This window comes from Schistocerca cancellata, chromosome 3 (genome assembly GCF_023864275.1).
Source record: "Schistocerca cancellata isolate TAMUIC-IGC-003103 chromosome 3, iqSchCanc2.1, whole genome shotgun sequence".
NCBI classification, from domain to species: Eukaryota; Metazoa; Arthropoda; class Insecta; order Orthoptera; family Acrididae; genus Schistocerca; species Schistocerca cancellata.
In genome coordinates, this window is record NC_064628.1 from 13,807,221 (window position 1) to 14,811,836 (window position 1,004,616).

Here is a 1,004,616-nt window from a genome sequence, read left to right on the forward strand (position 1 = left end):
CTGCCGGCGCGGACAGCGAAGAGAGCGGCCTGCGGGGGAAGGGGATTTAAATTGGCCGCCTGCCCTCAGGAGCTTGTCAGCACACCTGATGATGGCAGCATGTCTGATTGCCGAAATACTGTGCCCGTTGGACACTATGAACCGGCAGTATACCCGTGGACTGTTCGAGCAAGTCTCAAATTGTTCATTTTATGTCTCTTTCCAGAATGTTCAAACCAGGAAACATCGCAGGTATTGGAAATTTTTTTAGTATTTTTGATACAGCGTTCATGTAGGACATAACAGGAGCATGTCAAACACCAAAATATGTGGTGTGCCATATTTTAGATTTTACTATTCTGAGATAATTGTCAGTGTTGAACATCAGACTGTTACAGTGGCCATTATCTTATGTTGTGGAAATGAGATTACACCCATGAAAACAGGTATTATTAGTTCCTTAAGATTCTGTTTTTTACTGAAACTATACAATGTGTCCCTGGAGAAATGGTCAATATGCAGGGATGTAACAGGAATGACCATTTGAAGCAAACAAATCTAGTAAATGTGGGCTCTAAAATGCATACTTTCAGATCTATGAGCACTTCTTTACCTTTGATATTGTGAAACAGATCTCTTCTACTGCAATCTCTTTGCTTTCCATATTTTGGGAAGAGGTGGTATGGACCAAAATGAGAACAAAATTGTCTAGTAAACAGGGGCTCTAAAATGTATATCTTAAGAGCTATGAGCACTTGTTCAACAGACGATATGTGTTTCACAGTAGTGATAATAAACAAAGGCTCATAGCTTTTACGGTATGCACTTCAAAGCCCATGTTTATGGGACTTTTTTTCTTGTTTTCATCCATACTATCACATTTCAAAATATCGAAAGCAGAGAGCTTAGAGTAGAAGAGATTTGTATTACAGTATCAAAGATGAAGAAGTGTTCACAGCTCTTAAGGTACATGTATGTATTTTAGATCTCATGTTTACTAGACATTTTTGCGACAAATGATCATTGCTGACATATTCCTGAATAATGATCACCCCTCCTGGGACACTATGTACAGCTGACTCAATCAAAGACACAGAAAGAACAAACAAGATATTTCTCATTCCTTTTTGCTCTGTCTTGGTTTGATAGGTAATGCTTTGTAAAATACATACCAGGAAGCTGTTAGCCCACATTTCTCGAAAACTGTTTGCATTCTATTTCATGTATATATATTTTTTAAATCTATGGATTGAATAAAATGGATTTGTTTTGTCCCTAGGATACAAGATACAAATTCTACATTAAAGAAAGCAAACTGTCTTTAATGGTTGCACTGTTCAACATGACAACTCAAGTTGTAAAAGCTACCATAAGTAAGTGTTCAGCTCAAGGCAGGAAACTGAGGACTGTTCAAAAAGTAACCAACTTTTATTTATGAAATCAATCTTTATTCAGATACAATTGTTTGACACTAGTCCCCTTCAGCTTCTACACAGCTCTCCCAATGCTGCTACCACTGCTGGAAGCTTCAATGAAAAGTCTATTTCGGTATGGTATGCAGCTGCTCCATGAATTCTTTCCTGTTCTTTTTTAGTTTGGGCAAAAACCTGAAGTCACTTGGTGCTAGGTCAGGGTAAAAGGGAGACTGACATACTACACCTGTGTTGTGTTTGGCAAAAAAATTCTGAATTAATTAAGAATGATGAGTGGATGCATTATCTTGATGAAGGTGCCAACTGCCTGCAAATCTGGCCATTTGTGTCTCACCACTTCACAAAGGCGATGCAGAACCTCTTGGTAATACTCCATACTGACACTGGTGCCTTTTGGGGTGTACTCATATGGAAAACACTACTGAAGTCAAAAAAGATGGTCAGCGTGATTTTAACATTGCTGCAGACCTGCCTTGCTTTTTTGGGTCTCAGGGATGATGGTTGCTTCAATTGCAATGACTGAAACTTTGTTTCTGTGATAACCTTAAACCCAGGATTCATTACCAGTGATCACTGTGTTATGAAAGTTGGGATTACTGTTTGCAGCACCCAGCATGTCCTGTAAGAACTCTGAACAGAGTCGCTCCTGCTCAGTTGTTAACAACTTTGACTCAATTCCCAGGTGGTACTTGTTTTTTTGTTACTTCTTTCATTTCTGCCAATGATTTATTACTGTAAAAAAATATTATGAAGCACCATGGTAGAGAGTCCACACTAAACTGGATATGTCAGTTCCAAGGACAGAAAAAGGCAAAGGCAGACCACAGACAACGTAACCATGTCTAGTGATTTGCCACAGAGTTCAGTCTAGCCTCCAGGATAAAGTCATCTTTACTTTCTTTTATGTCCAAACAAAGATCTGATATGTAGCAATTTTGGAAATGATGATTATTATCAAATCACTGCAAGTTTAATGCCAATAATTTTTTCTATTAATGGAATTGGCCATGGGTATAATTTCTTTTTTTCTTATTGTAGTGAAACACATGTACATCACTGCTCTCAATAACTTTTTTCTGCTTGCCACATCAAAACTAGCAACATTCCCATTACTTTAAATTCAGTTGGAGTCTCCAAACCTTTCCCTATCCTTATAACATTTCCTCCTCTTAGAAAATAAAATCTGGTTATACTGTACTCCACAAAAAGCCAGTTTCACACATAATACACAATTACAAATTTCTACTTTTATACTGAGGATTCAAAAGATAGCTGTACATTTTTGACAGTTTTATTTCTTTATTTATAATACCTCCAAATAACACAGAAATATGTTAAGTTCTGGAAATTTTTGTATCAAAATGCATCAAAAACTTCTGTGAAAAACAGAAAGCAGTCAGTGCAATCCACCTACATGAAATTTCCTCACTTCCAGTCCTACTGGAGCATGTCAAAGTGTCCAAGCAAAATGGCTCAAAACCCCTGGCTCCGGGAAATCTGCACCATGACCACCACTAGATAACCAATTCATTTCACGCCTAAAAAGAATATTCCCTGTGGTTTACATTCTAGCTACTATCAACAGCTGAATGTTCTACACACATCAAAAAAGTTTTGCATCACTTCAGTTCCGAAAATTCCGGAACCTATACAGAAAACTGGAATAGAGATCAACATAAATATCATTTCCGCCCATTTTACTGCTCATGAAAACTACACATTGCATGTTGTACCACCATACAGTGAGACCTTCAGAGGTGGTGGTCCAGATTGCTGCACACACTGGCACCTCTAATACCCAGTAGCACGTCCTCCTACACTGATGCATGCCTGTATTCGTCGTGGCATACTATCCTTAAGTTCATCAAGGCACTGTTGGTCCAGATTGTCCCACTCCTCAATGGTGACTCAGCTTTGATCCCTCAGAGTGGTTGATGGGTCACATCATCCATAAACAACCCTTTTCAATCTATCCCAGGCATGTTCGATAGAGTTCATGTCTGGAGAACATGCTGGCCACTCTAGTTGAGTGATGTCGTTATGCTGAAGGAAGTCATTCACAAGATGTGCACAATGGAGGCACGAATTGTCATTCATGAAAACGAATGCCTTGCCAGTATGCTGCTCATATGTTTGCACTATCGGTTGGAGAATGGCATTCACATATCGTACAACTGTTACGGCACCTTCCTTGACTACCAGAGGCATACGTCGGCCCCACATAATGCCACCCCAAAACAGCAGGGAACCTCCACCTTGCTGCACTTGCTGGAGAGAGTGCCTAAGGTGTTCAGCCTGACTGGGTTGCCTCCAAACACGTTTCCGACGATTGTCTGGTTGAAGGCATATGCGACACTCATGGGTGAAGAGAATGTGATGCCAATCCTGAGCAGTCCATTTGGCATGTTGCTGGGCCCATCTGTACTGCACTGCATGGTGTTGTGGTTGCAAAGATGGACCTCGCCATGAATCTCAGGAGTGAAGTTGTGCATCATGCAGCCCATTGCGCACAGTTTGAGTCATAACACAATGTCCTGTGGCTGCACGTAAAGCATTATTCAACATGGTGGCATTGCTGTCACAGTTCCTTCGAGCCATAATCCGTAGGTAGTAGTCGTCCACTGCAGCATTAGCCCTTGAGCAGCCTGAGCAAGGCATGTCATCGACAGTTCCTGTCTCTCTGTATCTCCTCCATGTCCAAACATTGCTTTGGTTCACTCCAAGATGCCTGGACACTTCGCTTGTTGAGAGCCCTTCCTGGCACAAAATAACAATGCGGACGTGATCGAACCGCGGTATTGCCTAGGCATGGTTGAACTACAGACAACACGAGCCATGTACCTCCTACCTGGTGGAATGACTGGAACTGATCGGCTGACGGACTTCCTCCATCTAATAGGTATTGCTCATGCATGGTTGTTTACATCTTTGGGTGGGTTTACTGACATCTCTGGACAGTCAAAGGGACTGTGTCTGTGATACAATATCCACAGTCAATGTCTATCTTCAGGAGTTCTGGGAACCGGGCTGATGCAAACCTGTTTTTCATGTGTTTACTAAACATAAAAACATTCAGTTCTACTTAGGTTATGAGAAGTTTTGGTTTTGTCTTACTGCATCTTAATCAGCAATGCAGGAGCAGGTTAATTTGTGAAAGAATTGTACAGCAGGTGATCCCTGTGGTAATGACATAGTTACAGATAAATGAAAACTATTCAACACATTCAATATATTCCTTTAAAAACTGTGGAAAAGGTGTAGCAATTAAAACTAAACAAATACATATGGATTATTTTTACAAAGGTAAGTATTGTATAAGCTTCCAAAAGTCAATGAACATCTAAGAAAATTGTAAAGGACATTAGATACAAGCAACTGAAAAGTGCTATCTTACTTGGAAATACTAGTAAATATGTATACAATAAATTTTTTGTTGGATTGGTACCATAAATCGCTGATCTCCTTGTCAACTGGTTAATGATTTAAACTATATTTTCAGGAGGTTGGAAGGTAATATATCAGTCACATTATTATGTGTGCATCTTATTCTTCTCAGCTGTCCTTCAAGCCCATCATTCATCTATTCCATCAACCACATTATCAAATGCTTATCTTGTGACTTGAAGAGTCACACAATCTTCACATTCCAAGTGATGTAGCTAATGTGGTCTTGTTTTGGCATTAGCCTATACCTACGCGGAACTATTATCTATGGGTAGTCACAAGATCTCATCTTCTTAATCCTTCTCTTTCTGGCCTTTGCTTACTTCTTGTACCATGTACTGGCATACTGCTTTTAATTCCATTTGATAGTCTATAAAGTTTCAGCTTCTGATCATATGGAACTAAAGTGAGCAAAAAAATATGGATAAAATTTTAATGGAAGCTGCAGGGCAGAACAGCATAGCTGTGGTTCTGATTCCTAGTTGAACTTTGGAACCCACAAAACGCTCTGAAAATGTTCTCAGGTCAGAGAAGGAAAGAACTTACCTACTAGGTTTACCTACAAAATGACATTGCTTATAATAGTAGGTCATTGTGGTGCTCAGACTGATGATATGTTTTGACTGTTCATGCTAAGGGAATTACAGGAAAAGTTATTGATTGGCGACTCCATGGTGTCCTGTGCACCACGACCAGATAATGGATATACTTGGAAGGAGAGACAGCATTGGTCGTATTTTTGTTTTATTAACCGCGGTTAATAAAACAAAAATACGACCAATGCTGTCTCTCCTTCCAAGTACAGGAAAAGTGTTACATAATTTTCTTTATACCTGTGTCAGCAGAACACCACTGCCCTCTTTTTTCATTGCTTGGGCCTGCTTCTCTCACTCTCCTTCCTGACCATATCTCCGTCCGCATTTGCAGCTGCCAACTTTTCCCATAAGACAATACTTCAGTGCAACAGTAGCTCCAAAACCATTGTTGAACCTGTCGTGAACTTGCAAATGCCGCCTATGGCCACTATTTGGTGATTAATTGATTCCTCATTCACAAAAGTGGCAAGAAATAATTGTAAACCCTTTATGATTGATTTTGTGCACAGGATAGCTTTGCTGCCAAATTGAATTCATCATAAAATCCCCTTATTTCCTTCTCTTAGTTTTGTTCAAAATAACTTAAATTGCACTTCAACTGCTGATACAAGTGTTTGGCTCCACTTCAATGTGCACAGTTATTGGACATGTTTACTTGGGTCTAAGAATGTATTTATATTGTAGTTTATATCATTATTAGTATCTGCAGAGTTATGTGGCACGTTCATTTCTGATTACACGTAATACTAAAGCTTCCTTGACTCCATATGGTACTCTTAATGTGTAATCTGTCTGCCCCCACGAAATGGGAGTCCACAAAGCATTTAGGGCACTGCGACTGCACAGTCAGAACTTCACCAGCTGCGTTCCACGATTTGAGAGCTATTTTTCAGTTATGTATCTGTTCATTCCTGCTCATATTTTGTCACACAGGGGAAAAGGGAGGCCTCCTCAGAAGTGAAAATGCAACAAACATTTGTTGTTGTTGTGGTCTTCAATCTGAAGACTGGTTTGATGCAGCTGTCCATGCTACTCTGTCCTATGCAAGCCTATTCACCTTCAAGTAACTACTGCAGCACATGTACATTTGAACCTGTTTACTGTATTTGTGAATTGGTTCAAATGGCTCTGAACACTATGGGACTTAACATCTGAGGTCATCGGTCCCCTAGAACTTAGAACTACTTAAACCTAACTAACCTAAGGACGTCACACACATCCATGCCCGAGGCAGGATTTGAACCTGCAAACGTAGCCGTCGCGTGGTTCCAGACTGAAGCGCCTAGAACCGCTCGGCCACACCAACCACCTGCGTCTTGGTCTCCTCCTGTAATTTTTACCACAAACAATTACATCTAATAGTAAAGTTACAATTCCTTGATGTCTCAGAATGTGTTCTATCAACCAACAACGTCTTTTAGTCAAGTTATGCAATGAAATACTTTTCTCTCAAATTCTGTTCAATACCTTCTCATAAGTTACACGATCTACCCATCTAATCTTCAGCAGTCTTTTGTAGCACTACATTTCAAAAGCTTTTAGTCTCTTCTTGTCTGAACCACTTATCATCCACGTTTCACTTCCATACAAGGCTACACTTCAGACAAATGCCATCAGAACAGAATTCCTAACATATAAATTTTATATTTCATGTTAAAAAATCTCTCTTCTCCATAAATGCTTTTTTTTGCCATTGCCATTATACATTTTATATCCTTTCTACTTCAGGCATCATGTTATTTTACTGCCCAAACAGCAAAAATCATGTACTACCTTTAGAGTTTCATTTCCTGATCTAATTCCCTCTGCTTTTCTTGCTTTAATTCAACAACATCCCATTACCATACCCTTGTTATGATTCTGTCAATGTTCATTTTATATCCTCCTTTCAAGACCTGTCCATTCTGTTCAACTGCACATCCTAGTCATTTGCTGTCTTTGATTTAATTACAATGTCATTGGCAAACTATAGGGTTTTTATTCTTCTTCCTGAACTTTCATTCCCTTTCTGAATTTCTCCTCGCTCTCCTTCACATCCTGCTCAATATATAGGTAGAATAACATTGGGGATAGGCTACAACACTGTCTCACACCCTTCTAAGCCACTTCCTCCCTTGCATGTTCTTCATGTCCTATAACTGCTGTTTGGTTTATCTACAAGTTGTAAATAGCCTTTTTCTCCCTTTTTCCCCCTACTACCTACAGAAGTGTAAAGAGTATATTACAGTCAACATTGTCAAAAGCTTTCTCCAAATCTACAACTGCTATAAAAATAGGTCTGCCTGATGATTATGATGACCTGGAAACATTTTGGACAGCGGTGGGATAACAGCCTGACTATTGCCCACCATACAGCCTCATAGCCTGGAGTGACAGTCTACAATACCATTTCATTTCACAGCTAGGCCCCTTTGGTTGTCATCTGTGGCACTCTTACAGCAGAGCGGTATGTTGACGATATTCTACAGGTTATTTTGTTACCCTTCATGGCAACCCATTCTACGCTTACGTTTCAGCATGGTATTGCCCGCCCGTGCAGGACAATAATTTCTACTGCTTGTCTTGGTGCTTGCCAAACCTACCTTTGGCCAGCAGGGTCGTTGGATCTCTCTCCACCTGAGAACATCTGGAGCTTATGGAGAGGGCCATCCAACCTGCTAGGGGGTTTAGATGGTCTAAGCACTAATTGGATGGAATTTGGCATGGAATTCCTCAGGAGCACATCCAACAACACTGTCAATCAGTGTCAAGCCATATAACTGCTTGCACAAGGGTCGGATGTGAATCGATGCATTACTGACTTCCTCAGTTTGTTAAACTCCTGAAACTCCAAACATTTGTTTGTACATGTACATCACACCTACCAGTTTCTATCTCATTCAGATAGTACGTGTGGAGTGCACATGGGGGTTTTTTAGGTTAGAGAATCCCCTCCCTAGGCCCGACAAGACGCCTCCTGAGACGTGGCAAGATAGGAGTAGGCAAAATGCAACAGGGAATAACATTATTAATGTGCTAATAGTAAACTGCAGGAGCGTCTATAGAAAGGTCCCAGAACTGCTCTCATTAATAAACGATCACAACGCCCATATAGTACTAGGGACAGAAAGTTGGCTGAAACCAGACGTAAACAGTAACGAAATCCTAAACTCAGGTTGGGATGTATACCGCAGAGACAGGCTGAACAGTGAAGGGGGAGGCGTGTTTATAGCGGTAAGAAGTGCAATAGTATCGAAGGAAATTGACGGAGATCCGAAATGTGAAATGATTTGGGTGAAGGTCGCGGTTAAAGCAGGCTCAGACATGGTAATTGGATGTCTCTATAGGCCCCCTGGCTCAGCAGCTGTTGTGGCTGAGCACCTGAAGGATAATTTGGAAAATATTTCGAGTAGATTTCCCCACCATGTTATAGTTCTGGGTGGAGATTTTAATTTGCCGGATATAGACTGGGAGACTCAGATGTTCATAACGGGTGGCAGGGACAAAGAATCCAGTGAATTTTTTTTAAGTGCTTTATCTGAAAACTACCTTGAGCAGTTAAACAGAGAACCGACTCGTGGCAATAACATATTACACCTTCTGGTGACAAACAGACCCGAACTATTTGAAAAAGTTAACGCAGAACAGGGAATCAGTGATCATAAAGCGGTTACGGCATCGATGATTTCAGCCGTAAATAGGAATATTAAAAAGGGTAGGAAGATTTTTCTGTTTAGAAAAAGTGACAAAAAGCAGATTTCAGAGTACCTGTTGGCTCAACACAAAAGTTTTGTCTCAAGTACTGATAGTGTTGAGGATCAGTGGACAAAGTTCAAAACCATCGTACAATATGCGTTAGATGAGTATGTGCCAAGCAAGATCGTAAGGTTCCTTCTCTAGATTGTCGCACAGATGACAAAATGGTAGATATCGAAATAGACGACAGAGGGATAGAGAAACAATTAAAATCGCTCAAAAGAGGAAAGGTCTCTGGACCTGATGGGATACCAGTTCAATTTTACACAGAGTACGCGAAGGAACTTGCCCCCCTTCTTGCAGCGGTGTACCGTAGGTCTCTAGAAGAGCGTAGCGTTCCAAAGGATTGGAAAAGGGCACAGGTCATCCCCGTTTTCAAGAAGGGACGTCGAACAGATGTGCAGAACTATAGACCTATGTCTCTAACACTGGACTCGCATTCGGGAGGACGACGGTTCAATCCCGTCTCCGGCCATCCTGATTTAGGTTTTCCGTGATTTCCCTAAATCGCTTCAGGCAAATGCCGGGATGGTTCCTTTGAAAGGGCACGGCCGATTTCCTTCCCCATCCTTCCCTCACCCGAGCTTGCGCTCCGTCTCTAATGACCTCGTTGTCGACGGGACGTTAAACTCTAATCTCCTCCTCCTCCTATATCTCTAACGTCGATCAGTTGTAGAATTTTGGAACACGTATTGTGTTCGAGTATAATGACTTTTCTGGAGACTAGAAATCTACTCTGTAGGAATCAGCATGGGTTTCGAAAAAGACGGTCATGTGAAACCCAGCTCACGCTATTCGTCCACGAGACTCAGAGGGCCATAGACATGGGTTCACAGGTAGATGCTGTGTTTCTTGACTTCCGCAAGGCGTTCGATACAGTTCCCCACAGTCGTTTATTGAACAAAGTAAGAGCATATGGACTATCAGACCAATTGTGTGATTGGATTGAGGAGTTCCTAGATAACAGGATGCAGCATGTTATTCTCAATGGAGAGAAGTCTTCCGAAGTAAGAGTAATTTCAGGTGTGCCGCAGGGGAGTGTCATAGGACCGTTGCTATTCACAATATACATAAATGACCTGGTGGATGACATCAGAAGTTCACTGAGGCTTTTTGCAGATGATGCTGTGGTGTATCGAGAGGTTGTAACAATGGAAAATTGTACTGAAATGCAGGAGGATCTGCAGCGAATTGACGCATGGTGCAGGGAATGGCAACTGAATCTCAATGTAGACAAGTGTAATGTGCTGCGAATACACAGAAAGATAGATCCTTTATCATTTAGCTACAAAATAGCAGGTCAGCAACTGGAAGCAGTTAATACCATAAATTATCTGGGAGTACGCATTAGGAGTGATTTAAAATGGAATGATCATATAATGTTGATTGTCGGTAAAGCAGATGCCAGACTGAGATTCATTGGAAGAATCCTAAGGAAATGCAATCCGAAAACAAAGGAAGTAGGTTACAGTACGCTTGTTCGCCCACTGCTTGAATACTGCTCAGCAGTGTGGGATCCGTACCAGATAGGGTTGATACAAGACATAGAGAAGATCCAACGGAGAGCAGCGCGCTTCGTTACAGGATCATTTAGTAATCGCGAAAGCGTTACGGAGATGAGAGATAAACTCCAGTGGAAGACTCTGCAGGAGAGACGCTCAGTAGCTCGGTACGGGCTTTTGTCAAAGTTTTGAGAACATACCTTCACCGAAGAGTCAAGCAGTATATTGCTCCCTCCTACGTATATCTCACGAAGAGACCATGAGGATAAAATCAGAGAGATTAGAGCCCACACAGAGGCATACCGACAATCCTTCTTTCCACGAACAATACGAGACTGGAATAGAAGGGATAACCGATAGAGGTACTGAAGGTACCCTCCGCCACACACCGTCAGGTGGCTTGCGGAGTATGGATGTAGATGTAGATAATTCCTTCCTGGTTGTTCTTTGTTTAGTCTTAGACTGTATATCGTTTCATTAACAGTTTGTGTGTCTATGACACTGATTGGCTACATAAATGCTAATCACTTCAAACACTAAGTAAGTAAAAATGTATTTCGTTTTACACTAAGATGTAAGTGCCATTCCACATGTTAATATCAGTTTGTATTTAATAAGTGTGTGCTTTGTTTATGCATAATATCTGCTAGAAATGACATGCCTGAGCAAACCCTATCAACTTTGTTAACGAGGTGTTTGCATTGCTTTTATTAATTACACATATTTAAATGTGTGTTGTGGCTAATGTGGTACCTATGTTATTGATTTCTGTTGCAGGAGTTTTCTGTATGATAATGCAGTGTATGAGCAAAACATAAGTAAAACAACACAGAATCAATTTCATGATCATTCTGCTAATTTCCAGATCACAGCAGATTTTTGAAGTGACAGAGCAGAATTATCACTTTTTTTTTTTCTACTAGTTTTGAAGCAGTCTGTCTTGTTTTTCATACATCTGGAACATGGGATGTAATAGATTCACGAGAGCACAGAATCAGAAAATTTTTTTTGCACTCTAGTGTAAGTTCGTGAACGCCATATAGTAGTTGGCACAGAACACCAAAAATATAAGAATTACAAGACTCATATTAAGGCTAGTTCACTCAACAACATTAGGTTGCACAACTCGTATCATGAAAGAAGTTTTGTGTGGGTGGTTTCATATATGACTGCAGACACAGCAACACCTGCGTGCACTTCAGTTTTGTGTTTTTTCGAGTGTTGGAGTTGTCTCTGAAATAAAAGTTTTGCAGCTGTACGAGTGGGGGATTTAATGCATTTTTTGATTAAATCGCTGAAAAAGAAAAGAAATACAAGACATGATTGGGTTCTTGATTGGAGACCTCATTCAGTCATCTGAGAATGTCCACAGAACAGTTCATATTGATTCTAAGTGGGTTAATAATGCAATAAGGAAGAAAGGTGCTAAACTGCATTAAGCGTTGTCACCTCAACTGAAACTACACATCAAGTTGTGCTTCTGGATTGTGGGGATTCATGTTCATGTCTACAGTAGTATACCATGTTCCAAAATCAACTACTGCCAAATTTAGCATTTTTCTCTTCGCAGTTCCGAACAGTAATTACTGTTTTACTTACATTGATATGGATGCAGCAGGAAGGTAATCTGATGGTGGTATCTCTGCGAACAGTGCTCTAAAATCGACAGCAAGTCTGGGACTCTCGGCCTGCCAGAAGATGCAATTTTATTGGGTGATGAGGCATTTCCACTATAACCATTGTTAATGAAGTCTTTTCAGTTCACTGAGCTTCAGCTTGAGAGTTTGCTGCATTGTGGAAAATGTATTTGGAATTTTGGTTTCCAAATTTCCTTTACATGATTTTTCTTAAAGAAGAATCGGCCAACTTGAACCATGGGTTTTCAGTCTTGTAGACATGGGCTGTTCCAGAGTCTGATTTTTGCTTGCCTGTATTTTTTAACTGCTCTGTATTTGTACTCCTAACTGAGTGAATTTCAAGAATCAAGAATTTTATTCACGGTAAATCATTTTACAATGATATTGCCTTCATCATACAGGATGTCAATACATTATAGTATACATTTTAAGCATTGCAGTGTACCAAATTACACCAGCAATAAGCTATACTATAACATACCATAGTATAGTATACCATGTACATAGTGTATTGTGTATTGCATACACTATGTACATACACACGACTTAACCACAACACATAATAATATGTTTAACTACAGAGAGCTTTTAAATGCTAATATCCTCCTCAGGCATCTCAAAGTCTTCTTTACTGTCACAAAATAGGTGATCTGGCAACCAGCTGTACCATTTAATTTTAAAAATTTTTATCACAAATTATTGAACATTTTGAGTGGGTTTACTTTGTGGCAATTTCCTGTTCTTTCTATCTGTGGCGTGGTACATCTAAATTACCCTTACCTCTGGTGTTGCGTTCATGTATTTCCCCTCTGGCAATACATTCTGAAATATTATTTTTAATATAGAGTACAGACACATAAATTTATAATTGTGAGTATTTTGTGTCTGGAAAAAAGATGACGACAGTGCTCCCTATGACTTCTTTTACATATTATGCCTAAGACTTTTTTTTTTTTTTTTTTTTTTTTTTTTTTTTTTTTTTTTTTTTTTTGTAATTTCAAAATGTTGTTGATGTGAGGGGTGTACCCCCATATAATCAGACCATATGAAACATGTGACTAGAATAGTCCAAAGTATGTCATCCTACAGTACTCCAAACTCACTATCTCACTTAGTGTCAAGATAAGGTGGTTGCCGTGATCCTCCCATTAGAGTTTTAAGTCAATGTAAATACCTAAGAGTTTTACTGGCTTATCACCTACTTCATTTGATATTCTCATTAAAAGTTGTTGGTTTTCATCAGGATTGCGTATGAGCTTAAAGGCCATTCACATCTGAAATGTTGTGATGTGTGGTAAGTAGTGTTGTATTGTCGCATAACATAAGACAGGGTGGGCTATGTAATTAGATAAATCATTGACAGCTGCAATGAAGAAGAGTCCAAGGACAGACCCGTGTCGTACACATATGCCGAATTCCATTACGGAAGAATTTACAATTCTGACTGACACAAATTGTTTTCTGTTACTTAAATACGAACTTGTCACAGCTAAAGTGTTCTGGAGCTCAGATATGATCAATCCCTCGATGTTTAGGTCCTGTAGGGCAGCCGCAAGTGCAGCTACATATTACTTCATGTTTTTGTAGTTAGCATAATTGAATTCAAACAAATATATAACATTTTCTTCCATTCTCCACTTCATATCTCAGTTTTCCGATCTGTTGACAGGACACCTAATCCCAAAACATATGCAACCAGAGCCGCCAAAGTTGGAACGAACCCAAACTACTTAGTACCACCATCGAGTTGCGCTGTACATTATTCTGCACTTCCACACGACCTAGCTTCTTCGTGTAATACACAGAAGCAGAGAATGACGGCACCACTCATAGTAGCCTGGCAAAGAACTTAGAATATGAGAAAATGTGGCGCGAAAATCCAAACTTTTAATTAGAAAGACGCGATTTATTACGATAATGCTCGAACAGTCCACGGCTATACTGCCGGTTCATAGTGCCCGTTGGACACTATGAACCGCCAGTATACCCGTGGACTGTTCGAGCAACAAATACGCCGGGAGAAACTGAAGAATCATACTAAGACAATGTTTTTCATTCATACTTTATGGATAAGCCTAGTAACCCAGTAACAACGTGCGCGCCTGGAAACTGAAAAGTTTTTGTAAGTTTGCAAAGTAATATATTCGAAAAATCACAATCAAAAACAAAGATTAACTCACATACTTACATAAATACATTAATACTTGTTCCATAGATCATCCTAGCTGAGCCTCGCAGTCATCTTTTATTTTGTAAATGACGCTGTGGTCGCCTTCTGCCAGTAAAATTATTTACTTGTAAAACCCATTATTGCAATTTCGACCATATTTCTATTACTGGGTGGAAAAAACTGAGCCTTAGCACACACCAAAACCTCAAAAATCATCTGACATGTCATGACACAGAATGTGGTTTCACTGCATTATGTTCATAATTACGACTTCTTGTGTGTATTGCACTCTTTGAATTGATTGTGAACATGTTGCTATAATCTGCATTATTTTTGCTCACGTCTGTAATACTGGATAGAGAGTAAATGGTCCTGTATTCGTTTTTGTTTCATATAAAAAGGAAGCTGTTTCTGTTACATGGTGCTCTGAGGAAATTTGTGCCCACCTACGAATCTGTGTGTGAACAGTTCAATTTAAATGTGTTTTAGGTATACTGATCATGTGGCACAAAAGTACAAAAAACAGATGTCAACTAAAATAAAATAGAATACGATCAGCATATTTGTAATGTGTTTAAATCGAGCAGCTCACGTGCGAATTTGTAGGCAGGAAGAAATAATGTCCACAGAACACTGTGACGAAACCAACTTCTATTTTATGTGAAAGAAAAACAAATGCGAAATAATTTACTTTCCATCCAATATTACAGATGTGAGCAAAAATCAAGCAGTATATGAGCAACATATTTACAATGCAATTCGAAGAGCGCATTACACATGTGGGAACTCGGGATATGGATGGACGTAGAATATCGAATACAGGATCCCTACGCAGAGTATCCCTACACTCTCAAAGATAAAATACATGAGACATCTGCACACGACCAGAGCACAGTGTTTGCTAAACAGTCAGAGAGAGTCCAAACAGTCACTCATTCTGGTCAGCAATGTTGTTGTGCTCGATTGGCACTATAGAGGCGCCCCTCCCCTACAGTGTGAAGCATGGGAGAGGAAATGAAGGAGCGGCCCCAAAGTCAGCGAGGCGACGTGGCAGTTGGTCGGCGTCAGGCGTACTGTGTACTAACTTTGTCTGACCAGCTGCGTCGTGCCTGGCCCAAAGGACGGGCGGGGGGGGGGGGGGAGAGGGAGGGGCTGGACTGTTTCTCATAAGGGATGAGGTGCAGATGCACTTGACCCATCATGCAGTGGCAGACACTTTCACAAGACATGCCCTCCGCCACACACTGTTGGGTGGCTTGCGGAGTATAAATGTAGACTGGACCGTTTCTTGAAGTTGTGGTGGCTGTCGTACGAATTCTGTACAGGCGGTATATATGTGATTGATAGGGGAAATGTCTAATGTGCCCACATGGGACGCCGATGGTGTTAACAAAGAGAAGAGAGGTGGGTAAGGAGGCCACATGTACCAAAGGGTCTCTTAGCTGATCAAAGTGACAGGGTATTTTGAGAGGATGATGTGACTGATGTGAGTCGCTAATTTATTAGCCAGAGTGAACTTTAATGGGTGTGGTCTGCATGGTGATTGTCCATGATGGACTGGAGGTCGAGATGAGGCAGGAATGCTGATGCTGAGTCCCAATACGTTTTGGGTTGTGCTTGAACTCGGTGTAGGCAGAGATGCAGTCACAGAGTCTGGCACTGTTGTGTTGAACTCATCTAAAGAAGAGACGCTGAAGTAGTCAGTGACACTTTGAGGTGAACAGTCCAACTGACAGTGGTTGCACTTTCATTGTGTTGTCTTCGATTCCCCTGATGTGTCAAATGTGATGATGTAGAGCATCGTCAGCCTGTGGTAAGTATGTGGTAATAGAATGTGGAAACAGATGAATGTAGTCAGTGGAGTCAGTGATGTTGTTGAAAACTGGCAGCAGACGGTGATTGAGCTGTGTTCTGGTCAATCATGTGGAAAGAGATGTGGTGATAGTGTGCTGTCCAGTTGAAGGGGTATGCTCAAAGATGCCAGCAGCAGAGCAGCCAGTGGTGAGGAGAAACATGGTGTGCTGGCATGTGTTTTGTTGCATGTCTGGGATCAGTATCAGCGCAGAAGCTAGATGGAGTGAGGAATGAGTGTGATCGCACATTTGGTAGGCATGACTGGTTGGCAGGACCGGGATCATGAGCGTGCTGCCACAATCATCATGATGGGATGTGTTGAGACGATGAGCTGCTCATATGTGGATGCAGAAGCAACACGGTCTCAATATGGAGTATGTATGATGATGCACAGCAGTCGACATAGTGTTGATGAGCTGCTAAGAACTTGTCAGATGAGGAGGCACACGGCCTGAGTGTGCGTTAGATGTACAGTTATCTTCTTGCTGCATTTTCTGAATGGGTAATGTAACAGGTAGGGGCGGAGATGCCAGGGTGAAAGATTTTGGGATGCAGAGGCCCATGTGGAAGTACAGGGGCACAGGGTGGTGAGTGAATAGCGACAAAGATGGCGCCGCACGGTAAAACAGTAAATGAGGACGGTTCCGATCAATGTGACTATAAAAGTGTTAACAATTGTAAGATGTACGACAAAAAAGTGATTAAAGGTATTCGGTGTAAAGGCTGTCACCGCTGGTTCCACGAAAAGTGCGCTAAATTAAGCATAAAATTTGTAAACGAGGACTACATATGGACTTGTTTCACGTATGTTAGTCATGCTGTGAAAAACAAATTTAGAAACACCATCATGGAAAAAGACGAAAAATTTAGAATACTTCAAAGTGATTTACTTACTCTAAACAACAAATACGCTACTCTGAAGAATAAGTGTACGTCGTGTAAAAACGATTCTACGAAGAAGATACAACAGAAAAAGACGGTGAAGATATTCGGCGACAGTCACGGCCGCAACATTCGGGAACTCTTGACAAACAGTGTAAATAACGATGTTCATATCTCAGGCATTATAAAGCCTGGTGCCAGTTTTGACAATGTGGTTAAAAGTGTTAACGAAGATTGCTCAACACTCACAAAAAAAAGACAGTATGGTGATAATAGGAGGTGCAAACAATGTTTACAGAAATGAAGCCATGGCCTTTATTAAGAAGCTGATCACAGTGCTGCGCTTCGTGTATTTTACAAACGTAATTGTAACAACACTCCCACAAAGGTATGATCTTCCGGACTGGTCGTGTGTTAACAAAGAAATTCGATGAACGAACTATAAGTTATAAAGTTTTTGTGCCAAATTTGTAAATGTAAAGCTCATAGATACTGATACTTACAAAAGAAACTGTTTTACACGCCATGGAATCCATCACAACAAACATGGTAGGAAAAGATTAGCTGCGAGCATTAACGATGTACTTGAACAGACATCTCATGATAACAAAAACAGACTGTTATTGCTATGGAAGCCCCTTCACAGGGAAACTAATATGGCGGACGAATTCCTATGGAAGTAGGTCCAAAAGAACTAACAAAGCGAGGGACCGTAAATTTGCAATAAAAACTCACATAGGTGTAAACTTTGCCAACAGTTTAATAGATACTGTAAATTCTTTAGTCAGTAAAAATAGGTTCATAATGCACTTAAACATAGGTGGTGTGTCGGGAGAAATGATGAACAAACTATATGACTTAGAAATACTCTTAGGGCAAATTAACTCTGTAAAAGTCATATGTTTGAATGAAAATTGGCTTAAATGGGACAATGTCAAGCTACTAAATTCACTCTCAGGATACAAGTTAGCTTCAAGTTTTTGTAGAAAAAAGGGGTATGGGGGATCATGTATATTAGTTGAACAGACACAAAACTTCGAAGCCAAAACTACTTTCGATTGTTTAAATGAGGAACAGGTATTCGAAAGCTGTTGCATTGAGCTGTCTGAATACGGTTAACTAATCATAAGCATATGTCATGTCCCGGAATATTGGGCTACTAGGACATTTCTGGGGAAATCTGAAACTCTGCTAAGTAGGTTGCAGGTAGGGAAACCACATAAAAAGATTGCAATTTGTTCTGATTTTAATATAGATATAAGAGACAAAAACAGATTTGTTACCACCCTGAAAGATTGGTTGGCTACAAATGGCTTAACACTAAATTTTACTGAGTACACCAGGGTAACAGCCACTTCTGCCACAAGCATTTATAAAATAGTGAGCAGCAAAAATTATGGGAATACAGAAAAACATGTATTAGACTTAGGAATATCTGATCACTCAGCACTTTTTATGTCATTGCCATATGTAGACAAAACATATAGGCCCACAGTGAAATTGGTCAGAAATTTCAGCCAGCCAAATATAAACACATTTATCTTCAAATTAAAGGCAACCTACTGGACCTTCAGCAACCAGTGTTCAGTAAGCAATAATTACAACACTTTCATATCTGAATTCAAGAACATTTTCAATGATTGCTTTCCCCTCGTATCAGCACATGATAAATACAATAAAAGTAAGACATGGATTATGGAAGGTATCAGGATCTCTAGTATTAGAAAGAGGGAAACACATAAAGAAGCGAAAACCAACCATGATGCTGAATTTATTAGGTACAAAATCAAATACAAAAAAATATTTGATCGGGTAGTTAAACAAGCAAAACAATTGGCAAACAGTAAATATATAGCTAATGCCTCAAATAAATCAAAAGCAGTATGGCAGGTTGTCAAGAAAGAAACAGGTACTGAAGAAACAAAACGTTTTAATTACAAACTAGAAATTGGTGGGAATATTGTTACTAACACTTGGCACATCTGTGAAGAACTTAATAAGTACTCCATAACCACAAACAAAATTCATAACTTCTTACTTCCATAAATAAGACCTGATGCAGTACTGCAGGAATCAAGAGAGTTTAAATTTACTGCAGTATCATGTCATGAAGTAGCTAACATCATACAATCCCTAAAAAATCTTAAATCTGGGGTTGGGATGAAATTCCAACAAATATCATAAAGGCAGGAAGTGACAGCGTTGCACCTCAACTCTGTATAATAATAAACCAATCATTTGATGAGGGCTGCTTTCCAGACGGACTGAAATATGCGGAAGTCTGTCCAATCTACAAAAAGGGAAAACAAGATGATTTAGTAAATTTCCGTGCAGTGTCTATACTCCCAGTTTTCTCTAAAATAGTTGAACGAATAGTATGTAATCGATTAGAAAAGTACAATAAGGAAGGTAATATTATTCTCAATAACCAATATGGGTTTAGGAAGGGACGAAACACCTTACAAGCTGTAAATGAACTAACCTCTAAAGTAAGTAAAGGCCTTGACAACAAACAAAGTGTATCTGGTATTTTTTGTGACCTCTCACAGGGTTTGACACAGTAAACCATAAGCTACTGCTCCAAAAATTGGGTACCTATGGCTTCCATGGAAAATCTATAAGATGGTTTTCATCTTATCTCAAAAACAGATATCAAAGGGTGGTGATACATCAAAAGGGAGAGAAAACTTGCTCTAGCTGGAAAGAAATTCAAGCAGGCGTGCCCCAGGGCTCGATATTAGGACCACTTCTGTTCTTATATTACATAACTGACATGCCTAGCAAAGTAAATAAAGATACAATACTTTATGCAGATGACTCAACTGCTGTAGTCTGCTGCAAAAACACTGATGAATTAGTAAGGACAACGAAACAAACTCTACAAGAACTTGAACAATGGATAAAAGATAATGCTATGAATTTAAATCTTGAAAAAACCCAAATCATACACTTCAGGACCAAAAAACTACTGAATGTATATCACAATTAGAATATGCAGGTAAAGAATTGACCACAGTTGATTCTGTAAAATTTCTTGGGATAACTTTAAATAAAAACTTGCAATGGACTGACCATGTGGACAGTTTACTGAAGAGATTAAATAGTTTAGTTTATGCAATGAGGGTACTACACAAAGTAACGGATTTAACGGTGAAGAAAACTGATACCACGCGTATTTCACAACACTTATAAGATATGGAACAATATTTTAGGGTGATGAAAAGACAAACCTCCTTCGAATCTTCAAACTACAAAAAATAAATAAATAAATAAATAATCAGAGCAATGACAGGAACCAATAGCAGACATTCATGCAAACCACTATTCGAAAGCCAGGACTTCATGACAATCCCTTCCATCTTCATATATGAAATACTTCTCTTTGAAGGAAATACATTCACACATGCCTATGAAACTAGACATAAATTGAAATACATGCTACCTTGTCATCGTCTCACAGTATATGAAAATACTCCATATTACATGGCTCTGAAGATCAGAAATAAGACAAGGTCAATATTTGGGGAATCCACATTGGAGACCATTGGCACATACCTAAAAAGCAAATGTTATTATACTCTAGAAGAATTTCTAAATGAATAAAAAGCAATGTTACAGTTTAGAAGAATTTATAAATAGGAATAGATGGTATTCTTTCGAAGCCATATAGATACAAAGTATACACGTTCACTGTATATTCATGTTTATATATAGAATTATAGTTTGAATGGCGGTTTGTATCCCGTTCAGTACATCCATACTTCATATAGGTAGTGAGGGCTATGGTAATGATTCGATGAGTTATGAAAAGATTTAAAATATAATGTTCTATTTTTATTATAATAAGCAATGTACATATTACGTATTTCCTGTAGTATATAAAATACTGTAACAACTTAGGTTAAAGACTGATGAGTCACCAATGTTCTCAATCAAATGATTGTATAAAAACATGTTATGTGACAATTAAATATCTAATCTTATCCTATCAGGTGGAATTTGTGTAGAAAGTCCATCGCTAGGTCTGACTTTATGATATCCTTATGAGAGAATGTCCACGTGAGGAAATGAGATAATGACAGTCGCAGAGTCTGGGTGACAAATACGTGAACTGTGATCAATGAGCTGGCAGCTTCATGTGGTTGCAATGCCACAGGTTCATCCATTGTCGATGACTCTTCAAGTTGTAGTAAGTTGATGTCAGAGCTTATGACTGCTGGGAAATGGTTCGTCAGAAGTAGGACAGCTGGAAACGGAAGCCTCACAGAACAATCACCAGACTATGAGTCAACGAAAAGATCATGTTCATGGGCAGACTGGGAGATGTGATACCGTTAGCAGTCATTGTCAGTGGCGTGAGAGAAGATTCACTGCCCTGCAGACTGGTGAGGCGTCAAGGATAGTATTCTCAAATAGATAAACTTGTTGCAAGCACTATTGAGTAGCGAAAAGCCGGGTGACAGCCGCTCATGGACATGTCATAGCATGGGTTGTGGTCAAATGACGCGAAGTCGTTTGTTTTGACAGGTTGCAGGTCACTATGCTGGGCTGTGATGACGACGTTCATTGTATGATAAGGAGTGCAGTGGAATCGTCCATGTTTAGGAGCTATGCAGGTGTGGCACTGTTGACGATGCTCGCACAAGCGAGAGTTTAGCATGCTCGATGGTGTTCTGCCCAAGCCTGGGTGCAATGCAGATGGGAATGTTCTGTGCGGGCACAGAATTGGCGTGCTAGGCAGAATTCTGCACAGGCCTCAGCACAATGTGGATGGCAATGTTCCGAGCAGGTGTGGAGCATGTCACAGGGAGATGGGGGTTAGTTGATGTGCGAAGGCCATCGCTGCAGCTAGGTTAGAAGAAAGCATACGGAGGCTGATTCTGTGGTGCATGGCAGGCAGCATTGTCATCAACAATGGAAATAGGTTGTGAATGTTTGATGAAATTCTCTTGATGTGAATGTTCATTAGCAACTCTACTAATCAGAAATAAACTATTGAGGATGGTTCAGATGAAACTAGGTATGTCTCATGTCCATGTTAGAAATCCAGGCAACTGGTACCATGTAGGATGGATCGAAAGAATTTTCACATGGTGTGGAAGATGTGCATGGCGAATGAAAGTGAATCCGTGCAGACATAATGGTGAAATCCATTGGTGTCATAAGTAGAACCACATTAACACAGCTCCCTGCCGCCGTTGGATAAGCAGCTGCCAGCAGCAAGTCGTATATTCTTAGCTCACTTATTTGTTACATAGTTTAATTCTTTATTTCTTTGCGTGTTTTTGGGTACTTGAATTCATAAATTTCGGACGTATTATAGTATTTGAGAGTTGTAGCATCGCGTTTTAGTACCTGAATAGTGTAAAATCGCGTAGTCTCCTTCCGCCGCCTAGCAGTGCGTCAGCAGTGCGCAAGTAGCAGCATTACTGCATTTACTAGGCAATCTTGTATTTTAATAACCGTTTAAATTTTGTTTCGAATTTTTTGTGCTCTCTGTAGATTAGTTCAGACGTTTTTGCACAACAGTTTTTAGCATGGATAGGGACTGCAACTGCTGTGTTCGGATGCGGGCTGAGTTGGCATCCCTTCGCTCCCAGCTTCAGGCAGTGTTGGCTTCGGTCACACTGCTTGAGGCTGTTGCCAATGGGCATCACTGTGGGAGTCCGGATGGGGGTTTGCTGGGGACTATGGCTGTGGCTGCCCGGGATACTGGCCACATTGAGGCTGACGCCTCACCCGTGGTAGAGTGGGAGGTCATCTCAAGGTGTGGCAGGGGGCGAAAGACATTCCGGAGGGCTGAACGGAAGGCCTCTCCAGTTTGTCTGACGAACCGGTTTCAGGCTCTGTCACCGGCCTGACATGGCTGCTTGTCCTGTTCCAGAGGTTGCCCCTCAGTCTGCAAGATCCGGGCGGTCGCAGAGGGTGGGCTTACTGCTAGTTGGGAGCTCCAACGTCAGGTGTGTAATGGGGCCCCTTAGGGATATGGCAGCAAGAGAGGGGAACAAAACCAATGTGCACTCCGTGTGCATACCGGGGGGAGTCATTCCAGATGTGGAAAGGGTCCTTCCGGATGCCATGAAGGGTACAGGGTGCACCCATCTGCCGGTGGTCGCTCATGTCAGCACCAATGATGTTTGTCGCTATGGATTGGAGGAAATCCTCTCTGGCTTCCGGCAGCTATCTGATTTGGTGAAGACTGCCAGTCTCGCTAGCGGGATGAAAGCAGAGCTCACCATCTGCAGCATCGTCGACAGGACTGACTGCGGACCTTTGGTACAGAGCCGAGTGGACGGTCTGAATCAGAGGCTGAGACGGTTCTGCGACTGTGTGGGCTGCAGATTCCTCGACTTGCGCCATAGGGTGGTGGGGTTTCGGGTTCCGCTGGATAGGTCAGGAGTTCAGGAGTCCACTACATGCAGCAGGCGACTACACGGGTAGCAGGCATTGTGTGTCATGGACTGGTCGGTTTTTTAGATTAGATGGCTTCGGGCAAGTACAGAAAGGGCAACAGCCTCAAAGGGTGCGGGGGAAAGTCAGGAAATGCGGGGACCAAGCAGCAATCGGTATTGTAATTGTAAACTGTCGAAGCTGCATTGGTAAAGTACTGGAACTTCAAGCGCTGATAGAAAGCACCGAAGCTGAAATCGTTATAGTTACGGAATGCTGGCTGACGCCAGAGATAAATTCTGCCGAAATTTTTACAAAGGCACAGACGGTGTTTAGAAAGCATAGGTTGTCGCTGTTAGTAGTAGTTTATCCTGTAGTGAAGTAGAAATGAATAGTTCCTATGAATTATTATGGATGGAGGTTACACTCAACAACCAAGCTAGGTTAATAATTGGCTCCTTTTACCGACCTCCCGACTCAGCAGAATTAGTGGCAGAACAACTGAGAGAAAATATGGAATTCATTTCCAATAATTTTCTCAGCATGTTATAGTCTTAGGTGGAGATTTCATAGTAAACAGAGGCTGCCTTCAGTACACTGTGCTTCTTATTAAGAATTCTTGCGTGTGTGTAGTGGCTATGGACCACAACAATAACATTTTTTCTGAGTTTGCAAAATGTTATTGTTGTGGTCCATAGCCACTACACACACGCAAGAATCAGAAGCACAGTGTACTGAAGGCAGCCTCATGGTTACTATGTTACTATGAAACGAAAACAAATTGAAGGCTTTAAATCACCGAATACGAAAATGATACGCTGGACTGATAAACTTGTTGCAAGTGGCCTGGAAGTGAACTAAGGTGTGTTACCAGAAGTCACAGCTGACTTTACACAAGCCAGAGTCACGAAAAGTGGCAATGCTGTGAAGACGGCCTACTATCAGTGAAGTAGGTACTGTATTTGGGGAAGTACGAATTGTGATAGTTTTGACTTCATTTGTTGTAAAATGTGCAACGTTTGGTAAAATATTTTCGCCAGACATCGAAAGACCACTGATCTGACTGTTTACTGATTTGTTATTATAGAAACAATATCAAAAGATAGTGTGCGGGACACAGAATAAACTGCATAGATGTAACATGTAAGTAAAAAAAGCTGTGTGTTACTTCTACACAGTGGCGCTAAAAGAATGCATGAGCCCCATACTACTATGATTAGATTTATTTTGATCATATATAAAATGTATTTACATCAATATAACCTGTAAGTAACCTGGTTTAAGAACTCCAATTATTTTTTCAAAATAACGTCGGAAAGATGGCGTCTTTCTTCGTGCACAAACATTAAAAGTCGTTCTTTAAGGTTCTGCATAACTTATTTCAAAGTGTCCTTAGAAACAGCAGCAATTTCCTCACATACGCAACTGTCAGATCGCTAAGTGAATGAGGTCTGTGGCAGTAAGTTTGCATTTCAAATAGCTCCACAAGAAGAAGTCATGAACTGACAGATCTGGCGAGCATGCAGACCAGTGGAAATCGCTGAAACGTGAGATCAAGTGTAAAGAAAATGTTTCTCAAACACGTGCCATGGATGCATTAGCTGTGTGGGGTGTGGCTCCATCTTTTTGGAACCACATTTCTGCCTTGTTGATCCCCAAAGCCTCAAGTGGTCGTCGCAAAAAAATTACACAACGTCCAGAGTTTACTGTTACACTAGCACCGCATTCTCAATAAATAAATAAATAAATAAATAAACAAGGCCCAGTAATTTCCACATTGAAAACTCCACACCATGTGGTCATTTTAGCTCTGTACAGTAGTTTACAGTGTAATTCTTTTGTGTTGTCTGCTGACACTTTTTCTTATTTACAAAACTGGCCAAGTGAAAGTGAGCTTCATTGCTTTTCATTAACAAAATATTATCTGTAGCAAGAACCTCAAGCAGTCTTTCACAAAACACCCTCCGTCTGTCAAAATCACGTTCGTGAAGCTTCTGTACGATCATATTTTAGTAAGGATGCAATTGTAACTCACGGTTGAGGATGCAGTGTAGTGAGTGACGAGACATCGAAACTTTTTAAAACGCTTCTTAGTGGAGCAGCGAGGACTTTGATGTAAAGATGCTCTTACTCTGTCGACGTCGTCTGTAGTTCGCGCTGTACGAGGATGACCAGTCAACTTTTTCGTCATAACTGTTCCAGTTGTGAGAAAAGAGAACCAAACGACGTATTGTGTTGCGATTAGATACTGAACCATTATGCTCAACATTGTACTCTGTACGGAAAAACAATTAAATGGTGATAAGCGACCCATTAGTTTTGAAATAACGTTCAACAGTCACAACACGTTGCTGAACAGTCCATGTCATTTTTACTGATACTGGAAACTCTAACCGACAACCGTGATCAGGGCTGATTGACTACTCCACCCATGGAATTATTCTACCTCCGTGGCTCCACCCACTTCTACTACGTAACTCAAATCCATGCACACTTCATTTAGTTTCTAGAAAACAACAAAAACGGTTATTGGAGTAATGCCTATTGCAGCTGTCGAAACTGAATCATACGAAACAATTTAATTGACCATACCTTCCAACCAACAACTAAGTTTTCAGTCACTAAAAAAGCTTAAGATATTATGCCCCTGACGTTTTGGAAATGTTACAAACTGTGATTCAGGCCTTTGTTACATTTTCCGTCGTCACAAAATTATCGGACTGTCGTGTGCTTAGAAGAACTTAAATGAAATGAGCTTTATTACATAAGTAAAAAAATGCATCACTATACAAAAAACAGAGCACAGTTACAGAACACAATATGTAAAACTATTTACACCGATCTTCATTATTTCTTCTAGATATGTGGGAACATTTGTACTCTGAGCATACAGCTGGCACGATTCCGAAACGAAACTTAGCAACTACGGCTTACAAAGCCATACACGAACTGTCTATCTTTCAAAACAACGGCAGAATGACTTACCAAAACATGACACGTAATAGTAAGGCGCGACACCTCAAGGAACGTGCCAACAAAGAAGGCGACGAATGCTGGTGATGATTGTGTTGAGTCCAGACAAAAGTGTAAAAACAATGTTGAAAAGTGTTCAGCTTGCAATGTAATCGATGTATATTGCGATAGTTTGTGCTTGTCGTCCTATATTATATAAAAAAACAGAATGAGCAACAAAAGCAAAGAATCAGGAAAAAGACGTGACGAGAATTACACATGTGGAACATCTACGTAATAGTACGATGATTCTAGCGAAATACTCTGTCTGAGGCTCGGATTCCTGCCACTGTAAGAAACATGCAGCTAAAGGTATAACGTTCGATATGTAAAATTATGTATTATTAAATATGTGTTAATGCAGATACGAAATGTAAAGTATGGTTCTGCAAAAAACGTAGCAGAGATGATCTTGATCAAAAGCTAACCGAGGAGGACTGTTGTGCAAGCAAAATTATTGTACTGTTACTACATGCAGTAAGGGTTTTAAAACACGAGTGTAACAATTCAAACAGCAGAACGCGAAGATGCATGTGAATCACACAGTGAACTGCACCTAGATACTACTAATTTTAGTACGAAAACTTCAAGTTATAGCACGTGCAACAAGTACCGGAGAGTAGGCGGAAATGAGGACATACCAACTGTGTGCGGAACTAATTACCATTTTCTCTGTAGCAAAGTTAATCCGTCGCCGAAAACAGACGAAAACACAATAACAAAGTGGACATGTAGTCACTGCAACACCTGAACCACTAAAAACAGAGGCGAAGTTCTAAACGAAATAAATGATGAAAGTGCCCCAGAGAATGTTATTGATTCACAGATATGTGATTCGTCTGTTGCTGTTCCCCAAGAATACTCTAAAACTGCGTCGAAATATGCCACACCACAGCAAAAACAATTCGTAATCGCTTTCAGAAGCTCCATATCCTAGTTGATAGCCACGAACTCGGGATCGCTTCACGTGTTAATGAAGAATCAACAGTGAAATCCATTCGTTTCGTCAAGCATGGGTCATCGCTCTCTGAGATAACCACAAATGTCAACACTGAAGAAATTATAAAATTGTCTTCGAACGATTTTATAGCCCTGTTTGGCGACTCAGATTATTTATAAAAGAATGAAACATCCACAACTTGACGCGAATTAGAGAAGCGCCTGGCTCATGTGTCGCACACAAACATTGTCTTTGTGGACATTCCACAGTGCTATGATTTGCCACGTTGGTCTTGTGTAAACAAGGAGATTAGTGCTGTTAACGAACGTTTTTCGAATATATGCAAACAGTTCAAAAATGTCTGCGTTGTTGATATTAATGGCTTTTGGCGCAGATTCCATCCTACACATAGACAGAAAAAGTAAATACTTTTATTCAGATGTTAGCAAAGGAAACCTAGGAGAATTGAGATTCAAAAACGACAACTGATGACACATACAATGCTTTTTCTAGTACTTTCATGTCCCTATTTGAGATGTGTTTTCCCAAAAATATTACAAAAGTCAATGTCATGCCAATTAACAATAGCCAGCGAAATCACCTGCTATCAGAGTATCTAGTCAAGTTCTAAAACAGTTCAGTCAAATGAAAAAAGACAGCAAAGATAAACACTTTGCAGGCTATGTTAAGAGATATAAGAACATTTCCAGGAAGGTGATTAAAAACGCTAAAAAAATGCGCAATGGCAAAGTAATTTTAGGGTCAGTAAACATATAAAAATGGTTAGCAGAGTAATTTAAGGGTGGTTTCTGATTGGAACAATTTATTAATACATTAAGCAAGCTGCATGAATTACACACATAAAGCTCAATACACGGAATGTTGCCCATCCCATAGTAACACAAAAGATATTCCCACACCAGGGAGGCATAGATTCTAAAATTCCACACACCCACTAGAATTATGCCTGCAAAAAAGATACACAGACACACAACAAAAAACTACTTTCTCAGTCCAAAATCTTGCAGTAGCAAATGATGGCGTGCCTTCATCAGAGATTTTGTCATCTTATATGCCAGAATTTGGTCTGAAGGTATGTGCTCCACAGTAATTTGTGCTGACTTTATTTTTTCCCTTATGAAGTGGTGTCTTGTATCTATATGTTTGGTTTGACTCTTATAGCCACTAGTATTAGGCAGGTCAATTGCTGCCTTGTTGTGACATAATACTTTGACAGGGTCTTTTTTGAGGTTTGGTGATATTTCATTGCATAGCTTTTGAAGCCATAGAGCCTTCTGACATGATGAGGCCAGAGCCATACATTCTGCCTCAGTTGTAGATAAGATCACTGTTGGCTGGTTCTTACTCTGCCAAGATATCACTGCTCCTTGTGATTTAAACAGATATCCAGTTATTGACTTTCTGTCTTCAGAATCTCCAGCCGAGTCTACATCACGGTAACCTACTATGTGACAGTCCTCTGATTTGGAAAACAAAAGTTTCATATCCTTATTACCTTTTAGATATCTGAAGATTCTTTTGACCGCTTGCCACTGCAGTATGCCTGGATTATTACAAAAACGGCTAACAATTCCTATCGTAAAAACTAGGTCCGGCCTTATTGTAAGAGGTCCATGACTAAGGAATTTATTGCTAGCACACTCGAGCAGATGTAATTTCGATGGATTGCTCATGCGCTGCCTGCAATATGTAAACTATAAGAGAATCTCAGACCAAAGAGCAATGTTGGCTGCAGTAGGAACTGTGTGGCAGTAGGAGTAAGTAGTAGCTAGCAATCTGGCGTATCGAGTTGGGTGGGCCAGTCATGGGGAGCGATGGCAGTGCCTGAGCGATGTAGTATAAGGTAAAAGCAGCCTCGTGCATATGTACTATTGTTATATCAAGTCCCATGTAAAAAATATTTTAATAATAATCTTTCTTATAAAAAATTAACTGTTGACAATCATTCATCTCAATTTAAAGAATTTACTAATCTCTCTAATCCATGGTCATCCCAATTATTGTAAAGAAAAAATCAGTTGTTCTTTTTATATATGACAAATCTATTGGACAGCATTTCACTGGGCTGTGCCAGAAAAATTTCTTATAGGACCAGATATATATGCGTTATCCGGCGACTTCATTGAGGTAAGATTTTTCAATTTATTAAGAATAATCTTTCAGGGTCATGATGCAGCACTGCTGACGTCCAAAATTTACCAGTTTAAATTCACAGTCAATTATTGAAAGGTTATATATGAGTCACATTTTTTGTTGGGAAGTTACGCTGAATGTGAATGATATACAATTATATTTTTACTGTGGAGAGATTACACTTGTCGACTACTGGCCAGGATCGTATTTTTTTGTGAATTTCTGGGAAGTAGTCAGTTATATATGTGCTCTTATTTACTGAATGTTAAATGTAGTTCGCATCTGGAGCAATACATTTATTAATTTGTTACTCTTTCTTTCACAGATCATCGGCAATTTATTGCTATTTGTTGTTATTGTATTTGTTCAATTTTGCTTCGTCTTTGATTTTGTGCCTACCTTAGAGTTGTGAAAATGCCGCGAAAAACTGCTAACAGTACATTGCGATGTGTAATGAGTGACAAAGCCGACTTGAAAAATTTAACTGATAATACTAGCGACACTCAGTGCCATAATGATAATCCTCCAATTATAGATAATCAGTGCATGCCGACCACAAGTAATGATTTTATTTCAAATGATGAACAGACAAGTTCAATTATGTCCACACTTATTTAACACTTGATGACGTGGCATGCTCCGTTACAATGAATGCTGCCCAGTTTGATACATCTGATTTGCAAAATTTGCACGGTAAACAGATAAATGTTTCTAACGAAAATGAACAATGTAGTCAAAATACGTCAGATTTATTTGATTCCAATGTAGTGACCAACAGTGCACATCCGATTGGCAAACCTTTTCATGAATCAGACAATGACGAAATAGTTACATAAGACGTGACACATGCAGATACATCATCAAAGAAATAAACTGATAAATCAAGGTTACATTATTTTCGCATGTGTTCAATGTGTTGCTGTAGTATTTTTTTTTTTTTTTTTGCAGAGAAACTTTCAAGATTTATTGTTTAACTATCTGACCGTATCCAAGATGGCTTTGGTTGGACAATCACTGTTTAATTTTGAAAAGTTGACCGGTATGACAAACTACAACGACTGGAAATTCACGATGGAAATGTACCTGAAACATGAGGGACTATGGGATACAATTGCTGGCACTGACGAAGATGAGTAGAATGTACAGAAAGCATTATCGAAATTATGTTTATCTGTAAATTCATTTGTGTATCCAAAACTTTGTGGAGCAATGACTGCTAAAAAAGCATGGCAAAATTTACAATCTGCATTTGAAGATAAGAGTTTATCTAATTATATTGGGCTGTTACAATGCATAATGAATGTACGATTGGTTTCTGAGAAAAACATGGAGGCGTATTTATCGAAAATTATGTCACTTGCTCAACAAATTCGAAGCATTGGTAAGAAAATGGACGATGATTTCGTAGCTGCAATTATGCTAAGTGGACTTTCGGCAGATTTCCAACCGTTAATGATGCCAATTGAGAATTCGGGTGTCAAGATTACTAGTGATTTAGTAAGTTAGCGATTAATTCAAGAATCGACGAAACGTCAGTTTGCATTCACAAATGAGACCACAGATTCGGCGCTGACAGCTAGTAACCAGAACAGTAAACACCAGAAGACGAATATCCAACGTGATGTGCGAAATATCAAGCCTTTTAAGTGTTGTAAATGTCAGAAACCTAGTCACAAGGCGAATGAGTGTACAACAAAGAAGATACCAAATAAATTTTCAAATTCTGTGAATGCAGTGAGAACTGAAAATGAAACTGTGTTAATGGCTGTAACTGCATCTTCGTATCATAGTGATGGCTGGTATGTGGATTCCGGCTGTTCACGACACATGACGAATCAAAGAGACTCGTTCAACACTTTCCAATTGACCACAGCTGCTAAAGTGACAGTAGCAGATAATAGCAACCTTCAGGTTATTGGAGAAGGTGATGTTCATCTTCGAGTTATTTGTGACGACAAGAATAAACAGATAACTGCTAATGATGTTGTGTATGTTCCAAACCTTGCTTACAACCTACTGTCAGTCAGTCAGATAACAAGACGTGGATTGTGTGTATTGTTTGACAATGTGCAGTGCGGTGTATACAATAAAAGTGATGTAATTGTTTCTGGAACACCAGTAGCAACTGCAACTCAAATAAATGGTATGTATCGGTTAGATTACGCAGATGTTGTAGAAATTGACAGTTATGAATTGTGGCATCGAACATTGGGACATTTGAATCGTGTAAGTATGCATTTATTAAAAGAAAAAATGGATGATGGACTGAACTGGACGAATGTCATTTTAGATCCGTGTATTCCCTGCATAAAAGGTATTCAGTTTCGACAACCGTTTCCTAAAACATCAAGTAGAAGAGCAAAAGATCTACTTGACATTGTGCATTCTGATGTTTGTGGATCAATGAGCATGTCTTCATGGGGAGGATCACGATATCTTCTCACTTTTACGGATGATCTGTAAAGAAAATCTTTTGGTTATGTGCTAAAATCAACAACAGAAGTCTGTAACACATTCATCGAATTCAAAGCATGAGTAGAAAATGAAACTAGTCGAAAAATCAAAATACTTCGAACAGACAATGGAAAAGAGTTCGTCAATCGGCACATGAAGTTATTTTTAAAGACGAATGGAATTCAACATGAAACCACAACTCCTTACACGCCAGAACAGAATGGTGTTGCAGAACGCTTAAATCGGACAATCATTGAAAAAGCAAGATCAATGTTAACAGATGCAGTTCTAAGTAGACAATTTTGGGCTGAAGCTGTAAATACAGCAATTTATTTAAAGAATCGATCTCCAACAAAAGCTCTTAAGAATGTCATTCCTGAGGAGTTATGGAGTGGTCATCAGATAAATCTGAGTCATTTGCGAATCTTTGGATGTCGAGCATTTGTACATATACCAAAAGAAAAAAAGGACGAAATTAGAAGACAAATCTAAGGATCTTATCTTTCATGGATATTGCGAAGATTCTAATGCATATCGTCTGATTGATCCAAATTCACCAAAGACAATTGTGAAAGCCCGTGATGTGCAATTCATCGAAAACTCAAAGTGCACTTGTGGAAACAGTATTCCAAACAGTAACCCAATTGACAATAATCGTATAGACAGTCGTCAACTAACGCCAGCACCTAACATCATTGAAGAGGCAAATGAACTGACACAACATGCTGAAGTTGACAGAAATCCAGTTTATCTTGAATTAGTACAAAGTGACACGAAGAAAACAGTAGATAGCAATGTATATAGTCACACGGAAGTTACGCAGCCAGAAATGTAACCAGAAATTAGAAAATCATCACGTGAAAGAAAACCAAATACTAAATATTTTAATGATGACTTTGCTTGTCTTGCTTGTATTTCTGAACCAAATTCGTATGAAGAGGCAATGAATTGTGACGACTGTGGAAAATGGAAGGAAACCTTAGATAATGAATATAAATCATTACTTGAAAATGAAACATGGATTTTGACTGGTTTACCACCAGGCAGGAAGGTAATTAATTCGAAATGGGTGTTCAAGGTGAAAGAAACGTCAAATAGTAAAATTGAACGTTATATGGCTCGTTTTGCAGCGAAAGGTTATTCCCAAATACCGGGAATAGACTTCGATGAAACGTTGTCGCCTGTTGTTCGTCATTCTTCACTTCACAACCTATTAGCTTTATCAGCTGAATTTGATCTTGACATTGAACATATGTATGTCCAAACTGCATTGCTATATGGTGACATCGATGAGGAAGTTTATATTCGTCAACCTGGAGGCTACGGGAAGGAAGGGGGAGGGGATGAAGGTTTGCAAACTGAAGAGGGCAATTTATGGTCTAAAACAGGCGTCACGCATTTGGAATATGAAATTAGATATGACATTACACAAAATGAACCTAAAGAAGTCAGAATATGATTCTTGCATTTACTTCAGAACCGAAAAACGAAATATACTCATTACATCTGTTTCTGTAGACGACTTGATCATTTTCTCTAATATAAGTAATAGGTGGAAGAAAGAACTGAAGAAAGGATTAATGAGTCAGTTTAAGATGAGAGATCTTGGTGAACTTAGTTGTTGTCTTGGCACGAGAATAAAACGAAACAGGAAACAAGGGACGATTAGTATTGATTAAAGCAAATATGCACCAAACATACTCAAGAAATTTGGTATGGAACATTGTAATCCGGTTGCATAGCCATTTGAACGTGGTTCGAAGCTGCAAAAGTGTGAAAATAAATTGACAGATGAAGAAAACCTTGTGTAACATCGTATTCCTTATCAGCAAGCTGTAGGACCACTACCGTATTTAGCTCAAAGCACAAGACCGGACATTGCATATGCTGTGGGGGTTCTAAGTTGATTCAGTTCTAATTATCGAAAAATCCACTGGGAAGCGACCAAACGAATTATGCGATACATTAAAGGCACAGTCAATGTATGACTAACTTTCCGAAAAAGTGGAACAACTGAAATTGAAGGTTTCTGTGATGCTGATTATGCATCAGCGGCTATCAACGACTGGCTATATCTACAAGTTAGCTGGGACAGCAGTTTCCTGGACTTCAAAACGACAACAAACCGTCGCTCTATCAACTACAGAAGCTGAGTATATGGCTTTATCAGCAGCAGCGCAAGAAGCGGTATACCTTCAAGGATTGCTTCGTGAATTGTGTGTTATGCATAGTGAAAAACCAGTAAGTGTATGCTGTGATAATAGAGGTGCCATTGTACTGAGTCACAATGGTGTGCATCACACACGAACAAAACACATTGATGTGAGGCACCACTATATTCGTGATTTATCTAAAACAGGAAAATTCAGTGTGAAACCTGTAAATACCGATAAGCAGCAAGCTGATTTTTGACAAAGGCACTGCCTAAAGGTAAACATCTGTGGTGCTGTCAAGCTGTGGGACTTTCAGAGTTCACGAATTGACATCTGGAGAACTTGTGGGGGTGTTGGGAACATTCACATTTTACTCTTTGATGTGATGTATGTGTGGTAGTTTATGTTTTCTCCTTGATCTTCGTTATGTACATCGCTGAATAAATGGTCTCTAAAAATGTGTGTTCCTGGCAATACGGTGTATTGTGTATTTGATTAAAAGGTCAACTTTATATTCTCACAGAGGACTAATTAGAGTCAATATCTAATAGTAACACTACAAATGTCTGACAACATACAAATAAATTCAACCTGCTAATCAGTCTGATTCTACCCAAAGTACTTTTTTCACTTCAAGTTGCAGCCATATTGTTATCCATTTCATTGTAAGTTGTTGAATACAGTACAAAATCTATATAAAAAAAAACACTTTATAAATGTGGTAGAGTGCAAGTAATTTAGTATGCTCTGTCATACAATATAGTCTGCTGGCTCACTGCTTCAATTAATCTGGCGTCATAGTAACGAAGTGAAACAATTTACAGCAAACAACGAAAGAACAACAAACAACTGACATCACCCACGAAAACCATGGCGAAACGAAATATGGAGATCAGCGCTGACCGCAGGGCCGTGTATCAGGGGGAAATGAGCTTGAGCGTTACGTTATCAACAACAGAGGGGTGACTGCAGCTGTCAACACTTTCTTCCAGAGAAATCTTGACGGTGCCGTGTCGTGACGGCCTGTGTGAATTGGCCTCAAGTTGTAGCATATGTCACTGAATCAGGGATATTCGGCTGCTTTTACATGTATTTAATGATCATTCACGTTAATCAACTGGTAAAATAATTAAAAACACACTTTAATTCTTATGGCTACTTTCTCGCCGCTTGGGGCGCTAGCGTTGCACCAACTGTCGGACAGTAACATTTTTCACATCAGAGAGTGTCCCGACTGTATATGTCAGACAGTGATACACCTGGTAAGGTATATGCAAATAAAGGCACGTCCGCAGGGAAGGCAGCATAACGTGCCACGAGTTCTCTATGTACACTCTATCTGTTCAGTTCACCCACACATTAAAAACTCGATTAAGAACTGCATTTGCAGATATACTTGAAGTACCTTCAGTAGAAAAATGTGGTTAGCGTACGGAAACAGCCTGTTCCGACAGCAAAGTGGCAAGTAGGTTCTGCCGTCACCCTTTGGGTCAGTTTGAAATGAATGTGACTTTTGACTGCTTTGTTGAAATGCTTTGGCGATTGCGCATCGAGTTGATCGACAATCTATACTGTATCGATACTCCACATCCAACACTTCACTACTAATCGCACGTGTTTTTGTTTACATGTTTGGTAGAGTTTTTGTATCCGTGTAGGCTTACCAAGTGATTGGAGTAATGAGTGTTACTAGTTTGGAAATAATAGTAGGAACTTATGAAGAATTTCTACTGGGTTATCGAGTGATCAAGACTGAGATTAAGGTATTCTAAACAGTTGTCATATTTTATTCAGAGAAAAATTGTTGGAAGCCAGGTTTCTTGCTCTGATTATGACATGTCACACTTTCAACGGCAATGAGTGTATGTCCATCCAATTACTTGCGTTCTGTTTGCGCTATTTGTTTGCTCTCTTCCTGTATAACAGTCACAGTTTGCTCACATAAACCCCGCAAAGAGAAGTGCATCTCGAAGAATGTATTTTTATGAGCAGATTATGTGGTTTTCCATTACAGCGACCAAACGGCGTTTGCAATTTTCTCTTAACAACTTGAAGCTCCTCATTCACAGTATCTACAAGTGAACTAACGTCGTGTTCCACTCCATATTTTCACCTAGTTATGCTCTCATTGACTAACTGCAGTGTTACTCGTATAACGACATACAACTAGTTTTTTTTTCATGAAGAACTTAAGTTAAAATTTATATACTTTAAATGCTGCTTGCTAGTCTTTTACGCACTTTGTTATTTTATCTCTGGAATAATTTATTAGTAGTCTGTCTGTATAATATGTACAATTCTACAGTACTTGTAGAATCACAATTCCCTGTACACATGCTGATTTGTTTACTTAGTCAACCTGGGAACATTTTACAGTGATATTGGATTTGTCATCACTGTACAATGAAAACAGGTAACTCATAATGTACAAACAAGTTTCTTATAAAGTTGGGACAGTTGGTAATCTGTGGCCTTGCTGAAGGAACCATCCCAGCATTTATCTGAAATTATTTAGGAAAACTATAGAAAATCTAAGTTAGGATGGCCAGACTCCATCCTTTCAAATATGAGCACATTCTCCTTAACAGTTGCACTGTTTTGTATGATTGGCCCCTTTTGTACAATGTTCATTTGATCATACACAGTTTACACCAGATAACATACACTGTAAAGGGGATTACAGAAGTATCTGGTTCCACCCATCTGCTTTGACCCAGCCCCCAGGGGCTCAGCATTCATTTGCTGGGTACGGGCTTGGCGACCCCGGGGTTCCTGAGCTGGGGACTGGTAAGCGCCACCTGTCCCCCGTCACCGTAAGCTCTGAGTACACTTCAGCGACCACCGTGCGGCGCGGCGGTGGAACGTTGTGTGTCTCAGGGAATGGGGATCTTGGCTTGACCGCCCGGATCGCGAGGATGGAACAAACCTCTATAAAAAAAAAACCTCAATCTTCCGGTGTGCTCCACGCCTATGAGATGCATGGCTGTTGAGGTGGAACAGTCGCAAGCGGGCAACCTCTGGGGCACCTGCCACACCCCAGTTGTATAGGGCTTACTCAGGCATGCGGGGCTCTGTCTGAGCGGACCTTTAGTTCCCTAGCTGCTCGTGGGATCGAGATGGAACCCTCGAACTTTTCTTCTTTTCCTCCCAGCGGAAAGGGTGGGCCGCTGGTAGGTTCTAACACCCAATCTAACAAGAGGGCTCGTGTAGCCAGTCCTCCTAATTCAGGTACTAGTAACAGAACGCATTCTGCTTCTCAGAATGTGTTTCTCATAATTAAAAGAAAAGATGGGAGTTTTGAAAAAGTTTCGCCATTTTATATACAGAAGGGCTTAGAGGGTATTGCTGGCACGTTAAAGTCTGTAAAGCGCTTGCGCAATGGCACCTTGCTGGTTGAAACATCTAGCTTCCAGCAAGTCTAGAACCTTCAGAAGGCACAATTTCTTGGGGAGTTTGCGATAGAGACTGAATTTCACAACACCTTGAACTACAGCAAGGGTGTTGTGACTTGCAGAGATCTTGTCGACATCCCCCAAGACGAACTGAAGTCTGAATGGTCCCGGGAAGGAATTGTCGACGTGCAACACATTATGAAACGGGTGGATGGTGCTCTCATAAAAACTGACTCATTTATTCTTACGTTTAACAGCACCAAATTGCCAGAGCATGTGAAGGCAGGTTTCCTACGTCTCAGTGTACGGCCTTATTACCCCAATCCCATGCGGTGTTTTAAATGCCAACACTTTGGCCACACTACTCTCGGCTGTAAAGGGGAAGCCACTTGCGGGAAATGTGGTAAAGCCGCTCATGAGGGAGTTGATTGCTCCTCTCCTCCCAAGTGTGTCAACTGCTCTGGGGATCATCCTGTGTGGAGTAGGGAATGTAGAGTTTTCCTTGAGGAACGGAAGATCCAGGAACTTAAAACCACCAAACGCATCCCGTACGGTGAGGCAAAGAAAATTTACCAGTCCCTGCAGCCGCCCACGTTCGCTGCTTCCTTTTCTTCCGTTCTGAAACAGCCAGTCTTGAAAACTGATGCCGCTACACAAACGGAGGTTGCTACTGTCAGCACTAGCACCTGTGTTTGTCAATGTACGTGTGCTGCTGCTGTTCCTGTGCAGCCTGCTGCTCCTCCCCGGCCTTCTGACCAGGCCGTGGTAGCTGACGTCATGGAACTTCCTGCCCCTTCCCAGGTCCAGTCTTGTGCCATGCCTAGCGCTTCTACACCCCCTACTGCTTCTGAGGTTTTGGCTCCAATGCCACCTCAGGCCAGAAAATCGAAGCACAAGACAAAGGTGAAGACTCGCCCGCTAAAGGAGACTGAAGTTGTACAGTCTGCTGATGTGGATGTCATTCTCTCTGACGTCTCTCTCGACTCCTCTTCTGAGGCGATGGAGGTAGATGCCAGACTGGGGCAATCGTCTCGCCCCAAAACTGAGCCTCCACCTGTTGTGGGTTCTCCTCCCCGACAGAAAGTGCGACTGAAGGTACTCCCGCCCCGATAGATGGCTCCCATTATTCAGTGGAACATGAATGGATTCCGGGCACATGTGGAGGAACTGCACCTCCTAGCACGGCAACGCCCCCTGTGCTTGTGTTTACAGGAAACACATCTAAAACAATCTGATGCTCCTGTACTCAGGGGCTATAGGTTGTATCGCAAAGATGACCTGACTGGAGACAGGGCCAAAGGCGGAGTCGCCGTGTTTGTCGATAATGACCACCACTCCTCTGCTCTCCCCCTGGATACTGACCTGCAAGCAGTTGCAGTTGCAATTTATTCCGGTCGGAGGCTTACCGTTTGCTCCCTTTATTTACCCCCTCTGGATGCAGTGAACTTAGAGGCTCTCACAAATCTTATCGACCAACTCCCCCGCCCGTTTCTCCTCCTGGGAGACTTCAATGCCCATCATGTCCTGTGGGGCTCCACTTCTATTTGCGCTCGAGGTCGAATTTTCGAGAGCCTCCTCACATCTCAAGTGTTGTGCATCCTCAACACAGGTACTCCGACTCATTTCTCTAGTGCTACAGGGTCATTCTCAGCCATTGACCTATCTTTCTGCTCTCCAACCCTCACTGACTCCGTTCACTTGGAGGTCATTGACGACCTACATTCCAGCGATCACTTCCCTATCCGCATTCATCTCCTGGATGGTGTATTGCTGGAGCAGCGGCCACCATCGTGGATGATTGGCAGGGCTAACTGGCCACTGTTCACTCGGTTGGCTGTCTTTGACCGCCACAACAGCGTACAGGAATGGGTGGGTCACATCACGCTTGTGATCCACCATGCTGCTGACCTGTCCATACCACAGTCTTCTGGCACTCTTAAGCGGCGCCTTGTGCCTTGGTGGACAGAAGAGTGCCGTTCAGCCATCTGTGACAGGCGTGCGGCTCTTTGCCGATTTAAATGCCGCCCAGCAGCGGTCAATCTTACCGCTTTTCGTATCGCGAGAGCCAGGGCACGCCGTGTCATTAAAGAGAGCAAGAAAAGGTCATGGCATAAGTTTCTGGACTCCATCAACCGTTCCACTTGTTCCACAAAGGTATGGGAAGCCATCCGGAGGATTTCCGGTAAACACAGCCGTTTACCAATAGCTGCAGTCCTGAACCAGGGATGCCTCCAAATGACACCCAGCGCCATAGCCCAGTCGCTGGCAGAGCATTTTGCACAAAGTACTGCCACTGCAACCCAGGATCCAGCGTTTCGTCGCTACCGTGCGACTGTCGAAAGAGCGAATTTGAACTTTCGGTCTACATCTACATCTACATCTATACTCCGCGAGCCACCTTACGGTGTGTGGCGGAGGGTACTTATTGTACCACTATCTGATCCCCCCTTCCCTGTTCCATTCACGAATTGTGCGTGGGAAGAACGACTGCTTGTAAGTCTCCGTATTTGCTCTAATTTCTCGGATCTTTTCGTTGTGATCATTACGCGAGATATATGTGGGCGGTAGTAATATGTTGCCCATCTCTTCCCGGAATGTGCTCTCTCGTAATTTCGATAATAAACCTCTCCGTATTGCGTAACGCCTTTCTTGAAGTGTCCGCCACTGGAGCTTGTTCAGCATCTCCGTAACGCTCTCGCGCTGACTAAATGTCCCCATGACGAATCGCGCTGCTTTTCGCTGGATCATGTCTATCTCTTCTATTAATCCAACCTGGTAAGGGTCCCATACTGATGAGCAATACTCAAGAATCGGACGAACAAGCGTTTTGTAAGCTACTTCTTTCGTCGATGAGTCACATTTTCTTAGAATTCTTCCTATGAATCTCAACCTGGCGCCTGCTTTTCCCACTATTTGTTTTATGTGATCATTCCACTTCAGATCGCTCCGGATAGTAACTCCTAAGTATTTTACGGTCGTTACCGCTTCCAATGATTTACCACCTATGGCATAATCGTACTGGAATGGATTTCTGCCCCTATGTATGCGCATTATATTACATTTATCTACGTTTAGGGAAAGCTGCCAGCTGTCGCACCATGCATTAATCCTCTGCAGGTCTTCCTGGAGTACGTACGAGTCTTCTGATGTTGCTACTTTCTGAGGTTCTGAGGCCTACAACTCCCCTTTCTCCATGTGGGAACTTGAGTCGGCTCTTATTGAGACTTCTGACACTGCACCAGGTTACGACCGCATCCGGTACTCCATGCTTAGACATCTGCCAGCGGTGTCAAAGGAAATCCTCCTTGAATGTTTTAATCTCATATGGCACACAGGAGTGTTCCCAACCTCGTGGAGGGAGGCAATCCTCATCCCTCTCCTCAAACCAGGTAAGGACCGCACATGTCCCAGTAGTTATCGTAGTATCGCCTTGACAAGCTGTGTCGGAAAGACTCTGGAACGGATGGTTAACCGTCGTCTCGTCTGGCTGCTAGAGACCAGACAGCTCCTTAGCCGCTTTCAGTGTGGACTCCGAAAATTTCGATCCACAGTCGACAACCTGACCCTCCTCGAGGCGGCTATTCAGCAGGCTTTCCTCCATCAGCATCACTGTATCGGTATCTTCTTTGATATCAGTAAGGCATATGATACTACTTGGAGACACTGTATTCTTGCACAACTGCATCAATGGGGCTTTCGTGGCCGCCTCCCTATTTTCATTCGGTCTTTCCTGTCTCAGCGGTTTTTTCGGACCCGTGTTGGTAACACACTGTCTGATCGCTTTGAGCAAGAGAACGGTGTCCCCCAGGGCAGTGTTTTAAGCGTTACCCTCTTTGCCATAGCAATCAACAGTATAACGTCTACAGTGAGGAGTCCAGTACAGTGCTCCTTGTTTGTGGACGACTTTGCTGTTTTCTGTTCCTCCTCTAGTGTTGCATCCGCGAGCCGTCAATTGCAACTAACGGTGCGGCGGTTAGAGGAGTGGGCTGCAAAGACGGGTTTTAGGTTTTCTGCCGATAAGTGTGTTTGTGTTCATTTTAATCGTTCTCGTCGTCTTTTTATGTTGCCTGCCTTGCATATGGGGGATACTGTCCTACAGTTTGGAGACACAGTGCGGTTTCTGGGCCTCATTTTTGACTCCCGGTTGTCATGGTTGCCACACCTACGTGACTTGAAAGTCAGAACGCTGAAGGCACTGAACATCCTCAAGTGCCTCAGCCACAGGTCTTGGGGAGCGGACAGGGCGCGTCTCCTTCAGTTTTATCGAGCTTTCGTGCGCTCACGGCCGGACTATGGCTGCACAGTATATGGGTCAGCGAGGCCGTCTTATTTGCGGATCCTTGACGCTGTTCACCATGCTGGGATTCGACTGGCTACGGGTGCTTATCGGACCAGTCCCGTACCCAGCCTCTGTGCTGAGGCTGGCGAACCACCACTTACCATCCGGCGGCAGCTCCTGCTGGTGCGCCAAGCTTGTAAGTTTCTTGCAGCTCCCAGCTCGCCTGCTCACCATCTTGTTGCCCTTCCACCTCTGGATCGCCTTTTTTCCCGCCGTCCCTGGGCTACGTTGCCGTTTGGGATCAGAGTGCACCGTGTGCTTGAGTCCCTCGGTGTGGAGTCTGTCCAACCCCAAATCCTGGGTTTTAACTGCCTGCCACCCTGGTTACTAATGAGGCCACGTGTGATTTTAGATTTATTGCAGTACAAGAGAGATTGCACTCCTGCCACCGTTTTTACTGCAGCATTTTCTGCTATTTTATCTGAGCACCACGACTATGTAGCTGTTTTTACGGATGGGTCGAAACAAGGGGATTCCGTGGGTTGCTCAGTTGTTTTTCCGGATCGTGTCCTCAAGGTCCGCCTGCCTCAGACTTTTACTGTCTTTGATGCAGAATTGTCTGCGATCTTGCGGGCACTGGAGCCGATGAGACTTTCTTCCTCTCTTAAATTTCTTGTCTGTTCCGATTCACTCAGTGCCCTTCAATCATTGCACCATTTGTATCCGGCGGATAAAGTAGTCCAGACCATCCAGGATGCCCTCCTCCGGCTACAGCGACTGGGGAAGGTTGTAGCTTTCTACTGGGTTCCGGGGCATGTCGGCATTGCTGGGAATGAAAGGGCAGATCTCGCAGCCAAGGAGGCGTGTCTTGATCCACACGTATCTCAGTGTGCTATCCCGTTGCACGCACTCACCTCGCTGTTGAGCTCCCGAGTCATGTGTCGGTGGGAGGATGAGTGGCTGGAAGTGACTGACAATAAGCTCCGTCTAGTCAAGCCAACAACGCGTGTGTGGTGTACTTCCTTTCAGCCCCGTCGACGGGACGAGGTTCTCCTCACTCGGCTTCGAATAGGCCACAGCCCTTTGACGCATGGCTTCCTGCTCCGGCGAGAAGACCCTCCATTGTGTGGTGCTTGCGGCGTCCAGGTCACTGTGAGCCACATTTTACTGGATTGTGTTTTATTTTCTGACCAGCGGTCCTCGGCTGATTTGCCAGCGGACCTGCCAACTCTTTTAGGCAACACTCGGACGAATGTGGTTAAAGTTTTACAGTTCTGTGCCTTGTCAAATGTTTTTACAAAGATTTTAGGGAGAGGATATTAATTTGCTCACTGTGTGACAAGCTCGCCCATCTTTTATGTAAGTGGCCAGCCAATGACACTTTCCTGTGTCATTCTTGTTGCTATGTTTTCCCTTCCCTTAGCTTTTACTTTCTTATGTAGTAATTTCTCTCTTTTCCTGCTTTCTTTGAATGTGTTTTTCAGTTTTATTAGGTCTCTCCACATTCGTTCCTTTTAATGTGTGTCAGGGCGCTGATGACCTCGATGTTGAGCGCCCACACACACACACACACACACACACACACACACACACACACGCTTTGACCCATGACATCATCAGTATGCTGGAAATGGCTATTCCAAGTGTCTCCAGTATAGCGCCTATGATGTCACTACATACACAATGGCAACAAACACGAAAATACGCATAAATAAGACTGTAACATCTCCGTCCAAAAATATAATCAAACTGTGGGACAGCCGCAGGAAATTGGGGATTTAGGTCGGGGACAGGCTATATATACATATATTTAAAAAAATAAATAAAAAAACTAAAAATAAAAAACCACAATCCCAAAACATGGAAAAAAATTTTTTTCACCATTCTGTTACACCAGCAAAAATTTACAAGAATTGGAAACTTCCCTTGAGCTATATAGGTGAACCACAGCTGACAATACCAAAACACCAACTCCTACAACAAAAACTGTGAAAATTGGAGTAGGACATTTCCCTTGACCTGTACAGTTCAACCACAGCTGACAATATCAAAACACCAACACCTACAACTAACACTACAAAAATTGGAATAGGGCATCTCCTGTGATTTGTATAGGTCAACCACAGCTGATGATACCAAAACACAACAACTAAACCCACAAAAAATAAAACCAAAACCACAACCCCTCAAAACTCAAACATCCCAACATAAATTAAAACACATTCAAACTTCCTGGCAGATTAAAACTGTGTGCCCGACCGAGACTCGAACTCGGGACCTTTGCCTTTCGCGGGCAAGTGCTCTACCAACTGAGCTACCGAAGCACGACTCACGCCCGGTACTCACAGCTTTACTTCTGCCAGTACCTCGTCTCCTACCTTCCAAACTTTACAGAAGCTCTCCTGCGAACCTTGCAGAACTAGCACTCCTGAAAGAAAGGATATTGCGGAGACATGGCTTAGCCACAGCCTGGGGGATGTTTCCAGAATGAGATTTTCACTCTGCAGCGGAGTGTGCGCTGATATGAAACTTCCTGGCAGATTAAAACTGTGTGCCCGACCGAGACTCGAACTCGGGACCTTTGCCTTTCGCGGGCAAGTGCTCTACCAACTGAGCTACTGAAGCACGACTCACGCCCGGTACTCACAGCTTTACTTCTGCCAGTACCTCGTCTCCTACCTTCCAAACTTTACAGAATCTCTCCTGCGAACCTGCCAGGAAGTTTCATATCAGCACACACTCCGCTGCAGAGTGAAAATCTCATTCTTAAAACACATTCAGTCCATAAAAACACAAAACATCACAACTTGAGAAGAATAGATGCAAAAAAAATTGCGTACTACCACCAACTCTGGCACTGCAAACTAAGTCCGCCACCTAAATGTCGCCCCCACCCCCCCTCACAGTATTCAAGCAGTGGGTGAACAAGTGTACTGTAACCTACTTCCTTTGTTTTCTGACTGCATTTCCTTAGGATTCTTCCAATGAATCTCAGTCTGGCATGTGCTTTACCGACGATCAACTTTACATGATCATTCCATTGTAAATCACTCCTAATGCCTACTCCCAGATAATTTATGGAATTAACTGCTTCCAGTTGCTGACCTGCTATATTGTAGCTAAATGATAGGGATCTTTCTTTCTATGTATTCGCAGCACATTACACTTGTCTACATTGAGATTCAATTGCCATTCCCTGCACCATCCGTCAATTCGCTGCAGATCTCCCTGCATTTTAGTACAATTTTCCATTGTTACAACCTCTCGATATACCACAACATCATCCGCAAAAAGCCTCAGTGAACTTCCGATGTCATCCACAAGGTCATTTATGTATATTGTGATAGCAACGGTCCTACGATACTCCCCTGCAGCACACCTGAACTCACTCTTACTTCGGAAGACTTCTGTCCATTGAGAATGACATGCTGCGTTCTGTTATCTAGGAACTCTTCAATACAATCACACAATTGGTCTTATAGTCCGTATGCTCTTGCTTTGTTCATTAAATGACTGTGGGGAACTGTATCAATCGCCTTGTGGAAGTCAAGAGACACGGCATCTACCTGTGAACCCGTGTCTATGGCTCTATGAGTCTCGTGGACGAATAGCACGAACTGGGTTTCACATGATCGTTTTTTATGAAACCCATGCTGAATCCTACAGAGTAGATTTCTAGTCTCCAGAAAAGTCATTATACTCGAACATAATATGTGTTCCAATAATCTACAACTGATCGACGTTAGAGATATAGGTCTATCGTTATGCACATCTGTTCGACGTCCCTTCTTGAAAACGGGGATGACTTGTGGCCTTTTCCAATCCTTTGGAATGCTACGCTCTTCTAGAGACCTACGGTACATCGCTGCAAGAAGGGGGGCAAGTTCCTTTGCATACTCTGTGTAAAGTCGAACTGCTATCCCATCAGGTCCAGCGGCTTTTCCTCTTTTGAGCGATTTTAATTGTTTCTCTATCCCTCTGTCGTCTATTTCGATATCTACCATTTTGTCATCTGTGCGACAATCTAGAGAAGGAACTACAGTGCAGTCTTCCTCTGTGAAACAGCTTTGGAAAAAGACATTTAGTATTTCGGCCTTTAGTCTGTCAAACTCTGTTTCAGTACCATTTTGGTCACAGAGTGTCTGGACATTTTGTTTTGATCCACCTACCGCTTTGACATAAGACCAATATTTCTTAGGATTTTCTGCCAAGTCAGTACATAGAGCTTTACTTTCGAATTCATTGAACGCCTTTTGCATAGCCCTCCTCACACTACATTTCGCTTCGCGTAATTTTTGTTTGCCTGCAAGGCTTTCGCTATATTTATGTGTGCTGTGAAGTTCCCTTTGCTTCTGCAGCAGTTTTCTATCTCGGTGGTTGTACCACGGTGGCTCTTTTCCATCTCTTACGATCTTGCTTTGCACATACTCATCTAATGCATATTGTACAATGGTTTTGAACTTTGTCCACTGATCCTCAACACTATCTGTACTTGAGACCAAACTTTTGTGTTGAGCTGTCAGGTACTCTGAAATCTGCTTTTTGTCACTTTTGCTAAACAGAAAAATCTTCCTACCTTTTTTAATGTTTCTATTTACGGCTGAAATCATCGATGCAGTAACCGCTTTATTATCGCAGATTCCCTGTTCTGCATTAACTGTTTCAAATAGTTCGGGTCTGTTTGTCACCAGAAGGTGTAATATGTTATTGCCACGAGTCGGTTCTCTGTTTAACTGCTCAAGGTAGTTTTCAGATAAAGCACTAAAAAAAATTTCACTGGATTCTTTGTCCCTGCCACCCATTATAAACATTTGAATCTCCCAGTCTATATCCGGCAAATTAAAATCTCCACCCAGAACTATAACATGGTGGGGAAATCTACTCGAAATATTTTCCAAATTTTCCTTCAGTTGCTTTGCCACAACAGCTGCTGAGCCAGGGGGCCTATAGAGACATCCAATTACCATGTCTGAGCCTGCTTTAACAGTGACCTTCGCCCAAATTATTTCACATTTCGGATCTCCGTCAATTTCCTTCGATATTATTGCACTTCTTATTGCTATAAACACGCCTCCCACTTCACTGTCCAGCCTGTCTCTGCGGTATACATTCTAATCTGAGTTAAGAATTTCATTACTGTTTACGTCTGGTTTCAGCCAACTTTCTGTCCCTAGTACTATGTGGATATTGTGACCATTTATTAATGAGAGCAGTTCTGGGACCTTTCTATAGACGCTCCTGTAGTTTACTATTACCACATTAATATTGTTATTCCCTGTTGCGTTTTGCCTACTACTACCTTGCTGCATCTCAGTAGGTGTCTTGTCAGGCCTAGGGAGGGAATTCTCTAACCAAAAAGCCCACATGTGCACTCCACGCGTACTCCGCTACCCTTGTAGCCACTTCCTGCGTGTAGTGCACGCCTGACCTATTCAAGGGGACCCTACACTTCTCCACCCGATAGCGGAGGTCGAGAAATTTGCACCCCAGATCTTCGCAGAATTGTCTGAGCCTCTGGTTTAAGCCTTCCACTCGGCTCCAAACCAGAGGACCGCAATCAGTTCTGGGAATGATACTACAAATAGTTAGCTCAGATTCCACCCCGTGAGTGAGGCTTTCCACCTTCACCAACTCAGCCAACCGCCTGTACGAACTGAGGATGACCTCTGAACCCAGACGGCAGGAGTCATCGGTGCTGACATGAGCAACAATTTGCAGTCAGGTGCACCCAGTGCTCTCTAGAGCCGCCCGTAGGGTCTGCTCCACATCTTGGGTGAGACCACCTGGCAAGCAGACAGAGTGAACACTGGCCTCCTTCTCTGCCCTTTCCACTATTTCCCTAAGGGGCTCCATAACCCGCCTAACGTTGGAGCTCCCATTCACTAATAAACCCCTCCCCCCCGTCTGCCTTCTGCCTTCTCGGACCTTGCTGAAGGAGCGGCCACGTGTCCACTCACAGGCAGAGCGGCCGATGCCACGCGGCCAGCCTCCACATTCACCCTCCGCCTCACGCGCCGCGAACGCCGCTGAACCTGCCACTCCCCTTGGGGAGAGGGTGGCCCAACCACACCCGGTACCCGCGTAGATATCTCGACAGCAGGGACAGTGGGTGAAGCATGTAACACCTGGGGTGTACCATGCGACGCACCAGACTCCCCACTGCCGCTACACTCAGAGGCAGCAGCCTGAAGACGACTGACCGCGGCCATCAACACATTCAGCTGTTAGCAAACAGTGCCCAGCTCCTCCCTCGTCCGTACACAGCAGTCACACATCCTATCCATCCAAAGAAATCAATTTACTGTAGAGAGTTAATCAACTTTTAACTAGACTGCTAATCCACTAAAGGTGGCTGATAGCTGACTAAACTGTTGTTACTAGACACTTCTTGTTGAAAACAATGGAAATAGCACTACCTGTCTCTGGACTGTATTGAAAACAAACACTAGCACTACTGGCACTACAACTGACTTAAGGGACTCTCTCTGACTGTATTCAAAACAAACACGAAATCTATGGAACACTATTACTAGCACTCGAAAATTAAAGCTTCGTAAAAGCAAAAACACACGGGAGAAGAAGTGACAAGTAAGAAAAATGCAGTTAATACTTAAATTAACGTAGCTCGCTTCACAGCAGACGTGACGCAGACGGTAGTTATGATGACACTGACACTACTAGTGACCATAACATCACTAAATTCACTGGCAAACAAAGATATAAACAACATGAACTATTTCACTGCAGCAATGAAATGAAACTAATGGGACAATTGTGGGAAGTTGGGGGCTTAGAGTGGAGACATGCTAAATATGCAGCAATAAGAATAATGCCACTGTTCCAAAACAAACAAAACTGAAAAATGAGAAACACGAAATTCTCAGGAATAGGTAGGGGAAAAAAGGAAATTGAATATTTAATTTGTTTTGTATAGCTCAAAGGAAAACAGCAATACAGTGCCCCCCCCCCCCCCCCCACACACACACACCTTAGAGACCTGTATCATGAATTTCACATGACATATAGCTCAAACGAAGACAACTATACCAAGAACCTACAACTAGAAGAACTATTATTAAAACCTGCTTACTTTTATTTTACATGTGGCAAGAGCTTTATCGACCAAACGCCTGCTCTATGAGCCTCTTCCACTTCTGTCTGTCCAATGTGCTCTTTTGTCCTGTTGCTGTTCGTCCTATTTATGTCCTCCCGAATGTTATCCCTCCATCTGATTCTGGGTCTTCCTCTAACTCTCATTCCATCTATTGTTCTCCTGAATGCTATTGTAGGTAGTCTATTCTCTGTCATTCTTGCCATATGGCCTGATCAATTCAATCTTCTCCTCATGAGCAGTTCGACGATGTTACGGTGTTTGTACAGCCCTCGTAATTCTTCATTTCTTCTTATTCTCCATTCCATGTTATTTTCGTCGTATACAGGTCCAGAAATTTTCCTTAGTACTTTTCTTTTGAATATTACAGTTTTTCTTCATCTTTCTTTCTAAATTCACATCCATATAACATCACAGGTATAATGGTCGATTGATATAAGCGGATTTTGAAGTTACTGCTAAGTGATCTTTTTCTTAGAATTTTGATGAAACTAAAAAAATGTCTTGTTTGCTGTTCCTAAATGGGCATCTATTTCTATATCTGTTCTGTTGTTATTACTAAAAATACTTCCTAGGTATTTGAAGTGGTCAACAGTCTTGAAATTGAATCCATCCATAGTCAAAGGTGCATCTTTTCTGGTTTTCCTGCTTACGGGCAGGTATTCTGTCTTTTCTTCATTAACATCTAATCCTGCTTTCTCAGCAATTTTCTAGTAATTTTGCATCATTCTGATTAATTCTGTTTTGGAACTACTTATTAGTGCTACATCATCTGCATAGGCAAGTTTTGTATTGTTCACATCCTGTAGCTGGATCTCCTGTGGACTTGTTTTAGAAAATTCTCTATCGAACTTCTGTAGGACAAGGTTAAATAAAATAGGTGAATGGCATCCCCTTATCTAAGTCCAGTGTACACCTTAAAGTCTTCAGTTTCTCCTACCGATGTCTTTATGCAACGTAAAGTTTTGCTTGCCTCTACACATTTTAACTAATGTGATCAATTTTGATGGTATTTTGAATTCCTTCATTATATTTAGGAGTGTCTATCAGTATATGCTATCATAGGCCTCTTTAAAATCTACGAATAATATGTGGACATCTACATTGAATTCCCACTTCTTCTGTTACTTGTCTTAGGGTGAATAAGTGATCTAATTGTTTGTATTAACGCCTGTATTCCAGTTGTGGGCCTCCATTCCTTAATAACTCAGCATATATCTGGTCTTCACCACAAGCTTTGTTATTCTTTAATTTCTTTATTGATTGCTGTATTTCATTTACTGATGGGGTAGTAACTGTATCAGCTGTATCAATTGTACCAGGTTCTTCCAGTTTAAAGTAAGAGTGTAGGTCATTTCAGTTGAGAAGTTGTGAAAAGTATGTCTTCCATCTTTTTTGTACGTCACTTTTGCTGGTCAGTATTTTCCCATACTGATCCTGTATAAACTGCTCCCTTTTGTTGAATTTAATAAAGGATTTTTTTTAAAAAATATTTTAATACATCTGCCTTGTCCTGTGATGTTGGAAATCGTCCTCTTCCTCTCTGACCATATTGTTATAGTATTCCCTTTTCTCTTGTCATAGGGTTCTTTGTGTTTCTTGGCGGATTTAATAGTACCTTTCCTTCAATGTCATGTTGTCCCTTTCTTTAATCCATGCATTCCTTGAGTTTCTGCTTTCCAGCACTTTTTCACGACACTTTGTGTTAAACCAAATTTTATTAGGTTGTTTTCTTTTACCTATGATTTTGGAAGCTGCTTCTTGAATACAGCCCTTAAGGTGTCTCCCTCTGCTTTCGACATCCTGCGGTTCTGAATTGCTCAGTCTCGGTTTTGTTACATTGCTCTCTATTTCTTTTGTAAAATTTTCTTTTATATTTACTTTCGCCAGGTTTCCTATGTTATATCTTGCAATTTCTTCTCTATTTCTATTTACTTTCCTTTTGAGTTTCACTTTCATTTTTGATATGATTAACATGTGGCCTGTGTCACAATCCGCTCTCCTAAAGGTTCTGACATCTTTAATACTGTTTTGGAATCATTTATGGATAGCTACATGATCAATTTGATTGACTACCTTTCCATCTGGTGATAGCTATGCTCCTAAAGGAATGCGTTTATGTTGAAATTACATGCTGTTTATTGTGAGACCATTTGTCATTGCAAAGTTTGTAAGTCAAACACCCATTATCTGAACTTTCCTCATGTAAGCTAAAATTACCGATGATTGGTTTGTAGATTTCTTCCTTTTCTACTTTGGCATTAAAATCTGCTAACACTGTTTTCACATTGTGCCTACTTAATGAGTTGTATGTTTGTTCCAGTTGGCTGTAGAATTCTTCCTTTGTGTTGTCATCCTTATCTTCTGTGGGTGCATGTGCATTTAGAAATGTAATGTCTAACCACTGCCTCTGAATAGTTATGTATGATGTACAGTTATTAACAAGTTTGAACTCCCTTATTGAGTCAGCTATTGATTTATGAATGTAGAAACCAGTTCCAAATTCATGGCGCTGACCGCAGTCTCCATACATTATTGTCCCATCTGCTATTTTCAGTGAATCTCTTCCCTGCCATCTTACTTCTTGGAGAGCTACCAGTTGCACTCCATATTTTCATAATTTGTTTGCTAGTATTTGGGCAGGTCCGGGGTGATACAGGCTTCTAATATTCCATGATCCAAAAGAGAATTCCTTGTGGCTTTGCCAGTTTTTGCTCAAGTAAATCCTGTCCTTTTTTTCTGAGGCTCGCGTTGAGTATCCTGACCATTTCATAATTTTACATGAGTGGGTTGGTAGACCTCTGCACAACCCCCAACCTGGAGGACCAGGAGTCTTGATTTTGGGGTACTCTACCCCTAGGAGGGTTGCCTTCACTGCAGCTGAGCAAGCCTCTCCTGCCCCTGCTAGTTTTGGTCCACCCCGGGTATTTTATTACCCCTATCCGCCACCTGGGGAGGCGACCGATGGGGGACTAGCAAACCCCATTAAAACCTAATAAGAGCAAAATTAGTACAACACACTGCATGATACCTACCACTATGAACTACTGAATATGAGCTTCAGTTACCAGTACAAACCACAAAAATCATGAAAAACTAGTTCATCATAAATTTTGATATCCATACACATCTCAAAGAGAATTACAAACATAAAGAAGCACATTGCACTTCTTACAGTAAAGATAAAAAAAATACTTAAGAGTGTGATTACCACCAAAAGTCAGCTGACACATCTAGGCTGGCACATAACACACACACACACACACACACACACACACACACACACACACACACACACCAACATAAATATTACTGAAACCAACAGAAACATTGCCACATACACCCATCCCTGGTTCAAGAAGCAGAGACTTTGCCCGAATTAATAATTTCCGCACACTGCTGACACTTTGCACACATTCTTCCAAGAGGCTATATAACTGGAGAAATTTAACTGAATGGATCATGTTGTCATCTATAGCAGCACCCAAGGAATGGCTAGTAAATTTCATTGTAACATCCTTTCAAACCACTGATGATGTGATGAAGTAAAAGTTTCAAAACTGAGATCAAATCAGTAACCAATAACTAATGGCATTGAAATAACACACTGTCAATGCAACAAAAACAAAATCCCACAACATCGAGTAAAACACAGCACTAAGTCTAGTGCTGTACTGACATCTCTCTCAAATAGTTTGGAAACATGAACATCTCAGGCTAGAATGTGCCACAATTTACTCCAACAGGCCCTCTGCAAGCACAATCCATTTCCAAGTCACACTGCAATGACATCACATAACACTGTTATATCACGGGTACATGCAGATGAGTGGAATCGGACCCTTCTGTTGACCCTTTCCTGTAAGATTTCATTTGCTTTGTGCAATAGGAATTCTGCTGTTTTATCAGTGGCTATAGTGTTGTTGTAATAACCAAAGATAAAATTTTCTCCATGTCTTATATTGTCTGGAAAATAATTGATATATAGTAGAATGGAATTGGATCCAATGCACTACACTGAGGCATACCTGTGTTTATATGTACGTCTGTGACAGTTGGTTTATTAAAAATTTACATGTGTTTCTTCAGAAGCACCTCCACAGTGTTAAGATAATATAATCTGCCTTTCAAGTTGTTCTCAGTATGGTCTCAAATACACTCTAAGACAAAAAACAATATACCATGAAGAAATTAACCAAATGGGGTGAAAATCAACAGCTGTGATGTGCATGTATGAACAAACAAGTGATTACAATATCAGAAAAATTGTATGATTTATTCAAGAGAAAGAGTTCCACAAATTAAGCAAGTCAATAACACATTGATCTACATGTGGCACTTATACAAGCAATTACTCAGGTTAGCACTGACTGACAGACTTGTTTGACGTCCTCTTAAGGAATAGCATGCAAAATTCTGTCCAATTTGTGTGTTAGAGTGTCAAAGCCCTGAGCTGGTTGCAGGGCCCTGCCCATATTGCTCCAGACATTCTCAATTGGGGAGAGATCCAGCAATTTGACCAGGGTAGGGCATGGCAAGCACGAATACAAGCAGTAGAAACTTTCACCATTGGTGGGCAGGTATTATCTTGCTGATATGTAAACCTAGGATGTGTTGCCATGAAGGGCAACAAAATGGGGTGTAGAATATTTGTCAGCATACCTTTATTTTGTAAAGGTGCTGTCAATGACAACTAAGGGGTCCTGCTGTGAAAGGAAGTGATACCCCAAACCATCACTGCTGGCTTGCCTTTCTGGGTCAACTCCAAACACTTCTCCACTTTCCATTGGGGCTCAGTTCGAAGTGGGTCTCATCACTGAAGACAATTCTACTCCAGTGAGTGAGATTCCAGGCCAAATGTGCCCAACACTAAAGGCATTTGCCCTTTTTGGTGTACAGAGGACAAAGGTAGTCGGTGCAAGGGGCACTGTGAGCTCAGCCCCCTTTCTGTGAGCTGCATATTAATGGTCCTCGCAGTCACTGAAGCACCAGTTGCATGTCGGATCGGTCATAATGATGAGTTGGGCTCTGAGTGCCTCTCTGATGGTTGCTCAGTCCTCACATTCTGTTGTCTCTCTAGGCCATCTGATTTCTCCTTGACGTGTTCAGCCGTGGTTCACCCATTCCTGCCAGTGTTGTTGTATAGTGTCAGTGCTCTTGTATTCAATTAGAGTGATTCACTGGTAACTCCAACTGGCTTCTTTGAACTCAATAACACATCGTCCCTCAAATTCTGACATCTGTGTATATTGTTTATGGGTGTGTCCATGAGGCACAGTTACTGTTCAACTAAGTTCATGGAATAAAATTCACAAAGACTTTATGTCCTGGTATCAACATGTTCCCTCTTTACTATCCATGTCAGCTGTGCAGTGACAATTCACTGCAGCATCACACAGTCATCCTTTGCTTGCCAAAGTTTACAATTTTGCAGTTTCTGTTGTATGTGTATGAATATCAGTTTGTGACCAATCTGTTTAACTGCTTCGTGGTATGTTTTTTAAGTGTCTATATCCTGTATGTATGTGCTTTTCTTAGTAAGTGTGCTACTAAATGTAAAACTCTTCAAAAGGCTAGAAGCACAGACTAAAGTGTAACTTACTTATTGCGTTGATGGTTCTTGTATGTGTACCAATGTTGATAATTCATTGACATTGGTCATAGCCATTTGGGTGATAGTATAGTCAGCGAGAATTGCTGAATCTAATGATTTATTTTGGAAGAAGATGTGAGTTGATTATTATAACAGTTTCTAATCTGGTTATTATGAACTTTAAGTTTGGTTTCTGATTTTCCTATTTCTTTGATGATTGGAAAAAAGTAGATGTGCTGACAGACTGATGTATAGTGCAACGTTAGGCCTAGGTTATGTTGGAATGTGACAACCTGGACATGAGGTGGCGAAGTAATGAATGTGAACAGAACAGAACTAGGTGTGCTAACAGACTGACCTGTAGCATAGCCCAAGGCCTGGGTTACATTGGAACATGATAATTTGTGTGAGAGTTTGTGAAGCCAATGAATGTCAGTGCTACAAATACGAGTGCCATAATAGATTTATTTTTAGTGTAACCTGAAATAAACATTCATCATTCCTTTGTCTCATCACCGATTTTTTCCAAAAATTCCTATGATGTGACTAAATTGTAGCCTAATAGATTAAAATACCAACTAACTTTATTTACAAACCGTAGGAAATTACGAATTAATATTCTGATTGGCTACTAACTACCGAATCTCGATCTCTCATATTCAGTTCCCATTGTTCAACATGCAAGTTGTTATTGATATTGGCCTTAAGTGCAACAACTGTGGACACTGCCGCATTCCCCCCCTCCCTCCCCCCCTCCTCCCATCCCCTCTCCCCACTCCCATGGCCATATTGTGTTTGATCATTGGGGTGCTCTTTGAAGTGTGGTGGTGTGTGTTCCATGTATGGAATTTGTGATGATTTTGTTTACATTTATGGAAAGGATAGACTGCTACTCGCAGTGAAGATGGCGTGTTGATTTGCAGACAGGCTTAAAAAAAAGACTTACACATTAAACTTTCACCCAAAGCCTTTTGATGGAGGCTTTGGAAAAGGGCTTAATGTGTAACAGTCTTTTCATCGTGCCTGTCTGCAACTCAGCATCTTATCTTTACAGTGCCTAGCCATCTGTCCTTTCCAAAATTGTTGCTATTCTAACCCAGATTTTCCATTGTTTGACATTTTTGTTTTTAAGTTTCAGTTGTGGATGTTGTTCATATTTTTGGTATATATGTGGTATAGTTGTTGGAGGTGGTTACTTAGGTCATGCTCTTTTTTAGACTTATATAGGGCTAGCAAGGGTATTGGTATTCAAGATTGCGGAAATGAACATGATGCAACAAAAAGCTAGTTTTTCATTTCTTTCTTTGTTTAATGTACGTTGCACTGATTGGCAAGTTCGTAGTGGAGCCCATGGCCTAACTTTGATTCTAAGATTACTTTTTGGTTGCAAGTTTCAATGCCAGTGAATACGTCATTACAATCTTTTTATTTATTTGGATTGTTCTGTAACTATATGTACATGCTGATGAAAATGTGTCTTCCTACTGTGTGCTGATATTTTCTAATTTTTCGTATGTTTGGTAGCATTAATAACAAGAATACTCTACCCAAAATCCAACAATGAAAAGAATTTTTGATGAAATTATTTAACTGGATGGATAAAATATCTACTTACCAAGTGGCGGCAGAACACACACATAAAAGACTATTGTGACTGGAAAGCTTTCAGAGCCAGTGGCTCATTCTCCAGGCAGAAGGGTTGAAGGGGAAGGAAGAAGGGTGAAGGGAAAGGACTGGAGAGGTATAGGAAAAGGGGTAGATTTTGGGAAAGTCACCCAGAACTGTGGGTCAGGGGAGACCTACCGTACGGGATGAGAAGGAAGGAGTGATTGTTTGGGCTGCATTGGACGAGATTTGAAAAACTGAGAGCTTAAAGGTGGAAGACAGGGTAATATGCAAGACAGAGATTACTACTACAACATTAATAACATTAGTAAGCTATAAGCGCATTGTATGTAACGGAAGTGGGGAGGGGATGGTGAAAAATAGACAGGAAACACAATGAAAGATGTAGAAAACTAAAACAGAGTGAAGCAAAGAGTAGTTACAATAAAGAAAACTTGAGATGGAAGGAATTTATGTAAATCAAGGCCAGATGGGTGGCTCAAACCAAGGACATGTTGTGCTAGTTCCCACCTATGGAGTTCTGAGAACCTGGTGTCTGGGGGCAGAATCCAGATGGCACGTGTGGTGAAACAGGCACCAAGGTGACAAATGTCATGTTGTAGAGCATACTTTGCAACAGATTATTGTGAGTTGCCAGTATATACCCTCTGCCTAGGCCCATTTTTCTTCCAGACACCATTTTCTCAGAATTCCACAGGTGGGAACTAACACTACAACATGTCCTTGGTTCTTGCCACCCACTGGGCCTTAATTTACGTAAATTACCTCCATTTCAGCTTTTCTTCACTGTAATTACTCTTTGCTTCACTCTGTTTTAGTTTTCTACATCTTTCATTGTCTTTCGTGTCAATTTTTCACTACACCCTTCCACTTCCGTTACGTACAGAGCATTTAGCTTACTCACTCTTATTAACTCATGCATGATGTTTTAGTAGTAATCTCTGTCTTGCATATTACCCTGTCTTCCACCTTTAAGCTCTGTTTTTCAAATCTTGTCCAATGCAGCCCCAACAATCAGTCTTTCCTTCTCATCCCGTACAGTATGTCTCCCCTGACTTGCAGTTCTGGGTGACTTTCCCAAAATCTACCATTTTCCTACAACTCTCCAGTCCTTTTCCTTCACCCTTCTTCCTTCCCCTTCAACCCGTGTGCCTGAAGAAGGAGCATCTGGCTCTGAAAGCTTGCCAGTCACACCAGTCTTTTGTGTGTGTGTTCTGCTGCAGCTTGGTGAGTAGATTTTTTTATCTATCCAATTACATAATTCCACCTAAAATTCAGCTAGAGATTGATAGTGCCCTCTCAGCCCCCCTCCCCCCGAATGTGATGGATTCGTTTAATAGGCTGATGTGTGATGCAGCTCGAGGTCTAGGTTACACAGAAAGATAACAATTTGGTTGTGAGTTTGCAAAGTCAACTTCTGTGAATATGCAATAAAACTTCTGCTAAGATTAACCTGTCACATAGCCTCATGTCTACATTTTTGCCATATTTCATGAATGTTAGATTAGATAAAATAAAACTGTGAAGTAAATTCAGAAAACTTTTATTAGATAACAAACAAGTATCTGGGGAGTTTGTTGCATTGTACATAAACACAAAAAATGCTGGTGGTGCACTGTGTACCTTTTACTGGAATTCCTCTTCTCCCCCTCCCCAATCCCAGTAGGGGTGTTGTTAGTTTTTGTTTTGATGGAGTTTTCTTGTTTTACTATTGTCATCCACAGATCATTTCAAGAGGCTTGATCCCCACCATGTGAATGATGTCATATAGAGATCAGTTCTGCTGCCTGTTTTGGGGAAAAATGTGATAGACCCCAAGTAATTTACGTGTAGTATATTGACTGTATTTTAATGAACTTCCATAAAAACATACATTAAAGCCATTCAATGTAACATTCATTATTCTTTTTCATAAATGTTACATTCAAGAAACAAAAAGTAATTTAGGTTTGGGGCTTATTGACTCCAGTGGTACTCACTGAAGAAAAAAAATAAAAAAAATAATGTTTTGTAAATACAAAACATCATTGGATACAATTGACTCAGAGGGAGAAAGTGTTATATTTTCAAAGTAATAGCTTTGGAAACAAGGGAGGTACATATTTTCAATGTGCTTGTGAGGTCATATTGACCCCAGTGGTATTAGGAGGATTAAGGAGAACATTGTGCTGTTATTCAGGCATGTTACTGTCAATGTTCCTTCTCATTTTTGAACATATGTGGACCTCCAACTTACATTTTGTTTTTTTAGTTTTAGCATGTAGTCAGAAATACCAGGCGTAGTTTTCTGTATCACATGGCAACCAACTATTGTACAAAAGTCTTTGAAGAAAGAAATACTTAAGTTGATGGTTTTGATGCCACTTTTGTTTTGAGCATGGTACATTTCAAAGTGTGGCCTCATAAAGATATCACGCATGCTTCTTCAGCAGTTAATTTGCTACATCTTTATATTCAGTTATCAATGCAGATGGACATGTTCATATAAGCCCTGGTTCATATCTTTATTTTGTACTGCATGTCTATTCACACTAATCTCTATTTGCAGGCTATGAGCTATCATCATTTTGCACACAAGGGGATTCATTGCACACCCTGATTTATAGAATGCACACAACTTCCAACCCGTAAAATGTACTTGGGAACACAAATGATCGTCCTTCAGCAGAGCTGAGGCGCTAGTTGGGCCATGTCAGAGACAATTTTATTCTTCGCACACCTATTAGGTTGTCCTAGGGCATTGCTGAGCCAGGTAACTCTGGACTGGCCAATATTGCAGTAGCAAGGTGCATGGCTTGTTGTTTGAGAAGACCAGGATTACATCTTCAGTTTCTTCCATCTGGTTTTGCAATCTAAATTGAACACTATAATATACATGGCGTACAATCTCATCAATTGGGCTTCCAGATTCCAACTCAAAGCACCTACTGTAATAGTCTAGACTCTAGAGGAAAGGTCGGGGATTTCTACTGGTAGACCTGTCACAGCATGGTGGTAAACTCATATAGCAATGACTGACTGCTTGGGGCCCACACACAGTACTAGTGAACATTCACAAATGTGGAAGTTCTCGTATTTTAGAGTTTTATATAAAAGGGCGAATTCAGTTGACAAAATTGTTAAAATACAGAAAGGGTCACTGGCACTTGACCTTGCAATTTCTAACATTGCCGAAAGATACACTTAACATCAGAAATACTAATCCTAGCTTTTGGAACTATGCACTCCTTCTTAGTGGAGGAAAGAGATATTAGCTGAGAAGGATCAGGAGGGGGGGGGGGGGGGGCAAATCCCCTTAGGCCCGATGTTGAGAGGGACAAATCAGTTGTGAGGCCGATACAAGACAAAGATGCTAGGATTAATATTTTGGGAGGGGAGGTTCTGTTCTTTTAAATACTGTGGATTTAGCCTTGGTTGAAAAGCTGACATTATATTCCATAGCTATCAAGCTAAGTTCATGAGGGACTTTTTGTACAGATTTGTAGTTGTTGGCAGATCTACCTATGTATCAGCAGTCCACAGCCCATAGGCTAGTGGCTGACGTTGCTGCCTCTGGATCATGGTGTCAGGGGTTCGATTCCCGGCTGGGTTGGGGATTTTCTCTGCCCGGGAAGTGGCTGTTTGTGCTGTCCTCATCATTTCATCATCATTCAGGAATGTGGCGAGACTGGACTGTGAAAAGATTGGGAATTCGTATGTGCACTGATAACCATGTCATTGAGCACCAATCATCAACAACAACATCATATGTATCAGGATGTTGTTGTAGATGATTCGGAACAACACACACAATGTATGCAATACTTGATATATTATTAGTGATTTATTATTTTATTTTTCAGAAGTACAAATTAGTGCAGAGCTTTGCTAACCATTCTCATCGTGCTAGTATAAGATGTGTGACTACCTGTGGGAAGTTATTGGCATCTGGAGGTGCTGATGAAACTATCTACCTGTATGATCTACATACAAGAAGAGAGACGGGCATGTTGATGCATCACAATGGTAAGCTAAAAGCGAATTTTGTATTTGAGAGCCTGTGTTACATATGAGGTAATATTTGTTCAGAAAAAGAGCTAATGAAGCCCTTATGTAGTATGTGTTTGTATAATTGTGTTAGTTCAGAAGTTTTCTAACATATGCTCACTCTATATGTATATTTTGCACTATGTTGTATTGAGCAGTTAATGCTGTAACTGAAATCTTTGCAAAATTCTACTGTACTTTTGTTAAATTATAGAAACTTCGGATCTTGATCTCGTATGGGGCTAAGACTTGTGTGGTGCTACACTTACAGTCAGTCTGTTTGTGGACCCTGCAAACTTATCAAATAATAGTTTCTCTTGATTATTGTTGTTAATCACAGGATGTATCAGCGAACTGTGCTACGTGGTATTTGATAAAATGACATCATGAATTTTTTTTCATTATTTTAAACAATTCACAGCTAACATTTCTTTAAGAAGATGAAATACTGAAGACTGACAAAAACAAAATAAAAAATCTTAACACTGAACCTGTATAATACTGTGTGGGGATGTAATGGAAGAAGAACCTAACCTAAGGATTCCTGCCAACAGCCCATTGTTATGCCAATCCTGGCCTACTCCCATTGTTACTGACAGTGGCTACATCTATTGTTAGTAAGATCTATGCCGGGTAATACTGGTATATTCTACAGAATTTGCAAGATTCCTGCATGATTTCTATAGCAAACTAAAATTTGTATGATTCACACTTCTCATATTTTCTAATTAATTAAAGGTGGCTCTCTCTCAACATGCAGTCTCAATGACCTGCATCTCCTTTCCAGGCTTCCAAAATGTATCCCGTTTTCCTCTCTAAGGAAGTAACTAACAATATTGAAGCTAGGAGTAGTATTCTCTACTTTTAATGTGGCTTGTGGCAGTGCTGGAATTTCGTCTCCATTTTGTCTTCTTGTAATGTTACAAACTTCACAAGTAGATGAACCATTTGATACAATTAAAATTGTTATGGCACATTTTAAAAAAATTACAATGTAATTCACTGCCAGGCATTAAGTTGTATGTTCAGGTGCTATCTGTTACAGTGCATGTGACTATTTACACCTCAACAGAATGTGACAGTGGTCCAAGGAGAGTCAACAATGAGGGCAGTCCTGGCAGTGGCAACACTGTTCTGTAATGCATTGCTTCAGCCGGCATTGCTGCAAGTAGTACTTCACTAATTACGCCATTACTCACATTTTCACTACCACTTGAATAGTGTTTTGTGCTTGCTTGGAGCTTGTTGTGTGGATTGCCCCGATGTCTAGAGAAATGTTTGCTGTACAGTTGGTAGAAAATAGCATTTGCTATACTGTTTACAATTTCCCACCACTCTTAAAGTGTTTGTTATTTATAGTCAATATTCTTTATCTCCTCTGGCCTGCACAGGTTGTAGAATAGATTGTCAGAGGTCTGGGGAACCGACTATTCTGCATTTATATACTCCTCCACACTTTTGATTCTGTATAGGTGCTAATGATGAGGGGCATGCCAGGTTTACAGATAAACAACGTCTCAACTTGGTGAGACATAGTGTGGAACATTTCAGAAAATTTTGGAAACCCACTAACACTTATTAGTTGAGTCTAAGTAGAAAAACTCAAGCGAAAGCAGCCAGAGGTGCACATCCCTCCTTTTCAAGACAGAAATGCAATGGCAGAGCATGGTGCAATGAAATTTTAAAAACTTGGTATGTGGGGCATACACAGAAAGACCACACACACCGACACAGACAGCAGGCACTAGCAGTATCAATACTCCTGAGATTGGTTGTTGAGATGGCAACTTACAAATTCCAGTACTGATTACGAGATGTATCTTGTACAGTTCACTATTATGATGCAGCCACATATCTTGCTGTAAATCTTTTGAAAATCACAAGCAGTGATTACTTTGGCAGGCAAGGTTACATCAGGCCATATCTAGAAGCTGATGTTTTGTGACACTGGTGTTGACTATAGATGAACTAACAAAGTACATTATGTGCCCAGCTACACACATTGCTGAAGTTTTGGCCAGAGCTGCAGCCAGTGGACTTACTTTGACTGAATAATGGGACTTCAGCAAAGATTAAATTTTAAGCAATCATTTAGTATTTGTTTCTAGAAAATCCATGGCTGTATGTATGCAGTGCAGTCCATTCTCCTTCCTTACTGAGTGCTCATTTGGCAAGAGAATAAATAACCAAATATAACCGACACATTTGTTCCCTGTTAAACACATATGATGAGCCCACGAAAATAACTGGATAAGTCACATTTTGTACACTTTTCCGGAGCGGAAATTTAAACTTTCAAGACTAAAAAAAAAAAAACCATTCCAACTGAGCATAACCTATATAATTTTAATGCCAAATTTAGCAACTGTAGGCAAAGTACATTGGAAAACTACTGAAATTATATAATGAAAGAGACTAACCATGCAAAGAAAGTGTGTCTGCCACAAAAAGAATGTGATAAGTCCATCACTTTTTGGTAGGCTTTCATCCCTTTTGTGTTGTTTAGCTCTGAAGTTTCTTTTAGTTGGCCTAGGATTTTTCTTCGTTATGTAGTAGATTGTAGTAGAAATTTCTTGCATCTTGATCACAAAACTATTTTAAGTTCTTGAAGATCTGCATGTTTTTCATATGGTACTGGCAGGATCCCTGAAGATGTACCTTTAGAATTGGTTATATGCAAAAAAAATCTTGATTTTCATTACAAAAAGTTTTGTATTACAAAAGTTTTGTATTACAAAACGCTTATTATTATGCACTCGATGAGAGATTAAGAATATGTTAGGTCCCTGGGGTTGAGACACAGAATGTTTCAGATCGACTTGTGTCCAGGATCCATTTTAAGTAATCCTGTATTTGAACAGCTTATATTAATTCACAATAGAGTGTCACTGAGTGGCCATGTCTTGAATAACACTCTATTCTGTAAAATGCATTTAAAAAGGTTGCTCAATCTCTATAACTTCTTGTTGAACAGTAATGACTTTGTAAGGCCTTGGATTCACTCTTGTGGTGTCAAAAGCATTAACCCAGTCTTTTGGTAACCCTGCAATAGTTTTCTTTGTCATCAAACCAAAGTTGAATTTTCTGTTAATTATTTTCTGGTATGTCTCATCACAACAGGAAGTTCAGGTTATTATTCTCTGTATAACTAATGGGATTTTGTTGCTGTTATTTCTTCTGGAAGATAAATTCTGTCTGTCTTCCCCTTGCCATAGTTGCTCTTTCTCTCCACAAATGGAGCCATGTTGTTTATAGGGGCAGCCACCTTTTCTTTGGATAGTTTCCGAGGCCCCTTAGCATGCATGTCTCTTTTGTCTTTGGGAGATCTTCCAGTATCCCTCAGAAGGCCTCTTGGTAAACAGCAATTTCACTAATGGTATCATTTCATTTGATTCTTACAATATATCAGAAATACCAATCTCTGACATGGAATTGTCTTGCCTAGGCTTTCTAAGAGCAATTAATGTCACAGAAATTAAGATGGTTACATAGGAAGATTGATCATTCTAGTTACCTAACAAATTAAAATTCTTGATAAGCTGTTCTCTTGAGGGGTCTGCAATGAGTATTTGCAGTCACTACCTAACTCATGCTGCTCTAAGATCTGTACAAACATTACTCATTATGCCATAATATTTTCTCTTACTAGTTGATTAACAGATGACTCCTCACCTTAATTTTGTGATGTGATCCACACATTTTAAAGATGCTAAGAGGACAACACTATTACCACATTTCAAACTAAGTGCTATTACTATAAGAAAACACCAAAAAGTAAGAAACTCAACCAATCATGCTTCTATTCACAACCCAAGTGACCTAACAGGGGTAATATGAACAGCGGAAGAAAGTCCTGGACATGCCTTGTTCTTTCCATGAGAAGACCAGCTTACATTCTTTCCGTTACCACTAAAAGTGGAACCCTTTGTATCTTGGTGACTTCCCACATTATTTGAAAGTCATTTTAACTATCTTGCAGTACCGGCAGCTGGCCATCAGAATATGCTATAAACTAATTTCCTAATTAAATGGACTTACCCCGTTTTTTTCCATGGGCTCTTCATATAAGGTATGCTAACTAGTATCTGGTCAAGTTTTATTACTTGCAACATCAGTTGACCAGTTGTGACAACAGGTGTATTCTGTGTGGAACACTAGCATCTAAGATGGCATCCACCACCTCTGCGATTATATCCCTGCACAGTTGCAGGTTTACATGATAGATCAGACTATAAAAGATACATGTCTAGGACAATCTGCTTCTTGATGTATTAACATGTGATTCTGATTATTTGGACGCAACTTAATTTAGGTAGGCCATTGTTTCGGGAAGCTCAATTATCAGTATCCAGTAGTTTATGCTGAGATATTAACTCCATAATTTAATAGTCTTACTGTATACCTAGATATTTTTCGTAAAGATTTATGTGGACAAACACATGATGTTGTTTCTGAACCATTGTACAGAGAAATAGATTTATATTTCCACTTGTCAAATTAATTACTGTTACAGCACATATGAATAAGATTGGGACTATGGAATGATACTGAAAATGCTGTGGAATGATTATTTATGTATGTAAAGCGCTTTAAATTTCTAATATCTACATAATTTTCTTTTACATTTAATAGGTACTGTACATTGCCTCGAATTTACTCGAAATGGCTCACATTTGCTTAGTGGCAGTGAGGATGGCAATTTGGCTGTCTGTAGGACAGGGAACTGGCAGCTGGAAAAAGTGTGGGGTGCTGCACACAAAGGATCAGGTAAGGAGAAGTTTAGTTTAGTGTTTATTTAGTTCATGACAAGTCGGCAAGATGAGGTAAAAGTTTGTTATCTTTTTAAATATAAGTATTGTAATATACAGTACAGTTGAAAACTTTTATTTAGATGTTTTATTATATCCTTCCTTTCTCTTGGAATGCATACTTCCATTGTGATATTTTCTTATATTCATTTTTGTATGGAGGCCTTGTTGATGGCATTTCATAAATTTCTCATTCTGCTTGTGAGTGATATAGTAAACCAAAATGTGGCTCTCTATTAACCCAAGTATCTCTCCTATTTGTGATTTGAGTCATTACTGCAAGTGTCTGACATAACTCATAGCATATTTTCGCCTTCTTAGAAACTGGATTCTTAGACTTTTGAAAGAGATCCTTCCAATGATGCGCGTCATTGTTGTTTTAGCATTTCACACTGGTGTTTCGTGGTGTAACTTTGATGTTGCTACTCTTACTGAATAAATGTGTTATAAATTATGCAACTATTCTTCAGCTCATCTCTCTCTTTTGTTAACTATGTTTCGCAAGGATCCCAGAAAGAGAAAACATTCTGAAAGAATTTGACTATATTTTTGTAAATGAGTCTCAACTTTCCTGCAGTGTCATTTATGGACTTGAATTCACAGCAGATAGTAACACTCAAATATTTGATTTATCGTCTGTAGTTTTGTTAAGTAATATGGGATCTTGTTTGTTCTTGCAATTTATGCTTCTTTTTATAGTATGGTGCTTATATTTTTTGGTAACAAGTGTGGAGAAACTGTAAGACAGCCACATTAAGCTCATGACAGTGCTACCATCATTAGCATAATAGTATTTTCTGTGAAATATATGAGACCTTTGAAGACATTTATATACATCATAAATTGTGGTGGTTGCGTGACAGTTTCTTGAGACACCCTCAACATTACTTCACTTCATACCTCTCCACATTTAGAAAGATATACTGTGTTCTGTTTGTTGTTGTTGTTGTTGTTGTTGTTGTTGCTGTGGTCTTCAGTCCTGAGATTGGTTTGATGCAGCTCTCCATGCTACTCTATCCTGTGCAAGCTTCTTCATCTCCCAGTGCCTACTGCAGCCTAAATCCTTCTGAATCTGCTTAGTGTATTCATCTCTTGGTCTACCTCTACGATTTTTACCCTCCACGCTGCCCTCCAATACTAAATTGGTGATCCCTCGATGTCTCAGAACATGTCCTACCAACCGATCCCTGTTTGTTAGGGGAATCTGTGTCCTGCCATGTACATCTTCTAATATTCTATGTAACTGAAGTGACACAGTAGTTAGGACAATTGATTCAGACTAGGGACAACCATGGTACTATACCCCAGACAGCCATCGAGGATTAAGTATTATTCTGAATTGTTTACAGCAAATGGTGGAGTTGTTCCTTTGAAAAGGGCGCAGCTGATTTCCTTTCTATCCTCCTTAAACTGGAGCTTGTGCTCCATGTTTAATTATTGTATTGTCAATGAGATAGAAAACTCTAATCTTCCTTCCTTCATTTCCTGAGAATCCTTGTGTTCCAGAATTTATGAAAGATATCTGCAACCATATCATCAATCCTTCTGGATACTGTGATCAAAGTCTCCAAATTATCACTGGGTGCTAGCACAAAATGTATTTAGTAACATTATAATAAGCTCTGTGGCAATTGCCTGCAGTGTTTCTCTGAAACTGGAACAACTGGTGACATTGCAGTTACTTCAGTGACCTTTAAGGGAAGAGTTTGTCGCATTGACATTGAGATCATTAGTGGTAGTCATTAATTGCTCTTTCTGTTATTTGAATTAACTGGATACTTCCATGAAACATTACTCAATAGAATTATGTTGCAGTATGAGGATCCAGACACAGTCCACAACCTACTTTAGTTGGTTTTGAGACTTCTCCATAATTGCATCCAACCATTGAGTTTGTCATAGCTATTAGTCTGTCACCATCAAAAAATGTTTGCACTACAAAAAGAAAAGTAGTGAATAGTTTTGCAGTTCAGTTTTCCCGGAAGTTTGAAACTGAACCATTGATTCATAGAAATGGCTCCATTGTGTTGTGAAGGCTGTCTATTTCAAGTGTTTTAAGGGTGAAACACAGAAATGAGGACAGATCCTGGTCAGCTCAACCTTTTCTTTGCTCGGAAGTTTCCACTGAGTGTGAGATTTGTGATAAATGCAAGCTAAGTATGGGGCCAATGCTGAAGAGTGCACTTTGTAAAACCAAATTGGGGTTCCATCTGGACCTGGTGACTATTTATTTTCAATTCTTTCAGGTGCCTTTCAATGTTAGGGTCACCTATAATAGTGTACTCCATGTGGGAGATCATGTGGCAGTCAAGTGGTGGTACATCTGCACAGTCCTCCTCAAATGTTTGTTGTTGTTGTTGTTGTTACTATTGTTTTTTTTCCTCACTAGATTGTCCTGTGAGTGACCGGTGACCGAATGGAAGCCTTTAGCCAGCTCAGAAATCTTACATGTGATCAGAATTATTTTATAGCATTCGTGGCAAGATATTTTGGTAATGTATGACAGTGAAAGTAGTATTCTTTACGCATCAGTCTTCTTATAGACACACAAATTTCTACTAACTTTTGACTGTTGACATTTCTGTGTTCTTTTTTGAACTCAGAGTGTAACAGTCTGTTTTCTCAGCATTTTCTGAATTTTGTTGTTAAATCATGATAGGTCTTTTCCATACGTAGTCCACTTACTCAGCATATATTTCTCTAGAATCTAATTTCCAATCAGTTTAGACTTTGCCCATAATTCTTCTACAGCCATTATATTTGAACTAAATGTCAATTTATTGTGTAAGTAGAATGTTAATAACTGGATATATGCTGTTTCCGGCATAAATACTTGCCTAGTCTTCTTGATGGGTTTTTTGACCGTAGGTGGCAACATTCTGTTCCCATACTAACACAGTTGATAAGGTCAGGCCTATTTGTAGCTGTTGTTGTTGTTGTTGTTGTTGTTGTGGTCAACAGTCTAAAGATTGGTTTGGGCCAGCTTTCCATGCTAGTCTATCCTTTGCAAGCTTCTTTATCTGTGCACAACTACTGCAATCTCCATCCATTTCAACTTGCTTATTGTAATCTTGAGGTTTCAGTGTAACACATGTGGGTGTTCTGCTGAGTTACAGTTTCCTTTTATGCACAATATTTTGCCAGACAACCCATCTGGCTTCTTCACGTTCTGCGAGTTTTGCTGTTATGTGTATTCGCTGCCAGGAGTCCAGCGTGTACATACAGCAGCAAAAATCGCAGCACCTGAAAAAGACAGCTATTCAAGCCTTTGTCTTCCTCTACAGGTGTTGCCCTCTCACACTTCCTTCCTTTATCAAATTGAAAATTCTTTGATATCTCAGGACGTTTCATATCAGCCAGTCCATTCTTATTGCATAGTTCTGTCGTAAATTAAATTATTTCCTCAATTTTTATTCGATATCTTCTAATTTGTTATTTGATCTACCCACTTAATCTTTAGTATTGTTGTACAGCACCACATTTCTAAAGTTCCTATTCCCTTCTTGTATGAGCTGCTTTTCATCTCAGCCGCGGTGGTCTCGTGGTTCTAGGCGCGCAGCCTGGAACCGCGCGACTGCTACGGTCGCAGGTTCGAATCCTGCCTTGGGCATGGATGTGGGTGATGTCCTTAGGTTGGTTAGGTTTAAGTAGTTCTAAGTTCTAGGGGACTGATGACCACAGCTGTTAAGTCCCATAGTGCTCAGAGCCATTTGCTTTTCATCTATGTTTCAATTTCCATTCAAGTCTGCACTGTTAATAAATTCCTCTTTTTCAGAAATGGTTTTCTTGCTTTTGCTATTCTTTATTTTATATCCTCCTCCCACTTTGTTTGTTATTGATTATTTTTCTACCCAAATAGCAAAACACACTACTACTTTAGTGTGTCATTTCCTAATCTAATTCCCTCAAGATTGCCAGACTTGACGTTTCATGACCCTAGTTTTACTTTTGTTGATGTTCTTTTTATAATCATCTTTCAAGACACTATCCATTTTTATGATGTCTTTTCAAGACTCTATCCATTCTTTTCAACTGGTCTCTGAAGTCCTTTGCTATTTCTGACAGAAATGTCATCGGCAAACATCAAAGCTTTTATTTATTCTCCCTGAACTTTAATTCCCTTTCCAAATTTCCTGTGATATCTTAATCAGCTTGATCCGTGTACAGACTAAAGAACACTGGGGATAGGTTACAACCCTGTCTTGCTCCCATCTCAACCACTGCTTCCCTTCCATACCTCTCGACTCTTATAGTTGCATTCTGGTTTGTGTGCAAGTTGTAGATAACCTTTTGCTCCCTGTTTTTTTATCCCAGCTACCTTCAATATTCCAGCCTAGTCCAGTCACCATTCTCAAAAGCTTTCTTTATATCTACAAAAGCTGCAAATGTTAAGTTCGTTATTCTCCAACCTATCTTCTAGCGTAAGCTATAGGGTCATATTGCCTTGTATGTACCTACATTTCTCCAGAATCCAAGCTGCTCTTGCCTAAGGTCAATATCTACCAGTTTTCCATTCTTTTTCATATCAGTATTTTGCAACCATGACTTACTAAACTGATGGTTTGGTTATGTTCACACTGGATAGCACCTGTCTTCTTTGGGATTGGAATGAAGTTGCAGCATTAGAAAATTGCAGCGAAATGCAGGAAGATCTGCAGCGGATAGGCACTTGGTGCAGGGGTGGCAACTGACCCTTAACATAGACAAATGTAATGTATTGTGAATACATAGAAAGAAGGATCCTTTACTGTATGATTATATGATAGCGGAACAAACACTGGTAGCAGTTACTTCTGTAAAATATCTGGGACTATGCATGCGGAACAATTTGAAGTGGAATGATCATATAAAATTAATTGTTGGTAAGGCGGCTGCCAGGTTGAGATTCATTGGGCGAGTCCTTAGAAAATGTAGTCCACCAACAAAGGAGGTGGCTTACAAAATGCTCGTTCGACCTATACTTGAGTATTGCTCATCAGTGTGGGATCCGTACCAGGTTGGTTTGACAGAGGAGATAGAGAAGATCCAAAGAAGAGCGGCGCGTTTCGTAACAGGGTTATTTGGTAAGCGCGATAGCGTTACGGAGATGTTTAGCAAACTCAAGTGGCAGACTGTGCAAGAGAGGCGCTCTGCATCGTGGTGTAGCTTGCTATCCAGGTTTCGAGAGGGTGCGTTTCTGGATGAAGTATCAAATATATTGCTTCCCCCTACTTATACCTCCTGAGGAGATCACGAATGTAAAGTTACAGAGATTCGAGCGCGCACGGAGGCCTTCTGGCAGTCGTTCTTCCAATGAACCGTACACAACTGGAACAGGAAAGGGAGGTAATGACAGTGGCATGTAAAGTGCCATCCGCTACACACCGTTGGGTGGCTTGCGGAGTATAAATGTAGATGTAGATTACATTCTTCTTGAACTTTGTGGGTTTTTCACCTTCTTTCCAGTTGGGTCTTTCAGTGCTGTTTCAAATTCTTAACCGAATTAGCAGCCGAATCAAAGGAAAGTTCTTCCCTCAATAAGCTGGTTTTTGGCCAGGAAAATTATGCTGCAGACAACACTATCAACGAAAACACTACAAACTCTGCTGTCAACTACAACATTGTTAAGCTAAAAAACTGAAGAAAATTTACCAGTACACCAATTATTATCAACAAACATTCCTCATAGCCACTCTCGTGCACAATAGCCAAGTCCACATCTTTCTCCAGTGTAAACAGAGTAAATGGTGCATACAAAAGAATGGCTTAACTCAAGGCAGTATGGTCATTCCAGAGCTTTTTTATCCTTATGCAAAAGATCAGCCCATTACAAACCAGTCCAGTCATTTCATCTTTACTAATATTACAGCAAGGCTTCCAAAGGAAAGACATTTGAAGAGAGTTGACTTCATCATTGGATGTGCTTGACCTTCACTATGAGATCAGTCATCTAAAGCCAAAACTGACGAAGATTCAGGTGTGTGGATTTCACTTACAGAACAGAGAAGCTCAGTGCAAATAGGATGTCACATGGCAAGGCAAATAACTTCAACTTTGCTGTGCATCTGTATGTCTGGGTGTTACTCTTGACCGTACACTTTCCTTCAAGAAACAAGGTCATAACACCAGGCTGAAGACCAGCACAAGGTACAGTGTTTTGAGTAAACTCACAACCACCACCTGGTGAGATAGTCCTCGCATTATGAGATCTTCTGCTCTTGCTTTCTGTGTGTCAGCTGCAGAGTATGCCTCACCTGTGTGGAGTACGTTTACTCACAACAAGCAGGTTCACGATGAGACTGTGAAGAACCTGTCAGGATGTATGAAGCCAGCTCCAGTTGACAAACTGTACCTGATTGTTAGAATAGTCCTCTTCCCCCTTGAGCTCCTCCCCCCCTCCCCCAGCTCTCCCCTCCCCTCCCTGTCAGAAGGGCCATTGCTGCTGATGTGGAGGAGGGGATGGGATGAAGCAGATCAGTGGTCCCTGCTGGCACTCAGTGCATGATCATCAGTGTGTAGTTTATAAATTGAAATCTAGAAAGAGCTTCATCACTGGGACTCAGCTTCTAGAAAAAACACCATATTCTAACCACGTCGTTAGATGGAAGAGTAAGCTGCTGCCGGATATCCTAGCAAGGGAAGAGTTACCCCAAGAAAATGATCTGCTGTACCCATTTGAAGATCACTTGGTTATCTTAGGGTGGATGTTCCCTCTTGCAAGACCAAAATACTGTCATTCTGATGGAGGTGTATCCTGCAATCCCAGAATAACATTATAAGATCAGTTGCTCACGTTGTTGTTGTGGTCTTCAGTCCAGAGACTGGTTTGATGCAGCTCTCCATGCTACTCTATCCTGTGCAAGCTTCTTCATCTCCCAGTACGTACTGCAACCTACATCTTTCTGAATCTGCTTAGCGTTTTCATCTCTTGGTCTCCCTCTACGATTTTTACTCTCCACGCCACCCTCCAGTACTAAATTGGTGATCCCATGATGCCTCAGAACATGTCCTACCAAGCGATCCCTTCTTCTAATTAAGTTGTGCCACAAATTCCTCTTCTCTCCAATTCTATTCAATACCTCGTCTTTAGTTATGTGATCTATCCACCTAATCTTCAGCATTCTTCTGTAGCACCACATTTTGAAAGCTTCTACTCTCTTCTTGTCTAAACTATTTATCGTCCACGTTTCACTTCCATACGTGGCTACACTCCATACAAATACTTTCAGAAACAACTTCCTGATACTTAACTCTATACTCGATGTTAACAAACTTCTCTTCTTCAGAAACGCTTTCCTTGCCATTGCCAGTCTACATTTTATATCCTCTCTACTTTGACCATTATCAGTTATTTTGCTTCCTAAGTGGCAAAACTCATTTACTACTTTAAGTGTCTCATTTCCTATTCTAATTCCTGTAGCGTCACCCGATTTAATTCGACTACATTCCAGTATTGTCATTTTGCTTTTGTTGATGTTCATCTTATATCCTTCTTTCAAGATACTGTCCATTCTGTTCTACTGCTCTTCCAGGTCCTTTGCTGTCTCTGACAGAAATACAATATCATTGGTGAACCTCCAAGTTTTTATTTCTTCTCTGTAGCTTTTAATTACTACTCTGAATTTTTCTTTTGTTTCCTTTACTGGTTGCTCAATATACAGATTGAATAACGCTGGGGATAGGCTACAACTCTGTCTCACTCCCTTCCCAACCACTGCTTCCCTTTCATGTCCCTCGACTCTTACAACTGCCGTCTGGTTTCTGTACAAATTGTAAATAGCCTTTCGCTCCCTGTATTTGACCCCTGCCACCTTCAGAATTTGAAAGAGAGTATTCCAGTCAACATTGTCAAAAGCTTTCTCTAAGTCTACAAATGCTAGAAACGTAGGTTTGCCTTTCCTCAATCTGTCTTCTAAGATAAGTCGTAGGGTCAATATTGCCTCGCGTGCTCCCACATTTCTACGGAAGCCAAACTGATCTTTCCTGAGGTCAACGTCTACAAGTTTTTCCATTCGTCTGTAAAGAATTGGTGTTAGTATTTTACAGCCGTAACTTATTAAAGTGATAGTTCGGTAATTTTCACATCTGGCAACACCTGCTTTCTTTGGGATTAGAATTATTTTATTCTTCTTGATGTCTGCGGGTATTTTCCCAGTCTCATACATCTTGCTCACCAGATGGTAGAGTTTTGTCAGGGCTGGCTCTCCCAAGACTATCAGTAGTTCTAATGGAATGTTGTCTACTCCTGGGGCTTTGTTTCAACTTAGGTCTCTCAGTGCTCTGTCAAACTGCTCACACAGTATCATATCTCCCATTTCATCTTCATCTACATCCTCGTCCATTTCCATAATATAACATTGCCCTTGTATAGACCCTCTATATACTCCCTTCCACCTTTCTGCTTTCCCTTCTTTGTTTAGAACTGGGTTTCCATCTGAGATCTTGATATTCATACAAGTGGTTCTCTTTTCTCCAAAGGTCTCTTTAATTTTCCTAAAGGCAGTATCTATCTTACCCCTAGTGATATATGCCTCTACATCCTTACATTTGTCCTCTAGTCATCCCTGCTTAGCCACTTTGCACTTCCTGCCGATCTCATTTTTGAGACGTTTTTATTCCTTTTTGCCTGCTTCATTTACTGCATTTGTATATTTTCTCCTTACATCAATTAAATTCAATATACCCAAGGATTTCTACCAGCCCCCATCTTTTTACCTACTTGATCCTCTGCTGCCTTCACTATTTCATCTCTCAAAGCTACCCATTCTTCTTCTGTTGTATTTCTTTCCCCTATTCTTGTCTGCCGTGCCCTAATGCTCTGCCTGAAACTCTGTACAACCTCTGGTTTAGTCAGTTCATCCAGGTCCCATCTCTTTAAATTCCACCTTTTTGCAGTTTCTTCAGTTTTAATCTATAGTTCATAACTAATAGATTGCGGTCAGAGTCCACATCTGCCCCTGGAAATGTCTTACAATTTAAAACCTGGTTCCTAAATCTCTGTCTTACCATTATATAATGTATCTGAAACCTTCTAGTATCTCCAGGGTTCTTCCATGTATACAACCTTCTTTCATGATTCTTGATTCTTGAACCAAGTGTTAGCTATGATTAAGTTATGCTCTGTGCAAAATTCTACCAGACGACTTCCTCTTTCATTTCTCAGCCCCAATCCATATTCACCTACTATGTTTCCTTCTCTTCCTTTTCCTACTGTCGAATTCCATTCACCCGTAACTATTAAATTTTTGTCTCCTTTCACTATTTGAATAATTTATTTTATCTCATCATACATTTAATCAATCTCTTCATCATCTGCAGAGCTAGTTGGCATATAAACTTGTACTACTGTGGTAGGCGTGGGCTTCGTATCTATCTTGGCCACAATAATGCGTTCACTATTCCTATTTTTTTATTCATTATTAAACATACTCCTGCATTACCCCTATTTGATTTTGTATTTATAACCCTGTATTCACCTGACCAGAAGTCTTGTTTCTCCTGCCACTGAACTTCGCTAATTCCCAGTATATCTATCTTTAACCTATCCATTTCCGGTGTTAAATTTTCTAACCTACCTGCCCAATTATGGGATCTGACATTCCACACTCTGATCCGTAGAATGCCAGTTTTCTTTCTCCTGATAATGATGTCGTCCTGAGTAGTCCCCGCCCAGAGATCTGAATGGGGGACTATTTTTCCTCTGGAATATTTTACCCAAGAGGACGCCATTATCATTTAACCATACAGTAAAGCTGCATGCGCTCGGGAATAATTACGGCTGTAGTTTCCCCTTGCTTTCAGCCGTTCGCAGTACCAGCACAGCAAGACCATTTTGGTTAGTGTTAAAATGCCAGACCAGTCAATCATCCAGACCGTTGCCCCTGCAACTACTGAAAAGGCTGCTGCCCCTCTTCAGGAACCACACGTTTGTCTGGCCCCTCAACAGATACCCCTCCATTGTGGTTGCACCCACGGTATGGCTATCTGTATCGCTGAGGCATGCAAGCCTCCCCACCGATGGCAAGGTCCATGGTTCATTGGGGGGGGGGGGCAGTTGCTGATATTGTGCTCAAGTTTGTTTACCTTATATAGGCTGTTCGTATATTTCTCCCACCTTTCACATCTCCCTTCTTTGCTTAGTAGCTTTCCATTTGAGCTCTTGATATGCATACAGCTGCTTCTTTTTTCCAAAAGTATCTTCAGTTTTCCTGTAGGTGGCATCTATTGTTCCTCTAGTTATTCATGCTGCTACAACATTGCTTTTATCATCTAACCAATCCTGCTTAGCCATTTTGCACTTTCTGCCAATGTCATTTTTTTAAAGAGTCTTTCTCTTGCCTTGTTTGTTGCATTTTGTATTTTCTTAATTTTTCAATTAAATTCAATATCTCTTGCATTTTCCAAGGACTTTACTAGGCCTTGTCCTTTTGCCTATGTGATACACTGCTGCTCTCCATATTTTGTCTCTCAAAGATACCCATTCATCTTCAACTGTATGTCCTTCCTTTGTTTCTGTCCAGTGTTGCCTAAAGCTCCTTTTGAAACTCTTACCTGCCTCTAGTTCTTTCAGTTGTTGGAGAGCCCATATTCTTAATTTTCTACATTTTTGCAGTCTTTTGTGTTTTAATCTGCAGTTTGTGAGTAATAAGTTATGGTCGGAATTCACATCTGGGTGTGGAAATGTCTTATTGTATAATTTGGTTTCAAAATCTTTGTATTAACATTATATAATCTCACTGAAACATTCCAGTGTGCCCAGGTCTCTTCCACATATACAATCTTCTTTCATTATTCTTCAGCTAAATTTTATTGATGATTAAATTATGCTCTGTGCAGTCAGTTGGCTCCCCATTTCATTCATTTCCTCCTGTCTGTGTTGTTCTACTATTTTTCTGTGTCTTCCGTTTCCTGCTGCCTAATCCCAATCACCAATCACAATTAAATTTACATATCATTTAACGATCTGAATAATTTCCTTAATATCATCATGATTTCTGTCAATCTCTTCATCATCTGCAGAGCTTGTTGGCATATAAGTTCTGCTATTGTGAAGGGTGTTAGCTATGTGTCTGTCATGACTGCAGTAATGAATTCACAGTGCTGTCAATACTAGCTTACCTGCATTCCAGTTTTTATATTCATTGTTTGTACTACTACTGCATTACTCTGCACTAGATTTTGTATTGATAGCTTTGTCATGACCTGACCAGAAGTCCTGCTATTCATGCTGCACTTTACTAATTTCCACCATATCTAATTTTTTGTAATACATGGCATGTAAAGGTAAGATCACATTATGGTGGTGGGAACAGTTTCCTCTGCCATGTTAACACCTTGATTTTCTGCTGTTATCGTAGTTGCACCTACTTAGAATCAGCTTGGCAGAGAACAATAAACACAAAGTGCAAGAAATAATCTTGCAACTGATCATAATTGTGTATTGTGTTCCTTGAATAATGAGCACTACATGTAAATATTTCCACCAGTTTTTTTTTTTTTTTTTACAAATAAACTTCACCTCTAGGAGATCTAGTTACCCAGAGATGCCTCCTCAATTCATGGAATAACACACTCAGAAGTTCCATTGAACCATGTGATCTGTAATGTTTTGTGCTTCCATTACATTCAGCTAGAATGAGCTGTTGGATATCTTGGATACCTTACAAGGTCTTAGAATTGCCTTAATGGATCTCCTTACCTGTCCTGATCTCCACAACGTTAAGTTCTGCCTGCTACCTAATACACCCAAATAAGGGGACCTCACGGACTGCTCGGTCCTCATCGGTTTTTTTTTTCATGCTTATGGGATTTGAAGATAAGTGCGCAGGTATTGATTTCCTAAAGCAATATGACACAATTTCCAAAAGCACATGAGAAATTGCCTTTGAAGATTAGAAGATTTTTGAGCACTTCTGAATTGATTTCAATGAAGTCATTGGTAGCTGAATTAGTAGTGTAAAAGTCTAGGAATTGAGAATGTTAATATATCTTTCAGGAATTAGTAATTAAAAATAAAAGGATAATTTAAAAAAAAAATGATTCAGTATTTTTTAATTAATATTTCATTTGAAAATAAATGCAAAATTGAAATACAAGAAAAAGAACAAATAGCTATTAATGTGAAGTGAACCAGTTCTGTAGTGGTTACTAAACTCATATGCTATTGACTCAGCGCACAGCATTTCACTAACTATTTTTGCAATATTATATGCTTTTGTCATCACAAAAAAAGACACTACACCAGGTGTACCTCTCTGAGGGAACCTATCACTCTGAGGAGTACAGTGAGGCCTATGGATTCTGGGGAGCCTGAACCTAGACACCTTAAAGACACGACCATGCATACAAAATTCAAACAAAACAGAATTACTATTTTGGGACTTTGAATGTCAATTCTCTGTTGAACGTTGGGAAACACAAAAGGTTGACGAAGATGATAGACAAACATAACATAACCATCTTGGCCAGTCAAGAAACCAGATACCTAGATGAAGAGACAATTGACATTCAATATTACAGGATTTATAAAGGCAAAAGGGCAGTAAAAATAGGTAAGAACATGTCTGTACTTAGCACAGCTATTGTTGTTCATAAGGAGGCTGTCAGTTCAATCGTGGAGTTCTTCAGCCCTTCTGAAAGACTTGCTGTCCTAACTCTCAGCTGTGGTAACAAAGGATACACACTGATCAATGCACATGGACCAATCAGTGAAGAAAATAGATGTAATCCTGAGAAAGTTGAACAGTTCTGAGAACAGTTAGAGAAAATACCATCTAAGAACATAAAGATCCTCCTAGGTGACTTTAACGCTCAGCTGGGAATAGAATCACAATTCAGATCAACAATTTGGAAAGTATCCTGCTCACAAGATGAATAACAGAAATGGTATAAGACTCCTCAATCTGTGTCGATCCTTCAATCTTCAGATAATGTCAACATTTTACAGACACAATCCAAGTAAAGAGAAGACTTGGCGATCACCAGGCAGTGTGTCTGGAGAGAAACAGATTGATCATGTAGTAATCTGTAGGAGAGCAATTAAAGAAATTATGAATGTTAAAGTACAGAGAGGTGCGTAGTTTGACTCAGATCATTACCTCTCCAAGATCAAAAGGAATTTCATCCTTCTCAATAAGGCCGTGAGAACCAGAAATAAAATTCATAAATATGATGTTGCGAAGCTCAAAATCAATCAAAACATATTGGAACAATACCACCAGCAACTTACATTTGAATCTCATAAATGGATGACCATCGCCTTCAAGATCCAACAAGCAACTAATACTGCAATCCTGACAGCTAAAAATAGAAAGCATAGATGGTGGAATGAGGTTTGTGATGAAGTGATGGTCCAAAGAACAAATGCCCGTAAAAAGTGGAACTCGACCAGGCGACCTGAAGATTTTGATATATTCCATGAAGTTCGAAAATATGCAGCCAGAACTTTATGAAGGGCTAAGCGATAATATGAGAAACAGCAGTTAGAACAGATTGATCAGGATTTCCAGAAAAAAAGATGCCAGAGACTTCTATCAGAAGTTCAAGTCGAATTTGATAGGATACCAAGCCCTTACTCTTTGTTTTTAGAGACGAAAATGGAAAGCTCGGCCTGACCACCAAAGAAAACTGCATGATCATGTGTTGTTATTTTTGAAAACCTACTTAATTGTGATGAAGCAAAAGAAAGATTCCCTGTATGTGCCCAGATCCACAAACTACCCATACCGTCTCCACCTGGTAAAGAGGAGATCAAAGAGATCATCAACAGCGTTAAGAGTAATAAGGCAGCTGGAGAGGATTCAATAATGGGGGAACTACTGCAGCTGCAAATAATGAAACTCTGATGTACTAGTCCAACTTTTTGAGGAGATCTGGAGAACTGGTATGATACCAGCTAAATGGCAGTCAGCTTTAAGCCATCCTATACACACAAAAGAAGGTGATAAAAAGAATGTCAATAACTATAGGGGCATCTCATTAGTATCTGTACCATATTAGATTCTCTCCAAAGCAATACAGTGCAGAATAGAAGGTCATTTTGACCAACTGATTGGGGAATATCAAGCTGGTTTCCAAAATGGCATTTCCTGCCCAGAACAGATCTTTAACCTGAAGAAAATCATCAGGGGGGGGGGGGGGGAACTGGAGGAAATAACTATGTGGTCATGTTTGTTGATTTTTCAGAAGACATATGACTCCATTGACTGAGAGGAATTAATGAATATTTTGGAAGAGTTTGGGGTGAATGATACAGCAAGAAAGCTAATCTAACAAACTCTCACTACCACAGTGTCAGAAATAAAATTTATGGGTGAGATTTCAGAAACCTGTACAATCTGAACGGGCATAAGAGAAGGAGATGGACTATCCCCACTCCTTTTCAACTGCATCTTGGAAAAGGTCATTTGAGAGAGGAGAAAGTTGTTAGCCCAAGAAGAAACAAATGAAGAGTGGTTCAGACTTGGTCCTAAGAACAAAACAAGTTAAGGTATCTTGGATACCTTATGAGGTCTCACAATTGCCTTCATGGATCTCCTTACCCGTCCTGATCTCTACAACATTAAATTCTGCCTGCTACCTAATACACCCAAATAAGTGGATCTCGTGGACTATTCGGTCCTCATCATCTTTTTTTTTTTTTTGTGCTTATGGGATTTGAAGATAAGTGCATTGGTATTGATTTCCTAAAGCAATATGACACAATTTCCAAAAGCACTTTAGAAATTGCCTTTGAAGAGATTTCTGAGCACTTCTAAATTGATTTCAATGAAGTCATTGGTAGCTGAATTATTGGTATAAAAGTCTAGGAATTGAGAAGTTGTTGGTTTGATTCTTGCTTGTAGAGAATATATTTTTTTACTTTTAGTTAGTTTCTTTATCTGCCATCAATTTGAAATGCTAATTAACAACGTTCAAAACCTATTTTTAATAAGAACATTCTTTAATTTTTAATTAGTAAATATTTGAAATGCAACACAGTAAATTAAAATCTGGTTAAAATAATGTGAAACATGAGGTGAAAAATATAATACTCTTTTATTCCTAGAGATTGAACAGTATTGTTCATGTATGTAGTTTTTCATTCAACAATAAGGCATTTCCATATGACTGTATCAAATGTTAATATATCTTTTTTGAATTAGTAATTAAAAATAGAAAGGATAATTTTTTGAAAAATATGATCAATTAATTTTTAATTAATATTTCATTTGAAAATAAATGCAGAATTGAAATACATCGACTGCTTGGCCATTGCAGATGACCTGTCCATTTTTGCTAACAACATAGAGTCAGTAGTCAGCAAGATCAATAGGCTGTCAGAAATTGCTGAAAAAGTTGGACCCCAGATCTCTATTCAAAAGACAAAATATATCATGAACATCTGTGATGGACCTGAATGGATGATCACTAATCTGGGAAAAATCGGACGAATTAAGAATTTCTGCTATCTTGGTGAAGTCATCCAGGAGAATGGATTAGAAGAAGAAGCAATTAATGTGAGGGTGAGGAAGTTAAACCAGGCATACCAACTGACAAAGAATACCTATAACAGAGTAAAGGGGCCAAGTCTTGACATTATAAAGCATATGTAAAACCTGAGGGCTTATATGCATCTGAAACTTTGACCATGAATAGACAAGGTCAAGCTGAGCAGCTGCAAAAGTGAGAGTGTAGGATATTATGGAAAATCTTAGGTAATAGATGGGTTGATGGACAATGGTGAATGAGAGCAAATGAGGACTTGTACAGATAGACAGAACCTATCACAGCATCCATTAAGATGAGACGATTGTTATTTTATGCTCATCTCATGAGGATGGATGGTGACCGACTAACAAAAAGAATACGGAGTTTCGTCCAATCTTAGAAAACAAGGCCGAGATGGTGTGAAGAATGTGAAAAAAGGTCTTAGGCAGATTGGTATCTCAGAGAGAAATTCCTGACAGGAACAAATTTAGAAGATTGGTTAACAACTACCAAGATTTTAAAATGGCATAAACATCCAAAAGATGGAGAGGACCTTTGTCCAAAGAGCATAAACAGGCACTTCTGGGTTGGCTCAGAAGATACAGGCGGGAAATCAAGGCTGGAACAAGAACAAGACCTAGACACTAAAATGAAATTGGTTGTTTCGATGCAGCCCATAGAGGCTCCTCTAAATAAATAAAATAAACTCTTTAACAACACTCAGAAATCTCCTACTCTTCAAAGAAAATTTCATAGGTTTTTGTTTTATGTAAGTTTTAGAATTACATCATACTTATTTAGGATGTTGATGTCCAGACAGTAAGTTTCAAATCCTCTCTATACGAAGAAAATCTTAGATAGGCATCTCAGTTGTCCCATTGTGACAGATTTCAAAACCCCAACAGAATGCACCTTAGCTCTTGAGGACCAGAACCTCCAAGTTACCAGGAGGTATATGTGATACATGAAATGAAATGTTGTGTGGCGAGGGCCTCCTGTCAGGTAGACCGGTCGTTTGAGGTGACGCCACTTCGGTGACTTGTGTGTTGGTGAGAATGAGATGATGATGAAAACAACACAACACCTAGTACCTGAGCAGAGATAATCTCTGACCCAGCCAGGAATCGAACCTGGCCCCCTTTGCATGGCATTCTGCCGCGCTCACCACTCGGCTATCAAGGTGGACACATGATACATAAAAGATTCTGACCATTTCCTATAGATCTCATATCCATGCCTTGGCCCCTTTCATGTTATTGTTGTTCCCTAGACTAACATTCTAGACACACACACACACACACACACACACACACACACACACACACACACACACGGACTCTCTGTCTCCGAACTCTGCCTCTTCCAGTGCCCATCAAAAGCTCTTCAAAAATGTCATTCATTTTCACACTAGCTGTCATCATCCTTACCCATACCTTTTCAGGTGTTTGAGTGCCAGATATACAAACAAATCAGGGGAAATAGCTGTAGGTGCCAGAGTGGCTCCATCCTATGCCAGCTTTATTATGAACTGCATGAAAGAGGCATTCCTCAGTTCCCAGCAACTGTGCCACATGGCAGTATACAAATTCATGAATTGTATGTTTGTGGTATAGACTTGGAATAAAGAGCCTCACATATCCTTTCTTCTAAAGTCCTTTTTTCCAATTGAAATTCGTCTGGTCCTTCTCTAAATCACATTGAACTTTCCAAGATGTTTGTCTCCATCTCATCATAGTTCGCATTCAGACTTTGATAAACATCAGAGCAACAATATATGAAGTTTGCTATTGTCTCCCTTTTCACACCAAACTTACTTATCCATAATGCTGAAGTAATTGTGGCAAATGTGTGTGCTTCAGCACCAAGTCCCTCAGCATGTACGGCTGATGACTGTAGCCTTTTCCAGGCTTACCTCTTGATGCATCTAACACGCTGACCTAAAGAAGGGGGGATGAACGGGGCGGGGGTGACGGGGGAGACAGGGACTCTTATCTGTTCACACTATCAAAAGCATATTCTAAGTTACAAAATATTTCCAGTGGTAAAACTGTAATTTCTTACGTATCGTTTTTGGTGGGCTATATCATTTGGCGAGGTAAACATAACCTGATCAGTTACCAGTCCTCTTTTAAATCGAAACTATTTCCTACTGAGAATGTTTTGTGTATTAAGTATTTAAAAATGATTTTGTACATGATATTGGAAAAAAATGCTACTGCTAATAGTTAGATGGATTGGTAATTCTTTGCTGTTTTAGCTCCTTCATTGTGAACTGATTTGAAACTGTGCAGTTTATCGTATTTACTCGAATCTAAGCCGCACTTTTTTTCCGGTTTTTCTGATCCAAAAAACCGCCTGCGGCTTAGAATTGAGTGCAAAGTAAGCGGAAGTTCTTAAAAATGTTGGTAGGTGCCGCCACAACTAACTGCTGCTGTCGAATATATGTAGCGCTACACAGGCATGCTTTGCAGGCACAAATATAAATACTGGCGCCAAAACCTCTGCGTCAGTAAATAAATTTAAAAAAATGTGGCAGACGAGCTGTGGCTGTCCGGTATAATGAGTTAACGAAAAAATATTTCTTCGCCAAAACTCACAATGAGAAGAAACTAAAAAAAAACAACAGAGAAGTAACAAAAATTAGGAGACTCTATAGTCTTACGGCAAAGATAAAAAACAACACATGACCAAAAAAAAACCTCTCGCGCACTTTTGATATCACTTTGCACCAGACATGAAAAATTTCACTGCCACACAGCTTTTTTCTCTGCCCCGAGTTTCGACCACTGCATTTTCATACATTATCCTACTAAGTAAATGCAAATTCCGCATTGTTCATCTTTGACTGTAGCAGCATTTCAATGTACTATGAAAATCCGACTGACAAGACTGTTTGGGATGTTTGTCAATATGGCCAGCTCTACATTCTGAATTCTTTCCTACCTGTGAGAAGAGATGGTTACTAATAGGAACGTTTATGAATTGTTAACCACATGCAGTATTCACTTCACCATAAGAATAATATGAATATAAACATTTTGCCATGTATTCTTTCGTGTTTGCTGCTCTCTCATCTAAATCCTGTCTGCCTAATAAACTACGAAACTAGAGCGAGACAACAGCAAACGCGGAAGAATATACATATCGTGTCATCTTTATATTCATATTATTCTTATGCCTAATAGTGATACAGTCAGAAATGAAGCACGGCAATTGACTAGATTTTTAAATACAAGATGACTCTAATTTCTGTGCAGAATGTAATGTACTAAAGAGGTGTCTGCAAAGATTTTCAAACAGAGGAAAAGTTTTCGCTAAACTCTCGTTCAGAACATCTTCTATGATACGCAGTCTATTATTTGGTTCTTGTTGATCATTATCAAAGAAAGCAGCGGTGTAAGTAATAACAAATAGCAGTCTCTTGCCATTCTTTTGCTAATGAGACAATTCCTCTCTCTCTCTCTCTCTCTCTCTCTCTCTCTGAGAAGTGGCGGTAGCGTGCACAAAAGAAAACCATGCGGTGAGCGGCAACAGGCCGTAAACACTCATTATCAGAATGCGACAAACAATGCATGACACAGTACAGTAATGCATTTTCAACTTAGAGTGACGTAAACACCTATAACAAAGAGAACGGCACTTATCAGATCAAAGAAAAATAAGCAATCAATTCAAGCCAGATGAAGCACGTGAAAAAGGAAGGGTACCTGTATAAATACAGATGGAGCGCCTGACGCATAGCAGTGGCTACCTGGTAAAGCTTAACTGCTAAGCTTACGACTCGAACCAAACTACTGTAGCTGTATCGTCATTCATTCGACCTAATTGTGTCTCATATTACAATGGACCAACTTTTTTTCGATTTGGAGGTGCGGCCTAAAACTTTTCTCTCCACCTGAATTTCGAGTCTCAAATTTCAGGTGTGGCTTAGATTTGGGAAATTCTTTTTTCCTTGATTTCAAGTCTCATTTTTCAGGTGCGACTTAGATTCGAGTGCGGCTAAGTTTCAAGTAAATATGGTAGTATATTGGGGGAAAATACTGCCATGAAATGATTTATTACATAAGTAACTTAGTAATTTTCAAAGCTGAACTGAACAATTTTTTTATAATTTTGCTATTGATTTCTTCATAACGACTTGGAAATCTATTTTTAAGAGAGTTGATAACAATGAAAACATCATTTGGAGATGTAGTACGTAGTTGTAATTTACCAAAAATGCTCTAAATATTTTTCTTAGAAACTGAAATCTATCTATTAAGGAAATGATTGTACATAAATCATATACCACTGACAGAACAAAAGTTATTTAATGTGTGCAATTTTGAGGCTATATTTGATCAGTTTATTATTTACTTTTAAAGAATGTTCCTAATTTTCCTCTCCAGTATCATCTTGGTGGAGGACTATTTTTTTCTTGAAAATACATAAATTTTATTGCTGGGATGACTCCACTAAGACCTTTACAATACAATTATTAAAGTGATTTAACCCTGCCAATTCAGGTTAATTTTTGTAATAATACTTTTCAAAGTACCCTATGACTACATTGTTGTTGTTGTGGTCTTCAGTCCTGAGACTGGTTTGATGCAGCTCTCCATGCTACTCTATCCTGTGCAAGCTTCTTCATCTCCCAGTACCTACTGCAACCTACATCCTTCAGAATCTGCTTAGTGTATTCATCTCTTGGTCTCCCCCTACGATTTTTACCCTCCACGCTGCCCTCCAATACTAAATTGGTGATCCCTTGATGCCTCAGAACATGTCCTACCAACCGATCCCTTCTTCTGGTCAAGTTGTGCCACAAACTTCTCTTCTCCCCAATCCTATTCAATACTTCCTCATTAGTTATGTGATCTACCCATCTAATCTTCAGCATTCTTCTGTAGCACCACATTTCGAAAGCTTCTATTCTCTTCTTGTTCAAACCATCTATCGTCCATGTTTCACTTCCATACATGGCTACACTCCATACAAATACTTTCAGAAATGACTTCCTGACACTTAAATTTATACTCGATGTTAACAAATTTCTCTTCTTGAGAAACGCTTTCCTTGCCATTGCCAGTCTACATTTTATATCCTCTCTACTTCAACCATCATCAGTTATTTTGCTCCCCAAATAGCAAAACTCCTTTACTACTTTAAGTGTCTCATTTCCTAATCTGATACCCTCAACATCACCCGACTTAATTCGACTACATTCCATTATACTCGTTTTGCTTTTGTTGATGTTCATCTTATATCCTCCCTTCAAGACACCATCCATTCCGTTCAACTGCTCTTCCAAGTCCTTTGCTGTCTCTGAAAGAGTTACAATGTCATTGGCGAACCTCAAAGTTTTTATTTCTTCTCCATGGATTTTAATACCTACCCCGAATTTTTCTTTTGTTTCCTTTACTGGTTGCTTAATATACAGATTGAATAACATCGGGGAGAGGCTACAACCCTGTCTCACTCCCTTCCCAACCACTGCTTCCCTTTCATGTCCCTCGACTCTTATAACTGCCATCTGGTTTCTGTACAAATTGTAAATAGCCTTTCGCTCCCTGTATTTTACCCCTGCCACCTTCATAATTTGAAAGAGATATTCCAGTCAACATTGTCAAAAGCTTTCTCTAAGTCTACAAATGAAGGAAACGTAGGTTTGCCTTTCCTTAATTTTTCTTCTAAGATAAGTCGTAAGGTCAGTATTGCCTCACGTGTTGCAGTATTTCTACGGAATCCAAACTGATCTTCCCCGAGGTCGGCTTCTACTAGTTTTTCCATTCGTCTGTAAAGAATTCGTGTTAGTATTTTGCAGCTGTGGCTTATTAAACTGATTGTTCGGTAATTTTCACATCTGTCAACACATGCTTTCTTTGGGATTCGAATTATTATATTCTTCTTGAAGTCTGAGTGTATTTCGCCTGTTTCATACATCTTGCTCACCAGATGGTAGAGTTTTGTCAGGACTGGCTCTCCCAAGGCCGTCAGTAGTTCCAATGGAATGTTGTCTACTCCGGGGGCCATGTTTCGACTCAGGGCTTTCAGTGCTCTGTCAAACTCTTCACGCAGTATTGTATCTCCCATTTCATCTTCATCTACATCCTCTTCCATTTCCATAATATTGTCCTCAAGTGCATCGCCCTTGTATAGACCCTCTATATACTCCTTCCACCTTTCTGCTTTCCCTTCTTTGCTTAGAACTGGGTTTCCATCTGAGCTCTTGATGTTCATACAAGTGGTTCTCTTATCTCCAAAAGTCTCTTTAATTTTCCTATAGGCAGTATCTATCTTACCCCTAGTGATATATGCCTCTACATCCTTACATTTGTCCTCTAGCCATCCCTGCTTAGCCATTTTGCACTTCCTGTCGATCTCATTTTTGAGACGTTTGTATTCCTTTTTGCCTGCTTCATTTACTGCATTTTTATATTTTCTCCTTTCATCAATTAAATTCAATATTTCTTCTGTTACCCAAGGATTTCTACTAGCCCTCGTCTTTTTACCTACTTGATCCTCTGCTGCCTTCACTACTTCATCCCTCAAAGCTACCCATTCTTCTTCTACTGTATTTCTTTCCCCCATTCCTGTCAATTGTTCCCTTATGCTCTCCCTGAAGCTCTGTACAACCTCTGGTTCTTTCAGTTTATCCAGGTCCGATCTCCTTAAGTTCCCACCTTTTTGCAGTTTCTTCAGTTTTAATCTACAGGTCATAACCAATAGATTGTGGTCAGAGTCCACATCTGCCCCTGGAAATGTCTTACAATTTAAAACCTGGTTCCTAAATCTCTGTCTTACCATTATATAATCTATCTGATACCTTTTAGTGTCTCCAGGGTTTTTCCATGTATACAACCTTCTATCATGATTCTTAAACCAAGTGTTAGCTATGATTAAGTTGTGCTCTGTGCAAAATTCTACCAGGTGGCTTCCTCTTTCATTTCTTAGCCCCAATCCATATTCACCTACTACGTTTCCTTCTCTCCCTTTTCCTGCACTCGAATTCCAGTCACCAATGACTATTAAATTTTCGTCTCCCTTCACTGTCTGAATAATTTCTTTTATTTCATCATACATTTCTTCTATGACTACATCATAGAATAAATTATACTTTTCGTTAACACCAGTTCTCCTGTGGCCATCTTTCCAGTATGTATTTCATGCATACTTCTTGAATTCTATTCCTTGCTCATTTATTACCCTGTAAGTTCTGCAATTCTTACACCTTGATATTAAATGTCAGTCATTTCCTCCACTATGATGTTTTATGTTTTACTTTATTCATCTCCTCCATCCCCCAGGAAACCTGTAAGTTCCTCTGATATATATATATATTTAAAAAGAAAGATGATGAGACTTACCAAACAAAAGCGCTGGCAGGTCGATAGACACACAAACGAACATACACACAAAAACTCTAGCTTTCGCAACCAACGGTTGCCTCGTCAGGAAAGAGGGAAGGAGAAGGAAAGACAAAAGGATATGGGTTTTAAAGGAGAGGGTAAGGAGTCATTCCAATCCCGGGAGCGGAAAGACTTACCTTAGGGGGAAAAAAGGACAGGTATACACTTGCACACACACACATATCCATCCACACATACACAGACACAAGCAGACATTTGTAAAGGCAAAGAGTTACATTCATATATATATATATATATATATATATATATATATATATATATATATATACACCTAAAAACAAAGATGATGTGACTTACCAAATGAAAGTGCTGGCAGGTCGACAGACACACAATATATATATAATATACACAATAAATATATATATATATATATATATATATATATATATATATATATATATATATATATATATATATATATATATATATATATATATATATATATATATATACTTTTATACTTTATTGGTGTAATTTTATTCACTTTGCATCTTATAATATTTTTTTTCCTCTGTATCCATCTTCACATCACAGTCTGTTTATTCCTTCCATCATTAATGCTTATACTTGCTAATTTACTATATTTGGCCCTCTCCCCTCCCTGCTCCTGCTGACACATTTTTCATAATATTTGTCTCCTTTCAACTTATACAGGGTGAGCAACTTAAAACCAAACCTATAACATAACATCTGCAGAATCAGTAGGTTTTGTTGGAATGAAGTTTTTTGAATGATACACAATTTAAGTGTTGTATTTATTAACATTATTGTTACAAAAGATGTTCTAAATGATAGCTCTGGGCATCAATGCACTTTTGTGCTCTGCAGGTTCTATTGGAAGTCATCAGACAAAAAGGTTCTGTTATCAATTGTATTGGTTCTCATTGAATGTTCACATTCAGTTCATCAGTATTGTGCGAGTTAGATGTATGCATTTTTTCCTGTAAGTAGCCCCAAGGAAAAAAAAAAATAACAAGTAGACAACCCAGGCAAATGTGGAGTCCGCTATACGCTGCTCTCAACTTGTTCATTTGTGAAAAGTGCATAAATGTGATCCACTGAAATGTTTGATGTGTGAAATGCTGCTCCATGTTGTTGGAAGAAGCAGTATCTTTTTCATTGTCAGCCAGTTGTGCACAGAGTTCTTCAAAAATTGTCTATTGACAGTCCAGTCAAAAAATATTGATCACACTGTTACATAGCATGGTTAATTCTTTCCATCTATTATGTTTTTTTTTTCTACTCCCAAAAATAGCTTTTTGTTTAGTTATTTTGGCCAAGTTTTATCTTACTTTCAATACAGTTATCTATTGGCGTGAAACACTTACACAAGTTCTTATTTAGACTTGATTTAATTTGAATTTGCTGTTCAAGTTATCATTTTCATTGTTCTATTTACATTGATGTAATTAACTTTTATTAGGGCACTCGCAAAAAGAAAATGCAATAAACTGCTGTGAGTGCCACAGTTCACAAACATGCATATCCTTATGGAGTTATCAGTATATTTCAGAAAAGTGACACACACCATTTGTAGCTAAGCATTCTGACTTTCCAGTAACATACTTTAAATTATCTAAAACTAATTAGCTTCCAAATTAATTGAACTTGAAGTTCTAAGTCACTAACAAGTTTCATTGCAGATTTTGCCTCTATTCCTGTTAGATTCTGACTTTCAGCTGCTTACTTTTGTTACCTGAACTTTTCTGTATAAAATGACTTACAGCATTGAATAATAACTTGCTAATTAGTACTTTTGTGTAATTTACACTAATTTGGGATATGGTGCATGCATGTAAACAAGGGGATCTACAGCCCTGTGAATAACAATTCCATGTATTTTTCTAAATTTCTGACCAACAACATTTTCTGTAATCCAAAATCACAATATTTCTTGTAGTTTACCCTAAAAAAATCCGGCCTAACTGGTTTTCAAAGCATAACATGGTTCGCAGAATAAAAAATGGAGACCTCCAGGTTGGAATGTCAGCAATTGAGGAATAGATAGATTGCTACTTACCGTGAAGATGACACGTTAAGTTGCAGACAGGCACAACTAAAACACAGTTACACATTAGCTTTCACTCACAGGCTTCATCAAAAAAGTAAAAACACACACACACACGCACACACACACACACACACACACACACACACACACATTCATTTATGCAAGCAAGCACACCTCACGCATAGATGACTGCCATTTCCGGCAGCTTGGACCAGCGTTGACAATCTAACACCAGTACATTCTGCCAGACAGTGCTCCTCTCTCTCTCTCTCTCTCTCTCTCTCTCTCTCTCTCTCCCACTCCCACTTCCTCTCCCACTCCCACTCCCTCTCCCACTCCCTCTCCCACTCCCTCTCCCACTCCCTCTCCCACTCCCCCACCCTCTCCCTTGCCCCCTCCCACCTCCCCCTCCCCCTCCTCTCCCTCTCCCTCTCCCTCCCCCCTCCACCTCCCCCCTCTCCCTCCCCCCTCCACCTCTCCCCCCTCCACCTCTCCCCCCTCTCCCTTCCCCCTCCACCTCTCCCCCCTCTCCCTTCCCTCTCCCCTCCCTACCTGTATACTGCTGCCATTTCCCCTTCCCTGCCTCCTCCAGATTTCTGCTTCCATTCAGCGTGACAGGTGAATTCTGGCTTGAGCTGCTGGGGATGGTGGTTGTGTGTGCATGATATGTGCTTACTTGCGTGAATGAATGTGTGTGTGTTTACTTTTCTGACGAAGGCTGTGGACAAAAGCTGATGTGTAAGGGTCTTTTGGTTATGCCTGTCTGCAACTTCAGTTGTCTTCTTTACAGTAAGCAGCAATCTGTCTTCTCCTTAGATTGCTCATAGTTTACAGAATAATAGTTTATTCTTACGCCTGTTTATAAGTTGTTGGATATGACCGAAAATTGGCAGTTTGCTGTTGAAAAGCCCACAAGTAAGACCTATGTCAGGTGCATTCTTAATGTTCACTCAATCCACAGTCATGCACATTTTGTACATGAAAACATGTGCACAAACATCTACGAAACTCAAGAACTTTAGTGACATTTGAGTGATTACTGTAACTTAAATTAATGAACATTTTATAAGAGACAGTCAAAAAGTTTCCATTTGAGAGCATTACTACAGTGTATATGCAACATAGGATGACTACAATGTGGGTATATAAGCACCATCATGTAGGCAAGGGACTAGGTGTCGCCTTTCTGATGTGTGAGCAGGAAATGCTGTAGTGTGAACCATGCTGATATTATTGACAAATGCACCCAAACGAGATCAGTGTGCTCTTATTCTTTTCCTGGCTGCTGAAGGACAAACACTGGTAGACATCCATCGGAAGGCAAAGCATGTCTGCTGAAAACCACCATTGTGGAACAGTGCACCAAGTTCCATGTTGCTTCGTGCTAACACATGTCCCCATGTCTTAAATGGTGTCAGAAGTTAAAACAACTCAAGTGGGAGACATTCGAGCACCCGCCCTATGGGCCTGACCTCTCCCTATGCAGTTATAATGTGTTTGGTCCCTTAAAAAAGACCTTTACAGGTTGATGATTTATGTCTGGAGTGGATGTGCAGCAGACAGTTACAGACCTCTTAATACATGGTGATATGATGATTTACCAAAGAGTATCTTCAACCTGGTACATCAGTGGGATGATTGCCTCAATACTAATGGTGATTTTGTCTGATTGGCATACCAATTCTAGACAGTATGGCCTTTGAAGGGAAATTTTTTGATCACCCTTATAACTTAACTGTGTTGTGATTAATGAGTAGCATGGAAAGTCACTGTCAACAAAACAAGTGATTGTTGGGCAAGGTGATACTATAGACTGAATTAGTGGAACTACTGCATCGTATTCTTTTTTGATAAATTATTTCAAAACAATGTTGGTTAAGAACTACAAAGTTTTTGTGTGAACATGATCTGTGTTTTGTACCACAATAGAACAATTAACTTCGTTACTGGACTGTGAATGTTAGGTATTGTAGGTGCCGATCTGGTTCAGTGCACTAACAAATTTTCATAGTGGCAAGCTGGTGACCATTCTTAATAACTTAGTGAAGAATAAATGTATGTTGAATACACATTTCTGACAAGGGAACCTCCCCATCGCACCCCCCTCAGATTTAGTTATAAGTTGGCACAGTGGATAGGCCTTGAAAAACTGAACACAGGTCAATCGAGAAGACAGGAAGAAGTTGTGTGGAACTATAAAAAAAATAAGCAAAATATACAAACTGAGTAGTCCGTGCGCAAGATAGGCAACATCGAGGATAGTGTGAGCTCATGAGAGCCGTGGTCCCGTGGTTAGCGTGAGCAGCTGCGGAACGAGAGGTCCGTGGTTCAAGTCTTCTATTGAGTGAAAAGTTTAATTTTTTATTTTCAGACAATTATTATCTGTCCATCCGTCCGTCCGATGCGAGGTAACTGCGCCGTGGTATGGGGACGCTACACCTAAACGAAAAAAATTTGAAAACATTAAAATCTATTGTTTTGACAGAGCACAGGGAAAACTGTGTGACTGTGAAACTGTGCATTCATTTGTTGCATTAATGTGACAAACTCTTATGTTTTCATCACTTTTTTGGGAGTGATTATCACATCCACAAGAAAACCTAAATCGGGCAAGGTAGAAGAATCTTTTTACCCATTTGCCAAGTGTACGAGTTAGGTAGGTCAACAACATATTCCTGTCATGTGACGCACATGCCGTCACCAGTGCCATGTAGAATATGTCAGACGTGTTTTCCTCTGGAGGAATCGGTTGACCTATGACCTTGTGATCAAATGTTCTCGGTTCCCATTGGAGAGGCACGTCCTTTCGTCTACTAATCGCACGGTTTTGCGGTGCGGTCGCAAAACACAGACACTAAACCTATTACAGTGAGCAGAGATGTCAATGAACGAACTGACAGATCATAACTTTGCGAAAATAAAAAAAAAAAGTGAACTTTTCACTTGAGGGAAAACTTGAACCAAGGACCTCTCATTCTGCAGCTGCTCACGCTAACCACGGGACCACGGCACTCCTGAGCTCACACTGTCCTCGATGTTGCCTATCTTGCGCATGGACTACTCAGTTTGTATATTTTGCTTATTTTTTTATAGTTCCACACAACTTCTTCCTGTTTTCTCGATTGATCTGTGTTCAGTTTTTCAAGGCCTATCCACTGTGCCAACTTATAACTAAATCTGAGGGGGGTGCGATGGGGAGGTTCCCTTGTGAGTAAATACCATCTCATACTTATTTAGACCTTCAGATCATGGTGATCAGGAGTTGTCCTACTGAGGAGATACTATGAGAACCAGGTAAGAATCATTACACCACACCACAGTTACCAGACATGGCACACCAAATAATAATTTTCTCAATTTTCTTTTTGTGAAGTGGATGGACAAATATCTTTTGAGGATTCCTCGCCATCCAGTACATCGTGTTCTGTGGATTAACATAGCTTGATAAGTGATATGATGCCTCATCTGACATTAAATAAGGTATTGGGTCTGCACACTGGAAACTGAACCAGTTGCATGCCAGTTTTTAACTAAATCTTTTATGGTGCTCTTCACTGGGCTACTGAATTTCAGAAATTTTTCTATGAATTCTTTGTGTTTCATCTAATGATTGAGAACAAGTGTAGGTCTCAGCTTCAGCTATCCTCTCCTGGATGGAACGTGGCATTTTACACAAGCACAACTGCACTCACAAAACTGCACTGCAATGAAATGTATACTGTGCTGACTTGTAACATCTGTTGAACATCAGCAACAGTTAGTAGTAACAAACACATCTGCTAGTCACGTTAGTTGTGAGAGTCTTTCATAAATAGCGTCTGGTAGTGGTTTCACTATGGGTTTGGTTTGATGATGATCACTCTGTAGCAGGCTCTGTTAGTTTGTGTTGTGGGTGACTTGTCCCCCCCCCCCCCCCCCCTCCCCCCTCGTCCACCAAGCTCTCCCTTAACGATTAACCAATTGTTCTCACTTCTTTGAAGAAAGAACCTGTACTTTGTTACCTGTTTTGTGTGTTCCCTTCAGCATAGTACTGATCAACCCGTATGTCTCATTACAAGTTTAATAAGCATCTGAATGAAATTTCCCTTGTTAAGAGATGATGATTATAACTTGTGATGTTGTAACTGCCCGATGTTGTGTTTCACTGCTTTATAATATTGAGATTAATTTTAAAACTTTTATTGTAATGTGATTGTTTTCAGCTGTAACATCAATGAGTGTACATCCAACAGGAAAGTTGCTTTTGTCACTGGGTACAGATGGTACACTTAGGACATGGAATCTCATAAAAGGCCGTAAAGCATATGTCACCAACTTGGGGAAGTAAGTTACAACAAATAATTTCAAACTCAATAAAAATTTTAATCTTTTAGCATCAGCAAGTCATTGTCAATTGAACTACATAGAATGCTTATTTAAGCTTTATTTTTGAGTCTCATGTGTCATTGTTTCCATTAAGTTGTACTGGAATTTGGTATACCATATTTATTTTTTTTTACTGCATGTTCCAATATTACCTGAAACAGAAATCAATTTTCGCAAAATGTATCAGCCCCTCTAGTTAAAAACTGTATTTTCTGTTTTAAAGTAATAAGCTTGATTGTTCTGAATAGTGGGAAATTCTATTTCAGCAAATATTTGTGTGCACAAACTTTCTTATGAAGGTTTTGCCCCTTTACAATCTTGCTATTCAGTTTACGGGAGACAATCACAATTACATTTCATTTAGTGATGAATAGTGTAGACAATTCAGCCGTTAGGGAAGAGTGTCGTGTAATTCTCATTGGGAACCAGTAAAACTCTGTCATCTGAATTGTTAATGTGTATAACTGCTATATCCCTTACTTTTGTTTAATTGTATTATTTGTCAAGACTTGTTTTTTAAAAGAGATGTGGAGGCATCCGGCTCATGACTTTCTCTTGAGTAACATGGTGCCCCAAGCTGTTACAGTTCTCCTTCCTTTTTGTGCATTGGAATAGCCACCTCTATCTATCGTATTCTCTCATTTACATTCTCCATGATAGCAATCTTGATGTCAACCAGATGTCTACCCAGATCCTAATTTGGTTCATTATTGTTTTCTTTTATCTTATTTTACACTTCATGTTCACAGTTCCCCATTAGGATTTAGCCTCTTTCTTGTGAATTATTCAGAAATGCAAGGTTTACAGGAAAGAATATCCAATGTACCATCTTCTCTCAATATGATGATCCTGGACCTCTTTTCTTCTCAAATAACACAGCATATGTGAAACCCAACATGGTAGCGAGTCCGTTGTCAGGAGTTTGATATGTACCTGCACCCTTGTACCCTCCTGGACAATTTGGGGAACAGAATGCTGGTTTATGTCTTGAGAACTCTCCACACAAGTCAAAGAGTATGTGCCCATCTTTGGGTCCTCTGTCACTCCAAGCAACACTCATTCTCAGGTGACCATTGCTGTGGTCTGGTGACATCCATAATAGGGGACCTTTGTTGGATTTTATGTCACCAGTACAGAAAATCCATAATGAAATGGATTATGTTCACAAGCTGGTGGCTTTGAGGCTACAGCAGCCCCATCAACTAGGCATAGTACGAGAATGTAATGCCTCCGAATATTTTATGTGAAAACTCTTAAAGATTTTAAAATAAAAATAAAATGTACTTTAAAATTTTTTAAATAAAACAAACTCTATTAGTACTATGTATTTTTGTTTTTCATGTCTACATATTTATTTCCCAACATAGTCATCCTGGCAATAACAAAAATTTCTGTAATTTTTTAGAACATTTCTTGTGGACAACAAAGCAGTCTGGCTAAAATACTTTAAAAGTGGATTAAAATCAGTTGAACAGTTGATGTTTGTGAATGCACAGCACCTGCTTCATTTACTGTCACCACCTACCATCATGGCCGGACGGAGTGGTCGTGCGGTTCTAGGCGCTACAGTTTGGAACCGCGAGACCGCTACAGTCGCAGGTTCGAATCCTGCCTCGGGCATGGATGTGTGTGATGTCCTTAGGTTAGTTAGGTTTAAGTAGTTCTAAGTTCTAGGGGACTGATGACCTCAGAAGTTGAGTCCCATAGGGCTCAGAGCCATTTGAACCATCATGGTATAAACGGTATGAAAATGATCACATAATGACCGAAACTAGTATCTAATGCAACTAAATATTTTATTGCGGCCAAGACTGTTTTTAATCCATTTTTAGAACATATTTCTCCCAATGAGAGACCAGTTTGTTGATACTGTCACTGCAGAATGTATGACTTTGTTGACATAGCCACAACCTCACTTCGGACTGCATTGCTTCATCACTGTCAAAGTGAAGACCTTGAAGGTGTATTTTAAGTTTTGGAAACAAATGAAAATCGGATGGGACAGAGTTGGGATAATGTGGATGACAGCAAACCCAAGGTGTCGGATTGTTCCAGATGTCACAGTGCTTGTGTGTGATCTGGCATTGTTACGTTGAAGGAAAGGGGTGCTTCATGTGTGGCTGTGTGACTGAACTCTTCAAATTGGTGCTTTCAGTTTTCAGAGGGTCTTCCAGTACCTTGCAGAGTTTTTATTGGAGCCTTTAGGCATGAGCTGTAAATGCACCACACCTTGAACATCCCAGAAGACTGTGAACATGATCTTTGCCACCTGATGACATGGTCTTGAACTTTTTTGGCATCACTGATCTGTTGTGGTGAAACTCCACTGATGCACTCTTGTTTTTGGGGTCAAAATGGTGAACCCAGCTTTCATCACCTGTCACAGTGTTGTTAAGGAAATCATCACTCTTATGCTGAAACCACAAAACAAATTGCTGATAGATGTCCAGTCTCCTCTGTTTCATCTCAGGAGTAAGCATTTGAGGCACCCAGCGTGTAAACGGCTGTCAGTACCACAGTTTTGCAGGCATGGCCTGTACACACACTGATGATATGCAACACGTACCTGAGTGCTGTGTCTGTGTTATCCGACGATTTTCTCTGATGAGTTCATTAGATCGATTCTGATGAGTCTTGTCGGTTGCCGTGCGCAGTTGTCCACTCCAAGCTCTGTCATACATGTTGAGATAAGTGCCACCATTTCCTTCATTATGAGCATGAACAACACAATGCTGCACATTACTGATGTTGATACAATTATCACTGTGCTTAGCTTTCATTCTTCTATGGATTTCAGTTGAGGGTGCGTTTTCTCCAGTTGGAAACTCAATTACAAAATGCTGTTTCTCATACCCCGACATAGTTACATTACATATCACCGTGTTACACGCTACAGTTTGGAGCCCTCTAGCAGCAGAGGTTTGCAATTTGCTTTAGCGAAGTGAGAAAGTCAATTGAGTAATATGCATGACATGAAATACCTCAACTGATACTGAGAACAGATTAAAAAATTCAGTGCCAATACTTTTCAGCACTGCTTCATAATTATGAAGCTAACAATTAAAATCGTTTGGCATTCCTGCTCTTGGCTACGTTATGAGAGGAGGAAAAGTGGTGTCAAAATGTGGGACAGTATTCCCTGAATACCTTGTTTTTACAAGGATGGATGAGAATACCTTCTTAACGACTGAACTACTGTTATTCATAGAATATATTGAGGACAAGTTTGGAGAGATGCCATTATTGGTAAAGATGTGGAACATTTCTTGCCTGATTAAGGCAACTCATTTTGCCCAGTCATAAATCTTTACTCCAGTTGCTATCGTCCCCCACATAAATCTTAACATGATTCAGGGCACTATTTTCTGCTGTGACTTGACCCTACAATAAGATGAGAAATTGTACAAGATTGATAGCCTTTCAGTGTTTGTTGTTGAGTGGTTTCTGCAGCTGTCACATATGACAAGTGCTGTAGCACCACTAAAGTGTGCCAGGGTGCAGTAAATTTGTTGGTTGTTGACCAAAAAGTCCAGCTGTAGCTCATAGTCGGGTGACATGGCATCATTGGGTTGTGGCGAGCAGTGGACTTACAACAGTGAGCTCTTGTGTTGGCTCATGCCATTACAACAGTTCTAAGATAATGTGTTTGGAACTACTTAGCAAGATTGTGTGTATCACCTGCAGTGCCGGACGCTGTGGCCAAGCGGTTCTAGGCGCTTCAGTCCGGAACCGCCCTGCTGCTGAAGGCACTGGTTCGAATCCTGCCTCGGGCATGGATGTGTGTGATGTCCTTAGGTTAGTTAGGTTTAAGTAGTTCTAAGTTCTAAGGGACTGATGACCTCAGATGTTAAGTCCCATAGTGCTTAGAGCCATTTGAACCATCACCTGCAGTGAAATCATAGACAACCCAGTCTATACTCAGTAGGTTAAAGTCATCTCCCGCTAATACTGGATAATTGGGTACTGCTGCATTACAGAGCGTAGAATTTCTCTGAATGATTTCATGACTGGTATGACGGGTTCAGGTGGCTGTTAAAAAGTCCAGTGATTAACTTGACTTCACCTCACTTGCAAATAACTTCGCAATCAGACTCAATTTTGAACCTCAGTAGACATGCGTGTCTACAGTGTGACAGCTTTCGTGGAAAGTGATATATTCAGAGATTTTGTTACAAATATGTTAGTAGTTTACTGTTAAAATCTAGAAGTTTGAAGTGTCTTTATCAATGCAGTCTGATTTTGCTCACTGTGTGTTGACCAGTGAGCAATCATCAGAGGACCTCAAACTATTACACAGCTGTAAAAAAAGCCATTTACACTTCATAAGAATTCTGATACACGAGTAGCTGCTTCTTAGGGGTAGTGAAACTCTCACCTATCAAGAGGAATACTACAATTCTACATCCCATAATGCAGTCCATAAATCTGCAGCCAAGGCCATCTTGGAATTGTCTGGCCTCTTTCTGAGACTGTCCGCTTGGCCCCAAATCAAAGAATGCTGATCAGTTGTGGGTATGGTACTGAATTGTAAGATGTGCTTGCACCCTAAGAGCATGGCCATCAGTTTCTACTGCTTATGCCAGCTGTCCATACAAATTGAGGATAGCCTCAGAACCCAACTGACAGACACCATTATTACAGGTGACGGACATTGCGTCCCTGACAGCCACAGGCAGGCTTTCCTTCATGTCTTGGATGTGGTTGCCCCAGCAGACATACCGAGTGCACGTTAAACTTCTTTCCAGCCCTGGATACTAATTCCATAAGGGGCCCCATAACAATGGAGCTCCTGGTAACTAGCAACTGCTCCTATGTGCCTGCAGGGACCATGTTGAAGCAGCATCCACTATTATCCGCTCATAGGTGAATGAACGAGAGTAGATGGCCACTCGCCACACTCACTCTCCACCTCAAGCGACCTGAACAGGTTGCAGCCTGACATTAGCCCAGCGGTGAGTGTGGCTTCTCTCTGTCAGATATGCTGAAAGGTGTCTCAGCAGCAGAACTCATGGTTGGAACAATTGGGCTATTCAGTGCCAAGTGGTCTAATTCCGGAAAAAAGTTCCCACATAACCACCATGGATTTCATTGAAATTTTATGTGAACATTCAGAAATGTTCCTAATGAACATTGGTAAAGTTTTGCTGTCATCAGTTTAATACTTCCAGAGATATAGTCATTTGTTTAAACCCATGGCACAGCTATCAACAGCGCATCCATGAGTTTCCTGCTATTTTGAGGCATAATGTCTCTGGTAGTATTTTCTTGAAAGAAACAAAACTTTGCCATCTGATACAACTTTCCGTGCTCACTTAAGTGAAATAAAAAAAAAAAAAAAAAAAAAAAAAGATTTCCTGAGTGATTTGCATAGTGATAATTTGAAGCAAAGTTGGCAGAAAAAATAGACTCTTGAAGAAAGTGTGAAGTTTATCTTTTTATATCTTCATAAGTAATTGGGGTACACACCTGAAACTTTTTATGTAATAACTTAGCAATACAGTGTCTTACAGTGTAAAATTTCATTCTCCTACTACTTTCCAATAGTTATGCAGATTGAAGGCAAAGTTCATAATTTTGCGGAAGACAAGAAAAGCCACTTGGCAGTGGCTTTTCTTGTCTTCCGCAAACTATTTTAAACCATTTTCATTAGAAAGACCATGGTCTAAAGCACTTAAAAAACTATATTTGGTTTTGCAATGCGAGCAAATAAAGTGCTAAAAAACAACAACAATGTGAAGAAATGTGGCTGAAAAAAATACGTTCTTGGAAAAAATGTGAAGTTTTAACTTTTATTAGGTCTGACAGTAACTGCAGCATAAGCCTGAAACACTTTGCACATAATAACATACCATTATGAGGTCCAGAATATAAAATTTCATTCTCCTGCTGGTTTCCAGTAATTTAGAAATTGAGGGCAAAGATGACAATTTTTCTAATTATGTCAAAAATGGGTATTTTTGGTCACTTTTACAAAAAACAGTCTCCTGCAAACTCATTTAAACTATATTCATAAGGATATTTGTGTTCTAAACCACCTAAAAAACTGTATTTGGTTTCGCAATGTGAGCATATGAGGTCCTAAAAAGGAATGACACAGTGGAGGTGCATTGACAATGGGTCATTTTCTGCTGGTACTCAAATTAAATTTGACATCTTTTATTATGTTCTACAATTGTTTAGTACTGTCTGAGGAAGATAATATCATACGTCCTGATGACTAGGAAATGAGCTTGAGTCCGAAAAACTGCAAGTAAGTAGTCTTTTTTTTTTTTCTTTTTAGAGACCTCTACATCGTTCATGTTTACAGAATTCTTTTTGAAAAAACGAAATGGAAGAAGGAATGCAATAAAAAGAATATGTGGCAGTGCGCCTGCACAATCTGCCACAACAGCATTTGTATCTGGCGGCAGCGACAGTTGGGCAAAGCACAAAGCAAGCGTGTCACCATCACCCACAGCTAGCACCCTGGCTGACAAATATGAACATGTCAGGTCACTGCCAGCATTTCCTCATCCACTTGCACCTTCTCTGGCAGATGCAAGTCAGACACCTTCATGCTGTGTGCATTCAGGTTTAAGTGGTAGGACTCTGCACTTTGATAGTTAAAAGTTGTGTTAACGTTTCTCTGACTATATCATTATTCGGCGTGCAGCTGACATAATTTTTGTTTATGTAATGGTTGTCAATAAAGGTTGTAGATTAAGCAAAATAGTATTCTCTTTTGTGTGGCTCTAATAATGTGAGGTAATCACATTTGAAAAGTGTAAGTTTTTGGCTTCTGTCTTATCAGATTTGTTCCCAAACAATCCCATCAATGACAGCATCTAGTTGACAGTACAATTTTCCTCATGACATTGTACAGCAATTTAATGAAACCTGTAAAAAAGTTCAAGTAACTTGAAGTAAACATAAGCTTGGGATTCTAAAAGAGACCACTACTAGCTTTGGCTGCAGACACTTGTAAAAATGTATCATCAGCTTGGGATCCTGTGTAAAGAAACCCTTATCAGATTTGGGAGCCTACCTGGTGTGGCCCCTGTGGTTATGGGTATGCTGGTTTTCTCACTTTAAAGGGAACCAGCTATGGTTAAGCCACCATGGACCATACCAACAAATGTATAGAATTTTTTATATGTGCACTAATGTTCCACATTAACCACAAACTATGCGAACACAAAAGTGCGCTACAGCTTAAACCAGAATTAAACTAGCACATCAGTAGAATTACACAACAGAAATACATACAAATTCTCTATATAATGAGTGTGTTCAAAAAAATGTCAGGATAACTGTTGTGAAATTCAAAAAAATTTACATAATGTAAGAATGGTGTAAAAGCTGCCAGCTATTTACACAATGTGTGCTGCAGCTGTAATACAACATTTGTACTGCCATGATCTCCACTGCCTTGGTAATGCACAGTTAAGTTGTGAAGTTTATAACCAGTTTGATGCTGCAATTATAGCAGGAAAAAAAAGACTGAAATATGTCACAATAAGTCACGACAAAAGACAGCCCTTTTTTTAAAAAAAAGTTTAGTGAGTTATTCAGAATTTTCTCAATTCGTAGTCATCAATATTTTTGATATGCCTCTCCCAGAGAGTGCTAAACAATTGTAGAACCTAGAAAAAGATGTCGGCTTTAATTTGAGTATCAGCAGCATTTGAGCCCATTTTCAAAATGCAGACCTTGCTAAATTTTCTTTTAGCTCTTTATAAGATCGCATTTCAAAACCAAATATAGTTTTCTTAGATGGTTTTGAAAGAGCTTGCGTAAGACTCCTTTTTGTAAAAGTGGACCAAAAATAGCCATTTTTTTAGCATTTTCAGAAAAATCATCAACTTTTCCCTCATTTGTAAACTGTTTAAAAGCACTAGGCGAATGATATTTCATTTCATAATGAAATTTTATATTTTAATACCAAGTATTGCAAAGTTATTATGTACAAGGTTTCAGGTGTACCCCACAATTATTTCCGGAGTTACAGAAAGCTGAACTTCGCATTATTTTCAAGTGTCAAGGTTTTTGGTGGACTTTTCTTCAAATTATCCATATGCAAATCACTTAGGAAATGTTTTTTCTTATTTTTTTGAAAAGAGCACAGAAAATTGTACAAGATCGTGTAATTTTATTTCAAGAAAATATTACCAGATATATTATCTCTCAAAGTTGCCGAAAAATCGTAGGCGCACTGTTGATATTTGCGCTATGGGGTCAAACACATAATTATATCTTCAGAACTGTTGAATTAATGATTGTGAAACTTTACCAATGTTCTTTGGGAAACTGTGTTATTGTTGATACAGAATCTCATCAAAATCAGTGATTTTCGTATGGGATCCTCTAGATCACTTGGTTTGCAATGTCCCAATTACTTGAGGTGGCCCATGCTACTCCCTGAGGCAGCACCGCGGATGGCAGACAGTGGCCAACAGTGTCTTCAACTGATGCAGTCAGCTCCTCCTCTGTGTGCACACAGCATCCATATTCCCTCCACAAAAGATTGAATGAAAGCAATAGGTAAAAATAAATAAAAATTAGCCCTGTTATTATTTGGAGCGAGATTTTCACTATCAAATGTAAGCTACTACTGTGAAACTGTCACTGACACCAATTCGCTACACTCAGGAGGTGCCAGTTATGTTTTTTTTGAAATGATGCTTAACAGTAACAATCTCTGTAAACATAAGGGTTTGTAAGACTGTCTCATAAATCTTGTCTTAACTTGGCTTTAATCTTATTTACTTGAAGGATTCTTAAGCAATAAATACAGGGTGTTTCAAAAAGAATATACATATTACAAAGTATTATTTTGACCAAACTATCGATCACTGTCTCTCAGCTCGGCTATTGGAGAAACGAATACATAGTGTAGTTTATATTAATAGACATTAGATGTCAGTTGTCTTTTGTTTTGCTTGGTAACCATCTTATGTTTAAAATGGCTACTCTAAAGCAGAAATCATTTCGTGTTCTTGAGTTTGCGAAGTGCAGTTCCGTGATTACAGTGCAAAGATGTTTGAGGTTGAAGTACCAAATTGATCCTCTGAGTGGGTGGAACATTCTCAGTTGGTATCGACAGTTTCTAGATACAGGATGTGTATGTGAAGGAAAGAGTCCTGGCTATCCTCGTGTTCCTGAAGAAAATGTTGCACGAATTCAAGTTGCTTTCCAACTTAGTCCTTCAAAATCAACTTGTTGTGCCAGTCAGGAGTTACAACTGTTTACAACAACAATTGGACATGTTTTGAGATGTTGGTTGGTTATGAAGCCGTACAAGTTACAGCTGTTACAAGCTCTGTGTCCTGATGATAAACACAAACGTGTGACATTTTGTAACGAGATTCTTGATGCTGTTGGCAATGGTAACACTTTCGCACAGCGCAGTGATGAAGCGACTTTCCACGTTAGAGGTGAAGTAAACAAACACAGTGTTCAAATTTGGGGCCTACAGAAGCCACATGCAGCCATTGAACGTATACAAGATTCGCCCAAAGTCAGTGTGTTTTGTGTGATATCCCAATCATCTGTTCTTCTTCTTTTATGGAAATACAGTTAATGCTCATCAGTATGTCGCTATGTTACAAAACTGGTTGTTTCCGAGGCTGCAGGAAGACAACTTCATTTTCAACTGGAGTTGCCAAGTGCGTGAATATCTGAATGAAACGCTACTGAACCGTTGGATTGCTCGTCAAGGAGCTGGTGACTTAGCATGTCTCAGCTGGGCTCCCAGGTCACCGGATTTGACACCCTCTTGACTTCTTCCTGTGGGGTTTCGTTAAAGACAACATTTATGTACTAGCACTCCCACAGAACATGAAAGAGTTGAAAACTGGATCCTTACTGCCATAACATCAGTGATGAAGGACATGCTTGCCTGAGTATGGGATGAATTTGAGTACTGATGTGACATTGTTCGTGTCCCTGATGGAGGACATATTGAACATCTGTAATCTGAACTTGATAGGTTCATAAATATGTGTGTAAAGTTTCATATTTGAATGTCTTAAAGTTTAATAAATATATGCATTTGAAGTACGTATATTCTTTTTGAAAAACCCTGTATATTATGAGCAAATAACTTTCAAATTCTATACTTGACGTAGGTGTATTATTTATAGCTTTTGAGTAACTAATGGATCAGCTTAACATTATTGAGTGGTTATGTGCAGACTTTACATAGTAGACTTACATTTTATGTAAAATAATTACTTATTTATTTCCATTCTCTATTTTTTCCATTTATACTCAATTAATACAGTTCTTATGAGATGTTTATACCATTGCTTTATTTTCAGTTTTTATGTTTTTGTATCACACACAATGGAAAATCCAGGATGGATGTAACAATATTATGAGAAGGATAGTTGCTACTCGCCGTGTAGCGGAGATGCTGAGTCACAGATAGGCACAACAAAAATGCTGTCACAAAATAAGCTTTCGGCCAACAAGACCTTTGTCAAAAGTAGACGAGACACACACACACACACACACACACACACACACACACACACACACAGTACCACAGTCTCTGGCAGCTGAAGTCGGACTATGGTAGTCTGGTAGTTCGGCTTCAGCTTCTAGAGACTGTGGTCATGTGTGTGTGAGTTGTGTTTGCGCGCGCACACATGCGCGCTTATTTTTTGTGTGTGTGTGTGTGTGTGTGTGTGTGTGTGTGTGTGTGTGTGTGTGTGTGTGTGTGTTTTTGACAAAGGCCTTGTTGGCCAAAAGCTTATTTTGTGACAGTCTTTTTGATGTGCCTATGTACGACTCAGCATCTTTGCTATATGGTGAGTAGCAACTATCCCTTTCATAATATTGTATCATATGTCTCTCACATAGGCCTCTCTCATCTTTGTTCTCATCACATTTACATACTGCTTAAGTTATATTTACTGTAATAATTTGTGACATCGTTATTTAAAACCAGTTGTACTTTGATAACACTGAGGAAAATTTCATGTATTCTTAAAAGTGGTGTCCAATTTCTGGCACAGGAAATAAAAATAATGTGTATATTTTTAAAATTTATTCAAATGTGGAAACACACAGTACTCTGCAACTCTTCCGATTCTGCAAAATAACAATCTTTTGCTACATCCACAATGTGAACACTGTGTATGTTGACTGCTTGTGTAAGCAGTTTAATGATTTCAAATTTTTTTTGCCTCAGTCACTTATTCGTACATTAATTTTGAAGTAGTTCACTTTGTTTGAGTGGTGTTATCTTTTGTACATCTTGCAGTATTTTTAAATTTTTGTGGCGTTATGGAGGTAAATGTCATTGTGCATGTTATTTGTTGCCACAGATTTTGAATTTTTGGTTGTGTATTTAGTTGGCAATAATTGCTCACTGGGATATCTGCTACTTTTCTGTGAACAAAATTAATTCCTGTTTCACTGTGTTTACTAAAATAAATCTTATACTCCATTGGACAGGGAAAGCCGCTGGTCGTCAGGTGTAATTTGGTCTCCTGACGGTACTCATTACATTGTGCTGCCTGGTGGGAAACGAGCTGATGTGTACTCAGTGGAAACTGCTGGTATCAAGTGCTCGTTAAAGTTGCAGTGGGGAGTATGCTGTGCTTGTTTTCTCACTCCAGACATATTTTCCCTGGCTGGTGAGGGAGGGAATATAGCACTCTATTCACTGAACGAGAAGAGTGGGGAACCCACAAAACAAGTGAAGGCTCATGAGGACAGGGTGAAAGCAACCGGTGCTATTACTCTGGCTGATAGTTCCACATGGCTTGCAAGTGCTTCTAGTGGAGGTCAAATAAAGCTGTGGCAATTTAAGGTAGGGAATAGTGTAGCCATTATGTATAGTTAAATACCGTATTTACATGATCATTGTTTGTTTTTACTCAAGTGTAAGACAAGTCTGAATATAAGATGACATCCCTTTTTTCAAGAGGCTCCTTGAGGGGCAAAAAAAAAAAAAAAAAAAAAAAAAAAAAAAAAATCATATTCTCACTAATCAAAATTACAGACCGCTTTACTGACAGAAGTATCAGCCAAAAATCTAACGTTATACCTATACCAAGCATATGCCATTTTTAGATTGTCTGCATTTTGATAATACTGTACTAGGAGAAATAAAATAAACAAAAAGAGATGGTTACATTAATTTTCAGACCATTTTCTTTTCTATGTTTTTTGCTTGTTAACGCTTTAGTCTGTGATATCAATATTTTTAATCATCATCGGGTGTAATAGCACAGCTGTGAAATTTGTGTCTTCTGTGTCACAAATATTTCTCTATTTCTTCTGACTTTGTTGCTATTTCTGAGGTTGTCATTGTGGTGGGACCTGTGAACACAGCAATTCTGGTTCCCCCCCTCCAATTCCATTTGTCCATGTAGGCTGATTGATTTCCAATCACTGAGTACAAATAGAGGAACCATTAACAGCACCTGAAATTGGTGGATAGGTTAGTCATCAAAATATTGTGTGCAAAAAAGAATTGTCAACCTCACTGGACAACTTAAAGCATACCATCTATCAATGAGTTTGTGAGAGACTTAGAAATCTCATTATACATGAAGCTTCAAAGAAACTGGTATAGGCATACAGAGATATGTAAACAGGCAGACTACAGTGCTGTGCTCGGCAACACCTGTATAAGACAACAAGTATCTGGCGCAGTGGTCAGATCGGTTACTGCTGCTGCGTTGGCGGGTTATCAAGATGTGAGTGAGTTTGAACGCGATGGTATAGTCAGCACATGAGCAATGGGACACACCGTCTCCGAGGTGTGATGTAGTGGGGATTTTTCCTGTACGACCATTTCACGAGTGTACCGTGAATATCAGGAATCCAGTGAAACATCTAATCTCCTACATCACTGCGACTGGGAAAAGATCCTGCAGGAATAGGACCAACGACGACAGAAGAGCCTCATGAATCTGTGGACCCTGCATGTCAGCAGGGCACTGTTCAAGCTGTTAAAGGCTCTGTAATGTTGTGGATTGATGTGGGACCATGTCTAGAAATGACTCTGATAGGTGACACGTACGTAAGCATCCTGTCTGATCACCTGCATCCATTCATGTCCATTGTGCATTCTGATGGACTTGGGCAATTCCAGCAGGACAGTGTGGCACCCCACACATCCAGAATTGCTACACAGTGGCTCCAGGAACACTCTTCTGGGTTCAAACACTTCTGCTGGCCACCAGACTCCTCAGACATGAACATTATTCAAGATATCTGGGAAGCCTTGCAATGTGCTGTTCAGATGAGATCCCCACCCCCCTTGTACTCTTATAGATTTATGGACAGCCATACATGATTCAGGGTGTCAATTCCCTCAAGCACTGGTCAGACATTAGTAGAGTCCATGCCACATCGTGTTGCAACACTTCCGCATGTTCGCGGGGTCCCTACACGATATTAGGCAGGTGTACCAGTTTATTTGGCTCTTCAGTGTACATTTATTTTATGGCTTAAATTGTCAGCATATCTGCCAGAATGATTTGACACATCATATCTGGATGCCTGGATCAGGTAACAATCCTTTACACTTATTATGAGATCAATATTTAATTCATTTTAGAAAGCTGCAATGACTAAAGTATTTTTGTAGCTTTTAACAGAGAAGGCCACAACGTGATGATCAAAATGTTCTTCCAGTAGCCAGCTGAAAATGTGTGTTCTGAAGTAATGAGCAAAAAGAGTGTGTTTCATTTCAAAAGACTGAAGTTGAGGGCAATGTTATTTGAAACTAACTTCCACAATTGTAAAAGGTATCCATAGAGGAAGACAATTCCTCAGAATACTGTAATTATTGTACTTCACACAATAGGAAGAGGGGAAAAGCTAGTAACCCATGAGCCATCTCTCCATAATGTACAAGAAATTCTATAACACGAACACCAATTACATGGGCAAAAATAATTAGATTTTAGTTAAGTAGGTAAACAAGTTGGCTTTAGAATTGGATGTAGCACAGTGGGCCAGTTGCAACTCAAGAATGAAATTATAGAATGTAGCAATGAATGTGAATTACTACTTTGTCTACAGTTCATAGATTCTGAGAAAGCTTTTGAGCCAGTTTCACTGAAATCTGTACTAATAGCACTTGATTCAATCCATGTTATTGTTCTTCAGAAAATATGCATGAATACTACAGCTTCTGCTGGATTTTTAAAGTAGTGAGAAATAAAGAATTAAAAATAGAATAAGGTAAAGAGATTTCATATCACTAAAACTATCCTTGTCATACCTGGAGGAAATTATGGAGGAGTTCATGTTAATGGAAAGTATCTAAACCACTTTTGTTTTGAGGACAACATTTTTTTTTTTTTTTTGCCTCTAGTGCAGATTATGTTCAACAGTGGATGTAAAACTTAACAGAGCAAGTTTGAAAGTATGCCTGATATCATATAAATAATGTGTGACCGTTGTATCAAAGAAAAAATTGTACAAAGTAACAACAAAGTTGTAGAATCAGTTGGTGCAATTTTTTATTTTAAGGCAGATGAAAACAACCACTGGGTGAACATCAAAAGCATTAATGGAATAATACAAATGGTAAACTACACAGAGTAGTTAAAATATAGCTCCCACTTTGTCTGAAAAAAGTGTGCAGTCAGTATGTATTACTGATTTCGCTTTACATCTGTTTGGACCAAAAATAAATTGGAGGTAGTAAAGATTTGTAGCCACTTTCATGGGTGGTTGATGGACCAAGCAAGTTCTTTGCTGGATTTCTAGACACAAGGAAAAAAAAAGAGTTGACAGTTTAGTGAAAGGTCTGTAGATGACATTAAAAAATGTGCAGGAACAGCATGGATGTTTATCCCTGAAGATCCTAAAGCAGGAAAAGTTGGATGAGACCTTTATTCAGCTGTGTACTTAAAATGTTGTTAGTGATGATGGTAATTTTGTCTTGGAGTCAACCTACAAATTTCATTGTATTGTCTCTGGAGAAGTAGGTAACAACAAGTTATTTAAAAAATGAAGTCTCCTGTAAAATGTTGTACAGCCACATGTATGGCAGCAGCAAAGATAACTTAATGAGTCTCTGTACGACTGCAGTGTTCAACAACAAATAGCTTGCTGTTGTGTGTGCAGTCATTTACTGTCAAGAAAAAGGCACTAAATGAAATTTTTGCACCTGACAACAACATTGTGCCCCCACCCCCTCCCTCTGTGACAAAAGGCAAAATTATGCATCTTGGTTATGGTTATGAAACAAAGGAAATACAGTAATACTGGAAATTAATTACTTTGTAATGGCGTAAAGTGGAAGAATAAAAAGTGCACGCTGTGCATTTCAAATTTAACACACAGTGGTTCTCTGTTTCCCATTTTGTCTGTTTAAAAGTTTCTATTTTCTTTGTACCTGACACTAGAGATGGAAGACATGTTTCATTCAGTGAATAAAGTTCAAGATAATGTCATAGAATGTGGGTCATAGTGGGTGGAAATGTAATTATCCATACTATCACATTTTAACTGAATGTTTACAGTGTTTATCCTTTTACGTTATAAGTTGATAAAATTAAACACCGCGCGAAGCTACTTTGTTTTTAAATCTGTTTATTTTATTGCAGGATGGAAAACTGAAAGAAAAATGCTGTACAGATGCTGGTTGCAGGATAACTTGTCTCGTTCTTGTACTTTTGGACCCATCTGTTGAGAATATAAAGGAACCAGAGGTAGACATCAAGCCAGAATCTAATTCTGACTCAGAGCCAGAGTTTATAGCCACTGGCACTTCCAACAAACACACTCCAGAAATTGGTGAAGTTATTGTGGAAGTTGATCGCACAACAAGAAAAAGAAAGAGACGCAAATCAAAAAAGAAAAACAGTGTTGGTGAGGGAGTTGACATAGAATGTGTTGAAAATGGAAATAAAAGTATGGAAAAGCAAAATGTGAAGCAGGAAAGAACTAAGAAGAAAATGAAAGAATTAACTAGTTCAGGGGGACAGTGGTCAGTGCAAGATATTTAACAAGTGGTGTTTTGTTATTTGTTGAAATGACTCGTGTAATATTTTTTAGTAAAACAATGTTATGGGACAATGTACCTATTAAATATGGATACATTTCATATTCAATCACTTTGTTTATATTAACTTAACAAATCATACTCTCTTGAGATTTGGTATATTCTTCTAGTCCTTAAAGAGATAAGAAATTGAGAAGGTTTTGTGGAGAAAAGTATGAAGGATGTGTATGGCTACATTAGGGACAGGGGTGGGCTTAGGATGTTATAGGGAGGCCGTAGTGGACAAGACAGTTGGTTCTCAGCAGCAGTACCAAATGTGAGTTAATGCTTGTAACAATCCCTTTTCTTTGGGTGGTGTGCTATGTTCAGTCACAAGTCGTGGGGTGGAGCCATGAAAACCAGATTGGCTTTTTCTTGCATCCCAGACTTTTTGTGTCACGTTCTTGGAGTGTAGATGTTGTAAACTGAGTTCATAGCTGCCATTTATTAATGAAATTTTGACTATCATAACCTGTTCTCCCAATGATTTGATAAATTTACTAAAATATTCACTTCAGCTATATACAAATGAGATCACCTCTACACAATCTTCTTGTCACAACCTTGAAAAACTAGTTTTAGCTAGAGCTCCTTTGCTCCACGATATTCATACGATACACAGTGATTCTGCTGCAGATGATTTCTGTGCGCTGTATGGTTGATACTTTTCTGGTTAATGCTTGGTTGTCTTTGTGGCCTGCAGCATGGACAGAGATCATTATCTCAAAATGGCAGGGACAAAGAGTAGGACTGGGCAGGGGACAAGATGAGCATTGGTATGTGGCTGCTCAGGGATCAGTGTGTCTTGTGTTTTGTTCTTGGTGTCATGATCAGAGCTGACGCTGGTGCAGACCGGTTGCTCTTGACTGTACACAAAATAGTAGGAACTTGACTACAGCCTCCTGGCTCACTGGGCTTGGTGCAGCAGGTCAAGCAATATATGGTGTTTGCACCATTGTAGAAACTTGATGGGGAGAACTAAATCCTGTGAGTAAACTTACAAACCTCGATAGAGACCACTGTATGCGAGGAACTGGATTTTGTGTTTATAAGAGTCCTACTGCCTGTCTTTCAATTGCATCGTGATGCAGTATATTGAAAACTTCATTATCACTGTGTACCCTTACCTTTTCTAAGACATTAATTATTGCCATACCTTTCGGAGCTGAGTGTTCAAACAGCCATATCTTATTGTTATCATCAATTGAAAAATCAAAGAATTTTTCTGTATAATTCCAGAAAAGACACTAAGACTGCGCCTGACATGCTGGATTTTTAGTTCATTTATTAAGTGACCAAGAATTATTGGAATCATCAAAGCGAGAGAATCTATTTACCAAGAGAGTAAAGTATTTCCCTTATCACCTAACATGGTAAACGTCTTTTCAGTGCCAGCCCGACCACAGGCAAATACATTACAGTTGTAGCCAAACAACACTCCAACAGTCATTGGACAGACAACACAGTCCTTAAAATCAATGTCTTTTGAAATGGGTCCAGGAACACTGTCAAAGGGAAATGTTTTTAACAGTTTTGTGTCCTTGGTACAGTAAGTAAACAGCGGTTTCCAGTGACGTCTGCAGTGGTTTATTGTACAAGGTTAACAATAACTTTACACTTGGTATTACAATATGGTAGGCTTTTCAGAAACTGGTGTGGACCAGGCATGATTGTGTGGCATGGGCATGGCTGGCCACTGGTGATGACACAGCTGGCACCTGGTGATACAGGGGCAGGGCACAGGCACCACTCAGCCAGCAGTGACCATCCGAGAAGCAATGATACATACAAGCCTGTGAGAAGAGGCTGCTCTGTGTGATGGTGGAATCTGGCAGCTGGGTGGAAGCGCTCGACCGACAGGGTTGCCCAGGATGCGATGATACCGAAAGGAGCCAGTGAGCTGGCGTTGGAGGCCGATGGGTGTGAAGGCTCGACCATCAGCGGCACACGAGGACACAGCAGTGCACCTCGGCTGGTGATATGAACGACTGGTGGGCCATGAGCAGCAGCCGGCATTACTGCCCAGAGCAGTAAAATCATCTACCTGCAGGTGGTCTCGTCAGGCCTATAAAGGCAGGCAGATGGATATGCACGGAATCACGACTATGATCGCAACACCACTATGAAAGATATGTGCGGATATGTGTAGTCAAGTGACTGCAGGTGAAGAAAATAGTTCTGTAATTGTGGTGCTGCTATCAGCAGTGCACACATGGCTTAGCAAAAAACTGGCACCTCTGGTGAGGAAGTAACTGTGACCCAGTCACTAGACAACCCACAGGACAAGGATATAATGTTGGTGGTTGTTGTGAATCAGTTAGGGGCTGGCTACAATAGACAGCTTGTCAAATGTCCTCAGTGATTTTCACGTCTTTCGATCCATAAATGTGAACATCAATATTTTTCTATTTTTTCTCAGTTTTATTCATTGATCTCGTTCTAATATGGGTTTGCACTACAGTAAGAGCAGTCTGCTTTGTTATTCAGCAGACTCCGTAAGTATAACATTGTCTAGGAAGAACATTGTTTAGTCAGGATACAGCACCAGCTGACTCGCAGAGAATGACATTGAGCTTGTGACTGCCTGGGCTTATATTGGCTGGCTAGATGGTGTTGTCTGATCAGTTGGCTGGAGATAGTGTGTTTTCATTACCAACAGCACCCTCGCCTGATGTAGATGTACTGACACTTGTTGACTGTGCTTGTCTGCTGCGTTTTCCACGAATACGTCCAGCTGGGTTATAAGTATGTGGAGCTCTTCAGGCCTTAGAATTTCATATTGTCAGGTTGAGATTCATTGGGAGAGACCTTAGAAAATGTAGTCCATCAACAAAGGAGGTGGCTTACAAAACAACTCGTTCGACCTATACTTGAGTATTGCTCGTCAGTGTGGGATCCTTACCAGGTGGAGTTGACAGAAGAGATAGAGAAGGTCCAAAGAAGAGCAGTGCGTTTTGTCCCACGGTTATTTGGTAAGCGTGATAGCATTACGGAGATGTTTAGCAAACTCAAGTGGCAGACTCTGCAAGAGAGGCGCTCTGCATCGCGGTGTAGCTTGCTGTCCAGTTTTCGAGAGGGTGCATTTCTGGATGAGGTATTGAATATATTGCTTCCCCCTAGTTATATCTCCTGAGGAGATCACGAATGTAAAATTAGATAGATTCGAGCGCGCAAGGAGGCTTTCCGGCAGTCGTTCTTCCCGCGAACCATATGCGACTGGAACAGGAAAGGGAGGTAATGACAGTGGCACGTAAAGTGCCCTCCACCACACACTGTTTGGTGGCTTGCAGAGTATAAATGTAGATGTAGATGTAGATATGCTGTCTCGTATTCATTTGCACTGAGTCGTTCCATTTCCATCACTGCATTTAGTTGTTTAATGGTTTTTATATCTCAAAATATTTTTGTCGTATCTGCTTTGGTGCATCCAAAGCAGTTGCATTTTAAAGTGGAACATATGTGCAACCCAAAGCCAAATATCTATAAGTGAAAAACTTTGCATGAGCTTACACTATAATTCTCTAATTTTGTTCCTTTTCTAGATCCTAGGAGTGAGGCCATGTTTTGCCTGTTTTCAAATAAAAATGGAACTGCTTACGAACTGTGTTTGAACATGAAAACTGTACTTTCTCAAAGGATTCCAAACTTCTGACACCAAAGTAGATTTGTCTGTCTTGGGTGTTAGTGACCTTTTTTCCTCGATATCAACGTGAAAAAATTTGTAAAGTCTCTAAATTTGTCTCTTGACATTGTACTGTGAAAGAACTTTAGTTCCCTGTCGTTTCACTACAAGCTATCAACTTTTATTCATGTGTTGCAAAAAAGCCATTGCCATCCAGGCCTGCAATAAACACATCTGGCTCAGAAAGACCAATGTGCCAACTATTGCTTTTAGGTTGCCCAGGGCATTCTTTCTCTGTGTACAGTTTTAGTATTTTATCATCTATGAACAGCCACCCAGAACTAGTATTGCTTCAAATTTTGGTTTCTGTTCATAAGTGGAATCTGCCCAGCTCTTTGCCATTTTACCATAAAGTATTTTTCTTTTGTGGTCTTCCAGGTGATTTCAAGACATGATCAAAAGTCGCACAGCCTGTCCCATATTTTCTGATTTCCAGATGGCCCACAAAAACTGGTGTAGTTACCTGACACCTACCTCTTTTTACCTGTGTTTCCCTGTTTTATCATATTACACCTCTTCCCAAGTGATATGCTAGTTTTGATGGTAGAGTTCATTTTGCAGCTTTAACAGTCATTGCTGTAACTTCTCAGGACACATAATAACTATTTTCACTTGATGATATAATCGCCACAGATAGTTTCTACTCGTGTTTCAATTGCACTACTGTTTGACTCTTGCTTTGAAACTTGCTGCAGATGTTCTAAGTATTCCATTACTTCCTTGTCTAGCAACTTGAGAGCCATTTTTAATTTTTATATCACAAATAAACATACCCAAGCATTTTGGGTAGATCAAGACAATAATGAGCTCAGAAGTTCAACATACATTATAGCACCGTGAAGTAAGATACCCAAGCAATGAGTATAATTACAAGTCTAATTACTACATTACAGTCTCTTTTGAAAACAAATACCATTAAGTCACAAATTTTCAAATGAAAAAAATTGTTATTATTATTATTATTATTATTATTATTATTATTATTATTATGGATGGAAGCAACCTTGAAACACTCTAATGTTGAATGGCCCAGCGTAATCTTTGTGCACCCCTTCCGAATAGTGCTACAGATTAGCATTGTGCCAGGGCTGCCTGTTTTCAGCTATATGTGTTGCAGGGCTGGACCATACTCTCAATATCTCAGTGTCTTATCTGTCTGTGTGATCTAAAGCTGCACCAGTGCACCAGAGCCTTCAACCTAATGGGCCTCCCAGAACAGTCAATCCTGCAAGACAATGCAGTGAAAGAGATTTCCAACTGCAAAGCAGAGAGAACAGACTTTTTTTGGTTATCTCGTCCACATATTGGTGCCACCTCAGTTCGTTATCGAACTAGATGCTTAGAAATCTGACACAATTTCATATAGTGTGTGCCTATCCATCTACATCTACATCTATGGTTATAATAGAAGGAAACATTCCACGAAGGAAAAATATACCTAAAAACAAAGATGATGTGACTTACCAAATGAAAGTGCTGGCAGGTCGACAGACACACAAACGAACACAAACATACACACAAAATTCAAGCTTTCGCAACAAACTGTTGCCTCATCAGGAAAGAGGGAAGGAGAGGGAAAGACGAAAGGATGTGGGTTTTAAGGGAGAGGGTAAGGAGTCATTCCAGTCCCGGGAGCGGAAAGACTTAACTTAGGGGGAAAAAAGGACGGGTATACACTCGCACACACACACATATCCATCCACACATATACAGACACAAGCAGACATATATATTTAGTCTTTAAATATGTCTGCTTGTGTCTGTATATGTGTGGATGGATATGTGTGTGTGTGCGAGTGTATACCCGTCCTTTTTTCCCCCTAAGGTAAGTCTTTCCGCTCCCGGGACTGGAATGACTCCTTACCCTCTCCCTTAAAACCCACATCCTTTTGTCTTTCCCTCTCCTTCCCTCTTTCCTGATGAGGCAACAGTTTGTTGCGAAAGCTTGAATTTTGTGTGTATGTTTGTGTTCGTTTGTGTGTCTGCCGACCTGCCAGCACTTTCATTTGGTAAGTCACATCATCTTTGTTTTTAGGTACATCTACATCTACATTTATACTCCGCAAGCCACCCAACGGTGTGTGGCGGAGGGCACTTGCCACTGTCATTACCTCCCTTTTCTGTTCCAGTCGCGTACGGTTCACGGGAAGAACGACTGTCTGAAAGCCTCCGTGTGCGCTCGAATCTCTCTAATTTTACATTCATGATCTCCTTGGGAGGTATAAGCAGGGGGAAGCAATATATCCGATACCTCACCCAGAAACGCACCCTCTCGAAACCTTGCGAGCAAGCTACACCGCGATGCCGATCGCCTCTCTTGCAGAGTCTGCCTCTTGAGTTTGCTAAACATATGCGTAATCTCTGTTTCTGGAACCAGAAAGTCATTACTATTTCTTTGGAATTACATACAGGTAGTACGATTCTTTTTTAAGCTTAAGAGTTAATCTGTATGTTGTGAATCAGTTGTAAGTCTGTTCCATTATTTATACTGACTTTGGCTGTTATAGGTGTATATGGGCCCTTTACTGTTATACTTTCATCATCCATAAATATCACAGTTTTTGAAGAGTCCCCCTGTGTTTAGTAAATCATGTATTTAGGTCAAGAACTGGCTTGCACCAAATACTGAACATTTAGAACACCACATTTAATGTTTTCTCACTTTGAATTTAGTTTTATTCATATGGTATGATTTCTTAATGTGCCCCTCTGTAAGGTCATAGAAATGGCCAACAGTATAATTTTTCATGTTTAATTTACTGGAACTGAATTAATGAGATAAAAGTCTTGCTTTGTGTGCAGAGAATTGTTTATGGAAGGCAAACAGTGCAATTGTTGAAAGGTTATTGTTAGAGAAAGCTGTAGGGTTGTCAACACAATCAAATAGTAGTAGTCCCTATAATGAAGAAGAAACTAGCAAAGGAGGGGAGCTATTATCAACAGCATAGTGTACTGATTATTATAGCTAAGCTACACAGAAAGCTATCACCTACAAACGTAGAAGTCACACACTAAATTTTGTACAGAGTGTAATTTAATCATTCCTTACAATTGGTTTCCCCCCCATGAACCATGGACCTTGCCGTTGGTGGGGAGGCTTGCGCGCCTAAACGACACAGATAGCTGTACCGTAGGTGCAACCACAACGGAGAGGTACCTGTTATGAGGCCAGACAAATGTGTGGTTCCTGAAGAGGGCAGCAGCCTTTTCAGTAGTTGCAGGTGCAACAGTCTGGATGATTGACTGATCTGGCCCTGAAACACTAACCAAAACGGCCTTGCTGTTGTCGTACTGCGAACAGCTGAAAGCAAGGGGAAACTACAGCCGTACTTTTTCCCAAGGGCATGCAGCTTTACTGTATGATTAAATGATGATGGTGTCCTCTTGAGTAAAATAATCTGGAGGTAAAATAGTCCCCCATTCGGATCCCCGGGCGGGGACTACTCAGGAGGACGTCGTTATCAGGAGAAAGAAAACTGGCTTTCTACGGATCGGAGCGTGGAATGTCAGATTCCTTAATCAGGCAGGTAGGTTAGAAAATTTAAAAAGGGAAATGGATAGGTTAAAGTTAGATATAGTGGGAATTAGTGAAGTTAGGTGGCAGGAGGAACAAGACTTTTGGTCAGGTGGATACAGAGTTATAAATACAAAATCAAATAGCGGTAATGCAGGAGTAGGTTTAATAATGAATAAAAAATAGGAGTGCGGGTAAGCTACTAGAAACAGCATAGTGAACGCATTATTGAGGCCAAGATAGACACGAAGCCCACACCTACTACAGTACCACAAGTTTATAAGCTAACTAGCTCCGCAGATGATGAAGAAATTGATGAAATGTATGATGAGATAAAAGAAATTATTCAGGTAGTGAAGGGAGATGAAAATTTAATAGTCATGGGTGACTGGAATTCAACAGTAGGAAAAGGAAGAGAAGGAAACGTAGTAGGTGAATATGGATTGGGGCTAAGAAATGGAAGAGGAAGTGGTCTGGTAGAATTTTGCACAGAGCATAACTTAATCATAGCTAACACTTGGTTCAAGAATTATGAAAGAAGGTGAAAGAAGGAAGAAGGTGGAAGAAGCCTGGAGGTACTGACAGGTTTCAGATAGATTATATAATGGTAAGACAGAGATTTAGGAAGCAGGTTTTAAATTGTATGACATTTCCAGGGACAGATGTGGACTCTGACCACAATCTATTGGTTATGAACTGTAGATTAAAACTGAAGAAACTGCAAAAAGGTGGGAATTCAAGGAGATGGGACCTGGATAATCTGACTAAACCAGAGGTTGTACAGAGTTTCATGGAGAGCATAAGGGAACAATTGACAGGAATGGGGGAAAGAAATAAAGGAGAAGAAGAATGGGTAGCTTTGAGGAATGAAGTAGTGAAGGCAGCAGAGGATCAAGTAGGCAAAAACACGAGGACTAGTAGAAATCCTTGGGTAACAGAAGAGATACTGAATTTAATAGATGAAAGGAGAAAAGAGGTAAGTGAAGCAGCAAAAAGGAATACAAACGTCTCAAAAATGAGATCGACATGAAATGCAAAATGGCTAAGCAGGGATGGGTAGAGGATAAATGTAAGGATGTAGAGGCTTATCTCACTAGGGGTAAGATAGATACTGCATTTAGGAAAATTAAAGAGACCTTTGGAGAAAAGAGAACCACTTGTATGAATATCAAGATCTCAGAAGGAAACCCAGGTCTAAGCAAAGAAGGGAAAGCAGAAAGGTGGAAGGAGTATATAGAGGGTCTATACAGGGACGATGTCCTTGAGGACAATATTATGGAAATGGAAGAGGATGTAGATGAAGATGAAATGGGAGATATGGTACTGCGTGAAGAGTTTGACAGAGCACTGAAAGACTTAAGTTGAATCAAGGCCCCGGGAGTAGTCAACATTTCATTAGAACTACTGACAGCCTTGGGAGAGCCAGTCCTGACAAAACTCTACCATCTGGTGAGCAAGATGTATGAGACAGGCGAAAGCCCCTCAGACTTCAAGAAGAAGATAATAATTCCAATCCCAAAGAAAGCAGGTGTTGACAGATGTGGAAATTACCGAACTATTAGTTTAATAAGTCACAGCTGCAAAATACTAATGCGAATTCTTTACAGACGAATGGAAAAACTGATAGAAGCCGACCTTGGGGAAGATCAGTTTGGATTCCGTAGAAATGTTGGAACACGTGAGGCAATACCAACCCTACGACTTATCTTAGAAGAAAGATTAAGAAAAGGCAAACCTACGTTTCTAGCATTTGTAGACTTAGAGAAAGCTTTTGACAATGTTGACTGGAATACTCTCTTTCAAATTCTGAAGGTGGCAGGGGTAAAATACAGGGAGAGAGAGGCTATTTACAATTTGTACAGAAACCAGATGGCAGTTATTAGAGTTGAGGGACATGAAAGGGAAGCAGTGGTTGGGAAGGGAGTGAGACAGGGTTGTAGCCTCTCCCCGATGCTATTTAATCTGTATATTGAGCAAGCAGTAAAGGAAACAAAAGAAAACTTCGGAGTAGGTATAAAAATCCATGGAGAAGAAATAAAAATTTTGAGGTTCGCCGATGACATTGTAATTCTGTCAGAGACAGCAAAGGACTTGGAAGAGCAGTTGAACGGAATGGATGGTGCCTTGAAGGGAGGATATAAGATGAACATCAACAAAAGCAAAACGAGGAGAATGGAATGTAGTCGAATTAAGTCGGGTGATGTTGAGGGTATTAGATTAGGACATGAGACACTTAAAGTAGTAAAGGAGTTCTGCTATTTGGGGAGCAAAATAACTGATGAAAGTCGAATTAGAGAAGATATAAAATGTAGACTGGCAATGGGAAGGAAAGCATTTCTGAAGAAGGGAAAGTTGTTAACATCGAGTATAGATATAAGTGTCAGGAAGTCATGTCTGAACGTATTTGTATGGAGTGTAGCCATGTATGGAAGTGAAACATGGACGATAAATAGTTTGAACAAGAAGAGAATAGAAGCTTTCTAAATGTGGTGCTACAGAAGGATGCTGAAGATTAGATGGGTAGATCACATAACTAATGAGGAGGTATTGAATAGAATTGGGGAGAAGAGGAGTTTGTGGCACAACTTGACTAGAAGAAGGGATTGGTAGGTAGGACATGTCCTGAGGCATCAAGGGATCACAAATTTAGTACTGGAGGGCAGCGTGGAGGGTAAAAATCGTAGAGGGAGACCAAGAGATGAATACACTAAGCAGATTCAGAAGGATGTAGGCGTAGGTTGCAGTAGGTACTGGGAGATGAAGAAGCTTGCACAGGTTAGAGTAGCATGGAGAGCTGCATCAAACCAGTCTGAGGACTGAAGACCACAACAACAACAACAATTTGTTTAAGAATTTTTCAAGATTATACTCATGGAAGAGACCTGGAGATACCAAAAGGTTTCAGATTGATTTTATAATGGTAAGATATTTCAAAACCAGATTTTAAATTGGAAAACATATCCAGGGCCTGATGTGGACTTAAACTGTGATTTATTGGTTATGAAATGCAAATTAAAACTGAATTTAAAAAACAGAAAGGTACAAAATTAAAGATATGGGACCTGGCTAAATTGAAAGAATCACTGGTTGTTGATAGTTTGAGGGAGTTAACTGAAACATTGGTAAGGTATTCAGTAAAAGACAAATGGATAGTCTTGAGAGATGAAATAGTAAAGTCAGCAGATTTTGAAAAAGTCAGCAGATTTTCAAAAAGTCATCAGTGGTTGTCTGCCTTGTGGCAGCATAAGACTTCACAACCCTCCAATACTTTGTTTTCCTCTTCATTATTTGGTACCCTTCTTGTGGTCTACTAATGTCATTCAGCATGTTGCATCTTCTTCTGTCCTTCTCTCTTCCTTGGAATAAAACCTTCATTTGCCTGTACTAGAAAGCATTCTCATCTCATTTCATGTTGTATCCAGTTTAGCTTCCTGATATTCACTGTCAGCAACATTTTATGATATCCAACTCTTCTCAGCACCTCTTCATTCTTGACTTTATCATACCAGCTGATCTTTATTCTGCAAGATATCCACAATTTACAAGCTTCAATTCTCCTCTTGTCCTACTTTCCCGATGTCCAAATTTATGTTCTGTACAAGGCCATGGTCCATATCAAGCATTTCACTAGCTGCTTCATTAATGCTGTGTTCAAACTACTAGCTAAGAGTCTCTTCTGCTGTGGATATGCCACTTTCCCAGTGTAGAAAGAGCAGAATGGTAAAGGAGGAATGGTTAAATGAGAACTGCAAGGCTGTAGAAGCATGCATTACTGTGGAATGGATAGATATGACCTATAAGAAAATTAGACACCTTTGGATGAAAGAGAAGCTCCTGTATACATATTAACATCACAGATCACATTCCAGTACTAAGTCAAGACGTGAGGGCTGGAACATTTAGAGTGTTTTGTCCAAGGACAATGTATTGAATAACACAGAAAATAAATAACAATGCACATTAAATGTGTTCTACCTAGGCAATCATTCAGAATAGGGCGTATGTGGATATGAAGTTTTTTTATTCAAATAATCAATCCTGTCATATATCCCGTGAGACACTTGATATAAATTTGGCTGTGCAATGTTAGCAGACTCGTAGACATTAATAAGGAAAGAGAAGACAAAATATACGACAGTGAGATGCAAGATATAAAAGTGCTAGGATTTGTCATAGCACTTAAAGATCTGAACTGAAAAAAAGTGCTCGAAGTAAACAATATTCCCTCAGAAGTACTGAGACTGTTGGAAGAACCAACCTAGAGAAACCATGCAAAATATGACACACAGGTGAAATACCCTTGGACTTAAAGAAGAAAGAAGGGAGGTGCTGACAGGTGTAAATATCAGTTTATCAGGTTGAGACCGAAGAAAGGCATATCTACATTTGTAGTATTTGTTGATTTAGAGAAAGCCGTTGACAGGACCACACTCTTTGAAATTCTGAGTGTAAGGACAAAATATAGGGAGTGGATGGTTACCTACAACTTGTACAGAAACCAGACTGCAGTTGTAAGAGTCAAAGGGTGTGGAAGGAAAAGTAGTTGAGAAGGGAGTGAGACAGGGTTGTAGTCTGTCCTGATTTTATTCACTTTATACACTGGACAAGCAGTAGAGGAAGCCAATGCGATTTGTGGAACAAATTAAAAGTTCTGGTGGAATAAAAACACTCCAGGCTCAGAAGTGCCACAACGGGAAATTTTCTCTGTTTGTACTTCCTGTGAGACCTTATTCACTTTTTTTTTACTCATTACAATACGGATAGGGACTGTGCATTTTGTGAGGAGACAAAAGGAGAGTTGATTGTTGTCCATAAATGTCTGGAGAATGTGTTGACACGTTTCTGGCTACTGCCTGAAGTTACAATGACATCAGGGCACCAGTGATGAAACATGAAACACCCTTTGTGCTGTTGAAGTCCCCTGGTGGCCTGATTGTCACTGTGTTGTCTAATGTACAACATTCTTCACACGAGAGTGAGTGGCAGACAGTGGTGGGTTCACATTCACTGATCAGATAGTAAAAGAGGGAACAGGCTACACAGCTGGCTTCTCACACCTTAGCGTCAGGTACAAGGTGATACCCAATTTTGGTAATACTTGTGAGCCAGCACAAAATGCCTCTCTTGTTGGACCAGCAGCTGATTTTCCTGCACAGTCCGGACAAGTGCAAGTGCAGAGAGCAGGTATGCTAGTTGTTGGGAGCTCCACTGTTAGGTGTGTAATCAGCCCCTCTGGTAAGTAGCACACAGGGCAGGAAAGAATGCCAGTACGCCACTCATTACGTTTGGTGGTGCTCTCGATCGTGATGTGGAAGAGGATCTGCTGGCAGCTATCACGCATGCTGGGTGCAAACAGCAGCACATGTTGGCACAAATGATGCCTGCCACTTTTGTTCTGAGGCCTTTCTCAGTTCCTGTCAGGTGCACGGTTGATTTAGTGAAGGCAACTAGCAGTGCATGCTGGCTGAAGGCTAAGCTATTTGTATCACCCAGGGTCGATTACGGCCCTCTGGTTTGCAGCAGAGTGGAAGGTCTAAACCAGAGGCTCAGACATCTTTGCGATGGTATTTGATGCAAATCTCTTGACCTCCACAATGAGGTAGGGTTCCTTGTATTAGATCAGGCATGTTCTAGATGCAGGAAGCAGCTAATATGATAGTGGAGTATGTGTGGTGTGCACATGGGTTTTTTTTTAGGTTAGAGAAACCACTTCTTGGGTTCAGAGACAAATTGCCTGCCAAAATCAAAGTTACATCACCACACATGCTCACCCTCACAGATCGGATATAGAAAAGGTTGATATGATATTAGTAAAATGCAGTTTTAGTATTGCTTATTGAAGGTTATAATGCCCTGATTGCATTAGGAACAGAAAGTTGGTTGAAACCAGAAGTGAACAACTGTGAAATCCTAAGTTCAGAGTGCAATATAGGATAGGTTAGTCACCAGTGGTAGTGGTGTGTTTACTGCAGTAAAGAATTCAACAATACCTATCAAGGTTATCACAGATTCTGAGCATGAATTAATCTGGGTGAAGTTAAGGATTAAAAGTTGATCAGAAATTGTAATGAGACGCTTTTATATACTGTGTCAAGAAATGGAGAGGCAGAGTACTTCAGAGGGAACTTGCAGAATATTGTTAATAATTTTCCTGATCATGCCATTGTAAAAGGGAGTAAATTCAACTTGCCAGGTACAGACTGGGAGAGTCATGCCATCAAAATTGGTGCCAGAGACAGGGATTCCTGTGAAATTATTCTGAATTTCTTGCTGAAAAGTTATTTGAAGCAGGTAATTAGAAAACCAACTTGTTAAAGTAAGCTCTTACATATCCTCGCAACAAACAGACACAAACTTATCGAATCAGTTAACGTAGATGAAGGTATCAGTGATCATAAGGCTGTGATAGCAACTATGACAATGGGATTTACAAGGTATGTTAAGAAACATAGGAAAATATTTTTGCTTAGCAATTGAGACAGGATAAAAATAGCAGATAATCTGAGTAGTCAGCATCAAATATTCGGTACTGAGGACTAAGATGTGCAGCACAAATGTAAAAAATTCAAAGGATCGTTCAATATATCTTACACCAGTGTGTTCCCAACAAAGTCTTAAGCGATGGGAAAGATCCACTGTGGTTTAACAGCTGTGTTAGGAAATTGCTTTGTAAAGAGAGAGAGCTTCATCACAGATTCAAGAGGAGCTAAAACTTGACTGACAAACAGAAGCTGAATGAAGCAAAAATGAGTGTAAGAAGAGGAATGAGAGAAACATTCAGTAACTTTGAAAGTGAAATTTTGCGGCCGATCTAAGTAAAAATCCCTGTGAGGTTTTGGTCTTACATGAAATCAGTAAGAGGTACAGAATCCTCTGTTCATTCACTCAGTGACTGTACTGGTATTGAAACGGAAGATAGCAGTGGAGAAGACCAAAACACTGAATTCGGTATTTCAAAATTGCTTCACTGTGGAAGATTGTAACAGGGTCCCTCCTTTCAGTCATGAACGTGAAATTGGTGGGTAAAGATGTAACTGATCACGGAATAGAAAAGCAACTACAGTCGCTTATTAGTGGAAAGACATCAGGACCAAATGAGATACCTGTAAGTTCTACAAAGATTTGTGAAAGAAGTTGCTCCCCTTCTAGCAGCGATTTAGATCACTGGAGCAATGAAGGGTGTCTAGCAACTGGAAAAAGTGCAGGTCATTGTCATTTTCAAGTCATAGAACAGATGCACATAATTATAGGCCTATATCATTGACGTCAGTCTGTGGTAGAATTATGGAATGTGTTTTACGCTCAAGAATTGTGACCTTTTCGTGAGAATGAAAATATCCTCCGTAAAAATTGACATGGATTCTCCCAACAGAGATCTCATGAAACTCAACTCATTCTGTTCCTCCATGAGATCCTTAGTGCTGTAGACAATTACAGATAGAACTCAATGTGTTGCTCTTAATGGGACAAAATCAACAGATGTAAAGCTAATTTCAGGAGTAACCCAAGGAAGTGTGATGGCAATGTTGCTGTTCACAATTTATACAAATGATCTACACTCCTGGAAATTGAAATAAGAACACCGTGAATTCATTGTCCCAGGAAGGGGAAACTTTATTGACACATTCCTGGGGTCAGATACATCACATGATCACACTGACAGAACCACAGGCACATAGACACAGGCAACAGAGCATGCACAATGTCGGCACTAGTACAGTGTATATCCACCTTTCGCAGCAATGCAGGCTGCTATTCTCCCATGGAGACGATCGTAGAGATGCTGGATGTAGTCCTGTGGAACGGCTTGCCATGCCATTTCCACCTGGCGCCTCAGTTGGACCAGCGTTCGTGCTGGACGTGCAGACCGCGTGAGACGACGCTTCATCCAGTCCCAAACATGCTCAATGGGGGACAGATCCAGAGATCTTGCTGCCCAGGGTAGTTGACTTACACCTTCTAGAGCACGTTGGGTGGCACATGATACATGCGGACGTGCATTGTCATGTTGGAACAGCAAGTTCCCTTGCCGGTCTAGGAATGGTAGAATGATGGGTTCGATGACGGTTTGGATGTACCGTGCACTATTCAGTGTCCCCTCGACGATCACCAGTGGTGTACAGCCAGTGTAGGAGATCGCTCCCCACACCATGATGCCGGGTGTTGGCCCTGTGTGTCTCGGTTGTATGCAGTCCTGATTGTGGCGCTCACCTGCACGGCGCCAAACACGCATACGACCATCATTGGCACCAAGGCAGAAGCGACTCTCATCGCTGAAGATGACACGTCTCCATTCGTCCCTCCTTCACGCCTGTCGCGACACCACTGGAGGCGGGCTGACCGATTTTGGGGCGTGCGCGGAAGATGGCCTAACGGTGTGCGGGACCGTAGCCCAGCTTCATGGAGACGGTTGCGAATGGTCCTCGCCGATACCCCAGGAGCAACAGTGTCCCTAATTTGCTGGGAAGTGGCGGTGCGGTCCCCTACGGCACTGCGTAGGATCCTACGGTCTTGGCGTGCATCCGTGCGTCACTGCGGTCCGGTCCCAGGTCGACGGGCACGTGCACCTTCCGCCGACCACTGGCGACAACATCGATGTACTGTGGAGACCTCACGCCCCACGTGTTGAGCAATTCGGCGGTACGTCCACCCGGCCTCCCGCATGCCCACTATACGCCCTCGCTCAAAGTCCGTCAACTGCACATACGGTTCACGTCCACGCTGTCGCGGCATGCTACCAGTGTTAAAGACTGCGATGGAGCTCCGTATGCCACGGCAAACTGCTGACACTGACGGCGGCGGTGCACAAATGCTGCGCAAGTAAGCGCCATTTGACGGCCAACACCGCGGTTCCTGGTGTGTCCGCTGTGCCGTGCGTGTGATCATTGCTTGTACAGCCCTCTCGCAGTGTCCGGAGTAAGTATGGTGGGTCTGACACACCGGTGTCAATGTGTTCTTTTTTCCATTTCCAGGAGTGTAGAAGAAGCCATAGGAAGCTCTTTAAGACTTGTCTGCAGATGGCACAATTGGTTATAAGAGTGTAGCAACGCCAGAGGACAATATCAGTTTGCAGTTTGTCCTGTAGGGGATTATTGAATGGTGGAGGTTCTGGCAATTGATGTTGAACATAAATAAATGTAAAGTATTGTTCATACATAGGAAAAGAAATCTACTACTTTACAATACACTATTTATGACAAATTGCTGGGAACAATAACTACCAAATGTAACTCACACATAAAGGAAGTGGTTACAAGGTGCTTGTTCAACTGATTCTCGAGTATTGTATATCAATCTGGGATCCTTACCAGGAATTACTGATAAAAGAGAGAGACTCGACTCAATGAAGAGTGGCTCCTTCTGTCACAAAATTGTTTGGTTGGCGTGAGAGTGTTACAAATATGTTTGAGGAACTCCAGTGGCAGATCGTACAAGAGAGACATTGTGCATCATGGAGAGGTTTCTAGGAAGAGTCAGAGAACATATTACTTCCTTCCACATACATATCATGAAATAACCATGATGATAAAATTCAAGAAATTAGAGCTTACCAACAATCATTCTCGACACATGCCATTTGCGAGTGGAACAGGGAAAGGGGGTTCAGTTAGTGGTACCAGAAGTATCCTTCACTACACACTGTTATGTGGCTTGCAGTGTGTGATGTAGATGTAGATAGATGTTTTGACATCAGTGGCTTTCTAGGAGCAGTGCACCTGGGCTAAATGCTGGATCTGCCATCTGATAATGGAGCTGACTCTGAAATGCTTCATAAACAAAAAAACTTAAAAATTTGTTAATGGTTACATTGTGATTTTATTATATTTAGAAGAAATAAAATTCTGAAGTTCGAAACTTCTTGGCAGATTAAAACTGTGTGCCAGACCAAGACTTGAACTCAGGGCCTTTGCCTTTTGTGGGCAAGTGCTCTACCAACTGAGCTACCCTAACATAATTCATGACCCATCCTCATAGCTTTGCTTTCGCCACTATCTCATCTCCTATCTTCCAGAATTCACAGATGCTCTCCTGCAAAGCTTATGGGACTAACACTTCTGGAAGAAAGGATGTAGAGGCGTGGTTTAGCTGCAGCCTGGGTTATGTTTCCAGAACGAAATTTTTCACTCTTCAGCAGAGTGTGTGCTGATATGAAACTTCCTGCCAGATTAAAACTTTGTGCCGGACCTAGATTCAAACTCGAGACTTTTGCCTTTCACAGGAAAAGTACTCTACCATCTGAGATACCCTAGAATGATTTGTGACCCATCCTCACAGCTTCACTTCCATCTGTTCCTCCTCTCCTACCTTCCAAAGCGAAGCTACGGGGACAGGTTGTGAGTCGTGCTTGGGTAGCTCAGTTGGTAGAGCACTTGTCTACAAGTGGTAAAGGTCCCAGGTTTGTATTGGTATGACACACAGTTTTTATGTGCCAGGAAGTTTCATACCAGTGCAAACTCTGCTACAGACAGACAAAATTTATTCTGGATTTTGAAGTTTGTTGATGACATTGTAATCCTGTCAGAATAGCAAAGGACTGGGTTCAAATGGTTCAAATGGCTCTGAGCCCTATGGGACCTAACATCTGTGGTCATCAGTCCCCTAGAACTTAGAACTACTTAAACCTAACTAACCTAAGGACATCACACACATCCATGCCCGAGGCAGGATTCGAACCTGCGGCCGTAGCAGTCCCGCGGTTCTGGACTGAGCGCCTAGAACCGAAAGGACTGGGAAGATCCATTGAATGGGGTGGATGATATCTTGAAGAAAAGTTACAAGATGATTATCAACAGAAATGAAATGAGTAATGGAATGTAATTGATTTAAATCAGGCAGTGCTGAAAATTTGGTTAAGAAATGAGACACTAAAAGCAGTAGATGAGCTTTGCTACTTGGGCATTAACAAACCCTGACAGTGACCAATGTAGAGGAGATACAAAATGTAAACTGACAACAGCAGGAGAAGCATTTCTGAAAAAGAGGAATTTAATAACAATGACTATAAATTTAAGTGTTAGGAATTCCTTCCTGAAGATAATTGTGTGTAGTGTAGCTTCGTATGGAAGTGAAATGAAGATGGTAAACAGTTCAGTCAAGAAGTGAAATGTGATGCTACAGTAGAATGCAAAAGATTGGATGGATTACTTCAGATTACTATTGAGGATATACTGAATTGAACTTGGGGGGGGGGGGGGGGGAGGAAGTAGTTTATGAAACAACTGGATTGAAAGATGGATATGTTGAGGCATTTAGTACTGTAAAGAATGGAAGAATGAGGTGGAGTGGGGGGGATTGTAGGGGAAAACAGTGCTTGACTATGGTAAGCAGATTCAAATGCATGTAGGGCACTGTAGTTACGCAGAGATGAAGAGGCGTGCATAGGAGCTCTGTGGACATATTGGTTTCACTGACTCACTTTTGGTGCATGCTCAGCATTAATATAAATTTCCCAAATGTTCAATAAGCATTTTTGTTAGCATTATTATATGCATGTCATTTATTGTGGTTTAATCATCCACAAGTGGTGAGCCCAAGAAGAAAATGAACAACATACAGGAAGTTAAGACTGGGGTGACAATGCCTGCAGCACAGGACATTGTTCTACCGCGACAGCAAAATGTTGCTATAGTCAGTGGAAACAGGACCTCCATACTCAAATGACTTCACCCTGTGGAGTACTAACAGCGTTACTGGATTCTGAACCTTCTATTCCGGTCACAAACATTTCGCCTTTTCAAACATCTCCTAGACCACGCATAGAAAGAAAGTAGAGGTTCTTCAGTATTTACTAGTGCAACTGGACTTATGGTTTAATATGCTGGGACTTTGCTTCAAACAATGGAAAGTCCAGGTAGGAATATCAACAATATAGGAAAAGACAGATCGCTACTTACCGTAAGTAAGACACGTCAAGTTGCAGACAGGCTCAATTAGATACTTACATATCGCTTTTGGCCACAGCCTCCATCAGTAAAAGAGAGAGAGAGACACCATTCACACACGCAAGCAAGCACACCTCATGCATACACCACTGCCAACCCCAGCATCTTGTATGATGTTTTAAGAGACAATATGTGGTTCATACTAACTGCCAACACTTTTGACTTTCTTACATTGGTTTCAGTTTCTATTCAAATAACACCTAAACAAAATAAATAGCAGCATCTTAAAGACAGTGTTTTGCATATAATGTGCAAATCTTAGGATCAGATGATGACACCATGAAGCCTTCATCCTCTGCTATAAGAGGGCTGCAACTTTCCGAGCAAGTACAGAAATTACAGGATGCTATGGACCCAATCACCAGAAGACAAAACATGGGCTCTCGTTGGAGCAGTTCCACTGCTCTGATGGCAGCAACACAAACAAACAGCAGTGGAAGTAGAATCCATCCATGTTTCAGTATCATAGCCTTCCAGCATCCAGACAGAAAGCGCATTGCACCATGTGCACACCCAAATGGGGTCATCAACAAGCTCAAGGTACAACAATTCGCAGGAACAGCAAATGCATATGTCGGTACCCGGCACATTGGCAAAAGTGACGACAAAAACGATTTCAAAGCAACTGTCACTATTACCTCCCAGCCAAACAACAGTTACAACTTCAGCAGCCCACATCTAAGCACACCAGTCATTGGAAATGTGAGCACTAATCAATTTTCTATATGAGTAATGCTAGTGTCTTCCATGGATCGCAACATTTGCTGGTAATGCAGCAAAAGCACTGATGAGCATGACTCGGAGCGACCAACAGTTCACCTATTTCTGTGTACGGAGAATATGCATCAGTAATTGACTCGGGTTTCTCCCAACCATTACAATGGACTTTCGTGTTAGCAGATGTTACTGAATCTCTATTGGGTGTTGATTTCTTACATTATCAGGTGTTAAAATACAGTTATGCACAGCACAAATCTCGATGGGGACTGAAATAATTAAAGGGCAGTTAGTCAGAGACACAAGAACTACCAACAGAACCTTCACTCCACCTTGACACAAGTCATAGTTCAGCACCAATGATTCTAATATCATGACCCCTTTCTATACATTATGTACAAAGACAGAGGAAGTAGACTCACTCAGGTTAGCATTTTGTGTTTCGAAAAGTGTTTTTCATGATCCTGAATTTCTGAAACACGCCTTCCATGTTATGTAATTTGAACTAATAGAATTATGGGAAGAGAAGACAAACTTATTTGTTGAAAACCAGGAGCTATTATCCAAATGGAATTCACTGAAAAGGAATTTGATGCGCTGAAATGGAACTTCGAAGGTTACAAAAGGATTGGACCCACCCTCAGCTATTATCAGTGGATCACATGATACAGACTGTGGCTGATTCCTGGCTACCAACACAAAGTGCATCATCATATCACATCAATCTAAAATGCTCCTGGCCTACTGGTAGCCAAGAAATCTCTCCATTTGGCTCCTGTTCAATACACTGCAGCAGAAAAGGGAATAGATGAACTGTTGCAGACGGGGGAATAATCCACAGTTTTGGCAGATCCTGCCACTGCATCTAGTTAAAAAGAAAAACAGAACATGGGATCATACAGTTATGTTCAACAAAATAGATGGAAAAAGCGGCAGTGTCGTATCTCAGTGAGGAACCTGAAACTTAGCACAGGAGAGGAGCGTGCAGAGGAACTACAGATCAAGTTTAAGAGAATAGTTGACTGTGCAGTAGATAGATATGTACCCAGTAGAACAGTTGATAATGGGAGGGACTTTCCATAGTATACAGTCACTGTAAAGAAACAGGCTACTGCATAACAGATGTAAAACAAAGCATAGAGTTGCAGATATAGAGATGCTGACGAAACATGTTTGGCAGTCAAGAGAGCAATGCACGAAGTATTCAGTGACTACCATAACAGAATATTGCCAAATGAGATTGCTGGTTGTATGTAAAAGCTGTTACAGTACAGTCACTCATAAAGACAGGAAACAAAACTGAGTGCGTCAAAGAAAAAGCAGAAGTGCGTAACACTGTTTTCAAATGTTGCTTTGCAAAAAACAACCCAGAAGTATTGCCCTGATTTAATTCTCATACCACTGAAAAATGGTGGCATTGAGAATAATTGGGCAAAGCTCCAGGGCCTGATGGAAGCCTATCAGATTCTCTACTGAATTTGTGGCTAAGTTAGCCCCATTGTTCAGTGTTATCTTTCACAGATCCTTCAAACAGAAAACTGTGCCCAGTTGTTGGCAGAAAGCACAGGTCACTCCCATTTACAAGAAGGGTGGTCGAAGTGATCCACAAAGCTATCCTCCAGTATCCGTGATGTCAATGTGTTGCAGAATCCTAGAAAATATTCAGAGCTGGCACATAATGAGGTATCTTGAACAGAATGACCACCTCCATGCCAACCAGCATGGATTCTGAAAACATCAATCATATGGAACCCAACTCCACACTTTTCTCACACAACATGCTGAAAGCTTTGGATCAATGTAGTCAGGTAGAAAAAAAAATTTCTTGATTTCTGAAAAGCATTTGACTTGGAACCACATCTGCACTTTTGATAAGTATGATCACATGGGGTATCAAGCAAAACCTTTTCAGTAGATTGAGGATTTTTTGGTAGGTAGGATTCAGCAAGTTATCGTGGCTGGAGAGTCATAAAGAGATGCAGTGGTAACTTCAGGTCTGCCCCACAAAAGTGTGCTGGGACCCTTGCTGTTTATATTGTACACTAGTACGTTGCGAACAATATTAATAGTAACCTTAGACTTTTTGCAAAAATGGTTCAAATGGCTTTGAGCATTATGGGACTTAACATCTAGACTTTTTGCAGATGGTGCAGTTACTTATAGTGAAGAACTGTCTTAAAGAAACTGCGTAAATACTGTCAGATCATGATAAGATTTCAAAGACTGGCAACTTGTTTTAAATGTTCAGAAATGTAAAATTGTGCACTTCACAAAATGGGGGAAAAAAGCAAATACCTGAGTATAGCACTTTGTAGAGATATGAAATGGAATGATAACATAGGCTGTTGTGTGTAAAGCAGGTGGCAGACTTTGGTTTATTGGTAGACCACTGAGGAAATGCTGTAAGTCTACAAATGAGACTGCTTACAAATTAGTCATGCAATCCATTCTAGAATATTGACCAAATGTGTGATACCCATTAAATACAAACTGTAAAGGGAAAAAACTAAGCAGTATGAAGGGGTCACGCAAATTGGTTACAGATTGATATTCATACTGTTAGTGATGGAAAATGCAAAACTGTAGACTTGGGCTGCCAATGGATGAATGTATGACACTGCAGTACAATTTCAACGCACAGGTGGCAAGGGTGGTGAAGAGGTGACATGATGCCAGGGCATAAAATCTTTGCAAATTTCATTCCACATATCAGTTGGACAGTACCTACACCTGGCACCTGGCAGACAGGCATGTGTAAAAAGGACATGCAGTTCTCTGCTTTTGAGAGATGACATGTAATTGGGCTTAAGCTGGTTGGAGTAATTGGTGAATTGCTTGACATTCGAATAGGAGCGATGCCACTGTTTGATGATGTTGGCAGGAATGGGTGAACCATACCCAAACACAGTGTCAAGAAGAAAGCAGTCAACCTAACGAGACAACAGCACGAGGATCGAGAAATTGTCAGTTAGGCACTCAGAGCCCCAGATTTATCATCATCATCATCATCATCATCATCATCGATCTCACATGCCGCTGGTGCTTCAGTGACCACAAAGACAAAAAAAAATTGGCAGCTCACAAAGAGGCCAGATCAGGGTGCCCCTTAGGCAAACTACCCCTGACCTCTGTACCCTTAAGAAGCCCTTTTGCAGTGTTGATGAGTCTCACTTTGAACTGAGCATTGGTAAACAGTGAAGACAAGTCTGGAGACACCCTGAGAAATGGTGGGACACCAACCTGCCAGTTGCCTGCCACATGGTCGGACATCCTGGAGTGGTGGTCTATGGTGTCATTTCATAGCCAAGCCAGGCTTGCATTCCAGCAAGATAATACCAACTTGCACACAGTGAGAATTTCTACTGCTTGTCTTCATGCTTGCCAAACCCTACCTTGACCAGCAAGGTCACCAGATCCCTCCACAACTGAGAAAGTTTGGGCCCTTCAACTAGCTCGAGATTCTGATGACCTAATGCACAAACTGGGCAGAATTTGGCACAATATCAGGAGGACAGGGAACAACTCAGTCAATCAATGTCGAGCTGAATATCTGCTGACATAAGGGCCAGAGTTGGACCAATGTGTTACTGACCTGCTGAATTTGTGAAGCATTTTCTCTTGAATAAATTATCCAGTTTTTCTGAAATTGTGCCCATTTATTTGTCTCTATATGTATGTCACCTCTACCATTTTCCATCCCATTTGGATAAATCCTCTATGAAGCCTTCTTTTTAGAGAGAGAGAGAGAGAGAGAGAGAGAGAGAGAGAGAGAGAGAGAGATTTAGGGTGTGGATAAATCCTCTATGAAGCCTTCTTTTTAGAGAGAGAGAGAGAGAGAGAGAGAGAGAGAGAGAGATTTAGGGTGTGTGTGTGTGTGTGTGTGTGTGTGTGTGTGTGTGTGTGTGTGTGTGTGTGTGTGTGTGTGTGTGTGTGTGTGGGCGCGTGCGCGCGCTAATGTGGGTGAGTGTTGAGTTCTTTGTATGTGACAACAACAGATTGGATTTGTGAGCGCGCCCGTGTGTTGCACTAGGATATGGGAGTGCGAGTGTGTGTCGGTATGCACGGACTGGTTGGGCATGTCCATAGAATAATACATTCATGTTTTATGTGTGTGGTACTGGTACAGGGTTATGCAAGATGCAGTAACTGTTGTTATGTTTCTGTTGTGTGGAATGGAGGAATAAATGCTTACTTTGTTCCACACTGGTCAACATTTTTGTTCACCTGCATATTTCTGAAATAATAGAGGGTAATACGGAGGGCCAAATAGGATGAACATGAACAGGGGATACTGAATGTGTACAGAGAAGTGCAGTATGAACAGTTACAGCTTTCTTTGATCCGAGGGAGAGTGTCAGAAAGAAACTGAATTGGCAAACTTTTGAAGCTAGATGTAAACTATACCAAGAAAGCCTGCATAAAAATTTTCAAAAACAGACTTAAAATGATGACTTTAGAAATGTACTACAAACCCCTACATATCACTCCTGTAGGTGTTGTCAGGATAAGATTCGATTAATTACAGCACACACAGAGGTGTTCAAATAATCATTCTTCCTATGCTCCATACACGAATCAAACAGGTACAATAACAAGTGAATAACTGGTACAATGGGACATACCATCTGCCACGTGCTTCACAGCTGTTTGCAGAGTGTAGATATAGATGTAGATTTAAATGTAGTTGTAGATAGTTGGGGTGTCTGTCTTTATATGAAAATGAGACAAAGTAGAGGATATAATTTTGCAGTGAAATTTTCAATCAATTTTGTTCCCACCAAGTCAGTCAGTATAATGAATTACAATTTGGATTTATATTCATGAGAGGTATGATTCAAACCTTCATTGGACCTGCTAAGTTCAGATTTTTTAATCGTTTAAGGTATACTAGGCTGATTCCAAGAATATGCTGAGCCGTACTCTCCTTCCTCTGGTGCATCGCCAGAGGGGGTCACGGTGCTTAGCGTGCGATCGCTGGCAGCTTTTGGAGAGAGATGACATACTAGCGTACCGGCAGTTGGTGGTAGGTGGCCCACGTGAACAGCCACATTTCACAAGCGGCATTGTACCATACGGTGAGCTGTTTCCAGGTGGGATGCCACGCCTCATCGCGGTTTTGTGTTGCGACTCATCCAGAAGGGTGGTGAGGCAATGTGCCTGGAGGCATGATGTTCTGCTGTTTGTATTGAGTTCCTGGCTTCTTTTGGTAAGATTGATCTTTACTTATGTGTTGTAACCCCCACCCGCCTCCTCCCTTAAAGAGGACATGGTGGTTTAAACTGTGGCCGTTGGTCTGTGAAACTGTGGCCGTTGGTATTGGAAGCTGCCTCACACAGACTAGACTCTTGGTTGCTAGTAAGTGCCGCTTGTTTACTATTTATTTTGTTGCCCGCAAGGTTGCACTGGCGAGATTGCCTCGTGGTAGAGCAACGCTCACCATTTGACTGTTTGAATATGCCTGTGGTCGCACGTGTGTGTTCACTGTTAAATGGTATATTGTCAACTTGATCTACAAGTTCGAATCTTGCGGATTTGTGTTGTGGCTTTCTTGTAGTGTTCCCCAAATTTTCCTGTTGTTGTTAACATGCAATGTTGAATGACAATTTGTTTATTGGCAAGCAACAAGAGGAGTCTTTTGACAGAGCGATGTCGAGTGTTCAATGAGCATACAGTTGAAATTACTGTTCTAACCAAATACGTCGTCACTGTGTGATTATTAAATACTGTTGGCAAGATTACTACCTTTCGACAGAGCGCCATTGATATTCCTGTTGTTGTTAATGTGCACCGTTGAACGACAATTTGTTTAATGACAAGTAACAAGAAGAGCCTTTCGACAGAACGCCGTTGAGTATTCAATGAGCTTACAGTTGAAATTACTGTTATAACCAAATACGTCATTGCTCTGTGATCATTAATAACTTTGCAAGATTACTACCTTTTGACAGAGTGCCATTGATATTTCCTGTTATTAACGTGCACCGTTGAATCAAAATTTTTTTAATGGCAAGCCACAAGAGCCTTTCGGCAAAGCACCGTTGAGTGCTCAATCAGCGTACAGTTGAAAATACTGTTACTACCAAATGTTTTATAGCCACTAGCAGTTGTACTCTGGACTTGTGACTTTGTTGATTACATAGTTTTAGTTTAAAATATATATATATATCTAAAAACAAAGATGATGTGACTTACCAAACTAAAGCGCTGGCACGTCGATAGACACACAAACAAACACAAACATACACACAAAATTCTAGCTTTCGCAACCAACGGTTCCCTCGTAAGGAAAGAGGGAAGGAGAGGGAAAGACGAAAGGATTTGGGTTTTAAGGGAGAGGGTGAGGAATCATTCCAATCCCGGGAGCGGAAAGACTTACCTTAGGGGGAAAAAAGGATGGGTATACACTCGCACACACACACATATCCATCCACACATATACAGACACTAGCAGACATATGTCTTTCCTTATATATATATATATATATATATATATATATATATATATATATATATATATATATATACCTAAAAACAAAGATGATGTGACTTACCAAATGAAAGTGCTGGCAGGTCGACAGACACACATACGAACACAAACATACACACAAAATTCAAGCTTTCGCAACAAACTGTTGCCTCATCAGGAAAGAGGGAAGGAGAGGGAAAGACGAAAGGATGTGGGTTTTAAGGGAGAGGGTAAGGAGTCATTCCAGTCCCGGGAGCGGAAAGACTTACCTTAGGAGGAAAAAAGGACGGGTATACACTCGCACACACACACATATCCATCCACACATATACAGACACAAGCAGACATATTTAAAGACTAAATATATATGTCTGCTTGTGTCTGTATATGTGTGGATGGATATGTGTGTGTGTGCGAGTGTATACCCGTCCTTTTTTCCCCCTAAGGTAAGTCTTTCCGCTCCCGGGACTGGAATGACTCCTTACCCTCTCCCTTAAAACCCACATCCTTTCGTCTTTCCCTCTCCTTCCCTCTTTCCTGATGAGGCAACAGTTTGTTGCGAAAGCTTGAATTTTGTGTGTATGTTTGTGTTGGTATGTGTGTCTGTCGACCTACCAGCACTTTCATTTGGTAAGTCACATCATCTTTGTTTTTAGGTATATTTTTCCCTCATGGAATGTTTTCTTCTATTAGGCTTTACAAATGTCTGCTTGTGTCTGTGTATATGCGGATGGATATGTGTGTGTGTGTGTGCGCGAGTGTATACCCGTCCTTTTTTCCCCCTAAGGTAAGTCTTTCTGCTCCCGGGATTGGAATGACTCCTTACCCTCTCCCTTAAAACCCAAATCCTTTCGTCTTTCCCTCTCCTTCCCTCTTTCCTGATGAGGCAACCGTTGGTTGCGAAAGCTAGAATTTTGTGTGTATGTTTGTGTGTCTATCGACCTGCCAGTGCTTTTGTTTGGTAAGTCTCATCATCTTTCTTTTTATATAAGCCCCATTTATGTATGTATATGTTGAGTCGCAGCAGGTCTAGCGACTGATTATTAGCATTGTCAGCAAAATAACATAGTTCTAATTTTATATGTATATTGCTGTTTAAATTCCCTTTTTTTAAATGTATGTATATGCTTGGTCGCAGCGGGTCTGGTGACTAAGTATTACTGTTGTCAGTAACACGTGCTACTTGCTGCTTCAATGATTATCTTGTTGTAGACCTTTATCTATGTCTGTTAATATTCAAAAGGTAAAATAATTCTGGGCATTTAATAGTCTTACCCACAGCAGGTTTACCTGGTAGCTTACGGCCATCATCTATAGTATTCTGGGCTTGTTGCTTGGTTGATTACATTTTTCTGGTTTTATGTACATACATACTGTTTAAATCTGGTCACAACAGGTCTGAGAATTGTTGTTGTTGTGGTCTTCAGTCCTGAGACTGGTTTGATGCAGCTCTCCATGCTACTCTATCCTGTGCAAGCTTCTTCATCTCCCAGTACCTACTGCAGCCTACACCTACATCCTTCTGAATCTGCTTAGTGTATTCATCCTTTGGTCTCCCTCTACAATTTTTACCCTCCACGCTGCCCTCCAATACTAAATTGGTGATCCCTCGATGTCTCAGAACATGTCCTACCAACCGATCCCTTCTTCTAGTCAAGTTGTGGCACAAGCTCCTCTTCTCCCCAATTCTATTCAATACCTCCTCATTAGTTATGTAATCTACCCATCTAATCTTCAGCATTCTTCTGTAGCACCACATTTCGAAAGCTTCTTTTCTCTTCTTGTCTAAACTATTTATTGTCCACGTTTCACTTCCATACATGGCTACACTCCATACAAATACTTTCAGAAACGACTTCCTGACATTCAAATCTATACTCGAAGTTAACAAATTTTTCTTCTTCAGAAACGCTTTCCTTGCCATTGCCAGTCTACATTTTATATCCTCTCTACTTCGACCATCATCAGTTATTTTGCTCCCCAAATAGCAAAACTCCTTTACTACTTTAAGTGTCTCATTTCCTAATCTAATACCCTCAACATCGCCCGACTTAATTCGACTACATTCCATTATTCTCGTTTTGTTTTTGTTGATGTTCATCTTATATCCTCCCTTCAAGACACCATCCATTCTGTTCAACTGCTCTTCCAAGTCCTTTGCTGTCTCTGACAGAATTACAATGTCATCAGCAAACCTCAAAGTTTTTATTTCTTCTCCATGGATTTTAATACCTACTCCGAACTTTTCTTTTGTTTCCTTTACTGCTTGCTCAATATACAGATTGAATAACATGGGGGATAGGCTACAACCCTGTCTCACTCCCTTCCCAACCACTGCTTCCCTTTCATGTCCCTCGACTCTTATAACTGCCATCTGCTTTCTGTACAAATAGTAAATAGCCTTTCGCTCCCTGTATTTTACCCCTGCCACCTTCAGAATTCGATAGAGAGTATTCCAGTCAACATTGTCAAAAGCTTTCTCCAAGTCTACAAATGCTAGAAATGTAGGTTTGCCTTTCCTTAATCTTTCTTCTAAGATAAGTCGTAGGGTCAGTATTGCCTCACGTGTTCCAACATTTCTATGGAATCCAAACTGATCTTCCCCGAGGTCGGTTTCTATCAGTTTTTCCATTCGTCTGCAAAGAATTCGCGTTAGTATTTTGTTAGCTGTGGCTTCTTAAACTGATAGTTTGGTAATTTTCACATCTGTCAACACCTGCTTTCTTTGGGATTGGAATTATTATATTCTTCTTGAAGTCTGAGGGTATTTCGCCTGTCTCATACATCTTGCTCACCAGACGGTAGTTTTGTCAGGACTGGCTCTCCCAAGGCTGTCAGTAGTTCTGATGGAATCTTGTCTACTCCAGGGGCCTTGTTTCGACTCAGGTCTTTCAGTGCTCTGTCAAACTCTTCACGCAGTATCATATCTCCCATTGCATCTTCATCTACCTCGTCTTCCATTTCCATAATATTGTCCTCAAGTAAGTCGCCCTTGTATAAACCCTCTATATACTCCTTCCACCTTTCTGCCTTCCCTTCTTTGCTTAGAATTGGGTTTCCATCAAAGCTCTTGATATTCATGCAAGTGGTTCTCCTTTCTCTAAAGGTCTCTTTAATTTTCCTGTAAGCAGTATCTATCCTACCCCTATTGAGATAAGCCTCTACATCCTTACATTTGTCCTCTAGCCATCCCTGCTTAGACATTTTGCACTTCCTGTCGATCTCATTTTTGAGTCATTTGTATTCCTTTTTGCCTGCTTCATTTACTGCATATTTGTATTTTCTCCTTTCGTCAATTAAATTCAATATGTCTTCTGTTACCCAAGGATTTCTACTAGCCCTCGTCTTTTTACCTACTCTGCTGCCTTCACTACTTCATTCCTCAAAGCTACCGATTATTCATCTACTGTATTTCTTTCGCCCATTCTTGTCAATTGTTCCCTTATGCTCTTCCTGAAACTCTGTACAACCTCTTTTTGTTTCAGTTTATCCAGGTCCCATCTCCTTAAATTCCCACCTTTTTGCAGTTTGTTCAGTTTTAATCTGCAGTTCATAACCAATAGATTGTGGTCAGAGTCCACATCTGCCCCTGGAAATGTCTTACAATTTAAAACCTGGTTCCTAAATCTCTGTCTTACCATTATATAATCTATCTGATACCTTTTAGTATCTCCAGGGTTCTTCCACGTAGACAACCTTCTTTCATGATTCTTGAACCAAGTGTTGGCTATGATTAAGTTATGCTCTGCACAAAATTCTACCAGGCGGCTTCCTCTTTTATTTGTTAGCCCCAATCCATATTCACCTACTACGTTTCCTTCTCTCCCTTTTCCTACTGAGGAATTCCAACACCCATGACTATTAAATTTTCGTCTCCCTTCACTACCTGAGTAATTTCTTTTATCTCATCATACATTTCATCAATTTCTTCGTCATCTGCAGAGCTAGTTGGCATATGAACTTGTACTACTGTAGTAGGCATGGGCTTCGTGTCTATCTTGTCCACAATAATGCATTCACTATGCTGTTTGTAGTAGCTTACCCATACTCCTATTTTTTTATTCATTATTAAACCTACACCTGCTTTATCCCTATTTGATTTTGTATTTATAACCCTGTATCCACCTGACCAAAAGTCTTGTTCGTCCTGCCACCGAACTTCACTAATTCCCACTATATCTAACTTTAACCTATCCATTTCCCTTTTTAAATTTGCTAACCTACCTGCCCGATTAAGGGATCTGACATTCCACGCTCCGATCCGTAGAACGCCAGTTTTCTTTCTCCTGATAACGACGTCCTCATTAGTCCCCGCCCGGAGATCCGAATGGGGGACTATTTTACCTCCGGAATATTTTACCCAAGAGGACGCCATCATCATTTAATAATACAGTAAGGCTGCATGCCCTCGGGAAAAATTACGGCTGTAGTTTCCCCTTGCTTTCAGCCGTTCACAGTACCAGAATAGCAAGGCCATTTTGGTTAGTGTTTCAGGGCCAGATCAGTCAATCATCCAGACTGTTGTCCCTGCAACTACTGAAAAGGCTGCTGCCCCTCTTCAGGAACCACACGTTTGTCTGGCCTGTCAACAGATACCCCTCCGTTGTGGTCGCACCTACGGTACGGCTATCTGTATCGTTGAGGCACTCAAGCCTCCCCACCAACGGCAAGGTCCATGGTTCATGGGGAGAATTAAACTATCATTATTGAGAATTGTGCCCCGGTTGTTGGTTTGATTGCATAGTGACCATAATTTTGGTATATACTTTTATATACCTTTTTCCGGCTTACGGTTTGGGAAGACAAGAAACGTCTGTACTTATGATCATTGCGAGGCCGACATTGGTTTCTGATGTTCCGCACCCTCCCGTGATCCTGTACCCCGTACCTTGGGCGCGTATTTGGGTTGAGGGCGTTGCCTATTCTGAGGCGTGCCACTCGCTACCTCTGTCGGAGGCTGTATTGCTCGATCCCTTGGAACTTGGCCTAGCCCTCCCACTCCCACTCCTACTTAACGATAAATCCAGACTTGAGTAAGACCGTATCATATGCCAAAGCCTATTCCTATACTCCATCTCCTCAGATTACATTAATGATGTTTGTTGGTGAAGCACTGAAACATTAATATTCTTTCCCATTTTTACACACTTTGTTTCAACAGCTGCTGATATTTGGATGCAGAAATGATAAACACACACAAACTGTTACTGATTTGGGAAAAGGAATTGTGGCATTATGTTAATGGAAGATATACAAATAAATGAAAGAACTTTTTTTTTTCTTTTTATAGTTACATATGAAATGTATTTCACAATTTGTTCACATACATCATGATGTGATGATAACTTTAAAAATAAATAATGATTGTGATACTCTAGAGATCTATGGTATTTACTTATTCATTTGTGATGAACACTTGTAGTTACCATGAGATCAAAAGGAAAAATAACAGCATTTAGTTTTTAATCAGGCTAAACCAATAGCTCATGAGTGTTCTGTTTCATTTTGTACTTATGTTATAATCCAACAGGTTGAAAGTTGCAGGGAAAAAACCCATGCATTGTCACAGAAACATTTGTAGTACAAAAAGTATACGTCTATGTTGCTGTCAAGTATTTCATATGTTTCGTTTCTAAGATGGTATGTACAGACTGTTGAGGTTTTCTTATAATTCTCTTGTAGACCTTCATAGTTGCCTGTTACATTTGTGGCTTGGAACAGCAAGAGAAACTTACACAACAGTCATATCAGTGCTCCATAGACTGCCTTGTAAGTACATATAGTTAAGTCATTGCAGCAGATAGTCATGGAGTATTTTTGAAAATGGCACTGAGAAGAAACTTTTGGAAATGATCTTTTTTGTTAACAATAATCTGAAATAAAATATTTTCAAAATTGGCAGATAAATGTATGTCCTGTTCTTGAAATCAAAATCCGTATTTGTAACTACTGCACATCGAGAGCTGAATCGAAGCTTGCTTTTGAATGTTTCCTTAAGGGTGGCCAGTATTATAATGCATTGCACATTCCATATCCCCCCCCCCCTCCCCCAATTGATTAGTTGCTCACAAATTTCAGATTAACAGGGGTTTAACATTGAAAAATTCTTTCAGTTAGCAGAGGGGAATATATGAAAAGTAATCACTAATTATGTATAATTAAGCAAGGTTAAAGAACCTCTCATAGCTCAAGAAAAAGAAAACAGTGCTGTTGGAACTAATGACTTAAATATTGTAATGAATGAGAACTTTTGTCTCTCCTGATGCAGGAAGTTGGTTCTAAATGGGTGCAAAAGAAAATTGATGAAACAATCCATCTATCGCGTGTCCCCAGTTCTGGTTGCATAATGCATTTAACTGAAATTTATTGAATTGGGATTGTAGTAACATTTGTATCTTTCTTACTAAAATTGACCAACATCTGTTTATACATTTTCCAAACCAAAGATTTTTGATAAGACATTGAATGTCAGAAGTTGTACTATGGATGCACTTGTCAAGGGCACAGATACTGATTTGAGTGATGAATTTCGGAATAGGGTTTTACAAATATCTGCGACAATTTGCTGCAATGTAATTTTCAGTACTTCTTTGAGAACAAATGCAGTCATAGTTTTTAATTTACGGCACAGAACTGATGACTTACAAAAGAAGTGGAATAAAATATTCAATCTTTGGATGATTATTATCTCATTTGTTACATCCTTGTTAGTGGAAATGATGTGATCTCCTCTGTTGTTGTTGGGTGATACACATCATGTTGCTCTGAAAATACATACAATAATCATAATTTCATGGGTAATGACTTAATTTATAACTGCCATTTAATTCAGACACTGCCTGATATTCTTTACACATCATACTTCTGTATATTACATTAGCAAGATTTCTTGTGCACCCACTTCTTTATCAGTAAAGTATTTTTTTTCCCCAGTATGCCACAACTCCGTTTGAAAATAATTGTGCATTCAGTTTTTCATCCGTCTTTTCTCTTTTTCAGCTGCCTTTGAGTCTGTTACACAATAGTACGAGATTGCTCAAAATATTTTTTCATGATTACATATTCACTCTTTGTTGTTACCAACCATACATTTTTTACAGTTACTCACACACTCATCACAATTACTGCTTCCAAACTGCAGATCAACTTTTTATGTTCTACCTCTGTCACATTCAACAATCTTGAAAGCTTCTAAATCTGGGTTTGCACATCAGTTTCAATCTCACTTGATTGGAGTAAGAATACAAAAATCAAACAATTTTAGAAAATCTGTGCTTGATTTCACGTAAGCCTTATGACACCATAATTGTGACTTGATAGTGATATATTTTGTTTCATTTGAACCACTGAAACTGAATAATGTTCTTCAGTAGAACCTGAGATATGCTTCCTGATGTTCTCTCAGAACTGCAGTTTTAATTTCTCCATGCAGCACTGGTTGTTTGTACCAGTACCATGAAGCATACATATATCTGAGCACATTTATAGATGCACATATTGTCACATACACTAAACACAACATTACATCACTGTCACTGGTATCAGAGGCTCCTTTTTGGCAGCAACTTTTAGTAAGACACAATTGAACTGATTCACCATAAAACACACTTTTTCTCAGGGTTCATTGGGCTTCCTGGCTTACAGTTCCAGGCCTTTGAAAAATCTTCAGAATTTGACAGTGTGCCAATCACTCGATACCTGTTTGGACTGTGCACTCCTTCAACTACCCGTGACTTGAGTGCTCCTTTAGTTGAATTTCCACACCACATCTGCAAAAAGAAAGATTATTAAGTACTAAGAGTATAAAAATAAGTATGTGTCATAATGTACTTCACTCAATGTTGCTTCAGTGTATGGGCTTAATGTAGGAGGTGTAAAAAGATCCTGTTCCTCTTTATTATATGAAAAAGTCCATGTTTTTTAAAAGACAGTTAAATAGCAGCCCACTTCTTATACCTGCTGCTTACCTTGGAAGATAAAACCAGAGCCAACGTAATGCCTTTAGTGAACAAAAAAACTATCAAAATTGAAAGGTCTAAAACTGATTTAGGAGCTTTGGTATGGTATTTTCATAATGAAAGTCTATATGGTTGTGTAGTAATCACAAGAGGAGGAGGTATACTTGGAAAGGGCCGGGAGATACGGAAAGATTTCAATTAGATTACATCATGGTCAGACAGAGATTCTGAAATCAGATACTGGATTGTAAGGCATACCCAGGAGCAGATATAGACTCAGGTCACAATATAGTAGTGATGAAGAGTAGGCTGAAGTTCAAGACATTAGTCAGGAAGAAACAATACGCAAAGAAGTGGGATACGGAAGTACTAAGGAATGACGAGATACGTTTGAAGTTCTCTAACGCTATAGATACAGCAATAAGGAATAGCGCAGTAGGCAGTACAGTTGAAGAGGAATGGACATCTCTAAAAAGGGCCATCACAGAAGTTGGGAAGGAAAACATAGGTACAAAGAAGGTAGCTGCGAAGAAACCATGGGTAACAGAAGAAATACTTCAGTTGACTGATGAAAGGAGGAAGTACAAACACGTTCCGGGAAAATCATGAATACAGAAATAAAAGTCGCTGAGGAATGAAATAAATAGGAAGTGCAGGGAAGCTAAGACGAAATGGCTGTAGGAAAAATGTGAAGACATCAAAAAAGATATGATTGTCGGAAGGACAGACTCAGCATACAGGAAAGTCAAAACAACCTTTGGTGACATTAAAAGCAATGGTGGTAACATTAAGAGTGCAATGGGAATTCCACTGTTAAATGCAGAGGAGAGAGTATATAGCTGGAAAGAATACATTGAAAGCCTCTATGAGGGTGAAGATTTGTCTGATGTGATAGAAGAAGAAACAGGAGTTGATTTAGAAGAGATAGGGGATCCAGTATTAGAATCGGAATTTAAAAGAGCTCTGAAGGACTTACGGTCAAATTAGGCAGAAGGGATAGATAACATTCCATCAGAATTTCTAAAATCATTCGGGGAAGTGGCAACAAAACGACTATTCACATTGGTGTGTAGAATATATGAGTCTGGCGATATACCATCTGACTTTCGGAAAAGCATCATCCACAGAATTCCGAAGACGGCAAGAGCTGACAAGTGCGAGAATTATCGCACAATCAGCTTAACAGCTCATGCATCGAAGCTGCTTACAAGTATAATATACAGAAGAATGGAAAAGAAAATTGAGAATGCGCTAGGTGACAATCAGTTTGGCTTTAGGAAAAGTAAAGGGACGAGAGAGGCAATTCTGACGTTATGGCTAATAATGGAAGCAAGGCTAAAGAAAAATCAAGACACTTTCATAGGATTTGTCGACCTGGAAAAAGCGTTTGACAATATAAAATGGTGCAAGCTGTTCGAGATTCTGAAAAAAGTAGGAGTAAGCTATAGGGAGAGACGGGTCATATACAATATGTACAACAACCAAGAGGGAATAATAAGAGTGGACGATCAAGAACGTAGTGCTCGTATTAAGAAGGGTGTAAGACAAGGCTGTAGCCTTTCGCCCCTACTCTTCAATCTGTACATCGAGGAAACAATGATGGAAATAAAAGAAAGGTTCAGGAGTGGAATGAAAATACAAGATGAAAGGATATCAATGATACGAATCGCTGATGACATTTCTATCCTGAGTGAAAGTGAAGAAGAATTAAATGATCTGCTGAACGGAATGAAGTCTAATGAGTACACAGTATGGTTTGAGAGTAAATGGAGAAAGACGAAGGTAATGAGAAGTAGTAGAAATGAGAACAGCGAGAAACTTAGCATCAGGATTGATGGTCACGAAGTCAATGAAGGTAAGGAATTCTGCTACCTAGGCAGTAAAATAACCAATGACGGTCGGAGAAAGGAGGACATCAAAAGCAGACTCACTATGGCAAAAAAGGCATTTCTGCCCAAGAGAAGTCTACTAATATCAAATACCGGCCTTAATTTGAGGAAGAAATTTCTGAGGATGTACGTCTGGTGTACAGCATTGTATGGTAGTGAAACATGGACTGTGGGAAAACCGGAACAGAAGAGAATCGAAGCATTTGAGATGTGGTGCTATAGACGAATGTTGAAAATTAGGTGGACTGATAAGGTAAGGAATGAGGAAGTTCTACGCAGAATCGGAGAGGAAAGGAATATGTGGAAAACACTGATAAGGAGAAGGGACGGGATGTTAGGACATCTGCTAAGACATGAGGGAATGACTTCCATGGTACTAGAGGGAGCTGTAGAGGGCAAAAACTGTAGAGGAAGACAGTGATTGGAATACGTCAAGCAAATAACTGAGGACGTAGGTTGCAAGTGCTACTCTGAGATGAAGAGGTTAGCACAGGAAAGGAATTCGTGGTGGGCCGCATCAATCCAGTCAGTAGACTGATGACAAAAAAAAAAAGTAAGTAAGTATCTGATAAGAGCGTTGCAATATTTCCTTCAGAATTTATGTGAGTATGCTAGAACATAGGAACACCTCTTAAGAATATCCCAGAATGTACTGACTTCAAGGGCAGGGGGAGGAACCTCCAAAATGCCGCCGGCAACTTCCCTGGGCACGGACCTACGAGGGAACACCCAGACGCTGGGCCACAAGCCGGGTATTGAACCTCGGCGCGGATGGCCGAGAGAGCGCCCGCATCGCAGACGGCGGAAGGTGCGCTCGGGGGAGGGGGAATCTGATATATACCTCACACCTGCTGCCTAGTACAGAAGTAATACAAATCACATGTGTATGATAATGGCAGATGAAATATAAATGAGATCTTTCATTCTGAGGATGTATGTTTGAAGAGAGGGCACAAGAACAAAGAGAGAAAAAATGCTGCGAGATAAACATGTCTGTATAATACTTTGATTGCCACTGATGAATTAAAAAGAAAAAAATCGCCAGCTCTGGGTGCTGAAAATCTGCTCAGAAGAGAAAGAATCATTGTCAACAAATGACTTATTACTGAAAATTCTTGCAGTGTTGGTAGCTCTCATTGGGTGAACTGGAAATTAGTGCAAGACCTAGCAGCTGTTATTTCCAAATGAGCCTTCTTAATTTGACACTATAACTGGGTCATTCATGTAACTAAAATTTCACATGATGGCAGCATGCTTCAGTGAAATCACACCATTTAGTTGCATGGATATTCAAAACTCCTCGACTTTTATGTCTACAACTTGGTCACATAACATTACATTATACAGAGTTTTGTCAGACTCTGAGGAACTGCTTACAGTCACATAGCTTTTGTATTGTGAGAATTACATCTATGTTCTTAAAATCTACCAGATGAAAAAAAAATAGTAGTTTAAATTATTGCACCAGGGTAATTCACTTTTGTTTCAAACCAGGCATGTTTTTAATCATCACATACATAATATTTTGACTGGAAAGGGAATTTGCCAGTAAGATCTTCCATGTGATCATGATACATGTTACTACAAGAAAATTGTCTGTCTATTCATCCTACCCTGCAGGGGAAAATAAAATTTATTATGTTGTATTTTCAAAGGAACCTGGATTATTTATCATTGTATCCTAATCTTTTAAACAATGTAATCCCCATATATACAATAATACTTACATGTGCAAAACCGATGTAGAACAGCTGCTCTGGTGAATACTGTGACAAGCCAGGAAGCAATAATTCAGTTTGATTACCATGCCTTGCTTGAAACTTTTGATACGCTCTTAATGCTTCTCTGATGCCTCCATTGTCAGCAATGTTTTCACCTTGAGTATTGATACCATTAACCTACAAAAGACACCATTTATCACTTACAACAAAGTGCATATGATATAGCTTAGGAACTTGTTTTACACTGTAATAAGTGATACATGTACTGAGCTCTAACTACAATGACATTCTTATTAGTAATAATTTAATTTAATCTGTTCAGTATGATGGTAACTTTTGTCATTTCTCATGTTAGGATTAGTTATTTTTATGCCTGTGCTCTTTCTGCATTGCTATGTCAGCTGTTGAGTGCCAATGTATACGACAGCATAAGATAAATCTTATGAAGAACAAGTAATTACTTATTTGTGTTGTATATATCACAAATGTAAATGAAATGAATACTCAAAGATTGAAATATTTGCTGTCTACCAAGTAGCATCAGCAGTAGCAGGTGGCACATACTTAAATGAAGGAGAACGTTAGCTTTTGGAGCCAGAGGTTCCCTCTTCTATAAGAAGAGAGAAAGGAGTTGGAGGAAACAAGACTATAAGTAGAAAAGTCACTGAAGGTCCTATGCCAATTAAAACACAGCAGGACACTATGAGAGCATAAACTGTCGATGAAATATATGGGACAATCAAAAAGTTTCCATTTGAAGGCCATACAGTCCAGAATCAGTATGACAATCAGGCAAAATCACTTTGAGAATTTAAGCAATCATCCCACCAACGCACTAGGCTGAAGATAGCCATTTGGGAAAACACCGTGCCCTGCGGCATAAAGAAGTGTGTAACTACCTACTGCACATCCTCACCTAACAAAAACTGTAGACCTTTCAAAATCTTTTTTAACCCTCGAGCGGGTGCGCCGTTTTTCACAACACGAGCGGGCCTGTGGCACACTTTGTACACATGAAAACAATAGGTTTCCTTACGTTACCAAGGCAAGTCAAATATGCTCAAAATCACAGTTTAATCTTAGTTTATTTAAACAAGGAGAAAATAAACTTACATAATATGAGTCAATCTGCTGTTTTATTAAACAATAATGAAATAAATTTTCACTATAACTCTCTTTTGCCAAAGACAGGTGTTAAAGAGACAGTAATGACGCATTTGGAGCATTAAGCAGTGCAGTTGCACCAGATCTCGGGCATCTGCTTATTGGATCACTTAATTATCTCATAGACAACTGCTTCAATGTGGGATTATGTTGCTGGTTTGTAACTGGGGTCATTTTTTTGAACTGATCGTAATTTTTTTCTCGCCTAGCTTGCTTTGTGTTTTATATTACTACCGCTCACTCGGACGTATGACAACACAATTTATCGCTGTGTTACCTGAAGCAATACTGAAGGAATAGGTATAGGCTTGAAGTTGTGAAACAAAAATGGAACCACACAAAATCATTTTACTTTTGGTCGGTGGACTTGATACACAGGCACGCCCACTCGAGGGTTAAGGGACCAAAGATGTGATAATCACGTGGGGAGAGATCAGGACTATAGGGTGAGTGCTCGAGTGTCTCCCACTGGAGTTAGTGTAACTTTTGAGTTACTACATTTGTGATACGGGGCACGCATTAACATGTAGCAGCAAAACATCTTGCCAAGCGTCATTCCACAATTGTGGTTTTTGATGACATGCTGCCCTATAACTGCTCCCTGATTGACATATCTATTGGTGTTTGTCCTTTGGTATCCAAGAAAAGAATAACAGCATCTTGGTCCCATTTGGATGTGTATGGTAAAAATTTTGTCATAACTCATGTTTTCACATTTACTGCACGCACATTAGAAAGACACAAATGCCACACTAATCCCTTGCCTACCTGTTGGTGCTCATATACCCACATTGGAGTCATGGTACACTTATACAGGGTGTTACAAAAAGGTACGGCCAAACTTTCAGGAAACATTCCTCACACACAAAGAAAGAAAATATGTTATGTGGACATGTGTCCGGAAACACTTACTCTCCATGTTAGAGCTCATTTTATTACTTCTCTTCAAATCACATTAATCATGGAGTGGAAACACACAGCAACAGAGCGTACCAGCGTGACTTCAAACACTTTGTTCCAGGAAATGTTCAAAATGTCCTCCGTTAGCGAGGATACATGCATCCACCCTCCGTCGCATGGAATCTCTGATGCGCTGATACAGCCCTGGAGAATGGCGTATTGTATCACAGCCGTCCACAATGAGTCTCTACATTTGGTACCGGGGTTGCGTAGACAAGAGCTTTCAAATGCCCCCATAAATGCAAGTCAAGAGGGTTGACGTCAGGAGAGCGTGGAGGCCATGGAATTGGTCCGCCTCTACCAATCCATCGGTCACCGAATCTGTTGTGGAGAAGCATACGAACACTTCGACAGAAATGTGCAGGAGCTCCATCGTGCATGAATCACATGTTGTGTCGTACTTGTAAAGGCACATGTTCTAGCAGCACAGGTAGAGTATTCCGTATGAAATCATGATAACGTGCTCCATTGAGCGTAGGTGGAAGAACATGGGGCCCAATCAAGACATCACCAACAATGCCTGCCCAAACATTCACAGAAAATCTATGTTGACGACGTGATTGCACAATTATGTGCGGATTCTCGTCAGCCCACACATGTTGATTGTGAAAATTTACAATTTGATCATGTTGGAATGAAGCCTCATCCGCAAAGAGAACATTTGCACTGAAATGGGGATTGACACATTGTTGGATGAACCATTCGCAGAAGTGTACCCGTGGAGGCCAGTCAGCTGCTGATAGTGCCTGCACACGCTGTACATGGTACAGAAACAACTGGTTCTCCCGTAGCACTCTCCATACAGTGACGTGGTCAACATTACCTTGTACAGCAGCAACTTCTCTGATGCTGACATTAGGGTTATTGTCAACTGCATGAAGAATTGCCTCGTCCATTGCAGGTGTCCTCATCATTCTAGGTCTTCCCCAGTCACGAGTCATAGAATGGAATGTTCCGTGCTCCCTAAGATGCCGATCAATTGCTTCGAACGTCTTCCTGTCGGACACCTTCGTTCTGGAAATCTGTCTCGATACAAACATACCGCGCCACGGCTATTGCCCCGTGCTAATCCATACATCAAATGGGCATCTGCCAACTCCGCATTTGTAAACATTGCACTGACTGCAAAACCACGTTCGTGATGAACACTAACCTGTTGATGCTACGTACTGATGTGCTTGATGCTAGTACTGTAGAGCAATGAGTCGCATGTCAACACAAGCACTGAAGTCAACATTACCTTCCTTCAATTGGGCCAACTGGTGGTGAATAGAGGAAGTACAGTACATACTGACGAAACTAAAATGAGCTCTAACATGGAAATTAAGCGCTTCCAGACACATGTCCACATAACATCTTTTCTTTATTTGTGTGTGAGGATTGTTTCCTGAAAGTTTGGCTGTACCTTTTTGTAACACCCTGTATATGCTACAGCAGCACCCTCAAAAGGAAGCTTAAGCAACAGTTAAAATTAGAAAACCTGAAATCAGAATCAGTAGCAACAGAAAGGGCAGCTGTAAGTCAGATATAAGGGGAGATCAGACAGAAACTAGAAGTGTGGAAGGTACTGGTTTATGTGTATGTGTGTGTGTGTGTGTGTGAGGCAATTCCTGAAAGCACTTTGATGAAGAAAATGTGAGCCAGTAACGTCAGGATCCCACATTACCATGTTCATTATGATTACATAAAACGAGAATATGAAAGTAACTAGCTGTGTAACTATATACACTTACCGTGAAATTATCTCCAATCTCATTAACTTGATAATGGCTGTACTGGTCTACAATGCACTTGACACGCTTCTCATATTCCGTTAGAGTTGTGTCTGTCCACCATTGTTTCAAATTTCCATGCTTGTCGTAACGACGCCCTGTAAAGATATTTTGGAATTTGTCAAAATAAGTCAGAATAGCTTTTATATTGACAACTAAAAATACAAGTAGATCAAATGCACAGGTTTATAGCTGTATGAAATGAACAGCACTTAAAATAAACATCAAAGGCAGGCAACCATTCTGTTGAATGATGGTTGAAAACAAAGATGTATTTGAAAGGTGAGGCGGTTACATTTATTTCCTCAGCCATGACAGTAGCTACAGTCTGTCAGTTGTAATTCAGAAGTGAGATGACTGGATACAGAGGGTAAATGATTGTAGAATGGGTTGGTGGCTGGGAGAGGGGGGGTTGAGGCCTATGTGGACAAGGAGGGGTAAGGAACTGGTGGGGGGGGGGGGGGGGGGCAGGAGAGAAGGTGATGGGTAGCTGTCATGACAGAGGCAAAAATTTGAATTAATACCCATATCGGTAGAAAGCAGTAGAGGGAGAGGGAGTGATACTGTTGCTTTTAAAGGTGAGGCTCCTTTCATGAAAAACTCATCATCAAAATCTCCACTAGTTCTCATTCTCAAAACACACTCTTCTCTCTCCTTTACTTCTCATTTTACTGTCTTCATCTTTTCCTCTCTTGTCCTACTCCATCATGATTCTCTCCCATTCCAACTTTTAACTCCACTAGTCCCTCCTCCTCCTCCTCCCCCCCCCCCCCCCCCCCCTCTCTCCATCCTCTTTGTTCTACTAATAAACAGCAGTAATCCACATTTTGCTACTACTACAGAGAGCTTTCTTTCTTTCCATCTGTTGATCTTCTGCTTCCTACCACGTTCCTTCTATCTCTCCTTAATACCCTTCTTGCATACCCACTGCCACAATCCTCCCACCTGTCTCTCAAACCAATTTGACTGGACAATCACTCACAAACAATAAGAGTTTCCAAGGTCACAGAGGTGAACTTTGAGATGACTGTGTGTGTGTGTGTGTGTGTGTGTGTGAAAAGTAAAAGTTTGTATCTAGATTGTCTGTCTGATCTTTTAAGTGCACGTACGTAACACCTATAATTTATGATGGAATGGATGATTATTATTACGCTACTGTTTATTATTTTCTCCCTGGGATTTATGTTATTGTAATTTATAACAGTGGAATATACATTTTGAGAAAATTATTTGTGAAAATAATGATCTAGAGTGTGTTGATCTTGATGCTTACCTTGATCATCAAAGCCATGAGTTAATTCATGCCCCATAATTGCTCCAATAGCTCCATAATTTAGTGACCTGCAAAGAAAAATAGCAGAAACTGAATTGCAGCATATTGTAAAGATAATTGATAAATTAGTAATGATAAAACTACACGGCTTGTTTCTGCGATGTGGCATAACATTAGAATCTTAACTTTTGACATAATCATTTTCTCACGGCTGGATATTTAAATTATTGTGTTTTTTTACCATTCACACAGCATTCTAAAGAGTCAATATAATCTTAATTTAAAAACTACATGCAGCGAGTGAAGCAAAAGCATTACCATATCAGTTGTTTCTGGAAAAAATCTTTCGCTCATCAGCTGAGTGTACAATTTTGCAAAACTTTTTGGCAGATTAAAATTGTGTGCATGGACTCCAGTTTGGAAAGTAAAAAAGAAGTACTGACACCACTGAAGATGTGAAAGCATGTTATGCACTGTGTGTGGATCACGTAAATGGAAACCACTATCTGCAAAGTTTGGTTCAGTACACACTTTTAATGTGTCATGCGCGCAATCGCAACTTGCTCACATATCTGCAGCCTCAGAGAGCTGAAACCACACTGCACACAGCAGCACGAGTGCATGATGGGAGTGGCTGGGCGGGGAGGGGGAGGGATAGTATGGTGGGAGTGGCAAACACTGAAGTGTTGCAGTTTAGACAGAGGGCAGGAGAGAAGGTGCGGAAGGGAGAGGAGATAAGTAGTGGAAAGGAGAGAAATAAAAAGAAATTAAAAGACTGGGTGTGGTGGTGAAATGATGGCTGTGTAGTGCTGGAATGGGAACAGGGAGGAGGCTGGATGGGTGAGGTCAGTGACTAATGAAGGTCGAGGCCAGGAGGGTTACGGGAACGTAGGATGTATTGCAGGGAAAGTTCCCACCTGCGCAATTCAGAAAAGCTGGTGTTGGTGGGAAGGATCCATATGCACAGGCTGTGAAGCAGTCATTGAGATGAGGGATATCATGTTTGGCAGCATGTTCAGCAACAGGGTGCTCCACTTATTTTTTGGTCACAGTTTGTCGGTGGCCGTTCATGCGGACAGACAGCTTGTTGGTTGTCATGCCTACATAGAATGCAGCACAGAGGTTGCAGCTTAGCTTGTAAATCACATGACTGGTTTCACAGGCAGCCCTGCCTTTGATGGGATAGGTGATCTTAGTGACTGGACTGGAGTAGGTGGCGGTAGGAGGATGTATGGGACAGGTCTTGCATCTAGGTCTATTACAGGGGTATGAGCCATGAGGTAAGGGATTGGGAGCAGGGGTTGTGTAAGGATGGATGAGTATATTGTGTAGGTTCGGTGGACGGCAGAATACCACGGTAGGAGGGGTGGGAAGGATAGTGGGCAGGACATTTCTCATTTCATGGCATGAGGAGAGGTAATCAAAACCCTGGCGGAGAATATAATTAAGTTGCTCCAGTCCCGGATGGTACTGAGTTATGAGGCGAATGCTCCATTGTGGCTGGACTGTGGGACTTTGGGAGGTGGTGGGAGACTGGGAAGATAAGGCAAGGGAGATTTGTTTTTGTACAAGGATGGGATGATAATTATGGTCAGTAAAGACTTCAATGAGATCCTTGGTATATTTTGAAAGAGACTGCTGGTTACTGCAGATGCGACGACCTTGGATGGCTAGGCTGTACGGAAGGGACTTCTTGGTATGGAATGGGTGGCAGCTGGGGAAGTGGAGGTATTGCTGGTGGTTAGTAGGTTTGATATGGATGGAGGTACTGATGTAGCCATCTCTGAGGTGAAGGTCAACACCTAGGAAGGTGGCTTGTTGGGCTGAGTAGGACCAGGTGAAGCAAATGGGGGAGAAGTTGTTGAGGTTCTGGAGGAATGCGAATAAGGTGTCCTCACCTTCAATCCAGATGTCATCAATGGATCTGAACCAGATGAGGGGTTTAGGATTCTGGGTTTTTAGGAAGGATTTCTCTAGATGGCCCATGAATAGGTTAGCAAAGGATGGTGCCATGCCGGTGCCCATAGCCATACCATGGATTTGTTTGTAGGTAATGCCTTCAAAGGATAAGTAATTGTGGGTGAGGATATAGTTGGTCATGGAGACTAGGAAGGAGATTGGTGGTTTGGAATCAATAGGGCATCTGGAAAGGTAGTGTTCGATAGCAGTAATGCCATGGGCATTAGGAATGTTGGTGGACAGGGAGGTGGCATCAATAGTGACGAGCAGGGCATCGTGTGGTACAGGGACAGGAACTTATAGGAGGATAGGTTCCGGGTAATAGGTTGAAAGTGTTGGTCTACGAGAGCAAAGATTCTCTCAGTGGGGGCACAGTAACTGGCCACAATGGGGCTTCCAGGGTGGTTGGGTTTATAGACTTTAGGAAACATGTAGAAGGTGGGAGTGTGGGGAGTGGTAGGGGTAAGTAAAGAGATGGACTCTGGAGAGAGGTTCTGGGATGGGCCTAAGGATTTGAGTAGTGACTGGAGATCCTGCTGGATTACTGGAATGGGATCACTGTGGAATGGTTTGTAGGTGTAAGTATCTGACAGCTGATGGAGTCCTTCTGCCACATAATCCTTGCGGTTCAAAACAGCGGTGGTGGAGCCTTTGTCAGCAAAAATGGCTCTGAGCACTATGGGACTCAACTGCTGTGGTCATAAGTCCCCTAGAACTTAGAACTACTTAAACCTAACTAACCTAAGGACAGCACACAACACCCAGCCATCACGAGGCAGAGAAAATCTCTGACCCCGCCGGGAATCGAACCCGGGAACCCGGGCGTGGGAAGCGAGAACGCTACCGCACGACCACGAGATGCGGGCCTTTGTCAGCAGGTAGGATCTCTGGTATTTTTACATTCCATCCTGGATTTTCCATTGTTTGACTTAAAAGGAAGCATTCCAACACTTGTCTTCAGTGATTTGGATAAACAACACAAAACGTAACCCTTTATAGCCAAATGGGAATTTGAACCAAAGTCTTCGAAAGTCACAACCACTGCATCTGTGCTAATGCAACATTTTCAGTCTTGTACCCTTTCCCCTAACTTTTTGAAGATTTATTTTCACTTATCACTATACAGAGTGATCTCAAGTGGAATGACTACACAAAATAAGTAGTGGGATAAACAGATGCCAAAATTCATAAGAAGAATCTTAAGGAAGTGTAGATCACCCATGAGAGAAGCGGCATACAAGACACTTGTTTGACAGATTTCTGAGTACTTTTCATCAATCTGCGACCCTTACCAAGTAGGGCTGAGGGAAGAGAGAGATAAGACCCAACAAAGAGTAGCATGTTTTCTCATGGGATCATTTAGTTGGTGTGAGAGTATTACAGAGATGCTCAAAATGTTCTAGTGGCAGACACTAAAAAAGCAACACTGTTCATCACAGAGAGGTTTACTACTGAAATTTTGAAAGAGCACTTTTCAGGAAGAGCCAGACAACATATTACTTCCTCTCACATACATCTCATGGAATGACCATGATGCTAAAATTTGAGAAATTGGAGATAATACAGAGGCCTTCCAACAATCATTCTTCCCACATGCCATTCACGAATAGAACGGGGAAGGGGGATCAGTTAGTAGTACCAGAAGTACACTTGTGGTGTATTGCTGTAGATACAGACAGTTTAAAATTTGGTTCCCATGTATTTTTGGGTATTAACTTACAAAATTTACATGTCATGTTACATTATGTGAAACTTAAATTTTTATCAGATACATTATTATTCAAATTCAGATAAGACTGAAAGTTATAGTTCATTACATTTACCATATTTTTGCAACAGGATGTAAGAAAATTCCTTGCGCATGTTTATACTTACTCAAGACCAAGACCATAGAAAGGAGGCTGCAATATTCCAGCAGGAAATGCTGCAAAAAGAATACAATACTTTAGATTTTTGATGATAATACTTATTGTACGGAACTTGTTCAAGGCTCAGCATGTTAAAAAAGTGAGTTGCAATTTATTCATTAGTAGCTGCCTGATGTTTACCATGGAGCATTGCACAAGCAAAGAAACGAAATTGTATATAACTTGTGGTGATTTGAGAATTTCTGTGTAAATTCTAGAACCACTCAGCCTTCTACTGTCTCGAACACACGATATTCTGGATATGAGTGTGGAATGGTAGAATCCCACCTACTGTGCATCACATGTTTGTGTGTGCAGGTTTAAAATCAGTTGCGGGAAGAAAGTATACGCCACGGACAAACGGCACCGACAAGTACCTGTTGGGCAATCCAAAGATGATTTAGTGAGTGTGTAAGGAAGAAGCATGGAGTTTATATGCAGCTCTGTGCTTGTTGGGTCATTGACTATTGTTATTAAAACAAAGACAATCGAAAAAGAACTCCTGAAAACTCTTGACGTAACCTTGCTATGGGCAAGACTTATTTTCTGATTTATGCTAAGAAAAGTTATGGTATCAAAGCCAACTTTCTTGTAACTGTAATTTAATTTGTTTCTGATGTTCAACTGTACGAGGGACTTACCAGAAGTTATATATTTATGTTGAAAGTGATAGTTTTATTGTGTATGAAAGTCAAATACATCATTAATAGATGAAAAGCAAAGTTTGTATGTCTACTCTGTCTGAAAATTACTGTACCTAGCATTATTCGATGGAGAAGAAGTGAAGAGGGTTTCCAGCAGCCAGCTATCCAGTGAAGAAGAGTGGCTGCAAATTCCAAGGAAGCCACCTCATAAAGAAGTGGAAGGTGGTTTGGGGGAATAAACTGAAATAACCCAGATTCACACTCACACTTTAAGTCGGAAACATTAGAAACTCTGAATGAGTATTGAGAGCTTTCTGTATACTGAATAACATATGTACTGGTCACTGAAGACTGTGCTTGCAACAAGATCCATAATCACCATAAGATGTCAGGGAAAGTAGTTTCGTTTTAAGTCAGATTCTATAAGTAATGTAATCACCAAAATGAGAATTCATTTTTACTTACCAGGAGGCAGAAACTGTTACAGAAATTTCAAAAATGTTAACTTTCAGGACTATACCTACTTTTGTTTTATGAGATGGGGGGAACTGTTAAAAGTCATTAGACTTAAAAGATATTAACTGCAAAAGTTACCCAGGATATTTGATCAAGGGAGAAACAGAAGATAATGAAGTGCAAATAAACACTGAAATGCTAGCAATAGATAATACTTCAAAAGTCTGTTGAGAGTAGTTGTTGATTTACAGGTATGGATGAGACAGATTAAAAAATGGAAGCATTGATGAAATAAATATGAACAGCATAACTGTGGATTTGCTTCTTAGCAGGAGTGAAGATGGATTTGGTAAAGGTGGTGTTATTATCCATTATCACTGTCTCTTTTAACTGTTTTTCTTTATTTTAGTGAAAGACAAATAATATTTCTCATGCAAATTGTTTACATTACTGTTCATATTATTTTCATTCTTCCTCCCATCACTAGCATATCATAGCTTCATTGACAAGCATAATAAATTATCTGAACAATCATACTAATCACTTCTGTCATTCTCTGCTGATTTTTGTATCCTCAGGGCTCTATTTTCAGTCACTCCTTTCATATTGTGTGTGTTTGATTCCTTGTTGTTCATGATGACAGTATAAATAGTAGCTTCTGACTTATGCAGAAGATACAGTTATCTATAATGAAATACTGTTTGAGCTGCAGAAATATACAGTAAAATTTGGCAAGATTTTAAAGTTGTGCAAAGATTGATAACTCACTTTAAATGTTCAGAAATGGGAATTTGTGGATTTCACAGACTGGTAAGAGCATAGTATACTATGACCACAATTCAGTGAATTACAAATTGAATTGGTAACTCATACAAATACCTGGATGCACCAGACAGCAAGGATATGAAATGGAGTGATGACATAGGTCCAGTTGTAGGTAAAACAGGTACTGACTTCAGTTCATTGGTAGGACAAAGGCTACATGCAAGCCACCTTACAATACTCATGCATGTGGGACTCCCTTCAAACAGGATTGACAGGGAATGTTTAACAAAGAAGGGCAAAATGGGGCAACATGAAAGGTCACAAATTATTGGACTCATCAGAGAGCATCATAGAGATGCTGAAAAACTTAAGCCAGGAGGCACTTGAAGATAGTTGCAAACTACTGGATCCCTGAAAAGTCTGCTTACTAAATTAAAAAAAACCAGCATTAAATGAGAAATGTAGGAATACCAGGTGTAGAAATATGAAACTGGAATTTGGTTGTCTGTTCTTTTTATACATATTTCCCACCTCTCTGGCAGGCTATGTATGCCATGCCAAAAAGACAGTTCTTCTTTTAAAGCAAACCAGTCAGCGAGCCATTTTTGTACAATGTAATGTGAATTGAAGCATGGTTCAGTAAGAACGTGTCCCATTGATGCAAAGAGATGTTAATCAAATGGAACTAAGTCTGGAGAATAAGCCACATGCCCTGGTATTTCCCAACTGAACGCCTTGATCATTTCCCTGACTCGTTTTTCTGTGTGTGATGGGGTGTTATCATGGAGCAATATGACTTTATGTTGCCTTTTCCCATATTCTGGTCATTTCTCACATAATGCTTGATTTAAATCAAACATTTGCTGTTGGTAGCAATCAGTGTTAATGGTTTCATAAGGTTTTAGCAGCTGATCCTACCAAACGCAGAGCATGGTCTTCTTTCCAAAGCAGTTTGGTCTTGCAGTGAATGTGGATGGATTGCCAGGATTCACGCTTGATTTGCAATGTTTAGGATTCTCAAAATATAAGCATTTTTCATCACCTGTCACTATTCGATGGAGGAGCGACTTTCTTTTGTATCTGGCCAGCGGCATTTCACAAGTGGTCTTTTGATTTGCTTGCTGTCTTTCATTCAGTTCTTATGGGCCCCATTTTCCCCAGTTTCTGCACCTTCTCCATAGCTTTCAACTGAATAGAAACAGCTTTCTGTGTCACCTTTAATTGTTCAACAAGTTGCTGCTGAATTTGAGTATCATCCTCATCCAATAAGGCCTGCAATTCGTTGTCTTTGAACTTTTTTGTTGGTTTCCTGCACTCATTGTTTCTCACTTCAAAATCACCACTTTTGAGTTTTTTGAACTACTTGAAACACTATGTTTTCCCAAGAGCATGTTTGCCAAAAGCTTCGACAAGCAATTGATGTGATTTTGCAGCAGTTTTCTTCGAATGATAACAGAAAACCAATGCTGTTCACAAACTGTAGTCCATAGACACAAAACTAGTCATGTTTATGAGTTGAAACAGATACCAATGTCTGCAACTTGGGTTCCTGTGTGTTGACATTCATCGTCAGCCATTACAGGAAGCAGATAGCACCACAGATGCAGTCTGGCCCCTACACTGATGGCTAGCACCGTCTGTAAGGAAATTTTGCTTTCATACTTCTACACCTTGTATGCTACACCCGTTACATATTGCTCCTTTAGGGACTATGAAGACAAGACCTGATTAATTACAGTCTAACATACACATTTAATCAATCATTCATCCCGTGCTCCATACACAATAGGAATGGGAAGAAGCCCTAATACGTATATAATGGGGAGGATCTGCTGCCATTCATTTCACAGTGGTCTGAAGAACTGAGATGTAGATGTTGACATATGATTACAGATTAATTTCTTGCAGCATCTTGTGTCAGACGTTATCTGGCTTACAGAGTGACTTCCCCAATCAAACTCAACTTAGCCTTGTTTCGTTTAATTTTTAGCTCTATTTTTGCTATGTTAAGAAAACTTTAGTTCTTGAAGCAAGGTTTTTGAGACATCTTGATGATGATGGTATGTGCACCTGGTAAGTACAAATATTACCACATTTATGTTTGATTACAATTTTAAGAACTTTTCCTTGTTGCTCACAGCTTCAGTTTTTAGGGATTCTCATAATATTACGGTCTTTTAAATCATGGAGCATAATCACACAGTGCATCTGACCTCTCTTTTCACCATTTTCATAGTTCCTGAGCTAGTAAATTACTTCACACCAATGAATGAGTGAATGAATGAAGAAACACATGAAATGATGAATGAATGTATGTGTAAACCATCCAGTTGGTGATGGAAGAAATCAAAATACAATTTTAACTATCTTTACTTACTCAGAACTTTACAGTTATTTTGTTTCTATATTTTTCCTCCTTACTTATCCTCTTTCATCACTCCTTTTCTGATAGGCTCTGTTAAGCTATAGGTAATTTGTGTTCATATAGTAAGTAATGACACTAAGTTACACAATATCATTATTAATTTCTTTAAAGTGACCTTGTCTTCTGTATCTTAGATATATCAGAAATGTTTTAAAATGTTAGCTTTTGGATATAAATGAAAAAGAAATTACGAATAACAACACTCTAAATAGAAGAGAATACTTACTGACAGAGTTGAGGATTGGTGAGTAGAAAGCATTCACAGTTGTTGCTGGTGTCACCCACCTTGAAAATGAAATAACATTCCATGTTAACAGAACTGTTGATTAATTTTCAATATGAAATGCACACGCACAGAGTTACAAGTAATCACTCTTTTGTGTTGCATTTAGAGATTTACCAGCATACTTATTTTCCAGTTTTATCTGTGTTCCAATATTCTCTATGTCCTTAGCACATACAAATGAGAAATTTTGTGCCAAGTCTGTCTGTAAGGAATAAACTAACAGTTTGGTTCCTACAATCACACAGAGGACTGAGATCAAGAGCTGCAGTCACAACATATTGCAGTTGCAAGAAGTTTTTTATGTTTGGCAATTTCAGAGTGTTAAAAGTACAACTGGAAATAATTACAGAATCAAATGAAATTTAAAACACTAACCTGTTATAGTCAGGTGATCTGCGGATATCTTCAAGTGTCCTTTTGATGGAAGTTTGTGACAACTTCAGGTAAGTCTCAAACAGCTGTCCCTCTACGACTTCAGTCTGTAAATTAAATAAAAGCATTTCGCATGTATGTGAATAACAACACTGACCAATGGGTATACTTTATAGACAAATGCTTGTATGGAATATTTCATAAATTCACGAACTGATCCACATTCCCAACACTTAAGTACATACTGAACAAGTCACAACACACACAAACATCATTGATGTGACAGGTGTGCTCCATTCGCAAAAAAAAAAAGAAAAAATGCAAAAGGGAGCAAAATTTTGAAACTGCCATTATTGTAATGTCTTATTTTTGAGTTTGAAGACATCACGTCCCAACAACTAAATATTACAGGAAATACACAAAATGTATTATATGTAAAAGTAGTTATAGCCTAAGTGCCCACTCAGTATTTTTTTCTGAAGCTGGATCACTTTGATATTTAATAGGTAAGCATATGTCAGCAGACTGTACAAAGCATTCATCCACCTTTCTTTATTATTAAATAAGGTAATAGGATAGATAAAAAAAAGTCTACTCACGAAGCAGTGGCAGAACACACACATAAATGATGATAATTGGGCAAGCTTTTGGAGCCAGTGGTTCCTCCTTCAGGCAGAAGGGTTGATGGGGAAGGAAGAGTGGTGAAGGAAGAGTGGTGAAGGAAAAGGACTGGAGAGGTCTAGGAAAAGGGGTAGATTTCTGGAAAGTCACCCAGAACTGTGTGTCAATGGAGACTTGCTGGATGGGATGAGAAGAAAAGACTGATTGTTGGGGCTGTGCCGGATGAGATTTGAAAACCTGCGAGTTTAAAGGTGGAAGACAGGGTAATACGCAAGACAATATGCTGTTACCACCATCTGCACAACGCTTTCTGGAACGCTTGCCACCCGAACACTTCTGTATCGTCGGGTAGGTTTGTGTGTAGCATGCTCTGGGGGAAATAACGGCAACTGCCTTGCTCCACTCTGGCCATGTTACCCTTATCACTGTGGCATCAGGAAGGCCATCCAGCGATAAAGTTAAATAATGAAACGAAATTTGCCAAATACTGAAAAAGCAGACCCTGTACTGGCTGGGATAAATGCTTGCCCCAGAATGCGGTCGCCTATGGCTCTAAAATAAGTCTAAATCCTCGACTGCTAGGTGAATTATGGAAGTGGAATCCTCTCTCACATATTCCCTATTGGAATTCCTTTGCATTGTTGCAAACTTGCTAGGATCTAATTGAAAAGCCAGGAATTGTACGATCAAAAACCCTTTGTCTTTTGCCTCTTAACTGCAGTCTTGACAAAGTTCCAAGTGAACAAGAGAAAGAAATGAGGTGTGTGAACTTACGCTTTATCCAAACGAATTATTCTGGGGAAATCAGCTGAATAATATTTTCATCTCAGAGCATTTTCAGGACAAGAATTTATCGAGAAAATAAGGCCTTTTGAGGCAACAGGGTAAAGACAAACCTCGTTGTAGTGTTTCTCCAGCTCTCCAGGCGTGAGCAGCCAGCCTGGGAAGCCAATGAAGGGTCGCATGGCGTGCGCCTTTTCCAGCGTCCGCGCCTTTGTCACGTCGTCCATCCACTGCAGCTCACCCACCATTTCGGTGAACGCGTTCCTGATGTCGTTCACCATCTCCAGAGCCTGGAAAGCCGTTCAGCTGTCTTTGAATCTTGAGAGACAAACAGTGTATCCCAAACACAGAGAGACATGAATATGGGATGATAGTTTATATAAGCATTCTTGAGCTCAAGTTATTCTATGCGTGTTTAGTAGAGTAGTTTTACCTTTCAAGTCTGACTTAAAGAGTTGGAATCCATAAGCTATGTGGCGGAAACAAGAGCTTAGTTACACATGTAAACAAGCAGATTCTGAAATTAATCAACTATCCTATTTAGATGGGATTGATTTTTCTGAATTAACTAGCGCCCCTATACCAATATGTAATAATAATATTTTTTGCAAGTCAATTGAGGCGTAGAAAAACTATGAGAAAAACTCGTGTGGCTATGATATGCGTAAACACACTGATTTATGCGAACAGTTCTCCCTGTGGCTGTCTTCCGAAGCGTTATTGCGTATGCTGCTTATCCAGGTATGTAATGTAATGTAATTTAGTTTACTGAGCTGATCTCAAATAGAGAACAGGTTAAAGTGCGACTTGAGTTTTATTTGTAGAAGAGTTAAACCTACGTCAAATAATCCCAGCTTTCAGAATTATAGCATTTTCTGCAGCGGAGAGATAACAGCTATGCCGGAGCGCTACAGTCTGCCGCCATTACACATTCAAAATTTACATTGTTGCTTTACAGACACTGTACTATCAGCGTAGATTATTTAATATTTTTTCTTCAAACAAAGCTGGAGACCTGGACCAGGCAGTTTAATGGCGAATTTACCAGTTATTTTAAGGTATTGTGTCTAAAGGAGAACGACTTTCATTACAAAAAGTGAACATTATATTTGAACTAGCACAACGAAAAACAAAGTGAGAGCTAAAAGTATATTTATTTTCACGTACAATTATCAAGTTGCATTTTGTTGTGTTTTAATGTGTTCGTAAGATATCGATCTTATGTGGCTTAGAATTCGTATAGCTTTGCTAGATTGTTTCTCCTGCTTTATCAGTTCTAACAATACTACTCCACACATTAACAGTCACCGAAATAACAATCTTTAATTAATATCATACTAACAAACTGAAATATTAACACATTTTTAAAGAACATATAAAACATAATTTAATCAAAGTATTTGTACATTAAATGGTGGTGATGGTTGTGGTGGTGCGTTAGTGTCAGTATGGCTCTGCAACCTGTCTCTCTTATCTTATTGTGACTAAGTGAGAAATAGACCTACCAAAGAGGCAGCATAATTTTTAAACCGTCCATCACAAATTCTGGTTTTCTAAATTTACCCAACCGCGTTCCACGAGAAAATAGTCTTTCTTCCAACAGTCTCAGAGCATGTGTGTTACACTTCACAAGTTCCTTTCAATGCGCCTTTGACATCTTCCGTCAAACCCATTTGGTGAGCACCTGCCAAACTGGCTCAGTGCTCTGAACTTTTTTCCTTTTCCTTTTAATCGTGGTAGCTGGAGGGTGGGGGGGGGGGGGGGTGGGGGGGGGGGGGGAGATGGCGCATTGCAGTTTGTAAGTCTAGCGGTGAACAGGGAAATATTTTGAGATTTCACGACAAATGCTTCCGGGTACATTTGTTACTAGTCAGTATCTCTTACATGCTCCGCCTTTCTGTAAACTGAGATGTCTCTTTGATGTGGTAGGGCAGGATGCGAATCTGGTTTAGGAAAAGATTATATATATATATATATATATATATATATATATATATTTTTTTTTTTTTTCTTCTAGGGGTGCAATGCATTCCCCTGTCCCGCTGTGTTCGTCCATAGTTTCGTATACAGTTCCCTCAGCGGATACATTACAATTATTTTTGGTAAAAATTAAATGTAATATCGGTACATTTTTAACAAGTTCAAATCGACCTTGAAAAGGAGTGCGTGTCAACGATGACACGGTAATGTCACAGTCTATCGTAATGTCTTAGTGTTTGCAGTTGTGAAAAGACGCTGAGAGGAATTTTATATTGGGATTGGTACATCATTACCGTTTCTCATGAACAAATTTAGAACAGCAGTGTAATTAAACAGCGAGAGAAGCAAATATAAATCGGGCCTATTCTGAGATATTTCTCTAACAAAATGGACCCCGAGATTTTTCAGGGAATTCGGCAACTGTAACTGCGTATGAGGGCTACATGTATCTCGAGGGCGCTTTTAGCTTTCGGGCAATTACGTACTATGGCACAGCTGGCTGGAGAGATTCAAGAGATGAGAAATTTTTGGTGCGAATTCGAAGTTGGCGCCGGATCGGTTACGAGGGGAGTCGGTAATTCGTGTAGTTGAGAGAAACCGTGCGGTAAATGCTGTATTCTACCATTATGTTGATTTGCAGATCTCTTGCGGCTATCGCTAAAACAAGACTCGTTTCCACGGAGACGACAAGAACCTGACATACATTATTGTGGAAATATCAGTGAAGCCATACTGCCAGGTAACTGCTCTGTTTTTAATAATAATAAAAAAAAACCGCCACAATTTAACAACACTAGGAGGATGAATCTACAAAGCCAACACTCTTGAACAAGCAATTCCTGCAATTAAATCTACATTGAGTAAGAATGGGTAAATAATTACAAAAATAGGCTTGAATGTGAGGACTCACCTTCACCCGCGATTCGTTGTTGAAATGCTTCTGCACATACAAGTAGCTGACCGCCATTCCGAAGTTGGAGTTGACGTTTCCTGTGCAGCCTTTCCATCTGAAAAAGAGACGCCATTTCATTATCTGTCGATACAAATCGCATGATTCAGCAGCAGTATCAGTATCTAGACCGTGTCTTACGTGTAGAAAGAAAAACGACTAATACAAGACATGTCACATTAGAGTGCTTCTTACTAAACCTATGTGGATGGAAGTGCCCTCTGAAATCAGATATGAGATTCTCCAGTTACGTTTCTGTATCGATACGTGCATCTGTACACCGCAAGCGGCGGTACAGAGCGGGTGCGAAAGATACAAGGTGTACCAGGATCATATTCCCTGTATCGATTTCCATTTGGAGGTAAGATCTAGGAACGTTCAACAAGTAACGCAACAAATTTTTTTTGTAGCCCAGTTTCAGTTCAAAAAACGCGGAGTTTGTTGTAGGTCATAGTGGAATATTACCGTTTCAACCCATATAGTTCCATGAAGTTCCGATAGGTGGCAGCGCTGTACGTAACCTTCAAAATGGCGTCTGTAAAGGAGGTGTGTTTCAAGCGGAGAGCTGTCACTGAACCGCTTTTGGCGGAAATCTGCAACATCGCAGATATTCATATGCGCTTGCTGAGTATCCACAAAGACCGTACTGTGAACAAAAGCATGGTGAGTCATTGGGCGAGGCGTCTGTCATCATCGCAACAAGGCCGTGCAAACCTGACTAATCTCCCACGTGCCCAGCAGGCCCACACAGTTGTGACTCCTGCAATGTTGGAACATGCAGACACTCTCATTCGAGGTGATCGACGTATGACAAATACCTTGCTGCACAACTGGACGTTTCTCTCGGTAGTGCTGACACACCTGCCCACCCGTTTTTTTCCTTCAATTTGTTGGCTTTTGGGACGTGCCCATTCAGCCATCTCAGTAGAGGAATTTCAGTTATCATGATACGAATGTAAGGACAACACAACACTCAGTTGCCGAGTGGCGAAAATCTTTTTTGCCACATAATCTCAGTTCAATGCGTTGTAGGTAGAAGTAGTGAGACCCGTGGCCTAGGGATGCCGGCACGATAGCTCAGCGTGTTCGGTCAGAGGGTTTAGCTACCCTCTGTAATAAAACAACTGAGTGAACGAATTAACGAACACCTGAACGAGTGTCATCGGACGTCCGCCACGAACAAATTCAACGAACAATATAGAACAAAATGAGATCAAAAACAAAAAAAGGGGGGGCAGTGTCTTTGATTAGTAATCAAAAGGCCCTCCATCCCAGGTTAAATTTTTAATAAAAATCGTCAGCTTTGGCGCCAGAAGGCCTTCGGCGCTATAAGTCAGCCTCAATCCTCCAACGCCTTGTCAAAGAAGGTGGAAGAGTGGACAGAGGTTCAGAGCACTCTCTTGCCTTTGGGGCGGTAAACTGCCCCTAAAGACGGAAGAATCAGCAATGAACAATGACTCGAGGATGCAGAAGGCAATGGAGACCACTGCATTAAAGACACGTAATGTGCATCCACAGTTCATGTGGCTTGTAATTCAAATAGTGTCATGATGATCTCTGCCCTGGCAAAAGAGTCCGGAATAGTCCCCCATTCACATCTCTGGGAGAGGAGTGCCAAGGGGGAGGTGACCATGAGAAAAAGATTGAATAACCAATGAAAGGATAACGCTCCACCAGTCGGGGCGTGGAATGTCAGAATTTTGAACGTGGTAGGGAAGCTAGAAAATCTGAGAAGGGAAATATAAAGTTTCAATCTAGATATATTGAGGTCAGTGAAGTGAAATGGAAAGAAGACAACTATTTCTGGTCAGATGAGTATACGGTAATATCAGCAACAGCAGAAGATGGTATAAAGGGAGTAGGGTTCCTTATGAACAGAAAGGTAGGGCAAGTGTGTGTTACTGTTAACAGTCCAGTGATAGGGTTGTTCTCATCAGAATCGCAGCAAGCCAAAACCCACAACGACAGTTCAGGTATACATGCCGACGTCACAAGCTGAAGAGGGAGAGAAAAAGTATTTGAGGATACTGAACGGGTAATTCATAACGTAAAGGAAGATGAAAATCTAATAGTCACGGGGGACTGGAATACAGTTGTAGGGGAAAGAGTAGAAGAAAGGGCTACAGGAGAATATGGGCTTGGTACTAGGAATGAGGGAGAAGAAAGACAAATCGCGTTCTGCAATAAATTTCAGCCAGTAATAGCGAATACTCTGTTCAAGAACCACAACAGGAGAAGGAATACTTGGAAAAAGCCAGGTGATAACGGGATGATTTCAATTAGATTACATGATGCTTAGACAGAAATTCCGAAATCAGGTACTGGATTGTAAGGCTTTCCCAGGAGCAGATACAGACTCAGATCACAGTTTAGTAGTGATGAAGAGTACGCTAAAGTTTAAGAGACTTTTCAGGAGGAATCAATATGCAGTGAAGTGCGATACAAAAATACTAAAGAACGAAGAGATGTGCTTGAAGTTTTCTACAGCTATAGATACTGCGATAAGGAATAGCTTAGTAAGCAGTTTGGTTTAAAAGGAATAGACGTCTCTAAAAAAGGCAATCACAGACGATGGAAAGAAAAACATAGGTACAAAGAAGGTAACTACGAAGAAACCGTGGATAACTGAAGAAATACTCCAGTTGATCAATGAAAGAAGGAAGTACAAAAATGTTCACGGAAATTCAGGAATTCAGCCATACATGTCATTGAGAAATGAAATAAATAAGAAGTGCAGGGAACCTAAGGCAAAATGGCTGCAAGAAATATATGAAGAAACTGAAAAAGAAATGACTATCCGAAGGACTAACTCAGAATACAGAAAAGACAAAACAACGTTCGGTGAAATTAAAAGCGAGGGTGGTAACATTCAGAGTGCAATGGGAATTCCACTGTCAAATGCAGAGGAGAGAGTGGATAGGTGGAAAGATGTTATAGGAGAAGAACAGGAGTCGACAGGGAAGAGGTAGGGGATCCAGTATTAGAAACAGAATTTAAAAGGGCTTCAGAAGATTTAAGATCTAATGAGGCAGAAGAGATAGATAACATTCCATCAGAATTTCTAAAATCATTGGAGGAAGTGGCAACAAAATGACTAATCTCGTTGATGTATAGAAAGTATACCTGGCGATATACCATCTGACATTCGAAAAAATATCATCCACACAATTCCAAAGACTGCACGAGCCGACAAGTGCGAGAGTTATCGCACAATCAGCTTAACACCTCATGCATGTAAGTTGCTGACAAGAATAATACACAGAAGAAAGGAAAAGAGAACTGACTATATTCTTGATGACGATCAGTTCGGCTTCAGGAAAGGTAAAGGCACCAAAGGGAAGTTCTGACGCTGCGATTGATAATTTAAGCAAGACTAGAAAAAATCAAGACATATTCGTAGGATTTATCGATTTGGAAAAAGCGTTCGACAATGTGCAAGATATTTTAACTGCTGAGGAAAATAGTGCTTAGCTACAAGATAGACGGGTAATATACAACATGTACAAGAGCCAAGAGGGAACAATAAGAATGGAAGACCAAGAACGAAGCGCTCCATTACAAAGGGTGTAAGGCAGGGATGTAGTCTTTCGGCTCTGCTGTTCAATCTATACATCAAAGAAGCTATGATGGAAGTCAAAGGTTAAGAGCGGAATTAAAATTCAAAATGAAAGGATATCGGTGTTAAGATTCGATGATAACATTGCTATCCTCAATGAAAGTGAAGAAGAATTACAGGATCTGGTGAAATGAATTAAGTCTACTGAACTCAGAATATGGACTGAGAGTAAATCGAAGAAAGACGAAACTAATCAGAAGCAGCAGAGATGAGAACGTCAAGAAACTTAACATCATGAAGTAGATGAAGTTACGGAATTTTGCTACCTACGCTGCAAAATAACCCATGACTGACGGAGCAAGGATAACATCAAAAGCAGACCAGCACCGGCAAAAAGGGCATTACTGGCCAAGAGGAGTCTATTACTATCAAATATAGAGGCCTTAATTTGAGGAAGAAATTTCTGAGAATGTATGTTTGGAGCACAGCATTGTATGTTGGTGTAAAATGGACTGTGGGAAAACTGGAACAGAAGAGAATCGAAGCATTCGAGATGTGGTGCTACAGACGAATGTTGAAAATTATGTGGACCGATAAGGTAAGGAATGAGGAGATTCTGCGCAGAATCGGAGAGGGAAGGTATATATGGAAAATACTGGCAAAGAGAAGGGACAGGATGATAAGACGTCTGTTACGACGTCGAGGAACAACTTCCGTGGTACCAGGGGAAGCTGTAGAAGGTAAGAAGTGTAGAGGAAGACAGAGATTGGAATACATCTAGCAAATAACTAAGGATGCAGGTTGCAAGTGCTACTCTGAGATGAAGAGGTTGGCACAGGAGGGGAATTTGGGGCTGGCCACATCAAACCAATCAGGAGACTGATGGCTCAAACAGAAAAGGGGACAAGAGTGGGAGTAATATGTTTTATTGGAATCCTGAATAAAACCAGCCCGCTCTCAGAAAAATGGCACTCCAGACCACTACTCGTGGTTGTTGAGCCGTATGGTGGGCGACGATCATGTTGTATCCCACAGCTTTCTGGAGGGGGGGGGGGGTCTCGAAACACGTCTTCACTGGTAATCCACTGGACTCGCATTCGGAAGGACGACGGTTCAATCCCGCTTCCGGCCATCCTGATTTAGGTTTTCCTTGATTTCCCTAAATCGCTCCAGGCAAATGACGGGATGGTTCCTTTGAAAGGGCACGGCCGACTTACTTCCCCATCCTTCTCTAATCCTATGAGACCGATAACCTCGCTGTTTGGTCTCTTCCCACAAACAACCAACCAACCACTGGTAACTGGGGCTCAGTTCGAAGCCGGACTCATCACTGAAGACAATTCTACTCCACTCAAAGAGATGACAGGCTGTAGACGTCTCTGGAGGCGATCCCGACAGTGGTGGGATGTCAACATGACTATTGCCAACCATACTGCTCAACAATTGGGTACCTTTTCATTTCATAGCAGGACCCCTTTGGCTGTCATCCGCTGCACAGCGGTACGTCGACGATATTGTACGCTCCATTTTGTTTTTCTTCAAGGCAAGGCAATCTGGGTTTACTTTTCAGCAAGATAATGCCCGCCCGTACACGGCGAGAGTTTATACTGCTAGTCTTTGTGCTTGCCAAACCATAATTTGGCCAACAATGTCGCCGGGTCCCTCCCCAGTTGAGAACGTTTGGTGCATTATGGGTAGGGGCGTCCAACGAGCTCAGGTTTTTTACGATCTAACGCGCCAATTGGACAGACTTTGGCACGGTATCTCTCAGGAGGTCATCCAACAAGTTCAGCAGCCAGTCCCAACCCGAACAACTGCTTACATAAGGGTTATTGACGTGATCAGTTTGTCAAGCTCTCTCTCTTGAATAAACCACCCAATGTTTCTGAAATTGTAATCAGTTGTTTGTCTGTACATGGACATCGCATCTACCCCTTCCGTCAAATTCCGTTAATTCCATCGTGGTGCGTCGTTTTTTTTTGTCTTAGAGTGTGTAATTACGTGTTCTTCAAAAGACAACTGTGCTGAGAACTCCTATATTTGTGGCTGTGATGTAGCAACAATCGCCGAGTTGGTTTGAGTCGGGAAAAAGTCTTATTGTTTTTGTTGTTTTATCGTCATGGCTGTGTGGTAATTTTCGCTTCAGATGCGACTATGATGACTTACCTGGCTCGTTAAATAATGTAGGCACTGTAGTCCATACCAGTTCCCTCTTTCACAAATTTATAAATTGGTTTAGTTTGAAGTATAGTGAACTAAACCTCACGTATTTCTGCATTGATCATATCTTTTGGTTTTACTATCTGCTTTTTTTTCTTTTTTAACGAAACGTTATTCTATAGCAAATTTCTATGGGTTGGAAGAAAATCGTAACGAAGCAGTACTGTAATGTGATGTTTCATACCCCTTTAATCCTTAGGAACCCGTAGAATGACAAATTTTGCGTCATCTTTTAGTTACTGCTACAATTTATTCCTCTGCGTCGCTCCATTGTCTACAGATAGTGTTATAAATCAATGTAAACGATAATATTTCCATTCCCCTATTGGATGTCGTAATGACTAGTGTAGCGTACTGTCCGCTTTCGCGTTGCTGTCACAGTTTGTAACAAAAATGAGTAGAAGTGTCGCGATTGTGTTGTTACAGAACTGTGTCCATACTCCGTACGCCTACAAACGTGGAGACTGGCAACCCGCCCGACCGAATGGCACCGCTGTTAACAGCTACGGAGCGAGTAAAGGCCGTAAAATACGAACGCCAAACGATATTTCCGATATCTCAGTAAATCAGAGCTCCGTGATAAAGTCACCATCTGTGTAACTCGTCGTCAAGTGCCTCGGGCTTTCTTACGAGATAAGAAGGTGAGAGGAAACTGATTTGTAGGTTTTCCTTCATCACTGTTTAATGGAGCTTTTCATCAGAGTAGTGCATACATTTAATGTCTTAGATTGTTTGATGGATACATTCTAATTTCTATCTTCCTCTTTACTTTTCGCACTTCACAGCTCCATCCAATACAAAGGAAATTGTTTTCCTGAAAATCTCTTAACAAATTATCAATTATCGTTTCCTTCTCTTAGTGTTTTCCACATGTTCCGTTTCTCAGCTGTTCTTCGGCCAATCTCTTGACTTCTCATCTTATCACTGCACTTAAATCTTAGCATCCTTCTGTAACACATCAAAGCTTAAACATGTCACTGTCCTTGATTCACTTCCATACAATGTTATGCTCCAGATGTACATTATCAGAAGTTTCTTCCTCCAGTTCAAGCAGCTGTTTGGTAATAGTTGGCTTCCACTAAGGAGGGATGCCTTCTCTGCCTGTGCTGGCCAGTTTCTTATTTCCTCCTTATTTCGTCCATCAAATGCTTTTTTGCGTCCATTGAATAATAATTCCTTCATTTCATCTACTAAATGGTTCCCAATTTTGACGTTAAATTTATCGCTAATATCATTTCTGCTACTCCTCACTGCTCACGGTTTCCTTTGGTTTACTCTCGGTCCATCTGACGTGTTCAGTAGACAGCTCATTACATTTAACAGGTCCTGTAATGCTTCCTTATATTCACTGAGCGTAGCGATGTCATCAGCGAATTTTATCATTCATACATATTTTTTATATCCTTTCACCATGTATTTTACCTCCCCCCCTGCACAACCTTATTTTTATTTCCGCCATCGCTTCTTCGGCGTACGGATTGAAGAGTAGCGGAGAAAGACTGTATTACTGGTTGACGCCCTTTTATAATCCGAGCACTTACGTCCATTGGTTTTCCATTGATATTGCAGGCTCTTGATTATTCAACATATTGTTCATCACTCATCTTTCACTGCACTTTGTACTTATTTTTCTGATAATTTCAAACATTGTACACCATCTTAGTTTGTAGAGTGCATTTCCTAAGCTGATAAATCCTCTTAAGTTTTGCCCTTCTTATCTAAGGCAACGTCTGAACTGTTTCTCTTGTCCGTTTTCCTTTCCTAAGGCCAGTCTTCTGTTCCATTATTCTACAGGTTATTCTGGATAGCAACTTTGATGTATGAGGTATTATGCTGATTGTATGATAGAATACCATATGCTTTTTATAGCAGAATAAGGGCTGCAACTTTGATTATATAATAGAATTATATATGCTGATTGTATAATAGAATACCATATGCTTTTTATAGCAGAATAAGGGCTGCAGTCACTGCAAGATATCTGAACAGAGACTACTGTAGTATCGGATAATGAGATGGTATATGCATGAGGCAAATAGTCCGTATTTCACGTATAGGGATTTGCAGTTGACCAATCGAGTCCCGTGACTTTTTAAGTTATGTTAAACGGAAGAGGCCCACAGGCAATGGGTAGTGACCCGAAACGTATCCAGCAAGTGGATGTAATAACGATGTATGTACACCAGTTGGATTCAGAAGAACGGAATACGAAGTGCGATAATAGCTGCTAAGTTACGTGGCTTACGTATGTACCAGCACCTTGTGTGTGCACTGTTTCCGCTAATCATACTAAAGTCTGGCCAGGGAAAGCGTGCGCCTGCCGACGATCGAGAGGGGATGGTGCAGCAGTCGAGCCACTGGACTGGTTGTGCGGGCTTCACAGCCGCGCCTCGCCGTCCAGATTTAGATTATCCTTTATTTCCGCAAGTCCCTTATGGAAAATGCTGGGATGGTTTGCTTGAAAATGGAAGGCCGGTTTCTTGCCCAATCCTTGTCTACTGCAAGCTGTAGCTCCAACCGAGCCAGGTGGCGCAGTGGTTAGTACACGGAACTGGCATCCGGGACGACGACGGTTCAAACCTGCGTCCGGCCATCCTGATTTAGGCTTCCCGTGCATATTGCGACTAGGCTGGTACCACCCCAGACTATAGTTATCCAAGATGGCGGCGATGGCGTCATCCAAGATGGTGGATGTTGGCGGAAAGTTTGAATATTGGTGGCAAGAAGGTGAATTGGGCTATCTCCACTAATCTCTCCCCCCCCCCCCCCCAGGAAATGGTGGGAAGTTCAAATTCCAACTTGATAATGTGTCACACCCCAGTTATCTCCACTAAGCAAAGAAAATGACGGGAAAAAAGGACTGCCTTTGTTATTTAACTAGTTTTAAGCAGATGTATTCGCCACCAGGCCTGGATTCCAACTGACTTAGTTCCTATCGCCGCCACCAGAGAGCGCCATCGTGACGCCATCTTGGATGACGTGACGGTGGCACTCTCTGGTGGCGATGATATGAACTAAGTCAGTTGGAGTCCAGACCTGGTGGCGAATACAGCTGCTTGAAACTGGTTGAATAATAAAGACAAGTCCTTTCTTCCTGCCATTTTCCTAGGTGTGATGCATTATCATGTTGGAATTTGAACTTGCTGCCATTTTTCTGATGGAGTGTTCGAGGCACTTCCCCACCAAAATTCAAACTTCCCACCAAAATCCGCCACCTTGGATGACTTCATCGCCGCCCATCTTGGATGAAGTCATCGCCGCCATCTGGGATAACGGTACTTTGGGGTGGTACCGGCCTAGCCCCAATACTCCCGTGATTTCCCTAGACATGTTCAGGCAAATGTCGAGATGGTTCCTATGACGAAGGACACTGCCGATTTCCTTCCCAAACCTTCGCTAATCCGAGCCTTTGCTCCGTCCCTAATGACTTCGTTGTCGACGGGACGTTAAACCCTGATCTCCTTCTCATCCTCCTCTTCCTTCTGTAGCTCCGTCTCTAATTAATTCGCCCTCGACGGGATATTAAATTTACTTTCAGAGACGAAGCTGACAAGACGCCATCTTACGATTTAGAGGTAGACGGCGTGCCTTTCGTGTACCCCGAACAAATGAAGAAAAGTATACTCTCTTCCAGTACGTACCAGTAAACTCACCATCCTAGATTCTTGAAAGAATAAAACTCTTGTACGTAAAACAGTTTCAAATCTCTGATTATTTTACAAATGAGTTAATGTTTTAAATACGTGACGTTAAGCATGTAAGAGAGAAAAGTTTAAAAAAGGTTTGAAATTATGTATAAAATTTGTTGGACGTCTCTAAGTGCATTCATTGTCAAACACTGGATGAGTCATTCTGGGTAATTTGCGCTCCGTCTTAAAGGGGGGTTTACTATCTTTTTGTTCAAAAAATTGATTTTTTAAAAACTGCATTTTTGGATCCATAAAAAGTGTTTAGAATCCACCTGTGAAACGGTTTTTCCGAATACGGAACGGAAATGTTTGTTATTAGTGGTTGAACAAAAAAATGCACCTGCCTGAAATCGGCCTTTTCACGCACCAGTTTTTTTCTTTCGGAGGACGAGTTATTGTACGGGTGCTTGGTATGAAACACACCAAATTCAAATGAAACTTTGAACGCGTGTGTTTGGAAGTTAGCCCCAAAGCATTTGCATTCTGGTGTGAAGACTGTGGAGATTGCGACTTTCCTGGCAGCGAGCAGCTTCAGCGAAGGGTATTCATCAATTCTGAAGACCGTGACAACGATGGACGTCACCCTGGGACTCTATTCGACGCAGTTCGCCAAGCACTCGGTCGACCGCCGGATTCGAGTGGCCGAAAACCGCTTTGTCACCGGCCGTACGAGCGGCAGGATGGCCCAGATCGAGCAGAACGCCGTCTGTGAGGAAGACGAAGGACTAGTTTATGGACCCGGAATAGTAGATTGAACGTATGTTGCATAATATTGCATTTATATGTAGTCAAAAAACTTCAAAGGCGTTTTTCTCGAAATTACCTTTTTCATTGCGTGATACGGTAACTTCAAATCTACTGAACCGAGTGGCATGATTCCCTTTTTCTGACGAAGCTAATTAAATTGTCTAGGAGTTGCACTACTTTTATTCCGATCCATCTACTATAAACATTTTTACTTGACCGACGAAGTCGAAAAATCGATGAAAAAAAAACCCTATTTTTTTTTTCAAATAGCCGCCACTTCGTTTCCTATGGTGCAATTAACTTAAGTGAGGTACAAGTCCTACAGAATCTTATATACTTCGCTAACGTTAACCCAATTTTGATTTGAGACGAGCCGGGTGACCTGTGACATACCGCACGTGGAGGTCCACATCGAAATTTTGTTTCGTTCCGACGGCACATCCGCCTTTGCTCTTCGACATTTCCGATCGAAAAAATTCCAGTTTGTAGAGTAAATATCAATAACGATTTTGACCAGATTTGACATTGATATCTGTAACACATCCCGAGAAAAAATTCCTCCAAGAACATGCCTTTTTCGGGCCAAAGATAGTAAACCTCCCCTTAAGCAAAAGCAAATTCTTGAAGCATCTCAGTGTTTAGGATGCCATATCTGCTGAACTCTGTCTCGTACAATGATATAATTGTGGATGTACTTTCAGTGGTATATGTGGATACTGTCTGCAAAATGTGCTGCCAATACAGATTGTAATAAAAAGGTTTAATTAATTTCTTTTTTGTTTTGTTGTGGTCGTCACTCGTGAGACTGGTTTGATGCAGCTCTCCATGCTACTCTATCCTGTGCAACCTTCTTCATCTCCCAGTACCTACTGCAGCCTACATCCTTCTGAATCTGCTTAGTGTATTCATCTCTTGGTCTCCCTCTACGATTTTTACCCTCCACGCTGCCCTCCAACGCTAAATTTGTGAACCCTTGATGCCTCAGAACATGTCCTACCAACCGATCCCTTCTTATTGTCAAGTTGCGCCACAAACTTCTCTTCTCCCCAATCCTATTCAATACTTCCTCATTAGTTATGTGATCTACCCATCTAATCTTCAGCATTCTTCTGTAGCACCACATTTCGAAAGCTTCTATTCTCTTCTTGTCTAAACTATTTATCGTCCATGTTTCACTTCCATACATGGCTACACTCCATACAAATACTTTGAGAAACGACTTCCTGACACTTAAATCAATACTCGATGCCATTGACAGCCTACATTTTACATCCTCTCTTCTTCGACCATCATCAGTTATTTTGCTCCCCAAATAACAAAACTCTTTTACTACTTTAAGTGTCTCATTTCCTAATCTAATTCCCTCAGCATCACCCGACTTAATTCGACTACATTCCATTATCCTCGTTTTGCTTTTGTTGATGTTCGTCTTATACCCTCCTTTCAAGACACTGTCCATTCCGTTCAACTGCTCTTCCAAATCCTTTGCTGTCTCTGACAGTATTACAATGTCATCGGCGAACCTCAAAGTTTTTATTTCTTCTCTATGGATTTTAATACCTACTACGAATTTTTCTTTTGTTTCCTTTACTGCTTGCTCAATATACAGATTGAATAAGATCGGGGATTGGCTACAAACCTTTATCACTCCCTTCCCAACCACTGCTTCCCTTTCAAACTCTTATAGCTGCCATATGGTTTCTGTACAAATTGTAAATAGCCTTTCGCTCCCTGTATTTTACTCCTGCCACCTTCAGAATTTGAAAGAGAGCATTCCAGCCAAGATTGTCAAAAGCTTTCTCTAAGTCTACAAATACTAGAAACGTAGGTTTGCCTTTCCTTAGTCTTTCTTTTAAGATAAGTCGTAGGGTCAGTATTGCCTCACGTGTTCCAACATTTCTACGGAATCCAAACTGATGTTCCCCGAGGTGAGCTTCTACCAGTTTTTCCATTCGTCTGTAAAGAATTCGCGTTAGTATTTTGCAGCTGTGACTTATTAAGTCATTCGGTAATTTTCACATCTGTCAACACCTGCTTGCTTTGGGATTGGAATTATTATATTCTTCTTGAAGTCTGAGGGTATTTCGCCTGTCTCATACATCTTGCTCACCAGATGGTAGAGTTTTGTCAGGACTGGCTCTCCGAAGGCTGTCAGTAGTTCTAATGGAATGTTGTCTACTCCCGGGGCTTTGTTTCGACTTGCGTCTTTGATTGCTCTGTCAAACTCTTCATTGAAACGTCATGCCTGATATTCAAGTTTTACTGCATGAACAGCGAAAGTGTAGTAAGCGATAAACATTCTTTTTTCCTTTCATTATATTGTACAGGGTTACAACGAGAAAAAGTTTCGTAAAGATTTGAAATAATGAGTAAAGTTCGTCGGAAGTCGGTCACGGCTGTCATTCTCAATTACTGGATGAATGTAATCTGGGTGATTTTTGTGCGACGAGTTACGCTACCTCAAAACATGTAAACAATTTCTATTGTAATACCTGTCTTACCGTATTCGATGTTTAATATATGACTATGAGTGCATTATGACAGCATTTTAAATTTTTAAATTCGGTCAACTACACTGGCGGGCAAACAAATCGCGACACCAAGAAGCTGATGTGTGACACAAACAGAATTTGGTAGGTGTTTTTCTACATCTGAAAGGTGATGTGTGTTCAGATTTTTTTGCCAGTCACACAAGAGTGGCACTAGTAGCGCCAACATGAGAATGCAAACCAGGTTTGCTTTAAATGCACGCCGTAACTCTCGTGAGTGTTAGTAACTTTTGAGACTGGGCGTGGTGAGTTGATGTTAGGAAAGAGTGCCTTTAAGGCGACAAAGGCGCCATTATTAACCACTCACTAAGTTTGAACGATGTTTTGTAATAGGGCTACGAGTAGCTGGATGTGCCTTCTGCGGTATTGCAGAAAGACGTGGCAGGAATGTAGCCACTGTATATGGCTGCTGGCAGCGAGCATGAATGCGCGGTCGCAAGAAGACCGGGTACTGGACGGCCACGTGGAACTGCCGAGAGGGAAGTAGAGAGCCGCGAGCTGTATTACTGCGTGAGCTGAGACCGCAGAGACCAGAGTGACACCTGAGTCACTTTGCTCAACGCTCTGGCTAGAGTCGAGACGGTGAGGTGAGCGTTGAGCGGGCGAGTTCCGAGGGTGGGGGGAGCGGTGAACTCACCTGCTCCGAGGCAAATCATCCGTTCCCTTGCGAGCAGGTTGTTGCAAGTAGTTCCTATGTTATCCGCTAGGTGGCTCTCTGTCGTGTTGCTCGCATCAACTGCCCAGAGGGCAGGATGTGCGACTGAAACGATCGCCGACAGAGTGCGATGCGAAGTTAAGCTGCGCCAGACACTGCGTGCGGCAGACGACGTACAGAGACGGCACGGCATATGTGAAACACAAAATCCAATGGGGCACTGCACAATGCAGGCAGCCAAGGTAGAAGCAGGGTAGAGGCCGACGCTGGCTGTGTTGTGTGGCGTGCACTGTGCTCTGACCAGCAGAGGCGCTGCTGATATGCTCCATCTCTCTCTCTCTCTCTCTCTCTCTCTCTCTCTCTCTCTCTCTCTCTCTGCCGTGGGAAACGTTTGGAGCTACCGTTCTTTTTTTCTGAATCACTGATTGTTCACTCCTTTGAAAGATTCAACTCTATGAATTAGTTCAAGAGCGGATCCCCCATCTCTAGAGGGAAGACCACTGTGTTCGCCGTGACGGCTCTCGCGCATCGTACTGCATCTGCAGCAGCAATCTGAGCAGCAGTTGACACCACAGTGGCACAACGAACTGTTAACGAATCGGCTACATCCAGGACAGCTACGAGCCAGACCCGCTGTACTGTGCATTCCTTTGAACCCAAGCCACCGCTATTGGCGGCTCCAGTTGTGTCTAGCGAGAGCTCGCTGGAGGGCTGGCTGGAGGTCTGTCGTGTTTTCTGACGACGCTGGCTGCGCCTCGGTGCCAGTGACTGCCGTGTATTAGTTAGGAGGGAGGCTAGTTGAGGATCTGCAACCAGTCTGTCTGTGCGCTAGACGCCCTCCACCCATACCTAGAGCTAACGGTGTCGTGTATGATTCCGTATGATAGCAGGGCCACTCTTCGCGTTTGTCCCGCGCACCCTGACTACAAATTTGTACGTCGATCTGGTGATTCGACCTGTTGTGCTGCCATTCACGGACAGCATTTGAGAGGGTATTTTCCAACAGGATAACGGTCGCCCACATACCGCTGTTTTAACCCAAACACGCTCTAGAACGCCGGTGTGTTACTCTGGCCTGCTTGTTCACCATATCGGTCTCCAATCGAGTACATATCGGATATTATCGGACGGCAACTCTAGCGTCATCCACAAACGGCATTAATAGTCCCTGTACTGACCGACCACGTGCAACAGACATGGAATTCCATCCCACAATATGACGTCCTGCACCCGTGAAACACAACGTATGCGCGTTTGTATGCTTGCGTTCAACATTCTGGCGGTTACACCGGTTGTTTATGCACCAACATTTCACATTTTCTATGGCTTATCTCGCACTCATTAGACAAATGTACCCCGTAAATTTCATTAATCTACATTTTTATTTTTTGGTGTTGCGATTTTTTGGCGTCATTGTATAGGAAATACTGAAAATCAAATTTTTGTTTCTGCTGCAAGCCTTTAAATAGGCAGCCTGCAACTGGAGCCGTGCGCCATGAATCGCTTTAGCAGTTTGTTAGCACTGGAGAGTATTCTCCTGTCCAGAGAGGTAGATTACGAATAAAAAGTAAGAGGCAAACAAGTCGTGGGCAGGCGGCGCCTCAAGTACTTCGAAAATCCGCTGCGGTTCTATCAGAGAGTTGTGGCGGAAATGGTTCAAATGGCTCTGAGCACTATGGGACTCAACTGCTGTGGTCATCAGTCCCCTAGAACTTAGAACTACTTAAACCTAACTAACCTAAGGACATCACACACACCCATGCCCGAGGCAGGATTCGAACCTGCGACCGTAGCAGCAGCGCGGCTCCGGACTGGAGCGCCGAGGACCGCACGGCCACCGCGGCCGGCAGTTGTGGCGGAGTTCCTCCATTGAAAGGAAGCAGGTCTATTCATCTTGACAAGCACTCACTTGTTACAGGTGCCTCTTTGATATCGCTAACAGGGTCTTAGCGGAAATAATATGCTGTTGCCATCTTTCGTAGCGCAATGCCCACACAACTCGAATGACCGGCTGTTTAAAGGGAAACTGTGCACTTGACAATAGAACATATCCTACTAGAGGAGGTGATAGTTTGTATCGTGGTTTTTGCTGTTGAATCAAACTTATATCACGATGCGGTAAACTCTGTTTTCAGCTGGCTTTGCGGAGTCGAAATTTTGTCAACCAATAGAGACAACGTGGGTGTAGTTTAAATTTACCCGAGCAACACTTAGCGGGCAATGCTAGGCCTGAACGAAAATCTTAAGAGGCAGCTTTGAAAATTGTTCATATGGCGTAAATTAAATTAGAGAAAATAAATAACATCGTTGACTGTAATATTAGATTATGAAGTGTATCCGTGTTTGTTGTATTAAGAGTCTGACATGTCCCTGTATGGCAGGTAAGACTGGTGATGTCGGTAGCATCTGTCAGTTACCAGCCTTAGCTTCCTCATCTTGATAAGTGGTGCAGCATTTTCTCTGCAGCAGATGTTATTGTCAGACAGACAGTATTCGGTTTTCAGAGCCTCTTCAGCTAGGCAGAGTACCCACTACACAAATACAAATCAACAGCACGAATAAATAAACGTGTAGCGTCACAGCCGACGTTTACAAATATTTACTCTGAACTTTATTAATGTAAGTATGTGGAACCAAACACTGTTAACTGCGCAAACGAAACCTATAAAACTTTAGGAATGTATGAACAGTATCAGAGATACTAGAGCTATAACCATAAATGTAATCTCTGAATGGGCAAAAAATGGTCGACATAATTGATTTGTATAAACCAATGTACGAAGGTCCTCGATCTCACTTTTTGATCTCATTTTTTGCTTGTTTTTCTCGCTCACTTTCTTATCTCGCTCGATTGTGAATTGCGCTAGCTTTGATCTGACTGGATGTTTACCTTTAATTATTATCTGGAGAATAAGTGTCTGATCATATTCCGGGTGTAATTAAATGTATAGGAACCATATAAAAGTATTATGTTCACAAACAACATACATATTTTTGTTTTTCCGTCATAACTATCGATCAGTTGCTGTGACGACAAAATTTAAGTTCTGTGTGTCAGTTACTTTGATAATATATTGTTAAATTCATTTTTATTTCATTTAAAATACTATTCCTTTCCTTATTAGATTAATAATTGCGGAATAACTAAATACCGAAGCTTTTCCTTTGGTCCGCGTTATTTTCGAGCGCCATTTCAATCGCAGCAATTCCGATAGAGCCTGCAACCATTTTTACCTAACGAAGTCCGATTATAAATTATGTATTTCATTCCGGAAGGAAATAGCATTACATTTTACAGTCAGTTTATAGATTACCAAAAGTGCTGCCGTCCAAACTAACTGTGGACCGTAGCCTTCCTAAAATTCCTACTGAAAATGTTTAATAATTTAGGTAAAAGCATTAACAAAAGAATGGAAGAAATTATGTTTCATGAAAAGAGGCCCCAGTTTTCTTTAATGTTGCTGTCATTGCTAATCGTATCAAAGGCAGAATTTACCGAAAGTTAATATTTTCATTTCTCAGTTATTTTACGTGACTTCAAGTCATTTAAAGAAAAAAGGTGGTGGCGTTAAAAACGAAGAATCAAAACTATATGGAACGACTTGGACTAATCGCTATGAGTAACAGGCAGAGTTTAATTGTTGGATGATGATGATGGTGATGAAGATGTGATGTATATGAATGTCATGAATAGTAGGACGTAAGTTGACCTGCCTCGATGGCCGCGCGCGTGGCACTTATTTTCGGAGATTCAAGGAGGGCTCTGGGCGCGTATCGAATCCGCCTGGCGGATTAACGACGACGGCTGGTGAGCCGGCCAGCCTAGATGTGGTTTTTAGGCGGTTTCCCACATATGACTCGGTGACGTGGACTATTTTAAAAGTATGAAACGCAAATTGGGTTGTTTAGTGCGTCGACCAGTTCGCGAGACTGCGCACTGCGGCGAACCCATAATTCTGGCATCGTGTTTCGGGGCCACGTGACTGAGTATCACAGTCATACTTAACGCCCTCTGTGGAGTTGCATGGAGTAAAACAGCGGAGAGCATCACAGTGTCCTCAGTATTCAGATGAAACTGCAGGGTGAAATTCACTACAGATACGTATGAAATGTGTGAACAAATATGTCTGAAATACGTTACATACATGTGAAATTCATATATGTGTGAATTATAAATGACGTACTCTTATATGTATGTGAGCGAAGCCACGGGCGAAAATCTAGTCTCTCTAGGTAGTATTAATAATTTTCATTATCTGCAGACATACTTGATCAATACTCATACAAGACAACATAGATAAAGGTATGCAATTCAAATCTGCTTTTTATGCAGATCATAGTGGTGCGCGAAGCTACCAAGACGATGAGTCACATAGATGTTCACTGATGAGCCAAAACATTACGGCCAGCTGCTTAACAGCTTGTTTGTCCGTCTTTGGACTGAAATACATCACTGATTTTGCATATCAGGGATCCGACAAGGTCTTGGTATATTTCTGGACATATGTAGTATTAGATGTGCACACACAGGTCATGTGTAAGTAACGGGCCGCTGGTTTCCTTACACGGCGACGACGCCCGATAGAGACACATATGGGTTCCAGAGGATTTATTGTACAACAGACGAAATTGGTCACCGAGACATCAACGTGAGTTCACTATAATGCTTCTCAGACCACTGTAGCACGATTCTGTCTCCGAGACACGGACAATTATAATTTTGAAAGATGACATCGCCGCCTGGGAAGAGATCAAGCGTGAAGGGATGCAGGTTGTTCGCAGCTGTGGGCATGTCTCCGATTGCTACCACAGGTCCCGTGCAAGCGCAGGAGAGTGTCTCCCACAGCACAATACTCCTCCCACCAGCCTGCGTCCGCGGCGCGCTGCACGTTTCGAGCCGCCGTTTACCTCGACGACGGCGTTTGTGGAGACGACCATCGACCTACTTTAGCAACAATGTGATTGATCCGAAGAGCCGACACGTTTCCATTGATAGACTGTCGAATGTTGATGGTCCCGTGCCCACTGCAAAAGTACATTGTGTGATCAAAGAATTCAAAAACCCTCAAAAACACACGTTTTCCACATTAGGTGCATTGTGCTCCCACCTACTGCCAGGTACTACATATCAGCGACCTCAGTAGTCATTAGACATCGTGAGAGAGCAGAATGGGGCGCTCCGCGGAACTCACGGACTTCGAACGCGGTTAGATGATTGGGTGTCACTTGTGTCATACGTCTGTACGCGAGATTTCCACACTCCTAACTATCCCTAGGTCCACTCTTTCCGGTGTGATAGCCAAGTGGAAACGTGAAGGGACACGTTCAGCGCAAAAGCGTACAAGCCGACCTCGTCTGTTGACCGACAGAGACCGCAGACAGTTGAAGAGGGTCGTAACGTGTAACAGGCAGACATCTATCCAGACCATCACACAGGAATTCCAAACTGCATCAGGATCCGCTGCAAGTACTATGACAGTTAGGCGGGAGGTGAGAAAGCTTGGATTTCATGGTCGAGCGGCTGCTCAAAAGCCAAACATCACGCCGGTAAATGCCAAACGACGCCTCGCATGGTGTAAGCAGCGTAACAATTGGACGATTGAACAGTGGAAAAACGTTGTGTGGAGTGACGAATCACGGTACACAATGTGACAATCCGATTGCAGGGTGTGGGTATAGCGAATCCCCGGTGAAGGTCATCTGCCAGCGCGGGTAGCGCCAACAGTAAAATTCGGAGGCGGTGGTGTTGTGGTGGGGTATTGTTTTTCATGGGGGGGGGGGGGGAGGGAGGGAGGCTTGTATCCCTTGTTATTTTGCGTGGAACTATCACAGCACAGGCCTACATTGATGTTTTTAGCACATTCTTGCTTCCCACTGTTGAAGAGCAATTCGAGGATGGTGATTGCATATTTCAACACGATCGAGTAGCTGTTCATAATACACGGCCTGTAGCGGAGTGTTTACACGACAATAACATCCCTGTAATGGACTGGCCTGCACAGAGTCCTGACCTGAATCATACAGAACGCCTTTGGGATGTTTTGCAACGCCGACTTGGTCCCAGGCCTCACCGACCGACATCGATACCTCTCCTCAGTGCATCATCCCGTGAAGAATGGGCTGACACTCCCCAAGAAACCTTCTAGCACCTGATTGAACGTGTGCCTGCGAGAGTGGGACAACACGATACTGAATTACAGCATTACCGATGAAGGGCGCCACGAACCTGTAAGTCAGCCAGGTGTCCAGATGCTTAGGATCACATAGCGTAATTGACGATGTCGTTGGGTCAATATGTGAACACGTAGGGATGGTCTGCTGCGGAGCTTGTAACGCCGGAAATGCATATCCTCCTATTTCCATCTATTGTACTATAATTTTTTTTCCTTATTTTGTCACCTGAAGATATGATATTTCTGTCTCTGTATTGTAATTGTTTTACTATTTGTATATACATGCATTTATGTCGATGTATAATTGGTTTGTTTTGTAAATACTATTTGTATTTTTACGCTGGGTCTTGCCTAGGGAAAACTATGCTATCGAACGAATACATCGATAGGTCGTGTGGAGAACCAAAGTGTCTAGGATCTTTGGTAGTGTTAACTCTGTCGCGTGGAGCGCGGGCAGTCTGGCTGGGGTGGTGCAGTGGAGCAGGTGTGTTTGTGTAGCTCCCACAAGTTACCACGCTTTCGGGGTTTGGCAGCATGTAATTGCGCTCGACTTGCGATGATAGTTTCTGACATGGTGTCGCGGACGGGAAGCATTAGCTGGCGCACATCAAGAGCCCGTTTCGTCTGGTGACCACGTCGAGAAGAAGGCGCGCCAACATCCAGCTTCTGCAACAGCGACGGCCGACAATGAGTGACTGTCGCCACATCCTCGATCGACGGCTTCAAACCTTCAATCAACCAACAAGGAAGACTGGAAGCATGTAAAGTTTCAGAACTGTATGGGAGACCTCAGCTTTTCAAACTTTTAAAATTGTTGCATCACAAAATTACAGCAACTTAGCATGAACGTTTGTTGCTCATTGTCCCAATTGCATTACCAAGCAGGGTCCCTTCCTTTTCCGGAATGAACCCGAGTGTCGTTGAAATTAAAACGCCAGCATCATTCGATTTTACTGCTTTAATTTCAAAGTTCAGTTAAGGTATTCATAGCTGGCTACAATATTTAGATTACACAAGCACAAATTAAGAGTGCGAGTTTTTTTATCGTATTTTAGCTTACCTGTGACTGCAGCTCAGCTTGGTACATACTAAATTTTACTATTGTTAATTGTTCAGAATCATTTAATTCAAGTTCAAAGTTAAATCTCTTATTTCTAAATTGTGTAGATTCAAGTAGCTTTTGAAATGATTGTTGAGGTAGTCCAAGACTAGCCGTATTTTACTGAATTTCGATGTGCTTCAGAAAGAAAGCTCACTATTAATTTCAGTCACTACATTAACTTTCAATTTTCCGGTTTTATTAATTCTTTTGCTAAATTAAGTCAGAGTGTAGCGAAATTTAGTACTTCTGACAAACTTTCAGTTTTCACACTACACGTGTCAACCTTCAGTTGCCACGCTTCTAGTGCTAATTATATGTGTAATAACCTTTCTTTTTGAGTTACTATAGTAATTGTCCTTAGGACTGGCGACCGTAATTTTCCTCAAATCTCAAATATCTAATTACCACAACAACAACAACAATTGTTAACGTAACGGCCGCACATTTACTTTCTTTATTAACTTTACCCCTTTTCAAAATTAATTTCCACCAGTTTCATTTGCATTTTTCCTTTCATTTAGATGTAACCCTTTCCTTCCTCTTTACCGACAAATTAACTTCGGTGACGATTGCTTTTCCCAAATTTCCATTAGGTACACGTGGTTTAATCATTCACTGTCATTAAGGTCGGTAAGTGAGGGGGAGGTTACAAGCTCCATGTTAAAAAATGTGCTATGAACGGTGTGCCCCGAAACACTTAATGTGCTCTTTAGGCAGAGGTGCCACAGATGCCCATTTATCCTACTTTACAGAGCAGACAAACCTTGGAACCCCACCTTTTGTGAAGAGTCGTCGAGGTGCAACCATTTAGCGCCTAGTAGTAGTATCAATGTCCTTCTACTTCTTTCTGTAGATGCTCACGACAGTAGCACGTGGACATTCGACCAACTTTGCCGTTTTCGAGACGCTCATTGACAGGCTCTGCGTAGTAATAATCTGCCCTTTGTGACAGTCGCTTATCTCTATGGATTTTCCCACTTGCATCCCATGTCTTCGCCAGGGTGAGCCTCCACCCGTGTCTGCTCCGCTTACATACTTCTGTGGTCGTAATGTTTTGTCTTACCAGTGTACGTTTCCCGGGCAGTTGTTAGTGAGACAGTAGCACTGGGGTCTGTGCAGCTAGCACAGTGGCTGGGTACTCACCGGGCCGTCTTCTGCGTCAGGCCGTACACCTGCTGGCTGAAGCGGAAGGCCAGGTCTCGGAACTCCTGCAGCGTGAGCGGCGCCAGCGTCGAGAACACGTTCCACCACACGAAGCGCTCTGCAAAAGGCGAGGCGGGCGAGCGTCAGGCGAGCCGCTGCAGTCCAGTATAAAGTGGGGGGCGTGGCGACGGCACAGGGGGCGAATGCGCGCGCTACGCTCCAAGCCGCGCGGGATTAGCCGAGCAGTCTTGGGCGCTGCAGCCGTGGACTGCGCGGCTGGTCCCGGCGGAGGTTCGAGTCCTCCCTCGGGCGTGGGTGTGTGTGTTTGTCCTTAGGATAACTTAGGTTGAGTAGTGTGTAAGCTTAGGGACTGATGACCTTAGCACTTAAGTCCCGTAAGGTTTCACACACATTTGAACATTTTTGCAACGAAAAGTTCTGTAAGGTATTTTTGTGACCGCAGGTAAGGACTGAACACGAACGCTTTCTAAAGTGATTACTCCATCAAAAAAAGAAAGGCACGTTTCTTGTAGGACTCGTAGCAGAGATAGATAGATAGATAGATAGATAGATAGATAGAGAGAGAGAGAGAGAGAGAGAGAGAGAGAGGGAGGGAGGGAGGGGGGGAGGGGGTAAGAATGGGGGGGACTGTAGATTTAGCCAACGATTATGTGGGGGCTGTGCTTCCTCACGCAACAAAAAATGGTTCAAATGGCTCTGAGCACTATGAGACTTAACATCTGTGGTCATCAGTCCCCTAGAACTTAGAAGTACTTAAACCTAACTAACATAAGGACATCACACACATCCATGCCCGAGGTAGGATTCGAACCTGCGACCGTAGCAGTCGTGCGGTTCCGGACTGCGCGCCTAGAACCGCTAGACCACCGCGGCCGGCCCTCACGCAACAAATTCCGTTCATATACTGTAGAGTGACCAATACATCTGTTTTCTTTTGCTGAAAATTATGTAAAGAGCGTTTATAAAGTTGCTTATCGCTTCTATCTTAATGTAAAAAATTTTGACTTTCTTGCAGATAATCTAAAAGAATGAAATGACACACTTCCAGCGGCTTTAGTGGTCTCATACAGATATGATTTCATGTATACAGACTGAAGCGGCGAGTGAAAATTTCTACCAAGACGGTGAATCGAACCTGGGTCTCCTACTTACTACGCAGGTTCGTAGAGTGGGGAGGCAGTGAGAATTTGGACCGACGAGGGAGGCGTGCCCGGGTAGTCCGTGCAGTTGTGCGGACCGCTGTGCCAGGGTGGTGTGGTGGCTAAGGCTGCTGCCAGGAAGCAGCAGACCCGGCATCGATTCCCGGACTTGGTACAAATTTTCATTCGCCGCTTCAGTTTATATATGTATAAAATTTAAAAGAAGGCATGACTGACTGCACGGAATTTCGTATGAGGTGGTTTCACCTACCAAACGAAATTATGGCCTCTGCCGTGGAACTGCACGCCACCCTCAAGTCTCACGGTCAGGTGAGGCCTGAGAGAAGGAAGGACCTTCTCACCTGCTCCTTTTGCCTCAGCGACCTACAGGCGAATCCACAGATGTCGCAAGGAGATAGAATGCTTCAACTGAGTGAGGACACCCTCCACGATGCTACTCCAGGCGGGTGTAAAAATGAAAAAACGGAAAATACTGAACGTGAAAATGAAGATTTGGCCCTGTCTGACTACTCCCTGAAGCAGATCTTAGGATCTCTTAATGGTGATATTATCTCCTCCTTCTTGCTCTTTAACATATAAATTACAACATAAACATAAATGAATGATTAACGGAACTAGTAACTACAAAATGATAAATGCTCTTTCTGCTTATACATTTATTGTAGATTAAAACCCCTTTACATATTACAAATGTTTATATATCACTGTCCAAGGGGCATAAAGAGATACAAATGAATTTCCTAACTAATATCAGTTGCCCAAATTTGCCCCTTTTTATGGCTAGGCCATCTAACATAAATAACGCGTGATGACTGATATCATCTACGTACTAAACACTAGAAGACACTACTTTGAAAGACAATCTACAGTAGTGGTGTGGTGTCACCGCCAGACACCACACTTGCTAGGTGGTAGCTTTTAAATCGGCCGCGGTCCGCTAGTATACGACGGACCCGCGTGTCGCCACTGTCAGTAATTGCAGACCGAGCGCCACCACACGGCAGGTCTAGAGAGACGTACTAGCACTCGCCCCAGTTGTACAGCCGACGTTGCTAGCCATGGTTCACTGACAAATACGCTCTCATTTGCCGAGACGATAGTTAGCATAGCCTTCAGCTACAATTGCTACGACCTAGCAAGGCGCCGTATTCCATTTATATTGAGAGTCTATTATTGTATCATCAAGAGAGATGTTGTACAAATGTGGATTAAAGTTAAGTATTCCAGAAGCTACGTACTTTTCTTTATAGCATTCATTACGTATCCTGTTTCAGACCTCACGCCCGCCTGCTTGAGTTTAACGCGTGCATTTCGGCCTTCTCTAGCTATACACCAAGTGGAAATAAAACTTACGTGATCACAGCTGTTTAGCTTTATAGTCCTAATATTCCGAAGCAATTAGCCATATCACTGTATGTACTGTGTCCGGTGCGTGGGAGTGATGGTTCTTGTACATGCCTGCGACGATGGAAGAACTCTAGCCACAAATAAAAACTCTTTCAAACACTAGAACGGCAAAAGGCGGTCCCCTGACTAGTATAATCTAATACTGTCTTCTCTTCTCTGTGTTCTACAGACGAGAAACGCGAACTCCCAGCCACAAGGACGGAGTTCAGATAACATCTCAAAGTGAGTATAGGCAGAAGAAGTGCTCTCAATCACTGAACGCTACATACTCAACGTGGACTCCCTATACGGAGGCGAAGTTCAGAATCGTATAAGTCCGCAACAGTACAGAGCCTAACCGTTCTAACTATAAAATCTCCTGAGAGCAAAGACAGCAAGTCCGTCTGTACCGACAAAAGCAGATATCAAGCGACCGTCACACATGGGCGCACACAAAACAAGACCCCCTTCTCTCCACCGCTGGCTTTCCAGCAAAGCTCGGCTCCCCTCCCTTGTAACTCCAGAAGGCGAGTCATATTCTCGAAACCACGGAATATTATCCCTCTCTGCAGATTCTTCCGAACGCCGACCAACGATATTTTAGTCTTTTGTCGTCCAGCACGGAAAGTTTGCGAGGGAATACTTATCCCCGTTAGTTAGGAATTCACACAATGGCACGCTTCTCAGAGTAAATCCTCGGAAGTAACCCAGCCTGCGTGATTTCCGAAGTAACGCTTCCTCGTTGATCTCTGCTGCGTCCAAGATGTTCTGAGTTTCCAGTTATTCTTCCGGCCTAGCTACAATACTAACCAGCTGCCATTCTATTGTGCTTCAGCGCCCAGGTGCCGCGACTGTCCGTCTTGGGCTACTTGCTGTTTTCAGCAGGACCAGCACACCTGTGCCGGCTTTTCCACCCAGGGCCTGGGCTATGCCTGCCTTTTCATTTCCACTGGCGTTCCAACCTCTGCTAGTATAGGCAATCATTCATTGCGCCGTTTTCATAGTGAAGACAATCCATCACCGTTCACACAGTAAGCGTTAGCATCGGGAAGTTCACCGAGGCTTTTTGCAGATGATGCTGTGGTGTATCGAGAGGTTGTAACAATGGAAAATTGTACTGAAATGCAGGAGGATCTGCAGCGAATTGACGCACGGTGCAGGGAATGGCAATTGAATCTCAATGTAGACAAGTGTAATGTGCTGCGAATACACAGAAAGATAGATCCATTATCATTTAGCTACAATGTAGCAAGTCAGAAACTGGAAGCAGTTAATTCCGTAAATTATCTGGGAGTACGCATTAGGAGTGATTTAAAATGGAATGATCATATAAAGTTGATCGTCGGTAAAGCAGATGCCAGACTGAGATTCACTGGAAGAATCCTAAGGAAATGCAATCCGAAAACAAAGGAAGTAGGTTACAGTACGCTTGTTCGCCCACTGCTTGAATACTGCTCAGCAGTGTGGGATCCGTACCAGATAGGGTTGATAGAAGAGATAGAGAAGATCCAAAGGAGAGCAGCGCGCTTCGTTACAGGATCATTTAGTAATCGCGAAAGTGTTACGGAGATGATAGATAAACTCCAGTGGAAGACTCTGCAGGAGAGACGCTCAGTAGCTCGGTACGGGCTTTTGTTAAAGTTTCGAGAACATACCTTCACCGAAGAGTCAAGCAGTATATTGCTCCCTCATACGTATATCTCGCGAAGAGACCATGAGGATAAAACCAGAGAGATTAGAGCCCACACAGAGGCATACCGACAATCCTTCTTTCCACGAACAATACGATACTGGAATAGAAGGGAGAACCGATAGAGGTACTCAAGGTACCCTCCGCCACACACCGTTAGGTGGCTTGCGGAGTATGGATGTAGATGTAGATGTAGATATTTACAAGGTGAACGTGACAATGTCAGTCTTCTTTAAATATTCATATATATGATGTACAACCTATCATACTATACCTAATTCCGGTTTTGAAGCACGGCGAGGTATGTAGATGAGTGCTTTTAAGGTGCGAAATTATAGCCACCTTACAACCTTCAACTATATCCATGACTGGGGAAACGAAGTGGCATTCAGCTGGGAACCAGGGCACTCCGGAATCCAGGGAAATGAGAAGACGTACATTGCAGCCCAGGAAGCATTGTGGGAACACGTGCTGTCCCATTGCGAGCCATTTGCCCACTGTTAAGCCACGAAGTCATAAGCCATTGAAGGCAGAGTGACTGGGAGTGCTGGAAAGTTAGTTGCGGTCTGTGAGACAGTGTCCGGCTGTGGCGATCCGACTTCCCGTCGCAGGGAGGGCATAAAGTGGCACTGACCCGTCTTCGTAAAGGGCATAGTGCTCCGAACCGTGGCCTCTTGCTCCAACTCCTGCGAGAGGACTCACCAGTTAGTGGGGATAGTGGAGTGCGTGTTTCACCTTTTAACAGAGTGTACTTTATATTCTAACGAGACGGCAGCGGTAAATTTGAATGGGAACCTGCCCTCCATGTTAGCCGATGACGAGACGAGTGTGATAGGCTATTGAAAATGCTGTGACTTGTCTAGACTCCAACCTAAACCACTGTGTTCCACGTTTTACTGTGTTGCATGATGGCTGGCACGTGCTCTTTTGTTTAGCGATCAGCAAGACGCACAGCCAAATAATGCTTTCATGATCAACGCCACCATCATAACCAACTGTTTGGGTGTCAAAAATGATTATTTATTTCGGTTTTACATCAGAAACCGTTGGTTTTAGCATTTGTAGGTTTGGAGAAAAGTTTTGACAATGTTGACTGGAAGGCAGGGATAAAATACAGGTAGTCAAAGGTTATCTACGTCATGTACTAAAACCGGACTGTATTTATAGGAAGGATATGAAATGAAAGCAGTAGTCGAGTAGGGAGTGAGATAAGTTTGCACCGTATCCTCGATGTTATTCAGTCTGTACGTTGAGGAAGCAGCGATGAAACAAGGAGAAATTTGGGAATGGAGTTAAAGTTAAGGAAGAAGAAATAAAACCTTTTATGTTTACCAATGACATTGTAATTGAAAATGAGCTCTTCTCGGTTTACAAGCCTCTTCATTTCAAATAAAACGCTCGAGTTTTCGATTACTATCTTCGCCAGCGTCGTGAGAAGTAAGAAATAGTGACTGCCGGGGCTGCAACGATTTTCCGTGTAATCGTAATTCTGTCAGAGACGGCATACGACTTGGAAGAGCAGCGACATAGATAGAATCTCGGAAAGAGGCTATAAGATGAATACAAAAGTGAAACAAGGGTATGAATGTAGACTGACAACTACGAAGAAAGCATTTATGGAACACAAGAATTTTTTAACATCTAACATCAATTTAAGTGTTAGTAAGCCTTTCGTGAAGGTATTTGTCTGGAGTACAGCATTGTGCGGAAGTGAAATATGGCTAATGAACAGCAGTTCATGCTAGACGAGATTAGAAACTTTTGAAATGTGGTGCTACAGACGAACGCTCGAGATTAGATGGATAGATCATGTAACTGATGAAGTGTTACTGAAAGAAACTGTTGAAAAATGAAATTTATGGCACAACTTGATTAAAAGAAGGGATCGGTTGATATGACGCACCCCGGAGCATCAAGGAATCGTCTGTTTGGTGATGGTATGTGTGTGTGAGGACTAAAATGGCAGAGGGAGGCCAATGCTTGATTGCAGTATCCCCGCATTCAGCTGGATGTAGGTTGTAGTGGTTATGCACAGATGCAGAGGCTTGGATAGGATAGACTAGGATGGTGAGAGCATCAAACCAATCTTAGGACTGAAGACCACAACAATAACGACTACAAGAACACAGCATTTTCTGCTGATGTGTGTTCTCATAGAACCACCAAGAGTTTTGCACGCCCTCATTCCATGAGAGACAATGTAAAGGTCTGGCTTTTATGCAGGAAACTGACGCAAAGTTTGGTTATGAGATTTACGCACGAAATTCTCCACTTAATGAAAAAAACTGAGAGTGTAATTTTTTTCTGTCACCAGATTTCGTACTGGGTATCAGCGGGTTGTGTGCCACAGTATTCAGCGAAGGAGGTGGGTTCATATGTTGGATTAAAAGGAAAAAAATACTCAAAGGAAAACGAAGCAGCGAAACGTTACCACTCTGAATCAAAGATGACTAACACTCTTTGTTGACGTAACACTGAAAGCTGAAAGCGTTTTAACACCGTAAAACTCTACTGTGTCTACGACCGTTATCCTTAGTGGCAATCAGTTGGTACCGGATAAATATTTAAAATGTTTGTATGCGTTTGGACCATGGCGCCTATTAATCGAAGAGAAACCCTGAGATTCAAAACGATGATGGTAAAGGCACAAACAAAGTTCATCTCTCACTATGCTTCGAAGCGACAAAGCTTGCTTGCCTTTCTGCCCGGAATTTTCGGGAGACGAAAGCCTCCCTTTAATGGATGTGCAATCTTCGTCGTAGCACTCGTGTAGTAGTCTATTACTCCAATTATGGAATTAGGTGGCGGGAACAATTTCGACGACCAATATTTGCAGTAATGCTCCTCCGCAACCCTCAGTTAATACCCTAAATTGCCCTTAAAATCGACTCCACAGACTCTATTAGCGGCTACCGCAGTTTCCCAACGACCATAGTTCACGCGAGCCGCTTCATGCAAATGTCGGCTGCTGCTTCCGATGACGCATGCGCTGCGCTTTATAATTATTAAGGCGGGCCTGGGCGCCAGAGAGCACATTTGCGCCTCGCACGCTACGCTAATATCTCTGACCCGCTGCCGCCCATGATGTATCGCTGCCCTCGGCCAGCTGGTGTCTGCGCATTTCCGGCCTTGGAATGGAGGGGGGAAAATGGCGCGTGAAGTTTCGCTAAATAACACATGCAATTACTGTGCGACTTTGAAGTACTAACATACGATTGTCGTGACTTTTTTTATTTTATTTTATTTTTTTATTTTTTTTTACAGAAGATTGATGTCAAAGATTACATTTATATCACACTCAGTGATAATTCTGACGTGCAATACTGTAGGCCATGGTAACTATGAAGGAAGAAGACTGCAGATATTATCAACATGGAAGAATTTTGTTGTACTTGGAAGTAAGCATGAAAATGGTAGGTGGCTCTCTGTCATACACTAGATTGCCATTAATGACTCCTTCTCCATTACAAAGCTTCTAACTGATTATCAAGACTTTCTACTAAGTTACTGTAGATTATTGCAGGTACAGACTTTCACAGACTTTCCATTCTTCCTGCAATAGTCCATCAGGATGATATGATGGTTGCTCCAAGTTAGGTTAATAGAGTCTCTTGATTTATAATAATAACTTTATCCCAGCCAAATAGCCATACAAGTTCAAAGTACAATGATAATAATAAAAGAGGTTATAAATTTCACATATTGTGATTTGCATAGTTACTTATTGGCCGTGTGCTTTTGGTAACGTTTGCATATTCTATGAGACAGTTTACGCTCACACATTTTGTTTGGTTCATAATATGACTGGTTGTTGCAAATAGGATGGTAGAAACCATGGACTACCATTCTGGTGACCACGTGTCTCATTTCGAAGTTTTCCTTTGTCCATGTTCGGTAAATCATGGTGCCTGTGTTGTAAAATTCTGGAGGTATGTCATCCCTTTTTTCTTTCAAAGTTTTAAGTAGACTTTTCAAAGCGCTGCTGTTGGGTAGCATCAGGTTTGTCCATTGGACTTCAATGAGGAAGCGTTCCCTCTCCAGCAGGTATACAAGTCAGGATCGTGTTGTTTTGGACACTCCTATTGCTTTCTTTTATATAGGTCACCTTCATTCTTTCTAGTGTTGTTAGATTTTTCACTGTAAGATGTGATCCGATAATTTCTATGCCGTGCGTCAGTATTGGGAAGATTTTGGCTCTGAATAGTGCCATTGCTGTTACTGTGCTAAGGGATCTCATGTATCACATTTCACGGATTGACATTATTACTTGCACTGCTTTCTCTGTTACATGTTTTGTGAAACATTTTGCAGTTGTTTGTATTGTGACCCCTAAGTACTTGAAGTCTAGTACAATCTTCAGTATTCTCTCTCTTATGAAGATCCCAGTCGATGCAGGTGCTCTTCCTCCATGTCTGAGTACCATCATTCCTGTTTTCGCCACATTTATTTCGAAGACAATCTTCCATATCGTTTAGCGCTTCTTGTAACTTTGCAATGTCCTTTGCGCCTATTACAACATCGTCTGCATATGCATATGAGATTACACCACACTGCTAAACATCCCTAGCTCCACTGTTTCCGATGTGACAGGGAAGTGGAAATGCGAAGGGACAGGTACAGCACAAAAGCGTACAGGCCGACCTTGTCTGCTGAGACGCCGACAGTTGAAGAGGGTCGTAATGTTTAATAGGCAGACATCTATGCAGACCATCACACAGGAATTCCAAACTGCATCAGGGTCCACTGCAAGTGGTATGACAGTTCTACATCTACATCTACATTTATACTCCGCAAGCCGCCCAACGGTGTTTGGCGGAGGGCACTTTACGTGCGACTGTCATTACCTCCCTTTCCTGTTCCAGTCGCGTATGGTTCGCGGGAAGAACGACTGCCGGAAAGCCTCCGTGCGCGCTCTAATCTCTCTAATTTTACATTCGTGATCTCCTCGGGAGGTATAAGTAGGGGGAAGAAATATATTCGATACCTCATCCAGAAACGCACCCTCTCGAAACCTGGCGAGCAAGCTACACCGCGATGCAGAGCGCCTCTCATGCAGAGTCTGCCACTTGAGTTTGTTAAACATGTCCGTAACGCTATCACGGTTACCAAATAACCCTATGACGAAACGCGCCGCTCTTCTTTGGATCTTCTCTATCTCCTCCGTCAACCCGATCTGGTACGAATCCCACACTGATGAGCAATACTCAAGTATAGGTCGAACGAGTGTTTTGTAAGCCACCTCCTTTGTTGATGGACTACATTTTCTAAGGACTCTCCCAATGAATCTCAACCTGGTACCCGCCTTACCAACAATTAATTTTATATGATCATTCCACTTCAAATCGTTCCGCACGCATACTGCCAGATATTTTACAGAAGTAACTGCTACCAGTGTTTGTTCCGCTATCATATAATCATACAATAAAGGATCCTTCTTTCTATGTATTCGCAATACATTACATTTGTGTATGTTAAGGGTCAGTTGCGACTCCCTGCACCAAGTGCCTATCCGCTGCAGATCTTCTTGCATTTCGCTACAATTTTCTAATGCTGCAACTTCTCTGTATACTACAGCATCATCCGCGAAAAGCCGCACGGAACTTCCGACACTATCTACTAGGTCATTTATATACATTGTGAAAAGCAATGGTCCCATAACACTCCCCTGTGGCACGCCAGAGGTTACCTTAACGTCTGAAGACGTCTCTCCATTGGTAACAACATGCTGTGTTCTGTTTGCTAAAAACTCTTCAATCCAGTCACACAGCTGGTCTGATATTCCGTAGGCTCTTACTTTGTTTATCAGGCGACAGTGCGGAACTGTATCGAACGCCTTCCGGAAGTCAAGAAAAATAGCATGTACCTGGGAGCCTGTATTTAATATTTTCTGGGTCTCATGAACAAATAAAGCGAGTTGGGTTTCACACGATCGCTGTTTCCGGAATCGATGTTGATTCCTACATAGTAGATTCTGGGTTTCCAAAAACGGCATGATACTCGAGCAAAAAACATGTTCTAAAATTCTACAACAGGTCGACGTCAGAGATATAGGTCTATAGTTTTGCGCATCTGCTCGACGACCCTTCTTGAAGACTGGGAGATGAAAAAACTTGGATTTCATGGTCGAGCGGCTGCTTATAAGCCACACATCATGCTGGTAAACGCCTCGCTTGGTGTGAGAAGCGTAAACGTTGGACGATTGAACAGTGGAGAAACGTGTGGTGTGACGAATCGCGGTACACAATGTGGCGATGCGATGGCAGGGTGTGGGTATGGCGAATGCTCGGCGAACGTCATCCGGCAGCGTGTGTATCGCCAACAGCACAATTCGGAGGCGATGGTGTTATGGTGTGGTCGTGTTTTTCATGGAGGGGGCTTGCACCCTTTGTTATTTTGCGTAGCACTATTACAGCGCAGGCCTATATTGAGGTTTTAAGCACCTTCTTGCTTCCCACTGTTAAAGAGGCAATTCGGGGATAGCGATTGCATCTTTCAACACGATCGAGCACTTGTTCATAATGCACGGCCTGTGACGGAGTGGTTACACGACAATAACATCATTATAATGTACTGGAATGTACAGAGTCCTGGCCTGAATCCTCTAGAACGCCTTTGGGATGTCTCGAAACGCCGACCTCGTACCAGACCTCACCGACCGACAAGGATACCTCTCCCCAGTGCAGCACTCCGTGAAGAACGGCCTGCCATTCCCCAAGAAACCTCCCAGCACCTGCTTGAACGTATGCCTGCGAGAGTCGAAGCTGGCTAAGGGTGGGCCAACACCATACTGAATTCCAGTATTCGTGATGGAGGCCGCCACGAACTTGTAAGTCATTTTCAGCCAGGTGTCCGGATACTTTTGATCGCATAGTTCGCCTTAACGCCCCCTCAATCGAATTAGAAACACCACAGACCACAATTCCAGGTGTAGGTACAACGTGTCTAGCGTGCAGACAAGTTGGTTGCAGGCCCTCAGCGGTCTCCTCCTAACCAACACACAGCCATCACTGGCACCTAGGCAGAACCAGCTTTCATCAGAAAACACAACGGTCGTCCACCCTGTCCTGCAATGAGCTATTGTTTGACACCAGTGAAGTTGTAAAAGGCGGTGGTTTCAGGTCAGTAGAACGCACGGTACAGGGCTTTCGACTCAGAGCTGTCCTGTCACTGTGGTGTCGACTGCTGATCAAATTGCTGCTACAGATGCAGCTTGATGTGCCAGAGGCACACGCCGAACACACTGCGGTCTTTCCTCTGGGCAGTGCCACGTGCCGTCCGTAGCCCCATCTTCTTGCGACCGGAAATTCATGTCTCCAACGACGTCAACATTCATGTACTGTGGCTGCACTCCTGCCAAGTCTTTGCAGTATCGCAGAGGGAACGTTCAACTTCTCGTAGCCATATTACATAACGTCGTTCAAGTTGAGTGGGGTATTGGTAATGGCGTCATTGTCGCCTTAATGACATTATTGACTAACATCAAATGGTTCAAATGGCTCTGAGCACTATGGGACTCAACTGCTGAGGTCATTAGTCCCATAGAACTTAGAACTAGTTAAACCTAACTAACCTAAGGACATCACAAACATCCATGCCCGAGGCAGGATTCGAACCTGCGACCGTAGCGGTCTTGCGGTTCCAGACTGCAGCGCCTTTAACCGCACGGCCACTTCGGCCGTGACTAACATCAACTCACCACGTCCAGTTTCAGTGGTAACCACCACTAACGACTGTTAGAGCGTGTATTTAAAGCAAATCTGTTTTGGACCTTCATAATGGCGCTACTAGTGCCTGTGTTATGTGGCTGGTGCGCAATTTGGGTAGACATCTCCTTTCAGCTGTAGAAGTACGCGTACCAACTTTTATTTATGTCACACAGCTCCTTAGTATTGCGATTTTATTTCCGTCAATGTATATTCTTACCTAGTTCTGCCCTGTTTTTTCTGTTGTTACCACTGAGACGAAAAACAACTTTAAAGTAATTTTAGTTCCTGGGACATCAGTAGGTATGCTTGCAAATTGTTCTAAATAAACTAGAGGTGAGGAGTCTATGTATTTCGTGTCCGTTATTTCAGTATCTAATATTTGAATTTAAACGTTAAATTGAGCACACTCATGTTCCGTGACTCCAAATACAAGTAGTTTAAATGAACCAGGTAAAACTACACTCGAAAGTAAAGCAAGATACGGTATATGTCGGAGTTTAAATTGTGAACAATTATATTTTCATCCCATATTCTGTTAGAACCAGGTGTACTGGTAGAACGACTGTTGATATCTCTCTGTTGGAGAGAGAATTTTTCCAATTTCACCGTCGTTATCATTGTCTGACATGTACACGTCATGAAATAATATGTTTGGCGACTGGTTTCTTCCTGGAATTTCAAGAGTACACCATTATATCAAATACAGCGACAGTGTCGTTTTCACAGAAAATACACAAAGCTGTGGCAAATCACGCAACTGTTCTTTAGTTTTTTCCTATCCAACATGAAAAGGGGTAACTTCCAGGAATGACTGCTTATGGAACGCCCAGACTGCTAACGATATATATCGAACGTGTGATTCGATGTCGACCACACAACTCTGGTGGCACGAATTGTGGTAAATGTTTAGTGCGTTGCTGCTGGAACATATTTTATCGTTTTCGATAGTTAACAGCAGTGAGTGAAACCGTTGCAGTTTCGAGTGCCGATAGTTTCACATGGCAAAATATAATTACTGGATTATATAGTGTGGAAAACTGTTGGAAATTTTGTTGGGACTCCGGATTGCTTCCAAATGAAGATAGCAGGATCTGTGTAGAATGTCGAGGTTCCCCTCCGTGAACTTCGCAAGGAAGGTGCGAAAGTTGATTTTCCTTTGCAATTGTACTGCGCCAAGTATTGCAAGAGAACATCTATAAGAAAGAACACATGATATGAAAGTTCCATGTTATCCATCGAGAAGAACATTATTTAAGTTTCTTGTTGGGTAAGAAACTGTGCGCTACACGTGACAGCTTCTGGAACACAATTGTCCACGAACACCGTTCTGCCCAGAAGTGTAGCATATAACTACTTAGAAATACCAGAGAGTACGACCGTTGAAAAATGAAGTTGAATATATTCGGGTATTTGCCACATGTGGCAGAGAGCGAGAGTGAAAGAACTACGAACTGGCCTGGACGGATTACCTCGAACTGTCGCCCTCGTTACCCCGGATGGAACGGATATTACCAGGATATTCCAGCTGGTCGTCCCTCTGGAAGTCGACCACGGTGGGGAGGAAGTAGAAGATCGGCCACATCGTACGTCACTGTCCTGAGCGCTTTGTCTTCCTATCTGCATATTGTAAAATATCATTGAGTGTCTTGGTGAATATCGTTGCCTGTTTCTTGTTATAGTTACGTGAATAAATACTCTGTAAAAGTGATTCTCTTGCACTTCCTTGCTTTCGGAACTCAACGGTGACAACTAATGGATCCTGTCGGGTGTTGTTCCTGTCACAGAGAGGTGCAACTCTAAATCATTTACAGACTCGCCGAAAGTGTGTACGTGTACTATAAGGAACGTTCAAAGAGAAACGAGCCGGAGGGATAATTACAGAAACCAGTACCTGCGTGTTAGAAGTACTGATCCTGGCTGTTGAGACACTTGGCCCACTGTGACACAAGGTGCGAATGGCTCATCATCATCATCATCATCATCATTTACGACTGATTATGCCTTTCAGCGTTCAGTCTGCAGCATAGCCCCCCTTATACAGTTCCTCCATGATCCCCTATTCAGTGCTAACATTGGTGCCTCTTCTGATGTTAAACCTATTACTTCAAAATCATTCTTAACCGAATCCAGGTACCTTCTCCTCGGTCTGCCCCGGCTCCTCCTACCCTCTACTGCTGAATCCATGAGTCTCTTGGGTAACCTTGCTTCTCCCATGCGTGTAACATGACCCCACCATCTAAGCCTGTTCGCCCTGACTGCTACATCTATAGAGTTCATTCCCAGTTTTTCTTTGATTTCCTCATTGTGGACACCCTCCTGCCATTGTTCCCATCTACTAGTACCTGCAATCATCCTAGCTATTTTCATATCCGTAACCTCAACCTTGTTGATAAGGTAACCTGAATCCACCCAGCTTTCGCTCCCATACAACAAAGTTGGTCGAAAGATTGAACGGTGCACAGATAACTTAGTCTTGGTACTGACTTCCTTCTTGCAGAAGAGAGTATATCGTAGCTGAGCGCTCACTGCATTAGCTTTGCTACACCTCGCTTCCAGTTCTTTCACTATGTTGCCATCCTGTGAGAATATGCATCCTAAGTACTTGAAACCGTCCACCTGTTCTAACTTTGTTCCTCCTATCTGGCACTCAATCCGTTTACATTTCTTTCCCACTGACATTACTTTCGTTTTGGAGATGCTAATCTTCATACCATAGTCCTTACATTTCTGATCTAGCTCTGAAATATTACTTTGAAAACTTTCAATCGAATCTGCCATCACAACTAAGTCATCCGCATATGCAAGACTGCTTATTTTGTGTTCACATATCTTAATCTCACACAGCCAGTCTATTGTTTTCAACATGTGATCCATAAATAATGTCTCATAAAATTCCCGGGCCTGCGATGCTAACCAGTTCCGCACGTACAGTTGGACCTCGTCGTCCGAGGTGAATCGTTTGCCCCCTCAGAGCCTTTTTCAGGGGACCAAAAATGGCGTAACCACAGGGAGAGAGGTCCGGACTGTATGGAGGGCGGCCGAGAACCTCCCATTTGAATTTCTGCAGGAGTGTCGCGACTGTGTTGGCCGTACGACGCTTGGGATTGTCGTGGAGCAGAATGACCCCGCGGGTGACATTGCCTGGTCGTTTTGATTTGATCGCTTGGCGAAGGGTGGTCAAGGTTTGAGAGGGGCCATCTTGGTCAAAGAAGAACGTCAGCATAACCTGTCCTGCACTCGTCTGGATGGCCTTGGCTGTGTTTGGTGGTGGTGACCCTGGATGCCTACATTGGAGACTTCGTCGTTTTGATTCGGGTTCGATGTGATGACTCCATGACACATCTCCAGCCACCACTCGTGCCAGGGACGCATTCCCTTCGCGAACATAGCGCTGCGGATGAGCAAGACAGTGGGCCAATCGACATGCTTGCTATGGGTCACCCACTGGGCACACACTCTGCGGATGTGCTGTCGTTCCTTCATGAAGGTGTGAACACTTCACATGCTCAATCCCACCACGGCGGCTATGGCTTTCACTGTCACTCGGTGGTCCTGTATAATGAGTGAATCCTCCAGCTGGACGATGTCATCGGTAATGCAGTGCGGTGCTCCAGAGCGTGCATCATCGGCTAACGACACCCGTCCTTCCCTGAAGCGCTTGTGCCACGCCTTGACCCTTGCAAGGGACACGCAGTGTTCGCCGTACACTTGCGACACTCGTCGATGAATGTCCGTTCCTTCTGCTCCTTCCGCTGTCAGGAAACGAACAACACCTGCTGCTGACGCCTCCATGTCACTATTTGCAATGCGACTGCCAGCATTGGACGATTGATGCACGCTGCTGCTAGCTCTGTACAGTCACGTGACGTGCACGCGTGCTCTCCAGCGACGGGCTGTGAATTTCCACGCTGTGGTCGGAACCACACCTTGTTACACACGCCACGGTATTACCCTCGCGTCACCGGTTTGCGCATTCCAGACTCCGGCTCGTTTCTTTTTGAACTCTCCATATACGAGGGCATTTCGAAAAGTAAAGATACAATGGCTCGCAGTCGTTAAATAGAATATTTATTTAGAAAACGTCGGTTACATCTTATTAACTGGATTGTTTGTTATATTTCGACATAATCACCCCCGTTATCCAAACATTTGTTAAGTCGGTGCTCAAACTTTTGTAAACCACAGACATAGAAGGTTGTCGCCTGTTGTCGGAACCACATTTAAGCTTCATCTTTGATCTCTTCATCATCGTGGAATGATTTTCCACCGAGATGTGACTTCAGGTAACGGAAGACGTTGAACTCGGTGGGCGCAAGGTCCGGGCTGTATGGCGTATGGTCCAATATGTCCCATTGGAATTGTTTGAGTAGTGCTTTGGCTACGAGCGCTGTGTGAGGCCGAGCGTTGTCATGAAGCAAGCGGACTCCACTTGTCAGCATTCCCCTGCGTTTGTTTTGAACTGCCCTTCGAAGACGTTTCAAAGGGTGGCAATATGTAGCAGCATTAATTGTCGTTCCAGGAGGCATAAATTCCAACAGAAAAACGCCTTGTCTGTCCCAACAAACAGAACCCACGATTTTCTTCGCTGAAATCGACGTTTTCCATTTCTTGGCTTTTGGTGAATTCGAATGGCGCCATTGCATTGATTGTTGCTCGGATTCAGGTGTATGGTGATAAACCCACATCTCGTCACCTGTCACAGTGTGGTCAAGGACCTCATCACCTGCTGCAGCATAGCGTGTGAGGAAGTCGAGTGCAAAACCCATCCTGTTCTTTTTGTGTTCGTCCGTTAACAGTTTTGGAACCCAGCGCGAACACAATTTCCTGTACCCTAACTTGACAGTCTCAATGTCATAAAGAGTTGTCATTGACACATCCGGTACGATCTGAAGCAATTCTTTCAATGTGAGACGTCTATTCGCACGAATTGCTTCCTCCGTTCTCCGAAGAAGGGCATCACAGATCGCAGATAGCCGACCTGTTCTTTGTTCGTCACGAACATTGGTCCTACCTTCAGAGAAACGACGACACCATTTCGTTACATTTTGTCGATTCATAATGTTCCCATAAACAGAAACAATTTCTTTGTGATTATCCGCTGGTCACTGACCTTTTGCGTGAAGAAAAAGTATGACGGAGCCCACTTCGCATTCGGCGAGATTCTGAATCGGCGCAGCCATTTTAAACACGACCTACTGCAACCAGTAGTGAAGGCAGCAGAGGATCTAGTAGGTAAAAAGACGAGGGCTACTAGAAATCCTTGGGTAACAGAAGAAATATTGAATTTAATTGATGAAAGGAGAAAATATAAAAATGCAGTAAATGAAGCAGGCAAAAAGGAATACAAACGTCTCAAAAATGAGATCGACAGGAAGTGCAAAATGGCTAAGCAGGGATGGCTAGAGGACAAATGTAAGGATGTAGAGGCTTATCTCACTAGGGGTAAGATAGATACAGCCTACAGAAAATTAAAGAGACCTTTGGAGAAAAGAGAACCACTTGCATGAATATCAAGAGCTCAGATGGAAACCCCGTTCTAAGCAAAGAAGGGAAAGCAGAAAGGTGGAAGGAGTATATAGAGGTCTATACAAGACGATCTTCTTGAGGGCAGTATTAAGGAAATGGAAGAGGATGAAGATGAAGATGAAATGGGAGATACGATACTGCATGAAGAGTTTGACAGAGCACTGAAAGACCTGAGTCGAAACAAGGCCCTGGAAATAGAGAGCATTCCATTAGAACTACTGACAGCCTTGGGAGAGCCAGTCCTGACAAAACTCTACCATCTGGTGAGCAAGATGTATGAGGCAGGCGAAATACCCTCAGACTTCAAGAAGAATATAATAATTCCAATCCCAAAGAAAGCAGGTGCTGACAGATGTGAAAATTACCGAACTATCAGTTTAATAAGTCACGGCTGCAAAATACTAACGCGAATTCTTGACAGACGAATGGAAAAACTAGTAGAGGCCGACCTCGGCGGAGATCAGTTTGGATTCCGCAGAAATGTTGGAACACGTGAGGCAATACTGACCCTACAACTTATCTTAGAAGATAGACTAAGGAAAGGCAAACCTACGTTTCTAGCATTTGTAGACTTAGAGAAAGCTTTTGACAATGTTCACTGGAATACTCTCTTTCAAATTATGAAGGTGGCAGGGGTAAAATACAGGGAGGCAAAGGCTATTTACAATTTGTACAGAAACCAGATGGCAGTTATTAGAGTCGAGGGACATGAAAGGGAAGCAGCGGTTGGGAAGGGAGGGAGGCAGGGTTGTAGTCTCTCCCCGATGTTATTCAATCTGTATATTGAGCAAGCAGTGAAGGAAACAAAAGAAAAATTCGGAGTAGGTATTAAAATCCATGGAGAAGAAATAGAAACTTTGAGGTTTGCCGATGACATTGTAATTCTGTCGGAGACAGCAAAGGACTTGGAAGAGCAGTTGAACGGAATGGACAGCGTCTTGAAAGGAGGGTATAAGATGAACACCAGCAAAAGCAAAACGAGGATAATGGAATGTAGTCGAATTAAGTCGGGTGATGCTGAGGGAATTAGATTAGGAAATGAGACACTTAAAGTAGTAAAGGAGTTTTGCTATTTAGGGAGTAAAATAACTGATGATGGTCGAAGTAGAGAGGATATCGAATGTAGGTTGGCAATGGCAAGGAAAGCGTTTCTGAAGAAGAGAAATTTGTTAACATGGAGTATAGATTTAAGAGTCAGGAAGTCGTTTCTGAAAGTATTTGTATGGAGTGTAGCCATGTATGGAAGTGAAACATGGACGATAACTAGTTTAGAGAAGAAGAGGATAGAAGCTTTCGAAATGTGGTGCTACAGAAGAATGCTGAAGATTAGATGGGTAGATCACATAACTAATGAGGAAGTATTGAATAGGATTGGGGAGAAGAGAAGTTTTTGGCACAACTTGACCAGAAGAAGGGATCGGTTGGTAGGACATGTTCTGAGACATCGAAGGATCACCAATTTAGTATTGGAGGGCAGCGTGGAGTGTAAAAATCGTAGAGGGAGACCAAGAGATGAATACACTAAGCAGATTCAGAAGGATGTAGGTTGCAGTAGGTACTGGGAGATGAAGAAGCTTGCACAGGATAGAGTAGCATGGAGAGCTGCATCAAGCCAGTCTCGGGACTGAAGACCACAACAACAACAACTCCGACCAGAAGCAACGTTCAACTGCCGAACGACCGCGAGGAGAAAGCTAACGGTTCGAGGTTAACACCAGTGTTGCCAACTTGGTCGCCAAACCTCTTCTGTTCCTCTGGCGTATGGTGTATCTTTACTTTCCGAAGTACCCTCGTACATCTCCATCCGGCCGTGACTTCTGTGTTCTTCACTTTTTTGTTTTGACAGGCAGTGCACCTTCCGACAAATGCCGAGATTAAGAGTAGAGCGCATCCAGCAGAATGCGCCGCTGGGCGTCACCACGCAAGCGCTCGCCTCAGTGCGGGCGCTCTGCCTGCCGAGAGAGGAGGTCAGAGCTGTGCGCAGGGAGCAACACGAGCAGCGTGGCGTGCAGCCCGCCAAGTCGTCGCCGGGGGAGGGCGGCGCGAGCCAGAGAGTGCTTCTGGCCGCAGCTGGCCACAAAGGGAGCGGACGCCTTCCTGCGAGTCTGCCCGTCAGCTGCCACGCCGCGGTATTGATCACTGCTCCTACTTCCCACTGCACTTGTCCACTTTACGAACCTCGCTTGACGTTTACTCAGGAGTCTCGGAAAAGGAAAAGAAAGAGAGAAGAAGCAGGCTGTCGTTCTGCTACTGTAATGTTGTTGAATCACAACTGTCAGCTGTAGCTGTGTAACTTCAGACAGCAGCAACTCAGTGCAAAAGTCACTTTAAGGGGAGGTTCACTATCTTTGGCCCGAAAAAAGCTTGTCTTTCAAGAATTTTTTCCTCGCTATCTGTTACAGATATCAATGTCAAATTTGGTCCAAATGTTTATTGATATTTCCTCTACAAACTTGAATTTTTTCGACCGGAAATGCCGAAGAGCAAATGTGGAAGTGCAGCAGGGCCAGTGTCTGAAACTGAGGAACGACATAGAGACGGAGAGAGACAGATTATAGAAATTAAAATGTGGAATATATTTGAAACCACTGATGTGACCATGGATCCGCTTGTTAAACACTAACATGCTCGCTGAAAAGGATGTAGTGCGTTATAAGCGTATTTGGATACATGCGTTTCCACAAGGACAGGCCTCATCTGTACAGTGCAGGGTGGTAACAGGAAGAGCTTTTATGGGGTTTCCGCGGTGCGTGAGGATCAGTGGCCTGGGAAATTAGGACGGAAAGTTTTCCGGTCAATTGGTTATCGGTTGCGCTGACCGAGCGAACGGCTCCCATTGTTCAGCCACAGTGCAGTTATGGTGGAGCTTGCGTGTGATGGAGTCTGGTAGACAAGAGCAGCTACGCAGCCGTTCGAAACTAAACCGCCTTCAGTGTCGTTACGCTGGTATGTAGCTGTTATTCCTACGATAACGGCAGTGTTAAGGCCGATACATTATCACAGGTATATATTATAAGAAACAGAAATGGTATTGAGTAAATAAAGGTCATTCTTCGCTAGAAACGGGCCAATTCGGTGAAAATGTACACAGAACAATGTTTTTGCATAGCAAAAATAATTTCCCGGTAGGAATCTGTTCGAATTACGCAAGGACCGCCGCTGAAACCTCAACAGCGCAATTTTTTTCAGATAACCAGTTTGGCTGTCAAGAAAGCAGTGCGTGAAGCCACCACTAACTATCGTAGCACAATATTGCCGAAATGTTTGGCTGTCAAGAAAGCATTGCGTGAAGCCAGCAATGACTGTTGTAGCACAGTATGGCCGAAAGATCTTTCGCAAAACCCAATGAAATTCTAACCGTATATAAGGCTATTAGTGGAACCAAAATTAGTGTTCAGTCACTCGCGTACGAGGCAAGAACTTAAACTGAATCTAGCAAAACAAAAGCAGACATGCTTAACTCCGTTTTCAGATGTTTCTGTACAAGGCAAATCCAGGGTTGTTGCCCTAATTTAAGGGGAGGTTTACTATCTTTGGCGCGAAAAAAGCACGTTCTTTGAGAATTTTTTTCTCCCGATGTGTTATAGATATCAATCTCAAATTTGGTCAAAATGTTTATTGATATTTACTCTACAAACTGGATTTTTTCGACAAGACATGTCGAAGAGCAAAGGCGGAAGTGCCGCCGGAATCAAACAAAATTCGGATGTAGACCTCCACGCGCGGTATGTCACAGGTCAGCCGCTCGTCTGACGTTAGCGAAGTATATAAGGTTCTTTAGGAATTGTACCTCGCTTAAGTTATTTAGACCATAGGAAACAAAATGGCGGCCATTTGAAAAAATAGGATTTTTTCATCGATTTTTCGATTTCCTCGGCCAAGTAAAAATATTTATAGTTGATGGATCGGAATAAAAGTGATACAACTCCTAGACAATTTAGTTAGCTTCGTCGGAAACAAAAAATCATGCCAATCGGTACAGTAGGTTTGAAGTTACCATACCGCACGATAAAAAAAGTCATTTCGAGAAAAACGCGTTTGAAGTTTTGACTACATACAAATGCAATATTACGCAACTTACGTTCAATCTGCTATTCCAGGTCCACAAACTAGTCCCTCCTCTTCCTCACAGAGGGCGTTCTGCTCGATCTGGGCCATCCTGCGCTGCTCCGGAGGCGCTCGTACGGCCGGTGACAGGCGGTTTTCGGCCGCTCGAATCCGGTGGTCGTCCGAATGCTTGCCTAACTGCGTCGAATAGAGTCCCAGGGTGACCTCCGTCGCTTTCATGGTCTTCAGAATCGCTGAATACCCTTCGTTGAAGCTGCTCACTGCCAGGAAAGTCGCAATCTCTATAGTCTTCGCATCAGAACGCAAATGCTTGGGGGCTAACTTCCAAACACACGCGTTCAAACTTTCATTTGAATTTTGTGTGTTTCCTCCCAATCACCGGTACAATAACTCGTCTTCCGAAAGGGCCTCGTAGATCGGATGAATCACTTTTTGAGCTCCTTTGGAGAGCGGCTGGTCGTGTTGATATTCGTCCAGATGTCCGGTAGCCTCTGCAATGCGCCACTTGCGCCAACTAGTTTCCCCAGCCGGACAATTTTCGTGTTGTGGGTGGTCATTCGTCGAACACTTGTGGAAATACGTTGCCCAAACTGCCGTCTTCATCTGTTCCACCTAAATGGAATGCCGTCGGATTGCCAAGCCGTAGTACGCCGTAAGTTCCTTGATCACTTTATCAGTTTTAGTCATGGGCAAGCACAAAGAATAATTTTTCACGCCTACAAAGTCGAAAGTCCAGAAAAAAAAACTGGTGCCTGAAAAGGGCCGATTTCAGGCAGGTGCATTTTTTTGTTCAACTGTGAATAACAAAGATTTCCGTTCCGTATTCGGAAAAACCGTTTCAGTGGTGGTTTGTAAACACTTTTATGGACCCAAAAATGCTACTTAAAAAAATATCGATTTTTTGAACCAAAAGATAGTAAACCTCCCCTTAAGTAGTTCTATATAGTGCAGTGGTTCCCAACATTTCAGAGACCATAACCCAAGAAGAAGATCACGTGTCAACTTATCCCTCAACAAAGTTTCGCTCTTAACTAAAATTTAACTTTCGGCAATGTAAACTGGTATGATATGTGAGATTATCAGAAATATAAAAGTAATTTGTAGAGAAATACGGATAATACACAATACATACAAGTTGCAAGAGGGAGCAAGAAGAATACGAGGCTAAAGAAAAGTGTTTGGATTTAAAATGACGTACAACCTGAAGATCTAAGAAGAAATGACAGAAATACAAGATGGGTTCAGGAATGGAGCTAATATTCAGGGTGAAAGGATACGAATGATAAAATTCACTGATGACAATGCTATCCTCTCTGAAAGTCAGGAAGAATGACGAGATCTTATGAACAGAATGCACAGTCTAATGAGTACAGAATATGGACTGAAAGTAAACCAAAAAAAGACTAAAGTAATGAGGAGTAGCAGAAATGAATTAACGATAAACTTCAATATTAAACTTATGGACCATGAAACAGACGAAGTGAAGGGGTTGTCTACCTTGGAAGCAAAATAATACGTCACGAACGAAGTAGGGAGGACATAAAAGGCAAATTAACACAGCCGATGTCGCATTCCTGGCCAGGAGAAGTCTATCAGTGTCAAACACCGGCTTTAATCCGAGGAAGAAATTTCTGAGAATGTACGTGTAGAGCGTCATTGGCTGTGAGAGAGCCAGAAAAGATGAGAAGGGGAGCGGCTGAGATGATCTCAGGACATGCTTTAAGAAGTCCAGCAGTAACTTCCGTGGTACTGGCGTTACTCGAAGAGAGCAAAAACTACAGGGCAAAGACAAAGCTGGGAATATCTCCAACAAATAATCGAAGATCCTGGATGGGAATGCTACTATGAGATGAAGAGGCAGACACAGGGGAGGGAATCGTAATGGGCTGCATTAAACCACTCAGAAGGCCGATGACATACAACGTGAGATTTAAAAAAAAATTAACATCTGAACGAGGCATTCTCGAAGAGCAATAGCGATTTTCTTATAGTTTAGATGGCAGCTCATATCAAATTTATACTAATGTAACGGTATCTACATCTACATTTATACTCCGTAAGCCACCCAACGGTGTGTGGCGGAGGGCTTTTTACGTGCCACTGTCATTACCTCCATTTCCTGTTCCAGTCGCGTATGGTTCGCGGGAAGAACGACTGTCTGAAAGCCTCCGTGCGCGCTCGAATCTCTCTACTTTTACATTCGTGATCTCCTCGGGAGGTATAAGTAGGGGGAAGCAATATATTCGATACCTCATCCAGAAACGCACCCTCTCGAAACCTGGACAGCAAGCTACACCGCGATGCAGAGCGCCTCTCTTGAAGAGTCTGCCACTTGAGTTTGCTAAACATCTCCGTAACGCTATCACGGTTACCAAATAACCCTGTGACGAAACGCGCCGCTCTTCTTTGGATCTTCTCTATCTCCTCTGTCAACCGCACCTGGTACGGATCCCACACTGATGAGCAGTACTTAAGTATAGGCCGAAAGCGTGTAAGCCACCTCCTTTGGTGATGGACTACATTTTCTAAGGACTCTCCCAATGAATCTCAACCTGGCACCCGCCTTACCAACAATTAATTTTGTATGATCATTCCACTTCAAATCGTTCCATACGCATACTCCCAGATATTTGACAGAAGTAACTGCTACCAGTGTTTGTTCCGCTATCATGTAATCCTACAATAAATGATCCTTCTTTCTATGTATTCGCAAGACATTACATTTGTGTATGTTAAGGGTCAGTTGCCACTCCCTGCACCAAGTGCCTATCCGCTGCAGATCTTCCTGCATTTCGCTGCAATTTTCTAATGCTGCAACTTCTCTTTATACTACAGCATCATCCGCGAAAAGCCGCATGGATCTTCCGACACTATCTACTGGGTCATTTATATATATTGTGAAAAGCAATGGTCACATAACACTCCCCTGTGGCACGCTAGAGGTCACTTTAACGTCTGTAGACGTCTCTCCATTGAGAACAACATGCTGTGTTCTGTTTGCTAAAAACTCTTCAATCCAGCCACACAGCTGGTCTGATATTCCGTAGGCTCTTACTTTGTTTATCAGGCGACAGTGCGGAACTGTATCGAACGCCTTCCGGATGTCAAGGAAAATAGCATCTACCTGGGAGCCTGTATCTATTATTTTCTGGGAGAGTATCTGATGACTGTTTACGAAACTACAGACGTCATTGCTTTTATTCAGCAGTTGTTGCTAGACGCAGACGACAATGGCTATGACAATCGTTGCTGCCAATTTCTATGTGAAAAAGGATGTACAGTTGCTGCTCAGTTTCATGAAGAGCTATGCCTAGTTTATTGGCCTGTAACTATAAACGAAGAAAAATCTGTGAACTATGAGAGACCGGCTAATTAATGTAAATTACGCTTCTAGTCTATACAACTGTTTCTAGAACTATTGGTAAGTTCTCACAAACAAATTAGATTAGGCGTAATTATATGAAATCATCTAACAAACATATGTAGATGTAATAGGACCATAGGAAATTCCTACGTAAAAACAGTAACTAAATATATGTAAGAGTGCTATTGATAGTTTAACCTCCAATTGACTGTTAAAAATAAAACAAATGCTTGTAGTTTCATGGCGGATGCGTGGTTGGGAAAGGAGACTTGGAAGGCCACGTCGCGTGAGTTAGTTCTGGGTTGCATTTGTAGTGTGTGAGCAGCGAGCTATCGAAATGGACTGTGCTACTGCGTCTCTCACCAGCTGCGAGAAACGTTCCATCAGTCGAGTCCTGGAAGCAAAAGATTCATCAGTAATTCTGTCGTGTGGATGGGGATGGGATTGCGAGTGATGGTTTTCTGAGGAAATGGTGCAGAAAATTCAAGGCTAGACACACAGATGTGCATGATAAAAGTGCTCGAGGGAGGTTTTCAGATGTGACTGATGAGTTTTGCAACATATTGCCGAAATTATGTGAGCGAAACGTCGGTTCACAGTTTACGAAGATTCTGAAGACATCGCTAAATTTCAAGGACATTTAACATAGTCTAAGAGTGGTTAGGTTGCTGAATTCTTCACTGGTTATCAGCCGAGTGGTGGCGTCGTCTTGTCGCAACGTTTCGATGAGTTTCGTACCCGTCATCTTCTGGTTAGGTTACCATAAGTTTTACACGTGGTGGGTACTGAAATGTCTAACAGATGTTCATAAAACTGAAAGAATGAGCACGGCCTTGACATTTCTTCAGGGTAATCACGAAAAAGCGAAGACATTTCTCGAAAGGATTGTGAGTAAGTGCGAGACGTGATTGGAGGAACTAATAGAATATTGAGAGTTTATTTTTCTTCAATATTATTTTTGCAGTGAAGGGTGTGGTGATAGGTGTAAGTTAGTTTGAAAGGTGACAGATTGGTTGTAGGTTGGCAGTGCTAACGAATGTCAGTACGGAACTTAGTTGTGATAACAGACTGAAATAAGGTGTATCCCGAGGCCTACGTTAGGTTGAAAAGTGACATTCACGTTTGGAATTGGCGGAGCCAACGAATGTGATATCATGAGAATAACTGCAATTCTTGTTATGAAGCGCATTTTGAACAGACTGGATTCCAATGGATGGTTTGTGGCCTCTATTTTGATGACGTCTTGGGTGAAAACTGACGGATGGTATTGACAGTTCAATGTTTCAGGTTTGTTCATATGTTACTTGCTTGCTACGTGACGGTTTTCTTAGCCTAATGACGCATGTCCTCAAATTTGAACTTTTACTTGTTGGCCCTTATTTATTTTTCATGTGTTACTTTAATGGCAGTGCGCTTAGCATTCATTTTTCTTGCGATTTCGCTCACTAGCAACTAGAGAATGCTAGTGCTGTACCGTAACGACGATATTGGTTGAACTTCTCATCAAAATTCGTGCCGAAATTATAAATCACCTCTTAGAGTGCGAAAGGGCATTACGACAATACATTTTACCGCCTGGACGAGGTGGAGCATTGAAATATCTACTTGGAAAACTATAGAAAGTCTTTAGCGAATATTCTACCGGGAGAGTTAACTCAAGTACAATACTCTAAGGACCGTCGTATCTTTTCGAAATGTTGTGTTAATTATGACAGATGGCTTTAGATTTCATACACGTCCCCCTAACGTAAGTTTAATTAGTTTTGACGGTTAGTTATGCGCAGCATAAACGGAGTTAATAGTCCCCACGTTGTATTAATTTAGCTCTTATCGGTGTCGTTTCTCATTTCAGGTACGTAATATCCCCAGTTTACCTTATCAGGCCGTTGCAGTATTTAATGATAATGTCGGTTACTTCGTGTTATGTTCTGTAAACCCTCGTCGCCAGTTTTATAGAGGCCTAGTCGCTACTGCCGTGGGGGCACTTTGAGAGTTCGCGAAACGGCTCCTCGTGCAGTACACCGCTAAGGCAATTTCTCCCTGCGACTACTACACACCTTTGCCCCAGGGTCAGGTTACAGGATAGCTGAACGAAGCTTCTGCAACATTCCAACAAATTAGTAACAAAGTCACACAAATGAGTTAAAAAGGTTTACTTATCTTTGTGACTTGTTGAATGATTAAGTGTGCAATAGAACACAAAAAAGACCCCCAATGGCAAAGTGCAAATAATCGTAGGTAAACTTCACAATACGTAGCCAATGCAATTTACAATAACTGTCTGTTCGCCTCTCAGAGTTCGCTAAATGACGTTCCCTGTCCAAGTCAGCGCTGGACGATGATCCATAACCAAGTCGGCGAGACCTGCTCTTCCATCTTCCTAGTACGCTTCTGTCCGCTGCTGTCCGGTCATTGGCGGACTGTACACGGCCGGCAACTGGTCGAGGCGTAGTCGATATCTTCGTCCTCAGCGCTGCCCGTAGCGCTGGTGGAACTCGTGCAGGTGATCAGTCTCTATGTCGTCGACACCAGCTCGCGTATTTGCGCCTGTGGTGCTTTTGCCCTGGCTGTGTGTTGTTCGGACGACACAGTATTATGCTGCGTTCTTTCAACCAATTAAGAAATGAAATCAATATTTCGGTGCTGTCGATATGGGTTGAGACACTGTGAGTTTTTATTTATAAAAGGAGGGGCTTGATCTACAAACGTTTTTGTTCATAGCGTTTGATATATACAGGGCTATTAGAAATGATTGAAGCGATTTCATAAATTCACTGTAGCTCCATTCATTGACATATGGTCACGACACACTACAGATACGTAGAAAAACTCATCAAGTTTTGTTCGGCTGAAGCCGCACTTCAGGTTTCTGCCGCCAGAGCGCTCGAGAGCGCAGTGAGACAAAATGGCGACAGGAGCCGAGAAAGCGTATGTCGTGCTTGAAATGCACTCACATCAGTCAGCCATAACAGTGCAACGACACTTCAGGACGAAGTTCAACGAAGATCCACCAACTGCTAACTCCATTCGGCGATGGTATGCGCAGTTTAAAGCTTCTGGATGCCTCTGTAAGGGGAAATCAACGGGTCGGCCTGCAGTGAGCGAAGAAACGGTTGAACGCGTGCGGGCAAGTTTCACGCGTAGCCCGCGGAAGTCGACGAATAAAGCAAGCAGGGAGCGAAACGTACCACAGCCGACGGTTTGGAAAATCTTACGGAAAAGGCTAAAGCAGAAGCCTTACCGTTTCGAACTCATTGATGGGGACATTCTGCGCCGAGTGTGGGAGGAACTTGATTATCGGCTTGATATCTGCCGAATCACTAAAGGGACACATATAGAACATTTGTGAATGCCTAAAAAAACTTTTTGAGTTTTTGTATGTGTGTGCAAAGCATTGTGAAAATATCTCAAATAATAAAGTTATTGTAGAGCTGTGAAATCGCTTCAATCATTTGTAATAACCCTGTATTTTTTTTAATTTTTGGTCTTTCGTGTTTACTGAAAATTTCCCTGATGTTCTGCAACCGACGGAACAAATTTATTTGGTTTTCACATTTCTTGCGATTTCGCTCAACTGAAACAAGTGAATGTTGCTGCTGTGCCATTACGATGAGTTTGGTTTAATGTTCTTACATCACGTCAAAATACTTGCAGACATGAGCTGACAAATGCCCCTCCCTAGGTGCGAAAAGGCATAAGGACACGACAAGAAGACAACTGCTGCATGGCTAACATTGTACAAGGTTGCAAAAGGTTAAATTTTTCAAACATCCAGAGCGAAGCTATCTCGATTACATTACGGCGGCGTCGACGCGAGGTGGGCGCAAAGAATAATACGAGGGCTGTTCGGAAAGTAAGGAACGACAGGTCGCGAAATGGAAACCACAGTGAAAATAAAAACTCTTTTATTTGCAACAGTTAACTACAACTTAAAGCTTCTTATCTCCATAGTCGCCGACCCGACTTAGACGGTTGTCGTAGCGTTGTACCAACTTTCGAATACCCTCGTTATAGAAGGCAGCCGCCAGTGCTTTCCGCCAATGCTCTACGCTGGCCTAAAGCTCGTTGTCTGTGCCAAAATATTGTCTTCATAGCCAGCAGTTCATAGGCAGTGGTTCATGTGATCAGAGATGAAATTCAGAGGGACACAATTAGGGGCTGTATTGTGGGTATTCAAACATTTCCAGTTGAAAACGATGCAGGAGCATTTTCATTGCCCCTGCAGCATGTGGCTGGGAATCGTCTTGAAGAAGAAAACGCACGACAGTTATGTAATGTTGGCTGCATAGCTTCAGGCGAAATTTCTCGCCAGGCCCTCGTACTTGGCGGGAGACACTACTGTTCTAGGTATCTTTACGTGCTCGCTGTGTGCTCAGAACTAAAAGGAACGACGTAACGCGATCGACGGGCATACTAGAGACACTGCCCAACACACCTGGGCAAAATTTTTTGAAAAAGTTAACGCAGAACAGGGAATCAGCGATCATAAAGCGGTTACGGCATCGATGATTTCAGCCGTAAACAGGAATATTAAAAAGGGTAGGAAGATTTTTCTGTTTAGAAAAAGTGAGAAAAAGCAGATTTCAGAGTACCTGTTGGCTCAACACAAAAGTTTTGTCTCAAGTACAGATAGTGTTGAGGATCAGTGGATAAAGTTCAAAACCGTCGTACATAATGCGTTAGATGAGTATGTGCCAAGCAAGATCGTACGAGATGGAAAAGAGCCACCGTGGTACAACAACCGAGTTAGAAAAATGCTGCGGAGGCAAAGGGAACTTCACAGCAAACATAAACATAGCCAAAGCCTTGCAGACAAACAAAAATTACGCGAAGCGAAATGTAGTGTGAGGAGGGCTATGCGAGAGGCGTTCAATGAATTCGGAAGTAAAGTTCTATGTACTGACTTGGCAGAAAATCCTAAGAAATTTTGGTCTTATGTCAAAGCGGTAGGTGGATCAAAACAAAATGTCCAGACACTCTGTGACCAAAATGGTACTGAAACAGAGGATGACAGACTAAAGGCAGAAATGCTAAATGTCTTTTTCCAAAGTTGTTTCACAGAGGAAGATTGCACTGTAGTTCCTTCTCTAGATTGTCGCACAGATGACAAAATGGTAGATATCGAAATAGACGACAGAGGGATAGAGAAACAATTAAAATCGCTCAAAAGAGGAAAGGCCTCTGGACCTGATGGGATACCAGTTCAATTTTACACAGAGTACGCGAAGGAAATTGCCCCCCTTCTTGCAGCGATGTACCGTAGGTCTCTAGAAGAGCTAGCGTTCCAAAGCATTGGAAAAGGGCACAGGTCATCCCCGTTTTCAAGAAGGGACGTCGAACAGATGTGCAGAACTATAGACCTATATCTCTAACGTCGATCAGTTGTAGAATTTTGGAACACGTATTGTGTTCGAGTACAATGACTTTTCTGGAGACTAGAAATCTGCTCTGTAGGAATCAGCACGGGTTTCGAAAAAGACGGTCGTGTGAAACCCAGCTCGCGCTATTCGTGCACGAGACTCAGAGGGCCATAGACACGGGTTCACAGGTAGATGCCGTGTTTCTTGACTTCCGCAAGGCGTTCGATACAGTTCCCCACAGTCGTTTAATGAACAAAGTAAGAGCATATGGACTATCAGACCAATTGTGTGATTGGATTGAGGAGTTCCTAAATAAGAGGACGCAGCATGTCATTCTCAATGGAGAGAAGTCTTCCGAAGTAAGAGTGATTTCAGGTGTGCTGCAGGGGAGTGTCATAGGACCGTTGCTATTCACAATATACATAAATGACCTGGTGGATGACATCGGAAGTTCACTGAGGCTTTTTGCAGATGATGCTGTGGTGTATCGAGAGGTTGTAACAATGGAAAATTGTACTGAAATGCAGGAGGATCTGCAGCGAATTGACGCATGGTGCAGGGAATGGCAATTGAATCTCAATGTAGACAAGTGTAATGTGCTGCGAATACACAGAAAGATAGATCCTTTATCATTTAGCTACAAAATAGCAGGTCAGCAACTGGAAGCAGTTAATACCATAAATTATCTGGGAGTACGCATTAGGAGTGATTTAAAATGGAATGATCATATAATGTTGATCGTCGGTAAAGCATATGCCAGACTGAGATTCATTGGAAGAATCCTAAGGAAATGCAATCCGAAAACAAAGGAAGTAGGTTACAGTACGCTTGTTCGCCCACTGCTTGAATACTGCTCAGCAGTGTGGGATCCGTACCAGATAGTGTTGATAGAAGAGATAGTGAAGATCCAACGGAGAGCAGCGCGCTTCGTTACAGGATCATTTAGTAATCGCGAAAGCGTTACGGACATGATAGATAAACTCCAGTGGAAGACTCTGCAGGAGAGACGCTCAGTAGCTCGGTACGGGCTTTTGTCAAAGTTTCGAGAACATACCTTCACCGAAGAGTCAAGCAGTATATTGCTCCCTCCTACGTATATCTCGCGAAGAGACCATGAGGATAAAATCAGAGAGATTAGAGCCCACACAGAGGCATACCGACAATCCTTCTTTCCACGAACAATACGAGACTGGAATAGAAGGGAGAACCGATAGAGGTAGTCAAGGTACCCTCCGCCACACACTGTCAGGTGGCTTGCGGAGTATGGATGTAGATGTAGATGTAGAAAACTTCATCGGATTTTCACTGTCGTTCCCAATTCGCTACCGATCGTTCCTTACTTTCCGAATAACCTTCTTATTTCACCACCGAGAGTGCGTCAGGGGAAAACACAACACCGGCGCTTCTGAGGAGCCAAACGACGGACCTGAGCAGAAACGTAGTGGGTCAGCGGAGCTAGACAGGATCACGTCACCTTCGTTACTTGATGAAAGAAACGCTATCGCTAACGCAGCAACGCATGCCAAGAGCTTTTACTAACGAGTCCTGTACTATAACAAACTCGAGCAGTCATAGCAGAAAGAGAACCGCTGATTCCTTCGTAACAGCAAGACCAGTGCGGTCTTGACAAGTGACGTTGGGTGAACAGTACCCACCACTTCGCTGCACAAATACCCCATCATTTTAGCTCGGAAGGCAGTCGGTCAGACAGATCGATGGCGTACATAATGTTTGCACTCGATTTCCTGGTTATGCTAAAGTCACATCTAGCGCGGGTCTGTTGCAGACTTCGTGCACGCCAGTGAGCAACGCCACCCTACTGGGAGAGGTGGCTGTCTCGCCGTGATCGCGAGTCGCAGAGGTGAACACCACAGCTTTCCGGTGTCACAGGCGTGTTGTAACGGAACATATTAAAGGATTTACTGTACCGAAGTATGCGATACCCTCCAAATTCAACCAGTTTAACGAGTATTTATGATTATAGAAATGTTATTGTGTATGTTAACAATGATTGCATAACATGTCTGCATAAACAGTCAACCCATTAAATTATACTGAGTAACTGACCCACACAAAAGTTAATATCACTTGATCACTGATACAGCAAATGTCATCATGTAAAAACACTAAGTTCATCTTAAATAATTAATATGAAGTACGAAAAATAGTGGCCAACTTAGGTATTTTGCATCTCCTTAAATAAAAATCACCCAGTGAAACCTATTTGTTCACTAGGAGCGTTTTCACTCAGTATTCACGAAATCAATCCTATTTTAGACGAAAAGCAATGTAATTCTTAATAATTCATGTTATTTACTTATTTATGCAAATTAGAGAAGTCAATTGACAAACTTCTAAAAAACGGCCTTTTTGTAACAAAGAATTATTCTGTCAAGTCAACAAATCTGTCTGTCATTTTAATAACATGTTAAATTATGTCACTCGATGCAAATTAATAACTTTTCTGCACAAATTATGATAACAGATGTACATGTGACTTGTAAACTATATCTCTTTTTAGTAGTTCTTTGATAATGTTATAAATACAAGCAGCAAGAACGGTCGAAAGGCAGTCGGAATGTCACTTTGGTACAGTGTGTTCGTGTGTTATTGTTTGAGGTGGATAAACAATGCAAAGAACATGTAAAGGAAGTTGTGTTGTGTCATGGTCTTTGGTGGACAGTGGAATTAAGATGGCCACCAGAGTAATAAATATTTGAAGTTTACATATTTGTTGGTTTCGCTCGTTCTTTATTATCAAAAGCACATAAAACAAAACACGGGACCTCATGTTTTTAACCCTAGACAACCAGATTGAGAGCCAGCATCAACATCGAGACACAGCAGCGATCCAGCAAGCAGCAGTGATTACTACAATGCATTTTAATAGCGCCAACCTAACATCAAAGTGCTAACAAGCTCCGTAAATGGGAGTGAAATAGTGCGATTATAGCAATTAGCAATATCTACGGCCAGGCGACCATTACAGTGTGGACCCGGAGGTCTTCCGTACAGTCCCGGTCAGGACACCAGCGTTCCCGCTACTTCGGAGGACTGACCAGGGCCTACCCGAAAGGCAGACCGAGATCGTTGTACTACACTGCTACACGGCAACCGTCATCGCAGTTCAACAGATGAAGAACGGCGGTGAGTGCGAGGGGATAGCGCATCTCCCATAAAGATCAGCGTGTGGTAAGTCCAACACACGCGCCCCCTTCACTCACTGCCGCTGTGTCGCATAGAAGCAGACTGCGATGAACGAAGATGCTGTGTCAGCCATCTTGAGCGGACAGAAGGCGCAAATCCACGACGGGCATCGACAGCCGCTGTCAATAGCTACTCAAAACATTGATTGTAAATTTCGGAAATAAATAATTTTCTGTCTTCTTTCGCTGCGCCTACCGACAACAACAGGTCCCACCATCGTTCCGAGCATAGCTGGTAAGGAGCGAACTGGGAGTGTGTTTCCTGAGACAGAACCATCTCTACTACCCCCCCCCCCCCCTCCCCAACTGTCGCCCTCTTGCATGATAGAAGCTTTCGAAATGTCCTGATGTAGAAGGTTTTTGATGATTAGATGAGTAGATCGTTTAACTGATGAAGAGCTGGTGAATGGGATCGGAGTGAAAAGAAATTTGTGTTACAACTTGACGAAAAGAAGGGATTAGTCGACAGGTCCCATCCTGAGGCTATGAAATAGTCGTTTTGGCTATGGAGGGAAGTGTGAGGCTAAGTTGCAGGCAGAGACAGCAGTAAGCAGGTTCAAAGGGGAGGTATTGTAACATAATTTCCTGATCGAGCCCGTGTGGTCTTTCTGTGGCGATTTTCTGCGCCACAGTCGGTCTCTGGAGGAAGGAATTTTCTCCAGCCTGAAGTTAATACGCAGACCTTTCCCTAATCCTCCTAAACGGGTTGTGGAGGGCATCTAAAAGTGTGGTTCAAAGGCGAGTGATTTTCAGAGAATGGCAAACTTTTCTGAGCACCTGGTGGGAAATAAACGTTTGGCAAGCTCTGGAATTAGGAAGTGTTTCGCAATGGACTGAGTGATTACCGCGCTCAGGGAACATCCGATAAAATTGCCCGCACGCGGTTTCTGAGTACAACTGGTGGAACGGCCTGAATATTGAGTAGTTTTGTGGAGCGGTCTGGAGCTCACGGAATCGAGTCGGCTGGCAGCCCTCTTGACGTGCAGGAGTTGTGTTCTCGCTGGGCCGGGGGTGGAGTTTCCGTAGGGCACCTCAGAAATCTGAAGGTGATCGCTTGTGGTCGACCCAGCTGTTTCTTGCAGTAAGGAAAATTGAGAGATTGTGAAAGTGCGTTCCCATGAGCGGGCGTGGATCTTGGGTTGGTCCACACTGCGTCTATAGGTGGGAGTTGGGGTCAAGCGAGTTGCAGACGCTCAATAGGCAGAGACCTCACTCATGATTTTGGAGCCAAGTACCTAGCTGGACGACGGTGTTTAGAGGAAGGGTTCATTAAATTTCGTTTGTTCGTTGAAGTTTGGGTGTGGTAGTTTTATTTCATTCTTCTCCTATTGACTCTGAACTATATTCTTGTGTTTGTTGCTGTGTTATGTTGGATAGTTTCGATTTGTTGACTACTATGGTCATAATCTCCTCTTCGGTATCCCACAGCGGGACGCAGGTTGTAAGCCATCCTGAAATATCCAATAAACAATAGACTCTTGCCAACATTTGCCACCTAAAATGTAAACAAAATTCATAACGACATTTACAATGCCAATGCTTCTTTTCGTCAGATAACTTGTGCACAAGCCTGTACTTGGTTTTACCCTGAATAGGAGACCTCACTACCCGTGAGGCCATTTTCTAGGATGGCCTTCGGCTGTGTGTCTGAGGTATGACTTGTGAGGTTTTACTTATTGAGGGTCTAATAATTGTACCACAAAGGCCTATAACGGCCCTGTCTAAAATCAAAGTACCGATTGGCACACCTTATACCATTAGGCATAAACACATATTCTCTGTATGCGTCCCTGATTTGAAGAATTAAATCATTCAAATTTGGCTTATAATACCACAATTCTTCTAAAACTCTAACAGCTGCAGAATAATTTATTTTGTTTCCATAAAATGTAATAGCTAATTCATCAATCCTCTGTTGATTGTTGGGAACTAGGAAAGCCACGCGTAGGTCGTCCGGGTAATTTCTGATATGGTCCCAGTTGGCATAAAAAAATTCCAAAGGACACATTAGCTGTAAACAATAACCTTTATTCAGAATGTTACAGTACCTTTCCTCTTACAAAAAGTCATGTAAACTCTATTTCTTACAACATATGTTACATATTTAACCTCACTCTGAACATTATCATTTTTTGCAGGTTCATCACCAGCAATTTGAAGACCAATATAAAATGGATTAACACCTTGAAACAAACGATTTTTAGCTCTACACTGAGTTTCCAAATCAGTCCGTGATTTAACTTTAGATATATCAGCACTTGTCTCAGGCTTTGAATAAGTTACAAACTTAAATCTATTCCTTCTACTATATTTACGCCATGGAACGCCTGCAGAACGTTCCGGATTAAGATCAAAAGCACCATAACATTCAGATATCTCTGTGCGATAAGTTATTGTTTTTCTGTTTATTTCTCGGCTATTTCTGAGGAGAGAACACGGATTGCTAATTCAGGAAGAAGGCTTCACATTTTATTGGTAGAAACTACTGTGCGCAGATGCTCGTCCCGTGGTATGTGTTGACAGCAGAAGGTCAGTGACAGAGGCGGAGAGACGGGATGTAGGTCTGCAGGACACTGTAGCTTGCCGGCCGATGTGGCCGTGCGGTTCTAGGCGCTTCAGTCTGGAACCGCGTGACCACTACGGTCGCAGGTTCGAATCCAGCCTCGGGCACGGTTGTGTGTGACGTCCTTAGGTTAGTTAGGTTTAAGTAGTTCTAAGTTCTAGGGGACTGATGACCACAGACGTTTAGTCCCATAGTGCTCAGAGCCATTTTGAACACTGTAGCTTCTACATCTACATCTACATTTATACTTCGCAAGCCACCCAACGGTGTGTGGCGGAGGGCACTTTACGTGCCACTGTCATTACCTCCCTTTCCTGTTCCACTCGCGTATGGTTCGCGGGAAGAACGACTGTCTGAAAGCCTCCGTGCGCGCTCTAATCTCTCTAATTTTACATTCGTGATCTCCTCGGGAGGTATAAGTAGGGGGAAGCAATATATTCGATACCTCATCCAGAAACGCACCCTCTCGAAACCTGGCGAGCAAGCTACACCGCGATGCAGAGCGCCTCTCATGCAGAGTCTGCCACTTGAGTTTGTTAAACATGTCCGTAACGCTATCACGGTTACCAAATAACCCTATGACGAAACGCGCCGCTCTTCTTTGGATCTTCTCTATCTCCTCCGTCAACCCGATCTGGTACGGATCCCACACTAATGAGCAATACTCAAGTATAGGTCGAACGCGTGTTTTGTAAGCCACATCCTTTGGTGATGGACAACATTTTCTAAGGACTCTTCCAATGAATCTCAACCTGGTACCCGCCTTACCAAAAATTAATTTTATATGATCATTCCACTTCAAATCGTTCCGCACGCATACTCCCAGATATTTTACAGAAGTAACTGCTACCAGTGTTTGTTCCGCTATCATATAATCATACAATAAAGGATCCTTCTTTCTATGTATTCGCAATACATTACATTTGTCTATGTTAAGGGTCAGTTGCCACTCCCTGCACCAAGTGCCTATCCGCTGCAGATCTTCCTGCATTTCGGTACAATTTTCTAATGCTGGATCTTCTCTGAATACTACAGGATCATCCGCGAAAAGCCGCATGGAACTTCCGACACTATCTACTAGGTCATTTATATATATTGTGAAAAGCAATGGTCTCATAACACTCCCCTGTGGCACGCCAGAGGTTACTTTAACGTCTTTAGACATCTCTCCGTTGATAACAACATGCCGTGTTCTGTTTGCTAAAAACTCATCAATCCAGCCACACAGCTGGTCTGATATTCCGTTTATCAGGCGACAGTGCGGAACTGTATCGAACGCCTTCCGGAACTCAAGAAAAATAGCATCTACCTGTGAGCCTGTATCTAATATTTTCTGGGTCTCATGAACAAATAAAGCGAGTTGGGTCTCACACGATCGCTGTTTCCGGAATCCATGTTGATTCCTACAGAGTAGATTCTGGGTTTCCAAAAACGACATGATACTCGAGCAAAAAACATGTTCTAAAATTCTACAACAGATCGACGTCAGAGATATAGGTCTATAGTTTTGCGCATCTGCTCGACGACCCTTCTTGAAGACTGGGACTACCTGTGCTCCTTTCCAATCATTTGGAAACTTCCGTTCCTCTAGAGACTTGCGGTACACGGCTGTTAGAAGGGGGGCAAGTTCTTTCGCGTACTCTGTGTAGGATGGAATTGGTATCCCGTCAGGTCCAGTGGACTTTCCTCTGTTGAGTGATTCCAGTTGCTTTTCTATTCCTTGGACACTTATTTCGATGTCAGCCATTTTTTCGTTTGTGCGAGGATTTAGAGAAGGAACTGCAGTGCGGTCTTCCTCTGTGAAACAGCTTTGGAAAAAGGTGTTTAGTATTTCAGCTTCACGCGTGTCGTCCTATGTTGCGGAAGTCGGTTGTCGTAGGCGCTGCTCCAAGCTTTGGCGGGAAATACGGCTTCGTCCTTGGAAGCCAGTCTGCCGCTAAGCCGTTGCATGTCCGTAGCGTATCACTGAGTGTGACGAATTCACCTCCCCGTATACGCAGATGTAAGGAAGGGCCGCCGCAGCTCGCAGCCTTACCCTCCAGATTTTGTTGTCCAGTCAGATGCATCTTACCCGCCACTGAGCCCCGGCGCGAAGGGATTGACCAAACAAGTGGAACAAGGCTAGTAGCCGATACCGAACCCTTGCACGTTAAGATGCATTCTGGAAGCCGAGAATGGTAAATTTTCCCGGGGTTCCCCTGTATGCATGATAACAAAGCAACATTGCGGTGGTCACGATGGCAGTGGCTTTAAGTTATCCCTTACCCGCTGAGTTTTCTAAAAAGCGGGGAGTCGAGTTTAGAGGAGAATATTTTGGGACAGTTAGCGGTCCTGCCGTGGACGGAGAGAGGCTTCTCGTCTTGGCACCGACTGAGGTGCACTCCGTTTGGGGGCGATCTTTTATCCGGAGGCGATCTGCGCGGTCTGGCGCACGTTTGCCGAGTTTGACGTGAGTGTCGCGTTTCGCATTAACGCTATCCACTTCCTGAACAGCTCACAATTTGCGACATTTTCCGCGCAGCTTGTGTTACTTGATAATCGTATCCTCTCGTGGGTCGTGGACTCATTTACTTTGCATCTGCGAGCTGAACAGATTAGAGACGCTTGTAGAGTTTCTCAAGCAGTCTCGAACGTAAATGAGGTTCCTTCCCGCAGTGTTAGCAGCACATTTTTGATTAAATTGAACTGCTGAACAGTATCGTGTTCCAGTTATTTACACGACGTGGTGTTCGTTGTATTGGAGCGGTTTTCAGTCACATTTACGACACTTTAGGTTCATTTCGCTGGAAGCTCATTCTCTGGCATTTTAATGCGATATTTATCGAGATTTTATAGTAAATAAATGACTTGAATCTCAGAGCGAATCTATTCCCTCACAACTGATGTTGGTTAGGCGTGTAAGTAAGCTGTTTAGGTTTTTATGTTGGTAACGCCACGTAGTGCTCTGTATGAAAATCACAGACTGTGCTGTGTGCAGTCTGTGGCTGGCTGGACTCATTGTTGGAATATTCGCCATTGTAGTGTTGGCCAGTTGGATGTGAACAGCGCGTAGCGTTGTGCAGTTGGAGGTGAGCCGCCAGCAGTGGTGGATGTGGGGAGAGAGATGCCAGAGTTTTGAGAGGTTGCTATAAGCGGACGACCTGGAATGTGTCCGCCAGAAAAAGGAAATTTTTAAAGACGGGGGTCATGATTTATATATATATATATATATATATATATATATATATATATATATATATATATGATGACTTTTGAACACTATTAAGGTAAATACATTGTTTGTTCTCTATCAAAATCTTTCATTTGCTAACTATACCTATCAGTAGTTAGTGCCTTCAGTAGTTAGAATCTTTTATTTAGCTGGCAGTATTGGCGCTCGCTGTATTGCAGTACTTCGAGTAACGAAGATTTCTGTGAGGTAAGTGATTCATGAAAGGTATAGGTTATTGTTAGTCAGGGCCATCCTTTTGCAAGGATTTTTGAAAGTGAGATTGCATTGCGCTAAAAATATTGTGTGACTGTTTAGTGATGATCAGAGTAAGTAAAGAGAGAAATATCTGACTACGTTCAGTTTTGCTCAGCTGTTTGAAAATCAAATAACGTAAGAGGTTTATCAGCACAGTCATTTATAATTTTTCAGAGGGGACGTTTAAGGCGGCCCCTCTCAAAATAAATATAGTCAGTTTATCTGCAATTATAAGTTGTTTGTCTCATTGTAATGGTGTTCCATTGCAGTACAGTGTCTCATTGTCTGAACTGAAGATACTGATCAAGATTTAGAATTTTAAAAGTGAACTGTCAGTTTTTAAGTTCCTGGAGATATGGTCATAACAAGTTTTAAATTTTGTTAGTTAACCGATGTTACACAGTTAAGATCACAGTTCTAAATGGCTCTGAGCACTATGGGACTCAACTTCTGAGGTCATTAGTCCCCTAGAACTTAGAACTAGTTAAACCTAACTAACCTAAGGACATCACACACATCCATGCCCGAGGCAGGATTCGAACCTGCGACCGTAGCGGTCTTGCGGTTCCAGACTGCAGCGCCTTTAACCGCACGGCCACTTCGGCCGGCCACAGTTCTAATATTTAGTTGAAATATTATTTATTCGTCAAGAAAGGAATATGTTTGATTCGAGGAAAGGTGAGTATTTTCGCCTCCGCCATCTAGACCAAACTTCGAAGGTGAACACATTTTGAAAAATGTGAATTCATGGACAAGCTAATTATTGTAAAGTGAACTATTTTTGCGTGTGTTACGCTAGAAACATCAGTGTAACGTAAATTTGCGTTTACAGGATGCGAAATTGTCTAAGTGAGCTGTAAAATAGAAATAAATTTTAGCATGTCGTTACCGGCCACCTTACTTTCCGTAAATAAGTAGAGTGTAGTAACTGTTCATCCAGAGAAGTACTCTGGAAATTAAAGCGAACAGTAGGTTAGGAGATGATGTGCTTACAGGCTAAATGATGCACAGGAGCGGAATCATCAGTCTTCTGGGAGATACGAGTTTGCGCAAATAGCGTAATCACTTGCGCCGCGGTCGGGAGTTCATCAGCGGGCGTAATGGGCGCTATGATTACGCAGCGATGCGGGCGATTACTTCAATTATCGCCGCTGTGGCCCACTAAGCCGGCGCGCGTGTTCCCCGTAGTTGGCCGGAGGGCCGGCGGGACAGACCGCCCCTTGCAGACTGCCAGCCGGCGTAGCTTCCCTGGTCATGACTGACGATATTCCAGGGCAGCGGCCAATTATTCACCATCGTAGCCGCTGAAACAACGGTATCGAGCTCCGCGCTAATCTCATACTACTGTCCGTCTGTTTTGCTCGACTGGACGAAGAGTCCTACAGAATACAGTCTGCCTGCTTCTGTTTCAATCTTTCTCTCTCCAGTTCATCTTTGTCAGTTTATTTAACATCAGTTAAGAGCAAGATTGTTAAAGAATAGTTGACACCGAATGTTCATGGTTACGACACAAAGCAGAGTAAATTAGTTTCATGTCAATCACATATCAAAACTTGGAACAATAAGAGAGGTACGTCAATGATCGTCCGCTTGGATTGTCAAATATGTGTTAATTTTCGATTTTGCATGTTATACTCGTACAAGTGCAGGATGAAATGTTTCAAAACAGCAACAGCTGCTTGAAGGCAAATTGATTATCATTAAATTCTGATAAGACTCAGTATGTACAGTTTAGGGCTTTTCATAGACCTCCACAAGCTATAAAAATGGTCTACTCAGACAGCGAAATATGAGAAGTAAGTAATGTTATGTTTTTGGTATTAAGAAGGAATCGCAATCATAATAATAAAACATCCTAGAATTAATTAAGCATCACAGTTCAACTGCATTTGCGATACGTATGATTAAAGCGTTAAGTGATTTAAAAATGAAGAAACTAGCTTAACCTGTATATTCACATTCACTAATGAGCTATGTGATCATCTCTGGGGAACTTACAGACATAGTATTTTCACCATACGGAAGTATGTTATAGGAATGATATCTCGTACAGGTAACGGTATCTCTTACAGAGAATTCATCACAGAAATCGGTATTTTGAGAAATGTTTTTCAATACATATATTTACTGATGATCTTTGTTGTTACTAACATTTCTTTTTCCTTAAAAGAATAAAATAATACGAAGCATGAATATAATTCTGGAACCAAAGACATCTTCAAATACTGAAACGTCCCCTTTGAACAATTATACATGACTGTGCTTAAACTGACATACAATATTTTTTAGCGCAACGCAATTTAAACAAAGGCTGCACTAATTGCACAAACTACAAGAAAAAAAATCAGAAGATTCCAGTGAGGTATCCTGGCAGGGTCGCCATATGAAACGTCCGCTTTGAACAATTATACATGACTGTGCTTAAACTGACATACAATATTTTTTAGCGCAACGCAATCTGACTTTCAATAATCCCTACAAAGGACTGGCCCTGACTAACATTAACCTATACCTTTCACAAATCACTTACCTCACCAAAAATTTTCGTTACTCGAACTACTGCAATACAATGAGCGCCACTACTGCCAGCTAAATAAAAGATTCAAACTACTGAAGGCACTAACTACTAATAGGCATAGTTAGCAAATGAAAGATTTTGATAGAGAACAAACAATGTATTTACCTCAATAGTGTTCAAAAATCATAATGTATATAGCAGTTCATGACATCCAGTCTTACAAATTTCAAAACTCCGCCATCTCTCTCCCCACATCCACCACTGCTGGCGGCTCACCTCCAACTGCGGAACGCTACGCGCTGTTAACAGCCAACTGCCCAACACTACAATAGCCAACAACAATGCAAACCAGCCACAGACTGCACACAGCACAGCCAGTGATTTTCCATAGAGAGTGCTACGTGGCATTACCAATAAGAAAACCTAAACAGCCTACTTACAATACTATTCCTTTTTCCATCTTAAGCTTACTGCAATCGATTAAAGGGTATTTTACACCATCTTTAATTAACATTAGTAAGCTTAACATAAAAATCAATAATAACTGATTATAACAGCTGTTATATAAGATGGCCATGCAAATAAACATATCAAAGACAGCTTCTACAGTGACATCAAGGTCTTAACATTACTACATGGGTACACGTATGTACAACAATCTTTCAGAAGATCATAAAGAATCGTGAGTAATGGTGTGGTGTTAAGAAAAAAATTAAAAACAAATCTGTTTGGAAACTCCTTCTCCATTGACATGAAAACTTCATAGAAACTCTAAAAATGAATGTCTTAGGTTATCTCGCAGTTCATGTTGGCACAGTAATATAATAGTATGTCATAATGCTAAGTCTTGGATTTAAATATGATATACATTCTCTATTCCTTTCCACAACCTACACAACCATCAATGCGGTATACATAAAAGCTGATTCATGTGATGCAATATAACGTAAAATGAAGGCTAAAGTTTTAAGTCTAATCAATATAATGATTACTGCAGCAACGTCGATTCTACTACTATCTTATCAAAGATTCTAGAGACCATTTTAGATAAATCACAAACAACCTAAATTAGGACGATTAGATTTTATTTTAACCCACTATTAGAACTGGATCGCTGATAGGAAGCGGAAAGTTGCCGTGCTTTACTATGGAATCAGTTCAGACATTGTCGCGACTTAAAAAGTGTATTAGTGACTATGTACATTGTGTTTTGATCTGGAGCCAGTTTACACCCGTGTCCGTTATTTCTGTGTACTACCTAGAGGCTAAAATAGATGTCCATCAGTGCAATCATAAAGATGAAAAGTCACGACTGAAACTCTAAATACTTCAGTTATTTGTGTTAATGACGTGACATCCAACCGATTTTTACTGCCACAAAATGAAACGTTTGTGAATATTTGTTGGGTTAGAGTTTTACGAAGAATGTGGATGGACGGGATAACTGTTAGCCCTCTGTTCTATCTCATATGAAGCAAAACAGGAGAGAAAATAGCACAGAAAATTGGGGTGGAAAAACTTACGAGAGTTTACGGTAAAATTTACAGCATCTGCAGTAACAAATGTATACCCACACACATGCAAACCAGGCATTATAACACAGTTATCAATCCTGAAATCTTGTAAGCTATGAAAATCATTAAAATCCACAGAAAAGACTGTCTAGGAGATATCCTAAACGAAGAAAGCAAAATTCGAAGAAATATAGTCGGCCTTAAAAGAACAGAAGACTGATACAGAATACAATCCCGGAAAACAATCCAAAAACTGTGGAATCTCGCGGAAGACACCAGAAGAAGAAGACTGAAATTTTATGGGCATATCCACAGGCTGCCAACAACTCGCAACAGTGCGACGTACATATCCAAAACCATATTCAGGATACAGCAGGTCAAAAATGATCTATTAAAGGCTTGTGTATGTCCATAATACGTTTTCAACAGAAAATTACACAGGCAAAAATTAACAAATGTGAATTACTGCCAGAGGACTAAGTCAACACCAGACTAGGGGCAAAGTGGACTGAAGAAAGAAAAGGAATTCATAGAGAAAAGATGAGAGCTGCTTGGAAACTCTGAAGATTGAGACATTAACGACTTTGCTTAGTTTGATATGGTCCAATCGCACCTAACGATAATAATAGTATTACTAATAACAAAAATAATAAAATAAAAAATCAGAAAACCTGAAAAAAGAGCTTTCTATACCATGATTAGAGTCAAATTTATCGTGATAATCCCAAGCATTTTTAGTGATTCTGAGTTTAAATATAAGGTTTCCTATTGGAAAGAGAAAAAAGCGTGATATCAAGGTGAAAATAGTTCCAAGTTTCCAATCATGGCCAACGTTTATGAAACAGTGTCGGATAAATGTCTAAACAATATGACCCGAACCGCCTTCCATCTGACATTGTTCCTGCTGCGTATGCGGCGAAACGCCTACAAGATGGCAACCATTCGTACATTCGTGTCTCGCAGGTGGCCAAGCATCATGCTTCATTCTCTGCAGCCAGCTTACACACCGACAAGACTGACACTCACCAGCGCTTGCCTCGTGTATAAACAAAAATCCTGGACAGCAACCAAACAGATTCATTTGTGTCCACAGAATTTTTAGCAGCCACCACGAGAAGCACCAGGCTTGCCGACAGCAGCACCAAAATCACGAGTACGGAATTGCTATCGCTGGTACTGCTTCATCTCCGCATAACATGTACCCGCGTGTGGGTAGCACCGCTGCAACCTTATTTACGCTGGTGGACGACCGTGCAATGCCAATCCACATCGAACTCTCCACGGCCGATGTTCCTGGGCATTACATCAACCGCTGCCACCTCCAGGACTTGGGTATTATGGCACATCATAGTGTTTCGTGCAATCAGAGACAAGTGAGTGAAACTTAAAACTGTGACTCTACTATTTATGCTTCAGCATTCCTTGATGGACAGAACGTAATCGAAAGCATTGTTCAAGAAAGAGACTTGACTGAGAACTATTTCTTGTATTTGTGTAATTAAGCTACGAAGTAGGAGAAGCTTTCATGTTGTCGTCAGTAAACTTGTCTTTCAGTCTACTTGGGCATCAAATTTTCCCACGTCAAGCGCAATGTGGGCCATGACAGTTGGCTATAAGGATAAAATGTCTTCACAAGCTCTAGCAGCACTACTGGCTCCAGTGCCTCCATTCCAGCCTTACATCAGTTAGTGACCAGGATAAAATGTTTGCTAGGTTTCTTCTCAGTCTATGGAAATGTCTTAGACCTAACAATTTGCGACGAGGAAAACATTTGTCCGGTTTTACCCCAGTCCTCGCCAACGGCTGTCAGTGTCGCATCCTATAAACTGGAGACGAATATAAACATTTTTCACCGGCTCCAGCGCTTTCACTGGCTCCTGTGCCACCACTCAAAGTTTAGTTCCACCAGCTGGCGCTGAGGATAAACATCTTTCACTGGTTTCAGCGCCACCACTCCGGTTTCGTCCCAGTTCGTAGCGACGGCTTCAACATTTTTCGACCCATATCTGTTGACGATGGCCTGCAAGTTTCATCCTACAGTTGACAACGACATAAAGAATTTAAAGTTTCTTACCAACACTGGCGACTGATTTCTGGATTTCACAGTTTCGCCCCTGTCTTTCCACGGGTCTCGCCACATTTCAGTTCGTGCTGACGCCTTTGTGTGAACTTTGTATGCAACTTCCCAGGTAGACAGGATCTACTTTTCTCCGCAGCGTGGTGTGCAAGCTTCCTGTTTTATTTGCAGTATGTTCATCATTGACTCTGTTGTCGCTCCCTATATTCTATCTCTATCACGCGACATGCAGCAAACGTAGCGCTGTATGCAGTAAGCGCTGTGGTTGGAGGCGATATCTGGAATCAAGGTAGCTTCAAAGGGACCCAGCCGCCTTCCCTGAAGCACCTCTGTGCTCTGGATCACACATCAGCAAGCTCAGCACCAAGGTAATGAGACCTCTCCCACTCCAGGCTTGAACCTGCACTTCAGCATGTATAGACCTTCTGATGACACCCCACCGCTGTTCCTTGCCAACGTTTTTCAGCGACGTCAGCAGTCAGATCTCTTACTGGTCCCATCGGCCAGCCTCATGCCTCTTTTCCCCGCACTTTTTCGTGCTACGCTGCATGCACTGTCACTGGAAGCGTCTCTGGAGTAATGTCAGGACTCCTTTCTAGTCCTCACTCCACGTCACATTCCCTATCTCAAGTATTCCTGCGCACATATATACCCTCCAGGCGCAATATTCCTATTTCTCAAGTGCTTCTGCGCTCTCTATGTCATCCACGCCCAACAATCTTACTGCTCTGGTGCCCTCGTATTCTTATTCCGCACTATGAGCGCAATGTTTTTACCAGTCTTGGCAGTCTGCTGTAACACCACTCTGTGCTTTCTGGGCATTCCATGCATACTTTCCAGATGCTCTCGCAACAGTATCAGCGTTCTGGACAATTATTACATTTGTTATCCTTACAGGTATGCTCCAGACAGTTCGCTCCTCAGTCGCCGCCAGCCATTCTGGGTCCACCCACACCAACCTCAGGAGGGGTCCAATACCCCATTCTACAGAATCTACCTCTGGTGACATCTCTGACACACTGACTGCTGATTCTGGGCAGATGCCACGATGGCTCCTCACCTATGCCTCCTGATAGCACCACCATCGTTTTCTGGGGGAGGACGGATGCTGGATCGTCTCTCTCCATCAAGGTGACTTTGCCATCTCTACGGGTGAGCAGGTGGCAGGTACGAGGGTTGTTTTTTTAAGTAAGGGCCGTTTTTATTTTTTAAAGAAGATACAAATACTTTTGTAAAAAAACTTTTATTTTCTGATTCTACACACTTTTACCTATTTGTCTACATAGTTGCCTTGTTTATTTAAGCACTTGTCACACCGTACAACTAAGTTTTTAATTCCCTCTTCAAAGAATTCGGCCGCTTGCTCCGACAGCCGAGAGTTCACGGCCGCTTTCACTTCATCGTGGTCATTGAAGCGCTGGCCGCCAAGATGGTGTTTCAGGTACCGGAAAAGGTGAAAATCGCTAGGAGCAAGGTCGGGGCTGTATGGTGCATGGTCCTAAACTTTCCAGCCAAAAGAATCAATCAAATCCCGAGTCTTTTGAGAGGTGTGAGGCCTAGCGTTATCGTGCAGGAGCAAAACTCCTTTTGTCAGCATGGCGCGCCTTTTGTTTTGGATTGCTCTGCGGAGCTTCTTTAGAGTTGCACAGTAGGCATCTGAGTTGATTGTCGTTCCTCGTGGCATAAAGTCCACTAGCAAAACCCTGCGCCGGTCGCAGAACACAGTTGCCATAAGATTGCGCTTTGACAGCGTGTGTTTGGCTTTGACCTTGACGGTTGAGGTTGTGTGTCGCCATTCCATCGATTGTCGCTTGCTTTCGGGAGTGATATGGGATACCCATGTTTCACCTCCAGTGACAATTTGACTCCTCATCCCCTTCTTCCTCGTAAGGAATCAAAAAGTCCAATGAAGTGGCAAATCTCTTCCCTTTGTGGTCCTCTGTGAGGAGTCTGGCTACCCACCGAGAACACAGTTTCTTAAAGTTTTGGTTTTCAGACACAATTTTGTACAAAACCGATCTTGAAACTTGTGGAAATTCCAAAGAAAGAGTGGAAAGTGTGAATCTTCTGTCCTCACGAATCTTTGTCTCGACTGCAGCCACCAAGTCATCAGTGATCACAGAGGGCCGGCCTGAGCGTTCTTCGTCATGGACGTTTTGACGGCCATTTTTAAACTCTCTAACCCATTGACGTACTTTACCTTCACTCATTGCATTCGAGCCATAAACTTCTGTTAACTGACGATGAATTTCTGCAGCTGATAGGCTTCTCGCGGTCAAAAAACGTATCACTGACCGTATCTCACACGGGGCGGGCGATTCAACAATCGTAAACATTATAAAGTAGCACAGCGATGCGTACACGTCAGCTACAGAGCTGCAACTTGCATCAGTGTGAACGGGAAGGATGCCGGCAAGTGGCGCGGTGGCTTGTTGCGGCGTCCGCGCGAACTACGGGACTATACGCGCGAACGGCCCTTACTTAAAAAACAACCCTCGTATTATTTTATGGTTTCGACTTTCCCACCACCATCTCCATCACCGACCAGTGCTTGCCTCGCATGTTAGTAAATATCATGAACACCAACCAAACAGGCTGGTTTGTTGAAATCTACACTCCTGGAAATGGAGAAAAGAACACATTGACACCGGTGTGTCAGACCCACCATACTTGCTCCGGACACTGCGAGAGGGCTGTACAAGCAATGATCACACGCACGGCACAGCGGACACACCAGGAACCGCGGTGTTGGCCGTCGAATGGCGCTAGCTGCGCAGCATTTGTGCACCGCCGCCGTCAGTGTCAGCCAGTTTGCCGTGGCATACGGAGCTCCATCGCAGTCTTTAACACTGGTAGCATGCCGCGACAGCGTGGACGTGAACCGTATGTGCAGTTGACGGACTTTGAGCGAGGGCGTATAGTGGGCATGCGGGAGGCCGGGTGGACGTACCGCCGAATTGCTCAACACGTGGGGCGTGAGGTCTCCACAGTACATCGATGTTGTCGCCAGTGGTCGGCGGAAGGTGCACGTGCCCGTCGACCTGGGACCGGACCGCAGCGACGCACGGATGCACGCCAAGACCGTAGGATCCTACGCAGTGCCGTAGGGGACCGCACCGCCACTTCCCAGCAAATTAGGGACACTGTTGCTCCTGGGGTATCGGCGAGGACCATTCGCAACCGTCTCCATGAAGCTGGGCTACGGTCCCGCACACCGTTAGGCCGTCTTCCGCTCACGCCCCAACATCGTGCAGCCCGCCTCCAGTGGTGTCGCGACAGGCGTGAATGGAGGGACGAATGGAGACGTGTCGTCTTCAGCGATGAGAGTCGCTTCTGCCTTGGTGCCAATGATGATCGTATGCGTGTTTGGCGCCGTGCAGGTGAGCGCCACAATCAGGACTGCATACGACCGAGGCACACAGGGCCAACACCCGGCATCATGGTGTGGGGAGCGATCTCCTACACTGGCCGTACACCACTGGTGATCGTCGAGGGGACACTGAATAGTGCACGGTACATCCAAACCGTCATCGAAGCAATCGTTCTACCATTCCTAGACCGGCAAGGGAACTTGCTGTTCCAACAGGACAATGCACGTCCGCATGTATCCCGTGCCACCCAACGTGCTCTAGAAGGTGTACGTCAACTACCCTGGCCAGCAAGATCTCCGAATCTGTCCCCCATTGAGCATGTTTGGGACTGGATGAAGCGTCGTCTCACGCGGTCTGCACGTTCAGCACGAACGCTGGTCCAACTGAGGCGCCAGGTGGAAATGGCATGGCAAGGCGTTCCACAGGACTACATCCAGCATCTCTACGATCGTCTCCATGGGAGAATAGCAGACTGCATTGCTGCGAAAGGTGGATATACACTGTACTAGTGCCGACATTGTGCATGCTCTGTTGCCTGTGTCTATGTGCCTGTGGTTCTGTCAGTGTGATCATGTGATGTATCTGACCCCAGGAATGTGTCAATAAAGTTTCCCCTTCCTGGGACAATGAATTCACGGTGTTCTTATTTCAATTTCCAGGAGTGTATATCCTTTCTTTCAGGAGTGCTAGTTCTGCAAGGTTCGCAGGAGAGCTTCTGTTAAGTTTGGAAGGTAGGAGACGAGATACTGGCAGAAGTAAAGCTGTGAGTACCGGGCGTGAGTCGTGCTTCGGTAGCTCAGATGGTAGAGCGCTTGCCCGCGAAAGGCAAAGGTCCAGAGTTTGAGTCTCGGTCGGGCACACAGTTTTAATCTGCCAGGAAGTTTCAGGCTGGTTTGTTGTTCACAGAATCTTCGGCAGCCGCCATGAGAGGAGCCAGGCTAGCTGACTGTAGCGCCTGCATCCATGACTGGCACTGCTATCGTGGCACTGCATGACGTCCCCACGAGTGGGTCACACCATATTCAAGCGTCGACAGTTCACATCGAGCTCTCCACGGACGAGTTCCCTGGGCTTTACACCAACCACTGCCCCACTCCATCTATCAGAATCCTTCTTGGAACCTGCAGTGGTCTGCTTTCTGAAGTCAGCCACACTTAGTATCTTCACCTCCGACCTTATGTGCAGCTACCAGCAATCGTTTTCATGCTACACAGAGACTTGGAATGTGCCGCGTCAGACCTCCAGTACTTTGGTTCTATGACACGTCGTATTGTGCGTGTAATTAGAGACAATAAATGCATCACGTGATACTTTGACTCTATTATTTGCACTTTAGCATTCTTGGATGGACACAACTTAAAGAATCGGAATCATTGTTCAAGACAGAGATATGGTTGATAAGTATTTCTTGTGACTGTATAATTAAGCTCCAAAGAAGGTGAAGAGAAGCTTTTAAGTAATCACCAATAAACTTTTTGTTCACAGTATACGTGAGCATTAAATATTGCCACGTCGAACACGACCTGGGTCATAACAGTTCCCATGTAAATTTCCCTTAATTGCAATTACTGGCTTTGCGTGAATCGGTATTAATATGGAAATAAAGTTTCAATGGGCAGGTAATGCGTGGAACGAATAGAAATTGGACAGAATTTTTAGGAAGTGTGTAGTTAAGTGTTAGCTGGAGAAAGAATGGGTCAGTGTGACTGGTGTTGATGTAAGAAATGTATTTAATTCGAAATTGGAAGGAGCGTTTCATAGGAAAAGAGTAAGTACAGGTAAAGATGCGAGTATGAAGAATGTTGAATGCAATCAATATGAAAAAATAAAATTCACACAATAAACAAATATGGAATACGCTGACAAATCAGTTATGGGACCAATTTATTTCTTTATAAGAAACTAATTAATGAATGTTAAAATGTAGGTTCAACCTCAATTCACACTGCAAAAGCAACAGAGTTGATTTCTTGTTTACGCATACAAAGCGGTAAGTCGTGCTACATACGTGTTCCTATCCGGGTGTGTCTTTCCTGGAGGAATGCAGGCCTTCTACGCGAGTAAATTTTGCTTGCTGTGACACTGTCTACGTTCACGAACTGCATAAGCCATTTCATTTTATTCCCATATTGACCATGTAAGATCACGTAACAACTTCAATTCCTTTTCTTTCTTTGTTGTTACTTTCTATTTCCCAGTACTCCCTCATTGTCTCCCCACGTTGTCTTTCCCTTCCCTCTGTGAATGTTGTTCCCAATTTCTTATTTCTTCTGTACTGAAAGATTTTTAAATTCAGTATAGTTTTGCCGACTGGACGCATGATGTTGAAGCAAGTTTTTGAAGAACGTGGTTAGAAGTGAAGTGATCACGATTTTTTAAATAGTATTATTTATATTATTATTTTAATTAATTTCATTAGACTATGAAGGTTTCCTCCAAAAAAAAAAAAAAAAAAAAAAACGCGTCAATTATACCACTTTTCCATTGCGAAAGGTGCTTGAGTCTGTGTTTTAACACTGATTTTAACATCTACAAGCCGTTATCTATCGCCGGCCGTTGTGAACGAGCGGTTCTAGGCGCTTCAGTCCGGAACCGCGCTGCTGCTACGGTCGCGGGTTCGAATTCTGCCTCGGGCATGGATGTGTGTGATGTCCTTAGGTTAGTTAGGTTTAAGTAGTTCTAAGTCTAGGGGAGTGATGAGCTCAGATGTTAAGTCCCATAGTGCTTAGAGCCATTTGAACCATTTGAAACTTATCTATCACGGATAAAAAAATGGTTCGAATGGTTCTGAGCACTATGGGACTTAACATCTGAGGTCATCAGCCCCCTAGAACTTAGAACTACTTAAACCTAACTAACCTAAGGACATCACACACATCCATGCCCGACGCAGGATTCGAACCTGCAACCGTAGCAGAAGCGCCGTTCCGGACTGTAGCGCCTCGAACCGCTCGGCCACCCCGAAAAAATAAATAATTGTAGCTCCTGGGTTACTAGCACTTACATTCCATCCAGAAAAGCACGTAGTAATGAGGTAACAGGTATTGACCTGCGTTTAGCATAAATATGTTCTGTCAACAACTGTTCACACTAATGTAGCAAAAAGCTGGGCTGCTAATACAAGTTCTGCCATATTTATTGTTTTCATAAAGGCTATGTTTTGAAATGGTAAACTGACGGCTAATTATTAAAGAATTTTACAGAGAACCGATGATTTGCGACGTCGGGTGGAAGGAAGGATTCACGTAATTCCGGGACACCAGGTCCACGGTTGACTGCCGCACTCGCGCTGTTCCCTAATTACTGCAGGCAGTAGCCACCTAGCGTCTGGAATACAGACGGTGACGTGGTAATCGAAGCCGGAAAGGTGGTATGCTGGCAGGCGGTTACTCACCCAGCCGCAGCGGATCGGTGACGGCGATGAGGGAGGCCAGCTTCTGCAGGTAGGTGACGTCCATCACGACGACCACGTCGGAGCTGAGGTTCAGCGTCACGTTGGTGTCCTGCAGGACCGCGTCCAGGTAGCGCGTCCAGTTCATCTGCAGCCACCGACACCACATGCCATCACATCTCAGCAGACAGTATCTTAATTATTACGTGTGTAAAAAATGAAACTTTTAAATCTGACTAAAATACCCAAACTGTATCCACTAGGAACTTCTCATTTATCAAACTGGCACGAGCCAGAAGCAAGGTCTGGTTCTCATCTTAACTTACTGTTGCAAAAATGTATTATGGATGCTGACCCAAAAATTTAGGATCAGAATTATACAGTTGCACCGGCTGAAACGAAAAGTGTTACTGCATTAAGCGAGAGTCCGTTTTTTAACAAACTTTGGGGAGATAACAATTACTGAATTTCAGATTCGCCTGTTTTGCAGACTACTGTTTTTTTTTGCTCTTCTTTATAAATGCTCAAATATGCTTCAGTGCCTTTGTCCCGTTAACAGCAGTTACTTGTATTCATTTGTATAATATTTAGACATGTTTTAAGTAATAAGTATCTTCTGGCTGCTTTCAGGGGTGCACTTGTAACATAGACGTCAGTAACATTGTTGCATAATAATGTCGGGATATTTACTCGTAATAAGGACTTGATAGCAGTTTCCCTTATTTTAAAGACAACAAAACCACTTAAAGGAAATTTTAGACTTTTTTTCAAACGACTCATGCAACAATCCTTAACGTTCGATAGTTTAACTTTCAGATGCTACCCTTGGACTGGAGTTTCCTGGCCTTTCCGTGGTAGTTATTTAGTCGAATTTTCGTCAACCCTGCTTTTTTCGGCTAAATCAGTATCTACCATCGCAGAGTGAAGGGGCGGACATCCTGACACCTATCCAGGTAGGTGGACTGATTGTTTAAAGGATAGTGAGAGACCGATCCGCCCCGCCGCGCCTCCACCAGGTCTTCTGTGGACATTTGGCGCCGAGCTGACCGCCACAAACAGAAACGAGACTCATCAGCGAACACGGCAGCACGCCGCTCAGTGTCCCAGTTGTCTCAGGCTGTCTGATTTCTGTGTTGCGGTGTCAGCAATAAACGACGTACGGCAACCCGAGGTCTAAAAACCGTCTTCCAGTAATCTGTTCCGGATCGTTCGCGGTGGCTTTTTTGTCTAGGCCCACAGCCTACATTTCTGCTGTTGTCACCGCCTATTCACAAGCATACGGTATTCTCGTGGTATAGCTCTTCTGTAAGGACACTTGCCAGCTCTTCTTGCCACATTGTCAGACTGAGTCTGTGAGATATGCAGTATATGCTCCCATATCATTCATGGCACTTATTCGACCTATCTCAAAGCCCGAAAGATGGCGACAAGCTTCATGTGAGTGTCTTCCGCGCACGCTGTGTTCTGGTGTGTACGTGGAAGTTCCAGTAACAACCAATAGCCACCATATACTAAGCCGATAACTGAGTCGCCAGCTGGTTACAGACTCTGATCAAGAGCTTCCATCCAGTCCTGGAGCTATGTTCAGTGTCGACTCTTCAGTTTTTTTCTCATCGCCACTGGCACTTACATCTTCACTCATCTTCTCAGTGCTACGATAATTAAGGGGAGGTTTACTATCTTTTGGTTAAAAAATCGGGTTTTTAAAAATTGCATTTTTGAATCCATCCAAGTGTTTAGAATCCACCACTGAAGAGGTTTTTCCCAATACGGAACGGAAACGTTTGTTATTCGCGGTTGAACAAAAAAGTGCACCTGCCTGAAATCGGCCTTATTCACGCACCAGTTTTTTTTCTTTCGGAGGACGAGTTACTGCACCGGTGCTTGGTATGAAACACACCAAATTGAAATGAAAGTTTGAACGCGTGTGTTTGGAAGTTAGCCCCCAAGCATTTGCATTCTGGTGCGAAGACTGTCGAGATTGCGACTTTCCTGGCAGTGAGCAGCTTCAACGAAGCGTATTCAGAAATTCTGATGACCATGACAACGATGGACGTCACCCTGGGACTCTATTCGAATCAGTTCGCCAAGCATTCGGCCGAAAACCGCTTTGTCACCGACCGTACGGGCTACTCTGGAGCGGCGCAGGATGGCCCAGATCGAGCAGAACGCCCTCTGTGAGGAAGAGGAGGGAGTAGTTCATGGACCCGGAATAGCAGATTGAACGTAAGTTGCATAATATTGCATTTATATATAGTACAAACTTCAAACGCGTTTTTCTCGAAATGACGTTTTCTTTATCGCGCGGTATGGTAACTTCAAATTGCCATGATTCTTTGTTTCCGACGAAGCTAACTAAATTTTCTAGGAGTTGTACCACTTTTATTCTGATCCATCAACTATAAATATTTTTACTTGGCCGACGAATTCTAAAAATTGATGAAAAAACCCTATTTTTCTTCAAATGGCCGCCATTTTGTTTCCTATGGTCCAAATAACTTAAGCGAGGTGTAACTCTTACAGAATCGTATTATACTTCGCTGACGTCAACTCAGTTTTGATTTCAGGCGAGCCGGCTGACCTGTGACATACCGCACGTGGAGGTCTGCATCGAAATTTTGTTTCGTTCCGACGGCACTTCCGCCTTTGCTCTTCGACATTTCCGGTCGAAAAAATCTACTTTGCAGAGTAAATATCAATAAACATTTTGACCAAATTTGACACTGATATCTATAAAACATACAGAAAAAAAAATTCTCAAAGAACATGCTTTTTTCGCGCCAAAGATAGTAAACCTCCCCTTAAATTAGGGCAACAACCCTGGATTTTCGTTGTACAGAAACATTTGAAAACGGGGTTAAGCATGTCCGCTTTTGTTTTGCTGGATTCAGTTTAAGTTCCTGCCTCGTACGCGAGTGACTGGACACTAATTTTGGTTCCACTAATAGCCTTATATACGGTTAGAATCTCTTTGGGTTTTGCGAAAGATCTTTCGGCCATACTGTGCTACAACAATCATTGATGGCTTGACGCATTGCCTTCTTGACAGCCAAACATTTCGGCGATATTGTGCTACGATAGTTACTGATGGCTTCACGCACTGCTTTCTTGACAGACAAACTGGTCATCTCAAAAAATTTGCGCTGTTCGCGTTTCAACGGCGGTCCTTGCGGTATTCGAGCAGATTCCTACCGAGAAATTGTTCGATCTGCAAAAATTTTGTCCTATGTACATTTTCACTGAAGTGGCCAGTTTCTACCGAAGAATGACCTTTATTTACTCAATATCATTTCTCCTTCTTATAATATATATCTGTGATAATGTATCGCCCTTAACACTGCCGTTATCGTAGGAATAACAGATACATAGCAGCGTAACGACATTGAAGGCGGTTTAGTTTCGTACGGCTGCCTAGCTGTTCTTGTCTACTGGACTCCATCACACGCAAGCTCCACCATGACTGCACTGAGGCTGAACAATGGGAGCTGTAAGCGCGGTCAGCGCACCCGATAACCAATTGACCGGAAAACTGTCCGTCCTAATTTCCCAGGCCACTGATCCTCACGCACCGCGGAAACACCATAAAAGCTCTTCCTGTTACCACCCTGCACTGTACAGATGTGGTGGTCTGTTGTTGTGGAAACGCATGTGTCTAAATGCGCTTATAACGCACTACATCCTTTTCAGCGAATGTTTTACTGTTTAACAAACGGATCCATGGTCACATTAGCAATTTGAAATATTTTACACTTTTTTAATTTCTATTCTCTCCCTCTGTCTCTACATCGTTCCTCAGTTTCAGACACTGGCCCTGTTGCAACCCACGTGGAGGTCCTCTCTTCGTCCTTACAGTACAAGATGTCTCATAAACTTGACAATGAAATAACATGAGCGCTAATAAACTTGTATCAAATGGATCAAATAAAAAATGATTTCATCTTGTAATCTGTTGCAATCAGGACGACACATTGGACCGTAATTTAAACATTTGATCTGGTCATCTGTTTTATTCTACAGCGATATCAAGTGAATAAGTCATCTAATGCCACAAAATTAGCGTATTACACAAATTTTCTGTCATCTTAATTTGACGAAATTAGTTTATGTAACGGAAGACGCATGTTTCGACGATGACTTGTGTTCTGCTCGAATCTAATGAGTTATGATTCTTGTAACACTTGAAAATGTCGGAAGGCCGAATTCTGGATTGTGGAATAAGAAATGTTGTACAATCAAATGGCGATTATATCTTTAAAAAGGTATTAATATATCTTTCCTTCTCCTAGTTGGCAAAATGATGTATAAGTATTTGAGATCTCAGCCCATTTATGCAGCTCAGATATTTTCAAAGTGACGAATATTCATCCTTCAAAATATTTCGAGAAATAAACTATGTGATCAAAATTATCCGGACACCTGGCTGAAAATGCGTTGCAAGTTCGTGGCGCTCTCCATCGGTATTGCTGGAATTCAATATGGTGTTGGCCCACCCTTGACCATGATGACTGCTTCCACTCTCGCAGGCAGACGTTCAGCCAGCTGCTGGAAGGTTTCTTGGGGAATGGCATCCGATTCTTCATGGAGTGCTGCTCTGAGGAGATGTGTCGATGTCGGTCGGTAAGGCCTGGCACGAAGTCGGAGTTCCAAAACATCCCAAAGGTGTTCCGTAGGATTCAGGTCAGGACTCTGTGCAGGCCAGTCCATTACAGGGATGTTATTGTCGTGTAAGCACTCCGCCACAAGCCGTGCATTATGAACAGGCGCTCGATCGTGTTGAAAGATGCAATCGCCATCCCCGAATTGCTCTTCAGCAGTGGGTAGTAAGAAGATGCTTAAAACATCATTGTAGGCCTGTGCTGTGATAGTGCCACGCAAAACAACAAGGGGTGCAAGCCCCCTCCATGAAAAACACGACCTCCTCCGAATTTTACTGTTGGCACTAAACATGCTGGCAGATGACATTTACCGGGAATTCGCCATACCCACACCCTGCCATCGGATTGCCCCATTGTGTACCGTGATTCGTCACTCCTCACATCGTTTTTCCACTGTTCAATCGTCCAATGTTTACGCTCTTTACACCAACGGATGCGTCGTTTGGCATTTACCGGCGTGATGTGCGGCTTACGCGCAGCCGCTCCATCATGAAATCCAATTTTTCTCTCCTCCCGCCTAACTGTCACAATACTTGCAGTGGATCGTGATGTAGTTTGGAATTCCTGTGTGATGATCTGGATAGATATCTACCTATTACACATTACGACCTTCTTCAATTGTCGGCGATGTCTGTCAGTCAACAGACGAGGTTGGCCTATATGCTTTCGTGTTGTTACGTGTCCCTTCAGGTTTCCAATTCATTATCATATTGGAAGCAGTGGACCTAGGGATAAAACTTTGAACATAGCTGCTAAGGTTCAGTGACGGTGTCAGAAGTATATGAGAACAAATAAGCCCTCGGTCACAAATGTTAAGTCTAAATTGACCAGGTTTCGACGCTACTATGAGCGTCGTCTTCGGAATTAAACTGTTTAAAACATATTAGGTATATAATACATTAATCAAATTAAAGTTTGTACTGACTGGAAAGAGATGCAACCCTTGTTCACTCAAGTACGAGCAGCCCTTATCGGCTCGCCATCTTATTTACAACTATTCATGGCGTCGCCTTTCCGGCTTAGATTTTTTAAAATGTGACTTGTAACTACTGCATCTCTTTCCAGTATTTTCAGTACCAGCATTCATCTGGTGATTAAGGGAAAGCAAGGACGGGAATCGAAGAATTAGAATTAATTTTAATTTATAACTGGGGCAATACTGTACATTTTTTTACTTGCGCAGCTTTCAGTTAAGATCTAAGTACCATTCAAATCAACTTTACACGCGGAAACAACGTAAAAGGGGAACGAAAAGCAGCGAGAGGAAAAATAAACAGTTTTAACGGTGAAAATCACGAGTGTGCCGGACTCGGTTGCCGACAGCGGTACAGCCAGCAGCAGGAGTTTGTTTGGAGAGAGGTAATTGCTGCGTGTGTGACGCGCGGCTGTTCCAGCAGCCTCCAGCGGCCACCTGGCCATCGGCAGCACCTGTTTAACTCGTGGCCGTAATCCCAGTTTAGCGGGCGCGCCTCTGAAAGCGCCGCCAGAAAGCTCATTTCCGCGGCGGACGCAGCCGCCGCCCCGGCCAGAATATTTGATTAACAGTACCGCGCTGCGTACCTGCGGGCCGCGCCGACAGACTCCTCTGTAGGTGCGGCGGCCGTACTGGGGCAGCAGCGGCCGCGCCAGGTTCACCACAACGACTTGACGAACAAGCGCACGTACAGAAATTTTTATTTAGGTTAATTGGAAGTGCTATATTCGTTGAAGTAGGCACCACACTCAACCCCAAGATGTGACCGATAACTTGAGATAAAACATCAGAACGCTGTGTTATCGGATCACAACGATCCTTCCAACTCCACCTTAATCAGTTCACCTCCTGGTGCAACCAGCGGCTCCACAAAATCAACCCTGCCAAAACCCAGGAAATAATTATAGGCCGAATCACCCGCAGCTTCCGTCCCCACCACTTTTACCTTAGCATTTGCAACAGTCCTATACAGGTAACTAAAATACCTCGTAGTAACACTTGATCGCTGATTAGTAAGAAAGCCACATAACAAATCACATCTGTGTTTACTTCATTTGCAGCCTAATAATTACGAGTGGTGCTACTACAAGTCATATACACTACTGGCCATTAAAATTGCTACACCAAGAAAAAATGCAGATGATAAACTGGTATTCATTGGACAAATATATTATACTAGAACTGACATGTGATTACATTTTCACGCAATTTGGGTGCATAGATCCTGAGAAATCAGTACCCAGAACAACCACCTCTGGCCGTAATAACGGCCTTGATACGACTGGGCATTGAGTCAACCAGAACTTGGATGCCGTGTACAGGTACAGCTGCCCGTGCAGCTTCAACACGATACCACAGTTCAACAAGGGTAGTGACTGGCATATTGTGACGAGCCAGTTGCTCGGCCACCATTGACTAGACGTTCTCAGTTGGTGAGAGATCTGGAGAATGTGCTGGCCAGGGCAGCAGTCGAACATTTTCTGTATCCAGAAACGCCCGTACAGGACCTGCAACATGGGGTCGTGCATTATCCTGGTGAAATGTGCGTTTACGCAGGGATCGAATGAAGGGTAGAGGCCGGCCGGAGTGGCCGAGCGGTTCTAGGCGCTACTGTCTGGAACCGCGAGACCGCTACGGTCGCAGGTTCGAATCCTGCCCCGGGCATGGACGTGTGTGATGTCCTTAGGTTAGTTAGGTTTAAGTAGTTCTGAGTTCTACCGGACTGATGACCTCAGATGTTACGTCCCATAGTGCTCGGAGCCATTTTTTTGAAGGGTAGAGCCACGGGTCGTAACACATCTGAAATGTAACGTCCACTGTTCAAAGTGCGGTCAATGCGAACAAGAGGTGGCCGAGACGTGTAACCGACGGCACCCCATACCATCACGCCGGGTGATACGCCAGTATGGCGATGACGAATACACCCTTCCAGTGTGCGTTCACCGCGATGTCGCCAAACACGTATGCGGCCATCGTGATGCTGTAAACAGAACCTGGATTCATCCGAAAAAACGACGTTTTGCCATTCGTGCACCCAGGTTCGTCGTTGAGTACACCATCGCAGGCGCTCCTGTCTGTGATACAGCGTCAAGGGTAACCGCAGCCACGGTCTCCGAGCTGATAGTCCATGCTGCTGCAAACGTCGTTGAACTGTTCGTGCAGATCGTTGTTTTATTGTAAACGTCCCCATCTGTTGACTCAGGGACCGAGACGTGGCTGCACGATCCGTTACAGCCATGCGGATAAGATGCCTGTCATCTCGACTGCTAGTGATACGAGGCTGTTGGGAACCAACACGGCGTTCCGTATTACCCTTCTGAACCCACCGATTCCATATTCTACTAACAGTCATTGAATCTCGACCAACGCGAGTAGCAATGTCGCGATACGATAAACCGCAATCGCGATAGGCTACAATCCGACCTTTATTAACTCGGAAACGTGATGGTACGCATTTCTCCTCCTTACACGAGGCATCACAAGAACGTTTCAGCAGGCAACGCCGGTCACCTGCTGTTTGTGTATGAGAATTCGGTTGGAAACGTTCCTCATGTCAGCACGTTGTAGGTGTCGCCACCGGCGCCAACCTTGTGTGAATGCTCTGAAAATCTAATCATTTGCATATCACAGCATCTTCTTCCTGTCGGTTAAATTTCGCGTCTGTAGCACGTCATCTTCGTGGTGTAGCAATTTTAATGGCCAGTAGTGTACAAACGATTCAACAGAACGGCCACAATAGGGGAAAATTACTGAAACTACCAACTGGCCAAACATTGGGACTGCATCCTTCCACACTCCTTCACACTTACAAAGTGCTAATCCGACCCATCCTCTGCTACGATAACGTGGCACGGACTTCGGCTCCTCCCCCCCCCCCCTTTTATCAAGCTCTGCAGATCCTCGAACGCCACGCACTCCGCCCAGTCTTTAGGATCCGCTTACCCTCCCCCACCCGCATCCCCTACCAACTTACAAAAGTCCCCGTCCTACTCTTTCGTCTTCAGCACCTACCAATATCCTACGTTACCCGTAAACTTGAGACACTAACAACCTCCTAGTTTGTGCCCTGATCTCTGATCCTGGTACTCTGCCGCGCCTCTACAACCACAAACATCCAACGCTACACCCAACACCCTCCACATCCTCTCCCAAAAAAAAAAAAACTTTACTCGCCCTCCCTACCCGACCATAAAATCTGCCTTGATGCATACCCACCCTACCAGGTCTAGGAGGACCTTATGACCCTCCCTTGTCAGGGCTCCCTTCCCCTCCAATCATCTGTACCCACGTGGTACAGAACCGCATCTTTCCACTCTTCCCCAGTCTCTCCTGTAAACATCCAACTACACAAATTCCCTCCTATGTACTATCTTTAAGTGCTACCTTTCCAGGATAGCTTTATCCCTGGCAGTCTACACCCACACATCTATGTACACTCCTGGAAATTGAAATAAGAACACCGTGAATTCATTGTCCCAGGAAGGGGAAACTTTATTGACACATTCCTGGGGTCAGATACATCACATGATCACACTGACAGAACCACAGGCACATAGACACAGGCAACAGAGCATGCACAATGTCGGCACTAGTACAGTGTATATCCACATTTCGCAGCAATGCAGGCTGCTATTCTCCCATGGAGACGATCGTAGAGATGCTGGATGTAGTCCTGTGGAACGGCTTGCCATGCCATTTCCACCTGGCGCCTCAGTTGGACCAGCGTTCGTGCTGGACGTGCAGACCGCGTGAGACGACGCTTCATCCAGTCCCAGACATGCTCAATGGGGGACAGATCCGGAGATCTTGCTGGCCAGGGTAGTTGACGTACACCTTCTAGAGCACGTTGGGTGGCACGGGATACATGCGGACGTGCATTGTCCTGTTGGAACAGCAAGTTCCCTTGCCGGTCTAGGAATGGTAGAACGATGGGTTCGATGACGGTTTGGATGTACCGTGCACTATTCAGTGTCCCCTCGACGATCACCAGTGGTGTACGGCCAGTGTAGGAGATCGCTCCCCACACCATGATGCCGGGTGTTGGCCCTGTGTGCCTCGGTCGTATGCGGTCCTGATTGTGGCGCTCACCTGCACAGCGCCAAACACGCATACGACCATCATTGGCACCAAGGCAGAAGCGACTCTCATCGCTGAAGACGACACGTCTCCATTCGTCCCTCCATTCACGCCTGTCGCGACACCACTAGAGGCGGGCTGCACGATGTTGGGGCGTGAGCGGAAGACGGCCTAACGGTGTGCGGGACCGTAGCCCAGCTTCATGGAGACGGTTGCGAATGGTCCTCGCCAATACCCCAGGAGCAACAGTGTCCCTAATTTGTTGGGAAGTGGCGGTGCGGTCCCCTACGGCACTGCGTAGGATCCTACGGTCATGGCGTGCATCCGTGCGTCGCTGCGGTCCGGTCCCAGGTCGACGGGCACGTGCACCTTCCGCCGACCACTGGCGACAACATCGATGTACTGTGGAGACCTCACGCCCCACGTGTTGAGCAATTCGGCGGTACGTCCACCCGGCCTCCCGCATGCCCACTATACGCCCTCGCTCAAAGTCCGTCAACTGCACATACGGTTCACGTCCACGCTGTCGCGGCATGCTACCAGTGTTAAAGACTGCGATGGAGCTCCGTATGCCACGGCAAACTGGCTGACACTGACGGCGGCGGTGCACAAATGCTGCGCAGCTAGCGCCATTCGACGGCCAACACCGCGGTTCCTGGTGTGTCCGCTGTGCCGTGCGTGTGATCATTGCTTGTACAGCCCTCTCGCAGTGTCCGGAGCAAGTATGGTGGGTCTGACACACCGGTGTCAATGTGTTCTTTTTTCCATTTCCAGGAGTGTATCTACACTACTTGATCAGAAGTATCCGGACACCCCCTAAAACATACGCTTGTCGTATTAGGCGCATTGTGCTGCCACCTACTGCCGGCTACTACATATCAGCGACCTCAGTACTCATTAGACATGGTGAGAGAGCAGAAAGGGGGCGCTCCGCGTAACTCGTCACTTCAAATGCTTCAAATGGCTCTGAGCACTATGGGACTTGACATCTGAGGTCATCAGTCCCCTAGACTTAGAACTACTTAAACCTAACTACCCTAAGGACATCACACACATCCATGCCCGAGGCAGGATTCGAACCTGCGACCGTAGCGGTCTCGCGGTTCCAGACTGAAGCGCCTAGAAACGCTCGGTCACACCGGCCGGCTCGTGGACTTCCAACGTGGTCTTACTTACTGGTAATTCCAAAACAACTCCATAGCCTTGCAGTGACTTCATTTTCTTCTCTTAAACGAGTGTCGCTATGACAGATATTCACGTGAGTCACCTGAGTTTCGGTTAGGAGGCCACTTCGGCACTTTCTTATACTGACTTTTATCCCTTACTCTGTTTAGGCTACGGCAGTGGCGAGTGCATCATGATAATTCCATTCTCTTGTCAAAAATGGTAGCGTAAATATTTAGTAACAATGATCAGACCCCTTATTGTTCTTCCCGCCACTGCTTTTGTTTTTTTGCCATCGTGGAGAGGGCAGACTGCTGAATCAATATTTCCTTCTCCCCCCCCCCCCCTTTCTCAGAGTTATATTCAGTAGTACGTCAATGAGCGGAAATAACTGCCTTATTTTCTTTGTATTGATGCCATATCTCGTAATAAAGATGTCCTGAAGTCTGTCTGCATTCATTCGTGCAATGAAATTCCCCTTCTACATAAGGGACAGGTTGAACCCCCCCCTCCCCCACTCCCGTTATCCTCATTAATTCTTATAATCACCAAATTAACTGATGAGTAAATGCGTTGCTTAATCGGTCTCCGTAAGGTAGTGCGGATCTCGCGCTTTTCTTTGTCGGAGGAAGTTTGTTCTAAATGGTTCAAAGTCCTCTAAGCTCTATGGGACTTAACATCTGAGGTCATCAGTCCCCTAGAACTTAGAACTACTTAAACCTAACTAACCTAAGGATATCACACACATCCATGCCCGAGGCAAGATTCAAACCTGCGGCTGTAGCAGCAGCGCGGTTCCGGACTGAAGCGCCTAGAACCGCTCGGCCACAGCCGCTGGCAAGTTTGTTCTCGCAGACTCGTTATGATCTTCGCAATTACGGACCCGCTTGTAATTAAATCAAATTCTTCCCTTCCGAATAAGGCAAAAGCCATAGCTCACTGCGAGTCATGAACAAAATTCCACTTCATGTCGTGAAAGTTGGTTGCCCTATCCTGATTAAGTGTTAGAGAGTTTGGATTAAATAACTGTCGTCTATCAACTAAATTTATTTGTTGGAGAATCTTTCCACAATTCCCATAGAACAGCACTTAAAATAAACAAGGTTCGGCTTTTACGATACTTCGAGCAAAGAAATTCAGTGGTGCTCGGTGTGCATAACGCATGGGCACACCGTACGGCCTAGGCCAAACCGAAGACGTTCATGAACGTTCTGTGGCGTGTACCTTGTTCTCCCCTGTCTCCACACTAACTGGTGGCCAAAATCACTTGTCACAGCGAAGTTCGTCGAAGAAAGGCATTCTGGAGTACTACTGCTGCCCCTAGCTAACATGCTAGCTACACCAACAAACTCTTTCCTTGCGATGTGCTTAAAATGGGATACATTCAACAGGCTTCCGAGCATACGAACCAGCCTGATTTAATCGCCGTGAAATGGTTCTGGCAGAGACACGTGGACCGATAGTGGTTGTAAGGTTTGCAGCCATCTTCGTAGGAGTGAGACGTCTGTTCCTTTTCGCCACTAAGACTGCGTATCGATCCCCTTGCGATGTGGTGGTCTGTCTGCTTTCGCACAGCTTTTCCACCTTCAGCGGCCTTTTTTAAATGCAAGGTGACACGTCTGGAGACCACAATTACTGTGGCCACAGTATCGACGCTCTGACAGCCTTAAATCCACCCAACTCCTCCCTCACTATCGAAAGAACTCAAATGGCGTCTTGCAGACATGTCACCGTACTGTGGTGTCACCGCCAGACACCACACTTGCTAGGTGGTAGCCTTTAAATCGGCCGCGGTCCGTTAGTATACGTCGGACCCGCGTGTCGCCACTATCAGTGATTGCAGACCGAGCGCCGCCACACGGCAGGTCTTGAGACACTTCCTGGCACTCGCCCCAGTTGTACAACCGACTTTGCTAGCGATGGTTCACTGACAAATTACGCTCTCATTTGCCGAGACGATAGTTAGCATAGCCTTCAGCTACGTCATTTGCTACGACCTAGCAAGGCGACATTACCAGTTACTACTGATGCTGTAAAACATGTACCGTCAAGAGCGATGTTCACCAATTATGGATTAAAGTTAAGTATTCCAGCAGCTACGTATTATTTTTGCTAGTCTCATATTCCTGACCCGTTCCAGACCTCACGCCAGCCTGCGTGAGCTTAAACGCGTGCCTTTCGGCTTCCTCCTAGTGGATTGGCTGTCTTGCCAGTCCACAACACGTACCACACGGAATGTCGCACTTCTCGGTTCCACAACAACCTTAGTCAAACATCGTACTGCAAGCATACACAGCGTTCACTCACGGGTTTCGCTGCAATTAACACGTCCCGCCCTCTACATTTCCGTTTACAATCACCGGTCAGGTATTCCGTAGCAAATGTCTGTTGTTCAATAGCAATTGGCAGCTGTTCTTTACAAAGTGTCAGTTCTTCCTTTGCAACTGTCAGAAAGTGTCTTATAGCTACGAATACTGTCAGCAGAGGCCAAAATAGACGAAGATGAGTTGAGGTGACACGCCGATCCCTCGGTACACGCTGTACTGACAGAGAGACTCATTGTAAGATGAAGTTATTTATGAAGGACTTCCCCAAAATATGAGTTTTGAAGTTAAAAGTGCTGCGGAAGGCTTTTTGATTTACAATTAATGTCGATTTCCGATGCTCCGAACAATGTGTATAGACTATCCGTGTATAATGCGTACATTATGAATTTAGTGTTTCCTGTTCCTGAAAGTGATAAAACCACCCTCGTGATTTGACGCTCGGTGGTATAGGTACGCTATTACGAAATTTCACGTGGTTTGCTACCTGCCAAACTTGACAACAATGGCAGATGAACAAGAAACTGGGATACCACTAACGTAAGACAACAGGTGAAAGGTATTTCTCGCAATTCCGGCAACAGAGGTTAAGAAATGGAATGATCTCACAGACTGGATCACATGTAAAGTAGGTGACAGACTTCAGTTTATCTGTTGAATACTGACAAAAATGCAACGGATCAAGAAAGGAGACTGATTAAAAAACACTCGTGCGACTGATAATAGAGTGCTTAGGAATTATGCACCCATACCAAATAGTATTAACAGGGATATTGAACTTATGCATTAAAGGGCAGTTGGAAAGATATTTGGCCCACGGAGAGAGTCACGGAAATGCTGAGAAATTTTAATTGGCATACGTTTGAAGACTGTCGCGGTAGAACCTATTTGAAAACTTTCAAGGACATTAAGCGAGGTACGAGAGGGCGTTCAATAAGTAAGGCAACACATTTTTTTCTCGGCCAGTTTCGGTCGAAAAAATGCGGAATTTGTTGTGGGACATGGTGGAATATTCCCACTTCAGCCGCTATAGTTCCATGATCTTCCTATAGGTGGCGGAGCTATACGTGGGCTTCAAAATGGCGTCTGTAGCGGAGGTGCGTTCCAGACAGGGGGAAAGTTATTGGGGCAAAACCAATGCATCGCAGATAATCAAAGGAGCTTTCAGAATGTGAACAAAAGGACGGTGAGTCGTAGGGCAAGCAGTGTGTCATCATCGCATGAGGTCGCGCAAACCTGCCCGGCCACAGGCAGCTGTGAATCCTGCAATGTCGGAATGTCGGAAAGTGCGGAAACTCTCATTCGAGGTGATCCGCGGATAACAATCAGACATCTCGCATCTCAACTGGACGTCTGCGTTGGCTGTGCTGACATACTCGCCTACCAGTTGGGATACTCAAAAGTATGTGTCCGCTGGGTTCCTAGCCGCCTAATAGGAGACCATAAGCAGCAACGAAGGACCATCTGTATGGAAGTGCTTGCGTGTTACGAGGCTGGTCGCAACAATTTCTTGTCGAACATCGTCACAGGCGATGAAAGACGAATTCGTCTCTTCGGACCGGAAACAAAACGCAATCCACGGAGTGCCGTCACAGCGCCTGACCACTGAAGAAAATGTTGAAAGCCACCGCCCCAGCCGCTGAAGTAATGGCGACGGACTTCGGGGACTTTAAAGTGGTTATTCTATTTGATGTCCTCCCTCGTGGTGCAGCGGTCGACACTAAAGCGTACTGTGCTACCTTGAGGAAACTGAGAAACGTCTTCAGCGTGTTAGGGCCACAAAAATACAAATGAGCTTGTAAGTAGGCTGTTTATGTTTTCTTTATGTAAGTAGGCTGTTTATGTTTTCTTTATGTAAGTAGGCTGTTTATGTTTTCTTATTGGCAACGTTACGTAGCGCTCTATATGAAAATCACTGGCTGTGCTGTGTGCAGTCTGTGGCTAGTTTGCATTGTTGTCTGCCATTGTAGTGTTGGGCAGCGGCAGCTGGATGTGAACAGCGCGTAGCGTTGCGCAGTTGGAGGTGAGCCGCCAGCAGTGGTGGATGTGGGGAGAGAAATGGCGGAGATTTGAAATTTGTTATACTGGATATTATGAACTGCTATATATTATGACTATTAAGGTAAATACATTGTTTGTTCTCTATTAAAATCTTTCATTTGCTAACTATCCCTATCAGTAGTTAGTGCCTTCCGTAGTTTGAATCTTTTATTTAGCTGGCAGTAGTGGCGCTCGCTGTATTGCAGTAGTTCGAGTAACGAAGATTTTTGGTGAGGTAAATGATTTGTGAAAGGTACAGGTTAATGTTAGTCAGGGCCATTCCTTTGTAGGGATTTCTGAAAGTCAGATTGCGTTGCGCTAAAAATATTGTGTGTCAGTTTAAGCACAGTCATGTACAATTTTTCTAAGGGGACGTTTCAAGCTTCTCCTTGTCCGTGACAAAGCAATGCCTCGCACATATCTGCGCATCCAGGTGGAGGTCACAAAACTTCATTGGAGTGTTCTTCCTGCAGCGAGGGGATTAGCCGAGCGGTCTGAGGCGCTGCAGTCATGGACTGTGCGGCTGGTCCCGGCGGAGGTTCGAGTCCTCCCTCGGGCATGGGTGTGTGTGTTTGTCCTTAGGATAATTTAGGTTAAGTAGTGTGTAAGCTTAGGGACTGATGACCTTACCAGTTAAGTCGTATAAGATTTCACACACATTTGAACGTTTGAACTGTTCTTCCTCACCCATCCTACAGCCCTGATTTCGCACTTTTCCGGCTTCCATCTGATTGGCCGAATGGAGCACGCACGCCTTGGGAAGCAGTACGTGGGTGATGGGAAGGTTTCTGATGCACCAAGCCTCTGGCTTCGATGACGACTAGTAGAGTGGTACCGTGCGGGCATACAGGCGGACTTAAGGCCGTCGCATTGAACGGAGGTTATGTTGAAGTACAGGTCTTTGCAGCCGGTAGAGCGGGAAATAATATGATGCACTGGAGCCCTGAATAAAACCAACCTGCCGTCAGAAAAAAATGTGTTGCATTACTTACTGAACGCCGCTCGTTTTTAGGAACGTGCGACAGCCGCCTACGTATGGTTCCGGCAGGGGCAGCGGAGACATGAGTGAACCGCGTACCGCACGCACAGAACCATTTAAGGAGTCCCTCTTCCCACGTCCCGTACGCAGTTGGAACGGTAAATAACCATAACATGTGCTACAATGGGAAGTACGCCTCGTCACAGTGGTTTGCAGTGTGTGCACGTACAAGCATACTAGAAGTATGGAAATTTTAATATCGAGGGCTTTATACATCCGATTAAAAAAAACATCTTGTTGGTACACATGTTTCTGATGTAGATCTACGTTTAGATGTGCATGGAAACTTTGCAAATCACTTTCAAGTGCCTGGCAGAGGGTTCATCGAATCACCTTCACAGTTTTCTGTTATTCCAATCTCGTATAGCGCGCGGAAAGAACGAACAGCTACATGTTTCCGTACGAGCTCTGATTTCCCTTATTTTATTGTGGTGATCGTTTCTCCCTATGTAGGTCGGTCTCAGCAAAATATTTTCGCATTCGGAGGAGAAAGTTGGTGATTGGAATTTCGAGAGAAGATTGCGTCGCAGCGAAAAACGCCTTTCTTTTAATGATTTCCAGCCCAAATCCTGTATCATTTCTGTGACACTCTGTCCCATATTTCGCAATAATACAAAACGTGGTGCCTTTCTTTGAACTTTTTCGATGTACTCCATGAGTCCTATCTGGTAAGGATCCGACACCGCGCAGCAGTATCCTAAAAGAGGACGGACAAGCGTAGTGTAGGCAGTCTCCTCAGTAGGTCTGTTACATTTTCTAAGTGTCCTGCCAATGAAACGCAACCTTTGGTTAGCCTTAAGTTGTTCGTAATTGTAATATCTAGGTATTTAGATGAATTTACGGGTTTCAGACTAGACTGATTGATCACGTAATCGAAGTTTAACGAGTTCCTTTTAGCACTCATGTAGATCACTTCACACGTTTCGTTATTTAGGGTCAACTGCCACTTTTCGCACCATTCAGATATCTTTTCTAAATCGTTTTCCAGTTTGTTTTGATCTTCTGATGACTTTATTAGTCGATAAACGACAGCGTCATCTGCAAACAACCGAAGACGGCTGCTCAGATTGTCTCCCAAATCGTTTATATAGATATGGAACAGAAAAGGATTTATAACACTATCTTGGGGAACGCCAGAAATCACTTGTGTTTTGCTCGATGACTTTCCGTCAGTTACTACGAACTGTGACCTCTCTCACAGGAAATCACAAATCCAGTCACATAACTCAGTCGATATTCCATAAGTACGCAATTTCCCTATCAGCCGCTTGTGTCGTACAGTGTCAAAAGCCTTCCGGAAATCCAGAAATACGGAATCGATCTCAAATCGCTTGTCAATAGAATTCAATACTTCATGCGAGTAAAGCGCTAGTTGTGTTTCACAGGAACGATGTTTTCTAAACCCATATTGTCGTGTGTCAATAGACCGTTTTCATCGAGGTACGTTTGCATTTTCAGCTGTTTCGCATATTTAATTTATTGTTGAGAGTCGAGAAGGTTGCACGTGACTTCGAGAGCTCGCGGAATTTTTTCTTTCGAAAATGGCGGATCAAAGTGTAAGGTGGCGATAATTTCGCACCTTACAGGCACTCATCTAAATACAGGGTGATTCAAAAAGAATACCAGAACTTTAGGAATTTAAAACTCTGCAACGACAAAAGGCAGAGCTAAGCACTATCTGTCGGCGAATTAAGGGAGCTATAAAGTTTCATTTAGTTGTACATTTGTTCGCTTGAGGCGCTGTTGACTAGGCGTCAGCGTCAGTTGATGCTAAGATGGCGACCGCTCAACAGAAAGCAGAGAGCTGCAAATTCCACAATCAACTGTATGGAGAGTCCTACGAAAAAGGTTAGTTATGAAACCTTATCGTCGGAAATTGGTTCAAGCACTGTCTGCAGCTGCTAAGATTAAAAGAATCGATTTCTGTGATTTTATCCTTGCTCAAATGGAAACAGATAAACAGATGAATCTTTCGTTTCAAAGATTGTGTTTAGTGATGAAGCAACTTTCCACACTAACGGGAAGGTCAAGCGTCACAATGTATGTATATGGGGCACTGAGAATCCGCGGGAAACAACTCAGTATGAACGTGACTCGCCTAAGGTGAACGTTTTTTGTGGCATTTCAGCCAACAAAGTTTTTGGTCCCTTTTTCTTCGAAGGTGCTACTGTAACTGGACTACAGTATCTGGAGATGTTAGAGAATTGGCTGTTTCCTCAGCTCGAACAAGAAGCACAATAATTCATATTTCAGCAGGATGGAGCACCACCACATTGGCACTTATCTGTCCGTAACTACCTGAACGTCAACTACCCGAGGCGATGGATCGGCCGCCAGGCAGCCTGTGACAGAGCACTTCATCACTGGCCTCCAAGAAGCCCTGATCTTATCCCCTGCGATTTTTTCTTATGGGGGTATGTTAAGGATATGGTGTTTCGGCCACCTCTCCCAGCCACCATTGATGATTTGAAACGAGAAATAACAGCAGCTATCCAAACTGTTACGCCTGATATGCTACAGAGAGTGTGGAACGAGTTGGAGTATCGGGTTGATATTGCTCGAGTGTCTGGAGGGGGCCATATTGAACATCTCTGAACTTGTTTTTGAGTGAAAAAAAAACCTTTTTAAATACTCTTTGTAATGATGTATAAGAGAAGGTTATATTATGTTTCTTTCATTAAATACACATTTTTAAAGTTGTGGTATTCTTTTTGAGTCACCCTGTACTTTGCCGTGATTTACAACCGGAATTACGTATCATTTGATAGGTTGTACATCTTATATATGCATATTTAAAGAAGACTGACATTGTCACGTTCACCTTGTAAATAGTTGCAAACGCCTATTCCATGAAAGGTGACGGAGTGTCTTTATTATCAAAACGGCGTAATGAATGACTGCCTATACTAGTAGAGGTTGGAACGCCAGTGGAAATGAAACGGAAGGCGTAACTCAGGCCCTGGGTGGAAAAGCCCGCACAGGTGTGTTGGTCCTGCTTCACATAGGAAGTAGCCATAGGTGGACGGTCGGAGCACCTGAGCACTGAAGCACAATACCGATTGTAGTTAAGCCTGAAGGATAACCGGAAACTCTGAAGATCTTGGACGCAGCAGAGAGGAACAAGGAAGCGTTACTTCGGAAATCACTCAAGCTGCGGTATTTCCGAGGATTTTTACTCTGAGAAGCGTGCCATTGTATGAATTCCTAATTAATGAGGATAGATATTTCCTCGCAAATTTTCCGCGCTGTGTGACAAAAGACTAAAATGTAGTTGATCAGCGTTCGGAAGAATTGTAGAGAGGGGGAATATTGCGTGGTTTCGAGAACATGGTTCGCCTTCTGCAGTTACGAAGGAGGGGAGCCGAGCTTTGCTGGGAAGCCAGCGCTGGAGAGAAGAGGGTCTTCCGTTTTGAGCGCCCGGGTTTGATGGTCACTCAGTATCAGATTTTGTCGGTACAGACGGACTTGCTGTCTTTGCTCTCAGGAGATTTTATAGTTAGAACGGTTAGGCACTGTACTGTTGCGAACTTACACGATACTAGACTTTGTCTCTGGGTTGGGAGTCCACGTTGAGTATGTAGCGTTCAGTGATTGAGAGCACTTCTTCTGCCTATACTCACGTTGGGACGTTATCTGAACTCCGTCCTTATGGCTCCGAGTTCGAGTTTCTCGTCTGTAGAAAACAGAGAGGAGAAGACAGTATTAGATTATACTAGTCAGAGGACCGTCTTCTGTGTCCTAGTGTTTGAACGAGGTTTTTTTTTTATATTTTGTGGCTGCAGTTCTTCCGTCGTCGCAGAACCATCACTCCGACGCACCGGACGCAGTACATACGGTGATATTGCTAATTATTTTGACTTCTTAGGACTATAAAGCTGAATAGCTGTGATCACGTAAAAATTTATTTCCACAGAGGTTGCATACCACTGTAGATCATCTTTGGAAGTAGTGTCTTCTAGTGTTTGGTACGTAGATGATGTCACTCATCTCGCGTTATTTATATTACATCGCATAGCCATAAAAAGGGGCAGATTTGGGCAATTGATCAATCATATTAGTCAGAAAATCCATTTGTATCTCTTTATGTCCATTGGACATTGATATATAAACATTTGTAATATATAAAGGGATTGTAATCTACAATAAATGTATAAGCAGAAACAACATTTATCATTTAGTTACTAGTTTCCTTAATCATCCATTTATGTTTAGATTGTAATTTATATGTTACAGAGCAAGAAGGAGCTAATGATATCACAACTAAGAGAGCCTAAGAACTGCTTAGGGGGTAGTCAGACAGGGCCAAATCTTGATTTTCGCGTTCAGTATTTTCCGTTGCGCACATTCATTTTAGATCCGTCTGCAGTACTATCTTGGGAAAGAATTTGCATTTAATTTTGTTTCACAAATGGAATAAAGTGCAACATCGCATTTGATATGTTCGTTGCTTTGGGAGAATCTACCGTGAGTAAGACAAGAGTTTAATAGTGTCACAAACGTTCCAAAGAGGATACAGAAGGCGTTGTAGACAGCGACTGCCGTGGTCGCCCTAGCACTTCAATTACTGACACAAAGTGGAAGAAGTAAAGAAAATGGTTTTGAAAAGTCATCGAATCACCATGAGAGAGATCGCTGATAATCTCGGAATATCCATTGGCCTGTGCCAACGAATTTTGTCGGATGTTTTGGGCACGAAACGTGTAGCAGCAGAGTTTTTTCCGAAGTTGTTGAATTTCGACCAAAAACAAAGTCGCCGAGACATCGCTCAGGAATTGCTGAATGAAGTCGACAACGATCCATAACTTCTAAAGAAGGTTATAACAGGTAACGGAATGTGGGTACAAGGGTATGTCGTCGTAACTAAGGCTCATACCCTCTAATAGGAACTGCCGGACGAGTCAAGACCGGAAAAAATTCCACAATTTAGATCATATGTGAAAGTTCTTCTCACTGTTTTATTCGATTGAAATGGAGTAGGACATCACGAGTTGCTGCCTTATGGTGGTACGGTGAATAAGGAATACCATCTGGACAATAGGCGCCGTTTGCGTGTAGGAATCCGATGAATACTACCAGAGTTATGGGAAAATCCTTCGTGGAAATTGCATAGCGATATTGCTCCCGCTCACACTTTTAAATCTACATATACCTAGATCTACGTAGATACTCTGCAAGCCCCCGTACGTTGCGTGGCGGAGTGTGTCCTGTACCACTAACTGTCATTATCTTTCCTGTTCGACTAGCAAACAGAGGGAGTGAAAAATGACTTTCTGTATGCCTCCGTATGAGCCCTAATTTGTCGTACCTTATCTTCGCGGCTCTTATGCGCATTGTATGTTGGCGGCTGCAGAATCGTTCGGCAGTCAGCTTCAACTGCCGGTTCTCTAAATTTTCTCAGTAGTGTTTCTCGAAAAGAAAGTCTCCTTCCCTCCAAGGATTCTCATTTGAGTTCCCGAAGCATCTACGCAACACTTACGTGCTGTTCGAACCTGTCGGTAACAAATCTAGCAGCCCTTCTATGAATTGCTTCTGTCTTCCTTCAATCCGACCTGGTACGGGTCACCAACACTCGAACAGTAGCGAAGAATAGGTCACAAGAGCGTCCTATTTGCGGTCTCCTTTACAGGCGATTCACTCTTTCTTAGATTTCTCCCAACAAAGAGAAGTCGACCAATCGCCTTCCCTACGTCATGCTCGTTACGTCTCAAATCGCTTTTCAACGTTATGCCCAGACATATAAACGACTTGACTGTATCAAGGAGGACACTAGTACGAGGTGCATTCAAGTTCTAAGGCCTCCGATTTTTTTTCTAATTAACTACTCACCCGAAACCGATGAATCTGGCGTTACTTCTCGACGTAATCGCCCTGCAGACGTACACATTTTTCACAACGCTGACGCCATGATTCCATGGCAGCGGCGAAGGCTTCTTTAGGAGTCTGTTTTGACCACTGGAAAATCGCTGAGGCAATAGCAGCACGGCTGGTGAATGTGTGGCCACGGAGGGTGTCTTTCATTGTCGGAAAAAGCCAAAAGTCACTAGGAGCCAGGTCAGGTGAGTAGGGAGCATGAGGAATCACTTCAAAGTTGTTATCACGGAGAAACTGTTGCGTAACGTTAGCTCGACGTGCGGGTGCGTTGTCTTGGTGAAACAGCACACGCGCAGCCCTTCCCGGACGTTTTTGTTGCAGTGCAGGAAGGAATTTGTTCTTCAAAACATTTTCGTAGGATGCACCTGTTACCGTAGTGCCCTTTGGAACGCAATGGGTATGGATTACGCCCTCACTGTCCGAGAACATGGACACCATTTTTTCAGCACTGGCGGGTACCCAAAATTTTTTTGGTGGCGGTGAATCTGTGTACTTCCATTGAGCTGACTGCCGCTTTGTTTCTGGATTGAAAAATGGCATCCACGTCTCATCCATCGTCACAACCGACGAAAAGAAAGTCCCATTCGTGCTGTCGTTGTGCGTCAACATTCCTTGGCAACATGCCACACGGGTAGCCGTGTGGTCGTCCGTCAGCATTCGTGGCACCCACCTGGATAACACTTTTCGTATTTTCAGGTCGTCATGCAGGATTGTGTGCACAGAACCCACAGAAATGCCAACTCTGGAGGCGATCTGTTCAACAGTCATTCGGCGATCCCCCAAAACAATTCTCTCCACTTTCTCGATCATGTCGTCAGACCGGCTTGTGCGAGCCCGAGGTTGTTTCGGTTTGTTGTCACAAGATGTTTTGCCTTCATTAAACTGTCGCACCCACGAACGCACTTTCGACACATCCGTAACTCCATCACCTCATGTCTCCTTCAACTGTCGATGAATTTCAATTGGTTTCACACCACGCAAATTCAGAAAACAAATGATTGCACGCTGTTCAAGTAAGGAAAACGTCGCCATTTTAAGTATTTAAAACAGTTCTCATTCTCGCCGCTGGTGGTAAAATTCCATCTGCCATACGATGCTGCCATCTCTGGGACGTTTTGACAATGAACACGGCCTCATTTTAAAACAATGCGCATATTTCTATCTCTTTCCAGTCCGGAGAAAAAAAATCGGAGGCCTTAGAACTTGAATGCACCTCGTAATACTGTATCCGAACATTACAGGTTTGTTCTTCCTACTCATCTGCATTAACTTACATTTGACCACATTTAGGGCTAGCTGCCATTCATCACAATAAATGGAAATTTTGTCTTGTATCCTCCTACAGTTACTGAACTTTGACACCTTTCCATACAGCACGGCTTCATCAGCAAACAACCACAGATCGCTGCCGAGGCGGTCCTCCATATAATATACGTATGTAGAGATCAACAGCGGTCCTATCACACTTCCCTGGGGCACTCCTGATCATACCCCTGTCTCCGCTGAACACTTGTCGTCGAGGACAATATATTGGGTTCTATTATGTGAGAAGTCTTCGAGCCACTCACATACCTGTGAATTTATTCCATGTGACCGCACCATCGTTAACAGCCTGCAATGGGGCACCGTGCCAAACGCTTTCCGGAAATCTGCAAGTACGGGATCTGCCTGTTGCCCTTCATCCTCAATTCTTGGTCGTGATTTTTTGGCAAAAAACAAAACTGTTATGTTGCCTCAGCCACCGCATTAGCCGGGCATTGCCCGCTTCGACTTCTTTCTATGCCTGAGGCTGAAGAGAACCACGAAAGGGAGTCGCATTGCCGCTATTAGTGAGCTAAGAACGGAATCGGCCGAGGAGCTGAACGCCATAACGAAAAGTGAGTTCCAGAAATGCTTGCAAGACTGGAAACCGCGTTAACAGAAGTGTATTATATTTTATGGGGAATTATTTCGAAGGCGAAGAAGTTGATGAATTAATAGAGATTCTGTGTGTAAAACAAAACTCCCCATTATTTTTTGACCACACCTCGTCAGAAGAAATGAGCGGCGACGCACGACAAGTCCCGCCACGGCGTGAGCTCCCGTGCAGAAATCCCCGCTGCCGCGCCGTTGCGTCGCGTCGCAGCACTTTGCGCGTGCGAGCGGCGAGCAGGTGCGTGCAGCAGCGGCGGCGGCGGCGGCGGCGGCGGCGGTAGAGCCCGCCCCCCGCGGCGGCCGTAAAGCCGTCTCCGTCTCCGCCGCCGTGCTGCGCCCTCTTCTGCTGGCCCCGGCACACACAGCCACCCCGCTGCCGTACGTGCAGCCGCTGGCGCGTCTACTTGCCGGCAGCACCGAGAACACCGAGTCTCACCGTTCCTTTGATTAAACTACTCTTTTTGTTCAAATCTTTAACCTGATAATTCTTGCCCTCTTCTACATCTGGCACTGCTAGTCTTTAAAATAACGGCATTATAAAAGCAACAGCAAAGCACGTCAATTTCGCATCCTCGATGTACTACATGCTTGCATATGAAAATTACTGTTAGTAGCAGTAACGCTATCTACATCCATATATACCGGGTGATCAAAAAGTCAGTATAAATCTGAAAACTTAATAAACCACGGAATAATATAGATAGAGAGGTTCAAATTGAAATACACTCCAGGAAATTGAAATAAGAACACCGTGAATTCATTGTCCCAGGAAGGGGAAACTTTATTGACACATTCCTGGGGTCAGATACATCACATGATCACACTGACAGAACCACAGGCACATAGACACAGGCAACAGAGCATGCACAATGTCGGCACTAGTACAGTGTATATCCACCTTTCGCAGCAATGCAGGCTGCTATTCTCCCATGGAGACGATCGTAGAGATGCTGGATGTAGTCCTGTGGAACGGCTTGCCATGCCATTTCCACCTGGCGCCTCAGTTGGACCAGCGTTCGTGCTGGACGTGCAGACCGCGTGAGACGATGCTTCATCCAGTCCCAAACATGCTCCATGGGGGACAGATCCGGAGATCTTGCTGGCCAGGGTAGTTGACTTACACCTTCTAGAGCACGTTGGGTGGCACGGGATACATGCGGACGTGCATTGTCCTGTTGGAACAGCAAGTTCCCTTACCGGTCTAGGAATGGTAGAACGATGGGTTCGATGACGGTTTGGATGTACCGTGCACTATTCAGTGTCCCCTCGACGATCACCAGTGGTGTACGGCCAGTGTAGGACATCGCTCCCCACACCATGATGCCGGGTGTTGGCCCTGTGTGCCTCGGTCGTATGCAGTCCTGATTGTGGCGCTCACCTGCACGGCGCCAAACACGCATACGACCATCATTGGCACCAAGGCAGAAGCGACTCTCATCGCTGAAGACGACACGTCTCCATTCGTCCCTCCATTCACGCCTGTCGCGACACCACTGGAGGCGGGCTGCACGATGTTGGGGCGTGAGCGGAAGACGGCCTAACGGTGTGCGGGACCGTAGCCCAGCTTCATGGAGACGGTTGCGAATGGTCCTCGCCGATACCCCAGGAGCAACAGTGTCCCTAATTTGCTGGGAAGTGGCGGTGCGGTCCCCTACGGCACTGCGTAGGATCCTACGGTCTTGGCGTGCATCCGTGCGTCGCTGCGATCCGGTCCCAGGTCGACGGGCACGTGCACCTTCCGCCGACCACTGGCGACAACATCGATGTACTGTGGAGACCTCACGCCCCACGTGTTGAGCAATTCGGCGGTACGTCCACCCGGCCTCCCGCATGCCCACTGTACGCCCTCGCTCAAAGTCCGTCAACTGCACATACGGTTCACGTCCACGCTGTCGCGGCATGCTACCCGTGTTAAAGACTGCGATGGAGCTCCGTATGCCACGGCAAACTGGCTGACACTGACGGCGGCGGTGCACAAATGCTGCGCAGCTAGCGCCATTCGACGGCCAACACCGCGGTTCCTGGTGTGTCCTCTGTGCCGTGCGTGTGATCATTGCTTGTACAGCCCTCTCGCAGTGTCCGGAGCAAGTATGGTGGGTCTGGCACACTGGTGTCAATGTGTTCTTTTTTCCATTTCCAGGAGTGTACATGCTTGGAATGACATGGGGTATTATTAGAACCAGCCCATATTGCTAGACGCGTGAAAGATCTCTTGCGCGCGTCGTTTGGTGATGATCGCGTGCTCAGCCGCCACTTTCGTCATGCTTGGCCTCCCAGTTCCCCAGACCTCAGTCCGTGCGATTATTGACTTTGGGGTTACCTGAAGTCGCAAGTGTATCGTGATCGACCGACATCTCTAGTGATGCTGAAAGACAACATCCGACGCCAACGCCTCACCATAACTCCGGACATGCTTTACACTGCCGTTCAAAACGTTATTCCTCGACTACAGCTATTGTTGAGGAATGATGGTGGACATATTGAGCGTTTCCTGTAAAGAACATCATTTTTGCTTTGTCTTACTTTGTTATGCTAATTATTGCTATTCTGATCAGATAAAGTGCCATCTCTCGGACATTTTTGAACTTTTGTACTTTTGTGCTTCCAATAAAACCCCATGCCATTCCAAGCATGTGTGCCAATTTGTACCTCTCTATCTACATTATTCCGTGATTTATTCAGTTTTCAAACATATTGACTTTTTGATCACCCAGTATATATATGGTATCTCTCGTAAGAGTCCTCAGGCGCAGTTTCTCTGAGGAACTATGTATAGAAATACCCATGAAATATCTCAAATATTTTTTTAGAAAGTACATCCCAAAGCCATGGGTAAAGCTCCTCCTACAGTTTTGTATTTATTTTAAGAAACATGGTGTACATACTATTTACTGTCTGCAAAGAAATATTGAGGGAAAAGAACAAGAATCCTGCTGTGCGGGTACGTATGGTAACGTGGAGAGAGAAGGAGGTAGGAGGAGATGAACACAGTTATGGGATAGGAGGCGATGGACAGAAAGAGGGGGGAATAAATGGACAGAGTGAGGGAGAGAAGAACAAGGATAGATAGAGGAAGAGGAGGAGAAGGAGCAAATGGACAGACAATGGAAAGAGGAGAAGATGGACAGAGATAGGGGAAAGGAGGAGATTGAAAGACAGAGGGGTGGTGAGGAGGTGGATAGAAGTAGGGGTGAGGAGGAAACCGACAGAGAAAGGAAAGAGGAGTAGATGGACACAGAGAGGGGACACAAGGAGATGGGTGGAGAGATGGCAGGGGAGGAGATGGACAGAGAGGAAAGAGGAGGAAATTAACACATGGCACAGGAGGACGAGATGGACAGAGAAAGGGGGAGGAGGAGATGAGTAGAGGGAGTGGACACAGAGAGAGGGAAGGACGAGTTGGATAAAGAGAGGGGCGCAGGATATGGACTTAGAGGTGCGAGGAGGAGAAGGAAAGAGGGGAAAGGAGCTCATGGACAGAGGGAGGAGGGATGGATAGGGAAAGGAAAGAAGAGATGGACAGAGAGAGAGAGAGAGAGAGAGAGAGAGAGAGAGAGAGAGAGAGAGGGAACAGAAAGAGAGAGAAAGGAAAAAGGAGGAGATGGAAAACAGGAGGAGATGGGCAGATATAGGAGGTGGAGGTGATGGACGCAGAAGGAAGGAGGAGATGAAGAGAGAGAGAGAGAGAGAGAGAGAGAGAGAGAGAGAGAGAGAGAGAGAGTGGAGGGGGGGAGAGAAAGAGAGGGGAAGGAAAAAGGAGGAGATGGAGAAACGAGAAGAAGGTCATGGGCAGATATAGGAGGAGGAGGTGATGGACACAGAGGGAAGGAGGAGATGGGTAGAGAGAGGGGGATGAGGATACAGATAAACAAAGGGAGAAGGAGTAGAGGGGGAGGAGGTGATTGGGTTAGAGGTGACTTATAGGAGGGAGGAGAAACTGGAGAGAGGGAGAAGGAGTAGGTCGGAGGTGGGAGGAACAGATGAACAGGAAGAGGGGAATGTAGAAGTGGACTAATAGAAGATTAGAATAAATAATACTGGGGCGAGGCCGGGTATTTAGCTAGTTATCTATATAAAAAAGTATTACGCAGCTGGTTTCTCATTCAGAAATCGCATCTTCTTGTGAGCGGCAGAAATGTCTCCTGGCAAGTGTCAGAATCCGACTGTGGCAGGATAGTGGCCTACAGAAATCACAGTTTGTCGTTCCGTGCTATATTGCTGGTGCGAATTTACACCGTCCGTCGAAAAAGTCGAAACATTGATCGTATTCCTGGCGTACGAGACAAGCGACGTCAGCGCAGTAACTAAGGCGGCACCTTCAACCAACAACTGTAAACAACGGATGTGCTTTCCACCAGTCATTTGCGAGCAGGCAGTTTCATTAAGTGGTGGATGCGTGGCCGTAGCGTGGCATCGGTGTTGCGTCACAAATCGCGAGGGAGCAACGAACTGAACCTCTCTAGATCAAGTGTTTAAGACATTCGTCTCAGTATTTTGAAGAAGAAAAAGGTCCCGCATATTTTGACTCCCGAGCAATGAACAACGATGAGCGGACGCCTGCCGCGACTTGACTGACAAAATCCAGACAGCTCTTTTCTGGAAGAAATCATCGAGGATGACGAGATTTGGCATTGTCCATAGGGACCTGCAACAAAACGATGAAGCCCAGAATGGGTCTCTGACGGTTCGACAAGACCGAAGAAGGTGTGACTTCGCGCGAGTTGAGCAACATCCCAAAGAAGCTCTTTTCTGAAGGTTTCACATTGTAACGCCGGAAATGCATATCCTCCTATTTCCATCTATTGTACTATAATATTTTCCTATTTTTGTTACCTGAATATATGACATTTCTGTGTCTTTACATATTGTAATTGTTTTACTATTTGTATATATATATTTATGCAATTATGTCGATGTATAATTGGTTTGTTTCGTAAATATTATTTGTATTTTTACGCTGGATGTTGCCTAGGGAAAACTGCTATCGAACGATTACATCGATAGGTCGTGTGAAGAATCAAAGTGTGTAGGATCTTTGGTAGTGTTAACTCTGCCGCGTGGAGCGCGGGCAGAGAGAGTCTGGCTGGAGTAGAGAGTGGAGCAGGTGTGTTGTGTGAAGCTCCCGCGAGTTGCCGCGCTTTCGGGGTTTGGCAGCATGTAATTGCGCTCGACTTGCGATGATAGTTTCTGACACAGTGTCGCGGACGGGAAGCATTAGCTGGCGCACATCAAGAGCCCGTTTCGCCTGGTGACCGTGTCGAGAAGAAGGCGCGCCAACATCCAGCTTCAGCAATAGCGACGGCCGACAATGAGTGACTGTCGCCACCTCCTCGATCGACGAGTTCAAACCTTCAATCAACCAAGAAGGAAGACTGGAAGCACGTAAAGTTTTAGAACTGTATGGAAGACCTCAGCTTTTCAAACTGTACCATTTTCGTAACTATAATTACAGCAACTTAGCATGAACCTTTGTTGCTCATTGTCCCAATTGCATTACCAAGCAGGGTCCCTTCCTTTTCCGGAATGAACCCGAGTGTCGTTGAAATTCAAACGCCAGCATTAAATTAATATTATAGCATTTCACTGCTTTAATTTCAAAGTTCAGTTAAAGTATTCATAGCTGGCTACAATACTTAGATTACACAAGCACAAATTATGAGTGCTAGTTTTGTTACCATATTTTAGCTTACCTGTGACTGCAGCTCAGCTTGGTACGGACTAAATTTTACTATTGTTCAGAATCATTTAATTCAAGTTCAAAGTTAAATCTCTTATTTCTAAATTGCGTAGATTCAAGTAGCTTTTGAAATGATTGTTGAGGTAGTCCAAGAGTAACCGCATTTTACTGAATTTCGTTGTGCTTCAGAAACAAAGCTCACTGTTAATTTCAGTCACTAAATCAACTTTCGATTTTCCTGTTTTATTAATTCTTTTGCTAAATTAAGTCAGAGTGTAGCGAAATGTATTACTTCTGACAAACTTTCAGTTTTCACACTACACGTGTCAACCTTCAGTTGCCACGCTTCTAGTGCTAATTATATGTGTAATAACCTTTCTTTTTCAGTTACTGTAGTAATTGTCCTTAGGACTGGCGACCGTAATTTCCCACAAATCTCAAATACCTAATTACCGCTAATTAATTGTTAACGTAACGGCCGCACATTTACTTTCTTTATTAACTTTACCCTTTTTTGAAAATTAATTTCCAGCAGTTTCATTTGCATTTTTCCTTTCATTTTAGATGTAACCCTTTCCTCCCTCTTTACCGACAGATTAACTTCGGTGACGATTGCTTTTCCCAAATTTCCATTAGGTACACGCGGTTTAATTTTTCACTGTCATTAAGGTCGATAAGTGAGGGGGAGGTTACAACATGCTGTGATAAAAGTTCTCTGAGTTGTACTCAAGTGGAGGGAGACCTGAAGCATTCGAACTACCATCTCAATTTTTCATTTTTTTTATTAACGCAATCTCGAAACTTTTTGGAGCGACGCGATACGTCAGAGGCTTTAGGAGGGCCACAGGCCGTGCAGGGTCTCCACGGCCGCTCGCGGCTGGCGTCCGAAAAGAAAACGCAAAGTTCTGCCGGCCGTGCACGATTGCACAGCTGCGATCCGCATCTCGAGTGAGGAGTGGGCTGGACGGCATCAGGGCGAGTGTGCTGACGGACAGCTCGACGGTACCCGCAGACTGCGCCCACTGCCGCGGCTTCCCTTGACGAGGGAGAGACAGAGCGGCTCCACAGGGGTCAGCGTCCACAGCGCTGCGCCCGGCTGCAGCACCGGACACTGGCTTGGGTGGTGCCACTTCCTCTTTTCAGCCGAGTCCCAGCCTTTCAGCCTCGTCATTTTTCATTTCCTGGCCATCTCATTGTTATGGACTTCCATAGCATCTTTTTCCTGCTTCATTTGCAACACCTTTGCGGTTTCTCCTCTCGTCATTGAAATTCAGTCTCTCGTGTGTTATTGAAGACTTTCTACGTGTCTTTGTTCTTTTTCCGATTTTATCCTCTGCATTCGGTCTTCCGAACTTGTTTCCCCGCGGAAGATCGTAACACGATCCCTTTTTTCAATCATCGTACGAACGTCGAAATGGCAGATATTGAGATAGCCCGTCGCGCAATAGAAAGGCAACTACAATCAGTCAGTAATGGAAAGGTATCAGGAGCAGATGAGATACCATCAGATTCTACAAAGATTACGCGAAAGAATTTGCTCCCCTTCTAGCAGTAGTTCATCATTGATGGCTTGACCAACGAAGGGTACCTGGCAACTGGAAAAAACCGCAGGTTATTCCTGTTTTCAAGAAAGGTCGTAGAACAGATGCACATACATATAGGCCTATATCGTTCACGCCAATCTGTTGCATAATTATGGAACATGTTTTATATTAACGAATTATGACGTTTTCGGAGAACGAAAATCTCTTTAAAAATTTTGCTAAAATAGATCTTCCGAAACTCAGCTCGCTCTGTTGCTCGATGAGATCCATGTTGGTGTAGACGACTGCGCTAAGGCTGCTGCCGTCGTGCTTGGCTTCAAGAAGGCACTAGACCCGGTCCGCAGTGCAGTTTAATGGAAAAACAAGCTTACTGTGTATCAGACCAGATTTGCGACTGGATTCAAGGCATCCTTGTAGATACAACTCAACGCTTCACTCTTAATTGAACAAAATCGACAGATGTAAAGATAATTTACGGCGTAACCCAAGGAAGTGTGATGGTAGTATAGCACCGTTATGGTTCAAATGGCTCTGAGCACTATGGGACTTAACTGCTGAGGTCATCAGTCCTCTAGAACTTAGAACTACTTAAACGTAGCTAACCTAAGAACATCACACACATCCATGCCCGGGGCAGGATTCGAACCTGCGACTGTAGTGGTCGCGCGGTTCCAGACTGTAGCGCCTAGAACCACTCGGCCACTTCGGCCGGCACCGTTATGGTTTACAGTGTTTATAAATGATCTAGTACAAAGCGTCATAAACTCCTTAAGACCGTTCGCAGATGATGTGGTTGCTTGTAAGAAAGTAGCAATGTTAGAAGACAGTATAGATCTGCACAACGACCTGCAAAGGTTGATGAGTGGTGCAGGCTCTGACAACTGACCTTCAATGTAAACAAATCAAACATATTGTGCGTACACAGCAAAAGAAATCCAACACTGTAGAACTATACGATTGACGGCGAATTGCACGAAACAGTACCTACAGTAACAATCCAGAGCGACGTTAAGTGGAATGAAAACATAAAACAAACAACAGGAAAAGCACATGCAAAATTGAGATTCATAGGAAGAGCGTTAAGCAAATGAAACTGGTCCACGAAGGAAGTGCCTAACAAGGCGCATGTTCGACCGATTCTTGAGTATTGTTCATCAATTTGCGATCCTTACCAGGTAGGACTGATAGAAGAGATAGAGAAGATACAACGAAGAGCGCCGCGTTTCGTCACGACGCCTTTAGATCGGCGCAAGAGCGTTACGTATGTGCTCAACAAACTACAGTGGCAGACATTACAAGAGAGGCGTTTTGCATCAGGGAGAGGTTTACTATTGAAATTTCGAGAGAGCACTTTTACCAGTCGGACAACATGTTGCTTCGTCCTACATACATCTCGCGAAATTACCTTAACAGGAAAATTCGAGGAATCGGAACCAATAGAGAAACTTACCGATAGTTCGCGAGTGCAATAGGGAAGGGAGAAATAGCTAACGCTACTAGAACTACTCTCCACCACACGCCGTTAGGTGGCTTGCGGAGTATGATGTAAATGCATATGTGGATGACAGTATCGTATTACTAGATATACTTGCGACAGTAGCCTTATGTGCTCTCCTGCACGCTCTTTTCCGTCCTTCTGAACTGAGCAGGAGCCCTTCGTCTTTGCATTAGCTCGCGCCATATTTTTCGTCGAGTCAGAGGTTTTCAAAGCCCCGGACGAGATTTCCCTCTCTCTTTCTTTCTCCTTTCCAGAGCGCCTCTTACAGATCGTTCTACATGGAAGACATAAATCACAGAGCAGCGCTGCACGGAATGTATTAAACGCGGAGGAGGTGAGTCTCAATGGGTGCAAAGAGTTTCCGAGGAATTCACTCCCTCTTTTTCTTACTTTTACAACAGGCTAAGAACGTCTCAAGAAAACCGCTTAATGCGTCATTTTGACCATTTCTCCATAACAAAGAAAAATTAATGAATTCTGCGACAAGATGCAAGTATCTCCGTAAAATTATTACCGCTCTGCGCTCGGTCCCCCTGGCATGACACCAAATCCATTTAAATTATCCGGAAGAACAAGCACCGAGGACGACAGGGAATATGAATATTAAAACCCATTAAATCAGAGTCTTTTCGGTTTCAATTCAGAGCTGTCCTTAGGGATGAAGAAGAACGCCGTTAAAGACGCAGATATCTTGGTTGGGATTAGGGATGGATAAGATGAAAGAAATAAGTTGTGATCAGAAGTGAATACAGAATTACACTCATTTAGCGAGTAGCAGAAGGAGTATGCGGTGTAGCTTGCACTTGTTGTTAGTACTGAAGACTGCAACAACTTTGTCAGGCGGCGTTCCAACAACCGTCAAAATCACGAGACAATAGTGTCCTAAATGCAAAATTAGTAACAGGCGAAGGCGCTTTTGTAATGGCATAATTTAACATGAATAGTTGTATTAGTGAAATGAGTGTTTGACACTGTGCGATGTTGGAATGTTAATTATTCTGACTATTGTTCTTCTGACTATTGTTCTCGTTAAGGTTATCTTGAAACAACTGCCGGACGCTGTGGCCGAGCGGTTCTAGGCGCTCAGTCCGGAACCGCGCTGCTGCTACGGTCGTAGGTTCGAATCCTGCATCGGGCATGGATGTGTTTCATGTCCTTAGGTTAGTTAGGTTTAACTAGTTTTAAGTCTAGGGGACTGATGACCGCAGATGTTAAGTCCCATAGTCATTACAGACATTTGAAACGTTTGACACTACTACAGCTCTATAGATAGACAGTATTGTATTGTATCAAAAGAAATAGAAGAGCTCATCTCAACTCATTAATAGGTGAGACTCGAAATTAATTATTCGTCTACCATTACATTCTCATGAATATCTAGAGAGTTGCAGACATCTACGCTGACGTGCGTTTGGAGAGACACTGAAGACGTGGCGAACGAACCTGAGGTCACACGAGCATTTTTTACATACTCAAGAACTCTCAATTAAAGAGCTTCAACAACGGTGTACCAAGATTCCGTCACTCAAAATATTAAGCAAATGGTGAGTTTAGTTAACAGTGCATCACTTGAAAGCGCAACAGTACAGACAAAAATCTCGTCCAAATAATATTACAGTACAGACAAAAATCTCGTCCAAATAATATTGAAACACAACATAAAACACCACAACAAATAACATGATATAAGAGAGAGTGTTGTATTTAGGAAACACCGACGAAACTGAAGCGTTGGTTAGGCACACAGCTCGTACCTCCAAAGAGCAGCTTTGAAAATCCTCATTTATAGGTTTTCTTATATGGTGGTTCAGCAGCCTCGACAGACATATTAAAAGTTGTCATTTTTCCGCTTGTAACAGCCAGTTTTTATTCACATTCGTTTACAATAGGCCAGTTTGTCTTTCGCTTCGCCGGCCGGAGTGGCCGTGCGGTTCTGGGCGCTATAGTCTGGAGCCGAGCGACCGCTACGGTCGCAGGTTCGAATCCTGCCTCGGGCATGGATGTGTGTGACGTCCTTAGGTTGGTTAGGTTTAATTAGTTCTAAGTTCTAGGCGACTGATGACCTCAGAAGTTGAGTCGCATAGTGCTCAGAGCCATTTGAACCATCTTTCGCTTCATTCTTAAGTAAAAGCTATAATTTTACATTCTCAATACTTTTGTTGTGTTTAGATTATTTTAGTTATTACAGTTCACTTCAATTAACTCTTTCGGAATAGTTTTTTTTTAATTTAAGTTGTTGCAGAACGCACTTTTTAGGCAATATACACTCCTAGAAATTGATATAAAAACACCGTGAATTCATTGTCCCAGGAAGGGAAAACTTTATTGACACATTCCTGGGGTCAGATACATCACATGATCACACTGACAGAACCACAGGCACATAGACACAGGCAACAGAGCATGCACAATGTCGGCACTAGTACAGTGTATATCCACCTTTCGCAGCAATGCAGGCTGCTATTCTCCCATGGAGACGATCGTAGAGATGCTGGATGTTGTCCTGTGGAACGGCTTGCCATGCCATTTCCACCTGGCGCCTCAGTTGGACCAGCGTTCGTGCTGGACGTGCAGACCGCGTGAGACGACGCTTCATCCAGTCCCAAACATGCTCAATGGGGGACAGATCCGGAGATCTTGCTGGCCAGGGTAGTTGACTTACACCTTCTAGAGCACGTTGGGTGGCACGGGATACATGCGGACGTGCATTGTCCTGTTGGAACAGCAAGTTCCCTTGCCGGTCTAGGAATGGTAGAACGATGGGTTCGATGACGGTTTGGATGTACCGTGCACTATTCAGTGTCCCCTCGACGATCACCAGTGGTGTACGGCCAGTGTAGGAGATCGCTCCCCACACCATGATGCCGGGTGTTGGCCCTGTGTGCCTCGGTCGTATGCAGTCCTGATTGTGGCGCTCACCTGCACGGCGCCAAACACGCATACGACCATCATTGGCACCAAGGCAGAAGCGACTCTCATCGCTGAAGACGACACGTCTCCATTCGTCCCTCCATTCACGCCTGTCGCGACACCACTGGAGGCGGGCTGCACGATGTTGGGGCGTGAGCGGAAGACGGCCTAACGGTGTGCGGGACCGTAGCCCAGCTTCATGGAGACGGTTGCGAATGGTCCTCGCCGATACCCCAGGAGCAACAGTGTTCCTAATTTGCTGGGAAGTGGCGGTGCGGTCCCCTACGGCACTGCGTAGGATCCTACGGTCTTGGAGTGCATCCGTGCGTCGCTGCGGTCCGGTCCCAGGTCGACGGGCACGTGCACCTTCCGCCGACCACTGGCGACAACATCGATGTACTGTGGAGACCTCACGCCCCACGTGTTGAGCAGTTCGGCGGTACGTCCACCCGGCCTCCCGCATGCCCACTATACGCCCTCGCTCAAAGTCCGTCAACTGCACATACGGTTCACGTCCACGCTGTCGCGGCATGCTACCAGTGTTAAAGACTGCGATGGAGCTCCGTATGCCACGGCAAACTGGCTGACACTGACGGCGGCGGTGCACAAATGCTGCGCAGCTAGCGCCATTCGACGGCCAACACCGCGGTTCCTGGTGTGTCCGCTGTGCCGTGCGTGTGATCATTGCTTGTACAGCCCACTCGCAGTGTCCGGAGCAAGTATGGTGGGTCTGACACACCGGTGTCAATGTGTTCTTTTTTACATTTCCAGGAGTGTATCATCGGCTTAATTTGTCGAAAACAGTAGGACAAGAAATCGTCATCGAAGTCACATTCCGGAACCTCTCATAAACCACTAATACGCCATGTCATTGACTTGATAACGAGAGTAGAAAGACAGGTTATTCTCAGCTGTATTAAGTCTCACCATGGACGTCAGGTGAGACTTTTTTTTCCTCTTCAACAATAGTCACAATTAATTACAATTGACAAGATGGTGTTCTCAAACCATAATCTTTGCAGTCTGTACACTATGTCTACATCTACATCTACATCTACATCCATACTCCGCAAGCCACCTGACGGTGTGTGGCGGAGGGTACATTGAGTACCTCTATCGGTTCTCCCTTCTACTCCAGTCTAGAATTGTTCGTGGAATGAAAGATTGTCGGTATGCCTCTGTGTGGGCTATAATCTCTCTGATTTTATCCTCATGGTCTCTTCGCTAGATATACGTAGGAGGGAGCAATATACTTCTTGACTCCTCGGTGGCCGCGCGGGATTAGCCGAGCGGTCTGGGACGCTGCAGTCATGGACTGTGTGGCTGGTCCCAGCGGAGGTTCGAGTCCTCCCTCGGGCATGGGTGTGTGTGTTTGTCCTTAGGATAATTTAGGTTAAGTAGTGTGCAAGCTTAGGGACTGATGACCTTAGCAGTTAAATCCCATAAGATTTCACACACATTTAAACATTCGAACTCCTTGGTGAAGGTATGTTCTCGAAACTTCAACAAAAGCCCGTACCGAGCTACTGAGCGTCTCTCTTGCAGAGTATTCCACTGGAGTTTGTCTATCATCTCCGTAACGCTTTCGCAATTACTAAATTATCCTGTAACGAAGCGCGCTGCTCTCCGTTGGATCTTCTCTATCTCTTCTATCAACCCTATCTGGTACGGATCCCATACTGGTAAGCAGTATTCAAGCAGTGGGCGAACAAGTGTACTGTAACCTACTTCCTTTGTTTTCGGACTGCATTTCCTTAGGATTCTTCCAATGAATCTCATTCTGGCATTTGCTTTACCGACAATTAGTTTTATAAGGTCGTTGTTGTTGTCGTCTTCAGTCCTGAGACTGGTTTGTTGCAGCTCTCCATGCTACTCTATCCTGTGCAAGCTTCATCTCCCAGTAGTTACTGCAACCTACATCCTTCTGAATCTGCTTAGTGTATTCATCTCTTGGTCTCCCTCTACGAATTTTACCCTCCACGCTGCCCTCCAATGCTAAATTTGTGATCCCTTGATGCCTCAGAACATGTCCTACCAACCGTTCCCTTCTTCTTGTCAAGTTGTGGCACAAACTACTCTTCTCCCCAATTCTATTCAATACCTCCTCATTAGTTATGTGATCTACCCATCTAATCTTCAGCATTCTTCTGTAGCACCACATTTCGAAAGGTTCTATTCTCTTCTTGTCCAAACTATTTATCGACCATGTTTAATTCCCACTATATCTAACTTTAACCTATCCATTTCCCTTTTTAAATTTTCTAATCTACCTGCCCGGTTAAGGGATCTGACATTCCACGCTCCGATCCGTAGAACGCCAGTTTTCTTTTTCCTGATAACGACGTCCTCTTGAGTAGCCCCCGCCCGGAGATCCGAATGGGCGACTATTTTACCTCGGGAATATTTTACCCAAGAGGACGTCATCATCATTTATCCAGTTCCATTTTAAATCACTCCTAATGCCTATTCCCAGATAATTTATGGAATTAACTGCTTCCAGTTGCTGACCTGCTATATTGTAGCTAAATGATTAAGGATCTTTCTATGTATTCGCAGCACATTACACTTGTCTACATTGAGATTCAATTGCCATTCCCTGCACCATGCGTCAATTCGTTGCAGATCCTTCTGCATTTCAGTACAATTTTCCATTGTTACAACCTCTCGATATACTACAGCATCATCAGCAAAAAGCCTCAATGAACTTCCGATGTTATCCACAAGGTCATTTATATATATTGTGAATAGCAATGGTCCTACGACACTCTCCTGTGGCACACTTGAAATCACTCTTACTTCGAAAACTTCTCTCCATTGAGAATGACATGTCGCTCTTTTACAGAGCCCCCACGTAATCTTCTTTTCAGTCGTGACAATGCAATACCAACCAACGATGGTAGCCACGCGAAGAATTCCACTCAGCGCAAAAGCTCGACACCGCACCAACACTAATAACTCCGGTTGACGAAACATTACGAACAGAAAACCTGGTATGCTACACAATACACAGTATTACGATGTAGCACGTAGTTGCCACTTGATAAACAATATTTTTGAGCATCGTTGATGGCTGTATGCATAACATCAGGTACACAAATGAATTTGAATAAAAATTAGCAGCCACAAGGTAAAGATGATGATGACGATGATGATATTTGCTTTGCGTGACGCTGAACTGCATTGTTATCAGCGTCCGTACAAATTCCGACTCGTTTCACTGTCCAGTCTCGCCACTTTTCCCGAATGACGATGAAACGATGAGGACGACACAAACAGCCAGTCCCCAGACGGAGAAAATCCCAGGCCCGGCCGTGAATCGAAACCGACACAACGCAAAGAGTGACGGCTTTTAAGAAGTACCTGTTTACAATCGCGAAGTTTTTCGCGACGAATTTTGTTGTATTGAACTTTATCGCGTTAAGTCACTATGAAATACCCAGCTATTGGCAGTATCAGTCACACAAATCTAACTGGAGCAGCAGTGGCGACTGTGGGCAGAGATTACATTGGCGCCAACAATGATATCTCTCAGTGCATTTCTAATTCCGAACTCAAGGCGTACGATACAGGATGTATTCCTATGCAGTGTTTTAGTATTACAGTCACCCTCCCGTCCCCCCCCCCCCCCCTCTCCCGCCTTCAGTCTTCCACAACCATTGACCACCTGAGTCAGTGTTCAACCCCTGTTGTCCTAAACGTCGATAGAGCGTTTAATTCCAGTGTACTCAACATAGTACTGAAAAAAATTGCCGTTGTTTTCCCAATCTACTGTCTAAATTTTCCATCCCGTGTTGTTAGTAGCTTATACGGTAGCTACCAGCTTGTTCATCGACACTGAAATCTGAGATCTTGTGCATTAAAACTGCGTTATTACTATTAAAATGTGGTCAATGTATATGGGAAGGACCAGAGGTACATCTACATCTACATCTACATGATTACTCTGCAATTCACATTTAAGTGCTTGGCAGAGGGTTCATCGAACCACAATCATACTGTCACCCTACTATTCCACTCCCGAACAGCGCGTGGGAAAAACGAACACCTACGCCTTTGTGTTCGAGCTCTGATTTCTCTTATTTTATTTTGATGATCATTCCTACCTATGTAGGTTGGGCTCAAAAAATTATTTTCGCATTCGGAAGAGAAAGTTGGTGACTGAAATTTCGTAAATAGATCTCGCCGCGACGAAAAACGTCTTTGCTTTAATGACTTCCATTCCAACTCGCCTATCATATCTGCCACACTCTCTCCCCTATTACGTGATAATACAAAACGAGCTGCCTTTTTTTGCACCCTTTCGATGTCCTCCGTCAATCCCACCTGGTAAGGATCCCACACGGCGCAGCTATATTCTAACAGAGGGCGAACGAGTGTAGTGTAAGCTGCCTCTTTAGTGGACTTGTTGCATCTTCTAAGTGTCCTGCCAATGAAACGCAACCTTTGGCTCGCCTTCCCCACAATATTATCTATGTGGTCTTACCAACTGAAGTTGTTCGTAATTTTTACACCCAGGTACTTAGTTGAACTGACAGCCTTGAGAATTGTACTATTTATCGAGTAATCGAATTCCAACGGATTTCTTCTGGAACTCATGTGGATCACCTCACACTGATCGTTATTTAGCGTCAACTGCCACCTGCCACACCATAAAGCAATCTTTTCTAAATCGCTTTGCAACTGATACTGGTCTTCGGATGACCTTACTAGACGGTAAATTACAGCATCATCTGCGAACAACCTAAGAGAACTGCTCAGATTGTCACCCACGTCATTTATATAGATCAGGAACAGCAGAGGTCCCAGGACGCTTCCCTGGGGAACAGCTGATATCATTTCAGTTTTACTCGATGATTTGCCGTCTATTACTACGAACTGCGACCTTCCTGACAGGAAATCACGAATCCAGTCGCACAACTGAGACGATACCCCATAGGTCCGCAGCTTGATTAGAAGTCGCTTGTGAGGAACGGTGTCAAAAGCTTTCCGGAAATCTAGAAATACGGAATCAACTTGAGATCCCCTGTCGATAGCGGCCATTACTTCGTGCGAATAAATAGCTAGCTGCGTTGCACAAGAACGATGTTTCCTGAAACCATGCTGATTACGTATCAATAGATCGTTCCCCTCGAGGTGATTCATTATGTTTGAATACAGAATATGCTCCAAAACCCTACTGCAAACGGACGTCAATGATATAGGTCTGTAGTTCGATGGATTACTCCTACTACCCTTCTTAAACACTGGTGCGACCTGCGCAATTTTCCAATCTGTAGGTACAGATCTATCGGTGAGCGAGCGGTTGTATATGATTGCTAAGTAGGGAGCTATTGTATCAGCGTAATCTGAAAGGAACCTAATCGGTATACGATCTGGACCTGAAGACTTGCCCGTATCAAGCGATTTGAGTTGCTTCGCAACCCCTAAGGTATCTACTTCTAAGAAACTCATGCTTGCAGCTGTTCGTGTTTCAAATTCTGGAATATTCCATTCGTCTTACCTGGTGAAGGAATTCCGGAAAACTGCGTTCAATAACTCCGCTTTAGCGGCACAATCGTCGGTAACAGTACCATCGGCACTGCGCAGCGAAGGTATTGACTGCGTCTTGCCGCTTGTGTACTTTACATACGACCAGAATTTCTTCGGATTTTCTACCAAATTTCGAGACAATGTTTCGTTGTGGAACCTATTACAGGCATCTCGCATTGAAGTCCGTGCCAAATTTCGTGCGTCTGTAAATTTTAGCCAATCTTCTGGATTTCGCGTTCTTCTGAACTTCGCATGCTTTTTCCGTTGCCTCTGCAACTGCGTTCGGACCTGTTTGTGTACCACGGGGGATCAGTTCCATCTCTTACCAATTTATGAGGTATAAATCTCTCAATTGCTGTTGCTACTATATCGTTGAATTTGAGCCACATCTCGTCTACATTTGCATATTTTGGAAGCAATGGAGATTCTCTCTTAGGAAAGCTTCTAGTGACACTTTATCCACTTTTTTAAATAAAATTATTTTGCGTTTGTTTCTGGTGGATTTGGAAGAAACGGTATTGAGCCTAGCTACAACGACCTTGTGATCACTAATCCCTGTATCAGTCATGATGCTCTCTATTAGCTCTGGATTGTTTGTGGCTAAGATGTCAAGTGTGTTTTCGCAACCATTTACAATTCGCGTGGGTTCGTGGACTGACTGCTCGAAATAATTTTCGGAAAAAGCATTTAGGACAATCTCGGAAGATGTTTTCTGCCTACCACCGGTTTTGAACAAGTATTTTTGCCAACATATCGAGGGAAGGTTGAAGTCCCCACCAACTATAACCGTATGAGTAGAGTATTTATTTGTTACGAGACTCAAATTTTCTCTGAACTGTTCAGCAACTATATCATCGGAGTCTGGGAGTCGGTAGAAGGAGCCAATTACTAACTTAGTTCGGCTGTTAAGTATAACCTCCACCCATACCAATTCGCACGGAGTATCTGCTTCGACTTCACTACAAGATAAACCACTACTGACAGACACAAACACTCCACCACCAATCCTGCCTAATCTATCTTTCCTGAACACCGTCTGAGACTTTGTAAAAATTTCTGCAGAACTTATTTCAGGCTTTAGCCAGCTTTCTGTACCTATAACGATTTCAGCTTCTGTGCTTTCTATTAGCGCTTGAAGCTCAGGGACTTTCCCAACACAACTACAACAATTTACAACTACAATTCCGACTGTTCCTTGATCCAAGCACGTCCTGTATTAGCCAAGCACCCTTTGAGATTGCAGCCCACCCCGTACTTTCCCGAGGCCTCCTAACGTAAAGAACCGCCCAGTCCACGCCACACAGCCTCCGCTACCCGTGTAGCCGCCAGCTGAGTGTAGTGAACTCCTGACCTATTCAGCGGAACCCGAAACCCCACCACCCTATGGCGCAAGTCGAGGAATCTGCAGCCAACACGGTCGCAAAACCGTCTGAGCCTCTGATTCAGACCCTCCACCCGGCTCTGCACCAAAGGTCCGCAGTCGGTTCTGTCAACGATGCTGCAGATGGTGAGCTTTGCCTTCATCTCGTAAGCAAGACCGGCAGCCTTCACCAAATCAGATAGTCGCTGGAATCCAGAGAGAATTTGCTCAGATCCAAAGCGACACACGTCATTAGTGCCGACATGTGCCACCACCTGCAGCTGGCTGCATCCTGTGCTCTTCATGGCATCCGGAAGGACCCTTTCCACATCAGGAATGACTCCGCCCGGAATGCACACGGAGTGCACACTGGATTTCTTCCCCTCCTCAGCCGCCATATCCCTAAGGGGCCCCATTACGCGCCAAACATTGGAGCTCCCAACTACCAATAAGCGCACCCTCTGCGATTGCCCGGACCTTGAAGGCTGAGAATCATCCTCTGAAACAGGGCAGGCAGCTGCATCTGGCTCAGCCAGAGACAGTGCCTGAAACCTGTTTGTCACACGCACCGGGGAGGCTTTCTGATCAGCCTACGGGGACGTCTTTCGCTGCCTGCCACGACTTGGAGCGACCTCCCAATCAACCACAGGCGAGGGCTCAGCTTCACTGGGGGCAGCAACCGGGGCAACCACAGCGGCAGACCGATCTGGGGACTGACGGGACGAGGTTGACATCCCCGTGATACCCAAGTCCGGCTCCCCACAGCGGTGCCCATTGGCAACAGCCTCAAGCTGCGCGACCGAAGTCAGCGCCGCCTGCAACTGTGAGCGAAGGGATGCCAACTCAGCCCTCATCCGAACATAGCAATCACAGTCCCTGTCCATTCTAATCGATGTTGAACAACAGTTACTGAAACACGAGTCCGTGCCTAGATAACGCAAGGGCAAAGTATTTTTTCTTGTTGTTTTTGTTTGATGGGTGTAGTGGCTCCCGCAATGCCTGTGCATGCCAAGTGACTTTATGCAGCAGCGACAGATGGAAAACCAGATGAAACTTTTTCTTTATGTTTTGAGTATCCCCTGTAGGTATATTGTTTCGCTACAGTTCCGTTCGGTGAGCGGAAAGTAATGATACAACTGCTTCAGTTGTTCGGAGAAAACTCTTCCCTGATTTCAGTCTGGGAAAGTGCTTTTATACCCAATGCAATCTGAGCACTTCATTCTTGGACTTCAGTTCTTGTTTTCCTCTCTTGTTTCTTGCACATCTTATGTACCATCGTTGTTTCCCCGTTGCTTAATTTCCTCAGAATTCCAACATCTTTACGAACAGTAAGAATAGAGCACCCATCTGAATTTTTTCGAGCAAAAATCGGGTTGCAGTGTTCAGGTCAACCAAGTTCCGTAATAGAGAGGACTGTGGATAGTTAGCTTTCTTTTTTGGAGAAGGAATTCTGGGTAGAACTTGCGACGCACCATAAATTCATTCGTCATTAATTATAACACACACACACACACACACACACACACACACACACACACACACACACACACACAAAGAGGCGGGCGCGCGCACGCAAAACTAAATATTATTCATCTTTCATCATTTCAAAAATAAAAGCGTTCCAAGAAAAGTCTTTCATTCTACAGTTTAGTTTGGTGCTAAGGTGGTGATAATGTGGGGGAGGGGCAACTAGATTACACGCCCATATCATTAACGTCGATATGCAGTAGGATTTTGGAAGATATATTTCGTCACAACATTATGAATTACCTCGAAGAAATCCGTCTATTGACACTCAGTCAGCATGGCTTTCGAAAACATCGTTCTTGTGAAATACAACTAGCTCTTTACTCGTATGATGTGTTGAGTGCTTCTGACAACGGATTTCAAATGGATTCCGTATTTCTGTCAGAGACAGCAAATGACCTGGAAAAGCAGTTGTACGGAATGAACAGTGTCTTGAAAGGAGGATATAAGGTGAACATCACCAAAAGCAAAACGAGGGTAATGGAATGTAGTCAAATTAAGTCGGGTGATGCTGAGGGAATTAGATTAGGAAATGAGATACTTAAAGTAGTAAAGGAGATTTGCTATTTGGGGAGCAAAATAACTGATGATGTTCGAAGTAGAGATGATGTAAAATGTAGACTGGCAATGGCAAGGAAGCATTTCTGAAGAAGAGAAATTTGTTAACATCGAGTACAGATTTAAGAGTCAGGAAGTCGTTTCTGAAAGTATTTGTATGGAGTGTAGTCATGTATGGAAGTGAAACATGGACGATAAATAGTTTGGACAAGAAGCGAATAGAAGCTTTTAAATGTGGTGCTACAGAAGAATGTTGAAGATTAGATGGGTAGAAGAGAAATTTGTGGCACAACTTGACTAGAAGAAGGTATCGGTTGGTAGGACATTTCTGAAGCATCAAGGGATCACCAATTTAGTATGGAGGGCAGCGTGGAGGGTAAAAATCGTAGAGGGAGACCAAGAGATGAACACACTAAGCAGATTCAGAAGGATGTAGGTTGCAGTAGGTACTGGGAGATGAAGAAGTTTGCACAGGATAGAGTAGCATGGAGAGCTGCATCAAACCAGTCTCTGGACTGAAGACCACAACAACAACATGGAATAGCGTCTCAGATATGTGACTAGATTCATGATTTCCTGTCAGAGAGGTCACAGTTCGCAGTAGTTGACGGAAAATCATCGAGTAAAACAGAAGTGATTTCTGGCGTTCCCCAATGCTGTGTTATAGGCCATCTGCTTTTGCTGATCTATATAAACAATTTCGGACACAATCTGACCAACCGTCTTAGGTTGTTTACAGATGACGCTGTCGTTTATCGACTTTTAAAGTAATCAGGAGATCAAAACAAACTGCAAAGCGATTTGGAAAAGATATCTGTATGGTGCGAAAAATGGCGAATGAGCCTAAACAACGAAAAGTGTGAGGTCATCAACATGAGTGCTAAAAGAAATCCGTTAAACTTCTGTTACACGATAAATCAGTAAAGTGTAAGCGCTGTAAATTCAACTAAATACCTAGGAAGTACGATTCGAACAACTTAATTTGGAAGGAACACACAGAAAATGTTGTGACGAAGGCTAATCAAAGACTGCGTTTTATTGGGAGGACACGCAGAAAAATGTAACAGATCTACTAAGGAGACTGCCTACACTACGCTTGTCCGTCCTCTTTTAGAATACTGCTGTGCGCTGTGGGATCATTAACCAGATAGGATTGACGGAGTATGAAGTTCAAAGAAGGGCAGCACGTTTTGTATTATCGCGAAATATGGGAGAGGGTGTCACTGAAATGATACTGGATTTGGGATGGACTTCATTAAAACAAAGGTGTTTTTCGTTGTGGGGGAATCTTCTCACGAAATTCCGATTGCCAACATTGTCCTCCGAATGCGAAAATATTTTGTTGACGCCGACCTACATAGCGAGAAACGATGACCACCTTAAAGTAAGGGAAATCAGAGCTCACTCGGAAAGATATAGATGTTCATTTTTTGCGCGCGCTATACGAGATTGGAGTAATAGAGAATTGTGAAGGAGGTTCGATGAACCCTCTGCTAGGCACTTAAATGTGATTTAGAGAGTATCCATGTAGATTTAGATAGACGTACGAGTAGAAAAGACGGCAGAGTGTGGGGGGTGTGGGTACCAGCTAATGTCTGATTGTACTCAGTGGTGATGGTCCAAGGAAGATTGGGATGCACTGGACTAGAGTAATTTATGCTCGACCATGGCATCCCCCTCTTTTAAACTACGTGAGCACTGGCATTGTGCTAGCTGGATAGCTGGCACCATTTTTTACTTCTCGAGTGATTACTTTCGACGATTTTATGGGATGTTTCTAAAACCACACTCCGTAGTGCTCCGTTGTCCCTGTTCGTTAATACATGAGGTTTCGCCTGACCTTGCTTTAGTTGCAATTGTTCCTTCGTGTTTCCGCTTCATAATCACTTCACGAACTGTCGACTTGTGCAGTTTTAGATGGGTTGATATGTCCCTGATAGATTTGTTGGCCAGGTGACATTCAATGACTAGCCCCCTTTCTTTCAGCTCTCCCGAGCGAAACATTGTACTGTTAATTCCCTACTGACAACACAATCCTCCCTGCATCCTTTTATACTGTCAGGTCCGACTCACGTGACACATAGTAGTCAATTCCGCATTACATACGGGTCTCAGGATGCTTTTGATCAAATGTTGTACCCTGCTGTATTCCTGTCTTCTCCTAACCTTACAACGAACTTACTTAGCCAGTTGTAGGGAAACTACAGTTTATTGTGGATTCGAAAAATTCGATGCCACTCCGTTAATTCTTACAACCAGTCACTTTCAATGATACCATTTATTATCTACGTCTACATTTATACTCCGCAAGCCATCCAACGGTGTGTGGCGGAGGGCACGCTACGTGCCACTGTCATTATGAACGAATTGTGCCGTTACTCGTTTCGAGCCGGCAGGCACATTGTCAGACGGGTTTTGACGTTGAAAACTACACTCAGCTTAGAGTGTACATACGATGTTTGCTGTATTTCGTTGGAGTGATGCTTCCAAGAGGGGTGGGGATAACTTTGTCACAATGAAGAATAGCCGTCATTTTCGTAATAATCAAAGTAAGCTAAATCGATTTTTAAACGTGGACAGCCACCTGAAGATAAAACTGTAGGTTCGAAGCCGATAATGACGCTATTTGTTCTTAATAAAAAGCGTTATTATTAAAAATGACTGATTTCTGTTTTTAATGAATTGTAATAATTAAACCATATTTTTATACAACCACAATCTCACCGCGTCACTTTTCGACAGAATAGCATAAAGTTGACATCACAGTGCTTCAGTAGCGTGAAGTCTATAGATTTCAAGAAAGCGGTCGTTTCAGGAAACTGGAAATTTGTCGTAACTTCTATGGGACAAAACTGCTGAGGTCTTCGGTCGCTAAGCTTACACACTACTTAATCTAACTTAAACTAACACACCCTAAGGACAACACACACACACCCATGCCCGAGGGAGGACTCAAACCTCCGACGCGGGGAGCCGCGCGAACCGTGACAAGGCGCCCCAAACCGCTCGGCTACCCCGCGCGGCGCGGTCGTTTTAATTACGTTACTGAAATCACAGTTATTACAATCGATTGCTGACGAGTTTCACTGTGGCCCTCGTTCAGCCTTACTTTGCTATAACGACCCACCTGGCTCTATATATTAGGTTGCCTTCTCAGGAACTGCGCCTGGTAGGGACTGGGATACATCCATATCGAAAACATTCATTTGTGGTTCGACTGTCCTGCTGCATTTTTGTACTCGTTTTTTGAGTTAATGTGCTCTGCAACTGAACATTGGAACATACTTACGACAGTGTGGATGATCGGGACTTATTTCTAACGGGGATTTTTAAATTAATAATATACTACCAGCAGAGCAATAGTCTTTTCTGAAATGCAGAATTTACGAAACACAGAAACACAAAAAAAGTAGTTATTGGTTGCTCTGCTTCCAGTACCAAAGCCATCAGCGCCAAATAATAAAATCACCTGCAGGCGAAAACCTCAGAGCGTAATTAGTTGCTGCGTTGTGTCTATGTGCGAAACGGGAACACTGCACTGGCACCTTTAGCTAATGGAACAGCTGCCGTCTGATACAGGCCGTAATTAATATCGCCCCTTCCAGCTGTATGGCCTCTGCACTCCCCTCCGACCCCTACCCCTTGCCACCCTCACACCCCTCTGTCTCCAACAGCTGGCAAAGACGGTATAGAATCTTTTTCATAACGTATTTATTTTATTATTGTTCAGTTAATTTAACCTTTACGTGGCTCAATTTAAGTCTCTATTTTCTTTCTCCTGCCGTCCTCTGCCAACTGAAGCACGTGACTTTCATCATTTCTTATGCCAACAGCTTTGTGGTCTTCGTCTTTCTCTGGGACTTCACTTTGAGGCTTTCTCCGTCTTCAGTCATTTCTTCGTGCCTGCCCATCTCTATTTCCCGAACATCCTGGACTATTGTTATTGCCCTTTTGTTTTTACTTCTTTTCTGATCTATTTTTAGCGAGACCTATCTCTCTGGGCTGTTCGAAGTTTTATTTTGAAAACCTCGTGTAAAATCCAGGTTTCTTAATGTCTTATATCTTAATCCAGGAAAAACAAACATTTGTAAGTTTAGTGACATATTAGATTTAAAAATGGTTGCGTTTCTTCGATAAGCCCTGCAACATAGCTAGAATAGGCGTGAAGCATCAGGTTTCAAGTGTTCTTAGATGTCAATTAACTCTTCCATTTAAACATACTCGTCAACATTTTTTAAACGGTTGTTGTTCACTATTACTGATCTTGTTGCGCATAGTAGTTGTTTCGGACAGATATATCTTAAGGCCCACTTTCTCGCAACTGTTTGATCAATCTTGTATAGAAGATTGCAGTTCTGTCATATTGTTGGCTAGGATTACTATATCATCAGCAATTCTGAAGTTAGTCAGTCTTTTCCCACTTTTTCTAATTCCTCATTATTTTCAAATAATAATCTTAAACAAAGCATTCTCGACGACTGCCTTGGATGGTTTCGCAGATTAGTGTAACCTTGCTTCATTTTCCTACGCTGACGGAAACCATCGAGGTATCGTAGATGTTTTATAACATGTTTACGTACCTTGCTTTTAGGGTCACTGCCTATATGACTGCAATGTGGCTGACAGAATCAAAAGCCTTTTTAAAATCAACGCCCAGTGACATTTCGTATTCCTTGGCTCTAGTAACTGCTTGATGCACGGTGTGTACAGCATCAATTGTCGTATAGCCATTGGGGAATACGCCTTGTTCTGTGGGCTGCGTGTCTTCCACAGCAGAGTAGATACGAGTGATGTTCTGTACCAGAGTGCTGTAGTTATGCTCTGTATACACTTACAGTAGCTCAGAAACTGGAATGCAGGTTTTTTTGAATGAATATCCTTATTTGCTGTAGACGGTCAATAGTAAAAAGTTTGATCTGGTGTTATTATGCTGTGTGAAGGTATTCGCGTGTCCTGCTGGTACAGTCTGGATATTGTTTGTACTTACCTTTGGGTTTTTGCCGTCGCCTGGAGCGTCCATAAGCAGCTGGAGGTCTGGAATGTGCATCTCGTGGAACAGGCTGCGGGTGTCCCTCCGTGCCTCCGCCGATGTCATTATCTGTCGGCAAACAGACCTCAGTTGTACGTTGAAATCACCCATTTTCTTTTTTGCCTGCTTACAAAAGAATGGGCTCCTTTTTCCACTTATAATGTGAGTGTGTGTGTGTGTGTGTGTGTGTGTGTGTGTGTGTGTGTGTGTGTGTGCGTTTGTCTGTGTCTATTGTCTAGAGAGAGAGAGAGAGAGAGAGAGGGGGGGGGGAACTATTATCAAAAATGATGTCCTTTTTTCACGAATAACGTGTATGTGTGTGTTCTATGTAGAGAGAGACAGAGAGAGAGAGAGAGAACCGGTGGTTGGGCGGCAATGATCGACAATAATAGTAATAATGTACGTAGGAAGCTGGTATCAACTTAAAGCAAGAGGAAAAGGCAAGGAACAAAACAGCGGTTCTTGATAATATTGCATTTTACAGTGTGGAGCGACTGAACATGGCACCTATCGTGAATTACGATGGTAAGGACATGCCATAGTAAGCCATAGTAAAACACGGGGGTGCTAAGGAACTGCTTGTAAAACGTCTGGGACATAACTTACGTAATACTGATTTCTGTAAACTTTTTTGTTTTGAGTTCTTCAGAGAACTAACGAGCGTCTAGTGCATTCAAAGTGGTCAGTCAGGAATATTATATTTCAAAATTCCCGTCTCTTAATGAATTTTTGAGTTTAACTTTTGAGTCAAAAGGCTTAAATTCTTCTTTAGGACGAGAGGTTCTGAGAATACTCAAATTTTCTGAGACACGAATTGGTTAAGATATGAAATTTTCGTTAAAGACTTTTTCCATCGACCAGCTGCATATATAAAAGGCACTTAACAACGAAGTTAAGGTGTGGTAAATTTACAAAGAATGTGAAGCAATTTCAAATTTCGATATATGCAATATGTATATGTCAAGTTTTTGTAAACGTTGATACACAATTATCGACTTTTTATCTTTTTTCTCATATTATAGTTAGTGGATTGGACGTCCTGGCTTTTAAATTTGAGGGTGTTTTAATACGCATATGTTGTTGTTGTTGTTGTTGTGGTCTTCAGTCCTGAGACTGATTTGATGCAGCTCTCCATGCTACTCTATCCTGTGCAAGCTTCTTCATCTCCCAGTACTTACTGCAACCTACATCCTTCTGAATCTGCTTAGTTTATTTCTCTTGGTCTCCCTCTACAATTTTTACCCTCCACGCTGTCCTCCAATGCTAAATTTGTGATCCCTTCATGCCTCAGAACGTGTCCTACCAACCGGTCCCTTCTTCTTGTCAAGTTGTGCCACAAACTCCTCTTCTCCCCTATTCTATTCAATACCTCCTCATTAGTTACGTGATCTACCCATCTAATCTTCAGCATTCTTCTGTAGCACCACATTTCGGAAGCTTCTATTCTCTTCTTGTCCAAACTAGTTATCGTCCATGTTTCACTTCAATACATGGCTACACTCCATACAAATACTTTGAGAAACGACTTCCTGACACATAAATCTTTACTCGATGTTAACAAATTCCTCTTCTTCAGAAACGCTTTCCTTGCCATTGCCAGTCTACATTTTGTATCCTCTCTACTTCGACCATCATCAGTTATTTTGCTCCCCAAATAGCAAAACTCCTTTACTACATAAAGTCTCTCATTTCCTAATCTAATTCCCTCAGCATCACCCGACTTAATTCGACTACATTCCATTATCCTCGTTCTGCTTTTGTTGATGTTCATCTTAAATCCTCCTTTCAAGACACTGTCCATTCCGTTCAACTGCTCTTCCAAGTCCTTTGCTGTCTCTGACAGAATTACAATGTCATCAGCGAAGCTCAAAGTTTTTATTTCTTCTCGATGGATTTTAATACCTACTCCGAACTTTACTTTTGTTTGCTTCATTGTTTGCTCAATATACAGATTGAATAACATCAGGGATAGGCTACAAACCTGTCTCACTCCCTTCCCAACCACTGCTTCCCTTTCATACCCCTCGACTCTTATAACTGCCATCTGCTTTCTGTACAAATTGTAAATAGCCTTTCGCTCCCTGTAGCTTACCCCTGCCACCTTCAGAATTTGAGAGTATTCCAATCAACATTGTCAAAAGCTTTCTCTAAGTCTACAAATGCTAGAAACGTAGGTTTGCCTTTCCTTAATCTTTCTTCTAAGATGAGTCGTAGGGTCAGTATTGCCTCACGTCTTCCAAGGTTTCTACAGAATCCAAACTGATCTTCCCCGAGGTCGGCTTCTACCAGTTTTTCCATTCGTCTGTAAAGAATTCGCGTTAGTACAGGGTGATTCAAAAACAATACCACAACTTTAGGAATTTAAAACTCTGCAACGACAAAAGGCAGAGCTAAGCACTATCTGTCGGCGAATTAAGGGAGCTATAAAGTTTCATTTAGTTGTACATTTGTTCGCTTGAGGCGCTGTTGACTAGGCGTCAGCGTCAGTTGATGCTAAGATGGCGACCGCTCAACAGAAAGCTTTTTGTGTTATTGAGTACGGCAGAAGTGAATCGACGACAGTTGTTCAGCGTGCATTTCGATCGAAGTATGGTGTTAAACCTCCTGATAGGTGGTCTATTAAACGTTGGTATAAACAGTTTACAGAGAATGGGTGTTTGTGCAAAGGGAAAAGTTCTGGACGGCCGAGAACGAGTGATGAAAATGTAGCACGCATCCAGCAAGCATTTGTTCGCAGCCCAGGAAAATCGACTCGCAGAGCTAGCAGAGAGCTGCAAATTCCACAGTCAACTGTATGGAGAGTCCTACGAAAAAGGTTAGTTATGAAACCTTATCGTCTGAAATTGGTTCAAGCACTGTCTGCAGCTGATAAGACTAAAATAATCGATTTCTGTGATTTTATCCTTGCTCAAATGGAAACAGATGAATCTTTCGTTTCAAAGATTGTGCTTAGTGATGAAGCAACTTTCCACACTAACAGGAAAGTCAACCATTACAATGTCTGTATATGGGGCACTGAGAATCCGTGGGAAACAACTCAGTACGAACGTGACTCGCCTAAGGTGAACGTTTTCTGTGCCATTTCAGCCAATAAAGTTTTTGGTCCCTTTTTCTTCGAAGGTGCTACTGTAACTGGACTACAGTATCTGGAGATGTTAGAGAATTGGCTGTTCCCTCAGCTCGAACAAGAAGCAAGGAGCGCCACCACATTGGCACTTATCTGTCTGTAACTACCTGAACGTCAACTACCCGAGGCGATGGATCGGCCGCCAGGCAGCCCGTGACAGAGCACTTCATCACTGGCCTCCAAGAAGCCCTGATCTTACCCCCTGCGATTTTTTCTTATGGGGGTATGTTAAGGATATGGTGTTTCGGCCACCTCTCCCAGCCACCATTGATGATTTGAAATAAGAAATAACAGCAGCTATCCAAACTGTTACGCCTGATATGCTACAGAGAGTGTGGAACGAGTTGGAGTATCGGGTTGATATTGCTCGAGTGTCTGGAGGGGGCCATATTGAACATCTCTGAACTTGTTTTTGAGTGAAAAAAACCTTTTTAAATACTCTTTGTAATGATGTATAACAGAAGGTTATATTATGTTTCTTTAATTAAATACACATTTTTAAAGTTGTGGTATTCTTTTTGAATCACCCTGTATTTTGTAGCACTGACTTATTAAACTGATAGTTCGGTAATTTTCAAATCTGTCAACACCTGCTTTTTTGGGATTGTATGTTCGATGAAAGAAAAATAATTGAAGAGAAGGTTTATATTTAAAATGTTTGTTGCGTAAAATCACTACCACTGCAGAAAACATTCGTAAGTCTCGAATCACTTATTAATATCATTTCCTTAGTATGCTTTAAAAGTTACATAATCCTTTACTCATTCCTGTCAATTTGTTTTATTTTTTCCATCGCATTCGCTAACCATGACTTGTTATTGCTTGCTCGGCACCTGAACAGTCAACTTCTTCAGATTTGATTCCTTCTGCGCAGTTGCTACACATCACTGTAAGGTATCATCACGTGCGAGTAAAACTTAACGAAGAAACTGCTGGACACAGCCTTAATTAGATTGGTATTTCTGAAGTGCCCTATATTCATCACCGTACCTACTATTACTTGCACTTACATATGTAGTACTGAAACATACGTACGCGGGTGGCAGAACGGTGCTTACAGGATATTGAAACAGCTCAACAGACAGGTGAGGGACAATGAAATAATCCAGATAACGCAATAAGAGCAGTGATTAGCATACTAGGAGGATCTTTGGAAAACTGTGAAGGAAGAAGTAGAACGTGCACAGAATATACTGTAGCGCGTAACAAAGAGCCGGCGGAATTAGTACTAGCTTTAAAACAGATAAAAGATAAAAATACCTACAGAGTGCTATAATACTACTCCATTTGATTCCAGATTAAGACCGAAAGATTTACAACGTTTATGAAGATGTCTTGTAGAAGCAGATACATTCCATTGCAGTGGAAGCACGCAATGACGGCCCTGTATTCAAGAAAGCCGACCAGTGAATAGGACTGTGTTGGCTGCAGTGCATCGATTTTCTTGTATCACTTGTTAGAGAGAGGGAGAGAGAGAGAGAGAGAGAGAGAGAGAGAGAGAGAGAGAGAGAGAGAATCTGGAAAATTTATTTCTTTTGCTGCAATCTGCGGCTTTAAAAATTTGTTGTTTTCAGACTTATGACAGACTGGAGTAAAAGAAACGTGCAAAATGATGATATGGGTACTTCCTGATGAGGGCGGAGACCTTTGTATTGCGTTGGATTATAAAAGTCAATGTTTTGGTCATATTTTATTAAAACTTATTACTGGTTTGGGCTTTTCAGCCATAATCAGATCTAAAAATATACCAGCGACATGTAGGCAGATAGCTCACGCGTCTACATGTCGCTTCTACGTTTCAAGAGGTGATGATGACTGCAAAGTCGAAACCGGTAATCAATGTTACACTACTGGCCATTAAAATTGCTGCACCACGAAGATGACGTGCTGCAGACGTGAAATTTAACCGACAGGGAGAAGATGCTGTGATATGCAAATGATTAGCTTTTCAGAGCATTCACACAAGGTTGGCGCCGGTGGCGACACCTACAACGTGCTGACATGAGGAAAGTTTCCAACCGATTTCTCATACACAAACAGCAGTTGACCGGCGTTTCCTGGTGAAACGTTGTTGTGATGCCTCGTGTAAGGAGGAGAAATGCGTACCATCACGTTTCAGACTTTGATAAAGGTCGGATTGTAGCCTATCGCGATTGCAGTTTATCGTATCGCGACATTTTTGCTCGCGTTGTTCGAGATCCACTGACTGTTAGCAGAATATGGAATCGGTGGGTTCAGGAGGGCAATACGGAACGCCGTGCTGAATCCCAACGGCCTCGTATCACTAGCAGTCGAGATGACAGGCATCTTATGCGCATGGCTGTAACGGATCGTGCAGCCACGTCTCGATCCCTGTGTCAACAGATGTGGACGTTTGCAAGACAACAATGAACTGCACGAACAGTTCGACGCCGTTTGCAGCAGCATGGACTATCAGCTCGGAGGCCATGGCTGCGGTTACCGTTGACGCTGCATCACAGACAGGAGAGCCAGCGATGGTGTACTCAACGACGAACCTGGGTGCACGAATGGCAAAACGTCATTTTTTCGGCTGAATCCAGGTTCTGTTTACAGCATCGTGATTGTCGCAACCGTGTTTGGCGACATCGCGGTGAACGCACATTGGGAGCATGTATTCGTCATCGCCATACTGGCGTATCACTCGGCCTGATGGCGTGGGGTGGCATTGGTTCCACGTCTCGGTCACCTTCTGTTCGCATTGACGTCTCTTTGAACAGTGGACGTTACATTTCAGATGCGTTACGACCCGTAGCTGTACCCTTCATTGGATCCCTTCGAAACCCTACATTTCAGTAGGATAATGCACGACCGCATGTTGCAGGTCCTGTACGGCCCTTTCTGGATACAGAAAATGTTCGACTGCAGCCCTGGCCAGCACATCCTCCAGATCTCTCACCAACTGAAAAAGTCTGGTCAATGGTGGCCGAGCAACCGGCTCGTCACAATACGGCAGTCACTACTCTTCAGGAACTGTGGTATCTTGTTGAAGCTGCATTGGCAGCTGTACCTGTACACACCATCCAAGCTCTGTTTGACTCAACGCCCAGGCGTATCAAGGCCGTTATTACGGCGAGAGGTGGTTGTTCTGGGTACGGATTTCTCAGGATCTATGCACCCAAACTGCGTGAAAATGTATTCACATGTCATTTCTGGTATAACATATTTGTCCAATGAATACCCGTTTATCATCTGCATTTCTTCTTGGTGTAGCGATTTTAATGGCCAGTAGTGTGGAGGGTAAAAATCGTAGGGGGAGACCAAGAGATGAATACACTAAGCAGATTCTGAAGGATGTAGGTTGCAGTAGGTACTGGGAGATGAAGAAGCTTGCACAGGATAGAGTAGCATGGAGAGCTGCATCAAACCAGTCTCAGGACTGAAGACCAAAACAACAACAGTATAATAATATGTTATGTGATCAAAGCACATACTTACGTAATAAAAGAAACAAATTCTGCATTTTATGGGTGAGTGTTTTTATTCGCGACTGTGAGATTTGGAGACTATGTTGGCGCGGCAGGCAGCGGCTCACCTTGGCTAGTTCGGTGCTGAAGGTGAGGATCTCGTCGGCGAAGCCCTCGGCGAAGGCCTCCATGTCGTCCTCGGGCTCGACCCTGTTGTCGAGCCGCCTCTCGAACGCGTGCACCATGTCGCGCACGTAGCGCCGGTACTCGGACAGCTCGGTGGCGAAGCGCGCCGGCTCCAGCAGGTAGCGCTCGCTGATGCCCGGCGCCACCTGGTCCACCTGGGGGCAGGCAGGGTGCACACTCTGGCAGTCCGCGGGCCACGTGGCTGTGCAGCGCACTTCCGAACCTGGTAGACGCAGGCATCCCTACCCTCTGGTCAGCACAGTCGTCGACACAGAATGTTGTAAGGAGGATGCGCACCCAGCTTGCACCATTTTGCTTCAGTGGTGGTGCTGAGCAGAGATTTCAAACTTTAACGAGTTGCCATCAGGGTAACGAGTATTTGAAGGTGTATCTGAAGACGCTCTCATTGGGGGAGTGAAACTAGTAGAGTCTGGTAGTGTAGCATTTGAAGGGAAAGAATGTGTAACAGAGAAACTGGGAGTCGAAGCACAGCACATCACATCATTAACACAGAACAGCACATCATTAGCTTTTACTCCGCTATGCATTTTTATATCCTTACGCAATATAAATTGCATTTTATAACTAATAAAAATTAGTCGATCGCGTAACTTCTGCGCTTTTATGTAAACGAAGCAATTACTTTTGGTGCAAGTACACGAAAAAATGGTTCAAATGGCTCTGAGCACTATGGGACTTAACATCTGAAGTCATGAGTCCCCTAGACTTAGAACTACTTAAACCTAACAAAACTTAGTACATCACACACATCTATGCCCGAGGCAGGATTTCGAACCTACGGCCGTAGCAGCCGCGTGCTTCCGGACTGAAGCGCCTAGAACCACTCGGCCACATCGGCCGGCTAAACGCTAAATTTAGTTATGAGTATCAGAAACATGTTTGATATAAGTTCGACAAAGTATTGATGCGATGTTTGATATATTTTTGTCATGCGGTTCTTGTTGAGGAAATTGCGTTTTCTAGCGTTGCGAGATAAAGCCGTATTGTTTTCTTTACTTTTACTACAACATCCCCCTATTTCACTTTACAAATCGACTATTTTCGAACAAAAACCTGAAGTAAAAATTGACAGTTTCAATTTTGCTATAAATAATATTTACTTTTAACCGACAGACAAGAGGATAACTATGTAGAAAGAAAATATCCTGGAAATTACCTGGCCCTTTATATATCCTCACTCGATATCCAGACGGCTGAGAGTTTCCGTTTTTTAGAAAAATCTAGTAAGTCGTTGATTGCAAACGTAATGAAAGCGATCGTTATGAGACAACACCGGATGGGTATGTGACATACCTAATGTACAGATAAAGCGCGTACGACCTTAACTGGCCAAAGCTACTAAAAAAATTAACGTAGTCTGCGCTTACGTAATGATACTCCATGGTAGCCTGTGGTATTTTACAACTCTAGAAACGTATGGCAGTTTTCCTGAACATTTATTTCCAAACCTTTTACATCTGATACGTAGGCACTTCAGAAAGTAAGTTACACTTGTGATACCACACTGAGATAGTAGCCCAACAAGAAAAATGGCACATTGTCAGAAGATAGTACATGTTTGGAGTTTCCAGCACACACGGTTCTGCTATTATACGGATAACAGGTGCAACACAGTGCGGGAGTGAGGTGGCGCAGCGTCTGAAAACTCATTCCAAAGTTGAATAAGCGGGACAACGTGATTCCTGTGGACAAAACGAAAAGTGCACCGAGATGCACCGGGTCACTCTGGCGACAGGTGAATAAAATGCTATGCCACGTGCAGCCATAGTGAAACGATGCCATCAGTTCAACACACGCAGCACAGATGTGGGTGATGCTGATTGGGAAGTCAGGTTCCGCACCAAGCCATGTCCGTCTTTTCGGAAAGCTGAAAGATATTTGGAGAGAAAGATATTTCCCAACGATGAGGACGTTCACAACGTGGTTTTCGATTGGCTCTATGCCAAAGGATTGTTCTCGATTTGCTCTATGGCCAAGGCGGGGATTTCTACCGTCGAGGCATTGAACAATTGTACAACATTCTGACCCTTATTTACAGAGACCTGGTGGCTATGGTGAGAAACATTGTCATGTGTCTGTGTCGCTTTAAAGAACAGCGCAGCACTTGATGATACGTTGTTGCCGTGCCATAATACGGCGTAACTTAATTTATGAATTATCTTTGTACACATTCAACATACCACTGAAAAGAAAATGGCGAGTGAAACAACCAAGGCTATTCGGAAATGGATCGGTCATGTGAGAACGGCAGTAGAAAATGCAAGTGGCCGACTTCGGTTTATTAGGATAATTTTAGGAAAGTGTCGTTCGTTCACCTCTAAGGGAGACAACTTGTACAACACTGGTGAAACCCATACTTGAGTCCTGCTCGAGTGTTTGTGATCCCCACCAGGTCGTATTAAAAGGTATTAAAAGGTTCGATAGATCACTAAATGGAAACGACAGTGAAAATTCGATGACCAGGTGTGTTGGGCAGTGTCTCTAGAACTCCCGTAGAGCACGTCAGATCGCTCTTTTCTGTACTGAATACGCAGTGAGCGCTTAAAGATGAGCAGTAGTGTCTCCCACCAAGTATGGGTGTCCGCTGAGACGTTTCGCCTAATTTCATGCAACCCCACCTAACATACCTGTCGCGCATTTCCTTCCTCATGGCAATTCTTGGCTGCACGCCCCTGCCGCGTTTTTGACATCAGACGTGGCTCCTTCTGATGTTGATATGTGCTCACATGAACCTTTGGTGTGAAGACAACATTTGGCACAAACGAGCTGCAGTCCAGTATCACGATTGTATTGGGAAGTTGGTACATCGCTACGACAGGTGTCTGAGTCGGAGTGGTGACTATGTAGAGAGCTAGGTGGAACGTGTAACAAATGGTTGCAAACAAAACATTTTTGATTTTCACTGTGGTTTCCATTTCGCGACCGATTTGTGCTTACTTTCCTAATAGCCCTCGTAAATTTGATAACCTGAAACATTACCGGTTGTCACGATACCTTCCTCTGAAACATATACGTTCGTTTCCCTCGCCATATTTTTTTCAGTGGTATGCAATGTACATTGGTAATTCAAAAATTAATTTACTCAGTATTATTTCAGGCCAAGGAGATTTCATCTAGTGCTTCATTGTTCTTTAAAATGACACAAAAATCGACAATGGTCCTCACCATAGCAACCAAGTAAAAAAAATCACCAATTGTAATATTGTACAATCTATGGTAGGTGGACATTAATGAATAGTTAAAATATATGGAGCAGGAAATCGTGTAATCTTCAAATCTGTTCGATCAGTGGTTTACATACGTTAAGCACTATGCGATCTCTGAAAGCAAATTTTTTAAAATAGGTTATTGAAAGTATTTGTTGGGCAATGCAAGTACGTTCTTAACAACGTAGGATTAGTTAGATAATAACGAAGAGAAGATTGGTAAAAAAATTGAGGCAACTTAACAATAGTAAAACACTTCTGCCCTTTGTAAAGATAACATTACAGTACAATATAGATTATTTTTCTTTTTCCTCTGCTTCCTTTTTCCTTGTTTTCTGCTTTATTTTCTTGGTACATTGGAAGATTTTTTTTAGGATGAGTTTTGCAACTTTATTTCTTTGTGCAACTATTACGTTTTTCTTCCTGTCAAAGACTGCGCACACCTTTCACAACACGTTTTCGCACTTTTATGTTTTCCTTCCTGTTAAAAATCTGAGCAAAAACTCTGCAATGGATAATAATATCTTCTTTCAGCTCAAAATATCACTCACTATGGAGAGATGCTGAGTCAGTTTTAAAGGCAAGAAAATGGAAACTCTGGTGCACAAAATGGAAACTAGACAACATTGACTTGCTGCTGATGTAATGTGAAGTATACATATAGTGTGTTTTGTGTGTGTGTGTGTGTCGTATTCTGCGCCTACGTCTACAGCCAGATGCATACTCCGCAAGCCACCGTCCAGTTGTGACGGTACGTCACATAAATATTGACATTTTTAGTGGTTGTAAATCGTAGTTTACGTATTTTATGAATATAATTAGTGTAAAAAATATAGTTAATGTTCTTGAAACAACTGATATGCAACGATAGAATATTTATTTAATGTCTATGAAAATAAAAAAGGATCGAGAGAGACGCGATTGTACGGCCGAGGAGGAAGGACGTATTTTGTGGCAGACACACTGTTTTGTTTCGCTACACGGAAGGCAGCCATTGAGCGGCTATACATATTTTATGTAAGTTATTCGCGTTTATTTCTAAAATAAACTTGTTATTATTATTACAAAATGAATTTCTTTGTAATAGTTGTCATCTCAAATGCTCGTAGTGGCTAATTATGTTTAATAAGCATTTTTTCAGTAATTGCGCTGCGAGAAGGTCATCTTCCGATGCAGGCTCTGGTCAGCCATTACGCGCCGAAGTATTAATTTATTGTTCAGTGTTAACAGTACGTGTAAATACGAGAGATTTCGTTATAAGAACCTTTTTAAATTGCAACAGATAATTAATTTACGTTAAAGTTCATGTTTTTAAACTGTACAGATTCCATGAGTTCAGTAAGTTTTATCTTGGCCGCTCCAGGGCAACAATCGAAATTCTGTCAAGCCTTGCTTTGCAATCAGTAAATAGAAATTAACAAAATTACATTCAATTCAGTTAACGGCAACTATATTTTAGTCATTACGTTCAAAATCTAAAGTTGGTACATGAATAACTGAGGCCCTTCAAGAACCCGTCTCATATTTACTTATGCACGTAAGTAAAAGTGATAAGAAAAGACAATATCCCTGAGAGAAAGAAGCATGCTGATAAATTAAAAATAGAAATATATAAAATATATATATATGTAATTTCCTTTGTATACGACGTCACGAATGACATCGACGTCACACAGTGTGTGGCACCATTGCTGGTCATTTCCTTTCTTGTTCCACTCTCAAATAGAGCGAGCAAAAAGTGACTATCTGTGTGCCTCCACACGGGGCCTATTCCCTCTACTATTATCTTCGTGGTTCTCACACGAAATATACATTGTCGTCAGAGTAGAATCGTTCAGCAGTCGGCCTCAAATGCCGGTTCTCTTGATTTTCTCAAAACTTTTCGTCGAGTGATTCTTTTCCCTCCATTTGAGTTCCCGAACCGTTGCCGTAATAGTTGATTGTTGTTCGAACGTGCGGGCAACAAATCTAGCAGTCCATCTTGAATTACTTCGATGTATTCCTTTAATACGACCTGGTGGGGATCACAAACACTCGAGCAGAACTCAAGTATGGGTCGCACCAGTGTTGTACAATCTCTCTCCCTTAGAGGTGAACCACACTTTCCTAAAATTCTCCTAATAAACCGAAGTCGGCCACTAGCATTTTCTACTGCCGTTCTCACATGGCCGATCCATTTCATATCGCCTATACAGCTTCACGCCTAGATATTTAATCGAACATTGTGGTTTTGTTTTTCCTGCTCATTTGCATTAAGTTAGACTTTTCTACATTTGAGCTAGCTGCCATTCATCACACCAACTACAAATTTTGTCTCAGTCATCTTGTATCCTCCTACAGTCACACAGTGACGTCACCTTCCCATACATCACAGCACGATCAGCGAACAGCCGCAGGCAGCTGCTTATCCTGTCCTGCAGATCATTTATGTATACAGAAAATAACAGCGAGCCAGTCACACTTCCCTGGGGCACTCCCAACGATACCCTTGTCTCTGATGGACACTGATCGTCGTGGACAGCATTCTGAGTTCTGTTACTTAAGAATTTTTCGAGCCACTCATATAAAAATGGTTCAAATGTCTCTGAGCACTATGGGACTTAACAGCTATGGCCATCAGTCCCCTAGAACTTAGAACTACTTAAACCTAACTAACCTAAGGACATCACACAACACCCAGTCATCACGAGGCAGAGAAAATCCGTGACCTTGCCGGGAATCGAACCCGGGAACCCGGGCGTGGGAAGCGAGAACGCTACCGCACGACCACGAGCTGCGCACTCACTCACATACCTGGGAACCTAATGCATATGGTTGTACCTTCGTTAACAGCTCGCATTGTGGTACCGTGTCCAACGCTTTACGGTAATCTAAGAATATGTAATCACCTATTAGTGACTTCTGTGGTTTACTGAATCTGCAGTGACTGGAGCAAATGCCAGGTCCTGTGAAGGCAAAGGATTTGGTAAAACACTCTAACCAAGGCTTGCAGACTGAAAGGTGACTGCTTATGATAACTTACGGTAACACATGGCATACATACATTCGCATTAGTGTTTCTGCCACCCACTATAGTAATATAAGGAGCAGCCAAACGATAACGAGACAGAAGGAAAAAAAGCAAGCAAACAGTTTATTATTTGAAAAGTAATTGTCATAACAGTTAATACACTTATTCAACTGCGAGGCAAGACGGTAAATGATTCTGAGGAAAACTATTTGCTGTTGCCTACGGAACCATGATTGCACCCAGATGTGCAGCTATTCGTTCAGAGCAAATCGACTTCGGGTGCACTTGTTGCCGAGATTGTTTCGTCTACGCTGCAGAAGTTTGGTCAGGAAGTTCTTACACAACCTACATACATTCGCGATCCCTCCCCATGCGATTCCCATATTTTTTGAACCCTGAAGAAAGACAATCGTTATCATCGATTTGCTTTTCCGAGTGCTCGCCTGGGTAGAATCATGGTTCCGCAGGCAAGCGCAAACGTTTTTCCATGTAGGAATTGGCCGTCTTGTCTCACAGTGGAATACATGTAACGAGAGTTATGGCGATTACATGTGGAATAATAAGCAGTTTACTTACTTTTTTTCCATCTGCCTCATTTTGATTTGACTGCCTCTTATACATTTCACTAAATCAGATTACTGTAATTTATCGTACAAACATAAGAAAGAAAGGAACCTTAGTGTGTAATTTCCCATCAGTGATAAGAACACTGAAAACTGATACTGGACCAAGGATGGTAAAAAAAAGGTCTTTTCGTGTAGAGAGTACCATCTCGGTAGTCGCTTCTAGAAGTTTATAGAGAAAACGCAAAACAATGAGGGTAGGACTTGGTCCTTGCGAGTCTAGCGCTATAACCATTCTGTCATACCATGTGGTATTCTTTGAATGTAGTTTTTAGTTTGACCACTGATAGTTCGCTAAAGGGTCCAGTTTGATGCCGTTGCTCTCGTGGAAGACGGGAACAGGGACTCTAACAAAGGGCTGTCGGTTGTTTGGAGTGCAGTGTAGGGCCTGTGAGGGGGTTCTAGGGGAGCGTGCAGCAGTTTCATGTGCAGTGTATGAGAAGTAACCCTGCACGTAGAGTGCAAAAACCGTATGGCCGATTAGAGAGGAGAGGACGCCACAAGCAGCGACTGTGTTAAGCAGTAGCTTGTGGGGCTGCAGTCTGTCTGAAAGTGCTCAGTTTTAAATTTAAGAGGAGTGGTTCTCAGTGGGTGGTGTGAGCTACTCGAACCGCCGTATAGGTGCCTCGGTGTGGAAAGTTCCTGTAATAAGAGTGCGTTATGTGTGGCTCTCATTACCACTTTTATTACAAAAGTCTTTACGAGTGTTACTTTAGTGTCCCTCATCTAATATGGAACTTCCATTGTATGCAAGGAAGGCTGCATCGAGCTCGTAATCCGGAGTTGCTAACCTAGTTATCACATGCGAGTACAGGGCGACGAAAAAAAAGATTACATAAATAAAACCCGGACCGGGCGTAGACGAACGATGGAGAAGAGGACGCTGCAGCTGAACTTTTGTTTCTCTTTACGCCCCTTCTCCCTCTCCCGCTCTCTGTTTTCTCTCTTTCTCTGTCTCTTTCTCTCCCTCCCCGCCACCCTGGGACACTTCTCTGCGACGTTAATGACGTCACCAGGTAGTTAACCTCTACTAAGCCTCCGTCAAAGAAAGTTTGAACACAACAGATCTACTGGTGTCAAGCCTGTATCAGCGGTGTGGGTCACAGTACCAAATAAATCCTTTCTTTAGCATGAGCAGCTGTGTAATCTGTGGGCTCCTGCCCACTCGTCGCTTATAGGGGGCCTAAAGGAAGCTGCTTTCTCGGATAGCTATACAACAATTAATGCAAATCACATTAATGGTTTTTATTAGAATAAAGAAGACTGACAATCTTTTTTTTTTGTCATGAGTCTACTGACTGGTTTGATGCGGCCCGACACGAATTCCTTTCCTGTGCTAACCTCTTCATCTCAGAGTAGCACTTGCAACCTACGTCCTCAATTATTTGCTCGACGTATTCCAATCTCTGTCTTCCTCTACAGTTTTTGCCCTCTACAGCTCTCTCTAGTACCATGGAAGTCATTCCCTCGTGTCTTAGCAGATGTCCTATCATCCTGTCCCTTCTCCTTATCAGTATAAGGAGTATAAGTATCTCCTTATCTCCTACATATTCCTTTCCTCTCCGATTCTGCGTAGAACCTCCTCATTCCTTACCTTATCAGTCAACCTAATTTTCAACATTCGTCTATAGCGCCACATCTTAAATGATTCGATTCTCTTCTGTTCCGGTTTTCTCACAGTCCGTGTTTCACTACCATACAATGCTGTAGTCCAGACGTACATCCTCAGAAATTTCTTCCTCAAATTAAGGCCGGTATTTGATATTAGTAGACTTCTCTTGGCCAGAAATGCCTTTTTTGCCATAGCGAGTCTGCTTTTGATGTCCTCCTTGCTCCGTCCGTCATTGGTTATTTTACTGCCTAGGTAGCAAAATTCCTTAACTTCATTGACTTCGTGACCATCAATCCTGATGTTAAGTTTCTCGCTGTTCTCATTTCTGCTACTTCTCATTACCTTCGTCTTTCTCCGATTTACACTCAAACCATACTGTGTACTCATTAGACTGTTCATTCCGTTCAGCAGATCATTTAATTCTTCTTCACTTTCACTCAGGATAGCAATGTTCAAATGGTTCAAATGGCTCTGAGCACTATGGGACGTAACAGCTGTGGTCATCAGTCCCCTAGAACTTAGAACTACTTAAACCTAAGTAACCTAAGGACATCACACACATCCATGCCCGAGGCAGAATTCGAATCTGCGACCGTAGCAGTCGCACGGTTCCGGACTGCGCGCCTAGAACCGCGAGACCACCGCGGCCGGTAGGATAGCAATGTCATCAGCGAATCGTATCATTGATATCCTTTCACCTTGTATTTTAATTCCACTCCTGAACCTTTCTTTTATTTCCAATCATTGCTTCCTCGATGTACAGATTGAAGAGTAGGGGCGAAAGTCTACAGCCTTGTCTTACACCCTTCTTAATACCAACACTTCGTTCTTGATCGTCCACTCTTATTATTCCGTCTTGGTTGTTGTACATATTGTATATGACCCGTCTCTCCCTATAGCTTACCCCTACTTTTTTCAGAATGCCGAACAGCTTGCACCATTTTATATTGTCGAACGCTTTTTCCAAGTCGACAAATCCTATGAAAGTGTCTTGATTTTTCTTTAGCCTTGCTTCCATTATTAGCCGTAACGTTAGAATTGCCTCTCTCGTCCCTTTACTTTTCCTAAAGCCAAACTGATCGTCACCTAGCGCATTCTCAATTTTCTTTTCCATTCCTGTGTATATTATTCTTGTAAGCAGCTTCGATGCATGAGCTGTTAAGCTGATTGTGCGATAATTCTCGCATTTGTCAGCTCTTGCCGTCTTCGGAATTGTGTGGATGATGCTTTTCCGAAAGTCAGACGGTATATCGCCAGACTCATACATTCTACACACCAACGTGAATAGTCGTTTTGTTGCCACTTCCCCCAATGATTTTAGAAATTCTGATGGAATGTTATCTATCCCTTCTGCCTTATTTGACTGTAAGTCCTCCAAAGCTCTTTTAAATTCCGATTCTAATACTGGATCCCCTATCTCTTCTAAATCGACTCCTGTTTCTTCTTCTATCACATCAGACAAATCTTCACCCTCATAGAGGCTTTCAATGTATTCTTTCCAGCTATCTGCTCTCTCCTCTGCATTTAACAGTGGAATTCCCGTTGCACTCTTGATGTTACCACCGTTGCTTTTAATGTCATCAAACGTAGTTTTGACTTTCCTGTATGCTGAGTCTGTCGTTCCGACAATCATATCTTTTTCGATGTCTTCACATTTTTCCTGCTTTTCTACATCTACATATATACTCCGCTACCCACCAAGCGGTGTGCGGCGGAGGGCACAATTCGCGCCAAAGTTATATCCGCCCCCCCCCTCCCCTCTGTTCCACTCGCGCATCGCGTGAGTGAGAAACGACTGTCTGAACGCCTCAGTACCAGCTCTTATTTCCCTTATCTTTGAGTGGGGATCACAGCGCGATTTGAAAGTTGGTGGTTATAATATATGCTCTACATCCTCGGTGAAGATCGGATTTCGGAATTTAGTGAGCAGCCCCTTCAGTTTAGCGCGCCGTCTATCTGCAAGTGTGCCCCACTTCAAACTTTCTATGAGATTTGTAACGCTCTCGCGATGGCTAAATGTACCAGTCACGAATATTGCCGCTCTTCTTTGGACCTTCTCAATGTCTTGAATCAGATCCAACTGGTAAGGGTCCCATACAGATGAACAATAAGACTGGACGAACTAACGTATTGTAAACTATTTTCTTTGTTGAAGGCTTGCATCGCTTCAGGATTCTACCAATAAATCGCAATCTACGGTTCGCCTTACCCGTTACTTGTGTAATCTGATCATTCCATTTGAGATCATTTCGAATAGTCACATCCAGATACTTGACGTACGTTACCACTTTCAAAGACTGGGCATTTATTTTGTACTCATACATTATGGGGATTTTCGCCTTGTTATACGCAGTAGGTTACACTTAAATTGACAGATAACTGCCAGTCATTACACCACGCATTAATTTTCTGCAAATACTCATTGATTTCTTCACAACTTCCGTGTGATGCTACTTTGCTGTAGACTACAGCATCATGACGAACAGTCTAATGCCGCTGTTAATACCATCAACCAGATCGTTAATGTAAATCATAAAAAGCAGAGGACCTATTACGCTGCCCTGGGGAACGCCTGAAGTTACCCTTGTTTCTGTTGAAGTCACCCCGCTCAGGACGACATACAGCTCCCAGTCTGTCAGAAAACTATCTATCCAATCGCACATGTCATCGGATAGACCGTAAGCTCGCATTTTTTGGAGCAAGCGACAGTGTATAACAGAGTCGAACGCCTTTCGAATGTCGAGAAATATGGCATCAATCTGGGAGCCGGTATCTAGAGCCTGTTGTATGTCATGCACAAAGAGGGCCAGTTGTGTCTCGCATGACGGCTGTTTCCTAAAACCGTGTTGGTTTCTGCAAGTGAGCTTCTCAGAGTCTAGAAAGGTCATTATGTCTGAAAACAAAATATGTTCCATGATTCTACAACAATTCGATGTCAGTGAAGTTGGCCGGTAATTTTGTGCATCTGATTTTCAACCCTTTTTATAGATTGCTATGATCTGGGCCTTCTTCTAGTCCTGTGGAAGTTTCCGCTGCTCCAATGATCTCTGATAGATGATGGATAAGAATGGTGCTATATTTGTAGCAATGTTGTTGTTGTTGTTGTGGTCTTCAGTCCTGAGACTGGTTTGATGCAGCTCTCCATGCTAATCTATCCTGTGCAAGCTCCTTCATCTCCTAGTACCTACTGCAACCTACATCCTTCTGAATCTGCTTAGTGTATTCATCTCTTGGTCTTCCTCTACGATTTTTACCCTCCACGCTGCCCTCCAATGCTAAATTTGTGATCCCTTGATGCCTCAGGACATGACCTACCAACTGATCCCTTCTTCTAGTCAAGTTGTGCCACAGACTTCTCTTCTCCTCAATCCTATTCAACACCTGCTCATTAGTTACGTGATCTACCCACCTAATCTTCAACATTATTCTGTAGCACCACATTTCGAAAGCTTCTATTCTCTTCTTGTCCAAACTATTTATCGTCCATGTCTATCTTGGCCACTATAATACGTTGACTATGCTGTTTGTAATAGCTTACCCGCACTCCTATTTTTTTTATTCATTATTAAACCTACTCCTGCAGTACCCCTATTTGATTTTGTATTTATAGCCATAGTCAACATATAATCTTATGGGGATTCCGTCTGGGCCCCTATGGCTTCCTGGCGTCTAAGGATCTTAACTGTTTTACAATCCCAGGTACACTAAACACTATGTCAGCCGTACTTGCGTTTGTTCTATAACTGAAAGGGGGAATGGTGCTGCAGTACTTAACTTTGGTTTACAATTAGTTGTCGCAAGCAATGGGCGACAAGCAAATAACCAATGTCCTTCGCTACAGACAATGTCCGTTCAAGCAATTAATGTAAGGCACAGGTGTCAGTATAAGAGTTAGGATCACGGCTCTGCTACTGTGCGTCTTGTGCTGTCCTGGTCTGCTATTGACGCTCTACTCCTGTCCGGCCGAGGCTGGCAGCGGCGGCTCTTGTGTTCTCTTCCTGTAGAGGCCGCTGCTGTTGTGGTGACGTCACAGTCAGCGGGCTACTGGCTGACGTCGCCTCACAGCCTTCTCTGCTCTTGCGTTCTCCACCTTCGTGCCGGCGTTTGTCGTTACTCCGGAAGATAATCGATAATTTTTAAATGTGTGTTATCACATGTTTATCTGAGACAAAGGAATGCGTTCAGCACTCAAACATACGTCGTTGGCCGTCTCCCGTTTGGAATCTGTCCCATTCACCTATCAATACTGCATTAATTAAATCAGGAAATCTGCCACTTGATCATCATATTCAACCTGTGACATTAAAACTGTTAACAGTAACTTACAATTGACGTCATGCCGAACCGTTGTTTCTTACGGAAGAGATGGTTACATTTCGCTTTAGCAAAGCTGACGGTCTATTTGACAATGAATTGACACTGAAGCCCAGTGTAACTACTGTGTGAACATGAAGGGTCCTACACTGATTAAAATGGCAGTGTTGTACTCAGCCATTCATTCGCCGTGCATATTTGATAGCGTCTGTCTTTATAGAACAGTTTTTGTCACCAGATGACTCCCATAAAGAGGACTGCAAGATCTACCAGACCACACCATGAAAGGCGCGTATTTCATCTGCCCTACTTCCATCGTCGCCCACATTCAAGCGGCTGCTAATCAAATTGCGGGCCTATGGAGCATCGTCTCAGTTGTGGGAATGGATTCGTGATTTACTGTCAGAGTGGTCGCATTTATTAGTATCTGACGCAAAATCTAAAATTGTTAAGGCTTTCGTGGCCACTTGTTGACAAACTGCCTTGTCTTTCGGCTTCTTCGGCCGACGTTCATCTGATGATTTTACTGACGTTTCGCCAGCACGAGTGGCTGGCATTGTCAAAGCTTCACCCTCCATTGCCGGTGGTGAACTGGAGCCGAGCTCGCGTCCGCAGGCTATATGTACCTGGCGCGCCAGCGTCCGAGGGCTTCTCTGCGGTCATTTCCTGTGCGGTTCTCCCTTTGCTACACAGTAGAGGTCCTTTAACACTTCCTTGGCGAACGCCAGGTATCACTTTTGCTTTCATCGACGATTTTCCGTCACTGCCTGTTGGCTTCTGTCTCGGGTGCTTGGGCTCGCTTGTTCAGCGAAGCTACAAAAATACAAAAGTGCGGGAATAGCTTCAACAAGAAAGAAGACAGCCTCAAGGTAAACAGATCCTGGCTTCCCGTGCTCCAGCGAACAGCCATCGCAGGTAGCAAGAGGAGAACCGCACTGGAAATGACCGCGGAGTCATTTCCGGTGCGGCTCTCCTCTTGATCTTCCAGTTTTATTATTCCCTCTTGGTTCTTGTACATACGTATATTATCCGCCGCTCTCTATAGCTTGCCCCTATTTTTCTCATAATTTCGAACATTTACATTGCCGAAGGCTTTTTCCAAGTTGACAAATGCAATGAGCGTGTCTGAACCTTTCTTCAGCCTTGCTTCCGTTATCAGTCGCAACGTCAGAACTCTCTCTCTCGTGCCTTTACCTTTCCTGATCGTCGTCTTATAGATCCTCAATTTTCCTTTCCATTCTTCTGTACATTATTCTTGTCAGTAATTTGAATGCATGAACTACTAAGCTCGCTGTGCGATAATTCCCGCACTTGTCAGCTTTTGCAGTCTTCGGAATTGTGCGGATGATGTTTTCCGAAAATTTGATGCTATATCATCAGTCTCATACATTCGACACATCAACGTGAATAGCCGTTTTGTTGCCAGTGCCCTCAACGATTTTAGAAATTCCGATGGAATGTTATCTATTACTTCTGTCTTATTGATCCTAAGTCTTCCAAAGCTCTTTTAACATCTGATTCTAAAACTGGAGCTCCTAACTCTTCCCTGTAGACTCCTATTTCTTCTTCTATCAAGTCATCAGCTAAGTCTTCACCCTCATATAGGCATTCAATGTGCGCTTTCCGTCCATCCGATCTCACCTCTGCATTTAACAGTGGAATTCTCACTGAACCCTTAATGTTACTATCCTTGCTTTTGAGGACGTATGTGGTCATAAACAACGATATGCGTGAAAAAATTGATTTAGCTTAATACGGATCATAAATTATCCACAGTATATTATTGCAAAATGAGAGCACTTAGTTCCTTACAACAAACCTTGAACATAATTTCAAGTCTTTTTATAAACTTTTCTTTGGATGAATAACGCAAAACTAAAAGAAAACCCAACATAATTAGAGCTCTGTGTCCTCAGCCGTAAAGGTTTTACGGGCTTAACGTCAAATATTTAACCTACTAACTCATTTGTAAAGTTATAAGATGTATGCAGGTCTTTTATACCTGGCATCGGAAGGGGTGATTACTGGTTTATGTAGTAAACAGGAATGGTGCTATACCATTCATTGGGGTACTCCAGAAATCTATAGATTTCGTGACGCTTTAAACAACGGCACGACACGAACAGTAGTTCATAGACTGGTTGGAAAGCAGGCGGAACGAGTGAGCATGCGAACAATGGTCGTAGCATCTGTGTGAGACGTGCATTTTGTGCATAAAGTGCAATCAAGAACTCATCTGACTATTCGGAAACGTAATGGGTAGTAGGTTTTTGTAAGGGGACTACACTTTAGCACTCTCCACTGGATTCGCATTTGGGATGACGAAGGTTCAAACCTGGGTCCAACCGTTCTTAATTTAGTTTTTGTCTGTCCATCCTTTTGACTGGAGGTCTGTGGAACCACGACCTTTCGCTATTGTAAGAAAATGAAACGCCTATACCTGTCCTTATGATTTTATTTATAGTGTAGCTGCCTGTTTCGGCACTTCAGTGCGCCATCTTCAAGGGTTAGTTGATGCTGAACGGGTTATCACGATCCATATATATACGATGCATCAGTGGCCAACATAACTGGTTTACGCAGACTGTAACTGTAATGTCGTCTGTCTAACAGTTGATTGTTGGATAGGCGACATCACAGTTAAAGATAGTCTGCGTAAACCAGTTATGTTGGCCACTCTGTAGGAATGAACATGGATTCCGGAAACAGCGATTGTGTGAGACCCAACTCGCTTTATCTGTTCATGAGACGCAGAAAATATTAGATACAGGGTCCCAGGTAGATGCCATTTTCCTTGACCTCCGGAAGGCGTTCGATACAGTTCCGCACTGTCGCCTGATAAACAAAGTAAGAGCCTACAGAATATCAGACCAGCTGTGTGGCTGGATTGAAGAGTTTTTAGCCAACAGAACACAGCATGTTGTTCTCAATGGAGAGACGTCTACAGACGTTAAAGTAACCTATGGTGTGCCACAAGGGAGTGTTATGGAACCATTTCTTTTCACAATATATATAAATGACCTAGTAGATAGTGTCGGGAGATCCATGCGGCTTTTCGCGGATGATGCTGTAATATACAGAGAAGTTGCAGCATTAGAAAATTGCAGCGAAATGCAGGAAGATCTGCAGCAGATAGGCACTTGCTGCAGGGAGTGGCAACTGACCCTTAACATAGACAAATGTAATGTATTGCGAATACATAGAAAGGAGTATCCTTCATTGTAGGATTATATCATAGCGGAACAAACATTGGTAGCAGTTACTTCTGTCAAATATCTGGGAGTATGCGTACGGAACGATTTGAAGTGGAATGATCATATAAAATTAATTGTTGGTAAGGCGGCTGCCAGCTTGAGATTCATTGGGAGAGTCCTTAGAAAATGTAGTCCATCAACAAAGGAGGTGACTTACAAAACACTCGTTCGACCTATACTTGAGTATTGCTCATCAGTGTGGGATCCGTACGAGGTCGGGTTGACAGAGGAGATGGAGATGATCCAAAGAAGAGCGGCGCGTTTCGTCACAGGGTTATTTGGTAAGCGTGATAGCGTTACGGAGCTGTTTAACAAACTCAAGTGGCAGACTCTGCAAGAGAGGCGCTCTGCATCGCGGTGTAGCTTGCTGTCCAGGTTTCGAGAAGGCGCGTTTCTGGATGAGGTATCGCATATATTGCTTCCCCCTACTTATACCTCCCGAGGAGGTCACGAATGTAAAATTAGAGAGATTCGAGCGCGCACGGAGGCTTTCTGGCAGCCGTTCCTCCCGCGAACCATACGCGACTGCACCAGGAAAGGGAGGTAATGACAGTGACACGTAAAGTGCCCTCCGCCACACGCCGTTGGGTGGCTTGCGGAGTATAAATGTAGATGTAGATGTATATATGGATCCTGAACACCTTCAGAATCAACTGAGGCCTGAAGATGGCGCATTGAAGGGCGGAAACTTGTAGCTAAACAATGAATAAGATGATAAGAACAGCTGTAGGCGTTTTATTTTCTTGCACTCCTGATTTAGGTTTCCCGTGATTTCCCTAATTCGCCTCAGGCAAATGCTGGGATGGTTCCTTTGAAAGGGCACTTCCTTCCCCATCGTTCTCTAATCCGAGGAGACCGACGGCCTCGCTGTTCGTACTCTTCCGCAAATCAACCAGCCATCCCCACTGGAGATGCGGGTTAGCACCGTAAAGCCCGTCTCACACGGAGCAAGATTCGCTGCGAGTTTCCTTGCCGGCTCGCGCGACGGCTACCTTGCGGGCTCCGTCGTCTGCTAGCGCGCTACCTTGCTGGGAACCTTGTAAGATTTCCAGGATAGGTCCGGTGCTATTTTTCTTACAAGGTTCCCTGCGTGCTACCTGCGTTGGCCAATCATGAGGCGTTTAGTTTGTGACGTCAGGCGCGGAAAACTTGGGCGGGAAGCCTTTGTTGATAGTCGCTTTTCTGCTGTTGTGAGGTGCGGTAGGAAGTTCTTATAATTAATAAATAATGGCACCGCGGTGGTCCATGGAAGCGATTGAAGCACGCCGGCCGGTGTGGCCGTTCGGTTCTAAGCGCTTCAGTTTGGGATCGTGTGACTGCTACGGTCGCAGGCTCGAATCCTGCCTCGGGCATGGATGTGTGTGATGTCCTTAGGTTAGTTAGGTTTAAGTAGTTCTAAGTTCTAGGGGACTGATGACCTCAGAAGTTCCATAGTGCTCAGAGCCATTTGAACCATTTTTTTGATTGAAGCACTGATATGTACTTATAGGGAAGAACAGTGTCTGTACGTCGTGAAAAGCGCAAACTATTTTGGTAAACACTTGCGTGCGGAAGCACTCGAAAGAGTTGCAAATAACAATACATCCATTCGTATAAAATTTGCAAAGGATGTACGATCTTCTATCTTATAAAATAAAGTCGTATATAACAGACATAATTGGTATATTTATAAAATCATATAGTAATTAAATGGTGATACTTTTCAAACAAAAGTAGGTGTTATGTGAACTAACCTCAACTCTTTAAGAAGCATGGAGAGCAAACCTTTTCCAGCGTTTCTCCTCTTAATCCAGCTTTTCGTCCATTGTTTCTTTCTCCTTCTCTCATTAGGATGGTTCAAATGGCTCTGAGCACTATGGGACTTAACATCTATGGTCATCAGTCCCCTAGAACTTAGAACTACTTAAACCTAACTAACCTAAGGACATCACACAACACCCAGTCATCACGAGGCAGAGAAAATCCCTGACCCCGCCGGGAATCGAACCCGGGAACCCGGGCGTGGGAAGCGAGAACGCTACCGCACGACCACGAGCTGCGGACCTCATTAGCATGCATTTCTACATCGGTTAGCACCAAAACAGCTAGTAACGCCAGTTTGCTCTGAACATCTGTACCTGAAGCAGCCATCTTCGTTCGATACAACACGCAGTCGATCTCAACACAACTAGCTGCCGATCTTGCACCGTGGGAGAGCTTCGGCACGGGAGACAGCCGGCTCCTTTCCCTGCAAGCCGGCAGGCATGCGCGCCATCTCGCAAACTTGCGGCGAACCTGCGAACCTTGCTCCGTGTGAGGCGGGCTTTAAGGATTGTGCCGCGACACCTTTGTCGCCGAGTCTGCCGCACAGAGGCGAGAGCTCTCCAGGGAGTCGCGGGATTGGAGGCTAGGCCGGGCTGGGGGCGGTAGGGTGTGTCGCGGTATTCACTTACCGGTGCGCAGTCGTTGCGCGGTGCCGGGCCGGCCGATATATGGCGCCGATAATGGGGCGCAGAATAGCTTCCGGGAAATGGGCGCAGGCGGGGTGTGTGGCGTGGGGTGGTGTGGCGGGCGAGAGGCCGGCCCGTGCATCCGGCGCCCAGCCAGACAAACGGCGACAAGTTTCATTAACACGAGTGCAGCCGCCCGCCACGGCGGCGCAGCGTCCCGCGCCCTACTTACGCATTCTGCGGCTCTCGCGGAGCGACTGTTGCAGCGATTTCTTCGCGGCGCCGCTCTCAGCTTGATTAATTAGTGCGACATTTGCGCGTGCCGCTGGAAGTGGCCCAGTACCGTCTGCAAGCACGCCCACACTACGGAAACGAGCGAGTGCACAGTGGAACAGCATTACTTCTCTTCCTTTCTAGAACATTTGTGGATGGTACGGGGGAGGCAGGGCCGTCTGTACCCCTCCGTGTCGCGGCCGTGAAGCCAACTGTATGTTGCAAGAAGTACTACACAGCCGGAAAGACGACCTCGATTTTCGATCCAATGTCGGCATACAGCACCAGAGGGACAGCAGGTGCACTGGTAACACTCAAAGACGTGCACTTCATTCACCTTTCAGTGCTCGTATTTCAGCATTCTGGTACTCGGTAAAATAATAATTCAGGTTGTAACGCCGGAAATGCATATCCTCCTATCTCCATCTATTGCACTGCAAATTTTTTTCCTTATTTTTTTACCTGAAGATATAACATTTCTGTGTGTTTGTATATTGTAATGGTTTTACTATTTGTATATATATATGCATTTATGTCGATGTGGTCGTGTGGAGAACGAAAGTGTTTAGGATGTCTGGTAGTGTTAACTGTGCCGCGTGGAGCGCGGAGAGTCTGGCAGCGGTGGTGCAGTGGAGCAGGTGTGTTGTGTGAAGCTCCCGCGAGTTGCCTCGCTTTCGCGGTTTGGCAGAATGTAATTGCGCTCGACTTGCGATGATAGTTTCTGACATGATGTTGCGGAGGGGAAGCATTAGCTGGCGCACATCAAGAGACCGTTTCGTCTGGTGACCGTGTCGAGAAGAAGGCGCGCCAACATCCAGCTTCTGCAACAGCGACGGCCGACAATGAGTGACTGTCGCCACCTCCTCGATCGACAGCTTCAAACCTTCAATCAACCAACAAGGAAGACTGGAAGCACGTAAAGTTTTAAAACTGTATGGCAGACCTCAGCTTTTAAAATTGTTGCATCACAAAATTACAGCAACTTAGCATGAACCTTTGTTGCTCATTGTCCCAATTGCATTACCAAGCAGGGTCCCTTCCTTTTCCGGAATGAACCCGAGTGTCGTTCAAATTCAGACGCCAGCATCATTCGATTTCACTGCTTTAATTTCAAAGCTCAGTTAAGGTATTAATAGCTGACTACAATATTCGGATTACACAAGCACAAATTAAGAGTGCGAGTTTTATTACCGTATTTTAGCTTACCTGTGACTGCAGCTCAGCTTGGTACGTACTAAATTTTAGTACTGTTAATTGTTCAGAATCATTTAATTCAAGTTCAAAGTTAAATCCCTTATTTCTAAATTGCGTAGATTCAAGTAGCTTTTGAAATGATTGTTGAGGTAGTCCAAGACTAACCGTATTATACTGAATTTCGATGTGCTTCAGAAAGAAAGCTCACTATTAACTTCAGTCACTAAATTAACTTTCGATTTTCCTGTTTTATTAATTGTTTTGCTAAATTAAGTAAGAGTGTAGCGAAATTTATTACTTCTGACAAACTTTCAGTTTTCACACTACACGTGTCAACCTTCAGTTACCACGCTTCTAGTGCTAATTATATGTGTAATAACCTTTCTTTTTCAGTTACTATAGTAATTGTCCTTAGGACTGGCGACCGTAATTTCCCCCAAATCTCAAACATCTAATTACCGCTAGTTAATTGTTAACGTAACGGCCGCACATTTACTTTATTAACTTCACCCCTTTTCAAAATTAATTTCCACCTGTTTCATAAGCATTTTTCCTTTCATTTAGATGTAACCCTTTCCTCCCTCTTTACCGACAGATTAACTTCGGTGACGATTGCTTTTCCCAAATTTCCATTAGGTACACGTGGTTTAATTTTTCACTGTCATCAAGGTCGATAAGTGAGGGGGAGGTTACAAGGTAATATTAACAATTTCTATGGGTTGCCTGATTTATTTGACGATTTTTACAGTTTGTCTCACACTGATCTGTGAGAGGAGCTTGGCGCTAGAAATTTTCTTTGTTTATGGGCGAGGGCAGCAGTCTTCTTAGCAGCCATGATGGCTTCCCGTTTCCTATCCCTTTTCCGATCGCCAGGGTAGCACGTGGTGTCGTTCGAACGTTCAGTAGTGGCCAAAGTTTCTCCTGTTCTCAGTTCCCCAACCTGCCTTACCAACCTTGTAAACGCTATTTCTGCTCAATTTTAACGTCGCGAGGTCGCCTCCCTGTGAAATTCCGGCCCTGTGATTGGCCAGTTCAGGTGCGCCCGTTTTTCGCGGGCGGGCGCCAACCGCCCTCCGCGGATGGGTGGTGGACAAAGGGGCAGTAGGGCAGTTCTAGTGTGACCGGAGGTGCCGCTTCCAGGAGATGAAGTTCGGTAATCATGAGCGCCGACGTGCACTGTAGATTCGCGCCCTGTGGCCCAGAGGGAACCCGACAGGTCGTTGTGAATAGTTCCGCGTCTTGCGGGTTTTATTGCTTCATTACGGGAGGCTACCTAGCGATTCACACACAGTAGTATGTTTTTTGGTCTTTGGCTGTTTCATGGTGGTGATCGTGGCACGCGTGCAACCCCTTCCTTTACTAAATGCGATTCTATTTGATAATACGGCGATCGTTACTAAAATTCCTTTCCTCCTGCTATCGTGGCTGGTTATGAATGTACATTGGGGCAGGCTGCTGGACTCGAATCATTGTTCCCCCCACCCCCATTTGATTGCATTATTGTTCGATTATCAACTGTTTAATAAATGAGTCCGTAAATCTTACATTCTCTCTCTTTCCTTACGTGAAATCGCCCCTGGTGTGACAGAATAATGCGGAACTACGTATAACGGTTGCTGTAAGGTCGTGCAGGTCTCGCGCCATTAACGATAGTATAAAGATTCCATTTCGCGCGCCTGGCACGACCATTGCACGCATGGCACCCATTAAGAGTAGTAATAATTTTCAATTATCCCCCATTGATAAACTGGGAAGTGTTCACGGCTCAGTGTGAGTACGTGAGCACTAAATCCACTTGATGTGGTGGAAGTAGCGGCCTCTGTTTTACCTTGCTGGTTTACACAAAAAATATCAAAAATCACAGCCCCTACAGCAAGGAATAGTAACCTGTAAGAAAAATAAAAAAAACGAGCCACCGCTTTTAATAGTTTCAACGTCACCTGCCGAAAGATAGCGTAGTGGTGTAGGCTACCCGAACGCGATCTGTGTGTACCCTTTAATGGGGGACGCTCGCGGCCGGAAGGCTCCGCGTGGCGCAAAAGTGTGGAGCAGGCAAGAAACCGTGCCACGGAGACACATTCGTGGTTCCTGTAGCCAAATGAGCGAGTTTGAAAGGCGTCAAATTAAGGCTTTCCGAGTGGCGGGATGGTCCTTTCGGGGAATTGCCTCACAGGTCGGGAATGCTGCGTCAGTTGATACTGGTATCACTGGCCACATCAACATTATCACGTTCATAGACGAGATTTTGGACGTCCATGCATCACAGACGCCCGCCATGATCTTCGTATCGTAAAGGCAGCGGTGTCACGCCGTACAGCTACCACGGCACAGGGCCCAGGCGTGTTCCGAACCGGTTATTATCAGTGAGACTACGGGCACGCACCCCTCTAGCCCCTCTTCCACTCACGCCGCAGCATCGACGCGCACGGCTCGACTGTTGCCGTCAGAGGGCCATTTGGAAGATGGAGCGGTGCGCCGTCGTCTTCAGCGATGAAAGCACGTTATGGCTGCATGCAAGTGGTGGTCGCCTGCGCATACGACGTAGACCTGGTCGGTGCTGTCTCATAAGAGTGCGTTTGTCCAGGACACACTGGGCTCACCTCAGCTATCATTGTCTAGGATGCTACAACTCTCATTCATCTTTGGTGTTTATGGAGGGGACGCTAACCAGCGCTCGGTACGGTGCAGAATGTTGTTAGGCCCGTTCCTTTGCCATTCTTGCAGCAGGAAGGTAATGTGTTTTTCCAACAGGATAATGTCCACCCACACACTGCCCATGAAATTCAACGTGTTCTGCAAGCCACGCAGCAGTTTCCCTGGCCAGCACGATCTCCGGACTTGCCTCAGATCGAGCACTTGTGGGACACGATGGGACGAGAAGGACTCGTGCGAGTCGCCAGCCAACAACTCTTACAGAACTACGTGGGCAGATCGAGCAGCCGTAGCATGAAGTACACAGTGTTCACCGCCTGTACGGTCGACTGGAAGCCAGAGTCAGTGGCTGCATTGCCGTCCGTGGAGGCTTCACGTCGTATTAGTACAGGTGTTTCAGCATTAGTCGATACAGGTATTTCAGATCAGCTTGTGCTATTGATCTGTATATGTAATCATTTCACGTACACCTTATGCATTGTTGCCATGATAAATTTTGACTGATTTGGAGACCACTAAATGGCTGTAATAATTTTTTTTCCTGCAACATATTTATCCTTATGAAATAAACAACAACCGCCTTCAGTCACAATCGTGATTTTATTTCAAGACAATGATGCATTTCGACTCCAGGAGGCTCATCTTCAGCTGCTTTAATCTTATTCCGATTTAGGTTAATTCTGGTCCCGACTTCTGCGTGCTCGCGTAGGCGCTACACGATACTAGGCAGGTCGACTGTTTTCTTTGGCTCTCTGTGAGTATTTGTGTCTACACCAGCTAGGGACAGTATGGGGACGGATTTTCTTCAGATACCACGATGCAGTCCACTGTAAATATACGAAATGAAACAACATTTCCGCTCTATAAACGTTTCGTTAGCGACTACTAAAATTTCGTCATTTTCGGCAGCCCAGTCATCACAGCATCTAGCTAGCCTTACTCGACGATATAATTTTCCTGCAACACCCCCATCTGCAGAGGCCCGAAATCTAGTTAATGGTATAAGAAATCGTATCAAAAATCCAAAAAAAAAGCAACTGGTTCCTATTTATAGCCAGATAAATCAACAACTTATTTCGTGGATGATATACACTTCTTTTATCTCCCAGTGAATCACAGCCTGGTATCTGCTTTGCCTAGAATTAATTTCATTTGAACTGTTACTTTAGGTGTCTGGAGATGATTACGCGTAGATATCTTACTGTTGTCACTGTTTTCAGTGCTTTATAACCAATACCCTCAATGGTCTCGTCAGCTAATTAGGCACAGTGCGTTACATTTACTTGCCGCCAACCGTCGATCCTTTGCTGGTCATTCTAGTATTTCCCTGCTGTCTTCTACCGTTTCAGCCCTCCTACAGCCCCGTGGAGCTTCCGACGTCAATCGAGATTATGATTTTCCTTCCGTGGAAGCAGACGGCCTGATTTTTAGAGATATCTGAAATACACGGTATAGCGGGCGGTCCAAATTCACGACCGCAGAGGCTCACAGCGTGACCGGCAGCCACTCGTGTCGTGGGAGGGCGACGGCGCTGCGGCCCGCGGGCCGTAAAACCCGGGCCGGGCTACAATAACTCCGGCCTGAGAGGCTCGTAACAGCTGGATGGCCGCCGCGCTGCCGTGGGCTATCTGCGGGAGCGGTCCGGCGGCGGGCAGTTTGCGTGAGCTGCGGGCCTGCCGCACCGCCAGGGGCTGCGCCGCCCGATTTACGACGCTTGTTCGATAACAAACAGTAACCGCCGCCCAGCAGATGTGTGCAGGGGATAGCCGGGTCAGCCTGCTGCTGCTGATAGGTCGATCCGTTTAGCGCAGTTGTTTTCCAATGAATTTCTATGCCCTTCAAGCAGGAGACGTGGCCAACGACTTGTAGAGTTGTAAGACGCCACATTCGTATTCGGATGGACAGAGGTTCAAATCGGCGATCATCCGTATATAAGTTTTCTTTCATTTCCTCAAGAGATTTAAGGATAATGCTGTCCCATATTTCCCCAGTCCGAGCGTTCGTTCTATCGCTCATGGCATCGTCATTGATGGGCTGGTCATCGGTGGGACGTTTAACTCGAATATTCCCTCCTTTTTATAAACTTGAATTAGCCCGTCAGTGCAGAGGCACACGGTCGGATTCATCATCAGGAGGTCGCGATGTTTTTGTTCATTTACACGAAACAGGTCTCTGAGCCAGGGAGAGCTGGCGCCAGTCTTATTTTGTTTATGTATCATTGAGATCGATTGTGGTTGAGGAAAGCTATCTTTGCTTTGCGCGTGTCTTATCTTGCGGCTTGGCAGGCGAAGCGACTTGGTTGTTAGCCTTCGTCGGGTAACCCTCGAGAACTCGTGACATTCGCGGGGAGACGAGTGTCAACGGACTCCGAAAAAACATGATGACCGTTACACGTTGTGGTGTGAAACTGGTTGGGCAGCTTGGAGACACAAGTTCTGTGACTTCGCTGAGAACAAAATTTGAAGGGAAGCGGTGAGGCTGTGGAACCCGCTCCCTCGTACTGTGTACCTGATATGGAGTAAGTCGTCGTAATCGTTTGTTCATCGACGCGCTCAGAGGTTTTAAACATTATTGTTATGGTGAGACTTTCATAGTAGAACCTCAAGACGGTGTGGAAGAGTTCAGTTGACCTAGTTAAATGGTGGCCGTTATTTGAAAATTTTCTCAGTTTCATGAGTGCTTTGTGTCTGCTGGAATCAAATAATTTTATGTTGCCGTTTTTAAAGCCTGCACTCTATTAATACAGTTTTCCATGTGTACGTGAGTCAAAGGTTCTGCCGAGTGTTCTATGTTTCAGAGTTATTGCAATGTCTTTGTGATTCGGGCAGAAACTTTTGGTTGTGCCAGCGCCTTGGCGAAAAAAGTGGTTCAACTAAAACATTCATATTTCTATACATACTACACGAATATGTAGTAAAAAATGGGGGGTTCTATTGAAAAAAACGCAGTTGATATCCGTTTGACCCATGGCAGCGCCATCTAGCGGGCCAACCATAGCACCATCTGGTTTCCCCCTGCAAGCTAGACAAGTTTCGTTCTTTATAGTTTTTTCGTTTGACGCTTATTTCGTCAGATATTTAGCCCGGTCACGATCAATGGACCACCCTGCATATTGTATGTACCGTGTTTGTATATGATCTTGTTTTCTTAAATATTAGGGACTGGCAACTGGCTAAACCTTAAACTGCATAGCATCTGCTGAGTTCCTTGTGCAGCTTTTCTAGTATTTTTTAACATGTCTGAGCACGTGAACATTTATTTTTAAAGATCAGTGTTTCTGTTGTAGTTTTTTTTATTTAAGTGGTTCTATCATGTTACGTAATGACATCTTAGCTTAGCACTAATGTTAAAGTGTTATTAAGTCACCCTTTACCTGTAATTGTTTTCATTATATCTATTTTGAGGGAAGTCCTATAAGGGAGTTTGAATTTATCAAGTTTGTTAGTAACCTTGTTTTTTTTTTTTTAAATTTGTAACTGTTTGTTAAGGTATAGAGTACCTTTTGTTCCTAGTTGTATTTGAAAAGCTTTATGTAGTGGATCGTCCACAATTTGTAATTGTCAATTTTTAAAGGGGTAATGTCAATAAAGTGTCTTCATTTCAAACTGTGACTACCAACCATGATTCCATCCCGATTCCTGTTTTATGGTATTTAAGATATGGTGTGTAAGTGTGGTACGATTAAGAAATCACGTATCAGGCTCATTGGTTTCAGTAACTCATTTCGCAGATAATCGCTCCTTGGTTATATTGTTGGCGCGTGCTTTGTTCGCGTACTCAGTCTTTCAACTGATTCCTCTGACATCATTGTCTGAAGCTATCTATCACAGAGGTGGGTATTGCATGTAAAGGATAGTATACCTAGAAACACACCATGTTTCTTTGTTGGTACTTTACTCTGATTTTAGGATCACATGACGCAGTTTCGGCCATTTTCTACAGCTCTTATTGTTACGCATGAGATTGTGTTTTGCATCGCATTTGTAAATACACTGACGGAAAAATCGCAACACCAAAAAATTAATTTTTATTAAAAATGAAACTCCTCAAGATTTCATATTTATTTGGCTACTAGTTTCGACCTTGCGTGAACGTTATCTTCAGGCCCGTACACTTTGATGATACCAGTTGTGTTTGGCTGAGTGTTAGAAGTCCACGGTGAGACCAATACGTGCTCCACACGGATGGCTGGCAGTAACTAGTTTCGACGCAACGTTGAAACTAGTAGCCAAATAAATATGAAATCACAAGTACATCTAGAAGAGTTCCATTTTTAATAAAAATTATACCAGGTGATGTCCCACCATCATCCAATTTAAATATGGATGTATGAAGAAAAAAAATTAACGTCGAATAGTGAAGTTTTGGGAACTCCTTTGTGTAGGTAACATACTTATGTGCATGACATTGCTACATCACAGGTTAGCGTAAGCACGAGATTCCCCGTCCGTTGAAAATGTGAAATGCTGGTGCATTAATAACCGGTGCAACCGCCAGAATGTTAAATGCAAGCGTGCAAAAGTGAATGCATTGTATTGTTTTACTGGTGCCAGATGTCAGTTTGTGGGATGAAGTTCCATGCCTGTTGCACTTCGTCGGTCAATACAGGCATCGTTAATGCTGTTGCTTCTGGATGGCGCTGGTGTTATCGTCCTATGATGTTCCGTATGTGCTCGGTTGGAGGCAGATCTGGTGATCGAGCGAGCTAAGGCAACATGTCCATACTCTGCAGAGCATGCTGGGCTACAACAGTGGGATCTGAACGAATGGTATGCTTTTGGAAATCACCCCCTGATGATGATGTTTGGTTTGTGGGGCGCTCAACTACGTGGTTATCAGCCCCCGTGTAGATTCCCAACCTTTCCTCAGTGCAATCTCGCCACTTTCATGAACGATCACGAAATGATGAGGACAAACACAAACACCCAGTCATCTCGAGGCAGGTGAAAATCCCTGACCCTGTCGGGAATCGAACCCGGAAATCACCCCCTGGTATGCTGTTCATGAATGACAGCGCAACAGGTCGAATAAGCAGACTGACGTAAAAATTTGCAATGAGGGAGCGTGGGATAACCACGAGAGAGCTCCTACTGTCGTACGAAATCGCACCTGGGAACATAACGCAGGGTGTAGGGCCACTGTCTGTAGCACGAAGACACTTCTGTTGCAGGCACTCAGCCGGCCTTATTCTAGCCAACACACAGCCATCAGTGGCACCGAGGCAGAATCAGTGTTCCCAGAATGAGATTTTCACTCTGCAGCGGAGTGTGCGCTGATATGAAACTTCCTGTCAGATCAAAACTGTGTGCCCGACCGAGGAGTGCTAGTTCTGCAAGGTTCGCAGAAGAGTTTCTGTCAAGTTTGGAAGGTAGGAGACGAGGTACTGGCAGAAGCTGTGAGTACCGGGCGTGAGTCGTGCTTGGGTAGCTGAGTTGGTAGAGCACTGGCCCGCGAAAGGCAAAGGTCCCGAGTTCGAGTCTCGGTCGGGCACACAGTTTCAATCTGCCAGGAAGTTTCATATCAGCGCACACTCCGCTGCAGAGTGAAAATATCATTCTGGAAACATCCCCCAGGCTGTGGCTAAGCCATGTCTCCGCAATATCCTTTCTTTCAGGAGTGCTAGTTCTGCAAGGTTCGCAGGAGAGCTTCTGTAAAGTTTGGAAGGTAGGAGACGAGGTACTGGCAGAAGTAAAGCTGTGAGTACCGGGCGTGAGTCGTGATTGGGTAGCTCAGTTGGTAGAGCACTTGCCCGCGAAAGGCAAAGGTCCCGAGTTCGAGTCTCGGTCGGGCACACAGTTTTAATCTGCCAGGGAGTTTCATATCAGCGCACACTCCGCTGCAGAGTGAAAATCTCATTCTGGAAACATCCCCCCGGCTGTGGCTAAGCCATGTCTCCGCAATATCCTTTCTTTCAGGAGTGCTAGTTCTGCAAGGTTCGCAGGAGAGCTTCTGTAAAGTTTGGAAGGTAGGAGACGAGGTACTGGCAGAAGTAAAGCTGTGAGTACCGGGCGTGAGTCGTGCTTGGGTAGCTGAGTTGGTAGAGCACTTGCCCGCGAAAGGCAAAGGTCCCGAGTTCGAGTCTCGGTCGGGCACACAGTTTCAATCTGCCAGGAAGTTTCATATCAGCGCACACTCCGCTGCAGAGTGAAAATCTCATTCTGGAAACATCCCCCCGGCTGTGGCTAAGCCATGTCTCCGCAATATCCTTTCTTTCAGGAGTGCTAGTTCTGCAAGGTTCGCAGGAGAGCTTCTGTAAAGTTTGGAAGGTAGGAGACGAGGTACTGGCAGAAGTAAAGCTGTGAGTACCGGGCGTGAGTCGTGCTTCGGTAGCTCAGTTGGTAGAGCACTTGCCCGCGAAAGGCAAAGGTCCCGAGTTCGAGTCTCGGTCGGGCAGACAGTTTTAATCTGCCAGGAAGTTTCAGAATCAGTGTTCATCAGAAAACACAACAGACCCTCACCCTGCTCTTCAATCTCCAACGAGTTCTAGCTGGACACCATTGAAGTCGCAAATGGCGGTGGTTTGGGATCAGTGTAATGCGCGCTACGGGACGTTTCACTCGGAGCTGCTCTTGAATGTAACAGATTTGTGACAGTTCGTCGTATTACTGTAGTGCCAACTGCTGCTGAAATTGTTCAAATTCCTGCTGCGGATGCTGTGCGATGCGCCACAGTCACGCCCAGCACGGCGCCCCTCCCTCTCGGCAGCGCCACGTGGCTCTCTCCTCTGGGCAGTGCCTCGTTGCCGTCCGGGACCCGGTATTCTTGCCAACGTACATTCACGTCACGACCACTGCCAGTAATCATGTACAGTCGCCGTATTCCTCCAGTCTTTCTGCGATCTCCAGAGTCTTTCTGCAATATCGCAGAAGCAACGCCCAGCTTCTCGTAGCTCTATTACACGACCTCGTTCAAAATCAGTAAGGTGTTGATAACAGCGTCTTTGACCCCTTAGAGGCATTTTTGATTAACATCAACTCACCACACCCAGTCTCACAGGAGAGCAACGTCCACGACCGTTACAGCCTGTTTAAAGCGAACCTGATTTGCATCCTCATAACGGCGCTACTAACGCCTTGCGATTGGCGCGAAATTTGATTAGACATCATCTTTCAGATGTACAAACATGCCTACCAACTTTTCTTTATGTCGCACAACTCCTTCTTGGTGCTGCGACTTTTTTTGCACCATTGTATATTAAAGCTGTTTGGAATTTATCCTTAATTTTCCACGTACAGTATTTTATGGTGAGTAAAATGCTATGTATTTTTAGAACTGTTAATATAATATGGGGACAGCTAAGCAATACTTCATCGATCGTGCGCAATCTTCTACCTCGAAATAGGAAGTCTTTTACCATTGAATATAATGGAATACTTGCAAGTGAGCTGACTTTCTTTAATGTCCTCACAATTTTAACTGTCTTGAAAATGGAACTTTGTGTCAGTTTCCAATAGTTTCTATTTCAAAATATTTTAATTTGCAACGGGCGTTTGGTAATACTTTAGCTTAATTCGATTTCACTTAATGATTGTTGGTGTATAGTAGAGTAATAACGTAACTATTAAAAGTACTGAAAAGATTTTATCGATTGTTTTGCTTTTGTATAAATAATTCAAAAGCCAAGATCGCTTAAAAACTGTTTACTAGATGACCGGTTTCAACACGCTAAAGGTGCCATCATCGGATCTGAATGTAGCTTAACATGCATAAATCATTCGGATATAACGATACATGAGGCAGACCAGCTAATATAAAATTATGGCATTTTGGCAGTGTGATGCCGACCGTTGTTAGTCGAGCTGCGGTCATATGTCAAATAGTTTTATCTTCTGACTTCCGTTTTATATATCTGATGGAATAGAATGACCACGAGCGCAGCTGTTTTTTTGATTTTTATTTCTGCGACAATGATTTTATATCAGCTGGTCTGCCTCATGTACCGTCATATCCAAAAGGTTTATAAATGTTAATCTACATTCAGATCCGATGATGGCTCCTTTAGTGTTTTGAAACAGGTCATCTAGTAAACAGTGTTTAAGCGATCTTGGCTTTTGAATTATTTACTCAACGGAGTGATCGCCCCACAACACACTACGTGTCGACTGTTACGCTTTTAAATTTCAGTCGAATATTTGCTCCCAGGTGCATGATAGGTCGCACATTGCAAGATGCTTCCACATTTGGAAAAACCTTAATTTTATGGGGTAATTTTGTAATTTCGGAAAAAGACTGCAGCACATAAAAAGTGAATGCCATCATTTAGAAATACAATAAGAAAACATATACTGATCAGTCAGAATATTATGACTACCAATCTACTATCGATATAAACCCGTCGAAGCGATAGCAGCATCACCTGGCGAGGAACGGCTGCTAGCCGGCCCGTGTGGCCGAGCGGTTCTAGCCGCTACAGTGTGGAACCGCGCGACCGCTACGGTCGCAGGTTCGAATCCTACCTCGGGCATGGATGTGTGTGATGTCCTTAGGTTAGTTAGGTTTAAGTAGTTCTAAGTTCTAGGGGACTGATGACCTCAGCAGTTAAGTCCCATAGTGCTCAGATCTATTTGAACCATTTGAACGGCTGCTATTGAGACATACAGTATGCACGGTGGATGCGGTATCAGTGAAAGTGATGTCCAGGAGATGGGGAAGGCGCGCGATTTATCTGAGTTTGAGTGGGTGCAGATTGTGATAGCCTGGAGGCCAGGCACGAGCATTTCGGAATCTGCGCGATTCGTCGGGTGTTCGAGGAATGCTGTGGTGAGAGTCTTCAACACGTGGTGAAAGCACAGTGAGACGTGGTGGGGTTGGGCGGCTACAGGGTGAGTCACCTAACGTTACCGCTGGATGTATTTCGTAAACCACATCAAATACTGACGAATCGATTCCACAGACCGAAAGTGAGGAGAGGGGCTAGTGTAACTGGTTAATACAAACCATAAAAAAATGCACGGAAGTATGTTTTTCAACACAAACCTACGTTTTTTAAATGGAACCCCGTTAGTTTTGTTAGCACATCTGAACATATAAACAAATACGTAATCAGTGCCGTTTGTTGCATCGTTAAATGTTAATTACATCCGGAGATATTGTAACCTAAAGTTGTCGCTTGAGTACCACTTTTCCGGTGTTCGATCGTGTGTATCGGAGAGCACCGAATTACGTAGGGATCCAAAGGGAACGGTGATGGACCTTATGTACAGAAGAGACTGGAACAGCACATTACGTCCACATGCTAACACCTTTTTATTGGTCATTTTCACTGATGCACATGTACATTACCATGAGGGGTGAGGTACACGTACACACGTGGTTTCCGTTTTCAATTACGGAGTGGAATAGAGTGTGTCCCGACATGTCAGGCCAATAGACGTTTAATGTGGTGGCCATCATTTGCTGCACACAATTGAAATCTCTGGCTTAATCAATGTCGTACACGCCGCTGTACATCTGGTGTAATGTCGCCGCAGGCTGCCACAATACGTTGTTTCATATCCTCTGGGGTTGTAGGCACATCACGGTACACATTCTCCTTTAACGTACCCCACAGAAAGAAGTCCAGAGGTGTAAGATCAGGAGAACGGGCTGGCCAATTTATGCGTCCTCCACGTCCTATGAAACGCCCGTCGAACATCCTGTCAAGGGTCAGCCTAGTGTTAATTGCGGAATGTGCAGGTGCACCATCATGCTGATACCACATACGTCGACGCGTTTCCAGTGGGACATTTTCGAGCAACGTTGGCAGATCATTCTGTAGTAACTCGATGTATGTTGCAGCTGTTTGGGCCCCTGCAATGAAGTGAGGACAATGTTTCAAGCGTCAACTTTAGGTTACAATATCTGCAGATGTAATTAACGTTTTATAATGCAACAAACGGCACTGATTAGGTATTTGTTGATATGTTCAGATGTGCTAACAAAACTAACGGGGTTCGATTTAAAAAAACGTAGGTTTGTGTTAAAAAACATACTTCCGTGCATTTTTTTTATGCTTTGTAGTAACCAGTTACACTAGCCCCTCTCCTCACTTTCCGTCTGTGGAATCGATTCGTCAGTATTTGATGTGGTTTACGGAATATATCCAGCGGTAACGTTAGGTGACTCACCCTGTAGATGGCAGACGTCGTAGGCTGGGCAGACTTGTGAAACAGGACACGCGGCGAACTGTGGCGGAACTGACGTCAGACTTCGATGCTGTGCAGAGCACAACTGTGTCTGAACACACAGTGCGCCGAAAAGTCATAACGACGGGCCTCTGCAGGAGCAGACCCATGCGCGTGCCGATGTTAACACCACGACATGGCAACTACGACTGAAATGGGCACGTGATCATCGGTACTCGACGTTGGTGCGGTGGCAGAGCGTCGCTCGATCCGACGAATTCCGATACCTTCTTCACCATGCCGAAGCGAGGGCGCGAATCTGTCGACTTCCAGAGCAACTGCTCCTTGAAGCGCGTACTACAAGACGGAAACAAGTTGTCGGCGGCTCCGTTATGTCCTGGGGAACATTCGTGTGGGCATCCAGGGGTCCAATGGAGTTTGTGCGAAGCAACATGAAGGCCGAGGAGTGTCGTACACTGGTTGCAGATCACGTACACCACTTGACGATGATCACGTTTCTCGAGGGCAGTGGCACTTCTCAACAAGATAATGCGCCATGTCACGAGGCTAGGAGTGTGAGGGAGTGACTCGAGGAACACAGTGGCGAGTTCCAGATGACGTGCTGGTCCCGCAACTCACTACATCTGAACCCGATCGGAACACATCTGGATGTCATTGAACATGACGTCAGTGGTCGCCGCCTGCCTCCCCGGAATTTACGGGAATCAGGTGACTTGCGGATGCGGCGCCACTTCCCTCCAGCGACTTACCGACGCCTCTCTGCTTCCGAGCCACGACGCGCCGCCGCCAGTGTGGACATAGCTGGTATCAGGTCTGTGGTCATAATGATCTGGATGATCAGTGTATTAAGCTTCTATTAGGTGGCGGCCGTCGGAAAAGCGCAGTAAGACCACAACACTCTCACCTAGTAACAGTCGTGGTTTCAAATGTTGGCCCAATTACGTTATGGAGACATGAGGAACTCATGGAACTTGTATGCACTACTACAGATCGTGAAACGGAAACCTATCCAAAACGTATACCTACTACAACTGTCTCATCAAAGAAGTAATTAAGATCAGAATGTGGAACTTTAATTGCGACAGCGACTGAGTGGGTAAGCGTGCTGTAGTATCACTGCTTACCTCAGAGTCGATAGTTGCCTCCCTAGAGAGCACATATGAGAACTTTATCGCCTCATTATTATATAATACGCGATGTGACGTCCCAAATTACACTTTGCGAGATATTTTTTAACTATTCGCCAACCCTCTCGAAAGAATTATAATTTTTCACTTGCCATGGTTGCGAGGAATGATGATTTCAAAATAAAATTTCCTACCACAAGCCGTTTTCCGAGAGTAGAGGTTTTATTGTTTACTAGCTGATCTGTAGCTGTGGCTCAGTCTGGTTAAATGGAAAAGAAAGAAAAGAGGAAGCACTCCCTAATCTACTTCTCCATCCTGTATCTGTCCATCCCCTCCTCCATCCCCTTCTCTCTATCCATCATCTCTTCCCCTTCTCTCTGTCTGTCTTCTCCTCCTTCCCCTCTCTCTCCTTGTGCCCACAGTGTCCACTACTTCTTTCCACTGTCTATGTCAATTTCCTCCTACTCCTCTGTTCATCTCCTTCCTTCTCTCTTACCTTGAGTCTTTCTTACTGCTATTGCGAATTCAGGTTCTGTAATCTGTTTGTTTAACAGGGTATCGTTTAAAGTTTGAAGCAAGCTGATCAAGAATGTTTCGAGATTTTTGCTAACAACATTTCACTGCTTATTCGTCCAAACGTTCATTAGGGTAAAGTCTAAAAATTTGAAGTAACAACATTTCACTGCTTATTCGTCCAAACGTTCATTAGGGTAAAGTCTAAAAATTTGAAGTAAATCTCTAAAGTACTTTTTTAGATTTTTGGTAACAGTGTTTCCTCTCTATATATTTCAAATGTATTTATATATTATATTTATTAAAATATGTAGTCAACTGTCCGTCCGAATGTCCATTAGAACAATGAGTAAATATTTGAAGTAAATCTGTCAAGAACGTATCGAAATTTTTGGTAATAAGGTTTCCCCTTTATGCATTTCATGGAAAAACATGTGTATTCGAACGCAACGTTGTGTCAAAATTTCATTCGATCAATGGAGTACTTTTCGAGTTTTGCCAGCACAAACACACGTAGACTGAATTTCTTTTTATAAAGATGAACAATACACAATGTTGAAACCTAGCAAAGACATATTTCACCCAGGGATAATTTTCAAAGGACATTTTGGTCTTTTTATATTAGATTCATGTCACACCGTGTCTCTAAGGACCAACAATATTCTGCCAACAAAGTGCTGTTCCACCTCCTTACAAACTGCTCTTTCGTCACTGCCCTATCCTGACGAAAACGTTCGCAGAGCTGATCATATGTATCCCTGAAGTTCTGATGGAAAAAGTCAAAATTACAATCAGGGAAATGTAACTTTGGTGACATATGACATTTCATATGTTGAAACCTGTCATCACAAGATTTCCAACCCATTCATAGTCATCAAATTTGTGATACCCAAGAAAGTGTGTACACACTTGCTTGAATGCATTCCACGCATGTTTTTCGCTCTCAGTCAACTACATGGTAAAATCTGTATCTTTCATAGACTATCGTATTTGGCGTCGAATAAATACAACACGTACGCCTTCTTAAATAAGGAGTAAACGCTTTTGGCTTTTCACTGTACATTCCTCACGAATGTAAGGAAACAAAATTAGGTTGTTTACACATTTAGACATTTTACACTGAAGGTTCTGAAAGAATACACTCGTATATCACAAACTTCTCATAATCAGTACCTAGAATAATTGCAGTAATTCCCGTTACACCGTTTACCAATAGTCCTTCTTCGAAATGGCACGAAAACTCACCAAATGTATATAATGGCTAACACTAAATGTATGCTGAGAAAAAAATGGCAACAGAAAAAAGCACAGAAAATAAGTTGCAAACAACGACAATAATTCTTAAAAACATGCCATAACATACAACAAATAAGGTAGAATGAAGGTTCCATAGAAAACTACACTTCAGAAAACGAATGGTAAAAGATTATTAATGTGTTACTGTGTTTGTATAACTAAGCTATTTTCTGCATGTGTCGCCGAAACTAGTTTGGGAAATAAATAATTAAACAAATAACAAGATGTTTTGCATCAAGGCGGACTCAATTCCGATATTGTTGTAACAATAAACGGATAAACACAGAGATCACAATAAACAGAAAGAAGAAAGTTTCCCTGTTACTCGTGAAATGAAACTTGTTTCAGTTAAATTAAAGCATTTTTCCGTAACAGAGAAAAAAACTGGTATCCACAAGAAAGTGTACGTGATTGAGAAAAACTAAAATTTTATCTCAACGCAGCATACGAAAGTTGGTCATAATCGTCTATTTTCATGCAGTGATCTGTTATACAAGATTTTTTCAAAGTCTTTGCATCAAACGTCTAGGGATGATAGGTCACGTCATGGGCAGCAACTTTCGTTACATACAAAATGTTCGCTAACGCTTCCCGACGACGCTAGACGTCTTTTAGTACCATACGGTTGTAATTAAAGTGCAAGCACTGGTTACGCCCCTGAAAAGCAGCAGGGCGCAGGCACTCTGTGGCGTGCGTATGCCGTGCGTGTTGCCTGTGATACAGTCGTCTGGTTCACATCAAAGGGCCCAGCAAAATTAAAGTTCCTGATTCGCTTCTAAAATGTCTTTGGCTGCTTAGAGACTTTCATTCTCAAGGTTTTATTGTTGAAAATCCATCAGTTTCTGTGCTAAGCCTTATGCAACACACCTGTTTAGTAGTCGCTGTTAGTTAGGTGAAATCTCGTTGTCCCAGGGCCGGCGAACACCAGGTGGTTACAGTTAAACTGCACCTACTCACAGAGGTCCAGTGTGGTCTGTAATTATCGTATGGCAGCGAAACTTGGTAGATATATCAATGTGGAACTGATTTACGCTGGGAAAAAAAAAATAGTTCCAGTTTTCGCCACAAGGTACAAATCTGGCGCTGTACTGCAACTGGTCGACGTCTCTGATGCTTATACTGAACAAATTGCGTAAATAGCGGTTAATAATAAAACCATCATCAAGCCTTTCTCATTTGTTTGGCCTTATCTGCAGATGTCCTGTTCCAGATCCATTACATATGGGAACATTTCTGCACGTCTGTCTTGCGCTCACAGTGCCAGATTTGCATCCGGTGGCTAAAATTGGAACTATTTTTTTTTTGCAGCGTAAATCAGTTCCACACTGAGGTATCTACCAACTTTCGCTACCATACGATAATTACAGCCGAAACTGGACCTCTGTGTGTAGCTGCGCTTTAATTGTAACCATCCAGTACACTTTCCATTCTTAAGGATTTAATGTCGAAAATTATCAGTTTACTGGGGTAAGCAGTACGCAGCACACCTGATTAGTAGTCGCTGCTAGTTGCACTATGTAGTCAAAAGTATCCGGACACCTGGCTGCAAATGACTCACAAGTTCGTGGCGCTCTCCATCGGTAATGCCGGAATTCAATATGGTGTTGGCCCACCCTTAGCCTTGATCACAGATTCCACTCTCACTACCATAGGTTCAATCAGCTGCTGGAAGCTTTCTTGGGGAATGGCAGCCCATTCTTCACGGAGTGCTGCGCTGAGAAGAGGTATCGACGTCAGTCAGTGAGACCTGGAACGAAGTCGGCGATGGGACGACGAGATTTCACCTACACTATGTGATCAAAAGTATCCGGACACCCTCCAAAACGTGAGTTTTTCATATTATGTGCATTGTGCTGTCACCTACTGCCAGGTACTGCATATCAGCGACCTCAGTAGTCATTAACACATCGTGAGAGATTAGAATGGGGCGCTCTGTGGAACTCATGGACTTCGAATGTGGTCAAGTGTTTGGGTGACACTTGTGTCATACGACTGTACGCGAGATTTCCACACGTCTAAACATCCCTAGGTCTACTGTTTTCGATGTGATAGTGAAGTGCTAACGTGAAGGGACACGTACAGCACAAAAGCGTACAGGCCGACCTCGTCTGTTGACTTATTAGGCGGAAGTTGAGAAAACTTGGATTTCATGGTCGAGCAGCTGCTCATAAGCCACACACCACGCCGATAAATGCGAAACGACTCCTCGCTTGATGTAAGGAGCGTAAACATTCGACGATTGAACAGTGGTAAAACGTTGTGCGGAGTGAGGAATCTCGGTAGACAACGTGACGATACGATGGCAGGGTGTGGGTATGGCAAATGCCCGGTGAACGTCATCTGTCAGCGTGTGTAGTGCCAACAGTAAAATTCGGAGGCGGTGTGTTATGGTGTGGTAGTGTTTTTCATGGAGAGGGCTTGCATCCCTTGTTGTTTTGCGTGGGAATATCACAGCACAGGCCTTCATCGATGTTTTAAGTATCTTCTTGCTTCCCACTGTTGAAGAGCAATTCGGCGATGGCGATTGCATCTTTCAAAACGATCGAGCACCTGTTCATAATGCACAACCTGTGGCACAGTGGTTACACAAGAATAACATCCATGTAATAGACTGGCCTGCACAGAGTCCTGACCTTTGGGATGTTTTGGAACGCCGACTTCGTTCCAGATCTCACTGACCGACATCGATACCTCTCCTCAGTGCAGCACTCCGTGAAGAATGGGCTGCCATTCCCCAAGAAAGCTTACAGCAGCTGATTGAACGTATGGCAGTGTGAGTGGAAGCTGTCATCAAGGCTAAGAGTGGGCCAACACCATATTGAATTCCAGCATTACCGATGAAGGGACCCAGGTATTCTGATACTTTTGATCACATAGTAGAACTAGCAGCGACTACTAATCAGGTGTGCTGCATACTGCTTACCCCAATAAACTGGTAGATTTTTAACAAGAAATCCTTAAGAGTGAAAGTCCGTAAGTGGCGAAAGATATTTCAGAACCGAATCAGGAACTTTAAATTTGCTGGGCCCTTTCATACGAAGCAGGTGGCTGTATTATAGGCAACACTCTTGACATACGCATGGCACACAGTGTCTGCACCACGCTGCCTGTCAGTGACATAACGAGTACAACAGGACGCCAGAAAGCGTCAGCGAACGCTTTGTCCCTACCAAAAGTTATTACTCGATCTGTCACCCCTAGACGTCAGATGCAAAGACGTAACAAACTCTATAGAAATTCTAAATTTTATTTTTATTTGAAGATGGCCGTTTGAGATGGCCGAAAGCAGTCATCTGCAAAGGTGATATTATGACTGTTCTGGATTTTTTTTTTTTGACAATCACCAAATTTCGTAGCCGCAGCCGTACTTTCTCGAGGCTACAGTGAGAACTGCACGAGTACACTTTGTAGGAGTAAGGCAGAGCGCGCACTGACCACCATGAGGTTGCGCGACGTGTTGCGCATGTCCTGGCTGACCCAGAAGCCGACGAGCGCGCTGAGGCCCAGCATGCGCTGCGCGCGGCCCAGCGTGAGCACCCAGTCGAAGGGCGCGCCCCGCTGCCCCGCCACGCCCCCCGGGGGTCCGGCGCTCACCCGCAGCTGCCGCATCACCGCCAGCATCGGCTCCACCCCCAGCCGCTCCAGCGTCTCTGCCAACACACCGGCCGCGCCGCAACGTCAGCCACCTGGCAACTCTGCACTGCACTGCTGCCAACAGGACGAGGCTTCACTGAGGGCTTGTGCTCGCAGGGGAGAAACAGACCCTCAACCAGAACCTGACGTCACGAATGAATCCACACATATGAGGTGCGACAGTAAAGTAATGAGACTGATTCCCTTTGCAAGATGTGGCAACACTGCAGGCTTGCGTAGGCACAATATCTTTGACCTCGTGTGGGGCGGCGGGTGGAATAATTGGACTGCTGCCAACAGGACGAGGCTTCACTGAGGGCTTGTGCTCGCAGGGGAGAAATAATCCTCAACCAGAACCTGACGTGACGAATGAGTCCACACATATGAGGTGCGACAGTAAAGTAATGAGACTGATTCCCTTTGCAAGATGTGGCAACACTGCAGGATTGCGTAGGCACAGTATCTTTGACCTCTTGTGGGGCGGCGGGTGGAATAATGGAATACGTGTTTTGTATTTATGCTGTTTGCCGTTCTCAACACTGCCTCTCTAACTACAATATTGGCAACCAGAAAGTGATTAGCAAAACGTGAAGCCTGTAATTAGAATTACTAGTGCCCACTTCATCTGAGAAATACATTTATAGCTACAGCTTATAGCTCTGAGGAATTAGTAGATTGTCTGGGATTCATAATCAAAAACCATTCTCTCTAAAATGTTCACTATATTCTGAAAGTCACAGACCAAAAAGAATCCACACAATCCAACTACCAGAGCAGTTCAGGGTCTAATGCGCTGATGCAACTATAACTGTCCTAATTAAATGTTTAAGTGAATGCTCGCCATAATTTGATGATAATGTTCACCAAACGTCACGCTATATATTGGTAGAATATCTGTCCTGCGGCGGCACGTAAAAATACGACATACGCACTTCACTCGATAACGATTTCATGGTTACACATATCCCGAGTAACTTATTACGGCATCTGAGGCCATTTATAGCAATGATACCGACGCGACGCGACTCCCGGCACAGGTGGTGCGCTAATCAGCGTCTCGAGAGAACTGGGGCCTTTTTTTTCTCGCGCAACGTTCTTACATATAAAGCCGCAGTGCAGACGGCTAAGGGAACGCCTGATAAAATCAACTCTCCCGACTAGCCGCTGGGCTAGTAATGCACCACTTTAAGTTATTGAATAAATCATTGCATCCTTTGCTGTTGGCCGATGAAGCTCTCAATTTAATTGTGCAATGAGAACACAGGTAAGTAATCATAATAAAAGTCTGACGTGGCTAAGTCAAATATTTTGGGTGAGAGAATTAATTTAATTACACTACACGCAGTAGATGAGCTCTGAACTTGCTCTTTGGAGATACGCTATAGCTATAGTTTTATAGTTATTCTGTTGAAACTTCTCATATTTTTATGATTATAGCGGATCTCCATTCTACTTAAATTTAAACATCCTAGCTTTATTTATTCGCCTACTTAATCTATCTTGCTTCCTTAATTTCTAAGACAAAAACCAGAAAATCATGAATTTCAACTAAAATTTTAATTTGTGAGTCCAGAATACTGTTTCTACTAAATTATTATGCAAAAGGAATCTAAATATAAATTTTTTAGTTTCTAGCTCTTTTCTGTTGCACCAATGATTTTTACAGAAAAACATACAAATTTCTAAAATGGTTAAAGTTACTGAACTGATATCCAACACATACTGATTTTGTATTACTCCTGACAAGCTAGAAACGTTTCAGGTTATTTACTTCATTTTAAAGTATTGCGCAATATTTATGACGTCAGAGCTAGTTACAGCGGACTGGCTGGCACACAATGGAAAGACTGATGTGAATTTTATAAGGTGTGAGTCCAAGTGGCACATCGATGCAACTGCGCGGTCGTGAGTTGTGCTGTAATAAGTTAACATGTGGTTGTGTCTTTCGTCACGGAAATGGAACCGCGTAATACTGCGCAACGGTATGCCAAAAGGTTCAAATGGCTGTGAGCACTATGGGACTTAACGTCTATGGTCATCAGTCGCCTAGAACCTAGAACTGCTTAAACCTAACTAACCTAAGGACATCACACAACACCCAGTCATCACGAGGCAGAGAAAATCCCTGACCCCGCCGGGAATCGAACCCGGGAACCCGGGCGCGGGGAGCGAGAACGCTACCGCACGACCACGAGCTGCGGACACGGTATGCCATTTCTTTTTGCATTAAATTGGGTGAAAACGCGACGACAGCTTATGTTAATCTTCAGAAGGTTTTTTGAGAGGAGGTTATGTCAAGAGCGCAAGTTTTTCGTTGGCATAAAATGTTTAATGAAGGCAGAACGAATGTTGAAGATGAAGACCGCAATGGACGACCATCAACATCATGGATGGATGTCAACTTGGCCAGGGTGCGTGAACTCGTACGAACTGATCGAAGATTATCCGTGAAAATGATTGCAGAAGAACTGCGCGAAAGAACTTGCCCCCCTTCTAACAGCCGTGTACCGCAAGTCTCTAGAGGAACGGAAGGTTCCAAACGATTGGAAAAGAGCACAGGTAGTCCCAGTCTTCAAGAAGGGTCGTCGAGCAGATGCGCAAAACTATAGACCTATATCTCTGACGTCGATCTGTTGTAGAATTTTAGAACATGTTTTTTGCTCGAATATCATGTCGTTCTTGGAAACTCAGAATCTACTATGTAGGAATCAACATGGATTCCGGAAACAGCGATCGTGTGAGACCCAACTCGCTTTATTTGTTCATGAGACCCAGAAAATATTAGATACAGGCTCCCAGGTAGATGCTATTTTTCTTGACTTCCGGAAGGCGTTCGATACAGTTCCGCACTGTCGCCTGATAAACAAAGTAAGAGCCTACGGAATATCAGACCAGCTGTGTGGCTGGATTGAAGAGTTTTTAGCAAACAGAACACAGCATGTTGTTATCAACGGAGAGACGTCTACAGACGTTAAAGTAACCTCTGGTGTGCCACAGGGGAGTGTTATGGGGCCATTGCTTTTCACAATATATATAAATGACCTAGTAGATAGTGTCGGAAGTTCCATGCGGCTTTTCGCGGATGATGCTGTAGTATACAGAGAAGTTGCAGCATTAGAAAATTGTAGCGAAATGCAGGAAGATCTGCAGCGGATAGTCACTTGGTGCAGGGAGTGGCAACTGACCCTTAACATAGACAAATGTAATGTATTGCGAATACATAGAAAGAAGGATCCTTTATTGTATGATTATATGATAGCGGAACAAACACTGGTAGCAGTTACTTCTGTAAAATATCTGGGAGTATGCGTGCGGAACGATTTGAAGTGGAATGATCATATAAAATTAATTGTTGGTAAGGCGGGTACCAGGTTGAGATTCATTGGGAGAGTCCTTAGAAAATGTAGTCCATCAACAAAGGAGGTGGCTTACAAAACACTCGTTCGACCTATACTTGAGTATTGCTCATCAGTGTGGGATCCGTACCAGATCGGGTTGACGGAGGAGATAGAGAAGATTCAAAGAAGAGCGGCGCGTTTCGTCACAGGGTTATTTGGTAACCGTGATAGCGTTACGGAGATGTTTAACAAACTCAAGTGGCGGACTCTGCAAGAGAGGCGCTCTGCATCGCGGTGTAGCTTGCTCGCCAGGTTTCGAGAGGGTGCGTTTCTGGATGAGGTATCGAATATATTGCTTCCCCCTACTTATACCTCCCGAGGAGATCACGAATGTAAAATTAGAGAGATTAGAGCGCGCACAGAGGCTTTCAGACAGTCGTTCTTCCCGCGAACCATACGCGACTGGAACAGGAAAGGGAGGTAATGACAGTGGCACGTAAAGTGCCCTCCGCCACACACCGTTGGGTGGCTTGCGGAGTATAAATGTAGATGTAGATGTAGATGTAGAACATCAATCGAGATACTGCTCGTCTGACAATAATTGAAGGTCTTGGTATGAGAAAGATTTTTGCAAAAATTGTCCCCAAAAATCGCACACCACAACAGCGAGAAATACGGAAAAATGTGACAGCCGATCTGTTAGACCAAATAGAAATCAATCCAGAGTTGTTGAGCCATGTTATCACTGGTTATGAAAGTTGGTTTTCTCGGTACGATCCAGAGACAAAACCCGGAAGTTCGCAATGGTGCTCAAAGGGATCACCCAGACCAAAAAACTCGCATGTCAAAGTCCAAAGTGAAATTCATGCCTGTGTGCTTCTTTGATTCCAAGGGAACTGTTCACAAAGAGTAGGTGCTACCTGGACAAACAGTTAACCAGTATTACTACAAAGAAATTTTAGAAAGACTTTGTAAAAGAGTTTTTCGTGTCCATGCCAACATTGCTGGTAATTGTATTCTGCATCACGATAACGTGCCATCCCTTACTGCTCCGTCAGTACAGCAATTTTTAACCTGAAAACAAATTTCAGTACTCCCACAGCCACCTTATTCACCAGATATCACTCAGTGCGACTTTTTTCTATTTCCAAGAGTCAAAACGACGGTCACTGGACACCATTTTCAAACAACACAAGCCGCCCAAAAAGCTGTGACGAGGGTCTCGGAGGATATTACAGAAGATGAGTTCCAGAAATGTTACCATCAATGGCAGAAGAGCTGAAAAAAGTGCGTGCAATCAGACGAGAACTACTTTGGAGGAGACAACACTAAACTTGACTAAAACGGTAAGCAATTTTTTTTACATCAGTCTCATTACTTTATGGTCGCAATGTTTTGTTTCAGAAACATTAGGAGCAGCTTCTTTTCTGCATTTCAGGGACGAAGAACGTATTTCCACTTCCGTAAAAGTTATGAGCTAGAACCAGTAACCGTTGACAACCAGGTTTCATTATAGGGAATTTCGCATTGCAAAGTCTTAACTGTCTAAAGGCAAGTTGTAGATTAACGAGTATCACAGATAATAACTTCTAATGCTGGAGCCGTTAAATATTAACGGCAATAAACAGATAGTAAATTTCAGATTTTAGTTTCATATAGCAAAATAGCAAAATAACTGATGATGGTCGAAGTAGAGAGGATACAAAATGTAGACTGGCAATGGCAAGGAAAGCGTTTCTGAAGAAGAGAAATTTGTTAACATCGAGTATAGATGTAAGTGTCAGGAAGTCATTTCTGAAAGTATTTGTATGGAGTGTAGCCATGTATGGAAGTGAAACATGGACGATAAATAGTTTGGACAAGAAGAGAATAGAAGCTTTCGAAATGTGGTGCTACAGAAGAATGCTGAAGATTAGATGGGTAGATCACATAACTAATGAGGAAGTATTGAATAGGATTGGGGGGAAGAGAAGTTTGTGGCACAAGTTGACCAGAAGAAGGGATCGGTTGGTAGGACATGTTCTGAGACATCAAGGGATCATCAATTTAGTATTGGAGCGCAGCGTGGAGGGTAAAAATCGTAGAGGGAGACCAAGAGATGAATACACTAAGCAGATTCAGAAGGATGTAGGTTGCAGTAGGTACTGGGAGATGAAGAAGCTTGCACAGGATAGAGTAGCATGGAGAGCTGCATCAAACCAGTCTCAGGACTGAAGACCACAACAACAACGGTTTCATATAATAAGTTTTCACAAAATATGTATTCAGTCACTAAGTCACACAGTACTAATCTCAGCATGGGATTTTCAGACGTTGCAGTCAAAGAATAACAATCATTAACAAGGTTTCACATGAACAGGTTACTTGGTTACATTTAAAAAATTTCGAACTTCATTATGAGTCACACATAATTTTTCTTAGTCCAAGCCAAGGCCGACTTCCGGCATTTCAGCACTAGAACTCGATAGGCTTTGCGACGTTAAGCTGTTTCCGGCTTGACAGTTCGCTGGCAATCGTTACATAAGTGTTCCACTTCTCAGTTAATTAAAAACAAAATTAACGCAGGGAATTTATGAAGAGATATATATCATGTGGTCCATTTTCGTGGCCATTGCCTATTTTGTTCAATATTTATTATCGGAATATTGCGTTGTGGTGCTGAAGCAGCGAGAGTGGTGTGACTTCTTGTTATTTGCTACAGCTGATCTTCTCATGCAGAACACCCTCCCAACTCCACTTTGATCCGTGGTCTTTACGTCAGAAGCATCGGACGAATGCTATTTGTCGTTTCTGATCGCGTTGCTTTCTCCTCGACATTTTGTAACCCTTGTCAAAATGTAATGTTATCTGTAGTAAAAGAATGGAAATAAAAAAGTTCTGTGGCAACAGGCGACGCCCTCTAAAGTCCCGAAACAATTCAGAGCTGCCGCATTGTCAGCGACGTTCAGTAGTGAGTGTCGAACTGGCTGACGTTTTGTACCGTCACTCAGCGACACTGACACAGGATCGTGTTTTAGCAGAGAGTCCGTCCTCTGTGGCGTGCACGTCCGACAGCTTCCAAAGGGAAGGTTAATTTGGTGTCACAGTAATTAACGCTGCGTTCTGCGACACTTGTCCTGATTGGTCGTAAATATGAAAGAGCGCCCAGATTGATTTTCATTTGCTTTTTTTTTTCCCCATGCATACGCTTACAAACATACCCTGGTCACACGTACAACAGCGACAGCGTTTTTGCTGCGAGTAAAACTGTGTCACACATAACGTCTCTCTTTATTGAACACTCTGTCTCAGTGTATGAGATGGCGCCGATGATCCAGCAGTTTACAACCACGAAACCTTAATAATAATAACGACAATTGTAATAATCAACATCATCATCAATTGATGAGGGGCAGATGGGTCCTTCTGCCACACAGAAGGCCGGAGTTGGAGCCCTGTCACCAGGAAGGATATTTCGTTATTTAATTATCAGTTCTCACTTTCCTGTTGGCGTCGCAAACGATGTGCAGGGGAATGATTATTGGTAAGCCCCTGTGCTATGTCGGACCTCTCTGATTTAACCTTCATGGTCTTCTAACGAGATACGCGTACGAGGAAGCAGTATACTGATTAAGTCTTATAAGACCGTACTCTCTCGGTAATCTAACAGTAAATCACTCTATAACGTTCAACGACTTTCTAGCAGCATTTGTCACTGGGATTGTATGTGCATCTCCTTGACGGTTTCCCGCTTCCTTAACCAACACGTGATGAACCGCACTGGTCTTCTTTGGAACTTCTTTATTACCTCTGTCGATCCTATCTGGTATGGATACCAGAATGGCGAGAGTTTTGTAAGCTGCCTCCTTCGCGAGTGGACCACACTTCCCGAGGATTCTTCCAATGAATCTCAGTCTGGTATGGCCTTCCCTATGATTGGTTTTAAATGGAATTCTTCTTCAACTCTCTCTTAGCCAGAACCGTATTTAATGGTTGTGGCTAGTTCAAGGATTGTTCATAAATCAGGTATTCCTACAGTAAAGGGTCTTTCCGCCTATGTAGGAAAACTAGAACTCAGTGTCGCAGAGAGATAATCGACCAGGGAGGTGAGGGAGTGCTTTCTAAACCAGAAGCTACCGCCATAATATAGACTGCAGTAGGAGGATCCTGCCCTCATACTGCGCAGTCCTCAAATTACACTCGAATAACTGGCGTACTGTACGTGGTACCAGTCCAAAACATGACTGACCTACCTCCCTACCGAACGCATGAGACAGCGTACTTCAGACGACTATTGGTACAAGCTCGTCTGCACACTATCACGTGATGATCGTCAGCCGTCGGACAAATCAGACCCCACTGGCCAAGGCTCCATTAGAGGAGTCCCTTGTACGATTTTTTTGGTTCTCATCTGTTGATATTTGCCCCGGGCGGCCACCATAGATCAGTGTTCATTGTTATGTGTCTCACCATAGCGGCTGAATATTCGAAAGAGGTAGTTGTGTTGATTGTCAATTCGGTGAGCAACCAGCAGTACTCTTCTTGCTGTGAAGTGGAAAAGCGCGCAGGACCCAAGACTGAAATGACCCTCCCATGTATGCTGACATACTGACAGACAAGCCGCATTGTTTACCTCACGACAGGAGACAATGGGCGCTGACACCCAAACTTCCAGATGTCTGATCGGTACCAAACGTTGTCTATCAACAGACTATCAAACAAAACTTAAAACTGCTAAACGCTGTCGCCCAAAGGAATTTGCGTAAACGGTAAGTAATAAGTAACACCCGACCTGTGGACACAGGAAGAGAGAAACTGTAGGCGTTTGTCCTGTACAGAACCTGTGAGGGAGTCGGTAGACTATTAGTTTGCCTTACTGGGGTACATGGTTCGAGCCCTGATGATGCCATTGTTGTACTGTAGTAAGCGTGAAACCTTTATATGGGACAAGATGTTCCTGACATGTAAAAGGAATGTTCGGAGATTATAGCAATCTTCTATTGGCAGTCCGCTTTCGCTTCCTTTATTTGAACGTGGCAAACCTAAAGATTACATTTGTAGTTTCATAGAATAAATATAAACAATCGGAACGGAACAATAAAGAAATAAGTCAATCAAACGTGAGAAAGCGTGCAGCATTCCTACAGCCAAAGTCTGCATGACCCGCTGAAGTGTCGGAACATAGAGGCTGTCGATGACCTCCTGAACGGCTGTTTTCAACTCAGCAATGGTTTTGGTGTTATTGCTGGACACCTTGTCTATAATACAACCCCACAAAAAGGAGTCGCATTTGTTCAGATCTGGAGAGTATAGCGGTCAATCGAGGCCCATACCAGTGGCCTCTGGACACCGCAGAGCCAGAACCCGGTCCCCAAAGTGCTCCTCCATGACCTCAAACGCTCTCCTGGTTCGATGTGGTCGTTCTGCGTCTTGTATGAATCACATCTTGTCGAAATCGGGGTCACTTTGGAGAATGCGGATGAAATGATCTTTCAAAACCGTCACGTACCGTTCGGTAGTCACCGTGCCGTCGAGGAATATCGCACCGATTATTCCGTGACTGGACACTGGACACCACACAGTCACCCGTTGAGGGTGGGGAGACTTATCGATCGCGAAATGCGCATTCTCAGTCGCATGAATGCGCCAATTTCGCTTGTTGACGAACCCATCCAAATGAACGTGGTCTTCGTCACTAAACCAAACCATACTACGCATACTAAGACCCATCATGCCCAGCGGCCAACCGTGTAGTCTGAACGTCCTAATTCAAACCGTTCAGAAGTTATGACGGTTTTATTTCATACAATTCAATAATTGTCACCCTGTAAATGTCTACGTAAACGAATGGGTAGCGACGCCGCCTTCGGTGTGGAAGGACGTGGGTTCTATTCCCGGTACCTCCTTAGACTTTTTTGTGATGTAGGGAGGTTTGAAACGGGATCCACTCAGCCTCTTGAGCCCAAATGAGGAACTGCCTGAATTAAGAAGCAGCAGCTGGTTTCACCACGATTCATCTACTGTCCGTAAGGGCTGGAGGTGTTTGCGACAGGCTGATCACACGTCCCTCAATCACAAGTCGCTGGTCGCACTGCTTTGTAAGCGGCAGACGGCCCGGTGGAACTCACCTAAGGACCCAGACACTGCGTGGTGACGGTTTATAAGTGTATGCTGGTCCGAAACATTAAACGGAAGCAAAACTGTTTGAATTTGGTTCGAAATGTCTGTAATTTCTGTTTGAGAGAATATTATTTTATCCATCCCCAGCAACTGTAGTCGTATGTGATGAATTAGTAAGCAACCGGTTGTACAGAAGAAATTTAATTTCTGTACCTGTTTCGGACACTTAGTGATCTTCTTCAGAGGCTTATACCTGTCGCATTATTTGACACTTGGAAAAAAAATGCGATAGGTATAAGCCTCTGAAGAAGATAACTAAGTGTCCGAAACTGATAAAGAAATTAAATTTCTTTTATGCAACTGGTTGCTTATTGTTTCAGTATACACTACTGTCCATTAAAATTGCTACACCACGAAGATGACGTGCTACAGACGCGAAATTTAAGCGACAGGAAGAAGATGCTGTGATATGCAAATGATTAGCTTTTCAGAGCATTCGCACAAGGTTGGCGCCGGTGGCAACACCTACAACGTGCTGACATCAGGAAAGTTTCCAACCAATTTCGCATACTCAAACAGCAGTTCACCGGCGTTGCCTGGTGAAGCGTTGTTGTGATTCCTCGTGTAAGGAGGAGAAATGCGTACCATCACTTTTACGACTTTGATAAAGGTCGGATTGTAGCCTATCGCGATTGCGGTTTATAGCATTGCGACATTGCTGCTCGCGTTGGTCGAGATCCAAAGACTGTTAGCAGAATATGGAATCGTTGGGTTCAGGAGGGTAATACGGAACGCTGTGCTGGATCCCAACGGCCTCGTATCACTACCAGTCGAGATAATAGGCATCTTATGCGCTTGGCTGTAACGGATCGTGCAGCCACGTCTCGATCCCTGAGTCCACAGATGGGGACGTTTGGAAGACAACGACCATCTGCACGAACAGTTCGACGACGTTTGCAGCAGCGTGGACTATCAGCTCGGAGACCATGGCTGCGGTTACCCTCGACGCTGCATCACAGACAGGAGCGCCTGCGATGGTGTACTCAACGACGAACCTGGGTGCACGAATGGCAAAACGTCATTTTTTCGGATGAATCCAGCTTCTGTTTACACCATCATGATGGTCGCATCCGTGTTTGGCGACATCGCGGTGAACGCACATTGGAAGCGTGTGTTCGTCATCGCCATACTGGCGTATCACCCGGCGTGATGGTATGGGGTGCCATTGGTTACACGCCTCGGTCACCTCTTGTTCGCATTGACGGCACTTTGAACAGTGGACGCTACATTTCAGATGTGTTACGACCCGTGGCTCTACCCTTCATTCGATCTCTGCCAAACCCTACATTTCAGGAGGATAATGCACGACCGCATGTTGCAGGTCCTGTACGGGCCTTTCTGGATACAGCACATTCTCCAGATCTCTCACCAATTGAAAATGTCTGGTCGAGCAACTGACTCGTCACAATACGCCAGTCACTACTCTTGATAAACTGTGGTATCGTGTTGAAGCTGCATGGGCATCTGTACCTGTACACGCCATCCAAGCTCTGTTTGACTCAATGCCCAGGCGTACCAAAGCCAATTTACGGCCAGAGGTGGTTGTTCTGGGCACTGATTTCTGAGGATCTATGCACCCAAATTGCGTAAAAATGTAATCACATGTCAGTTCTAGTATAATATACAGGGTGTTTCAAAAATGACCGGTATATTTGAAACGGCAATAAAAACTAAACGAGCAGCGATAGAAATACACCGTTTGTTGCAATATGCTTGGGACAACAGTACATTTTCAGGCAGACAAACTTTCGAAATTACAGTAGTTACAATTTTCAACAACAGATGGCGCTGCGGTCTGGGAAACTCTATAGTACGATATTTTCCACATATCCACCACGCGTAGCAATAATATGGCGTAGTCTCTAAATGAAATTACCCGAAACCTTTGACAACATGTCTGGCGGAATGGCTTCACATGCAGATGAGATGTACTGCTTCAGCTGTTCAATTGTTTCTGGATTCTGGCGGTACACCTGGTCTTTCAAGTGTCTCCACAGAAAGAAGTCACAGGGGTTCATGTATGGCGAATAGGGAGGCCAATCCACGCCGCCTCCTGTATGTTTCGGATAGCCCAAAACAATCACACGATCATGGAAATATTCATTCAGGAAATTAAAGACGTCGGCCGTGCGATGTGGCCGGGCACCATCTTGCATAAACCACGAGGTGTTCGCAGTGTCGTCTAAGGCAGTTTGTACCGCCACAAATTCACGAAGAATGTCCAGATAGCGTGATGCAGTAATCGTTTCGGATGTGAAAAATGGGCCAATGATTCCTTTGGAAGAAATGGCGGCCCAGACCAGTACTTTTTGAGGATGCAGGGACGATGGGACTGCAACGTGGGGCTTTTCGGTTCCCCATATGCGCCAGTTCTGTTTATTGACGAAGCCGTCCAGGTAAAAATAAGCTTCGTCAGTAAACCAAATGCTGCCCACATGCATATCGCCGTCATCAATCCAATGCACTATATCGTTAGCGAATGTTTCTCGTGCATAAATGGTAGCGGCGCTGAGGGGTTGCCACGTTTGAATTTTGTATGGATAGAGGTGTAAACTCTGGCGCATGAGACGATACGTGGACGTTGGCGTAATTTGGACCGCAGCGGCAACACGGCGAACGGAAACCCGAGGCCGCTGTTGGATCACCTGCTGCACTAGCTGCGCGTTGCCCTCTGTGGTTGCCGTACGCGGTCGCCCTACCTTTCCAGCACGTTCATCAGTCACGTTCCCAGTCCGTTGAAATTTTTCAAACAGATCCTTTATTGTATCGCTTTTCGGTCCTTTGGTTACATTAAACCTCTGTTGAAAACTTCGTCTTGTTGCAACAACACTGTGTTCTAGGCGGTGGAATTCCAACACCAGAAAAATCCTCTGTTCTAAGGAATAAACCATGTTGTCTACAGCACACTTGCACGTTGTGAACAGCACACGCTTACAGCAGAAAGACGACGTACAGAATGGCGCACCCACAGACTGCGTTGTCTTCTATATCTTTCACATCACTTGCAGCGCCATCTGTTGTTGAAAATTGTAACTACTGTAATTTCGAAAGTTTGTCCGTCTGAAAATGTACTGTTGTCCCAAGCATATTGCAACAAACGGTGTATTTCTATCGCTGCTCGTTTAGTTTTTATTGCCGTTTCAAATATACCGGTCATTTTTGAAACACCCTGTATTTGTCCAATGAATAGCCGTTTATCATCTGCATTTCTTCTTGGTGTAGCAATTTTAATGGCCAGTAGTGTATATTTGAGAGTGTTCAGATTTCAGAGTTAGATATTGCTGAAACAATTCTCGCGCTTGCGGACCGGCCGTAAGTACTAGTCTAGCAGCGTTTACCAAGGGACGTCGTCTGTGTTGGCGGCTGGGCTCGCTCTTAGCCATGCGAGGTAGTCACGCAGTATATTCAATCGAGGATGAATGTAGAGATTTCTCACGGAAAGGCTAGCTGACTCCACTTGGTGAGAAGTCACAATAAAACAGACGCGATCTGGCCTGTATCAGCGAGGGGTGAGCTGCGTCCACTCTTTTCCAGTGATACAGAACACTGATATCGACATCTGCAGTGTTGGAAGGCGAGGACACTGGCCGAGTTGCAGCAACTGCATTTGGCTACAGCCGTTTCATATTGTAGGTTCTTGTTACTTGCTCAGATTACCTGGAGTTACGAAATTACAGTGGTCCAAAACTAAAGTCTTGTTTATTGGCCTTGCAACGTATCCAGTTCCTGTGTTGATTGTCCACGGTCCTTTGTAAGATTGCCATAATTTCTTTCCTACAAATAATAAATGCTATTACTTTAAAAGAATAATTGCGTTTACCATATTTGTAATACTGGTCCTCTTAAACCTGATCGTATTAAAAGTGGCGCGTTCGGGAAGAGCAAGGTTCCGTCTCCAACAGACACACATCCTGGAAAGAATCAGAATATTCTCCCGAATAAAAACACAAAAGCTTCGAGGAGGTGCTATAAATCGTAACTCTAGCTACAGTGCATATTTGCACAACCGTGAGACGCATAGACACTATCGTTGAATATAGCATTTCTTCAGATGGTATGCATATATTCTTTCAAGTACAGTTAACGCCGCAATCAAAGGAGGGACACAATTACCAGGACAGAAAATTATCAAAATATGCGAAATGTATTGCCGACAGTGCTACGTGTATTAGGTATATAGAACTGCGAAGGCTATTGCAAGACAAAAAGGCTTGGAAGTCAGCATAAAAAGACAAAAAAGTAGGTAAAACATCTGACACGAAGCAGGAGAAAGCGCAGGACAGCCAAACGCATAGACTCACAACTCGAATTCATTATGAACAGTTCGATTAAGTGACTTTATAGAATGTATTACAAAAATCAACAACAAACAGTTCTGTAGTTTATGATGGGCAAATAAAAGTCTCCGTTAAACAATGAGTTTCGGGATGGGCGTGTTATACATGCAAAGAACAACATCTGAAATGAAATGGGATAAAAGTAAAAGAACACATATAAGCGGTAAAGACAGTTTAAATACATTTAGTGAATAAGCGGATAAGCGAAATATCATCATTCCCAGTTTTCCATTTACACAGTTTTATTTTTAATGTAAGGCAAAAATGTCGGTAGCAAGAAACTAGAGACTGAAAATAAGCCAGTTTATTTACATCATCTTTAGTAAACATGGAGAGACAAGCATTTATTTGACGAATTAAGCGAAATCTCTCTCCGCCGCTTGTGTCTGTCCATCCAATGCTCTTCTGAAGCGCTGCAGAATTCGCCGTTTTTAAAAAGCGGCGCTTTGAAACACGCGAAGAGGAGAAAAATGAAATTAATTCCTGTCAAAAGATTACGTTTGACTGAGTTAGCGAACGGTGTTTTATATCAGCATTGTTCTCGCTTTAAATCCTCGCTCGAAAAGAATTAATCTTCATTTAAACGGTTTATTTCGGAGAAAACGCCGTGGGGAAGTTACAGATCTTTATCTCTGTCGACAGGACTGTAAATCACGAGGTAAATGTAAAAAAAAGAGGCGAAAATACATACTGGTTAAAAAGAATGTTCCACCCTAGGTGAACATTTCTGGCGTGATTTGTGCCGGAGACAAACGATGCGAATTGAACGATCTTCGGAGTTACAGAACTGTAATTCGTTTCCGAAGATATATATAGTTTATGAATTAGTAGCTGGCGTGGACCACGAACTTATGCTGTTGCTACAAACTGGTTCAATAAACGGAGCGGAAAATCGAAGATCGTTGATTTCAATAGAAGTTTAATAATAAATATCTCTACGAAGACGATTTATATTTTGTAGGGCACTTTTCTGAATATATTTGGAAGTTGTAAGATAACAAAATCGTTTTTGTTCGAGGAAATTGTATTGCCATAAGTTTGTCGCGGTCTAAATATTCACCACGAACATAATTTTAGTAAAAAAAAAAAGCTCATTATCTGTGTTTAACTTTTCTGCAAGTTAAGAAAATGTGTATCTGTTCACGAATGAACCTCAAAGAAATTGAGTTTGTATGGTATAGAAAACAAAAAAAATTTTATTGAAAATACTCATACAGCGATACATTTTGCCAATATAATAAAACAAATTTTTATGAATATCTTTTCACATGACCCATTACCAAAGAGCATATAAACAAAAAAATGTGTTGTTATTTTACATATCAGTCATTAGACTGCTTTTATTTCTTTGTCTTTTGAACTCATCTTTCCTTTTCCGTATATCTGCTACTGCACTGAACATCCTCGGTTTTTTAGATACTCGAATCTTAGCGTGTCGCTACATTTTCTCATTCCAGTGTCCCTTCAAGAAGCAAGTTACCTAATCATGGAGGACCTTGGAAATATTCCATCAATCTTTTCCTTTCTTCCATTCACAGTTTTACATCTGTTGTTTCTAGTACCTACTGCTTCCGAATTTTATCTCTTTCGTTAAGTTTGATAAAATCTTGTTCTCTAACACTGATACTCATTCCTTAATCTTTCACGTTTATTTTCGTAGTGAACTCATCCAATTTTCGTGCGAATAGAACCAAATATCTTTCCTTTTCATCTCAATATCCGCTATCGTTAACAGCTGTCTGTCAGAGAGTGACAACATAATTTTATTTTACTTTCATTAAGTCGTTAGCCACTTCTTCTATTGCTAACTTCTGTTTAACACGTCATACGGGACTTTTAAAGCCTTCAAAATTAAACTGTGAAGACTAAACAAAACCATTCGAGTGATTCTGGCAGAGACACGAGCGGGATTCACACGCAGTTACTCAAATTTAATGACATCTTTTGCTTCTTTCGTAGCCGTTTTCATTGAAGATAAAATCTTCTGGGTGCGTGATGATATTCTTGAAACGTCTCCAAAACCTGACGTTTGATCCCTTTCTCAGGAATTTTCTGGTATTGTCGTAAGGCTGAATATAATTGAGGAGGAGCTCAACGGATGGAGAGAAACGCCAGTTTTTGGATAAGAAATTTGGAGAGGAATGTGACGCAGCCTAATCATTCAGAAGTTAAGACTTCTAATTGTAACTTGTTGTGGCAAGAGGGCTCGTTAGCACCCAAGCTCAATAGCTTCTTTTCTCCTCTAAAATAAAATTAATCCAAAAGAGAAATTAAAATATAGAGATAAATAATCGAAAATGTCGAAAATAAAAATGTACGACAATTTTAGTAAATTATAAATGTGTCTAAACAGGGAAAATTTTGATAAGAATAAGCTGCATGGCCCCCCATGAACCATGGACCTTGCCGCTGGTGGGGAGGCTTGCGTGCCTCAGCGATACAGATAGCCGTACCGTAGGTACAACCACAACGGAGGGGTATCTGTTGAGAGGCCAGACAAACGTGTGGCTCCTGAAGAGGGGCAGCAGCCTTTTCAGTAGTTGCAAGGGCAACAGTCTGGATGTTTGACTGATCTGGCCTTCTAACAATAACCAAAACGGCCTTGCTGTGCTGGTACTGCGAACGGCTGAAAGCAAGGGGAAACTACGGCCGTTATTTTTCCCGAGGGCATGCAGCTTTACTGTATGATTAAATGATGATGGCGTCCTCTTGGGTAAAATATTCCGGAGGTAAAATAGTCCCCCATTCGGATCTCCGGGCGGGGACTACTCAAGAGGATGTCGTTATCAGGAGAAAGAAAACTGGCGTTCTACGGATCGGAGCGTGGAATGTCAGATCCCTTAATCGGGCAGGTAGGTTAGAAAATTTAAAAAGGGAAATGGATAGATTAAAGTTAGATATAGTGGGAATTAGTGAAGTTCGGTGGCAGGAGGAACAAGACTTCTGGTCAGGTGACTACAGGGTTATAAACACAAAGTCAAATAGGGGTAATGCAGGAGTAGGTTTAATAATGAATAGGAAAATAGGAATGCGGGTAAGCTACTACAAACAGCATAGTGAACGCATTATTGTGGCCAAGATAGATACGAAGCCCACACCTACTACAGTAGTACATGTTTATATGCCAACTAGCTCTGCAGATGACGAAGAAATTGAAGAAATGTATGATGAAATAAAAGAAATTATTCAGATTGTGAAGGGAGACGAAAATTTAATAGTCATGGGTGACTGGAATTCGAGTGTAGGAAAAGGAAGAGAAGGAAACGTAGTAGGTGAATATGGATTGGGGCTAAGAAATGAAAGAGGAAGCCGCCTGGTAGAATTCTGCACAGAGCACAACTTAATCATAGCTAACACTTGGTTCAAGAATCATGATAGAAGGTTGTATACATGGAAGAACCCTGGAGATACTAAAAGGTATCAGATAGATTATATAATGGTAAGACAGGGATTTAGGAACCAGGTTTTAAATTGTAAGACATTTCCAGGGGCAGATGTGGACTCTGACCACAATCTATTGGTTATGACATGTAGATTAAAACTGAAGAAACTGCAAAAAGGTGGGAATTTAAGGAGATGGGACCTGGATAAACTGAAAGAACCAGAGGTTGTACGGAGTTTTAGGGAGAGCATAAGGGAACAATTGACAGGAATGGGGGAAAGAAATACAGTAGAAGAGGAATGGGTAGCTTTGAGGGATGAAGTAGTGAAGGCAGCAGAGGATCAAGTAGGTAAAAAGACGAGGGCTAGTAGAAATCCTTGGGTAACAGAAGAAATATTGAATTTAATTGATGAAAGGAGAAAATATAAAAATGCAGTAAATGAAGCAGGCAAAAAGGAATACAAACGTCTCAAAAATGAGATCGACAGGAAGTGCAAAATGGCTAAGCAGGGATGGCTAGAGGACAAATGTAAGGATGTAGAGGCTTATCTCTCTAGGGGTAAGATAGATACTGCCTACAGGAAAATTAAAGAGACCTTTGGAGATAAGAGAACCACTTGTATGAACATCAAGAGCTCAGATGGAAACCCAGTTCTAAGCAAAGAAGGGAAAGCAGAAAGGTGGAAGGAGTATATAGAGGGTCTATACAAGGGCGATGTACTTGAGGACAATATTATGGAAATGGAAGAGGATGTAGATGAAGATGAAATGGGAGATACGATACTGCGTGAAGAGTTTGACAGAGCACTGAAAGACCTGAGTCGAAACAAGGCCCCCGGAGTAGACAACATTCCATTGGAACTACTGACGGCCTTGGGAGAGCCAGTCCTGACAAAACTCTACCATCTGGTGAGCAAGATGTATGAGACAGGTGAAATACCCTCAGACTTCAAGAAGAATATAATAATTCCAATCCCAAAGAAAGCAGGTGTTGACAGATGTGAAAATTACCGAACTATCAGTTTAATAAGCCACAGCTGCAAAATACTAACACGAATTCTTTACAGACGAATGGAAAAACTAGTAGAAGCCAACCTTGGGGAAGATCAGTTTGGATTCCGTAGAAATACTGGAACACGTGAGGCAATACTGACCTTACGACTTATCTTAGAAGAAAGATTAAGGAAAGGCAAACCTACGTTTCTAGCATTTGTAGACTTAGAGAAAGCTTTTGACAATGTTGACTGGAATACTCTCTTTTAAATTCTATAGGTGGCAGGGGTAAAATACAGGGAGCGAAAGGCTATTTACAATTTGTACAGAAACCAGATGGCAGTTATAAGAGTCGAGGGACATGAAAAGGAAGCAGTGGTTCGGAAGGGAGTAAGACAGGGTTGTAGCCTTTCCCCGATGTTATTCAATCTGTATATTGAGCAAGCAGTAAAGGTAACAAAAGAAAATTTCGGAGTAGGTATTAAAATCCATGGAGAAGAAATAAAAACTTTGAGGTTTGCCGATGACATTGTAATTCTGTCAAAGACAGCAAAGGACTTGGAAGAGCAGTTGAACGGAATGGATGGTATCTTGAAGGGAGGATATAAGATGAACATAAACAAAAGCAAAACGAGGATAATGGAATGTAGTAGAATTAAGTCGGGTGATGCTGAGGGAATTAGATTAGGAAATGAGACACTTAAAGTAATAAAGGAGTTTTGCTATTTGGGGAGCAAAATAACTGATGATGGTCGAAGTAGAGAGGATATAAAATGTAGACTGGCAATGGCAAGGAAAGCGTTTCTGAAGAACAGAAATTTGTTAACATCGAGTATAGATTTAAGTGTCTGGAAGTCATTTCTGAAAGTATTTGTATGGAGTGTAGCCATGTATGGAAGTGAAACATGGACGGTAAATAGTTTGGACAAGAAGAGAATAGAAGCTTTCGAAATGTGGTGCTACAGAAGAATGCTGAAGATTAGATGGGTAGATCACTTAACTAATGAGGAAGTATTGAATAGGATTGGGGAGAAGAGAAGTTTGTGGCACAACTTGACCAGAAGAAGGGATCGGTTGGTAGGACATGTTCTGAGGCATCAAGGGATCACCAATTTAGTATTGGAGGGCAGTGTGGAGGGTAAAAATCGTAGGGGGAGACCAAGAGATGAATACACTAAGCAGATTCTGAAGGATGTAAGTTGCAGTAGGTACTGGGAGATGAAGAAGCTTGCACAGGATAGAGTAGCATGGAGAGCTGCATCAAACCAGTCTCAGAACTGAAGACCACAACAACAACAACAAGCTGCATGGTCAGGCTGTGCGTATTTTCCTGAGACAAGGAACAGAAATTTACATTTCTGATCATACAAGTATATCGTGACAAAACAAGAGTGCAAAACTGTGGCCTGCCTTTTCGTTAGTTAATTTCACGAACTCATTCAAGATAAGATATACTTAGAGTCGTACTCCAAAGTTACCGGGTACTGGCGAATCCTTTCGATGGAGGATGGAACCGTGATTCAAAAAGGAGAAAGCCTTCTGGAGGGGCGTTAAAGGGCCTTCGTTCCTTATCAGTTGCTGCAAAGAGCTACGCCAGTGTGAGGTAGTTTCAGATCGGTTTCCCTAACTTCTAATCATCCCTCCTCATAATGACGCATGAGGCCTCTCTCCAACAGCGATATTACGGACTGAATGTGTAGTATATGTTTTGATAGTGTAGGTGCATCCTGCTGCATCCTCTAGTTCGTTGCTCCAAAATATCAACTTGCTCTGATGTCGAGAAGTGTATCGTCTGCTTCCGCACATTACTGTAGGCGAACGGGAGAAGCCAGGGACTGATTGGTTGGTTCATCTGTTGGGTACGTGGAAGGTACGTAATGCACACAGAGGGATGCACCAGACAAGGAATTTAGTGACAGGAGGACGTTTCGTGCACTCCATTTTTCTCAAAATTTCATGTGTCTCTATATCATCTACTGCGGTCACAATAAGCGGATACTGAGAACACACCATTATCGTCATACTGTGTTTTGCCCATTGGCAGATCCACATCTGATCTTGCTCCAGGTCAACTGCTACGCAGTCTGCTACCTCCCTCTTTTGATTTCATCCAATTTTTTTATTCTTGTGCTTGCTGTTTTGTTCTGTCCTTTCACTGCTCCTTCGATAGCTGGCGTTAGAATTCTTTTTTCTCTCAGTATACGTCCATCCAGTCTACTTTTCTTTTCTGGACTTTAGTTTGTTCCTTTACTCTTTCCAGTACGTCTCTGTTGGTGACTATATACGGCCATCTTGTTTTATCCATTCTCCTCCCAACCCACACCACGAATACTCTTTTCTCTTCTTCAGTGTTCAGACTTCACAAATATACAGAAAGGAACTCCACAAGAAGACACAATCGGAGCAAATTACTGGATATACAAGGTTGTCTCTACCTGCTAAGCAAATTTGGCAAATAATCGCGGTAATGGTTTAAGATATTTATAAAATAAATATGAACTTGTTTCATTGTTGTATTCTAGGGGGTTAAAACAGTTCTGAGTCTCTTGAAAGTCCAGAAGAATTTGACCTATCCTATATGACTAAAAGGGTCTCGCGGATCACCAGTCTTCTGATTGGTTTGATGCGGCTCGCCAGGAATTCCTCTCCTGAGCCAATCTCTCCATCTAAGAGTAGCTCTCGCAACCTACGCTGTCAATTATTTGCTGGATGTGTTCCAATTTGTATTTTCCTCTCTACAGTTTTTACTCTCTGCAGCTCCGTCTAGTACCATGGGAATAATTGCCTGATGTCTTAACATACGTTCTACCATTCTGTCGCTTCTTCTAGTCAGTGTTTTCCATATATTCTTTCCTCGCCGATTCTCCGAAGAACATCCCCATTCCATACCTTATCAAGCCACCTAATTTTCAATTTTCTTCTGTAGGACCACATCTCAAATGGATTCTCTTCTTTTCTGATTTTTTCGATAATCCACATTTCACTACTACGCAATGCTGTACTCCAAACGTGCATTGTCAGAATTTTATTCCTGAAATTAAGGCCTAAGTTTGATATTGGTAGGAGTCTCTTGGCGGGGAATGCCAGTTTTGCCAGTGGTAGTCTGCTTTCGATGTCCTACTTGCTCCGTCCGTCATAAGCTACTCTGCTTAAAAAAAAAAAAAAAAAAAAAAAAAATGTTCAAATGGCTGTAACCACTATGGGACTTAACATATGAGGTCATCAGTCCTAAATAACCTAAGGACATCTAACTAACCTAAGGACATCATTCACAGCCATGCCCCAGGCAGGATTCGAACCTGCGACCTTAGCAGCAGCGCGGTTCCGGAGTGAAGCGCCTAGAACCACTCGGCCATCGGCCACAGCGGCCGGCTCCTAGGTATCACAAAATGTTAACTTCATCTATTTCGTGATCACCAATTCTGATGCTAAGTGACTCGCTGTCCTCATTTCCACTACACCTCATTCTCTTTCTGACCACGATGTTATCTGAAATCTTCCCCTATCTCTGGATCTTTTTCAAGTATACCTTCCACTCTTGTGATTCTTGAACATAGTATTCGGTATTACTAGCAGAAATTTATTGCAGAATTCAAGTAGTCTTTCTCCGCTCTCATTCGTAGTACCAGGCCCGTATTCTTCCGTAACCGTTTCCTCTACTCCATTCCCTACGACCGCTTTCCAGTCCCCCATGAATATTAGAATTTTCACCCTGCTTTACGAACTGAATTACCCGTTCAATAACCTCATATACTTCCTCTTCAGTTTCGGCTTGCGACGTCGACATGTATACCTGAACTATCTTCGTCGGTGTTGGTTTGCTGTCTGTTTTTGTCGGAACAACCCTATCACTGAACTACTTACAGTAGCTCACCCTCCGCCATGCCTACCTATTCATAACGAATTCTACTCCCATCGTACTATTTTTTGCTGTTGTTGATATTACCCTACACTCATCTGACCAAAATCCGTTATCTTCTTTCCATTTCACTTCACTGTCCCCTACATTGAGCCTCAGCATTTCTCTTTTCAGATTTCCTAGCTCCCCTGCCACCCCGCTGAGTTAACGAGCCGCCCATCGCTGGTCGACCCAGTTCCGTCGCAGACTTTGAGAGCATCAGTACTGAGTAATGGGAAGATACTTAGCCTGCGTTCTGCGAGTAGTAATAGTGTCTAAAAGTAATTGCATGTAGGCACGGTAAGCACATCTAGCTAGCTTATAAAATGAAGTTATGTTCCTTTCCTTTTTAGAAATAATGTTTATACAGTATTAATCGGTAAGTGTTACGTACAGATCATTTTGGATTCCTGCTGCGGCGGCGCGATTCTTTCCGTCCCTTTACGACTAACCTGCACCTACCTGTGAACATTGTCTCAGCAGATCATCAGTAGGGAAGCCGAGCAAAACCTACTGTACTTCGACGTGAACCAGGCTGCAATTAAAGTCACTAATCTACGTTTCGGGAGAAAGTTTTCACACGAAATTAAAGGTTGGAAATTTTGTCCTCAATTAATATATTCTGAAACTTACGTGAACAAGTATCACTGCCAAGCTCGTGTTAGTCTTAACCCTTTCAAGGATAAAATTCATTTCTTACAGTGTTTTAATATATTATGGTGGCAATGGTTTCTTTTCAATTTCATTACTACACTTTCACCACCAAAATATTTTTTAGTTCTCCATTTTCTTCACAATACAAAGTGGGGCAAGTATGTCCCACAAACCAATACGAGATACCTTATCTGTTGACTGAGTGATTTTGTAATTATCCTTTTTAGACATAAACAGGATTTTGCAAGGAATAAAATAACTACAAATTATACATGCATGCAATCAGAGGTAGGACGTCAATATGTAAGTGATTCTGACAGTGATTGGGGTCTGACAGTGACTGGGGTCTGACAGTGACTGGGATCTGACAGTGACTGGGATCTGACAGTGACTGGAGTCTGACAGTGACTGGGGTCTGACAGTGACTGGGGTCTGACAGTGACTGGGGTCTGACAGTGACTGGGGTCTGACAGTGACTGGAGTCTGACAGTGACTGGGGTCTGGCAGTGACTGGGGTCTGACAGTGACTGGGGTCTGACAGTGACTGGGGTCTGACAGTGACTGGGGTCTGACAGTGACTGGGGTCTGACAGTGACTGGGGTCTGGCAGTGACTGGGGTCTGACAGTGACTGCGGTCTGACAGTGACTGCGGTCTGACAGTGACTGGGGTCTGACAGTGACTGGGGTCTGACAGTGACTGGGGTCTGACAGTGACTGGGGTCTGACAGTGACTGGGGTCTGACAGTGACTGGGGTCTGGCAGTGACTGGGGTCTGGCAGTGACTGCGGTCTGACAGTGACTGGGGTCTGACAGTGACTGGGGTCTGACAGTGACTGGGGTCTGACAGTGACTGGGGTCTGACAGTGACTGGGGTCTGACAGTGACTGGGGTCTGACAGAGACTGGGGTCACTGTCAGAATCACTTACGTATTGATCTCCTACCTCTTCAATGTTTATAACAGATGCATTATGTTCAGCCTTTTCATCAGAGTCCTCAGCAGCGAAAATATCAAGAAAAACATTCGCAAATCTACTGTTACTGTTATTTGCTATTTGTGAAACGTCTGAACTATCACCTGCTCTTGTATCTGCGAAATGGGAATGATAATTCATTAATAGCAAGCTGTAACTGTATTATTTTCAGTGCAAATTAATGAAAAGGAATTAAACAGCATCACGTTATATTTCAAACCGATAAATAATCTTACAAATAGGGTCTGCTGGGACACATGTGTCCCACTAATTTTATTTCGAGTGTAAAATAATACAGTCACTGATAAGTACATACGACAGTGTATTTGTACTAAAAATGAATATTACGTTAGTAATAAGACGAATTACTTACTTCAGACATCTCTATAAACTGAGAAATGATGAAAACTGTGGTATGACACAAATCAGTGAAGTTGCAGTGCCCATATGCACGCGCCAATCAACGAAAGTAGTCATAGCCTCCTCTGGTGCCTGCGCAGTGCAGTCCAGATTTTTTCTTAGGTTCATTACAGTCCTCCCTAGATGGCAGCAACTTGCAGAGCAGGATAATATATATCCCGACACTCTAATTTGTGCTCAAAGTTAGTGGGACATATATGACCCATCAACCACGAAAGGGTTAACACAGTCACTCACAATCCCTTTCATTCACGTTAGCAAGTTTATGGTGTTGCATTTCCCGAAAACGTAATAGCTACAAAAATACTGATTGTTTTTGACTGATAATGCTCGCCAAATATTATGTCTGTCGGCACCAAACACAGTCACAGTTTGTAGCCACCGACCTACTCACTACGCCACGCGGAATACAGGGCTATTACAAATGATTGAAGCGATTTCATAAATTCACTGTAGCTCCATTCATTGACATATGGTCACGACACACTACAGATACGTAGAAAAACTCATAAAGTTTTGTTTGGCTGAAGCCGCACTTCAGGTTTCTCCTGTCAGAGCGCTCGAGAGCGCAGTGAGACAAAATGGCGACAGGAGCCGAGAAAGCATATGTCGTGCTTGAAATGCACTCACATTAGTCAGTCATAACAGTGCAACGACACTTCAGGATGAAGTTCAACAAAGATCCACCAACTGCTAACTCCATTCGGCGATGGTATGCGTAGTTTAAAGCTTCTGGATGCCTCTGTAAGGGCAACGGGTCGGCCTGCAGTGAGCGAAGAAACGGTTGAACGCGTGCGGGCAAGTTTCACGCATAGCCCGCGGAAAATTGGCTCATGCCACAACTGGTGACCGACAGCGCCGACTTCATCTTTCAACAGAATGGTGCTCCACCGCACTTCCATCATGATGTTCGGCATTTCTTAAACAGGAGATTGGAAAACCGATGGATCGGTCGTGGTGGAGATCATGATCGGCAATTCATGTCATGGCCTCCACGCTCTCCCGACTTAACCCCATGCGATTTCTTTCTGTGGGGTTATGTGAAAGATTCAGTGTTTAAACCTCCTCTACCAAGAAACGTGCCATAACTGCGAGCTCGCATCAACGATGCTTTCGAACTCATTGATGGGGACATGCTGCGCCGAGTGTGGGAGGAACTTGATTATCGGCTTGATGTCTGCCGAATCACTAAAGGGGCACATATCGAACATTTGTGAATGCCTAAAAAAACTTTTTGAGTTTTTGTATGTGTGTGAAAAGCATTTTGATATCTCAAATAATAAAGTTATTGTAGAGCTGTGAAATCGCTTCAATCATTTGTAATAACCCTGTATATGTCTTTTCTCGTCACAAAATTCACTTAAAAATTCCGAAATTTCTACACGCCCATCGGAATAATTATGCCGTCACTTTACCACACTTTTGATGCATGAAACACTGCTAGATCCGGCAACTTATCGTTTCCATGGGAACTACTACTACACACGCCCGAACTGTCTCATGGCTAGGCTCCGACTCCTCTCTAGAATACTCTCAGTCTTCTCTACCAGCAGAGAAAGGCGCGCGAAGAATATTGCTTTACCATTGGTCAGTTTACTCAACAGCCAATAGTAAAACAACATTCTCCCACGTCAGTCCGCGCTTTTCACCAATAACCAATCGCAAAATAGTAAACCTCACGACTGCACTTTTTACCGACGTAATTATCTAATATGCTGAAGTTTTGCTTATGCATAAAGTTATTTACTGTTGTTATTTATACCTGAATTAACTTTCCCTTTACCATAAACTTACTTAACAAATCTATTCTACAAAAATCCCCTTTGTCCATATCCATAGTTCTTCGAAATGTTCCCACACTAAATCCTACTACATAACTCGTTAAACAATTATCTTCATATTAAGCTTAAACCACACTCACGCATCATTCATACTGCTAAAACACATTTATAAGATTTTACATACACAAAAAGACATGATAACACTTTATGAAAATACTAGAACAGTGTATGAAAAATATTCTATTACTTTAGTGCACTGTAGTGAGCACAATCGAAACTAAAATCACAGTCCCCCTATCTAATATTGTCCTCTATCGGCTGATACATAAACTACGTGCGCGTCCAGTCTCGCGTCACCATCTGTCACTATCGAGCTCTGAGACACATCTCCCACTTAACCGCCTCCAAGGCAGGATCGGTATACGGCGCTACGCCTCACTGCCGATGGCTATCGAAACTTCGAAACTCCTCAGCTGCCTTGTCTGTGTCGGTGCTGGCTCCCACAGTAGGCGACACAACACCACGACCCGTCCAAGGCTATCGTTTCGTTGTTTATTCAGTCTTTTTCTCACGGTCACCTCCCACTTGGCTGTCCCTTCCCAGAGATCCGGATGGGAGACTATTCCGGAAACTCTTGCCAATGGGGAGATAATCGTGACACCTTTTCAATTACGGACCATACGTCCTCTGGATACATGTTGTGTGTCTTTAATGTAGTGGTTTCCTACCGCGTCCTCATGCCGTTTATCATTGATAATTCTTCCACTTTTAAAGGGCGTATCTTAGCCCAAGAGCAAGAGAGTGCCATGAAACTCTGTCCGCTGCTCCACCTTCTTTGACAAGGCAAGGGTGACTTCTTATGCTAGAAGTCTTCGTCCGCCACTGCTGACCATTTTTATTAAGCGGAGGCGGGGTTCGACCCCGGGTCGGAGGACTGTTTGATTACCAACCAGAGGCGCCACGCCGCGACCGCGGCTGGAGACTCACCCACGTCCAGACAGGTCTTGTAGAGCGCCCTCGCCTGCTTCACCGGCCGCAGGTCGTCGTCCTTGTTGTCGGCCTCCAGCAGCTCTGCAACAAGTCATGCGATAAATACGTAAACAAAGAAACTCGTCAGAGGTGAAAAACATTGAAGATTAAAAACAGGACAAATAGTATTGAGAGTGGTAGTGATGTTCAGTCCCAATGGGGCACTGTTAAGTGGGGCGTTCCCCAAGGGTCGGTGCTGGGGCCACTGCTGTTTCTTATTTATATGAATGATATGCCTTCTAGTATTACAGGTGATTCAAAAATATTTCTGTTTGCTGATGACACCAGCTTGATAGTGAAGGATCTTGTGTGTAATATTGAAACAGTAACAAATAATGTAGTTCATGAAATAAGTTCGTGGATTTTGGAAAATAATTTGATGCTAAATCACAGTAAGACTCAGTTTTTACAGTTTCTAAGTCACAATTCAACAAGAACCGATATTTTGATCAGACAGAATGGGCATATTATAAGCGAGACGGAACAGTTCAAATTCCTAGGCGTTCGGATAGATAGTAAGCTGTTGTGGAGAGCCCATGTCCAGGATCTTGTTCAGAAGCTAAATGCTGCTTTATTTACCATTAGAACAGTATCTGAAATAAGTGACACTTCAACACGAAAAGTAGTCTACTTCGCATATTTTCATACGCTTATGTCGTATGGTATTATTTTTTGGGGTAATTCTTCTGATTCAAAAAGGGTATTTTTGGCTCAAAAACGGGCTGTTCGAGCAATATGTGGTGTAAGTTCGAGAACCTCTTGTCGACCCCTATTCAATAGTCTGGGAATTCTGACATTGCCCTCACAGTATATATTTTCTTTAATGTCGTTTGTTGTTAGCAATATTAGCCTATTCCCAAGAGTTAGCAGCTTTCACTCAGTTAATACTAGGCAGAAATCAAATCTGCATGTAGAATGCACTTCCTTGACTCTTGTGCAGAAAGGAGTGCAGTATTCTGCTGCATCCATTTTCAATAAGCTACCACAAGAACTCAAAAATCTTAGCAGTAGCCCAAACTCTTTTAAGTCTAAACTGAAGAGTTTCCTCATGGCTCACTCCTTCTATTCTGTCGAGGAGCTCCTGGAAGAGCTAAAAAATTAAGCAAATTCCAGTGTTACATTGTTGATTGTCTTCATTTAAACTTACGACTTGTCACTTGAATATGTTTTTTTATATTTCATTTGATCTGTTTCTAATATCGTGTTATAATTTCATGTATTGACTCGTTCCATGACCATGGAGACTTCTCCTTAATTTGGTCCCACGGAACAATAAATAAATAAATAAATTAAAAAATAAATAAAAATAGCTACTACCGAGAAGCGAACGACGAGTTATGCCAGCTTGTTGGGATGAGCTATTGCCACAGGCGGACAGACGCCCAGTGTGCCTCACATTCGGCGCATGTAGCCACGGCATGAATTACGGACCAGTCATTGTTGAACTACAGCAACCAGAGGAATTGGACAACGTCAAACGAACAGCATCTGCCCGCCTTACTACACTACTGGCCATTAACATTGCTACACCACGAAGATGACGTGCTACAGACGCGAAATTTAACCGACAGGAAGAAGACGCAGTGGCATGCAAATGATTAGCTTTTCAGAGCATTCACACAAGGTTGGCGCCGGTGGTGACACCTACAACGTACTGACATGTGGAAAGTTTGCAACCGGTTTCTCATACACAAACAGGAGTTAACCGGCGTTGCCTGGTGAAACGTTGTTGTGATGCTTCGTGTAAGGAGGAGAAATGCGTACCATTACGTCTCCGACTATGATAAAGGTCGGATTGTAGCCTCTCGCGATTGCGGTTTATCCTATCGGGACATTGCTGCTCGCGTTGGTCGAGATCCAATGACTGTTAGTAGAATATGGAATCGGTGGGTTCAGGAGGGTAATACGGAACGCCGTGCTGGATCCCAAAGGCCTCGTATCACTAGCAGTCGAGATCACAGGCATCTTATCCGGATGGCTGTAACGGATCGTGCAGCCACGTCTCGATCCCTGAGTCAACAGATGGGGACGTTTGCAAGACAACAACCATCTGCACCAACAGTTCGACGACGTTTGCAGCAGCATGGACTATCACCTCTGAGACCACGGCTGCCGTTACCCTTGACACTGCATCACAGACAGGAGCGCCTGCGATGGTGTACTCAACGACGAATCTGGGTGCACGAATGGCAAAACGTCATTTTTCCGGATAAATCCAGGTTATGTTTACAGCATCATGATGATCGCGTCCGTATTTGGCGACATCCCGGTAAACGCACATTGGAAGCGTGTATTCGTAATGGCCATACTGGCGTATCACCCTGCTTGATGGTATGGGGTGCCATTGGTTACTCGTCTCGGTCACCTCTTGTTCGCATTGACGGCACTTTGAACAGTGGACGTTACATTTCAGATGTGTTACGACCCGTGGCTCTACCCTTCATTCGATCCCTACGAGACCCTACATTTCAGCAGCATAATGCACGACCGCATGTTGCAGGTCCAGTAAGGGCCTTTCTGGATACAGAAAATATTCGACTGCTGCTCTGGCCAGCACATTCTACAGATCTCTCACCAATTGAAAACGTCTGGTCAATGGTGGCCGAGCAACTGGCTCGTCACAATACGCCAGTCACTACTCTTGATGAACTGTGGTATCGTGTTGAAGCTGCATGGGCAGCTGTACCTGTACACGCCATCCAAGCTCTGTTTGACTCATTGCCTAGGCGTATCAAGGCTGTTATTACGGCCAGAGGTGGTTGTTCTGGGTACTGATTTCTCACGATCTATGCACCCAAATTGCGTGAAAATGTAATCACATGTCAGTTCTAGTATAATATATGTGGTGTCACCGCCAGACACCACACTTCCTAGGTGGTAGCCTTTAAATCGGCCGCGGTCCATTAGTATACGTCGGACCCGCGTGTCGCCACTGTCAGTGATTGCAGACCGAGCGCCGCCACACGGCAGGTCTAGAGAGACGTCTTAGCACTCGCCCTAGTTGTACAGCCTACTTTGCCAGAGATGGATCACTGACAAATACGCTCTCATTTGCCGAGACGATAGTTAGCATAGCCTTCAGCGACGTCATTTGCTACGACCTAGCAAGGCGCCATTACCAGTTTATATTGAGATTATAATTCATGTATCAACAAGAGCGATGTTCTCCAATTATGGATTAAAGTTAAGTATTACATCAACTACGTACTTTATTTGCTACTATAATTCCCTTAACAGTTCCAGACCTCACGCCAGGCTGCGTGAGCTTTAACGCGTGCATTTCGGCCTCCTGTAGCAAAACGGTGTTGGCTCTTCTGCCAACACATCAATATATTTGTCCAATGAATAGCCGTTTATCATCTGCATTTCTTCTCGGCGTAGCAATTTTAATGGCCAGTAGTGTAGCTTTTCTGGAGAATTTGTGGTGTGCCACATTTCACGCTAAGAAGAGGTACGGAAGTAACAGTCTTCCATTTTACGAGAGATATAAGGGTGACGCAAAAGTTCGTTAAAATACACTAATTAGCGCAATAATGTGGGTGCACAGATAAAACTTGAAATGATATGGAGTTTTATTGAAACCAGAAACGAGTGCAAAAACTGTCCAACAAATGGCACTCGACGGAAGCACGTCACTGAAGAAGCATGAGAATCGTGTACAAAATGTGCTATGGTAAGAGAGAGACTCAGCTCGTCCCTAGCCTGGCTGATAAACACCTGTTGGGTTGTACGACTTCCATGCAGCACAGCGCTCCCCCCACGTTGTACTGAGCCGCCACGTCCGTCAGCTTTTCGTCCAAGGTCCCCAGGCCTCAATCCGCGTGATTGTTGGTTGTGGGGTCACCTGAAGGCACGAGTCTCCCGCGACCCTCCAACCTCTTTACGGCTGCTAAAAGACAACGTAACTCAGAAGTGGCTATCCTCGGAGTAGCGAATCGACTTAAATCACTTAGTAAAAGCAAGTCTTCCGGTCCAAACTGTATACCAAGTAGGTTCCTTTCAGAGGATACTAATGCAACAGCCCCATACTAAATAATCATATAGAAACGCTCTTTCGACGAGAGATCCGTACTCAAAAACTATAAAGTTGTGCAGGTCACACAAATATTCAGGAATTAGGAGTAATCCACGTAGTTACAGGCACATATCATAGGCAGCAAGATTTTGGAACATATATTGTGTTTGAACATTATGAATTACCTCGAAGAAAACAGTCTGTTGACACACATTCAACGTGGGTTTAGAAAATATCGTTCCTGCGAAACGCAAATAGCTCTTTACTCACGCGAAGTGTTGAATGCTACTGAAAAGGGATTTCAAATTGATTCCGTGTTTCTACAGTTACAGAAGGATTTCCACACTATACCTCACAAGCTGCTTGTAGTTAAATCGCGTGCTTGTGGAATATCATCTGAGCTATGTGACTGGATTCGTTATTTACTGTCACAGAGGTCACAGTTTGTAGTAATTGACGAAACGTTATCGACAACAGAAGTGATTCCTGGCTTTCCCCAAGGTAGTGTTATGGGCCCTCTGCTGTTCCTTAGGTATATAAACGATTCAGGAGACAATCTGAGTAGCCGTCTTAGGTTGTTTGGAGATGATACTGTCGTATATCGTCTTGTAAACTCATCAGAAGATTGAAGCAAATTGCAAAACGATTTAGATAAGATATCTGAATGGTGCGAAAATTGCCAATTAGTCCTAAATAATGAAAACTGTCAGGTCATCAACATGAGTGCTAAAAGGAATCCGCTAAACTTTCATTACACGGTAAATCAGTCTAATCGAAAGGCCATAAATTCAACTAAATACCTGAGAATTGCAATTAAGAACAACTTAAATTGGAGAGAACATAAAGAAAATGTTGTGGGGAAGGCGTTTTATTGGCAGAACACTTAGAAGATGCAACATCTACTAAAGAGGCTGCTTATACAACGTTTGTCTGTCCTCTTTTGGAGTACTGCTGCGCGGTGTGGGATCCTTACCACAGGTAAGGTACTAATCTCGTCGTTTTATGAACATTAGCGGCCAAAGAATATGGTTTGCATTGATTTCCACCTGTGAACAACGTGTCGACGGAACACCAACTTTATTACACCAACGTTTAAGTACGGTTTCTTTCTTCGTGAGACAGGAGATGTAAGAGCACTGACTCTTCGGTAGAAGAGAAACGAGACTCGCACGGAACCTGCCGATACGTTGTTGACAGTGGGCACAGCGACTGCTGTATTCTGAGTCGCCCGTTTATTCGGATTTATCCGTCGATGGGCCTGAATGAAATGCCTCTTACTTAACACAGAACTGTCAACTTATTTTGACTAATAGCGACATATTAAACCTGTACGTTAGTTAGGACTGTGAAAACTGATTTATGACGTGCGTCTGTTAAAAGGACTGGTCACTCAGTGACAAATAAAAATATATTTTAATCGACCACGTTAAAATACCCTGCAGGCTTTGATGAGCATTTTCTGGGTCCTCGATAACATATTTTTGGGAATTAATATAAATTTTGGCACGTCATTTAATCATGGACCTTGCCGTTGGTGGGGAGGCTTGCGTGCCTCAGCGATACAGATGGCCGTACCGTAGGTACAACCACAACGGAGGGGTATCTGTTGAGAGGCCAGACAAACATGTGGTTCCTGAAGAGGGGCAGCAGCCTTTCCAGTAGTTGCAGGGGCAACAGTCTGGATGATCGACTGATCTGGCCTTGTGACATTAACCAAAACGGCCTTGCTGTGCTGGTACTGCGAACGGCTGAAAGCAAGGGGAAACTACAGCCGTAATTTTTCCCGAGGACATGCAGCTCAACTGTATGATTAAATGATGATGGCGTCCTCTTGGGTAAAATATTCCGGAGGTAAAATAGTCCCCCATTCGGATCTCCGGGCGGGGACTACTCAAGAGGACGTCGTTATCAGGAGAAAGAAAACTGGCGTTCTACGGATCGGAGCGTGGAATGTCAGATCACTTAATCGGGCAGGTAGGTTAGAAAATTTAAAAAGGGAGATGGATAGGTTAAAGTTACATATAGTGGGAATTAGTGAAGTTCGGTGGCAGGAAGAACAAGACTTTTGGTCAGGTGATTACAGGGTTATAAATACAAAATCAAATAGGGGTAATGCAGGAGTAGGTTTAATAATGAATAAAAAAATAGGAGTGCGGGTTAGCTACTACAAACAGCATAGTGAACGCATTATTGTGGCCAAGATAGACACAAACCCATGCCTACTACAGTAGTACAAGTTTATATGCCAACTATCTCTGCAGATGATGAAGAAATAGATGAAATGTATGACGAGATAAAAGAAATTATTCAGGTTGTGAAAGGAGACGAAAATTTAATAGTGATGGGTGACTGGAATTCGTCAGTAGGAAAAGGGAGAGAAGGAAACATAGTAGGTGAATATGGATTGGGGGGAAGGAATGAAAGAGGAAGCCGCCTTGTAGAATTTTGCACAGAGCATAACTTAACCATAGCTAACACTTGGTTCAAGAATCATGAAAGGAGGCTGTATACATGGAAGAAGCCTGGAGATACTAGAAGGTTTCAGATAGATTATATAATGGTAAGACAGAGATTTAGGAACCAGGTTTTAAATTGTAAGACATTTCCTGGGGCAGATGTAGATTCTGACCACAATCTATTGGTTATGAACTGCAGATTGAAACTGAAGAAACTGCAAAAAGGTGGGAATTTAAGGAGATGGGACCTGGATAAACTGAAAGAACCAGAGGTTGTAGAGAGTTTCAGGGAGAGCATTAGGGAACAATTGACAGGAATGGGGGAAAGAAATACAGTAGAAGAAGAATGGGTAGCTCTGAGGGATGAAGTGGTGAAGGCAGCAGACGATCAAGTAGGTAAAAAGACGCGGGCTAATAGAAATCCTTGGGTAACTGAAGAAATATTGAATTTAATTGATGAAAGGAGAAAATATAAAAATGCAGTAAATGAAGCAGGCAAAAAGGAATACAAACGTCTCAAAAATGAAATCGACAGGAAGTGCAAAATGGCTAAGCAGGGATGGCTAGAGGACAAATGTAAGGATGTAGAGGCTTGTCTCACTAGGGGTAAGATAGATACTGCCTACAGGAAAATTAAAGAGACCTTTGGAGAGAAGAGAACCACTTGTATGAATATCAAGAGTTCAGATGGCAACCAAGTTCTAAGCAATGAAGGGAAAGCAGAAAGGTGGAAGGAGTATATAGAGGGTTTATACAAGGGCGATGTACTTGAGGACAATATTATGGAAATGGAAGAGGATGTAGATGAATATGAAATGGGAGATAAGATACTGCGTGAAGAGTTTGACAGAGCACTGAAAGACCTGAGTCAAAACAAGGCCCCGGGAGTAGACAACATTCCATTAGAACTACTGATGGCCTCAGGAGAGCCAGTCATGACAAAACTCTACCATCTGGTGAGCACGATGTATGAGACAGGCGAAATACCCTCAGACTTTAAGAAGAATATAATAATTCCAATCCCAAAGAAAGCAGGTGTTGACAGATGTGAAAGTTACCGAACTATCAGTTTAATAAGACACAGCTGCAAAATACTAACGCGAATTCTTTACAGACGAATGGAAAAACTGGTAGAAGCCGACCTCGGGGAAGATCAGTTTGGATTCCGTAGAAATGTTGGAACACGTGAGGCAATACTGACCTTACGATTTATCTTGGAAGAAAGATTAAGAAAAGGCAAACCTACGTTTCTTTCATTTGTAGACTTAGAGAAAGCTTTTGACAATGTTGACTGGAATACTCTCTTTCAAATTCTGAAGGTGGCAGGGGTAAAATACAGGGAGCGAAAGGCTATTTACAATTTGTACAGAAGCCAGATGGCAGTTATAAGAGTCGAGGGGCATGAAAGGGAAGCAGTGGTTGGGAAAGGAGTGAGACAGGGTTGTAGCCTCTCCCCGATGTTATTCAATCTGTATATTGAGCAAGCAGTAAAGGAAACAAAAGAAAAATTCGGAGTAGGTATTAAAATTCATGGAGAAGAAGTAAAAACTTTGAGGTTCGCCGATGACATTGTAATTCTGTCAGAGACAGCAAAGGACTTGGAAGAGCAGTTGAACGGAATGGATAGTGTCTTGAAAGGAGGATATAAGATGAACATCAACAAAAGCAAAACGAGGATAATGGAATGTAGTCAAATTAAGTCGGGTGATGCTGAGGGAATTAGATTAGGAAATGAGACACTTAAAGTAGTAAAGGAGTTTTGCTATTTAGGGAGTAAAATAACCGATGATGGTCGAAGTTGAGAGGATATAAAATGTAGACTGGCAATGTCAAGGAAAGCGTTTCTCAAGAAGAGAAATTTGTTAACATCGAATATAGATTTAGGTGTCAGGAAGTCGTTTCTGAAAGTATTTGTATGGAGTGTAGCCATGTATGGAAGTGAGACATGGACGATAACTAGTTTGGACAAGAAGAGAATAGAAGCTTTCGAAATGTTGTGCTACAGAAGAATGCTGAAGATAAGGTGGGTAGATCACGTAACTAATGAGGAGGTATTGAATAGGATTGGGGAGAAGAGAAGTTTGTGGCACAACTTGACTAGAAGAAGGGATCGGTTGGTAGGACATGTTCTGAGGCATCGAGGGATCACAAATTTAGCATTGGAGGGCAGCGTGGAGGGTAAAAATCGTAGAGGGAGACCAAGAGGTCAATACACTAAGCAGATTCAGAAGGATGTAGGTTGCAGTAGGTACTCGGAGATGAAGAAGCTTGCACAGGATAGAGTAGCATGGAGAGCTGCATCAGACCAGTCTCAGGACTGAAGACCACAACAACAACAACAACTCATTACAACTTCAGCTGTGCTGGACATTTTTCTCAGTAAAGTGTCCGATACATTCAGTTTTGATTGAAATAAGCGTAACATATTTTAAACAAGTTTGTTAATAGGCTCTGTCATTCTGTTCAGAACAGAAACCGAAAGTGAATACACTACTAGCACGAGATAATTGGAGGCTGAATGGCCCACAAAACCCATGTCATTTGGAAACACTTAGTATTTTCCGTTTCATGGAATCTGTTATTGGAATATAAGCACAAATAAATGCAACGTCTTAAGAAAGAGCACTAGACGTAAATCAAGTAGTGCAATATTTAATCTTACGCAATTATATAACAAACTTCCTGGCAGATTAAAACTGTGTGCCAGACCAAGACTCGAACTCGGGACCTTTGCCTTAAGCGGGCAAGTGGTTTGAAGAAGAGCTTCTGTGAAGTTTGGAAGGAAGGAGACGAGATACTGGCAGACGTAAAGATGTGAGGACGGGGTGTGAGTCGTGCTTGGGTAGCTCAGACGGTGGAGCACTTGCCCGCGAAAGGCAAAGGTCCCGAGCTCGAGTCTCGGTATGGCACACAGTTCTAATCTTCCAGGAAGTTTCATATCAGCGCACACTCCGCTGCAGAGTGAAAATCACATTCTGGAGTTATATAACACATTGTATTTCAAGTAGCGGTTTAGATATTTTTCTTATTGTACTGTAAATACAAGAAAATTATGGTGGTGTGAGTAGCCACCATACATTCTGAAAGTTCTATTCCAACGTTACACTTAACGAACATGCTGCTGAATAAGTCGACTACATACAATTCAAGACACAGATTTGGCGCCTGAAGGGGCATGCAACTATGCTAACATTATGGCGTTGCAGGTTGCCAGCCTCCATTTTCATAAGGCGCAAACCGGGAGCTTTGTTAAAGGGGAACGGAATGTAGTGCGCACAGTAATCAGCTTCCTGTGGGCGTCATCAGATGTTGGGACATTCGCTGATTCGCTCCGATGCACAACAGGCTATTCTCGTTCACACTAGCTATCCAAGGCATGCGGCCCAGTCACTTTTGGTGTGAAGCCGCAGTTTTACATCATGCACTCTCTCCCTGTATACTCCCGCATGTGCCTTCGTGAGTGAGTGAGAGAGAGGACAGTTTTTTATCTCAAGCCAATTTATAGCATTTATTGACCTTATATGTAACATTTATTCTCGTGAAACGTTTCATATCACAATAAAAACCTGTATTGAATAGCCTACAGAAAAAACTGTTTCAAATTGTTTGTAAGGTACTCTCTATACTGTATACGTTTTATTCCTACACAGATAAGAGGAATGAACAAAATATTGAAACTGATGACTAAGAAACTGGTACAAAAAAAAAAAAAAAATCTGATGAGACTCCGAAAATCAGAAACATTTTATAGCTTGTAGAAACAGTTTCATTAACTATCCAGTTTAGTTAACCGTACACATATAGTTTCTTCGGCAGTGATAGTTCGACGTAATTTTATTTACGCTTTGGCTACCAAGTTAGATCATCGGTATTATGGCTCATAGTCCACACCATTGAGTCCTAGAAAGGATAATAATGCAACAAAATCAGTTTATTTTAAAGATGAACTATTCTCATAAACATGTTTCCGTGACGACAAAACCGAGTATCCATATTGCTACCTTCGGTGAGCTTCTGAGTGTTGGCGACTTCTGTGTTGATATAATTTGACATTTATTTATCTGCAACTTTCACCTTTTTTTATATTTTCGCTGCCAAGTGTACATGTTGCACGTTTGCCAACACGTAATACTCAAACAAAGGTTTGTTTGTAGACAGCACTTCATTACGGATACAAATATTTGCTACCAACTGTATTCTAGCTGCTAACATCGGGATGAAAATTAAAATTACGTTCTGCTGCTTGGTACTGAAGAGTATTACATAATAAAAAGAACCAAAAGAGACTGAAATATTAATTGCGGTATAACATAATTGTTCTTTTGCCGGTGTATTCTAGCAGAAAGAGTGTGGTCTACAGGAAAGGGGGAGAAAATATTATTTTCTTTTATTACGGGATTGTAATTTTATTATTAGAGACACAAGACTGCTGTCAACGTACAGTATTCAAGTACTTAGCTAGTCCGTGTGTTTAACACCACATTAACACAACTGTTAATACAAATTTTCTTCTTTTCTGTATCCGGAGGAATATAGGGGGTTGTTCAAGATCCGATCAACTGTACAGTTTTTTTTGGGAACATTTGCTTTACAACCAAGGGAAAGCTCTCTAAAATCTTCGTCGGAATCGTGGAACTGAGGTTATTTTAGTTCCTGAGACAAAAATACGAAGACGTAATCTGTGTATGTTTGCGTACTGTTTATATGTGTAGATAGTTGTGCGACATGTTTAGTATCTGGCGCGTCATGCAACAAGAGTTTTATCTAAATATTTGTTTCAGTTACAGCTACGACAACTTGCAATTGATTATGAGCGGTACCGTGAACCCACGTGTCGATATTAAAATCGGAAGACACTAAGTTTGTCTGTAAGCGTCAGAAGAAACACTTAACGGCTTGTTTGGCAGCCATAGTCTAATAAGCTCTTGTAGCTGAGACAAGGAATTAGTTTAGAAAAAATTGGAACTGTGATGTAATTTCTCCAGATATATTCAAAATGAACAAAACCTTGCTCCAATTATCCCTTGCTGATAGAGCATCTATTTGTACCTCTGCAGACACGAAGATAAAATAAGTTTCTCTACAAAATTTTTATTATTTGTTACACAACAGTACAACATTTACAACGACATCGTTTTGCAACACAGTCACTCTGGTTTTAAGCGCACTTGGACCATCGTTGCAAGCATAAAAAACATTTTCTCTTTGGAGTAGCAAACCACGTATTCCTTACTTCCTTGACCTATTCGTCGGACCTGAATCGACTACCTCCTAAATCATCTTTAAGCGGAGCAAAGAGATGGAAATCCGACTGTATGTAGGGTGTCCAATACTTCTAGACACATATTCTGGAGTGTTTGAACGGTGTAGATTGCAGTATGTGGACGCGCGTTGACATGCAAACAGAGAACGTTCTTTGGCAACACTTCGGCGTTTGTTTCAAATTACAGGCTTAAATCTGTTACATGTCTTCGTAATGGCAGCTTTTTACTTCTGACCTCTTTTCCAGGTAGTGTTCCTGTGAATCACAACAAACTGTGAGAATCGTTTTTCCTGTTCACGGCTGACTCTTGGAATTTCTTTTTGGCTGCTTCCTTTCCCTGCTCTGGCTTTTGCTCCCTAGTTCGAAGAGATGACACTATGTTTCATCTATAGCGATGATTGATTTCAAAAACATTTTATGTTCCTTAATGTGAGGGAATCTGATAATAGATTCTCACACGTTCGCGAGTGTTCTCTTCATTGAGTTATCTTTAGATTCATCTTGCACAAACTTCACGAAAGTTGAGCCAGTTTAGATTTATGTCACATACAGATGACTAACGTGCATTTGGTCTGCCATTTCTTCGTCAGTCACTTATCGATTATTCTAAATCAGACCAGAAACTTGCTCTGTATTGGAGTCCGTAGTGGGTATCATTGGACGTCCTGATATTTTCTCGTTGTTAGCTCTTACCTGTGGTAAAGCATTGCCTCTAGAAAATGTTCTATGGATTTCACCTCTTGTGACACTTCCAGAGCACAAAATACGGATCAGAGAACGCTGGCCCTCATCGGTGCAAATGTAGACTGGCGCAACCATGTTTTCTCCTCGACAATTCAAAACGAACTCTTGTTGCACGAGAAGAGAACGGTGCCATCTAGGTGCTGGCGTTTGCACTAAGCTGTAATGCCAGCTTAGAGACGATAACAACGAAAGTGCAGATAGTTACTGATTTTCCGTTGTAAATAGAAAGCAAGGTCGATTGCTCTTGCTCTCTTGATGGTCACTTAGTATAGCGTGTTGATCTCATAGGGCTCCGTCAGCTAAATGTAGCTCCAGTATTCACAATAGGTAAGCTAGAAACAAACTTGGTTTGTGCTTATTCTCGTTGTCGGACGAGCCCTTTCAACTACCAACGCTACCCACTGCCATCAGTAGTAAGGGGTCCACGGTTCCTTATTCAGAGATAAACATGGTTTGCTCACACAGGCTGGGGATGAGCCAGCAATCGACTGTCAAGAGGTAGAGCGTGGTAGCAGTGACGTAGCAGGAAGAGAAGTACCGAAGTGTACCGGATGAGCGCGCCCTCGTCGCTGTTGGTTGACCCTCAGTAAAACGGAAGAATTACATGGTGACACAGTGTTTGTAGCAAATAGTGATTTTCAACAAGGAATGCCGATAGTACTGCTTTTTATAACAGCATGTGATAATATTTTGATATACTGGACCAATGTTGACGTGAGACATGAGTAGATTTGTACGAAAGAGCTGGTGGCTGACTTCTGTTGTGTTTGGCGACTGAACTGTGTGTACCGAGAAAAACACCAACAATTTTTAGTGGCAGGTTCCTTACACCCAAACAAAAGAAAAAAAGTCAACTAAACATGGTCTCTGAAATGCATAGCGTAAGAGCTATGAGCACTTGTTTGTCTTCGATACTATGAAATACATCTCTTCTAGTTCAAACTCTTTGCTTTCCATATTTTCGGTGGAGGTAAAAAGGACCAAAACAAGAAAAAAAATGCCTATTAAACATAGGTCGAAAGAGGCATACCTGAAGAGCTATGAACTCTTGTTCAGTAGAAGAGACGTGTGTCGGACTAGGGCGATCTACAAGTGTTCATAGCGCTTCAGGTGTGCCATTTCCGCCCGTGTTTAATAGGTATTTTTTTCTTGCTCTGATGTACGGAACCTCACCCTAAAGCGTGTCGGTGTTTCTTTGGACCTTACTAATTGGTTCAAATGGTTCAAAGGGCTCTTAGCACTATGGGACTTAACATCTGAGGTCACCAGTCCCCTAGAACTTAGAACTACTTAAACCTAACCAACCTAAGGACATCACACACATCCATGCCCGAGGCAGGTTCAAGTGGTTCAAATGGCTCTTAGCACTATGGTACTTAACATCTGAGGTCATCAGTCCCCTAGAACTTAGAACTACTTAAACCTAACCAACCTAAGGACATCACACACATCCATGCCCGAGGCAGGATTCGAACCTGCGACCGTAGCGGTCGCGCGGTTCCAGACTGAAGCGCCTAGAACCGCACGGCCACATCGGCCGGCCCTTACTTATTGCAAACTTACTTTACCCTAATTACTGCAAAAACTATATTCCTTGATCAGTAAACACTTCCGGGCTAAGTTGCCGTGGTCGATCTGTAGAACTTCTTCTCTCTGACGTTTCGTTCTCAACTACGGAGAACATCTTCCGAGGTGAGTCGACGAAACGTCAGGGAGAAGAAGTTCTACAGATCGACCACGGCAACCTAGCCCGGAAGTGTTTACTGATGAAGACGCCGGCCGTGAAAGCCTACATGGGATACATCCCTTGAATTTAGTATTACTGAGCAGCAAAAATCCGACTGAAACAGCTCCCGTAGCTCTTAACGCCGATGAGCTCTTATTTATATGATAACGTCATTAAAATAAAAAATAAAAACATATCTGGGGTGTTTCAAAGTACTGGGTGTGGAATCGGGCCCTCAGTTTGATGGAGCACGCTTAGCCACGGACTGCGGACTCGCACCTGCGGAACAGTTCCCCGAGGAACCACATCTCACTCGCTTACTATATCGGATATGCGCCACCCAGCCTAGTTCCGAGTCCCGTAGGTTGCAAGTGAGTGCTAGAAGCGGCGACGCGCTCACCCCTGAGGTCGATGAGCAGGTCCTCGCGCAGCAGCCGGAACTGGTCCCACGAGGACTGCGACTCGGGCACGGGGTGGCGCCGGATCCAGCCGCCGCACGCGAACTGGTAGAAGTCCTCGCACGGCTCCGCCGTCGTGTCCAGCGACTCCAGGATCCGCGACGCTGCAACATCCAGTCACAGATTTGCGTCGTCGAAAGGAAATGGGAACGCCGTGTGGCTATAATATAATAAATTCAACTGGGAGGAGCACACCACAGAACTGCTGAAGCGTCTTAACAAATCTCTGTTTGCAATGCGAATTTTGTCAGACATAGGGGATATAAAAATGAAAAAGCTGGCATACTATGCTTACTTTCATTCTATAATGTCATATGGGATTATTTTTTGGGGTAATTCATCAAGCCAAGCTAAAGTTTTCCGGGCACAAAAACGTGCAGTAAGAGTTATATGTGGTGTGAACTCAAGAACATCCTGCAGAAGCCTGTTTAGGGAACTAGGGATACTAACTACTGCTTCCCAATATATTTATTCCTTAATGAAATTTGTCATTAAAAATATATCACTTTTTCAAACCAACAGCTCAATTCATGTAATCAATACTAGAAATAAAAATAATCTTCACAAGGATTTAAAGTCACTTAGTCTTGTACAAAAAAGTGTGCATTATTCAGGAACACACATCACACATTTTCAATAACTTGCCAGCAGCCATAAAAAGCTTAACAACCAATGAAATTCAGTTTAAGAGGAGCCTAAAGGATTTATTGGTGGCCAACTCCTTCTACTCCATTGATGAATTTCTTAGTAAAACCAACTGATTTGTATATAAGTACAACATAACTTCAGCACAATTTCAGTGCAGTAATGTGTTCACTGAAAATGTGTGTGTGTGTGTGTGTGTGTGTGTGTGTGTGTGTGTGTGTGTAAGTATAATTAACTTCTGCACCATTTCAGTGCAGTAATGTGTTTATTGTAAATAAGTATTACAGTAGTTGTATTACATGTTTATTACCTTATAAATAAATAAAAAACTTTTTTATTTTAAATTCAGTGCATTAGTATTTGTAAAATGACTCTTAGTGTTCATTAAAAAACGACGATCATTCCACTTGGGACCTGTGGAATGGTACATTAGCTTATTTGTTTTAGTTGTAAATATTTGTCATGTATTGTTGTTTTTCTGACATGTTCCACATCCTGGAGGACCTCCTCACTACGGATCAATTGGAATGAAAGTAAATCTAATCTAATCTAATCTCTAGGGCCGCCATTCGGGTACGGTCTGTCGGTAAGCTGAAAAGCGAGCGAGCGAGTCCCCACTCTGGCAACCCGGATACGTCACGAGGCGCTTCCACAGGCTGTTTCACAACACACTGTGGTACCGGCTCTGCCGCGGCGCGCTTCAAATCTGTGGCGAAGCCGTGTACAGATACATCTCGGCTGCGTTTATATTTAGACAAATGCATTAAGACCATAAGGAACACAAAAAAACGTTAGCTTCTTCCGTAACACAACATTATAGAGTAAATAATATTAACACAACAACGGAAGTCAGGATTCTACTACAAACATAGAACCAAATGCCTGTTCATGTGAATGTATGTTCCCCTACTGAATTTCGTAAAACGAACCCCATATAATGCATTCAGTCTGTAGAATTTAAGGCTTGTTCTTACTTTGTGTTTCTACTAAAAGGTAGAAGTTTTCTTTGAAGGACTGCATTGAAACTTAACAATCCTTGCAACACGAAGAGTGTTTAAAAAGTAAACAGAAATTTATAATTTTGTGTGTTGTATTAGTCCGATTTGCACAACTTTTTTGTCATGCCTCGTTCAGTGTTATGCATATTGGGTATTCGAAATACATCGGTAAGTATACAAAGTTAATTCACTGGCACTGGCAACTAAGATCCCACGAATAGAAACGACGTGTTGTAAATCACTGAACGCCGATCTACACTGCTAGACAGGTAACGGGCAACAGATTATGGATGCACCTGTAGTTCGGTGGGATCGTTCTTCCGGGAAAGGCCACTTCCCCCACCAAAAGCGCTGCTCGCTCTTGAGTTTGCTGACTATAGACCGTTCGCCGGGTGCAAGTCTTTTGAGTTGAGGCCACTGCGGCGAATTGCGTGTCGATGGGGATGAAATGATGATGATAAGGACAACACAACACTAAGCCCCTGAACGGAGAAAAATCTCCGACCCAGCCGGGAATCGAACCAGGGCCATTAGGTATGACATTCCGTCGCGCTGACCACTTTATTTTTTTATTGAACGAACTAACAGTATATATATATATATATATATATATATATATATATATATATATATATATGAATCGAACCAGGGCCATTAGGTATGACATTCCGTCGCGCTGACCACTTTCTTTTTTTATTGAACAAACTAACAGTATATATGCAACAGTTCTTCAAGGTACCATTTAAACATATACAAATGATTGTTAGTTAGTTAAACAAAAATATTAGAATAACATTAAATACAACAAAATGTAACATATTCTGTCTTTTTCCTTTTTTTGTCAATGCATGAGAACGCGGATAAGGGTGTTGTATTATGTGACGTGTAGGCGTGGTACACCCCAACTTCGAGGGGGGTCAAGGAAGACGCTGCGGAGATAACCGGCAAAAGTTTGTCGGTAAGACGGTTTTCGGGCGAGGGTGCTATCAACACCAACTCAAAGGAAGGCCTCGGTGCTTGTTCGTGACGTCACGTCAGCTGGGCACGGCGAACGCCAGGTCTGTTGCAGGCATACTCATAATGGTGGTGTCTCCCTCTCTGACACGGGAAAATGTGAAACTATTGGCGGTAGTTGACCAACACTCATTGTTCTGAGAGGTTTCTGCAATCAAGTAATTGTACAATTCATTACACTTCTTAACAAATAGTGTATTCCTGAACTTAAATTTCCACCTGTTTTAAGGATTGATATACAAAAACAACTTCATGGTCCAGCAGCAACAGAATTCGTGCTTCTTTACCTTATTTGTAAATCTGAGGAAGTTACGTTTGTACTGGGTTGCTTTTACAAGAAACTGTGAACATATTGGTGCTCTTCTTTAGGTATGTTGATTGACTATCGGATGAGGAGCACTGAATGTTAATGAAATATCTTGCGATTGTACACGTTGGGGGAGGGGGTGGGGGACAGAAGAAACGGCAAAAGAGAGATACTTGTTTTATCAAATAAAATTTTTTTATCTTATAAAGTTTCTCCTTTCAGTTGCAAGAGGGGAATATTTATCTTTTCTAATATGCATGTTTAAAAACGTTTAAGCTCAGCAGTATTTTCGATGTATGAAGCTATTTTGTTTCCTGTTTAGAATTCCTTTCGTTGAAAACGACTGTAATCTAATGACTGGCAACAGTTGCACATTTACATATGTAAATTAGTTCACATTTCCAGTGACGATGTCAATCGAAAATAAATAAATAAATAAAAGAAACGAGTTCATTGTAAAGGGGTTGGGGTCAGTTTCGATAGCAAAATGGATCAAGTAAATATAGTTAGTTACTTGAATGTAAAATTTCAGAAGCTTGCAATGGGGCAAAGCATCTTCTCATGTTGATCTACGTTTCTTTCGACGGGATTCAGTAATACAGAACTATGATCTTCATTTGTAGCTTTACGATAGTAAGAAAATCTTTCATCTAAATAAAACTGCAGAATCCAAAACAATACCAAACATTTTGTCCAAAAATAAGAGATTTATAGTGATAAGCACGCCCAGGCGTTTCTGCCTGCAACAGACCTGGCGTTCGCTGTGCCTAGCTGACGTGACGTCACCAACAAGCGCCGAGGCCTTCCTTTGAGTCGGTGTTGGTGCTATGCGCAGTCACAACTTTGTACCAGAAGTGAAGGGCTGTATGCGGACCAGTCTGAAAGAGGTATTCTAAAGCCAATCCTCGAAGCCAGATGAGTGTATGGTGCTTAGCAAGAGGGTTGTGTCTAGGGCAACAACAAGAAATCTGGGGTTACCGTCGTTGGCGGGGCACGGAGGTAAAAGCCCACGATTCGTCGGATGAGGAGCCATACGTTTCGTTTGAGGGGGACGTAAGACGGTGCTCGTTGGTGTCTTCGAGCTGACAGTCAGGGCAGAGTGGGGAGGTGGCCAGTCCTATTCGATAAAGTCGACTATTAGTCGGGAATTCGCCATAGACTAAAACATACCAGAGAGCAGACACAAACGACGGTAAAAAGGGTGCGTGCACACACCCTCAAACCGTTCGCCAGTTAATGTCAGGGTGCTGTAGCACAATGGGGTCGCAACGGTTGGACAGCAGAAACAAACGATAATAATCTTTTGTACGGGGAGGACGGGTGACTGGAAGATCAGCCCGAACGTAGCTGAGTTCTATGAAACAACTGGCGACGTGGTACAGTAATGGAGAAATAGGCGCCACATTGATCGGTGGATCGAGAGAAGCTGGTCGGAGGGTATCTAACAGACTGCGTGTTAGGGACGGGACCGGCCGCTGCCAGTGCGGCAACAGAGTGTGGACAAAGAGTGCAGAAGAGCGTGCCCGCACGTTGACGAGTCCGAGGCCACCTTTAGCAGGAGGCAGTGTTAGAGTGTTGTAGCGGGCTTTGAAAAGTGCCCCTGCAGACACGGAATATCCAAAGGCTGATCGGATGCGGCGGCCAAGGAGTAACGGCATTGGGAGGATCTGGGCGACGTGTACCAGTTCAGGGGCGACATACATGTTGACATAGGACAGACGTTGGAGTTGGTTTAAGTTACGATGCACTTGACCGCGGACACGGTGCCGAATCGACTGCAAAAGCCGCCGGTAAGCGAGGTCCACTGTGCGGTGTGTGGAGCTCGTGAATTCGATACCCAAGTGACGAAGGGTGGAACTGACTGGGAGTGGGGTCGACACCATAGCCGGGAGGCCGCGCCCAAAGTACATCGTAGTCGATTTACGGACATTAAGAATGCTACCAGAAAGACGTCCATACTGGTGGATCCATTGGCTGGCGTCATTGAGTTCCGTGGAGGAGCACGTGAGAAAGAGGAGGTCGTCCGCATAAGCCCTGCACCGCTACCAGGGGCGGACAGGTCATCGAAAGTGAACGACATATACGAGGACTCGCATTTTCTCGGTTAGTTTCACTGATGTTTACGTAAAAGGGCTATACAGGGTGAGTCAACAACTATTGACACCTAGAATAACTCTGAAACTATGATAGGAGCTGAAAAGTTTGTGGGTCAAAAGTTGCATGGGACAACGGGGGCTGGATTTTTTGTTGCTAGGTGGGGTCGCTTCAGAGATATGTAGGTCGACTTTGTATTTTAAAATGGGATGCTATAGTCTGGTACTTATTTTCTGACAGCGCCTATCGAGACGAATCGAATGTTGTGTAACAGTAACGTCTTTGAAGGTCAACGAAGGTCATAATGGTGACATGAACGTCCATTTACAGAAGGTGTTCGAAGTGGTGACCGTTGGTACCAGTGCAGTGCTGCAATCTTCTTATCATGGATTGAATGGTATTCCTTATCACTTCGGCACTTGTCGAAGCACATGCTCTGATAATTCTCTCTTATATATCGTACAAATAGTAAATATCCGACGAATACAGCGTATCCATCTAGCGTGCCATTGACATGTAAACACCATTCGGCGGTTTCGCAACACAACACTAATAGGAACGGTAAGACTAATATCGTCGAATCAGGCGTACGTGAATGGTATATTCCTTCGAAGAACAAGTCGATATGTTTCTCATTTACGGAGCATGTCAACGAAATTCAGTGAGAGCTAGAGATTTTTAAGCTGAAAGAGATCCTCAACGTACTCACCGTACACGTACTACATTTAAATATGTGTATGACAAATTCAGAACAACTGGATCTTAACCGCGTCGAAAACATATCCGGCAAAGGGAAGTTACTATCGAGGAAACGGAAATTCGTACTCTTGCCACTGTGGTTCGAGATCCTCGTGTTAGTTCCCGTCAAATCGCACGGGAATCTGGCATCAGGCAGAGTAGTGTTGTTCGTGTTCTGCATCGCCATAAATATCATCGTTACCATACAAGTCTCCACCAAGAATTAACTGGTACAGATTGCATGCGCCCCACTGAATTCTGCCGATGGGTCAATTCAGATTCAGAGGGATGACACATTTATTAATTTGATTTTATTTACTGACGGGGCTGCATTCACGAACCATGGAAATGGTAATTTGCATAACATGCATTATTGGGCAACTGAAAATCGTGTTGGCTGCAGCAAATTACACACCAAAAACTGTGGTCGGTGAATGTATGGTGTGGGATTCTGGGATAGAATTATAGGTCCCTATTTCATCGAAAAAAATTTTAATGGTAGGAAGTACACCACATTCCTGCAAAGAAACATTAGGTCTGTTATTGGAAGAGATACCTTTAGGAACAAGGAACAGAATGTGGTATCAACACGATGGGTGTCCGGCACATTTTTCGCTGATGGCTAGAATTTCCCCAACCGTTGGATTGGACGCAGAGGAGATGTGTCGTGGCCGGCTCGTTCGCCAGTATTGACGCCTCTGGAGTTTTTATTCTGGGGTTTCGTAAAAGAAATTGTTTATAAAGACGTTCCAACTACACCTGAAGATATGCGAGAGAGAATTGTCAGAGCATGTGCTTCGTTAAGTGCCAAAGTGATAAGGAAATTAACTCAATCCATGATAAGAAGACTGCAGCACTGCATTGATACCAATGGTCATCACTTCGAACACCTTCTGTAAAAGGACATTCATGCCACGATTGTGACCTTCGTTGACCTTCAAAGACCTTACTGTTACACATGATTGGATTTGTGTTCCAATGTGTCCGTAAAGGGAAGTTTAGATTCAGCATGAATTACGAGTTTTGACTTTTGGTTGTGATATATGCACGTTTTATTAGAAAACCAATCGAGACATGCGTGTTGGGAGTTGCTTGAAAAGAAAGGGAATGTAACATGGATCAGCGGACAAATTGCAAGGAAACAATTACAGCTGTAATAAAAAATTTAAAAGGAAATGGGCTGGATATGTATCCAGGAGTGTGGTTGGTGTATGGACTAAGACAATTCTTTCCATGAATGGATTGAGACGACATCGTTACCAGAAGTGGGAAGACGACATGAGAAGTTATGCAAGAGCAGCGTCGGTATGTAGGGCTGAATACAGTGAACCATGGAGAAGTTTGGAGGAAGCCTTAATCCAGTAGCCAATGTTGAATGGGTCATGGTAAAGACAGTCATTGCAATAATGACTCAGCTGTTTACAAAATACTGGTAGCACTTGAAAATACTTGTATATTTCTCGAAACTGGTGGAAATCTCAGTTTAGGACTTTTTGGTTTCGTTTTCGTTAGATCCGATAATACCCAAAATGCGTTTGGAGAGAAAGACAGTTTATTCACTGATTGGAATTTTTTTGACGTTTTAAATAAAATGGTAAGTAAGTACCTCCTCCGGTGAGTAAATTATCAGAAAAACCATAGATTGTCTTTGCAATATTACAACGCTCTGACATTAGTGCAGACAGATTATGTCATGACATTACTCAGCCTGTATCAACGCTGTAACAAGTGGGAGTGACACGATGTTAAAATTCCTTAGCGAGAAAAGTCTAACGGCAAGAAAAAAGACAACTGAAAGCGTGTCCTCCAGGCGTGAGCTGCGGTAACTCTTGCGAACGCCTCGTTCCACTTTCCGTAATGAGCACACAGAAAAGAGCCGGGAGGCCGCTGAGAGAAGACGGCTGAACATTACGTAGATCAGCAGTCGACCACAGGCTGTGGCATTACGCGTCACTGCTTGGTTCATTTACCGAAATCCTACTGTGGTGCCAGGAATTTGTGTTACCCATTTCCCACGCTGTTGTCGATATTATGAAAGATAACGATGGTGAAAATTTGCGCTGGTCTTGGGTACAACAACAATACGACGTTTAGTGTTGCCAATGAGCTTATTTAGAGATCTGTGCTGAATCGTAAATGATCAGAAGTTTTCGTGGCAACATGAATCGAAAGAAGATTGTGTTTTGGTGAGGAATCAGCCTCATATTGCGATGCAAGTCGTGGTGTCGTGTATCAGTTGTGTTTTATAGTTTTTGCGTTTATCTCATTTGATTTATAGACTTGCCAAAAAGTGTGCTCGTCAAGCAGAAAGCAGCGGATGTAGCAGGCCTAAGAGGAAATTAAAAGCTTTTTACAGAGGGTTGTGTACTGTGTGTTTAGTGAACTGCGGACCTAGAAACGACGGAAAGGTTATGTCCCGTCGTAGCCCTCAATGATTCACAACCCCACAACAGGTCACAGTAGTCAACTCACCCCACCGCCGCACCACACCAAACCCAGGGTTATTGTGCTGTTCGGTCCCCCTGTGGACGCTCCAGAACAAATACACCTTAAAACTGCTTTAAGAGATGAAGCACACATGACAAAGAATAAAAGCTGCAAGGGAGAGGCCTGAGAGGATGGAAAAAGAGGGGAGAGCAAGGTGCAGCGTGGGAGAGGGCGGGATGTAAGGAATAGGGGGGTCAGGGGGTGTATCTAGAAGCAGGTGGGGTGGGAGATGAAGAGGGGAGACAAGGCAGGAGGGAGTGCAGAGACACTGAACGAGAGCACGGGAGAGGGAGGGGGTGTAGGAGGGGGAAGGGAGGGGGAGGAGAGGGAGCCCTGAGGAGGTGGGGTTAGAGTTGGTAGGAGAGTTAGACGTCAGGGCAAAGTTGATCATCCTTGAGGGGTAGGTGCTTGATGTCGCATTGGGAAAAAAGGTAGAGGGTGTGGACACAACGGTAAAGGCGCGGCAACGGGTTGGGGGTGGAGAGGAAGGGGGACATCAGGCGTTGGGGGAGAATCGAGTCGGCGGACAATATACAGGGTGCGGATGTGTTCAAGGAGAGGGTGGGGGAAGGGGTTGAGGTCATAGAGGATGTGTGTAGGGGACGGAAGGCGCATACAGAAGGCGATGCAGAGTGCATGGCGCTCGAGAATTTGGAGGGTGGTATAGAACCTGCTAGGGGCAGAAATCCAAGCAATGCTGGCATAACAAAGGACGGGCAGGATCAAGGATTTGTAGGTGTGAAGGATGGTGGAAGCCATGATCGTTGAGGACGTGGTGCTAAATATCCGTATGGTGGAGGTACATTTCCTCCGGGTTGGCTGCACGTGACATTGGCTAAGGAGCAGAAGATTCGTGGCAGAAGCGACCTCTCTTGTCAATTTACACACCCTCTGTGTTTTGGTCCGGTGCACGCGAAGGCTCTCTGCAAGTCCCGCTGCAAATGACAGAACCGGAACGTCGTGTAATCGCAGGGGCAGAGCAGGCAACCAGCCAGACGGCGGTGTGTTGCAGTGTGGCGTCGGCGTCTGACTGCTTTCGGGACGCGTCAGGTTCTTTTTGGGACCGATGTTATTTTTGACCTGGCAACTTCGGCTCCCTGCTAGTCGCTTCCCACCTTTTGTATATGATTGTTATAGGTCTCAGATGCATCTACTTATCAGGAAATTGAGTGCACCCAACTCAAGAATGAAGCACCAGAGATTGAGATGCCAATCCCTTGATCAAGTAGTCATTCAGTCAAACTGCTCTGTAATTGCAGGACTGTATTAGCATCAAATTCATGAGATGTTCAGTTCACTCTTTTATTAGCGCATGTTACCCGTTTCGGGATTACACCCATCTTCAGACATCACAAACTTCTGTTCCTTCCTAACCAACCACACGTACAGCCTTGACAACTCAAAGAAAGTGTCGAATAACATATGACTGCGACACAAGCAGTCTTGAAGCAGAGAGATAACTGGTTTAGGTTAGAGTCACGCAAATCGGAAAAGTGGCGCCCAATTAAATGGCACTGACCACACGAAATCATCACAAGGATGTTCCATAAAGAATTCAACCTTTGACCCATAACAGCACCCAAATTTACTGATGAAATTAAATAATTTCCATATTATTACAGTGTATGCTAAACTGTATTTATTAATGAAAGGATCTTAAAGTACAAATTAGATTCAGAAAAGGGGGGAAAGGCTGTGAAAATACATATAAAAAGATGCAAAAATTTACAGAGTTCTGTTATACTGGACTACACAAATCATTTCAATGTTTTTTACACAAGACGCTAGTGCTTCGAGCTGAGTCAAAATTGCGAAGGCTTCCACATCTGGATTGTTCTTCGAATTTGTCTTTAGCAAATCCAAAAAGGATGTCTCTAACACTGATCAATCTCTTCCACTGTTCCTCCTTCTCCGTGCCTTCTTCTTCCAAACTCTCAATCACATCAGGCAAATATTTGTAGCCATATACTCCAAAAAGTTGCAACTATAGGTCTTTGTTGTTGACTACTTGTTGGCCCTACTTGATGGGTGTTGCGTCCGATGAAATATATGAAGTCTTTGATTGATATTATCAAAGTTTTTGCACAAGAAAACAGCTCATCTTATCTAAGTAGCCAACCTTATTGTGATAGGAAACTGTGGACGGTGAAGCCCTGTCATTTCTTGGTACAAAACTTGACGATAGGGAGCCTTTACGAGAATCTTCTTCAGAGCAGCGTTGAAGTCCTTTTCGATGCAGTAATTTTCCCTGGTACTTTCGCAAACACGGTGTAGACCATGTATAATACACGTCCCATAGTTGGGGTTGGGGTGTATGCCAGTGAGTTACTAGTAAGGCGAAAGGATGCAGCGTCTCGGAATTTTAAGGTGATTATCAGAGACACATTAAAATTAGGTGGAAAAATTTTTGAGGAAACGTGAACAAAACTTACAATTGTACACTCTAAGACAAAAGGAAAAAAAAAGAGACACACCCCGAAGGAATCATCGAAATGAGACGGAACTCGATAAATGTTAAGTCCGTGTGCAGACAAACAAATGATTACAATTTGAGAAGAATTGGATGATTGATTCAAGAGAAACAGCTTCAAAAATCGAGCAACTCAATAACGTGTTGGTCCCTATGTAAGCACTTATTCAGATTTTCATTGATTGATAGAGTTCTTGAATGTGCTCCTAAATATTTTGTCAAGACGAAACATAAAGTTGGATGACAGTTGATCCTTTGATTAGTGGCAAAATTTCATAAAGTTTATGCAAAAAAAGAGGCTTGGTTTCAGAAAGCTTTTGGTATTTGAAACGTGGGCAGCTCATTTCATATAACAGTATGATGAAGAATTTTAACCTTGAAATTCGAAGCCATAATGCCAGCGTGAAAAGAGAGTTCTCTTTCATAAGCGCTTAGTGGAGAAAGGAAATGATTTCCTAGGAAAATTAGGTCCTTGATAAAGTGGATTCAGATGAATAATATTAATGATTAACCACATATTATTGTTGTTTCTTTATGAGTCTCAATGAAATGACGAGATATATTGAATATCTTTTCGCTTTCCTTTTCAGAAGAATGGATAATTGTTTATTTTGTTTGCTGAAGAAATTTTAGTTTATTGTGACGTGAGATTATCTTAGAATACCGAGCAATTGAGAAGACTAAGCACTTAGTTTCTGATATAATTGCAAAAATATAAGGCTGTCTAATGATTTGTTTTAGTTCAGGCACATTTAATGTTGATCTCGCAAGGGACAGACAGTGACTGGTTATTAGCAAACGACCAACTGACTATTTCTATTTAAAATAGGTAGTCTGGCATTTGGGACAATATGTCCGGCTAAATATGATTTCGAGTCGGGCTTTTCCATCTTTGTTCCTCATGCTCCGAACGCTTAACGTCCACAACCGAACCGGTCTTCTCAGATTTAGCAGCCAGTCTCATCTCAGTCGATTTATTCAGTGCATTGCCTTGGCCAAACATTCCAGAAAGTTTGCGAATAGTGCAACATTCACCACACTTGAAGCAGTGAGCACGTTAGACATGCGGACTGACATTTTATAGCGGTGCTGGCAATCTGATTTTATGCACAGCCAGGAGAACGTTGAGGAACATAACCGCTGAGGTGTCTGGGTCTCAGAACATGGAGGAAGAGAACTAGTTTCTGACTCCCCCGCTTCCCCCCCTCTACACACACACACACACACACACACACACACACACACACAGACCAGACGGACGAAGTTTGAACTCTGCGCGAGGCTTGGACTGCCGTGCGTGCGCCCGGGGAATCCCCGCCGGAAGTGACGAGCTGCCAGGCAGGCGACGGTGGCGCCGCGCCGCGGCACTCACCGGACTTGGCGCACGCCTCGGAGACGCAGGTGCGGGCCTCGGGGCGCCGCAGCATCAGCGCCATCTTCTCGCCCGACTTGGAATCTGTGGCAGAGAAAAAAAGAACAACCCTTAGGACTTATCGTGAGCACGTACAGGAGAATCGCGGTGTAGTGCCGTTCATTGATTACAGCACCGTAGCTATGTGGCGTCTTGACGTAGTCACACACACACACACACACAGAGAGAGAGAGAGAGAGAGAGAGACAGAAGGATTCACTTACACACGTTATTACACAACCAGAAACCATCAGCTTATTTCTAGGTTCAATGGAACTGCTCGGTGATAAACTTTCACTTTCTAATTTACAACACGCTAAATACATTAAATTCTCTTTATAATTCTTCTAATAATTTCCGGGTATGCAGCCGGATCCCGTCGACATTCTGCCACGATATTTCGGCCCAGAGACGTCCGGCCATCATCAGGTGAGTACACAACTACTGAAGAGCCCAGGTGCAGTCGCGGTATTTATGCCGAATCTCGCGCATATGAAATGTACTGGCATCCTACAGCGCATGCGTCAGGTGTTGACATGCGCAGCATAGCCGAGTTGTACGTGCTGCCCTCGGTGGTGGAAATAAAGGTTCATCTAGTCATTGAGTATCGAATGACACTGTCGATTCCGCTGTGATTGTATAATTTTAATAACAGGATTCCAATTTTTATCCAGCTGAAAGCCGTTGTCACGATTTATAAGATTATTGGCAAGACGTATTTCCACTGATTCCTTGATTACGGAATCCCAAAAACCGGAAACCGGGGATAAAATTTTTGTTACATTGTATTCCATTGAATGTCCCAAGGAAACACAGTGCTCTGCTACTGCCGATTTTGACGGTTGCCGCAGACGGGTGTATCTTTCATGTTCTATACATCGTTCATGGACAGTTCTTGTCGTCTGGCCAATATATGCAGCGCCACATTCACAGGGAATTTTGTAGACGCCTGCCTTCTTCAGTTGTAAATCGTCTTTAACGGATCCAACCAGGGCCCGGTTCTTTGCTGGTGGACGAAAGATAACCTTGATTTTATTTTTCTTCAGTAATCGGCCTATTTTCGACGACACATTCCCGGCGTATGGAAGGAACGCAGTTGATTTAAAGTCATCATCTGCGTCCTCAGTGCGTTGCTTCTTGTTATGATAGTTGCGCATGGCCTTCCTTATTTGGCGAGAAGTGTAGCCATTTTCTTTGAAAACCTTCTCCAAGTGTTCTAATTCTGCGTGGAGGTTTTCATCATCCGATATTATATGCGCTCGATGTATTAAGGTACTGAGAACACCGGCTGTTTGTGCTGGGTGATGGCAGCTTGACGCCTGGAGATACAGATCTGTGTGAGTCGCTTTCCTGTACACAGAATGTCCTAATGACCCATCATTTTTACGGCGTACTAGCACGTCTAGAAATGGTAAAGTGCCCTCTTTTTCAATCTCCATCGTAAATTTGATGTTCTCATGTAATGAGTTTAAGTGATGAAGGAATTTCTCCAGTTCCTGTCTGCCATGAGGCCATACAGCAAAAGTATCATCTACGTACCGCCAGAAGACCGTAGGCTTTAAAACAGCAGACTCAAGTGCTTTCTCCTCAAAGTCCTCCATAAAGAGATTAGCTACCACAGGCGACAAAGGGCTCCCCATGGCGACGCCGTCTGTTTGTTCAAAGAATTCGTCATTGAATAAAAAGTACGTTGAGGAGAGTATATGTTCAAACAAGGCCGTCATTTCTGCACTGAATAAGTTACCAATAAGATGTAATGATTCCATTAAAGGCACTTTGGTAAAAAGTGAGACCACATCAAAGCTGACTAATAAATCCGAGCTGCTAAGCTTAACTTCCTTCAAGCGACTGACAAAATCCTCGGAATTACGTATATGGTGGCAACACTTACCCACATACGGCTTTAGTAACGAGGCCAGATATTTTGCTGTAGAATAGGTCGCAGCACCAATATTACTCACTATTAATCGTAGTGGGGCACCATCCTTGTGTATCTTCGGAAGACCGTAGAGTCTTGGTGGTACTGCATTGTGTGGTCCCAATCTCTTGATAACTTCTTCAGGTAGAGAACAGTCGTTCAAAAGGGTAGTAGTTTTCCTTGATATTCGGCTTGTTGGGTCCTTTTCAATTCTACGGTACGTAGAATCATTTAGCTGACAATATATCTTCTCGTTGTAGGCTTCTCTTGTCAGAAGAACTGTGGCGTTACCCTTATCCGCAGGCAGTACGACTGTGCTAGTATCTTCTCTCAGGCTGCGGAGAGCAGCTCTTTCAGCCGGCGAGATGTTACTCCGTTGTGGCGCACATTTCAACAACGTTCGGCAAGATTCACGTCGAATTTCGTCTGCAGAATCCACAGGGAGACGTCTAATGGCTTCCTCAATGGAACTGATGAAATCCGTTAAAGGCAGTGAGGCAGGTGTAGGAGCGAAGTTTAAACCTTTCGCAAGCACTGACATCGTCGCATCGTCAAAAGATTTCTCCGTGAGGTTCACCACGGATCGTCCAGAGATAGCTTCTTGCGGTTTTCGTGTTACGAGTTGGCTAAACTTCGCACTTTGTCTGTTCGTACTGTCCCTGTGAGCCCAGTCTGCCTTGGCCCAGGATACGCCGTCAATCCAGTCCCAACTAAGGGAAGAACATCTTGCTGAAATCTTCAGATGTAAATAATATAAATTCCTGGCGACAGCGTCTAACTCACGTCGCGTAAAACGGATTCGTTCTCTTACTAAAGCCAGACTCGCCTTGCGTTTTATATTGTTGGCAGCCACACTATTGATAAAATGAACAACTCTGGCGAAAGTTGGAATCAAGTTATTGTCTCTACATTTCAGTAAAAAATTTAGTGAACACAGCAACCTGGCTCTTTTCTCACGTAATTTATCCAATACGTGGATATCCTGAACCATCTCCTCCCCGTAAAGGTATTTGATGTGACTTCTGAAATTTTCCCGGCGTATTTCTTCTTCTAATAATTTCCGGGTATGCAGCCGGATCCCGTCGACATTCTGCCACGATATTTCGGCCCAGAGACGTCCGGCCATCATCAGGTGAGTACACAACTACTGAAGAGCCCAGGTGCAGTCGCGGTATTTATGCCGAATCTCGCGCATGTGAAATGTACTGGCATCCTACAGCGCATGCGTCAGGTGTTGACATGCGCAGCATAGCCGAGTTGTACGTGCTGCCCTCGGTGGTGGAAATAAAGGTTCATCTAGTCATTGAGTATCGAATGACACTGTCGATTCCGCTGTGATTGTATAATTTTAATAACAGGATTCCAATTTTTATCCAGCTGAAAGCCGTTGTCACGATTTATAAGATTATTGGCAAGACGTATTTCCACTGATTCCTTGATTACGGAATCCCAAAAACCGGAAACCGGGGATAAAATTTTTGTTACATTGTATTCCATTGAATGTCCCAAGGAAATACAGTGCTCTGCTACTGCCGATTTTGACGGTTGCCGCAGACGGGTGTATCTTTCATGTTCTATACATCGTTCATGGACAGTTCTTGTCGTCTGGCCAATATATGCAGCGCCACATTCACAGGGAATTTTGTAGACGCCTGCCTTCTTCAGTTGTAAATCGTCTTTAACGGATCCAACCAGGGCCCGGTTCTTTGCTGGTGGACGAAAGATAACCTTGATTTTATTTTTCTTCAGTAATTATACAATCACAGCGGAATCGACAGTGTCATTCGATAGTCAATGACTAGATGAACCTTTATTTCCACCACCGAGGGCAGCACGTACAACTCGGCTATGCTGCGCATGTCAACACCTGACGCATGCGCTGTAGGATGCCAGTACATTTCATATGCGCGAGATTCGGCATAAATACCGCGACTGCACCTGGGCTCTTCAGTAGTTGTGTACTCACCTGATGATGGCCGGACGTCTCTGGGCCGAAATATCGTGGCAGAATGTCGACGGGATCCGGCTGCATACCCGGAAATTATTAGAAGAAGAAATACGCCGGGAAAATTTCAGAACTCTTTATAATTATTCACTTTTATTTGCGTTAATAATTGTTAGGATGTTGCTTGTTTGTGTACTAGTGAAAAAAACTGTTTTTCTTTCAGACATTGTAGTTCCAGAATTATCAAATATATTTCGTATTTTTGAAAAACAGGAACATTAACATTAATTATGTTACTATTGTTATTACTAACTACACAATCATTAACAATTTAAATAATGTGTACTATACTAACCAAATAAAACTCTTAAAGTACACATTAAGTTGTTTTTATCTGTAACCGTCAATATGAACATCAGACAGTATCTTTGTACAGATTAGTGAATTTTTGGCCATTTTGTTGAAAATGTGTTTTAGAAAGAGACAGATGTAATCTGATGTTATTAGGGGACGGACATGCTTATTGAAACGATTGACGCTGAGAAGTGTTAACCAAAACGTGGAAGAAAGAAAATAAATTCCTTTTGTCGCGTCTGTACTTTCGTGCGAGCGGATCAGGATGGGAGCTAGACGCTAAATCCAATCATGAGGTAGCTCGTCCAACTCGACGTCCTGGTGCTGAAAAACAAACTGGAAATTCTTTGCAGATAAGGGAATTCGGCGGCATAAAGGACGTATACTTTTGATGAAATAACTGAGACGGAACACGAGGTAGGATAAGAGCACTGTCGAATCCTAAGAGGCACCAACACATTGAATGTAAGTTGAGCAATCCTGCATGTACCCTGTGCAGCTAAGTTCCACGAGAAACTAAGTCCCGAAGGGCAGAGTAACTCGGTCCAGCGTCTGAGGCAACTGTCGAAGGAATCCCCCAGCAGCACCAACGGCCCAGCTTATATAGCCTCGTCCGATGTAGTCCCCCCCGATCACTCGCGCCTCCCGTGTCCTGTTGTCCTTCCGGAACATTCTGTCGTAGCTGGTCTCGTACTCCAGCGTCCCTTGCCACAAAAACGCAACCTCTCCTGCTTCGCAGCGCCCTGGCTGACGCTAGGTTGCTTTCCTACAAGTTCATCTTATACATTTCTACTCACATCAGCGACCCATTCGCGACACTGTACCATCTCATTTGTAGTTGTACATAAAACCTAATTAAACCGCGATTCTTATACATACATTTTAACAACGCGTTTCAAGAGACAATGCTCTCATCATCAGGTTGTAAAGTCTATGTCATGAAATTAAACGGACTAAAAGGCAAAATACCGTCACAAATAGTTGGGAAGTCCATAGAGTAAAACAGAATTACAAGTATATTGGACTGCCGGTCCTCGTCTTACATTGAAGTTGTTGACACAAGTCGATGGCCGTCCCATAGCTACCAAATATGCTGTCGCACTGTGCCGGCTCGGCAGCTGTTGTGGACTGACGTGCCTAGGTGCTGTGGCGTGGTTACAGCCGTGTGCTTGACGGTAACGCTATGCTGTTGGACGCCTGATTTCCTTATTGCACTGGTCTGCCATCGTTAGCCTCTCGCAGCTCCGTCGGTGACATGCTACGAGTTTAAAGTCGCATACCTACCCTAAAATAATTCTAAAAACCCGCTAAAAAATCTCATTTCTTTAAAATTATCTTGTGCATTTAGAATATTGCTTTGTTTCTTTTCATGGATAGCTATCTCGAATTCCTCTAGTAAATCAAGTTTCCTCCCTTTCTTTTCTACATGCGATATTTCTACGTTGTCTTCTATGCTATTAAGGGGATGGTCTGTTTCATATATATGGTTCGCAACAGCTGATTTGTCATAATTTCCTAACCTGAACGCATCTTTATACCGGATCGCGAATGATCTTCCTGTCTGCCCTATATATTTTGCATCACAAGTTCTGCACTGAATCTTATAAACTCCCGATCTTTCAAACTTATTTCTCTTCTCGCCAGTATCGTGCTTAAGGCTATACCTCACTAGGTTAATTAGTCTGAAAAGCTATTTTGACATCGTATGGCTTAAAATATTTGCTATCTTTTGTGAGACTGTTCCGTAGTATGGCATCGTGATAATTTTCACTTTCTCTCCATCGGGTTCTTTCTTTTTGCGCTTATTACTTTTCCGTAACAGTTTTTTAACCATATCTATTCTGCAACCGTTATTCATCGCTATCCTCTTAACGGTATTAATTTCAGTCTCCCTATCTTTTTCGCTCATAGGTATATTGACTGCCCTATGCACGAGACTACGAAAGCAGCTTCTTTATAAGCCTGCGGATGGCATGAATCATTCGGGATCACGGCATCAGTCGTATTTTGTTTTCTATAAACGGACAAAACATGTTTGTTGCCCGGATTTTTTGTATTCAGGTCCAGGAACTGTAAACAATTGTCAGTTTCATACTCCACGGTAAATTCTATTTTATTATGTGCGTCGTTGAACTTTTTTACTATTTCCTCAATGTCCTCACGGGAACCATCGACAAGTAACAGAGTGTCGTCAACATAACGTTTGTAATAAACAATTTTACCCATAATGTTATCGTCAGAATTTAAAACTTTATCTTCCGCCATAGTTCCTGAAATACTGGACTCCATGGCTAACCCATCGTCCTGAATATAAAATTTGTTATTAAACGTAAAATATTTAAAACTTTTAATGAGCTGTAGGAGTTCAATAAATTCAATTGTCTCTTGCGTTGAAATTTTGCCGTATTTAAGGAAATTTCTCTTAATGATTTCTATAGTTTCGTTAAAGGGAACACTGGAGTATAAGTTCTTAACATCCAACGAAACCAAACGGGAAGTGTCAGTGACTGGCGTATCTTTAATTTCTGAAAAAGACTTCCGTGTATAAAAATAACTATTCGGTATGTGGTAGTATGACCATGATAGGTGAAGCACGATATTGACGAGAAGAGAAATAAGTTTGAAAGATCGGGAGTTTATAAGATTCAGTGCAGAACTTGTGATGCAAAATATATAGGGCAGACAGGAAGATCATTCGCGATCCGGTATAAAGATGCGTTCAGGTTAGGAAATTATGACAAATCAGCTGTTGCGAACCATATATATGAAACAGGCCATCCCCTTAATAGCATAGAAGACAACGTAGAAATATCGCATGTAGAAAAGAAAGGGAGGAAACTTGATTTACTAGAGGAATTCGAGATAGCTATCCATGAAAAGAAACAAAGCAATATTCTAAATGCACAAGATAATTTTAAAGAAATGAGATTTTTTAGCGGGTTTTTAGAATTATTTTAGGGTAGGTATGCGACTTTAAACTTGTAGCATGTCACCGACGGAGCTGCGAGAGGCTAACGATGGCAGACCAGTGCAATAAGGAAATCAGGCGCCCAACAGCATAGCGTTACCGTCCAGCACACGGCTGTAGCCACGCCACAACCCCTAGGCACGTCAGTCCACAACAGCTCCCGAGCCGGCACAGTGCGACAGCATATTTGGTAGCTATGGGACGGCCATCGACTTGTGTCAACAACTTCAATGTAAGACGAGGACCCACAGTCCAATATACTTTTAATTCTGTTTTACTCTACGGACTTCCCAACTATTTGTGATGGTATTTTGCCTTTGAGTCCGTTTAATTTCGTGACATAGACTTTACAACCTGATGATGAGAGCATTGTCTCTTGAAACGTGTTGTTAAAATATAGGTATAAGAATCGCGGTTGAATGTTAACAGTCATAACCAGTATAACGACAACTGCTACCTCGATTCCATAATGGGTTATATTAAAACCTAATTAATCTTGAAGCATTTCGCTGTAACAGTGAAGTTTATTGAGCATTATTTTAATTTTGACTCTGTTATTATTGATAGATATTACATCAGACAGGGAAGTTAATGAGGTTCAAATGCTTCAAATGGCTCTGAGCACTATGGGACTTAGCATCTGAGGTCATCAGTCCCCTAGACTTAGAACTACTTAAACCTAACTAACCTAAGAACAGCACAAACATCCATGCCCCAGGCAGGATTCGAACCTGCGACCGTAGCAGCGGCACGGTTCCGGACTGAAGCAGCTAGAACCGCTCGGCCACAGCGGCCGGCATGCTAATGAGGGTTAGGAACAGTTGATATGGGACTTCTCTGTACTGCATATAGTAACAAGGCTGCAGAACGAGGTATGACATGAAACCTACTGGCAGATTAAGACAGTGTGTCAGATCCACGTTTGACCTCGGGACCTCTGTCTGCCACGGGAATCTGCTCTACCAACTGAGCTACCCAAGCACGAATCACGACGTGCCCTCACTGCTGTACTTACACCGGAACATCGTCAACTGTCTTCCAAACGGTTACTGAGTCGTGCTCGGGTAGCTCAGTTGAAAGAGGGCTTGCCCGCGCGAAGGCAAAGGTCCCGAGTTCATGTCTCGGTCCGGCTTATTTGTCAGAGCACGTGCCCGCGAATGCCGAAGGTACCGAGTGTGTGTCCGTCTGGCACAAAATTGTAATCTGTCAGGATGTTTTACATCAGCACACATTCCGCTGCAGAGCGAAAAATTTGTTCTGCAACTACATCACTTATGTACTGTTCTCTTATATTCCGTCCCAGTGGCCGGCCGCTGTGGCCGAGCGGTTCCAGGTGCTTCAGTCCGGAACCACGCTGCTGTTCCGGTCGCAGGTTCGAATCCTTTCTCGGGCATGGATGTGTGTGATGTCCTTAGGTTAGTTAGGTTTAAGTAGTTCTAAGTCTAGGGGACTGATGACCACAGATGTTAAGTTCCATAGTGCTTAGAGCCATTTGAACCGTCCTAGTGAACCACTGCCAACCATCACAGATGCACTTTGGAATCAGGTGAATGTAGCATGGATGGCTATACCACAGGAAGCCATTCGCGCCTTTTAGGCGTCGATGGCATCACGCATGGAACAATTTACCAGCGCACATGGCGGACCCTTTGCCTACTGGACAACAGGACACATTCTCAAGCGGGGTCACTGAAATGCTAATCATTTTTGCAGAACATACTATCGTACATGCTCTCTGAATATGAACGTCCTATCTCTAATCGTTCAAGGTGTTCTGTTTTCTCTGAACATGTGCGTAGTTAGTCATATATATACACTACCAACGATATTTGGGTTTAGAAAAAAAAGGCAGTTTTTAACATCTTCAATACAAAGCCACACTTTTCAATTTTTTTTTTTTTTGGACTGGTTTGATGCGGCCCGCCACGAATTCCTTTCCTGTGCTAACCTCTTCATCTCACAGTAGCACTTGCAACCTACGTCCACAATTATTTGCTTGACGTATTCCAATCTCTGCCTTCCTCTACAGTTTTTGCCCTTTACAGCTCCCTCTAGTATCATGGAAGTCATTCCCTCATGTCTTAGGAGATGTCCTATCATCCTGTCCCTTCTCCTTATCAGTGTTTTCCACATATTCCTTTCCTCTCCGATTCTGCGTAGAACCTCCTCATTCCTTACGTTATCAGTCCACCTAATTTTCAACATTCGTCTGTAGCACCACATCTCAAATGCTTCGATTCTCTTCTGTTCCGGTTTTCCCACAGTCCATGTTTCACTACCATACAGTGCTGTACTCCAGACGTACATCCTCAGAGATTTCTTCCTCAAATTAAGGCCGCTATTTGATATTAGTAGACTTCTCTTGGCCAGGAATGCCTTTTTTGCCATAGCGAGTCTTCTTCTGATGTCCTCCTTGCTCCGTCCGTCATTGGTTATTTTACTGCCTAGGTAGCACTGATCATTATTTAATCTGCAGTGAAATTGGGATTGTGAGCCCGAAAGTGCAGGAGGTCAGGTCCATATGTAGGAGGATAAGAGTGGAGAAACTTCAGGATAAGGAAATCAGGCACAGGTACATAACAGCGATCTCGGAAAGGTACCAGTTAGTTGAATGTAGTCAATTACAGTCATTGGAAAAGGAATGGACAAGGTACAGGGACACAGTACTAGAAGTGGCTAAAGAATGTCTTGAAACAGTAGTGTGTAAAAGTAGGATGAAGCAAACAGCTTGGTGGAATGATACAGTCAAGGCAGCCTGTAAAAGGAAAAAGAAGGCGTATCAAAAATGGCTACATACCAGAACCCAGGTAGACAGAGAAAGTTATGTTGAAGAAAGAAACAAAGCCAAACAGATAATTGCAGCATCGAAGAAGAAATCGTGGCAAGACTTTGGAAACAGGTTGGAGACTATGGGTCAAGCTGCTGGAAACCAGCAGTCTTCGAAAGAGAGATAAGAAGGAAATGACAAGTATTTTGGACAGGTCAGGAAAACTGCTGGTGAATCCTGTGGATGCCTTGGGCAGATGGAGGGAATATTTTGAAGAGTTGCTCAATGTAGGTGAAAATGCGATCAGTAATGTTTCAGATTTCGAGGTAGAATGGGATAGGAATGATGATGGAAATAGGATCACATTTGAGGAAGTGGAAAAAATGGTCAATAGATTGCAGTGCAATAAAGCGGCTGGGGTGGATGAAATTAAGTCGGAACTCATCAAATACAGTGGAATGTCAGGTCTTAAATGGCTACGCAGGATAATTGAAATGGCCTGGGAGTCGGGACAGGTTCCATCAGACTGAACAAAAGCAGTAATCACACCAATCTTTAAACATGGAAACAGAAAAGATTGTAACAACTACAGAGGTATCTCTTTAATCAGCGTTGTGGGTAAAATCTTCTCAGGTATTGTTGAAAGGAAAGTGCGAGTATTGGATGAAAATCAGTGTGGGTTTAGGCCTCTTAGAGGTTGTCAGGACCAGATCTTTAGCTTACGGCAAATAATGGAGAAGTATTATGAGTGGAACAGGGAATTGTATCTATGCTTTATAGATCTAGAAAAGGCATATGACCGGGTTCCTAGGAGGAAGTTATTGTCTGTTCTACAAGATTATGGGATAGGAGGCAAACTTTTGCAAGCAATTAAAGGTCTTTACATGGATAGTCAGGCAGCAGTTACAGTTGACGGTAAATTGAGTTCATGGTTCAGAGTAGTTTCAGGGGTAAGACAAGGCTGCAACCTGTCTCCACTGTTGTTCATATTATTTATGGATCATATGTTGAAAACAATAGACTGGCTGTGTGAGATTAACATATGTAAACACAAAATAAGCAGTCTTGCATATGCGGATGACTTAGTTGTGATGGCAGATTCGATTGAAAGTTTGCAAAGTAATATTTCAGAGCTAAATCAGAAATGTAAGGACTATGGTATGAAGATTAGCATCTCCAAAACGAAAGTAATGTCAGTGGGAAAGAAATATAAACGGATTGAGTGCCAAATAGGAGGAACAAAGTTAGAACCGGTGGACGGTTTCAAGTACTTAGGATGCATATTCTCACAGGATGGCAACATAGTGAAAGAACTGGAAGCGAGGTGTAGCAAAGCTAATGCAGTGAGCGCTCAGCTACGATGTACTCTCTTCTGCAAGAAGGAAGTCAGTACCAAGACTAAGTTATCTGTGCACCGTTCAATCTTTCGAGCAACTTTGTTGTATGGGAGCGAAAGCTGGGTGGATTCAGGTTACCTTATCAACAAGGTTGAGGTTACGGATATGAAAGTAGCTAGGATGATTGCAGGTACTAGTAGATGGGAACAATGGCAGGAGGGTGTCCACAATGAGGAAATCAAAGAAAAACTGGGAATGAACTCTGTAGATGTAGCAGTCAGGGCGAACAGGCTTAGATGGTGGGGTCATGTTACACGCATGGGAGAAGCAAGGTTACCCAAGAGACTCATGGATTCAGCAGTAGAGGGTGGGAGGAGTCGGGGCAGACCGAGGAGAAAATACCTGGATTCAGTTAAGAATGATTTTGAAGTAATAGGTTTAACATCAGAAGAGGCACCAATGTTAGCACTGAATAGGGGATCATGGAGGAACTGTATAAGGGGGGCTATGCTCCAGACTGAATGCTGAAAGGCATAATCAGTCTTAAATGATGATGATGATGATGATGATGATGATGATGGTAGCAGAATTCCTTAACTTCATTGACTTCGTGACCATCAATCCTGATGTTAAGTTTCTCGCTGTTCTCATTTCTACTACTTCTCATTACCTTCGTCTTTCTCCGATTTACTCTCAAACCATACTGTGTACTCATTAGACTGTTCATTCCGTTCAGCAGATCATTTAATTCTTCTTCACTTTCACTCAGGATAGCAATGTCATCAGCGAATCGTGTCATTGATATCCTTTCACCTTGTATTTTAATTCCACTCCTGAACCTTTCTTTTATTTCCATCATTGCTTCCTCGATGTACAGATTGAAGAGTAGGGGCGAAAGGCTACAGCCTTGTCTTACACCCTTCTTAATACGAACACTTCGTTCTTGATCGTCCACTCTTATTATTCCCTCTTGGTTGTTGTACATATTGTATATGACCCGTCTCTCCCTATAGCTTACCCCTACTTTTTTCAGAATCTCGAACAGCTTGAACCATTTTATGTTGTCGGACGCTTTTTCCAGGTCGACAAATCCTTTGAAAGTGTCTTGATTTTTCTTTAGCCTTGCTTCCATTATTAGCCGTAACGTCATAATTGCCTCTCTCGTCCCTTTACTTTTCCTAAAGCCAAACTGATCGTCACCTAGCGCATTCTCAATTTTCTTTTCCATTCTTCTGTATATTATTCTTGTAAGCAGCTTCGATGCATGAGCTGTTAAGCTGATTGTGCGATAATTCTCGCACTTGTCAGCTCTTGCCGTCTTCGGAATTGTGTGGATGATGCTTTTCCGAAAGTCAGATGGTATATCGCCAGACTCATATATTTTACACACCAACGTGAACAGTCGTTTTGTTGCCACTTCCCCCAATAGTTATAGAAATTCTGATGGAATGTTATCTATCCCTTCTGCCTTATTTGACCGTAAGTCCTCCAAAGCTCTTATAAATTCCGATTCTAATACTGGATCCCCTATCTCTTCTAAATCACATCAGACAAATCTTCACCCTCATAGAGGCTTTCAATGTATTCTTTCCACCTATCTGCTCTCTCCTCTGCATTTAACAGTGGAATTCCCGCTGCACTCTTAATGTTACCACCGTTGCTTTTAATGTCACCAAAGGTTGTTTTGACTTTCCCGTGTGTTGAGTCTGTCCTTCCGACAATCATATCTTTTTCGATGTCTTCACATTTTTGCTGCAGCCATTTCGTCTTAGCTTCCCTGCACTTCCTATTCATTTCATTCCTCAGCGACTTGTATTTCTGTATTCCTGATTTTCCCGGAACATGTTTGTACTTCCTCCTTTCATCAATCACCTGAAGTATTTCTTCTGTTACCCATGGTTTCTTCGCAGCTACCTTCTTTGTACCTATGTTTTCCCTCCCAACTTCTGTGATGGCCCTTTTTAGAGATGTCCATTCCTCTTCAACTGTACTGCCTATTGCGCCATTCCTAATTCAATAATTAAAAACACGTAAATATTTTATCTTCTTACTATGTATTTTATCTTCTTACTATACATTTATTTATAAATGCTCTTGGTCGCAGTGCGGCAATTGTACCACTGTCAGTCCACCCTCACGCAGCCAGACGAAAGAGTGAAACTGCAATAAAGGAAAAAGTGTACACTAGTGGATTCGTTCAGACACATTGTTCTTTTGTAAATTTTCATGTGCATAAGTTAGTTTAAAAAATGTTATTGCACTTGAACCAGATTCTATGGCGTGCACATGCAAATACCTTTTATTACTTTTTTGATGAGTTAAAAATGAAACTATCATAAAGCATCGATAGCGGAATGTCGACAGCGAGACTAATATTGAATTAATCATGATAATAGCGTTTGGATTGGCGGTACTGCGTATGAAAAGAATGAACAAGTGGAAATGATGTGACATACGGCTGCAGCTGTATCGAACCCCACGAAACCAGTGGGCTTTATGCAGAGCTAAAAATTACACTGTTACGAAGCTTCTCACAATAGCATATTTGGACTGGCGGTATTATGTATGAAAACATGAATGAATGGAAGCTCATACACGAAGTGGTGACTTTAGTTTTATCTGGTTCGTGAAAACCACTGGGCTACATGCAGTCTGTAGAAAATGTTATGAGGAACTAGAATTCTCAAGCGCAGTGGAGTCGCTGAAGCTTTTTTCACAATCGGTACAGAACCGTCTGGCAGTAGTGTTGGTATATACAGCTACCTGAATCTAGCTGAAGATTAGTACTGTGTTTAATTGTGATTTATGTGATCCTCTTTTCTGCAGGTGTGCTACGTTAAGTAAATTCTAAGAATTATCCTGAAAGTGTCAAATGTTGTGTTGCAGTTGCATCACGAATCTAAAAGTGAAGTATACGAAACAGGACAATTAATTAGAGAGTTCATACACATTAATTTCACTGAAATGAAATGAGTGAATTCAGCGCAGATGAAATCAATGAAATGCAATAACGTGAAATGAAATAATTACAACCGGTACATATATATATTGGAGCTGGAATGTAGGAATGTATAATATGCTGTGATAAATGATAGTTTCTGCCGAAGCCGGTTTAAAATTTCGATCTCTGGTTTGCCGAGGCCAGAGCGTTAGACAGTTGCCGTAAAAAGTTATTCCACATTGAGAGGTACGATTCCGGTTTGCCACACACATTCAGCTAGAGAGTAATTTAACAGCATCAGTCTTCCGAAACTCAACGTACAAACGGTTTTTCTTAGTTTTTATCTATGTCATATAATGCTTATTACAAGCGATGGGACACAGTAATTTGTTTTTAAAAGTGGAGATTTGAGAACTTAGGTTGTAATCTGTACTCAGGTGACTTCCATTTGTACCTTTTTCTAGTTAAAACTACGTATTATTAAATGCACACGGAAGTTAATAAGGTCACACCATTTTTTTCAAAAGGTACGTGTTCCCTGAGATTTCAATCAACAAATGACCATAGGGAACTACAGGAAACGATAAAGGTTTTCTGAAATTTCGCATAGATTGTTAACTCCATCGACACACGGTTTCCAGTTTATCAGTTTCTAGGTGAGATTAAAAGATTGGAAAATTGTATTATTGTTTTACAAGTTAAAACAAAGAATTTTTGAACTTGTGTTTGTGCTATGTGTGTTATTACAATATTATAAAGGATGAAATTACTTTTTAAAATATTACCTTGTATAATTTCCATTCGGCAACGGAAAGTATGAAATTACTGCTACATCACTGGGAAAGAATTTGTCATCCATTCTTTGTACACGCTGGTACACAGCAGTTGTCTTGTGACAGCCAGAGCGAGAGCACCAGCAGCAGCGAGTACTGTTTGTATAAAGCGTTTTTGTACTTATTTGCTGCGCTTAGCTTTTAAATAGTTTTTCTGGGAAAACCTAGCGTAGTTTTCGCGTCTCGTATTTCAGTGAGTGTTTCTTGATTATCAGAGTAGCTCATCAGAAGATTATCTTGGGAATTTGTCACCGTATAGGGTAGGGTAAACATAGTCATGTGTAGGGACTGTGGTTGTTGTGAGCGGACGCAAGGAGAATTGGCCACTCTTCGGGGGCAGGTGGAAGCTTTGTCTGTTAGGCTCATCGAGCTCGAGGCGCAGGCGTCGGCTCGTAGTGGCGTTGGGGCAACTGTGGTGAGACCTATGCCTACTTCGGTGGCCTTGGAATCACATGGAACCCCTGATGTCGCTGCGTCTTCCGGCAGTGAGCATCTTACCGGTCAGCCATCACTCCAGGGTGAATGGCGGACAGTGGTGGGCTCTCGCGTGCCTGGCCGAAAGGCGAAGGTGGGATCTGGCCGCGTGGCAGCTGCCTTACCCCTTTCCAACAGGTACGGGGTGCTTCCTAGTGGTGATGACATCGTTTCCGAGCCACCACAGGATGCCTCGCCTGTTGGGCCAGTGGCCGATTCTCCGGCAAGGTCCCGACAGTCACAGAGGGCGGGCCTATTAGTTATAGGGAGCTCCAACGTTAGGCGGGTTATGGAGCCCCTCAGGAAAATAGCGGGTAGGTCGGGGAAGAATGCCAGTGTACACTCGGTGTGCTTGCCGGGGGGTCTCGTCCGTAATGTGGAGGAGGCCCTTCCGGCAGCTATTGAACGCACTGGGTGTGACCGGCTGCAGATAGTAGCACATGTCGGAACGAATGACGCCTGCCGCTTGGGTTCTGAGGCCATCCTTGGTTCCTTCCGGCGGCTGGCTGATTTGGTGAAGACAACCAGCATCGCACGCGGAGTGCAAGCTGAGCTTAATATCTGCAGCATAGTGCCCAGAGTCGATCGCGGTCCTCTGGTTTGGAGCCGTGTGGAGGGTCTAAACCAGAGGCTCAGACGACTCTGCGACTATAATGGTTGCAAATTCATCGACCTCCGTTATTGGGTGGAGAACTGTAGGGCCCCCCTAGACAGTCAGGCGTGCACTACACACCGGAAGCAGCTACTAGGGTAGCAGAGTACGTGTGGCGTGCACACGGGGGTTTTTTAGGTTAGAGGGACCCCCCCTTGGGCGAAACGATAAAATACCTGACGGCTTACCAGAGAGGACATTATCATCGTTGATAAAGAACGTCCGTCCTCAGAGACCAAAAACAGGAAAAGTTAACGTAATATTGGTAAACTGCAGGAGTATCCAGGGCAAGGTTCCTGAATTAGTATCTCTTATTGAAGGAAATAGTGCGCATATAGTATTAGGAACGGAAAGTTGGTTAAAACCGGAAGTGAACAGTAACGAAATCCTAGATACAGAATGGAATATATACCGCAAGGATAGGATAAACGCCAATGGTGGAGGAGTATTTATAGCAGTAAAGAATTCAATAATATCCAGTGAAGTTATTACCGAATGCGAATGTGAAATAATCTGGGTTAAGCTAAGTATCAAAGGTGGGTCAGATATGATAGTCGGATGCTTCTATAGACCACCTGCATCAGCAACCGTAGTAGTTGAGCGCCTCAGAGAGAACCTGCAGAACGTCGTGAAGAAGTTTCGTGATCATACTATTGTAATAGGGGGAGACTTCAATCTACCAGGTATAGAATGGGATAGTCACACAATCAGAACTGGAGCCAGGGACAGAGACTCTTGTGACATTATCCTGACTGCCTTGTCCGAGAATTACTTCGAGTAGATAGTTAGAGAACCAACTCGTGAAGCTAACGTTTTAGACCTCATAGCAACAAATAGACCGGAACTTTTCGACTCCGTGAATGTAGAAGAGGGTATCAGTGATCATAAGTCAGTGGTTGCATCAATGACTACAAGTGTAATAAGAAATGCCAAGAAAGGAAGGAAAATATATTTGCTTAACAAGAGTGATAGGGCACAAATCGCAGAATATCTGAGTGACCACCATCAAACGTTCATTTCTGAGGAAGAGGATGTGGAACAAAAATGGAAAAAATTCAGAAACATCGTCCAGTACGCCTTAGATAAGTTCGTACCGACTAAGGTCCAAAGCGAGGGGAAAGATCCACCGTGGTATAACAATCATGTACGAAAGGTACTACGGAAACAAAGAAAGCTTCATCATAGGTTTAAGAGTAGTCGAATCATAGCTGATAAGGAAAAGCTGAACGAAGCGAAAAAGAGCGTAAAGAGAGCAATGAGAGAAGCATTCAACGAATTCGAACATAAAACATTGGCAAACAATCTAAACAAGAACCCTAAAAAGTTTTGGTCATATGTAAAATCGGTAAGCGGATCTAAATCCCCTATTCAGTCACTCGTTGACCACGATGGCACCGAAACAGAGGACGACCGAAGAAAGGCAGAAATACTGAATTCAGTGTTCCGAAACTGTTTCACTGCGGAAAATCGTAACACGGTCCCTGACTTCAGCCGTCGCACGGACGCCAAAATGGAAAATATTGAAATAAACGATATCGGAATTGAAAAACAACTGCTATCACTTAGTAGCGGAAAAGCATCCGGACCAGACGAGATACCCTTAAGATTCTACAGTGATTATGCTAAAGAACTTGCCCCCTTTCTATCAGCAATTTATCGTAGATCGCTGGAAGAACGTAAAGTACCTAGCGACTGGAAGAAAGCGCAGGTCGTTCCCATTTTCAAGAAGGGTCATAAATCAGATGCGAATAATTATAGGCCTATTTCGCTTACGTCAATCTGTTGTAGAATAATGGAACATGTTTTGTGTTCTCGTATTAAGACGTTCTTAGATAATACAAATCTCCTTCATCATAACCAACATGGATTCCGCAAACAGAGATCATGTGAAACTCAGCTCGCCCTATTTGCCCAAGAAATTCACAGTGCCGTAGACACTGGCGAGCAGATTGATGCCGTATTCCTGGACTTCAGGAAGGCATTTGATACGGTTCCGCACTTACGTTTAATGAAAAAAATACGAGCTTACGGAATATCGGACCAGGTTTGTGATTGGATTCAGGATTTCCTAGAAGAAAGAACACAACACGTCATTCTTAACGGTTCAAAATCTGCAGATGTAGAGGTAATTTCGGGAGTACCGCAAGGAAGCGTGATAGGACCTTTATTGTTTACAATATACATAAATGACTTAGTTGACAACATCGGTAGCTCCGTGAGGCTATTTGCAGATGACACGGTTGTCTACAAGAAAGTAGCAACATCAGAAGACTCGTACGTACTCCAGGAAGACCTGCAGAGGATTAATGCATGGTGCGACAGCTGGCAGCTTTCCCTAAACGTAGATAAATGTAATATAATGCGCATACATAGGGGCAGAAATCCATTCCAGTACGATTATGCCATAGGTGGTAAATCATTGGAAGCGGTAACGACCGTAAAATACTTAGGAGTTACTATCCGGAGCGATCTGAAGTGGAATGATCACATAAAACAAATAGTGGGAAAAGCAGGCGCCAGGTTGAGATTCATAGGAAGAATTCTAAGAAAATGTGACTCATCGACGAAAGAAGTAGCTTACAAAACGCTTGTTCGTCCGATTCTTGAGTATTGCTCATCAGTATGGGACCCTTACCAGGTTGGATTAATAGAAGAGATAGACATGATCCAGCGAAAAGCAGCGCGATTCGTCATGGGGACATTTAGTCAGCGCGAGAGCGTTACGGAGATGCTGAACAAGCTCCAGTGGCGGACACTTCAAGAAAGGCGTTACGCAATACGGAGAGGTTTATTATCGAAATTACGAGAGAGCACATTCCGGGAAGAGATGGGCAACATATTACTACCGCCCACATATATCTCGCGTAATGATCACAACGAAAAGATCCGAGAAATTAGAGCAAATACGGAGACTTACAAGCAGTCGTTCTTCCCACGCACAATTCGTGAATGGAACAGGGAAGGGGGGATCAGATAGTGGTACAATAAGTACCATCCGCCACACACCGTAAGGTGGCTCGCGGAGTATAGATGTAGATGTAGATGTAGATACTCTCAATGTCTAATAAATACAATCTCCAGCGAATGTCAATTGGTAAATATATTATCTATTATTTGTTAGTGCCGCTCACGGTCTTTGTTAAACATTGACTCTACAGGATTTGACAACCCTTTCTCTACCACTGTTATCCCACGATTTATCCAAAGAGATCGTCGCACACATAAAACGTAAGTATTTGTATGTCTGAAAGAACAGACCATGTTTGACGATCCACAGCTACACAAAATAAGTCGATGTGCGAGTATATTCCCTGAGCGCTAATTCATTGATATCAGCTCTATTCGGTACAGATGCACTAGCTATTAGTGACATTATGACAATTGGTGCTGGCTGGGACTCGAACCCAGACTTTCTCCTTATTGCGAGCAGCTGTCTGAACCACTTCGGCCATCCGTGCACGCTCGCTGGACCGACTTAAACCTCAGTATCTCAAGTTGTCCACACCCTAATGCCACACCTCATTCTATTCATCACCTTATGCTTGCCAAAATTATTAAGGGGCTCCGGAACGCCCTATACTTGCAATGTTAAAATAACGCTTATAAATTACGTCTTTCCTCACAAAGTATTTGAGGTAGGAAGTTGAACTTTTTACAGATTATTTATTGGAATATGGGCTACAACTTAACACAGGGATTTTACAAAATTTTAGTTCAGTTATTAAAGATGATTTTTTTTCAATTGTAATGAAAATTCACAACATTTTTTTGCAATTTTTTATTTATATATTCAAAAATATACAGTTTTTTGGAAAAAGGCTGTGTTAAATTATGCAGAAGGTACTGTGTAACATTTACGGAAAGTTTGAAACAAATATGTTTGGAAGATCCTTAGAAAACATCTAATTAGTATGAGAAAATAAAAGTTTTGGGAATCGAGCGACAAAGATTGGATTAACCTTTTAGTGCATTCCAGGTCCATAGGATGGATTATCTTCATCCTCTGCAAACTCCTCCTCCAGCTTCCTCTTGTTCCTCCTCCTGTTTACTCTTGCTTGTATTTCTAGACTCTTTACAGCCCTGTCTGCAGCCCGAAGGCGTTCCTTGTCTAAAGCAAGCATCGCTCGTACCATGTCAGAACCTATCTTCATTCCCATATTTCTAAATACCTTGCACCTTACAATGTTGCCATCATTGAAAGTCGCAACAGCAACTTTACTTTTACTCATTATTATACTTCAACAAAACAGAGACTCAAGAAACAGAATTAATTACGAATATTTTAGAGATAACGACAGAGTAAATAAACACGAAACAATCGACAATCACACCAGCGATATATATTGAACCATCACAGGTTAGCCACAACACATACTTTATCTCACATCACTAAAATGTACCTGATGAACACGGACGTTAATAATAACACCATTTGACAGCAGTTTAACAGCGCCACAGTGGGTCACGCCCATGTAGAACACATTTCAAAAAAATGTAAAAATATTTGTAGTCTTCGGAATTGAATAAATTATATATCTATTAAAAGGTAATAGTCTGCAGATTCAGAAAACGCAAAAAAAGTAAAAATTGAACTTTTCATGATTTTGAGCCTTTCCGGAGCCCCTTAAGTGGATTCTTGCAGAAGGATGTAGACATTGTAACATACGGAGGTTTGGGTTGGTCGAGAGTGTGTGAACGGATAGCCGAAGTGGTTTAGTCTGCCTTCGGCAGTGGCGAAGTGAGCACGCCCTGATTGCGTCCCGCCTGTTGTGCTGCTTGCGAGTGAGAGCGCGTTTGTTTACATCATCGTAGCGGCTTGTCTTCATGTCCGAATTTATAGACCGTCAATCGCCAATCCACGACGCTCAGGACTCGATTTCGCAAGTGATCTGCGGCGCACCATTGTCCTCAAGTGGAGGGACCTACTGTCACAGTTACGAGCTGGGCTCCGAGGTGATCGTTTACGAGCCCTCCAAGGGACACAATATGTAAATGTGCAACTGGTGTCACGTATTCCCCACCTGGCACACACAGACACTTCCCCCTCCGCCGTTCACGGCCCGCCGCATGCTAACGGCATTGGGTTCACATGTTTGCCACGGCTTGCTGTCTCCCTCCCGCAGTGCAGGCCTGTATACGTCGCTGACAGAGTGATGGCCTTTCTTGTCACCTCTCAGACGGTGCTATGGTGCCGTTGTGCTACGTGCCTTAGGCCGGTATTACACTATCAAATTTCTTTGTCAAAGATTTGATCAAAGATGTGATCCAATATTCCGTCCAATATATTTGACAAAGATCTTTGACGTAGCGCTAGAGGGGGTATTACACTGTCATCAAATTTTTCGTCAAAGTTCAAGATGGCTGACAACAACTTGTTACTAACCGCAGCAGTTCTACGTACTCCAATTGCATTGTGTGCACATGCGGAAAAGAAGTGGGGGAAAAATGGAACCATACATACGAGGTTGACAGTCTTAAAAGTCCTGGGATTACAACTTGGGAGGAGCACACCACAGAACTGCAGAAAGGCCTTAACAAATCTGTATTTGCAATTCGAGTGTTAGCAGACATAGGAAACATAAAAATGAAAAAGCTTGCATACTTTCATTCCATAATGTCATATGGGATAATATTTTGGGGTAAATCTTGAAGTCAAACAAGTTTTCAAGGTCCAAAAGCGTGTAATATGTATTATTTGTGGCGTAAATTCACTGACCTCCTGCAGAAACCTCTTCAAAGAACTGGGTATACTAACTACTGCCTCTCAGTATATTTACTTCTTAATGAAATTTGTCGTAAATAATATATCTGTTTTTCCAACACACAACTCAGTTCATACATACAATACCAGGAAGAAAAATGATCTGCACAAGGACTTAAAAGGGTCTGTGATCTATTCTGTTACTCGTTTTTATTCTCTGTGGGTGTTTTTAGTATTTGGAAAAAGGGACCGATGACCATCCCACAAACCAACCAACTTACTTTAGTTCAAAAAGGGGTCCACTACTCAGGAACACTCACCTTCAATAATTTGCCAGGAAACATAAAATATTTAGTTAGAAATAAAGATCAGTTTAAAAGGAGCCTGAAAGACTTACTACTGGCCAACTCCTTCTACTCCATTGGCGAAATTTTTAATAGAAACAAATGATGTATTGTATTTATTCATACTATTAGTATTGTTATTTCAGCAAAAAAAAAAATCGACGTGTTCCACATCCACGAGGCTCTCCTCAGCACGGATCTATGGAACGAAAAACTAATCTAATCTGGGTGAAGCCGTGGGTTTTACGACACGATAAAAGCATTCAACAAAACTTGTTACGTGAGCTTACAGTGGAAGACGTCAAGACGTACATCAATTACTTAAGAATGGATGAGCATACATTTCTGTATGTGCTCAATGAAGTGTATTCTCATATCACAAAGCACAATATTCACTTAAGAACTGCTACATCTTCTGAAGACAGGCTCCCATTCCTTGCTACAGGAGAGGGTTATGTTAGGTTAGGTTAGGATCAGGTTAGGTCTCCAATCTTCTTAATCTATTTTTGTATTCGTGGTGCCTCACGTTGTAAAGCGCCTCATCAGCTTCAGACATCTCTATTGATTTTGTAGTTGTCTGCACACACCAATTGTATTTACCGGCAATGGTTATAAAAACACTACAGACGACAGTACGCTGCAGCGATGCTAGCGCTCCATGTGGTAACATGTCACATTGCAGTGAACAGAAGACAAGCGGTTTCTTTGATCAGATATACAGCGAGGCCCTAGATTTGATCAAATATTGGACGACATTTGACAAAGTCCCTATTACACTATCAAATATCTTTGACAAAGATATTGGACAAAGATATTGGACAAAGAAATTTGATACTGTAATACCGGCCTTACCGGCCTGTTGCTGGAGGCCCTCACACCACGATCTCTCTCGGCCCCTATCCAGCGGTCAAACGTCCCACCGCCCTTCTTTTATTTCCTCTATTCTTTCCTCAGACTGAGTTATGCCTATACTGCCGTAGTGAACAGTTCACGGAATGTGGTTTGGGGAAAGGGGAGGAGGGGGGGGGGGAAGAATCCACGCGTGACTTGTGGCGATTGGTGTGCGCTCCTTATCTTTTTACTGACGTCCATTCTGTAAGTACGCCGGCCACGCCGTCACGTGATTCACCTCTCAGTCAGCCCGTTGTGTGTCGCCTGTGATGCTCTGGACACAGACAGGCAACGCTGTTGTTAGGATCGGTGATAGGTGTCTGATTCATGGTGCGACAGATGCTGACCTTTATTACCTGTACGACTCCTCAACAGATAACTTCCTCATCCCTCTTTCTGGGCCCGGGATACTTCCCGGGATACTTCCCGTAAACTCCGTGAGGTGGATTTTGTGGACCCACTGTTCACTACTTGTTTGCTGACGGCGAGAAAAATGTCTTTTATTTGTGGCACTTCCTCAATGAACGACATTGTGCAGCTGTTCGCAGTCACAAAAACAGACAATTTTTCTGCGGTTTTCTTTGTAGCGTCTGTCTTAAACCACCACCGAATAGGGGTGTTACTGCAGTGAGGAGTCGATCCACGCCTTTACCTCTCTTAGTAACAGATATTCTCTGGTCATTGGAATATTCTCTGAAAATCAATGCGTCGATAGTCCCGCAGAGGGTGGTGGCTTGCCTCTCGGTCACCTCACGAACTCGGTTTCCTGCTACGCTCGGTGGTATTGAAATAAAAAATAAAAGAAAAAAAAAATAAATGCTTTGACCGACTCCAGGTTCCCCAAGCTTTCCTTGGTTCCTGGTGGATGGGACGGCCTCTGGCTGTGACGTCTGCCCACCTTGGCTCCGCCTCTCTCTCCCCCCTCCCCACCCATTTTGACACCAGGAAGGTTCCTTTCGACAAACACGTGTTTAAAGCAACCGCTTGTGACAAACGGGAAATCTGGGTGTGGGTCCTGGTACGGCGCAGATTTTCATATGTAACTAACAGCTAGTACATCTATGCCTATTATAGCTGATGCCAAAGAATTCGCAGTCAACGAATATACAGGGTGTCCCTAAATAATGTATGCACTTTTTGAAATTGAATATCTTTTTAATTAAAGAAAATAAAAATGCTGTTTTTGTGGGTAATTATTCAGAACGCAATGAAAAACATTACAACACTTCCTCTTGTTCCAGGAATGTAAACACGGTGTTATTATTGGCTCAACGGAAATGAGTGCTAAAGTGATACTGGAAAACAGAGAATGTGAGTGAGGTATGATGTTGGAGAGCTGAATTTGGAACACCATGACTGCCAGGGGTAACGATTGCAAGAATCTGAGATAAGTTTGACATCAGAGGAACAGTACGAGATTTAAAGAACGGATATTGTTGAACAAAGAGATGTTCAGCAGACAATGAAAGGGTTGATGCAGTGACACAGGCATACACACAATCCCGGATAACCTGCAAGGCAATGCTCTCGTGAGATTGGTACCTGCAAATGCAGTGTTCATAGAATTCAGTGGGCTCACAAACTGAAGCCTTACATTAAAAGAGTTTTCCATGCTCTTAATGAGGATGCTTCCAATAGGTGAAATGAATTTTGCGAGTGGTTCGTTAACTAATTTCTCTGTTCTAAGTCATTGTCGATGGTGTATTTACCACCTTTAGTTGGACCTTAAGGTACACCACACACATTGTATTGTATTTCTATCTCCTTTAATTAAAGAGATATTCAGTTTCAAAAAGTGTATACATTATTTTGGGACAACCTGCATTTCTAATTAATTCGTACAGTTCTGGATCGTCAGACAAAGTCTGTTCTTTGAAACGTAAAAGTAAGTTTTACAAGCCTAGACGGGCATACGATGATAACAACTTTGTTCTCGATTCCTCGTAGACTCGTTCTCCCCAGCGATGTGGAAGTTGTAGGATACTCTTAGCAGTGCCAGATGTTTTGACAGTTCGAGCGGCGAGGTCTATTGCCCGACGAATTTGTATCAGTTCTGAAGCGAATACCGTGCAGCGTTTCCTTCAGTTTAGAAATCGAGTTGAACTTACGAGGGCTTAAGTCAGGGGAGTGCCGTAGGTGGTATAGCACTTAGCAGCCCCATTAGTCTAACAAATCATTAACAGCTTGCGGTGTACGTGCTTCAGCACTGTCCTGCAAAATGATGGTCAGGTCCTGCAGAAAGCGTCATCACTTCTGTTGTGTCTAGACAAGACAGTCTAGACACAGGGCGAGGAAGCCGAAAGGGCACGCGCTTAATTCACGCAGGCTTGCTTACGTCTGAAACAGGATACGTAATGAATGCTATAAAGAAAAGTACGTAGCTGCTGGAATACTTAACTTTAATCCATCATTTGTATACAGCATTCGTGATGATACAAGTGAGACTCTCTCTAGAAATGGTTAATAGCGCCTTGCTAGGTCGTAGCCATGGACTTAGCTGAAGGCTATTCTAACTGTCTCTCGGCAAATGAGAGAAAGGCTTCGTCAGTGTAGTCGCTAGCAAAGTCGTCGTACAACTGGGGCGAGTGCTAGTACGTCTCTCTAGACCTGCCGTGTGGTGGCGCTCGGTCTGCGATTACTGACAGTGGCGACACGCGGGTCCGACATGTACTAATGGACCGCGGCCGATTTAAAGCTACCACCTAGCAAGTGTGGTGTCTGGCGGTGACACCACAACTTCTGTCTCTGAGCTGGTGATAGGGTGTCTTCCAAAAACGAACTGCTTCCAAAAATGAAATGTTTCAGGTTTAAAACTAATATATTGTAATTAAAAATAACAATGTATGTTTGGCAGACACAAGATAAGAGAAAGGAAGTAATAACCAAGCACAATTATATATTGAATCAAACACTATACTTCCCCAACAAACAGCCTTAAAACGAATGTTTTCAATGATATGACTGGCTACTTTTAACCGCCTCAGTCTCTATGTAACGTATATGCTACATCCAGTTTTTTTGTTGGCTTAGGGAACAAACGAAACTCTTTGTGGCTGATTTTACCGCGTACTTTTCACCACATGCTTTCAGTGCATCACTTGTTCCCGTTTCTACATGTTCCCAGTAGGTAGCAGCATCTGTTTGATGAAAGCTGTTTATCACAGATTATTTACCTTTGTTTCCATTAATTTTGGATTATAATGTATTTAAAACATGCTATAATATGCTGACAAACCTTATGCTATCGACTAAGTGCTTGTTTATTTCATCACAACAATATAGCGATATATTTTTTTCTATGTAGTACTGGAAGCACATACGTTCGGCGACTACCTATAGTTTTTCATTCCAGTATCGCTGTTTTTATCATTTTTAGGCATTTAATACTGATGTTTCTGAGTTTTATGCATATTTCAGCTATTTAACTTGCAATCTGCATCTACATACATATTTCGTAAGCCACCGTATGGTGTGTGGCGGAGAGAACCTTGTACTACTACTAGTCTTTTGCTTTCTTGTTCCACTCGCAAACGAAGTGAGGGAAAAACGACAGTCTATGCGCCACTATGTGAGTCCTAATTTCTCGTATCTAATCTTTGTAGTTCTTACGCGAAATGTACGTTAACGGCAGTGGGAGCGTTGAACAGTCAGCTTCAAACGTCGGTTCTCTAAATTTTCTCAATAATTTTCCTCAAAAAGAACTTCGCCTTCCCTCCAGGGATTCCCATTTGAGTTCCCGAAGCATCTCCATAGTACTTGCGCGTCGTTCGAACGTACCTCTCACAAGTCTGTCTCGGAACTGCTTCGATGCCTTCTCTTAATTCGACCAGGTACGGATCCCTAATTTTCGAGCAGTACTCAAAAACAGGTCGCTCTATTTTCCTATATGCGGTCTCCTTTACAGATGAACCGCTCTTTCTCGAGATTCTCCCAATAAACCGAACTCGACCACTCACTCCCCTCCACAACCCTGACACGCTCGATCCATTTCAATCGCTTCGCAGTGTTACTTTCAGAGATTTAAACGACGTGACCGTGTCAAACAGGACACTACGAGGGCAGTTCAATAAGTAATGCAACACATTTTTTTCTGAAACAGGGGTTGTTTTATTCAGCACTGAAATACACCAGGTTATTCCCCAATCTTTTAGCTACACAACACTATTTTTCAACGTAATCTCCATTCAATGCTACGGCCTTACGCCACCTTGAGATGAGGGCCTGTATGCCTGCACGATACCATTCCACTGGTCGATGTCGGAGCCAACGTCGTACTGCATCAATAACTTCTTCATCATCCGCGTAGTGCCTCCCACGGATTGCGTCCTTCATTGGGCCAAACATATGGAAAACCGACAGTGCGAGATCGGGGCTGTAGGGTGCATGAGGAAGAACAGTCCACTGAAGTTTTGTGAGCTCCTCTCGGGTGCGAAGACTTGTGTGAGGTCTTGCGTTGTCATGAAGAAGGAGAAGTTCGTTCAGATTTTTGTGCCTACGAACACGCTGAAGTCGTTTCTTCAATTTCTGAAGAGTAGCACAATACACTTCAGAGTTGATCGTTTGACCGTGGGGAAGGACATCGAACAGAATAACCCCTTCAGCGTCCCAGAAAACTGTAACCGTGACTTTACCGGCTGAGGGTATGGCTTTAAACTTTTTCTTGGTAGGGGAGTGGGTGTGGCGCCACTCCATTGATTGCCGTTTTGTTTCAGGTTCGAAGTGATGAACCCATGTTTCATCGCCTGTAACAATCTTTGACAAGAAATTGTTCACCCTCAGCCACACGACGAGCAAGCAATTCCGCACAGATGGTTCTCCTTTGCTCTTTATGGTGTTCGGTTAGACAACGAGGGACCCAGCGGGAACAAACCTTTGAATATCCCAACTGGTGAACAATTGTGACAGCACTACCAACAGAGATGTCAAGTTGAGCACTGAGTTGTTTGATGGTGATCCGTCGATCATCTCGAACGAGTGTGTTCGCACGCTCCGCCATTGCAGGAGTCACAGCTGTGCACGGCCGGCCCGCACGCGGGAGATCAGTCAGTCTTGCTCGACCTTGCGGCGATGATGACACACGCTTTGCCCAACGACTCACCGTGCTTTTGTCCACTGCCAGATCACCGTAGACATTCTGCAAGCGCCTATGAATATCTGAGATGCCCTGGTTTTCCGCCAAAAGAAACTCGATCACTGCCCGTTGTTTGCAACGCACATCCGTTACAGACGCCATTTTAACAGCTCCGTACAGCGCTGCCACCTGTCGGAAGTCAATGAAACTATGCGAGATGAAGCGGGAATGTTTGAAAATATTCCACAAGAAATTTCCGGTTTTTTTAACCAAAATTGGCCGAGAAAAAAAAAGTGTTGCATTACTTATTGAACTGCCCTCGTACTAATGACATATACGAACATTACCGTTTAGTTTTTCGTACTCATCAGCATTAACTAGCATTTTTCTACATTTAGAGCTAGCTGCCACTCATTACACCAGCTAGAAATTTTGTCTAAGTCGTCACGTATCCTCATAAAGTCACTCTTCTTCGACACCTTCTCGTACTCCAAAGTATCATCAACAGACAACCACAGACTGCCAAATCATTTACGTACAAAGAAAACAATAACGATCACACCTCCCTCGGCCACTGCTGATTGTACCCTTGTCTCTGACGTAGACTGGCCTGCTGGGGGAACATGTGGGCTCTTTTACTTAACAAGTCCTGGAACCACTCACACATCAGGGAGTCTATTCCACAGGCTTATACAACATTCACGCTGAACATGTTCTAAAATCTTGGTGTATACCCCGGTTTTTTAAATTTAGTATTTCAAAATTATCTGGTCCCACGACAAGGTATTCACCACCAATACAAATTTTTCGTTCATAAAATCTAAGCACTGGGCTGCAGAGGATAACAGCTTCACGTGCTAGTTGTCTTGAAAGCCTCCGTGGCTGTGTGATCAGCGCGGCTGCCATGTCGAGGACTCGGCTTCAGTTCCTGGCACTGACAGACACCTCTGCTTTGGTGGGAAGGCTGCAACGTGGCCCTACAGCCCCGTGCAGCTACTTGACTGACAAGTAGCGGCTCCAATATGCGGGAAGCCGAAAACCGCCGGGTGTGCTGACCGCGCGCCCCTGCATACCGCCTTAGAGTAATGCCGTATGGCAAGGACGACACGGCGGTCGGCCGAAACCGCGCTGTCCTGTACTACTGATCGCTGGGTGTAGTTTATAAACGTATAATACGAACGTTACTTTTCGCAGAAAAGTGAAAGATTTGTATGAAGACCTATGTTTCGTGTAGACTACGAAGCCAACACCTTCAACAATTCCCTTTTGTGGTCCATGGTACCTGAGTCTGTAGTTCTTTTTTGCGAGGAAAAAAGCGTGTTCTTTCATGAGCGTACTTTTCCTCTGAGCGTAACGTCGTTTGGTTCAACATGTAGCTGGAAGCAGTCGTGTCCATTCTGCCGTTAATTAAACACCTCTTTCTGAGTGGAAAAAGCTTGTTAAAACAAAACTCTCCGTTAGCGCTTGTGTTTCTGCAGTACGGCGCCTGTAATTAAACAACCCTGTCTTTGCACCAACATCGACACCTTTCTTAGTAGAAGGTCTGTCTCGAAGTATGGAAAGCTTTATAGAGGAATACACGATATACAAGCAGTCGACGAAACCACAGCAATTTATATGTACTCTGCCGTTAATGTGTTACTGAAGTGGGAATTATGACATTCAGTGTGTGTTATTTCTCTTCTTACCTTGGTTCATAGACGACTCCCAAGTCACGCCTGGCAACAATTTGCGTCCACTTAACGCAAAGCATGACACATTTACTTGGGAAAGTGAATTTAACGACTACGCGTCAAGAGTAAGGAGCAAGTTATAGCGCAATGTTACATTTGCTACAATAGAACAGCTATTATATAAAATCAGATTTCATAAGTTTGTTCTAAAGTGTATTTATTTCTTCACTATGATTTTTGCGATCGCAGATTGGTCTGATATTATGTAACGAAAACGGTCATCATTGAACAAAATGAAAGTGCGACTGTAGCAAATAATTCTTTTTTTCTACAGGAAGCCTGTGGCTGAAGTACATAGACCACATTCTGTAAGATATAGTCTGTGGCTAACCGCTGGTTTCTAATCTCAATATAGTCAGTTTAGGATCCTTTACCGTAAATTTGTGAAGGTTTGGCACACTCTGTTTAGACAAAGAGCAATTTAATGTTAAGAAATGAATCGTATTGATGATGTTTTCCAAACAAATGAAATTAATTCCAAAAGCTTCTTTTCAGTCGGACCCGCAGCATGCATTAAGTGAAATTAACTGCTGCATGGAAACAGTGTACCCTATGTGGCATTTGCGCGTGGATCGCTTCATTTATTTACAGACTAGTTTTCATTACTCAGATAACATGAAAGCTTCTAGTTATGTGGTAAATAACTACCACTGATGAAACAAACGTCTTGGCAAAGGTTAGAATGGCCTTCTTCTGGAAAGACAGGAAACCCACAGGAAGGCCAGTGCAGACCCAAAAGACTCAGAAGAAGGCAACCGTAACCGTGGCTTAATCATTAGTTTCATCAGTGAAAATTTTTTACAACATGTGTAACACCATATCTCTAATGCTATACTGATTTATTTTGCTTTTGTTTCATTTAATGTTACATCATTGAGCTTCTGTAAATGTGTTTGATTGAATAGATAACACAGAATTGTATACTCCTTTCTTTGTACAAACTTTGATATCATGGTTTGGTTCAATGCAAAGTAGTGTATCTGTCATTTAAATGCTTTGTCCCATCTGGAGGGAACGAAACTTAAGGTATGTAATTGTAATTTCTGTATGAATAATTTTTTTTAGAAATATCAATATGTGCAAATGTTCTGTTTTATTTAATGTATTTGGTTACTGTTATGTAAACTGCTGATCCTCACTTAGGGTTGTTAGTTAATTTGTATGTAAAAGGTGTAGTGGTTCCCCTCGGGAACGGAACTGTGTAGCGCGCGCAAATTGTGGTTGGCCTATGTAGAAGAGGTGGAACTGATAGTCAGTCGGGGACGAGCTACGAGTCGGAGACGAGCTACCAGTCCGTGCACTGCCATGTAACAGATGCATATTGTGCTGGTTCCGAGAGAGGCTTTTCCTGCCGCTTTCCAAAGCCTCGGAAGAATGGATAAATAGCTGGAAATATTCTGGAATTTGTATCAATCATCGCCACCAAGAAATGACACAGTCCAGCAATTCTACCTGCAATTCCACCTAACAACATGCAGTGGCCACCACATTGCGCAATCATTACATCGGAATACTACAATGATGTACAGTGAAGGATCAGCTTAATGGATGTGTTAGTGTGCTCAAATATTAGGTAATTTATATCTGAATTTATGTACCTACCCTGATTTTTCTCCTCATCATAACACCTCTCAGGTTCCTCTCCGTTTGAGCTAAAGTGATATCCGAGTGTCCTTACTAAAAGAACATTAAAGCTCAGTATTTTTCTCATTAATGCCTCTTCAACATAGTAAAAAGAAAGTTAAAGTTAATGTGGCAAGAGAGTGAGTTAAAGTAAATGTTGTTTGCTGAAAATATTCCTATTAAAACTGCTTATTAATGTGCTGTTGCCAACTTCAAAATTAAAAGTTCTTAAGACTGAGGCTTATAAAGTAAATGATCACATGGTTGTCTGTAGTAAATTCTAAAAGGTGAGTTAGTTCCTTGCAATTTTGTCAACATTGTGTTTCGCTGTAGTAAAAGTGGGAGACTACAATAGTAGAAAACTATATGTTCATGATTGCTAAGTGTTTGTCTCTCTTGTGTATTAGAAGTGCATATTAATAGTAATGTTATAAAGACCATTCACTTTGTGTAAGCCCTGAAAGTAACAGTGTGTTTCGGTATCTCTTATAATTTTGCAAATAGTTTGTGCTGCTCTAACTGTTAACTTCAATCTTAAAACATAGGTGTGTGTCAGAGTTCATTGCACTCGCGTGTGGCTAAGTCTAGGTTGTGTTTGTCCGTTATAGTTACTTATACCTACTTTCTTAAACGAGAACGTTAATCTTTCTCTTGCCTAATTAGGCTGGCGACCGTTTCCCTTATTCTATAAACAGTATAGCTAGGCAAAATTTTGTTTGATACTATTCAAATATTTACGTAATTCTGACTTTCATTTCCGACAAGCCACTTCGGTTAGGTACAACACGGTCAACTTAACAAAATTCCTCTCAGAGGGTAACAGTGCTCTGTTGCTTTGTGCCATAGTTGCTTTTACAAAATAGTTTTATGTCACAACCTGTTTCTAGCATTGAGGTTATGGTATGGTACAGTAGTAGCAGACGGGAGTGTTATACATGGCGCGGTACGAAAACAAGAAAGCTTCCATGGTAACTGACTGGCCGTGGAAGCCTACGCCATTATGTTTTCGTCACTCGCTATTATCTATTGCTGGCATCGCAGTCCAGCGTTTATTACTTTTTGTAATTGTTGTTTCAGCGAGGGTTCTCTAGTCGAGCCCACGAAAAACCGCCGAAGAACTTTATGTGACTTGTTGTTTAACCAAGATGACTGATGCCCAAAAAAATCCTTACACTTCATCTGTTTGCAATTCTATGAGTACTCAATTTTACAGGTGTTTTCTGATGGTTTTTTCTTGAGTTGTGTTGAAGAAATTATTCACTACTTTGCAGCAGCTAAATTTATGTTCTTCGAAGTCACGCACAAATACATGCCATGGTTTTAGAAACCTTTTGGTGCTACGGGTTCACGTACTATTACTCTTATGACCACTTTTACTAGAACGCTTATTTAGGAACAATTGTCAGGTTCTATGCCTTAGTAAAAAATTTTGTATTTTGGTGTTACCAACAACGTGTACTGCGTTATTTACTATGTAAATCATTTTAAGTGTATCAAACAGTCTACGCCACTAATAAGAATAAATGCATTTAATGGGCTAAGCAATAAGAACGTTCCGTGGCAAAAACGAACTCTGCAATCCAACTAGATTCCAGGGTCTTTATTTCACACACACACATTTTGTACTGTACAATCCCTCACGGCAGGAGTGGAACAAGCTGAGCTCCATTTCAGTTCAATGAATTGATCATAACGTGCACTTGACCCAAGGAATAGCAATCAAACGATAAAAATAATGATGTAGGCTGAAGCAATCAACCTAAATTTACACCATCACTGCGATTCAAACCCGGATCTCCTGTTTTATAGGCAGATGCATTAGCCTTTACGCCACAATGGGACTTTAGAGGTGCTTCAGGTGTACGGATTACCCCAGTATGTCTCCCTCCCCGATACAAATTCCAACTCGCTCCTGAACCCATTGCTATTTCCCTTCTAAGCAAGCATCGGTGTTGCTAAGATTCTCCAATACTGGAATAGCAGCTTAGCAAGCGGTGAAATGGTGTTAATCCTGCCTGTACCTCAGTCGTAGTTGATATATGTCTCAGGAACATCAACTGTATGCGAGTAAGATAAAAATAATGTTTAGATGTGTAAGCTGCAAGCCAGGTACCACCATCTGTTATTTTCATACTGAGTTTAGACACTGATGTTATGGCTAAACGTATTTGACATTTTATTACGAGCACTAGATATATCAGTACATGACATCTACAACTTTTAGGATCATCCTAAGACAAAGAAAATTACATTTAAAATTAATCTTTCATTAAATTGCTTACACTACTAAAGGTTTCTTAGTGTAATTTACTTAAACGCCTTAGTTCCCTTCATCTCTGAGACGTATTTTCAAAACATGCAACACTAGTTACTCATGTCTGCAGGAAATTGATGTTGGAGATGACGTGTGTTGGGATGCCTGTCTTAATGTGCATTAAATATTTTCTGGGCCAGTATACTTGGACCGCCATGCCTATATTCAGCCGTGGCTGCAGGAGCAGCATGCATGCGGTGGTGATGATTTGCGAATGTCGTGTCTTGTAGTGTCTGAAGACAATAACGGAAGTATTCGGAGTGGAATACTGAAATCCACAGAAGAATCCTTGAGGTCTGTCACTCTGGCGATACTCTCGTTAACAACAATGAAATTTGAGTCTAATTAGATGGGAAGTTATGGTTTACATTTCAAATGCATTTCTACTAACAATGACCGTATTTCGTAATGGAGTCAGTGGCGGCTGGGACCCACATATTCGCAGTTATCTCGCCTATGGCTCTTTTGGGGTCTCACGTTTACTGGCACGCTTTGGTTGCCATTATCGAGTTCTTTCAGCCGTGTTAGATTTCGCTAATAACTAGATGTAAAGCCGGAAATGCATATCCTCCTATTTCCATCTATTGTACTATAAATTTTTTCCTTATTTTGCTACCTGAAGATATGACATTTCTGTGTCTTTATATGTTGTAATTGTTTTACTATTTGTGTATATATATATATATATATATATATATATATATATATATATATATATATATATATATATATATATATATATATATATGCATTTATGTCGATGTATAATTGATTTTGGTTTGTAAATATTATTTGTATTTTTACACTGGGTCTTGCCTAGGGAAAACTATGCTATCGAACGATTACATCGATAGGTCGTGTGGAGAACCAAAGTGTTTAGGACCTTTGGTAGTGTTAACTCTGCCGTGTGGAGCGCGGGCAGAGCGGAGTCTGGGTGGAGTAGGGCGGTGAAGCAGGTGTGTTGTGTGACGCTCCCGCGAGTTGCCGCGCTTTCGGGGTTTGGCAGCATGTAATTGCGCTCGACTTGCTATGATAGTTTCTGGCTCGGTGTCGCGGACGGGAAACATTAGCTGGCGCACATCAAGAGCCCGTTTCGCCTGCTGACCGTGTCGAGAAGAAGGCGCGCCAACATCCAGTTTCTGCAACAGCGACGGCCGACAATGAGTGACTGTCGCCACTTCCTCGATCGACGACTTCAAAGCTTCAATCAACCAACAAGGAAGACTGGAAGCACGTAAAGTTTTAGAACTGTATGGCAGACCTCAGCTCTTCAAACTATTCCATTTGCATCACTAAAATACAGCAACTTAGCATGAACCTTTGTTGCTCATTGTCCCAATTGGATTACCAAGCAGGGTCCCTTTCTTTTCCGAAATCAACCCGAGTGTCATTGAAATTCAAACGCCAGCATTAAAGTGATATCATTCCATTTCATTGTTTTAATTTCAAAGTTCAGTTAAAGTATTCGTAGCTCGCTACAATAACCAAACAGAACTATATTTAGATTACACAAGCACAAATTAAGAGTGCGAGTTTTGTTACCATATTTTAGCTTACCTGTGACTGCAGCTCAGCTTGGTACATACTAAATTTTACTATTGTTAATTGTTCAGAATCATTTAATTCAAGTTCAAAGTTAAATCTCTTATTTCTAAATTGCGTAGATTCAAGTTGCTTTTGAGATGATTGTTGAGGTAGGGCAAGACTAACCTTATTTTATTTAATTTCGTAGTGCTTCAGAAACAAAGTTCACTATTAATTTCAGTCACTAAATTAACTTTCAATTTCCCGATTTTATTAATTATTTTGCTAAATTAAGTCAGAGTGTAGCGAAATTTATTACTTCTGACAAACATTCAGTTTTCACACAACACTTGTCAACCTTCAGTTACCACGCTTTTAGTGCTAATTGTATGTGCATTAACCTTTCTTTTTCAGCTATTATAGTAGTTGTCCATAGGACTGGCGACTGTAATTTTCCGCAAATCTCAAATATCTAATTAACGCCAGTTAACTGTTAACGTAACGACCGCACATTTACTTTCTTTATTAATTTTACCCTTTTTCAAAATTAATTTCCACCATTTTCATTTGCATTTTTGTTTTCATTTAGATGTAACCCTTCCTGCCTCTTTACCGACAGATTAACTTCGGTGACGATTGCTTTTCCCAAATTTACGTTAGGTACACGCGGTTTAATTTTTCGCTGTCATTAAGGTCGATAAGTGAGGGGGAGGTTACATAGATACTCCTTGAACATGTGCAGGTTTCTCCGGCGTGTGTGTTGGCAGCACTGCGGCCGTACTCACTGATGGTGGCGAGCACGGCGACGGCGGCTGCCAGCGACACGACGGCGGTCGCCAGGGCTGCCACCACCACCACCAGCTTCCCCGGAGTCCGAGTCCTGCAACACAGCGAGGCCGCCTCCGTCAGTGACACGCCACAGCACGCGGCCTGCTCGCAGTGAAACACGGCCTGCACTGCACTCAGCACATCTCCCAGTAATAACTTACAGTTACGTTAGCAGTTACGTGTTCAGTGGCCTTTTATACCGCAGATCAGACAGCGCATGACAGCATTAGCTGGCGATCAACATTATGAACAGCTTACGGATGGACGTCAGTTGCAAGTGGATTATGTACTAATCCTTAATAGAGGGTGAGTCAAAAGTCCTTGGACACCTTCATAACCTGGAAGATTAAAGGGACAATTGAAATGTGATGATGGGAACATAGGTTTGACGTGTGGCCAAAACTTTTGGAGTGAATGTCATTCATGGCCGCCATCTTGAAATCCGCCATTTTGGATTCAACTCGTACAATTTAGAAGTTATTAATGTCCAAAGTTATCTTGATACCGGCTCACCTCTCTCTTTGTTCCAGGCGATCTAAAGTGGGTGTGACACGTGAACAGGAGATCGAAATCACCCTTATACGAGGGCTATCCACAAAGTACATTACGTTTTGGAATTAAAAATAAATAAAGTATTGGAAATTTTTTTTATTATATACAGATGAAAGGCACACATAAATACTACTTTTCTACATAATTTCCATTTAAATTAAGGCACTTATCGTAGCGATGGACGAGCTTGGAAATTCCTTCGTCGTAAAATTCGGCCGCCTGCGCCTTCAACCACGCGGTTACCTCTTCTTGAAGCTGTGCATCGTCATCAAAACGCTGCATAGCCAACCACTTCTTCATTGCTGGGAATAAGTGGAAGTCGCTCGGTGCCAGGTCGGGACTGTACGGCGGATGAGGAAACAACTCCCACTTAAAAGATTCGAGAACTTCACGAGTGGCATTTGCCGTGTGGGCCCGTGCGTTGTCGTGAATCAGCAAGATCTTTGAGCCCAACTTTCCCTTGCGCTTGTTTTGTATTGCTCTTCTAAGGTTGTGCAGAGTTTGGCAATACCTTTGAGAGTTTATTGTAGTGCCTCTTTCCAGAAAATCCACAAAAATCACACCTTTTCTGTCCCAAAAGACAGTCATTACGTGGTTGAAGGCGCAGGAGGCCGAATTTTACGACGAAGGAATTTCCAAGCTCGTCCATCGCTACGATAACTGCCTTAATTTAAATGGCAAGTATGTAGAAAAGTAGTACACTCCTGGAAATGGAAAAAAGAACACATTGACACCGGTGTGTCAGACCCACCATACTTGCTCCGGACACTGCGAGAGGGCTGTACAAGCAATGATCACACGCACGGCACAGCGGACACACCAGGAACCGCGGTGTTGGTCGTCGAATGGCGCTAGCTGCGCAGCATTTGTGCACCGCCGCCGTCAGTGTCAGCCAGTTTGCCGTGGCATACGGAGCTCCATCACAGTCTTTAACACTGGTAGCATGCCGCGACAGCGTGGGCGTGAACCGTATGTCAGTTGACGGACTTTGAGCGAGGGCGTATAGTGGGCATGCGGGAGGCCGCGTGGACGTACCGCCGAATTGCTCAACACGTGGGGCGTGAGGTCTCCACAGTACATCGATGTTGTCGCCAGTGGTCGGCGGAAGGTGCACGTGCCCGTCGACCTGGGACCGGACCGCAGCGACGCACAGATGCACGCCAAGACCGTAGGATCCTACGCAGTGCCGTAGGGGACCGCACCGCCACTTCCCAGCAAATTAGGGACACTGTTGCTCCTGGGGTATCGGCGAGGACCATTCGCAACCGTCTCCATGAAGCTGGGCTACGGTCCCGCACACCGTTAGGCCGTCTTCCGCTCACGCCCCAACATCGTGCAGCCCGCCTCCAGTGGTGTCGCGACAGGCGTGAATGGAGGGACGAATGGAGACGTGTCGTCTTCAGCGATGAGAGTCGCTTCTGCCTTGGTGCCAATGATGGTCGTATGCGTGTTTGGCGCCGTGCAGGTGAGCGCCACAATCAGGACTGCATACGACCGAGGCACACAGGGCCAACACCCGGCATCATGGTGTGGGGAGCGATCTCCTACACTGGCCGTACACCACTGGTGATCGTCGAGGGGACACTGAATAGTGCACGGTACATCCAAACCGTCATCGAACCCATCGTTCTACCATTCCTAGACCGGCAAGGGAACTTGCTGTTCCAACAGGACAATGCACGTCCGCATGAATCCCGTGCCACCCAACGTGCTCTAGAAGGTGTAAGTCAACTACCCTGGCCAGCAAGATCTCCGGATCTGTCCCGCATTGAGCATGTTTGGGACTGGATGAAGCGTCGTCTCACGCGGTCTGCACGTCCAGCACGAACGCTGGTCCAACTGAGGCGCCAGGTGGAAATGGCATGGCAAGCCGTTCCACAGGACTACATCCAGCATCTCTACGATCGTCTCCATGGGAGAATAGCAGCCTGCATTGCTGCGAAAGGTGGATATACACTGTACTAGTACCGACATTGTGCATGCTCTGTTGCCTGTGTCTATGTGCCTGTGGTTCTGTCAGTGTGATCATGTGATGTATCTGACCCCAGGAATGTGTCAATGAAGTATCCCCTTCCTGAGACAATGAATTCACGGTGTTCTTATTTCAATTTCCAGGAGTGTATTTAAGTGTGGCTTTCATCTGCATATAATAAAAAAATTTCCAATACTTTATTTATTTTTAATTCCAATACGTAATGTACTTTGTGGATAGCCCTCGTATCAGGGGAACGCAGCTACCGAACAACAGCAGCTGACTACAACAGGCGGCACCCAGGCAGAGAACAGGTATCGCACAACACGGTGGCTCACGTGATCACCAAACTCCGGGAGACGGGCTCTGTTCACGATAGGGCACGTAGTGGGCGACCAAGGACTGCCACCAATGAGGAAACTGCAACTGCGGTTGTTGCGTCGTTTGTGAAAAGTCCTAAACGAAGTACCCGTCTTTTGGCCCTAGCATGTGGAATAAGCCAAACCTCCGTTGTCCGGATATTGCGTACCAATAAGCGGCATCCTTACAAGCTGCAGATGGAACATCGACTTAACGAGGATGATCCTGATCGCCGGTTGGAGTTCTGCCTGTGGGCTACTGAACAACACGAACTGGATCCTCCGTTTGCCAAGGGCATACTCTTCAGCGACGAGGCGTATTTATCCTTGAACGGGGAGGTTAATCGACATAATTGTCGATACTGGAGTGACGCAAATCCGAACTGGGTTGCCCCAGTCCGAGAACAAAGTCCAGCGAAGATGATGGTGTGGTGTGGCATATGGGACACCCGCATGATTGGGCGGTTTTTCATTTACAACACCTTAACTGCACCACAGTATGTGATGCTGCCGCAGGACCTTGTGTTCCCTTCCACACTGAACGCTGACGGCATTTTACCATCTTATTTTCGGCACGATGGAGCCCCTCCACACTACAGCACTGGTGCCCGTGAATGGTTGTGACCAAACTGCAGGAGACACACTCCTCCGTGTACAGTCAGAGTGGTTGCGGCGACTACAGTTGTGCATTGCACGGGATGGACAACACGTAAAACATGTGTTGTAACAGTCGGTATGAAGGTAATTTCCCAACTCTGAACGTTAACAACCTCTAAACTGTACAAGGTAGACAAAAACAAATTACACCACTAAATTCCAGAACTCAAGCGAGTGTTATTTGATGTGTCATACACTCCCATCCCATTAAAGAAAAAAAAAAAAAGACTTGAATCCAAAATGGCGGATTTCAAGATGGCGGCGATGAATGACATTCATCCCAATGGTTGCGGCCCCGCATCAAACCTATGTTCCCATCATCACATTTCAATTTTCCCTTTAATCTTCCAACTTATGAAGGTGTCCAAGGACTTTTGACTCGCCCTGTATTTTTGTTTTATGGTAGTGTTTTAAGTCACAATTTCGTGATTGTGGAACATTTGGTCACACAGAATAATTCAACCCTTTCAGCCCCACTGCCTATAATAGTGTACATTAACTTTTACTGTGTCTTGTACTGTAGGCGTCATTCGAGAAAGGATTTTACGATACTCTACGCTTAAGAGGATGGAATTTTAATATGTCGCTATTAAGGCAATTTTGAAGCTAGAACTACGAAAATAGTTATTTGGTTTTTCATTCAGAAATTAAAAAATTACGTGTTTCAACTTTTTTGCAAATTTAACCCTATGGGGGTGAAATAGTGGGTGAACGTTTTTCTTAAATTATTATTCAAAAACTACTAAAGTATTTATGTTATGTCTCTGAAAACTGGTATTTGACTTCCTGTTTACAAATAAATAAAAAAAAATGCTTGTTCCGGTGATTTTGGAAATTCAACCCTTAAGGGGATAAAGTAGAGGGTGATATGTTTTTTTTGAAAATATGTCATTACGAAATGAATTATCAATAATAAATCTATGAAAATTTGAATCTGGTTTCTCGCTTAGAAATCTGTTTCACTATTTTTTGGAAATTTAAATCCTGTGGGGGTGAAATAGGGGATGAAAATTTTTATAGAAATATTTCACTATGAAATCATTTTTGAAGCTAGATCTATGAAAATTTATATTGGACTCCTCTTTTGGAAATAAAAAAATACTCACTTTACTATTTTTGGAAAGTGACCCCCTAAGCGGGTCAAAGAGGGAGTGAAATGTTTTATGAAAATACTTCACTGTGAAAGCATTTTTAAAGCTAAATCTTTGAAAACTGGTATTTGGCTTATCAGTTAGCGATAGGTAAAATACGTGTTTCACTGTTTCTGGAAATTCAACCCCTAATGGAGTGATATAGGACAAGACTGGTTTACTGACTCATCATCGTCCAGCCTAAACTGCTAAGGATGGAAACTTGAAATTTGGAGAGGACGTGGATCTTATACTGTAGGCAGCGTTTAAGAAGGTATTGTTCAAAATTCCACTCCTAAGGTGGTGAAATTGGGGATGAGAGTCTTTTTGAAAATATGTCACTCTTAAGACAATTTTGAAATTAGAACTGCAAACATTGTTATTTATCGTATCAGTAAAAAATAAAAAAAATACGTGTTTTGGCATTTTTCGAAATTGTGCTACTAAGTGGGTAAAGAGTGGGTGAAAGTTTTTTGGAAATAAATCATTATTGTAGAACATCTAAAACATTTTAAGGATACTTCTGTGTAAACTGGTATTTGATTTTTCGGTTAGAAGTAAATACGACTCTGAATGTTTTTGGAAATTCAGTACCCTAAGGGACTGAAATAAGGGATGAAAAGTTTTATGAAATTATTTTATTACAAAAGCATTTTCAAAAATAAATCGTTGAAAATTTGTGTTTGGTTTGTTTGTCAGATTTAATAAAAATACGTGTTTCATTGTTTTTGGAAATTCAACCCCTACGGGGGCGAAATAGGAGATGAAAATTTGTAGGGAAATATTTCGTTGTGTTAAAAAAATTTAAGATAAGTCTATGAAAACTGATATTTCACTCTTCGGTTAGATATTAAGAAATATATGTTAGGGAATGAAAGTTTCTATGGAACTGTCACCATGAGAATTCAAAAGGCATGATAACAGAAGCCTTAGACTCCAGCTACCAGAATCGTTGTATGGTCAGAAGCACATTTAGAAAAGGCCATCCTCCTATTGCTTTATTTAGAGTAAAAAGTTTAGGTGTTGCAATTTGTGAACAACGTAAAAATCGATCAAGACAAACCAAAGACGTCTGTGCTGACGATACTAGGTAGTTAATATACATCTACTGTTTGAGTTTCACTTGATTCATTAATTTTCACATTTTATAATGACTAATATCCAACTAGAGTCCAGGAACTCTGACTACACGATACCGCACGTGGCATCGAATCGGTTCACTGTCATTGCTTCAGTGCCCAACGAATGTCCATCTGGCTGTTGGAGAACTTGGAACCAGCAGATGTCGTGCGTTTACAAGTGTTTGCTACTAAAACTGTCAGAGAAGAGGAACAACCTTTGTGCCCCCTTACGAACGGCCAACACAGGAGAAATGGAATTAAAGGGCTTTTGTTGCGGGTAAAGCTTAACCTCAGATGTTTACTTTGGGATTTTACGGGCGATACTTCTAATGGAAGGGAGACGAGTTTTACTGCAACATTAGCGTTTTATGGCGCAAATTTTAATTTTATGCATTATTCGCGCAGATTGTGCCGCAGTAACACCTCTTGATGATAATGTAGCTTGTCTTTGATGCAATCAGAGGACGGATTCTTAACGCCGTTCTGTGGAATTTATTGTTTGTAATTTCTCTCCAATCTGTTTCAGACTACATTAAAAATAATTGAACTTTGCACCGCCAAACAACAACACGTACGTTTGCATCGTGGATAAAGTACGTAACGATGATCGTAGAAAATGTCATCTCACGAACGTGTTCTGCTGCTAAATTAAACGAATGCCCTGACGTTGCAAATCCCCGCAGAAAGATGAATTGTCGTGGAAATTATGACCGAATAAATCTTACTTTGGAAGGGTCATTAACACCATAACTGTTGATTAAACTCGACGCTTTTAATTAAACTCTTTCGAAATGTACATTTACTTCATATTTTGGAAATATGCCCGTCAGTTTGTCAAACCGAGAAACGAAGTAGTATCACACTGAGTTCAATATTTCCTGGACGTGATTTACTGACCTAGAACTAAGATTGGAGAAAATTGCCGCAGCGCGTTTTTCATTCACTAACTCACCAATTATTTAATAATAGGGTAAATAGGTAAATTGATAAATGGGTTCCATGAACGTTTTACAAGCACTGCCATTTTCAGACTGACTGAATTTTGCCAGGTACACATCAAAATGAAGTCTACCACCTGCTGGTCCAATGACTGAGCCATGTGATTAGTCTGACAAATCGTTGCACACAGGTATTTGTATGGGTTGAATGATTGTGACTGTGAGACATTGATATTATAATCATTACACACTAGATTTCGGCTTTCTGTGAAGTTTCATTTCTGAACATTTAAAGCAAGTGGTCAGTTTGGTACCACTTTGAAATACAGGGTGATTCAAGAAGAATACCACAACTTTAAAAATGTGTATTTAATGAAAGAAACGTAATATAACCTTCTGTTATACATCATTACAAAGAGTATTTAAAAAGGTTTTTGTCACTCAAAAACAAGTTCAGAGATGTTCAATATGGCCCCCTCCAGATACTCGAGCAATATCAACCTGATACTCCAACTCGTTCCACACTCTCTGTAGCATATCAGGCGTAACAGTTTGGATAGCTGCTGTTATTTCTCGTTTCAAATCGTCAATGGTGGCTGGGAGAGGTGGCCGAAACACCATATCGTTAACATACCCCCATAAGAAAAAATCGCAGGGGGTAAGATCAGGGCTTCTTGGAGGCCAGTGATGAAGTGCTATGTCACGGGCTGCCTGGCGGCCGATCCATCGCCTCGGGTAGTTGACGTTCAGGTAGTTACGGACAGATAAGTGCCAATGTGGTGGCGCTCCATCCTGCTGAAATATGAATTGTTGTGCTTCTTGTTCGAGCTGAGGGAACAGCCAATTCTCTAACATCTCCAGATACTGTAGTTCAGTTACAGTAGCACCTTCGAAGAAAAAGAGACCAAAAACTTTATTGGCTGAAATGGCACAGAAAACGTTCACCTTAGGCGAGTCACGTTCATACTGAGTTGTTTCCCGCGGATTCTCAGTGCCCCATATACAGACATTGTGACGGTTGACTTTCCCGTTAGTGTGGAAAGTTGCTTCATCACTAAACACAATCTTTGAAACGAAAGATTCATCTGTTTCCATTTGAGCAACGATAAAATCACAGAAATCGATTCTTTTAATCTTAGCAGCTGCAGACAGTGCTTGAACCAATTTCAGACGATAAGGTTTCATAACTAACCTTTTTCGTAGGACTCTCCATACAGTTGATTGTGGAATTTGCAGCTCTCTGCTAGCTCTGCGAGTCGATTTTCCTAGGCTGCGAACAAATGCTTGCTGGATGCGTGCTACATTTTCATCACTCGTTCTCGGCCGTCCAGAACTTTTCCCTTTGCACAAACACCCATTCTCTGTAAACTGTTTATACCAACGTTTAATACACCACCTATCAGGAAGTTTAACACCATACTTCGTTCGAAATGCACGCTGAACAACTGTCGTCGATTCACTTCTGCCGTACTCAATAACACAAAAAGCTTTCTGTTGAGCGGTCCCCATCTTAGGATCAACTGACGCTGACGCCTAGTCAACAGCGCCTCAAGCGAACAAATGTACAACTAAATGAAACTTTATAGCTCCCTTAATTCGCCGACAGATAGTGCTTAGCTCTGCCTTTTGTCGTTGCAGAGTTTTAAATTCCTAAAGTTGTGGTATTCTTTTTGAATCACCCTGTACTATCAGGACATGACTGCTTCTTGTGGTGTTGTGTGAAGAGTTTCCATACAGCATTCGGTAAGCTTCTGCTATCATTCTTGAATCTATCGCAATTAACAATTTTAGATAACTACCTTAGCCAATTATTCGGATACTTCGATGAATTTTATTTGGAAGAAACGGGAATGGGTCTTCGTATTGTGACGAGTGCTTTGATTGTTTCCTGGCTTTGTATCAGTTTTGTCACGAACATAGTTCCAAGTGTTTCCCATTGATATATCAAATATTTTCCGATCGAAGCAGACTTCACAACCATTTTAACGACGCCTCTATTCTGGTCGCAATGAGGGAAACTACAACAGTTTAGTTGCCTGACCTTCCGATAGAAGAAATTGTTTGGAAATAGCTGTGCTATTTCCATTCCATTAACAGGCCCAAAGAAGCAGGTACTACGACCTCTCCATTTCCTTGAGCACTGCATACTGGATTTGTGCTGCTTATCATCATCATCATCATCATCATCATTTAAGACTGATTATGCCTTTCAGCGTTCAGTCTGGAGCATAGCCCCCCTTATACAGTTCCTCCATGATCCCCTATTCAGTGCTAACATTGGTGCCTCTTCTGATGTTAAACCTATTACTTCAAAATCATTCTTAACCGAATCCAGGTACCTTCTCCTCGGTCTGCCCCGACTCCTCCTACCCTCTACTGCTGAATCCATGAGTCTCTTGGGTAACCTTGCTTCTCCCATGCGTGTAACATGACCCCACCATCTAAGCCTGTTCGCCCTGACTGCTACATCTATAGAGTTCATTCCCAGTTTTTCTTTGATTTCCTCATTGTGGACACCCTCCTGCCATTGTTCCCATCCACTAGTACCTGCAATCATCCTAGCTACTTTCATATCCGTAACCTCAACCTTGTTGATAAGGTAACCTGAATCCACCCAGCTTTCGCTCCCATACGACAAAGTTGGTCGAAAGATTGAACGGTTCACAGATAACTTGTTCTTGGGACTGACTTCCTTCTTGCAGAAGAGAGTAGATCGTAGCTGAGCGCTCACTGCATTAGCTTTGCTACACCTCGCTTCCAGTTCTTTCACTATGTTGCCATCCTGTGAGAATATGCATCCTAAGTACTTGAAACCGTCCACCTGTTCTAACTTTGTTCCTCCTATTTGGCACTCAATCCGTTTATATTTCTTTCCCACTGACATTCCTTTCATTTTGGAGATGCTAATCTTCATACCATAGTCCTTACATTTCTGATCTAGCTCTGAAATATTACTTTGCAAACTTTCGCTCGAATCTGCCATCACAACTAAGTCATTCGCATATGCAAGACTGCTTATTTTGTGTTCACATATCTTAATCTCACCCAGCAAGTCTATTGTTTTCAACATATGATCCATAAATAATATGAACAACAGTGGAGACAGGTTGCAGCCTTGTCTTACCCCTGAAACTACTCTGAACCATGAACTCAATTTACCGTCAACTCTAACTGCTGCCTGACTATCCATGTAAAGACCTTTAATTGCTTGCAAAAGTTTGCCTCCTATTCCATAATCTTGTAGAACAGACAATAACTTCCTCCTAGGAACCCGGTCATATGCCTTTTCTAGATCTATAAAGCATAGATACAATTCCCTGTTCCACTCATAACACTTCTCCATTATTTGCCGTAAGCTAAAGATCTGGTCCTGACAACCTCTAAGAGGCCTAAACCCACACTGATTTTCATCCAATTGGTCCTCAACTAATACTCGCACTTTCCTTTCAACAATACCTGCGAAGATTTTACCCACAACGCTGATTAAAGAGATACCTCTGTAGTTGTTACAATCTTTTCTGTTTCCATATTTAAAGATAGGTGTGATTACTGCTTTTGTCCAGTCTGATGGAACCTGTCCCGACTCCCAGGCCATTTCAATTATCCTGTGTAGCCATTTAAGACCTGACATTCCACTGTATTTAATGAGTTCCGACTTAATTTCATCCACCCCAGCCGCTTTATTGCACTGCAATCTATTGACCATTTTTTCCACTTCCTCAAATGTGATCCTATTTCCATCATCATTCCTATCCCATTCTACCTCGAAATCTGAAACATTACTGATCGCATTTTCACCTACATTGAGCAACTCTTCAAAATATTCCCTCCATCTGCCCAAGGCATCCACAGGATTCACCAGCAATTTTCCTGACCTGTCCAAAATACTTGTCATTTCCTTCTTACCTTCCTTTCGAAGACTGCTAATTACACTCCAGAATGATTTTCCAGCAGCTTGACCCATAGTCTCCAACCTGTTTCCAAAGTCTTCCCACGATTTCTTCTTGGATGCTGCAATTATCTGTTTGGCTTTGTTTCTTTCTTCAACATAACTTTCTCTGTCTACCTGGGTTCTGGTATGTAGCCATTTTTGATACGCCTTCTTTTTCCTTTTACAGGCTGCCTTGACTGTATCATTCCACCAAGCTGTTTGCTTCATCCTACTTTTACACACTACTGTTTCAAGACATTCTTTAGTCACTTCTAGTACTGTGTCCCTGTACCTTGTCCATTCCTTTTCCAATGACTGTAATTGACTACATTCAACTAACTGGTACCTTTCTGAGATCATTGTTATGTACTTGTGCCTGATTTCCTTATCCTGAAGTTTCTCCACTCTTATCCTCCTACATACGGACCTGACCTCCTGAACTTTCGGCCTCACAATCCCAATTTCACTGCAGATTAAATAATGATCAGTGTCATCAAAGAATCCCCTGAATACACGTGTGTCCCTCACAGCCTTCCTGAATTCCTGATCTGTTATTATATAGTCAATGACAGATCTGGTTCCCCTGCCCTCCCAAGTATACCGGTGAATGTTCTTATGTTTAAAAAAGGAGTTTGTGATTACTAAGCCCATACTGGCACAGAAATCCAAGAGTTGTTTCCCATTCCTGTTGGCCTCCATATCCTCTCCAAATTTACCCATAACCTTTTCATACCCTTCTGTTCGATTTCCAATCCTGGCGTTAAAATCACCCATGAGCAGAACACTGTCCTTGTCCTTTACTCTAACAACTACATCACTGAGTGCCTCATAAAAACTATCCATCTTATCTTGATCTGTCCCTTCACAATGCGAATATACTGACACAATCCTAATTTTCTTGCTAGACACTGTCAAATCTATCCACATCAGTCGTTCGTTTACATACCTTATTGCAACTACGCTGGGTTCCATTTCTTTCCTGATGTAAAGCCCTACACCCCATTGTGCTACTCCTGCTTTGACTCCTGACAGGTAGACCTTGTATTCTCCCACTTCCTCTTCTTTCTCACCCCTTACCCGAATGTCACTAACAACTAAAACGTCCAGCCCCATCTTACTTGCAGCCTCTGCCAGCTCTACCTTCTTCCCAGAGTAGCCCCCATTGATATTAACAGCTCCCCATCTCATTACCATTTGTTTGCCAAGTCGTATCTTAGGAGTCCCTGGTTTGTCAGTTAGAGGTGGGACTCCGTCACCTCCAAAGGTCCGAGGCATTTTGCTCTGATTGTTGCCAGCATCATATTTAGAGTACCAGGGAAGCAGGTTGCTAGCCTTACTTGCCCCAAGTCCCATTGGGTTTTACCCCTAACGACTGAGGGACTAACCGGTGGATTTGGTAGTCTTCGCCGTATAAGCACAAAGGTGACCACGACTCAGAATATGTCCGAGATGCCCAGCCTTATTCCGAAGTAACTGGTATCCCGACTGTCGGGACCACTTACTTGGCCACTCATACGTTGTCCGTGGTTCATGAACTAGGACATGACTACAGAAACCCACACCATGAACCATCATGTGCCGCTTATTTGATCAACAAACCTCCGCAGAACGTGCACCGTCGCACCAGAGGCGTCGTCTCGGTCTCGACGAAAGTACGTTCGTTGCAGCTAATTCCAAGACTCAACATCAAACAATTATGTGAAAAAAACTAAAACATGTGGCCATAACAGGCAGTTCACAGCCACGGCATCGATCGTTTCACAGTACATCCCAACGTACACAAAGTACATCGTAGTTAAAGTGCTAGGAAATAATTATTTACTAGAAAGTTGTGACTTCGTAGATAAGGAGTTTGTGGTGATAATAACTTCAGAAAAATCGTCTTAGTGCGCTTAATGAAATAAACGATCATCTAAGAATTCATAACAGGGCTATCAAAAGTTTGATGTCAGAAATTAAGTTTCGTATTTTACTATTCTCTATGATGGGGATACTACTTTCTCGCGGAATGACATCCTTATGTATTTTAGACCCTCTATACAACGGGGCGGCTCGTCATCTCGTAACAATAGAATTTTAAATACGTCGTTAGGGGACCATGAAGTTTTTACAGTTCATCTTTCTCCCTGCTGATTGTTGAATCAGAATCTCGTCTGAGGTGTGTGCAGGTATACTCCCCTACTCCGAACCATATTTCCTGGTGATAATCAACGTAACAAAGAATAGCAACGCAAGTTTCTTTATTTGTCGATAGCAAATATCTTCATTCCATCCTAAGATATGACTTCCATATCTTTTTGTTCAGATAATAATTGAAACAGAGCGTTTATCAATTGTTAAAATACGGCTAGTAGCTAACCTTAGTACTCCTGGAAAACTGATTCTTTCTTTATTTGCTGAAATATGAGTGCGAGCATCCTTATAGTATCTTGTATACTGTTAAATTTAATGGTGTAATATCTCGTGCGTACAAAGTATATAACGAATTTTATTAAAATATCAAGTAGTAATGCAGCGAGTAAACCTGATATTAGGTGAAGTCACACATAAGGAATAATCGTACATCTCTGGCTATCTTCTTATGTTTTTCCTTCCGTGGAGGAAGAGGAGGTGTGTCGTTTATAGAGAGTTCGCTTCCACCTTAGATACTACCGCACGCAAATGGTATGTAGTCGCCATTGTATCGAAATGCACTATTAAACTAGTCTGCCTGAACTCAATACGATTGATTAAATCAACTATGTGAAGATCTGGAGTTGTGATAGATTACAACTGTTATTTAACTGTCCGGCGTAGTGTACTCAAACGTTGCTGTGCGACACTTGAAGAACAATAGAAGGAAAAATGTAAACAAAATTGCTATTATAATTTTACAAATGGTACTAGCTTAATTTAAAGCTGTATTCCCAGATTCTGTCTCTACTCCTTGGTCCACATTATTTTTATAAGTTCTGCCTCACGTTTAATATAAAGAATGAAAAAAAATGCAGTGAAACTCAAACAATGCAGGATATTGGAAGATTACTTACTGGTGAGGAATCACAAATCGAAAGCGGCCTGAATGCTTTTGGTAGACTGTAGAGGCCACTCAAAACGAAACATCCAATTTATCCGTGAGGACCACCAGTCAGGGACATTTAATGCAACATACTTTCGAAAACAGATGTTGCTTGGCGAATAATGTACAGGTTTGAATGGTAATTATTAGGAGACACAATACACAACTATTTAAAGAAGCGTCGTCTTTGAATATATTCTTCATAAGGTTCACAGTCTTAATATCGATAACAAATTCATCTGACAGGTTAAAAAGTGTTGTGCGAACGCTTGAATCACATGGTTTTTTGAAGTCCATGCAGGGTACACCTATGGTCTGCAGGTAATTTGTCTGTGCCTGAGTAGAAGTTTCTGGCTCAGGATCAACTCTGGTCCTGAACGTCCTGAGCAGAATCTAGTTGGTATTTGCCTATGGTGTTTTCGGCTATGTCTTGTATAATTTTTAACAACATGCTAGAGAGAAAGTTATAGATTAATGGCAGAAGAGCCATCCCTTCATAATTACTAACATCTGTGTTTTCACTCTTTTTATACAGTAGATTGGTAAGCACAACTTACCATTCTTGTGGGATAGACTCTGTGTGCCATATCTGGGCGAACAAGGTTTGTACTTCTGCGAGGGAGTTATCATCTACGCCTGTCAACAGCTCAGCCACTACGTCATCTTTACCTGCAGCCTTTTTATTCTTTGTTATTAACAAGCTGCTTTCAGCTCTGCCTTGGTGTGTGGTGCTGGGGCTGTGGTTAGACATGTGTTAGGTCTACTACGGGAAGTCTCTCTGTTCGCTCTGGACAGCTTAATAATGTGTTCAAATACTGTACTACTAGTGCGAGAGCTCTTTTTTCATCTCAGACCGGTCGCGATATTAAACCCACAGTGAAAATACGACATAGCTTCTCGCAGACGGGTTGGCCAGTGCCCGTCGATAGCGTCACGTCGCACGTTTCAGTTCTGAGCACGCGTAAAGACAGTTCCGCCGAGTGTGAAGTGTACACTGAGGAGTTGCGCCTGATTTCATGCATTCCACATAACTCAACTGTCATGCGTTTACTTCTGCATGGCAATAGCTCAGCTGCACACTGCAGGTGCAACAACGATTCTGCTGCAGAGTTTTCAATGGGAAGCGTCTGATCACCAGCCATACAGCTAGGACTTGGCTCCCTCTGATTTTCGTCTCTACTCTCACATGAATCGCTAGCTATGATGACAGCATTTTGGCACAAGAGAGTAAGCTGCAGTCCAGAGCAGGAAATTGGCGGAAAGCATAGGTGGCTGTCTTCTGGACGAGGGTATCGGAAAGTTGGTACCACACTACGACAGATGTCTGAGTCGGAGCCACCATTTTGAAGAGAAGTAGTTGGAATGCGCAGCTAAATATTGCAAATAAAATATTTTTGATTTTCACTGAGGTTTCCATTTCGTGCTGAAAAAAATAGCCCACGTAATATGCAGTTATCATGATTGCCCACAGCCATTTCACCCATGAAATATTAGGTTAGTGTTTTTTTTAACGTCCCGTCGACAGCGAGGTCATTAGAGACGGAGCACAAGCTCGGGTTAGGGAAGGATGGGGAAGGAAATCGGCCGTGCCCTTTCAAAGGAACCATCCTGGCATTTGCCTGAAACGATTTAGGGAAATCACGGAAAACCTAAATCAGGATGACCGGACGCGGGATTGAACCGTCGTCCTCCCGAATGCGAGTCCAGTGTCTAACCACTGCGCCACCTCGCTCGGTGAAATACAAACATGTTCCGTGAATCTTTGAGTGTTGAGTATGAACAGTCTTTAGTATTTCTTAGGAAAATTCTCCCGAAAATTGCTCTAATTTTTTTTTCATGATGGTCGCCTCTGACATGTCTGACACTTTCTGTTCTAAATTCCTCCTTGCCATTCGTCCTTCTAGCGTTTGAAGTGCCGATTTGTGAAAAGTACGAGGGTAAGACAATTATTATCCACAATTCAGATATATTTTTGTTTATTTTGTCAGTACTGTCGTTTTACGTTGATGACGCATACTTTGTTTATTTGTTGTTATATCTTTGCAGTTTTCAAGCTGCTAGGTTAGTTTCGTTGTCGCTGCCGTGCTGTTAATCATGGCTGCTCCGCTGTCAATTTGCACCAAAGAAGAGCAACGTTCAGTGATCCGTTTTTTTGTGGTCGGAAGACGTATCAGGGGACGAAATTCATCGAAGACTTCCGGCACAGTACGGGAAAACTGTTTTGCCACAACGGAATTTTACGAATGGATTGAAAAATTCCGAAATGCTCGCACAAGTGTTACGCACGATGAAGGAGCCAGACGACCGTTTACCGCCACAAATGAAGAAACCATTAAGCGTTTACGTGAAATGATTCTCTTAGACGATTAACTATTGACGAAGTGGCACATCGTCTGCAAATTAGTCACGGTTCTGCCTACGAAATCATCCACAACAGACTTGGGTTTCATAAAGTTTGTGCAACATGGGTCCCTAAACAACTCACACAGTTGCATAAACAAACGCGCTTGGACTACTGCAAGAAACCTATGGACCGCTATAGTAACGAAGGGTACAACTTTTTTTTAGAACAGGATCATTACTGGTGACGAAACATGGATCTATCATTACGAGCCGGAGAGTAAACGGCAGAGTAAGGAATCGAAACGTCGAAATTCGCCGTGCAAGAAAAAGTTCATGATCCAACCGTCCGCAGGAAAACTGATGCTTACGGGTTTTTGGGACGCACAAGGTCCAGTACTGGAACATTATGGGGAAAGAGGCACAACAATAAACAGTGTACCTTACAGTGAGATGCTTACTGCCAGGCTAAAGCCTGCAATACGAAGCAAACGCCGAGGATTGCTGTCAAAAGGTGTTGTGTTGTTGCACGACAATGCCCGTCCGCATACCGCTGCCCACACTGATGAATCGCTCCAGAAACTCAAATCTGAAGTTCTGGATCGTTGTCCACATAGTCCCGATCTTGCCCCTTCTGGCTATCAGTTGTCTGGTCCACTCAAACAGGCATTAAGGGGCCGTCGATTTGCCTCGGACGAAGCAGTGAAAGAAGCGGTGCATTCCTGGCTCGCAGCTCAACAGAGAACCTTCTTTTATGAGGGCATGGGGAAGCCTGTACAACTATGGACCAAGTGCGTCGAAATGCAAGGAGACTATGTCGAAAAATGATGTTCTTGTAAGTTTCCTATTTGATTACAATAAAATTTTATAACTACTTTGCGGATAATAATTGACTCACCCTCGTACTTTCTCCTGTAGAGCTCGCTGGATTCAATCGCCTCTCCGCATTCAACCGTCTACTACGAGTGTTTCTTCATATTTGTGCTCGTCATGGTTCCCTGCGCTGTCTGTTTGAGCTTTCCTTCGAGGACCCTTCAGCTGTTCGCCCGTTGTGTGTCAGCTTTTGAGTGAACGTGCGTGTGGCGCTTGGTAATTCCGTTGTGTCAGAATGTACATTAGTTCGCTTGGATCTTGATATGTGTTTGGTTTTGAGTGGATTCACTTTACGAGGGTGAGCTAGTGGTCTGTATCTAGCCCTTGTTTGATCGATACAAATATTTTCTAAGATCTTGTCAAGTTTTCGAAATAGTATGCAGATTGTCAACTTGTTTTCAATGTTCGTAAATCAAAAATTGTGGATTCTGCAAAACGCAGAAAAGTTGTGTCCGATGAACGCAACATAGGTGAGTAACAGCTGGAATTGGTCAACTTATACAGAAACCTGAGTGTAATAATTTGTAGGGATGTGAAATATAATGGTCATATAGGCTCACTCGTGGGTAAAACAAGTGGCAAACTTGGATTCGTTGCTAGGATACTTTGAAAAAAGTGATTAGCCTTCAGAGGACATTGGTCACAAGACACTAGTCTGACCCATGTAGAGTACTGCTCAAGTGTGTGGGACGCATACCAATAAGAGTTTCAAGAAAGACTGTGAAGTAAGGAATTTAGGAATACATTCAAGCTCCATACATATCGCATCCGTAGGGGCCCCGAGGACACAATTACACTAGATGTAGATTGCACAGAGAAATTTAATCATTCTTGCATATCTCCATATGGGAATAGATGAGGAAGAAATTGTTATGCGTGGTGTAATGGGACGTAACTCCTCGCAAGCTTTTCATATTGATTTGGCAGAGTTTGGATGTGGATGTGGAGGTAGACGGAGAACTAATGGGAGATGAGTGTGTAATCTCCCCACGGAAAATTACCCTCTACCACGCACCAATTAATCATTGTCAATCAAATCATCCACATTTATTTACTTTGGAAAAGTATCTGATCTGATTTTCTAGTAACATATGCGGCGACAGCTCGTCGACGCCAAAGTATTTTCTAGTACGTTTATTCTTTGGAATAACAGAGATACATGTATGTATTCTCCATGATTGTTAGACTGGTAACTGGGACAGCTTCGGAAGTATCTGTTGAAAGATTGACGGGTTTCTAAAAGAGACATAATTGCTTTTCTTCTCGCTAAAGCGAGCTATTAACATTTGTACCACTAGCGGGTTGTTTGAAGAGAAAGAAATTGTAACGGAAAATAATTAAGACTTGGAACCAACAGAGATATGGACATGTAATGGAGATGGATTGAATATACAATTTCCTTCATAAAAAAGTTTGTGACCCCTTTTATTCTGGAGTGAATGAACGAATGAGTTCTTTGTCTGAATCATTGATGATCGCGTTGGCCCTGTAATTAGTGGGGAAGTTTCAGCTGTGTCGAAGAGAGCCTGCAATCACCGAGTCTTTGTTAAATCGTCCAAAAAAGGCCTCGTACACATCTGGAATTCAAAATCTTTCGTAAAAGGAACGAATTGTTCAAACGATTGATTTTTCCCAACTGAATACAGCGCTTAACAATAATAATAAATGTAAAGATCTCTTACAGCAAGCCAGCCGCTGAATACTAAGAAGAAGGGCTCCACCAGAGATTCTATTTGGCTGATTTCACGTAATGAAATATTATATTTAAAACTGTACATAGACAAAGGAGAGAGAGAGAGAGAGAGAGCGAATGAAAATTAGAGAAAATACTAATAATCCTCCATTAGTCTAATTTTTCGCCTGTCTTATCACGGATCAGCCTAAAGACAAAACGGGAGGCCCTTACTTTACTGTATAGATTTATGTGTGTAAGTGAAGGGATCTTAAAGGCAACAGATACACGTCTATACAGACAAGACATTACACAAAGTTAGCGGCAAGCTGCATGCATGCGTCATTCAGCATCTATTCGTCTTACATTAATACATTATAAGTGGATTGTATTAGAAAACATGGAGATTCAAGACAGAAGTGTGTTCCGCTAAAGACCGTAATATTTGTAAAACCTGTAGGACAACATCAGCCAGCAATGGGTGTCAAATGTCTTAAAACGGTGCTGCTGGTGCTCATGATAATGACAGAAGGTCTGTATTACTAAGAGACTAACTTCGAGCACGTAAGTCTGGCCCAGTTGCCTATCAAACGCCTTCGAGAGACGACAAAAATCTAATTTTAAATATTTCTTATAGATAGGGACCGAATTTTAAAAATTTAAAATGCTGGCATAAGCTACTCATTAGCAGGCATAATATTACGTGAAACGTTCAACACTGTAAGGCAATTGTTACCGTTATAAACTGCACACATCAAAAAAAGTTTTGCATGAGCTCGGTTCCGAGATTTCAGGAACCTGTACAAAAAATTGGAATAGAGATGAATATAAACATCATTTCCACCCTTTTTATTGCTCATGTTTTCATGCAACATTGCATAAAGCGAGACCTTCAGAGATGGTGGTCCAGATTGCTGTACACACCGATACCTCTAATACCCAGTAGCACAACCTCTTGCACTGATGCATGCCTGTACTCGTAGTGGCATACTATCCACAAGTACATCAATGCACTGTTGGTCCAGTTTCTCCCACTCCTCAACGGAGATTCGGCGTAGATCCATCAGAGTGGTTGGTGGATCACGTCGTCCATAAACAGACATACGCGACACTCGTCGGTGAAGAGAAAGTGATGTCAATCCTGAGCGGTCCATTCGGCATCTTGTTGGGCCCATCTGTACCGCATGTATAGTGTCATGGTTGCAAAGACGGACTTCGCCATGGACGTCGGGAGTGAAGCTGCGCATCATGCAGCCTGTTGCGCACAGTTTGAGCCGTAAACACGACGTCCTGTCGCTGCATGAAAAGCATTATTCAACATGGTGACGTTGCTGTCAGGGTTCCTTCGAGCCATAATCCGTAGGTAGCGGTCAACCACTGCAGTAGTAGCCCTTGGCCGGCCTGAGCGAGGAATGTGATGGACAGTTCCTGTCTCTCTGTATCTCCTCCATGTCGAACAACATCGCTTTGGTTCACTCCGAGACACCTGGTCACTTTCCTTGTTGAGAGCCCTTCCTGGCACAAAGTAACAATACGGACGCGATCGAACCACGGTATTGACCGTTTAGGCATGGTTGAACTACAGACAACACGAGCCGTGTACCTCCTTCCTGGTGGAATGACTGGAACTGATCGGCTGTCGGACCCCCTCCGTGTGATAGGCGCTGCCCATGCATGGTTGTTTACATCTTTGGGAGGGTTCAGATGGTTCAAATGGCTCTGAGCAATATGGGACTTAACATCTACAACTTAGAACTACTTAAACCTAACTAACCTAAGGACATCCATGCCCGAGGCAGGATTCGAACCTGCGACCGTAGTGGTTGCGCAGTTCCAGACTGAAGCGCCTAGAACCGCTCAGCCACACCGGCCGGCTGGGCGGGTTCAGTGACATCTTCGAACAGTCAAAGGAACTGTGTCTGTGATACAGTATCCACATTCAACGTCTATCTTCAAGAATTCTGGGAACCGGGGTGATGTAAAACTTTTTTTGATGTTTGTACATACCTCTATACGTCCTGGGGCAGCGAAATATACCGCGCGCAAGTATCCTCACTATATTCATCCAATATTTGAGACTGATAGCATTTAGTGACTTGCAACAAACTTTAAACAGAATTTCAACACTTTATGAAAGTTTTTCTCCACAAGATGACGAAAGGAAAAAAAAGTTATCGTTTACTACATTTCCGCTGTCCGTGAAGTAAAACTAAAGCATCAGGCATGATGTTTTTGTTTACTTCTTCTTTATCACTAGCTGCATTCGCAACACATATTTCAGACAGCGTTTACGTATTGGACTCGTTCAAAATGGTTCAAATGGCTCTGAGGACTATGGGACTTAACTTCTGAGGTCATCAGTCCCCTAGAACTTAGAACTACTTAAACCTAAGTAACCTAAGGACATCACACACATCCATGCCCGAGGCAGGATTCGAAGCTGCGACCGTAGCGGTCGCGCGGTTCCAGACTGTAGCACCTAGAACCACTCGGCCACTCAGACCGGCCGTATAGGAGTAAATGTGCCTGCAAAGTTATACACATCTTTCAGAAGATAGGTCTTCATAAACGTAGAGGCGGGTGAAAACTTATATTTTGTTGAAAAAGGAACGCAAATTACCCAGAATATACTCATCGAGTGATTGATAATGAGAGCAGCTAGACAAACTTTGAACGTAGTTTCAGATCTTTTCTAAACTTTTTCTCGCTTACATGCTGAACAGCATACACATAGGGTGTCCCAGTTCTGTTAGCACTGCTTGTGTAAAATTCCAAACTGTAATGCTCTGTCGTGGCGTATTGTGGCATTACGATCCTTGAAATTTCAGAAACAACTGTGTAGAAAGTCAAAGCGCTAGCATTGCTGCAGCAGACATTCTGGCTGCGAATGTAACCGCATGTGTCTGTCACTCTTCGGGAAAATTCCAGAGGAGCAGTGAGGCAACATCAAGTTTTTTTTGAGTCCTCCAGTGTTTGTGGGCGAGAATTTGTCGAGTTCGACCCAAATACCAAGAGGCAGGTAACTGCTCCTCCATGACGACACCACAGCAAACAAAGCGAAGGCAGCTCGAACTTTTGGCCAGCAAATGAATCACAGTCCTGAATCACCCATCGTATTCACCACGTTTGGCCCCAGCCGACTTCCGGTTGTTCTCCAAATTGAAGTTAGCAATGAAAGGGCACAATTATGAGGCACTCGAGAACATCCAGGAAAACTGTACTGCGGTACTGAAGCAACTCCACAGAATTACGGCAGTGACTGTTTCTAAACACTTTTAAAACGAATTCAGTCGAGTTTTAACTCAGGGGGAGACTACTTCGAATAAATACGGTGATTTATGTACTGAACTGGGACACACTCTGTATATTAACACTTTAACTTATCTGTAAAGTAATCAGAAACTTGAGGCTGTTTTGTTTCATTAAAGACTCGGGTTTTCACTAGTTACAAACTGAATGAATAGGAAAAAGCAATTTTCATTTTGTGGCTCACATTCGCGGGGGCGCACGGTATACTGGTATTGTCAGACCTCTTAACTCTGACCACAGTATGAGTCTATTTCCGTTCCCCGGCTGTGGAAGCCACACTGATATCTTCCAGAAAACAACCACTGCAGCGGAAGTGACTCTATCTCTCGGCGCAAATACTCGTAAAAAAAAAATTAATCTGCGTTTCCATTTATAGACTGTCGTTGTTAAAATGACAAACTTGCATATTTTAGTCTTGCTGGAATAAGAAATACTGGCGAGTCCGTTGTACTGCACGAACAGAATCGTTGCAAAAAAGTTTACCTGGAAGGAAGCCAAGCGCGCGAAGAAACGACTATTTCCTGTTCGCCACGAGCGGGCTATGCGTCATCTGAGGGGCAGCCGACATTAAACTTTAAGGGATAACCCCACTCCGGAATTGCTCCGCTTCTTATTCGTTTATCTGGAACTCCCGAACCGATCATCCATCACGATGCTATAAAGACGCAGTGCGGACTTAATGCATTACACGGCCGGCGCCCTCCGTCCCTGCCATCCGTGATTTATCACCGGGAAATGAGGTTCACAAAGTATTTTCTGTCTGTGGGGACGGCGGAAATATTTCGCAGTAAGTTGCGTGTGAAATAACGGCCCACAGCAAATATTGTGCGGGGCCCGTCGCACATCGCAGTAGATCTCCGTGCGGCGTGTCTTCCGCCCGTTCCCCACCGCACCCGATACATTCGTGTGCGCACAGACGACCTCTGACTTCTGTTCAGTGTTTTGAAGAGGGCAGTCACGATATATCTGTCTACCTTGGCAATACGCGTGTAAAAGAACAAGCGTGAAGGTTTAACATCTTGTCGATATCTGATTGGAGACGTATACACCACGAAGAGTAATAAGTGATTTTGGGAAATCGCAGGAAACCGTATCCGGGAACCAATGACGAACTGTTGGATACGTCTCCACCACAGTCCATACTCTTAACCACAGTATCTAAACCCTCAGAAATGTATTTCTCATTGTTTGTTGTTGTTGTTGTTGTGATCTTTAGTCCTGAGACTGATTTGATGCAGCTCTCCATGTGACTCTATCCTGTGCAAGCTTCTTCATCTCCCAGTACCTACTGCAACCTACAACCTTCTGAACCTGCTTAGTGTATTCATCTCTTGGTCTCCTCCTACGATTTTCACCCTCCACGCTGACCTCTTATACCAAATTGGTGATCCCTTGATGCCTCAGAACATGTCCTACCAACCGAACCCTTCTACTAGTCAAGTTGTGCCACAAACTTCTCTTCTACCCAATTCTATTCAATACCTCCTCATTAGTTATGTGATCTACCCATCTAATCTTCAGTATCCTTCTGTAGCACCACATTCCGAAAGCTTCTATTCTCTTCTTGTCCAAACTATTTATCGTCCATGTTTCACTTCCACACATGGCTACACTCCATACAAGTACTTTCAGAAACTGCTTCCTGACACTTAAATCTATACTCGATGTTAACAAATTGCCTTCTTCAGAAACGCTTTCCTTGCCATTGCCAGCCTACATTTTATATCCTCCCTACTTCGACTATCATCAGTTATTTTTCTTCCCAAATAGCAAAACCCATTTACTACTTTAAGTGGCTCATTTCCTAATCTAATTCCCTCAGCATCACCCGATTTAATTCGACTACATTCCATTATCCTCGTTTTGCTTTTGTTGTTGTTCATCTTATATCCTCCTTTCAAGACACTGTCCATTCCGTTCAGCTGCTCTTCCAACTCCTTTGCCGTATCTGACAGAATCACAATGTCATCGGCGAACCTCAAAGTTTTTATTTCATCTCCCTAGATTTTAATACCTACTCCGAATTTTTCTTTTGTTTCCTTTATTGCTTGCTCAATATACAGATTGAATAACATTGGGGAGAGGCTACAACCCTGTCTCACTCCCTTCCCAACCACTGCTTCCCTTTCATGTCCCTCGACTCTTATAACTGCCATCTGGTTTCTGTACAAATTGTAAATAGCCTTTCGCTCCCTATATTTTACCCCTGGCACCTTCAGAATTAGAAAGAGAGTATTCCAGTCAACATTGTCAAAAGCTTTCTCTAAGTCTACTAATCCTAGAAACCTAGGTTTGCCTTTCCTTAGTCTATCTTCTAAGATAAGTTGTAGGGTCCGTATTGTCTCACGTGTTCCAATATTTCTCCGGAATCCAAACTGATCTTCCCCGAGGTCGGCTTCTACTAGTTTTTCCATTCGTCTGTAAAGAATTCGTGTTAGTATTTTGCAACCGTGACTTATTAAACTGATAGTTCGGTAATTTACACGTCTGTCAACACCTGCTTCCTTTGGGATAGGAATTGTTATATTCATTCTCATTGTTTAAGACCGATTAAATTCAGTTTTTAGCTACTGTCGAGGGGAGAACAACAGTATCAAAACATTAAATAATTTTCATGTGGATAAGGTGAAAAACAGCCAGAGCAGTTGGAAAAACGAAAGTTTATTAAACCCCCGATCTAGGTTTCGATACCTTTAAAAATGTCTTCTTCAGAAGGATCACTGATTCACACTGGTTACGTAATGTTGTAGAGGGACATTAAAAGTGTAGCCGCGTAGCACAAACTAAGATACAATCCACCTCCATAATAATAAAATCACGACATATCATGCGGACTGCCATTAGAAAGTGCGTCTCAAATGCATCTAATGAACTCACAGAAGACTTTTCAAATACGTCGAAACCTATGTCAAGGGGTTTTATCAAACATTTCTTCGATCTCCGCTTAACAGATATTGATAGAATGACCTCAGTTATCTGGAGCTATATACGCCGGTGTCTTTTGACACAAAAAGTCCATGGCATAAATAATTTTCCAGTTGTGAAGCAGGCAGAACAATACTAACTCCAACTTTACAAAACAAACAAATACCAACAATACATACGTAAAAAGAAGGACCACAGTGTCTTGCGGAGTCTTATTATTCCACAGTATTCCATGCAGAGCTTTAGTAGCTCTCGTCCCAATCGATATTCTGGGATTAATATCCTTGTCAGAAGCACTAAAAGTATCTGTTATTGTTCCAAAATATTTGTAATTTCTGCAGGATTTTATTTCTCCTTCCTTTGTGTCAGTCTTCACCAAATCTTGTCCCACACGCCTGCGCTCCATCTTGTCCAGGTTTATTCTCAATCACAATTTGCTATACTCCTCTTTAAACTCTTTCAGCATGTATTCCATATACTTTTCATCTTGAGAGAATATTAGCTGCCCATCCGCAAATAAAAGAGAGTCAGCGTTTCCTGTACCAGCCATTCAGCGCCTGTTCGAAATAAATGTGAAAACGAGTAGATGACATTCCATAATCTTGTTTTTGACCTTTGTGAAAGAAAATACTTCGGGTAACCCTGTTTCCAGTCGAAAAAAATGCATTTGTGTCCTTGTATTAGTTTTAAAAGAGGTTAATCCATTTTTCTCTCAGATTAGACCTACTCATTGCTTCCCATAATATTATTCTACGGACATTGTCATACGCTTGCTGCAGATCTGCAAAGGTCATGTACACGTAGTTTCTTTTATTTATTGGGTTTTTCCACACTTTCTGATACAGTGAATGTTATAAAAACATGACCGTCCTTGTCTAAAACTTAAAGCTGACACATTCCTTTCTGGTCTTTATTCAAAATACTGTGAAAAAGCCATGCTGTAGCCGGGATAACATTTATTCCTGCGTACTTGGTGCACTTGTCAACTTTTCTTTATAATATGGAGGAGATATATGGCAAATTCCATTCCGTAGGTGGATCTTCTCCCGTCCCTATTTTGCCTAAAAGTTTCTGTAGTTATCTTATCACTACACGTCCTCCATGCTTTAAAAATTCCATTCGTAGCTCTTAACGTTATAAAAACTTGTTATTTTTATCCACGGAGACTGTCTGTGCATGTAGCACTGCAGAAAAAACCGCAACCAGACACGTTCTTTCAATGAATGATTTATTTCCCGGAAACTAGTTTCCAGCCTGACTTGTACTATCTCTGATTGTCTTTAGCCAAGCTTACGTTCAGAATGATACGTATCAATTATGATACCCCTACACTGCACTGTATAGAGAGAAACATTAAATTTGTACAAGAAATCGTCTCTGCTGTCTAACGATGGGTCCAGGTCTGAAACTAATTATGACGAAGTAAATCAGTCATTCAAAAAGTGTGGCTGGTGGCAGTTTTTTCTTCGGTGATATTTGTAAAAACTCATACCATGCATTTCCAGGCAGAAATGACTCATAGGCAAAAGAAGTAGATATCAACAGCCACGCATTTAACGACTCTGTGTGCAAAAATCTTGTGCATCCAGCTGAATAACGCACTGAGTTGACCTGCATCACTTAGATTAAGATAACCAAGAAGCTCTCTCACTGCAGCGATCTACACTGTGGAGTGGCAGCGTGCTTTGCACAATTTCACTTTCACTCGATACTGTCCTATGACATAGTTTTGTGGTCAAATGAGGCTCAGGTAATAAAGACATTTGTTTTACAGAAGCGTGCGATAACAGTATGGGCTTCAAGTCGACCATCCATTGTCTTTCTGATACTCTGTGATACGGTCAAGTGGCAGTGCAGCTATTCGTCTAGAGTTCAGAACAGACTTTTGTGTTCTGGCCCTTAACAGGTTCCAGGTAGACATCAGACAGGAAACTGGAAGTTCCCGGGTGAGAAACGAAGTGAGCGAGTGCAATGTTATCCACTTATGCTATATTTTACATGAGTAGTTTTACTTGGGATCGAAAATTCCTGTTGGCACTAGTGCTCATATTAAACAGGTGGTATCTAAAATCAGTAAAATTACACAAATATATAATACGAAGTAGTAAGAAAAAAGCAACAACTGTGTAGTGTAAAACGAAGAAAAGCAGCTCTTTCCGAAATACCTATTTTCCGTTAATATGCATAATACCCTAATTTGCTGTTTTTGTGGTCTTCAGTCCTGAGACTGGTTTGATGCAGCTTTCCATGCTACTCTATCCTGTGCAAGTTTTTTCATCTCCCAGTACTTACTGCAACATCCTTCTGAATCTGCTTAGTGTATTCATCTCTTGGTCTCCCGCTACGATTTTTACTCTCCACGCTGCCCTCCAATACTAAATTGGTGATCCCTTAATGCGTCAGAACATGTCCTACCAACCGATCCCTTCTTCTAGTCAAGTTGTGCCACAAACTTCTCCCCAATCCTCTTCAATACCTCCTCATTAGTTATAAGATCTACCCACCTAATCTTCAGCATTCTTCTGTAGCACCACCTTTCGAAAGCTTCTATTCTCTTCTTGTCCAAACTATTTATCGTCCATGTTTCACTTCCATACCTGGCTACACTCCATACAAATACTTTCAGAAACGACTTCCTGGCACTTAAATCTATGCTCGATGTTAACAAATTTCTCTTCTTCAGAAACGTTTTCCTTGCCATTGCCAATCTACATTTTATATCTTGTCAACTTCGACCGTTGTTATTTTGCCCCTCAAATAGCAAAACTCCTTTACTACTTCAAGTGCCTCATGTCCTACTCTCATTCCCTCAGCGTCACCAGACTTAATTCGACTACATTCAATTAACCTCGTTTTGCTTCTATTAATGTTCATCTTATATCGTCCTTTCAAGGCACTGTCCATTCCGTTCAACTGCTCAGCATTGAAAGTAATCTAAAAGTAATTCCTGTAATGAGTGACGTGAGCAGTTTAGCTTTAGGTATAACTGTTATACCATACAGAAATTTCATGCAATAACCACTTCTGTGCATTAATGTATAACGTAGCTCATTTCACATCACTGAATGGTCATCTTCATGTTCGATTTGTACACTTTTTGCAAGAACGGACAAGCTCGGATGAGGGAGACACAGTCATCCATAATTATTTACTGTACATTTTAATGGTCTTGATAGCAATAAAATGTAATTTCTTCTGACCACTAACCATACTCAGGTACTGTTTACAACAGAATTGCTACCTAAGTACAGTGTTTACCACAGCTTAACAAAGCGAAACTTGTCAGTATTAAAAGGTTGGTGAGAGCGTGGCTGTTAGCGCGTAAAACCAGCAGAAGTGTCGCGTATGCTGCGATACAGACGAACGCCCGTGGGGTGGGCACGGGGTCACTGCAGTCACTCACCTGGTGATGAGCTCCGGATGGACGTGCGACCCGCTCTTGCCATCCTCCACGCTGCTCCCGCTCTCAGACACCTGCAACACAGGACTGGACGTCACCTCACGTTGTCACCGCTCTGCGTCATGCACGTGAGCCAAAAGTTCACAAAAATACCTTTAATTATTTCATTATGTCGATGCATATGCGGAAAACATTGAATGTCTGTGAACATTTTTTTTTTCTTTATTGAATTTCAATTCCCCCCGAAGGGGGACGGGCTGGCAGCAGCTTAGTATGCCGCTCTTCAGCCTACAGATTTTGTGACAAAGATCAGGAGAACAAATAATAATAAAAAACAGGCGATAAAATCGGAGACTTAGAGAGTAACAAGGCGAAAAGAAATCGTGGAACTTAAAACAAACAACAGAGGGATGATATGCTAATAAAAATAGATACGAAGCAGACAGGGAAAACAATAGACAATTAAAAAACACGGCGACAGTCTGGATGCTGTTCGCAAAAGACATAAAATTCACACCTAGCGACAGCATGGTTTCTGTTCGCAACACGAGAAAGACAAACAACACTGAATAGTCACTGGAACACTGCACTAAAACGTTGGCAAATGTGACACCACAGTCGAGAGCAGGTGGGGGGAAACTGGACAGAAGATGGGAAAACAAAAAAGGGGGGAAAGGAGAGTAAAAGCGAATGGGGGGAACCGGGAAAGGAGCTGATGGAGGATGAGGACCCATAAGAGGGGTAGGGGGCAGACGCGACAGGGAGTGGAGTAGGCAGAGGAGGGGAATACAAAAGGACTGGGGGGGAGAAGGGAGGTAGGGAGAGGTTTAGTGGGGAGAAAACAGGACGGAATGGGGGGGGGAAGAGGGAGCCCAGGGAAAGGACAGAGGAAAGGAGGGGGAGGGAGGATCAGAGTTGATAGGAGGGATAAATGGAGGGAGAGAGGGCATCATCCGGGAGGGGGAGTTGACGGAAGCCACTTTGGGAAAGGAGATGGAGGGTGTAGAGATGGAGGGTAGGGGGGACGCAACGGTGACGACGTGGCAGGGGGCGGGGATGGGAGAGGAGAGGAGCAACCAGGGGGTGAGGGGGTTCAAGACGGCGGGAGGTGTAGAGGATGCGGATATGTTTGAGGAATAGGAGCAGATGGGGGAAAGGAATGAGATCATAGAGGATCCGCGTGGGGGACGGGAGGCGGATACAGAAGGCAAGGCGGAGTGCATGACGCTCAAGGATCTGGAGGGACTGATAGAATTTGGGGGGGGGGCAGATATCCAGGCAGGACTGGCATAACAGAGGATGGGACGGATTAAGGATTTGTAGGTGTGGAGGATGGTAGAGGGGTGCAACCCCCATGTCCGGCCAGAGAGGAGTTTGAGGAGTCGGAGGTGGTTGTGGGCTTTGGATTGGATGGAGCGGAGATGAGGTATCCAGGTGAGGTGACGGTCAATGGTGAGGCCAAGGTAGGTGAGGGTGGGGGTGAGACGGACAGGACGTGCACAGACAGTAAGGGAGAAATCCAGGAGCCGGAAGGAGCGAGTGGTACGACCTACGATGATTGCCTGGTTCTTGGAAGGATTGAATTTCAGGAGCCATTGGTTACATCATGCAGCAAAAAGGTCAAGGTGATTCTGGAGAAGGCGTTGGGACCGTTGGAGGGTAGGAGCGAGGGCGAGGAATGCGGTGTCATCAGCATATTGCAAGTGGTGTACTGGAGGGGGGGGGGGTTGGTGCATATCTGCCGTGTACAGGAGGTAGAGGAGAGGGGAGAGGACAGAGCCCTGGGGCACACCGGCAGAGGGGTAGAAGGTGTGGGAATTGGCATGATGGATGGTAACATAGGAGGGGCGGTGGGAGAGGAAGGAGGCCACCAGACGGATGTAGTTGATAGGAAGGGCGTAGGTTTGGAGTTTAAACAGGAGACCGGGATGCCAGACACGGTCGTAGGCCTTTTCGAGGTCAAGTGAGACAAAAATGGCGGAGCAACGGGAGTTAAGCTGGAGGGAGAGGAGATGAGTGAGGCGGAGGAGTTGGTCATCGGCAGAGAAGGAAGTCTGTGAACATTTGGGAAAAAGGAATTTATTTTCCATTAATCAGTCCTCCACTACATTACTTAGTCTTTTTAAGGGGAGTCGGAGGTGGTCAAATCCAAAAAATTACGATTTTTTTTGCTACCGAAAATTAATTGGAACATTCCTCTTTAATGTAAACTTTGAATTATTGTTCTACTCGCCCTAGAAGTGGAGTTATTAGCATTTTCCCCCACGCCTGCAGAGGAAATGGGCGGCCGCTGAATGCATCTAACACCCTCTCGTGACTTCCTGGCGAACTGCTTGGGATTTTCTCGGCCTGTTACGCATTTAGCGCCTTATTTTACGCATACAGCGAGTGTGCAAGGGTTGGCTACATTGTTTTCTGTGACAAATGAAGCGCTAAGAGCGCGGAACATCGTCTCTTTGCTGTTTACCGTCTCGATTTAGTTCAGTGTTGCGCCTGTTGTTGGTAGTATTATACGTCTTGTGTAAAGTGTTGTTCTGGTTACGATGCCACGTTTTAGTAACCGTGTAAATAAGAAGAGGATCGTAGGGAAAAGAAAATTAACACTAATACCAAGTTGCGATACTACAATTACTGAAACAGTGCGTTCTTCTGCTAAGCAACACATGGCCGGCCATAGCCCTGTGACATCTTCTAGCAAATACTACCTTGGGGATGGTGACTCCAAAGCTTTCAAGACTATAGAGGAACTGAAATCATATGGAAATGAATTTGTAGTTGAAAAGTTGGAATGCATTGGGCATGTGCAAAAGCATATGGGTGCACGGCTTCGAAGGCTCAAACAAACTTTGGGTTCAAGTAACCTCAGTGATGGGAAGACAATAGGAGGGAGAGGCAGGCTTACTGATGAGGTGATTGAACGTCTACAGAGATACTATGGGTACGCTATAAGGCAAAATACTAGTAATATTAGTGACATGCGAAAAGCAGTGTGGGCACTGTTCCTTCATACTGCCTCTTCCAATGAATACCCTCAACACAGCCTGTGCCCATACTGCCTCTTCCAATGAATACCCTCAACACAGCCTGTGCCCAAAAGATTCCTGGTGCAAATATAATGCAAAAAAGGACTATGATCACAAACATGGTTTGCCAGCGGCTGTGATAAATGCAATAAAACCAATTTTTCATGACTTAGCACACCCAGAATTGTTACACAAATGTCTACACGGAAAGACGCAGAATCCTAATGAGAGCGTAAACAATTTGATTTGGAAAGTGATTCCTAAAAGGGTGTTTGTAAGCATAAAAACACTGCACTTTGGCATTTATGATGCAATAGCAACCTACAACCAAGGGAACAGTGTGAAGTGTGAAGTTCTGAAGGCATTAGGATTTACAGCTGGGGTGAACAGTGTACGAGCACTAAGAAATATTGACAGAGAAAGGATAAGAGGAGCAGAAAGAAGAGAAAGGCATATGAAGTATGATGAACAACAGGCCAGAAAAGAAGACAGAAGAGGAAGCTTTTGGAGGATGAAGAAGAAGACCCTGATAATCCATCCTATGGTGCAGGAATGTATTGAGAAACTTTGATAGCCATTTCCCGTAAATTAGAATTTTTCGAATATAAGGAACATTTTCTCAAAATCCACTCAAGCTAGAGAGATGAAATTTTTATACAGCACTCCTAGTGGTCAAAGTTACATTGTAACACAGCCATTTGGCAATATGTTCAGTAGTTTCATTTCAGTTTAATTATAAAGCAATTATATGTAAAAAAATTTGGGTCATTAATAAAAAAATAATTGGAAGGAAACTAGAAAAGATACTCCAAAATCCCTCTGTCATAACTGCGATACTAAACCACTCTATATGTAAAAAAAAATTCAAATTTTTCTATTTGGTAGTTTATTCATAAATGTTCCTCAAACTTAGTGATTTTAACATGGGCAGCATAGGCACCTCCGGCTCCCCTTAATCGTTTAATGTTTACATAGTTCACAGGAATCTTATACAAAAACCGAGAGTTTCCTGCCATCTCCGACAGCGGCGAAACTCACGCAGTGGGTGGAGAATGATATTAGTTTTCTACATCGGGTGTAGTCAAAGTACGGAATCACTAGGAGTACTTGTAACTATAATTACACTTCATTGTTCCCTCTTAGAGGAGAAAACATTACGCAAATCATGTGCCGTGCCTAGTGCTAAATTATTACTGAATTGGTGTGAGGTACATCAGTAAAAGTCGTCACTCTTCTGACAGCACACATCGTGAGGCAGGCTCTACATGCCTACTCTACTCAGTGGCAAAACTCGAAGTACTCATTACTGTGGCTTACAGTGCTTAGTAGTTAACTGTTTACATTGCTTAATACAGCTGCGATATCTTAGCTGCTGGGCTTAACAAACTATTTAAGGCTTGATTTACTACGTTTTCCTCATAAGAGGTATAGGCACCTTTAACACGACACTCGCTGATGGATTATAATCGATAGGCTCTGCCTTTTTCATTTACGAAGCGCACAAAGAGTAGCTTGCTATGGGCTTAAAAAGTATAGAGTACAGATAGAAGAGGACGTAATGAGGCAAACACGAGACACTGGGTGACAATTACTGAACTATTTAGTAAATTAGTTACAAACTGCGGCGTGCACACACTTTATTCAACATGTAATCGTCACTACAGAGATTCGGATATAGTTTATGACATGTTCGACATGCCTGCCATCATTGGTGACGACGCGACGCTGACGGATAGCTAAATTCTGCATGACCCGCTGAAGTGCCGGAACATCGATGCTGTCGATGACCCCTTGAATGGCTCTTTTCAGCTCAGCAACGGTTTTGGGGTTATTGCTGTACACCTTGTCTTTAATATAGCCCCACAAAGAGGAGTCGCATGTGTTCGAATCCAGAGAATATGGCGGCCAATCGGGGCCCGTGCCAGCGGCCTCTGGGTACCCCAGAGCCAAAATGCGGTCCGAAAAGCGCTCCTCCAGCATACCAAACACTCTACAGCTACGATGGAGTCGAGCTCCGCCTTGCATGAATCACATCTTGTCGAAATCAGGGTCGATTTGGATAATGGGAATGAAATCCCAAACCTTCACGAAGCGTTCGTTAGTCACCGTGCCATCAAAGAATATCGCCGTTTACAGTATATATAAATGATCTAGTAGAAAGCGTCGGATGCTCTTAAAGGCTACTCGCAGATGATGCGATTGTTTATACCAAAGTAGCAACGCCAGAAGACAGTAAGAATCTGCAGCACATAAATAAATGCAACATAGTGCACATACATAGGAAAAGAAATCCACTACTGTACAGCTACACTATTGATTACAAACAACTGGAGACAGCGTCTGCCGTAAAATGTCTTGGCGTAACTATCCAGAGCAACCTTAAGTGGAATGATCATATGCAACAGACAGTGGGAAAAGCAAACACCAGACTCAAAGTCATCGGAAGAATCTTAAGGAAATGTAACTCGTCCACGAAAGAAGTGGCTTATAAGGCGCTTGTTCGTCCGGTTCTTGAGTATTGTTCATCTAACTGGGATCTCTATCAGGTAGGACTGATAGAGGAGATAGAGGAGATCTAACGAAGAGCGGCGCATTGCGTCACGGGATCCTTTAGCTGGCGAGAGAGCGTTACGGAGATTTTAAAGAAACACTTGCAGACGTTACAAGAGAGGCATTATGCATCCCCGACAGATTTATTATTGAAATTTCGGACAGCACTTTTCAGGAGGAGTCAGATAACATATCACTTCCGCTCGTGTATTGGCCACGAGAAGAAAATTCGAGAAATAGGAGTCTATACAGAGGCTTATCGACAATCATTCTTCCCACGCACTATTCGCGAGTGGACAGGATTGGAAGGATCAGATACTGGTACCGAAAGTACGCTCCGCCACACACCATTAGGGGACTTGGGGATTATGATGTAGATGCAGGTGAGGGGGATATGGCAGAAATATACACCGATTGAAAAAAAAAATTTCAAAACAAAAAAAAATTAATGTAGGCAAATACAATTTGTCAAGCTAACACGTAAGTATTTAAGTGCCCAGATAAATTTGAAATAATAACCGGTGTAATCGCCAGAATGTTGAATGCAAGTATGGAGATGTGCATGTATTGCGTCATACAAGTTAGGGATGTCGGTTTGTGGGATGGAATACCGTGCCTGTTGCACTTGGTAGGTCAGCACACGGAAAGGTTTGTGGATGACGCTGGAGTGGTCCGATAAGGTCCCATATGAGTTCGACTGGAGACAGATCTAGTGGTCGAGCAAAGTCAACTTGTCGGAACTTTGTAGAGCATACTGGGTTACAACAGCGGTATGTGGACGAGCGTTATCCTGTGGGAAAACACTCGTCGGCTGCAGGCCTCCAACGGACGGCCAACACTCGGCCAGCCTGCCCTCCAGTGACCTCTCACGTGACACCAGTGAAGCAGCAAACGGCGACGGTTTGTGGTCAGTGGAGTGCACGCTGCAGGGAGCTGCCCTTGAAGTGAGTGAGTTGCAACAGTTCGTTGTGTCATTGTGGTTCCACTTACAGCTCAAATAGTTGCTGCAGATGGAGTACGGTGAGCCAGAGACGGTACGATGAACACGATAGTCTTACCCGCGGATAGTGCCACGTGCTCATCCGAGCCCGGTCTTCTTCTGAACGTATCCTTTCGTGACCACCGCTGCCAGCAATCGTGTGTAGTGGCTACATTCCTGCCAAGACTTTCTACAGTAACGCAGAACGAACATCCAGCTTCTCGTACCAATATTATGAGGTGCATTCAAGTTCTAAGGCCTCCGATTTTTTTTCTCCGGACTGGAAAGAGATAGAAACATGCGCATTATTTTAAAATGAGGCCGCGTTCATTGTCAATACGTCCCAGAGATGGCAGCACCGTACGGCAGATGGAATTTTACCGCCAGCGGCGAGAATGAACACTGTTTTAAATACTTAAAATGGCGACGTTTTCCTTACTTGAACAGCGTGCAGTCATTCGTTTTCTGAATTTGCGTGGTGTGAAACCAATTGAAATTCATCGACAGTTGAAGGAGACATGTGGTGATGGAGTTATGGATGTGTCGAAAGTGCGTTCGTGGGTGCGACGGTTTAATGAAGGCAGAACATCGTGTGGCAACAAACCGAAACAACCTCGGGCTCGCACAAGCCGGTCTGACGACACGATCGAGAAAGTGGAGAGAATTGTTTTGAGGGATCGCCGAATGACTGTTGAACAGATCGCCTCCAGAGTTGGCATTTCTGTGGGTTCTGTGCACACAATCCTGCATGACGACCTGAAAATGCGAAAAGTGTCATCCAGGTGGGTGCCACGAATGCTGACGGACGACCACACGGCTGCCCGTGTGGCATGTTGCTGAGCAATGTTGACGCGCAACGACAGCACGAATGGGACTTTCTTTTCGTCGGTTGTGACAATGGATGAGACGTGGATGCCATTTTTCAATCCAGAAACAAAGCGCCAGTCAGCTCAATGGAAGCACACAGATTCACCGCCACCAAAAAAATTTCGGGTAACCGCCAGTGCTGAAAAAATGATGGTGTCCATGTTCTGGGACAGCGAGGGCGTAATACTTACCCATTGCGTTCCAAAGGGCACTACGGTAACAGGTGCATCCTACGAAAATGTTTTGAAGAACAAATTCCTTCATGCACTGCTACAAAAACGCCCGGGAAGGGCTGCGCGTGTGCTGTTTCACCGAGACAACGCACCCGCACATCGAGCTAACGTTACGCAACTGTTTCTTCGTGATAACAACTTTGAAGTGATTCCTCATGCTCCCTACTCACCTGACATGGCTCCTAGTGACTTTTGGCTTTTTCCAACAATGAAAGACACTCTCCGTGGCCGCACATTCACCAGCCGTGCTGCTATTGCCTCAGCGATTTTCCAGTGGTCAAAACAGACTCCTAAAGAAGCCTTCGCCGCTGCCATGGAATCATGGCGTCAGCGTTGTGAAAAATGTGCACGTCTGCAGGGCGATTACTTGTACAAGTAACGCCAGTTTCATCGATTTCGGGTTAGTAGTTAATTAGAAAAAAAATCGGAGACCTTAGAACTTGAATGCACTTCGTACACGATCTAGTTCAAACTTACTGGCGTATTGATAATGGCGTCTTTGTCACCTTAAAGGCATCTGTACTAAGATCAGCTCACCATGTCAAATATCAAAGGTAACTAACGCTCACGACCCTTTCAGCGCGTATTTAGAGCATATCTTATTATGCGACTGGCGGTATATTTGTATAGACAACTTAGAAACACGCATATCAACTATCGTTTATGTCGCATAACTTCTTCGTCTACATCCACATGGTTACTCTGCAATTTACACTTAAGTGCCTGGCAGAGGGCTCATCGAACCATTTTCGTACCACTTCTCTACCATTCTACTCTAGAATGGCGCGTGGGAAAAAGGAACATCTAAATCTTTCCGTTCGAGCTCTGATTTCTCTTATTGTGTTATGATGATCATTTCTCCCTACGTAGGTGGGTGTCAACAAAATATTTTCGCATTCGGAAGAGAAAGATGGTGACTGAAATTTCGTAAAAAGATATCGCCGCCAAGAAAATCGCCTTTGTTTCAGTGACTGCCACCCCAACTCGCGTATCATAGCAGTGACACTCTCACCCCTATTGCGCGATAACACGAAACGAGCTGCCCTTCTTTGCACTTTTTCGATGTCCTCCGTCAATCCTACCTGCTAAGGATCCCACACTGCGCAGCAATATTCCAGCAGAGGACGGACAAGTGTAATGTACACTATCTCTTTAGTGGGTTTGTCGCATCTTCTAAGTGTTCTGCCAACAAAGCGCAGCCTTTGTTTCGCCTTCCCCACATTATTATCTATGTGGTCTTTCCAACTTAAGTTGTTCGTAATTGTAATTCCTAGGTTTTTAGTCGAACCGACAGTCCTTAGATTTGTGCGATTTATCGTATACCCAAAATTTATAAGATTTCTTTTAGTACCCATGTGGATGACCTCACGCTTTCCTTTGTTTCTGTCCTCAAATGAAGAATTACTGATTCTTCTATCTGCGTTAATGCATTGAAGAATGACTGTAATGACAATCCAAATGTCTCTAGATAGAATCCTACACTTGCAATTCATTGATGATGCACTTTTTAATTAGAGTGAGACGAAGACATGACCTTTTCGTCAGTGTATGTGACACAGCACTAGGGGGCGAAGCCGCGCATAAAAGTCTGTCAGTCAAGATAAAACCACTTTTGGATATTTCAGTACTGTTCTTTAAACAGAATTTGATGTCTACATGATTGATAAGAACGGAATAATTCAATATTAGTCGCCCAGATTTAAATGAAACGAGTAAAGCCCATGCCTTCGTTTCACATCAATGAATGCTAAGTATAGGATTAGATCTAGAGACATTTGGGTTATCCTTACAGTCATTCTTCAATGCATTAACGCAGATAGAAGAATCAGTAATTCTTTATTTGAGGACACAAAGAAGGTCAGCATAGGTCGTAATATAATTTGTAAGTTACTGTAGATCTAGATTTCAGCAAAGAGTGCAGCTATCATCAGTATGTTATAGGTAGGTATGTAGGCTCAGCGTAGTTATGACGACACATATTACAATATAACTCTGACATGTGTGTCGTTATTACCATGTTTACATGACAATATTGATGATAGCTACTCTGTTAGCTGAAAACTGGATGTGCAATAACATACAGATGAAATTACGACCAATGCTGACCCTCTTTCTGTTCTGGACTAAATCACAGTCGTGGGGCATAATTATTCTCATGGAATCGAACCTGATGAATTGGTTATTTGTTTCTACGGAGATGCGGCATGCGCTGTTTAAAACCGAAATGAAATTGTGTCACTTATCTAATTTCATCAAGCCTCTGAAAGCACATTAATATGTTAAGAGCGTGCAAATGCGCAGTAAATGCCGGTAAGAAGTTGAGTAACTCACTTCATCATCCCACGAACGCGCGATACTCCACGGCTGAAGCACGGCGGACAACATAACGCGAGGTATCCGAGCGGAAACATCGCGCGATTAGATACCTTAAGTCTGCAAAATTATTCAAAGCTGTTTCAGTGGGCATAGGGCGCACGCAGATACAGCCGCTGCGAACCCGGATTCATTCAAATGAAGCTTAAGCTTTACGTAAAACGCAGAAACACCTGGTTGCCGCCGTCGCTGGGAAAGCAAAACTCCTTTCAGAGACGCGTCGGGGCGTTGAATAGCTCGACAGCAGGTGGGATCAAAGAGAGAAGCAGAAAGAATATTGCCTGCTCCTTCCCGGGAAGAACAGGCCGCTCTGCAGTGGGTTAGCAGTGCCCACTTGGCACGCAAATGGATTTCTTTGTGCCGCCACCTGCGGAGAACTTCGTGACGCAAACCGATTATCTGCCCACGACGCGCAGACGGGCTCTCTTTGCTTTGCTGGCTGCTCGTGATTTTAGAGCCATTAAACGAAGCGGCTCCGGCAGTGGCAGAGGTCGGCAAAGAGGAAGAGGAAGAGGAAGAGAGAGAGAGAGAGAAAGCAAGTGGCCCAAATGTAAACATGGGATAACGTGCCGGCGAGATTCCCAAGTGCTTAAAGTTTCTCCGTCCTGAAATCGGCTTCATTCCGCTCGGATCTGCTATTAGAAATGTCTCTCCGGCTTTCATCGTCGGGACAAACAGTACTGCGGGAAGCACGATCCGGATTCGACGATAATGGCGGTGTTAATGGATTCTGCTGCAGAATAAGCGTCGGTATCTTAAATTCTAAAATTATTAGCTGACATAATTGTGGAAAGACAAGTACTTTCTGTCGGACAGTCATGAAATATAGGTTATACAAATGAGCTCCTCTTTTGTTTCTGTTAGCGTCTTTGCTATTCGTTAAACTGACTATTGTCAGTGAAATAAATGCATAAATAATTAAACAATATGTGAAAACACTTTTTCGTTCAGCGTCGTGTTGATTTTTTTACTTTTCTTGAAGCTAATTGCTGTCAACATCGCATATAAATTGAATTCTATATCGTAAAAGTTTATAGTTGCAGAAATTTTTGCTAGAGGTTTTTAAATGTTTACGTGGTACTACCCCATAGGCGTTTATTGTATTCTGCAATACTAGTATGGTGCAGCAGTGTCGAAATTAGAAATGAAAATAAAACAAACCAAGCAGTGTCGGATCGGAAACAAACTCAGTTTGCTAGCGATTCCAGTTTAAATCGCAAATCTTTTGCGCTCTGATTCTTTTACGGAGTTTTGCGAATACTGTTCACGTGAATAATAATGTCAATATTTTTGTCGTCTATAACACGAGCGTCGTAACATGGAAACGTATGGAACTGCAGTGAAAGATAGGGCATTCCGATAACCTCATAATTAATGGTGGCCTGTATATACAACGACGTCACAAATGTGACACAAGTGTGTGACAACTGAAAGTTTCGCATGCTTCCACTGGAATTTACTCTCATTACGGAAAAACTTCAGTGTTTACACCAAAACCTGTTTTCGGAAATTTCATCGTATTTCAGAATTGGAAAGCAGTGCGTCAACACTTGAGAATCTCTGGCGACAGCTGTAACATTTATTTCTGTTACACTTTGATTTCGAAGAAGTAATCACAAATTTGCATTGTCAGCAGATTTCTCCAGTTGTCTACAAGCAGTTCGTCAAATTCAACTCATGATACGTAACGATGCAATGTGGCAGCAGGAAGACTGATCTGATGCAGCTCTCCATGGTACTCTATCCTGGGCGAGCCTCTTCGTCTCCAAATAACTATATCCTTCTAAATCTGCTTACTGTATTCATCTCTTGGTTTCCGTCGGCGATTTTTAGCTCCCCCCCCCCTCCCCCTCCCCCTCCACGCACTCACACACACTTCCCTGCAATACTAAACTGGTGACCCCTTAACGTCTCAGAATGGATCCTATCAACCGATCGCTTCGTGCAGTTAGGTTGCGCCATAAACTTCTTTTCTCCCCAATTCTGTATAGCACCTCCTCATTAGTTATGTGATCTACCCATCTAATCTTTACCATTCTCCTGTAGCACCACATTTCAAAAGCTTCCATCCTCTTCCTGTCTAAACTGTATATTGTTATAGTTTCAGTTTGATACTTTTGCAGCACTCCATACGAATAATTTCAGAAAGGACTTCGAAACACTTGAGTCTATATTCAATGTTAACAGATTTCTTTTCTTCAGAACCACTTTTCTTGCCATTGCCACTCTGTATTTTATATCCTCTCTACTTCGGCCATAATCAGTTATTTAGCTGCCTAATTAACAAAATTCGTCTACTACTTCAACTGTCTCGTTTTCTAATATGACTCCCTCAGCGTCTTCTGATTTAATTCGACAACACTCCATTATCTTTGTTTTGCTTTTGTTGACGTTCATCTTATATCTTTCTTTCAAGACATTGTCGATTCCGATAAGCTGCTTTTCCAAGACCTTTGTATCTGTGACTGAATTACAATATCGTCGGCAATCCTCAAGGTTTTTATTTGAATGGTTACAGCTATGTATATGGCTAAATTGAATAAGTTCACAACTTTGCCTCCTCATTTTAACATTCGACAAACTATGATGTGATAACACACAACTCTGTCAATTGTAAGCCAGTTCAGCGATGAACATTGGCTGATTTGTGTTTATTCCAACATTCAGTAAGCCCCATAAGTCCGAATGGATCATATTTTAGGACCGTACCATTACTGCTAAACCTCATTTTCTCGTAATCTGAAAATAACGAATTCCGAAGGCTAATAAAATCGACACAAGCGCACCACTTTGGTGACAGTACTGTATGGCAGCTATAGGTAAATATTCGTATTAAACTTTCATACGAAGAAGGATTAGGCCTGTTAACACAAAACAGAACTGCTCTGCAGAATACGCACCAGAAAGGTAAAAGGGTATATCGTTTATGAGATACCTGTAATGAATGGCTTACACTGGAAAGCAATGGGGCACAGGAATGAAAGTGTCAAAAATAGTACTTGAAATGATAGTGTGTTAAGTGTTAACTGACATGGGCTACGTCTTGTATAAAATTAAACCCAGTGTCCTAATGAAGTATGGGACGGTAGAAGGTAACCGCATAACTGTTCTGTGCAAAATCACATTGGAGTTGTTTGCCACTGCCTACGCCAGGCGAGTTTCGAAGTTGTGGCTGGCTGTCATTTGCGTTTGTGCAGTGAATTATTGTTTGTGTTAAGAATATAAGCGGAGTTTAAGAAATGAAGAGAGAGGAACGTGGCTTTAGCGCTTGACGTACTCTCAAAGGATTAACACTAAGGCAATCTTAGCGCCCCTGTTCGACTCATAACAAACATTGTTCAAGGCAAAATGGTTTTTCACGAAAATCGTTAAACGTAAAACTTGGGATGAGAAATGATTAATGTAAAGCTGTACTTGGTATATACACTCCTGGAAATTGAAATAAGAACACCGTGAATTCATTGTACCAGGAAGGGGAAACTTTATTGACACATTCCTGGGGTCAGATACATCACACGATCACACTTACAGTACCACAGGCACATAGACACAGGCAACAGAGCATGCACAATGTCGGCACTAGTGCAGTGTATATCCACCTTTCGCAGCAATGCAGGCTGCTATTCTCCCATGGAGACGATCGTAGAGGTGCTGGATGTAGTCCTGTGGAACGGCTTGCCATGCCATTTCCACCTGGCGCCTCAGTTGGACCAGCGTTCGTGCTGGACGTGCAGACCGCGTGAGACGACGCATCATCCAGTCCCAAACATGCTCAATGGGGGACAGATCCGGAGATCTTGCTGGCCAGGGTAGTTGACTTACAGCTTCTAGAGCACGTTGGGTGGCACGGGATACATGCGGACGTGCATTGTCCTGTTGGAACAGCAAGTTCCCTTGCCGGTCTAGGAATGGTAGAACGATGGGTTCGATGACGGTTTGGATGTACCGTGCACTATTCAGTGTCCCCTCGACGATCACCAGTGGTGTACGGCCAGTGTAGGAGATCGCTCCCCACACCATGATGCCGGGTGTTGGCCCTGTGTGCCTCGGTCGTATGCAGTCCTGATTGTGGCGCTCACCTGCACGGCGCCAAACACGCATACGACCATCATTGGCACCAAGGCAGAAGCGACTCTCATCGCTGAAGACGACACGTCTCCATTCGTCCCTCCATTCACGCCTGTCGCGACAGCACTGGAGGCGGGCTGCACGATGGTGGGGCGTGAGCGGAAGACGGCCTAACGGTGTGCGGGACCGTAGCCCAGCTTCACGGAGACGGTTGCGAATGGTCCTCGCCGATACCCCAGGAGCAACAGTGTCCCTAATTTGCTGGCAAGTGGCGGTGCGGTCCCCTACGGCACTGCGTAGGATCCTACGGTCTTGGCGTGCATCCGTGCGTCGCTGCGGTCCGGTCCCAGGTCGACGGGCACGTGCACCTTCCGCCGACCACTGGCGACAACATCGATGTACTGTGGAGACCTCACGCCCCACGTGTTGAGCAATTCGGCGGTACGTCCACCCGGCCTCCCGCATGCCCACTATACGCCCTCGCTCAAAGTCCGTCAACTGCACATACGGTTCACGTCCACGCTGTCGCGGCATGCTACCAGTGTTAAAGACTGCGATGGAGCTCCGTATGCCACGGCAAACTGGCTGACACTGACGGCGGCGGTGCACAAATGCTGCGCAGCTAGCGCCATTCGACGGCCAACACCGCGGTTCCTGGTGTGTCCGCTGTGCCGTGCGTGTGATCATTGCTTGTACAGCCCTCTCGCAGTGTCCGGAGCAAGTATGGTGGGTCTGACACACCGGTGTCAATGTGTTCTTTTTTCCATTTCCAGGAGTGTACTTCGTGTAGGTGCGAAACATGGAGAGGGAGTAAAACAAAAGTGTTACGACGAATTGTCTTTGAAATTTGTTATCACAGGACACTAGTGAAGATCAGATGGATTGATCCAGTAAAGAATGAAGTCGTCCTGCAGCAAACCAACGAGGAAAAAATAGCTTGCAAGATGATAGTGAATCGAAGAAAGAAGAATATCTGGTCACATGCTACTAGTTGAGTCCCTGCACAAAATTGTAATTGAAAGTCTGGCCTTAGGCGAAGGCCTAGATATGAGTATAGAAGGCAGATAGTTGATGGCGTAGGATGCTGCAGTTGCGCTGAAATGAATGGAATAAGTGGATAGCAGGAGTGCGAGCTGACTGGTAACGTTCATCAAACCAGCCTCAGCGTTGATGACTGAAAATATGTCCGACTGATGGACACCACCAGCAGTGTCCCACGCCGTAGCTCGATGTACGCAGGGACTTCAGAGTGTGCGTCACACTTGTTGTCCCCTCGCTAGAACCTACCGCCTGAGCAATAAAAATTAAATTCTGGCTAAAATGGTCTTTGATGATTAACTGCATTCTAGGTGACGAATAACCGTGTACGTATTTAGTATTCATGCAAAGGAAATTACCTGGTGATGAATGAATCAGACTTCGTATAAAGATGCAGGTCCGGCCTTCAGAAGATAAAATAACCGACGATGGAGCGCTTAAGGCGCTCAGTCGCTGCGTCAGCAGCAAGTCACTCCGAAATTAAACTAAATGGCCAAATATCACTTGTTTCATAAAATTAATACAGCAGGACTGAAAGGCTGATGATTTCATAAAATAAAACGTATTTATGAAACAAAAGGATCGAACTATTGCTGGAAAAAAGTTTACAAGTAACGCAATTACATCTCTATCACTTTTCTGCCCAAAAGGGGAAGAACGAAAAAAACGTCACTTTTTACATGTAGAAAGAAACTACAAATTTTTAAAACAAGGTGGCTGCTTACACACAGTGTAGAGAAGTTCAGAACCTGTGATTTGGTCATCTATTTTATTCCACAACCATATGTAGTGGAGAAGTCACGCTAACTGCCAGTAAATTAGCCTATTACACAAATATTCTCGCATTTATTTTTGACAAAATTGGTTTATATATAGAAAGAGAGATAGTTTTGGGTGGTTTTTGTTCTGCTCAAGCTTAATGATTTTTTTAATACTTGTTACACTTGCTAGAACTTAAAGACGAAATATATATTGTGGAATAAAAAAATTGTTATGTAAGAGGTTCACAGAAATTCTGTTTAATAAAGTCTTCGTTCTTTTGCAACCGTTCTTTTCTTCTTTTCATTTAACATAACTGTCGTAAGCCCGAGAATATTTTAACTGAAATAATATCAGGAGTTTTTATACAGAAGACCATAATCGGAAATATTGCTTTGCGGTTTCGTGAAAAGGTGCGTTGTAGTGGTCGCACATTTTCTGTGTTTATACTTTTCGCTTTCAGTCGTTGGTATCTGGTGACATCTTCGAGTTTAATTGGAAAATTCTAAACTGCTGTCTTAAAATTGACTGGAACGGAATGCACTCAGTTCGTGACGTCAGTTGAGGCGCTACTTGACTGAGAAGTAACGGCTGCAGGTGACGAAAATTGACAACGGCCACGAGCTGTGTGCAGACATCACGCTTCTCCATAGCCCATCCGACGTCGCCATTGGCAGGGGATCAGATGGTGGTCGGTGCGTACCTACATTTTACTGTCTTAAAATTCCGTCGTGCGCGGCCCTCCATACCTCCAGTACCTCCATCCCTGCACCTCCCCCCCCCCCCCCCCCCCCGTTCGCCCATCCCCACTGCCCCTCCACCGCCTCCAGTGCTCCAACGTTTTCGTAAGATTACGAAGCAGGTGACACGTAATCTTACGTATTCGAACCGCTGACTGTGTAATCGATTGCCCCTGGCGCTGAGCTGCGGGCAACCGACAGAAAGCGGCTGCGGTTCGCGGCGCGCCTGCTGGAAGGAAAACCGAGCTGTCGGCCGGAAAGCGCGCTCCCTAGGCGGGAACCCGGCCAGGGGTAACGGCCGCGGCGAATGGCGGGGCGCCGCCGTTACGTCAGCAGTCAGCAGACGATGCGAGCCTCGTCGAGGCGTTCTGCTGGCTCGTTGTGCAGAGACGCCCAAACAAGACGCTTAGCCTCGCTGTGTTTAATTAAAGTTCTTCTCGGTTTGTAGCGCGTACGTGCAGGGCGGGCAGAATAACACCGCCCCGGTAAATGTTTCGTATACCTTAAGATAGGCAACCGGACTCACATTATCTGTCTCGTGTAGGTGAGATGTACGTTTCGTTGATTACCTTAAGGGGCTCCGGAACGCCCTATACTTGCAATGTTAAAATAACGCTTATAAATTACATCTTTCCTCACAAAGTATTTGAGGTAGGAAGTTGAGCTTTTTACAGATTATTTATTGGAATGTGGGCTACAACTTAACACAGGGATTTTACAAAATTTTAGTTCAGTTATTAAAGATGGTTTTTTTTCAATTGTAATGAAAATTCACAACATTTTTTTGCAATTTTTTATTTATATATTTAAAAATATATAGTTTTTTGGAAAAAGGCTGTGTTAAATTATGCAGAAGGTACTGTGTAACATTTACTGAAAGTTTGAAACAAATATGTTTGGAAGATCCTTAGAAAACATGTAATTAGTATGAGAAAATAAAAGTTTTGGGAATCGAGCGACAAAGATTGGATTAAAGTTTTAGTGCATTCCAGGTCCATAGGACGGATTATCTTCATCCTCTGCAAACTCCTCCTCCAGCTTCCTCTTGTTCCTCCTCCTGTTTACTCTTGCTTGTATTTCTAGACTCTTTACAGCCCTGTCTGCAGCCCGAAGGCGTTCCTTGTCTAAAGCAAGCATCGCTCGTACCATGTTAGAACCTATCTTCATTCCCATATTTCTAAATACCTTGCACCTTACAATGTTGCCATCATTGAAAGTCGCAACAGCAACTCTACTTTTACTCATTATTATACTTCAACAAAACAGAGACTCAAGAAACAGAATTAATTACGAATATTTTCGAGATAACGACAGAGTAAATAAACATGAAACAATCGACAATCACACCAGCGATATATATTGAACCATCACAGGTTAGCCTCAACACATACTTTATCTCACATCACTAAAATGTACCTGATGAACACGGACGTTAATAATAACACCATTTGATAGCAGTTTAACAGCGCCACAGTGGGTCACGCCCATGTAGAATACATTTCAAAAAAAAATTTAAAAATAGTTGTACTCTTCGGAATTGAATAAATTATATATCTATTAAAAGGTAATAGTCTGCAGATTCAGAAAACGCAAAAAAGTAAAAATTGAACTTTTCATGATTTTGAGCCTTTCCGGAGCCCCTTAAGGTAGACGAATTTCACTGCCGGAAAAACTCACAGCACAAAAAAATAATTAATGTAATGTAATTTCGGGAATAACCCGCCAGGTTCGCAGAGAGCAGTAACGCGCTGCTTCCTGAACTCGGGTAGGCGCGCCGGCCCCGGATCGAATCCGCCCAGCGGATTAACGACGGGGGCCGGTGTGCTGGCCAGCTTGCATGCGGTTTTTAGGCGGTTTTCCTCATCCCGCTAGGTGAATATCGGGCTGGTCCCTAAGTCCCGCCTCAGTAACACTCCTCACAGATATTTGACAAACTGTTCGCACCCATTTCATGGCTTACACTAGTCGCAGACAGCTGGGGTCCACTGCTTCCATCCCGGAGGGTACGAAGTGGTGGCACGAAGGGCATCTGGCCACCTTCTGACGTTGTTGTTGTCTTCAGTCCTGAGACTGGTTTGATGCAGCTCTCCATGCTACTCTATCCTGTGCAAGCTTCTTCATCTCCCAGTACCTACATCCTTCTGAATCTGCTTAGTGTATTCATATCTTGGTCTCCCTCTACGACTTTTACCCTCCACGCTGCCCTCCAAAACTAAATTGGTTATCCCTTGATGCCTCAGAACATGTCCTACCAACCGATCCCTTCTTCTGGTCAAATTGTCTTACAGACTTCTCTTCTCCCCAATCCTATTCAATACCTCCTCATTAGTTATGTGATCTACTCATCTAATATTCAGAGTTCTTCTGTAGCACCACATTTCGAAAGCTTCTATTTTCTTCTCGTCCAAACTATTTATCGTCCATCTTTCACTCCATACAAATACTTTCAGAAACGACTTCCTGGCGCTTAAATCTATACTCGATGTTAACAAATTTCTCTCCTTCAGAAACGCTTTCCTTGCCATTGCCAGTCTACATTTTATATCCTCTCTACTACGACCTTTATCAGTTATTTTGCTCCGCAAATAGCAAAACTCGTTTATTACTTTGTCTCATTTCCTAATCTAATTCCCTCAGCATCACCCGACTTAATTCGACTACATTCTATTATTCACGTTTCACTTTTGTTGATGTTTATCTTATACCCTCCTTTCAGGACACTGTCCATTCCGTTCAACTGCTCTTCCAAGTCCTTTGCTGTCTCTGACAGAATTACAATGTCATCGGCGAACCTCAAAGTTTTTATTTCCTCTCCATGGATATAATACCTACTCCGAATTTTTCTCTTGTTTCCTTTACTCCTTGCTCAATATACAGATTGAATAACATCGGGGAGAGGCTGCAACCCTGTCTCACTCCCTTCCCAACCACTGCTTCCCTTTCATGTCCCTCGACTCTTGTAACTACCATCTGGTTTCTGTACAAATTGTAAATAGCTTTTCGCTCTCTGTATTTTATCCCTGCCACCTTCAGAATTTGAAAGAGAGTATTCCACTCAACATTGTCAAAAGCTTTCTCTAAGTCTACTAATCCTAGAAACGTAGGTTTGCCTTTCCTTAGTCTAAGATAAGTTGTAGGGTCAGTATTGTCTCAAATGTTCCAATATCTCGTCGGAATACAAACTGATCTTCCTCGAGGTCGGCTTCTACCAGTTTTTCCATTCGTCTGTAAAGAATTCGTGTTACTATTTTGCAGCCGTGACTTATTAAACTGATAGTTCGGTAATTTTCACATCTGTCAACACCTGCTTTCTTTGGGATTGAAATTATTCTGACACTAACATTGCCAAATACATAGTAACAGGGACAACCCCGCGTTGAAGTGGGACAAAGGCCCAATGAAATGATCAATGTTACTTCGGGAATACATTTCTCTAGGTAAAGTATTTAAGTGATTAATACTGCAAAATCACAGGATAATGTAAGCGTGAGATGCCGAACACGATAGTCTTCCCACTCGGTAGTCATACCTGGCCATCCGGATCCCCGTCTTCTTGCGACCGTACATTCTCCAGAATATCGCTGCCAGCAATAATGTACAGCGGCTACGTTTTAACGACTGTCTATATGCCTTTCCGTGGGCCCTAGTCTCTCATATCTTATCTTCGTGGTTCTTAAGCGCAGTAGAACCGTTTGGCAGTCAGCTTCAAATGCCGGTTCTCGAAATCTTCTCGATAGTGTTTCTCGGAAAGAACGTCACCTTCCCTCCAGGGATTCCCATTTGAGTTTCCTAAGCATCTCCGTAAGCCGGCCGGAGTGGCCGCGCGGTTAAAGGCGCTACAGTCTGGAACCGCGCGACCGCTACGGTCGCAGGTTCGAATCCTGCCTCGGGCATGGATGTGTGTGATGTCCTCAGGTTAGTTAGGTTTAAGTACTTCTAAGTTCTAGGGGACTTATGAGCACAGCAGTTGAGTCCCATAGTGCTCAGAGCCATTTGAACCATCTCCGTAACATTTACGTGTCGAATGTACCGGTAACAAATCTAGCAGCCCACTTCTGAATTGCTTCGATGTCTCCTAAACCTAGCTCTAATACTACCTGGTACGCATCCCAAACACTCGAGCAGTACTCAAGAATAGGTCCTATATGCGGTCTTCTCTGATTTACTCTTTGCTAAAATTCTCCCAATAAACCGAAGTCGACCATTCGGCATCTGCAATATTTCAGGAGGAGCCCTCGTTCAAACTCAGCGAGGTGTTGATGATGGCGTCTTTGTCACCTTAAAGATATTCTTGACTAACATCAACTCACCACGTCCAGTCTTAAAGGTAACTAACGCTCACAACCATTACAGCGTGTATTTGAAGCAAACCTGATTTGCATCCTGTAAGGGATCCGTGGTCCCAAGAACATAGGTATTTGTATCCGACATCCAGGTCGATAGCAGACGGGAGTCGATTGTCGAGCGCTGCAGGAGACAGCGAAATTAGTGTCAAGTGAAAGCATTACTGGGAAGAAGGGCAAAAAATAAAAAATGGCGGTCGAGTACGGTGTCAATGGCGGATGTGCCGAGTGAGGAGTAAATCGTAAATTCACCGGAGTGTGACAAATGAGCGCGTCCCATTATCGTCGTGGGGTTCTCCCTCATCAATACCGATTCGCGAGTGATATGAAACCAGAAAGTGACAAGTGCCGAATTAACGTGATTCGCGTCAACCGTGTCGGTCAGCAACAACCGTGGATTGCAGTGAGGATTATTATGAATGTTTACCATCAGCATTGCGTGTGACGAAGCACTTACAATCAGCAACAAATAAAAGATATAACCGTAATCAAACGTGTAAGGCGAAGGTAGCAACTGCCTCAGAATTCGTGTGTTAATAGAAAATACATATCAGTTTGTATATTGCAACGTTTGCGGTCTTTAATAATAGAAAAACTTTCAATCATTAACTATTCCGTATCAGAACAGCCGCACTCTGTTGAAATAGCCCCGAAACCACAGCAGAAACACCGATGGGCTTTTATCCACTAAGTACATGGTCATATATTCATAATAATTAACTGTTTGGCGGCTTCGTTAAATCACACAAAACCCAATGAAGGACATTACGGGGGCGTTTCAATCTTCATAGTGGTGCTACGCGTGTCACTCTTAGGCGACTGGAGTGAAAAATGAATAGCCATCATCTTTCAGATGTAGAAACATGCCTATCGACTTCGTTTTGTTGCGCAACTTCTTTTTTGTCAGTCAATTATTCAGGTCGGTTTTATTTTTGACAGCCTGTTCAAAATAATCTGCATGGCGGATCTTTAATGATGTAGGTGATGCATTTTGCAATGGGCAGCTGAACCCATCCAGAGTCTTTTTCTCTCAACCACGCTGAATGTTGATCGTTGTGACTGTGGTTAAAAGTTTGATTGGTATGTATGAAAACTGCAATCAGTCGATGACTTGCGTAATATAGAGTCCTTTTTTTTTAAGAAAAACTTTTACTGATCCATTGACAGCTTTCCAGTAACTGATGGCTCATCATCAGATGGAGAGTATATGAAGAAATTGTGTATTTCGTGCCAAATACAGCTAGTTGCTGTTGCTGTGACATCTGTGAAGGTAGGTGAATTTATACAGGGTGGCCAGAAACAGTATGGGAAGCTTGTAAGGTTTTTGCAAGAGAGGTTGTGCTGATATACAACTGTCAAGAAAAAGAAATTCGATACATTTAGCCGTTTCCGAGTTGAAACTTCTGCCAGTACCTCGTCTCCTACCTTCCAAACTTTACAGAAGCTCTCCTGCAAACATTGCAGAACTAAAGTTTGGAAGGTAGGAGACGAGGTACTGGAGGAAGTACAGCTGTGAGGAGGGGGCGCGAGTCGTCCTTGGGTATCTCAGTTGGTAGAGCACCTGCCCGCGAAAGGCAAAGGTCCCGAGTTCGAGTCTCGGTCCGGCACACAGTCTTAATCTGTCAGGAAGTTTCATATCAGCGCACACTCCGCTGCAGAGTGAAAATCTCATTCTCGTTTCCGAGTTACTTAGCACTGAAGTTCGCCATTCGGATCGTTGCTCGGGCAAACTGAAGCACCTGCTCGAGCTAAAACACGGTAATGCACAGACATCAGTGTGCCCATGAGTTACCACTTATTCGGTTACAATGTGGTTTTTTCCGGAAATGATAAATTTGAGCTAAGTTAGCGAAAGGTACGTTTGAGGAAACCAAACGATGAACAACTTTGGCAACACTGTCTCTGGCATGTGGCTTTATTTTGCACGAGCGGCGGCCTGATCGGCTGACTTCAATCCTAAATAAGTCGGGAACGGCGCAACGTATAGAAATTTTTTGCTAACAGATATCTCTTAACACAACGTCACCTGCAACATCATCAGAAGCGTTGCAGATTGTTTCCGACCACCCTGTACAGATTCTGACGATTTATGCACATAAGTCTACATCGCTGTATGACTTAGTCAGAGTCATGTACTCTCAGAAGTTGTAAGTATGACACTTTAGAAACATCCATTCGGGTAGGAGAATTCCTTCATTCTGCCTGCTACATGGTTCCCAGGTACGATGTGAGTGTTATCGCAGATCGCCTGCTCCTGAATACTTTCGTTGTTTTTTCTTTAGTTTATTCTCAATCCACATTCTTCGCCCAGCAGGTTATTCGGTCTATGCAGCAGTCTACTCAGCATGTCCTGAAACGCTGTCACGTCCCACCTAAACACCGCTTCTGATCCATTATTTTATTTCCTTCATTGTATTTTCGATAGACGGATACAGGAGCGGGGATGAGACTGAAAGCTATTGCGAAAATATTAGCACTCATTGTTGGGTAATTTCCCTAATTTATTGAAACCCGAGTTCTCAGGTTATTATTTTTCTTCTGTGCACGCCAGATATTTGCATCACCTGCTTCCACCACAGGCGAATACACGTAGAATTTCGGCAGGCACCTTTTCGTGTTACATAATCGTAGAATGGAACGAGTTCACGCAGTGTAGTTTACGATGACACTTCACATGTACATCCGTAAATGTGCCAGCAAACAGTTCGCCACGTGAGGGCTGTACAAAGTTTTTTATTCAGCCGACAGTGTATTGGCTTTTGCTGTTATTGGGACGGGACGGGACGGGACGCAGTTTCGGTGCAATAACTCAGCCGAGATGTTCGTTGGCAGCACTGGGGGACACAGGGGAGGCGGGGCCCCAGCGGTAGCCCGCCGCACTCTGACCTCTGTGTCAATATGGCAGGCAGATAGCGCCGTGTGCTGCGGCTGCGGTGGAAGGGACGGCGGAACATCGATTTTAACGACCTGCTGTTACAGCCGATAAATCACCTTCTGCGTGGTATTATGGGCGGAGAAATAGGAGAATAGCGATTTGCTTAGAGCCAAAGTTGGGGATGCGCCGTAGTAAGACCAAAACAGTAGACAGAATATAAAGCAATGATGCAGTGAAGAGGCTACAAGTAAACTGATATGATTTTTACCAACAACAAAATATCAGCATGTAATTGTGGAACAATTTCTTGAAAGCGTGTTATGGAAGTGAAACAGTGAACGAGGGGGAGGGGGGGGGGGGGCGAGCGGATACGTTGTTTCAAATGGCTCTGAGCACTACGGGACTTAACATCAGTGGTCATCAGTCGCTCGCTGGAGTCGTCACCCTGCCTGTGCACGGTTCGTAAAACTTGGAATAGTTACCAACCGTGCACAGGCAGGATGACGACTCCAGCGAGCGATCAAATGGTGTAAATTGCCCTGAAGATGACCCCATCGCGGGTTGAAACCGGCTGGCGGCAAAATAAATAACGCGGTTGTGACTGGCATTTTGAATAATTGATAGGAGTTTGGATAAATAAAAAAATAGAGAAACGTTATGACGGTGGTTTTAATGCTTCAGGCGTTGTACATAGTCTCCCCCAACTCGAGTACAAAGCTCAGAACGTTGATTCAAACACATGAAACTCTCAGAAAAGTCCATCTTCGGGATGCTGTTGAATTCGCGCGTCACATTCGCACCTTCTTCGTCCACGGTGAACCATCAGAGACCCATCGAGTCCTGTGTATTTCTGCTGTAGGTCCTTACTGATAATACCAAGTCGCGTCACCCGTGATGATTTTTTTTTCAGAAAAGAAATTTCCGCACTTTTCATTTCAATCAAGGAAACCACGCGTAGTTGATGTTATTCAGGAGTCAAAGTGTGCGGAATCAAAGTGTGCGGAGTCAGAGTTGTCGGGACAAACTTTGCACACAATTTTTTTTTTCAAAAATTTCGGAAGAATGTCTTGAGTACTTTATATCTAGAGATGTTCAGTTCGTTGCTGTGTTGCGATCTGTGACACAACAACGTTGACGGCAGGACGTGCACTGTTTCAAACTGCCTGGGCAAGACGAGGAGGGCGAGATTAGTGTTTAACATCCCGTCGACATCGAGGTCATTAGAGACGGAACACAAGCTCTGGTTAGGGAAGGATGGGAAGGAAATCGGCGGCGCCCTTTCCAAAGGAACTACCCCGGCAGTTGCCTAAAGCACATTAGGAAAATCACGGTGACCGGAAACGCCTGCCCACGATTGTCTGCTCGAATGAGTATCGGTTGTTTACAGTTGCTAGTTCAAGATGCCAGCGTTGCTACTAAGATGAGGCCTCTTTTATATGACAGTAATACAATCAGTTTCGGGAATTTTGAGATGGATGCTGTATGAACGAGAATAGCTGGTTACAGACTCATAGGGCCATTTTTTTTTTCGGTCATCAGTCTCCTTTCCTCTGCTAACCATCTCAGAGTAGCACTTGCAACCTACGTCCGCAATTATTTGCTTGACGTATTCCAATCTCTGTCTCCCTCTACAGTTTTTGCCCTCTACAGCTCCCTCTAGTACCATGGAAGTCATTCCCTCACGTCTTAGCAGATGTCCTATCATCCTGTCCCTTCTCCTTATCAGTGTTTTCCATATATTCCTTTCCTCTCCGATTCTGCGTAGAACCTCCTCATTCCTTACCTTAGCAGTCCACCTAATTTTCAACATTCGTCTATAGCACCACATCTCAAATGCTTCGATTCTCTTCTGTTCCGGTTTTCCCACAGTTCATGTTTCACTACCATACAATGCTGTACTCCAGACGTACATCCTCAGAAATTTCTTCCTCAAATTAAGGCCGGTATTTGATATTAGTAGACTCCTCTTTGCCAGAAATGTCTTTTTTGCCATAGAGAGTCTGGTTTTGATGTTCTCCTTGCTCCGTCCGTCATTGGTTATTTTACTGCCTAGGTAGCAGAATTCCTTAACTTCATTGACTTCGTGACCATCAATCCTGACGTTAGGTTTCTCGCTGTTCTCATTTCTACTACTCCTCATTACCTTCGTCTTTCTCCGATTTACTCTCAAACCATACTGTGTACTCATTAGACTGTTCATTCCGTTCAGCAGATCATTTAATTCTTCTTCACTTTCACTCAGGATAGCAATGTCATCGGCGAATCGTATCATTGATATCCTTTCACCTTGTATTTTAATTCCACTCCCGAACCTTTCTTTTATTTCCATCATTGCTTCCTCGATGTACAGATTGAAGATGAGGGGCGAAAGGCTACAGCCTTGTCTCACACCCTTCTTAATACGAGCACTTCATTCTTGATCGCCCACTCTTATTATTCCCTCTTGGTTGTTGTACATACTGCATATGACCCGTCTCTCCCTATAGCTTACCCCTACTTTTTTCAGAATCTCGAACAGCTTGCACCATTTTATATTGTCGAACGCTTTTTCCAGGTCGACAAATCCTATGAAAGTGTCTTGATTTTTCTTTAGCCTTGCTTCCATTGTTAGCCGTAACGTCAGAATTGCCTCTCTCGTCCCTTTACTTTTCCTAAAGCCAAACTCATCGTCACCTAGCGCATTCTCAATTTTCTTTTCCATTCTTTTGTATATTATTCTTGTAAGCAGCTTCGATGCATGAGCTGTTAAGCCGATTGTGCGATAATTCTCGCACTTGTCAGCTCTTGCCGTCTTCGGAATTGTGTGGAAGATGCTTTTCCGAAAGTCAGATGGTATATCGCCAGACTCATATATTCTACACACCAACGTGAACAGTCGTTTTGTTGCCACTTCCCCCAAATGATTTTAGAAATTCTGATGGAATGTTATCTATCCCTTCTGCCTTATTTGACCGTAAGTCCTCCAAAGCTCTTTTAAATTCCGATTCTAATACTGCATCTCCCATCTCTTCTAAATCGACTCCTGTTTCTTCTTCTATCACATCAGATAAATCTTCACCCTCATAGAGGCTTTCAATGTATTCTTTCCACCCACCTGCTCTCTCCTCTGCATTTAACAGTGGAATTCCTGTTGCACTCTTAATGTTACCACCGTTGCTTTTAATGTCACCAAAGGTTGTTTTGACTTTCCTGTATGCTGAGTCTGTCCTTCCGACAATCATATCTTTTTCGATGCCTTCACAATTTTCCTGCAGCCATATGTTTTATCAAACAGGTTTAACGGACGCTGTGTATCACCGATTTCTGCGCAGTGAATTGCCGGCGCTACTGGAGAACGTTACTCTTCCAGAAAAATAGCGGTTGTGGTTTATGCCCGACTGGGCACCATCCCATTTTACACGGATCACGTGACAGAACCTGATCGCAACGTGTCACGGGCAGTGGATTGGCCGAGTAAGTCCGGTAAAATGGCCTCCCAGTTCACCGGAGCTGAATGCGTTGGATTTCTGGCTATAGGTACATTTAAAGACACTGTTGTACATCCAAACCATCGACAACGTGCAGGTGGTTTTGCCTTCTCGTCTTATCTCATGGCAACTGTTTTCTCCGTGGCATTGCCACAATCGTGGTTTTTGTACACAACACGCCCTGTCATTAATGGTGTCTGTCTGACATCTGCAGTAGAGGCACGTATGCGCACAGTAGCACCACACAGAGCCGACTGACTAGAAGTCTACTGTTGTGTACGTAGTTCCGCGTAGTCAGCGCGTACACAACTTTCCCACTAGAGCGCGCGCCGCTAAGCACAACGGCGCAGGCGCAGCGCTCGTCCGTCTCCGCACTACGAGATGGCGCTGCCATAAAGACGGACCAAATTCTGCTTCCGCCGATCCACCGACTGCCGGCACGGTAGCTCAGCGTGTTCGGTCAGAGGACTAGTTGCGGATCGACAACGAACTAAATCGGGTGTCTTTCGACGTCCGCCCAGAGCAGATACAACGAACGAAAACGAACAAAATGAGGAAAAAAGATCCGCGTATTAATATGTAACGCAGCCAATGAGATTGCTGCTAACGTAGAACCTTTTCTTCTCGCGGATCACACTCGCGCAGTGATACCTGAACGCGCGAGGTATTATAACGAGTGTACAGACCTCCGATTAGTCAGTCTGCATTTTTCTGCATTAGTCTGCATTTGTCTGTACCAGTCTATAGTCAAGTTTCAGTCTGCGCCTAATAAGATTATCATATTCCTGTACATAGCCATGAAGATAAATGAACAGACACTTTGTATCACAGATATGTGAGAATAAGATTAACGTACCAAGGCCAAAGGAACTTCAGATTGTCAATTGTAAACAGCATCCAGAATCAAATTAAGTAATATCTATGCTTTTTATTATTTTAATAAATGCGTGTGAAAATTAATCATGTTCTGTTTAAAGTTGGTCACCGTCAATCTGGTACTCTAAGCGTGCAAGTGGCATTTCTATCGTCTGACCTAACGGCAGAAGATAAACGCGCCACGATAAGACCACGAGCCATATTGCTGACACTCGCCTACTTCGCTAGAGCGAGAAGTCAAATAATCTGATGGTGTGTGTACCGAAGGTCTTACAGTACGCACACCACACCTACTCTGTAGGAATCAGCATGGGTCTCGAAAAAGACGATCGCGCTATTAGTCCACGAGACCCAGAGGGCTATAGACACGGGTTCCCAGGTAGATGCCGTGCTTCTTGACTTCTGCAAGGCGTTTGGTACAGTTCCCCACAGTCGTTTAATGAACAAAGCAAGAGCATGTGGACTATCAGACCAATTGTGTGACTGGATTGAAGAGTTCCTAGATAACAGAACGCAGCGTGTCATTCTCAATGGAGAGAAGTCTTCTGAAGTAAGAGTGATTTCAGGTGTGCCGCAGGGGAGTGTCGTAGGACCGTTGCTATTCGCAATATATATAAATGACCTAGTGGATAACATCGGAAGTTCACTGAGGCTTTTTGCGGATGTTGCTGTAGTACATCTAGAGGTTGTAACAATGGAAAATTATACTGAAATGCAGGCGTATCTGCAACGAATTGACGCATGGTGCAGGGAATGGCAATTGAATCTCAATGTAGAGAAGTGTAATGTGCTGCGAATACATAGAAAGATAGGTCCCTTATGTTTTAGCTACAGTATAGCAGATCAGCAACTGGAAGCAGTTAATTTCATAAATTATCTGGGAGTACGCATTAGGAGTGATTGAAAATGGAATGATCATATCAGGTTGATCGTCGGTAAAGCAGATGCCAGACTGAGATTCACTGGAAGAATCCTAAGGAAATGCAATCCGAAAACAAAGGAAGCAGGTTACAGTACGCTTGTTCGCCCACTGCTTGAATACTCCTCAGCAGTGTGGGATCCGTACGAGATAGGGTTGATAGAAGAGATAGAGAAGATCCAACGGAGAGCAGCGCGCTTCGTTACAGGATCATTTAGTAATCGCGAAAGCGTTACGGAGATGATAGATAAACTCCAGTGGAAGACTCTGCAGGAGAGACGCTCAGTAGCTCGGTACGGGCTTTTGTCAAAGTTTCGAGAACATACCTTCACCGAGGAGTCAAGCAGTACATTGTTCCCTCCTACGTATATCTCGCGAAGAGACCACGAGGATAAAATCAGAGAGATTAGAGCCCACACAGAGGCATACGGACAACCTTTCTTTCCACGAACAACACGAGACTGGAATAGAAGGGAGAACCGATAGAGGTACTCAAGGTAGCCTCCATGCGGAGTATGGATGTGGATGTAGATGTAAATATGCTGAGTTCCACGCTCTACCATCTGAATCGTTGATGTCTTGTCATATACTGTGTTACTGACATAAAATGCGATAGTATTTGTCTGCTTTCGTCAGTATACTGGATCTGATACTACTGCATATACACTGTGAATTAATATTGCAGCTGACAATGTTAATTTTCGTACAACTATCCGTGCTTTTATACTGACGTCGACTACTGTACATCAGTAGTGTGAAGTTGCGATTTTGGGCCGGTCAGGAGCCGTGTACGGATAGCCGAAGCGGTCAAGGCGACCCTCCTCGATAAACGCAATAATCCAGGTACGAGTCCCAGTAGCAGTTAATGTCATTATTCTTGTGATTAATTGTCTACAAAGGCATTCCTGCGGAAATTTCAACAGTACAACGGTGTTGAGACGTGGCTGGATTTGGCCGCTGGCGTGGCTGTTCGCTCAGCGGTCGGCAGTTGTGTTCCGCGGTCTCGTAAGACAAGCGACGAGAAGAGAAGGAAAGTGATTCTCGCACGCTGTCCGGCGCGTCCCCAGCCGCCGACAGCCCCCGGGGGCGGCCGGCAGTTGTCGCCGGGCCCAAAGTGCGCAGCGCAGCCGAGCGAAGAGTGCGATAAGGGCGGAGAGGCGGAGAGGCGGAGAGGCGGCTGGCCGTGGCAGGGGGGGAGGGGGGGCGGCCATTAAGTGTCCGTGTTTAGCGGGCCGCGCCGGGCCGCTATCAGCGCCTCAAAGGGCGGGCCGCTGCCCGCCGTAATTACGGCGGCGATAGCGCCGGCGGCGGCGGCGGCGGCGGGGGCGGGCGCCGGGGGCGGCAGCCGGGGGCGGCCCGCCCCACCGCGAGGGGCGCCCTAATCACGGCGACCAGCTGCGAGCAGTGACGGGGGCCTGCGTTACCTGCCAGAAGGATATCTCTGTGTCCACTGCGGTACCAGGCGCAGGTGGCCTTTGTTCAGCTGTTGCATAATTCAGCCGGCCGCTGTGGCCGAGCGGTTCTAGGCGCTTCAGTCTGGAACCGCGCGACCGCTACGGTCGCAGGTTGGAACCCTACCTCGGGCATGGAGGTTAGTTAGGTTAAAGTAGTTGTAAGTTCTAGGGGACTGATGACCTCAGATGTGAAGTCCCATGGTGCTCAGAGCCATTTGAGCCATTTTTTTTTTGCATAATTCACTTATTCCGAAGACACTGTTATTTGAAACAGTGACCAGCACAATTAGCAATAAAATTTACTTTATCCTACAGCACGGCTTTAATTTCGTCAGATTACTACCTGTTTCAGTTTCAAGTACCTTCACCGTTACACCCACATATGACACTATGACACAGATGTTTCTACATATACATCTACATCTACATGGTTACTCTGCAGTTCACACTTAAGTGCCTGGCAGAGGGTTCATCGAACCATTTTCATACTACTTCTCTACCGTTCCACTCTCGAATGACGTGTGGGAAAAAGGAACACCTAAATCTTTCCGTTCGATCATCCTTTCTACTGTGACCAGACTAAGCGCCTGAAACTCTCGCTGCCCGCGAGGCAGACCGGTACCGCGGGCCCCGGACACAGTTAGGGGTCAGCCTGGCAGGTAGTCCTGGAAACACAGACGCCTCCCAGAGACCACCATGAGGCGTCCACGGCGCCGCAAGAGGTCGCTACAGCCGCGGACCTCTGTCCTTCCGCTCGACACGTGACTGCAAATAGAGCCATCCATATCCATGCGCCGATCTGTATTTAGGCTGGAGCAGGAGCCTGGAGAGGCAGTTCACGCCGAGCGAGCCCACTGGTGTCATCGTAGCCACCGCGTCATCGTCCACCGCCGCCAGCGTACCGGAGCCATCCTCGCAGGGCCTCTACTCGTCCTCGGACTCAGGTGACGGCAACGTGGACTCCGCGCCGCTCTTCACGAGACGCCCGGGTCTTGGTTTGCTGAAGTTGTGTGGTTACTACAGACAGTTTATGTTTGGAAGAATCTCTGATTTAGTTATTGGTAGGCTTGGAGGATCAGTCCTACCTCACGAATATTGTTTTGTAAATCTTGAAGAAAGACGTTAGTTTAAATAAAAACGCTATAACTCACACTCTGAGATTTTCCGATCCGTGGACGGCGGGTATATTACTTTCTCCCTACGTAGGTGGTTGTCAACAAAATATTTTACTTTAAATTTTACTCATAATGCGTATTGTACAGTGAGTTGACACAATGCATGGGATAAAGATATGCACATATATAGATGGCGGTAGTGTCGTGTACACAGGGTACAAAAGTGCAGTGCATAGTCAGAGCTGTCATTTGTTCTCAGATGAGTCATGTGAAAGGGTTTTCGATGTGCCGCACGACCACGAATTTAGAGGCTTTCACTGCGGAATGGTAGTTGGAGCTAGACGCATGGGAGAGCCCATTTCGGAAATCAGTAGGGAATTCAATATTTCGGTATGCACAGTGTCAAGAGTGTGCCGAGAACACCAGATTTCAGGCACCGCCCCTCACCACGGACAACGCAGCGGCCGAAGGCCTTCACTTGACGACCGACAGCAGCGGCCGTTAGCGTAGAGTTGTCAGTGCTAACAGACAAGCAACACTGCGTCAAGAAACAATAGATATCAATGCGGGGCGTACGACGAACGTATCCGTTAGGACAGCGTGGCAAAATTTGCCGTTTAATGGACTATGGACGACCTTGGTGAGTGCGTTTGCTAGTAGCCCGATATCGGCTGCAGCTCCTCTCGGTGTCGTTTGGACCCCAGACGGCTGGAAAACCGTGGCCTCATCAGGCGAGTCCCGATTTCATTTGGTAAGAGGTATAAAAGTAAACGTCGTGGGACTAGGGCCTCCCGTCGGGTAGATCGTTCGCCTGCTGCAAGTTTTTCGATTTGACGCCACTTCGGCGACTTGCGCGTCGATGGGGATGAAATGATAATGATGACAACACAGCACCAAGTCCCTGACCGGAGGAAAATCTCTGACCCAGCCGGGAATCGAACCCGGGCCCTTAGGATTGACATTGTGTCGCGCTCACCACTCAGATACCGGGGGCGGACTGGTAAGAGCTGAAGGTAGGGACCGAGTTGCGCGCAGACCTCACGAAGGCACGGGCCCAAGATGTTAACAAGGCACTACGCAAACTGGTGGTGAGTCCATAGTCGTGTGGGCTATGTTTTACATGCAATGGACTAGCTCCTCTGGGTGTTCAGCTATTTGGAGACCGTTTGCAGCCTTCGATGGCCGTCTTGTCCCTAAACAACAGTGAAGTTTTTGTGGATGACAACGTGCTGTGTCACGGGGCCGCAGGCAGGTGGACGTCCAACACGATATTAAGAGGTATCCCGTGACTTTTGCCATCACAGTCTAAATATGATGTGGTATTTTGTGAATCTTTAGATGCTATGTATTGATTAAAAATGTGATATGTGCTGTAGCCTGAATACATTATTTTGTGTCATGATGTATTTATTCTATTTTAATGACGTTGGGGGACGTCAGGACATGCAATGTCGTTGGCAGAGGGTTACATATTTCTAGCGTCCGTTCATCACACCAACTAGAAATTTTATCTAAGTCATCCTGTACCCTGCTACAGCCACTCAACTTCGGCACCTTGTGACACTGTTACCGATATTACCTATAAGGGTCTCATCTAGCTTCTTTTTCAGTTTATATTTAATATGAATTCTGTATAACCATTATATTGTATTGTATGTTATCTGGGGACGTACCGGCATACAAAAATATCGGCAGCACATTTTAAATACACAGCCGGTTTTAGAGCTGTATGTTTAAGCACTAATTTATTATTAGGTATTCTGTACGTCAACAAGTTAGCAGTCTGCTTATTCCTTCTCAGAGCAAGAATTGAAAGGAAAACGACGAACTTTCAGCTTGCCGAAAACCGCTTTGGTAGCAATCATAACTGCATGTAAGTGGCACAATGAAAAGTGTTCGAGGGATTCGTCGTTCGGTTTCGTCACATCGTCCGAAACACTTAATGTCGTCTTTGTTTTTTTTTTTTTTCCAATTCTGCAGACTCTAGCGACCGAGCTTGTAGTGTCACAATCGCTCGGTGAAGTTAAGCGTTGGAGTTTCTGTTGGTAGCGCCGAGCAGCGATTACGTCAGCATTTCCCCTCACACGGCTCCGCCCACCGCAAAGGCCAGTCTTGTCATTTAGATCTTTGTTCATAATTTTCAGCAACTGTTTTCGAAGAACGGTCATCTGAAGAAATAGCATGCTAGTTTCGTTACAAATTGTTTTTTAACGCAACTAGTGTGCTATTTCTTCACATCGGAAGCCTTTTCATTCCATTGATACCGTCCTCCTCCCCCCTCCCCCCTCCCTCTCCCCTCGCCGCGCAGTGCAAACGGACTTCGCATTTGTACCACCTAATAGCACAAAAATATGTTCTGCTACAATGTGTTCGACTAAAATTTCAAATATATACTGTAAATCACGAAAAGAATTTAATAGAATCTAAAAATTGCGGCACTCGATATTGCCATATTGATACACAGATATATCGGGGACAGATTACCGCCAATAGTTATCAATAATTTTTAACATATAGCCATATATCGATGTATTTATATTTTTCCAACAACCCTAGTCACGATGTATCATTTTTTTTTCAAACGATTCGAGGTGTCGTCTACACCGACAGCTCAATGAAGTGATTAACCATCAGTAAGTGGATGGCGTGGTTCAAGCCGGAGGTGGTTTGTTATATTTTGGGGGTGATTTTGCTGTACCTCACAACGTAGTGAGATGGCTAAGGGATAAACAAGAAAGAGGTTTATTAACAAACAGCAAGCCATTGGCAGACCAAAAATTTCTTGACACAAAAATGAATGCAAAACTCCCTCTGTCTTGTATCAGGCATGCCCCTGGAAAACAACAAAGTGAATTAAGATGCCGGGCCGGCCGCGGTGGTCTAGCGGTTCTAGGCACTTCAGTCCGGAACCGCGCGACTGCTACGGTCGCAGGTTCGAATCCTGCCTCGGGCATGGATGTGTGTGATGTCCTCAGGTTAGTTAGGTTTAAGTAGTTCTAAGTTCTAGGGGACTGATGACCTCAGATGTTAAGTCCCATAGTGCTCAGAGCCATTTGAACCATTTTAAGATGACGGGACCTAGAGACTGATCCAACGGAGTTCCCACGAGAAGGAAACAGAGTGTGCTGGACGGAAACTGGCCGAAGATACTTCCCGGGGGGATGTTGGAGAGGTGGCTCCAATCGGGCTCTGACTGAAAGAATATGATTAGCCGGCACGTAAGTTGGTTCGGAGTGTCGGCGGAGAAATGCCGATGAATTGAACCGCTATAAATATCCGGTGCGAGGAGGTGCACTAGTCGGGGAGGCGACGCCTGGAGGCATGGTTTTTTTTGTGGTTTTAGGGCGCAAAACTTCTATGGTCATTAGCGCCCAAATAAAAATGGCTCTGAGCACTATGGGACTTAACATCTATGGTCATCAGTCCCATAGAACTTAGAACTACTTAAACCCAACTAACCTAAGCCCATCACACAACACCCAGCCATCACGAGGCAGAGAAAATCCCTGACCCCGCCGGGAATCGAACCCGGGAACCCGGGCGTGGGAAGCGAGAACGCTACCGCACGACCACGAGATGCGGGCACCTGGAGGCATGTGTGTGTGCCAAGCTTTTCCGTACCCAGGGTTGCCGACCCTTCAGGTGTACTTTTCGCATATGACATTTTTCGAACCATGATACGGGTACACTCTTTAAGGTCTCCGTGAATAGAAACTAGAAGGTTTCTTTCATCATTATCGCAGAGCATGAGCTTTCATTTCTTCAACATTTTCAAGATGAGCGTCCTGTGGCCCCGTCTTCACAAGGGCTGAACGTGTACGTTGGTGGCTTTACAAACACTAAGGCACCACTGGGCCGTTAAGTCATATGATACTTACGCCATAGAAAATGTATAGTACTATTTGGAACATCAGATGAAACGTAGAAATGAACATCCTGATAACGTGGTAACTCCAAGAGATCTAACCAATGAATGGCTTCGGCTGTAGATGGCACACTTGAAGAAACTTACGAAATTTCTTCTTTGTAAAACTCAAGCCATTATCAAAGCTAGAGGTTATAAGGTATTATGAGTCTCCACCGGTTGACGTTATGTTTTTATCACTAACCCCACTCATTCTGGACAACCCTCGTATATCCTCCTGTGATCGTGAAGTGCACCGACTGATTTGAGCATACAAGGGTCAGCTAGAAAGTAATGGTTTCAAATGGTTCAAATGGCTCTAAGCACTATGCGACTTAACGTCTGGTATCATCAGTCCCCTAGAACTTAGAACTACTTAAACCTAAGTAACCTAAGGACATCACACACATCCATACTCGATGCAGGATTCGAATCTGCGACCGTATCCGTCGCGCGGTTACAGACTGAAGTGCCTAGAACCACTCGTCCATTCCGGCCGGCAGTAATGGTTTTCACGTTTTTAATTTTTCTTTTACAACAAAAGTAAATGTCGCATGCATCGGATAACAGCTGCAGCATTCATGATTAATTGTATTTTAATACAATTACATTTTTGTCGACAGTTTTTACGGTGCCATTCCTTAGTCGGTAAAAACAGAACACCTATGGGATCTCTTTGTTATCAGCCTGTGTGTCTCTCTGTCTGTCCGACTGTTCAAAACCTTATTGCTCAGGAACCTATCAAGCTGAAATTTATGTCGCACGTTACAGTCTACGGTTCATGGATGAAGCAAGAAGGTGAACCTTTTAAGGGGAGTTAGAACGGAATATTTTTTTCACATTTATGGATTTTTATCTAATTATAAAATTATCTAATTATAAAATTTGCAATTTTCTGAATGAAATGATATACTTAAAGATCTAATAAAATCGTTAATTTTTTATATAGAAGGTTGTGGATTGCTGTGTTGTAAAGGTCATGTTCAGAAGAGGATGGGCAACAGGTTGAGGAAGTTGAAACAAAGTTTGATAGACAAGAAACTTTCTGTTGGTAAAACCGTAAGAGACAGGCTGAGAGACAATATGATTGATGAACTACACCAGTATTATTTGACGGCCATTAGAAATAATACGGAGGATTTGTTGAAAATTAAGCAGGCACTATGGACTACCTTCTTCCACAGAGAGTCAACTGATGAAAAACCAGCAAACCTCCTTTGCCCTCCTGGACCTGATTCATTGTGAAATTATCGCAATGCCCAGTACTCAAACAGTTCATGCAGCCATAAACATTCCATTCCAGCTGCAGTCGTGAATATCATAAAATCTGTTTACGAAAACGTGGCAAATCCTGAATCACTGGAGAAGTGTCTGCATGGTCAGACTCAAAATCCCAATGAGTCGTTCAATAATCTTATATGGACTCCCTTACCAAAAAATATTCTTGTTGGAATGAAGACACTGAAGTGCGGGGTCAGTGATAATGTTATTTCTTTTAATGTTGGCAACATTGGTAGGGTGAAAGTGCTACAGGACATGGGAGTTAATCCTGGAGCAAATTGCATCAGAGAACTTGAACGGGTGGACAAGGTTCGCATTGATAAAGCAGAGTATGCAGCACAGTTGGCCACTGAGGAGTCCAGAAAGAAGAAAAGCATAAAAAACTTGGAAAAATATCAAGAGGATGATATACAGTATGGTGCAAAGTGCTTCTGGGTGACTAAAAATAAAAAAAATTAAACATATATGAAGTGAGTTACAGTCTTTTGAAACTTTAGAAGCCGTTCCTGAAAATTTGCATTTTCTGTTGCATTTTTCTCTGAATCTCAGAAACCACTCTGAATAGAGCAGTCAAATTTTCAGGGAATAATAACATACATATCCTAAGTCTACTGAACTAAGAGAAGAACATAATATTATGTATAATTAAAATTATTTAGGATAAGGTACAAAGAAAGTACATAAAATTTTAACCGTGTGACTAAAAATTGTATTGCCGAAAGCAGTGGCTGAAATGTAATTATTGTAGTTCAGTAGACTCAGAACGTACAGTTTAATGTCCTGTAAGAATTTCATGTCAATGGCTGCAGTGGTTCCTAAAATACGGGGAAGCCAAGTCACTAATCTCGTATGGCGTTCCAACTCCCCAGTCAATGCAATCAAAAGATACGGCCCAAACTTACTCATTGAAACCTACATAATACCTCCATTGATCTAGAATCGTGAAATCTGAGAAGAAGTTTTCACGGCACAAGTAAAGGAAAGAAATTCGGAAGCAGTGAACTTTTAATTATATCACAAGAAAAAATTGTATGGTCATTTGTTATCATAATGTCTATCTATTCGACCGTGTATTAAGGCCCTTGTTTCTCGGGAACTGGCAGACGTATCAGGATGAAACTTATGTCTCGTACTGAGGTATAAGGTCCCTTGGTAAGCGTTAGCTTCTAAGTCAATGTAATCAAAAGACGCTGCCTTCTGTGTCATATATTTTGATACTCGCAAACTCATTCATTAAAACATATAGGGTACTAGACGTTGAACTTCCAATGAAAACATTCTCGAAAGTCTTGGGATCGCTGGAACCGATGTCTTGCCGGTATCAGTGTCGTCAACAGGCAAAAGTCGTCAGATCCTCGATTTCCGAAATCGGTGAACTGTCTACATACATAATTAAGTTTCTGCGGAGCCCGCAGTGGGCGAGTGCTACTAAAACCCGGCAGTTATAGACAAGAGCACGTATACCGGTGCGGTAAAAATCATAGTCCGGCTACCTTATTCAGTGATGTTCAGAACTGTTCGTCGTCGCCGCGTCTTCCAAATAGGCCCTCGATGACCCTCTTTGAGTGAGCCGAACAGTTTGATGGCGTAAAGTCTGGGCTGTATGGCGGACGGGGCGAGATTTGACAGACAGTTTTTGCAATTAAGTCAGTGCTGGGCGACTGATGAATGATCTGGTATTGTTGCGACAAAGAAGAAGCGGCAATGCTTTCGCTGGCTGGCTGCTGCACGCTACGGCAGCCAACTGTATTCACCCTTCAGCATCTCTACAGCGACGAGCGCATCTCGTAACACTGGTGACTCCAAGGTAACCTCTCCACACGCCTTCTTGAACCGGACCAGGCGTTTTGCTTTCTTCAGTAGGGATTGCAATCACAAAACTTCGTCTTATACGTGCGAATTGTCGGCCATTTTCTGAAGTTATGCCGTGCTGCCTTCTGTCGATGTAGGACGCTGTTGTCAGAGTGGGCTAAAGAAGAAGTTTAGCAGAATTGCGCTAACTTCATGGGTTCTACATTATCAACTTAGCGAAGGAGCAGAAAAAATAGTAGGCGTCATTTTATGAGTGGCCGTTGCAGATAAATCCAGCCCAGTGTTCACTCCTCGGTCGTGCCACAGCAGATGCGGTGGAGAGCGCAACCTGTGCGGCAGTGGAGCGGAAAGTGAGGTAAGGACTGCTGTGCTGGGATGGCCTGGGAACCTCCTACACTGTCTGCTACCGGCGGCCGCTCGTGACTCACGACCCGCCGTTTGCTCCGCCTCCATCATCCAGCCCGGCGCCCGCTTTCCCTTAACGCCCTACAAGGCCCCCAAGCTCAGGTTCTGACTGCCGCGGCGATTTCAGTGGCGGCGGTTTCACACTGTACTTCGCAAGTACTGCGGGGCCGTTTGCCTCACACGGCCAAAAACACTTCCAGCTATCAGCTGTTCAGGAATTCGGAGACGGGTGAACGTTTGCGTCCGTTGTACCATATCAAATTTATCCAACTGACTTTCCCGGATGAAATAGAGATAGGACGTTTTTCATATTTATTATTACGATTCCATAATTGGATTCACAACACGTCAAAAAGCCATGAAACGCTATTCCAGTCAAATCAAAATTACACTGATCGAATAGTCCACGGGTGTACTGCCGGTCCATAGTGTCCAACGGGCACAACATTTCGGCGAGGAGACACGTCGCCATCACGAGGTGCGCACCTGACGTTGGCGACATATCTCCTCGCCGAAACATTGTGCCCGTTGGACACTATGGACCGGAGCCGGTCGCGGTGCCCGAGCGGTTCTACTTGCTTCAGTCTGGAACCGCGCGACTGCTACGGTCGCAGGTTCGAATCCTGCCTCTGGCATGGATGTCTGTGATGTCCTTAGGTTTGTTAGGTTTAAGTGGTGCTAAGTTCTCGGGGACTGATCGCCCATAGTGCTCAGAGCCATCTGAACAATTTGAACTAAGGACCGGCAATACACCCGTGGACTGTTCGAGCAACAAATACCCCGGGAGAAACTAAATAATCACATTAAAATTACACTGTTTACTACCAGATCGTGGTATTATTTTGGTAGTGAAGATCAAACTTATTATTGCAATGATTATTGCAATGACAGTGCAGCAATTTCTGCAGATGTGCGTTATACGGTAGCTTCAAGATCAGTCTATCCGATTCTTTCTCAAATTTGCGGCTGAGTCAGCTCGTTTGTTACTTCCTGGCAGATTAAAACTGTGTGCCGGACCGAGACTCGAACTCGGGACCTTTGCCTTTCGCGGGCAAGCGCTCTACCGACTGAGCTACCAAGCACGACTCACGCCCCGTCCTCACAGCTTTACTTCTGCCAGTACCTCGTCTCCTACCTTCCAAGCTGTGAGGACGAGGCGTGAGTCGTGCTTGGGTAGCTCAGTCGGTAGAGCGCTTGCCCGCGAAAGGCAAAGTTCCCGAGTTCGAGTCTCGGTCCGGCACACAGTTTTAATCTGCCAGGAAGTTTCATATCAGCGCACACTCCGCTGTAGAGTGAAAAATTTCATTCCAGCTCGTTTGTTATCTGTAAGCTATCGTACACCCCCAACAAAAACAGTGCTTAATAGGTGAAAGAAAGAACAGGTCACATTTGTCAACGAGAAGGGTAGCAAATGCGACCCACAAAACAACCGTCCAGCATCCTTGATATCCATTTGCTGTAGAATCCTAGAACATATTCTGAGCTCAGACATAACGAGGTACTTCGCCCTCCATTATAACCGGCACGAATCCGACAGAATCGTTCATGTGAAATAACTAGCTTTAAATGAGGACTCTAGGGACTTGCTAGAACCCCCTACATATCGGTCTCATCGGTATCACGAGGACATCAGATTAACTGTGGCAAGCACAGGAGCATTCTCCCGTCCCTCCATACGTGAATAGAAAGGCAAAAAGCCCTGATAGCTGGTACAATCGGACATACCCTCTGCCATTCACTTCACAGTGGTTTAAGGTACAGATGAAGATGTGCGGTAATGTATTGTATGTATGTAAAATAAGTTTGAAGTTCGAATCACTTTCAAAGCTCCAGCTTCACGCTACGCACACAGTGGACAGTGTGTGCTTTGCAGGAGCCCACGGCATAGGTAATTTTTCGAATTCTAATCCTCTGTGTGTAAGGGCTCCCCAGCGAAATTTCTTCAGCGTACTCTAAACAACATACCAACAAAACTCCCGCGCGCATGTTTGAAGATTGTTTCAACTACGCTGCAGACGTTTAACTGGGGAGCCCATGCCCACATGTTCCACACAGTCCTAATCTCTCCCCAAGCGATTTCCACTGTTTTGGAGCCCTGAAGAAATATACACATGGCCGTCGATTTGCTTCGAGCGAAGTCTGTGGGTGAAAAGATGTTGATGTTAAAACAAGCAGCCGTTTGGGGGACCTCCAGATCCCTGTTGACAACACACAGCGAACACATAGTTGTACATCTACATCCACGTCTGCATGGATACTCTGGAAATGACACTTGTGTACTGTAAAACGCTTGATCCAACCACCCTTCACAATAATTCTCTGTTATTCCTGTCTCGAACAGTGCGCCGAAAAAGCGAACACCTGTATCCTTCCGCGTGAGCTCTGATTTGTCTTATTTTCTTATGATGTTAGTTTCTCCCTATGTATGTAGGCGTCAACAATATATTTTCACGAAAGTTCCTGGCAGAATAAAACCGTGTGTCGGACCGAGATCCGAACTCCGGACCTTTCCCTTTCTCGGGCAAGTGCTCCACTGATATTTTCTTTTCTTTTTCTTTTTTTTTTTTTTGCATTTTGTTCGTTGTATTTGGTCGTATCTGAAGTCACATGATATCCGCTGAAGTTCGTTGTTGATCGTTTCACTAAGTGTGTTTTTTTTTTCTTTAGTGCGGCCAGCCAGCTCTCTGACCGAACACGCCGAGCCATCGTGCCGACGCCGTCTGAGCTGCCAAAGCACGACTCACACCCCGGCCTCACAGCTTTTCTTCCTTCAGTACCTCGTCTCCTACCTTCCAAACTTGACAGACGCTCTCCTGCGTTGTTGCAGAACTAGCACTCTTGGAAGGAAGGATATTGGGGAGACATGGCTTGCCCGCGAAAGGCAAAGGTCCCGAGTTCGAGTCTCGTCCCTGTACACAGTTTTAATCTGGTAGGAATTTTCATATCACCGCACACTCCGTTCTGGAAATATATTTTCACATTCTGAGGAGAAAGTTTATGATTGAAATTGCGTAAGAATCCCTCCGCAACGAGAGACGGTATTGTTTTAATGATGTCCGCCCCAAATCCGATGCCATGTCCGTGACACCCACTCCCCTATTTGTCGGTAATACAAAACGTGCAGCTCTTCTTTGAACTTTCTCGATGCACCCCGTTAATCCTATCTGGTAAGGATCCAGACCGCGCAGCAGTAGTCCCGAAGAGGACGGACAAGCGTAGTGTAGGCAGTCTCTTTAATAGATCTGTTTTATCTTCTAAACTTTCTGCCAAGAAACCGCAGTCTTTTGTGTGTTATTTGGAGATTTAATGTGTTCGTAATTGTGATTTCTTGGTATTTAATTGAATTTACGACCTTTAGATTTGATTGATGTAGCGCGTAACCGAAACGTATCGGGTTCTTTGTAGCACTGATGTGGACGACCTCACACGTTTCGTAATTTAGGGTCGATTGCTAATTTTCCCACCATACAGATATATTTTCTAAATCGTTTTGCAATTTGTTTTTATCTTCTGATGACTCTACTAAACGACAGGATCATCTGAAAACACCCTAAGACGGCTGCTCAGATTGTCTCTTAAATCTTTTATGTAGATAAGGAACAGCGGAGGATCTATAACACTACCTTGGGGAACGCCAGAAATCACTTCTGTTTTATTCGATGACTTTCCGTCAGTTACGACGAACTGTGACTTGCCTGACAGGAAATCACGAATGCAGACGCATAACTGAGACGATATTCGATAAGTGTAAGCTCTCAATTTGATTACAAGCTGCTTATGAGGTACAGTGTCAAAAACCTTCTCGATATCTAGAAATACAGAATAAATTTGAAATCCCTTGTCAATAATATTCAGTACTTCGTGTGAGTAAAGAGCTAGTTGTCTTTCACAATGCACTCCGAAAACAAAGGCAGTAGGTTACAGTACACTTGCTCACCGGTGTGGGATGCGTAGCAGATAGGCTTGATAGAAGAGATCGAGAACATCCAAAGGAGAGCAGCGCGCTTCGTTACAGAATCATTTAGTAATAGCGAAAGCGTTACAGAGATGATAGATAAACTCCAGTGGAAGACTCTGCAGGAGAGACGCTCAGTAGCTCGGTACGGGCTTTTGTGGAAGTTTCGAGAACATACCTTCACCGAGGAGTCAAGCAGTATATTGGTCCCTCCTACGTATATCTCGCGAAGAGACCATGAGGATAAAATCAGAGTGATTAGAGCCCACACACAGGCATACCGACAATCTTCCTTTCCACGAACAATACGAGAACATGGGAGAACGGATAGAGGTACTCAAGGTACCCTTCGCCACACACCGTCAGGTGGCTTGTAGAGTACGAATGTAGATGCAGATGTAGATGTAGAACGATGTTTCCTGTTTCGTGTTGACTCTGTGTCGGTAGATTGCCACTGCACAGATGGGGGGGGGGGGGGGCGGGAAGGGGGGGGGCACAGTGTTTATCACACTGGACTCGCATTCGAGAGGACGACGATTCAAACCCGCGTCCGGCCATCCTGGTTTAGGGTTTCCCTGCTTTCCGTAAATCGCTTCAGAGAAACGCTGGGATGGTTCCTTTGAAAGGGCACGGCCGATATACTTGCCCCTCCTAATCCTATGGGACCGATGACCTTGTTGTTTGGTCCTCTCCCCCGAACCAACCATCCACACTCTGCGCGACCTGTCTGTGGGTTGCGTGAAGTTTGTTGAGTGTCTAGTCGTGTTTTAAACTGCTTGTGTTTCCTGAAGCAGAAAGTGGGAGAACTATGCCCAGGTTGGTCGGTGTTCCAGCTCCAGTCCTTGGCCGGTATTTGGTCCGGCTCTGTCTCACCTGCCCTACTCACAGGCTAGCGCGCTGCGCGTTACGCTGTACGAACAGGGAGGGCCTATTGTTATTGCTTTGCCAGATACTGTACCCTACCAACAGGTGTGCCAAATTAATGCACAAAGATGTGGCGTTATAGCAGGAACTAGTGAATGTACGCGCACTGGGACAGTCACGTTCTTTCAGAGGCATGACTGGCACCTGCCATTTCGGCTCTCAAATACACTACTGGCCATTAAAATTGCTGCACCACGAAGATGACGTGCTACCGACGCGAAATTTAACCGACAGGAAGAAGATGCTGTGATGTGGAAATGATTAGCTTTTCAAAGCATTGACACAGGGTTGGCGCCGGTGGCGACACCTACAACGTGCTGACACGAGGAAAGTTTCCAACCGATTTCTCGTACACAAACAGCAGTTGACCGGCGTTGCCTGGTGAAACGTTGTTGTGATGCCTCTTGTAAGGAGGAGAAAAGCGTACCATCACGTTTCCGACTTTGATAAAGTTCGGATTGCAGCCTACCTCGATTGCGGTTTATCGTATCGCGACATTGCTGCTCGCGTCGGTCGAGATCCAATCACTGTTAGCAGAATATGGAATCGGTGGGTTCAGGAGGGTAATACGGAACGCCGTGCTGGATCCCAACAGCCTCGTATCACTACCAGTCGAGATGACAGGAATCTTATCCGCATGGCTGTAGCAGATCGTGCAGCCACGTCTCGATCCCTGAGTCAATAGTTGGGGACGTTTGCAAGACAACAACCATCTGCAGGAACAGTTCGACGACGTTTGCAGCAGCATGGACTATCAGCTCGGAGACCATGGCTACGGTTACCCTTGACGCTGCGTCACAGACAAGAGCACCTGCGATGGTGTACTCGACGACGAACCTGGGTGCACGAATCGCAAAACATCATTTTTTCGGATGAATCCAGGTTCTGTTTACAGCATCATGATGGTCGCATCCGTGTTTGGCGACATCGCGGTGAACGCACGTTGGAAGCGTGTGTTCGTCATCGCCATACTGGCGTATCACCCGGCGTGATGGTATGGGGTGCCATTGGTTACACGTCTCGGTCACTTCCTGTTCGCATTGACAGCACATAGAACAGTGGGCGTTACATTTCAGATGTGTTACGACCCGTGGCTGTACTCTTCATTCGATCCCTGCGAAACCCTACATTTCAGCAGGATAATGCACGACCGCATGTTGCAGGTCCTGTACGGGCCTTTCTGTATACAGAAAATGTTCGACCGCTGCGCTGGGCAGCACATTCTCCAGATCTCTCACCAACTCAAAACGTCTGGTCAATGGTGGCCGAGCAACTGGCTCGTCACAATACGCCAGTCACTACTCTTGATGAACTGTGGTATCGTGTTGAAGCTGCATGGGCAGTTGTACCTGTACACGCCATCCAAGCTCTGTTTTGACTCAATGACCAGGCGTATCGAGGCCGTTATTATGGCCCAAGGTGGTTGTTCTGGGTACTGATTCCTCAGGAGCTATGCACCCAAAATGCGTGAAAATGTAATCACGTGCCATATATTTGTCCAATGAATACCCGTTTATCATCTGCATTTCTTCTTCTTGGTGTAGCAATTTTAATGGGCAGTAGTGTATATCAGTGCTATCTCCAGCGACCGTGGGGACCGATGTGTAACATTTCGAAGCTAGTGAGGTACTGGGAGCGGCAGAACGCTTCGCCGGTTCGCTGAGGTTTCGCGACATTCGGTGCGGACTCGAGTAACTTCCCGCGCCGCGGCCTGCATTGGCGCACAGCTGCAGAGCCGGCCAGCAGAAGCGGAACGGCGCAGAGAGCTGGTGGGTGGGGGCGGCGCTGGCGGCGCGGCGCTCGTAACGTGGCCCCGAAATACGGGGGCCCCGGCTTTATCAGCGGCGGCCAGCCGCACGCCGGGGTCAACAACAGCACCGGCGCCGCCGGGCTGTAGTAACCGCGACACGCCGCTGCGGCTCTGCTCGTGTCGCTCTTCGGCGCCCGCTCAGAGAGCACCGCGGTTGCTTCTCTTAAACTGGCTGCCCTTCTCCGTCGTCCTCGGAAGTCTGTGTCACCATTCAAAGACCTGGTGCAGTGGAAAATTATAGGCTGACGAAACGTGCTACACTATGCAACACCAGTCCGATATTTATCAGACACTCTCGGCGTTTTCCGGGTATGCATTAACTCCAACATTCTCTTAGCTCATTCCTCCTCCCCCCCCCCCCCCCCCTGTCCGTCTCCTCCGCCTCTCACTGTCCATCTGCTCCTGCGCCCTTTTTCCAGTTCCTCCTCACCCTCCAAGTCAATTTCCTCTACCCCTTGTCACCAGTCCAGACGACTGATGATACTGCCTTCAGCCTCGTGTTTTTCAAATTGCTTTATTCAATGTGGCAGGTTTCAGTGCCAGGCTGCACCGTCATCAGGCCCTCAGAAGGCAATAATTGGATCTACGACCAGGTATCCATCCAGCGTTTATAAGGGAAGAAACTAAACCGGCCTCTGCGAATATGTTCGTGTATGGAGGGATCGCTATGCACATCAAACAGCCGTCAACTGTCCATCTCCTCTTCGTTTCTCTTTCTCCATCTTCTTCTCTCTTTCTGTCTCTGTCTATCTCCTCCTCGATTCTCTTTCTCCGTCCCCTACTCCCCTCTCACTTTCAGTCTCCACCATTCTCAAAAATGGCTCTGAGCACTATGTGACTTAACAACTATGGTCATCAGTCCCCTAGAATTTAGAACTACTTAAACCTAACTAACCTAAGGACATCACACAACACCCAGTCATCACGAGGCAGAGAAAATCGCTGACCCCGCCGGGAATCGAACCCGGGAACCCGGGCGCGGGAAGCGAGAACGCTACCGCACGACCACGAGCTGCGGACCCACCATTCTCGTTTCTGTTCAAAATGGTTCAAATGGCTCTGAGCACTATGCGACTTAACTTCTGAGGTCATCAGTCCCCTAGAACTTAGAACTACTTTAACCTAACTAACATAAGGACATCACACACATCCATGCCTGAGGCAGGATTCGAACCTGCGACCGTAGCGGTCGCTCGGCTCCAGACTGTAGCGCCTAGAACCGCTCGGCCACAGTGGCCAGGAAAATAGTTATAAGTTCAGGCCGGCTGGCTCTCTCCTTTCTGTCTGTCCATCTCATCCTACGCCGTTCTCTCTGCGCGTTACTATCCCTGCCCCCGATAGCACGGTGCTGTTTCTTACTCCCGCATGCTATTTCTTTCCATACAGTAGATACTACGTGTACGAAATTTGGTTGAAATGTATCCAGGACTTAAGGAGCAACTTTTAATTTGCGGCTCCGCCCCTCTACGACCAAGTCGCATACACTTCGCGTATATTTAACGCATTTCACACACATTAGTTGTCACAGTTCATCTGAACCTCTGTCGAATTTCGCTCTGCAGTTTAGTTTTGACGCCGCTCAGCGTTTACACGCCATATCTCCAGAACTACCAATCGTACAATGATATAATTTTGTAGGTACAGACAGCGGCGTATGAGGTTACTGTTTGCGAAAGGCGTTGCGAATAGAGTTACCAGTAAAGAAGGAATAAATTTAAACGTCATCCATAAAGCCGCAGTTTTTCGCGCATGTTGTTATTTATGACGCCATCTCTGCTGAACTGTGTGCCTAACAATAATATACTTTTGCTGCTACATACAGTGGCATATGTGAATACTGTATGTAAAATGTGTCGCAAATTCAGTTAGTAATAAAGAAATAATAAATTAATATTTCGTGCTCTTTCTGTTTCACCATTTTGTGGTGTCAGCGAGAAAAAGTGTTTCAAAATTTGTAAATTATGTGTGAAGTTTGTTACAGGCCGGTAACTCATGTTATACTCAAATACTGAATGAACAGGTATTCGCATATCTAGGTTACAATTCTTTTTCACTCGCCTCCCCACCCCTTTGGTAGGTGGATGGTTCTTACCACCACAGCGATCGTGTGGGACACATTCCGGCCTCGTGAGTACCTTCAGCGCGTCATTTCATGTAGGACTGCTGTGTGGCACTTTTCGGTTGGCACAGCTCTCTTGAGGTAGGCAGAATCGTGGTGTCGGAGTTGTTTACCCTTCGCTGTTAGTTCGTTTTATGAAGCACATCCTCAGATCCGGTGGATGTTTGCACAAAAAGAGGCAGTTTATCAATCTGTGATCACAAGGCCTTGAATGAATGGGAACAACAGAAGAGAGGGATGAGAATTCTCAAGATCTATTATGCAATCGCATAAGAAGCAGTTAGTGCAAGTTTACTATGAAACGATGTTACAGTACCACGTAGAAAGAATTAAGATTTGGTTGACCTGAAAGAGCAAAAGTTACAACTCGCGACAGATGAGATTCGTTGTTCAGTAGATCAAGAAACACTTTGCGTTAAATATGCAGGCATGCAGCGCGTGAGGAGTGGTATGAATAGTAAAATGTCTGAAGTCTCGTGCGTTATTCCACTGTCAGTTGCAACAGATTTCGATGGAAATGAAAGAAGAGTATGGAGACAGTATACAGTACTGCGAAGTACGTTGGTTAAGTCGAATTACTCGGAATGACTTTTCGAATTACAACTCGCTCTTTGCTGACTTTATGAAGAAAAAAAGGAGTGCAGGTAGCGAATTAGACCACCCGAAATGTATTGCAGATCTCGCATTTTAAGTGCACTTGGCTGCACACTACCCTCAGTAGAACATTGCACGGTGAGAAACAGTTTCTTTCCGATCTCATGGGGACGCATTTGAAAAGAAAGTCGGGTTGTAGAATAGACACATTCGGTGGAACACAGTCCAGTTCCCTAAGCACACTGCCGTTGGAAAACGCGAGGTTCGAAGAATTCGTCTCGGCCTTGAGAGGTTTACAGGAATAGTTTTGAGGACACTGTCAATTTTGCATCTGTTTCCGAGCTGTTTTTGATTCCCAGCATATAAGCGACGTCAGTGCCGTAACTACTGTTTCCATTTAAAAGCGGTCCATTTGTAATTTGTCCCTTGAGACGTTCAGACAATGTGGCGTAGCGGTGGGAGAAATTTGTACCGAGTCTGAGCGCTGTGGAGCGCTCGTTTCAAGGCATGGTCCGCGAGCTGACAACTTGGCCATCCTGCTGTCAGTGGTGTAGATATTATTCTAATCAGCTGACCCTCATGATAAGTTCACCTTTGTAGCAAGATATCACAAAAATGTGCAATACACCATGTCTGTCCAAAGCGTTTGGTGAATGAATTAATAAAAAATAGGGAAAAGTTAAGATATTGGCTTTAATGATTCAGGTGTTCTACGTAGTCACCGTCATCCCCCCCCCCTCTCCCCCCCCCCCCCCCCAGCCACCACCGTCCCGAATTGAGTACTTCGCATAGAATTTTCGACCTTGTGAAGCTTCCAGAAATGCCCTTTTTTGGATGTTTCTGAACTAGCGCGTCACATTAGGACCTTATTTGGTCCTGGCGAACCATCAAAGCCAAATTCTGCACTTTGTCGTTTTGTGGTAGGTTTATACTGATAACAGTTTCGTCACCTACGGTGATTTTTTTTTTTTTTCCACCAAAGGGCTGCCGGCCTTGTACATCACAGTCACGTCGCGGCAGGCGTTCACACACGTTGTTTTCATTCAGAGGTCAATGTGGTCGTGTTCAAAACACTCTCGAAAATGTCTTGAACATTTGATTTGGAGATGTCGCGCCACTTCGGTTTTTGACACAACAACGAAGATACAGGTTGACAATTATTGCCGGCCGCGGTGGTCTTGCGGTTCTAGGCGCTGCAGTCCGGAACCGCGGGACTGCTACGGTCGCAGGTTCGAATCCTGCCTCGGGCATGGATGTGTGTGATGTCCTTAGGTTAATTAGGTTTAAGTAGTTCTAAGTTCTACGGGACTGATGACCTAAGATGTTAAGTCCCATAGTGCTCAGAGCCATTTGAACCATTTGAAAATTATTGAACTACATTAAAAAGTGTAAATTAGTTAGAAACTACGGCGTCCACATACTTAATTCAACATGTAAAAGTCACAACCGATATTCGGATTTAGGTTACGACATGTTCGATATGTCTGATATCATTGGCTATGATATGGCGCAGACGAATAACGAAATTTTGTATGAGCCGCTGAAGTGTTGGAACATCGATGCTGTCGATGAACTGCTGAGTGGCTGTTTTCAGCTCAGCTGTGGTTTTTGGGTTGTTGCTGTACATGTAGTCTTTAATATAGCCCTACAAAAAAAAAAGTCTCACGTGTTCAGCTCTGGGTCCAATCGAGACCCATGCCAGTGGTCTCTGGGTACCCCACTGGCAGAAACCGTTCCCGAAACTGCCCCTCCTGGGCATCAAACATTCTCCTGCTTCGATGGGGTCGAGGCCCTTTTTGCATAAACCACATCTTGTCGAGGCAGGGTCACTTTGGATAATGAGGATGAAATCATCTTCCAAAACCTTCACGTACCGTTCGGTAGTCAACGTGCCATCAAGGAATATCGCACCGATTATTCCGTGACTAGACACTGCACACCACACAAGTCACCCATTGAGGGTGACGACACTTCTCGATCGCGAAATGCGGATTCTCTGTTGTGCCCTTCTGCACCAGACATCACGGCGCCTAGAGTTGTTCATGTAGTGGTCTTCAGTCCTGAGACTGGTTTGATGCAGCTCTCCATGCTACTCTATCCTGTGCAAGCTTCTTCATCTCCCAGTACCTACTGCAGCCTACATCCTTCTGAATCTCCTTAGCGTATTCATCTCTTGGTCTCCCTCTACGATTTTTACCTTCCGTGCTGCCCTCCAATACTAAATTTGTCATCCCTTGATGCCTCGGAACATGTGCTACCAACCGATCCCTTCTTCTTGTCAAGTTGTGCCACAAACTCCTCTTTTCCCCAATTCCCAATTCTATTCAATACTTCCTCATTAGTTACGTGATCTACCCATCCAATCTTCAGCATCTTTCTGTAGCACCACATTTCGAAAGCTTCTATTCTCTTCTTGTCTAAACTATTTATCGTCCATGTTTCACATCCATACATGGCTACACTCCATAGAAATACTTTCAGAAACGACTTCCTGATATTTAAATCTATACTCGATGTTAACAAATTTTTCTTCTTCGGAAACGCTTTCCTTGCCATTGCCAGTCTATATTTTATATCCTCTCTACTTCGACCATCATTAGTTATTTTGCTCCCCAAATAGCAAAACTCCTTTACTACTTTAAGTATCTCATTTCGTAATCTAATTCCCTCAGCATCATCCGATTTAATTCAACTACTACATTCCATTATCCTCGTTTTGTTTTTATTGATGTTCATCTTATATCCTCCTTTCAAGACACCATCCATTCCGTTCCACTGCTCTTCCAACTGCTTTGCTGTCTCTGACAGAATTACAATGTCATCGGCGAACCTCCAAGTTTTTATTTCTTGTCCATAGATTTTAATACCAAATCTAAAATTTTCTTTTGTTTCCTTCACTGCTTGCTCAATATACAGATTGAATAACATCGGGGATAGGCTACAACCCTGTCTTACTCCCTTCCAAACCACTGCTTCCCTTCCATGTCCCTCGACTCTTATAACTGCCATCTGGTTTCTGTACAAATTGTAAATAGCCTTTCGCTCCCTGTATTTTACCCCTGCGACCTTTAGAATTTGAAAGAAAGTATTCCAGTTAACATTGTCAAAAGCTTTCTCTAAGTCTACAAATGCTAGAAACGTAGGTTTGCCTTTCCTTAATCTTTCTTCTGAGATAAGTCGTAAGGTCAGTATTGCCTCAAGTGTTCCAGTGTTTCTACGGAATCCAAACTGGGGAGTATCAGCAACCAAACCGACAGCCCGCTTCGCAGGCACACCGAAACACTACACAACCGACAGGAGATATTGATGAACGGCCACAACAACAACAACCACAACAACACCAGAGCAAAGACACCAGCGGCCACCAGAGGCCACTACCGGCCCACATAAACATTAGGAAGAGGTCGCTGCAGATCCCGGAACTATTTTCACACGCCGAACCACGTGATGGAAAATAGTTCCGAGGTACTCATCCACCAAAGCACCATAAAGGCCGGCGCTCGGCCGCACAACGCCAGCAGACGTGGACAGCTGCCGCCCCTGGCAGCCCGGCTTGGATCTTCTCGCCGATCTCTGTATTAGGCTCGGTATATCGGAGAAGTCTCTGGCGGAGACTACTAGGAAATTATTTCAGTTGTTTTCTATCTTATTCTTGTATGTAGTTGTGATTCGAAGACGGATCACTGTTATACATGAAGAATTTGTTTTGGTTAATTGCACAGTCCAATAAATTGTTTTCGGACTTTGATCGTTAGTTTCTTCTGCTTACGCAGACAAATCATTCTCAGTCCCCAAATGCCCCAATTTTGCTAACTGACTAACACATGCAAATGAAATTGGGCTTCGTCGTTAAACCAAACCACACATGCACATACTAATTCCAGTCATGTCCCTCGGCCAACCGTGCAGTTTAAGCATCCTGACGCAAACCGTTCAGAAGTCATGACGATTTCATTTCATATAGTTCAATAATTGAAGTTAAAAATTTTCTGGGCTACTAGGCCGCGTCACGTTTCTTCTAAAATGTTCGGCGTTTCGATCCCTCTGCTGGGATCTTCCTCAGGATCTTTCGGTGGCCACTACTGCTAGGACACTGGAAAATAATTGTCACCCTGTATATTACGGCCGCACGTCCACTACTTAACGCTGCCTGCTCACAACTGACTGGTCGAATGCAAATCTGTTGTTTAAAGTCGTTAGTTCGAGCATCCGCAGTGTCGCAAATTTATGGGCGGGCGGTGTATCTTTTGTTTCTCATTTCGAGTTGTCCATTCGAAACGAAATTCGTTGCAGTATTTCTGAACTGCAGCCGCACTGCGCTCTGCAACAATTTTCCCCGGTGAGTTCTATGTATTGCGTATTAGGCCTTGGGACGGAACCCGAAAGAATGGGACAGCGTCAGAATGTAGCGGCAGACAAAACGAGCACGGTTCTGGAAGACGGCTCCAGCTCCGGGCCCGGTAGCACCGTCCTCCAGACGGAGCCTCGGCAAACAATTTTTCGCCGTCGTCGGGGCAAAGCCGGCCCGGCCTTTGTGCGGCAGGCAGCGGCGGGGTTATTACAGGGGCGGCGGGGGGGGGGGGGGCGGCTGTGCAGCGCACAGCAAGTGGCTCTGCCGGCGACCGCGGCCGGCGCCTAATTCCGGCGCAAACAGCCGGCGAAAGCGTCGCGTCGCAGGGGCTGCGGTACGGGAGCAGCTGTTTGCCGCTGCTGCGATCGGCACGCTGCCCCTGTGTACCACACCGGGCGCCATCCGAAAACACGTTTCGCGCGCAGTTCCGAGTGGCGACTCGCCTGCAGAGCGACTGCCGCATTTGCTGCTCGCGCGGCGGTGTAGGCGGAATTAACTGTGGGCCGTGGACAGCTTTTCTGTGCCTGAACGCGGAGAGGCCATCTTCATTAAACTCTCATTAAAACTGCCTGTTATTTGCTGTTCGCCACAGCGTCGCCACATGGCAATCAGCTACTGTTCGACGTTAGAGGTGCAGCGACTCGGTCGTGGAGGTGTGTGATGGTAGAAGCACCACGAGGTGCATTCAAGTTCTACGGCCTCTGATTTTTTTTCTAAGTAACTACTCAGTCGAAATCGATGAAACTGGCGTTACTTCTCGATGTAATCGCCCTGCAGACGTACACATTTTTCACAACGCTGACGCCATGATTCCATGGCAGCGGCGAGGGCTTCTTTAGGAGTCTGTTTTGACCACTGGAAAATCGCTGAGGCAATAGCAGCACGGCTGGTGAATGTGCGGCCACGGAGAGTGTCTTTCATTGTTGGAAAAAGCCAAAAGTCACTAGGAGCCAGGTCAGGTGAGTAGGGAGCATGAGGAATCACTTCAAAGTTGTTATCACGAAGAAACTGTTGCGTAACGTTAGCTCGATGTGCGGGTGCATTGTCTCGGTGAAACAGCACACGCGCAGTCCTTCCCGGACGTTTTTGTTGCAGTGCAGGAAGGAATTTGTTCTTCAAAACATTTTTGTAGGATGCACCTGTTACCGTAGTGCCCTTTGGAACGCAATGGGTAAGGATTACGCCCTCGGTGTCCCAGAACATGGACACCATCATTTTTTCAGCACTGGCGGTTACCCGAAATTTTTTTGGTGGCCGTGAATCTGTGTGCTCCCATTGAGCTGACTGGCGCTTTGTTTCTGGATTGAAAAATGGCATCCATGTCTCATCCATTGTCACAACCGACGAAAAGAAAGTCCCATTCGTGCTGTAGTTGCACGTCAGCATTGCTTGGCAACATGCCACACAGGCAGCCATGTGGTCGTCCGTCAGCATTCGTGGCACCCACCTGGATGACACTTTTTGCATTTTCGGGTCGTCATGCAGCATTGTGTGCACAGAACCCACAGAAATGCCGACTCTGGACGCGATCTGTTCAACAGTCATTCGGCGATCCCCCAAAACAATTCTCTCCAGTTTCTCGATCGTGTCGTCAGACCGGCTTGTGTGAGCCCGAGGTTGTTTCGGTTTGTTGTCACACAATGTTCTGCCTTCATTAAACTGTCGCACCCACGAACACACTTTTGACACATCCATAACTCCATCACCACATGTCTCCTTCAACTGTCGATGAATTTCAATTGGTTTCACACCACGCAAATTCAGAAAACGAATGATTGCACGCTGTTCGAGTAAGGAAAACGTCGCCATTTTAAGTATTTAAAACTGTTCTCATTCTCGCCGCTGGCGGTAAATTTCCGGCTGCCGTACGGTGCTGCCATCACTGGGACGTATTGACAATGAACGCGGCTTCATTTTAAAACAATGCGCATGTTTCTATCTCTTTCCAGTCCGGAGAAAAAAAATTGGAGGCCTTAGAACTTGAATGCACCTCGTACTGTACGTGTAACGCCGTGACCGAGCGCTATAGTCTGTCTGTAAGCTCAAGAGTGAGCAGCGCTTTTGGTGGGGGAAGTGGCCTTTCCCGGAAGAACCCTGCCACTGGCCTACAGGGCAACCCAAAATCTGTTGCCCCTTGCCCGTTACCCGTGTAGCGGTGTAGTTCGGCGTGCAGTGATATACGTCGTTCCTGTTCGTTGGATCTTAGTTGCCAGTGTCAGTCAGTTGATTTTGTGTACTCAGTGATATACTTCAGTATCCGGATGTGTGGATAATCGCCCTGCATTGCAAGAAAATGTGCAGAATACGAAGGAGAGGAGGTATTTGCGCAGAACGAGCGTTCGATCGTCTCTAACGTTATTACAGCGTGTGTTAAGGAGGCGACACGAAAAGAACTGTTGGCTAATATTACCAGTCCCAATCAAAGGACTGCAGTTTATGCAAACGTCAGCCTCGCCACAGTAGGAAGCATAAGGAAGGAACGCGAAAACAAGGCTTACGGTTTACTGGAATCGCCGCGAAGGTAAACTAATTTAGGGAGGAAACCCATCGTTATAGACGGTTTCACAAAATCGGTCATTCGACAAGCGACGGAGGAATAGTGCGGAGAATAGTGCGCACATTACGGGAATTACTTACTGCCGTGAAACAAAAAATACATTTTCCTTGCGTGAAATGGGATTTACCTGGAAATACTTTTCAGACATGTTTACGAAGACAGTGACAAAAAAAAAAAAAAAGCAGTGCGAAACACACAGTAGGAACAAGCCTTAAATTCTACAGATCGATTGCACTTTATCTGGTTCGTCTTACGAATAGAGGAACACACTCGAAATTATAAATTTCTGGTTACTTCTTAAACACTCTTCGTGTTGCAAGAATTGTCAAGTTTCAATGCAGCCCTTCAAACAAAACTTTTACCTTTTAGTAGAAACACACAGTAGGAACAAGCCTTAAATTCTACAGATCGATTGCACTTTATCTGGTTCGTCTTACGAATAGAGGAACATACATTCACATGAACAGGCATTCGGTCTGTAGTAGAATCCTGACTTCCGTTAGTATTATTATATTTTAATCTTATTTACTCTATAATGTTTCGTTTCGAAGAAACTATCGTCTTTTTTTTCCTTATATTCTTAACGCATTTGTCTAAAAATAAACGGCGTCGCTTCAGATTTAAAGCGCGCGCTGCGGCAGGGACTGCACTACGTTGTGAAACAGCCTGCACAAGCGCCTCGTGACGTAGCTGGGTAGGTAGGCAGAGTGGGGACTCGCTCGCTCGCTCGCTCTTCAGTTTACCGACAGACTATACTAGTACGTGCGGATTCCGTCAGCTCCGTCATCCAGCGGACCGAGATCTGCTTCGTAGTGCCCCAGCACAACCGTTCCCAACCCATACTCTCACCCAGTGGGAACACTCAACATTCTGCATGCAGCACGTGCAGAACGTCAGCAGTAATTAACAGGGCGCCAAAGTCCCCACCAAATATCAAGCCGGAAAGAAAATAATTGTTGAGTATTCAATGAACTGTGTACAAAGCCCGACCAACAGGTATTGACCAAAACTGATAGTGCATTGAGAATGGCTAGTTTCTAGCTGAAATCTAGATCTGCCAATAAAAATTCCAAAGGACGACTGATAGCTGAAATCTATTATTTACAAAATAAATCTAAGCCAATATAACACTACACTTCCATTATCATCATCATCGTCGTCGTCTCCTTCCAAGGCAAGATGCTCTAGTCACATGTTCTTGCCCCTGTCATCCGACCATCTCTTAGGAGGTCTACCTAGTTCTCTGTGCGCCGTCGCCGATAATCCATTATCTTTTTTGACGATCAGTTCTCTATCGTTCTATCAAAATGATCTATTTCGTTCTAGTCTCTTTTATGTTGTCATTAAATGAAAAGATTTTTAAACATGGTCTTATCGTTTCATTCCTTATTTTATCCATTTCATTACAGTATCTTACATATGCACTTAATCTCTGCTGTCGATTTACAAGATTTTACTTTTTTTTTTGTCACTGTCCATGAATCTTACACAAGAGTAGGTACAGCTATAACTTTATAGACCTTCATTTGTGTTTCCTTTCTCGTTTTCCTTAACAAACTTCTTTCACTCGTTCCGCAGATACCTTGATGTTTATTAACCCTTCTTCTCATTGTCTTTGTCACAATCTAGAAAAATGAAGTAGGGTACTTGTCCTAAAATTTTCTCATTTATTGTTATTTTCGATCTGACTAGACTATTTCTTTTGAAAGTCATTATCTTTGTTGCCGGCCGGAGTGGCCGAGCGATTCTAGGCGATACAGTCTGGAACCGCGCGACCGCTACGGTCGCAGGTTCGAATCCTGCCTCGGGCATGGATGTGTGTGATGTCCTTAGGTTAGTTATGTTTAACTAGTTCTAAGTTCTAGGGGCTCATGAACTCAGAAGTTAAGTCCCATAGTGCTCAGAGCCATTTGAACCATTATCTTTTTCATATTGCCAGATATAGTTAAGTTGCAATATATCGCCTTTGGCTCAAACTACACCTACATGTACATCTACATGGATACTCCGCAAGCCACAGTAAGGTGCCTGGCGGAGGGTTCGTTGTACTATTAGTTGTCATTTCCCATCCTGTTTCACTCGCAAGTAGAGCGAGGGGAAAACGACTGTCTGTACGCATTCGTATGTCCCTAATTTCTCTATCTTCGTGCTCCTTACGCGCAATGTATGCTGGCGTGAGCAGAATCGTTGGGCTTGACATGCCGGTTCTCTAAATTTTCTCAATAGCGTTTCCCAAAAACAAGGCCACCTTCGCTCCAGGGGTTCCCATTTGAGACCCCGAAGCATCTCCGTAACACTTAAGTTTTGTTCTAACCTACCGGCAACAAATCTAGCATCCCTCCCCTGAATTACTTCGATGTCTTTCTTTAATCCGATCTGGTACGGATCCCGAACACTCGACCAGTACTCAAGAATAGGTCGCAACAGCGTCCTATATGCAGACTCCTTTATAGCTCAACCACTCTTTTCTAAAATTCTCGCAATAAACCGGACCATATGTCTTTTCTACGACAGTTCTTGCAGATTGCTCTTTGTAAATTATCTTCGGTTTCCTGTATAATTACTTGGTCATCAACGCATAATACAAAGTTTAATATTACGCTAGATCCTATTTTAATTCCTAACTCTACTTCCTCTTTCTACATCTTAACTAGGTCGTCAGTATTTAGATGAAGTGGGCGAAAGACTGCACCCTTGTCGAACACTTTGATTTATTAAAGTATTATGTGACATTTTAGAACCTGAACTTATAACTATTTTGGTATTTACAGATAGACTCTTTATGGTATTAATAAGGTATTTTCCATAAAAGGGATGTTTCTACCCTATCAAACGATTTCTCATAATCAACAAGTCGTGGAACCTTTCTGTAAAGTAGTCTGCACGCAGTGTTGGATATAGTGCGAACTGATGTTTGTTCTGGACTGCAGACGTTTGGCAGGTAAGTCAAATCGTTTTCGTTTTGTATTCTTGTGGTTACTTTAAAATAATCTCGCAGTGATATCCACAAAGCAGAATCCTAAATTACAGGGTGTCTCAAAAGAAAGGTTATATTTGATATGTCAAAAAAATTTTGCATGACAATGGGATGGCTGTCACTTCGTAAAGGATATTTTCTTTCAGTTGTTCCAGAGAAGTCGGATTTCAGACATACACTTTAAAATTGATGTATCTCCATAAGAAAAAAATCTATGGAGCTCAAATCTGGACTGCGTGGGGGCCAATTTATGCCACCCCTCCTGGTGATCAATCTGCCAGGGAAAATTCCACCAACTCGCAGTACAGACGCACTGGACCTGTGTGCTGTAGCTCCATCTTGCTGAAACCAAGTTCTTTGGTTATAACCAGAAACGTTTTGCAGGTCAGTGACCAAAAAGGTCATTTAACGTCATCACATAACGTTCCGAATTCATTGTAACTGCACGAAGGCTCTCGTCATCGGAACAGCACGCGCCAATTATTCCTCGGCCCGAAATAAATTTTACGAGTGTTCTTTACAATTGGCATTAAAAGGTAGCTGAAGCAGAACACAAATTCAGAAACTAACTGCCGGATATTTTATCATAAGACAGTCACATAAAGGTAACCAAATGTATGGACCATTTCACTGGGTAAGCAGGCTAGCAGGGAGGAACTAAATGTTGGAGCACAGGCAGTGGCATTACGAGAAGACGCGGGTCAGAACACAGTCACAAGATTTTCCCAGGGACGGACGCTCAGAAATCCGACGTGTAGCAGTCCAAAGCACCATTGTGGCAGCGACCATGGACGAGGAGTGACGTAACGTACAGCGCGCTCAGGAACGACTTGGACCGAGAACTTCCATTTAATCGTTCAAGCAGTAGTTGGACCCACATCAAGGACCTGGAGCTACTGCCCTGTATTGCTGTACAGCCGTGTTTCCGTCCAGCAACAGCCGGCCCGGTGTCCTCAATGGGGAGCGACCGGTTCAGCCTCCACTGATACGCGGCCAGCGTTAGGTATACACTTACTGCCACGTCCCTGGTCTCCACATGACAATCGGAAAAAACATACCTCTCGCAATGACGTCAAGTACCTGTGATCGGCGCCAGAACAAATCCAGTCCCAACAGGGCGCAGTAAGGATAATATGGTTGAACTGTGTGAAAAATGAGGAGATACTGAGAAGAGTGAGACAGCAAAGACAGCAATTGTTCCTCTTTTTTTCGTCATCAGTCTTCTGACTGGTTTTATGCGGCCCGCCAAGAATTCCTCTCCTGTGCCAACCTCTTCATCTCAGAGTAGCACTTGCAACCTACGACCATATTATAGTTTGGGTGTATTCCAATCTCTGTCTTCCTCTACAGTTTTTTGCCCTCTGCAGCTCCCTCCATTAGCATGGAATTCGTTCCCTGTTGTCTTAACAAATGTCGCATCAGCCTGTCCCTTCTTCTTGTCAGGGTTTTCCACATATTCCTTTCCTCTCCGGTTCTGCGCAGAATCTCCTCGTACCTCACCTTATCAGTCCACCAGATTTTCAACATTCATCTGTAGCGCTACATCTCAAACGCTTAGATTCTCTTCTGTTGCGGCTTTGCCACAGTCCATGTTTCACTGCCACAGAATGCTGTGCTCCATACGTACATTCTCAGAAATTTCTTCCTCAAATTAAGGCCTATGTTTGGTACTGGTAGACTTCTCTTGGCCAGGAATACCCATTTTGCCAGTGTTCGTCTCCTTTTAATGTCCTACTTGCTCCGTCTGTCACTGGTTATTTTGCTGCCTTGGTAGTAAAATTCCTTAATTTCATCTACTTCGTGTCCATCAATCCTGGTGATAAGTATCTCTCTGTTCTTATTTTTGCTACTTCATTGATTATTTTGCTGCCTTGGTAGTAAAATTCCTTAATTTCATCTACTTCGTGTCCATCAATCCTGGTGATAAGTATCTCTCTGTTCTTATTTTTGCTACTTCATTGATTATTTTGCTGCCTTGGTAGTAAAATTCCTTAATTTCATCTATTTCGTGTCCATCAATCCTGGTGATAAGTATCTCTCTGTTCTTATTTTTGCTACTTCTCATTACTTTCGCCTTTCTTCGATTTACTCTCAGTCCATTCTCTGTACTCATTAGACTGTTCATTCCACTTAGCACTCCCATAATTCTTCTTCACTTTCACACAGGGTAGCAATATCATCAGCGAATCGTACCATTGATATTCTTTCAGCTTGAATTTTAATTCCACTCCTGGACCTTTCTTTTAATTCCACCATTGCTTCTTCGATGTACAGATTGAACAGTAGAGGCGAAAGATTACATCGCTGTCTTATACCCTTTTTAATCTGAGCGCTTCGTTCTTGTTCGTCCACCCTTATTATTCCCTCTTGGCTCTTGTTCATATTGTGTATTGTCCGTCTGTCCGTATAGATCATACAGCAACTGTATGTAAAAAAAAAAGAAGGGAATGTTAAGAAAGAAGGAGAGGCATACAAAAGTAGTCGTAGAGACATATGTGGAGCGGAAGGGGAGGCGAAGGAAGAAGAGGTTCCAGATACCGGATGATGCGACTGACGTCAGCACATACAACAGCACAAAGAGGGAAGCAATGGATCGCAAGAATTAGAGACGCAAAGGACCTGCTAACACAGAAAACAACTGATTATGACATTGATGGGTTGAAGAAAGACAGATGTGTTATTGAGACTGTATTGTGAGCTATTAATTCTTCACAACTGATATATTTTGTGTCGTAAGGGGAAGCATTCAGTTGTTGCGGTGTGCGAAGCGCATATTACACCGAAGAATTTTTCCACTTCATTTAATTGCGCCGTCAGAGAGATATTACACGCAACGTAATAAAAGGAGAACTCTTAAAAGCCACTTGTGATCTTCTAGAGGTTGCTCACAAGGGAACCTCCCCATCGCACCCCACTCAGATTTAGTTGTTAAGTTGGCACAGTGGATAGGCCTTGAAAAACTGAACACAGATCAATCGAGAAAACAGGAAGAAGTTGTGTGGAACTATGAAAAAAAAAGCAAAATATACAAACTGAGTAGTCCATGCGGAAGATAGGCAACATCAAGGATAGTGTGTGCTCAGGAGCGCCGTGGTCTCGTGGTTAGCGTGAGCAGCTGCGGAACGTGAGGTCCTTGGTTCAAGTCTTCCCTCGAGCGAAAAGTTTACTTTCTTTATTTTCGCAAATTTATGATCTGTCCGTTCGTTCATTGACGTCTCTGTTCACTGTAATAAGTTTAGTGTCTCTGTTTTGCGACCGCACCGCAAAACCGTGCGATTACTAGACGAAAGAACGTGCCTCTTGTAATGGTCGCCTGGTCGTAGATATTGCTAATTGCTATAATCGCACTATTTCACTCCCATTTACGGAGCTTGTTAGCACTTGATGTTAGGTTGGCGCCATTAAAATGCATTGTGTTGTGGTAATCGCTGCTACTTGCTGGATCGCTGCTGTCTCTCGATGCTGATGCTGGCTCTACATCTGGTTGTCTAGGGTTAAAAACATGAGGTCCCGTGTTTTCTATGTGCTTTTGATGATAAAGAACGAGCGAAACCAACAAATATGTAAACTTCAAATATTTATTACTCTGGTGGCCATCTTAATTCCACTGTCCACCAAAGACCATGACACAACACAAAGTAGTGCTTCCTCTACATGTTCTTTGCATTGTTTATCCACCTCAAACAATAACACACAAACACACTTTACCAAAGTGACATTCCGACTGCCTCTCGACCCTTCTTGCTGCTCGTATTTATAACATTGTCAAAGAACTACTAAAAAGAGATATAGTTTATAAGTCACATATACATCTGTTATCATAATTTGTGCAGAAAAGTTATTAATTTGCATCGAGTGACATAATTTAACATGTTATTAAAATGACAGACAGATTTGTTGACTTGACAGAATAATTCTTTGTTACAAAAAGACCGTTTTTTAGAAGTTTGTCAATTGACTTCTCTAATTTGCATAAATAAGTAAATAACATGAATTATTAAGAATTACATTGGTTTTCGTCTAAAATAGGATTGCTTACGTGAATACTGAGTGAAAACGCTCCTAGTGAACAAATAGGTTTCACTGGGTGATTTTTATTTAAGGAGATCCAAAACACCTAAGATGTCCACTATTTTTCGTACTTCATATTAATTATTTAAGATGAACTTAGTGTTTTTACATGATGACATTTGCTGTATCAGTGATCAAGTGATATAAACTTTTGTGTGGGTCAGTTACTCAGTATAATTTAATGGGTTGACTGTTTATGGAGACATGTTATGCAATCATTGTTAACATACACAATACCTTTGCTATAATCATAAATACTCGTTAAACTGGTTGAATTTGGAGGGTATCGCATACTTCGGTACAGTAAAGCCTTTAATATGTTCCGTTACACTCTCCAATGGGAACCGAAAACATTTGATCGCAAGGTCATATGTTAACCGATTCCTCCACAGGAAAACACGTCTGTTATATTCTATACGACACTGGTGACGGCATGTGCGCCACATTTCAGGAATATGTTGTCGTCCCAACCAACTTGTACACTTGGCGAATGGGTAAAAAGATTCTTCTCCCTTGCCTGACTTAGGTTTTCTTGTGGGTGTGATAATCACTCACAAAAAAGTGATGAAAACATAAGAGTTTGTCACATAAACTACAACAAATGAATGCAAGTTTCACAGTAGCATAGTTTTCCCTGTGCTCTGTCAAAACAAATGTTTTTAACGTTTTCAAATTTTTCCGTGTGTAGACCGTCAAATCCTGCATATCTCCAAGCAAATCTGAACATGTGCTGAAAATAAAAACTAAATTTTTCACTCGAAGGCAGACTTGAACCTAGGACCTCTTGTTCAGCAGCTGCTCCCGCTAACCACGGGACCACGGCGCTCCTGAGTTTTCACTCTCATTGATGTTGCCTATCTTCAACATGGACTACTCAGTTTGTATATTTTGCTTATTTTTTCATAGTTCCACACAACTTCTTCCCGTTTTCTCGATTGATCTGTGGTCAGTTTTTCGAGGCCTATCCACCGTGCCAACTTATAACTAAATCTGAGGGGGGTGCGATGGGGAGGTTCCCTCGTCAGTACGAAGAAGAGGCGCGGCTAACTGGCTGCAGGGCGCAGACTCTGCACTCCCCGCTAGGCGCTCTCGGGGCGAAGACGTAGACGGCGAGGGCGACACGTGCCGACTACTCCCGCAAACTTCACTTCTCCTCATTAGCCGCGCTGTCTCGGTCTCTCTCTCTCTCTCTCAGGGCTTTTGCCTCCAAGAGGCCACCGGGACCACTTGCCGCGATGGAGTTATTTGGCGAGTCTCCCTGACAAACTTACGCGCCAGCAAACTCAGCGCCAGGGGTCGCCTATGGCTGCCACAGTGTCTAGTAACCGTGCAACGGCGGGCCGCAGGTGCTTACAGATTATCTTAATAGAAGGCTGCGTACTGCACGACCACCGTTATTCGACAGGATAGGTTACCAGTGCAGAGGCTGCAGGAGGTGGTGAGCACCGAAGGATAATTTCCCTCGCTGCACTTCCAAACTTCAGTTCGGTGCTCTTCAGAGACTATGTTTCGTCACTAAGTGGGTACGGTAGTTACGTGCGATGACCTCTGTAATCAGTGATAGGCTGTAATTCTTATTAAACGTCAAATCCAATTCAATTCAATTTACAAAAATAAAATGAATAATGGCGAAATCTCTGAAGGTACAGGGTCATTCCCTGATGATGTTACAAACTTAGGGATATAATTACGTATAATAACTATGTATAAGTTTGAGGTCAGGTACCCTGATCTGGAAACGACCAGGACGGAATTTAATTCAACTGATACGGAACACTATGCCAAGATAAGCCTGCGTTCTACACAAAATCCGCTGCCCCAGTGTTTCTGTTCCCCAGTGTCTCATGAGATAACCTCGAAAGTTACAGGAGGGAAACAATGGAAGTCTGAGTGAATTCTAAAAGTGTGATCTCATAGCCTAAATTATTGGGATGATTGCTTTCGCTAAACAGAATCACTCTATGGCACGGATTTTCACTGTCGCAACATTTTTGTTTTCCTGAAGGTTCAGATTCACTGAATGGATTTCGTTGTTATTTTCTGACACTACACAGGATCAAATGGTTCTGAGCACTATGGGACTCAACTGCTGTGGTCATAAGTCCCCTAGAACTTAGAACTACTTAAACCTAACTAACCTAAGGACAGCACACAACACCCAGCCATCACGAGGCAGAGAAAATCCCTGACCCCGTCGGGAATCGAACCCGGGAACCCGGGCGTGGGAACCGAGAACGCTACCGCACGACCACGAGATGCGGGCTACACAGGATCATTCAGGCATGATAAAGAGGGGAAAATGCATCAGTTCGATGTAAGGGGCCATGGTCCGAGAAGCAACGAGTCAAAATTTATAAGCGAAAGTCGTTCCGATACCTTTGACTGTGGATTAAATGTACCAGTACAGGATCTGCTGATTTTGTTGCGTAAGCAACTTTCAGAAGTGGTAGTATGGACCAAAACAAGAAAATATGTCTGGTAAACATGTGGTTCAAAATGGCTCTGAGTACTATGGGACTTGAATTGTGAGATCATCAGTCCCCCGAACTTAAAACTAATTAAACCTAACTAACCTAAGGACATCACACACATCCACGCCCGAGGCAGGATTCGAACCTGCGACCGTAGCGGTCGCGCGGTTCCAGACTGAAGCACCTAGAACCGCTCGGCAAATCCGGCCGGCGTAAACATGTGGTAAGAAGCTTTTTTTATTAAGAGCTATTAGCAGTTGTTCATTTTAGATATTGTGAAACACCTTTCTTCTACTGCACGATCTTTGATTTCCACATTTTTGGAGGAATTAGTATGTATCAAAACAAGAAACGATGTCCAGCAAATAAGGGCTCTGGAAAGCGTGCCTTAAGAGGTATGGGCACAGTAGAACAGGTGTGTTACAGTAGCGAAGATGAGCAAGCGCTCATAGCTCTTAAGGAATGCATTTTCGAGCCCGAGTTTACTGCACTTTTTTTCTTCTTTTGTTCCATACGACAACCTGCGAAAGTTGTCTACTCTGCAGTCTCAGCAGCAACAGCACCACTGTTTGTATTCCACTGTCAGAGGTATCAGAACGACTTTGTCTTATAAATGTCGACTGCTTCGTTCCCAGACCACGGTCCCTTACTTCGATATGACTTAATTTCCCTTCTCCATAATGCTTGAAAGTTCGTAAGATCATCACGGAATCACCCTATATAATGAGATAAAATGACAGTGAAACCCATTCAGCAAACCCGAACCTGCAGGGATATGAAAATGTTGCGACAAGCGAAAATCTGTGACAGAAAGTGATTCTGACCGGGATCTCTTACTTAACGAAAGCAGTCACCTTAATTATTTAGGCTATCCGAGAACTCCTGTAGGATGTACTCAGTTTCGTTACCAAGTCGTTATCAGATCATTTGAATATGTTGCGTAGCAACTTTTCAACACGCAAATCTAAGAATTTTCCACGATGTATCACCTACGCGTAGAGGACCTCAGCGGCTGTATAGCCCAGTCATTATAAACAAAGAATATTTAATTAATTGGCTAACTGTATTTTCAATCATGGACTCATACAGGAGGCAAATTGAACAAGTTAGAATTAATAGACAAATATGAGTAACAATATAAATTTGTTTTTGACCTTGTGGACTCACTGACGTGTCACCTAGATCATGAAACATTGGGTGGTCGGAGCGAATTAGTTTTAATATCAGCTGAATAATTAATTTCAGGAACTAACAACAGGGCATAAATCGATAAAAGGCTGATACCTTGAGTTACAATTTGCGACACAGACACACTAGCGCGAAGGAGACAGTTATTTCGCCTGATTCGCCGTATTGGTGCCACTGCAGAATGGACAATCTGAATGCCAGAGAGTCTTCCTAAAAGAGGCTGGAACGCCCAGTGCTAAGCCCTGGAAAGTCTGGCTGCAGGAACTGCTGTTTTCTGGAGTAGGAGTGTGTTCCCGCCGGAGACGTGATTCCGGGGCCCACTCTCACTCAGACTTCACATGGAGACCATTCGATTAGTTAGCATGAACTGGTTTACATTACTTAGGAATCCGTTACGCGTAAAATCACGTGGGTAGCACTGTGCACGGACCGTGAATGTACACTACTGGCCATTAAAATTGCTACACCACGAAGATGACGTGCTACAGACGCGAAATTTAACCGACAGGAAGAAGATGCTGTGGTATGCAACTGATTAGCTTTTCAGAGCATTCACAGAACGATGGCGACGGTGGCGACACCTACAACGTGCTGACATGAGGAAAGTTTCCAACCGATTTCTCATACACGAACAGCAGTTGACCGGCGTTGCCTGGTGAAACGTTGTTGCGATGCCTCGTGTAAGGAGGAGAAATGCGTACCATCACGTTTCCGACTTTGATAAAGGTCGGATTGTAGCCTATCGCGATTGCGGTTTATCGTATCGCGACATTGCTGCTCGCGTTGGTCGAGATCCAATGACTGTCAGCAGAATATGGAATCGGTGGGTTCAGGAGGGTAATACGGAACGCCGTGGTGGATCCCAACGGCCTCGTATCACTAGCAGTCGAGATGACAGGCATCTTATCCGCATGGCTGTAACGGATCGTGCAGCCACGTCTCGATCCCTGAGTCAACAGATGGGGACGTTTGCAAGACAACAACCATCTGCACGAACAGTTCGACGACGTTTCCAGCAGCATGGACTATCAGCTCGGAGACCATGGCTGCGGGTACCCTTGACGCTGCATCACAGCACCTGGGTGCACGAATGGCAAAACGTCATTTTTTTCAGATGAATCCAGGTTCTGTTTACAGCATCATTATGGTCGCACCATCGCGGTGAACGCACATTGGAAGCGTGTATTCGTCATCGCCATACTGGCATGTCACCCGGCGTGATGGTATGGGGTGCCATTGGTTACACGTCTTGGTCACCTTGTTCGCATTGACGGCACTTTGAACAGTGGACGTTACATTTCAGATGTGTTACGACCCGTGGCTCTACCCTTCATTCGATCCCTGCGAAACCCTACATTACAGAAGGATAATGCACGACCGCATGTTGCAGGTCCTGTACGGGCCTTTCTGGATACAGAGAATGTTCGACTGCTGCCCTGACCAGCACATTCTCCAGATCTCTCACCAATTGAAAACGTCTGGTCAATAGTGGCCGAGCAACTTTCTCGTCACAATACGCCAGTCACTACTCTTGATGAACTGTGGTATCGTGTTGAAGCTGCATGGGCAGCTGTACATGTACACGCCATCCAAGCTCTGTTTGACTCAATACCCAGGCGTATCAAGGCCGTTATTACGGCCAGAGGTGGTTGTTCTGGGTACTGATTTCTCAGGATCTATGCACCCAAATTGCGTGAAAACGTAATCACATGTCAATTATAGTATAATATATCTGTCCGATGAATACCGGTTTATCATCTGCATTTCTTCTTGGTGTAGCAATTTTAATGGCCAGTAGTGTATGTACGTGCTGACGTCGAGCGTCGAAGTCTTGCATGTGAGCTGCACGTACTTCGCTCACCGGTGCTGATGGGGTAAGGGTTGCAGTGCGTACTGACGTTTGCATCCGAATCTCTCGCCTCTCAAGACCACAATTCTTCTATACGTTTCTTATGGTGGTTTGTTACGTTTCACCAGTTAGGAATCTCCAGAGGCCGGACGCACTTGTATTTCTCGTTCGATTGTTTTATCATGTTTCTTTTGTTTCCTGTGAAGTACGGGCTACTCGACGCTGTCGACCCGTGCTGTGAAAAGGCTACCTCTCACTAAATTCGTTTTTTAAATATCGGTACATCCATATTGCACTGATTTACCACTTGTCTGTTTTGGCTTTGTGACTTTCACTCTATTCCTTATTACCTGATGGAAACACCTGCTGTAGGGTCGAAATCCGATACTTTCACGGTCAGAACTACAGGTAAGAATATTTTCATCTGCTGACAGAGAAGAGTAACAGATAGGACAACAAACTCAATTCAGTCTTGCCCTTCGACTTCATTGATAAACATTGCACACGCTACAAACGTAACGTACCCAAACTACCTGATGAGGCATTGCTAACACGTCGAAGCCATTTGTGTCACCTGAGGAGAAATGTACAACAACCACGTTTCAGAAGACTGTCACTGCATCAACACTGTCGTAGCGTAGTGTGCCCAGTCTGTGTAAGTGGAAGAGTCTTATCAAAGGACTCCTACAAATGCACTTCCATCTGTATCTATTACAGAACCACCTGAACGAACATATAGCCAATCTTCTGATGGGTAACCAGAGATTAGCGCCATGTTTAGGCACGGAGAGTCACTTTGATTGCGTTCTTGCTGTACTAATAATGAGCAAACTTTCCGTGAAGCCAGTGTTTTCGAGAGAGCAAACTGACTCTTCCGTTTTTCCGACTGACACTGCCTTCACCATAGGCTGTGGGTCTACGACGAAGCTAACCAGCAACTGCAGTTCACTACGGTAGAAATACGTGCAGCTCACCTACTGTCTTCTCTCGTGCAAAAGAACAGCCCTACCATTCCAGCTTTTGTCGAACCGAGTGGAGTGAATGTTGAAAGCGAAAGGCTGCGTGTAAGGAGGCAGCAAATGTAATTAAGCAGCGAGTTCGAGCGAGAAATCGCAGCCATTCATGGATTTCTGCGCTGTGCCCAGCGGCAGCTCGTGACTATTAACTCCCTGCTCTGCCTCATTTCCACCAGCCCTTCGGTAAATATTCCTACTTCGGTAAATATTCCTAACTCTCCCCGCAATAGCTAAGTCTTTTTATAGCAGCGTAGTTACTTACTGCCTCCCCCATCTCTCATACTGTATTAAGAAAAAGGTGCTCCTGATTGAGCTGCATCACTAAGTAGGAAATTTTGCATCCTGTTCATTAAAATGCGTGCAATCCGTCTGAAAAAAAAGTCTCACTACAGACCTGACTTACATTAACTTTTCGTATGTTTAAGACAGGGGTGTGAAACTAAGTCCAAAATATTCGGAAACGAATAAAGCCTTTTTTTGGTTCAAATGGCTCTAAGCACTATGGGACTTAACATCTGAGGTCGTCAGTCCCCTAGACTTAGAACTACTTAAACCTAACTAACCTAAGGACATCACACACATCCATGCCCGAGGCAGGATTCGAATCTGCGACAGTAGCAGCAGCGCGGTTCCGGACTGATGCGTCTAGAACCGCTCGGCCACAGCGTCCGGCTAAAGCCTTTTCTTTTTGTCGGTTCCACTACAGTAGTTCCAATTTAAAACCCATGCCTAGGAAACAAGGAATTTTCGCAAATCGGAATCGGTATATAACAATCGTGTATCAGTAACAAACAGCAGAGGGGTAATTTTAGGTGTGTCATCGAAACAAGGGAACCAGTATAGAGGGTATTAAGTCGTGATACGAAAAGGTCAAGAGTACAGCATACAAAATGAAAAGCGGACGAGCTTTGTTGATCTGTGAACCCACACTTCGACATCGATACGCAATGTAAATATTATCGCTTACTGAGGGCAATCTTAGTCTCTTATTAAGGATACATCTAACAGCAGCTTAGGGCGTTACACGACTTTATAAAGTTTTTGTATGATATTTCAGAACTACTCAAGGTAAATTTTGCACCAAAAGAATTTTTAAACTAAGAAATAGCCAAAAGATTGCACTTTAAAACACGTTCAATAGTCTTTCATCACGAATCTAACATTAAATGACGTAAGAAACAAAAAGTATCTCTCAAGACACTGCCGATGTAACAAAAAGAAACATCTCTGGCAACCAAATAAACAGAATTTCAAGTTTGTTTACGTGACCATTATCCCCCTCAAGTATATAAATATCGATTTTGGAAACTGAAACGCCTTTTCCTAGTTGCAACCTAAATTTGTTTGTTTCAGACGCATTTATACTCTTACATTAAGGAATCTTCAATGAATTTAATCTGCAATAATATAGTTTTTTTATACACTATACTTACAGATTAGAAAATAATTCACATCATAATTTTATGTTAATAAATTGCTACTTACAGTCACTATTTTTTTCGACCGAAATCAGCGGTTCCTATCCTCTGATCATAGGTTAGATCTCACACTGTTACTTCATTTTCTCTTTTATAAAACATCGATACATTTTCACATTACGAATTTTTTGCTTTAGTAGTTTTCATATTTCGTAAACTAACTTCTATTGGTCTTCTGGTGGTCTGGTGGTCTGGAATTATATGAAGGTTCGTTATACAACATCAAGCTGCAAAAATTTAGAAAGATGAAAAATATTTGAAAAGTTTCAGTCACAGAAAAACTTTGAACTGGAGAAACAAGTTTCAGTGTCAATATTAAAATATGTACGTTATCGGGGCGTCAGCTAACAAGTTTAAAAATTAATACAAAGACATAAGTTTTAGCAGACAGGCGACGCTAGTGTAGGTGACTTTGCCTGCAAATTAAAACTAATTGTTGCATAACAAACGCCTGTTACTCTCTATATTACTTTAATCTTAACCGAAGATACTTCGTGAATAGATGCCGAAACGTTGTAATAAATAAAGACATTTTCTGCAGCGATCTAGACGTTTTTATTCATAAAATATTCAAGATGATCACGGACTCTTATATTGAATTTGTTTCCTTTATTAGTATTTAATCGCAGAGACTGAATTTATATACCAAGAAGGTACGGATAACTCAATTAGTGACTCAACACTCCTAGTAGCACTGGGGTCAAATGAAATCATAATCTCCTCGGTCCGATCAGGCCACGGAAGGCTCAGCGGCACCTACCGATCGCCGCGTCGTAGTCACAGCCGACAGGTGTCACTGGTTCAAATAGCTCTGAGCACTATGGGACTTAACTTCTGAGGTCATCAGTCCCCTAGAACTACTTAAACCTAACTAACCTAAGGACATCACACACATCCATGCCCGAGGCGGGATTCGAACCTGCGACCGTAGCGGTCGCGCAGTTCCAGACTGTAGCGCCTAGAACCGCTCGGCCACCCGGCCGGCGATAGGTGTTACTGGATGCGGATATGGAAGGGCATATAGCCAGCACGGCGCTCCCCCGGCTGTTTTCAGTTTTCGTGAGCGGAGCCGCTACTTCCCAAACAGGCAGATCCTCAGTTGGGATCACGAGGGCTGACTGCACGCTGCTCGTCAACAGCGTACGGTAGGCCCGGGCGGTCACCCATCTAAGTGTTACCCAAGCCCGACAGGGCTTTACTTCGGCAATGTGACGGTAACCGATGTTACTACTGTGCCATGACCCCATAAGCAAATTATTATTTTCAAAATGCACCGCCGGGAAAAAAATTAGTACACCCTTTTAGAGATTTCCAATTCAGTCAAGATTTGTTATTGCAACTGTGCATACGGAGTACATGAAATGATTACGTTTGCAGATCAGTGGGACAAGCCGGTCAGAGGTACCAGGTATCGATCCATGGCGAAACACCCACACCTATTACTACGAGGTCTAGGACCCAGGGGTAGCGATTCCGGTGTTTAATTAACATCCAGTAGATCGTACAGATGGAGAATACATTACTGGGTACGTTATGATACGCCTGCTTCACCTGTTCTCGTAGTTCTGTAAGAGCTGTTGGTTGAGGAATCGCAGAAGTCGCTTCTCGTATCATCACATGCCACACGTCTTGATTGGAGACAAATCCGGAGATTGTGCTGGGCAGGGAAGTTGCTGCACTACCTGCAGAGCACGTTGAAAACATTGAATTTCACGGGGAGTGTGTGGGCGAGCACTATCTTGATGGAACAACACATCACCGTCCTCTTGCAAGAACGGCAGAATAAGGGGTCTAAAAACATTCTGCAAGCACCAGGCGCTAGTCGGTGTCCTCTCCAGAAACAGAAAAGGTCGATGCCGTGGCGTGAGTAGAAGGCGGGCTGCAGGTGTGTAGTCCCAGTCCAGATAACGAGGTCGCAAGAGTTGACTCGACTGGGCTCACAGTCCCCCTCATCTGTGCTGTGGCAGCTGCACCATCTGCCACTGCTGCTTTTACCTATAGCACGTATTCTGGAAGCGGACGTCGGTGCTACGGGGATGTACAGCACTGCGCCTACGGGTGTGAGAATGTTTTGTTTGTTGTTGTTCTTGTTGGGGTCTTCAGTCCAGAGACTAGATTGATGCAGCTCTCCATGCTACTCTATCCTGTGGAACCTGCTTAATCTCCCAGTACCTACTGTAACCTACATCCTTCTGAATCTGTTTGGGGTAGTCGTATTTTGGTCTCCCTCTACGATTTTTACCCTCCGCGCTGCCCTCCAATACTAAATTTGTCATCCCTTCATGCCTCGGAACATGTCCTACCAACCGATCCCTTCTTCTTGTCAAGTTGTGCCACAAACTCCTCTTCTCCCCAATTCTATTCAATACTTCCTCATTAGTTACGTGATCTACCCATCCAATCTTCAGCTTCCTTCTGTAGCACCACATTTGGAAAGCTTCTATTCTCTTCTTGTCCAAACTATTTATCGTCCATGTTTCACATCCAAACATGGCTACATTCCATAGAAATACTTTCAGAAACGACTTCCTGACATTTAAATCTATACTCGATGTTAAAAAATTTTTCTTCTTCGGAATCGCTTTCCTTGCCATTGCCAGTCTACATTTTATATCCTCTCCAGTTCGACCATCATTAGTTATTTTGCTCCCCAAATAGCAAAACTCATTTAGTACTTTAAGCGTCTCATTTCCTAATCTAATACCCTCAGCATCATCCGATTTAATTCAACTACATTCCATTATCCTCGTTTTGCTTTTGTTGATGTTCATCTTATATCCTCCTTTCAAGACACCATCCATTCCGTTCAACTGCTCTTCCGACTGCTTTGCTGACTCTGACAGAATTACAAGGTCATCGGCGAACCTCAAAGTTTTTATTTCTTCTCCATGGATTTTAATACCTAATCCGAAAATTTCTTTTGTTTCCTTCACTGATTGCTCAATATACAGATTGAATAACATCGGGGATAGGGTACAACCCTGTCTCACTCCCTTCTCAATCATTGCTTGCCTTTCATGCCCCTCAACTCTTATAACTGCCATCTGGTTTCTGTAAAAATTGCAAATGGCCGCCGGCCGTGGTGGCCGAGCGGTTCTAGGCGCTTCAGTCTGGAACCGCGCGACCGCTGCGGTCGCAGGTTCGAATCCTGCCTCGGGCATGGATCTGTGTGATGTCCTTAGGTTAGTTAGGTTTAAGTAGTTCTAAGTTCTAGGGCACTGATGACCTCAGATGTTAAGTCCCTTAGTGCTCAGAGCCATTTTGCAAATGGCCTTTCGCTCCCTGTATTTACCCCCACCAGCTTCAGAATTAGAAAGAGAGTATTGCAGTCAACATTGTCAAAAGCTTTCTCTAAGCCTACAAATGCTAGAAACGTAGGTTTGCCTTTCCTTAATCTATTTTCTAAGATAAGTCATAGGGTCAGCATTGCCTCCCGTGTTCCATCTTTTCTACGGAATCCAAATTGATCTTCCCCGAGGTCGGCTTCTACTACTTTTTCCATTCGTCTGTTTTGAATTCGTGTTAGTATTTTGCAGCCGTGGCTTATTAAACTGATAGTTCGGTAATTTTCACATCTGTCAACACCTGCTTTCTTTGGGATTGGAATTATTATGTATGTATATGAGCACTGATACCAGCATCGCTGCATAGCTGACACACCATATTCAACTTGGGTGGCAACTCACAGAAAGGACAGGCCCGCCACCCGGAAGGCCACAACCTGACCCCCTGCAGACTCGCTTACTTGGTTGTACCAAGCACGAACGGGTCTCCGTGGCGTGATTGGCTGCTTGCTGGCTGTGTGCTTCCTCTGTGAAAGGTTAGACACAGGTGGCGCTCTGGCAGCCACGCGACTGCTCTATTCGTTGGTGGAAAACGTTGAAACCATTTTCAGTACATCTACTACCCCGAGCTGGCATATGCTGTCATCGGATCAAAATCGACGTCTTCTTTCCAGGTGCAGATTTTTTTTCCTGGCAGTTCATTTTACGCTGATCTCACCCGGATGATACCAAGTGGATGAAACTCAGCACATTATAAATGTTTGTCATTGCTAAAATACTTAAAAATCTTGTCCAAAAGCCCATTTCCATATGGCCACGAACATGTTTTACTAGAAAAAAAATGTTTAAGACCTGAGGATGACAGCTAAGACTGTTGAAACCGATTGTCTCGAATAAAAAGTGTTTTGGGCGATCTTGGCTTTTGAATGGTTTTTAACAGCTAAAAAAGATCGCTCTTGACTATTCGCATAATGAGAAAATTCAAATAACGATTCTGTTTTCTTAAAAAAAATGATTCAAATGGCTCTGAGCACTATGGAACTTCTGAGATCAACAGTCCGCTAGATCTTAGAACTACTTAAACCTAACAAACCTAAGGACATCACACACAGCCATGCCCGAGGCAGGATTCGAACCTGCGACAGTAGCGGTCGCGGGACTCCGGACTGTAGCGCCTAGAACCGCTCGGCCACCCCGGACGACATATTTTCTTACTTTCTCCCTCAGAGTCAACTGCCTCCATTAGGACATTGTTTTTATGAAACAGATCTGATGATGGTCATTAAAGACCGAAACCGGCAATCTGTGGACAAAAAGTTTGTGACCATAGACGTAAATTAAAGGAAACTTATTGCATCCACTACTGTTTCGTTCACTTTTATATTTTCAACACATTACCATATATTCACGGTTTTTGCACTGAGTATCACTGGGATCAATGTGACACGACGTAAACGGATTTTTTTTGTTTATTTAACGTAACATTTAGGAAATTGAATGATGAATGTTATGCTGAACAGCTGTTGTACGAAATACCAGCAAGAATCAAAATATTATTGCCCTCTTGTTGTTGTACTATTGTTAGGATTTCTTGCATTAGCTCTTTTTGTACCGATCCTAGCACCACCAGATTCAATATCAGCCAATAAGCATATTGGAAAAGCATACCTCCCTTGTTTTCAAATCCTTTTTTTTTTTTTTTTTTTTTTTCAAAATATATGACTTTGTCTCTCTGGGTCAGTTGTATCCCGTAGTGTGAAGTTCAGTTGTATGTTTACAGCACATTACAATTTTTCGTGTTTTTTTTTGCTCTGAGTACCAATAGGGTCAGTACGACCCCAATCTAAAATTCTTTTTGTTTGTTCAACTAAATAATTATGAAAATAGAATCGTTATTTGAATATCCTCATTATGAGAATATTCAAGGGCGATCTGTTTTATCTGTTCAAAACCGTTCAAAAACCAAGATCGCACAAAATATTTTTTTATTCGAGACAACAGTTTCAACAGTCTTAGCTGTCTTCTTCAGGTCTTAAAGATTTTTTATCTAGCGAAAGATGCTCATGGCCATATTGACACGGGCTTTTCGACAGGATGCTGCGTGTTTTTAAAATATTTTAGCGATGATAAACGTTTATAAAGTGCTGAGTTTTATCCACTTGACATCTTGTGAATGAGGTCAGCGTAAAATGAGCATGTTTTACTAGAAGAAAAAGACCTAAAGATGACACTTAAGACTTTTGGAACCGGTTATCTTCAATAAAAAGTATTTTGTGGGGTCTTGGCTTGTGAATGGTTTTTATGAATAGTTATTGTTACAACGAAAAACTGTAATGTATCACGTTACCTTCCATTCAGAGGCTGTTGCACTCGGCGAAAGTTATTTTTAATTGTAAATAATAGATTTCAGCTATCAGTCGTCCTTTGGACTTTTTATTGGCAGATCTAGATTTCAGCTAGAAACGAGCCATTCTCAATGCACTATCATTTTTTATCAATGCATGTAATGCCTGTTGGTCGGGTTTCATCCACAGTTCATTACATGCATTGATAAAAAATGTTAGTGCTTTGAGAATGGCTAGTTTCTAGGTGTTCCAATAAAAATTCCAAAGGACGACTGCTAGCTGAAATCTATTACTTACAACTGTAATGTAAGTTTCTATGTTACTTCATTAAAATACTGCCAGTATATCCGGTGTAAATTACCTGGGCTCTACGTGCCTTCAGCGGTGCCCAGTGAAACAAAGAGATCCCGGCAGTAGTTGGGGTTAATGCAGCTGCCTCGTAGCGACTGAGTGTCTGACGCGGCTCGGAGCGGCGGGCGCTGCGGCTGCTCTCCGCGGCCAGGGCGGCGCTCAGCTGTCTGCCGCGTGACGTCACGAGCCACTGTGCGGCGCTGAGTCGGCAGCGGGCAGTGGCGCCGCCGCCTGTCCGTAATTAATCCCCGGCGCGCGCGCCTCGGCCAGCCCTAATGAAACGTCCACCGGCGGCTGTCGCGCCGGCCACAGCCGCACCGCAGTGTGCGAGCGCCGTCCCTCCCCCCACACACGCACCGAGCGCGAAACCCTACGCTGACACCGATACCGCAGCAGCCCCATTCAGCACGGAAGAGGCAGGGAGGGAGGGAGGAGCACGGCTCGGCTGTCGGCGTCTAAGTCATAAGAGACGTAGTACGAGCTCAGCAGGGCGAGACTGGACAAGCAATAAGCCACCGAGTTCTTAACAGAGCTCTCCACATACTCCTCTGAAGTCACCGAGGCACGTGAAAGTTAAACAGTGACTGTGCAATTAATATTTTGTGTGATGTAGCCACAGGGAAAGAAGTATCTGCGAGCGGGTGGATGCGCACAACAATGACCAGCAGCACGAAGATTATAACTAGCAGCTACCACAGAAAATAAATAAATAAAAATAAAAAAAGAAACACGAAGAAGATTACTAAACGTATCTATCAGTCTTTGTGTTCGTTTCCGACTGTCGTTTACTTTATTTACAGCCAGGATTTTCGAAGTTAATATTGATTATCTATGTTTGAATGACAAGTACACAGTTTTTGTTCTACTCATTTTTGTGTTTTTCAAACTAGTTTCCGGCTTATTAGGCCACCTTCAGGAAACAAAAACAGTGTACTTGTTATTGAGCCTTAAATATGGACTTGTTTTACCAAGAAGTAACGGAGGAATCCATAAATAACATTGATTGTATAGTTTTTGTACGATGTATGCGGATTTCTGTTTCAAAATCGAATTTTAATTTGGTTATACAGTTGTGTGATTGCGTGATTTCTTATTTTTAATTAATTACAGAGTGTGAAGTTTCTTTTTATTGGTAACTACCTGACAAACCAGACATTGTCAAGGTATTCATTTTGCCAAATTTCTGTTAGAAACGAAAACAAAAAATGAACTGTGTTTGTAGAGTAATATAGAAAAAAATTCATTTTCATGTCTTCGAGCAAAGATCTTCGAAATTATGAAAAAGTAGCGCAAAGAAACGTCCTTAAAATTTGTAAATGAATAATAGGTGCAGTATACTGGGCGACTTTGTAAACGTCTCTAAGGCAATGCCTCTTCGTAGCTCTATAGACGGTGATTTTTATTTTTTCTCGCCTACACCCATATGTGATTCGCAAATGAAAGCTGTCAGAACCGCTGCCAGGTGTCAGGGATTTCCTTACGTTGTGTCGACTGTAGGAGTATTTATGCAGTAAAGAATAAATTTATTAAAACTTCTTTCTTGATACCTCATACGTAATGTGACATTTTATCACGCACCTCAGTGTTTACGACATAATATCTCATGAACTATCAGTCGTACAATGATATATTTGTGTACGTACATTTAACGGCATATGAGGATTCTCAATGCGAGATAAATTACGAATAGAGTTAGTAGCACAGAAATAATAAATTTAATTCACGCTGGTGCGGCAATTTTTCACGCACCTCATTTTCTATGACGTCACATCTTCTGAATTACGATACATATACCGTTCTTATTCTCACAGCGATTATTGCCTGACAGTAAGGGATACAGTCAGTTCCGCAAGAAAGTGTACGCCGTTCTCTATATGAAATAGAAGACGCTGTTGTAAATATACGTTCACATGAAAATACGTGTTATTACTAATCGCACATTTACCTCATAGTTCTCCATTCGCCGCCGCCGCGCGGTCTGAGGCGCCTTGTCACTGTCCGCGCGACTCCCCCCCGTCGAAGGTTCGAGTCCTCCCTCGAGCATCGGTGTGTGTGTGTGTGTGTGTGTGTGTGTGTGTGTGTGTTGTCCTTAGTGTAAGTTAGTTTGAGTTAGATTAAGTAGTGTGTAAGCTTAGGGACCGATGACTTCAGCAGTTTGCTCCCATAAGACCTTAACACAAAATAAAAAAAAATAAAAAATAAATAAATAAAACACCGTCATTATTGATTATAGCTAGGCACCTTTCTGGCATTCTTTTCACGACATTTTCTGCGCATTCTCTCGATATATATATTCTCTCGATATATATATATATATATATATATATATATATATATATATATATATATATATATTTTGCCTAGCTATAATCAATAATGACGGTGTTTTATTTATTTTTTTTATTTTTTTTTATTTTGTGTTAAGGTCTTATGGGAGCAAACTGCTGAAGTCATCGGTCCCTAAGCTTACACACTACTTAATCTAACTCAAACTAACTTACACTAAGGACAACACACACACACACACACACACACACACACACAGACACACACACCGATGCTCGAGGGAGGACTCGAACCTTCGACGGGTGGGAGTCGCGCGGACAGTGACAAGGCGCCTCAGACCGCGCGGCGGCAGCGAATGGAGAACTATGAGGTAAATGTGCGATTAGTAATAACACGTATTTTCATGTGAACGTATATTTATATATATATGGTGTTACAGAAAGGTACGGCCAAACTTTGAGGAAACATTCCTCACACACAAATAAAGAAAAGATGTTATGTAGACATGTGCCCGGAAACGCTTAATTTCCATGTTAGAGCTCATTTTAGTTTCGTCAGTACGTACTGTACTTCCTCGATTCACCGCCAGTTGGCCCAATTGAAGGAAGGTAATGTTGACTTCGGTGCTTGTGTTGACATGCGACTCATTGCTCTACAGTACTAGCATCAAGCACATCAGTACGCAGCATCAACAGGTAAATGTTCATCACGAACGTGGTTTTGCAGTCAGTGCAATGTTTACAAATGCGGAGTTGGTAGATGCCCATTTGATGTACGGATTAGCACGGGGCAATAGCCGTGGCGCGGTTTGTATCGAGACAAATTTCCAGAACGAAGGTGTCCCGACAGGGAGACGTTCGAAGCAATTGATCGGCGTCTTAGGGAGCACGGAACATTCCAGCCTATGACTCGCGACTGGGGAAGACCTAGAACGACGAGGACACCTGCAATGGACGAGCCAATTCTTCGTGCAGTTGACGATAACCCTAATGTCAGCGTCAGAGAAGTTGCTGGTGTACAAGGTAACGTTGACCACGTCACTATATGGAGAGTGGTACGGGAGAACCAGTTGTTTCCGTACCATGTACAGCGTGTGCAGGCACTATAAACAGCTGATTGGCCTCCACGGGTACACTTCTGCGAATGGTTCATCCGACAATGTGTCAATCCTCATTTCAGTGCAAATGTTCTTTTTACGGATGAGGCTTCATTCCAGCCAGATCAAATTGTAAATTTTCACAATCAGCATGTGTGGGCTGACGAGAATCCGCACGCAATTGTGCAATCACGTCATCAACACAGATTTTCTGTGAACGTTTGGGCAGGCATTGTTGGTGATGTCTCGATTGGGCCCCATGTTCTTCCACCTACGCTCAATGGAGCACGTTATCACGATTTCATACGGGATACTCTACCTGTGCTACTAGAACATGTGCCTTGACAAGTACGACACAACATGTGGTTCATGCACGATGGAGCTCCTGCACATTTCAGTCGAAGTGTTCGTACGCTTCTCAACAACAGATTCGGTGACCGATGGATTGGTAGAGGCGTACCAATCCCGTGGCCTCCACGCTCTCCTGACCTCAACCCTCTTGACTTTCATTTATGGGGGCATTTGAAAGCTCTTGTCTACACAACCCCGGTACAAAATGTAGAGACTCTTCGTGCTCGTATTGTGGACGGCTGTGATACAATACGCCATTCTCCAGGGCTGCATCAGCGCATCAGGGATTCCGTGCGACGGAGGGTGGATGTATGTATCTTCGCTAATGGAGGACATTTTGAACATTTCCTGTAACAAAGTGTTTGAAGTCACGCTAGTACGTTCTGTTGCTGTGTGTTTCCATTCCGTGTTTAATGTGGTTTGAAGAGAAGTAATAAAATGAGCTCTAACGTGGAAAGTAAGCGTTTCCGGACACATGTCCACATAACATATTTCCTTTATTTGTGTGTGAGGAATGTTTCCTGAAAGTTTGGCCGCACCTTTTTGTAACACCCTGTATATATATATATATATATATATATATATATATATATATATATATATATATGGCTTTCCGTTAAGCTTAATCTCAACGAAGCACCAAACATTTCCGACCGGATTTGCATCCGGAGACTTTACAGGCCAACCCTTCGTGGACACCCCATTGACTTGTTTCCACGATGTACAGAGACGGCCGCGGTCTTTCAGATCATTATCCTCTTGAAGCACTCAGTTTGCCTCGTTCGAAACAAACATCTTCTTAAAGGAAGGCGATTTGGATAAATACTGCACATTTTTGCACTACCTCGTGACGCTTCAGGTATTTTGCACTCATTTCAAACTGAAACCGACAAAAGAAAACATTCAACTCTCACTGTATTTATCTATACACTGTGCAAAAGCGCACTGATTGCAGTTTCGAAATCAGTACCACAGATCTCGTGGCGGGCGTTACATTTAAAATTATGGGGTACACTTTCTTGTGGAACTGACTGTATGTCTACCAAGTTTGGTTGACATCGGTTCAGTGGTTCATTAGGAGATACGGAACATACACACATGTATACATACGTTTCATAATACGCCTGCATTGCTGTGTGAAATTAGCAACTAGGACCTGAGTTTTTTCTTAGTTTCGTTTCAGAGTATTCTTTGTTTTCCAGATTCACGACCGCCACAGCGGATCTTGATTGTCGCAATAAGCTGAGGGGCTTCTCATACTAAATTCAGGGCCCCGGTCATGAATATTGTGCCGGAATAATTTGGTAATATCAGGGAATTTTTATGTTAGGCCCTACTGCTGGTGCACCCGATTAAAAATTGATGTACTCGGGAACTGATAGTTGCAGTACTTTCAGTATAATATCAGTACGACCACAAGTATTACGTGCTGACTGATGACGATTAACGGCGGTCGATACCGGCTAAGGATACAGACACATTTTCTTTCATTAGGTCAAAGAAAGTGTTAAGTGCACGTTGAAAATAAGTCAGTTACCATCTGCATGACAAAATGTCATTTTCTCGAAACCATAACAACTGGACAAGAGATTTGCGCGACAGAGATTAGCGCTCCGGACTTCACCATGCAAAACTATACGAAGAAGGAAGGAACGAATGAACATTTTCGTCTATGCGAGTCTTGATGAGAATATCTTCTCGGGTTGACAGCCTTCGCCTGAAGATGACAAGTACGAAACGTGCTGAAACGTTGCCGGAGAACAACGCATTGACTCGGCTGTCAACCCAAGAAAATTTTAGCAACATTTTCGTGTTTTTCAGCAGCGTCTTCATTGACACCGCAATGGTCAGAAAAATGCCGAGTTGGATGCGTGCGTGAAAGCCTGCGTAAATAAATGTTAAAAATATTTAATGAGGCTTGGAGAGTTTATCCGGCGGGCACAATATTCTCTGACATCCGCATCAAATTAAAATTGTATGTGGCGAAAACAATGAGTACCACTGATAACGGGAAGCCGGACTGTAGGCGCACCGTGGCTGCCGTTAGCTCGCTGGTGGGCCGCTGAAATTCTGTGTCACGGGATACAGAAATGTAAAAAAGAGAAATGAAACGAAATTAAAATGGGTCGCATGCTGGCCGTCACAAATGTCCCAGAAATGTAACCTGAAATTTTCTCTCAAACTATGTCAGTCCGAAATGAAATAACATTTCCCACTGATAACATTACACTATTTTCTAAAAAAAAGGGGGAAAGATGAAAAAGAAATCGAGTACGTAACAAACACATTCACAGGATGGAACAACGGCCATACACAACGAGAGCGAAGCACGTCAGCTGCAATACGGCATTTGTGATTACGCGGTGATGTTCGGCCGCCAGGGAGCCTAGTGGAATACCGTTGCTGGGAGACATTTTCATGGCCAAAATTTATTTATTAAGAACAAATGAGGTGGCTGCGTACAAATACCATACGAAGGAATCCTTGCAGAAGGAATTCGCTCATGAAGTGGAGAAGAGATGGTTGAGAACATTTGTGATATGAGGAAATCGTCCCAGAAAGAAAGTTTAAACGGTAAAGGAAAGTGATAATATGAATCAGATGGTATTCTGGAATCAATACATTGCTGAGTGACGCGCCGATTCTGCCTGACTAAACCGTTAAACTGCTCCCCGTGTACGATGACGGTTTCTGACGAAACTCGTCTCTTTGATGTCATGTACATCTACTGGTGTCCCTGATAAAATATGGCACACAGATCACGTCACTATCTTCCGTCTCTGTTGTCCTTACCGTCGAAGGAAGATTAAACACTGATCTTACTTCCTTGCTTAAATGGCTCTGAGCACTATGGGACTTAACTTCTGAGGTCATCAGTCCCCTAGACATAGAACTATTTAAACCTAACTAACCTAAGGACATCACACACACCCATGCCCGAGACAGGATTCGAACCTGCGACCGTAGCGTTCCTTGCTTACATTTTACACTTATTCCACTAAATAGCTCCCGTCTGTATGTAAATGAACATTGGAGTAAAGACTCTATAACTCCAAAGTTTTCATTTTCTGTGACAAATATTCACAAAAAAAGTTCAAATGTGTGTGAAATCTTATGGGACTTAACTGCTAAGGTCATCAGTCACTAAGCTTACACACTACTTAACCTAAATTATCCTAAGGACAAACACACACACACCCATGCCCGAGGGAGGACTCGAACCTGCGCCGGGATCAGCCACACAGTCGAAATGATTCACAGAGTGTCCAATTTATTAAATAATGACAAAACTTCTGTTCACTGCGAGAGCTGGCAGAGATCTGAAATTATACAGAACTCTGTATAATGTCTTTAAAATTAGTGAACGTTGACACGTAATCCTTCCATAAACATTATGTATCAGACAATCGGTAACACTGAAGTGCTAGTTTTAACGTCGTGTACTGTACTGAAACGTTCTCTAATAACAACAGTACAATAACTGTGTATGAGGAGTGGTTGAAAATAAAACAGTCTGACAGAGATTGTAAATGGAACGAATTACTTTTAAGGTAAACCTAATCTCGTGCCTAATAAATACAGGGTTATTACAAATGATTGAAGCGATTTCACAGCTCTACAATAACTTTATTATTTGAGATATTTTCACAATGCTTTGCACACACATACTAAAAGTCAAAAAGTTTTTTTAGGCATTCACAAATGTTCGATATGTGCCCCCTTTAGTGATTCGGCAGACATCAAGCCGATAATCAAGTTCCTCCCACACTCGGCACAGCATGTCCCCATCAGTGAGTTCGAAAGTATCGTTGATGCGAGCTCGCAGTTCTGGCACGTTTCTTGGTAGAGGAGGTTTAAACACTGAATCTTTCACATAACCCCACAGAAAGAAATCGCATGGGGTTAAGTCGGGAGAGCGTGGAGACCATGACATAAATTGCTGATCATGATCTCCACCACGACCGATCCATCGGTTTTCCAATCTCCTGTTTAAGAAACGCCGAACATCATGATGGAAGTGCGGTGGAGCACCATCCTGTTGAAAGATGAAGTCGGCGCTGTCGTTCTCCAGTTGTGGCATGAGCCAATTTTCCGCGGGCTACGCGTGAAACTTGCCCGCACGCGTTCAACCGTTTCTTCGCTCACTGCAGGCCGACCCGTTGATTTCCCCTTACAGAGGCATCCAGAAGCTTTAAACTGCGCATACCATCGCCGAATGGAGTTAGCAGTTGGTGGATCTTTGTTGAACTTCGTCCTGAAGTGTCGTTGCACTGTTATGACTGACTGATGTGAGTGCATTTCAAGCACGACATACGCTTTCTCGGCTCTTGTCGCCATTTTGTCTCAGTGCGCTCTCGAGCGCTCTGACGGCAGAAACATGAAGTGCGGCTTCAGCCGAACAAAACTTTATGAGTTTTTCTACGTATCTGTAGTGTGTCGTGACCATATGTCAATCAATGGAGCTACAGTGAATTTATGAAATCGCTTCAATCATTTGTAATAGCCCTGTGTTTAGTCGTTGGGTGTAGTTGTTAAATCGAGATAAGTTCGTTATAAATTCCTTACAGCCGCAACGTTAACCAAACTGCGTCGCAAATGGCGATGTGTGATACCAACAGAAACTAAACTGTTCTTTGGTACGCTGTAGTTCGTGGTTGGCAACATAGATACGTAGACGAACAAAGGAAACGTGTAAGAAACGTCGCAGATAACGATAAAATACTGCAGGGGTCGGAAGCAGGCGAGGCTGTGACGACTCTTTAAAGAGGCTTTCACCGTGACACGCAAATGCAGAGTGGGATAAGCGCAACCAACTGAAACAAAATATTCTGCTCCAGGATGGTGTTGAATGGTCGTGACTGTGACGTCAGTGTTGTGCACAGTCTTCGCATTTAGTGTCGCGTATATGTAAACGACTTTGCACCAAAGCACATTAGCTCTTTTTGGGTTTAGTACTGGTATTGTAATTCATGTAAAAATACATGCAGCAACAGAAGAACGGGCAAAATAATGTTCTTAAAAGTATTATTTAGTGGAATGTAGGCTTTCACGGCCGGTGTTGTCTTCAGTTAAAACTTCCAGGCTGAGAGGCCGTGGTCGATGTATAAAATTTCCACCTGACGTTTCGTCTCCATCTGTGGGAGACATCTTCTGAGGTCGTCCGGCTACTTCCACTGAGGCTGCAGGTACTCTCGCATTATATTTTATTTACTGCTTGAGTGTAATTAGCAGTCTTCGAAAGGGAGGTAAGAAGGAAATGACAAGTATTTTGGACAGGTCAGGAAAACTGCTGGTGAATCCTGTGGATGCCTTGGGCAGATGGAGGGAATATTTTGAAGAGTTGCTCAATGTAGGTGAAAATGCGATCAGTAATGTTTCAGATTTCGAGGTAGAATGGGATAGGAATGATGATGGAAATAGGATCACATTTGAGCAAGTGGAAAAAATGGTCAATAGATTGCAGTGCAATAAAGCGGCTGGGGTGGATGAAATTAAGTCGGAACTCATCAAATACAGTGGAATGTCAGGTCTTAAATGGCTACACAGGATAATTGAAATGGCCTGGGAGTCGGGACAGGTTCCATCAGACTGGACAAAAGCAGTAATCACAACAAACTTTAAACATGGAAACAGAAAAGATTGTAACAACTACAGAGGTATCTCTTTAATCAGCGTTGTGGGTAAAATCTTCTCAGGTATTGTTGAAAGGAAAGTGCGAGTATTAGTTGAGGACCAATTGGATGAAAATCAGTGTGGGTTTAGGCCTCTTGAGGTTGTCAGGACCAGATCTTTAGCTTACGGCAAATAATGCAGAAGTGTTATGAGTATCTATGCTTTATAGATCTAGAAAAGGCATATGACCGGGTTCCTAGGAGGAAGTTATTGTCTGTTCTACAAGATTATGGAATAGGAGGCAAACTTTTGCAAGCAATTAAAGGTCTTTACACGGATAGTCAGGCAGCAGTTAGAGTTGACGGTAAATTGAGTTCATGGTTCAGAGTAGTTTCAGGGGTAAGACAAGGCTGCAACCTGTCTCCACTGTTGTTCATATTATTTATGGATCATATGTTGAAAACAATAGACTGGCTGGGTGAGATTAAGATATGTGAACACAAAATAAGCAGTCTTGCATATGCGGATGACTTAGTTGTGATGGCAGATGCGATTGAAAGTTTGCAAAGTAATATTTCAGAGCTAGATCAGAAATGTAAGGACTATGGTATGAAGATTAGCATCTCCAAAACGAAAGTAATGTCAGTGGGAAAGAAATATAAACGGATTGAGTGCCAAATAGGAGGAACAAAGTTAGAACAGGTGGACGGTTTCAAGTACTTAGGATGCATATTCTCACAGGATGGAAACATAGTGAAAGAACTGGAAGCGAGGTGTAGCAAAGCTAATGCAGTGAGCGCTCAGCTACGATCTACTCTCTTCTGCAAGAAGGAAGTCAGTACCAAGACTAAGTTATCTGTGCACCGTTCAATCTTTCGACCAACTTTGTTGTATGGGAGCGAAAGCTGGGTGGATTCAGGTTACCTTACCAACAAGGTTGAGGTTACGGATATGAAAGCAGCTAGGATGATTGCAGGTACTAGTAGATGGGAACAATGGCAGGAGGGTGTCCACAATGAGGAAATCAAAGAAAAACTGGGAATGAACTCTATAGATGTAGCAGTCAGGGCGAACAGGCTTAGATGGTGGGGTCATGTTACACGCATGGGAGAAGCAAGGTTACCCAAGAGACTCATGGATTCAGCAGTAGAGGGTAGGAGGAGTCGGGGCAGACCGAGGAGAAGGTACCTGGATTCGGTTAAGAATGATTTTGAAGTAATAGGCTTAACATCAGAAGAGGCACCAATGTTAGCACTGAATAGGGGATCATGGAGGAACTGTATAAGGGGGGCTATGCTCCAGACTGAACGCTGAAAGGCATAATCAGTCTTAAATGATGATGATGATGATGATGATAGTGGTTTGCTGCTAATAGGCTCACTCTCCATTAAAAAAAAATCCTCAGTCCTGTACACCTAGACGTACTATAGCAATGATGAGAGTAACAAATGGTGGAGGAAATAATAACTACGATGGAATCTTCAAAAAATTTGGTGAGACTTAAAAAAAAAAAACACATTCTAAAACTCCTGAAACAACTTAGCTCAGCCGTATCTGCACTTCGAATCATTGTAAATCTTGGGTACAGACAGATCAGTTGACATATTTTGCGTATTTTCACTCAATAAAGTCTTATGAAATAATGTTCTTGGGTAATTAATCTTTAAGAAACGAAGTCTTCTTTGACTATAATCGTGTTGTTAGAATAATATGTGTTGCTCACCACGGTCATCTTGTAGGCATCTTTTTAAGTAGGCATTCTCATTACTGTTACACAGTATATATATTCCCTCATCAGATTTGTTGTAAATGGTTCACTGTTTTTCAAGAGGAACAACGATGTCCACAGTTACAATGGCAGAAGAGAAATGACATTCATTGTTCTTCATTAAGGTTGTCTTCAGTAGAAAATGATTGCCCAATGCTGCCACAAAACTTTTTGATCACTTGTCTAATGTTATAAAATGTCTGACAGGGAGCAAAGACGATCTGGAAACAAACTGAAAAAGTTTCTCCGTGACAGTTCCTCCTACTCCGTAGAATAATTTCTATTTTTGTAATGTGTAAAAAGTGGTGGGTAGGAGTTAGTTATTAACATCTGTAGGGGAAAAAAAACTTTTAAGTGGTCAGAATGTAGCTATGTTTATAAATGAATTTGGAATGTGAATGTAAAATGACTCGTCACACATCATTACAATTAAACGTGCAACTGACCCACGAAATATTAAATTAACGAACTAACTGACTACAGAATTTTTATGCGAAGTTCTAGATACGGGGAGCATGGTTTATTAACAACACATTTCCACTAAATTATTTGCTGGTAAGATATAATTCACAAGTACGCTCAGTTTGTGAATTTATCTGAAGAATTAAGATATTGAAACGTAATAAACGTATATAAAGATGTCTGCAGACGCTACAAACCTCCCATCTACGTGTGGGACACGTGTTATACATAGAGCGAAAATTTCTAAGGTACAATGTTGCATTTGTCTTGTTCCCTTTGTCTTCCCGCTAATTAATCAAGACGCTAGTGGTAGCTGTAGTAATTGTATCCATCAATGAGGTCTCTTTTAAAAGAATATTGAACCTGTTACTATATATATTGCAGTTTTAGAAAAATATCTTGTTCTGAGACATGTACATGTTACAAATATCGTTTTACATGCCTGGGACAGATAGTCAGTGGTGCCCGAGTATTTTCGTGAAGTAATTTAGAGAAACAATGAAAAATCTAAATGAGGGAGGCTGGATTAGAGCCCCTACTGCAGGATACTTCAGCCTAGTTAATACTGGGTAACCTTATTCGATTTATATTTATTGTGTAGCACTATCCTATAAGAATTTATATATTCTTGCAAAAAAACTATATTTAATAACGTAAAAGGCAAGTGCTACAATACTCACTCAATTCTCAATGCCAATCACTGCACACGCTGCCCACAAACTATCGGCCGGAAATAGTTCCATGACCAAGAAGTTTAATTTTCATTTTGTGTAGTGCACCCTCCCATTTTTTTGCCTGAAAAATTCAGTCAACGTTCCTTCACAAAAAGTGAGATACTGAGCGCAGGACCAGGACATGGTATTAGTATTATCCTTTTCAGAGCTCTAGTATAAAGCTTCCCAGAAAATAAAATGAAAAGTTCGGAAGTGTGTTGTGAAATGTCAGACGCATTTCATTATTAATTACTTTTGTTGTAACGAACCCCTACTCTGCTTTATCCAAGTACTTCTGCACCGGATAGAATTGTAGCTTGACAGGTACTTTTTCACAGCCTTGGTACAAAACATATAAATTAGTTCCACCTCGTTGTAGTTGAATGGTCGTTCATGAAAATTTTCTGTTGCTATCCATATTTAAGGAAATATGCTATGACAGCATTATGACATGTATAAGAGCCCAGTTATGTCACTACTGCCATAGTAACACACGTTAAGCTTCTACAAATTCCCTCTTACAACAAACTTACTTACATCACTTTCTTCCCCACTGGCTACAATTGCGTTCATTAAATTTTACTGTCTCTTAGTTGGAACAGAAAACTTTTTCCCCATTGAAAACCTCATGTGCACATATGTGAATGGTCGATCTTTTTATCATTAACAAGTGCTGCCAACTGTTGAGCTTCTCTACTTCGCAGCAGCTTGTGACCGCCAGAATACACAGAAGTGGTTGGTTAGTTCTTTCCACTGTTTAAATGATTATTATTATTGTTATATTGTATTGTAACTATTAATGTTCAGTTTATTTAATAAAATAGTGAATATTTCAAAATTTGTTATTTTAGATGATAAAAAGATGCCTAGTTTACAAGGTATTTTTTAAAAACCGGTAGATATTTTTCTAAAAATCTTGCATCTAAATCATACAAGACCACTACAGCTTAAAGAATAATTTTCTTCCTCCAGAAAAGATTAAGATCCGAAAGGGTTAATTTTACTTTGTGGAGCGCAAACGAACAATGACATTGTAACGCCATTCTTTTTTTTTTTCTTCTAGTTGAGATGAAGCTCTGATAATTGTGAGCGCATTCAAACGACGTAGGCACCTTTTCTATCGCAGTCACGCGCTCGCTTTTCTTTGAACAACGGAAGATCCTTTGAATTTTGGTAAAAGAATAGGCCCTCTTAAAGGAGTAAAAACTCCTTGAACTCGATCGCCATAGGAAAGACGAAGAGACCAACACTGTGGTGAGTCGGCCAACACTTCAAAAGTGTTCCAAAAGTCTAAACATCTACACCTACTTTTTCATAGATAATCCGCAAGATACCTACGCTGCGTGGTGGAGGGTACCATGTGCCACTGTTAGTCATTCCCTCCCCTGCCCTGCTTGAAAATATAGCGAGGGAAAAACGACTGTCTATGTGCCACCGTATGAGCCCTAATTTCTCGTATCTTATCTTCAAGGTCCTTGTGCGCAATGTGCGTTGGTGGCAGTAAAACCACTCGGCAGTCAGGTTCATATGTCGTTCCTCTAAGTTTTATCAATACTGTTCCTCGAAAAGAACTTCTCATTCCCTCCAGGGATACCGATTTGAGTTCCCGAAGCATCTCCATAACACCTGTGTGTCGTTCGAACGTACCTATAACAAATGTAGCAGCCCACCTGTGAATTGCCCCGATGTCTTCCTTCAATCGGACCTGGTACGGATCCCAAACACACAAGCAGTAATCAATAACAGGTCGCTCTAGCGTCCTGTATGCGGTCTCCTTTACACGCAAACCACAATTTCCTAAAATTATCCCAATAAACCGAAGTCGTCCATTCTCCTCCCCTACCACAGTTCTCACATACACGTTTCATCTCATATCGCTTCGTAACATCACGCTCAGATATTTAAACGACTTGACTGTGTCAAACAGGACACTACTAATACTGTATCCGAACGTTACAGGTTTGTTCTTCTTACCCATCCGCATTAACTTACATTTTTCCACATTCAGAACTAGCTGCCATTAATCACACCAATTATAAATCTTTTCTAAGTCGGTTTACAGTCACTCAACTTCGACACCTTACCATGCACCAAGGCATCATCAGCAAACAACCGCAGATTGCTGTCCATCCTGTCCACCAAATCATTTATGGATATACAGGGTGTTTCAAAAATGACCGGTATATTTGAAACGGCAATAAAAACTAAACGAGCAGCGATAGAAATACACCGTTTGTTGCAATATGCTTGGGACAACAGTACATTTTCACGCGGACAAACTTTCGAAATTACAGTAGTTACAATTGTCAACAACAGATGGCGCTGCGGTCTGGGAAACTCTATAGTACGATATTTTCCACATATCCACCATGCGTAGCAATAATATGGCGTAGTCTCTGAATGAAATTACCCGAAACCTTTGACAACGTGTCTGGCGGAATGGCTTCACATGCAGATGAGATGTACTGCTTCAGCTGTTCGCCCGCATCTCGTGGTCGTGCGGTAGCGTTCTCGCTTCCCACGCCCGGGTTCCCAGGTTCGATTCCCGGAGGGGTCAGAGATTTTCTCTGCCTCGTGATGGCTGGGTGTTGTGTGCTGTCCTTAGGTTAGTTAGGTTTAAGTAGTTCTAAGTTCTAGGGGACTGATGACCATAGATGTTAAGTCCCAGTGCCATTTTTTCAGCTGTTCAATTGTTTCTGGATTCTGGCGGTACACCTGGTCTTTCAAGTGTCCCCACAGAAAGAAGTCACAGGGGTTCATGTCTGACGAATAGGGAGGCCAATCCACACCGCCTCCTGTATGTTTCGGATAGCCCAAAGCAATCACACGATCATCGAAATATTCATTCAGGAAATTAAAGACGTCGGCCGTGCGATGTGGCCGGGCACCATCTTGCATAAACCACGAGGTGTTCGCAGTGTCGTCTAAGGCAGTTTGTACCGCCACAAATTCACGAAGAATGTCCAGATAGCGTGATGCAGTAATCGTTTCGGATCTGAAAAATGGGCCAATGATTCCTTTGGAAGAAATGGCGGCCCAGACCAGTACTTTTTGAGGATGCAGGGACGATGGGACTGCAACGTGGGGCTTTTCGGTTCCCCATATGCGCCAGTTCTGTTTATTGACGAAGCCGTCCAGGCAAAAATAAGCTTCGTCAGTAAACCAAATGCTGCCCACATGCATATCGCCGTCATCAATCCTGTGCACTATATCGTTAGCGAATGTCTCTCGTGCAGCAATGGTAGCGGCGCTGAGTGGTTGCCGCGTTTGAATTTTGTACGGATAGAGGTGTAAACTCTGGCGCACGAGACGATACTTGGACGTCGGCGTCATTTGGACCGCAGCTGCAACACGGCGAACGGAAACCCGAGGCCGCTGTCGGATCACCTGCTGCACTAGCTGCGCGTTGCCCTCTGTGGTTGCCGTACGCGGTCGCCCTACCTTTCCGGCACGTTCATCCGGCACGTTCCCAGTCCGTTGAAATTTTTCAAACATATCCTTTATTGTATCGCTTTTCGGTACTTTGGTTACATTAAACCTCCGTTGAAAACTTCGTCTTGTTGCAACAACACTGTGTTCTAGGCGGTGGAATTCCAACACCAGAAAAATCCTCTGTTCTAAGGAATAAACCATGTTGTCTACAGCACACTTGCACGTTGTGAACAGCACACGCTTACAGCAGAAAGACGACGTACAGAATGGCGCACCCACAGACTGCGTTGCCTTCTATATCTTTCACATCACTTGCAGCGCCATCTGTTGTTGAAAATTGTAACTACTGTAATTTCGAAAGTTTTTCCGCCTGAAAATGTGCTGTTGTCCCAAGCATATTGCAACAAACGGTGTATTTCTATCGCTGCTCGTTTAGTTTTTATTGCCGTTTCAAATATACCGGTCATTTTTGAAACACCCTGTAGACAACAATAGCAGTCCTGCCACACTTCCCTGGGGCACTACTGACGAAACCCTCGTCTCTGACGAACACTCTCCGTCGAGGACTACATACCGGATTCTACTACTCAAGAAGTTTTCGAGCCACTCACATATCTGTGGAATTACTCCATATACTCGTACCTTCGTTAACAGCTGCAATGGGCATGTGTCAATTGCTTCCCGGAAATCAAGAAATATCGAATCTACCCGTTGCCCTTCATCCATAGTTCGCAGTATATCATGTGAGAAAAAGCTAAGCTGAGATTACCATATTTTCGCGATCAACACTTTTGGACAAATGAAAATCCTCATGACACAATTCACGATACAGGCCAGGATAATATGTGGTTTGGTATTGGAGGCATTTGAGTTTCGTACGTTCTCTCAGTATGCTCTTACAGATGCAGTCACACATCTTCCTGCTGCAAGTAACAAATAAATAAATAAATAAATGAATAAATAAATTAGAACCTTTGCCTTTCGCGGGCAAGTGCTCTACCATCTGAGCTACCGAAGCACGACTCACGCCCGGTACTCACAGGTTTACTTCTGCCAGTATCTCGTCTCCTACCTTCCAAACTTTACAGAACCTCTCCTGCGAACCTTGCAGAACAACACTCCTAAAAGAAAGGATACTGCGGAGACATGACTTAGCCACAGCCTGGGGGATGTTTCCAGAATGAGATTTTCACTCTGCAGCGGAGTGTGCGCTGATATGAAACTTGCCCGCGAAAGGCAAAGGTCCCGAGTTCGAGTCTCGGTCGGGCACACAGTTTTGATCTGCCAGGAAGTTTCATATCAGCGGACACTCCGCTGCAGAGTGAAAATCTCATTCTGGAAATAAATTAGAGGTTAACGTCCCATCGACAACACGACGACGTCACTGGAGGCGGAGCACACGCTTAGAATGGGGACGGATGGCAAAGAAAATCGGCCGTGTCCTATACAAAAAAGTAAAGTAGGAAGAGAGGAAGAAAATACTTAAAAAGCATTCAGTTTGCTATACTACTACTGGTAAAAAATATAGAGGCTGTAACATTGTGGAGACGCTATTCAGTAAAACTTTCTAGTTCATCTTTACAATGTGTTCAAACTGTACACTCAGTATTTCGACAGATAACATTTGTCGACACCCTATAAGTTGTATAGACAAGAATTATCGAAAATTATCTTCAATGCAAACTTACAATCAAATCTGCAACCACACAGTAATCAAGAAAACATAAATTTTTGGAACAGACAAAATGCATATTACATGTAAACAGACCTCTGAGCTCTGACATCACAGAAATAGGTAGGTCAGTCTGAATAACGAATCAAAGGATGAAAATTAAAAATTGTGCAATACTGTTAAATTATAAAGTGAATCATCTTTTGGAATTTTATGCCACATCGGAAAACTAAGTAGACAGAGACACTGAAATGCTTCCCAACTTTTGTCAGTTCTATCCCAAATAGAAATAGCTAAATTTGAAATATGAAAATTGTGTCGTAGTTTTGAATTAAAAAGTGTCACTGATTCACAAAAATGTTCATACCTAAATTATTTTTCTTACTTATAAATCCTGACATGGAACATAAAACAGATGTAACCTATGTAGAAAAACACAAAACTGCAAAACACATATCATAAGTAACTAACAATAGCTATTGCAAGAATTATTCTCAATCTGTAAGTTTTACATTTTTCTGGTTTTTGTGATAGTAATGAACTGTGTCAGAAGCATGAAAACAAAATCCAGAATAACAACTCCAGCCTGGACCTGGAGGTTTGACGACGCCTTTGATGTCTCGAGGCAGACTATGAATGGTAGGAAGAGGACGTGTTTTGAGGGCTGCTCTAAAAACCGTTGTCATAACTAGTACATGTGAATATTGTAACCAGTAGCGGAAGTGTATCAGAATTTGCAAATAAACCCAATGGTGGAAAATTACATCATGGGCAAGACTTTTTGTTTAAAATCAAATGTCAAACCTCTTGACAGAACCTACTCTTATAAACTTGCAGAAGAAGCAGCAGCAGCAGCCTGGGACACATCGCCGAAAACATCAGAAAGCTAAGTGCAAATTAATTCAGGTACGTCTTCTTCACTCTGTCCAGATTTAAATACTTTATGTTAGAAGACGAGCGCTGGAATCTGGTCATAGCCAAAAGGTATTAGGACACGTGGATGAAGTTGCGTTAGAAGGCTCTGTAATATACCTTCTGTATAAAATCTGTAACAATATAAGATGGAAATAACCAATAATTTTTTTAAAAAATCAGTACAGTATGCAATATAAAGTCTGTAATGTCGAAATATGCAAGATATTTTAAAACTGCGAACTTGAATGGAAATGACACCAAAAGAATAAAAACTGTAAATAACCAACCAACAGAAAAATGTATTGGTATTGCTTTTTATGAAGCGAGATCACCTACAAGGGCGATAATACTGAGTAAAGAACTGTTTAATTTTCGCAATTCGTGAACAGGTATTTAACGAAGAAAATTAAGATCTAACGAGGACGAAATTTCATCAGACAGTGTAGGCAGTGAACACAGACAATATGTCTCGGGCGTAGAGCTTCGTTCATTACGAACTGTGGAAAATACGCACTGTCACACGTTCTGGCTTGACAGAAACAAGAGGTATTTTAAACGAACGCTGCCTTCGTATCTTATCTGTTATCAGAGTTTTGTTACATCCTGCGGACTGACAGACTCCGAGGTAATCCACTGTACTTTTCTTGTGAGAGCTGTTACGAAAGAGCCATAGTTTCTCTACAGCTTTGGTGTTGAACTGCGCTCTGACAGACAAGGGAGGAGTAAGGCTGCAATGAAACAGGTCACCGTGCGAAAGGCGGGCCGCTAACAGCAGCTTTTGTGCACATCCACAACCAACAACAGCACAATCCTAAGAAATGATCGCCACTGTTACTGTACGGACTGGCAATAGCAAGATCATAGATATTGCGGCGTGACTTTTACAAATACGAGTAAAACATTCTGAGAAGTTCTGATTGTCGGAGGAACAAAGATGACAAGCAATATCTGTTATGGATGTACATTTATCGCCGTTTCTTGTGAGTTTAATGTTGGGTACAGTTATCATTATATTTTTTTCTATAATTTTACTGAGTTTTGCTAGAGTTTATAGAGTCCTTTTATTAAGAGCAACTTGTAAAGTTGGAAATAACATAGGATCTAATGCACAATGGTAATATAATTAAAAACAGCACTTTTTTTCTATTGAACTCTCGCTCTTTTTCATAGCACGAATATTTCAACACACACACACACACACACACACACACACACACACACACAGAGAGAGAGAGAGAGAGAGAGAGAGAGAGAGAGAGAGAGAGAGAGAGAGAGAGAGAGAGAGAGAGGGAGACACGCACTCTTGTGACATGCGAAATCTTAATGTGTGTGTGTGTGTGTGTGTGTGTGTGTGTGTGTGTGAGTTTATGCGAGTGTAACTAAGCTATAACAAACAATCGATTTCCTATCTTTTTCATATAACTGCTATTACCCATATCACGTGCTCTAACAAATCAGCCATGATATTTAATAAATGCTTCTACTTTTCTTTGACTTACGGTAAGATTACTGCAGGCAGAGAAAAGCAATTACGTGCACAAACGGATGTCTTGAGCATAGATTATCATGTTCATTTTAAAGGAAGTGAGAATGAAGCAACGTTATAGCGTAGCAACTTTGTTAGGTTGCTAGGGACAGCACTAATGCGTTTGTACAAGGCCCGAGAAGGAAATATCCACTGACTACGTTCTGCTCAAGACGAACATCCCGGCATTCGCTTGTACCGCTTAGGCAAAACGCGGAAGTCCAAACCAGTGTGTCCAGGAGGTGTCTGGAACTTCGGTCCTTCCGAATAAGACTCTGTCCATTTAATTACTGTGACAGCGTGCATGGTATTTAACTAGACGTATGTTAACGTGTTCGATACCTCATTCACATCAGATATAACGTCCCATGGGCGATACCTGATCACTGTAAAATCTACTAACAGCAAAAGCATAATCTGATTACCTTGTTTCAAGCCCTCGACTGTCGAGGTAGAAAACAAAAGTGGAAGTATGAAATCACTGGCTATTAACAGTATTACAAAGCAGTAATCTGGAATAAAAAATGTGTTTTGTTTACAAAGGAATGCCAAACAGAAAAAAGGAGAAAGATCAGAGTTTATCGTCCAGTCAGTGACGTGATCACTAGAGACGGCGCACAACCGCGCACTGAAGAAGGATGAGGAAGTAAATTTGTGGAAGTAAGGAATACCGACAGCCGTATTTTTTTATAGAATAGGTTAATTACCCGAGCAGTTCAGACACTACATTGGTGTCGTCTTCAGGCCCCTGTGTATCACAAATCAGGAGAGATATATAATATTACATATTGTAATCATAAAACAAGGTACACTGAAATATTCCATCGTTGATTGGGAACATGAAGTCCGTTAATCATCTCCGAGTAGCCGAACATAACCAGAGAACCCAATCCGTTCCACCTAAAGACAGCCCACACCCTTATGGAGTCACTAGGAGCTCGCAGAGTGCCTTGTTGACAACTTGCGTCCATGGCTTCATGGGGTCAGCGTCACACTCGAATCCTACCATTAGCTCTTACCAACTGAAATCGGGACTCATATGACCAGGCCACGATTTTCCAGTCATCTAGGGTCCATCCAGTATTGTCACGAGCCAAGGGAAGCTGCTGCAGGCGATGTCGAAGTTAGAAAATGCACTGGCGTCGGTTGTCTATTGCTATAGATCATTAATGCCAAATTCCTCCGGACAGTCATAACGGACACATTCGTCATACTTCCCACATTGATTTCTGCGGTTATTTCGCGCACTGTTGTTTGTGTGTTAGCACTGACCACAGTGTGGAAACGCCGCTGCTCTCGGCCGTTGGCCGCCGGCCTCTGTGTCGTCCGTGGTGAGAGGTAACGCCTGACGTATGGTGTTCTCTGCGTATTCTCGACACTGTGGACCCGGAATATTTAACTCTCTAACGATTTCCGAAATGGACTGTCCCATGCGCCTAGTTCCAACTACCATTCCGTGTTAGAAGCCTGTTAACTCTCGGTCGTGCGGCCATAATCACTTCGGGCGCTTCCGCACATGATTCATCTGAACAGAAATGACAGCTCCGGCAATACATCAGCCTCCTACGCCACGTGTATGTGATACTATCGCAATCTTACATGTGCATATCGCTGACTTTTGTTGCCCCTGTGTATACCCGAATCAGATTCGCTGAACTACGCAAACGATGCATCAACACCCTCGGACGGGAACCTTGTGATCGTAAAATACCTCGAAGTAACAATTGGGAGCGGCCTAAAGAGGAAGGACCACATAAAACAAACAGTACGAAAAGCAAAATTTTGAAAAACACAACCCTCAGCCGCGAACACAATTAATTTGTGACCTAGATTTCGGTGTCACGAGGAACACCTTCTTCGGACAAAAATTAAAACTAAATGTTACAGCATAATGTACCAAAAAATACGAAAGCTTCGGTCATACCTGACAGCGTCAGATAGTCAGAATTAAAATAAAATGCAACAGAGGTGCAAGCCACTAGGGGCTGTCATGTGTCCTGTGCTACAGTCAACACAAAACACAAACCGAAACCGCCGGCCGCGGTGGTCTAGTGGTTCTAGGCGCGCAGTCCGGAACCGCGGGACTGCTACGGTCGCAGGTTCGAATCCTGCCTCGGGCATGGATGTGTCTGATCTCCTTAGGTTAGTTAGGTTTAAGTAGTTCTAAGTTCTAGGGTACTGACGACCACACAAGTCAAGTCCCATAGTGCTCAGACCCATTTGAACCATTTGAAAACCGAAACCTAGGTCACAAATTAATTGTGTTCGCGACTGAGGGCTGTGTTTTTCAAAATTTTGTATTATACAACAGTCGTTGATTGACAGCCATGTTAAAAACCCTTAAGTAGGAAAAGCAGTTGCCAAGGTGAGATTCATTGGGAACAATGGAAACATAATTTAGCCACGATAGAATTGGTTTACGAAACACTTGTTCTACAGATTCTTGGATATAGTTCATTAGTGTGCAGAAAACATAGAGGAGGTCAAATAAAGAGAGTCGCGTTTAGTCACGGGATCATGTACTCGGTGCAAGAGTTTTACGATGATTCTCAACAAACTCCAGTGGTAGTGTTGAGGATTGAGGAGAGGTTTCGAGAGTGTGTGTTCAAGAAGAGTCCGACAATACATCGCTTCCCCCTAGAGACTCCTCGCAAAATGACCGCGACGACAAAATCAAAGAAATCGGAGCTCTCACCGATGTTTATGGAGAATCGTTACTCCTACTTTTGTGTCAGCAGAAGAGCCAACACCGTGTTACGAGTGGAGGCCGAAATGCACGCGTTTTAGCTCACGCAGGCTGGCGTGAGGAGGGAAGAACTATACTGACGTGAGGTCTGGAACGTGACGAGGAATGAGAATTCAGAAAGCGGACGTAATTAGTTTGATACTTAGCTTTAATCCATTAATGATGAACGTCGCTCTTGACGGTACATGATTCACATTATTATCTGTTCAGGATACATTCTTGAAGATAGTAATTATAGTAACTGAATATGGCGACTTGCTAGGTCGTAGCAAATGACGCAGCTGAAGGCTACGCTAAACTGTCGTCTCTGCAAATGGGAGCGTCTGTAGACAGTGAATCATCGCTAGCAAAGTCGAATGTAGAACTGGGGCGAGTGCTAGGGAGTCTCACTAGACTAGATCTGACGTGTGGCGGCGCTCGGTCTGCAATCACTGATAGTGATGTATACTAACGGACCACGGCCGATTTAAAGGCTACCACCTAGGAAGTGTGGTGTCTGGCGGTGACACCGCACCTACCACACACCGTCAGCTGGCTTGCGGAGTATGGATGTAGATGTAGATGTAGATACCATTCGTGATTGGAACAGGGAAGAGGGCTAAAGTTAGTAGCAGCAGAAGCACCCTCCACCACACACCGTAAGGTGGCTAGCAGAGCAAAGATGTAGGTGTTAAAGGGCTTAGCTCGAGCAGTCACCAGTCACGAAAGCTTATACTCGCACATAGCTTGACAATTACTAGTGTTAGTTTTGCTGGCGTGTACCATGAGTGTTAAGGCAAGCCGCTAACCGACGGAGGCGATATTTACGACAGGGAGGTATCCGGCGTGGCCGCCGCCGCCCCTGGCGCCGTCGGCCGTCATGGCGCCGCTCCTCGCCAGCAGCGCACAGTAGCGGGGGCGGAACGCACAGTAGTAGAGGTCGCACAGTGAGGTGTCGCCGCCACGGGTTATCGCAGCAGACTGGCTGGCCGGCAGAGCCACAGCTGCCGTGACGTGTCGGGGGGGGGGGGGGGGGGGGGGGGCGTGGACCTCGGCGATTAGCAATCGGCGCGCCTCACAGGTCTGCGGCGGCAGTTCCAGGTACGAGCGCGTGTGCGAGTCCTCCTTAACGCGTAACAATCGTGCACGCTTCACCGCGTCTTCCTCTTTCCTGGTAGGTTTCTTGAACGGAAGGTACGTACTAGTCTGTTTCCCGTGAGCCACCCAGACAGTATTCAATTCTGGATATTGAAAGTTTCAACATCGCAAAGGACAGAAAGTAAAGAAATTTTTACCTGCTCTGGGTATGAAACGTACACACTTCTATATTCCGACATAACTGTCGTAAAGGAATGTGACTATAATATAACTTAAATGTTTATTTGACACTAGACTAGTGAAGCCATATAGTCACAGTACATACAATTTTTCTTTAAAAGTAAAAGGGGTTACATTACCGGCTTCAACGAACTACGTCGTCATTTCGGAATGTAAAACATCAGTTGGCGAATACATAATGGCAATTGTCACCATACATCTGACAATAACTACGAAAAATAATGAGACCAGGAAACCGAGGCAATGGTGGCGCAACAAGGTCACTACATGTTATGCCCACGCTTGCCCATTCCATGTCCTAATGTAGAATAGATAAAAACTACTCCAGGCCAAAAATTGCCACGAATTCTTGCAATGTGTCCTGCTGTGACACAACGACAGTATGGCTGATATAAATTCACAAGTCGTAAGTGTATCAAGTGGAACGTTACTGTGACTATGCAGTGTCAAATTCTCAAAATAACATTTAACATATACACCTGCCAACAACAGTATTGCATCAGACATTTATTTCGAAATTATTGGCACAGAAAAAAATGACTATCAGTCAGTGGATATGGCGTGTGGATGTATTCGTTTGAAAAAAAAAAATAATAATCTGAACGTCTGTTTCCCTACAGGACTTTCCACAGCCCTCCTGAGTAACGCCTCGTTGCTTGGATCCGTCGTGGCACACCATCACTGACATCATCAACACAGCCCTGATCCAAACAGTCCCACTCTTCAATGGCGTTCCTTCGTACGTCGCACACGGCACGTAGTGATTGTCGACTTCGTTTCGTCGAGTTCGTTTCAATCGATACCATGTCCGGGGAACGGGCAGGCTACTCGATTCTGGTGGTCGTACTATGCTGAAGGAACGCGCCCACGAGGACAGCACAATGGACACCCGAGATATCTTTCACAAAGATGAAATTATCAACGTTATGTTGTCAATACGTCCCACTATCGGTTGTAGCGCGATTCAAAATGTCGCACAGGGATTGAAGGACGCGATAGACGCTTAAATACAACTTTAAAATACGAACTTCCGGTCTTGGTAGTAATCCTAGGCCAGTTAAAGGTCTGGAGAGTCAGAAACAAGGACAATCAATGAACATGCAGCTTAAGCTGAGCAAAGGTAATGTCCTTTTTCTGTGGACGTACGGTTGGATGTAACTAGACGCGGCACCTGAGCACTTTTCTGTGCAAGTAAGCGACGTACGCTACCCTCCAAAAGTCTGGAAACATCATGCTGCGTATTACAAAAAAGTAAGGTGGGAGTGACCTCTGTGAACTATTGGTTACAATATGGAATAGTATTCTCAAATAATGATTAATATTGACAGCATAGAACAGATACTTATTGTACATATACGTACCTATCGTACTGGTATTGCTCAGCCTAGCATAAACTGACTTTAGCTGTCCACGCAGCTCCACTAAACACGCCAGATGACGCTAGTACACGGCACGACTGTGTAGAGGTACGTTGTTTACAGTTCTGTTCATTTGTAGTTCCGTTTGGATTACTGTAGGATACACCGCGAGAGAGGGTAGTACACCCAGCGGAAGTAACTGAAAATGGTCCCAGAGTGCCATGCAGATTCCTTCTGATTCACGGGTGAAGATTATCTCTTTGCACCAATAAAGCAATAGTATCCTACAAACGACAAAGAAATTGAAGATTTCATCAGCGGGGTTGTCTAGACCATAAAGCAACGTCGATATACAGGGCTATTACAAATGATTGAAGCGATTTCATAAATTCACTGTAGCTCCATTCATTGACATATGATGACGACACACTACAGATACGTAGAAAAACTCATAAAGTTTTGTTCGGCTGAAGCCGCACTTCAGGTTTCTGCCGCCAGAGCGCTCGAGAGCGCAGTGAGACAAATGGCGACAGGAGCCGAGAAAGCGTATGTCGTGCTTGAAATGCACTCACATTAGTCACTTCAGGACGACTTCAGGACGAAATTCAACAAAGATCCACCAACTGCTAACTCCATTCGGCGATGGTATGCGCAGTTAAAAGCTTCTGGATGCCTCTGTAAGGGGAAATCAACAGGTCGGACTGCAGTGAGCGAAGAAACGGTTGAACGCGTGCGGGCACGTTTCACGCGTAGCCCGCGGAAGTCGACGGATAAAGAAAGCAGGGAAGCTAAACGTACCACAGCCGACGGTTTCGAAAATCTTCCGGAAAAGGCTAAAGCAGAAGCCTTACCGTTTACAATTGCTACAAGCACTGACACCCGATGACAAAGTCAAACGCTTTGAATTTTCGGCGCGGTTGCAACAGCTCGTGGAAGAGGATGCGTTCAGTGCGAAACTTGTTTTCAGTGATGAAGCAACGTTTTTTTTTTAATGGTGACGTGAACAGACACAATGTGCGAATCTGGGCGGTAGAGAATCCTCACGCATTCGTGCAGCAAATTCGCAATTGACCAAAAGTTAACGTATTTTGTGCAATCTCACGGTTTAAAGTTTACGGCCCCTTTTTCTTCTGTGAAAAAAAACGTTACAGGACACGTGTATCTGGACATGCTGGAAAATTGGCTCATGCCACAACTGGAGACCGACAGCGCCGACTTCATCATTCAACAGGATGGTGCTCCACCGCACTTCCATCATGATGTTCGGCATTTCTTAAACAGGAGATTGCAAAACCGATGGATCGGTCGTGGTGGAGATCACGATCGGCAATTCATGTCATGGCCTCCACGCTCTCCCGACTTAACCCCATGCGATTTCTTTCTGTGGGGTTATGTGAAAGATTCAGTGTTTAAACCTCCTATACCAAGAAACGTGCCAGAACTGCGAGCTCGCGTCAACGATGCTTTCGAACTCATTGATGGGGACATGCTGCGCCGAGTGTGGGAGGAACTTGATTATCGGCTTGATGTCTGCCGAATCACTAAAGGGGCACATATCGAACATTTATGAATGCCTAAAAAAACTTTTTGAGTTTTTGTATGTGTGTGCAAAGCATTGTGAAAATATCTCAAATAATAAAGTTATTGTAGCGCTGTGAAATCGCTTCAATCATTTGTAATAACCCTGTACAAGCTCCTATATTGATCGTCCTCTCTCAGAAGTACACAGGAAAGAATCAGAACGCCAGGTAAAGTATTTGGTAGTGACCAGTAAACCGTAATAGATTCTGACTTGTCCGTTAATTGACTGCTGAACTGAAAATGTTAGCAATACACCAGGGAAGGTCACAACACTGAGATGGCGCCTGGCACAAAACAACCACCAGGTTTGTGTGGCACCGGGGAAACCTTTGTTGCGCCCTGTTAACAAGAAGAAAAGGCTTCAGTGGGCTGCGACATATCAACAGCGGACAGCAGGTGATTGGGAAGGAGTCTTATTCACTGACTAATCCAAGTTCGAAATATCTGGAAGTTAACACCGTCACTTCGTACGCTTGTTACCACATGAACGCTCGAATCCTCAGAGCTTAATTTCAGCTGTGAAGCACAGAGTGGATTCTGTGATGGTATGGGGATCTTTTTGAGAAATGAAGTCGGTGATTTCGTCTTGCCGTTCTCCAGACACATGCCAAGATTTCTGGTTTGCGTCTGATCAGGAAAGGGCTTGTCTTGCAATCAGACAATGTCCCGAAACGTACACGACGCTTGTGTCACACCTACGCGAAGCCTCTAGATGCTCTGAAAATTTTGAAAAGCATAAAATAACATCCCAGTCGAGCTTCTATAGGAATGCAATTTTATTATGTGTTTCCTTTCAATTGTCCATAATCGCTTGTTGTTTCGAAACTTTTGGTGGGCGGGGTACTCAGTGTCACAAATCACAGGCGTTGGACCGGAAGGTGAGGTCCAATTGCGTGGCCACCTCGCTCCCCTGATTTGACACCTTTTTATTTTCTTTCGAGGGAGGGGCTGGGTCGCATCAAAAGCCTCGTGTACGTGACGCGAGTCCCCGACGAAGGAACATCTCTCGCCAGCGTCTGATGAGCTTTGTGTGATGCCAGGTGTACTTGGTAGTCTGCGCCAGAATTTTCTACGAGTGAGATATGCCTCGATTCAGTGTAATGGTCACCATTTTGGACACCATCTTTAATGTACAGCATTGACGAGTAAGCAGTAGTTTCTAACGCTTCACACCTTTCACTGGCTAACGATTACTTCCAAAACTCTAAATTTCTACTCCACCGTTATATTTCGACTGCTGTATCATTCAGCTCCATCAGTTTGTGCACATCCTTTGGATCACACTGCATACAGGCGACAGATGATGTTATTACTACCTAATATGAACGGTTGCGCTGAAATGCTAATCATTTGCGTGTCCTAGCATGTAGTACACTTTATGCCAATTAACCGTTCGTCACATCCCGCCTTAGCGGTGTTGCCAGTTCAGCGGCTGGTAGTGTATTTTCAAGTATTTGATGCAAACAGGCTAGAGATTTTTCACGGAAATATTTCAGAAGCCAATTAACTGTATAATGTGCTTGAGGCACTTCATCGGTTTTCACTTATCAGAAGCTCGTTAAAGCTTACAGATACGTATGTGCTTGGACGTGTGTACAAACAAAGTGCAGGCTTTTACAAGGAAACGTTAGCTGAGTCAGTCTTTGAAGTAGCAACTTTCCGAGAGAGCTGATGCAAACCAAGCGCGAATTGTAGAAGAGTGTGTTCGAGCGTATGAAAGCCAGCGTTGTGCCTCGAGCTTTATATAGAAAGCGTATCGCGATGGAGCAAAGAGAGCTGCTGCATTGTAGCTGCCTTTAGCGGGTTGGAGTTGTTCAGTTAGCTAAATATTTCATGCTTTACTTCCTAAATATGTCGTGGTGGCCTGGAACGAGCCAATTCTCGGATTAAGAAGTTAGTTTTTATTTACGTAAAACTTCATTCTGACAATTGTGCGTATGACTTTTTTACTCAATAAGTTACAAAATTCTAAATAAAAACTCTTCTACCCAATAAAGTAAATGTCCAGAAGGAACATGTTTATATAGTTTCCAAATTTAGCTTCGGCATTTGTCATGCAATTAACAATACTGGGTAAATAATCAAAGATTTTGGTGGACACATTATTCACCCCTTTCCGAGCTTACGTCTTTTTTATTGTAAAATAATCAAAGTAATTGCACATGTCTTTATTTCTTCTCAACTGTAATAGCTAATTTACAACGACTGACCTGGAACAGTATACGTACTGTGATTAGTTAAAATACCTGATCCTTCAAATATTTCTTTGTAACACGATCGTGGATAAGTACCACATTTTTTTCTTATCTCATGCTTTATGCTATGAAATATTTCTTTCTTAAAAATGAATGGCTCCAGAATATAATTCTATAGGACAGGGTTAAACGAAAATAAGTGAAGCAAATTAGCTTATGGGTTTGTTTCCCTCCAAGATCTGCAACACACAAAGTGCAAAAGTGGCTGAGCGTGGCTGTTTAAGAAGTACTTAATGAGATTTTTCAGATTTATGATCAGCTGTTCATCCCGAGATGTAGTTTATTCATATTAAATTTGTTGAAAATCAGTTATTAATTGTTTTAAACATATTATCTGCTATTTCCTCTGTTACTGTGTGCATCTTGGTTTTCAATATAATACCTAGGTTAGCTGAAAAAGAATTAATTCTCCTTGAAAGTAATTAGCAAATGTGAGACCCAGTAATGGACTTAATAATGAACCATGTGGTACTCCATTGAAAATTTTCCCTTAATAGGAAAAAAATATTCCTATTCTATGGTTGTTGAAGTATGTAGCACAACTCTCTGTTTAATTTATAGTGAGCATGACTCGAACCACTTGTTGAGTAAAAGATAAATTCCATAAAATCATAGCTTTTCTAAAAAATGTTATGATATGCACAGTCAATTTACTTGTACAGAATACAGAAATATTGACTTAGGCTGTTTTGTTATTTGTGGCTTGTAAAATTTCATAAATGAATGTGTGAACATCATTATTGGTTGAGCAACTCTTGTGAAATCAAAAGCGTGATTTAGTAATTATTATTGCCAAGAAGAGAACTACTCTACAATATTTCTCAGAAATACTCGAAGTCAGTAATTGGTAATTACTGATATCCTGTCTATCACCTTTCTTACGTAGAGGTTTAACAATTGGATATTTTAATCTCTCTGGAAAAATGTCCTGATTCAGTGATGCATCACATATTGCAGGAAGGACAGTACATGTTATATGAAAAGAACTCTCTAGCATTCTATAGGAGGTGTCAGCAACACTGTATGAGCTTGTATTTTTGGAGACAGTTCATAATTTTCTTAATCTGATATGGAAAAGTGGACAAGAGTACTCAAACATCAACCAACAGATTTCTACTAAATAGATAAATTCACGTAGGGACAATTATAAGAGGGAAACGTGGCCGTGGTTATAAATATGGGGCTGCTACATACCAAACAGTTGAACAAACGTATCTTATAAACACCGGTGTCTCCGTCTTGTGTTTATCACTTAGTTAGGAATGACAGATAGTTCAGATATGTTTCTTTGTTGCACTCTGACATAATTATATCAGCCACGTGGATATGTCAAATGCACTGAGCGCCGGAAAAAAAAGTTTCACGAAGTCTTGGCACCAGATATTGCATCAGAGGTACAAACATTGTCAAAGCGAGCGCATCGTTGTGGTATAAGTATGACACACTTCATTCACAAACAGAAGCTCTTGAAAACAAGCTTGGACTGTTCGGAATGAGAAAGACAAATCTCTCTTATCTGTGCATGTTAATTTTTTAAATTTAAACCGAGACTGATGTCACAGTGGTTAACATACGCGACCTTCAAGGTTTTGTATTATTTCCCTGATTTGACCTCAACGCAGTTTATGTACTGTGACTAGGAAGATCGCTGTGTAATCTTGTCATCAGTCACACTGTTGGCTAATTCTTGCACTAGGGGAATCATTTTCAGAAATAAACCACCGTGAGGTTAGGACAGCCGACGTGTGTTGAGTTCGTGGCACATATTCACGTCGTGGAATTGACAATATATATTTGGCAGGCAGACGTTCCAGAGCGGCGACCTTTGATCTTCGTCGCACATCAGTCAGTCGGAGAACCTGTCACTCACCGCAAACGTTAACCTTCCGCTGACGTCCATGGTAGTGCCAATATTTCGTTATTTCTCCGCTCTGACGTCAGGTCAGATACAGTTAACTGATACAGATATGGAGCACTGTAAAAGTGCAGGCGTGATTGATATATAGTGAGTAGTTCTTCTTATCTCCATGTTATCTCCTTCATCAATCAGTGATTCATCTCTTATCATCACACTCTAATACTTACGGCCTGTTGACTGTGTAGCTGCATAATATATGTGGAAATGAACTCTGCCCCGTGGGCGGTTTCGCAAGTTGGTGAAGCAGCCAGAATTCAATGGCAACGCTGCGTATTATCAAACTATAAACTCTCTCTCACTTCTGTGTTCTAGCAATATGCGGTCTCGTCCGTCGTTCATTCAATCCAATACACGCAATGTTTTCAAATTTTCGTTTCACAATGTGATATTAGTATCTGAATTATGAGACTGCCATGATGTTGATACCCCTGAGAAAAATGCAAACCTTGTGTTGTGTTCTTTCTTCATACAGTAGAATCTGGAAACAAAACTGATAGTGCATAAAACAAACTTTTACAAACGCTATCACTTAGCACTGGATCAGTGTTAGGTTCCCTGCAAAAGGTAACAACTTGAAAGTTATTTCGTTAATGAATCGGGACACCATTAGGTTCCCAGGAAAATATTGCCAGTGATTACCGTAGGATGATCGAACGGATAAATGTGAAAATCTTCAGGTGTTCAGCCTGATTCCTCATGCCTGTACTAGTATACTGGAGAAAGTAAATCGCAGTACGCTTAGAACGTAGAACAAGATTATGGTAAAAAGATCCAGTTGTTTTCTTAAGCGGTAATGATATCATAAGAGGAATTCCTATGGTAATGGATGCTAAAGATAGCCTGCCGAGCGGTATTTGAAATACACTAGACAATGTGTCTGATAGTGTATTTTAAATACGACAGTATGCCATCTTAGGCACTGTATAACACTTAAAACACTTAATAATGGCACTTTGAAGCCGAAATCACGATCGTGTAAATGTAACACTGCAAATAAAAAACAGTCTAATGGCAGTACTGACATTAAAGAAATATATTATGACTGTGTCCCCACATTATGAAAAAATTATTATAAGGAATAGAGATGTTGTCTGCTAATCCATTTCTATCATCAAATTGACCACTTTGCTCTTGTTTTGGGTAATGATCGTGGCAGAGTGGATGTGTTTGTATTCAGAGAAAGAGCTACGTAAAACAGTTCGCCGTTTAGGGAAGCGGTGAGACTACAACTCGAGATAACCACTTTCTTCCCTTAGGTCTCTTGCCATCGCACAGTCTCATAGTGTATGGAGATAGCTGCCCCCCTGTATGGGATACGTCAAGAGAACTGTACCATAATTCCGTAGGGTGAGATATCGATGGAAAAAATTTATTACAACATTTCGAGTAATTATCGGTTCTCTGTATTGTGGCAGCAAGAACACAGTAGAAAAAAAATAGGATAGTCCCAAAGGAATTTGAAAAGAACTTTGTTTTCTTCAGTCTTAGCCGCAAAATAAATGAGGTGTTGGTAGGGCCAAGAACAACTTAGGCCTTGTCATTACTGGAACGCACCGGAAAGCGCGTAAAAGCTAAGGAGCTAGGGTGCGAGCGCTTTATGCGCATTATGAAATGCTTGTCACGGGAGAAGAGTGGTGAGATAACGGGCCAGGATATCTGAGCTCGAATTTAGTCACCGACTTTTCTCGCACAGCGAACGATGTAACTGCGCAGTTATGCTCTCTGTTCGCTTCGAAGCGAAACGAACTCCCACTTCTTTCACAATTATTCCAGTTGTTGGGAACGGATTAGTCACATTTCTTGTAGTTGCTCTTGGGCAGCACCATTCATCAAACCAGTGATTACACACGCTGGCTTATCAGATAACAGTGACGCAATTGAGAAATGTAGTGAAACTTCCTGGCAGATTAAAACTGTGTGCCGGACCGAGACTCGAACTCGGGACCTCTGCCTTTCGCCGGCAAGTGCTCTACCAACTGAGCTACCCAAACACGATTCACGCCCCGTCCTCACAGCATTACTTCTGCCAGTACTGGTGGCTGAGCATTTCCACCGGTACTGGTGGAATTAAAGCTGTGAGGACGGGGCGTGAATCGTGTTTGGGTAGCTCAGTTGGTAGAGCACTTGCCGGCGAAAGGCAGAGGTCCCGAGTTCGAGTCTCGGTCCGGCACACAGTTTTAATCTGCCAGGAAGTTTCATATCAGCGCACACTCCACTGTAGAGTGAAAATTTCATTCGAGAAATGTAGTGTCCGCGACAGCAACTACACCGGTGTCCAAAATTAAGGCAACAAATGGTTATTTCCCCCTCCTGTGTCTAATTCACGACATATAAACTGTTGATCAGATGTCCGTACGATCTTGTTCTGCACGGAAGATGGCATTCTGATCAACAGACAACCTTGCCAACGACGACGTCGAGGCACCTATGAAACGAGACAGTATTTGCCGGGTAGTACCACACCCACAATCGGTGTGTAAACAGTCACAAACGGTGCAATATGGCGCAGACTCTCTGCGGTGGGAGGCCATGGAAAGAACGGAAGCAGGGCAATCGGAAACTGACGTGGCTCGATGTCTCAGTGTGAATCGTTCTGTTGTTTCTGGGATGTGGCGACAGTTTATAGAGACCGAAACTGTATCCTTAAGACCAGGCCAGGGTCGACCACATGTAGCTCGAGAAGAGAGGACCGTCATTTGGCTGTAAGGGCACGACAGTACCGCCTTGGTAATGCACGGCAGCTGGGTATGTGAGCTCGCAGCATCCACTGGAGGTGTTGTGTCGAGGCAAACGGTGTGCAGAAGGGTTGGGCAGAGTGGCCTTTATTGTCGGAATCCTGCTGTATGTCCACCTCTGACGCGTCTTCACAGTAGGGCACGTATAAGGGGGGGGGGGGGGGGGGAAGTCATCAACATACCTCGAGGGTGGTCGAACAGAGGGCCAATGTTGTTTTCACAGATGAGATTTAGTCAGGAGAGTGCGATGGATTAGCATCTGAAGGGAACGTGGAACAAGATTTCGGGACCCAAACAGTGTAAAAGGAGCCCGATGTCGAGCAAGATCCCTAATGGTGTGGACAGGGATTATGTTAAACACACTGAGCCGTGCATGGCTCGCCATACCACCATTTGGTATTCTACACCCTGTTTTAACGTATTTCCATCTCACCACGTTGATTTAAAATACTAGAGTTACTGAGTTGCTGTGTTGCCTGACCGTCATCGGCGCTACTAGCCAGTATCGATATGTCCCCTCTGATAGGTTCTTTACTCGGCTGCTATTACTTCCCGGTTGTCATCTGTCGTGGTGTGTTCTCGCTTCCCGCGCCGGGGTTCCCGGGTTCGATTTCCGGCGGGGTCAGGGATTTTCTCTGCCTCGTGATGACTGGGTGTTGTGTGACGTCCTTAGGTTAGTTAGGTTTAAGTAGTTCTAAGTTCTAGGGGACTGATGACCATAGATGTTAAGTCCCATAGTGCTCAGAGCCATTTGAACCATTTGTCGTGGTGTCAGTAGGAACGTGCGAGGAGTAGAGTTCACGGCTTCAGTTGGGGTCGTGGGTTGGGTCCTGGCAGTCAGTTGCAACGCGTCTGCAGCGCAGCCCGGCCTTGCAGCAGCAGTGAGCCGTGCGTGGACATCGCCCGCCAGACCGTTGCCGCCACGCATCACGTGAGCCGGGCCTGACTCTTGCTGGATTGTTGGTCGGTCGGTTGGTCCGAGGACACCTCCGAGCGGCGTGGTCGACTGCGCCCACTGGTGGTCTCTGCGCAGTGTCTGGAGCTGTCTGCAGCTGTCAGAGCTGTAAGAGCATCGTCGGTCGCCGACCCAGGACGTGAAGGCTGAGTGGTTCCGAGCATTACGTTGTTAGCTCTGGCGTTGCCGTTGTGGAGGTTTTCCTGTGAGCAACAACGAGTGAAGTGTTCGAGATAGCCGCCGTCAGGTGGAACTGATTAAATTAATTTATCCGTAGTTACGTACACCAGCGGAATTTTCTGCCTTGTGGCCGTTAGTGTTTTGGTTACCTGCCCTCGCCGCCAACGTAATTTTTAGGCAGTGTCTTTTCCGCACCAGTTGTTACTGCCCAACATGGTGTGTAGTTTTGGCAGCTCAGTTCACATACGCGTTTGTTTGGGGATAGTGATACTTGTAAGTTTTTGGGGCCTTGAATTCTCGTGTATTCCGTCGTGGCAAGCAAGCGGTTGGTCGGTCGGTACGTGACTGTCCCTTGGTTGGGTTCGCATGAATCGAGTGTAGTTGGGCTCACCTAAGTGGAGGAGGACAGACCGATCCCCTGGAGGCTCCGGAGTGCTGTTCCCTTAATTATCCTTTGGCAGTGTTAATATTGTTGTAATTTATTTTAAAAGCTTTTTGGGGGCTTCACTGTATTTTATATTTTCAACTGGGCAAAGTTAATTGAGGTCCTTCAGCCCTGGAAACATGAGTTTCCTTAAAGTCCAAACGTAATTGCCTTCTGCTCGTGAAAGGTTACTGTAATTTCCTCTGAAAGATTTTACAAGTTATTGTGGGCCTTCCGCCGTTGGTGTTTCAAAAGGAAATTTGTAAACTTAATGTATTGCTTTACCGATTGCTGCCATATATATATTTCCTTACTTTAACCTTGCGGCCTTCAGCCACCTTATTGCGTTTGTTTATCTCTTTCTGTGCAACCTGTGGGCCATCAGCCCTTTTAGCATCTTAAAAGATTGTGATCTTCTGCCTTCAGTAATCATCATAGTATATTCGGAATTTTGAAGATTTAATCCCGCGGCCTTCAGCCGCTTCGCATGCTGATCTCATATATGTCTACGATTTATCCTATTCCCCAAGTGTGTGTTAGGTCTTTTCAAAATTGAACGATTTCTAAAGCATCTGTTTGGAGGCCTTCAGCCGCGTAGTAAATTTAATTCTTTCAAAAGTGTATTTGTGAACTAAATGGTAATAAATTAGAATTGTGAAATGAATCCGACCGCAACTGCCTTGACCCCTTCCACAACCCTAATTGCCGTGCGTGATTTAGCGGGCGCTTCACACACAAACAGCTCCTCACGAAGTTGTACAGGTTAATCGATAAGGTTTAACTGCTGTGAAGTATCGTGACGAGATCTTGGGACCTCATTTCAGGTTGTTACGAGGTGCTGTGGGCCCAGACTTCGCCTTGACGGACGATAATGCTCGACGTAGTAGAGCACAGGTGGTTGACGTTTTCTTGGAAATGGAAGATATTGCACGCGTAGCTTGGCCTGCTCGCTCTCCCGATCAGAATCCCACAGAGCACAAGGCAGCAGAGACCGCTGGCATGTCAACATCCACCAACCACTCTCCGAAACTGCGAGCAGCTCTGCAGGAAGAATGGGCCTTACTGCCTCAACACGAGACTGGTGACGTCCTTCACAGCATTCCCCGTCGTTGTCTGGCCTGTACTGCTGCCAGCAGGGATCACACCCCACACTGAGCAGATTAACCAGTTGTCGGAATGTGTGTGCAAATTCGTTAAACTGGAAAAAACCAAGAACATTTCGTCTGTCGTTATATAGGTTGAAGTTGTATACGTTCTGAATTCTTTGCGTTGTTTTACTATCGCCTGTTTATAGTGTTTTTTGCCAAAATAAAATCAACCTTACAAAATTTACGTTTGTTGCCTTAATTTCGGACGCCTGTGTACTTTTATTTGTTCAAAATGATACGATAAATTTTTATGTTGCTTCAATTGTCAAAGGATCGGAGTTACAGTTCATCTACATTTACATCTATACTACTCAAGTCACTTTACGGTGCGTGGCGGAGGGTACTTCGTGTACTAGTGTCACTTCCACCTTTTCCTCCTTCCAGTCGCGTGTGGTTCACGCGAAGAACGATTGCTGCTAAGCGTCCGTGTAGGCTCGAATCTCTATAATTTTAACTTGATCGTATTTTCCGCGATATACGTAGGGGGAAGTGGTATATTTTAGAAATGTGCGCTCTCGAAACCTCAACAGAAGACCGTAATGAGATGCGGAACGCCTCTCCTGCAGCGTCTGCCACTTGAGTTTGCTGAGCATCCCGTCACCCTTTCGCGCTTTGCAAACTAACCTGTAACGAAACGTGCTGCTCTTCTTTGTTTGTTTATTTCCTCTGTTATTCCTATCTGGTACGGCGACCACACTGACGACTATATTCAAGTACTGGTCGAGCGAGTTGTAGGCTACTTCCTTTGTCGATGGACGCCATTTCCTGAGGATTCCTGCAATGAATCTCAGTTTTGGATCTGCCTTACTCGCGATTAATTTTATTTGGTCGTTCCACTTCAAACCGCTCCCTACGCCCACTCCTAGATATTTTATAGAAGTAACTGCTTCCAATGATTTTGCTGCAATTTTGTAGTCATACAATACTGGGTCTTTCTGTTCATGTATTCACAATACATTACATTTGTATATACTGAGGATCAATTGCCTCTCCATGCACCAAAAAGTGTTAATCTTCTGCAGATCTTTCCGAATTTCGCTACAATTTTATATCGTCACGATTTCTCCGTATACAACAGCATCATTCGCGAATAGGCTTAAGGAACTTCTGACGTTAACTACTAGGTCAATATACACTGAAACGCCAGAGAAACTAGTATAGGCATGCGTATTCAAATACAGAGGTTTGTAAACAGGCAGAATACGGCGCTACAGTTGGTAACGCCTATATAAGACAAGTGTCTGGCGCAGTTGTTAGATCGGTTACTGCTGCCACAATGGCAGCATACTAAGTTTTAAGTGAGTTTGAACTTGGTGTTATCGTCGGCGCTCGAGCGATGGGACACAGCATCTCCGAGGCACCGATGAAGTCGCATTTTCCCGTACGTGTTACGGTTGCAGGTTCGAATCCTGCCTCGGGCATGGATGTGTGTGATGCCCTTAGGTTAGTTAGGTTTGAGTAGTACTAAGTTCTAGGGGACTGATGACCTCAGATGTTAAGTTCCACAGAGCTCAGAGCCATTTGAACCATTTCCCGTATGACCATTTCGAGGGTTTACCATGAATATGAGGAATCCGGTAAAACAGCAAATCTCTGACATCGCTGCGGGCGGAGAAAGGTCGTGCAAGTACGAGACCAACGACGATTGAAGAGAATCGTTCAGCGTGACATTAATGCAAACCTTCCGCAAATTGCTGCAGATTTCAGTGCTGGGCTATCAACAAGTGTCACCGCGAGAACCAATCAACTAAATATCATCGATATGGGCTTTCCGAGCCGAAGGACCAATTGTGTACACTTGACGACTGCACGACACAAAGCTTTACGCCTCGCCTGGGCCCGTCAACAACGATTATTGGTCTGTTGATGACTGGAAACATGTTGCCTGATCGGACGAATCTCGTTTCAAATTGCATCGAGCAGATGGACGTTTATTGGTATTGAGACAACCTCATGAATCCATGGACCCTGCATGTCAGCAGGGGACTGTTCAAGCTGGTGGAGGCTCTGTAATGGTGTGAGGCAATTGGAATGATATGTGACCGCTGAAACGTCTAGATACGACTCTGACAGGTGACACGTACGTAAGCATAGTGTCTGATCACCTGCATACATTCAAGTGCATTGTACACTCAGACGGACTTGGGCAATTCCAGCAAGATAATGCTACACCCCACACGTCCATAATTGCTACAGAGTGGCTCCAGGAACACTCTTCTGAGTTTAAACACGTCCGCTGGCCACCAAAATCCCCAGACATGAACATTATTGAGCATATGTGAGATGCCTTGCAACGTTCTGTTCAGAGGAGATCTCCACTCCCTCGTACTCTTACGGATTTATGGACAGCCCTGCAGGATTCACGGAGTAATTTCCCTCCAGTAGTACTTCAGACATTAGTCGAGTCCATGTCACGTCGTGCTACGATACTTCTGCGTGCTTGAGGGGACCTTTCACGATATGAGGAAGGTGTACCAGTTCTTTTGGCTCTGGAGTGTATAACGGACGTGTTCCTAATGTTACGAAAAGAGTTTCTGAAGAGGCAGTCCTGCGTACAACCTGTAGGTCTTAGCAAAATCGTCCGCAGCTCGTGGTCGTGCGGTAGCGTTCTCGCTTCCCGCGCCCGGGTTCCTGGGTTCGATTCCCGGCGGGGTCAGGGATTTTCTCTGCCTCGTGATGACTGGGTGTTGTGTGCTGTCCTTAGGTTAGTTAGGTTTAAGTAGTTCTAAGTTCTAAGGGACTGATGACCATAGATGTTAAGTCCCATAGTACTCAGAGCCATTTGAACCATCTTAGCAAAATCCTCCTCGGCGCTTGGTGCGGAGCTAATTATCATTTAGTCAGTGTAACCCTATGCGCCTACGGATTTGCAGCGGAAGTGTGTCGAATGCCCTTTCGGTAGTCGCCTGTATCTGCTGCATTCTGTGTCTAGTGACGAAAAGAGCGAGCCTGATTTCACACGATCGTTGTTTTCGGGATCCGTGTTGGTTCGTAAAGAGGAGATTTTCGGTCTACAGAAATGTCATAATACTCTAGCATAACACATACTCCGACGTCAGAGAAACAGGCCTATAGTTTTGTGCGTCTGTTCGACTACCTGTCTTGAAAACGGGAATGATCTGTGCTTTGTTCTCATTATGATGAACGCTTCCTTCCTCAAGAGACCCACCGTACACCGCTGCTTGAGGACGGGCTAGTTCTCTCGCAGACTCTGTGTAGAACAGAATTGGTAACCCGTCAGACACAGTAGCCATTCCTCTGTTGAGCGATTCCAGTAGCTTTTTCATACCCTGGTAACTTATTTCGGTATCTGTCATCTTGTGGTTCGTGCGACGATTAAAATGTGGAACTGCAGTATGATCTTCCCCTGTGAAACAATTTCGGCAAAAGATGTTTAGTATTTCGACAGTTTCTGTGCCATTCTCTGTTTCACTTCCATTACGGACACAGAGTGTCTCGAGAGATGGCTTCGATCCCTTTATTACTTTAACGTAAGACCAGAACTTATTAGGATTTTCTGTCAAGTTGGTAGCTAGAGTTTTACTTTCGTATTTTTTGAACAGTACACAATAAGCCCCCCCCCCCCCTTATGCTAATTTAGTTTCCTTTCATTTTTGTTTGTTTGTGGGGCTTTTGCTACGTTGTTTAAATTTACAGTGAAGCTCTCTTTGCTTTCGTAGCAGCTTCCTAACACGGTCGTCGAACCGCGGAAGGGCTTCTCCATCCATGACGACTTTACTCGGCACATACCCGTATAAAGCGTATTGTACGATGCTCTTGAACTCTGTCTATCGATGCTCACCATTGTCAATACTGGGGATGAAATTTTCATGATGACCTGTCAGATTACCTCAAATCTTCTTCTTATTGCTATTGCTTCGATGAAAAGAAAGAAAGAAAGACAACGTAGTTTCTGAACCGCACTTTCAACCTCTTTACAAACAGAACACAGTAGGAGAATCCAAGAGTATTGTTTTTGTTCGGAAGTAGTGAAGTAGCTTTTTTGATTATACGCGAACTGGAATACCTACATAAATCTGTAACAGATCCGTCTTGTAGATTAAAGGAGTTTTCGCTACATTGCGCGTCATAAATGAGTAATTTTTACATATCATTTTCAGTTGCAGCGAACCAGTGTTTACGCCTCACCACATCACCCTCCTAGGCACTCTAACACAAAGGACGTTTGTGAACGAATTATACGTGCAATAGTTAGATATTTTTGTACAGTGTCTGTTTTGCAAGAGCAAGCGAATAACTTACCAACCAAATTTTCTACCTTGGCAAGAATACTTTTTCTCGGAGAAAACAAATGCGAGGATAATGTGTCTATTCTTCTTACAACACAAGTACGTTGTGGCTAAAAATAAGTGTCAGTAGGTCCGTACTTCGATGCACCAGGTTGGCGGCTTCTAGATCAAGGGCGACGCGATTTTAGAATGAGGTTGTAAGTTGTAAGACAGTATTGTACACGGCTTTGTCTACGACAAACACAGCGTGTGGCAGTCAAATAACCTTGCTGAGCACGTTTGCCAAACACATGTCATTCCAGTGCGGTGACTTCTCTCGCCTTCAGTTGGAAAGTGCACGAGATGGAAAGAATTGAAGCTAATAAGAGAAGGCCAGCATTCCGTACGGCTAACTGCTGTAGCTGAAGAAGGTGGCCTTGGATCTTGCGAAGATACACCAGCAACAAACATCAGTCTGCGCACGTCTTACGCGTTTGTAAGAGTAATTTGCGGCACGTACAAAGGTCTGCGTTACACAACTCAGGAACAAGTCAGCGACCCACTACACACCTGTCTCGTACGCCTGGGCGTAAACTGACAGACAGACGAGTAGAACCTTCTATGCCCGTGGGTCGTACAGCGAAAGGAACTAGCAGGTATTTCGCACTTTGGACGTATACGTCATCCTTCCTGCTCTGAAACATACAACACGATCACATGTTTTGTCGAGTAGCGGCTGTTTCTATTTATCATGACAGGTAGAGCAGTATTATTGTTGTTCCTGCACCTAGTTCGCCTTTTCCGATCGTTCTGAATTTAAAATAGACTATATTTTTTAACTAGCAAGGGATATGCCTCTACTTGAACGGCTAAAACCGTGTAAAAGTGGTTTTAAAATGCAGATATTTCCCTGTTATGAGACCCATCGAGACCGTTAATAGTCTTCGTTCATTCTCGTCTTCTGCTCTTAGTTACGCGAGGAGTCGCCGGAAATGACAATGGTTCGGATTCCACGTTAAACTGTAGGTTCCCTTTCCCCCGTTGGATAACAGGGGTAGGTTATGGACATGCCAGTAGCCCTAGTGTCTTCCGGTTCAAAGACTTGCACCTGCCATTGACCCATACACAATTATTATTATTATTATTACAAAAACAAACATAAAAATATATAAGTACACCAAGAGAGCCACATATTATGGAGGGGTATTACAGCGAAATATAATTTCGTTCAATTAATGCATTCAGATAAGGTCTGAACATTGTTGTTCGCAATCAAAGGCATCTTACGAATCTTCCTGAAGTTCTACTCCACACTTGTCCACCTACACTTTGAGGATGGAGATTATGGAACATCTGACGAATAACGATGTTTTTCACGCGACAGTGTTAGAAACTGTACTGAGAACCTAGAAGTTCAGTTACAGGTAATTCAGTGACAATTACAGCATCAGGAATGTGCTGAAGTATACGGCTTTCGCTTCTGCAACTTTCTCGACTTATCAGTTATACTTCAAAACTCCTACGAGTCACTTCATAGTTGATATCCAGTGTGACCTCTTACTACTGCGTGCATCGTTCATCCATTATAATCTAACAAAATACATAGTGGAATATGACGCTTATAAGTTTCGTGTCATGGCATTTTCCTCAAAACGCCGTACCAATTTGTACTTCTGGAAGTTGAGAAGTTTTTCCTTAAAAAAAAAAATAAAAGGGCCCGCGTTAGTAGTTACCATTCTTGGGAACTAGTGTATAACAAATGTCTGAATAAGATCCGTGACGCCATGACGTCATTTTTTCCAAAATGGGAACTAATGTACCATACACCCCAAAGTATCTCTCCCTTCAGTCTCTTCACACCCTGCCCCCCCCCCCCCCTCCTTTAGTATAGCCAAAGACTTCCTCTCCGTTATTTGAGAGCTATTACCAACCTGTTTATGAATTTCGACAACATAGTCTGTGGAGAAACAGCGACCTGATGCTATATTCAAATTAGAATGAACAGTCGAGACCGCAAAAATATTCGTTTATTAATCGGTTTCGGCTCATATGAAAGCCATCTTCAGAATTTTTGGCCCCCTGTGGCTGCTGCTGGTGGCTCATGATACCGCGATCGTACTGCACGAGATAATCGAGGAGGCAGATATAGGGGTCCAAAAATTCTGAAGATGGCTTTCACATGAGCCGAAACCGGTTAATAAACGAATAGTATTGCGCTCTCGACTGTTCATTCTAATTTAAATATCAACTTTATACCTATGAGCGGTTGTGTTTTATTTTTGTCTAGACCGATGCATTTTCTTTTAGGTGAGGTTGAACAGGATGGCTAACTTTAACATTTAGCGTCGTGCGGACTGGGCTTTAATTAATCTCGAACGTTCGTGAAGCGCGGCTGTGTGCGACGGTACTCGGTAATCTACCTGTCTTGTGAGTTCTTTAAAGCCGAGCTTCCCACGCACAAATACGCGCACAGCAGCGGAAACCTGCGGGTGTAGCTCTGTCAGCGACTGTGTGGAACGCGTGAGCACAGCCTGTACTCGAGGCATTTCGCGCGCCGCAGTAACGCAGCTTCGTAACACACTTACGTCAGCTCTGAACGGATTTGACGAAGCGCACTGCTTCTCAGCTGACGTTCCGATTTCCCACGTTGCATCTTTGCGACAAACTTTATTCACCTTCGACAAAGTGTGTGAAAGCTTTGGCATCGGCGGCGGCGGAGACTAGTACATTAAAAACTACAACACATGTTAAACTACTGGAAATGAAAATTATTATTATTATTCAGGATTAATTAATACAAATATATATTAATAACAACATTTTACTGTATTCCTGTTATCTTCTGCAAAGCCTTTCTATTCAGCGCGTCCTCCTCACATACACCGCGATGCTCCATTATTTCGTTGATGACGTCTTTCCAAGAACTTCGTGGTTTATCGCTTTTACGTTTGCTACGTTATTTGCGTTCAAACTTTTCATTGGCCGCCGACGTTCTGGAATTCTTAGGAAGCGTTCATACCACCGTTTCTTTGAATTCAGTCTACCACTGTTTCATTTGCCTTCATTCTACCTCTTACTTCATCATTATATTTCTCGAAACTCGATATTCTGGCGGTCTTTCGTTAAGTCCACTTCCACAGCCATGTTGCCTGCCATAGTGAAGAAGAGTAGACTTGGTTCCGACAGAATACACCCTGTGCAGTAAAGCTCTTTATTTTACAGTAGCTGATTGAGAAATTTATAATAGTAAGGAAGGAATCACAAACTGCCTTTGTAGGTTTAGCAAAGGCTTATGACGCGGTTCCTAGAGCAAAACTGTGGGAAGCTACGAAATATATGGGTGACAAACTCTTAGCGATTATTATTGAAATGTATAGAGATAATGAGGTACAGAATAGTTAGTTAATGTTCCGTAGACAACGAACGGTGGCTTGCGGAGACTGTATGTAGCTGCACATAATTTGAACGATTCATTTATCGAAATTATGTTGAACGAGTCAGTTTTTATATATATACTTATCCTTTTTGTGTTTTGCTTTTATATGCTACCAGTTTTTAAATAAGTTCGTCTATGGAATAGAAGTTGTCCAGGAGAAAGGATTTTAAGTTAGATTCAAAACTTGCTATGCTACCTGTAAGATGCTCTATGTTACTGGGCAAGTGATCAAAAACTTTTGTTTTGCTGCATATTCAACTCCTTTCTAAGGGACAGAGAGCTTTATAGTGAATAACCGTGTTTTCCTTCAGTGTTGTAGTGATGCATATCACTGTTCTTCACAAATTGTGATGGATTATTTATGTGGAATTGTTATGGTCCAGTTCCCCCTCCCCCCCCCCCCCCCCCCCATGAATCATGGACCTGTGCCTCAGCGACACAGATAGCCGTACCGTAGGTGCAACCACAACGGAGGGGTATCTGTTGAGAGGCCAGACAAACGTGTGGTTCCTGAAGACGGGCGGCAGCCTTTTCAATAGTTGCAGGGGCAACAGTCTGGGTGACTGACTGATCTGGCCTTGTAACACTAACCAAAATGGCCTTGCTGTTCTGGTACAGCGAACGGTTGAAAGCAAGGGGAAACTACAGCCGTAATTTTTCCCGAGGGCATGCAGCTTTACTGTATGGTTAAATGATGATGGAGTCCTCTTGGGTAAAGTATTCTTCTATTCGGATCTCCGGGCGGGGACTACTCAGGAGGACGTCGTTATTAGGAGAAAGAAAACTGGCGTTCTACCAATCGGAGAGTGGAATGTCAGATCTTTTAATCAGGCAGGTAGGCTAGAAAATTTAAAAAAGGAAATGGATAGGTTAGACTTAGATATAGTGGGAATTAGCGAAGTACAGTGGCAGGAGGAACAAGACTACTGGTCAGGAAAGTACGGGGTTATAAATACAAAATTAAATAGGGGTAATGCAGGAGTAGGTTTACTAATGAATACGAAACAGGAGCGAGGGTAAGCTACTACGAACACCATAGTGAACGAATTCTTGTAGCGAAGGTAGACACGGAGCCCACACCTACCACAGTAGTACAAGTTTATATGCCAACTAGCTCCGAAGATGACGAAGAGATTGAAGAAATGTATGATGAGATAAAAGAAATTATTCAGATAGTGAAGGGAAATGAAAATTTAGTAGTCGTGGTGGAGTGGAATTCGATAGTGGGAAAAGGAAGAGAAGAAAAAGTAGTAGGGGCAGATGTGGATTCTGACCACAATACACGGTGATTCAAAAAGAATACCACAACTTTAAAAATGTGTATTTAATGAAAGAAACGTAATATAAGCTTCTGTTATACATCATTACAAAGAGTATTTAAAAAGTTTTTTTTTTTTCACTCAAAAACAAGTTCAGAGATGTTCAAAATGGCCCCCTCCAGACACTCGAGCAATATCAACCCGATACTCCAACTCGTTCCACACTCTCTGTAGCATATCAGGCGTAACAGTTTGGATAGCTGCTGTTATTCCTCGTTTCAAATCATCAATGGTGGCTGGGAGAGGTGGCCGAAACACCATATCCTTAACATACCCCCATAAGAAAAAATCGCAGGGGGTAAGATCAGGGCTTCTTGGAGGCCAGTGATGAAGTGCTCTGTCACGGGCTGCCTGGCGGCCGATCCATCGCCTCGGGTAGTTGACGTTCAGGTAGTGCTTGAACCAATTTCAGACGATAAGATTTCATAACTAACCTTTTTCGTAGGACTCTCCATACAGTTGATTGTGGAATTTGCAGCTTTCTGCTAGCTCTGCGAGTCGATTTACCTGGGCTGCGAACAAATGCTTGCTGGATGCGTGCTACATTTTCATCACTCGTTCTCGGCCGTCCAGAACTTTTCCCTTTGCACAAACACCCATTCTCTGTAAACTGTTTATACCAACGTTTAATACACCACCTATCAGGAGGTTTAACACCATACTTCGTTCTAAATGCACGCTGAACAACTGTCGTCGATTCACTTCTGCCGTACTCAATAACACAAAAAGCTTTCTGTTGAGCGGTCGCCATCTTAGCATCAACTGACGCTGACGCCTAGTCAGCAGCGCCTCAAGCGAACAAATGTACAACTAAATGAAACTTTATAGCTCCCTTAATTCGCCGACAGATAGTGCTTAGGTCTGCCTTTTGTCGTTGCAGAGTTTTAAATTCCTAAAGTTGTGGTATTCTTTTTGAATCACCCTGTATATTGGTTATGAACTGCAGGTTAAAACTGAACAAAGTGCAAAAAGGTGAGAATTTCAAGAGATGGGACCTGGGTAAACTGAAAGAACGCGAGGTTGTAGAGAGTTTCAGAAAAAGCATTAGGGAACAATTGATAAGAATGGGGGAAAGAAATACAGTAGAGGAAGAATGGGAAACTTTGAAAGATAGTGGAAGCAGCAGAGGATCAAGTAGGTAAAAAGACGAGGGCTAGTAGAAATCCTTCGATAACAGAAGAGATATTTAGTTTAATTGACGAAAAGAGAAAACAGAAAAATGCAATAAACGAAGCAGGCAAAATGGAATACAAACGTCTCAAAAATGAGATCCACAGGAAGTGCAAAATGGCTAAGCAGGGATGGCGAGAGGACAAATGTGAGGATCTAGAGGCATATATCACTAGGGGTAAGACAGATACTGCCTACAGGAAAATTAAAGAGACCTTTGGTGAAAAGAGAACCGCATGTATGAATATCAAGAGCTGAGACGGAAAACCAGTTCTAAGCAAAGAAGGGAAGGCAGAAAGGTGGAAGGAGTATATAGAGGTTTATACAAGGGCGATGTTCTTGAGGGCAGTATTGTGGAAATGGAAGAGGACATAGATGAAGATGAAATGGGAGATATCATACTGAGTGAAGAATTTGACAGAGCACTGAAAGAACTAAGTCGAAACAAGGCTCTGGAAGTAGACAACATTCCATTGGAACTACTGTTAGCCTTGGGAGAGCCAGTCCTGAGAAAACTCTACCATCTGGTGAGCAAGATGTATGAAACGGGCGAAATATCCCGAGGCTTCAAGAAGAATATAGTATTTCTTTGCTTAAGTGTGTTCTTTAGGTTGCCTAGTGTTTCGCTGGCGTTGGCGACAGACTTTGCCTGAGTGCTATGAACGTTTGCTTCCGTTAGCAGTCTTTCCGTCTCTCAATATTATGTCTTCTGACTTTTACTCTGACTCACATGACCAAGTCTTCTTTTAGAAGGAACGAAATAAATAGAAAGGCAAAAAAAATTATTTAATTTACATCGGATCGGAATTTCACACACGCAGTTTTTTTTACCTCAGGATTCATTTCAACCTGCTTATCACTGTCGTTAGAAATTCAATATACATGGTATAGAATATAGTATGTCGTACTCTTAGTTATATATTCAGTTGCTGGGAAAGCTCTCAGAAACGTTGAGGCTATATAGGAATTTATTCCACGTCGCAAATTTCGTCCAACTAGTTCGACTTGTTGAGTCTGACGAACGTACCTATTGTCTGTTACGAAGGCGATCCTTTCTTAGGCTAAATCCTTTTGCCGCTATTTTTGCTGTCTACACGATATGGCCAGCATGTCTGACTTCTAGACAGTTGATGCAACAGTTAAGAGGTCGACTTAGCCGCAGCAGGGTAACTGAGCTTCTTCATTAAAGAAAAATACCGAGTGCGGTTTCGAAACTCCATCATTAACGACAGTGGGCGGGAAGAGGCCGACACTTGTTTCTCCAATCCTTCTGCCCACTCACGCCTTAGGCACAAAGCAACAGTCGTTTGACTAATTGTTTAGTATAGATGAGAACGTCAAGGTTTCAGATTTAAAATGTATTTATGAAATAATTTTGCTTTCTTCAGTCACTTTTTACTAATATGTATTAGCGCAACACGTTTCGTCAGCATGCTGCTGCCTTAGTTGCATCACAGTTACACGCACGTTACAGCAGTCTTCAGCTTAATGTAATGTGCGTGTAACTACAATGCACTTCATGATGGCTACATGCTGCCGAAACGTGTCGTGCTAGTAAATATTAGTAAAAAATGATTGTAATAGTTAATATTATAAATTTAAAATGCTGTAGGCAGATCTCCAGCAATTTCATAAACATGGATAAATTTAAGTTTAAACCGTATTTACGGATATAGCTTAATTTCTAATGTCACAGCAATCTGTGCCTTAAGAGTTACTTATTACTGAAGCAGTACTGTTATAAACTCTTGTTATCTCTTACACAGATGAGAAAATAATAGCTTACATCAGTCGGAGTCCTATAGCGCCTTCTATCAGACAATACTTCTTGAGTGCAGTATCCTGGCTCTACTAGTGACTATCAATTAGATTTCTTGAGCGTCTATGTGACACTTTTGCGTGGGTAATTTTGACTCGTTGCGGTGCAAGAAGTGCGTCTCTCAATTTGCACGATGAATGCTGTAAAGTTTACCTTTTAAGGACTCCATCCACTGGAGAAATGCACGTGGACTCTGAGCTGTACTTCTCCAAAACCTTTCCAACAAATCTAATTTCATTTTCGCGCATATCACTCATTCTACCAAGTGAAAATCATGCCCTTTTTTTCGCATTACCTTAATATCGTACAAGGAAAATGTTAACATACAGACAACGGCATCTCCGGCCATCACTGTGATAGACGTTAGCGGCGCTACAGTGTTTCCTCCGGAAACTCCCGATGCTACTTTCGTTTTTGTCGAATGTTCACAGACTAGTGCAGCAACTGCATTCTACTGATCGAAAATTGTTCAAATTATTATTGTAACGAATTGCAGGTAATAAGTACGGTGTACGATTCTGTAGGTATCATGAAAGAGACATCTCCCCATACCTGCCTTTTTGGCCTTATTCATGCACTATATCTTTTATAGTAACTTGAACAACGACAACAACATTAGATAGCGCTGGAACTTCAGGCACGGGTTCAGAAGCTCATGTTATCTAAAAGCAGAAGTCTGAGGGCACAGATTATATTATCAGTTACAGATAAGCGATCAAACCAATAGTCACACTCATTGGTTTCGAGTAGGAGGGTGTCAATGTTTTGAAAACGACGAGTGGGAAGCGATAGCGACAATTTCATCGAGTGCTGGAGATACCCCATTTCCGATAACCTAATCCAGAGTGAAAGCGATAAGAGTCCGTCAAAAGCGAAGGGGTTCCTGCCGGCTCCAATACGTGCGTGACGCGTTCGATCGGGTGAGCTGATGAAACACTGAGGCTCATAATCCCGCGATGAAACGGCTGCCGGGTGAGCAGCAGTTTCGACTACACTGTTTGTGGAAGGAAGGAGCGAATTCTCGTATGTACGTGCTCTAGTGGTGTCTCGTGCTGTAGAGGCGTCCACCGGATACTGGTTCATGAGAGCACATGCTGAAATACTGCAGAGTACGGTACTTGCGAAGTATCGCGTCTCCCCCACACCCCAATCCAGTCTTTTGTTAGAAATCTAGTTCATTATTACACATTCTGAGACCCTCATAGCAGAATACTACACTATTTTTTGCTGTATGTCAAGTTAAATTTTATATTGCATTGATCACTGACGCACACAAGTTACTAGTGCAACAAAGATATTTATCGCTGATGCTGATTTGTCTACTAGCAAATGTAATTACCGATGTACGAATTTTTCGTGTTACGATTTACCCTTTTCCTATCTGATACTTAGAACGAGCAGGACACACACTTCGACTTCTCCTCTTGGCATTCATGTTCCAACGATTCCATACATATACCATGTCAGTCTCTCAGGAACGCGTCGTTTACGTAATTTTACTGCAAGACAAATGTTAAGCAAATAACGTAAATTATTACGTAGCTGTTTCATATTGTAGTTTGAAGACCTGTGTTCACTCTTTATAATAATTCTCTTTGTGTATTTAAGCGCTGAAAGGTACACTAAGTGTAATTTTGTATGGTGTTTCGCGAAGATGCGATCATAGTTGTGAGAGAATATGTACGTAGCACAGATGGAAATAACTTTTTCATCCCCGCACATAGACGGGATTGTTGCCATTGTAAAGATCCTGCTATACACGGCTGAAGGTTTATTCAAAAGCAATATTACTATAATCATTCTGCTTCATGACCTTAACTCTTATTTCTGTGCAGAAATTATATGAAAGAACACAAACAGTTCCAAATATAAAAGTAACTTTCCATAATTGCGTTTTTATGCATGCTACAACATTCGACCCTGTTGGAAAGACGTAGTTCAGATTCCAAGTGCCAGGTCTCCTGTTCAAACTCATCACCCATTTCACGAATTTTTACCATACCAGAATACCGCCATTGCTACTAGATACTAACACAAATTTTCCGAATCACAAAGATTCCTAGAAGCCGACCTCGACGAGGTTTAAGTTTTGAAGAAATGTGGGAACACTCGGGACAATAACGGACGGATGACTTATAAGATAATTGAAAATAAGTTAACATTTAAACCATTTGTAGAAAGATTTCGATAGTGTTGACTGGAATTCTTCTTTGAAATTTTGATGTCAGTAGGGATGAAATGCAAAGTTGTAAATGACTTGTACAACAAACAGGCTGCAGTTGTAATAGTCAATGGACATGAAAGGCAGACAATAGTTAAGGAAGGAGTGAGACAGGATTGTAGCCCATGCTCGATGTCCATCTACTCAGCATGCAGTAAAGAAAACCAAGGGGAAAATGGGAAGGGACTTGAAGTTCAGAAAGATGAAATGAAAACTCTGAAGTTTGCCGATGCCATTGAAATTGTGTTAGAGACGGTAGAGGAGTTGGGAAATTAATTGAAGGTAAAGGATAGTGTTTTAAAAAGACGTTACTAGATGAACAAAAGTAAAAGCTCGTGAAAATCAGTGAAGCTCACATAATACCAGTTACAGAAAGCTGATCGAAACCTGAAGTTGATAGTAGTGGGAGGTTTGAGGAAAATTAAAGTGTGTATCGAAAGGATAGGCAAATGGGAAATGGGGGTGGTGTATTCGTCGCAGTAAACAAGAAACTCAGATCCACCGAGGTAGAAATTGAAGCTGCGTGCGAGATTGTTTGGGCAAGCCTCAGTATCAGGGGCGGGAGTAAAATGGTAACTGGATCCTTCTACCACCCACCAGACTCATCTCCTGATGTAACCGAAAACCTTAAAGAAAACATCGGTTCACCAGTGAAACTGTAATCAGCAGTGGAGATTTTAATCATCCAGCAGTTTACTGCGAAAATAACAATATTGTCCCCTTTCAGGTAGTCCACATCGAAACTGGTATCAGTGACCATGACGTGGTTGTGGCAACAATGATTACCAAAGTACAAAGGACAAATGAAACAGGCAGAAAGACATATGAGTTCAATAAACTAGATAAAAATCGGTAGTGCCATATCTCAATGAGCAACTTGAAACTTCCAGCTCAGGGCAGGAGCACGTAGATGAACTCGGGGTCAAGTTCAAAAGAATTATTGTCCGTGCACTAGACAGATATGTACCTAGTCGAACAGTTCGTAATAGGATGGAATCTCCGTGGTATGCAGTCACTGCAAAGGAACTTCTAAAAACACAGAGCGTACTGCTTAATAGGTGTAAAAGAAAGCGTAGGGGTATAGATATAGAGATGTTGAATGAAATGCCTTTGGTTGTCAAAAGAGCAATGCGTCATGCCTCCAATGACAACTGTAGCAGAACATTCTCAAGTGATTTTTCACAGAATCCAAAGAAATTCTGGTCGTATGTAAAGCCTGTTAGTGGTATCGAAGTTAGTGTCACGTCCCTAGTGAATGAGACAGCAACTCAAACTGAAGGTAGCAAAGCAAAAGCTGAAATGCTTGATTCTGTTTTCAAATGTTCGTTTACAAAGGAAAACTCAGAAGAACTGCCCCAATTTAATCATCGTACCACTGAAAAGATTAACGAAATAAGTACATGTGCCTGTGGTGTCGAGAAACAGCTGAAATCGTTACAACTGCCCGATGGAATCCCAGTCAGATTCTGTACTGAATTTTCGGCTGAGTTAGCCGCTTTTCAATACTCTATCGTAGACCCCCCGAACAGAAAACGTTGTCCAGTTCTCTGGAAAAGAGGCACAGATCACACCCATCTACAAGAAAGGTATTAGAAGTGATCCATAATACTACTGCTCAATATCCTAGATATCGAGATATTCTAGGATCTTAGACCATATTCTGAGTTCTAATATAACGAAATTTCTTCAACAGAATGACCTCCTTAGTGCAAACCAGCACGGATTTTGAAACCATCGATCATGTGAAACCCAACTCACACTTTTCTCACATGACACAGGATATGTCAACCTGAAAAAAAAAACAACTTTCGGCAACGTAAAATTGTGCAAGATGTTGGAAATTCAGAGGAAAACAGGTGTAAGCTGTAGGGAGAGACGAGTAACATACAATATGTTCAAGAGCCAAGAGGGAATAACAAGAGTGGAGGACCAAGTGCTCAGATTAAAAAGGCTGTAAGACAGGGATGTAGTCATTCACCCCTATTCTTCCATCTATAAACTAAGCTCCGTCCGAACAGGCATTGGGAGGCCCAACGGTACCGACCGGTCGCCGTATCATCCGCATGCCATAGGCGTCGCTGGATGCGGATATGGAGGGTCATATGGTCAGCACACCGCACTCACGACCGTATGTCAGTTTACGAGACCGGAGCCGCTACTACTCAGTCAAGTAGCTCCTCAGTTTGCCTCACAAGGGCTGAGTGCACCCCGCTTTCCAAGAGCGCTCGGCAGACCGGATGGTCACCCATCCAAGTGCTAGCCCAGCCCGACAGCGCTTAACTTCGGCGATCTGACGGGAACCGGTGTTACCACTGCGGCAAGGCCGTTGACGTTTCATCTATACATCGAAGAAACAATGATGAAAATAAAAGGAAAGTTGAAGAGTGGAATGAAAATACAAGATATCAACGATTAGATTCGCTCATGACATTGTTATTCTCAGTGAAAGTGAGCGAGAATTATAAGGTCTATTGAATGTAATGAATAGTCTAATGAGTACAGAATATGGACTGAGAGTAAATCGAAGAAAGACAAAAGTAATGAGAAGTAGCAGAAATGAAAACAGCGAGAAAACTTGAGGATTGATAGTCACGAAGTAGATGAAGTAAACGAATTCTGCTAGCTAGGCAGTCAAATAACCCATGATGGTCATAGCAAGGAGGAGATCAAAAGCAGAGTAGCACTGGCAAAATGGCATTCCTGGTCGAGAAAATTAGGCTAGTATTAGACATAGGTCATTTCTGAGAATGTACATTTGGAGCACAGCATTGTATGATTGTGAAACATGGACTATTGGAAAGCCGAAACAGAAGAGAATCGAAGCATGAGGTGGTACAGAAGAATGTTGAAAATTAGGTGGATTGATAACGTGAAGATTGAGGAAGTTTTGTACAGAATCGAAACACCAACAAGGAGAAGGGATAGGATGATATGATATCTGTTAAGACATTAGGGAATGACTTCCATGGTACTAGAGAGAGCTGCAGAGGCTAAAAACTATTGAGAAAGACAGAGACTGGAATACATCCAGCAAATAATTGAGGACGCAGGTTGCAAGTGTTACTGTGAGATGAAGAGGTTACCACAGGAGGGACATTCGTGGTTGGCAGAATCAAGGCAGCCAGAAGACCGAAGGTACAAAACGAGTCATACCTCTTAATGACCCAACAGATAAACACCTCCGTTTGCGGGCAATGGACTCATAAGCACCGAAATCTGCTGCACTACATGTGTCATACTTCTTAGGCCGTGGGCAAGTGTCAATGAAACTGTCGAGCGAAACTGCTTTAGACAGGGCAATAAAATTCTCTGTACAGGTATGCAGGTAACTCACTAAATACATTGCAGTCAATCAGCCTTATCCACGACCATATGTTCTCGTCTCGCTGTAGAAAGTAATTCGCGACTTTTAATGTAATTTGTCGTGAAACGCAGCAGACCTAAGATTATCTAGTTCAAACTGAAGCTAGATGAAGCTCCAAAACAAATCTGTTAGCAGTTTGTGTTTCTATAACGGAGTTTGTTGCAGCAGGCGATGGCGACAAATGGTGAGCATCAAAAACAAGGAGCATCACGTAATCTTTCTCACATGAGAGGAAATCAGCTATCAGTTATTGTGTGACTGGCGGAGGACGTCTGCTTTCGCAGCAGTCCATTCAATATCGACATGCCATATGGTGGAAGCGTATCTCAGCTTAATTAACAGAGTGATGTCGCGGTCGCTGAGTCAGTCAGAGGCCTTTCAGATTACAGGTAAAATATCCTTAATGTAGAGTAATGAAATTTCGGGGATACATTTGTCTAGGTAACGTATTTCTGTGATTAACATTGAAAGGTCACAGGTTAATGCACGCGGGAGAAAACCCATTGCAAATGTAAAGGGCTGGTAGATTAATAAAATGCAAACATCCATGAATTGTGTGATACAGGTGCCAGATGTCAGTTTGCGAGATAAGAGTTCCACGCCTGTTGCTCTTGGTCAGCCAGAACAGGGACGGTTAATGGTGGTTGTGGATGACGCTAGAGTTGTCGTCCGGTGGTGTCCCATATGTACTCGAGCAGGCCAACGCATCTACATCCACATCTACGTGATTACTCTGCTATTCACAATAAAGTGCCTGGCAGAGGGTTCAATGAACCACCTTCAAGCTGTCTATCTGCCGTTCCACTCTCGAACGGCACGCGGGAAAAACGAGCACTTAAATTTTTCCGTGCGAGCCCTGATTTCTCTTATTTTATTGTGATGATCATTTCTCCCTATGTAGCTCGGTGCCAAAAGAATGTTTTCACAATCGGAGGAGAAAACTGGTGATTGAAGTTTCATGAGAAAATCTCGTCGCAACGAAAAACGCCTTTGTTTTAATGATTGCCACTCCAATTCACGTATCATGTCTGTGAGACTATCTCCCCTATTTCACGATAATACAAAACTATCTGCCCTTCTTTGTACTTTTTCGATGTCATCCGTCAGTCCCACCTGATGCGGATCCCACACCGCACAGCAATACTCCAGAATAGGGCGGACAAGCGTAGTGTAAACAGTCTCTTTGGTAGACCTGTTGCACCTTCTAAGTGTTCTGCCAAAGAATCGCAGTCTTTGGTTTGCTCTACAATATTATCTATGTGATCGTTCCAATTTAAGTTATTTGAAATTGTAATCCCTAAGTATTTAGTTGAATTTACAGCCCTCAGATTTATGTGACTTATCGCGTAATCGAAATTTAGCTGATTTCTTTTAGTACTCATGTGAATAACTTCACACTTTTCTCTATTCAGGGTCAATTGCCACTTTTCGCACCATACAGATATCTTATCTAAATCATTTTGCAAGTCGTTTTGGTCATCTGATTGATGACTTAACAAGACGGTAAATGACAGCATCATCTGCAAACAATCTAAGAGGGCCGGGCACTCAGATTGTCTCCTATGTCGTTAATATTGGTAAGGAACAATAGAGGACCTATAACACTTCCGTGGGGGACGCCGGATATTACTTCTGGTTTACTCGATGACTTTCCGTCTATTACTACGAACTGCGACCCTTCTGACAGGAAATCACGAATCCAGTCGCACAACTGAGGCAACATGTCGACACTCTGTAGAGCATACTCGCTGTGTTGGAGCGTTCATAAATGGCGGGACAAGACAGCAGATCGTCGGACTGACATGTAGGTTTGCAGCCAGGGCGGACGGGATAACCACGAGAGCGCTCGTGCTGTCATGCGAAGTTGCACCCCAAACCGTGACTTAAGGGGTAGCTCCTGTGTGTCCAGTATCCAGACAGGACGGTTGCAGCCCTCAACTGAAAACGCAGAAAACCAGCAGACAGACATCACTGGCTTCGAGGTAGGACCAGCTTTCATCAGACCTGCACCCTGCCCTCCAGTGAGCTCTCGCTCGGCACCACTGAAGTCGCAAATGGCGGTGGTTTGGGTCAGTGGAGTTCACGCTACAGGACGTCTGACTCAGAGCTGTCCTTGAAGCAACCCATTTGTAACAGTTCGTTGTATTACTGTAGTGCCAAGTGCAGCTGAAACTGCTGCAGGTGCAGTCACGATGCGCCAGACACACACCCCGTACACGGTGCTCTTCGCTCTCGGTAGTGCCACGTTGACGTCTGGAGCCCGGTCTTCTTGCGAACGTACATTCTCTTGACGACCGCTGCCAGCAGTCATGTACAGTGACTAAATTCCAGCCACATCTTTCTGCAATATCGCAGAAGTAACATTAAGCTTCTCGTAGGCCTATTACACGACCTACACTCCTGGAAATGGAAAAAAGAACACATTGGCACCGGTGTGTCAGACCCACCATACTTGCTCCGGAGGGCTGTACAAGCAATGATCACACGCACGGCACAGCGGACACACCAGGAACCGCGGTGTTGGCCGTCGAATGGCGCTAGCTGCGCAGCATTTGTGCACCGCCGCCGTCAGTGTCAGCCAGTTTGCCGTGGCATACGGAGCTCCATCGCAGTCTTTAACACTGGTAGCATGCCGCGACAGCGTGGACGTGAACCGTATGTGCAGTTGACGGACTTTGAGCGAGGGCGTATAGTGGGCATGCAGGAGGCCGGGTGGACGTACCGCCGAATTGCTCAACACGTGGGGCGTGAGGTCTCCACAGTACATCGATGTTGTCGCCAGTGGTCGGCGGAAGGTGCACGTGCCCGTCGACCTGGGACCGGACCGCAGCGACGCACGGATGCACGCCGAGACCGTAGGATCCTACGCAGTGCCGTAGGGGACCGCACCGCCACTTCCCAGCAAATTAGGGACACTGTTGCTCCTGGGGTATCGGCGAGGACCATTCGCAACTGTCTCCATGAAGCTGGGCTACGGTCCCGCACACCGTTAGGCCGTCTTCCGCTCACGCCCCAACATCGTGCAGCCCGCCTCCAGTGGTGTCGCGACAGGCGTGAATGGAGGGACGAATGGAGACGTGTCGTCTTCAGCGATGGGAGTCGCTTCTGCCTTGGTGCCAATGATGGTCGTATGCGTGTTTGGCGCCGTGCAGGTGAGCGCCACAATCAGGACTGCATACGACCGAGGCACACAGGGCCAACACCCGGCATCATGGTGTGGGGAGCGATCTCCTGCACTGGCCGTACACCACTGGTGATCGTCGAGGGGACACTGAATAGTGCACGGTACATCCAAACCGTCATCGAACCCATCGTTCTACCATTCCTAGACCGGCAAGGGAACTTGCTGTTCCAACAGGACAATGCACGTCCGCATGTATCCCGTGCCACCCAACGTGCTCTAGAAGGTGTAAGTCAACTACCCTGGCCAGCAAGATCTCTGTATCTGTCCCCCATTAAGCATGTTTGGGACTGGATGAAGCGTCGTCTCCATGGGAAAATAGCAGCCTGCATTGCTGCGAAAGGTGGATATACACTGTACTAGTGCCGACATTGTGCATGCTCTGTTGCCTGTGTCTACGTGCCTGTGGTTCTGTCAGTGTGATCATGTGATGTATCTGACCCCAGGAATGTGTCAATAAAGTTTCCCCTTCCTGGGACAATGAATTCACGGTGTTCTTATTTCAATTTCCAGGAGTGTAGTTCAAACTCAATGAGGTGATGATAACAGCGTCTTTGTTGCCTTAAAGCGTTCTTGACTAACATCAGCTCACTACGCTCACGACTATTGTAGAGTGTGTTTAAAGCAAACCTGTTTTACGTCGTCATGGTGCTACTAGCGCCACTTTTATGTGGCTGCAGCGAAATCTGTATAGACATCATCTTTCAGGTATAGAAAGACGCCTGCCAGCTTGCGTTTATATCGCACAACTCCTTCTTGGTGCTGCGACCTTTTTTCCAATAGTGTATGATAAACGTTGAAATTCGGTCTCTCACACAAGTGGTGTATTTTTGATGTGACAAGGCTGGTTATAAAGCGTCAGGCTGATATTCGTGAAATCTGGGGAAATCAGGAAAGCTTCCACTACTGTAGTAAGGCCTAAAAGCGCAAACAATAAAAGTCGGTCCGTAACGAGTATTGTGGAAAGACCAGAGCGCCGAAGAGGCAGAGCCATTAGTTTAAACTGCTCAGTAATGCCGGGGATGGTTCCCTTTCGCCGCTCGGGATTAGTCGAGCGGTCTGAGGCGCTGCAGTCATGGACTGTGCGGCTGGTCCCGGAGGAGGTTCGAGTCCTCCCTCGGGCATGGGTGTGTGTGTTTGTCCTTAGGATAATTTAGGTTAAGCTTAGGTTAAGCTTAGGGACTGATGACCTTAGCAGTTAAGTCCCATAACATTTCACGCTTCCAAAAGGGAATTACTACAGAAAACTGTTCATTGTGCAGTGTGCATATGGACGGAGGTTGGCAGCATGCGAAGATTGTGGTAGGGAAAGCAAATGCTCGACTTCGGTTTGCTGGGAGAATTTTAGGAAAGTGTGGGTCATCTGTAAACAAGATCGCAATTAGGACGCAAGTGCGACCTATTCTTGAGTACTGCACAAGTGTTTCATATACGAATCAGGTCAGATTAAAGGAAGACATTGAAGTCATTAAGAGGCGGGTTGCTAGATTTGTTACTGACAGGTTTGAACAATGTGTATTTGAAGCTGACTGAAAAACCATTCTACTGCATACATTGCGCATAAGGACCGCAAAGATAAGATACGAAATATTAGGGCTCATACGGAGGCATAAGTATAGCTGTTTTTCCCTCTCGCTGTTTGCGAGTGGAACAGGAAAGGAAATGACTAGTAGTTGTGCGGCGTACCCTCCGCCACGCACTTTACGGCAGCTTGCGGAGTATCTGTGTAGACAGAGATGTAGAAACAGTACTGGGTTCCGCCGAGGTCGGCATGGGGAGGGCCTATTAGCAGGAGTGAGGCTCTGGCTGGTGTTAAACACCAACAGGTGAACGTCGGGAGGGCCGCCAGGAGCTGTAGATCTCCGAAGGTGTGTTGTTTGGAAACACCAAGGTTCTGAACAGAACACTGTAATAGCTCAGAATGAGACAAGGAATGTTGATGCAGCAAGCATAAGGGTTATACAGGGTGAGTCACCTAACATTACTGCTGGATATATTTCATAAACCACATCAAATACTGACGAATCGATTCCACAGACCGAACGTGAGGAGAGGGGCTAGTGTAATTGGTTAATACAAACCATAAAAAATGCACGGAAGTATGTTTTTTAACACAAACCTACGTTTTTTTAAAATGGAACCACGTTAGTTTTGTTAGCACATCTGAACATATAAACAAATACGTAATCAGTGCCTTTTGTTGCATTGTAAAATGTTAATTACATCCGGAGATATTGTAACCTAAAGTTGACGCTTGAGTACCACTCCTCCGCTGTTCGATCGTGTGTATCGGAGAGCACCGAATGACGTGGGGATGCAAAGGGAACGGTGATGGACCTTAGGTACAGAAGAGACTGGAGCAGCACATTACGTCCACATGCTAACATCTTTTTATTGGTCTTTTTTACTGACGCACATGTACATTACGGTGAGGGGTGAGGTACACGTACACACGTGGTTTCCGTTTTCAATTACGGAGTGGAATAGAGTGTGTCCCGACATGTCAGGCCAACAGATGTTCAATGTGGTGGCCATCATTTGCTGCATACAATTGCAATCTCTGGCGAAATGAATGTCGTACACGCCGCAGTACATCTGGTGTAATGTCGCCGCAGGCTGCCACAATACGTTGTTTCATATCCTCTGGGGTTGTAGGCACATGACGGTACACATTCTCCTTTAACGTACCCCACAGAAAGAAGTCCAGAAGTGTAAGATCAGGAGAACGGGCTGGCCAATTTATGCGTCCTCCACGTCCTATGAAACGCCCGTCGAACATCCTGTCAAGGGTCAGCCTAGTGTTAATTCCGGAATGTGCAGGTGCACCATCATGCTGATACCACATACGTCGACCCGTTTCCAGTGGGACATTTTCGAGCAACGTTGGCAGATCATTCTGTAGAAACGCGATGTATGTTGCAGATGTTTGGGCCCCTGCAATGAAGTGAGGACCAATGAGGTGGTCGCCAATGATTCCGCACCATACATTTACAGTCCACGGTCACTGTCGCTCTACCTGTCTGAGCCAGCGAGCATTGTCCACTGACCAGTAATGCATGTTCCGTAGATTCACTGCCCCGTGGTTTGTGAAACCCGTTTCATCGGTAAACAGGTAGAACTGCAACGCATTCTCTGTTAATGCCCATTGACAGAATTGCACTCGATGATTAAAGTCATCACCATGTGATTGATGATGTAGCGACACATGAAACGGGTGAAAGCGGTGACGATGCAATATGCGCATGACACTACTTTGACTCAGTCCACCGGCTCTCGCAATGTCCCGTGTACTCATGTGTGGGTTCATGGCAACAGCAGTTAACACACCAACTGCACCCGCTTCTCCTGTGACGGGCCTGTTGCGGACCCGTTTGCGTGTTACGACCATACCTGTTGCCTACAGTTGGCGATAGATGTTTTGCAATTTGCGACACGTTGGATGCTCTCTGTCCGGGTACCGTTCTGCATACACCCTGCTGACTTCAGCTGCATTTCGTCGACACTCGCCATAGATGAGTATCATCTCCGCCTTTTCAGAGTTCGAATACAACCATGGTCACAGTTCCTACAACACTACACTATCACAGACGTCTGGTAACACGGTGTACTACAGTTGGTCTGCGTGCGGAGACGAATGCAGAATAACAATAGCAGCAAGCGCTACATGCGGACACTGCGACAGCTAGACCAAACCGCAACAGTGCACTACAGCCACACTCGTAAACACGGTCGTCATCATAAACATGTCCCTGCAGATGCTGCTCGCCGACCGTGGCCCGTGTTTGTTACAACACGCAACTGAACGTCGGAGGTTTCAAGCGTCAACTTTAGGTTACAATATCTCCGGATGTAATTAACATTTTACAATGCAACAAACGGCACTGATTACGTATTTGTTTATATGTTCAGATATGCTAACAAAACTAAAGGGGTTCCATTTAAAAAAACGTAGGTTTGTGTTAAAAAACATACTTCCGTGCATTTTTTGATGATATGTGTTTACATTAAGTGCGTCGTATCAGAAAGTACTCCACACATACACTCTGGGTACCCTGGAACCAGAATGCGGTTCCCAAAGTGCTCCTCCAGGACATCAAACACTCTCCTGCTTCGATGGTGTCTAGTTCCGTCTTCCAAGAACCACATCTTGTCGAAATCAGGGTCACTTCGGGTAATGGGGATGAATTCATCTACCAAAACCTTCATGTACCGTTCGGTTGTCGCCATGCCTTCAAAGAATATCGCACAGATTATTCTGTGACTGGACACTGCCTACCACATAGTCATCCGCTGAGGGTAAAGACACTTCTCGATCGCGAAATGCGGATTCCTATTCCTCCAAATGCACCAACTTTGCTTATTGACGAATCTATCAAAATGAAAGTGAGCTTCGTCGCTAAACCAAACTATGCCCATAGTATTGTATTTCCCACCATCCCCCTCGGCCAACCGTGCAGTTTGAACGTCCTTATACAAACCGTTCAGAAGTTATGACGATTTTATTTCATATAGTTCAATAATTGGCACCCTGTACTTCCATTTTTATAATATGTATGGATGTATGTTTATTTTTGGAGGGTTAGGTTGATCTGTAGTTGGTTTAAAAGTTTACTATGACAAAATAAAGATCACGACGGATGAACGGACACCGGAGGGAAATATATGTGTTGATACTATGCATCTGCAAAGTATCATACAATATGTGTAACTGTACGCATGAAAGGGAACTTAAAACCAGGAATATTAGCATCTATTGAACTGCACTGCAAAGTTTGCTGAAGATACTCTTCAGTTTTGAAGTCTAAGATGTCTGCTGAGCTAAAGAAAACAAATGTATACTACCAGTAAAAAAGTATGGGTGTCAGACAGGAACGTTAAATGAGATCGTTGTTAGAAGACTCGTAGTAGCTCAGAGGAAAGGAAAGATTGATGGTGAACTACACAAAGAAAGAAAGCACTTGATATAAGACGTACAACAAAGGCCAGAGCTAATACCTCGAAATGGCTGCGGACTGATCGCGTCGTTCGGAGAAAGGCTGGGGGATGGTCAGACCAAATACTAGACTGGATTCCAATTTACTAAAAAGAGACAGAGGGGAACACCGCCGGGCAGATGACAAAAACATTAAAGACAACTGGACTCAACTGGCAACGGGAAACTCAAGATGGGGTGGAATGGGGGAACCTGGTGGGATCCTATATTGCCCACTGGCTCGAAGAGGTTATATCGCCAAGTGAGTGAATTGGATCACGATGACAATGTATGGTAGGAAGCCGACATGAGAAGACGTTGGGATTATTAGATATTTGTGATAAGCTGAAAAATGTTTCCATACCGTCGATCTAATGCAAATATACGGCTTCTCTGAGCAGTCCTCCGCTAAATGAGCCACCCGGGCACGCTTCCTACACTGACTTAAAGCTTAGTTTGAAAGAAAAGAGCTAGAAGCAAAATTTTGTATTGTCGTGTTAGATGGTCGAGGCTGTCAATTAACATAGCACTGCTCCCGAATGTCGCGTCTGCTTTCGAGTACTGAGTCTGCAGTATATCACTATTTATAAAAGATACCGCGACGGCTGTGAGAACTACAGAGGAAGCAGCTTACTTAACACCGCAAGCAAAGTTTGTGCAAGAATAGTGAACAAGAGTTACAGGTTATAGCTGAAAGTTTGTTAGGCGAAGAACAAATGGGACTTCGGAGGGGGAGATCGGCAACAGTTGCAATATTTATAATAAAACAAATAATCGGAAAACGGTGTGTAATAGGGACACCCATTTAGTGTTCATTGATGTTACTAATGCATTTGATAATATTGATAGAGAGAAGCGGTGGAGAGTTGTGAGGAAGAGAGGATATCCGCAACACCTGATAAACGTTTTAAAAAGTCTGTACAAACATTCGACTGTAATTTTAGATATAAATGGCACTCTGACGCAACCTATAGCCACAAACAAAAGAGTTAGGCAAGGATGCAGCACTTCACCTACACTTTTTAAGACTTATTTAGATGACAAAACTCGGAAATTAAGGAGATTTTTAACGGGAGGGTTAAGATTAACAGTAACTCCCTCTTGGATTTTGTTGTTTATGGAGACGACCTCTCACTGCTAACGGATAATGAAGATGACGTGCAAAGGGGACTTCATTCATTAGCTGAGGTTTGTGAAAGTCACCAGTTGACGATTTCAGGTAATAAGACAAAATCGACGGCTTTCAAAGGTAAATATCCTGTACGGAAAGAATTGTGATCAATATAGAACAGGTGAAACATTTTAATTATTTAGGTTGTGACGTCACATATCAGTACGACGAGGACATAGACAAGAAATTAGCAAGGTTTGGGAATACATGTGTAGCAATAGATAGAAGTCTAAACAATAAAACGAGGAAGCAAATAAGATCGAAATTTTATAAGACAGTGCCAATCCCAATACAGTTTACGGAACTACATCGTGGGTTACAAGGAAACGTCAAGATGAGAAATGAGGTTTCTAAAAGGAGTAAAGGTATACTCAAGAGCCGATGATTTCGAAAGTCAGAAATTAGGGAACCTGCGTCCGTAGCGGTCGCGCGGTTCCAAACTGAAGCGCCTAGAGCCGCTCTGCCACACTGGCAAGAACTCCCAGGTATCATGAGTGGAGAAAGATTTCCCCTTCAGATATGACGACTGAAGTCAGTTGGAAGAAGAAGTCAAGGAAGTCCGAGGAAACGATGGATACTGTAACAGGCAGAACGAAAATGGCCTAACACTTGAAGCGAAGATGATGATGATGATGATGATGATGATACCGAGATACGAACTGCTCCATACAATGCAAAAGAATTTCATCCCGATCCAGGTGAAATATTGTGGGGTTGGTAGTAGATCCCAGTCTTTGGGGTATCGAATGAGGTTGAGTATTTACCTCTTAGATCAGGGAATCGAACCAAATTAAGTCAGTAGCGTAGCGTATGACCCATAATGAGTAAGAGACGCAGGGAATCCTTAGGCTAAGGGGCTGCTCGTAATCCTTCGACTAAAATCAACGACGGCACAAGCTTCTTCTCTAAGACTGAATAGTGTCGACGTCGGACATACGTGCAAAAAGAACGAAAATGTGTGGCCCGCGATTTCCAGAAGAGAATCGCGATTATCTAAAAACTGCAGTCACTTCTCGCGGAACAGAGCGCGCACACGACAAGGAGGCTGCGAGCCACTTACCTGTTCGTGCGATGCCTCCGGACACATGGCGGTACGAACCCACAGGTGGCTGGCTAGCGGCGCGCGGACGCAGTGGGAAATGCGCAAAACCCGGCCGGAGTAGGCGTGTTCCCTTCCCACCTGCCTGCCGGCCTGGGATCCGGAAACGAGCGACAACACAAAGGGCTGCTCCCGTATTCCGGTCGTGCCTCATTTCGGGAAGCGCGAGTCAGCCGGCTGCGCCCATAGGGCAGGCGCGGCGTGTGGATTCCGCCGGTCGGCGCTGACGAAGTCGCGGTCACACCTGACTGCCGTATGACTTGCACTTACCTTCCTTAGGAACAGATGAACGAAGGAATTTTTTTTATGATTTCGCAAAACTCTTAGGTGCCGTACCTCGTAGATGTCTAACAGAAGATATGCAGTCGCACACACGCGCACAACTGACTGCCTGTTGTAGAATTTTAGAACATGTTTTATGCTCGTCTCTAGGAATCAACAAGTATTCCGCAAACAACGATCGTGTGAAAGCCAGCCCCGGAAGGCAGTAGATTTCAACGCCCAAAGTTAAGAACGTGTTCCCTTGCTTCTGGAAGGCGTTTACACATACATCACCAAAAGTTTGCTTCACCCCTTTATTTCGGGATTCATGGCAGAGAAAACAAAAACTTGATCCGAGGCGTGACTATTCAGGGTTGTCCACTGATCGTGACCGGGCCAAATATCTCACGAAATAAGCGTCAAACGAAAAAACTACAAAGAGCGAAACTTGTCTCGCTTGAAGGGGGAAACCAGATGGCACTATGGTTGGCCCGCTAGATGGCGCTGCCATTGGTCAAACGGATATCAACTGCGTTTTTTTTTTAAATAGGAACCCCCATTTTCATTTCATATTCGTATAGTACGTAAAGAAATATGAATGTTTTAGTTGGATCACTTTTTTCGCTTTGTGATAGATGGCGCTGTAATTGTCACAAACGTATCGCTCACAATTTTAGACGAACAGTTGGTAACAGGTAAGTTTTCAAATTAAAATACAGAATGTACGTACGTTAGAACATTTTATTTCGGTTGTTCCAATGTGATACATGTACCTCTGTGAGCTTATCATTTCTGAGAACGCATACTGTTGCAGCGTGATTGCCTGTAAGTACCACATTAATGCAATAAATGCTCAAAATGATGTCCGTCAATCTCAATGCATTTGACAATACCTGTAACGACATTACTCTCAACAGCGAGTAGTTCGCCTTCCGTAATGTTCGCACATGCATTGACAATTCGCTGATGCATGTTTTCAGGCGTAGTCCGTGGGTCACGATAGCAAATATCCAACTTTCCCCACAGAAAGAAATCCGGAGACGTCAGATGCGGAGAACGTGCGGGCCATGGTATGGCGCTTCGACGACCAATCCACTTGTCATGAAATCTGCTATTCAGTACCGCTTCAACCGCACGCGAGCTATGTGGCACACATCCATCATGTTGGAAGTACATCGCCATTCTGTCATGCAGTGAAACATTTTGTAGTAACATCGGTAGAACATTACGTAGGAAATCAGCATTCACTGCATCATTTAGATTGCCATCGATAAAATGGGGGCCAATTATCCTTCCTCCCATAATGCCGCACCACAGATTAACCCCCCAAGGTTGCTGATATTGCGCTTGTCGCAGCCATCGTCGATTTTCCGTAGCCATAGAGCATATTATGCCGGTTTACGTTACCGCTGTTGGTGGATGAGGCTTCATCGGTAAATAGAACGCGTGCAAAAAATCTGTCATCGTCCCGCAATTTCTCTTGTGCGCAATGGCAGAACTGTACACGACGTTCAAAGTCGTCGCCATGCAATTCCTGGTGCATAGAAATATGGTACGGGTGCAATCGATGTTGATGTAGCATTCTCAACACCGACGTTTTTGAGATGCCTGATTCTTGCGCAATTCGTCTGCTTCTGATGTGCGGATTAGCCGCTACAGCAGCTAAAACACCTACTTGGGCACCATCATCATTTGTTGCAAGTCGTGGGTGACGTGTCGCATGTGGCTGAACACTTTCTGCTTCTTTAAATAACGTAACTATCCGGCGAACGGTCCGGACACTTGGATGATATCGTCCAGGATACCGAGCAGCATAATAGCACACGGCCGTTGGGCATTTTGATCACAATTGCCATACATCGACACGATATCGACGTTTTTCGCGGTTGGCAAACGGTCCATTTTAACACGGGTAATGTATCACGACGCAAATACCGTCCGCATTGGCGGAATGTTACGTGATACCACGTACTTACACGTTTGTGACTATTACAGCGCCATCTGTCACAAAGCGAAGAAAGTGATACAACTGAAACATTGATATTTCTTTACGTACTACACGAATATGTAATAAGAAATGGGGTTTCCTATTTAAAAAACGCATTTGATATCCGTTTGACCTACGGCAACGCCATCTAGCGGGTCAACCATAGCGCCATCTGGTTTCCCCCTTCAAACTAGACGAGTTTCGTTCTTTGTACTTTTTTTTTACGCTTATTTCGTGATATATTTGGCCAGGTCACTATCAATGGACCACCCTGTATATTCACTGCAGAGTGTCCAGATCACGATATTAAAAGTAAGAAAAAATTTGCAACGACGAAATTGTCCTCTTGTTCGGGTACAGGCTTGAATGCGTCGTGACATACCATCCATGCGTTCATTAACCCATCCCTGGTACAAGTTTTTCGACTGTTCAGTGGCGATTCTGCGTAGTTCGCGCAGAGTACGCCGTTGTTGCAGAGTCCTAAAACAGCTCCTTTCACTCGATCCCACACATGTCCGGAAACAGGCAGGCCGCTCCATTCTGTTGATCCCAACATGTTGAAGGAACAGCGCGATGAGCTCGGGAGTAGAGGTGGGTCGAACTCGTTCATTCCCGTGAACTACTTCATTCATTTCACTCTTTGCCGTGAAGCGTTCAAATGAAGTAGTTCATTCGTGAAGTACGGAAGCCTGGCGAAGTTGCCCAGTTCGCCGCTCAGCCGCGGCTACGCTCGCTTCGCCTCGCTCGTACAATGAAGCTTCGTAATACTTCACAATTTTACCAACAGATGGCGGAACTATGGAGTAACGTGCACGCAACGTTTTACGCTCTTACAGCGTCTGAGTTATCTTAAATACAGCATGGTCGAAGGGGACAAAGGGCGTTTCTGTCTGTGTCCAAGTGTCTGAACAATTTTATCTTGGACTTTACGCCCGTGAACGGCACCTTGTATTTTAAAAAGTGTTTGGCTCCGTTTATATGTCCACCATCTTTTTTCTCTAATTGTCTTCATTTCTATCTTTTGTGTTTCTCTGCAACCAAAGAGAGGCGTAGTATGCTGCTGCAGGCCTGCCTTTATACAGGTTTCAAAATGACAATAAAGAAAAAAAAGGGGGGGGACAAAGGAAAGATAAACAGAGAAGGCTGTCACATATAAAGAAGGTACTACATTTAATCTTGCTCGACATTTTCTCATGAAGTGCCCAAAAAAGTCTTTATCTGCCAAATGAAACATTATTTGTTGTATTCATGAACTGAAAAATAGGGCTACCAACGAAATGCAGTCCAATTTTATGTTTCTTTTAAAATTTAATCCAAAATAGAATGAGTATGTTTAACACTGTCACAAAGTCTATATACCTACGTTAAGTAATTATTCAGAAGTTTTCCTGTAGATTTCATTTTTGTTGACGATAATAACCCACTAGATTCAAAACGTAAACTGTCACCTGTAGTCACTGGTACGATTTCAGGTAAAATCCCTCTTTCAGTGTTATTAACAAACCTTTTCTTTTCATGTTTGCTGTGCGTGCTCACACAGATAGCCACTTCGTTTCTATCTTTAATATTCATTTGTCTTCAAGCGCTGCCAACGGTAGGCTACCCGTAGACGCGAAGTTTAACTGCACAAATAGTCACGGGTAATGACGTCAGCACTGCAGGTAGCAGCTGACGCTGCCTTCTCCTCACCCCTCACCTCCACCACCCGTCCTAAACCTATCGTTCCCCACTAACACCGCGTGATTCGTCGACAGGCAGGATAGGGAGGAGTGAAGTGATGGGAGGAGGAGTGACGTGGGCGAGGGAGAGGGGAAGAGTGTGAGTGGACTAGAAAAAAGTGTGGAGTGTGCTATCTGTGAAGAGTTTGAAGTACCATTGAAATTGAATGGTTAGTTCACACTTCACAGGAGTGAAGCGTTCATTTGAACGACTCATTCACGAGCTCCCCATCACTACTCGGGAGGTATGATCCATTGTCACCAATCTGCTGGCCAGCTGTCGGTTGCAGAACCTTGTCCCGTACCGTAGAGCAGGAATGTTGCACTCAACATGTAATGCCACCCAAGAACATGACCCTACACCCAGCTTGTTGCACATGTGGAACTTACAGGTATTGCATACAACTAAGTTGTTTCCAAACACGTTGTTGCTATTATTTGACTACAAACAGATCGGAGTTTCTTCCATAAGCAACACGCCAATACCGTGGTGTCCAGTCTGCATGATTGCTTGCTCACCTTTAACAGAATCCGTGGTGCTGTTGTGTACGACGTGTTCTCGCCATGTTCGTGGGGAACGGAGATTCGCATAATGAAACCGTCTACTAACAGTCTGATGCGGTACATGACGCCCTGTAGACTGTTCCAACGTAAAATTCATTTATGAACCATTTTTATCCTATGGTTCCCCTGACTCAAAAGTCGCAGATATCGATCATCTTGTGCACGTGTCGAACTTGGACGGCCTGCGCAGTGTAATTTGACACTACCTGTCAATTGGAACCGATTCGATGTCCGAACGACTTCACTCTGAGTCCACTGCACAAGTCGAGCAAGTTCCCTGGTTGACAAGCCTTCTGCGCATAACGTGATGATGCTGATCATTGGTTGCGATTGTCCTTCGTGGCATGATGATGTTCACTCTAGTGTTCCACAGACATCTCTCAAGCGTCCCTATTGATACTTTACTTTCAACTGAAATGCTGGAATTTATTCCAGTGCGACGTTCTACGCGTACATAGCGCTCACGGTAACTGTGTGTTTGCCGGCCTCTGTGGCCGAGCGGTTCTAGGAGCTTCAGTCCGGAAACGCACTGCTGCTACGGTCGCAGGTTCGAATCCTGCCTCGGGTATGGACGTGTGTGATGTCGTTAGGTTTAAGTAGTTCTATGTCTAGGGGACTGATGACCTCCGATGTTAAGTCCCATACTGCTTAGAGCCATTTGAACCATTCTGAACTGTGTGTATGGTTACAAAGAACTTCATGGGTGACTTTCCGATAGGTACAGGAACAGTCGCAATACAAAAACACCTGCACGACATATCGTGGTCATGCAACACTTCTGTTGATGTGTGTGTATATTTCTGCACTCTCGCCAACTGTATTACATGAACACAGAGTGTCAGACTAGGTTTGACGTTGTGTTGGAGACCTCCTATTGCCCGCATCTCGTGGTCGTGCGGTAGCGTTCTCGCTTCCCACGCCCGGGTTCCCGGGTTCGATTCCCGGCGGGGTCAGGGATTTTCTCTGCCTCGTGATGGCTGGGTGTTGTGTGCTGTCCTTAGGTTAGTTAGGTTTAAGTAGTTCTAAGTTCTAGGGGACTGATGACCATAGATGTTAAGTAACATAGTGCTCAGAGCCATTTGAACCATTTGAGACCTCCTATCAAATTAGTAAAGGAGAGAGATCTTTAGATGTAAAAGTTACTTCGAGCATATCCACAGTGAGTGTTACAAGACCACCAAAGTCCACTATACATCTATATTATAAACGACCTAGAGGGTAACGGTGAGAGTTCCACTAGACTGTTTGCTGATAATGCCGTTGTATATGGAGACGTCGAAGCGTTAGAAAATTTTAGCTCAAGGCAGGAAGAAATGCAGAGAATTGATATTTAGCGCAGGGATTGGCAGTTGTAGCCAAACATATACAAGTTGTGCATGAATAGGCGGAACGGTATATAAATATATGGTTGCCGAACAAGCAATGGAAGCAGACACATCCATTAAATAGCTGGGAGCAGGTGATGCCTACATACCGTAGGAGAGACAGGTGACGTGGAGAGAATTCTTAAGATATGATCTTCCCAAGAAGGAGCTAGCTTTTAAGAACCTTGTTCAGTTCATACTTTAATACTGTGGTCAGCGTGGCACCTGTAACAGACAGGATTGATTCAGGAAACAGAGAAGATCTAAAGAAGAGAAACGCGTTTCGTCACAGGTATCTTTGGTAAGAGTGAAAGCGTCACGGTGATGGTCATCCACATTCAGTGGCAGACATTACAAGAGAGATTGATTGGGTTGGGTTGTTTGGAGAAGGAGACCACACAGCGAGGTTATCGGTCACATCGGATTGTGGAAGGACGGGGAAGGAAGTCGGCCGTGCCCTTTCAAAGGAACCATCCCAGCATTTGCCTAGAGCGATTTAGGGAAGTGACGGGAAACCTAAATCAGGATGGCCGGACGCGGGATTCAACCGTCGTCCTCCCGAATGCAAGTCCAGTGTGCTTACCACTGCGCCACCTCGCTCGGTACAAGAGAAATGCGTTGTTGCATTATGGTGTATTTTATTGTTAAAATTTCGCGAGCGGCTTTCCTAGAAGAGTCAATCAGTATATTACTTCTTCCTGTGTATATCTCGCGGAAAGACACTCAGAATTAGAGACATACGTTGCTTTGTTTGGTACTACTCTCAAACAATATAATCATCTTCTCTCAATCTACGCAAAGGAGCATGAGCACATGAAACTACCTGAATGTAAGAATAACTGCATGTGTGATCGCTTTACTCGTTATTGCATGAATACGAACTTAACGTGTACTTATTTGCACCATGAAACGATTAGCCAATGTACGAACTCACCTGTTCGAAAATCTAGCAACAAAAATTTGCTTTCGACCACACAAACTAGCAAATGCTTGGAGCGATAAGTTTCTGATAAAGAAAATCACTAAAAACTTTCGTGGGGTTAAACTCTGACGAAAATGCTTCGGTACAATGCTGTGTTAATTGGGCTTTGGGTTGTGTATTTCTGTTACAAATGTTATGTTACGAGTGTCCTGTCACCGCTGGGCAGTGGCACTCGCCTTGGAGGTAAGCCGGTTCGATTCCCGGTGGTGGAAGAAATTTGCACTGCCAGCAATAGGCCGGCAAGGGGAGGAAGTGTGGCGGCGCAAAGTTCCTCACCACCGGTCTTGGCGCCAGGTTCCTTCACCGTGTTTCACCCTCTCGCTCCTGACATCATCACCGTACAACACAAACACAGCACCACGCTATACGTGCATCCATTACACTAACCTACACACACGACACAACTCTCACGAATCCGCAAGGAAGGGGGTCCGTATGCGCAGAGGAATAACGCTCTGTACCAACACTGTGAGATATCCTAGCCAACAATTGCATACAAAATTGACATTTTTACCAAACTTTTTGCTTAAGGAAAAATACACTCCTGGAAATGGAAAAAAGAACACATTGCCACCGGTGTGTCAGACCCACCATACTTGCTCCGGACACTGCGAGAGGGCTGTACAAGCAATGATCACACGCACGGCACAGCGGACACACCAGGAACCGCGGTGTTGGCCGTCGAATGGCGCTAGCTGCGCAGCATTTGTGCACCGCCGCCGTCAGTGTCAGCCAGTTTGCCGTGGCATACGGAGCTCCATCGCAGTCTTTAACACTGGTAGCATGCCGCGACAGCGTGGACGTGAACCGTATGTGCAGTTGACGGACTTTGAGCGAGGGCGTATAGTGGGCATGCGGGAGGCCGGGTGGACGTACCGCCGAATTGCTCAACACGTGGGGCGTGAGGTCTCCACAGTACATCGATGTTGTCGCCAGTGGTCGGCGGAAGGTGCACGTGCCCGTCGACCTGGGACCGGACCGCAGCGACGCACGGATGCACGCCAAGACCGTAGGATCCTACGCAGTGCCGTAGGGGACCGCACCGCCACTTCCCAGCAAATTAGGGACACTGTTGCTCCTGGGGTATCGGCGAGGACCATTCGCAACCGTCTCCATGAAGCTGGGCTACGGTCCCGCACACCGTTAGGCCGTCTTCCGCTCACGCCCCAACATCGTGCAGCCCGCCTCCAGTGGTGTCGCGACAGGCGTGAATGGAGGGACGAATGGAGACGTGTCGTCTTCAGCGATGAGAGTCGCTTCTGCCTTGGTGCCAATGATGGTCGTATGCGTGTTTGGCGCCGTGCAGGTGAGCGCCACAATCAGGACTGCATACGACCGAGGCACACAGGGCCAACACCCGGCATCATGGTGTGGGGAGCGATCTCCTACACTGGCCGTACACCACTGGTGATCGTCGAGGGGACACTGAATAGTGCACGGTACATCCAAACCGTCATCGAACCCATCGTTCGACCATTCCTAGACCGGCAAGGGAACTTGCTGTTCCAACAGGACAATGCACGTCCGCATGTATCCCGTGCCACCCAACGTGCTCTAGAAGGTGTAAGTCAGCTACCCTGGCCAGCAAGATCTCCGGATCTGTCCCCCATTGAGCATGTTTGGGACTGGATGAAGCGTCGTCTCACGCGGTCTGCACGTCCAGCACGAACGCTGGTCCAATGAGGCGTCAGGTGGAAATGGCATGGCAAGCCGTTCCACAGGACTACATCCAGCATCTCTACGATCGTCTCCATGGGAGAATAGCAGCCTGCATTGCTGCGAAAGGTGGATACACACTGTACTAGTGCCGACATTGTGCATGGTCTGTTGCCTCTGTCTATGTGCCTGTGGTTCTGTCAGTGTGATCATGTGATGTATCTGACCCCAGGAATGTGTCAATAAAGTTTCCCCTTCCTGGGACAATGAATTCACGGTGTTCTTATTTCAATTTCCAGGAGTGTAGTAACAACCTCTCTGCATATGATTATTCATTATAATCTTTTCATTGCCCTAGAATATGAAGTGTGCTCCAACCCATTAAGGTCAAACTTATACAGATGGTAGAGATTCCTGATCAGAGCACTTAGAGGTAATGAACTAATAGTTAGAAAGAGTTATTTGATTTTTTTAATGACGTAAACACCTTACACTTTACAACAAAAACTTAAGATCTAAGCATAGGCGTACCCAAAAGTGACCTAAATTATAAAAATAGCTTTATTGGCTCATAGTTTACTACGTTGTATTAAAATTTCAGTTCTCCAATATTAAGTTTTAATTCCACGTCTAAGTGTAAAAAAATTAATAATTTTCAAGTGCTTATACAGGGCTACTCCCCATCATGTTCTTCATTTTCTCATATTAGTTATTCTTGCGTCGTTTTCTTTTAGTTTTGTGCAGTCACAATGCAGGGAATGTTTGTGTGATGATGATGATGATGATGTTTGGTTTGTGGGGCGCTCAACTGCGTGGTTATCAGCGCCCGTACAATTACCCAATCTTTGCGCAGTCCAATTTCGCCACTTTCCTGGATGATGATGAAAGGATGAGGACAACACAAACACCCAGTCATCTCGAGGCAGGTGAAAATCCCTGACCCCGCCGGGAATCGAACCCGGGACCCCGTGCTCGGGAAGCGAGAACGCTACCGCGAGACCACGAGCGGCGGACTAATGTTTCTGTGGTACATCAATAAGGCTATGAAATAGCATCACTTGCCACTAATCTTGTTCTTTTTCTTTGGTTTTGCGTATTTGTTTATAAGTGGTTGTAAAGGAGTAACTTTCAAGATAGAAGGGTATGGATCAGATGTTGCATTCTGCAGCGTGCCCCGTTCCAATACAGTTTTTAAAAATGTTACGAAATGACGTGCTTCTCGATGTCATCAAATTAATTTGAAAACTAGCCCAATAATAATGAATGAAGACTTCACTTGTAGTAAGAAAACAAGTGCAGCGAAGAAAAACATTGATAATGGTTTATCACTTGATCAGTGTGAGTCCGAGAATAAAAATTACGAGTGGTCTTGGGATTTCCAGAATGAGATTTTTCACTCTGCAGCGGAGTGTGCGCTGATATGAAACTTCCTGGCAGATTAAAACTGTGTGCCCGAGTTCGAGTCTCGGTCGGGCACACAGTTTTAATCTGCCAGGAAGTTTCAGTCTTGGGATTATTCGTTTGCAAATACTATTTTTCTATCCACATAACGTTTCATAGCAACTGTATCATATTTTATTAAAACTTAGATATTATAGTTTTATGTACGTCTATGCAAGTAGGCTGATTAGGTTTTTATGTTGGTAACGCCACGTAGCGCTCTATATGGAAATCACTGACTGTGCTGTGTGCAGTCTGAGGCTGGTTTGCTTTGTTGCAATATTTGCTATTGTAGTGTTGGGCAGTTGGGTGTGAACAGCGCGTAGCGTTGCGCAGTTGGAGGTGAGCCGCCAGCAGTGGTGGATGTGGGGAGAGAGATGGCGGAGTTTTGAGAGTGGACGATCTGGACGTGTGTCCATCAGAAAGAGTAAATTTGTAATATTGGATAACATGAACTGATATATATATATATATATATATATATATATATATATATATATATGACGACTTTTTAACATTATTAAGGTAAATACATTGTTTGTTCTCTATCAAAATCTTTCATTTGCTAACTATATCTATCAGTAGTTAGTGCCTTCAGTAGTTAGAATCTTCTATTTAGCTGGCAGTATTGGCGCTCGCTGTATTGCAGTAGTTCGAGTAACGAAGATTTTTTGAAGTAAGTGATTCATGAAGGGTATAGGTTATTGTTAGTCAGAGCCATTCTTTTGTAGGGATTATTGAAAGTCAGATTGCGTTGCGCTAAAAATATTGTGTGTCAGTTTAGTGTTGGTCAGAATAAGCAAAGAGAGAAAGGTCTGAGTACGTTCAGTTCTGCTCTGCTGTTTGAAAATATAATGACGTGAGAGGTTTATCAGCACTGTAATTCATAATTTTTTCTGAGGGGACGTTTCAACTTGTAGTAAGAAAACAAGTGCAGCGAAGAAAAAAATTGATAATGGTTTATCACTTGATGAGTGTGAGTCCGAGAGTAAAAATTACGAGTGGTTTTGGGATTATTCGTTTGCAAATATTATCTTTCTATCCACATAACGTTTCTTAGCAGCTGTAGCAGATTTTATTGAAACTTAAATGTTATAGTTTTATGTACGTCAGCCTTAATGTTCAAGATACTGTTCAACGTGATGACCTGCCCAGTGCAACATTACAATGACATCCTTGACAAAACTGAACTGTTGGGCTCAAAATGGTTTGGCATAATTTTGCTCACGTTGTTTATGGTATAGGTGGTATAGCTGCTGCTCCATCACTACTCTCCACACTATGTTATTATATGTGTGCATTTTAATACAGAGTTTCCAGGTGTTTGTTGATGAATGTTTCCCTAGCCGATCCAAACCCAATTACTCAAATTATATTCAAAAATGTCTCTGAGCACTATGGGACTTAACTTCTGAGGTCATCAGCCCCCTAGAACTTAGAACTAATTAAACCTAACTAACCTAAGGACATCACATACATCCATTCCCGAGGCAGGATTCGAACCTGAGACCGTAGCGGTCGCGCAGTTCCAGACTGTAGCGCCTAGAACCGATCGGCCAATCTAGCCAGCCAGATTCTACTTTGTGAAAAGTTATTTGCCCAGTACTTTGTGGGTTGAACGCCTTCTATAACATACAACATTTTTGAATAAACAGTACATTATCGTTGCTGAACTGACCGTGCGTGTGCTCTGATTGGCCCTGTTGTTTCTGGCATTCCATAGCTTTCGACTCCTTCATCAGCTCTCTCAATTCGTTCACAACCTTGTAACTCACGTTGTATGCACTGGTCAAGATTATTGCGTGACATACCAATGGTTATTTACAGCACCTATGAAACAATGTCTTAGTCAGCGGAAAAAGTGAACAAGGTCTCCGTTCCCTGAAGATGTTGTACGTATAACAATCTACACCACAAAATTGCCCCGGTATTCAGACGGGTATGACTCGACGATAATGGCTGTTTGTAATAAACGCACTAAAGTAAATAATTATCTTGACATTGTAAAGATTTCATCAGCTGGCTGTGCCCGTGAGATAAGGTGAACCCCCCAAAAAGCATATCAGACAATGAACACAGTAAACCCCTTCTTCATAATGCAGTCCGAAGCCGAGGAGCAGTAAACGTAATTCTGTATTCTGTAGGACTACCCGTAAGACGTGGAATTCCCTCCAACATACGCGCGGTTTTATCACAGACCGCGAAAAGAACTCCTTAAACCTCTGGATTTACGAGCGAAAGCAGTCTGCACAGGGAATAAATTTCGGAATTTAGGCCAAGGGAATCGGTTGAACAAAGTCTGCGCTTGGCTTTCGCCTCTATGAATAATTATCGCGGGAAACCTCGATTACGTACACTCTGTGCATTGTGACAATCGTTTCAAGAGAACTGCACGAGGGGATTTCTCCCCACCAGAGTTTAGTGGTCGCACTAGATGGGTTTCAGGAGGGCAACAACAGCATAAAAATCCAAAAAAAGGGCGTAACGAGGCGATAATGCATCCAATACGACGGCTGAGCACATTGTGGCACAAAAGAGTGGAAAAAAGAGAATTAACAGCATGCATAAGGATACAGCAAAACTTGGGAACTTCTCAAGCCTCTACGATTACTATTTCACTGGATTTGAAGACAGAAAACAAACGAATCACTCAGAAATGCAGTTAATTTTTTCTTTGCAAGACAAGAGTATCCAAGATCTTTCTTACGTCTAACTAGGTGTCTGTGCACATTCTATACGTAGATAAAATTACGATGTGCAAAGCACATGATATCGTCTAATAATATGTCAGTCGTATTACGGTTGTGTTAGGAACTTTTCTATTATATAACGTTCCTGCTGCATAGCAGCAGTACTCAAAGAATCAAATCTGGTGAAGCAGTTAATGAGTCGGGGTAATAGAGATAAATAACAGAATAAATGTAATAGAAACGCCGAAGTGAAAAAGAAACACATACAAATACAAATGGATAATCTTGGTAAGCGTTGAAAATGTGACAAAGACACTGACTCACTATTGGACAAGAGGGCACAGTGATTCATTCCACCAGGAGACTACGACAATGATAATAGGGAAAGCTTGTCGTGGCTTTGGGTCACAAGCATACGTGTGACAGCGAGGATGCTGGACGTTTCGGATGTTCTATTGAACTTATGGAATGATGTTTGGCATTTGAGGTGCGAGGAGAGATTTTGGGGACAGACATAATCAGCTAAGCATATGATGAAGACAAAAACGCGTATGAAAAGTACGGCGCCAAATTAGTACAGTTCTCCATTACAGAGTATGAAGAGCTACAGGATCACACAATCGGAAGTTACATATCGTACGCTAGCATTGATAGAAACTTTGAGAAGGCTGGACTTTTCAGTGTTTGTGCCGTGTTGCATTAGGTTACTGGAGTAAAGATACGGCAACACTAAAGCATGGACTAACTTTCGTTTTATTTTGGGTGGAAATAATTTTCTAAGGTCTTGGATCTCATGTAGGGAAGAATAAGGTTTTCTTCATTTTGTCACTGTACTCCCCAATTTGATTCTCAATCAGAATTGTGCCTTGAGCTTTTATTGTCTTTTAACAAGGTAACGTGGTAATATCGTGAAGTATTGGAAAAACCGTTTAAAGAAAATGTTCAGTTATAAACTTTCAGCGCGACATGAGCCTTGATACTGAACAAAAGTAGAAACGATGTTCTTAGGGATGCCACTTTGATAAGTTGAACATATTTAGCATATGAATTATTACCTTCTTTAATCTAACAGGAGGAATACAGAAATAATGGGTCATGTAATGTTCTACAGCACATAAATATTTTGCAGCGGATGAAACAGAAATTACCGTCCCGGCATCTAAGGACCTTGCATAATTTTACTTCAGATTTCAGATTAGTACTAGGAGCCATCTCTGCTGTTTTCACGATGCACTTCACTATCACGTTGTTTAGAGGTGTTACGTACCACGGTTTCGCAGTATCGTTATTGCAAATTTCGTCTCGTCATGTATAAGATTTAAAACTCGCACAAAATGTATTTCAGCAATTCATATGTGTATGTCTCGCTTTCATGACATTACAATAATACGACAATTTGGGCATTAGACTACTCTTGAAGTTTCTGGTATTCTTGTCTGGCCGACTTACGTTTTTGATATCCTGGCGTTGTGTCGGTTTCTGATCAAAATTTGCTCTGATTACAAAGAAGAACGAATGCACAACGGTATACAATGTCACAAGCTAAAAGCTAAGAGCATACGGGCATATTACGCTGAAGAGTGGTACACTTGCCTAATACCGTGTAGGGCCCCAACGAGCAAGCAGAAGTGCCACAACAAGACGTGGCATGGACTGGAATAATGTCTGAGATGATGCTGCAGGGAACTGACGTCATGAATCCTGTAGGGTTGTCCATAAATCCGTAAGAGTACGAGGGGCTGGAGATCTCTTCTGGGCAGCTCGTTGCAAGGCATCCCAGATATGCTCAATAATGTTAATGTCTGGGAAGTTTTGGAGGCCAGCGAAAGTGTTTAAACTCAGAAGAGTGTTCCTGCAACCACTCGTAGCAATTCTGGACGTGTGGGGTGTCGCATTGTCCTGCTGGAATTGCCCAAGTCCGTCGGAATGCACAGTGGACAAGAATGGATGCAGGTGATCAGACAGGATGCTTACGTACGTGTCATCTGTCAGAGTCTTACCTAGATGTATCAGGGGTCCCATATCACTCCAACTGCACACGCCCCACACCATTACAGAGCCTCCACCAGCTTGAACAGTCCCCTGCCGACATGCAGGGTCCATGGATTCATGAGGTTGTCTCCATAATGATACGCGTCTATCCGCTCGATACAAATTGAAACGAGACTCGTCCGACCAGGCAACGTGTTTCCAGTCAACAACACAGTCCAATGTCGGTGTTGACGGGCCGAGGGAAGCCGTAAAGCTTTGTTTCGCGCAGTCATCAAGGGTACACGAGTGGGCCTTCGGCTCCGAAACGCCTTATCGATGACGCTTCGTTGAATGGTTAGCATGCTGACACTTGTTGCGGAAGACTGCTTTCATGTCATGTCGAACGATTCTCTTCAGTCGCCGTTGGTCCCGTTCTTGCAGGATCTTATTCCGATCGCAGATTTTTCAGCGGATTCCCGATATTCACAGTACACTCGTGACATGGTCGTGTTGGAAAATCCCCACTTCAACGCTACCTCGGAGATGCTGCGTCCCATCGCTCGTGCGCCGATTATAATACCACGTTCAAACTCACTTAAATGTTTTTAACCTGTCATTGTAGCAGCAGTAGCTGATCTAACAACTGCGCCATACACTTGTTATATAGGAGTTGGCGAACGCGGCACCGTATTCTGCCTGTTTACATATGTCTGAATTTGAATATGCATGCCTAGAGCAGTTTCTTTGGCGCTTACTTGTAAAATCCTATAGGTGTTTGTGGGCGAAGATCATTCAGCTTGTTTTTCATATCTGAAACTCTATAAATAATGTTCACCGAGTCCATGAGAAGCGAGGCCTTAGCATTTAGTGAAGGAAAATACTACGAAAAATCTCTAGTTATCGCGAAGGGTCGGGGCAGTAGGGAATGGCGTATCCGGAAAGAAGGAGGAACTTTTAAAAACATCTACATCTACATCTACATCCATACTCCGCAAGCCACCTGACGGTGTGTGGCGGAGGGTACCCTGAGTACCTCTATCGGTTCTCCCTTCTATTCCAGTCTCGTATTGTTCGTGGAAAGAAGGATTGTCTGTAAGCTTCTGTGTGGGCTCTAATCTCTCTGATTTTATCCTCATGGTCTCTTCACGAGATATACGTAGGAGGGAGCAATATACTGCTGGACTCTTCGGTGAATTTATATGATCATTCCATTTTAAATCACTACTAATGCGTACTCCCAGGTAATTTATGGAATTAACTGCTTCCAGTTGCTGACCTGCTATATTGTAGCTAAATGATAAGGGATCTTTCTTTCTATGTATTCGCAGCGCATTACCCCTGTCTACATTGAGATTCAGTTGCCATTCCCTGCACCATGCGTCAATTCGCTGCAGATCCTCCTGCATTTCAGTACAATTTTCCATTGTTACAACCTCTCCATACACCACAGCATCATCTGCAAAAAGCCTCAGTGAACTTCCGATGTCATCCACCAGGTCATTTATGTATATTGTGAACAGCAACGGTCCCATGACACTCCCCTGTGGCACACCTGAAATCACACTTACTTCGAAAGACTTCTCTCCATTCAGAATGACATGCTGCGTTCTGTTATCTAGGAACTCCTCAATCCACTCACACAATTGGTCTGATAGTCCATATGCTCTTACTTTGGCTCGCATCTCGTGGTCGTTCGGTACCGTTCTCGCTTCCCACGCCCGGGTTCCCGGGTTCGATTCCCGGCGGGGTAAGAGATTATTTCTCTGGGTGTGATGCCTGGGTGTTGTGTGCTGTCCTTAGGTTAGTTAGGTTTAAGTAGTTCTAAGTTCTAGGGGACTGATGACCATAGATGTTAAGTCCCATAGTGCTCAGAGCCATTTTTGAAGCTCTTTCTTTGTTCATTAAACGACTGTGGGGAACTGTATCGAACGCCTTGCGGAAGTCAAGAAACACGGCATCTACCTGTGAACTCATGTCTATGGCCCTCTGAGTCTCGTGGACGAATAGCGCGAGCTGGGTTTCACACGACCGTCTTTTTCGAAACCCATGCTGATTCCTACAGAGTAGATTTCTAGTCTCCAGAAAAGTCATTATACTCGAACATAATACGTGTTCCAAAATTCTACAACTGATCGACGTTAGAGATATAGGTCTATAGTTCTGCACATCTGTTCGACGTCCCTTCTTGAAACCGGGGATGACCTGTGCCCTTTTCCAATCCTTTGGAACGCTACGCTCTTCTAGAGACCTACGGTACACCGCTGCAAAAAGGGGCGCAAGTTCCTTCGCGTACTCTGTGTAAAATAGAACTGGTATCCCATCCGGTCCAGCGGCCTTCCCTCTTTTGAGCGATTTTAATTGTTTCTCTATCCCTCTGTCGTCTATTTCGATATCTACATTGTTTCAGAGATAAGAACTATAAGGATAAAATGGACTGGTCCTGCAGTGTGGTCGCAGTAAGACAGATCGACCAAAACTGTTGTAGAATAATTTCCGGGAGGAAGAAGACAACCAAGATGACCAGCAATGATGACGTGGAAAAGAATATATCCTTTTTTGTAAAATCACCAGCTGAAAGACTATCTTACATGAGTAGATACATAAGTTTGACTGAATATTGTCGAATGAACTACAAAGGGCTTGTAAAATGTAGACTATCAAGGCCAGAAGTGTCACGTTTATTAAAACATCCTGCGCTGTTAAGCAGTGGTGGAGTGGATTTCTTATCATCCCCTTCGTGACGGCCGTCTTTCAAGTGGGTCGTGGCCGTTTAGAAGGTCCGATGCACATCCTAGCTCTCCAATGCCTGCAGCAAAATTCATTTCTTTTTTTTTTTTTTTTTTTGTCATCAGTCTACTGACTGGTTTGATGCGGCCCGCCACAAATTCCTTTCCTGTGCTAACCTCTTCATCTCAGAGTAGCACTTGCAACCTACCTCCTCAGTTATTTGCTTGACGTATTCCAATCTCTGTCTTCCTCTACAGTTTTTGCCCTCTACAGCTCCCTCTAGTACCATGGAAGTCATTCCCTCATGTCTTAACAGATGTCCTATCATCCTGTCCCTTCTCCTTATCAGTGTTTTCCACATATTCCTTTCCTCTCCGATTCTGCGTAGAACCTCCTCATTCCTTACCTTATCAGTCCACCTAATTTTCAACATTCGTCTATGCACCACATCTCAAATGCTTCGATTCTCTTCTGTTCCGGTTTTCCCACAGTCCATGTTTCACTACCATACAATGCTGTACTCCAGACGTACATCCTCAGAAATTTCTTCCTCATATTAAGGCCGGTATTTGATATTAGTAGACTTCTCTTGGCCAGAAATGCCTTTTTTGCCATAGCGAGTCTGCTTTTGATGTCCTCCTTGCTCCGTCCGTCATTGGTTATTTTACTGCCTCGGTAGCAGAATTCCTTAACTTCATTGACTTCGTGACCATCAATCCTGATGTTAAGTTTCTCGCTGTTCTCATTTCTACTACTTTTCATTACCTTCGTCTTTCTCCGATTTACTCTCAAACCATACTGTGTACTCATTAGACTGTTCATTCCGTTCAGCAGATCATTTAATTCTTCTTCACTTTCACTCAGGATAGCAATGTCATCAGCGAATCGTATCGTTGATATCCTTTCACCTTGTATTTTAATTCCACTCCTGAACCATTCCTTTATTTCCATCATTGCTTCCTCGATGTGCAGATTGAAGTGTAGGGGCGAAAGGCTACAGCCTTGTCTTACACCCTTCTTAATACGAGCACTTCGTTCTTGATCGTCCACTCTTATTATTCCCTCTTGGTTGTTGTACATATTGTATATGACCCGTCTCTCCTTATAGCTTACCCCTACTTTTTTCAAAATCTCGAACAGCTTGCACAATTTTATATTGTCGAACGCTTTTTCCGGGTCGACAAATCCTATGAAAGTGTCTTGACTCTTCTTTAGCCTTGCTTCCATTATTAGCCGTAACGTCAGAATTGCCTCTCTCGTCCCTTTGCTTCTCCTAAAGCCAAACGCATTCTCAATTTTCTTTTCCATTCTTCTATATATTATTCTTGTAAGCAGCTTCGATGCATGAGCTGTTAAGCTGATTGTGCGATAATTCTCGCACTTGTCAGCTCTTGCCGTCTTCGGAATTGTGTGGATGATGCTTTTCCGAAAGTCAGATGGTATATCGCCAGACTCATATATTCCACACACCAACGTGAATAGTCGTTTTGTTGCCACTTCCCCCAATGATTTTAGAAATTCTGATGGAATGTTATCTATCCCTTCTGCCTTATTTGACCGTGAGTCCTCCAAAGCTCTTTTAAATTCCGATTCTAATACTGGATCCCCTATCTCTTCTAAATCGACTCCTGTTTCTTCTTCTATCACTTCAGACAAATATTCACCCTCATAGAGGCTTTCAATGTATTCTTTCCACCTATCTGCTCTCTCCTCTTTCTTTAACAGTGGAATTCCCGTTGCACTCTTAATGTTACCACCGTTGCTTTTAATGTCACCAAAGGTTGTTTTGATTTTCCTGTATGCTGAGTCTGTCCTTCCGACAATCATATCTTTTTCGATGTCTTCACATTTTTCCTCCAGCCATTTCGTCTTAGCTTCCCTGCACTTCCTATTTATTTCATTCCTCAGCGACTTGTATTTCTGTATTCCTGATTTTCCCGGAACATGTTTGTACTTCCTCCTTTCATCAATCAACTGAAGCATTTCTTCTGTTACCCATGGTTTCTTCACAGCTACCTTCTTTGTACCTATGTTTTCCCTCCCAACTTCTGTGATGTCCCTTTTTAGAGATGTCAATTCCTCTTCAACTGTACTGCCTACTGCACTATTCCTTATTGCTGTATCTATAGCGTTAGAGAACTTCAAACGTATCTCGTCATTCCTTAGTACTTCCTCCACTTCTTTGCGTATAGATTCTTCCTGACTAATGTCTTGAACTTCAGCCTACTCTTCATCGCTGCTGTATTGTGATCTGAGTCTATATCTGGTCCTGGGTACGCCTTACAATCCAATATATGATTTCGGAATCTCTGTCTGACCATGATGTAAACTAATTGAAATCTTCCCGTATCTCCCGGCCTTTTCCAAGTATACCTCCTCCTCTTGTGATTCTTGAACAGGGTATTCGCTATTACTAGCTGAAACTTGTTACAGAACTCGTCTTTCTCCTCTTTCATTTCTTGTCCCAAGCCCATATTCTCCTGTAACCTTTTCTTCTACTCCTTCCCCTACAACTGCATTCCAGTCGCCCATGACTATTAGATTTTCGTCCCCCTTTACATACTGCATTACCCTTTCAATATCCTCATACACTTTCTCTATCTGTTCATCTTCAGCTTGCGACGTCGGCATGTATACCTGAACTATCGTTGTCGGTGTTGGTCTGCTGTCGATTCTGATTAGAACAACCAGGTCACTGAACTGTTCACAGTAACACACCTTCTGCCCTACCTTCCTATTCATAGCGAATCCCACACCTGTTATACCATTTTCAGCTGCTGTTGATATTACCCGATACTCATCTGACCAGAAATGCTTGTCTTCCTTCCACTTCACTTCACTGACCCCTACTATATCTAGATTGAGCCTTTGCATTTCTCTTTTCAGATTTTCTAGTTTCCCTACCACGTTCAAGCTTCTGACATTCCACGCCCCGACTCGTAGAACGTTATCCTTTCGTAGATTATTCAATCTTTTTCTCATGGTAACCTACCCCTTGGCAGTCCCCTCCCGGAGATCCGAATGGGGGACTATTCCGGAATCTTTTGCCAATGGAGAGATTATCATGACACTTCTTCAATTACAGGCCACATGTCCTGTGGATACACGTTACGTGTCTTTAACGCAGTGGTTTCCATTGCCTTCTGCATCCTCATGTCGTTGATCATTGCTGATTCTTCCGCCTTTAGGGGCAATTTCCCACCCGTAGTACAAGAGAGTGCCCTGAACCTCTATCCGCTCCTCCGCCCTCTTTGACAAGGCCGTTGGCAGAATGAGGCTGAATTCTTATGCCGGAAGTCTTCGGCCGCCAATGACGATTATTTATCAAAATTTAGGCAGTGGCGGGGATCGAACCCGGGACCGAAGACGTTTTGATTATGAATCAAAGACGCTACCCGTAGACCACGGGTTTCCTAGGGAAACATAACATCACTGTAATCAACAAAACCATCTGAAAGAGACACGAACATGTAAAGTCTGCCGACGATGCTCGCTAACGACTGGAACTTACAGGATACTGTCTGGTTTAGGAGACGTGTACGGGGGCGATACCATAAGAACAGTCGACAAAACGACTCGGGCAACTGAAGGGCAACTGTAGAAGGGAAAAACAGACAGCTCAGCTGTTGGGAAACATGCTTTGCAGCCAGGAGGAAGGACGACTAGAGTATAACATCCCGACAACAGCACTGTCGTTACAGACGGAGAACAAGCTCGGACTGCAAAAAGCTGGGGAAGGGAATGGGCAGTGCCCTTCTCAAAGAAATCATCCCGGCATTTGCCTGGAGCGATGTAGATAAATCACGAAGATCCTAAATCTCTGGATTTGAGCCATCGTCCTCGCGAATGCGCCCAGTGTTCTAACCATTGCACCAACCCACCCGGTTCATCCAGGAGACCACCGAATTCGATATGGTAAGACTCAGGTATCTGCAGTCACAAGCGGATACCACGAAAGACTATGAAAGACGCTGCAGAGATTACTAAACACCACGGTAGTGATAATCGGAAGGAGCAGTAGGTGAAACTGAATGCTATCTGGATTCTGGCGCTGAAGAAAATGTGCACCATTCTTCCGACGGCAGGTTTAGCAATAGCGCACGACAGCAACCGACAACGGCCAGTTGTATTCGAATTTTCAAATCGTGTGATGTCACGCCACTACGAGGAATCTCGCGAAGACGGAATTTTACTTCGGCTGTAGCCCCCTCTGTAGATGCGTGTGGGGACGAAACGTTGGATTTCAACAAGAAGTTCATCTAACCACGGCACAACAGCACGGAATATTTTGACAAGGGTAATAGAGAGTTTACGCACCTTTTAATTACTTTATAATAATAATGGTAGCAATGTTAATAATAATAATTTGGCGAGTTAATAGTGTGACGTCATTTAGGATGTCAGCTTATTTTTATTTTCGGTTAACAGTCATCATGCAAAACGTTGAGACTGAGTGTGGTTGATTCATTTCTGTTCACTGGTGTAGATTACAGCTTTTTTAAAATCTGACCAAACATGTTTTTCTTTCTTCCGTGGCGTGGTCATGAGTTTTATTCTGAAATTATAGACACTGGTTAGAAGTCATCGCATTTGCTTGTTCCGTATCTCGTTATTTTCTCACAAGGCCTAATCCAGAAGGGTAGATGAAGTACTCGGCTATTCAGAAAGAAGGAGCAGCTTTCAGACATTTATTGCTTCCAAACTAGAAAAACAGAAATACAATTCCGAAGTTCCTGGAAAGAGAAAACTTCAAATTTTTGTGCGTTCAATATGAGCATCATGTGTTACACTGCGAATATCAAAAAGCTGACTCATTTCCTGCGACACACGAAGCAGCAGGTCTCTCGTTATCGAATTCACAGCTTCAACAAAGCGACGTCGCAGACTTTCAAGAGTGTCAGTCATAGAGGGGATAAAAGCGCGGTCTTTTACGTAACCCCACAGATAAAAGTCACAAGGTGGGAGGTCTGGAGACCTGGGAGGTCAGGGGAAAAGTAGTTCACCTTCTGCTCTTCCTGGCGCTGCAGTCCGGAACCGCGGGACTGCTACGGTCGCAGGTTCGAATCCTGCCTCGGGCATGGGTGTGTGTGATGTCCTTAGGTTAGTTAGGTTTAAGTAGTTCTAAGTTATAGGGGACTGATGACCTAACATGTTGAGTCCCATAGTGCTCAGAGCCATTTGAACCATTTGAATCCGCTCTTCCTCTTCCAATCCACCGTCCTAGAATGGTGTCATTCAGGTAACATCGGACGTGTTTCTGTTGATAGAAATCTCTGTGGTAGTATCATGCTTACAAAGTAAAATAACAGTGTGATAGTATCCTTTGGGCAAATTGAGGTGGCAAAGAAAAGATATGATGACCCCACAATTTAATTACTTGTGTACATATGAAACGTCCCCTTAGAAAAATTATAAATGACTGTGCTTAAACTGACACGCAATATTTTTGGCGCAACGCAGTCTGACTTTTAATAATCCCTACAAAAGAATGGCCCTGATTAAAAATAACCTATATCTTTCATGAACCACTTTTTCTTTTGGTCATCAGTCTACTGACTGGTTTGATGCGGCCTGCCACGAATTCCTTTCCCGTGCTAACCTCTTCATCTCAGAGTAGCAGTTGCAACCTACGTCCTCAATTATTTGCTCGACGTATTCCAATCTCTGTCTTCCTCTACAGTTTTTGCCCTCTACAGCTCCCTCTAGTACCATGCAAGTCATTCCCTCGTGTCTTAGCAGATGTCCTATCGACCTGTCCCTTCTCCTTATCAGTGTTTTCCACATATTCCTTTCCTCTCCGATTCTGCGTAGAACCTCCTCATTTCTTACCTTATCAGTCCACCTAATTTTCAACATTCGTCTATAGCACCACATCTCAAATGATTCGATTCTCTTCTGTTCCGGTTTTCCCACAGTCCATTTTTCACTACCATACATTGCTGTACTCCAGACGTACATCCCCAGAAATTTCTTTCTCATATTAAGGCCGGTATTTGATATTAGTAGACTTCTCTTGGCCAGAAATGCCTTCTTTGCCATAGCGAGTCTGCTTTTGATGTCCTCCTTGCTCCGTCCGTCATTGGTTATTTTACTGCCTAGGTAGCAGAATTCCTTAACTTCATTGACTTCGTGACCATCAATCCTGATGTTAAGTTTCTCGCTGTTCTCATTTCTACTACTTCTCATTACCTTCGTCTTTCTTCGATTTACTCTCAAACCATACTGTGTACTCATTAGACTGTTCATTCCGTTCAGAAGATCATTTAATTCTTCTTCACTTTCACTCAGGATAGCAATGTCATCAGCGAATCGTATCGTTGATATCCTTTCACCTTGTATTTTAATTCCACTCCTGAACCTTTCTTTTATTTCCATCATTGCTTCCTCGATGTACAGATTGAAGAGTAGGGGCGAAAGGCTACAGCCTTGTCTTACACCCTTCTTAATACGAGCACTTCGTTCTTGATCGTCCACTCTTATTATCCCCTCTTGGTTGTTGTACATATTGTATATGACCCGTCTCTCCCTATAGCTTACCCTTACTTTTTTCAGAAACTCGAACAGCTTGCACAATTTTATATTGTCGAACGCTTTTTCCGGGTCGACAAATCCTATGAAAGTGTCTTGATTTTTCTTTAGCCTTGCTTCCATTATTAGCCGTAACGTCAGAATTGCCTCTCTCGTCCCTTTACTTTTCCTAAAGCCAAACTGATCGTCACCTAGCGCATTCTCAATTTTCTTTTCCATTCTTGTGTATATTATTCTTGTAAGCAGCTTCGATGCATGAGCTGTTAAGCTGATTGTGCGATAATTCTCGCACTTGTCAGCTCTTGCCGTCTTCGGAATTGTGTGGATGATGCTTTTCCGAAAGTCAGATGGTATATCGACAGACTCATATATTCTACACACCAACGTGAATAGTAGTTTTGTTGCCACTTCCTCCACTTACCTCACAAAAATCTTCGTTACTCAAACTACTGGAATACAGTGAGCGCCAATACTGCCAGCTAAATAAAAGATTCTAACTACTGAAATCACTAACAACTGATAGGCATAGTTAGCAAATGAAAGATTTTGATGAAGAACAAACAATGTATTTACCTTAATAGTGTTCAAAAATCATAATATATATATATATATATATATATATATATATATATATATATATATATATATATATATATCAGTTCATGTCATCCATGACTGTCTCTGATGGACACACGTCCAAATCATCCGCTCTCAAAACTTCGCCATCTCTCTCCCCACATCCACCACTGCTGGCGGGTCACCTCCAACTGCGCAACGCTACGCGCTGTTAACAGCCAACTGCCCAACACTACAATAGCGGATTCCAACAATGCAAACCATCCACAGACTGCACACAGCACAGTCAGTGATTTTCATATAGAGCGCTACATGGCGTTACCAACATAAAAACCTAAACAGCCTACTTACAGATGTTATGCTGGTATTTCATTGCCGGTTTTTGATTGGAGATCCATCTTTTCTGGAGACGGTCTCAGTGTTAAAATTTGCTTCTTCCGTGAAATGTGGACTTCGCTTGGTGGGAGATATTTGTAAGATAAAATGAAATGTGTGATGGAAGTAGACAAACGACTTAAATAAAACGTTTGGCGTGATTTCGTCGCGAAATGTTTAGAGACTTGCATGACACCAATCTGCATGCTGGTATCACTTCGTTGAAGGCAGCCGTGTGGCCATGTGGGCGCCTACGTCAGCGCTGAATAATGCAGGACCCGTCGAGGACTGCTGGGACGAGCGGCCAGCTGTTGGCGGTTTTCCTCTGAATGTGCTCGCAGCCCACTACTGTATACAAGGGGCCCCTTTCCGAGAACACTGTTTCATGGCCGGTAGGAATCTGCTACGCTGTGCTTCCCGCTGACATCACCCGTAGAAACAATTGGTTAATTTACCTCATGTGACCCTTAGTAACGCACTCGCCACCGAATTTTCCCAGTGCGGCTTTGGTGGGAGGGGTAGAACGCAGGCGGCTCCTAATTCGCGACGCTGTTGTTTCAGTAGCTGATGCAGTGCCGCCTCTGTCAAGCCTAAGTGGAGGGTGTTATTCTTCTCCTAAGTCTTCAAGTGGTGTTAGTGTGACAGCTTTACCGAAACCGTTTCGTACATCTGTAACACTGGAAGTATGGCAACCTCGTACCTGTTTCCAGTCCCAGGGACACAAAGAATGCGAGTCGAAGAGCTACTTATCACCAGGTAGTTTGCTAAAGTCGAGGGTTCATTGAACAGTGTCTCACGCAGTGAGCGTGTGCGACCATGTCGGTGGGGATACGTATGTCAGATTCGGAAGTTAATCCTTCCTTACCCTATGGCCACATATGTGTACATTTACAGGGTGTTTCAGAAATGACCGGTATATTTGAAACGGCAATAAAAACTAAACGAGCAGCGATAGAAATACACCGTTTGTTGCAATATGCTTGGGACAACAGTACATTTTCAGGCAGACAAACTTTAGAAATTACAGTAGTTACAATTTTCAACGACAGATGGCGCTGCGGTCTGGGAAACTCTATAGTACGATATTTTCCACATATCCACCATGCGTAGCAATAATATGGCGTAGTCTCTGAATGAAATTACCCGAAACCTTTGACAACGTGTCTGGCGGAATGGCTTCACATGCAGATGAGATGTACTGCTTCAGCTGTTCAATTGTTTCTGGATTCTGGCGGTACACCTGGTCTTTCAAGTGTCCCCACAGAAAGAAGTCACAGGGGTTCATGTCTGGCGAATAGGGAGGCCAATCCACGCCGCCTCCTGTATGTTTCGGATAGCCCAAAGCAATCACACGATCATCGAAATATTCATTCAGGAAATTAAAGACGTCGGCCGTGCGATGTGGCCGGGCACCATCTTGCATAAACCACGAGGTGTTCGCAGTGTCGTCTAAGGCAGTTTGTACCGCCACAAATTCACGAAGAATGTCCAGATAGCGTGATGCAGTAATCGTTTCGGATCTGAAAAATGGGCCAATAATTCCTTTGGAAGAAATGGCGGCCCAGACCAGTACTTTTTGAGGATGCAGGGACGATGGGACTGCAACATGGGGCTTTTCGGTTCCGCATATGCGCCAGTTCTCTTTATTGACGAAGCCGTCCAGGTAAAAATAAGCTTCGTCAGTAAAGCAAATGCTGCCCACATGCATATCGCCGTCATCAATCCTGTGCACTATATCGTTAGCGAATGTCTCTCGTGCAGCAATGGTAGCGGCGCTGAGGGGTTGCCGCGTTTGAATTTTGTGTGGATAGAGGTGTAAACTCTGGCGCATGAGACGATACGTGGACGTTGGCGTCATTTGGACCGCAGCTGCAACACGGCGAACGGAAACCCGAGGCCGCTGTCGGATCACCTGCTGCACTAGCTGCGCGTTGCCCTCTGTGGTTGCCGTACGCGGTCGCCCTACCTTTCCAGCACGTTCATCCGTCACGTTCCCAGTCCGTTGAAATTTTTCATACAGATCCTTTATTGTATCGCTTTTCGGTCCTTTGGTTACATTAAAACTCCGTTGAAGACTTCGTCTTGTTGCAACAACGCTGTGTTCTAGGCGGTGGAATTCCAACACCAGAAAAATCCTCTGTTCTAAGGAATAAACCATGTTGTCTACAGCACACTTGCACGTTGTGAACAGCACACGCTTACAGCAGAAAGACGACGTACAGAATGGCGCACACACAGACTGCGTTGTCTTCTATATCTTTCACATCACTTGCAGCGCCATCTGTTGTTGAAAATTGTAACTACTGTAATTTCGAAAGTTTGTCCGCCTGAAAATGTACTGTTGTCCCAAGCATATTGCAGCAAACGGTGTATTTCTATCGCTGCTCGTTTAGTTTTTATTGCCCTTTCAAATATACCGGTCATTTTTGAAACACCCTGTACTTTTACTGTGTCTTAGCCGAAACAGAAGTATTTTTCCGCAATGGAAATCTGAGATACACGTTTGTGAATGTTCATCCTTTTCATCATACGCAAGTGCTGCCAACTGTTGGGTATCACTATGAAAATACCAGCAAGGCAATGCAGCAGTGCGCAGCAGCTCGTGACCGCCAAAATATACGGATGTGGATGGTTAGCTATCTTCCGCTGTATAATCGAATATTGCTATCGTTATTTTACGTAGTAATTATTGAATTATCATTTTACCATTTACTACAATAGAGAATATTTCGTAATTAGATATTTTAGTCCATAAAATGAAGCCAAGAGTACAAAGTGTGTTTTGGAAACTAGTACATATTTTTGTGTAAATCCTGCATCTAAAATCACTAAAAGATCGCGTAAGAGCATTACCACAAAAAGAAAAATTTTCTTTCTCCAGAAAACATGCCGTTCTGAATGCGTTAAGCTTGGCAGCTCCTTTAGATCTTATTGAAGAAGAAAGACTATGTTTTAAAGTCCCGTCGACGACGAAGTAGAGGAAGGGTGAGGACCGAAATCGGGGAATGTAGGGAATTAAGAAAAACCTAAATCAGGATTGTCGGACTGGGATATGAAACGCCGTCCGTCAGAACAGCAGTCTAGTATTGTATGAATATTTCCCAGAAGATTAGCTGTGTTCCATTCCTACTCTCAGTCAATATCAAAAGCAGTACTATACGGTATGCAAGTCAGTTACGCTTAACACATTATGTTATTCAAAGGCAATTGTGGCGTAAGTCCGTATAACGAAAAACGCCCTGATTAGGTGCTGAACTTCTAAGATAATTTCCAAGCTACACTGGGGTGCAACAGTTAAACATTTTTTTCCATTTAAGAGAAAGGACTGAGAGTGTAGTATGTAGCTTACCTCCTCTTCTGTACAGAAGAGTCCAAATTGGGTGTAAGTCAGGATAGATTGTTAGTTGAAGGACAGTTCACAGTTTATGGTATTCTCCCTTTGACATCTTCCCTTCCTAACGTCATTCCCTCTGACGAGCCGCTAAATCGGACAAGAAGAAGAAAGAGCGCTCTGTATGTAAGAACGCCATCTAAGAGGTTGGATAAAATGAAAAACTAACATATACTATAAAAAGACGAACAGCGGCGCACATTTAAGTTGTGCTTTGACTTACATACTTGGTACCATGACATCTTCTTTCTTGCTTCAACGGCGACGAGCGTTTGATAATTGAGCATCGGCATGCAAAATAGCTATTCGGATTAGATAAATGATGAAATACAGAGTAGCAATGAAAATTTTCTGAGATAATATTGATTGAGGACTCTCCCCAGAAAAAAAATGGAGAAGGTTGAGAAGACTATGCCATGCCAGGGGCGCTTGCTATTCGGGTTCCAGTGATGAAACTAGTTAGGACTAAGTAATTAAAGTGTGACAGTGACAGAGTTATATAGTGAAATAATATCAGCTTTTCTTTCGGGCCTTAGGTTTTGATTTGATGCTGGAAGCCGTGCATTCTTGTCCTGTTTATCAGCTATCGTCCCGTATCATAATTTTCTTTGAGAAAAATGAAGAAGATTGTGGAGGTCAAGTATGTTTTTCATGGCAGGATGTCTACAAATTAAGACAAAAGATGGAAAATACACTCCCTGAAAAAAAAAAAAAAAAACTGAAATACCAAGAAGTCAAGATCAGGTGTCAGTGTAACTTCATACACGTAGACGCAGTCGAAGGATGTGTAAATGATCGGAGTTGCAATTCTCTCTCACTCGTAGAACGACAAGCAGAGAGCACTGGTGGTGTTCGTGTTTAGTGTCGTTCGTGTTTAATCTCTTACCAGGGCTGGTGGGGTGTAGAAGGGTCCTAACAGCGTCAGATTTCACGTGATCACTGTGAAGGACACGAAGATGCCACATGGTTGACTGGGACAGTGCTATCAGCACCTGGCAGAGTTTGAAGTGGGCCTCATTGTAGGTCTCCATTTGGCTGGCTGTTTGAATCGTGCTGTATCTGCATTTGTGGGGTATTCTGACGTCACAATGGCCCGATGTTGGACTGCACGGGAACGTGAGGGGAGGCATACTCATCTTCAAGCTACCCGTCTGGTAGGGTATATAAGGGGAGTGAACAGGCTCAATGCTGACCACGTCTGAACACCACAAGACGATCGTGTGAAACCCAGCTCGCGCTATTAGTCCACGAGACTCAGAGGGCCATAGACACGGGTTCCCAGGTAGATGCCGTGTTTCTCGACTTCCGCCAGGCGTTCGATACAGTTCGCCACAGGCGCTTAATGAACAAAGTAAGAGCATACGGACTATCAGACCAATTATGTGATTGGACTGAAGAGTTCCTAGATAACAGAACGCAGCATGTCATTCTCAAAGGAGAGAAGTCTTTCGAAGTAAAAGTGATTTCAGGTGTGCCGCAGGGGAGTATCGTAGGACCGTTGCTATTCACAATATACATAAATGACCTTGTGGATGACATCGGAAGTTCACTGAGGCTTTTTTCGGATGATGCTGTGGTATTTCGAGAGGTTGTAACAATGGAAAATTGTACTGAAATGCAAGAGGATCTGCAGTGAATTGACGCATGGTGGAGGGAATGGCAATTGAATCTCAATATAGACACGGGTAATGCGCTGCGAATACATAGAAAGATAGATCCTTTATCAAGATCCCTTATAATTTAGCTACAAAATAGCAGGTCAGCAACTGGAAGCAGTTAATTCCATAAATTACCTGGGAGTACGCATTAGGAGTGATTTAAAATGGAATGATCATATAAAGTTGATCGTCGGTAAAGCAGATACGAGACTGAGATTCATTGGAAGAATCCTAAGGAAATGCAATCCGAAAACAAAGGAAGTAGGTTTCAGTACACTTGCCCGCCCACTGCTTAAATACTGCTCAGCAGTGTGGGATCCGTACCAGATAGGGTTGATAGAAGAGAGAGAGAAGATCCAACGGAGAGCAGCGCGCTTCGTTACAGGATCACTTAGTAATCGCGAAAGCGTTACGGAGAAGATAGATGAACTCCAGTGGAAGACTCTGCAGGAGAGACGCTCAGTAGCTCGGTACGGGCTTTTGTTGAAGTTTCGAGAACATACCTTCACCGAGGAGTCAAGCAGTATATTGCTCTCTCCTACGTACATCTCGCGAAGAGACCAAGAGGATAAAATCAGAGAGATTAGTGCCCACACAATTGCTTACCGACAATCCTTCTTTCCACGAACAATACGAGACTGGAATAGAAGGGAGAACCGATAGAGGTACTCAAGGTACCCTCCGCCACACACCATCAGGTGGCTTGCGGAGTATGTATGTAGATGTAGAGAGAATCTTCGTATTTTCCACTAGGAACATCGTAGCCCCTTCACAGCTGAAGCTGCCGTCCGAGAAAAAGTAATGTAGTCTCAGCAGCATTTAGTGCCATGCAGCACCATCGGTCGGATACTGGCTGAAGCCGCACCAGCGAATTACTGTACCACACCTAGGGTACCATTTACACCGCAAGACAAACGGCTACATTTGGAGAGGTGCTATGACCGGGATCACGGACTGCTGATGGGTGGAAGTCGTCGCGTAATATTCAGCGATGAACTGTGGTTCTGGGGCACCCAGGATGACCATCATCGGTGGGTATGCCTGCTGCCTGGGGAGAGATCTCATTCTTCAAACGATTTGGGAAGCCACAGAGGTACTACGCGTGGCGTGATGGTGTGGGCAGCCATCGGGAATACGTCAGGGCACTGCTGGTAGTGGCTGAGGAACCTCTGATGGGGCAGTGGTACACAACGGTAATCCTGAATCCACGTGAGTTGCCTCTCATGTGGCAGTAACACTGTGCCATTTTTCAACAGGACAATGCACATCCATGCATTGCACGTGCAGACGTGCTGTTGAGCTACTCCTGTGTCGAGCAAGATCTCCGGATCTCTCACCGATACAACGTCTGTGTGTGGGATCAGCTCGGACGGCAACTCCGTCCCAGTACCAGAGTCCAGGCTGACAGCGATCGGCTTTGGACCAACTTTCCTCAGCCTCGTGACTGCCTTCCCAACCGAATCATTTCTGGGTGCTTCACTCTTTTTGTCAGACAGTGTCATTTGCCGCCCGCTATCAGTGTTCCCCGTCCGCTCCGGTGCTTCGGTTTGTGACTCGAGAAAACATAGCAGACCTTGAAGACATCGTAATGGAATACAGCTGAAAAACAATTGAAATATTATTCGTGGTTATGCACTTCGCTGTGTGCACGGTGTGTTGCACTTTCACCAGGTGTGTGCAAGGTGGGTGCCCTGGCAGCCGATTCAAGAGCTGAAACAGCGAAGTGTTGATAAATGTGAAGAACTCCGACGTTGCAGTGAACAATAAGCTGCTGCCTTGCTTGGAATGAAAAGAGGAAAGGAATGAAGGGAGGAAAGCTGAATCTATCAGAAACGAAGACAGCCAATAAGGGAAGGTGCAATTTTCGACCGCAACTGTCGAAGACCTTCCGATAGAAGAAGTCATCAGCAGGGAAGGTTATTCGGATCCGTTTTTTTTTAGGTAAGATGCGACACCTTGAAGCGAGTGTTCATGATCAGTAAGAGCCCTTTCAGACGGGAGACCGTGGATGCAGACAGGTGAAGCGAATCGCGTTCATTGAATCTTCTATGTCCTTTCACAAGAGAGGCGCGGTGCTTTATCATCGGCTCACCGTAGCCGTCGGGAAGTGAACCGCAGCTACTCGCTTTACACGGAGTCAGAGGGCAGCCTCACCACAGACGGGATGACGTAAGCCGCCTGCCGCCAGTAGTGTGTTTACCACTGCTTCGCACTCTGCGCACAGTTTCGGCACACTTTGTCAAATCAGCAGCTCTAATACCCACTGTTTACAATTAGTGTATCGTACAGAAGATACACTACTGGCCATTAAAATTACTACACTAAGAAAAAATGCAGATGAGAAACGTGTATTCATTGGACAAATATATTATACTAGAACTGACACGTGATCACGTTTTCACGCAAATTGGGTGCATAGATCCCGAGAAATCAGTACCAAGAACTACCACCTATGGCCGTAATAACGGCCTTGACAGGCCTGGGCATTGAGTCAAACAGAGATTGGATGGCGTGTACAGGTACAGCTGCCCACGCAGCTTCGACACCATACCACAGTTCATCAAGAGTAGTGACTGGCGTATTGCAACGAGCCAGTTGCTCGGCCACCATTGACCAGACGTTTTAAATTGGTGAGAGATGTCGACAATGTGCTTGCCAGGGCAGCAGTCGAACATTTTTTGTATCCAGAAAGGCCCGTACAGGACCTCAACGAGCGGTCGTGCATTATCCTGCTGAAATGTAGGGTTTCGAAGGGATCGAATGAAGGGTAGAGCCACGGGTCGTAACACATCTGAAATGTAACGTCCACGGTTCACAGTGCCGTCAATGCGAACAAGAGGTGACCGAGACATGTAACCAATGGCACCCCATAACATCACGCCGAGTGATACGCCAGTATGGCGATGAGGAATACACGCTTCCAATGTGCGTTCGACGCGATGTCGCCAAACACGGATGCGACCATCATGATGCTGTAAACAGAACCTGGATTCATCCGAAAAAAATGACGTTTTGCCATTCGTGCACCTAGGTTCGTCGTTGAGTACACCATCGCAGGCGCTCCTGTCTGTCATGCAGCGTCAAAGGTAACCGCAGCCGTGGTCTCCGAGCTGATAGTCCATGCTGCTGCAAACGTCGTCGAACTGTTCGTGCAGATGGTTGTTGTCTTGCAAACGTCCCCATCTGTTGACGAGACGCGGCTGCACGATCCGTTACAGCTATGCGGATATGACGCCTGTCATCTCGACTGCTAGTGATACGAGACCGTTGGGATCCAGCACGGCGTTCCGTATTGCCCTCCTGAACCCACCGATTCCATATTCTGCTAACAGTCATTGGATCTCGACCAACGCGAGCAGCAATGTTGCGATACGATAAACCGCAATCGCGATAGGCTACAATCCGACCTTTATTAAAGTCGGATACGTGATGGTACGCATTTCTCCTCCTTACACGAGGCATCACAACAACGTTTCACCAGGCAACGCCGGTCAGCTGCTGTTTGTGTATGAGAAACCGGTTGGAAACTTTCCTCATGTCAGCACATTGTAGGTGTCGCCACCGGCGCCAACCTTGTGTCAATGCTGTGAAGAACTTTGCATATCATAGCATCTTCTTTCTGTCGGTAAAATTAGGCGTCTGTAGCACGTCATCTTGGTGGTGTAGCAATTTTAATGGCCAGTAGTGTATTTTCAGCACGTGTCTGCCGGCGCAAGAGACAGTATATTCGACGTGGACAGTTGCATATCTGTGGTGTAAAGTAGTAGTACGGGATTGTTCCACACTTGATTATGCAAACAATTTAAAAAAGGTTCAAACTTGGAAAGGTGTATGTTGACAACAGGGTTATTACCACTAGAGCAGAAGAATGATAGGTAAGTACTTGTAAGAATTTTTATCAATCTTTAGCAAAGTATTTATTTGTGAGTGTAGGCTTTCCCGGTGTATAATGATGATGAAATTTTCTCGGGCTTCTATCCGGGTAGCTGCGTCGAAAATCCGCGACGTTTCGATGAGTGTCATTCTCGTCATCTTCTGGCGATCATTTAGCCAGAAGATGATGAATGACACTGGTCGAATCGTCGCAGATTTTCGACGCAGCTACCCGGATGTAAGCCCGAGAAGATTTCACCAAAAGTATTTATTTTTTGCATCCAATGCACTTGGAGCAAAAAAAATCAAACGTGTAAGTGTGGCAGGAAGAGAATCCCCTTCAATCGATTAGTTGTAGTTATAAGGCGGCTTGCTTGTACGCACAGACTATACAGAGTCGAACTGTACAGGGCCAAATGGGTTTAGGCAACATATATCGCAAAAAATAGATGGAAACACAGATTAGGAACAATTTATAAAGGTTTTTTTTGAAGAAAGACTTGAAATACTTAGCTGGAGTATGAGGTTTGTGCGTCAATGTTCGCTTGTACTGAACCGTCTTTAAGCACTGGTATAGGCCTACATCCAGTGAACGATGACCTGCACCACTCGTATAATGTCCGCTTTTTCTCTTCTTGGCGGCCCGGAGACACTCACTGTGGGGGTGTCCTGACGTACTGTCTTGCCGTATTAATTGCTGAGTGGAGTCGCGTGTCTGCTTTCATTCACTTTTGGCAGGTGGTTTTTCTCTTTGGAACTATTTATCTGACGTTAGGTGCATGTGTTACACAGTCTTTGTCGTGTGCGTTCTCTTTTACAAGCTGTCAACGGAGCTGCGCCTGAAGAATAGGCAGCGCGACGCTCTTTTATGTGGGTTGTGTCCCGTAACTTGTCTGGGATACGGCAGTATTTACCGTAAAACATGTGTCACTACTACATTCGACTGCAGTTATTTCCGCGTTAAGTGACGACAGTTAATAATAAATTTCCTTCATTGATTTGTAGAATTTTATTGGCTTAAATTCGCGAATACTGCAATTCCTGTTCTCCAGTACTGCAGACAAACTAGTATGCTAAATTACTAAATTACTGCCGGCCGCGGTGGTCTAGCGGTTCTGGCGCTGCAGTCCGGAACCGCGGGACTGCTACGGTCGCAGGTTCGAATCCTGCCTCGGGCATGGGTGTGTGTGGTGTCCTTAGGTTAGTTAGGTTTAAGTAGTTCTAAGTTCTAGGGGACTTATGACCTAAGATGTTGAGTCCCATAGTGCTCAGAGCCATTTTTTTTACTAAATTACTACCACTAGTTTTCGTTGCACCTGATAAGCAACTTGTAACCAATCCGTATTCTGAATTTTTAGAACTGTCTCACGGTAACATTTCTTCAAATTTTACTACTTAGCTCTTAAGCACAAAGCAACGTTTTATGCCTTCCGAAATCTCGAGGGAGACATTGAAAGTTTGATGGCAAATACAACAATTATTGGACAATATTCCCAATGTACATTCAATAAGACATCTTGCTCTAGACAGACGGTAATTAAACACTCTTTTTCCCAAAGATAAAGCTCTTCCAGCAAGTGGACGCATCTCATTCGTGAAAGATACAAAATGCGTCATCTGCAACAAACTCAAGTGATATATCCTGCTCGGAGGTCCCTGGCACTGGGTATGGTCTAGGTATCGTATATAAAAATTTTCTGTTCAGACCTTTTTCTCGTTATGATTTCATGAAGAGAGAAGTGTCGAACCTTTTCTTCTTTATTTTGCTTGTCTTCATAATGGCAGCTGTTCAGCTGATAAATCCAGACACACGAGCTCCCATGTCGCAGGTGCGTTACGTTTTACATTCATGTCTAAAGCATCACCTTCGACCAGCAAAAAAATCAAATAGAGCCCTTTTAGAAAATGCCAGATCTGACTTCTGAATCTCTTCGCATGTACAGTATTCATCACACTTTTCCTCGATCAATATCCGTACGTTTGGACACTGAAAGAATATTGCAGCAAGAAGTTCCGTTGTGACGAAAAATGTGCCAATGGTTGCTCAGATTTTCAAAATATTTTTTTTCTACGTGAATCCACTACTTTTTGTAGGTGCTGACGAACTTGCGACGAGAATATGGAAGATCATATCGAATAGTCGTAGGGTTTTATGTCGTGTTTGTAAAATAAATAATGTTAGATAAAAAAAATTATAGTTTTCATTTGACTTGCACTCATAGTTACAGAAGAGGTGACAACACATTGTCACAAATTAACGTATTAAGTAAAGACAGGAAAGAGAATGCAGCTAATGTTTTAAGTTTTAAAGCGAAACACTTGCCCAGGTGCTCCATCTGTGCTCAGCGGTAGAACATCAGTGTTAAGAAGTACACATACTCGCGCACGCACGCATCCCCGCTCCACACCCACACACACACACACACACACACAGACACACACACACACACACACACGCACTCGCGCAGGCACATACACTTCTATTTTACATTGTGTCACCGTCTGCAGACGTTAAAGCTGTGAGAAGGGTCTGATGTAATTACATGGTTCTCGCAGTTACGGTTAAATTAATTACGAAAGTGCAGGGACACGATTCTATCACACACTTACGAACAGCTGCGCAAACACACACACACACACACACACACACAGATACACACAAAGAACTGGATGCGAATGCGTTTACGAAACAAAGACACTGGAATTTGAAATGTTAGACTTATTACAGTGCTGCTCCTATTACTACATACCTTTGTTCCGTTACTCTCCGTGTACACGATTCTTCTGTTTTCTTCCCTCAGTTATATGAACCAAGAAGTCTTATGCCACTTATTCTGGCTAAATTTTGTAAGGAAGTTATGATTTATCTAGTAGATATGAGTAATTATGCGTTACCCGTTTAAGTAACTATCATGCTCAGTGATAGAAACATTTTCTATCTTTAAATCTATCGTTACAATTTTCCATTCGATTTTTCATTTCTCTCTCCTTCGTGTCTTACTTTCCCTCTTACTAACGGGCTGGTTAGTCTTCCCGTTATTCGCCTAGTGTGTGTCGTGGTCAGAAAAAAGGAGGGCTAAAAGGCTGCTGACTTCCAAGCTGATGCTGGGAATACACTCGCTGGAAGTTCTGTCAAAAAGTAGTGCTTAGCGGGATTAGGAGACTGTCAAAGAGGATGCTTGAATTCTACTCCTGAGCGAGATTGGTGGAATGAACGGGTTGTATAAACAGTTCTGCAAGTTTTTTGGAACTCGTGACTGTGTCAGTAGCTCTTCTGGGTGTGCGTTTCCTGTGGTTTCTGGAGTGGAGGTGCTGTTTCCATAGTATTAATGATTTACGAATTTGTCGTTCAGTGATCCACTGTAGCCAAACTCTTGACAAACCTGCTACGTGAAATTAATGGAGAACTTAATAATAAAAAAGATCTGTATGCTGTTCTTCAACAGTGTTTTTTATTATGCCTATGTACATTTCGAATACACGATTTCATCATCAGGGCTACAACTGTTGTGTAAGGAACTTCATTTCGATGTCTATGCGCTAGAAGCTCATATTTGAGAAGTATGCTGTTTCCTTTTATATAATTATAACTCACAATCATTTAACTCCCAAATGTAGTTCTCATGAAGTTTCAATGTTTCCGTGCGAATTTTGTCTTTCGGCTTTGAACTGCTATCCTGTTTTTATCCTAGTGAAGGTTGTCAACAGAAGGTGAAAGCAGTCACTGGGTGGCAATCTACGGGCGGTTACTGGTGTGCGTTTTCGGCTCCTGTAGTTGGACTTCAGTTTATTTCTGAAAGCAGCTACACAGCCCCGTCTCGTGAGTTTGAGCGAGGGTCTTCATCCTCGTGAAGCTTCAGCTGAAGTATATTAGCACTGACAATCGATCCGTGCTCCTAACCAAACGATTCCCATTACTCAATGGAGTGATTGATCGCGTAATTCGTCTGGTGCGACGCGAGGGGGAGTCACGATCAGTGGTCTGGGTGACATTTATCTACGTAGAAGACCCCTGTTGTTGTCATCGGAGGCACGTCGGAGATATTCTAAGCAAAGTTTTGTTGCCCTTCACGGAAGGCCATACGGGCTTACGCTTCAGCAATGTAATGCTTGCCCATACAGGACGAGAGTATCTACTGCTTCCCTTTGTGCTTTTCAGACGTTACGTTGATCAGAAAGGCTGCCACAGCTCTTCTCTCTTGAGGACATCTGGAGCATTATGGGCGGGGCCCTCCAACCAGCTGGGGATTTTGATAATCTAATGCGTAAGTCGGTCGAAATTTGACGTAATATTTCTCTGGAGGACATCCGACAGCTCTATAGAGCAATGGTAAGCCGAATAACTGCTTGCATAAGCGCCAGAGGGGACCAACGTGTTGTTGACTTGCTCGATCTGTGAAGCTCTCTCTCTTGAATGATTTTTTCTGAAATTGTAATCATTTGTTTGTCTGTACATGTAACTCTCAACTACCAGTTTCCGTCCCATTCGGACAATTCCTTCGTGGGGCTTCGTTTTTTGTATTAAGAGTGTAATCCTAATTCACACATATCTAATTGTTATATTTACAAAAATAACATCTTGTAATTTCTAATTACAAAAATGGCTCAAATGGCGCTGAGCACTATGAGACTCAACTGCTGAGGTCATTAGTCCCCTAGAACTTAGAACTAGTTAAACCTAACTAACCTAAGAACATCACAAACATCCATGCCAGAGGCAGGATTCGAACCTGCGACCGTAGCGGTCTTGCGCCTTTAACCGCACGGCCACTTCGGCCGGCTAATTTCTAATTACATGTGGCACTAAAAAATCCAGTTTTCATTGTAAATATAAATTTTTAATTACCAGTTTTTATAAAATACCCTCAACGAAATGGTTTGAATTAAAAAAAACCATTAAAAATTAAACTTTCTTATCTTTATAGATCCACTCGTTAAACATGCGCCTTTGTTTACAAATTTACCAAAGATTTACCAAATTTACCGAGGTCAGGATGCTTACCTGGCAGGCAAGCAGTCTACTAGAAAGCCACGGATCTTGTGAAAAAAAAACTGACCTTACTTTAGGGCGTTAAAGAAGCTCGGAAGACTTCACAGTCGATTATCTCAGAACAGTGTTTATAGTGTAATACCGAAAAAATCGTTTCCATGTATTCATAAAAACACAACTGAAATTATCAAACAGTCATACAAAGAAATATGCACAACGCACAAATGTGTAAGTACAGTTGCTTCGCGTGTCCACAACGCGATTTTGTAATGGTCTCCATGGCAACGCCTATCCATAACTCTATAAGCGGCTATTGTTTTCGCATATAGCAGTTTGCGCTACGCTCTTGAAATCTGTCAAAAGCTCTGACAGGTGTCAGCGTTGTCCCTAAATCGACTCGATTGTCGGAGTGTCTGAGGAGTAAAGAATAAATGTACCAAAACTCCATACAAGACGCCGCATTTTTGACGCATCTCAGTGTTTATGGCGACATGACTCTTGAACTATGAGTCGTACAATGATAGTACGTACATTTATATGTTGATACTGCAGGCGAAATATTCTTGCTACTAGAGTTAGTAGCATTCAAGTAATAAATTTAAATGTTTTGCATGAGTCGAGAGTTTTTCACGCTCCTCACTGATTATGTTGTCATATCTTCTGAATTATGCTTCGTACCGTGATATACGTTTGTAGGTTCATCTAGCCGCGTATGTCGATGCTGTCTACGAAATTTGCTGCAAATAGAGTTAGTGGCACAGAAGTAATAAATTACGTGTCATGCATGAGGCCGGCCGGGGTGGCCGAGCTGGTCTAGGCCCTTCACTGTGGGACCGCGCGACCGCTACGGTCGCAGGTTCGAATCCTGCCTCGGGCAAGGATGTGTGTGATGTCCTTAGGGTAGTTAGGTTTGAGTATTTCTAAGTTCTAGGGGACTGATGACCTCAGATGTTAAGTCCCATAGTGCTCAGAGCCATTTGAACAATTTTTTTGAACTGATTTCTCAGTATCTATGCACCCAAATTGCGTAAAAATGTATTCACATGTCAGTTGTAGTATAATACAGGGTGTTTAAAAAATGACCGGTATATTTGAAACGGCAATAAAAACTAAACGAGCAGCGATAGAAATACACCGTTTGTCGCAATATGCTTGGGACAACAGTACATTTTCAGGCAGACAAACTTTCGAAATTACAGTAGTTACAATTTTCAACAACAGATGGCGCTGCGGTCTGGGAAACTCTATAGTACGATATTTTCCACATATCCACCACGCGTAGCAATAATATGGCGTAGTCTCTGAATGAAATTACCCGAAACCTTTGACAACGTGTCTGGCGGAATGGCTTCACATGCAGATGAGATGTACTGCTTCAGCTGTTCAATTGTTTCTGGATTCTGGCGGTACACCTGGTCTTTCAAGTGTCCCCACAGAAAGAAGTCGCAGGGTTTCATGTCTGGCGTATAGGGAGGCCAATCCACGCCGCCTCCTGTATGTTTCGGATAGCCCAAAGCAATCACACGATCATCGAAATATTTATTCAGGAAATTAAAGACGTCGGCCGTGCGATGTGGCCGGGCACCATCTTGCATAAACCACGAGGTGTTCGCAGTGTCGTCTAAGGCAGTTTGTACCGCCACAAATTCACGAAGAATGTCCAGATAGCGTGATGCAGTAATCGTTTCGGATCTCAAAAATGGGACAATGATTCCTTTGGAAGAAATGGCGGCCCAGACCAGTACTTTTTGAGGATGCAGGGACGATGGGACTGCAACATGGGGCTTTTCGGTTCCCCATATGCGCCAGTTCTGTTTATTGACGAAGCCGTCCAGGTAAAAATAAGCTTCGTCAGTAAACCAAATGCTGCCCACATGCATATCGCCGTCATCAATCCTGTGCACTATATCGTCAGCGAATGTCTCTCGTGCAGGAATGGTAGCGGCACTGAGGGGTTGCCGCGTTTGAATTTTGTACGGATAGAGGTGTAAACTCTGGCGCACGAGACGATACGTGGACGTTGGCGTCATTCGGACCGCAGCTGCAACACGGCGAACGGAAACCCGAGGCCGCTGTCGGATCACCTGCTGCACTAGCTGCGCGTTGCCCTCTGTGGTTGCCGTACGCGGTCGCCCTACCTTTCCGGCACGTTCATCCGTCACGTTCCCAGTCCGTTGAAATTTTTCAAACAGATCCTTTATTGTATCGCTTTTCGGTCCTTTGGTTACGTTAAACCTCCGTTGAAAACTTCGTCTTGTTGCAACAACACTGTGTTCTAGGCGGTGGAATTCCAAGACCAGAAAAATCCTCTGTTCTAAGGAATAAACCATGTTGTCTACAGCACACTTGCACGTTGTGAACAGCACACGCTTACAGCAGAAAGACGACGTACAGAATGGCGCACCCACAGACTGCGTTGTCTTCTATATCTTTCACATCACTTGCAGCGCCATCTGTTGTTGAAAATTGTAACTACTGTAATTTCGAAAGTTTGTCTGCCTACAAATGTACTGTTGTCCCAAACATATTGCAACAAACGGTGTATTTCTATCGCTGCTCGTTTAGTTTTTATTGCCGTTTCAAATATAGCGGTCATTTTGAAACACCCTGTATATTTGTCGAATTAATACCCGCTTATGTACTTCATTTCTTCTTGGTGTAGCAATTTTAATGGCCAGTAGTGTATATATTCAGTCTTTTTGTTGTGCCTATCGGCGACTGAGCATCTCCGCTTGATGGTGAGCAGCAACTATCCTTTTCATAATATTGTTAAATTTCACCTTGGATTTTCCATACCATCTATGGATTAGAAAAATCCAATTGCGATGTGGTCTTATAGCGAGTGACATGGACCTATGTTTCGTCACACATGTTCCTCACTGAAATGCTCTCCTTTCTCTCTCTCTCTCACACACAGTGCCTGGCCTGGTCCTCTGCCGAGTTGCCGGATGTCCCACAGAGGAGTACAGAGGAGCCGAGAACAGCACGGGACAGACGGGTACAGAGGACAGAGCCAGCACGGTGTTTTGCCGGCGTCGCCTCTGCTCTCTCTGGCTGGCTGGCACGCGCTAGCAAACACGCAGCAGCGGCGACAGCGGCTTAATTAAGGCACGCCGGGCCGTATCCCAGTATCCCAGCCCCGGTCTCCACTGCGGCGGCGTCAGCCGCCTGCCCGCGGGGGAACCGCACACAGCGCCCCGCCTTGCGCTGCGCTGTGCATCCCGCCGGATGGCTCGGAACCTGGCCGGCCGGCGCACCCCTTCGTTTTACCCCACCTGCACAGCTGCCCACCTGCCGCCACCGCTGACAGCCTCCCTCGGGCACTCTTCCCCTAATTACTTGTGCACGAATGTTCTTCGCGAGCCGCAATTACCTGCGCGCAAATGGCACAGTTTCCACGGCCGGCGCCGTCCACAATCTCTGACCTGCTTTACGAAGGTAATATTGCACTCGAATAAAATAACTCCGCACATTTTTTTCGAAATGTGCTGATGAAAGTGCGAAATGCTACACTAGAGCAGTTGGACGAACTGATAAACCGATATTTAAATGCCTGAAGGATGTGTTGATGTTTGTATTATCGCGAAATATGGGAGAGAGTGTCACTGAAATGATACAGGATTTGGGTTCAAAAAATGGTTCAAATGGCTCTGAGCGCTCTGGGACTTAACATCTGAGGTCATCAGTCCCCTAGAACTCTGAACTACTTAAACAGAACTAACCTAGGGACATCACACACATCCATGCCGGAGGCAGGATTCGAAACTGCGACCGTAGCGGTAGCGCGGTTCCAGACTGTAGCGCCTAGAACCGCTCGGCCACATCGGCCGGCCCAACTTTCTCCTCCGAATGCGAAAATATTTTGTTAACACCGACCTACATAGGGAGAAACTATCACCACGATAAAATAAGGGAAATCAGAGCTCGTACGGAAAGGTACAAGTGTTCGTTCTTTCCGCTCCCTGTAAGAGATTGCAATAATAGAGAATTCTGAAGGTGGTTCGATGAGCCCTCTGCCAGGCACTTAAATGTCATTTGCAGAGCATCCATGTGGATGATGAAGCAGAAATAGTATTCCTTCGACAATATGAAAGGAAGTAACCATTTTGGTGGGATGTAAGAGAGGCATTCATTCCGAAATGCAGCACTTCTTTTCTCGGCTAATTTCTGTTTAAGAAACGCGGAATTTGTCGTAGTACGTCACAGGATATTCCCGCTTCAGCCCCTATAGTTTCACGGAATTCCGATAGATGGCGGCGTCTTTAAAATGGCGTCTGTGGATTGGATTGTTTGGGGGAGGAGGCCAGACAGCGAGGTCATCGGTATCATCAGATTAGGAAAGGACGGGGAAGGAAGTCGGCCGTGCCCTTTCGAAGTAACCATCCCGGCATTTGCCTGGAGTGATTTAGGGAAATCACGGGAAACCTGAATCAGGATGGCCGGACGCGGGATTGAACTGTCGTCCTCCCGAATGCGAGTCCAGTGTGCTAGCCACTGCGCCACCTCGCTCGGTGCTGGCGTCTGTGGAACTGGTGCATTCCAAACAGAGCGCCGTCAGAGATTGCAGATATTCAGAGGTACTTGCGGGGTGTCTACGCAGGCCTCGCAGAGAACAAAATCACGGCGAGTGATTGGGCGAGGCGTCCGTCGTCTTCCCAATAAGGCCGCACAAACTCGTCCGACCTGCCGCGTGCTGCCCAGCCGCACACAGAGGTGGTACAAGGTGCCCTCCGCCACGTACCGTACGGTGGCTTGCGGAGTGTCTATATAGATGTAGATGTAAATGTGCTCGCCATGGAGGAAAAGCCTGTTTGTCTGACCGCAGTTTCTTGTCAGCCACTTCCAGCCATTGCCGTTCCCACTCAGCCAATACTACAAGTGTTGCAACTTTAATAGTGGCAACTATTTATTTACAGGTCGTAAAAAATCGATACGTGTTTCAAAGTTTTGCTGACCTTCAAAATAGTGACCAGCACTGTGTATAGCCCGTTGCCAGCGATATGGAAGTCGTAGTATACTCGTAGCAGTGCCAGTTGTGTTGGTAGTTCGAGCGGCGCGGTCTATTGCCCGACGAATTTGTAGCAGTTCTGAAACGAATGCCGTGAAGTGTTTCCTTCAGTTTAGAAATCGAGTTGAACTCACGAGGGCTTAAGTCAGGGGAGTGCAGTAGGTGGCATAGCACTTAGCAGCGCTATCAGTCAAACAAATCAGTAACAGCTTGCACTGTACCTGCTTGAGCATTGTCCTGCAAAATGATGGTCATGTCCTGCAGAAAGTGTCATCACTTCTGTCTCTAAGCAGCTCGTACGTTTGTGTTCCAAAAATGAACAGCATAGAGACAGAAGTGGTGACACTTTCTGCAGGACCTGACCACCTGTTTGGCCCACTCCGTGGGATGCAGAACTTCAATGATGGGGAAGTTACTGACGCAGGAAGACGCCGGCTCCGACTTAGACTAGTAGAGCGGTACCATGCGGGCATACAGGAGGGCTTAATGCCAACGCATTGAACGGAGATTTTGTAGCGAAAAGAGTGAACAATGATATGATGCACTGGAATCTTGAATAAAACTAACCTGCTGTCAGAAAATAAATGTGTTGCATTACGCTTATCATTGCTTATTGAACGCCCTCGTAGAAACAGAAGAAATGATTGAAAGTGCAGTAGAAGCTTATTTGACGCCGCTGGATGAGAATGGCAATGAAACTAGAGAGACATGGATGCTAAATAAAAAAGTAAAAAAGAGACGTGTTAAAGAGGAAAAACAAGACGTGGTAAAAAATAAGTGAACAAGTAGAGACCTTAGAGTGCTGAGGCATCGAGAACAATCAAGTAAGTACGAGTGTCAACTAGTGACAGGTTACATTGTAATAATATTACTCATGGTCGATCGACAAAATATCTTAACAATTTATTTCGTAAAAATCGATCTGAATTTTCGTTTAGATTTGAGGCTGAAACAGTAGAAGTTGTGGCCTTTAGATATAGAAGTTCTGCCTTTAGATATAGAAGTTCTTCAACAGGCTCTGAGGAGCTGTGAGACTGTTTCAGAAGCAAACCACTTTCAGCTGTACATGAACTTTTATATACAAGAGCACGACCTATTTCGTAACATCACATCACATCTTCAGGTGCACATCGACAAGATAGGAAACATGCAATCGACATTATGATAGAAAGCGGATACCATCCTAATAAGCTTCATGACTACCAATATGAAACACGGATTACTTCAGCTGCTGTTGCCTTCAACAGAAGACTATTTGTAACGACCTTTAAGAAGTTGAAGGCACCAGGATATGTATCAATATATCCAGAGATGGTGACGCTTGGACATGGAAATTGTTGGAGTTGCCAAGGAAGCTGTTTGAAAGAGTACTCAACGGTAAAGATGTTTCATCGGAATCTACAACATGTTACAGAACAGTGGTGCAGAGAAAAAGGATCATATAATGCTCCAAATCGATAAAGCAGATTGGCAGTGATCACTTTCACTGGAAGGCTGTACTCGAAGGTACTTAAAGGTCTGATTTTGGAAAGGAACAAGTTACAAGCAGCATGAACGGCAAGCAGGATTTCGAGCAGGAAAGTTAATAATAAACAACATCTTCACAGTGAAAGTAATGTATGAAAAACGCACAAAGATGGAGTTGGAGACGCATGCTGCATTGACCGACCTAAGGAAAGCATGTGATAACGTGCTGACCAACAAAGTACGGAAAAAGTTTAAAGAGGCAGAGTTGGATCGAAGAGTCTAAAGGTTATTGCGAAACTGTATGGAAATAACACTGCAAGAGTAAGGATTGGAAAAATTTGGACAGAAGAAATCGACGTGAATAAGCACCTACAGCTGACCCTCTTTAAGCTGTTTGTAGGAGCAATACTGCAGATTTGGAACATAAAATGCCAGATTATCGGCGTGACAGTAGAGGACAGAGGCAGATGAGGAAGTAATTGTAAGTGCGGAAACCGGAAAAATATTTTGGGGTGTTATTTAATAAACAGGGCACAAGTAATGATGAAACCACTAGTAGGATTAATAAAGGACGAGCTGTAACAAGGCCAATGAACAAAAAGATAAGAAGAACAACGAAGAATAGAACGTTTAACACTATAATCCAGAGTGTAATTTTGTACGGAGCAGACGCATGGGCTGTTAGAGGGAGAGAAGAAGAAGAAGTAGTTTGGCCATGTGAATAGGATCAATCAAGACAAGACATCATACAGTACGAGGGATACCATCACAGCGAATGAAATGAGGCCGCTCACCACGTAACTGGCAAGATGATGTGGAGGAGACAATGGAAGTAAGAAACGTGAGTATTGAGGAAAATCAGGACAGAAGATGGCGACTGTGGGTGGAGAAACGGCGCGAACCGTAGATAATCCGCAGAAAGAAGAAGAAGAAGAAGAAGAAGAGAACAGGAAGAAGAAGAGATATGTCGCTGAGAATATCATCCTTATGCGACCTTATTTTCAGTACAGAGAACAATCCTGAGGAAAGGTATAAGTAAATGACAGCGGCAAGGTGTGTCTAACGTTAATGGAACTTTTCAGCTGGAGATCGCAACACAGATGCACATAGTACGTGTACGTGCAGTTTATCTCGCGCTTCGGAGCTTTGAGAAAGCTCGATTCATCAGCTTGAAGGATATGCGAGCGACAAACACACAGAAGACTCAGATGACTGCAGAAAGAGTGCTGACGTGATTGATTTAGGTTCCAGCTGTGAAACATGAATAGTAAGAACGAGTCCTTCCAGAAGAACTACACTGAGATAAGATGGAAAGACTGTTTCTCTGACTCTGACAAACAGCTGGCAACATCTGAAGTTCAGCAAAGGTTACTAGCAGAGTCTTACCACGAAGGCGGGGAACTGATTACTGAAAACTGGTTTGAGATTTCGATATTCCACGAACAATACGAACACATACTCGCACGATATAGATCTCAATCTTTTGTGTGGTATTTCTGGCTTCAGCAGCCATGATATCTTGCTCCAAGATTCTTTCCTCAGGACAGTAGAGGGGTTGTTACAGTATTATGCATATTACGTAATCAGTGGCGTGAGGTACCAATAGGAGATGGTACCTTTCACGTGGAAAGAACGACCATAATTGTAGTCTACATATCAGTCTAATTGGCTGGTACATGCAAGGGCTGGGCACCAAAATCCTAACTTTCTTTCATTAATATTTTAATAACGGTGCATTAGCGTACTTACATTCTGGAATAGGTATCTCTAAGTAACAGGTTATTGCCTACTTACTTCGAAAGTCAGAATTACATGTTGAACTAAAAACAAAAGCTAAACGAAAAGGCAGACGAAGCTCTTCGAGTGTGTTTGGAGCTCCGCCTTGACTTGGCGGCCGGTGCTGTGTAACCAGATCTGAAGGGGCAGTCGTGGGGTGCAGACGTGTTGCCTGGTGAGACAGTTATAATGCAGTTTTTATGTAAATTCAGTAAAGTGCTGATGATATCAGAGCCAGAGGTGTGTATAATGCAGACAGGTATATTTCAGTTTTATGCAAATTCGGTGAAAGTGATAATCAGAAAGGAAGGGGCAGTCATGCGGTACAGAAACATTGGCTGGAGCAGATGGTCAGATTTTAATTTTTTGCCGAAATAATGAACTAGAACATTTTAAGAATCTGAAACATGTAGTCAGTTACTGGTGCCGCTGGATAAAGTTTGTAAATGCATTAATAATGTGTGACTTAACCAAGAGACAGTGCATGAGGTTTGTAACTTGCAATTTCTCTTTTTCTGCGCACATACATAAGAGTGGCATCAGAAAAATGGTTCAAATGGCTCTGAGCACTATGGGACTCAACTACTGATGTCGTCAGTCCGCTAGAACTTAGAACTACTTAAACCTAAGAAACCTAAGGACATCACACACATCCATGCCCAAGGCAGGATACGAAACTGCGACCGTAGCGGTCACGCGGTTCCAGACTGAAGCGCCTAGAACCGCACGGCCACAACGGCCGGCCGAGTGGCATCCCTAAATAGTTAAAGAACCAATTACTGACGTAGTAGCAGTTCCTCACTAACAGTTCACTGCAACCTCAAGACTACTGATCCACAATGTGCGACTGCAGGTTGGACAAAATTACCAGAACTCTATGCGTTTCATCCAGCATTATGAAAGCATCTAGGTGCCTCACATGTGGTGCAGTCCCAGAACAAATAGGATCATTAACACGTAATCTGTGGTAACACGATTCAGTAATTCAACTGTTCGTATTATTTTTACGCTGTACCTGGGAGATTCTGTGGCATTATGTGATGTTCAGCAATGACTCTGCTATTTCTGGTGTGCCCAAAGGCGACCTGGCGAAAGGTCACAGAAAGCAGTGTCTTTTGAAACCCATATCTCTCCAACTCGTGAAACAATTGTAGCCGGCCGGAGTGGCTGAGCGATTCTAGGCGCTTCAGTCTGGAACCGCGCTACCGCTACTGTCGCAGGTTCGAATCCTGCCTCGGGCATGGATATGTGTGATGTCCTTAGGTTAGTTAGGTTTAAGTAGTTCTAAGTTCTAGGGGACTGATGACCACAGAAGTTAAGTCCCATAGTGCTCAGAGCCATTTGAACCATTTTTTTGTCCTTAGGTTATTTAGGTTTAAGTAGTTCTAGGGGACTGATGACCTCCGCTGTTGAGTCCGATAGTGCTCAGATCCATTTGAACCATTTTTGAACAATATTGTAGGGAACTTCCTGGCAGATTAAAACTGTGTGCCCGACCGAGACTCGAACTCGGGACCTTTGCCTTTCGCGGTTAAGTGCTCTACCATCTGAGCTACCAGCTGAACTTCGGTAGCTCAGATGGTAGAGCACTTGCCCGCGTAAGGCAAAGGTCCCGAGTTCGAGTCTCGGTCGGGCACACAGTTTTAATCTGTCAGAAAGTTTCATATCAGCGCACACTCCGCTGCAGAGTGAAAATCTCATTCTGGAATGTTGTAGGGAACTATTCGATATGGTGAATGGATTTATTTGTTCATTATTAAAGGGGAGCTGAATACTCAGCATTTTGTGGCAAGACTGGTAAGCCCCGTTGTTATATCCTTCATGACCAGTGCACCAAGGGCATACTCGAGCAGGGTAATGCAAGACTCCGTAATGCAGTTCACATAACAAACACATTGAGGAATATACAGATCCTTGAGAAGCCTGCCTGATCCCTTGATTTGCCACCCATGGAGCATGTCTGGGAAGACGCGTGCTTTCATACCAGATTCCAGCCATAAGCCTTCATGATATAACACAGTATGTGTGGCAAGAAATTGCTCGACATTCGGATGCCATTCGCTTCCAGACTACAAGAATTCGTACCTGTTGAGGTCAAACCGTACATCATGATGAACGTCCATTCGGGATGGAATGGAAGTTTAATCGTTTAATACACGTTACGTGATGAAGATCTCCGCAGAGTTTGCTAACAAGCGGGCAGGTGCTTCTTGGTGTAAAACTTTCCGCTGGTGTATTGCGGGAGGCCTACCGGCAGGCGCTGGACGCGACCACAGTGTAGTCTGCAGGCGGCTGCCTGCTTCCGCGTCCTTGCAGCGGCTGTGCCCGGCGCATCCTCCCTGCCGCTTGCCGGCCTTGGCCGGGTCGTGACGAAGTCCCCTTCACTGGCGCCGCCACCAGCCCGTGTCACGGGGCAAGCGGGCAGCGCGCTTCCTAAGCCGCATCTTGTCGTAGCTCCGTAGCGCCTCAAGCTGAGACGTAGCTGTAACTTTTCACCAGGGGCGGCACTCGCTACGGCGGAGGACGGCGCACTGGTTGAGAGTTAGGGACGGCCCGGATTCGACTGCCCGCTTGGCCATCCCGAGTTAGGCTCTCCGAAGTTTTCCTAACCGCTTAAGGTAAATGCCGAGATAGTCACTTTACAAGGGACACCGCTCACTTCTTTCGCCGATCCTAGCCTGTGTTCTCTGGTCAAGGTGCTTGCATCAGAGAGCTCTTGCATCGAAGTCGCTTATTACGAGGCTAGTTCAATAAGTAATGCCCCGCCGGCCGGAGTGGCTGACCGGTTCTAGGCGCTTCAGTCTGGAACCGCGCGAGCGCTACGGTCGCAGGTTCGAATCCTGCCTCGGGCATGGATGTGTGTGGTTTCCTTAGGTTATTTAGACTTAAGTAGTTTTACGTTCTAGGGGACTGATGACCTCAGATGTTAAGTCCCATAGTGCTCAGAGCCATTTGAACGATTTTTTGAAGTAATGCCCCACATTTCTTTCTCAGAACATATTTATTGTTAAGAGTCAAGATCTGGTGACAATATACAACATGTCTTGTCCATGTCCTATTTTTCTACATAGTCTCCATCACGTTCTATGGCCGTACGCCAACTTTGTGGAAGCGCTTGTATTCCCTGCTGGTAAAAGCTGTTGTCCTGTAGGCGTGGCCATGTTTTCACTGCATGACTGACACTCTTGTGGTCTTCAAAGTGTGTTCCCGGTAGAGAATATTTAAGTGACTCAAAGAGATTGATGTCCGAGCGTGCCGGGTCAGTACTGTAAGGTGATGACGCAATCATTTCCAAGAGGAGCGTGGCTGATCGTGGAGCTCTGTTTCATCACTTCCTGGGGCTGTAATTTTCTTCACCCATCGCCCAACTGTACTCCTACCAACTGCTGCATTGCCATACACTGTCCACAAACGTACATGGATGTTTACGACTGGTTCTTTTTCTGCACGCAAGAATTCAATAACAGCAGCTGTTTGTAACGTGAGTCGTATGTAGACGCCAATCTGATGCTGCACTGCGGCTCTGAAATCTGCCAGAACGGTTCGAAACTTCGCCAGCGCACAGAACAAACATCAAGTGTGAAGCACAACAAGGGCGTCTGTCTGCGTATATTAACGGCGTTTTAAAAGAAAGTGCGGCATCTTATTGAACGACCCTCGTAAAATAACAAACGGAAGAACGGGCATGAAGACTGATGATATGCCAGTCGACGATCATTTGCGCTTTAGAAACGGTAAAGGCACCACAGTGGCAGCACTAAGGCCCCACTTCACAGTAGAAGCTAAAAACTTCCGTAACATTTAGTAAAAACCGAAAGACAACATAAGTTTAAATTGTCTAGGATTTCCTGATGACCTTGCTCTCTTGTCCAACAGTATTCAGGAAACCAAACAACAAGTTCTCTCACTACAGGAAATAGCACAGAAAATTGGTCTTGGAATATACAGTGCTGACCCGCCACTCATAAACCAAATTGCCATAGGAAACGAAGAAATCCAAATTGTAGATAAATTTAAATATCTGGGAGAAACCATAACATATAACCTCAATGAAAAGCCAACATGGCATAACAGAATAACAAATTGACTAGAGCACAATATATCACCAAGAACACCTACAACAAAAAGAGCCTGTCAATAGCAACAAAATTAAAACAGTACAAAACAGCCACTCAATCAGAAATAACACACGCAAGTGAAACCATCTTCAAAACAACTAACACTGCACAAATAGACAAAATACTCAAAATAGAGAGAAGAATCATCAGAACGTGCATCAACAAATCGTACCAGAAAGATGGACACTGGAGAGTATCTACAAATGAAACAGTCTACAAGGAGATAGAACCGGTAATGAGTACAATCAGGAAGAAACGCATTTCATTTTTCGCGCATATAATCAGAACAATTGAGAACAGGACCATCAGGAGAATAATAGAAAATTGTGGAAAAGTAAGTGGAACATTAAGTGGATTACAGAAATCAAGGAAGATTTGGATGAGCAGCAGATTACATTGGAAGGCGTAAGAAACAAAACTGACAAAATCAGGAAACTCACAGACAAACAAACCAGACTGCAAATGAGAATCAACAAACAGATAACAGGAAGGGTGATTTCCGATGGATAAAGAAGGATGAGATCCGAGACATTGAAGAAGTACTGGACTGACAGGAAACTGAAAAACTCTTTGTATAATGTTGGCTAGAGTGGTCTAATGAAGGCCATAAAATGTAAATAATGATAAAATTCTTCTGTGTTGTAAGCCACGTAGTACTGCAAAATGTTGAATCAACGTTTCGGTCACTGTTGCAAGTGACATTCATCAGGGAGCAGTGCAGCTCAGTCTTTATGTACATTATCTCCACTCCCGCCCCTATAATTAGCGTAAGGCTAAATAAAATTCGTCATATGGCTGGATGTCGAGTGGTGGAGGAAGTGAGCTGATATTCTTTGTTGAAGGTAATTTTAGCAGGAATTTTATTTCCTCACACTGTCGAGTAAGGAATGAGCTACTATGGTGATAGTGCTGCTTCTATGGTGTCCGGCAGTGCTCACAACGCATACAGTAAGAAGCGGAACTGGTTCTGAACAAACGGTATGAGAGCTCTAGTTGTTGCTGTAAGAAGTAGGCCTTAATGGCCTGTTCTAGCCTCACCATTTATTCCTCGGCCGTCAGACACTCCTTCTCCCAATAACATTGTAATCAATTCCTTGACGACAGATTCTCTGAGGTGTCATACGCAATACATGCTCTTCCCAACTGTGCTTTCGTCGGAATACTTTTTCAGTTAATGGCTGTACCCGAGTTCTTTACTTATTTCTTAATTTGTTATTTGTCTTCTCTTGTGCAGCCTCTCACTAATCTGAGGAACTTTATTTCTCATGTCTCAAGTTGTCTTTGGTCTTCTGATCTTAATGTCCAACTTTCTGCTCTATGTAGTCATGACTTTATAAAACTTCATTTTAATTTTCCTTCTCATTGTGCCCATCTTGTCATGCCATGCCATGCCATGCCATTTCATGCCATGTAGATACTGATCTTCTTATTTATGCCTTTCGTTTCTTCAAAAGTTACGTCCCATCTTAGGTACTGGAAGTGGGACATCTGTTATTATGCTACCGATGATTATTTTCTTTCCTAAAAAGGCCACTGTTTTAGTTCTGGTTTTTGATAGCTTCAGGTAATAATTTAGGCTTATACTGTTTTAATCTACACTCCTGGAAATTGAAATAAGAACACCGTGAATTCATTGTCCCAGGAAGGGGAAACTTTATTGACACATTCCTGGGGTCAGATACATCACATGATCACACTGACAGAACCACAGGCACATAGACACAGGCAACAGAGCATGCACAATGTCGGCACTAGTACAGTGTATATCCACCTTTCGCAGCAATGCAGGCTGCTATTCTCCCATGGAGACGATCGTACAGATGCTGGATGTAGTCCTGTGGAACGGCTTGCCATGCCATTTCCACCTGGCGCCTCAGTTGGACCAGCGTTCGTGCTGGACGTGCAGACCGCGTGAGACGACGCTTCATCCAGTCCCAAACATGCTCAATGGGGGACAGATCCGGAGATCTTGCTGGCCAGGGTAGTTGACTTACACCTTCTAGAGCACGTTGGGTGGCACGGGATACATGCGGACGTGCATTGTCCTGTTGGAACAGCAAGTTCCCTTGCCGGTCTAGGAATGGTAGAACGATGGGTTCGATGACGGTTTGGATGTACCGTGCACTATTCAGTGTCCCCTCGACGATCACCAGTGGTGTACGGCCAGTGTAGGAGATCGCTCCCCACACCATGATGCCGGGTGTTGGCCCTGTGTGCCTCGGTCGTATGCAGTCCTGGTTGTGGCGCTCACCTGCACGGCGCCAAACACGCATACGTCCATCATTGGCACCAAGGCAGAAGCGACTCTCATCGCTGAAGACGACACGTCTCCATTCGTCCCTCCATTCACGCCTGTCGCGACACCACTGGAGGCGGGCTGCACGATGTTGGGGCGTGAGCGGAAGACGGCCTAACGGTGTGCGGGACCGTAGCCCAGCTTCATGGAGACGGTTGCGAATGGTCCTCGCCGATACCGCAGGAGCAACAGTGTCCCTAATTTGCTGGGAAGTGGCGGTGCGGTCCCCTACGGCACTGCGTAGGATCCTACGGTCTTGGCGTGCATCCGTGCGTCGCTGCGGTCCGGTCCCAGGTCGACGGGCACGTGCACCTTCCGCCGACCACTGGCGACAACATCGATGTACTGTGGAGACCTCACGCCCCACGTGTTGAGCAATTCGGCGGTACGTCCACCCGGCCTCCCGCATGCCCGCTATACGCCCTGGCTCAAAGTCCGTCAACTGCACATACGGTTCACGTCCACGCTGTCGCGGCATGCTACCAGTGTTAAAGACTGCGATGGAGCTCCGTACGCCACGGCAAACTGGCTGACACTGACGGCGGCGGTGCAGAAATGCTGCGCAGCTAGCGCCATTCGACGGCCAACACCGCGGTTCCTGGTGTGTCCGCTGTGCCGTGCGTGTGATCATTGCTTGTACAGCCCTCTCGCAGTGTCCGGAGCAAGTATGGTGGGTCTGACACACCGGTGTCAATGTGTTCTTTTTTCCATTTCCAGGAGTGTATGTACCGATATTTGTAGTTTGTCTTCACTGTCTTTTATAATTTACTGGCTGTCAGCAAAAAGAAATTTATCTCTTTCAGTTCTTATACCTTGAAATATTCTCTTCTTCACCTATTCCCTAACCACGTTGTCGATGTAGGTGTTGAACAATGTAAGTGAGATGCAGCAGTCTTGCCTTACTTCCTCGTTTAACTCTATTTCAGGTGTCAGCTCTTGCCAATATCTAATGTTATTTCAGTCTCTTTATGCACTGAAGCGCCAAAGAAACTGGTATAGGCATGCGTGTTCAAAGACAGAGGTATATCAACGGGCAGAATATGGCGCTGCGGTCGGTAATGTCTATATAAGACGACAAGTGTCTGGCGCAGTTGTTAGATTGGTTACTGCTGCTACAGTGGCAGGTTATCAAGGTTTAAGTGAGTTTCAACGTGATGTTATAGTCGGCGCACGAGCGATGGGACACAGCATCTCCGAGGTAGCGATGAAGTGAAGAGTTCCCCGTACGAGCATTTCACGAGTGTACCGTGAATATCAGGAAGGCGGTAAAACATCAAATCTCCTACATCGCTGCGGCCGGAAAAAGATGCTGGAAGAACGGGACCAACGACGACTGAAGAGAATCGTTCAACGTGCAACTCTTTCGCATATTGCTGCACGTTTCAGGCCGGCCGCGGTGGTCTAGCGGTTCTGGCGCTGCAGTCCGGAACCGCGGGAATGCTACGGTCGCAGGTTCGAATCCTGCCTCGGGCATGGGTGTGTGATGTCCGTAGGTTAGTTAGGTTTAAGTAGTTCTACGTTCTAGGGGACTTATGACCTAAGATGTTGAGTCCCATAGTGCTCAGAGCCATTTGAACCATTTTTTTGCACGTTTCAGTGTTGGGCCATCAGCAAGTGTTGATGAACCATTCAACGGAACATCATCGATATGGGCTTTCGGAGCCGAAGGCCCACTCGTGTACCCTTTGTGACTGCACGACACAAAACTTTACGCCTCTCCTGGGTCCATGAGCCGCGACATTTGACTGTTGATGACTGGAAACATGTTGCCTGGTCGGACGAGCCTCGTTTCAAACTGTGTCGAGCGGATGTAGGTGTATGGGTACGGAGACTACCTCGTGAATCCATGGACCCTGCATGTCAGCAGGGGACTGTTCAAGCTGGTGGACGCTCCGTAATGGTGTGGGGCGTGAGCAGTGAGCTGATATAGGACCCCTGATGAGTGTCGATACGACACAGACAACATCCTGTCTGATCACCTGCCTCCATTCATATCCATTGTGCATTCCGACGGATTTGGACAATTCCAGCAGAACAATACGACACCCCTTAAGTCCAGAATTGCTATAGAGTGGCTCCAGGAAAACTCTTCTGAGTTTAAACACTTCCTCTGGTCACCAAACTCCCCAGACGAGAACATTACTGAGCATATCTGCAATGCCTTGCAACGTGCTGTTCAGAACACATCTCCACCCCCTCGTAGTCTTACGGATTTATGGACAGCCGCGCAGGATTCGTAGTGTCAGTTTCCTTCAGCACTACATCAGACATTATTCGAGTCGATGCCACGTCGTGTTGCGGCACTTCAGCGTGTTCTCGTGGCCCTTCACGATATTAGGCAGATGTACCAGTTTCTTTAGCTCTTTAGTGTATAAACCTTGTTATATTTTTATGAGATGCCTCAGGAAACCTCTTTTCTGCATTACTGATCAGAGCTTCTTTTTGTGGATGCGGTCAAATGCTTTCCCACAGTCGGTAAATGCTAAGAGTGCTTCCGTACTGAATTCTCGTCTTTTTACGTAATTATTTCTATATAGTCCCAAAGCATCGACTGCACGTCGACCAGCGCAAGGGCGCGAAACAGCATCAAGAAGGCGCTGACCCAGAGCAAGGGCGCGAAACAGCATCAAGAAGGCGCTGACCCGCGGGCCAGTGGAAGTGGCGGGCAGCGCCACACCTCTAGGGAGACAGAGTTCAGCGACCCCTGACAACGCTGATTCCATCAGCCGCCCGTCATCACTAGTCGATCCAGTTCGGTCGCCGACTTCGAGAACATCAGTTCTAAGTAACAGGAAGACGTTACTTAGCCTGCGTTATGCGAGTAGTTATAGATAGTCAGTGTAACTGCATGTAGGGAGCCCACGAAGCACAGGAAGTTAAGTAGTGTTTATTCCCATACTAGAAATAAAGTTTTCTGTTAATTTGAAAGTGTTTTATATCGATGGTTTTGGATTCCTACCACCGGCCATCCCAACCCCCCTTCTTCCTCGTTTGTGTCCGTGCTGATTCCCAAAGTAGTCAACAGAACAGTTTCAGTGTGAAAACATCGTTGACACAGGATATTCCTTTACGAAAACCTGCTTGCTGTTCTAACAAAACTGAATCGTTAATTACTTTTCTGTAGGTATTATATGTTAGTGCCGGTTTTAATTTCGGCTTTTTTAGTTAAAATGATTTATTCAGTCTTCTACATCTACATCTACATTTATACTCCGCAAGCCACCCAACGGTGTGTGGCGGAGGGCACTTTACGTGCCACTGTCATTACCTCCCTTTCCTGTTCCAGTCGCGTATGGTTCGCGGGAAGAACGACTGTCTGAAAGCCTCTGTGCGCGCTCTAATCTCTCTAATTTTACATTCGTGATCTCCTCGGGAGGTATAAGTAGGGGGAAGCAATATATTCCATACCTCATCCAAAAACGCACCCTCTCGAAACCTGGCGAGCAAGCTACACCGCGATGCAGAGCGCCTCTCTTGCAGAGTCTGCCACTTGAGTTTGTTAAACATCTCCGTAACGCTATCACGGTTACCAAATAACCCTGTGACGAAACGCGCCGCTCTTCTTTGGATCTTCTCTATCTCCTCCGACAACCCGATCTGGTGCGGATCCCACACTGATGAGCAATACTCAAGTATAGGTCGAACGAGTGTTTTGTAAGCCACCTCCTTTGTTGATGGACTACATTTTCTAAGGACTCTCCCAATGAATCTCAACCTGGTACCCGCCTTACCAACAATTAATTTGATATGATCATTCCACTTCAAATCGTTCCGCACGCATACTCCCAGATATTTTACAGAAGTAACTGCTACCAGTGTTTGTTCCGCTATCATATAATCATACAATAAAGGATCCTTCTTTCTATGTATTCTCAATACATTACATTTGTCTATGTTAAGGGTCAGTTGCCACTCCCTGCACCAAGTGCCTATCCGCTGCAGATCTTCCTGCATTTCGCTACAATTTTCTAATGCTGCACCTTCTCTGTATACTACAGCATCATCCGCGAAAAGCCGCATGGAACTTCCGACACTATCTACTAGGTCATTTATATATATTGTTAAAAGCAATGGTCCCATAACACTCCCCTGTGGCACGCCAGAGGTTACTTTAACGTCTGTAGACGTCTCTCCGTTGATAACAACATGCTGTGTTCTGTTTGCTAAAAACTCTTCAATCCAGCCACACAGCTGGTCTGATATTCCGTAGGCTCTTACTTTGTTTATCAGGTGACAGTGCGGAACTGTATCGAACGCCTTCCGGAAGTCAAGAAAAATAGCATCTACCTGGGAGCCTGTATCTAATATTTTCTGGGTCTCATGAACAAATAGAGCGAGGAATGCTGAAGGAATGCTATTTATATCTTATTTTATCGATGCTTTTCAGCTGTTTGATCATCACATATAGTATTTTCTCTCTGCTGTTAACACTATATTCAAGGGACCGATGACAGTAGTTCGGTTTCATAGGAACTTACCACTAACAACACCGCCATATTAAACTCTACTTATAAATGTATCCAATGAACATCTATGTGCCTGTATTATTATAATTTCTGTGTTTAGTTTTTGAATTTATTATTCTTTTCTTTAGCTTCCTAAGTTTATTTCTGTAAATGCATTTCCTTATCTCAAGATTCTAAGTTTAGAGTCATCCACACACAAAGACAAGCTCACCAGACAAAATATTGGTCATCTCGTTAAGAAAGGACGCTGGCCACTTAGAAGCGCTGCACATTGTGCCAAACTGGTGCTGGGCTGTCAGAGGACATACGCCATGACGCTGAGGTGGCCTTAAAAAAGATCCGACAGGCGCCAGAGATGAGTACCACGCCTTTTCGATCAAAACTGGTTTCGAACCCTACAGGTACTGTTGCTGTCACTAAATGCACACCCATCTTAATCAGTTTCCGAGTGAATATTGTGAAGGAAACTGCACGCAGTGGGCATTCGGAGCAAGGTAGGTCGCAAATTCCTGTTTCTCAAGGCAGCAGGTCTTCAGTGAGCCAAACAGAAAATGGACAGCAGCTGACGCGCTGTAGTGTGGTTCAACGAGTCGCTGTTTTGTCTCATTCCAAACGATGCAAGACGCCGAGTGCACTGGTGCCCCAAGGAACGCATTTAACCTAAAGTATGTGGAGAGTGTAGTTGAGTTCGGACTTTGTTCTGTGATGTTTTATGGTTCTTTTTGACGTATCCTCGCCTTGAGGAGTGTTCGAAGATACTTTGAAAAGTACAGTTTTATTAATATAACCAAAACCCAGTTATTTCGTCATTAGATGAATATCTGTACAACTATATAGAGAAATGTGTCTCCTATGACACTGTCTGCGATGTCCCAACATGACGAATCCCAGAGTCGTAGGAGGTGGCGGCATCAAAAGTCTGGGACTTCTCTGCGCCGGTAAAATCGACGTTTCACGGGTGACGTACTGGCGGTGTAGAGCAGGACGAAATTGACCGGGTATGCCGGCGTGGAGCGCTGAGACGAAAATTCTGGTAAAATTACAATGAAATCCAGAGCATCAGCTGCTTACAGACGTTGATAAATATCAACGGGGACAGGTGAAAATGTATGCCCCGACCGTGACTCGAAACCAGGATCTTCTGCTTAAATGGGACATGCTCTACCCGACTGAGTCACTACAATGCAGCAGCTCACTACATTTTCAATTGGTACATTTAGCTCAGTTTTGGAACTCTTTCTTTGAAAGTGAGAACCTCCAGCTTCACACCCATTAGTTACGTATATATTACGCAATTTAGCCAGAAATTCCCCAATGGGAAATAAGTGTTCTGGTTATGCGAAGTGTGTTCTAAATTGTGAGAAAAATTAAAGTCCACTACGAGAAAAGTAAACTTGTTCCTTTGCACTCGCAAGTAATTGAAACGAAAAGAGAAACAACAGTAGGAACATGTCTGTACTCATACCAGAAAAAGTAAATTAATTTGTTTGAAAAAGAAGTTTCCTAAAGTAACTAGGTTGTAAATTTTCTTTTCTGAGACTAAGTTATCTTTTAATTCTTTTAATTTTGAACATTTGCAACATGTGACGATGTTCTTTGTCATAGATCTCCTAAGGGTTTTAAAGGCCAAGATGTCAGAACCTGGCGTTTAATTGCAAAAAATTGTTCGAATAACAACGCCTCTTCGAGAGATCTTCAGTGTGCAGGTGTTTTGAAACAGCATATATCCGTTGGACATAAATTGTAATATAAAACCTATAAAATACGAGCGTGAACTACAAACGACGAAATCTAGTATGGCGTCTCCAAAGTCCTTCAGCCAAAGTACATGTTTGAAAGGAATAGAGCCATAGAAATTGATATAACCGATCGCGAAATAGAAAAACAACTACAGTTGTTTGGTAGTGGGAAAGCGTCAGATGAGATACCTACAAAAACTGTGCTCAAGAACTTCCTCCCATTCTAGCAGCAATGTACCGTAGATCACTTGAGCAACAAAGGGTACCCAGCGAATGGAAGGAAACACAGGTAAATTCCGCTTTTAAGAAGGGCCATAGGACAAATGTATACAATTGTAGCCCTATATCGTTGACGTCAATCTGTGTTGTAGAATTAGGAAACATGTCTTATGCTCAAGAATTGTGATGTTTGTGGAGAAAGGAAAATCTCCTCTATGACAATCAACATGGATTCCGTAAAAGGAGATCCTGTGAAACTTGGCTCCTCTGTTCCCCCACGAAATCCACAGTGCCGTAGAAAATGGCGCTCAGGTTGATGCCGCGTTCTTTGACTTCAAGAAGGCATTTGACACTGTTACGCACTGCCGTTTAGTGAAAAAAATATGTGCTTATCGAGTATCGGAGTGGATTTGCGAATTTGCAACTGGATTCAAGACTTCCTTGCACACAGAACTCAACACGTTCCTCTTAACGGGACAAAATTGACAGATGTAAAGGTAATTCCGGTGTGATGGGACCATTACAGTTTACAATATATATATAAATTGATACGTTATTCCTTAATCGTACCACACTTACACACCACATCTTAAATACCATAAAAGAGGAAGCGGGAGGGAATCATGGTTGGCAGTCACAATTTATAATTAAGACAGTTTATTGACATTACGCCTTTAAAACAACATTGACAATTACAAATTGTGGACGAGCCACTAGGTAAAACTTTGCAAATACAATTAGAAACCCAACGTACTCAGTACTCTAACAAACAATTCCAATTAAGAAAAGGGGGTTACTGACAAACTTTAGAACATTAAACTCCCATATAGGACTTCCCTCGAATTAAATATAATGAAACAATTACGGGTAAAGTGTCACATTTGAGCACTAGTGCCAAATTAACATGATAGAATAACTTATTAAAAAAACTGCAAAAGAGACACTGATCTTAAAAAAATTAATGTTTACGTACTCAGACGTGTTAATAAAGAATTACTAGAAAAAGCTGCACAAGGAACTCAGCAGATGCTATGCAGTTTAAGGTTTAGCCAGTTGCCAGTCGGTAATATTTAAGAATACAAGTTCACATACAAATAGGAAGGAAGACAAATACTAAAATTTGGAAGGGGATGTGTGACCGATTCCTATAGTGGCCAGGTTCTTAAACACTGCCAGGCCTAGACCTAGGATGAAATGGTTCAAATGGCTCTGAGCACGATGGGACTTAACTTCTGACAAGGGAACCTCCCCATCGCACCCCCCTCAGATTTAGTTATAAGTTGGCACAGCGGATAGGCCTTCAAAAACTGAACGCAGATCAATCGAGAAAACAGGAAGAAGTTGCGTGGAACTATGAAAAAAATAACAAAAATATACAAACTGAGTAGTCCATGCGCAAGATAGGCAACATCAAGGATACTGTGAAGTAAGAAGCGCCGTGGTCCCGTGGTTAGCGTGAGCAGCTGCGGGACGCCAGGTCCTCAGTTCAAGTTATGATCTGTCCGTTCGTTCATTGACGTCTCTGTTCACTGTAATAAGTTTAGTGTCTGTGTTTTGCGACCGCACCGCTAAACCGTGCCATTGTTGTTGAAGTCACGAGCTATATTTGCTGGATTATATTTCCCATGGAATACGTCTCACGTATTTAATGCGCTCTCGTCCAAAGTAGCGAACAGTCAACTGCCAGCCAGGGAGCCTCGTTAGCAGGAATACTCTCTCTTCCGTGCGCTGTAGTCGACTGACGTCGTGTGTTTCGATGTTTGTTTAGGTGTAGCGTCCCCATACTACGGGGCAGTTACCTCGCATCGGACGGACGGACGGACAGATAATAATTGTCCGAAAATAAAAAATTAAACTTTTCACTTGAGGGAAGATTTGAACCAAGGACCTCTCGTTCCGCAACTGCTCACGCTAACCACGGGACCACAGCGCTTCTGAGCTCACGTTATCCTTGATGTTGCCTATCTTACGCATGGACTATTCAGTTTGTATATTTTGCTTATTTTTTTCATAGTTCCACACAACTCCTTCCTGTTTTCTCGATTGATCTGTGTTCAGATTTTGAAGGCCTATCCACTGTGCCAACTTATAACTAAATCTGAGGGGGGTGCGATGGGGAGGTTCTCTTGTGAGGTCATCAGTCCCCTAGAACTCAGAACTACTTAAACCTAACTAACCTAAGGACATCACACACAACCATGCCCGAGGCAGGATTCGAACCTGCGACCGTAGCGGTCGCGCGGTTTCAGACTGTAGCGCCTAGAACCGCTCGGTCACCCCGGCCGGCAGACCTCGGACGACATTTCACTCCCCGCCAAAGCGCTGGTACAATTAAAAGTTTCTGCCCGAATCACAAAGACATTCCAATAACTGAAACATAGAAACACTGGGCAGAACCTTTAACTCACACATGGACAACTGTATTAACATAGTGCAGGCTTTAAAAACAGCAACATAGAATCATTTGATTGCAAGAGACACAAAAACTTCTGAGAAAATTTTCAAATAACGGTCATCATTTAACTAGGCCAAGAAAATCTCCCATAATAATAATAAAGTTTAAAATCTCTGATTGCGTCGGTGAACAAACAATTATGACGACTTACTCCGTATCAGGTAGACAATACGAGGGAGCAGGTTCCACAGCTTCACCGCTTCCCTTCAAATGTGGTCCCAGCGAAGTCACAGAACTTGTATCTCCAAGCTGCCGATGTCGCCAAAATGCCCAATCAGTTTCTCACCACAATGTGTAACGGTCATCACACTCGTTCGGCAGCCGCTGACACTCGTCTCCCCGCGAATGACACGAGACCTCGAGGGTTATCCGCCGAAGGCTAACAACCAACTCGCTTCGCCAGCGAAGCCGCAAGATAAGACACACGAAAAGCAAATATGGATACCTCAACCACAATCGATCTCAACGATACGTGAACAAAATAAGACTGGTGCCAGCTCGCCACGGCTCATAAATGATCTAGAAGGAAGCGTCGGATGCGCTCTAAGGCTCTTAGCAGATGATGCGGTTGTCTATAAAAAAGTAGCAATGCTAGAAGGTGGTAATTATTTGCAGAATGATCTCCAGAGAATAGAAGAACGGTGCAGACTCTGGCTGTTGGCTCTGAACGTAAATAAATGTAGAATACTGTGGATACATAGGAAATAACTGTATAGCTACACTGTTGATGATAAACAGCTGGAAGCAGTATCTACCGTAAAATATCTAGGAGTAACTATCCAGAGCCCCCTTAAGTGGAATGACGACATAAAGCAAATAGCGGGAAAAGCAGGCCCCAGATTCAGAATCATACGAAGAATCCTAAGGGCAACGAAGGAAGTCAGCAACTATCTCTTCCGAATGCGAAAATATTTTGTTGAGCCCAACCTACATAGATAGGAATGATCAGCAAAATAAAATAAGAGAAATCAGAGCTCGAACAGAAAGGTTTAGGTGTTTTTCCCGCGCGCCGTTCGGGAGTGGAATGGTAGAGATATAGTATGATTGTGGTTCGATGAACCCTCTGCCAAGCACTTAAATGTGAATTGCAGAGTAGTCATGTAGATGTAGATGTAGATGTAGGCGCTTGTTCGACCAATTCTTGAGTATTGTTCATCTATATGGTACCCCTAGGAGGTAGGACTGATAGAAGAGATAGAGAAGATCAAGCAAAAAGCGGTTCATTTCGTCAGGGATCGTTTAGTCGTCACAAGAGTGTTACAGAGATGCTTAATAAACTCCACTGGCAGACGTGTCAGGTGAGGAGTTGTGAATCTCAGAGAGAATTACTGCTGAAATTCCGAAACAGCACTTTCCGGGAAAATTGGGATAAAATATTGCTTCCATTCACGCACGTCTCACATAATGAGCCCGAGGAGAAAGTTCGAGAAATTAGAGCCAATACAGAGGCCTACCGACAATAATTTTCCTCACGCGCTATTCGCGATTGTAACGTGTCGGAATGCTCTGTTAGTGGTACAAAAAAGTGGTTCAAATGGCTCTGAGCACTATGGGACTTAACTTATGAGGTCATCAGTCCCCTATAACTTAGAACTACTTAAACCTAACTAACCTAAGGACATCACACACACCCATGCTCGAGGCAGGATTCGAACCTGCGACCGTAACGATCGCGCGGTTCGAGACTTTAGCGCCTAGGACCGCTCGGCCACCCCGGCCGGCTTGTTGTTGTTGTTGTTGTTGTGATCTTCAGTCCTGAGACTGGTTTGATGCAGCTCTCCATGCTACTCTATCCTGTGCAAGCTTCTTCATCTCCCAGTACCTACTGCAACCTACATCCTTCTGAATGTGCTTAGTTTATCCATCTCTTGGTCTCCCTCTACGATTTTTACCCTCCACGCTGCCCTCCAGTACTAAATTGGTGATCCCTCGATGTCTCAGAACATGTCCTACCAACCGATCCCTTCTTCTTGTCAAGTTGTGCCACCAACTCCTATTCTCCCCAATTCTATTCAATACTTCCTCATTAGTTACGTGATCTACCCATCTGATCTTCAGCATTCTTGTGTAGCACCACATTTTGAGTAGTCCCCGCCCGGAGGTCCGAATGGGGGACTGTTTTACCTCCGGAATATTTTACCCAAGGTGACGCCATCTTCATTTAATCATACAGTAAAGCTGCGTGCCCTCGGGAGAAATGACGGCCGTAGTTTCCCCTTGCTTTCAGCCGTTCGCAGTACCAGCACAGCAAGGCCGTTTTGGTTAGTGTTACAAGGCCAGGTCAGTCAATCATCCAGACTGTTGCCCCTGCAACTACTGAAAAGGCTGCTGCCCCTCTTCAGGAACCACATCTTTGTCTGGCCTCTCAACAGATACCCCTCCGTTGTGGTTGCAGCTACGGTACGGCTATCTGTATCGTTGAGGCACGCAAGCCTCCCCACCAACGACAAGGTCCATGGTTCATGGGGGGGGGGGGGGCGGACATCTTAGTGGTACAAAAAGTATCCTTCGCCACACACCATTATGTGGCTTGCGGAGTATGATGTAGATGTAGGTGTACCTCTCGTAACGTATATGTGAAGTAATGGCATGCCTCGGCGGCTAGCCCTCTCGCTTACCAATCAAGTGGCTCGTAAAACTTTTAGCCTCGGTTTCTCGAAATACCTGAAGCGCGCATCGCATACAGCAACATCCGCTACAAGTATGTAGTAGAGTCGTGCGAAAGATGAGCAATAACGGTGACGCGCTACGTGTATGTCTTCCTCGTTACTTTCGACGAGCTGCGGCAGTTGCGCAACTGCTGTGCCGGCGGGCAGACTGGGCGCGCGCTGTGGCATTACAGAGGCGGCTTTCCGGCGCGGGATGGCTGCGGGCAGTGGCTGGCGGCAGGCGGGGGCGGGCAGGGGGGGGGGGGGTGTCCAGACGGCCCCCGCTGGCTGCGCGTGGGCGTGGCGCGCTTCCGTGCCCGTTTGCAGCGGCGCGCGCTTCCGCACGCCGCCTCCACCACAGCGGCCGGCGGTTAGCTCAGCGCCGCGTATCTGCGTACGAGCGCGTGCGGCAGTCAGCCTGCGGTCCCGCCTCAGCGGCACTCGTCTCTTCCAAATAGCAGGCAGAGCAACACTATCTGACCAACAGTGTCCCGAGACCTGTCAGTGTACGATAATATGGCTTGTGTACACCCTTCGCCTTTACGAGCGTGGTCAGAATGTCTGTCGAGGAATGACAGTCCAGTCTTCCTCAAGAGCTGAAACTGGTGTTCAAACATATCCAGATACCTGTTAGTAGACACTAATGTGGGGTTTGGTAATCCTTCGCATTTATGACGGCTTTAACTCTGCTGGAAATAATTTCAATGAAGCCTCTGAATGTCAGTGGTAGAATGGCGGCACACCAGTGGCAAGACGCAGTCAATACCTTCACTGCGCGATAACAACGGTGAAGTCACTGATGACAGTGCCACTAAAGCAGAGTTATTAAACACGGTTTTCCGAAACTCCTTCACCAAAGAAGACGAAGTAAATATTCCTGAATTCCAATCAAGAACAACTGCCAAGTTGAGAAACATAGAAGTAGACATGCTCACGCCCTGGTTCCCGGGTTCGATTCCCGGCGGGGTCAGGGATTTTCTCTGCCTCGTGATGACTGGGTGTTGTGTGATGTCCTTAGCTTAGTTAGGTTTAAGCAGTTCCAAGTTCTAGGGGACTGATGACCATAGATGTTAAGTCCCATAGTGCTCAGAGCCATTTGAACCATTTGAACCATAGACATGCTCGGAATAACGAAACAGCTTAAATCACTTAATAAAGGCAAGGCCTCCGGTCCACATTGTATAGCAGTCAGGTTCCTTTCAGAGTATGCTGATAAAATACCTGCATACTTATCAATTATACACAACCACTCGCTCACAGAAAGAGCCGTACCTAAGGACTGAAAAATTGCACGAGTCACACCAATACCAAAAAGGGAAGTAGGACTAATCCGCTGACTTACAGGCTTATATCACTACCGTCGATTTGCAGTAGGGTTTTAGAACATATATTGTGTTCGGAAATTATGAAATACCTCGAAGAAAACGATTTATTGACACATAGTCATGGCGTCACCAAAGTTCTGCTTGTGACGCAGAACGCGTTATTTAATCTCACTGGCCACATTCGTTCCCATAAAGCAAAAAAAAAAAAAAAAAAATTGACTCGTCTCATTCGGTCTTTCACGATCAGAATGCTGTGGAGCGTGAAAGCCCACGCTGTGCCGTCACAAAACTCGACCGTCTCCTCGTCCACGAACGCTTTCTCGTCGCGAAGCGCGCCACACGTGGTGTCCGTCGTGGCTGCTGGACGCTCTCAAAACACCTCGCTACACCTCACGGAGCATAAACTAAAATCCGTCGCGATTCGCGACTGCAGCGCTCTCCAGTGGCACTTCTTGGCTGCAACTGGAGCGGAAATCACACAGCTTCTTTCTGAACATGGACGCGCGTAAAATAGCTGCGTTAACTTTTTTAGCAATTGTCGAAGACCGAAGAAATTCTCGGATTCTCGATTCGTCGATAGCTTGAAGAGCCTATGACTGGTAGAGGAACACGACATAACGCTCTACAACAAGTTGAGATCGTGTGAAACCCAGCTCGCGCTATTCGTCCACGAGACTCAGAGGGCCATAGACACGGGTTCCCAGGTAGATGCCGTGTTTCTTGACTTCCGCAAGGCGTTCGATACAGTTCCCCACAGTTGTTTAATGAACAAAGTAAGAGCATAAGGACTAGCAGACCAATTGTGTGATTGGATTGAAGAGTTCCTAGATAACAGAACGCAGCATGTCATTCTCAATGGAGAGAAGTCTTCCGAAGTAAGAGTGATTTCAGGTGTGCCGCAGGGGAGTGTCGTAGGACCGTTGCTATTCACGATATACATGAATGACCTGGTGGATAACATCGGAAGTTCACTGAGGCTTTTTGCGGATGATGCTGTGGTATATGGAGAGGTTATAACAATGAAACATTGTACTGAAATGCAGGAGGATCTGCAACGAATTGGCGCATCGTGCAGGGAATGGCAATTCAATCTCAATGTAGACACGTGTAGTGTGCTGCGAACACATAGAAAGATAGATCCCTTATCATTTAGCTACAATATAGCAGGTCAGCAACTGCAAGCAGTTAACTCCATGAATTATCTGGGAGTACGCATTAGGAGTGATTTAAAATGGAATGACTATATAAAGTTGATCGTCGGTAAAGCAGATGCCAGACTGAGATTCATTGGAAGAATCTTAAGGAAATGCAATCCGAAAACAAAGGAAGTACGTTACAGTACGCTTGTTCGCCCACTGCTTGAATATTGCTCAGCAGTATGGAATCCGTACCAGACAGGGTTGATAGAAGAGATAGAGAAGATCCAACGGAGAGCAGCGCGCTTCGTTACAGGATCATTTAGTAATCGCGAAAGCGTTACGGAGATGATAAACTCCAGTAGAAGACTTTGCAGGAGAGACTTTCAGTAGCTCGGTACGGGCTTTTGTTGAAGTTTCGAGGACATACCTTCACCGAGGAGTCAAGCAGTATATTGCTCCCTCCTACGTATATCTCACGAAGTGACCATGAGGATAAAATCAGAGAGATCAGAGCCCACACAGAGGCATACCGACAATCCTTCCTTCCACGAACAATACGAGACTGGAACAGAAGGGAGAACCGATAGAGGTACTCAAAGTACCCTCCGCCACACACCGTCAGGTGGCTTGCGGAGTATGGATGTAGATGTAGATGTAGATACCAGCTGATGTTATTGCTTAAATCATCTGTATCTCCTTCTCACTTTCTGTTTTACATTTAATGTAGTTAACGTCAATTTACACATGAATAATATCCAAATTCTCGTTATTGTATTATCTACCATTATTGTGAAGTAACGCGCTTCGTGTGGGCTTCAAGATCAGGATTCGTTTCGTAATCTCACGCTAATGGAATAGGAGCTGCTCGCGGTCACTGAAAAAGATATTCTCAGACAAGGCACAGACACGAGACAGTCTATGAAACCAAGGGATAGGTATATGTATTTTAGACAAAGTTTCAGAATAGCAAGAACTTCCAGTGTGTAACTCGTGGTTACTATCTGAGGTAGACCCACAATCACGTTAAGATTCCTGGCCACTGGGGAAACCTTCCAGTCATTCATCTTCGTTGATCCATTATGGATCGTGGGTCGACGTCTGGCACGAACTTCTTGATGCAATAATTTACCAACAGCCGTATGTATTGTAGAAATTTATTTTATTTTATGAACTTCTATGTGCTACCAGTTTCGGCATTACATTGATGCCATCATCAGGCCCCCTTTTATTCAGTCGATTCCACTTGGTATAATTCTGCATAATTGTATAGAGCTTATATGTAGGGAGACAGACATTTTTCATATACAGAGACTGAGAATCTTCTTTGTAAATGTGACTATATGAGGCAGCTACTGGCGTTGCTTTAATCCACTCAGCACAGTGTGGGGCTGTCCTACATAAGGGTCCTAATGAAGTGCCTACGATGACCCGGTCTTTGATGATTGTATAGTACGATTGCATTGGTTTACCTCGTGAATCCAATTGGGTTTTAAGACAAACTCTTTTATGCATTTTACCGTTAATATTGCTGCAGCTGTTTTTCGTACCACACATAATACGACCTAGACCACACATATGTAACTTACGTGTTCTGACATGGTTGTCACATTTTCTTTTATTTTAATTTATTTTATTGTTTATTTATATTAGTTAATTACCATAAAAAATTATTCCACTGTTCCACTAGACATAGGATTGTATGCAGTACATTTGATGTGTTGCATGGCCTATTACAACTGTTTGGTACGGTTTTAATAATAATAGCGCATACATATGTTCATATATCATGCTTTATTCGAGTAAAACATGAAAACTATTAACAATAGCATGACATAAGCAGAAGCGTATTTGCCCTAATGTTACATATCATTTTAATGATACACAGTGTCTATTTAGCCACATACATAGTTAACATGATACCTGTCAATTGTTAACGTATGTTCTATATTTCTTACAATAGTACATTTCTTCTACTCATTGTACAGGGGCCTGAAAATGGCATGAATGTAATGCCGATACTGGTAGCACATACATGTTCATAAAATGAAATAAATTTCTACAATACATACGACTGCTGCTGAATTATTGCACCAACAACTTCCAATCATTGCCCTGTGCATCAAGAATTGCAGCAAATACATTATTTACTATAAACAACGTTGAGTTCTCCAAATAATACTTCTACTAAATTAACAAGAAGGATGCAGAATCTTTTAGAAAACAAGAAGTGAAAGAACCATTGGAGGAGGTAGACACGAACCTGTTAGCTTTCCCTTTTAAGTTTACGACGCTACCAATTTCCTTACGACTTCAAAATAGCTGCAGCACATCAGTTATACGGTATACACTGTATCTAAAAATGACTTGATTTCATATTTAACTCTGACAGACTGTATCGAAAACGAGTTTTTAATAGACATAATTGTACCTTAGCAGTCAAACGATACGTTCAGATTCCAGGGCATAGAAGTTATGATGCTAGATCGAGTACAGGAAGCCTTTAACTATCGATAGGTTGTTTCCTGTCTCTTTATTTTAATGGTAGATAAAAAGACACATTTTCGAGAGATACTCAATTTGCTGATGCTCTGAAGCCGCTTATTGCTCTATAGTAAAAAAAGATAGCAAACATCAAATAGCGACAAACATTTGAAAATTTTTATTTTTGTCTGTTTTTGAGAATCGAAACATGGCCCAAGTAAGCTTTATTCTTTTTCTTGCCCCTGCAGCTGGTCATTTTCATCAGTGGGTCATTCTCAAGCACATATCTTAAGCTTCGAGCTTCATTTCACATTCTAATACATCGCTGGTACACGTGCACAGGTGTACGTCGTATTTCTGCGTATAAGTGGGACTGAAACAATACAATGGTATACTAGATTACGTCCATTAGCCGATACAAACGGGAATGGACGATTAATTGGCCCGCATCTCGTGGTCGTGCGGTAGCGTTCTCGCTTCCCACGCCCGGGTTCCCGGGGTCGACTCCCGGCGGGGTCAGGGATTTTCTCTGCCTCGTGATGGCTGGGTGTTGTGTGCTGTCCTTAGGTTAGTTAGGTTTATGTAGTTCTAAGTTCTAGGGGACTGATGACCATAGATGTTAAGTCCCATAGTGCTCAGAGCCATTTGAACCATTTTTGAACGATTAATGGACGTAATCATGTATACAATTGTATTGTTTCTGTGCCACACACTTGCAGAAATACGATTTGCACCTGTTGGCATATACCAGTGACGTATTCGATTGTGAAATGAAGCTGGAAGATTATGTCGTATGTTTGAGAATGACCCAAAGCTAAAGTTGGCCAACTGCACGCAAAATAAAAAGAATACAGCTTACTTGGATCAGATTTTTCATTCTCACAACCAAATACGGAGTTTATCTTCATTCAGTGTGATGGCTGCGAAGTTCTGCTTGTGACATAAAACTGACGCCGCATCCCACAGGCCGTGTTCCTCACCACGGCGCAAAAATCTGGTACGTCGGATTCTTCATTTCACGATCCGCAATGTAGTGCAAAGTGGGGTTCCAGTCTGTGACGTCACTAATTCCACGTGTACTCACGTTTTCATGCCCCAGGAGAGGACGGTTAGGCGTGCACCACACACGATGGTAACCACGTCCGGCGTGCATCACGGTGGGAAAGACGTCCCGTGTGAGGACGGCTTAACTTTCTGCAGCAACAGCTACCGTGAAGACAGAGGGGGTAGCGGGCAGCGGGTTGCGCGCCATGACAGGCTGCTTTCCGTGTGTGTGTGTGTGTGTGTGTGTGTGTGTCTGTGTGTGGGTGGGTGGGGGGGGGGGCGGGGAAGCGGAGGCTGTTGAGGAGCGCTTTACGACAGGGAGGAGGGCCGACAAGCGCCGGCACCGAGGTGCCACGCGAGGTGACTACCGCCATTCCTGGAAAGCGTGGCTGACAACTTGACGCGTTACCTTCAGTTAGCAGATGTCCACAATACCCGCTGTGACAGAGACGTTTTTCTACGATTCAAAGCCGGCTGTTGCACTGCAACAGTCTATCAGTCAATATTTAATCTTGATATTCCGCAATTCAATCATTTTCGCGAACCAGTTACCGCAGGGTTACTGTGGACAAAAGAAGACGAAGTAAATATCCCAGAATTCGAATCGAGAACAGCTGCCAACATGAGTAACGTAGAAGTAAATATCCTCGGAGTAGTGAAGCAACTTAAATCACTCAATAATAGCAGGTCTTCTGGTCCAGACTATATACCAATTAGGTTCCTTTCGCAGTATGCTGATGCATTTGCTCATACTTAACAATCATGTACTGTGGTGTCACCGCCAGACACCACACTTGCTAGGTGGCAGCTTTTAAATCGGCCACGGTCCGTTAGTATACGTCGGACCCGCGTGTCGCCACTATCAGTGATTGCAGACCGAGCGCCGCCACACTGCAGGTCTAGTCTAGAGAGACTCCCTAGCACTCGCCCCAGTTCTACAGCCGACTTTGCTAGCGATGGTTCACTGTCTACATACGCTCTCATTCGCAGAGACGACAGTTTAGCATAGCCTTCAGCTACGTCATTTGCTACGACCTAGCAAGCCGCCATATTCAGTTACTATAATTTGAACAGATAAAATTGTGAATCATGTACCGTCAAGAACGACGTTCATCATTAATGGATTATCAAACTAATTACGTCCGCTTTCTGAATTCTAATTCCTTGTCATGTTCCAGACCTCACGTCAGTACAGTCCTTCCCTCCTCACGCCAGCCTGCGTGAGCTAAAACGCGCGCATTTCGGCCTCCACTAGTGACACGGTGTTGGCTCTCCTGCCAACACAACATATACAACCGTTCGCTCGACGAAAGATCCGTACCCAAAGACTGGAAGGTTGGACAGGTCACACCAATATTCAAGAAAGGTACTCTACTAGCCATTACAATTACTACACCAATAAGAAATGCAGATGATAAACGGGTATTCATTGGACAAATATATTATACTAGAACTGACATGTGATTACATTTTCACGCCATTTGGGTGCATAGAGCCTGAGAAATCAGTACCTAGAACAACAACCTCTGGCCGTAATAACGGCCTTGATACGCCTGGGGCCCGCATCTCGTGGTCGTGCGGTAGCGTTCTCGCTTCCCACGCCCGGGTTCCCGGGTTCGATTCCCGGCGAGGTCAGGGATTTTCTCTGCCTCGTGATGGCTGGGTGTTGTGTGCTGTCCTTAGGTTAGTTAGGTTTAAGTAGCTCTAAGTTCTAGGGGACTGATGACCATAGATGTTAAGTCCCATAGTGCTCAGAGCCATTTGAACCATTTGCACCATTTTGATACGCCTGGGCAAACAGAGCTTGGACGGCGTGTACAGGTAGAGCTGCCCATGAAGCTTCAACACGATACCACAGTTCATCAAGAGTAGCGACTGGCGTATTGTGACGAGCCAGTTGCTCGGCCACCATTCACCAGACGTTTTGAATTGGTGAGAGATGTGGAGAATGTGCTGGCAAGAACAGCAGTCGAACATTTTCTGTATCCAGAAAGGCCCGTACAGGACCTGCAACATGCGGTCGTGCATTATCCTGCTGAAATGTAGGGTTTCGCAGGGATCGAATAAAGGGTAGAGCCACGGGTCGTAACACATCTGAAATGTAACGTCCACTGTTCACAATGCCGTCAATGCGAACAAGAGGTGACCGAGACGTGTAAGCAATGGCACCCCATAACATCACGCCGAGTGATACGCCAGTATGGCGATGACGAATACACGCTTCCAATGTGCGTTCACCGCGATGATGCGACCATCATGATGCTGTAAACAGAACCTGGATTCATCCGAAAAAATGTCGTTTTGCGATTCGTGCACCCAGGTTCGTCGTTGAGTACATCATCGCAGGCGCTCCTGTCTGTGATGCAGCGTCAAGGGTAACCGCAGCCATGGTCTCCGAGCTGATAGTCCATGCAGGTGGAAAGGTCGTCGAACTGTTCGTGCAGATGGTTGTTGTCTTGCAGACGTCCCCATCTGTAGAGTCAGGGATCGAGACGTGGCTGCACGATCCGTTAGAGCGATGCGTATAAGATCCCTGTCATCTCGACTACTAGTGATTCGAGGCCGTTGGGATCCACCACGGCGTTCCGCATTACCCTCCTGAACCCACCGATTCCATATTCTGCTAACAGTCATCGTATCTCGACTAAACCGAGCAGCAATGTCGCGATACGATAAACCGCAATCGCGATAGGCTACAATCCGACCTTCATCAAAGTCGGAAACGTGATGGTACGCATTTATCCTCCTTACACGAGACATCACAACAACGTTTCACCAGGCAACGCCGGTCAACTGCTGTTTGTGTATGAGAAATCGGTTGGAAACTTTCTTCATCTCAGCACGTTGTAGGTGTCACCACCGGCGCCAACGTTGTGTGAATGCTCTGAAAAGCTAATCGTTTGCATATTACAGCATCGTCTTCCTGTCGGTTAAATTTCGCGTTTGTAGCACGTCATCTTCGTGGTGTAGCAGTTTTAATGGTCAATAGTGTAGTAGGAGTAATCCACTAAATTACAGGCCCATATCGTTAACGTCGATATGCAGCAAGATTTTGAAACATGTATGGTTTTCGAACATTATGAATTACTCCGAAGAAAACTATTGAGACACAGTCAACATGGGTTTAGAAAACATCGTTCCTGTGAAACACAACTAGCTCTGTGTTCACACGAAGTAAATTTTCTTTCAGTCCCTTCGCTTCTTCCTCGGTCCGGCAGTCCCAATACCTCGTCTGAAATCTGGCCAGCATCTCTGGCCGCGCATCCCTGGGGCTCGCCCGCGCCGTGGCGTAATATGTGGCGCGCGCACTGCACGCCCCGGCGCCTGATTTATACGGCCGGCCTGAGGGTCGGCGGCGACCGCCGGACGCCGCCAACTTCCTCCGCAAAGGACCTGCCCGCTGGGAGGACTCTTTCACATGCAGCGCCGCGGGAGGCGCACCGAGGTGGTCCCGGGCGCAAGTCCGGAAATCGTGCGCCCCACAGCGGTGCCGCATTCATCTGCGCCGCGGCGCAGACCGTGTCGGCTCCCACGTCGCTGGGTCACAAAACTCTCACACAGTCTCTCTATTTTCAGAAATATGTTCAGTATGTCATAATTTGCGAATAAAGAAAGCACCGAGTGGGACGGAGATCGTTAGATGTGGCTACGGCCTCCCGTCGGGTAGACCGTTCGCCTGGTGCAGGTCTTCCGATTTGACGCCACTTCGGCGACTTGCGCGTCGATGGGGATGAAATGATGATGATTGAAACAACACAACACCCAGTCCCTGAGCGGAGAAAATCTCCGACCCACCCGGGAATCGAACCCGACCCCTTAGGACTAACATTCTGTCGCGCTGAGCACTCAGCTACCGGGAATGGACATCGTTAGATATGATGTACAGACACTGACAGACTAATGACACCAGTTTCAGAAAAACTGGATGATTTATTCAGCAAGTCAATATCGCGATGGTCTACTGTGACCCTTATGAATGTCGTTATTTGGCTTCAGCATTGGTTGACAGAGCTGCTGTATGGCCTTCTGAGGGATGTCGTACCGAAATCTGTCCAGTTGGGGCGGCAGATCATCAAAATCCCGAGCTCTTTGGACACATTCGCCCATAATGGTCGAAACGTTCTCCATTGGGGACAGATCAGGCGATCTTGCTGGCAAAATTAGAGTTTGGTAAGCACGAAGACAAGAGGGAGAAACCGTGTGCAAACGGGCACTATCTTGTTGAAATGTAAGTCCAGGACGGCTTCCCACTAACGGCAGCAAAACGAGAAGTAGAATATAGTCGACGTACCATTGTGCTATAAGGGTGCCCCGGACGACAACCAAAGGGGTCCGACTATGAGATGAAATACCACCCCCGGATGGCAGGCCGTACAGCGCTATCCCACTGCTGTCTGGACCGTCACCAGACCCGTCTTCGTTGGTCATCCGACCTCATAACGAAGCGGATCTCATCACTGAAGTCAATTCTACTCCATTTAATGATATTCCAGGCTGAAGACATGTCGCTGGCCTTCGGGCCTCCTATCAAAGCGGGTCTCATCACTGAAGCCAATTTACTCCATTCAATGAGACTCCAGGCCGAGGATGTGGCTGGAGACGCCCTAGACAGCCTTGGGATACCAACCAGAACATCGCCCTTCGTACAGCCCGTTAGCCAGCAGTGATGCTCTGGGGCGCCCCTTCCTCTCACACCACTGTCTCTTAAGTTGTCATCCGGGGCACCCCCACAGCACAGCGATACGTCGATGATATTCCACACCCCGTTTTGCTGTCCTTCATCACGAGGCAACCTGGGATTACCTCTCAGCAAGAAAATGCCGGACTGCACACGGCAAGAGTTTGTATCGCTTGTCTTCGTGCTGGCTACACCCTATTTCAGCCAGCAAGGTCGCCGGATCTGTCCCTAATGGAGAACGTTAGGACCATTATTAGTAGGCTCCGCCAATCACCTCAGGCTTTTGACGATCTGACGCCGCAACTCGACTGTGTTCGGCACGATATCCCTCAGCATGTCATCCAACAACTCTGTCAATCAATGCGAATCCGAATCACTGCTTGCATAGGGGCGTTAGGTGGAGCAAAACGTTTTTGACTTGTGATGCTCTTTCTCTTGAATAAATCGTCCAATTGTGAACCTTTGTTTGTCTGTACATGTCATTCATATCTACCGATTCCCGTCCCATACCGATACTTCTAACGTGGTTCTCCGTTTTCTTTGTTTTCCCTTTTTCCTAGTCTTTTTCCTTTCTTTCTCGTATGTGTTCGTTGACAGGGTGTCTTTGTTCAGAGATGAATAAACCACGTAGGCATGAAGAATGAAGATGCAGAATGTTAATAACGCTTGTTTTACACTGAAATGACAAAATTCGTAGGATAGCGATATGCCCATACACTAGATGGCCGTAGTATCGAATACACAAGGTATAAAGTGCCAATGCATTGCAAAATTTGTCATTTGTACACATGTGATTTATGTGAAAAGGCATACGATGTTATTATGGCCGCACAACGGGAACTAACAGACGTCTAACGCGATATGGTAGTCGGAATTAGACGCAAGGGCCATTACATTTCGGAAATCGTAAAGGAATTCAATATTCCGAAATTCACAGTGTCGTAAGTGTGCCGAGAATACCATATCTCAGGCAAAACCTCCCACCACGCACAACTCAGTAGCTGACGGAGCAGCAGCGTTTGCGTAGAATTGTCGTTGCTGAGAGACAAGCAACACTGCGCGGAGTAACCGCAGAAATCAATGTGGGACGTACGACAATCGTTTCCATTAGGACAGAGCGGCGAAATTTGGCTTTAATGGGCTGTGGCAGCAGGTGTATGTCGCTAGTGCCTTTGCTAACTTCGCCTCCAGCGCCTCTCCCGGGCTCGTGACCATATCGATTGGATCCTAAACGACTGGAAAACCGCGGCCTGGTCAGATGAGTCCCGATTTCAGTTGGCAAGGGGTCATGGTAGTGTTCGAGCGTGGCGCAGATCCCATAAAGCCATGGACCCCATTGGTCAACAAAGGCACAGTGCAAGCTGCTGCTGGCTCCGTAATGGTGGGGGTTGTGTTTATATGGAACGAACTGGGTTCTCTTGTTATTTTCGACTACTTGAAGACCATTCATAGAATTCCCAAACAACGATGGAATATTGGTGGATGACAATGCACCATGTCACCGGGCCACAATTGTTCGTGGTTGGTTGAAGAACATTGTGGATGAATAGAGACAGTGACTCAGCCACACCAGATGGTCCGACGTGGTTCATAATAGAGAGGTTAGTTCGTGCACAAAATCTTTCACCCATAAGACTCTCGCTATTATGGACGGCTATAGAGGCAGCTTGGATGAATTCTTCTGCAGGGGATTTAAAAGGATTTGTCGAGACCACGCGACATCGAGGTGTTGCACTGCACCAGGCAAAAGGAAGTCCGGCACGATATTAGGAGGTGTCTGTTATACCAGAGCCAAGAGAGCCCCTGACGGCCGGCAACCAATATTACACATCAGAGGACGAGGTTGTCTATGTCCAAGGTGTACCAAAAGCACCATGGCGAACACCGTCTATTTACATACCGGATAATGGAAACAGACATTCCGAGCACTACTTCCTGCAGGGGGAGCTCGAGCCACGGCCTTCAGGAAGTGTCACTACGCCAAAACCTGATTGGCTGGAGACAGCTATTTAGGGGCTAGAACCTGGCCCGAAGTTCAGTTCACTCCAGATGGCGACCTCGTGTAATTAGACCGCTGAAGATTACGTCTTCGTCTATGAATTGCACTGTTACTAGTGTGTGTGTGTGTGTGTGTGTGTGTGTGTGTGTGTGTGTGTGTGTGTGTTACCACGAACCTTTTTGGAAAATTAGAAGTGAACTTTTGTTTGCCTCAATTAGGAGACTTTTGCTGGAATCGTTATTGTTACCTTTTCGTTTGTTGTACAGTCATCAACCTTGTGAACTTACATCAATAAAAGTTGTGTTCGCGAAAAATTGCGAACTGTCAGTCACTACAGTATCCTATGACGTTTTTCACCTCAGTGTATTTAAAAAGCTTTAAGAATTTTCACATTAAGAGTTTGGAGGCATTACGTTTCAGGATGGCTTCGTCTATGGCGAGTGATCAACACAGAAACGGCTCATATCAGGAAGCGTACAGTAAGAGAAGTTCCTTTTGACAGTACATAAAAGTTCCATACAACTGAGTTATTGTTGTTTGTTTCACATTTCGAACCGGACGATTCATGTGCGACATCCTGAGAGTCGCTATGGAATTCTTCTGATAGTATCGAGTGTAGAAACCTCTGAGTCGGCGTTTCATCATTAACTGGAAGAGAAAGCGAATGAGTTGTACCAATTGTAGGGCATTGCGTGTTTCGTGGTATTGTTCTCTACATCGTATCTCACGAAATATGGCTGTTATAAACGCTTTCAGTGCGTGTTACTGCTCCACTGCGATTCGCTCCCTTGTGCTCACGGACTTCCTGACTGCCGAAACGAAATGTACGAGGAAGAAACTCATTACACCTACAATAGCTTATGGAGACCGTAACGAGCATGCCAGCATGAACGTATTTATAAAGTCTTCTCTTGCTGTCGAGTAGGACACATTCTTAAATAGGCAAAACACAAGATGTCAACATTTTCCGGCACAGTCGGTATGACACCAACACTTCTTTTTACTATCGAACATACACACAACTGAACTAAATGAGGTTTGAGCTTTCTTGCATCTCTAAATGAAACGAACCAGGGTTTAGAAAAGGTAAAGATTTTATAGAATGTTGACGGCGACTCCACACTAAGAAACTCTCTAATCACATTACTATTTAGAGAAATCTGGAAAATCAAAATCTAGAACATATCTATTACGTTTACAAATTATATGGGAAAGGTTCAAATTAGCGAAAATCGTAGAATAGTGCCACAACAACACACTTAAAGAATTTACTCGCAATAAAAGTTTCAACCGAAAAACAAATTCTATGTCAGTGTCATCCAATGAAACGTATGCCATGAAAATAAAAAGAAGATTTTTTCTATTACTAGCTTTTGGCCATCGGCTTCATCTGCATATGCATACGTCACTTTATTTCAGATACACATATATATTTCACACATATCTGTTCCTATATTTCATATGTATTTTTTCCTTGCAGTTTCATCTGAATTGTCAGGAAATAGTCAGGTCCTCCGCAGTTTTACACAATACAACTCCAGCCGGGACGTTAAATGTACGAGTAACTGTGATATTCAGCTGTGTGGCATAATCTTTGTCCATAAAATATGATGACGCAATATTATCGGCTCGCAGTAGTGATAATTCTCACGATCTGGTTGACACTATGAGTAACACAGTCTGCGCTTTGTACTTTCAAAATATTTCAAGTCAGCTAAACAGAAGAAAGAAAACGTTATTACATGTCATCCCCATCTCCACCCCTATAGGTGTCAGAGGTTTTTGCATCCATAACGTTTTTATACAAATAATGGGTCGTGCATACGTCAGATTTGGCTGAAATTAATCCTGGAATTCCTGAGGTAAGCTTTTATGTAACAGTTATCATCCATACCCTGCACTATGGGGCTAATTGGGCTGTAGGACTGTCACAATAATTTTTCCGTGGTAAGTGATATGTCTGCGAAGTTCGGTAGAAATTCAGTCCTGACAGAAATATTTCTATATGTCTCTTTCCACCTCTCCTCACGTCTCCTACAGGGCTGGAACGTTTCGAGACTGTCGCAAATGATCCAAGCGTCCGTGAAAACTATGGATTCGACATTAATATCGGTGGCCGTTATCGAATATTTTTACATGTGTTGGGTTCTCTGCTCCAAGCCCAACACCACATTGGATATACACACAAGTCACCAATCAAAAGACTATGCATTTCTTTATAGTCCATGTATGCGATTGTAATGAATAAAGGTTTTTAGAAATGTCTGAGACTCGTCATTACATGGTGTACAGTTGCTAGTGATTGTTTATAGCATTCTAGGGGTCGCCCCACATATAATTATGAAATAAGAAAACGCGACTGGTTTTGTCATTTGTAAAATCTTTTATGTGCTATATATTTTTATAGAACTCAAATGAAACAGCACCATTTGCATTGCAATGAACTGAGCTAGAATGAAATCTTCACTCTGTAGCGGTGTGTCCGCTGATATGAACCTTCTTGGCAGATTAAAAACGCATGCCGGACCGGGATGTGAAACCGGGAGCTCATTCTTTTGTGAGTAAGTGCTCTACCGACTGAACTAACAGAACAGGGCTCACAAAGCCTCCACACAACTAAACTTTCATCAGTGCATCTCCAATCTTCACAGAAGTTCTCGTCGACATCTAGATCTACATCTACATCCATACTCCGCAAGCCACCTGACGGTGTGTGGCGGAGGGTACCTTCAGTACCTCTATCGGTTCTCCCTTCTATTCCAGTCTCGTATTGTTCGTGGAAAGAAGAATTGTCGGTATGCCTCTGTGTGGGCTCTAATCTCTCTGATTTCAACCTCATGGTCTCTTCGCGAGATATACGTAGGAGGGAGCAATATACTGCTTGACTCTTCGGTGAAGGTATGTTCTCGAAACTTTGACAAAAGCCCGTACCGAGCTATTGAGCGTCTCTCCTGCAGAGTCTTCCACTGGAGTTTATCTATCATCTCCGTAACGCTTTCGCGATTACTAAGTGATCCTGTAACGAAGCGCGCTGCTCTCCGTTGGATCTTCTCTATATCTTCTATCAACCCTATCTGGTACGGATCCCACACTGGTGAGCAATATTCAAGCAGTGGGCGAGCAAGCGTACTGTAACCTACTTCCTTTGTTTTCGGATTGCATTTCCTTAGGATTCTTCCAATGAATCTCAGTCTGGCATCTGCTTTACCGACGATCAACATTTTATGATCATTCCATTTTAAATCACTCCTAATGCGTACTCCCAGATAATTTATGGTATTAACTGCTTCCAGTTGCTGACCTGCTATTTTGTAGCTAAATGATAAAGGATCTATCTTTCTGTGTATTCGCAGCACATTACACTTGTCTACATTGAGATTCAATTGCCATTCCCTGCACCATGCGTCAATTCGTTGCAGATCCTCCTGCATTTCAGTACAATTTTCCATTGTTACAACCTCTCGATACACCACAGCATCATCTGCAAAAAGCCTCAGTGAACTTCCGATGTCATCCACCAGGTCATTTATGTATATTGTGAATAGCAACGGTCCTATGACACTCCCCTGCGGCACACCTGAAATCACTCTTACTTCGGAAGACTTCTCTCCATTGAGAATGACATGCTGCGTCCTGTTATCTAGGAACTCCTCAATCCAATCACAAACTAGTGCGTAGCACTAGTACTTCTGGAAGAAAGGATATTGCAGAGAAGTGGCTTAGCGACCTCCAGGGAATTGTTTACAGAATGAATTTTTCGCACTGCGGTGGAGTGTGCGGTAATATGATTGTAGATGTCTTGTCCGCGAAAGGGAAAGGTGCCGGTTTCGAGTCACGCTACGGAATACAGTTTTAATATGTCAGGTAGTTTCATATCGACGCAGACTCCGCTGCAGAGCGAAAAATTCGTCCGTTTAACATCCCGCAGGTTGTGACTAGGCCATGTTTCCGCAATATCCTATCTTCTGGTAGTGCTAGTCCTGCAAGTTACCCAGGAGAATTTTTGTTGATATTGGAAGACAGGAGGTTGGTTACTGGCGAAATCTGAGCTGCGAGGATGGGTGCTTGGGTAACTCAGGCCGTAGGGCAACCACGTTTCAACCACCTGAGTTGATTTCTATATGACCTTTTGTGAGAACGTCTACGGCACAAGGGTACATATGCTCGCACATCTGGTCATGTTTCTCATATCAGGCAAATAGCATCATACATGTGAAGACCGTGGGTTACAAACTGTGGTGCTAGGACCCTCACACGTATGACCACACTTGACATTTTACGAGGGCTACTCGAAAAGTACGGTCCGATCGGTCATGAAATGGAAACCACTGTGAAAATGAAAACTGTTTTATTTGCTACAGTTAGCCACACCTTCCAGCTACTTCTCTACACAGTCACCGTTCCGACTTAGACATTTGTCGTAGCGGTGTCCCAGCTTTCCAATGCCCACGTCACAGAAGGCAGCCGCCGGTGCTTGCCGCCAGTTCCCTACGCTGGTCTGCGGTTCGTTATCTGTGCCAAAGTGTTTTGTGCATGGTCAGCGGTTTGCGTGGGCAGAGGTGAAACTCGAGGGGGAGCAAATTACGGGCTGTAATATTGGTGACCGAACGCTTCACAATAGAAGACGCCGCAGGAGCATGTTCATTGCCCCTGCAGAGCGCGACCGAGAACTGTCATTAAGAAGAAAACGCGTGACAGTTGTGTTATGTGGGCTGCATGACATCGGGCGAAATCTCTCAACAGGCCCTCTTACTTGGCGGGAGACACTATTTTCTAGGTGTGGTGTCACCGCCAAACACCACACTTGCTAGGTGGTAGCCTTTAAATCGGCCGCGGTCCATTAGTACATGTCGGACCCGCGTGTCGCCACTGTCAGTGGTTGCAGACCGAGCGCCGCCACACGGCAGGTCTAGTGAGACGTCTTAGCACTCGTCCCAGTTGTACAGCCGACTTTGCAAGGAACGGTTGACTGACAACTACGCTCTCATTTGCCGAGACGATAGTTAGCATAGCCTTCAGCTACATTTGCTACGACCTAGCAAGGCGCCGTATTCAATTGATATTGAGATGCTATTAATGTATCATCAAGAGCGATGTTCTACAAATGTGGATTAAAGTTAAGTATTCCAGAAGCTACGTACTTTTCTTTATAGCATTCATTACGTATCCTGTTTCAGCCCTCACGCCAGCCTGCGTGAGTTTAAGCGCGTGCCTTTCGGCTTCCTCTCATTGTGTCTAGGCTGTCTTGTGTAGACACAACACTATGCATCATTGCGTGTTCACTGTACTCTCAGAACTGAAAGAAAACGACATGACACGATTGACAGGAATACCAGAGACACTACCCAAAGCATTTGTGCAAAGTTGCATCGGATGTTCACTGTGGTTTCCATTTCGCGCACACTCGGACCTTACTTTACGAATAGGCCTCCTATGACGCATCTTTAAGCCAAGATCTCATGGGCTATTGAACGTTAGTACTCACTGAAAACCAACATAGCCACAGAAGTATTTTAGCGAGGTTTGGCAGTAACAAGCTTTACTTAAATTAAGATCCTATTACAAATTAGATACATGACAACCAGTAACTGATTAATGCTGTTGAATTGATCACGATGTCGCACGTTAAGAATTGAATATGTTGTGTTGTCACCACTCCTTATAATCTTCACGACATTATATTAAAGAGAACCTGTTTGTGTTACTGGGGAATGTCTTTCACACAGATCGAATACGAATCCACAGAGCAGCAAGATTCATCGTTAGAGGGATCTGACGTAAACTTAGATGAAAGGATATAGCTCAGACACATATTACGAACGACGTATTGGGCACGAGAGTGGAGTACGGAACCAGTGGTGTCTGCAGATTTTCGAGGACGACTTGCACTTTCATCGCCACGTGTGGACTGCCCGAATGTTGCTCTGAGACATCCCTGATGCAGCGGCTGCTGTTGAGATCGCCTGCAGCACGTAGGAGGCGGTACGGCAAGTCTGGGGCATCGAACCCCGGGCTGCACTTTCGCCGAGATGCGCCAGGTCAGCGGCGAGGTCTCGCCTGGTATTTCACGAGCCGCCGGCCTGCTCTCATTATCTCTGGTCTGTTACGCAAGCCTGTGGTTCCGCTTACGAAAGAAGCAGCTGAATGTCGTCCCCGCGTTACATCACTTTCTCTTCCACCACGTACAATATTTTCCCGCCCTGAATTAACCTCGCTACTTACTGTGCTTGAATGAAACAAGACCAACGCTCTGGTTATATATGGATCATTTGCATCATGAAGTTATACAGCCTTCTCTCAGTTCCAGACCGTGTTTACCTCCTGGTGGCTATTGTATTTATTTCCTCTTACCATCGTCCAACTGTTCAGTCAGTTCCGTAGGTGTTGTAGGGTATTAAGCGGAACGCAAGAACTAAGTATGATTTTAACGCCCCATTGACGATAATGTTAGAGATGATTGAGCAACGATGGACAAGGAAATCGACCTTGTTATTTCCATGGGACTCATGGCGGCACTTACCGTATACGATTTATGGAAACCCTAAATGACCGGACGAGGACTTGAACCGCTGTTCTTCTAAATGCTAACGTCTTATCATACTTTTGTAGCCACCTCTTGCACAGATATATTAGAATTTTTATGCCAGTCCTTGAAACTTTTCATATGGAAAAATATAGTGAGCTGAATTGTAAAAGCCTTTAAGAGTCTCCGTTATCCTCCTCCAGCAAGTCTCTAGAAATTGGAATAACTTATTTACGGGAGGTGGAGTGAAACCTCAGTGAATATCATTCAGGTTTCACGGTCATCGATTACTGGCAGGATTCAGGTTGTTTTAGGTAACGAATGTGTTACTGTACAACATCAAATACTAAAAAAAAGATATGTGTGAAATCTTATGGGACTTAACTGCTAAGGTCATCAGTCCCTAAGCTTACACACTACTTAACCTAAATTATCCTAAGAACAAACACACACACCCATGCCCGAGGGAGGACTCGAACCTCCGCCGGGACCAGCCGCACAGTCCATGACTGCAGCGCCTAAGATCGCTCGGCTAATCCCGCGCGGCCATTAAATACTGTACAACATTAAATTGATTTTCACACCATGACTTGCGACAGGTGTTATTCGTACAACTGTCTTAGAACCTGCGGAAATCAGGCCGAACAACTGGTATACACTTACTGGCGAATCGTCATCTTCGAGTGCACAACAGATAAAACGTTTCGCTCACCCAGGCTACAGTTTAAAAGCGTAATAAGCCATGACCTTCGTTAGGAACTCAATGAATAACTCGTTGGTAATCACAATTATTCATGAAGGAAGGTAGAATAGTAAGCTCTTAGTGAGCCTTAACTGAACCGTTGAACACCTTCGCTTTTCAATTATGTGAAACGCAAACCATTCAGCTCTTCTTTCCTCGATACCGTCTAAAATATTCTAGAGAGTGGTTTGGTGTTCTTCCTCATCTGAGAAATAGAATTCAGTATTGTCCTACAACGAATTGTGATATTTATCCGGCAACGTACGAGGTAACCCACTCCGGGTGGTTTCATCGGGATTTAACTGCGAAAGTTATATTTTGGCAGCTGAATCTATGACGTATAAAGACTTTGTCTTGCAAATTGGATAGATCCTTTTTACCAACAAAAGCAGATTCCGCAAGCGCCAGTGATGTTTGCTCTGAAACATTCTGACAGGTTAAAACTGCGTGGCGGGCCTGGACTCGAAGCCGGAACCTTGTCGTACGCGGGCCATCTACATCTACATCTACATCCATACTCCGCAAGCCACCTGACGGTGTGTCGCGGAGGGTACTTTAAGTATCTCCATCGGTTCTCCCTTCTATTCCAGTCTCGTATTGTTCGTGGAAAGAAAGATTGTCGGTATGCCTCTGTGTGCTCTAATCTCTCTGATTTTATTCTTATGGTCTCTTCGCGAGATATACGTAGGAGGGAGCAATATACTGCTTGACTCCTCGGTGAAGGTATGTTCTCGAAACTTCAACAAAAGGCCGTACCGAGCTAATGAGCGTCTCTCTGGAAGAGTCTTCCACTGGAGTTTATCTATCATCTACAACGCTTTCGCGATTACTAAATGATCCTGTAACGAAGAGCGCTGCTCTCCGTTGGATCTTCTCTATCTCTTCTATCAACCCTATCTGGTACGGAACCCACACCGGTGAGCAGTATTCAAGCAGTGGGCGAACACGTGTACTGTAACCTACTTCCTTTGTTTTTGGATTGCATTTCCTTAGGATTCTTCCAATGAATCTCAGTCTGGCATCTGCTTTACCGACGATTAATTTTATACGGTCATTCCATTTTAAATGACTCCTAATGCCTACGTCCAGATAATTTATGGAATTAACTGCTTCCAGTTGCTGACCTGCTATATTGTAGCTAAATGCTAAAGGATCTTTCTTTCTATGTATTCGCAGCACATTATACTTGTCTACTTTGAGGTTCAATTGCCATTCCCTGCACCATGCGTCAATACGTTGCAGATCCTCCTGCATTTCAGTACAATTTTCCATTGTTACAACCTCATTCTCTTAGTGAGTGAAGTATTCAGGCACAACTGCCCCCTCCCCCCCCCTCTCTCTCTCCTCCCGCCTATCTCCAACACTCACAGTCTCACTTCTGCCTCCTTCGTTGTGGGCTGAGTTTGCGTCGCAGCCGTCCGTTTGAATAAAATTCTTCTGGATGCTTGACGGCGACATGCGTGATAAAACGCAGCTGTCCAATACCAGCAACTATGACGGCCATAGACTCCCCATCGTGTTGGTTTCAAATAAATGCAGGGCAGCGTATCGGCCGTACTAGCAACAGGAGTCACTAGCAGGGATCAGACACCATCGGCCACGGCTTAAGCAAGACTATATCATCATGGCAGTTTCCACTGCATTCGTCCACTACTATCAATAAAAAATAATATCAATAAATATCTCATATCAATAAATATCTATTATCCCTCCTCCTTTGATCATGTCACCCAATCAAAACGTAGTATTCCAGGCCGCCTTGTCATCCCCAGATTTTCAGAGGTTGTCCAGGGACACCTCCAAAGCGTTTTGGTATCTCCGGTGGTCTGTTACAAAGTTATTGCATTTCATTTGGTTTCGGATACAGTTAGCTTTGTATCTTGTGTAACTTTTCTGCTTCATATCTCTCTGTGTCCGCAGCTCGTGGTCAAGTAGCTAGCGTTGCTGCCTCTGGATCACAGGGTCCCAGGTTCGATTCCCGACCGGGTTGGGGATTTTCTCTGCCTGAGGTCGGGGTGTTCGTGTTGTCCTGAGAGGTGGCATGAGCCCCCTCTCATATTTCTATCTTACGATTCTCCTCTCTAATTGCATGCGGTGGAAAGTTGCTATTCCTTCACACGCGGAATTCCCACGTAGTGTCTCTCGTCACCCAGGTGGTCCGGTGACAGGCGGGATCTGCTGATTTTGAAAGGGTAAGCCGACGGGTGTGAGGGAGCCGAGTGAATGCTTTCCAGACGCCGACATTGTCAAGAGACACGCCCGCAGGGGCCTGAAGTAGTGGCTGGGCTAGAGGTTCCGTTACTTCGCAGAAACCTGGCGAAAACACTTTCTGGCGGGCTACCAGCGAGGCGTGGGAATGACTTGTGTACCCAGGCAGTTGTGGCGGGAAAATTCCCGCGCTTTCTGCAAAATAGTAACTGTGATTGGCTTGCTCAGGGCATAGCTCCATGACGTAGCAAAATCAGCGAAGAAATTGGCGTCAAGAATCTCCATTGGTGGAATGGTAGTGTTCCGGCAATAGAGTGGAATTTTCCGCAGGTTTTCGAGTTGCCACTGTCGTGGGGGCGGGAATGTTCTGTGTTCGATTTTGTACGGGTGCTCTTGTGGGTAGTCGGCTCTCGCCTGTCGGTCAGAGTAGGTTACAAGACTGAGCCCTCGCTGCTCTGGACAGCCTGCTTTCCGTTGGCTGTCTAATATACTTTTATTTAATTGTAACTGTTTGACGTAGTTGCTGAAGTTTCGACTTCAACGTAACTTTCCGAGTACAATTGGCAATTGAGCATTCTGCATACAAGCGGCCTATGTTGTCTGTCTTGAGCAGTTTTGGCTAAAGTTGACTGTATCGGAGTTACAGTGTGACTTCGCTTGTTAAAATCAATCACTGTACCGTCAGTGATTGTGTGGCGAGCCTTCTTCGTCTCCCTCAGAGGCGCATTTGTATTGCTAGGAAGTCTTTAGTCTGGAACAACCAAACCAGGATAATTCGTTTCGGGCTATACTCGCGACATTATCATCACCACGACAGGACGTCGAAGCAACCAGCCATCGCCTCCGGTACGCCAGATCGTGTTCTGGCAGTTAAGAAGACAGTTTGGTAATGTATGTCCGCAGCACCGGCAGATAGGGATTTTCCTAGGTGATAATCAGAGCTCTGCAGAGCGCGCCTGTTCGCCTTTTTCTAACTTTGTTCTGTCCTGGGTAGCAGCAATTAATGTTGGGTCAGCTGTGTGTCTCTCTTAAGATTTGAGTGGCAAGGAATTGGCTCCACATACCACTTTGTCATAAACCTCACAATCTAGTTTAGGAACAACTTCACCTTCACAGCGTTTGTTTGAGTATCCAATTTGAGCCAATTTGATGTATTGTAAATGTTTCATGTGTTTTTGTTTATTATTTTGTCTTTAGTCTTAATAAATCACATTGTTATTTTGGACAGAACTTTCATTCTGTTAATCGGTAGAGCAACCCTATCGTTTCTCACTACGTTAATGAAACCTTCCTTTATTTAACTTATTTATCAAATTAAATTATTGCAGGTGCCAAACTCTTTTCTACTCCACTTGCAGGGTTGATCACAGTCAGTTCGCGTTTCTTCTTAATCCATGTGCAACAGCAAAAGTCGGAGGTAGAAAAGGGGGGCCTTAGAGCATCATTTCGATATGAAGATTCTAGAAGAATTTAGTGTTAAACACACTGCTAGCCCCGGCACCTCGCAGTCCTCCTCCTCTTCCTCATCATCAACATCATCGTCAGTGACAGTGGCTCGATTTGATTGTGAAGAAATTGGACTGTGTCATAATTCGGACTTTGTGTGGGCGCTGATGACCGCTCAGTTGAGCACCCCACAAACCAAACATGATCATCTTCATCATCATCTCTCTCTCTCTCACTCTGTGTGTGTGTGTAGTGTAGAACGTTTGTGCACAAAACTAATTAACGGACACGAGTTGTCTTATACAGGCGTTGCCGGCAGCAGGGCCTGATCCGGCCTGCTTACGTATCTCAGCGAGTACTTTAGAAAATGGGGGCTACAACCTAGTGCTACAAAGACGGAAGTATCTGCCTTCCATTTGAACGACAAAATGACCAGCAGGGAACTACATGTATAACTAAACCACAACAAACACACAAAGTACCTTGGGGTTACCCTAGATAGGACACTAACACTCAAAGAACACCTGACGAAAACTGCAGCGAAACTTAAAACACGCAACAACATATTGCAGAAGCTCTGTGGCACCACTTGGGGCTCCACAGCATCTGCCTTAAGAACATCCGCACTCGGCTTGGTGTATCCAGTGGCAGAATACTGTGTCCCAGTGTGGCTCAACAGCAAACACACACACACACACACACACATGGCAGATAGCCAGCTTAATGCAACAATGCGTATTATATCAGGCACAATCAGGCCAACTCCTACACTGTGGTTGCCAGTTCTTAGTAAGACAGCCCCTCCTAACCTGCGCCGAGAACACGCTCTGCTTAGAGTATTTCAAAAAATCGTGACCGACCCTCAATTACAAATCCATGAAGATACTCACAACATCCGAGGAAACCGACTCCGGTCTAGGCATCCTCCACTAAAGACCGCACAGGCGCTGCTCCAAATCAACTTTAAAATAAATGACCGATGGAAAGAGGAATGGGAGAGCAGAGCAGCAGTAAACTGCCACAGTATGCCGTGCATCTTTAGTAAACCAAAAGGGTTTGATTGGCCTCGCGAAGTTTGGTCAGCTCTTAATCGCATCAGAACCAACTGTGGGAGATGCGCCGACTCCTCACACAGACGGGGTAAACTTCCCTCGGCCGGTTGCGACTGCGGCGCTGAGAGACAGACGGTCAAACACGTCGTGCAGGAATGCCCGCTAAGAGGGCATACGAGGGTGACCCACAGGATATCCTAATGGCGAACCAAGAGACAATCGACTATACATTATCTAATCAGGACGTTTGTTTGTGATTGCTCTTCAAATGGTTCAAATGGCTCTGAGCACTATGGGACTTAACTGCTAAGGTCATCAGTCCCCTAGAATTTAGAACTACTTAAACCTAACTAACCTAAGGACATCACACACATCCATGCCCGAGGCAGGATTCGAACCTGCGACCGTAGCGGTCGCGCGGTTCCAGACTGAAGCTCCTAGAACCGCTCGGCCACTCCGGCCGGCGATCGCTCTTCTGTGAGTGTAATTTACAATTGGTGATGTCCTTATATACAAACTGTTATTTATTGTTCTGTTTATACATATGTGATTTTTTTTAAATCGTCTTGTTTCTGTAATTTTTTACTGTGATGTTATGAGCCATACGCTAAATAAGATAAATACGTATCTCTGTATTTGAATACGCATACCTATAGCAGTTTCTTTGGTGCTTCAGTGTAGAAATGCCTAGAGAATATACCGTTAACATTTGAGAAATTTACTGTGGCTATTTATTATCTAGATTTCACTTCATACAGGATTTTACATGTAGAAGAGGGGTAACTTCGAACCTCTGTATCTTGGAAACGGATATAGATACCAAGAAAATTTTCAAGGTTGTTCGAGATCAGGATCTTAGGAATATATTGTACAAATTTTAGCCATTTGCTGTGCACAGCTGTTTTGGAATCTTCGACTGAGCTTTGATTCGCTGGTGACAGCGAAAATACAGTAAAAAATGTTTTTTGGGTGTTTTTCCGAGTAACCGCCCACGAACTAAGGGTGCCTGCATAAGTCCCGTCAAGTCCATCGTGGACTACATCAAATGCAAAGAAAAGAAAACCATCCGGTTTGCTACATTTGGCTAAGCAAGAGAAAGTGTGTAACATTATTTACAGTTCGATCCCAGAGCGTGGGGCAGAGACACTAAGACGGCCCTTCTGTTGGCTACACAAATGGTCCCTAGCCAAAGGGATATCCAGTACACTTGGCCAAAGGGCTATCCAGTACACTTGACCCTATCTTTTTATCACCAATAGAAATCTGGGTACGAGCTCCGGAAAATACCGTTTTCGCGTGGGGCGTTTTGGAACATATTCGGTTTGGGTGTCTTTTTAACTCTTCATTAAAACTGACTTAATTCACACAGAAAGCCATGTAATGTGAAAAGTGTCTTTCTTGGTACGTCCATATATTTCATAGAACAAATATTTTTGACAAACGTGTAACTTACATAAAGATTGAATACTCTCTTTTGTTAGTAAACTGTTGTTGTTGTGGTCTTCAGTCCTGAGACTGGTTTGATGCAGCTCTCCATGCTACTCTATCCTGTGCAAGCTTCTTCATCTCCCAGTACCTACTGCAACCTACATCCTTCTGAATCTGCTTAGTGTATTGATCTCTTGGTCTCCCTCTACGATTTTTACCCTCCACGCTGCCCTCCAATGCTAAATTTGTGATCCCTCGATGCCTCAGAACAAGTCCTACCAACCGATCCCTTCTTCTAGCCAAGCTGTGCCACAAACTTCTCTTCTCCCCAATCCTATTCAATACCTCCTCATTAGTTACGTGATCTACCCACTTTATCTTCAGCATTCTTCTGTAGCACCACATTTCGAAAGCTTCTATTCTCTTCTTGTCCAAACTAGTTATCGTCCATGTCTCACTTCCATACATGGCTACACTCCATACAAATACTTTCAGAAACGGCTTCCTGACACCTAAATCTATATTCGATGTTAACAAATTTCTCTTCTTGAGAAACGCTTTCCTTGCCATTGCCAGTCTACATTTTATATCCTCTCTACTTCGACCATCATCGGTTATTTTACTCTCTAAATAGCAAAACTCCTTTACTACTTTAAGTGTCTCATTTCCTAATCTAATTCCCTCAGCATCACCCGACTTAATTTGACTACATTTCATTATCCTCGTTTTGCTTTTGTTGATGTTCATCTTATATCCTCCTTTCAAGACACTGTCCATTCCGTTCAACTGCTCTTCCAAGTCCTAGTAAACTAAATATGTTTAACTATCCCTAAATTCTTTGCAATGGTCATCGAACAGCCGTATTTAAGGACTAATTATCTATAATGGCTTCAGCTAGCTTGGCGTATGGCGTAAACAACCTCTGGAACATTAAGAACTAAACCTCACATAAATCCAAATGTAAAGGTAACCGCCCATTGGAGACATGCTACAGTTTAATACCAGCGCAGTTCGAATAAAAAAAAAAAAAGACCAGGTCGGCAAGTAAAAAAGTAAATATCAAGGAAGAGTAATTCCGTTAAAATGTCTCCCGCAGAATGTGACGCGTCTATGGCGGTGGATGTTAAAGAACTGGATTCTGATACAAAGGGAATCCTTATTAATTAGGAACCCGCTTCTCTCCCCGCAAACAGCAGTGCCGAGTAAAAACACTGTTATTGGAATTCGATGGCTGCCCCTCGAATTCGCAACTGTGTTTGGCGGATTAATTCTGGACGGTTGATGACGACCGTCGGATAAAAATTGAAACAAGTGGTTGACAGCTTGGCTGTTTTTAATTAGGTGCTCGAGCGCCATTTTCTCGCTGCTACACGAGATGGAGAACTCATTACCGCCGGCGGGAAGTCACATTCGGTCGCTTCGTTTTTGTTTCTGTGTTAGCGGACAACGCTCGGCAGAGTGTGGGCATGTTAGATATAAAATTTAAATATGCTGTCGCATCTAATACTCAAGCGCGGTATCGTCGTTTCTTAATTTAACTGAAAGGAAATAGCTAGTAATGGTGCAAGGTACCATCCGACACACACCATACGGTGCCTTGCGGAATATGTATGTAGATATAGATGTAGATCATCAAACTACAGAATCACCATGTGTAGTCGTGACTTTTCCTTCGCATTTGTTGTTCCTTCATAACATCGTAAATACCAATATTTCTCGAATTATGTGCCACATCTACTATTGAGTTATAACTAAACTCGTACGGTGCGTATTAACAAAAATAGTTTGTTTTCTACCAACTAATTGCACGATGACCTACTCTACTCACTGTTAGTTCCTCTCGCTGACACTACTCAGCCGTTAGCTGTTAGTACAGCTGAAATACGTTAACTTATAAGTACAACAATTTCACGTTTGAATTACAACAGCCACTGTATTGTTTCACGCGAGGCGATGACCACTGTATTCTATCAAGCTGACAGCGTAAGCGAAGCCTATCGCTCAAGAACGTATCTTTTACGTGCGAAGTAAATGAAAATATTTATTGAGCTTTCCCACAACCTGTTAAAGCATTAGTTTATCAAAACTAAAATCGTTGATAAAATATTAAGTAGTTCTAAGTTCTAGGGAACTGATGACCACAGATCTTAAGTCCCATAGTGCTCAGAGCCATTTCATACTCAACTATTCTATGACTGTTTACTTGATCCGTGACAAACACAAATAGTGGCGTTTCTCAAATCGTAGTATTAGCTGCAGCTGCAAATGATCCAGGTCATCATAGTAAGTTCCGTCCGGTGGAGGTCATACTGCAATAGAACACTTCGGCTTTTTTTTTACTTACGATAGTGCCCCATAGATAAATCTATTTTATACTATTTATAAAGGTCACAAACTAATTTTAATCTTTTGTATATATTTCTTATTATTCTGAATTTGTTTTTTTAACTTTTGATGATTTGAACTGTTTCTCTAGCCACAGAACGGGAAAACACTGCTAATCGACTATGGTCACTGTTACAGACCTGAAGATAGGATCTAGAGACTCGAATATATCATGATCAGCCGAACCACTTTGCAATTGGGCTGAAACAAGTTGTCAGTTTTAGCTCGGGTGCAGTAACAAGACACTGTGTTTGCCCTCATGTCGTGTTTCTGCAACCTTTGTACTCGATAAGACGTAACTCATACTGCTTCACTGAACAGCTGTACATACTCTATAAAAGTCGGCTGTTACAAGTATGGGTTTACTCAAATTTTATTTTGTTTAATGCAGTTTATTCACCACCTAAAGTTCACATCCAAGACTCAGAGGTAGACTTGCCATACTGTCACACGGAAGACACGAATGCCAGTACTGAGAGGGGGTTTTTCTTGTTGTAAAGGCGGGAATGGGATGTACAGTATTCCAGCACGAGAAGGGAGGAGAAACGGTATCTCCAGTTTCGAAACAGAACATTTTGCATGTTGTCTTCCAGGTTTTTCAGTCCATTTTTCTGCAGTTATAGGTATACAAGGAATATGAGTCATATGTATACCGTCTTTTGTGACTGCAACAGAGTCTTATTAAGACCATATGCGTTTCGCTTTATTTTAAGGTATCTTCAGCGTTCAGTTTTTTTTTGTCTCTTACTTCATGCTCGATTTTTGTACGCTGCACTTCGCTGACACGAAAGAAATGTAAGCGAGATGAAAATGGCCCTACACAACATGAAAACGAAAATATACCTCGTGTCAGTATAGTGTTAAAAAAAGCACAAATATTGAGAAGAACAGTGGACTGAATTAGGAGACAAAAAACTAAATTCACAACCGAATATACTTTAAAAGATAGAGAATCGTGTGTGGTCTAAACAAGATTTTTATTACAGTCACAAAAACCGCTTATAATCTATATTCGTTGGGGAACATTTTAACAAGGGAGGAGGCAAGCGCTATTCCGTGCTGCCACTCAGAGAGTGCAACATCGAGCAGCCAACAGGGTAATGTCCTATTCATCGGAGTTTAACTCTCCACTGGACAAGCATTTTCTATGTGTTATAAAAGTCAAGTATTCCCAACAGATATACAACTTTTTTATGGGTTTTTCACAACAGTTGTAAGACGTCGTGGTCTCCTGACCTCCATTGCTTACATATTACGCCCTCAAAATCATATTCTGCACATCAAAATGCTTCATTCGAACCCAAACTCGATAAGATAAAGTCAATGTTGTATGAACACATGTAGACAATATGCAAATAACTAATAAATCGCCAATGCGCACCGAGATTGAAATACTCGAGGCTGGCGTACACACACACATTCCAGACAGGACGGTCGCAGAGGCTTTTAGTTCGGGAGAGCAACTGCATGCCAGGAGGCCAGTCCCAACCTATCTACGTCGGCTGGTGACCGCCCGTGGAACGGACAGTGTTTGCCCGAGTGAAAGGAAGAACGACCTCGTGTTCGGCTTAAAAGCAAATTCCGCTACATTGTGTGTCAGCGCTTAGCCTACGCATTCTTTATAAATATAGTACACAGTTTCAGAGACTTTCACAGGAAGACAGCAAACGCCAAACGCCGATGCTACAGATTTCCGGATTGGTTGCCTTAAACGAAAAGTCATTCTCCCGTTTTAGAAGAGCAATGCTGATTGGCAGACGATATTCCTCACGCCTTGAGTTGAAGGAGTAATGGAAGAGACCGAAAGATATACCCCTTCACGTCTGGCGTGAAGAGGGGCCGTTCTGTTGTCGCTTTTGGAGCGAGAACACGTGAAGAGGTCGTGCGCGCTCGTACGTGTACTCAAAGAGCGAGGAACAAGTCTCTCCTCAGTACTTCACTGGGAGAGCACCTCTGTCGAGAGCGAATCGGAGTGCGACCCTATACTGAGTTCTTGCGATTAAGCGTTGTTCACTGTGTTGGCCGCCACACTTATTGTGCGGCGTAAACGGACAGAGTTATAGTTAAAGGGCTGTGAGCGAATTTTTGAGTGGCATCGCGGTGGACTGGTTATCTGACCGGAGTACCACGCCAATAGTTAGACTAGGGGCGAATAGGAGTCCTCGACTTCATCGAGGTGTAGGGGGAGTTTGATTGGCGAAGGTCAATCCAAATAGAACGAGAGTTATCTTATTTGTCAGCAGCGAGCGGCGCAGACAGCAGTCAATGCAGATTACAGTACTGTGCGCCACAGCTATTGCGAGCCCCACATTTCCTCCACAACAGTACACTTCACTGCATTTCACACGCAACAGCCTCGACCGTACCTAGCAAACATTCTAACGGATAATTATTCGAGTTGAGTAGGCGCGGCTCTCAGCCATTCTGCCAAGTCAATAACAATCTTAAACTTTGTATAGAAATTTCATTAGCGAATCCTATCCTTAAGAGCTAACTTCACATTCCAAAAAGAACACGGCAATAACGTGTTCAGTTCATAACTGAAAGTGCCATTGTGATTTCTCAGAATTTTTGCAAAATAAATAATAATTTTCGTTAGTTTCATGGTTTTCTTACACTAACTAGCACTACTCCAGTACCCAAGTATCCCACTAGTTACGTAAGAAATTTTGTGAATTTTTGTGTCATTTCCTTACAGCAGACGACTCCAGGCGATATTTATTGCTGAAAGTTTTTCAGGCATTTCTCTTTAGAACGTTAGGAGCGTCTGTCTGACTTCTGTAGTAGTGTGGGGGTGGAAATTGCATCTTGCAGGAGCCACAGGGTAAAGGGTACATCTCAGATTAATCCGTTGCACAGAGTGACAGAATAGCAAACCCACGCCGCTCACACAGTCGGTGGTTCTCGTTTCCCAACTTTCGTCTCTTATCCTAACAATGCCCTTGTTAAAACCTTCTTACAGTCATCGCGTCATGAACATATTCATCGCAACCTGCAAATCAATGTTTTCGTGTGCCAGATTCTGTGACAGATCAGCCTTAGGTTGATATTCATTAATTACCACTTCTTTGGTCTTTCGTAAGACTTAGTCTCGTGATTTTGTCTGGACGTAATGTGCAAGCTGAAGTTCGTGCAGCTTGCTCCACTCTCCACCCTATGTAGAGCTTGACGTAAAACATCACGAATCGCTTGCTTAGGTGGCGCTGGTTTCCGTGGAGAAGGGAGTAAACTTACTGGCAGCGAGCAACAACAACAGAATAATCTCCATAGTCAGTGTATTCTTATGTAGTAATTTCTTATCACATTTAAAAAAAAGTTACGTCACTTACATCGTCTCATATACATCTGCTGCTCAGACACAAAAACTCTAGTGACCGTTGTATTTTCCAGAATACGTTATTCAAGTGAGTTTCGGTGCCTTTGGAATCAAACCACCTTAGTCTGAGCAGTTTTATTGTTACATTAAAATTTACATAATTCTTGCAGATGGCAGAGTTGCGTCGGACACCCTGCATAAACGTTACCCGTTTTGAATTTGGTTAACCATCATCAGACGCATTTCGTGCAATCGCGGTGCCGTTCAGAACAGCACCTGCCATATGGCTGCCTCGTAATCCACGTGGTACACTAACTGATATAATGTTATGTTGCACGTCTGCTGATGATTAATTCAACTCGAAACTGATAGCACTTATGATTTTACTGCATTTAAAATTAATATTTTGTAACATTATATTGAAAATAATTTAAGAAAAGGAAAATCCTTAGTGAAATTGTATACCGTTCTCAACAGCAGGCATATGTCTGAAAAGTATACTTTGCATAAAATAATGAAGAGTAATACCATGCAATAGAAGTTATTCACATACCCATACAGCCAAGCTCACATCTTTGAACAAACTGATGTTGTATAAACACGTACCTGCGAACAAATAAGAAATATAGTCACTTTTTGCCCCTCGTAAATAATAACAAAAAATTGCCACAAAAGCCCAAACAAAAGAAATTATTTTGCACTAACATGCCGTGTGGTTATAATTATAATTAAAATGCAGCTAGTCAGAGAGGTCCAGTGCGGGCTGTAATTACCATATGGCAGCGCAACTTTACAGGTATTCTGATGCTGAACCTAGGAAAAAAGTAGTTCTAGTTTTGTCCACCAGGTGCAAATATGGCTCTGTGAATGCAAGAAAGACGTGTAACAATGTTTCCATATGTAATGGAATAGGAACAAATAATGGGTGCAAAAGGTCAAACAAATGAGAAACGCACAATGTGGATTAACCTTCGTACACACAATTTGTTCAGTGTGAGTACTGGAGACGTCGACGAGATGCTGTACAGCACCAGATTTGCACCTGGTGGCCAAAATTGGAACTTTTTTTTTTTCAACGTAGCTCGGTTCCGCACTAACGCAATAGAATATGTACCCAGTTTCGCTGTCACACGGTCACTAGAGCGCATACTGTAACTCTGTCAGTAGCTGCAGTTTCAGTATTCTGTGTAGGATATTTATACACTATGAATGACAACAGGCTGACTTACAAGAAATAACGAGCTGGATCCTAGAAGTTGAAAAAGTACCTGAGCACGAAGTATTAGTTCTAAGATGAGAGCAGTAATAGAAAAAGTATGAAATAGCGTAAGGTGGTCATGTCATTTTGGTTTTTGTATGTTATCGATGTGTACATCAGAGAGAGAACAAGTTACGTTACTGTTAAACAATCTTTGGTCTTGTTGTGGCAGAATCTTTGCCTCTGCGCAGTCTGATACAATTTTAGTTAAAGTGTGGTGGGTGATGGATGTATTCAGTAGTCATGTGTTAACTTCTGATGGTCAACTGAAGACATAAAGTCTGAAAATGAGTCCGTGGTCATATTTTGGCCCATTATCTTACAGGTCCGTCTTGATATCACAAATTTTTGCACTGCACTTTTACCGGTTTCGGCTACTGCCACCCTCAGGTCATAAAATATTCTGATGTAGTATCAACGTCAAACTAAACATAGCAAACGCACTTGCTGTGTACCTACATGTTTAGTTTGACGTTGATACTACATCAGAATATTTTATAATCTGAAGATGGCAGTAATGGCTCTGAGCACTATGGGACTTAACATCTGTGGTCATCAGTCCCCTAGAACTTAGAACTACTTAAACCTAACTAACCTAAGGACATCACACACATCCATGCCAGAGGCAGGATTCGAACCTGCGACCGTAGCGGTCAAGCGGTTCCAGACTGAAGCGCCTAGAACCGCACGGTTACACAGGCCGACCAATAAGGCAGTAGCCGAAACCTGTAAAAATGATGTGTAAAAATTCGTGTGATCAAGACGGACCTATAAAATTATGAAACTTTTGCACCATTCAGATGTCTTTTGTAAATAGTTTTGAAATTTTTTTTGATCTTCTGATGAGTTTATTAACAGTAACAAATAATGTAGTTCATGAAATAAGTTCGTGGCTTGTGGAAAATAATTTGATGCTAAATCACAGTAAGACTCAGTTTTTACAGTTTCTAACTCACAATTCAACAAGAACCGATATTTTGATCAGACAGAATAGGCATATTATAAGCGAGACGGAACGGTTCAAGTTCCTAGTCGTTCGGATAGATAGTAAGCTGTTGTGGAAAGCCCATGTCCAGTATCTTGTTGAGAAGCTAAATGCTGCTTTATTTACCATTAGAACAGTATCTGAAAAAAGTGACACTCCAAGACGAAAAGTAGTCTACTTCGCATATTTTCATACGCTTATGTCGTATGGTATTATTTTTTGGGGTAATTCTTCTGATACAGAAAGGGTATTTTTGGCTCAAAAACGGGCTGTTCGAGCTATATGTGGTGTAAGTTCGAGCACCTCTTGTTGACCCCTATTCAAAAATCTGGGAATTCTGACATTGCCCTCACAGTATATATTTTCTTTAATGTCGTTTGTTGTTAGCAATATTAGCCTATTCCCAAGAGTTAGCAGCTTTCACTCAGTTAATACTAGGCAGAAATCAAATCTGCATGTAGAATGCACTTCCTTGACTCTTGTGCAGAAAGGAGTGCAGCATTCTGCTGCATCCATTTTCAATACGCTATCACAAGAACTCAAAAATCTTAGCAGTAGCCCAAACTCTTTTAAGTCTGAACTGAAGAGTTTCCTCATGGCTCACTCCTTCTATTCTGTCGAGGAGCTCCTGGAAGAGCTAAAAAATTAAGCAAATTCCAGTGTTACATTGTTGATTTTCTTTATTTAAATTTACGACTTGTCACCTGAATATGTTTTTTTATATTTCATTTTATCTGTTTCTACTATCGTGTTATAATTTCATGTATTGACTCGTTCCATGACCATGGAGACTTCTCCTTAATTTGGTCCCACGGAACAATAAATAAATAAATAAATAAATAGTCGATAAACTACAGCGTCATCTGCAAACAACCTAAGACGGCTGCTAAGATTGTCTCCCAAACCGTTTATATAGATAAGGAAAAGCAAAGGGCCTGTAACACTACCTTGGGGATCACCAAAAATCACCTCCGTTTTACTCGATGGCTCTTCGTCAGACTGTGACGCCTCTGACAGGAAATCACAAATCCAATCACATAACTGAAATGATATTCCATAAGCCCGTGATTTCACTATAAGCCGCTAGTGTGGTACAGTGTCAAAAGGCTTCCGGAAATCCAGAAATGTGGAATCGATCTGAAATCCCTTGTCATTACGTAAATGGAAATTTGATTATGACCAGATAATTCTTTTACTTCAGTTGCGCATTTAAGATAAGAAAAGTTGCATTCAGATCAGTCAAAGTTCAGTTCAAATAAGGTTCTGTTTGGTTAGAGGTTAGGATATGAATTTAAGTTGGATGACAGTTTGTGGGGACATGGGTTTGGTAAGACATAGACTTTTATGGAGTGGGAGGTAAAGCTGGGCTAAATTTCAGACAGAAACCAAAATATAGTGGCGAGGTTATAGAAGTTTGAAGGAAGAAGAAAAAAAAAAAAAATGCACGGAGAGAAGGTGAAAGAATATTGTAGGAAAGAAAAGAGAATATAAGGAAGAATTGAAATGTTCACATGGTCTCTAGCTGGCCAAAATGGAAGGGGGAAAAAAAAGTTTCGCGCATTGTGCATGCAGGGATGAGCAGTTGCAGGCCACGTTGGCCTCTCCGCACGCCACTGGCCTCTCTCCGCGGCCCCTCCCCTGCGCGCCGCCCTCTTGTCTCTTGACCTGGTCAGCGGGCGGCAGCCCATTTTGCACCGCGGCCGCAGAGCTGGCAGCCTGTTTGCGAATTATGGCGTCGCCGCGCCGGCAAACCTCATAACGCGGGCGTCAAATCTCGTTGTGCGCAGCGCGCCGCCCGTCCCTGCCACGCGGGGACCACTCCGTCACGTGACCTCGTCAAGTGTAATCCCCAGAGCCGCAGCGAAAACACGGTGGCGGCGGCCGTGTGTGTTCGTGTGCGAGTGTGCACCATCGGAGATTTGCATTAGGCCGCGCCGCGCTGTGCCCGCTTTGACCGGCGGAGTGTGCGCAGCATCGGAAATCGAGTCGGGCTTAAGCGGGCGTTTGGGAGGATGTGACGTGCAGTACACAACGTTTCATCTGTTAGCGGACCGTGACAAGTGGGGCCACGCAGGTACAAACTGCCCCTCATAATGGGTTGGAACTGTTGTCCAGCCTGGGAAGCGAAACCGGCATTTCTTGCTGGAGTTACTGGTGACGCTATTCACACCGATATCACATGGGTAAAAAAAAAAAAAAAAAAAAAAAAAAAAAAAAAAAAAAAAAAAACTTTCTCTGCTAATTATGTTTTAGGGCTAAACATTATGAGGACAGAACCACAATTTTGTGTTATACGCCAGTAAACATTAAAAAAAGACTAACGTTGGTTCTTATAATTTATTTGTATCCTCAGCGCCACTTATAAAATTCACTTATTTACTATATTCTAACAAAAATCGCACGTTTATAAGTGTAAATTTATTTTTTCCGTCTACAGAATTTTCGGGTAGTCACGTCTGTAACACGCAGTTTCTTAGCATGAAAAGTGTTTCTGTGCCGCAGATAAGGCACGTTACTGACCACTATGATTTCCACGGTATACAGGGGGGTCCATTGATACCGACCGGGCCAAATATCTCACGAAATAAGCATCGAACGAAAAAAACTACAAAGTGCGGAACTCGTCTAGCTTGAAGGGGGGAAACCAGATGGCGCTATGGTTTGCCCGCAAGATGGCGCTGCCATAGGTCAAACGGATATCAACTGCGTTTTTTTAAATGCGAACCCCCATTTTTTATTACATATTCGTGTAGTACGTAAAGAAACATAAATGTTTTGGTTGGACCACATTTTTCGCTTTGTGATAGATGGCGCTGTAATAGTCACAAACGTATAAGTACGTGGTATCACGTAACATTCCGCCAGTGCGGACGGTATTTGCTTCGTGATACATTATCCGTGTTAAAATGGACCGTTTACCAATTGCGGAAAAGGTCGATATCGTGTTGATGTATGGCTATTGCGATCAAAATGCCCAACTGGCGTGTGCTATGTATGATGCTCGGTATCCTGGACGACATCATCCAAATGTCCGGACCGTTCGCCAGATAGTTACGTTATTTAAGTAAACAGGAAGTGTTCAGCCACATGTGAAACGTCAACCGCGACCTGAAACAAATGATGATGCCCAAGTAGATGTTTTAGCTGCTGTCATGGCTAATCCTCACATCAGTAGCAGACAAATTGCGCGCGAATGCTGCATATTTCTATGCACCAGGAAATGCATGGCGACGACTTTGAACGTCGTGTACAGTTCTGCCACTGGGCACAAGAGAAATTGCGGGTCGATGACAGATTTTTTGCACGTGTTCTATTTAGCGACGAAGCGTCATTCACTAGCAGCGGTAACGTAAACCGGCATAATATGCACTATTGGGCAACGGAAAATCCACGATGGCTATGACAAGTGGAACATCAGCTACCTTGGCGGGTTAATGTATGGTGCAGCATTCTGGGAGGAAGGATAATTGGCCCCCATTTTATCGATGGCAATCTAAATGGTGCAATGTATGCTGATTTGCTACGTAATGTTCTACCGATGTTACTACAAGATGTTTCACTGTATGACAGAATGGCGATGTACTTCCAACATGATGGATGTCCGGCACATAGCTCGCGTGCGGTTGAAGCGGTATTCATGACAGGTGGATTTGTCGGCGAAGCACCATACCGTGGCCTGCTCGTTCACCGCATCTGACGTCCCCGGATTTCTTTCTGTGGGGAAAGTTGAAGGACATTTGCTATCGTGATCCACTGACAACGCCTGACAACATGCGTCAGCGCATGTCAATGCATGTGCGAACATTACGGAAGGCGAACTACCCGCTGTTGAGAGGAATGTCGTTACACGTATTGCCAAATGCATTGAGGTTGATGGATATCATTTTGAGAATTTATTGCATTAATGTGGTATTTACAGGTAATCACGCTGTAACAGCATGCGTTCACAAACGTACATGTATCAAATTGGAACAACCGAAATAAAATGTTCAAACGTACCTACGTTGTGTATTTTAATTTGAAAAACCTACCTGTTACCAACTGTTCGCCTAAAATTGTGAGCCATGTGTTTGTGACTATTATAGCGCCATCTATCACAAAGCGAAAAAAATGGTCCATCTAAAACATTCATATTTCTTTACGTACTGCACTAAAATGTAATAAAAAATCGGGGTTCCTACTTAAAAAAAACGCAGTTGATATCCGTTTGACCAATGGCAGCTTCATCTAGCGGGCCAACCATATCTTGTTTGCCCCTTCAAGGTAGACAAGTTTCATTCTTTGTAGTTTTTTCGTTTGACGCTTATTTCGTGAGATATTTGGCCCGGTCACGATCAATGGACCACCCTGTATATCGCATTTGTGTGCCGTTCTTTATCTAAGGCCCTGTGACTTGAGAAACCTGAAAATTGAGTGGGAAAAAATCAATTTGTGTGTGTAAAGTCGTTATTTCTTTCTGTGACGAGAACAAATCACTTATAGCAAATAGCAGACTGAATTCTGTTAGCATAACGGATAGATGGATCTATCAAACTGCGGGAATCTCGGCTGTTCCAAATACAGCCAGATATTTTCTGTGGGATCACGATCAACTGATTTAGAGGGCCAGCCGAGGTACGATGGGATACTTCAGTGTTCGTCAAACCAGGAAAGTTTGCCCGCATTTCAGTGAACACGAGTGGTATCAGACGGAAAGTCCAGAGGCTACTCAACACGTAAATTAAGAAGAAAAGGCATCGCCCGGTCACCAAAAATGTTGAAATGAACATCCTGGATGGTATTCGCGATATCCTGACACGGTGGGCCCAAATAGTGGTACGATAAACACTGCCAAAACGTCGTATAACTACCTTCAGCCTGAGTTTCACCTCCTACGGCCTGGGAGTTAGACACCTCATTCGCCCGACGGTGTACTCGACGCGCTGCATCATCTGAAAATTTGTGGTCTGAAGGAGAGTACTGTAGACATCCAATCAGGTACAGACGTTTCTGTGTTGTTTTTCCCACTGTGAACGTGAAGTTTAACGCGCCGCCGTGGGCAATGAATTTTACGAGGTCCTCAACTCCAAATGTCGACATTGGACTGGCACTCGAGAGGACGACAGTTCAAACCCCGTCTAGCTAGCCAGATTTAGTTTTATTGTGATTTTCCCAAATCACTACAGACAATCGCAGGAACGGTTCGATTGAAAAGGGCGCGGCCCTTTCATATCCTGTCGTAATCTGAACTGGTGATCCATCCCTGATGACCACGCCGTCGACGTAACGTTGAACTTTACTGATTCTTCCCTTTTTTCCGAGTCATCAGTCTTCTGACTGGTCTGACGGTCCCCGCCACGAATTTCTCCTGTGCCAACCTCTTAATCTCAGATTAGCGCTCGCAACCTACGTACTCAGCTATTCACTGGATGTATTCCAATGTTTGTCTTCCTCTACCGTTTTCGGCCTCTACAGCTCCCTCTAGAACCATTAAAGTTATTCTCTGATCTATTAACAGATGTCCTATCATCCTGTCACTTCTTCACATCAGTGTTTTAGACATATTCCGTTCCTTGCCGATTCTGCGGTGAATCTCTTCATTCGTCAACTTCTTCTGTAGCGCCACATCTCAAATGCTTATATTCTCTTCTGTTCCGGTTTTCCCACAGCCCATGCTGCACTGACATAAAGTGCCGTGCTTCAAACGTACATTCTCAGAAATTTCTTACTGAAATTAAGGTCTATGTTTGGTACTAGTACACTTCCCTTGGTCAGCAGTGCCCTTTTCCCCAGTCCTAGTCGACTTTTGATATTCTCATTGCTACGTCCGTCACTCGTTATTTTGCTGCCTAGATAGTAGAATTCCTTAACTTCAGCTACTTCGCGACCGTAAATCCTTATGTTAAGTTTCTCGCTGTTCTCATATCTGCTGTTTCTCTTTACTTTCGACTTTCTTAGATTTACTCTCAATCTATATTCTATACCATTGGACCGTTCATTCCATTCAGCAGACCACGTAATTATTCTTCACTTTCATTCAGAATAGCAAATGTCATCAGCGAATCGTTTTATTTATATATCATTTCACCTTGAATTTTGATTCCACTCTTGAACCTTGCCTTTATTTCCATCATCGCTTCTTCGATGTATAGACTGAACAGCAGGGGCGAGAGACTACACCCCTTTCGTACACCCTTTTTAATTCGAGCACTTCGTTCTTGGTCGTCCAATCTTATCATTTTCTCTTGGTTCTTGCGCATATTGTACACTACTGGCCATTAAAATTGCTACACCAAGAAGAAATGCAGATGACAGACAGGTATTCATTGGACAAATATATTATACTGTAACTGACATGTGATTACATTTTCACGCAATTTGGGTGAATAGATCTTGAGAAATCAGTACCCAGAACAACCACTTCTGGCCGTATTAACGGCCTTGATACGCCTGGGCAATGAGTCAAACAGAGCTTGGATGGCGCGTATAGGTATAGCTGCCCATGCAGCTTCAACACGATACCACAGTTCATCAAGAGTAGTGACTGGCGTATTGTGACGAGCCAGTTGATCGGCCACTATTCACCAGAAGTTTTCAGTTGGTGAGAGATCTGGAGAATGTGCTGGCCAGAGCAGCAGTCGAAAATTTTCCGTATCCAGAAAGGCCCGTACAGGACCTGTAACATGCGGTCGTGCATTATTCTGCTGAAATGTAGGGTTTCGCAGGGATCAAATGAAGGGTAGAGCCACGGGTCTAACATATCTAAAATGTAACATCTACTGTTCAAAGTGCCGTCAATGCGAACAAGAGGTGACCGAGACGTGTAAACCAATGGCACCCGATACCATCACGCCGGGTGATACGCCAGTATGGCGATGACGAATACACGCTTCCAATGTGCGTTCACCGCGATGTCGCCAAACACGGATGCGGCCATCATGATGCTGTAAACAGAACCTGGATTCATCCGATAAAATGACGTTTTGCCATTCGGGCACCCAGGTTCGTCGTTGGTTACACCATCGCAGGCGCTCCTGTTTGTGATGCAGCGTCAAGGGTAACCGCAGCCATGTCCTCCGAGCTGATAGTCCATGCTGCTGCAAACGTCTTCGAACTGTTGGTGCAGGTGGTTGTTGTCTTGCAAACGTCCCCATCTGTTAACTCAGGGATCGAGATGTGGCTGCACGATCCGTTACAGCCATGCGGATAAGCGCCTGTCATCTCGACTGCTAGTGATACGAGGCCGTTGGGATCCAGCACGGCGTTCCGTATTACCCTCCTGAACCCACCGATTCCATATTCTGCTAACAGTCATTGGATCTCGACCAACACGAGCAGCAATGTCGAGGTACGATAAACCGCAATCGCGATAGGCTACAATCCGACCTTTATCAAAGTCGGAAACGTGATGGTACGCATTTCTCCTCCTTACTCGAGGCATCACAACAACGTTTCACCAAGTAATACCGGTCAACTCCTGTTTGTTTATGAGAAATCGGTTGGAAACTTTCCTGATGTCAGCACGTTGTAGGTGTCGCCACCGGCGCCAACCTTGTGTGAATGCTCTGAAAAGCTAATCATTTGCATATCACAGCATCTTCTTCCTGTCGGTTAAATTTCGCATCTGTAGCACGTCATCTTCGTGGTGTAGCAATTGTAATGGCCAGTAGTGTATATTACCCGTCTCTCCCGATAGGTTACCCCAATTTTTCTCGGAATTTCGAACATCTTGCATCATTTTACATTATCGGAGGCTTTCTCGAGGTGATATATCCTATGAACGTACCTTGGTTTTTCTTTAGTCTTGCTTTCATTATCTACCGCAACGTCATAATTGCCTCTGTTGTTCTTTTACCTCTCCTACAGCTAAACTGATCATTATCTAACACATCCTCAACTTTCTTTCCCATTAACGTGTACATTATTGTTGTCAGCAATTTGAATGCAACACTGGACTCGCATTCGGGAGGCGAAGGTTCAATCCCGCGTCCGGCCATCCTGATTTAGTTTTTCCGTGCTTTCCCTAAATCGCTCCAGCAAATGCCGGGATGGTTCCTTTCAATGGGCACGGCCGCCGTCCTTCCCTAATCCGATGAGACCGACGACCTCGCTGTCTGGTCTCCTTCCCCAAAACAACCCAACCCAACTTGAATGCACGAGCAGTTAAGGTGATTGTGCGATAATTTTCGAGCTTGTCAGATCGTGCACTCTTCGAAACTGCGTGGATGATATTTTTCCGAGCGTCAGCTGGTATGTCTCCACACACACCAACGGCCTGAATAGTCGTCTCGTTACCACTTTTCCCAGTGATTTTAGAAATTCTCATGGAATGTTGTTTATCCCTTTTGCCTTATTTGATCTTAAAGTCCTCCAAGGCTCTCTTAAATTCTGTTCTAATATTGCATCCACTATCTGTTATAAATCGGCTCCTGTTTCCTCTTCTATTACATCCGACAAATCTTCCCCTCATAGAGGCTTTCAATGTATTCATTCCACCTATCCGCTCTCTCTTTTGCATTTAACAGTGGAATTCCCGTTGCACTCTTGCTTCCTTACAAATATCCATTGCATGCAGTGTTCGTTCGCAGACTGAGGGTGAGATGGATTTAGATTTACTGACAGCAGCAATTTTTGCGGAATGCCAAACCAACTGTCATTCACAGGACGTTACCCTCGCCTCTGATCTCTGTGGTTAGGATCTTCTAACGACCACTGTTCTTACGTCGCGTTTCATGACTGCGAATGGAGGACTACGATTCCTTGTAGACACGACTGACAGCCCGCGTTGATAGACCAAGTAATAGGGCAACTTCATTTACGGCCAAAGATGATAGCTCATTTCTGACATGCTGTCACTTCCATACGTCTATCCACTTTCCTTCCTTATTCCATGCATCCGACAGGTACATACAGACGCCACTTCGCCAGTGAACGTCCACGTGGTCGCCTCGTACCATTTCTACACTATCTACAACGCCAGCCACAAAGCGACTTGTCTGCTCCTTTGAAGGGTGACGTGTACTAAGATCTAAAACTAAACTAAACTCCGTCCGAACAGGCCTCGTAAGGCCCAACGGCACCGACCGACAGTCATGTCATCCTCGGCCTATGCGTGTCATTATCTACGGATATGGTGGAGGACGTGGTCAGCACACAGCTCTCCCGGCCGTTCTCAGCTGTCGTGACCAGAGCTGCTTATTCCTCAATCGAGTAGCTTGTCAGCTGGCATCGAAAGGGCTGAGCGCACCCCACTTGCCAACAGTGGTAGGCAGACCCGGTCGATCACCCATCCGAGTGCTAGCCCAGCCCGACGGCGCTTACTTCGGTGCTCTGACGGGAACCGGTGTTACTACTGCGGCAAGGCCGTCGGCTGGTGAGGTATATTTCCTGACAAAAAAAAATCAAACATCCAGAAGATATGGTCGGTTGTCAATGTAGCTTCGTACATGTACACAAGACCAGCGGGTACGTAAATGATTGTAGAGTAGAACGGCCACCAGAGAGCATTAGTGTTGTTCGTATTTAGTGTTGTTACCACTCTTGGCAGCGTATATAAGAAAATCAATCAAAATGACAGTCACAATCGCGTTATTTACTTTGTCGCCAACCGGTTTCAACCCGCGATGGGGTCATCTTCAGGACAATTTACACCATTTGGTCGACAGGGTGACAACTCCAGAAGGCGACAAAAGGGTGTAAACTGCTCTGAAGATGACCCCATGGCGGGTTGAAACCGGTTGGCCTCAAAATAAATACTGCGATTGTGACTGTCATTTTGATTGATTTGACTACGAAGTCTTTCGCGACGGAGTCCGGAGAGGGGTAAAACTGACGAAAATGACGGAAGTAGTCATCGAAAGCTTGGGATTTTATCCAAATTTGACGCGGCAAGTAAACCGAGAACTTTTTATGCATTTTGATTGATTGATTATAAGTAAACTAATCGCTGCTATCTCAACGCAACTATGTTGGCTAAAAATCTAGGGTATATAAGAGATGCGAACAGTGTCAGAAGTTGGGTGACCACCGTGAAGGAGGTGCTTTGTACTCATGTGAGAGTGTTATCGGCACCCGAAAGGGTTTGAAAGATACCTGATTGTGGGTCTCCATTTAGGTAGCTGACCGAATCGTGCATTATCCAGACTTGTGAGGCATTAAGATGTGACAGTGGCCCGAGTTGGACCGCATGGGAAAATGAGGGTCGGCATACTTCTCGTCAAGGTTATGGTCGACTGCATCTAACCCCCACAAGCGCAGATCGCAGTACTGTGGACCAAATACACCGTAACCCTTCACGTCTCTGCCTGCCAGGCGAGAACAAGTAACGAACTCCCTGCAACGTTCTGCGATATCCCGCGCCAAGTGGACAAGGTAATTACCGTCCGAAGCATAGACTGCCTGTAACACCATATCAGAAACGGCTAAATTTGGAGTGGTACCGCCACTGGAAGGTACGGAATACTGATGAATGGCGTCTCATTGTGTTCACCGACGAATAGCCATTCTACACTAGCCCAGATGAAAAGGTCAACGAATATGGTTCAAATGGCTCTGAGCACTATGGTACTTAACATCTGTGGTCATAAGTCCCCTAGAACATAGAACCACTTAAACCTAAGTAACCTAAGGACAGCACACACATCCATGCCCGAGGCAGGATTCGAACCTGCGACCGTAGCGCCTAGAACCGCACGGCCACACCGGCCGGCGTCAACGAATATGACGGTGACCTGAGAGAGGTTGTTCTATTTTGCTGCCGGTCCCATTTTGTGGGGAACCATCGGATTTGATTTCAGACAGCGGCTGGTAGGGATTGAGGGAACTCTAACGGCACAGGGGTATGTCATGGATATGCTGCGTCCTCACGTGTCACCTCTCATCTCATGGGACAGTATCCTAGCGCCATTTTTCAACAGGACAACGGTCGTCCACGCATGGCACGTGTGTCTATCGACTGCTTGCGTCATGTTGAGGTATCCCGTGGTCAGCATGTGGGTCGGATCTGTCCCCAATACAACATCTGTGGGACCAATTTGCGTGTCATCTCCTTGCCAGTGCATTACCTGGACATCGAGGACCAGTTACAACAGTCGTCGGTCAGCTCCCTCAGGAGAGAATACAATGGCTTTATGAAACCCCACCCAGTCCAATGTCCCAACCCCTAATGGGGTACAACGTGTTGCTGATAAGACAGCTCATACTGTCAGGTTCTAAGTAGATTTGGCTGAACATTCTGATCACTGAAATAAGAAGAAATCCAGACCTGTGAATTTTTTTGTCTCCCCTTTCTTGGTTCTTCCCCCCCCCCCCCTTTTTTTTCAGGCGGTGTATTTGTATGTTGAGGTAACTCGTACTATATGAGAGTCTTCGTCGAAGTTTCAGTATTTAACATTTAGCGTAGTTTCCACCGATTACAGCTTGATAATAAATTCAACTGGGAGGGGCACACCACAGAACTGCTGAAGCGTCTTAACAAATCTCTATTTGCTTTGCGAATTGTGTCAGACATAGGGGATATAAACATGAAAAAGCTTGCATACTATGCTTACTTTCATTCCACAGTGTCATATGGGATTATTTTTTGGGGTAATTCATCAAGCCAAGCTAAAGTTTTCCGGGCGCAAAACCGTGCAGTGAGAGTTATATGTGGGTTGAACTCAAGAACATCATGCAGAAACCTGTTTAGGGAACTAGGGATACTAACTACTGCTTCCCAATGTATTTATTCCTCAATGAAATTTGTCATTAAAAACATATCACTTTTTCAAACCAACAGCTCAATTCATGGAATCAATACTAGAAATAACAATAATCTTCACAAGGATTTGAAGTCACTTAGTCTTGTACAAAAAGATGTACATTATTCAGGAACACACATTTTCAATAACTTGCCAGCAGCCATAAAAAGCTTAACAACCAATGAAATTCAGTTTAAGAGAAGCCTAAAGGATTTATTGGTGGCCAACTCCTTCTACTCCATTGATGAAATTCTCAGTAAAACCAACTGATATATATATATATATATATATATATATATATATATATATATATATATAGGGTGAGTCACCTAACGTTACCGCTGGATATATTTCGTAAACCACATCAAATACTGACGAATCGATTCCACAGACCGAACGTGAGGAGAGGGGCTAGTGTAATTGGTTAATACAAACCATACAAAAATGCACGGAAGTATGTTTTTTAACACAAACCTACGTTTTTTTTAAATGGAACCCCGTTAGTTTTGTTAGCACATCTGAACATATAAACAAATACGTAATCAGTGCCGTTTGTTGCATTGTAAAACGTTAATTACATCCGGAGATATTGTAACCTAAAGTTGACGCTTGAGTACCACTCCTCCGCTGTTCGATCGTGTGTATCGGAGAGCAACGAATTACGTAGGGATCCAAAGGGAACGGTGATGGACCTTAGGTACAGAAGAGACTGGACCAGCACACTACGTCCACATGCTAACACCTTTTTATTGGTCTTTTTCGCTGACGCACATGTACATTACCATGAGGGGTGAGGTACACGTACACACGTGGTTTCCGTTTTCAATTACGGAGTGGAATAGAGTGTGTCCCGACATGTCAGGCCAATAGATGTTCAATGTGGTGGCCATCATTTGCTGCACACAATTGGAATCTCTGGCGTAATGAATGTCGTACACGTCGCAGTACATCTGGTGTAATGTCGCCGCAGGCTGCCACAGTACGTTGTTTCATATCCTCTGGGGTTGTAGGCACATCACGGTACACATTCTCCATTAACGTACCCCACAGAAAGAAGTCCAGAGGTGTAAGATCAGGAGAACGGGCTGGCCAATTTATGCGTTCTCCACGTCCTATGAAACGCCGTCGAACGTAATTCGGTGCTCTCCGACACACACGATCGAACAGCGGAGGAGTGGTACTCAAGCGTCAACTTTAGGTTACAATATCTCCGGATGTAATTAACATTTTACAATGCAACAAACGGCACTGATTACGTATTTGTTTATATGTTCAGATGTGCTAACAAAACTAACGTGGTTCCATTTAAAAAAACGTAGGTTTGTGTTAAAAAAAATACTTCCGTGCATTTTTGTATGGTTTGTATTAACCAATTACACTAGCCCCTCTCCTCACGTTCGGTCTGTGCAATCGACTCGTCAGTATTTGATGTGGTTTACGAAATATATCCAGCGGTAACGTTAGGTGACTCACCCTATATATATATATATATATATATATATATATATATATATATATATATATATATATATACAGGGTGTCCCAGCTATCTTGTCCACCCAAAATATCTCTGGAACAATAACAGCTATTGGAAAACGACATTCACCGATATCGATGTAGGGCTGGGGCCCATGAATGTACATATTTGGAAACATTCTAAAACGAAAGCATATGTGTTTTTTAACACAAACTTATGTTTTTTTAAATGGACCTCCTATATTTTTTCTTCAGCAATCCATAGCATGACAAAGCACATACACAATGGCGTTGATTGCATCGCAATATTCCCATTACATCCCGAGATATTGAGACGCGAAGTTGACGCTTGAAACACCCGACATGCGCTGCTAGCGCACGTCCTGAGGCTTGGGCGTGAACCCCATGCTGCCCGTAATCGCGATGTGATTGACATGTGTAATCACACCTCCATATTATCAAGAGGTCCGAAACAACGGTAAAACTTTTAGTCCACTTGGTCGTTTCACATAAACCATCAACATGAATTTTACTATTACGAGTGAATGATTAACTGTCACTTACGCTAGATCTACAGTAAAGTTTTAACGTTGAACGGTATTACCTTTTTAGTAACGGATTAACGATAAGCGAAGTTAACTTTGTGACTAACGTTGCGGTACACAGATATGTCACAGAACCGCATCACCCCTAGCCTATCGGATAAATACCTGCTGGAATGTACGACGTTAATGCAGGATGGCAGCAGACCGTATTATTCGTTTCGGACCTCTTGATAAGTGTGGAAGTGTGATTACGCATGTCAATCACATCGCAATTACGGGCAGCATGAAGTTCACGCCAGAGCCTCAGGACTTGCGCTAGCAGCGCATGTCGGGTGTTTCAAGCGTCAACTTCGCGTCTCAATATCTCGGGATGTAATGGGAATATTGCGATGCAATCAACGCCATTGTGTATGTGCTTTGTCATGCTATGGATTGCTGAAGAAAAAATATAGGAGGTCCATTTAAAAAAACATAAGTTTGTGTTAAAAAACACATATGCTTTCGTTTTAGAATGTTTCCAAATATGTACATTCATGGGCCCCAGCCCTACATCGATATCGGTGAAAGTCGTTTTCCAATAGCTGTTATTGTTCCAGAGATATTTTGGGTGGATAAGATAGCTGGGACACCCTGTATATATACTGTATATTGTGACAGTTTCGGTACTTACACTTCAAAAAGTAAATAAACGAAGTAGGTGACGGGTAGGCAGGTTGGGGTGACAGAGGAAATCGCAGTACGGAACGAACCCGCGTGGCAGCCGAGAGCGCGGTGCGTTACGCAACGGTAGCGGGCGACCTCGCCAGCAGCTGCGAGCGAGAAAGCGCCCTCGGCCTTGACCCAGGCGCCGTCGGCCGCGCCTCCTTCCAGAAGCCAATACCTGCTGGCCGGGGTCGCGGACCGAAGGCCTGCCTCCACAACGCTTGCAGCACTTGCCGAGCTCAACAGTCGGGGCGCTTCGTCGCCTTACAAATGATCCTATAGGGTCCAGGATACGGAATCTAAGCATACATCATCTACATCTACATACATACTGCGCAATCTACCATACGGTGCGTGGCGGAGGGTACTTCGTACCACAACTAGCATCTTCTCTCCCTGTTGCACTCCCAAACAGAACGAGGGAAAAATCACTTCCTATATGCCTCTGTACGAGCCCTAATCTCTCTTATCTTATCTTTGTGGTCTTTCCGCGAAATGTAAGTTGGCGGCAGTACAATTGTACTGCAGTCAGCCTCAAATGATGGTTCTCTAAATTTCCTCAGCAGCGATCCACGAAAAGAACGCCTCCTTTCCTCTAGAGAGTCCCACCCGAGTTCCTGAAGCATTTACGTAATACTCGCGTGATGATCAAACCAACCAGTAACAAATCTAGCAGCCCGCCTCTGTTCCGTGTCCTCCCTCAATCCGACCTGGTAGGGATCCCAAACGTTCGAGCAGTACTCAAAAATAGGTCGTATTAATGTTTTATAAGCGGTCTCCTTTACAGATGAACCACATCTTCCCAAAATTATACCAATGAACCGAAGACGACTATCCACCTTCCCCACAACTGCCATTACATGCTTGTCCCACTTCATATCGCTCTGCAATGTTACGCCCAAATATTTAATCGACGTGAGTGTGTCAAGCGATACACTACTAATGGAGTATTCAAACATTACAGGATTCTTTTTCCTATTCATCTGCATCTATTTACATTTATCTATATTTAGAGTTATCTGCCATTCTTTACATCAATCACAAATCCTGTCCAAGCCATCTTGTATCCTCCTACAGTCACTCAACGACAACACCTTCCCGTAGACCACAGCATCATCAGCAAACAGCAGCACATTGCTATCCACCCTATCCAAAAGATCATTTATGTAGATAGAAAACAACAGCGAACCTAGCACACTTCCCTGGGGCACTCCAGATGATACCCTCACCTCCAATGAACGCTCACCATCGAGGACAACGTACTGGGTTCTATTACTTAAGAAGTCTTCGAGCCACTCACATACTTGGGAACCAATCCCATATGCTCGTACCTTAGTTAGGAGTATGCAGTGGGGCACCGAGTCAAACGCTTTTCGGAAGTCAAGGAATATGGCATCCGTCTGATACCCTTCATCCATGCTTCGCAAGATATCATGTGAAAAAAGGGCGAGTTGCGTTTAGCAGGAGCGATGCTTTCTAAAGCCGTGCTGATGCATGGATAGCAACTTCTCTGTCTCAAGAAAATTCATTAAATTCGAACTGAGAATATGTTCGAGAATCCTGCAACAAACCGGCGTTAAGGGTATTGCTCTGTAATTTTGAGGACCCGTTCTCCTACCCTTCTTATATACAGGCGTGAACCAGAGTCTTCGGTTGCTTAGTTGGTCAGCTCGCCTCAAGGCTATGTGGAATACCTGGGCCAACTTCCGGTATTGCCAGAGATCTTCATGCAGAATCCGCGACGAATTCGAAAAGCACGAGAGAAAAGTAAACGAATTTTATCCGTAGTGGATGCTGTCGAACTCTGTGACTGTTCCTTTATAGGGTGTAGAAAAATATCCTCTACCAGTCACAATAAAAATTTATTTGTTTGGCACACGACCGGTTTCGGTTTCATGTACATGTTTCTACTGTTGCAGATCACTAAAAATGAAGCACCATTATTACAGTTACGCTGTGGTGACAGTTTTGCCACTTAGTTACACACTTACTATCATTTTCACGTCCATATTTCAGTTTTACCAAGTTTAGCTTCATATTTCACTAATATGGTGTGCACTCGTGAAATACACTGTGTTTAAATACAAACATATGGGCTGTGGTCAAAGAGCTGTCACCACAGCGTACTGTAATAATGGTGCTTCATCTTAATTGATCTCCAACAGTATAAACATGTACATGAATGTATAAACAACTGAGGATGGGCGCAAGCCCGAAACCGGTCGTGTGACACATAAATAACCTTTTATTGTGACTGGTAGCGGGCATTTTTCTACACCCTAAAAAAATAAAAAACTTTTTTATTCTAACAAATCCAAATGATTATTCTTGAGAGAGATACAATTCTGTAATCTGAGTTGCAATAGTTCAGATATGTGATGTACCTGCACGTTTGTTAGAGTCATTAGCTTGACCAGTGAACAAAAATGTTTTACAAATGCGGTGAAGACGCTGCGCAGCACACTTACTGACTTAGGACGTGTCACCGTAGCTGACGTAAAAGAACTATCACCTACTAAACGAAACATCGCCGCTGTTGTATATTCAAAGTGAAGTGCTAAACAGGTCATTTCCAGGTCGTCTTCGGCGGTGGCAGAAAATGCGTAGCAGAGTTCCGGCGCGTAGTCCAGACGAATAGTAATCGGTAGGAGTTCAACGTGATGAGTCGGTGCTGACTAGGAAACATGGTCAACTGCGAACTTGCTTCCTACTTGATGCATTCCGGTTTTATAGCTCGTAGGGTGAGGCGACGTTATCGCGTTATCTTGTTTTCGATAGGCCGTCTTTCTAGCGCAGCTGTGAACGGAAAACCCACTTCTTAGCTTCTTTGGGCCGGCCGCGGTGGCCGAGCGGTTCTAGGCGCTTCAGTCCGGAACCGCGCGACTGCTACGGTCGCAGGTTGGAATCCTGCCTAGGGGATGGATGTGTGTGATGTCCTTAGGTTAGTTAGGTTTAAGTAGATCTGAGTTCCAGGGGACTGATGACCACAGATGTTTAGTCCCATATTGTTCAGAGCCCTTTGAACCATTAGCTTCTTTGGTTGCGCGATATAGCTGACCGGCGTGTTCTATTTGTAGACGAACTAGCCATGGAGACTCACCACTTCCGCTTCTTCTGTATCCTTGGAGCAATGCCCGGAACGAACACAGCACTTCTCTTGGTGGAGGACTGGAGTACTGACCTTTTGAAGGTAGTTGAATAATTTATTATTTATTTATCTATTTATTTATTCGAGTCAGAAGAAAACGCAGTTCATGATAATTGCAATTGAAAACAAAAGTGAGAAAGAATTATTGAGCTACACTTCTCTTGCCCAAAATCTTCCAACATTAATTGCGTCCGAATTTGAGAGCAGAAGATCTCCTTCTGCCCAAGACGCAGGGCTTGGTTGACAGACCAACTCGTGTTCCTTGGTGTGTTCTTCTCCGCAGTCACAGCTGGCGGTATCCATAGAGAAGCGCCATTTTGGAGGTTACTCCAGGATCTTCAACTCCAGATCGAAGGCGGCTGAATAAACTGCACGCGATCCAGTTCTGCTCGTGCCCAGATGAGAGGACTTCAGAAGAGGGTGGCAGTGTCGAGTTGTTCCATGCGCCTTGTCAACTTTGTCTGCGTGGGTAGATTTGTACCAGACTGGGCATGCACGGGCATACGTAACAGAATATTATTTCTGGCTTCCACTTTCGTTCTCGTATTCTCTCAGTGCTGCTCGTACGTCAGTTCAATTACTATTACAGCGGCTACAGGCTACAAAGCCTGAAAAATGACAACGGCCGTAGAGCAGTATGCTGAACCTATGGTAACCTTTTTTTTTTTTTTTTTTCATAAGTCCACTGACTTGGTTGATCTTGCTTCCAACCTCTTCGTCTCAGAGTAACTCTTAGACCCACCGACCTCAGCCATTTGTTGAATGTGCTCCCATCTCTCTCTTGCCCTACAGTTTTTACTGTCTATAACTGTCTTCTTGATCGAATCCAACCGTTGGCAGACATCATTATTGGAGAATGGTTCAAATGGCTCAGAGCACTATGGGACTTAACATCTACGGTCATCAATTGCATGGGGGCTTAATTGAATAATAAAATGCAAATATTTTTAGTAGCTGTAAGTCCGATTACGCAAGTCTCGTAAACAGCTGCCCCTGACTAGTTTTAGTACGCAATCTGACTGCAAACAATGAAAGAAAATTTTCGTTAGCACAGTTAATTAATTAAGTCCCCAGCAACTATAAAACCAACGCCACAACAAGCACAAGAGTAACTGTTCTGTGTGTGGAAGTGTGACTCAACGCACATCTGGCACGGTTCTTCTTCAACAAGACAAGAATTTTTAAATACCAATTATACTGACGTGATAAAAGAAAATTAGAAATACTATAATTGCGTAAGGAAAGCAGAATTACACTCTAATACAAGAACACAAGCCAGATGCTTTGTTGACTGAACCTGTAATGATGCATTATTTGAGATACAGAAATATTAAAAAGAAAAAACAGGGAATTTGTTACCTTCATATATATTGACGAAAAGCACTCAGATCATTACAATATCTCCATTGGAACAACATCTGCTATCTCTCCCATCAAATAACTGCATAAAACATGGAACAAACACTCCCTACTACCACATATCCACTCCGACTTCACGACAAGCAGTGCCCACCACAACTTCTCGGCAAGACTGCCTGCCGCTACTTCTCAATAATCACTGCCAGTGGAGACGGCGGAACAAAACTCTCTGGCGCGATCTCTGGCGCTGTGGCTCAGTGTAGCCACCTTTCACAGTCCCCTAGAACTTAGAACTACTTAAACCTAACTAACCTAAGGACATTGATGTGTTGGCAGAAGAGCCAACACCGTATTGCTAGAGGAGGCTGAAATGCACGCGTTAAAGCTCACGCAGGCTGGCGTGAGGTCTGGAACTGTTAAGGGAATTATAGTAGCAAATAAAGTACGTAGTTGATGTAATACTTAACTTTAATCCATAATTGGAGAACATCGCTCTTGATGAGACATTAATAACAATCTCAATATAAACTGGTAATGGCGCCTTGCTAGGTCGTAGCAAATGACGTAGCTGAAGGCTATGCTAACTATCGTCTCGGCAAATGAGAGCGTATTTGTCAGTGTAGCTTCGCTAGTAAAGTCGGCTGTACAACTGGGGCGAGTGCTAGGAAGTCTCTCTAGACCTGCCGTGTGGCGGCGCTCGGTCTGCAATCACTGACAGTGGCGACACGCGGGTCCGTCGTATACTAGCGGACCGCGGCCAATTTAAAGGCTACCACCTAGCAAGTGTGGTGTCTGGTGGTGACACCAGACATCACACACATCCATGCCCGAGGCAGGATTGGAATCTGCGACCGTAGCGGTCGCGCGGCTCCAGACTGTAGCGCCTAGAACCGCTCGGCCGCTCTGGCCGGCAGCTGTGTCTCACATTGTATTGTTTTGTTGATAGATTTCGTGCCGATAAAAAACAAACTGCCTGTAGATGTGGGCATGGTCCCGAAGGATAGATGGATACGTGTCTCGATCGATTGAGCCTTCCACAATGACAGGATTAGCCAGCGAATGCCACGAAAACACTCCCCAGACAATAACGCTCCCTCCTGTGTGCAGGGTGCTTGCTTTCAGACGTTACACGCCCTACACGCCAACGGTAACCTCCCCGGTGAGAAATAAAACTTGATTCTCGATTCAGTGGACGCCGACTTGGGGCAGTGGCGTGCATATTCCAGCCTTTCGTCGTCGGTGGACAGCAGTCGGCATGGGTCGCTGAGGGGACACCGTTGGTAAACCCTTGGTTCAGCATCTCAACTGTTGCAAGTCTATTGGCCGGATCAGATCTGCGCAACCGCTGACCACCTCCGTCTTCCGTGACTTCTGTGCTGCACAAGAGTTGCCTCGCCATCGTTTTTGCGGTGCACAGTGTACTGTAACAACGGCGCCACGCGGACAGTTTACAAACTTAGCCATTTCGGAAATTCTTCCACCCTATCCTGAAAGCCGATGGACATTGAAAGAAGTTTACTGTTAATGAAGTAAAGATCCACGCAGTGGAAACCAAATGAAAAAGCTACTCCTTACGTTTCTGATCTACACTGCCATAAAAATGCGAAGGAACTGTTAATCAGACCTCAGGGAGAAGTTGTAGTCTAATTCACAATCGATTTATTGATATTAAACAAGACAAGACAACAAAATTATTAAAGAAACGTCATACATAAAATATTTATTTAACGAAAGTCTTACTAAAATGGGATATATGGTGGACAAAGTGATCTGCTGGGGATCGACACACGACACTAACCAGAACACTACTCGCTCTATCTCACTTCATACACGTGAATCCAGGTTATGGCATCAAACTACGCCACCACCAAGCATCTATAGTGTACCAAAGAAAAAAAAGGAAAAATATGGTTCGAAAGAACAGGGTGCTGAGAAATAGATATTATAGCCCCACGTCGCAGCAGAGAATACTTTACCACCCTACTGGTCAAGGTGGCACACTACGATGCGTTGGGCGACTGAAGTCATGGACGGCGGCAGTCTGTTATTAAATGCGCGTTCCCGAAAAATGCAACTACACGGTCTCACATTCGGTTAATTCAGAACGCAGGTACTTCCTTAAGATCCTCTGAAACCCCGACGGATTCCAGTGTACAGGGGACCCGTTTGCTGGTCTGACAAACCAATTTGATCCCATGCCACGACTGTGTGTGTCGGAATACGTAAAATGTTTAGACGGCCGACTCAAGACAAATAAGTACACGCACGCATCACTCGTTGTGACCGTGACGACATAAGCAGTACCTCTGACGGTTCAGAAGGTGACTGGCACAGGCTCTAAGTCGCACACTAGGAAAGGACACGAGTCTCACCGTTTAGGTAGAGACCTGCAGTTCTTCACTAGCGAAGCGCCAGTACAAGAGAGTTGTACAAGAGTGCCGATCTCCCTTTCTCCCCATTTCCTCGTCAGCTCGGTTCCAAAAGCACATTTCTCTTTTTTGACTTCCCCCATTTTCATACAAGCCAATCACAAGCTTGAGCCCGGCATTCTAAGCTCGGTGAATGGTCTTTGTAGTCCAAACCGATTTGACCAATCAGAAAGTTAACTGACAGAAAACTGAAAAAATTCAGCTTCGCAGCCTCTTTCCCACACGTTTGCCGTGTCTTTTGCTGACACAATACAGGGTGGAAACACAGACCTCCATAAACAGCTTGTTACCTCCCCTGTTGCGTCCATTTCAAAGACTGCAAAAAACGGCCATAAACTCACATTGACAAAACATGTTTTGAAACAGAGTCTGCACGTCTGGGCCCCAGTTTCCCTGTCCCACGGACATTTGCAGAACTTTTACATTTCTTTCGGCGGCTTGCTCGCTAACAAGGCCTACAATGCGCTGTCGGCTACTTTTCGGCGCTGGGCCGTATACCTGGACGTCTGGTGCCAAAACCGATGTGTTTTGCACAATGCTACCGCTGCACGTGGCCGTCTGGAAATGTCTCTTCATCGTTCCCCACAAAAAACGCGCTTTGTCGTCCCACCAACGCCGTGCTTTTACTGCAGTCGTTTAAGTCGGCACCCTGTTCATTTGAACGCAGGTAAAGCTTACTGTATTTCTTTGCTTAGAGCACGCAAACAAGACCATAAACTGCTGCCCACTATTTCATCACAATGTATGAAGTCAAATCGCCATAGATCGTATTCCCTACACTGAATCAGAAGTGAGAGTGCCCTGAAATCTCTAGACATGCCCTTTTGGACGTAAGATAAATTGCTCAATTTCCACATTGCGACAACGACTGCACCGTTTTCTGCGTCTCCCGGACACGCTTTATACACTCTCCAGTGCTAGAGCTGCCACCCGTCGTCTGTGACTGGTTGTTGCACGTTCACATCGAACATCGTAGGTGGTCACATTAACGTGAGTGGGCCGTGAATTATTTTGCAAACAATCTTCTCAATTAGTGAAAAGTGAATTGTTTGAACTCCATTTTTACGACGCCGCCGCTGGAAGTTCGGTACAAATCGCATGTAATGGAGCAGTTCACATACAGTCAGAACTGTTTTCAGTACAAAGGCCTCAAAATTCTTATGTGTCAATTATGGGTGGTATTTGCTGCCCAGCGCAGACTCTCATAAAAAGTTATTCTACATCTACATCTACATCTACATCCATAATCCACAAGCCACCTGACGGTGTGTGGCGGAGGGTACCTTGAGTACCTCTATCGGTTCTCCCTTCTATTCCAGTCTCGTATTGTTCGTGGAAAGAAGGATTGTCGGTATGCCTCTGTGTGAGCTCTAATCTCTCTGATTTTATCCTCATGATATCTTCGCGAGATATACGTAGGAGGGAGCAATATACTGCTTGACCCCTCGGTGAAGGTATGTTCTCGAAACTTTGACAAAAGCCCGTACCGAGCTACTGAGCCTCTCCTGCAGAGTCTTCCACTGGAGTTTATCTATCATCTCCGTAACGCCTTCGCGATTACTAAATGATCCTGTAACGAAGCGCGCTGCTCTCCGTTGGATCTTCTCTATATCTTCTATCAACCCTATCTGGTACGGATCCCATACTGCTGAGCAGTATTCAAGCTGTGGGTGAACAAGCGTACTGTAACCCACTTCCTTTTGTTTTCAGACTGCATTTCTTTAGGATTCTTCCAATGAATCTCAGTCTGGCATCTGCTTTACCGACGATCAACTTTACATGGTCATTCCATTTTAAATCACTCCTAATGCGTACTCCCAGATAATTTATGGTATTAACTGCTTCCAGTTGCTGAACTGCTATTTTGTAGCTAAATGATAAAGGATCTATCTTTCTGTGTATTCGCAGCACATTACACTTGCCTACATTGAGATTCAATTGCCATTCCCTGCACCATGCGTCAATTCGCTGCAGATCCTCCTGCATTTCAGTACAATGTTCCATTGTTACAACCTCTCGATACACCACAGCATCATCTGCAAAAAGCCTCAGTGAACTTCCGATGTCATCCACCAGGTCATTTATGTATATTGTGAATAGCAACGGTCCTATGACACTCCCCTGCGGCACACCTGAAATCACTCTTCTCGTCGGAATACCGGAGAATATAGTATACGAGCGTAGTAAGGAAACGATTACCGATTCTCCCTTACCCTTTTTCATGTCTTTTGTTACGCACACTCAGATGAGAGTTGAAATACCTGTGACTACTGAGATATTGCGGTTCTCTAGTTGTTAAGTCACGCGTTCCATCGCGCAGAATGAGTGACTCCAACACTTGTGCGATCGTGTTGCAGTGTTAGAAAGGAAGACAAATCTCTCAACTGAGGATGGTACACATTGTCGAAACATCGGCGTGACACGCAGAATGAAACTGAGTGGCGTCTGTGGGAGGCTGAAATCAGAGCAGTTCCGCAGCGAACGAGCCCGCTATTGCGAGGCCGAGCGTCAATAAGTCTCTCCAGAGGCGCTGTCTGCCGCATTCCCTGGAGTGTCTGGGCGCGGGCAGTGCCGAGACAAATGGGCCACAGCAAATGGGGGCTCCATTACGGAAATGCGCCCGCCACCCGGGGACACTGCTCCACTCCCCTGTATTGCCGGTTTAGCCCCCTGTGACAAATCCCTCTTTCCAGAGATGAAGCCGGAGGTTGACAACGTCGTGCAGGAAATGCTGATATAAGCGCTTTCTGCGGCGAAAAGGACCAAAAGGGCAATGTGGGTCACACACCAGTAAACACAGGAACAGCAGCCAGCGAAGGAGGACTGTCACGTAGCTTTACGCTACTTGCTGACCCGCGTTATTTGCCCCACACATGCATTTTCCAGGTGAAAATTTGCTAAAATTAAATGAATGGAAGCAACATAAGTTCAAACTGTTGTGACTTGGCAAGACAACCAAGCCACTCTGAGGAAGCCGAAAGGCACGCGTTTAAGCTCACGCAAGCTGGCGTGAGGTCTGGAAGAGTTATAGGAGTTGAGTCTAGTAAAAAAGGTACGTAGCTTCTGGAATACTTAACTTTAATCCATAATAGGTGAACATCGGTCTGACGGTACATGCATCACAAGAAAAATAGAAAATGATAATGGCGCCTTGCTAGGTCGTAGCAAATGACGTAGCTGAAGGCTATGCTAACTATCGTCTCGGGAAATTACGCTCTCATTTGCCGAGACGATAGTTAGCATAGCCTTCAGCTACGTCATTTGCTACGACCTAGCAAGGCGCCATTATCATTTTCTATTTTTCTTGTGATGCATGTACCGTCAGACCGATGTTCACCTATTATGGATTAAAGTTAAGTATTCCAGAAGCTACGTACCTTTTTTACTAGACTCAACTCCTATAACTCTTCCAGACCTCACGCCAGCTTGCGTGAGCTTAAACGCGTGCCTTTCGGCTTCCTCAGAGTGGCTTAGTTGTCTTGCCAAGTCACAACACAAACATCGCAAAAAAAAAAAAAAAAAAAAAAAAAAAGGTTCAAATGGCTCTGAGCACTATGGGACTTAACATCTGTGGTCATCAGTCCCCTAGAACTTAGAACTAGTTAAACCTAACTAACCTCAGGACATCACACACATCCATGCCCGAGGCAGGATTGGAACCTGCGGCCGTAGCGGTCGCGGGGTTCCAGACTGTAGCGCCTAGAACCGCTCGGCCACGCCGGCCGGCTTTGAAATGCAGTGACACGAGATGTTATCAGCAAATTCCCTTCAGGAATTATGAATCTGCTGATCAGTGAATGAGTTGTGATAAATGCCGGCCGTTGTGGCCGTGCGGTTCTAAGCGCTTCAGTTTGGAACCGCGTGACCGCTCCGGTCGCAGGTTCGAATCCTGCCTCGGGCATGGATGTGTGTGATGTCCTTAGGTTAGTTAGGTTTAAGTAGTTCTAACTTCTAGGGGACTGATGACCTCAGTAGTTAAGTCCCATAGTGCTCAGAGCCATTTGAACCATTTTTTTGCGATAAGTGAAAGTAAGTGTCAAGTCGGCACAGGAAGCCATGTCATCAGCTTTGATCAGAAGCGAGGTGGAATATTCCTACTTTGCCGTCAGGGGCCTGAAGACGACGTAGTAAATCGCCGAAACTGGCAACCACATAAAATAAGCTTAGAAACTAGACGGCCGAAAGGTGTTTGATTTGACATCCTGTATCGAGCAGCAGAATCGCACAACCATCTCTGGAAAGATGGAGATACGGAGACGTAACGTTCCCGTTCTGCGACGGGTTCAATTCAGATGTTTAACTCGTCCACTTATGCTCGGGGAACTTTAATTAGGTATGACACAACACAATTATTAGGTAATAACAATTTGAAAGGAAACATAGCGAAAATCCATTTATCATTCAAGCATATTTGTTTGTATTATCACAAAAAATTATGTGTTCATATTTTTCCATAACATTAAAGAACACGCCATACTGTACACAACGTAATGTTAAAGCGTTGGTACTAACAAATGTGTTATTAGGTAATAACAATTTGAAAGGAAACATAGCGAAAATCCATTTATCATTCAAGCATATTTGTTTGTATTATCACAAAAAATTATGTTTTCATATTTTTCCATAACATTAAAGAACACACCATACTGTACACAACGTAATGTTAAAGCGTTGGTACTAACAAATGTGTTTAAGTGATAAGTGGATGTTTCTTTGTGTTTCCTTTCGAACTTTTACCCAATAAGTGTACTGCCTCACACCTAATTCAGCTCCTCAAGCTGAAAGGGATGAGTTAGACTTCTGAATTGAAGTCGTCGTAGATCGGAGACGACGTGTTCCCGGACATGGGTTCTTGTTCAAAATATTATCTAGTCCCTCCGCTCTATAAGTCCTAGAAGTTCGTAACGGGAATTTCCGAACATCCTGCGATAGGGGCTATGGTCCCTTGACGATATAATAAACGTTTGTTTCTAGGTCAGTGCAATCAAAAGATGCGGCCATTTATGTCACATATTTTGGTACTCGCAAACCTACTGGGTCCTTTCTCTTGACATAGGACCATGAAATTTGTCAAGAAGAAAGGTACACAGTAAAGAATCAGTAAACCGCCAATCTGTAATTATATGATACGAAGAAATATTTTTTGTCATTTGTTATCCGTCTTCAAATGTGAAATTAAAACGTTCTAGGTAGTCTTAGAACCGCTGGGACAGATGCTTCGCGACAGAAGGTAAAAATCGTCGAGATCTTCGATTGCCGAAGTGGATGAACCGTCTATGTACATAGTTAAGATTGTATGGAAACCACAGTGCGCGAGTTCTTGCACCTTTTTAGAATTTTGGTCTTGCGGTAGCGTTCTCGCTTCCCACGCCCAGGTTCCCGGGTTCGATTCCCGGCGGGGTCAGGGATTTTTTCTGCCTCGTGATGAATGGGTGTTGTGTGATGTCCTTAGGTTAGTTAGGTTTAAGTAGTTCTAAGTTCTAGGGGACTGATGACCATAGATGTTAAGTCCCATAGTGCTCAGAGCCATTTGAACCATTTTTTTTAGTATTTTTCCTATGTGGTTGGTGATGATGTAATTGAATATCTTTTACATTTTGGATGAAAGGCTAGTATCTGCATAGATCTTTTATCCTAACGCTGATTTCTTAGTTTATTTGATTAAAATCGATTGCTAGCTATGCAGTGAACGATAATTTTTGGTGGATATACTGTACATTGTGGATAGCAGGGAAATATGTCTATATCTGTTATCTGTGTTGCTTCTTGCGAGAGAGATTACTTACACACTTTTTCCACTTTTGGAGAGTTGCATTCTTTCGCGTATGCGTCTCGGTGACTGAAGCGGAGTCCTTATTTTCTGAGGAATGTCGTTTGTGCTCAAGAAGAGTGTCAACTGAACTGTAAGTGTCTTTCTCGAGGATTAATTAATTATTATTATTACTAAAACCACTGTCGGTGTCGGGATGTTAAGATCCCATCTTCAGGTGCATAAAATTATCGTATTTGGCAAAGCGAAACACAGACGGCCGTGTGGCTGCTCGACGTTGGACCATATCCGCTGTTATGCAGTGACCTGGAGCCCATGAACTGGTTCGGCCGTATATTACGCGTCACCCAATAGGATAATTTGACACACCTTAAGACGGGATTTTAACATCCAGAAACTGATCGTGGTTTGAATGGTAACTAGTACAACTGAAGCGGATCTCTTGAAATTAATTAATCATGGCTTTCAGTATCGGATGTCCTACATACCAAATCTCATGTCTTCTCGAGGAGAGAAACTTTGGAATTTAGTTTTGCAAGAAACATCGAATAGCCTACCCCTACCCCTATCCCTATTCAGAAATTGCTGATTAATGAAGTTAAATTGCTTGATGAGTGATAGGTATTCAGTTAAGAATATTGAAAATTATGTGTATGGTAAATGTGTGAATAACACATATGATGAGTAACATCAGAAGGGGTCTGTTGTAGTGGAAGAGAATGTGTAGGTGGCGCAAGCGCCACTGAAAGCAAGGAACAAGATGCAGAAAACAATACGACGACAAATCTATTCCGATGAAAGTACCATGCTGGAAAAATCCATGGAAAATGGATGCAGTAACGAAACGTCTTCTACATTACGCTGTTCACAGTCTTCTTTGCGAAAGTAAAAATCAACTTCAGTACTTTGATAGGAACAGACACGGAAAGAAGTGAAGAAGCTGAGGAGAGAAATTCAAACTCCTACCTCTAATATCAAAAGACATTAAATGGAATGTAGGGCAATGAAATCGCACCAATGTTTGCATCCCATGTGAAAGAATTTCATGATGTGCAAAAAAGGTTAGGGAGCAGAACATTGTATCCTGGGCAGATGACCCACCGGACGCACCAAGTGAAGCCTAACTATGACTGTAACGATGATCTGGCGCAGTATAATACAGGTGCTGCAGAAACCTGTGAAACACAAAGAACCGCAGGATTTAAGGACACAACACGCGTTTCCAGGATAATCTAAGGGAAAAAGATGGAAAATACAAATACTAACAAATCCGAATCTGGGAACAAAATATAAACCATACACATACGCAGTCATATAAAACTAAGAACAAAGAGAAGTATTGGTTGCCCTAAAATTTCTAAATATTCATATTTCAAATTTAAAATAATAAAAAAATTTCATTCAAATGTTTTAATCAATTGCACTAAATTTCTAACACAAAACTGAGATTGAAAATAGCTTGTAAAGAGGGCGATAATTTCACAAGGTCTTGCCTTTTAAATATTTTCTTCCTCAGAAGGCGTTTTTCGTCTTACTGGGACAGAAAAACATTTTAATTTATTGGCTATGAAGAATAAAGCTGTAAGTCTGGCAAGATGGAAAATTATGATTTGACAAGAATATGTTACATTTAATTTGCTTCTCGAAGAAGAACACCTTCCTTTTACGACTATTACTCACACCGGCCACTGAAAGGAAAAGTACTGCCTATGCGTAGCGGAGGGTTTCTTTTTTTCGGTGAAGTATAGCGGAGAAGACGCAAAAGGGCTACTAAAGGACAGGCTAGAATGAAACGTATGGGAGATCGATATTTTTTTGTTGTGGCTCAATGGTTCAGTACTACTAGAGTACGAATCTAAACGAAACGGATTCGATTCCCAATCAGCCCTATAATTTTTCACTGTCACTTCCCAATTGTTTCACCTCTGAAACTGCTTGTTGACGTCAAAAACGCAGAAATGCACCGTCATTCGAAATCTACGTCAAATTGTATGTCCCCTCGTTCGTGACTGGGTGAATCACTTCACACAAAGCAAAGGATAACCACCTCCAACAGGACTATGTCCAGTAAAGCACTGTAGTACGTCCAAGCTAATCTTCAAGTTGATGACAATTTACTGAAACGTGATTGGCTCTTGGTGTCATCCCATTTTTTGTCCCTAGAATAGCTTCTTACACCTGACGTGGCAGTGCTTTCAGAATTTGTTCACATGCACGATATGCGCCTCTGTTCTGTAGAGCATAGCAGCACTGGTCGGTTGATACGTCGGGTTGGAATACTAGAGGTCGAGGGTTCGACTCCGAAAGTAGGCGTGTTGCCGTATTTGATAATGTTAGTACGCTGTCTCGGTTCTTGATCGTAATGCAGCAGTTACAGCAGACGAGACAATCATATCTATTATTCCTCTTTACTGACGTATTTTACCTTTTAGCGTTCATTTCCTTCTCCTGCCACGCACTTCACTCCTCCATGCATTCCGATCAGCTCTAAGCATTTCATCCCCCTTATTCAATTATATCGCTTCCCCCAAAGTAAAAAGGAAAATACCATCTTCTTTTTTTATTGTACTCCTTGTACCCTCGTTTTGAATCCAGACTTCTTTAACCACAAGGTTTACTCTTCTTTTTTCGAATTGTCCTCCTGTGTCAATCTCTTCATTTCAAAGTAGCATTTACACCAACGTCCTGAATTATGTTTTGGATATATTCCAATCTCTTATTCCACAGCTTTTCTCTACATCTCTCTCTGCTACCATGGAAACTGCCCTTCCGTCGTATCGCTTCTTACACTGTTTATCACACATTCCTTCCTTCCCCAATCTTGCGGAGTACTCCTCATTTATTATTAGATCACTCAATTTTCAGTATCTTTCAATAGCACCGCTTGAAAAGTTAGATTCTCTTCTTTTCCATTTGACTCACACTCGATTCGCTTCCTTATAATTGCTTCCTTACAATACAGTTCTAGAGAAGTACATTCCCTGAAATTTCTTCGTCATGTCGAGGCTTATGTTTGATACCAGCAGACTTCTTTTTAGCTAGGAATGCCGTGTTTGCCTTTGCTAGTCTGCTTCACATATCCTTCGCTTCGCCAATCATGCGTCATTTAGCTTCCAACGGAGCGGAATTCCTCTACTTCACCTACTACATAGTTCTCAATGTTTATGTTAAGATTATCCTAATTTAAATTCAGCCATTCCTCATTAATCATTATCTCAACGGTACTACATAGCCCAACTAATTAAAGTGAACAGTTTTGATATTAATTATAAAGAAAGTCTATATCGAAGGGCACGTTTTTGAAAAGGTGACCGGTTTCCCACTACATCACCTCCTATACGTGATTACTGTTTTTTTTCCCTTCTGCTGTACTCCGCAAAAGAGACGGGACTCAGCCTACACAGAACATCACCGAGCTGCGTATAGCTCAGGGGAAACACAGTTAAGTTTAGACTCCAGAAAGGATGCACACAAAAGGAATATGTTACGCATGTGCCTTTCGTCATACAAGTTGTTCCCAAGTGGACATTCACCTGCCAAACGTGAATATAAATAGAAACAGGACTCCACCCATCAGTTAGTACCTGTCGTAGTGGACATTATGCAAGCGATATCAGTCATCGTTCACTGGATATAGGATCATACCAGTGCTTAAAGCCAAATCTGTGCAAGTGAACTTAGAACTATATTATCACGCATGATCTTCATGCTACATTGTAAATTGTTGCTAACCTGTTCTGCCATCTACTTTTGCCGTAGCTGTTGTCCAACCCCATTTAGCCGTGTGACGAATCTATACAGGGTGTTACAAAAAGGTACGGCCAAACTTTCAGGAAACATTCCTCATACACAAATAAATAAAAGATGTTATGTGGATATGTGTCCGGAAACGCTTAATTTCCATGTTAGAGTTCATTTTAGTTTCGTCAGTATGTACTGTCCTTCCTCAATTCACCGCCAGTTGGCCCAATTGAAGGAAGGTAATGTTGACTCCGGTGCTTGTGTTGACAAGCGACTCATTGCTCTACAGTACTAGAATCAAGCACATCACTACGTAGCATCAACAGGTTAGTGTTCATCACGAACGTGGTTTTGCAGTCAGTGCAATGTTTACAAATGCGGAGTTGGCAGATGCCCATTTGATGTATGGATTAGCACGGGGCAATAGCCGTGGCGCGGTATGTTTGTATCGAGACAGGGTTCCAGAACGAATGTGTCCCGACAGGAAGACGTTCGAAGCAATTGATCGGCGTCTTAGGGAGCACGGAACATTCCAGCCTATGACTCGCGACTGGGGAAGACCTAGAACGACGAGGACACCTGCAATGGACGAGGCAATTCTTCGTGCAGTTGACGATAACCCTAATGTCAGCATCAAAGGAGTTGCTGCTGTACAAAGTAACGTTGACCACGTCACTGTATGGAGAGTGGTACGGGAGAACCTGTTGTTTCAGCTGATTGGCCTCCAAGGGTACACTTCTGCGAATGGTTCATCTAACAATGTGTCAATCCTCATTTCAGTGCAAATGTTCTCTTTACGGATGAGGCTTCATTCCAACGTGATCAAATTGTAAATTTTCACAATCAACACAGATTTTCTGTGAACGTTTGGGCAGGCATTGTTGGTGATGTCTTGATTGGGCCCCAAGTTCTTCCACCTACGCTCAATGGAGCACGTTATCATGATTTCATACGGGATACTCTACCTGTGCTGCTAGAACATGTGCCTTTACAAGTACGACACAACAAGTGGTTCATGCACGATGGAGCTCCTGCACATTTCACTCGATGTGTTCGTACGCTTCTTAACAACAGATTCGGTGACGGATGGATTGCTGGAGGCGGACCAATTCCATGGCCTCCACACTCTCCTGACCTCAACCCTCTATCATTTATGGGAGCATTTGAAAGCTCTTGTCTACGCAACCACGGTACCAAATGTAGAGACTCTTCGTGCTCGTATTGTGGACGGCTGTGATACAATACGCCATTCTCCAGGGCTGCATCAGCGCATCAGGGATTCCATGCGCGTCCGCAGCTCGTGGTCGTGCGGTAGCGTTCTCGCTTGCCGCGCCCGGGTTCCCGGGTTCGATTCCCGGCGGGGTCAGGGATTTTCTCTGCCTCGTGATGACTGGATGTTGTATGATGTCCTTAGGTTAGTTAGGTTTAAGTAGTTCTAGGGGACTGATGTTAAGTCCCATAGTGCTCAGAGCCATTTGAACCTTTTTTTTTTTTTTTTTTTTTTTTTTTGATTCCATGCGACGGAGGGTGGATGCATGTATCCTCGCTAACGGAGGACATTTTGAACATTTCCTGTAACAAAGTGTTTGAAGTCACGCTGGTACGTTCTGTTGCTGTGTGTTTCCATTCCATGATTAATGTGATTTGAAGAGAAGTAATAAAATGAGCTCTAACATGGAAAGTAAGTGTTTCCGGACACATGTCCACGTAACATATTTTGTTTCTTTGTGTGTGAGGAATGTTTCCTGAAAGTTTGGCCGTACCTTTTTGTAACACCCTGTATAGTTGCTGTATGCAGGCAAGCCGTCTCATAACAACTTCGGTGATAAAGGGTTCACTTCCAGCCAAATGTGTACGTTTCACGCCAAGTTCATTTGATGAATACAGCACATTCCTTTTACGTCCCTTTCTACCGAAGATATGCGCAGATGTGTTTTTGTCGATAGTATCAGAGGAATCGCGTGGTAAAGTACAATTTTGGGACTTTTTATCTGCAATCTGTATACGCAGTCGATGTGGGGTTGTCCGCAGACATTTACTGTTCTGATGGAACAGTTGTCCGGCGAGCGCCTAGTCTGCCCAGTGTACAGTGTGTGTGTGTGTGTGTGTGTGTGTGTGTGTGTGTGCCTGCAGGCAGATGGAGGGAGGGAGGGGGGGGGGAGGCACGCATTTCGCGGCTAATGCAGCTTCGCAACGCTCGCGGCTGGCGACTCTCTCTTGTTTCCGCAAAGTAGCACCGCGGATTACATCCCGCGCGCGCGACACACAAAAATGGCGCCCACGTCATTACCGCTCTGCCGCAACTCCGCTTTTGACGAGCAAAGAGCTCCCCTTGACAACAAAATCTGGAAAATCTTTGTATTCGCACTTTTGAATCAAACGCATAACGCGAAGTTTTTATCACGGTGGGTTCTGCAAAATTCGATTGTGTCGCTGCATCTGCATCTAGATGTCTACTCCGCAGTTCACAGAAGCACTTGCAGACTATTTTTCTGCCGTTCCACTCTTGAGCAGCACGTGCGAAAAACGAACAGCTAAATCTCTCCGTGCGAGCTCTGATTTCTCTTATTTTATTGTGGTGGTCATGGTCTAACAAAACAGGTGGATTTTTTCCTCCTGTTATGTTTTCCTTTCCCACCAATTTTTCTTTTTGCAAATATTTCCAACAGTGCTATTTTTATTACGTATGCTCAGTACCAAAAATATTGACTGCTTACTCAGGGCTTAGCTAACTTAATCATTCATAACATTCTTTTCGTTAATTAGAACTCAGAAGTGTAATTAGTTTGCCTGAAACCCGTGCTAATTACAGATACCAGCAACATAAAGCTTCGTTATCGCTGTTATCGCTACTCAAGAGGATGTCGTTATCAGGAGAAAGAAAACTGGCATTCTACGGATCGGAGCGTGGAATGTCAGATCCTTTAATCGGGCAGGTAGGTTAGAAAATTTAAAAAGGGAAATGGATAGGTTAAAGTTAGATATAGTGGGAATTAGTGAAGTTCAGTGGCAGGAGGAACAAGACTTTTGGTCAGGTGAATATAGGGTTATAAATACAAAATCAAATAGGGGTAATGCAGGAGTAGGCTTAATAATGAGTAGGAAAATAGGAATGCGGGTAAGCTACTACAAACAGCATAGTGAACGCATTATTGTGGCCAAGATAGATACGAAGCCCACACCTACTACAGTAGTACAAGTTTATATGCCAACTAGCTCTGCAGATGACGAAGAAATTGAAGAAATGTATGATGAAATAAAAGAAATTATTCAGATAGTGAAGGGAGACGAAAATTTAATAGTCATGGGTGACTGGAATTCGAGTGTAGGAAAAGGGAGAGAAGGAAACGTAGTAGGTGAATATCGATTGGAGCTAAGAAATGAAAGAGGAAGCCGCCTGATAGAATTTTGCACAGAGCACAACTTAATCATAGCTAACACTTGGTTTAAGAATCATGATAGAAGGTTGTATACATGGAAGAACCCTGGAGATACTAAACGGTATCAGATAGATTATATAATGGTAAGACAGAGATTTAGGAACCAGGTTTTAAATTGTAAGACATTTCCAGGGGCAGATGTGGACTCTGACCACAATCTATTGGTTATGACCTGTAGATTAAAACTGAAGAAACTGCAAAAAGGTGGGAATTTAAGGAGATGGGACCTGGATAAACTGAAAGAACCAGAGGTTGTACAGAGTTTCAGGGAGAGCATTAGGGAACAATTGACAGGAATGGGGGAAAGAAATACAGTAGAAGAAGAATGGGTAGCTTTGAGGGATGAAGTAGTGAAGGCAGCAGAGGATCAAGTAGGTAAAAAGACGAGGGCTAGTAGAAATCCTTGGGTAACAGAAGAAATATTGAATTTAATTGATGAAAGGAGAAAATATAAAAATGCAGTAAATGAAGCAGGCAAAAAAGAATACAAACGACTCAAAAATGAGATCGACAGGAAGTGTAAAATGGCTAAGCAGGGATGGCTAGAGGACAAATGTAAGGATGTAGAGGCTTATCTCACTAGGTGTAAGATAGATACTGCCTACAGGAAAATTAAAGAGACCTTTGGAGATAAGAGAAACACTTGTATGAACATCAAGAGCTTAGATGGAAACCCAGTTCTAAGCAAAGAAGGAAAAGCAGAAAGGTGGAAGGAGTATATAGAGGGTCTATACAAGGGCGATGCACTTGAGGACAATATTATGGAAATGGAAGAAGATGTAGATGAAGATGAAATGGGAGATACGATACTGCGTGAAGAGTTTGACACAGCACTGAAAGACCTGAGCCGAAATAAGGCCCCCGGAGTAGACAACATTCCATTGGAACTACTGATGGCCTTGGGAGAGCCAGTCCTGACAAAACTCTACTATCTGGTGAGCAAGATGTATGAGACAGGCGAAATACCCTCAGACTTCAAGAAGAATATAATAATTCCAATCCCAAAGAAAGAAGGTGTTGACAGATGTGAAAATTACCGAACTATCAGTTTAATAAGTCACAGCTGCAAAATACTAACGCGAATTCTTTACAGACGAATGGAAAAACTAGTAGAAGCCGACCTCGGGGAAGATCAGTTTGGATTCCGTAGAAATACTGGAACACGTGAGGCAATACTGACCTTACGACTTATCTTAGAAGAAAGATTAAGGAAAGGCAAACCTACATTTCTAGCATTTGTAGACTTAGAGAAAGCTTTTGACAATGTTGACTGGAATACTCTCTTTCAAATTCTAAAGGTGGCAAGGGTAAAATACAGGGAGCGCAAGGCTATATACAATTTGTACAGAAACCAGATGGCAGTTATAAGAGTCGAGGGACATGAAAGGGAAGCAGTGGTTGGGAAGGGAGTAAGACAGGGTTGTAGCCTCTCCCCGATGTTATTCAATCTGTATATTGAGAAAGCAGTAAAGGAAACAAAAGAAAAATTTGGAGTAGGTATTAAAATCCATGGAGAAGAAATAAAAACTTTGAGGTTCGCCGATGACATTGTAATTCTGTCAGAGACAGCAAAGGACTTGGAAGAGCAGTTGAACGGAATGGATGGTGTCTTGAAGGGAGGATATAAGATGAACATCAACAAAAGCAAAACAAGGATAATGGAATGTTGTCTAATTAAGTCGGGTGATGCTGAGGGAATTAGATTAGGAAATGAGACACTTAAAGTAGTAAAGGAGTTTTGCTATTTGGGGAGCAAAATAACTGATGATGGTCGAAGTAGAGAGGATATAAAATGTAGACTGGCAATGGCAAGGAAAGCGTTTCTGAAGAAGAGAAATTTGTTAACATCGAGTATAGATTTAAGTGTCAGGAAGTCATTTCTGAAAGTATTTGTATGGAGTGTAGCCATGTATGGAAGTGAAACGTGGATGATAAATAGCTTAGACAAGAAGAGAATAGAAGCTTTTGAAATGTGGTGCTACAGAAGAATGCTGAAGATTAGATGGGTAGATCACATAACTAATGAGGAAGTGTTGAATAGGATTGGGGAGAAGAGAAGTTTGTGGCACAACTTGACCAGAAGAAGGGATCGGTTGGTAGGACATGTTCTGAGGCATCAAGGGATCACCAATTTAGTATTGGAGGGCAGTGTGGAGGGTAAAAATCGTAGGGGGAGACCAAGAGATGAATATACTAATCAGATTCAGAAGGATGTAGGTTGCAGTAGGTACTGGGAGATGAAGAAGCTTGCACAGGATAGAGTAGCATGGAGAGCTGCATCAAACCAGTCTCAGGACTGAAGACCACAACAACAACAACATCGCTGTTCATGTGTAAACATATACATATCCAGATAATGTAGAAGAAAAAGCCATGTAAAGAACTACACCATTTGTACATGCTAATGTCGACAATATTTTAGCAATTTTTGCATTCATTTAGTTTCAGAGCAATTAGCGTTCGTAAAAAACCGTTGTCTCTGTAATAGAAACCTCATAATTTAACAGCAGTTTTTACTGTTCCACCTAAAAGTTCACTCTCGAATGAATATCCATCTATTATCCAGCAACTCAGAAATGTAAAATTTTAATTGTAATTTGAAAAAAGGAAGCAAACAACAATAACTAACTTAACTTCTAATTATTCCAGATGGATGATGGAGAATGTTGTGGAAGACATTTTAGTCGGTCAGCGGAAGGTTGTGAAAGGCAGAAGATCTATGTGAACCAAAACCACAGACGAGATAGTACAAAGTCGTGAAATGGGACAAGTTTTACCTAAATTTTGCATCCGTAGCATTCTGTAAATTAGCGACTGTTTTCAATGTTTAGTTGGATAGTGAATGTGCAATTATTATTATAGACCGTGCCAAACTTCAGTAAAGTTCACTGTGGCAATAGATTCAGTCCATGAACGGTCTTATCTTCAATAGCTCGTAAAACGAAGGAAACGAGCTACGCTTCTGTTAAGTTTTTCGATCTACTTCGTCAGTCCTATCTACTGAAGATCCCAAACCACGCAGCCATACTCCAGATTAGGCTGCATAAGCGTAGTGTAGCCGGTCTGTTTAGCAGATCTGTTGCATCTTCCAAGTGTTCTGCAAATAAAACGGAGTCCTTGGTTCGCCTTCCCTACAACATTTCCCATTTTAAATTTGCGTGATTTTTCGTGTAACCGACATTTGACGGGAACTAACGAGTGGAGCTCACACTTTTCGTACCGTACAGGTATCTTATCTAAATTATTTCGCAATTAGTACTGACTTGTTTTGTTACCATATTTTAGCTTACCTGTGACTGCAGCTCAGCTTGGTACGTACTAAATTTTACTATTGTTAATTGTTCAGAATCATTTAATTCAAGTTCAAAGTTAAATCTCTTATTTGTAAATTGTGTAGATTCAAGTAGCTTTTGAAATGATTGTTGAGGTAGCCTGAGACTAACCTTATTTTATTGAATTTTGTGGTGCTTCAGAAACAAAGTTCACTATTAATTTAAGTCACTAAATTAACTTTCAGTTTTCCGGTTTTATTAATACTTTTGCTAAATTAAGTCAGAGTGTAGCGAAATTTATTACTTCTGACAAACATTCAGTTTTCATACAACATGTGTCAACCTTCAGTTGCCACGCTTTTTGTGCTAATTATATGTTCATTGATCTTTCGTTTTCAGTTATTATAGTAGTTGTCCATAGGACTGGCGACCGTAATTTTCCCCAAATCTCAAATATGTAATTAACGCCAAGTAATTGTTAACGTAACGACCGCACATTTACTTTCTTTATTAACTTTACCCTTTTCTCAAAATTAATTTCCACCAATTTGATTTGCATTTTTCCTTTCATTTAGATGTAACCCTTCCTCCCCCTTTACCGACAAATTAACTTCGGTGACGATTGCTTTTCCCAAATTTCCATTAATTTTTCACTGTCATTAAGGTCGATAAGTGAGGGGGAGGTTAAACGCCTCTGAGCACTATGGGACTTAACATCTATGGTCGTCAGTCCCCTCGAACTTAAAACTACTTAAACCTAACTCACCTAAGGACAGCACACAACACCCAGTCATCACGAGGCAGAGAAAATCTCTGACCCTGCCGGGAATCGAACCCGGGAACCCGGGCGCGGGAAGCGAGAACGCTACAGCACGACCACGAGATGCGGACATGGGGGGAGGTTAGAAGGTTATAAACCACACAGCGCAAATACTAAGTGAAATTTGTTGTTTGTGTGACAGGTTTGACTGAAATCAATCCAGGGGCTTGGAAGGAGATCCTAGACATATATTCTTACATGCTTCTTTTATAGCTTGGAACTAATGAGATTTTTTGCAGATCGTTAGTAAAATGTTACTCCTAAAAACAACTCAAGATGATCAAAGAAGATAACCTTTAATGTACAACAGAACAAAAATATTCTTTCTACCAAGAACGTCAAAACGATTTGCAGGATCTTAATGCAGATGTAGATATGTAGGGATATAGCTAGTCATTGCAGTGGAAAAATAGCGAGAATTGCTAGCCTGTTAAAAACAAAGGCTTGGAAACAATGGCAGCATCGTGAAACCGATACCCGTTTGAATCGGTGTCGATATTCAGCACACCTGGCCAGCGCCCTGATTCGGGCAGAAATTGCCCGCAGCTCGGCCTGCTCGCCTTTCAACTGCCGCCTATCACACGTGGGCGCGCCCGGGCTGCGTTATTGGCGCCACGTGGAGCTCGCGAACAAATAAGCAGCGCGCAGCAGGCGCCGGTCGGATCGGACGGTTTAATTCCGTAGCGGCATTGTGACGCGCCGCGGCGGTGGGCGGCGCCCTTTGTAGCGCGCGCCGGCCGCCTAACAAGACACGACTACCGCCCCCGCGCCGCCCCCACTGACACCGCCCCTCCCCCCTCCCCCCCTCACTATCTCGCGCCGCCGAGATTGGACGCGGGCAGCCGAGAAAAGCGCTTTCCTCGCTTTCCCGGCCGTGGCGCGCAGTGTGGCGTCCCAGCGGCTACGACTGTAATCTGTGCTCCGCTGGTTTCTCGGTCTGTCGAAGTGAAAAACAGGGAATATAAAAAAAGGAGGGGGGGGGCGGGGACTGGGACAGATTACACAAGCTTTCGCTGTCATTGAAGCAGTTCCCGCTTGTGGAAGTCAGTAAAGTGAATCTGAAAATGAGAGACAACGTATTCGGCGATGCTGTAATAGCGACGACGGCGACACGGCAGTCTTGAAAGCAGTTGTGACAAAGTGCGCCCGTGTTATTTGTCCTTACAGTCCTTTGCGCCGTACGCCCGTGATGGAATTTCATTTGCACCAAATCGACGGATTTCGCTTTTACTGCGTTAGCTGCGGTCTTCCTGCTTTTGTTTGTTTTCGATTCCGCGGAATCCGCTGAAGTAACTGACTACCGAAATGCGATCCTATTCGAATTTCCGTTAGCCGTTATGAGCGTCGTGCCAGGCACGCATAAATACAAACTCCGTGCTGCACACACCCTTTCTGTCGCCCACTCACCCAGGAATCCACCCACCCAAACGCACAGACACAAACTTACATTTACTCTCATTCGTTACTATTAATTTCTCTGTGTCTGCTACACGACACGGATGGCAGTCCCTTTCTCTCACAAAACGCTTTTCCCACGTCCATGCCGACACGAACGTGAATTACTGATCCTCCGAGACTCATTCAGATTTTGTCTGATACGATTTCATGTCGTAAAAGTGATGATATTCCAGACTTTTCTAGATAAACTAAACAAATTTACTGCTCTTGTCCTTTATTTAGGGCTCCCTCGAGCCTTTTAAATCCACGAATTTCGTTTATAGCAGCAAAAGTTTTGAGTATTGTGTTCGATACCTGTGTTTCCTACGAAAATCATTCATTGACAGCTTTTACATAAGTGGACAAGAAACATAACAACAGTGTGGCCTGCGAACACTATAATAAACATAAGCCCCTAATATTCTCGTTCTCTACAACATTGTCTTAGGTGATCTCACATGAAAGTAATCTATCATGTTGCACTTTGTGGCATGCCGTCACTTGTCTAATACTTTCCACTGGACTCTTTTTAACGATTACAAATATTCTCCATACTGTATATTGTACATTATATCGCGCACCAGTATAACGTTATAATCCCCACACTACCTTGTCACTGCTAACTTTTAACCCAGACTTTTCATCTCATTCTTGAATCTTTGTTTTATTTGCGTTATTGCTTCTCAGATGTATAGACTGAACACTGGGCCAACGAGTGCATCCTTATCTTACCTCATTTTTCATCCAGGTACTTCGTTCTTGGTCTTTCCATATTTTTTGTTCCTTCATGGTTCTTGTACATATTGTGCATTACCCATCTTTTCCTAAAGCTTACTCCTGTTTCTCTTAGAATTTAGATCTTGCAACACTTTACATTGTCGAATAATTTTTCTAGGCAGACAGATTAGATAAACGTGTCGTGATTTCAGTAAAGACTTGCTTCCATTATCAAACGCAACGTCTCTCGTGGCGTCACGCTTCTGAAACCAAACTAATCGTCATTTGACACATGCTCAGTTTTCTTCCGCGTCCTTCTGTTTGCAGCGTGTGTGTTGCTCTCGAGAATAGCTGTAGTTATGGCTGGAGTCTCTGTCATCTCACCTCTCAGCAGTCTGAATTCATTGTACAACTATCATTGTTCTCTAGCAGATCACTCACCCGCTGATCTTCTGTCCCAGCAGTCGGACTTCGTTTACTACAGCAGGAGTTTCGTCACGTAATAAAGAATTGATTTAAGGGAAGCTACCGACCAATGAGAGTCAGAATCATCTGTCAATCCTTATATTCAGAAATGGACACATGAATTAGAAGTAGCCCTGCCACAAATTTCCTAACATTATCACTCACAATCAAGCAGCTGCTGGACAAGCAATGGACTTGCTGTGGGATGTCAGAAGAACAAAAGTTCACACGCAAACGATAATGTCTGCAGTATTAAGACCAGTTAGAGAACACAATATGAATTAAGAGGAGTTAGAACGGAATTTTTTTTCACATTTTCGGATTTTTATCTAATTATAAAACGTGCAATTTTCCGAATATATATCACTTATAAACTCACATGGGAAGTTTTTATTATTTTATTTTTTTAAAATATAATCTGTACCGTTTGGAAATGTTAAAATTTTTACGTGCATTACTTCAAGCTCTAATAAAATCGGCAATTTTTTATACAGAAGGCTGTGGATTGCTGTGTTATGGTCATGTCCAGAAGAGGATGGGCACCAGGTTGAGGAAGTTGAAACAAAGTTGGAGAGACAAGAAACTTTCTTATGGTAAAACCATAAGTGGCTGGCTGACAGACAAAACGATGGATGAACTGCAGCAGTGTTATGAGATGGCCATTAGAAATAATGCTGAGGGATTTGTTGAAAATGAAGCAGGCTGTGTGCGCTACCTTCTTCCACAGACTGTAAACTGATGAAAAACAAGTACACCACCTTTGCCCTCCTGGACCTGATTCATGGTGCAATTACAGCAGTGCACAGTACTGAAACAGTTCATACAGTCATAAATATTCCATCCCAGCAGCAGTCATGGATATCATAAAACCTGTTTACAGAGACCTGGCAAATCGTGAATTACTGAAGAAGTGTCTGCATTGACTCAAAATCCCAATGAGTCGTTCAGTGACCTTATATGGACTCGCTTACCAAAAAATGTTTTGTTGAAACGAAGACACTAAAGTGGGGGGGGGGGGGGGGTCAGTGATGCTGTTATTGCTTTTAATGATCGCAACATTGGGAGGGCAAATGTCGTGTGACTAGGGCCTCCCGTCGGGTAGACCGTTTGCCGGGTGCAAGTCTTTTGATTTGACTCCACTTCGGCGACTTGCACGTCGATGGGGATGAAATGACAATAATTAGGATAACACAACACAACACGTAGTCTCTGAGCGGAGAAAATCTCGGATCCACCCGGGAATCGAACGCGGGCCCTTAGGATTGACGTTCTGTCGCGCTGACCACTCAGCTACCAGGGACGGACATTGGTAGGATGGAAGTGCTACAGCATATGGTAATTAATCCTGGAGCAAACTGCATCAGAGAACTTGAACGGATGGACAAGGTTCGCATTGATAAAGCTGAGTATGCAACACAGTTGGCCACTAAGGAGTCCAGAAAGAAAAGAAGAAGGAAAAAGTTGGAAAAAGATCAAGAGGATGACATACAGTATGGTGCAGCGTGCTTCTGAGTGACTAAAAAAAAATAAGCGTATTTTAAGTGATTTACTGTCTTTTGAAACTTTAGAAGCCGTTCCTGAAAATTTACATTTCGTATTGGATTTTTTTCTAAATCTCAGAAACCATTTCGATTAGAATGTTCAAATTTTCATGGGGTAATAACATACATATCGTGAGTCTACTAAACTAAAAGAAGAACATAATGTTGTGTATAATTAAAATTATTTAGGATAACAATACCAGAGAAGGAAAGTTGCTACTCACTATATAGCGGACATGCCAAGTCGCGATAGGCACAACAAAGAGATTCACACAATTATCGGTTTCGGTCATTTAGGCCTTTGTCAGCAGTAGACACACATACACCCACGCAAAGACCCACACACTCACGAAAACGCAAATTGCACACACATCTGCAGTCTAAGAGAGCTGTGGTTTCAGCTCTCTTAGTCTGCAGACGTGTGTGCAAGTTGCGTTTGCGTGCGTGTGTGTGTGTGTGTGTGTGTGCGTGCGTGTATGTGTGTCCCAGAACAGGTAGGACTGGTTCACGTGACACTGTGGTGGGATGCCACTCTTAGCGATAATTGCAATGCACCTGGAACCATGGTGCCCCTTTATTAACAGCATGGTCATTTTCTTGTTAGAAGTTAGTAACCAGTCTGCCGTGTTGGGCCCGCTGCTAACGACTAACGTGCATTCTTCCGCACACTGCAGCCAGAGACAGGACTGAGACGCAGAGGGAGGTGAGGACCTGCGGGACGGCCGCTCCTGAGGGCTGAGGAAGCAGGCGCTCCCGCCGGGGCGCGCACACGAAGCGCGGCGACTATCGACTGCGGCTGCGACTGCGACCCGAGAAGCGCAGACAATGGCGGCGGCCGCCTTTGTGGGTCACCTCGGCGCCCAGGTCCCTCTCCAGCACCGCCTCCAGGGCGCTCACAGCAAGCAGCTGGCCGGTGTCCGCTGTTGCGCTCCCGTCCTTACAGAAGGCGTTCTCCGACGACGGTACTGGAGGCGCTTACGGTGCATCCAGGCTGCCAGCTACTTACACTGCAGTCCGACCCCCATACGATGGTTGTTCGTTAAGCTCGAGACAGAGACGGAGATTGTATTGTTGCCGGATCCAAGCGACGGTTCTTGTAAACGCATACACGTGCTCAGCACTTGAAGAAAGCGTTTATACTGCAAATTATGTCTCTCGCCTGCTCGTGCGGAATTTGTTGCTTACCAACACCATCAGCCGCGACAACTCCCAACAAATGGATTAAAAATACAGTAAATAACTCGCTACAATCACGTGTATGCTCGCATTGGATACGACATCGAGAGCAGAGTGCTGAGAACACTTCTGAAAGCTCGTTGGCTGTCGGAGAGTTCGTGACGCAGATGCGCAGAACAGGCCTAAACTCGACCACCATCGTTCGTGACTCCAAATGCAGTACTTAACACTGGGGCCCCACAGCCCAAACAGTCGAACCTCCTTGTCTGTCGAAGATAGGACGCCGTTACCGACCAGTGTCCGCAGGTAAATAAGCCCCTACTGAGGGCTGCCGCAGACGTACACATTGCCCCCGGTTGCACAAATACAGCCAGTCCAAGCATGCAGTGTCTTAAAAATTTAAAACCTACGGTAGTTAATTGGTGGCGAATACGGAACTCCAAACATGAAACGCCACGGACAGTTTGTGGTATCAACGTTCGATACCACACTCGTTAGGGGTTGCAGTTATCGACCGCGGCCCGTATTAGTATCGCTGGACCCGCGAGTCGCGACCAGCGCCGCTCCGCGGCTTATATCAAGTTTCTAGCGAACTCTGCTCCACTCTTGCTCGGGACGTCAAGTAATAAAGTAGCATAGCCTTCAATGATGGGAAGCAACCTCTAACAAGGCGCTTAGTAACGCAGGGCGTAAGTGAGGCCTGGGCCTTGATAGCTATCTGTTTATAATTACAGGGTCTTACAAAAAGGTGCGGCCAAACTTTCAGGAAACATTCCTCACACACAAATAAAGAAAAGATGTTATGTGGACATGTGTCCGGAAACGCTTAATTTCCATGACAGAACTCATTTTAGTTTCGTCAGTATGTACTGTACTTCCTCGATTCACCGCAAGTTGGCCCAATTGAAGTAAGGTAATGTTGAATTCCGTGCATGTGTTGACATGCGACTCATTGCTCTACAGTACTAGCATCAAGCACATCAGTACGTAGCATCAACAGGTTAGTGTTCATCACGAACGTGGTTTTGCAGTCAGTGCAATGTTTACAAATGCGGAGTTGGCAGATGCCCATTTGATGTATGGATTAGCACGGGGCAATAGCCGTGGCGCGGTACGTTTGTATCGAGACAGATTTCCACAACGAAGGTGTCCCGACAGGAAGACGTTCGAAGCAATCGATCAGCGTCTTAGGGAGCACGGAACATTCCATTCTATGACTCGCGACTGGGGAAGACCTAGAACGATGAGGACACCTGCAATGGACGAGGCAATTCTTCGTGCAGTTGACGATAACCCTAATGTCAGCATCACAGAAGTTGCTGCTGTACTAGGTAACGTTGACCACGTCACTGTATGGAGAGTGATACGGGAGAACCAGTTGTTTCCGTACCATGTACAGCGTGTGCAGGCAATATCAGCAGCTGATTGGCCTCCACGGGTACACTTCTACGAATGGTTCATCCAACAATGTGTCAATCCTCATTTCAGTGCAAATGTTCTCTTTACGGATGAGGCTTCATTCCAACATGATCAAATTGTAAATTTTCACACTCAACATATGTGGGCTGACAAGAATCCGCACGCAATTGTGCAATCACGTCATCAACACAGATTTTCTGTGAACGTTTGGGCAGGCATTGTTGGTGATGTCTCGATTGGGCCCCATGTTCTTCCACCAACGCTCAATGGAGCACGTTATCACGATTTCATACGGAGTACTCTACCTGTGCTGCTAGAACATGTGCCTTTACGGCACAACATGTGGTTCATGCACGATGGAGCTCCTGCACATTTCAGTCGAAGTGTTCGTACGCTTCTCAACAACAGATTCGGTGAGCGATGGATTGGTGGAGGCGGACCAATTCCATGGCCTCCACGCTCTCCTGACCTCAACCCTCTTGACTTTCATTTATGAGGTCATTTGAAAGCTCTTGTCTACGCAACCCCGGTACCAAACGTAGAGACTCTTCGTGCTCGTATTGTGGACGGCTGTGATTCAATACGCCATTCTCCAGGGCTGCATCAGCGCATCAGGGATTCCATGCGACTGAGGTTGGATGCATGTATCTTCGCTAACGGAGGACATTTTTAACATTTCCTGTGACAAAGGGTTTGAAGTCACGCTAGTACGTTCTGTTGCTGTGTGTTTCCATTCCATGATTAATGTGATTTGAAGAGTAATAAAATGAGCTCTTACATGGAAAGTAAGCGTTTCCGGACACATGTCCACATAACATATTTTGTTTCTTTGTGTGTGAGGAATGTTTCCTGAAAGTTTGGCTGTACCTTTTTGTAGCACCCTGTACATGTATGCAGCCAAGAAGAATCCTGTACAACGAGTTAAGCACAGTATATATTATTTTTTACCAACGACTTCTAATTATTTTAGTCGTCGGAGATCCAGACCATGTGGCCAGCACCTTATCTACGTCACTGACAAACCTGCTGTGTTTTACATGTTTCCATTTAGCATTGGCCACCAGTTAACATTGGCGACGACTCGTTTCTCGTCATCATAGCACAGTTAAAACCAAATAACACAATCGGACATGTCAGAAGACAGAATAGACACCACACATGTACGAAGGCTGTTCGGACATTGTCTCCATTATGGCTGTCGATAGCAGCCTGTTGCTCTTTTCAGTTCTGAGTGCTCATTGTGCCATGTGTGAGTCCTTCTGTGAGGTTCCCCCTGATTTCGTGCAGTCCACATAACGTAACTGTCATGCATTTCCGTCTTTATGGAAGTTTTTGGCCGCACACTGTAGGGGCAACGTTTTCGATGGGAAGTCTTGGATCGTCCACCATACAGCCGGTATGTGGCTCCCTGTGATGTTCATCTCTGCTCACATGAACCGCTGGTTACAAAGACAACATTTGACACAGCCAACGAGATGTAGAGCAGTGTTGAGAATTGGCGGAAAAGCGACTGCCTTTTGTGAAAGGGTGCTGGAAAGATGGTACAACGCTATGGTACATGTATCTAAGAACTATGTAGAGAAGTAGCTCGGAGGCGTAGCTAACTGTTGCAAATAAAAAAAGATTTGAATTTCACAGGGGTTCCCATTTTGCAGGAAATCGGTACTTGCTTTCCGAATAGCCCTGGTAAATACATTGAGGAGCCAAATAAACTGGCACACTTGACTAATATCACCTAGACCCCCGCGCGAACACAGAAGTGCCGGAACATGACGTGGCATGGAATAGACCATATCTGAAGCAGTGCTGGATGGAAATGACACTGTAAATCCGTAGGAGTACCAGGGGGTGGAGATCTCTTCTGAACAGCACCTTCCAAGCTATCCCAGGTATGCTCAATAACGTTCATATCTAGGACGTATGGTTGACAGCGGAAGTGTTTAAAGTCAGAAGAGCGTTCCTGGAGCCACTCTGTAGCAATTCTGGACGTGTGGGGTGTCGTATTGTCCTGCTGTAATTGCCCAAGTCCACCGGAATGCACAATAGACGTGAAGGGATGCAGGTGATAAGACAGGGTGCTTACGTACGTTTCACCTGCCAGAGTCGTATCTAGACGTGTCACTCCGACTGAACACGCCCCACACCATTACAGAGCCTCCATTGGCTTGAACAGTCCCCTGCTGACACGCAGCGTCCATGGATTCATGAGGTTGCCTCCATACTCGTACACGACCATCCGCTCGATACAATTTGAAACGAGGATCGTCCGACCAGCCAATATTCTTTCCAGTCAGCAACTGTCCGATATCGGACCCAGGCGACGCGTGCCTCATTAAGGGTACACGAGTGGGCCTTCGGCTCTGAAAGCTCATATCGGTAATGTTTCGTTCAATGGTTTGCACGCTGACACTTGTTGATGGCCCAGCACTGAAAACTGCAGCAATTTGCGGAAGGGTTGCACTTCTGTCACGTTGAACGATCGTCTTCAGTCGTCGTTGGTCCCTTTCTCCCTGGATCATTTCCCGGCAGCAGCGATGTTGGAGAAGTGATGTTTTACCGGATTCCTGATGCTCACGGTACATTCGTGAAATGGTCGTACGGGAAAATCCCCACTTCACCGCTATCTCGGAGGTACTGTGTGCCATCGCTCTTGTGCCGACAATAACACCACGTTCAAACTCACTTAAATGTTGATAACCTGCCACTGTAGCAGCAATAACCGGTCTAACAACTGCGCCAGACACTTTTAGTCTTACATAGGCGTTGCCTACCGCAGCGCCGTATTCTGCCTGTTTACGTATCTCTGTGTTTGAATACGGCTTGCTTATACCAGTTTCTTTGGTGCTTAAGTGTATGTACATGTATACACTTTGACGGCGAATTGATATCTTTGCACTCACTCGTCGTAACCCTTCCGGGACACAGCTGACTAGTTGCGTACAAGTAGGGGATAATGGACTGAGGACAGTAGTACGCGGCATGTGGGAATTTTCGCTGGATGGATTGCATGCACGGATAGTCGAGGTTGTTAAGACAACCTTTCCAGGGAAGCGGACCATCCGGGTTCGAGTATCTGTGTTGCACATATTTTCACTGTCGCCGTGGCATTCATTCAGGTAAATCGCTCCGTTGCCGTCACACGACGACGACTGCAGTAGCTTTCGCGTCTCTCGACACGCTTTACATGGCCTCCAGTGCTAGTGCTTCCACCTGCCGTCGCTGACTAGTTCCTGGACGTTACGACCAACACTGGCGGTTGTCACATCGCTGCCACTGGACCATGGAAATTCAATTCCACTGCTAATTTGTAAATGTTAAAATTCTTCGTAAACACGAGGATTAACACGTGAGAAATAAGTGCTTGACGCACGTGGACCAGTTCCGTAATCAGCCAGTCGGTTTCCCTTCCGTATCGAGGGCAGTTCAGTGAGGATTTGATTAAAGTCCTACAGCTCCCCATACTCTCAATATGCCGATGATACGAGGTGTTGGTGGTAGCAGCCGTGGTTGAAATTCACCCTGCCAAGGGTCTTAAAAAACTGTGTCTCATAACCCACTTTTCAGCATAACAGTGGGCCTTCGGTGGGTGCGGATGGATTTGTTTGTACCAGGTACACTTGTGCAGATCTTTAGCATCCCACGCCTTCTTCCACTCGTTTTTGGCCATGTCCCTACTGAAATGAGATCATCCACCGGGACGCATTGCTCTTGTACGTCAATCATCGTTGCGTCCTTAGCCAACTGATCAGCTTTGTCATCACGTACAATCCCGGCACGGAGCTTCGTCCACACAAATGATACTTCCGTACCAGTGCTGTGCATCTCTGATACAGCAGCAGCTACTTGGTATGGTAAATAACGACTTCCTTTGTCCTTACCAACTGAGTATAGCGTTTGCACTGTGGATAGCGAATCCGTAAATATTACGATATTGGTAAAAAAATGGCTCTGAGCACTATGGGACTTAACTTCTGAGGTCATCAGTCCCCCAGGACTTACAACTACTTAAACCTAACTAACCTAAGGACATCACACACATCCATGCCCGAGGCTTACGATATTGCTAGTTGCTACAGTAATGCCGTATGTTAGTGCACATACAATGGCTAGGAGTTCGGCCGTGTAAATTCACGCCGCTTTCGGTAGACGAAATTGTTCATTCTTTTTATTTTTAATGTGTGCACAGGCACAACCGACGGAATCCTCGTATTTAGACGTGGCAGTACACAAACACGTGCCACCTGGCCAGTGTTCTGGAAGGATTTCTAAATTAATGTTACTGATTACTGGGTTGTCAGATTAGTCCAGATTAATGCGTACATCTAGGGCCTGGTTGATACGTTCGTTCTCTTGGTCAAAGTAGAATATCAGTCGCGTTCTGTGAATGATGTTCTGTTACTTGCTGAGCGTGGAAAATGCCTTTACAAGTGGTGGTGTTGCTTTATGGAACCAGTAACTGTTGGTGTAGCATCGCGCTGTAAGGTCGCAAATGCAATTTTGTTTGTCAGCACAGTTCCCAAGCGAACACTTTACTACTCCAAGACAGCATCAACGGCACACGTGCTTCCACGGCCGTAACTGCAGGACTGCGTCGATAACAGATATGCTATCCGCATCCACAAATCTCAGCCCGCATCTGTGTATGTTATAATTTTTTGGGCAGCTGCAGTTAATCAGGTGAACGGCGCTCGTGTCTTGCTCGTGCTCTGCGTAAAAAATTGTAGATAACTTTGGGTCTCCTTCCCTCTGTTGACAGCTACATAAAATGCGCAAGGGAACGTCTTTACATTCTACTACTACGTAGTTTTCGAATCATGAAGTATCAGTTATCCACCAAAGCGTTTTGTATGTGTGTTCTGTCTTGAGTCCCTTACTGCTTAGCCTGCTGCCTGTAGCATTGTAGGACCGCTGCTCGCGCTTGTAATAGTTTTTATTTATTTTTTGTTTTTATTTTTTTTGTTTTGTTTTTGGCTTGGGGGTTATTTTCCCGATAGCAATGTTTGATATCGGTTGAGAAGGGCAGGCAGATGATTCTGGTATTGATCCAGCTTTCCGTATGCTGAGGTAAGTAATAAATAAATGTAAGTAATGCAGTGAAACGTAGAAATATTGTAACATGTAAATTAACATTCTTAAAACTACACTGGTAGCACAAAATATAATTTAAAAGCTCACCAAACACATCTCTGAAAAGCGTCTCCCGAGGTCATTAAGAGCCAGAGGAGAAAAACTCCTGGTTCAAATGGCTCTGAGCACTATGGGACTTAACATCTATCGTCATCAGTCCCCTAGAACTTAGAACGGTTTAAACCTAACTAACCTAAGGACGTCACACTACATCAGTCATCACGAGGCAGAGAAAATCCCTGACCCCGCTGGAAATCGAACCCGGGAACCCGGGCGTGGGAAGCGAGAACGCTACCGCACGACCACGAGCTGCGGACAAACTCCTGGTGGTCTCCAGGTGGATATTTCAAAACATACCACACTAAGGCATATTGCGTGTAAGAACGGTGTGTGCAAGTGTTTCTTCAGAATAAAAACATGATTCAATAAAACTTTTCGTATGTCTGCTGATTTTAATACTTCATAATAAGATTTTCAAGGTTAGATCAACCAGTTTTCATCACTTCAAAAGAAGCGACGTACACATATATTGTATTAACAGTTACAAAGCTATGGTTTTCAAAAAATGTATTAGAAAAAGCATTCTAGATGCCCCATCCGGGATGACAGAGACCAATAGCGAATTGGTTAATCCATTCAGAAGCTTTTTCCGAGTGAAGGGCACTGATGTATGTTATTTTAATTAGTACCGTAGTGAGAATATGAAAAAAACATATTTCCCACCATTTAATTTTCCAACACAGTGTAGGTAGTGACGTACAGTGTTATTCATAAATACATACGTGGTTGCAGAAGATGGCTGTGCTGAAACTAGAAGATATACAGCAAGCAGACACACGTCAGTTGTAACTCGCATTACAGGTGCTCAGAATACGCAACGTTCGTGACACGGCAAACGCCAATAAGTGCGTGCAATTCATTGACACGAATTGTCTAGGAAGGTACAAAAACGGCCCACTCGGCAAATTTATTCATGGGGTTGACTGTCTACAGGCGCGAACTAATTCGACCAGAACGTAGGAGCAGGTTAACAATGAAACTTGAAGACAATAGAAACTACAGATGCAAGCTGTCATTATAAGAATCCTGAAAACCATTACCAGGCTTCCTTTGACCTATAGGACACAGATACATAGCAATAACACCCAGAAAATTCCCCCTGGTTCTCCGATAACTTGTTGTGGGACACATACAGCGGTTGCGCGAAAATGTGGGAATACCACGAGAAATGCATGCGTGAATATAAATGCAGATGTTAGCCGAGTCTGCAGGTGGGGTGTTGTGTTCGACCACGAACGGCACCTGTGGAATTTCCTCAATATATTGCAAGTTGCAGGCTTTCTAATAATAAAATGAAATGGTGGTGTGGCCCTCAAATATGTACCCTCAGACTCAGAGTTGAAATATTAAAAGTTTTGCCTGGTTTCGTTGTCTGAGGGCTGGGATACGTAGTTGCCGCATTGCAGGCCAAATACTGCTGAGTCTACAGTATACGATAAGAATAGACAAATGAATCGAATGGTCGAAGGTTTCTATCACTCAGCAATTGCGAATTATGAATGTAGCATATAAATTTATAAATGAATGATTGCAATTAAATAAAATCTGCAGGTGCTATCTTAACGACTTTAAATGGCGAGTACTTTTAAGAAAGCGATATACGAGGTGCATTCAACTTCTAAGTCCTCCGATTTTTTTTCTCCGGACTGGAAAGAGATAGAAACATGCGCATTGTTTTAAAATGAGGCCGCGTTCATTGTCAATACGTCACAGAGATGGCAGCACCGTACAGCAGATGGAATTTTACCACCAGCGGCGAGAATGAGAACTGTTTTAAATACTTAAAATGGCGACGTTTTCCTTACTTGAACAGCGTGCAATCATTCGTTTTCTGAATTTGCGTGGTGTGAAACCAATTGAAATTCATCGACAGTTGAAGGAGACATGCGGTGATGGAGTTATGGATGCGTCGAAAGTGCGTTCGTGGGTGCGACAATTTAATGAAGGCAGAACAACGTGTGACAACAAACCGAAACAACCTCGGGCTCGCACAAGCCGGTCTGACGACACGATCGAGAAAGTGGAGAGAATTGTTTTGGGGGATTGCCGAATGACTGTTGAACAGATCGCCTCCAGAGTTGGCATTTCTGTGGGTTCTGTGCACACAATCCTGCATGACGACCTGAAAATGCGAAAAGTGTCATCCAGGTGGGTGCGACGAATGCTGACGGACGATCACACGGCTGCCCGTGTGGCAGGTTGCCGAGCAATGTCGAAGCGCAACGACAGCACGAATGGGACTTTCTTTTCGTCGGTTGTGACAATGGATGAGACGTGGATGCCATTTTTCAATCCAGAAACAAAGCGGCAGTCAGCTCAGTGGAAGCACACAGATTCACCGCCAGCAAAAAAATTTCGTGTAACCGCCAGTGCTGAAAAAATGATGGTGTCCATGTTCTGGGACAGCGAGGGCGTAATCCTTACCCATTGCGTTCCAAAGGGCACTACGGTAACAGGTGCATCCTACTAAAATGTTTTGAAGAACAAATTCCTTCTTGCACTGCAACAAAAACGTCCGGGAAGGGCTGCGCGTGTGCTGTTTCACCAAGACAACGCACCCGCACATCCAGCTAACGTTACGCAACAGTTTCTTCGTGATAACAACTTTGAAGTGATTCCTCATGCTCCCTACTCACCTGACCTGGCTCCTAGTGACTTTTGGCTTTTCCCAACAATGAAAAACACTCTCCGTGGCCGCACATTCACCAGCCGTGCTGCTATTGCCTCAGCGATTTCCCAGTGGTCAAAACAGACTCCTAAAGAAGCCTTCGCCGCTGGCATGGAATCATGGCGTCAGCGTTGTGAAAAATGTGTACGTCTGCAGGGCGATTACGTCGAGAAGTAACGTCAGTTTCATCGATGTCGGGTGAGTAGTTAATTAGAAAAAAAAAAATCGGAGGCCTTAGAACTTGAATGCACCTCGTATTTCTGCAAAACACTTATTGGTGTCCATGGTGCAGCAATTAAATAAAATATGAGTTGAATAACAGGGAACAATAGATTCCTACTCCACGTAATTAGTTACGAACAACAACATAGCTCGGGAGATAAATACTTCTGAACACATACTACGCCTTCACTGCAGAAGCCACGCAAATCACACAACAGCACAGGTCGGCACTCTGGAATATTTCTATCCTCCGCGACGATGCGTAATCTGCTGCACTGTGCACGTCTTTCCCCCGACTGCCACGTCCGGCACTTGCCGTGTCCTGTGCATTACCGTCGAGAACTCCCTCGTAAACGATTCTCCTCCCCAACCTCCATACGTGTCTCTTAGTAACGAGCGCTGTGATTGGCTAGAGGGCTCCCTCTATGTCTCCATGCCAACGTGCACACACTAACATATTGATACACATACGAAATATTAGATTTACATTTAAATAACTTGAAATTTAATAAATATTCCTACGGCTGGAGAATAAACACGCTCTAACACACATTATGAAATACATAAACAAATTAAATAGACATAATCAAAGAAATAGCAAACAAAAGTAGGCCAGCAGCCTAACGTCTCTGTGCTTTCTAAAACACAGTAAATAATTGACCAGTTTCTTTATGAATAGCAATAGATCGGATATTAACAAAAACATAGATGAATCAATATATTTATAATCAGGCTGCTTCCGTTCTTTCCTGTAACTGTGGAGTACTTATGGCCTGACCCGATCGATAGTAATCGGCCACTTGGCCCCCAGTATCTCATGTACTATTCAAGTTACATGCCTGTAATTCATACCAATTTAGGTTTACACTAACAGCTTTCTAAAGACACGTTGATCGACAAAATCGGATGAGCCGTTTAGGTTTTAGAAATTCGTTGCTGGGTGTTACGTGTATAATTTACAGTCAAATATTAAACTTTAAACTAATAAAGACATTGAGAATCTGATTACTCCATCAGAATTGCCGTGCAAATAATAGTAATGTACATGTTTCTTTTTGAGGTATCATCATTCACCTGTCTACTATTAATTTCTATACAAACTGAGAAATGTCTGCCATTATGGTTTCACAAAGTCCGCCATCTTTGGCACTCCTGGCATAGACATCTCCTTCATCAACACAAACGACCGTCCTCGTCACAGCGTCAACATAGAATTCCCAGCCACGCGCTCGGGCTGGACCCCTCTTGCTTCAGCACCACGTGTTCGGCTTGCCGAGCGGCCCGCGCGGCCACGCCAACTCCGAACTTAGAATATTTTCAGGGCGCCACAACTCGCCCGTTAACCTCACAAAGTATCAGTCGTGGCCAGAACAATATTCTGTGTAGCTGTGAGTGTATTATGTTAAGGCTAAATGAATTCGACGTGGGACATTGTGGTAGGAAGTTAGGACTCAATTAACTAGCTGCCATTTAAGTTTTTTACTGGGATTTCCCACAGCAACAGCTTTATGTAACCTAGTAAGTAGAAAACCCATAGTATTGAGAATCTGCGATAGCGCTGGCCCCGAGACAGCACCACCACTTCCAGCTGAGCTACGTTCCAGTGCTCACATGGATTGATATCGAATGGGATGGTGCGTAGTTGGGTTTAGACCAAACATTCTCGCAGATAGTGAGAGACACAGTCTGCAACAAATATGGTAGAATCTACATTATCAGCTTAGAAATCCCTAGACACAAAGTGTTACTTGCCAATAGTGCTGCTAATTCAAGACAAATATCTAGGTGTACACCAGCAATTCACAGGGGTGGGGTTCTGAGAGTATTTACCTACCGTTCTGTTCTCCAATAGCACTTGGGAAAAATGAACATCTAAATCCTTCCGTTCGTGCTCTGATTTATCTTATTTTATCACTAGGTTCATTAGGAGCCAACGAAATATTCCGGTATCCGGAGGAGAAAATTAGAGATTGCAATTTCGTGAAAATAACGCACCACGACGAGAAATATCTTTGTTTTCGTGATTGTCAACCCAGCTCTCTCATCATATGCGTGAAAATATCTCCCTTATTTCCCGACAACACAAAGAGAACTGCCTTTCATTGGGATTTTGCGGTGTCATCCGTCGATCCTCTCTGCTAAACACGACTATCCCATACCGAACAGAAATTTCTCGATAGGAACGAACGAGAGCACTGTAGGTAACTTTGAATTGAGCAATAAATATTAATTCCGACCCGATCGCGACATAGCCGACCTATGATTTATATTTCAGAAGAATGCAGGACAGCTTTTCCAACAAGCTGCGAGCGTCGCTTTTTCGTCATCCTCGACGAAGACTGGTGGTCCATCTGTGAGGTGTAAAATCAGTGTTCACCTGGAATCTTCCCTTGCTTTTGAGAGGAAATTTGTCAGTCTATACGAAGAAATTTAACACATTGGCGCTATTATATAGCTTATCATAACTGTTAGTGGTACAGTCCACATTAGTGTAATATCATACTTACCATTCACGCTAATCGAGCAAACGCGTGAAGTCCTAACGAAGACATATGACCTGTCACGTTCCTTAATTCCTGTACGCGTCGATTGGTCTAATTACAGCTGGGGCAGATTTATTTACTTTGTGTTCCGTACACACGAGGAGAACCACCTGACAGTTCGTATCATCGAATAAGAAATTTGCAGATGTAGGGAAACTATTAACGAATTACATCTACATAACTTTAAGAAAAAGTTTGGAAGGAACAGCCCATATGAAATAATGAATGGCGCTAGAGTCCCACACTACCTCTATCGCCAAAAACGGCCACGTCTGTGATTAGCCAAAGATGGGTAATTTGTACTAAGAAAAATCGTGTCATTCGGGTGACCACTCGTACATTTTAACGGCTTGTTGTGGAAAAAAATGTACTGTAGACAGGATATTAGCTGAAAAAGCACAGTTCTTACTGTTGTTGTATGAAGTGCACGTAATAAGAAATATAAATGTTTATTTAAAAAAGAAAGATGATTTCTGTAATATGCTATAAAATTATAATTCCCAAAACTGTGTCCGATGGAGTTAGTTACATTACGTTAGTGTCTGTGATGGTCTGTTAGTGTATGTGTATGTTGCGCAGACCACTATTTGTCAACGTATTTTGATGACACTAACGATTAAAGAAGTGGCATTTGTGGTTGTGTAGTCGAATGTGTAGCTGTTCATCAATAAGTTTTGAGAATTGCAACAGTTTATGTTACGAAACATTTGAATAATTACTGTAAGATATCTGATGACTTAGGGCTCAAATTCGATCTCGAATCAGTCACCGTGCGAGGATTTCTAAATGATTAATTAATTCCCATCCTAATATGAATAATGCGAAGGATGTGTTGAAGATGGTTAAGCTTTGCGTCAACATTGTATTTCACCACACTCGTTATGCATGCGACAGCATGTGCTACCTAAATTTCTTGAAAACACCACAAATGAAAACGGGATTCTTCCGAGGCTCATACCTTCGGTTCTATTGGTGATAGAAATGCAGTGTCAAGTGTTTCGGACAGCCCTTGGGCTAAGGGCGGTTTGTATACCCAACAGATGGAACGTCTTACTGTAAATATCCTACAGCTCGAAAATTACACATTTCCTCCAGTTTTGGCGAATGGGGCTTGTTATTTCTGCATCGGATGTTCTCTACGGTGCTCCTTCTAAGGGCCCTATGGAAGTTACATTTAGTTCATCGGTGGTCCCTGAGAAAACCCGGAAAACGTGGTTTTTGGGTACCAAATCCGAGCCGCAGATTCCAAGCCGGATGTGCTCAGATATGGCTGAAATTCTTATATTCTTTAGATCTTACGATATATTATTCAGATCCCGATATCGAAAAAACTTGAAATTTTCCTGATGTATTTATCGGTTTTCGAGTTACAGACTGCAGTCATGGGTCGTGCGGCTGATCCCGGCGGAGGTTCGAGTCCTCCCTCGGGCATGGGTGTGTGTGTTTGTCCTTAGGATAATTTAGGTTAAGTAGCGTGTAAGCTTAGGGACTGATGACCTTAGCAGTTAAGTCCCATAAGATTTCACACACATTTTGTTTCGAGTTACAGAGATTCAAATTTACCCTGCTTGTACACGTAAAATGCTCACGTAAAACCTAAATAATAAATAACCGCAGCAAATTGCCGAAATTGTAAAGGCATATTCTCTAGTAATTTATCTAGAAGTGCCGTCTTCCCATTTTCAAAAATCTCTATCCGTTATCGAGAAACTCTCGAAAATATTGTTTTTGGCTACCAAAACCGAGCAGCGGATTCCTGGTCAGGGCTTGGAAACATAATGTCACCTGCGGAATAAATATTAACGGAGAAAAATGTTTACTTTCAATGCTCTACTATACGCAAATGGTCAAATAATAATACAAGGAACTGGATATACGAGGCGCATCCAGAAAGTAAGTTTCCCGGTGTCGTTTTCTTTGAAGTAGACGTATTTAGCCAGGAAAATTGGGCATCCGCAACAGATATATGAGATGATAATCAAATGCCGGCCGGACGGGTCCCGCCTGGCGCCATTACCGCTGTGGAAGTGCTCCGAAATGGCGTCTCTTATTCGTTCTCCCGCCGTCTGCGACGTTTGGTCAATGATAAGGTTCCTTAATGCACAAAGTGTAGAGCCCATCGAAATTAATAGTCAGCTCTATCAGGTCTACAAGCAGAACGGTGTGAGTGAACAGATGGTGCACTGCTGGTGTAGTCTTTTTTGCGAAGGTTGTCAAAGTGTCCATGAGGAAGAGCGCAGTGAGTGACCGTCCCTCATGAGTTGTCACCTTGTTGAGCTGGTGCGGCAGCGCACGCTGGAGAACCGTCACTTCACGACTTCGCAGCTCAGCAGCCATTGTAAACAGATACTGCGACCATGGTTGCATGAAATTCTCACTAAGCACCTGCCGTACAAGAAATTGTGTGCCAGGGGCAGACAGCTACGACACAGGAATACAAAAATTGATCCCGCGATATGACAAGTGTCTCAGTGCTTTTGGTGACTATGTCGAAAAATAGCTCAAACACTGCTGTACCTGTTATCTATGAAGTTTTTCATTTAACTATGTTGTCTTTGTTTTTTAGAGCAGTTGAACGGAATGGACAGTGTCTTGAAAGGAGGATATAAGATGAACATCAACAAAAGCAAAACGAGGATAATGGAATGTAGTCGAATTAAGTCGGGTGATTCTGAGGGAATTAGATTAGGAAAGGAGACACTTAAAGTAGTAAAGGAGTTTTGCTATTTAGGGAGCAAAATAACTGATGATGGTCGAAGTAGAGAGGATATAAAATGTAGACTGGCAATGGCAAGGAAACCGTTTCTAAAGAAGAGAAATTTGTTAATATCGAGTATAGATTTAAGTGTCAGGAAGTCGTTTCTGAAAGTATTAGTATGGAGTGTAGCCATATATGGAAGTGAATCATGGACGATAAACAGTTTGGACAAGAAGAGAATAGAAGCTTTCGGAATGTGGTGCTACAGAAGAATGTTGACGATTAGATGGGTAGATCACATAATTAATGAGGAGGTATTGAATAGAATTGGGGAGAAGAGGAGTTTGTGGCACAACTTGACAAGAAGAAGGGACTGGTTGGTAGCACATGTTTTGAGGCCTCAAGGGATTACAAATTTAGCATTGGCGGGCAGCATGGAGGGTAAAAATCGTAGAGGGAGACCAAGAGATGAATACACTAAGCAGATTCAGAAGGATGTAGGTTGCAGTAAGTACTGGTAGATGAAGAAGCTTGCACAGGATAGAGTAGCATGGAGAGCTGCATCAAATCAGTCTCAGGACTGAAGACCACAACAACAACAACAGGGGAATTTACTTTCTGGGTGCGCCTCGTAATCTCCAAAGAGCCGTTTGTCACCTTAATATGTTGGCATCCAAATACAAAATGCACATCTCCACTAATGCAATGATACTTATGGCATTGTTACTACGCTCTATGGCTCTTAAACCTAAATTCCAGCGAAAGGGATATCAGCACCATGCAGGCGGCGGAAGTATTTCTCCGTGCTATTAAAGGAAACAACACAGGAGATCGCTTCAGAAATGAAGACATTGGCAATGAACTACAAGTTGATTCAGTGTACAAGAAAATATATCTAAACAGAAACAAGTTGTCAGACACGTATATAGAACGCGTGGATATAGACTCCCAAAACAAATACTGGACCACAAACGTAGACGGACAAGACAGAAGGGAACACCATGGAAAGGATGGTTGGACCTCGTTGACCGAAACAGGTGAAATCATCTAATCTATAAACGCAGAAGAAGACGAAGAAAATTATCAGAAGTTTCTGCTGTGTGAGAAAAAATTGTTAACACACCTGTCAGAGAATTATCGAATGCTGTGATACTAATTTTTAAGTGATATCCTAGTCCCATCGCCACTATAACTAACGGCAAATGGGGAAGCTTAACTGCTTAATGAAGTGCGGAAGGAACTTTAATATACCTGGAAATTCGTTTAAATTTAGATAGATTAACTAGCTGCTACCATAAACCGGAAAAGTAAGCATGCTCAAAACGTAAATGACGTATACTTTAACAGAAACAATTTATTTTTCAGGAGTCTTAATCTGCAATATTGCTGACAGAAGATATTTCCTGTATCGCGTTAGCTAATCATTTACTCGTCCCGATTTCCTTTTCGTGCTTTTGGAGGCAACATCGGAAAGTGAAGGAGCTACCTCGCGCTGCAAGTTGAGCACCTACCTTGTAATCGTAACCGGAACCGTGTGATTCTTCGAGACTTTCACAAATCGCAGAGCTTCGCAAATTCAACAAGCAGAAGGTAGTAGAAAGCACAGATTATCACGACGAAACAGATTTCTCGAAAGGTCTTTTTTCCTGCGGCAGAAGGCGAGTGCAGTCTTGTGGAACACTTCTGATTAGGCTATTCATTCAGATTACTCGTAGTGTGAAAAACTGAGACGCAATTAGGAGCGGTAGCATAAAATGGAATTGTCTACTGAACGGATTGCTAGAAAGTGTGCTCTAATTCCTTTGACTGAAGCATGACAGATTTCCGCCGTCATTAGGTTACACGGGCAAGTCTGTTCAGTGAATCCGCGTTTTTATCTTTGTTTTACTGCGGGTAGAAGATGCAGACTGAGAAATACACTATGGATTACGAGAGTTATATAACTGTGGAAACTGAAAGAAATTAAATAGAAAATATTTTATAATGCTTATATCCGGGTTTTAAGGCTTGCATTGAAATATAGTTGACTGTCTCTGTGTATTCATTTCTTTCGACCTCCATCTGAAGACTAAAAAGAATTGAAAACCAAAGACATTTTATCCTTAAGATATATTACTTATAAATTATAGATGGTCCATTGAGAAACATCAGTCAGCGTATATGACGTCAAACGTAGTACGCCAGACAGTGGTAATGCATTGGAATCCTGGGCGTTGAAGAACTTACATCTTTATAATTATGTCAACGAGAAGAGAAAACAATGCAAAACTTGGTTCCTTGACACCAAACTTCTAGCTGTTGTCTCGGATTTACTTCGAACTCTTTTTTTCATTGTATTACAAAATTCATTTTTGATGACTATGTGTTCAAGGCTCCGGTTACTTTTCAGGAGGAATGAATCAAACCAGCTACTGTCAATGATTTGTCTTTGTCATATCTTCCGGTACGAATGCAAATTCACATACATTCGCTTAATCTAGCACTCGCACTGCTTTACTACGTGGGGCGTTCAGCCTCGAAGCTAAGAGTTCTGGTGATCGGATCCCGGATGGACCACGGAAACTTTCAGCCTGCTTGCAATCTAGAACTTCTCCTCACAACGATGTGAGGAATTGCCAGGCTGAGGGTTGGTTCGACATCAGTAATGTGGGATGTTGGGTTGTTCATACACCTAATGAAGGAGGAGCTAACCTCAACGTGTGTAACAGAGCTTGGAGTGTTTCCCAGACTTAGAGAACACCTTGGAGGGCTTCTCTTTGATAGTGAAGAAGCGGTGCAAGAGGGGATGAGATTGTGGCTCCGTCAATAAAGTCAAACAGTCTACAGTGATGGCATCAACAAACGGCTCTCTCGTTGGGAGAATGCGTTCGTCGTCAGGGTGGTCATATTGTGAAATAAGTATGTAGACATGAAGAATAATGACGTAGAATGTTAATAATGTTTGTTTTATTTAAAACGCTTAAAGAGTTTTCGTGTAAAGAATTCGGAGACATTACTTTTCAGCACGCCCTCGTAACATCTACATGAACATACCCCCAAAAAACATACAAGACACCACTGTGCAGCAAAGTATGTACACTTTCCTTACAGAACGCTATAGTAACAAGTTGTACAGCCAGGAAATTTGTACAGCTGAGTTTCGGTGTTTATGACAGTCTAAGCAAGCAGGTCCACATCACTATCGATTTTTCACGTGATATGTGATAAAATACGTGCGTAGTACAACAGGAGGCAGTGGAACGAGGAAGAGAACCAGCAATATCAATGGATCGTTGACATACACAAAGAACCCGGAAAGAATTACTTTTGCTCTTCTTTACTACTAACAAAACTTGGATGAGACGCACATGTGGTTTCCTGGAAACGATGCAGCCTGCAGCACTGTGTGGCAGCAGAAGGCGTAAAGTACGAGGCGTGTTTTTTAAGTAAGTACCATTTTGAAATTTAAAAAAAGACGTGCTAATATATCACAATAATTTTATTTTTACATAAAAGCCTGTATTTTAATCTACGCACTGACGCCATTACAGTATGATTCTTCCTTGTTTACGTTGTGTACTGAGTGTTTAAGATGCCTCCGATAATCGTGAGTCCCGTCGACTGTGAAGTACGGGCTCTTATAAGATTTCTTAGTGCTAAAGGCCTAAAAGCGATCGATATTCATCGTGAGATCTGTGCAGTTTACTGAGAAAACATTATGAGTGATGGAATGGTAAGAAAGTGAGTGGGAGCATTTAAAGATGGCCGCACAAATGTGCATGATGAACAACGGAGTGGGCGTCCTTCGGTCGTTAATGAAAGTTTGGTGCAGGAAGTGGACAATAATGTGAGAGAAAACACACACTTTTCTATTTCCTCCTTGCGGGATGACTTTCCTAATGTTTCTCGTACTGTTGTGTATGGCATTGTGACCGAGCACTTGAATTACCGAAAATTGTGCGCACGTTGGGTACCGAAAATGTTGACGGATGTGCACAAAACCAAACGTTTAGACAGTGCATTGACTTCCCTTGAGCGGTACCACAACGACGGTGATGATTTCTTAAGCCAAATTGTTACGGGCGATGAAACATAGGTGGCTTTCTTCACAGCAGAATCAAAGCAACAGTCCACGGAAGTTGAGCATGGGCAACGTTTTGCTCCAACTCATTGCCCGTCCGCATGTGGCGAATCAGATCAAAGATCTCATCACATCTTTTCGATGCGAATCTCTAGATCACCCTCCGTACAGCCCAGTGACTGCCATCTGTTCCTGCACTTGAAGAAACACCTGGGCGGTCAGCGTCTTCAAGACGATGACGAAGGCAAAACAGTGGTGATGCAGTGGTTAACAAGTCAGGCGGCAGACTTCTATGAAGAGGGTATTCAAACACTGGTACAACGTTGTGACAAGTGCCTCAGTATTGACGGAAATTACGTAGAAAAGTAGATTACGGTACAGGTTTTCATGTAAAAATAAAATTATTGAGATATCTTAGCAAGTCATTTTTTAATTTCAAAACGGTACTTACTTAAAAAACACGCCTCGTAATTCCAGACAGCAGCGCAAATAACCCACCTAGATAATTTCGATGTACTGTTAATTGAAATAAATACACTTGATGATCTTTGGAAACGAATAATGTGAATATGAAAAGAAGTAACGGATTACAATTATTTGTACGTGTCAACTGATATTCATAACTAACTAAGAGATCGTATTCAATTAATTGCTGTCCAAACTGTACAGCGCGTAATGATGAAAGTGCAGATATTTCTGTTGGTGATTAAGGACGGTGTGCTGAACGACATTACATCAGTGTTCACGTTATTTGCAGACTATTAATTATAACTATTTGGGGTAGTACGTCTTTAAGATGGTTAGTACCTCCAAGTACATGTGTCAAGAACAGACCATGAATGCTTCTTTTTTTGTGGAAATTTATGGTGGTAAGTTCCTATGGGACCAAACTGCTGACGTCATCGGTCCCTAGGCTTACACACTACTTAATCTAACTTAAACTAACTAACGCTAAGAACAACACGCACACCCATGCTCGACAGAGGACTCGAACCTCCGAGGGGGGATCTGCGCGAACCGTGGCAAGGCACCAGAGACCGCGCTGCTACCCCGCAATGATTCTTTCCCCTAGGCAGTAGGTCAGGTGTTGAAGTGTTTAGTAGTGGACCCAGAATGATTAGTCCATACTAACACGCATAGTACAGTTAGTGGTGCGGTTACGGCCATGCACAAAACATTAGCTCATAAAATTTGTGACCTATTTGTAGGAAGGCTGTTCGAAAGAGAGAGAGAGAGAGAGAGAGAGAGAGAGAGAAAACAAACAAAGAACACATTTATGTGTGTATGTGTTAAGGTGCAACATGTAAAAATATCTGCACTTATACTCTACATCCCGTGCAGATAGCTAATAGTAACATGCTAAGGAACGGCTGCCATGGTGAAATCTTGGAAAGCCCACGAAATCTCAGCAGTATTTGTTCCAGAGAGAGCGGGTCTAACTGCCATCGGACGGACCCAGCTCCAGTTCCCGGCACTGCGAGGAACGTTTCCTTGCTGCAAGTAGTGGAACGGTAAGGACTCAGCTTCGCGAGGATTTACTTGGAAGTGGAGTGCCCGCTGCCAAGTCTGCAGATCCGACAACGGCTGGGACAGCAACACATCTGCATGCGCGAGGGCTCCGCATTGAAATGGCGCCACTGGGAGAGAATGACACGGCGGCCGGTCGGGCACTCAGGCTACGATTGCAGAGTTAGTTCTGCTTCATTCAGTATCTCATGAGGTGCAATTACTGAGCAGGCCGTGGGCGCGAGTTCGTTGAATCGAATTACATTCACAATGGTTCACAAGATCAGCAGCAGTGTTTGTCAAGGACCATTCCGGCATTCTCCGGAAATGATTTGCTGAAACTGTGGCTCATGAACAGAGATTTAAGGCATTCTCCTCGAGAATAGCTTTAGTATCTTGTACACGAATTCCTGGAAGTAAGGACGAATTTGAATTTTGCGCGATTTTGTCATACGACGGTTGGCAGCCGTGGTTTTTTTCATCTTTTTAATCTGCGAGCCTTCCCATTAGCAGCCTGATAGCTTTCGTGTGGTGAACATTGTTGTTTGACATTTAGTTTCGTCATGGAGCAGATAACTGCGCAACGTATCCAAGCGAGAAAAAGTTGTTACAGAAACAATGGAAGTCCCACGATAACTGTTAACGAGTTGCGTGTGACACTCGGACGTAATGTTGCTCCAACCGAATCGTCAGTTGATCCGTAAGTTTGAGACCACATGTTCCGTTTTAAACTTTTAGAAAACAGGACGACCGCGCACTGTTCGAACACAAGAAAACATTGGTGTCGTGCGTGACAATGTGACCGTAAGCCCCAGACAATCGGTTCGCCGACGAGCTCAATCAGATAAATTTCTCACCAAGTTCGCTGCATGAAGTCCTTTCAAAAGATCTGAAAATGCGTGCGTACAAGATTCAACTTACACAGGAGTTGAAACTTACAGATCACGGAAAGAGGCATCGATTTGCTCAGTGCTTCTCGAATCGACAAGCGGAGAACGAGAACTTCACAAAAAGAGTAATTTTCTCAGATGAGGCGCACTTCCACCTCAATGGGTAAGTCAATAAGCAAGACTGCAGAATTTGGGGTAACGAAAATCCGCGAGTGAATGTGGAAGATGAGGTGTATCCACAACGCACGGCTGTGTGGTGTGGGCTCTGGGCAACGGAAGTGATCGCCCCCTCCTTTTTTTTTGAAAATTATGAGGGAGCTGCCGTCACTGTCAACGGTAATATCGAAGCAGCGAGCATGGAGGACGTGGACAGCGACTGCAGGCAGGTGGCTCTGGGTGGCGCAGTCAGTCGCCAGACGGGAGCGCCGACAGCCCGTGTAGTTGCAATAAACACCGTGTCCTGGTGGCGCAGTGCTTAACGCAAGTGCCCAGTAAGCAGGAGATAGCCCGCCCGGTTAGCCGTGCGGTCTAACGCACCGCTTTCCGGATTGGGTAGGAGCTCCTGGTCCCCGGCACGAATCCGCCCGGCGGACTTCTGTCGAGGTCCAGTGAGCCGGCCAGTCTGTGGATCGTTTTTAGGCGGTTTTCCATCTGTCTGTTTTTCCCGAGGACATGCAGCTCTACTGTATGATTAAATGATGATGGCGTCCTCTTGGGTAAAATATTCCGGAGGTAAAATAGTCCCCCATTCGGATCTCCGGGCGGGGACTACTCAGGAGGACGTCGTTATCAGGAGAAAGAAAACTGGCGTTCTACGGATCGGAGCGTGGAATGTCAGATCCCTTAATCGGGCAGGTAGGTTAGAAAATTTAAAAAGGGAAATGGATACGTTAAAGTTAGATATAGTGGGAATTAGTGAAGTTCGGTGGCAGGAGGAACAAGACTTTTACTGCCTACAGAAAAATTAAAGAGACCTTTGGAGAGAAGAGAACCACTTGTATGAATATCAAGAGCTCAGATGGCAACCCAGTTCTAAGCAAAGAAGGGAAGGCAGAAAGGTGGAAGGAGTATATAGAGGGTTTATACAAGGGCGATGTACTTGAGGACAATATTATGGAAATGGAAGAGGATGTAGATGAAGATGAAATGGGAGATACGATACTGCGTGAAGAGTTTGACAGAGCACTGAAAGACCTGAGTCGGAACAAGGCCCCGTGAGTATACAACATTCCATTTGAACTACTGACAGCCTCGGGAGAGCCAGTCATGACAAAACTCTACCATCTGGTGAGCACGATGTATGAGACAGGCGAAATACCCTCAGACTTCAAGAAGAATATAATAATTCCAATCCCAAAGAAAGCAGGTGTTGACAGATGTGAAAATTACCGAACTATCAGTTTAATAAGTCACAGACGAATAAGTTACAGACGAATGGAAAAACTGGTAGAAGTCGACCTCGGGGAAGATCAGTTTGGATTCCGTAGAGATGTTGGAACACGTGAGGCAATACTGACCTTACGACTTATCTTAGAAGAAAGATTAAGAAAAGGCAAACCTACGTTTCTAGCATTTGTAGACTGAGAGAAAGCTTTTGACAATGTTAACTGCAATACTCTCTTTCAAATTCTGAAGGTGGCAGGGGTAAAATACAGGGAGCGAAAGGCTATTTACAGTTTGTACAGAAACCAGATGGCAGTTGTAAGAATCGAGGGGCATGAAAGGGAAGCAGTGGTTGGGAAAGGAGTAAGACAGGGTTTTAGCCTCTCCCCGATGCTATTCCATCTGTATATTGAGCAAGCAGTAAAGGAAACAAAAGAAAAATTCGGAGTAGGTATTAAAATTCATGGAGAAGAAGTAAAAACTTTGAGGTTCGCCGATGACATTGTAATTCTGTCAGAGACAGCAAAGGACTTGGAAGAGCAGTTGAACGGAATGGGTGGTGTCTTGAAGGGAGGATATAAGATGAACATCAACAAAAGCAAAACGAGGATAATGGAATGTAGTCGAATTAAGTCGGGTGATGCTGAGGGAATTAGATTAGGAAATGAGACACTTAAAGTAGTAAAGGAGTTTTGCTATTTGAGGAGCAAAATAACTGATGATGGTCGAAGTAGAGAGGATATAAAATGTAGATTGGCAATGGCAAGGAAAGCGTTTCTGAAGAAGAGAAATTTGTTAACATCGAGTATTGATTTAAGTGTCAGGAAGTCATTTCTGAAAGTATTTGTATGGAGTGTAGCCATGTATGGAAGTGAAACATGGACGATAACTAGTTTGGACAAGAAGAGAATAGAAGCTTTCGAAATGTGGTGCTACAGAAGAATGCTGAAGATAAGGTGGGTAGATCATGTAACTAATGAGGAGGTATTGAATAGGATTGGGGAGACGAGAAGTTTGTGGCACAACTTGACAAGAAGAAGGGATCGGTTGGTAGGACATGTTTTGAGGCATCAAGGGATCACAAATTTAGCATTGGAGGGCAGTGTGGAGGGTAAAAATCGTAGAGGGAGACCAAGAGATGAATACACTAAGCAAATTCAGAAGGATGTATGTTGCAGTAGATACTGGGAGATGAAGAAGCTTGCACAGGATAGAGTAGCATGGAGAGCTGCATCAAACCAGTCTCAGGACTGAAGACCACAACAACAACAACAACAACAACAACAACAACCATCTGTCTCGGCGAATGCGGGCTGGTTCCCCTTATTCCGCCTCAGCTACACTATGTCGGCGATTGCTGCGCAAACAAGTTCTCCACATACGCGTTCACCACCATTACTCTACCACGCAAACATAGGTGTTACACTCGTCTGGCCTGAGAAGTTCCCTGGGGTGGGTCCACCGGAGGCCGAACCGTACAATAACCCTGAAAGAGTGATTCGGTGTGGGGCGGCGGTGGGGTGAAGTGGACTGCGGTAGCCGTCGTGGGGTTCTGGACCACTGCGGCTACGGCGGAGACGGAGTCTGGCTCTGTGCACTATGGGACTTAACTTTTGAGGTCACCAGTCCCCTAGAACTTAGAACTACTTAAACCTAACTAACCTAAGGACATCACACACATCCATGCCCGAGGCAGAGAAAATCCCTGACCCCGCCGGGAATCGAACCCGGGAACCCGGGCGTGGGAAGCGAGAACGCTACCGCACGACCACGAGCTGCGGGGACGGAGTCTCTCCGTCGTTTCTAGGCCCCCGCTGAACAGACAGTGCAATACAATACAAGAAGGAGATCCCGGGTTCGGGTTTCGATCTGGCGCACATTTTCACTCGCCACCGCTGATTCCGTGTAAAGTACCGATGGAGCTGACATCAATAGCCCCTTCCCTTTTCTTTTCTTTCTCACTTCTCAACCCTCAAGTTACATATAAGTTGTAGCAGCTCCCAGAAAGAGACGGAGAATTTACGCCAGACGTGTATCCTTCCGCAGTAGGTGGTCCTAAAAGGAAAACGAAGACCACAGTTTCACGTACCACCAGCAAAAACCTGAGCACGACATATGCGAGATGCCCATAGTGGCTCGCTTTCCACACATTTTACTTTAAATTGTGACTAAAGCTACTTCGCTTTATATTTATTTTATACGTGACGTGTAAGTACTGCTTCTTTTTGTACTGTTAATCAGTTTTCAGTTTTCAAACCTTTGCCTTTTTGAGTTCAGGTACTAAATACAGTTCATTTTAACATTCAGCTGTCTGTATTTCAAATGTTAAGTAGCCTTCTTATATTTACGGCTACCAGACGGCACTGTTGGTGTCAAGTTCACCAGCCCGCACTTGTTAACGCGGTCGCCTCACTCCGTTGCTACCTGTGGCTTTAGATATGAGCAGCCCATACTGGCTCGCCTTAATGCATTCTTTTTTTAAAAGAATTGTGACTAAACCCCTTCTGGCCCGTTATTTATTTTATACGTGACATGTAAGTACTGTCTCTGTCTTGTATTGCTAATCAGTACTTACACTTTTATATAAAAATTTTCTTTTCCCATAAATTTGTAATTATGTTATAGGCCACTTTAAACATTTAAATTCTGATGAAGGCACTCTTAGAAGTATTGCAAACCTGGTTAATAAGACTAAAAATTGTGACCGTGGGCTCACTTTTTTCTACTTTGAAATGTCTCTGATGCATCTGTCACTTATGTGACAGTTAATGACTACTCCGCTTTCGAAGTCACGGAGCTGTCCTGACGTCTCATCCTGCTGTTACTGCTCGTGTTCTTACAACATCTTACTCGCCACGTCCTGTTATACTGGCGGATCGACCTGACGTGACATCTGGTGGTCAATTCCGCATTTAATGAAGGTGTCTGGATAATTATGATCAGATTGTGTGTAGTCAGATGATTTTGCACTAGGGTTTGTCGGAGAAACCGGCTGTTATCATTTACGTGTAATTCATGTTGTTTGGTTTGAGTAGTTACTATAAACACGATACTTATCTCTCAAACTTCTCCCTCGATTAAACATCTTTGGCTTTTGTAGTGCTGCCGTCATCATGTGCGTATAATATTGTGATGTGTAGTTAACTGTTGTCTTCGTGACACGTAATCAGAAACATACCATTTTTGTCCCATGTGCGTTCCGCATTTATTATTTTCAAGTCAGCTTCAGTGGTCTGGAATATGTACATATTTTTATTTATATTTTTAGTTTATATTTAAGCAGTTGTACATTGAGGTTATACACGATTGCGCACTGTTTGCTTCTCTGTGATGACATCAGTACCTAAGCTTACACACTACTTAACCTAAATTATCCAAAGGACAAACACACACACCCATGCCCGATGGAGGACTCGAACCTCCGCCGAGACCAGTCGCATATTGCATGACTGCAGCACCCTAGACCGCTCCGCTAATCCCGCGCGGCGATGTGTGTTTATATCAGTGATGTGTGTGTGTGTGTGTGTGTGTGTGTGTGTGGTATGATTAGGTGCGCGTGTATGTTATTACCAACTACTCAATGCCTGCTTATGATATCAGTGGTCGCTCTCTCTCTCTCTCTCTCTCTCTCTCTCTCTGTGTGTGTGTGTGTGTGTGTGTGTGTGTGTGTGTGTGTGTGTGTGTGTGAACTGGTTTGTTTTGGTATGATTAGGCGCGTGTATGTAAACATTTTTTTGTCTGTGTCTGTAAATGAATGTTAACTAAACAGTAGTCGAAACAAAAATATGAACGTCCTCCAGGCCACTAAAGCTGCCTTGCAAACAATGAAGGCGAAACGTGTATGGTACAAAAAATGTGTTGCATTCGGCTGCGATTAGACCGTCCGAAAAGTAAAACACCAGTACTATATCCAGTTAATGTTGCACCAATTTTCTATTTTATATGATTTTATGACGTATGGGTTACATATCCAGCAACTTTTTGCACAATCTCATGATGCCCCAAAAGGGCGAAACACGTCATTGATATTGGACAATTTCGCAAACAAGACTGCTTTTATTCTGAAACTAAAAGTAATTATTCTCCTCCGATTACAATTTGGATGTCGATTATTGATTCTATAACACAAAAGTGAGGTGCACTACATCTTATCCCGGTCTCATACTATCTGTTTAAGGATGTATGTTCCACTATAGGGTTCTGTGTACCTTTTAGTGTGGGTGTTGACCTTCGAATGGTACAAGTTTTCTCCAGGGCGGACAGCTATCGGCGTCCCACGTGGAGGACACGGCAGTGCGTGTCAGGGCACAGTGGCAGGAGGAGGCCGGCGTCCCGCTGTCGCGCGGTGCACGACGGGAAGCGGAGGCCGCCGGGGCCGACACGCGGCAAGCGGCGCTCATTGCTTATTCATCAGCATCGCTAATTACTGAGCCCGTAATTAATATCTGCCGGTGGCGCGCTGATCCGAAATGTCGCCGCGCTAATTCCAGCGCTGTAAGTAAATCACAGACCTCGTCTCAGTGCGCTCGCCGGCCGATTACGGGAGCCACCAGTACTTCGGGATTTACGACAACGCGTCCCTAAATTTGTGGACAGCCGACGTAGCGCCCTCGCTGTGAAAGGGGAAGGCGCGGCTGGTGCGAAGGAGTCTCACGTCTCTGACAGAAATAAAAAGATAGAGCGAGAGGTTGCACTTTTTGAGATACTGGACTCTGGCTGAGTAATACTCGAGTTCGTACGGAGCTATAGTTCAATTCTTGGCGGTTCGCGCATGCCCGCCCAGACGCGGGAGATTGCTGCGTTGCCAGTTGTACGCGCCAACAGAAGCAGCGCCATAGTATAGTTCGCAAACTTACGTTTAGGGGGGGAGCGCGCAGTTTATGAAGTGAAGCCACCACGGGCGCATTAACCGTTTCGCTGCTACAGAGACGTGCTCCCCGCATTCCGCGATGTGTGCGATTTTGTCATCATTGCACTGCTCGCCTGTGCAGACACATGGTGTTTCGACTGCTTTGACACACTTTATCATTCGATTTCATAAAAACTATTTGGCCCAAAAACTTGATTTTTACACATCTTCTTGACTTATACCTTCTCCCCATAAATGACTTAATTTTGTTTCGATGTTCAACGCAGTTATTGTGCAGCATTAGCTGTGGTAAACCATTGCACGAAATTTTGAAGAGTTTGCAGAGGTAAAAGTCCATAGCGTATACTTTCCATATGGTCGATTTTAGTTGCCACTAGAAATTTCAAAAAATTACATTCAAACGAATAAAATTCATGAAGTAAGACACTTCGATATTGTTTTTAAATAAAGAAAATATTAAGCGCAGAACAAGGTTTGAACTCAGCACCTATACACGCTAACCATTACGCTAACGCAGCTCGTCATTCAATGTATCTCCCGGAGGACTTTAAAAAATCACGCAAAGTACCGACAAACAATGTTGGTATGACTATGAATTACTCACCTTTCGTCGAAGTACAATAGTAAATAAACAATTACCGCTGTTCTTTATTGCGAGAAAGCGGTTCGTGAGAATGATACAAACACCTTTCCTTGCTATCGCCCGAATTAGGAGGCTTATTGCTTGTTTGGTTTAATTAATTAATAGAATATGAAGCAATTGGTATAAAGAATGCTTTTTCCAAACTTTCTGTAAAAGAAATTCTGCTATCAAGACATTGCTTTTGTTCGATTACTTTATTTATGACTGAACGTTTCTAAAACTGAAGACACTCGTCCGTGCTCTGCACTGCAGTCGAGCCCTGGCAACGTCGTTCTCTGTTCATTGGCTGACTGTGTTTTGTGACGTCAGATGCGCAGAACGAACCTAAACTCTGCCGCCGCCATAAATGACGCGCACTTTAGGCCATCAGCAGTTTCTCTTAAGAACTTTAATTCCCCAAAGACGGTATGCAGAGATATTTCTATTCCTTCGTACATTATTCCCAAGATAAACGCATTGGTTCCACAGTGAAATTCGTTTATTCAAATGTCTCCAAGCTCTTATTACTTATACAAGTTTCGAGTCGCGAGTCTGTTGCGAAGATTAGAGATGAGATTAGATTAGATTAGATTAGTACTTGTTCCATAGATCATGAATACGACACTTCGTAATGATGTGGAACGTGTGAGGTTAATAAAACGTGTCTATAAAAGATATTACATTACACAAAATATTACATGACACTCAATATTTTTAATTTTTTTTTGTGATGTTTGGGAAATTACCCACTTACTATATCCAAAAATTCATCTAATGAGTAGAAGGAGTTGCCATTAAGAAATTCTTTTAATTTCCTTTTAAATGCTATATGGCTATCTGTCAGACTTTTGATGCTATTAGGTAAGTGACCAAAGACTTTTGTGGCAGCATAATTTACCCCCTTCAGAGCCAAAGTTAGAGTTAACTTTGAGTAGTGAAGACCATCCTTTCTCCTAGTGTTGTAGCCGTCTACACTGCTATTACTTCTGAATTGGTTCGGATTGTTAATAACAAATTTCATAAGTGAATATATATATTGCGAGGCTACAGTGAAGATACCTAGCGCTTTAAATAAATGTCTGCAGGATGATCTTGGATGAGCTCCAGCAGTTATTCTGATCACACGCTTTTGTGCAATGATCACTCTTTTACTCCATGATGAGTTACCCCAGAATCTCATACCATACGAAAGCAGAGAATGAAAATAGGCGTGGTAAGCTAATTTACTGAGATGTATGTCGCCAAAATTTGCAGTGACCCTAATAGTATAAGTAGCTGAACTCAAACGTTTCAGCCGATTATAAGTGTATTTTTTCCAGTTAAACCCCTCATCAATTCATACACCTATAAATTTTGAATATTCTACGTCAGCTACCGATTTCTGATCGTAGTCTATATTTATTAATGGTGTCATTTCATTTACTGTGTGGAACTGTGTATACTGTGTGTTGTCGAAGTTTAGTGAGAGCCCATTTGCGGAGAACCACTTAATGATTTTCTGAAAAACATCGTTTACAATTTCACCAGTTAATTCTTGTCTGTTGGGTTTTATAGCTATACTTGTATCATCGGCAAAAAGTACCAGCTTTGCATCTTCGTGAATATAGAATGGCAAGTCATTAATATATATTAAGAACAGCAGAGGACCCAAGACCGAACCTTGCGCCCCCCCCCCATTCTTGATTGTTCCCCTGTTTGAGAAATCACCAGTTTTTTTGCATATTATGTGAACTGCTTATTTCAACTTTCTACACTCTTCTAGTTATGTATGATTTAAACCATTTGAGCACTGTCCCATTCATACCACAGTACTTGAGCTTATCTAGAAGTATTCCATGATTTACACAATCAAAAACCTTTGATAGATCACAAAATATCCCAACGGGTGTGTTCCGGTTGCTCAGAGCATTTAATATTTCATTAGTGAAAGTATATATAGCATTTTCCGTTAAAAACCCTTCTGGAAACCAAACTGACATTTTGTTAAAACTTTATTTTTACAAAGGTGTGAAGCTACTCTTCAATACATTACTTTTTCAAGACATTCTGTTCCCAGGCTATCGACGGCTTTAGGTATGGTTTTACTTACCACATTCTGACATTGACTGGTAAAGTGCAGTTACGCAACACTCTGGAGGCATAGTGTGCAGAACCTACTGAGAGGGCTGTGCAGGTCGACTCGTGTGTTTGTGTGTGCTGTGCAACAGAGTGCAGTCTGTTCTGTTCCTGCCTGCGGACCACTGGTGTCGCAGCTTCGTTATGGGCTCTGTGCATTTCAATTGAGATTATTTTCTGATAGCTACAATTACGCCACGAGAACTACGGTGACGCTGCGCCATGCACTTGCAGCTTGGCGTAATATTTTGTTTGCAACATTCTCAGATCTGTAGGTATCTCTTCACTCATATTCAGACTGAATTCCCATTAGTCAAACACGTAGATCGTGTGCCATGCTGGTAGTACGGTATCGATATTTCATTCACTCGTCTGTGAGGTTAGCCTACTGGTTTCAACACTCTTTCACTCGGTTACTATTACTTTAAGTACTCAGGCATGTACAAAGCTTTTTATTTTTTGTTGTGAACTTCATACGTCATGGACTACTATACCATGTGGTTCATCATGGGACAAGCGTAAAAACTGTTATTTGTTACTACTTTTGAATTGAGTATCATCAGTCATAAGTCTTTCTAAAACATTAGCGAATTATTTTCCTTGCCCAACCATTTGTGAAGTCATAGCTATAATCGGTCTTTTTTTTCTTTATTGGATTTCGATTCCCCCCCGTTGGGGGAGGGGGGGGGGAGGGATGGTCTGGCAGTAGCACAATACGCTCGCTCTGCAGCCTACAGAAAAGTTAAAATACAGAATTAGCACATATGAGAACAATAAAAGCAGGCGATAAAACGGTGACTGTTAAAAACTGAAACTTGGAGAAAAATATGCGAAGAAAATATGAAAACAAAACGGTCGGCGATGCTGATTAAAACACTTAGTAAATAGACAGGCACAATTAAAAAACACGGCGACAGTCTGGTTTCTGTTCTCAAGAGATAAAAAAACACAACTAGCGACAGTATGGTGGCTGTTCGCTACACTGACAGGGGAGACACAACACTGAACACTCACTTAAAACAGCCCTACACAGGCGACAGGGCGGCAGATGGGGGGAGGGAGGGCCGGACCGATGAGGGGGAAAAGGGGGGGAGGTATACTCGGTCTGTACACGTGCTTTTATGTACATTCTTGCGTCCATTCTTGAATGGAGTACGAATTCAACCTGCAGTAGAGTAATTAGTCGTAGTAAAGCCAAACTGCCGTCAGCAGATATATTTTGAACTTTTTGCACGTCTTTACAGTCTGAAGGCAAGTGGTGCTGGCGAAATTTCGAGACAGCGAGCTGTTTCCAAATTACTTCGCTGTGACTGTTACTCAAGTTCTTGTGTGGGCAGACATTAGGCTTTCAGTGTGAAGTTCTCATTCTCAGAGCTGGCCGGAGTGGCCAGCGGTTCTAGGCGCTACAGTCTGGAACTGCGCGACCGCTACAGTCGCAGGTTCGAATCCTGCCTCGGGCATGGATGTGTGTGATGTCCTTAGGTTAGTTAGGTTTAGGTAGTTCTAAGTTCTAGGGGACTCATGACCTCGGAAGTTAAGTCCCATAGCACTCAGAGCCATTTGAACCTCTCATTCTCACAGTGCGTGACCTACCTACAGGGGAGATCGTATACATTCAAAAAATTTGTTGACAAACTTAGAGAAGTAATCGCTGTCTTGAATTTGTTCAGATATTCATATATGTGCCAGTTTTTCCACTGCACAATGAAAACACCTCCTTCACTTGATTATGACTGTGAAACCCTGGCCAGACAGTGTTATTTCTTGGCTCGCAGTTTTCTTTTATAAAAAAGGGCAGTTTGCTGAAGTCACATGCTCCGTTGTACTCTGTTCAAAACTAGAGGAGAGTAACAGAAAATTTTAAGTACTGAAAAGGAAAGAGACAAATGATGAAATAGAGCTTCCGAAATTTTACCATTTATCACCTTAAGCTGCTCCTCAGATTATTGTTGATGAATAAAGCAACAAGCCTCAAATGCTTTATTTAAATGTCTTCAATGGTTTCGGGCTATCACGCCCCTCTTCAGATGGCTAACGTTCCTGATTACATTGATGTTTTTGGCAGCAGTGTATCGTCCACTCCGTCTGAAGGGGGAGGGGAGATAACCTGAAGCCAGTTATGACACTGAAATAAAGCATTTCAAAAATATTTGTAGCTGGTTGTGTTCGTCACCAATAATCCTTAACGGTCGTGGAGTTCACGAGATCCAGCGTCGACAAAATAAGATTATCAATTTCTATTTTATTTTGTGACGGGTTTCAGTGAAGTACTATTTTACAGCACAGATTTTTATTAACAGCAGGGGTTACATATATAGATTAAAAACCACAATGTCAGAAATATAGTTTTTATATCTAATGTGTACTCATGTAGAAGTAGAGGCATAGAGTGTAAATTACAAACAATCAAATTGAAATAAATTTAGAAGCAGCTTAAGATGTTTCATGACGACATTTCTACAATTTATAAAAGCTGTGGAACTCAGGCAAAGAAAAATATCTTCACAATTTCGTCCCATACAAATATTAAACAAAAGTATGTGCCATTGACAAACGGGAAAATACAGGAATCACGTCGGCTTAGAGAGAATCAGGGACGGGACTCGAACTTAAGTTCTAGCTTTTCGAGGGCAGCTTTATTAACATCAAAGTAAGCAGGATAGCTTCTGTGAAGTTTGGGAACTAGGAAATGGGTAGTGTCAGATTCGTTGCTTGTCACTCTTATAGATTTCCTACGGCTGCGCCAGAACGTGGTTCGGATACACTCTGTATGTTTATCCGAGCGCGTGGACGACTCATCCTTTTCCAACTGAAGGTGGAACCGTGTTCAGATACTAATAAATATGTTTATCAAATTGCAACTGCGTATTAAATGCATTACGAAATTCACTTTGGATGATAACTTTAATTATAGTCAGCAATGGTGTAGGCGAAAGGAAGAAAGAGATATTTTGTGATGATTGTGAGAAAGTTTACTGCAGAAGTTACGGAAACCACATACAATACTACACCGCCACCAGTTCTGTTGTTAGGTTCGTGTGTATGGGATCGTTCTCAAGTAGACCAAACGGAAGACTTGGAACGAATTAAGGGACAGCTGATAGTTTCGAAAGTTGATACAAAAGTGAAGAGCAGATTTTCGGCTAAATCGAAAAATTGGATCACTGGAAGAAACCCTCAAATGGCCTCCTTCCAACCATGACACGACCATCACTGGCACCGAGGCAGAACCAGCTTTCGTCGCAAAACACGACAGATCTACCTACACCCTACCATCCGGTAGAGAGCTCTCGCTTGACACCTACGAAGTCGCAAATGGCGGTCTTTTGGGGTCAGTGGAAGGCACGCTGGTAGCAGTGACATACAGTGGCCACGTTCCTGCCCAGACTTTCTGCAGTATCGCAGGATCATACAGCTTCTTGCAGCCCTATTACGCGACCTCGTTCAAAGTCAGTGAGTGTGGTGTGCGTACTGTAAGACCTTCGGTACACACACCACCAGATTATTTGACTTGTCGCTCTAACGAAGTAGGCGAATGTCAGCAATATGTCTCGTGGTCTTAACGTGGCGTGTTTATCTTCTGCCGTTAGGTCAGACGATAGAAATGCCACTTGCACGCTTAGAGTAGCAGATTTACAGTGACCAACTTTAAACAGAACTTGATTAATTTTCACACACATTTATTAAAATAAGAACAAGCATAAAAATAATTTAACTTGGTTGTGGATGCTATTTACAATTGACAATCTGAAGTTCCTTTGGTCTTGGTACGATAATCTTATTCTCACATATCTCCGATACTTGACAAAGTGTCTATACATTTCTCTTCATGGCTATGTACAGGAATATGATAATCTTATTAGGCGCAGACTGAAACTTGACTATAGACTGGTGCAAACAAATGCAGACTAATGTAGACTGATGCAGACTAATGCAGACTCACTAATCGGAGGTCTGTACACTCGTTATAATACCTCGCGCGTTCAGGTATCACTGCGCGAGTGTGATCCGCGAGGAGAAAAGGTTCTACGTTAGCAGCAATCTCATTGGCTGCGTGACATATTAATACGCGGATCGGCGGAAGCAGAATTTGGTCCGTCTCTAAGGCAGCGCCATCTCGTAGTGCGGAGACGGACGAGCGCTGCGCCTGCGCTGTTGTGCTTAGCAGGGCGCGCTCTAGTGGGAAAGTTGTGTGCGGGCTGACTACGCGGAACTATGTACACAACAGTGAGGTAATGACAATGAAGACTGTGGCGTCTTAAGGGCATTCTTGATTAACATCAACTCACCTGGTCCAGCCTCAGAGGCAGCTAACACTGACGACTGTTACAGCGTATATTTAAGGCAAAACTGATTTGCATCCTTATAGCGCCAGTCTTATGCCACTGACACGAAATTTGAATAGACATCAACTTTAGGATGTAGAAAAACATCTACAAATTTTTACGTCGCACAATTCCTTGTTGGTGCTGTGATTTTTTTTTCTGTCAGCGTATTTTGCTCGCAAGTCCCGATGTATCAGTGTCTCTGCTTTGTTTGGCACCAAAATCAGCTGCTAATTTTTCAAGATGTTTAGGTTTTTCACTTACGTTTATTCTGAAGCAGGGAAGGGGAAAGAAGAGAGGATGACCGAGACAGGAAGTCATGAATGAAACTGAACCTGCTATAATATACGAGAGCATCAAGAGGGAGCAAAGTATGGGAGAACCTGCCCACCTTCGGGGTGGGAGAGGAAGAGAAGACCTCTCCCCCTTGCGTATTTTGGACAAGTCCCAAGGGGTCGAGTACACGTACAGGGCCGCGTCGTATATCAGGCCGCCTCGGGCGCCAGACGCGTGTTTTCCGACTGTATGTGAGGCCGAGGTGGCCGTTCTTGCTCCGCGAGCGCCCGCTTAGCAGCCTCACCTTGCGCGTAACGTACAGCTGGGATGCCTAGCTGCCAGGGGATTTGGCGGCGCCCGGAAAAACCGTGCTTGTTTGCGGCGCCCGCCTCGCTGGCGGTCTGATTGATAGCAACGGCCGGCCGCCCAGCCGGCCACCGGCCGCGATAACCTGCCCCATGAATAAAACATGGCGGCCGGCGGGCATTAGCATAGCGCGGGGGCGGCGGAGGCGGAGGCGGAGGAGGCGCCGACAGCGGCCGCCGCACCCCGGGGACTCGTCAGAGGTCGGAGGGGGGGGGGGGGGGGGGCTCCACCGGCCACTGGCTGCGAACCCGCCGCCGCGCCGGCCGGGACAAACACGGAGCGCGTTTCAAAATTCCACTCCTCGAGGGCTGCCGCACCTATGCGCGACTGCAAACTTCCCTCAGCTGGGAAAGGTATGAAAGTTCTGAACAGCTCCGCGAACAAGTTCTGTGCAAAGCTGTAATGGCGCTTAGCTTCTCTGCATGAAAGTAGCGTCGGCACCACACGGGCGGTAATTTTGTGTGCTGCAGCTCAATTCTACATAGACGTACAAATTCGGAAAGTCGTTGTACTGTGCACGGCCACTGTCTTGCCGATTCCATTCTTCTGTAGAAGGAGCCACCTGTAAGAATTTTTTTGTTTATTTATAGACGCAGTCACATGTTTATGACACAGTCGTAGCCGGTTTCGGCCATACAATGACCATCTTCAGATTCTAAAGGCGGCATACACTGAACACAGATTCACGCGTTTGACAATGCTGTGTTCAGTGTATGCTGCATTTAGAATCTGAAGATGGTCATTGTACGGCCGAAAACGGCTACGATTGTGTCATAAACATGTGATTGCGTCTATAAATAAACAAAATTTGTTTTACAAAATAATCAATCACGCACTCCATAGACAAAATATCGTTATTTAATTCATACAGTCTCTTCATAAGAAGAGCATAAAAATCTTGTTGGCTCGATGTTGTTTGTTGTTGTGGTGTTCGGTCCGAAGACTAGCTTGATGTACAGGGTGACAATTATGGAACTGTATGAAAAGAAACGTGAATTGGTTTCAAACAACAGCGTGCACACACTTTACTCAACATGTAAACGTCACTACAGATATTCAAGTTATGACGTATTCGATTTGTTTGCCATCATTGGCGATGATGTGGCGCAGCCGAATAACAAAATCCTGTATGACCCGCTGAGCCTGCTGGAGTGGCAGAGCGGTTCTAGGCGCTTCAGTCTGGAACCGCGCTACCGCTACGGTCGCAGGTTCGAATCCTGCCTCGGGCACGGATGTGTGTGCTCTCCTTAGGTTAGTTAGCTTTAAGTAGTTCTAAGTTCTTGGGGACTGATGACCTCAGATGTGAAGTGCCATAGTGCTCTGTACCATTTTATGACCCGCTGAAGTGTCCGAACATCGATGCTGTGGGTGACCTGAATAAGTGTTTTCAGCTCAGCAATGTTTCTGAGAATGGAGTCGCATATGTTCAGATCCGGAGAATACGATTGTCCATGCCAGTGGCCTCTGTGTACTCCCAGAGACAGAATGCGGTCCCCAAAGAGCTCCTCCCGGAAATCAAACGCTCTCCTGCTTCAGTGCGGTCGGGCTTCGTCTTGCATGAATCACATCTTGTTGCAATCAGGGTCACTTTGGGTAATGGGGATGATACCATTTTCCAAAACCTTCACATAGTGTTCGGTAGTCACCGTGATTTCAAGGAATATCGCACCGACTATTCCGTGATTGGACACTGCACACCACACAGTCACCCATTGAGGGTGAAGAGACTTATCGAGCGGGAAATGAGGATTCTCAGTCTCCCAGTTTTGCTTGATTTCGAACTCACCCAAATGAAAGTGGGCTTCGTCGCTAAACCAAACAATGAAGCGCATATTAATTCTCTTCGTGCCCCGCGGCCAACTGTGCAGTTTGAACGTCCTAACACCGTTCAGAAGTTATGAACGTCCTAACACAGTTCAGAAGTTATGATATTTTTATTTCATATAGTTCAATAATTGTCCCCACACTAAACCATCCCGGGCAGACTTCTTCATCTCGGCACAATTACAGCAGACGACACCCGCATGAAACTGCTTACTGTTTAGTCTTCCTCTACACATAGCCCCCCCCCCCCCCACCCACCTCACCTTTCCAATGCTTCCTTACCATAACAAACGGAGAATTCCTTGACGTCTCAGGATGTGACCTACTAACCGATCCCTTATTTTAGTCAACTTGTGCCGTAAATTTATTTTTTCTCCAATTACATTAGCATCACGTTTCAAAAGCTTCTATCTTTTTCTTGTCTGAATGGTCTAATGTCCACGTTTCACTTCTGTAAAAGGTTATACTCCACAGAGATACCTCCAGAAAGACTTACTAAGATTTTAATTTACATTAGATCTTAACAAATTCCAATTTTTCAGGAATGCTTTTGTTGTTATTGACAGCCTTCATTTTATATCGTCCTTTCTTCGATCATCATTAGCTATGTTGCTTTCGAATAGTTCCAAATCGCAGGAATTTGGCAACGTCAGTAGCGAAATATTTTGCTCGTTATGGAGAAGTTCATCCTGAAATTCTACTTTCTCAGAAACACCGCCTCATTTGCCAGGGTACGTGAACTCGCAGAACAATCGACGTTCAAATTCTTAAAATTCTTATCTCTTACATGAACACCCTCTGTATGACATATGAGTATGATGTGCAATAATAAATCGTAAGTTATTCGGTACAGTTTTTTTCTACCAAACCATAACTTACGATAGGTACGTAAACAACATACTACAACCTTTCTTCAGAGAATTAACGAAAATACCTACGGGTATTTCATACGAGACAGTGCAAGAGACACATTTTCAGTACTTGAGTGATAATATTATGAAGTGGTTCTGTTTATAGAAAGCGTTCAGTCGATGCAGCAGTCTCTCGGCGTTTAGTAAAAACACAAGTAAACTACAGTAGTCTGTGGTTAGGAGATTGTATACAATTTCCTCTAGCAGCAGCAGCAGCTTTCCCGTCACAAAATCAGTACACAAACAGCATATTGGCATACTCAGCGTTTGTAGGTGTGTGCGGCTTGTTAAACGATGCAGTAGAATCCAGAATGAGATTTTCACTCTGCAGCGGAGTGTGCTGATATGAAACTTCCTGGCAGATTAAAACTGTGTGCCGGACCGAGACTCGAACTAGGCAAAGGTCCCGAGTTCGAGTCTCGGTCCGACACGCAGCCAGGAAGTTTCGATACAGTAGAATTTTCAGATAAGTTACAGTTGAAAAATTCGGTTATGTAAACACAAAAACAATTTCCCAACTTTAACATCAAAACAAAAATTATGATTATAATTAAACACATATAAACTGCAGTACCAACACCTTTATATAATCAATAAAATTCGACGCAAATTTGTAGATTGTTTTTATTCGAATTAGTGTATACTAGCAGATCCTGAAATACAGTATTTACTACGACGAAACGTGACAGCGGCTGCGAACAGATTTTTAGACCTGAAGATGGCCTGTATTGGCTGAAACCGGCCACTGAAAATAAATGAAGCTGAGATGTAGACTGTAATATTCAGATAATTTATTACTCCTCCAGAAATACTCTGTACATAAAAGTTTTCGTTGAGTTTTATTTCATATCGAGGGGTTATAAACTTTGCATTCGGAAGGGGCGGTATTCAAATCCGCATTCGGTCATCGAGTTTTACTTTGTTTCTCTCTGTAAGGATGAATGGGAATGCCGCGATTGCCCTGTTTGGAAGGCGACATCTGGTTAACTTCGCCATCCCTATCCAGTCCGTGTCTGTGCTTCGACTAACTATCTCGTCCTCTACGGGAACCTAAAAATTAATATGACTTCTTTTTTTATGCCTTACCTCAGAGTGCAATACAGACTTGCAACTTGCAACAGGAATTGAAATGAAACAAAGAGAAATTCGTAGTCGTTTGAGTATTATCGTTCTTCATTGGTTGGTATGAAGTCGTGTCATTGTACAATCATGAGCTCTCAGACGGGTAGTCCTCGGTCATCGTCAGGTAGCCACTGCAGTGTGACTGCTGGCCTCGCCCTTAGACAGGGTGACTGAGCTGGCCCTACTGTTGGACTTTATGCAACCTGCAATGCCTTCAAATGCCACGCAAAAGATTTTCATATTGTCTCGCTCAATACAGAAAACTCTTAATGCTACACAAATGAACAGGACCTTTTTGTAGGAAATTTAATGCAGATAAATTATTTTACTGGAAAAGTTTTCGCTAGAGGCCATAATCTATGTGCTATTAAAGACAAAGGAACTAAAGTTACCTTCAAACATGTTTCTCTTGAATAATTCTAAGCTAAATTAAATTTCCTACAAAAAGGTCCTGTTCATTTTTTCCTGTAGGACTACTAGCTTGCACATATAGAGTGAGAGAATACATGAATCTCATGCGTGGTTTTGGAAGGTGTTGGGTGTTAAATAAAATCAATTGGTAGGGGCAGCTGAATCGTTCTTTATAGCCGTGGTACCGACTGTGTGGTTACTGGGTTTCAGCCCATCGCCAGATAAGGTAATGTTTCTTATACCACTTCCGCCGATCCCACTTAAAGGTCGCGATGGCCGTGCTGCATGCTATACTCAGCTGAAAAGAGCCATCTTTACTCATACTGTTGTCAGGTATCCCGATGTCTATGTTTTCGATAATTACGATGTCCCAGAAACCAGTGGTCTTCGTCATGACAGAGTTGTTGTTGATGCAATTTCCCTTCCATTTTCTGATGTACGATGAGCTAACGCCTATATCCCAGCCACCTCTCAGCTACATGCCCATGTAGTTCTGTCGATCAACGGTTTTACCGACGTAATCCCGACGTATTTTGTAAACGACGAGAGATCTGAGGTATATATTACATCTGACAGACCTCACAAGTCTGACGTATTTTAGCAGCAGGTCTGAAGATAGTGTTATGTCTGTTCAGGAGGCGACTAATAGTCCCTGTGACTGAGGTACAGAATGGAAAAAGCCTTTTTTTATCTGATATTCGGAGGAGTTTTGCTTGTGTATACCTCCTGAAATTTTTCGCAACTTTTGGGCGAGACGGATTCTGCTCCATGAACCAAGCTCCTTAGACACTTGCGCCTTTATATCTAATGGTGGAGGAGAGCGTGCAAGTACAGATCCCTACGAGTTGTTTGCCTTTACGCACTGTGGCCGAAATATCTATCGCGTTTACGAGGGTTATGGACGGCAATAAAGGACAAGACATTGTCTTTTTAAACGTCCATCGTAAACTTGTTGTTGTCTGTTGAGGTGTTCCAAGAAGTCTCCCACTTTTCCACCACTATGTGGCCACACAACGAATGTGTCGTCGACGTGGCGGTAAAACCAACTCGGCTTTACAGGAGCCGTGGCCGTACATTGTCTGGTAAAAAATATCTGTACACCTGTTAGTGGACATTAACAAGGGGTGTGTTCGCCCTTCACCATTGCGACGGCTTGCAATGTGCTGGGGGGCACTTGCAATGAGGTGCCTGAATCCGAGTTTCTCCCTGTGATGATGATGATGATGTTGATGTTTGGATTGTGGGGCGCTCAACTGCGCGGTTATAGGCACCCGTACAAATTTCCAGCCTTTGATCAGTCCAGTCCCGCCACTTTCATGAGTGATGATGAAATGAGGAGTACAACAACCCAGTCATCTCGGGACAGGTGAAAATCCCTGACCCCGCTGGCTATCGAATCCGGGACTCCGTGCTTGGGAAGCGAGAACGCGACCGCGAGACGAAAAGCTGCGGATGTTTCTCCCTGTGTATATCAACGTTTAAATAACTTCGCCAGAAGATGATGGGTAAGAAACTCACTGAAACGTTCCGACAAGGCGACGCCACCACTCGGCTGATAACCCGAAAAGAATTCATCAATTTAGGAGCTTGGTTTGCAGAAAAATTGCGGTAAGATGATACACACACAAACACACACTTTGTTAACAGTAGCGTCATCACACAACCAAAGATGACGTCGGTGTTTACAGGATGTGTGTATGTGTGTGTTATCTTTCCGGGATATCTCCACAAATGGTGGTTTTAAATTTCCTTGCGTTCCGCTTACTTGCTGCACTTTTGCCTTGAAAATGGCTGCAGTTTTGAGGATATGCAGCGGTCGAAACATCGGTTGTTGACGATGACGTCACCCCACTGCATTCCCATAAATTATTCGAAGAGGTGTTTCAATGTCTGTAGACCAATGATACCGCATGCTTCCTCAAGAATGTACTGGCCTTGGACGGCAGAACCTGGAGCGAAGTCGACGTCCTAACGTATGCCAAAGGTCATCCAATGGGTGAGGGAGATGAGCTACCTTGTGACAGGTTGCACTGTCATGTTAATGCAGCTATCATTTCTTTTATCTTCCTCTACTGTACGCAGTAAAATGTTCTCATATCGTTCAGCATTTAACATTCTGTTAAGTACAATCAGGGAAACACACCTTAACCACGAAAAACACTCTCGTATTGCAAACCACATCCTTCGTACTTCACTGTTAGCTGTACGGCTGTTGCCGAAATATCGATTTATCAATACATCTACATTTTTCAACAAATATTGATACGTATCGGCTACATTATTTCCCCCGTTATATCGATGAATCGACATAAAAATGGCAATATCGAGTGTCGATATTTTTATTTCATATTATATTTGCTCCACAATTTTTGGTAAATGTTTAAATTTGTTCTTTTGAAATTTTAGTAGAACATAATTTTACTTTAGCTATGTGAAGGAGTCTTACTACTTTTTTAGCTTTCATCCCGTGCAATCTTTCTCTTCGACTGTGTGAAGCAGGTATATGTGGCACAGAAGAAGAAGTCCGACTGTACTGAGGAGGGTATTCTTCGGAAACAGTTGCTGAAAATGATGAACAAAAATTTAAATGACAAGATTGGTCTTAACGCTCAGCGCAGACCGGCGTTACCAACATAACCTGCAACGTTTAGCTTCAGCACGCAGTTTTGACACTTGAACTGCTGGGTCGCTGGCTTCGGCAGAAAAAAAGAAGACGGGGAACTCGACATGGAGTGTTGCAGACAAATCCGATATGTGACGAAACCAAACGACGGATCCGTTTTATTGTGCCGCTTACATGCAGTCACAATTGTTAGCAAAGTCGTTACCGGCAAGCATGAAAATGCTTAGTTTTCCTTTTAATTCTTGCTCTAATGAGAATAGGCAGGCTGCTAGCTTGTTGATATAGAGAATGTCTAATAATAAATCAATATTTAAATATACAATTGTAAAACCGGAAGTATACTTACAATGTGCATCCGATATTTTTCTAGGCAAGTACGTCTGTATTTACAACGTCGATATATCGATGTATCTACACTTTTTTCGATATATCGTAAGCAGATAGTGATAGTTTTTTAAATAGCAGTGTATTGAATTCCCGATATTTTTAAAAACGTCGACTGCACGTAACGTGTCCAAGCATTAGCACAGACCCAAAACGTTCCAACGGATAGCCATAGGCTACATCGCGATTTGTCACTCGAAATCACTCGTTCCCAGTCATCCATGGTCCGTCTGGCGTCGCTCCTTACACTCTGTAAACGTGTGGCTTTATGAGGAGCTGCTCGACCACTAAGGTGTATATTACCTTTGACAGACATCACAAGTTTGACGCCCGCAGCTCGTGGTCGTGCGGTAGAGTTCTCGCTTCCCACGCCCGGGTTCCCGGGTTCGATTCCCGGCGGGGTTAGGGATTTTCTCTGCCTCGTGATAGCTAGTGTTGTGTGATGTCCTTAGGTTAGTTATGTTTAAGTAGTTCTAAGTTCTAGGGGACTGATGACCATAGATGTTAAGTCCCATAGTGCTCAGAGCCATTTGAACCATTTTGAACAAGTTTGACTTGTTTTATCAGCAGGCCTGAAGATAGTGTTATGCCTGTTCAGCAGCCGACTACGAACAGTCATTCTGTCAGCTGAGCTGCTTCCGCTCATTTCACGCGATATTTTACGACCGTCTTCTGTAACGCTCGATGATCGCTGTGCTTCCTCTTGGTTTAGCTGTGGTTGTTCCTTCGACTTTTCGCATCGCAATCACAACACTCACCTTGGCAGCGTTAGAACGGCTGGAAAGTCCCTAACAATTTCGTTACTCAGGCGGCATCCAATGACTACTTCACGACCGACTGAGGTGGCGCAGTGGTTAGCACACTGGATTCTTATTCGGGAAGACGACAGATCAAAACCGCGTCCGGCCACCCTGATTCAGATTTTTCGTGATTTCACTAACTCGCTTCAGGCAAATTCAGGGATGGTTCCTATCAAGTGGACAATTCCGCATTACATAGGCGCGTCCTCATACTTTTGGTTAGACTGCCACTAGTCTGAGTTACCATCTTTGAAGTGAATGCATGTTTTGGCTGCCTATCTCATCTCTCGCGAAAGTGTTTTTTGCCGGCCCTACTCAGAGGTCGATTCCTGGCGCACCGTCTATGACTGGCCCTTGTGTTTTATTATTGTATTTGCTGTTTTACTGTACGTTTCTGAATTTTTTTTACATAATTGCAATTCTTGGCGTTACAGCAGGTTTAAATGCTTGTGCTACGAAGTTTACCATCATTTTGTGTCACCTGTTTGGTGATCAGTTGCTTGTCCTTTTAGATTAACATTTGCTATTGTATTTGCTGTTTTATTGTATGTTTTTTTTAATTTTTTAATATAATTGCAATTCTTGGCGTTACAGCAGGTTTAAATGAGTGTGCTACCAAATTTACCATCATTTTGTCTCATCTCTTTGGTGATCAGTTGCCTGTCTTTTAAAATTAACCTTTGCTATTGCATTTCTGTTTTACAATATGTTTGTTAAATTTTTTTATAATTGTCGTTCTTGGCGTTAAAGGCCTTCAAAAAGGTTCAAATGGCTCTGAGCACTATGGGACTTAACTCGGCTCTGAGCACTATGGGACTCAACTGCTGAGGTCATCAGTCCCCTAGAACTTAGAACTACTTAAACCTAACTAACCTAAGCACATCACACACATCGATGCCGGAGGCAGGATTCGAACCTGCGACCGTAGCGGTCGCGCGGTTCCAGACTGTAGCGCCTAGAACCGCTCGGCCACCGGGCCGGCTTAAAGGCCGTGACTGTGGTTACTTGCCTTAAAATTATAATTGGGATCACTCTGGCTTGTTTTTAAAACATTACTTACTGTATCTGTATTTTATGCTCATTTGGTAAATTGTAACGCACTGAAAGCACTATTAATTACACAGTCGTATATTCTTTCAAAATGGTTCAAATGGCTCTGAGCACTATGGGACTCAACTGCTGTGGTCGTAAGTCCCCTAGAACTTAGAACTACTTAAATCTAACTAACCTAAGGACAGCACACAACACCCAGCCATCACGAGGCAGAGAAAATCCCTGACCCCGCCGGGAATCGAACCCGGGAACCCGGGCGTGGGAAGCGAGAACGCTACCGCACGACCACGAGATGCGGGCTTTATTCTTTCATTGACAACGTGTGATATCTTTATTTATTGCTGAGTCTGGAATTACCCTTTAAAAGAAATGTGTGTAATTGCGAAAGGGAACCAATAGTAATTGATTACGGCCCCGTCCACAATCGTAGCCGAATCCTGCCTCCCTTGACTACTAGGTTTCAGCCACTCTCGCGCGGTAAGTGGAAATTACTTTCGTTCCGGGCGTTTATAACCGGCCGGCGCAGTTTTTTCCGCAGAGATGAGTTGACTCGCTACTGGCCAATCGGCTGTCGGCGCAGCGTGAGCGGGGCTTAACCCCGCGGCCTGCGGCTGTGGCAGCGCGATGTTATCTCTGTCACGAGCGCCGCTGCCCGCGGCGGCTGTCCTTGACGCGGGATGAGTCCGGCACAATGAGGCGGGCCGTACAATGCCCGCGGACAATGCGCGCCGCCGCCGCCAAACATCCGCACCCAGCCGAGCCGACGTATCGGTCGGCGGCGGTTCGATCGCTGGCCCCGCCAACGGGATGTGTGGTCCACCACCAGCGTTAAGTCTGCGTGAAAACGTGACCCAGAGATTGCTGGGAAGCGGTCGGATTTGAGAATTCATGATTAGCACATGTGTACTGGTGGGCAAAACGTAAGGTCGAAAGTAACTTCGCATGATGCGACACTGCCAACGACATAGCTACTTGCACCATGCATAGAGAGAAGAGTTACAGAACAGCAGAGAAGGTAACTGAAAGAAATACTCAGTAAGGTGAACAGAAATCACAGTAGTTACACTGAAGTCACTGCGATTTGTGGTGGTCCCCTGGACTTTTAAAGAAGGTGGGACGTACAAACAACATCGCATAAGCTTAGCTAGCTATATAAGTATATAGTTCTGGTAACACCGGCCATGACCTTCTTCTTCAGTGCGGATGCACACGTATTTCCCAAAGTCTTACGGGACTTGGTAAGAATGTCTTCCACGAGTAATGAGTGTGTTGGTGTGGGACACTACGAATGCAGTGTGTGGACACATAAGGTGAGAGTGTGGGTCTCGCGGGAGGCGTGCGCGAGATAGTCCCTGCAGTCGCACTATCCTCTGTGCCCTCGTTGGCTCATATGGATAGAGTGTCTGCCATGTAAGCAGGAGATCCTGGGTTCGAGTCCCGTTCGCGGCACACATTTTCACCTGTCCCCGTTGATATACATCAACGCCCGTCAGCAGCTGAAGGTATTAATATAATTATAACATCGCATAAGTGTCTTATTATCCATTAATCGTAACTTCTTTGCTACTGGTGACGACTGAAAGCCATAAAACTGCCGTGTAAAGATCAGTATGAAAAGCAGGCACCCAGAACATATGTACATGGGAATGCAAGCTTCAGGTTGACGAATAGGAAACTCGTCGCAACGTTGCGAAAACACGACGCTTCGGCTCGGCTGAAAACGTGAGTATATTTCATCGAGTTAACTATGTTTGATTACGCTCCTGGTTAACTACATTCCACCACGCTCCCTGTATCTCGCCCATTAATGCACGCAGAAGGAACTGCGAAACGTAGAAGGAACTGCTACAGTACAGTAGGCTGCAGAAGGTAACTGAAAGAAGTACGCAGTGAAACGAACAAAATGACTCTTTTATTCAAAAACAATAATCATACTGAAGTCACCGCAACTTGTGATGGTCCCCTGGACATTACAAAAATTGCGGGACATTCTCTTTAATAGGGTTTGTGAGCCTACAGGCGTGTCGCTCATAATCGTTTCGGTGGTCCACGTGTCATGGTGTGGGGAGGCATAATGCTGGCTGCCGTACTGATCTCGAAATCTTTGAAAACGTTGCACTTTATGCATGATAGAACGCGACCGCATCGACCAGCGCAAGTAGAGGATCTCTTCGAACGAAATGAACTGGCCTGCTCATTCCCCCGAATTACATCCCATCGACCACATGTGGAATGCGTTCACACGTACAAACGATCTTCCAGCATTTGTCTAGCCGCGCCAACCTTGTGACCGGCTCAGGACCACCTTGAAGAGCATGTAATGCTGTCTGTATTGTTAATGCCATATTTTGGAAAGCCCACACTTATCTTCATTTCAGCGCTAAGACATCTTCATTGTTTTTATCTCACTACAGCCATTCCATTATCCGAACAGTAAACATACAAGGTAGCTGGAACGTACAGTCCGAACGACGTTCGACGCTCCACCATACCCTCGACAGCTAACCAAGGTATTTTAATTTTCGATGTCAAATGAAACACCTCTCAGCCGTCTAGTTTCCAGCCGTGACAAGACGCCCAAGACCGCCCGGCTACCCCGCGTGGCGACGTGTAAGTCCATCTTGGTTCTGGTCAAAACAGGGGCCAGAAATACTGGTAATCGGTCGGCATATCATAGCTGAAGTGACCGCTACAGCAAGCAGAAATCTGTTAATATCAGTATTGAAACTTCCTGACAGATTAAAAGTGTGTGCCGGACCGAGACTGGAACTCGGGACCTATGCCTTTCGCGCTAAAATGCTCTACCATCTGAGCTACCCAAGCACGACTCACGCCCCGTCCTCATAGCTTTACTTCCGCCAGTACCTCGTCTCCTACTTTCCATTCTTCACAGAAGCTCTCCTGCGAACCTTGCAGAACTAGCACTCCTGGAAGAAAGGATATTGCGGAGACATGGCTTAGCCACAGCCTGGGGGATGTTTTCAGAATGAGATTTACATTCTACGGCGGAGTGTGCGCTGATATGAAACTTCCTGGCAGATTAAAACTGTGTGCCGGACCGAGACTCGAACTCGGGACCTTTGCCTTTCGCGGTCAAGTGCTCTACCACCTAAGCTACCCAAGGACGACTCACGCCCCATCCGGCACACAGTTTTAATCTGCCAGGAAGTTTTCTATCAGTGCACACTCCGCTGCAGAGTGAAAATCTCATTCTGGAATATCAGTATTGCTGGCTCCTGTTTTGAACAAAAGCAAGGTGGAATCTTCCTACACATCGGTCAGTGGCCTAAAGGTGGCGTAGTAAATCGTCGAAACTGGTAGGCAAATAAAATAATTTTGGAAACTAGACGGCAGAGAGGTGTTTCATTTGACATCCTGTATTGAACGGCCGAGTCCCGCAACCATCTCTGAAAAGATGGACATACAGAGACTATTTTAATTTTGGCCAGGAGAGAGTGCGACGTTGGCCCGACGAACAGATTCGGCAGTTTCCTTTTGGTTATTAAGCGAATGCAGACACCGCAATTCGACGGCCAAACATTCTCTGTTGGAAGCCTCTCTGCTCCCCTCCCAGCATAATGAGAGGTCTTTGGCTCGAAGAACAAAGTTCTACATAAGCTCAGAAGTCTAGTGTTCGTCACTCGTATAAACAGGTGAGACCGAATGAGGATAAAGACTTCTAACACAACTGGGACTGAGTCACCCCCGCCGAAAAACCAGTTGATGTGAAGGGGTCATATTCTACGAATGCAGAAAGTTAACCTGAGCCATGCGGCGCTTCGATATCTATAGAAAGTTCGATTTTACCTCTTTTCCTCTGTAACCATAAAACCGTTTCCTTCGAATGTGCCATCTACTCCGAGTCGACAAAACGGCGATTCGCGTGGTGTCACCCTGCCGTTTACAGCCGACAGTTGTTGGACGGCCATCCATGGGGAAGGAACTGGAAGTCATGTGGGACATAGATGCTATGAGCTGGAATTGAATATTATTTCTATCAAGTCGGTGGCCCTATTCCATACACCCGAGAAGCACGTCACTCGGATTTGGTGGATGACTGCCCTGGAAGATGACTTGCTACTTATGGTAACAGAATTCAGGGGCAAAGTGGAATTACTGAGTCACTGACACAGCTGGACTTGTTAGTGAACATAGAGTAGTAGTGCGGAGAGGATACGAAGTATCCACTGTGTAGCAGGGTTCTATATGTTGTGTATTTCACGCCTGAGTTAACCCCAGTAGCCGGCCGGAGTGAACGAACGGTTCAAGGCGCTACAATCTGGAACCGCGCGACCGCTACGGTCGCAGGTTCGAATCCTGCCTCTGGCATGGATGTGTGTGATATCCTTAGGTTAGTAGGTTTAAGTAGCCATTTGAACCATAACCCCAGTATTATCTAAAAGATCTTACCGATCGTACTGGTTTACAGTGGGGAAACTATTTATGTCACTGTTAAGTGTGTCTATCGTGTCTGAGGCCGGTTTGCAAATTACAAAAATTGTTTGCCCTAGCTTGATACTCATAATTAATTTGACTGTTTTTCGTTTTATTGAAGCCTTGAGGGAACGTTTTTAAAATTTAATTATACTTTATTTTAAGGAAGTAGCCTCAGTAACCTAAATTTATAAATCAAGGTATGCACATGCTACCTTTTCATTGGCTGATGTTTGCATTTTACGTAGTTATTTACCAGGATCCAAATAATATACTTGAGTGTTTTATACTTTATGCTTGCCTCTTCTGATTTGCTGTGTTTACAGAGGCTAACTCAACCATCAGCTAAGTCTTTTGATGCTTTATGTATTTTTGAGAAATGTGTTAATCAAAACGTTTTCGTCTGTTCTATTAGTAACCGAAGTCATATTACGCTTTATTGGATTTATAAATGGCAGAACCACCTGACTGAGATCAAGATTTGCATAATCTCCCCGTTTGTATTATTCACTTAAATTCGTACATTAAATATTTATTAATAATTCCCTGTACTTATCTAAGCATTCTTTACCGTTGCCTATGTATTTCACTCTGCTCTTTACAGTGGTTCATTGTCTGTTCTGATCTGATAAGTAAACATTTATTGTTATGGAACGTCAGTAGTCTTCATTTACTTGAACTCAGACCTTACGTGTTAAAGAAATACGTTAGATCTGTTTGGAGTACCATTTAAAGATAAATTATCATTTTCTGGTAGAAGTGTAACATTTTTTCTGACCAGCACCTTACTACTGCCAGTTTCTCGCTTGCTATGGTATTTCAAACCCAAGAAGACTTTGCGTCATGAGATACGGAGTTGGAAGCACAGAACACAGATTCTACCGGTACTCGAGCGGAATGTGAAGTTTCGCACGCAGCACTGAGCATTGTTTGAATAACAAGTCGATCAGAGTAAGAAACTACAGGTGAAAAACAGTCTGGTGGAAATATATGAGCTGGCCGCTGTGGCCGAGCGGTTCCAGGCGCTTCAGTTCGGAACCACGCGGCTGCTACGGTCGCAGGTTCGAATCCTGCCTCGGGCATGGATGTGTGTGATGTCCTTAAGTTAGTTAGGTTTACTTAGTTCTAAGTCTAGGGGACTGATGACTTCAGATGTTAAGTCCCATAGTGCTTGCAGCCATTTCAATTTGAAATATATGAAGAGGCGAAACTGCTAATGCTATAGATCAATCAAAACTGTCTTCAGGAAAAGGACATCTACGCGTGCAATGTACGGGGTAGTTATAAATAAACATTCGCTGCTTGAGATCAGTTCTATGAAAAATGAATGATCGTAAGACACTGATATTTGTAAGGATATGCGGAAGAGAAATAATGAATAAAGTATTGAAAGAAGTACATTTTAATTTCCACATGTGTGGCTTACATGTTTACGTCCCAGGTCACAAACGTTGCTCTACGTGACGACCATCTGCATCGACTACATCCTGGGACCGCAGTATAGATTGCTCGACTGCTGCCTGAAACATCTCAGTGAGATTTTGCTACCTCTATGCTATGATCGCCTTCAACCTCTAACGGGTGTTATTGTTCCTTTGAAAAAACCTGTCCTTTAGCGAGCCCCACAGCCAGAAACCACTTGGATAGAAATATTATCATCTTGGTGGCCACTCAGCTTGGAACGATTGGTAAATGATTCAGTTTTCTCCTTATGTGGTACGGAGTAACCGAGTGGCCTCACGAGCATTTTGAGGTGGAGCTCCATCGTGCGTCAAAACAGTTGAGCCGGAAGTACCTCTCCCCCGCAGAGCAGGGATCACATGTTGTGGAAGCAGATCAGAGTAACGTGTGCCATTTACGCTGTGAAGTCACACCACGCAGTGACGCATTCTCTTTACAAGGAAAGTTCGTGAACGTTCGTTGGCGGTGTCGATCCCCAAATGCGACCATCGTGGGTGTTCACTGTTCCACTGAACGTGAAATGGGCTTCCCCACTGCACAAAATGTTCCAAGGCCACACGTCGTCAGCTTTCGCCCTGTCCAGACCCACGTAGACGGTCTGCAGCTGTCGCCGCACCCCCACTGGTGCCAGTGTTTCAGCCCTACGCCGCCGTGTCAGTACCGGCGGCCAAAGGCATGTCACGACACTGACACTACCAACCACGCAAATCCTGCAGAGCACAGTCTGAACATCATTCCTATAAGGTTGGGCACCCACACGGTAAACAGTTTTCCGTCTACACTGGTTCAAGTAGCCAAATTTTAGTTATAATCGCCCGGTATATGCCTCAGTGCACTGTGGGAGGCGTGTTTCAAGGCGAAAATTGGATGCATCGGTCGTAAGAAACCAAGACATGGTCGTGTACTGTGAACTACACTCATGCTCATAAATTAAGGATAATTGCAGAATGTGGTCCCACACAACGTGGCACTACACAAAACTGGCGCTAATAGCATAGGCACGTAGGGAACACACACGACACAGATCTGTAAGTCCACGGTATTGGAGATGCATTGAGAAAACCGTCCCGAAACACATGTGCTACAAAATGCCACTGTTTCCTGCGCATGTACCCCGACATCAATATGGGATATGATCACCATACGCACGTACACAGGCCGCACAACGGGTTGGCATACTCTGGATCAGGTGGTCGAGCAACTGCTGGGGTATAGCCTCCCATTCTTGCACCAGCGTCTGTCGGAGCTCCTAAAGTGCCCTAGGAGTTTGAAGATCTGCAACGATACGTCGACAGAGAGCATCCCAGACGTGCTCGATGGGGTTTAGGTCTGTAGAACAGGCAGGCCACTCCATTCGCCTGATATCTTCTGTTTCAAGGTACTCCTCCACGATGGCAGCTCGGTGGGGCCGTGCGGAGGAAGGTGGGACCCACTGCGCCCCTGAAAAGGCGGACATGCTGGTGCAAAATGGCGTCCCGATACACCCGACCTGTTACAGTTCCTCTGTCAAAGACATGCAGGGGTGTACGCGCAACAATCATAATCCCACCCCGCACCATCAAACCACGACCTCCATACAGGTCCCTTCCAAGGACATTAAGGGGTTGGTATCTGGTTCCTGGTTCACGCCAGGTGAAAACCCGGCGACAATCACTGTTCAGACTATACCTGGATTCGTCCATGAACATAACCTAGAACCACTGTTCCAATGACCATGTACTGTGTTTTGACACCAGGCTTTACGGGCTCTCCTGTAATCAGTGGTCAGTGGAATGCACTTTGCAGGTCTCCGGGTGAATAAACCACGTCTGTTCAGTCGTCTGTAGACTGTGTGTCTGGAGACAACGGTTCCGGTGGCTGCGGTAAGGTCCCGAGCAAGGCTACCTGCAGTACTCCGTGGCCGTCTGCGGGCACTGATGGTGAGATATCGGTCTTCTTGTGATGTTGTACACTGTGGACGTCCCATACTGTAGCGCCTGGACACGTTTCCTGTCTGCTGGAATCGTTGCCGTGATCTTGAGATCACACTTCGTGACACACGGAGGGCCCGTGGTAGGGCCTGCTGTGTTTGACCAGCCTCCAGTCGCCCTAGTATTCTACCCCTCATAACGTCATCACTACGTGTTCTTTCAGCCATTTTCAACGCACAGTCACGATTAGCACGTGTGAAAACGTCTGCAGACCTAGTCGTTGCACAGTAGTCTGACATGCACCAACACACCTCTGCGTATGTGGACTGCTGCCAGCGCCACCGTGAGATGACCGCGGGTGAAATGCACCGCATGGTCATACCCCGAGGTGATTTAAGCCCGCAAACCGCGCGCCAGAGCGTTGTTTCACCATTTATCAGCATTATACTTAATCTATGAGCATGAGTGTAGTTGCCGAGGGCTGATGCTGCCTTTGAACTTCTGTCGGGTGCCTTAGCGACCTCGGTTACGTGAGTGGTTAAGAAGACACACGACATTTACAACTTTAGATTTCGAATTAATGTAACTAATGACTACGAAGGCATTAGTGAGGACTCATGTAGAGACCGCACCATCGAGGATTAAATATTGTCTTCCGCAGGGGCGCTACTGAATGCTTGCCGAGACACAAGCGGTGTCGTTAGATCTCTGCACTGCAACAGAAACCGATTCTCTGTTCTGGCAAATAAAACACCTTCTATAACCGAAAAGCGAGACTGCACAACTGAATATTCGTTTGTAACAGGTAAACAAATCCCTCTGTGAAGATAATCCGCTGCAGTGAAATACACGTGGCTTTATTCCGAAAGAGGGGAAGCTAGCGTGAAACCGGCGGCGAGAAATATTCTGCAAACATATCGGTCCTGCTATCGCATTATACAACTGTGCCGCGGGTTCGGCGCGAAAGGCCCTATCCGCCACAAAGGAGTGCTGGCGCCTTTGTTATCTGCAGTGTGATTTTGCGCTTTATTAAACGAATTCATCTCTGCGCACAAAAAGGGTTCGCACCACTGTTTGCCCGGTCGCATAGTTCACTGAATAGTCACAGAGCGGGGGCTGTGTAATGTGATGCGGTGCGTACACCTGCTTTAATCGAGAAACTTGCGCTTGTACTCAAATCTTGCGAGCAGTGTTGAGAACGACTCGAATAAATGTAACAAATGGTGAAGATTATCTAAAGCAGGTGGAAGCTGACTGTAAGTCATCTGAGATAGCCAATTTTCATAAGAATGAAAGAACTAGTGAAAATGAGCGCACGCAATACCTTCGTGCGAACTTTTGCTGAAACTTGCTGCAGTGTTTGCAAGATGATGTTAGGTTCTTACCAGCACGTTGAGTTTTAAGTCTTACAGAAATGTCGAAGCAATGCCACTGTCTAGATGACAGCTCTCCAAAAGAAAATAATAATAAAGAGGAGACTCGAAAGCCGGCCGGAGTGGCCGTGCGGTTCTAGGCGCTACAGTCTGGAGCCGAACGACCGCTACGGACGCAGTTTCGAATCCTGCCTCGGGCATGGATGTGTGTGATGTCCTTAGGTTAGCTAGGTTTGATTAGTTCTAAGTTCTAGGCTACTGATGCCCTCAGAAGTTAAGTCGCATAGTGCTCAGAGCCATTTGAACCTTTTTTTTTTTTGAGACTGGAAATCAAAATGCATGTCAGTAAAGCAAACAAAGTGGAGAATGAACATGAAGAAGGTTGCGTTGGTGAAAACTAACTTGCAGCTGCGTACAAAGTACACGGTCTAACCCAGAAAAGAAAGTCGGATGTCAATGAAACTTTGTACACGCATGGACCATCGGTGGGCAGGCAAATCATTAGGATAGCAGTTTTCTGTGACAGGTAAACGATCACCAAAGAGCATCGAAATTTTTCGTGTTTTAACGTTGTTACCAGGCCTGAAAGTATGGAGGGTGCCTTGTCATAAGTTTGTGTGTGTGTGTGTGTGTGTGTGTGTGTGTGTGTGTGTGTGTGTGTGTGTGTTTTGTCCTTAACGTAAGTTAGTTTATGTTAGATTAAGTAATGTGTAAGCTTAGGGTCCGATGACCTCAGCCGTTTGGTCCCATAGGTTCTTACCATAAATTTTCTAAACGTCCGTCCTTTATGCCTCACCTTGTACTACACCCCAAAATATGGAAAGCAAAGAGCTTGCGGTAGAAGAGACTTGTATGATCAGTATTCAGGGAAATGACAGGAACGATCAATCGAAATAAAAAAGTCCAGTAAACATGGGCCTTAAAATGCACACCTTAAGATCTGTAATCACTTCTTCATCTTCGGTACTGTGAAACAAGTCTCTTCTACCGCAAGCTCTTTGCTTTCACTGTTTTGGGGTGTAGTACAAGGTGAGGCATAAAGGACGGACGAGTGGAAAATTTGGAATTTTGTGGTAAGAACCTATGGGACTAATTTGCTGACGTCATCGGTCTCTAAGCTTACACACTATGTAATGCAACATAAACTACATTACGCTAAGGACAACACACACACACACACACACGCACACACACACACACACACACACACACACACACACACACACACCTGCCTGAGGGAGGACTCTAATCTCTGACGGGGGTGTGGGGGATGGGGGGAGAGGGGCCGGAGTCCCGCGAACCATGACAAGGCACCCCAGGCCGCGCGGCCGACGGACGTTTAGAAAAAACAATATATCGTTACTTTTGCTTCAAAAGAATTTTTATTTACAGAATAATACTCAAGTGATGTTGCCATTTTACAAAATTAGTGCTTGAAAACATATCTTTCAGGTGACGGACCTTTTGAGTGATGCATCTCTCAAGCCATTCTCGGAAGTTGGTTTCCACCCTCTCCAACATTGCTCTGCCAATCTGAACGGCTTCCACACGAATTGCTTCCTTCGGTTCTTGAAGTGTGCGTTGTTTAAGCTCGTGTACACGTACCTTGGGGTAACCCCACAAACAGTAGTCGGAGGTGGACAAGTCTGGGGAACGAGCGGGCCAACTAATGCCACCAAGCTGGGAAATGCGCGACCACGGAAAGCAGTCCGGATAGCCCCCATTGATATTCTTCGTGTGTGCGCTGTGGCCTCGTTCTGCTGAAACCAAGGAACACGTTTTCCTGTTAGTTCAGGTAGGAAGAGTTCAGTGGTCATCTGTCTACAACGTTCCGATATTACAGTTAACTGCGTTCCCGTTGTTGTCTTGGAAATAGTATGGACCAATAACATCTGAACCAATTACAGCACACCAAAGAGTCACCTTGGGACTATGTAATGGTCTCTCATGCAATTAATTTTCGATTTCCACTAGCCCAATAACGACAGTTCTGCTGATCTACCATGCCGTTCAAGCGAAAATGAGCATAACTCATAAACAAAATAATGTTGTCATTCTGCTCAAGTATGGCCTCCATTTCTCGAGCAAAATATCGCCGTTGTACAAAATCTCTAGGGTTCAATTGTTGCACCGTGACAGTTTCGTAGGGATGAAGTCCCAGATCGGCGTGCCACGCTGAACGACTACTGAGGAGCAGTTGAGCAGAACGTCACCCAGTAGATCGGCCACGACTACGGAGTGTGGCTTGCCGAACTCTTTCGACGTTTTCTGCAGCGCGTACTGAGCGGGGGGCCCTTGGCGGTTTTCTAGTCATCACTGTTTTTAGTAAACGAAGTGATTCAGCTCAACGTAAAGTGGTGTTACGAGTGGGAACACATCCGTGGCTCGCAAGATTGAAATGGCGACGAAACTCACTCTGAACTGCAACTGGAGGCTCATTGTTACGCACAAAACTATCGTAGGCAAACACACGACGTCGCACAGTCCACGGCTACATGACCTTGACTAAACAAAATGGCAGGACCGACCAAACACGTGACGACGTCAACGCCCCCAGTTCTACTACCTGCTTGGCTATGGATTATCGCCTCAGTTGTGCGACTGGATTCGTGATTTGCTGTCAGAAAGATCACAGTTCGTAGTAATAGACGGAAAGTCATCGAGTAAAACAGAAGTGATATCCAGTGTTCCCCAAGGATGTGTTATAGGCGCTATATTGTTTCTGATCTACACTCCTGGAAATGGAAAAAAGAACACATTGACACCGGTGTGTCAGACCCACCATACTTGCTCCGGACACTGCGAGAGGGCTGTACAAGCAATGATCACACGCACGGCACAGCGGACACACCAGGAACCGCGGTGTTGGCCGTCGAATGGCGCTAGCTGCGCAGCATTTGTGCACCGCCGCCGTCAGTGTCAGCCAGTTTGCCGTGGCATACGGAGCTCCATCGCAGTCTTTAACACTGGTAGCAATCCGCGACAGCGTGGACGTGAACCGTATGTGCAGTTGACGGACTTTGAGCGAGGGCGTATAGTGGGCATGCGGGAGGCCGGGTGGACGTACCGCCGAATTGCTCAACACGTGGGGCGTGAGGTCTCCAAAGTACATCGATGTTGTCGCCAGTAGTCGGCGGAAGGTGCACGTGCCCGTCGACCTGGGACCGGACCGCAGCGACGCACGGATGCACGCCAAGACCGTAGGATCCTACGCAGTGCCGTAGGCGACCGCACCGCCACTTCCCAGCAAATTAGGGACACTGTTGCTCCTGGGGTATCGGCGAGGACCATTCGCAACCGTCTCCCTGAAGCTGGGCTACGGTCCCGCACACCGTTAGGCCGTCTTCCGCTCACGCCCCAACTTCGTGCAGCCCGCCTCCAGTGGTGTCGCGACAGGCGTGAATGGAGGGACGAATGGAGACATGTCGTCTTCAGCGATGAGAGTCGCTTCTGCCTTGGTGCCAATGATGGTCGTATGCGTGTTTGGCGCCGTGCAGGTGAGCGCCACAATCAGGACTGCATACGACCGAGGCACACAGGGCCAACACCCGGCACCATGGTGTGGGGAGCGATCTCCTACACTGGCCGTACACCACTGGTGATCGTCGAGGGGACACTGAATAGTGCACGGTACACCCAAACCGTCATCGAACCCATCGTTCTACCATTCCTAGACCGGCAAGGGAACTTGCTGTTCCAACAGGACAATGCACGTCCGCATGTATCCCGTGCCACCCAACGTGCTCTAGAAGGTGTAAGTCAACTACCCTGGCCAGCAAGATCTCCGGATCTGTCCCCCATTGAGCATGTTTGGGACTGGATGAAGCGTCGTCTCACGCGGTCTGCACGTCCAGCACGAACGCTGGTCCAACTGAGGCGCCAGGTGGAAATGGCATGGCAAGCCGTTCCACAGGACTACATCCAGCATCTCTACGATCGTCTCCATGGGAGAATAACAGCCTGCGTTGCTGCGAAAGATGGATATACACTGTACTAGTGCCGACATTGTGCATGCTCTGTTGCCTGTGTCTATGTGCCTGTGGTTCTGTCAGTGTGATCATGTGATGTATCTGACCCCAGGAATGTGTCAATAAAGTTTCCCCTTCCTGCGACAATGAATTCACGCTGTTCTTATTTCAATTTCCAGGAGCGTATATATCAACGACATAGCAGACAATCTGAGTAGCGCTATTAGATTGTTTGCAGATGATGCTGTCATGTACCGTCTGGTAAAGTCATCAGACGACCAAAACGAACTGCACAATGATTTAGATAAGATATCTGTGCAGTGCGAAAAGTGGCAATTGACCCTGTATAAAGAAAGGTGTGAAGTTATTCACTTGAGCACTAAAAGAAATCAGCTAAATTTCGATTGCGTGACAAGTCATATAAATCTTAATGCTGTAAATTAAACTAAATGCTTAGGGATTACAATTACAAGTAGCCTAGATTGGAACGATCACATAGCTAATACTGTGGGTAGAGCCAACCAAAGATTGCGATTTGTTGGCAGAACACTTAGAAGGTGCAACAGGTCTACTAAAGAGACTGCTTACACCACGCTTGTCCGCCCTGTTCTGGAGTACTGCTGTGCGGTGTGGGATCCGCATAAAGTGGGACTGACGGAAAAGTACAAAGAAGGGCAGCTCGTTTTGTACTATCGCTAAATAGGGAAGATAGTGCCACAGACATGATAGGTGATGTGGAGTGGCAATCACTAAAACAAAGGCGTTTTTCGTTGCGGCGGAATCTTATGAAATTTCAATCACCAGATTTCTCCTGCGATTGCGAAAAAACATTCTGTTGGCACCCAGCTTTCTCTTTAATCTTGCTTCCGTTATCAAACCAAACGTCAGAAGTTCCTAAAGCCAAACCAATGGTCATTTAACACATCCTCAGTTTTCCTTTTTATTCTTCTGTATATTATTCTTGTAAGCAACTTGGATGCATTAGCTGTTAAGCTGACTGGACTGTAATTCTCCCTCTTGTCAGCTCCTGCTGTCTTAGGAATTGTGTGCAACATACTTCTCCAAAAGTCTGGTGGTATGTCGCCAGACTCGTACGTTCTGCACACCAACGTGAATAGTCGTTTTGTTGCTACTTGCCCAAATGATTTTAGTAATTCTTTTGATATGTTATCTATCTCTTCTCCCTTATTTGGTCTTAAGCCTTTCAAACCTCTCTCAAATTGTGACTTTAACACTGGACCTCCCTATTTCTTCTACATCGACACCTGTTTCATCTTCTACCAAATCAGACAAATCTTCCATCACCGCAGAGACCTTCAATGTACTCTTCCTACCTATCTACTCTCTCCTCTGCATTTAACGGTGGAACTCCCCTTGCAGTCTTAATGTTACCACCCTTGCTTTCAATTTCACCGAAGGTTATGAATTTTCAATATGCTGAGTCATTCCTTTGAACAATCTTTTTTTTTTATTTTTTCACATTTTTCACGCAGCCATTTCGTGTTAGTTACAGTGAAATGAGTACCCCTAGCTGCATACAGGCGTCGATATAAGTCAAAGGGGACAGTTGAAAGCGTCTGTCCCGACCGGGATCTCCTGCTTACATGGCAGACGCTCCATCCATCTGAGTCACCGAGGACACAGAGGACAGCGCGACTGCAGGGATTTATCTCTGGCACGCCTCCCGTGAGAGCCACATTCCCAACTTATTGTCCCACACTATATTTATAGTGTCCCTGCCCATTATACTCATTACGCGCGGCTTTATGCCGATTCAAATGGTTCAAATGGCTCTGAGCACTATGGGACTTAACATCTGTGGTCATCAGTCGCCTAGAACGTAGAACTACTTAAACCTAACTAGCCTAAGAACATCACACACATCCATGCCCGAGGCAGGATTCGAACCTGCGACCGTAGCGGTGGCGCGGTTCCAGACTGTAGCGCCAAGAATTGCTCGGCTACTAGCGGCCGGCTTTTAACGATTCCCGTAAGAGTTCGGACACTGTTTGTGCATACGCACAGAAGAACTCGACAACTGTGTCACAAAGCCATTGGATCCCCTCCTGCAGCGAAGCTAACACGAAATATATATAAAGATGGTATCTGTTCTTTCGGACATGTCCGAAGGAACAGATACCATATATATATATATATGAATTTTCAATATTGTGAGTCATTCCTTTGAACAATCTTTTTTTTTATTTTTTCACATTTTTCACGCAGCCATTTCGTGTTAGTTACAGTGAAATGAGTACCCGTAGCTGCACACAGGCGTCGATATAAGTCAAAGGGGACAGTTGAAAACATCTGTCCCGACCGGGATCTCCTGCTTACATGGCAAAGCAAGTGTATATATCCGTTCTTTCGGACATGTCCGAAAGAACAGATACCATCTTTATATATACAGGGTGTTTCAAAAATGACCGGTATATTTGAAACGGCAATAAAAACTAAACGAGCAGCGATAGAAATACACCGTTTGTTGCAACATGCTTGGGACAACAGTGCATTTTCAGGCAGACAAACTTTCGAAATTACAGTAGTTACAATTTTCAACAACAGATGGCGCTGGGGTCTGGGAAACTCTATAGTACGATATTTTCCACATATCCACCATGCGTAGCAATAATATGGCGTAGTCTCTGAATGAAATTACCCGAAACCTTTGACAACGTGTCTGGCGGAATGGCTTCACATGCAGATGAGATGTACTGCTTCAGCTGTTCAATTGTTTCTGGATTCTGGCGGTACGCCTGGTCTTTCAAGTGTCCCCACAGAAAGAAGTCACAGGGGTTCATGTCTGGCGAATAGGGAGGCCAATCCACGCCGCCTCCTGTATGTTTCGGATAGCCCAAAGCAATCACACGATCATCGAAATATTCATTCAGGAAATTAAAGACGTCGGCCGTGAGATGTGGCCGGGCACCATCTTGCATAAACCACGAGGTGTTCGCAGTGTCGTCTAAGGCAGTTTGTACCGCCACAAATTCACGAAGAATGTCCAGATAGTGTGATGCAGTAATCGTTTCGGATCTGAAAAATGGGCCGATGATTCCTTTGGAAGAAATGGCGGCCCAGACCAGTACTTTTTGAGGATGCAGGGACGATGGGACTGCAACATGGGGCTTTTCGGTTCCCCGTATGCGCCAGTTCTGTTTATTGACGAAGCCGTCCAGGTAAAAATAAGCTTCGTCAGTAAACCAAATGCTGCCCACATGCATATCGCCGTCATCAATCCTGTGCACTATATCGTTAGCGAATGTCTCTCGTGCAGCAATGGTAGCGGCGCTGAGGGGTTGCCGCGTTTGAATTTTGTATGGATAGAGGTGTAAACTCTGGCGCAGGAGACGATACGTGAACGTTGGCGTCATTTGGACCGCAGCTGCAACACGGCGAACGGAAACCCGAGGCCGCTGTCGGATCACCTGCTTCACTAGCTGCGCGTTGCCCTCTGTGGTTGCCGTACGCGGTCGCCCTACCTATCCAGCACGTTCATCCGTCACGTTCCCAGTCCGTTGAAATTTTTCAAACAGATCCTTTATTGTATCGCTTTTCGGTCCTTTGGTTACATTAAACCTCCGTTGAAAACTTCGTCTTGTTGCAACAACACTGTGTTCTAGGCGGTGGAATTCCAACACCAGAAAAATCCTCTGTTCTAAGGCATAAACCATGTTGTCCACAGCACACTTGCACGTTGTGAACAGCACTCGCTTACAGCAGAAAGACGACGTACAGAATGGCGCACCCACAGACTGCAGTGTCTTCTATATCTTTCACATCACTTGCAGCGCCATCTGTTGTTGAAAATTGTAACTACTGTAATTTCGAAAGTTTGTGCGCCTGAAAATGTACTGTTGTCCCAAGCATATTGCAACAAACGGTGTATTTCTATCGCTGCTCGTTCAGTTTTTATTGCCGTTTCAAATATACCGGTCATTTTTGAAACACCCTGTATTTCGTGTTAACTTCGCTGCAGGAGGGGATCCAATGGCTTTGTGACACAGTTGTCGGCCGCATCGTTGCATACATTCAGGCCACAGCGCGTGGAACGTCATATTGTTCTCGGTAAACCTGAATTAATTTTGTAATCCACTGAAATAACGTCACGTAGTCTCTCAACTCACGAAATTTCATTTTGCTTCCTCCTCTCCTTGTGGGCGCTTCACTTTTTTTTGCCAGGCAGTGTATTAACCGGTATGCGCAATCCAAATAAGGCCGTCTGGTGACGGTGTGATAGCAGACCTCATTGGCCGGTCAGCTAGTAGCGGGCTGGCTCTGCAGCGACGCGGCGGTCGCCTCGTTGGGAGCCACGGTGTTACGGCCGGGGCGAGAGGAGAGGGCGCGCCGTTTCTGGGCCGGCGATCCGTCTTCGTTACGACCCGGAATGGCAGGAAGCCGAAGAAAGGACCGGCCACAGCGACAGCGACAGCGCCAGCCGCACGTCAGCACGCTCTCCAGGGCAGCGCCGACGCCGGCGCATGCGCGGTTGTCTGTCGCACCACTGCTTGCCAGCCTGCCTGTCTGACAGGTGGCTGGTGGGTGTGGATGGGGGGGGGGGGGGAGGGAGGTGTTTATCCGAAAACACTTGCAGTAGGAGGTTTGAGCAGGCCTCATAGGATGCACACTGCGTTCAGCCTAATGTTAATTTCCTTATGGAGTTATACAGCTACAAAATATAGGGCTACGTTATTTTTTTCGCCTCCGTAAGACAGCTTCATCGACTTTGAAGAGTCAGTAGAACAATTGAAGTGGTCCTCACTTGAAGTATACACGAAGTCTGTTCAAAAAATTCCTGAACACAAGTACACTACTGGCCATTAAAATTGCTACACCACGAAGATGACGTGCTACAGACGCGAAATTTAACCCACACGAAGAAGATGCTGTGATATGCAAATGGTTAGCTTTTCAGAGCATTCACACGAGGTTGGCGCCGGTGGCAACACCTACAACGTGCTGACATCAGGAAAGTTTCCATCCGATTTCTCATACACAAACAGCAGTTGACCGGCGTTGCCTGGTGAAATGTTGTGATGCCTCGTGTAAGGAGGAGAAATGCGTACCGTCACGTTTCCGACTTTGATAAAGGTCGGATTGTAGCCTATCGCGATTGCGGTTTATCGTATCGCGACATTGCTGCTCGCGTTGGTCGAGATCATATGACTGTTAGCAGAATATGGAATCGGTGGTTTCAGGAGGGTAATGCGGAACGCCGTGATGGATCCCAACGGCCTCGTATCTCTAGCAGTCGAGATGACAGGCATCTTATCTGCATGGCTGTAACGGATCGTGCAGCCACGTTTCGATCCCTGAGTCAACACATGGGGACGACTGCGAAACAACAACCATCTGCACGAACAGTTCGACGACGTTTGCAGCAGCATGGACTATCAGCTCGGAGACCACGGCTGCGGTTACCCTTTATGCTGCATCACAGATAGGAGCGCCTGCGATGGTGTACTGAACGACGAACCTGGGTGCACGAATGGCAAAACGTCATTTTTTCGGATTAATCCAGTTTCTGTTTACGCATCGTGATGGTCGCATCCGTGTTTGGCGACATCGCGGTGAACGAACATTGGAAGCGTGTATTCCTCATCGCCATACTGGCGTATCACCCGGCGTGATGGTATGGGGTGCCATTGGTTACACGTCTCGGTCACCTCTTGTTCGCATTGACGGCACTTTGAACAGTGGACGTTACATTTCAGATGTCTTACGACCCGTGGCTATTCCCCTTATTCGATCCCTGTGAAACCCTACATTTCAGCAGCATAATGCACGACCGCATGCCCTGTACGGGCCTTTCTGGATACAGAAAATGTTCGACTGCTGCCCTGCCCAGCACATTCTCGAGATCTCTCACCAACTGAAAACGTCTTGTCAATGGCGGCCGAGCAACTGGCTCGTCACAATACGCCACTCATACTCTTGATGAACTGTGGCAGCTGCACCTGTACACGCCATCCAAGCTGTGTTTGACGGAATGTCCAGGCATATGAAGGCCGTTATTACGGCCAGAGGTGGTTATTCTGGGTACTGATTTCTCAGGATCTATGCACCCAAATTGCGTGAAAATGTAATCTCATGTCAGTTCCAGTATAATATATTTGTCCAATGAATGCCCGTTTATCATCTGCATTTCTTCTTGCTGTAGCAATTTTAATTGCCAGAAGTGTAATTTCGTGCCATTGGTGTGTTGGAGCGAAATTTGGTTGGCATACCTGCACACGCGCGTGTTTAATGTGTAATTTCCGGGAGTTTCATTGTTGCATGTCAGTTATTGTTTTCAGTGGTGTATTGAGTAGAACGTTGTGTTGTACAGTTGGCGAAATTGCAGATGGCGCAACGTGTTTCATGAAATTTTGCGTGAAACTCAAGAAAACCTTTACAGAGACACACTAAATGATGCAGGAAGCCTACGGTAATGAGTGCTGAAGCCGTACTCTGTGTTAAGAATGGTTGACACGGTTAAAAAAATTGCCCGACGGAAGTTAAAGATGACCCTCGTTCAGGACACCCTTTGACATCTAAACGAAACTGTGCTTGCCAGTCGAATACAGACTGTCTCAGAGATAGCAGAAGACGGTAACATTACAGTTGGGGCATGTCATGAAATCCTGACACAGCACCTTGGAATGCATCGTGCTGCCGCCGAGTTCGTCCCACGGCTCATGAGTCAAGACCAGAAAGACCTTCACCTCGCAATCTGTGAAGAGATTTTGGATCGCACAAACGAGAATCATAACTGGTGATAAACCGTGAGTCTACGGATGTGATTTGAGACCAAGGTTCATTCTTCACAATGGGTCGGGAAAGACCAAAGAAAGCTCGTCAGGTCACGTGAAATGTCAAAGCCATTCTGATAGTTTTATTTGAATTTGAAGGATTAGTTCATCATGAATTCGTGCCACATGGACAAACTGTTAATCGGTTATACTATGGGGACATGTTGCGACGCCAGCGAGAAAATGAGGGAAGGAAAGTGCCTGAAACGTGACGAGACAATTCGTGACTCTTCCATCATGATAACGCACCGGCACATTCATCCCTGCTGGTGCACGACTATTGCACAAAAAACTAAATTGCTACGCTGCCTCGTCCTCCAGATCTGGCCCCTGCGAACTTTTTCAATTTCCAGTCAGTGTTGGAAACCCCGTTGAAAGCACGAATTCTTGCAACAATAGAAGAGATAAAAGAAAATTCGTGTGATCCAGGAAGAGGCGTACCAAGACTGCATCCGGAAGTGGAAACGGCGTTAAGTTCAAATGGCTCTGAGCACTGTGGGACTTAACTTCTGAGGTCATCAGTACCCTAGAACCTAGAACTACCTAAACCTAACTAACCTAAGGACACCACACACATCCATGCCCGAGGCAGGATTCGAACCTGCGACCGTAGCGGTCGCGCGGTTGCAGACTGTAGCGCCTAGAACCGCTCGGCCACTCCGGCCGGCTGTTACACTTCATTATTTCTAAAATTGCTAATTCAAATCTTAGTATCACAAAGTGAAATTTGTATTTTTTGGAGGTTTCACAAGAACGTTTTGTTAACTCGCACAGAAAATAAACAATGTTTCGTCAGTGCTAACCCATCTTAAGAGCACTCAGTCTGCAAGTAAACTACGTTAAGTACCCGTTGACGTATTTTTAAAAACAAAATTTTGGAGAGAATTTACGCCTTTAAAAATATCTCTGCATGTCCATCTTTTCAGAGATGCTTGCAGGACTCGGCTGCTCAGTACATAATGTCAAATCAGACACCTACCAGCCAACTAATTTCCATACTGTTATTTTATTTGGCCACCAGTTTCGGCGATTTACTACGACATCTTAGACGGTGCTTGAAGTGATCGCTGTATCAAGTAGAAATCTACAATAACAGTCTTTGAATGCTGGTCCCTATTTTGACCGGAACCGGGGATGAAACCTTCCTACGCGTCGGTCAGGGGACCTGGAGACGGCGTAGTAAATCGCAGAAACTGGTAGCCAAATAAAATAACAGTATTGAAATTAGACGGTTGACAGGTTTTTGATTTGACACTCTCCCTTTAAAAATGTGTCGTAACTCTAGAAATATTTGAAAAGAATGACTTATGTGAATAAAATAATCACAATGGATGCACATCACATATTTTTTTTATGAAGTTTTATTGAAACTTCGCTGTGCAACTTCTCAAAACAACCAACTTGTCCCTTAGCATTGTCAACAGCCGAGGTCTTCCAGTCCAGACCAGTACAGTCAGCAAATCGCAATTATAGTAATATTTGTCTGGAATAACCGACAAATACTTTTTAATTCAAATGATATTATTCTAGCATTCAGTAATTCGCACCAGGATCTTACAACATTGGGATGACATGGTTGGTTGGATTACTTAACGATTTTCGCCTCACAGAAATGTAGATTGCAGAAGGAGACCAAGAGACGAGTATTGTAAGTTGCAGTAGTTATTCAGAGATGAAGAGGCTTTCACACGATAGAGTAGCGTGGACAGATGTGTCCAACCACTGTTCGGGCAAAAGAGCGCATGAGAATAAGGTCATCATAACTACACAAAATTTTTCTACACCTGCCTTTTACTTTTTGTACACGGTCTCCGAATTACTCTCTCCACAATTCATACACCACACTTAACATCAGCCGGCCGGTGTAGCCGAGCGGTTCTAGGCGCTACAGTATGGAGCCGCGCGACCGCTACGGTCGCAGGTTCGAATCCTGCCTCGTTCATGGATGTGTGTGATGTCCTTAGTTAGGTTTACGTAGTTCTAAGTTGTAGGGGACTGATGACCCAAGAAGTTAAGTCCCATAGTGCTCAGAGCCATTTGAACCATCCTCGGATTTGTGAGTCAATTAATACGCCGTAAACACCAGAATACTGCATATCGTCTTAAATTTCTCGCCTATACGTGTCTAGAAGCACGTGTCGCTAGGAAGGTAGCCGCTACACAGTATCCCGCAGCCAATATTTAATGATCTGCAGTCAGACCAAGATGGCAGGTGTGCTATGAGTGTGTACCCAACTAGAACAACGCGATTTCTGAGAGCCGAGGGACTATCCGCCGAGTACTGCCCTCGTCAAATTTGTTCCCTGTGTTGTTAGAACTGTACACAGGAATTCAGCGAAGTACTAAAAAGGTCACAAACAAGAAACGTCCCGACCGCCCAAGTTAGTGACGGCACAGTTTCCGTGTATAGGAGTATTTCGCTGCCCCGTGCACATATCGGTACTGTGGTTTGCAGAAATTTAAGAAACCAAATAAATTTGTACCCAGAGAGGTCAGTCAGCTGCGAACGCCGCCACAAGAATTCTACGCTGCGGGCTTTTAACGCTTTGTCTGACAATGGGATGAAGGTTTAAGTTCTTCAAGGGGTGTGTGTTGAAAGGAAAATAAATTTCGGGCTCGTACACGTGGCTCTGGTGTCTTCCTCCCAGTTTCCGATTTATTTACTGACTCAGTTTGGTACAGATACACTCCTGGAAATGGAAAAAAAGAACACATTGACACCGGTGTGTCAGACCCACCATACTTGCTCCGGACACTGCGAGAGGGCTGTACAAGCAATGATCACACGCACGGCACAGCGGACACACCAGGAACCGCGGTGTTGGCCGTCGAATGGCGCTAGCTGCGCAGCATTTGTGCACCGCCGCCGTCAGTGTCAGCCAGTTTGCCGTGGCCTACGGAGCTCCATCGCAGTCTTTAACACTGGTAGCATGCCGCGACAGCGTGGACGTGAACCGTATGTGCAGTTGACGGACTTTGAGCGAGGGCGTATAGTGGGCCTGCGGGAGGCCGGGTGGACGTACCGCCGAATTGCTCAACACGTGGGGCGTGAGGTCTCCACAGTACATCGATGTTGTCGCCAGTGGTCGGCGGAAGGTGCACGTGCCCGTCGACCTGGGACCGGACCGCAGCGACGCACGGATGCACGCCAAGACCGTAGAATCCTACGCAGTGCCGTAGGGGACCGCACCGCCACTTCCCAGCAAATTAGGGACACTGTTGCTCCTGGGGTATCGGCGAGGACCATTCGCAACCGTCTCCACGAAGCTGGGCTACGGTCCCGCACACCGTTAGGCCGTCTTCCGCTCACGCCCCAACATCGTGCAGCCCGCCTCCAGTGGTGTCGCGACAGGCGTGAATGGAGGGACGAATGGAGACGTGTCGTCTTCAGCGATGAGAGTCGCTTCTGCCTTGGTGCCAATGATGGTCGTATGCGTGTTTGGCGCCGTGGAGGTGAGCGCCACAATCAGGACTGCATACGACCGAGGCACACAGGGCCAACACCCGGCACCATGGTGTGGGGAGCGATCTCCTACACTGGCCGTACACCACTGGTGATCGTCGAGGGGACACTGAATAGTGCACGGTACATCCAAACCGTCATCGAACCCATCGTTCTACCATTCCTAGACCGGCAAGGGAACTTGCTGTTCCGACAGGACAATGCACGTCCGCATGTATCCCGTGCCACCCAACGTGCTCTAGAAGGTGTAAGTCAACTACCCTGGCCAGCAAGATCTCCGGATCTGTCCCCCATTGAGCATGTTTGGGACTGGATGAAGCGTCGTCTCACGCGGTCTGCACGTCCAGCACGAACGCTGGTCCAACTGAGGCGCCAGGTGGAAATGGCATGGCAAGCCGTTCCACAGGACTACATCCAGCATCTCTACGATCGTCTCCATGGGAGAATAGCAGCCTGCATTGCTGCGAAAGGTGGATATACACTGTACTAGTGCCGACATTGTGCATGCTCTGTTGCCTGTGTCTATGTGCCTGTGGTTCTGTCAGTGTGATCATGTGATGTATCTGACCCCAGGAATGTGTCAATAAAGTTTCCCCTTCCTGGGACAATAAATTCACGGTGTTCTTATTTCAATTTCCAGGAGTGTAGTATGCGACAAGAATTATCCTGGCACCACCCCGCACGCTTTACTACTATTAGTAGTGATGTTTGGGCACTTATCACTGTTTGCATGCGCAAATCCTGACGAAGTTGCCATTGCTCTCAATCTGAAATTGTAGACAGGGATGCCCCGTCTCGAATCATTGTCGAACTGTCAACTAATACGCGTAAAGCGCACTGCGTGCAGTGTTTTACATGCAGTAGCTCTTTTTCTCATAGATTGTCAGTTACCAGTGTTTAGAACCGCGGGCTTCATTTAGAACAGCGGCGTAGGCGTGCACGATTCTCACTTCCCCCTCTCCGCATCTTCCAGGTATTTGTAGCGGGCCATCGATTACAATGGGTTGTGTATCCCCCCCACATCTCAATGACACATATAGATAAATATTAATTAGGGGTTGAACTTTCCGGTAGGCTGCATCTCGTTGGCTAAAGGGAGTCATTGGTCACCCAGTGTGCTTTTGGCAACAGGTTTAAACCTCGCAAAACTGGCCACCCACAACCTGCTTCTTCTTCAGCGATGTAATTAATGAACAATTATTCTTCACTTCTAGTCAGTAGCTACCGTGAATTTCATACCGTTCTATCTGATGCGTAAACCCATTCAGCCTACGAAACGTAAATTATTAGTAACATCAAGTAATAGTTTTTCTGCACGTAAGACGCTACTACCGGTTTAAAACCACTGCCATTACGTAACTACATGTTTATTTACTCTCTTATTGGTATTGCTTCTGCTATTTTTTGTCGACAATTCGCAAACGTTTCTTTATTCTCTTATTATTACTGAATTTTCACAATTAGGAAATAATAAATAAAAGATGAATTCATATGGTTGGATGTACAGTAGTAATGTGAGACTACTTAGTTTTTTTATCCTCAGTTACAAGACGTTTATCAGCTGATGTCTCCAGTTCTTCCAACACTGCCAAAGCAAAAAGATAAACACAGTTAGTGGGGCCCGCGGATCAGGCCACGGAGGGATTTCCCATTCGCAGAGTTAAATGGATTATCGACTGTCTCCTTGTAGTTGGCACGCCAAGGTTGTAATTAACAGAGAAAAAAGTAACTGGGAAATGCACACTTCGTCACTTGTAATGCCCACCGGCTGACACAAACCAATGTCAGACACAGTTGACTATTTTTGTGAGAACCTGAATGTGCGAGTAACACCGATAACATTAGACATGGAGCATTTCGTTACGTGTGAAAGGGCTGGAATCGGCAGTGGGGCTTGTGCAACGGTCTTACAACACAATAAAAGCTCTTCTCCGATCGCTGTAGTGTCCGTGTCGAAAATCCGTGTTCACAAGACCAAACCATACACGGAACCGTCCCTCGATCTGTATAGCTGAAAAAATAAGTTATCTCATGTGTGTGGTATAAGAGCAGGCCTGTAATATACGCATCATTTCATAGAAGCCTAAATCTGAATTAATCCCCTTTGTTCTATTGCATTCGCTAATAAAATGCCACACGCCCCAGCATATTCTCACAATAATGAGCACATGCAGCTTAATGCAGCCACAATCGCTCTCGTAACAGTATTCATTGTGCTGACGTCAGTGCCTCTTACACTCGTAGTACCCCAAAAAGCGATGTGGAGTTGACACTCTATCTTCATCTTGTGGGGCGGCGGGTTGGAATTTATGTTTGTTTGGTAATGTAGAATGTAAAGTAGAAACGAATGCATTTCCCGGCCGATTAACCATATGTGGGACGGCAGGTAGAATTATTGTTATTTAAATGTTCCTATTATTTATGCTGTCTTTTTGCCGTTCTCAACACTGGCTCTCTAACTACAATCTTGGCAACCAGAAAGTGATTAGCAAAACGTGACGCCTGTAATTAGAATTCCTAGTGCCCACTTCATCTGAGAAATACACTTATAGCTACAGCTTATAGCTCTGAGGAATTAGGAGATTGTCTGGGATTCATAATCAAAAACGATCGTGAAAAAAAAATGTTCTCTGTATTCTGAAAGTCACAGATAAAAAAAAAGAATCCACACAACCTGACTAACAGAGCAGTTCAGAGTCTAATGCGCTGATCCAACTATAACTGTCCAAATTAAATGTTTAAATGAATGCTCGCCATAATTTGATGATAATGTTCATCAAACGCCACGCTATAAAATGGTAGAATGTCTGTCCCGCGGCGGCACGTGAAAATACGACATACGCAAACTGAAGATAGATCATTAAAGTCATCCCAGAATCAACACTTCACTCGAAAATGAATTCATGGTTACGCGTATCCCGAGTAACTTAATACGGCATCCGAGGCTGTTTATAGCAATGATACCGACGCGACGCGACTCCCGACACAGGTGGTGTGCTAATCCGCGTCTGGAGAGAACTGGGGTCTTGCTTCCTCGCGCAGCGTTCTTATATATAAAGCCGCGGTGCGGACGGCTAAGGGAACGCCTGATCAAATCCGCTCTGCCGACTAGCCGCTGGGCTAGTAATGCACCACTTTAAGTTATTGAATAAATCATCGCTTCCTTTGCTGATGGCAGATGAAGCTCTCAATTTAAATGCGCAATGAGCACGCACGTAAGTAATTATAATAAAAGTCTGACGTGGCTGAGTAAAATATTTTGGGCGAGAGGATTAATTTAATTACACTACACGCAGTAGACGAGCTCTGAACTTGCCCTTTGGAGATACGCTATCGCTATAGTTATATAGTTATTCAATTGAAACTTCTCACATCTTTATGATTATAGCGGATCTCCATTCCACTTAAATATAAGCATCCTAGTCTTATTTATTAGCCTACTTAATCTATCTTGCTTCCTTAATTTTTAAGACAAAAACCAGAAAATATTGAATTTCAACTAAAATCTTAATTTCTGAGATCCGAAGTACTGTCTCTATTAAATTATTATGAAAAAGGAATCTAAATATAAATTTTTAAGTCTCTAGCTCTTTTATGTTGTGCCAATGATTTTTACAGAAAAACGTCCAAATTTCGAAAATGGTTAAAGTTATCGAACTGACATTCAACACATATTAATTTAGTATTACTCCTGACATGCTAGAACCGTTTCAGGATATTTACTTGATTTATAAAGTATTGCGCAACATTTATGACGTCAGAGCTAGTTACAGCGGACTAGGCTGGCACACAACGGAAAGACTGATGAGAATTTTATAAGGCGTGAGTAGGCTGCTTCCCTACAATCTCCTTGCCTCATGTGGCTGTAATGTAAGATACGATATACGCAGGATATAGTTATTTTTAACACTTTTCTTCCTTTTAAAAGAAATACAGATAGGCGTGGGGTACTTGTATCATTGTCGGATTCATCACTTGCTTAGGGTCCAGGGAAATGTGTCAGATTTGATGGTTATAGGTTGCATAGTTAGATGTAACACTATCGTTCGTAAGCAACGTCACGCACTGCTCTAAAGGGCAAACCGACTTCATCTGTCAGGAAGAGGTATGTTTTGTGGAGGTCGTTCGCACTCAGTCACAAGTCACATGCCGATCCCAGCCCGTGCTCAGTTTCACCCACTCCTCTGTGAACTGAATGCTGTGCCAACAATTCCGTATATTATTAAATTTTCCGTCGTATTTCAAATCTTTTATTTCCATATAGCTTTTATCAAACGATGCTTGCTTCAGGTAACTATAACAAAATGTATCAACTACTTTTTGTAGCTGCTGGAAAATACTGGGTTGGGCCACAAGTGTGTGTTTGTGTGTGTGTGTGTGTGTGTGTGTGTGTGTGTGTGTGTGTGTGTGTGTGTGAAACTTGGCCATGCGGTTCAAGGCGCTTCAGTCTGGAACCGCGTGACCGCTACGGTCGCAGGTTCGAATCCTGCCTCGGGCATGGATGTGTGTGATGTCCTTAGGTTAGTTAAGTTTAATTAGTTCTAAGTTCTAGGCGACTGATGACCTCAGAAGTTAAGTCGCATAGTGCTCAGAGCCATTTTAACCATTTTGTGTGAAAATTTACTCGAAAAATAAAATTTTTGCCAATGTGTTTTATGTTATTCGATGCAGAATTATGTGCTCTACGAAATAGTTTGTTTACTTTCTTATGCTAGTATACCTTCTATTCCATTCACCTCATACAAATAGAATGTCAAGTCGAGACGAAAGATCATTTTTGACACCTTCCGCTTTTTGCGTTTAATGGAGGTGACAAAGCCACAGAAGTTGATCGAGAGATTTGTGAAGAGTGTGGCGAAGAAGCGATGCCTCTGAGGACTGGTTAAAATTGGTTTAAGTGATTTAAAGACTGCACTTTCTACCTCAAAGACTTGCATGATCCACCAAGAATTGCTTGATGGGTGTACGGAACTTTACGTCCAACAAATGCAAGGACTGAACAACGCTATCGAGCAACAACGTCCTGATCGGCGACACGGCGTTCTTCTGGAACGTGGCAACGCCATCTCATCGCCTTTGAAGGCATTCAAACGCTTGGCTGGGAACTGCTCTGATGTCGTCTGCATTCTCCCGACTTGGCGCCTTCGGGTTTACATTTGTTCGATACCTCTCGTATGCGCTACGTGGGATTTCGTTGATTAACGAAGTGAACGATTTCTTCGAGTGGAAACCAGATGATTTGTACCGATGAGTCACTCAACAGCTTGTTGGAACGTTAAGAATAAGCTACAAACAACAACGGAAAATACATTATTCATCGATTTGTTGTACAGTTCTTATTTATTTTTCTGGAAACCTAGGATTAAAAAAAAGCCGCTAGAACTTACTTGCCAAACTAATAGATTTCCTAAATTTACAACGTCTATTTCGTCCCTTTTTCCCATTTAGTTTCAGAATCCCCATTTAGCGTTACGTTTCGAATGCATCAAGTTTCTTTATTCCAATTGTGACGCTGTCCAAATTTCACTTCCGTATAATCCCTTACTCCAGACCCACATTTTCAGGAACGCCTTTCAGTAGAAATGTAGCAAATGAATATTAGATATGTGGTTCATTAAGCCAACTGATTTCACCTTCTACTAGTCCATGTTATACATCTTCCTTGATACAGCTCTTTAATCTTACTGATAGCTGGCTGAATGTGGGTAAGTTTATCATGTACTGTGCAGCCTCCCAACACCGCGTTGTATGGGTAGTATTTCCTATTAGTGACAATGTCAGATAACTACTGTTTCGTGCAAGAGTGGATAATCACCTCTGAGATTCATATCGAATTTCCGGATAAAAGTGTGCGGATTAACTGCTGCAGAAGCTGTTCACTTTATTACGGAGCTGCACAGTTAAACGGCCACGAGGGACGCGTGAGCACTCGCCCGTGTGATTGGAGTGAGCTAATCGTTGATACGAAACAGAGTGACTATGATTGGACTACATAGCATAAATGATGAACCTGTGGAGCACTCACACGTGTGATTGGCAGCAATGGCGTTGGAGAGCTGGACGTGAATGAAGTTACGTTAACTCAGTGACTCGGGAAACAGCCCCATAGGCCAAACGTAATTAATAAAGGGTAATCAAGCGGAAAGTACAATACGCTAACGTGTTTTACCGCTCTCTCCCCATAAAAAACTGTCACCCGTAGTCCCTCATCCCATACAGGAATCCTTTAAAGAATCATACTCTCACGTACAAAACAGCTGTGAGCTGTAAACGAGGAAAAAAGTTTTGAAAAGGTTTGAAATTATGTTTGAATTTTGTTGGAAGTCGTAAAGTGCTCTCATTGTCAAACACTGGAAGAATTTAGTTTGGGTAGTTTGGGCCCCGTGACTTAGCTCTGCCTCAAATCATACACGCAGTTTCTAACTTTATAATTTGACTTGCTGTGTTAAATTTTTAGTGTAATATTATGCCCTGTAATGGGGAGATTATGACAGCACTTTAAATTTTGAAATACTGTCAATAATCAGATGAAATAAAAAAAGACACCCTCCTAACAGGCCTTGAAGACCCAACGATACCGACCGGCCGCCGTGTCCTCCTCAGACCTTAAGCGTCACCGGATGCGGGAACGGAGTGGCATGTGGTCAGCACACTGCCCTCCCATCCGCTGTCGGTTTTCGTGACTGCTGTCGCTACTTCTTATTCAAGTAGCTCCTCAATTGACATCATAAGGGCTGAGTGCACCCCGCTTGCCAACAGCAGTCAGCAGACCTGGATGGTGACCAATGCCAGTACTATCCAAGCCTGACAGCGCTTAACTTCGCTGATGTGGCAGGGACCAGAGTTACCACTGCGGCAAGGCAATCAGATGAAATACTGAAAATAAAATGTTTGCTGCCTCTTGAACCCGTGACGTAGGCAATAAGCCTGCTACGGGAACCTGGTCACAGGATGACAGCTTCAGCCAGTGACTAGTTAATACACAGGGTGATTGTAATTAAAGTTAAACTTTCAAAACACTGCAGAAATAACACCACTGGTCAGAATCAGGTCAAATTGCAACGGAATATTATCAGGGAAGGGGGAGAACAAACGGCAGAAGGAAAAAAAAAGTAGTGTGAAAATTGATCAATAGATGCCGCTCTATGTGTCAGAATACGTAAATGAAAACACCTGTCATGCGCACGACCCATTGAAGTCGCTATACGTCTTTTCGCGTCTGCGACGTTAGCCATGACTGTCTCAATGCAGGATCGCGCTCTGCTTGTAAAGCTGTATTACAAGAATGATGACTGCGCACATGTCGCTCTGCAGAAGTTCCGGACACTGAAGCAGTTGGTCCGATGACTGCCGTGGGTCTGGAAAAAATGATTCGGAAATTCGAAAAGACGGGTTCTTTTGGTGTGCAGTCTGGTAGAGGCAGGAAACGAATCGATTCGACGGTAGTGGAAGCAGTGGCCACAGAAGAGCGGGAGGAGACGAGTGGTGGTCGGCAAACGTGTAGTGCACTGAGAATTACCCGAATATTGGACATACCAGTGAGCGCTGTGCGTAAAATCCTACGAAACATATTTCTTTGCTATCCATTCAAAACTACCCATGTGCACGACTGTTGTTTTCTGTTGACCTGCCAGCAAGAGAGACCTTTGCTTTAGAATTTGTAACGCCGGAAATGCATATCCTCCTATTTCCATCTATTGTACTATAAATTTGTTTTCCTTATTTTTGTTACCTGAATATATGACATTTCTGTGTCTTTACACATTGTAATTGCTTTACTATTTGTATATATATATATATATATATATATATATATATATATATATATATATATATATGCATTTATGTCGATGTATAATTGGTTTGTTTCGTAAATATTATTTGTATTTTTACGCTCGGTCTTGCCTAGGGAAAACTGCTATCGAACGATTACGTCGATAGGTCGTGTGAAGAATCAAAGTGTGTAGGAACTTTGGTAGTGTTAACTCTGCCGCGTGGAGCGCGGGCAGAAGGGGAGTCTGGCGGGAGTAGCGAGTGGAGCAGGCGTGTTGTGCGAAGCTCCCGCGAGTTGCCGCGCTTTCGGGGTTTGGCAGCATGTAATTGCGCTCGACTTGCGATGATAGTTTCTGACATGGTGTCGCGGACGGGAAGCATTAGCTGGCGCACATCAAGAGCCCGTTCCGTCTGGTGACCGTGTCGAGAAGAAGGCGCGCCAACATCCAGCTTCTGCAACAGCGACGGCCGACAATGAGTGACTGTCGCCACCTCCTCGATCGACGGCTTCAAACCTTCAATCAACCAACAAGGAAGACTGGAAGCAAGTAAAGTTTTAGAACTGTATGGCAGACCTCAGCTTTTCCAACTTTTAAAATTGTTGCATCACAAATTTACAGCAACTTAGCATGAACCTTGGTTGCTCATTGTCCCAATTGCATTGCCAAGCAGGGTCCCTTCCTTTTCCGGAATGAACCCGAGTGTCGTTGAAATTCAAACGCCAGCGTTAAAGTAATATTATAGCATTTCACTGCTTTAATTGCAAAGTTCAGTTAAAGTATTCATAGCTGGCTACAATATTTAGATTACACAAGCACCAATTAAGAGTGCGAGTTTTGTTACCGTATTTTAGCTTGCCTGTGACTGCAGCTCAGCTTGGTATGTACTAAATTTTACTATTGTTAATTGTTCAGAATCATTTAATTCAAGATCAAAGTTAAATCCCTTATTTCTACATTGCGTAGATTCAAGTAGCTTTTGAAATGATTGTTGAGGTAGTCCAAGACTAACCGTATTTTACTGAATATCGATGTGCTTCAGAAAGAAAGCTCACTACTAACTTCAGTCACTAAATTAACTTTCGATTTTCCGGTTTTATTAATTCTTTTGCTAAATTAAGTCAGGGTGTAGCGAAATTTATTACTTCTGACAAACTTTCAGTTTTCACACTACACGTGTCAACCTTCAGTTGCCACGCTTCTAGTGCTAATTATATGTGTAATAACCTTTCTTTTTCAGTTACTATAGTAATTGTCCTTAGGACTGGCGACCATGATTTCCCCCAAATCTCAAATACCTAATTACCGCCAGTTAATTGTTAACGTAACGGCTGCACATTTACTTTCTTTATTAACTTTACCCCTTTTCAAAATTAATTTCCACCAGTTTCATTAGCACATTTCCTTTCATTTAGATGTAACCCTTTCCTCCCTCTTTACCGACAGGTTAACTTCGGTGACGATTGCTTTTCCCAAATTTCCATTAGGTACACGCGGTTTAATTTTTCACTGTCATTAAGGTCGATAAGTGAGGGGGAGGTTACATCCCTCTACGACTTTTACCCTCCACGCTGCTCTCCAATAGTAAATTGGTGATCCCTTGATGCCTCAGAACATGTCCTACCAACGGATCCCTTCTTCTAGTCAAGTTGTGCTACAAACTCCTCTTCTCCCCAATTCTATTCAATACCTCCTCATTAGTCATGTGATCTACCCATCTAATCTTCAGCATTCTTCTGTAGCACCACATTCCGAAAGCTTCTATTCTCTTCTTGTCCGAACTATTTATCGTCCATGATTCACTTCCGTATATGGCTACACTCCATATAAATACTTTCAGAAACGACTTCCTGACATTTAAATCTATATTCGATGTTAACAAATTTCTCTTCTTCAGAAACGCTTTCCTTGTCATTGCCCTGTTGGATATGTCGAAGGAATACAACGTTGCGAATGGGGTTTCCAATTAGAACTTATGAAGTACTGGTCTGTACTACCCTCACAGCACGGAGGTGGTGTCCCACGTGGGTATTCAAGGGCCATTGAGTAGAATGACGTAAATTATAATTGTGTACACATTTCTATTCCTACGAGTATAGCCCCATCTGTGGTGAAACGGGGAAAACTCTTCAGACACAATGTATGTTTATTTTGCCGCAGAATCGTAATCTGCAATAAAAAAACGGGGGTTACCACTGAAGATTTCAAAGTTGCCCCCGGCTACCCATGGACGAGGTGGGGTAACGTTGGGTGCCCACTCCGAGAAAAACAAATTGGAATTAAAAATTTTATTGATCTGATAGGTAATTTTAGAGCTATTTCAATGTCTTCAGTTAAAATGGACACTCTGTATATCATCTCTAGTACGAATACTAACCATCGTATATCTGGCATTTTAGAATTGGACTACAGAATATCACGGTTTTTGCAGCGCTAACGCATAAAATATTACAAGCGTCATATTCGAATACACGCTAATGTTACTGATCCAGACAAAGCCGTTTCCATTCTTCCGCTGCTAATATTTTGAGTGCGGCGTAACTCAGGCGGGGTTCCGCCGGCGCCTCCGGCTGCCGTGACAGACAGCCGGCTCGCAGCTTGTCGCCCCTGCCAGGGAGGCCATCATAAATAAAAACAAGCGAACATCAATTAGTCGGCCCGTTCTGCGTCCCGCGCGCGCGTTGAAACAAATGAGCGCGATCCACCGCCGACAGGCAGGGGGCGTCAGCGGACGCAGTTGCGCGGCCGCTTCGCTACGGGCGCACTTCCGCACTGTTCTTCAGGTAACAAAACCACCTGCTTACCGAGTATCGAACCACTACTGTTACTCGATCAAGACTTCCCTTCAGGTACGGGGGATGGACAAGTCTACTGAGAAGTCAGCAGCACGGCACACTAGCTTGCTTAATACGGTGTAAGAAAACAACTGGATTCAAAACTGATCCCATTCATTTACTTCTGTGAAGTTTTAGAAGGTGGGAGACGAAGTAGTAGAGTAAATAAAGCTGTGTGGCCGAGTCGTGCGGCGCTCTTGGTTAGCTGTTGCCCACGAAAGGCAAAGGTCCCGAATTCGATTCTCGGTCCGGCACACAGTTTTAATCTTCCAGGACGTTTCAGATTCCATCCGTCTCGGAATGGATCACTAAAGATCCTGTATGGTTTCCAAGGGCATGTTACACCATTCTTCCTGCAAAACTGTAGCAAGTTGAGGTAACTATGATGGACTGCGATCACTCACGCCACTGTCCAAAGTAGACCACGAAAGTAAAATTTGAAATTTTCCCGGTGAATCAGCTGTTCGAAAGGATTTCGGGCTTGCAGCCGGTCGTCGTAAACTTCATTGCACGGTATTTCGGCTGGACGACTGCCAGCCATCTTCAGGTGAACCGAACGAGGACTGACGAAGACTTTTTTTTTTCTTTATTGTTATTTTTTACCTCATACAAAGGTGGGCTGGAAGCAGATAAATCTACTCCGCTCTTCAGCCACAAGCATTACAATAAAAGAGACAAGGAAGACAGAAAGGTAACAGATTGCTGGTTAAAAACAGTAGACACAAAAATTAAAAACACGAAGCCGTTCACACTCGAGGAAGAAACACGAAAAACTGTCGGCACTGCGCACAAACACTGATGACTAGACGGTACAGGTGAACGAAGGAGCGTGACGTCGAAAAACACTAAACACAAACACGACGGCACACACACGAGAAACTTATGGCGATGATCTCCGGCGCACGAATGTCCACGTAGCGTGCACGAGTCCGGGGGCCTGCCAAGAGGGGAAGAAGGGGGCGGGGGAGGAAGAAGGGAGAGATGCCAATGGCAGAGGAGATGGGGGGAGGAATGGGGGTAGGGGAAGCCCGGGGGAGGAGGGGGGAGAGAGGGAGGAGGGAGGGAAGGGGGAGAGAAGGGAGAGAGGGTGCCCATAGGAACGGACACAGGAAGAGGGAGGGAGGATCAAAGTTGGTAGGAGGGGTATATGGAGAGGAGGAGGGCATCGTCAGGGAGGGGGAGCTGGCGGAAGCCACCTTGGGAGAGCGTAAGGAGGGTGGAGAGATGGAGAGCAGGTGGGACGTGGAAATACAGGTGCGGCAGTGGGCGGGGGGTGGGAGAGGATGGGAGAGACAAGCGGGTGAGGAGGATCTAGTTTACGAGAGGTGTAGAGGATCCGTATCCATTCGAGGAAAAGGAGGAGGTGGGGGAACGGAATGAGGTCGTACAGGAGCCACTTGGGGGAGGGGAGACGGATGCGATAGGTGAGGCGGAGAGCATGGCGTTCGAGGATCTGAAGGGATTTGTAAAAGGTAGGGGAGCGGAGATTCACGCAGGGTGGGTGTAGCAAAGGATAGGGCGGATGAGGGATTTATAGGTGTGGAGGATGGTGGAGGGGTCCAGACCCCATGTGCGGCCAGAAAGGAGCTTGAAGAGACAGCATCAGGAGTGAGCCTTGGATTCGATTGTCCGGAAGTGGGGGGTCCAGGAGAGGCGACGGTCAAGGGTGACGCCGAGGTACGTAAGGGTGGGGGTGAGGGCGATAGGACAGCCATAGACGGTGACGTAGAAATCGAGGAGACGGAAGGAAGGGATGGTTTTACCTATTATGATCGTCTGGGTTTTAGAAGGATTGACCTTAAGCATCCACTGGTTGCACCAAGTGGTGAACCAGTCAAGATGGGACTGGAGAAGGTGTTGGGAGCGCTGCAGGGTGAGGGCAAGGGCAAGGAAGGCGGTGTCATTGGCGTACTGGAGAAGGACGAAGACATCCTCCGCTCCGTCTTATATAGTGCGCTGATAGAACTGCCACGCATGCGTTGCATTTGCAGAGACTGAAGGGCCACATTGCCCAGCGACACTGCGGAAGGTGGGAATTTACAAAATACCGTGTCAGTGTGGTATGGCCTATATAGGACAGACAACGTGTACAGTGGAAGAGAGTTGTACGGAACATCAACGTTGCACTCGCCTACTGCAACCCAGTAAGTCTGCAGTTGCGGAACATTGTATTTCTAACGGACATTCGATGGAGTACGACAAAACTTCAATTTTGGCCGCAGCAACAACTTTTTGGGACTCCATTATCAAAGAATCCGTTGAAATACGCGTTGCGCGAAATCTAATGATCCGTGACGGTGGTTACCAGTTGAATAACGCGTGTAATTCCGACATCTCCGAAATTTGCTCGAGACGAAGACGTCAGAGGACTTCGATAGCTGTGGCCAGCGACAATACTGATGGCAGCTGATTATTGCAGTCCCACCAGCGAGGGCGCTGTCGCCGGGCGGTGCGGCCCTTCTGTCTCCGCGACTGCAACGCTTGCGCGGCAGTACTATCAGCGCACTATGTAAGACAAGCGGAGAACGTCTTCGTCATAGGCTGCACCACCCGCTCCTTTCCGCCTCCATGATTTCTACCTCACCATTTACGGCCGTACTATCCACCTCACTCCTACCCACATATACCTTGGCCTCACCCTCGACCGCCACCTCACCTGGACTCCCCATCTCCTTACCATCCAACACAAAGCTCACAACCGACTCCGCCTCCTGAAACTCTTGTCCGGCAGGATGTGGGGTCTGCATCCTTCCACCATCCTCCACACCTACAAATCCTTGATCCGCCCCATCCTCTGTTATGCCAGCATCGCTTGGATTTCCGCCCCTCCCCGGTTCTATAAAGCCCTCCAAATCCTCGAACGCCATGCGCTCCACCTCATCTTCCGCATCCGCCTTCCGTCCCCCACGGGCGACCTCATCTCCTTCCCCCACCTTCTCCTTTTCCTTGAACACATCCGCACATCCGTCGCCTTGATCCCCCTCATCCCCTGGTGTCTCCCTTCCTCTCCACCCCCAACCAGTTGCTGCGCCTTTACCGTTGTGTCCCACCCTCTCTCCATCTTCACACCCTCCACCTCCTCTCCCAACGCAACTTCCACCGTCTACCCCTCCTGGATGATGACCTTCACACTGACCCTTCCTGCCAACTCCAACCCCATCTCTCTGCCTCCTCAATAATTCATAAACACTCTTAATCGCATTTATTATTATTGTATCGCCAACTGGTTTCAACCCAACGTAGGGGTCATCTTCTGGGTGTTTACGCCATTGGTCGACTGCTGGTGGTGTCACTCCTGTCTACATAACGGCAGGAAACTACACCACCAGCAGTCGACCAGTGGTGTAAACGCCCAGAAGATGACCTCTACGTCTGGTTGAAACCGGTTGGCGATATAATAATAATAAATGCGATTAAGACTGTTTATGAATTATTGATTAATCATAATAATCGCTGCCTCTCTCCACAACCATGTTGTCCAAAAATTCCTGCCTCCTCCTCAGGGCTCCCTCTCCTCCCCCTCCCTTCTCCTGAGCGGCTTCCCCTCCTACTCCCCCTCCATCTCTTGTGCCCGCTTTCAGTGTCTCTGCACTCCCTCCTATTCTGTCTTCCCTCTTCATCTCCCACACCACAAGTCTCCTGCCTCTTCGTGTACCCGCTGACGCCCCTACTCTCTCCATCCTGCCGCCTCCCCTGCTGCCCCTTGCACTCCCCTCCTTTTCCATCCTCTCTGACCTCTCCCTCGGCAGGTCCCACCTGGCAATTTTATTCTTCATCGTGTGTGCTCCAAATGGGTTTTAAGTGTGTTGTTCTGGAGTGTTTTTAATACTGTGGCCGACTTTTAACCTCTGCATGTGCATTCAGTGCCTTCTTTGTGTTTTAAGAATCGCCAACTGTATTTTTTAACGTCTCCATGTCTGTGTATTTTTACCTCCATTTTCTCCCCTTACTCTGTTTTAAGTTCCCCTTTTCTATCGCCATATATATCTAACATTTTATTCTTGTTTTAGTTGTCATGTCACTCGGCTGAAGAGTGGCGGATTGTGCCACTGAAAGCCCTCCCCTGCCCACATGGGGCAGGGGAATGAAATCACAATAAAGGAAAAAAAGTCTTCGTCAGTCCTCGTTCGGCTCACCTGAAGATGGCTGGCTGTTGTCCAGCCGAAATATCATGCAATGAAGTTTACAACGACCGGCTGCAAGCCCGAAATCTTTCTGAATACACCACAGAAGCTCAACAATATTGAGATCAGGTCATTGTGGAGGCCAGGGGACATGCGACGCTGCATACTCGTGCTGACAAAACCTGTTCTGGACGATGGGAACACACAATCACCACTGGGGTGCAAACATTGTACCATGGAACTGAATGGATGGGTGAAATTGTCGCATAATCAGTAGTACTAATGTGATTTTGCAGAGTATCCACTGGGTGTATGGAATAACACGATTTGGCTGCCAAAATTATCACTCTTGGGATGTAAACCCGTCCAGAGGTCGGGAAAAATGCGAAACAAGACTCATCCGACCAAATGACTTCGTTCCGTAATCCACGCTTTATGGCATCTGAACCACGTTGTCCTGTTACGGGCATTTGCATCACTGATGAATGGGCTTGGAATTTCAGTTCGCTCTCCAGTATCCTGTTTATGGAGCTCCCTTCGTGTTGTCTTGGTGCTGATAAAGAGTTCGCGAGTGCGACCTGTGGAAGAGCGATGAATGGTGTAGGTACTGGCAGTTGACCTTGAACGTAAATGAATGTAAACAGTTGCGCATAAAAAGGTGAACATATTCCCCACTTTTCGGTTACACTATTAGTCACAAATCACAGGAAACAGCGGCTAGTGAAAATACCAAGCAGTATCCATGCGGAGGTACCTAAAGTGGAACAATCAAATAAAATAAGTTACTTTTAAACTTTTTATTCTGGGTTTCACACAATTTTGCGTTATTTACTTTGCCAGGCTAATAGTTTTCTATTAATATGCTCTACACATAATATGTGAATTTTATGTATGGGTTTTATGTCCAAATGTTTTATAAGAGTCGATGTTTATTGTCAGACGATCGTTTTGTCGTATGAAGTAATTTCAATTAATGACTACGCATACTGTATTTTAACTACTGAATTTACAATAATGGTTACCCATGCAACCTGGCATTAGCGCCCTCTAATGACGTCAGTTTTTTGTGTGTACAGGGTGAACATTAATAAAACCGACCAACCCTAGGGGTGGGATCCGGACAGGAAATGTACGAAAAAAGGTGCTATGAATATGTGTCCGGAAATAGATCGTTGCCACGGTAGATGGCGTTGACGAATGAAAGTTTCTCTGACCACTTGCTGTGTTTTCCTTGTCTATTTCAGGCTGTTTGATTGACGTAGCTTACTGTAAGCATCTGAATGGTCCGGTGATCATGTCGGTAACAAGCCTATATTGTGTTTGTGTACATCAAAGTGGATGGATACGGTCGAGAAGAAGCGCGGTTATACCAAAATAGGTCCCTCACAACCACCAAACATATCGCACAACATTTCAAGCGCTTTTTGGGAATTTGTGTGATCATGAGTCGTTTCAGACAGACGAAGGTGCAGGGAGGCGGCGGACTGTGGGTACATCAAATTTGGGGGACCAGGTTCTAGCCCTCCACTGTTTCCATGTGCTTGGCCGTACACAAACCATCATCTCGCCTTGTTCCCGACATCAATACCGGACCATTCTGCTGCTTCAGTACGCTGCGTCGATCACACAGCCCGCAGCACACAAGGAACACACGGCACATGGTCAGAGGAACTGTGATTCGTCAGCGCCGTCTGCTGGGGCAACGACGTACTTTCGGAAAAATACTCATCGGACGTTTTCTCCTCTATTTCCAGTCAGGAATCCGTCCCTGCAGTTCGTCGCTTTTTTTTTAAAGTTCACCTTGCATACTGGACGTATCCAAACCATCATTAGCGCTCACCACGTACCTACATATCTAGGTTTTCACACTGATACCGATATAAAAATATTTTATGGTATGCATGGCTGTTAATCATGTCAAAATTCTTTGTGTGTCACTTTGTAGATATTGCTTCAACTAATTGAACTTAGTTAATCCACTGTTTTCTGTTTGCTGTTTGTAACAGATCTGAACATGACAACGGCAGAAACCGGTAATTGTGAGATGTACAATTTATGTGATCGAGACGGACCTTCACAAACAAAGATTCATAACATGACCACGGAAAAAAAAAAATGGTTCAAATGGCTCTGAGCACTATGGGACTCAACATCTTAGGTCATCAGTCCCCTAGAACTTAGAACTACTTAAACCTAAGTAAGGACATCAGACACACCCTTGCCCGAGGCAGGATTCGAACCTGCGACCGTAACAGTCCCGCGGTTCCACACTGCAGCGCCGGAACCGCACGGCCACCGCGGCCGGCCATGACCACGGACTCCTTTACAAACTTTATCTGTAGTTGATAAACTCCATCTTCTTCTCATGTCGTATATTCTTTTCCCCTGTCCATGTACCGTCAATTTGCTATTTTTTTCTGCCTCGAAATCCTCCTAAAAGTACCATGTACTGTGTGGGCAGGTAAGAAGGCAGTTTTCGCCGAGGCCGGGACAATTTTCCGGCGGAAGCAGCTGGTGACGGCGGGCGCGCCGTAGCGGCTCGTTACGTCGTCTGCAGTCGCGTCGCGTGCGAGCCTCGGGTATTGTTCCGATCACCTTGGGCGCAGGGCCGCTGCCCGCCGGCCGTGAAGGCGCGCTCGCCCGGGGTGTGGGGACAGACAGCCGTCGTCCCGTCTGCCGAGGGACACTCTGGCCGACATCGACCTCTCGTTTTGGGCGCGCGTCTCGTGCTCGAGTGTAAATCAGCCGCCAACCATGCCGCGAATTGAAACTTTCTTGCAGTTTAAAATTGTGGGCCGGATCGAGACTCGAACTCGGGACCTTTGCCTTTCGCGGGCAAGTGCTCTCATTCAGGTCGCGAATTGGTTCGTGACATCACTGAGCAATTAACTATTCCGAGTGTAGACTTCTAGTTCTTGTGTGTGCTGCATACTGCGCATGCGCATTAACAGGGGGGGGGGGGGGGGGGGGGGTGTGCCGTTTGCTTAAGATCCGAAACAGCCGCTGTGTGCCGCGCGTTTCAAATACGGAAGTTCCGTACCACACTTCCCAGAGGCGCTTCTGGCGTTACCCCTGTCTCAGATGGCCACTCGCCGTCACAGGTAACGCACTGGGTTGTATTACTTAAGAAGTCTTCGAGCCACTCACATATCTGAGATCCTATTTTAAAGTTCTTATTTTTATTTTCGCTATTATTTAATTAGCGTTTTATTAAGGTGATTGCGTATTATTATTAATTGATTTTTATTTACGGCTAGGTTTAGCGATTCCTTTTTACTGTTTGCTCCTTTTATTTAAGCTGAGTCCTTTTAATTATGATTACGGTAGTTATGAAGCCTATACTGCTTACTATTCTCCGTTAAGTTAAAGAATACGGTAATACCAGATGCGTTTCGCAGCAGCAGGTCTCGTTGAGTCTCCTTGCTGGAACTTCTCCACCTGCAATCGCTAAAGGTAATTTATCGCTCTGCGGAAATCGATCGGTACAGCCAACTGCTATGCTGTGTCATGTTTATGGAAAGAGGCGTCCAATTTTATTTCGTGAAATCATTTACGTATTCGGAAAAATATTCTCGACGAATCCCAAAACCGTGTAAAAGTGCAGGTTCGCACCATCAAACCACACAACACTTCCGAACGAGTTGCGTCTTTATAATCACTGAATATTTCTTTTGAAATCATTCAGGGTTATGAACTCTACGCACCTGATACTCTTTTTGTGCTTTTATATGTATTTATTTTCTTCAGTACCATAAAACATAGATTACTGCCTTAATGGCGGCTTCCAACAATCTCCTCTCAGTCCGACATAAAACATCTCTCTTCTAATGTCCAACATGGAATAATTATCTTTTTTTTGTAGCTTAATACAGTCTGTATATCTTTGTTATCGAGTTCGCACGGAGATGCTTAAATTCCACAGAGTATTTATTTCTCCCGCATGTATTTAACATTTATCGTCTTATTAATAGTGCGCACTTTATTCGCAGTATACAGGGCTATTACAAATGATTGAAGCGATTTCATAGATTCACTGTAGCTCAATTCCTTGACATATGGTCACGACACACTACAGATACGTAGAAAAACTCATAAAGCTTTGTTCGGCTGAAGCCGCAATTCGGGTTTCTGCCGCCAGAGCGCTCGAGAGTGCAGTGAGACAAAACGGTGACAGGAGCCAAGAAAGCGTATGTCGTGCTTGAAATGCACTCACATCAGTCAGGCATAACAGTGCAACGACACTTCAAGACGAAGTTCAACAAAGATCCACCAACTGCTAACTCCATTCGGCGATGGTATGCGCAGTTTAAAGCCTCTGGATGCCTCTGTAAGGGGAAATCAACGGGTCGGCCTGCAGTGAGCGAAGAAACGGTTGAACGCGTGCCGGCAAGTTTCACGCGTAGCCCGCGGAAGTCGACGAATAAAGCAAGCAGGGAGCTAAACGTACCACAGCCGACGGTTTGGAAAATCTTACGGAAAAGGCTAAAGCAGAAGCCTTACCGTTTACAATTGCTACAAGCCTTGACACCCGATGACAAAGTCAAACGCTTTGAATTTTCGGCGCGGTTGCTACAGCTCCTGGAAGAGGTTGCGTTCAGTGCGAAACTTGTTTTCAGTGATGAAGCAACATTTTTTCTTAATGGTGACGTGAACAGACACAATGTGCGAATCTGGGCGGTAGAGAATCCTCACGCATTCGTGCAGCAAATTCGTAATTCACCAAAAGTTAACGTGTTTTGTGCAATCTCACGGTTTAAAGTTTACGGCCCCTTTTTCTTCTGCGAAAAAAACGTTACAGGACACATGTATCTGGACATGCTGGAAAATTGGCTCATGCCACAACTGGAGACCGACAGCGCCGACTTCATCTTTCAACAGGATGGTGCTCCACCGCACTTCCATCATGATGTTCGGCATTTCTTAAACAGGAGATTGGAAAACCGATGGATCGGTCGTGATGGAGATCATGATCAGCAATTCATGTCATGGCCTCCACGCTCTCCCGACTTAACCCCATGCTATTTCTTTCTGTGGGGTTATGTGAAAGATTCAGTGTTTAAACCTCCTCTACCAAGAAACGTGACAGAACTGCGAGCTCGCATCAACGATGCGTTCGAACTCATTGATGGGGACATGCTCCGCCGAGTGTGGGAGGAACTTGACTATCGGCTTGATGTCTGCCGAATCACTAAATGTCAGATGCGCTGAATTAACTCTGGAGTATCGCATACGCCTCCCCAACCTCGAACAATACGGCACGAAGTTTCTTTTTTCTCGACTCAAAAAACTTTATCAACAGCCCTATATTTTGGGTTATTTTATATATCCTTGTTCGTTGCAGGCTGTATGATTGACGAAGCAGGAGAATGATCCACTATTCATGTTGGGGAAAAAATGGCTCTGACCACTATGGGACTTAACATCTGAGGTCATCAGTCCCCTACAACTGAGAACTACTTAAACCTAACTAACCTAAGGACATCACACACATTGATGCCCGAGGCAGGATTCGAACCTGCGACAGTAGTGGTCGCGCGGTTCCAGACTGAAACGCGTAGAGCCTCTCGGCCCCCAGCTGCCGGCGTTGGGAACAAGCCGAGGTGGTGTTTGTGTACGGCCAAGCAGATGGGAACGGTCGGGAGACAGCACAGCTGTACCAAAACAAGTCCCTGACAAACACCAAATACACCACATGATATTTCAAGCCCTTTTTGGGCGTTCGTGTGATCGTGGGGTCCTTCTGACAGACACATAGTCGCACATTGGCTTCATGATACTGACGAGCCACTTGCCTGGAGCTTGTACTACGGTTCGTCTCAATACCAAGTAGAACCCGCTCCTCCAAATCTGGTGTACCCGCAGTCCACCGCCTATCTACACGTTCGTCTGTCTGAAAGGACCCATGATCATACAAACGCCCATAAAGGGCTTGAAATGTTGGCGTCTGTAAGGGTACTTGTTGTGCTACAGCCGTGCTGCCTCCCGACCATTTTGTATTGTGGGGCATGTTATCTTTTTTTTTCAAACACTCAATTTTTTGACAGAATTTTGTAAATAAATCAACATAAAGACAAAACAACTCAGGATATTTTAATTATTCTAGTTCCATATGTGTTGAATCTAACACTATGAAAATTTCACGTCTCTACCATCAGAACATCTTTTAGAAAATGGGTCATTTATGAAAAAAAATGTAGTTCAGAAATATTGAGGTTTAAAGCCTTCTTAATTACAAATTCTTGTACAGACTTACATTTCTGCGTCTTTTATGGACTAGGATTACACCTGGCCCACAGTCTCTGTCTTCTTCGGTGTCACAACGGCCCAGTGCTTGCCTCCTCCTTCTCTTTCTTAGTTGTTTTGTCATTTGCTGAGCAGCTAACTCTGCTTAACGTACACGAAGCTCATCCAGTTCTCGCAGTCTTTTAGCTGTGTTTCGTCCAAATCTTCCCTTATCTTCTCCAGAACCTTAAATCGTTCATAGTTCCCGCCATTAAAAGTTATTGCAGCTTCAGACACTGATAACTTTAGAGTCATAAGGCCAACAAATACATTTTTAGGTACACGGCACCACACCACATTATTGAAGGAGTCATTGACACTCTGGGTCATCCATTTAAACACCTCTTTAGAAGGTCAGGATTTGCCAAATCTCTGTAAATAGGTTTCATTGCCATAATATCATTACTTTTACCACTGTCACCCGTTTCTAAAGTTACTTTCCTTTTCGATGCACTAGGGGCCGTGGTCACTTCAGAAACATTATCCTGGTATCCTTCACTGCTAACACACGTGTCTTCAAGTACTTCAGAAGAAAATGCAGGTCTCACATATCTATTACCCGCAAATATGCGTTTCTTCAAGTTACTTTAACGCTTAGTAATTTTATTTACGTATAAAAAGCAATAGGAGTTAGCTTACTACACAAATGCCAGATAATCACACTACTTTCAGCGAAAACTAGTATCAGAAACTGTTTATTGGTAATGCCAACTTCTGAGACGTAGCAGTAGGCACAAAACAAAGCAATTCACGGCCTTCTAGACTGTCTAGTTCCCAAGATATGACTGTTTAACTGTGGCAGTCTATGCATAGCCATGAAATTTGACAGTCACATGTCAGCATTGAAAATATTATTTGAAGGTCTCACAATTATCTGATTTTAATGTATTATATACCAAAACGTTCAGGAAAGTCCAAAGTACATTATGGAGTAGAAAACAGAAAATGTCAACGATTTGCACGTACAATGTCCCTTTAACACATTGTGTTATATTATTTTGTTTGTTGTGGAGTTTTATGTTGTGTTAGAATATTATTTGGACGAGGTTTTGGTTTGTTCAGTTGGCTTTCAAGCGATGTACTGTTACGTAAACTCGGCGTTAACGTAAGATGGTGAGTGCCGAAATCGTGGCAAAACGCTGTTAACGTTATTTAAACGCGAGTTGTTGAATCTGTAAAAATCGCCGTGTGTTTGCAAGTTGATTCGCCGCGTCTCCAGCCTCCCTCCAAATGCGCGTCAACGTAGATGTCTGGAACTCTCTGGATATTTATGAGAATGTAATAGTAGAAGAGTAATTAATTTCGGGTCTCACCTATTAATCATTTGAGATGAGCTATTTTATTTCGTCTGACACAATACAATACAATTATAGAGTAGGGTTAGTTTCAACACAATCTTAATGAGAACAACAGTCTGGAGAACAATAGCCAGAATAATTAACATTGCAGATAACAACAAAAATTATATAAAATCAGAGACGATAGTATTGTTCATGCCTCTGTAAGATTATAGCGTCTTTGACTGCTACATACATAGCACAGCGTCAAACAGTCACTGAACTAATAAAATTGTTCATATTAAATGGGAGATACGATACTGCGTGAAGAGTTTGACAGAGCACTGAAAGACCTGAGTCGAAACAAGGCCCCCGGAGTAGACAACATTCCATTGGAACTACTGACGGCCTTGGGAGAGCCAGTCCTGACAAAACTCTACTATCTGGTGAGCAAGGTGTATGAAACAGGCGAAATACCCTCAGACTTCAAGAAGAATATAATAATTCCAATCCCAAAGAAAGCAGGTGTTGACACATGTGAAAATTACCGAACAATCAGTTTAATAAGCCACAGCTGCAAAATACTACCACGAATTCTTTACAGACGAATGGAAAAACTAGTAGAAGCCGACCTCGGGGAAGATCAATTTGGATTCCGTAGAAATACTGGAATACGTGAGGCAATACTGACCTTACGACTTATCTTAGAAGAAAGATTAAGGAAAGGCAAACCTACGTTTCTAGCATTTGTAGACTTAGAGAAAGCTTTTGACAATGTTGAGTGGAATACTCTCTTTCAAATTCTAAAGGTGGCAGGGGTAAAATACAGGGAGCGAAAGGCTATTTACAATTTGTACAGAAACCAGATGGCAGTTATAAGAGTCGAGGGGTATGAAAGGGAAGCAATGGTTGGGAAGGGAGTAAGACAGGGTTGTAGCCTCTCCCCGATGTTATTCAATCTGTATATTGAGCAAGCAGTAAAGGAAACCAAAGACAAATTCGGAGTAGGTATTAAAATCCATGGAGAAGAAATAAAAACCTTGAGGTTTGCCGATGACATTGTAATCCTGTCAGAGACGGTTAAGGACTTGGATGAGCAGTTGAACGGAATGGACAGTGTCTTGAAAGGAGGATATAAGATGAACATCAACAAAAGCAAAACGAGGATAATGGAATGTAGTCGAATTAAGTCGGGTGACGCTGAGGGAATTAGATTAGGAAATGAGACACTTAAAGTAGTAAAGGAGTTTTGCTATTTGGGGAGCAAAATAACTGATGATGGTCGAAGTAGAGAGGATATAAAATGTAGACTGGCAATGGCACGGAAAGCGTTTCTGAAGAAGAGAAATTTGTTAACATCGAGTATAGATTTAAGTGTCAGGAAGTCGTTTCTGAAAGTATTTGTGTGGAGTGTAGCCATGTATGGAAGTGAAACATGGACGGTAAATAGTTTGGACAAGAAGAGAATAGAAGCTTTCGAAATGTGGTGCTACAGAAGAATGCTGAAGATTAGATGGGTAGATCACATAAGTAATGAGGAGGTATTGAACAGAATTGGGGAGAAGGGGAGTTTGTGGCACAACTTGACCAGAAGAAGGGATCGGCTGGTAGGACATGTTCTGATGCATCAAGGGATCACCAATTTAGTATTGGAGGGCAGCGTGGTGGGTAAAAATCGTAGGGGGAGGCCAAGAGATGAATACACTAAGCAGATTCAGAAGGATGTAGGTTGCAGTAGGTACTGGGAGATGAAGAAGCTTGCCCAGGTTAGAGTAGCATGGAGAGCTGCATCAAACCAGTCTCAGGACTGAAGACCACAACAACAAACAACATATTAAATCGTAGCATTACAGTTGACTACGGGACGCTTTGTGGTGGATATTGCGCCGTACCCGCAGTCAAATCCCAAACTTCGTGTTGTCAACGCTGTAATGCCCAACTAACGTCAATTTGGCAGCCAAATAACTTGGACCGCGACAGACACAGCGCGCTTACATTCGGAATAACTTTTGAACTGTGGAAGTAATACAGCACATGATGGCTTTAATTGGGTCCTTCAATATTACAGGTTTTCCCTCTTAATTCACAGTAAATAATATTCGATCAATAATTTTTTTCTTTCGTTGTACGTCACGGGACGTAAATGAAGTGCAGCGTTCAGACAGCGGAGCGTGCTGCGCTCCTTGTTGCTCACTTCGCAGTTTCGAAGCGGGCAGCGGCACCGCCTGGTTTCACTTGAAGCGAGATCGCCAGAGGAGCGTAATTAACGACGGTGACCGCATTCCGCGGCCAGTAGCAAGTGGCACAGACGAGAGGGATTCGTCAGGAAGCGCCGGCGGTGCTACACGACGGGCGAGAGACGTTAAAACAGCGAAACAAGTCCCAGAACGGGCTTCTCTGGGGGCGCGGGTGGAACTTGCGTTCTGAAGAGACTGTCAGACGCCCTGCGACAACGGTTGTTCAGTCTTGAACACTGTCTCTGATTTCCAGTTTGTTGTTGTTGTTGTCCTCAGTCCTGAGACTGGTTTGATGCAGCTCTCCATGCTACTCTATCCTGTGCAAACTTCTTCATCTCCCAGTACCTACTGCAACCTACATCATTCTGAATCTGCTTAGTGTATTCATCTCTTGGCCTCCCTCTACGATTTTTACCCTCCACGCTTCCCTCCAGTACTAAATTGGTGATCCATTGATGCCTCAGAACATGTCCTACCAACCGGTCCCTTCTTCTTGTCAAGTTGTGCCACAAACTCCTCTTCTCCCCAATTCTGTTCAATACCTCCTTATGAGTTATGTGATCTACCCATCTACTCTTCAGCATTCTTCTGTAGCACCACATTTCGAAAGCTTCTATTCTCTTCTTGTCCAAACTATTTATCGTCCATGTTTCACTTCCATACATGGCTACACTCCATACAAATACTTTCAGAAACGACTTCCTGACACTTAAATCTATACTCGATGTTAACAAATTTCTCTTCTTCAGAAACGCTTTCCTTGTCATTGCCAGTCTACATTTTATATCCTCTCTACTTCGACCATCATCAGTTATTTTCCTCCCCAAATAGCAAAACTCCTTTACTACTTTAAATGTCTCATTTCCTAATCTAATTCCCTCAGCATCACCCGACTTAATTCGACTACATTCCATTATCCTCGTTTTGCTTTTGTTGATGTTCATCTTATACCCTGCTATAAAGACACTGTCCCTTCCATTCAACTGCTCTTCCAAGTCCTTTGCTGTCTCTGACAGAATTACAATGTCATCGGCGAACCTCAAAGTTTTTATTTCTTCTCCATGGATTTTAATACCTACTCCGAATTTTTCTTTTGTTTCCTTTACTGCTTGCTCAATATATAGATTGAATAGCAATGGGGTAGGCTACAACCCTGTCTCACTCCCTTCCCAACCGCTGCTTCCCTAACATATCCCTCAACTCTTATAACTGCCACCTGGTTTCTGTACAAATTGTAAATAGCTTTTCGCTCCCTGTATTTTACCCCTGCCACCTTTAGAATTTGAAAGAGAGTATTCCAGTCAACATTGTCAAAAGGTTTCTCTAAGTCTACAAGAGGGAAATCCGAAATTGCTAATTTGTAGTTACATTACATGAAAACTTTTTTTGTCATTTTTTTATCTGACCGTCTGTTAAGACACCTTTTTCCTCAGGAAGGAGAACACATACCCCGTTTACATTTATGTCACATACTGAGGTCTGCAGTACTTTGGTCGTGTAAAAATGTTAACCTTCTAAGTCTATGTAATCAAAAGATACGGTCATTTATGTCACATTAGTTTGATAGTGGCAAGCTCGCTCATTACAAGATATGTGGTACTTTCCACTGACAAAGGATCATGAAATTCGGCAAGAAGAAAGGTTTCAGAGTACAAGTAAAGGAAAAGAATCAGAATATTGTTAATTTGTAATTACACGAGAAGAAAGATTTCGTCATTTGCCATCCGATTTAAAACTTGAAATTACAACATTCTCGAAAGTCTTTGAGTCCCTGGGACCGATATCTTGCTGACTGAAGGTGTCTCCGGCGCCTACCGTGGCATCGACACACTGGTATTCAGTGACTTGACCAAGTTACGTTGCAGGTATCTGACTGTCTACATCTTCATTTTTAGAAGCGAGTATAGTGCCATCTCGGAAGCACTTCAAACTTGGATAGGTTTCGGAAATATTCGGATAGTCTGCATCTGTTAGCTCAGTGATGGATGCCACCGCGTTGAAAAATATCTGAAGACATTCCTCAAGTTGACTCGTAGTAGTAAGGAATATATTTATTAAGACGTCATGCATGATAACACATTTTTCAACGCATCTCAGTGTTTATGACGTCGTATCTCTTAAACTTATCTGTCGTACAATGATATATTGGTGTAGGTACATTCAGCGGCATAGATGTACTGTCTGCAAAATATGTTACGGATAGACTTATTAGCAAAGAAGTTATAAATTTAAATATCATGCACAATGCGGCCGTTTGTCAAGCATCTCATTGTTTATGACGTCATATGGCCTGAACTATGGGTGGTACCATGATATAATTTTGACGGTACATTTAGAGGAATTCGTAAGCACGAACTGCAAATGTATTGCGAATACAGCTTGTAGCAGGAAAGTGATAAATTTAAACGTCATGTATGATACGGCTGTTTCAGTTTTTCACGCTTCTCATTGATTATGACGTCATATCTCCTGAACTGTGATAGGTAGGTGTTTCTTACCCCATAGCGATTGTTATTTGACGGTAAGACATATGTGTACCGAGTTTGTTTGAAATCGGTTGAGTCGTTTATGAGGAGATGTCGAACGCACACACCTACATACACACATTCTTATAATATCTATGGATTTTCTGTGCCAGCTCTATTTTTTGAACCCTGTATGGCAATCTGCCTTTACTTAGTGGTTTTCGTCATTTGCCGCCCATATCACCGCTAGAATGACTCTCCACTTGTCTCTGTTCCGCTTACTTTCCTTACCGGCGACCCCACCACGTGCCAGTCATTCTCGCGGTGAGCAGTGGTCATGATGTTCTGATCCAGCATTGTATGTGACAGAGTTAAAGTGTGTAGTAATCCTAGCCGCATGCGGTAGCCGCGCGGTCTGGGCGCCTTGTCACGGTTCGCGCGGCTGCCCCCCGTCGGAGGTTCGAGTCCTCCCTCGGGCATGGGTGTGTGTGTTGTCCTTAGCGTAAGTTGAAGTTAGATTAAGTAGTGTTTAAGCCTAGGGGCCGATGACCTGAGCAGTTTGGTTCCATAGCCTTTACCATAAATTTCCAAATAATCAATAGTAATCCTGTTTCCGAAAGAAGACGCCATGTCAGCCACGTGAAAGGAACAAACACAATGGTAAAGCTTCGATGCAGTGCAAGAGGTGTGTCACGGACAAGCACTGCAATCGAAATGTCGGGTTCAATGCTTCCAACTCCTGTTCGTCACTCAGTTTTATTTTGTCTCTTATAATTATCACACTCTCAGAGAAAAGTGAATGGAATTGACCTTAGGCGTGCTGTTGGTTCAGTAACACTAGAGGGACAGCGGTTGGTGTAACTTATTAACGCCCGTAAAACAAAAAAAAGATTCATCCATGCGACGTTGTCCCTCAAAACTTGTGAACAATACTTATTTGACTCGGTTCAAATGGTTCTGAGCACTATGGGACCTAACATCTGCGGTCATCAGTCTCCTAGAACTTAGAACTATTTAAACCTAACTATCCTAAGGACATCATGCACATCCATGCCCGAGGCAGGATTCGAACCTGCGATCGTAGCGGGCATTCTAACTTGCATAGTAAAATCTTTTGTAATATCTCTCTAAAATTCGTGTGACTTACCGCCTGTAACTTGAGTGAAACTTTGTAACTGCCATACACGAGATACGTAAGCACATCTGTTGTGGACGCAGAACAGATTAATCTGCTTATAAAACGTGTGACCTGCATTAAATAGCAGCTCGCACAAAACGTAGGTAAATCGTTGCAGTCAGCGCTCGGTGTGCAAATTATGGCGGCTAAGGCTGCTGTGATTAAGAAGGCTCCTGTACGGGATTACCGTTCTGCCGATATACGTACCGAGATACTTAGCTGTTTCCCTTCCATGAGGAAACGTGCTGCCCTCTTCGTACTGGCTTAAGTGTTTGCTTCCGTTCCTCGCTTGCAGCCTCGGCAGTTTCTGACGGCATCAGAGCTTTGTCACCGACTATTCGGGATGGAGTGCTCGACGAGTTCTTAAGTAGCGTAAAATCCCTCTCCGTCCCCTCCCTGCCCCGCTCCATCCACTCTGCAGCTGCCCCACAGAGTTCCGTCTCGCAGTAAATATTCTCCCGCGTTTGTTACAGCTATTATAGCGCACATCGCAATCTTTATTTACTTCGTATTTGATATCAGCTCGATCCCAATACTACACGGTGGTTAAGACTGAAGACTGCATTAAGTAAGAATATGTATATGAAACATACGTGTATTCACACAATTATGTTTTGGGAAAATATTCTTCTTACCAATGCGAACTTTCTTCCAAACTAGTGGTAGTCAAACTCTTTTTCTCAAGAACCCTACTGATACTGTGGGTCGACGCCTCGGCCAGCAAACGTTCCGATCTTATTACCAACTGGTAAGCTACATAAACTGGTATGTTACGAGCTCCCTCCACATTAGCTGTGGTAAGAGAGCAATAAGGTGACTGCCGACTCCCAGTTACTGATCGTTAAAAGTCAGCGTTATTTCGAACACTTGGTGTCGATTGTTCTCTGTTTCAGATTGTTGCCACCCTCAGCGGCGCCAAAACTGTGACTCTTAATTGCTTGACAATGTATTGTTGTGTTGTTTGTGTGAGCAGATAATTAACTGATTAATGACAATATTGCACAATGCTTTATACAGCACGAGAAACGATCACAAATGTTTACTAAAGGTTTGAGTACCATTTTTCTTCTACTCACTGCGTTATATTACAAGAGCCGTATTTTTATTTCATATTTCTTGCTACACATACGAGGTGTGATTGGAAAGTTTTAAGAATGGATCCGCAACTGCTTACTGGTTTGGCTGGCGGGTACACGAAGGGTGGGGAGTGAGCCATTGATTTGTCTTTGAACGCCGTCTGACAGTTCGTTGTGGCAGCTGGTTGAGTGTGGGTCTGTTAGGGCTTGTTGCCGGATTCTGTCTACGTGAAAATGGATGTAAAAACGGAGCAACGAGTTTGTGTGAAATTTTCTTTTAAAACCAGGAAATCAGCTTCTGAGACTTACGACTATTAGGCACAGCTTTTGGAGATAACTGTATGAGCCAGTCAAATGTTTTTGTATGGTTCAACAGATTTAAAAATGGTCGCGAATCATTTGAAGATGAACCACGATCCGGTCGTCCTTCCACCTCAAAAACGAATGAAAATGTTGTGAAAGTTCGCGACTTAGTGCGCTCTGATCGTAGACTTACAATTAGGGAGATGGCTGATGAACTTAATTTAAGTTTCCATGCAATTAAGTCAATTTTAACTGAAGATATGAAGATGTGTCGAGTGTCCGCAAAATTCATTCCAAAAGTGTCGTCAAGTGACCAGAGACAATACCAACTTGAAGCGTGCCAAGAACTGGTTAATCAGACTGAAAGTGACCCAGATTTGTTACACAGGATAATAACAGGTGTTAAATCGTGGGTATATGGCTATGATCCTGAAACCGAAGTGTAGTCTTCGCAGTGGAAGACTCCAGGTTCACCACGACCGAAAAAAGCACGGCAAAGTCGGTCGAACGTGAAGAAAATGTTACTGATTTTTTTCGATTCTGCCGGTATCCCCGCGACAGGAGAAGTCACAGCAGGTTGTAGATATAGACACACAAAACTTTTCAGTCTTGGGCATAATTTATTACTTATGATTTTGATGAACTATTTCAGCCAACTGTCGTCATCGGATCAAAAACTGTAAAACATCAATAAAGTGAGTATCATCAGAATTAACAGTACTGACTCGCATGAAGTGCAGTCGTGTACTACATACAGTAGTCATTTGTAGATGTGTCAGCTAGCACCGTCGCAACAGTCTGAACAGTCAATATTGGCCCACTCGGCACGCTATCAGTGAGTCAGTGGGCTGATGTTTGCTGCTGGACTTGGCTGTCTGTGTTGCGCATAAGCCCAGGGCGCTTTCCTCTCGCCTTGCCTGCCACCTCTGTGACTGTGGGCTTCTAGTGGCGTGACCATAGTACGAGCGTAAGAAAAGTTCTGGAGGAGGCCTCTGCTCAGACTGATGATGACAGACACACGTGAACAGGTACATCAAAGAGTTCTACCTAGTACCTTGTAGTTTCGCCTTTCACCCTGATGAAGCGGGCAACGAGATCCATGACCAATCCGTCACAGAGACTGTTGTTGAAATGGGTACGGGATTCGCACATCTCAATAGCATTTAGGTCAGATGACAAAGAAAGCACACAGGCACATCTTTGGAAATTATTCCTCAAAACCTTCTGACACAACTCAGGACCGATGGGTGCCGCATTATCTTGCTGAAGATATAGATCGCCAGCGGGACTTCGTAAGCGGAAGAGTGTAATTTTATGCATCGGGTGTGTGTAATGGTATACTTATCTGACACCATCTGCGTTGAAGAGAGAGTCATGTATCACATCGTGTGATTCTGGATGGACTTGGATCCTGCTACATCTGCATCTATACTCCGTAGGCTGCCTTGCGGTGTGTGGTCAAGGGAACATAGTGACACTTCCGTGCTTTCCTGTTTCTGTCCGCGAATGATGAGAGGGAAGAAACACTGTTGGCAAGCTTTCGTGCGCGCTCGAATCTAATTTTTCTTTCGTGGTCTTTTCATCACGAGACGTGCGTACGAGGAAGCATGTTGATTCACTCTTTTCTTCACATACGATCTTCCAATCTTAACATTAAAGCATTCCGATATGCACAACGCCTCCCTTACAGCGCCTGCCCTTGCCGTTCCTTGACCATCTCCGTGACGTTTCTAAATGAATCTGTGACAGAAAAAGCTGCTCTTCTTTGTATCTTCTCTGTTTTTCCATCAGTCATAGATGTTTATAAATAATAATTACTTTGAAAAGGAAAGGCTAGCTTATTTTCCGTTCCTATCCTACTTGCTTGTCTATTTCTAACGCGCACGTCCTCGATCGGGCACCAAACTTTTTTAATTTAATTTAATATTTTTCTTTTTGCTCCTCCTCTTTACACACTAAGCTCAGTTGGAAGAAAGGAGAGCATAATGAAATACAGAAAAAAATATCCTGGAAAGGCACCTGCGAATCATTACTGTTGTCTTTAAAGGGTACACTCCATTTCGTGACCCTTACGGAATGTCTCATGTCTGTATGTATTTTAGGGCCCGAGACGCAGATATCGCATATGTACGAGCAAATAACGGAATAAATGTTACAGTCAGTGACTTATTATTTAAATGTACCTCAGGAATAACACGCCAAATCAGTCGGCCATTTCGACTCTGGTTGACGCCACCGTCACATTGTATTGGTGAATTGACGTTTTCTTTAGACGTGTTAGAGGTACTATTTTCCTTAATTTTTTCGTTTAGGCATTTATTTACGGCAAGTTAAGGCCTATAGGGTACCTCTTACATCCAACCAGTATTTCCTACAACGTTAACATTACAATACGTGTAGTACATAATAATGACAATAACAGAAATATAGACGTCAAGTGGAAAAAATTATACGCTTTACAGTCATCTAGCAAACTTTTAATTCTTTAGTAATTTTTCATGGAACATATCTGGAAGAGTTTATATATTTCTGGACGTCATAAATTCGTAGATGCAATTCTGCAAAGTAATCAGGCCACAACAGCTGTCCCAGTCGGAACATACCTGCACTACAAGGGCAATAACTCATCGACTTTGGCGTTTCGGCGCCTGTAATCTGACTCACTAATCACTTGGCCCGTTAAGTCTTTCACACGCCTCTGACGCAACTGCTGCTAGTGGAACGAAACACCCGTTTCATTGTAAAGCAGTTCATTTTCGGGAAACAGTTGCAACACGTCCGCAAACGACGAAGGAGCTTAGAGTGCTTCCGGAAAGTACGCGTTAAAAGTATTGTGGGACAGATGCAACCAAGAACAATAGGGTGAGTAATGAGGATCATGACGCATAATAAAACAACTGGATAACTAACTGGGAGTAATTTTTTTGTTTTTACTATGGTAAAGTAGATAGTGACTTTCCTTTACGGGATTTAGATTCAAAGGTATCCAAACTACATATGAAGTTTGTTATCCAGCAGTGGTAAGTACAGGGGAATTGTGACGAAAGACGATTTTTATTGAAGCTTATTACTAAAGGTTGTTTGAGCTGTACTATCCATACTGACAACCAATTCAACCTTAAGTGCAGCCTATCACAGATTTATTCAGATTTATGACGTCAGAAGTATGAAGCGTCAGTAGAATACCTTCTCCAAGCAGATAACGGGTGCGAAACGAATATCCCGTGCTAGAATTAGTGTCAGAAAAAAGGCAGGATCTTCCTTTGTTGTCTTGGTAAAGCTCCTAGTGGAGTCGGTTTACCGTTTCTTTCACTTGTTATAAAGCGTCACTAGGGAACTTTCATAGTGCTAATGGCGGTGATAATTGCTTCTTTTCTTTTTTTGTGGAGGGGTAAAAAAAGGTAGTAGAAAATAGTAAAAGCTGTTGTTGGCACATAGCCTACGCGTCTTGAATCGCATCGAGAAAATCAGGTGCAGAATGAAGCAGCTGGAAATCTGTTCTACGAAGTCGTAACCGAAAGAATCTAGAAGCTATGGGCTGATACATTGCTCATAGATATAAAAAAGGAATGTATATGGGTGTATCTACACAGGCATAAGACGCTTAAGTTTTTATTTCATTCTTTTCTTGTTCTTTTACTGTCTACTAAAATGTTAGGCTTTCAGTTTTACTAATGATGGAGGAAGGTAACTATTAAGATAGTATACGAAGTTCGATGTGGTACCAGTGTTTCATAAACCGTATACACCGGGTTCGAGTCTCAAGCCAAGCATAGATGTGGGTTTCAAATACGACATTCTGTAGGTGTGGGCGATTAAGAGAAATGAAATAATGTGACATGTAGTAGAGAAATCATAGTTTTGAAGACGAACGAGAAACCTCTGTCATCTAAAAGCTAAAGCTGGTAAGTGAGAACCGTGATGGAGGTGTGTGGGCGTTAACGTAGATACTTCGCTGAACACTGCACGACGTGTGGTGGGTGCATGGTACTTCACGTTGTTGTTACCGACACTTTTACTTTCAACGGGAAATGATCAAGTGAAAAATAACGGTATGCGTCAACAGCCCCCCCCCCCCTCCTTAATTGCTCGGATCCGATTCTTCGGTAATTACGACGGAGCTGTTAAACTGATTTACATTCTGTCTGGAGTAGTGAACTCACCCACAGCATTTCTCATAAAGACATCAGTCTTTCTCCACGAATCGAGGTCTAGTATTCCCGAGCACTTCAGTAACACATGTTTAGTGTGCAACAGCGACCACAGCTCCACCATCAGCTGAACCATCACACTGACATCATTGACTTGAATACCTGAATATAAGCTTACTGCAACAGTAGTTAAGTACATGTCAACTGAATACTACATGATTCTTTCCATCGTGAAATCTGGTGGTTTACAGTGATGGGCCAGAACATTATGGTTCAAATGGCTCTAAGCACTATGGGACTTAACATCTGAGGTCATCAGTCCCCTAGAACTTAGAACTACTTAAACCTAACTAACCTAAGGACATCACACACATCCATGACCGAGGTAGGATTCGAACCTGCGACCGTAGCAGCAGCGTGGTTCCGGACTGAAGTGCCTAGAGCCGCTCGGCCACAGCGGCTGGCCAGAGCATTATGACCACGGATCTAATATCGATACCGCCCAGGAGGTAGCAACGTCACCTGGCGGTCAATGGCTACTAGCCAGACACACGCACGGAGTGGAGTGGTTAACAGGCTGGACTTGCATTCGAGAGGACAACGGTTCAAGCCAGGATCGGGCCATCCGGATTTAGGTTTTCCGTGATTACCGGTTTAGGGAAATGGAGAGATGGTTTGAGGCACGGCCGAATTCCCTTCCCATCCTTCTCTCATACGATGGGACCGATGACCCCGCTGTTTGGCCCCTTCCCCCGAACCAACCAACCAACACACGCACGATGCATGTAGTAACAGCGAGCATGCTGTCCGTGTGTAGAATGGGCAAGGCGGGCCACGTATCTGACTTTGACCGAGGGCAGATTGTGATGGTCCTGAGGCTCGGCGCGAGCATTTCGGAAGCTGCCAGACTTCTCTGGTGTTGGAGGAGTGCTGTCGTGTCTCCAACCCGTGCCGAAACCAAGGTGAAACCACGTGCAGACGTCCTGGGCGTGGGCGACCATCCCTCATTATGGATGTTGGACGTCATAGGATGGGAAGTCTGGTGAAACAGGACAGGCGGCGAACTGTGGAGGAACTAGCCAGAGTACAAGTGTGCCTCAACACACAGTGCACCGACGACCCACCCATGTGCTAATGGTAGCACTATGATATCGGCAACTACAGTTTAAATGGGCACGTGACCAACGTCACTGGACGTTGGATCAGTGGCAGAGCGTTGCATACTCTGATTAATCCAGATACTTTCTTCATCATGGGAGGGTGCAAATCCGTCGTCCTCCAGCGGAACGACTTCCTGACACCTGTACTGAGGAAGGAGACAAGCTGGCAGCGGCTCCATTATGCTCTGCGAAGCATTCACGTGGGTATCCGTGGGTCCAGTGGGACACGTGCTAGGCACTGTGACGGCCATGGAGTATCGCTCAGTGATTGCAGACCACGTACACCAATTCATCAGGATCGTGTTTCCCAGTGGCAGTGGCATTTTTCAACAAGATAATGCGCTATGTCTCAAGATCAGGAATGTGATGGAATGGTTCGAGGAACACAGTGACGAGTTCCAATTGATGGGCTGCTCCTCCCTCCCCCCCCCTCCCCCAACTCGCCCGATCTGTGCAGGTGTGTTGCCAACTCCCTCCAGCGACATACGGAGGACTCACTGCTTCCACGCCACGACGCGCTGCCGCTGCTATCCGTGCCATTGTGGACATACCGGCTATCAGGTACACGATTATAACATTCTGGCATATCAGTGTATGTATTACGTATATATGCAGAGTATGTGTGACTATGATGAATGTCTATGTAGTTTGACTGCCGCTTTCGTTTCGTTGATGATGACAGAGAGTAGGGAGAGGGAGAAACCAAATGCCGTCACATAGACCACTCTCCTCTAACAGCATCAAGGGACCCGCCGAGATTATCCTCCTCGTCAGAAGGATAAGTCACCATCAAAAGTGTCACATGCCACAAGACACTGACGAAAAATTTAGAATTCAGTCCCCGACGTTCGTACAAAATATGGTAGCAAAGAACTTGACAATACCTCTACATCCTCTCTTCCCCCCCTTTATCCCCCCCCTCGCCCCCTTTTGCCGGCCAAGTACTGGAGGTGATATTTTATTTCGCCTTACGATTCGAACCTGCTGTCTCCGACTCGGCCACCATCGCACAAGCGTGAGTTAGCGATCTCTGCTTTGGAAGCGTTCATAAACTAAAAAAATACGAATTCGTAGCTTTTTACCAGAGAAAATTATATTCAGATTATGAGTCTCGCACATTTCGCATTTCAAGGCTAACCTTTGTTTCCTTGATGTAAGTTGTTAAAATGTTATTAAAATCCGAAAAAAAGTATTTCTGCAACAGCCGTTTGTGTTTCCCACTCTGCTAATTTTGAAGACGAAATGACTGCCTACAACGCTGAAACTGCTGTCTCATCGGAGCAGGTTGCGTAAATAAAACTGGATTTGCGCCACTTAGTTGAGTCGGAGCAGGTGACGAAACACAGACGTCGAGTTCATCTGCTGACAGGCGAACGTGTGTCACGAGATACTGTGTAACGTCGAGTGGGAAGTCAACATTTTGCGCGGCAAGTGCTTTAATTTTCCTGTTGTTTACATGCCAGCTGACGCAGGGGCAATAGTTCTGTGGAATATCACCGGCCTTCCGCTGACATGACACGCAGGGACAGAGATAATGAAACACAGCAACTGTTCAAGTCTTATACTGTTCTCTAAGTGAATCCTTTACGCAAAGTATTAACAGATGAAAAGTGGTTGCGATTTTCGCGATTTCCTTCCATTACACATCCATATGGAGGGTGAAGCGAAATTCGCGCCCTCGGACTTCGCAGCGCGACTCCACACATGGCAGCGACAAAAATGTGTCTGTCACAAAAATTTGTCCGGCGAGTGCATTCGGTAGAAAAAGGACGTTAAAGAGTGGCAATCTGGCAACACTGTAACCACATGTATAGTAACTAGCTCCGTCAACATATTACAGCTGGGCTTTACAGATGTTGCAGTGGTTGGAGTTTTTTGGTTAGCATGCAGTAGGTCGAGGGTTCGATCCTGGGTTCAAGAATATGTTTTTTATGTGGTAAATGTAGTCCAAGTGGTACCGTATCTGGTATCTTAATCGTCAACACCGATTGCAGCGGGTCCTCTGGAAAACATTTGCACTTACATACGACAATCGTAGAATTGGAACATTGCTCAGCTTTGAAAATAACCTTTCCACGTCGTGGGCTCGAATTTATTCGCACCACTTCCTCTACTAGAAGCGTAACCTGTTTGCTTTGTACTCTCCTTTAATGGTCACACAGTTGAGTACCAACTATTATTCTTGCCTCGTTCAGGTCCATTACATTTCGTTAGGGCGTTACATTACCAGTAGGACTAGCAACGTGCTTTGCGAATAATGTCGAAACTCGGTTACTGTTTCTATGTGTTATCACCATGGTCCCATTGTTTCAACTGTCTATTTCTTATTTGTCTAACTACATGTTTGTTGTGTTCAGCGTTACAAAATGTTGTAAATTTAGGGTACATGTGACATAAGAAACGGTGTAAATAAAAAAATGCACCCCAACCCAGGATTGAACCCTCGCCCTTCCACATGCTAATGCGGAACTCTATCCACTGCGAAAACTGTGCGGCACGGTTAAAAAGTATTGTCAGAGGTAGTTACCATACGTGTTGTTACAGTGTTGCCAGATTGCCACTCTTTAACCTCCTTTTTTTCTGCCCGATATACTCGCCATACGAAATTTTGTGACAGACATTTTTTTATCGCTGGCATGTGAGGAGTCGCCCTGCGAAGCCCGAGTGGGCGAATTTCGGTTCACCCTGTACATACATTCTTTGCAAACAACTATACGGTGTACGGCGGAAGGTACCATAATCATTCCCTTTCGTGTTTCACTCGCAGATGGAGTAAGGGAAAAACGACTACCTATATGCCTCTGCACAAGCGTTTATTTCTCTCATCTTGTCTTCTCGTATCTTACTCAAGTTTTACGCGTGTGGTAGGTGAATCGCTCTGCAATCAGCCACAAATACCGGTTCCCTGAACTTTCTCAATAGTGTTTCGCAAAAAGAACGTCATCTTCCATCCGGGGATTCCCTTCTGAATCCACCGAGCATTTCCGTAATGCTCGCGTGTTGCTACAACCTACCGGTCGAATCTAACAGTACGCCTCAGTCAGAGACTTGGGATCCCAAACACACGGGCACTACACAGTTACGATAGTGTTCTACCCGCGGTCTTCTTCATAGAAAAACTACATTTTCCTAGAGTTCTCCCAATAAACAGAAGTTAACCATTTGCCTTCTCTACAACCGGGGTTCTGTGTTCGTTCAATTTCATACCGCTTTGGAGCGTTACGTTTAGATATTTAATCGACTAGACTGTGTGAAGCAGCACACTTTTAATATTGCCATTACAAGACTGTTTTCCTACTCATCAGAATTAACCTGTGTTTTCTACATTTAGAGAATACTGCCATTTACCACACCAAATAGAAATTCTGTCCGAGTCATCCTGTATGCTCTTACAGTAACTCAATGACGACGTTTTCCCGAGCTCTACAGCGTCATCAGCAAACCGTGGAAAATTGCTGCTCACCCTAATCGTCGGATCGTTTATGTACACAGGGAACCAGAGCGCCCCAGCCACACTTCTACAGGCACTCCTGATGATGCCCACGTCTCTAATGAACACTCACCGTCCAGAACAACATAGCTTTGTTTTCTTTACAAGGTCACATATAGTGTGAGAACCTATTACATATGCTCGTACCTTCATTGATAGTCTGAAGTGGGGCAGTTTGTCAAACCCTTTATGGAAATCTTGGAATATGTAACGCACCGTTTGTCTTTCATGAGTGGTTCGCTGAATATCTTGTGAGAAAAGGGCAAGCTGAATTTCGCACGCCCGAGAGATGATTTCTAAATCAGTGCCGACTTGGGAAGAAAAGCTTGTCTCAAGGAAATTTATTATATTCGGACGTAGAATCTCAATCATTCTGCTGCGAAGCAACATTAAGAATATTAGTATGTAGTTTTGCGGATCCGTTCTGTTACGCTTCTTATATACGGGAGGCACATGCTCTTTTTTCCAGTCGCTTGGCACTTTGTACTGTACGAGAGATTCGTGATAGATGCAAACTAAGTAAAGGGCAAATGTTGTACATCATCTTCTGTCAAACCGAACTGACATTCCATACGGCCGTGGTGACTAATTTGTTTTCGACTCTTTCAGTTGCTTCTCTATGTCAGAGATGGTATTACTTTGTCCTCCATTCAGCAGTCCATGCGGCGGTCAAACAATGGTATGTTTCTGTGGTTCTCCTGCGCCAGTGGTTTCCAAACGGATTTTAAAAACTTCATCCGTCCTTTTTTATTGCCACAGCAGATTCAGCGATGTTTGACTGAATGGTGGCTTTCGACCAGTTTAGCGATTTTACGTGGGACCAGTATTTCCTCCTTTTCTCGGCAAGAACTTTCGCTAACATATAACGGTTGAACTTGTTGTATGCCTCGCTCATCGATCCTTTTTTATAACTTCTACCAACTTTGGCCTGTGGACATTTCTGCCTTTCTTTTTTGAACATCTGTTCGTATGATTAAGCAAAGTACATGCACGATGACACGAATGGTCAACGAAACTACGATTCAGAAAGTGATTCATTAATAATTTATTAAGATGTTTAAAATGAGTGTTCATCTGGTCAGTGAGTAAAATCCTAACAGTATTCGACTTAGCTCTTCCACAATTTATATTTTCTTTTGGCTATACACTTGCCTTGTTCATAACTTACGTAGTGAAAGGAAAATTCTATGCAGAGAAGTCATTAATTTCGGCGTAGCATTAATATGCTATTGTAATTGTGTATTCAGAGACACTCATGACCTCCTAATAGACAAGGAAATGAATAATAATTGATCAAAACTGACAGAGTGTTGTGAAACGATGCAGTATTTGCGCCAGTCAAAGCTTTTTTGCAAATCAGACACTCACTTTTTTCAACATGAGTGTGTCTGCGAGATGTCAGTAAACAAGTAATGTAAAGAGACTGATGTACAGCTAATCAAAATACAGCGCAGGGATCCTCGCAGATACAAACCAATCGACTGAAATTATAAAACAGTGGGACCATTCTACGGTTCTCTTAGCGGAATCTTGTTATCTATCCTATCGAGAATTCTACTGAATTTCGTCTTTACGTCGGTTGTCTCTTGTTGGTACTATGACAACTGATCAATAGTTCACTGACTGCAACTTTTATACTCAAGTAGCTTTCGAAATATTCTGAGGGCGCCCGTCGCTATACATATAAAAATTAGAATCTACTCTCACCACCTAGTTGTAGCAGCACTTCATGAACTTTTGTAGCATTTGTTTAACCGAATACTGTCAGAGGACTGAGGATCATCACGATCTGCTGTTGTATGAGAAACTGCAAAACCATTTTCAGTTATATCTCACTGAAATACAGGCAGCTACATTTGTGTCCGACATAAGCAACAACATGCCATTGCGATGGCACCCAATCTGAAGGCCCCGGTTCGAATTATTGTTATTATCTTCATTATTATTACGAGAAAACTTCAAAAACTAAGTTACGTGTTATTATGGCAGGTCTAGTACCTTTTATTGAACGGTGCAATACACTTCAAAGTCACACTATTTTCCAACATAGTCACCAAGTCTTTGCAAACAGTGGTCGAAACGATGTACCAACTGTTCAATTTCTCGCCGACAGAAATCCTCTCCTACGTCTTGCAGCCATTCGGAAAGAGACGTATGAACATCCTCATCGTCGTAAAATCTGTGACTATTGCGAATAAGTTCCTCGATTGGCTGGACATTGTAGTTTGTAGTCGATATTGATGTCTTTCCCTTCCGGTCAGTAATAAGGCCTTGATTAAATTGTTGACACCGTTTCACTACGTCTGGACGCGACACTGCATTTGGGCCACGTATCTTCGGGATTTCACGGTAAATCTGCGTACAATTTAGATGTTTTGCCCACACAACAATCGTACTGTCCCCCATACTTGACTGTGGAGTACTGTTTCAGTTGCCGAGCCGCTTCACTCCCATACGCCGATGCACCTGCTGCCCGCACCGCAGCACAACTCTCTCCGCAGGAAATCCAGAATATGTCCGTCACTCTTTTCTGACAATGCACCACTCTTATTGTATAATGGTGTTAGCGTGGGACATGTGTAATTTACTCTATCAAGACCCTTGAATTATTATTATTTCGCTGGGAACACGCCATTTGAGGACCACGTTCCAATTTCAGTTTTTCATTCTTTGTTCTTTTCTTTTCGTCCGGTATACTCTCATAACTGTTTCCTCATTCTGACTTCAGACCATTTTGAACCAGTCTTCTTGATTACCCTACCTTGGAATCCTTCTATTTTCAATATTTTTTTTTCACGAAAGGAATTTCTGTTTTTTATATTTTCTATTTTTATATTGTTTTCTTCTAAATGCTTTTTTAATTCGATGATCCAATTTGTTGTGGACTTCTTACCCCACAAATACTGCAAAACCTTTTAGTTAATCTACTGTCTTGCATTCGAAATAAATGTCCAAAAAACCACAAGTCTTCTTTTTCTCATTACATTTTAAATATTTTCTATAGTTTGGTATATTTCAGCATTACTTCGCAATTTCCAATCTTCTGTGTTTTGTGGTCCTAATATTTTCCATATAATTCCCATTCCTAGTACTTCTGATTTATCTAAATTACAGTTTAATGCCAGGTATTCGCTTTCATATAAGCATTCTTGCTTCCCTGCTGTATTCTAATCCCTTATTTTTGCATTTTTAGATGGGCACTTTTAATTGTAGAGGTCTTTGGTGATACGATACGCTCTCCCCATTTTATGCAACCTTTCCTCTATTGCGGATTTTCCAAAGCATCTTGTTAGATTATCTCCACTAGATATTTCATTTTTTTACCCTCTTTATTTGCCCAGTATTTGTTTTCAGGAACTTTGGAGCATCCTTAACGTTTGTTAAAAATTTTGTTTTTTCTGCAGAAATTCTTAAGCCAGTTCTGTTGGCTATTTCTTGTAGGAGATTTATTTATGTCATAGCAGATACCACATTTTCGAAAAGTGTAGGAAAATCATCTGCAAATGCAAGGCCGATGATTTAGGTCTTTTTGCTCCCTCTTCCTAACCTTATCGGCGAAATGTTCAATTCAATAAGTTTTTCGTTCCATAATTTGTAACTGTTTTTTTCTAACATACTATTAAAAAGAGTTGGAGATACGCCGTCATCTTATCGTACACCTGTTTTTATTTTGAAAGGCTGCGAAATTTCTCCCGTAAATTTTACTTTACAGACTGTATCTGCAAGTGTTTCACGAATTAGGTTCTCCAGTTTAGACTTCATGCAAAATTCTCTGATTATTTTACATACAATTTCTCTGTCAACAGAATCAAAAGCCTGTTTGAAATCCAGAAATATAACTAAACGTTCTTTGAATTAAATAATCTGTGGCGAATTACTGACGTGAAATTAAATATTTGTTCTGAACATTACCTTCTCTTCCTAAAACCACCTTGATGTTCACCTAAATGACTATCTAGTAGTTTTGTTCTGCTTAATAAAGTCTTGGAAAATATTTTGTATGCTATTGGCAGTAGAGAGATTCCTCTATAATTGTGTACACCCCATTTATTACCTTTTTGTGGTGTGGATGTATAAAGGCAACTTTCCATTTCTTTGAGATTTTTTCTGTTTACCAAATTTCTTAAAAGAGCAAATGTCATTATTATTATTATTATTATTACCATCATTTACGCAAGTTAACTGGTTATGGAAGGGAAACATTGATCAAGATGCGACCTGGACAAAAAACCATACAGATAGGTGTAAAAGTTACTTCAGACATGGTAAGGTATCAGCAAATATGTCAAGTCCTTGTCCTGTGATGGCTACAGCCATTACGGAATAAAGCGAGAATGTTGTGTGTAACTTCACTCAGCAGGGTAGCTCTGGAGGTCACATTTTCAGGCAAGACGACGCAAGTCAACACTTGATTATTTTGTTTCGCAGTTGACTTCACACAGACTTCCCAGGATGGCTGGTCTAAATCCATGACATTATGATTTTGTGGTGAATATAGAAGCTCAAGTACCGAAACCCTGCTGATTGTGTTATGTTCATTTCATGATGGTAGTTACATTCCGCCGGCCGCGGTGGTCTAGCGGTTCTGGCGCTGCAGTCCGGAACCGCGGGACTGCTACGGTCGCAGGTTCGAATCCTGCCTCGGGCATGGGTGTGTGTGATGTCCTTAGGTTAGTTAGGTTTAAGTAGTTCTAAGTTCTAGGGGACTTATGACCTAAGATATTGAGTCCCATCGTGCTCAGAGCCATTTGAACCATTTTTAGTTACATTCCCGCAGTTGTTTTGCCCAAAATGAAATTCTTCTCTAATACATTACTGTTCATGATGTATTTGTAAATGTAAAAGTAATGATTTATCAGATATGGATCATCATAAAGGTATGTTGGCGGGTAAGTTAAAACTAAATGAGGGGTTGAGAGGATGTGCTTTTGTGTGTAGGCAGTGCTGTGTTGGCGATAGACACCAGAATATGCACAACCTTTTAATGAAGCACAAATGAAAACTTTTAACATTGCATCGCAGTCAGCAATCGTGAGTAATTTAATGATTATAAAGAATCCGCCTCTATTGCAAATAGAAACCCGATGTTGACCTAGGTTTCGGCGCGGATAACCAGGCCTTCTTCGGAACACACTAAAACTACAAAGTCTTTAGGCAGTTTGTAGTTTCAGTGTGTTCCGAAACAAGCGTGGTTATCCGCGCCGAAACCTAGGTCAACATCCGGTTTCTATTTGCAATCGAGGCGGATTCTTTACAATCATTACAAACGGAAACCGAGAGCTGCTATCTTAAGTGGACGTTGCTGTACGTCGTCCAAGAATGATGATGATGAGGAGCTTAGGGAACGATGAATACAGTTCCAAATAACTGCTTGTATTTTAGGGTCAATCTGCCCGGAGGAAACTGGAACACCAAACAACGAGGCTCGAATTGTTTTAATTATCGCAGTCGGTTCGCATTGCGTCATCGGCTACCCTAATGACCCCACTCAACGCTTCAGTGGCCCTCTGGCCCAGACGTCACGATGCTGCTTACAGTGGTCTGGTGGAAGCCGCGAGAGAGAGACACAGCTGCGCAAAACGCGGAAGGGTTCTGGCACGGGTGTGACAGTAATATTAGGTCAGGAGTGGCTGTGGACTGATGAAATTCTCGAATAATATCCATATTGGCACAATACTGAGCAGTGCAGTAAAATGTAAATGGGCCGTTAGCACAGGTTGTCGTCCATATTTCTGGACTTGGAAGTGAGCTAGATCGTGATCGAATCCGCTTGCCGGATTAGCGAATGTTGTTCGAGAACCTCTGCCAACTGTATGCGACGTTAAGGCACTTTCCCATAATGGTATAACCAGGTATCAAACTTCTGCCCCATCTTCGCCGCAAAAAAATCACAACCGACAAAGAAATTAACTTAAAACACAGAAATATACAGAACAATGTTTGCACGGTTCACAGACAGATGGTGATTAAGGGGGGACTTGGAGCAGGAGATGCACCACAGGACATTTTAATTTCCACTGTCTATACTTTTAAAAATAAATTCATAAAACTTTGTCAGTATGGCCAGGAAGGATTCAGAATTCACACTCATATCAGTGGAAGCTCGAAAACATAAAGAAGTAATTTTTTTACGTGTGAAATTTCATCATTTTTTTCACTTACTAATGGCAGCATTTGTTGCTATAGGTACACTTTTCTTCATAAGTAAGAGAGATGGTTCGATGAATTTTGCACAGCATACAAACCATACGTAAAGGTGTATGAAACCCTAGAATTTTCCAAATCTATTAAAAATTGTGGTAATAATTGAGGTAATTAACTACGAATTTCATGTTTTTTCTAAATATGAAGTTTAAAATACAACAGATAATTCGTTTTTTCATAAATTAAATAAATTCTAGAGTTTCATACACCTGTAAGTATGGTATGTATGCCAGAATGAGATTTTCACTCTGCAGCGGAGTGTGCGCTGATATGAAACTTCCTGGCAGATTAAAACTGTGTGCCCGACCGAGACTCGAACTCGGGACCCTTGCCTTTCGCGGGCAAGTGCTCTACCAACTGAGCTACCGAAGCACGACTCACGCTCGGTACTCACAGCTTTACTTCTGCCAGTACCTCGTCTCCTGAGTCGTGCTTCGGTAGCTCAGTTGGTAGAGCACTTGCCCGCGAAAGGCAAGGGTCCCGAGTTCGAGTCTCGGTCGGGCACACAGTTTTAATCTGCCAGGAAGTTTCATATCAGCGCACACTCCGCTGCAGAGTGAAAATCTCATTCTGGAAACATCCCCCAGGCTGTGGCTAAGCCATGTCTCCGCAATATCCTTTCTTTCAGGAGTGCTAGTTCTGCAAGGTTCGCAGGAGAGCTTCTGTAAAGTTTGGAAGGTAGGAGACGAGGTACTGGCAGAAGTAAAGCTGTGAGTACCGGGCGTGAGTCGTGCTTCGGTAGCTCAGTTGGTAGAGCACTTGCCCGCGAAAGGCAAGGGTCCCGAGTTCGAGTCTCGGTCGGGCACACAGTTTTAATCTGCCAGGAAGTTTCATATCAGCGCACACTCCGCTGCAGAGTGAAAATCTCATTCTGGAAACATCCCCCAGGCTGTGGCTAAGCCATGTGTCCGCAATATCCTTTCTTTCAGGAGTGCTAGTTCTGCAAGGTTCGCAGGAGAGCTTCTGTAAAGTTTGGAAGGTAGGAGACGAGGTACTGGCAGAAGTAAAGCTGTGAGTACCGGGCGTGAGTCGTGCTTCGGTAGCTCAGTTGGTAGAGCACTTGCCCGCGAAAGGCAAGGGTCCCGAGTTCGAGTCTCGGTCGGGCACACAGTTTTAATCTGCCAGGAAGTTTCATATCAGCGCACACTCCGCTGCAGAGTGAAAATCTCATTCTGGAAACATCCCCCAGGCTGTGGCTAAGCCATGTCTCCGCAATATCCTTTCTTTCAGGAGTGCTAGTTCTGCAAGGTTCGCAGGAGAGCTTCTGTAAAGTTTGGAAGGTAGGAGACGAGGTACTGGCAGAAGTAAAGCTGTGAGTACCGGGCGTGAGTCGTGCTTCGGTAGCTCAGTTGGTAGAGCACTTGCCCGCGAAAGGCAAGGGTCCCGAGTTCGAGTCTCGGTCGGGCACACAGTTTTAATCTGCCAGGAAGTTTCATGGTATGTATGCTTTGCAAAATTCATTTAAGAATCTCTCTAACTTATGAAGAAAAGTGTACCTATAGCAACAAATGCAGCCATTAATAAGTGAAAAAATAATGAAATTTTACATGTAAAAATTTTTTTTGTTGTGTTTTCGAGCTTCCACTGCAATGAGTGTGAATCCTGAATCCTTCCTGGTGATTCTGACAAAGTTTTATGAATTTATTTGTAAAAGTATAGACAGTGGAAATTAAAATGTCTTGTGATGCCTCTACTGCTCCAAGTCGGCCCGTTTGACGTTTTACCCCCCTTAAGGGGGGCTGGACAAAAATATGGGAGCACGGCGAGAAGTGTTTGCTTTAACGTAAATGCAAATGCTAGACAAGACCGCAGGTGGCGCTGTTGTATTCGACCACGGACGTCACCTGCGTGCAGTGCCGTCAGTACGTTGGTCAGGACCGTGTCCTGTATGGATGTGAGTGCATTGTGTCGCAGGTGAGTGAATTCGAACACTGGGCAGATAGTTGGCGTCCCTGTGGCAGGTGCTTCCGTAATAAAAGTAGCTGAAGTGTTCGGTGATTCAAGAGGTATAGTATCGAAGATTTATGGGGCGTACACGAAAAGTGGGAAAACATCATCCCTTAAGTCACAATGCGGACGACAGTATGTGCTGAGTGTCGTGATGGAAGGGTATTGAAGAGGACCGTGACGAGGAATAAGAGGACGATGGCGCCAAAAGTCGCTGCTGAACCGAATGTTGCACTCGCACGCTGTCAGCAACCGAACAACACGGAGGGAGCTCTGTAAGCTGCGAACTGTACTGCGAGATGGAATTCGAAAATCTCACATCAGTACGGCAAATGTCCGTAAAAGGAAAACAAGGTGGTGAAGCCGTGAAACCTGGACTAGGGAGCAATAGAAGAAAGTCATTTGGTTGAGCAATACTGAGGATATTCAGCTCAGTAGCCAATCGTCCGATAATTGCCACAACATGTTTCGAGACAACATTATCCCATTTTCAAATGCTAAAAACAAGGAAATCAGGTAAAACAATCCTCCTTATACCGACAGACATATGAAGAGCTTATTTCAATAGTGGTACAAGTTCATTACCTCCACTTTTCTGCCTGTAATGCTTCTGAAATTAATTATCCAAACAAACAGAAAGGAAAGATCATCTCTAGTAAGAAGCCATATCCTTGAATATTTCCGGTATCTCAACTGCATATTTTTCAGCGCTCATTTCATTTTAGGACTCTGTGTCTCAAAATGAACAAAAATGGACTTGTACCACTATTGAAATAAGCCCTTCATATAAGGCTTACATACATCCCGAGTTTCCATCCACCTAACTCAAGGTACAGTTGCAAACTGAAATCCTCTGTCGTCGCCTATCGACGATGATATTTACTTAAAGCCTAGTGCTCAGCACCAACGATACACTGTCTGTCATAAAATCTTTGAGAAATGCCTGTCTAGTCCTATCACATTCTAACTTAAAAATACCACTATGCTCCAATCTGAACGGAGATACAAGGGTAAGTCAATTATTATCCGCAAAGTAGTTATAAAATTTTATTGTAATCAAATAAGAAACTTACAAGAACATCATTTTTTGACATGGTCTCCTTACGTTTCAGTGCACTTGGTCCATCGTTGTACAAGCTTCCTGATGCCCTCATAAAAGAAGGTTCTCGGTTGAGCTGCGAGCCAGGAATGCACCGCTTCTTTCACTGCTTCGTCCGAGGCAAATCGACAGCCCCTTAATGCCTGTTTGAGTGGACCACGCAAGTGATAGAAGGGGCAAGATAGGGACTGTATCGAGGATGGTCCAGTACTTCGAATTTGCGTTTCTGGAGCGTTTCAGCGGTGTGGGCAGCAGTATGCGGACGGGCATTGTCGTGCAACAACACAACACCTTTTGACAGCAATCCTCGGCGTTTGCATCGAATTGCAGGCTTTAGCCTGGCAGTAAGCATCTCACTGTAAAGTACACTGTTTATTGTTGTGCCCGTTTCTACGGTCGCAGGTTCGAATCCTGCCTCGGGCATGGGTGTGTGTGATGTCCTTAGGTTACTTAGGTTTAAGTAGTTCTAAGTTCTAGGAAACTTATGACCTAAGATGTTGAGTCCCATAGTGCTCAGAGCCATGTGTTGTGCCCGTTTCCCCATAATGTTCCAGTACTGGACCCTGTGCGTCCCAAAAAAACCGTAAGCATCAGTTTTCCTGCGAACGGTTGGGTCTTGAACTTTTTCTTGCACTGCGAATTTGGATGTTTCCATTCCATACTCTACCGTTTATTCTCCGGCTCGTAATGATGGATCCATGTTTCGTCACCAGTAATGATCCTGTCAAAGAAGTTGTCCCCTTCCTTACCATAGCGATCCAAATGTTTTTTGCAGATCTCCAAGCGCGTTTGTTTATGCAACTGTGTGAGTTGTTTTGGGACCCATCTTGCACATACTTTATGAAACCCGAGTCTGTTGTGGAAGATTTCGTAGGCAGAACCGTGACTAATTTGCAGACGATGTGCCACTTCGTCAATAGTTAAGCGTCTGACCGAGAGAATCATTGCACGTGAACGCTCAATGGTTTCTTCATTTGTGGCGGTAAACGGTCGTCCGGCTCCTTCATCGTGCGTAACACATCGTGCGACCATGTCGGAATTTTTCAATCCACTCGTAGACACTCCGTTGTGGCAAAAGACTGTTCCCGTACTGTACCGAAAGTCTCCGATGAGTTTCGGCTCCTGATACGCCTTCTGACCACAAAATACGGATCACTGAAGTTTGCTCTCCTTTGGTGCAAACAGACAGCGGAGCAGCCATGATTAGCAGCACGGAAGCGATAACGGTACTAACCTAGCAGCTTGAAAATAGCAAAGATATAACAACAAATAAATAAAGGAAGCGTCATCAACGTGAAACGACAGTACTACCGAAATAAACAAAAATATAACTAAGTTGCGGATAATAATTGACCTACCGTCGTAGCATGCGTAAAGCCTGTCTACTAGGTAAAATATCTTGGCGGCTGCGTCTTAAGGATGTCGCCAAAGTTAGCCCAGAAATGTCCCTCGACACTTCCGTCCTCTCATTTAAAACGCCGACGCGCCCCTCTTTCAAGGCACAATAAATCTCTACCTTCCCTGAATTTGACAGCGGCCACCCTTTTTCTTCAAATTGCAGCACCCTCAGGCTTTCCGTTATATCCTCCAACGAATGTTGCTCACTCTTGAGACGCTCTGCTATAAGTGATATATTGGGGGTGTTGTACTTTGAAGAAAAGGTGTGGTTGCTATCAAATACATAGAAGGTAGAGATTTATTGTGCCTTGAAAGAGGACGGGGACGGGAGGTGTCTAAAGGGCATTTCTGGGCTCACATTGGCGATATATAGTTCTTCTGTTTCACGAAATACTCTAAAGCATCAGAAGTTTTCATTTGTTGTTGTTGTACAAGGATCTTGTCACCCTTTCCCCAAGTGACAAGGCAAATACATGTAGTGCTACATAACGTAGCGCGTAGCCCAGAAACATTTCATTATCATGGAACTTAGTGCTACGTTTTGACTTTTCTGAAGCCAAAACAGTACAAACTGTTACGCCAGTTTTGAATAGAAAGTAGGGTTCTATAAGCAGTGCTTAAGCCGTGATTTTCCACCTTAACACCGTGTTGCTATTAAGACGAACAACACATATACAGTAATGAGGCAAAACATTATGACCACATGCTTAGGTGTTTTGGTCAACATTGAGAACGCAATACAGCAGCGATTCTGCGTTGCTTTTTAATCGGAAAGTCCTTTGCTTGTCTCGTGAAGCATGAGGTGACGGATGTCTAGGCACAGTTTACACAATTCCCGTAAATGAAGGGTCGCTGGTTTGTCGGCTCACAGCTATCGATGAGAGCGTTTCAGATGTATTTGATCGTGTTCGTATCAGGCGAAAATGTTGGCTATAACTTCAGTGTGGGTACGCTATCATGGTGCTCAAACCACTGTTGCGAGATTCTAGACTCGTGACACGCCGGCCGGGGTGGCCGAGCGGTTCTAGGCGCTACAGTCTGGAACCGCGCGACCGCTACGGTCGCAGATTCGAATCCTGCCTCGGGCATGTATGTGTGTGATGTCCTTAGGTTAGTTAGGTTTAAGTAGTTCTAAGTTCTAGGAGACTGACGACCTCAGCAGGTAAGTCCCATAGTGCTCAGAGACATTTGAACCATTTTTGAACCTTGTGACACGGGCAGTTTACAACGGAACAGTGTGACTTCACATCACTCGTAGTGTGTTATAAAAATATGAGTTGATTGATTTAAGAAAATTTCATGATGCTCAATCACAGACAAATGTAATCAACACCTTATTAAACTATAAGTTGACTTAATTTTATGCATTTATCTATTGTTCTAGCCTTAAGTGTATAAATGAGCATCAAACGTAAACGGTCTGAACCCATCCTAAGGGTAATATAAATAATTCTTAAGCAGTGCATAGTATTCTGCAAAAGAAGTGTGGCAGCCATTAGGCATGAGAACGACCAAGTTGTTCCCACCACCCCTTCCGTTGTGGAAACACCTTTCCTACAAGGGGAAATTCACAGAAGGTTGACACGGAGGACAGAGTCGAGCAAGGACCTTACCGTTCTCTGTTTTGGGAACACTTTTTAGCCAGTAAGAGGTATACTGCAGACAGAGTGGGCTGGAGAGAGTAGCCTGCGCCCAGTGATAGTTGGAGGTCGTGTTGTGGTGGGATGTCCAAGCAGTTGAGTACTTATGCGGACTATCGTACGACCGACGGTAACAAGTAATTAGTAGCACTTCTGAAAATGAAAGTCGTCGCTATTGTATCGTTGTGATGGATGCAAGAGTTTTCTTGTCATTATTAGGTGTTTCAATTATTACACCATAATATTTGAAGTATGCTGCTGAAGGGTAGCCGTTATCGTACTTCGGTCTGCCCACTGACCTGAAGAATATGCAGGAGTATGTGAGCACCACGTCCTCATCTGCACTGCATCACCAAAGGCAAGGTTCATTCTTTAGCATTGTGTAAGAGAACACAACTCAAGCTTATTAGGAATGTGTAAGAAGTGGTTTTGATTCAGTATACAGACAATGAACGAGTATTAAATTTCAAGTACTTGCTTCATTTTGGCTTTAATCCAATTTAAAATTACTAAATTCTGGTTGGAACGTTGGTTCAGGTAAAGTACTGGTATTGTGTTGTATTAATGTAAGTTGCGCTACTTTGATGGGTCACATTTCTTCTGTTTTTCCTTCATTTCATTCACTTACATTATTTCACTCGAAATGTAAGAATACAGTAACTGATGGCTAAAGAGTAATGTTACACTCAGGTTTGTTTACAAGTTGCTTAAGTATTACATGAATACGAAGTACTTCAGAGTCTGTAAGTTTCATTCAGGTCTAACAACCATTAATCTCATTCATGCAACAGTAAATAAGTTGAGTTCTCCAAAACATCGTCCCTCCAGAAAGCGGCGACTGTTTCTAGCAAAGATAATCCACAAGGTAAGTCAACACTGATCCTGACCTAGTGAAGCTCGATGTCACGGCACTTAAGCGGAAAACATCTGCTATCAGGATAGCTGAAGGTTAGAAGTGCAGTTTATATCGCTGTTTCACAACGACCGCCTAGTTCGTCCACCAGACGATTCGGACGAAGTAAGACTGCCTAGTTGGCTTTCAAAGAGCTACAAACGAGGTTCTTGCTGTTGTCTTCAGTCCTGAGACTGGTTTGATGCAGCTCTCGATGCTACTCTATCCTGTGCTAGCTTCTTCACCTCTTACTGCAACCTACATCCTTCTGAATCTGCTTAGTGTATCCATCTCTTGGTCTCCCTCTACGATTTTTACTCTCCACGCTGCCCTCCAATGCTAAATTTGTGATCCCTTGATTCCTCAGAACATGTCCTACCAACCGGTCCCTTCTTCTTCTCAAGTTGTGCCACAAACTCCTCTTCTCCCCAATTCTATTCAATATCACCTCATTAGTTATGTGATCTACCCATCTAATCTTCAGCATTCTTCTGTAGCACCACATTTCGAAAGCTTCTATTCTCTTCTTGTCCAAACTATTTATCGTCCATGTTTCACTTCCATACATGGCTACACTCCATAGAAATACTTTCAGAAACGACTTCCTGATATTTAAATCTATACTCGATGTTAATAAATTTCTCTTCTTCAGAAACGCTTTCCTTGCCTTGCCATCATCAGTTATTTTGCTCCCCAAATAGCAAAACTCCTTTACTACTTTAAGTGTCTCATTTCCTAATCTAATTTCCCCACCATCACCCGACTTCCTGTCGATCTCATTTTTGAGACGTTTGTATTCCTTTTTGCCTGCTTCATTTACTGCATTTTTATATTTTCTCCTTTCATCACTTAAATTTAATATTTCTTCTGTTACCCGAGGATTTCTACTAGCCCTTGAACCTCTGCTGCCTTCACTACTTCATCCCTCAGAGCTACCCATTCTTCTTCTGCTGTATTTCTTTCCCCCATTCCTGTCAATTGTTCCCTTACGCTTTCCCTGAAACTCTGTAAAACCTCTGGTTTAGTCAGTTTGTCAAGGTCCTTTCTCCTTAAATTCTCACCTTTTTGCAGTTTCTTCAGTTTTAATCTACAGTTCATAACCAATCGATTGTGGTCAGAGTCCACATCTGCAACTGGATATGTCTTACAATTTAAAACCCGGTTCCTAAATCTCTGTCTTACCATTATATAATCTATCTGATACCTTCCATGTATACAACCTTCTTTTATGATGCTTGAACCAAGTGTTAGCTATGATTAAGTTATGCTCTGCGCAAAATTCTACCAGACGGCTTCCTCTTTCATTTCTTACCCCCAATCCATATTCACCTACTATGTTTCCTTCTCTCCCTTTTCCTACTCTCGAATTCCAGTCACCCGTGACTATTAAATTTTCGGCCCCCTTCACTATCTGAATAATTTCTTTTATCTCATCATACATTTCACCAATTTCTTCATCATCTGCAGAGCTAATTGGCATATAAACTTGTACTACGGTGGTAGGCATGGGCCTTGTATCTATCTTTGCCAAAATAGTGCGTTCACTATGCTGTTTGTAGTAGCTTACCCGCATTCCTATTTTTTATTCATTATTGAACCTACTCCTGCATTACCCCTATTTGATTTTGTATTTATAACCCTGTCTTCACCTGACCAAAAGTCTTGTTCCTCCTGCCACCGAACTTCACTAATTCCCACTATATCTAACTTTAACCTATCCATTTCCCTTTTTAAATTTTCTAACCTACCTGCCCGATTAAGGGATCTGACATTCCACGCTCCGATCCGTAGAACGCCAGTTTTGTTTCTCCCGATAACGAAGTTAACTATAGTAAAAGCACGCAGGTTGCGGAAAAGTAGTGTTCAAAGTGTTTACATAGTCGGTTTAGTTGAGAGTCGACAGCTATGATTTAGGAAAGGTAGTTAAAGTGATGGCAAGGGGATGCCGCTTTGCAGACGAGACCGAAAACTCGTGACATAAGACGATCATAGAACACTGTATTGTAAAATACAGGAGTAGGAAATAGGAAAGAATATGGGTAGAAGTTATCCTGCTGAAATATACCATCGCAGTCTGGGAAGAGATTAAGCACCTATTAGTGTCCATGTAGTTCACAGCTCCCACAGTGCCTCTGCTTACTGCTTGCTACCAGTCCCACGGAAGCCCCCACCGCATAGTACGGTCTCCACCGTCTTGCGCCCCCATCGCTCTGAGCGTGCCGAGCGGCTGTGTGCTTGGGATGACGGCGTATCTGGGCTCGACCATCCAAAAGGTTCAACACGAAACCTGATTCATCCGACCAGGCGACGTGTTCCCGTCGATCCGCGGTCCAAACTCAAAGATACCGTTCCCACTGCAGTCGTAATTGACGACCTCTGTATCACGTTCATGCCGAAGTGCTCTTTGACCATTTATTATTCTATATATACTTGCTTTTATCTTTATATAAATTTATATGTACACGATAGATGAATTAATTTGTTTATTTTGCCGTATAATCAATTATGTATATTATGTAAATATCGCTGAGTAATCGCTGAGGAAATGTTAGGGAAACGTTAGGTTTTTGTCAACGGATAAGTATCGTTGGAGTAGCGGCGTCTCTGGACGCGGGAGGATGTTACGTCAGAGCGCGCGCTGCACAGAGAGGGAACTCTGGTGTGAGACTTGGTGAAGTGTGGACGCATGGATGGCGTGCACTGTACTGGAGGAGTGGCTGTTTAGCGGCACGTGGCAACCGATGAGCGTGGGCGATGGAAATATTGGCTGCAGCAACATCAAGAACCCTCCACGCCAATATCACTGCCAATAGCTCCCGTGCTTGCAAATTATCATGAAAAGGAGCCAGCAGCAGTATCGTCGTCAGCAACTTCGTCACGGCGAGAATGGACTGAAGTACGATTGCTGCATCACAGTTTATTGTCAACAAATTTTGTAACGGCGTTACTGAGCTTTGTGGCGTTTTGCGAGTGAATAATTACCATAGTTCAATCAAAACTGTTTACCCGTGAATCTCCTAAAATCATTCACCAAGTAGGTTCCTGTCCTGTCCTATTGTTACAATAATCCGAGTACCGTTTATGAAAAATTAAAATTGCAGGGCCAGTTAATTTTACTTATGAACTAAATGATATAGATTAAAGATCTGAGCTTAAAGCATTCAGTAATTTCAGTCTCACTAACTTTAAATTTGAACTTTAATCTGAGGCGATCTAATTGTTGCAGATAGTAAATCAACTAATCAAATTAAAATGATTCCTGGCACTATGAACAAAAGCACTAACTAGAATTAATGAGTGAGTGCAAATCTCAGTGATTATTGTAATTTGTTGTTAGTGAAGTTCTGGTTCACATCTTGACTTGCAGTCGTGCTAAAGTATAATAATTACGTTTTGATACAGTAATTATCAATTTCTACTTCCCTATTCAGAAGTCAATAGAGTTTCTTTTAATTGTTTTACCATTTTCCAAAATTCATACGAAAATAGTAGACGTTATTGTGAGGTAGCGCCATTGTCACTTACAACAGTAAGTAACCATTAATCTAAGTGTTATCTTGTATGTTTTCAAAATTTCAGCTGTATTAGTTAATGATATTTCGAGCGCAAACTATTTTCTTTCTTGCTTTATTACGTAAATGTTTCAATTGTTTTTGCTAACGTGCGTGCAGCCCTCTGTTGTCGCGCGTGTTCGAACAATTCTTGACATTGACTGGTCGGCTCATTAATTCACCTACCGAACAGCAATTTTTCCCAACTGGGCTGGCGATCGTATTTCATTTAGCTATAATTGTTTCAGTTCTTTTAGCTATAATTATTTCAGTAGCTCTTATTCTGTTCCGATCGACGTGGTACCCCTTCTCGTTGGCACAGTACTTGAATGATAGCAAAAACCTTTCGAACAACCATACTACATTTTACAGTAATTACGTAGGCGGAATAAGTTGTCCTACAAGACATCTCGCTGTTAACCTCCCCCTCATTTATCCACTTTATACTGAATCTTCGGAACGATAGCCTTTTCAAAATTTTATTCCAGTTGTTTAGGCACATGCTTACACGTTCATATATTTCTAACATTGTCGATAGAATGGAAGGGGGACGTTACACGTCGTTGTGTTAAAAATGTCGGAACACGTAGGGATTGCCTGATTCGTAACCCACTGTCCAACGATGTACGCTGAGTAGTGTTATCTGAGACACCTGTGTGTGCGTCAGGACTGTACTCTGCCGTACACTTTGGTACAGACCTCCTCTTACACCGCTTTACAGGGTGAGCAAGCATTCGACACACGTGCCGAGATGTGGACGTTCAACGCCATGTAGCATACTAATGGTTTCACCGTCCTTCAAGAGCATCCCATACATGATCACGAGAGAAGCACGCGAACACCTGAACGTTTCGCCGTTTCACGGGTACCAGCTCCCAGGCGCCGGGCTGCCCTTTGCCAAAGATTTTCTCTTTTGTATTACGTACATCTACATCTACATCTACATTCATACTCCGCAAGCCACGCAACGGTGTGTGGTGGAGGGCACTCTACGTGGCGCTGTCATTACCTCGCTTTCCTGTTGCAGTCGCGTATGGTTCGCGGGAAGAACGACTGCCGGAAAGCCTCCGTGCGCGCTCGAATCTCTCTAATTTTACATTCGTGATTTCCTCGGGAGGTATAATTAGGGAGAAGCAATATATTCGATACCTCATCCACAAACGCACCCTCTCGAAACCTGGCGAGCAAGCTACACCGCGATGCAGAGCGCCTCTCTTGCAGAGACTGCCACTTGAGTTTGCTAAACATCTCCGTAACGCTATCACGGTTACCAAATAACCCTGTGACGAAACGCACCGCTCTTCTTTGGTCTTCTCTATCTCCTCTGTCAACCCGACCTGGTACGTATACCACATTGATGAGCAATACTCAAGTATAGGTCGAACGAGTGTTTTGTCGATGAACTACATTTTGTAAGGACTCTCCCAATGAATCTCAACCTGGCACCCGCCTTACCAACAATTAATTTTATATGATCATTCCACTTCAAATCGTTCCGTACGCATACTCCCAGATATTTTACAGCAGTAACTGCTACCAGTGTCTGTTCCGCTATCATATAATCATACAGTAAAGGATCCTTCTTTCTATGTATTCGCAATACATTACGTTTGTCTATGTTAAGGGTCAGTTGCCACTCCCTGCACCAAGTGCCTATCCGCTGCAGATCTTCCTGCATTTCGCTACAATTTTCTAATGCTGCAACTTCTCTGTATACTACAGCATCATCCGCGAAGAGCCGCATGGAACTTCCGACACTATCTACTAGGTCATTTATATATATTGTGAAAAGCAATGGTCCCATAACACTCCCCTGTGGCACGCCAGAGGTTACTTTAACGTCTGTAGAGGTCTCTCCATTGAGAACAACATGCTGTGTTCTGTTTGCTAAAAACTCTTCAATCCAGCCACAGAGCTGGTCTGATATTCCGTAGGCTCTTACTTTGTTTATCAGGCAACAGTGCGGAACTGTATCGAACGCCTTCCGGAAGTCAAGGAAAATAGCATCTACCTGGGAGCCTGTATCTAATATTTTGTGGGTCTCGTGAACAAATAAAGCGAGTTGAGTCTCACACGATCGCTGTTTCCGGAATCCATGTTGATTCCAACAGAGTAGATTCTGGGTTCCCAGAAACGACATGATACGCGAGCAAGAAACATGTTCTAAAATTCTACAACAGATCGACGTCAGAGATATAGGTCTATAGTTTTGCGCATCTGCTCGGCGACCCTTCTTGAAAAGTGGAACTACCTGTGCTCTTTTCCAATCATTTGGAACCTTCCGTTCCTCTAGAGACTTGCGGTACACGGCTGTTAGAAAGGAAAGGGGGGGGGGGCAAGTTCTTTCGCGTACTCTGTGTAGAATCGAACTGGTATCCCGTCAGGTCCAGTGAACTTTCCTCTGTTGAGTGATTTCAGTTGCTTTTCTATTCCTTGGACACTTATTTCGATGTGAGCCACTTTCTCGTTCGGCGCTAGGTTGGTTCCACATTCCTCTCGCTTATATACTTCCCTTACCGCGTGACGTGCCAGCAACTCCAGCAGGTGGCATTCAGTTCCCCGCTGTGCGGAGATCGCAACATTTTACTTCACCTGTGTAATGTGGCAACGAGGGACGTAATGCCTCTCACGAAAACGCGCGTGCTGCATCTGCCGGCAGTGGGTAGAGCTCTACATCTGCAACATTGTATTAGAATCTCGCACTGGCACGCGTTGCGCACAGATCTGCGCTGGAGCTGGAATATCTGAGACGGGCTGTTACCTCCAGCGGTCGGCCACGGTGACACGTGGCCGGAGTCCAGCGCGGTAAGCAGACACGTTTGCATTCACAGTGTGCCACGGCGAGCAGCGCTGACTCAACGCGGGCCCAGGGTTCGTCTTAATGACACGCCTCGTTGCCTCAAAACGAGACGGCCGAGAAGACGTCGCTGCCCGACTCGCGCACAGCGCACAGAGTACGTCGGCCGACGAGCGAAGCGACAGGATCTAAGCGGAGTATTCAGCTTTCTCTACAGCCGTCGCAGGATCAAAGACCTTGTAAAAAAATAACTAGACCTTCGACCATAAATATAACAGACTGGCCCTGACGTCATTTTCGTGGCTCCAACATCTCTGGGCTGAAGTCACGTGAATGTTGGCAAAACATGGTTGTTTCGTGTTGCGCTTATGGCTGTACTCAGCGTTTTGTCGGGGAAATGACATTACATTTCACGTGTAAGTGTTTCTATGATAGTGCAGGTGCGTTTATTGAAATCTGCTGAAGTAACTTTTATATGTTTTTTACACTTGAAATAGAGTATCATGTAAATTAAAGTGTTGAAAGTGATGCCTGTTAAGACAGATTCATATTACATTTTGGAAAGTATCTGTGATAATTCGGTTACAGAAGTAAGTATAATCGTTTCTCGTTCCTACTCATAGGTTCCATAAGGATGAAAACCGAAGGCAGCTTTGGATACAGGCCCTGAAACGGAAAAACCTTAAGCCATCTGCACATACGCGCCTTTGCTCGAAGCACTTCGCAGAGAAGTGTTTTGATAGGTTAGTTATTATTTACAATGTATATCGATAATTTGTATTTGCAGTGTCTGTCATTTTTAAACCTAGACTCCAAAATTATTTTCTGAAGCTGCAAAGTCTCACCTTTCATCTAAAGTATCATTTTTTTTTAAACTGATAGTTAAAACTTTTGTAAAAATAGTGGGAACTGAACCTTTGAAGTGCACCTAAAGTTGATACCCTAAAATGGACCTGCTCCTAAAGTAAACAATTTTGACACCTATAGTTGACATAATTCCCATAGCCCATTTTCTTTTATAAGTGACTAGAGCTCGAAACGTGGCGAATACAATGTTTAAAGTTTTGACACGAGCCCTCTCTTACTGTTTAAAAGAATTTTAACGACATTTTACTATAATTGATAGTTTATAGTAATATCGCCCCGCTGCCCACCAGAGTGGCGTTCGATGTATTTGTTAGATTTTGTAAATGGTACTTTGAACAAATCCAGGTCAAATCTAGTTCTGGCATAATTCTTCACAAATAAAAAAGTAGTTTTTGTTGGAAGCGTTTGGCAGTCAATTGAGAAATGTGGGGAAAATCCGATACAAACATAGGATGGCAGACCGCTGATTTGAAATCCCGCCACGTCTTGCCAACAGTCACGTGGTTTATGTTAAAGCCACACCAGCCCTATAGCTTCTGCACAGCTGGACGCCATTATAGTGGTTGTAGTCTGATGTGTTGTGTAGTATTGTTGTTTATGAAGACTCTGATTCAACGTTGTATATTTGTTGGGGCGTACATACAGTATTTGTTACTCGTAATTCTACTGTCTGTACGTTCCAGTCAAAGGAAGTACAATGGTGAAGAGTTGTGCAGCGATTAATTGTACAAATAAATTCGAGAAAGGAACGAATATTACATTTCACAGATATGTGAATATTTTAAGTTGTTTTGTGTCAGTGCACTTGCTTAATAAATGTTTTTGTAACACGGTTGACATATATGATGTCACAGCCAATGTTTGAAGTTTCCCTCGAATGAACGTATATTGTATCTAAAGGCTACTAAGCAAATGACTAATCATCATTGACATTGGAATCTACCTTCTATTTAAATCTGTATCCATCACACTATATATAGGCTGATTTAGTGGCACAGAGGGGAGTTGCATCTGAGGCAGCATCGACCAGATTTCTTTCGTCGATTCCATAAACGCACACTTTTCTTTCCACTTACCATTCGGCACTAGCTTCGTTGCTCTCAGTGACCGAGCTCATGATGAAAAATTGACAAAAAAAAAATGGTTCAAGTGGCTCTGAGCATTATGGGACAACTTCTGAGGTCATCAGTCCCCTAGAACTTAGAACTACTTAAACCTAACTAACCTAAGGACATCACACACATCTACACCCGAGGCAGGATTTGAACCTGCGACCCTAGCGGTCCGCAGCTCCAGACTGTAGCGCCTACAACTGCTCGGTCACCCCGGCCGGCTAAAAATTAACAACTAGGGGCTTTGGCTACGAGAGCGGAAAGCCATCAGACGAATGAGTTCAGTAGATTAGTATTCATTCGCCATCGCGTTGCGTGCGAGTGTTCGAAAGTTCAAACACCGGCGTAAACATTCCGCCTAAAACACTTAATCTTCGTAGTCATCGTTAATGAACAGTACATTGCGACCTGACACTGATATTTCAATCGTTAACTGACTTGAGCACTTGTCATTGGTACCACAGTACGTAAGAGTTGTCATTATCGTGTCTGAGCAAGGCAGTGGATCGCTTCACTATAGACCTAAACAGTTTCTTTGAGATCTGTACCTTCAATAGTTATTGACTTTGCTAATAATCATTCTCGACGTCTTCAAGACTACTTAGTCAACCCCTTCCCATTGTAGCTTGGTTAACGTTCTTTGTCATACCGTCAGATGTACCACCCACTTTTGAGTCCGTTATGGAAAAAGATGGATTCCGTACTGATAACAACCTGTCTTCGTCATATTTGTTAATTACACTACTGGCCATTAAAATTGCTGCACCACGAAGATGACGTGCTATAGACGCGAAATTTAACCGACAGGAAGAAGATGCTACGATATGCAAATGATTAGCTTCTCAGAGCATTCACACAAGGCTGGCGCCGGTGGCGGCACCTACAACGTCCTGACATTAGAAAAGTTTCCAACCGATTTCTCATACAAAAACAGTAGTTGACCGGGGTTGCCTGGTGAAACGTTGTTGTGATGCCTCGTGTAAGGAGGAGAAATGCGTACCATCACGTTTCCGGCTTTGAAAAAGGTCGGATTGTAGCCTATCGCGATTGCGGTTTATCGTATCGCGACATTGCTGCTCGCGTTGGTCGAAATCCAATGACTGTTAACAGAAAATGGACTCGGTGGGATCAGGTGGGTAATACGGAACGCCGTGCTGGATCCCAACGCCCTCGTATCACTAGCAGTCGAGATGACAGGCATCTTATCTGCATGGCTGTAACGGATCGTGCAGCCACGTTTCGATCCCTGAGTCAACAGATGGGGACGTTTGCGAGACAACAACTATCTGCACGAACAGTTCGACGACGTTTGCAGCAGAATGGACTATCAGCTCGGAGATCTTGGCTGCGGTTACCCTTGACGCTGCATCACAGACAGGACGCCAGCGATGTACTCAACGACGAACCTGGGTGCACGAATGATAAAACGTCATTTTTTTCGACGAATCCAGGTTCTGTTTACAGCATCATGATGGTCGCATCCGTGTTTGGCGACATCGCGGTGAACGCGCATTGGAAACGTGTATTCGTCATCGCCATACTCGCGTATCACCCAGCGTGATGGTATGGGGTGCCATTGGTTACACGTCTCGGTCACCTCTTGTTCGCACTGACGGCACTTTAACAGTGGACGTTACATTTCAGATGTGTTACGACCCGTTGCTCTACCCCTTCATTCGATCCCTGCGAAACACTACATTTCAGCAGGATAATGCACAACCGCATGTTGCAGAACCTGTACGGGCCTTTCTGTGTACAGAAAATGTTCGACTGCTGCCCTGGCCAGCACATTCTCCAGATCTCTCACCAACTGATAACGTCTGGTCAGTGGTGGCCGAGCAGCTGGCTCGTCACAATACGCCAGTCACTACTCTTGATGAACTGTGGTATCGTGTTGAAGCTGCATGGGCAGCTGTACCTGTACACGCCACCCAAGCCCTGTTTGACTCAATGCCCAGGCGTATCAAGGCCGTTATTACGGCCGGAGGTGGTTGTTCTGGGTACTGATTTCTCAGGATCTATGCACCCAAATTGCGTGAAAATGTAATCACATGTCAGTTCTAGTATAATATATTTGTCGAATGAATACCCGTTTATCATCTGCATTTTTTCTTGGTGTAGCAATTTTAATGGCCAGTAGTGTAAGTTGTATTTTGTTAAGCATAATCGACGTTTTTGGAAGCCTACGATTGTAGTATTCATGATTTAAATAAGAAAATAGTGTACCACTTACGTATTTTTTCGTGCTTAGTACGGCGTGGTTCGAAAATTTATTCTCATTCCAAAGCGAAAATATTTAGATAATTACTTTGTGCTATGCGTGAATGTGTATTGTACTACTTCTCTTGCGCTGTAATCTTTTTATTCTTTTTCTTTTTTTATTTTTGTTTTGAGATTATACTAAAATCGGAAAAATGGGAGGAATAAATGCTGAGATTCTTTTACGTGTTTATGTTAGCTCAAGTACTCTTTTCCATCAAGGTTAGCAAGTAAAAAAACCCTCAAGATTCATTTTGTCCGATTTTTCGATGCAATGTAATATAAAAAGGACAGCAACATAGCAAACAAGACAGAATATACGCGGAAACTTCACACAAATAATTACGGAAACAAATGCACTTTACAATGGGACTAAATTCTCGAAAAGCTTCGTGATAAGCATTAAAAAATTCGTGATTAGCACAGTGTTTCATTATTTAGATCTTGCATGTTGCATTTACTGCGCTTAAATTAACTCCTTCTGTTTTTAATCCTACACACTGAATGGAACAAATCGAAAAATATGTTCTTTCATAACATCCAACATCCATAGCTGTATAGGGGCCTCTTCAAGTCCTCTATGGTGTCCTCACATCGAAACCCCACCAGCGCTAAGCTATTCCCTACCCATGACGTGCCTCTCATTTAAGCGAATACTACTTCCCCTCCTGACGAGTATGTGATGAGAATCGCTCTGAAAAATGAATCCTGATTCGTCTATGAAGAGCACCTCTCCACCTTTATTCCTGATCTAGTACTAATGTTGCTGAATGAACAACCACTGCACTCTGCTCTGCTCTGATGTATGTAGGAAACAGTCACTGCCGTAGTCTGGAATGCAGACAAACCGCTTCAGTCCTGTGCTGCATAGTTATAAGCGTCGAAGATCGTGACCAGTAGTGGAAGAGGGTACCCTCCGCCACGCACCGCACGGTGGCTTGCGTAGTATTTATGTAGGTCTAGATGTAGGAAAGGAGTCAGTAGTCGAGAAGTAAACGGGACTGTTCTCCATATTATTAAACCTGTACATTTGTACTCTGAACAGGCAACAAAGGAAACTAAGGGAAAATTTGGGAAGGCAAATAAAGTTCAGGGAGAATAAATGAAAACTTCGGGGCTTGCCATCGTAATTGTAAGTCTGCCAGAGACGGGAAAGGACTAGGAGCTTCAGCGGAACTAAATGAAAATATAGAATGAATATCAACAAAAGTAAACAAGGGTTATAAAATATATATGACTTAAATCAGATGACACTGAGGTATTTAGATCAGGAAATGAGACGATGGAAGTGGTAGATGAGTTTTGTTACTTGTATAGCAAAATAATTGGCGATGACTGCGGTACAGAGGATACAAAACGCAGATTGACAACCGCAAGAAAAGCATTTCTGACAAAGTGAAATTTCCTAGCAAAAAAATGTGTGTGTGAAATCTTAAGGGACTTGACTGCTAAGGTCATCAGTCCCTAAGCTTACACTCTACTTAACCTAAATTATCCTAAGGACAAACACACACACCCATGCCCGAGGGAGGACTCGAACCTCCGCCGGGACCAGCCGCACAGAATTTCCTAGCAGCGAACATAAATCTAAGGAAGTCTTTTCGAAGATATGTCTGGAGTGGAGCGTTGTACAGAAGTAAAATTTGGACGATAAACAGCGCAGACAAGAAAAGAATAATGTGGAGATACGGAGAGCGTTGAAAATTGGATGTGTACTTCAGATAATGAATGAGTTACTGTATCCATGGGAGAATAGAAGTTCATGACACATCTTGATTAAAGGAATGAATCGATAGGTAGGTCACATCCTGGGCCATCAAGGAATTGTCAGTTTGCCAACGGAGAAAAGTGTGTGGGACAGGAGAGAAGGTAAGAATTGTAGAGGTAGGGACACAAAGGCTTGATACATCGTAAGCCGGTTCGAATGAATGAAGCCTCCAGTAGTTATGCAAGGATATAGGGCCTTCGGTGGGGTACTCCAGCATGGTTAGGTACACTAAATCAGTATTCGGACTGAAGACCACAACAACAATAACGCCTGTTCATAAGAAATGTATTCTAAACTGACGAAATATACTTTTACAGAGCCCGAAAATTTAGAAACAGATCCTTCATCGTAATGCGAGGAAGTGTAATACCTACGAAAACGGCTACACTAGCGGGACCGTTACTTTTTCATCTTCTACCGAGCAAACTTCTAAATCTCTGATCGGCGATAGTTCCAGCACTTCTGCATCAGGCCATTATTTTATCGTACATTAACAGCACCAAACCAGGTTATGTGTCTCCACGCATGAATTGCTTCCAGTCTTGACCGTAACTATTCATCAAAGTAGCGCGATTGGTTTGAAAGAAATATGGAAAGACACAGATGGATTATTTTACTAGTTGTCTTATTCTTTACAATCATTGTTGCGTAATTCTCAATTTTAACTAAAACAACTAGTGTTTCAGAGATGTTTTCCCGAGGTCGAATTCGGTGAGTACAGTGCGATCAGTTAACCGAAATAAATGGTTCGAAAAAGTTTCTTATCTCAGTAAAAGAAACTTTCTAACGTTTTGAAAGTAGCAGCTGAAAATTTTCGGCTTCCGTCCTCTGTTATCGGCATCTTCCTCAGAACTGCCGGTGGGATTCCACCATTGGCGTTCGATAATTTTATTAATTAACATTGTCTTAGTACGATTTACTTTGATGAACGTCGGCAGGGATTCTGTGCTGTAATTATTTTGAGAAGAGTCAAAATAATTTCGTGCATTAACTAGCCGCAGACTGCGGGTGATCGGATACATGGTATGAGGAGCGCTTCCAATAGGTCACCGAACCGAACTTGAGTGAAGATCCAACGGCGGTTATCAGCTGATACAGGTTAAAGGTCGCACGATTTGCGTTGTCAGCCACATTTCCTGTCCAGAGTCTGTGACGCACACAGAAAAGTACTTATATTAGGTGCGAGATATAACTGTAGTCTATTCCATCAAATAAGACAGCAGCACAGCGCACATAACCATTATTTCATAAATTGCACTCGTGCACTAAAGAGAAACTATGACAACTGTGACATTTTATTCAGCATCGTTGCAGGCGAATGTCAACGCTAAAACCGTAATAATAATTATTTAATCTGTGTGATTCAGTGATTCCCAACATTTGTGACCATTACTGCCGAACGAGATTGGATTTCAGCGAGTAGGCACAACGAAGTTTAGCACAAAACTAAACTTCATATATATATGAGTCGTGCTCATGACCCGTCTTCACAGCTTTACTTCAGCCAGTACCTCGTCTCCAACCTTCCAAATTACACAGAAACTCTCCTGCGAACCTTGCAGAACTAGCACTCCTGAAAGAAAAGATATCGCGGAGACATGGCTTAGCCACAGCTTGGGGATGTTCCCAGAACGAAATTTTCACTCTGCAGCGGAGTGTGCGCTGATATGAAACTTGCTGGTAGATTAAAACTGTGGGCCGGAGCGAGACTCGAGCTCCGTACCTTTGCCTCTCGCGGACCTAGGTTCGCAGGGGAGCTTCATCTCAATGCTGTATTTCCTCTTCGCTGGATTGGAAGCGGATGTCCTATTCCACGGCCTGTGAGTTCACATGACCTGAATCCCCATGATTATTTCCTAAGGCGATATCTAAAGTCACTTCTGTATGAGACGTCATTGGATATGGAGATAGATTTAGTTGCCAGAATTGTAGTTGCCTGTGATATGATTCGAAGCACACCAGGGATATTTCCCGCGCGGGATTAGCCGAGCGGTCTTAGGCGCTGCAGTCATGGACTGTGCGGCTGGTCCCGGCGGAGGTTCGAGTCCTCCCTTGGGCATGGGTGTGTGTGTTTGTTTGTCCTTAGGATAATTTAGGTTTAGTAGTGTGTAAGCTTAGGGACTGATAAACTCAGCAGTTAAGTCCCATAAGATTTCACACGCACTCCTTTCGGGATATTTGTCAGGGTGCGTCAGAACCTTGTTGGTCTATAACATGCTAGCATTGAGTATGATGACAGTTTCAGCATCTTTTGTAAGATACAGTACCAGTGGTACGTTCATTGTGTCAATGATGGTATCTGCAGTTAACAATGTAAATAAGAAGTACACAGTAATGTGATTTTATACCTATTATCTCCTTAAGCTGGCTTCTCTGACCCCACGTTACCTACCTCAAATTATTCAGTCCTGTCCAGTTAACTTTTCGCACACTCTTACGAACACCGTGTGTTTATGATTATTGTGTGTCTTTATGTCTTCCTCATCTTCCTTACCTTTGCTTCTGCTGTAACGTGTGTTTCGTCTGCAGTCTTACTCTAACTGCGTCTTTGCGTTCGTAATACGTGTTTTCAGCTCTTTGATTTGTGTGGTGGAAGACGGCCATTGCGTTGTACAATAACATTCGTCGCTTTCGCAATGTCAGGACTTCGAAGGTAATCTCCAGCTACAATTCTGATCAGCGAATCGCGTAACAACAGCGCTCTAGATACGGAATGAAGGAGCTAGTGGTAAAGTTTACGAATCGGTATGTGACAGACGTCTTCCCTTAGTGAATGTAACCATCACATAATTCTACTTTTATCGTTGGCTGAAATGCGTTCCAAAGACTACAAATCCTACTAATAAAATTAACAAGCAATATGACTGACTTGGAGACTGAATTGGTATGGTGGAGGTTATAGTGTGTGGTAAATGTGAGTCTAACCATTGTGACAACGGTTTCCGATCTTCCTGAAGAATGTTTGGTTTAATTATCTGACAGTTCCTGTAAGAAGGTCACAGCGAATTCATGCCCCTACCCTTCTCCACTTGGATTATACATTACGATGATATCGGTTTCCAAGTTGCTTAAGTACTTATAATACACAATACGTTTTCTCGTTTATTTATTTATCGTATGGCTTTAACAGTGCAAGTGCGGCATTGACATCGTAAATTTACATAACGTAACATATAAATACAAATATACATACACACACATACATAATAATATAAACAGAACAAACCGCAGTCATTATTAAATCTGAGCAAAGTTGAAATATAATCACAGCAATAATTCGTCAAGAAATTATGTCCAAATGTGACAGCCATTCCATGGCAGCAGGGCTGGCTTCCACGAAGTCTCTCCAGTCACCACAGAATCTTCGCAGTGGGCAATCTTGCACCAGATGTTGCAATGTTTGTTCATCAGTTTCACAGTCACACATTGGCTTATCATTGGCGCCCCATTTGTACAGCATGGATTTAGTTCTCCCGTGTCCAGTTCTCACACGGCTAAGCTGGCACCAGATTTTACGAGGAAGCTGCACTCCTGGGAGTTGTTGGCTGGGGTCCCCTATATTGTGTCGGTTAATATCACTACTGTTCCACTTGGTTTTCCAGGATTTGTGGCAGTCATAGGTATTTCCTTGGGCAAGTGTTCTGTCTTCCCATATAGGGCGGTCTTGATTTAAGGCGATATCGACAGCGGTCATGTAGCACTTGGTGTATCGGCAGCACTCTTGCCTTGTCTGCATGATTTATTTTTTTGCCATTCCTGAATTGTTGCCTGCTGTCTACGGATTTCAGGCGGAGTGATGTTTGAGAGGACATGAAGCCCTTATAGATGTGTTGATATTAGTGTCCCTGTCATTGTCCTCAAGGCTTCATTGATCTTGGCGTCAATCTTCTTTACATGGGCACGGTACTCTGCCACGGAATAGACGTGTGATATTCCTGCAACACGTAGTATATTTGCATCCGCTCCCCATGTGGTACCTGCTAATCTCTGGATGATGTTATTTCGGGTTTTCAATTTCTGGCTAGTTAGTTCCAGGTGTTTCTTGAACGTAAGTGACCTGTCAAGAGTTGTGCCTAAATATTTGGGAAATTTGTTACGTTTAATTCGTTTTCCGCAAAAAGTAATATTTAGTTCTCTGTCTGCTAGTCTGTTATTTAAATGGAAGGCGCACGTCTCTGTTTTATTTGGGTTTGGGCACAGTCTCCATTTTTTGTGGTACTGGTTTAGTACTTCTAGGTCAGCAGTTAGAGTTCTTCTAGCCATTTGCTTTGAGTAGCTGTAGCCATGTCATCAGCGTAGCAAAACTTACTTGACTCAGTGTCTATCATGTCACTGATGTAAACATTAAAAAGCAGTGGAGCCAATACAGATCCTTGGGGGAGTCCGTTTTTTATTCTTTTTGACTTGCTGCTTTGTGACCCCAGGTTTACTTTGAAATATCGGACTTTCAGCATTTTCTCCAACAGGCTTGTCAATTTCAAGCATGGAATCATGTTGGCAAATTTCAGGAGAAGACCATCTATCCATACCGTATCATAAGCTGCACTGAGGTCGACAAAGACTACTGATGTTTAAAATCCTTTTTGGAATCCCGATTCTGAGTATGATGTGAGAGCTAATACTTGTTCGCAGCAACTTCGATTAGTTCTGAATCCGTCTTGTTCGTGAGGCAGGTGTTTGTCTATCGTTGGGTATATCCTATTGTAGATCAGTCTCTCCAGCAACTTATAGCAAATGCTCAATAAGGCTATTGGCCGGTAGTTTGTAGGGTTTTCACCAGATTTCCCTGGTTTAATGATGGCCAGAGTAACTTTTCTCGTAATTATACTCTTATCAGATTTACAAGAAAAGAAGACCTCTGCAGGAAATACATATTTAGCCTTTTAGGTGTAGTCCCCTTAACCAGCAAATGAGTGTTTGCCCCGGTAATCAATCGTAAGGTCCTTCGGTTACTGTGGCTTTGAGGAATTCTCTAAATTCGTGCCACTAGCAAGTACAAAATGGCTAAGCAGAGATGGCTAGAGGATAAATGTAAGGATGTAGAGGCTTATCTCACTAGGGGTAAGATAGATACCGCCTACAGGAAAATTAAAGAGACCTTTGGAGAAAAGAGAACCACTTGTATGAATATTAAGAGCTCAGATGGAAACCAAGTTCTAAGCAAAGAAGGGAAAGCAGAAAGGTGGAAGGAGTATATAGAGGGTCTATACAAGGGTGATGTACTTGAGGACAATATTATGGAAATGGAAGAGGATGTAGATGAAGATGAAATTGGAGATACGATACTGCGTGAAGAGTTTGACAGAGCACTGAAAGACCTGAGTCGAAACAAGGCCCCGGGAGTAGACAACATTCTATTGGAACTACTGATGGCCTTGGAAGAGCCAGTCCTGACAAAACTCTACTATCTGGTGAGCAAGATGTATGAGACAGGCGACATACCCTCAGACTTCAAGAAGAATATAATAATTCCAATCCCAAAGAAAGCAGGTGTTGACAGATGTGAAAATTACCGAACTATCAGTTTAATAAGTCACGGCTGAAAAGTACTAACGCGAATTCTTTACAGACGAATGGAAAATGTAGTAGAAGCCGACGTAGGGGAAGATCAGTTTGGATTCCGTAGAAATATTGGAACACGTGAGGCAATACTGACCCTACGACTTATCTTAGAAGCTAGATTAAGGAAAGGCAAACCTACGTTTCTAGCATTTGTAGACTTAGAGAAAGCTTTTGACAATGTTGACTGGAATACTCTCTTTCAAATTCTGAAGGTGGCAGGGGTAAAATATAGGGAGCGAAAGGCTATTTACAATTTGTATAGAAACCAAATGGCAGTTATAAGAGTCGAGTGGCATGAAAGGGAAGCAGTGATTGGGAAGGGAGTGAGACAGGGTTGTAGCCTCTCCCCGATGTTATTCAATCTGTATATTGAGGAAGCAGTAAAGGAAACAAAAGAAAAATTCGGAGTAGGTATTAAAATCCGTGGAGAAGAAATAAAAACTTTGAGGTTCGCCGATGACATTGTAATTCTGTCAGAGACAGCAAAGGACTTGGAAGAGTAGTTGAACGGAATGGATAGTGTCTTCAAAGGAGGGTATAAGATGAACATCAACAAAAGCAAAACGAGGATAATGGAATGTAGTCGGGTGATGCTGAGGGTATTAGATTAGGAAATGAGACACTTAAAGTAGTAAAGGAGTTTTGCTATTTGGGGAGCAAAATAACTGATGATGGTCGAAGTAGAGAGGATATAAAATGTAGACTGGCAATGGCAAGGAAAGTGTTTCTGAAGAAGAGAAATTTGTTAACATCGAGTGTCAGGAAGTCATTTTTGAAAGTGTTTGTATGGAGTGTAGCCATGTATGGAAGTGAAACATGGAGGATAAATAGTTTGGACAAGAAGAGAATAGAAGATTTTGAAATGTGGTGCTACTGAAGATTAGATGGGTATGTCACATAACTAATGAGGAGGTGTTGAATAGGATTGGGGAGAAGAGTAGTTTGTGGCACAACTTGACTAGAAGAAAGGATCGGTTGGTAGGACATGTTCTGAGTCATCAAGGGATCACCAATTTAGTATTGAAGGACAGCGTGGAGGGTAAAAATCGTAGAGGCAGACCAAGAGGTGAATACACCAAGCAGTTTCAGAAGGATGTAGGTTGCAGGGCTGCAGTAGGTATTGGGAGATGAAGAAGCTTGCACAGGATAGGGCAGCATGGAGATCTTCATCAAACCAGTCTCATGACTGAAGACCACAACAACAAACAACAGCAGCAAGTGTAAGAAAAGATAAGGAACTGCCGGCGTCTGCCGGGTGACTTGCACGCGGCCGTGCGCCAGCACTTTTTACGCGACCTGCGTCAAGCTTCCCAGCGGATAAACACTGTGTGGCTGCGAGTAGTGGAGCAGGCGAAAAAGAAGAACGCGGGCGCTGGGCGGTGGGCGGCGCGCGGAACAGGAAATTCCTGTTGCGGCAGGGAGCCAGCTGGCCGCCGGGCCGCGTCAGCTGACCACCACGGTTCTCTCGGTCAAGGCCAAGTACCGCCGCATTGACCGCCTGTACTCGCCGCACCGAGGCGAACGCTGAAGGCTGCCTGCGCTCGTAACGCGGGAGACCGTCCCAGAGGCACTCGCGCTGCCGAAGAATGGAGTCCAGCCATGAACGAGGAAAAGAGGGGAAAGGCAGGCTGTAGCCAGCAGGATACGCACTGAAGCGCCGAAGAAACTGGTATAGGCTTGCTTACTCAAATACAGACATATGTAAATAGGCAGAATGTGGCGCTGCGGTCGGTAACGTCTGCATAATACAACAAGTACCTGGCGCTTTTGTTACATCTACATGATTACTCTGCGATTCACATTCAAGTGCTTGGCAGAGGGTTCATCGAACCACAATCATACTATCTCTCTACCATTCCACTCCCGAACAGCGCGCGTGAAAAACCAACATCTAAACCTTTCTGTTCGAGCTCTGATTTCTCTTATTTCATTTTGATGATCATTCCTACCTATGTAGGTTGGGCTCAACAAAATATTTTCGCATTCGGAAGAGAAAGTTGGTGACTCAAATTTCATAAATAGATATCGCCGCGACGGGAAACGTCTTTGCTTTAACGACTTCCATCCCATCTCGCGTATCATATCTGCCACCCTCTCTCCCCTATTACGCGATAATACAAAACGAGCTGCCCTCTTTTGCACCCTTTCGATGTCCTCCGTCAATCCCACCTGGTAAGGATCCCACACAGCGCAGCAATATTCTAACAGACGACGAACGAGTGTAGTGTAAGCTGTCTCTTTAGTGGACTTGTTGCATCTCCTAAGTGTCCTGCCAATGAAACGCAACCTTTGGCTCGCCTTCCCCACAATATTATCTATGTGGTCTTTCCAACTGAAGTTGTTCGTAATTTTAACACTCAGGTACTTAGTCGAATTGACAGCCTAGATAATTGTACTATTTATCGAGTAATCGAATTCCAACGGATTTCTTTTGGAACTCGTGTGGATCACCTCACACTTTTCGCTATTTAGCGTCAACTGCCACCTGCCACACCATACAGCAATGTTTTCTAAATCGCTTTGCATCTGATACTGGTCTTCGGATGACCTTACTAGACGGTAAATTACAGCATCATCTGCGAACAACCTAAGAGAACTGCTCAGATTGTCACCCAGGTCATTTATATAGATCAGGTCCAGCAGAGGTCCCAGGACGCTTCCCTGGGGAATACCTGATATCACTTCAGTTTTACTCGATGATTTGCCGTCTATTACTACGAACTGCGACCTTTCTGACAGGAAATCACGAATCCAGTCGCACAACTGAGACGATACTCCATAGGCCCGCAGCTTGATTAGAAGTCGCTTGTGAGGAACGGTGTCAAAAGCTTTCCCGAAATCTAGAAATACGGAATCAACTTGAGATGTAGATGTAGATGTAGAGATCCCCTGTCGATAGCGGCCATTACTTCGTGTGAATAAAGAGCTAGCTGCGTTCCACAACAACGATGTTTTCTGCAACCATGCTGATTACGTATCATTAGATCGTTCCCTTCGAGGTGATTCATAATGTTTGAATACAATATATGCTCCGAAACCGTACTGCAAACCGACGTCAATGATATAGGTCTGTAGTCCCATGGATTACTCCTACTACCCTTCTTAAACACTGGTGCGACCTGCGCAATTTTCCATCGGTTACTGCTGCTACAATGGCAGATTATCGATATTTAAGTGAGTTTGAACGTCGTGTTATCGTCGGAGCACGAACGCAGTGTCTGCAGCTCGTGGTCTCGCGGTCGCGTTTTCGTTTCCCGAGCACGAGGTCCCGGGTTTGGTTCCCGGCGGTGTCAGGGATTTTCCCCTCCCTCGACATGACTCCGTGTCTGTGTAGTCCTCATCAATTTATCATCATTCGTGTGTGGGGCGAGTTGGGACTGAGCAAAGGTTGGGACTTTGCACGGGCGCTGATAATCGCGCAGTTGAGCGCCCCACAAACCAAACATCATCGTCACCATCATCATCGTGGGACACAGTAGCACAAAGGCAGCGATGAAGCGGGGATTTTTCCGTACTACCTTTTCACGAGCGTACCGTGAGTATCAGGAATGTTACGATATGAGTAGCTGTCCGACGACTAACGTCATCGCAGTGTAAATTTACATATTCCTCCCAACACTATCCCGACAGTCCATAGAGGTGATGTTCAAAATTTGCATATCTGATTTCTAACGTAGAGGGAATCACTTCTTTCTTTAAGCTGAGACATCGCCATTCTCGCCGATGGCAATGAATTTACAATGTGACATCAAACGCGTAAGGTATCTTCAATGGGGGAGATGGTTGATCTTAATTCGTCTGAATCTTCAGTACTCTAGTTATTTTGCTATTAGTCTTACGTGCCAAAAAATTCAGGGTTCACTGGTTAACGGCGCGAAGTGCTGCAGTAGCTAGCACACTGGACTCACATTCGGACGGAGTGGGTTTGAAACCCCCGACTGGGCAATCAGTTTTCGGTTTTGTGTGGTTCCCCTAAACTATTCAAAGAGAATGTCGCTTCCTGTAAGAAAAAAACAAAAAAAAAGACACTCCTGATTTCAGTTTCCACCCTGTCCCTTTCCGTGATTTCGCTTCGTTGTCGACGGGAAGTAGGAATGTTGGAATGTTAAACGTCCTTTTATTATTCTGTTCTTTCGCTGATTTCTTTATGGTATCGCAGACAATACTTGCCACGAACAATTAAAACTGAAGCAACAGCAGTATTGTAATTCAAACGCCGTTTATTCAAAATACGCTAGCAGTTTTGACGCGAAAGAGAGTCGTCTTCAAGTTCTTGTATGTGAAAACATACATAACATGACGGTAAACTATAACGAGAGTACTAACCTCAAAATGAACAGTTTGCGACTTAAACGGGGATAAATTACCTCATAAATACGAATACACTGTCGGTACCTATAACAAAACAAAATTCAGCATCTAATTTATACTGCTTAAATTTTTTTAAAAAATATACAATAAATTTTTGGAAATTTATGATAAGACCTTATGGGACCAAACTGCCGAGGTCATCGGTCCCTAAGCTTACACACTATTTAATCTAACTTAAACTAATTTACGCTAAGGGCAACACACACACCTATGCCCGGGGGAGGACTCGAATCTCCGACGCGGGGTAAAATATACAATAACTACATATTCCAGTGAAGTAATTTACCCGAGGGGAGCCCACGTGGACAACGAATAACACCAGAAAAGCAACCGAAGTTATGTATATCCCTAACTGGGATACCTACTAAAACAGGATATAAAAATAATAAAACGAAACAGCCTAATAACATAAAACGAAATAGCTGGAGTAAACAAATATAACAACAAAAAAACTAGTGAACAAATGATTATTGGATACTGCAAACTCACCGAAATAATATCACACATACTCTAATGACCCGCAATACATAATTTGTATATTAGGTTTTAGACTGATTTATGTGGTTCATGTATCGGAGATCATTATTTTACATTGTTAATACTCTCATTACACTTTACTATGATATTAAGAATGTTTACATGTACAGAGGGCTCAAATAACGCATTTTCGCAACGAAACTGATAGCATGTTTTGAAAAAACACGTTTGAATTTCAACTGTTCGTTTCAATTGCTGAGATACTTTAGGTCCGGCTGCTGCCTCTCTGTCCTCAATGGATTACCAGACAATTCTTGCCGTGGTTCGACAAAAGTGGGACTGTAGAACTCCTTTCACATTTCAAGTAACACATTTATGTTCTTTGCCCCCATTAGTTCTTGTGTCTCCCCAAGGAAAACAAAGCATCCACGAAAGGTTTCCATTCTCCCCCTCCCCCTACTCTTCCTACAAAGTTCGTTTTTAATCTGGCATTTCTGAGTGGTTTCTCGTCTTCCACGCTTTCTCCTGCCCTTACAGTGCACTTCAGCTCCGCTGTCTCAACAAATTTAGTACTCAACGGCGTTGTGTGTATCCGGAGACCGACCAAATTGGTCAGTCTCCCCAACGCTCGCGTTCTAATCTCTCGATCACGGTCTTTTACTGTGGAATCTGCACCATCGAGGGTAGACGATGAAAGGCTGAAAACAGGAATTTATTTTCCATAGACGAATCCTACTTCAGTACACACAGTGATTCGCGCAGCACATTCGACTGTAGGAGAAAAAGCTACCTCGTTTCCCAGTTGTCGAAAACCGTCATTGAAAGAGACCAGACTGTTGATGGTGAGGTCTTAATGTGCAGAAGCAACATGATGGCTAGGTGTAGTAATGTTCACATTTTTCATTGACCCCGTCGCAGATGACCTGCGATCAAATATATTCCCAGACCTCCTCATCACAGTCAACAAAGCCTGTCCACATCGAACTGAACCCCTGGATCAGTTTTTGCGAGTACAGACATCCACCTCGAGGTCAGTGAAGACACTAAATCGGAATCCCACAGAGTGTGTCTGTGTCCCTAGAAAGGGCTGGGCTGTCAAGAGACCACTTGAAACACCTCATAGACAGCATTCCACTGACTGGTGTGTCGGGCTTGTACAGGTAACCATTATCCTCTGTTAACTACTTTGATGGGAAAGAGATTCTCCGGTTTGTTATTTTTCGAAGTTTGTTACTTCGATTTCAGATCATTTCTATTTACGTAGTTTATACCTTTTATGTGCCAAATGCAAACAATTTTAACCTTGTTATACACTCCAAACACCTGTTCTGGAAATGTTCTTTCATTTCTTGCTTATGCTGTACTTTTGGACGCGTATAAATTACATATTCGCAGACAAAAAAATGTCCACAACCAAACTCTGTCTCGAAATATGGCATAAAACCCAAAGAGATTCTGGTCATACGTAAAGCACACCAGTGGCAAGACACAATCAATACCTTCACTGCGCGATCACAACGGTGAAGTCACTGATGGCATTGCCACTAAAGCAGAGTTATTAAACACGGTTTTCCGAAACTCTTTCACCAAAGCAAATGAAGTACATATTCCTGAATGCGAATCAAGAACAACTGCCAAGTTGAAAAACATAGAAATAGGTGGTTCAAATGGTTCAAATGGCTCTGAGCACTATGGGACTTAACAGCTGTGGTCATCAGTCCCCTAGAACTTAGAACTACTTAAACCTAACTAACCTAAGGACATCACACACATCCATGCCCGAGGCAGGATTCGAACGTGCGACCGTAGCAGTCGCACGGTTCCGGACTGCGCGCCTAGAACCGCGAGACCACCGCGGCCGGCCAGAAATAGATATCCTCGGCGTTACAAAGGAGCTTAAATCAATAACCTCCGGTCCAGATTGTTTACCAGTCAGGTTCCTCTCAGAGTATGCTGATAAAATAGCTCAATATTTAACAATTATATACAACCACTGGCTCACAGAAAGCTCCGTAGCCGGCCCTAGTGGCCATGTGGTTCTAGGCGCTACAGTCTGGAACCGAGCGACCGCTACGATCGCAGGTTCGAATCCTGCCTCGGGCATGGATGTGTGTGCTGTCCTTAGGTTAGTTAGGTTTAATTTGTTCTTAAGTTCTAGGCGACTGATGACCTCAGAAGTTAAGTCGCATAGTGCTCAGAACCATTGGAACCAAAGATCCGTACCTAAAGGCTGGAAAATTGCTCAAGTCACACCAATACCCAAAAAGGGAAGTAGGAGTAATTCGCACGGAATCAGAAAATATAGTTCTTGTGAAACACAACTAGCTCTTTATACTCATGAAGTAATAGGTGCTATCGACAGGGGATGTCAAATTGATTCCATATTTTTAGATTTGCAGAAGGCTTTCGACACCGTTCCTCACAAGCGTCTTCTAACCAAACTGCGTGCCTAAGGAGTATCGCCTCAGTTGTGCGACTGGATGCGTGATTTCCTGCCAGAGAGGTCACAGTTCGTAGTAATAGACGGAAAAACATCGAATAAAACAGAAGTAATATCAGGCTTTCCCCAAGGAAATACTGATCTATACTGACGATATAGGAGACAATCTGAATAGCCGTCTTAGATTGTTTGTAGATGATTCTGTCATTTACCGTCTTGTAAAGTCATCAGATGATCAAAACGACTTGCAAAATGATTTAGACAGGATATTTGTATGGTGCGAAAAGTGGAAATTGACCCTGAATAAAGAAAAGTGTGAAGTTATTCACATGAATGAATTTCGATTAAGTGATAAGTCACACAAATCTGAGGGCTGTAAATTCACGTAAATACTTAGGGATTAAAATTACAAATAACCTAAATTGGAACGATCACATAGATAATATTGTGGGTAGAGCAAACCAGAGGCTGCGATTTGTTGGCAGAACACTTAGAAGGTGCAACAGGTCTACCAAAGAGACTGCTTCACCACGCTTGTCCGCCCTATTCTGGAATATTGCTGAGCGGTGTGGGATCCGCATAAGGTGTGCTGACGGTTGACATCGAAAAAGTACAAAGAAGGGCAGCTGGTTTTGTATTATCGCGAAATAGGGGAGATAGTGTCACAGGCATGATACGTGAATTGGAGTGGCAGTCATTAAAACAAAGGCGTTTTTCGTTGCGACGGGATCTTCTCCTGAAATTTCAGTCACCAGTTTTCTCCTCCGATTGTGAAAACATTCTGTTGGCGCCCACCTACATAGGGAGAAATGATCATCACGATAAAATAAGAGAAATCACGGTTCGCACAGGAAAATTTAAGTGTTCGTTTTTTGCGGGTGCCGTTCAAGAGTGGAACGTTAGAGAGACAGCTTGAAGTTGATTTATTCAACCCTCTGGCAGGCACTTTATCGTGAATATCAGAGTAATCATTTAGATGTACAGGGTTATTACAAATGATTGAAATGATTTCACAGCTCTACAATAACTTTATTATTTGAGATATTTTCACAATGCTTTGCACACACATACAAAAACTCAAAAAGTTTTTTTAGGCATTCATAAATGTTCGATATATGCCCCTTTAGTGATTCGGCAGACATCAAGCCGATAATCAAGTTCCTCCCACACTCGGCGCAGCATGTCCCCATCAATGAGTTCGAAAGCATCGTTGATGCGAGCTCGCAGTTCTGGCACGTTTCTTGGTAGAGGAAGTTTAAACACTGAATCTTTCACATAACCCCACAGAAAGAAATCGCATGGGGTTAAGTAGGGAGAGCGTGGAGGCCATGAATTGCTGATCATGATCTCCACCACGACCGATCCATCGGTTTTCCAATCTCCTGTTTAAGCAATGCCAAACATCGTGATGGAAGTGCGGTGGAGCACCATCCTGTTGAAAGATGAAGTCGGCGCTGTCGGTCTCCAGTTGTGGCATGAGCCAATTTTCCAGCATGTCCAGATACACGTGTCCTGTAACGTTTTTTCGCAGAAGAAAAAGGGGCCGTAAACTTTAAACCGTGAGATTGCACAAAACACGTTAACTTTTGGTGAATTGCGAATTTGCTGCACGAATGCGTGAGGATTCTCTACCGCCCAGATTCGCACATTGTGTCTGTTCACTTCACCATTAAGAAAAAATGTTGCTTCATCACTGAAAACAAGTTTCGCACTGAACGCATCCTCTTCCATGAGCTGTTGCAACCGCGCCGAAAATTCAAAGCGTTTGACTTTGTCATCGGGTGTCAGGGCTTGTAGCAATTGTAAACGGTAAGGCTTCTGCTTTAGCCTTTTCCGTAAGATTTTCCAAACCGTCGGCTGTGGTACGTTTAGCTCCCTGCTTGCTTTATTCGTCGACTTCCGCGGGCTACGCGTGAAACTTGCCCGCACGCGTTCAACCGTTTCTCCGCTCACTGCAGGACGACCCGTTGATTTCCCCTTACAGAGGCATCCAGAAGCTTTAAACTGCGCATACCATCGCCGAATGGAGTTAGCAGTTGGTGGATCTTTGTTGAACTTCGTCCTGAAGTGTCGTTGCACTGTTATGACTGACTGATGTGAGTGCATTTCAAGCACGACATACGCTTTCTCGGCTCCTGTCGCCATTTTGTCTCACTGCGCTCTCGAGCGCTCTTGCGGCAGAAACCTGAAGTGCGGCTTGAGCCGAACAAAACTTTATGAGTTTTTCTACGTATCTGTAGTGTTTCGTGACCATATGTCAATGAATGGAGCTACAGTGAATTTATGAAATCGCTTCAATCTTTTGTAATAGCCCTGTAGATATAGATGTAGACGAAAACGCTAGTCAATGTGTACTGTGCGTTTTGATGTAACGGTTACGAGACTGACTTGTTAAGGAAGGATCAGGTTGCAGTCTAGCCATTCCAGTTCAAGTTTCCTGACGTTTCTCTCCATCAGTAGACATAAACGGGATGTTTCACAGTGAGCTTTTGGTTTCTTTCTTCCTCCAGTTCTTCCGCAACTGAAATAGCGTTACGCTTCTGGCGCTCTCGACTTGGAACAGAAGCCGACAGGTGGGACCTTCCCTGCCATGTGCAGCTGTCCTCTTGGAGCGCGAGTCACGCCGCGGTCTGCAGCGGCCAAGGGCAGCCCTCCAGGGCCACGGCGCGACCTGGCACGCCGCCGCCGTCCGCTGCCGTGGTGGCGCTTCGCACGAGTAAACAAACAGGAGGCGAGGCCGCCTCCCCACCCACGACTGAAACGCGAAAACTTCTGGCTTCCCAAACAGCTGTGCCATAGGTACGCCAGTGTTTCAAGTCATTTCACACCTCCTCATTTAACCAGACTCAAACGGGAAACTTTTCCCTACTGCTTCTGTCAGACAGAAGCATGAACCGTTTGTAAACTATCGAACTGAAGGGAGGAAACCCATTTCAGGTACGCGCAATATTCCTTTCCGAATACTAAACGAGGCTTATCTGGAAATGGCTAATGCTGAAGCACCCGAACCAGATGCGTCCAGGTAGTGCGTTTAAGGCTCAGTATTTTCATATCTCCCTTTTTTCATTTTTATTCATCCGCTCATGCACGCCAAATTTGTACGCCATCGATTTCAGTGAAACTTCCTGGCAGATTAAAACTGTGTGCTGGACCGAGACTCTAACTCGGGACCTTTGCCTTTCGCGGGCAAGTGCTCTACCAACTCAGCTACCCAAGCACGACTCACGCCCCGTCCTCACAGCTTTTATTCCGCCACTACCTCGTCTCCTACCTTCCAAACTTAACACAAGCTCTCCTGCGAACCTTGCAGAACTAGGACTCCTGGAAGAGATGATATTGCGGAGACATGACTTAGCCACAGCCTGGAGGTTGTTTCTCTCGATTTCAGTGTCATTTCAGTCCCATATTTAGAACCTTACAAAGACCCGCAAAAGTCTAAATGCTCAGCCTATGTCATCTATTGACAGTGTGGTACTAATGTGTATTTAATACGTCAATTCTGAAGACACCTCAGTTTTACTGACTCCAGAAGTCATAGCAAGGTACTGGAAGCGATGTTAATACTGACAAGGGAACCTCCACATCGCACCCCCTCAGATTTAGTTATAAATTGGCACGGTGGATAGGCCTTGAAAAACTGAACACAGATCAGTCGAGAAAACAGGAAGAAGTTGTGTGGAACTATGAAAAAAAATTACGAAAATATACAAAGTGAGTATTCCATGTGTAACATATAACTTCGCGAGTAAGCTCCGGACCGCCGTGGTCCCGTGGTTAGCGTGAGCAGCTGCGGAACGACAGATCATAGGTTCAAGTCTTCCCTCGAGTGAAAATTTTACTTTATTTATTTTCACAAAGTTATGATCTGTACGTTCGTTCACTGACGTCTCTGTTCACTGGAATAAGTTTAATGTCTGTGTTTTGCGACCGCACCGGAAAACCGTGCGATTAGTAGACGAAAGGACGTGCCTCTCCAATGGGAAAACATTGGATCGCAAGGTCATAGGTCAACCGGTTCCTCCACAGGAAAACACGTCTGATATATTCTATACGACACTGGTGACGGCATGTGCGTCACATGACAGGAATATGTTGTCGACCCACCTAACTTGTACTCTTGGCGAATGGGTAAAAAAGATTCTTCTACCTTGCCCCATTTAGGTTTTCTTGTGGATGTGATAATCACTCCCAAAAAAGTGATGAAAACATGAGAGTTTGTCACATAAACTGCAACAAATGAATGCAACAGTTTCACAGTCGCACAGTTTTCCTTGTGGTCTATCAAAACATGGTTTTTCATGTTTTCAAAATTTCGTGTGTAGACCGTGAAATCCTGCATATGTCCAAGCAAATCTGAACATGTCCTGGAATTTTGGAGAGCGAAGTTGATTGTATAAAAAATTAAAATTTTCACTCGAGGTAAGTCTTGAACCAAGGATCTCTCATTCCGCAGCTGCTCTCGCTAACCACGGGGCTCCGGAGCTTACACAGTCCTTTATGTTGCATATGTTACGCATGGACTACTCAGTTTGTATATTTTGCTTATTTTTTTCATAGTTCCACACAACTTCTTCCTGTTTTCTCAATTGATCTGTGTTCAGTTTTTCAAGGGCTATCCTCCGTGCCAACTTATAACTAAATCTGAGTGCGGTGCGATGGGGAGGTTCCCTTGTGAGTTGATTCTTGTTTGGTCCTCAAAACTGCAGCAACGCAGCGAGGTATGGACTATACGAGGTGCTGGAATAGTTCTGGAGAGATACCCACGTATCTTGCAGTGCTACCGTCAATTGTTCTTGTGCGACTGGTGCTGAGTGCATGGAGAGTACGCAGGTACTGAGAGCATCCCGCCAAGGCTCGAGCTGGGTTAAGACCGGGTAGTCTGCAGGACCTAGACATGGTCGTGAATTTAATGCACTCAAAGAAGGGAATAATGGTTGGTCCCGGCCTCTTTTTCACGTTAATCGGATTTCAGACGTGGTTAATTGTGCTGCTATTCATCCGGGATTCCATCACTCTTCCACTTAGACCTCCTCCGTAGCTATAGAAGGTACGGAGATCCAAACGTGGAATTGTATGAACCCTATAGATTGGTATTAGAGATTTTGTACTCCTTTGGGATGTCTACGTTAGCTGTTACAGCCGGTAAAAGGCTGGGAATGGTTTGGTCGTTCCTGCACGCATTTCCATGGTTACCCACGGCTTGACCGGTCTGTGCAGAGTTTAACGGCCCCTCCTCCGGCTCACAACACGTAAGGCTTTTCGTTTTCGATACAAGGTGACAACTTTGTACTGTGTTTGCAGCACAGTTCAAACCTTCACCCAGTCGGCGGGAACGCCTTACCACATAACTGTTTAACTGTCGAAAACGAATTACCAACATTGACTGTACGGCTGGTCCCGGCCGAGGTTCGAGTCCTCCCTCGGGCATGGGTGTGTGTGTGTTTGTCCTTAGGGTAATTTAGGTTAAGTAGTGTGTGAGCTTAGGGACTGATGACCTTGGCAGTTGAGTCCCATAAGATTTCACACACATTCGAAAATTCTAATTACCAACAGTAATTTTTGGAACAGTATTGGAACCATGTACTTCAATTGCTGGAAAATTGACGACGTCGACCGTATAAACACCGGCAGTAGCGATACCGGAAGGCCATCTCCAAACTTCAAAAAGTCTCGAAACTCATACAAAAAAGTGCTCCGGTTGTACGGCTATTTGAAATAGTGGTAGTTAAATCAGTCCTTGTAGTTACTGAGACCTCCATAGCACTAAAATGACGTTTATTCAGATCGTGCTGATCTTTGTCAACTTTTGAGCCAGTTATGGGGTGCTAACTGAATAACTGATGCACTAAACGTTGATTAACTGGGCACTAGTCAAATTCTCCCACATCTGATGGAGGTTACTCACTCCTTGGTGATTCCTGGCAGCGTACTGAGCGTAGCACCCCCGGCACCAGCGACCAAGGCATGCTGTCCTCAACTTTCTGGTGCTTTAAAATCAATTTGGAGGCTGATAAGCAAGTGGGATGAGCGGGAGAGAATTGATATTACTTGTAAGTAGGCTGTTTATGTTTTCTTATTGGCAACGTTACATAGCGCTCTGTATGACAATCACTGGCTGTGCTGTGTGCAGTCTGTGGCTAGTTTGCATTGTTGTCTGCCATTGTAGTGTTGGGCAGCGGCAGCTGGATGTGAATAGCGCGTACCATTGCGCAGTTGGAGGTGAACCGCCAGCAGTGGTGGATGTGGGGACAGAAATGGCGCAGTTTTGAAATTTGTAAAAATGGATGTCAGGAACTGCTATATATATTATGATTATTAAGATAAATACATTGTTTGTTCTCTATCAAAATCTTTCATTTGCTAACTATGCCTATCAGTAGTTAGTGCCTTCAGTAGTTTGAATCTTTTATTTAGCTGGCAGTAGTGGCGCTCGCTGTATTGCAGTAGTTCGAGTAATGAAGATTTTTGTGAGGTAAGTGATTTGTGAAAGGTATAGGTTAATGTTAGTCAGGGCCATTCTTTTGTAGGGATTTTTGAAAGTCAGATTGCGTTGCGCTAAAAATATTGCGTGTCAGTTTAAGCACAGTCATGTACAAATGCTCAAAAAGGGACGTTTCATACTGTTTGTAATCATTCAAAACTGCTCTCGATGTCCAATCAACGTATTAACTCATTTGGGTAGTCCAAATGGTTCAAATGGCTCTAAGCACTATGGGACTTAACATCTGAGGTCATCAGTCCCCTAGACTTAGAACTACTTAAACCTAAACACCCTAAGGACACAACACACATCCATGCCCGAGGCAGGATTGGAACCTGCAACCATAGTAGGCACGCGGTTCCGGTCTGAAGCGCCTAGAACCGCTCTACCACAGCGGCCGTCCATTTGGGTAGTCCCTCATGGATACAGAAAAAAATACCTATTGAAAGAAATATCGAAGCCAACCGCATCTAATTTTCATCGAGTACCTTAGCGTATTACAGGTTTCACTTAGTTAACAGTGTCGTGTAGCAAGGACGTAAACACTGTTCTTGCTGTTAAAGTTCCATATGGATAATTAGCTTACGGGAACATAGCAGGGTAACGTCATCAACAGCCACCGATACTTCGATAGGTGCACACCTCATCATTCAACGCTAATGACACAACACAACCAAACAAGACCAATTTCTTGCTTTGTCAATAGTGAATACTGACTGCCAACGGGTGACATGGCATTAATTCTGTCCGTTTTCGTTTTTCGTTTCAGAGAGCAGAATTCAAATATAATTTAGCTTAAAACTCCCGTCTCTACTTACAAGATTATTTGGTAATTTAATTTCAGCTGCTTCAATAACATCCCAATAGTTGGAGCTGCATGCCAGAATCTCCGAGTTGTTGTATTCTGTAGGATAACTGGTGTCAAGAAAATGTCCTGCAAGAGCTGATTTACTCGGCTGTTGTAGGCGTGTGTCTCACGCGCAATTTCCTTGGCCACTGTGGGCGTGTGTGACACATACTTAACAACAGCCGAGGAAACCTGCTATTGCGCAACACTTTCCTGGAACTGGTCGTCGTATGCACTATAACAACACACAGATTCTGGCACGCACTTCCAGCTATTCCGATAATATTATTAAGAAAGCAGTTGAGATTAAAATAGCAGTTTTGTAATTATCATATATACAGTGAATCTAACAGCTGGCATCATAGAATGTAAACGCAAATGAGAGAGGAATGTTTGTTTCAACAATTGCAACTTCTGCAACAATGCAACTGGAGACTGGGGTTAGTCAAAGAAGTTTCCCATGTGTTCTTTATTGCCATTAACTTCACATTTCCTGTGTCTCTCAAAAATACTTGGCAGTGATTTTAATGTTATTTCGAGAACTGTAAACAAGTTATCCAGTAGGGCGCATATTTTGTGGGGAAAATACCATAAATTAATTTCGCCATACATAGCATCAAACTACATGTACGAGGATAGAACATGTTCTCTAACAGAATAAAATCCTCTAAAGGAAAGGTGTTATGTTGTTGCTGCGCTCATCATTCCAGACTTGGTCGATGAAGCTGTCCACGATAGTCTACCCTCAGCAAAACTCTTCATCTCGACGTAATAACTGCAACTTACATCTATTTGAACCCGTTTACTGTATCAGAGTCTTGGTCTCTACGGTTTTTACTCCCAGCACTACCAGATTGACGTTCCTTGCTGCATTAGAATGTGTCAACCGATACCTTCGCTTAATCTAGTTGTTTCACAAATTTCTTTCTTTCCACAACTCGATTCAGTACTTCCTCTCTACTTACTCGATCTACCTATCATTATTATCTTTTTACATTTTTCTGTAGCACCACATTTCAAAAGCTTCTCTTCTTGTCTGAACTGCTTATCGTCCATGTTTGTTTCGTACGACGCCCCATCCAAGGAAAATACCTTGACAAAAGACTTCGTAACACTTAAATTTATATTCGACAACAAGAGATTTTTCTTTTTCCAGAAATACTTTCCTGCTATTACCAGACAGCTTTCTATTCGACTATAGTCAGCCTAGATGGCAAAATTCATCTCCTGAATGTAGTGTCTCATTTCCTACCTCAATTCCCTCTGGGTTGTAATACTTTTTCGATGTTCATCTTGTAACCTCTTTCCAAGACGCTGTACATTCCGTTAAAATCCTCTTCCAAGTCCTTTGCTGCTTCTGTCAGAATTACAATATCATCCGCAAACCTCACAGTTTTAATTTCATCTTCCTGTACATTATTTTCGCTTTCAAATTTTTCCTTCATTTTCTTTGCTACTACATCTGCTGAGTACTTGAAAAATGGGTATGTACAGAGAAAACGCATGACAAGTCCTACACATCTGCAGGTAGGCAACCCCTTGACACTCCTCCGATCCTGCAGGCCTACTTGCAGGTGGGCAGGACTCTCTCAAGTGTTTTCTCTGTACAGGCACATTTTTAAAGTGCTCAGTAAACGTGGATAGGTGGTACTGACAATGTTGCCAAACTTATGAGTCTTAGACGAACTCTTTGCTGTTTTATTTAGACTTGTGCCAATGTTGCCTCCCTCAATGACCATGCGACAGGACGTTGTGAAACATAACAGCTGAAGAAACATAACCACCCTCTTCTGTTTCGGATCAGGTTCAGATTTCGTCTAATTGTTTTGAATGGTCCCTAGTGGACCCACCATGTACACCAGACCAACAATTGCGGTGGAACTTCACTCCAAAGTTGTGTGGTCATGTTCAGTGGCGATCTTTGTGTTCTTCAGTCCAGAGACTGGTTTGATGCAGTTCTCCATGCTACTCTATTTTGTGCAAGCCTCTTCATCTCCGAGTAACTACTTCAACCTGCATCCTACTGAATCTGTTTAGTGTGTTCATCTCTTTGTCTCCTTCTACGATTTTTAAGCTCCACACTTCCCTCCAATACTAAATTGGTGATCCCTTGATGCCTCGGAACGCGTCCTACCAACCGATCCCTTCTCCTAGTCAAGTTGCGCCACAAACTTGTCTTCTCCCTAATTCTGTTCAGTTCCTCCTCATTAGTTATGCGATCTACCCATTTAATCTTAAGCAACCTTCTTGTAGCACCGTATTTCGAAAGATTCTATTCTCTTCTTGTCCAAACTATTTATCGTGGATGTTTCACTTCCATACATGGCTACATTCCATGCAGATAATTTCATAAAAGATTTCCTGGCACTTAAATTCGTCACACTTAAATCTATACTTGATGTTAATAAATTTCTCTTCTTCAGAAACGCTTTCATTGCCACAGCCAGTCTACATTTTATATCCTCCATACTGCAACCATCATCAGTTATTTTGCTCCTCAGATGACAAAACTTGTTTACTACTTTAAGTGTCTCATTACCTACTCTAATTCCCTCAGCAGCAATCCTCCTCGTTTTACTTTTGTTGTTGTTCATCTTATATGCTCTTTTCAAGACACTTTCATTCCTGCTCAGCTGCTCTTCCAGGTCCTTTGCTGTCTCTAACAGAATTACAATGTCGTCAGTAAGCATCAAACATTTTGTTTCTTCTCCATGGATTTTAATTCCTACTCCAAGTTTTTCTTTTGTTTCCTTTACTACTTGCTTAATATACAGATTGAGTAACATTACATTGGGGATAGGCTACAACTCTGTCTCACATCCTACTCAATCTTGCCTTTCATACCCTTCGACTCTGATAATTGCCATCTGGTTTCTGTACAAATTGTAAATACCCTTTCGCTCCCTCAATTTTACCCCTGCTATCTCCAGAATTTGAAAGATAGTATTCCAATCGACACTGTCAAAAGCTTTTTGTAAGTCTACAAATGCTAGAAATGTAGGTTTGCCTTTCCTTAATCTATCTTCTAAGATAAGTCGTAGGGTCAGTATTGCCTAGCGTGTTCCATCATTTCTACAGAATCCAAAGTGATATACTCCGAGGTCGGCTTCTATCAGCTTTTCCAGTTCTCTGTAAAGAGTTCGCGTTTGTATTTTGCAGCCTTGCTTTGTTAAACTGATATTTCGTTAATTTTCACACCTGTCGACACCTGCTTTCTTTGGGATTGTAGTTACTATATTCTTATTGAAGTATGAGCGTATTTCGTCTGTCTCATACATCTTGCTCACCAGATGTTAGAGTTTTATCATGGCCAGTTCTCCCAAGGCTATCAGTAGTTGTAATGGAATGTTGCCTACTTCCAGGACCTTGTTTGGACATAGGTCTTTTAGTGCTCTGTCAAATTCTTCACGCTGTATCATCTACGTCGTCTTACATTACCATAATACTGCCCTAAAGTATATCGCCCTTGTATGGACTCTCTATGTACTCCTTCCATCTTTCTGCTTTCCATTGTTTGCTTGGAACTCGTTTTCCATCTGAGCTCCTGATATTCATTAAGATGTCTCTCTTCTCTCCAAAGGTCTCCTTACTTATCTTGTAAGCAGTATCTATGCTACCTCTAGTGATGTATGCCTCTATTGCGCTACATTTGTCCTCTAGCCATCTCTCCTTAGCCCATTTGCACTGCCTGTCGATCTCATCTCATTTTTGAGACGTTTGTATTCCTTTTCACCTGTTTCATTTACTCCATTTTTATATTTCCTCCTTTCATCAATTAAACTCAACATCTCTTGTGGTACCCAAGGATTTCTACTAGCACTCGTATTTTTACCTACTTGATCCTCTGCTGTCTTCACTATTTCATCTCTCAAAGCTACCCATTCTTCTTCTACTACGTTTCTTTCCCCTGTTCTTGTCAATCATTCCCTAATGCTCTCTCTGAAAGTGTTCTTTTAGTTTATCCAGGTCCCATGTTCTTCATTTCCTACCTGTTTGCAGTTTCTTCAGTTTCAATCTAATGTTCATCTGCCCCTGTAAATGTCTTAACATTAAAAACCTTGTTCCTATATCTCTGTCTTACCATTATATAATCGGTCTGAATGCTTAACAATAGGAAAAAATTACCTGGTTTTGAAAATGTGATGCTTTAATTGTATTGCTCAGTGTAGTTACAACTCTTGTGACAGACAGGGAATAAAACGACCGAGAGCACGTAGAATTGGAAGCACTGTGCTGGACTTGTGACGTCCGCCTGCCACCGGCAGTGGTTTTCCCGCCTCGCGGTGGCGGAGCTGTCGGATTTGGGTGGCTTCTGCCCGCTCCGCCCGTGGCGTTCGGCGCCGGAGAGCCACCGCGAAAGCGTAGCTGAGCGACCGGGGAAGGCAGGGCTGGGCTGCGGGCGCGCTGCACGGCGAGCTTACTGGAGCAGAAAGGGGAAGGCGGCGCGGCTAGCGGGCGCCGCTTCCTCGCCGCGCCTCCCGCCTGTTCCGTCTTCCCGTTCGGCCGGCGTCCCAGCGAGAGTGTCTCGAAACGGCGGAAAACGGCGGAGAACGGCGCCGGCGCTTTCTACCTACGTCTTTCTTTCAGACCAAACCACTACCGCCAGCAGCGAACGGTTTGTCTGGCGAATTGGATAACGGGCAGCGTTTAGCCACACTCCCGTGAAACTGTTACTGCGAAAACGTCCCTCATTTGCCTATGATCAATCGACTGTGTAATGGCTATCCTCCACAGGCCAATAGCAACTGGTGAACCTAAGGTTACTTGCGAATACGCTTTGCGTTTCTGACAACTGTGTTGGTGAATGATTTCTTTTCACAGCGCATCTTCTACGCCTTAGGCCTATATCGCTGACGTAGATCTGTTGAACAATTATGAAAATGTTTCGTGTTCACGCATTAGAGTGTTTTGGATAACGAAGTACTCATCTATATACACTACTGGCCATTAAAATTGCTACACGAAGAAGAAATGCAGATCATTAACGGGTATTCATTTGACCAATATACTATACTAGAACTGACATCTGATTACATTTTCACGCAATTTGGGTTCGTAGATCCTGAGAAATCAGTACCCGGAACAACCACCTGTGGCCGTAATAACGGGCTTGATACGCTTGGGCATTGAGTCAAACAGAGCTTGGATGGCATGTACAGGTACAGCTGCCCACGCAGCTTCAACACCACAGTTCAACAATAGATGTGACTGGCGTATTGTAACGAGCCAGTTGCTTGGCCACTATTGACCAGACGTTTAAAATTGGTGAGAGATCTGGAGATTATGCTGACCAGGGCAGCAGTCGAACATTTTCTGTATCCAGAAAGGCCCGTACAGCACCTGCAACATGCGGTCGTCCATTATCCTGCTGAAATGTAGGGTTTCGCAGGGATCGAATGAAGGGTAGAGCCACGGGTCGTAACACATCTGAAATGTAGCGCCCACTGTTGAAAGTGCCGTCAATGCGAACAAGAGGTGACCGACACGTGTAACCAATGGCACCCCATTTCATCACGCCAGGTGACACGCCAGTATGGCGGTGACGAATACACGCTTCCAATGTGCGTTCACCGCGACGTCGCCAAACACGGATGCGACGATCATGATGCTGTAAACTGAACCTGGATTCATCTGAAAAAATGACGTTTTGCCATTCGTGCACCCAGGTTCGTCGTTGAGTACACCATCGCAGGCGCTCCTCTCTGAGATGCAGCGTCAAGGTTAACCGGAGCCATGGTCTCCGAGCTGATAGTCCACGCTGCTGCAAACGTCGTCGAACTGTTCGTGCAGATGGTTGTTGTCTTGCAAACGTCCCCGTCTGTTGACTCAGGGATCGAGACGTGGCTAAACGATCTGTTACAGCCATGCGGATAAGATGCCTGTCATCTCGACTGCTAGTGATACGAGGCCGTTGGGATCCAGCACGGCGTTCCGTATTACCCTCCTGAACCCACCGATTCCATTTTCTGCTGACAGTCATTGGATCTCGACCAACGCGAGCAGCAATGTCGCGATACGATAAACCACAATCGCGATAGGCTACAATCCGACTTTAATCCAAGTCGGAAACGTGATGGTACGCATTTCTCCTCCTTACACGAGGCATCAAAACAACGTTTCACCAGGCAACACCGGTGAGCTGCTGTTTGTGTATGAGAAATCGGTTGGAAACTTTCCTCATGTCAGCACGTTGTAGGTGTCGCCACCGGCGCCACCCTTGTGTGAATTCTCTGAAAAGCTAATCATTTGCATATCACAGCGTCTTCTTCCTGTCGGTTAAAATTCGCAACTGTAGCAGGTCATCTTCGTGGTGTAGCAATTTTAATGGATTCCTCCAACATGGATTCCTCCAACATCGAAACTAAGCTCTCTCTTTTTGTCCGTGATCCATAGCGTCATTGACAAATGTGCTAAGACTGATGCAGTGCATCTTGACTTCAGGAGGGTATTCGATACAGTTACATCCGGTCATTCACCGTGAAAAGAAAAATAAAATTACGAGCTTACCGTGTACTGGACCAGATTTGAGATCGGGAACGGCTCTTACTTGTAACTCAACATGTCGTTCTTATTCCAACAAAATCAACATATGTGAAGATATTTCCAGAATGAGATTTTGACTCTGCAGCGGAGTGTGCACTGATACGAAACTTTCTGCCAGGAAGTTTCATATCAGCGCACTCTCCGCTGCAGAGTGAAATTCTCATTCTGGAAGCATCCCCAAGGCTGTGGCTAAGCCATGTCTCCACAATATCCTTTCTTTCAGGAGTGCTAGTTCTGGAAGGTTCGCAGGAGAGCTTCTGTAAAGTTTAAAAGGTAGGAGACGAGGTACTCGCTGAAGTAAAGCTGTGAGGATTGGGCATGAGTCGTGCTTGGGTCTCCCAGTTTGTAGAGCACTTGCCCGCAAAAGGCAAACGGCCCGAGTTCGAGTCTCGCTCCGGCAGACAGTTTTAATCAGCCAGGAAGTTTCAATGTGAAGATAATTTCAGGCGTGTTCTAGAGACGTATTATACGGCCACTACTACTTAATTGTATGTCAACGATCATCGTCATCATAATATCTTTCCAAGGATTATATGTTACAGTCATTAGTTCCGGCCTCTGTCATCCATCCACCTCTTTGCCGTTATGAAGTCTGCCTAGTTCTCTCATTCCAGTTGTTACGACGTAAAGTCAAGCGCCGGCACGCCAGTCTGAATCGAGAGAGCAGAGAGGGCTGCGAGGAAGACGTCAGCCAACTGCACGCTGACCCGCCCCTGTCCACGATGCCAACGCGACAGCAGCGGCCCCTATGTGAAAAGGACATAAACGCCGCGCCCGACTGGTCGCGGTCGTATGTAACTGAAAAAGGACTCGAGCTGATAAAAGAGTTGAACCCAATGTTCACAATCAGGGGGCTGAAGCTCGACACCAAGCTCCGGCTGTACCGGATGGCCGTGCAAACTTCCCTCACCTATGGCTCCAGTGCGTCGGCTGCGATTAGTGCCTCCCGGATGCAGACCCTCCAGCGCCTGCAGAATAAGGTGCTTCGGCGGACTCTGCCCCTGCCCCTCCTCTCACCTTCACGAGGGAACGGACAGGCCACTCTCAAGACGTCCATGCGAGAGAAGCACTTTCGAATTCGCTTCACAACGCCAAATGTAGCTCTTCCTGCAAACATACTGGAGTACTTTTATGAGGGCAGCACTACGGTATTCATTATCCCAGCGATCAACTCGTCTCTTGTAGCTAGGCTCAATACCGTTTCTTCCAAATCCACCAGAAACAAACGCAAAATAATTTTATTTAAAAAAGCGGATAAAGTGTCACTAGAAGCCTTCCTAAGAGACAATCTCCATTCCTTCCGAACTGACTATGCAAATGTAGACGAGATGTGGCTCAAATTCAAAGGTATAGTAGCAACAGCAATTGAGAGATTCATACCTCATAAATTGGTAAGAGATGGAACTGATCCCCCGTGGTACACAAAACAGGTCCGAACGCTGTTGCAGAGGCAACGGAAAAAGCATGCGAAGTTCAGAAGAACGCGAAATCCCGATGACTGGCTAAAATTTACAGACGTGCGAAATTTGGCACGGACTTCAATGCGAGATGCCTTTAATAGGTTCCACAACGAAACATTGTCTCGAAATTTGGTAGAAATTCTGAAGAAATTCTGGTCGTATGTAAAGTACACAAGCGGCTAGACGCAGTCAATACCTTCGCTGCGCAGTGCCGATGGTACTGTTACCGACGACTGTGCCGTTAAATCGGAGTTATTGAACGCAGTTTTCCGAAATTCCTTCACCAGGGAAGACGAATGGAATATTCCAGAATTTGAAACACGAACAGCTGCTAGCATGAGTTTCTTAGAAGTAGATACCTTTGGGGTTGCGAAGCAACTCAAATCGATGGTTCGGGCAAGTCTTCAGGGCCAGATTGTATACCGATTAGGTTCCTTTCAGATTACGCTGATGCAATAGCTCCCTACTTGGCAATCATATACAACCGCTCGCTGACCGATAGATCTGTACCTACAGATTGGAAAATTGCGCAGGTCGCACCAGTGTTTAAGAAGGGTATTAGGAGTAATCCATCGAACTACAGACCTATATCATTGACGTTGGTTTGCAGTAGGGTGTTGGAGAATATACTGTATTCAAACATTATGAATCATCTCGAAGGGAACGATCTACTGATACGTAATCAGCACGGTTTCAGAAAACATCATTCTTGTGGAACGCAGCTAGCTCTTTAATCGCACGAAGTAATGGCCGCTATCGACAGGGGATCTCAAGTTGATTCCGTATTTCTAGATTTCCGGAAAGGTTTTGACACTGCTCCTCAAAAGCGACTTCTAATAACGCTGCAGGCCTATGGGGTATCGTCTCAGTTGTGCGACTGGATTCGTGATTTCCTGTCAGAAAGGTCGCAGTTCGTAGTAATAGACGGCAAATCATCGAGTAAAACTGAAGTGATATCAGGTGTTCCCCAGGGAAGCGTCCTGGGACCTCTGCTGCTCTAAACTATATAAATGACCTGGGTGACAATCTGAGCAGTTGTCTTAGGTTGTTCGCAGATGATGCTGTAATTTACCGTCTAGTAAGGTCATCCGAAGACCAGTATCAGTTGCAAAGCGATTTAAAAAAGATTGCTGTCTGGTGTGGCAGGTGGCAGTTGACGATAAATAACAAAAAGTGTGAGGTGATCCACATGAGTTCCAAAAGAAATCCGTTGGAATTCGATTACTCGATAAATAGTACAATTCTCAAGGTTGTCAATTCAACTAAGTACCTGGGTGTTAAAATTACGAACAACTTCAGATGGCAAGACCACATAGATAATATTGTGGGGAAGGCGAGCCAAAGGTTGCGTTTCATTGGCAGGACACTTAGAAGATGCAACAAGTCCACTAAAGAGGCAGCTTACACTACACTCGTTCGCCCTCTGTTAGAATATAGCTGCGCCGTGTGGGATCCTTACCAGGTGGGATTGACGGAGGACATCGAAAGGGTGCAAGAAAGGGCAGCTTGTTTTGTATTATCACGAAATAGGGGAGAGAGTGTGGCAGATATGATACGCGAATTGGGATGGAAGTCATTAAAGCAAAGACGTTTTTCGTCGCGGCGAGATCTATTTACGATATTTCAGTCACCAACTTTCTCTATCCGAATGCGAAAATATTTTGTTGAGCCCAACCTACATAGGTAGGAATGATCATCAAAATAAAATAAGAGAAATCAGAGCTCGAACAGAAAGGTTTAGGTGTTCGTTTTTCCCGCGCGCTGTTCGGGAGTGGAATGGTAGAGAGATAGTATGATTGTGGTTCGATGGACCCTCTGCCAAGCACTTTAATGTGAATTGCAGAGTAGTCATGTAGATGTAGATGTAGATGTGTCAGTATATTTTTTTTCGCGGTAAGGTGTAGAAGCCTTAGTGTTGAAGAAATGTGACCATTTCTGCTGATGCATTTTTCTGGGAATATTAGGTTTATTCGATATGTTACCAGAGGATTGGAATGTACAAGGGGTACATCATGCACCCATCCTTGTAGCCATAGGAACTTCTTCCAATAGCGCTAGAACCGCGTTTCCAATAATGTCTAGATATCGGAGCCCTGTACGACGATTAGATAACACAACAGTCCCAGTCAACTGATTGTCTACCATATAATACCACATATTTACAAATGGGCGTTCTTGAAAATACCTCTCCAGAAAGGTATGTGGGTTTTCGTCAAATGACTAATCTGAGTTATGAGTGTTGTCGATACCGTTACGAGTGAAAATGGATCCATCAATAAAGAGTATTAATTCAGATCTATTATCCTCATCTCCTTCATCAATGTGCTGAATAAAATGGAACTGATAAAGATAGAAGCCGAAGCCGTGCGTACGTGATTTCCGTATATGGAACGCCGATAAGTGTAGATATTCCTCCTTTACTTATTGAAGGCTACGTTATAACATCTGAAGATGTAGGCTACTTCATCCACACTTTGCTCGTTTGCTCCCTCAGAGTTAATATCGTGCAGGACACCGCACAGTCTCAAGTAGTTTAGTTAAAAACACTCTTGAATCTGGTACTGCGCGGCCAGTAAATATTCTTCATCATGTTCTCTACGAACAACGTTTCCGTTACAAAATCTGAGCACAAATTTCATATTGCCGTACTCAACCTTTGTAAATATGTGCCGCATACATAGTCGATGCAATAGAATTGTACAAATCCCAATCACAGTTGAAAAATTCAGTTATGTATACTCAAGCACAACTTCACTACTTGAACTTCAAAGCAAAAATGACAATCGATAAATATATCCATAACAGCTGGAGTACCAACAAGTGAAATGAAATATTGTCTCTGTAACCAACTCTATACCTCAAACCAATAAAAACTGCCCACATGTTATATGGAATGTTCTATTCGATTTATCTATTCTACCACCTCGTAAAATATTTGCTATTTCTCGTGAAAATCCTGTATAATATAACTGTAATGAATAATTGAATTTTAATATCCACCTCCGAAAACAGCGTAATACTAGCCTTCCTTGCGGTTGCATGAACGATGGTGGCTTTGATAACGCGGGAAAACTCATCAAGACCTTCAAGTCATTGTGGTTGCGGCGTGTCCTTGCAACACCGAAGTTATTGCGGAACAAATAAAGGGAAAATTACTTGGAGGTAGCAAGTACACGCAGATGCAAATGTCAAGCTTGAAAAACACAGTCACAGCTTATTAACAAAATACTGGATTACGTTACCTCTGTAAGCAGTATACAACTAACGAATATCAACGAAATTTATCGTAGATCGCTTGAGCAACGAAAGGTACGTGACGACTGGAGAAAAGCGCAGGTCATTCCCGTTTTCAAGAAAGGCCGTAAGACAGATCAACACAATTATAGACCTATATCGTTGACGTCGATCTGTTGTAGAATTATGGAACATGTTTTATGCGCAAGAATTATGAAGTTTTTGGAAAACGAACATTTACTCTATAAAATCAACATGGATTCCGCAAACAAAGATCCTGCGAAACTCAGCTCGCCCTGTTCCTCCATGAGATCCACAGCCAGTGGACAACGGCGCTCAGGTTGATGCCGTGTTCCTTGATTTCAGTAAGGTATTTGACACCGTCCCGCATTGCCGTTTCATAAAAAATAAAAAATAAAAAATACGAGCGTACGGAGTATCGGAGGAGTTTTGCGATTGGATTCAAGACTTTCTTGCAGATAGAAATCAACACGTCACTCTTAACAGAACAAAATCGACAGACGGAAGGGTAATATACGGAGTACCTCAGGGGTGTATGATAGGACCGTTGCTGTTTACAATATATATAAACGATCCAGTAGAAAGCGCCGGATGCTGTTTAAGGCTATTCGCAGATGAGACAGTTGCGTATACCAAAGTAGTAACGCCGGAAGATAATAAGATTTTGCAGAACGACATGCAGAGAATTGATGAATGGTGCAGACTCTGGCAGTTGGCCCTGAACGTAAATAAATGTAACATATTAGGCGTACATAGGAAAAGACATCCAGTGCTGTAGAGCTACACTACTGATGACAAACAGCTGGAGACAGCGTCTGCCGTAAAATATCTGGCGTAACTATCCAGAGCGACCTTAAGTGGAATGACCACATAAAACAGATAGTGGGAAAAGCAGACACCAGACTCATATTCATCGGGAGGAAAGGAAATGTAACTCAGCAACGAAAGAAGTGGCTTATAAGGCGCTCGTTTGCCCTTTCTTTAGTACTGTTCATGTATCTGGGATCCTTAACAGGTAGGACGGACAGAGGAGACAGAGGAGATCCAACGAAGAGTGGCGCGTTTCGTCACGGGATCGTTTAGCTGGCGAGAGAGCGTTACGGAGATGCTAAACATACTCCACTGGCAGACGTTACAAGAGAAGCGTTGTGCATCACGGAGAGATTTACTACTGAAGTTTCGGGACAGCACTTTTCAGGAGGAATCAAACAACATATTACTCTCCCCACATATATCTCGCATATTGACCACGAGGAGAAAATTCGAGAAACTGGAGCCAATACAGAGGCTTACCGGTAGTCATTCTTCCCACGCACTATTCGCGAATGGAACAGGCTTGGAGGGATCAGATAATGGTACTGAAAGGACCTCCTGCTACACACGATTGGGTGGCTTTCAGAGTGAGATGTAGATGTAGATGGAAAGAGCAGTGCCTTTGAAATGTTTTCTCATCTTTACCCTTTAATAAATACGGACAGGCCACAGCGAAAAGGCGCATTTCGAGAAGACTTCTAGTGATATGTTGTTCTAAATGGATGTTCATTTGATGCTTCAAAAATCCTCATTTATCAGTGATAAATAATAAATATCCGAAAGAACAGACACAACGCATTCATGTAATTGATAAACCTTCTTCAGTGCGGATGCATAAAAACACTATGTGATCAAAAGTATCCGGACACCTCCAAAAAACATACGTTTTTCATATTAGGTGTTTTGTGCTGCCACCTGCTGCCAGGTACTCCATATCAGCGACCCCAGCAGCAGTCATCAGACATCGCGAGAGAGCAGAACGGGGCGCTCCTCGGAACTCACGGACTTCGAACGTGGTCAGGTGATTGGATGTCACTTGTGTCATACGTCTGTACCCGAGATTTCCACGCTCCTAAACATCCCTAGGTCCACCCTTTCCGATGTGTTAGTGAAGTGGGAATGTGAAGGGACACGTACAGCAGAAAAGCGTACAGGCCGACCTCGTCTGTTGACCGACGGAGACCGCCGACAGTTGAAGAGGCTCGTAATGTGTAATAGGCAGACATCTATCCAGACGATCACAAGGAACACCATACTGCATCAGGATCCACTAGAAGTAGGGGGGAGGTTAGGAAACTTAGATTTGATGAAAACGTCGTGTGGAATCACGGTACACAATGTGGCCATCCGACGGCAGGAGTGGGTATGGCGAATACCCGATGAAGGTCATTTGCCAGGGTGTGTAGTGCCAACAGTAAAATTCGGAGGCGGTGGTGTTATGGTGTAGTGGTGTTTTTCATGGAGGGGGCCTGCACCCCCTGTTGTTTTGCGTGGCACTATCACAGCACAGGTCTACCTTGATGTTTTAAGCACCTTTATGCTTCCCGCTGTTGAAGAGCAATTCGGGGATGGCGGTTGCATCCTTCAACACGATCGAGCACCTGTTCATAATGCACGGCCTGTGACGTTGTGGTTACACGACAATAACATCCCTGTAATGGACTGGCCTGCACAGATTCCTGACCTGAATCCCACTGAACACCTTTGGGATGTTTTGGTACGCCGACATCGTGCCAGGCCTCGCCGACCGACATCGATACCTCTCCTCAGTGCAGCATTCCGTGAAGAATGGACTCCCATTCCCCAAGAAACCTTCCAGAAGCTGATTCAACGTATGCCTGCGAGAGTGGAAGCTGTCATCAAGGCTGAGAGTGGGCCAACACCGTATTGAATTCCAGCATTACCGATGGAGGGCGCCACGAACTTGTAAGTAATTTTGAGCCAGGTGTCCGGATACTTTCGATCATACAGTGTACGCCCGACATGTGGGAACCTCATAGCAGCGAATGGGAGTAAAATGGGCAAGGACCGCCGACAGTTGGCGCTCGGTGGGAGTGTGGATCGTCAGTGTTGCGTGCAGAGATAGTTCGCCCTGTTGCGATATCGCTGTGTCCCCGAAGCCGCAGTGGTTAAAAAAATGGCTCTGAGCACTATGGGACTTAACATCTGAGGTCATCAGTCCCCTAGAACTTAGAACTACTTAAACTTAACTATCCTAAGGACATCACACACGTGCATGCCCGAGGCAGGATTCGAACCTGCGACCGTAACGGTCACGCGGTTCCAGACTGTACCGCCTAGAACCACACGGCCACACCGGCCGACGCAGTGGTTAAAGCACCTGCCTACTGAACAAGAGATCCCGAATTCGAGCCCTGGTCCGGCACACATTTTCACTCGTCCCCGCGGATTCCGCGTAATATTTTGCTGCAGTTGACAGCAGCGATCGCCTTTAATTTGCATTTAATATTTCACAGCTGCGGATTCTGCGTATCGTCTGTTTTTAGGGACATATTCGTACAGCCACTGACTGATTGTTTCTACAGTCATGTAAAATAAAATCGGGCATGCGTGCTACTTATGCCTACAAACACAGAGAGCGCGCCCGCCCCAGTACCATTGTTGGTTTCAACAAAAGACTATCAGACACTTTTTGAACACCCTCGTGCAAAGCATCACCCCGTTCTCTGGAGGAACACCGTGTGTAAACGTGTTCGGCGACATTTGTTAGCTAGCTGCCAGCGTGTTGCCACCGCATCCTGGCACGGTCGCCACTCACCCCTGTGCTGGCGCTGCGGCAGAAGTGGGACACCGCGCCGAACAGACGCGGCCGACTGCTCGTCTCGTTACGCAAGAGACGCGGCCGGGCATTATCTGCGGTAGGCTCGCCGCCCCCTTCGGTTCCGCGGGACGCCTCCTCATCCGCCGCGCCGGACACACTTTGCGGTCCGATTCTGCTTGTGCAACAACTTGTCACTCAGCACCGGTTACCTAACACAGTGGCACCACTGCTAAAGAGGATGAAATGCTCATAAATGGGAATTTACAGGAACCATTTTAGGGACTCGGGGAAAACCGGAAAAGAAGACAACTGCCTGTAATATAGAAGTAGAAATAAGATATCAGATCACCTGAAATTGTTCTTGTAGTAATTTATTTATTTTATCTCGTGCTCTCATGTTATCGCCGTTAAAATACTTGCCCTTATATCGACTTTAACACATGTAAAGAACAACAAATTACATCTCTGTACAAAGTAGGTTATGCCACATCTTTCTGTCAAGATCTTTGTTACAAGCAACAGTTGTAAAGAGCATGCTGGATGCTGGTAAAGTGTAAACTAATATAGTCCGTCTGAAAGTGTTCTGGACATCAAAATGGACGCAGAAATATCCGAAAAAAGCCGCCTACACTGTCACAGTAAGTAAAAACTAAGTTTACATCCATCGACAGATAAGCTGCAGTCATGGCGATACATTAAAGTATGACCCATCTTTCTGCCATAGAACCAGCACCCAGCATTATGCTACTACCAGTAATGATGTAAGTTCCCGGATCCTCCCGAAACCATCTGAAGATGAACCTGAAAAGGTTTGAAAACCGGTTTATGGAATAAAGCATTATTATTCAAAAAAGTGACTGGTTGCAGTTGTGTATAACTTATTTACATTCAATATACAGTCACGGTTCTAAAATATCCGTAATGGATAAGCATAACAACTAGAGTGTTTGAGATGTGGTGCTATAGAACGATGATGAAAACCAGGTGGACTGATAAGATCAGAAACGAGTGTCTCTGCGAGGTGAAGAACATCTGACGAACACCGACAAGAACTAGGGACAGATTGTCAGGGTATGTGTTAGGACATCAAGGAGCTACTTTCATGATACCGCAGGGAGTTGCAGGGAGTGAAGCCTATAGGGGAAGACCGAGACTGCAATGTATACAACAACTAATTCAGGACGTTGGCCGCAAATCTTACTCTTGAGACGAAGAGGTTACCGCAGCAGAGGAAGTCGTTGCATGTAGCATCGAGCCTTGACGGAAAACTTATGACCGAAAAGAAGAGGAAGGGATTGCCCTCAACAGCCAATCCTGAAACAATGCAGGAATAAAACGGTGTGTGTTGTTGAGATTGTACCCCAAACGAATTATAAACACAGAAACTTGTCCCTGCTGCAGAAAAACAATCCTAAGAAATCTGAGTCTTCGTAAAAGGAAAGGAATAATACACTTAGATTGGGGCACAAAGCACAGGTTGTCAACGACACGAGGATGGTTTATTGCAATACGTTAAGTCATAAGTCCAGAGAAGTACAGGTCAACGACGAGATAAGAAGCATGCTCAACGTAAGGTTTACAGCTAACGGAACGTACGTAACTACGTTTGATACACAGTATTGCTTCTTCACAAACTTGTTCTTCTGTAGTCTTTAACTTCGGTTAACTTGATAAATTGTAAGCAAATACAGTCTTACAGATAAATGAAATTCAGAAAATTCCTGTTAACTAGCTTATATTGAGTGATAAGCGACGATCTTTAAATATTCATCTTGAAGGAACACAACTTCTCAGCCAAAATCGCATTTGTGAAACCTTTATTTATCATGACCGGTTTCGGTAAACAGAGTTACTATCATCTGATCTGTGAAAGGTACACAAGTGTGAAACATATTAGATTATGAAAAATACCGTACACTGTCATAAGTATAATACATAGAATGAATTATTATCCCGCATGCCTCTGTGAAGGTTAATACAGTACCCAATTAGAGTTATAAATGTATTCCAATTAATAATTAGGTGGCTAGTTGACGTAAGATTCATTGGTACATCGAAGTTAAAACCAGTGTTTCGCGAAGTTCATCTGCCTTATATTACAAATCATAGAGAACATCACTGATATAACAACGCCGTGAAGTAACACGCAGCGAAAGATAGTAGAGAACATGTTGACACTTAGTGCCGCTAGAGGTCGCTTGTGTATTCATGTCGTTGTCAGTTGAAATTATACACATGTAATTTTAATAAAACTTTAGTAACTGGTATAGAATAATAACATTTTTGTAACAGGTGCAAGCTAAAATATTTTCTAGACCACAACGAGCATGTAATTGCTTTACCTCTATATACTTACGTATGCACTTTGTGTGTCTAGAAAATACTCTAGTTTCTACCTGCTATAAAAAGAAAATATAATTAACTCATTTTCATTGAAATTATTTTATAACTGCAGTTGATTTTAACGACATGTTTTCTTTTATACTTCAGACACTGTGTGCAATTTTTCATAACGTAGTATGTATTTTCACCTTACGTACGCTCTTTTCTTCCGTCGAGTTGAACACATTTCTATATTTTTAACGTTTTTAGACAGGTTTAACCGTCTGAGCTGTTCGCTTACAATACCAATTTTCTCTGTGAAGAAAACCAATTATTCGTCTGAATATGTTGCTCTCACTAAAAAGTAGTTGGACTTTTCCGCCTTTGGAGGAAAGGAAGATGTCTTTTTCTCTGTCGCGTTAGGTGATATGAAGCTCGTATATGGAAGAGAATGTGGACATTTTCGTCCTTCCATTGTTCCTATCGACTGGTTCGTGGATAATATGTGGTACAATGTGAGAAGCGAAAGACCATTCGTAGAACTACCGGTCTTCAACTGTCAAGTTTCTGCCTTGAGCAGAGTTGTACGTCTGACTCACGATCTGTTAAGTGAAACTAACAAAGGGACGCAGGGCTACGTCGGGAAAGTCCCACGCGGCCGCTTGATCCGTGTTTTAATATGACGACATCGACTGGACGATGGAGGAAAGATGAGCGGCCGACTACATAAAAAAGTGGAGCCATACTCTCCGGGCGGGGATTCTTGGAAGGTAAGGACGCTTAACAAGCTGGAGTGGTTTCCGCGAGACGAGGAAGACATGGGGCGGCGCCCTCCCAAAGAAAGCCTGACCATTAACACTGTTACCGTGAGCACGATACGATACCGTAGTGCCTGTGTTATTCCGAATTACGATGCAAAGTTCGTTTGGACATGCATGGATAACCCAGGCACTGCAACATCGTATTTATCCGCCTACACAGGGCGAGCGACTTTAAAGTAAACTGTCTTCCCTGTAGGAGAATATACATAATGGATGTACGACTACAAGTTGTAGGCACGTGGTTGTGGACATATGGAAGCTAGGAGCTGGCAGTGAATCGTGATCGGATAGTCAAATGGTGAGGCGACCGCTCGCGATGAACGAGAAATCCGGGTTCGAGCCTCGGTCACGTACATGTTTTCATTGTCGTTATTCCATTATACAGCTGATGGTTTCCATATTCGCAGCTACAAATACGTTTAATGGTTCACCACGAGCTGTCACATGTACACAAGACAGAGATCGTTTATTTACAGATGTACGTGTAATATCGTAATAACCTATAAATCTTGAACGAAGGAACGTAGTTTTTTGTATGCGCAATATCCTAACGAACCGTCAGTATAAAAAGCCTTGACTGCCTTTAAAGCAACGGGACTATAGATAAAACACATCTAAATGACTTTAATTCATTCATGTGCGGTTGAATATTTTCATGCAATTCGTCCACCTCATTAAGTAAATATTGCAGCAATTCTCCGTCTCAGCACAGTAGTTCGATGGGGCGTCGATTAAACAAACCAAGCGGAATGGCGCTTTAGCTGCCACTCTGGGGCATTGCATTCTGGAGGAGCCGACTTCAGGTCCCCTTCTGCTGACGTACAGATCAAGGCTAATGCTGACATGATTCCTTTGAAAATAACACGGCTCACTTTCTTCTCCGTATATGTCTGACCCGATCTTGCGCTCAGTTTATGCCTAGTCTTTATGTTCGCACAAGCAGGTATACGGTGATCAGACAGTAATTGTGTCGCCCTCCGTTTATATTTACATGCAAAGTCCATCACCGCTTGTCTACAGAGCGTACATGTTGACCAGACGATTCATTTATATTTTCCAGCGGGCCAGCTGACAATGCATATATGAACAATGACTCAGGCTAGAGACATGTTTCCGATGCCTGTAGTTTCTCTTTGCCAAAGTCTGATTTCAGTGACAGAGACAGAGTACTATGAAAAGGCTATACATTATCTTATCAAAAGTACCCACAACAGGAGGACCCGCCAGTTTAAAAGGAAGCGGAGAGTTGTCGGTAGAGAAGGATTGGTCCAAATGGCTCTGAGCACTATGGGACTTAACAACTGAGGTCATCAGTCCCCTAGACTTAGAACTACTTACACCAAACTAACCTAAGGACATCACACACATCCATGTCCGAGACAGGATTCGAACCTGCGACCATAGCGGTCGTGCGGTTCCATACTGTAGCGCCTAGAACCGCTCGGCCATTGCGGCCGGGGTACAGGAGGAATAATAGCAGAATCGTGAGTCAGAGGAGCTTAGTGACTTCGAATGTATAGTCTCTGGGTCTCACCTGAGCAACAAATATATCAATTTCAACCCTTCTAAAGCAGGCAAATCACTGCTGGAGATGTGACAGTGAAGTGGAAACTTATGGACAGGGGCGGGTCGAGCACTGCGAAAGGTGGTTGTAAAAAATCGCATGAAATCAGTGAAAGGAATCATTCGTGAGTTCCAAAGTCCTACCAGAAGTCCAGCTAACACAATGACTGCGCGTAGGGAATTAAAAAGAATGGGGCACAGTGGTCCAGAAGTTCCTTTTAACTTACAAATTTCTGTAGTCAGCACTTAGCGACGCTGCAGGTGGCGTACAGGGATACGTCAATGGACGGAGGAGGACTAGGAACGAGTGATTTGGAGTGATGAGTAACGCAACACCCTGTCGAAATCCTATGGAAGCGTTTTTGTCTGGTGAATTCCTGGAGAACGTTATCTGCTGCCATCGTCTGTACTGCCGGCAGTGAAGTAACGTGGAGGTAGTGTTACACTAGGGAAGAGTTTTTCGTGCTTACGGTGCTGTCCTCTTATTGCGCTTAAGAAAACGCTAAATGGGGAAGGATATGAACACATTTCACAGGTTCGTTTACTGAATAGAACAGTTCGGAGACGAAAATTGTCTGTATCAGACCAGCATGACATTACACGGTCATAAAGCAGCATGTGTGACAATAACATACCTGAGATGGAGTGACGTACGCATAGGCCCGACCTGAACCCAATCGAGCATCCCCGGGATGATTCAGAAAGTCGACTCCTCTTCAGATCCCAGGGTCGGACACCTGCACCTTCCCTGGTTTCAGGTCTTGTAGGAATGGACTGCCGTTCTTCCACAGACATTCAGACACCTTACTGAAAGTGTTCTCAGCAGAGTTCAAGGCGTCCTAAAAGCGAAAGATGGACTCACTATATCAATGTCCGCTAGGTGGTATCCGGAAACTTTTGATCATGTACTGTACCTCACCTTCGAAGTCTCAGCAGCTGGAGTTCATCAGCAGAGTGCTCTCGGCCACTTTCAAGTACTTATGAAACGCCCTATCAGGTGACACGGTTAAAACGGAACAATTTTCTGTATCATCAATAGACATGGCTCTATAAAGACTCTTCAATTAAAGCGTCTAGTAATATATAGGATGTGTATATGGAACAAACCATCACAGGTCAGACAAGATCCTGGCCAAAATGTAATTTTTCCATAAATTTCATGTAAGCATGGTGAAGACCACAGTAAGTACTTGTTTCGAAGTTGCAACTCATGGTGATGCAGAAACTTTACGTTTACTGCAGTCCAAGTGCGTTGTTCACTAGAACAAGTTGGGGCGAAACTTAGTCAAAAGTGTCATTGTTTCCATGTTTTTACTTTCCAGTTAGTGTGTTAAGTGATCTATTTATCGCCACTTCATATAAGAAGCACGCATCGCTGAACCGAAGCAGATGCGTTGAGGACATTGGTACCAACTGCTGAGCTGGCAATCACAGTTTCCGTTAACCAGGATTTTCGGTTTCGACCGGAGACATTAATCCTCAGCTCTTCACTAGTTCCTTAGTTTCTGTGTTAGTTGTTTGGACAAACTTCGGCTGTTTCCATTCGTTAGAGCTATATAATATCTTCTTGTTACGAATAATTATTATACCGTTGCAATTCAACAAAAGGAGTGTATTTTGAGAAAAACTTTCAAATGAGATATTGGACAGTTTATCGAATGCACGGAATAGATAACGAATGTGTTGCGAAACTTGTACTGATAAGCGATTGTTACAGTATGGTGACAGTTCATGCCGTATAGAGAACATCAAAAATAATATCCCCCAAGATTCAGCCCAAGATATTAAATGACTTTTCTTAAGATGAATGTATCTCCTAAGCGTCGTAAGTGAACCACTAAATGCACAGCCTAAATAATTTATTGATTTACTTGTAACTTGTTAACAGCATTAAGCTTAACCGACACTATGACAGCCACTCGTATCACGTAAGTCCAGTCGAATAACAACAATCTCAACTAAAAATTCTCACGTAAACGAAGCAAGAAAATGGAGCGGCGGTATTGACAAAGCAAACAAAAGAATCCTCTTTTGGCCTTAATTGCAGTATGACATAACTCTCGATGTTTTAACATGGAAAGAAAAATTCATAAGTGTTTAACACACTTTCACTCGCTACTGCTTTACATGATGGTTCTCTGAGCGGATGCAACTAGGGCCACAGTGTCTTGTTTGCTCAGCACGACTAATGAGAGTGGTATGTAATGGCTGCAAAAAATATCATCCAGAAGCTTCACCAAGGATTTTGATATTTCCAGAATGAGAATTTTCACTCTGCAGTGGAGTGCGCGTTGATATGAAACTTCCTGGCAGATTAAAACTGTGTGCCGGCAAGAGACTCGAACTCGGGACCTTTGACTTTCGCGGGCAAGTGCTCTACCATCTGAGCAACACAAGCACGACTCAATCTGCCAGGAAGTTTCATATCAGCGCGCACTCCGCTGCAGAGTGAAAGTTCTCATTCTGGTATCATCACCCACGCTGTGGCTAAGCCATGTCTCCGCAATATCCTCTCTTCCAGGAGTACTAACAAAATGAAATTATATGATTCCGGAGACCTTTTCCAAGTCTCAAACATTCACGATGTACACAGGGTGATTCTTTTTTACCTATCAAAAGCCCCGAAGCGGCGTAAATGATGCTGAGACAAGTAGTTTCGTATAAGGCACATAGAGCCGCAAATGTAGGAAAACAGCCCAAAATTGAATGACAAATACTGAACACGTGACGTGACGAGATGACGTACTTCGCCGCACGTGTAGCGGTTGAGCTGGTACGGGGCAGTGCAGCAATCCGCTCCACTAGGCAACCCTGTTTTCGTAAATGTATACCGATTCATCGTAGTCTTGTGTTACCAGTACCAGAAGAACTACCAAATGACACCGGATAACGCAAGAACGAAACCGAGCGAGGTGGTGCAGTGGTTAGCACAGTGGTCTCGCATTCGGGAGGACGAAGGTTCGAACCCACGTCCGGCCATCTTGATTTAGGTTTCCAGTGATTTCCCGAAATCGCTTGAAGCAAATGCCGGAATGGTTCCTTTGGAAAGGGCCCGGCCTACTTCCTTCCCTATCCTTCCCTAATCCAAGGGGACCGATGACCACGTTGTTTGGTCCCCTCCCCCAAACAAACCAACCAACCAACCAACCAGCAAGAACGAAAACAGTGTACCGTAGTGGAGGCACGTCCAAACACTGCCGCCTACCGGCGGGGGTACGAAAGACAAGACCAACCGCTGCACGTGTGGCGAGGTACGTCGTGTGCTGACGCCCCGTGTTCAATCCACTTTTGGAATATCTCTGGTCATTTCCACCCCATGTGTCTTATATTAAATTACGTGTCTCATCGTCGTCTACATCGCTTCGGGGGGGGGGGGGGGGGGTTTAAAACGTTAGTAAGAATAATCGTTTATATGAAGACTGAAGCGATTGACTAGTGAGTCAAGACCCGGGTTCGAATCCTGCCTTAGTAAAAATTTTCAATCGTCGCTTCAGTCTAAAAATATACATCATAGATATTTGAGATTTTAAAATGTCTCCCTTCAGTTTTTTGAGGCTAACGTTTTAATCTAATTTCTCCCTAGATGCATTGGATTTCCGGCAACATCTCCTGTTTCGTTCTACATCTACATCTACATCTACATCCATACTCCGCAAGCCACCTGACGGTGTGTGGCGGAGGGTATCTTGAGTACCTCTATCGGTTCTCCCTTCTATTCCAGTCTCGTATTGTTCGTGGAAAGAAGGATTGTCGGTATGCCTCTGTGTGGGCTCTAATCTCTCTGATTTTATCCTCATGGTCTCTTCGCGAGATATACGTAGGAGGGAGCAATATACTGCTTGACTCTTCGGTGAAGGTATGTTCTCGAAACTTTGACAAAAGCCCGTACCGAGCTACTGAGCGTCTCTCCTGCAGAGTCTTCCACTGGAGTTTATCTATCATCTCCGTAACGCTTTCGCGATTACTAAATTATCCTGTAACGAGGCGCGCTGCTCTCAGTTAGGTCTTCTCTATATCTTCTATCAACCCTATCTGGTACAGATCCCACAGTGGTGAGCAATATTCAAGCAGTGGGCGAAAAACTGTACTGTAAACTACTTCCTTTGTTTTTGGATTGCATTTCATTATGATTCTTCCAATGAATCTCAGTCTGGCATCTGCTTTACCGACGAATAATTTAATATGGTCATTCCATTTTAAATCACTTCTAAGGCCTACTCCCAGATAATGTATGGAATTAACTGCTTCCAGTTGCGTCTACATCTACATCTACATCTACATCTATACTCCGCGAGCCACCTTACGGTGTGTGGCAGAGGGTACTTATTGTACCACTATCTGATCCCCCCTTCCCTGTTCCATTCACGAATTGTGCGTGGGAAGAACGACTGCTTGTAAGTCTCCGTATTTGCTCTAATTTCTCGGATCTTTTCGTTGTGATCATTACGCGAGATATATGTGGGCGGTAGTAATATGTTGCCCATCTCTTCCCGGAATGTGCTCTCTCTCTTGCGTCCTGCTATATTGTAGCTAAATGATAAGGGATCTTTCTTTCTCTGTATTCGCAGCACATTACACTTGTCTACATTGACATTCAATTGCCATTCCCTGCACCATGCTTCAATTAGCTGCAAATCCTCCTGCATTTCAGTACAATTTTTCAATGTTACAACCTCTCGATATACCACAGCATGATCCGCATAAAGCCTCAGTGAACTTCCGATGTCATCCACCAGGTCATTTATCTATATTGTGAGTAGCAGCGGTCCTACGACACTCCCCTGCGGCAGACCTGAAATCAGTCTTACTTCGGAAGACTTCTCTCCATTCAGAATGACATGCTGCGTTCTGTTATCTAGGAAATCTTCAATCCAATTACACAATTGGTCTAATACTCCATATGCTGTTACTTTGCTCATTAAACGACTGTGGGGAACTGTATCGGAAGCCTTGCGGAAGTCAAGAAGAACGGCATCTACCTGTGAAACCGTGTCTATGGCCCTCTGAGTCTCGTGGACGAATAGCGCGGGCTGGGTTTCACACGATCGTATTTTTCGAAACCCATGCTGATTCCTACAGAGTAGATTTCTAGTCTCCAGAAAAGTCATTATACTCGAACATAGTACGTGTTCCAAAATTCTACATCTGCTCGACGTCCCTTCTTGAAAACGGGGATGACCTGTGCCCTTTTACAATCCTTTGGAACGCTACGCTCTTCTAGAGACCTACGGTACACCGCTGCCAGAAGGGGGGCAAGTTACTTCGCGTACTCTGTGTAAAATTGAACTGGTATCCCATCAGGTCCAGAGGCCTTTCCTCTTTTGAGCGATTTTAATTGTTTCTCTATGCCTCTGTCGTCTATTTCAATATCTACCATTTTGTCATCTGTGCGACAATCTAGAGAAGGAACTACAGTACAGTCTTCCTCTGTGAAACAGGTTTGGAGAAAGACATTTAGTATTTCGGCCTTTAGTCTGTCATCCTCTGCGTCAGTACCGTTTTGGTCACAGAGTGTCTGGACATTTTGTTTTGATCCACCTACCGCTTTGACATAAGCCCGAAATTTCTTAGGATTTTCTGCCAAGTTAGTACATAGATCTTTACTTTCTAATTCATTGAACGTCTCTCGCATAGCCCTCGTCACACTACATTTCGCTTCGTGTAATTTTTGTTTGTCTGCAAGGCTTTGGCTATGTTTATGTTTGCTGTGAAGTTCCCTTTGCCTACGCAGCAGTTTTCTAACTCGGTTGTTGCACCACGGTGGCTCTTTTCCATCTCTTACGATCTGTGCGACAACTGCTATTGCATTATAGCTGCAATGCCGTTCAAGTTTAAGGGAGATACCAAGTGGGCTAAGGAGTAAATGGGAATTTGGACTACTAGGGTAGACCGCGCAATTATGCAAAGCCACTGTGCCAGTCTGGCGTCATGGTCAGCGCATCTGCCTCCTGAGCAGGGGACCCGGGTTTGAATCACAGACTCGGTAGAAAGTTCCAGTCTTCACTTCAGTCCGCTCATATACTTGTAACAAAAAAAAAATGTTTTGTTGACATTCGCTCTCTGCAGTTCACGCTGCAGCATTGTACACTACTGGAAATTGAAATAAGAACACCGTGAATTCATTGTCCTAGGAAGGGGAAACTTTATTGACACATTCCTGGGGTCAGATACATCACATGATCACACTGACAGAACCACAGGCACATAGACACAGGCAACAGAGCATGCACAATGTCGGCACTAGTACAGTGTATATCCACCTTTAGCAGCAATGCAGGCTGCTATTCTCCCATGGACACGATCGTAGAGATGCTGGATGTAGTCCTGTGGAACGGCTTGCCATGCCATTTCCACCTGGCGCCTCAGTTGGACCAGCGTTCGTGCTGGACGTGCAGACCGCGTGAGACGACGCTTCATCCAGTCCCAAACATGCTCAATGGGGGACAGATCCGGAGATCTTGCTGGCCAGGGTAGTTGACTTACACCTTCTAGAGCACGTTGGGTGGCACGGGATACATGCGGGCGTGCATTGTCCTGTTGGAGCAGCAAGTTCCCTTGCCGGTCTAGGAATGGTAAAACGATGGGTTCGATGACGGTTTGGATGTACCGTGCACTATTCAGTGTCCCCTCGACGATCAGCAGTGGTGTACGGCCAGTGTAGGAGATCGCTCCCCACACCATGATGCCGGGTGTTGCCCCTGTGTGCCTCGGTCGTATGCAGTCCTGATTGTGGCGCTCACCTGCACGGCGCCAAACACGCATACGACCATCACTGGCACCAAGGCAGAAGCGACTCTCATCGCTGAAGACGACACGTCTCCATTCGTCCATCCATTCACGTCTGTCGCGACACCACTGGAGGCGGGCTGCACGATGTTGGGGCGTGAGCGGAAGACGGCCTAACCTAACGGTGTGCGGGACCGTAGCCCAGCTTCATGGAGACGGTTGCGAATGGTCCTCGCCGATACCCCAGGAGCAACATTGTCCCTAATGTGCTGGGAAGTGGCGGTGCGGTCCCCTACGGCACTGCGTAGGATCCTACGGTCTTGGCGTGCATCCGTGCGTCGCTGCGGTCCGGTCCCAGGTCGACGGGCACGTGCACCTTCCGCCGACCACTGGCGACAACATCGATGTACTGTGGAGACCTCACGCCCCACGTGTTGAGCAATTCGGCGGTACGTCCACCCGGCCTCCCGCATGCCCACTATACGCCATCGCTCAAAGTCCGTCAACTGCACATACGGTTCACGTCCATTGTGTCGCGGCATGCTACCAGTGTTAAAGACTGCGATGGAGCTCCGTATGCCACGGCAAACTGGCTGACACTGACGGCGGCTGTGCACAAATGCTGCGCAGCTAGCGCCATTCGACGGCCAACACCGCGGTTCCTGGTGTGTCCGCTGTGCCTTGCGTGTGATCATTGCTTGTACAGCCCTCTCGCAGTGTCCGGAGCAAGTATGGTGGGTCTGACACACCGGTGTCAATGTGTTCTTTTTTCCATTTCCAGGAGTGTATTTTCCTGATTAATTACCCCATTTAGTTGCGACCGGCAGTCTTTTTCGCCACTGTTTTATTTTTTCCGTGCGCACTGCCGCAATGCACGGTGTGCGCCGAGGCACGTCCGACGTGAGTCACCGCAGTGCCAGAGGTCGCACCGGGAAGCGCGGCGCAGCCGGCAGCCGGGACGCGCGCGCGGCTTTCTCCAGCGTGCGTGGGAGCCGCCAGAGGCCCGCACGCCGCCTCAATTGTGGCTGACCTGACCCCGGCCACTGGTCACTGGCGGCGACCTTGCGATCAGCTGCGGCGTCGGGCAGCGCCGTTCCGCCTCCTTCCGACAGGAGCCGCGCGCCGTATCTGCCTCCCAGCCTTACAGTCCACAGTTCAACGTAGCTCAGTCATACCAATAGATTACGGCGTACAACTGACCCCTCATTTTGAGATCACTATAATTTACTCCTCATTCTCAGATTACTGTAATTTACTGGGGTGCTGTTGTTTTGGTCCTTCAGTTGGAAGGCCGAACGCAGTGGCCGAGCGGTTCTAGGCGCTTCAGTCTGGAACCGCGTGACCGCTACGGTCGCAGGTTCGAATCCTGCCTCGGGCATGGATGTGTGTCGTGTCCTTAAGTTAGTTAGGCTTCAGTAGTTCTAAGTTGTAGGGGACTGATGACCTCAGAAGTTAAGTCCCATAGTGCTCAGAGCCATTTGAACCCTTTCACTTGCAGGAATAGCTTGGTACTGCTCTCCATGCTAGTCAACCGTATTCAAGCCGCTTCATCTCTTTCAAGGGGGAAGTCGCATGACAAAACACATACGTACATATAATCTGATGCATCTTTCACAGTTTGAGAAATAATTGAACCAAATTTTGCACGCGTTGTCATTATATTATTGGCTACAATCTGAATTGTTTTTTAACTCTTTTTTGTTTCGAATAATTTGAATAGGACGTTGCTGGATACTTCTGGAACACATACTACCGCATGAGAAACATTTTCTCAAGGGTAAGTGTACTTATCAGTTTCAAAATGTGATAAGTCATTCTTAGTTTTTTTTCTTTTGTCGGTCACCTCTGACTTGATACTACACATACATTGTATTTATTCGGCCGCGAGACAGCTTCATTATTATTATTATTATTATTTTAATGAATCTCATTTTGTTCGTTTTATCTGCTCGGGGCGGACCTCGCTAGACACCCGTTGAAGTTGGTTGTTGATCCAATAACTCAGTATTTTTATTACAGAGTGCAGCCAACCCTCTGACCGACAAGCTGAGTTACCGTGCCGGCGAGTAATCTGTGTATCACTTCTCAATACCGGTCCTAGAACTCTCACAACAGTGTTTATTTTTTAATTTGGGTGTATGATGCGTAACAATTTTTATTTCAGAAAAATTAAATAAACTTCACGATAATGCACTTTGAAAAACCTTGTACCACACCAAATTGTGTTATAGTACGTACAAAGTCTGCAGCAAATTTCACCTTTTTACTTGCAATTGTTCAGCAGAAAACGTTCATTATATACGAAAAATGAAAATTCCGGGATATGTAGAAAGAAGGTTTTATCAGCCTTTATGCTAGAAACAAGTACCTTAGTGTTGATCAGAACAATACATTAGGTTTTTTTGGTCTTCTTATAGCTCTTTTATTCTACTCTGGTCCTTCTGCCACGTCCTTTTGGCAACATGCTTCACTGACTTTTCAGAAATATCAATACGCACATCATCAGTTCTTCTTCAACAGGTTTTCAGTCAAGCAACCTCTATCAAATACTAGACTCATAAGAGTTCTGATTCTTCCATTGTTACCATAAATGAAGTCTACAAAGCATCAAATGAGGAAATTTTAGGAATAGTAGATGAGCAAAATGTTATCTTGCGGCATCTCTTATAAATGGGGTTGTCAAAGCTTTAGTTCAGGTTTTTTGTTCCACCATGTGTGCATTTCTTTCATAAATCCATCGTAAATGGACTCCCAACCTCTTATACTCTACAGATGTCTTCTCTGATGGCAAGAAATAGTCAAATAACGCAAACAAGGGCAGATTCGTGTAGAAAAAGGGGCGTGGCACCGCTCATTGATCGAAACAATATGGATCTTACATCATTTGCAGCACGAATTAAACTGTGAAAATTGAAAACGGTATTTCTAACATGTTACAAAACTATCTAGTGGCAAAAAATTTCACCATTTTTCATAAATTTCACATACATCCCTCTTACATACATCCCTTCCAACATGAAATAGACTCCATTACCAACTGAAGATTACTTGATACCTCAAGCTGTGCCTTAAATTTCTTCTTTCGCCAGTTTCACTCAGCGCCTCACCATTAATTGCCTATCTGCCCACCTAGTACTCAACACTCTTATATAGCCCCTCATTTCAACAGTTTCTGTTCCCTTTTGGCCTGAAACATTTACCATCAACATTTTACCACCACATAAGGCTACTCTCGAGACAAATACCTTCAGAAAATTTCTAACATTTAAATTTATATTCGATGTTAACAAATTACTGTTTTTCAGAGATGCTTTTGTTTCTGTTTCCGATCTACATAACACATCGTCTCTACTTCAACCATCGACTACATTTCATTAACCAACTTTTGCTTTTGCTGATGTTAATCTTAGAACCTACGAGAGTCGTTCAGTAACTAATGAAAAACTTTTTTTTCCTCATAGCGGGTTGGTTCTATTCAGGATTCCAATACACCACTCTGTTGACCATAAAACTCTGTTTTTCAACATAGTCTCCATCCAGTACGACGGCCGTACGCCACCTGATAGGAGGGTCTCTATACCCGCATGGTTCCATTCCACTGCTGGACGTCGGACTACCCACGAAAATGCATTCTTTGTTGGTCCAAACAGATGGAAGCCGGAAGACAGGAGGTCAGGGTTGTAGGGTGGATGTGGAAGAACAATCCCTTAAAGTTTTACGAGATCCTCTCAGGTGCGGCAGACTTGCATTACGCTTTGCGTTGTCATGGAGAGTGTCTTCAATTGCCTGAGGGTAGCACAATAGACTTCAGAGCTGATCGCTGCACCATGACGGAGGACATCAAACAGAATAACCCTTATAGAGTCCCAGTAGTCCGTAGTCCGGACTTCACCAGCTGAGGGTGTGGCTTTCAACTTTTTCTTAAGAGGAAATGTGGTGTTGCGCCACTCCATGGACTGTCGTTTTGCTTCCGGTTCTAAGTGATGGATCCATGTTTGATGGCCTGTGAAGATGTTTGCCAAAAAACTATCATCAGCCTCGAATGCTCTAGCAACTCCGTACAGATGATCCTTCGTTGCTATTTAGGGTCTTCTGTTAGGCGGCGAGAAACTCAGCGGTTGCATAACTTTGAGTACCCAAACTGGTGGACAAGGGTGTCGGCACTGACAACAGGCACGTCCAGTTGTGCAGTGTGGTGTTTCACTGCGATCCATCTGTCACCCCGAACGAGAGTGTCCTCACGTCCCATCATTGCAGGAGTCAAAGCTGTGTGGGGTCGGCCGGCACGCGGGGGATCGGGCAGGTTTGCGCAACCTTGTTGCCATGGTAACAGACGCCTCGCCCAATGACTCGCCGTGCTTTTGTTCACTGCCGGGTCTCCGTAGACATTCTGCAAGCGCCTACGAGTGTCTGCGATGCTCTGCTTCCCCCTAATAAATAAACTCTGTGACAGCTTTGTGCTTGGAACTCACTTCTGTTACAGATGCCGTTTCGAAGCATACTCGTACATATAGCGCCGACAACTCATGGAACTTCGTGAAACTGTGGAGGCCGAAGTGGAATATTTCACGATATCCTTTAAGAAATTCTGCATTTTCTTCACTTCTAATTGACCGAGAAAAAGAGTGTTACATTACTTATTTAACTCCACTCATATTTTCAAGAGACTATTCGTTCTTTAAACTCCTTATTTCTTCTCGCTGAAATTTAATTCGGTTTCCAAATATCTCCGTGCTTTCCTTTACTGGCTGCTCAAAGCACAGGGTGAATGTTAGCGGCATAGGCTACAATCCTGTGTGAGTTCCTTCAAAACTTCTACTTTCCTTTCATGCCCTTCGACTTTTATATCTGCAGTCTGATTTCTGAGCAGCTCCTAGGTAACTTTTCGTTCCATGTATTTTATCGCTGCTCTAATCAGACGTTCAAGAAGCGTAGTCCAGTGAATGTTCTCGAGAACTTTCTCTAAATCTGCAATTGCTATAAACGAAGGTTTGCCTTCTTCCAGTCTCTCTTCTAAGATAAGTAGTAAAGTCAATATTGCCTCCCGTGTCCCTGCATTTCTCCTGCACCCAAACTCGCCTTGCCCGTGGTTAGATTCTACCGATGTCTGCAGTTTTCGGCAAATAATTCTTGTCAGTAATTTGCAACCATGGTCTATTAAACTGATGGTTGTAAAACATTCGGAGGTGCAGGAACATTCTTTCTTTGGAATTGGAATTACTACGTTCTTTTTGAAATATGAAGCTATAAGTGATACAAAATGTAGAGTTTTGTATAATAAAACATTGATTTCGACTAATTTCTCCCGGTTTTCGTTGTGCCTTAGTTTTAAACCATAACTGAAGATTTGACGCGGAGCTATGGCTCAGTTTTCACACTACTGGCCATCAAAATTGCTGCACCAAGAAGAAATGCAGATGATAAACGGATATTCATTGGACAAGTATACTATACTAGAACTGACATGTGATTACATTTTCATGCAATTTGGGTGCATAGATCCTGAGAAATCAGTACCCAGAAGAACCACCTCTGGCCGTAATAACGGCCTTGACACGCCTGGGCATTGAGTCAAACAGAGCTTGGATGGCGTGTACAGGTACAGCTGCCCATGCAGCTTCAACACGATACCACAGTTCATCAAGAGTAGTGACTGGCATATTCTGACGAGCCAGTTGCTCGGCCACCATTGACCAGACGATTTCAATTGGTGAGAGATCTGGAGAATGTGCTGGCCAGGGCAGCAGTCGAACATTTTCTGTATCCAGAAAGGCCCGTACAGGACCTGCAACATGCGGTCGTGCATAATCCTGCTGAAATGTAGGGTGTCGCAGGGATCGAATGAAGGGTAGAGCCACGGGTCGTAACATATCTGAAATGTAACGTCCACTGTTCAGAGTGCCCTCAATGCGAACAAGAGATGACCGAGACGTGTAACCAATGGCACCCCATACCATCACGCCGGGTGACACAGCAGTATGGCGATGACGAATACACACTTCCAATGTGCGTTTACTGCTATGTCGCCAAACAGGGATGCGATCATCATGATGCTGTAAACAGAACCTGGATTCATCCGAAAAAATGACGTTTTGCCATTCGTGCACCCAGGTTCGTCGTTGAGTACACCATCGCAGGCGCTCCTGTCTGTGATGCAGCGTCAAGGGTAACCGCAGCCGTGGTCTCCGAGCTGATAGTCCATGCTGCTGCAAACGTGGTCGAACTGTTCGTGCAGATGGTAGTTGTCTTGGGAACGTCCCCATCTGTTGACTCAGGAATCGAGACGTGGCTAAACGATCTGTTACAGCCATGCGAATAAGATGCCTGTCATCTCGACTGCTAGTGATACGAGGCCGTTGGGATCCAGCAAGGTGTTTCGTATTACCCTCCTGAACCCACCGATTCCATATTCTGCTAACAGTCATTGGATCTCGACCAACACCAGCAGCAATGTCGCGATACGATAAACCGCAATCGCGATAGGCTACAATCCGACCTTTATCAAAGTCGGGAACGTGATGGCATCACAACAACGTTTCACCAGGCAACGCCGGTCAACTGCTGTTTGTGTATGAGAAATCGGTTGGAAACTTTCCTCATGTCAGCATGTTGTAAGTGTCGCCACCGGCGCCAACCTTATGTGAATGCTCTGAAAAGCTAATCATTTGCATATTACAGCATCTTCTTCCTGTCGGTTAAATTTCGCGTCTGTAGCACGTCATCTTCGTGGTGTAGCAATTTTAATGGCCAGTAGTGTAGCTTTCTGGATTCGCATTCGGAAGGTTCACATCCCTCATCAGCCTTCCACATTTTTCGTAGTTTTCACAGACCATTAAATGTAGACGCCTTGTTGGTTGCTTTGGGTACCTTTCCAGTGTCCTTCTCCATCTTTTTATTGATCTCAGTCTGTGCTTAGTGCCAGAAGTCGTCCGTGTGTCCTTAAGCTCATGTCTTTTGTTCAAGACTACTTCCTGCGTTACGTCATCATGGTCAGAGGCGCAATGTGATAACTGATGATGTGGTGGTGTCGAGTTATTTGGTGCTGACGTCATTCAAAAGCCAAGCAGTTTGTGCGTATATCATGTAAACCAAACCCAGCTCCGTAGCTGGGGCAGCTAGCGTACACAGTTGCACTAGTCACGGATAACAGGGATTAACAGTTACCGCAAGCTTCAATCGGTGGGCCGTGTGAGAGAAGCTGTGCAGGAAAGGAAACGTGGGAAGACTTCATCGAAAGCCACGTCCGATGCGAGCGTGGTCGGGAGAAAGCCGCGGAGGATCGGAGGCGGTCAGGGCGTGACCGCCCGCTCCCTGACTTCCCCGTTCCCGCATTACCTCGCCCAACGTGACGCTGCAGTAATTACCGGGCAGCGGCCCCGGCGTCGGCCGACCGTCGGCCACGTCCTGCGACACGGCGGTTCACAGAGGACTGCACGTCAGGACGTCCACTGTGGATGCACGAGCTCGCTAAATACGACAGGCAGTGAAAGCGCACTGCCGAACCTAATCTCTTGTTTGGGACACGCTGCTTTGTTTTTGGTAAAAAGTGACATTCCGTCTGCGGAGAGGACACTCGAAGCGGAAACGATTGCGGAAGCATACTTCACCTCTTAGCAACAAATAATCCTCGACAAATAGTGAGTATCGTGACGAATACAGGCATTAGCGACCACAAGGCAGTAGCTGCCAGGCTGAATACCGTAACTCCTACAACCATCAAAAAGAAACGCAAAGTATATCTATTTAAAAAAGCTGATAAAAATGCTCATAACGCCTTTTTAAGAGACAGTCTGCACCTCTTCCAATCTGATCATGTAAGCGTGGAAAAGTTGTGGAATGAATTCAAAGGGATACTATTAACACCAATTGAGAGATGTATACCACAAAAATTCATAAGTGATGCTACTGATCCCCCGTGGTACACAAAACGGGTCAGATCGCTGTTGCAGAAGCAGCGAAAAAAGCATGCCAAATTTAAAAGAACGCAAAATCCCCAAGATTCGCAAAGTTTTGCGGAAGTTCGAAATATAGTACGTACTTCAATGCGAGATGCTTTCTATAATTTCCACAACCAAATTCTGTCCCGAAATCTGGCAGAAAACCCAAAGAGATTCTGTTAATACATAAAACACACCAGTGGCAAGACGCAGTCATACCTTCACTGTGCGATAACAACGGTGAAGTCACTGATGACAGTGCCACTAAAGCAGAGTTATTAAACACGGTTTTCCGAAACTCTTTCACCAAAGCAAATGAAGTAGATATTCCTGAATTCGAATCAAGAACAACTGCCAAATTGAAAAACATAGATATAGATATCCTTGGCCTAACAAAGGAGCTTAAATCACTTAATAAAGGCAAGGCTTCCGGTCCAGATTGTATACCAGTCAGGTTCCTCTCAGAGTATTCTGATACAAAAGCTCAATATTTAGCAATTACATAAAACCGATCTCTCGCAGAAACATCCAAAGACTGGAAAATTGCTCAAGTCACAACAATATCCAAAAAGGGAACTAAGAGTAATCCGTTGAATCACAGGCCCATGTCACTAACGTCGATTTGCTGTAGGGTCTTGGAACATATGCTGTATTTGAACATTATGAAGTACCTCGAAGAAAACGATTTACTGACACGTAGTCACCACGGTTTCAGAAAATATCGTTTTTGCGAAACACAACTAGCTCTTCATACTCATGAAGTAATAATTGCTATCGACAGTGAATGTCAAATTGAGTCCATACTTTCAGATTTCCATAAGGCTTTCGACACCGTTCCTCACAAGCGTCTTCTAATCAGTCTGCGTGCCTACGGAGTTTCGGCTCAGTTGTGCGACTGGATTTGTGATTTCCTGACAGAAAGGTCACAGTTCGTAGTAACAGACGGAAAGTCATCGAGTAAAACAGAAGTAATATCCGGCGTTCCCCAAGAAAGTGTTATAGGCTCTGTATTGTTCCTAATCTATATTAACGACAAAGGAAACAATCTGTGTAGCCGCCTTAGATTGTTTGCAGATGATGCTGTCATTTACCAAAAAAATGGTTCAAATGGCTCTGAGCACTATGGGACTTAACATCTGAGGTCATCAGTCCCCTAGAACTTAGAAATACTTAAACCTAACTAACCTAAGGACATCACACACATCCATGCCCGAGGCAGGATTCGAACCTGCGATCGTAGCAGTCGCGGGGTTCCGGACTGAAGCGCGTAGAACCGCACGGCCACCGCGCCTAGCTGTCATTTATCGCCTTGTAAAGTCATCAGATGATCAAACCGACTTGCAAAATGATTTAGATAAAATATCTGTATGGTACGAAAAGTGGCAATTGACCCTGAATAAAGAAAAATATGAAGTTATTCACTTGAGTACTAAAAGAAATCTGCTAAATTTCGATTACGCGATAAGTTACACAAATCTGAAGGTTGTAATTTCAGCTACATACTTAGGGATTACAACTACAAATACCCTAAATGGGAACGATCTCATAACTAATGTTGTGGGTAGAGCCCACCAGAGACTGCGATTTGTTGGCAAAACACTTAGAAGGTGCAACAGGTCTACTAGAAGGACTACTTACACCACGCTTGTCCGCCCTATTCTGGAGTATTGCTGTGCGGTGTGGGATCCGCATCATGTGGGACTGACGGCTGACATCGGAAAAGTTCAAAGGAGGGCAGCTCGTTTTCTATTGTAGCGAAGTAGTGGAGATAGTGCCACAGACATGATACGTGAATTGGAGTGGCAATCATTCAGTTGGTTCAAATGGCTCTGAGCACTATGGGACATAGCTTCTGAGGTCATGAGTCCCGTAGAACTACTTAAACCTAACTAACCTAAGGACAGCACATACATCCATGCCCGAGGCAGGAATTGAACCTGCGACCGTAGCGGTCGCGCGGTTCCAGACTGTACGCCTACAACTTAGAATGCAAACACACTACTTGCTAAGCTCAGAGACGGAAAAATGTATCAAACTGCGAGGCTGCATTTGATGGAAGGTTTAAATGAGATGATGAACGGAGTGAGGATAAAATATTTTGAAGACTGTGTCTATTTGGCTACCAGTGGCTCATTTTATCACGATTGTGGAAAGGGAAGTTTCAATGTTTCGCAGAACAATGTAGGTACAGAGGTAAAGATATTCTTGAAATTATATGGGTTTTCATTGAAACCATAAAAAGTTCACAAAATGAGCCACAGATGGCGCTTCATATGATACAGAAACAGTAATTAGCATGACAATTGATCTTTATCTAAGACAAATTTATTTATAAGAAATGCCCGTCATTGATCAACAATACCTGTAGTCGAGGGACAACGCTGTAAACAACATTGTAGAGCGTATCAGCGTATCACTAGATTTGGTGAGACCTCGCCCTCGGATGTTGTCTTTCAGCATCCGTAATGAGGTCAGACTATCGCAGAAGACCTGCGACTTCAGGTAAACTCACAAGCATGAGGTCTCGGGAGCTGGGAGGCCAATGACCACAGAAGTGGTGGCTCAGTGCCCGATCCTCACTAAACGAGGTACTCAAGATATCTTTCACACGCGTAGCGATACGGGGTGGAGCGCCATCCCGCATAAAAATCGTATCTTCCAGCAGGCTAGGGATGATGCGATTCTGTAGCATATTGGCGTACCTCGAAGCTGTCACGATTGGTATGCGGCGTCACTAACGTGTCACTGTCCAGAGCCATCTGTTGGCCTGTTTTTGCATTCGTTTTCGTTTCAGTAAAACCCCGTATCATTTTAGGTATGTGTGACAAGTTTTACCTCTCTACCTACACTATTCCGTGAGTTAGTGTTTTTTCAAATGTTAACCGGCTTTTGGGTCACCCTTTACTTCTACTTCACTGCATAAAAATGATTCCTTCCAGAGCAGGCGAAACTTTTTGAAAACAAGTCGTGGTCTGACAACCGAAGCATGTTTCTTAACGGCTGTGCGCTTACATAGAGCGAAAATCGATTGCGGGAGAGGAAATCCGGCACCAGAATCCCGCTGGAGCGTTTATAATACCAGAAGCGGATAATGAAGTTGGTTTTGGAGCCTCATGTAAACGTAATGATTACTCCTCTTGAACAGTAACAAGATGGAGGCCGAAGCAAAACCTCCATTCGACGGAGGGGAAGTATCTACACTGCAAATTCTACAGCGTCACATTCGTGCCTGTTCCCACCTAAATACCACTAACGGATACTTCTTCCATCGTCAGCCTTCCAAGTGCCTATCATCATTTACTGCACTATCGGATGCATTAGCGACATCTAGTATTGTGGAGGGCTCGCACTTGCAGTATTAAGGAGTTTTTCACCGAATAATTTGCAAAGACTCATTTTTAACGATTTTTATGTGAACCCGCCAGATTAAATGTCGTAATAGCCTAATATCAATGTGATGTAATAGCATATATAATTATTGATTTCTGTTGATCTGGTATCAAATGAGAAACACCTAGCACGATGGTGTCTCAAATAATCAACGATTTTGCGAAAGCAGGAAGTGTGGTGTGCAAATGGTTCAAATGGCTCTGAGCACTATGGGACTTAACATCTCAGGTCATCAGTCCCCTAGAACTTAGAACTATTTAAAGCTAACTAACCTAAGGACATCAGACACATCCATGCCCGAGGCAGGATTCGAACCTGCGACTATAGCGGTTGCGCGGTTCCAGACTGAAGTGCCTATAACCGCTTGGCCACACCGGTCGGCATAGTAGGAAGTGTGACCGATCACATCCGCTCTAAAATATGAACATTGATCATATTTTCGTCAGGTTACTCTTCCTACCATAAACGAGAGAACATACTGCGCTGAGATTTTTCACGAATATTAGAAATACGCCTGTGTCGTACACAGGTCTATTACTGAATGAGATTTTCACTCTGCAGCGGGGTGTCAGATTAAAACTGTGTGCCGGACCGAGACTCGAACTCGGGACCTCTGCCTTTCGCGGGCAAGTGCTCTACCAACTGAACTACCCAAGCACGACTCACGCCCCGTCCTCACAGCCGTGATGTATCAGAGCTCGGGAAGAGAATACGTGAAGCGACTCGACTGTCACAGTCGACTATGCCATGCTGGGACGCTCATGGCAAGAATTCGATTACCGTATTGACAGAAAAAGTCACACGGAGTGAGATCTGGTGATTGGGGAGGCCATTTCATGAAACAGCTTGATCCGCACCTGAACTCGCCATGTATGCGACTAGCGCTGACTATCGGAAAATTACCAAACTAATCTGTGGCGGTATAGATGAAAAAATAAACTTTCAGGGTTTCTCTTGAAAATTACACACGTTTGATATTTGTACAATGTCTGGTTCTTGTGTAATAAATAACTGAAAGTGTTCCCGGACTTTATGTCCACCCTGTAGATTAAGAGTTAAGTCTGAGCGGGAGTCGAACCGAAGCTTCATACACGTTCGTTTTGCGACTCTCGAACGCTAACCATTTGACCACCATAAACTCTATTGTCCGGAACCAACGCACAGATATATCAGTTACGAGAACTTACTAGACGCGTAAAACTTTTCCCGCGATTTTCTCGGAATTGTGAAAATAGTGCACCTTAATACTTGCGCATTACGTTGTCTTAATGGCCCACTAAAGGTGTACAATGTTTGAAGTAAACTTGTGATCTCAGTGTCGTGGCCTACCTTTCTAAGTTACGGAGTGAGCAGGCAGAAGGCGTGTTGTCAGGTCGGAGCACTTGTTCTGCAACGGCCGCTCTACTCCCGTGTACAGGGGCTCCACGTGATCATTCTCCAACACTTCTCATTGGCCGAGGGCTGTAGGGGGCGCCCGCAAACTGTCCCTTGTCGGCAGTCCTCAACCGCGAGAGCCATGTTTGACCTGCAGCATTGGCAGGTGCTACATTGGCAGGTGCTGGAGCGTGATCCGAGGGAGTTTGAACCGGCCGCGGTGGCCGAGTGGTTCTAGGAGCTTCAGTCCGGAACCGCGAGATTGCTACGGTCGCAGGTTCGAATCCTGCCTCGAGCACGGATGTGTGTGATGCCCTTAGGTTGGTTAGGTTTAAGTAGTTCTAAGTTCTAGGGGACTGAAGACCTCAGATGTTGAGTCCCATAGTGCTCAGAGTCATTTGAACCAATTTTCTTTTTTTTTTATCCGAGGCAGCAGTCCTGCGGGCGGACGGCCACTCTTGACACGTGAGAAAGAAAATTTTCCGATCCGACTGTTGCGATAAAAAAATTTTCGAATAAAATATTTCCGAATCCCTTCAAACAGGTGGCCATCCGCACAACAGTCTTTCAACGGCTTACCCCTTATTCCTTTGAGGTTACCTTCATGTTATGCTGCTGACATGTCAAGTCCACATTCTCCTTGTGTTTAATATGTCACTAGTGTTTAGAAAATAGGCTGTTCTAACGAACATTGTACGTGAGGTGGATGCTACAGTTGGACGTAGCCAACATCTCCACAACTATCATATGCGTGTCTCGAAAGTCCCGAAGAAGACAATCCAGTTTTGGCAGCCTGTCGATTTCGTGAGAGACGGGGCAGAACCTCGGATAAGACAAGGATTTGGAAAGAAATAATCTGTGTCCTTCCCAAACGAATCATTCCACAGTTCACAATAATAAATTAGGGAAGCCATGGGGAACGTATATCTGGGATGCCGGAGAGGTGTTTCAACGCCACATCTCCTAAAGTAAAAGTGCAATGTGTTCAACAGTCGGGAAAAAAGAAAATTCGAAGAAAAACGGCAACAACTATTACAGTTGAACGCTGTGAGGCGCTAAATACTGCACAATTTATTTTTTAACCCGTACTGCAGACGAATAACCAAGACGTGGCTAAAATTAGAAAGAACATTATAGAAGCAAAAGGTTGTGAAAATACGCTCGTGACTCGTCTGCAGACAATAAGAGGTTTTCAGTTGCAACTATTAGTGGCAGCGCAATCTGGCCTTCAGCGGGATGAACTAGTCACGCGAGGCAAGTCCTTAGTGAGCCGGTGGCGCCGTGCCAGTAAACGTCCGTGACGTCACTGACAGGGAGAACGGCAGCTAGGCAAGACTTCCGTAAAACCGGCCTACAGCTTCCATCTCATAATTGTATCCTGAGAATGAGAGAAACTTGTCTAGCTGGCACGCTTAGTAATGCAGTCTTAAAGCAGCTAATGTGAACCTTATGCGACGAATTGTGTATTCTTTGTTAAAAGTGCCATGAAGGCCAGAAATATTGTGTGGGAGGAATTAACTGATTATGACGTACTCCATTTGAATTGCAGTCCAACATATCCATTTCATCCTGGAGGATACCTTATAATCCTTTACATTTTATTTAACTGACGTTATTCGCGACAATACTAAATTTTCTATACGGACAGGTTGTATGAGTATTCACATTAAACAAGATAAGGCAGACATAGAGAGAGAGCGAGAGAGATAGAGAGAGAGAGAGAGAGAGAGGGACAGTAGTTCATTACGAAAATTATAATAAATGGCAAAATAGAAGTGTGAACGATACGTATGGCATAAACACCTCTTCGACAACTTATTTCCTGATGTTTAGAGAACGAAATACTTTTGTTAAACTTAGGAAGTCAGAATTATTAGACCACGGAAGGGCACCTGGAACACAAACGCAGTAGTGCCATGTGGATACTAGACTGAATCCAACAGACGTGTAACTCAAATAACGTATCAGAGGTATTGGGCAAGTATACAAACAATGAACAATGAAAGCTGATGAAAGGACGAGATACGAAGATAAGCGAACGCCGCTTAAACGATAGCACAAAGTAAACGATCGACTTCACATACAATGGAACAGCCGAGACAGGCTGCACAGATTAATAAGTATTGTTCCATCAAAATTGAAACCGTTCCTCCATAAAGTGTGCAACCAATTTCAGACAGCATCCTTGGGTAAGTGATACTGTTTTCGGCCCCTAATGATATCCATGTAAACCCAAACGTTCCTTCCTTTTTTCGGAAAACTGTCTCAGAGTTTACAAATTCAATTCGTGTGGAAATGTAGACGGCAAATCAGATTAAATTCATTACATGTACTTTCGTTGATTTTAGTGTGTCCACAAATTTCTGCTGATATGAATAGAAAACGTTTTCATACCGATATTTTGCAAGAAGTAGAAATTAAAACACTATATTTAGACACATGATAAGCAGTGAAATACTGCAACTTTTGCAGACTTGTAGAAGAGACCTCAGGGGTCTACGCATTTGATCGCAAGCCAAGAATATTTTTAAATGATGTTTTCCTCTTGTAATCTGCGTCAGTTGTCTTGATATCCTGTTCGCTACGTCGCAAGTATTTATCTTACCTTCAGAACACTGAAAGTGCCTTTCGCGTTGTTAGTATCATTGACAGCTCTATACATATCTTTACTTTTCCAAGTAACATTAACTTAAAAATTAACATTATTGTGACTACAGACAACAGTATCTGATTACATAAATAAAATTAGCCAAAACTAGAAATAAAGAAATGTTTTTGTAACAATATCATTTGTCATTGGTCGCCAATTGTCATCCACTTTAACCGGAGACAGTCCATCCTATCGGAGAAGTAGTTTCTGTTAAACTCCGCAAAATTCTCACGCTTTCACATCCTGGTTTGGAAATTTTCTTTCAGATTTTCGAATTGCGGACGATGATTGGATCTCGAGAATGAACAGGGAACTTCCGTTACCATGTGATGATGTTTTTTTTTTTTTTCAGTGGACAGCTGTATGTGATGGTCTCAACTGTCGAGTAAGGCCGCGCTGCAAATTCTGTGCTTCTCAGACCTGAATAATCTAAGCACAAGATAAATCTGTCCTCAAACTGAAGGTTGGTTTGAGTATCTGCGTTGTAAGTGATATGCCCTAGTATTCCTCCTCCCTCTGAACTGACGTACCAAACCTGTTGTTTGACGAGGATACAGAATCTCGATGCAGCTTGGTAGATTTCATATTAACGACCCTTTGCAGGAGGTGAAAAAAGTGATACGTACGAGGAAAAAGATACTAAGAGTGTCTGAGAGTTGAACCCTGGATCATTGCAATTATAATTTGACACTTCCACTCAGCTATAGCCACACAATCCGAAAGTAGTGTTGAATACCAGCGGTGGAGTCCGCATGAACTTAATCAAATTCATATTCGATGTGTAGCGCAGGAAAAACTTTTAAGAGAAGAGTTTTACTAACGGCAGGCAACTCGCTTTTCTGTTATCTTCAAGCCTCCACACTACTCGCTACAGATGACTGCCAACACACGCCTCTGTAATGTGGGTGAGCTGAACATAGAAACTGCGCCGAATCACAACTAAAGCTGAAACTTCCAGAAAAATTTTATTTTCCTCCTCACTTAAAGTTTTGGAAATATTTCTCATGACACTATTACCAAATAATTACTTCAAAGAGGTCGTCGTTATTTATTCCTTACACCCTTATGACACTGATGGATGCACAGAATCACAGACGCATCACGATTCGCTTGCAGTCTGGGGAAACTAATAACCTTGTAAGTAGGCTGTTTAGGTTCTTATATGTAGGCTGTTTAGGTTCTTGTATTGGTAACGCCGCCGCCACGTAGCGCTCTCTGTATGAAAATCACTGGCTGTGCTGTGTGCAGTCTGTGGCTAGTTTGCATTGTTATCTGCCATTGTAGTGTTGGGCAGCTGGATGTGAACAGCGCGTAGCGTTGCGCAGTTGGAGGTGAGCCGCCAGCAGTGGTGGATGTGGGGAGAGAAATGACGGAGTTTTGAAATTTGTAAAAATGGATGTCATGAACTGCTGTATATATTACGACTTTTGATGACTATTAAGGTAAATACATTGTTTGTTCTCTATTAAAATCTTTCATTTGCTAACTATGCCTACTAGTAGTTAGTGCCTTCCGTACTTTGAATGTGTTATTTAGCTGGCAGTAGTGGCGCTCGCTGTATTGCTGTAGCTTGAGTAACCAAGATTTTTGTGAGGTAAGCGATTTGTGGAACGCATAGGTTAATGTTAGTCAGGGCCATTCTTTTGTAGGGATTTTTGAAAGTCAGATTGCGTTGCGCTAAAAATATTGTGTGTCAGTTTAAGCACAGTCGTATATAAATTGTTCTAAGGGGACGTTTCATAACCTGACCTTAGAGTCAAGAATTAGCACAACTCATTAAAAACGTGACTGAAGTTACAGTGTGATAAATCGAAATTTGATACGCACGTTACAAAATAAGAGTGCTCAGCAGATGTCAGAATTCGACCCAGGGAAAGTATACATTAGTGCTGGGAGCTGTGAAGACTATAGGTGTGAGCAAGGAGCGGTGATTACGTTAGCATAATGAATACTTTAATGTAAAATATCGTCCTTCACCTGCCAAAAACAGAAAGAAAACTCTTTCGCTATATTTGAGACTCACTTTCGGTGAATGTAATCGTTGTATAGCTTAGAAAATAACTAACTGCACAAAAGCGACGTCCACCTTCGTAGCTGACTGGTCACAGAGCAGTTGACTGGCAGGTGGAGGACCCGTGTTCGATTCTCGGTAGTGCCAGACATTTTCCATTGGCACGGGGTGCACTGACGTTCGTTATACCAGCTTAGGATCTACTTGACCGAATAGTAGCGGCTTCAGGTAACGAAAACTGACAACGGGCGGGTGAACAGTTTACTGACCTCGCGCACTTCCGTACCGCAACCAGTGTCGCCAGTGGGAAGGGGTGACTCGGCGGTCGGTCGGTTGGAATGCGCCCGCTAGTGCTTGTTGACGGAGTTTATGTTTCCCACGTCCGATATTAAAAGAGGAAAGCATGGTTAACGAAGATTGAAGGGGCATGCAAAAATATTTTTCCCAAGGCACAGAAGTAAGCGGAAAGCGACACAAAATCTGCAGAATTTCTCGTATGGTATTACATAAATTTTTCCATGATCTGCTTGGAAATGTTTGTGTTAGATCGAATTATATATATATATATATATATATATATATATATATATATATATATATATATATATATATAGAGAGAGAGAGAGAGAGAGAGAGAGAGCGCTTTCAAAGCCGTTTCTGCCCTTCTGTAGTAGAGGCTTCTTTAGTTTTGCTAACATTCAATTCAGTAGAGTCTGCAGATATTGCGGAATACTAAAGATGATGATAATGATGATGACTGTCATCATTCTTTTGAGACTTTATTACATTTTTTGCTACTACTCTCAGTTTTTATTTAATCAACAAGTCTCTCAAAAAACAGCTCTCTACTGCTTAAAATGCCATGAAGCGAAGGGATTACGTTGCAGTGAAAAATACACAGAGGACATGTAAAGCTGTTTTAAGTAACAGTATGATAATAATGTAGGCCAAAGCAACAAATTAAAGTTTATACCAGAACCGGGATACGAACCTGGGTCTCCTGCTTACAAGGTGCTTTGGCTTACATCATTCTTATAGGTAAAGGTGAGACTCAATACGTCTTAGGAACACCAGGTATGTGTGACTGAATGATATTTGTAGAATGAATACTTTGCGGTCCACTTACATTTCTGTAGTTTTCATCACGGGTATAATATCTGCACCAGTTATTAAGGTTGCTTTCTGTAAATTATGAGTTGCTTGCGATCCTATACCACAACACTCTTTTAAAAAACAAGACGGAGAACTAAAAAGTGACTTTTTACTAGAGAAAGTATGCAGAGTTGTTTTAAATTCCACACCGTAAATGCTACTGACCTTTTCAAGAGCATATGCTCCAATTAACACAATGTACTCTGACACACGTGGAAATAATTATGGGAACGGAATTCATATTTGAAGCATTTTGTCCATTGGACGTTGTGGTGAGCGTTACTAATACAGTTTCTCACTCTAATTGTTTCGTTTTATCCTGATAAAAAACGAAAATTTGGGGGTTCATTTGCTGTATTTCCTCTTCGTTTCTGAAATCAACAGAGTGATGATGTTTTGCAAATTTCTTCATGGGTTATCGACACAGAGCATCTGCACGGTCAAGGGCGATTTTATAAAGTGTAACATAAGATTTGGCCAACATTTGGATGTGTATCGTGAATTAACTGATTTCTGCAGCATACCTCATAAGTATTGTTTCCACAGTTAGAATTTCAAAGCCTGTGGATACACCAACTTCGTGATACGGTACATAGCAGCAGAAACAATTTAGCATTATCTATAAACGTGTTATTTGCAACTGGTGCTTTATTTCTTTTATCCTAGGTTTTCAGCATCATGCTAAGCACCGTCGTTTTCATCGTATTAGTTTTAACCTTTGCCTATCTTCTTCTCTCGCGCGGTATCTTGCTCGTTCACAGTGTTTAGTTCTTCTCAGTACCAGTTGTGGTTCTACTGTCGTCTTCATTATGTAAGTACCGTTTTGCATTCACAACCACTACGTTCCCATTTCGTCGGCGGTCAAACGGTGAGATACGCTTCGTAATTTCTTGGCGTTCACCCATCATCTAGAAGTCAACAGGAAATAATGGATGACTGCCAAAGGAGGTTATCAGAGCCAAAGCTACTCGTCTGCATGACCGACTGAGATAAATTTTGGTGACGCCGTAACGTTGAACACAGAGATAGCAGCATAGAATATCAGTATTTGAAAGAATGTCCATCGGCGCAATTCGACGAGCAAGGAGATGGCCGGAGGGGTGCTGTTAATATCCGTGAAGAAGTAAACACTGCGGAAAGACCGTGTCTCTCGTTTATCTAGAGCCAATCACCCACATTACCTATAGTGGAGACACATTCATCTAGTGATCTAGTTATCTGTAACGGACAGGTACTGATAAAACACCTAACATACGGTTCGCGAGGAGAGATGCCAAAACTCTTCACATAAAAGGCTTTACAATTTAGGTGTTTAAAATACCTTTCGAACTCTCTGAGCTGAAAATGTCAGACACTTTTCTACGCCAACTCTAAACAGTTTCAGGTGTATACAGGGTGTATGGGCTGTCTACGTGAGGCTGATACTGAGGAAAAATTTAGATAATCTCAATTGCAGAATTTAATTTTATTAATTTTCTTTCCAATTGATATGTTATCAAACATGACAATATGAGATAATTCACAGATAAATACTGATCACTTTTCGAGATTCCCGGGTCTATCTTCAAGTGATAACTAGGAGACATACAAATATGTTTGTTTAATTTGTAACCAGTGTCTGAAAAGGCAAGTAAATGACTCTAAGAGCTTTTCCTAGCGAGCAAATACGACATTTATATAACAGAAGGTAGCCTTCGTCTCTCACTGAATAATAACTTTGTCTGTAATAGTGCTCCATTTTGAATGAGCTACCTCAAGACCCCAATGAAGTATTTAAAATTGTCGCTATGTTATTCGACACTTTCTTTGAGTTGTAAAGGCTGTACGCCTGATTGGCTAGGAACGAGTTGAAGTCTGTGATGTCTGAAGGTGGGTGTAATCCCGAAATGCGTAACATGTTCTAATAAAAGAGTCAATTGAACATCTCATGACTTTATTGCGATTGTACAACATTGGTTCCCAATTATTATTCTTCGATGTATATTGTACTATGTTTATGTACTACATAGTCACAGCCTTTTGTACATTATTTGCTCGGTATTACGTGGGAACCTAGTATTTACGACTCTGATCAAGTGTAACACTTGGTCGTACGAAACATAGACAATATTTTGTTGTGTGGTAATTACAGTGTATTAACAAGAGACTTAGATCAGTGAAAACGTTAATAAATTTTTATTTCAGATTCAGGCACAGTTACTTATTGTTAGACGTGAATTTCGTGTATTGTTTACTGAGTGAAGTGTTACTACAAAAATCGCGACGGAATCATGTAAGTCGCTAAATTTCATCTGTTACCAATACCACTCAACTGTCAAACTGTGCAGACACTGTGTGCAACGTAGCAACGTGATTTCTCATGTTGGCTTCGTGTGGTCGGTAGAAGCCTCATCAGGTTAACTATCTCATTTTTATGCACAATATTTGGACGATTAACATAACACTGACTGCCTCGTGGTTCGAGTAATGGTGCTAAACGGACTCGGATGATTCCTGCCCAGGCAGTGAACACTTTTAAATCGGTCGTTGATGACACCTGACAAAGGCGGTTAACTTATTCATTGAAATATTATGCGGGTAAAAATAAATTGTTGGGCTGATGGACAGCGCGAACTGTATCATCTTTTCAGCCAATGGAAATACATGCGTGAAAATGCTTTTTTTGTTAATAGTAGAACACAGACAAGTGCTGCTTTGCTTACTACGGCAGTTGGCTAAACGTAATGCTATTTGTTTCTTTCATTTCATTTTTATTGATAGTTGGACTATTTTGAGAAATTCAATCCGATCCACGAATAACAGACAGTTCAGGACTTAATGTACACTGCACGACGTGAAGTATTCGGTAAACAGGTGACGATGACGCCCAACTTTAGGTCTGACGCCGCTTAAGCACGTTACACGTCAACTCCCAGCGCCTTTTTTTTCTTTTCAACTCTATTACCATTTGACATCATATGGCAGAGTAATCCAAGGTGGTCATATGGAATGGCCTCCAGGTCCTACGCAAAGACGGCGGTGGCAACCACTAGATAACGGACAGGGGACATGCTGTGGTAGGGTAACACCGCGACGGCAGCAGCAGAGAGGACGGTGGTGCCTACCTTGTACCGCATGTCGACGGTGCAGACTTCCGCTTCTCCCTTTTCGGTGGTCAGGCGGCTGGACCCAGTGGTCGACGTCGTCGTCTCCGGCGCCGGCTGGCCTGTGCCTCGGGGCTACCGCACTGCCAGTACCGCGATCACGATCACGACCACGAGCGCGACCAGTGGAGAGGGCGGGAGAGGACCGTCGCGGTGCAGCGCCGGCCGCGCAGTGAGTGCGCCTGGGCGGCGGGGCTTTCTTCCGCTGGCGGGCCGCGCCGCCCAGCCCCACCACTCTGCCACGCCGCGGCTCATCCGTCCGTGGCGGCAGCGGCAGCGGCGGCAGCCTTCAGCCTTGACGCATCTGCCGCCTCCACTGGCCCACATAGCCGGTAACGCTCTCCTCCTCCTCCTGGTGCTGCTCGAACCTTTCTTCGCGCCGAGGGTTGGCAAGGTCTCGGACTCGCCGCGGACCACCAGAGGCTGAGGACTGCTGCTGCGCGGATTCTCAGGCAACCACTGTGCGTTCGGGGTGGGAAACGGACGACCAAGTTTTGTCTCTTCGACGACGATGTCAGAGACGGAAGACAAGCTCGGATTGGGGGAGTGTGGAGAAAGAAATCGACCATGTCCTTAAGCGTGTGGGGAACCCAAGGAAAGCATATACAAGGTGTCCGGAAATTGTCGTTACAAAATTCTAGGGCTTGAAAGGGGATAGAGTACACAATATTTTGAATAGGAACCCTTGTCCGGAAACGTAATATTTCCGTTCTACGACGGTTTACAAAAAATGGTTCAAATGGCTCTGAGCACTATGGGACTCAACTGCTGAGGTCATTAGTCCCCTAGAACTTAGAACTAGTTAAACCTAACTAACCTAAGGACATCACAAACATCCATGCCCGAGGCAGGATTCGAACCTGCGACCGTAGCGGTCTTGCGGTTCCAGACTGCAGCGCCTTTAACCGCTTGGCCACTTCGGCCGGCGACGGTTTACATTCAGATGTTTAACGCGTTCACGTCTGCTGAGGGAAAGAGACCAATCTCAGAGCTGCTTGTCCTGGTATGCAGCGGGGTGGACCGGATGACAAGTAGTACGTCAGAAGGTCACATCATGTGAACGTCTGCCTTTCTGCTGGGCGGTCATGTGATTGGGCCATACCTCTTTCCACTCGTGCTAACTCGTCTCGATACTTGCTCTCCCCACAAAACGTATTGGACCCGTTCTGGGACAAAGCTGGCCACTGAATGTCCGTCAGGAGCTGTGGCCTCAGCATGCACGCTGTGCCACCTCACATCTCACGTGCGGGTCGGAGACTTCCCAACTGACGACGTGGTGAAACACGGACAGTTCGAGGTGGTCCAACCGCGTTGCCACCGCCATCGTCAGACCTAACTCCTACGGGATACACCTCGTGGGGTCGTATGCAAAGACAGAGGAAGAGCTGCTGGCGCACGAGTTTCGGCCGAGGCACTGGAAACTGAGGAGACACCAGGTGAGAAGGGGAGTGTCAGCCAGAGCATGTTTTGTAGGTACAACGTCTGTAACAACGTTGGTGTTCGCCACATGGAGCCACTGTTGTGATGCATCACTACTGTTCTGTACGAACAGTATGCTGGATTCTTTCTTGTTTCGGAATAATGTAAGCCGGCCGTTGTGGCCGAGCGGTTCTGGGCGCTTCAGTCAGGAACCGTGCGTCCGCTACGATCGCAGGTTCGAATCCTGCCTGGGGCATGCATGTGTGTGATGTCCTTACGTTAGTTAGATTTAAGCAGTTCTAAGTTCTAGGAGAGTGATGACATTAGATTTTAAGTCCCATAGCGCTCAAAACCATTTGAACCTTTTTTTTGGAATAATGTAAACATGATGTAATTCTTCATGCTTTCCCGGTGATCTGTTGACATCTCGGATATTCGGGAATCCAGACGGATGTTCGCGTCGTTCTCGCACGATATTTCAAAAGCGTGCCACGCTGTCTTCTTCAGGCCAGTGTGGGATGTCATACATTGGCCAGAGCACCAGAACTGTGAACGTCAGGTGTAAAGAACACCAGACACATACCAGACTCAGGCAGGCAACTAAATCAGCCATAGCGGAGCATTGTCTGGAACTTGGTCATTCAATGGATTACAATGACACCAAGATTGTGACACAGACCTCAAGATTTTGGGACAGTGTCATTAAAGAAGCCATTGAGATTAAGGTCACAGACAATCTAATCAACCGTGACTCGGGATACCAAATCAGCACTGCCTGGAATCCATCGCTTGAGCTTGTGAAAACTCAACGCAGGACACTCCGCGATTCTACAAGAAATAGAAGTGGAGACCGAGAGAACAGCCGTGAGACAAGCTGTCTGACATTGGAGACCAGATCTGACACATCCCAGATCATGAACTCGACTTCAGAAGACGGCCAGGCCGGGCGCGGACGGCGGAGGGAACACCGGCGACCAGAGAGGGACAATGTAGCCGTGTCTGGCGGGCGCGGACCTCAAGACGGAACACACGACGCGGCGCGGACCGATTAGGGAGCGCCCAGCACGAAACAGATGTGGAAATCGTAGTAACAGTCAGGAGATAGAGTACCCAACATCTCAGACCAGGTCTGACACACCTCAGATGATAACCACATCCGTTGAGGACGGCCAGAACGGGCGCCGACGGCAGTCGGAACATCTGCGACTGGAGGGGTCCGTTGAAGCCGAGTCCGGCGGTCGCGGAACACAGATGGAACACTCGACCCGGCACGGACCGATTAGGGAACGCCCAGCTCCTCCCAGGCATAAATACTGGACTCGATCGACCCAAGGATCAGTCTCAGGTAGCACCTGAAGAAGACAGCGAGGCACGCTGTTGAAATATCGTGCGAGAACGACGAGAACATCCGGCTGGATTCCCGAATATCCAAGATGTCCGTTGTAAACATGTATTGTTTAAGTGCTAGTATAACAAATGTGCTGAAGTGTTAAATGAACGTTTCGTTGTTTTCGTTCCAATTTTTACCTAGTAATTGTGCTACGTCACGCCTAATTCAGTTCCTCAAGCAGAGGTGGATGAGTTAAACATCTGAACTGAAACCGTCGTATAACGGAAACGGTTCGTTTCCGGACATGGGATCCTGCTCAAAATATCATGTACTCACTCTCCTCTACAAGCCCTACAAATCTGCAACGGGTATTTACGAAAACCCAGAATCTCGATGGCCAGATGGTGGTTTGAACCAGTATCGTCCCAAACGCGAACACGGTATGTCAGCACTGCACTGTCTCGCTCGGTCTCGGCCTAGAGCTCGGAGTTTGCGCGGAGTGACGCTTGTGGGCAGCTGGAATGTAGTCACATTCCTGCAGAATGTAAGCCACTTCGTGTGTTGCTTTCGCTTCCGCTGGCTTCGCCAAATCGCGAGCAGGCTGTCACATTACACCGTAACCTAGACCTCGGACTAAGCTACAGATCTGTCGCCACAACCAGGTTTTTCCTTTCAGATTCGTTGGTTTCGCCAACAGACTGTCACACTCCAAGCTAGGAAAATCAATATTTTTTGGCATATATAAACTTTCAAATTACTCGACTAACTCTCGGCGAATAAAATAACTGCTTGCCTGCGTTATCGGCTTTCGGACCTTACCGGCTGCAGACAGTATTCCAAAGGAGCGAATTCAGTCTGACCATACCTGCTACTAACAACAAATAGGACATGATTCGTCAGCCCACAAGTCGAACCGGCAAACTTCAGACAACTGAGTAAGGCAACACAGAGAGCGAATGACCCTCCACAAATTTAACACGGAGGCAGTAGTAGCACATCACCCACACAGACGCTCTCGCAGAGTTCGCCTTCAGATGTGTTGACAATCGTATCGCCAGTGAAATATTAATAACGATTAGTCCGTACTTTGGGTTTCTACCATATAAATTGTGACGTTGTCAAAGCTATCATATTTAGGTCCTATTATAGTTTTGAAACCAATCGATTTACTCAATTAGTTGGCAAATTTTTGGGTAAATACTTTTCGAATGGTGTATTTCTGTGACACAGGGGGCTGCGAAGATGAGATAAGAAAACGGGTCACGTTAGGGAGAGTAGCTGTCGAGAAACTCGCCGAGATCTGGCAGATCAGAACGAGTGCAAACAGCACAAAGATGCAGCTCGTTGAAACACCCGTCTGTTAAAGGCAGCGTTTTGATGCATTTGAGGTACTGGCGCAGTGTGCGCGCCTTAAATGGACAGAAAGAAAACTTACGTGTCCATTACTGAGCGACTCATTATCTCCAAATGCCTTTCTTTTCATGTCAGCCAAAAACTACTGCAGTTCTTTGGCCATATTGTGAGAAGAGATGGAGAGAATATAGAGAAAATAACCACGAAAGGGAAGATCGAGAGCACGTGGTCGAGGGGAGAGAAGTGGATCAAATCAAGACCTGTCGTCTACCTGTTCTGCACTCTCTTTGAGAATCTGATAACCGTTCAGGGTGGTTCATATAGTCACGACACTCAGCAATGAGCACAAGGACTTGTGATGATGATTTCTCTCAACTGCAGTTTGTTGGAGATTTTTATCTTTTTCATTGTTCATATTCTTGAAATTCTTAAGATTTATTACAGGTTTAAATGAAAGCGACGGCAGGTTTCATTGCAGAGGAGTGGGGGTGGGGGATGAATATAGTTACAAACTGTGCGAATATCTACTGCGTACAATGCGAGCTACGAATCAACACATCCTCAGAGTCAGCAGATGTCACGAACTGCGAGGATAACTATAGTGTCCAATAGGAACAGGAAGGCAGAAGTGTAGTATTAAAGTGCCATACGTAAGGACCTTCATTGTAAAAACATCTTCGTCTGATGGGAATTCTGCGTTCGCCAGTAAAAGTACAGTGCAAAGGTCTTTATTAACACAACTCAGCATTAATTAGTTTTACTTTCTGTACAATATCTGCTGCGGTAATTGTATGTGACAAGATAAAAATTCTGCGCGACCGGCATTCGAACCCAGAGTCCCGCCTTTCGCCATCCGACTCACGGACCGACTGAACTTGACACACAGCTTTCTCCCTTGCCTCCTCCAAGCTCGTGACAACTTAAAGCTCTTAGCAGCACGGGAAAGCGCGCTCGGATAGCGTAATTATTTGCGCAATGATTGTGATGGGCAGGGGTTCGGGTACATACCCCAATCCCGCAGACAGTTTTATCCTCTCATATACGTTCTGGACTAAAACTGAGCTTGTAATTGACCAGTTTGATACTGGCGACGTTAGCACACGTTCTTACGCCTTTTGGTCACATTTTGACGTTTCCAGTTATCGCTGCATAATCACTTCTTTTTTCTAATGCTGTCCAGTACGTTATATTCACAACAGCAGTAACTTTAATATATTAGTCTGTTATTACGATAGTGTGACTTTACAATACATACAACAGCAGGTAAGACAATAATAAGTAATTTGTTTTTACTTTTCCAAGTACTGCGACATTTAAGAGAAATTGCATTCATTGTTTTGGCTAAGAAAGCGACAAAGATGACACTGAACGGACCAAGATTAAGCGATCACTCCAAAATTCGCCCCTAGATGGAAACCGTTGTGACTATGTTTGTAAGCGGAAGCGAGGTGCGCCAGATTTAAACAGGGAAAACAACTTTTTTTGTTTGGAACAATAAAAATAATGTATGAAAGTGTATCTGATCAACAATGTTCTCAAGAGGACGGTGATTGTTATTTGTAATAACTACGAACAATTGTGTACAACCAATAAATGTTCTAGTTATTCATTTTCTCCTATGTATAGCTTAGTGTGTTCCACGCTTTGATATAATTTAGTTTGCGAAATAATGCTCATAGCTAACTTAGGGATATGGACGTAATGAATTGTTTGAAGGCACTGTAAGTAATTATAAAGTATTTTTTTTACGGGGAAGAACGATTTTTCGGTGGTTTTTCGGGATCTTCTGTAATTAATCTGAAATACGTAACTGGTACACTGAGCCTAGGTTTGTCTTAAATAACTTAGACGCATAAAAACATAGCCAAATTTTCTCTCTGTTGAAGGGAGCAACGTATGTCCCTGTTTGTTAATTACACTACTGGCCATTAAAGTTGCTACACCACGAAGATGACGTGCTACAGGACAGGAAGAAGATGCTGTGATATACAAATGATTAGATTTTCAGAGCATTCACACAAGGTTGGCGCCGGTGGCGACATCTACGAAGTGCTGACATGAGGAAAGTTTCCAGTCGGTTTCTCATACACAAACAGCAGCTGACCGGCGTTACCTGGTGAAACGTAGTTGTGATGCCTCGTGTAAGGAGGAGAAATGCGTACCATCACGTTTCCGACTTTGATAAAGGTCGGATTGTAGCCTATCGCGATTGCGGTTTATCGTATCTGGACATTGCTGCTCGTGTTGATCGAGATCCAATGACTGTTAGCAGAATATTGAATCGGTGGGTTCAGGAGTGTAATACGGAACGCCGCACCGTGCTGGATCCCAACGGCCTCGTATCACTAGCAGTCGAGATGACAGGCACCTCATCGGCATGGCTGTAACAGATCGTGCAGCCACGTCTCGATCCCTGAGTCAACAGATGGGGACGTTTGCAAGACAACAACGATCTGCACGAACAGTTCGACAACGTTTGCAGCAGCATGGACTATCAGCTCGGACTCATGGCTGCGGTTACCCTTGACGCTGCATCAACAGACAGGAGCGCCTGCTATGGTGTACTCAACGGCGAACCTGGATGCACGAATGCCAAAACGTCAGTTTTTTCTGATGAATCCACCTGGATGCACGAATGCCAAAACGTCAGTTTTTTCTGATGAATCCAGGTTCAGTTTACAGCATCATGATGGTCGCATCTGTGTTTGGCGGCATCGCTGTGAACGCACGTTGGAAGCGTGTATTCGTCATCGGCATACTGGCGTATCACCCGGCGTGATGGTATGGGGTGCCAATGGTTACACATGGACCTTGAACAATGAACGTTACATTTGAGATGTGTTACGACCGGTGGCTCTACCCTTCATTCGATCCCTGCGAAACCCTACATTTCAGCAGGTAATGCACGACTGCATGTTGCAGGTCCTGTACGGGCCTTTCTGGATACAGAAAATGTTCGACTGCTGCCCTGACCAGCACGTTCTCCAGATCTCTCGCCAATTGAAAACGACTGGTCCATGGTGGCCGAGCAACTGGCTCGTCACAATACGCCAGTCACTACTCTTGATGAACTGTGGTATCGTGTTGAAGCTGCATGGGCAGCTGTACCTGTACACGCCATCCAAGCTCTGTTTGACTCACTGCTCAGGCGTATCAAGGCCGTTATTACGGCCAGAGGTGGTTGTTCTGGGTACTGATTTCTCAGGATCTATGCACCCAAATTGCGTGAAAATGTAATCACATGTCAGTTCTAGTATAATATATGTGTCCAATGAATACCTGTTTATCATCTGCATTTCTTCTTGGTGTAGCAATTTTAATGGCCAGTAGCGTATGTCATTTTTTATAAAACCTTATACAAACGAACCGTGGGAAAGTTATGGTGCAACCACGATTCAGTTGACGTATGTCGGTGTGAGCTTGCTTTTGTATAAAAGGAGCCAGAACGAAAGTTAAAGGCGGAATAAGTTTATTTATCATTTTAGAGAATAATTCGTACTTCGCTAATTTTGATAAAACAATATACTGGAAATTGAAATTTTAACGATGTTAATTACTATCAGATTATTGATTGGATATGTCAAGTTCTGCGGCGAGAATGATCTGGAATTAACATTCTGATTGGTCGTTTGGATCAACAGCAATCAAAATTAAGCTGTCCCCGTGCGAATATAGTGGATTGGGCAGTGAGTAGAATGGTTCGAGATGGTCGCTTGCTAACCGACGTACGGATAACAGCATGTTAGATAGCTCCGTAAAAATACTCTAAAAAATGAAGAAATGGTGAGTTAATTGCGATTAGAATACCTCGTGACTGAAGCGTCGGGAGTTACAAATATTTTAATGAACGTTGGGCGTTTCTAAATTAAACAGTTGGGAAGTTATGAGCGTGTGAACTTTCTGGTCGTAGTAACAATTCCACGTGGTACGTTTCGTGCTCTGAACGGAATACTTTGGTGAGCACTTCTTTCGAAGAAGACCACTGAGAAGACCGAATGTTTAACTCGCGAATAGTTGTGGGCCAGTACCTGGTAGAACGTGAAAATTAGTCGGGTCGGACTTGCAAAAATTCTGACTGCTTTCAGATTGGAACTATGTTGTACAGACAGTGAAGTTTGAACGGTAGAATATTACCGCAGTAAATACGGGCTTGATAGCCTTTTCATGTGTTCCCATATGAATGAAAAGCAGGTTGAATCTAATTTCAAACGCTTTCTGCAAGTAGACAGCATGCTCCGAGCGTCCGATTTTTTAAATATGAACTTTCAGGAACTGACTTTCAACTCGAATTACGCGGTCTCTGTGTGGTAGGTATTAGGTAGTGGTTCGTCGACGCTGCTTTACACTGCCTAGCACGTATCTGCTACTACAGAGTGAAGGGACGTCGGAAAGAAGCACATCGAGGTAGGTGGACGTTGGATAAGTGATAGAATGCAGACGACTGACCTCGCCCTGCCGCAGTTGGTGCATTGAGCGTCCGGGAAATGTGTTAAGTTCCCGGCTGGGAGACTCTTCACGTGACCAGTGATTCCAGCATCGTTGCGCAGCTGACGCAGCACGTGCAGCTTGTGTGACGGTTCTCCAAAAGGACCACCACGCCACCCGGGAGGGCACAGTATGACCCAAACACGCTCATTTGGCTTCTTGGTATGGCTGCCTGCCTGCTTCGCACGTTTCCACCACACTGAGTGTTCTGGCTGTGAGCATTCCCTGTTCAAGGGTAGACACAGGCAGCCCCTTCAAGGCTACGCCACTACGCTATGTGTTGGCGGACGACTTTAAAACCATTATCAGCACATCTAGTAACGTCTAGGTGACATATGCCGTCATCTGATCAAAGTCGACGTCGCCTTTCCAGGTGTACTAATTTTTTCCGGCAGTTTATATGTAAATATAAATTTGATCACATGCATGCGACATAAACACCTTGAACGCAAATCAAAGGTTAACCCAGGTACGGAAGAATGTGAAACACACTTTGTGGCTTACTGAGCGTAAGAACTATATTAATGCTACTGTACAAAATAGGAAAATAAACTTTGATCCACTGAAAACATAAGTTGCCGTTCCATAAAACATAACAGGTACATTCACAGGACTGTAACATTTACCAAATACAGAAAGAAATCCCGTCGCCTGTTGGAAGTCTTAAGATTACACTGAGAAAAATAAAAAAATAAAAATAAAAACAATAATATAATTGGTTTTCTATCGCTTTCGAGATAAAGCTATGCAGAGCAAATTATTTCTATATGAAAGCTTTCCAACGGTTGTTCTGCCATCAGCCGCAGGGATGTCGCTTTGTGAATGACGCTGAAGGCCCCTGGTCTCACAGTGAACAGTACTGGAAGGACGATTCACGTCAGTAAGACACGGTCTTCAGAAAAACATATCACACGTAAATTTACTGTACGTGTATGAGGTACATCTGTTGACGAGGATACAAGCTTCGGAATCGATCGTTGCGTAATAAAATGAACACCGTTTAATTGCACTCTGAGGCAGTTTACTTTACCTAACTTACAAAATATTCCTGTTGCTCTCTGAATCTCTCGCAGAAAGATACCACATGTTGTATACTTCAGTAGAACTAAATCACCAAGTCATAGAACACCTCACCACTGCTTGAAACACTCTTTGTAATAACAAACGACGATCCTAGCAATCTTTCTCATTTGCAATCTTAATTCTTTCGAGTAATAATGAAACAGAAGCTAATTGTCTACTGAGGTATCCGTACACAGTTTACTCTCCCCCACCGGTTTCCATTTGGTTGTGAATTCCACAGTACAAAATTCGCAGTACTCACAGTTTCACCTGTTGTGTTGTAACTGATATTTCGTGGCAATTCCATTTTCATTCGGCGTTAAAATTAATCTGCTTGCAGCCGTTCCTACGGTTATCAACATCAGTAAAGTGAACATGGAGCATTAAATTGCCGGATGATGTTCTCAATTTATGATAGACTATAGTTACACGGTATGTTTCATTAGGCAATGTAAACACTGACTGATCTCTGGAAGCTTACCGAAACTGATCGTGAAGCTCAATGATCTCAGTGTAACGAGCTCACGTAACCTCAACTTTCAAGCACTCAGTCAAATCTGGAACAAAATTTTATCTCCTGCTGAAGTTCTTCTCAAATGAAACAAGTAAATATAATGTCACAATTAGAAAGTTATAATGGAGAACTTCTCCGTCCTTGAACTTCTAGCTTGCTTATCACCCCCAAATACATATATTTTCCAAGTCCAAAACGCGTCAATAGTAAAATAAATCGAAACTGAATCTGCTGCACACATGGACGATACATCATGTACCCTGTCAACTCGAAATCCTTAAATAAAAGCTTTACGCTCATGAAATTAAGCGATTAATGTTCGTTATTCATTTTTCCTCTGTGAATGAAAATTTGTCGCAACGTAATGACGGCTGTTTGTTGCGACACAAGTAAAGTAACAGTATATGTGCAGCGTTATGAAGAAAAAAATGAATAATTACGAGCACATCTGAAATAATGTTGCCAACATGGTATTTACACTACTGGCCATTAAAATTGCTACACTATGAAGAAATGCAGATGATAAACGGGTATTCATTGGACAAATATATTATACTAGAACTGACATGTGATTACATTTTCACGCAATTTGGGTGCACAGATCCTAAACAATCAGTACCCAGGACAACCACCTCTGGCCGTAATAACGGTCTTGATACGCCCGTTTCAGTAAGAGTCGATACCTGATACCTCAGAAACGCTTGTGCTGTTAGTCTGTAAACGTAATAATTTCATGCATTCTATATGCACTGTTGCAACAATGAATCCTGAGTGAATCGGAAACCTCCAAAAGCGTGTACTAATTCATTTTCGGGCAATGTATATGCACTGTCAGAAATGACAGTGGATCAATTTATACACACTTGTGCTTGCTGCAGTTAATTTTTTTAAAGTTCTGTTTGTTCTAATTAAACTGTCGACAACAATGATCATTTGGAAATGAACGTCACATTCAGTTGACTTTTGACAAGCAACACATTGACAACTGCAGACATTTACTTAGCGAAAATGGTTTCCTATGAAGAAAATACGAAAGCCATTGAAAAAAAATGTTACAGGAGGTATTAGATGCAAATTCAGATGAAGGTTGTGTTACGGATATCTTTGGTGATGATAATGATGATCATAAGGACTGAGTGAACATTCAGACGTAGAAGAACTGAATTATGTATCTCACTATGAAGCTAATTCGGATACAGATCATGAAAATGAAGGAAATGCAGACTTTGTTAACAACGAAATGAGCAAAAATTAGACAGGAAAATATGGTAAATTATGGAAGAAGTTACCATCTCCTCAAAGTCGCCTCAGACAACACAACATTAATGCAGGTAAGCCCAGGTCGAAGCTTACTGGGAAAACAATTCAGAATTATTTGACACCAGCAAATTTTTTTATACTAATGAAATATTGTATGAAATTTGAATGCACACTAACTGCGAGGACACTATTGAAATTCCAAATTTGTGGAACCATACTACTGCAAGAGAATTGCGTAGTAAATTTGTTTCACAAACCCTGCATTTTCAAGGGCAGTATTTACTGAAATAGTGGGAATTTTTCTGTCCTTCGTTATGACGATAAAACCACCAGACGTGGACGTAGAATGACGGAAAAATTAGCTCCCATTAGAACAATTTTTGACAGTGTAATTGACAGTTTTCAAATGGATTACACACCAAATCATTATGTTATAGTAAACGACCAATTGGTTGCATTGAGGTGAAGATACCCATTTCTTATGTTAATGAAAACGGGAACAAGAAAATTTGGAATAAATGTTTGGGTTGCAGCTGCCGCCCAAAAGTTCTATGCACACAGAATGCTAGTGCATACTGGAAGTAATAAGCCAGAGATTCCGGTATTATTTTTGAAAAAGAAACAGAGGGCGACACATTCTTCCATCTTTGCTTTTACCAATGAACTTACGTAGGCGTCTTACGTGCCAGCAAAGAAAAAATGGTAATACGTCTTTCATCCTAACATCATGATGATTCATGTACTAACTAAGCAAGTGAAATCAAGCCTGAGGTCATTGCAGCTGCCGCCCAAAATTTCTGCGCACACAGAATGCAAGTATATACTGGAAAAAATAAGCCAGAGATTCCAGTATTATTCGTGAAAAAGAAATAGAAGGCGACACATTCTTCCATCTTTGGTTTTACCAATGATCTAACGTAGGCGTCTTACGTGCCAGCAAAGAAAAAAGTGGTAATACGTCTTTCATCCTAACATCATGATGATTCATGTACTAACTAAGGAAGTGAAATCAAGCCGGAAATCCATCATGCACTACAATGCTACCAAAAGCGGTTTTGGTGTGCTGGACAAGTTAGCGATGGAATATACACCGATGAGTCAAAATACAGGGTTTTTATAAATGAATATCGGGGTTTTAACACTTTGTAATATTTATTGTATTAAACGTACAGTTATAAATGATATGTCAAATGAAAGATAAACTCAAAGAGTTTTACCAAGAACCTTATAAATGGTGCACCACCTCACTGGCATAGCTAAGTACGCTATTGGTTGAACTTCACTGTAGCCAAGCGCTAGATGGGCCGCAAGGGGCCCAATGACAGGGCTTGCTTTGCATGGCCTCCACGTTCGCCCGACCTAACGCCATTTGATTTTTTCCTTTGGGGCTTTATCAAGAATCGTGTGTACGTGCCTCTGCTACCAGCAGGTCTCCCTGAATTAAGAAACCGGATTGAAGCAGCTGTTGCTACAATGACTGAAGATACACTTACCAACGTTTGTGAAGAACTCGGCTATAGACTTGATGCGTGCCGTGTGACAAATAGTGCTCCCTTTGAACATTTATAAGGTTCTTGGTAAAACTGTCTGAGTTGCTCTTTCATTTGACATATCGTTTCTAACAGTAAGTTTAATATAATAAGTATTATATAGCGTTAAAACCCAGATATTCATTTATAAACACCCTGTATTACGATTTTCTGTTTAATAGCGTGTCTTTCCAGTTTTCACACACAGTACAACAGAGGTTCTCCTTGGTATGGCTTCTACAAGTCCCTGACACGATTCCAGAAGTATGTGGCAACAGACGCCCGCGCACAGGTCAACGAGTTCATCTACATCTACATCTACATCCATACTCCGCAAGCCACCTGACGGTGTGTGGCGGAGGGTACCTTCAGTACCTCTATCGGTTCTCCCTTCTATTCCAGTCTCGTATTGTTCGTGCAAACAAGGATTGTCGGTATGCCTCTGTGTGGGCTCTAATCTCTCTGATTTTATCCTCATGGTCTCTTCGCGAGATATACGTAGAAGGGAGCAATGTACTGCTTGACTCTTCGGTGAAGGTATGTTCTCGAAACTTTAACAAAAGCCCGTACCGAGCTACTGAGCGTCTCTCCTGCAGAGTCTTCCACTGGAGTTTATCTATCATCTCGGTAACGCTTTCGCGATTACTAAATGATCCTGTAACGAAGCGCGCTGCTCTCCGTTGGATCTTCTCTATCTCTTCTATCAACCCTATCTGGTACGGATCCCACACTGCTGAGCAGTATTCAAGCAGTGGGCGAACAAGCGTACTGTACCCTACTTCCTTTGTTTTCGGATTGCATTTCCTTAGGATTCTTCCAATGAATCTCAGTCTGGCATCTGCTTTACCGACGATCAACATTATATGATCATTCCATTTTAAATCACTCCTAATGCGTACTCCCAGATAATTTATTGTATTAACTGCTTCCAGTTGCTGACCTGCTATTTTGTAGCTAAGTGATAAAGGATCTATCTTTCTGTGTATTCGCAGCACATTACACTTGTCTACATTGAGATTCAATTGCCATTCCCTGCACCATGCGTCAATTCGCTGCAGATCTTCCTGCATTTCAGTACAATTTTCCATTGCTACAACCTCTCGATATACAACAGCATCATCTGCAAAAAGCCTCAGTGAACTTCCGATGTCATCCACCAGGTCATTTATGTACATTTTGAATAGCAACGGTCCTATGACACTCCCCTGCGGCACACCTGAAATCACTCTTACTTCGGAAGACTTCTCTCCATTGAGAATAACATGCTGCGTCCTGTTATCTAGGAACTCCTCAATCCAATCACACAATTGGTCTGATAGTCCATATGCTCTTACTTTGTTCATTAAACGACTGTGGGGAACTGTATCGAACGCCTTGCGGAAGTCAAGAAACACGGCATCTACCTGTGAACCCGTGTCTATGGCCCTCTGAGTCTCGTGGACGAATAGCGCTAGCTGGGTTTCACACGAGCGTCTTTTTCGAAACCCATGCTGATTCCTACAGAGTAGATTTCTAGTCTCCAGAAAAGTCATTATACTCGAACATAATACGTGTTCCAAAATTCTACAACTGATAGACGTTAGAGATATAGGTCTATAGTTCTGCACATCTGTTCGACGTCCCTTCTTGAAAACGGGGATGACCTGTGCCCTTTTCCAATCCTTTGGAACGCTACGCTCTTCTAGAGACCTACGGTACACCGCTGCAAGAAGGGGGGCAAGTTCCTTCGCGTACTCTGTGTAAAATCGAACTGGTATCCCATCAGGTCCAGAGGCCTTTCCTCTTTTGAGCGATTTTAATTGTTTCTCTATCCCTCTGTCGTCTATTTCGATATCTATCATTTTGTCGTGCGACAATCTAGAGAAGGAACTACAGTGCAATCTTCCTGTGTGAAACAACTTTGGAAAAAGACATTTAGTATTTCGGCCCGCAAATTGCGGGATGATGGTTTACGAGCGCGCACCTGGCGTCCATTGTGTGTTCCTGTGGGTGCAGATCAAGCTCTTTCGCTGGCCGAGACATCAGTGTGGGTTCACTGTGATGCGCCTCAAAACACTGTAGCACGATTCTGACCTTGGAACACGGCAGTTATCCTGCTGGAAGATGTCATCCTGCAGGGGGAGACTTCAAGCATGAAGCAATGCAGGTGGTCCGCAATAATATTAACATACTGCCAGAAAATCAAAAGAGATTCTGGTCGTATGTGAAGTATGTTAGATGCAAGAAACAATCAGCAAAGCCTTCTCTGCACTGTAGCAATGGAGATACTATCGAAGACGGTGCTGCCAAAGCAGAGTTACTAAACACAGCCTTCCGAAATGCCTTCACAAAAGAAGACGAAGTAAATGTTCCAGAATTCGAATAAAGAACAGCTTCGGAGTAACGTAGAAGTAAATATCCTCGGAGTAGTGAAGCAACATAAGTCACTTAATAAAAGCAAGTCTTCTGGTCCAGACTGTATACCAGTTAGGTTCCTTTCGGAGTATGTTGAAGCATTAGCTCCATACATAACAATCATATACAACCGTTCGCTCGACGAAAGACTGGAAAGTTGCACAGGTCACACCAATATTCAAGAAAGGTAGTAGGAGTAATCCACAACATTACAGGTCCATATCGTTAACGTCGATATGTAGCAGGATTTTAGAACATATATTGTGTTCGAACATTATGAATTACCTCGATGGAAACGGTGTATTGACACACAGTGAACATGGGTTTAGAAAACATCGTTCCTGTGAAACACAACTAGCTCTTTATTCACATGAACTGTTGACTGCTATTGACAAGGGATTTCAGATCGATTTCTTATTTCTGGATTTATAGCAGGCTTTTGACACTGTACCACACAAGCGGCTCGTAGTCAAATTGCGTGCTTGTGGAATATCGTCTCAGTTATGTGACTGGATTTGTGATTTCCTGTCAGAGAGACCACAGTGCGTAGTAACTGACGGAAAGTCATCGAGTAAAACAGAAATGATTTGTGGCGTTCCCCAAGGTAGCGTCATAGGCCCTTTGCTGTTCCTTATCCATATAAACAAATTGGGAGACAATCTGAGCAGCCGTCTTCGGTTGTTTGCAGATGACGCTGTCGTTTATCGACTAATAAAGTCATCAGAAGATCAAAACAAACTGAAAAACGATATAGAAGAAATATCGGAATGGTGCGAAAAGTGGTAGTTGACCCTAAATAACGAAAAGTGTGAGGTCGTCCACGACGTAAATTCAACTAAATACCTAGGTATTACAATTGACGACAACTTAAATTGGAAGGAACACGTAGGAAATGTTGTTGGGAAGGCTAACCAAAGACTGCGTTTTATTGGCAGGACACTTAGAAAAGATAACAGACCTACTAAGGAGACTGCCTACACTACGCTTGTCCGTCCTGTTTTAGAATACTGCTGCGCGGTGTGGGATCCTTACCAGGTAGGACTGACGGAGTACATCGAAAAAGTTGAAAGAAAGAGAGCACGTTTTCAAATGGTTCAAATGGCTCTGAGCACTATGGGACTTAACATCTATGGTCATCAGTCCCCTAGAACTTAGAACTACTTAAACCTAACTAACCTAAGGACAGCACACAACACCCAGCCATCACGAGGCAGAGAAAATCTCTGACCCCGCCGGGAATCGAACCCGGGAACCCGGGCGTAGGAAGCGAGAACGCTACCGCACGACCACGAGATGCGGGCAGAGCACGTTTTGTATTATCGCGAAATATGGCAGAGAGTGTTACAGAAACGATACAGAATTTGGGCTGGACATCATTAAAGAAAAGCGTTTTTCGTTGCGACGGAATCTTCTCACGAAATTCCCGTCACCAACTTTCTCCTCCGAATGTGAAAATATTTTGTTGAGACCGACCAACAAAAAAAAAGTTCAAATATGTGTGAAATCTTATGGGACTTAACTGCTAAGATCGTCAGTCCCTAAGCTTACACACTACTTAACCTAAATTATGCTAATGACAAACACACACACCCATGCCATGACTGCAGCGCCCTGGACCGCTCGGCTAATCCCGCGCGGCTAGCGACCAACATAGGGAGAAAGATCACCATAATAAAATAAGGGAGATCAGAGCTCGCACGGAAAGAGATAGATGTTCTTTCTTTACGCTCACTCTACGTGATTGGAATAATAGAGAACTGTGAACGTGGTTCGATGAACTCTCTTCCAGGCACTTAAATGTGATTTGCAGACTATCCATGTAGATGTAGACTGCTGTCATGATTGAATACCACCACAGATCCCATAGAAGCTCAACTCAATGTACTCCATAGCCCAATTCTGTCCTCACAGGCCTGCATCTGTGCCTGCGTGCATGTTTCGTGTAGCCATTCGCATGGATGATGACGTGTAAGGAAGCAACCATCCATCTGGTGTAACACGAAGTGCAATTCATTCGACAGGCGGCACGCTTCTATGGAACTCAGTGATGCTGCCCCCTCCGCAATCATAACTGATGATGTCTTGGGTCAATACAAGAAGACGTAGGGGTAGTGTGATGTGGATCTCCAAATCGAACAACGGCCTTTGGACGGTGTGCTCCGAAGAATTTGTGCCTGCACGCGCGTTGTACCCTGTCTTCAGATCAGCCACAGATCGCTGCCTGTGGACTGCACCGTGATGGATTCTCCGACTTCTACGTTTTGTGGTGACACGTGGTCGTCCAGTACCATACCGTCTCCTCGTCATTTCACCATCCTTCAACCACTTTCCGTAGCTCCTTCAGACAGTAGCACGCCAACAGTCGACCAGTTTCGCCGTTTCATTGATCCTCGTTTCCAGCCACAGCGGCACAACAATGTGCCCATTGAAAGACCGATTATATCAGTGGACTTTTTTTCATTTGTGGCCCGTATCTTCTGTAAAATGACTGCCCATTCGTCTTTCTTCCGCTTACATTCTTTCGTTACTGCCTTACGTGCCCGAAACACCACCAGGAGATATTCAACCCCGCGGTGGGCAGTGGTCATAATGTTTTGGCTCATCAGCGTAAATATCAAGCTCCAACTCACTACAGCCTACGAAACCCTTCTTCAATTTAATTCATGCTGCCTGTGTGAATTTTTTCTTTCTCTGGTTGACGAAAAATCTAGCTTTTGCTTTGGAAGAAGAAATGGTAAGACCTCAGATTGAACAAAGAGCAAAAAAAATGGAACGAAACTGAGCAAACACGAATTTGGTGGGTGCATCTACGGAAACGCAACAAGTCGGAACAGTAGAAAAAAAAATAAAAAAAAACACAAGGAAGATCCTTGATACGTGGACCAAGAAAAGACTTGAGAACAGAGTGCAAGTATGACGAATGTAATGAATGGTCTTTCAAGGATCACTCTGATAAGGTATTTCGTGTATTTTGCAAAAATTGTTCCAAGTGATTTTGCTGTTTTCTATTAAATTTTTTCTTTGGCAACAAAAAAAGTAGACTGACACCACATTGTAAATTTTTATTTTAAAATACTCTAGTTGTAATAATTCTAAATAAAAATGTAACTTAATGTATCTTAAAGTACATCCAAAACTATGACAGAATGTATCTCGTAATCATAATAAAGTTTAGGTAGTATTTTACAGCATAAAATACGCTTAGCTTAAAAAAACGTAATGGGTAGTATCTGTTAGTTTGATTCCGTAACAGGGTGTGGTCGCCTTACCACTTTAAATAAAAGTAAATTCTACCCTCGTTTTGCATTTATTTGTTGGTAGATTACTGCTTTAACGACCTGATTTTAAAATTTTGCAGGTAAACACTGCGTGTCGGCAAGTGAATTCGTATCGCGTTCGTGACAGTGACATTCGCAAGAGCAGCGGTCCGTTGTGTGTGTGTGTGTGTGTGTGTGTGTGTGTGTGTGTGTGTGTTTCCGATCTGGATGACCCTGACGGACGTGTGCGATGTCGTGTAACACAATGTCACGCTTCTTGCATGAGTGGCAGCGATCTTCCTTGCTCGAGCCTCTATTGACTGGTAAACAGCTAAGGCCTTGCAGGAAATCTTCTACGCAGCTGCCTCCGTCAGAGATATGAAATCGCCAAGTATTTTGAGCTACACTTGGTGGATACAAGTTGCAAGGCAGTGTAGCAATAGCTCTTGCACTCGTATTTACAAATAATTCTCTCAGTAGCGAAAGGTGTCTGATAAACTATTGTTTACTTTAAATTATGCAACATTGCTATTAGTTAAGTGACAACAATAAAGCAATTATTTGTTGTTTAATTTGTCGTGTACTTTCTTTTTTCTACATCAACTGTGATAAATATGGAAGGGAGAGTTGAGATAACAGCGTTGTTGTGATTTTGAGAGCAGTGGACCGCAGGCGAAGGTGACAGGTTGGATTCATGTGTTTGTAGCTATAATATCAAATTGAAATTTGCATCAAAATTTGCTAACAACAGGAACCATAAGCGCCGCGAGAAGATTAGGAAGACGCTCAACCTCGGAAACTGACGGTGTTAATGAAATGTTTGCGCATAAATCCACAGAAGTCATTGTATCAGGCCTCTGGCGTAAATGGCTTAACAATGTATGCAGTTAAATTCGTCCTGAAAGTGGATCTCAGTTCTGTCTCTTTCGATGACTGCTAGCTGGAAAGGTCTCTTACAGCCATCATTGTTACACTGATATCTAATAATGTAACTGAGTCAAGTAATCAACCAATTTCACACAACGCTGTATACGCTTCGTTATTAAAAAAGGTTGTCCAAGTACACTGGAATGTGCATAAGGAGTATATCAAGTGAGTAGAAGACTCTTGAGCTTCAAAAAAATTGTCAGAGAATTTGTGGATTCAAATCTGTTAATACAACCAGATAATCATCCTCTTCGACACGAGCCAAAGTGGGCACAGTGTAAGGCTGATACAATGCAGATGTTTCTTATTTGTACCTAACAGCTCCCCTGGTTCAAGGTGACTACTTTCACTCTATGTTACTGAAGTGCCTGCCTGAAGCTCGAACACTTTGTGGGAAATCAGTGAGTAATTTCTCCATCGTGAGTGGTCATCTTAGTTAAAACATCAACTATTCCGTTTGTTTTATCAAGGTTAGTAATGATGATTTAACTGTCACCTCGAAAAAATTAAGCTACGACCATGAAATGTGATGACAGTGTTGATCCCTCTGTAGGGGCAGCCCTCTGCCGGGGTGGAGACCCATGCTAATTCGATAGGATGCAGACTGAGGACCTCGGCAACCTCGTTAGATTCAGTAAAACAGTATTCAAAATTGCTCCATTTATTACTGGAAATACAAGTCGTTGGTGCTGGCGACTACGTAATCCAGAGAAGAATCTGCTGACTGCAATAGTGGACTGATAACTATTGAGGACTCTGCATCGGCCCAGAGTGGAAGTTTATGCCGCCTACTGGCAAAGTGGGCACACCTCGTCGGTAGCTCTGCTTGGGGTGGCGGTGACGACAACATGTGTATTTCGATTCACACGCCGTTTCAGGGAGTACTCAGTTCCTCCCAGATCACTGTCTACGTTGTTACCTCACATGGACCGTGATATCGCATGCTGTGTAGTTGTGCTGAATGCTGAACCTGACTCGCTGGTACGGTAGGCTGGTACAGACCTGTGCAACATTGGAGTTTCGGGCAGACCGGAGTCGTGTTGGCGAACACTTGGACTACACATCAGCGCTAGCTTCTGTGCTGGGGTCACAGTTGGCTGCTGGAGTCCCTCTTCCATGCCTTCAGATCGCTTTTTATCTCATAGGCCAGCAAGTGCAAGGCTGACACTAGAACAATCTCACTCACCACATATTACCATAACATAACCAGAGAACCGAGTGCTAACTACATGAAAGTAGAACAACTAGGGACCCTTCAAAACCACTCAACGAAATCTGATCATGACCTGAAGCAGCAAACTGTGTTCAGACTTTTTCAGCTCTCCTGTTTTGCGCCATTGTGTGACACTGACAGATATGTGAATGAAACAGCAGAGGGTCCCTCTAAGACCCCTAGTACGCCAACAACCTTGGTGCAACCGGTGCATCCCTGTTGAGCTATTTAAAAATGTACCTGTAGAGAGATAACCGTTCACCGATTTCTAGGCGCCTGCACGTAGGTAACTCCTTCGACGCCACTCACATTTCACATGCCTACAAACACGCACTAGAGTAGCAGTGCAGTGCCACTCAGCTGAAGGGTGCTGAGGGGGTTGCTGGTTAGCAGGTGCCAAGGAACGAGTGAAGGGTGCTCTCTGTACAGGTGCAAATTTGAAAGAGTTCGGCAAAGATGTGTGAGTGGCAACGAGTGTTTTGCGTAGCTGGGGCACCTTAGGGGATCCTTTGATGTTTTATTCACATGCGATATACATGTCAATTTCCCCCCCTCCCCTTGCTCGCCTCCTCCACTCCCTCCCCCCCCCCCCCCAGACAATGTTCACGCCAGTGGAAGGTGTGAAACAGGAGGGTTGAAAAAGCGTAAACACCCTGAGATGCTTCGGATCGCGTTCAGATTTCGTCGAATTGTTTTGAACTGCCCCTAATGGCTTCACTCTGTATACCAGAATAAAAATTGCGGTGGCACTACATTCCAGAGAGTCAGATCTTGTTCAGTGGTGTTGCAGCCCCACGATGTTCGTAGAGAAGGGTTCTATCGTTCGGAGGTTGTTAGCTGTGACAAGGATTGTTAAAAACGTCGTTCTGTTGCACATCGCACAGCAAACTGTCGTTTTCGATTGCGAAATGTGTGCAAATGAACTCCGCAGGTGAAGGAGTGGTTTAATTTGTGCCATTACGCCACCTGTTGAGTCTTTTAGTGTACATTCTGAGCGACGGAGTGCCTAAAACGCTTTCCTCTGCCGTCATAAGAAAACCTCGTGATTTAAAAGCTGGGTATCACGGGTCTGACCTCAATCGCAGGGGCGTCAAAAGAAGAGGTAAATTTTGAATAAGAGGCGGTGTGACTACTTTCTAATCGTGTGACAGGTTCATGAAGGCGTTGGTGAGAATTGTGGTGAAACTTGGAGCCGGTGTGACATCAATAACCCCCCGTACATCTCACATGAACTTCTGACCTCTGGCCTTTATTTCGCCTGTGTCGAAACTTTGCTATTTGAAGCGCCGCCGATCCTGACGTCGCACTGCTTCACGCTTTTGCAATGTTACAGACGATTTTGTAGATATCCCTGAGACAAATTTGAAACTTTTTCGTTGCAATGAACGAAAATGACGGTACCTTAAAAAGTGACCATTTAATTATTTTGAGCAGTGTGTAACGTTCATCTACAATTGTCACATATTGATAAAGGAATCACAGGTTTCTGACTTACTGTATAGCAATGACACCCCTGTTTGCAACCATCTGCATCTAAATATATGTCCTGCGAAGCAATTTAATTTGAACTAAGACTTAATTCACTTCGTCAATGAGCGTGTCATGTGTAAAAAATCGACAAGTCAACCAAACAGCTAAGAAATACAAATTGACACATTATCTCATTAAACAGTGAACATCAAATTTTACGTATTAGAGAACAGAGCAAACACCATACATATTAGGTTGTGTCAAAACACTTTGAGACAGAATAAAATTCGAGGATTAGTTTCGTCTCAAGTCAGAATTCTGATACACGCTTCATTCACACAAATAGCGGCACTAACGTCATGCTTGGATTTCTGTAACAATGAATCCATATTTTAATCTAAAAGAGGCATGTTCATAAAAAAATAGATTGTAATTTGGTCCTTACTAGTATCAACAACAACCACCGGCAGCAATTTTGTTGAACTTTTCCAAAAAGTAACGATAAATTGCAGTTTTAGTAAAGTATGTTCATTAAACAGAAGTGTATATATTATATTAAAATTACGAAGATCTGTTGCATATTTAACCTGAATTTGAACTAAAAAGTTAATATTGAGAATTGTGTTCACTTTAGAGAGATGCGGTATGTTTACTACTGAAAAACTGTGGAAGAAGTTGAGTCAGTTGTGTTAAAGGACAGACCAGTTTTATAAATTCTACTTACAGTCTTTTGCACTTCTAAAACTTACGTTACAACTTTAATGGTTTTTTGAACATAAAAGCGGAGCAAGAAGCACCAATAAACTGTGAAGAATTTTGAAACTATCGGCATTTTATTAAATTGTTAAAATTAACCTCAGAAGAATCCATCATAGAAGCTTCTACAAAGCTACGGCTACGAACCTGGAGATACTAATTGTGCGATTTCGACTTCTAGGAGATCGATCAATTAAGGAGCTAAGTATTTTGTGCTTCCTCATTTTCTTGTACAGAAGCGGAATTTGTACTACTGCACTGACGTCACGTGTGACGACTCATGTGAATTGCAGCCGAGAATTAGAGGGGAGGCCACAAGTCACACATTTCTCCTTTGATGTTCGTGAGTGACTGCACCACAGTTTAGCAGGTCGATGAATTGGTAAACATCCCACAGGTGTTCACATCTCTCACTTCACATCTAACGCTTTTCTATGACGTTCAGTGGCATCGTTGTTGGAGGATAACACGTACAAATGCCTAAAACGCGATCCAACTCTGTCATATCGCAGAAAATTGGTGGAGTTCTTGACGGATTCTGGTATACCAGAGGATGTCACGAAAAATCTTAGAGCTCGAATTCCTAGGTCTCCCAAGCGGATTACCTAAAGTCCACAAGGAAGGTATTCCACTGAGACCAATTGTTGGTGCTATTCGCTCTCCTACCAACAGGCTAGCGAGCTGATGACTCCAGTAGCTAGTCTCTGCGAACATCACATAAAAAACTCTGAGATGTTTATTGAGAAGATTAAACAGATCAGAATATGCTCAAACGATATTTTAGTCGCCCTGGATGTCGTTCCACTATTTACAAAAGTTCCTGTGGAGAACACATTCAGCTGTTCGTAGAGCATTTTACTCTTGAAATTAAAAGTTGTTCCGACACGTTATAACGACCACGTACTTCTTGTATGGCGATAAGTGTTATGAAATGATGGACGGAATGATTATGGTTTCTCCGCTGTCTCCAGCAGTGACCAACGTTTTCACGGAACACTTTGAGCAGCGTGCATTAAATTTGGCTCGCTTTCGTCAGTCTTTGTTTTATCGCTACGCTGACGACGAGTTTACGGTTTGACCACGCGGCGTAGAAGCTTTTGGGCAATTCATTGAACATATGAACAACATGCCTCGGAACATGCAGTTCACTGTCGAGACAGAGAAAGGACAGTTGCCATTTTGAGATGTTTTGGTGCAACGGAAGTAGGATGGATGTCTCGGTCGATCAGTATAGCGGAAGCCGACGCGCACAGATTTTTATCTTACCGCCCAGAGTTTTCATCAAGCAGTCCAGAAGAGAGCAGTTTTAAATACATTGGTACACAGAGCAAAAACTGTTACTGGCGAGAACCACTTGGATACCGAGATTAATCATCTGAAGTAGTGTTCCGAAAGGACGGCTATGGTCCACCTGCTATGAAGTTAGCGTTCTCCAAGAGGGGGGGAAAAAACATGAAAATGTTGCTGAACATTCGCGGCGCTACATAGAGAAAAACAGGCAGTCTCCTGGGAAGACGAGATATAAGACCTACTTTTCCACCTCCTAACAAAACAGATACTTCGCCATGTTAAGGACATTCTCAGCCACAGGATCCCTGGGATTTATAACGTCCCTTTGAGTTTGGAAGCAATTACATCGATCAGTCCATTCCATCCACACCGTTTCCGACGGCTGTGCAAAACGTCAACGGCATATTAAAAACCGAGAACTGGAGAAATCCGTAGCTATATGAGAAAAAGGACGACCACACCTGTGTGGCATTGGAGACAACAAGGTACAGACTCTTAATGATAGTTAGGCCACGTGTGCTAGTAACAAGGATCCCTCAGTAAATGCGCCGAGAAAGTCAAACACTCTTTTGGAAGTGGTGGGGCCTGAGGATGGTGGTAACTGCTGCCGAAACTAGTCGTGTGGCAGAATAAAGACGTTCTCAAGATACAGCTGTGGTGGCGCTTTTTCTCACTCATATCATCAGCTGAAGTCCCTCGTCCACGCAATAAGATGGACATATATACATATGCAGCTGCTGAGCACAGTCTCACGAACAAACACAAAATGTTGTTTGACGAAACAAAGGTTTCGATCCAGAATCCTACTTACTGGGATTCTGTAATTAAAGAGGCTGTAGAAATAAGAATGTATGAGAAGAACTCCAACCACGACGCCATATATGAAGGGCTTATTTCAATAGTGGTATAAGTCCATTTTTGTTCATTTTGAGATACAGAGTCCTAAAGTTTAATGAACGCTGAAAAATCTACAGTTGAGAGACCATAAATATTCAAGCATATGGCTTCTTGCTAGAGATGAACCTTTCTTTCTGTTTGTTTGGATGATTAATTTAAGAAACATTATAGGCAGAAAAGTGGGGGTAATGGACTTGTACCAGTACTGAAATAAGCCCTTCATATACTCTTAGCGGTGCATGGAAAGGAGCCCTCGATGCAGAGAGGAAGCAGAGATATTGGTCGCAGTGTTTACGCTACTACGGAAGCGGTGGCACGACCAGCGCAGACGTTGACACCGTCTGCGACGACGTTACGTAACTGCTGACCAATCACAAACTGTCTATGGAGTATATAAGTCCATCACAGCAGCAATTTAGTCAGTTGCTCCAGATGAAGATGTTGGCGATATCCCCGGAAGCTCGAGGTTTTACACTGGATTGAGGGGCCAGAAGTCCGAGGATGTTTTATGCAACAGTGCCGTCGTGAAGGAGTTCGTTCTCACGTTTAAAGTTTGTTGGAAGTCGTCAAGTGCTCTCATTATCGAGTATTGGATGTGAGTAGTCTGAGCACTTTAAGCTCCGTTTTAAGAAAAGGGAATTATTCATGTACAGGGTGTTTCAAAAATGACCGGTATATTTGAAACGGCAATAAAAACTAAACGGGCAGCGATAGAAATACACCGTTTGTTGCATTATGCTTGGGACAACAGTGCATTTTCAGGCAGACAAACTTTCGAAATTACAGTAGTTACAATTGTCAACAACAGATGGCGCTGCGGTCTGGGAAACTCTATAGTACGATATTTTCCACATATCCACCATGTGTAGCAATAATATGGCGTAGTCTCTGAATGAAATTACCCGAAACCTTTGACAACGTGTCTGGCGGAATGGCTTCACATGCAGATGAGATGTACTGCTTCAGCTGTTCAATTGTTTCTGGATTCTGGCGGTACACCTGGTCTTTCAAGTGTCCCCACAGAAAGAAGTCACAGGGGTTCATGTCTGGCGAATAGGGAGGCCAATCCACGCCGCCTCCTGTATGTTTCGGATAGCCCAAAGCAATCACACGATCATCGAAATATTCATTCAGGAAATTAAAGACGTCGGCCGTGCGATGTGGCCGGGCACCATCTTGCATAAACCACGAGGTGTTCGCAGTGTCGTCTAAGGCAGTTTGTACCGCCACAAATTCACGAAGAATGTCCAGATAGCGTGATGCAGTAATCGTTTCGGATCTGAAAAATGGGCCAATGATTCCTTTGGAAGAAATGGCGGCCCAGACCAGTACTTTTTGAGGATGCAGGGATGATGGGACTGCAACATGGGGCTTTTCGGTTCCCCATATGCGCCAGTTCTGTTTATTGACGAAGCCGTCCAGGTAAAAATAAGCTTCGTCAGTAAACCAAATGCTGCCCACATGCATATCGCCGTCATCAATCCTGTGCACTATATCGTTAGCGAATGTCTCTCGTGCAGCAATGGTAGCGGCGCTGAGGGGTTGCCGCGTTTGAATTTTGTACGGATAGAGGTGTAAACTCTGGCGCATGAGACGATACGTGGACGTTGGCGTCATTTGGACCGCAGCTGCAACACGGCGAACGGAAACCCGAGGCCGCTGTCGGATCACCTGCTGCACTAGCTGCGCGTTGCCCTCTGTGGTTGCCGTACGCGGTCGCCCTACCTTTCCAGCACGTTCATCCGTCACGTTCCCAGTCCGTTGAAATTTTTCAAACAGATCCTTTATTGTATCGCTTTTCGCTCCTTTGGTTACATTAAACCTCCGTTGAAAACTTCGTCTTGTTGCAACAACACTGTGTTCTAGGTGGTGGAATTCCGACACCAGAAAAATCCTCTGTTCTAAGGAATAAACCATGTTGTCCACAGCACACTTGCATGTTGTGAACAGCACACGCTTACAGCAGAAAGACGACGTACAGAATGGCGCACCCACAGACTGCTTTGTCTTCTATATCGTTCAAATCACTTGCAGCGCCATCTGTTGTTGAAACTTGTAACTACTGTAATTTCGAAAGTTTGTCCGCCTGAAAATGTACTGTTGTCCCAAGCATATTGCAACAAACGGTGTATGTCTATCGCTGCTCGTTTAGTTTTTATTGCCGTTTCAAATATACCGGTCATTTTTGAAACACCCTGTATCTCAACGCCTATAACGTCTGCATCTCCTGTACTAAGTGACGTGCCATTATAAACGTTTCCAGGTACATTCAGTGGTGCATCTGGTTACTGTCTGAAAAATGCGATCCGAACTGAGTTGGTAGCAAAGAAGTAATAAATTAAAACGTCATGCCTGATAATGAAGTTTAAGAGCAAGAACAGTGAAAATGTAAAAAGAGATGAACTTTTTTCCTTTCATTATTTTGTAGCGGATGTTAACGAAAAGAAGTTTCAGAAAGGTTTGAAACTGTGTGTAAAGTTTATTGGAAGTCGCTAAGTGTTCTCACTCTCAAATATTGGATGAACAGAGACTGCGTAATTTTCTTGCCGGAAACGCCTCAAGACATTTAAGAACTATCTAACTTTAATACTTGACCTTTAACTTAACATTATTCATGTTAATGCGTAGATTACGAGAGCATTTCAAATTTATTAACTAAATAAATTATTGAAAATCAAATTTTCGTTTTCCTTGGTAGCCGTTGCAACCTGCAACTAGATTTGGGTGTCAGTTTTTGCCGTTTAGTGTTCCACTATTGACCAATTTCAGCTTTTATACTAGTATACCTAAGTTGGTCCATAGTAGAAAATAACTAACAAGGGCAGTCATAGACAGGAAATGTTATCACTTCAGAAATTTCTTGCTCCTGTGGTTCCTACCTCAGGAAAACTAGTTACCGAAATGTATACTGCACAGAATTAAGCAACATGAAAGGTCGATATTAGAAGAGAGAAAATGCTATATCAGCACTAATATCCCGTTCAATGGACGTATTCTAAATTACATTGACTAAGTCGTCTCCACACGGTTCATGATTAAGTCATATGAGAATAGTAGAGGTGACTAAATTACACTCTATTTCTAAGAATGCGGTAGTTACGGAGGAATAGACGAAGCCATTATTCATCCAGTGCAACAATCGCGATTGGAACCTGTGAGGATACCGTAATCATGTCCGTGTTCAGAATAAATCAGTAACTCCTATGAATTAGAGTTGTAATTTAATTTTATCCACTGCTGTCAGTATTGCTTCCATGACTGTATCACTCCCGTAAAATAAAAAATTAACCGTCTTCACTTGCAACTCGCGGTTTTTATTTCAACGTACGATGCGTTTCAAGCCGTGGCGGATCATCTTCAGTTGCCTGATCACTCTGCATCACTTTCTGACTTTAGGTTAAAACTGATGCTGTTCAGACTACGTTGGTATATTACAAAGTGGGACATTGTGAGTTTGTAACTACAATTTTTACAAAACTAACTTTTGAAAGCAACAGTTAACATACCATAAACGTTACTGACAATACAGGAGATTTCTCGCGAATCTAGTTTAACCTAATGTGGCGACTGACCACTGGTAAAGAGAAGCATTCAATCTGCGTGGCGTATTTTGTTGCTAAGAAAGTGTTTAAATTTCATTATGTACGTTGCTCCTGTGTAATAATAGTCCAGTAATACATGTAGCATATGACGAACGACGTTCGTGTTCTTTATTGCTGTGAAAGTATGATAAAAGTGAAGTAAAAGTTACGACTATGAACGACGATTTAGTAGTTTGATGATCCCCGATAAGGACAAGAAGAACATAATATCTCGCCTTATATCTTCCGTGAGCTTCGTGGGCTAGCGATAAAGAGCAATAGTTCACGGGATTGAACCCCGACCAGACCACGGAAATTTTAACTTTGCCTCTAATCTAGCTCTCACCTCGCAACGATGTAGGAAGTCGCCAGGAATGACACGTGGTTCAGATTCCACGTTAAACTGTGCCGAAGCCGTTCAATGGAAAGACCCGCATTTCCTCATTGAGCCACATGAAATTATTATAACTAGAAGGATTTGCAGAGCTTACAAATCGAAAATAGGGAAGTAATAGTGAAACGTAAAGTGCCCACCTCACACACCCTAACATAATTTATTAAGTGTACAAATATGCTAACTTTTAGTATGCCTTGCTGACTCTGCGTGTGGTTTGCGACATCATGTCTGCCGGAGTTGACAGGTAACCTAATACGAGGGCTGTCCAGAAAGTAAGTTACGATCGCTCGCGAAATGGAAACGACTATGAAAATCCGATAAAGCTTTGCAAAGATGTGTTGGGCAGTGTCTCTAGTATGACACTAGGTAGAATTATGTCGATCTTTTCATTCCTGAGCTATTAGTGAGCGCGTAAAGATGTTATAGAAAATAGTGTCTCCCGCCAAGTACGAGGGCCTGCTGAGAATTTTCCCCTGAAGCTATGCAACCGACATTACATAACTGTCGTGCGGTTTCTTCTTCAAGACAATTCTCAGCCTCATTCTGCAGAGGCAATGAAGATGTTCCTGCATTGTTTCAATTGGAAATGTTTGGTTACCCACAATACAGCCCCTAATTGTCTGCCACTGAGTTTCATCTCTGCTCAAACGAACCGCTGGCTATGAAGACAACATTTTGGCACAGACAACGGGCTTTAGGCCAGCGTAGAGAATTGGCGGAAAGCACTGGCGGCTGCCTTCTATGATGAGGGTATTGGAAAGTTGGTACAACGCTACGACGAATGTCTGAGTCAGAACGGCGACTACGTAGAGAAGTAGCTGAAAGGTGTAGCTAACTGTTACAAATGAAACATTTATGATTTTCACTGTGATTTTCATTTCGCGATCAATCGTAACTTACTTTCTGGACAGCCCTCGTATATTGCGTAGACTGGACCCATTATGTCCATTGGCCGTGCGGTTCTAGGCGCTACAGTCTGGAGCCGCGTGACCACTACGGTCGCAGGTTCGAATCCTGCCTCAGGCATGGATGTGTGTGATGCCCTTAGGTTACTTAGGTTTAAGTAGTTCTCAGTTCTAGAGTTCTAGGGGAGTGATGACCACAGCAGTTAAGTCCCATAGTGCTCAGAGCCATTTGAACCATTTTTTTATGTACACTAAGAAAAGAACATTCTGTCTACGCGAGGCGTAACAGTGAACAGTGGCAGGGTTTATTTAGGAAGCTCACTAGTCGGCAGAGTACCTGTACAGCCAAATTTTAGAACTGAACGAACCAACGTAGGTTGCAGCAAAGGTCAAAGGTATCCCTGCACCATTAACCTGTGACTCTTCAGAAAAATTAGTGCCACACCAATAGCCAAATTAGTTGTGCAGCTCGATTTAAAAGTAACAAAATCTTCCTCTTGTTTTCACTTCCCGTTTCTCTTTTATGTTAGCCACGTAACGAAATCGCTATAACACAACAGATTAAATCAATTGAAGGATTTCTTTTGTTTTGGGATGAACTGTTAGGGGCCTGAATTAGTATCAATTTGGTATGTGATTATCTTCCGAGTCTTTGATAAAAGTACAAAGAATGCCCATCGCTCCACATTACACTTCGAAAACGTGTATCGATCACCATTTAAGTTACGGTAAGTTCAGTATCCGTTAACTCGTGCTACATACCTCCACAGCAGAGACGTACTTTTACTCTTAGGAGAAGTTTTAACTTGATACAAATGGTCATCGTATCGTATTCATCGCTAGAATGAAAGACATGTTATCTCACAAGAATCACTGAGCCCGCATGTAGGTGGAGTTGTTGTCTTCTATCGCTAGGGAAGTTAGAAGAATCTGTGGAGATGAGTCAGTAGCAAGTTCAAGCTCTCATTCAGTCGGTGTGGTGAGTTTAGGTTTTGTAACTGATAGCCACTGCCGCCGAACAGAAGAGATCTGACACCGTATCCTCATCCAAATCAACACTACCAAACGTATCCGAAGTTTTTGACACCCCTTGTGCCATATGGACGGGTATATGACTTTTGCGTGTTTTGAGCTCGTCTACCATGTCGCTCGCTGATCAATATCTTCATCACTGACGTCCATATTCTTAATCAACAGATTAAGACTATGGAAGCATTAGCAAGAAGAACAGACGAATCTACATTAAAATGGTACGATCTGATTTGCGGAAGTGCGTTTCTGTTCCGTTACTTGTTCAATGTATACACACAAAAAAAAAAAAAGTTTTGCATCACCCTGGTTCCCAGAACTCCTGAAGACAGACGTTGACTGTGGATATTGTACCACATACACAGTCCCTTTGACTGTTGAGAGATGTCACTAAACCCGCCCAAAGATGTAAACAACCATGCATGAGCAGCGCCTACTAGATGGAGGGGTTCCGACAGCCGATCAGTTCCAGTCATTCCACCAGGAAGGAGGTACACGGCTCGTGTTGTCTGTAGTTCAACCACGGCTATACGGTCAGTACCGCGGTTCGATCGCGTCCACATTGTTACTTTGTGCCAGGAAGGGCTCTCAACAAGGGACGTGTCCAGGCATCTCAGAGTGAGCCAAAGCGATGTTGTTTTAACATGGAGAAGATACAGATGAGATATTGCAGGGCACTCTCACTTCTGATTCGCTGTTATGCCGCTTCATGTTCTAGGGAAGATGATCTTCATTACGATTTGAGTTTATGATGAAATGGTGGGCAGTAGTTAATGCTCTTGCTTGCGTGCTCTTAGTAAGGAATAACAGTAAGCTTTACCTGCTTTCAAAGGAATAGAGTGCCGATTAAAATGACTGCAGTAAAAGCACGACGAGTGTGGGCCAAAAGAAGTGCGTTTTTTCTGCGGAACCCGGGTGGAAACATTTCCGGAGGGTCGAGTTCTGTGGTCTCATTGTGAAGACACGTTGATTGACGCCAGTCGGTCGGCATCTGCGTCCAGGTAGACTGACTAGCACCGAGAAGTCGCTGCTGCAATGGCCAGCACATTGTAACCTGACAATAAAGCAGAGGATGGGCCCTTGTTAGGCAGGAAGCCGATGAGACATCTGTGAGCGTTCTGCGAATTTCCGTGGTACAGGTCACTGGCGCCCAGACGTCCAGACTCTGTTAGAAAACATATTTGTGAAAGCACGAGGCTTTTATAGAGATTATGGCTATTCTTTGGAAACTTCGAAATGGACGCAGCAGGGGAGACAAAAAGCTTTTTATGGAGGGGTGTGCTTCGATCCTGGTCATCCTAGCAAAAGACACAGTGTAAACGCGTGGGAAAGAGGCTCACTCTTGTACTGGCGCTTCGCTAGTAAAGAACTGCAGGTCTCCACCTAAGCGGTGAGACTTGTGTCCTTTACTAGTGTGCCACTTAGAGCCTGTGCCAGTCACCTTCTGAACCGTCAGGCGTACTGCTTCTAGCATCACACGCACAACGAGTGGTGTGTGGGTGTACTTATTTGTTTTGAGTCAGCCGTCTAAACATTTGACATATTCCGTCACGCGTAGTCGTGTCACGGAGTCAAATTGGTTTGGCAGACCAGCAAACGGGTCCACCTGCACACTGGAATCCACCGGCATTTCAGAGCACCTGCTTTCCGAATTAACCGAGCACGAGATCGCGTACTAGCATTTCAAGGGCGCGCACCATTAATAACAGATTGCGGCCGTCCATGACTTCAGTCGCCGAACGCATCGTGGTGCGCCTCCCTGAGGGGAGGAGGGTAAAATATTCGCTGCTACGGCGTAGGGCTCCAATACATGTATCTCAGCACCCTGTTCTTTCGAACCATATTTTTCTTTTTGGAATGGTAGAATATAGAAGCTTGATGGTGGCGTAGTTTTTGTGCCATAACCCGGATTCACGTGTATGAAGTCAGATAAAGAGATTAGTGTTCCGGTTAGTATCGTGTGCCGATCCCCAGCTGATCACTTTGTCCACCATAAACCCCATGTTAGTGAAAGCGTTTGTCAAATAAAAAAATGTTTCTCTGACGTTTCTTTAGTCATTTTTGTTGTCTTGTGATGTTAGGGATGAATAAATCTATTGTCATTTAGATTACAACTATTAAAGTCCAGATTCTAAAAGAGAGTAGCAAGCTTGCACAGGGAGACCGGAACTGTCGATGACATGCCTCGCTCAGGCCGCCCAAGCGCTACTACTGCAGTGCTTGACAGCTACATACGGCACAGGGCGTCGTGTTACGGCTCAAACTGTGCGCAGTAGGCTGCATGATGCGCAACTTCACTCCCCACGTCCATGGCGAGGTCCATCTTTGCAACCACGACCCCATGCAGCGCGGGACAGATGGGACCACCAACATGCCGAATGGACCGCTCAGGATTGGCATCACGTTCTCTTCACCGATGAGTGTCCCATATACCTTGAACCAGACGATCGTCGGAGACGTCTTTGGAGGCAACCCGGTCAGATTGAACGCCTTAGACACACTGTCCAGCGAGTGCAGCAAGGTGGAGGTTCCCTGTTGTTTTGGGGTGACATTATGTGGGGTCGACGTACGCCACTGGTGCTCATGGAAGGCGCCGTAACTGCTGCACGATACGTGAATGCTATCCTCCGACCGATAGTGCAACCACGTCGGCAGCATATTGCCGATGCATTCGTCTTCATGGACGACAATTCGCGCCCCCATCGTTCACATCTTGTGAATGACTTCCTTCAGGTTAACGACATCGCTCGACTAGAGTGACCAGCATGTTCTCCAGACATGAACCCTATCCAACACGCCTGGGATAGATTGAAAAGGACTGTTTATGGAAGACGTGACCCACCAACCACTCTGAAGGATCTACGCCGAATCGCCGTCGATGAGTGGGACAATTTGGACCAACAGTGCATTGATGAACTTGTGGATAGTACCCCACGACGAATACAGGCAAGCATCAATGCAAGAGGGCGTGCTAGTGGGTATTTGAGGTACCGCTGTGTACAGCAATCTAGACCACCACCTCTGAAGGTCTCGCTGTATGCTGGTGCAACATGAAACATGTGGTTTTCATGAGCAATAAAAAGGGCGGGAATGATGTTTATGTTGATCTCAATTTTCTGTACAGGTTCCGGAACCGAGGTGATGCAAAACTTTTTTTGATGTGTGTATTTTCACCGACAATGAATATGTAGTCATCCTACATGTTTATTCTAACTTGCCGCACATGGCGTCCCAGGTTTTCTTAATATGCGACCATCGGAAGAGAAATGTTTGTCGTTCTTTGCATATTTTGTAGTTTCAAACTCCCCATTATCTAGCGTTATACATGTCTCTTTGGCGTGTTTTCAGACGATAATATTTATGCAAAAATTCAAACACAGTCGCTCCAAGGTGAATTTGTATTCACGTAATTGGAGTACAAGGTGTCCACACATTCCCTTTGAGGTATCAAGAGATCACTAAAAGTTAAAAATATCAGTACTGAAATTTACACTAATAGGTTGATTTAATGTATTAGGTAACGTTAGGACGGACGTAAGGTCTCACGTCAGAGCCTGGGTAGAAAAGACACCAGGGATACGACTTTCGGTAAATAAAGTACGATGTAATGGTTTCAGTGAATGTCACAGTTACAGTTTAAAAGAATACTATGACAACTTCTTGTGTGCTGTGCACTACGATATCTGTAAGTATATGGAAGCTGTGCGAAAGAGTTTTGTAGGAAAGCGAAAAAAGGTTTTTCGACGTTGTACTGTGATATTCTATTACGTTCAAGAACTTAGTGCTTTATCCAGTACCGAATCGATCTCCACGTGTTTACTGTATCATTCCCGAACTGATGGACGTGGCAGTGGCTTTCTTTCACATTCGTTCCTTTAATTTCCCTGAATGTATCTCATATTTCGGTAAACCGCAACATACGTCATTGATCTGTGACGTGCTGAACCAAGAGCCCTTATGGTTGGTTATACCACACGTTAGTTAGGCACAACTCAGTGTTCCAGTATGGAGAAGAAAATTTTTCCCTCCAGATAAAAATACAGATAAATAAATTATTCATCCAAAGATACTGCGGCTCGTTACAAATTCTTCATCACTGACTTTTGTGAGACAAGGTTATCAGCATGTAACAGATTTTGAAAGGCGCCCCATTATAGGTGTCCATCTGTCCATATTCCACCTTGAGCTCATCACGTGTATGAAATCTTTGTTCCAGCTTCTTTAACCCACCTAGAATAGAAAGATTTATATGGTGCTGCAGACCACCCATCCGTAGCTCTTATGGCTTCCTCAGTGTTCAGAAATTGTCTTTCGTTGAGATATTTCTTCATGTTTGTGAACAGGGAATAGTAGGAACGGGCCAAGTCAGGTGACGAGGGTGAATTTTTGGGGATTTCAAATTGAAGATCTACCAGTTTTCACTGCGTGATGGCCGTCTTGTGGGGAGGGGGCATTGTCTTTCAGAAACGAGATTCCTTTTCTCAGCTTTTCTCGAAGTTTAGAGAGCAGCTGTTGCTTTAGTTAGCCGAGAAGGTCAACATAGTACTTTGCCATGAAGGTTTCACCATGTTGTAAGTACTCCGTCTTGATCCCGAAAGAAATATGCTAGAAAATTGTCGGGTCATCTTCATGTTTTGAACTTCTTTGAGCTTGGAGAGCACCGATGTCTCCGATATTTGGGTTGTTGTTTGGTCTCTGGATCATAAGGGTATATGCATGTTTCTTCCATGGTGACGAGGCGATTCAAAATAGTGGAGTAGAAAGGGCAGTTATCACCCTCTGTACCAGAGATACTGTCATTAATTTTTTCGGCCGTGTTCCCCTTAAAAAAAAGCTGCTTAATCACGGAATTAATATCAAATAATAAAATAATGTAATGAACAAGGTTTAATGGCAAAAAATCGATTTTAAATTGGAAAAGCCAATACCTATAAGCAGCCTCTCGTACGATACACCAACAGTTAAAATGCACAGAAGAAAGTTTGCACAGTTGACAGTCGATTACGTTGAGTGACGCCTGTTATGACAGGAAGGGCATGAGGTCACAAATAAATTTGTCAACTCATGAAAACAGCAGGACGTGATAAACGCTGTTATGCGGCAGGAGCGGAGGGGGGAGGGGGAGGAGAGACGAGGGTAGGGGGTGAGAGAGAGAGAGAGATAGAGAGAGAGAGTCAGAATGTAGACCACAACAATGAAGAGAAACTGAAACAGTCGAAGAGAGATACGAAGGAGCAGACTGATGGAGAGTAACTGGGCGTCACCGATATAATGAACTCGTATCTCATCCAATCAACGGGGGTCTTTGGTGATCTGTCAGACTGCGTCATTCACTTCATCACGGGAGATGAAACGTAAGGCCCCAAAGTCCGCCAGCGAAAGCGGCAAGAACTGAAAAATCGCAGAGCGCGAAATTCGTTCAGAGTGGAGTGCGCGAAATGGCATTGATTTTCAATTTCGCGGCACCAATCTCGAACGGATTTCGGAGTAACTCCATAATATCGCCCACTCGTTCCATCTGTGCGTTCCGCCCGTGCAGACGGCGATACACTGCTGCGCGCTGCAACGAGCGGTCCGAATTTAGCCACCCTCCGGTTTAGACGCTTCTCGTCCTTTGTAGCAATTGGTCGATTCACTCAAACATTAAATCAAATACGAATTATTTCAGCGAAACATAGTATTTAAAGGGAAAGAGACATTTTTCAGCACTAGTAGGTCATTAGTTTCAAAGAGGTTTGTATTAACAGTCTGTAAGTAGGCTGTTATTCCAGACACTAATGCACTGTTATTACAATTAATGCAACAAATGGGACAAAATCTTCAAAAGTTAGACACAATGGAACAAAATCAGAGACAAACACAGCAAAAGCTTCAAAAGTTAGACACAATGGAACAATACCAGAGACAAACACAGCAACAGTTAGACACAGTGGAACAAAATCTTAAAAAGTTAGACACAGTGGAACAAAATCTTAAAAAGTTAGACACAGTGGAACAAAATCTTAAAAAGTTAGACACAATGGAACAAAATCTTCAAAAGTTAGATACCACACTTGAACAAACACGTGAAGATTTAACTACTGAGTTACATAACATCGAATCGAAATGTCAAAAAATCTGTAATGACGTAAAAACACAAATTTGTGAGCATTTCCAACCTATTTTTTCGCGTCATGAAAATGCATTACAGAATCACGAAGCAGCCATAAAAGAACTGCAAACTATTGTTCATGAAAATCATGAGACCTTGCAAGCTAAAATTGACTCAGTTGCATCTACCGATTCGGTTACGCAACTTGCAAAAACTCAGGAAAATTTAAAGGACACAGTAGATACCCTGAAAATTGGTTCAGAAAGACACATGGAGAAAATAAGTACACTATCGGAGAAAGTAGCCGAACTTTCGGATCAGGTCACTAACTTATCTACAAAGGTAGATGATGATCTGAATGACACAAGACCCGTAGCCTTCACTGACACAGAAGAGTATGAACAAATAAGAAAATTCAAACAAAATCAAAATCAAATCAATACACAGTACAAAAGAGAAATCCGGGAAGTAAAAGATCAGCTGACACAGGTAATACAAGAATTACGTATTTCAGAGGACACTCGCGCCCCAATACGGGAAGAGGGACATAGAAATACGGAAAAGCCACAAAATAATAACACAGAGCATTTCGGTAATTATGAAAGGAATTGGCAAGGTACACCGAATTTTGAGATGGAACCGCCGACACGACGTAACAATGACCGATATGCTACTCGCCGACACGATGATTTTGACTATAAGCTGTTCATTACTACACGTAAATTCAAAACGTTTAAGAATTCTGCCAACGACATTCATCCACAAGCGTGGCTCCATCAATTCTCTCATTGTTTCCCTCCCAACTGGTCATTGGAGCACAGGTTAGAATTTATGTGTGGCTACTTAGAGAATGAACCAGCTGTAAGAATGCGATCGGTCATTCACGATTGCCACAGTGAAGGAGAATTTTACCATGCCTTCCTCTCAGCATATTGGTCTCAAGCCACACAAGACCGAGTAAAACATGGCATCATAATGATGAAACATTTCGAACAATCTGAATTTTCCAGTCTTGTGAAATATTTTGAAGACATGTTGCACAAGAATCAGTACCTGTCAAACCCATACAGCCCCTCAGAACTCATCCGCATTTGCTTAATCAAACTGCCTGAACATTTACGACATATTATTTTAGCAGGACGTTGCAAAGACGACATTGAAGCTATTAATTTTATTAAATAAAAAAAATTGTAAAATTTTTTGTGGGGAGCGTGGGGGCTATGTAAGTAGACTGTTTATGTTTTCTTATTGGCAACGTTACGTAGCCCTCTATATGAAAATCACTGGCTGTGCTGTGTGCAGTCTGTGGCTAGTTTGCATTGTTGTCTGCCATTGTAGTGTTGGGCAGCGGCAGCTGGATGTGAACAGCGCGTAGCGTTGCGCAGTTGGAGGTGAGCCGTCAGCAGTGGTGGATGTGGGAAATGATATGGCGGATTTTTGAGTACAGAATGGATATTATGAACTGCTATGTATATTATGCTTTTTCAACACTATTAAGGTAAATACATTGTTTGTTCTCTATTAAAATCTTTCATTTGCTAACTATGCCTATCAGTAGTTAGTGCCTTCAGTAGTTTGAATCTTTTATTTAGCTGGCAGTAGTGGCGCTCGCTGTATTGCAGTAGTTCCAGTAACGAAGATTTTTGTGAGGTAAGTGATTTGTGAAAGGTATAGGTTAATGTTAGTCAGGGCCATTCTTTTGTAGGGATTTTTGAAAGTCAGATTGCGTTGCGCTAAATAATATTGTGTGTCAGGTTAAGCACAGTCGTGTATAATTGTTCAAAGGGGACGTTTCAAGTCTACCTACTATAAATGATTGATTATTTGCGTGTTATATACAATATAGCCACTATACTTCAGTATGACACGGAATGAGTCAGTCGCTTATTAAAACAGCGTGAGTTCTAAGTGTAGACAATCCCTCTGGACAAAATATTAGTAATCTGCCACACAGTCATGTGACCTTTCAGTACTAGCGTGAGACATGGAAGTGAAATGGTGCGCATGTTATGAAGCTGGCTTTTAAAATCGAGAAAATATGACTCGCTATATACTACTCAGTTACACAGTGCTAAGAAAATGCAATGCCAGAGATTTATTACTCCATTCTAAGATGCTGCTTCCATGTCTTTTCATTTGTCTTTTAAACAAGAAAATGTTTGAATCCTTCTTTTGTTTGAACAAACTGACTGATTCTCTTTACTGTTTTACTTGCGTTGGAAGCTTATTGTAAGTGTCTCTCATGTAAACAAGTCTCTGAATAATTACAGAGTTAATTTTTGTTATAGTGTTTTATTTGTCAGAACTGTTTTATACGCCATTAATTAATAAAAAGTTATACGTTAACAATTTCACAGGACGCTGTTTTCAATAGGATTCCAATCGCATTGTTCAGTGAGGAAAAGATTTGAGCTGCATGTTGGCTCTTTCGTTAATCATTCTTTCATTAGAGAAAGAACTTATTTTTGTAAGAGACAAAATCTGGACATCTCAATCTTTCTCTTAAAGCTTTCAAGGTTTAAGAATTTCGTTGAAGTTTCACGGTGAAAGACCATTGAACAACTTCGTGTCCCATCCGCCATCCACTGGGCTAAACATCCAGCTATGGAAGAACAGTAACTGAAGTTATATAGCATCCAAATAATTACGTTTTCTTACAGCAACCACTCAGATAATAAGAAAAATTCCATCGCTGTTGGAATGTACTTTCCTGACGCGGCAAAATTAGTACGAGAAACTTTTGAATGACTCGCGTCTTATATCTCGCATAACTGGCGGATCTTTCCTTTGTGTAATTATTACTCACTTGAACACACATTTCAATGAGTTACTCAATTACACGTCCTCAACACACTGAAATGAGTCGACGTGGAGGCGTGAAAGAATGAGGGAAAGGAACTGTCGTGTTAGAATGTGCCCATAACCACATAGTTAATAATGTTGCTGATTTGTTGGAGTATGAATATGGACGGCCCAAAGTGTCTACAAGGAATGATGTACCACTGACAGCCATGTATCAGCGTGTAAGAACAGCGGTCGTAAATAATGGCGATATACATGGACCAGAGCCGAGCGTCTCACTTCCCGTATGCCAGTTAGGTTAAAACATGACTCAAATGGATTCTCTCACTGAATGAAGTTCCGTCTCACTCAGTTTCCGAGCGAAAATTGGGAATGGAATTCCGTACGGTGGACATTTGGATTCGGGCAGGTCGCAAAACGTCATAGCTCATAGCGGCGCTTACACTATGTGATCAAAAGTATCCGGACACCCGCAAAAACCATACGTCATTCATATTACCTGCATTGTGCTGCCACCTACTGCCAGGTACTCCTTATCAGCGACCTCACTAGTTATTAGACATCGTGAGAGAGCAGAATGGGGCACTCCGCGGATCTCAAGGGCTTCTAAAGTGGTCAGATGATTTTCGCTTGTATCATACGTCTGTACGCGAGATTTTCGCACTCCTAAACATCCCTAGGTCCGTTGTTTCCGATGTGATAGTGAAGTGGAAACGTGAAGGGCACGTGCAGCACAAAAGCGTACAGGCCGATCTCGTCTGTTGACAGTTGAGAAATCTCTTGGATTTCTTGGTCGAGCGGCTGCTCATAAGCCACACATCACGCCGGTAAATTCCAAACGACGCCTCGCTTGGTATAAGGAGCGTAAACATTGGAGGATTGAACAGTGGAAAAACGTTTTTTGGAGTGACGAATGGCGGGACAGAATGTGGCATTCCGATAGCAAAAAATGGTTCAAATGGCTCTGAGCACTGTGGGACTTAACATCTGTATTCATCAGTCCCCTAGAACTTAGAACTACTTAAACCTAACTAACCTAAGGACATCACACACATCCGTGCCCGAGGCAGGATTCGAACCTGTGACCGTAGCGGTCACGCGGTTCCAGACTGAAGCGCCTAGAACCGCACGGCCACACCGCCTGGCGATCCGATAGCAAGGTGTGGGTATGGCGAATGCCCGGTGAACGTCATCTGCCAGTGTCTGTAGTGTCAACAGTAAAATTCGGAGGCGGTGGTGTTATGGTGTGGTCGTGTTTTTCATGGAGGGGGCTTTCACCCCTTGTTGTTTTGCGTGGTACTACCACAGCACAGGCCTACATTGATGTGTTAAGCACCTTCTTGCTTCCCACTGTTGAAGTGCAATTCGTGGATGGCGATTGCATCTTTCAACACGATCGAGCACCTGTTGATAACGCACGGCTTGTGGCAGAGTGGTTACACGACAATAACATCCCTGTAATGGACTGCCCTGCACAGAGTCCTGACCTGAATCCTATGGAACACCTTGGGATGTTTTGGAACGGCGACTTCGTGCCAGGCCTCACCGAGCAACATAGATACCTCTCCTCAATGCAGCATTCCGTGAAGAATGGGCTGCCATTCCGGAAGAAACCTTCCAGCACCTGATTGAACATATGCCTGCGAGAGTGAAAGCTGTCATCAAGGCTAAGGGTGGGCCAACACCACACTGAATTCCAATGGAGGGCGCCACGAACTTGTAAGTCATTTTAAGCCAGGTGTCCGGATACTTTTGATCACATAGTATTGTTTCGCACGTTATTGTGAACATTAGCCAAGATACTTAATTCAAAATCCGCGGTTACCAAAAGTTGCCTTTTTCTTCTATATCTTCATGATGAATGTACTCCGCATACTTCCGTCTTCCGAGATCCCAATAATCGTGTCCACAGGCTTTTACAGGGTGTTTCAAAAATGACCGGTATATTTGAAACGGCAATAAAAACTAAACGAGCAGTGATACAAATACACCGTTTGTTGCAATATGCTTGGGACAACAGTACATTTTCAGGCAGACACACTTTCGAAATTACAGTAGTTACAATTTTCAACAACAGATGGCGCTGAGGTCTGGGAAACTCTATAGTACGATATTTTCCACATATCCACCATGCGTAGCAATAATATGGCGTAGTCTCTGAATGAAATTACCCGAAACCTTTGACAACGTGTCTGGCGGAATGGCTTCACATGCAGATGAGATGTACTGCTTCAGCTGTTCAATTGTTTCTGGATTCTGGCGGTACACCTGGTCTTTCAAGTGTCCCCACAGAAAGAAGTCACAGGGGTTCATGTCTGGCGAATAGGGAGGCCAATCCACGCCGCCTCCTGTATGTTTCGGATAGCCCAAAGCAATCACACGATCATCGAAATATTCATTCAGGAAATTAAAGACGTCGGCCGTGCGATGTGGCCGGGCACCATCTTGCATAAACCACGAGGTGTTCGCAGTGTCGTCTAAGGCAGTTTGTACCGCCACAAATTCACGAAGAATGTCCAGATAGCGTGATGCAGTAATCGTTTCGGATCTGAAAAATGGGCCAATGATTCCTTTGGAAGAAATGGCGGCCCAGACCAGTACTTTTTGAGGATGCAGGGACGATGGGACTGCAACATGGGGCTTTTCGGTTCCCCTTATGCGCCAGTTCTGTATATTGACGAAGCCGTCCAGGTAAAAATAAGCTTCGTCAGTAAACCAAATGCTGCCCACATGCATATCGCCGTCATCAATCCTGTGCACTATATCGTTAGCGAATGTCTCTCGTGAAGCAATGGTAGCGGTGCTGAGGGGTTGCCGCGTTTGAATTTTGTATGGATAGAGGTGTAAACTCTGGCGCATGAGACAATACGTGGACGTTGGCGTCATTTGGACCGCAGCTGCAACACGGCGAACGGAAAGCCGAGGCCGCTGTTGGATCACCTGCTGCACTAGCTGCGCGTTGCCCTCTGTGGTTGCCATCCGCGGTCGCCCTACCTTTCCAGGACGTTCATCCGTCACGTTCCCAGTCCGTTGAAATTTTTCAAACAGATCCTTTATTGTATCGATTTTTGGTCCTTTGGTTACATTAAACCTCCGTTGAAAACTTCGTCTTGTTGCAACAACACTGTGTTCTAGGCGGTGCAATTCCAACACCAGAAAAATCCTCTGTTCTAAGGAATAAACCATGTTGTCTACAGCACACTTGCACGTTGTGAACAGCACACGCTTACAGCAGAAAGACGACGTACAGAATGGCGCACCCACAGACTGCGTTGTCTTCTATATCGTTCACATCACTTGCAGCGCCATCTGTTGTTGAAAATTATAACTACTGTAATTTCGAAAGTTTGTCCGCCTGAAAATGTACTGTTGTCCCAAGCATATTGCAAAAAACGGTGTATTTCTATCGCTGCTCGTTTAGTTTTTATTGCCGTTTCAAATATACCGGTCATTTTTGAAACACCCTGTACATATGTGTTCACTGTGTGACGTGCCCATATCTTCGGCAACCTTCAATGTCATCTCACATTTTGATTAATTGTAAGGTAAATAAACCGTTGTACTTGAAATGGTAGAAGCGGGAGGGGAATGACAAGCTGCCAAATCACTTTACAAACTTACCTCAAAACCAGATTTATTTTTAGTCTCTTCGAAAATTTAAACATTTGAACACAGATGGTCAGTTCAGAAAACAGTAAGTAAACTCTGATAACTAGCATTAAAGAACATTATTATCCTTACAGCTCTGGTATCTGACAGTAAAATAATATTGAAAATAAACAATATGTGCAAAGAATTCCAAGAGTCTTCATGTGTGACCTTTTGTCCTTAAAACAAATAATAAGAACTCATAATTTCAGAAACGGCTGACTCAAAAATCGCTCAAGGCCATCAGTTAAACAAGAGATAGAACCCTTGGAAATCCATTGACAACCAAGGGACAAACAACAGTACTTAACCTGTGGTGGGGGGGTGGGAGGGGGGGGAGGAGGTTTATGTGCCACAATATTGGAACTAGTTTTACAGATGCTAGCTTCTTCTGTGCACTTACTGGCAATTCTTTCTACAATAGTCCAGGTCTTGGTCCTTGTGGTTAGAGTAACTCATGATACCTGTAACATAAACCTGTTAGCACCAGGCATAGATAAGAAGTCACAGCGTTTAATTTGGAGGTTTAATAACAGAAACAAATTCACGCAACCGCGCATAGACACGCAGAGAAAATTTGTAATGAAAAGCAATCACAAGTAAAAAATTATCCCTTGGCACTAATCGCCACAAACCCATTTAATTTTATGACTATATAACAGATATTACGGCTCGTACAAAAGCTTACAAACGATCACTTCCTCTCGTAAATTTGCGAGTGGAACAGGAAAGGGAATGGTTAGTTGTTTCAGTAAATACTATCCTCCATGCATTTATCAGTGACTTGTCGCCTATGTATAGAGATTATTTAATAAACTGGGAGCAAGTACTTAAAATGCGTGAAATAAATACCTCAAAGTACCACCAGTAAGAAAAATTTTGCTTTAGGTCGCAAAAATGAGAAAATAAATACGCAGAAATACAAGAAAAAAAGGACGAATTAGCAGGGATATAATCGCTAATGTGTGGCAAATTCAGTGTTTTTCGGACACTTGCAAAAATACTAGCGTACTGTCAAGTCGTTTTGCAGGACTATCACTGCAAAAAATGTACTTCAGGCTCTGTAATAGTATAAAGTGCCGTATCATACCGAAAACTACCAAAAATCGAGTGCATCTGAACTATGACACCTATCGCAAAGAAGCAGAATGTATTATCACTTGCCCTTAAAAGTTACGTAGCTGGTTTATTCTCGGTGTCAAATGGATACTGTTAAAATGTCTGCGCAACATATATAAATAATCCACGCCGCGTACGAAAAGAATCCGTCTGTACTAGGGATGTAGTGACATTCGAAATATACAGGGCGCTATACGGACAAACACACGACGTCCCGAGATCACGTGACCAGGCCGGCAATGTATGGTGACAACACAAAATCTGTTCTGCGCATGTGAATGCTCACTCCAGAGATATTTACACTATGATTGCAACAACTTTGAGAGTGGTAGTATGTGGCAGTTCCGTTCGTTGCGGAATAGTGTGTAATATATGTGTAACAGAGATGATTGCTGCAGTACTTATGGAGTAATATTTATAACGTGGCTGTATATGGAGATACTACGAGAAGAGTGGTGTCACTATGTAACAATTAACGTGAGACGGCAGTGAAAGGAACGATGGAGGACGTAGAACACCGACGTCACACTAGCAATTCAGCTAAGTAATGTTTACTTAACAATGTGCAGCTTCTTACTACCAATTACAGTTCACATTGTGAAGCTAATGGATTAAATACAGTATAAACAACTCATTTCTTTATTAACTATTTTCACAACCCTTCACTACATATTACTTTGCCACTCGAAAGCTGCATTACGAGCATACTGATTCCGCCATTACAGCAACTTACTGTTTAGTAACTGCACTATACTTTCCGTATGAGTACATATATTGTTTAGTCCATGAATAGTATTTTAATGTATGTTCATGATGGTTTGAATCATTACTGCATCATTACGTCTCTAGAGTATTATGTGAACCAGTGATTTAGTGTAACACAGAAAGGAAGGAAAATATATTTGCTTAACAAGAGTGATAGGGCACAAATCGCAGAATATCTGAGTGACCACCATCAAACGTTCATTTCTGAGGAAGAGGATGTGGAACAAAAATGGAAAAAATTCAGAAACATCGTCCAGTACGCCTTAGATAAGTTCGTACCGACTAAGGTCCAAAGCGAGGGGAAAGATCCACCGTGGTATAACAATCATGTACGAAAGGTACTACGGAAACAAAGAAAGCTTCATCATAGGTTTAAGAGTAGTCGAATCATAGCTGATAAGGAAAAGCTGAACGAAGCGAAAAAGAGCGTAAAGAGAGCAATGAGAGAAGCATTCAACGAATTCGAACATAAAACATTGGCAAACAATCTAAACAAGAACCCTAAAAAGTTTTGGTCATATGTAAAATCGGTAAGCGGATCTAAATCCCCTATTCAGTCACTCGTTGACCACGATGGCACCGAAACAGAGGACGACCGAAGAAAGGCAGAAATACTGAATTCAGTGTTCCGAAACTGTTTCACTGCGGAAAATCGTAACACGGTCCCTGACTTCAGCCGTCGCACGGACGCCAAAATGGAAAATATTGAAATAAACGATATCGGAATTGAAAAACAACTGCTATCACTTAGTAGCGGAAAAGCATCCGGACCAGACGAGATACCCTTAAGATTCTACAGTGATTATGCTAAAGAACTTGCCCCCTTTCTATCAGCAATTTATCGTAGATCGCTGGAAGAACGTAAAGTACCTAGCGACTGGAAGAAAGCGCAGGTCGTTCCCATTTTCAAGAAGGGTCATAAATCAGATGCGAATAATTATAGGCCTATTTCGCTTACGTCAATCTGTTGTAGAATAATGGAACATGTTTTGTGTTCTCGTATTATGACGTTCTTAGATAATACAAATCTCCTTCATCATAACCAACATGGATTCCGCAAACAGAGATCATGTGAAACTCAGCTCGCCCTATTTGCCCAAGAAATTCACAGTGCCGTAGACACTGGCGAGCAGATTGATGCCGTATTCCTGGACTTCAGGAAGGCATTTGATACGGTTCCGCACTTACGTTTAGTGAAAAAAATACGAGCTTACGGAATATCGGACCAGGTTTGTGATTGGATTCAGGATTTCCTAGAAGAAAGAACACAACATGTCATTCTTAACGGTTCAAAATCTGCAGATGTAGAGGTAATTTCGGGAGTACCGCAAGGAAGCGTGATAGGACCTTTATTGTTTACAATATACATAAATGACTTAGTTGACAACATCGGTAGCTCCGTGAGGCTATTTGCAGATGACACGGTTGTCTACAAGAAAGTAGCAACATCAGAAGACTCGTACGTACTCCAGGAAGACCTGCAGAGGATTAATGCATGGTGCGACAGCTGGCAGCTTTCCCTAAACGTAGATAAATGTAATATAATGCGCATACATAGGGGCAGAAATCCATTCCAGTACGATTATGCCATAGGTGGTAAATCATTGGAAGCGGTAACGACCGTAAAATACTTAGGAGTTACTATCCGGAGCGATCTGAAGTGGAATGATCACATAAAACAAATAGTGGGAAAAGCAGGCGCCAGGTTGAGATTCATAGGAAGAATTCTAAGAAAATGTGACTCATCGACGAAAGAAGTAGCTTACAAAACGCTTGTTCGTCCGATTCTTGAGTATTGCTCATCAGTATGGGACCCTTACCAGGTTGGATTAATAGAAGAGATAGACATGATCCAGCGAAAAGCAGCGCGATTCGTCATGGGGACATTTAGTCAGCGCGAGAGCGTTACGGAGATGCTGAACAAGCTCCAGTGGCGGACACTTCAAGAAAGGCGTTACGCAATACGGAGAGGTTTATTATCGAAATTACGAGAGAGCACATTCCGGGAAGAGATGGGCAACATATTACTACCGCCCACATATATCTCGCGTAATGATCACAACGAAAAGATCCGAGAAATTAGAGCAAATACGGAGACTTACAAGCAGTCGTTCTTCCCACGCACGATTCGTGAATGGAACAGGGAAGGGGGGATCAGATAGTGGTACAATAAGTACCCTCCGCCACACACCGTAAGGTGGCTCGCGGAGTATAGATGTAGATGTAGATGTAGATGTAGAACACGTCGTTAGCTACTCCATGTTAACTTTCATTTGCCATAGGTATTTTGTTTCATGATAATTACATAAACGTAGAATAGTATTATCGAGCGTAATTAAATTTATTTATAACTCGGTGTCGGGTAGTGCGATGTCTTCCAGGTCATATTTTCAATAAATTGACATCTTTTATAGTAAATCCCGAAGCTCGCGTTATACGTAATACCCTTATTTATAAGCTGAGGTATTATTTAGTGATAGATGCAGACGATTTACGGTTTTTATCTCATCTGAATGACTGAAAGCGGTGTGTATCAATATGATAACTTTTGCTTTCTGGATATGACTGATGAATGGTGTGCTTTCGGTTCTAATACTCTGTTACTAACTGGAGTACCCAGCTTCGCTCAGGGAGTTGTATGAGACAGTGTGGTGGTTGCGATAAAAGGATAAACTTCAAAGAATAAGAGGTAAAAAAATGATTGAAAACATATTCTAACTATTTACAGTACTTATTCATAAATAATATTCTTCTTTCTTTTCCTGGTGCTTTCAGTGATGATAATCGAATTTTTCCATTCATGAAATACAATCCTGGTCTTTCTCTACCGATTTTTTTCGCTTTGCCAAATTTGCAAATGTTACTCGTTTTTCCGATTACTACGTGTTTGTGTTTCTTATATTCTTTCACCGGGTCGTACTGGAATGCTTTGTTTCTTGTGTTGCACTGTTTACTTGACCTCGTCCGCGCTTCTCGCAGGTTGATTATTTTCATGGCTGGCTGTAGGTCGCAGTCATAAGTGTGTGTCATAATTCTTGATTCTTCAGTCCGTTCACTTCATTGTTCTTCGGTTTCTCTCTTCACGGTGGTTATTGTCACTTGTTGGAAACTTAAAAACGTACATCACGCCCTTCATCTGTTACGTTTTTATGCTGTTATTTTTGTTTTCGCAGTTTTGCTTCAGAACTGACAAGATCCCTCCTCTGTTACGTTTGAGCGTTGTCTAAAATATAAATCAAATATACTTTTTATTAACAACTTTTCTTATTTCTCACAACATATTTTCGGTTTACATTCAGTCACTGAATCACTCTGACTACTCACACTTCGCTGTTTGTTTTTATTCACCCACTGCACAACTTTTTCGTAGTACTTGATTATTCAAGCCGTTCATTTCGGTGTACTTCAGTTTCTCTGCTTCGCAGTGTGCTCATTCTTGTTCGTTGGGAACTTAAACGTGCCTCTCGCTCTTCGCCTATTTCGTTTTGCCGCTGTTCTTTTTGTTTTCGCCATTTTGGTTTAGAAATGGCAAGATCTGTTTACGTTTCGGCGTTGTCTAAAATATAAATCAAATCAACTTTTTATTAACAAATATACTAAGTACGCTTTACACACTTTTCACACTTTATTTTCCGTTTATATTCAGTCACTGTATCATTTAGATTATTCACACTTCACTGTTTGTTTTTATTCAATCACTGCACTACTTTTTCCTTTCCTCCCTTCGTTACTGATAAGACACTGACGTTCGAACCTACGACGGGTAGGTATTACGCGATAAGTCACATAAATCTGAAGGCTACAAATTCAGCTAAATACTTAGGGATTACAATTACAAATAACCTAAATTTGAACGATCACATAGATAATATTGTGGGTAGAGCAAACCAAAGATTGGGATTCATTGGAACAATACTTAGAAGTGCAACAGGTCTACTGAAGAGACTATTTGCACCACGCTTGTCCGCCCTATTATAGAGTATTGCTATGCGGTGTGGGACTGACGGATGACATCGGAAAAGTACAAAGAAGGGCAGCTCGTTTCTTATTATCGCGAAATAGGGGAGACACAGACATGATACGTGAATTGGAGTGGCAATCATAAAACCAAAGGCGTTTTTCGTTGCGACGGGATCTCCTCATGACATTTAAATCACCAGTTTTCTCCTCCGATTGCGAAAATATTCTGTTGGCACCAATTACATAGGGAGAAATGATCATCCCGATAAAATAAGAGAAATCAGGGCTCTCACAGAAAAATTTAAGTGCTCGTTTTTCCCGCGTGCCGTTCGAGAGTGGAACGCTAAGAGACACACCCTGAAGGTGGCTCATTGAACCCTCTGCCAAGCACTTTATTGTGAATGCAGAGTAATCAGGTAGGTGTAGATGTACCAATTGGTGGCCCACCAAGCAGCGAATTCCAGAAATACCAAAAAGGGTCAGAATGCTCCACAATTTCCAGAACATTCCACACCATTCTAGTGTGTTCTGGAATGATCCACAATGATCTTTGATGTTACGAGATCTTCCTGAGAGTTTCATATTATTCCCGAACATTCCAGAACATCCCCGATCATTGTGTAACATTCCGGAATGTTGTGCAATATTCTCGAATACCCTCATTTCTTGATTAGTCTCGAATATCCTTGAATGTTCTAGAACCTTCATTATGCTTGGGGGTACAGAGGGCTACCACTCGACATAACTGCCTTGATCGTACTGGGACTAGTTTCTGAGTTTTGTAAACTGCAGAGTTCGAACACCCACGCTCTCCCCCTTCCCCCCCCCCCCCCCTCACCCCCGCGGCTTCTACACGCTTTGATGGCTATTTGTTTTTCGAATTTGCAGTGTTATTCCGCGAAACGAACATTTTATCACTATATTTATTTAGACGGTATTATTTTCCCTCTTCCAACTGGAAATAATGACATTTGTTTTCGTTTTGTTCAATGTAACAACAAATTCCCTTGTTTTTTCATTGTCGGTTGATGCTACCAGCAAAGAAAATTTTTCTCCATGACTAACGCTACTAACAAAGCAACTGATGCATATCAGAAATAGTGTTGGTCCTAATATGCTACCCAAGTTCAGCTTTATATCTACTCTTTCTGCCTCATCTACTACGTGTAATCTGAACCAATCATTAGCAACAGATCTCATACCTAAGTATTTTAGTTTATTTGGCAGAATCTTACGTTCAGTAGTATCAAAACACTTAGAAAGTTCCAAGAATACGCCTGTGTCTCACTGATCTACGTGGGAAGACTAAGTACCACTTCTGTGAATTCCGGTATGGCTGGTCCTATACATCTACGAATTCACTTAGAAGATTTTATATGTCCAAGTAATTTATTGTTTTGTCTTTCATAATTTGTCCTATTAGTTTTAAGATTGATGGAAGCAAGGAAAGAGGTCTGTAGTTTTCTGTGTCATCTGCATTAACTTTCTTTAGCAGAGGCACAACTCTTTCCTTTTTTAAATACTCTGGAAAGTTCCCTGATGCATATGACCCATTCGTGGAGAGAGCTTGTATGCTCCGCATGAATGGTTTCAGTACGCAGACTGCTACTGCATCTAAGACAACTGCCATTACCTTTTTAGGTTTTGTGCAGTTTTACTGATCTCATGCTCTGTGGTCGATAATAAGATCATTGTACTTCACAATTGTTTGCAGGTGTTGTATTTGTTTCTGGGAATTTTTACTGTAATTACTATTTGAAAAATGCTCGTTCACAAAGTTTGCTGGCTGGTATGGATAATTTATTACTCGTACATGATCCTCCTACCTTATCTGTATGTTATTGTGTTTTGGTCCTGGCGGAGGTTTGAGTCCTCCCTCGGGCATGGGTGTGTGTGTTTGTTCTTAGGATAATTTAGGTTAAGTAGTGTGTAAGCTTATCCCATAAGATTTCACACACATTTGAACATTTTTTTTGTTATTGTGTTTTTGTTTCTCTCCCTCTGTTTACCTTGACGAGAACATGCTTTAATATAAAAAAAAGTTGCGTGCAATGTATGAAACTTTTGATAATAACAAGCTATGGAGAAAGACAAAAGTAAACGAAACTACACTAGTTGTTAATCACACCAAGAAAGCCTAAAAGGCCATAGTGATTCATTTCGCTTTTAGTCATTCAGATGATAAAATGAACCATAGATGGTTTGCAATTGTTAACTTTTCAATTCCAAACTGTTTTGAGAGTATGTGACTGATGAAGATAAGCAGATTTCCCTGCGAGTATGCAAAATAACGCGAAAATTTTACTGTACGAAAATATTCTCGAATTGCTTACTATTTTTTTCACAAGTAATTCAGGAAACCCGACGTGACAGACTACACCGAAGCTATGCCAAATGTATTCTAAAAATAAAAAAGAATAATTTCTTTGGTCGAACGACTGCGGCGGGCAATATGTCAAGGAAGGGACAGCGTGTTGTGTAAGACTTTTGTTTGCCGGGACTCTGACAATACCATTTATCACCGCAGCTGGGCGGAAGTTTGATTTGGCTGTGACTTCGGAATGTGTCTTCCTAGAACGAGACCGGAAACTTTACCGATCACGGCTGTGACTAATCGAATGTAGGTATTTAAAGAGGAAATTTTAATTATGATAGTAGTAACGAAGTGGGTTTATACAAATTGAGTAGTTCCATTACACACAAACATCTCCCTAGGCAGTGGCCATTGCCGGCCGTGTGGGTGTCACTGGGTGATGAAGGAGGGAATATGCTGCTTTGGTTGCGTGTTAATTGGGTTTAGACCCGCCGGCCGGAGTGGTCGTGCGGTTCTAGGCGCTACAGTCTGGAACCGAGCGACCGCTACGGTCGCAGGTTCGAATCCTGCCTCGGGCATGGATGTGTGTGATGTCCTTAGGTTAGTTAGGTTTAATTAGTTCTAAAGTTTTAGGCGACTGATGGCCTCAGAAGTTAAGTCGCATAGTGCTCAGAGCCATTTGAACCATTTTTTGGGATTAGACTGAGGTGTCCAGTCGAATGGGGCGGGGGATGAGGAAAGGGGGCAGGCAGCGAGTGTCTATACCTAAATGTACAGTCGTATTCCGCCAGCCTTTTTGCGGTATGTGACAAAGAATAAATTAGTGCCACAAGTCTCCTAGTTAGCCGCCCGTCCGAAGAAAGGAGGATGTTTAGAGTTCAAAGTCCTGTCGTCGATGCCATTACTGAAGCATACAAGCCCGGATATGACAAGGACGGGGAATTAAATAAGCTGTGCTACTTCCGTCAGTGTAGAAGGTCAGACGGGAATATGAACCGCGGTCACGCTGCATGCAAGTCCAGTACACTAACCAGAGCATATAGTCGCTCAGACATTTATGCATATAGCTACATAAATTTTACCGACATCTCCACTTGAAAACGGGAATGAGGTTTATCTACATTCACTTGAATGCTTCGCTGCTCCATTGAACTGCGAGGAACTACTCTTACAAAGGCAGGAAGTCCATTAATGTAATTACGTAGGATAAAACTGAGACTTCATTAGTTCCAGTGGCCATTTCTGTCCTGAGAGTCGATGCCATATGAGGGGGGTGACAACATCGCGGACACGTGTCAGGGAGGAATGTTCACTTCACCTTGATGGCAGTAGCTCACCAACACAAGAGTAGTTCCTAATCGTATTGCATGTGATTGTGTTCACTCGTGGAATAAATTTTTAGGCAAGGTGACTCTGCATGCCCCTGTGGATAAATGCAATGACTCCTGCTTTCACTCAAATGTGTATAACATGCGTGTAGAAACGAATGCTTTGCTAAATGTAGGAGTAGTGTAACGTATAGCAAACAGGGTAGTGTGTATTTCGATGTGGCGCTCGAGATTTAATCAGTAAGGGCCTCTGTGGTAACCTGAAATCATGCAATACAAATGAAATAGCTGCTAATTTACGGTTGTGCTGCGTGTCCGCGTATCTCATTCGTGACACCAATGCCAGTGGCTAAAGACGTGGCGATGTATTTCATTTCCGGCGTCCACTCCACAGCCAAATGAAAGCCATTTCGTTAGCAGAGAGACCTACGCCACGTTTAAATGACTGCGTTTGTAACTGCTTCGCAGCCACGGTAGCAGAAACCGGTTATAATGGCGTAGCATGGCTGAAGTGCGTGTTACACATAACGAACACTGCCGTTACTGTTTAGGAAGGACTGAGATAAATCCACATAGTACCACAGGTTGGTACAATGCAACTCGAAAGTGCTGCGTGATAATGGTCGCAGCTTTTAAATTTTTAATTTTTATGGAGGCGAGAATTTGTCTTGTTTAACTGCAAGAAAGCTATGGATCAGATTCTGACAAAGGCGGCCGCAGGACAATTTCTCTCAGCGTAATAAAAAGGTGTGTCGTATTACAATATTTATATGGCGTTTAGAGCACCATCACGTTACCTAATTTATCGAAACTTGGCTTAAGTCCTTCGAACGTCTTCTAGAAATTAGTGATTAGCAGTTAAGAGACACCCATCTCAGTTTCATGGACTACTAAAAGAGTCCTAGAGTCGAATGGCTCTGTAGGGTGCAGAAACTAACAAAAAAAGGTAAGAGAGGACTGTCCGCAAAGAAAGAATTGTGCATCAGTTTTTTTTGACCGGACTATTGAACAACGCCTAGAATTTCGTGACGTATCGGGGTTGCAGGTGGATGACGTCGACTTTTGCCACGACATTTCGGCTGACAAATATTTAACCATCTTCAAATAGCATTGCAGTGCAAAACCCACTTGCGTAACCCCCAGGGGGTTCACAACTCTTTTGTGGACACGTGCGTAGCGAGCACGGGACCCTGACCTAATGTGGCCCTCCTTCCTTTCCGAGCTGCATACCTTCCCTTTCCTCATCCTTCCCCCTCCCCCATCTTCGCCCTCCCCTCACCTCTGGCTCTTTCCTTCCCTTTCTCCCCCTCTGGGAGTATGGTTTGTGCCTATGTCCGGAGACGAACGCTATAAACTGTTACAAATTCCTTGCTTTCTATACTTGCAAGTCTTCGTCCTTCCTCTGTCCTTCTCTTTTCCTTCCCGCTTCTCTCTGCACTTTTCTCCGCTGCGGCGTTTGAGACCCCTCTACTTTCCTTTCCCTTTCTCTTTTTTCCTCCCTGTGCGTGTCTGAAGGCCGACCCACGCACTTCAATGCGTAGCCGGTGACGGGGTAACGCGTAATTCCCCGCCCCGGGTAGACAGGTAGGACACGTACGTACCCCCTGGTAATGGCCAGGCCCATGGAGGGGTGATTACCTGAGCTGTTACCTTCCGAAAGTGCCGATTGGTCCCTCCGTCCGTTTGTCGAGAGGTGTGACCTGAGGTGTGAACAATCACCTAAGGCGGGAGTGCCCTCAGCGAGGGCCCCCACAAGGGAGGAGCGCGCCATCGGAGACGCTGGTAATCATGGGAGATTCTTCCGCAATGGTTTCCTCACCTTCCACTATGTCTGCTCACAAACGAAAGTTCACTGAGTCTCAGCCACAGACAGTTCTTCCATCGTTGCCACAGTTCCTTGTTGTTTCTCGGTCTGACGAAGGTCACGACTTCTCCACGGTCAACCCTTTCATTATTCAGAAAGGTGTCGACGCAATTGCAGGTCCTGTAAAGTCTTGTTCCAGATTACGGAATGGCACCCTGTTGTTAGAAACAGTCAGTGCCCTCCAGGCACAAAAATTGCTGCGTACTTCTCTGCTCCACACCTTCCCTGTCCGGGTGGAACCGCACCGTACCTTAAATTCCTCACGTGGAGTCGTTTATACACGCTCCCTCGATGGAATGTCTGACGAAGAAATTCAGCACTACCTGTCTGACCAGGGCGTAACGGCTGTTCATAGAGTTACGAAAAGGGTTGACACGAACATCATTCCAACCCGCACTGTCTTCTTGACATTTGACAAAGTTCAACTCCCATCGAAAATCAAAGCAGGCTATGAAATAATTTCCGTTCGCCCTTATGTCCCAAACCCTACGCATTGCTATCGGTGTCAGCGGTTCAATCACACCAGCCAGTCCTGTTCCAATCTGGCCAAATGTGTTACGTGTGGCAAGAATGCCCATGAGGGTGCTTGTCCACCTCCATCCCCTCGCTGCATCAACTGTATGGGTGACCACGTTGCTTCCTCTCGAGATTGCCCCGTTTTTAAGGACGAAAAGCTCATCCAGGAAATAAGAGTGAAGGAAAAGGTGTCGACCTTTGCTGCTCGAAAATTATTCGCCAGTCGCCAGCCCACCGTGCCTCAGACAGGAAAATACAGCACTGTCCTTGCTTCTCCTCGGCCAACAAAGGAGGCGGCCACGCAGACTTGCGACCTCACCTTTAGTGCCACGGTCGTCAGATCGGCCAGCGCAAAGATTGCCCGTTCAACCTCACCACTTTCGCCTGCCCACTCTATGGCTCACCCTTCATCGGGTTCTGCTAAATCTCGAGCCCAAAAGTCAGACACCAAGCCTTCCAAAAAAGAGCTTACTCGCGAAGAGTTTTTACGTACCGCAACTTCCCAACCATCGGTTCCTCCTTCATCTAAACATCATACTTCTAAGAAGGCTACAAAGAAACCCAGTTCTTCTCCTTCTCCGCCAAGGCGTGTCCCATCTACAGCACCACCTGGCGGAAATCGCCCTCGGCCGTCTTCTGTGTCGCCGAGGCGCACTGCTGGTGGCCGGTCAACCGGCCGATCGCTGGTGGCAGGGGCTGCTCCTGACCAACCTATGGATCAGGATCTTCTGCCTTCGGCTGAATGCCATTCCATGCTGTCGGTCGCTAGCTCCGAGCAGTCTTTGAGTTGACAGCATCTTTGGTCACATTCCTCCATTTTCTGTTCACCCCATGTCCATTATCCACTGGAATATCCGCGGCATTCGAGCCAATAGGGATGAATTGTCGCTCCTCTTACGATCCTACTCGCCGGTCATCTTCTGTCTTCAGGAAACAAAGCTGCGTTCCCATGACCGCTTTGTTCTCCCTCATTTTCAGTCCGTCCGATATGATCTCCCCTCTGTTGAAGGCACTCCAGCCCATGGAGGACTCATGATTCTTCTCCATGATACTCTCCATTATCACCCAATCCCCTTAGACACTTCCTTCCAAGCTGTCGCCGTCCGCCTTTCCCTTTCCGGATGCACGTTCTCTCTTTGTACAGTATACATTCCATCGTCCACACCAATGGCACGAGCTGATCTCCTTCATCTTCTTGGTCGGCTTCCACCCCCCTATTTGCTGGTTGGGGACTTCAATGCCCACCACCCGCTTTGGGATCTCCACATCCTTGTCCACGTGGCTCACTATTGCTAGACGTCTTCCACCAAGCGGATCTAGTTTGCCTCAACACTGGGATCCCTACATTTTTATCTGCCTCCACGACAAATTTATCTCATTTGGACCTTGCGGTCGGTACTGTTCCGCTAGCTCGGCGCTTTGAATGGTTCGCCCTTGATGATACACACTCGAGTGACCACTTTCCATGTGTCCTTAGACTGCAGCCTCAACTGCCATACATGCGCCCGCGACGATGGAAGTTTGCCCAAGCTGATTGGACACTTTTTTCGTCTCTAGCGACATTCGATGACCGTCACTTTCCCAGCGTCGACGATGAGGTCACACATATTACCGACGTTATTCTTACGGCTGCGGAACATTCAATACCACGCACCTCCGAATTGCCCCGGCGCCCCCCAGTTCCTTGGTGGAACGAGGCATGCCGTGATGCAATACGTGAGCGGCGACGTGCTCTCCGCGTTTTCCGCCACCATCCTACTTTGGCCAACTGTATCCGCTATAAGCAGTTCCGTGCGCGATGCCGTCGCGTCATCCGCGATAGCAAGAAGGCAAGCTTGAAATTCCTTATTAGCTCATTTACACCTTCACTCCCTCCTCGGAAGTTTGGAGTCGACTTCGACGGTTCTCAGGCGCGCCTAGTTTCTCCCCGGTCTCTGGGCTCACTGTCGCGCATGATACCTTAGTGGACCCTGTCGCAATTTCTAACTCGTTGGGTCAGCACTTTGCTGAGATTTCGAGCTCTTTCAATTACCTGCCAGCGTTTCTCCCGAAGAAACGTGCAGCGGAAGTGCGACCTCTTGCATTCTCCTCTCAAAATCGCGAAAGCTATAATACTGTTTTCTCCATGCGGGAACTCCAACATGCACTCTCTTCTTCTCGCTCCTCCGCCCCAGGACCGGATGGTATCCACGTCCAAATGTTGCTGCATTTATCAACCCATAGTCTGCATTACCTCCTTCGCCTTTATAATCGAATTTGGACCGACAGTACTTTTCCCAGACGATGGCGGGAAGCTATCGTCGTTTCCATTCCGAAACCTGGAAAGGACAAACATCTCCCCTCTAGCTATCGCCCCATTTCTCTCACGAGTAGTGTCTGTAAGGTTTTGGAGCGTATGGTGAATTACCGTCTATCGTGGTGGCTGGAGTCTCGCAGTCTTTTAACACCTGCCCAATGCGGATTCCGAAAGCATCGTTCTGCCGTTGACCATCTTGGTGGTCTCTCCACTTATATCATGAACAATTTTCTCCGGAAACGCCAAACAGTAGCAATATTTTTTGATCTGGAGAGAGCATACGATACCTGTTGGAGGACGGGCATCCTCCGCACACTGTTCTCTTGGGGCTTTCGAGGTCGGCTGCTCCTTTTTCTTCGCGAATTTATGGCAGAGCGCACATTTAGGGTGCGGGTGAACACTACTCTCTCCCGTACTTTCTCCCAAGAAAACGGGTACCCCAGGGCTCCGTGCTGAGTGTTGTACTGTTTGCCATTGCCATCAATCCAATTATGGATTATCTCCTTCCTGATGTCTCGGGCTCCCTCTTTGTGGACGATTTTGCGATCTACTACAGCTCTCAACGGACCAGCCTTCTTGAACGGCGTCTTCAAGGATGTCTCGATCGCCTCCACTCTTGGAGCATCGAAACCGGCTTACGTTTCTCTCCCAGTAAGACCGTTTGTGTTAATTTTTTGGCGACGTAAGGAGTTTCTTCCACCCTCCTTACATCTAGGACCTGTCAACCTACCGTTTTCAGACGTCGCTAAATTCTTGGGTCTTATGTTTGACAGGAAACTCTGCTGGTCCTCCCACATTTCGTATCTTTCGGCTCGCTGTCTGCGATCCCTCAACACCCTCCGTGTCCTGAATGGTACCTCCTGGGGAGCGGACCGAGTGGTCCTTCTCCGCCTCTATCGCGCCTTAGTGCGCTCGAAATTGGACTATGGAAGCATAGACTACTCCTCTGCTCGGCCGTCTATTCTTCGGCGTCTCGACTCTATCCACCACCGTGGATTACGTTTAGTGTCTGGAGCTTTTTACACCAGCCCTGTGGAAAGCCTTTATGCTGAGACTGCTGAACCTCCGCTGTCCAATCGGCGAGCAGTCCTCCTGAGTCGTTATGCCAGTCATCTGTCTTCCATGCCTGCTAATCCAGCCCATGATATATTTTTCGACGCCTCCTTTGATGTAGGGTATGCAGGCCGCCCCTCCTGCCTACTACCACCGGGAGTCCGCTTCCGTCAACTGCTCCATTCTCTTTCCTTCCGCTTTCCTAAAACCTTCTTGACAACTTGGGGTACAGCACCGCCTTGGCTCCGTCCCCGGATCTGCCTGCTCCGTGACCTCTGTCGATTTCCCAAGGATGGTACCCCTTCACTTGTTTATCGTCGGGCATTTGCTGCTCTATGTGCACAAATGACGGAAGCCACATTTATTTACACCGATGGCTCGAAAACATCGTTAGGTGTAGGGAGTGCCTATGTTGTTGGCGACACCCCAAATCACTTTCGGCTTCCCGACCAGTGTTCGGTCTATACTGCGGAGCTTTACGCTGTTCTCCAGGCTGTCCACTACATCCGCCGCCATCAGCGGATACAGTACGTTATCTGCTCCGATTCTCTCAGCTCTATCCTCAGTCTCCAAGCTCTTTACCCTGTGCACCCTCTGGTCCACCGGATTCAAGACTGTCTGCGCTTGCTCCACCTGGGGGGCGTCTCGGTGGCGTTCCTCTGGCTCCCGGGACACGTTGGTATCTGCGGAAATGAGGGGGCCGATATTGCAGCCAAGGCTGCAGTCTCTCATCTTCGGCCAGCAATTCAATCGATTCCCGTCGCCGATCTCCGGAGCGTTTTATGTCGTCGTGTTGTTCATTTATGGCGCGCGCACTGGTCGACACTTCCCCGAAATAAATTGCGGGACGTAAAAACTCTTCCTTGTGCTTGGACCTCTTCCTCCCGAACGCGTCGTCGGGAGGAGGTAATTTTAACTAGACTTCGGATAGGGCACTGTCTTTTTAGCCATCGACATCTTTTAAGCAGCGATCCTCCCTCACTCTGTCCCCACTGCTCTCAGTTGTGGACGGTAAGACACCTTTTAATTGAGTGCCCCTATTTTACTCCGTTACGCGCCCGTCTACAGCTGTCGCCTGATATATCGTCAATTTTAGCAGATGACACGCGATCAGCCGATCGCGTTCTAGAGTTCATTCGTGCCAGTGAAATGACGTCAGTCATTTGACTTTTTTTTGGGATACCCAACCCATTTCTGTAGTGGATTTTTAAGTCTCCCTTCTGCTTTTAGTTTCTCCAGTTTTATGACTTTCGTTCCCACTGCTGCTGGTTTCTATTTTAGGTTTTTTTACTGTTTCTTAAGTCCCGGACCGGGCGCTAATGACCTTAGCAGTTTTGCGCCCTAAAACCACAAAAAAAAACCACTTGCGTATGGCTGAATGTTTATCAGCTAAAATATCGTGGCAAAATGTCCAGGTGAGATCTTGAAGAAAATCCAAACCATGCGCTTTCAAAAATGCAGGCATGCACACAAGCAACAAAATAACTACAAATAAAACTAGATGTGTTATTCTGAAGTGAGTATCACCCTAGAACGAAATCTCGACATTAAGCTAGATAATAACGCAACTAGACGTTGCATTGTTTGTAGGTACTCAGCGCTAACAGAAGAAACTTTTCGACACACGTGGACACAGCAAGTCAAAACGCGGTAAAGGTTTTGTTGTATTACCTTGAAATATATTCTAAGCTCAAACTTAAGAGGTTTCTCCAACAGAATTACTTCCTTCGTGCCAAGTATTATGGATTCCGACATCCAACTCGCGATTTTGTCACATGATGTATGAAAGCCGTGGATCAAGGTAGTCAGGTGAATGTGTTTTTTTTTTTTTTTTTTTTTTTTTTTTTTTTTTTTTTTTTTTTTTTTTTTTTTACTTCCGGAACGCAGTTAACTCTGTACCACGCCACCACTTACTAACGAAATTTCGATCATACAGGGTACCAAAAGACATTTGTAACAGCAGAGTTGAGGATTTCTTGGTAAGGAGGACATAGATTATCTTGTACGCTGAGGCATCGTCAGATCTACTAGTAACGTCAGGCGTGCCACAGGGAATATTGGAAAGTATACAAAGAAGTTCAGTACAAATGGCCACAGGTTTGTTTAAACCAAGAGGGAGCCTCATGGAGATGCTGAAAAACGTGAATTGTTACACGCTTGAGAAAGCCTACTTACAAAATTTCAAGACTCAGCTTTACGAGAGGACTGGAGGAGGATGTTTGAACGACTACTTATCCCTCCCATAGGGATTGCAAACAAAAGATTAGACTAATGACAATATATTTAGATTTACTTAAAAAAATCTCACTGCTGTCAATTTTCTGGAAGTATAAAAGTATCACGTTGGGTCCCAGATAACAGGCACCGTTTGTTCAAACGTGCGTCAAAATCTACAGCTGGTTACACCCGGTTCACTCAAGGTTTGCCGGAGTAGCCTCATAAACATACTCGTGCTTAACGAGGCTCTCAGGTCCACGAATTGAGTGGAAAAGGTAATCCTTCGTACCGCGTGATGCCTCTTCCCCAAATGGTATCATTATTCGTCGTACTTTCGAACTGTCGACTGTTAACACTCCCCATTTTTTAAGTTTCCATCGCCGTTTCCTTAGTTTCGCTGCACAACCCTGCAACTGTCGCTTTCTTACATACAGTAGCATCATTCACGAACACTATCAGAGGACTTCAGACGTTTATTATCAACTAATTTACAGGACAGGGCCTCCAGCTATTCTTTGGGGTGCACTAATCCTGAAGTTACTTTTACATCTGACTATTTCTCTCCGTAAAGAACGGCGTGTTGACTTTTACCTCTATGTAAGTCCTGAATCCAGTCAGAAAACTGGTCCAGTGTCCCGAAAAGTAGTGTTTTATGTAGATGGTAATACGGAACTGTATCGATCATCTTCTTGAAATCACGAAACTCAGTTCTGTTGTCTATTGTCTTTTGTTTCTCATGAAGAAACACAGCGAGCTGAATTTTAAACACAGGAAATTTACATTACGCAGAAATTTCACAATACTCGAGCATAAATTCTCTTATACAGGGCGGTCCATTGATCATGACCGGGCCAAATATCTCACGAAATAAGCGTCAAACGAACAAACTATTAAGAACGAAACTTGTCTAGCTTGAAGGGGGAAACCAGATGGCGCTATGGGCCCGCTAGATGGTGCTGCCATAGATCAAACGGATATCAACTGCGTTTCTTTAAATAGGAACCCCAATTTTTATTACATATTAGTTTAGTACGTAAAGAAATATGAATGTTTTAGTTGGACCACTTTTTTCGCTATGTGATCGATGGCGCTGTAATAGTCACAAACATGTTGTTATTGTGGTCTTCAGTCCTGAGACTGGTTTGATGCAGCTCTCCATGCTAATCTATCCTGTGCAAGCTCCTTCATCTCCCAGTACCTACTGCAACCTACATCCTTCTGAATCTGCTTAGTGTATTCATCTCTTGGTCTCCCTCTACGATTTTTACCCTCCACACTGCCCTCCAATACTAAATTGGTGATCCCTTGATGCCTCAGAACATGTCCTACCAACCGATCCCTTCTTCTAGTCAAGTTGTGCCACAAACTTCTCTTCTCCCCAAACCTATTCAATACCTCCTCATCCCCCCCAGGGGGTCCACAACTCTTTTGTGGATACGTGCGTGGCGAGCACGGGGCCCCGAGCTATTGCAGCCGTCTTTTTCTCCAGGGCTGCATTTCGTTCCCCTTCCCCTCCTTTCCCCTCCTTGCTCCTTTCCCGTCACCCTCTCCTCTCCCTCTCTTGGTGTCCTTGCTTATGTTGGACCCCGCTATCCTCCTGGTTCTGTTGGTTTTACAATCCGGCTTTGTTGCGTAATCATCTCCTCCTTTTGGCATTCCTCGGTCCCCCTCTGGGGTTTGACCTCCATTACAGAATTTCACCTCCGTAGTGAGAGCCATTTGGGGAAGAGCACCTTACCTAGTGTCTCCGACGTGCGCCCTCCTAGTACATTCCACCTTTTCTTTCACGTCATTGTCTGATACTAGGGTGCATAGCCAGCACGGTAGCCAGCCCGTGTGGTGGGGTCGCTATGTACCCTTTTGGTTGAGCCCCCTGAACACACAGGGATCACACTTCTGATACCTGAGCTGTGACCACCTCATGCATGCCTCGGAGTAGTTGCTCGTCATCCTGGAGCATCGGAACTCCCGGCAATGGCCGCCATGCCAGACGGCCCTTGCTGTAGCTGGGTGGCGCCCATGAACAGAGCCCCTGATTGGAGTGGGTGGTATCAGGGCGGACGCTATGCAAATGAAACGCATACTGGTCCAGAACTCTGGCCGTTCTTCTGCGGCCGTCTCTCTGCGTGGAACTGATTCTTCAAGTGCTTCTTCTCTTGCCCCTTCGGTCTTCCCTTCCATGGCTACCCCCTGGGAAGAGGCCCGTCGGCTAGGGGCGAAACCTTTCCCCCGTTATCTAGTTGGCAGCAGGACTGACTGAGATACTTTCAGGAATACCAAACCTTTATTCTTTGTGGAACACATTGAAGACAAGTTTGGCGAAGTGGACTCCCTGAGCAAGATGCGGTCAGGTTCGTTGCTGATCAAAACTGCTTCAGCTGCCCAATCTGTGGCCCTTCGTGTCTGTACCCATCTTGGCACAACTCCTGTGTCCATTACCCCCCACCAGTCTCTAAATATGGCACAAGGTGTGATTTTTCACAGGGACCTCATCCTTCAAACTGATGAAGAACTTTGGGACAATCTCAGAGGCGGGGTGTTCACTTTGTTCGGCGTGTCCAGAAGGGTCCTAACGACAATCGAATTGATACTGGTGCCTTTATCCTGGCCTTTGAAGGGGATACCCTCCCTGAGAAAGTTAAGATTATGGTTTATCGATGTGATGTGAAGCCGTACATCCCACCTCCTATGAGGTGTTTTAAGTGCTTGCGTTTTGGACACATGTCTTCCCGCTGTTCACAGGCCCCTCTTTTGTGGTGACTGTGGACGTCCACTCTATGAGGGGAGTCCCTGTGTTCCCCCTCCTGTGTGTGTAAATTGTCATGGTAGTCATTCTCCACGTTCACCAGATTGCCCAGTATATAAGAAGGAAAAGAAGATACAGGAGTATAAGTCCCTCGATCGTTTAACCTACACAAAGGCCCGTAAGAAATATACACGTCTTCACCCTGTGTCCATGACATCTAGTTATGCCTTGGTTACATCTTCACCCCTTCCTCCCCCTTCCTTACCCCCATCCCAGACCCCTCTCCTTGCCCCCTTCCCTGTGGCTCCCACACCTTCTCCTCTGGGCGCTGCTCCCCCTCCCCAGGTGGAGAAGTGTCCCACTCCTTGGCGTCTGCCGGTCAAGGGCGCCTCTCCTGGGATGCCCCTTCCCGGCACCTTCCAGGCCAAAGGTCTGCTGCCGCGCGACGACCGCGAGAGCCGCGGTCTGTCAGCCCCCAGGTCGCCCGGTCTCTTTCTGTTCCTGATCTTGCTGCAGCTGGCTCCTTTATGCCACACAGCCCTCCTCGATCTCAGCCTGAAAAGAAGAAGAAACATAAGTCCCAGGACAAAGAGCCTCTGGTGTCACCAGAGGTCCCTTCCCCGACTTCACAACCGGATTTTGACCTGTCGTTCATGGATGTCGCCCTCTCCTTGTCGGTGACGGGTGGGGACCCGGCGGTATGACTGGCTTTAGCGTGTTCAGCCCCCATTTAAATCATCGTTCTGTGGTTCTGCAATGGAACTGTAATGGATACTATCGTCATCTTCCGGAATTGAAATACCTTCTTTCGTCTTACTCTGCAGCTTGTGTGGTTCTCCAGGAATCTCATTTCACTGATTCTCATTCACCGACCCTCTGTGGGTTCCGTGTTTTCTGTCGAAATCGGGTCGGACCCCTGCGGGCTCTGGTGGTGTTTTTACGTTGGTCCGTACAGACATTGCTAGCACGTGGATTCCTCTTCAAACTACATTGGAAGCGGTTGCTGTTAGGGTCCACCTAGACTCTGCGGTCCCAGTTTGCAATCTTTATCTCCCTCCTGATAGGACTCTTACACCTGCTGCCTTAACTGCCCTTCTTCAGCAACTTCCTCCTTCTTGGGGATTTTAATGCTCATCATCCCTTGTGGGGCAGTGCCTTTCCATCTAGACGAGGTTTTCTTATAGACCAGTTTATTGCAGACCACGACTTGTGCCTTCTTATTGATGGCTCCCCTACTCATTTCAGTGCCGGTCATGGTACCTTTTCTGCCATTGATCTTTCTCTTTCTTCTCCCTCTCTCCTCCCTTCATTACACTGGTCGCCACACGACGACCTCTGTGATAGTGACCATTTCCCGTTGATTATCTCGCTCCCTTCCCGCTCCCCGATGGACAGGTTACCTCGTTGGTCTTTCCAACGCGCCGATTGGCATCTATACACCGCACAGGTCGTGTTTTCTCCCTCTTTGTCGGGTTGTATTGATGACGTCCTACGTGACGTGTCTGACGCGATTGTTCGCGCTGCTAACCTTGCTGTCCCGCGCTCATCTGGACCATTTCGTCGCCGGCAAGTCCCGTGGTGGAATACGGCCATTGCTATTGCCATCCGTGATCGCCGTCGAGCTTTGCAACACTTTAAGAGGCACCCATCCGTAGCCAGCCTTACTACCTTTAAACGCCTCCGCGCTAAAGCCCGTTATTTAATCAAACAGATCAAGCGGATATGTTGGGAACGATTCGTTTCTTCCCTTGGTTCTACTGTCCCTCTGTCACGGGTATGGGCTACACTTCGCTCTCTCCAAGGTTGTCATCGGCAGTCCACCCTCCCAGGCCTTCACCTCCCAGATGGCCGTTGTACAGACCCATTAGTTCTTGCAGAACATCTTGCGACCCATTTTGCAGTGGCCTCAGCATCAGCCTACTATCCAGCTGCTTTCCTTCACCTGAAACAGCGAGCTGAAGCTTCCACCTTATGTTTTACCCCTTGTGAGTCAGAATCTTACAACGAACCTTTTACTGAATGGGAATTTCTTTCTGCATTTTCTTCTTCTCATGATACAGCCCCTGGCCCAGATTCCATTCATAACCAACTGCTTCACCATCTCAATGCTTCACAACGGCAACATCATCTTCAGGCGTTTAACCGTATCTGGCTCCAGGGTGACTTCCCTTCTCAGTGGAGGGATAGCATCGTGGTTCCTGTCCTTAAGCCTGGTAAGAACCCCCTATCTGTTGACAGCTATCGGCCAATTAGTTTGACCAATGTTGTTTGTAAGTTACTTGAACGGATGGTAGCCCGTCGGCTCAATTAGGTCCTCGAATCTCGGGATCTATTGTCTCCTTACCAGTGTGGCTTTCGAGAGGGACGGTCTCCAATCGATCATTTACTCCGCTTGGAATCCGCAGTTCGGCAGGCTTTTTCCCAGCGCCGCCATTTGGTTGCAGTGTCTTTTTGACCTTCGCAAGGCCTATGACACGGCCTGGCGCCATCACATCTTACTTACCCTTCATCAGTGGGGTCTTCGGGGCCCACTCCCGATTTTTATCCGCCAGTTTGTGTTCAATCGGTCGTTCAGAGTTCGAGTTGGTACTGTTTTTAGTTCTCCATGGACCCAGGTGACAGGCATCCCACAGGGTTCTGTCTTAAGTGTCCTTCTTTTCCTCATTGCTATCGATGGACTTGTGGCCTCTGTCAGTCCTTTGGTCGCCCCTGCCCTGTATGTGGATGATTTCTGCATTTGGGTTAGTTCCTCTTCGATGGCATCTGCAGAGCGGCAGCTCCAGGCAGGTATACGGCGTGCCACTGCATGGACCTCA

General features: G+C 43.5%; 2 protein-coding genes and 1 non-coding gene across 3 annotated transcripts; 2 read left to right on the plus strand and 1 right to left on the minus strand.

The window, feature by feature from the left end:
- The first annotated feature begins 35,918 nt into the window (after positions 1-35,918).
- LOC126176023 (p21-activated protein kinase-interacting protein 1-like) lies at positions 35,919-110,466 on the plus strand. Its single transcript, XM_049923150.1, has 6 exons — positions 35,919-36,098; positions 60,179-60,341; positions 64,995-65,129; positions 94,240-94,360; positions 105,842-106,199; positions 109,960-110,466. The coding sequence occupies exons 1-6, from the start codon at positions 36,015-36,017 to the stop codon at positions 110,359-110,361; spliced, it is 1,263 nt and encodes a 420-aa protein (XP_049779107.1). The 5' UTR covers positions 35,919-36,014; the 3' UTR covers positions 110,362-110,466.
- Positions 110,467-142,028: 31,562 nt separating this feature from the next.
- LOC126176796 (neprilysin-4-like) lies at positions 142,029-938,184 on the minus strand. Its single transcript, XM_049923974.1, has 20 exons — positions 937,975-938,184; positions 454,778-454,848; positions 426,495-426,589; positions 390,281-390,364; positions 378,098-378,259; positions 363,452-363,535; positions 336,333-336,547; positions 297,192-297,404; positions 290,470-290,580; positions 240,826-240,970; positions 188,436-188,553; positions 166,563-166,659; positions 163,786-163,962; positions 162,272-162,375; positions 161,837-161,895; positions 157,289-157,337; positions 153,455-153,522; positions 152,143-152,279; positions 148,292-148,462; positions 142,029-144,486 (listed from the first exon to the last, which is right to left on the minus strand). The coding sequence occupies exons 1-20, from the start codon at positions 937,984-937,986 to the stop codon at positions 144,310-144,312; spliced, it is 2,349 nt and encodes a 782-aa protein (XP_049779931.1). The 5' UTR covers positions 937,987-938,184; the 3' UTR covers positions 142,029-144,309.
- Positions 326,157-326,231, plus strand: Trnas-cga (transfer RNA serine (anticodon CGA)). Its single transcript has one exon. It is a non-coding gene; the product is annotated as a tRNA-Ser (tRNA).
- Positions 938,185-1,004,616: the final 66,432 nt, after the last annotated feature.

What these genes read in the sequence shown, in the direction of transcription:
- LOC126176023 (XM_049923150.1), top strand. Translation starts at nt 36,015, where the DNA reads ATGAGTGTTACTAGTTTGGAAATAATAGTAGGAACTTATGAAGAATTT. An exon ending in TGATCAAGACTGAGATTAAG is followed by an intron (nt 36,099 to 60,178) that starts GTATTCTAAACA and finishes TTTATTTTTCAG; the next exon opens with AAGTACAAATTAGTGCAGAG. An exon ending in TGCTGCACACAAAGGATCAG is followed by an intron (nt 65,130 to 94,239) that starts GTAAGGAGAAGT and finishes GATTGTTTTCAG; the next exon opens with CTGTAACATCAATGAGTGTA.
- LOC126176796 (XM_049923974.1), bottom strand. An exon ending in CAAGACCTGTCTGGACGTGG is followed by an intron (nt 336,548 to 363,451) that starts GTGAGTCTCCAG and finishes GTGTGTTGGCAG; the next exon opens with AGACGCTGGAGCGGCTGGGG. An exon ending in CACCGATCCGCTGCGGCTGG is followed by an intron (nt 188,554 to 240,825) that starts GTGAGTAACCGC and finishes CGCCTTTTGCAG; the next exon opens with AGCGCTTCGTGTGGTGGAAC.